Here is a 1,066,820-nt window from a genome sequence, read left to right as displayed (position 1 = left end):
TTGAGATAGGTTCCATCTATGCCCACACTCTGGAGAGTTTTTATCATAAATGGGTGTTGAATTTTGTCAAAAGCTTTCTCTGCATCTATTGAGATGATCATATGGTTTTTCTTCTTCAATTTGTTAATATGGTGTATCACATTGATTGATTTGCATATACTGAAGAATCCTTGCATCCCTGGGATAAATCCCACTTGATCATGGTGTATGATCCTTTTAATGTGTTGTTGGATTCTGTTGCTAGTATTTTGTTGATGATTTTTGTACCTATATTCATCAGTGATATTGGTCTGTAATTTTCTTTTTTGTAGTATCTTTGTCTGGTTTTGGTATCAAGGTGATGGTGGCCTCATAGAATGAGTTTGGGAGTGTTCCTCCCTCCGCAATTTTTTGGAAGAGTTTGAGAAGGATGGGTGTTGGCTCTTCTCTAAATGTTTGACAGAATTCACCTGTGAAGCCATCTGGTCCTGGACTTTTGTTTGTTGGAAGATTTTTAATCACAGTTTTAATTTCATTACTTATGATTGGTCTGTTCTTATTTTCTGTTTCTTCCTGGTTCAGTCTTGGAAGGTTATACCTTTCTAAGAATCTGTCCATTTCTTCCAGGTTGTCCATTTTATTGGCACAGAGTTGCTTGTAGTAGTCTCTTAGGATGCTCTGTATTTCTGTGGTGTCTGTTGTAACTTCTCCTTTTTCATTTCTAATTTTATTGATTTGAGTTCTGTCCCTCTTTTTCTTGATGAGTCTGGCTAATGGTTTATCAATTTTGTTTATCTTCTCAAAGAACCAGCTTTTAGTTTTATTGATCTTTGCTATTGTTTTGTTTCTATTTCATTTATTTCTGCTCTGATCTTTATGATTTCTTTTCTTCTGCTAACTTTGGGTTTTGTTTGTTCTTCTTTCTCTAGTTCCTTTAGGTGTAAGGTTAGATTAATTATTTGAGATTTTCCTTGTTTCTTGAGGTAGGCTTGTATAGCTATAAACTTCCTTCTTAGAACTGATTTTGCTGCATCCCATAGGTTTTGGATCGTCGTGTTTTCATTGTCATTTGTCTCTAGGTATTTTTTGATTTCCTCTTTCATTTCTTCAGTGATCTCTTGGTTATTTAGTAACGTATTGTTTAGCCTCCATGTGTTTGTGTTTTTTACGTTTTTTCCCCTGTAATTCATTTCTAGTCTCATAGCATTGTGGTCAGAAAAGATGCTTGATATGGTTTCAATTTTCTTAAACTTATGAGGCTTGATTTGTGAGCCAAGATGTGATCTATCCTGGAGAATGTTCCGTGTGCACTTGAGAAGAAGGTGTAATCTGCTGTTTTTGGATGGAATGTCCTATAAATAACAATTAAATCTATCTGGTCTATTGTGTCATTTAAAGCTTCTGTTTCCTTATTAAATTTCAGTTTGGATTTTCTGTCCATTGGTGTAAGTGAGGTGTTGAAGTCCCCCACTATTATTGTGTTACTGTCAATTTCCTCTTTTATAGCTGTTAGCAGTTGCCTTATGTATTGAGGTGCTCCTATGTTGGGTGCATATATATTTATAGTTGTTATCTCTTCTTCTTGGATTGATCCCTTGATCATTATGTAGTGTCCTTCCTTGTCTCTTGTAACATTCTTTATTTTAAAGTCTATTTTATCTGATATGAGAATTGCTACTGCAGCTTACTTTTGATTTCCATTTGCATGGAAGATATTTTTCCATCCCCTCACTTTCAGTCTGTATGTGTCCCTAGGTCTGAAGTGGGTCTCTTGTAGACAGCCTATATTTGTGTCTTGTTTTTGTATCCATTCAGCAAGCCTGTGTCTTTTGGTTGGAGCATTTAATCAATTCACATTTAAGGTAATTATCGATATGTATGTTCCTATGACCATCTTCTTAATTGTTTTGTGTTTGTTTTTGTAGGCCCTTTTCTTCACTTAGAGAAGTTCTTTTAGCATTTGTTGTAGAGCTGGTTTGGTGGTGCTGAATCCTCTTAACTTTTGCTTGTCTGTAAAGCTTTTGATTTCTCCATCGAATCTGAATGAGATCCTTGCTGGGTAGAGTAATCTTGGTTGTAGGTTCTTCCCTTTCATCACTTTAAGTATATCATGCCACTCCCTTCTGGCTTGTAGAATTTCTGCTGAGAAATCAGCTGTTAACCTTATGGGAGTTCCCTTTTATGTTATTTGTCATTTTTCCCTTGCTGCTTTCAATAATTTTTCTTTATGTTTAATTTTTGCCAGTTTGATTACTATGTGTCTTGGCATGTTTCTCCTTGGGTTTATCCTGTATGGGACTCACTGCGCTTCCTGCACTTGGGTGGCAATTTCCTTTCCCATGTTAGGGAAGTTTTCGACTATAATCTCTTCAAATATTTCCTCTGGTCCTTTCTCTCTCTCTTCTCCTTCTGGGACCCCTATAATGTGAATGTTGTTGCATTTAATGTTGTCCCAGAGGTCTCTTAGACTTTCCTCATTTCTTTTCATTCTTCTTTATTCTGTTCCACAGCAGTGAATTCCACCATTCTGTCTTCCAGGTCACTTATCCGTTCTTCTGCCTCAGTTATTCTGCTATTGATTCCTTCTAGTATAGTTTTAATTTCAGTTATTTTATTGTTCATCTCTGTTTGTTTCTTTAATTCTTCTAGGTCTTTGTTAAACATTTCTTGCATCTTCTCGATCTTTGCCTCCGTTGTTTTTCTGAAGTCCTGGATGACCTTCACTCTCATTATTCTGAATTCTTTTTCTGGAGCATTGCCTATCTCCACTTCATTTAATTGTTTTTCTGGGGTTTTATCTTGTTCCTTCATCTGGTACATTGCCCACTGCCTTTTCATCTTATCTGTCTTTCTGTGAATGTGGTTTTTGTTCCACAGGCTGCAGGATTGTAGTTCTTGCTTCTGCTGTATGCCCTCTGGTGTATGAGGCTACGTGAGAGGCTTGTGCAAGATTCCTGATGGGAGGGACTGGTGGAGGGTAGAGCTGACTGTTGCTGTCGTGGGTAGAGCTCAGTAAAACTTTAATCCGCTTGACTGATGATGGTTGGGGCTGGGTTCCCTGCCTGTTGGTTGTTTGGCGTGAGGCAACCCAACAGTGGAACCTACCTGGGCTCGTTGGTGGGGCTAATGGCAGACTCTGCGAGGGCTCATGCCAAGAAGTACTTCCCAGAACTTCTGCTGCCAGTGTCCTTGTCCCCACGGTGAGCCACAGCCACCCCCGGCCTCTGCAGGAGACCCTCCAACACTAGCAGGTAGGTCTGGTTCAGTCTCCCCTGGGGTCACTGCTCCTTCCCCTGGGTCCCGATGCGCACACTACTTTGTGTGTGCCCTCCAAGAGTGGAGTCTCTGTTTTCCCCAATCCTGTCAAAGTCCTGCAATCAAATCCCATTAGGCTTCAAAGTCTGATTCTCTAGGAATTCCTCCTCCCGTTGCCAGACCCCTAGTTTGGGAAGCCTGATGTGGGGCTCAGAACCTTCACTCCAGTGGGTGAACTTCTGTAGTATAAGTGTTCTTCAGTCTGTGAGTCACCCACCCAGCAGTAATGGGATTTGATTTTACTGTGATTGCGCCCCTCCTACCTTCTCATTGTGGCTTCTCCTTTGTCTTTGGATGTGGGGTATCTCTTTTGGTGAGTTCAGTGTCTTCCTGTTGATGACTGTCCAGCAGCTAGTTGTGATTCTGGTGTTCTCGCAAGAGGCAGTGAGAGCACGTCCTTCTACTCCACTATCTAGGTTCAGGGCTCCCATGAATCATTTTCTGATCTCTCTAACAAGACAAAATTCTTACCTTCTTTGAATCTAGTGTTTTTTTTTTTAATTTAATTTATTTATTTACTTATTTTTGGCTGTGTTGGGTCTTCATTTCTGTGTGTGGGCTTTCTCTAGTTGCAGCAAGCAAGGGCCACTCTTCATCGCGGTGCATGGGCCTCTCACTGTCGTGGCCTCTCTTGTTGTGGGGCATAAGCTCCAGACATGCAGGCTCAGTAGTTGTGGCTCACGGGCGTAGTTCTCCGCGGCATGTGGGATCCTCCCAGACCAGGGCTCGAACCAGTGTCCCCTGCATTGGCAGGAAGATTCTCAACCACTGCACCACCAGGGAAGGCGAGATCTAGTGTTTATTCATACCTTTCTTACGGTATTTATGGCATGTTTTATTTGTATTAAATTCTTGTTTTCCACCATTAGCAAGTTCCTTAAATGCAGAATTGTTTTATTCACCTCTCTGCCTCATTTAGCAGAATGTCTTGTGCATGATAGACGATGCAGCAAGTATTAATTGAATTGCTGAATTAATAATGATTATCACGATATGATAATGAATCATATGATAATGATATATAATAGTTATGATGAATGAGAATTAAGATATGCATGCATGTATATGTATATACATACACATATGTTAGGTGTTTAAGGGCAGAGGATTTTGGCCTTTAGGGTTGAAATATGCATCACTTTATGATTAAGTGGTATATTACTACATGCAGAAAGTAAACAATACATTCCAATTTTTATGGGCTAGGGTGGCAAAGATATTTAATTTTTTTGTGTGTTATTATTCAAGAGAGGGAAGTATATGTTCAAAACACAGTACTTAAAAAAACTATTTATTTATTTATTTATTTTTGGCTGCGTCGGGTCTTCATTGCTGCATGCAGGCTTTCTTTACTTTTTATTTATTTATTTTTTTTCCCAGGCTTTCTTTAGTTGCAATGAGCAGGGGCTACTCTTCTTTGCGGTGTGCGGGCTTCTTATTGTGGTGGCTTCTCTTGTTGCGGAGCACGGGCTCTAGGCATGCGGGCTTCAGTAGTTGTGGCATGTGAGCTCAGTAGTTGTGGCTCACGGGCTCTAGAGTGCAGGCTCAGTAGTTGTGGCACATGGGCTTAGTTGCTCCACGCCATGTGGGATCTTCCCAGATCAGGGCTCAAACCCGTGTCCTCTGCATTGTCAGGTGGGTTCTTAACCACTGTGCCACCAGGGAAGCCCTATAGTACTTGTTTTAAAGGAAAAAAGTATTTTATTTCTTTTTTTTCTCCAGCTTTGTTGGGGTAGAATTGACATATAACATCATGTAAGTTTAAGTTGTACAACATGTTATTTTGATACACTTATATATTGCAAAATGATTACCACCATACTATTAGCTAACATCTCCATCTCATCACATAATTACTACTTCTTTTTTTGTTGGTGAGAACATTTAAGATTTACTCTCTTAGCAACTTTCTTTTTTTAAAAAATTAATTAATTAACTTATGTTTTATTTTTGGCTGCGTTGGGTCTTTGTTGCTGCATGCAGGCTTTCTCTAGCTGCGGCGAGTGGGGGCTACTCTTTGTTGCTGTGCGTGGGCTTCTCATTGTGGTGGCTTCTCTTGTTGTGGAGCACGGGCTCTCGGCGCATGGGCTTCAGTAGTTGTGGCACTCAGGCTCAGTAGTTGTGGCTCGCGAGCTCTAGAGTGCAGGCTCAGTAGTTGTGGCGCACGGGCTCAGTTGCTCCACGGTGTGTGGGATCTTCCCGGATCAGGGCTCAAACCTGTGTCCTCTGCATTGGCAGGTGGATTTTTAACCACTGAGCCACCAGGGAAGTCCCTATTAGCAACTTTCAAGTATATAATACAGTATTATTAGCTATAATCACCATGCTGTACATTAGATCCCCAGAACTTGTTAATCTTAGATTAACTGAATGTAATTTTATTTCTTTAATGTTTTCATGTGTTTTGGTAAATATTAATGACTTGAAGCTTATTTAGGTGTCACCTGAGGAGAGCTGAATGATCTTATATGTTTAAAATAAATATTTTAATAATAATAAAGTCATGGGTTAAGAAAACTTATGATCTGGGTGATCTTATTGAAGTACACATCTTGAGTGTGTCTCTCATTTGTTTAAAATCTTAATTGAATTGATGAATTAATAATAATCGGTTACTATATAAGATAAATTTTATCCAAATCTGTTTTTTCAGCTGATATCAAATAAATTTATCCAAATCTCAGTTTACTCTTTAAGCTGATATGCTAAAGTACTTCGAATATAGTTGTTTGCTTTTGAGAGGGTTGAAACCGAGCCACTGCCCCTTTCATACTCCCTTTGCTCCAGCCCTCTAACCAGTATCCCTCTCCCATGGCAATGCTGCTTTCTCCTTCAGATTGTCATTCTCTCTCTTCCCCTCTGCCTCACTCCTGTTTGCCTTTTAAAACTCTGCTCAGTGGACACCAGGGCTGATCACCTTCCCCCCACTCCCTGGCTGGTTATGTCACTCTCTGGAGACCCTTTGTATCTGTGTTCTCACAGCATTTATCAGAACTTTTATGTTTCCTTGTTAGCCAGTGAAGTCCTCTGACCTGTGTCTGAGTCCCCAGTACTTAGTCTAGTCCCTAAGCACCGAATAGAAGTTCACTGTTTGCCAAAAGTCTTCCGTGCCACCTCTCCTATGCCTAGCCTGGGTTAGGTATACATGGGATGCCCTGGGGCGCAGAGAGCGGGAGCTCTGTGTCATTGTTGAAAACGAGGGGCTGTCAAGACTGCTGTCATGAAAGGCCTCTTTTTCCCTTATTCTCTGCTGCCAGGGAAATGTACACCTGCTGCCACTCTCCTTTTGTACTGACACAGAGGATAATCTGCACTCATTTTCAAGTTACTTTGTAAGTGCTTTTGAATTGTTTCATGAGGAGTGTAAATGTGCCAAGGGCAGGGGCTGTTTTTTCTTACCACTCTCTAGTGCTCTAGAGTCTACTAGTATAATCAGAGACACAGTAAATGTTGACTAAATGGGCTGTGGAATCCTGAGACAGTGACCTCAGTTTAAAATATTTATAGATCTTTATTGTTGGTGGCTGATTTTTAATTTGGCCAGGAAGTGAACCATGTATATTACAGACATTATCTCATTATATTAAGAGCAATGCTATGAGAGTGGTACCATTATTATTTTCTTTTTTTTCCCCTTTCAGATAAGGCTTAGAAGAGTTTAAAATTGTGTTCATCCCCACTAGTGAATTTAGGGCTGAGGTTAAAATGATGGCTTTTTGACTCCAGATATTTGGACTTGACTTTCTGCCTGCTCATACTAACCTGAGTAGTATCCCTCTCCTATGGCAGCAAACCTTTGGTTCTCCTGCTCCCTGATTATTAGAGAATCACTTGCTGTTGGTTTGGTTTCAGGTAAGGAGATAGGAAATTCAAGCTAATGGACATTTTATTTTTCCTGATCACTGATGCCTGACTGGCAGATCAAAAATTAAGATCGGGCTTCCCTGGTGGCGCAGTGGTTGAGAGTCTGCCTGACGATCCAGGGGACATGGGTTCGTGCCTCGGTCCGGGAAGATCCCACATGTCGCGGAGAGGCTGGGCCCATGAGCCATGGCCACTGAGCCTGCACGTCCGGAGCCTGTGCTCCGGGAGAGGCCACAACAGTGAAAGGCCCGTGTACCACACACACACACACAAAAATTAAGATCTTCCAGCAATCCCACTCCTGGGCATATATCCAGAAAAGAGGAAAGCTCTAATTTGAAAAGATAATGCACCCCAATGTTCATAGTGGCACTATTTACAATAGCCAAAACATGGAAGCAACCTAAGTATCCATCAACAGATGAATGTATAAAGAAGATGTGGTACACACACACACACACACACACACACACACACACACACACAATGGAATATTACTCAGCCATAAAAAAGAATGAAATAATGCCATTTGCAGCAATATGGATGGACCTAGAGATGATCATACTAAGTGAAATAAGTCAGACAAAGACAAATATTATATGATATGTGGAATCTAAAAAACAGTACAAATGAACGTATTTACAAAACAGAAACAGACTCACAGACATAGAAAACAAACTTTTGGTTACCAAAGGGGAAGGGGGGGAGGGATAATTTGGGAGTATGGGATGCACACTACCATATATAAAATAGATAAACAAGAAGGATTTACTGTATAGCACAGGGAGCTATATTCAGTGTCTTGTAATAAACTATAATGGAAAAGAATAAAATATATGTATAGACACATATATGTATAACCGAATCACTTTGCCGTACACCTGAAACTAATACAATACTGTAAATTAACTATACTTCAATTTTTAAAAATTAAGAGATCTTTTATTTTGACCAATCTACTAATGTTCTTTATAACTTTTTTAAAAAGACTTTTTTAGAGCAGTTTTAGGTTCACAGCAAAATTAAGAGGAAGTTACAGAGATTTCCCATAGACTCCCTGTCCCCACACTTGCATAGCCACCCCATTATCAACATCCCCACCAGAGCGGTACATTTGCTGTAATCATTTGATGAATCTACATATACCATTATAATCACCCAAAGTCCATAGTTTACCTTAGGTAGGGTTCACTCTTGGTGGTGTACATTCTATGGGTTTGGACAAATGTATAATGACTTGTATCCACCATTATAGTATCATACAGAGTAGTGCCACTGCCCTAAAAAATCCTCGGTGCTCTGCCTATTCACCTCTCTCTCCACTAACCTCTGGCAACCACCCATCTTTTTACTGTCTCCATAGTTTTCCCGTTTCCAGAATGTCATGTAGTTGGAATCATACGGTATGTAACCTTTTTCAGGTTGGCTTTTTACTTAGTAATGTGCATTTAAGGTACTTCCATGTTTTTTTGTGGCTTGATAGCTCATTTCTTTTTAGCACCGAGTAATATTCCATTGTCTGCATGTACCAGAGTTTATCTATCTACCGAAGGGCATCTTAGTTGCTTCCAAGTTTTGCCAATTATGAATAAAGCTGCTATAAACATCCATGTGAAGGTTTTTGTGTGGACATAAGTTTTCAGCTCCTTTGGGTAAATACCAAGGAGCACACTGTTGGATCATATGGTAAGAGTATGTTTAGTTTTATAAGAAAACACCAAACTGTCTTCCAAAGTGGCTATAACATTTTGCCATCTCACCAGCAATGTTGTGGTTAGTTCCTGTTGGTCCACATCCTCACCAGCATTTGGTGTTGTCAGTGTTTGGATTTTGACCTTTTGAAAAGGTCTGTAGTGGTATCTTATTGTTGTTTTATTTTATAACTTCCAATAATAAAATCTTTATTTCTTCATTAAATATAATTCACTAATTTAACACATATTTATTGAGCATTTACTATATCATGGCAGGTTTTGTTCTAGGTGCTGGGCCTGCAGGAGAGCCCCACACAGGTCCAAAAATCCCTTAGAGCTCAAATTCATTTTTAAGAAAAAGTAGAGGAGGGGAGAAAAAAAAGGAGGAGAAAAAGAAAAAAATAATGTATTCTCTATTTGTAAAAATTACAAAACCCTAGAGCAATATTAGAGTTTTAAAACTTTAGGGAAGCATTAAAAAACTGAATTATCTCATCAGTTTGTCAAAGAAACAAAGTAATGTAATGGAATATATTAACAATTAGAATAAATCTAAACCAGCAGGTCCAGAGGGTAGTTATCTTGAATAAGTTAAGAAATTGCCTAATGAATGTATTAAACTAATTATGTTCCTTCTTCAAAAAATTATTAAACTGTTAAATGAAAAAATTAAAAAAAGAATGCTGTTTTCTAGTTAAATGTGATACGGAGTATATGTAGTTGTTATCCAGTATTGATATGTAATTTCACAAAAAGGAAAGAATCAGTGATTATCAAAAAGAAAATGTAAAGAAACAATATGTAAATGTTACAACTGCCACAACTGCAGTTATTTTAGGGATTGGAATGGGGGATGGTATTGTATATCATCAGATGTTGAGTTGCCATCCAGCTCCTAGGAAAAACATTCTACTGCATTATCCTGTCATTTTGATTCATTTATTCATGAATAAAAATGATTCATGTAAAAATTAAGGATATAGTTTAGCTATGTGGAAATAAGTGAAAACAACCCAAATGAGAACAAGCAAAGGCTATTTATTCAGAGCTTGTTTTAGCAAAGGAGTCAGCCACCATCATTTGCATGTGGCAGTGGCTCAAAGGCAGGCAAGAGAGTGGGAAAGCTGTATAGCGAAAAGAAGGGAGAACTTCTGGTATGCTCTGATTGGAGTTTGTTAACAGGGGAAGCTGGAAGTGGGCTATCTAGAATCCAACAGGCATCCTATGTTACTAGTTAGGGAAGCATATTTGGTTTTCTCTGATTCGTCCTGAGTTGGAAGTGAGGGCAAAAATGAGAGAAACTGGCAGCTATTGAAGAAGTTCTGACCATTTGGGGCTTATTGCTACAGAAGTTGTGGCTTGGCTTCCCAGGCTGGTTGCTACAGAGGTTATTAAAGTTCTGTTGTCATATATGGTCTGGCCATTGTCCATTTGTACAGTCAGACTTTCTATTAAATATCCCATTACTATCAAAAATTAAAATCACAATGGTAATATGAATTTCATCCCGTTGATGCTATTCCTGTTCACATTTAGAAAGGTTTGGAACTAGGCTTAAGTTTGACTCTACCACACCAAACCCAAGCAAGGACCAATATGTTTAAATCACTAAACAGGTAGGATGCCTGAAAAATCTGCTCTTGATTGTCAAGGAGATATATACACATACACTACAGTCTCTCCAGCAGTACCTGTGAGAATCGTTGGATAAATCCCTGTAGCTTCTCACCATGAGTAGGCTACAAAGAGTAGCCCTCATGCAAATTAATCCTTGCAATTCAGATCAGCCCTTGTGACTTTTGGTTTAGGATTCATATTTGGAGACCTGATCATTTTTCTTTGTCTACAGCACCTTTACATGATATCACTCCTGTCCTGTTCCGCAGTTGCATCACAGTTTTATGCTCTCCAAGATTCCCCCCAATTGACTTTAGGTGTACTACAAAGTCTATGTTTTAGTAAGTCTATCCCAAATACATCCTTCAAATTCTCTAATAATATGTCCAGAATCAGAAGAGAATAAACAAAAACTTAATTCCATTTATGTAGATATAGGTCTTATTACAAACTTGTGGTTTTGAACTGCCTAGGTTTTCAACAATGGTATAGACTAGTAGTAAAAAAAAAAAAAAAAAAAGGCCTTTTTGGAAATACTAGCTAGTTTGGGGAGCAGAAACATAATAAAATGTGTTAAAAGTAAGTAAAACACAGTCATCTGGGGAATACAAATTAAAACCACAAAGAGATACCACTTCACACCCAGTAGGATGGCTAGAATCAAAAAGACAGATGATAACAAGTGTGAGTGAAGCTGTGGTAAAATCAGAACCCTCATCCACTGCTGGTGGTAATATAAGATGGTACAGCCAATTTGGAAAATAGTCTTGTAGTTCCTTAAAAATTAAACAGGGTTGCCAAACAAACATAGAATTACCACATTACCTAGCAATTTCACTCCTAGGTATATATCCAAGAGAAATGAAAACATGTCCACACAAAGACCTGTACACAAACGCTCATAGCAGCATTATTCATAATAGCTAAAAAGTAGAAATAATCCAAATGACTATCAACTGATGAATGGACAAATTGTGGCATAGCCATACAATTGAATATTATTCATCAACAAAAAGGAATGAAGAACTGATTCATGCCACAACATGGATGAATCTTAAAAACATTATGCTAAGTGAAAGAAACCTGTCACAAAAGACCAACATGTGGTGTGATTCCGTTTATATGAAATGTCCAGAATAGGCAAATATATAGAGACAGAAGGTAGATTAGTGGGTGCATAGGGTTTGGGTGGCGACGGGATAATAGGGGTGACAGCTAAGAGTATGAGGTTTCTTTGAGGTGATGAAAATGTTCTAAAATTGATTGTGGTGATGGTTGCACAACTCTGAATATACTAAAAACCACTGAATCATACAGTTTAAATAGGTGAATTTTATGATATGTGAATTCCATCTCAATAAAACTGTTACCAAAAAAAAATCATCAAAACATTAGAATAGCTTCTTATCTAAGCATTTGGGTTCAAGTAACTGCCTCTATGATTCTTATGCTGTTTTTCTAAATCTCTAATGAGATTATTTTTAATGAGAAAAGCTGCCTAGCCTGGTTTTTAGAGCAAAGGCTTTGGATGAGACAGGCCCGGATCAGTTGGTGGTTTCAACACTTTCAGGCTTTGCTTGTCTTTGAGCAAATTTTATAGGTCCAAGTCTCAGTTTCTTAAATTGTTGAGGATAATATCAATCTCCCATGGTTATGGTTATTATTAGAGGCCCACAGCATGTGCAATAAGTGTTAGCCACACTTAATGTGAAAACAAATTATTGACTTCTCATCAGTATGGCTACCTAAAACAGGAATTAACATATCTTGTCTGTGAGCAGGGCAGAATGACTGCAATGGAGAGATGTTTCAACAAATATGTACTGAGCAGTGGCACTCAGTAGTGGGTGCTGGGTGGTTAAAAGAACATGAATCTCCTTCACCCCCAGGAGTTTACTGTCTGATGAGTGGCACCGAGAGTAGAGGGTATCCCTTTAAGACATGAGTTTGTACTAACTACATAGGAGTAAGAGGGAGAGGTCAATGAAAGGAGCTCACGTGAAGGTATTCTGGAGATGACACTCAAGCTGAGTATTGAAGAATGAGAAAATTTAGCCTGATAAAGAAAGGCCAGAAGGGCTTCCCTGGTGACAGAAAAATGGTGCAAGGAAATGCCTGAAAAGCCCGTTTGTATGTCAACTCTTAAATTTATATCTCCCAAATTCCAGGCTTCTATATCAACTGCAAACTCAAAATCTTTGCTTTGGATGGCTAATAGGCTTCTTAACCTCTTTCCTACCTGTGTTCCTCTCACAGCTTTCTTCATCTCCAATGATTGCAACTCCATCCTCCCGGCTGCTCATGGCAAAAAACTTGGAATTATTCTCAACTACTTTCATTCCAACATCCACTTTGTCAGGGAATCATCTTGGCCCTACCTTTAAATATATGCAGAATCCATGAGTCCATCTCAAACCTGTTACTCAAACCTGCTACTACCCTGCTCTGAGCCACCCGCTCTTGCCTGCTACTACCTGGCCCATCTGCATTCGCTATACAGCACCCAGAGTGATCATTTTCAAATAAAAGTAAAATCGTGGTACTTCTTTGTTCAAACTCCTATAGCTTGTGTTTCACTCAGAATGAAAGCCAGCGTCCTTACGAGGGCCGACAAAGCCATTGCTGATTTGTTCCCTCACGCATCCCCTTCCTGTTCTCCTCACTAGTCTCCCTTGACTTCATTTGGCCCGCTGATTCTGTTTGGCCAAGATTTATTGCTTTATTTTTTTGTCTTTGCCTATGTACTGCTGAAGTACTTTATTGCTTTATTTTTTTGTCTTTGCCTATGTACTGCTGAAGAGGAAATAAATATAACTAAGCAGGTGTTACGGTTTCTTGCAGTACCAGCACCCCTTGTCTTACTCCTTGTTTGCTTAAGAACTCACACACCTGCAGGCCCTAGGAGGCAAATGTGGAGCCACTGAGGGTTTCAAGTAGGTCAGATTTGCAATTGGATAATTTTGCTTTCAGCATGGAGAATGGACTCAAGGGGAACTCCACTGGAAGCAACGGCCGAGAGACAAGTTAGGAAGTATTTTACAACAGTCCAAATGGCAGCCTGTGCTAGGACTCTGGTTGTTAGTGGGAAAGGAGAGAAGATTCCAGATTCCAGAAATACTTCAAGGTAGAATTGGCAGGACCTAGTGTTTGGGTGAATATGGTGTTTCTGGCTTGAGTCACTTGGTGGAAGAAGGTATCGCTTACTGAATATGGGATTTATGTAAGAAGATGAAATTTGAAAATAAGAAATGGGAAAAAATGTGAATTTCCCTTTGGACATTTTGATTTGGGAGCATCCAAGAAGAGCTACCACGGGTAGAAACTGGATTTAGGATTCTCAGGTTCAGGGGGAGAGGTCTGGGCTGGAACTCTGAGTTAGCCACGACGTTGCTAGAAACGCTCACTTTTTCCTAATTAGAGGTATTGGTTTTCTTTTTTCAAATTTCACTCTTCACTTAAACTCCTCTATCATAACTTTTCCGGGAACATACACTATGGGCAACCTCAGTATATTGTCCCCTCTTCATGATTCCTTCGGCAATTTTAAAATCTTAGCTGTCTTGAGAATTTGGCTGCCCTAACCGATTGGAGGAAAAGTGTGAGGAAAATCTGGTTCCTAAAGCACGTGAATATTTAACTTTTTATACAGGCATTCATAGAACTGAACGCGCTCAAGAGCTGTGTGTGGCGAGTACTCCCCCTCCTTCGGTATCTAGAAAACTCTTCCCTTCCTTCCTCGTCTTCCCAGGACTAGCCAGAGGGTCCTCCATCCCCGCACCCGCTCGGAGCCGGTCTTTTCTTACTGTGCACGGTGTGGGCGGAGCTTGTGCGGGAGCTTGTGCGGGGAGAGCAGGCCTGAGCAGCAGTCACCACAGGAACGAGACCCCAGCTAGTTCGGGCTCTGAGGGCGATGCGTATCCAGGGCCCTAGCGGTGGCAGCGCCGGGGTCTGGGCGCCCGTCGTTCCGCGGCCGTTGGCGGTGGGGCCGGCCCCTGGCCCGAAGGAGGACGGGCGGGGGCAGACGGCGTACTTTCCTCGGCACCGGGGGGCCCGAGAGGCGCGTGACTGCCCGCTGCTCGGCGCCCGCATTGTCTCAGCTCCATAGCAACTCGGGCCGGGCGGGGCCACAGCGGCCGGCGTAGTCCGGGGCCGCGCGCCGCTCCGCGTCGTCATCCGTTCCCGCACGGCTGACGGGGGCGCGGGCAGCGGCGGCGGCATGACCGAGAGGCGGCTCACCGCCGGTAGGTGGGGCGGCCGGGGTCGGTGTCGGGGCCGAGGCGCGCGGGCCGCTGCTCTCGCCCGCGGGGCGGCCCCACTGCGCACCGCCTCTGGGTTCCCTTCTCTGCCCGTGCGTCCCGTAGCACTGGCTCCAGAGTTCTCTCACCGCATTTTGTAAGGAATTTAAACCCTCACCCTTTTCCCAGTGCTTCGTTGGCCCCGTCCTGTTTTATCTTGCTTAATTCTCCGTTTTGCAGCGGGAGTAATGGAGGCCTCCGTCTATTAAGGTTAACTCCAGGGTCACAGTCAATTAGTGACCAAGCTGAATTCCAGAGGCCTTTCCTCCCCACTTCCACCTTGAATTCCAACTTAAAATTCAGTCCATGTGCAGAAAATGAACAGAGGGCCAAGATTTTACTGAACTTGCCCACGTATAAAGCTGTCTCAAATTATTTCATTTACTTTAAAAGGAAATCAGATTTGAGTGAGATAATGTAATATTTTATCTTGTTTCAGAGCCACCAACTATTACAGAAGAAGGATTTGTAAGTACAATTTAGAGAGCTACTTTTTCTTTTCTTGGCTTTTTTAAAAAATAGCAAATCATAGATCATTGAAAAAAAAAGCTGTTTTTTCTTTTTGCCAAATGAGTATAATAGAGGCTTCCATTTCATAACAAGGGTGCTGAGTACAAGAATTGCTTATTTTTTAACAGGTACATTTTCAAGAAGGGGCCATCTGACGTTTATGGTGGATGCTCTTCATTGTTAAAGTTCTTTTACATAAATGGCCTCATTTAATTTTGCTGAACTTGTTAATGACTCCATGAGAGGTAGACTTCATCTCCATGGTTTTATTGTGATGGGGCTGTGCAGTTCCTGGTTACAGTAAACATTAGTAGGTGGCATTGATTGATGATAAGTGGTCTATTTACAGTTGCAATTCCTTTAAAAATGTGCTAAATATGTTCTTAGGTCAGACTTCTGGAGAGTTGAGTAATAATAAGTACTTGGCCAAGTACATCGTAATTGTTGTCATTTAGGTGAGTGCTATACCTAGGGTGTTGGGCTCTGCTGTGGTTCCCGCAGTGTATTTAAGGAACTTGCCCAAGTTTATACATTAGCTAGGAGGCAGTAGAGCCTCATTCCTACTAAGGTTTGATTCCAGCAGTTCTAACCACTTCTCTAGATTATTTGCTTATGTCCTACAGCACTTATTTCTCTTCTTGGTCAATTATCTTATTTGCTTTTGACTTTTTATTCAACAAACGTGAGCACCTCTATATTCACAGTGCAGTGCTAGATGCTGAGGATAAGTCTCCAAAAGTTCACAGTCTAGTAGGGGCTATGAGAATGGAGGCTCTCTGCTAGCTTCATTTGCTAGTACTTTCCACTTTCACCCTTCCAGACCTTTGGTCCACCACTGAGAGAGGGAGACCAAAATAGAGGCACGAAGAGTGTGTCAGAAACTCCAACCATCTTCCTGTTGCCTTGGCATCACTCAGTGTAGTGGCATATTTCTTAATCTGCTTCCTGAACTGTTCTTCACATCAGCAGGAGGTAGGTAAGCGTTTCTGGAGATAACCCTTTCCCATACAACTCCAGCACTAACTCTCTGACAAGCACCCAGCGACATTACCCTTTGAGCTGTCTGCTAACCTCTCCAGGTCTTTTCCCAACTTATGGGAACTCATAACATCTTGAAGATTCTATTAGCCACTACACTTTCTCTTGGTTTCTTTGTACCACTGTCTCCCAGTTCTCCCATCTCTCATTTTTATGTCCCTCTTTCTGGCTTCTCTTTCTTCCTTACCCATGAAAGTGTTGACCTTCTTCAGGATTCTCTGGGAGGACTCCTCTTCTCCTCCTATGGCTTCAGCTACTCTTATTTCACAGGACTCCCAAATCTACACATCTCCAGCCCACACACCTCTTATGATGCTAGAACTCTGTATTTATTGGGTTATTGGACACCTACATCATCTGGATGTCCCTGCATCACTTCAGTAGTCTAAACTGAATTAATCACCCCACCCCATTCTATCTATCTTCCTCTTTTTCTTATTTTGGTTAATGATGCCACTGACCATTCAGTCACCCACATCAGAACCTTTCTTCCCTTTTCTTCACCTCCCACCTGCAGTCATTTAGCAGGTTCCTTTCATAGCCAGATCTTTTTCTCCATCCTCAGCGCTGTCTTATTCAGGCCCTGAGCATGGACTTTGGCAGTAGTCCTCCCAGATATTACTGCCTCCAATATTCCCTCTGCCAACTTCAATTTTCCTTTGCCTAAGGCTTAAAGAGCAGACTCCTGCACGTCAGCTATGCTGGATTACTTGCTGTGGCTTTGCTCTGCCTTTATATTTTTCCTTCTCTCATCAGTCCTACCTTGGCTATCAGATTGCTGTTAACTCTTTAAAAAATTACCATGTTACTTAATTGAGCTTTATTAATCCTACTATTTACTGAATGCTGGCTGCATGTTAATATTTAACCTCAAAACAACTCTATTAGGTGGTTATTAACACCCACATTTCACAGATGAGGAAGTCAGTGTTCACACAGGCTAACTAACTTGGCTTGGGGCCACACATCTAGTAACTGGCAGAGCCACAATGTCAAAAGCCTCCCTTTAGCATTCAAAATCTTTCCTACAACGTTTCAGCCTTCTTTAAACCTTACCTTCCAATACTTTTATGTGATAAAGACAATGTTCATACCATTTTAGGTTTATAAAGTACTTCCGCATGCCCTCTGCTCCAGCCAAACTGCCCTGCTTGCTTCGTTGCCTTTGCTGTTGAGTTTTGTCTCAGTTGCCCTTCCCCATCCATTTCACAGTCTTGCACGTGCTTCAAGGTTCAGCTCATCTCCTGCATGAAACCTTTCCAACCTAAAATCATCCAGATTGCCTTTGAGCCCTGTGCAGCTTTCAGTTGTGGCTAGTTTGTGACCAGATCCTCAAATTCATATGCTCACCAAGCATTATCTATAGATTATTTAATTCATATGTCTTGCACATAATATTTATCTGTTTTTCAGAAGTATAAAAGTATTTTTTTCTCATTAATATTTTTAGAAGAAATTGTGTGACAGAGATCTCTGGTTCCCCAAAATCCATTCTACCATTTTCCATAATACATACCAGACATATTACTGTCCAAAATAATTACAACACTTTCTAGCCTCCCTTGCAGCTAAATGTAACCAAATTCTGCTTACAATGGAACGTAAGCAGAAGTGTTGTGTCATACTTCTGAAAAGCTGATGTTTACAGACATTAAATAACTAACCCCTGGGTCACACAGCTAGTAACTGGTCAGGCCACAATTAGAACCTGTGTCATTCTAACTGTACTACTCAGATAAATGTAAAGGGAGAGAACATGCCCTTCGTCTTGTTTCTTGCTGGCTGAAATGAGGATGTGATCCTGGAGCTGAAGCAGTCATCTTGGATCCTGAGGTAGAAGTGGCATCTTGAGGATGACACAGTCACAAGATCAAAGGAGCCTGGGTTCCTGATATGTTGGGAAGCCAGTCTGCCAGTTCTGAACTGCTTATAATTACATGAGAGAAATAAACTTTTGTGTTATTTAAATAGTGTTATCTTGGTTTTCCATTACTGGCAGCAGAGTCCTATTCTAATATAAAGTGCTTCCATAGTCATAGGCACTTTTTGCTTATTGCATTTTCTCAACCAGTGATCTAAAAACTACAGTGCTATTAAGTATGTCTGCAAAATATTTTAACCCTACGTCTTCAAATGAGAGAATAACATTTAGAATAAATCATTTGTTGTCAGGGGCACATTGCCTTGTATATATTTTAACTTTTTGTTTGTAAATTTTGCAATTTCTTAACAAAATTGTGAACTCCTGGAGGGCTAGTGTTGTGACTCAGTACACCTTAATATTCCCTATAGTTAATAGCACAATTCCCAGAATATGTTATTAGATGATTGATAAATTAGTGTAATTGCTTCACTTATCAATTTTTTGCAAAGCTTCATTTGATATATATTCTATATTTTCTACTTTAGCATTTTTAAGTAGCATTTTTTCTACTTTAGTGTACTTTGGTCTTTGATAATTTTCTCAGGGAAAATATATACAAAAAGCTTACATATTCAGTTTTCTCATTAGTTCCTTTGGGGATATATTTTTAATTATATAAGCAATGTATAAAAACATTCCTGTAAATAATTCAAATAATAAAAGTGATAAAGTGAATGCTTCTCTTCATTACTTCCCTCAATGCCATACTCTTTTTCATATTCCATAAAAATTGAAATATAAATCTGTCATAGCAAGAATAGTAGAGTTCAGACCGCTTTATGATACATTGAGATTTGATTATGTGTTAGGTATACATTGAGAAAAGTTTAAATTTTAGAGTGAACCCTAAAATTCTTTTTGACTTTAAAATAGAAAATAAATTAGTATTAAAGACTTAAGTACTTGACTCTTTAAATTCAAAATATTTTTTTATTGTGCCTTAAAAATTGAAACTATGCAGATAGATATGTCATGCTTCAAAAATAGTCTTTGTAGAGTAAAAATTTTGTAGTATACTGATCTATTTTGTTGAAGGATTTCTGATATATAAAACTCACAGTTTCAACTTTAAAAGCAGATGCCATTTAAAAAAGAAAAGAGTGTTTTTTAAAAAAGCAGATGCTCTTTATTTATACCATAAAATTGAGACTGTAGTTTCAAGCAGTATTTTCTGTATTTTACTTGTTAAAAATGGTATTTATTTTTAATCTTTAGTTTGTTTAAATTCATATTCTGTTATTTGTATAGGGTGAATGAATTTATTATAAACACAGAGCATTTCCCAAGCATGAGGATATTCTCATTATTCTAATGTAATATGCAGAAAAATCCATATGTTCCAGTCCTCATGAACAAGACTGTCTAATTATATGAACATTAATGACCAATTGGTATTTGTCTTTTCATATTGTAAATACGGCTGACTGCACATCAGTTGGTTGAATGAACTGTGAGAGCACACTCGGTTGACATGCTAGGTGGTGTTATGTGGAAGTGGTGGAGGGCAGGGGCAGGTGGATGGAGGTACCATCCTGCTTCCTTGCTCACTTTCTTTTAAGAGGGTGCAGAGTGAGGTGTGAGAAGTGTTTCCAACAAGTCATTCGGAAACAGACTGGTCCTAGAGGTCCTTTGGAAAGTGTAGGCCGTTTGGAATCCTTCCATCTCTGTGGAGTCCAGTTCTCTGGTTGGAATCAAATTCTCTAATGCTTTTTGGAACTGCAGAAAGTGCGTTAGAAGTTCCATCAATATGATAGTCAACAAGTATATTTTTAAGCAACAACTTGCACGTCTCATCGTATTAGGCACTACTGGGGACACACACTGTCTGTCACTATTCCCAAAAGTTGTATACCTTCTGATTGGCGAGGTGGCCTTTAATGAGGACACACAGTTTATATGAATTTTGAGGTTTGAACCAAAAGCACATTTAGAGAAGCTTTCTATCCGTAGGTAAGGTGTGGCATGGGAGAAAAGGTGATAAAGAGTGTGAGATACTCTTTTAAATTAGGATACCAGATTGTAAGAACTTTTGTACAGGGAGAAAGCCTTAGGGTATATTTCGCCAAATGAATTGACTGAAGCCAAGTAGGTATAATTAGACAGTGTGATTGGATAAAAAGGGAATTGAGAGCTTCCTTTACCTTCTCCAGGCCTTTGAGAATTTCCTCCAGGAGAGAGCGTGAGAACAGAAACCAAATGGAAAAGTACCGCTGGGTAGATGCTGATTGTAATATGTGATGATAACCCTTGGTATAAAAGGAGATCCATACTTTTGTTCTTCATTGCTTGAGCCACTCATATTTTCTCCTTCCTTCATAAACTATATTCATAATACAATATACAATTTTGCCATCCCATGAGGATCTGATAAATGGTCTTTTGGCTCTTAAGTTTCCAGAGTGCCTTGGATCTATGCAAGATATACTTTCAACAAGCCACTTTGTGAAGTTTGTTTCCCCTTGTGCTCTCTTTTTGTTTTTCTTTTTTGGCAACATCTCTGCTTTTTATTTTATTGATGTTGCTTTATTAGTGTCTTTCTTAGGTTATCACTCTTTAGGTTTCATGTCCTCAGTATAATCATTCAAGCATTCACTCAACAAAAGTGTAAGCATCTATTATCTGAAGCATTGGGAGTTTTTTTTTTATTGAAGTATAGTTTATTTACAATGATATGTCAGTTTCAGGAGTACAGCAAAGTGATTCAGTTATACATATATATTCTTTTTCAGATTCTTTTAGCATTGGGAATTTTCAAAGTGAGTAAGAAACAGTCTTTTTCCTCCAGAAATTCACAGTCCAGAGAGTGAGATATCTAAACACACAATTATAGTCTGAAATGTTAAAAGTTATGATAGGGGAAACATATCATAGTTCTCTTCTTTTGGAGAAGGAAAAAGGATAGATGGGTAAATAAGAGGAGAAAAGATTTTCCAAGTAGAATAATCAGCATGTGCCAAGGTGCAGAACTATTAAAAAAATTGCTATGACTGGAGCATGGTAGTATGAGATGAGGCTAGACAGCTGGGCAGGAACCAAATTGCATTCATCATAAGCCATTTTTTTTGTGTTAGGAAAGGATGGGGGATTGGGAGACAGGTGGAACTCTTGTATTGATTGTGGTGTTGTTAGGAAGATTGATCTATTCTGTAATGGTGATAAGGAGAGATAGGAAGATGAGCTTTGGCATGTTATGGGCAGAAGGGTGAAGCAGAGGTCCCAGGGGTCTGACCATTAGTGCATGGGATCGCAGGGTAGTGGTCAGAAGATTGTCAGATAACCAGGGACTGATTCTAGTTGTGATGGTAATGATTTGGGATCTGTCATTTAGTACACAGGAGGCTAAGAAGGCTGTCCATAGGTGCAGAGAAACATGATATTGTTTCCTTGTACATAAGTCCCCCCATCCCAACATTTTTTTAATGAAAAAAATTTAATCATATAGGAGAGTTAAAAGAACTGTATGGTGAATACCTATATACCCATCACCAAGGTTTCACAGTTATTAGCATTTTGCTACATTTGCTTTTTCATGTTTCTGTCCTTCTGTCCATCACACCATTCGTCTATCAATCCATTTTATTTTTTTATGCATTTCAGAGTATAAGCTGCAGACATTGATATGATACAGATCACCCCTAAATATTTCAGCATTTATATCAAACTAGTGTTCAATATTAGTTTATGGTTCTTATGTTGAGGTAAAATTTATGCACAGGGAAATGGAAAACTTTTGAGTCCCTTTTGACAAATGTATACACCTGTGTAATCCAAACCTCCATGAAATATAGAACATTTCCATAATCTTAGAAAGTTCTTTCATGCCTCCTTCCAGTTGATTCTTCCTCCATTCCCCAAAGACCACTGTCCTATTTTTTCACCATTGGATTATAGATTCAAATTCATATAAATGGAATCATACAGTTTTCTTTTGCGTAAAATTACTTTTGCTCAGCATAATGTTTTTGAGATTCTCCATGTTGTTGCATGATTCTGGCATGTACATAATTTTGTATTGTGGTAAAATATACATAAAATTAAACTTAACATTTTAACCTTTTTTTTTTTTTTTTTTTTTTTTTTTTTTGCGGTACGCAGGCCTCTCACTGTCGTGGCCTCTCCTGTTGCGGAGCACAGGCTCCGGATGTGCAGGCTCAGTGGCCATGGCTCACGGGCCCAGCCGCTCCGCGGCATGTGGGATCTTCCCGGACCGGGGCATGAACCCGTGTCCCCTGCATCGGCAGGCGGACTCTCAACCACTGCGCCACCAGGGAAGCCCCATTTTAACCATTTTTAAGTGTATGATTTCAATGGCATTAAGCACATTCACATTGTGTAACCATCACCACTATCCATCTCTACAACTTTTTCATCATCCCAAACTGAAACTCTGTACCCTTTAAACAATAACTTCCCATTACCCCTCCTCTAGCCTCCAGTTACCATTATTCTACTTTCTGTCTTTATGGATTTGCCTAGTCTAGGTAACTCATATAAGTGGAATAATACAATATTTGTCCTTCTGTGTACAGCTTATGTCATTTAGCCTGACATTTTCAAGGATTATCCATGTCATTGCATGTATCAGAATTTCATTCCTTTTTAAGGCTGAATAATTGCATTATATATACATACCATATTTTGTTTATACTTTCACACATCAGTGGACATTTGGGTTATTTCCACCTTTTGGCTGTTGTGAATAATGGTGCTAGGAACACAGGTGTACAAATATCTGTATGAGACCCTGCTTTCAGTTCTTCTTATACCCAGAAGTAGATTGCTGGATTATATGGTAATTATATGTTTAACTTTTTGAGGAATGGTGGCTGTACCATTTCACATTCCTGTCAGCAATGCACAAGGGTTCCAATTTCTCCACATTCTCACCAGCACTTGTTATTTTCATTTTTTTAAGAAGATCATAGCCATCCTAGTAGATGTGAAGTCATATCTTGTTGTGGTTTTGATTTGCAGTCTCTTGTTGCTATTGTTGTTGAGTATCTTTTCATGTGCTTATTGACCATTTGTATATCTTCTTTGGAGAAATGTCTATTCAAGTCCTTTTCCCGTTAAAAAATTTGTGGTTTTTTATCTTTTTCTAGCTTAGTTCTTTATATATTCTGGATATTAAACCCTTATCAGCTATATGATTTGCAAATATTTTCTCACATTCTGTAGTGTGTCTTTTTACTTTCCTAGTAGAGTCCTTTGATTCAAAAGTTTTTAATTTTCATGAAGTCCCATTTATTTATTTATTTATTGCTCATGCTTTAGATGTCATATTTAAGAGTCCATTGCCAAATCCAAGGTCATGAAGGTTTATCCTTATGTTTTCTTCTAAGTATTTTATAGTTTTAGCCCTTATCTTTAGGTCTTTGATCCATTTTGAGTTAATTTTTGTATATGGTATAAGGGAAAGGTCCAACTTCATTCTTTGGCATGTGGCTATCCAGTTTTCCTAGCACCATTTGTTGAAAAGAATGTCCTTTCTCCACTGGATTGTCATGGCACCCTTGTTGAAAATTATTTGACCATATATGAGAGGATTTATTTCTGGACTCTTTTCTATTCCAATGGTCTGTATGTCTGTCTTTATGCCAGTACCACTTTATTTTGATAACTGTAGCTTTGTAGTAAGTATTGAAATCAGGATATATGAATCCTTCAGTTTTTGTTCTTTTTCAATATTATTTTGGATGTTTGCAGTCCCTTGAAATTCATTGTGAATTTTAGGATGGGTTTTTCATTTCTGCAAAAAAAAAAAAAAGGCATTGGGATTTTGATGGAGAGTGTATCAAATCTGTAGATTGCTTTGGGTAGTATTGTCATCTTAGCAATATGGTCTTTCAGTCCATGAACATGGCATGTGTTTCCATTTATTTATATCTTCTGTAATTGCTTTCAGCAGTTTTTTAGTTGAGTGTACAAGTCTTTGCCTCCTTGGTTGTTATTCTTTTCTCTGCTACTGAAATGAATTATTTTCTTAATCTCCTTTTTTGATGCACATAACTTTTAAAAAAATTATTTATTTATTTATTTATTTATTTTTGGCGACATCAGGTCTTAGTTGTGGCATGTGGGATCATTTCGTTTTTGCACGTGGGCTCTTCGTTGTGGTGCACAGGCTCTTCGTTGCAGTGCACGGGGTCTTCGTTGCAGCACGCAGGCTTCTCTCTAGTTGTGCATGGGCTTCTCTCTAGTTGTGGCATGTGGGCTCCAGAGGGCGTGGGCTCAGTAGTTGTGGCATGTGGGCTCCAGACTGCTTGGACTCTGTCGTCGTGGCACGCGGGGCTCTCTAGTTGTGGCGCACGGGCTTAGTTGCCCCTCAGCATGTGGGATCTTAATTCCCTGACTAGGGATCAAACCCACGTCCCCTGCATTGGAAGGCAGATTCTTAACCACTGGACCACCAGGGCAGTCCCCTGAGGTGCATAACTTTTTAATATTAGGTTTTATGCTTGAGATGACTGTATGTAATTTCTAATCAAGACTTTCAATGTTGATCTTTTAATATTCTTGTATAGTCTCTCTTGGTGAGAAACTGTATCTCCTAATAGGTATTAACATTTTTTAGACTTTTTTACAACCATTCAAAACTGCAGAAGTTGAAATTAAATTTTAAATTTAACAGTACTCCCTCTTTTCATGACAAATATAATGTTAAAAATTCTTAGGAAAAACAAATTTAGAAGTCAGTAAAATGTTTCAGTTATTTCAAAATAATGATGAAACTCTATAATGCAGTATATGCATATATTTTTCAAGTGATTGCCTTGTATCTAGCTGGTATACTACTACAAGGATCCATCAGTTGCCAGTAGACAGAAATATCTGTTGTATGTGAAGGCCAGATTTGGGGCCATCATCCTTCCAGGGTCTCCCCTCCCCCTTTCCTTCAAGCTGTTAACACCTTTTGACTGTGAACTGTCTTCTTGGACATCTCAAACAGAAACTCCTCCAGCAGCTTCATAGCGCAGTGGTATGCTCTGCACCTAGCTAATAAATCCACGTCCAGGGGCTTGAGCAGCTCTCTGGCTATGCTCAGTGTCTGGGTGTGGGATGTGGCTGATAAATCACAGACTCCAGGGAAAGGAGTTGGATCTGAGGAGTCCCAAACAAGTTTGCTCACAACCAGAGGTCACCATCCTGGGAGCACCAGCCATCCCTGACTGTGCCTGGTAGCCTTGAGGTCTGAAGAGGTCCACTTTCACTTGACCCATTGAATTCCGTTGTCTGCACACCACCATGTGTCATGGCCATACCGGGTGGGAGGCTCTGGTCTAGTGACTGGCATGTTTAGAAAGGAGAAAAGAAAGAATTTATATGTACTTTAGGAAGAAGAAGCAAAAATAGGTCCATCCTGATAGGCTTAGACCTTATTTCCAAAATTATACCTATCTCCTGATCGATGATAGCATTCCCAGTCTAAAGTGTGTCAGTTTAGGATTCTGCATTGGAAATTAGATGAATGGCTTTGGCTAATGTGTGAATGGCTTAAAAGGAAGTTGGAAACTTGGATTATTTTTCTAGTTGTGCCATTAGGTAACTGATTACCTTTGCTATGTTTTGCTTTCCAACCTCTCTTTCCTCATGCATTTCTCTCTTTACTCTGCATTATTGCCTCTCATGTGTATACTTCTAAATATAGAATTTGAAGTTATTTGAAATGCAATTCAAATGCCATTTTCCCCACTTGATTCTTTTCTGATTCCCCCTACCAAATAATATCTTTCCCTCCTTTGGGAGGAAACGTTTTATGTTGTAATTTTCTTATGGCATGTATTGTATTCTTTCTTGGACTATGGTTTTTGTCTGTCTTTATCTCATTTCCTCTTCCTTGTTTAGAAGGTCTCTGTATATCTTGCATCTTTTAGAGTTGTGAAGAAGTTGTAGTTTATCTCATTTGAGAGTCCAGCAAAATGATTTTTTAAGCAATAAAATTTTTTACCTATTATAATTAGCAAGCACATATAAACTATTTTGTTTAACCCTCTGTCAGGAAGAAATTTGAGAAGTTTGGACTAAAAATGGAAAAGCTGACTTCACTTTCACAGATGGCACACCTGTAATACATGAAAAAACAGGTTTTTCAAGAGTGCATCCAATTCTGAAAAAGTGTTCCTGCCTTCCATTGCATCATTCTGCAGAGAATCTGTGTTGCAAAATTTGCAGCCAGGTTCATGGAATGATGTAATGGAGGAATTGATTGTAACTCAATTTTCTCCTTGATTGTACCACTAACCATCACCAGTTTATTGGTTATTTGGAAGATATTAAACCTGAATATGGAGACTTAGTTCATTTTACTACAGCCAAGTGACTGGATTGTGGAAATTTATTGAGAGTAACTGAGCTGCTTCTCCAGATCAAGGCCTTAAAAAAATTTTTTTTTTAACTAAAGGGTTTGGAGAATAAAGGGTTTATCAGATCCTCATAGGTTCACAAGACTTTGTTACTGATGTGACAAGATATCAGGACACAGTGAACTAGAAACTGCAGTGGGAAAATATGCTCAATTATTTAGAGAGGTGCAGGACTTCCCATTAACGTGTGACAGGAGGATTGAGCAGATGGCACTTGAAGGCTACACTTATTTCCATTGTGGAACTAACTACCCTGACATCAGCCGAAACACTTATGTTTAATATTGGTAGAAATTAAGACACAGTTTCAGAAAAGAAATACAGATTTTGATGTATTTGAATAATAATGTCCATGGTTGTAAGTGCAAACTGAGGATGTGACTGAACACCCAGGGAATGCCCTCTCGTGTGGTGCCTCAGGAGGACCTGAGGGAGCTGAGAGCAATTGCTTACCAAGGGTTAGGGCATTGCTGCTGGAGTCAGGTGTGTGGGCTGGTACCACCTAAGAACTCCTGTCCATCTATCTGGAGATGAGTTCAGAAATTGAGAGTAAATGTTTAGAAACCTTACAGTAATTTGACAGAGTATTGAATTCAATAATAAAAATGTTGGGCTTGTATTATGTATATTTTTATTTCACTTTCTAATCATTCATTCTTATTGTATTTTACAAAAGTTATCTGTCTGAAATCGATTAGGGAGAAAACAAAACAAAACAGGTACTTCATCACAGGTGGCTTGGAAAGCATTGATTAGAGTCTCTTAGAAGTGTGAGGCATCTGGAAATGAATATATGAATCTGAGGATTCTCTAGAAATTTCTGGCAATGTGACTGACCAAATTCTAGGTGACATTTAGGTCTATGTGTATTTATGAAATACACATTTTGTTTTATAGCTAAAAATTAAAAACAAAATGACTATTTTAGAAAAACTAACAGGGACTGTACTCCATTACAGTTACTAATTTAAAATACTCAACTTTCCCATCTGTGGATTTTTGATCATGAGCCCAGTAGTGTAAAATTTGGCCACCCTTATTTACCTGGGAAATTTACCCAGGAAATCCTAAAAATATTTATTGAATTCTTTATTAGGTTGCTAAATGAAAATTAAAGTAACTCTGAAAGGTGAAATTCGAAAGATGATTAGACTTTTAGCCTCCACCAAATGTTATCTGCCTTGTTCTGCTGTATTTGACCTTTGCCAATCAGAATTTCTCTGAGCATGTATTACTAAAGTACCACTATGAGGATAGTATGTTTGTGAGATCCTGAGTTTTATATTGTTGTTGTTTTAATCAGCTGAGATTTTTAGTAAACTAAATCCTTAGTTGTTGTTCTAACCAGTTCAGATCTTTACTAAGTTCTTTGATATAAATCCTATAAGTGATTGTTCATAACTCTATTCTGATACTGCAATTACTTAAAGAAACTACCCTGAAAATCTGTTTTCCAAAGTAGGTATTAATATACTATAATATCTTCCTTATACTTTCACACTATACTTCAACAAATTTTTAAAAGTTGACCTGTATAAGAAGAAAATAATCAGCCATATGGAAATAATAGCATTGTGTCATATTGTCAACTTTCATGTTAGATTTGTGAAACTGAAATATAATTATGAATAACAAAATAAACACATGTACTGTACAACAGGGTATGTGATGATGTGATTTTGACACAATAGAAACAATTACTAATAAAATAAGGTGTTTTATTTGGAAGAGAGACTTCGTTATTGGCAGTGGCTTTCCAATTTTGCCAACTTTAAAAGTGACTATGTTGGTGGATGAGATAGTTATGGGAAAAAAATGTATACAATCCTTATTCTTAGAACACATGCATTGTGAAAGTTTCTTCATGCAAAAGTTACGCAGGACCCAGATTACTAAAACTGTCTCATTCTAAGGGCGAGGCAGTGGAATATTTTCTTCACTTAGTTTATCACTTCTTTTAGGCAATTCATGAAATTCTTCATTCTGAGTTTCATCTTAACCCCAAACACTGGTTCTGTCTTTATTGACTCTGCCTTTATTTTTATGAAATAAATATTTTTAATAAGTCCATGGGAAATTTGCTGTGTGTAGTATTTTGTACTTGTTGACGTTTCTTTAAGCATCGTGCTGTATTTCTCATGTGTTCTGTTTTCCAGCTAAGTACAGTGGCAAGGCCTTTTAAGAGGATGCTCCATTCTATTTTCTTATTTCTTCCTTCCAGAGATTGTAACACTGTGTTCCATTTATAGTGAGGGTTCACTCTTGACTGACTGAAAACGATTTGAAGATCTACATTATAATCTGTTGGTATCAGAATTAGAGAATAATATTGGCATGTTTTAAGACATTTTAGTGTAAGCATAATATTGTTTCTGTTTTTTTGCAGGAAGATTCTTTGGCAACAGATGATTTCCTTGTGGACTACTTCAATGAATTCCTAAGCCTTCCAGTGAGTATGTTATTATGTTCTGTGGAATATATTATCAAAGCAAAATATTGTAAACACTGGATTATCTGTGAAACAAATTTATCAGGGATGATATTTTTTAAAATACTAATTAAAGCATTTAGATAAAGTTTTGCCTTTTTATGGAGTTAATCATTTGGGTTTGAATCATATTTGGGAATTGAAGAAGCTGGGTCAGTTATACTACAATAAAAGTAAATAAATAAAGAAAAGAAAAAAAAACCTGGAATTTTTCAAACAATCAAAAGCATTCTGTACAAAATCAGATACAGTTGTATTTGGGTATCATTTTACACTTTGAACTGAGGTGATAAGGAGAGAATATAAAAAAATTTAAGAAACTGAATTTCTTGCCTCTAGGCAATTATTGTCATCCTCTTGGACAGATATTAAAGTGGAATTTGTGTTTAAGGAAACTAGCGTTTTATATCGATAGTAAATAAGACTCGAGATGTTGGTGTAACATAGGTAGATGCCAAATGAGAGATTTTTGGTCTTAGACAGAGTGACTGGTAGAGTAAGTATTGAGGGATTTAGAAAAAGTGAAATGGGGATGCATTAAAAACACTTCTACTGGGCTTCCCTGGTGGCGCAGCGGTTGGGAGTCCGCCTGCCAATGCAGGGGACGTGGGTTCGTGCCCCGGTCTGGGAGGATCCCACATGCCGCGGAGCGGCTGGGCCCGTGAGCCAGGGCCACTGGGCCTGCGCGTCCGGAGCCTGTGCTCAGCAGCAGGAGAGGCCACAACAGTGAGAGACCCGCGTACCACACACAAAAACAAACAAACAAACAAACAAAAACACTTATACTGTTGTATAGAAATAAAGTTCATCAGGAATGTCAGATGAAGGAAAGTTAGATAAGAAAAGGGTTTTATTATTGTTATGGAAACTTTTTTCATTCAAATTCTTACTAGGCAAAATTTGAAATATAAAAAGTCACAAATAATTTGAAAGGGACTGGACCCTAAAATGAGTAATCTCTTAAAGCCCAACCACTGAAAATGATTTTTGAAGGGAACGTATTAGATGTATTTTTTTGTCTAGATTAGCTTTTGTGTATATGTATGTATCTATGCATGCATGTTTGTTGTGTTTCCTTTTTTCCAAAAAGAATCTGCGATTTCTCCTCTACCTGGCATGCTAGGTGTTTGGGACCATTATGGGGGTCAGGTTGAGACACCAAGCCACGCTCTCCCCTTGCAGCATCAGGCTTGAGCCACATTACAGGACACCCCTGGAGCTTCTTTTGTGGTCTGACTCTTCAGCTTTCATTGTCTAATTGTATATTATAAAAAACCCAGCCGAGTCACAAAGTTGTCAGAATTTTGCTCTTCTGGATTATGTAGTCTTTCCTCTAGGCTCTGCATTCTCCATTCTTCCTCCAAAACAAGTACATTTTTGTGAAGTTTTAAAAAGGAAAATCTTTATATTGGGTCTAATTTCAGTTTCTCAAGATTTACATTTCATTGTCTCAAGATTTATGATTATCTTGACTTTGACTTGCTTTAGAAAATAAATTCCCCTGCCTAACTTTCTTTCTAAAAATATTTTTAAATTATAGAAGAAATATTACAATAGTATAGAAAATTAACTTCAAACGTAAGAAAAACTCAGCTGAAGTCCTGCCATCCAGTTAGAATAGACGTGACCTTTTTTTGTACATTTGCTTCAAGGCTTTAGTTGAATTGACTGAATGTGGTTTCTGTTGAACTCTGTCTCTGCAATAATGTTTTTCATCCCTCCCCAGCAGTTTCGCCCCTTCATATGTCCCATGCAGCCCACCTGGGCCACTTCTCTCTCTTTTCTGTCTCTCCAAATTCTTCTGCTTTTACATTCTCTGTCTCTCTCTCTTTCTGTCTCTCTCTGTCTCTGTTTCTCTTCCTTTCCTTCCTTTGCATTTACATTTGGTACCACACAATCTACTTATTAACTACCCATGCTTCATGCCACAAGATGGGAGGAGGGGAAATGTCACAGGTTTTCAAAAAGAATTTGGAGGCAGGGAGGAGAAGGAATAATGGATTCTTACACCAAGTTCCTAGCAAGATTCTAGAACAGATTAGTAATGTTTGGTTTATGAGCACTTAGCTAAGAATTAGAAGCCAGCATGGGTTTACTGAGAATTAGTGAGCCAAACTAATCTCTGTCTCTTTTTTTTGGATAGTTTTGAACTGGCACTTTAGGGAACAATAAATTTAATGTATTAGGATTTCAGTAAATAATAGTAATGATAGCAAATTGAACCATGTTACTTCCTGCTCAGAACTTTGTCTAGCGGATTCTCATTACACTAAGAATAAAATCTAAAATCCTCTATGACCTGACTCTTGCCATCTCTTGGTCTTTATTTCCTATGCCTCTTCCCCTTGTTAATTCTTTTCCAGTCTAACTGGAAAACTTGGCCTTCTTTATGTTTCTCAGACATGAACATGCCAATGGTACTCAGGGCCTTTCAGCCTGGAAGGCTCTTCCCTGAGATATCTGTATCACTTTCTCTCTGATTTTTATCACTTCTGTTCAGGAAGCCTTCCCTCCCAACCTCGTCTAAAACAATACACCAAACACATGCTCCACTTATGCTGCTGTATTTGTCTGCAAAGCCCTATCATGATCTGTGAAATTCGTTCTGAAATATTTGAAAGAGTTCACTAATCACAACTAGAAGGGGTTGACTCTTAACAGATGACAGATTGAAATCCAGATTCCTTAATATGGACTCTTTGCAACATGGCCTCAGTAGAGCCTTTCTAGCTTTGTCTCTAGCTTCGTACTTCTTATGTCACCCTGTGCGCTCTTTCCTGCTTCCCCCAATTACCCTCCCTCACCTTAACCACACGTGCTCTTCCTGTGCTCATCTCCCAGTGTAGTGGCTAGGAAAGGGGGGCAGGCAGAACTGTTTGCGCTCAGCCCCTCCACTCATTCCTCATGTGATCTTAGACACATTCCTTAATTACCTAATTCTTCGATTCCTTTCTCTACCAAAACAATACAACTATCATACAAGATTGTTATGAAACGAGGTAATGAACATTAAGTGCCTGGCACAGAATTAGTGCTTCTCTTTCCTTTCCCTCACTGACTAGCCCATCTTGTCTTCCATTCCTGAAACATGAGGCGTGGTCACTCTTTAATTGGATTGATGGATCATTGTCATTCTAGAGAATAGTCTGTCCCATGCAAATCTGTCATTGGCTTTGACGTTTAAAAATTATTTTTTATCGGAGACTTGGATGAAACATTGCAAGTGAACCAGTGTTTTTCCAGCTTAAGGTCACTCAGCTAGTAAGTGACAGGGTCCACTCAGGTCCACATGGCTCAAAAACTTGTCTTACTGCACTGTAGTGACTATAGAAATGGCAGCAGAGGGATAAACTAATAGTTTGGATAACAGAATCTGGTCTCATTTTTGTCATGGTAGTCTGAAATGGGCTAAAACAAACAAAGCTAATGTGTTTTTAGGGTGCATTAATAGAAATGTAGTTAAGATCAAGAAAAATATTAGTCTGGAGCATAGCAGGCGCTCAGTAAATGGTTTTTTGAATCGGATTGAATTGTCAGACCTCATTTGGAATATTGTGTTGCATTCTTGATGCGGTGTGTTAAGAGTTGCTCTGCCAAACCAGACTCAATAAGATTCAGTTAATGGATGCTCTGGAAACCATGTCAGATGAGTGAGGGTTGAAAGACGAGTGAGTGTTGAACATGGCTTGCGAATGGGTAAAAGTGTTGTAATGAAGAGCTCTTTCCAAGTATTTGAAGCTCTGATTGAGGAAGAAGGGTTAACATATTCTGTGAAGCTAGAGGGCAGAACCAGGGCCAGCATTTATGAGGAAATTGATTTTCACTCAGTAGAAGAAAAATGTTTAAAGATTGTTTGCTAACAATAGAATGGGCTGGCTTGTGCAGAACCAAACTCCCTGTGATTGAAGATATTCAGGTATAGGTAATCATTTGGGGCAGTATTTTATAGGGGATATATGTACTGGGTGGGAGATTAGACTTTGTCAGCCAAAGAAAATTTGATTAATTTCTTCTCCTCTAAGTGTGTATTTCTGAATCTCAGGAGTTACACTGTAAATTTCCTGGGGCCAGGATAGGTCCCTTTCTTCTGTATCTCCCTAAACTTCTTGAGGACGATTTTCTTTTTATTTTTATGTCTTCCATGTAAGATCCTTGAAATAAATAAATAAACCTTCTAATCTGCCTCCACTTCTCTACCACCTGCACCTTCCAAAAAAAAAAGGCCCAACACCTAAGCTCGAGAGTGTAGACACATGTTATAACATTCTCTCTCTGAAAGAGCTCTTAAGTCGTCTAGATTTCTGAGATTTCCTTCACATCTGTAGTGCAATGCCCAAGGTCCCATAACTGGATTGTGGCGCAAATGGGCCTAGGAATCAGGCTTTCTGTCTCCTACACCATTTCTTTCTATTACACCATAACACCCTTGGGACACATTGTAAGATCCAGAAATTGACGGCTGGTAGCCTGCCTCCATGTTATTTTTTGATGAGGGGAATCCAGGACAGTTGCTGCTATTATAAATGATTATGGCACTTTCCAAATCCTAGCTTTCATAACTTCATTCCGTTTGTTCTGGTGCCAGGTTCACTTTCAGATATTGTTTTCATTTGGTGTCTGGGAGGTTTTTTTTTTTTTTGCTGTCAACTCTTTATGGACAAGTGTTTGCTTATTAAATTTTCTTCTATGCTATAGTGTGAAAACACTTTTTTTTTCCTTTTGGTTTTGCTTTGTGTGTTTTATGCTCAGTGACTGTTGTGGGATTGAGTAGATGAGCCCACATACAGATTTAGGTTGGTCCTCTGTGGGTGGTTTAGAATGTTTGTGACATTTATGGTTTGCAGAAGCTGAAGGGGTGGCCTATTCTCTACCCTCCTTGCAAGGATAGGTATGTCATGTGTTTGCCAGACCATGCTTAGCTATGTGCCTTTGGAATTTTACCATAACTTCTCTTTTTGGAATGATTCTCCACACTTTTTTAAAATCTGTAAACTATTATAATTTCTTGCAGCTTTATGAAGGAGTTATATGTTAGATTGTTGGGTAAGGGGAGAGTGAGAGAGAAAGAGAGAGAGTATGGATTTGGGGAATGGGTGGGATGAAGTGGGGATGAAGGACTTGGGTCTTCCCCTGCCAAGATTTAACTACTCAGAGACTGATTTTTGAAGGTGTTGTTGGAGCCCTAGGTAGTACTGCTTAGTTCAGCATTTGTTCCTATGGGTGTTTTGATAAGCCTTGTAGCTCAAACATAAAGCACTCAAATTACCTAATGTAACTCATTTTTGAACTAAGGATATTTCCTATGCATTTTATGTGGCACATTATTCCTTCCATCCCACTGGTGAATATGTCCAGTAAATAGTTTATGGTTAAGCATCTAAAATGACAATAAAACTTAGATTAAAAGAAGTTGTTATTGGTAACTGACTTGTTATATTCAAGTTGTCAGATGTTTCTCATTCACTGACTAAGATGCATGTTTAAAATACAGCTTTGGAGCTCAATTAGTAGAGACAGAGTTGGAGCAGAGATGAACATGTATTAAATTAACCTAGTCATTAGTTTTTAATTTAAATACTGTTCAGCTAAATAATTTGGCACCCGGTAAGTTTCAGTGGTGCTGGGCTGGCAGTTAAAGCACATCACTAATTATTCACAGGTTTTTTTTTCCTCCTCTTTTCAAAGAAATGTGGAACCAGCAATTTATTGTGGTAAAAATATTTTCATGCACTTGCTTTTTCTGTGAAAATATTTTTCGCACATGGATGACTGGTACTACAAAGTTAGCTTTCACCACCTTCAGGTCAATTCGTTTTAGAACATTTGGAAAATGATACCCTTGAAATAAGAAAATTAAGTAAGGGAAAGAGCAGTCTGTAACAGCTTGCAGAGGATTGGGTTTGAGGCTCAAACTGAAAATTTTTCCTATCATATGATTAAAAGCTGAGTGTTCTCTAAATCAGCCTACTCAGCTTTCTGAGGGAAAGTCTTCCTCCATCGTTCATTTCTATCTCCCCCACTTTACATGTCGTTTATTGTCACATACTAAACTAATTGAGCAATTTTGTAGATAAGCTTAGAAACGGTTAAAAACAAGAGGACATGACGTGTGAGAGAGATTCTTCTTAAGCAGACAACAGGACTTCGGAGAATAAAGCCCAGGGTTCTTTCTCCTATAGACCATAGATGGTATAGACCATAGATGGCCAGCCCTTCCGTGTGTGTGAACACGCATGAAAGTCAGCATGAAGTAGGAAACAGAATGTGGGCTTTGAAGTTTGCTCAACCTGGATTCTGTCTCCCCCCAGTTAAAAACTCTGCAGTGGCTCCCCATCATTCTAAAGCAATGATTCTCAAACTTGAGCATGCATCAGAATCACTGAGGGCTTGTTAAACACAGACTACTGGGACCCACCCTCAGAGTTTCTGATTATGGGGTGAGGCCCAAGAATCTGCATTTCTAACAGGTTCCTAGGTGATGCTGATGCTGCTGGTCCAGGGACACCCTCTGAGAATCACTGATCTGAGAGAGTAAGTTGAGAGTTATGGCATAAATAGAAAGTCCTTGGTGAACTTGTCCTCTGCCTTTCTCTCCAGGCTTCCATCATGTTATTCTCCCCCCGAATATTAAGCTTCAGCAACGTCAAACTGCTTGCAGGTCCTCAAAAGCAGCCTGTTGTCTGGTGCTCCTTGTCTATTGTTCTTTTCTTTTCTTTTTTTTAAGCCTCGCCTTCCCTGGCTCTTAGCCTCATTCTCCCATCTTCAAAGGCACCAATGTTGTATCTCTCTGTGCCTTTATTCAGTAGTCGGGACTTCCTCTGACCACGGCCGGGAAATGTTCTCTCTGATTTTTTTTAAAAATTAATTAATTAATTAATTAATTTTGGGCTGTGTTGGGTCTTCATTTCTGTGCGAGGGCTTTCTCTAGTTGTGGCAAGTGGGGGCCACTCTTCATCGCAGTGCGCGGGCCTCTCACTATCGCGGCCTCTCTTGTTGCGGAGCACAGGCTCCTGACGCGCAGGCTCAGTAGTTGTGGCTCACGGGCTTAGTTGCTCCGCGGCATGTGGGATCCTCCCAGACCAGGGCTCGAACCTGTGTCCCCTGCATTAGCAGGCAGATTCTCAACCACTGCACCACCAGGGAAGCCCCTCCTTGTCCATTGTTGGTGCATGTATCTCGATACACTTGCTATTTCTTTTGCTGAATTCCCTTCTCTCCCTCATCTGGCTGTTGAGACTGCCTGTTTATTCTTCCAGACTCAGGTTTCTCTATACAACTTCCTTAATTTCCTAAAGATAGTTAACAAATCCTTCTGTGCCATCACTCTAATTTGTATATACTTCTATTGTAGTTATTGTGGGTTAAAGTGGACTTGCCTTATACACACGTTATTACTCAAAATGAATTATTCGTGCTCTGCAGAGTGAGCGAGGGTGATTTAAAGAGAGTGACTGTTTACCAGTCCACAAACACACATAGACCAGTCTGTGAACATCCTAGAGAGCGTGTGAGATGAAAGATGAGAATCTGCCACTCCCTTAGTGGCTCTTATCCCTCTTGCCTCTTAGTGTAGTCATCTTCTTATGCTGAGGGTGATTCTCGTGGTAAACATACATAGTTTTGTATAACATGAGCTTTAAACACAAGGCCACCACTTTATCTGGTCCCTAAATACAGAAGTAGTGACACATTTCAATGTCAGAGGAAAAATGGACTGTGATAAACTTCTTGAAAGATAGAACAACACGATACTAAGTGTTTTCAAGGATTTCAAGGGATAGTTTTGACTAAATATGATTTCACCTTATGTGCTGACTGTAGGACCACTTTTCCTTGTCTCACATCTCAGTTCATGTCTTGGGATGTGAGCCCTGTTGATTTTCAAAATCAGGGACTCATCTCTCATGCGCAGGTCTTTAAAGTTGGGATGCCTGATGTGGGGTTTGAACCCTTTGCTCCTCATGGAGAAGCTCTGGGTTTCGAGTTGCCTCGCAGGGTCACTGCACCAGGGGTGGGGTTTATGGCAAGGTTGTGTCCCAGCTTCTCCTACCTGTTTGATGTGGTTTACATCTTGTTTGCCCAGTGTGTAGTCATCACTCAGCCAGCCTTTTGGCTTCTTTATGAGGAAATTGTTCCATATGTAGCTGTGGACTTAGTGTGTCCACTGGAGGAGACATATTCAGGATCTTCCTAAGCTGCCATCTTACTGTAGGATGAGTTTTTATTAAAAAATATGTGTGTGTATATATATATATATGTATATATATATATATACATATATATATATATACACCCACATATACCCACACAAACACATAATAGGTATTTATACATATACACATATATTTCTAACTCCAATTTTATAACATCCTGCCATTTATTAAATTTTAACTATAGTATATCTAACAATCTGTTAGTAAAACTTGGAAGAACTGATGCTCTCCCTAGTACACTTACTGATCCAAGGGAAAGGACTTAATGTCTTCTACTACCTGGCTAAATATATATAAATTAATCCACATGAGTATGCAGTTCTCTGGAGGAATCCTAAAATAAATTAATATTCTGGAAAAGGGACCTGATTCTGGATTTGGAGGGCAAAATGAGAAAAGACACAGCCAATCCACCATATACTTGCTATGGAGATAGAGGCCCCAAACATGTTAGTGATTTACCCAGAGTCACAGAGCTACTTATTGGCAAGCTGGTATTCAAACTCAAGACTCCTGACTGTTGTATATTAACTGACTGACTTTAAATAAAAGTTGGCAGCATTTAGTAATTACTGAGAAAAGCTCAGAAATATTGTCTTTCACTCTCTCTCCTTTTTTTGGTCACAGTGAATGGAACGGTGTTGAAATAGTCTTAAATGAAGAACACATTTTACTTAATTTTCTCCTTTTGGGCAAGGGAGACTTAGCTTTCATGGCTCCTGGGAATGAAAGAGACAACAGGAGTGTTATTTCTTCTTACTTTACTCATTCTTCCCTAGTAATCCACCCCCTTCTAAGAGAATAACATTGCTTCATAGAGACCAGGTGTGTATTTCTTTCCAGTTCCAAAGAAGCACAGAGATAAGAGGTTTATGCAAAAGGAATTTCTGCCATAATATATCCTGACACTTATCTCATGGTATAAATACACTTGGAAAAGAAGGATTCAGTGGGTTCCCTTACCTGTAGTCAAGAGATTTCTAAGGCTTCTAAAATGAAAGAGGTAATGATTAAGAAGACAAAACTTTGTGTAAGTATATATGCATACATGTAAATATCAAGTCTTCTTGGAGACAGTGAGTTTCTGGTTTTTAAAATTGTAAGACATATTTCCACAAATTTATTTTGCAGACCTTTTCAGAGGCAATTAGATTTAATGTGGACTATGGAGTTTTTGAAGTAGTTAACAATGCTCCACAACTTCTGGAAAAGCAACTGAAAAAAATTCTCTTCAACCAGCAACCTCGAAATCCCATCTATGATGTTGTAAGAAAAGGAAGGAGTGATATTAAACCTGTTCAAGTGAATGCCCCTTATGAAGATGAGACCATTAGTGTCAACTACAATATCATGGTAAGAAAGTATATTTGAGTTTATATCTTGCTAGGTAGATAAAACATTAAGTGAGATTAATATCAGGTTCCTTGGGCTTCCCTTTCTGAAGTGTAACTGTATCTATTAAATTTTATTGTACTTGTACAAAGTATTTGTTAGTTACTGTATAATCTTATTCATATCAAATGGCCAGTTTAGTCTAGCAGTTTGTTGATATTTGATTATCAATATGAGAAAGTTCATGTAATTTACTTTGAATATTTAGAAAATAAGTTTAATTTGGGGCAGTATAAATATATGTATGCTTTACAGTTTAGATGCATTCTAGAAAGTGTGGGTATATAGGCGTACCTTGGAGATATTGCACGTTTGGCTCCAGACCACCACAACAAAGTGAATATCATGATAAAGCAAGTCATACAATTATTTTGGTTTCCCAGTGCATATAAAAATTATGTTTACACTACACTGTAGTCTATTAAGTGTATCATGGCATTGTGTCTTAAAAAACAATGTACATACCTTAATTTAAAAAATACTTTACCGCTAAAAAACACTAACCATCATCTGAGCCTTCAGCAAGTCATAGTAGTAACATCAAAGATAACTGATCACAGATCACCATAACAAATGTAATAATAATGAACATGATTGAAATATTGCAAGAATTACCAAAATGTGACACAGAAACATGAAGTGAGCAAATACTGTGGGAAGAATGGTGCTGATAGACTCGCCTGCCACAGGGATGCCACTAACCTTCAGTTTGTGAAAAACACAGTATCCGTGAGGCACAATAAAGCAAAGCACAATAAAACAAGTTATGTCTGTGCAGTGAATTTATTTCATTTGAGTTCTATCCTATCAAGCATTTGGGAATTGAGATTTCTGTCTTTTAATTATTATATTAGTTTCAGGTATACAACACAGTGATTTGATGTTTTTATACATTGTGAAATGAAAACCACAATAAGTCTAGTTACCATCTGTCACTATACAAAGTTATTACAGTATTATTAAGTATGTTCCCTATGCTATACTTTTTATCCCTGAGACTTATTTTATAATTGGAAGTTTGTACGGCTTAATTCCCTTTACCTATTTTGCCCTTTCCCCCGCCCCCAGAGGTGGAATTGCTGGATCATATGGTAGTTCTAGTTTTAATTCTTTGAGGAAACTCCATCCTGTTTTCCATAGTAGTTGTACCAATTTACAGTGCGCGAGAGTTCCTTTTTCTCCACGTCCTCGCCAACACTTTATTTGTTGTCTTTTTTGATAATAGCCATTCTGACAGGTGTGAGGTGATATCTCATTGTGGTTTTGATTTGCATTTCCCATCCAGTTAGTGATCTTGAGCATCTTTTCATGTACCTGTTGGACATCGGTATGTCCTCTCTGGAAAAATGTCTATTAAGGTCCTTAGCCAATTTTTAAAATTGGATTTTGTTGTTGTTGTTGTTGTTGAGTTGTATGAGTTCTTCATATAATTTGGATATTAATCCCTTATCAGATGTATCATTTGCAGATATCTTCTCTCATTCAGTAAGTGGCCTTTTTGCTTTGTTGATGGTTTCTTTTGCTGTGCAAAACTTTTTAGTTTGATGTAGTCCCATTTGTTTACTTTTGCTTTTGCTGCCCTTGCCTGAGGTGACAGATCCAAAAAAAAAAAAAAAATATTGCTAAGACCAGTTTCAGAGAGCATATTGCTTATGTTTTCTTTTAGGAGTTCTATGCTTTCGGGTCTTACATTTAAGTCCTTAATCCATTTTGAGTTTATTTTTGTATATGGTGTAAGAAAGTGGTCTAGTTTCATTCTTTTGCATATAGTTGTCCAGTTTTCTCAACACCATTTATTGAAGAGACTGTCTTTTCCCCATGGTATAGTCTTGCCTCCTTTGTCATGGATTAATTGACCACATAAGTATGGGTTTATTTCTGGGCTCCCTATTCTGTTCCATTGATCTATATGTTTGTTTTTGTGACAATACCGTCCTGTTTTGATTACTGTAGCTTTGTAGTATAGTTTGAAATCAGGGAATGTAATACCTCCTGCTTTGTTCTTTTTTTAAAAATTTATTTATTTTATTATTTTATTTTATTTATTTGTTTTTTCTGGCTGCATTGGATCTTTGTTGCTGTGCACAGGTTTTTCTCTGGTTGTGGCAAGTGGGGACTACTCTTCATTGTGGTTCGTGGGCTTCTCATTCTGGTGGCTTCTCTTGTTGTGGAGCACGGGCTCTAGGCACGTGGCCTTCAGTAGTTGTGGCTCGCGGGCTTAGTTGCTCCACGGCATGTGGGATCTTCCTGGACCAGGGATCGAACCTGTGTCCCCTGCACTGACAGGCGGATTCTCAACCACTGCACCACAAGGGAAGCCCTGTTCTTCTTTCTTAAGATTGCTTTGGATATTTGGGGTCTTTTGTGGTTTCATACAAATTATAGGATTATTCTAGTTCTAGGGAAAATGCCATGGGTGTTTTGCTAGGGATTACTTTGAATCTATAGAATGCTTTGGGTAGTATGTACGTGTTAACAATATTAATTCTTCCCATCCACAGGCATGGTATATCTTTCCATTTATTTGTTCATCTTTAATTTCTTTCATCAATATCTTATAGTTTTCAGAGTACAGGTCTTTCACCTCCTTAGTTAAATTTATTCCTATGTATTTTATTCTTTTTGATGCTGTTGTAAATGTGATTGTTTTCTTAATTTTTCTTTCTGGTAGTTCATTATTAGAGTATAGAAATGCAACATATTTCTGTATATTAATTTTGTACCCTGCAACTTTACTGAATTTATTTGTTCTAATAATTTTTGGCAGAGTCTTTAGGGTATTCTGTATATAGTATCATGTCATCTGCAAATAGTGACCGTTTTACTTCTTTTTTTCCAGTTTTTGTGTCTTTTATTTCTTTTTCTTGTCTGGTTGCTGTCACTAGGAGTTCCAATATTATGTTGAATAAAAGTGGCAAGAGTGAGTATCCTTGTCTTGTTCCTGATCTTAGAGGAAGAATTTTCACCATTGAGTATGATGTTAGCTGTGGGTTTGTCACATGGCCTTTATTATGTTAAGGTATGTTCCCTCTGTGCCCACTTTGTTGAGAGTTGGTTTTTTTTAATGGTAAATCGATGTTGAATTTTGTCAAATGCTTTTTCTGCATCTATTGAGATGATCATATGATTTTTATTCATTTGTTAATATGGTATATCATATTGATTTGTCAATATTGAACCATCCTTACATCCCTGGGATAAATCCCACTTGATCTGATTTATGATTCTTTTAATGTGTTATTGAATTCACCCTCTGTGTTTTATTGGGGATTTTTGCATCTTTGTTCATCAGGTATATTGGCCTGTAATTTTCTTTTTCTTTTCTTTTTTTTTTGTAGTGTCTTTGATTTTGGTATCAGGGTAATGCTGGCCTTGTTGGATGAGTTTGGAAGTGTTCCTTCCTCTTCAATTTTTTGGAATAGTTTGAGGATAGGTGTTAACTCTTTTTAAAATGTTTGGTAGAATTCCCCTGTGAAGGCTTCTGGTCTTTGACTTTTGTTTGTTGGGAGGTGTTTTTTTTTTTATTATTGCTAATTCAATTTCATTATTGGTAATTTGTCTGTTAAGATTTTCTATTTCTTCATGATTGAGTCTTAGAAGATTGTATATTTTTAGGAATTTATCCATCTCTTCTAGGTTGTCCAGCTTATTGACAAATAATTGTACTAGTCTCTTATGATTCTTTGTATTTCTGTGATATTTGTTGTAACTTCTCTTTCATTTCTGATTTTATTTATTTGGGATCTCTCTTATTTCTTGATGAGTCTGGGTAAAGTTTAGCAATTTTGTTTATCTTTTCAAAGAACTAGCTCTTCATTGATCTTTTCTTTTTTTAAGTCTCTATTTCATGTATTCCTGCTCTGATATTTATTATTTTCTTCTTTGTACTAACTTTGGGCTTCGTTTTTCTTCTTTTTCTAGTTCCTTTAGCTGTAAAGATACATTGCTTATTTAAGATTTTTCTTATTTCTTGAGGAAGGCCTGTATCACCATGAACTTCCCTCTTAGAACTGCTTTTGCTATGTCCCATCCCATAGACTTTGGAAAGTTGTGTTTTCATTTTCATTTGTTTCAAGGTATTTTTTATTTCCTCTTTGATTTCTTCACTGATCCACTGGTGGTTTAGTAGCATGTTATTTGGTCCCTCCATGTTTGTGTCTTTTCCAGTTTTCTTCTTGTACTTGATGTCTAGTTTCATACCATTGTGGTCAGAAAAGATGATTGATGTGATTTCAGTCTTCTTAAATTTATTGAGAATTGTTTTGTGGCCTAACGTGAGCTATCCTGAGTAATGTTCCATGTGTACTTGAAAAAAAATGTGTATTATGAAATTTTTGGGTGGAATGTTCTGTATCTGTCTGTTAGGTGTATCAGGTCTACTGTGTCATTTAAAGCCGATGTTTTCTTACTGATTTTCTGTCTGGATGATCTGTCTGTTCATGTATGTTGGGCACTAAATTCCCCTACTATTATTGTGTTACTGTCTATTTCTCCTTTTGTGTGTGTTAATATTTGCTTTATATACTTAGACGCTCCTATGTTGGTGCTTAAATATTTATGAATGTTATATCCTTTTCTTGGATTGACCCTTTTTATCATTATGTAATGCCTTCCTTTGTCTTTTGTTGCAGTGTTTGTTTTAAAGTCTATTTTAGGCATGTGCAGTCAGTAAGAGGTGGGCAGAGGATGCAGGAGATGTGTGTGGCTGTGTTTCGCAGGCCCAGAAGGGGAACTGCATGCTTGAGGTGACCAGGGACTGAGCATTTCAGATGTGCTTGGTAAACCTGGTGCATCACCATGCTGGCCACAAGACTTGTGTGTCTCCAGACACTACCTTCCAGGGTTTTCCGCCAAGGTTTCACCAGGGCCTCCCCTGTTGTGAAGAATTCCATCACAAAGAATCAGTGGCTCTTAACACCCAGCAGGGAATATGCCACCAAGACAAGAATTGGAATTCGGCATGGGAAAACCAGCCAAGAACTCAAGGAGACAGCTTTGGAACAATCATTGGAAAAAATATTTTAAATTGATCAGATGGAAAGATTGTTTATTGCTGCAGTTGCTCTTGGAGCTTTGTGCTACTATGGCTTGGGAATGCCAATGTCTAATGAGATTGGAGCTATTGAAAAAGCTGTAATTTGGCCTCAGTATGTGAAGGATAGAATGCATTCCATCTATATGTACTTAGCAGGAAGTATTGGCATAACAGCTTTGTCTTCCCTGGCTATGAGCAGAACTCCTGCTCTCATGAACTTCATGATGAGAGGCTGTTGGGTGACAGCTGGTGCAACCTTTGCATGCATGATTGAAGCTGGAATGCTGGTACGGAGCCCAGGCCCAAAGCCTCTTGCTTGGTTACTACATTCTGGTGTGATGGGTGCAGTGGTGGCTCTTCTGATGATGTTAGGGGGGCCTCTTCTTGTCAGAGCTGTATGGTACACGGCTGGCATTGTGGGAGGCCTCTCCACCATGGCTATGTGTGTGCCCAGTGAGAAGTTTGTGAACGTGGGAGCACCCCTGGGTGTGGGCCAGGGTGTTGTCTTTGTGTCCTCACTAGGATCTGTGTTTCTTCCACCTACCACTGTGGCTGGTGCCACTCTGTACCCAGTGGCAATTTATGGTGGATTAGTTCTTTTCAGCACGTTTCTCCTGTATGACACACAGAAAGTAATCAGGCATGCAGAAGTAGTACCAGCATATGGAGTTAAAAAATATGATCCCATCAATTCGATGTTGGGAATCTACATGGACATTTTAAACATATTTATGCAAGTTGCCAGTATTCTAGCAACTGGAGGCAACAGAAAGAAGTGAAGTGACTCAGCTTCTGACTTCCTTAATACATCAGATATCTGGCTTGTCTAATAGGGGCAGATATTCTTTAAATAGTTTGTGCAAGCAGCTTTCATGGAAGTTTAGAAGATAAGAACTTGTCAACATGTTTCAAATGTTCCAGTAATGTGATGCTTCAGGTCTGCTTTTTCTTCTGGAGAATAAACTCAGTAGTTCTCTTCCAAATAGCACACACATTTTCAATTCTCATGTTTGAGTAATTCTAAAATGTTCTAATGAATGTGAAAACCAAGTTCTGTGCTGCAGGAATTTAAGTATTTTATCTATTATTAAATTTATTTGGTTAAGTGAAATTTAGCAAACTGTGTACCTGCATCTTTCATTTGGAATGTGGAATATTAACAAGTAATGTCATAAGCGATATAGGGGTTTGGTAAAGGGACCAGAGAGAAGTAAAGGGACACCTGCAGTCTTTCTCTGTATACTTAGAACTTAACAGTCGTGTAATTGTGGTGAGCCAGTGAAGGGGTCTGGATGTTTGGAAACAAGTCATGGCTGTACATCTGCTGAACTTGTCAGAAGTGTTGAGCAGAAAACAAAGGCATAGGCGATTCTCCAGGCTCTCCTTACAGTATAGATGTGATCATATTTGGCTTTTCATTGTTTGACACTGTCAGGAGAGTCCACAGTGCTAATCATGTGGAGAATTCCTGTTATATATATTATGTGTGTGTGTAAGCCTTACTTTTGAGTTGTCTAGAACAAAATATCCTTAAAACATTCAGGAAAAAATATCAAAGCATGAAAATTGTTGCATTTTTAAGTATACAAACAACATGTGCATAATTGCTGAATTTTTTGCAAATTTATTGAAATGTTTAAAGGAATACATGCTTGCCTTTCTCATCTCTTCCGGCTTTAAAGCTTTTATCAGAGAAGCCTGTTTGTGGTTTACACTTGAGACTATGAAAGCAGTTTTTCCCCTCAGATTTGGTTTCTTGCATTCCCTCTCAGAGGAATCACTAAAAAAAGGAAGGCAAAGCAAGGCTTCTTTCATGAACCGTATCAATCAAAAATGTAATGGAGGAAATGCTTCATTAGAGTTTCCCCTAGCAGAATTTTTCTTCTCTCCTCCACAGACCATTATTTAACTCTCTTGTGCCATTTGTAAATTTTTTGATACTGAAGAGTTATTTTTGGACATTCTTATGAATAAGTGTATGATTATTGAGATAGTTGGTGTTTTGACAAATATTTGTTACAGTAATCCATAAATAACTATTCTAACCACTTCAAGTTACATAGGATGCTTATTTCTGAAATAATAAAGGTTCTGGCCAGATTAAAAAAAATAAAGTCTATTTTATCTGATATGAGTATTGTTATCCCAGCTTTCTTTTGGTTTCCATTTGTATGGAATATCTTTTCCATCCTTTAACTTTCCGTCTGTGTGTGTCTTTAGATCTGAAGTGAATCTCCTGTAGGCAGCATATAGATGGGTCTTGTTTTCTTATCCATTCAGCCACCCGATGTCTTTTGATTGGAGCATGTAGTCTATTTACATTTAAAGTCATTATTGATAGGTATGTACTTATTAATTTTTTTCTGGTTCTTTTTGTAGTTCTTGTTTGTTCCTTTCTTCTCTCTTGCTCTCTTCCTTTGTGACTTGATGGCTTTCTTTGATGTTATGCTTGGGTTCTTTTATCTTTATTTTTTGTGTATTTATCATAGGTTTTCGTTTGTGATTCCCATGAGGTTCATGAATATAACCTATATATACATGGCAATTTATTTTAAGTGATAGTTGCTTAAGTTCAAATGCATTCTAAAAGCATCATTGGGCTTCCCTGGTGGCACAGTGGTTGAGAGTCCGCCTGCTGATGCAGGGGACACGGGTTCGTGCCCCGGTCCAGGAAGATCCCACATGCCACAGAGCGGTTGGGCCCATGAGCCATGGCCGCTGAGCCTGAGTGTCTGGAGCCTGTGCTCCGCAATGGGAGAGGCCACAACAGTGAGAGGCCCACGTACCACAAAAAAAATAAATAAATAAAAATAAAATAAAAACATCATATTGTTACTACTCCCCCATGTTTTATGTTTTTGACATCATATTTTATACCTTTTAATTTTATTGTAGTTATAGTTGATTTTACTACTTTGGTCTTTTAGGCATCATACTAGCTTTTTAAGTAGCTGATATTGCCTTTACTATATACAATTTTTGCCTTTACTGGTGTAATTTTTTTCTTTCAAATATTTTATCTCTATTTATGGCCTTTTCTTTTCCACTTAAAGAAGATCCTTTAACATTTCTCATAAGGGTGGTTTAGAAGTGATGAACTCCTTTATCTTTTGCTTCTCTTAGAAACTCTTTATCTCTCCTTTAATTCTGAATGATAATCTTGCCAAGTAGAGCATTCGTGGTTGTAAGTTTTTATTTTTCAGCCCTTTAATATATGATGCTACTCTCTTCTGGCCTGAAAAGGTACTGCTGAAAAATAAGCTTGTAGTCTTATGGAAGTTCCCTCGTATGTGACTAGTTATTTTTCTCTTGCTGCCTTTAAAATTCTTCCGTTATCTTTAATTTTGCCGTTTTAATTATGGTATGTTTTGGTGTGGATCTCTTTGGGTTCATCTTCTTTGGGACTCTGTGTGCTTCCTGGTTCTCAATATCTATGTCCTTCTCCAGGTTAGGGAAGTTTTCAGCCATTATTTCTTCAAGTAAGCTTTTGCCCCTTTCTCTCTCTCTCTTCCTTCTGAGTCATCTACAAATTTTAGTATGCCTGATGTTGTCTCAGAGGTCCCATAAACTATCCTCATTTTTTTAAAAAAACTTTTTCTCTTCTGATTGGGTGATATCCACTTTTCTGTCTTCCAGATCGCTGATCTCTTCTTCCATATCATCTATTTTGCTATCAATCCCCTCTAGTGTATTTTTCATTTCAGTTATTGTATACTTCAGCTCTGATTGGTTCTTTCTTATATTTTCTGACTCTGTTGAAGTTCTCAGTGTGTTTCTCCTTTCTTCTCCCAAGTTCAGTGAGCACCTTTATTATTATTACTTTGAACTATTTACAAGGTACCTTTCTTATCTCCATTTTGTTAAGCTTTTTTTTTTTCCTGAAGTTTTAGCTTGTTCTCTTTTTTTGGAACATATTCCTCTGTCTCCTCTGTTTGACTTTCTGTATTTTTTTAATTTAATTTTATTTATTTTTTTATACAGCAGGTTCTTATTAGTCATCAATTTTATACACATCAGTGTGTACATGTCAATCCCAATCATCCAATTCAGCACACCACCACCACCACCCCCTGCCACTTTCCCCCATTGGTTTCCATACGTTTGTTCTCTACATCTGTGTCTCAGTTTCTGCCCTGCAAACCGGTTCATCTGTACCATTTTTCTAGGTTTCACATATATACCTTAATATATGATATTTGTTTTTCTCTTTCTGACTTACTTCACTCTGTACGACAGTCTCTAGATCCATCCCTGTCTCAACAAATGACCCAATTTTGTTCCTTTTTATGGCTGAGTAATATTCCATTTTATATATGTACCACATCTTCTTTATCCATTCGTCTGTCGATGGGCATTTAGGTTGCTTCCATGACCTGCCTATTGTAAATGGTGCTACAATGAACATTGGGGTGCATGTGTATTTTTTGAATTATGGTTTTCTCTGGGTTTATGCCCAGTAGTGGGATTGCTGGATCATATGGTAATTCTATTTTTACTTTTTTAAGGAACCCCCATACTGTTCTCCATAGTGGCTGTATCAATTTACATTCCCACCGACAGTACAAGAGGGTTCCCTTTCTGCACACCCTATCCAGCATATGTTGTTTGTAGATTTTCTGAAGATGCCCATTCTAACTGGTGTGAGGTGGTACCTCATCGTAGTTTTGATTTCCATTTCTCCAGTAGTGATCTTGAGCAGCTTTTCATGTGCTACTTGGCCATCTGTATGTCTTCTTTTGAGAAATGTCTGTTTAGGTCTTCTGCCCATTTTTGGATTGGGTTCTTTGTTTTTTTAATATTGAGCTGCATGAGCTGTTTATATATTTTGGAGATTAATCCTTTGTCTGTTGATTTGTTTGCAGATATTTTCTCCCATTCTGAGGGTTGTCTTTTCGTCTTGTTTATGGTTTCCTTTGCTGTGCTAGAGCTTTGAAGTTTCATTAGGTCCCATTTATCTTTGTTTTTATTTCCATTACTTTAGGAGGTAGATCAAAAAAGGTCTTGCTGTGATTCATGTCAAAGAGTGTTCTTCCTATGTTTTTCTCTAAGAGTTTTATAGTGTCCGGTCTTACATTTAGGGCTCTAATACATTTTGAGTTTATTTTTGTGTATGGTGTGAGGGAGTGTTCTAATTTCATTCTTTTACATGTAGCTGTCCAGTTTTCCCAGCACCATTTATTGAAGAGACTGTCTTTTCTCCATTGTATATCCTTGCCTCCTTTGTCATAGACTAGTCGACCATAGGTGTGTGGGTTTATCTGTGGCCTTTCTATCTTCTTCCATTCATCTATGTTTCTGTTTTTGTGCCAGTACCATATTGTCTTGATTACTGTAGCTTTGTAGTATAGTCTGAAGTCAGGGAGTCTGATTCTTCCAGCTCTGTTCTTTTCTCTCAAGACTGCTTTGGCTTTTTGGGATCTTTTGTGTCTCCATACAAATTTTAAGATTTTTTGTTCTAGTTCTGTAAAAAACGCCATTGGTAATTTGATAGGGATTGCATTGAATCTGTAGATTGCGTTGGGTAGTATAGTCATTTTCACAATATTGATTCTTCCAATCCAAGAACATGGTATATCATGGTACATCTATTGGTATCATCATTAATTTCTTTCATCAGTGTCTTATAGTTTTCTGCATACAGGTCTTTTGTCTCCCTAGGTAGGTTTATTCCTAGGTATTTTATTCTTTTTGTTGCCATGGTAAATGGGAGTGTTTCCTTAATTTCTCTTTCGGATTTTTCATCATTAGTGTAAAAGAATGCAAGAGATTTCTGTGAATTAATATTGTATCCTGAAACTTTACCAAATTCATTGATTAGCTCTAGTAGTTTTCTGGTGGCATCTTTAGGATTCTCTGTGTATAGTATCATGTCATCTGCAAACAGTGACAGTTTTATTCATTCTTTTCCAATTTGTATTCCTTTTATTTCTTTTTCTTCTCTGATTGCCGTGGCTAGGACTTCCAAAACTATGTTGAATAATAGTGGTGAGAGTGGACATCCTTGTCTCGTTCCTGATATTAGAGGAAATGCTTTCAGTTTTTCACCATTGAGAATGATGTTTGCTGTGGGTTTGTTGTATATGACCTTTATTATGTTGAGGTAGGTTTCCCTATGCCCACTTTCTGGAGTTTTATCATAAATGGGTATTGAATTTTGTGAAAAGCTTTTTCTGCAAGTATTGAGATGATCATATGGTTTTTCTTCAATTTGTTAATATGGTGTATCACATTGATTGATTTGCATATATTGAAGAATCCTTGCATCCCTGGGATAAATCCCACTTGATCATGGTTTATGATCCTTTTAATGTCTTGTTGGATTCTGTTTGCTAGTATTTTGTTGAGGATTTTTGCATCTATATTCGTCAGTGATATTGGTCTGTAATTTTCTTTTTTGTAGTATCTTTGTCTGGTTTTGGTATCAGGGTGATGGTGGCCTCATAGAATGAGCTTGGGAGTGTTCTTTCCTCTGCAATTTTTTGGAATAGTTTGAGTAGGATGGGTGTTAGCTCTTCTCTAAATGTTTGATAGAATTCACCTGTGAAGCCATCTGGTTCTGGAGTTTTGTTTGTTGGAAATTTTTTTTTTTTTTTTTTTTTTGCGGTACGCGGGCTTCTCACTGCCGTGGCCTCTCCTGTTGTGGAGCACAGGCTCCGGATGCGCAGGCTCAGTGGCCAGGGCTTACGGGCCCAGTTGCTCCGTGGTATGTGGGATCTTCCCGGACCAGGGCACGAATCCGTGTCCCCTGCATTGGCAGGTGGACTCTGAACCACTGCGCCACCAGGGAAGCCCCTGCTGGAAGATTTTTAATCACAGTTTCAATTTCATTACTTGTGATTGGTCTGTTCATATTTTCTGTTTCTTCCTGGTTCAGTCTTGGAAGGTTATACCTTTCTAAGAATCTGTCCATTTCTTCCAGGTTGTCCATTTTATTGGCACAGAGTTGCTTGTAGTAGTGTCTTAGGATGCTTTGTCTTTCTGCGGTGTCTGTTGTAACTACTCCTTTTTCATTTCTGATTTTATTGATTTGAGTCCTCTCCCTCTTTTTCTTGAGGAGTCTGGCTAATGGTTTATCAATTTTGTTTATCTTCTCAAAGAACCAGCTTTTAGTTTTATTTATATTTGCTATATTGTTTTCTTTGTTTCTATTTCATTTATTTTTGCTCTATCTTTATGATTTCTTTCTTTCTGCTAACTTTGGGTTTTGTTTGTTTTGCCTTCTCTAGTTCCTTTAGGTGTAAGGTTAGATTGTTTATTTGAGATTTTTCTTGTTTCTTGAGGTAGGCTTGTATAGCTATAAACTTTTTTTTAAAGTCCCCCACGATTATTGTGTTTCTGTCGATTTCCTCTTTTATAGCTGTTAGCAGTTGCCTTATGTTGAGGTGCTTCTATGTTGGATGCATATATATTTATAATTGTTATATCATCTTCTTGGATCGATCCGCTGATCATTGTGTAGTGTCCTTCCTTGTCTCTTGTAACATTCTTTATTTTAAAGTCTATTTTTTCTGATACGAGTATTCCTACTCCAGCTTTCTCTTAATTTCCATTTGCATGGAATATCTTTTTCCATCCCCTCACTTTCAATATGTATGTGTCCCTAGGTCTGAAGTGGGTCTCTCGTGGACAGCATACATATGGGTCTTGCTTTTGTATCCATTCAGCAAGCCTGTGTCTTTTGGTTGGAGCATTTAATCCATTTATGTTTAAGGTAATTATCGATATGTATGTTCCTATGACCATTTTCCTAATTGTTTTGGGTTTGTTTTTGTAGGTCCTTTTCTTCTCCTGTGTTTCTCACTTAGAGAAGTTCCTTTAGCATTTGTTGTAGAGCTGGTTTAGTGGTGCTGAATTCTCTTAACTTTTGCTTGTCAGTAAAGCTTTTGATTTCTTCATCGAATCTGAATGAGATCCTTACCAGGTAGAGTAATCTTGCTTGTAGGTTCTTCCCTTTCATCACTTTAAATATATCATGCCACTCCCTTCTGGCTTGTAGAGTTTCTGCTGAGAAATCAGCCATTAACCTTATGGGATTTCCCTTGTATGTTATTTGTCATTTTTCCCTCGCTGCTTTCAATAATTTTTCTTTGTCTTTAATTTTTGCCAATTTGATTAGTATGTGTTTCGGTGTGTTTCTCCTTGGGTTTATCCTGTATGGGACTCTGTGCTTCCTGAACTTGGGTGGCTATTTCCTTTCCCATGTTAGGGAAGTTTTCGACTATAATCTCTTCAAATATTTTCTCTGGTCCTTTCTCTCTCTCTTCTTCTTCTGGGACCCCTATAATGCGAATGTTGTTGCATTTAATGTTGTCCCAGAGGTCTCTTAAGCTGTCTTCATTTCTTTTCATTCTTTTTTCTTTATTCTCTTACGCAGCAGTGAATTCCACCAGTCTCTCTTCCAGGTCACTTATCCGTTCTTCTGCCTTAGTTATTCTGCTATTGTTTCATTCTAGTGTAGTTTTCATTTCAGTTTTTCTACTGTTCATCTCTGTTTGTTTGTTCTTTAATTCTTCTAGGTCTTTGTTAAACATTTCTTGCATCGTCTCGATCTTTGCCTCCATTCTTTTTCTGAGGTCCTGGATCATCTTCACTATCATTATTCTGAATTCTTTTTCTGGAAGGTTGCCTATCTCCACTTCATTGAGTTGTTTTTCTGGAGCTTTATCTTGTTCCTTCATCTGGTACATAGCCCTCTGCCTTTTCTTCCTTTCTATCTTTCTGGGAATGTGGTTTTTGTTCCACAGGCTGCAGGATTGTAGTTCTTCTTGCTTTTGCTGTCTGCCCTCTGGTGGATGAGACTATCTAAGAGGCTTGTGCAAGCTTCCTGACTGGGGGGACTGGTGATAGGTAGAGCTGGGTATTGCTCTGGTGGGCAGAGCTCAGTAAAACTTTAATCTGCTTGACTGCTGATGGGTGGGGCTGGGTTCCCTCCCTGTTGTTTGTTTGGCCTAAGGCAACCCCACACTGGAACCTACCTGGGCTCTTTGGTGGGGTTAGTGGCAGACTCTGGGAGAGCTCATGCCTAGGAGTACTTCCCAGAACCTCTGCTGCCAGTTTCCTTGTCCTCACGGTGAGCCACAGCCACCCTCCACCTGTGCAGGAGACCCTCCAACACTAGCAGGTAGATCTAGTTCAGTCTCCCTTGGGGTCACTGCTCCTTCCCCTGGGTCCCGATTTGTACACTACTTTGTGTGTGCCCTCCAGAGTGGAGTGCCTGTTTCCCCCAGTCCTGTCGAAGTCCTGCAGTCAAATCCCGCTAGCCTTCAATGTCTGATTCTCTAGGTCCTGTTGCCGGACCCCCAGGTTTGGAAGCCTGACGTGAGGCTCAGAACCTCCACTCCAGTGGGTGAACTTCTGTGGGATTAGTGTTCTCCAGTCTGTGTGTCACCCACCCAGCAGTTATGAGATTTGATTTTACTGTGATTGCTCCCCTGCCCCCGTCTCATTGTGGCTTCTCCTTTGTCTTTGGATGTGGGGTATCTTTTTTGGTGAGTTCCAGTGTCTTCCTGTTGATGATTGTTCAGCAGCTAGTTGTGATTCTGGTGTTCTTGCAAGATGGAGTGAGAGCATGTCCTTCTACTCTGCCATCTTGGTTCAGTGACTTTCTGTATTTGATTCTGTGAATCAGGCCAAACAGCTACCTCTTCTGATGTTGAAGATGTGGCCTTGTGTAGGAGCATTCCTTGTGTAAAGTGCTTGTGCTAGGAAGCTTTGGAATGCCAACTGGAGCTGGAGAGGATGTGGACTGGGATGGGGGGGGTGTCCCTAGGGCATACAGCATTGGGGCTCCCTTGGTAGGATGGTTGGAGTTGGAGTAGGCCCATGCCAAGGTTTCCCCAGACGTGCCTCTCCAGGGCTGCTCTAGCAAGATAACTGTAGCTGGAGTGGGTGCAGGTTGAGTATTCCCAGGTTGCACTGCATGGGGTTGAGATATCTGATCTTGAAATTACATTGTGTGGCTCTGAGTCCCTGACGTTAAATTCTCTCAGCTTCTGAATTTTGTCTCCCTAGCATGATGTATAAGAACTTGGGTTCTGATATTGGCTCTTCAACTTACTAGACTGTGCTTTTATACAAGTCATTTTGATGAGCCTCATTTTCCTCATCTGTCAAATGATGCCTTCAATACCTACTGCTTAGGTTTGTTATGTGAATCAAATGAAAATAATAATGTGTAACAATACTGTTTTCTCTTGATTTAAAATGTCTGATGGACATTTTAAGCTAACATATATCTAATACTTAAAACATAGCTCTTCTCCAGCCTGGAAAGTCTTCAATTTTTCTTTTACTGAATTCAGATATATTTCTGTCTTTCTTGTTTAATTTCATCAAATTAAATGTATTAATAATAATAACAGTATTTATAAATATTGTTTATAAATACAAAAATAAAAATAGTAATAACAACTATGTTATAGCATTGTTTTGAATTGAAAACAAGGAAATCTATTATGGACAGTTTAGCACTGTATAAACATTTAGTTAAAAACTTTTTTCCCTAGTTGGGACAGTGATATTTATTGGTTTATTCAGTTTCTTCAGTGAACAGAAATTTTTTATTTCATGGAAGTCTTCATAACCTATTTCTTTATTGTTAAAAACTGTTTATTAGGAGCTTCTTATTTTTTTATTGAGGTACAGTTGACATAGAACATTATATTAATTTCAGGTGTACAACATAATGATTCAATATCGGTGTACAAGGAGCTTCTAACTTGAGTTATGTATTTTGACACAGCCTCTCAGAAAGATCTAAAAGGTGATCTTACTCGATATATTTGAGGTAGACTGTGATTCATTAAATATACATACTGTAAACAACAGGGCAACAATTTAAAAATATTTTAAAGAGGTATAAATCATATAATAATAGTGGAGACAAAAAGGAATAAGAAAGTACTCAAACCAAAAACAGGCAGAAAATGAGGAAAAAAGAAATAAAGGATATACGGAACAAGCAGAAAACAAGATGGTAGATTTTGAGCAAACCACATCAGTAATTAGCAGCACCTTAATCATATACATAAATAATTACATTAAATTTAAATGGCTTACACACCCCAATTAAGAGTCAGAGTCAGATGGGTTAAAAAAAAGACCCACCACTATTTTCTGTCTATAAGAACATCACCTTAAATATAATACAAAATTTTGTTGTAAGTAAAATTTTGAATGCAAAAAGCTATACCATACAATTACTAATTGAAAGAAAGCTGGATTAACTGTATTAATATCAGAGTAGACTTCAGAAGAAGGCATCTTGCTATGGATATAAAGAGACATCACATAGTGATAAAGGGATCAATTCACCAAGAAAGCATAACAACCCATAATTATGCACCTTACAAAAGACCTTCAGAATACATGAAATAAAAGCTGATAGCACTGGAAAGAGAAATAGACAATCCATAGTTATAGTTAAAGACTTAAACACTGTTCTCCCAGTAATCCAATAAAAAAAAGACAGAAGATCAGTAAGGATATAGGAAATCTGAACAACACTAGGAATCCAGTCAATCTAATTGATGTTTCTAGAATAATTCACCTCACAACTGCAGAGTACACAGTCTTTTTCAAGTACACTTGGAATATTTACCAAAATAGACCAATTCTGGGCTGTAATACAAATTTCAACAAATTTGAAAGATTTGAAACCGTGCAAAATGAGTTCTCTGACCATAACAAAATTAAACTATAAGTCAGTAACAGAAAGACACCTGAAAAATCCCCAAATATGTAATTAAACAACAGACTTCTAAACAGCCTATAGCTCAAAGAGTAAGTCCCAAGGGAAGTTAGAAATTATGGGGAATTGAATAAAAATTAAAATGCAACATAAAATTTGTGCGATGCAACTAAATAATTCTTTAGAGATAAATTTATAGCATTAAGTGCTTATGTTAGAAAAGACTAAAGATCGCAAATCAATGATCTAAGCTTCTACCTTAGGAAACCAGAAATAGAAAATTAAGCCCAAATTAAATAAATAAATGACATAATCAGTTAAATGGAAAACAGAAAGACAAGAGAGAAAATCAATGAAAATAAAGGCTAGTTCTCTGAAAAAAAATCAATGAAATTGATAAACTTTTAGCCAGAATGATGAGGAAAAAATATGAGAAGAAATAACTGATCAGTATCACAAATGAAAGAGGGGACAGCAGTATGGATACTACAGACATTCAAAGAAGATAAGAGAATACAAACAGCTTTATGTCCATAAACTCAGTAATTAAATGAAATAGACATATTCCTTGAAAGATATAAATTACCAGTGCTAACTCAAAAGGATATATGTAATCTGAATAGTTCTAAATCTATTAAAGAAATTGGATTCATAGTTTAAAATCTTCCTACATCATACTTAATGGTGAGAAACCCAAGTTTTCTCACTAAGATCAGATACAAGGCAAGGATGTCTCCTCCCACCAATCCCTTTCAACATTGTAATGGAAGTCCTTGCTAATGCAATAAGGCAAGAAAAGGAAATACAAGTTATACAGATTGAGAAGAAAGGCATAAAAATGTCTTTGTTCACAGATGACATGATCATCTATATAGAAAATCTGAAAGAATAAACAAAAAAACTCCTGGAACTAATAAGCAATTATAGCAACATTGCAGGATACGAGGTTAACATACAAATGACAATTGCTTTCCTATATACTAACAATGAACAAGTGGAATTTGAAAATAAAACCACAATACCATTTATAATAATAATAACATTTACCATAATAATAAACATAATACCACTAGCATCCCCCCAAATGAAATACTTAGGTATAAATCTAACAAAATATGTACAAGATCTATATGAGGAAAACTATAAAACTCTGATGAATGAAATTAAGGAACCAAATAGAGATATTCTATGTTCCTGGATTGAAAGACTTGATATTGTCAAGATATCAGTTTTTCCCAACTTGATTTATAGATTCAATGCAATCTCAATTAAAATCCCAGCAAATTTTTTAATGGATATTAACAAACTGATTCTAAATTTTTTGTAGGGAGCCAAAAGAGTTGGAGGACTGATGCTAACCCAACTTCAAGACTTACTGTAAAGTTACACTAACCAATACAGTGTGGTATCAGTGAAAGAAAACACAAATAGATCAATGGAACAGAATAGAGAGCCCCAAAATAGACTCCCATAAATATAGTCAACTGATCTTTGACAAAGGAGCAAAGTTAATACAGTGGAGCAAAACAGTCTTTTTGTTTTTAAGTGAAAGCAGGCTTATTTCAAAAAACACTCCTTTCAACAAATGGTGCAGCAACAACTGGACATCCAGTGCAAAAGAAATGAATCTAGACACAGACTTGACACCCTTCACAGAAATTAACTCAAAAGTAGATCATAGTCCTAAATGCAAAACACAAAACTATAAAACTGCTAGATGATAATACAGCAGAAAACCTAGATAACCTTTGGTAAGGTGACTTTTTAGATACAATATCAGAGACATGATCCATGAAAGAAATCATTGTTAAGCTGAATTTCATTAAATTTAAAAATTTCTGCTCTGCATAAGACATTATTATCAAGAGAATTAAAAGACTAGCCAAAGACTTGAAGAAAATATTAGCAAAAGACACATCTGATAGAGGACTGTTATCCAAACAATAAGAAAACAAACAACTTGATTTTAAAATGGGCCAAAGAAGATATAGAAATGGCAAGTAAGTATATAAAAGGTGGTCCACATTATATGTCATCAGGAAAATGCAAATTAAAACAACAGTAAGATACTAGTACACACCTATTAGAATGGCCAAAATCCAGAACACTGACAACACCAAATGTTAATGAAGATGTGGAGCAACAGGAAATCACATACATTGCTGGTGGAAATGCAAAAGTGGTACAGCCACTTTGGAGGACATTTTGATGGTTTCTTATAAAACTAACATACTCTTAGCATACATTTCAGCAATCATACTCCCTGGTTATTTACCCAAAGGAGTTGAAAATATATGCCCACACAGAAACCTGCATATGGATGTTTATAGTAGCTTTATTCATAATTGTCAAAACTTGGAAGCAAGTAAGATGCCCTTCATTAGATGAGTGGATAACTAAACTGTGTACATCCAGACAATGGGATATTATAGAGTGGTAAGAAGAAATGAGCTTTCAATCCACAAAAAATACATGGAGGGACCTTAAATACATATTTCCATGTGAAAGAAGCCAATTTGACAAAGGCTACATACTGTATGATTCCAACTATATAATATTCTGGAAAAGGCACATCTATGTAGACAATGAAAAGATTAGTGGTTTTGTACAAACTGGATAACTGATAAGAACCTGCTGTATAAAAAAATAAATAAAATTCAAAAAAATACAGAATAAAATCAAGCACATAAGAATATTAAAAAAAAAAAGATTAGTGATTACTAGGGGTTCCAGGGGCCAGAGGTGAATAGGCAGAGCATAGAGGACTTTTAGGGTAGTGAAAATACTCTGTATGATATTACACTGATGGATATATGTCATTATACATTTGTCCAAACCCATAGAACATACAACACCAAGAGTGAACCCTAAGGTAAACAATGGATTTGGGGTGATTATGATGTGTCCGTGTAGGTTCATTCTTGGTAAAAAATGTACCATTCTGTGAGTGATGTTCATAAAGGGGGAGGCTATGCATGTGTGGATGCAGGAGATATATAGGAAATCTTTATCTTCTCAGTTTTGTTGTAAACCTAAAACTGCTCCAAAAAAATAAGTCTTGAGGGAAGAAGATTTCCACAAAGAAAACTCTAGGTCCAGATGACTTCACTGGTGAATTCTGTCAAACCTTTAAAGATGAAGTAATACTAAATTTATGAAAACTCTTCCAAAAAAAAAAAAAGAAGAGGGATCAATTTCCAACTCATTCCAGCATTATCCTTATACCAGCACTAGATAAAGAAATTTCAAAGAAAAGAAGAGCTTACAAACTAATATCCCTCATGAACATAGGCACAAAAAAGTTCAAAAACAGCAAACTGAATCTAGCAATGCAAAAAATACTAATAATGAAGCATATTTTAGAAGAAAACACAAATGTAAATCTTCATGACCTTATATAGGCATTGGTATTTTAGATATCACACCAAAAGCATAAACAACAAAAGAAAAAAACAGATAAATAAAAATATAAAACTTTTATGGTCTAAAGAAAGTGAAAAGAAAACCCACAGAATGGGAGAAAATATTTGCCAATCATATATCTGATAAGGACTGTGTATCTAGACTGTGTAAAGAGCTCTTACAACTCAACAATAAAAGGACTACCCAATTTAAAAATGGACAAAGGATCTGAATAGGTATTTCTCCAAAGAAGATGTAAAAATGACCAATACACATATGAAAAGATGCTCAACATCTTTAGTCATAAGAGAAGTGCGTTCAACATTGGAAGGTGAGGTGGAGGAGTTGGAATGAATGGAGAGTGATTGCTAATGGGTATGGGTTTTTTGGAGAGGGTGATGAAAATGTTCTAAATTTGTGGTGATGGTTTCTGAATATACTAAAATCATTGGCTTATACTTTAAATGGATGAGTTGTGTGAAACATAAGCTATATCTCAAAGCTGTTATTAAAAAAAAGTGTTCGCACATACACACATCACGATGAACTATTTCTACTCACCTATTATGATGTACAAAATAAACAACAAATAAATATTGACAATACAAAATGCTAGCCAGGATGCAGAGCATCTAGAACTCTTACATTGTTGATGCAAATTACATTTGGGAAAACAGTTTGGCAGTTCTTCCTAAGTTAAACACATACCATACTACCTATCTATCTTATTCCTATATATTACCCCAAGAGAAATAGACAGTTATGTTCACATAAAAACCTGTATGTGAGGGATTCCCCTGGTGGCACAGTGGTTAAGAATCCGCCTGCCAATGCAGGGGACACAGGTTCGAGCCCTGGTCCGGGAAGATCCCACATGCCGCGGAGCAACTAAGCCTGTGCGCCACAACTACGGAACCTGAGCTCTAGAGCCTGCGAGCCACAACTACTGAGCCCATGTGCCACAACTACTAAAGCCTGGGCGCCTAGAGCCCGTGCTCCGGAACAAGAGAAGCCACTGCAGTGAGAAGTCCGCACACCGCGATGAAGAGTAGCCCCCACTCACCGCAACAAAGACCCATCGCAGCCAAAAATAAATAAATTAATTAATTAAAAACAAAAACCTGTATGTGAATGTCTCTAGTTGTTTTATTATAATCACCAAAAGCTAGAAACAACCCAAATTTCCTTACTGGGAATGGATAAATAAAATGTGGTTCATCAGTACAGTGGAGTACTACTCAGCAATGAAGAGGAATGGACTAGTGATCCATGGAAGAACATAGATCAATCTCACATGCATTATGCTAAATGAAAGAAGCCAGAGTCAAAGGCTACATACTATATTGATTCCATTTATATGACATTCTGGGAAAGGCAAAACTATATAGAGAACCTGTCAGTGGTTGCCAGGGCCTGGGGTTAGAGGGAGTCATTGACTGCAAAGTGTCATGAGGAAGTTTGGAGCTGTTGGAACTATTCTACATCTTGATTGTAGTCATGGTTACATGACTGTATGTAATTGTCAAAACTTGTAGCACTGTGTACTAAAAAGGATGGATTTTACTCTATGTAATTTATACTTCAGTAAATGACTAGACAGAAAATCTAGTCCATTGGCAGATAGCCATGCTTTATTTAGTTGCTCATACATATAAATATAATTTTTATTAATTTAATCCTGGTGACAGTTTAAAGAGCTTGTATATGGCTAATTGGAAGTAGTTCTAGAATGATTTACCTACCGACAGCCAGTTTCCCCTAACCTTTTGGTTATCTGTTTTTCTTAACATTTTTTTTAGTTTTAAGGATTAAATAATTTTATTCTAGGTAAATTATTTTTGTGTTTCTTATAGTATTTATTAATTTATCCTTCTATGGTTGGCAGGGTTGTTTTGTATCTTTTTGGTCTTTATATTTTAGTTACTTGAAAACACCTTGAAAGGATTTTTTAGCAGTTTGACTAAAGACTTTTCTTCAATTTTGATTTTATTTTTTTATACTTTTCATTAATTTTTAGGTCAAATAGATGCAAAACATACAAAAAGGAAAGAGTTATAGGTGAACTGTTCATTAGGTAAATATTAGGCAAACTGATTTTGTATGAACTGAGTAGTTCCACGGCCTTGTAGAATTCCTCAAGTGTTTATGTCGATTTTTATGTGCGGTCTGGTGTCTTTCTGTGATACATTGAATACATTGCTCATGAGAATTCAAGACTCCTGTGTGGTTGGTTGTCAGTGTGTAGCATATGTGGAATCCTTCTTACTCAAGATCCAAATGTCCTTCAGATCTCACTGATAAGCAGTCAACAAGATGCTACTGTTAAGGTGCTGGCTGTTTCCAAAGTTTCTTCTATTTTTTAAGTACCCAGAAGATAGTCTTTGGTGAAGGCAAGTGGGTGTTTTTGGCTAAACAGGAGGAAACCATTGTTTGCTCAGTTTTCCAGTCCTGGGGAGCCTAATGACTTGGTGTCACATGTCAGCATTGCTGAGCACAGGTGCACCCCCAAGAACATTAGCTTCTCAGATGGTGGAAGCACTGCTGTGTGAGCCTGCGAGTTCCTCAAAGGAGATAGCAGTGGTCTGCGTTGACTCTGATGTTAATATCACAGCAAAATTTTTGCTTTAGCAGACAGTCAGTGGAAGCCACATAGTGCAGACACATTTGCCTCACTGAAATGTGTACTTTATTGGTTGTTTTACTTCTTATTAGCATTTGTTTAGTGTCCAAGGTACTGGCATTGATTAGAATTCTGGAAAAAATGAATATAAGACAAAATAGAAACAATAGTATATAAATGTCTTAGGATGAATAGCAACTTAGTAACTCTTCTGTAAATTCATGTGACCCTCACAACCTTAAGATAAAATCTAAACTCCATAATGTTATTTAAAAGACTACTCATAATCAGGGCCCTGCCTACTTCTCCAGCCTTCCTCCCTCCATCTCTCAAATCTTACCCTGTGATCTATTAAACTTATCTTTATTTCTTTCCTCCTTCCCTCTTCAACCTAGCTAATCATGCTTCCAGTCAATTATAATTTTTAAAAATTTTTATTGGATTATAGTTGATTAACAATGTTGTGTTAGTTTCAGGTGTACAGCAAAGTGATTCAGTTATACATACACAAGTATTCTTTTTCAAATTCTTTTCCCATATAGGTCATTACAGAGTATTGAGTAGAGTTCCCTGTGCTATACAGTAGGTCCTTATTAGTTATCTATTTTATATATAATAGTAGTGTGTATATGTCAATCCCAATCTCTCAGTTTATCCTTTCCCCCTTCCCTCCACAACCGTAAGACTGTTTCTACATCTATGACTCTATTTCTGTTTTGTAAATAAGTTCATTTGTACCATTTTTTTAGATTCTACATATAAGTGATATCATATGATATTTGTCCTTCTCTGTCTGACTGTCATATGACAGTCTCTAGGTCCATATGTGGCTGCAAATGGCATTGTTTCATTCTTTTTTAATGGCTGAGTAATATTCCATTGCATATATGTACCACATCTTCTTTATCTCTTCTTCAGTCAATGGACATTTAGGTTGCTTCCAGTCCTGGATATTGTAAATAATGCTGCAGTGAACACTGGGATGCATGTATCTTTTTGAATTATGGTCTTCTCAGGGTTTATGCCCAGGAGTGGGATCGCTGGATGGCATGGTAGCTCTATTTCTAGTTTGTTAAGGAAACTCCATACTGTTCTCCATAGTGGCTGTACCAATTTGCATTCCCACCAACAGTGTAGAAGGGTTCCCTTTTCTCCACACCCTCCCCAGCATTTACTGATTGTAGATGTTTTGTTGATGGCTATTCTGACCAGTGTGCAGTGATACCTCACTGTAGTTTTGATTTGCATTTCTCTGATAATTAGTGATGTTCAGCATCTTTTCATGTGCCTTTTTGGCCATCTGTATATCTTCTTTGGAGAAATTTCTATTTAGATGTCCTCCCCATTTTTTGACTGGGATGTTTGTTTTTTGTTATTGAGCTGCATGAGCTGTTTGTATATTTTGGAGGTTAATGCCGTGTTGGTCACTTAGGTTTGCAAATATTTTCTCCCACTCTGTTGGTTGTCTTTTTGTCTCATTTATGGTTTTCTTTGCTGTGCAAACACTTTTAAGTTTAATTACGTCCATTTGTTTATTTTTGTTTTTATTTTCATTACTCGAGGAGGTGGATCCAAAAAGATATTTCTGCAATTTATGTCAGAGAGTGTTCTATGTTTTCCTCTAAGAGTTTTATAGTATCAGCCTAACATTTAGGTCTTTAATCCATTTTGAGTTTATTTTTGTGTATGATGTTAGAGAGTGTTCTAATTTCATCCTTTTACATGTGGCTCTCCAGTTTTCCCAGCACCACTTATTGAAGAACTGTCTTTTCTCCCTTGTGTATTCTTGCCTCCTTTGTCATAGATTAGTTGGCCATAGGTGTGTGGGTTTATCTCTGGACTTTCTATCCTGTTCCATTGATCTATATTTCAGTTTTTGTGCCAGTACCATACTGTTTTGATTACTGTAACTTTATAGTATACTCTGAAGTCAAGGAGCTTGATTTCTCCAGCTCCTTTTTTCTTTCTCAAGATTGCTTTGGCTCTTTGGGGTCTTTCGTGTTTCCATACAAATTTAAAAAATTTTTGTCCTAGTTCTGTGAAAAATGCCATTGGTAGTTTGATAGGGATTGCATTGAATCTGTAGATTGCTTTGGGTAGTATAGTCATTTTGATAATATTGATTCTTCCAATCCAGGAAAATGGTATATCTCTCCATCTGTTTGTGTCATCTTTAATTTCTTCCATCAGTGTCTTATAGTCTTCTGAGTCTTTTACCTTCTTAGGTAGGTTTATTCCTAGGTATTTTATTCTTTTTCTTGCACTGGTGAATGGGATTGTTTGCTTAATTTCTCTTTCTGATCTTTCGTTGTTAGTGTACGGGAATACAAGAGATTTCTGCGCATTAATTTTGTATCCTGAAACTTTGCCAAATTCATTGATGAGCTCTAGTTGTTTTCTGGTAGCATCTTTAGGATTTTCTATGTATAGCATCATGTCATCTGCAAACAGTGATGGTTTTACTTCTTTTCAAATTTGGATTCATTTGATTTCTTTTTCTTCTCTGATTGCCATGGCCAGGACTTCCAAAACTATGTTGAGTAAAAGTGGTGAGAGTCGACATCCTTGTCTTGTTCCTGATCTTAGAGGAGATGCTTTCAGTTTTTCACCATTGAGAATGATGTTTGCTGTGGGTTTGTTGTATATGGCCCTTATTATGTTGTGGTAGGTTCTCTCTATGCCCATTTCCTGGAGAGTTTTTGTCATAATTGGGTGTTGAATTTTGTCAAAAGCTTTTTCTGAATCTATTGGGATTGTATGGTTTTTATTCTTCAGTTTGTTAATGTGGTATATCACATTGATTGATTTGTGTATATTGAAAAATCCTTGAATCCCTGGGATAAATTCCACTTGATCATGGTGTATGATCCTTTTAATGTGTTGTTGGATTCTGTTTGCTAGTATTTTGTTGAGGATTTTTGTGTCAGTGTTCATCAGTGATATTGGCCTGTAATCTTCTCTTATTGTTGTATCTTTGTCTGGTTTTGGTATCAGGGTGATGGTGGCCTCATAGATGACCTTGGGAGTGTTCCCTCATCTGCAATTTTTTGGAAGAGTTTGAGAAGGATAGGTGTTAACTCTTCTCTAAATGTTTGATAGAATTCCCCTGTGAAGACATCTAGTCCTGGACCTCTGTGTGTTGGAAGTTTTTAAAGTATAGTTTCAATTTCAGTACTTGCGATTGGTCTGTTCATATTTTCTATTTCCTCCTGGTTCAGTCTTGGAGGGTTGTACCTTTCTAAGAATTTGTCCATTTCTTCTAGGCTGTCCATTTTATTGGCATATAGTTGCTTGTAGTAGATTCTTATGATCCTTTGTATTTCCGTGATGTCAGTTATAACTTCTCCTTGTTCATTTCTAATTTTATTGATTTGAGCCATATTCCTTTTTTTTTTGATGAGTTTAGCTAAAGGTTTATCAATTTGTTTATCTTTTCAAAGAACCAGCTTGTAGTTTCATTGATCTTATCTATTGTTTTCTTTGTCTCTATTTCATTTATTTCTGTTCTGATCTTTATGATATCTTTCCTTCTGCTAACTTTGGGTTTTATTTGTTCTCTTTCTCTAGTTGCTTTAGGTGTAAGGTTAGGCTTTTTTTTTTTTTTTTTTGAGGTTTTTCTTGTTTCTTGAGGTAGGCTTGTATAGCTATACACTGCCCTCTTAGAACTGCTTTTGCTGCATCCCATAGGTTTTGGATCGTTTTGTTTTCATTGTCATTTGTCTCTAGATATTTTTATTTCTTTGGTGATCTATTGGTTGTTTAGTAACGTATTATTTAGTGTCTACATGTTTGTGTTTTTTACAGTTTTTTTTCCTGTAATTGATTTCTAATCCCATAATGTTCAGTTTCCATTTGCATAGAATACCTTTTTCCATCCCCTCACTTTCAGTCTGTTTGTGTCCCTAGATCTGAAATGGGTTTCTTGTAGACAGCATATATATGGGTCTTGTTTTTGTATCCATTCAGCCAGTCTGTATCTTTTGTTTGGAGCATTTAATCCTTTTACATTTAAGGTAATTATTGATATGTATGTTCCTACTGACATTTTCTTAATTGTTTTGGATTTGTTTTTGTAGGTCTTTTTTCTTCCCTTCCTCTTTTGTTCTCTTCTCTTGTAATTTGTTGACTATCTTTGGTATTGTGTTTGAGTTGCCTTTTCTTTTTTGTTTGTGTATCTATTGCAGTTTTGGGGTTTGCTGTTCCCATGAGGTTTTGATACAGCAGTCTATATAGGTACAAGGTTGTTTTAAGTTGCTGGTCTCTTTCCCACCTAGAGAAGTTCCTTTAGCATTTGTTGTAAAGCTTGTTTGGTGGTGCTGAATTCTCTTAGCTTTTGCTTGTCTCTAAAACTTTTGTTTTTTCTGTTGAATCTGAAAGAGAACCTTGCTGGGTAGAGTATTCTTTGTTGTTGGTTTTTTTCCCTTTCATCCCTTGAAATATGTTGTGCCACTCCCTTCTGGCCTGCAGAGTTTCTGGCTTAAAAATCAGCTGATAACCTCATGGAGATCCCCTTGTATGTTATTTGTTGCTTTTTCCTTGTTGCTCTTAATATTTTTTCTTTGTCTTTAATTTTTGTCAGTTTCATTAATATGTGTCTTGGCATTTTCCTCCTTGGGTTCATCCTGTATGGGACTCTCTGCACTTTCTGGACTTCAGTGTTTCCTTTCTCATGTTAGGGAAATTTTTGGCTATAATATCTTCAAAAATTTCCTCAGGTCCTTTTTCTTTCTCTTCTCCTTCTGGGACCCGATAAAATGAATGTTGGTGTGTTTAATGTTGTCCCAGATGTCTCTGAGACTGTCCTCATTTCTTTTCATTCTTTTTTCTTTATTCTGTTCTGTGGCAGTGATTTCCACCACTCTGTGTTCCAGCTCACTTATTCGTTCCTTTGCCTCAGTTACTCTGCTACTGATCCCTTCTAGTGTGCTTTGTCATTTTAGTTATTGTATTGTTCATCTGTTTGTTTGTTCTTTATATCTTCTAACTCCTTGTTAAACTTTTCTTGTGTCTTCTTGATCTGTGCTTCCATTTTTTTTTATGAGATCTTGGATCATCTTTACTATCATTACTGTGAATTCTTTTTCAGGTAGATTGCCTATTTCCTCTTCATTTAGTTGTTCTTGTGTGGTTTTATCTTGTTCCTTTTTTTGCAGCATATTTCTCTGTCATCTCATTTTGTTGAACTTTCTGTGTTTGTGGTCTCCTTTCCACAGGTTGCAGGACCATAGTTCTTATTGCTTCTGGTGTCTGCCCCCTGGTGGGTGAGGTTGGTCCAGAGGCTTATGCAGGCTTCCTGGTGGGAGGGACTGGTGCTTGCCCTTTGGTGAGTGGAGCTGGGCCTTGTCCGTCTGATGGGCAGGGTTGTGACAAGGGGTGTGTTTTGAGGTAGCTATGAGCTCAGTATGACTTTAGGCAGCCTGTCTGCTGATGGGTGGGGCTGTGTTCCTGTCCTGCTGGTTGTTTGGTCTGAAGCATTCCAGCTCTGCAGCCTGTAGGCTGTTGGGTGTGGCCAGGTCTTAGTGCAAAGTGGGGACCTCCAGGAGAGCTCACACTGATCAGTATTCTCTGGGGTCCAGTATTCTCTGGTGCCCACAAAGCCCCACCTCCGCCACCAGTGTCCCTGCCCTGACAGTGAGCTGCAGCCAACCCCCACCTCCCCAGGAAACGCTCTCAGACCCTAGTTAGGTCTAGCTGTGATTCCTATGGAGGTATTGCTTTGTGCTCTGTCCCAGCACACATGAGGTCTTGTGTACACCCTCCAAGAGTAGAGTGTCTGTTTCTTCCAGCCCTGTGGAGCTCCTGCACTCTGGGGTTCTTCCTCCTAATGCCTGACTCTGAGACTGTCTTGAAGGGCTATTTTTATGTGGGAATGTCCCTATGTAGTCTCTGTGTGTTTAATATTTTTTGGTGCAAGGGCTGTTTTTAGTATGGATGTCTGCCCCCTCTTTCCTCAGTGTATGCTGGCCGTTATCCCCTTGATACGAGGTGTGACTGATGTTGTGGTGACCTAAGCCTGCACTGGATATTGAGCGGAGCCTCCTCTTTGCTCTGTGGTTGTTAATTCCCTGCCAGGAGCAGGGTCTGCGGCCCTCAGATCTGTTTCTGAGCTGTGTTTCTAATTGTGGTATGCAGTAGGTGAGATTGGAGCTCTCCCACTGGGAGAGAAGCCACTGAGTTTTCCTCCTCTGGAACTGTTCACCTGTGAGTGAACTCTGTTGTGTCACTTTTCACCCATTGTGTTGGCTCACAAATTACACTGTCGTTGGAACTGCTCTCAGCGCCCCCTTAACTGGGTATGCCGGCAGTTGGCCCTGGCATCTCTTAGGCGTTGTTTTCACCAGGCCACCAGTGCAGATCCACCGAAGTCATATCCCAGGACTGCAGTAGTCGTGTACCTGGACCCACTGTGGTAGCTGTGGAGGCAGCTCAGATTCTGGCCTGGTCCAATCTCCGTGTGTACGTGCCCACAAAGCCCACAGCTGTAAAGCTAGACCCGTCTCAGCTATGGGAGCACTCGTCCATTTGGACGTTCCTCAGTTGCTGAGTTTACAGTGCTGACAGCGGGGGTGTAAATCCGTGGTTCCTGCAGCCTCAAGGAGAGATTTCAGCTCTTCTTCCTTAGTTGCATTGCCCCTGGGGCTCAGCTGTGGTTTCAGCCCCACCTCTGTATGTGTTCCTCCTGCTAGCATCTGTTCTTCAGGCTGTCCCAGAGCGCATGCACCCACTCAGGTGGGCGGGGGTGGAGGCGGCAACAGGTGGGGCACGCGAGCCTGCTCAGGCAGGTGACCATCCTAATGCCCCCGGAGGCAGGGGCCAGTGCATAGGGAAGGGGGCTGCAATGGTGGCCTCACCCCTTGCGTGCCACTCAACAATGGCACTCTGCTTTTATGGCAGCCTGGGCTTCTTCCATGAACATTCCCAATCGTGGAGCTCTTTACTCCCGTCCCTTCAGGCTGTCCCTTCACAGCCAACAGCTGTCCCCTCCCTGAGTCCACTCTCCAGACCCCATGTTCCATCATGCAGCCCTGCTCCGCACCAGCAGACACAGGACTCGGTCTGGGGAGCTCAGGGCTGCGGCATGGACCATCTGGACCATCCGTGTAGGTCTTACTCTGTCCTGTCTGCCACAGACTGGTTGCTGCCCTCTCCTCCAAGCCCCTGAAGCTCCCTCTCTGTCCCAGCTGGTCTCCCCACCGGTGAGGGGGCTTCCCTGCGTGCGGGAACCTCTCCTCTCCTTCAGCTCCCCTGCAAGGGTGCAGGTCCCGTCCTGTTTCCTCTTCTTTTTTTCTTTCCTAAGTCCTACCCGGTTGCGTGGGGATTTTTCTTGCCCTTTCAGGTGTCCAGGGTCCTCTGCTAGTGTTCAGCAGGTGCTCTATGAGAATTGTTCCATTTGTAGATGTAGATGTATTCTTGATGTACTTGTGGGGAGAGGCGAACTGCACATCCTCCTATTCCTCCATCTTGACTCTGTCCCCCATCCCCCCAGTCATGTTCTGTGGGAAACCTTTGCTGGTTTTCATGCCCATGTGGCTTCCCACAGAATCCTGAACTTCTGGTGCTTATAGCACTCTGTTATTATTGCTTATTGAATTATCTGCAAACTCCTTAAAGGAAGGGCCTTCTCTTTCTTGTTAACCTTGGTATCCTCAATGATAATGCCTGGTGATGTTAAATATTTAACAAAATTTCCTAAAATTGGAAGGACAAAGGGCTTGCAGTCACTCTAGCAGTCTTACCAAGTTTTCTGGTTAGTTCTTTTTCTGTTTGTGATTATTTTTCACCCATTTTATGACTGTGAAAATACTGAGACTGAATTTTTTGTCACTCTTTCTCTTTCAGTAAGTTACTTAAGTTTTCTGGATTCAGCTTGTTAATCCGTAAAACATAGATAATAGTTGATACAGGATTGTTGAGAGAATTGAAGAAGTACTTGTGAATCAGGGTTCTTACTCTCTCCCATCCAAATAGAAGGTACAGGCAGGGCTCCCTGTAAGAGCTAGAGGTAATATTGCTCTAGTGATTAGGCCATCATTGTCCTGAATGGTGAATTTCTTTGACACACTTTTTCTTTTTCACTTGTCCTCTAATAGTGTCTCAATCGTGAACAAGGTATTCACTGGGTCAAAAAAGAAAGACTTCCAGCATTTCTGGAAAGTGATTGCTACTTTGAATACAGGTATTGTAATCCCATCAATATACATATTTTTAAATGATTTTTGTTCACCAAAAATAATTTTTCTGTACTTCCTTAATAAAATTGTATACCTTTAAACTCATTTGAGTTTATATTCCACTTGCTATATAGTATAAGATAGAGCATTGGTAAAAATCACTTAACTTTTGCAAAGAGATTTTGTAGAAACAGTACCTAATAAATGTATTTCAATTCTGCTTCTTTGATCATTATATTTAAAATTTTTTTCTACTTCTGTAAAGGTATTTATGTTCAGGGTGTTAAAAAATGAATATGAGTGTCATAAAAAAGACAGAATGTTGTAGTGCAGGGCCATGTTTTTCTTTTATGCTCCCTGACTTCTAAAGTTTAAGTACCTAAACATTCTGAAGTTTTACTAAAATTTGACTTTTGCTTAGAACAACTGTTTTTTTAAATAAAAATAAAATAGAATAATTATTAATTAGTAATTCTATGAATAGGCCATTAATTTTAGCAGATCCTAAGAGAATCATCCTGCAGAGTTAGGATGGGAGATTGATTTGAATACATAAAACAAAATTTTTTTTTTTTTCTAAATTCTACCATATTTGAAACTTATTTCTAGTTTGTATGATTTCTGAAATGCAGGTTAGCCAAATTGGTTTCACAAGTAAGATGGAGTGAATCAGGCATGAATATCACATTAGGTGCAGATTTTTCTCCCTGGGTCCTGAAAAAACCAACCAGTCCACCACCTCCTCCTGTTGAAGAAGATGATGTTATAAGTATGAAAAAGTTCTGCATTTCTCTTGGCAAGGTAAAAGTGTGAGTGTTTCTTTGTGTCTTGGCACTTCAGTGAAACTCCTCATTTTAGGGATATGAATTTCATGTACCACTTGAATAGGAAAATGATTTCAAATACTTCTGAAGTAGATTTAGCAAATATTCTCTTAGGTTTATGCTGACTTATTTGCCCTACACTCTTTCACCTGAAATGTAATTAGAATTATTATCCTCATGTGTACAAAGGAAAAATGCACAATTGAAGAACATCCCCAATGTCACCTGGGAAGCAAGGGCTTCATTGTTCATTCCAAATTTTTTATTATTTGGAATTTGTAATTTTTGTACAAAACAACAATAAATTGGGCCTTCTCTTCCCTATTGTCAAGATTATTCTTCAGTAATAAAATGCATAACTGTTTAGCTGTTACCAGATAAATTTGCCCTTCACACTTGGAGAATGTTGGGTGGTATGGGTACGTTTGAAGAGATCTAACCTAGAATCAAATGTCCTTTTGGGGAATCACAGTTTAGTGAATACTGTTGTTTGATCTTTGCCTCTGCCAGGGCGGAACAATTTTCCTTCTACCCTCCTAGGTTCTTTGGCTGATCTATTAAAAACAAACAAAAAAATGACATAAGACAGGGTAACAGGAAAAAACAAATGTAATTTAGTATGTATGGGAACCCTATAAGAATATAAGACCCAAGAGCAAGTTGGGCAGTTGAGACATATATGCCATCCTGAGCTAAGGAATGGGGTAGGGGCCTGGGGCTTCAAAGTGGAGGAGGGTAATTCACAGGACTATAAGAAGACCAGATGTTTGGTAATTAGATGTTTACCTGCCATATAGATAGGTCGGTCATTCAGATAAAAGTTATCTCTGGTGCTGGCTGTCTCTGAGCCAGGCCCCCTCTGTAAATTCTTTTAGGTAGTTAAAGGAGAGGTAAGTGTTTTTCTTGAGTCTGTTGGGTCGTGATCTCCTTCAGCTCACAATAATCCACAATGCCATGGCATATTTTGGGGTCACGTATTCTGCTTCTCTTTAGCCTCTAATTATCAGATCTTCTCTCTGGCAAGACATCTCTAATACACAGTTCTTTACAAAACCAGGATTTGCAAATATGTTACCCATGTGTTGCTATTCTCCTAGTTTGCATTCATGACAGAGATTGCTAATCAATTATGGCAATTTTCCTGCTGAGCTAGGACTTGGCTCCAAATTCTTTTTCAACACAGCATTCTAGGCAGGCACTTCCAAGTGATCAAAGATGTCATACAAGAGGAAAACTATTTGCCATCTCTGTTGGAATGGATATCCTTCTCCTATCTTATTTGAACATTTTTTTCATGTGTAAGCTCCTATTTAATTTTGTAGTTTGACAGTCCTATCAGCAATATTTGGCAAAAATGTTAAAAAATTATGCCAGTCCCATTATTTCCTCTGAATAATGCTCAGGAATGTACTGAAAGCACATTTTTCTTTTCTCTTATATTTATTTTTAGGTATTTATTTTTTATCTTAACCCATATGTTATAATAATGTTAGGGATGTCAAAAAATATACTGATAGTAGGGGTCAATAAACATGCAAAGGAAAGAATCAATCTAGGGAAATAAGTTCTGATTCCTTACAGGTAAATTTAATCAAATATAAGAGAATAAAAATCCAAGCTAGTTTACTTTTACTAGTTTCTGTGATGGAAAAAGCTCATTTCTGTCAACTTGAGTAATATTTGAACTATATATATTTTTTTAACAGCCTTTAAACTTTGAGGACTCAGTTTTCTTTGGGACCTTAAATCACTAAACCATGACTATAGATAGGGATTAATCCATATGATAATTGGTAATATTTCTTTGAGTCTTCAGTTATACCGTCTAAACACAAACAATTGACCCATCTTTTAAGAGTACAAAGTAGAATAGTTAACTGCTTTTATGTCTGGCTAACTACTTCTTTCTCCCCTGTCTTCTACTCTCTCATCTTTTTTGTGCAGTTGAAATAGCAAGGACTCTTGTATGTTGGTCTCTCTCTATTCCTTGCAAGTTCCTTAATTATTTTGGTCTCCTCTCAGTGCTTAGGATACTACTTGTAATAGAGTAGTCATTCAATAAATATGTTGAATGAACATGTAGTCAGTAATAAATGACTTGGTTTTAGAGGAAGGAAAAGAGGAAACAAAAGGCAATTAGATTCAAAGCTTTTATCTACCAAGGAAACCTTACTTCTAAGACGGGCAGTGAGTACACTGATGACACCTGATATTTCTTTCTCTTGCTTTTGGTCTTATTGTGTGGCCTGACGTACCCTGCTAATTCTGCATAATAGTCAGGGAACAATTCTATTCCATTTGAGCCTTGCCTCCTCTGTGAGTGTTCCTTAGGCTAAGGGCCAACCAGGTTGGAGAAAGGAGAAATGAGAGTAATGCTGGGCACTCCCTTTTCTGCTTCTGTTGAACAAGCTGGATTATCCTAGAAGAGTAGGTGAGGACATGACTAAGAAGCAGGAAGAAGAATCTTCCCAGGAAATCTGAGATGGAGTTTCTTAGGACTGGGGTTCTAGAAGCTGTGTGTCAGGTTGAGAATTGGGTCAGCTGGTTCAGGAGTACACAAAAGAAAGGAAACATTGAAGGCTTCATCCAGGGGCAGGTGAGTCAGGAATCAGCCTTCAGGAAGCATCCAATCCAAGCAAAGTTGTGAAAACTGAATCTAAGGTAAAGGGGAAGTTGAGCATGGAGAGGTTTCCAGTGCTATTGAGAGTTAAGTTTTTGTCATATTAGGGAGGAGTTGTTAAAAACACTGAGCCAGGCCAGACAGAATTGGGGGCATGAAATAACTGGGAAAGTTGTGAATGGGAGTAGCTGGCAAAAGATGCATCCAAAGACTGATGAGCCATGGTGACTGCCAAGTTAAAGTTAGATGGTGTGAATTTGTAGTGAATCCAGGAAGTAGGATTGCATGCTTCTGGTGGAAGAGTGAAGAATTTGATGGGTAGTGAGCTCATTTCTTTCCTTTGATCATCTAATATGAAAATAATCTGAATTGAAATTTCCTTACCATTATTCTCAGCTAATGAGTTTTTCTGTGTACAACATTCTTTTCTTTCATGGCATAATTTTTCCTTTACATATTGCACTATGCAAATGAATATTATCATAATGACTTGTCCAGATTCATGACTGGAAGAATACTGCTAATCTTATGTTAAACAAATGTGCTCCTTTCTTCCTAGGCCTCCTATACTCAAACAAAAGATTGGTTTGCATTAGCAAAACAAAATCAGCAAACAGTATCAACCTTTTCATTACCTTCTTGTGTATTACACAACAAAATTGGATCACCAGTTAATTCATCTGTTTCTGGTAAGCAGAAAAGGACAAGAATGGCCTCAGAACTCCTTTTTACATCTTTTGTTGTTATTGTAAACTTACAGTACAACACTTAGTGGATGGGGAGAAAAAATTATCTCCCCTGCAACACCACTTTCTACTGTTTTTCAAGAGACAACCTGATATAGTGAAAAGAGGATGAGTTTAGAACCCAACTCTGATACTTATTAGTTTGTGACTTCTGCAAATTATTCCACTTCTGGGAGCTTTGCTTTTGTCATCTGTAAGATTAAACTAATGATGCATACATACTGAATGTATAGAAAATGCTTAGTGCTTCATACCTAATGGACAGTCAATAAATATTTGTCTTGTCATTATTTCCTGTCACAGTTTACAAATTCTTATTATTAATCCTTTGAAACGAAGTGGGTGCAACCTTTCTCTTCTCCCCAAAGTAAATAGTGATTTACGGAACTTGAGTTTTCCTTCTGTTTTTAAGTTCAGACTGTTTCTCACTTTGAAAAGCAGATAAATTTCTACTGTGGGGAACTTTTGTGGGTGATACAAACTTTTCATAAATAAAGGGAACCTTCCAGAAATGGGAGTAATTAAATACGATATTGCTAGAGGGAGAAAAAAATCTTGCAATGTGATTCAAGAGAGGAACTCAGAAATTCACTAACAATTCTTACATAATTCCTTTGAAAAGTATAAGCAACCTCTGGAGGTGATAAGTCTGGATTCTCTAGGATTGAACCCAAATCTAGGTAAAGGGGAAAAATCATCTTCCTAATTGGAAATTGCTGAATTTATAGATTTCTTACTATTTTCCCCAAATAGTAAAGTAGAAAATTGGAGAGTGACGTTAGTAAGCAGGAAGAGAAAGGATAGCAGGAAGGCAGTGAGCAGAAGTGCCAGGCTTGCACTTTACCTCCAAGTCTGTGGGGTTGAGTGTATACCCAGTATCCTTTCACAGGTTTACAAAAGTCTAATGTCAATTTTGGGGAAGTTTAGTATATTTATTTTCAATTAAAATTGTAATGAAACATTTCCAGTTCACTGAGACTTGAAATCTATTACTGAGAAAACTGAGAGTGGGACACATGGGTCAGGGTTTTCCTGATCCACGGCTTTGCAAGGGGTAGATTTGCCATGTGAAATAAAGCACTGATATCAGATATTTCACTGATTTCTGAAAGACAGAAGAATAGGGGCTAGACTATATCTTTAGAAAAAGTGTAAAAGCAATCCATTTGTATTTGTAAGTCTTCACAAGGGCCTTATGCAATTTTGTAATTTTAATGATAGGTTGTAAGTATAGTAGTAATTGAATCTTTCTGATAAAATAGTGAATTTTTTTAATTGCTATTATGACTCCAGTTCTGGTCTGTTCTTCTATCATCTCATCACCTATGGCAGCTAATTTTATTTTACCATAGAACATGAAATATTAAAGTACATACAGTTGTTTGATGTACACATTCTAATTCTTTAATAGATTTGGCCTTTGTATGTTGACATTTTCAGCCTGGAATATTACATTTTAAAAGTGTATAATGTCTTTTTGAAGATCCTCTTTATTAAGGATATCAAATATTTAATTCATCTGCCACCAATATCCCCTTTCATGTCCAGGGAAGACATGGCTAATCCCTGTTGGCAGTTTTTCTCTCTACTGATCCCAAATGTAGCCTTAGACTCCTCATTGACACTGGTTGGTCCCTGCAGTCACTACCGATGATAAACCCATTTGCCATCCTAGCTCTATAACATCTAGTTAATAATTAAAAGAAAACTTTTACATTTATATCTGATCTAATAGCCTTTTATGATTTAATACAGAGAGTTTTATCTTTGATGATGGAGTTCACCCCAGGACAAAAAAGAGCCCATCTACAGCCACTAGGTTAATTTCCGAATTTGAAGAAGATGGGCCTGTATCTCTACAAGACACTCCTTCTCAAGCTCTTCTGAGGACATACCTTGAAAAGCAACAGGATGTTGATGAAAGCCTGACATTGCATTTCTCAACATGTGAAGAATTTTTAAGATCTTATATAAACTTTATTTTGAGAGTGGCAATTCATCAAATTCTTGGAGCACCACTTAGAGAAAGCCCAGATTATATAAATTTCAGAAATGTAACAGAAGTGGTATTTGATGAGTGTTTGGGGACTACCTCTGGCAAGAATGTTTTGCGGAGTGAAATGCTAAAGGAAAAGTTGGAAGACATGTTAGCACAAGCAGTTTCAAAAACTGAGAGCGTTGGACTAGAAAGCAGGGCTAATTGGTGTATTTCTCACAAAACTTATGACATTGGCAATAGAAAGGAGTTCGAAAGATTTAAGAAATTTATTAAAGGTACATTAGGGGAGAGATATTGGTGGCTCTGGATGGATATTGAGAGGTTAAAAGTTCTTAAGGATTGTGGAAGACATCAAAGGTATTTCTACTTTTTTATTTTTCAATAGTTTTAAAACCAAATTATAGAATATTAGTTTGGGTCATGTAAGCACCGGCAGAAAGCCTGAAATAAATATTTAAATGTAATTTATACTTTTAGAGGAATGAATAATAATAAGATTTATTTTATTATTATAATATTGATTTATGTAAAAGATACCTTATGCCAGTGTAAGGGGCTGGCTCTTCCTAACAGCCTGCTCAGTTAACAAATTCTATGGTCTTTAGTCAGATGCCACTTCGACATTCATATCTGAATGTGATAGCTGCTAGATATGATGCTGGATATCCTCTAGAGAGCCTCTTAAAAGTCTGATGGGGCACAGGTCTTCAGCTGCTCCAGATGTTTTAGGTCACTATAAGTCTTAAGAACCTTAAGAGGACCCTGCTTTAGGAAAGTCCTTATCTTGTGTTTTCCTGATCTGCTCTGAACTCTGAAGCAGATCCACTGTAGCAGACTGCAGTTCCCATTAAAGGTTTGACTGAGTAAGTACTAGTGACTGGATTATTCCAGTTATCTCAGTGGCATTCAGATCGCAATGCCACTGTTGTTGATCATAATGATCATAACGTCATTGTTGTACACAGTTATAAGCTCAGGGATTACCAAATGGTTGATTATGAAGCATGACCTGATTGATCCCAGGGTAGAAGGCCACTACCACTTGCCAAGACATGTTAGGGAAGGGATATGCAAGCAACCTACATAGATTCTTCAGAATTAATACTGTATTAGTTCCTATTGTTGCTGTAATAAATTACCACAAACTAAGTGGCTTAAATCAACACGAATTAATTCTCTTACAGTTGAAAGGTTAGAAATCTAAAATGGGTATGCAGGGCTGCGTTCCTTCTGAACACTCTAGGGGAAAATCCATTTCCTTGCCTTTTCCAGCTTCTGAGGCCACCTACTTTCCTGGGCTTATGCCCCCTTCCTCCATCTCCAAAGCCGGCAGCATGACACCTTTTCTCTTCTCTGACTGCTGCTTCTATCCTCACTTCTTTTCTCTATGACTGTTACCCTCCTGCCTCCATCTTAGAAGGACTGTTAAGATTACATTAGCACCAATTAGATAAGCCAGGATGATCTCCTCAAAATCCTAATCACATCTGCAGAGTCCCTTCTGTCATGTAAGGTAACATTCTTAGGTTCTGGAGATTAGGATATGGACATCTTTGTAAGGCCATTGTTCAGCCTACCAAAAATACCCTTCCCATTCCCATATCTGTGAGAAATATTTATATCTCCCTGTAACTCACTTTTGGTTTTAAGATAGTTCATTAATTGCCTGAAACATTTTGGAAGTGAAAATATTTGGCTAGTTGAATATTGTGTCAATGTGTGTGTATTATTTCAGACATATTGAGAAGATGAAAAAATGCTATCTAGTGAGCAGTGGAGACTGCTACCTTTCTGCAGAAATCTTATCAAAATTTAAACTGCTAGATGGATCTCAGTGGAATGAAGAACACTTAAAAAATATTCAGACTGAGGTTGTAAAACCCTTACTTCTTTATTGGTAAGAAAAAATAATATGAATCAAAGTTATTTGCTTTCACTTTTCTTAAGCTAGTTACAAGTTATACTTTTTTGTCTTAAGGCTGTAACATTTATGGAAATTTTGAATGACAAGATTATTATATCTTTGGCCTTCTCTAAAGTACCTATCCTTTAGATAATTTTGATATTTGAGGGACTTTAAATCCGTAATAAGACTAGACAGTACTTAAGCTCCATTTGAACTTTGTGAGCATATCCTTCTACCCCTGACCTTCTTACGCTCAGGACCTCATCAAATTGATGTGTGTGTGTGTGCATTTGTGTGTGTGTGTACATGTAGCTTGAGTTGGATTTGTCTCAATAAACATTCCATGAACACTTTCTATGGGCCAAGTGTTGTGCTAAGGATACAAGGGTAAAAAACACAGTCAAGTCTAGTGATCCTAGTCTAGTGGGAGGAACATACATATAAAATGAGTGTAGTAAAAGAAAGTGTGGTGAATGTACAGGATACAGAGAAGAGGTAATATTTCACCTGGGACTCAAGGGACTCTAAACAAGAGAAAGAGAATGGACCTAGTGGAGAAAATGTGTGCCTTCTGAGGATCAGTGAGCTGTCCAGCGTGGCTGTGATGGATCTGATCATGTTACTTCTCTGCTTTAAGTCTTTAACTAGTTACCCCAAAGCTTTCAGTGTAAGGTTCAAATTCCTTAAGTTAACAAATAAGATTATCATGGGCTTCCCTGGCGGCGCAGTGGTTGAGAGTCCGCCTCCCGATGCAGGGGACAAGGGTTCATGCCCCGGTCCGGGAGGATCCCACATGCCGCGGAGCGGCTGGGCCCGTGAGCCATGGCCACTGAGCCTGCACGTCCGGAGCCTGTGACCGCAACGGGAGAGGCCACAACAGTGAGAGGCCCGCGTACCGCAAAACAAAACAAAACAAAACAACAACAACAAAAAGATCATCATGATTTTTTTCAATGATATGTGTTTCTTTAATTAGCTCAATCACACCCCCTTTTTTTTTCTTAACAACCTTATTGGAGTATAATTGTTTTACAATGGTATGTTAGTTTCTGCTTTATAACAAAGTGAATCAGTTATACATATACTTATATCCCCATATCTCTTCCCTCTTGCGTCTCCCTCCCTCCTACCCTCCCTATCCCACCCCTCCAGGTGATCACAAAGCACCGAGCTGATCTCTCTGTGCTATGCGGCTGCTTCCCACTAGCTATCAGTTTCACATTTGGTAGTGTATATATGTCCATGCCACTCTCTCACTTTGTCCCAGCTTACCCTTTCCCCTCCTTGTGTCCTCAGGTCCATTCTCTAGTAGATCTGCGTCTTTATTCCTGTCTTGCCCTTAGGTTCTTCATGACCTTTTTTTCTTTTTTTTTTTTTTTGATTCCATGTATATGTGTTAGCATATGGTATTTGTTTTTGTCTTTCTGACTTACTTCACTCTGTATGACAGACTCTAGGTCCATCCACCTCACTACAAATAACTCAATTTCATTTCTTTTTATGCCTGAGTAATATTCCATTGTATATATGTGCCACATCTTCTTTATCCATTCATCTGTCGATGGACACTTAGGTTGCTTCCAAGTCCTGGCTATTGTAAATAGAGCTGCAGTGAACATTGTGGTACATGACTCTCTTTGAAGGAATAAACCTACCTAAGGAGACAAAAGACCTGTATGCAGAAAATTATAAGACACTGATGAAAGAAATTAAAGGTGATACAAATAGATGGAGAGATATACCATGTTCTTGGATTAGAAGAATCAACATTGTGAAAATGACTCTACTACACAAAGCAATCTACAGGTTCAATGCAATCCCTATCAAACTACCAATGGCATTTTTCACAGAACTGGAACAAAAAATTTCACAATTTGTATGGAAACACAAAAGACGCCAAATAGCCAAAGCAATCCTGAGAAAGAAAAACAGAGCTGGAGGAATCAGGCTCCCTGACTTCAGACTATACTATAAAGCTACAGTAATCAAGACAGTATGGTACTGGCACAAAAACAGAAATATAGATCAATGGAACAGGATAGAAAGCCCAGAGATAAACCCACGCACATGTGGTCACCTTATCTTTGATAAAGGAGGCAAGAATATACAATGGAGAAAAGACAGCCTCTTCAATAAGTGGTGCTGGGAAAACTGGACAGCTACATGTAAAAGAATGAAATTAGAGCACTCCCTAACACCATACACAAAAATAAACTGAAAATGGATTGAAGACCTAAATGTAAGGCCAGACACTGTAAAACTCTTAGAGGAAAACATAGGCAGAGCACTCTATGACATAAATCACAGCAAGATCCTTTTTGACCCACCTCCTAGAGAAATGGAAATAAAAACAAAAATAAACAAATGCGACCTAATGAAACTTCAAAGCTTTTGCACAGCAAAGGAAACCATAAACAAGATGAAAAGGCAACCCTCAGAATGGGAGAAAATATTTGCAAATGAAGCAACTGACAAAGAATTAGTCTCCAAAATTTACAAGCAGCTCATGCAGCTCAATAACAAAAAAACAATCCAATCCAAAAATGGGCAGAAGACCTAAATAGACATTTCTCCAAAGAAGATGTACAGATTGCCAACAAACATATGAAAGAATGCTCAACATCATTAATCATTAGAGAAATGCAAATCAAAACTACAATGAGATATCATCTCACACCGGTCAGAATGGCCATCATCAAAAAATCTAGAAACAATAAATGCTGGAGAGGGTGTGGAGAAAAGGGAACCCTCTTGCACTGTTGGTGGGAATGTAAATTGATACAGCCACTATGGAGAAGGTATGAGGTTCCTTAAAAAACTAAAAATAGAACTACCATATGACCCAGCAATCCCACTACTGGACATATACCCTGAGATTATCATGATTTGTCCCTGCCTATGTCTTTGGCATTATGTCTCATCTAGGTATTCCAGATTACTTGTAAACTTTTTATTTTTCCATATATAAAGAGAATGTTGTTTTTCTCTTTCTCTGTAAACTTCTATTCTTAAATAAGAAATGCAGAAAGGTATAAATTATACTAAAATAGGCACCTGTATACACACCACCCAACTTAAAAAATCATTACTAATACAGTGGAAGTTTTCCTTTTTTAAATTTAACTTTTTGTTTTGAGATAATTGTAGATTCATATGCAGCTGTTAGAAATAATACAGAGATTCTGTATACCTTTCACCCAGTTTCTTCCAATGGTAACATCTTGCATAACTGCAGTGCAATATTGCAATGAGGAAATTGGCATTGATATAACTCTCCAGTCTTTTTTCATATTTTGCCAGTTTTACAAGCATTTATTTCTCTGTGTATAGTTAGTTCTATATAGTTTTATCACATGCATTTGCTGTTACAGTCAAGATACAGAGCAGTTACATTACCACATGCCTCTCTTTGTACTGCTCTCTTATAACCATACCTACCTCTTTCCTTCCCCCTTTCTCATAATTCCTGGAAACTACTAATCTATTATATAAATGAACTAACACAATATGTAATCTTCGGGGACTGGTTTTTTCCTTCAGCATAATTCCTTTGATATCCATCCAAGTTGTTTTGTTCTTTTTCATTGCTGAGTAGTATTCTGTTTTATGGATGTTATACATTCATTCACTCATTGAAGGACATTAGGGTTGTTTCCAGTCTTTTGATATTATTAATAAAGTTGCTATGAACATTGATGTACAGGTTTCTGCATGAACGTAAGTCTTCCTTTCTCTGGGATAAATGTCCTAGAGTGAAATTAGTGGGTCATACATAGTCTTTTTTTAGTTTCAGCAGCAACTGCCAAACTGTTTTCCAGGGTGGATGTACCCTTTTACATTCCCACCAGCAGTGTATGAATGATCCAGTTTTTCTGCATCCTTGCAATTGTTTGATGTTGTCACAGTTTTCTGTTTTAGCCAGTAAATACTTATTTACTTATTTTTATAAGTGTGTAGTGATATCTCATTGTAGTTTTACTTTGAAACTCTCCAGTTGTTAATGATGCTGAATGTGTTTTATATGCTTATTTGTCATTTGCATATACACTTCAGTGACATATCTGTGTGTTTTGTACATTTTCTGATTGTGTTCTTTCTTATTATTGAGTTTTAGAGTTATTTTTATGTTCTAGATACTAGCCATTAGTCAGGTATATAGTTTGCAAATATTTTCTTCCAGTTTTTAGCTTGTCTTCTTAAAGACAAGCTTTCTGAAGTCTTCTTAAAAGGGTCTTTCATACCTTCTGGATGGGTGAACATGTAGAGGTGCACCCACATCCCTTGCCCTATGCTTCTCTTCCATCTGGCTATTTCTGAGTTATATCCTTTTATAGTAAGCCAGTCATGTAGATTAAGCAAACAAAAATATTGTGGATAATGGGAACCAGAATTCTCATCAATGTGGAAGAGAGTTACAAATATAGAAGAGAAAAGAGTGAATCCTGTGGTGATGAACTGGAATTAGAGGTGCAAATGGAAAATGCAGCTTTCACAAACTCATGTTACCATACTAATTATGAAGACTAATTCACTGAAGAAAAAACAGGACAAATCAAACAACAGAAGACCATGTAGACAAGAAAGAAAACAACTTGCAAGAGAAAATCTGAAATTAAACGTGTGTGGGATTTTCCCTGGGAGGGGGAGGGGAATATATTGGAGGACTCTCTAAATGAAGGGTTCCACATAATTTTTACTACAAATGTTTCATTAGAGTAAAGGCAGTTATCCTCTTGAGCCAAGTTTATTCACCTAATGCAAACTTCCCTATGTCAAATACACCTACTATTAAGAATAAATATAACCGTATCTGAAAAACCAAAAAAAGTGAGTCTTTTATAGAGCAAAGTTTTTGAATTCTGATGAGGCCTTCCTTTTATGGATCATGCCTGTGGTGTCAAACCTGAGAACTCTTTGCCTAACGCTATATTCTGAAGATTTTCTCCTATGTTTTTCCTAAAAACCTTATAATTTTATGTTTTACATTTAAGTCCGTGGCCCATTTTGAGTTATTTTTTACATATGGTGTGAGGTTTAGGTCAAGGTTCAGTTTTGGTTTGTTTTTTTTCTTGCTTATGGCTATCCAGTTGCTCCTCCTCATTTATTGAAAAGGCTGTTTTTCCTCTTTCCTTCTTTTCTATGTTTTTCATTAACATACAGTGAAAGCAAACTGTATAGATTCACATAACCACCATGACAATCAGTGTACAAACAATTCTATCATCTTAAGAAACTCTCACACCACCCTTTTGTCATTAGACTCTTCCCCCACTCCCAACCCCTGGCAGCCACTGATCTGTCCTTTGTCACTATAGTTTTGTCTTTTTAGAATGTCATATAATTATACAGCATTAACTTCTGTTGGTCAGCATAATGCCACTGAAGCATAATGCATCCCAATTGTTACATGTACCGTAGTTCATACATTTTGTTATTTGGGCTTTCCGGTTGTTCTTTGTTGGTAAGTAGAAATGTGATTGAATTTGTGTGTACTCACTCAGTGTTGGAGAGGGCAAAAGCCCTTCCAGGCTCAACTGCTAACCTCAGACAGGCCTGCTATGCTTTTCTGGCTCTTTTGGTGCTGTTGCATTCTCAGGTCCATCAGGCACTGCCTTCTTCTCACCTACACACCAACGTCTTGCAAGTCTTATGGCTGATCTTTTGTACCCACCTGCTTGTATATTGGGGTTTGGGGGGATACCGTGTCACATTAACATTTTGTTCTAAATGTCATCCGTGAGTTTTTGGTTTTGCCATCTAGCTGTGCTGCCTGTTTTTATGAAGGGATTCTGAGAGGTAGAAGAACAGTATTGCTGACTTCGCCATTTTCTCAGAATTCTTTCTTAACCTTTTTTCTTGATCTAGCTAAATCCTGTATATTCTTTAAAATTCAAACGTAAACACAAACAAACATTCATGTCACCACCATGTTGCTTGGGAAATAAAGCATTACCGAGACCCCTGAAGTTGCCTTCCTGATCACACTATCCTTACTCCCACTTGGGGGTAGCCAGTATCTTGACTTCTGTGATTATCGCCTTGCTTTTCTTTGTTGTTTTACCAACCATGTATGCAAATAAATCCCTAAGCATGTATTTTTATCTGCCTGTTCTACAACTTTATAAAAATGGAATCATGTTGTATGCCTTCTTTGTGTCTTCTATCAACAATATATTTGTAAGATTTGACTGTATTTAAGAGTTTTATTAATTTTCACTGTTGTATATGGCATTCCAGTGCATGAATATACCATAATTTATTTAGTGTTTAAAAAAATTTGTGTCATTTTCTCTTTTCACAATTGCAAGCAATGCTGTACACATATCCGTTTTTCCAAAGTAGTTGTACCAATTTGCATTCCCACCAACCAGAATATGACAGTATCCATGGCTACAAATCCATGGTAACATTTAATATTGTCAGAGTCTTAAATTTTTGCCTATGTATTTGGTATGTCATTGGTGTTTTGTGCTTTTTCACTTGCATTTCCCTGATTATTGGTGAGGTTGATAACCTTTTCAATATTGAGTGGTCATTTGGATTTCAACTTTCATGAATTGCTTGTTTATCTTCCTTGCCCATTTTTCTATTGTGAGATACATAGATAGATGGATAGATAAATAGATATAGATAGATATACACACATTCGCATACACACACATGTATATACATATATATATGTGTATATATATATATATATATATACACGTGTTTACACACACATATATTGGATGCAGTTCCTTTGGTGATTTACGTGGCAAATACCTTCTCCCACTCTCTAGACCTTCAGATTAAGAGGTGTACAATCAATGTACCTGAGAACCTGTATGATGGAAGTGTGAAAAGGAATACAATACCTGTTTAGGATTGACTGTGAAATGTAGTCCACAGTATTTGATGAATTCACGTAGTGGCTAATAAAAAATTAATGCAATGAATTAAATAAGAATGCAAGATTAAAATGGGGCCATGTGAATATACTGTAATGATGGGAATTAGAAAATTGATATACCCAGATTTCCTGTCCAGCACATGTATGATTTATTTGATCAGGGTCTTGTAAATATGCCCACTTACTAATTGGCATGAAAATAAGAGGTAATTTTAGATATTTCCAAGTCTGCAAGTAAAGGTTTTGAAATATGGTGTAAAGTGACCACCCAGATCTTTACAGGGTGCTTTCTGATCCTAAACTAATTATGGACTTTGGGTTCTCTTCCACTCCTAACCTGTGTTTACATCAGGGAAGTATCTACCATCTTCCTGTTTTTAAAGGGAGGCAATTTTCTACCAGGACCTGAAATATGAAGTGAAATTAGTCTTTGGACCATGGCACCAGGGGGAAAACCTAGTCCAAGAAGTAATTAACAACAGGCCCTGCCAGCTGGCGTTAACCCCATAGGCAATATGGGAATATCCATCAAGTTAAGTGGGGCCTTGATACTGTGCCAAACATTCTTTTTCCTAAATTTCTGGCAGTAGTGTAGGTCTTTCATTTATTATCTAAATTGTTATAAAATTAATTCTTACCTTTAAATTTAAGGCTTGAAAACAGATCATATGATTCATAATCCACTTCAGTAGTATACTTAAGCATTATAAAAATGTTTATATATTTTTAAATGTTAATTTAATCCACTAGTTTTTATTTGGTGTTATAGATAAATTGTAAACTGCTTTAAAACAGATCACAGATGCATTCTATTTTTGTTTTACTAGAAACTAAATTATTTTTTAAAATTCCTTCATTAACTACATATATAGGTTTCTTTTTCTTATCAAACAGATAATAATTTGAATGTAATTTTATTAATTATTTTTTCTTCGTGTATATTGCCTCTTTATATTGTATAAGTGAATGTGATTTCAGGCAGTTGATATATCATAGAATAACATTGGAAGGAGGGGCTAGGCAGCAGAAAAAGAAGAAATTATTAGAAAAGAGATGTGGCAAGACTGATAATTGTGAGCGTAGATATTATACATTTGGTAGCGTTTTGATTTTTGAGGCTTATTGTCTAGTTTAATCTTAAATTTGTTTTTCCTCCAACTAGGGCACCGAGATTCTGTGTTACTCATTCATCCTCAACAAAACATGCTAGTGCTGAACTGAAATTCTGGCACCTTCGTCAAGAGAAACCAAGGAAAGATGTCGACCCTTTTCCACAAATGGCAACCCTCTTGCCATTAAGACCTAAATCCTGCATTCCACAGATACCTGAGACGCAGGTAGGATGTACATTGATACTTTGATCTCTTAAGTTTGTAATAAAATATCCATGCTTGGGTTTTGTACACTAATACTTAAGTTTCATCATAAACCTTTTGTTGTTGTTTTTGCTTGTCGTTAATGTACATGCTGCAACAATTAGGAAATAAGAAAACCTATGGTTTGTTCTCCACCAATCAGCCAATGTGATCTTTTAAAAATGCATGATCATGTACTCACTTGCTCAAAAACTCTCTAGTGGCCTCCTCTCTCACTCAGAATACAAGCCAAAGTCTTTACACAGCTGTTCACACCCCTGCTGACTTCCTGACCTTATTTCCTAGCATTCTTCTCTAGCTTACACCACTCCACACTGGCCTCTTTGCTGTTCTTGGAACACACCAAGCAAAAACCTGGAAGGGCTGCACTTGCTGTTCCCTTCCCTTGCAGCACCCTTCCTCCGGATATGTTGCCCCTCACTCACTTTGGTGTCTGCTCAGATATCCCTTAATCAGAGAAGCTATCCTTGACTCTTCCATGTGAGCACACTTGTGGAGGACAGCACAGATACCCTCCCTCACTATCGGAGCCCTCTGCTCTGCTTTATTTTGCTTTATTGTACTTAAGACCATGTGATCTATGTTTATTGTCTTTCAGCTCCTACTAGAATATAAGGGATTTTTCTTTGTTAACTGCTTTTCCTCAGTGCCTAGAACAGTGCCTGGTGCTTAATAAATGTAAACTGAACAAATGAGTGAAAAGTAGCAACAGCAAAATTAGAAATAGTGAGCATTTTTTCACAATGGGGAAGAATAAGATAGTACAAAAAATGGGGAAAAGTCCACAAAGAGAAGAAAAGTTAACCAGCTTTACAGAGAAGAAGTAAATAATCCTATATGCTTTGGCATAGAGATATAATAAATGTACCTAACACCTGCATTTCAGAAGTAAGGAGCCTTATTAATCTTTCTAGCTTTAAAGGTGTCACAGAATGTTAAGTGTTATTAGCCATAGCCACACACAAACCCTTCAAAAAAAGATTACTTTATGATCAGGATATCTTATTTTTAAAAGTCAGGAAGATGTATAATTACAGTTTTTAAAATTCTGCTTCTACAAGTAGTGCTTTAGAGCTGGAAATACCTTACAGTTTTTCTATTAGTGATTTCTTAATCCTGTATACATACTAGAATCACATAGAGAGTTTTTAAACATACTGGTGCCTGGGTCCCACCTTCAGAGAGTCTGATTTAATTGATATAGACTGGGTGAGAGTCACTGTAAAATCAGGAGGTTAGCTTAGAATTGAAGTTCTCATCCTGCCTGAACATTAGAATCACATTTTAGAACCTACATTTTAATAAGACTCCTAGGTGATGTGTAGGCAAAGCATTGCTACAGGCTGGTGGTTCTCAAGCTTCAGCATGTGTGAGTCACCTGAGTCCGAATAGAGACTTCAGGGCTGCACTTAAAGATCAATATTCAGTAGGTCTGGGATGGGGCCCAAGGATTTGCATATCTAACAAGCTCCCTCCCACGTGATGTTTTTGCTGCTGGTCTGGGGACCACACTTTGAGTTAGTGTCACTGTAGTGAGCTAATGGTTTCTTATCCATTGTTTAGACATTTTTCTGACCTCCTTTGCACTTGTGGCCTTTTTGTATGCCACTCTACTGATAAATCTGAGCTTCCTTGTTAGCCCATGTGACTTTGTGACCCAGTCACAAACCTTAGAGGTGTGGTGTAGGGAGCACATCATCTGATAACATTTGGCTTTCTGAGTACCATCACCATATGTTGTCATCGGTGTTTTCTAGTTGGATAACTAATTCTGATCTCATTCTGTTTCCCCCGCAGAAAACAGTGTAAGGAATGGAACTCGATTCTGTTTTCTGTATTTTTCCTGTTTTAAAAGTTGAGATATCATTTATGTAGAGTAAAATTCACCCTTTTTAGTGTACTGTTCTGTAATTTTTGACAAATATATACATTGTGTAGCTACCATCACAGTCATGATATAGAGCAGCTCCTTAACCCACCCCCCAATTCTACTGTGCCCTTTTGTCAGTTTTTTCTCTGTCAGTTTCTTTTTGGCTACTTTTCTTGCTTTCTCCCAAGCCAGAAAGCTCAAAAATTCTAATTTAGGCCATCCTCTCATTTTAAGTATAATACACTTAAAATTTTTTTTTATATTAAGGAAACTTTTTTATTGTGGTATGGTAAAAAGCACATAACAAAATTTACTGTCTTAACCATTTTCAAGTGTACACTGAGGTAGTAAGTATATTTGCATTGCTGTGAAACAGGTCTTCAGAACTATTTTATCTTGCAAATTTGAAACTATATACCCATTAACCAACCCCTCCTGCATCCCCTGGTAACCACCATTCTACCTTGTGTCTATGAATTTGCCACTTCTGTATGATACACTTTTCATAAGCCCAGTCCCCTGTGGTCCCACTCATTTAGTGAGTATTGGTTAATGTCATGCTTTGTTCCGAATTACTAAAACAGATGTGAGCCCTGACACCTAGAATGTTATAAGTAAAACATACTTAAGTAATTAATTTTGTTTATAGAATTCTTAAAAAAATATGAGTAGCTGTTAGCCACCTAGAGTGTATATGAGATTTTATTGTTTGTTCTGGATAATAAAGCATCACAAATAAATTTCTTGCTCTCCAGCAGCACATATTACATTCTAATTGAAGTTGACATGTAAGAAAAGTTTGTTTCTTTTTCAAATTATAAAAATAATAAAACTACTGTAAATGTGGAAACTGAAGAGACAAATCACTCTGATCTCACCGACTTCTAGACAACTATTAACCTATTTTCTCTTAGGCTTTTTGTGAATTTTTAATTGTAATATACTTATATTTTTAATATACTTATATTTTTAATTGTATAATATACAATTTTTAATTGTAATATACTTATATCTTTCGATTCTGGTAATTTCTTCATCAGTATTTTTCCATAATTTTCATAATCCTTACTTTTAAGTATTATATAATGTTACATTTATATATTATATGTATAAATACATGTATAAGTATATATAATTGTTTCTTTCTCCTCTCTTTGGACATTTAGGTGTTTGTATTTTTTTGATTCATGTATGTAGCATCTCATGTTCTAGATTTAAATAATTAACTTTTGCCATAAAGAACATTTAAGAATGAGAAGAATACGCATGAAAATAAAATATCCAAAAATGGAAGGAAATAGTTCTGTTAAGATATAAGTCTCTTATGGACCAATGGTGTCCACACATCTTTTCCCGCCCTGCTACCTGCATTCCCTACCCCACCACACACACATACACACACACACAGGGCACTAAAACTTATTCAGTTACAGAATAAAGAAAAGTTTTTACAAAGTTCTTCCTCCAGGAAAGAGTCTTTTTTCATAATAACATAAAGCCTTTGGCCTTGTTTTTTTAATACTCTCAATAGGTATAGGGATTTCAGCCTGCTGGTTACATGAAAGTTGGAGTTTGAGACGGAGAATAAAAAATATTCTCCGTCTCAAACATAGTATGGTAAGTGGTAGAGTGAGGAAAGAAATCCTCCAATCAAAACAATTTTGAGGTATTTTTGGAGAGCTGTGCTTTATTCTCTGTCCTTTTTATCCCATTTTGCCCATTTTTCACTTTGTTCATTATCTTACTACTTTTTAGAAAGAAGAATCCAGTTTATTACAACTTTCTAAATCTCTCAAGAAACCACCTAGAGTAAAAACAGCAATTCAAAAACCTTGGAAGAGTGAGTCTTTGAATCCAGTTTTTCCTAAGGGTGATGTGATTAAGAAAGGGTAGGTGCAGCTTTTTGTGTCCCAAGTGCTTTTCTGCAATGATAAGATTTTTGAAGAATTTAAAAATTAAATAGAAATTGAAAACTAATACTTTTCTTTTTTTACATGAGTTCTTATATTTCAGGGATAGATATTAGAGGGTTGTATTTCCCATGCATACTCTAATTAATCGTAGAACGCCTAAGACTGGTAATTTTAAAGAGGTGGTAGTTATGATCTCTAGCTTCTCATGAGCTGTACAATCAAAAGACGTCTCTGAGAAGATTGCCCTTCAATTCTTTCTTTTCCCTGCTCAGTAATATTTCTCAAGCTTGAGAACTCAAAATACCCTCAATAATATTGTACTTATTTAATACAGTATATTTTAAAAATTCGTTTAGATTTGCCCACCTATTTACGCTTTTCATTGTTCTTTATTTCAAACGGAGTTATTTTCCTTCAGCTTGAAGAAGTACCCTTTGGTGTTAACTTTGGTGTGTAGTCTGCTGGTGGATAATGATTTGTTTAAGGATTTATTACTTCACTTTTATTCTTCTTTATTGAGATAAAATTTACCTGTCGTAAAATTCACTGTTTTAATCATGTTCAGGTATACAATTCAGTGGCTTTTAGTATATGCACAAAGTTGTAAAACCATCACCACTATATAATTCTACAACAACTCATCAGCCAAAAGAGAAGCTCCATCTCATTAACAATCACTCCTCACTCTTCCCTCCCCCAACCCCCGGTAACGTCATCTACTCTCTGTACCTTTCCCTTCAAAGGAGAAGAGAGGGAAGGGTTCAGTAACCAAGGCAATGGGGCTACCTTGGACAGGAAATAGGACACTTCTTCCTGAGACAGGATGGAAGGAAGTATGGGTGGGTGTAGGTAAATATATCTGTTGATAGATAAATTTGAATGCTTTCAGCTGCAAATAACAGAAAAGTTGACTAACAATGGCCTAGACAAATGGAATTATGTTTTTCACAGAGCAAGAAATCTGAGTGTAGGCAACTGCCAGTATTGGTTCACCAGATCAGGAGTATTGAGGCCTAAGTCTTTGTAATGCTCTTGGCCATTCCTTTATAGTCAGTGGTGTTACAGCTCCTGACATCAGGCTTTCAAATCATAAAGAAGGAGGAGGGGCAATATCCATTAATTCTCTCCCTGTAGTCAGGAAAGCAGGCTTTCATAGAAGCTCCCCAGCAGACATCGTTTTATATCTCAGTCATAACTGTTACATGACAACCCCTCCCTACCTGGAGTCTTGATAAGTGAATATTCAGCTTTTTCAGTATTTTAGTGATGCTGGTGATAGAATCATGTTGTCAGAAATGGGTGTTGAGTTAGCCAGTCAATTAATAGTGTCTGCTACATGGCACAGGGGAAACTGAAGCATGATGTACCTACATTTTGTCTGAGAAGAACCTGCAGAGTAATCTGCTGGTGGATTGGCGTGGAGGAAGGCTGATGAGTTGGAACAGGCATGGGTTATGGAGCTGGAAAATGAGGTTTGGAAGAATTGCAGTGGGCTATGGGAGAGGGAGCTGGATGAGAAAATATAAAAAGCTAATGTTGAAAGTCATTAGTCTAACTCCAGAGTCTTCCATCATCTCATCTCAAACCACCACATATAAACCCTTATGAATCCCACCTGTTGTGAGGATTAAATATGATCATATGAATTATATTTGGCACAATGTTTGGTATGTAGTTTAGCTGTTAGTGTTCTCTTGCCCTAAGAAAATTAGTTAACTTGCTGCATTTTAAACAAGACTTTGCCTACTTACCTTCATACATTGTTCACTCTTCTCACCATCTGAAGAACCCCTCTAAACACAGCCCCCACACACACATACACACAGAATTTATCTTCCACCCATTACTCAGGAAGAAGCTCATTTCTTTAATTACTAATATAGCTCCAAGGGACTTCTCATTCTTACACACCCATAGTTTTATTATCCGTCCCAGACATTTGGCATCTGTGATATGTTCACGAATTCATTCAACCAGCAGTTATTTTATTGAGAGTTGTCTTTATGTATGACTGTACCTCATTTTCTCAACTGCCTCTTGAGGGCTGGACTTGATGCTGATACTTTTTTTTCTAATTCTCTCACAATGCTTAGGAGCACGCCTAAGATTCAGTGAATGTATACCAAAGGTGCTCAAAATATTTGTTGATCAATTCGTTCTCATCCCTATAATTTAGGTCAAGGCACATGTCAGAAAGCAGCAAAATTATTTGTTTAGCATCTTTTACTGACATTTCTGAATGTCTGAAGCCCCAGCTGGGTAGAAGATATACTTATACAGAAGAACCTGTGGTAAGTATTTTGAGAACTGAGTAATTTGATTCCTCATTTAACCTATTCAGTGTCCCCTGATTTTAGAGAATTTTTAGTGATTTACCATAATGACTTTTTTCTTTACTGAACAAAAGAATTATTTTTTCCTTACAAAAGGATTTTTATGCAGAAACTTTCTATTTCCTTTTGTAGTACCATGTTGCTGTGTACTCTGTTGATTACTGTTTTCAAAAACAGCTACATTCTCGTTTTGGTATGATCACACCTCAGACACAAAATAAAGCCCTCTAGGATTTTTATTACATTTTTAACATTTTATAAAAAGTAATATTCTATGTTATGTTTTAGAAGTATGTTTAGAACTTTTATAAAGCAGAGTATTTCCAGTGTGTGGTTACTTTGATAATATGGATTTAATACACCAGTTCTAAATGAAAATTTCACATTCTTTAGCAATTATACTTTAGGTAGAAACTTTCGTAGTCCTAGTATGGACTGAACATTTGCATATAATTTTGGACTATTTATTTTATTCTAAGAAAACAGTTCTCCTTTTCCTCTATTTAGTATTATTTCCTACCCAAATAATGATTTTTTAGCTTTGGAATGCTAATGGTTAAACATCATAAAAACATTAAATTTTCACCTCAGAATTTGTTTAGTAGGGGGATAAAGGGAGAGGCAGAGAGACACTATAACAGAGAGAGCAAGAACCTGATTTAAACCCTAAATCGTCCATTCCACAGTTATCTTAAGATTACAAAGAAGTAGTCTGAGTTCCACACAACAGATAGCAAAGAGCTCATGTGAATATGGACGCCCTTCCTTATTCTAGAGTTACTCTTGTGCTTGGAGAAATAGCCAGCTTTCTGTGTTTCAAGAACGGTGTTAGGCTTGCCAGCACTGTTGGCAGAGAAGCCCATAAATAGCAAAGTTTTATGAGAACTTATACTGCCATTTACACTCTGAAGGCCGTGACCTGTATGGAGTGAGACTGTCCAAAGAGGGACCCCGTAAGGACAGTTAATGAGCATCACTGAGAGGCCTTGAAGATATTTCTTTTTATAACTCTCTTGTAGCTATTATAGCAGCGGTTCAAGGCTAAAATAACAGTAAATACGTAGGAAAGAGGCCACCAACAGAGATTTGGAAGACTCCTAAAATGGTGTCACGGTGCCTGAAATGTGAAAATAGTTGAGGTTGGGAAGTCAGTTTAATATTAAGTTTGAAATCAGATTAGTTTATAATAGAATGAACTCTGCTGCTATAGTTGGCTCCATAAACGAATCTTGTGGGACAGGCAGATGCAAACATACTGCATTAATTACATATATGGTACAAAAATAAAATAAAATAGTCCAGTGGGGAAATGACAGCTTGGTAGAATTTATGAAACCCTGTTGTTGTACAATGCCATAAAAAAATAACAATGTTTCTGGGTGGATAATGTACTTCTGTTTTGTTATCTAGATTAAAACCATGGCAGATGGTGCCTTGGGAGGATTTCACATGGAAAATTTGTTGCAATCTTTGTATGTAGAAAATAGAGCTGGATTCTTCTTTACTAAATTCTGTGAGAACTCAGGGAACAAGGTAGAAGATAATTATTTTAAATCTAATTTTATACTTTTACTTCATTTAAAATGAGAGATTGAAATAATTTAATGCTCAGATAGTTATATTTGATGTTAAAATTCCCATCTCCTCTGGTAAGAAATCTCATGTTAAATATTTAGTAAAATTTTAAATATCTTAATTATAATTCTCTTTGGTTCATTTTCCTACTAAAATTACAAAGAAAAGTAAAATACAGATAGACAAGAATTGACTTGCATTATTAATAATAGATTACTTTCATATAACTTTGTTTCAGTGCAATGTATATTAACTTCAGTGCTGATTTCTATCAATCCTTTACGTTTTATTTTTAATAAGTCTAACAATGACAGTTGCAATGAATAGTAACAAACTTTTTCTAGGTTTTTTGTTTGCTTGTTTTTTAGTTGTCACAAACAGTCTTTATTTTGCTCAAATGAAAAGTATTTCACTAGCTCAATTATTAGAGTTGTGTTTGCTTCTGGTATAATATACATTTGCCCACATATATCAGAATACCTTCAGATTTTGGTTTCATGCCAGAGATAATGTGATTACTTTTTAATTATTAACTAGAACACTTACTATTTTAATGACCAATTATGTGAGAAACGTATATACAAAAATATAATGATCCAGTGACAATACCAATAAATAATTTGTATGTTGCCAGTTTGTGATATAAGATAAAACCACCTTAAATTGAACCTGATTTATAGTAACACCAAGGAGCTAAACAATTATTTTTATTTGAAATTAGAGCTTTGTAGAGCTTTAATAATTGGGTGGTAGTAATTTATGTACTTTTTCCATCTGCAGTTTTGGAAGAACAGTGTGTACTTTTGGTTTGACCTACAAGCTTATCATCAGCTTTTCTACCAAGAAACAATTCACCCTTTTAAAGTATGCAAGCAAGCTCAAGTAAGTAGTAAATAATGTTGGTTCAATGTGAAGCACTAAGTACACAGAAATGAAAAGTTGTGTCCAGCCTCAAACAAGAGAAATCTGGGAGTGTGGGCAGAAAGGCAGCAGCTAAATTGTTGCCATTGAGTTACTTTATTTAAATGTCAGCAGAATATTGTTTTATAATCTGATTTGTGGGTTCTCAGTTTTATCTATTTTATTTGGTATGCCTTATTTTCTCTTTGCTGCCGATTAATTGCTCTTCCAACAAAGGACATCTTATCTTTTTTTCTAATTTATGCCTTTTTGGTTTGGTTGTGAGTAATTTAAAAGAGAACCCTGAGAGAGGACTTGTAATGAATCATTGAAGTGATTGGGAGCAGAGGCATTGACCAAAGATGTTCTCTGAGCTTCCTGCAGCAATCAGCTGTTGGAGATACTTAGGCTATTGGACCATCTAAAGATGGGGAAAGAATGTTGACTGATTCTGTGTGGCATAGGCCCTGTGTCATCACCTGGCCTTCTGTGCTACATGCTAATGTAAGACAGATACTCAGAGTTGGAGGAAAGAACATCTTAAGACCTCTCCAAAGCAAAATAGAGGACGGAGAACAGAGGATTCTCTGCAAAGAGAAAGAGAGAGTAGCCATTTTTTGAGGGGAGAAAGAAAGGGAATAGAATTATGACTCAAGCTAACTTATCTTTTCAGTTTTTATTCTTAGGCTCTCCTAATCTTTTATGGAGAGAGGTCCTCAAGCCTAGAAAACTGCTGATCACTTCTATATCTGTTGATCACTTAAGTGGTTCTTATAGTCTGAAATAACCCCATTCCAGGGGACCTTTCCTTGAGCAATGCTGAGGAGATTAGCTTCGTCATATTGTTTATTATCGTATTATAATCTTATTCAGGACATCAGAGAGTACTCCTGGGTGTTTGCTGTTACCTCCACCACCCTGACTTTGGCATTAATAACTATGTTTTATAAATCAGCTGACAGAACTTTGTACTTTTTACCATGAGAATTAGGGCTTCGGTTCCTACAGAGCCCAGATCTGGCTCCATGAAATCATGAAACTGTATCTCTAATTTGCCAGTACCATTTTCTGAGACCACACAATTGGCTCTTCTGCTTGTTAATCCTTTACCTGTAATTCTCTACTTATCCTCCTTTCCCTAACCTATTGCCTCTGACTGCTAAAGTGCCACCATTTTTTTTATGTTTTCACCACTACAAGGCTGACTCCTCTAAAAATCTTCAGCAGCTCACTCAGTTAAGTAGGTTTTTTTGTTGCTGTTGTAATCACAATATTTCCATATACTTGTAAAAGGGGAAATTCTGTTTGAGCTTGGTAGACGTTAATTCTTTGTAATGGTATTCAACCAGCTATAAATGATTGTGAAACAGGATACACTCACAATTTTGTTATTCTGAGATATTCTGTTTGGGGATTATCGAGGCCCATAAGCTTTTTATCCTTCCGTAGCTTCTCTTTTGAAGAGTCAAAACAGTATGGGGGGAAGGGAGTGATGGAGACATTGGTTTTAGTTTAACTGGGGGAAATAAAAGGAGCAAATCATGTAATCTTTTTGACTTGCTTGCTTTTTGCATCTGTGGTTATTTTATTTTTTGGTTAGTGGAGCAATTGTCTAAATTGGTTTAGGTTTTAATTATCCAAGATTTCTGCCCCCAGATATAAGAATTGCTTCTAATACCATGGTCCTATAGATTTGTTTCACAACATGAAATACCATTGGTTTCTTTATAATAGAAATGCTGTATAACTTCCTTCAAGGGTACATGTACAATACAGATCTTTGGATTGATCAAGCCAATGGCAGAATATAATCAGCTGGCACTGTGTTAAAGTTGCCATTAACTTGATTTTTTTTTTTTTTTTTTGCGGTACGTGGGCCTCTCACTGTGTGGCCTCTCCCGTTGCGGAGCACAGGCTCCGGACGCGCAGGCTCAGCAGCCATGGCTCACGGGCCCAGCTGCTCTGCAGCATGTGGGATCTTCCCGGACCAGGGCATGAACCTGTGTCCCCTGCGTCGGCAGGCAGACTCTCAACCACTGTGCCACCAGGGAGGCCCTAACTTGATTTTTATATTGTCTTTGTACATCTGATGAGCTGCGTGGTAAGAGACCAGGGGTTGATTACAAAAGACTTACATGCTTTTCTGTATGCTGATCGACACATTACATACCTTGAAGTTTTATTACCTCAAGAAGTATTGCAGAAATATCTGTGGGCAGACTAGATGCGAGGTCAGTGATAGTGATTTAGCATGACTAACTGTGGTCCAGGAGTTTGAACGACAGTCTTGGGCACATCCTGAAGGTTTCATTGCACAGCTTCCAGATAGAATCGTTCAGTTAGGAACCAAATGAAATGGTCTTGGCAAGGAGGAAGAGAAGCACCACCAGAGTGCAAAGATATAGTCTTTGATCCTAGCAACAACTTGCCAGTGGACCATCTATCACTGCCAAGATTTGGAACCAAGATTTCTGCCAATAGTCCTACTGTTTTTTTAACATTACATACTTGCTTCAGTGAGACCATTACAATAGAATGAAGTGGATCTGGGTACCACAGTCTTTTGTAAGTTCTTCCATCTTTGTAGAAACCTTTCAAACTGTATCCCAACAAAAACTACACATTTAGAATTTACCACTCTCCAAAGCATATACATTGGGATTTTAAAAAAATTAGTAAATGTATTATACATGCATAATTATTATACATGTTTACACATATGTATACATACACACAAACATGTTCAAAATAAAAAATCAGTGGGAAGGAGGAAGAGAGAAAAAAAGAGTAAAAATTAGAGCCTAGGAGCAAAATTATGTGGAGAATGTAGGAATTAATGAGTAGAGAGGGTAGATAAGAATGAAATGAAAGTGAGGAATAAGAGGATTGCTAGGTAAATCCACGGCACTTTTACCACGGAGTGCTATTGAATCTAAAGATGTTCTTGCAGCAATGTGAGATTTTTGCCTTATTGAATTGAACATCAGGGTAACACATTTTTAAACTGAAGTATAGTTTATTTACAATGTTTCAAGTGTACAGCAGTGTGATTCAGAATATATATATATTAATTTTGTTTATACCCAGTAAGTAGTCTCAACTATTTTTTTATTACCATCAATGATGTATAGATTTATTTAGTTATTTATTTAACATCTTTATTGGAGTTTAACTGCTTTACAATGGTGTGTTAGTTTCTGCTTTGTAACAAAGTGAATCAGCTATACATATCACGCACAAATTTCATGCTTACCATTGGTTTTTGCATCACATTCCTTCCTTTGGGTTTGATTTCTGAAGAATAGCTTTTAATAGGTTTTTCATTAGGATTTACTAGTGGTAAAAATCAGATTTTTTTGGTCTGAAAATGTGTATTTTCTTCTCTCATTGATCATTTAGCTGAATATAGAATTCTAGGTGGACAATTTTCTCTCAGCACTTTGCAGATATTATTCTACTGTCTTCTGGTTTCTATTGCTATTGTTGAAGAGTCTGCTTTTGCTCCCTTGAGGGAGGATGTTTTTTCTCATTCCTTTTATAATCTTCCCTTTGACTTTGGGGTTCTGTATGTCACCTCAATGTGTTTATTACTACAGTTATCTTTCTTGGGTCTAAGTTGCTTCTAGAATCTGAGGAGTCATGTCTTTCATCAATTCTGGAAAATTCTCAGCCATTATTTCTTTCAGTCTTTCTACTTCTCTTTTCTGGATTCTCTGGTCAATGTTGGTGCTTTTCAGTCTATCCCATATCTCTCTTAATCTCTCAAGTTTCTCCATCTTGTAATATCTGTGTTATATGTTTTAAAACTGAACAAGATCAACTTTCTTTGATCTGTTTTCCAGTTCATATTTTATTTCTTCAGCAGATTTCAATCTGCTGTTTAACCCATCCATTGAGTTAAATCATTTAAGGAATTACTTTTTATTATTATTAGACATTCTACTTGTGTTTTTTAAATCTTCCTGGTGATTTATCTTTTTGTCTTATTTTTCTTCATGTTTTTAGTTCTCCTTTTATGTCTTAAGCATTTTAAACATATTTTATAGTCTGTAGCTGTGTTAGGTATCTATTCCTACATAAGGGTATTATCACAACTTTGTGGCTTAAACAACACACCTTTATTACCTCACAGTTTATACGGATAAGGAGTCTGGGCACAGCTTTGCTGGGTCCTCCACAAGGCTGTAAATCAGGATATTGACCAGGGCTGGTTTCTCATCTGGGGCTCACCTGGGGAACAGTCTTCTTCAGTGCTCACATGGTTGTTAGCAGCATTCAGTTCCTTGCAGACCACCAAAATAAGAACTCATTTTTTGTTAGCTGTCAGCTAGCAGCCACTTCGGCTCTGTGCCATGTGGTCCTCTCCATATGGTAGCTCACAACATGGCAGCTTGCTTCTCCAAAACCAGCAAGGGAGGGAGTTTCTTAGTAAGACTGGCATTACCGTCTTATGTAACATAATCATGTACACGTAATCACATAAATCTCATCATTGTTGCTGCATTCTGTTGGTTAGAAGCAAGCCATACATATGCCCACACTTAGGGGGAGAGGGTTATGAAAGGGAATGAACACTAGGAGACACTGTTCATGGGTGCCACCCTAGAGTCTGGCTGCTACAATATCCAATAATTCCATGATTTGCAGTTCTTGGGAGAACTAATTCTGCTATTTATTATTTCTGCTGACATGGTGGATTCTTTCCTTCTGTGTTTTGTAATGTTGAATTATGAGCTCTTATAGTAAAGTTTTTATCTGGGGTGCTTCTGCTAGGCACATTTTTAATGCTAATTTGTCGTCTTGGGGTTTCCTCATTTGCCAAGTGTAATCTTGAAAATCACACCCACATGATGGTAAACTCATGATAGTGCATCCTCAGGAGATATTTTTCTTTTACATAGAGTATAAGCCAAGACAAGCATGCTTCTTTTTTGTTTCCTAGGTTCGGTAGTTGTATATATGTACATTTTTTCCCACTCTATGTTTCACTTTGTGTGTACCCCTTCAAGGACCATGGTGTACATATGGGTCTCAGTGTTACATTTTCACTTTGTGAGGGTCCAAGGCCCTATCTCCTGTACCCTGTGGCTCTTATAACCCACATCCTTGATTCACCCCATGGTAGTCTCATCATCAGCTCATGCTTAGCACCCTGGTTTTCAGTACACTCCTTAATTTTGACCCATGGTAATTTTCCTTACTACCGCAGCTATGCATTTAAAAGGATATTAGTTATCCTTTATCCAGTACTTCTAGGCAGTTTATAGAGAAAAAGATTCAAGTAATCTAGCCTGCCAACATATCAAAAAAGGGAGTCTCTGCAAGAAGCAGTCATATATTTTCTAATTTAATACCCATAGTAAGAATGGGAGCTATTTTTATCCTATTTTTTATAGATAAAAAAGAACCTAAGGCTTCCCTGGTGGCGCAGTGGTTGGGAGTCCGCCTGCCGATGCAGGGGACACGGGTTCGTGCCCCAATCCGGGAAGATCCCACATGCCGCGGAGCGGCTAGGCCCGTGAGCCATGGCCTCTAAGCCTGTGCGTCCGGAGCCTGTGCTCCGCAACGGGAGAGGCCGCAACAGTGAGAGGCCCGTGTACCGCAAAAAAAAAAAAAAAAAAAGAATCTAGATCTCTGAAATGTTAACTTTGCCAAAGTTTCATAGCTGGGAACAAACTTAAGCTCAAACTTGAGGTGCAAAACCTACTTCAGTGCTGTACTTTGCCTTCTCTGCTCTACATATAAAAGTTCATCACGTCTACCGCAGAGGACTTTGTAAGGTCTGTATAAGATAATGTAGATGGAAATATTTTGTAGTTTAATGTAGGGCACTCTATGAAATAAGTAGGTATTATTATTATTAGAGTCAATACTTACGGATCTATCAATTGCCTGGTTAATGGAGAACGAAGATAGGAATTTGAAGAAAATAAGATAGAAGAACAGCAGCTCCTAAACCAACAGCTATTCATTTAACCAATACCATAACTTATTCTGAGATTAAAAATACCACTTAAATCAAAATGTGCTTCATATAATTACAAACTTTTAAGCTGTATTTTATAATATTCTGTTACTCACTTCTTAGTTAACATTCACAAAGAGCCTGGTATGTGCCAAGTAATGTTCTGTGAATGCAAAGATAATTAGGACAAAGTTCTTGGCTTAAAGAGCTCACTCTGTAGTGGGGGAGAGAGAGAATTATGGAGGTACTTCAGTCACATTTAAAATAAAACCAGATAATAGCATCTTAACTGGAAATTAAATAAGTTCTGCCTTTACTGGCAGATAAAAGTTGGTTATCGTTTTTATTTTTTTTAAATCAACATCTTTTCAAATACCTGTAGAAGGGAGAGAACTATTTCCTTTTTTTTTTTTTTTTTCCCATTTTTTGAGCCGAACGCTTTAATCCTTTAGTCTTATTCCTGCTCTGTGAAGCAATACAAAATAAATCTCTGTCTTTCGGGTGACAACTCTTCAAACAAAAATATTATACTAGGGCTTCCCTGGTGGCACAGTGGTTGAGAATCCGCCTGCCAGTGCAGGGGACATGGGTTCGAGGCCTGGTCCGGGAAGATCCCACATGCCACGGAGCGACTAGGCCTATGGGCCACAATTACTGAGCCTGCGCTCTGGAGCCCACGAGCCACAAGTACTGAAGCCCACGCACCTAGAGCCCGAGCTGCACAACGAAGAGTAGCCCCCGCTTGACGCGACTAGAGAAAACCGCACAGCAACAAAGACCCGATGCAGCCAAAAGTAAATAATAAATAAATTAAAAAAAAAAAAATATTATACTGTCCTGTTTTACTCCTCTCAACAACTTTAGACTAAATCTCAAATCTTTTACATTTGAGATTTAGGTCTTTAATCTTAGCTAGATGAAATCTTGACATTTGGAAGTCCCATTCCTGACATCTCCACCCAGTAATTTGACAGCTCATAAATATTCTGGCCTAATGCTCTAGTGAGCAACGGTTGTGCCTCTAATCCCTACAAAGAAATCAGTTGATGGGTCCCATGGCAAATAAGTCAGTCTAAGTGATTACCCCTATTCACCCAGGATCTCTAAGGGTTTACTCTATTTTTTTTGGAATTTTATTTTGTTCTATTTTATATATACAGCAGGTTCTTATTACTTATCTATTTTATACATATTAATGTATATACGTCAATCCCAATCTCCCAGTTCATCCCACCACCAACGACCCCCCCCCCCCCGATGCCGCTTTCCCCCCTTGGTGTCCATACGTTTGTTCTCTACATCTGTGTCTCTATTTCTGCCTTGCAAACTGGTTCATCTGTACCATTTTTCTAGATTCCACATATATGTGTTAATATACAATATTTGTTTTTCTCTTTCAGATTTACTTCACTCTGTATGGCAGTCTCTGTGTCCATCCATGTCTCTACAAATGACCCAATTTCATTCCTTTTTATGGCTTAGTGATGTTCCATTGTATATATATATACCACATCTTCTTTATCCATTCGTCTTTCGATGGGTATTTAGGTTGCTTCCATGACCTGGCTATTGTAAATAGTGCTGCAATGAACATTGTGGTACATGTGTCTTTTTGAGTTATGACTTTCTCTGGGTATATGTCCAGTAGTGGGATTGCTGGGTCATATGGTAATTCTATTTTTAGTTTTTTAAGGAACCTCCATACTGTTCTCCATAGTGGCAGTATCAATTTACATTCCCACCAACAGTGCAAGAGGGGTCCCTTTTCTCCACAGCCTCTCCGGCATTTGTTGTTTGTAGATTTTCTAATGATACCCATTCTGACTGGTGTGAGGTGATACCTCATTGTAGTTTTCATTTGCATTTCTCTAATAATTAGTGATGTTGAGCAGCTTTTCATGTGCCTCATGGTCATCTGTATGTCTTCTTTGGAGAGATGACTATTTAGGTCTTTTGCCCATTTTTTGACTGTGTTGTTTGTTTTTTTAATATTGAGCTGCATGAGCTGTTTATATATAATGGGCATTAATCGTTTGTCTGTTGATTCGTTTGGAAATATTTTCTCCCGTTCTGAGGGTTGTCTTTTTGTCTTGTTTAGAGTTTCCTTTGCTGTGCAAAAGCTTTGAAGTTTCGTTAGGTCCCATTTGTTTATTTTTGGTTTTATTTCCATTACTCTGGGAGGTGGGTCAAAAAATATCTTGCTGTGATTTATGTCAAAGAGTGTTCTTCCTATGTTTTCCTCTAAGAGTTTTATAGTGTCCGGTCTTACATTTAGGTCTTTAATCCACTTTGAGTTTATTTATGTGTATGGCGTTAGGGATTGTTCTTATTTCATTCTTTTATATGTAGCTGTCCAGTTTTCCCAGGACCACTTATTGAAGAGACTGTCTTTTCTCCCTTGTATATCCTTGCCTCCTTTGTCATAGATTAGTTGACCATAGGTGCGTGAGTTTATCTCTGGGCTTTCTATCCTGTTCCATTGATTTATATTTCTGTTTTTGTGCCAGTACCATATTGTCTTGATTACTGTAGCTTTGTAGTATAGTCTGAAGTCAGGGAGTCTGAGACCTCCAGCTCCATTTTTCTCCCTCAAGATTGCTTTGGCTCTTCAGGGTCATTTGTATCTCCATACAAATTTTAAGATTTTTTGTTCTAGTTCTATAAAGCATGCCATTGATAATTTTATATGAATTGCATTGACTCTGTAGATTGCTTTGTGTAGTATAGTCATTTTCACAATATTGATTCTTCCAATCCAAGAACATGGTATATCTCTCCATCTGTTTGTGTCATCTTTGATTTCTTTCTCCAGTGTCTTGTAGTCTTGTGAGTCTTTTACCTCCTTAGTTAGGCTTATTCCTAGGTATTTTATTCTTTTTGTTGCAATGGTGAATGGGATTGTTTCCTTAATTTCTCTTTCTGATCTTTCATTGTTAGTATATAGGAATGCAAGAGATTTCTGTGCATTAATTTTGTATCCTGCAACTTTACCAGATTCATCGATTAGCTCTAGTAGTTTTCTGGTGGCATATTTAGGATTCTCTATGTATCATATCATGTCATCTGCAAACAGTGACAGTTTTACTTCTTCTTTTCCAATTTGTATTCCTTTTATTTCTTTTTCCTCTCGGATTGCTGTAGCTAGGACTTCCAAATCCTTGTCTTGTCCCTGATCTTAGATGAAATGCTTTCAATTTTTCACCATTGAGAATGGTGTTTCCTGTGGGTTTGTTGTATATGGCCTTTATTATGTTGAGGTAGGTTCCCTCTATTCCCACTTTCTGGAGAGTTTTTATCATAAATGGGTGTTGAATTTTGTCAGAAGCTTTTTCTGCTTCTATTGAGATGATCATATGGTTTTTATTCTTCAGTTTGTTAATATGATTGCTTTGTGTATATTGAAGAATCCTTGAATCCCTGGGATAAAACCCACTTGATCATGGTGTATGATCCTTTTAATGTGTTGTTGGATTCTGTTTGCTAGTATTTTTTTTTAATATTGACATATGTCGTGAATTTTAAAATTTATTTATTTATTTATTAATGGCTGTGTTGGGTCTTCGTTTCTATGTGAGGGCTTTCTCTAGTTGCGGCAAGTGGTGGCCACTTTTCATCGCGTTGTGCGGGCCTCTCACTATCACGGCCTCTCTTGTTGCGGAGCACAGGCTCCAGACGCGCAGGCTCAGTAATTGTGGCTCACGGGCCCAATTGCTCCACGGCATGTAGGATCTTCCCAGACCAGGGCTCAAACCCGTCTCCCCTGCATTGGCAGGCAGATTCTCAACCACTGCGCCACCAGGGAAGCACTGTTTGCTAGTATTTTGTTGAGGATTTTTGCATCTGTATTCATCCGTGATATTGGTCTGTAATTTTCTTTCTTGGTATTATCTTTGTCTGGTTTTGGTATCAGGGTTATGGTGGCCTCACAGAATGAGTTCGGGAGTGTTCCTTCCTCTGAAATTTTTTGGAAGAGTTTGAGAAGGATGGGTGTTAGCTCTTCTCTAAATGTTTGATAGAATTCACCTGTGAATCCATCTGGTCCTGGACTTTTGTTTCTTGGAAGATTTTTAATCACAGTTTCAATTTCATTACTTGTGATTGGTCTGTTCATGTTTTGTATTTCTTCCTGGTTCAGTCTTGGAAGGTTATACTTTTCTAAGAATCTGTCCATTTCTTCCAGTTTGTCCTTTTTTTTTTTTTTTTTTTTTTTGCGGTACACGGGCCTCTCACTGTTGTGGCCTCTCCCGTTGCGGAGCACAGGCTCCGGACGTGCAGGCTCAGCGGCCACGGCTCACGGGCCCAGCCGCTCCGTGGCATGTGGGGTCTTCCCGGACCGGGGCACAAACCCGTGTCCCCTGCATCGGCAGGCGGACTCTCAACCACTGCGCCACCAGGGAAGCCCCGAGATTTTTCTTGTTTGTTGAGGTAGGATTGTATTGCTATAAACTTCCCTCTTAGATCTGCTTTTGCTGCATCCCATAGGTTTTGGATCGTCGTGTTTTTGTTGTCATTTGTCTCTAGGTATTTCTTGATTTCCTCTTTGATTTCTTCAGTGATCTCTTGGTTATTTAGTAACGTATTGTTTAGGCTCCATGTTTTTGTGTTTTTTATGTTTTTTTCCCTGTAATTTACTTCTAATCTCATAGAGTTATGTTCGGAAAAGATGCTTGATATGATTTCAGTTTTCTTAAATTTACTGTGGCTTGATCGGATTTACTCTTACATTTGCACAACTTCACAAGAGAGAAAGGAAACTAAAAACCTAAGTCAATTAATGTCATCAGGCCTATACCATCTCTTGGTGTTTTTAGGAAGCTGTAAGTTGTGATATAATAATAATGCAGAATTCATTAATGTTTTCATTCAACAATGTTTTATTGCTGTCCTTCTCAACCTCTCTGGCCCCAAATCGTTTAAATTTTCCATTAGGTGATCTTAGGCACAGTGTGGATCCAAATGAAGTTCATTCCAGGTTGTGCCCTACCTCAGGGTTCTACAGTAATGTCCATGTACTTGGCCCCTTTGCTCCTGCTCCATTTTTTATTACTGTAGAAACAGGAAAGAAACATAAACTGGGTAGCACTTAGACCAGCAGTTACAAGCACATTTGCCCTTGCCTAAAAATGTTGCAGATATTTCCACAAATATTTATCATAAACATCTAGTATACATGAGGCTCTGATCCATGCTGGGAGCACTTTGAGGAACAAAACACATACAGGTGCTACCACCCAAATACTATCAAAGTTCAAGAATATGCTCTCTTTTTTTTGCCTACTTTTCCAGAGAGTGCTAGAAAGATTGAGAAAGAAGAGACCATGTAGCTCTTTCTCTATGAAATTTGCATTGTACTGACAATGTTTTCCAATGAAGTCTGAGCTAATTTTAGGTTACCAAAACCTTGGGTGTTAACCACAAATTCCTTTGAAAAAATGTTATGGCATAAGAGGGGCAGTGTTGAAGATTTTTTTGATAATCAGCTTAGTTTTTTCTTTGCTTGCTGTCATCCATTACCTTAATTGTTTAGCTCCTCTCTTTACTTGGCATTTACAGGACTTAAATACTTCAGGGTGGTCCTGACATTTTCATTAAAGTGGTATGAGCTAAATGCTCCTTCTCTAGGCTGATGGTGTATTTTCAGGTGCACTAACAGAGATCATTATTTCTTCATACAGCAGTAGTATTAAGAATCAAGCTGTGTTTCTTAAAAGATGAATGGGCATGGGTGAGGGGTCAGGTTGGGGTGATGATTAAATGTGGAAAATCCTGTACCTCTTTATAGCTTAATGGTAAATTTCAGAATCTTCGTAATTAGGTTGTTTCTGAGTATCAGGCCTGTTACTTATTCAGGCTTTGTTACATTATTTGTTTTTGTTACCAGAGAGATGGTGTCTCGAGTACCACTCCGGCTTGGACTGTTGAGCACTATGAATCACTGAGCACGGAATCCACAGGGTTCTTGTCCTGCATCCCATTTTGTGGCACTTGCTGGTGAACTGGACTCAGGAAGAACACATGTAGCAGCCAGCTGTCTGGCTTACAGTTATTCATTCGTTTCCCCTGTTCCTGACGTTCATATGAGCTACCCGTGTTCAGTCCTAAGATTTTGAATATTATAGGATTATGGACCAAAAGAGATCCTTTTTTAATCCTTTTGTTTCCAGAAAAATCAACACCTGAACTTCTCTAAACCATAATTATCATTATACCTGACATTTATTTAATGTTTACTATCTGTCAGGTTCTATGGAAATCACTTTACATGGATAATTTTATTTAGTTCTTGACAATTCTAAGAGGTAGATATTGGTGTTCTCTCCATTTTACAGATTAGGAAACTGAGATTTAGAGTTGAGTAATTACCTAAGGCAATACTTTCCATTTAGCAATTAGTGAGCTTGGAATTAGAACCAAGTATTCTGACTGCAGACTCTGTACTCTTAACTTCTAAGTCATTGCTTTCTGATTAATTGTCTCTAGAAAAAAAGGAGTATCTGTTTATCACCTTGTTTAATTTTTCACTTTGGTATCTTAAAATATCTTTATGAATGTTGAATATCGAATTTCACCCTTAATAGTTTCCCCCACTGGACTATAAGTTCCAAGAAGACAGTCTGCTTTGTTTACCTCATATATTCAGAACTGGAGCTGGCATATAAAAGATGCTGTAATATTTTTTGAATGAACTCATTGGCATGCTTATATTCTTAGCAACATATTGTAAGCCTAATTATAGATAATAATTGATTATTTATAAATGACTGCCAGCCGGGTGCTTTTAATTGTTAAAAAATTTTTAAATAAAATAGCTTCATGGGGCTTCCCTGGTGGCGCAGTGTTTGAGAGTCCGCCTGCCGATGCAGGGGACACGGGTTCGTGCCCCGGTCTGGGAAGATCCCACATGCCGTGGAGTGGCTGGGCCCATGAGCCATGGCTGCTGAGCCTGCGCGTCTGGAGCCTGTGCTCCGCAATGGGAGAGGCCACAACAGTGAGAGGCCCGCGTACTGCAAAAAAAAAAAAAAAAAAAAAAAAAAAAAGCTTCATAAGCCCCCATATACCGTCACCCAGCTTCAACAATGATCAAAATTCTGTCTTTCCAGACATACTGTGTTTATAGTCCAAGATTTCTCTTAGTAAGGAGCCCTTAACAAGCTTCCCTGGAGCAACAGTGAAATCTCCCTGTCTCCTCCCACCTCACTCAAGGAACTTAAAAATAAGGTTGCTTTCTGAAACTTAAACTATGAAATCAGTGTGTAATAATTCAGAATGGATATGAGCAGTTGTCTAGAGACAGAATGGCTTCACAGACCTCAAGACTTCTAATGAACATGCCAGTACATCTAAAAAAAAGAGTGTTCTGGGCAAGAAGAGGCATTGATCAGCAGCAGCATCCAGAAAGAGAGGTGTTACAGAGGCAGTCCTTGACCATGCCCTTGAAGCGCTGTCCTCAGCCAGCTGCTCCTGTGAGCAGCTGGTCAGCCTGACAGATCTGGAAGGAAAGAACCTTCATAGGGTCATAGTTAACTTCCCTTGTTTTGACTCCAAGCAACCTGCTACATTTGAGCTTGCTTTCCAAGGTGCCGGTGAACGTAAATATCCCATCTGTTTGGTGGTTGATTTTCTCATTGTAAAGTAATTCCTCAACGCCCTGGTTTTAGTATCAGTTTCTTGTGCTTTGTTGGCCTGGGTTAGCTTCTCTGTGAGGCAGGTTTTTTAGGTCCAAAATGTTAATATAGTCATGGTTTTCTTTCTGAATTATTCTTTGTTCACTGATTTTCAAGGAATTATTTTTATTAGAGGTTAAATAATTCCATTAGTTTAAATATCTATTTTGCTTTTGTCTGTTAAAATGTTTTTTAAATTGAATCCAAAAATTATAAAAATAAAATCCTTGTTTGTTGCTTAGGTTGCCTAAACTGCTTAATAATAACTCTTTTTTGTTTTTGAATTTTATTCCATCATATACTGAGTCGATTTTGCTTAAAATACCTTAAGCAATGGCCCGAGTCAGTCTTAAGCCTAGTCTGTTTTGTCCCTTGAGTTTGTGGTTTGTTTTTGGCTTTATTTAACATGTTGTTTTCCCTTTTGATTTTTCATTCTGTCCAAAATGATTCAAGTTTGTTTTACTCTTTTATCCTATTGCCATTTTCTTACGTTCTCTTTTGCGCTGAATTCTGCTTAGTAGAGTCTGAGTAATTGCCAGAAATTCTCTATTTGATTGTCATCACATTATCTTTTTTGTGCAACTCCATCTTGTGTTGATCTCTGCAGTAGTTTGCCTCTCAGTATCAGGATGTTTCAATCTCTAGATCCCATCTTTAAGATTCCTAATTGAAAAAACCCAAGGTCCTTCACATGAAAATCCATTTGTGGAAAGCTCCATCTGTAATTTATTCCCTCTCGGCATAGCTCCTCAATAATGTTTTTGAGCTCCTTGTGGGGTATGAGAGGTCGTTATAAATCATCATTTTTTCCTCCTTTCGCAGGGAAAAAAAAAAAACATTGGATTGCTTGAACTTGCTCGTTATTTTTCTTCTTCCTCATATGAACTCAGATAATGATGTTCTATGTCTGCTAGAGCTGTGAAGTTATGAAAACAGACTTCTCTTTTTGCTGAAGTAAATATTTTGTGATTTCTGAAAGTGTCCCATATCAGGGCATTTACATTCCTTTTGTAAACTCCTCTAGGAACTCTTTGCCTTAGCTTTTTGGAGCACAGTTTCATTTCATTTTTTTATATGAACTCCAAGGATGAAATTATTGAGCTCAGTTGAGAAGATCCCATGTGACTTGCTATTTGCCTTCAAGTACAGTAATATGTTTTTTGTTGTTGTTACAGCATAGTGGACATCTGTTCTGTTGTGTACAAGATTATTTGTGAAGTGATTTTGGTCTCTTTGTGGTCCAGACACTGCATCAAGATCCATTAGTACCAGTTAGTTTTATTTCTCATGATGCTTTAATGTTTCTCCTTCATAGCTTCTCCTTATACTTTCTCATGAGGACAAGTTAACAAGCTTTTCCCAACTAAACTCTTACCTCTTCTGGTTTCCTAATCCGACTGAAGTTAAATTTAACATTTGAAGTTTAACTTTGCCCTTTTCCAAATAAAGACTATTCAGGATGTAAACAAACAATGTTAAAGAAAAACTTACTTGCCCTGCTCCTGTAGTTTGACTTTAATTTAACTATTAAAAAGAATAGTTTTTTAATAGTTAAATGCGCTTCCCTGGGGGCGCAGTGGTTGAGAATCTGCCTGCTAATGCAGGGGACACGGGTTCGAGCCCTGGTCTGGGAAGATCCCACATGCCGCGGAGCAACTAGGCCCGTGAGCCACAACTACTGAGCCTGCGCGTCTGGAGCCTGTGCTCCTCAGCAAGAGAGGCCGCGATAGTGAGAGGCCCGTGCACCGCGATGAAGAGCTTGCCACAGCTAGAGAATGCCTTCGCACAGAAATGAAGACCCAATACAGCCAAAAAGAAAGAAAGAAAGAAAAAGAAAGAAAGAAAGAAAGAAAGAACTTTACTGTAGCCGTATTTTTAAAAATGGATGCCAGTTATACAGTATTCAAGTAAACTGTGTTATAAACTGGCATATTCTGGCCCGAATTAGTTTATTCTGGTATGTGGCTTTGCCTCCAGTGAGTACTTGAATTAGTTGGTGTCATTTGCTTTTTTCCTACTTTATTTCTCTTTGTTTGGTAATCGTGATAGGAAAAGAGAATTATCTTTGCCTTATACTCAGTGGTATGATGATAAATGTTTAATAACCACCTCTCTGGGCGGTGGATAAGCAGCCCTGATTTGTAGCTTTTGCTGATCTCTGCGTGTAAATACTCTCTCCGTGGATGATTACAAGCTGCCAACATGGCGTTACTGAGCACAGAGTTGGGAGGAGAGGTGCAGCAGCCCACCGTTATACAGTATTTTCCACCAGACAGATAGAATAGAGGTAAATAACCCCAAGAGCATGGACAGTCGTAAAACAGTAAAATCATTAGGAAGTAATCGGTTTTGAGTATTCATCATCTTTGTTTTTAATATAATTTGCTTAATTGTAAGTTTATATAATTTTTGATAGTGACTGAATTTAACAACCTACTCACCAAGTTCCTGAAAATTCGCGAATTAGCTCTTGTAAGCTGGCTTCAGTTTACAGTGGAGGAAGAGATAATGACAAGGGTAAAGGATCACTCTGATCCTCTCAATCGTATATTTCTCTAATGTTATCGCTGGAGACCCTGACCCTCCACCTTCACATTTTTCCTCTACCCTTTAGAGACTGCCAGTGAACGCCTCGCTTGTACCTAGCAAAGAAAGCATGGTATCTTTGCTCCAGAATCTCCACAGCCTGCACAGTTTGTTTAGTATAAACTGAAAATAAAAGGAGTTTAAGAAAAATCTTTGTATATTTCAGTAGCCAAAGTTGTTTTCGTCTTTTATCTTTCTAGTGTATGAAATAGTGTCATGGGTTTTATGGGATATTTCTTCTTCTCAGGGGCCAGTGAGGTCTTTGTTGATACTACCCTGTCAGTCCATCTGGCAGGATCCTAATGCTACCTCCCAATAAGTAGAAGGAAATAGCAACAGCAGACAGCTTTATATTTCCTCTACTCTCTTGGTGGGCATGTTGGACAGTTACTAGAAGATGGTGAAAGATACATATCTTTGTGTAGCCTTACATGATTAGAGTTACTTCTTTTACTATTGCAGTGGAGTAATGGGTCTAAGAAAAAAGGATTTGCTAAAAACGCCAAATGCTGAAGCATGAATGTTTTCTCCTAATCTCTGGAATACTTTCATAAGTTATTTTGAAAATCTTCTTTTTAAATGTCCCCAGTTTTATTAACCTGGTGATATGCTCTGCTAGTTGTCCTGTAATCCGGTATTAAGATCTCACAGCATATAGGTTTTTACACATCTTGTACCTAGTTTACTGAGGGACTCATTTTACATCATACAGTTCTGCAGTTGGCCTGGAGGTGACAGCAGAACATCATGCAATCAGTGTTACCAGGCAGTCATAGAAAGATACATATACATGATCATTAAAATAAATACATCAAGACAAATTATGTGAAACTGTTCCATTAACATAACTAACAGCTGAAATGTAACATAGCAGATCAACACATGTGCTACAGCATTTGGTGTTATTCTTGACGTTGCCTTTTAAGGCTCCCCAGAAATTGTTCTTATTTTCGTTGGAACACAGATGAGTATCAAGCTGCAGCTCATCCAATGGCCCCTACTTATGGAAAAGATGCTTTCCCAAAGACTGTGCTCACCTTTGGCACAGCGAAAGTACTTCGTTGGGTACAGCATGATAATTGGAATCTAACCCCATAGCTGACATCATTTAGTCTTTGGTACAAAGAGAAACCCAAATAGCACAGAAAGTTTTGGAGGCTATTTCATTATTTTTTTGCTTTTTACACTGTTAAAAACAAGAATAAACTCAATAAACCCCAAATTCTCCTTCCTCAGGTATGTTCATCTAGACTTTATGACGCAGTAAGAAAACATCAATACATTTCAGGGTCTATGAAAATCAATATAATGTCGGAAAGCCAAGCCTGGAATGCATTATGATATATTTGAAAGGAGATTGGAATCCACTTTCATCCAAGAATATGCTCATCACATACACTTTCAAAATGATTTTGAAAGCTATTAAGTGGCAATGCTGAAACCTTGCATGGAAAATATTTTAGCATTGGAAAAAATATAAATTGCAATGGGAAATATCATATTTTAATTTGAGCCGTCTCCTATGTAGTGCAATACAGTTGTTGTGTGCAGGATATTAGCTCTAAGTAATGAAGCATCTGAGATTTCCTTGAAAGGCAAGCAGAAACATTTTTGTATTTTTTCCTATAATTCCAACAAGGTCATGTGTATTAAAAATAATTTAAATTAAATATTGTTAGTCATCTCACTATCCTTTAGAAGGCAAATGTGTATCAAAATCTCTCTCTCTGTCTTCATTTCTCCCAGTTTGTTTCTCCATTCCACTTTCCAGTTCCATTCTTCCTCCTGTCTCCAAGGTATCTATCCTACACCTCTTTTTCTTCATAGCCTTGAGAGTTTAGCTAAACAAGAGAATTAACTCCCAGCATTTCAAGACTGTAAGAGATGTTTCAGGGGGAGGCATGGCTTTTTTTTGCATATCTGATACAGATGCCAGGAAAAGTGAGTCACAGGCACAGGTATAGAGCAGGGCCGGGCAAGCTGCCCATTGTGCATTTCCTGCTTACATAACCTTTGAGTGTCTCCAGGAGACATGGGGTTTAGAGAGAGCCATGCTGAGTGCAGTGCCAGGCAGTCTGATCACAGACAGGCTTGTATCCCTTCTCAGAAACTTCCCTGCTGGGTTGTTAAAGAATCATTAATGTTAAAGAAACATTAATCAGTTAATGTTTAAACTGGAATCATGTCGGCCACAGCTGTTTGTGAGTGAATCTCCACTTTAATGTGAATCTGAGTAGCTGACTAAGATTTGAAGGGAGCATTGTCCCCTCCAACATTAGCTACATTGTTATTTAGTCAGTGTCTGAAAAGGAAGAACTGGGTGGCCAATAAGAAAGCAAATGATACAGGATACTTAAACGATGTTTCTAACCTGTGATTAGACTATATTACTTAGCTATAACAAAGCATAATCTTTATATTTCATTATAAAGGCAATTAATATCAACTTACAAATGGTTTTCACCATCTTTATATAGACCTTAAATGTGTTGTTTAGCTTTTTAATTTTGTTCCATATATATGATTACATCCATTATGTTTGTTATTATATAGTCAGTTGGTCAGTTATCCACTTAAAGATTATCTCTGGATTATTAGAAACACATATTAGAAAGACATTCTCAGATGTAATGGCAAAATTAAGTTGAATGTACTATAATTTTACTGTGTGGCCTAATTAAGGATGGATAAATCAGTTTTTTTCTCCTTACCCCTGTAACCACTTTTGTCCCCACCCTCCTAGGGAGGTGAGGAAGAGGGAGAGACCAGAGACCAAGCCTCAAAGGAAGCCAATAAACACACACAATGTGGGCTTTCAAGACCCTTTCTAATGCTTCCAGTTCTGTGATTTTATAATAAAACTGGTAAAGAGTCAAGAAGGCGAGGGGAGTATGTTACTCTTAAGGATTATGCTAGTTATCATAGCGGGGGTTGATAATTGAACAGAGAAGTTACTTAGGTGATAACGAACAATGTTCTGATAAACTGGCTGCAAGAAAGCAAAAAAAAAAAAAAAAAGTGGGAGGGCGAACAAATATACCTACATTTAGGTACAATCAGAGAGAAGAAATATTTTAAAATTTCTTGTAAGATTTTGATTTAGAGCATTTTTTTTTAACATCTTTATTGGAGTATAATTGCTTTACAATGGTGTGTTAGTTTCTGCTTTATAACAAAGTGAATCAGTTATACATATACATATGTTCCCATATCTCTTCCCTCTTGCGTCTCCCTCCCTCCCACCCTCCCTATCCCACCCCTCTAGGTGGTCACAAAGCACCGAGATAATCTCCCTGTGCTACGCGGCTGCTTCCCACTAGCTATCTATTTTACGTTTGGTGGTGTATATATGTCCATGCCACTCTCTCACTTTGCCCCAGCTTCCCCTTCCCCCTCCCCATATCCTCAAGTCCATTCTCTAGTAGGTCTGTGTCTTTATTCCTGTCTTACCCCTAGGTTTTTCATGACCTTTTTTTTTTTTTTCTTAGATTCCATATATATGTGTTAGCATACGGTATTTGTTTCTCTCTTTCTGACTTACTTCACTATGTATGATAGACTCTAGGTCCATCCACCTCACTACAAATAAGTCAATTTCATTTCTTTTTATGGCTGAGTAATATTCCATTGTATATATGTGCCACATCTTCTTTATCCATTCATCTGTTGATGGACACTTAGGTTGCTTCCATGTCCTGGCTATTGTAAATAGAGCTGCAGTGAACATTTTGGTACATGACTCTTTTTGAATTATGGTTTTCTCAAGGAATATGCCCAGTAGTGGGATTGCTGGGTGGTATGGTAGTTCTATTTGTAGTTTTTTTTTTTTTTTTTTTTTTTTTGGTGTACGCGGGCCTCTCACTGTTGTGGCCTCTCCCGTTGCGGGGCACAGGCTCCGGACGCACAGGCTCAGCGGCCATGGCTCACGGGCCCAGCCACTCCGCGGCACGTGGGATCTTCCCGGACCGGGGCACGAACCCATGTCCCCTGCATCGGCAGGTGGACTCTCAACCGCTGCACCACCAGGGAAGCCCTATTTGTAGTTTTTTAAGGAAGCTCCATACTGTTCTCCATAGTGGCTGTATCAATTTACATTCCCACCAACAGTGCAAGAGGGTCCCCTTTTCTCCACACCCTCTCCAGCATTTATTGTTTCTAGATTTTTTAATGATGGCCATTCTGACCGGTGTGATGATATCTCATTGTAGTTTTGATTTGCATTTCTCTAATGATTAATGATGTTGAGCATTCTTTCATGTATTTGTTGGCAGTCTGTATATCTTCTTTGGAGAAACGTCTATTTAGGTCTTCTGCCCATTTTTAGATTGGGTTGTTTGTTTTTTTGTTATTGAGCTGCATGAGCTGCTGTAAATTTTGGAGATTAATCCTTTATCAGTTGCTTCATTTGCAAATATTTTCTCCCATTCTGAGGGTTGTCTTTTCTTAACAGGGAAGTCTGTGAAACTTCAATCCAAGTTCTAAATAAAATATTCCTGCTTTGGGATTTTTGGCTTTTGATATCAGCTATTCAATTCATATGATTTCAAATTAGACAAATGTGTGTTCCTTAGAAAGGAGTTTCCTCTGCCTTTCTTTCCTTTATTTTTAGCTTTAAATATGTGTTGAGCACCTCCAGGAGTCTTGTTTTAGAGAAAGTTTCATTTTGTCTAACTGGTGGCAGTTAAATATAGAGAGATCATATAATTTATCATCTAAATCAGGATTCTTTTGAAAATAAAAGGGGAAATATTAATAATTATGCCAGGATAGTAGGCTTAAACCAGAATGAAGTTATATGGCTACCCTAATTGTAGCTCCTTGGGGTCGTGGGATATGCAGTTAAATCATTTGTGGAAAAAAACAGACTCAGAGAAAGAGAGATCAGATTTGTGGTCACCAGAGGTGGGCAGAGTGTGGGGAGGGAAAATTGGATGAAGGTGGTCAAAAGGTACAAACTTCCAGTTATGAGATAAATAAGTACGAGGGATGTAATGTACAACATGATGACTATAGTTAGCATTGCTATATGGTATATATGGAAGTTGAGAGTAGATCCTAATAGTTCTCATCACAGGGAAAAAATTCTTTGTCTTTTCTTTTTGTTTCTATATGAGATGATGGATGTTAACTTATTGTGATAATTATTTCATGATGTATGTAAGTCAAATCATTATGCTGTACACCTTAAAGTTTTACAGTGCTATATGTCAATTATATCTCAATAAAACTGGAACAAAATAGTCGAACAGCAACAAAAAGTGTACATGGAGCCCTGTGGCTTTATAGAGCACAGTAAGAGTGTGAGGTCAGGAAGTAGGCAGTAGCCTGGAAAGGGTCTGATCTAGCTTGGACAGAAGACTGTGTTTTATTATGGTTTTTGTTGGGATGGAACTGCTGCCCCTTATTTCCTCCTCATATTTTTATATTTGTCAGTTTTTCCTTGTTTTATTGTAGAGAATTAAATTCATAGGACTTGCATTTGAGGAAGAAGGAGAGGAAAGTGGGGAAGAGTCAAAGAATGTGCTGTGAATCATATGAAAACTGGAAAAGGAAAAGATAATGTGTTATATTACTGAGTCATTGAGTTGGAGGGTCCATAGGCTATCCATGCAGCTATAATAAGTAGGCAGCTAGAAGCAAAGGTTTTCAGTTCAGGAAGAAAATCAGGTCTAAAGCTGTATATATTTGTGTTTCTTCCACATATAGTTGATTGTTAAGTCTCTGAGAATGGATGAAGTCTTTAATTCATTAATTCATTCTAAACTTATCATTATGCTAGATGCTAGGGATACAGTAATAAACAAAGCAGACCAAATCTGTCTTCATAGAGTTTATAGTCCAGTGCGAGAAACATACAAATACAGGGACCTATGGGCACACATAAGAATGATACCTAAGCCAGACTTCAGGAGTCAAGGAAGACTCAGTCCTTTAGGATGAATAGAAGCCCAGCAAAGGGGAAAATAGGAGGAGGGTGGAGTTCAGAGAGGGCACAGAGCACATACTGTGAAAGTCCTGTGAGAGAGTGCTGGCATGTGTGAGAAACCGAAAGAGTGTGAATTAGGAAGAAAATATAGTTGAACATAGAACTTTAATGAATGCCTTCCTTTAAGGGGGGGATATGGAGGAAGAGGAATCAACAAAGGAGCCTGAGTATGGAAATAGGCAGCGAATCAGGAGAAAGTGTTGAAGGCAGAGGAGAGAGTCAACAGTGTTAAAGCTGCGTAAGGGAACTTCCCTGGTGGTGCAGTGGTTAAGAATCCGCCTGCCAATGCAGGGGACACAGGTTCGAGCCCTGGTCTGGGAAGATCCCACATGCCGTGGAGCAACTAAGCCCGTGCGCCACAACTACCAAGCCTGCGCTCTAGAGCCCGTGAGCCACAACTACTGAGCCCATGCACCACAACTACTGAAGCCCGCATGCTCTAGGGCCCGTGTGCCACAACTACTGAGCCCACGTACTGCAACTGCTGAAGCCCCATGCCTAGAGCCCATGCTCCGCAACAAGAGAAGCCACCGCAGTGAGAAGCCCATGCACCTCAACAAAGAGTAGCCCCTGCTCACCACAACTAGAGAAGGCCTGTGCGCAGCAACGAAGACCCAACGCAGCCAAGAATTAAAAACAAAACAAAGCAAAAAATGCTGTGTAAGGAATTAAGTAGGATGAAGATTAAGGAGAGAAACCATTGAATTGGCAATTACGTGGTTCTTAGTAATCTGAGACATTAGCTTCTTTGGCATGAGAACCAGATTGCAATAGATTGAGAAATGATAGAAAAGTGAGTATGAAGATTTGTTGGGAAGGGAAAGAGAGAAAGGGTGATAGTTTGTGGACAAAATGGTGACAATTAGAATAGGAGAGATTCTTTGTTAGAACACCTTTGAAGCATTAGAAAGGAGATGAAATCAAAGGAAAGGTAGATTAAGGGCGTAATTGGTGTTGCATGGTGCTGGGGAAATGGAGTCAACAGCACGCATGAATCATTTAGCCTTGGGAAGGAGAATTTTGAAACATCAGAGAAAGAGAAAGATTTAGAAGAAAGCTCTTGAGGGGACAGTTGAGGGCATCCATACCAGTGGTTTCTCCCAGTTGAGTGGAAGATAAAGTCCACTGAATGTGGAGAAGCCTAAGGGTACAGTTGGGAGCTCTAAGGAGCATGGCAAAGTTTAGAAAGAAACAAAATCTTGCCAAGTTTTGTGGTCACAGCTGAGGTGGGGTTTTTTTGTTGTTGTTTTTTTGTCATTGTTGTTGTTTGTTTTTATTTTGAAGAGTATTTATAATTGAACCAACTATCGTAGCTTTTATTGGGAGCTTGAGTATAGAATTGGAAAAATGAACGAATGATTAAGGTGACCCAGAATTTGGCCTCAACAAGGCAGAAGATCGAGGTGGGAGGAATTAAGAATGTTTTAAAAGTGTAGTTGAAATGATGGGCAGTTTTCAGTCCAAATTGTGTAAGAAAGTAAGACAAAGTAGGTGGTGCATGATTTATTTAGAGGACAGGAAGAAACCGCAGATTGTGCTGAAAGTAAAGCAAAGCTTGGTGAGAGGTACAAAAAGATGAAGAGTAATGGTCAGAGCGAGAAAGCTGTGCTATTAATATAGTAAATGGTAAAGTGAAGTGAAGGTCATTCTGAAGAAAATTATAAAGCAAAATTCCAGAAGGTATGATAGAGTATATAAATGGCATCTAGGGTCTCATAGGACTGTGGGTAGCAGTAGATTTTAAAAGACATGAGGAGTGAAGGCAAGACTGGGAGTGTAAAGGAAAGGAGTAGATTTGGGTGTCCACCAGAAGCTGACAGTCACTTCTATCACTGTTATTCTAGTCACCATTTCAGCCTCTTTTGTACATTACCCTCTTCACTGTTATGCTTTTAAATCAAAGGAATCACCTTGATGTCTGTACAAAGAGTTTGGTATGTGGCACACCAAGTCTCCTTAAACTACAGTTCTGAACGTAGCTGACTCAGTGATAAAACAGTTGCTTTATTTTGCCATTAGAGGATATTCCTGCCCCAATGAAACCTGAGTACTGATTTTTTTTCTTTTCTTTTTTTTTTTTTTTTTGCTAAGTAGGAACTGATTTTAACTTAAGTGATTTGGGGGGTCAGATTTACTTTCCTTTGGGGCAAATTTGAAATTACTGAAACAAATTCTAGAGGCATTTTTTAATGTTGTTAGTTTTTAGTTTCTTAATTTACCTTAGTATAGACATTATTTTAATTAGTTCACTTTTTAAAACTTCCAGTTTAGAAAATGTTTAAGAGTAGATTTTTGTTTGTTTGTTTGTTTTTTGCGATACGCGGACCTCTCACTGCTGTGACCTCTCCCGTTGCGGAGCACAGACTCCGGACGCGCAGGCTCAGCGGCCATGGCTCACGGGCCCAGCCACTCCGCAGCATGTGGGATCTTCCCGGACCGGGGCACGAACCCGTGTCCCCTGCATCGGCGGACTCTCAACCACTGTGCCACCAGGGAAGCCCTAAGAGTAGATTTTAATCTGATACAATCTTAGCTTGTTAAACAGGTTAAATTTAGGTCATTCTTCTAAATAACTCCCAAGGTTAGGAAAAATTGCCATGTGTATCTGAAGCAAATTTCATTTAAAATATTTTAGAATCATTTGGTAAGAGTATGGTTCACTTTAGACTATTAAATCCAGCAGGCTATGTACCTATATTTTAGGGAAGGGAGTTTCCAGACTGCAGGTTATCTAATTAAATAGAACATCTAGAATGGCTTTTAAATATGCCCCTTCTCCCGTATTTCACAACCCTTAGGAAGAAAGAGATGTTCTTTGCTGCGCTTCAGGACTCATCTTTTAATAGCTTCAAAAATTTTGGAGTCGGGGCTTCCCTGGTGGCGCAGTGGTTGAGAGTCTGCCTGCCGATGCAGGGGACACGGGTTTGTGCCCCGGTCCGGGAAGATCCCACATGCCGTGGAGCGGCTGCGCCTGTGAGCCATGGCCACTGAGCCTGCGCGTCTGGAGGCTGTGCTCCGCAACGGGAGAGGCCACAGCAGTGAGAGGCCCGCGTACCACAAAAAAAAGAAAAAAAAAATTTGGAGTTGGCTCCATCTGCTCATTTCCCCCCTCCTTAACCTCATTAATGTTATCTAAAGACCTTTTCAGTTCTCTTTATCTTCCTAGAAAATTTCAATACATGACTCATGAAATTTCTTTCTTTTTCTTTAAAAAAGAAAACCTTTTTCTTTTTTATCACCTTGAAGCTTTTCCAGTACCCAAGCTAATAATCCTTATAACATATGTGCTAGAGTGTTTCTTAATTTACCCAGTTCCAATGTCTTTTATCTCCATTTCTCCTAAGTTAACTATAGGGATGGCCATATACCAGAATTCATCATAATTTGGAACTACTCCAGCTTAAAATTTTTGAACTCTGAAATTTCCCTTTCAGATCGTAATTTCAGATTAGGCCACTATCTTCCATTCATTCATTTAGCAAATATTTATTGAGTGCCTATTATACACTGAACTTTATAGTCCTCTCTTTTAACTATGATACATGGGCTTCTCCTTTATCTTCACTTCTAGTTCTTTGATACTCTGCCCTGCTTGTTATTATATTACTACCCTGACTCTAATCTCATGTGCTTTTCTACCTATAATGGACCTCATGGTTGGTCATTTCAACTGCACTTTAAATCTGAACCTTCAATTCTGACTTCTTTTCCTTAGACTCTTTTATGATTTCCTCTGACCTTATCCATTATTATTATATTTTACAATCAATATGTATTGATATTTCCCTACATGTTTATGCTTTATATTGTTCTATATTCCATCCTGCTTTTGTCTAGGACCTCCCTTTAATTAATTAATTTAGTGTAGGTCTGCTGGTGACGAATTCTGGTTTTGTTTATTGACTTACGACATCTTTATTTCCTTTTTATTTTAGAAGGGTATTTTTTTTTTTTTACCAGGTATAGAAGTATAGGTTAGCAGTTATTTTCTTTGGGCCCTTTAAAGACTCAAGGCAAGAGTCTATATCAGGTCCACCCCTGCTCTTAGAGTGTTTTGAGAGCCTGGGGTGTTTATAGGGGCTTCCCTACTGGCAGATCATGAACTATAACCCTTGTCCTCTCAGCGCTGAGAAACGTCCAAATACTCCAATTATAGGTAATTATAAGGACTTTGGCTGTTATTCTGTGTGAGGTGGGAAGTCACTGGAGAGTTTGAATGGAGGAGTGATACACAAAAGAATTTCTCTGTTTGCTGTGGTTTAAAAAAAGGAAGACCATGAAGAAGCAAAGAAGAACCTGAGAAGACCAGTTAGGAGGCTATTGCAAAAAAGCAAACAAGAGATGAGGGTGGCCTGTAATTTTTTGTGTGGCTATTAAAATAACTTCCAAACTGCCTCAAATCTTGATCTACTCAAACCGTTTTTCCCGTATGATGCCACAGTGATTTATTTCTAAAATTCATATCTAAAGATGTCACTTCTCAGAGATTCCCCATTTTATATCTTTAGGTAAAATTCAAATTCCTTACCAAAGGAAAACAGATGATATCCATGCTGTGGAGCCTTCCTCCCTTTATATCCTCCTCTCTTATTCTACCTCTTTCCTTTAGCCAGTGTTCTCTACTTGGAGCCTAAACGCTCTCTATAAGGTTATAAAACCCCCTTAGGCCTCCATGCCTTGGGCCATGTTTTCCTTCTTCTTGGACTGTCCTTCTCATCAACTCCCCTATCTTGTCTGACTTACTCCAACTCATATTTAAAGATTCAGATTAAAGACTAGGAAGGAGCTTATCTTTCTCTTGCAAGAGTTTCTGAACCTTTTCCTTCCCCATTCCAAGACAAAAATGAGTCTTTTCTGTGGATTCAGTACAAATCAATAAACATTTATAACATCTGCTCTCTACCAAAACAGTTTTTAGGAGTTGGAGAATCAGAGAGGACTAAACTGCAGTATTTGCCCTCAAGATCCTTGTTCTAGAAGAGAAGACACATGATACATGATTGCATTATAGTGTGATAAGTGTAGTAGTAAAAAGCATGATCTTGGGAGGAGGGTATGAATGAAGGGCTCCTAGAAGAGGAGAAATCCATGTCGGTTTTTAAGAATAAATCAGAGTTTATGAGGCAGACAAGGTGCATGGGGTAGGGCATATATACAAGATTGAAGGAACAATGTGTGCAATGGTATAGAATGGCAAACATCAAGGTTTAGGGAATTACAGAAAAATGCGTATCTGAGTGTAAAGTTGAAAAGGTGATTAATGGAGGTGAGCTTAAAAAGAAAGGCAATTATTGAAGATCTTATTTTCAATGCATACCTTTATTGTAGTACTTATCATACTGTGTTGTAGCCACTGGTTTTCATCTCTTTGTCACACCAAATGGCTCCTTCAGGGCAGGCATTCATTAATCTTTACATACACAGCACCTATCCAAGTGTCTAAGCTGTAGTGGATACATGGTAAATGCTTATGTTATTAATGTGAACCCTTTAAAACTTTTAAAAGATTATTTTACATAAGACTATTATTTGGTATTTGGTACAAATATCTTTCTATCTGTCTACCTATCTATCTTATTGCCTGGGTCGAATCTAGGCATTATCAGTTCCAAAGTCTAAGTATAAAAATAAAATTGAAATAAAATGCGATTAATTGAGATTCTTTTGTTTTAGATAACTATTTATTTTGATATAGTGATGTAAATAGAACAGAATGAAGAAAAAATTACGATAGAGATCAGATAATCTTTAAAATGGAGGAAGGAGTGTGTCGCTTTTGGGAGAAATCACCAATAGTCTTTCTTTTTTTAATTTTTATTTTTAACAGCTTTATTGAGGTTTAATTTACATGCCATAAAATTCATTAATTTTAAGTATGAAACAATAACAAAAACTTCAGTTAAATGTGATGTGCAGGGCATGACATATCCAGTATGTAACATTTTAAAAATTAAATGTTATTAAATTGCTTCTCAGATTTAAATAGCTGTTATTGAGAGACAAGACAAATGAGTAGAATGGAATAGACATTTATGCAGCTTTGTCTAGGAAGCTAGAAGTTCCATGTACATCTTTCCATTCACTTTTGTTTCCTTCTTGTATCTCTTCCACAGCATTGGACACCAGATGGAGACATTTAAGAACTCTGGAACTCAGTTGGGTAGGGGAGGTAGTCTGTTGGGTCTCTAGACTGATAGTCAGTTTTCAGCCCTGGTGAATTCTTGCCTCTTTTTCCCTAAAAGGCATTTCAAACCACTTTGGAAAGTAACACAAATGTGTTAGAAATGTCATGAACATAAGGAAAGGAGACGTATAACCTGGAGTCAATCATAATAATACATAGTAGTAATCTGAGAAAAAATAGAATACCCAAATCACATACACTTATACAAGATCCAGTGACTAGTTGACTAATAACCAACAAAGAAATAGGAAAAGAAAATGAAAAGCAAAGGCTTTGAATAAATACGTTGCTTTGTCCTAAGTAGTTTCACACACCTTTTCAAGAAAAAAAATTACTTGAGCTTATTTGCCTTCTCTTAACTTTCTAAAAATGGCTTTGCTGAGGAATCTACTAACCATTATGGTTTCTTCCAATATCCTCTCCTTTCTCTCCCTTCTCCCTTAGTATCTTTTTGCCACATACATTGCTCCTTCAGCCACTCTTGACATTGGACTCCAACAGGAAAAGAAAAAAGAAATTTATATGAAAATACAGCCGCCATTTGAAGACCTTTTCGACACAGCAGAAGAATATATCCTTCTCCTCCTTCTTGAGCCTTGGACAAAGATGGTAAAATCAGACCAAGTTGCTTACAGAAAGGTATTGTGGCACTGATGAATTCTGTGTGAACAATTCAGGTTTACCCCAAAACTGATGATGGGCAACATTGTTAACTCGCAAGAGAGAAAAGCTGGAAAAGATTTCATGTGGGCCAGGGACTCAGAGTTAAGATTTGGGCAGACACAAAATTGGGGCAGGGAAAGTATTTATTAACTTAGTTTTTGCCAGTTTCCCTGTTGTGTCCTAACAAAAGGCTAAAATTGATGTCATTTTTAAGTCTGTCTACAAATATGTCAGCAGAGAAAAATTTGAGTTTTGGTTTCCTGTGAACCAATAAAATATGCCATGTTAATATACTGGCTTTGTCACTTCTTGCCATTTCTCAGCAGTGGCTTTAATTTTGATTAATGGAAGGAGGCTGTTTATTTTTATTCTGGATGAATTACAGTAAATATTACATCCATGGAAAATATAAACGTTTCATATATACTGTGGAAAGCACATTCTCTGACTTAAAGCACCCTCAGATGTTCATCAGGTCAGACTGCTTGATTTGATAAAAGTGTCAACACATCTTTTTTCATTCCAAAAGAGGTCATTTTAAGTCTCAGGGCTTGACTATTTTCACTATGCTTATTGATGGGTGGAGGAAATTTCTTTAAATGTTTATTTTGAATCACAAATTAAAACCATTTGTGGGTATTTTTAATATTAAGTTAATGCATGTACCCTGTACATGAGGTCATTTCAGGTGGATCCCTGCTGTCTCTGTATTGCACTTCTTCATTCAGATCTCCTGAACAACGTCTTGGTCATGTCTTCTTGCAGAAAGGATGGGTGAGGTAATTAAGATGAAATTAATACCAAGCACCTCGGATAGAGCCACCTTATTGGATAGTGACCAACACAACCCCACGGCTTACTAAATTCATTGACCAAACTAATGAATTTTTCAGTCCTGATTTCTTTTTGTCCTGAAAAATTAACACTTGTATCCTTTCTACTACAAAAATACATATTTTACACTAGGAAAATTGAGATATTATATGAAATTAAAAAAAAATATCTCCAGGGACTTCCCTCGTGGTCCAGTGGTTAAGACACCGTGCTCCCAATGCAGGGGGCCCAGGTTCGATCCTGTCAGGGAACTAGATACCGCATGCCGCAATGAAGATCCCACACACCGCAATGAAGATCCCACACGTGACAGCAGAGATCCTGTGTGCCGCAACTAAGACCTGACGAAGCCAAATAAATAAATATTTTTTTAAGAAAAGAAAAATTCTCTCCAGTCATGATTTTATTATTTTTTAAACTAATTAAATTTTTTTTGGCCACGCCTCCCAGCTTGCGGGATCTTAGTTACCCAACCAGGGATCGAACCCATGCCCTCCGCAGTGAAATCGCAGAGTCCTAAGCACTGGACAGCCAGGGAAGTCCCCAGTCATGATTTTAAATACAGTATATGGTATAGAGGAAAATGGATATAAGATATGGTCCTAGGATGACAAAACAGATTCAGAATTATAACTGACTTCCCTAAACCAAGAAGTTTTAGCATTAGCAGTGATTCTTACGAAATGCCTGGGACAAATTATACACTCTTTTTAATAAGAGGAAAAATAAATTTCTCTTAATTCTATAAACTTCTTAAGTTCAGCCCAGAGGACTTCTCTAAAAGTCCAGCTGACTGGATTATGTAGACTCTTTCCCAAAAAGGATAAACAAGAAGATTTAACCAAAATTAATTATTAAATACAGGAGTTCTCAGTCGGCTAAACTGATCTTTCTCAATAGAGAAATGGAAAATGATCTTGTTCTCCTGACTGTATGAAGCAGTGCAATACACACTCTGAAGGCTAAGTCCTACTGTGAGGTTTAATTTGATGATTGACTCTCCCCTCTCTTGCTATAGCAATAAAACCTTTGCTCACAGACTGATAACAATAGCATCCAATCATTTTTTTGTTCTACTGTGGATTATTAGGTCCCTAAAGCTAAGAATGCCTATCTTCATGACTATTATCCAGTTATAAAGAATAGAAGATGGAAAAGTGATCCACCCAACATGTTTGCACTGTCTGCTAGTTCACATGGGGTGTCCAGAAAGGAGGAATGATCTTTGGTGGCATTATATCATTACATAGAAATGTATACCTTTTTTAACATTTGAAGCCTGACTTTGCTGTAGCTAATGTTTTGTTTTGTTGTTGTTTTTTTTAACATATTGATTGGAGTATAATTGCTATACAGTGGTGTGTTAGTTTCTGCTTTATAACAAAGTGAATCAGTTATACATATATATATGTTCCCATATCTCTTCCCTCTTGCATCTCCCTGCCTCCCACCCTCCCTATCTCACCCCTCTAGATGGTCACAAACCACCGAGATGATCTCCCTGTGCTACGCGGCTGCTTCCCACTAGCTATCTATTTTACGTTTGGTAGTGTATATATGTCCATGCCACTCTCTCACTTTGTCACAGCTTACCCTTCCCTATCCCCATATCCTCAAGTCTATTCACTAGTACGTCTGTGTCTTTATTCCCGTCTTACCCCTAGGTTCTTCATGACCTATTTTTTTTTCTTAGATTCCATATATATGTGTTAGCATACGGTATTTGTTTTTCTCTTTCTGACTTACTTCACTCTGAATGACAGACTCTGGGTCCATCCACCTCACTACAGATATCTCAATTTCGTTTCTTTTTATGGCTGAGTAATATTCCATTGTATATATGTGCCACATCTTCTTTATCCATTTATTCAATGATGGACACTTAGGTTGCTTCCATGACCTGGCTATTGTAAATAGTGCTGCAATGAACATTTTGGTACATGACTCTTTTTGAATTATGGTTTTCTCAGGGTATATGCCCAGTAGTGGGATTGCTGGGTCGTATGGTAGTTCTATTTTTAGATTTTTAAGGAACCTTCATGCTGTTCTCCATAGTGGCTGTATCAATTTACATTCCCACCAACAGTGCAAGAGTGTTCCCTTTTCTCCACACCCTCTCCAGCATTTATTGTTTCTAGATGTTTTTTTCTTTGCGGTACGCGGGCCTCTCACTGTTGTGGCCTCTCCTGTTGCAGAGCACAGGCTCCAGACGCACAGGCTCAGCGGCCATGGCACACGGGCCTAGCCGCTCCACGGCATGTGGGATCTTCCCGGACCGGGACACGAACCCGTGTCCCTTGCATCAGCAGGCAGACTCTCAACCACTGTGCCACCAGGGAAGCCCTGTTTCTAGATTTTTTGATGCAGTGGTAAATGGGAGTGTTTTCTTGATTTCACTTTCAGATTTTTCATCATTAGTGTATAGAAATGCCAGAGATTTCTGTGCATTAATTTTATATCCTGCAACTTTACCAAATTCATTGATTAACTCTAGTAGTTTTTGGTAGCATCTTTAGGATTCTTTATGTATAGTATCATGTCATCTGCAAACAGTGACAGCTTTACTTCTTCTTTTCCAATTTGGATTCCTTTTATTTCCTTTTCTTCTCTGATTGCTGTGGCTAAAACTTCCCAAACTATGTTGAATAAGAGTGGTGAGAGTGGGCAACCTTGTCTTGTTCCTGATCTTAGTGGAAATGCTTTCAGTTTTTCACCATTGAGGATGATGTTGGCTGTGGGTTTGTCATATATGGCCTTTATCATATTGAGGAAAGTTCCCTCTCCGCCTACTTTCTGGAGACTTTTTATCATAAATGGGTGTTGAATTTTGTCAAAAGCTTTTTCTGCATCTATTGAGATTGTGCTATGGGTTTTATCCTTTAGTTTGTTAATATGGTGTATCACAGTGATTGATTTGTGTATATTGAAGAATCCTTGAATTCCTAGACTAAACCCCACTTGATCATGTGTATGATCCTTTTAATGTGCTGTTGGATTCTGTTTGCTAGTATTTTGTTGAGGATTTTTCCATCTATGTTCATCAGTGATATTGGCCTGTAGTTTTCTTTCTTTGTGACATCTTTGTCTGGTTTTGGTATCAGGGTGATGGTGGCCTCGTAGAATGAGTTTGGGAGTGTTCCTCGCTCTGCTATATTTTTGAAGAGTTTGAGTAGGATAGGTGTTAGCTCTTCCTTAAGTGTTTGATAGAATTCGCCTGTGAAGCCATCAGGTCCTGGGCTTTTGTTTGTTGGGATATTTTTAATCACAGTTTCAATTTCAGTGCTTGTGATTGGTCTGTTCATATTTAATATTTCTTCCTGGTTCAGTCTCGGAAGGTTGTGCATTTCTAAGAATTTTTCCATTTCTTCCAGGTTGTCCATTTTATTGGCATATAGTTGCTTGTAGTAATCTCTCACGATCCTTTGTATTTCTGCAGTGTCAGTTGTTACTTCTCCTTTTTCATTTCTAATTGTATTGATGTGAGTCTTCTCCCTTTTTTTCTTGATGAGTCTGGCTAATGGTTTATCAATTTTGTTTATCTTCTCAAAGAACCAGCTTTTAATTTTATTGATCTTTGCTATTGTTTCCTTCATTTCTTTTTCATTTATTTCTGATCTAATCTTTATGATCTCTTTCCTTCTGCTCAGTACCAGCAAACCAGCTTTACAACAAATGCTAAAGAAAACTTCTCTAGGCAAGAAACACAAGAGAAGGAAAAGACCTACAATAACAAACCCAAAACAATTAAGGAAATAGGAATAGGAACATACATATCAATAATTACCTTAAATGTAAATGGATTGGGCTTCCCTGGTAGTGCAGTGGTTGAGAGTCTGCCTGCTGATGTGGGGGTCACGGGTTCATGCCCCCGTCCAGGAAGATCCCACATGCTGCAGAGCGGCTAGGCCCGTGAGCCATGGCCGCTAAGCCTGCGCGTCCGGAGCCTGTGCTCTGCAACGGGAAAGGCCACAACAGTGAGAGGCCTGCGTACTGCAAAAAAAAAAAAAAAAAAAATGTAAATGGATAAAATGTTCCCACCAAAAGACACAGACTGGCTGAATGGATACAAAAACAAGACCCATATTTATGCTGTCTACAAGAGACCCACTTCAGACCTAGGGACACATACACACTGAAAGTGAGGGGATGGAAAACGATATTCCATGCCAATGGAAATCAAAAGAAAGCTAGAGTAGCAATTCTCATATCAGACAAAATAGACTTTAAAATAAAGACTATTACAAGAGACAGAGAAGGATAGTACATAATGATGAAGGGATCGATCCAAGAAGAAGGTATAACAATTGTAAATATTTATGCACCCAGCATAGAAGCGCCTCAATACATAAGGCAAATACTAACAACCACAAAAGGGGAAATTGAGAGTAACACAATCATAGTAGGGGACTTTAACACCCCACTTCACCAATGGACAGATCATCCAAAATGAAAATAAATAAGGAAACACAAGCTTTAAATGATACATTAAACAAGATGGCCTTAATTGATATTTATAGGACACTCCATCCAAAAATAACAGAATACACATTTTTCTCAAGTGCTCATGGAACATTCTCCAGGATAGATCATATCTTGGGTCACAAATCAAGCCTTGGTAAATTTAAGAAAATTGAAATTTTATCAAGTATCTTTTCTGACCACAATGCTATGAGACTAGATATCAATTACAGGAAAAGATCTGTAAAAAATACAAACACTTGGAGGCTAAACAATACACTACTTAACAACCAAGAGATTACTGAAGAAATCAAAGAGGAAATCAAAAAATACCTAGAAACAAATGACAATGAAAACAAGACGACCCAAAACCTACGGGATGCAGCAAAAGCAGTTCTAAGAGGGGAGTTTATAGCAATGCAGTCCTACCTTAAGAAACAGGAAACATCCCAATAAAACAACCTAACCTTGCACCTATAGCAATTGTAGCTAATGTTTTTTTTTTGTTTGTTTGTTTTTTGCGGTACGCAGGCCTCTCACTGTTGTGGCCTCTCCCGTTGCGGAGCACAGGCTCTGGACGCACAGGCTTAGTGGCCATGGCTCACAGGTCTAGCCACTCTGCAGCATGTGGGATTTTCCCAGACCAGGCCACGATCCCGTGTCTCCTGCATCGGCAGGCGGACTCTAAACCACTGCGCCACCTGGGAAGCCCTGTAGCTAATGTTTTTCACTATGTGGGTCTTCTTGCTTCTGCCTCCAAACTAAATTACTTTATTGGCAAGTGTATTTGTTTTTTAGCCCACTGTTATTGGCAAATTGTGCACGCTTTCCCCACTTTTTCATAATGCACATTCTTTTGATGTTACAAACTTTATTATTGTGTTATTATAGGTGGAGCTGGTGGAGGAAACTCGACAGCTAAATTCCACGTACTTCAGAAAGCTACAGGCTTTGCATAAAGAGACAGTTTCCAAGAAAGCTGAGGTAAGAAACTCTCTACTTAGAAAAACAAAGATTTTAACCTAGAAAGGATTATCACTGCATATATTGGGGGGGAGCCGGGGGGAGTAGGAATCATATATTGAGGAAATCATGTATTGATAAAGTAGGGGTCAGGCAGTTTCATTTTCTGCTGCTTCTTTGCCCAACATGCTGCATTTGACAGGTATCACATTTTTTTGACACATTTAACAACAAAGCCAGAAAAATAAAGCAGTTGAAGTAGCATAGGGAGCCAAGATACAGGTTTGCCTTAGCTAAGAGCCTTCAAGCCACATTATATTCCTTTGAATGTTACTGGTTATTTTCTGTATGGCAGCAGCGCTATTTGTTCAAGTCACAAAAGAATTAAATTGAGTTTTCCAAACAGAAAAAGAAGTGTTGTGTGATAGCAGTAAGCAAAATAATAAAGAAAAAATATGGAAAGGCTTTAACAGAGTCAATAAAAATATCATAGGATTGACTAGGATATTAAAGTGTTATTTGCAAATTTGTGATTGGCTAAGTAAACCATGATAGATCCACAAGGCCATAAGATTAAATGTGTGTATCTACTTAGAAATGACAGTTTAGATTCATATTTATTGACATGGAAAATGCCCCCGACATATTATTTTATAAAAATGTGGGGAACAAAAACACTGGTATTGGTTAATCCTATTCACCTAAAATTATACATGCATTCCTAGGTGTATACATGTATGCAAAGAGGGCTGTCTGGAAAAATGTTCATCAAAATATTAAAAATAGTTAGCTCTGAGTGGTAAGGTTTCAGGTGATTTTTTAATTTTCTACTTTGTAGCTATCTGAAATCTTTATTCTTTTGCAATAAAGTTTTTCACAAACAGTAAAGCTGTTTTTTAAATGTAACCTTCATGTTATTGCCTTATAAACACAGAAATTCTTTATTTGAAATTCTATTAATTAATATCTGGAAAGGATACATAAAAATTCATAAAGTATCTTTAAATTTTTTTTAATTTATAATACTATTCATAATACTTATACCTATCAAAAATTGATTTTTTAAATATAGGTAGTTTATCTCATGGTCTGATGCTTTTCAAAAACAAATAGGGAGGTGAATTAATTATATAGGGAGTTACATAGGAAGGATTTCTGAAGAATAAGCCTCTCTAGCTCTTTGCCCTGAAGGACTTGTAAACTGTTCGCAAAACATCAGAGGTATTAAAAATACCTAACAATTAACTGTTATATGAAGGAGATTACATCTAAAGTATCTTTTACTACTCTATAACATAAAAAACTTTTATAGACAAACTAATGTTTTATGTTCATGATATATCGTTAAGAAAAAGAACCAAAAACCATACATGGTTGTATAGTCCTGTTTCCGTTTGTAATAAACTACATGTGTGTACAAAAAAGACTAAAAGGATACACATAAAAATGTTTGTGGTGGTTATCTCTGAATGGTAGTACAATGTCTGCTTTTTGTTTTCTTTTTATTACAAAAGACATATTACTTCTGTACCAACAAAAATAATAAAATTAATATTTTATAAGCAAGTGTATAGTAAATAGTTACTAATGTTCCTGAAAAGAAGGGAATGGAATGGAAAGGAACAGAACAGAATTTGATGTGAGTTAGAACCAGATTCTGGATTCTTTACCCAGTTCTACCATTGGACTGATAAATGCCATTGGCCTAATAGTTAATTTTTATTTCAGTTTCTCTTTAAATTTGGAAAATAATTTGTTGTATTTAAGAGATTTTTATGAAAAGTGTTATTTCACTAGGACACTACTTGTGAAATTGGATCTGGTATTTCACCACTTCCTCATGTCTCTAAACAAACAGAATACTGGAATAATGTTCCTGCAGAATATAGGCATTTTAATTTTAATGATCTGCTTAACAACAAACTGGAGTTTGAACATTTTCATCAGTTTCTTGAGGCTCATTCTTCAAGGTAAGGAACATAACCATTTTAAAATTTATTTCTCTCTTAAAATATTCTTCTAAACTGTTAGATACTTGTTTTGATTCAACATATGATAAAAATGGTTTGGTGCTAGATTTTACCCATTTCAGTAAAGATTAATGAAACCTGTACGATAACCTTTTGTTGGGAATTGCATTTTGATAACAGCCTCCAAAATGTTATTTTAAGTGGTCAAACAATATTTGTTGATACTTTTACCATTGGCTAAATTAAAACACCAGTATGTTTTATTTTTGCCTATTCTCATGTTTCTTTCTTTTGCATTTTTCTAAACAGGTGCTCTAATGACTCTTTCTGAGAAGTTTCTCTTTTATATTTTACTAAGCTATTGAAATTACTATTTTGTGATTTTCATTAGTTAATACATAAATGAAACATTATAGTTCTGCATAGAATCTTGGTACCTTATGACATATTTATCTAATATAAACTGAAGTGTTAATCATATTTTTTCCAATAATTTTCTCCCAAGTTAACAAAAACAGGTTAGACCTGGGAGCCAAATTTCACCTATATAGTTCCCCTTTGTGATGATAATCATTCTAAATTTAGCAGGTTGCCAAATAGACATGCAATAGGTGGAAATTTTTCCATATTTGAAATTTATAATACTAGTTCATCATTAATGGAAGAACTCTGAGACCCACCCTACCAGTATGATGGTAGATTCTTCTCTGATCCCAGCACTCCTTGTATTCATTCATATATTTAGCCAGGATAAGACAATATTAATAATAATATTAATAATATCATACTCATTAGTTCCATGGTCTAATCGGTTGTGCTAACTGCTCAATACAGCACTTTCTAAATTCTGTCAAAACAACAACTTGTTTGGTGTTTAATATAATTGAAAGAAATAAATAAGAAGGGCTGTACTTTTTCATTTTAGCATGGACCTTATGTGCTGGACAGACATTGAACAGTTCCGAAGAATAACTTACAGAGATCGAAAGCGAAGGGAGGCAGAATCTATGTACATTAAAAACAAGTACCTTAATAAAAAATATTTCTTTGGACCCAACAGTCCAGCTTCTCTGTATCAACAGGACCAGGTATCAACATGGAGACATATTTTCTACATTTAAGTATGAAAACTAGTAATTTATTTCTTTTTGCCAACAATCTCAACGTCTTCTTTTTTCTTTTGCTTTTATGACTTATATGTTCGACACTTTTGATATCTTTTTTTTTAGGTATTCATAATTATCTACAAATGTCTTTTTTTAAATAAAGGCTGCTTTCCTTTATTTACTTATTTAAAAAATTTATTTATTCATTTATTTATTTGGCTGCACCAGGTCTCAGTTGCAGCATGCGGAGTCTTTACTTGCGGCATGTGGGATCTTTAGTTGAGCCATGCGAACTCTTAGTTGCAGTATGTGGGCTGTAGTTCCCTGACCAGGGGTCGAACCCTGGCCCCCTGCATTGGGAGCGTGGAGTCTTAACCACTGGACCACCAGGGAAGTCCCTCTACAGATACCTTAAAATTCACTCAAGTATTATATATTATTAAAACTGTGTTATTTTTAAAGTAATCTGTGGAATAAAAATAACTTTCATTCATCCACTCACCCATTCATTCAGCAAGTATGGGTGCCTGTGATATGCCTGACGCTGTTCTAGGTGCTCAGGATAAGTGGTAAACAAGGAGGACAAAGTCCTTGCACCTTTCAAAAGCAGAAAAGCAGCCATTATCAGCCATTAAACCCCATCTCTACCTCTTTTCTGTTCTTGTCTTACCTGAAATTACTCCAGACATAACTGATTTTTGAAAAATCCTGTTTGCCATTGTACTGTCTCCCAAAACAATTTTTATTGACCAGGAACATAGATTTTCCATTTTGTTGAGCCAAGATCATATGGCTTTAGTCACAACTTATTAATAACTAGACGGTGTCATTATTTACAGCAAAAATGTCAGATTGGGATTCAACAGTGGTTTTGAGTGTTCATGTAATTGATCACATGAGATATGGCTCAATTTTAATGCCTTTGAAATATAAAATTGTTGTAATTTATTTAACCTGAAATTTGCTAATATTAGAAGTTTGCTAGATCAAATGTGTAGCATTTGAGTTCTTTATTTTCGTAGTTTAAAAGGATGTGTACCCTGATGGCATACGTTTGTAAAATACAAATCTCAGATTAATTCAGTAAATTAAAGAAAAATTCAGAGCTATTCATAAGTAGGGCATACCAAATTAAAAATCCAAATCTTTGGGGGGAAAATAAACAAAAGTCCTTGGGAGTAAGAGGGAGAAGAAATTCTAGAATTAAGCAACTTTAACAAAAATGTCTTGCCATTAGTTCCCTGAGATACAAATCTGGGATGTATTAGCAAAAGTGGCTGGGAGTATCTCAATAAGCATAAGTATGAAATAAACACATGGAAAGCATTTGTTTTCTATTTGGCTTGTGCTACATTGTGTGAGGTTTCATGGTATCTGATGCTACTGTGTGAACCTTCCATAGAAAAACTTGCTGAGAATTAAAAATTCAGTGGAAAAAGTCATCCATTGCTGTCATAGCAAATGATTGTGCTTACTATAGAGGAGTTTTCCAAATGACCCTTCTTCCTCATCTTTGTCTTCACTTTTATTTTTATTTACCTATTTTATACTTAAGGATTTCTGCATCGCCTTATGTTTTATACAGACCATGCTAGTTCTAATCCTAGTTGTGTGGCCAATTTGCAGTTTGATTAGCAAAGCAGTCTTTTCTCTTATTCTCTTTTCTTCTTATTTTTATACAGAAACCGTATTATTGTTAATATTATTTGATTAATATTATTAAAGGATGGCTGAGAGAGTTTCTCTTTTTATATAAAACAATATTATTATTAGGATTAAGTTAATCTTATTAGTCAAAGGAGAGCTAAGCCTCCAATGAGGAGTCCAATTTTTTTCTGTGTACAAAAAACTCACCAATTTTGAGTGGTATATATGCAGAAACAGGATGATTTATAGTAGGAATTGGCCATTAGTATTGTTTTTTAATTAATTAATTTTTATGGCCATTAGTATCGTGGAAGCCAGTAATTATATAGAAGGAAGATTTTGGCCACAGAGAAGTTGTCTTATAAAAGGGCTACCTGTGCAAGTCAGAGACTATTGTCTGTATAACCTGGCCTTTTTCTACTTCCTGCTATCTCTGTTTTCTTCTTTGAAGTTGTTGGAACAGCCCTACATTGCTACCACCACCATCATTCCACCATGTCCAACCCAATGTTTATTGGTAATATGCATATTTATAATGTCTGAGTCAAGGTTGTCTCTTAACTAATTAATGCCTTATTTTTCTCAGACACAAAAGAAAATGCCTTCTCAAACAAGTCCATTTGAGTAGAATCAGAGATTCATAGAATATTAGACCTAGAAGAGCCCTTAGAAAACTAAAAGTCTAATGCCCTTATTTTACAGTTGAAGAAACTGAAGCCATGGAGAAAAAAATGGCACTGCAGTTGTCACACAGGATAGAAATCCCTGTGTTCTTTGAAATATATTATCATAAGCAAAATCATACATCTAAAACAACCATCACATAAACCACAATTCTCTGTTTGATGTTAGGGAAGTTATTTGTCTTTACTCTACACAGCAAAGCCAGGAGCTATTTTACAGAAAATGAAAATTCTGGCACCTATCAGGTGCTCAGCAAATAGTCTTGGGGTGAATGAATAAATTAATGACTACTAGCATTTCTTTACCTAAACAGAAGTTTGTTGTTTCTGTTTCATTTTTATTTCCTTAGATAATGCATTTAAGTGGTGGCTGGGGAAAGATTCTCCATGAGCAGCTTGATGCAGCTGTTCTAATTGAAATTCAGAAGCATGTCCTAAATAGGCTAGAAAATGTGTGGTTGCCATTGTTTCTTGCAAGTGAACAGTTTGCAGCACGTCAAAAGATAAAGGTATGTAAATTAGTATAATCTTGGGATAGCAACTGACAGCACCTCTCAAAGCCTCAAATGTGAAAGCCTGACTCAGCCACTGTACTTCCATGGCATAGTGGTTAAGAGCAGGAAGTCAGACTTCCCAAGTTTTAATCTCAACACTGCCACATATTAATTGTACAACAATAAGTTTTACAACCTTAGTTTTCTCATTTGGAAAAGAAATGGAGATAATAAGAGTAATAGCTTCATAAGATTGTTATGAAGAGGAAACGAAATGATATATGTGTAGTTTCTTAACGTGGTGCCTGGTACACAGCAAACACTCACATACTGTCTATTAATATCGTTATTATTTTTTACATTATTATTATTGAGTCTTCATATAAATGGGCAAGGATGTACAAAGGGGAATAGTTAAATGAATTATAAGAATTCCATACTATGGATACCTATGCAGTTTTCCATATAAAATGAGATTATAAACATGAGATTTCCACATATATTGGTAATGAAAGATGTTATTTATTGAGTGAAACAAGCAGGATGCAGAACAATACATAGAAGATAATCCCATTATATGTACTTATATCTGTATATCTGTCTATTTATGCATTTCTCTTTCTCCTTCCCTCTGTCTATATTTATGTTTATGAACAAAGATGAAAGAAAAGATCTGCCTCCTGGGAATGGGTATGGGTAGTGTGAAGGATTTTTACTTTGTAAAGTAGGGTTTTTGTTGTTTTGCTTTGTTTAGTTTTTATTTTATAAGAAGCATGTATTGCTTCAATAATTTTAAATGTCATTATCACACCTAAAAACAGGCAAACCTGATCTTTACAAAAAGAACACAAGGAGTAGAGAGCATGTAATTTTGGACTTCAGTGTGCAAAGCACATGCCATTAGTATTGATCAGGAAGAATGTAAAAAAGCTGCCCTCCATATTTATTTTATCAAACACTTTGAGTCTTACTTATCTGGAAATATCCTTAGTCTTCTTAACACCTTAAGTTATGGAAAACACAGTACAGCTGGGAACATAGAACTTATAGTATGGGGAAGAAGACCTGACTTGTTTTAGGCAAAAAGTTCCTGGAAGTAAGCTTTGGGACAACTCAGATTTCCTCATTTCCTTTCTTCAGGCTAACTCTAATTGTCTATCCAAAGCCAAGTAGAAAGATATTTGGCTCATTAATATTGTTTACCGTGTTTTCTCACTACGTTTACCACAATAACTTTATTGTAATTTACAGCTCCTTCCTAACTTAGCAATTCTGTGTGTGGCCAGCAACATTCACTGATTCTGGCAACCTTAAAGCCAAAGACAGAAGAGAAGGAAGATCGAGAATTTTTAATAAAATGATGCTGGAGCATCTCACACATTTAGGGAAAGAGTTGGCACCCAAGCTTTGCAAGGGCCAGGGGCCAGGACAGCCCTGGGAACCCAGCAAGAAGAATTCTCAGATCTTTTCTCCAGGCTGTGGCTACCAAAAGACTGAGCAGCAGTGATTCTAGTCCCTGTCTGTCTGGGTCAGCTCCTGGATCTACCTGCTATAGACAGGGAGGTAGAGTCACATAGCACAGATTTGGCAGGAGTGGTTCCCAAAAAAGGGAAAATATTGTGAATAGGCAATAACCTCGAGAAATATCTACTGTATTACCTCCCTGTGTTGAGTAACTTTTGTGCTCATCTAAAATTAGTCGTGGCTAGAAAATACACAAAAATTTGGGAAGTCCTAATCATCCTTCCCGCTTCAGTTTCTATGGGGCCCAAGTGAAACTGTTGTCTACCTTTGGGGCAATACACTCAGGTATTATTATCTCCATTTTGCAGATGAGGAGACTGTTAAGAGAATTTGAGTGACTTGCCCGGGGACATGGACAGGGCTTCCATTTCTAAGTCTTATCCTCTTTCTCCTGTTCTTTCTCTTATTCACACTGACCTTTACCTCATTTTTTAAAGCTGTTAAATCAGTAAATGATTTCAATACTGTAGACATTCTGAATAACTCGGATAAAATCATTGGTTTGCTTCTAGGTACAGGTGAGAGACATAGCTGAAGAACTTTTACTACAGAAGCATGAAAGGAAGATTGGAGTCTGGAAGGCAAGTAATATTTGTTCGTTATGTTCTTCCTCTTGTAAGTTCCACTGTCAAAGTATTGTTTTTCTTCCTCTTCTTGTACAGAGACCCTCATTGTAGATAATGCTGTTTTCTAAGCCACCAGATGCTGACACTGTTCTTAACTCGCTAATGGAATCTGCAGGGAAGTGTGATTCTACTAGAGCCCTCTTCTTAAAGAGTCCCTTAGCCTGCTCAACCCTAGAAGTGTGGGATTGGACTTTAAATGTGTATTTTTAGTTGTTTTGCTTGTGATGGATTTATTGAGACAGGCTGATCATTCCAGCATATGGTAGTTTATTTATTATTGGGAGTGGTTTACACAAAAAGAATGGGGAGTATGCAGCAGAATCAGCAACTTAAATTATCTTACATTATCCTCTTTATTTAGAATTGCATTTTAACTTTAAAAGAATTAAGATAGCTATCATTTTGGCGCTTATTTAAACCACTACAATATGATACCTTCCTAGAAATTGCCTGTTTTGCTTCTTAACAAGCATGATAAACACAGTCTTTTTGAGCCTACAAATGTATGTGTATTCGTCCTTCTATAGGTCTTGATAAAATGTCAAACTAGACCCAGGTGACCCCCTACAACCTAACAAAGATAAAAATCTATTCGACTGTTAGAGGAGTGTATGTATCTGTTAGGATGCTTTTTTCCTGTATTTTCCTCTTGAAAGGAAACAAACTGTTCTTATATTTGTCCTTTGCTATGTATTTTTTTAAAAATACTAAATAGAATGGGCTTATATGTCATATTATCGTACATTATATATTATGGTATTTTCTGTTTAGTTAAATTACGGGTTTTAGTTAAATTACTAAGTTTAGTATCTTAAGAAGCAGGTCTTAAAACATTATTTGTTGAGTGGGTTTTAAATAAACATCCCAGTCTAATACATAGTTGTTCCTATTTATAGGGCTATAATTTTAATATGGACCATCTGGTGATGGTCTTAACTTTTTGTCCTTGGAACACCACATGTGCCTCACTAAAATAGTGATAGACATCTATTTACTTTATCTGGGGTAAAAGCACCACCGTTCATCTAGAGTGCCTGGAGTTGCCTTCGCTTTTCAGTTTCCAGCTCAGATGTCATCCTCAAAGCCCTTCTCTGTAAAGCTCTTACTCCTCCAGGCAGAATTAGTTACTCCTTCCTTTGCATTCCCATAGACTTTTTACATAACTCTCTTAAAATGCTTATATTGTTGGTCACACATGATTTGTTTCAAGGAACTTATTTTATGCATTGTCAGTAATGGGTATTTATCGTGTGCAATGGATATTTGTCATTGATTGTTACTATAATTCCTAAGTTCATCTAAAATATTACCTTTAGAGTGATGCTTCCTTTCATGGTTGTAGGCTAAACTCAGATTTGGGGCACTTCAATAAATTTATCAAATGAAAAAAAATCTATTCAGTAAATTCAATAAAATCTATTATTTTTCTTAATCTGAGAGGCTAAAAGAGGATGAATATGTGATCTAAAATGGTCAAGGTAAAAAAAGTAGACATCGTATACTTCAGAATTGTGAAGATAAAATAAGTAATACCTTTAAGCATTAGTAAAACAACATGGCTTTTTTGTTGTGTAAAGTGAATCCTGGGTCAGAGAAAGTTTATTTTTAAAAATATGCACTGATAATTATTTCCTCCGGTTATTAATTATTAATAGTAATTTATTATTAAAATAATATAAAGATGTCTTGCCTAAAAACATGATCTTTTGGGAATTCCGTGACAGTCCAGTGGTTAGGACTCAGCACTTTCACTGCTGTGGCCCAGGTTCAATCCCTGGTCAGGAAACTAAAGTCCCACAAGCGGCACAGCGTGGCCAAAAAAAACCATGATCTTTCTAGGATAGAATTATAGTGAAGCTCCACAGTAAATTTCCTATTTAAATTAATAAGATTAATTGGTAATTTTTTCTAAAATTTTTGAAAAATATCTTAAATGTTCAACTGTTTTTACTTTTTAAAAGACAGGAAAATTGCATATTAATGTATAACATATAATATATATAATTATAAAATAATAATTATAACATTATGATTACTTTGTTCTGTTTAAGCACAGAACTCATACTGTACGCCAAAGTGTAGTTTTTCACCATAGTCCCAAACTATAATGATTGTTAACATTCTTAATGTACTCATATGTTCTAAGTCATCCAATCATTTCTTTTTCTCTCCACCTCTTAAAAAACTGATGCCATAAAAATACAAAGGAAACAAAAGGGAGAACAGAGGAGAGCTGCCAAATTCTATTTATCCATGCCGTAAATTTCAACCGCCAAAAATAAAGGAGATAGAAGTTGGTAATTTTCAGCCTAATAAATGACTTTATTATTAACTTTTAGAACACAGCTAATTTTCTGTATTCTCTGATTTGGACAGCCTGTGGAGAGTAAGTGGATATCGTCATCTTGTGATATCATTGCTTTCCGTAAAGCATTATTGAATCCAATTACCGCAAGACAGTTTCAACAGTTTGTGGCTCTAAAAGGAGATTTATTGGAAAATGGGGTGCTCTTTTGGCAAGAAGTACAAAAGTATAAGGTATTGTATTCGAAGCTGGAGAAAACCACCTCTTTTCAAGGAGGAGATGCATTAACATATCAGTTTCCTAACTTTTTGGACAAAATTTGTATAAGATATCCCAACTTCGATGTTTTCATACCAATGTGTAAATATTGAGGTATCTATTGTTCTGTGTTAGATACATTTATTATTATAGAGTGAAAAGTAAGAGTTAGCCCTGAAATGATAGTATTAGGTTTTTCAAGGTTTCACGTATATTATGATCTAATGAGAATCTTCCTGAAAAGTTTTAACTATATTTTTGCATATTGCTTATCTATAAATGTACTATACACATTTTTGCTGAAGATATTCATATTCAGTACTTTAACCAAGACCTGTTTACAAGAATTCCTCCTAACCATATTTGCAGCAATAGTAATAAAAGATAGTGGATTACAAATAAATAAACAACAGAGATGAGAGAGGCTTTACTATTAGAATGGCCAAATTCTTAAAATAAATAAGTGAAAGAACAAGTTATTAGGTGCAAAAGCATTTTATTGTCAGGTTTAAGTGTTTGATGGAATCATATAGAATCTGTGCATTGAGGAGGAGGAAAGGACTTCCTAGGTTATGTAATCTAGACTTGAATACAGGAATGTTGTCTAGAAATACCTAAGAGTAGGCATCCTTGCTCCCAGGGTTAGCAGGCTCATTTCCTTGCAAGCAGCCTATTTAATCCCATTATAAAAGTAGGGAGTAAAACTAAAGCTGGAATTTAAGAGGATAATGCTTTCAATTGGCCTATAATCTACGTATGTATAATATTATGCAGTACTAATACTCTGCAGCATATTTATTCTATATAGTTAATAGTTGCTCAATACAATCTTACTTCCAGACTTTCTCCAGCATTCCATGAAACTGTTTTCTACCCTTTTCTGTTATCACCAGTTTTTGTACCTTTGTCAACATGGAAATTTCCTCAGAAAAAAAAAAGTATTTTGAGATAAGTTTTTTTTAAATCTATCACAAGATAAGTAATACTAAGATAATTTTTTTGGAAATTAAAAAGGAGGTAGAGTCTGTTTTCCATAACAGGAAATTATTATGAGTGAGCAGAACAGTCTTTAAGCTGAAATGAACATGAGTAAGTCCAACCCTGCTAGGATAAGAGGTAATGAGATAAACTGTGCAAAATAAGCATTTAAGAAAACAGACTCATACATAGTCAGCCCTTAACTTTGTGACTGTTTCTCCTTCAAGGCTGCCCTTGGTCTTCATTTAAATATCTTTTCTGTGGTATAGAACGGAGGACATATAATACTAGGTAGCTTTTAAAAATCATGCTTCAAGGGTAAATTTGTTTATTCAGTAAGCATTTACTAAATCACTAATGTGCCAACTATTATGCTAGATTGTAGGAATAAAAAAATGGATAAAATACACTGCCCTCCTTTGAGGAGGGAATCATCCATGAAAACAAAATATCATGAAATAACATTGATTATGATCCCTGTTCTAACTAGTTATAATTTGGGCACAGAGGGGAAAATGATTCAGGGAGGGTGGTAGCTCAGAGAGGTCTCAACAGAAGTGACGATACTTATAGGGAACTCTACTCAATAGTGTGTAATGACCTATATGGGAAAAGAATCTGAAAAAGAGTGGTTATGTATGTATGCATAACGGATTCACTTCGCTGTACAGCAGAAACTAACACAACATTGTAAATCAGCTATACTCCAACAAAAATTTTTTAAAAAAGAAGTGGGACTTTCCTGGTGGCGCAGTGGTTAAGAATCCGCCTGCCAGTGCAGGAGCCCTGGTCCCGGAAGATCCCACATGCCGCAGAGCAACTAAGCCTGTGCACCACAACTACTGACCCTGCACTCTAGAGCCCGTGAGCCACAACTGCTGAGCCCATGTGCCACAACTACTAAAGCCCACGTGCCTAGAGCCCGTGCTCTGCAACAAGAGAAGCCACCACAGTGAGAAGCCCACGCACTGCAACAAAGATTAGCCCCTGCTCACTGCAACTAGAGAAAGCCCATGCGCAGCAACGAAGACCCAAACAGCCAAAAATAAATAAATAAATAAATTAAAAATAAATAAATAAGAAGTGATGATACTTGAAATGGGTCTTGAAGAAGTTTACCAGGGGGAAAGCATTCCACCTAGCAAGTCTTACTGTGCTCACTTTTATTTTTTTCTTTTTCTGCGGTACGCGGGCCTCTCACTGTTTTGGCCTTTCCCGTTGCGGAGCACAGGCTCCAGACGCGCAGGCTCAGTGGCCATGGCTCACGGGCCTAGCTGCTCCGCGGCATGTGGGATCTTCCCGGACCGGGGCACGAACCCGTGTCCCCTGCATCGGCAGGCGGACTCTCAACCACTGCACCACCAGGGAAGCCCCTACTGTGCTCACTTTTATATGGCTTACTCATATTAAGTGTTCACATCTGTCAGATATTACCTTAATGCTTTTCATGTAATAACGACTTTATTCTTTATAAGAATCCTAGGTCAAAACTGTTAATTCTCACCATTTTACAGATGAAGAAGCTAAGGCACAGAGAAGTTAAGAAACTTCTGACATCATACAGCTAATTAAGTAGTAGAGCTGGAATTTGAACTAAGACATTCTATTGCTAAAGCTTCTGCCCTTAATCACTAAGTTATGCTCCCTCCCAGTGATGATTGTAGTAATATGTAAAGAGATGACTACAGTGATCTTAATCAAACATTATTCTGAATTGTGAAAAATTGGAAAGAACCCTGATGTACAACAACAGGACATTGGTTATTTTAATTATGATACATCTATACAGTAGAATACTCTGCAGCCATTAAAAATTATGCTATAGGAGATTAATCAATGAAAAAAGGTATTCATCTTACTGATTTTTTTAAAACCTAGCTACTAGAAAGCAGTATGATTTAATACAAAGTGTGTGTGTGTGTGTGTGTGTGTGTCCGTCCCCATAGAGAAAAGACCTGAAGGAAATATACATCCAAGAAATACTTTTTCAGCACCTATCAAGGGCCAGGCTAAATCCTGAGGATACAACTGTGATCAAGACAGTCTTTTCTGTCAGGGCTTACAGTGTTAGGGGAGGGACAGACAAGTGATAGGCAAAGTGATTATAAGAGCGTGATTAGTGTAGTGGTGGGAGAAGCACAGGGTAAAATGGAAATACCTAAGATGGCCATCTCCTGGACTGAAGTAGACACAGAAAGTTTACTAGAGGACAGTACAGTTGAACCTTGAACAACACAGGTTTGAACTGCAAGGTCCGCTTATATCTGAATTTTTTTCAATAAATTCAGACTACAGTACTTCACAATCCACTGTTGGTTGAATCCAAGGATGTGGAACCACAGAAGCAGATGGCCAACTGTAAAGTTATACGTGGATTTCCAACTGCTAGGCAGGGTTGGTGCCCCTAACCCCCACGTTGTTCAACGGTCAACTATGTGCTTAACACATAGGCCTCAATGATAGGTAAAAGTGAACTCGCTAAAGGTATAGTAGGGCAGAACAACTAGAAAAAATACCAATCCTGATTCTATCTAAATTCTATCTCTATACTCTTAAAATTAAAACCGTATAATTTCACAAATTTGTTTTTATTTCATAATCCTTATATTCCATAATAATAAGCCAGGCTCACCAAATATATGATCATTTCCCTAGTAATGGCAAAAAATTTAATTTTTGGTAACATACCAAACATATGTGTTATAAATAGGCATTTTCAGAGGGAATACTAAATTGAGTAAAAAATGCTAACTGTTATCTCAGTGTAACATTTATATCAAGATTTTTTCACATATAACTTATGCCAAATTTATATATGTAAAGTTTTATATGGCAAGCTCTAGAAATTTTCTTTCTTTAATACTGTCCGTAAGATAGTTATTACAATGCCTGTCATACAGTAACTACTTAATAAATGTTGGCTTATTTCCAGCCTAGAATTACAAGTTTCCAAATTTGTGTGCTTTCTAGTGATTTAGAGAATGTCTTTGATAAAAAATGTCATAATTCAAGCTAAGCTACCTCTTTATTTTAAAAAGTGATAGCCTTACATCTGTGACATAAAACTGGGTCTTTTTAATGTACAATTACTATTTTTAAATTCTTTAGCTATAAAGATGAAAATATAATAGGTTATCTGAAAAAATATAGATCCTAAGAGATGCATAATAATACACCTGTAACCACCAGCATTCCCGCTTCTGTTGCTAGCCTTTTTGAGCCTAAATCACCTTGCTGTAGAAGCAGTTATGGTAGAAAAAGCTTTTGCATCCACCAGTAAGTTGAGTAGGGTGCTCTCCTAGGGCCCTGTGTATACCTTTATCATTACCACTTATTAACTATCTCGGATTGGAAAAACGTTTTTCATGCTTCTCTTCCAGTAGAAATTTTTTTTGAACATCTTTATTGGAGTATAATTTCTTTAAAATGGTGTGTTAGTTTCTGCTGTATAACAAAGTGAATCAGCTAGATGTATACATATATCCCCATATGCCCTCCCTCTTGAGTCTCCCTCCCGCCCTCCCTCTTGAGTCTCCCTCCCACCCTCCCTATCCCACCCCTCTAGGTGGTCACAAAACACTGAGCTGATCTCGCTGTGCAATGCAGCTTCTTCCCACTAGCTATCTATTTTACATTTGGTCATGTATATATGTCATTGCTACTCTCTCATTTCATCCCAGCTTACCCTTCCCCCTCCCCACATCTTCAAGTCCATTCTCTACGTCTGCGTCTTTATTCCTGTCCTGCCCCTAGGTTCCTCAGAACCACTTTTTTTTCGATTCCATATATATACGTTAGCATACGGTATTTGTTTTTCTTTCTGACTTACTTCACTCTGTATGACAGACTCTAGGTCCATCCACCTCACTACACGTAACTCAATTTCATTTCTTTTTATGGTTGAGTAATATTCCATTGTATATATGTGCCACATCTTCTTTATCCATTCATCTGTCGATGGACACTTAGGTTGCTTCCATGACCTGGCTATTGTAAATAGAGCTGCAATGAACATTGTGGTACATGACTCTTTTTGAATTATGGTCTTCTCAGGGTATATGCCCAGTAGTGGTATTGCTGGGTCCTATGTTAGTTATATTTTTAATTTTTTTAAGGAACCTCGATACTGTTCTCCATAGTGGCTGTATCAATTTACATTCCCACCAACAGTGCAAGAGGGTTCCCTTTTCTCCACACCCTCTCCAGCATTTATTGTTTGTATATTTTTTGATGATGGCCATTTTGACCGGTGTGAGGTGATACCTCATTGTAGTTTTGATTTGCATTTCTCTAATGATTAGTGATATTGAACATCCTGTCATGTGTTTGTTGGCAATCTGTATATCTTCTTTGGAGAAATGTCTGTTTAGGTCTTCTGCCCATTTTTGGATTGAGTTGTTTGTTTTTTTGATATTGAGCTGCCTGAGATGTTTATATATTTTGGAGATTAATCCTTTGTCAGTTGCTTCATTTGCAAATATTTTCTCCCATTCTGAGGGTTGTCTTTTCATCTTGTTTATGGTTTCCTTTGCTGTGCAAAAGCTTTGAAGTTTCATTAGGTTGCATTTGTTTATTTTTGTTTTTATTTCCATTTCTCTAGGAGGTGGGTCAAAAAGGATCTTGCTGTGATTTATGTCATAGAGTGTTCTGCCTATGTTTTCCTCTAAGAGTTTGATAGTGTCTGGCCTTACATTTAGGTCTTCAATCCATTTTCAGTTTATTTTTGTGTATGGTGTAAGGGAGTGTTCTAATATCATTCTTTTACATGTAGCTGTCCAGTTTTCCCAGTACCACTTATTGAAGAAGCTGTCTTTTCTCCATTGTATATTCTTGCTTCCTTTATCAAAGATAAGGTGACCATATGTGCGTGGGTTTATCTCTGGGCTTTCTATCCTGTTCCATTGATCTATATTTCTGCTTTTGTGCCAGTACCATACTGTCTTGATTACTGTAGATTTGAGGTATAGTCTGAAGTCAGGGAGCCTGATTCCTCCTGCTCCGTTTTTCTTTCTCAAGATTGCTTTGGCTATTTGGGGTCTTTTGTGTTTCCATACAAATTGTGAAACTTTTTGTTCTAGTTCTGTGAAAAATGCCATTGGTAGTTTGATAGGGATTTCATGAAATCTGTAGATTGTTTTGGGTAGTGTAGTCATTTTCACAGTGTTGATTCTTCTAATCCGAGAACATGGTATATATGTCTCCATCTGTTTGTATCATCTTTAATTTCTTTCAACAGTGTCTTATAGTTTTCTGCATACAGGTCTTTTGTCTCCTTAAGTAGGTTTATTCCAGCTATTTTATTCTTTTTGTTGTAATGGTAATGGGGAGTGTTTCCTTAATTTCTCTTTCAGGTTTTTCATCATTAGTGTATAGGAATGCAAGAGATTTCTGTGCATTAATTTTGTATCCTGCTACTTTACCAAATTCATTGATTAGCTCTAGTAGTTTTCTGGTAGCATCTTTAGGATTCTCTATGTATAGTATCATGTCATCTGCAAACACTGACAGCTTTACTTCTTTTCTGATTTGGATTCCTTTTATTTCTTTTTCTTCTCTGATTGCTGTAGCTAAAACTTCCAAAACTGTGTTGAATAATAGCAGGGAGAATGGGTAATCTTGTCTTTTCCTGATCTTAGAGGAAATGGTTTCAGTTTTTCACCATTGAGAAAAATGTTGGCTGTGGGTTTGTCATATATGGCCTTTATTATGTTGAGGTAAGTTCCCTCTACGCCTACTTTCTGGAGACTTTTTATCATAAATGGGTGTTGAATTTTGGCAAAAGCTTTTTCTGCATCTATTGAGATTGTCCTATGGGTTTTATCCTTTAGTTTGTTAATATGGTGTATCACAGTGATTGATTTGTGTATATTGAAGAATCCTTGAATTCCTGGACTAAACCCCACTTGATCATGGTGTATGATACTTTTAATGTGCTGTTGGATTCTGTTTACTGGTATTTTATTGAGGATTTTTGCATCTATGTTCATCAGTGATATTGGCCTGTAGTTTTCTTTTTTTGTAACATCTTTTATCTAGTTTTGGTATCAGAGTGATAGGGGCCCCCTAGAATGAGTTTGGGAGTGTTCCTCCCTCTGCTATATTTTGGAAGAGTTTGAGAAGGATAGGTGTTAGCTTTTCTCTAAATGTTTGATAGAATTCACCTGTGAAGCCATCTGGTCCTGGGCTTTTGTTTGTTGGAAGATTTTTAATCACAGTTTCAATTTCATTACTTGTGATTGGTCTGTTTATGTTTTCTGTTTCTTCCTGGTTCAGTCTCGGAAGGTTGTGCTTTTATAAGAATTTTTCCATTTCTTCCAGGTTGTCTATTTTATTGACATAGAGTTGCTTGTAGCAATCTCTTATGATCCTTTGTATTTCTGCAGTGTCAGTTGTTACCTCTCCTTTTTCATTTGTAATTCTGTTGATTTGAGTCTTCTCCCTTTTTTTCTTGATGAGTCTGGCTAATGGTTTATCAATTTTGTTTATCTTCTCAAAGAACCAGCTTTTAATTTTATTGATCTTTGCTATTGTTTCCTTCATTTCTTTTTCATTAATTTCTGATCTGATTTTTATGATGCCAGTAGATATTGAGGCTTTACAGGACAGGTGCTGTGTCTTGGGGCTCATCTGGCATGTAGCAGGAACTTAATATGAATTTGTTAAATGAGTCAAAGTAGACACTAAAGCTGCTCCTTTGCCAGGAGAAGAAACAATGAGGATTAAATGAAACCCGTATTTACGTAAGGTATGTGCATCAAAGTCTTAGGTTCCTTTAAAAGACAGAGATTGACAGAATAGATGGGAAAAACATGGAACTAGATGCTATCAATGAGACACACATAGATATGAAGACACAGGGTAGGAGCAATAAAGAAAAAAATTTCTTAGGTTTTTCAAATCCAAGTGAAATAAAAGCTATGATCTTTTAAGATAGTCTTGACATGTCCTAGTAACCTCTTGACCTGAAGTTAAAATATATATATATTTACTGACAGACATATTGACACATTCTATAAAGTATTCTATTAATGCATTAATCATATATTGTTCTATCTTTCCTCCTTGTTTAGGACTTGTGCCATTCTCATTGTAGTGAATCCCTCATCCACAAGAAGATCATGACTATTATCAACTGCTTTATTAATTCCAGTATTCCACCAGCTTTACAAATTGACATTCCATTAGAGCAAGCCCAGAAGATTATTGAACACAGGAAGGAGTTGGGACCATATGTATTTAGAGAGGCACAGGTAAGAAATCAGGGCATGTAGTAAGCATACTTTAAAATAGATAAACAATCTAGATATTCTTTAAAAGTTTTTGCATTATTCATATTTGGCAAGGCTCTAATCCTCCTAATCCTGGGTTATTCTATTTAATTTAAAAAATATTGCATATGCCACAGAACATAGAAACTAGTAACTTACTATTTTGTTCATGATAGTATACAGCAAATACAATTATTTAAATTCTGTACTTTGACTTTGCATGGTTATCATTTTATTTCTAACTTATAAAACTACAGCTAATTCCTCCTTCCTTTCCCACCATTCATATTTCCTTTTAAAATGTCTGCTACCACAAAAATGTGTAAAATGTGTGTCCCAAGATTTGTGTATTTTTAAAGGTTGGAATATTCACATAGCTCATAAAATAAGTGAGAGGAGATTTAAGTACCCAACCAACATAAAGTACACAAGCTCATGAAAGGAAAATCATGGCTGTTAACCTACTCAAGTTACTTCTTTTTAGGGTAAATAATAGAAAACAGTGATTTGCTGAACATAATTTATTTGCATTTTGAAAAGCCTTTTAGTGATGTTCCTGAAAAATGATTAAGAAAAATACATAATAATAGGGGTAATAGGGAAGGCCATGTCACAATTTAAGTGATATGAAACAGAGATTTAGGGTATGATTGCCTTTGAGCATGGAAAAAGACCATTATTCCTTAATACTCATTTGCAAGCCAGCTGTGTTCTAAGTCCTAAAAGGAACTGAAAGTAGACTCACAATCCAATTATGCATTGAATAGGCAAAAATAAAGAAGAATGATTGAGGATGTGCTAGAGAGAAATAGAAAAAACATGGTGTCAGAATTGTAGCATCTGTTAATGAAAAGATCACTTAGCCTAGCCTAGGTCTCCTGATAGCCGGGAGACCGTCTAGCCTCAAGTCTGATGGTGAATGTCTGGAGCTGCTTACGTAGGTTGGTTCCACTGCACTGTCCAGGGATTGCAGCCAGTGAACTTTATTGGAGTCCTCTAGTTTAGGCCTCCTACCTGATTTCCCAAAACAAAGTCCCAAACATATCTTAAATATGGACTTTGGAGTATCAGAAAACAAGAAAATATTTAGGAGCCTTACCTCACCAAATCTATTGTTTCTGTGTTCTGTAAGGAAGCTCAGAGAATGGCATATCTCCTACCCAGGTATGCAAGCCAGAGATCTGGTTGCCATCTTCATGTCTTCCCTATCCTTCATTCCTTACCTTTGGAGATCTTCAGTCACTAATATGTATCCATTTGTCTCCTTCTTATCTGTTATTCTATCTACTTTTCTCCAACTCCATGTTGCTACCTCAGTTCACATCTGCAATGTCTCACATTGATTACCAGAATTCCCTGCCTCTAGGCTCTCTCAAAACCATTTAACTCACTGCAGACAGATCCATCTTTTCAAAATGTATATTTGATCATGTCACTTCTCTGCTTTCAATTTCAATTACTCCCCATTGTCTTCAGAATGAAGACCAAGCTCCTTACTACATATTTCTCTAGCCACATGTCTTCCCACTCCCTGCCATCTGTCTCCCAGTCTTACTGAAATATTTGTACTTCCATAAAGAGGGCTTACTTTCTTGCTTCCAGAGCTTTTTACAGTATCATCTTCTCTCTCTTATGCTTCTATTGTATCTTGTATTTGTCCCTGTCAGAACACTTATCACACAGAATTGAAAATGGCTATTCTCATGCTTCACTTTCCCATCGGACTGTAAGGTCTTTGAGCGTAGGGAATGTTTCTTATTTGCCTTTGTGGCCTGGGTGCGCGACACTCAGTAACATTTTTGAACATATGAATGAGTGATGTGAGAATAGATGGATCATGACAGGAATAGATCAAATTGGACATGAGAGCAAAGTTGAGCAAAAGGGCTGAATAATAAATGTAAAAAATGCCTGTTTTAGTATTGTTTTCACTATAGCAGTGGTCCCCAACCTTTTTGGCACCAGGGTCCGGTTTCATGGAAGACAGTTTTTCCACGGACCGGGGGCGGGGGCGTGGGTGGATGGTTTTGAGATGATTCAAGCACATTACATTTATTGTGCACTTTATTTGTATTATTATTACATTGGAATATATAATGAAATAATTATACAAGTCACTATAATGCAGAATCAGTGGGAACCCTGAGCTTGTTTTCACTTGCTACTCACTGATAGGGTTTCGATATGAATCTGCAAGCAGTTGATTTATTATGGTCTCTGTGCAGTCAAACCTCTCTGCTAATGATAATCTGTATTTGCAGCCACTCCCCAGTGCTAGCATCACCGCCTAAGCTCCACCTCAGATCATCAGGCATTAGATTCTCATAAAGAACGCACAACCTAGATCCCTCACATGCGCAGTTCACAGTAAGGGGTCACGCTCCTTTGAGAATCTAATGCCGCAGCTGATCTGACAGTAGGCGGAGCTCAAGCAGTACTGTGAATGATGGGGAGCGGCTGTAAATACAGATGAAGCTTTGCTGGCTCACCTGCCACTCATCTCCTGCTGTGCGGTCCTGTCCATGGCCCGGGGGTTGGGGACCGCTGCAATATAGCGTCTGCCTGTCCCCCATCTGCATTCCTAATAGCTTGAAAGTTTTCATCACCCAGCCATATTTTCACTGACCCTTCTCACTCATACTAGAGCATTGCCCATCTGCTGGCAGTGAGCAAAGTAGCTCTATATTTATTAAAACATTTACTTATCCACAGTTTGGTTATCTTTTAAGGTTTTGGAGGTACAGGACAGTTTTCATGAATAACATGTATGTTATTAACCTTAATTGCAACTTTTAGAAATAGAGCACTTTTATGTCTACCTTGAAAAATTGTGTCCTAATAGGGTGACTTTTACTGGAAAGCCTTCTAAATGAAAATAAATATATTTGAGAGCTGGGAATGACTCAGGTTTTGGAGGGGTAACTGAGAAGTAGGGTCAATATAGTTGGTAAATAGAGGTGGAGGAGTATTTAAGTTTACAAAGTGCATATAAAAAGTACCATGATCATTTAACATTGGAGAAGGGGATTACTTAATTAAATGCATGGCAGATAAATGTAAATGAAAATTTTTTAAAAGCCTGCACTTCATCAAATAAAGTATGTTTAGCTTTTGTGTTCACAATCCCAAGAGGCTATAGAATTTAATGACAAGATAGTATTGTAAAGGGAGTAAATAGTTTTACTAATGATACTCACGTACAGAAACGAGGAGTCGTGAAATATATCAATTCAGGACGCTGTTGGTCACTGCAGCATTTACTTTTTAAAAATTCCACTTTCCCCCTGAAGAGCTGGCTTAGAGCCTAATGGGTTAGTTCATTTTTCTCCAGGGCATTAGGTATAGGCCATTCCCAGCAACAAAACGTTGGACTTGATCTGATGTGGCAAGTCCTACCTTCTAGGAAGTAATGTATGCCTCTGGAACTAATGGAAAAACTTGGCATGGGAATTTGAGCAACAATTCTTATCTCTTTAAATATCACAATTAATCACTTAATGTAGAGTGTCCTAAGAAAGCATTTGTGCAGGATACCACTCTGCTTTTTAAATGTTACTTTTCTTGCTCTCACATAAAAGAGAGATTGTATCATTTAAAAGTTACTCAAGATTTATTCTTAGATCTGCAGCTTTGTTTAAGAGCTTTTCCAGAGGCAAAATGGTATTTTCTTGCTCTAAAAGAAGGGAAAGGGGACTGGAGAGGAGTTCCCCTTGATGAACTGAATATTTGGAATACTTGCATAAAACAGCAGAGTGTGTGGCAGATCAACTGGTGTATGTTTTCAAAGAAAACATAAATTTCTTATTTAAAAAGACCTAATGGATTCTTTATTAATACAATCAACTGGATAGGGAAACATAAAGCATAAAGTGACTTTTAACTGTATTTAAGAGTATGTTTTTCTTAAAAGAAAGACTTCTCATTGGTAGTAAAATAACATTGATGATAAGCATGTGCTGAACTAAACTATACCAAGATGTCTGGAGACAATAAGTTGGAGGAAACATGCTGTATATTAAAGAATAGAATAGTTAATCCATTATTATGGTGAATTAGAGTTTAAATTGGTACATTTGTATAAAACTGTAATCTGAGACATACTTTTGTTTTATATACAGATGACAATTTTTGGAGTTCTGTTTAAATTTTGGCCTCAGTTTTGTGAGTTTAGGAAGAACTTAACTGATAAAAAAATTATGAGTGTTTTGGAGAGAAGACAAGAATATAGGAAGCAGGAAAAAAAATCGGTAGTCACGGAAGACGAAAAATTTGCAAAGGTGAGACAAGAATCATTTTGGGTTTAATCAGACTTTTAAAAGTTATGCGATATGTGTAGAAGAATTTAGGCTGAGCAAAAATACAGAGAAGTTATAGAATACAGATTTTAGTGGTTTTTAAAGGCTTCAGTCAGAGGTTTCAGACTTGTTTTTGAATTTTAAAAAATTTATCTCAAATGTCATCTCTTCTATGTACCTCTCTTGGAGAACACTTTATATTGTCTTGTGAATAAATTTTTGCATTTGTTTTTCTCACTGGACTGAGATCCTCAAAGATACCATCTGTCTTATTAAACAGTTCTACCACTATCCAGCACATGCTCAATTATAAATTATTGTTTACCAAATAAATATGGGAATGAATGAAAAAATACTATGTACTGGGGGCAGCATTTTCAATATTAAAATTAGAGAATGATATATGACTGTGAAATTTACAAATGTAAGTCATAAACTGTCCAGCCTGCCTATTTGTCTTTTAGTCTGACCATTCATTTATCAGTTCCTCTATCTTTATATTTATCTATTTTCCTTGACTTGAAAAGGGATAACAAGTAATATATTTCATCTTATTTGTAAGTTTATCCCTATTGTGTTTTTAAAAAGAAATTTAAAAGATAATCTAGGGGCTTCCCTGGTGGCGCAGTGGTTGAGAGTCCGCCTGCCGATGCAGGGGACACGGGTTCGTGCCCCGGTCCAGGAGGATCCTACATGCCGCGGAGCGGCTGGGCCCGTGAGCCATGGCCGCTGAGCCTGCGCGTCCGGAGCCTGTGCTCCGCAACTGGAGAGGCCACAACAGTGAGAGAGGCCTGCGTACCGCAAAAAAAAAAAAAAAAAAAAAAAAGATCTAAAGATATAAAAGTAATATAATTATAACACCCATATTTGCACAGGTCAAAATAAACACTGTTAACATTTTCCTCATTTGCTTTTCATTTTTCCTTAAGAAGTGAAATACTGCAGAACAGTAAACTCTCTTAACTCCAGCCCTGAGTTCTATTACCCTCCCCATCTCCAAGAGCAACCATTAAGTTTGGGGTATATTCTCACAGCTCCTTTTTAAGATAGTGTTTTATATGGTGTATGGAGTCATAAACAATCCAGAGGACTGTTTTGTGTGTATTTTAACTTACGTAATGGTACCATATTTTATTAGTCTTCTCAGGCTACCATAGCAAAATATCAGAGACTGGATGGCTTAAACAACAGAAATTAATTTCCTCATAGTTCTGGAGACTAGAAGTCCCAGATCAAGGTGCCAGCTAATACGATTCTTGGTGAGACCTCTCCTCCTGGCTTGAAAATGGCCACCTTCTTGTTGTGTCCTCACAAGTTGGGGAGAAAAAGAGTTCTCTCTCTCTTCCTCTTCTTATAAAGCCACAGTTTCTTTGGATTAGGACCCTACCTTTATGACCTCATTTAACCTTAAGTACCTCTTAAAAACCCTATCTCATGATACAGACACAGTGGAAGTTAGGGCACCAACATATGAATTTGAGGAGACACAATTCATTCCATAGCACATATTGTGCTTTCTACATCTTGCATTTAAAATTCAATTTTGTCTTTTAATTCTACCCACACTGCTCTACTTAGATCTCATTTATTCAGTTTAATTGCTGCATTTCCATCATATGAATAAATATACTATTTTTATTTAACTTTTTTTTTTTAAGTTTTGGCTGCGTTGGATCTTCACTGCTGCACACGGCCTTTCTCTAGTAGTGGTGAGTGGGGGCTACTCTTCATTGCGGTGCGCGGGTTCCTCATTGCGGTGGCTTCTCTTGTTGCCGAGCACAGGCTCTAGATGTGAGGGTTTCAGTAGTTGTGGCTCGCGGGCTCTAGAGCGCAGGCTCAGTAGTTGTGGCGCACAGATTTAGTTGCTCCGCGGCATGTGGGATCTTACCGGACCAGGGATCGAACCCGTGTCCCTGGCATTGGCAGGCGGATTCTTAACCACTGCACCACCAGGGAAGTCCCTATTTCTTTATTGTTGGAGTTTTTTCAATTTTTACCATTGCAAACAGCACTGCAGACAACATTCCTGTAAACGTCTTCATATTCACATGTATAAAAATGTTTTTGGAATGGCTGAGTAAGAGAGTATGAGCGTGTGTCAATCTATATTCCTACTTCTCCCCATTTGGTTTGTTCAGACTTTGAAATTTTTGTCAGTCTGTTGATGACAAGTGGTATGTCATCATGCTGATGCCTTTATTTACGTTCACCTAATTATTAGTAAGGTGGAACAACTTTTCACATGTTCACTATTCAGATATTTTGATCAGGATTGTAATGAACATATAGGTCAGTTTGAGAACTGATGTCGTAACAATACTGTGTCTTCTGCTCCATGAACACAGTTTATCTCTGTTTAGTTATTCTTTCATTTCTCTCATCGATGATTTGTCATTTTCAATGACAGGTCTTGAGTATATTTTGTGAAATTTATACCAAAGTATTTCATGTTCAAAATAATGCTATTGCTATAATATTTTTAAATTTAAAATTCCAAATTATTTTTTAGAAAAATTTTTATTTTGAAATAATTAACATTCACAGGAAGTTGCAAAGATAGTAGAGAAGTCCCATGTACCCATCACCCAGTTTCCCCCAGTGGCTACACCTTACATTAACTATATACAATAGTAAAATCAGGAAATTGATATTGATACAAGGTGTGTGTATAGTTCTATGCCATTTTGTCACATATGTAGATTCAAGTAACCAAAACGATATTCAAGATGCACCACAAAGATGTCCCTCGTGACTATAAGTCATATCCATCCAATTACCCATTATAATGTCTGTTAGCCATGGATCTGTTCCCCATTTAGAAAATTTTGTCGTTTTGAGAATGTTATATAAATAGAATCGTACAATATGTGACTCTTTGAGACTGGCAGTTTTCACTCTACATAAATACCCTTGAGATCCATCCACATTGTTGTGTATTTCCGTAGTTCGTTCTCTTTAACTGCTGAGTAGTGCTCTGTGGTACATTGTACCACATTTTAACCATTCACTCATTAGAGGACATTTGAGTTGGTTTCTATTTTGGGCTATTACAATAAAATGCTAATGTAGTCACTCTTGCCTTCTTCTTCTCCTCCTCCTCCTCCTTCTTCTTCTTCTTCTTTTATTTGCATGCTTTTATTTAATAATAGCTTTACTGAAATTTAATTCACATACCATAAAATTCACACTGTTAAAATATACAATTTTGTGGTTTTAGTATATTTACGGAGTTGTGCAACCATCACTACTACTTAATTTTAGAACATTTTCATCACCTCCAAAAGAAACTGTACCCATTAGCAGTCACTCCCCTTTACTCCTTCCCTCTCAGCCTCTGGAAGCCACTAATCTACTTTCTATATCTGGACATTTCATGTAAATTAAATCATACAGCATGTGGCCTTTCATGGCTGGCTTCTTTCACTTAGCATGATATTTTCAAGGTTCATCCATTTTGTAGCATGTTTCACTACTTTATTCTTCTTACGGCCGACTAATATTGTACTATATGGCTGTACTACAGTTTGCTTATCCATTCATCAGTTAATGTACTTTTTGGCTATTATTAATAATGCTGCTATGAACATTCTGTACAACCTTATGTATAGACATGTTTTTATTTTTCTTGGGACCTAGAAGTTGAATTGTTGGCTCCTTTTGAGGAACTGCCAAACTTCTGCAAAGCTACAGAACCATCTTGCTATCTTGATTTTCACATGGTATATTTTTCCATTCCTTTACTGCCTACATCATTATATTTTAATTAAGTTTCCTGTAAACAGCATATAGTTGTGTCGTGGTGGTGTTTGGTTTTTGTTTTTAGTCTACTCTACGAATTTCTGTTTTTTAATTGGTATATTTAGTCTGTGTATCTTTAATGTCATTATTGATTTGTTAGTTCTTAACTCTGCCATTTTATTTTTTGTTTTATTTGTTCCCTGTTTCTTTTGTTCTATTTCCTTTGTCTCGCATTCCTGTGGATTAACTTGAACATTTCTTAGAATTTCATTTTGCTGTATCTCTGTTTGGATGTTTCAGTGGTTGCTTTAGATATCACATTATACATGCATAACTTATCGCAGTCTATTGGTGTTGACATTTTACCAGATTGAGTCTAGAAACTACCTCCCTTTAAGTCTCTTTCGCCTCACCTGTTTATAATTATCCTAACTATTTCTCAACATATATTGAGAACCACATCAGACAATTGTATAATTTTTTCTTCAACCATCAAACATAAATCAGGAAACTCAAGGTGAAAAGTCTACTGTATTTACCCTTACTTTTGCTCTTGCTATTTTTCTTCCTTTTTGATGTTCCAAGATTTATTATTTTCTTCTTTCTTTTTTCCCTGTAAGTAAGGTATTGTTTCTCACTTACTGCTTTCAAAATTCTTTTCTTTGTCTTTAGTTTTCAGAATTTTGATTATGATGTGCCTTGTGCAGATTTCTTTGGGTTGATTCTGTTTGAACATTACTCAAGTTCTTGAGTCTGTATGTTTATATCTTCTGCCAACTTTGGAAGAGGGGAATTTATATTCATATTATATATGTGTGTGTATATATGTATATATACACTTTCTTTATGATCGATATTCATGAACCCTTGGGTACCTTATAGCTTCATTTCTGAGAGATTTTTATTTTTTTCAGTCTTTTTGTAAGTTCAGTAAACTGTCATTTTACACTGGCTTTTAAAATTTATCTGTTTCTGTTCTGAGTTTCTTTTTTTTAACATCTTTATTGGCGTATAATTGCTTTACAGTGGTGTGTTAGTTTCTGCTTTATAACAAAATGAAACAGCTATACATAAACATATATCCCCATATCTCCTCCCTCTTGCATCTCCCTCCCACCCTCCCTATCCCACCCCTCTAGGTGGTCACAAAACACCGAGCTGATCTCCCTGTGCTATGTGGCTGCTTCCCACTAGCTATCTCTTTTACATTTGGTAGTGTATATATGTCAATGCCACTCTCTTACTTCACCCCAGCTTACCTTTCCCCTCCCAGTGTCCTCAAGTCCATTCTCTACTTCTGCATCTTTATTCCTGTCCTGCCCCTAGGTCCTTCAGAACCCTTTTTTTTTTATTAGATTCCATATATATGTGTTAGCATATGGTATTTGTTTTTCTCTTTCTGACTTACTTCACTCTGTATGACAGACTCTAGGTCCATCCACCTAACTACAAATAACTCAATTGCGTTTCTTTTTAATGGCTAATATTCCATTGTATATATGTGCCACATCTTCTTTATCCATTCATCTGTCGATGGACACTTAGGTTACTTCCATGTCCTGGCTATTGTAAATAGAGCTGCAGTGAACATTCTGGTACATGACTCTTTCTGAATTATGGTTTTCTTAGGGTATATGCCCAGTACTGGGATTGCTGGATTGTATGGTAGTTATATTTGTAGTTTTTTAAGGAACCTCGATATTGTTCTCCATAGTGGTTGTATCAATTTACATTCCCACCAACAGTGCAAGAGGGTTCCCTTTTTTCCACACCCTCTCTAGCATTTATTGTTTGTAGATTTTTTGATGATGGCCATTCTGACCGGTGTGAGGTGATACCTCATTGTAGTTTTGATTTGCATTTCTCTAATGATTAGTGATATTGAACATCCTTTCATGTGTTTGTTGGCAATCTGTATATCTTCTTTGGAGAAATGTCTGTTTAGGTCTTTTGCCCATTTTTGGATTGGGTTGTTTGGTTTTTTTGATATTGAGCTGCATAAGCTGCTTGTAAATTTTGGAGATTAATCCTTTGTCAGTTGCTTCATTTGCAAATATTTTCTCCCATTCTGAGGGTTGTCTTTTCATCCTGTTTATGCTTTCCTTTGCTGTGCAAAAGCTTTGAAGTTTCATTAGGTCCCATTTGTTTATTTTTGTTTTTATTTCCATTTCTCTAAGAGGTGGGTCAAAAAGGATCTTGCTGTGATTTATGTCATGGAGTGTTCTGCCTATGTTTTCCTCTAAGAGTTTTATAGTGTCTGGCCTTACATTTAGGTCTTCAATCCATTTTCAGTTTATTTTTGTGTATGGTGTTAGGGAGTGTTCTAATTTCATTCTTTTACATTAAGCTGTCCAGTTTTCCCAGCACCACTTATTGAAGAGGCTGTCTTTTCTCCATTGTATATTCTTGCCTCGTTTATCAAAGATAAGGTGACCATATGTGTGTGGGTTTATCTCTGGGCTTTCTATCCTGTTCCATTGATCTGTATTTCTGTTTTTGTGCCAGTACCATACTGTCTTGATTACTGTAGCTTTGTAGTATAGCCTGAAGTCAGGGAGCCTGGCTCCTCCAGCTCCATTTTTCTTTCTCAAGATTGCTTTGGGGACCTCCCTGGTAGTGCAGTGGTTAAGAATCCGCCTGCCAATGCGGGGGACACGGGTTTGAGCTCTGGTCCGGGAAGATCCCACATGCTGCGAAGCAGCTAAGCCTGTGTGCCACAACTACTGAGCCTGCACTCTACAGCCCACAAGCCACAACTACTGAAGCCCGCGAGCCACAACTACTGAAAGCCCACACGCCTAGAGCCTGTGCTCCGGAACAAGAGAAGCCACTGCAATGAGAAACCCATGCACCGCAACAAAGAGCAGCCACCGCTCACTGCAATTAGAGAAAGCCTGCGCGCAGCAACAAAGACCCAACTCAGCCAAAAAGAATAAATATATTTAAAATAAATAAAGTAAAAAAAAAAGATTGCTTTGGCTATTTGGTGTTCCTGAGTTTCTGCATTTATGATTTGGAGTATTTCATATATGAAAATGTTCGTGTAGGGATATTTTATCCACTTTGGACTCCTATGTTAGAGTTTTCCTCTGATTCATGCTTAGATTTCTTGGACAGTAGTGTCATCAGCTAAAATATTGGAGTTCTCATTTTCTGTTTTATTCTTGTAATGGTTTTATATGCATATCACCTGCCATTTTCTGCTCATTTTGAAATGTCTTATATTTTCCTCAACCACCAATAATAGGGAGCAATCAGAACTCTTATACACTATGGATGGGACTGTACATTGATAGTCACTTTAGAAAACAATTTGACTTTATCCAGTAAATTAAAAGATGCACTTAGCCTTCAACTTATCAAATCTCCTTGAATAATTTATGGACACAGATATCAGGAGACATGCACATGGTTTATAGCACCCATGGCATTCTATAGCAAAAAAAAATCAGAAGCTATTCAAATGTCTGTTAACAGGAGACTGGAAAAACAAATTCATGTAGTAGGATACTGTGCTGTGATGGAAAACAAATAAACTAACCACAATAATAAACATAGATGTATAGCAGGAGCATAATGTTGAGTGGAAAATTTTCAAATGAATAGAACCAGTCAATTCTGCTTATATAAAGTTAAAATTTATATAAAACTAATCAGTACAAATGTGGGAAACTATAAATAAGAAAAAGGAATGATAAACGTAAAAATTCAGTATAGCGGTTACCTTCATGGGTTGGGTGGACATAGATGATGGGATTGGAGAGTGACACAAAGGGGAGCAGAGGTACTGGTGATATTGCATTTCTTAAGCTTTGGTGGTATTGTTGTTATTCATATCTTATGTGAGTGTTATAAATGTTTTTGTAAGTATTTAGTATATAACATTTTTATATGAATGGTGCTACAAAAAATTATCATATTTTCAGAAGCTTATCTTTGGTTGATATATTCTATCATCCGGAGGTTGAGGGTATTTCCAGTACACTCAGGGAATGAGAATCAGGGAAGACATAAGAGTGAGAAAATAGGAAGAGGTGTCTGCAAAATCTTGCTTCTACTGAATCAGTTCTTCAGTGTGGCTTCACATATTTTTGTAGATGTATTTTGAGTTCTTTAACCATGGAGCAAATATATACACATATATATCCCATGTATGGAAATGAAATGTTATTAAACTTAAATATAATTATTTTTGGATTATTTATTTTAACAATTTCTGCAGTTATTTCCCTTCCAGTGGTTTAGGTGATAAATGATAGATCAAATAATACAAAAGCTGATTTCCCCCTCAAACCAACTATGCATCTGGCCCAATCTATGTAATCTGACAAAAAACAGAGTTCACTGAATAAAAATCCTCTCATTTACCTTCTCCAGTCCCTGAGGCAAGTCCATGTCTGACTGAGCTGCTTGAATGTGATCCTAAGTTGGTAGGCTCAGGAAGGAAATATATTTGAAGGGTTGATGTAGGGAGAAAAAATTAGAATGTTGTCTAACATGTATGCTTGGAGCTCTTTTCTGATTCCACCTGTGGCACATGAATAACTTCACCAATCAGATGAGTCTCACGTGAGTCTGCTGCATTTTCTACTAATGTGGCCTAAATATTCTCTCTAAAGAGCTTCCCCTCCTAATCCTTTTCCTGCTTCTTTCACCAGACTTTTACTGATCATCTACTACATAGAGTTTTATTGATCATCTATTCATATTGATCCCTACTACATATGCTAGGGATATGAATATAATTTATATATAGTGTAAGGATAGATAGATGCACACATACACTTAACTGAAAAGAATATAAACAAAAACTGAAATCCCAGAAAATGAGGAATTAATTATTTGTGGGGGAAAGGTAAAGGATCTCAAAGAAAAGGTAAATTTGAGTTAGTCTTAAATAGTAGGATTTTAACAAATGGTTCTAAATATATACTTATTGAATAAAGGATATAGAAGTAAGGAGGATATAAAGATCTCTTACTGTATCCTAAACACTTAGGAAGAACTTCACAGCTCTCTAAGTGTCATCCCAAGTATTTTCAGTTTGCTTAGATATATGACAAACATATTGTCTGAAACAAAAGTTGAAATATACAGTGTGATGAGTGTAGAGAAAATCTGAAATTGCTGCTTTTTCAGAAAATCCAAGATGTATCTTTATATCGTCCATATTATACTTCAGTTATGGAAATGCAAATGTCCTTAAGTGATCTTCTGATCTGTCCATATCTGTCAACTGGTAACTGCTAATAGGGTTAGGTACAAATGTTGACGTTCGTTTTGTAGGGTGAATAATCCTAAAGAAAACATAGGAATTCTACTTCTGAATATTCTTATTTTACACAATAAACATATTGCCATCACTTATTAGTAACTACAAATTTTGCACATGCATTTATTTTAACACAGAAAGTGTAAGCTAAGGAAGACCAGTAGAGTCGACATTTGTTCCAGGATTTTATTGTCAATGAAGACATATGAGGAAATGTTGGAAAAAGTGAATATGGGAAACTCATAATTTTTTTTGTAACGTGAAAATGTGTCCTCTGAAAAAAATCACTTACTATGAAAAATATTGGATTTCCCTAGGTAACCATGGGCATGACTCATAACCCTCTTAACCTCAAATTCATCTATCACCTAATGGTGATGATATTAATCTCATATGATTTGAGAGGGATTCATTGAAATGATATGAATAGAAGAACATGTAAGGTATTCCACTATACAATTGTAAGGTATCATTTGATCTGAGATAACATAGTATAGTGGTTAGGAGTGCAGTTTCTAGAGTCAGACTGCCTGGTTTTGAATCCTAGCCTTATCATCGATCAGTTCTAATATCTCAGGGAAACCAGTTCACTTCCAAAAACCTCTTTTTTTTTCAGGAAAATGAAAATAGTAATAGAAATTACATCACAAGGTAGAATTAAATATAGTATGTGAAGAGTAATACATGTCATAAAGTAAATGTTAGTTATTATCTTTTTAATATCGTAGCAGTAATTGGCCTTCTTTATAATAAAAATACTAATATCAATTATATCCTTCATCTCTCATTCTTATAAAGGAATCAAATGAAACTGGGTAATCTGAAGAAAGTTATGACAGGAGAATCAATCTCATGGAAAACTTTCATGTAGTTTAATATCAAATACTTAAAATGAACAGTGGCAAATTCATTAACAAAGGATCAGTAAAATTTTTTAAATTTTAAATGGCAAAAAACAAGGTTAAAAGACAAATTGGGAAAACATAAAATGTATGATATGTTATAAAAATAAATCATAAATACTCTTAACAAAAAAATAGGGCAAAGGGCATCAACAGGCAATTCTCAAAAGAAATACAAATGATTAAAAGCATTAAAAGGGGGCTTTCCTGGTGGCGCAGTGGTTGAGAGTCTGCCTGCCGATGCAGGGGACACGGGTTCGTGCCCCGGTCCGGGAAGATCCCACATGCCGCGGAGTGGCTAGGCCCGTGAGCCATGGCCACTGAGCCTGTGCGTCCGGAGCCTGTGCTCCGCAACGGGAGAGGCCACAACAGTGAGAGGCCCGCGTAACGGAAAAAGAAAAAAAAAAAGGCATTAAAAGGTGTTCAACCTCAGTAGTAACCAAAGACATGTAGACTGGCAAAGAAGAAAATATCCAGTGTTGGTTGAGGGTATGAGGAAGAGGCCTGCAAATTCATGCATTATTGGAGAAAGTGTAAAATGGTGCTTTGTTTCTGAAGGGCAATTTGACAACTTTTATTGTTTAAAATGTTCATTCTTTTTAATCCGGCAGATAGACGTCTAGACATTTATTCTAAAGGAGAGAATTTTAAAGTGCAGAAAGATGTTTGTATACAGCATTGTTTATAATAGTAAAAATTTTTAATGACTTAAATTTCTAATAGCAGGTATTGTTTAAATCATCTATGGTACATTCCTTTACTAGAATATTATTCACCTGTTTAACTGATAATGTAGTTTATTCTTTAATCATTCAACAAATATTTGAGTGTATGAGACCATTCAGGTCTTCTATGATGGCACAGTGCTTAAGAATCTGCCTGCGAATGCAGGGAACACGGGTTCAAGCCCTGGTCCGGGAAGATCCCACATGCCACGGAACAACTAAGCCCATGTGCCACAAGTACTGAGCCTGCACTCTAGAGCGCAAGAGCCACAACTACTGAGCCCACGTGCCACAACTACTGAAGCTCACATGCCTAGAGCCCGTGTTCCACAACAAGAGAAGCCACCGCAATGGGAAGCCCGCACACAGCAAGGAAGACTAACCCCCGCTCCCTGCAACTAGAGAAAGCCCGTGTGCAGCAATGAAGACCCAACACAGCCAAAAATAAAACTAAATAATTTTTTTTAAAAAGACCATTCATCCAGTGAAAATGATGATGTAATTTATGCATTCCATCATCCAACAAATATTTAAGTATATACTCTGTGTTCTGCAGTAGGCATACTTGGTGAATGATACAAAGACCCTGCCCTTATATTCCTGTTCTTTATTTATTCACAGAGAAATGTTTTCATGATATTTTTCATGAAAAAGCAGATTTTAAAAGTTTGTATACTGTGATTCCATTTATATGAAATTTAGCTAATAAAATATCAATATTCAAGTTATAGATTATATCTAAGCATTTGTCTAGTGAGAAGTTTGGATGGATGTTCATGAAAATGTAGTGGTTTTTCTTGGAAGCTAGAATTTGGAGGTGATTATTACATTCTACTTTATAATTTCTCTCATTTATTTTTTAATATTTTTATATTAGTATGAAAGAAATTAAAGATCATAACAGTAGAATATGTCATATTCATGACATTGACTTGATGAAACCTTGTGGTGTGGTGCTTACCACAAAATATTTTTTCATAAGATGTTATGACTTCTGAACTGTAAGTTTATGTTAATATAGTGTTACCCATTTTTTGGAATAATTTAATTTAATATAATTACAGGATGGAATCAAACAATATCCAAGTACTTCAGGATCTGCTATCAAAACAGCTGCTTTAATCAGTGACCCAGGTTTAGGCCAGCAAGCATACGGCCAACAGGTAAGCAGGAAAGATATCACTTCTTCTGTAGAGCAATGGATAGCAGAATGCAAAGGATCATGAGAGATTACTACAAGCAACTATATGCCAATAAAATGGACAACATGGAAGAAATGTACAAATTCTTAGAAAAGCACAACCTTCTGAGACTGAAACAGGATGAAATAGAAAATATAAACAGACCAAACACAAGCACTGAAATTGAAACTGTGATTCAAAATCTTCCAACAAACAAAAACCCAGGACCAGATTGCTTCACAGGCGAATTCTATCTCACATTTAGAGAAGAGCTAACACCTATCCTTCTCAAACTCTTCCAAAATATAACAGAGGGAGGAACACTCTGAAACGCATTCTATTAGGCCACCATCACCCTGATACCAAAACCAGACAAAGATGTCACAAAAAAAGAAAACTACAGGCCAATATCACTGATGAAAATAGATGCAAAAATCCTCAACAAAATACTAGCAAAGAGAATCCAACAGCACATTAAAGGGATCATAAACCATGATCAAGCAGGGTTTATCCCAGAAGTGCAAGGATTCATCAATATACGCAAATCAATCAATGTGATACACCATATTACCAAACTGAAGGATGAAAACCATATGATCATCTCAATAGGTGCAGAAAAAGCTTTTGACAAAATTCAACATCGATTTATGATAAAACACCATCCAGAAAGTAGGCATAGAGGGAACGTACCTCAACGTAATAAAGGCCATATATGACAAACCAAGAGCCAGCATCGTTCTCAATGGTGAAAATTGAAACTATTTCCACTAAGGTCAGGAACAAGACAAGGTTGCCCACTCTCACCGCTATTATTCAACATAGTTTTGGAAGTCTTAGCCACAGAAATCAGAGAAGAAAAAGAAATAAAAGGAATCCAAATTGGAAAAGAAGAAGTAAAACTGACACTGTTTGCAGATGACATGGTGCTGTACATAGAGAATCCTAAAGATGCCACCAGAAAACTACTAGAGCTAATTAATGAATTTGGTAAAGTAGCAGGATACAAAATTAATGCACAGAAATCTCTTGCATTCCTATACACTAATGATGAAAAACCTGAAAGAGAAATTAAGAAAACACTCCCATTTACCATTGCAACAAAAAGAATAAAATACCTAGGAATAAACCTACCTAAGGAAACAAAGACCTGTATGCAGAAAACTATAAGACACTGTTGAAAGAAATGAAAGATGATAGAAACAGATGGAGAGATATACCATGTTCTTGGATTGGAAGAATCAACATTGTGAAAATGACTATACTACCCAAACAATCTACAGATTCAATGCAATCCTTATCAAACCACCAATGGCATTTTTCAAAAAACTGGGACAAAAAATTTCACAATTTGTATGGAAATACAAAAGTCCCCGAATAGCCAAAACAATCTTGAGAAAGAAAAATGGAGCTGGAGGAGCCAGGCTCCCTGACTTCAGAGTATACTCTAAAGCTACAGTAATCAAGACAGTATGGTACTGGCACAAAAACAGAAATATAGATTGATGGAAAAGGATAGAAAGCCCAGAGATAAACTCACACACATATGGTCACCTTGTCTTTGATAAACGAGGCAAGAATATACAATGGAGAAAAGACAGCCTCTTCAATAAGTGGTGCTGGGAAAACTGGACAGCTACATGTAAAAGAATGAAATTAGAACACTCCCTAACACCATACACAGAAATGCACAAAATGGATTGAAGACCTAAATGTAAGGCCAGACACTATAAAACTCTTAGAGGAAAACATAGGCAGAACACTCTATGACATAAATCACAGCAAGATCCTTTTTGACCCACCTCTTAGAGAAATGGAAATAAAAACAAAAATAAACAAATGGAACCTAATGAAACTTAAAAGCTTTGCAGAGCAAAGGAAACTATATACAAGACGAAAAGACAACCCTCAGAATGGGAGAAAACATTTGCAAACCAAGCCACTGACAAAGGATTAATCTCCAAAATATACAAGCAGCTCATGCAGCTCAATATCAAAGAAACAAACAACCCAATCCAAAAATGGGCAGAAGACCTAAATCGACATTTCTCCATAGAAGATATACAGATTGCCAAGATACACATGACAGGATGCTCAACATCTCTAACCATTAGAGAAATGCAAATCAGAACTACAATGAGATATCACCTCACATCAGGCAGAATGGCCATCATCATGAAATCTACAAACATAAATGCTGGAGAGGGTGTGGAGAAAAGGGAACCCTCTTGCACTGTTGTTGGGAATGTAAATTGATACAGCCACTATGGAGAACATTATCGAGGTTCCTTAAAAAACTAAAAAAGAACTACCATACGACCCAGCAATCCCACTACTGGGCATATACCCTGAGAAAACCATAAGTCAAAAAGAGTCATGTAGCACAATGTTCATTGCAGGACTATTTACAGTAGCCAGGACATGTAAGCAACCTAAGTGTCCATCAACACATGAATGGATAAAGAAGATGTGTCACATATATACAATGGAATATTACTCAGCCATAAAAAGAACTGAAATTGCGTTATTTGCAGTGAGTTGGATGGACCGAGAGAGTGTCATACAGAGGGAAGTAAGTCAGATAAATACAAATACCATATGTTAACACATATATATGGATTCTTTAAAAAAAGGGAAAAGAAAACAAATGGTTCTGAAGAACATAGGGTCAGGACAGGAATAAAGACGCAGAAATAGATAATGGACTTGAGTACATGGGGAAGGGGAAGGGTAATCTGGGACGAAGTGAGAGAGTGGCATGGACATATATACATTACCAATTGTAAAACAGTTAGCTAGTGGGAAGCAGCTGCATAGCACAGGGATATCAGCTAGGTACTTTGTGTCCTCCTAGAGGGGTGGTATAGGGAGGGTTGGAGGGAGACGCAAGTGGGAGGAGATATGGGGATATATGTATACATTTAGCTGATTCACTTTGTTATACAGCAGAAACTAACACCATTGTAAAGCAATTGTACTCCAATAAAGATGTTAAAAAATAAGTAAATTAAAAAACAAAACAAGAAACAACAAATAAGTTTTTCAAGGATGTGCAGAAAATGTAACACTTGTACACTGTTGGTGAGAATGTAAATTGGTGTAACCACTCTGAAAAACAGTACGGAGAGTCCTCAAAAACATAAAACTAGAACTACCATAGAATCCAGCAGTTCCACTACTGAGTATTTGTGAAGAAAACAAAAACACCGGTTCTAAAAGATACATTCACCCCTATGTTCATTGCAAGATTATTTACAGTAGCCAAGATATGGAAGCAACCTAAGTGCCAATCAATATATGAATGGATAAAGAAGAAGTGGTACACACACACACACACACACACACACACACACACACACACCAGAATATTACTCAGCCATAAAATGAATGAAATCCTGCCATTTGTGATAACATGATGGACCTATGGTGTATTACGCTAAGTGAAATAAGTCAGAGATAGACAAATGAACAAACGGAACCAAACAGAAACAGTCTTAGATACAGAGAACAAACAGGTGCCAGAGGGGAGGGTATTGGTAGGAGGAGAGAAATAGGTAAGTGGTAGTGAGAGGTACGAACTTTCAGTTACAAAATAAATGAGTCACAGGTATGAAATGTGTAGTGTGGGAATATAGTCAATAATTATGTAATATCTTTATTGTGACAGATGACAACCAGACTTATCATGGTGATCATTTTTAACATATAGAAATATGGAATCACTGTGTTGTGCACCAGGAACTAGCGTGGTGTTGTAGGTCAATTATACTTCCAAAACAAACAAACTCGGTGAAAAAGAGATCAGATTTGTGGCTACCAGAGGTGGAGGGTGGAGGGAGGGTGAATTAGATGAATGTAATCTAAAGTACAAGTTTTCAGTTATAAGGTAAGTACTAAGTAGGTAATGTACAACATGATAAAAATAGTGAACACTGCTGTATGTTACAAATGAAAACTGTTAAGAGAGTAAATCCTAAGACTTCTCATCATAAGGAAAAAATTCTTTTTTCTATTTCTTTAATATTATATTTATATGAGATGATAGGTGTTTTCCAAACCTCTTGTGATCATTTCATGATGTGTGTAAGTCAAATCATTATTATTGTACACCTTTAACTTAAACAGTGCTATATGTCAATTACATCTCAATAAAACTAGAACAAAATTTAAATTATTAAAAATTTAGGTCAAGGCTATAGAAAAATCCCTTTACTTCATCATAAACATATCTACATAAATGTAGATCCGTAATAATTTTTGGTACCCAGTTAAAAGTTTAAATCAGTAAGTTCTGTTTATGAAAATTCATATAAATTTTTGAAATGTGCACATTTCTTTATATGTTTTCTTCTAGCATAAATGGTTTAAATGAGGGAGCTGATATTATCTTACCTTCGGTTTATTTACTGGGGCAAATATTTCCAAAATTAATTTTGAAAATTGTTTTCTTAGCCAACCTGGTTCTACTCAAAGTACATAGAAGCCTTAGAACAGGAAAGGATTCTTCTTAAAATTCAAGAAGAACTAGAAAGAAAGTTGTTTGCAGGTAATTTTTGCTCTTTGCTTACAGGGTTGCTTTGTTATCTTCTATTACAGATTAATATTAGGGGACTTTGTTAATTATTACTTCACTGTTTCCCTTATTTCTCTTATTTTTGTGCAGCCACACCATCTTTTACAAATTTCAAGTCTACTGCTTCCGCTGTCTTTGAAAAAGACCATATCTTCCCACAACATTCAGAGTGAGTTTCATGTGATAGTCTATCTTCAGTTCTTTCTTCCTTATTGTTAGAACTCTACCTGTCACTTGGCCATCTGAAGAGGGTAGGAAGGGATGAGGACTGATTCCTTCCCAACTGCTCTGACTCCCAAGTTAGGAGAATTTCAGAGTGTGTGTGTTCCGTCTGTCTCTGTTTTTTTCTCCTCTGCTGATGAGGAAAGACTATGACATACACCCAACACTACATCCTATTTCCAGAGTGACAGCACTCATGGAAGTGTATACACTGCTGCTGATAGGTACAAGATAAGTCATAGACTGAATTGATCAGTCCCATCCATGTCTCTCTGACTCACACACTAATGCACGTGCACACCTGCACAGTGCACACACAAAACACACACACACACACACACACACACACATACACTTACACTCTCCAGTAACAAACTGATGGCTAGGAGCACCTTGCCTCCCTTCTGAATGGCACAGTCTCCTGAATAGAAAGGCCCCTGGGGAATGATAATTGATTGCTTCTATCTGCTCCTTATCTAGTCTTCTCTTCCACAAAGAACATTTATGGAAGAGTGGGCTTAGTTTCCCAAGGTTTCCCAAGCTGAATTTTTCTAAGTTCCACTTTCCCAAGATGGGAATATAAGAAAGAACTGAAAATCAAACTGGGGTCCTTCTCTCATACAGATACTGATGTGATTATACAGTTTTGATACTAGCGTTAGAATTTAACAATGCCCTTACAGAGTAGTATACTAGTATAATGTAATGTATGCGTAACCCATTGACCTAATACTTAAAGAACCCTGTAAAAGCCCCCTTTCTCTTATCTTCCATCTTGTAGCTTAGATTTTTGTTTCTGAAAATCCTTAATTTTCTGGTTCTTGGGAGGGTTTGATGAGCAGGCCTTTCTGCTCTTAGCCTGCTCATCTTTTTTCTCTTCTGATTTATCCTACTCACTGTGCCCTCTGTCAGTTCCCCCACCCCATAGACCAACCTCACAGTCCCTCCAACATTTAGGGTGTGCTGACACATTTGTTAACTTTTTTGATCCTTCTTACAACTCTGTGTATGTTTCTGTTTTTGTTGGTTGGGATTTAAATTTTCTCTAGCAGCTTATGTTTCAATCATTTCTTCTTCTTCTTCTTTTGCAGGAATTCTTTAAACCAAATTTAACTAACATGGAAGCTCAAGTGAGTTTTTGACGGTCTGCTTTAGAGCAAGCCTATCATCTAAATAAAGTTTAGCTTGTTTTACTTTCACAGTTTGAAAACGACGTCTCTTCTGTACACACGACATACAAGACTATAAAATTTTTTTTAACTTATTTAGGATAAAATGACTTCTATCTAGGTTAGAAGAATCAAAATGTTTTGCTTATCACCCACGTTAAGGAACTATGTTTTGCTCCTCAAGTAGTCTTCCAACAAATATTCCTTGAGCACTCACTATACAGTTGACCCTTGCACAACACAGGTTTGAACTGCACAGGTCCACTTATATGCAGATATTTTTCAATAGTAAACATTACATTACTGCAAGATCTGTGGTTGGTTGAATCCACAGATGCAGAACTGCGCATACAGAGGAACCGTGGATACAGGGGCTTACTATAAGTTATACACAGATTTTCAACTTTGTGAAGGGTTCAGTACCCCTACCCTCTGTGTTGTTCAAGGGTTAGCTGTATTTGGTTAGCAGGTATATTCAGCAAGTGCTTAGGGGACTAACATTCCTAGCAATAAATTGACCCAAAACATAGAGGGAAAAGCCTTCCCCACCTTATCCCTATCCCTATCCCACTCTAAAGAAACCGTGTATTAAAGCAGTGAGAACCAGACTTTAGTGTGCATAAGACTCACTGTAACATTTGCTAGCAATGCCGATTCCTGGGCTCACTCTCTGAGAGTCTGATTCAGTAGTTCTTGAGCAGAACCCAGGAATCTCCCTCTTTAATGGACATCCTAGTTGTGTGTGTGATATGGGCATTCCACAGAGCCACTCTTTGAGATAAACTGTTAGGGTAGCAAGAGAAGACCTTTAAACGGCAAAAGTCCTCTTATTAACTGGAGTTACACTTATAGCAGAGAGAACCCAGACATACATCCTCCTATCCTCTTTCCTGGAGGGAAAGGAGAATCTGAAATAAATGATCTGGGAGGATGAACCTTCACCATCTGTTGGCCTCAGGACTCAGAAGCTCCAAGGACTGTGACCTGGCTTAGCAGGTTGGAAGCCTTAGACTTTCACCTTATTATGATCCCAGAAAGTATATTCAAAATAGGAACTACCATTCCTAATTCTCTAAACAGTTAGACATTGTAAAGAGGGGAAGTATCAGGAGGCACACTTCAAAGATCATTTTTCTTCTAAAGCAGTGGTTTTTTGGACACTTTTTTTAAAAGCATTGGAACCCTGTAGTTGCCTCTGCTCCCATACTCCTCTATACCCCATGTTGGCCAAGAAGTTTGAATCTCTTTTCCATTCATTGCCTTTGTTTTTTGTGTTTTTTTTTTTTTTTGATTCCATTCCTTTTCTGCCTTCTTTTGATTTTAACTGATCATTTTACGTGATTCCATTTTCTCTCAGCATATCAATTATACTTCTTCTTAAAATTTTCTTGTTGGTTGCCCCTAGAGTTTACAATATACATTTACAGCTAATAAAAATCCACTTTCAAATAATACTCTGCTGCTTCATGGGTAATGCAAGTACCTTTTAACAGAATTTTCCAATTTCTCCCTCCTGTCGCTTATCATATTGCTGTCAATGAATTCACTTATCCATAAGCTGTAATCACTGAATGCATTATTGCTGTCATTATTTTGAGCAAACTGTTTTCTCCTAGGTCAATAAAGAATAAGAAAAATAAAAGTTATTATTTTACCTTCATTTATTCCTTCTCTAATGGTCTTTTCTTCTTTGTGTAGATCTGAGTTTCTGACATACCATTTTCCTTCTCTCTGAAGAACTTCTTTTAAAATTTCTTTCAAAGAAGGTCTGTTGTTTGCCTTAGGACATCTTTATTTCTCCTTAACTTTTGAAGGATAATTTCACCAGATAAAAAATTATAGGTTAGTGGGGTTTTTTCTTTCAACCCTTCAAATACTTCACTTTCTTCTTGCTTGCATGGTTTCTGAAGAGAAGGCAAATGCAATTCTTTTCTTGTCCCCCGGCTTCTTTCAAGATTTTCTCTTCATCTTTGATTTTCCACAATTCAAATACTATATGTCTAGGTGTAGATTTTTTTGTATATGTCCTGCTTGTGATCTCTGAGATTACTGGATCAGTAGTTTCATGTCTGTCATTAATTTTGAAAAACTCTGTCATTATTACTTCAAATATTTCCTCTGTTCCTTTCTTTTTTTTCTTCCACTATTTCTATTACATATATCTTGTACCTTTTGTAATTGTCCCATAGTTCTTGGATATTCTATTCTGTCTCTTTCATTGCTTTTTTCCTCTTTGCATTTCAGTTTTGGAATTTTCTACTGACCTCTTTTCAAGCTCACTGATTCTTCCCACAGCTGTATCTAGTCTATTGATGAACCCATCCAAGGCATTCTTCATTTCTATTTCAGTGTTTTCAATTACTAGCATTTCCTTTTGATTCTCTGTTTGAATGTCCATCTCTCTGCTTACATTATTCAGACGTTCTTACATATTGTACACTTTTTTTTATTAGATCTGTTAGCATATTAATCATAGTTATTATAAATTGCTGGTCTGATAATTCCAAAATCTCTGCCATATCTGAGTCTGATTCTGATGCTTGCTTTTTGTCTCTTCATACTGTGGGGTTTTTTTTTGCCTTTTAGCATGCTTTATAGCATTTTGTTGAAAGTAACATATGATGCATCAGGTAAAAGGAACTGAGGCATATGGGCACTTAGTGTGTGAGGTTTTATGTTTATCTGGCTAGGAGTTAGGCTGTATTTAATGTTTGCTATAGCTGTGGTGTTAGTGGCTGAAATTTCCTCTCATTTTTTATCTCCTCTGTTGTTTTGGGTTTTCCTAGAGATTCCTTCATAGGGTCTGAGGTTTGCAGTTCTTTTATCTGTAATCCCTGTTATTATACAGGAGCACTATTAATGTGGTAGTAGAATGTGAGATAAAAAGTGTTTTCTAGTCCCCTGAGTAGATCTCAGTCCGTTAGTGAGCCTGAGTTGGATATTTCCCTTCTCCCGTGTCAGTTAGGCTATGGGAAAACAACAGTCTGTTAGGCTTTGGCAAAATAGTTTCCCTTGAGGGCAGGCCTTGTTAGGAAGACCAGAGAACTCTGGGTGTATTCCAATATGGTTCCTCTATCCTTCCCCATACCAGAAGCAGGAGGGGATTTTTCTCTGATCTTTACAATGAGAACCCAGTGGAGCTCCTGGAAGTAAAATTCAAGAATGTGGTGATGGGGCAGGGAGGAGGGTATGGAAGCTAAGGGCCCCCTTGGATTTTTAACTCTCAAGCTATTCTACACTGAGCCTTGAGAAATTCATCAACTACCATTTAAAGTTTTCCTACTGAGGAGATTGGCTCAAGATGGCAGACTAGAAGGACATGCTCTCACTACCTCTTTTGAGAACACCAGAATCACAACTAACTGCTGAACAATCATCAACAAGAAGACACTGGAACTCACCAAAAAAGATACCCCACATGCAAAGACAAAGGAGAAGCCACAATGAGATGGTAGGAGGGATGCAATCACAATAAAATCAAATCCCAGAACTGCTGGGTGGGTGACTTACAAACTGGAGAACACTTATACCACAGAAGTCCACCCACTGAAGTGAAGGTTCTGAGCCCCACATCAGGCTTCTGAACCTGGGGGGTCCGGCAACGGGAGGAAGAATTCCTAGAGAATCAGACATTGAAGGTTAGTGGGATCTGATTGTAGAACTTCAACAGAACTTGGGGAAACAGAGACTCCACTCTTGTAGGGCACACACAAAGTAGTGTGCACACTGGGACACAGGGGAAGGAGCAGTGACCCCATAGGAGACGGAACTAGACCTACTAGCTAGTGTTGGAGGGTCTCCTGCAGAGGCAGGGGGAGGCTGTACCTCACTGTGATGACAAGGACACTGGCAATAGAAGCTCTGGGAAGTACTCCTTGGTGTGAGCCCTCCCAGAGTCTGCCATTAGCGAAATCAAAGAGCCCAGGTAGGCTTGTGTTGGGTTGCCTCAGGCCAAACAACCAAGAGGGAGGGAACCCAGTTCCACCCATCAGAAGACCAGCGGATTAAAGTTTTACTGTGCTCTGCCCACCAGAGCAACAGCCAGCTCTACCCACCACCAGTCCCTCCCATCAGGAAAATTACACAAGCCCCTTAGATAGCCTCATCCACCAGAGGGCAGACAGCAGAAGCAACAAGAACAACAATCCTGCAGCCTGTGGAACAAAAACCACATTCATAGAAAGATAGACAAGATGAAAAGGCAGTGAGCTATGTACCAGATGAAGGAACAAGAAGAAACCTCAAAAAAACTAAATGAAGTGGAGAAAGGCAACCTTCCAGAAAAAGAATTCAGAATAATGATAGTGAAGATGATCCAGGACCTCAGAAAAACAATGGAGGCAAAGATGGAGAAGATACAAGAAATGTTTAACAAAGACCTAGAAGAATTAAATAACAAACAGAGATGAACAATACAACAACTGAAATGAAAACTAAACTAGAAGGAATCAATAGCAGAATAACTGAGGCAGAAGAACGGATAAGTGACCTGGAACACAGAGTGGTGAAATTCACTGCTGCGGAAGAGAATAAAGAAAAAAGAATGAAAAGAAATGAAGACAGCCTAAGAGACCTCTGGGACAACATTAAATGCAACAACATTCGCATTACAGGGGTTCCAGTAGAACAAGAGAGAGAGAAAGGACCAGAGAAAATATTTGAAGAGATTATAATTGAAAACTTCCCTAACATGGGAAAGGAAATAGCCACCCAAGTCCAGGAAGCACAGAGAGTCCCATACAGGATAAACCAAAGGAGAAACATGCTGAGACACTTAATAATCAAATTGGCAAAAATTAAACACAAAGAAAAATTATTGAAAGCAGCAAGGGAAAAATGACAAATAGCATACAAGGGAGCTCCCATAAAGTTAACAGCTGATTTCTCAGCAGAAACTCTAGAAGCCAGAAGGGACTGGCATGATATACTTAAAGTGATAAAAGGGAAGAACCTACAACCAAGATTACCTGGCAAGGATCTCATTCATATTCGATGGAGAAATCAAAAGCTTTACAGACAAACAAAAGGTAAGAGAATTCAGCACCACCAAACCAGATCTACAACAAATGCTAAAGGAACTTCTCTAAGTGGGAAACACAAAAGAAGAAAAGGACCTACAAAAACAAACCCAAAACAATTAAGAAAATGGTCATAGGAACATACATATCAATAATTACCTTAAACCTGAATGGATTAAGTGCTCCAACCAAAAGACACAGGCTTGCTGAATGGATACACAAACAAGACCCATATATATGCTGTCTACAAGAGACCCACTTCAGACCTAGGGACACATAGAGACTGAAAGTGAGGGGATGGACAAAGATATTGCATGCAAATGGAAATCAAAAGAAAGCTGGAGTAGCAACACTCAGATAAAATAGACTAAAACAAAGAATGTTACAAGAGACAAAGAAGGAAACTACATAATGCTCAAGGGATCAATCCAAGAAGATATAACAGTTATAAATATGTATGCGCCCAACATAGGAACACCTCAATACATAAGGCAACTGCTAATAGCTATAAAAGAGGAAATTGACAGTAACACAATAATAGTGGGGGACTTTAACACCTCACGTGCACCAATGGACAGAACATCCAAACAGAAAATTAATGAGGAAACACAAGCTTTAAATGACACAATAGACCAGATAGATTTAATTGATATTTATAGGACATTCCACCAAAAAACAGCAGATTACACTTTCTTCTTTTTGTAGTTATTTCTGAGATATACATTTTAAAGTAATAACTAGAATTATGACTTGTAACATTATACCAGAACATATAAGATTTTTAGAAATTTCATGTAATGTCTGAAACATTTATATTAACATATTTCCATACAAATAACCCAAAGAAAGTTTAGCACTAGTTGTCTTTTTGTTTGTATGTTTTTTTATACTGTAGGTTCTTCTTAGTCATCAATTTTATTCACATCAGTGTATACATGTCATTCCCAATCGCCCAATAGAGCACACAACAATCCCAAACCCACCGTGGTTTTCCCCCCTTGGTGTCCATACGTTTGTTCTCTACATCTCTGTCTCAACTTCTTCCCTGCAAACCGGTTCATCTGTACCATTTTTCTAGGTTCAACATACATGCATTAATATACGATACTTGTTTTTCTCTTTCTGACTTACTTCACTCTGTTTGACAGTCTCTAGATCCATCCACATCTCAACAAATGACTCAATTTCATTCCTTTATATGGCTGAGTAATATTCCATTGTTTATATGTACCACAACTTCTTTATCCATTCATCTGTCGATGGGCATTTATGTTGCTTCCATGACTTGCCTATTGTAAATAGTGCTGCAATGAACATTGGGGTGCATGTGTCTTTTGGAATTATGGTTTTCTCTGGGTATATGCCCAGTAGTGGGATTGCTGGATCATATGGTAATTCTACTTTTTGTTTGTTTGTTTGTTTTTTTCAGTATGCGGGCCTCTCACTGTTGTGGCCTCTCCTGTTGCGGAGCACAGGCTCTGGACGCGCAGGCTCAGTGGCCATGGCTCACAGGCCCAGCCACTCTGCGGCATGTGGGATCTTCCTGGACCAGGGCATGAACCCATGTCCCCTGCATCGACAGGCGGACTTTCAAACCCTGCGCCACCATTGAAGCCCTATTTTTAGTTTTTAAGGAACATCCATACTGTTCTCCATAGTGGCTGTATCAATTTACATTGCCACCAACAGTGCAATAGGGTTCCCTTTTCTCCACACCCTCGCCAGCATTTGTTGTTTGTAGATTTTCTGATGATACCCATTCTAACTGGTGTGAAGTGATACCTCATTGTAGTTTTTGCTTGTTTGTTTGTTTTGTGGTACGCGGGCCTCTCACTCTTGTGGCCTCTCCCATTGCAGAGCACAGGCTCCGGATGCGCAGGCTCAGCACCCATGGCTCACTGGCCTAGCCGCTCCACGGCATGTGGAATCCTCCCGGACTGGGGCACAAACCTGTGCCCCCTCCATCGGCAGGCGGACTCTCAACCACTGCGCCAACAGGGTAGCCCCTCTCATTGTAGTTTTGCTTTGCATTTCTCTAATAATTAGTGATGTTGAGCAGCTTTTCATGTGCTTCTTGGCCATCTGTATGTCTTCTATGGAGAAATGTCTATTTAAGTATTCTGCCTATTTTTGAATTGAGTTGTTTGTTTCATTAATATTGAGCTGCATGAGCCATTTATATTTTTGGAGATTAATCCTTTGCCCAATGATTCATTTGCAAATATATTCTCCCATTCTGTGGGTTGTCTTTTCGTCTTGTTTATGGTTTCCTTTGCTGTGCAAAAGCTTTTAAGTTTCATTAGGTCCCATTTATTTATTTTTGTTTTTATTTCCATTACTCTAGGAGGTGGATCAAAAAAGATCTTCCTGTGATTTATGTCAAAGAGTGTTCTTCCTATGTTTTCCTCTAAGAGTTTTATAGTATCTGGTCTTACATTTAGGTCTAATCCACTTTGAGTTTATTTTTGTGTATGATGTTAGGGAGTGTTCTAATTCATTCTTTTACACGTAGCTGTCCACTTTTCCCAGCACCACTTATTGCAGACACTGTATTTTCTCCATTGTATATCCTTGCCTCCTTTGTCATAGATTAGTTGACCATAAGTGTGTGGGTTTACCTCTGGGCTTTCTATCTTGTTCCATTGATCTATGTTTCTGTTTTTGTGCCAGTACCATATTGTCTTGATTACTGTAGCTTTGTAATATACTCTGAAGTTAGGGAGTCTGATTCCTCCAGCTCCGTTGTTTTCCTTCAAGACTGCTTTGGCTATTCAGAGTCTTTTGTGTCTCCACATAAATTTTAAGATGATTTGTTCTAGTTCCGTAAAAAATGCCATTGGTAATTTGATAGGGATTGCAGTGAATCTGTAGATTGCTTTCAGTAGTATAGTCATTTGCACAATATTGATTCTTCCAATCCAAGAACATGGTATGTCTCTCCATCTGTTGGTATCTTTAATTTCTTTCATCAGTGTCTTATAGTTTTCTGCGTACAGGTCTTTTGTCTCCCTAGGTAGGTTTATTCCTAGGTATTTTATTCTTTTTGTTGCCATGGTAAATGGGAGTGTTTCCTTAATTTCTTTTTCAGATTTTTCATCATTAGTGCATAGGAATTCAAGAGATTTCTGTGCATTAATTTTGTATCCTGCAACTTTACCAGATACATTGGTTAGCTCTAGTAGTTTCCTGGTGGCATTTTTAGGATTCTATATGTATAGTATAATGTCATCTGAGAACAGTGATAGTTTTACTTCTTCTTTTCCAATTTTTATTACTTTTATTCCTTTTTCTTTTCTGATTGCCGTAGCTAGGACTTTGAAAACTATGTTGAATAATAGTGGTAAGAGTGGACATCCTTGTCTCGTTCCTGATCTTAGAGGAAATACTTTCAGTTTTTCACAATTGAGAATGATGTTTGCTGTGGGTTTGTCGTATATGGCCTTTATTATGTTGAGGTAGGTTCCCTCTATGCCCACTTTCTGGAGAGTTTTTATTTTAAATGGGTATTGCATTTTGTCAAAATATTTTTCTGCATCTATTGAGATGATCATATGGTTTTTCTTCTTCAATTTGTTGATATGGTGTATCACATTAATTGATTTGCGTATATTGGAGAATACTTGCATTCCTGGGATAAACCCCACTTGATCATGGTGTATGATCCTTTTAATGTGTTGTTGGATTCTGTTTGCTACTACTTTGTTCTGGATTTTTGCGTCTATATTCATCAGTGATATTGGTCAGTATTTTTTTTTGTCGTATCTTTGTCTGGTTTTGGTATCAGGGTGAATGTGGCCTCATAGAATGAGTTTGGGAGTGTTCCTCCCTCTGCAATCTTTTGGAAGAATTTGAGAAGGATGGGTGTTGGCTCTTCTATAAATGTTTGATAGAATTCCCCTGTGAAGCCATCTGGTCCTGGACTTCTGTTTGTTGGAATATTTTTAAACACAGTTTCAAATTCTTTACTTGTGACTGGTCGGGTCATATTTTCTATTTCTTCCTGGTTCAGTCGTGGAAGGTTATACCTTTCTAAGAATTTTTCCATTTCTTCCAGGTTGTTCATTTTATTGGCATAGAGTTGCTTATAGTGGTCTCTTAGGATGATTTGTATTTATGCAGTGTCTGTTGTAACTTCTACTTTTTATTTCTAATTTTGATTTGAGTCCTCACCATCTTATTCTTGATGAGTCTGGCTAATGGTTTATCAATTTTGTTTATCTTCTCAAAGAATCAGCTTTTGGTTTCCTGGTCTTTGCTATTGTTTCCTTTGTTCCTATTTCATTTCTTTCTGCTCGGATCTTTATGATTTCTTTCCTTCTGCTAACTTGGGTTTTGTTTGTTCTTCTTTGTCTAGTTCCTTTAGGTGTATGGTTAGATTGTTTATTTGAGGTTTTTTCTTGTTTCTTGAGGTAGGCTTGTATAGCTATACACTTCCCTCTTAGAAGTGCTTTTGCTGCATCCCATAGGTTTTGGATCATTGGGTTTTCATTTTCATTTGTCTCTAGGTATTTTTTGATTTCCTCTTTGATTTCTTCAGTGATCTCTTGGTTATTTAGTAACGTATTGTTTAACCTCCATGTGTTTGTGTTTTTTATGTTTTTTCCCCTCTAATTGATTTCTAATCACAAAGTGTTGTTTGTGGTCAGAAAAGATGCTTGATATGATTTCAATTTTATTAAACTTACTGAGGCTTGATTTGTGAGCCAAGATATGATCTATCCTGGAGAATGTTCCATGCGCACTTGAGAAGAAAGTGTAATCTGCTGTTTTTGTATGGAATGTCCAATAAATATCAATTAAATCTATCTGGTCTTTTCTGTCATTTAAAGCTTCTGTTTCCGTATTTATTTTCATTTTGGATTATCTGTCCATTAGTGTAAGTGAAGTGTTAAAGTCCCCCACTATTATTGAGTTACTGTCGATTTCCTCTTTATAGCTGTTAGCAGTGGCCTTATGTAGTCTTTATTTTAAAGCCTATTTTGTCTGATATGAGTATTGCTATTCCAGCTTTCTTTTGATTTCCATTTGCATGGAATAACTTTTTCCATCTCCTCACTTTCAGTCTGTATGTGTCCCTAGGTCTGAAGTGGGTCTCTTGTAGACAGCATATATATGGGTCTTATTTTTGTATCCATTCAGCAAGCCTGTGTCTTTTGGTTGGAGCATTTAATCCATTCATGTTTAACGTAATTATTGATATGTATGTTCCTGTAACCATTTTCCTAATTGTTTTGGGTTTGTTTTTGTAGGTCCTTGTCTTCTCTTGTGTTTCCCACTTAGAGAAGTTCCTTTAGCATTTGTTGTAGACCTGGTTTGGTGGTGCTGAATTCTCTTACCTTTTGTTTGTCTGTAAAGCTTTTGATTTCTCCATCGAATCTGAATGAGATCCTTGCCAGGTAATCTTGGTTGTAGGTTCTTCCCTTTTATCACTTTAAGTATATCATGCCAGTCCATTCTGGCTTCTAGAGTTTCTGCTGAGAAATCAGCTGTTAACCTTATGGGAGTTCCCTTGTATGTTATTTGTCATTTTTCCCTTGCTGCTTTCAATAATTTTTCTTTGTGTTTAATTTTTGCAAATTTGATTATTACGTGTCTCAGTGTGTTTCTCCTTGGGTTTATCCTGTATGGGACTCTATGCACTTCCTGGACTTGGGTGGCTATTTCCTTTCCTTTTTTATGGAAGTTTTCTCTGGTCCTTTCTCTCTCTCTTGTTCCCCTGTAATGCGAATGTTGTTGCGTTTAATGTTGGCCCAGAGGTCTCTTAGGCTGTCTTCATTTCTTTTCATTCTTTTTTCTTTATTCTGTACCACAGCAGGGAATTCCACCATTCTGTCTTCCAGGTCACATATCCCTTCTTCTGCTTCAGTGTTTTCTGCTATTGATTCCTTCTAGTTTAGTTTTCATTTCAGTTATTGTATTGTTCATCTCTGTTTCTTTGTTCTTTAATTCTTCTAGGTCTTTGTTAAACATTTCTTGCATTTTCTGGATCTTTGCCTCCATTGTTTTTCCAAGGTCCTGGATCATCTTCACTATCATTATTCTGAATTCTTTTTCTGGAAGGTTGCCTATCTCCACTTCATTTAGTTGTTTTTATGAGGTTTTTTCTTGTTCCTTCATCTGGTACATAGTCCTCTGCCTTTTCATCTTGTCTATCTTTCTGTGAATGTGGTTTTTGTTCCACAGGCTGCAGGATGGCAGTTCTTTTTACCTCTGTTGTCCGATTACACTTTCTTCTCTACTGCACATGGAACATTCTCCAGGATAGATCACATCTTGGGTTACAAATCAAGCACCGGAAAATTTAAGAAAATTGAAATTATATCAAGCCTCTTTTCTGACCACAAACGACACTTTGTGATTAGAAATCAATTAGAGGGGAAAAAACGTAAAAAACACAGACATATGGAGGATAAACAATACGTTACTAGATAGCCAAGAGGTCACTGAAGGAATCAAAGAGAAAATCAAAAAATACCTAGAGACAAATGAAAATGAAAACCCAATGATCCAAAACCTATGGGATGCAGCAAAAGCACTTCTAAGAGGGAAGTGTATAGCTATACAAGCCTACCTCAAGAAACAAGAAAGAAATTCAAATAAACAATCTAACCATACACCTAAAGGAACTAGACAAAGAAGAACAAACAAAACCCAAAGTTAGCAGAAGGAAAGAAATCATAAAGATCCGAGCAGAAAGAAATGAAATAGGAACAAAGGAAACAATAGCAAAGACCAAGAAACCAAAAGCTGATTCTTTGAGAAGATAAACAAAATTGATAAACCATTAGCCAAACTCATCAAGAAAAAGAGGGCGAGGACTCAAATCAAAATTAGAAATCAAAAAGTAGAAGTTACAACAGACACTGCATAAATACAAAGCATCCTAAGAGGCCACTATAAGCAACTCTATGCCAATAAAATGAACAACCTGGAAGAAATGGAAAAATTCTTAGAAAGGTATAACCTTCCACGACTGAACCAGGAAGAAACAGAAAATATGAACAGACAAGTCACAAGTAATGAAATTGAAACTGTGTTTTAAAATATTCCAGCAAACAAAAGTCCAGAACCAGATGGCTTCACAGGTGAATTCTGTCAAACACTTACAGAAGAGCTAACACCCATGCTTCTCAAACTCGTCCATAATATTGCAGAGGAAGGAAGACTCAAACTCATTCTATGAGGCCACCATCACCCTCATGCCAAAATCAGACAAAGATACTACAGGAAAAGAAAATTACAGACCAATATCTCTGATGAATATAGATGCAAACATCCTCAGCAAAATAGTAACAAACAGAATCCAACAACACATGAAAAGGATCATACACCATGATCAAGTGGGATTTATCCCAGGGATGCAAGGATTCTTCAATATACACAATCAATGTGAAACACTATATTAACAAGTTGAAGAATAAAAACCATATGATCATCTCAATAGATGCAGAAAAAGCTTTTGATAAATTTCAACCACAATTTATGCTAAATACTCTCCGAAAATTGGCATAGAGGGAACCTACTTCAACATAATGATAGCCATATATGACAAAACCACAGCAAACATCATTCTCAATGGTGAAAAACTGAAAGCATTTCCTCTAAGATCAGGAACGAGACAAGGATGTCCACTCTTACCACTATTATTCAACATAGTTTTGGTAGTCCTAGCCATGGCAATCAGAGAAGAAAAAGAAATAAAAGTAATACAAATTGGAAAAGAACGAGTAAAACTGTCACTGTTTACATTTGACATTATACTATACATAGAGAATCCTAAAAATGCCACCAGAAAACTACAAGAGCTAATCAATGAATTTGGTAAAGTTTCAGGATACAAAATTAATGCACAGAAATCTCTTGCATTACTATACATTACTGATGAAAAATCTGAAAGAGAAATTAAGGAAACACTCCCATTTACCATTGTAACAAAAAGAATAAAATACCTAGGAATAAACCTACCTAGGGAGACAAAAGACCTGTCTGCAGAAAACTGTAAGACACTGATGAAAGAAATTAAAGCTGATACCAACAGATGGAGAGATATACCATGTTCTTAGATTGGAAGAATCAATATTGTGAAAATGACTATACTACTGAAAGCAATCTACAGATTCACTGCAGTCCCTATCAAATTACCAATGGCATTTTTAACAGAAGTACAAGAAAAAAAATCTTAAAATTTGCATGGAGATTCAAAAGACCCCCAATATCCAAAGCAGTCTTGAGGGAAGAAAGCGGAGCTGGAAGAATCAGACTCCCTGACTTCAGACTATACTACAAAGCTACAGTAATCAAGACAATATGGTGCTGGCACAAAAACAGAAATATAGATCAATGGAACAGGATAGGAAGCCCACAGATAATCCTACACACCTATGTCAACTAATCTATGACAAAGGAGGCCAGGATATATAAGCGAGAAAGACAGCCTCCTCAATAAGTGGTGCTGGGAAAACTGGGCAGCTACATGTAATAGAATGAATTAGAACACTCCTTAATAACATACACAAAAATAAATTCACAATGCATTAGAGACCTAAATATAAGACTGGGCACTATAAAACTCTTAGAGGAAAACATGGGAAGAAATCTCTTTGTCATAAATCACAGCAATGTATTTTTTGATCCAGCTCCTAGAGTAATGGAAATAAAAACAAAAGTAAACAAATGGGACCTAATAAAACTTAAAAGCTTTTGCACAGCAAAGGAAAACATAAACAAGACCAAAAGACAACCCTCAATGGGAGAAAATATTTGCGAATGAATCATCGGACAAAGGATTAATCTCCAAACTATATAAACAGCTCATGCAGCTCAATATTAAAAAAACAAACAACCCAATCCAAAAATGGGCAGAAAACTAAATAGGCTTTTCTCCAAAGAAGACATACAGATGGCCAAGAAGCACATGAAAAGCTGCTCAACATCACTAATTATTAGAGAAATGCAAATCCAAACTACAATCAAGTATCACCTCACACCAGTTAGCATAGGCATCATCAGAAAATCTACAAACAACAAATGCTGGAAAGGGTGTGGAGAAAAGGGAACCGTCTTGCACTGTTAGTGGGAATGTAAATTGATACAGCCACTATGGAGAACAGTATGGAGGTTCCTTACAAAACTAAAAGTAGAATTACCCTATGACCCAGCAATGTCACTACTGGGCATATAGCCAGAGAAAACTATAATTCAAAGAGACACATGTGCCCCAATGATCATTGCAGCACTGTTTACAATAGTCAGGTCATGGAAGCAACCTAAATGCCCATCGACAGATGAATGGATATAGAAGATGTGGTACATGTATACAATGGAATATTACTCAGCCATAAAAAGGAATGAAATTGGGTCATTTGTAGAGACATGGATGCATCTAGAGAGTGTCATACAGAGTGAAGTAAGTCAGAAAAAGAAGAACAAATATCATATATTAACGCATATATGTGGAACCTAGAATATGGTGCAGATGAACAGGTTTGCAGAGCAGAAATTGAGACACAGAAATAGAGAAAAAACATATGGATACCAAGGGGATAAAGCGGCGGGGGGGGGGGGGGGGTCGGGGGGGTTGGCGTATGATGAATTGGGAGATTGGGATTGACATGTATACACTGATGTGTGTAAAATGGATGACTAATTAGAACCCGCTGTATAAAAAAATAAAATAAAAATTTAAATAAATAAATAAAGTTTTCCTACTGAAATTAGGTCCAGCTGCTGGCTTCTGCTCCTGGGTTTCTGCTTCTGGTAAGCTGTGATTCTGTTTCTGCCTGTCTACCTCTCCAGTTTTAGGAGCAGCAGTTTACCCTGTTACCACAGTTGTTAGTAGGGTACAAGAAGAGTTCTTGATTTTCAGTTTGTTTCATTTTTTTCTTTTTGTGAGGGTGGTAATGATGACTTCTAAGCTCTTTACATGTTGGATGGGGACTCTGAAGCTTCACGCCAATATTTTAAAGTATTCTATAGTCAGTTTTATTCTTAAAATAAAATTAAGAATAATTAATTTCCTAATTAATTATTAATGATACAATAAATAAATATATATGTTGATGGAAATTTTTATATTATAAATATTTACATGTTCATTTTGGCTTACCCTCAAAGCATCTCACAGCATTGTTTAGTCTTACTTTTTACCACTAGGGTCAATTTCTTTATATTAGTTCTCAGGAAGTATCTTCTGACTGGTTCTACTGATTCTTCTTAACATATCTTCCGTGCACCTTCTCCTCCCCTCATCCCCCCACTGGATGACTGCCTTATTTCAGATTCTTACCACCTTGGATGTGAGTTTTAATTAGTATCTCTAAAATAGAAGTTTTTTATTTAGCATGACATACATATAAGGCCCTCCTATCTTCAGATATAAACATTGATTCAGATCAGATATTTGTTCCTCTGGGATGCTATCTTTGATATTCTTCTCTTACCCCAGATTTCTTGAACAGCTACATGAGTTATCACTCCCTCTTCTGTCCTAACACTATAGCTTGTTCATTACTCTATAATAGCACTAGTCACATTGATTGTAATTTTCTGTTTAGTTTCCGATTAAAGCTGTTAGTTGAATTTCAGCATCTTACATAGAATATCTAGAAAATAGATGTTCTTTAAAAATTTGCTGAAGAAATGAAAGAAATATCTGCATTGTAAAATCTTCAGAAGGTAAAAATCACTGCTCATCTAAGAAAGTCAATATAATGCTATTCAAAAATTTTTTCCATTGGTATTTTTGTAATTATAAATGCACAGCAATAGGTCTATGTTGTATAAAATATATTATGTTTGTTCTGACTACATCATTTTTCATATTTATGAAAATACACTTACATGTCATTGTGTCTTTCAGAGAATAAATTAATACTTACGAAATCACATTCAATCACTTACGTCACTTTAGACCTGGGTTTCTCAACCTTGGCACTGTTGACATTTTTGGCCAACTAATTCTTTGCTGTGAAGGGCTGTTCTATGCAATGGAGGATGTTTAACAATATCCCTGGCTTCTACCTACTGGTAGAAGTAGGTAGAAGTAGTGGGCTGGTAGCACCTCCCCAGTTGTGACAACCCAGACTATCTCTAGACATTGCCAAATCATCCCTAATTGAGAACTACTACTTTAGACTTTGGAATATTTTTATGTTTTACTTTTTGAAATCCCTAATTACAATGGAATCTTCAAATTCTTGTTCTCTAGCATATCGTTTTTGTATAAAGTATCACACCTGCTAACTCCATAACACTACCAACAGTGCCTTCTAATTAACGACAACTTACTTGTTTTAGTGAATATGTGTATTACATCCACTTGAATAATTTCTCCTTTTACATCATCTTTGGAAGTATAATGCCTGAAGGAGATACTCAGGCAATATTTATTGAATTAATAAAACATAAAATAAATTCCTTACTTAGATTTAATGTAACATATACTATATTTTAGGTAATCTTAAAAGTGCCATTAAATCTGTCTTGGGGGACTTCCCTGCTGGTACAGTGGTTAAGAACCTGCCTGCCAATGCAGGGGACACGGGTTCGAGCCCTGGTCTGGGAAGACTCCACATGCCACAGGACAACTGAGCCTGTATGCCACAACTACTGAAGCCTGTGTGCCTAGAGCCCATGTTCACAATGAGAAGCCACCACAATAAGAAGCCTGTGCACCGCAATGAAGAGTAGCCCCCACTCGCCGCAACTAGAGAAAGCCTACATGCAGCAATGAAGGCCCAACACAGCCAAAACCAAAACCAAACAAAACAAAAATCTGCCTTGGATTTGTACAAATAACTAAATAAATTCTAACTGTGCTATATGTTTACATCTGATATGCTGCTTGCTTTTGTCAAGAAGCATAAAGAAAAGACAATTACTTTTTTTTTTTTTTTTTTTGCGGTACATGGGCCTCTCACTGTTGTGGCCTCTCACGTTGTGGAGCACAGGCTCCGGATGCACAGGCTCAGCGGCCATGGCTCACAGGCCCAACTGCTCTGCGGCATGTGGGATCTTCCCGGACCGGGGCACGAACACATGTCCCCTGCGTTGGCAGGCGGACTCTCAACCACTGCATCACCAGGGAAGCCCGATAATTACTTTTGGAAGTCTTAGTGTGTATATGTTAATCCCAAACTCCTAATTTATTCCCACACCCCTCCTTTCCACTTTGGTAACCATAAGTGTGTTTTCAGAGTCTGTGAATCTCTTTCTGTTTTGTAAATAAGTTCATTTGTATCATTTTTTTAGATCCACATATAAGTGATATCATATTTGTCTTCCTCTGACTTACTTCACTTAGTATGATAATGTCTAGGTCCATCCATATTGCTGCAAATGACATTATTTCATTTTTATGGCTGAGTAATATTCCATTGTATATATGTACCACATCCTCTTTATCCATTCGTCTGTCGATGTACATTTAGCTTACTTCCATGTCTTAGCTATTGTAAATAGTGCTGCAATGAACATTGGGGTGCATGTGTCTTTTTGAATTATGGTTTTCTTTGGATATATGCTCAGGAGTGGGACTGCTGGATCATATGGTAGTTCTATTTTTAGTTTTTTAAGGTACCTTTATACTGTTCTACACAGTGGTTGTACCAATTTACATTCCCTCCAACAGTGTAGGAGGATTCCCTTTTCTCCACACTATCTCCAGCATTTATTGTTTGTAGGCTTTATGATGATGGCCATTCTGACTGGTCTGAGATGGTACCTCATTGTAGTTTTGACTTGCATTTCTCTAATAATTAGTGATGTTGAACATCTTTTCATGTGCCTTTTGGCCACCTGTATGTCTTCTTTGGAGAAGTGTCTATTTATGTCTTCTGCCCATTTTTAATTGGGTTGTTTGTTTTTTTGATATTGAGCTGCATGAGCTGTTTGTATATTTGGGAGATTAATCCCTTGTTGGTCGCTTCATTTGCAGATATTTTCTACCATTACGTGGGTTATCTTTTCGTTTTGATTATGGTTTCTTTTTCTGTGCTAAAAGCTTTTAAGTTTAATTGGGTACAATTTGTTTATTTTTGTTTTATTTTCATTAAGAGGTGGATTCAAAAAGATATTGCTGCAGTTTATGTCAAAGAGTGTTCTAGCTATGTTTTCCTCTAAGAGTTTAATAATATTCAGTCTTACATTTAGGTCTTTAATCCATTTTGAGTTTATTTTTGTGTATTGTGTTAAAGAATGTTATAATTTTATTCTTTTACATGTACCTGTCTGGTTTTCCCAGCACCACTTATTGAAGAGACTGTCTTTTCTCCATTGTATATTCTTGCCTCCTTTGTTATAGGTTAATTTACCATAGGTACATGAGTTTATTTCTAGGCTTTCTATCCTTTTCCATTGATCTACATTTCTATTTTTTGCCAGTACCATAATGTTTTTGGTGGTTTTTTTTGTTTGTTTGTTTTTTCTGCGGTACGCGGACCTCTCACTGCTGTGGCCTCTCCCGTTGCGGAGCACAGGCTCTGGATGCGCAGGCTCAGCGGCCATGGCTCATGGGCCCAGCTGCTCTGCGGCATGTGGGATCCTCCTGGACTGGGGCATGAACCCGTGTTCCCTGCATCGGCAGGTGGACCCTCAACCAGTGCACCACCAGGGAAGCCCTACCATACTGTTTTGATAACTGTAGTTTTGTAGTATACTCTGGAGTCAGGGCGCCTGATCCCTCCAGTCCTGTTTTTCTTTCCCAGGAAGGGACTCCATTCTTAAAGCCATGCAAAAAATCTCACAGGCTCTGAGTTCCACCATGGAGGCAGTAGTTTGAAAGGAGCCTGTGTCCAACCCATTTATTGATCATGGACAACATCCTGGAGAGGCAGGAGTCGGCTCGGACTCCCCTTGGGGATGGAAACATGGCAGCAGCCATTTGGTGGTAATCATTTTACTGCAATAACAATGGTGATGGCAAATGCCACTTTGGAATAATCCCTCTAGCCTAGTAGCACTGGATGCTAACATGTCCACCAGCAGGATGGCACCAGTATCAAGTTCCCCCAAGGCCAAGCAGTCAACCACACAGGGACCCAGCACTGCCCACCAGCAGGCCGGTACCAGCCTCAACTCCCCTCAGGCCATGTAGATAGCTGCATGAGGACCAGGTTCTGACCTCCAGTAGGCCAACAGCCTCTTCAAAAGACACAGACTCAGCCAGCTGAGCCAGGGTCCAGCCCTGCCTATGAGGACACCCAGCGTAGTCAGCCCCACTGCAACCTAAGGGCACACACAGCCCACATCATGGGCTCTTCTAGAGCATATAACTGATGACCAGAGGGGAGCATTCTGCTGGGCCCCATAGGACCACTTCTACATAAGACCACTTCTCCAATATTGGGAAATATAACTGACCAACCTAAAAATAGAAATAAACAGAGAGGATTGGGAAAAATGAGGAGACAGAGGAATATCTTCCAAAAGGAGGAACAAGACATAACCTCAGAAAAAGAACTATATGAGGTGATGATAAGCAATCCACCCAATATAGAATTCAAGGTAATGATCATAAAATTGCCTACCAAACTTGGGAAAAGAATGGAAAACACAGTGGGATTTTCAAAGAAGAGAAATTATGAAGAAGAATCTAACAGAACCAAAAAATACAATAAGTGAAAAAAATACACTAGAAGTCAACAGTAGATTAGATGATACAGAAGAAAGAATCAGCAAACTGGAAGACAGAGTGGTGGAAATCACCCAAGGTGAACAGAAAAAAGAATTTTTAAAACTGAGGATAGTTTAAGAGATGTCTGGGACAACATCATGTGTACTAACATTTGCATTATAAGTGTGCATTAAGAGAATAGAGAAAGAGAAAGGGGCAGAGAACTTCTATGAAGATATATAATGGTAAACTTCCCTAACCTGGGGAAGGAAACAGATATCCAAGTCCAGGAAGTCCAGAGAGTTTCAAACAAAATGAAACCAAAGAGATCTACACTAAGACAAGTTGTAATCAGAATGGCAAAAATGAAAGAGAATTTTTGAAACAACAAGGAAAAAGCAACTAGTTATGAATAAGGGAACTCCCATAAGACTCTCAGCTGACTTTTAAGCAGGAACTTTGCAGGCTATAATGGAGAGACATGATATTTAAAATGATGAAAGGCAAAAAAATCTACAACCAAGTATACTTTAACTGGCAAGGCTTTCATTTAGATTTAAAAGAAAGATAAAGAGTTTCATAATAGAAACCTAAAAGAGTTCAGTACCACTAAACCAACTTTACAAGAAATGTTAAAGAGACCTCTCTAAGTGGAAAAGAAAAGGCCACAACTAGAAATATGAAAATTACAAACACACAATATCATTAGTAAAGGCAAACATACAGTAAAGGGACTAGATCTGCAATTTATAAGGTAGTAGGAAGGTTAAAAGACAGTAGTAAAATTGTCTACATCCACAATAAGTAGTTCAGGGATGCACACATAAACCTCATGGTAATCACAAACCAAAAATATGTAATAGATATACCAGAAAGAGAAAGGAATCCAAACATAACACTAAAGATAGTCATCAAATCACAAGGAAAGAGAGCAAAAACAATCCTAAAACAAATAAAATGGCAATAAGTATGTCAAAAATTACTTTAAATGTAAATGGACTAAATGTTCCAATCAAAAACCATAGAGTGGCTGAATGGATACAAGAAAACAAGACGCACATAAATGCTGCCTATAAGAGACTCACTTAGACCAAAAGACACACATAAACTGAAAGTGAGGGGATGGAAAAATATTCCATTCAAATGGAAACGAAAAGAAAGCTGAGGTAGCAATACTTATATCAGACAAAATAGACCTTAAAACAGAGTCTGTAACAAGAGACAAGGACATTACATAATGATAAAGGGACCAACCCAACAATAAGATATAATAATTGTAAATATATATGCACCCAACACAGGAACACCTTAATATATAAAGCAAATATTAACAGACATAAGGGGAGAAATTGAGAGGAGCGTGATAATAGCAGGCAACTTTAACTCCACTAACAAAAATGTACAGATCAACCAAACAGAATGTCAATAATGAAACACTGACCTTAAATGACACATGATATCAGATGGACTTAATAGATATATAGAACATCCCACCCAAAAGGTGCAGAATACATTCTTCTCAAGTGCATATGGAATATTCTCCAGGATAAATCACATGATAGGCCACAAAACAAGTCTCAATAAACTTAAGAAAATTGAAATACTATCAAGCATCTTTTCCAACAACTGTATGAGACTAGAAATCAACTACAAGGAAAAAAATGCAAAAATAAAGCAAAACAAAACATGTGGAGGCTAAGCAATGGGTCACTGAAGAAACAAAAGAGGAAATATTTTTTAAATGCCTGGAGTCAATGAAAATAGAAACACAATGACCAAAAATCTATAGGACACAGCAAATGTAGTTCTAAGATGGAAGTTTATAGCAATACAAGCCTACCTCAGGAAACAACAAACATGTCAAATAATTAACCTGACCTTATGCCTAAAGGAACTACAAGATGAACAAATGAAACCCAAGATTAGTAGAAGGAGAAAATAATGAAGATCAGAGCAGAAATAAATAAAATAGAAACTTTAAAAATCTATAATTGGGCGATTGAGATTGACATGTATACACTGATGTGTATAAAATTGATGACTAATAAGAACCTGCTGTATAAAACAAATAAAAAGAACTGTAGAAAAAATTGATTAAATTAAGAGCTGATTCTTTGGGGGAAAAATTGACAAATCTTTAGCTAGACTGACCAAGAAAAAGAGAGGATTTAAATAAATAAAGTTAGAGATGAAAGAAGTTACAACTGATACTGCAGAAATACAAGGAATCATAAGAGACTACTATAAACAAGTTCATGTCAAAAAATTGGATAACCTAGAAGAAATAGATAAACTCCTATAAATGTACAATCTTCCAAGACTCAGGAATAAATAGAAAATATGAATAGATTGATTACTAGTAAGGAGGTTGAAACAGTAATAAAAATTCTCCCAACAAAGAAAATCCCCAGACTAGATGACTTCACTGGTGAATTCCACAAAACACTCAAAGAAGAGTTAACATCTATCCTCAATCTGTTCCAAAAAAATTGAAGCAGAAGGAACACATCCAAGTACATTTTACAAAGCAAGCATTACCCTGATACCAAAAGGACCAAAAAAGAAAATTACAGGCCAATATCCTTGCTGAACATAGATGCAAAAATCCTCAACAAAATATTAATAAACCAAATCCAACAATACATTAAAACAATCATACACCATGACCAAGTGGGATTTATTCTAAGGATGCAAGGATGGCTCAACATCTGCAAATCAATCAACATGGTACATCACATTAACAAAATGAAGAATAAAAATCATATCATCTCAATAGATGTAGAAAAAATATTTGACAAAATTCAACATCCATTTATGATTAAAAAAAAAAACACTCAACAAAGTGGGTATAGTGGGTATATACCTTGGCATTATAAAGACCATATGTGACAAATCCACAGCCAACATACTCACAACAGTTTCACAACAACTGTGAAAAGCTGAAAGCATTTCCTCTAAGATCAGGACCAAGACAAGGATACCCACTATCACTACTTTTATTCAATCTTGTAGTGGAGGTTCTAGCCATAGCAATTAGGTAAGAGAAAGAAATAAAGGAATCCAAATTGGAAAGGAAGAAGTAAAACTTTCTCTCTTTGCCTATGGCATGATACTATATATAGAAAACCCTAAACAGTCCACCAAAAAAAAAAAAGAAAGAAAAATGTTGTAACTAGTGAATTTAATAAAGTCACGGGATACAATATCAATATACAGAAATCTCTTATTTTTCCATAAACTAATAAATAACTTTCAGAAAGAGAAATTAAGAAAACAATCCCTTTTACAATTGCATCAAAAATAATAAAATACCTAGGAATAAATTTAAGCAAGGAGGTAAAGGACATGTTCACTGAAAACTATACAACACTGCTGAAAGAAATTGAAGAAGACACAAATAAATGGAAAAGTATTGTGCTTATGCATTGGAAGAATTAATATTGTTAAAATGTCCATAGTACCTAAAACAGTCTACAGATTCAGTGTACTCCCTATCAAAATTCCAATGGCATATTTCACAGAACTAGAACAAATAATCCTAAAATCTGTGTGGAACCACAAAAGACCCAAATAGCCAAAACAATCTTGAGAATAAAGAACTAAACAGGAGGCATCATGCTCCCTGATTTCAAGCTATACTACAAAGCTACAATAATCAAAACAAGATGGTACTCTCACAAAAACAGACACACAGATCAATGGAACAGAATAGAGAGTCCAGATATAAATCCACACATATATGGACAATTAATTTACAACAAGGGAAGTAAGAATATACAATGACAAAAAAACAACCTTTTCAATAAATAGTGTTGGGAAAACTGGATCACTATCTTATACCACATACAAGAATTAACTCAAAATGAATTAAAGTATTGAATGTAAGACCTAAAATCATAAAATTCCTAGAAGAAAACAGGCAGTATCTTCTTTGACATCAATCTTAGCATGTTTTTGTGGACCTGACTCCACAATCTACTTAAAGAGAGAAGATATTTGTAAATCATATATTTGATAAGGGGTTAATATCCAAAATATATGAAGAATTCATACAATTCAACAAAAAAGGCAAACAACATGATTTTAAAATAGGCAGAGGACCTGAATTGACATTTTTCCAAAGAAGACATACAGATGACCAACAGGCACATGGAAAGATGTTCAACATTACTAATTATTAGGGAAATGCAAATCAAAACCACAATGAAGTATCACCTCACACCAATAGAATGGCTATTACCAAAAAGACAAGAAATAACACATGTTGGAGAGGATGTGGAGAAAAGGGAACTCTTATACACTGTTGGTGGGACTGTAGATTGGTGCAGCTACTATGGAAAACAGTATGGAGATTCCTCAAAAGATTATGAATATAACTACTGTATGACCCCACTATTCCACTTCTAGGTATATATCTGAAGAATATGAAAACACTAATTTGAAAAATATATTCCCTATGTTCATTGCAGCATTATTTACAATAGCCAAGAAATGGAAAAAAACCAAAGTATCCATCGATGGATGAATGGATAAAGAAGATATGGTGTATATTTATATATACACAATGGAATACTATTCAGCCATAAAAGAATGAAATTCTGCCATTTGAGACAACATGGATGGACCTTGAATGTATTAAGTGAAATAAGTCAGACAAAGACAGATACCATATGATTTCACTCATATGTGGAACCAAAAAGAAACAATGAGCAAACAAAATAAAACAAAAACAACTCATAGATACAGAGAACAGATTAGCAGTTACCAAAGGGAAAGGGGATTGGAAGGTGGGCGAAGTGGGTGAAGGGGATCAACTGTATGGTGATGGATGGCAACTAGACTTGTGATGGTGATCACTTTGTAGTATATATCAACATTAAATTAAAATTCTGTACACCTAAATCATATAATTTTTTAAAAGTTTATAAAATTCTACACCGTTTTCTCTTCCAGAGTCAGTTGCCTAAGGTGTAGGCCTGACCTGAAATAGCTATTATTTTAGAAACATCTTCTTTAAAGTAATTTTTATAAAACTAATGTGTATGTGCTCCTTTTTTAAAAAAAAAAATCAACAGTATATCATGTTAAGTGGTAATCAACCTTCTCAAACCCACTGTGATAGTTTGCTGTTTCCCAACATCTATCCAACACATTACTCTTAATAATGGAATCACCAAGTTTTAGCTGTGCCCATGACTACCTAACTGGAATTAATTGTCATTTCCCAGTCTCCCTTGAAGTAGATATGGCCATTTGACCAATGTCAGGCCAAGGGTATCTAATAAAAGTGTGAAATATCCATTCAAGTCTTTTAAGAATGAAAATGCTTGCCAACCATTTTCTCTTTCCTCTTTTTGTAAGCTGGATCACAATTATAGTGCTGGCTGACAAGGTCCCACCGTATAGATGGGGCAACTTCCTAAGGAATTATATAGCCTGTGTCTCTGGATGACCTCGTGAAGAAGAGATGCCTTGCTCTGGACTGTTAGGTGAGAGAAAAATCCCTATCTCATTTGAGTAACTTTATTTTGTGCCTTTTTATTATAGCAGCTTATACTTTACCTTAAGTGATACAAAAACTGCTACCAAGAGTAGAGTACTGCCATAACAAAAACCTAAAATATGTGACATTGATTAATCAGTCACTATGCAGCAAGGAAACATATAATGGAAGGTTAGAAAGGTGGTTACATTTGTAATGTCATAGAAGAATATTTGGTGAACCTGTTACTGCTGATAACGTGGAAAGCAGACCATGTGCTTGTTGTACCCATAGTTTTCTAAAGGAAGTGGTCCAAAAAACAAAACAAAACAAAAAGATAGAATGTTGGTGTGTGTTTATGTGTTAACTGTTCCATGCTGCTTTTAGCAAGGTATCATGAGAGATATATCAGGCAAGAATTAACCCATTTACAAGTAAAAATGAAAACTAAGGGAGTCACATTCTCTGACTGTGGCTTACAATTTAAACTAATATAACATCTAATAATTTGGACCCTCAAAGCTGGGAAAGTCAACTGCAACTATGCCTCATAAAGTAGAGACTTTGGTCAGTACCATTTTCAAAAATTGCTCATTAAGACTTCTCATGTGGACTGTGGTGGCCCTGTAGATGTGATGCCTTCCTAATCCAGCCTGTTGTTTTAGATGACCTTAAAATAGCCACCGTTAAAATAACAGAGAATTAAATTTGCTAAGCACAGAAGTGAATAAATAAGAGAGTTGGAAGGCTTAAGAACCATGACAAGAAGAAATTTTGACATAGAACCAACTGGTAGTAAATAGATAGAAAGCTTACTAAATTTTGATGGAATTGTATTCTCAACAAAACCACAAATCTGGCCTGAAAATGCCAGTAATTTTTCAGTCTATAAAACAACCACCAGCCCCCAAACTTGCATTAGAAAGCAGGCTGTGAAATTTATACAACCTCCAAAGAGGCCCACTTTCCAATTCCAACTTCAGATGTGGCCTAGAGGAAAATAGATAAGGAAATTTGTCTCAGAAGGCAAAGTCACAAGCCCCAGAGGACTAGAGACAAGGGAGTTTCTCCCATAGAATAGAATCAGGATCTAACGAAGTGTCTTAGTTCAGGCTTCTATAATAGAATACCATTGACTGGCTAGCTTGTAAACAACAGAAATTTATTTCTGCCAGTTCTGGAGGCTGAGAAGTCCAAGATTAAGGCACCAGCAGCTTCTATGTCTGGTGAGAACCCACTTTTGGTATATAAATAACTGTCTTCTTGCTCTTTGTGCACATGGCAGAAAGGAGAAGGGAGCTTTTGGGGGTCTATTTTGTAAAGGCACTAATACCATTTATTAGGACTCTAGCCTCATGACCTAATAATCTCCCAAAGGCCCTACTCCTGTACCATCACACTGGGAATTAAGTTTTCAAAGTATAAATTTGGGGGGGGACATAAATACCCAGTCAATTGCACAAGGTATCTTCACATTTCTAGCCAAGAAGATGAATTGTGACTACTATGTATTGCCCTTTCAAACCATCATAATTATACTGTTTCTTTTCTATGCTCTGGTTTATATGTCAATATTATCCAAATAGCTTTCTCCCTTATAAATATTGTTAAAACCTCTGGTCCACAGATGAATTCCTTTCCAATCCTTAATACTATTATATGCTTATTCTCTTTGACCTTACTATTATGTGTTTATTCTCTTTGACCTTCTTTATTATCCTATCTGTAGGAATTTCAGAAGATGTTAGAAAACATATACTTAGTTTTGACGTCTCAAATATGGTAAAAAAAAAAAGTTTAAGAAAAGTTTAGCAACTTTTTAAAAATTACTTGTTGATAGGGTAGGACTTGTAGAATGGCTGAGTGAGAAGTTTAGCAAATCATCTCACCAAAAAGAAACAATAAAACTGGACAAAATTGTCAAAACAACTACTTCAGATTCTAGAAATTGAAAAAAGATATATAATAAATTGAGAAACATTATTCAGGAAAAACTACTGAACCTCAAGAGGAATAGTTGGGAGTTTGTGGAATTTTGATCTAGGCCTGCTTCCATTCTGCCAATCCTGTTCCATAATGTAGTAGTTCTACTAGGGTGGGACAGTCCATAGGACCAGCAACCTTGCTGCCAGAGGGCAGTGATTTGATTTAGATTGGAATGTAGAAAAACTCATTCCCAGGAGTTTTGTCAATACAGTGGAATAATCCAAGAACAAGAGCAAACATCCAGGAAGGCCAATCTCATAGCTTGACTGAGGTCATGCCACTGTTTGTGGCAAGCAACATACTAGCATACCAGCCAGAAATATAATAAAAATCAGAATTAGAGAGCCATGATGGCCATTGATAAAATTTTACATATTCCTGGTGGTTTGGAAGCTGGCGGGCTTGTAGAAGGCTGCACACATGCTCAAGAGAGATCAGAAAGAACCCTAGCTAAATACCCATCTCTAGTTGAATATGAGGCCTGTTTACTCAGAAAGTAAGAGTTGGAGCAAACTTAGAGGCTAAGTAAACTTTGAATGCAGTCCCTAAACCACACTTTGATGCATCAGAAACGAGTGGAAAACTTACTAGCTCAAAGTATTGAAGTGCAACTTGTGACCAGTCATTGGCTGACCACTAAGTTGTGCTGACCCAGTGGTGACCTCTAGGAAGCAAAGCATAAATGTAAAAACAATGAGCAGAGACATAAGTAGCTTCACACTGCAGGGGAGATAACCTCTATAGAATTAGACCAGGTAAATCACTAAGCAATTAACAAACAGAACAAAAACAAACCCCTGGGATAGGGGGTGAATTGCAATGCAGAGATTCTACAATATATTATCTAAAATGTCAAGTTTTCAACAAAAGGTACAAGAGATGCAAAGAAAAAGGAAAGTATAACCTCTACAAAGGAAGAAAACTAGTCAATAGAAACTGTCTCTAAGAGGACCCAGGTATTAGACCTACAGACTAAGACTTTAATCAGCTATTATAAACATGCTTAAATAACTAAAGGAAACTTTAAATAAGTAAAGGAAGGACTGCTGACAATACTTCATTAAATAAAGAATATCAATAAAAAGAAAAAAAAATTTAATGGAAATTCAGGGAGTTGAAAATGTCAGAAAAGAAAAATTCACTAGGGGAGTTCAACAGCAGATCTGTGCTGGCAGAGAAAAGAATCAATGAACTTGAAGATAGATCAATAGAGATTAGTCAATCATAAGGATAGAAAGCAAAAAAGAATGAAAACAAACTACCAGAGTCTCAGGGAACTGTGGAATACCATCAAGTATACAACATACATAAAAGGAGCCACCAAAAGGAAGAAGAGAAAAGTGCAGAAAAACAATTTAAGAAATAATGGCCACTTTAAAGAAGAAAGACTTGGAGCTGAACAAAGATGGCAGAGTGGTAGGACGTCCTCTCACTTACTCTTGTGAGAACACCAGAATCACAAATAGCTGCTGGACAATCATTGACAGGAAGACACTGGAACTCACCAAAAAAGATACCCCACAACCAAAGACAAAGGAGAAGCCACAATGAGATGGTAGGAGGGGTGCAATCACAGCAAAATCAAATCCCATAACTGCTGGGTCGGTGACTCACAGACTGGAGAACACTTGTACCACAGAAGTCCACCCACTGGAGTGAAGGTTCTGAGCCCCACATGAGGCTTCCCAACCTGGGGGTCTGGCAACGGGAGGAGGAATTCCTAGAGAATCAGACTTTGAAGGCTAATGGGATTTGATTTCAGGACTTTGACAGGACTGGGGGAAAAAGAGACTCCACTCTTGGAGGGCACACACAAAATAGTGTGTGCATCAGGACTCAGGGTAAGGAGCAGTGACCCCAGGGGAGATTGAACCAGACCTACCTGCTAGTGTTAGAGGGTCTCCTGCAGAGGCTGGGGGTGGCTGTGGCTCACCGTGGGGAAAAGGACACTGGCAGCAGAAGTTCTGGGAAGTACTCCTTTGCTTGAGCCCTCCCAGAGTCCGCCACTAGCCCCACCAAAGAGCCCAGGTAGGATCCAGGGTTGAGTTGCCTCATGCCAAACAACCAACAGGGCAGGAACCTGGCCCCACCCATCAGAGGTCAAATGGATTAAAGTATTACAGAGCTCTGCCTACCAGAGCAACACCCAGCTCTACCCTCCACCAGTCCCTCCCATCAGGAAACCTGCACAAGCCTCTTAGATAGCCTCATCCACCACATGGCAGACAGCAGAAGCAACAAGAACTACCATCCTGCAGCCTGTGGAACAAAAACCACATTCATAGAAAGATAGAAAGATGAAAACGCAGAGAGCTATGTACCAGATGAAGGAACAAGAAAAAAATCCCAGAAAAACAACTAAATGAAGTGGAGATAGGGAACCTTCCAGAAAAAGAATTCAGAATAATGATAATGAAGATGATCCTGGACCTCAGAAAAACAATGGAGGCAAAGAGCAAGAAGGTGGAAAAATGTTGAACAAAGACCTAGAAGAATTAAAGACCAAACAAACAGAGATGAACAATACAATAACTGAAATGAAAACTACACTAGAAGGAATCAAGAGCAGAATAACAGGCAGCAGAATGGATAAGTGACCTGGAAGACAGAATGGTGGAATTCACTTCTGTGGAACAGAATAAAGAAAAAAGAATGAAAAGAAATGAAGACAGCCTAAGAGACCTCTGGGACAACATTAAACGCAACAACATTCGCATTATAGCGGTCCCAGAAGGAGAAGAGAGAGAGAAATGACCAGACAAAATATTTGAAAAGATTATAATTGAAAACTTCCCTAACATTGGAAAGGAAATAGCCACCCAAGTCCAGGAAGCTCAGAGAGTCCCATACAGGTTAAACCCAAGGAGAAACACACTGACACACATAGTAATCATATTGACAAAAATTAAACACAAGGAAAAGTTACTGAAAGCAGCAAGGGAAAAATGACAAATAACATACAAGGGAACTCCCATAAGGTTAACAGCTGATTTCTCAGCAGAAACTCTACAGGCCAGAAGGGACTGGCATGATATACTTAAAGTGATGAAAGGGAAGAACCTACAACCAAGATTACTCTACCCGGCAAGGATCTCATTCATATTCGATGGAGAAATCAAAAGCTTAACAGACAAGCAAAAGGTAAGAGAATTCAGCACCACCAAAGCAGCTCTACAACAAATGCTAAAGGAACTTCTCTAAGTGGGAAACACAAGAGAAGACAAGCACCTAAAAAAAACAAACCGAAAACAATTAAGAAAATGGTTATAGGAACATACATATCAATAATTACGTTAAATGTGAATGGATTAAATGCTCCAACCAAAAGACACAGGCTTGCTGAATGGATACAAAAATAAGACCCATATATATGCTGTCTACAAGAGACCCACTTCAGACCTAGGGACACATACAGACTGAAAGTGAGGGGATGGAAAAAGATATTCCATGCAAATGGAAATCAAAAGAAAGCTGTAGTAGCAATACTCATACCAGATAAAATAGACTAAAATAAAGAATGTTACAAGAGACAAGGAAGGAAACTACATAATGCTCAAGGGATCAATCCAAGAAGAAGACATAACAATTATAAATATATATGCACCCAACATAGGAGCACCTCAATACCTAAGGCAACTGCTAACAGCTGTAAAAGAGGAAATCGATAATAACACAATAATAGTGGGGGACTTTAACACCTTATTTACACAAATTGGCAGATCATCCAAAATGAAAATAAATAAGGAAACAGTAGCTTTAAATGACACAAAAGACCAGATAGATTTAATTGATATTTATCGGACATTCCATACAAAAACAGCAGATTACACTTTCTTCTCAAGTGCTCATGGAACATTTCCAGGACACATCTTGGGTCACAAATCATGCCTCAGTAAGTTTAAGAAAATTGAAACCATATCAAGCATCTTTTCTGACCACAATGCTATGAGACTAGAAATGAATTACAGGGGAAAAAACGTAAAAAACGCAAACACATGGAGGCTAAACAATACATTACTAAATAACGAAGAGATCACTGAAGAAATCAAAGTGGAAATCAAAAAATACCTAGAGACAAATGACAATGAAAACAGGACCATCCAAAACCTATGGGATGCAGCAAAATCAGTTCTAAGAGGGAAGTTTATAGCTATACAAGCCTACCTCAAGAAACAAGAAAAATCTCAAATAAATAATCTAACCTTACACCTAAAGGAAGTAGAGAAAGAAGAACAAACAAAACCCAAAGTTAGCAGAAGGAAAGAAATCATAAAAATCAGAGCAGAAATAAATGAAATAGAAACAAAAAATAGCAAAGATCAATATAACTAAAAGCTGGTTCTCTGAGAAGATAAACAAAATTGATAAACCATTAGTCAGACTCATGAAGAAAAATAGGGAGAGGTCTCAAATCAATAAAATTAGAAATGTAAAAGGAGAAGTTACAACAGACACCACAGAATTACAAAGCATCCTAAGAGACAACTACAAGCAACTCTGCCAATAAAATGGACAACCTGGAAGAAATGGACAAATTCTTAGAAAGGTATAATCTTCCAAGACTGAACCAGGAAGCAATAGAAAATATGAACATACAATTTACAAGTAATGAAGTTGAAACTGTGTTTAAAAATCTTCCAACAAACAAAAGTCCAGGACCAGATGGCTTCACAGGGGAATTCTATCAAACATTTATAGAAGAGCCAACACCCAATCTTCTCAAACCCTTCCAAAAAATTGCAGAGGGTGGAACACTCCCAAACCCATTCTATGAGGCCACCGTCACCCTGATACCAAAACCAGACAAAAATACTACAGGAAAAGAAAATTACAGACCAATATCACTGATGAATATAGATGCAAAAATCCTCAACAAAACACTAGCAAACAGAATCCAACAACACATTAAAAGGATCATACACCATGATCAAGTGGGATTTATCCCAGGGATGCAAGGATTCTTCAGTATATGCAAATCAATCAATGTGACACACCATATTAACAAATTGAAGAATAAAAACCATATGATCATCTCAATAGATGCAGAAAAATATTTTGACAAAGTGCAACACCCATTTAAGATAAAAACTCTCCAGAAAGTGGGCATAGAGGGAACCTACCTGAACATAATAAAGGCCATATATGACAAACGCTCAGCAAACATCATTCTCAATGGTGAAAAACTGAAAGCATTTCCTCTAAGATAGGAACGAGAGAAGGATGTCCACTCTTACCGCTATTATTCAACATAGTTTTCAAAGTCCTAGCCACAGCAATCAGAGAAGCAAAAGAAATAAAAGGAATACAAATTGGAAAAGAAGAAGTAAAAGTATCACTGTTTGCAGATGACATGATAGTATACATAGAGAATCCTAAAAATGCCACCAGAAAACTACTAGAGCTAATCAGTGAATTTGGTAAAGTTGCAGGATACAAAATTAATGCACAGAAATCTCTTGCATTCCTATACGCTAAGGAAGAAAAATCTGAAAGAGAAATTAAGGAAACACTCCCATTTACCACTGCAACTAAAAGAATGAAATACCTAGGAATAAACCTACCAGGGAGACAAAAAACCTGTATGCAGAAAAGCATAAGGCACTGATGAAAGAAATTAAAGATGATACAAACAGATGGAGATATATTCCATGTTCTTTGATTGGAAGAATCAATATTGTGAAAATGACTGTACTAGAAGGAATCAAGAGCAGAATAACAGGCAGCAGAATGGATAAGTGACCTGGAAGACAGAATGGTGGAATTCACTTCTGTGGAACAGAATAAAGAAAAAAGAATGAAAAGAAATGAAGACAGCCTAAGAGACCTCTGGGACAACATTAAACGCAACAACATTCACATTATAGTGGTCCCAGAAGGAGAAGAGAGAGAGAATCTACAGATTCAATGCGATCCCTGTCAAATTACCAATGGCAATTTTTACAGAACTAGAATGAAAAATCTTAAAATTTTTAAGAAGCACATGAGAAGCCGCTAACATCACTAATTATTAGAGAAATGCAAATCACAACTACAATGATGTATCACCTCACTCTAGTTAGAATGGGCTTTATCAGAAAATCTGCAAACAACAAATGCTGGCAAGGGTGTGGAGAAAATGGTACCCTCTTGCAGTGTTGGTGGGAGTGTAAACTGATACAGCCACTATAGAGAACAGTATGGAGGTTCCTTAAAAAACTAAGAATAGAATTACCATATGATCCAGCAATCCCACTACTGGGCATATACCCAGAGAAAACCATAATTCAAAAAGACACATTCACCCCAACGTTCATTGCAGCACTATTTACGATAGCCAGGAATGGAAGCAACCTAAATGCCCATCGACAGATGAATGAATAAAGAAGATGTGGTGCATATATACAATGGAATATCATTCAGCCATAAAAAGGAACGAAATTAGGTCATTTGTTGAGACGTGGATGGATCTAGAGACTGTCATACAGAATGAAGTAAGTCAGAAAGAGAAAAACAAATATCATATGTTAACGCATATATGTGTAACTTAGAAAAATGGTACAGATGAACCAGTTTGCAGGGCAGAAATTGAGACACAGATGTAGAGAACAAACGTATGGACACCAAGGTGGGAAAGCTGCGGGTGGGTGGGGGTGGGAGTGTGATGAATTGGGAGATTGGGATTGACATGTATACACTGATGTGTGTAAAATTGATGACTAATAAGGACCTGCTGTATAAAAAAAAAGGGGGGAAGAAGAAAGCCTAAAATGACACATTAGACCAGTGGACTTAATAGATATCTTCAGGACATTCCATCCAAGTGCAGCAGAATACACTTTCATCTCAAGTGCACAGGGAACAGTCTCCAGGATAGATCACATCCTGGGTCACAAATCAACCCTTGGTAAATCTAAGAAAACTGAAATAGTATCAAGCATCTTTTCTGACCAGAACCCTATGAGAATAGATATCAATTACAGGAAAAATTCCTTTAAAAAAAACAACAGAATTTCCAAAGCAATCCTAAAGAAAAAGAACAAAGTAAGAGGCATAACCCTCCCAGATTTCAGACAATGCTACAAAGCTATAGTAATCAAAATGGCATGGTATAGAGAGCCCAGAAATAAACCCACACACCTATGGTCAATTAATCTTTGACAAAGGAGGCCAGGATATACAATGGGAAGAAGACAGTCTCTTCAGCAAGTGGTGTTGGGAAAGTTGGACATTCGCATGTAAACCAGTGAAGTTAGAACACAGCCTCACACCATACACAAAAATTAACTCAAAATGGTTTAAAGACTTAAACATAAGGCACAACACCATAAAGCTCCCTAGAAGTGATCTTAGGCAAAACATTCTCTGATATAAATTGTACCAATGTTTTCTTAGGTCACTCTCCTAAGGCAATAGAAGTAAAAACAAAAATAAACAAATGGGACCTAATCAAACTGACAAGCTTTTGTATGGCAAAGGAAACCATAAACAAAACAAAAATACAACCTATGGAATGGGAGAAAATATTTGCAAACGATGTGACCAACAAGGGCTTCATTTCCAAAATATACAAACAGCACCTACAACTCAACAACAACAAAACAAACAACCCAATCAAAAAAATGGACAGAAGACCTAAATAGACATTTGTCCAAAGAAGAAATACAGATAGCCAATAGTCACATGAAAAGATGCTCAACATTGCTAATTATTAGAGAAATGCAAATCAAAACTACAATGAGGTTGCTTCCATGTCCTGGCTATTGTAAATAGTGCTGCAATTAACATTGGGGTGCATGTGTCTTTTTGAATTATGGTTTTCTCTGAGTATATGCCCAGTAGTGATATTGCTGGGTTACATGGTAGTTCTATATTTAGTTTTTTAAGGAACCTCCATAGTTCTCCATAGTGGCTGTATCAATTTACATTCCCACCAGCAGTGTAGGAGGGTTCCCTTTTCTCCACACTGTCTCCAACATTTATTGTTTGTAGATTTTATGATGTCCATCAACAGAGTAATGGATAAAGAAGATGTGGTACATATGTACAATAGAATATTACTCAGCCATAAAAAGGAACAAAATTGGGTCATTTCCAGAGATGTGGATGGACCTAGAGTCTGTCATACAGAGTGAAGTAAGTCAGAAAAACAAATATCATATATTAACACATATATGTGGAATCTGAAAAAATTGGTATAGATGATCTTATTTACAAAGCAGAAGTAGAGACACACATAGAGAACAAACGTATGGATAGCAGGGGGGAAGAGGGGTGGTGGGATGAATTGGGAGATTGGGATTGACATATATACACTACTGATACTATGTATAAAGTAGATAACGAATGAGAACCTACTGTATAGCTCAGGGAATTCTATTCAATGCTCTGTGGTGACCTAAATGGGAAGGAAATCCAAAAAACAGGGGATATATGTATATGTATATCTGCTTCAGTTTGCTATACAGTAGAAACTAACACAACACTGTAGAGCAACTATACTGCAATAAAAATTTTAGAAGAACAAACAAAAAATCTAGAATGAAGTACCACCTCACACTGGTCTGAATGACCATCACTAAAAAGTCTACAGATAACAAGTGCTGGAGAGGATGTGGAGAAAAGGGAACTCTCCTACACTGTTTGTGGGAATGTAAATTGGTGCAGCCATTATGGAAAACAGTATGGAGGTTCCTCAAAAAAATAAAAATAGAATTACCATATGATCCAGCAATCCCACTCCTGGGCAAAAATCCAAACAAAACTCAAATCCAAAAAGATACATGCATCCTATATGCATAGCAGCACTATTCACAATAGCCAAGACATGGAAACAACCTAAATGTCCATCAACAGATGAATGGATAAAGAAGCTGTGGTATATATATGCAATGGAATACTACTCAGCATAAAAAGAACCCAATAATGCCATTTGCAGCAACATGGATGGAACCAGAGATGACCATAATAAGTGAAGTAAGTCAGAAAGAGAAAGACAAATACCATATGATATCACTTATATGTGGAATCTAAAATATGACACAAATGAAGCTATCTACAAAACAAAAACAGACTTGCAGACATAGAGAACAGATTTGTGGTTGCCAAGGGGAAGGGGGTGGAGGAGGGATGGAGTTGGAGTTTGGAATTAGCAGGTGTAAGCTAATATATATAGAATGAATAAATAACAAGATTCTACTGTATAGCACAGGGAACTATATTCAGTATTCTATGATGAACCATAATGGAAAAGAATATTTTAAAAAGGATATATATGTATAATTGAATCACTTTGCTGTATAACAGAAATTAACACAACATTGTAAATCTACTATAGCTCAATTAAAAATAAATTAATTGAATGTGTGTGGTCAAAATACTGAACATGCTTAGTTGGGAGCCCTTATTAGTTATTCACATATAGATTCTATAAATAAACATAAACCCACCTATACAGTTTCCATCATAAAACTACTGAAATTGGCTCCTTCCACTACATGAGGACAAAGCAAGAAGTGAGTTCTTACCAGACACTGAATGTCTTGATTTTGGACTTCCCAGCCTCCAGAGTTGTACCTTGCAATACTCTGAGGAGAGAACCTAGCCAGGCCATGCTGTATTTCTGACCTACAGAACTTAGCTCTAAAGAAATCTCAGAGAGGGAGACCTTCAAGATGGCAGAGGAGTAAGATGTGGCAATCACCTTCCTCCCCACAAATACATCAGAAATACATCTACATGTGGAACAACCCCTACAAAATACCTACTGAATGCTGGCAGAAGACCTCAGACTTCCCCAAAGCTGTGTGGCTGACAGGGTCTTCATGCTCTGGCCAGGTGTCAGGCCAGTGACTCTGAGGTGGGAGAGCTGAGTTCAGGACATTGGTCCACCAGAGACCTCCTGGCTCCACATAATATCAAATGGCAAAAGCTCTCCAAGAGATCTCCATCTGAACGCTAAGACCCAGCTCCACTCAATGAGCAGCAAGCTACAGTGCTGGACACCCTATGCCAAACAACTAGCAAGACAGGAACACAACCCCACAAATTAGCAGAGAGGTTGCCTAAAATCATAATAAGGTCACAGACACCCCAAAACAAAAAACCGGACGAGGTCCTGCCCACCAGAAAGACAAGATCCAGTCTCATGCACCAGAACACAGGCACTAGTCCCCTCTACCAGAAAGCCTGAACAACCCACTGAACCATCCTTACCCCCTGGGGGCAGACACCAAAAACAATAGGAACTATGAACCTGCAGCCTGTGAAAAGGAGACCCGAAACACAGTAAGTAAGCAAAATGAGAAGACAGAGAAATACACAGCAGATGAAGGAGAGAGGTAAAAACCCACCAGATCAAACAAATGAAGAGAAAATAGGCAGTCTACCTGAAAAAGAATTCAGAATAATGACAGTAAAGATGATCCAACCTCTTGGAAAAAGCATGGAGAAGATACAAGAAACGTTTAACAAGGACCTAGAAGAATTAAGAGCAAACAAACAATGATGAACAACACAATAAATGAAATTAAAAATTCTCTAGAAGGAATCAATAGCAGAATAACTGAGGCAAAAGAACAGATAAGTGACCTGGAAGATAAAATAGTGGAAATAACAACTGCAGAGCAGAATAAAGAAAAAAAAATGAAAAGAATTGAGGACAGTCTCAGAGACCTCTGGGACAACATTAAATGCACCAACATTCGAATTATAGGGGTCCCAGAAGAAGAAGAGAAAAAGAAAGGGAATGAGAAAATATTTGAAGAGATTATAGTAGAAAACTTCCCTAATATGGGAAAGGAAATAGTCAATCAAGTCCAGGAAGCACAGAGAGTCCCATACAGGATAAATCCAAGGAGAAACAAGCCAAGACACATACTAATCAAACTATCAAAAATTAAATACAAAGAAAAAATACTAAAAGCAGCAAGGGAAAAACAACAAGTAACATACAAGGGAATCCCCACAAGGTTAACAGCTGATCTTTCAGCAGAACCTCTGCAAAAAAGAAGGGAGAGGCAGGACATATTTAAAGTGATGAAAGGGAAGAACCTACAACCAAGATTACTCTACGCAGCAAGGATCTCATTCACATTCGACAGAAAAATTAAAACCTTTACAGACAAGCAAAAGCTAAGAGAATTCAGCACCACCAAACAAGCTTTACAACAAATGCTAAAGGAAATTCTCTAGGCAGGAAACACAAGAGAAGGAAAAGACCTACAATAACAAACCCAAAACAATTAAGAAAATGGTAATAGGGATATACATATCAATAATTACCTTAAATGTAAATGGATTAAAAACTACAACCAAAAGACATAGACTGGCTGAATGTTTACAAAAACAAGACCCATATGTACACTGTCTACAAGAGACGCACTTCAGACCTAGGGACACATACACACTGAAAGTGAGGGGATGGAAAAAGATATTCCATGAAAATGGAAATCAAAATAAAGCTGAAGTAGCAATTCTCATATCAGAAAAAATAGACTTTAAAATAAAGACTGTTACAAGAGACAAAGAAGGACACTACATAATGATCAAGGGCTCAATCCAAGAAGAAGATATAACAATTGTAAATATTTATACACTCAATATAGGAGCACCTCAATACATAAGGCAAATGCTAACAGCCATAAAGGGGAAGTTGACAGTAACACAATCATAGTAGGGGACTTTAACACCCAACTTTCACCAGTGGACAGATCATCCAAAATGAAAATAAAGAAGGAAACACAAGCTTTAAATGACACATTAAACAAGATGGGCTTAACTGATATTTATAGGATATTCCATCCAAAAATAACAGAATACACTTTCTTCTCAAGTGCTCATGAAACATTCTCCAGGATAGATCACATCTTGGGTCACAAATCAGGCCTTGGTAAATTTAAGAAATTTCAAATCATATCAAGTATATTTTCTGACAATAATGCTATGAGACTATATCTCAATTACAGGAAAAATTGGTAAAAAATACAAACACATGGAGGCTAAACAATACACTACTTAATAACCAGGAGATCACTGAAGAAATCAAAGAGGGAACCAAAAAATACTTAGAAACAAATGACAATGAAAACACGACGACCCAAAATCTATGGGATTCAGCAAAAGCAGTTCTAAGAGGGACGTTTATAGCAATACAATCCTACCTCAAGAAATGAGAAACATCTCAAATAAACAATCTAACTTTACACCTAAAGCTATTAGAGAAAGAAGAACAAAAAACCCCAAAGTTAGCAGAAGGAAAGAAATCATAAAGATCAGATCAGAAATAAATGAAAAACAAATGAAGGAAACAATAGCAAAGAACAATAAACTTGTTCTTTGAGAGGTTAGACAAAGTTGATAAGCCATTAGCCAGATTCATCAAGAAAAAAAAGAAGACAAAATCAATAGAATTAGAAATAAAAGGGGAGAAGTAACAACTGACACTGCAGAAATACAAAGGATCATGAGAGATTACTGCAAGCAACTATATGCCAATGAAATGGACAACCTGGAAAAAATGGACAAATTCTTGGAAAAGCACAACCTTCTGAGAGTGAACCAGACAGAAATAGAAAATATAAACTGACCAATCACAAGCACTGAAATTGAAACTGTGTTTAAAAATCTTCCAACAAACAAAAGCCCAGGACCAGATGGCTCCACAGGCGAATTCCATCAAACATTCAGAGAAGAGCTAACAGCTATCCTTCTCAAACTCTTCCAAAATATAGCAGAGGGAGGAGCACTCCCCAACTCATTCTACAAGGCTACCATCACCCTGTTTCCGAAACCAGACAAAGCTGTCACACACACAAAAAAACTACAGGCCAATATCACTGATGAACATAGATGCAAAAATCCTCAACAAAATACTAGAAACAGAATCCAACAGCACATTAAAAGGGTCCTACAACATGATCAAGTGGAATTTATCCCAGGAATACAAGGATTCTTCAATATATGCAAATTAATCAATGTGATACACCATATTAACTCACTGAAGGATAAAAACCATATGATCATCTCAATAGATGCAGAAAGAGCTTTCAACAAAATTCAACACCCAGTTATGATAAAAACCCTGTAGAAAGTAGGCATAGAGGGAACTTACCTCAACATAATAAAGGCCATATATGACAAACCCACAACCGACATTGTTCTCAATGGTGAAAAACTGAAACCTTTCTCACCACTATTGTTAAACATAGTTTTGGGAGTTTTAGCCACAGCAATCAGAGAAGAAAAAGAAATAAAAGGAATCCAAATTGGAATAGAAGAAGTCAATCTGTCACTGTTTGCAGGTGACATGATACTATATGTAGAGAATCCTAAAGATGCTACCAGAAAGCTACTAGAGCTAATCAATGAATTTGGTAAAGTAGCAGGATACAAAATTAATGCACAGAAATCTCTTGCATTCCTATACACCAATGATGAAAAATCTGAAAGAGAAATTAAGAAAACATTCCCATTTACCATGGCAACAAAAAGAATAAAATACCTAGGAATAAACCTACCTAAGGAGACAAAAGACCTGTATGCAGAAAACTATAAGACACTGATGAAAGAAATTAAAGATGATACAAACAGATGGAGATATATACCATGTTCTTGGATTGGAAGAATCAACATTTTGCAAATGACTATACTACCCAAAGCAATCTACAGATTCCATGCCATCCCCATCAAACTACCAATGCCATTTTTCAAAGAACTAGGACAAAAAATTTCACAATTTGTATGGAAACACAAAAGACCCTGAATAGCCAAAGCAATCTTGAGAAAGAAAAACGCAGCTGGAGGAATCAGGCTCCTTGACTTCAGACTATACTACAAAGCTACAGTAATCAAGACAATGTGGTACTGGCCCAGAAACAGAGACATAGATCAATGGAACAAGATAGAAAGCCTAGGATAAACCCACACACCTATGGTCAACTAATCTATGACGAAGGAGGCAAGGATATACAATCGAGAAAAGACAATCTCTTCAATAAGTGGTGCTGGGAAAACTGGACAGCTACATGTAAAAGAATGAAACTAGAACACTCCCTAACACCATACACAGAAATAAACTCAAAATGGATGAAAGACCTAAATGTAAGGCCAGACACTATAAAACTCTTAGAGGAAAACATAGGCAGAACACTCTATGACATAAATCACAGCAAGATTCTTTTTGAGCCACCTCCTAGAGAAATGGCAATAAAAATAAACAAATGGGACCTAATGAAACTTAAAAGCTTTTGCACAGCAAAGGAAAACATAAACAAGACGAAAAGAACCTTCAGAATGGGAAAACATATTTGCAAATGAAGCAAATGACAAAGAATTAATCTCCAAAATTTACAAGCAGCTCATGCAGCTTAGTATGAAAAAAACAAACAATCCAATCCAAAAATGGGCAGAAGACCTAAATAGACATTTCTTGAAAGAAGATATACAGATTGCCAACAAACACATGAAAGAATGCTCAACATCATTAATCATTAGAGAAATGCAAATCAAAACTACAATGAGGTATCACCTCACACCAGTCAGAATGGACATCATCAAAATTCTACAAACAATAAATGCTGGAGAGGGTGTGGAGTAAAGGGAACCGTCTTGCACTGTTGGTGGGAATGTAAATTGATACAGCCACTATGGAGAACAGTATGGAAGTTCCTTAAAATACTAAAAATAGAAGTACCATACACCCAGCACTCCCACTACAGTGCATATACCCTGAGAAAACCATAATTCAAAAGAGTCAGGTACCACAATGTTCATTGCAGCTCTATATAGAATAACCAGGACATGGAATCCGTCTAAGTGTCCAGAGAGATAAATGGATAAAGAAGATGTGGCACATATATACAATGGAATATTACTCAGCCGTAATAAGAAACGAAATTGAGTCATTTTTAGTGAGGTGGATGGACCTAGAGTCTGTCATACAGAGTGAAGTAAGTCAGAAAGAGAAAAACAAATACTGTGTGCTAACACATATTTATGGAATCTAAAAAACAAAAGCTGGTTATGAAGAACCTAGGGGCAGGACAGTAATAATGACGCAGTTGTAAAGAATGGACTTGAGGACACGGGGAGGGGGAAGGATAAGCTGGGACGAAGTGAGAGAGTGGCATGGACTAATATATACTACCAAATGTAAAATAGATAGCTAGTGGGAAGCAGCTGCATAGCACAGGGAGATCAGCTCGGTGCTTTGTGACCATCTAGAGGGGTGGGATAGGGAGTGTGGGAGGGAGACGCAAGAGGGAGGAGAGCGAGGAGATATCAGGATATATGTATATATATATATAGGTATATGTATAGCTGATTCACTTTGTTATAAAACACACCATTGTATAGCAATTATACTCCAATAAAGATGTTTTAAAAAAATGTACTGAAATTATGTATATAAAGTTTTTATCAAAAAGCCCTTCTTTTTAAGTTAAAGTAATGTTTATGTAGTTAACTTTTCCACTTATCATCAAAAGAAAATAACTTTCGTTTCTTTCAAAGAATAATTAATTTGGCTAATATGAAAAGCACTTTACAACATATTGATAACACTCCATCTGAGGATTTTAATGGATTGTTACAAAAAAATCATTTTCCTTTGTGTGTGTGTGTGTACTATTCATTTTTAAGGCTGTTAGCAGACAAGAAAAAGTGCACTTAATCCAATTTTGCTTCTACTTGAAGAATTTTTTTGTCCACTAAAACTATTATGGACATAGTCTTTTTATGCCATATGTGCTTGAAGTTCCCATCTTGCCAGAATATAGTTTTTTTAAATCCAGAGAATTTTCTCGTCTCAGAAAAATATTCTTTCACGCAGAAAAGCAATCATCTCTTTAACTAGAATGTGAAATGAGACAAATGACAGGACAAAAAAGGAACAAACACATTGTCATACAGGAAGAATGTGCTAGCGTGTAAGAGCTTATGCATTACTGTTGTTAAGACAAATAATGTGATATATCAACAAAATGTAATATACTATGTAAAAATTTTTGTAAGCATGAGGTGTGTATTGTTTGCAGGATGGCTATCCTTGTTGATAATATTCATTATTATATTTCAGCCTAAGGAGAATGACGGTTTTAATTCAGATGTAATTCAGCAAAGACCACTGTGTAATCATTATAGCCATCAACAAACTGATTCATGTGCAGTTGGTCCAAAAGTTACAAAAGCTGTTTCTGAGTTCTTGTTTGTACCCACCATTTTAAGATTACATCAGAATTAAAGCATGCAGGACTTGAACTGACTTCAAAGACTAGACTTAGACTTCTAGCTAGTTTAGCTTTTTTCTTTTATTGGTTCATGTTTTCCATTTGGCTTCCATATCCTGTTTTAGCTTGATGCCCCTTCTAGAATTTCATTTACAAATCTTACAGCCTTGGTTGGTGAAACACACTAATTAATGTTGTGGTAGGGGCTGAGGATTTTAGCAATCTCATGCCTCCTGCTTGGAAAAATATCTGTTGTTTTTCCACCCCATGTCCAGCACCATACTGAACATGGCAAAATGCATCTTAAGTGGAACTCTAAATGCATTTAATCAAAATGCATTTAAGGAGGACTGTTTACACTATCTGCTGCCAATACTATTAATCGTGAAGCGCAAGCCTTTCAGTGCAACAGAAATATGAGATCTACTTTTTCCTACTTAGATTTTTTCAAGAAAAAACAATAAAGTAAAAACAGGTTATTTTATGATTTTTTTTTAAGTCCCAAGTAATGCTTAAGCCAACAGCATTCCAGCTTTATAAAATGGACAATTCCATGGGCTTTGTAAATCTCTTATGAATGCGTTAAGAATGACCAATTTAAGGGAGAAATTCCAGTTCCATAGGTATTTGGCCTGTCTGAGAATCCTGTATAGGCAACCCAGCTCTGATCTGCAGCTTTATGCTTGAAGAAGGTTTTTTGGTGACCATCTTCTCGAAAAATCTTGGTTAGTGCTATGGTATATCCATCATATTTTAGTTGGAATTGAATAAAGTTAAAAATACTTGTGTTAATATGCCTACTATGCTTTTAACAGGTCAGAAAGTGCCATATATTTTTTATTGAGTCTAATTAGGGTCACTTTATTTGCATGCCATTTTGTGACGGTGCCGGTACAAATCCATTCAGTGTTTTTTTGAGCAGCATGTAGGGTCCAGGCTTTTAGTAGGTTTAAAACCTTTGAAGAAATAGCTGGATGGTTTTATAAGCACCATACTTTGTTGCTCCTGAGGTTATAGTTAAATTTTTGATTCTTGGTAAAAGACAGTGTGACCTTAAAAAAAATAAACAAAAATTTTCAATTTTTGGATTTCCCCAACTCTAGCTAACTGATAAAGAGGAAAAACAAGCAACTCTTGAAATTCTGAATTCAGTGTGCCTGGAATATAACACCCTTGTTTAGAGAGCTGACTTGACCACGTTAGTTGGTCATCAACCAAAGGAGATGGAAAGGATACTTTGTGAATCTGTGCTGTAGATGTAGCAACCTACACTGCCAAGTTCAAGCTCTGTTTGCCAAGTTACCTTATCCAAATCCTCACGAATTTGAAAGCTTTATGTGTCCCTTGAGACATTTTGATGAATGTGATTCCACCATACTTCCAAGAACCTGGGGATCCAAGATTAAATAATGAAAAGTTAATTTATAATACATTTACCTTGAGCTCTGACGGCAGTGTTTGTGTTAACATAGCCCCTGTGTTTCGTCTAATGTGTGTGTGTGCAAACATAAAAGAACGACAAGTTGGTTCCAAAACAAGTTTAAAAATGTATGAGGAAAAAAAAAAACAGTTTAAAAATGTATGTGGCTTGCTTAAGGCTGTTTTCCTCACAGTAAAATATCTCTTCCAAGATGGCGTGTTCTGATTTTTCTAATATTTACCTGAAAGCTTCTTTTGAAATATAGAGAAACCTGGTTCAGAAATGTATTCCTTGATTTCTACTTTTTAACATTATTTATTTATTTGTCTATCTATTTATTTATTGGCTGCATTGGTTCTTCATTGCAGTGTATGGGCTTCTCATTGCAGTGGCTTCTCTTGTTGTGGAGCACGGGCTTTAGGCACATGGGCTTCAGTAGTTGCAGCATCCGGGCCCTAGAGCGTGTGGACTTCAGTAGCTGTGGTGCATGGGCTCAGTAGTTGTGGCTTGAGGGCTCTAGAGAGCAGGCTCAGTAGTTGTGGTGCACAGGCTTAGTTGCTCCGTGGCATGTGGGATCATCCTGGACCAGGGATCGAATGTCCCCTGCAATTAGCAGGCAGATTCTTTTTTTTTTTTTAACATCTTTATTGGAGTATAATTGCTTTACAATGGTGTGTTAGTTTCTGCTTTAAAACAGAGTGAATCAGCTATACATAGACATATATCCCCATATCTCCTCCCTCTTGCGTCTCCCTCCCACCCTCCCTATCCCATCCCTCTAGGTGGTCACAAAGCACTGAGCTGATTTCCCTGTGCTATGCGGCTGTTTCCCACTAGATATCTATTTTACATTTGGTAGTGTATATATGTCCATGCCACTCTCTTACTTCGTCCCAGCTTACCTTAACCCCTCCCCGTGACCTCAAGTCCATTCTCTAGATCTGTGTCTTTATTCCTGTCCTAGCAGGCAGATTCTTAACCACTGTGCCACCAGGGAAGTCCTGACTTCTACTTTTAAAACATATATCACAATTCTCAGTATGCCACGTATAGCAATACTCCTACTTTACTAAAGGAGGTAAAAAGAAAGGGCCAAAATGATAAAACCTATTGCTTACATTCTTGTTCACGTTCTTGTACAAAGTGAATGACTAAGTTGTGGTCAGCACTAATAATATCTGAATTTCCTTACTATAGTTATGATGATAATGATCATGATGATGTTTGCGAACATTTATTAAATGGTTATTAATTACCAGCTTTTTCTACATTCCTTACAAGAACCAGAACCATCAATAAAAGTTATTATTTTACCGATTAGACAACGTGGGCACAAAGAGGTTAGTTTATCCATGGTTACACTGCTAACAGCTTATATCATGAAACCATGATGACTTCCAGCATTAATTCCCTTTTGAGCCTGTCCAACTATCATTAATACACCTAGCCTCAGTGTCAAGGGAGAATTAAAGTCCAAGCCTCATATGAAGCAAATTAGTCTTCTCATTTGATATGAATAATAACATTGCTTATTTCCTAGAAACGGAATAGATGCTTAAGTAGTAAATGCAGATCTCATCCCTCTGTGGCAGATAAGTAGAATAATCTCTCTAGAAGTATTTGATTTTTCTAAAATGTGATGCTTGGCTTTGGGTATACTTGGCCTTAAGATACTGACATTGATACAATATATTTTGATAATACAATGCTTAGATTATACTTTTGTATTTTTGGTCATGTAAGAATTGATTAGCCACTTGAACTCTCAACCAATGAAGTGAGAAGGTCTTTTTTTTTTAATGTGGAAGTTATTTTTTGAATGATCTCTGAGATGTACTTTATGGCATGGCAAGTTAAATGTTCATGTATATGTGTGTGTGCATGGGTATAAGTTTTCATCTAAATACTAATACATATGCTCATGATACTGTTGTTCATGGGTGATAACAATATGGATGTTGTATAGCTTCCATTTTACTTGTCAAAAATAATTTTATGATATTGTTTGATTGGAACATTGGTCAAGCTAGGCCAGGCCATACTATTATAAAAAACCCTGAAATCTAAGTGGCTTAAAATAAAAAGCTGAATGGTACTTGGGTATGATTTAGGTGGATTCTTGAAGTTTTAGCTCTGTTTTTATGAATTTATAAATCATCCTTTCTGTATCCTCGGTGCAAGTTGAGATTACTAAAGTTACAGGAAGCACGCAGACAGGGATCGCACATGTTTCCTGTCCTGCACAGAACTAAACTGGAAATCACACCATATAGGTTTGCTTACCTTTAATTTTTTACTGTATAAATATAAGATTGAGCTATAAGAACCTAAGAAATATTTGTGGACTTCTGGCACTGGACATGATGAAGTAACTAGTATCAGACCTCCTCTTCTGCCATAAACAACTATTAATCTTTTGACCTAAAGCAAATAGACTGCCATTTATTTCTCCAGCAAAAAGAAAGGAGGTGGTTTTCAGCATCAGCAGAGAATTACAATTTCGGGTCTGCAATCATGGCAAGCCATGTGCAAGTCCCCGCACAGTAAGGGAAGGAGAACTCCTTTATAGAGGGGAAAAGGAGGTTGGAAGGGCTATAGTAAACAAAGACCCTATAGCTTTTCATTAGCTGAGTTGTTGCCAGGAAGGAAGAGGGGTCTTTCTTCTTCCTGTTGGGCTCTGCTATTATCACAGGGTGTGAGAACTTCCCCTTCAGCCCTCCTGGCTCTATTTAATTGAGGTTTCTATTTATTAATTTTTTACATTACCCCCTTTTAATCAAGATCTTTCTCTGAAAGCATCACTGATCAGGAGTCAGGTTTTCAGTTTCAGTGGCTTTTCGTCCCTCAGTGCCAGGAAGGATCTTTCCTGGGTGTAGTGTCTCACGTCAGAGGGAAAGTACACAGACTGGAAACCTATTGAGATCACATTTGTGTAGCAAGAAGAGGTGGGAGGGAGGACTCTCAGGCACTTTTTATCTGAAGTCCTGTTAACAGATTATAGACGCTGGAGATCTGAAGTGTTATGTCATTATCAAAGGTTTGGTGGCAACCTTCCAAGAGGCCTGGTCAGAAATGTTGGGAAAGCTGTCTCATCAGGTGTCATCTGCTTCAATTCTGGGAAATCCTTACTTTCAGCTCACCAGATTATGTGCAGGTCCAGTCAAGATTTGGTGCTTTCTTTAGGTGTGTCATGTGAATCCAAGAGTCTATTCCCCAAACTTTGGCGGCATCATATGGTAATTCTATGTTTAATTATTTTTTTGAGGAAATACCATACCATTTTCCATAGTGACTACAACATTTTATATTCTTACCAACAGGACAGAAGAGTTCCAATTTTTCCACATCCTTCCCAACACTGGTTATTTTCTATTTAAAAAAAAATAATATCCATCATGATGGGTATGAAATGGTATCTCATTGTGGTTTTGACTTGAATTTCCCAAATGATTAGTGATGTTGAGCATCTAATTGGCCATTTGGACATCTTCTTGGAGAAATGTCTATTCCAGTTCTGTGCCCATTTTTTAATTTGTTTTTTTTGTTGTTGTTGTTGTTGAATTGTTGGAGTTCTTTATGTATTCTGAGGCTAACAGCTTATCAGACATAGGATCTGCAAATATTTTCTCTTATTCTGTAGGTTGCCTTATACTCTGTTGATTGAGTCTTTTGATGCTCCAAATTTTAAATTTTGATATAGTCTGCTTTATCTAATTCTTCTTTTGTTGCTTGTGCTTTTGATGTCATATCCAAGAAATCATTGCAAAATCCAATGTCATGAAGCTTCTCTTGTATTTTCTTCTGAGTTTTATAGTTTTAGCTCTTACCTTTAGGTCTTTGATTCAATTTGAGTTAATTTTTGTAAAAGATATGGAAAGGGTCCAAATTCTTTTTTTTTTTTTGCAATATTCCCAACACCATTTGTTGAAAAGACTGTCCTTTCAAAATTGAACGGTCTTGGCACCCTTATGGAAAGTCATTTCACTGTATATGTGAGGGGATTTTAGGGGGGAGCGGTGCTCTAGTCTATTGCATTGGTGTATATGTCTGTCTTTATGCAAGTACCACATATTTTTGTAATTGGGAAGTGTGCATCCTCCATCTTTGTCCTTCTTTTTCAACTTTGTTTGGCTATTTATGGACATACACCACCTTAACCAAGTAGTAAAAGTTAACATTACAAGAAATGAGGACAGCTGACATTGTGCCCCTCCTGAAAGGATGCACAGAGAAGGACATATGATCACTTCTGTGTTATTCCTGCCAAACGAACAAACAAAAAACCTCTCCTGAAAAATGAGAATACATCAAACTTTCAAAAAAAAAAATGTCAAGAGCGGGCTTCCCTGGTGGCGCAGTGGTTAAGAAGCCGCCTGCCAATGCAGGGGACAGGGGTTTGAACCCTGGTCCGGGAACATCCCACATGCCGCAGAGCAGCTAAGCCCGTGCGCCACAACTACTGAGCCTGCACTCTAGAGCCTGCAATCCACAACTACTGAAGCCCGCGCACCTAGAGCCGGTGCTTCGCAGCAAGAGATGCCACCGTAATGAGAAGCCCGCGCATCGCAAGGAATAGTAGCCCCCACTCGCCACAAATAGAGAAAGCCCGTGCGCAGCAATGCAAACAAAAATAAATAAGTAAGTAAATAAATAAATAAATAAAAATGTCAAGGGCATGAAAGACAAAGAGGCCATCTTCCAGACTGAAGGAAATTAAAGGGACATGATAACTAAATGCGATATGTGATCCTGGATTGGATTGTAGACTTGTAAAGAACATTGTCAGGACAATCAGTGAAATTTGAGCGGGATCTGTGGATTAGACGGTAGTATTGTTTCAGTGTTAATTCCCTGAATCTGGGTCATTATATCTACAGCTTACTTTCAAATTGTTAAAAAATTATATTATACAAAATTACGTATAATATCAAAAGTTATGTATAATATATATACATATACAGAGACCTAGGAACAGAGGGAGATTAGAAAGATAGAATAACTAAGCAAATGTGGCAAAAGGTTAAAAATTAAATGTTACCAGTTAAGAAGAGTACTTGGGAGTTCTTTGTACTATTCTTGCAATTTTCTGTAAGCTTAAAATTAATTCAAAGTAAAATTTTAAAAATAGAAGAATGATGGCTAAATATAGACATTTTCAGAAAAACAAAAGCTAAGGAAATTTGTTGGCAGTAGACCTGCAGTGCAGGAAATACTTAGGAAGTTCCCAGGACTGGATAGAAATGATCCCAGATGGGAGCCTGCATCTGCAGGAAAGAAGAAAAGCACTGGAAATGGTAAGATTTCTAAACAGCACTTTCAGACTTGTAATTCTATATGGTGGATTAAGCACATGTGTTTAGCTCCTCTTCCTCCAAACCCCTAAAAACTACTGTAAAGGATAAAGTTATAAACCCGCAAAAATAAATAGAGGGCATCAGGTGACCAGAGGTTTCAACAAATTTCTTAAGACTGAAGGTGGGTGATGGGGTAAATACTTAATGAGGCAGAGAGGAAGAAACCTCACTTAAAAGAAGGCATGGTGGATATTGTAGTTGAGGAGACTGTACAACTACTTCTCATAAACCTGGAGAGGCTGAGGACTCAGAAGTGCCAGGTCTTCTGAGACAGCAAAATATGGGGCTGAAAATAGAAGAGTTACTGTAAAGTTTGTAGGCAAAACATTTAACACACATGCATCTCTGTAGAGAAGGACCCATTCTCCCCAAGCAGAGAAAGAGAGACAGAGAAAGCAAGAGTGAGAGGGAAAGATTGACTGATTGATTTCATTTCGAAAGAAATGGAAAGATGCCATTTGTTTCTTTTTTGTGTGTGGTGAAAACACTTAAGATCCACTCTCTCAGTAAATTTCAAGAACATAATAGAGTATTGTTAACTATAGTCACCATGCTGTACATTAGATGCTCAGAACTGACTCATCTTAGTACAAACTGAAAGTTTGTAACCATTTGACTGTATCTCCCCATTTCCCCATTTTCACCCCTCAGCCCCTGGCAACCACCATTCTTCTCTCTGATTCTATGACTTTGACATTTTTTTAGATTTCACATAGAAATGAGATCATACAATATTTGTCTTTCTGTGTCTGTCTTATTTCACTTAGCATAATGCCCTCCAGGTTTATCTGTGTTGTTGCAAATGGGGGGGGGTTTCCTTTTTATGGCTGAATAATATTCCATTGTATATAATTTCACAGTGTATGCATACATTAAAGTATCACATTGCACACTTTAACAAGAACAAAAAAATCACATTGTACAACCTAAGTTTATACAATTTTTATTTGTCAATTATACCCCAATAAAGTTGGGGGAAAAGGAATTTAAACAAATTCATAAGACCAAAAACCAAACACCAACACACAAAAGAAATGAAAAGAATTGTCTGGTGAGAGACTGAGCAGTGAGCATGTGAATTAGTGCCTTGATCAGCACATGACCTTCTCATTAAATTTTATAAATGAAAGCCTAATGGCTGCTCCCTGTCTGCTCACCTAAAGTGACACCTGCCAGTTGACAAGCCCTGCCATGGACACAGAGCTGGCAGTGAACTTTTATATTGCCTCATTCTTAAGTATGCACGGGCAACCGAAAATCTTCGGAGCTAGAAGTGTGCAACATTAAAGAAAAACAAAACAAAAATTACTCCCTAGGAGTTGATTCATGGAAAAAAACAACTTTAAAAACTTTACAATGAGTGTCCTCAGATATATCTATATCTATAACTGAGAGGGAGAGAGAGAGAGATCCCAGGAAACAAAAGAATCGAAATTAGAGTCTCAAACTGATATCTATACACCCATGTTCATAGCAGCATTGTGCACAATAGCCAAAGGTGAAAACAACCTCAGTGTCCATTGACAGACCCATGAATATATAAACAAAATGTGGTATATGTGTACAATGGTCATAAAAAGAAAGGAAAGAAAGGAAATTTGACAACGTGAATGAACCTTGAGGACATTATACTAAGTGAAGTAAGCCAGTCAGAAAGAGACAAACACGGTATGATTCTACATATATGAGATACCTAGAGTAGTCAAATTCATAGAGCTAGAAAGTAGAGCAGTTGGGGAATCCCTGGTGGTCCAGTGGATAGGACTCCATGCTGAGGATGTGGATTTAATCCCTGGTGGGGGAACTAAGATCCCCCTAGAAAAGTAGAAGAGGTGGTTGCCCGGGGCTATAGGGAGGGGTAGGGTGATGTGGGATGGAGTGGGCGTGGAATAGGGAGTTGTTTGATGGGTGAGGATTTTCAGCCTTGTAAGACGAAAAGGTTTTGGAGACTGGTTGCAAAACAATGTAAATATACTTACTACTACTGAACTGTACATTTAAAAATGGCTAAGATGGTAAATTTTATGTTATGTGTATTTTAACATAATTTTAATAATCACAATAACAAAAGATGCTTACAGGCAGAATTCCTTCCCACATCCAAAGTATAGGTTATAAAAGATTTGGGAGGTAGGAGGGGATGAAGATAGCTGAAGGGAAGGGTAGGATCATTAATATCATGATCTAAAAAGGGTATAGAAATGTTGTTAAAAATTGATAGACCCAGAAATAAAAGTCAAAATATATTAAAGTTACTAATGCAACTTAGTTAAAGTGAAACAAAGTTTTCAAACTCTTTATTTGAATAAAACTTCAGCACAGACATAGAATCAATTTTACCTTCATGCATAAAGGAAGAGCAGGGAATCTGTAAAAGAAGTGTCCTAGTTGTTTACACTTTCAGAAAACAGTGATATCAATTAAAGTATTAGCAGTAGGGCCCAATTTATTTTATTTTATTTTATTTTTTAATAAATTTATTTATTTTTGGCTGCATTGGGTCTTCGTTAATGCCCACGGGCTTTCTCTAGTTGCGGCGAGCGGGGGTTACTCTTCGTTGCAGTGTGCGGGCTTCTCATTGCAGTGGCTTCTCTTGTTGCGGAGCACGGACTCTAGGCATGCGAGCTTCAGTAGTTGTGGCACGCAGGCTCTGTAGTTGCGGTGCACGGGCCCAGCCGCTCCGTGGCATGTGGGATCTTCCCGGACCAGGGCTCGAACCCATGTCCCCTGCATTGGCAGGTGGATTCTTAACCACTGTGCCACCAGGGAAGTCCCCCAATTTATTAAGATAATCAATGATCACTGCAGACTTATAAGGGTCAGGGTTACATCTCACAGGACATAAACTTTAAAGATCATGGTTCTTAAGACTTGTTTGTACAAATCACTTACAAGGAAAGTTTTAGTAACAGAAAACAGAATAGGATTATCTATTTTCACACAGATTTCCACATTGAAGAAAGTAAGATAGGGCCTGTTATCAAGTCACCACTTCTGAGGAAAGAGCTCTGTGATGCAGAAGATTTCTGCTTTTCTCTAGCCTCCAGGGAAGAGGCAGGACTGGCTGACATTGAGCCCCTGGGCCATGGCAAGGTCTACTGATTGTTCTGGTCATACCATGCCCTATCTGGCATAATAAATAAGATACCTTGTCTCAAAAAGTCTTAATATCTCCTCTGGGAAGAATGAGAATTTTTCTTTTTCTTATCTTTTTAGATTTCTTTCACTAAGGGCAAACATTTAGAATATCATTGTTACCACTGATGGGGACAATCAGCTTGAGGAACTTAAAACACACATTATGAAAAAAGGGGAGAGGGGACAAGAGCATTCAACACATGGAATGAGGCATATATATTTTTTATCTATTAGTAACCAGTAGAGTAACTAAGAAGGTGATACTGGGAGAAGCAGAGGAGGGGTAGTAAGGAGATATAACTGAGCTCAATGCTTATCTATCATAGTAGGAAGTTAATAGATAATGTCTTATATTGATAGATCAAGAAATTTATTTGATAGCAGATTATGCTATGATACTGAAGGGGAGCCAAATATGCCACCCCAAAATATACCACTTTGGCATATTGATTATTTTGAATTAAAGTTACTCAAGAAACAGGTGGGCAAGAAGGACATGCTGACTTTTCTTTATCCCTCTGAAAGCAGGAAATAAGTCTCCCATGTGAAAGGCACCCTCCCTGTAGCAGGAGCTAGAGAGACATCCTTATCACTAGAGGTAGAGGATTTAGAACTCTCTAGAAGGCTGTATAAACAAATCTTATTATTGATACTTCACTAATTTACTACCTCAAGTCCAATTTTCTTTGTCTTGTCAGTTCTTCACAAATTTATTGTCTTTGTCTAAAAGGTATAAAAGCTGCCTGCTTTGGTCATTTCTTTGAGTCACATATTTTTTATGAGCTCCTATACATATGAAATTAAATTTGTGTTTCTCCTGTTAATTTGTCTTATGTCAATTTAATTATTAGACCAGCCAATAGAAGGGAAGAAAGGAAAAGTTTTCCTTCCCTATAATATGATAGCACATTATTGCATGATGATAGAATAGTATTAGTGCTTTCACATGATAGCATATGATTGCATAGTGATAGCTATGATTCGTAAATGTAAAGCTAATCAACCAAAGAAATGGTCAAAGTAATTACTTCTGGAAAGAAGGATGTCAGTGGGGCTTATCAAGAGAGAGAACTTTATAACCATGAGCATGGATTAGTTTCCTTATTAGGTGACTCTGGGCAAGAAACTGAAAAGGTAGACTGGAGCAGACTAGAACTTGCTCTTTCCCTATGTTAGGAGCATGATCTTGACCTGCAAGCTATGAGAAGGCCTTGACAATCTTAATCTGGGAAGGAAATTGTCAGTTGTGTGGGGATAGCCAACATAGGAGTCCCTTATGAAGCCTCCCTTAGGCTGGGAGGGGGCCCAGTATTGCCTCTAGCTCTGGCTTATTCCCAACCCTCCCTACCTTCCTTCCTCTTCCTTTCTCTCCCTCAACAAATATTTATGAGTGTTTCCTATGTGCTGAAGACGTTAGTGTATTACAATTATTGACCAGAGAGTCAGTGTTCCCCCAGGTATGGGACAATTCACTGCAAGAGGATTTTAAGTGGTACACAGCCACTGCACTAAACAAACAAAACAAAACAAATCACATAAATTGCAAGAATTAAAAAAAAGAGACGGGGAAACCTATAAATTAAAATAGAAGTAAAAGACATTTCAAGCAGTTGCAACATGTAGCCCTTATTTGGATCCTGAGTCAAACAGTTTTTTATTTCTTTTATTATTATTATTATTTTTGCGGTACACGGGCCTCTCACTGTTGTGGCCTCTCCCGTTGCGGAGCACAGGCTCCGGACGCGCAGGCTCAGCGGCCATGGCTCACGGGCCCAGCCGCTCCGCGGCATGTGGGATCTTCCCGGACCGGGGCACAAACCCGCGTCCCTTGCATCGGCAGACGGACTCTCAACCACTGCGCCACCAGGGAAGCCCTGGAATATTATTGGTTTTGATCTGTGTTTTCCAGATATAAGGAAACCCTTCCCCTCATGCTAATTATGACAACGCAATTTGGTAAATTACCCCTCTGTAAGTAGAACTAAAACGTTAATTTTTTCTCTCTACCTGATCCATCCAGAAATCGGAAACTCTTAGGTTCTGAACAGACTTATCAGGTGAACAAGAAAGGCTGCCTCCTGGCAGGTACAGGAATCTTGATATTTTGGGGAACTCTAGAGGAGAGAAGTTCACCCAGGCAGAATCTAATGGCAAGTCCTTGGCATGACTTTCCCGGCCTTGAGAGGCCTATTAAAAGTTGTCTGAACAAACATATGGACACCAAGGGGGGAAAGTGGTGTGGCAGGTGGTGGTGGTGTGATGAACTGGGAGATTGGGATTGACATATATACACTAATATGTATAAAATAGATAATTAATAAGAACCTGCTGTATAAAAAAATCAATAAAATAAAATTCAAAAAAAAAAGTTGTCTGAGACTCCTTATGAAAAGTTCCAGTACAGCCAGTGTAAAAAACCCTATGTGACCAATTAACCAGACTTATTTGGTAAACAAATTAGTCTTAATTCGGCTATATCTGGTAAAAGTGAGGGTAATTTTAGAAAGAAAAAGATTATGTTTCAATGGATATTAAATTCTAGTTCTGTTACTTGAGGTCTGTATTTACTCTCTAAGACTCACCTCCCAGATATATAATATGTCTTTGAGTTCTTCGGTAGGAACTAAGGCCCCCACTCAGTTCCTGGAGGAACGTAACTTCAGGCTGAGCATAAGATTCCCGGAACACCACCTTGTTTCTTCACCACCAGCCAATCACAGGAAAGTCACATACTCTGCAGCCCTCACCCCAAATTTTGCCCTTAAAAACTCTTCCTCCCAAACCATTGAAGAATTCGGGTTTTTTTGAGCACGGGCTGCCTGTTCTCCTTGGTTGGCCCTTGCAATAAACCTTTCTCTGCTCTAAACTCTGACATCTCAGTTTGTTTGGTCTCACCATTTCTCAGGCACACGAACTTGTCTTCGACAACAATAAGAAGTCTGAAAAAAAGTGTTGTTGAGGTACAAGTCCACTTTGACCTTCAATTAGCACCATTTCTGTGTGGCTGAAAGGTTTCACTCCCCAGAGCCATCTGTTAACAAGATGAGGACAAAGACTCCGTGACCTCCTTGATGATCTTCCCTGCTAATAGCAGAGCCTGGTACCTAGTAATTGCTCAACCTATATATGTTGAATCAATATCATGTATCCTATGAACCTTTCACAGTACTTGCTGAGTTGAATAATGCAGTACAAATCCAGGTTATTTCAATAAAAACCAAGTCTGACAACCCTAAGGCACAAGAGCCTTACTTTACACACTACTTTCCATAAACTTCCACATGCCTTGCTTTAAAACACTTGTCTTTTACTAAAAGTCCACACAAATACTTCCATCCAAACTTGCTCAGCTTTTCCAAGCAGGTAATTGCTTCTGCAGCACCAGGGTCACGTGTCTACGGTAGCGCCTACTGCTTGGGATTGATGTTACTCAGTTTATGTCTGTCTCATCTGCTGGGCTGTGAGTTCCTGGAACTTGGCTGTCTTATTCACTCTTTACCCAAACAAGTGGCTAGATGCATAAGGATAGTCATAATGAAAATGTTGGTTTGTGCACATAGTTGGAGCAATCCATGCCCAGGATGATTTGTGCTGTATCTGTAGGGTACATTAAAAAAAAAATTCACATATTAAAAATCTTTGAATTCTCCAATAAGTTCATATCAACTCTGTGTATGAGTAAGATCAATATCTCGACTTGACTAAGGAAACTGACTCACAAGTTCAAACCCTGAATCCAAGGTTACACAGAGAAGAGGCTAAATGCGCAGGTTATCTTCAGCTCTGAACGGCGGGACGTGCGCTGGAGGCCTTTTGTACTCTTTGGGCCACCGTAGCCGGATCCTCGCTCCGTTCCCTCTATTTATGCGCCTGCGCGCTGCTGGAACGCCGTCCATTTCTCCAAGGGCGTCGTTGTAGAGGTGAGTCTTGGGCGTTTTGTGTTCCTCGTTCGGATTCCCGTACTTGCCGCCTCCCGCTGCCTGCTGTTGGTCTACCTTGGAGCTAAATCGTTACTCTGCATCTCTGGGGCGGAAAACCTCGGACCTCTCGCCCTCGTCGACCCCAGCAGGCCCGCGTTGCGGCCTTTTAGGGGAGGCGGGCCGGCGGCGCGGGTCCCACGGGGGCCGGGTTTGCTGAGGGGGCCTCGAGGGACCCCCGGGCTTTTGAGACAGCCGGCCCGGGCCCGGTGGCCGCTGCTTTTTTACCGCGTTTAGCGTGACCTTGGTTGCGTCTTTTGACCTGTTTGGTCCCAGTGTCTTTACCTACAAAAAGGGAAGGTGGGTTCTTCCTTATCCGTTCCCGAGGCTTGGAGCACCGTCGGCTCTTAGTGGGCGTCAGCTTTGTGGTAGCGTTTGTGATTGGAGTTGGGAAGCTGCAGGAGGGTCACCGGGCCTGTGGTAGGAGGGCAGGGGTGGGCTCCCGGCAGCCCCCTGCGCGCGCCCACGACCTTTCCGACCCTGCCCGGGCCGCGCTCGCCGAAGGTCGGGAGGCCGGCCCGCGCGCGGCGGCCTTCAGGCCCGGGTCACAAAGTGGGCCCTGCGGGACGTGCTGGGGTCCCGCCCGAGTGTTAGTTTTGATTGCGTGACCTTGAAATAGTCCGGTAACCTTCCTGCAGCCCGGTTTTCTCAATAAAATGGGAAAACAGCTGTCTCACAGGCTGAAATGAATTGGTAGTAAGCTTGTAGAGTAAATGCTAGGAATGTTTGCACTTGTGATTCCCCATCCAGAGCCGCTGCTAATCTTCCCTGTAGTTGGGTGAGGTTTTTGTCGTTCTTGTTCCCTGGTTACTACTGTTGGGCTGCGATCATCTTGCTTATTTAGGGTGGTCGTTCACCGTGTGAGAAGATGAAACCGCGAAGCCAGTAAAGACCTTAGGGTTTGGGAGAGGAGTCGGTCCACTGTCCTGCCTGTGCCTCTCTGAGTACTAAAATGCATTATGCAGAAGAGTTCTTTAGGTATTTTATGTTCTAAGAGTTGTCTCTTATTATTTTAGCTGTCAAGGAGAAAAACTACCATGGCTTCCAGTTCTTTGACAAAACCTCAGATGCGTGGCCTTCTGGGCAAGCGTCTGCGATTTCATATTGTTGGAGCATTCATTGTCTCCCTGGGAGTTGCAGCTTTCTATAAGGTATGTATGTTTTATTTTTACTTTGTGCTCATGGTCCAAAAATGTGTTTTAAATTTGAAAATGTATTTTATTTTCATAGAAACATATAGAGTCTTTTGTTTTTTAAAGATTTCTTTTGACGTGGGCCATTTTAAAATTCTTTATTCAGCGTGTTACAATACCGCTTCTGGTTTTTTTTTGTTTTTTTTTTTTTTACGGTACGCGGGCTTCTCACTCTTGTGGCCTCTCCCGTTGCGGAGCACAGGCTCCGGACGCGCAGGCTCATTGGCCATGGCTCACGGGCCCAGCCGCTCTGCGGCATGTGGGATCTTCCCAGACCGGGGCACGAACTTGTGTCCCCTGCATCGGCAGGCGGACTCCCAACCACTGCGCCACCAGGGAAGCCCCCGCTTCTGTTTTATGTTTTGGTTTTTTGGCCACGAGGCATGTGGGATCTTAGCTCCCCAACCAGGGATCGAACCCGCACCCCCTGCATTGGAAGGCGAAGTCTTAACCACTGGACCGCCAGGGAAGTCCCTAGAGTCTTTAAAAGAAATTCCCTCTTTAATGTGCTCCTTTCCTCTTACCCTTTCTTGACCCACCTCAGTGTGATAGGAAAGTACCTTATTCCCCAGGTAGCTTGTCCTCCATCTTTAAATGAAGCTGTCTTGGTTTGCTAGGGCTGCCATATCAAAATACCACAAACTGGGTGGCTTCCACAATAGAGATTTTTTTTTTTCAAGGCTGAAAATCCAAGATCAAGATAGCTGTGGGGGACTTCCCCAGCAGTCCAGTGGTTGAGACTCCGTGCTTCCACTGCAGGAGGCACTGGTTCGATCCCTGGTTGGGGAAATAAGATCCTGCATGCCCTGCGCCGCGGCCAAAAAAAAAGTTGGCTGTGGGGTTGATTTCTGAGGCCTCTTTCCTTGGCTTTGTATTCCTGTCTTCTTCCTCTCATCACATGGTCCTCTGTGTGTTAGCATTGTTCCTGTCTGAATTTTCTTCTCTTCTAAGGATGCTAGTCATGTTGGGTTAGGACCCACACTAAAGACTTCATTTTAACTTAATTACCTCTCTAAGGGCCTTAATAATACGATTCAAGATAAGTAGGATTCAAGGTGAACAAAAACTTGGTGATTTATGTTGTCTTTAGATACTGTTTCTAATAATTAAAAAAAGTCCTAAATGTGATATGTTACCTTTTAGTTTGCTGTGGCTGAACCAAGAAAGAAGGCATATGCAGATTTCTACAGAAATTATGATTCTATGAAGGATTTTGAGGAGATGAGGAAGGCTGGTGTCTTTCAGAGTGCAAAGTGATTTTGGAATATAAAGGTAATATGGTTATTTGAAATTACTGTTTAAAATCTTTTTTAACTGTGGCAATATATATAAAATATACAGTCTTTATTTTTAAGTGTACAGTTCAGTATTGTCAAGGACATTTATATTGTTGTACAGCCAGTCTTCAGAACTCTTTTCATCTAAGTAGTCAATTTTATCTATATACCACATTTTGTTTAATCATGTTAATGGATACTTGGATTGCTTTTGGCTACTGTGAATAATGCTACTGCTTTGTGTGCAGATATCTCTGATACCCTGCTTTAATACTTTTTTGAGTATATACTCAGAAGTGGAGTTGCTAAATCATATGGTAGTTCTGTTTTTAATTTTTTAAGGAACCGCCATACTATTTTACATAGTGGCTGCACCATTTTTCACTTCACCAACTTCTGTTCACAAGGGTCCCAATTACTCCACATCCTTGTGAACACTTGTTTTCTGGTTTTTTGATAGACATCCAAATGGGTGTGAGGTGTTGTTTTATTTTGGTCTTCGTTTGCTTTTCCCTAATGGTTAACGATGTTGAGCATCTTTTCCCATGCTTTTTGGCCATTTGTGTATGTTCTCTGGAGAAATGTCTATTGAAGTCCTTTGCCCACTTTTAATTGGATTGTTTTTGTTGAGTTGTGGGAGTTATTTAAAACTCATTATCAGATATGATTTAGATATTTTCTCCCATTCTATGGATTGCCTTTTCAGTCTGTTGTGTCCTTTGATGCACAGACATTTGAAATTTTGATGGAGTCTAATTTATGTAGTTTTTCTTTTGTTGCCTGTGCTTTTGGTGTCATGTTTAAGAAATCATTGACAAATCCAGTGTTGTAAAGTATTATATTTTCTGCGAAAGTTTTATAGTTTTATTAGCTCTTACCTTTAGGTCTTTGATCCATTCTGTTAATTTTTGGATATGATGTTAAGGGAACATGAACACAGGATGTCTTTCCATTTGTTTCTTTAATTTCAGCAGTGTTTTGTATCTTTCAGTATACAAGTCTTTTGCCTCCTTGGTGAAGTGTATTCCTAAGAATTGTATTTTTTTTTTAATGCTAATGTAATTGGGATTGTTTCCTTAATTTGCTTTTCTGATTATTCATTGTTAGTATCTAGAAACACAGCTGATTTCGTGCGTTGATTTTGTATCCTGCAGCTTTGCCAAATTTATTCTAACAGTTTTTTGTGTGTGTGTGTGTGAAATCTTTTTGGGATTTCTGCATATAAGATCAGGTCATCTGCAGAGATAGTTTTACTTCTTCCTTTCCAATTTGGATGTCTTTTATTTCTTTTTCTTCCCTAATTGCTCTGACTAGGACTTCCAGTACTATGTTGAAGAGAAGGGGTAAGAATGGGCATCCTTGTTGGGTTTTTTTTCTGACCTTGGAGAAGCTTTTTTTTTTTTTTTTTTTTTTTTGGATTACGCAGGCCAGGCTCAGCGGCCATTGCTCACGGGCCTAGCTGCTCCGCGGCATGTGGGATCTTCCTGGACCGGGGCACGAACCCGTGTCCCCTGCATCGTCAGGCAGACTCTCAACCACTGCGCCACCAGGGAAGCCCTGGAGAAGCTTTTCACTATTGAGTATATTAGCTGTGGGTTTCTCATGTATCACCTTTATTGAGGTAGTTTCTTTCTGTTCTTTATTTGAATTTTTTTTAATCATGAAAAGGTATTGAAATTTTCAGATGCGTTTTCTGAATTAGTTGAGATCATGTGGCTCTGTGGTATATTTTCATATGTTGAATCATCGTTGGTCATGGTGTGTAATCCTTTTAATGAGCTGCTGAATTGTTTGCTAGTATTTTATGAAGGATTTTTGCATCTGTATTTGGGATATTACTCTCTAGTTTCTTGTGTTATATTTGTCTGACTTTGATATCAGGGTAATGTTGGTCTTATAGAATGTTTTATATTCCTAAATGAGTTAGTGAGTCAGATGTGGCCACAAGAGACATGTGAGAGGATCAGGAAAACATGGTGGGGGGCAGTCTCTCCATCATACAGAAATGTTTAAGATGTCTTAATATAAATATATAGAAAACAAAAAATACATAGAGTGAATTTGGAAATGTTCCCCACCCCCCCACTCCCCTTCAGTTTTTTGGAAGAGCTTGAGGAGGATTGGTGTTAACTCTTTAGGTGTTTGGTAGAATTTTCCTGTGAAGCCATCTGATCCTGGGCTTTTCTTTGTTGGGAGGTTATTGATTGCTGATTTAATCTCCTTACTTAGTTATAAGTCTGTTAATCTGTTTCTTGTAGGTTGTGTGTTTATAGGAATTATTCCATTTCATGTGGGTGACCTAATTTGGTGACATAATGTCCCTTCTTTAATTTGTTTTTAGTTGAGTCTTCTTTTTTCTTAGTCTGACTGACTAAAGGTTTGTTATATTGGTTATCTTTGCAAATAACCAGCTCTTTTGATTTTGTTGATGTATCTCTAGTGTTTTTCTGTTCCCTGTTTTGTTTAATCTTTATTTCCTGCTAGCTTTTGTTTAGCTTGCTTTTATTTTTCTGCCTTTTTTTTGCGGTATGCGGGCCTCTCACTGTTGCGGCCTCTCCCCTTGCGGAGCACAGGCTCCAGGCTGTGCTCCAGGCGCGCAGGCTCAGCGGCCACGGCTCACGGGCCTAGCCGCTCCGTGGCATGTGGGATCTTCCTGGACCAGGGCACGAACCTGTGTCCCCTGCATCGGCAGGCGGACTCTCAACCACAGCGCCACCAGGGAAGCCCCTTTTTCTACCTTTTTAAGGTGTAAACTTAGCTTGTTGACTTGATCTTCTTTTTAAATTTCTTTATTCTTTATTTTTTGTCTGCATTGGGTCTTTTTTGCTGCGCGTGGGCTTTCTCTATTTGTGGCGAGTGGGGGCTACTCTTTGTTGCGGTGTGTGGGCTTCTCATTGCGGTGGCTTCTCGTTGCAGAGCACGGGCTCTAAGTGCGTGGGCTTCAGTAGTTGCAGCACGTGGGCTCAGTAGTTGTGGCATGTGGATCCTAGAGCACATGGGCTCAGTAGCTGTGGCTCACAGGCTCTAGAGCACGGGCTCAGTAGTTGTGGTGCATGGGCTTAGTTGCTCCACAGCATGTGGGATCTTCCTGGACCAGGGGTCAAACCTGTGTCCCCTGCATTGGCAGGTAGATTCTTAACCACTGCACCACCAGGGAGGTCCTAAATTTCTTTTCTGATATCCACTTTGACCCACTGATTGTTGGAGGGTATGTTTAATTTCAACATATTTGTGGATTTTTCTGTTTTCCTTCTGGTATAAATTTCTAGTTTCATCTTTCGTGACCAGAAAAGATACTTTATGTGACTTCAGTATTTTAAAATCTGTCGTCTGGTTTTATGGCCTAACATGGAAATTAATCCATATGCACTTGAGAAAAAAAATGTGTATTCTCATGTTAGGTAGAATGTTCTGTATTTGTCTCTTATATCTGATTGGTCTGTAGTGTTCAAGTCCACTTATTTTCTTAATGATCTTCTGTCTGGTTCTTATAGCCATTATTGAAAGTATTTTAAGTCACCCACTATTACTGTAGATCTGTCTATTTCTCCCTTCAATTCTGTTAGCATTTGCTTCATATTTGCTTCATATATTTCAAAGCTCTGATGTTTGGTGCATATATATTGATATTTATAATCTGTCTTCTTGGTGAATCATTATATAATGTCCTTTGTCTTTGTAACATTTTTTGACTTAAAGTCTGTTTTGTCTGCTAATGGTATAGCCACTCGTGCTCTCTTGATTGCTGTTTGTATGGAATCATTTTCCATCCTTAGCTTTTAAACTATGTGTGTCCTTGGATCTAAAGTGAATCTCCTGTAGACAGCTCATAGTTGGACCTTGTTTTGTATCCATTCCTCAGATCTATGACTTTTGGGGAGTTTAAACCAACCTATTGTTATAATCTATTCTGAAGTGGTAACAACTTATTTCAATCACATACAAAAATTCTCTTTTACAACTCTGCTCCCCTACTTTGTTACTAATGCCACAAATTGTATTTTTAGATATTGTGTACCCATTAACATAGATTTCTTTTTTTTTAGAGCTTTTGTCTCTAAATCCTACAAAATTAAAAGTGGGGATATGAAACAGTTACAATACTGGCTTTTATATTTATTCATATATTTGCCTTCGCCAGTGAACTTTATATTTACACATGGCTTTTGAGTTACTGCCTAGTGTAATTTATTTATTATTTATTATTTATTTTTGGCTGTGTTGGGTCTTTGTTGCTGCGCATGTGCTTTCTCTAGTGGCAGTGAGGGGGGGCTACTCTTCGTGTTGCGGTGCTCGGGCTTCTCATTGCAGTGGCTTCTCTTGTTGCGGAGCGTGAGCTGTAGGTGCACGGGATTCAGTAGTTGTGGCTTGCGGGCTCTAGAGCGCAGGCTCAGTAGTTGTGGTGCACGGGCTTAGTTGGTCCGCAGCATGTGGGATTTTCCCGGACCAGGGATCCAACTCGTGTCCCCTGCATTGGCAGGCGGATTCTTAACCACTGCGCCACCAGGGAAGTCCCTGTCTAGTGTAATTTTGTTGCAACTTGAAGAACTCTCATTGCAGATCTAGTAGTAATGAACTCCTTATCTTTTAGGTTTTTTTAAAATCTAGGAATGTCTTAATTTTCTTCCTGATTTTTGAAGGACATTTTTGCTGGTTATAGTATTCTTGGTTGGTAATTTGTGTGTGTGTGGGGGGGGGGGCACTTTGTATTTACCATCTGAAATCCTTGTGACCTGCAAGGTTTCTCCTGAGAAATCCACTGATAATCTTACAGAGGCTCCCTCGTAGGCAATGAATCATTTTTTTCTTGGTGCTTCCAAGATCCATTGTCTTTGGTTTTTGACAGCTGGATTATACTGTGTCTTGGTGTTGGGTCTCTTTGGGTTCATCTGACTTCCAGTAACATCTTGTATTTATATATCCATTTCTTTCCTCAAATTTGGGAAGGTTTTGGCCATTATTTCTTCAAATAAACTCTCTGCCCCTTCTCGCACTTCCAGAGTACATAGGTTGGTCTTTTTGGTGGTGTCTCATAAGTCAGTTAAACTCTGTCACCATTCTCATCAGTGCTCTGAGATAAAGATAGAAGCAGTCCCTTGGGAAGCCCTCAAATAAGCTAGAACATTGCATGCAGGGTCTTCTCTTTTCCTTCTGCCCTGAAGGAGGAGTCAGGAATTGGTCACTTTCCTCCTGACCACACTCCTGCATTGAGAAGGGGGTGGGGCAAGGGTGAGAAAAAAGTGCATGACATTTCCTGCCATTTTGAGTGCAGCTTTTTCATATTAGGTGTTTGCTTGGTTGTTGCAGCTTAATTGATTTCTGCAGTTCTCACAAAGACACTTTGGTCCATGTGTCTTTGCTTTTTCTCTCAGGGAGTAGGGGTATGGAGCTTCGTTATTGCACCATCTTGCTGACATGAAGTTAATTTTATGTTCAGAATCATTTTGCATGTTGTGCTATTACTGCTAGATTTGCATCAGGAAAATCACATTTTTAGAAGTGCTTTAAAAAACAAGTTTTGGACACCTTTTATAGTTTGTTATTTGGATGTCCGTAGGTGACTTGGTGGCTTTCCAGAGATTCTGGTTTGGGTGGTTAAGGTCCACTGCCTTATGGATAGTGTGATTACGGTTCTGTGTCTAGAAGAGGACTGGCTTGTGTGCTGATGAAAGGTCATCTGTTAAATTGACTTGAAAGCATGTGTCCAGTACCTGATGAAACTGTTTGTACTATGGAGTCTTGTAATTCATGTATTTAACTTCATTCAAGCTCAACAAAATAGTAAGGTAGAACAATTCAAGTAGAGTTAAAGATCCTGTCTACCACCCCAGTGTGAGTTTGCTGTGACAAGGGGAATGTGAATGTGCTATTTTTTTTTTCAGGCAGACTGTTCCTGAAGGAGCATGCCAACTGCCATATGTATGTATGTGTGAGAGTGTGTGTGTGTGATCTTTCCCAAGATCTGGGGTGTGGGGGAGACCTGCTGTACTGGACTCAGATCAGTTTTCTAAAAGATTTAAGGATAATTTTGACTATGAATAACTTTTGCTTAATATAAGATTCAATTCTATTACATTCCATTTCTATAGTTTATATTAAGTAGGTATCTGAGTCAGATAGATACATGCCACAGTTTAATATATATAATACATAATAGTAGAAAAACAACTTTATTCCCAGTGGTTGGAAAATTGATAAGGAATTTATGACATTCATATCATGGACTATTATGTCCCTTAGAGTTGGTAATCACAAAGTAACAGAAATTAGTAGAATAGAAAACTAAGAATGTATTTTGTAAAGGGTGATCTATGTTAAAGAGTGCACAGAAAAAAAGGCTGAAGGTAAAAAGATCAAGAAAATATTAGTGGTTGTGTGTGGAATCTTAACATTGCTGTTTTCTTGTACCTTTGAGATTTTCAAAACTTCCACAGTGGGTATGCATTTCATAATCAGATGTTAACAGGCTGATTTTTCAAAATATTTTTTTTTACCTTTTACTTACAAGAAGTTGATTGTTTAAAAAACAACAAGAAAAAGGAACAGATTTGGAGATAGGAATAGAAATGTTTAGGACAGATGGGCTACTGGTTTTTAAGAACAGTACGGGTATGAGAAGGGAACAGAGTGGGGTGGACTTGAAGAAAAAAAGCAGAATTTGGTAAATAAAAGCAAAAACCCCAAAGTAAGGTGTGAATGTCCCAAATGGAAAAGAGGCTGGTCAGGGAGGTTAGGGAGCATGGGGGAGAATGGACCTGGAGCCCAGGCAGCCTGAACAGGGCTGCTGCTGGGCTAAGGGTGAGTGATCAAAGTGTGGCTTCCACTGGTAGCAGTAGACCTCAGGGGTTCTCCAGGGTGGTGAGCTATTAAGAGAACGATTGTCATTAACTTGGCCACTCTGTTTTTCTCCACAGAATTTCTTTGGGTTGAGTTCCATGGAAGTGTGTCACTTACCTGTGTTCCTGCACTATGAACTACTAATATCTGGGCTAAGGAATAGTTTCTCATGATAAATAAACGATTAACAAATACTGTGGACACTAAATTTTTGTGCAGTTACTCTTGCTGATACTTACAGTTCAGGGTACTTGCATTAGAATTGGTCAGGGATTTTTAACTTTATGAATCTTACGACGATAACCTGATTTCAATATTTTTTAAAATTTTCATTGTTTTAGGACATTTTTGATTCCTCACATTTTGTCCATTTCACTGAGGTAACTGCCTGGGCCATGGGTTTAAGGGGTCTGCATGAGCCTACATGACTACTATACTGTGGGCTCTTAAAAGGAACAGAGACTTGCCTTTCCAATAAAACGTCTTTGGACTTCATTGTCACTGAATTGCCCTACTGGATCCAACCACTGGACAGATGTAATAGTAGGTAATTAAAATTTAAGGTTTTTTACTCAGTATTACTTTATTGAAGACCTAACTGTACAATATGGAAAAAGTTGTGTTATTTAATTGGAATTGCAATTGAGTAATGTCTGCTAATTTAAAGTGTGGTAATAACATTTTCTCAGGGAGGTCTTAGGACCTTTCTCCCCTTTAATAATTGTGGTTTTGTTGTGATCAAAGTGATACTACAGAGAGCTTTAAGAATTAAGTGTATTTTAGCCACAGCTAATTTAATCACCAGTTCTTTTATTATGTTAACAAAAATTTTCTTTTTAACTCATGCAAAATTCCTGAGTTCCAATGATGTAAACTGTAATAAACCCAAGTATCAGTGAAAAGCTGCATTTTAAGAACCCACATTTATGTGTTATCAGTAATTCAAGGATTCCTTTTATTTTAAACAATATCATATAACAATTCTTAAAGTAGTATGCAAAATTACCATACGACTTAATAATACATATTTACAATCTTAAAAATAGTTACTCGAGGTTGACAAAACTTTCCTAAATGAGTATGATTACAGCAAATGATGGAACCATGTTTTCCATATTCAGCCTGAATTTCCATTAACAGCAAACAAGTATGCAGTGACTCCTTATGCCCAATAACATGTGAGGCTTATTAAGTTTAAAGAAAGTTAAAAGTGGGCATTTGAAACTGAATTTTCTTAGCATCTCCCAATTGTAGGTATCAGGTTGTAGGCCCAAGTTCGGATGTAATGAGTAAAAATGTGTTTTAATTGGAGTATCAAATTTTTACTGAATATTAAAGGTGGTACCTGGTGACCCAGGATCTTAAGCCAAATCCATCTTTAAATACAAAAGAGTGTCAGTTACTGGGGATATCTTTATGCTTGATCAAGCCAAGTCAGCAAAATAAACTATTATTCAGGTTAATGTTTGGGTTCTTGAGTCTGTCAGTCAGTGCATCAGGGTGAGTCCTTCCACAAGAATATCCAGTAGTGGGAGTTCCCCAGTAGTGTTTTGCTTAAGAAACTCACCTGAGCACCTGGGGTCTGTTTTTATCAGGAGACAAAAGATTCTCTAAGCTTGCCTAGTAAAACAAACTAGAAAAACATTTTTTCCAAAAATGTACCTGGACAGTCATCAGAATGTTTTGTAAATTTCCATAAAGGTTTAGGAATGTATTCACTTAAAGAAACAGCATCACATTTAAGTAACAAATTTATTAACAAGTTAAACAGTAAGCTCCTAAGCATTTAATTTCATACAAAGAATCTGAACCTCTGCAGATGAGGGTATTAGGCAGTTGTCTCAGCCTAAAAACAGATGCAACTGGGGATGAAGTTTTAATCTGTTGTTTCCGAGGCCTGACCATGTTTTGTGTTAGAGTTAACAGAGCCTAATTATAGTCGAAATTTTAGCAAACAGCAAAAAGGATTTTCTGCACGTGATAAGATTAATAATAGGATTCTGTTCATTGTCCCCAAATGGGAAAAGAATAGGTTTTTTAATCAATCAATGACTCAATTTTGAAGTATCTTAGTTTTGGGAAAAAGGAAGAACCTGAATTAGTTTTGGAAGAGGCTAGGAAATTACTATAACAACTATAGAACAGTGGGTTTTGTCCACATTAGATGTTGTTAGAGCTCATTAGGTTTCTTTTTCAGAAATAAATTGCACAAGCAGGAATCAACACCTCAGAGGGGACTCAAGGGAACCCTTTCCTCAGGGCTTTATTTTTCACCATGGTAAATTTACTGATGAAGACTTGGCCAAAGTGTGGCTCAACCATATAATGGTGTGTTTTCACAGTGGAAGGGAGAGGTTCCACAGTCACCACAGGGCATAGTGTCTGCATGGAAGAGCAGCTGGGGGCCAGGTGACAAGATGTCTTTGTGATATAGTCCACAAGTCTGTTATACTGTTGCTCTGATAGTCTCTCTCGAACTCCATCCACCTGGGTTCCAAAAAAAGATTTTTTTAGTTGCCAAACACTCATAAGGAGACTTCCATAACAAAATCATTCCTTCTCTTGCCTTGAGACATTGGATGTTGTGCCTTTTAGGTTATCTAATAAAGCCACCGAATAAGCATTTGGTGTTGTGTAAAACTCCCATGTTTGTTTGAAGTTGACGATTTCAGAATATTTTACTCATTAACTCTCAAAACATCTGTCACTGGCTCTTTACTAGCCTAGTCCAGGAACAAAGGAGAAAAGTCTTTCCTCTGCTTGAATCTAATCAACGTTAAACTCTGAGATAAAAGCTCTGTTTGCTTGTCTCCGCAAACCTCTCCAGACAGAACCTCTTTACCTCTTTCAAACCCAGTGGCTTTGGACAGAGCATTAGAAAAACAAATACCTTTTGAACTGTAACATTTTCTGCTTTTATAAATACTAGGATTTAAAGCCAGAGAAAATAAACTGGGCAGAGGAAGGGGAAATTTTTATGGAAAAGAGGGAGGATGCAAAGTACATTTATGGTTCATAAAAGTCTGGCTCATCTTCAGTGGAACTCAAATAGGAGAACTGAGATATACTACCTAAGTTCTTAAGAGAGATTCTCTGAGAAAGTACCCATCAAAGGCAAGTGGAGCTATAAATTCCTCCCATCCTGAAGTGCTGTAGCTATCTACTGTGTAAATCGAGTGGAGTGGGAAGTCTCCAGTATAAGCCACTGACCTGTGGGGATCAGGTAGCCACTGACCTTTCAGTGGTCTTTACCTACCAAATGTTGGGAAGACCACTCTGGGAGAATTATAAACATTTTAATCAGGGCTTTTTAGGTTTTGAAATCGTAGTAAAGAATTTATATATTTCTGTGTAGGGCACAGAGACGATGCAGCCAAGGGTGTCTTAAAAGCTGCAGAAAGCCAGTGGGATGGTAAAGAGAGAGGTCTGCCTGCCAGAGAAATAAGGAATAAGTAGGGCATCCATTAGAGTTCAGTCTCATATTTTTAAGCTTGGGAAAGAAAGGCCCCCAAAGATTCACTGACAGATGAAAGCTGTGCACCACCAGGCAAAAGCCAGAGCTCTGATGATATCATTTGATGGGGTCAGGATTCAGCTGGAAAGCTCTGAATACACAAGAGTCTTAATTGCTCCTCCTGAACAGCAGCACAGGAAAACCCGTGTTGTGAAAGGAACATGGCCAAGGAATAAATTGACCTTCTGACTCATTGTGAGCCTCTCATAAGGGATTTCAATAATGTGCCAGGCATATTAAGCAATTATTACCCTAAAAATGGCTGCATTTAACTAAGAAAAGCAAATGCTGGTTTTTAAAAAAATCCTGCCATATTTGAATATACCGAATGATGTCATCTACAAATTAATTCCTTCCAAAATTCAAAGGAGCTGTGTTTCCTAGCATCTAGAGCAAAAATCCCAGAAAAGCCATTTCATGTAAAGATTTTAAAATACTATTCTTTAGTTTTCACTGGAAGATAATGGGTAGGCTTCCCAGCCCAGCTTAATATCTGTGGATTAGGTTAGGTATGGCCACTGAGGAAAATGCACTGTCAGGCAGCACTGCTGAGTGACTCCCCTACTCCCATTTTGAAAATACACTGGATTATATATAGCACTATTAAGGAAGGGTCTACTATCTCTCTCAAAAAAAAAAAAGACCATTTTGTTCTGCAGCTTGGCTCTCCATTGGGGTGAGGGAGGAGGTTAGGGTTTGGACACAGGATTAATTGGGCAGTTACTTTTTGTTAATAAGGAGTTGGGGTTTAGAGGTAAAGGAAACAGACAGTGAGAAAGTGCAATTTGGAGGCTGAAAGCATGCTTGGTATCTACCAGTTTGCCCAGGTCTGCCCAGTGCCAGGTGCTGCTGTGTAAGCTCAGTAGCTAACCTGCAGTATTCCTGCTCTGTCATCTCTTCCTGCCTGTTTCAGCCACCCCTTCACCCCGACCCTGTTATCACCGAACACCAATGGAAAACGAGTGGTGAGCATGGCGTCCGGAGTGTTAGTGCTTCTGCCTCTAACTCACTGATCCCATGGTCTCAATTAGCCATGGCAACTTCTGGGGGTGGGGAGGGGTGACTCCACCTGTCATCTCGGTAACCCCTGGAGAAACTGAGGTCTGTTCCCCTCCAGCTGTAATTCCCCACAGTACCCCCTCCTCAAGCAGAAAAGCCAAAGAGAAGGATCACAGTTGAAGACAGTTTAACAGCTAAAGATGATTCTCTAGTCTCAATAGTTTAAGATCTGAAATATTTCCCAAGCAACTAAGGAATAACAATGGTCACAGATATTCCTCAGGGCTTTGGGAGCTTCTCGTTAAGAACCAAGGACTTGAAGATAATGATACTATCCCCTGCCAAGGCCTGTAGCCAGATCACTGCTGCTTTATTGTCATCTGGATCAGAAGATTTTGGCAGATCTAATAAAGTCAGGCTGGACATCTGACCTCTGTTTATTCCCAGAAAGTCATCAACTCGAACCAGCAATGTAGTCTTAGTGCCAAGCCCCAGCTTAAAGCCTGACTGATTACGATCCAAGAAACTAGAGAAATCTCAGAGTTGTTGTGGTTGGCTACCTTCCATCTTCTCAAATAATTTTACGCAAACAGTGGTGTGAGGGAGACGCAGGCTCCCATACCAGGAGGAAAATAATGAAAGAAGGAATCAGGCAGGACCTGCTGGAGGCAGGTTTACTGTCCTTTTCCTGGGGCTACTCAGACCCTAAGTTAGGCAGGCTACACCTTGCCTCTGATCCATCCCCATCAAGCTGTGTGGGGAAAAAAAAGATGTCTGTGTCTGAGGTCAACTCTCAGGGCCCCATGGATCAGGCAGTCAGGAGGGAGGGCAGAGGCAGAGTAGTTTTGCAGTGGGCGCACCTGCTCACCCCGGGCTGCACTGCTGCTCACGTCTGACCCCTGACACCCAGAATGCCCCATCTGAACATCCATTCTACATCAACTTACGTGGAGCCAGCAGCCAGCACATCTCAGGAGCTGTGTGGCCAGGGAGCTGCCCCAAGAGCCTGAGCAGCATCCCCAGGAGGCACCTTGTGGTACTTAGGGGATGGGAAAGCGTCCTATTGGAAAGGGAACACAGAGCCACACAATATAGAGCAGGGGATGGGAGGGAGTTGACAAAATTTTGACCCTGAACTCTGAGGAGTTGGGAATGAGGGAGGGGAGTGAGTCAGGCCTCCTGGTTTGTGAGCTTGCAAAGGTCAGGCCTACTGCTTGTGCCTTGTTTCCCTCATGACACCCCTCACTTTTATGGTGGTCCTCTCCTGTCCCTGCTAAAGTGATCTGCTGCAGTCACTCCCAGGCCACATGCAGACTTGGGCCTGCTCTGTGCTCAGACCAAGAGGCCTCCTTCATGGAGTATTTGCATAGAATTGCTTCCTTGGTCCTGGCCCTTCTTCAGACCTGCTTGTTTCGGAGCTCCAGCACCCCAGCTCCATGACAGCCAACCTTCAATTCCTATGGTGGCTTAGCCCCAGCTCCAAGTCCATCAGCCTCCTTGCTGCCCACACCCCTTCCCCTGGCAGCCCTCCTGGTCTCCAGCATCCACTCCAGACGCTGCTGGCTCATAAATGCCTGGTACCTGCGGTCACCCTGTGTCTCAACTTTGCCGGCAGCTAACCCTGGTCACCCTGTTTTCCGAAATGTACCTCTACGTCACAGGCCACTCTTGGCTGCTTAAGCTGCACGATGAGCAGGTTGCTTTGCTTGCTGTCCTGCGCACAGTCGATCTCCGTGACAGGGAAGGCCTGCTGCTGGGTGTCCTCGCTGACGCTCACCACGAAGAGCACTTCTGACGTCAGCAGCAAGCACCCTTCGTGCTCCTGGCCCGAGCCCCTCACCAGAACCACATCCAGGGCCATGTGGACTTCTGGTCTGCCGAGAGACTGAAGCATTTTCCTGTTTCAAAGGAGAAAAATGAGGCCAAAGCCAGCTTAGAAAAGATGGTCACTTATCAGGGCTCACTGTTTGTACCAAGGCAAAGGCCCTCACCAATCTGATTATTTATTTCAGTTTAAAATGTAATTGTCACTTTAATTCTGATTCTGGTCAACAGAACCCAGCTCCTCCTGGAGACAAAGATATCCCTTGGCTTTGGCAATTCCTTTTCTTCCCATTAGAAATGTCACCCCTAATTAGAATACTGGCTCCATAGAGAATCTCAGGCCCTCTTGCAGGCCCGGGCACCTCTGCCAGTGCGCATCCTTCCCTGAGTGGGACGTGTGTGTGGGGCAGGGGCGTCCTGCTGCCAGCCCAGATCTGTGGATGGCAGCCTTTCCCCGAAAACAGCTGCTCCTCTTGGGCTCCCCTGGAAGTGTGTCCCGTTAGCTTGAGAGCAAGCCAGGCCCTGTTAATAACATACAGTGCACGTGTATAGTTGAACAAGTGTCTAGATAATTTTACCAGACGTATTTGACGTGGCTGTTTGGAGCTTGGTCAGCATGCAGATCACTTGGCTGATAGCGCTGTTTGGGAAGCTGAGAAAGTCCAGCTCCGTGTAAAATACCTGTGGTAAGAGAAGTAAGGGAGTTTTACTAGCTGTTTTCTGGAAAACAGTTTCATGCTACAGTGATGTCATCTGCTTAAAGCCACCCATAAAATGCTACAGATCCAAAATGATGTCACATCTTTGGAATCAAGTACATAGATAATCATTAAACATTGCAATGCTCTTAACCCTGGTGATCTTATATTAGCTGCAAACTGAAATATGAATGAGCTACAGTCCAAGCATAGACTGGCAATTAGAGGATGCATAATGCTCCTGGGAGTAATCAGTCTGGAGCAATAGCTTACACATCATTTACAATTTATGTGACACAAAGTCAAGATTGTTAGTTGACTTCCTTGCTGAATATTACAATACTTCTGTATCTGGGCTGTGGCTGGTGAAATAGAAAACAACACGCAGAGATGCACACAAAGGCACATGGTTTGCCTAGATACAGTATTTAAGTGACTTAATCCAGCTGTTAAACATGAATCCATATACATTTATGAGTGCTCTTGGGGCCTCTGGTTTATTACATGCTCTCCCTGGTGCCAGCACCGAACGAGGGTACCCAGCAGCAGCCATGCAGTCCTCCAAAGAGACTCTTCAGAACCAGAGATGGTACAGCATGTGTGCTTTCTGAGGGCTTGTAAATGTTTATAAACGAGGTACAGTCATTAGACTAAGAGTTAGTGGTTTGTAAAACCTTCAGTGCAGTAATAAAAGTTTTACATGAATGATGGAAACCAGCAAGGCCCACGTGAAGCTCTGTTCTGAGGTGCTCTTCCATAAGGGAGAGTTCCTCAGCCTTGGGAAACACAGTGAGGGACAGTGGCATTTTCAAGACCAGAGAAATTTATGAAGTATAGGTTGACTTTACCTCACTGCAGTCTGTAGCAAAAAGGAATACTGTTTTTATTAACGTGTTAAGTATTTGATAAGGGAGCATTTAACTTTGTCCAGTTATAATTTGCAGTAGTTCTTTTTGTCAGTTTCCCTGTGAGTGAAAATGTCATTCACAGAAGGAGTGAGAGACCGAACTTGAGGGGGAGGAGGTGAGGGGAAGAGCGAGAGGAACACATGTTCCTGTCTGTGTGGTCTCTTAAAGGAGCCTCTCCGGATGGTTGCCTGAGTGTGGGCACTCGTCTCCCACTCTCTTCCTTTCAGACACGGGTTTTATGCCCTAATCTGGGCTGTCTCTTGTCAGACCTAGTGAGGCGCAGGAGGCCGCAGTCAAATGCACCCTGCAGACTTTATGGCCAGATGCAGATACAGATGCAAAGCTCCTGCCCATAGTTTGTGGTTCCAGCCAGCCAGCCACTTCATGACCAAAATGATGATACCGATTTTAGGTAAAAAGGTTAACAATTCCAGGGTCCCTGGCGGTCCAGTGGTTAGGACTCTGCACTTTCACTGCCAAGGGCCCTGTGTTCAATCCCTGGTCGGGGAACTAAGATTCTGCAAGACGCGAGGTCCGGCCAAAAAAAAGAAAAAGGTAACAATTCTAGTTGCCTAGTTCTGTAAAGTCACTTTAATGTGCTCTGCCAAGAATGCAGAAAATTAGCACAGGAGGAGGCACTTCCTCTCCCACGCATCCACTGCTCCTGCGCGCACGTGTGTGCGTGGAGAGGCCTGGCACCAGCCTAAAGCAGTAGTTCCATGAGTCCAAGTTCTCCGCACCTGTCTGCTCAGGGAAGGGTTTTCAGTGGCAGATCATGCACCTTTGTTGACACTGGCCAGGAGACTGGGCCTGGCTGCAAGAGCAGCACAGTTGCTGGTGAGAAAGCCATGCCTGACGCCAGGCTGCATGGGCAAATGTGCACGCACCCACCGATGCACGCATGCTCCTCTCTCTCTCATTCTCCAAATACAGACGCATTGTCTTTTAAAGATATCTTCCTGCTTTATAACTTATTTTTTTCTTTCAAATTGCTCACCAGAAAAAGTAAGTCTACTTTCTGCTTCAGTATATTGTATTTATTGCCCTCAACCTCTAACTGGTTACTTTTCATTAAAGTCGATTTTATTAAATGACTGTAAAAAGATTCTGTGACCTATATAGACTGAAATTATTAATTGACTTCCTGGCTTTATAATCGTAATTTATTAGTCATAGTCCAATTCAACTCTTTGTGTAAATAAGCATAAAGAAGTAAGAAAAAGGACTGTTTATTTATAGATTTATCTATCTTATTTTTCACTCCTCTGTCATGTGAGGGGCTAGATTATCTTAGGGAAACCTTGGTATAATAACGCAAATTTATCGGTGATGTCTGAGTTGGCTGGTTCTCCAGGACTCACCATAGCCAGTCTGTGACACGAGCTCAGCAGCCCCTCCAATAGGCTTCGTGAACACCCCCATGATTCCTTTCCCCACGCCGGAGATAACGCCCTTGGCCTTGTGTCCTGCTGAACCATGAGCCTCCGATGTTTTCTGGAAGTTCTGCATTGGCTGATCAACTATACCAGCAATTGCACCTGAAAAACAACAAAAGCCCCGGGTAAGGACTGATGCATAAAATCCTGAGGAAGTGAAAACCTTCAATCTGGAACACAGTTTTGTTTGGATTGAAAATGAAACCCCACCCTCATTATAAAGCTCTTTACTATGCATTTGTTTACCATTTATCTAAGTACATTGAGGATGTGTTAGACATTTATTATCTTCATCAAAACACAATGTTCAGACTGGGTTTGGCCCAACATAGTCAGGACCTGTGAAGTTCAGTTTTGAATTTAATAAACATGCCAGACTATTCCCAAGTGACACCCACACATCTTTCTCCAGGAATCAGGCAACACAGTTTAGGGACAGGAGCTAACAATTCCTTAGGAGGAGAGTGAGCCTAATACAGTTTCACTGAATCAAGAGGATGAAAAAACTGAAAAGGGCCAGCCCCTTTCCTTGTTCTCTCTTTTAGTAAGAATAAGGGCAATTATTTAATAGTAATGTAATGTTAATATGTTAATAATTATATAATAATAAGAGTAATTGATATAATTATTATTGCTACTATAGCAAATCCGTTTTGAGTACTTACTACGTGCTAAGAGCTTACTTGTAGGAGATCATTAATTGTCACAATACTAGGGAATCAGGCATGGCTTTTATCCTCAGTTCCTAGACAAGGCCACCGAGGCACAGGGAGGTTAAGGAGTTTTTCCCAAGGTCACACAGCTGCCCTGTGCTTGAGCCAGGATTGGAGTCCAGGGAGTCAGAGTCACAGCCTCACTCTTAACCACCAAGCTATTCACTGATCCTGTTTATAAAACAAGCTCTTTCCTTTGCCAGTCTTGGAAAAATTTCCTTTTCTCTCACTTCAGCTGAGGTTTGGCCACTTACTGTTCACTTGAGAACAGCTACAAACCCTGCGCTCATGGCTCTTTGCTCTAACGGCTTTCCCACAGGGCAGCCAGGCCATGCTCAGAGCTGGAGGGCGAATCCCTCAGCCTCTGTGGGTCCCCTCCTTGCTCCTCTTACCTTGAGGGACCAGGGATGAGTTCGACTAAAGGCCCCAACAGTCCAGATTTTTTGCCATGTCAGAGTGAAGGGTTCCCTAACCCAGTAAGAGGAAGAAATTTCATTACAATTCTTGACAGAATTCTCTGTTTTCAGCTCAGACCTGCTAGGATTAATGAAAATGCACAGTCCCCTGGTAGAAATTTTAATACATGTCAAACCCCATTATTCCAAATGCCACTAATTCAAAGTCTCCTGGGTAAAGGGAGATTTCCAGTTCTCAGTTAATGACCTGCTAATTTCAAGTAATATTCCATTGAACGAAATCCAGTAAAATGAAAGGCCAGTTCCTTTGGGTCAGTTGTAAAGGCAATGTTCTTCATGGATTCCACTCCTCTAAATTTTGACAGAGCCATTTAAGTTCACGTACTGACAGATTAAGAATGACCTGAGGCGACAGGTCTGTTTCCCAGCCTAGACCACCGCTTCCCAAACCTCTTAAAGAAATGATGAGGGAAGCGGAAGAAGCTGCTCACAGCTGGCCTGGGCCACCTTGGCTATCAGGGGCCAAGGGATGGCAGTCTCAGCACCCCCTCGAGACACCCAGTCTTGGTGCTTGGGCTGGGAGCTCGCCTCGTGTTTTCAGTCTGAGGAATCTGATGTTCTGCTCTCTGTCTATGAGGTCAGAAGTCAGGGCAGCTGGGAAGTATTAATGGAACCGGCTGCACTGGGAGAGGCAAGAACCCTGGGGTCTTCTCTTCAAATCATTTCATAGCAGACAGTTCAAAGTGAATAGCATCAAATCAAAGGACACAGACTTTGCGATTTCACTTTCTGATTTCTGTGAAAGATCTCCATGCTTAAGAGTAGAAAAGGTGGGGTAAATAATTACAAATTCACCAATAAAGTTATTGCCTGTATTTCTGGTAGAAATGTCTTCTCTGAAGGGCAGATTGCCGTTAACAGTATTAAAATAGAGTTGGGGGGCAGGTGAAAATCTCCCATTTTCCTTTAATGTGTCAGGCCTGACCAGCACAAGGGGCATAGAGCCGTGATAATCCACACAAGGCTCTGACTTGGGTCTGCCTAAGTGCAAACCCGTATCACAGTGAAACTCCCCTTTGATCTTCCACTTTCTCTAGCCACCAGCCACGGTGAAGGCTCTGATAGATAAACGTTGATAAATTCTTCAGGCAGCCCCCAAAGTGGAAAGCCCGAACCCTGTGACAAGGCGTTAGATGCTAAGAGGTAGAGAAGGAGCTGCGGGAGCGCATGCCCTGGGCCAGTATCAGGCCCCGGGCGGGAGGCTGGCCTGTCACACACACTGACACCTCCCTGGGCCCCAGGTGCGTGAGAGACCGGCAGCCCGGCCCGCGTCTGCAGCTGAGCCTGAGAGGCCGCTCTCCCAGGGCTTCAGAGGGTCTCTCAGGCAGTGTAATTCTGCTAAATCCCACAACTGGTAAATTATTTACTGCCATACACTCCAACTCTGCTCTGAGGCTTTAGTTAGCAGCGACTGATTCCCAAACTTGTCCGCTGGCACCAGGCCCACGGGGAGGGCAGCCACATGGAGCCGGCTGTGATGTGATGAAGTGAGGCAGGGAGGGAAGGGGTGCTTCCCTGGACCCCCCCTCGTGTGCTGGGCGGGGCAGAAGCCGGATGTGCTTCCTTTCCTCTTTTTTGTTGGTCACGCTGCGTGGCATGCGGGATCTTAGTTCTCTGACCAGGGATTGAACCCGTGCCCCCTGCAGGGGAAGCATGGAGTCCTAACCACTGGACCACCAGGGAAGTCCCAGACGTACTTCCTTTCCTACCCTTTGCTGGAAGAGAAGGGCTTGCTCTCTGAAGCAAGGGGACTAAGAGACCCTCCCTCACCTCTTCTGTGACTTGCTCCCTAGCCTTGGGCAAAACTCACCGGGTCGCTATCTATGAATGTTCTGCCTGTGTGGCTATTTTGGTGCTGCCTAATCACATGTTGTAATTTTATTCTGAACATTTTTTTTTTTTAATCGCAATAGCAGAGGCACAGGCCTGGGCTGGGACACCGCTCCACAGCTCACGTTCCAGGGACAAACGAACCCCACAGAATGTATTAGGAACCCTGGCTTAAGGCTTGCTTGTTTTGACCACGACAGATGACCAAACTGAGAAGGAAGCACATCTGTTGCTCCCAAATTCCCTTCTAACTGCCAAGCAAGGTGCTGATGGCTGAGGGCAGCATCAGACGGGCTGTGTGTAAGCACCTTCTCGGTGCCCAGCTCATCACTCATTCACTTGGGAAACCGTCCCGACTCACCTGGCGGAGGCCTACGTGGTCGGGATTCTGAATGGCGTCCCGAGAGCGGCTGTCAAGACAGTTGTGGCTGCTGGGAAATCCAGCAGCGCTTCATAAGTCGGGCCAGAGAAGCGAGTTCTGACATCCTGCCTTAGGTATTCCCCAGGGAGAAGTCCCATCTGGGAGGGGACGTGCCATCTAGCTGTGACATGGAGCTCACATCCTCTCTCAGCAGGCTCCAGGGGTAGTAGAAAGTGGGGGCATCTGGGGAACGGATCTGGTTAATGTGGGCAAGCCTGATGCCAACTCTGCAGGCTAAACAGAGTTTTTCCAAAAGCCACTCTTTCTGAAAACGGTTGTGGATTTCCTGCAGGAGCCTCGGTGGCATCTCTCTGCAGCCCAACACTTCCTCGCTGCTCTGGGGCGATGGGGCTGGGCAGGACAGCTGAAGACGTCCTTTGATTTTTCAAGTGCCTCATAACACTCCACCGTGTCCTCATGAGGGCCGAGCCGAGTCAGGAAGGCCCATCAAACCCATAAACATTTGGGGGAAATGTATTTTTCCTACCCTGGAACTTTCAATTGTTCAGTCTCCCCACATCTTGATTGTTTCCAGGCTTGGAGCCCTCCAGGGTGGGTGACATGTGGGAAGACCCAGGTTCTTGTCCTGCCTGGAGGTTTGACCTGGGCAAGTCACTTAACCTCATTCATTCCTAGGTCTGAAGATCAAATAAGATGACCCATGTGAAAGTACTTTGACAACCCAGAAGTGTTATTTAAATGTATTTTTTACTGACCAGGTCATTTATGTTTATGTCTCATAAAGGAAGAAACTGAGGAAGTAGCATTTTGATTTCACCAAGCATGGCTTTTAAACTATTGTATGATAATAGCTCTAACTTCGGGCATTTACTGGCATTTGGCAGTTTTATACACCATTTCTGGGGATGGATTAAACGGCGACAAATCTATACTTTCCCAGGTGAGGGGACTTGGTTGGTCCTATTCTCCCCTTTCTTCCTGCCACATATCAAGGACCAGACGTTTTGAGACGACCCAGTGATTATGTGGGATACAGAGAGTTCTTGAACCCTTCCAGGAAAGGAAGCTGGTTGGCCCAACCTTAGTCTGAGAAGCACAGAAACGGACACACTGCTCTACATGTGCTGCTGTGAGTGGAGCTCTTAGGGGCCCACAGACTCCACGAGCCTACTGTAGTTTCCACAGACAGGCTAAGTGGTTCCCTCGCATGGATGAGTGTGTACAAAACATGATGGCTATAGCAAAGGTCAGAGGTTTATGATTTTCTACGCTGGTTAACAACAGAGCCATGCTTGAAAGGGTGACAACCCAAAGGCAGAATCATGGCTCCCCACGTAACTGATTTCTACCATCAGGCACAGTTTTATACAGTGGAAAATGGGTAGTGGATGTGGGCTTCTCTGGGTGGGGAGAGAACAGGTTAGTCAGGATGGGAACAGCCACATGCCAGCCGGCTCAGGTCTCCTCTGCTGAGTGCCTCCATCCAAGAAGAGCTTGGACAGCGAGAAGGAAACTCTCCTGCCCAGAGCGGGCAGCAGAGGGCACGTAAAGCCACGATTCTTAGCAGAAAGAGGTCCCACAGTTCCCAAATGATGGCTTGAGGCCTCCAAGATAACCTCATTGACACTTCCTGTGGTTACAGCAACTGAACCCACTGGACTAAAACTAAAGCAGAAATGCTCCTGCCACTGCTCAGATGTCTCTCTTTGCTGGGACACTGTCTGAAACCAGGCAACTCTTATAGTTCCTTTACTACCATAATATAATGAAGGTGCTGTTTACCAAACATGGACCCTATGCCTGGCACACAACCGACCAGCATTACTTCCAATAACGGCAGAGTAATTTTCAGCCCCAATTTACAAAAGAGAAGCTCTGAGGTCGCAGAGAAAGGACCTGGACACCCGAGCCTGGGGTCCGCTGGCCCCTGAGGACCGTGGCCACCCCCCACCCCCCCGCCCTTCCCCAGAGCTGCTCCACCCCGGGTCCCCGCTCCCACACATTATCACAGGACCGTGTCCCACACCACTGCAGGTTAGGACTTAAACACTTTCTAGTAACTTAACCTGAAGTTGTAACATCTTACGACTTCCTCTCGGGGCCTCGGCTGGCCGTGCTGTGAGTGGTGGTGGTGGTGGGGGGGGTGGGGGTGGGGGTTATGTACAAAACTGCAGCCTGGAGAGAGGACAAATCCTTTCAAGCTCATCTTTTCTGACCTTTGCTCTCCCTGCTTTGGGCCACTTTGATCTCTGCAAGATGCACACTCCTTCAGATGCTCGGCAGGCAGGCTGCCAAACAATACAGTTTTAAATTCCTTTGCAAACAAATAAACAAAAGATACCCTTGAAAATCCTGCTCTGTAAAATTTCAGCTCTGAAGTTTCCTTTTCATAGATTTTCCAAAGCAACTTATTTTTCAAACATTTGTAATATTTGGAAATACCCCTAGCAATCTTCATCTCTAGCTATACCATCTGGCTGCTTGACAAACGGCAATTACTCGGAGTCAGGCAGATCTGGCATTCTTAAAAAAATAAAAGGGAAAAGTGGGCTCCTCACTGAAGTTTACATGACATTTGCACATTGCTCAAGTGCTTCCCAAACAAAAGCAGGCGTTTGCAGTATCTGTGGCAGAGAGGCAGCAAGCGCTTCAGGAGGTTTGCCCGTTGCTCCCTTCAGCAAGCATGCAGCTGTGGGCTGCCTTCCTTGTGTTGACACCCCGCGCGCGGGGCCCTACGGAGTGAATGATGTCTTACGGAAGCCGTGAGGACGCAGAGAGGCATCTCCCACCAGAGGCGAGGGAAGGTGGGAACGCGACCGGCGGGGAGCGGGGAGCGGCCAGGTCCCAGGATGGCCCTGAGCAGCCGCACAAGGGCTCTGGAGAGGGTGCCGGTTCCAGAACCCTGCTGGCCAGGATAGGAACCAGAATGCATGCCTTGGCCTCTCTGAGCCTCAGCATCTCTGCAGAAAGATGGACAGTCCACAACCAGCCCGTGGAAAGTCCTGGGCCCCAGTCCCTGGCGAACCCTTACCGAGCAGGCTGATGCCCAGCCGGGACAGGCCCTGCCGGAGCCCCTCGCCGAGGCTCTCCGGGAGCTGCCGCCGCCACTCCTCCTGCCGGTTGTAGTGCTCCTCATCCAGCGAGAGCCGGTCCATATTCCGGGCCAGGCTTGTGGCCAGGTTGGTGATGGAGGTGAGGGTACCTGAGGGCACAAGAGCACATGGGTTGGTCTCCTGGTCGCATAGATGGTGGCCCCTAGGGGAGTGGTCCCTGGAACACTGTGGGGGACGGGAGAGGGAGGTGGAAGCACATCCGCCTTCTGGACTCGCCCATGGAGAGTGATGGTGGCTTCCCTCGGTCAGTTTGAAGAAGCAGCCTTAAGACAATGAGGTGAAGATGAACACTTGCTGACAGGGGTGATGGCACTCCTCACAGGGGGTAGAATTAGAATCTCCGTTACCAGAAAAATGCCCACGGCCTCATAGGAAGCTATCATGCACTTTCATTTGACTGTTAGGACTTGGCTAAAATAGTTAGTTTTGAAGTCCTCACTGAGGTCCAGTTTTGAAGGTTGCAATTTGCCTGCTCTGATTTGAAAGGGTAAGGTTATGTTGCTGAATTTTAAACAGATCGCAAAGGAATGTTTCTACTTTAGGAATAAAATTTATTTCCCCCTATTACTTTAGTCATAGTAGAGGAAGACACTAAACTTTTATCATCTGACAGTCAGGAAATAATTATTACGCCACAGAGAATATGTGTGATTTTGATATTCAGGGTGTTAGCTGAAAAAAAGTGAGGACATCAAAGGGAGTAAAGCATGTGAAAGCCACGATTCCGTCTGGTTTTCCCAAGAAAGGCTATTTCTGCATCTTGCTCAAGACAGTCATAATTCCCTCTAGCAAGTCTGCATAGACCCCAGTGAGCAAAACTGAAAGACATCAACGGACATATCCTGAAGCTAATGAATTAGTTCATCTGTTATTGGATGTCTAGTTTTCAGAAGAAATGGAAGATGTTGTTTTTGCAGCTGCATCTTAACCAGTCATCTGAAAAGAAAAAATCCACGTACACACACACAGACAAACCAAACAGATTTTCCTAAGAGAAGGAGAGAACAAGTGTAAAAAACATTCAGTGAGTCACTATGCTAAAATTACTGCCGGAGTGCAATTTAGCAAGTGTTGGTTGTCTTATTTTAAAATAAAAACAACAGAACCACAAAGATTCAAGTGTCAAGAGTGAGAAATCCACCAGTGACTCATCTGTGAGTTCCTGCAGCTTGGCTCACAGGCCTCCCGGATGACCGGGGCCCCGGGGGAGTGGTCCCGTGATTGTCCATGGAATTTGGTTTATTGCTCTTGTTGTTCTCTTGCCAGTCCCCCTCTATGGATCATGGGTTCTCATATTTCGAGCTCAAGTCTTGTTTGAGGCCTTCTAGAGACTTCTGTAACCTGCCCACTCAGAACAGAGTTGCAGTACTGTTGACAGTAAAAAGCCTTTTATGGGGGAGGAGGCTTTTGCCCTGTTTCCCCTGCCTCCTGCTGAGAAGAAACGGGGACTCAGATGGCCCTTGTTAGTTCCCGAGTCACTGCCAACCTGACCAAAATATGGGCAAACAAACACACGGATGAAAGGAAAGCACGCTCTCCTTCTTGTGGGCGGCAGTTTGGTTTCTGCGCCCGATGACCCGTCTGGGCCACAAGGTGGCACTGTTTACGTGGCGTGCTAGGGAAAAGCTGGCTCTTTCACCTCCCAATCGGCTTCCACGTCAAAATGTATCCATAGCCTTACAAAAGTTATGACAACTGTATCTACATTTAAAAAAATATGATGAGGCAACACAGTGTAGGATTTCTGATGTTTAGCAGAAGTCCTGAACACCTTTAATATTTCTGTATTTATCACATGGAATAACAGTTGAGCCAATCCTTGTTTTCCCATTGGGAGGTTTCAAATTCTGAAGTTTCTGAAACATTTTCACACACTACAGGCAAGCAGTGATCTGTTTAAAACATAAGACATTATATATGAGCTTTGTTACAGATCCAACACTTCACTGCCAGCTAACAAGCCAAACAAAGTTAGAGGCAAACTTAATTCACTGAAAACTTTTAACACGTTCTTTAAAAATAAAAAATAAGAGAGGGAAGGAATGAAAATAAGGCCTCATTACAAGGAACCCGAATAGCTACCTTTGGAAATGTGCTTCACAAATGATGTCGTCCCTCTGGAAACTCCACTCACAAAGGCTCCCGGGCCTCGGGTCAGCCCCTCGTACGGAAGCCTGAAGAAGTCGGCAATGCCATTCCCGATGCTTCGCACCAAACTTGCCGGGCTGCCAAGGATTTCCAGGGATCCAACCACCCAGCCTGTGAGGGACCAAAGGGAAGGGGTTACTGAAATCTTAAACACAGCACTTTCAACATATGGGACAAGTGACCCATTTTCCCTGCAATTCATTTTTCACACTAGAATGGAGAATGTAATAAGCTCCTTTGGAGCAAAATATGGGAAATAACTCATTCACTGTGAATTCATAAATGGCAAACTTTCATACTTTATAAATCAAAGTGATCCTTTTGGCGGCCTCACAAATAGCTTTAATATGACTTCCCTGCCCAAGCCTCCCGTATTCCTGCTAAAAGGGACCCGTGTGCAGGGGACGATGCTCCTGCCCCCGAGGAAAGGCAGTCCCTGGGGCTGCAGGTGTTCACAGGCTGGGAAGTTATCCTTAAAACCTCCTTGGGCAGCGGAGGCACCAGGATGAGGAGGAGATGCCTGGTCAGGGGAGGAGGCCAGATGCTAAAAGGGGTGTTGCAAAGGGGATGCACAGTTCTGACGAGGATGGAGGAAGTTATTTTTAATCTTTCCCAATCCTACCAAGCTGAGTGCTTCCCTTTGGAGTGGAGCTGGAGCCAGAGAAATGTTTCCCCTTCGAGCCCAGCTTCAGTTGTGTAAACTCTGGTGACAGGGACATGCTGATTAGGTTAGCGAGAGGGGCGTGTTCCCTGCGAACGTCCCAGGAGGCGAGCTTTGGATCCGGTTTCCTACTTGAGCTGGGGCTTGCCAGGAGCCGCCCGCTCAGCGGCGGCCTGACTGCCGAGCGCTCGGCCCCGTGGGAACGGGGCTGTGGCGTGGAGGCTGGAGCAGCTCCCCTTCGCCTTCCTCCCCGGGTGGGGGGCTCGGGGCTCTCGCCCGGAGGACAGGAGGTGCAGGCAAGGGCCGGGGGCTGCGGAGAGGAGGACGCCCAACAGACAGCTTCCCCCGGGGACACCATGGCCTCTCCAGCCCAGGAGAGGGCTGCGAGCGCTTTAATGGGGAGGCCGCGGGGAGAGGACCCGTGTGGGAGCCGATCCTGCCCCCCAGCAGGGTTTTGGAGGCCAGGCCTGTGACAGAGACCCCCAGTCAAGTCATCAGTCCCAGAGGGTAGGGAAGGTGTGGGTACAAGAGCCAAGCCGGAGCCCTGAAGGGTTCCCAGGCCCAGCCCTTGTAGAGAGGGACGTTCTTAAGTTTTAAGCCCACCTCTCTTCTCTGGAACATTAGAAGACAGCACTAGGGTTTAGGTTAAAAGAGGGAGTAAGTTCCAGAAGATGAAGATCATAAATGGAAGCGCCTATGGGCGCCAGGCATTCAACTCCCTCAGTTCCCACAGCAACTCTTCAAGTCCTAGTACCTGCCTCCGTGTAAATTCAGATTAGCCAAGGACTGAGCCTCTCCCTGGGTTCAGGGACTGTACCAGGTGCAGGGGACAGAGCCTGCTCCGACGCGGTGTCACCCCGTCTCCACCATCTCAAAGGCAGGACAAGGAGGAAACCGTGGCTCAGAGGTTGAGTCAGTTCTCACAGTCTCCCTGCCGTCTAGACACGTGGGAGGGTTTCAAGCCAGGTTTACCTGGCTCCAGAGCCCACCCTCCCTCTTCCTGGGAGCCCAGGCTGCGCTGAGTAGGCAGGGTACCGTGGAAGGTTGTGGAATAGTCTTCCTCGGAGGACCTTCTCTGGAGGTGAAGAAACAACAAATTTCCTTTAGCTTGGCATAGTTGTAAGGTTCGCCTGGAGGCAGAAGATTGGACTAGAAACATCTTAATTCCCCTTCTCTCCTAAAGTTCCATAGAGAGATAAAGAAAGGTGCGTAGCTACTGCCAAGCAAAGACCACTCACTCTACAACGGGCCCACTCAGGCCAGCGCAGCAGGGCACAGGGTGTGTAGAAAGCACCCAGCCTCACCTTCTAGCCCTCACCCCGGCTACGGGATGGTGAGGGAGACTCTCCTGGGTTAGGTTCACTGCTGATGGGAAGGCTATGTGTGGACCAGAGCTACTTCTCAGTGGCATCTGAGATGGCCAGAAAAGGACCAAAGCATCTGAGGGCATTCCTTCTTTAATTATTTCCCTCCAAAAGCACATGTATCTTTTTCTTACTTGTTGCCAGACTTTTGTTGAAAACAAGTGCCTGTCTGGCTTCCCATCAAACTGAGCCTTGGAGGTAGAGAGGGACCCCAGGAAATTACAGAGCCCACATTCTTTTCTTCAAATAGGGTCAGTTGTTACTCATTTCTAATTACTTTACTGTTAAAACCTCTACAAGTCCTTCCCTAGAAATGAGGTCAGGGTATTTCAGTCATCCCCGTGAGGGACCTTTTAATCAAGTCCAATGAGTGAATACTGACCCATGTGAGATGCAGAGGCAACTTGTCCACTCCCAGGCCAGACCTTTCCTTTCCTCTACTAGAATGCCAGTACATTCTCTTTAAGATGCTTCTACCCAGGGGTAACCTCCTACCATCTTCCCATTTCCAACTCTTTCAAAAATCACTGCTTTCCTCCAGATAATCTTCAGATACTCTGCAGGCCTTCAGTGACAGAATTCCCTGCAGACCTAAAAACTTGGCCCTCTATTTCAGAATTTCTTGTCTCAGCATATAATGAGATTGGGACAACAGCTTAGAGAACTTTTAGGTGGATTACAAAAAATCCAAACAGAATGTTCTTGTGAAAGCTCATGAAAAACAAAACAAAGAGAGATCATTTTTAGCACATAGGCCGCAGGGACGTGGTTCCTTGGTGGTCACAGTTGGAGTCTCTCTGCCAGCTCATTACTCTGATGGGCACTCCCCACACCTCAGCCTAATGTGATGACCAGACGGAAGGAAAGCTTATTCCTTCCCAGGCTCCAGAGCAGAGTTCAGTAACCTACAGGCATGCTTCTAGGTTAAAAACAAAAACTGCCTGAAAGAGTAGGTTTTTAATATACCCGTCTATTAAATTTGAAATCGTAGCTGCTCATTTTTAAATAATATCTTAGCAAGAGGGAAATATTTTCTTATTGTTGTACAAGCTATCAAAACAACAGTTCCCAGGCAGGGACCTTCCCTGATCTTGTTCTTTTCAGTTGAGAGTTCTGGGTAGCGTGCTAACTCTATGAATTCCATTATGGAGAAAATGCTATCTTACCAGTAGGGCAACTACTGTGGGTCAGTCACTGCTACGTTACCTTATATGGGAATGTACCCACCAAGTACAACATTACCAAGGTCTCTCCTTTGTTACTTTCAGAAAGGAAGACCTCCGTGCTCTTTACCAGAAGGGGCTGCAAGACCCACTCTGGTTGTTTGGTGTCAGCTGCTTGAATGCATGGGAACGCGAGGAGCCAGATTATCAGACTGAAACCACTTTAGAGTGAACTTAGGTCAAGAAGGCGTGTTCTGAAGCCAATTACCATAGGGTATCAGGAGACAACTTGGTCTCCAAAGCAACCTTCAGTGCACAGTGCTCCCCATACAACATTTTGTACACATATTCAAAGCACCCCCTGCGGACTCCCCCCGCCCCGGGCTCAGGTCTGTGGAGAGGCTGAGATGCCTACAGCCGTCTCTTTGCCATCTGTCTAGACAGGCAGGGCTGCGCTGGGTAGGTAGAAGGCTCTTCATGCCTCTGACGAGCACACAAATCCTCTGAATTTCTCATCTGGAGCTATTCATGGACTGTAATGAAGAACGCTAACAGCCCAGAACTGGACTTCTTTTAGGCCCAGGACCTGAGGGCCTCGGCTGGTTTTTCTGGCCGCACTAGTGCCCTAACATAGAGTCTTGTGCCTGCAAGGAGCTGAAAAACCGTTTGCTAAATGGGATTAAAATTCTGTTATATATATAACAGCAAATGTAACAGCTACTACTGCTTGAGTGTCCATTAGGTGCCAACCAAAATTCAGGGTACTTTACATACTTTCACTTTTTCCTGTCAAAAATCTTAAAACCCATTTTATGGATGAGGAAACTGAGACACGGGAGGTTCAATAACTTGCCCAAGGCCTCACAGCCAGCAGTGGAAGAGTCTGGATTCAAATCCATTACTATCTAACTGCAAAGGCTGTGCTCTTCACCTCCCACCAAGCTGCTTCCCTATGTCTTGAAGTCAGTAAGTCCACCCCAAAGCCTTTCCTTTCTGCTCACGTTCCAGCTCATTGTGGCCCCTGGGCTGTGTCCTCACCTGCTCTGAAGAGAGCCCCCGCGGCGTAGTGCATGGCCAGGGCGTGGACAAGCTGCCTGGCCGTGGTGAAGATGGGGCCTCTTTCAAACACTGAGAAGGAGAGCGGGGTGTGGTCGGAGGCTATGTACAGCTTGAGGGAAGCGTGGATGCTGACGAGGAGATTCACCGGCTGTATCACCAGCTTCCGTAACTTCACAGGATGCACCAGGGCCCTGGCGTGCTGCCTGACCTGCACGGGCAACACCTGTTTCCCATCTGCAAAGACCGTGGGGTGACCGGCTGGGCTGCTGCTAGGAAGGTAGGTCTCAAACAAAGTTTTGATGTAGTACACAAATGTATCTTCCACATATAAGCGGGCAGGTTTCAATTCAAAACTGAACTCGTTAATATCAGATAAGAAGCTCTTGCCCTCAGTGAAGGTGAGGCAAAGTTTGATAAAACAGTTTTTCTTGTATTCTTCCAAATCTTTGCTGGACGTAACGAGACTCTGCATCTTGGAACACTGAATAGATTCTGTTTTCTCCCCCTGGCAGACCAAGACAGCGAAGTGGAAATTGGACTTGTTATATAGCTGGTTGTCCAACTGCAGGTCCCTACAGCAGACCTCCACACAGTAAAGGTGAAAGAGGGCGGTGGCCGTCTCTTCCCCAGGGACGTGACCAGCCACCGGGGCTATTTGGAGAAAAACGTTGTCCAGTGTGAGTCTCAGGAGCTCAGATGATACTCTGTGGCGGGTGAGGTCATCAAGCACCGCCAGGCTCAACTGAGTGATGGACATTTTAAATGTCACAATCTTCTCCAGAGTTCTACAGGAGAAAGGGAAAAGAACATGAGTCTCCTCTGCTTTTCTTTTCCTCCCTCCCTTTCCTCCTTAATGTCTTAGTTTTTAATGATAGTGCCTTATTAAACACCTCCTGATGTCCCATCAGATTCTCATAAGAAACAAATAAGAACTCAACTTTCAGTACATCGTGTCTGGACAGAGCCGGTCATACTCCAACAGTATTGGGAAATGTTCCCAAAGGGACTATTACAAGTTCTTGTCGTGTTGCTGTATCATGTTTCCCTTATCAACACCAGATTTTTTTATTCTCAAATCCCTCTAGCTCTTTGTGCACTAATTCTCTGTCATGATCATCACAAAGCAGAAAGTCATAATAAAATAACCAAGATGCCTTACACTGGAAAAGTACAGCAAGCAGAAGAAAACTCACCAGGAACCCACACCACAACAGCCCAGCTACCAGCGTCTTAGGCCATGTGCTCTGCTCCCCCCGCCACGTTTAGAGCTGAGCTGCCCATGCTCCCATCTCCGCGAACCCCTCTAACGTGCGCTCAACCACTGGGCTCTCACTCCCGTCAAGGTCATCTCTCCAGAAATTCACCCCTTTCCTATATCGTTTTTTCTTCACTACTAGCAGCTTATAAACATGCTCTTATTTCTCTTGTCTTAAAAAAATCCCTCTTGTAACTCTATCTCCCGCTCTAGCTATTACTCATTTTCCTGATCCTCTTTACATAAAAACTCCAAAGCATATACACCTTGTCTGCTATTCCTCACTTTCCATTTTCTCTTCACCGTGCTCCAGGCAGGCCTTTGTCCCCACTAGTCTACCAAAGCAAGTCTCGTCAAGGCCCCCAAGGGACTTCCATGTGGCTAAATCAAATGATGGCATTTAGTTTGTGACTCATTCACCCTACAATGGCATTTGACGGGGTCGATAACTTCCTCCTTCTGGAAAAACTTTCTTTGCATGTCTGCTCTCAGCTCTTGTATGCCTGGTCACTCATCTCCTATGCGACACCCTCCTCTTAAAGTTAAGGTGCCCAACGTTGAGCCCTTGGTCCTCTTCTCTTCCCATCTCCACTCACTCCCCTTGGAGCTCTTCATCCAGGCCTATGATTTGATGTGCATCTATATGCTGATGACTTCCAAAGTCACATATTCAGCCTAGAACTCCCTGTGAACTCTGATCTTGTATTTCTAACTGCCCATCCACATAGTAGTGACTTACAGGTCTCAAAAGACATCTCAAGTGGTCACGTCTGTAGTCAAACTCTTGATCTCACCCCCAGTCCCACATGCAGTCGTTCTCATCTTAGTTCACGACAACCACATCCTACCAGCTGCTCAGACCAAAAATTTTGGAGTCCTCCTTGATGCCTCTATTTTCAACCCTTATCCAATGTATCAGGGAAATCCCATTGGCTTTTCCTTAAAATACATCCCGAATCTGACCATTCTTACCACTTCCCCTGACAGTGTAGCCTAAGCCATCACCACCTCTAGTGTGAATGACTGTAATAGTCTCCTGACCAGTCTCCCTGCTTCCTCCTGTGCTTCTCTATAGTCTACTGCAAAAGCACAGGGAACTATATTCAATATTCTGTGACAAACCATAATGCAAAAGACTATGAAAAAGAATATATGTGTATAGCTGAGTCACTTTGCAGTACAGAAGAAATTAACATTGTAACACTGTAAATCAACTATACTTCAGTAAACTTAAAAAATAAAGCTACCAATGGCCTTCTAAAAATTTAGGTCACATCATGTAACTTCTCTGCTCAAAAAGCTCCAATGAATTCCTGGTTTCACTCAGAATTAAAATGAAGCCCTACACGACGTGTCCCCTCCTTCTAGCTCTTCCCTCCCTGACCCCAGGCACTAGTGCCTTCCTGTTCACCCTCCACACTTGGCCTGCACTGGCCTGTTCCGTGCTCCTCCAACATGCCAGGCACACTGCTTCCGACCTTTGAACTGGCTGTGCCCTTTGTCTGGAAAGCTCACCCCAGATGACCACATCACTAACCCCCTCGCTGCTTTCAAGTTGCTCAAATGTTAACTTCTTGGTGAGGCTTACCTACATCAATTTTTCAAAACTACACTCTCTCTGTCCCTGTGCCCAGGTACTACTAGTCCTTCCCAGGCTCTGTTTTTATCCCTGCAGAACTCCAACTTCCTGTTGAACCATAAAATTTCCTTTTTTATTATGTTTATTCTCTGTCCTCCCTTTCCCCGCCTATGAGAATGTGATCTCCTCGGGAGCAGGGATTTGGGGCTTTTAGGTCACTGGTATATCCTCATCCCTACAATAGCACCGGCATCCAGTAAGCACTTGAAAAATATTTGCGGAACAAATGAGTTAAGGAAATACAAGCAAATACTTGTTCCTTTCCTGTTTCTACCACTGAATGTATGGATTGTTGCTACTGTCATAAACAATGGCCTCCTAATGCCCTAGATAAAACGTTCCTGAAATTGTCATGTGGGCTTGAAATTTTGGGTTATGCAAGTCAAAATTTAGTCTCCAGTTTTGTTACACTATTAATTTTTTAACAAACACTACTGGGCAAAGCAAACAGTCTACCCAACCTGTTTGAAATATTATAAATTCAAATTAATGATAACTTGGCAAGGTCCAAATTAATGAGTTCTTAACCATATATGAAAAGCAAGGAAGTTTAAAAAAAGGAGCTTAAACAAATGTATAAAAGTTGATATTACTATTTCATATTTTAAATAAAAATTTAAAAAATTAAAAATTTTCTGATTATAAAGTACATTCTCCGTGTAGAAAATTAAAATACAGAAAATTATTAAATAATCACTTATAACCGCCCATCTATTAACAGTTTTGATTCTTTTCTTTTCAGTGTTATTTCTAGGAATGTTTTCCTTGAGTATGTGTGAGAATGTGTGTGCATATATGTACTTGTAATGTGCACATAACTAGGATATTTATATGTTCAATTTTATATTCTGTTTGCTTTATTTAAGTCATCATATGTATTTTTCTCTTCCACTAAAATCCTATAAGTCTCTTTTCTGTGGATATACCATTTATGGTACATTTATGTATCATCTATTCCTCTGCTGATGGGGTTTGTACTCTGAATATTTTGCCATTATAATTAGCAATGTGATAAAATCTCTCTGCGTACCTTTTCCTACTTCTCTAATTATTGCTTATCTCAAGCTCTTAAAACTGTTAAAAGTGGAATTTCCAAGCCAGAGGGATTTTAAAGCTCTTGATACATATTACTAAAGTGCTTTCCAGAAAATAGTAACAATTTACACTTTTACTAGGACTGTATATGATGGAACATCATTGTTAATTCAGTAAGTAATATCTTATTTAAATTTGCATTTCTTTAATTACTTGTGTTTCCTCTTCCTAGAATTTTCTGTCGTTTGCCCTTGTTTAATTTTTGGAAGGAGGGACTATCTTCATATTATTCCTACTGAATTATATGAGTTCCTTTAAATTAAGGAGAATAACTCTGGTTCATATTTGTAAAACCTGATGGCAACGCTCAGGTCGAACGGGCGAAAATGTGGCTCTAAGAGGTGACTTTATTTTTGCTGTTAGCTAAGTCTAATTACTAATTACTAGGTGGTCATGTGGATAGAGAAGTATTAATTTTCATTTCATGCTAATGATAATGTATAATTCTAAGATGCATGTCTTAGTTTGTAAATCAGCTTGTTAAACTCACCACAGAAGAACTGGAAGGGGTACCCAGCGAAGATGATATATTGCTCCTTATTATGGGTGTAATTCAATGCTAATAACCATACCCTTATGGATTATACAATAATTAACCAAAAGCTTTAATGCATATATTTGGATGACAAAGAATGGCAAATAGTAGGTTTACAACTTTATAACGGGAAACGTACCCTGCTGATACTGGGATACTAATTAAGCCTACCTGTTGGTATTAGTTAAAATAGGTCCAGCTTTTCCTTCTGGGGCCACAGTGATGAAGACTGTGCCACACTGATGGACAGTGTCCACATACACACAGCCAAAGCCAGTCAGGAACACAACCTGCAAAAAGAATACTCAAATTCAGATTGAAAAGCAATAAGAAACACTATTGAAATGGCTTCAAATGTCCTTTTTTAAAAAAATTTTTATTGGAGTATAGCTGCTTTACAACGTTGTGTTAGTTTCTACTGTACAGCAAAGTGAATCAGCTATATGTATACATATATCCCCTCTTTTTTGGATTTCCTTCCCATTTAAGTCACATCAGAGCATTGACTAGAGTTCCCTGTGCTATATATAGTATGTTCTCATTAGTGCTATATATAGTACATTCTCATTAGTTATCCATTTTATACATAGCATCAATAGTGTATATATGTCAATCTCCATCTCCCAATTCATCCCACCCTCCTCTTTCCCCCCTTGGCGTACGTATATTTGTTATCTATGTCTGTGTCTCTGTTTCTGCTTTGCCAATAAGATCATTTATACCATTTTTCTAGATTCCACATATATGCGTTAATATACGATATTTGTTTTTCGCTTTCTGACTTACTTCACTCTGTATGACAGACTCTAGGTCCATCCATGTCTCTACAAATGACCCAATTTTGTTCCTTTTTATGGCCAAGTAATATTCCATTGTATATATGTACCACATCTTCTTTATCCATTCCTCTGTTGATGGACATTTAGGTTGCTTCCACACCCTGGCTACTGTAAATAGTGCTGCAATGAACACTGGGGTGCATGTGTCTTTCTGAATTATGGTTTTCTCTGGGTATATGCCCAGTAGTGGGATTGCTGGATCATTTGGTAGTTCTAGTTTTAGTTTCTTAAGGAACCTCCATACTGTTCACCACAGTGGTTGTATCAAAATCTACATTCCCACCGACAGTGCAAGAGGGCTCCCTTTTCTCCACACCCTCTCCAGCATTTACTGTTTGTAGATTTTTTGATGATGGTCACTTTGGTGTGAGGTGACACCTCATGGTAGTTTTGATTTGCATTTCTCTAATAATTAATGATTTTGCACATCTTTTCATGTGCTTCTTGGCCATCTGTATGTCCTCTTTGGAGAAGTCTATTTAGGTCTTCTGCCCAGTTTTTGATTGTTTTGTTTGTTGTTTTGATATTGAGCTGCTTGTAAATTTTGGAGATTAATCCTTTGTCAGTTGCTTCGTTTGCAAATATTTTCTCCCATTCTGAGGGCTGTCTTTTCGTCATGTTTATGGTTTCCTTTGCTGTGCAAAAGCTTTTAAGTTTCATTATGTCCCATTTGCTTACTTTTGTTTTTATTTTCATTATTCTAGGAGGGTCAAAAAAGATCTTGCTGCGATTTATGTCAAAGAGTGTTCTGCCTATGTTTATGCAATCTGTATCAAGCTACCAATGGCATTTTTTCACAGAAACAGAACAAAAAATTTTACAATTTGTATGGAAACACAAAAGACCCCTAATAGCCAAAGCAATCTTGAGAAAGAAAAATGGAGCTGGAGGAATCAGGCTCCCTGACTTCAGACTATACTACAAATCTACAGTAATCAAGTCAGTATGGTACTGGCACAAAAACAGAAATATAGATCAATGGAACAGGATAGAAAGCCCAGAGATAAACCCATGCACCTATGGTCACCTAATCTATGACAATGGAGGCAAGAATATACAATGGAGGAAAGACAGCCTGTTCAATAAGGGTGCTGGGAAAACTGGACAGCTACATGTGAAAGAATGAAATTAGAACACTCGCTAAAACACCATACACAAAAATAAACTCAAAATGGATTAAAGACCTAAATGTAAGGCCAGACACTATAAAACTCTTAGAGGCTTCAAATGTCTTAAGTTCTGATTCAATACCACAAACACTTCCTGGTTATATTTCTTTATATCCATGTGTACAGGCTGTTCAGCTGACTTGAAATGAAAAAAAAAGAATCAAATCCAGATTTTTCAATATCCAGCTATAAGGTTCATAGAAAAAAAAAAAAAAAGATGGATGAGAGGGCATGAGTGTCTTCATTCTCTGCTTCTCTGGAATTGACAAATAACTCTGTATGGGCTGGAGCCCAGCCATGGGCCACCTTTATGTGTGCGTATGAATCTCTGTGGGAAAAAAAAACCCTAAAACACAGGAATTGAAAGGCAATGTGCAAAAAACTTTCAGGCTCTTGAGTTTTGACTTACTACCATAATGATGCCCTTTTACGCTGGGGACACAAAAACATACCCGAAAACCCAACAACAAGACATGCTATAGTCCCCTCAAGGTCCCTCACATAACTTGTAACAAGAATGTCAGATAACTTGATTTGCTTGGAGTTAAAATTAATTTTTCTTCCATGAGAAGGTGGACTAAGACTTAAAAAAAAAGTTCTATCTCAGAAGCCAGGTGCCAGGCCAGCAGAACGGATGTCCTTTCAGAATTAAATACCAACGTTGCTTAAATGGATAAATATTTGAAATCAGAACTATTTGAAAAACAACTCTGAGAACATCATGTTCACTGCGAGCATTACCTGAGGGTAAGGGCAAGAACCTCCTTGTGTTTGGGAATGTTGATACTGATGATTTGCAATATCAATTCAGTCCAAGTCTAGACCCTTTATTATTGTTAGAACCGCAAATAAAAGAAGAAAGACTGAAAATTCCTGGATGAAGGAACAAAGCTAGGTATCTGCCTGGCATGTAATGAATGTGTTCTAATTTTTACCAAATGAAGAGGTACCAGAAAGAGTGTACACAGAACCACAGGAGTCTGTGATTCTCACCCTTGGAAGTGACTTCAAGGTTACTGGGCTTTTTCTTGTACAACGGCTCCTCCTTCAGAAATCCTGAGCATCCAGGGCACCTGGAGGTCACCTCTGCCTCCTCCCTACTTTCAACTCCTGCTCTGCCGACTCCTGCCCTAGGCTTCTTTTTCATTCTATGGCCACTGCTCTAGCTTAGTTAGGTCCCTGAATGCCCCTCAGCACCCTCTGTGCGGACAACGCGCTGTCCCCCCATGCAAATCCTTTCCAAATTCTGTGTATCTTTGCACATATAGGGTAAGGACACCTTATTCCAGGAAGGTATTCTCTAATTTTTCCATTCCTTTCCTCAGACTGATACCTACTCCTACATTCCTAAAACACTTTAACCATACTTCTGTTTGATCACAAATCTTATTGCTTGTATTACAGTCACTGGTTTATACCATAGACTCAATCACCAGATTCTTGAGGGCAGGAGTGGAGTCAGTTTGTATTCTCTATGGATATATTTCCCAAATGGACTGTTTTGCAAAAATATCTGTTTCAAAAGACTCTGTATCCTGAGTTTGCCCTTTTTTGTTCCAAGATAAAAACTGAACTTGACTATGATAAAAGGTGGAATGCAGCCAACCTAAAAAATGGCTCAGCTCACGAATCTAAAACAAACAGATATTCTTTGAGAGACAGTCACATTTATAAAACCTATCATTTTGTATGATATGTAAAGTAAGTCAACTGCTTTCTTCCAGGCTTACAGACATGGGATTATTCATTTGACACAAACCTTTTTAAGGTCCGGTGCTCCCATGTGTATTCCTTCCTCTCAAGGACTGTCCATAACTTCAGGGCATACCCCAGGGTTTTAGCAGAGAGTGTTAGAAACCAGAACTACTACCCCTCAAAGAAGGGAAGGAGGGGATCAGAAGAGGAAAGTACTTATTGCTCTGCTCATTCTCAAAGCAATCGGCAGGCGTTTTGAAGTGAGGATACGTGTACTTCCTAAGATAAGGTTCAGGCAAGCTGATGGTTTCTGTTAACTGCCCAGGGAACTCTGAAAGTAAGCAAATCAACCTAAACCTTTAAGGTACGCCTTCCAGCCAAAAACCTGGACCCTGGACAGAAATATTGCTGGGTGTCCCTTTCACTCATCACTAGAACGGAAGAAACGCAGACTTTAATTCTTGTAGCCTACTCTTGTCTCCTTTCACATGTAGAGAAATAACCTGCAACACCAAGCATTTTGTACAATGTGAGCTCTAGGGATTAGAGAGCTGGGAACCCAAGTGCCAGAGGAATTAGTGCCAGGTCCCCCAGAAATTAAAATAAATTCTTGTTTTGGTCTAATGGTTTGATGATTTAATCATTCAATCAATTATTGGATATTTAAGGTGAGCCTAAAGGAGCTCCTCACTGCGGTAGGCACTGAGAAGAAGTCATGCCCTCAAGTTGCTCCCAGCCTCGGTGGTGAAAAGGCCAAGTACACAAATAATGAGATAAGAGCTAAAAGTTCCGAGGCAGAGATGTATAAAATGTTTCTCCCTCTCAGGGTGTTAACCATCATGGTCTCTGTATAAGTTCATGAGGGCAACAGTTTTGTGTCCATTTCCTTCAAGAAGAAGCATGATAAGGCTTGCTTTTTGGGGTTTGCCCTCTTGCCAACCATGTGAGAAAGCCTGGTTTAGCCTCCCTATGGAGGAAAGACCACGTGGTAAGAGAGCTGCCAGACTTCCCAGCTGAACTCATCCATAGCCAGCCCTCTACCTGAATGCAGCTGCGTGAGTGATCCCAGGCTCACGCAGAAAAATCACCCAACCAAACCCTCTGAATCACCGTTGTTGCAAGCCTCTAGGTTTGGGGGTGATGTGCTACAATAAGCCAGACAGAAGATGATGGGGCCTCTGTCAACCCGGGTCCCCGAGTGCCCATGTAGAACAGAGCCCCTGATGACAAACCCTGGCATGTAGCATGAGCAAGAAGTAAACAGGACTGTGACAGGCAGCATAATGTAGCCTGTACTAATGGATGGAGATATTGGTAATAGAAATAGGGTTCCAGAAAAACCTAAAGTCTGAGTCCTTGTTTTAATGGTAGGCAGTAGGAATTGATATTGAAAGCTACAAGAACGGGAATTCATGTTACAAAGTGGCAAGACACTTAGTAAGACTTGTCTGAGATTACTTGGGAGGTAGATTATAAACCTAATAGATTTGTAGCTCGAGAAGATGAGGTCTGAAAACAAAACATAAGTAGTGAGTGCTGGCTGCTGCTGGCTGTGTCTGGCAATGTGTTTCACTATGAAGAAGCGATGAGCTCAGGAAAGAACTGGCCAGTTTGCAAATAGAAATTCAAGAGAATAAAGAGATTCCAGAAATTCAGGGCTTTGCAAAGTCAGTAATGCTTTTAACCCCAAACGGTAAGAGATAAAACTTGATCTTTGAACATGAAGGCAGATTAATACTCAGACTTAGGGCTATGTATAGCCATCAGAACTCACTGTTAAAACTTCTTAATTGTTAAAGTGACTCAGAAAAAAATTTTTGATGAATAGTTTAACTTTGCCACAGAAGCTCTCCTAAATCTAAAGAGAGGTAAGGAAGCAAGACAGTACAGAAATATGTCTTTAAAAGGACCAAGGATGTGGTTATTAGCACATGGAATTCTCTGGAATCAAACAGATAAGCAGTCTACTGAGTTTCTGAGAAATTACTGCTGCCTAATAAACTCATGAACCTAGACTAAAGGAGTCTGTGATTGATTATTCGAGACTCAATACAACTTCAGATGTTGGTCAAGGAGGATCTCTGAGGGTAGATCCAGGGACCGGAAGAACAATGGTAGAAGAGCTCTTCCATGAGCAGAGATAGGGCTTGAAGACTATTCCTTGTTTCCATGGAATAAAACCCCACACAATATGTGCTCAGAAAAATTTCAGATGTGTTATGGGTGAGAGGCTGTGTATGTGTCTCATTCTCCCTCTTTCCAGCTTGCGGGAGTTATTACTGTTATCCTGTCCTGTGTTTTGGCGGGGAGAGGGGAGCCGATGAGTTCATACATCTCTAGATGAAAAGGAGCCACATCCAGGCTAAGAGGGCATCACTCAGAAGTACTGATTTCCAGTGGGATGTGGTGACTGGTTAGAATCTTGGGGAGGAGAGCTGCTCTGGGGTGGGGAGGGGAAGAATGAGTTAAGAGACTGATTTTTTTTTATAAAAAGCCAAGGGGATTTTTCTCTTTTTTTTTGAGTTGTTTATTACTGCAGAATAAGCTAGTCAGTCCTGATCGATGCTGTCATTTAGTTATTTTTTACTTTCTTCACTTCACATTGGTAGTATGGGTATGTGTGTGGAAGGCTATAGGCAACATATAGTAACCACAAAACATTTGGGGAATACTCCATGTTCTGTCATTTGTGTCTGTGTTAGAGCACTTAGATCAGTAAGACTTTCTCTTACACACTGTGGCTATAGGAAAACCACTGAGGCCTAGGTCCTGCCTCCCAGTTAGTACATTATCTTTTACTACAATTACAAATAAGGAACAGTGTAACGTAACTTGTGCTTTCTACATATTCAGTTATCTTTATTAAAATGATTATTTACTATATTTTTATCCAACAAACAATATTTTAAAAAATTACCCCAGTTTAATTTTACTGAGTAATTAAGTTACAAGGTGACGCCTAGGAAATAACTGAAAGTATTCTTGGAAGTCTACCTCTCTTCCTTTCTCTCCCATTCTTTCTCTCTTTTTTATCCTGATAGACTATATGGAATAATCCAGGGATAATCAAGAGGCAGTTATAAAGCATCCAGCACTGCAGCTCAGTTACATAACGGGTATCCCTGTTATTAAAAGTCCTTAAGCCACCCCCTCCTCCAATTTGTACTAATTCTCTCCATAACTGGGCTCAATTCCCATCACAGCACACTTGCTGGACTTCATCCCTCTTCAGTTGTCTTTCTTTTACCTGATTCATTTTGCTCCCACCTCACATTTGCACTTCCTTTCTGATAGTTAATTTTGTGTCAACCTGACTCTGGCCATCGGGTGCCCAGATTAAAACATGATTTCTGGATGTGTTGGTGAGAGCGTTTCCAGAGGAGATCAGCATTTGAATCAGTGGATTCAGCAGACTGCCCTCCCCAGTGTGGGTGAGCATCATCCAATCCACTGAATAGAACAAAATGTGGAGGAAGAAAGAATTTGCCCCTTTTTTCCTGCCTCACTGTTTGAGCTGGAACATTTCATTTCATCTTCTCCTGCCATTGGACTGGAATTTACACCATGGCTTTCCTGGGTCTCCAGCTTGTCTATGACAGATTGTGGGATGTCTCAGCCTCCACAAATAGATCTGAAGATATGGTAATCAGGCATTGCATTTGTTCTGCTGACTTTTGGCAAAAATCTATAAAACAATTCACCCTCTATTTTGGGAAGGAAAAAATATACTTATATCCCCAGATCAAATAGTTTGTAAAAGAATATCTTAGGAAGGAAAATCATAGTATGGAAGACTTCAAGATTTAGACTTTGAAAGGAAGAAGAGATTTCCCCATATGCTACGGGATTGAACGCTAACCTGCAGAGGGAATAAGGCAGTAAGATGTAGCCTGCTTGGTTGCAGGTAGTGGTTCGTCTTAAGCAGTCTAGTGGACTGAAGAGGCTTTTCTGCACTGGACTCTGTGTCTTAGTAATCACTCTGGTGGTAGCTGTGGAGACAGATTTGCGGATAGGAAGGCTGACAACAGAGAGACCCTTTAAGGGGCTATTGTTAAAATCTGGGAGAGAAGTGATGAATAAAAGGCCTGAAGTAGACCCTGGTCACAGAGAGAAGGGGCAGATACAGAGACACTTCTGTGGAATTTCTGCCAGAACTTCGTGACTTACTGGAAGAATGGGGGAAGAGAGGGAAAGGAAGGTACTGGGATGCTGCAGAAAAAGACAGGCTTGGAAGCTAGACAGTCCTGGGATTGAATCCCAGGTCCACTTGCCCTGTGCAAGTTAACCTCTCTGATCTTCAGGTACCATCTACCTGTAAGAGATGCAATGCAGACTAATGACAATGTTTGTGTAAAGTGCTTGACATAAAGCAGGCATTCAATACAACTTTATATCAATGTTATTTAAGGTTTTTACACTGGAAAAATGGTGGTGATATTAACTGAAGCAGAGACGCTAGGAGAAGCTGGCTCAGGGGATGGAAAATGATCCCATTGGTTTCAGATGATGACGCTGGTTTGAGGTGACTGCAGGTCTTTCAGGCAGAGATGTCTGGTGGGTGGCCAGAAACGCAGAGCTGGAGATCGGGAGGGATGTGGGTGTCTGAGACAGGGACCTGGGAGTGACTGGGTGACACAGATGGTAGCTGAAGCTCGGCGATGAATTAGATCTCCCAGAGGGGAAAAGAAGGGGGGGAAATTTCTAAGGTAGGAATGACTGGATAAGGATGAGAAGAAAATAACAGATATTCTGGGTGTAATTCTTCCTTCTGTATACTTACTGAAAAATATTTTAGGGAAATCCCTACTCCCGAGGATCTTGGGAAGCAATGGTGACTCAACCAGAACAAACTGTAAACACATAGGAGACTCTCAACCAAGACACTTGGCAGACGTTACAATTGGGTGTCAACTTGCTGATATCTCTTCTGGCCCTGATATGGGGGGCGAGGGAGGCGACTGAAGTAAGCAAGAAGCCAAAACATCTGCACCACACATTTTATAAGGCAGATTCTCACTTGGATCGACAACTTCTTCTCTATGTAAACATTTTGGGATGGATGCTAATGATATCTCTGAAAATGACTACATGCCCTTTAAGCATTAGTGCTCAGGGTTACCCCTGTCTGATCTGCACCAAATGGACTGATTACACATTTGAGTGCTGGCTCATCAAGGCATTTACCAAAGTGTCTCACGATATTCTTGCAAGCAAGATAAAAAATATCTTATACAGTATAGTTTAAAAGTGCTTTTAGACACATTTTCTTATTTAAGAAATGAGGGCTAAATGACAGTACAGTTTGGTGTGTTAGTGGCTGATTGAACCTACGCATTAGGGAAGTGTCTGGTGACTCACCGCAGCATGTTGACCTTGGACTTGTCCTGTTCAACATATTTATTAATGACTTGGATGACCATGTAGAATGCATGCTCACCACATCTATAGATGACATAAAGCTACTAGGGATACTTAAATATGCTGGATGACAGCATCACAGTTTTTTTAAAGTGATTTCAACAAGTGGATTAGGCCAATAGCAACAAGATTTAATTTACCGGGGGTAAATGTTAAGTCCTGTCGTTGGGTTAAAAAAGTCAACTGTACAGCAAGTCACATGATAAAGATCTGGGGGATGTGGCTGACCACGAGTTCAATAATAACAAACAGTCTGAACTCGTTAATAAAAAGCTAACTCAATCTTCTAATTTATTAATGTAGCATAGGGAGGTAATAGCTGGTTAGACCACATTTGGAATAGTATGTATAATTCTGGCTGCCAGATTTTTAAAAGGGAACATAACACACTAGTGTGTTCAGGCAGGGTAACTGTGGTGATGGGTCTGGAAATCACACTTGCTGAAGGAATGATTCAAGGAACCAGAAACGTTTGGCCTGGATAAGGGAACGGTTAGAGAAGATGTTGAAGCTGCCTTCAAATGATTGTAGTGTTGCTCTATTAAAGGGGAAGTAAATACTCTGTGATGCCTCAGCAGGTTAAACAAGGATGGATGAATGGATCCTACAGAGGGATAGTTTTCAGCTTGATATAAGCAGAAACTTTCTCATAGTCACTGCTGGAATAAGCCATGACTATGACACTCGGAATCTTCTAGGGTGGGACGTCATGGAAGGGACTCTTGCTCTAGGTAAAAGGGGACATTAGAAAACCTCTTCTAACCTGTGCTTTCATCGACTTTCAGGTGGAAATGTTTGTAGCCAGGGCAGGACTCCAAAGGACAGACAGTGCTCTTAGCTTGGTATAGGAAAAACGAGACTGGGCCACATGTGAGCAGACCCAGGTTCCAGCCTGATGCTGCTTAATTATAAACCATCTAGTGGATTACTTTTTAAGCCTCAATCCTCTCATCAGTAACATAAACATCAAAATTACTGCCCCGACTATCTTAGAGTTTTTGCAGTGATCAAAGCCTCTATCTTAGGGCTTACTACATTCGACTGCATTTATTTAGCTATGCAGGTGCCTTGAAGGTGGGAATTATACATTATTCAGGGAAAAGGGTTTGGCCCTTGATAGGTCCTCAGTAAAAGTTGGTTGAATAAATGAATGAAAGAACGGAGACTGGATGTGAAAGCACTTTGTAAATGGTACAGAGCTTATAGGAGAAGAAAACAGCAATGATGCTGACCCCACTAAACACTTCTGTTAAGAGTCAAAGATCATGAGGACTTCCCTGGTGGTGCAGTGGTTAAGAACCCGCCTGCCAATGCAGGGGTCACGGGTTCGAGCCCTGGTCTGGGAAGATCCCACATGCCGAGGAGCAACTAAGCCCGTGCGCCACAACTACTGAGCCTGTGCTCTAGAGCCCGTGAGCCACAACTACTGAGCCCATGTGCCACAACTACTGAAGCCCGCGCGCCTAGAGTTCGTGCTCCACAACAAGAGAAGCCACCACAATGAGAAGCCCACGCACCGCAACGAAGAGTAGCCCCTGCTCGCCACAACTAGAGAAAGCCCGCGCACAGCAACGAGGACCCAACACAGCCAAAAATAAATAAATTAAAAAAAAAAAAGAGTCAAAGATCATGAGAATTTACTGTATCTTTGTAGAAGAGAATTCACCTGCAAAGAGATAATTTTAATCTGCCTTTTGGGGTTCAAACTGCTCGTTCTTCTTTGGCTCAGAAATTGCTTTTCATAAACAATTCAATCACTTCCCGTGGCTTTTAAGATAAAACCCCAAATCCTTGATTGGAGCGACAGCATCTTGCCAGGTTTGGCCTTGAATTGCCTCACTAGCCTCCTCTCTCACCCCCTTTTCCTTCATCTGGCACTAGGGCCACACTGGCATTTAGATCCCTGAAAGGCCGATGTTCCCTCTCTGAGCACCGAAGCTTTGAACACATTATTCTTTCTGCCAAGAAAAATCTCCCGTTCTCTTGTCTAATACTTAATGCCTGTTCCTCCTTTAAGGCATAGATGCCAGGTCTCTTACCCACTGACACACTCCTTGGCCTCTCAAATTAGTCTGCCGTATAAACAGCACACCTGTACCCGCCTCTCCTGCAGAGCTGTTACCAGAGTTCACAACAGTACAACGACCCATGGGATTACTTGCTTATCATCTATCTCCTCCACACATGGTCTCCTTGAGGGAAAGGGCTGTGTTCCATGTTTGTTCACTGTATTTTATGTAGTCCCAGAACCAGGTTATAATGTCTGGCGCATATTTAATCTCAAGAAGTCCTGCGGATTGAACGACTGAAGCAATGTTTCTCAATGTCTATATTAGTAAAAAAGTAACTACTATGTTTTCTGTGTACATTTTTTTGTTTTGAATTTTTCCAAAGAAGGTTGCCTAACTTTGACGAAAATAAGGTTTTGAACTGTGAGCAATTGAAATCCCATACACTGTGACAGGATTCTAAAGTATTTCCCTGATAGGATCAAAATTATGACTTAAAATTATCAACATAAGCTTATTTTTCATACGTTCACTTACTTATTGAGAATCTGAAGATTTTTCCTCCCTGAAGTCAGGCTCCCACCCACTGTCATTAGGGATAAGAGAGCACCAGTTGCCACTGCGGGGCCTCTGGCTGAGATGTCTTCTAACCAGGTGTGAGCCAGGGACACAGCCCCAGAAAACCCACCCCCATCAGGATTTTGTGGCCGACACGCTCTCAGGTCTTCTAGTTAACTCTTGATCCAAAGAATACTTCTTTGTGTAACCATAAAGTTACTGTCTGCATATTCCTTCTCATATTCCATGTCAAAATTATACAACATGACACGGTCTTATTTACATGACCAAGGCAGAGGCATCTCTATGACTGATAAAAGCTAAAGGAGTCTTCTTCCTTGGGGCATAATGGAGATTTTATGGTGTTTTAATTCTGCTTTTTTTTTTTTTTTTAAATTCTGCTTTTTTTAGGTCAGCTTTGAAATTCACATCACGTGCCTGTGACCCAGGGCTGAGGAAAGGCTCCTGGAAGACAAGCTCCCTCCTACAGAAGGGCTGCTTCCTTTCATCAGAGGACACAGCTCCCCAAGCTCCCCAGTGATTTATATGCCCTGGTGTGTTACTGAGGAGATGCCAGTGAGGGCCTGAAACAAATCTTCCTCCAGAATAGGAAGTAAACCGTGGTCTGCGGGACATATGGCACACAGCTCCTCAAAGATTAATGGGAACATGAGACTTTGCTGGGTCCTCGGACCAGGGATGATAAGGGTGTTGGAAACAGTACCTCCTCTCAGCTTTGAAGTGTCCCTGACTACAAAGGTTTGAGGAAATTTAGAGTGAACAGGAATCCCCAAAATAAGGTTTGGCAGGCAGAGTGCCTATTGTAAAGAATTCCCTAGACATATATAAGCAAGGTTTCAAACATCTTCAAACCGATGCAGGGGAGTTCAGGGACCCTTGAGAAGCTGGTGATACTTATTTTGTAAATTACTGAGACGGGGAACGTCTTCTGAGGCTGCACAGACCCAGCGGATTTTCACTGTTCATCACGTGAGCACTGCGGATGGAGATCACACCCCTCAGCAGTTTGGGGAACCACAAATGCAGGTCTCCCAGGTGAGCGGGGCCCCTCTTGCACCTGTCCCCGGCCATGTCCTTCACCTGTTTCCACAGCTACACTCTCCCCAGGCCCCCACCCGTTTCCCTCTGTCTCTCAGCAGATGTTTCATTCCACACTTCATAATAAACTTAAGGCCAGTGGGTATCACTTCACTCCATCCCTCCTGAGATCTCTACCTACACCTGTGCCCATCCCCAACTCGTTTCTGCCAACAGAGAAGAGGGCGTGGCCCTTCTGTTCAAGTAGAATTACACTCCCCATGCTTTGGACTTGTCTCTCTGGCAATTCCTCGCTCCTGTTTTCATGTCTCCTCCACTGACTACTTTCCTGCAGCATATAAAGGGCTTCCTCCCCACTGATCTCATCTGCTTCACGGCCACACTTCTCGAAAGAACACTTCTCACCGTCCCTGCACTCCCTCACTTCCACTCCCTCCAAACCTGTAACTTCCAGTGGCTACCCTGCTTGCCCTCTTCCCACCATCTGCCATCCTGTAAACTCTCTCTCTCAGGGGCTTTCCTGTTTCTGCCCAGGTTCTCGCCCAGCCACTCTCCTGATCCTTCTCAGTCTGTTGCTGCATGACACTCACATGTTGGCGTTTCCCAAGGTTAGGCCTGGGACCCTCTTCTCCGCCCTTATAAGACCTCTCTTGGTAAGCTCACCTTCTCTTTCATTCATTCAGTCATTCATTTATCTGTATGATATGTATTCAGATCTCATTGTGTTGGCAGGCATTCTGCTGTAGGCTGTGGATGAATAAGGCAGGTGTCTGACTGCCAGGAATCTTGACTTGGTAGGAAATCATTTACAGAAGTGAATGCAATTAAATGGGGGTGGGCAGGAGACTTCACAGGGGTGTAGGGAGAGAATCCCTTGAGAGATGAGACAGGATGTGCCAGCAGGACTGGGGAAGAGGGCAGTTAAGGAATTCCAGGTAAGGAAGTAGCATTCATAGCACATGCTATGGAGTCAGGCAGGTCTGGATAAAATCCCAGTCCCTTCCCTTGTAACACATGGGAATTAGGCCATGTTCCTTCTGGAGATCTCAGTTTGCCCTTCTGTAACATGGAGGTGACAGTCCCTGTCTCGTATGGCTGCTGCAAAGGTTAAGTAAGAATGAATGTAAAGTGCTTAGCACAATGCCTAGCATACATTAAGCACTTATTAAATGATAACCATTATTATCACTGTATACATTTATAACTTTAATATGTGTGCTGTAACCATTACAGTAGGACCTACTTCATAAGCCTGTTGTGAAGATCAAATGCACTAATATATGTGAAAGGACTTTTAAAAAGTTCAGCACAATATTATTCAGCCATAAAAAGGAATGAAGTTCTGACACTTGCTACAACATGCATGAACCTTGAAAACATTATGCTAAGTGAAATAAGCCAGACACAAAAGGACAAATGTTGTATGATTCCACTTACATGAGATGCCTGGAGTAGGCAGATTCAGAGACAGAAAGTACATTAGAGATCACCAGGAGTTGGGGAGAGGGGAGAATGGGGAGTTATGGGTTTAGAGTATCTGTTCAGGATGACAAAACATTTCTGGAAATAGATAGTGGTTATGGTTTTACAACATTGTGAATGTATTTAATGCCACTGAATTGTACTGAAAAATGGCAAATTTTAAGTAGAGCAGAAAGGAAATGCTAGGTTCCTGTGCCATTTTCAAGAAAAATATTATCACTAACATCCAGAGTAAGACAGAGACAAATCAGGACATCTGAACTGTTTAGGTGTTTAAAACTGTACTTATATTTGCAAAGTTTCACGCACTACTAGGATTAATATGTATATTTTACACTTAGCAAATTTTCAAAAGAGGTGATTAATCTAGGGTTGACAATATGATTGTCCTAAGATCTGGACAGTTAGATTACCTTCCATGTAAAGAAGGTTAACAATTTTATTTCATTTTTGACCTGGATTTAGACCCAAGATGGGCTTGCTTAACTGGTGCTCCCCTCTCATAAACAGTTGCAAAGTACGCTTTGAGATACATACTTGGGTTTGAGAATTTATAGCCCATTGAAGATGTAAAAGTGGATACACATGTGCCCTCACACAGAGACAAGACATTCAGCATTTAGAAAACTATGTTTAGAAACAGACAACCACCAAAACCTTAAAAAGGGACTGTTTCTTTGGGCTTTGGCAGGAACCCTCGCAGCTCACTGACCTGTGTTCCCTGACTGTTGATGTCGATGGCGTCGCTCCACTCACTCGTCGTTTCCTCCAGCAATTCTACTCTCAAAAGGAGGCTGGGGAGTAAGTCTCTGGTCCTGCAGTCTGGATAACTGGAAAGCTGATGATACAGCTCATGATGAATTGAGCACTCAGGAGGAATTCTTCTGCAATAAACCTCACACTTTGGAATATCTAAAATTGAAAAAAGAAAGGCATATGCAGACTTAGGCCTTGAAGAAAAAGACTTGGGGATACTAAACGTAATGGGGCAAGAGAAACTTCTCAGAGAAGCTCACTTTTATTTGAGGGTCACAGGTAACTACGAAGTCAAAAACCTCCAGAAAGAATATAGGTTTTGTATTATTTAAATTCAACATTATAACATATACCTTTAGTATTTTCCTTTATAAGTACTGTTACTGGACATCTGTTGTGGAAAATTATTCGAGGACTAGGGTCTTCTGAGAGGGTTAAATAAGTCACTCCAAAGTGCTCTTGATATGTCAGTGCTATAGCCCTAGAACAGAATCAAAGGATAGAAATGGTTTAGAAAAAAATGCATGCTTTCTCTCCTGATACATGTTTATTTGGATCTGCAATATTCAGAACCTCTATAACACCTTCTCTCTTATACATCAGAGGAAATGTTTTCCAGAGAATGGATGGGCATCCACTTATCTATTACCTGCCAAACACTAATGATAGGTTTACTAATTTTTTCTGACAGTAGTAAACATTTTGGTTATAAAATATTCAAAAAAATGTGAAAGATCATATACACACTACTATATTTAAAACAGATAACCAACAAAGACCTACTGTATAGCACAGGGAACTGCTCAATTCCATAACAACCTAAATGGGAAAAGAATTTGAAAAAGAGTATGTATAGCTGAATCACTTTGCTGTACACCTGAAACTAACACAACATTGTTAATCAACTATACTCCAATATAAAATAAAAAGTAAAAAAATAAAATTAGGTTAAAAATATAAATAAAATAAAACTCTCATAACTCCTACCACTCGGAGAGAATTACAGATATCCTTGTGCTAGCTTTTCCTCCTCAAAAGTGCTTGGTAAATTTTGGCAAAGGAGGAGTTGATGTGCTTCTAGAAGGACGACTAGAGAATCTGGGTACTTGCTCTTTTTTAATTCTAAAGGTAGGTATGCTCAATATGTTTGTTGTCAATTTTTGCCAATCATCGTGCTTTACAGGATCTCCATTTTGACTACGAAGAGCAAAGCTGTATTTACTATTTGGCCTCAGAGAAACTGCTGTGTGGCCGTAGGCTGACCTCTACAATGGACAGAGAGAAAGGCTCCAATTTAGACCTAGAGACTACCAAAAAGTATTTCATAACAAAGCAGGAAAAAAATTCTCTCTGAAGCTTAAATTCTGTGGGCCGATTGTTGAAATTAATCAAAGAAATCAGATATTTGCCAAATGTGGCCCTCAGTTTCCACTTATTATAAGGGGTCAATGACACACTGAAGAATTTCCCATTCATTACCTATTCTGCTCGCCAGTGAGAGTTCTTCCCAAAGCCTGTATATTTGTCTGAAATGTCAAGGTGAACTGTCGATTAGTATTTGGGGAAATCATATTAATAACTAAATAACACCATGACATGTGCACTGCTGGACTGGGGGGAGGAGAGGAGATGGAACACTCTCTGAGCGTCAGTCTCTGCATTAGCACCGAAGTCCTTCTCCCAGCCTACCTGTGGAAGAGCTGGGCAAGCCAACCACAGAGAATGCTCTGCCGATAGCCAAGAGCTGGGGCCAAGACTGAAATACGGCACTTCCAATGTAATATCTAGCTTAATATGTACAGATGAAGATTTAAATTAATAAAATCTTAGAATTTTAAACTTAATTTCTAAGTGTTTTATTTTACATTTTGTCTCTCAGTTTTAAAAATAAGTTTTGTTTTCTATACATAGGTTCACATTGCTTTCAAAAATACTTCCTTATTAAACTTACCACACTTAATTGATGGAAATGTTCTATATGTTGATTGTATCAACGCCAATATCCCAGTTGTGATATTATAGTTGAGTTTTGCAAGATAGGGGAACTGGGTAAGGGATACATGGGACCTCTCTGTATTATTTCCTGTATCTGTATGTGAATCTACGATTATCTCAAAATAACACTTACTAGAGAATGGACTTGAGGATATGGGGAGGGAGAAGGGTAAGCTGGGACGAAGTGAGAGAGTGGCATGGACATATATACACTACCAAATGTAAAATAGATGGCTAGTGGGAAGCAGCCGCATAGCACAGGGAGATCAGCTCGGTGCTTTGTGATCACCTGGAGGGGTGGGATAGGGAGGGTAGGAGGGAGGGAGACGCAAGAGGGAAGAGATATGGGAACATATGTATATGTATAACTGATTCACTTTGTTATAAAGCAGAAACTAACACACCATTGAAAAGCAATTATACTCCAATAAAGATGTTAAAAAAATTTTTTTTTTAAAGTATGGTTGATTTACAATATTGTGTAAGTTTCAGGTGTACAGCACAGCAATTCAGTTATATACATATATTCTTTTCAGATTCTTTCCCCTTATAGGTTATTACATAACGGTGAGTATAGTTCCCTGTGCTATACAGTAGGTTCTTGTTGGTTATCTACTTTATACATAGTAGTGTGCATATGTTAATTCCCAGCCTCCTAATTTATCCCTCCCCCCACCCCGCTTTGGAAACAATAAGTTTTTTTTAAATAAATTTATTTATTTATTATTTATTTCTGGCTGCATTGGGTCTTCGTTGCTGCACACGGGCCTTCTCTAGTTGCAGCAAGCGGGGGCTACTCTTCTTTGCGGTGCGCGGGCTTCTCATTACGGTGGCTTCTCTTGTTCCGGAGCACAGGCTCTAGGCGCGCGGGCTTCAGTAGCTGTGGCACATGGGCTCAGTAGTTGTGGCTCGTGAGCTCTAGAGCGCAGGCTCAGTAGTTGTGGCACACGGGCTCAGTAGTTGTGGTGCACGGGCTTAGTTGCTCCGCGGCATGTGGGATCTTTCCGAACCAGGGCTCGAACCCGCGTCCTCTGCATTGGCAGGCGGATTCTTAACCACTGTGCCGAAGTCCCAAGTTTGTTTTAATTAAAAATAAAAAAACTCACCACACTTAACTTCTCCAACCAGAACATAAGGACAAACATTCCTCTCGAGTTAGGGGTGAAAAGTGTTTATAAAATCATGGATGTTTGTGAGTGTTGTGAAAGAAGAAGGGATGTGTGTAGGGAACAGAGCCTTAATATTAAGGATAACTCGAGTCAGGAAGTTATCTTTTAAAATATTACTACTAGAAATCTCTATATACATCAAAGTTAAGATGGCTAAAATCTCAAATAAAGTCTATAAATTCATAATCACGAAAAAAGGTACCTCTCATAAGGTTACAATATGTTTTCTTTTGTACTTTTTATATATACCATAAATAAGTTATTCCTGACAGCTACAGAAAGGACATATTGCATGCAAAACGACCGCAAAATAAAAGTCCGGTATGAACAAACCATTACATGTCTCTGGCTTGATTCTGTGGTTGCTATTTGCATAATTGGTAATTGGTAATTGGAGTAACTTGCGTGCAGGAACAACCACAGAACAGAGTCTTCTGTGACTTGTGTTTATCTAAGTTATCTCTCTTAATGACTTGAGAAAAATTCCATTTTGAAGTAAAAGTAAAATATGGGAAAAGAAAAGGTTTTCCAACTTGACTCTCTCATATTTTAACCCTTATTTCTTATCACTTGACAGAGGCTAAGAAGCCATAAAAGAAGGTGATCTTTTCATTATGATAGATTTCTGCTATTCTACGGTACAAACATCACATTTCCCCCTAGTAGAAGCTGCATAAGGGAGAAATCTCATCAGTAGTACACTGGGACAACCCATGTGTGATCATAACATTTGCCCAGTTGTATACAAAACCTAGAAGCCATGAAAAATAAAAGCAAAACCTAATTTTACATGTGGTGAGCACTGCAAATATTCTCCTATTTCTCCCGGCACCTGGATGAAGCAAAGAAGGACATTCACATAAATGTAAAATACCTGGTACAGAATCCATTTTCCCTATAGTTCCCGAAGGGCACTGACACACTCTGTCTGGGAAACTCTTGTCTAACTAGAGCTGGCAGGCTCCAGCACTGTGAGCTGTCGGCAACTGCGGCAGGAGAGAAGGCCAGCAAGATCTGTTTCTGAAGCAGGGATGCATCCAGCGCTGACTGACTGATATCAGGCATTAAGTCCCAGCAAGGAAGGGAGCTGGATTTCACAGCAGGCTGCTCGCCACCTGGGCAAATGCTGAAAGTAGCACTGTCTGGAACATGAAAATACTGAAGAAAGAAAAGACAATGCAGAGAGAGCACAGTTACTACAGTCATACAGAGAAGTTACACTTTTTAAAGCACAGCTTCTGAGAAACCTTAACATATATTCTCAGGAGGTGGCCAGGTGGGGGACATGGGAATATTAGAAATCCTGTTCCCATGAGAAAGCTCTAATGAGACAATTACAAGGAGCAGGAAGAACAGGGTCGGCTTTTCCAGGCATAATGAAACATGATAAAACTGGTGTGACTTCAAAGGTGATGCAAAGTTCTCAATACCCCCAGGTACTGCAAAGAAAAGCCATGCCATGTGGTACAAGTGTTGTTTGTTGGGAGGGAGTCCTCCTAGAGAGGTGTGGCTGGACTGAAAGGGTGGCACCCCGGGGGACCTTGGGCAGAAGAGATCTGAATGAGATACAGAAGGGTAAACTGGGGGCTCAGAAGACAAATTTTTTTGAAAGCTCATCCTGAGGGAGCAGGAAACTCTGATCTCCAACCCTCTGTTGGAATTCCACATGGTTTCTGGCACATTAGAGAGTCTCAGGATTGTAGACATAAAAAGGACCTTTAGAGATAATTTATTTGGCCCTCCTCTTTCACAGCTGAGGAAGCTGCTTCCCAGAGTGCAGATGATTTGTCCAGCATCACAAAGCCAGTGTGTGGCAAAGCCTAGCCAGCAGCCAGGCTTCCTCCTTCGCTCTTGGGCTGTTTCTCCCACTGTCCCAGACAGTCTCCCTGAGAGGGTAGGGATTACCATGTCTTTAAACAATTCCAACACCTGCCCGAAGCAGGGTCGGGGTTGAAAAAGGGGGCCCCCTCAGCTGCAGAAAGGATGGGGGCCTTCCCCTTCTCTCAAGGAGCCCATTGTGATGCTGGTATTGAGGTGACTGCTGGCAATTCTCCTTTCCTGAGTACCCAGCCTTTTTACTCATATTACCTCATTTAACCTTCACCCAAAACGTGCAAGGAATGCAAAATTATGCCCCTCTTCAGATGAGGAAGTGTCAGTGTCGAAAACCCTGACCCAATGCCTCAGGAAGCCCTAGGGTGGGGAGAAGCAGGAAAATTATCAGGGCTCATGCTGGATCTTCCCTCAAATCCTCGCCTACAATGCAATTACTGTTGACCTCTACTTCCCACCAGGGTACTTCTGGTCACCTATTTATTCTATCAATACTTCAACGAACCAAGATGAAATTCTATTACTCTGACATTTTTATAAATACTATAATGCACTGTAGGCTTAGAAAAATAAGACTTTCATCCTACTGTATTGCTCTAATGTAATTTTTAGGAGCTGAAAGTAAGGGCTAACAATAAATTCAGATGAAAGTAAAGAAAAATAATACTTTTCTATATGATGGTTTCAATAGCGTAAAACAATAGATACCACTTAGCATATTCTGTTTTCAAATCCTTTTAAAATATCTCTTTACTCTCTTAAAATAAAACTGTTCATCTGAACTGTATAAAGAATTGAATATTGGATTCATTTGCCGCGTATTCTGCCATAGAGACGTTAACATAAACGAGCTGGTACATTTTCACATTTCCTCTCCTCGTGGACACAGAGCTCAGCGCTCCCAGATCTGGGGCTCCGTTGGGGCTGAGCCTTCTTCACACTGGGCTCCTCCAGGCACGGTGGCCTGCGAGGCAGATGTTCTTTTCCAGGAGCCTCTGAGCCAGTCCTCAGGCCCGCTTCCTGCTGGCGGGGCCTTGTGTTAGTGAGCTCTGGCAGAGAGCGCTGCAGCCTCGGGGGCAGACGGGGCCGGCAGCACCCAGCTGCCAGTGGGTCCGGATCTCCTGCTTGGTAGGATGTCTCCTCATTAAGTACCTTGGAAGTGCTCACCATGGCATCCAAGGTTGTTTTTTGTTTTTTTGTGTGTGTGTGTTTTTTTTTTTTGCGGTACGCGGGCCTCTCACTGTTGTGGCCTCTCCCGCTGCGGAGCACAGGCTCCGGATGCGCAGGCTCAGTGGCCATGGCTCACGGGCCTAGCCGCTCCGCGGCATGTGGGATCTTCCCAGACCGGGGCACGAACCCGTGTCCCCTGCATCGGCAGGCGGACTCTCAACCACTGCGCCACCAGGGAAGCCCAGCATCCATGGTTTTAATGAAAGCAAAAATCAATGAATCTTTACCTGTATTCAGTGTTAGCTTTTGATTTGTTCCAGGTTAAAAAAAAGTTGATAATAATTATTATTGATTTATGAAAACTTAGACAAAACAATCATCTTTGAATTGCTTACCTCCTTTCCAGAGTGGGGTCTGGCGATAGATAACTGTGGTTTATAAAATATCTGATACGGTGTATTATTGATTATTGTAGTCTTGTCTTCAACCTGAATAATTTGTATGCCTTGCTGTACCATGGAGGAAATGCAGAACTGGCATAACTGCAGGACAATTGAGGAAAGAGTAATTTTTAAAATATTATATGGGTGTTGTATGAAAGGAGAGAAGGTTAGCACTCCCCTTGACAAGGATGGGAGAGGCGCATACAGTTAAGGCACTGCCACCTACTTCGTGGCATCTAACCACTGTTTTTTTGTTTATTCTGCCCAATCTTTAGAGTATTTTGACTCACCAATCATGTATTTCATCATTTAATGAAAATATTAACAACTTCTAAACAACAGAACATAATACATAAATTCAAATTAAATGTGATACTTAAGTGGGTGCTTCCAAAGGGAAAAAAACATCATATGGCATATAAAAACCTCTTGATTATTTTTAAAAGTCATTTTATCCATTGGTTTGCATAGGACAGTATCAATTTTATCTTCTGTTCCAGAGGATTTAGTAGAGTTCCCTTTCAGTCTCAAAATTGTCTTGGTCCCTAAAAAGGGTCACTATTTACTCTTCAACAGGGTGCTTTAGCAAACCGCCTACTTTTCCTGCTATTGTATAGTGACAGAGACTTGTTTTCAAGTTATTAAACCAATTTTTCCCTCACAAAATATTTATTTATAAAGCACTTATACACAAACAGATGTCACTTATCCTTTTCAACATAAAGAACTCAATCCAGCATTCCCCTTCTCATGCTCACCCTAGCAGCTATCTCACTGAATGTGTACCTGGACCAAGAGGAGTTCTGAGAACTTAAATAATGATGACAATGTTGAAGAAAATAGTAACAGCTGACCCTCATATATTGCCTTCTTGTGCTCCACCTGTTGAAAGTACTTTATGCATATTAATTCACAGAATGCTCACTACACCCACATGGGGTAGCTACTATATTATCCCCATTTTACAGAAGAGAAAAAATGAGGCACAAAGAGGTAAGCAACTTGCCCAAGGTCACAAAGATAAAGAGGGTCTAAGGGTTGGAATTAGAAACCATGCAGACTGGTTCCCTGGTGCTGCTCTTAACCACGGTGTGTATCATCTCATTGTCCTATCACATTGTATGAGGAACTGATGCTCAGAGAAGGTATTACGTGCCTAAAGATATCCATCTAGCAAGTGGTAACGTCAAGAAAGTTCTCAGAGTGTGGTCTGAGAACCCTTGGAGGAGATGGTCTTTGAGATTCTTTCAGGGGGCCCCAAGTCAAAACTAATTTTAAAATAATAATAAGATGCTATTTGTCTTTTTCACTCTAATTTTCACATGAGCATACAGTGGAGTTTTCCAGAGGCTATATGACATATGATGTCATCATGCTTATGGCTAATGAAATGTATGTTTGTGAATTCTTGTGTTTAAAATTTTCTGTTTTAATTTCTAATTTGATAAATATCAAATAGATATAACCCACATAAACAAAAGGTTTTTTGGAGGTCCTCGGTATCTTTTAAGAGTGTAAAGGGGTCCAAAGACTAAAAAGTTTGAGAATCACTACTAGAGAATAATGAGATATAATAATATTATATTTTCCAACAGTTCATTCATTCCTTCACTAACATTTATTCGCACTTGCTGTGGCCATTTTGTGAGGTGCTGGAGGTACTGGGTGTTTGACTGTATATCATAACTTTTTTTCCAGGTTTTGATGGTAGTTCTCAACTTACAACTATTCAACTTTCGGTGATTCACGCTTACAGCTCTTTGCCATTTACACCCGTGTTACAGTATTTTGGCCGGCAGAGCATAAACATGTGTTGCCCAGACAACTTTGAGGAAATGGATACCAGCCTTGAATACTGAAGACCTACTACTTTGTATCAGAGAAATTTATTTTTAAAAAGTCACCAAATGACCCTAACTTTTCTCAGGAGGCTCTTTGAAGATGCCTGTCAAAATCTAGCTTCTTCCCAGAGAAAGGTCATTCTGAACTATACTACTCTGATGAAGCATCCTTTCTTTTTCAGATTTGGGACAGCTAAAATAACGAAGATATCATTAAGTACAGCATGAGATTTCTACACGGTACACTATGATACTTACTTCATACATACAGTTTAATGTGATTTGTTACTATATTATTCAGCTTAACTGGTTTTTATATACTACTTTAGAAAAGATTCATGTTGAAAAGCACATACCACTTATATTTAGTTAAATAACTATTTTTTTTCATTTTTCTGTATTCATCTTCACAAACATGAGTACCAGTCCGCTGTTCAATAACACAACTCCACATCATTTTGCTCAGGAAGCCCTTTCCAGAAATATAAGCTTTGCTGCAGGAGCCTTTGTCCTTTCACTCAATACTCAGAATGTTAGCAGCTCTACCTCCTGCTCTAAAACAAGGAGGCCAAGTACAACTTGTGGATATTTGGGAATAAGTTCACTTTTTTCCCCTACTTACAATAAATCAAGTGACTGCTGAGTGTTCTGAAATAGAGAGGTTATTGGATAAACTATGTGACACAGCTTTTATCACTAGCAAAGGAAAAAAAAAAAACGACTGTAAAACAGAGAGGTCTAAGAAATCACGTTACACTGTTAAAAATTGTTTGGAACAAGTAATACCAAAAAGGGATTAAAAAAGAAAAGGGTAGACTCATTTTAAACAGGTTGAAGGGATGGCATGCTATCCCCTGAGCCACACAGACTTTTATCGACTTTGATCTTACCTTCTGATGTCCTGGGAAAGCACCAAGTCTTATTTCGGCAGCAACAAACCCTTCTTCGTCCAATGACACAACTTCACCATTACCTCCATCTTTCCACTTTGGAGATGTCAGGTTATGGACCAGTTTAATTGCTACTGACTTGTGCACAGTGTTTGTATTTGCCCAGTATATTCCAATTTGAAAAGCTTCCTGGAAAAGTAATGCCTCAATTATAAAGTATTTTTCTTAACTTTGATATTTTTACCTCAATTCGTAGGAATTTTTTATATTATGTAATAGGTCTACTTAGGCAACCAAATCCCTTTTTTTTGGTAATGGCAACATACATTTTATTTTAGTTCCCAGTGCTTTCTCTGAATCACAATGGAATTCATATTTATTGAAGGAGGGAAAAAAAACATCAATCTAAACTGTGACTACCCTATATACCAAAGGCTTAAAAACTGAAGGTTTCATTTCATTTGACAAAAGAATAATATGCAACACTACGTACATGTAGGTCAACATCCCAATTCCTTAAGGTAACATCATATGATTATTTTTTTTAAAAAAAAGGAAAAATGCAATTGAGTAAAGATGCTTATAAACTGGAGTTCAAAAAAAAAGGACTCTCAAATTATTCCCTATCAGGAAAACATTTTATTTAGAAATTCCTTGTACTCTATTTTCTTACAGATTTATGTGCCTTCTTGAACTGGGCTAGCCTTATCAAGAAAGTTCTCCTGTAATGGAATATAAAATCTTCCTATGAAATTCTGTTTTACAATTAAGTTTTTCTTCCCTTGTTATTAATGATTCTATGCTGTTATCACTAACGGGGGGCATCCATGATTATGGACAGGCAAGTCCACTTATAAAGGAAAAGGGGCCTTGACAAAAATAGCTGTTCAGAAATCTTTACTTCTTATCCATCTTGCACATCTCTGAGAGTTTCTGTAAGAACCACAAAAATATCTAGGGGGTGGGTTAGCACAGAATATGGCTCTATATTCTTAACATATCCTGAGCAGGCAAATCCTAATACTTGTCAAACATCCTATACACAATGGAAATGAGAATGTAACTAGTACAAGTTATCAAATTTAATGATAACTCAAGCATGAATACTGCTGATGGGGAAAAAAAAAAAGACATCTGAGATGTCTCTGAATATCAAAGAACATTCCATACCCCTTACATATGCATCTAGGAGGACAGTTTTCCACAACTGATTGATTCTGTTAAGAACATAAATGCAACCTCAGAATAAAAGCTGGTTGTTGAAAGGAAAGAATTCCTATTAGTTTAAAAAAAAAAGTTATAGTACCTGAAAATTAGGAGGGATAATAATTTTGCCAGCAGGAACCTGTAGAACAATCTTCTCTCCCTCAAACAGCCAGAGGTCCCACTTGGATTGATTGATGAGCAGGGCCCAGGGTAGCAGCTCTATCAACAAGGTCCTCACATATGGCTTCCAGGCTGACAGCTTCACTCGCATTGGGCTGTCCCACTGGCTCAGCTGCTCATTCCTGTGCCAAATACCACATCCAAGAGACTCAATGAAACATGATGACTTCAGGATTCATGAAATGTGTTTAAGGATTCCAGACACACAACGCTCCTGTATGACACCTCTTCACACCAGAGTCATGCAATGCTAAGTTTGCATCCAGGAGAAAGAAACTTTTCATGCAACTATGTTCGAGATTAAGAATGAAGCAATCTACGGAATACATCTACTAGGTGATAAAAGGTCAGAATCTGACAGACACATGCAAGCATCTTTTTTAAAATGTTTTTATGGTATCTAAGATTTTTGTGAACAGTTATTTATTTCTTAATATTGAGAAATGTTTGTAGAAAAAGACTGCTAGAGAACATTACCTGTCAGAGTCCTTTTTATTATAGGGCCATGTGGGTTGAAGGGACTTTTCTGGCCCGTAGAATTCGTCAAGGGTCTGAGTAACTGTGCCTCCGGGGTGTATCTTAGTGGCTATTTGTTTAATGAGGGATGTTGAGATGGGAACAGCACAATGTGAAGGATCATCTTCTTCTCTAGGAAACGGAAAGAAAAAACAAGAATGATTATCAGATGTATCATAGACCAATATTTTTTTTGGTGAGAGTGAGTCAATTTTTGGTGCTTTAGGGATGATGACACAGTTTGGGGAATTATCTGGGCCGTGGCCTTTCCTCCCCAATGCTTGGGTGGAGATCTCTTGTTCCTCTACAGAAATTATGTGTCAATTACATTTTCTGATCATCCCTCTTATTTATATCCAAAGGGGCTGAATTTTATCTTAAACTGTAGAAGAGAATAAGAGAATACTAGGCAGGGCAATTTAAAAATAACATTCTCATAAGATAAGAAATCATACAAAAAACTCTATCCTCCCTTACCTCCTCAGCAGGACAAAGTTACTTTTCTACTGAATCTCTCTTAAGAAAATGTAAGGACTTTCCCAGTACCTTGCTTGAAATGTTAGGTGATGTACAAGGTCAGGTTCTATGTTTTGCAGCGGTTTTTCTTGTCCTTTTCCTGGAATAATTTGTGTTTCACTCAATCCCAGACTTCTTTTCTCCAAATGTATGATAATGGGGTCTGGAAGATGACTCCTCATGATAAAAAGAGGGCTGAACACAATCTATAAAAATAAAAGGACAGAACAACTTTCATATTTGCTTTGTTGCAGTATTCCAGCTGTTTGACGCTGAAACAAACTTGTAATAAATCTCTTCCCTGGGTCACTCTGACCTTAATTTATTTCAGAACAGGAAAGGTCAAAGCCATATGCCATATTTTAGGATTAGAAAGCACTTACCATTCGTTGTTGCACTTGAGAGCTGGGTTCTAAAGTCAAAACTGTGCACCAGACATAAATAAGAGAACTGTGTGAAGACGGCACCTGCACATGAGACAGAAAAGGGTTCTATTAAATACTAAACAGTTTACTAATTCATCAAAATAAGGCACAGATATAATATCCATTTGGAGGATACAAAAAGTTTGAAGTTACAGAAAAAAGCCATTTAAAAAAAAAGAATAAGCAAAAACAGACTTCATTATGGCATAAAGTGAATGTGCAGTGAGTCAATGGGGCCAATTCTTTCCGTAAAGATGAAGGGATTTGTATGTGGAGAGACTGATATAAGAGTGAGTGGGAGAACAAAAGAGAGGATTTGTCCTTTATGGGAATGAAAGTGATGATGGTGGAGATTGAGAAAGAGATAAAAAAGTAGCTGATCATCATAAGCTTCTCAAGTGGGGAGGACACCCTTTATTCCCTCCCGTCCCTCCAAAGCCCTTGTGCATCAGAATCTTTTTCAAGATATAAATCATCTCCATCTGGGAGGGGTAGAGTCTCGGCTACGAGAACGACTGGAACTGATACAATCGTGTTGTCGTGGGATGGGGACGAAAAAGTTTGAGAAATAATATTCAAAGCCTTTTTATACTATTTCAGGCCTCCCCTCTTTTGTACATATCATTTATTAATAAATTAAGTGCTGTACTGAATAAAGAACATAACGAGAAATTTAAAAATTTAAAGCTGCTCTATTCTGGATTGTACTACTTCTCATACCTGAATGACAACACTATACTCAGGGGTCTTGGATTCCAGACACACGTCTCTCGACCAGTCTTCATCTCCTTTGGCCTTCACACACAACTCGGTCAGTTCGCTGTCTTCTAGTATGTACGAAGGCAATTTCCGTTTGGCTGTGAGGCAGTCAAAATGTTCTCGGACCACAGCTTGTCCATCTTGACCAATGTAATGCTGAACGACTTTTAGTTCTATGCTTTGAGACAAGTAACTACAGATAATCTGTCTTCCACAGATGATAATCTGAAAGACAATCAATCAATCCATCAATCAATAAGACTTCATCAATTCAGATTCCATGAATTGGAAATACAGGGAAACCTGGGAGATACGGCAGGTTTGGTTCCAGATCAACACAATATAGCAAATATTGCAACAAAGGGAGTCAAATGAATTTTTTGGTTTCCCAGTGCATATGAAGGTTAAGTTTACACTATACTGTAATCTATTAAGTATTCAAAGCATTATATCTATAAACATTTAAATACATTAATTAAAAAAATTTTTTTTGCTAAAAAATGCTAACCATCATCTGAGTCTTCGGCGAGTTGTAATCTTTTTGCAATAGTAACATCAAAGGTCACTGATCACAGATCACCGTAACAAAGATAATAATAAATGAAAACGTTTGAAATATTGCGAGAATTAGCAAAATGTGACACAGAGACACGAAGTGAGCCAATGCTGTTGGATTGCTTGATGCAGCGTCGCCAAAAACTTTCAACTGATGAAGCGTTGCCACAAACTTTCAACTGATGAAAACGTAGTATCTGCAAAGCTCAATAGAGCAAAGCACAATAAAACAAGGTATGCCTTGTTCAGACAGAGTAAACTATGCTGATTTTAATGGAAAGAAAATGAAATCGTTAGCTTATTTAGAGAGTACAAGAAGAAAAAGAGGCTTCCAAGAAGAGAAGGGACTTTGCTTTGGTCATGTTGAGTTTGCAGAATTCAAAGGACAGACATGTAGGCAGGATCCATGCCCAGCTACAAAGGCTGGTCATGTGCTTGAGAGTGAAGGTGGGACTGGAGATGGAAGACTTGTGAAATTAAAGCCTCACAAATGTGTGCGGACAGGAAGACAGTTTACCTGGAAAAGAGGGTGGAGGCTCAAACCCAGTAACTGACCAAGACTTTAGGTACAGACTCAGGGTGAGAAGTCAGAGAAGGGACGAAGGAGTGTCAGGAGAATGCAGGGTTGCTGAAGCCATGAGAGAAGAGACTGACTGGAAGGTGGTGGTGGATGGTATTGAACAATGTAGCAGTCAAAAAGGAAGGGGACTGGAAACAAGACTTCAGCTCTCATAGCTGAGATGACAATTGTGATCAATTTATTCCCTGCGGCTGATTTCCAAGGGTTTATTGCACTCTTATGCAATACGAAATCTCTGTATAAACTGATAATACAAACAACTTTTAACTCAGAAGCCTAATTATATTTTATCTTATTCAAGTTTTTCTTATAGCATAGAAACGTTATCTTTATAAAACACACAGAATTATCCATTAAATCCATGTATCATTTAACTTTTCATCCAGCTAAGAGTATAGTTCAGAGCAGGCGTTAAGAAATATCTCTTAAATTGGTGGAAATTGAAAAGATAACACAAAATTTACTCCTCTGCAGTGAATACTTTTAGAAAGCAAATCCTGTGCAATATGAATTTTCACCATGACTGAGGAAGACAGGACTGTCACATACTATTTTCCTTATTTGTAATATTTTTCCAGGTTATAAAATGTATACTAAGTAATACATGTATAGCATGTATGTCTAAGGATATGATGGTTAATTTTATGTGTCAACTTGAATGGGCCATGGGGTGCACAGATATTTTACTCAAACATTACTCTGGGTGCGTCTGTGAAGGTGTTTCTAGATGAGACTAACATTTGAATTGGTAGACTGACTAAAGCAGACTGCACTTCTGAACATGGGTGGGCCTTACCATATCAACTGAAGACATGAAAGAACAAAGAGCCTGAGTAAGAGGGAACTCCTCCTGTCTCACTGCTTGAGCTGGACACTGGTCTTTTCCAGCCTTTGGACATGGACTGAAATATCAGCTCTTTTTGGTACACTAGCCTGCTGGCTTTTGGACTGGAACTACACATCAGCTCTTCTGGTGTTCCAACTTGCAGATGGCAGATCTTAGGACTTCTCAGCCTCCATCATCGTGTGAGCCAATTTATAATAAATCTCTCCCTCCCTTTCTCTACGTACGTATATATGTATATGTGTGTGTGTACACACATACACCCTACTGGTTCTGGGTTTTTTTTTGGAGAACCATGACTAATACAAAGTATTTTCACAAATTGTCTCTTTTATTCTCACAGCAACTGTTCCTGGTGAAGTTAAGGTTCCCGCTTTGTTGCAGAAGAATTTGGAGATGAAGTGATAGGTAAGAGGTGGATTTATTTAGAGAGAAACACACTCACAGACAGAGTGTGGGCCATCTCAGAAGGCGAGAGAGCTTCTAAATGTGGCATGGTTAGTTTTTATAGGCTGGGTAATTTCACGGGCTAATGAGTGGGAGGATTATTCCAACTGTTTTGGGGAAGGGGTGGGAATTTCCAGGAATTGGGCCACCGCCCACTTTCTGACCTTTTATGGTTGGCCTCAGAACTGTCATGGTGCTGGTGGGTGTGTCATTTAGCACGCTAATGTATCACAATGAGTTGTATAATGAGGCTCAAGGTCTACTGGAAGTCGAATCTTCTGCCATCTTGGACCCAGTTGGTTCTAAACAGTCTTTGTCATGTCCTATGGCTATGTCATTCTTTTAAAGGTTGTGCCCTGCCCCCTTCCCTCCTGTTTCACAACCACATAAAACAGGTGCTACAATGACTCCTCATCTTAACAAGGAAAAAACCAGAAGCACAGAGATGGTGAATAACTTTCCTGATGTTACCCATGTTACCCAGATGGTCTGGCCCAGAGTCTGTGTTGCTCACCATCCTGTCTGTATCTCATAAAATTAATACCTACTAATTAAGAAAACAGACTATGGTTTGGTACAAGCTAATTGTGGTAATTCCATTACCACAGTTGGTACAAGCTAACTGTGGTAATTCCATTACCTCTTTGCTAATGATTAGTTTAGGGGTGAACATGGAGCTCTGTTTTGGCGAATAATATAAAAAGGGAAGACTGCTAAAAGGCTCTGGGAAAGATTTTACTCTTTGATAATAAGGGAGACAATTTGAGAAGGGAAAACCCGCCTTTTTTTTTTCTGCCATGGAAGATGTTAGGAGAGGATATAACTTTTGTAGCCATCTTGAGGACAGGAAGGCAAATTCAAGAGGACAGCAGAGAAGCAGATACAGTACTGAGTTACTTAATTAACTAACCAACATCCGAGTCTCCCTTCTTCCTTTTTGTTATGTGAGATAATAAACATAAAATAGGAACAATAATAGTATCTGCCTCCTTAGCTTGCTATGAAGATTAAAAACCCTATTTTGTAACTTCAAGCTGAAAGCATCCTAATTGATACATTTTCCTATGTCATTAGGAGTACTTTGCAACTATCATTTTAAACAAAACTATTATTTACACACAAAAAATGTGAGCAACTATGAACTATTATTTACCCCAAGCAAATCTGCTAGATTGACAGACCAAAAATTAAAGTCATTGTTGTTTCAACTTGCATTATTTGAATAGTGAGGTTTAGCATTTTCTTAAACATTTATCTTCCAACTATCTACTCCTCTGAATTTTCTTTAGAAGGAACACATCTGTAAAAACCAAGCTATGCTTAACTGTTACATTTCCCCTAGATACTCTGGACATTATAATCTCTTAAAACAATATTTTCAAAATAACAAACATGGAAGTCCACTGAAATATGAACACAAGATTTTCTCTAGCATATGTAGACTAGACACTCATGATAAGCCTTATGACGCCATAGCATTGCCCAACTTTGAATAAACAATAGAAAACTCTGAGGCAGTATTTAACTCTGTTCTTATTCCGATGTGTCCAGGCCTGGCAATGTGTGCTCAGTGCTCTTGTTTCAGAACCTTTGGGCCCCATGAGATTTAGGAGAGGATTTGGCTGTCTCTCACAGAAACCACAGAATCTCTGCAACCATCTGGGACTCACTTTGTTTAAAGACAAAGATCCTCTTGGTGGGTTTTTATAGTTTCATTTTGAACCAAAAAGCCTGTTAAATAGGCTTTCAAATTTGATAAAAAGAAAACCCTTAAAAGTGGCCAGGGAGGGAAGGCTACTTAGATGAAGGAAAATCCAAAATGGCTGCTCCTTGGCGTGGGGCTCTTCATGGCTGCCCCCTCGCAGGGTTCAGTGAAAGCCATGCCTGCTTTTCTTCAAAGTGGCAACACTTACAATGCCGTTATTTTGAAAATTATGGTTAGAATTTCAAGATTAATTTATCAGTTGAAGACAGCTACTTAATTTTTTTTAATGTAGGGTTTCTCTTTAATACACATTTCCAGGTTTCACACTAATTCCCCTCTTTCCCCAAAGCCACAAAGATGTGTATTGAAGATTTCCACATATGATTTTACTTAGCAGGTTTCAGAACTCTTATTAGATCAGTGCCAAGAAGAATAGCGATATTAAAGAATAACTCCAGAGCACCAGATGCACTGGAAAATGATATCCTAACCATGATTAAAAGTGTATGTATAAAGATACAAATATATATACATACATTCATATGTACATTTAGGTTTTTAGAGTGGTAAAGCTTTCCTCAATAAAGGGATGGAAAACACGGAAGCAAATACATGTGCATGAGTAGTGGTATAATGTACAAAGTCCCTGAGAAATTTTATGTGTGGTCAATTTTCACTGAATTGGGGAAATGAGAGGGGTGCAGGAAAGGCAAGGTACAGGTAACCAAACGTCATTGTTCAAGCAAGCTTCAGCCAATTCTCCATTGTCCCGTGGTGTATTAATGCAGTTAAGGTATATCAGAGAGCTACACACACTCTCCTCCCCAAATGGGGCTTCATAATTAGGCAGCTGCGGTTTATTGCAAATTTCCAGGCCCAGGTGGGGTAGCAAGAAAGAAGCGAAGATGTGAGGGAGGCAGGAATCTACGAAGCTCTTCTGGAAGCTTGGTTCCTATCTTCCTAACCTGGCCAACTGAGGAAATCCTGTCTGATGTACTTTAACTAGCGTTAATCTGAATGTTAGTTAATCTACCCTGACAATAAAACAAAATCCAATTTAAAAAGAAATAATACATTTTTGCGTGTGTGTGTGTGTGAGAGAGAGAGAGAGATAGAGAGAGAGAGAGAGAGAGACAGAGAAAGAGAAAGAGAAAGAGAGACAGACAGAGAGGGGGAAAGAGACAGAGAGGGAGGGAGAGAGGGTAAAGGCAGAAAAACACTGACTAGAAAGGTTTTTTACAATGTTGACACACGCAACAGTTGGTTTGAGGTTGGCATGGTGGTCTGCTGAACCTCGTATTACCTGGGTTCAGTATAACCCACTTTCCATTTGCTTCATTCTAGGTTAAACGAATTGCTGTTTCTGTGTTCTAATTTTCCCCGCTCTGCTAAGTTTATTTTTAAAAAATTTTTATTCATTTATTTATTTTATTCGACAGGTTCTTATTAGTTATCTATTTTATACATATTAGTGTAAACATGTCAATCCCAATCTCCCAGTTCATCCCCCCCACCTCCCGCTGCTTTCCCCCCTTGGTGTCCGTACTCTGCTAAGTTTTTTTAATGGCCCCAATATAGAGCTCAATCTCATTTGACGATGACAAGAAATGCTACAACTCAAAATATAGTTATATGTGTATATACCTTCCATGATAGTGGGAATGTAAAATGGACTTTCCTAGTTCCTGTGGGAAAAGAAGACACTTCCTCTCAAAAAGGTAAATGCAATGCAAGGGCTGGTTATGCTTCCATTATTGCTCTCCAAAGATTCCTTTCCTATTTGGCTAGATTTGACTTTTTTTTTTTAAGAGTATTTATTATAAATGAGGTAGAAGCAGAGAAAAGCGTGAGAGGCATTCCCCACAGAAAAGGATTATTAACATTTACCAGTACAAATAACATTTGGAAAAGTTCTGAAATGTGATTTGGCACCAGAAGCCTTAAAATCTGTATATTTGACATTAACAGAGAGAGTGATTAAAAGAACTACTTAACTTTCAATGTATGGAAATTTTTTTTAGTTCTGATTTGAACCCCTCATAAATATTTAAGATTTAAAAAATGCTAATGGTTTGAAAAACTCAGGAAATCAGCAGAAGTTTTAGAACAAATATATATTTAATTATTTAAAAGATTAGTGTAGCCCCAACAAGACTCTGCTAAGACAAAACGATGAATTTTGTCTAAGGAATAAAGTACATCTTTTTAATTTGGGAATGTGCATCAGGCACCACAAACACATTCATATCCTTTGTGCAGGTAACTAAATTTTACAGCAATTTATTTTAAGGACAGACTCAGAAATTTGGACATATATTTATACACCAAGATATCTATTTAAGGATCTATTATAGTAACCAATTGGAAATGAACTAAATGTCCAACAACAAGGAAGTGTCTACATGGGGTTAGATATACCATATGGTAAATCACTATGCAACCATTAAAGGGATAACTTCAGGAATTTTAAATAACATGAGAAAATAAGCATTATATAATGGTAAGGGAAAAACACAAGTTGAAAAACTGTAATTACAATCAGAGTTCAAGTTGGTTAAAAGGTATCTGCATAGAAAAAAAGAGCAGAAAAAATACACCAAAGTAATAATAGAAAATATTTTTTGGTTGGTAGATTTATGGGTAATTTTAGTTTTCTTCATTAGGCTTTTCTGTGTTTCCAGATATACTTTATAATAGTTAACATAAAAATAACACTGTGAACTAGTATTTCTTGGGTGCTTTCTTTTACAAAAGGAATATGAAGCATAGAAAGGTTAAGAAATGTGCCTAAGGTCATAGAGGTAATAAGTACTAGGACTGAGAAATCTTTTCCAATCAGAAAAAAAGTAGGTAAAGTTTTGTGAGATTTAAAAAAAAAATGTGTTTTTCATGACCAACTTTTTGGGCTTATGATATACTGTTGCAATAGTATCTGCTCAGGTACATTGCATGTATCAATTTATCCCTGAAATTTAATATCATTTCGTGAAAGTAGATAAATCTATGGCAAGAATGAGGCATTAATATAGCAACACAAAAAAGTCCAACCAGCATTACTTATGCCTGGGAATAGTTCATTATTTTAATTGTAACTAAAATTTATTGGATTATGACAATGGGCCAGGCACTGTTGTAAGCACTGTACATAAACAAACTCATTTAATTCTCATACCTAGTTCACAAGGGAAAGCACTATTATTACTATTCCCATTTTAGAAAAGTGATTCACAAAGGTTAGATAACTTGCTGATGATCACGCAGCTAGCAAGGTTGCCTGTGATCTTAACTACCAAGGACATTCCTTGAAAAGATTTCTCCACGGAAGGACCCTGCCTTTCCACTGACTGTTAAATGTTCTAGCAACCACATGCCAAAGACTTGAATGAATTGGGAAACTTCAGACCAGAGCTGTGGTGGTCAAAACACCTAAGAACTTGTTAGAAATACAAATTATCATGCTATACCAAGACCTGTTGAATCTGGAACTCTGGGGGTGGGACCCAGCAATCTGTGTTTTAAGAAGTCCTCCAGGGGATTCTGATATATACTCAAGTTTGAAAACCACTAGCCTAGAGGGAAAGAAACTAAGGGGAAATATTCTACCTTCTCTCATGTTTTTGGAGGGCTGTAACCTAGAGGAGAGGTAACGAGTTGTGTTCTTTTTGCATATGCCTCACAAGTTCTGAGGAATGGTAAAAACTGGCTGAATGGTGACAGATTTTGGCTCAAAATTAGGAAAGAATTTCATTAACAGCTGGAAGTAACCAACAATGGGAAGGGCTGATGTGTGAGAGAATGAGACTCTCATCATTTGGAGTATCCAAACAGATGCTGTATGACCTTTTCTCAGGCATGCTGGTGAATGGGACGGTAGACGAGGCATTCTTGAGAGACCATGAGCGACAGAATCAGAAAACCAGTGTGTATTGGGCAGATATTTGTTGAGAGCATATCCATGTAAGAGAGCTCTAAGGGCAGATAGGAGAGACACTTCTTGTTCTTATGACTTTCCAGCTCAAAGCCCACACTAGCCACACTGGTCCCCTCATGAGTCCTTGGGTAAGACACATTTGTCCCATATTTGTATCTTTATTTATCCTATACTGCTGACCTGGAATGCCCTCTCTTAACCTAAATTCGACATGTTTTGTAAAGCCCAGCTCAAGTCAAATATTCTTAGTGAAACCTCTAAATTCCTTTCACACATACTGTCAGTCGTACACATTGTTGGGTTTATGTAAATTTACATTTTAAGAGCAAAGATTCTGTTACATACTTAGTGTCTTTCATTTTTCTCTGTTCTACAGGAGGCAATCAACAAATACTTGGAGGAATGGTCAGTTGACTGGGAAGACTCTCCCATGCTTCTTGTCTGAGACTCCTCTGCTATAGGTTTCTTTTCACTTCTGCTGCCCACAATAATGAGAACATGAAGTCCAGCTCCCTGATTAGGTGCAGGCCAAGAATGTATATGGTATAGGTCCTACTGTTCACCTCACCAGTTGCTTCCTGCCTGCCCCCGGCATACAGCAATGGAGTAGCCCCAGGTGCTCAATATGGAAAGCTCCCTTTTTCCTTTTCTAGGGACTGAGTGCTGTCTCTATCACGTCCTCAGTTCACATAAGCTCTGGATAGACTGTTACAATCCAGATGCAGATGTATATGTTAAAACTCTTATGACAAATCCAGTTATTATGTGTGCAGTGAAGCCAGTTTTCAGATTTTAATACTTCCTTTTTTTTCTTTCTACTCTTGTCATATGCTCCATGCTTGAAAAACATCTTTTAAAAACCACATTTTCACATCTTAAGAACACAAAAAAGTGTCAGATACTTTTTTTTCCCCTTTGCAGTCTTAGAACTTCAAAAACAGCCAAAAGGAAGTTTTATAAAATATATAAAAATATGTGCTGAGAGCTGAAGTTTTATATGCCAAGAGTTAGACTGCAGTGAATTTTTACTGCAGTTAATATTAACTCCTAGGAAAAGAAAGCTTGCTGGAGACCCACCAGGCCCACTCTGTCATGGGAGAGAATCACAAGACTTTTGTGCAGGTTATTCTTACGTGTATGAGAGTCAACTCCTGGTTATCCACTGTTGGATTATCCAGAGTCCCCACCATCCCTGATTTCTTTTCCTTCTCAGTAAAGACGCTTTGGCCATTTCACAGCTCATTAGCACCTCCACCAGAAGGTAGGTGGTGACAGGGAGAAGAGGTGAAATGAAAATCAGTAAAGTTTACTGCTTGTTAGCAGCTCTTGTAAAAGACATGGGACAAGGGGGTATGAAGCCATCATCATCCTCAGGAACATCAGAAAGAACTTATTAAGTGCTCGTGTGCATGGTAGGAGTATGCATAGCTGGGCATGGCAGTGTGATTTTTTTTTTATTGATATTTTCATTTCTTTAAGTTTCCCTTCCATTAATTACATCAAATGATTAAGAGTTGTCTGGGCCATGAACACAAAGAAGCTTACCTGTTTTTGTACTCCACTGAGTTGCTGAACCTTGATGATCAGTGAAGCAGTTCGACCCTTGTACTGAATAGTTCTAATAAAAGTCCCAGCATGGTCCACACTGAAGGGCTCTGACCAACGCCAATTGCCCCAGCCTTCAATACAGATGTGTAACAGCTGGAGAGAAAAACAACACTCGTCATAATGCCAAAAGTGCCAACAAAAACTAGCCCTAAAATGAAAGTCTCATTGCTGGAAAACCTTCCTATCTGTAATATTTAGCATCTGTTTTCTTTCTAACCTGCATTATTCATCCACTTCCAGCTTATTCAACCAGGCTAAGAATAGCAAATATGCCACATAGAGTCAATGTGGTTTTCCAGATCACATTTTAAACCTTCTTAAAAATAACTGTCCTATCAAATGGTAAAAGGCCTGTTGAACATTTGAGGAAAGACCATTTCATTCATCTGGAGGACAAGAAGGCTGAAATGTGAGATCAAAGAATCGTGGTCTTGGCTGGTAGTTTATTCCTTCTTCTGGCTAGACAGTAATTAAAGCTAAATTTGGTTTGTAGCATTATTTTTGACCCTAAATTGCCATTCCTTATTTTTTCTTTTGATTAAGAACAAAACAGAAATTTGAAGATGCAGTTCATTTAATACAGTCTACTTATGAGATCACATATATCAAATTAGAAATACCTTTAACATTTTGAATGTGAGAGAAAATGTCTCTGTTCTACTTTTTTCTAGCATGTATTTATTGTTAACTTTCACCAGTTGAGTCTCCTGATCCATATTCACATTTATTAATGCAGTATTGCCACTTTTGGTAATATTTAGATTTCTTTCATGGTCATCAAATATTTTCTATTTCTACTCCTACCCACTAACTACAATTAAGTATTCCAAACTTAATTCCACTAACTGAACAAGTATTCTAAAACAACAATAATGCCTGCTTCTTTAGGATACATATTTAAATGAAAACAAACAATGTTCTATATGATTACTAAGTATAAGGAAATAAAACTGACATTTTAGGAAAAAGATTTAGATATACAAACTTAACATTTTCCTTCACATAATATATAATTTTTTTAAAAGAGCTAACCAAAGGCTAATCACATGAAACATTTTCCAAATTAACAGAATGAATAAAACTTTGAAAATATTATGTAAGAGCTATCATAATAGGCTCTTAAAATAAATACATTAAGGACTTACATGGGAATCGCCATAACAATAGAAGTTTTTTGATGGAAACATTATTTTTTAGTTTTAGCTTTGGGAGGAACCCTTATAAAGTGCTTTAATTTGAAAATTTCCCAGGGTCACTGGTCATCACAATGTGATTTTTTTGGTGGAAAACTGAGAGGGTTTTTTTGTTTTTAAATATCTTAAAATATTAAAAAAACTCTATCTCACCTCCCTGCTTTTAATATGGCCCCACTCCAGTTCGTCCTCCATAACATCGCCAGTGATCCTGTGAAATCAAAAGGCTACCACTCAGATGACTTCTAAAAAAGAAGTCTAACAGCTAAAAAAAGAAAAAAAAATTCCTGGACAGCAAATAAAATACCTTTAGGGAAAATGTGATTTTTATATACATTCTTTAACATAAAAGTACCAGAGTATCTTTGATGTTTAAATATTAGTTACAGAAAAAAAAAAAGAAAAACAATAGTGGTGTTTGGAACCATTTCAGTTTTTTGTAGCAGCAACTGGGAATAAAGCTCAGGGTACACACAAAACTAAAAGAAACAAAGAAAGTTGTTTTCTTTGGAGAGACTAGTAGCTGGAAATGACAAAAAAATAATGAGGTAAGGTACTTGAGGTCAAGTTCAGCTGTATTTTTCTTGAAAATTCCACAGCCTCTAAAGAAAGTTTTAATGTACACAATGTAATTTTAATTGAGGAGTGTTCACATTTGCATCTGAGCTCAGTTTTAGGTAGCTCACTCTGTGCACACAGCTTTTAATGACTGAATGTCACCAAGGAGTATGCTGGCAGGTTTCGCTTTGCAGCTATTTGTTCTCAAAATGTTGGCACATATATTTTCTTTGAATTATGAAAATTCAGATACATTTGGAATTAGTTCACACAGAAAAGTTAAGTGGGAGAAAAACATGACGTTTCTCCCCACACGCATGACCAACAGAATATTTGTAATGTTTGGCTTACAGTTAAAAAGCATCTAAATATCATTGGCAATTATATATATATAGTTTAATAGGAAAGGAATGACATTCCTTGGAGAGAAAATCTTCAAATAGGAATTCAGGAGGCCTAGTGGTACTTCAGTCCTCCTTCCCATGGTGTAAGTGATTTGGGCACTAGACAGGGGTGCTCAGATATGCCTGGACATCAAGTGAGGGTGGGAAGTTCTGTTCCTGTTGGACCAACCTGCTCTACTTCACTGCTATGGGTACTGAAAAGTCTCCATTTAATAACAAATACTCATATACCTGTTTTTATTTCTATACTGAAGAAACTATAAAATCAGGCATAAAAATGTGAAATTTGTGTTAGACTGCCTAATCCTAATGAGACTTCTTTCTATTATTCATCCAATACAGTTTTATTATTCAGATACTATAAGGAAGGTAATATGCTAAGAACTATAGAGGAAATAAAGGGAAGAGCTTTGGTCTTTGTCCCACAAGGAGCTTAAGATTTTACAGGGAAAATAAGGCATGCATAACCAACCAACAAGAGGCATTATGAGAGAAGTCTAGAGAAGAGAGGGCTTGTTTAGGCTGCTGTGACTGGGAGAGCTTCTTGAAGCATTTGGGTCTCAGAGTTTGGGTAGGATTTCAACTAGTAAGGATGACAGTCATTTCTGGGCCAAGGGGACAATCTGAGAGGTGAAGCCAGAAGGTTTGCTTGGGGCAAAGTTAATAGTCTCAACTGGTTGGAGGAAAGGGAACATGTAAAGAAGAGTTAGGGATAAGGTCAGAGAAGTAGATCTAGATTGTGGCCAACACTGATGATTTACTAAGCTAAGGAATTTGTGCTTTATTCAGGAATTAGCCTTCTGTATAGATGAGCAATGTGTTGAAAGGATGGTGAGAGCAGAGTGTGGAGGTCAGGACAACTGCAACAGAATGAGAAACAGGAGCAAGGAAGCAATGGGCTTAGCAAAATATTACTATCCATTCTGCCTGGAGTCCAAGATATCTTTAATGTTCTCTTATCAATTTGGAAATTTTCTTTCCCCTTTTTTCTATTAAGTTTCCCTTACGGACTCACTTCCTTCACCACCTTTTCCATTCAGGCTTTTCACTCTCTGTGGCCTACTTAGCTAGTGTCTAATATTTTCCATTGTGGGGGAAAAACAAAGTCAAATACGAACCACTCTTGTTTGAACTTCTCAATGGGAACTGAAACTAAGTATAAGGCAGGTTGTACAGTAGCCACACTCAATGGAAGGTCTCAAGGGGCTACATTTATTTTTTTCTAGCAGACCCTCCCACTCCAGGGCTGCATTGGCAGCAAGATTAAATTCCACTGAAGACCTCAAATGGGAGCATAGAACTTTCCACTCATTTTTCTGAATAAAAAATAAAACTTAAACTGAATTACTGATCAGGGGCTTGGGGATCAGCTCTCAGGACCACCCACAGGTACATCCAAGGGAGAATTCCTGAATCGACAGATTACAGAGGAAAGAAAAACAAGATGAAATCTAGGATAATAGGGTACACCAAGGAAGAGAAACAGAGAGGGGATGGTTAAGAAAAATTTTTAAATTGTACCTTAAATATAAATGAAGGTACTAGATACTTTTCTGTGAACTTTACTTCACTATTTATTTTAAAATTGTTATCAAGATGATTTCTACTTAATCAGAAATTGAAAGTTTGTCTTCAGAGTCACTTGTATATTTTTTGCATTTTACAGTAACTTACTGTACAGTAATATGTAATGTTCTAAAAAGAAAGTGAAAATTACATAACTTCAAAATATTTCTCCAGGGACTTTCCTGGTGGTGCAGTGGTTAAGACTCCACGCTCCCAAGGCAGGGGACCTGGGTTCAATCCCTGGTCAGGGAAGTAGATCCCACATGCATGCCACAACTAAGAGTTCACATGCCACAACTAAGGAGCCCGCATGTCACACTAAGGAGCCCGCCTGCCGCAACTAAGGAGCCCACCTGATGCAACTAAGGAGCCCGCCTGCCGCAACTAAGGAGTCAGTGAGCTGCAACTAAGAAGCCCACCTGCTGCAACTAAGACCCGGTGCAACCAAATAAGTAAATAAATAAATATTAAAAAAAAAATTTCCCTAATCCATTGTATTGTCTGTAGAAATTTTAGGACTTCTAAAAAATTAATGTGAAATGCAAGTGAAATAAGCTACTGAATACATATATATATATATATATATATATATAAAATAAACATATAGTATATAATGTATATTTATATATATATTAAAGCTTAAGCATCATATTTGTTTTTTAAACTTCTAAAGTCATATCTATATCCCAAGAGCTTAGTGCATTGTAGGCATTCAATAAAATATTTGTTGAATAAGTGAATCAGGATTATTGAAAAATAACCCAAAGTAGATATTCAAAACTTTTAGTGGCAATATTTGTGCATAAAATAATATCATAAAATGAGAATCAAATCAAAATATTCAGAAACAGTTCCTATTTTGAATGACCTTTCAATACGGGAGATTTGCTTTATGTGGATAACAATAGTAGATTAAACTATAAATCAATGCAATCCCTCAGATCTATAATTCAGACATTGCAATATTGATATTAAAGCATAAAGTAGAGCCCAAATGATACACTAGATGAGCATCACGAGGGAAAATTAAGTTAAAATATTAAAACATTCTTGTCTATCTAAAATAATATCTGAAAAGCTACAGATCAAATTAAACAGATCAGTGTTAAACTGCTTGTTTGGAATGCATAAGTCGAACTGATAGTACATTTCACACCAATAAACTAACACGAAAGCAAAATAAAATATGTTGCTCATTATTCCTTGTTTTAAGGCAGTTGAATTTCAGGATGTTCAGAGTATCTGAAATAATGCTGAAAACCAGGTAGAAAAATGTCTAGATAATTGCTAATGCTTGGTGTCACTCTGATTCAATATTGGAACTCTTAGGACCCTATATATCCTTTTACTTTTATATAGCACAACCTAAAAGAATGATAAAGTAGAAATAAGTCAAATTGAGCTATTTTCTAGTGGACAGCTTGGACTCTTTGATGCTGTGTATTTTGGAGGAAAGAGGAGAAAGAAAAAGAAAGCTTTCCAAATCAACCTTTCAGGAGGTGATATAAGTCACTGTTATCCCACAAGTATCATGACACAAAATATGAGGGCTTGTAGGTTTTCTCTTAAGATTGTTTGAATTAAATGAAGGCTACAGATCAGCATAACACAACCTCTTACAAAAGAAGGGAAACCTGGCACACTCACTAAATGTTGGTTAGAATGAAAATTGTAGCTGGAGGGTAATCCTTGTATCAAAAATCTAACTTTCAGATACTCACTGGGCTCATCAATTCTAAACAGGAATTTATCCTGATATAATAATTATACATATGTGCAAAGATTTACCTAGATGTAGGTTTATTCCAGAATTGTTTTAATAATGAAAATTTGGCATTACTAGGAAATTAGTCAAATGAAATATAGTAAAAACAATAATAGCTATCAGTTGTTAGACACACACTATGTGTCAAGCAGTGGGCTGCTTTTTATATATTTTCTTATTAATTCCTTAAAACAATCTTATGTGGCAGTTGATTTTGTTTTATTTTATGGATGAAAAAGCAAGCTGAGTTACAGAGAGGCTGTGTGACCTCCCCAGGGCCACAGTGCTGAAGAGGGCCAGGTATAAGATTTGAACTGAGGTGTGCTTACTCAGAACCTCTCTTATACTTAGGATCCTCTCAAGCCATTGAGAAAAACTCACAGAATGAAAAAACGTGAACAATATTACTTAGCCAAAGATTAACCAGAAAAGGAGCACATTACAAAAAGATAGGTGCAGTATACATCCCATTTTTGTAAAACGAACAAAAAGTATATATTCCTATTCCTAAGGGAGAAAATGGCTAGAAATATACCAGAATGCTAATAGTGGTTATCTTGGGGTTGTGGGGTTATGGGTTTTAAGTTTCCTTTTTGTGTGTGTTTTTGTGTGCTTTTACGTAATTTCCAAATTTCATACCATAAATATGTATTACTTTGCAATCAGATAAAAATTAATGTTATTAAAATGAAAAAAAGTCTAATAGAAAGCATACAGAGCCTGCATTTCAAGTAAAAAGAAATTAGACATTTTTATTTTAAAAACTCAAATTCAGCTTCCCGCATGAAGTTTCCCCATTTGTCCTAGTCAGCTTTGCCATTTGCTCTGTTGGCACTTTGCTAAAAGGGTGACATGGGCCTCAGTTTATCTCTGAGGCCTCCACCACTGGCTCCTCACACAGGGTCTGACTTGCTGTATACTTACTCACTTGATTCTTGGAGCAGTTTAATGTAATAATTTGAGGGTTTTTTCCCCTAGGGCAATAGTTTTTTTTCTTTCCAATTTAGCAAATATTCTTAGGATCTACATCTATTAAATGTTCACCATAAGCCAACTAACTGTACTATACATGGTGGAGATAAAGACAAATGAGACACACACACCAAAAATTCTCACAATATAGTGGGAGAGATATTTCACCAGAAAAAGTATAGTGCAAAAATTCATGAGAGGAAGGAAAAAATTGTTGTGGGACTCCAGAGGTATTATGCTTGGGGAAATTAAAAGATTGACCAGAGACTGACATATTTTACTTACCCAAAGAAATAACATGAAAAAAAGACATATTGAAATAGAATAAAAGATATACAGGACTGTTACTTCTGATAAACGAAAGCAGGTGACATCCTAACTTGGAGTGGTTCTTTCTGTACAAAATTGATGTCTAAAAACCACATTGATTGCATCACAACCATGACAAGTCATAAAAGTAGCAAACTACGGCTTCAAACCTTTGTGCAAACAACTTGTCAATGTAATTTGGAAAATTAACTTTACATTATGAACTCAACAGCTTACATTCCTCTAACAGCTTTGACGGTAACCCAAACGGAACCATTGAATTTTGATCCTGGAAAAGAAAGAGGCATACTCGAACAAAAAATCATTGTTTCAGGAGGTCAGATCTTGCTCTCAGGCAACCAAGAGGCATGTGTGAAGATTCCTGGGGATGGAGGAGAGTTGAGGGTTAGGGAGAAGACCTGCCTGAGAGAGAGTGGTACAGAAAGCGAGGATGAAGAGGCAGTGAACTCTTAGGTCAGGAACTGCCACTTACCCTCAGAGCATCCGTCATCAATAAACACCAGGGATTAAAGCATTAAAGGCACTGAAACACAGTAACTGATAGTTGTTGGGCTGTTTGAAATAATACTATTAACTATCTCCCTGGTCTTTCTATATCTAGTCTTAAATAGTAAATAATTTCTTTATTTCTTTTACCACTCTATTTTATGAATGGTCATCACAAGACAAACATAGATGAAGAAAGAGTCAGGAAAAAAATAAACAAAAAAGCAGTAGTTGTGAATGAGGGAAACTGTAGCTTTTTATGACTTTTGACAATTCAGGATAACAGAGAAGCATGGGAGGATGTAGAAGCTTTCACCTCTGTATAGTTGAGAATATTAGGAAATGCCAGCTGGAAAATGGGAAGTGGAATAGAAACTGACTTTATTATCTGGCCCTGTAGCTGGAGATATGAGAATAAAAATCCCACCATTCCTCAAATGATAATATAGCATAACCAAGGGCAATTCATATGATACAACCATTAATAAATAGCAAAAGTGACATGAAAATAAGCCATGAGACCTATGAAAAGATACTGCGAAGCAAAGGAAAAAGCGTATCATCTTAGAAAATAAGGGGAAGAGACTAGCTAATATAAATACCCAGTTGCAGAATTCAGGGGAGAGAAATCAGGAAAGGTTTTGGTTTTCTCTAAAGTATGCAAAAATACATGATTTCTATAAAACTGTAGAAAAATACTGAGAGGAAAGAAGAGTCTAGTATAAATAGAAAACAGCCTGAAGTTAAAAAAACTAGATGATATGAAAAGGAAATTAGATAAGAAATAAATGCAAGGAAACAAAGAATGCATTTGCAGAATAACAATCTACACTGATGCAAGTAGAGCAAGTATGAATAATTACTATGGAAGGACAACTTGAAAATCTTTATAATTGTGCAGAGCAAAAAGACAAATAGATGAAGAAATATGAGAGAAAATGTCATCGGTATGAAAGAAAAATGACGTATATAATTATTATAAAGAAAGAAATAATGCTATTCATACATCTATTAATCTTCGTGTTTTTAAAACAGTATGTGTTACCTCATCATGCAGTTTATGATAAATCAATTGAATTTCCATGAGTAAATAGGATGTCAAATGGCCCACATCTAGCAAATATTAAGGCTTAATCAATGTTTCAGTGTATCTATAATCAAGTCATAGGAACTTTTTAAAAATTAAAAAAGATTTCTCATAAATAACTACAATCTGTATTCCAGAATTTATTTATGGTTTTTCATTGTTCAGACATTAGTCTCTGTTCAATCTATTACGGACATTTACCTACTTAAGAGAAAAATAAGTTAAAAAAAGAAGAAAAAGTAGGGTGAAGAGTAGTGGCACTTTCAATTTATACATTATCTACAAGACAATAGGATGCTTAATGAGTATTCTTTGCTAAAAAGTTACCTAAATTGAAATTATCTAAATTAGGGAAAAATAATTTACCTCACAACCTCACAATTTTTTTTTGGCAAAATGATTTAATAAGCAAATTCTCTCATATGTTAAAATATAATTTCATGCATAACTTTTTCGGAACATATTAACCATGAAATCAGATATAAATGCACATAGTAAAAAAAAAAAAGGTCATTTCAACATTACACATATCTATTGTTTTCATGTTTCTAAAGGGTATGTATGGGCTTCCCTATATTTAAATGATATATGACTGATAAAACATGAGCTGTGACACTAATAGCTGCCTTAAGTCCAAAACTGTGTGATAATCTTTGAGGCTGTTCATCCTTAATGCTACCATAAGGGGTTGAAAAGTAAAAATTCAGAGAAATTGATATGTATGCTTATGAGTGTGTACAGAAGAGGATAGTCTGTCTATAAAATATGAAATAATTCACATTTTCTTTTTAAATAATTAGATAAAATAAATACAAACATTAACTGCTTAACTGAGTGGCACTAACAGCCAGGAGATTTGGGTGCTGTGTAGACACTCTCTCTTGATAGAATGATAGTCATGCTCTTGGTTAGACCCAAGTCTTCAGTGGAAGAGATAAGGGTATGTTGGATGGAACTAATAAAGGATACTGTAGGTAAGCTGAGAAATGGAAGCCAATAAGATAAGAAACTGGAGATACTGTTTGATAGTCATTCAGACCTGGATAAATGTTCTGAGATTGTGAGCCAAATTGTCAGCTTTTGTTTGTTTGAAAATCAATTTTGACTAAATACAAATATAAACCATAGAGAAACCTAACCAAAGTTTGAATAAAAATTTTCTTTTAAATTGTTCTTTTAAAATGTTCATTTATCATTTAGCAAAATTTAGTTTAATGTAAAATAGAAGACATTGCCAACATGTGTCCTAAGAGAAGATCGAGTAGTTCTATGCAATCTGTAATTTATTTTTAGTCATCATGGCCATTTAGACAATTATAATTGTTATCCCTAATTTTTAATTAGAAAAAAAAGTCAATAGATGGATATAAAAGAAATCCAAAATTTTTACAGTTATTTATTTTCATTTAACTAAACTGCCTTGCCATACTAAGAAAACATTTTCATAAAGGTTAAATAAAGTATTTCATGGCAACCGCTGCTTCTTAGTGCCTGTATAACAAGAAACATGAGCCAGCCAAAGTTGTGCAAGTTGGTTTTCTTTCCCAGTAAGGGAATGTGGTATCTAAGACCTTGTCCTAACTCATTTTATCCCCAAGTGTAAGTCAAGCAAGTCAAATATGAACTAATGCCTGAAGGGAAGTCCCTGACTCCAAAAGTATGGATTATTTCACATTTATCTTAAAATCTGCTCTCAGAGTTCTTAAAATTCACTAACTTGGCAAGTCAGGAATTATCATGAGAAATGAAATAATTTCATAACTATGAAGTCATCCAACATTCCATGCATCTGACACTCATTGGGCTTGGCCATGTCTTGGGCATTATTCTGACCTTTAGATAATAAGCTCTTCAATATCCTGTTCAGCATGGAAAGAATTAAAAAGTGCCACAGTATAATAGGTATGCCATTGTCTTTAATAGAGTTAATGCTTTTGTTACACAGACTTGTGGTAACAGGTTATGATTAAACACAATCACATTCTGTACGCTGAAATCTTTATAACATTCTTAATCAGTATTTCCCATTACTTAAAAATGGCAAAATACCATGCTTTAATGGTTCAGCTGCATTCCCTTTCTCCAAGCACTCTGTATTAAAATTCACATTTAAAATTAGTTCAGTCAAGGACCTTTATGTTTAGACATCAAGAATTCACATTTGCAGAGCACTAGCTTGTGAAAAGCCTTTGAGTGTCTTGTAAAAAGCTTAAGGAATCCTCAGTTACATTTTTCTCCAAAGCTATATTTCAATATCTAAAATTTATTGCCAGAGAAGGGACAGAGAGACCATTAGCAGCACCAGCAGTCATTCCTCCGGGTGCTTCACAGTTGAAATAATCCCCAGTTGTGCCCTTTCATGCAGGCTTGTAGAAAACTCCAGAAATAAGCCCTGGGACTGGATAAAGTGCCCTATCACAATCCTATCTTTGCCATTTCTTTACGACTTTAAAAGTCTTAACTAGGTCATACTGCAAACCATTTTTACAAAGAAACTTTGAAACATACAGGAAAACTCAACCCCAAACTTCTGCCTCTCATTTAAATGGAGTAAGTGTATTTCCCAACAGTAAATGAAGACATTCCAAATATCTCTATCCACTAGATACTTAATGACCAAAACTGTTAGGGCCCCATTTACTGGTGACTTCAACAAGGCACAATAACTGTCCTCACAGAACGTTAAGTGTCCTGGAATCTCTCAGGAAACTGAAAATATTTTAAGAGAGAAAGGTGAAGAGACCGAGTCTACAGTCTACTATTTTGCTGTTTCAGTGACTGCTTAGAACTAAAATAAAAATGCAGTTTATGGTGACTGGATAGTAGGCCTCGGGTACTCAAATGGAGTCAGTGTTTACAGAATATTTTGGATTAAAATCCTTGCCAGATGGTCCCTAGAACTGTTTACCTCACTGTTGATTTTAGCTATCTTAATGTCAGGAACAATAAAAAGAAGCTTGTTACTGCCACTGGGGAGCAAAGGCATACAATCCTTCCTCTCTAAATGGAATTGCTAGTTGTGGACAGCTGTGCCCTACACAACAGCAAGAGTGTTACTGTAGTTTCTGGGAGTCTATTTCCATGATTAGAGAAAGAGACAATATAAGGCAAATTTAACTTGAAATATGTCTACTTTAAATCAATAATATTTGGTAATTGTACAATGTACTTTTAGTTTATGATAAACAATAAAACTTCTTCAGAGTTAAACACAATTAGGAAGAGTTGGACATGCATGTGGACCTGAAATGTGTTCTCCTTTGAAGTACACTGCTTGTCCCCTCCTGTAGCATTTTCCTATTTTATAATAGTTTTCATCAGAGGCCACTGGGAGGCCAGAGGGGTAGAGGTGGGGGAGACCAGGAGCTACTCCTAATTATAAGTCCAACTGCATTGACAGCATACAAAAGCATACATTTTGAGATCAGAGGACCTCTTTTTGTGTGTCTATATAAATACACATAAAAGCATCCAATATGATGCAAAGGATGCTGTTTACAATGTTCATATTGTGAAAATAAGCTTTTAAATCTATGTTCTTGAGAAATATCAGATATGAGAAATCTCAACATTTATTTATTCAGTGAACACTTATCAAATGCCAGTTATGAGCAAGATACAGGATTAGATACTGTGGAAAATCACTTTTTTATTTTTGTATTTTTTTAACATCTTTATTGGAGTATAATTGCTTTACAGTGGTGTGTTAGTTGCTGCTGTATAACAAAGTGAATCAGCTATATGTATACATATATCCCCATATCCCCTTGCTCTTGCATCTTCCTCCTACCCTCCCTACCCACCCCTCTAGGTGGTCACAAAGCACCGAGCTGATCTCCCTGTGCTATGCGGCTGCCGGGTTCTCAAGTCCATTCTCTATGTCTGTGTCTTTATTCCTGTCCTGCCCCTAGGTTCTTCAGAACCCTTTTTTTTTTTTTTGGATTCCATATATATGTGTTAGCATACGGTATTTGTTTTTCTCTTTCTGACTTATTTCACTCTGTATGACAGACTCATCCACCTCACTACAAATAACTCAATTTCATTTCTTTTTATGGCTGAGTAATATTCCATTGTATATATGTGCCGCATCTTTATCCATTCATCTGTCGATGGACACATAGGTTGCTTCCATGTCCTGGCTATTGTAAATAGAGCTGCAATGAACATTGTGGTACATGACTCTTTTTGAATTATGGTTTTCTCAGGGTATGTGCCCAGTAGTGGGATTGCTGGGTCATATGGTAGTTCTATTTTCAGTTTTTTAAGGAACCTCCATACTGTTCTCCATAGTGGCTGTATCAATTTACATTCCCACCAACAGTGCAAGAGGGTTCCCTTTTCTCCATACCCTCTCCAGCATATATTGTTTGTAGATTTTTTGATGATGGCCATTCTGACCGGTGTGAGGTGATACCTCATTGCAGTTTTGATTTGCATTTCTCTAATGGAAAATCACTTTTTTTTAAAAGCCTCCTTTTTTTTTTTTTTTTTACACTGTTGGTTAGCAGAAAATTTTATTTTATTTTACAAAACTAGCATAATCCTGAGACAAAAAAAAGAACAAAAGATCCCCCAAACAGGCCAACAAACAAACAAAAAACACCTATAGACTAATGAATGAACACAAATGCAAAAATATTAAGTGGAATACTTCTAAATAAAATCTAGGAGTATGTTTAAAGAATAAATGCTGTGTTCAGGTATTTATTCCAGGAATGCTGATACAGTTCAATATAAAGAGTCTGTTAGTATATATTGCTCATTTCATCACACCTACAGGTCAAAGGTAGCAAAAGTGATCATTTCATAGTTCAAATAGAATCAACTTTTGCTCATGTTGAAAACACAGTCACAGCCTCCTAACACGTTTAATGTGGAGACAGAAACTCCTCAGTACACAAGGTCCTCTCCTCTCTCTACAGGCTCATCCTGCCCCGACCCCGCCCCTCCCTGGAGTGAAAAGCCTCCTACTTTTTTCCCCTCTTTTTACTTTCAGCAAATACCCACTACCACTCATCCTCACTCCAAAAGGAGGCTTCTGTGGTAAGCTAAAAATGGCCACAAATTCTCTTAGCAACTTGCATCAAGAGGTTAAAATCTTGTTCCTTATCCTTTGGATCTGGCCTCATCTTGTGATGTGCTCTGCCTAGTAGAATGTGGCAGCAGATACTGTGAGAGTTCTGAGCTTAGGTTCAACAGGCTTTGCAGTCTTTGCTCTCGTTCTCCCAACTAGGCTAGCCTGCTGGAAGGATCACATGGAAGAGAACCCTGGCCAGTGGTCTGCCAAGTACCAAATATGTAGGTGGGGCAGTCTTGGACCACCCAGCCCCAGCTGGCCTACCATGTGACTGCAGCCTCATGAGTAAGCCCAGCTGAGATCAGCAGAAGAACCTCTTAACTAAGTGCACCTAGATTTCTGACCAACACACTCATGAGCTAATAAATTTTTTAAGGTCACTAAAGTTTTATGGTGGTTTGTTAAGCAGCAATAGATATTTGGTATAAACCTCATTCCATCCAGGGTCAATCCTTCTACTTGTGATCTGGATGCCTTCTTCTTCTCCCCTTCTGGGACCTGATGCTGTTAATCATTCTTCCTCTCTTCTGCATCACCAACCTATCTGCTATTTACTTCTGCTCATATATGAACATGCCTAAGGTACTTTAATTTAAAATCCTTGCTTGACCCTGCAGCTTTCTCTAGCTAACACCCAATCAAGATTAAAAAAAAAAAAATTCATGCTCATTCTCCCTGTTTCCTCACCTCCCATTCATTTTTCAACCCACTCAATCTGATTTCTATCCCTATCTTGCCAGTGAAAATGCTTTGCTTGAGCTATCAGTGACCTCCCAATTGCCCGATACAATGGTCTCCCCAGTTCTTGCTTCACCCAATCTCCTTATGGCATATGACATTGATAATTCTATCCTTCTAGATAGTCTCCTTGGCTCTTAGAACACGATTATGTCCCAGTTTTCCTGCCATGTCTTGGTTTTCTTTCTTCCTCTTATTCCTCTTCAATGGATCCCATTCCTCAGCCTAACCCCTAAATTCTATGGGGTTTAAATCCTTATGGCAGCTCAGCCCCAAGACAGCCCCAATGATCCATGTCTCCTTTTATTTGTGTCTTTGTGCAGTCCCCTCCCACAATGAATAGGGCTGATCTGGACAACCACTAGGATATTACAGAAATGATAGTTAATGACTTCTGAGCCTAGGTCATAAAAGACACTGTGGCTTTTGTCTTGTTCTATCTTGGATAACTTGATCTGGGGGAAGCCAGCTGCTATGTCTTGAGAGTACTCAAGCAACTCTTTGGAGAGATCCTTGTAGCAAGGAGCTGAGGTCTCCTGCCAAGAGCCATATGAGGGAGCCGTTTTGGAAATGGATCCTCCAGCCCAGTCAAGCCTTTAGATGATTGCAGTTCTAGCTAATGTCTTGACTACAGCCTTACCAGAGACTCTGAGCTAGAATCACCCAGGTAAACCACTCCCAAAGTTCTTGGCTAATGAAACCGAGATAATAAATGTTTGTTGTTTTATTTACTCAAGTTGTGGAGTAATTTGTTAAACAGCAATATGTAACTAATACAGAGTGTGGTACCCGCAAGTGGGGTGCTACTGTAACAAAAGCCTAAAATGGGGTGGGGCGGGGCACTGGAGCAGGCCTGTGCAAAAAAACCAGAAAGACTTGAGAGTATTAGTGAATATCTAAGGTGCTTCAAAGATACTATTAATTGAAACTTGATGGTCTTAGAGGAGGCTGCCAGTGAGGAAGTGAGGAAAATGTTACTGGAAACTGGAGGAAAGAGGTTTCTTGTTATGCAGTGGCAGAGAGTTCAGCAACACCATAACCTGCAGTAACATGGAAAGCAGAAAATGTGCCTAATAAACCATGTGATCTAGCTAAGGAGATTTCCAGGCAGTGTTGAAGTGCCTCCTGGCTCTTATCTGCTGCTTGTATCAAAGTCCAAGAGGAACGATGCATGCATGAGGAAGAATTGTTAGATAAACAGGAGCCAGGACTTGCTAGTTTTGAAAATTTCTAGCCTTCCAGATGGAAATGATGTTAAAAATCAAGAAAGAGCTTCCAGGCAAAGATCAAATCCAGGACACAGCCAGGAAAGCTGGGTCTAGGGAATGAAGCTAAGGATGTGGTTGTAAAATCCTCTGTTAAGATCTCAGAAAGATCTAAATTGGTGTCTCAATGAACTATTCAAACAATAGGGCTTCTGAAACACTTAAGGGTGATGTCCCCTAGCAGTATGGGCAGAATCCCAAAGCAGAGAAGGAACTGTCTTGAAGAGATGTGGGTGTGATTTTGTTCACAGTGCTGAACCAAAGCACTGTAAGATTAACAAGAGACCTACAGTGTTCTTTAAAGAATTATATTGGCAGAAACACTGCCAACTTAGACTGAAAGAGACTAAGACAGTACAAAATGTAAAGGGGCCTTTAAACTTTCATAATTCAACTGGTAGAATGCAGGCTGAGAAAACTATGAAGAGCAAACAAAGGATATTTTTCTCATGGAAAAGGATGGATGACATACAGGCTTGAGCCAAAAGTCCAAAGCCAGGAGCCACGGAAAATTATTCCCAAGCAGCAGTATGAATGATTACTGATTAAGAAACTTCCAACATTTACCTGTTTGGATTTCAGAATTTCTATGGATCAGTAACTCCCATGTGTCTCCCATTTTCTCCTCCTATGAATGGGAGTATCTATAATAGTTATCCTACGCCTGTACCACCACTGTACATTTTTCTACAGCAAGAGCTAACTCATAACATCCTCTGATCTTAGCACTCTTTCTTTGGGCATTCGTGTCTATTCCCACTGCTACCTAGGCATTGATGAGAGGCCAAATCTTTACCTCTAGCCCAGACTATTCTTCTGAGCTCCAGACCATTACATTCAATTAGCCTATTCAACATGGCCACTTGGAGGTCTCGTTAGAAAAGAGAAAGGAAAGGAAAGGCACCTTTGGATACACAGAGCTGAGTTCTTTAGTAGGCACCTTATAAATGTAATTTCGTGGGATATTCACAGTAACTTCTTAATTTTGCAGAAGAGGAAGCTGAAGCTCCAAGGAATTACGACACTGTCCAGTTTTACACAGCTAAAAAACCTTAGGAGGGAAATCCAGGTGTTTACAGCTTCAAATCTGTGCTGTTTCTAATATATCATCCTTCCTGCCTCCAAAGTAACCTAAAACTCCAATGTGTCCAAAATGGACTTTAGGGACACTGTGCTGTGCTCTCACATCTGCCCCATTCTCTGTATGGAAAACACTGTCCTCCTACTCAGTTCCCTGTTGTGGCCAAGTACACCACCACCAACCTGTCCCCTAAGTCTGAAACCTTGGAGTCGATCCAGGCCCTTCTCTTCCATGGTCAATTACCAAATCCTGGTGATTATAAACTTCAAAATATCTTCCAAATGGATCTCTCCTTAGTAAACCTTCTCTTAGCATGTTAAAGATTTTGTTCCACTGTCTATTAGCCTCCACTATATACAAAGAAAAGCCAGTAGTTATTTGAATTGTTGTTTCCCCTATAGTTTAACTCTGGCTGCTTCAAGGTTTTCTCTTTATCTTTGGTTTTTAGTAGTTTCATTATGATGTGCCTGGGTGTGAATTTCTTTGAAACATCTGTTTGGAGTTTTTCCTGAGCTTCTTGGGTCTGTAAATTTCTGTCTTTCACAAAGTTTGGGAAGTTTTCTGAGATTATTTAATTTTTGGAGCCCCATTCTGTCTCTCTCCTCTCAGTCTCTCATTACAATTACTCATATATTAGATCTTTTGAAATTGTCCCACAGGTCCCTGCAGTTCTATTTATTTTGTTTGAATCTTTTTTCCCCTCTCTTCTTCAGATTTGATGATTTCTAGTGATCCATCTTCAAGTTTACTGACGTTTTTCTTGTGTCATGTTGTATTTTTATTGCTGAGTAAAAAATTACTACAAATTTGGCAGCTTAAAACGACTCACATTTATTATCTCACAGTGTCTGTGGGTCAGGAGTCCAAGCAGAGCTTAGCTGGGTTATCTGCTTATGGTCTCACAAGATTGCAACTGGGGTGTCAGCTGGGCTGCATTCTTACTAGAGGTTTGACTTGGTAAGAATCCGCTTCCAAGCTCACTCAGGTTGTTGGCAGAATTTATTCTCTGCTGTCTATATGATGCGGGCTTTGATTTTTTAATGACCAGCACTGGCAGCCACCTGCAGGTGCTGGTGGCTTCTCACAGCTCCCTGCCCCATGGTCCTCTTCATAGGCAGCTGCAACATGGTAATTTGCTTCTTCAAGGCCAGGAGGAATGTATGTATCCCTCTCTCTCCTCACAAAAGGGTCCGGTCTCTCTTTTAGTAGTTTTACCTGATTAAATTAGCCCACCTAGAATCACCTCTGTTTTGATTAACTAAAAGACAACTAACAGATATAGAGAAATAGTGGTTACCAGTGGGAGAAGAGAAGGGGGAAGGGGCAAGATAGGGGTAGGGGATTAAGAAGTACAAACTACTGTGTATAAAATAAATAAACAACAAGGATATATTGTACAGCACAGGGAATATAGTTAATATTTTATAATAACTTTAAATGGAGTATAATCTATAAAAAAATTTGAATTACTATGTTGTATACCTGAAACTAATACTATATTGTAAATCAACTATACTTCAATTGAAAAAATGTTTAAAAAATCAACTAATTTAGAAATTAATTATATCTGTAAAATTCCTTTACTCTTGCCATAGTTGCTTTAAAGTACAATATATGCCTGATAATTCCAACCTCTGGGTCACATTGGTGTTGGAATCTGTTAATTATCTTTCCCTTGAAATTGAGTAACTTTGTTTTTTTTTGAGATTCTTGAGATCTGTCAAGTAATTTGGGGTCATATTGTGGACACTGTAAATGATGCTATGTTGTGGACACTCTGGACTCTCTTATAAGTCCTCCAGAGTGTTAATATTTTTAACAGGTAATTAATTTGTTTAGAGTCAAACTAAAACTCTTACACCTGGGTGAGTGGCAGTGCAGATTAATTCAGTTCTTTAAGCCTTGGGTACAATCTGCTTTCAGTCTGCCCCATGCATGTGTGGTTCAGCAGTAAGCAGACAGGTGGGCCAAATTTCAACATATTATTTTCCCATTCTCTGGCTTTCCATTTTCCAAGATTTTCTCCTCACTGTCTAGCAGCCTTGGTTGCCTGAGCTCTTTCACCTGGTACCTTGGGCCAGAAACACAGTGGGCCACCTCTGCACTGCTACAACTGTGGTTGCCCTCAGAGCAAAGCCAACAAAAAATGGGTAAATCGTTCTGTGCAGATTACTTGCTTGAGGATTCTATTCACCTCCAAAATCTGCCTGCCTTTGTTCGTCTCCAGAGGTAGTTGCTTTGTGTTTTGCTCACAATTTATAGCTGTTATTCACAGAAAGATCAGTCTGTTAGGCATTTTCACCAATCTCTGACTTCTACTCTGTCTTGGCTCAGGTACCATAATCTCTCCCACTCCTGGGCTATACAGTGGTGCCCATACAACCCTCTGCATGTATTCTCAGCCTCCTCTAGACTGTCTTCTCAACTACACGATGGCGATCTTTCCAAAATGCAACTGTGATCCTGTGACGACTCTACTTAAAATCCTTCAGTAGCCAAAAGCTGCCCATCACATTTAGTTGTATCTCCTCAAAATGGACAGCCAGGCTCTTCAGAACATAACTCCTCCAAACAGTGGTGTGTTGGAGCTGGCTCATACTTGTTTGTGAAAAAGTATTGCTAAATATTCAGGAATCTTGTGAGCTGGTTGTTAAATCATTGGTAGCTTGAAATCAGCGATGGTAGGAGTACTTTCACCATGATAATCGGCCAACCCTGCAAATCAGGGTATTCCCATCACCACCAAAGAGCCAGTTTCCTAGCACACATCTCTTCAGCATGGCATGCAAATTTATGCCTGAGTTTATTCTGAACAAAACCTGAATTCCCTTGAACACGGCATGCTGCCTGCCTGTCTGTCTCCCTGGTTCTGCCTCATGTGCACAGCATACAAGGGCCCTCATGGCCTTCATCTACTTTACTGTCTTGCAATTCCACACATGTACTCTACACTGTAGCCAAATTAGTCAAGTCCTACCATGCCATGTTGTTTCATGCCTCTGTGGCTTTCACACATGTTGTTTCCTTTACCTGGAACCGCTTCCCCACTGCCTTTCCCTGACCTAACACTTATTTAGACATGAAAATTCAGTACAAACATGCCTTCCACTAGGAAGCCTTGGCAGATTCCCCTCCTCATGCTAGGAAACATTTTCTTTGAGTTCTCATTAAGACCATGTCCATATCCAGATGCAGTTGATTGTATTTCCTGGTCTCTTGCTCTTCTTCCCTATGGCTAGTGTTTTAATTCAGTTACCCATCATTTCTCCCTGTCTGGATGCCACAATATCCTCATAGATATAGATCATGTCTATAATAATTTGTTTACTTTTCTGACTCCCTCATCAGACAGTAAGTTTCTTAGAAAAATGTACATATTTAATTACACACAATAGGTCACAAGAAATGATCATTTATTGATTAAAAATGAATGGGAGGGAAGGAGACCAAACAAGCAGCTAGAAAGAAATAATGGCAGAGAGGAGGGCTTGTGAGTAGACTGAGGCAGGCCTTGGATGCCAGATAGTTTGGGTATATTTAATAGATGATGATGGAGGCTGTAAATATTTTTGGACAGGAAAGTATCAAAACATTTAGGAAAATGAGCTGTAGTCTGCAAGGTAGATTGAAGTGGGGCAAAGATGTAACTAAGAGAATAATTGATAAAAACTATTGCAATAGTTCATAAGAGAAGCATTAAAAATAACCATTCTTGACATATTGGGTTGGCCAGAAAGTTCGTTTGGGGTTTTCCATGGCATGCTACGAAAACCTGAACGAACTTTTTGGCCAACAATGTCATTACACTTGCCACTGTTCTAATTAGCATTTGAAATTCCTGTCTTTTAGTCTATATATAAATATTTTCAGGGTTTTTACTTAACTTCTGTCTGATTTAATAATCTATATCCTTTATTTTAAAAAGTTGAGAAGTATATAAAAATGTAATACATTGGAAAAATACCACCTTAAAAAAAATACACCATTCAGAGGCAACCACTGGTTAACATTCTGACATACCTTCCAGTATTTTGACATATTTTCCAGTATTTTTCTATGCATTTTTCCTTATATTGTTAAGATCATATTGTATGTGTAGAATTTTATGTTCTGCTTTTCGGACTGATATGATATGGTAGCACTTCACCTTCCTATGTAAAAATTTAAAGGTCCCATAAAAGTTCATCTCATAGATACGCCAGATTTTACGTACCTATTTCTTTAAAAGTGAACATTTTGATTTTTTGATGGTATAAGTCAAATTATAATAAACATTTTTGTGTATAAACCTTTGCTCTAATTTGGATTGTTTCCTGAGAGTAGATTACTAGTAGGAGATTTACTGGGTCAAAGGCTATGACCATTTTAATAGCTATAATGCTTCTTATCAAATTGCTTTTCAGAAAGGAAGTATCAATTCCACCTGCACCTTCAGTGTGTAAGAGTGCCTTTTCATTGCCCTTTCTAAGCAAACTCTGATATGCTGTGTGCCATATAATATAATAGCAGGGGCGAACACTTGACAAATTTATCAGTTTGAACAGTTTTGCCAACACAGGATATTTACCTGCGTCCCTAAGTCTACTTTTAAAATTTTTTAACTTGTGACTGTGGCAACAAGAAATGTGCTCATTCTCTAGGTATATGTGTGCACATGCACTATATAAATGGATATGGAAAGAGTGGTGACTGAGTGAGAAATGACAGTCTAGCCAATAAAATTGACAACGGCTGGAATTTCCCTAACATAGGTAGATACTCAAAAAACCATCACCTTTCCTTTAGGCAGGAGGAAAAATGATCAGATCTCACTTTTAAATATTTTTACATCCAAAAATAGAGAACTGTGGAACTTCCTGTCTATATGGGCTGAGAACAAGAACAATACAAATATTTTACTGTTATGTGGTAAGCACAGGTTGATTTTACAAGTGTTAGATTTAAACTATTACCTGTCATTTCATAATTTCTGAAAAATGCTACCAAGTTTTCAAGTGATGGGAATCCCATTTAGATCAGAACAAAGACAATTTTATATCAAACCTTTAGTCTCCTGAATTTTGTCCACTGAGAGACCTGAGAGCAGGGGTTGGCAAATCAGGCATGGCTTCTGGGCCAAATGTGGTGCACCACCTATTTTTGTATAGCCTGTGAGCTAAGAGTGTTTTTTACATTTTCAGATGGTTGAAAAAGGTCAAAAAAAGCATACTAGTTTGTGATGTGTGAAAATTATTGAACTTCAAATTTCGTTGTCTATAAATAGAATTTTATTTAAAATTTTTAAAATTTATGTCACACTCATTTAAAATAAATTTTAAAATTTATTTTAAAATTTTATGGCACATAGTCAAACTCATTTGTTATCATTGCTTTTGTACAGAGTTGAATAGCTCTGAGAGAGGCTCTAAGGCCCTGAAAGCCTAAAATATTCACTGTCTGGCCCTACATAAAAAAGTTGGCCCATCTCTGCCTGATGAAACTAACAACTGATTTACATTTTCTTCCCTAAATCTGATTACTTTGATGAGTATTTCCCAGATGCTCTGCTGCTCTTCCAAATTGATTCTTACCTTGTTGCATTTCTCATTTTTAAATATCTGCCATTTTCACAAGCTTATAAAACTTCCTACTATATCCATTTTGGAGCAATATTTTGTTATTTTCTATAGCTCTGCCTAGAGCTCATTTTCACCTTGACTGATGGTTTTTTTTTTTTTTTTTTTTTAATGGTATGCGGGCCTCTCACTGTTGTGGCCTCTCCCGCTGCGGAGCACAGGCTCCGGAGGCGCAGGCTCAGCGGTCATGACTCACGGGCGCAGCCGCTCCGCGGCATGTGGGATCTTCCCGGACCGGGGCACGAACCCGTGTCCCCTGCATCGGCAGGTGGACTCTAAACCACTGCGCCACCAGGGAAGCCCTTGACTGATGGTTTGATTACTAAAATTCTGTCACTCGTAGTAAGAATTCTAAAAAAAAAAAAAAAAAGCATAATCTATAAATTGGGCATGTTTTTTTTTTGCGGTACGCGGGCCTCTCCCGTTGCGGAGCACAGGCTCCGGACGCGCAGGCCCAGCGGCCATGGCTCACGGGCCCAGCCGCTCCGCAGCATGTGGGATCTTCCCGGACCAGGTACAAACCCGTGTCCCCTGCATTGGCAGGCAGGCGGACTCTCAACCACTGCACCACCAGGGAAGCCCTAAATTGGGCATGTTTTGAGGGTAAAAGCAAATGTAATTCCTTACATACAAGATAGAGGCATTCCTTTTGCAAGCAGTTTAATTACCTAACAGTGCTCTCTCTTAAGCAGAAAAGGAAGTTAACTTGAACAGCCTACACACAAGTCCTACTATGATGGAAGCGCCACTAAAGTCAGTTTGGCTAAATTAAACAAAGCTTCCCTTGACTCTGAGCTGCATATACTGCCCATATTCTGGGGAAAGATTCCATAAACTCACATATCCAGTCCTTAGATTCAACTTCATATAATGTGAAGCACTTCTCAGTAAAGGACTGGTTACTGTTCTCGTCCAACCTGATCTGAAGTCTACTGAATTGGAATATTTAAGGGCCCTCTGTGGTGGCATATATGACTGTGCAGCTGAATATGTTCAATTATTCCCTAGGAAAAAGTTTTGTTCTTCCTTTGTTTGCTTAGGCAAGCAACTGTTGTGGGATATCCAGCATTTTAAGTGATTCTGCCTCAGAGCATGTGTTAGAAACTATAAGGAGAGTTTATAACATTTCAATTCTAAAAGGGTTTTCAGCTTTGGATTTCTGGAATTGGTTGTGTCTATATTTTTTTCCATCCTGTTGGGACTTACTGTTGATAGCAACCTCCTGTGTGGTTCTAAGACATGTTGACCTCTTTGAAACCTTTCCAGGTGTCATTGCCACTTTCTTGATCTCTGCAATATAAGCTACATTGTTTAGCAGAGTTAAGTTCTCTGAACTTTAGAAATCCTCCCTGAGACTATGAATTGACTAACACCCAAGGTAGCATAAACATGCAGACACAAATGTTCCTAAAACCAAGCTGCTGGGCAGTGCAGGATATGACTTGGAGTCTGGAAAAAGGAACAGTTTGCTCACTTGTGAGTCTATGACTACCTCCAGGTGCAGTTTGAAGCTAAGTGGTTAGCTTTTCTGATCCTCAGATGTAACCTCTCATTAGAACACAGCAGAATGTGCAATTGTGTGTGTATGGAATTCCATGAAGACCCTCTGGGCCCATTAAGACCTCTCTGGCTTCAGAGGGTCCTAAAACACACTTCTTTACGTAGCATAGGTAGCTGTAGTAAAGAGACACCTTTTACAAATACAATCTAAGTTTTAGTCTAAAGATTATAATGACTGTAGCTCATCTTAAAATTTGTATCCAGAGGATGCAGTTACAAATTAAAAAGAGGGAAACAAAGTTTAATAGATACCTGTCTTATGTTTCCAGTTTGTCATTAAAAGGTTCTTACTGTTTTTGGTCCTTAAAGCTTTGCAAGGGTTCATACTTGTACCAAGAATCCCATATTAGTCTAGCTTTAAATGTAGAGTATTATACCAGTGATTTTCTCAGCCCTTCTCTTAAAACCTCACCATTTGGCTCTTCTAACAGACGAATCATGCTGCCAAAACCTAGGAGAGTTTGACAATGTTGTGGAAATAACACTATATTGAGAGTGAAAAGACATGGGATTCAGATCCATCTCTACCACCATCTTAGCTTAACATTTCTGTCTCCTTACCTATAAAATATGCGTAACAAAAAATACAAATCACACAGGGATATTATGAAAACAAGACTAGTAATAAATACAAAAAGACCCAAGTGCAGAAGAGTATAAATATGAAAGGTATAGTGTGGCAGTGGTTAGCCATTCTTTTTTCCTGTTTATGTCCTTCCCATCTAGAAACCGTACATCCATAACATGAAGACTACTGTTACTCCACACCCCTGAGCCTTCTGTTCTTACGATCACCTTTCCCATCCTGGCTCCAGTCTCCAGGGAATCTTGAGGGTCACTGAGGGCCATGGTAGTCTACGCAGCTTAAAATGACTTTGAAGGGAGGTAAGCTTCCTCTGCTTTGCTTTTTATTGGCTAAGGCCTGCAGCGTGTGTGTATGAATGGGTGAAGTGGCTACAGGTACAGTATACGATCACACATTACTGCACCTTCTCAGAGGTTTCTTTCCCATCACTACTAGTTCATTTCTGGGAATGCAATGATCATAGAAGCCTTTCGAAGCTCTAAAAGGCTGTACAACATGGATTGCCTCTGGGTGGTTGGAATTATAGGTGGTCTTTTTCGTTTTCCTTTTTTGGTTTATATATCTGCTCTACGTTCTTACTTTTGCAATTAATAAGAAAAAAAATTACTTATTTTTGAAACGAACCAACCAACCAACCAATTGTCTTTTAATGATGTTACAAGGGGTAAACAACCAAACGACTTAAAAACTCGCTTACACAGACATTTCTCAAAAGGAGGATTAGAAAATAAGGGCACGGGCTTTCCTGGTGGCGCAGTGGTTAAGAATCCGCCTGCCAATGCAGGGGACACGGGTCCGAGCCCTGGTCCGGGAAGATCTCACATGCTGCGGAGCAACTAAGCCCGTGTGCCACAACTACTGAGGCCTGTGCTCTAGAGCCCGCGAGCCACAACTACTGAGCTCATGTGCTACAACTACTGAAGCCCACGTGCCTAGAGCCCGTGCTCCACAACAAGAGAAGCCACAGCAGTGAGAAGCCCCTGCACTGCAATGAAGAGTAGTCCCCGTTCGCCACAACTAGAGAAAGCCCACGCGCAGCAAAGAAGACCCAATGCAGCCACAAATAAATAAATAAAATAAAATAAAAAAAAAAAAAAGAAAAGAAGGGAATGTCATTCATTCTAAAAATACAAGTGCAATATCATATCATATGAGACAGTTTTGTAAGAACGTTTATTAGAAAAGGAGATATGATGTCTTAATGTCCTGTTAGAATAACCAGAATTAAACAGACTTAAGAAGAACTGCACTATATCTCCTTTTCCAAATTTTATACTAATAGTGTGGCAATATGACGAAAAAGCAAGTAAGAAATCAGAATCGAGCTACTGAAAAAAAGAAAATAGCTGAGGGTGTAACATATTCTAAAGCTGGTCTATAGACGAGATGGGAAAACTCTCTAATGACTTTCTTTTAATCATAAGCAGACAGTAGTTTCCTTATTACCCAGAGTTTTAGAAATACATTATTCTTGAGAGTACTTCCTAGGATTTCTTTTACTCATTTAAGACATCATCTTTGTATTTAATTCATCCTCAGCTATCCCTGCAGGGCACATCCCTCTAATTATTCCCATCTAAAGTGACAGGAAAATGGAATTATACTACTTGGAAAACAGACATCCTTTGGTATGTCTTTTCTCAGTGCTCCCTTGGGCATAGTCTGTCATCGTGCTCATTTTGTCACAGACGGTGAGCTGTCATTGGAGGGCAAGGACTAAGACTTCTCTGCCTTTGAATTCCCAGTGCCTAAGACATGACTGCCACGGACTATATACACAGTAAGAATCTGAATAAACAAGTGAAAAATAATACCCAACATACAATGTTTATAGTATATCAAGCACTATTTTAGTGCCTTGCACATATTAACTTATTTAGTTCTCATGACCCTATGAAACAGGTACTATTATTATCCCCAATTTACACATGAGAAAACTGAAGTATGAAAGCAAAGCGAGGTAATTCAGAGCCAGGATCCAAGCTGACGTACTCTGGCTCTACAGTTCAACCTCATAATCACCACACCAGGCTCCCTCAAGAGCACCTATGCTGAACAAGAGAACGTCCACTCCAAGAGGAGCATGGGTACACTGTGCTCCCTCCTCTAAACATTTCTGGGTTTCTGTCAGATGTAGCCATACTGTGCGACCCCGTGGGAGACTTAAAAAGGGAAATAACTAGACACAGGCACACAAATGCAGAAGAAATGAATCCGCAACCTTAAAAACTGCTGTGTTTGTAAGGCTGTTTCTCAAATACCTGTGGGGATTTGTGAGAGCGCCAGCTGTACTGGTGACTATGGAGACTGGCCAGCAGAATATTTTCATCAGTATCCACCTGGCCAAACCGCAGTGTCTCCTGTGTGTCATTACAGATCACAAAATGGCTGAAGACCAACTCCTCTACCTCAGGGCATTTATTCTGAAAGAAAAAGAATACGAAAGCCAATGTGCATCAGATTAATTGCAAGATGTTTGGCAGCTGTCTGCCCAGTGGCGATTGTTACAACACAGAAATACTAAAAGATCTGTTGTCATTAGCTCTGGTATACAAAGTATTCTATACTTCCAGGATAAGCACAAAAAATACCTTAAAGAGATCTTAAATGTTCCAAGAATATGTTTTGATTTATATTCCTGCAAAATAAATCATACACACAGAAGAGTAAAAGAACAATGAGATCCTTCAAACTTTTAACATTTTTAAATGAATTAACATGCTACAAAGAATGCTGTACTGGGTAGCGCACGTTTTTGAGCAGAGTACCACAGGCTAGAATTACCATGTTCCTGGCCTTCTCAACTTGACAATCAAGACCAATTACCAAAGCCACAGTTTGTACCCTACAGAAAGTAAGGATCATTTAGGTAATACATCCCCAGTTCCCTTGAGGGGGAGGGTGGATATGTGTGTGTAAATCTGCTCAGGGAGAGATGTAAATAAAACCATAACTTTCCCGCTATTGTTAAGAGGCTGAACACACGAAACAGATCAACTTCAGAGTCAGTATAAGCCAAGCTGCAGTTTTCAAGACAAAAAACGTTAGTTGAAAAACAGTTGTTGGTGTCTGTTTCAGCTAATAATCAATCAGCAAATGTCTTCCATTAATCTACTAAGGTTCAGCAAATTAGTAATACGTTCCTGTGTTGGTACCTCCTTCTCAACTTAATGGTATCTCCACTGGTTGCTGTTATATCGAAGCACTGGCAATGTGATAGAGCATTTCTGTGCTTACTCTTTTATCACTTTGGTTAGCTTATGGCTTAAAAAATAATAAACATACCTTTGGTAAATGAAAAGAATAGCTAAATAAATGGTTAACTTGAGAATGCAAGAAAAATATCTTAACTAGCCACTGAATCTGCAGACAATAGGAGGTAATATGTAACTGATGCTTCTCCAGTTGGCTTCTATTTCCTGGTTGTGGATCTAAATAATGTCACAATGCCACACTCTGTCATTTGCCATTTTACTGAGGGGAGGGAGAGTAAAAAGGGATATACCACTCATGAGCATAGAAATTTAAGTGACTACATGGCCTGAAGCCAAGGAGTCTATGGATGAACACACCTGGAATCCAGCCTGGACCAAGACCTGATCTAGAACCTCATGAGAACATTTTCTTGGGAGGTACAATCCCTTCCTAATCATCCAGAAGGCCCCTAAAGTGGGCAGGCAGAGCTCTACAGCTGCAGTTGGTGAAGAGGCCCTGAAATACCTCATTCTTCTAGATACCCTTGAGGGTCTCCTAAAGCGTTCGCTCTATCATCCATCTATTCTCACCAAACCTCTCTATTCTCATGGAGTGGAACCTTGCCTGACAACCACAGGAATCATAAAAGGAGTCTCTGGCTAAGTGAGACTGAAGCAGTTATAACCAGTAATTATCTGCCGCCTACCATATTACTTTTTGCTGTGGCTTTTAATCATGAGCTATGATTTCAAAACTGGACGGCCCGTGGGTTTTAGGCATCCTGCCTGATCTGGCCCCTGCTGCATCTTGAACCACTCTCCGTTTGCCTGCTAGACCCCAGCTCCACCAGCCCTTTTCAGCCGCTCCAACGCTGCACTGGCCTCCTTTCAATTCATCCAACACATCAAATTCCTTCCTGCCTCAGTGCCTTTCTTCTGCTTGGACCTCTTTTCCTCCTTGCTTGACTAATTTCTTCCAACTCAGCTTTCAGGTTCCTGTTTTCAGGTCATGCCCTCAGAGTAAAGTAGCCTCCTGGGATCCTCCCAGATCACCTTAGGTCCCTCTATTTTATGCTCACACAACACTATGTATTTTGCCTTAAAAGCACTGATCCCTATTGGGACTGAGTAACTATTTGCATGATTATGGGTCATTGTTGTCTCCATCATTAGACTCTATGCTGCATAAGGGCAGGAACCAGGTCTTTGTTAGTTACAACTTTTGCTCCTGTAGTCAGCATAATGCCTGACACATAAGTACTCAATAAACACTTATGAAACAAACATGAGTAAATTTAACTTTTAAAATTACAAGTGTAATATATGTTCCCAGTATAAAAATTAGAAAATACAGAAAGTACTTATTTTTAAAAACAAAGTCTCTAATTTTATACTCAGGGATAACTGCTGTGAACATTTTGGAGAATTTTTTTTTCCAGCAATTTTTCACTTCTGAGTGTCCTGCCTGTTCCTATTCTAGTCTATCCGATCTAATCCTATCTTATATATCTTATATATTTAAAGGTTTGTAAACCTTTAATTAAACTGGAGTCACAGCGTACAATTAGTTTTGATGAGATTTTTCCATTTAGCGTTATATAATCAACATAAACTGCTCTCCTTGTAAACATTTTTCTCTCCGTTAGGTCCAACAGTACAAACATGAAGAAAGGGATATGATTCCAACTCCCACTTAGATAGACATACTGAGACTGAAATTCAATTTTCATAATGAATTGGGATCAATCTCCTGGTTACACAGAGGTTAAGTTACCAGATGGGGCTTGGGTAGAAAAAAATCATATTACTTTCCTCATCTCTAAAAACTGACCTTTAATAAATGATGAGGGTTTTAGGAAAAAACGTAAATGAAAGAACACAAGGGGCTTGTTTACATTTTTCTAAAGAATACTCAAAGTCCTCAGGGAACTGTTTCTCTACTGCTCCTTCATCTGTGGAGTTCATTAAAACTGTAATAAGTTTAAGCGTTTCTTGGAATGTTTAAATTCTAGTATATTATAAAAAAAATTTGTGCATATTGTATGTGACATCATATAAAAGCGCAACCTCAGAATGCTTTCGTAATTAAGAGATGGCTTATTTACATTTAAGATTTGTGCTGGACTGTTATACAGGCAATTAAAGAGAGATATCATTATGGTGTAAGATAAGATACATGAGCACAACCTTGATTTTTAAATAAAAATCTCCTTTAAATCCTATTTGGTCCAAATGTGGGAATGTGACATGGAAATATAAAGCAAACTGCAAGTGGCATTTTGGGTCCTTAATCTGGTTTCACAAAACATTAATCATTTACAAAAGAGAAAAAAAAAAAACTACAGCCAGAGAAATCAGACACTGATGAAGGCTTCTGTTAATCTTGAACTGTGACCTAAAGGTGAAAGGCCAAATTGTTTCATGCTTCAACTGTCTGGTCCATCCACACTGGATACAAATGACTTGTCTCGGATACGAACCCGATAAAAAGTATGTGGAAAACTCAAATTGCTTATCCAGCTTGTTAAGTTCACGTTTTTCATTGGCAATAATTATACTGTATATGAGCATTATATACATAATAAAATCCAAGCTTGGGTAACTAAGTTTCCCCTCTAAAGGGGATAAACCACATTCAGAACATCTTAGAAACAATGAACTTAATAACCCCTCTATAAGCCCATTTCAATGTCAAATGTCCTGTAATTTCAAAGTAGTGCATTTTTGTATTTACTTTAGAATACACAGGGTTAGAGATGCCTACCACATTAAAACTTGGTGGCAAGTACGCTTGACATGGGAGGAAACAAGAAAATTATAGCAACAATTACAGAAGTATATCCTCTTGTGGCTCATGTTAACATTGCCAAATCCCTGTATAAATCAGAACCAACTATTCACAGAATGTACCTGTCAGCGATATGCTACGTGACATATGGCTCTACTTAATCAAATATACAATTCCATTTTTAAAAAAACTCAGAATATTCCTTCAAGGCACTGTGTTAGCCAGTCAGTCATTCACACTCTGATGTGGTTTAAAACATTTAAATATTTATGCACCGTATTTTATTTATATGTATAGCTGTGTCTAAGAGAATATTTTTACCCTGGGAGGAAACTGATATTTCTGAGGGCCATTTTGCAGTAGTTGCTACACATGAGTCCTCTTACAATGGTCCTGATACCAAGACAAAAATATCCTGGGATTAAATGCTCTATCAATGACTCTTTTATATTTTCTAGGTTTGTTTTTTATTAAATGCATTGTTCAAAATATGACAAAAAACAGAAATTGGAGCCACGGAGGTTTTTTTCACATCGCTATTCGAACCAGCTGCAAAGATTTAGATCACACTAGCTCTTATTTTACGCATGTCCTCTGCAGCAAGAAAACCATGGAATGCCCTTAAAAAAGAATTTTAAAATATGAAACAGATGTGTTATCTTCTTTCCCTTTGCTATTGTAGTGCCATGTTAGGTAATTAATTCCTTAGTCTTGTATAGGTCTTCATGCATATAAAGAAAAGAGTTCATTCCCATAAAAATTCTAGAACTCAAGCCCCTCCCCCCCACCACTGCCCCATCCCCACATGAGGTCAGGGTGGAGTGAAGGACCATTTCTCTTGGGGAGTTAGTCTGCACAAATACCTGTAACATACAAAATGTGGGGAAATGTCTCAGCTTAAATAACACAAGCTTTATTGAAATGCAATATTATACTGAAAATCAGTAAGGGAAGCAGAGGTGATTTGTTATTAAATCACTGAGCATATTATCAATATTATCCAACTATTCTGTGAAATTAGTTTCATGTTAGTGGATGTGGGCAGGTTCCCCATTTTAAATATGTCATTCAAAACAGACGTATATTCTAACTCTTTTTCGATATGGATAATTTCTGACAAAAGGTAAAAGTAAAAAATTATTATCAAGAGTCTTTAGCTGGTTACAAAATCTATTATCGAGTGCTTTTTTAGTGCATCAAAATGGCAGAATGATAATGGGAGAAAGACTAAAATTAAATTATACTATGTTCACATAATTTCCTCTCACTGCCTTTTCTCTTTGAAAAGATGAACTGCTTATATCAGGAAGCCTCACACAGGTTCTTCATTTCTGCAATGGCTGCTTCGACAATGTGATACATACCAAGTTGAGCTTTGGCAAACTAAAGCCATAATACTTGGAAAAAATTTCTGGGAATGTGTTACTTTCCACACAGATGTCATACATTAGTCACAAAAATGTGGGCATCATCTCTGATGCATGTGTAGAGAACCCATGTTCTCCAAAGGTTTTAAAAATAACATGCATCACTTTGCCAAAACAGAGGAGGCCCCAAATATTATGGTGCCCATCAAATTCTTCATTCTCTCACATTTTTGTTTGTGCTTAATTTATTATTAGAAGTGATAACATAAAGTGCCTAGTAAAAGATCACACACAGACAAACTGTAAACTGTTCTAGAATATACATACCTGTTGCCAAGCTTGTATTGCAGTGTTTAGAGAATGAACTACATGTTGCCCAAAGTTTACAAATATTGAGTCAACGTTGATAGAGCAATCAATCAGCTTTTCTACTGCATTGCTGGAAACTGCAATCTGTCCAAAGATGCTGAAGGGTTTCACCATGCTTTGCATTGTAACGTTTCTGCACTCTAGAAGTTTACAGTCTGCTTGAGCTGAGAACTGCATCTCCTGACAGACAGAACTATTGTTCCATTGTCGAAGATACATGTGTGGTTCTTTGAAGGAAATAATCATGTATTCTAGTTCAGATGGCACATTTTTATCAGAAATAAATGGCTGTAGGTATTGCGGTGGAGCTGTTGAGAAAACAAACAAGAAAAACAGCAGTTGAGATGAGCCAACGCTTTATGGAAATAAAGAGATGACATTTAAATTATTCATTTCTTGGTTACTGAATGCAATATTTGCTGGTTAATAAATTCAAATATTCTCTTGAAGATAATATAACATTTGAATTACCATTTGATATTTGCAAACAAAACTGTTTTGTTCAATCAGCAGGTCTCTTTACAAAGGTTACATGCACAGATAAAAATTTGATCACAAAAGACAACAAATAAAATGAAGAGGAGGTAAATATTTAAGAAGCATTTCATAGAAGTGCTCTGTATCTACCATCAAATCTCAAAACCAAAAACATGACCCAAACAGAGTTAGAAAATACAGGTTAAACTCCATTTTTGCTGAAAAGGCAAGATGCTTAACAGCAGCTGTGTTTAGTTTTAATCTGATTTTTTTCGTTTTTCCATTACATGTAGGTTGAAAACCTAATACCAGAATCAAAATGTATTAAGTAGAAAAGGTTTGGTACAGGCTTTTAGGAATAATTATTCATGAACATGAGCAAACTTATAAAAGGCCACTTTTGGTGTGTGGAAAAACTTATTCTTCTACCTTATAAACTTGTAAAAATGCTAGTCTTTTAAATTATTGGAGAATTTGCCCATTTTTTGTAGAAGGTTTTTGTACTTTCGAGATAAGGTAATATCAAGTACTTTTGGAAACTATATGCCATTCATGTAATGGCTCATAAGATAGGAAAAAAACAGATGTATTTCTTTCAAAAAGATCATAATTGGAGTAACAGTAAAACCTGCAATTTTTGTAACTTCCTTGAAAATTCTCATTAGGAAGTGTGCAAAATCATGGCAATTCAATATAACTGGTACCCTATATAACAGGTCCATAAGATGGTTCAAATGTAAGGGGGACACCTATCATATGAAATCAACTTCAGAATAACTTTGCTGGTGCTTACTGTTAGAGGAGATGAATGCTGCTTCTAAAAGTTTCCTCCACCTTGTGAGTGGTGGTCAGTAGGGAAGGAGTTTTGTGCAGGGATAAAACAGTAAGTATTAAGTGAATGTTATTCTGATGCTAAAATAGAGTACCTGTGCCTAGTTGATCAAGGTGATGACAAAAATGGAACTCCAGGTGAGCAAACTGGAAGGAAACGCCAAGAGATGGGACAAACCATGGCGTAAAACAGGAGTCAACTCTGGTACAGGCAGCCAGGGCTGTTGGAGTTACAAGTTGGTCACAAGTGCTTTGAGAACCAGATTCACTTGCAGAGCTGTGGGAGATAATTAATAAAATAAGTTCAATAACCTAAATTTCCCAACATCATATAAATGAAATGTCTTTCTATAGGGGTTTTTAAAGCTAGCTCCCATAATCCTATAGTCAATGTTCTCATCAAATCTTCCATATTTGCTCACATAAACAAGTCGTTTTAAAAAATTAAGTTCTGAGGCTTCCCTGGTGGTGCAGTGGTTAAGAATCTGCCTGCCAATGCAGGCGACACGGGTTCGAGCCCTGGTCCAGGAAGATCCCACATGTGACAGAGCAAGTAAGCCTGTGTGCCACAACTACTGAGCCTGCACTCTAGAGTCCACGAGCCACAATTACTGAAGCCCATGTGCCTACAGCCTGTGCTCCGCAACAAGAGAAGCCACCGCAATGAGAAGCCCATGTACCACAACAAAGAGTAGCCCCCACTCGCCACAGCTAGAGAAAGCCCGTGCACAGCAATGAAGACCCAATGCAGCCAAAAATAAATAAATTAAATAAATTAATTAAAAAAATTAAGTTCTTGCTGATTATTCTCTATGAGTTATTAGCAGAAAAATTTTGAAGGATTCCTGAAACCCCAGGCCATGTTGACCTCCAACCCAATTTTCTTCCATCCACATTTCACTTAAACTAATATGAGAACAAGCTGTCTGTAAGTTAAGACCAACACAATTCAGAGTATGACTCTGCTGTTCAAAAAACCCAATATTTTCAGTGTCACCATAAATCTTTCTTTTGTTTTACTTCTCCAGGTCATCCACATCCATATTCCCATATGAGTTAGCCAATACTCTGTATTGAATACCTACTGCATACTGTATTAGGTGCCATAAAAGTTATGACCATGTCCAGAAGAACCAAGGCTCCATGGACAATTACACCACATGTGTCCTCTCTTTACTTGTCCATCCTCCCAACACCATTTTATACCAGTAAAAGTCAATTAAAATAAATAGTGAAGGCATCTGTAGGAGGGAAGAAATTTGTACATAGCGGCTGCTGGTGTGCATGGGAAACATGCAGCCTAGCTGCCTCCCCTCAATGCTAGTAGAAGCATGAGACCTGGGGATTGGGAGGGGCCAAGGTGCATTCTGCTAATTGTGGATCACTAAATAGGTGCTGCCCTATTCCCCCTTACCGTCTTCCACCCTCTTCTTTCCAAATCTGAAATTTGCTCTACAGCTATGGTAGCCTGGCTCCCAAATCCATGAGGAGCCTAGAGAAGAAACAATGGTTTATAGTATCCTAGGGAGAACTATGACAAGAAAAACTAAAGAAATAAATCCTTGGTTTTCAAAGAATTCCCAGTCTAACTGGCGATATAAAATATGTAGATGTTTACAAACATTATAAAACAGAACAACCAACAAGGAATAGGCAAGTTGGAAGTGCTGCCAGAGTGGAAATACAAGAGGAAGTCAGAATGGCACAGGGTGAATCATGTGGGATTTGCAGAGTGTGAATCTTCAGCTGAGTTTTGAAAGAGGTTGTAAAAAGGCTGGTGAAAATGAAAGCTAGGTTTACTGAATATTTAACTTCCAGGTGTTTATAGTTATGTGGTGGTATTTACCGCAATGTTAGAAAAACTCCACTGCATGCAAAGAAAACACAACTCTGGGGCACTATGTTTCTGATGAAATGTTATGCATGAAAATGCAGCTAGGTATATTTTTAAAACTTCTATAAATGGGTATACTAATCCAAATAGCTTTCTAGGAATTTATCTGTGGAGTTACAAATAAAGATCTCATTTAAAATAAACGACAAGGTCCTACTGTATAGCACAGGGAGCTATATTCAATATCTTGTAATAACCTATACTGGAAAAGAATATGAAAACATGTGTGTATGTATGTGTATGTGTGTGTGTGTATATATATGTGTGTGTATATATATATATATATATATATATATATACACACACACATTTTATAACTGACTCACTTTGCTATACACCAGAAACTAACACAACATGGTAAATCAACTATACTTCAATTAAAAAAATTAAAGTTAAAAAAAGATCTCATTGGCAAGGTAAAATTAAAACTTATATTTATTCAGAAAGACCAAACTGTATTAGTTGTACGTGTGTTTTAGAAAGGAGATACTTTTTTTTTTTTTTTTTTTTGCGGTACACGGGCCTCTCACTGTTGTGGCCTCTCCCATTGCGGAGCACAGGCTCCGGATGTGCAGGCTCAGCGGCCATGGCTCACGGGCCCAGCAGCTCCGCGGCATGTGGGATCTTCCCGAACCAGGACACGAACCCGCGTCCCCTGCATTGCCAGGTGGACTCTCAACCACTGAGCCACCAGGGAAGCCCTGTACGTGTGTTTTACACATATGAAATCTCTCCCTTATAATACTTTAAGAAGTTGTTAAAAATAGGGTATAGCGTTAGTCAAAATATTAAAAATCCAGGTGAGAGTACTTTGAGATCAGTTTTAAAACAGTAAGTACAAAATTTGAGGTGTTTATCTGAAGAATTTCTCTGTCAACTGCAATTTTTGGCACTCTTGAGATTTTCCAAGATTTACTTTTCTCTCTCTTGAGAGTAGCAAATTCTGTAACATGTTGAAAAAGGTTGCTAAGATGTCACAAATAAGTGCGTGTCAAAATCTTTATTTATAACAAATTGATTTTTCACTTTTCCTAAATTAAATGTACAAATCAATGGTTAAAAGATATTTTTAGGTCTATACAGTAACTCCTAACATATATATTCAAGTGGTCAGCACTCTTTCCATCTTGAAATCCTGACTAAAATGTTACTAGATTAATCTATATTTAAAAAGTTAGAGTTTTATTTAAAAATTGGAGTTATATCAAAATTAAAATGTGTTAAACACAAAATTAATATGGTATATGCACATGAAATGCTTTATATTTTGAATCAGTAAATTTATAGTTTTTGATATTCAACTTAATTCGATCATCACTATACACTATAAAAGTACATATGCATGTTTACCTTTTACATAAGGATTAAAAATATCTAACTATGATAGAGCTAAACAGTCATAAAAATGAGAACAATGACCCTGCTAGGGACACTTATAGCAACTACATTTATATCATTTCCTTAATTAAGTACAATGGACTTCGATCTGATCCAGATATCAAAAGGAAAAACATAATTCATGCGATGTGTAATAATCAGAAATGGAAAAGTAAAGATGGCTCCAAGGAGCAAAACCTTTCAAATAGTAATACATAGAACACAAGATTCAGTAGTTAGTTCAAATATCAATAAGTTCCTAATGGAAATTCAAATTTTTAGAATAGAGGAAATATTCTAAAGAGTAGAAAGTATGGCAGGAGTTTTACATATCCATACCTTCATTTTAGCCAAAGGGACTTATTAACTGTCCTGGGTGATCCATAGAAGGGTATCAACTCCTTTAAACAAGGAGTGTTTTAGTAAGTTTAGATCTTGATTGATCCATAGGCACTGCAGGGACCCAGGCATAATCCTTAAAGATTCACCCCTGGATGTCACCCCTATAGCTCTGCAGGTATCCAACAATGATCTGACTTGATTGATAAAGCCTTGGGCTTTTCTCTGTATCCCTCTGTGGTAATAAGAGTTTTATAATATAGCGTAGAGATTAAGAAAAGAATGATTGAGGTAAGAAAACCGAGATGAAAATGCTTGCACTGCTTCCACTTACACTGTAATCATGGGCAAATTATTTCATCTAGCTAAATCTGTTTTCTCATCTGTAAAGTAAGTATAGTAATTGGACTTACTTTTTGAGTATTAAAGGAGGTACTACATAGAAACTGCTTAGCATAATGTCTATCACTCCATAAGAGAAAAAAAAATCTCATCCCTCTTTTCCTGGTTGGCAAACAGGGTACCGTACTGGTTACTTAGTTTAATGTCAGTTGCTGGTGATTACCTTTAGCTCCCAAGAGGGATCTGACAATATCACATTGTCATTCATCCCAGTGTGGCACTGTTTCTCAACATTGGTTCACCTAAACTCTCCACTGCCTACTGCAAAAACATTGGCCTGTCCATCCTGGGAGAGCACCGCATGGAGGAGAGAAGACAAGGGACGATGCACCATGTTCTCTCTACACCTTAGATCTGTCTTTTTTGGGGAATGTTTTAACTCTAACTGCAAATAAGAAATACACCTCTGTTGTAACCTCGTACAGCTATAAAACGGCAGGGGGGAGGTTACTGAAAATATTTTTTAAATTGTGGTAAAATACACATAACTTAAAATTCACTGTTTTAACCAGTTACAAGTGTACAGTTCAGTGGCATTAAGTACATTCACATTGTTGTGCAACTAACATCATCGTCCATCTTCAGAATTTTTTCATCTTCCCAAACTGAAAGTCCATACCCATTAAACAATTTTCCTCTCCCTCATCTCCTGGCAATCACCATTCTACTTTTGTCTTTGTAAATTTGACTAGTCTTGGTATCTCATATAAGTGGAATTATATAGTATTTGTCCTTTTCACATTGATAGTTTCTATTTTATTTAAAAAATTCCATCAACAGATGAATGGATAAAGAAGATGTAGTATATATACACAATGGGATATTACTCAGCCATAAAAATGAGTGAAATAATGCCATTTGCAGCAACATGGATGTAGCTAGAGATTATCATATTAAGTGAAGTAAGTCAGCCAGACAAGGACAAATCATATATCACTTATATGTGGAATCTAAAAAAAAATGATATAAATGAACTTATTTACAAAACAGAAATAGACTCACAGAAATAGAAAACAAACTTACAGTTACCAAGAGGGATAGCGGGGGATGGGTTGGGGAAGGGATAAATTAAGAGTTTGGGATTAGTAGATACAAACTACTACATATAAAATAGATAAGCAGGGCTTCCCTGGTGGCGCAGTGGTTAAGAATCCGCCTGTCAATTTAGGGGACATGGGTTCGAGCCCTGGTCCGGGAAGATCCCACATGCTGGAGCAACTAAGCCCGTGCGCCACAACTACTGAGCCTGTGCTCTAGAGCCTGAGAGCCACAACTACTGAGCCCGCGTGCTGCAACTACTGAAGTCCGTGCGCCTAGAGCCCTAGAGCTCTGCAACAAGAGAAGCCACCGCGATGAGAAGCCCATTCACCGCAACGAAGAGTAGCCCCCACTTGCCACAACTAGAGAAAGCCCATGTGCAACAACGAAGACCCAACACAGCCAAAAATAAATAAATAAATAAATTTTAAAAAATTAAAATAGATAAGCAACAAGGACCTACTGTATAGCACAGGGAACTACTGTCAATACCTTGTAACAAGGTGGCAAAGCAGTTCCAAACGTCAAGATTGTTGTCTGAATGGTTTATGAAAGTCAAAAGGTTAAAAAAAATGGTACCCAGCAAATTTAGGTACATCTAAAAGTACATATCCAAGTAGCCAAATGGAGGCAAACAATATCTAGAGGCCACAGTGACCGTCTGGTAGGAGAAAGTTCAACCAGTGAGGAGAAAGGAAATGATCCAGGGACTTTACCATCACAATGCTCTTCCTCTGATTCCTGCACTGGCTATACACACAAGAATGAAGGTTTGGTAAATAAAAAGCATCTCTTCCTCACATACACAAAAAGCTGTGGACCACTGTCTCAAAGATCACTAAATATGAGTGGACAGCGACTTACAGGATCTTTAGGGAGAAGGAGAAAATCTTATTTTTTTTTATTTTGCGCTCTAAAAAACTAACAGAGTTTCCATTTTCATCACATGAAGAAAGAGCCACACACTTCTTTTTCCAGGATGCCTTCCTTCTATGAACCAACGTTTTGTGGGTGGGGATAAAAAGTCCTTGTAAGCAATCTACTCTCACGTTTTAACACTGTGAGAAAGTGACCATGCAATATGGACAAAACCACCAAAGACTCGGCACAGGTAAACAGCCTAGCATTATCATCAAACAATTTGTCATAAAGTTAACTGGACATATATATCAAGCTCTTCACAGTTATTACTGTGTAACACAATAATTGCCTGTAACTTGTGACTTTAGATAGTCACGTACTTCTGGAGTTAGCCATTTGGGGTGAGGGTAAGAGGTGGAAACAAAGTAGAAAGTTGTCCTGGTCCATCAGAAGACATCTGGTTGATACCAAACTCAGGGAACCTAGTAGAGTGGCCCAAAGCCTGAGAGTTGGGCCCACCAGCCATTTCTCATCTTTCCGCCTAGGTCCCATCACTAGGTAAGAAACTGTAAATTCCATATACAGCGTGTGCTTGCTGGCTATCTTGTTTGCTCTCTAAATCCACTTTCTACCCCTCCCCATCCTCTTCTCTGCCCCTGACTGTATCAACAAGCTGCTTTGTCCTTGGCTTGTCTTTTGGTTCGGCCAGTGGAAGGTGCCCAAGGGAGATCAGAAGGTGTGAAGAGAGTGGCGGAAGGACTCATCTTCTCCTGGCTCCTTCTTAGCCACGTCTCTGCACATTGTTGGTCCCTCCACCAAATACAGCTACAACCACCCATTCTGGGTTAGTTTTGGTAATGGCTCTATTACCTGGCTCTTTCAGGACTAAGAGTGGGATGGTTCCCCATGGTTTCTAGCCTCAGGGTACTGTCCTATCCCTTCACCTTGTCAACACTTTTGTAAATAGTCTTTACAGTAAACTCTCCTCAGTTAACCAGTCTGAGTGTGCTGTCTGTTTCTTGTCAGGACCTACTGGGAAAAGGGGTTTATTTAGGCTTCAGCAGTGGGCAGTGGGGGTGGGCAAATACATACATGCTGAGATTAAAAATAAATAGCTGAAATGGATACCCTGATCAGGGCTTAAAGGCTGTATCTCTTGCTTCAGTCCAGTGCACCACAAATAGAAAGAGAACTCTACTAAAGTTCAATACTATTGTGGAAACTAAGCTTAAGTTACTCTCCTTCCAATGCTACCTTGAAAAAAACAACAGTTACCCATCATTCATTTTCATATGATCAAGCAAACCATTAATTAAAGATAGTGGAAAATAATTATTACAGATACACGGGGATTGAATTAAAGATAATATGCCTGTATGGGATAAACAGACCAAGGTTTAAGAGAGTGAATCTTGTCTCCAGTCCTTTGTACCGAAGGCTACCTGCCACCCCTCAGACTGGTTAGCTCCTACCCATTCCTTAAGGCCTCAGCGTAGAAATCAGTTTCTCATGGCCAAACAGCTAGTTGGTGATGGAGCCAGGACTTAAATCCAGGTCTGCTAACTTGAAAATCCCTAATAAATAGTGCTTCTATTTACATACACACAGCGATGCCATTACCGCTAAATATCCTACACTGTTGCACTTTTGACAACTGTGGACAAGATGCTTTATTTTTTAGATTAAGCTTCATGGGACTTATTTTTACGAACTTTCTTCCAGTAATGTACAAAAGTCTGATGCATATCCTTCTCAAACCATAAATATTATTTAAGATACGATAATCTCTAATCATAAAAGTGTCAGGTTTTTATCCAGTTTTAGATTTCTCATGACAGAATATACTGGATCTAACCATGTGAAATGTTGACATATCATCAAAGCACTGATGTTTTCCTTCAAGAAACTGGATGAAATTTATATACTGTTCTCTTTGAAAAATGTCTTAATAGTGTTTTTATTATGTTGATTTTTAAACCAGCTCTTTAAATTTAATTTCACTAATATCAATTTCTACCTGAAAAATGCTTAATGTCAAACAATTTAAAGCAAGATCAATTGTGAAATATTAGGCAAGTTGAAAAATCCAAGGTGAGGACAAAAGATCTGTGATTACAATGTCGAAAGCTTGGTGAAAAACTGCCTAAATTTGACTGTCTGCATAAATTTCCATTCCCTAAAGGTTCCACATTTCTGCAGTGCTAAGCTTACCACAAAGTGATTTTCATGAATGTTTCAGATTCAGAGGAATTAACCTTGTCCAAAATGCTTCTTTCAATGATGAAAATGCATTCTTTGATAATTAGAATCAAGAAATGATTTCTAACTTGATACTAATAATGAAACTCAGATTTTAAAAAAATTCATTACCCATAGCTCTGTTTTCTGAGATTTCCTGGTTTCTGACTAGGTAACCTATGCTTAGAATAGGCAATCTTTCTATCCATCTGCTAACTCCTCCCAGGATGGGTGTTCTTTTCACTGCTGCATTTCATATAGGTAAAATCAAGACCCCACTTCTTTAATATATTTTCACCAGTCGTACATTACTAGGTAATATACTGGGAAGGCAATTATTTTTAAAGAGCCCAAATGACCTAGAAATAGAAATCATAAAGCAAAAAACATATTATTATTAAGCATACAAAGTAATCAACGAAAAAGACTGTGATGCTACAGACTAATGTGAACAGAGGTTATCTCGGTGTGATATGACGATGGGTGGTATTATTTTCTGTATTTCCCAGATGTTCTTCAATGAACATATATTACTATTAATTACAAAAAGAGAAAGCATTCACAACTATCTATAATGTAAAACAGGAACTAGAATACAAAATGGTGTGCTATGATTATAACCCTGTAAAGGCATACAATGATGGGCAAAAATAAAGGTAACAAAAAAGAGAAAACGGTTCAATCACAGGGTGTTGGAACGGTGGATTTTTTTTCTTTTTGTTAGTGTCAAAATGTTGTTTGGGGGAAAAAAGAGGGGTGGATTATATACAAAGAATAAGATAATGCTAGAGCAAACTCGTCAGGAGAATTAGAAGGTAGGACATTGAAAGTGATGGGCAGCAAGATAGGCACAGGCCCATAGTACACATATCATATGACCCAAAAAACTGTTCCATTGATGGTGATTTAGTTTCTTTTTCTTGTCATTTAGGGGAGCATGAACAGAAAGACATAATAAGGATATGTAAACTAGAAGGAGCACTTGAGGAATAAATTGCTGGAGCCATTTTTTCTCTACTCTAAGTTAGTGGATGTATTAAGCAGGCAAACATTGGAAATAGGGACAATCTGGCCCTGTTTTGTCACTAACCAGATATCCTGTAGGAGGTGTGGAACAGGAAGTTCTGGGGACACGATTCAGAATACCTGAAGTCTATAGCTCTAGAGATACATTATAGTCAAATAGACTCAAGAGCTGAATAAAACTTTGGCTATCTGAAATCCTGAGTATAAATTATTTTGGTTAGTCAAGTTTTCCTAATGTCTGTCTTTTGAAGTTTTTTAAAAAACCCCTTAAGAAGGAAGTAGTTCCAAAAAGGAGACAATTCAATTTACTTAACGTTTCTTTTAATGCCCCAGGGTTAACATTTACACATATTGATGACTGTGTCATTAAGAGTCTATTAAAGTGTGTATGGCTCTTTTCCTCTATATTTTTTAGCTCAGGATAACTGGATTTTTGGTTTTTTTGAAGTTTGTTTTTTGCTCTTTTTTCCTTTTATATTTAAGGAACAGGTTCTTAGAGCTCACAGTAAAACACAGGAATTTTAGTACACAGACTTTGAAACATCAGCTTCTATCTCACTTTCTCGTTCTCATCTGTAGTTCAGACAGATGCAGCTGTTAGAGAGCTGCGATATAGCTAAGTGAGGGGCCACTAGATGACTTGACGATTGTTTCCTAGTATAATGCCACTATTTCATTTTTCACTTTGTTCACTGAGTTACCTTTGGTCATCAGCTCCATTTTGGCTGCTGTTCAAAACAATTCTCCAAAGATCCGAGGATACCAGTTTCTTCTGGTCATTCACAAGATTGATATCTGGCAACTGCAGTTCACAAACTTTGCTTTCAGACAGACTAAATTCTCGAAATGCAACAAAAACCTTCTGGAGTTCATCCCAGTATTCCAAACTACAAGGAATCTATATTAAAAGAAAGAAGATTTTAGAAGATGCAAACAGAAATGATGTTTCTGTATTTGTTGACATGCAACTTGAATCTTCATAAAAGTTATAACATTAATGAGACTTTTAAAAGGGGACACAGTTGTAAAGGACAGTAGTTTAGGATTTCTTTTCATAGTTATATTCATCCTGTTTACCTACTTTATTTCAAAAGACTCATTCAAGAATAATATGTGGAAACAGTCAAGAAAGTTTTTAAATAAAGGAGAAAGAGTGGAGAACAAATGCTACCAGATGCTAAGTCTATTATAAAGCTACACTAATTAAAATTAAAAGATAAGGTTGGAGTAGTAACATACAAATAGATTAGAAGAAGAAAAAATAATAATATATAAGTACAGATAAATTTTAGTATGTGATGAAGGTACCATTTCAAACAAGTATGGGAAGGATGGGAAATGAGGTTGCAAGAACTGGTTAGCCATTTGGTAAAACCAAAGTGGGTCCCTACATCATTCCTATATGTAAGTAAATTCCAAAAGGATCAAAATATTAAAGGCTAAAAACTGAAAACATAAGAGAAAAAATCAGTTAATATTTTTTATCATAATAGGGTAGCCTTTTCTGTGTATGGCATGAAACCCGCGGACGGTAAAAGAAACAACAAACAAACAAACCTCACAACTGATAACATCAGAATTAATAAAAAGCAAGGTTAGGATAAAACAGGTTAATAGTTAATGACAGATCTACAAATACTTGTTGTGAGAGCAGAGAGCTCTTACAAATCAATGAGAAAATGATTAAGTAAGCATATAGAAAAACAAGCAAAGGCAGTTGTTGGAAGAGGCCCTGAACGTCCCTGCATGTTCTTGCCAGGTTTGTAAAGGATGCAAGGCCCTGAAAGCTGTTAACAGGGACCATTTCCCAGGTTCTGTTTGCAGAAAGTATCTTTGAGTGATGAGGTAAAGTTTCTTTCCAGGACAAAGAGCAGACTTGCTCTAAAAGAGGTTGATTTGACAAGCTCCATGTTCCATGCTGTGCCATTTATCTACTGCATGCAGAGCATCCCCCTGGGGGCTCTTCTGCATCGCCCTTGTGGGACTTGGGGGCAAGAGAAACCAATGCAAGCATGATGCACACACTGTTTGCTGTGCCACGAGCAATAATATTCTTTGTTTCTGACCCAAAAGTCTAATATATTCTGTGAGCATCCATAAAACATTAGCTTGCATAAGGTAAAATCCCAGATTCTGACAGCAATTAATTTACAGAAGAAAAGATATAACCAGCCAGTAAACATGCAAAGATACTCAACTTCACTAATACTTACATAAGTTCAAATTAAAGCAATAATGTAGTATTTTTATTTATTAATCTGGAAGTTTGAAAAGACTGACATTTCCAATTTCTGTAGAGGTGTGGGAAAAGCATTTCTACCCATTATTTTTGAAGAATAATTTGGCAATATCTATTAAATGCTTGGAAGGATACATCTAAGAATTTGTTTTACAGATATTCCAATACAAGTGTGTGTGTGTGTGTGTGTGTGTGTGTGTGTGTATACGTATGTGTGTTTACTTTAGTACTGTATTAGTAAGAAATTGGAAAGATACAAATATGGAATTAAATATAACATGCAGATCTATAGAATGGAATCTGTACAACCGTTAAAATGAATAAGGAATACCTATATACACTAACACAAAAGACACTCAAGATATATTATTAACTTAAAAAAAATTAAGCTTCAAAACAGAACATGTGGGTTGATCCCATTTGTCTTAAAAAAAAAAAAAGGACTGGGCTCAGATGTGTCTCCTGTTTTGGAAGCATTTCCTAATTATGACCATTCTCAGAACTGGTCACTGCCTCTCTTGTGTCACTTCCATATCTAACTTACTCCTCTATCATAGAAGTCATTACATTTCGCCATTCCTTATTTACATGTTTGTCTCCTTTAGTTGACTCTGTGATCCTTAAGGCAAAAATGGCATATTATTTTTAAAAATATTAGCATCAGTTTTTGGAACATAACAGGATATTAATAAAAGCTTCCTGAATGAATAGATTTCTCCTTAACCTTCCTTTCCTAAATAAGTGATTCTAAATCTTTGAATGGGAATAAATTTTACCTCCGTCTATAACAGTTTCTTTTCCTTAAATGGGGACTTGAGCATCCACGTACGGCGACGTGCTAAATGGACGAAGGGGGCGCAAAATGGATATGCATAAGAGGCTAACAGTGTGATGAAACAGAGCATATGTTTTGGTTAGTGATAAGGACAAGTGACATATCCATAAATTCTACTTTTAGCCACCATTTCTTGAAATTCTCCCTCTTCTTGCTTTCCATGACGTACATTTTTCTAACTTTCCCCTCTCTGGGTCTTTGTTCCTATACTGTCTCTCAGTCTCAAATACCCGTAGAATCCCTGGTTTCTCACTGTCTAATGTTTAAATCTTTCCCATCTATCAAGGTCCAAATGAAATACCACCTTTCTTTGAGCCTTTTCACCTCCCAGATGGAGAAATGCTTTCCCTTTTCTGAACTCCAATAGTTTTTAAAAATGGGAATCTGTTTCATAGCTCTTATCACTATACACCTCATGTTACAGTTATTTCTATACATGACATTTTCGCTGGTAGACACATTCCTTGAGGGAATGATTTCCATTTGGCTAAGCTTTGGATTTTCACAGAACCTGGCAAACTGTATACAGTGAATGTTCAAAAAAAGTTGCTGAATGAATGAATGAATAATTCATGAATGAACAAGTACACATATCCTGGGTGATTCAGTCCATCTATGGCACATTAAAAATTCTCCACAAAGAAGTATAGAAGATTAAAGCATAAACTTTGGAGTTATACCTAATGGGATTCAATTTCTAGTTCCATTAGCTATGAGTTCTTGGGTAAATTAATTTTTCTAACATCAGTACTCATATCCCTAAAAAGGGGATAATAACAGAACTATCTCATGAATTGTTGTGAGGATTAAAAGAGACAAAGCCTTCCATTTAATACCACATAATAAAAGCTTAAGAAATGTTAGTTACTAATTATTTATCCTTCTCATGCTCAAAGAACACTTCTGAAGCTTGGGTATTGTTAAAAGAATCAGGTAGATTGTGAATAAGAGTCCTGCTTGTTAGATGTCTTAACAATGGGTTGGACCTGTGGGAAGAAAATAATAAACCTTGAGCCTGGATGTTCAGGAACCTTGTAATCAGAGTTCAATATGGTTTTCTGCTGCATATCTATTAAAATATTTCCCTGTATGTTGCCTATTACTTGAGAGATAAAGGAACATCTCCTTGCCTAACTCCTTTCTAGACTGCCAGTAAGTCAGTCCTTTAGCTTAAGAAAGTCATAAGTAGAAATGGATAAGATGTGGGAAGTGGGGTGAGACACATAAGAATCTCATGGGAGAGGGCAAATGAGTTTAGAAAAGCGTATTCAACATACCTATCTTTTTTTTTTTAATTAGTAACAAATTAACAGAATGTAAAGTTCAAAAATCATCTTCTTGGTAGAGAGGTTACACAGCAAATAGGGTGAAAAAAAGACTTGTTTCTGGTATTGTCTCCAGAAGTTTTCCATTAAAATTAATGTACAATAGGGACTTCCCTAGTGGCTCAGTGGTTAAGAATCCGCCTGCCAATGCAGGGGACAAGGGTTCGAGCCCTGGTCTGGGAAGATCCCACATGCCGCGGAACAACTAAGCCTGTGCACCACAACTACTGAGCCCGTGCGCTACAACTACTGAAGCCCGCACGCCTAGAGCCTGTGTTCCACAACAAGAGAAGCCACCGCAATGAAAAGCCCGCACACCACAACGAAGAGTAGCCCCTGCTTCCTGCAACTAGAGAGAACCCATGCACAGCAACGAAGACCCAACGCAGGCAAAAATAAATAATTAGTTAAAAGAAAATTCATGTATAATAGCTTATGAAAATTGGCCGTCACACTGGAAAGCAGAGTGAGGCCTTAAGAAAAAAGTACTAGCAAGTTTTGATGTACAGGAGACAGTTGGAATAAATCCATAATAAAAGGCAATGCAAGCTGGGAACCATTGTGGGAAGCCATTAGGTAGTTTAAGGGCAATGAAAGTAAACTGTACCAACACTGGGGCTTAGGCAAAGAGAAACTGTGAAAGTTCAAAAAGAGAGATTTGGAAGAAAGCCAAAGAAAAATTTTATTTAGTTCACAACTTTGTGTGAGGCTGGTTCTGAGGTTACATACTTCAATTGGAACATTCCAGGCTACTTTCAAAATTTAGAAAACAATAGAGAACTACTATAGAAATACATCATAAAATATGTGTTACGTGTTTGTCAGGATTTTCCTTTATATGCCCTATTTCCCTTGGTTAATAAAGGGGTATTAATAAATGAAACTTCTGTTTAAAAAGTTTAAGATTGTATGTCTATAAGTACATTTGCAAAAGTCACATATTAATCCTTTCCCCCATGTTAAGAACATTTTTGTCCTCAAAACCTCAAAAGAAAAGCTGATAACAACACTCAGTACAATTAGTATTTTAAAGGTAATTTTAGTCAACTGTCCACTGAAATATATATTGAGCCACAGGTTTATAAATCATATAGATATAATCTTTATTTTTAAAACTTCTCCAACATAAAAAAAAAATCTCTTGTTGGTATTACATTCACTTAGGATAAAATCCTGGCCCTGACCCTTAATCACTGCTCTATGACCTTGAGCACCTTATTTAATGACTCTGGGCCTCAGTTCCCTCATTTGTGAAATGTAGATAATAAAAACTAAATTATTTTAGTCCCTGATAAGGATTTCGGACTTTATCTTAATGTCAATGAGATATCTTTGAAGGGTTTTAAGCAAAGAAGCAATGCTTAAAGTCAAATTTATGTTTTTAAAAGTTTCTGGATACTGTGTAGAGAATGTATTAAAAGAGAACGGGGCAAGCATGGATGTGAACAGACAATTAGGAGGCTAGGGCAGTGATCTGTGCTAGAAATGTAGATGGCTTATGGTATGGTTGGTGGCGATGGAGTGGTATGTGGGAGATTCTTGAGGAATAAAAATCTGTTGACTGATTAGACATAGGAGAGGGAGGTGTTAAGGATGACCCCCAGGTGTCTGGCCCAAGCAACTGTATGGGTGCTGATGTCATTTACTGGGATGGGTAAGATTGATTTGTCCCATTGGGGAGTAGGTTTGTGGTATCAGGTGGAAGAGGGGAGATCGTAAGTTCATTTTTAGACAAGCTGAGTTGGAGGCATCAGTGAGCCATCCAAGTGGAAATCTTGAGTATGGAGTTGGCTATTCTAGAGAGTTGGAGAGGGAGTTAACTGTGTTGAAGGTGTTTTAAATGACGAATTAAGAAGGTAAAATGGTTGAAAGGGGATGTGAAAACAGAGTAAGCTGATGGATAGGGAGAAAGCAGAGAACTATGGATTTCTCTACAGTTTAACGAATGAGTGTACTGGGGCTTGCCGAATGAGCGGGCTGGAGAGATGGACAGACTGTGAGTAAGAGCAGGATGCTGGAATGAGCGATTTAGGAGGTGGAGCAGCTTGGGATGCTGACAGGCTCCAGGGCTTGCGTGTGGCAGTGGGCACTTAGACGGAGTGGCGCAGGAGGTCACTAGAGTGAGGAGCTGGGGTCTTGGCTGGGGCTCTCTCACATGGATGTCGATGGCAGTGAAGGAAAAGGCTGGAAGCCACCGGCTGAAGACTTCTGAGAATGAGGGCAGACGACCAAATACATAGCAGATGGCAACAACGAAGAGGGGTGAGGGTGATATAATTGGATGGAAGGAGTCTCAAAAAAGCAGGAAGCCTTTACAGGAGGGGAGAAGAGTACAGGCAAGTGGCATAGGTGAGCAGCAGAGCACCTTATCTCCTGACCCTGAGGTAAAAACGATGTGGGAGAATAAACTGCTTCCACCTCAGGGCGGGTTACAGTGGTGTACAGAATCCCAGGGGACAGAAGGATTTCATTTAAGGTGAAGAGGTAGAGGAAATTCTTGAAGAAGAGGCTGAGGTTTAGGGAAGTTCACTAGTCACAGAACAGGTGTTCCAGAGGGCGCAGTGGAAGGGTTTGGGAGGTAGAGGAGAAAGGAGTTTTAGTAAGGGAAGGAAAAAGGGATACAAATCAGTATCTAGGCAAGAGGGGCTAAATCTTACAGTTTGGGTAGTGACTAGGAAAGAGGGAAGCGAGGCATGTGTTGGAATTAAGACCTCATTTAGGAGGGTAGGGACAATGGCTGTGGTTCTAAAAGTAGCCTACTGCTCCTTCCTGAGGCCTGGCTGCATTCTGTGTGTTCTCTGACAAGCATTCTTAATGAACTCCAGCTATTTCTCCAATAAACTCATAGCACAGAGTCAGGTACATGGTATATGCTCAATAAATAGTTTTAAAATTTATGAATGAAGATAGATGCTGAAAAAATAATCTTTTTTACAGCCTTCTATTCTAAAAAGGTTTTGTTTTATATACTGAGCTCTCCTTTCAAATTACTTTGCAATCACACCCACTTTTAACAAACTTTTCATTAGCTCACTAATCTTCCTTTGCCTTTCAGTTAGAGGTAGACATTGCCCAGCTAATCTCTAGTCTAGCAGTAACAGAATTAAACTAAAAATCTAACGCAGTCACATTGTGATTCATATGGCAGCAATTAATTATTCTCAGGAATAAATCTGGGCTCTATTTTGTGTGATCTATTTAAAATAACTTTATTTTGTGCTTTTAGGTTTGAAGGAGATGATGTGAATGATTTTTAGTTACATATCTATAACTGAGGATTTGTTATTAATGCTTGCACTGAATAACTTGAAGGAAAGATGACTATTCCAAGAAAGTTTGGTTGCCAAAAATAGTTTAGAAAGCCTAAATATCTAGTACTGAGTCATGGGAAGTGGGAACAAGTAAATTGGTTTCACTGGAAAACATTCCACATGTAACACATGGTACATTTCAAATGACTGTCAAGATTATATATATTTTTATTACATTTTGTTTTCCTATCCATTATTTGACAGGACCTAAAAAATTAGCCAGCCATATATAATAAACTGTACTCTAAGCATATGTGGTCTCTGCATATGAATATATTTTAGGTTGTATATCTGCCAGTTGGTAAAAGCACATGTATTTTTGCAGTTAAAATATGATTCCAAGATTTGTTTCCATTTGATGGCTAATTTGGGAAGATTTGCATGTGTGTTGGCCATTTAAAAATATTTTTGGTACAAAGAATATTTTGGCACTTAATTTGTTTTTATTATTTAATAGTACTGCCAAGACTATTAGCAGGGTTGCAACTGCCCATCTGCTCATAGATAAACAGGTCTGAATTCTTTGTCCAGGGACTGCTAAAGCTGGGCCATTGCCCCTTCGCCCACTCAGTGCCACCAAGCAACCTAAGAAAAGGATACAGAGGAAGTGTGTTCCCTGTATTCACGTACATAATAAAGAGGTGGTAGTATTTAGCAAGTGATACATTCTATCAATCTGATTCAACTGTCCTTTCCTTTATATTATGAAGAAATAGAGAGCCTAGCTGACTGTGTAGGGCTGGTTAGTGAGCACAAAGCTGGAACTTCCATTCAGTAGTAAGTTATTAAGGGTAGGTTACATCAGAGGATACCATCTTTATCACTCCTCCCACTACATTTCCAGAATTCTCAGGGCACCAATTAACAGGTCAGTACAGTAGGCGTAAAACAGTTCGCCTTTCCATCATTATCCGTGATTTTGGTAGTAGCAGTAATAAAAATACTGATGGAAGCTGTGGTAGAAGAACAGCCTTTTACAATTTACAGACTTTTTTTGTATATTATCTTAGTGAGGAATACATTATTCCCATTTTACAGATAAGTGAACTGTGGCTTAAAGAAGTTAGGTAATATGTTCAAGGTTACACATTTAGTAAGTGGCAGACCTTTTGGCTATAAATCCTTTGCTCCTTAAACTAATTACCTTTCGATTAAAGAAGAAAAATAGACTCCATAATGTATCATTTACAATTTCCAGTTTCAGTTTCTTTAAAGTGGATTCATAGAAAGAAATCTGAATGCAGAATACATTTTGACCCTTACCATTAATCCCAGTCATTTATAGTTACTTAATTTGGCAATTATTTTCTCTTTAGCTGCCTTTTTCTTTCAGCACTTTGAATATGTTATCTCTCTGTCTCTGGTCTCCATGGTTGCTGATGAGAAATCAGCTGTTAATCTTACTGAGTATCCCTTACATATGATGAGCCACTTCTCTCCAGTTGCAGTCAGGGTGGTTTTTTTTTTTTTTTGGATAGGTTGATTGTTTGGTATGGAAATCTTTGAGTTTCTTCTACATGGAGTTCATTGAACTTCCTGGATGTGCAGACTAATGTTTTTAATTAAATTTTGGAAACGTTCAGCCATTAGCTTTTCAAATAGTCTTTATTCTCCTTTGTCTCTTTTCCTTCTAGGCCTCCCCTCACGCACATATTGGTACACTTGATGGTATTCCACAGTCTCAAAGGCTCTGGTCACTTGTCTTCATTCTTTTATCTTTCTGTTTTCAACACTCAATAATCTCAGTTGACCTATCTTTAAATTCACTGCTTCTTTCTTCTGCCTGCTCAAATCTGCTATTGAGCCCCTCTAGTAAATTTTTGATTTCACTTTTTATACTTTTCAACTCTGGGATTTCTTTTTTTTTTTATTTACAATTTCTATCTTTTTATTGATATTCTCTATTTGCTGAGACATCATTCTCATATTTCCCTTTAGTCCTTTAGACAAGGCTTTCTTTAGGTTTTTTTGAACATATTCAAAATAGACAGTTCTAGTCTGTCTAGTGAGGTCAACATCTGGGCATCTTAGGGACAGTTACTATTGATTACTTTTTTCCTCTGTATATGGGTCAGACTTTGTTTCTTTGCAGAGCACATACTTTTTTGTTGGAAAGTGGACATTATAAATGATATACAATTTTATTATATTAATAAATATTAACTATATTACTATTATTATATTATTAATAAATAATGGCAACTGTGGAAATCAGACTCCCTTCCCCAGGGCTTCTTGTCATTGATATTTGTTCTCCTTTTTTTGTTGTTGTTACTAACATTTACGAATTAATTCTAAAAAGTCTGTTTTCCTTATATGTGGCCACTGAAGTCTCTACTTGGTGAGCTTAGTGGTCAGTTAATAATTAGACAGAGATTTCCTTAAAGGCCTGGCAACAAGTATACCCAGGCTCTGCTGAGGGGCTCTATGTGCCTATTAAGGCATGCCCTCAACTCTCCCCTGGCCTTCCCTTCCTGCTTGTGCAGAGCCTTAAGGTCAGCCTGAGGTGAGAGCACAGGGCATTCTTAGGTCATTCTTAGCATGTGCAGAGCTTGGGGTAAGTGCACAGATTTATGCATGTACATATTCTCCTAGTTTCCCAGGAACCTGTTGGAACTTTTCAAAGTCTGTGTGGACATCTCATTCCCCAGCTCTTCCTTTTGAGCCTTTTGTTTAGCTTTACAGTTTTCTGTTATCCACTGCCTCAAGTATAGATTTCTTCGAATTCTTTCTGACCTACACCCTTGGGTGGGAAAAGGGTTTTTCACACTGGAACATTCCTAGTTGATAACTTTTGAAAGAGTTAATTGTTGTAAAACCCTTATTTTGTTAACAGAAAGTTATTTTATCTCATTAAGCAAGTAAAAGGATACACTACATTTATCACAATGTCAAAGTGGTGATAAGACCAAATATATTCCCCAGTGGGGAATGCACTAGAAAAATTAGAGGTAGATAAAGAGTTTTTAATTGATGACTAGAGAGTAGGTAAGTGGATAGTTAAAATATAGAACGTGAGGTCTGAGCATAAAATAGTGGATTGATTGGTGACTGAAAGAGACAATGTATATATACATTGTATCATTACATAAACTAGGATAATTTATTACATATTATTTACAATTTATTATATATTTATTATATATTATTATAGAAATTAGGATAAATGGACATCTATGTATTATTATAGAAATAAAGATACGTAAAGAGCAATATAAACATTAAAACCTAACAAGGTAAAAAACCAGCTTTGCCTCTGCAAATACAGATGTGGTTTCTATTTATGATTATTACTGGACCTAGGTAACTGTCCTTTTAAACATGAAGAACATTTTTACAATCAATTATTTATAAGAGGAGAAACATATTCATCACACAAAACAAAAGCAACTGAGTAGAGATACTTTTCAATAGTTAATTAAAATGTATTCTAATAGCAGCATGTCAGTTTTTTATGCTTCTACTTCAAAGTATAAACCTACCATTTAATAATGGCATAAAATACAAATATGTATATAATCTCAAATTTTTTAGCTTATAATACCGGTTTTTACATGTATCTGCTTTTTAGTTGATTTTGAAGAAGGAAAAGAAAAGCTTCTATACATCTTCAACTAATAGCAGTCATACAAAAAAAAAAAGAAAACTTAAAATATTGGAACCAGTTGAGAAACCACAAGTATTCAAAATGCAGGAAATCATGATTTTATAACATTTTAATGTGATCTACTCTTGGGAAACAAAGTTAACCAAACCCTATTTCTGTACAGGAAATATTCCAGCGTACAGTTGTAATACATTGTGGTGAAGGGGTACAGCTGCAGATTTTTCACCTGTAATGCCCCACTGGTATTGTGGCTTACTGCATTGCATCAAGACTGCCTTCCTGTCCGGAAAACCTTCTAAGTACAAACAAGACTCTAAGTCCAGGTTTTATTTTCCCTTGGTATCAGAATATGGTAATTTAAGAGTCCTGAGAAATGCTTTTTCAGCCTTTAAAAGGAAATGTGTAACATTCTTTTATTAGGATCTATGTTTGGGTTGGTTTTTCAAAAAACTTAACATATGACCCAGTTATCTTATCAATTTATCAAGCTACCAAGTTTCAAGCAAATGCAGGTGTGTAATATGACATCTTTCAAGATAATATTTTCCATAAAGACAAATAATAAAAATATATTAAGAACTTCTGAGTCAAAACTAACTTAGAGCAAGGGCAACTTTACTATTTTATGGTTTCTTTTTATGAGGCCACAAACCCTAAACTCACTACTGTGTTCTAGCGTCAGCTGTAACTGTTCAGGTATTTTACTCATCTGTATGGAATAGTCAAATGTACATAGTGTGCTGTAAGGAACACTAATTGGGAATCAGGGGAACTTAATTCTAATCTAAATTTAGTTGCAAACTAGTTTTGTCACCTTGACTTGAAGTCACATAACCAATATGAGCCTCAATACTCTTATCCATAAAAAATTCAGCAGATGGAATAAGACTACTCTAGCTCTTAAAACTCTAAAGTGATATATAAATATAGGACTTGCTTTTTTGCTTTATATTTTAGGAAGAAATTTTATATTTTAAAGTGCATACTATGTGCTAAGATTTTCATTGTTTTATTCAATCTCAATGGTAATTCTTTAAGTTAGTAAGAGCATATCCATTATACAGATGAGGAAAATAAAGAAGGGTTAAACAACTTGCTAAGGATCTCAGTGGTAAGTTGCAGACCTGGGACTGTAGGATTCTAGAACCCAGGGAGCTCATTCACTTTATTATAATGACTTGCATATTTTAGTCACCTGATTGTGGCAGAGGTTCAAAAGCATGCAGCCTGACAAATAAGCAATGCTCAAAAACCAAATACTTGTATTGTGATAATCTGCTATAAGATTGTTATAAGATTGTTTTAAAAACTAAAAAAGTTAAGAATACAGTAATCACTGATAATTTTTCTTAACAACCCTTTGTAATAAGAAAAAACTATAGTACAGACAGGGTAACCCTTAGTAATTGGGAAGAAGTCAACTGGGATTACAGAATAACTTTAAAAAATCTGAAAATACTTTAGAACAAAAGAGCAAGCTTGGAATATTTTATGAGGGCTTGTCTTAAAGTTAAATGTTTAGATTGAGCAGTCAACATATTTTGTCTGTAAAGGCTAGATGATGGCAAACACCGGAGGCTTTGCGTGCTATATGCTCTCTGCTGCAACTACTTGACTTTGCCTGTTGCAGCATGTAAGTAATATCTAAATGAGTATGTCTGTGTGCCAATAAAATTTTATTTACAAAAACAGGTGGTGGGCTGGATTTGGCTTGCAGGCTGTAATTCGCTGATTCCTTGATTAGATGAAAAGTGTTGCCCTCACAGAGGCCCTTTAGAGTGTATGTCTCTTGGGAGATACTTTGCCACAGGTCTATCACATTTCCACATATCTTAGAAAAAGGCATTGTCTTTGCTCCAGATTATCTTTTCAAGTTCACTTCTATAGCAAACAGCTATGGAAGACAGAGACAGTGTCTCTCTGTCTCTGAAAAGGGCAGGCATGCTTCCTCCCCATTTCAAAAATTTCAGGTTCCCTGAGTTTGGGGTTCCTGTCTTTTAATGTAAACTCACCGTGTGTTTAAGCATCACCTGGCTCTCTTCATGTCACCCTAAGGGAACTGAGGCTTGGGGAACTGGCACATATGCAGACACACTGTTGTAGGTAATAAAATATCCTTCACCTCTGATCCAGCGCTCCCATATTTTCTTCAGCATCCATGAGACTCTGGCAGGCTAAGTTGTTAACTTGCGAATGGGGTAAAGCTCAAACCCGTCACAATTTTTGACAATATCTATACTCTATTTAGTATATAGTTTTATATGTACCACATATATCACACACATGTATAAATGTATGTGTAAAAGTGAGATTAATTAGCCTATCAAGTATTTTTAATTTATTTACCATATATTTATTGTTTCTATGTCAAGGGCAAGCTAGGGATACAATGGCCAGCAAGGGAGACAGACATGGTTCGTGACTTCATGGAACTTACTAACAAGTAATACATAAATAGTTAAGTACCTGATATTGCCAGAAATGATTTAAAGTATGTTTAAGAAAAATCTGTTTTCACACAATTACTCCATACTTTTCTGGTAAATTTGAACCTGTCTTTACAGTCCAAATTAATGTGGTTTAACTATTTATCAGTGGGAGAGCTTATCTTTCCATACTGTCTTTTCACCAGATCTTATACAGAACTGCTAATAAGTAGGCAATAGTGACTCGTGATTTTAACTCTGATGGAGGTACTATGGGAAGAAGAGTTATTTGTAGGCAGATAACAGGAAGGAAAAAGAAGAAAAAGTATGAAAAATTTAAAAAACTAAGCCTGCATAATCAACCCCTGAGTAAAGGGCAGGCTGTACAGTATAGTTTTCAAAATAGTAACCTTGGTTGACTTCTGGTATTCTGGATTAAGTGTGCTAGGGGAATAAATCTGAATGTGGTAAAAATGAAACCGTGCAAATTCCATTATCATTCCTAAGGAATTATGCCCCAATTCTGGCCCTTTCCTGTCTCCCCAAACTAACCTCCTACTTTTACACTACATATGCCTTTAGCTGCCATCAGTTTGTCTCCATCTGTGCTTCTTGAAATCTCATCCATCTTTCAAACCTATTCTCTTCATCTCCTTCTAGAAAAACAAACAAACCAAAAAGCCTTCTCTAATAATCAAAATTAGAAGCGATTTCTCTTCTGAACTCCCCAAACACATATAGCTTAAACTCTTCTTACTGGCACTTAGTGATACAATCTTATCTCATAGTTATCTGTGTATATCTGTGCGTATGGAACTCCAGCTTGTGTACCTTTGTAACTCCCTGACTCTCCTGTGCTGAATGAGCTATAATCCTAGCTGCTATTCTCTTTGTTTAATCCTCTTACCAGAAATATTACAAGGGTATCCTTGTCTTCAGCCTGTTCATTCAGGAGGCTTCACAGATCCACCAAACTGATCATGACAACAGTATGTAAAGCCCAGACGAAGATGAATATGCAGGCAGGGCCTCTAACTTTGGCAATTACCTTTAGGAGGTAGTCTCAATGCATTAAGCTAAACTTATTCTATTTCATTTTAAGCTTTCACTCAGTCACAGTCAACACCCACTAAGTACTATGTTAGGCACTGGAGAGCAAAGATAAACATCTTATAAACCCTGCCCTCAAGAAGCCCAAAGTGAAGGAAGGAATCAGTAATATAAATAGGCCCAGCGTGTCCTAAAGAAGGGCAACTTCCCCAGCTTGGGTGGAGATGGAGGATATCAGGGAAGGCCCCCTGGAGGTCAAGAAATGAACAATATATAAAAGGTCAAGAAATAAACACTATATAAATATAAAAATAACATAAATTCACACATGTACAAGATGTGTTTCATCTTTTCAGGATTCAACTCAAAGTATTCCCTACCTTGGAAATATTATGACTGAATACAAAACACATATCATTAAACAAAATGTGAACTGTTATATTTCAAATATACATAAAATCCAATTGACAAGAAATGACAGGTAATTGGTACAAATTACCTGCCAGTTTTTTAAAAAATGGATAAAATTTGACTATAAACTTGAAAATCAGCAAGCATTAATTTTTTATCATCTGTTATATAATTAAATTTTGTTCACAACACACAAAACTACTTGGAATTTCAAATATATGTTCAAATCTGATAAAGCAAACATGAGTAAACTGTATAGTTTCCTAGGACAATCATACTCGCAAATGACCACCTCAACACTGTAGTCCCAAAGTGAAATGCAAAAGAAAAGCAGTCAGGCACACTGATGATTTATACCCTTACAAGGAAACATGAATGCCTTTGACACTGATTGTGATTCTTTTCCTATTATATGTCATGTCAAATTTGCCTGAAATAATGACTTACAGTAGTTTAGTGCCAATCACTCTTAACCTTATACTTTCCTGATTTACCATTAAGAACAGCCACGGGGTGTTAGAAAATATGTCTATTTACATACCAACTGAACATATCAAACCACAGCTCTGTTCAGTTGGTGTGTTTTCAGGTTTCAGGTGGCTAAGGGAACAAAGAAGGCTCTCACAGATACCTATAATTTTCTAAGTCTTGCAAAATCATCTCAGAAAATCTACAGAGAGGCAAATTTCCTGGGCTGGAATGACTGGCTCTTTCTTCATAAATCTGCAGATAGAATTTCTGGCTGTACTGACCACCATTATTTGGTGGTGACCTATGTCCTGTTAAGCGAATCATCATGTAGAAAGAATGTAATGTGGAAAAGATGAGCTTTGGGAATGCTTTTTAGACAATTTAGTTACATTCATAACATATCATAGACTAGAATAAAAGCCACAGACACCTAATTTGCTGTTTTAGGGGTACATCACAGACCTTACGGGACAAATTTTTCTCTCGAGATGCATGCAAAAAAAAAAAAAAAAAGTAAAACAGAAAACTAATAAATAGTATGGACAGGATTAAAAAAACAACAACAACCCAACAACAAGCTGTGCCCATAGATCAGTTTTTATATTCACACAGAATGACCCGGCACCTTCATGGGTGTTCCCTATTTGATCCTCTTCCTCTGACCCTGTTGCCCAAGGGAAAAAAGTATTCTTGGAACATGTCACTTTAAAAAAACCACAAAGAACAAATTCTTTTATATTCCCAAATACAACCACTTCTTAAAAATTTAGTAAGCAATTAAAATAAATGGCACTAATTTTAGAGATGTTTCCATAAAAAAAAGAATGGCTTACTTTCAGGGTTAAAAAATAAAAACATTTCTGTCATATCTTACATAATTAAACAATATTTTAAAGGTTTTGATTTTCATTTGTAATTCTTGATATGCAAATACTGAAAATTCCAAAGAGCATCAGAATGATTTTACTCCTGAATGAAAAATACAGGATTATTGATTCTCTAAAATATATAATCTGGCACAGGTCTGAGGAACTGAGAGCTGGTCTGCATTTCCTTGAATGTAATGAACTATAATTTTTTTTTCCAACTACATATCCTCAACCCCAAGACTTTATTGTACCTCAACTGAATATTATGGCTTAAAAGTTTGATCTAAGTATTAAAAAAAATTCTTTTGGCTAAAGGCCAAATTCAAAACTTTTTTTTTTTGTACAACAACATATCTATTTCTAACTCCTGGCCTGCTTCTTTCTCCCTTTGGACCTCATCCCTGACAGACATCTGTATTTTGTAACTTTTCCTACATTCTGGCTCTGAAGATACTCCGAGTTTTGGCCCAATAATCCTTTTCTGTTTAAATTCATTAGTGTGAGAATCACAGGACTAGAAAGGACTTTGGGAGGTCATATAGACATCAACTTGCTCTGGACAAGACTAATTCCAAACCATGGAGACAAATGATGTTTAAACACTTGAAGAAGAAATTTCAAGATTTCTCTCATCAACACTGCATTGTTTAGCATGCCTCAGAATTAGAAAATGCTTTATGATATAGTTTTCATTTTATAAAATTATTACTTGGCAGACATCATGGCTTTCTGTAAAATGAACTACCATACAGCTTACATTTTTAGTTCATTAAAGGGATATTTAAGACTGAAATAATTTATTTGCTGGACTCCAATGGTGTGTAATTGGGGCAAGGGAGGTACCTAGGTTATATGACACTGACATCACTGTATTGATAGCAATACAAATGCTTTAGATGTTTTCATTCTCATTCAGTTTGGTCTTTATATTTAAACTACCTTATCTACTTCTTCATACAAATAAGAATTAATATTTTCTAGGTTAATTTTCCGTAAAAACAACTCCTAAAACCAGCATAACTGGGTAACCTTCTAGCTATATGACCTCTCTATTTTCAGTTTCTTTACCTATTAAACTACAATGATGATACAGAATGCACAAGATTTTGGGAAGGGCAAATGAAAGGATGTAGGTAAACTGCCAAGCAAAATTTCTGGCACATAGAAATTGCTCAATAAATGCAAGTTGCCTCTTCCCTCTTAGTGAAGAATGAATCATTGGATTTAATTTCTGTGGGTTGAGGAAATTGCTGACCAACTGTGGTACATATCAATGGATGCTAAAACCAATGTGTAAAAGGTTGATGGGGAACTTGATGATGATGGATGATGACCCGATCAATTTTAACATTGCTAAAAGTATAATAAGCAGATGTCATGTGCTTCCCATTGTGATGCAATAGGAAGAATACTGTGTCACTTGGGAAGCATTATTTACAAGAAAAAAAAATGCCAATAAAATCTAATCAAGCTTCCACAACAACTACTTACTAGATTGCAAAAAATATGGGGGATAGAGGAAAATGTTAAACAATATTATAAGGATAAAGTGAGCCAGAATATAGGAAATTCTAGAGGTCAAATGATCCAATTTCTTCACCAAATAAATGATACAGGGGAGAAAAAAGAGAGGGGCAACTATTATAGATTAAAAGAGAGATAAGAACCATAGCAATCAAATGCAATGTATGGACCTCATTGGGCTGCTGATTCAAACAAACCAACTCAAAAAAAAAAAATAGTTTTGAGACAATAGGAAGAATTAAATATAGACTATTATATGTTACTAAGGAATTACTGTTCATTTTGTTGGCTGTGATAAAGATACTGAAGTTATGTTTAAAAATATTTACCTGTTAGCAATGCTTACTGAACTATTAATGGGTAAAATAATATGATGTCCGGGACTTCCTTTAAAATACTCCAGGAAAAACAATAACAGGATCAACAAAAAGTGGTGAGAGGAATAGATGTAACAAGGACAACAGGACATTGATAATTACTAATGGTGTGTGAGAGACACACAGAGTTTATTATACTAAACTCTTCACTTTCGTATATGTAAATTTTTCATGACAGAAACTTAGAATGTTTTTCAAAGGGAATCATTAGATTTTTTTCCTCAATTAAAATTGATGCGATGATAGAAGTCTTTGTTAGGAATAATATAATAAGCATATCAACCATGGAAAAATTTAAAAATTGCTTGAAACTTCCTTCAAAACTGATTTAGGAATCATTTTAGAAGGCAGAGCTTGTATAACAAATAATTGTGATGAAACCATGCACATCTCAGAAAAGGCCACATTTGCACTGAATCAAAAAAGGAAAAGAAAAAGGAAAAGGGGGGATAAAAGAGAGCTAAAAAAAGGGCCATCATCAGAGAAAATATTTACCAATCATATATCTGATAAGAGGTTAATACCCAAAATATATAAAGAACTCATACAACTCAATAGCAAAAAAAAAAATCTGATTAAAAAATGGGCAGAAGATCTAAGTAGACCTTTTTTCCCAAAAAGGCACACAGATGGCCAACAGGTACATAAAAAGATGCTCAACATCACTAATTGTCAGGGAAATGCAAATCAAGACCACAATGAGATATCACCTCACATCTTTGTTAGATTGGCGATTATAAAAAAGATAAGAAATAACAAGTGTTGGTGAGAAAAGAGAACCCCTGTGTACTGCTGGTGCGAATGTAAACTGGTTCAGCCACTATGGAAAACTGTATGGAGGTTTCTCAAAAAATTAAAAATAGAACTACTATATGATCCAGCAATTCCACTTCTGAGTATCTTACCTGAAGAAAATGAAAAGACTAACTCAAAAAGACATATGCACCCCCATGTTCATTGCAACATTATTTACAATAGCCAAGAAATGGAAACAACCTAAGTGTCCACCAACAGAGGAACAGATAAAGAAAATGTGGTACATACACACAATTAAATATTATTCAGCCATACAAAAGAATGAAACCTTGCCATTTGTGATAACATGGATGTACCTGGTAGGCATTATACTAAGTGAAATAAATCAGACAGAGAAATATAAATACTGTATAATCTCACTCATCTGTGGAATCTAAAATAACCAAAATCCAAAAAACAAAACCCAGTTCATAGATACAGAGAACAGACTGGTGGCTGCCAGAGGCAGAGGGTGGGGAGGGCAAAATGGGTGAAGGGGTCAAAAGGTATAAACTTCCAGTTGTGAAAGAAATCAGCCACATGGATGTAACATACAGCATAGCAACTATAGTTACTATGTTTGAAATTGTAACTGTATCGTTTGAAAATTGTACTGTATGTTTGAAAATTGCTAAGAGAGCAGATCTTAAAAGTTCTGTATATTTGAAAATTGCTAAGAGAGCAGATCTTAAAAGTTCTCAGCACAAGAAAAAAAAATTTTCATAACTATGTATGGTGATGGATGTTGACCAGACATTGTGGGGATCATTTTGCAATATATATAAATATTGAATCATTATGTTGTATACCTGAAACTAATATAATATTATCTGTCAATTATACCTTAATTTTAAAAAATGCCATCACCAATAGATACCATCAAATGATAAATTTTAGCATACGCAATACATACTTGAAAAATTGCCCCATCAACTAAGGTTCTTTACCCTACCACTAGATGACAGCATTGACTTTAGTGATGTGGTTATTTTATTGGTCTATGTTGGCTATATTAATAAGATGGTATTTATGAAGGTCTACTTTACACTTGATGATAAAGTGTCAAGTGGAGGTTTCCAACATAGTATATAAATTTTAAAGAGATCAAGGTATTGCTTGGGAAAAAAATGTAGGGTTGTGTATCTACTGTAGATGGAGCCAAGCCTACAATAGAATAAACTGTGGGAAAGTTAATTCTTCAAGACCATTTAAAATTTCTTAAAACGCTAAAATATACTACAATAATCACTAAGATTACCTTACATCAAGGTTAAGCTTTGAATTTTCTTAATGTGCTTAATAGGGTATTTTTAAAAAGATAAAAAATTCAATAATTAGAGTAATCATTTTTTAAGATATATTTTTAATGAAATAGGAAGCAAATTTGAAAGCTTACTATTTTACACAGATGGACCATGACGTAGCTAAAGAGAAAAAGGTACTGGTCAATGTTTGGAAATGACTTTTCCTCAAGGAGTAAAAAAGAGAGGTCACAATAGGCAGTAAAAGTATGGGTAAAATTAATGAAATCATTGTTTTCTTTTAAAGAATGGTTCAAAGTTGGCTTATATAGCAAACATTTTTCTAAGGCTAAATACTTTCCAATCAACAACTGTAAGATAAAACTGTGAATGTACTTTATACATATTTCAAGATCATTGCAGTAAAATGAAGTTTGAGAGCTGTGTTAAGAAAGCTGGCTGTGATGAAAATGAGTCCTTTGAGAATTCTGGTTCAGTTTATATATAGCAAGACTCACAAAAGTGAAGAACAACAATTATCAGTCATCTCTTCATTGAAAATGCCCTTGTATGAGTATTATTTCCTTGAGATAGTGAAAAGAGGTTGCCTCCTATACTGCACATTGGATAAGCAACCATTCCAGTGCAATATATGATACAAGAACTGTTATCAAGAAAAACCACTTATCAAAATTCCATCTAATAGTAGCCTAAAACCAACATATTATTTAGCTGCTCTGGCAGCATTCTGAGCATCCCTACTCAGTGATTCACTATTATGTGGCTGATAAATCGGTGAAAAAAGAACTGCCATCTGCAGTGACTTACTTATGTAAGTCTAAGCTTTTAAAACATTGTGACACCAAGATAGAGAAAACTGTCTGACATACTTTGGTTTCAATCAGTTTTATAACATAATTATAGGTAATGAGATGGAATACTCTTTTATAACAGTAAAACTAATAAAAATGCACTACAGAGTAGAACATAGAATTTGGCTGGAAAACAAGAGCTCATTTCAAAAAAAGAGTCTGCGCTTGAAGGAGGCTGCTTTGGACCACTCCATGCATGCCAAAATTTAAGAAACACGGATCCCATGTAAAAGTGTGTTTCATAAAGGGCATCTTCAGTAGGTTACTTAACCTCTCTGAGCTGTAGCTTCCTTAGTAAAACGTGAATAACAGTTTTTGTAGCATTGTAAGAATTAAGTTAGGTAATCATATAATGCTCTTAGCAATGGCTGGCACTAAATAAGAAGACAATAAATAAACAACAAACGAGAGGCAAAAAAAGCAAAAAACTGCCTCTTCCAATCTTGAAAACTTAGGGTCTTTTTCCACATTTGTTTTCAGTCCTTGGCATACTACCATTTATCAAGGTTTGTTGGATAGTACACAAAAGCATATAGATATAGACCAAACCGTCATTTAGGCCTTGTCATTGTCATTTTACAACTTTTAAAAATTGACATCTTGCCTCTAATTTCTTCTGTCTTCAAGGAATGAAACTTATCACTCAACTCTCTATTTCTAAGCCCTCCAACTAATAACTTCCTCCACAGAATTGTGTAAACCAAGTTAATAACTTCTAATTCCTAACTTCTTCTCTCCATCCTTTAATTCTTTCCACAAATACTTACTAAGCAACTGCTATGTTCTGGTCTCTGGGAGACATAGCAGTTGGTGACAGGGAGATACTGACGAATAAGGAATAGAACCTTATTCTCATGGGACTTACAGTCTAGTGAGAATGTCAGACAATTAAGCCCAATGTGACCCAAGCATAGTATCCAAGAAGGAGATGGGTTATTATAGGGGAATGGCTCTGCCATGGTGCCCTGGTGACTAAAACTTCTCTCCAAGTCAACAGTGATCTCCAAGTTGTCAAATTCACAGCATTTTTTCTCAGTCCACAGTACTCTGTCTGTTTGGAGTCATGATTCTGCTGAGTTCTCCAAGCTTCCTAAAGTTTTCACTATGCCTGTATTTGCTGTCACTGTAGTATCCTAGGTATTCCTCTCTGACCACTCCTTTGTTGATTCCTCTATTAGTTTCTGAGGGCTTCCATACCAAATTACCACTAACTTGGTGGCTTAAAACAACAGAAATTTGTTTTCTCACAGTTCTGGAAGCTAGAAGTCTGAAATCAAGGTGTTAGCAGGGTCACGCTCCTCTGAAGGCTCTAGGGAAGAATCCTTCTTTACCTCTTCCCAGCTTCTGGTGGCTCTTGGCAATCCTTGGCTTTCCTAGGTGTGTAGCTGTGTCATTTCAATCACTGTTTCTGCCTTCACATGGCCTTTTCCCCATGTGTGCTTGTCTCTATCCAAATTTCCCTCTTCTTGTAAGGATACTAGTCATTGGATTATGGCCCACCCTAATATAGTATGACCTCATCGTAACTTAATTACAGCTGCAAAGACCCTATTTCCAAATTAAGTCATATTCTGAGGTTCTGGGTAGAAATGAATTTTGGGGGGACACTATTCAACCCACCACAATTCCAAATCTACTATTTATTTACTAGACATAGTGAGTTTTCTCATGGTTCTATTCTTAGTTCTCGTACCTTTGAATGCTTCATTCTCTCTAAGTGCGACTTCTCTCTATTTTACTTTCGTGGCTTTGATTTTAACTTCTATGAGGATGACTCCCCAAACCCTTTCTTAAATAATCTGACTCTTTTCTGAATTGTCAGCATACATTTCCAAACTTGTGGTAGGCATTTCAATCATGATCATTCATCTATAAAACCTTGAATTGTAAGTGTTCAATGCAGAACTTGGTATCTCTTCCACGAATCTGACCTCATTTCTTCTCTGACACTTCCAGTTCCCATGAATGATGTTCAATCCATCCAGTCACCTAGGCTAGACCCACAGGGTTTAGTTTCCCCCCCCATTATCATCTGTATCTAGGCATTGAAATCTAATATTAATTCTACCTCCAGATGTCTATCTCTTACATTCATTTTCTCCTTCCCATTCTGGCTGTCATTCTCATTACTGCTGAGCAATTGTGCTCTGAATAGGTCTCTATGCAGTCGACCTATACAGGCACACCTTGGAGCTATTGTGAGTTCAGCCCAGACCGCCACAATAAAGTGAATCTTGCAATAAAGTCACACAAATTTTCTTTGTTTCCCAGGGCATATAAAAGTTACGTTTACACTATATTGTAGTCTATGAAGTGTGCAACAGCATTATGTCTTAAAAAACACATACATTCCTTAATTTAAAAAAATACTTTATTGCTAAAAATTGTTAACCATCGGGCTTCCCTGGTGGCTCAGTGGTTAAGAATCCGCCTGCCAATGCAGGCGACACGGGTTTGAGCCCTGGTCCAGGAAGATCCCACATGCCGCAGAGCAACTAAGCCCGTGCACCACAACTACTGAGCCTGTGCTCTAGAGCCTGCGAGCCACAACTACTGAGCATGTGCACCTAGAGCCCGTGCTCCACAACAAGAGAAGCCACCGCAGTGAGAAGCCCGCGCACCGCAACGAATAGTCCCTGCTCGCCGCAACTAGAGAAAGCCCGCGCGCAGCAACAAAGACCCAATACAGCCAAAAAAAAAAAAAAAAAAAAAAAAAAAAAATCCTATGTGTATATTAAAAAAAAAATTACTCACCATCATCTGAGCCTTTACCAAGTTGTAATCTTTTTGCAATAGTGACATCAAAGACTACAGATGACCATAACAAATATAATAATAATGAAAAAGTCTGAAATATTGTGAGAATTACCAAAATGTGACACAGAGACAAAAAGTGAGCAAATGTTGTTGGAAAAATGGTGCCGACAGACTTGCTTGATGCAGGGTTGCCATAAACCTTAAATTTATAAAAACTACAAATCTGTGATGCGCAATAAAGTGAAGCACAATTAAAAAAAAGTATATTTGTAGTATCCTCTAATTCACCCTTCGCTCTGTAATCAGCCACACTTGTTGCTCAGCTTGATAACCGTAACGACTACCCTCACAGAACAATGTGTTTGTGGAATAAGCCCAAATGTCTCAGCATAACATTTAAAATCCTCCACTATCTGGATTTAAGCCTACTTCTGAAGCTCATCAACTTTTATATGAACTTGTTTCCCAGTACTTCCATTAACACTTATTATATAACACTGGGTGATAGCTGCCCAGGTATTTGTTTCAAGAAGCTTGGATTGTAAGCTCTTAGAGATAGTGCTTGTAAGAACACCTTGTAAATATTATTAATCATCATCATCACCTTTTGGTCCTTCCCCTCAAGCCTGCAGGACAGAGCAGAGACCAAGTAGATAAGAATTCAAAAAGTGCCAACGCCCAACTTTTATCACAATATAAATTATTGAGAAGAGACCCTATGTCGTGGCCCCTGTTCTCGGGACGCTTACCCCATGCCTGCCCGTCCCCTCCTGGCCACACCTAATTTATTGCTGTACATCTCTGCTGTGATCCTTTTGTACCTTTGCAATAAAGACTTTTCTGGTTTCAAAAAATAAAAAAGTGCTAACATCCAAATGTCTAACAACTGATGAATGGTAAGTAAGTAAAATGTGGTAAATCCATACAATGTATTATTATTTGGTAACAAAAAGTAATGAAACACTGATTCACAATTCAACATGGGTGGACTATGAAAAACATTATGCTAAATGATAGAAATCAGTCACAAAAAGTCAGAAATTATATGATTCCATTCACATGAAACGTCCAGAACAGGTAAATACATAGAGACAGAAAGTAAATTAGTGGTTGCTAAAGGCTGGGGGAGGGGGAGACTGGAGAGTGATAGCTGAAGGGTACTAGATTTCTTTTTTGAGATGATGAAAATGTTCCAAAATTGACTGTGGGGATAATTGTACAACTCCATGAATATACTAAGAACTATTGAATTGTACTCTTTAAATGCGTGAATTGTATGGTATGTGAATTGTATCTCAAAAAAGCTGCTAAGAAAGTGTTAATAGTATAAGAGAATCAAGATTCTTAACTTTGATGTAGCATTTAAAATGTTGCTACAAAATAAGGTAAGGTTCTCAAGTTTGATTTTTTTTCTTTTCCTAACTAGGAGTTGAATAAGAAAATTGGAAGGCCATGCATGCTTAAAAATATATGAAAGAAATGATTTTTTCAGACCAATGTCTTTATGAAAAGAATGGGTAAAAGGATAAAGAATTTTTAGTTTGTAATCAAAACTCAGTTTTTCCCTACATTCAAAATCTAGGACAGAATAAGAAACAAATTGGCACCTAGAGACAGTAAGCCCTTAGAGGAAAGTAATACTTGCTAACATTTATAAACCATTAACTATGTGCAAGACAATGTTCTAAGTGCTTTTCACATCTAGCAATCATTTATTCCTCCCAACAATTCAAATTATTATGCGTAATTTACAGATAAGGAAACTAAAGTACAGAGAACTTAAGTATTTTGCCCAAGATCACCCAGTGGACCTTGGATCTGGACCCAGACACTTTAGTTCCAGAATCTTTGTTCTTTTTTTTTTTTGGCCACTCGGCTTATGGGATCTTAGTTCCCCAATGACCAGTGGACCACTGGATGGCCAGGGAATTCCCAGAATCTTTGCTCTTAACAACTAGGCTATACTGCCTCTCTGTACTTCACTTTTCTCTTTCTGTTTGTTACTTTCTCAACAAGGTATTGTAGCTTTCAGGAAACGAGTCATACTTTTTAAATAATGGTTTTTACTGTGACTCTCATTGGGGGAAATACTTCTATTTGGGGAGAATAATTCATAAAAAGATGATCATAGGCCATCAGTTCATATTTACTGTCCTTTTTTTTATTTTTATAGCTTGAACATTTTTTAATACTGAGCAATAAACATCAAACACGCTGATTGCTAGGCATAGTTCTTCGTTTCCAGGAAAAAAAAAAGCTTCCCCTCCCTCCTTTTTAAATATAAGAGTATTTAATAGGAAAAGAGAAATAGGCTAATAAAATTTCTACCACCAAATAAAGTGACAGGACAAAAATGACTTCAGTATTCTTCCAATTTGCAAATGTTTTCCATTTACTTTAAAAGCACGTCTTATTGACAGATTCCTTCTCCACCTCTTACTTTTTTGAAGCCCAAGGAATGCTAGCATTTCAAACTCTTTATTTATTTTTATTTCAAAAATCTCATTTGCTTTTTAAGTTTTGTCCACAAATTCTGCTTCAGCAGACTATTTACTAATGAAGTAGAAAGTGAGTTCTCTTACTGCACCATAGACTAAGTGATGAATCAATTTCACAAGCAGGCCAGAAGCAGAAGCAGGTCACAGGGCTGGCTAGCACAGCAGACAGTGTGGACCTGGATCCCCAAGAGTTACATCTGTGATGCCAGCAGGGACTTCCGGTTGTCTCCTGAGACCTCTCCTTCCCTTCTTCCTTAGCAAATGAGTCCCAATTTCCCCTTTAACGAGGAATAGCTACGTGGTACAATTCTGGACTCTGGGATGTTGGCAGCACAGTGTGCAGGGTGTGGGTTCCAAGAAACATCCTCCTCTGCTCTGTTTTGGTTCCTTCCTCTTCCTCCGGCTGGACTGGGGACAAGATGCTTGAAGCATGTGCAGCCATCTTGAACCATGAAGGAAAAGCAAGTGCTGGGAACAGTAGAGCAGCAGGAAGCAAGAAGACACCTGGGCCCTCATGACTTCGTAGAGACACATACAATCCTAGACCACCTACCTTCAGATTATTCTCATGTATGATAGGAAAAGAAGCTTGTTTTGCCTAAGCTGCTGTTATTTTGTATTTTCTATCACTCACATCTGAACCTAATCCTAATGGACACAGAGCTCCAGTAGCTCTGGCAGTATTTCTTGTTGGGATTCTTCATCAAAGATTCATATACAGTTTACAGGCGTCTATAAACTTCTTGAAATTGTATGTTAAATCTTGTGTGCATTCATGCACTTCTCAGGGAGAAGAGGCGCACGGCAACTCATTTACCTTTTCAGACCCTCAGCTTTCTTACCTGTAGTTAGGGGAGAACACATTCACTTCTGTAGTTGACTTCAGGAGTAGATGTAATCTGCACAGTTAGGAGCATGGTGATAGTGCCCAGCATGACAGGCGCCCCTCTTATTTCCAAAATTTTGTAAACAGTCTTACCATATTTCCTATGGAGCTTAAATCTAGCTGCCATCTATGATTTCTCTTACTCCCTCTCATTAAATTACCATATTAGTTGTCAAGAACATAGATTATTTCTCTACAATGTCTCCTGCATTCCTTTATTTTTCTCCACACCAGTTACTACCTCCCCTCTCCTCACCTACCCCACCCCCACCCCCAGTTTACAGCCTTTGTCATCTCTTCTCTGAGACCCCTGACAGGTCTTCTCATTTTTTTTAAAAAATTAATTTATTATTATTTTTTGCCATACCATGCGGCTTGTGGGATCTTAGTTCCCTGACCAGGGACTGAACCGGGGCCCTGGCATTGAAAGCGCTAAGTCCTAACCACTGGACTGCCAGGGAATTCCCAGGTCTTCTCAATTTTGGTCTCTTCTTACTCCATTCCACTCTCTACCAGACTATCAGATTAATTTACCTCAAGTCCTGGACTGCCAATGGTTCTCTAATGCCCATCAAATGAAATACAAACTCCATATTCTAAAAAGTAGTCAAGGTAGTACAACACGGAAGAAAACTTGTGGATTCATAAAAACCTAGACTTGAGTCTCGGTTTTACCTCCTTACTTGCTTTATGATCTTGGAAAGATTATGTACTTCTCAGACCTAAGTAACCTTAGCTCTAAAGTAGAGATAACAGTACCAAGTGCACAGGGTTACAGAGAAGATAGAAGAGACACGACATGTAAAAGGACAAGTTTGGAATGTGTTACCTTCTTTCCCTCCATAGAATGGTCGTACTAAAAACCCAGGTCTGCAGCTTATCACTTATCCACTAACCCCTTACTTGTATAACCTGTGCTGGTCAAACCAGATTATTTGCTACCTCCCAAGCATAAGTTCTGTCTTCTCTTATTCAATTCTGAAATTTTGTTCAGACTGATTTTTTTCATCATATGCCCTTTCCCCTCATTTTATATGTTGAAATCCCATATGGCCTTCAAGGATCCTCTCAATTGCCATCTCCTCTGTGAAGCCTTTTCCTAATGTTTCCAGTCAGATGTAAACTCTCCTTGTTTAAAAGGCATGTTCGTTATGTGTCTCCTATATCACTTCGCAGTTCTGCCTTGCCTTACTTTGTGTAATTGTTATTCCTCCTAAAAGACTATAGGTGCCTCCATATATACAATGGAATATTACTCAGCCCTAAAAAGAAGCGAAATTGAGTTATTTGTAGTGAGGTGGATGGGTCTAGAGTCTGTCATACAGAGTGAAGTAAGTCAGAAAGAGAAAAACAAATATCGTATGCTAACATATATATATGGAATCTAAGAAAAAAAAAAAAGGTTCTGAAAAACCTAGGGGCAGGACAGGAATAAAGACGCAGACATGGGGAATGGACTTGAGAACATGGGGAGGGGGAAGGATAAGCTGGGATGAAGTGAGAGAGTGGCATGGACGCATATACACTACCAAATGTAAAATAGGTAGCTAGTGGGAAGCAGCCGCATAGCACAGGGAGATCAGCTCGGTGCTTTGTGACCACCTAGAGGGGTGGGATAGGGAGGGTGGGAGGGGGACAAAAGAGGGAGGGGATATGGGGATATAAATATACGTATAGCTGATTCACTTTGTTATACAGCAGCAATTAACACACCATTGTAAAGCAATTATACTCCAATAAAGATGTTAAAAAAAAAAGACTATAGGTGCCTTGAGAGCAGAACTAGAGTCCTCTCCCACTCTGTATGTCTTATGGCCCTAGCACAGGTCCTTTTATCAGTATTTACTGAATTAACCTCAAAATTCTCAGGCGGAGCTCTTTTTAATATATTTCTAGATCCTTTTTAAAAAATACTTTTACAATACTATGAAGACAATATTTAAAAGTGTATCCAGGGAATACTCTTATTTTACGTTCCCCTTCATTGTCCAAAAAAGGAGGCAATGGCTTCTGGATGCAAAACACTTAGCAGTCAATCCAGCACTGTTACCCATCATTCAAAACCATTTATTATTGTGTCCAGTGGGTACACAGGACTTTTTCTTTCCTTTATTTCCTAAGAGTCAGGCTCTGCCTCTTACTTCCTCAAAGGCCGCAAGACTTCTTCTTTTCTGCATTTCAGCAACAATGAATTTCATATCTGGCTTTAAGCACCACTCCTAAAGATGATGGATAGGAGCAAAGCCTTCTGGGACACATTAGTACAGCTGCCAGTGGGCAGGAGGTGCTTATAAAATAAAAAGGCTCAGGATTCTGGGAACATATGTGCAGCTATAAGTGAACCGCCCAACACAGCTGAAAAGAAACACCCAAGAACTCTTCCTTTTATTCTTTTTAAGTTGTGCATGGAAGAGGCAAATCATATTAGATTGCAAGTAATTCTCTGAAGGTTTCTTTTTCTGTAGTGTCACCATGTACTAATATCATAACCTTTACCTATCAGGTCCATGTGCTTTAGAATCACAGGAAGCTTGTAATGTCAAGTTTAAAGCAGCAAAATCTAGTTTTTAATTTATTGGGTAATACTGAGTATTACTCTCTGACTTGGAACATTTTTGCACATAATTACGAAAAAAGAATGAAATCCACACAACTATAAGATTTAATGAAACTTCACTTCAGTCTGTGGATAAGTACGTAAGATAAAATGTTATTAGAAAATCAAACAATTAAATCACTAAGCTACGGATATTAGGCATCACATTGTAAACTCAGTTTCAAGAACAGAAAATTATTTTATGTATAAAGCTCTCATATATCATTAGAACCAAGAGAGTATTTACAGAATCTGTGGAGTTGCTAATGTGTTACATAGTCACTGCATTAAAAAGGAAGCACTGACCAAGAAAGATACTTGGGGAAAAGAAAATATCTCATATGTATCTGTAAGACATAGAAACTTGCCTAATCTGTATTTTGAGAAGATGCCTGGGGAGGACAATGAGAAGATTTAAAAAAGTGATGTGAGGTTTATCTCTAGATGCAGATAGCCTGTGATGTGCAGAGAGAAACAGCTTTGACAGATATTTGCAAAAGAGAAAGCTGGAAAAACCACAGCAAAAAGGAGTAAATTTCTTTTAGTGAGGCAGTCTTTTTAGAGTCGCCTCCTCCTGTCAGTGGTGACTATTCTCCAAAACCACAGACCATATATAAAAGGCTTCCCTCTTGGAAGGGTAGAATACACTGTGAAGATCTTCAGATTTGGTCAGACAAGAAAGAAGCAGCTGACTGCATGAGGCCAGTACTGACCATGAGTTTGGCCAGGTTAGCCAGGGTGGCAAACAAGAGCACTAAGAGACACGATATAGGATGAATCCCTTCACGGGTATCTGCAAAGCTCACAATGACCCCTAATTCACAGTCATGCTGGTGAATGTGATTCCACCCCATGGCCTTAGCTAAATGGGCCAAGAGCACCTGACACTAAACTAGGTCAGTCAGGAATGTGGAATGGGACCAGAGGTTGGACTTGTAAATGTGACTCTGGGAGCTCTGGGAGTTGTCAGGGACTACCAGGTGGTCTGAGAAGCAGGGGAAAAAAAAAGCTAGTCTGTTGAAAAGGAAGAATAAGGCAAATATGGGGAAAGACGCAGAGAAAAGTAAAAGTAGGTAAATACTCCCCTGGATTCCTGTCTTCCACTCCTGGCCCTATCCTTTACTAAAGACCCAGCTGCATTTTGCCCTTGGCCTCTAGGACTCACCACTGTATCTTTTTTTTTTTTCCTCACATCTTTATTGGAGTATAAATGCTTTACAATGTTGTGTTAGTTTCTGCTTTACAACTAAGTGAATCAGCTATACATATACATACATGCCCATATGCCCTCCCTCTTCAGTCTCCCTCCCACCCTCCCTATCCCACCCCTCTAGGTGGTCACAAAGCACCGAGCTGATCTCCCTGTGCTATGCAGCAGCTTCCCACTAGCCATCCATTTTACATTTGGTAGTGTATATATGTCCATGCCACTCTCTCACTTCACCCCAAGTTCCCCTTCCCCTCTGGGCCCTCAAGTCCGTTCTCTACGTCTGAGTCTTTTTTCCTACCCTGCCATTAGGTTCATCAGTACTCCCTTTTTAAATTCCATATATATGTGTTAGCATATGGTATTTGTTTTCCCCACCGTATCTTGATACTAGCTCTCTCCTCTATTCTTCGCTAGGCCAGCTTCAGTGGGGTTTCTGCTACCTGCAACCTAGAGGACTGTAGCTGACATACTACCTTGGAGGCACTGACCATGACCATGTGGGAAGGTGGTGTCTTGTCTAGCAGCCATTTGTATCAGTGAAAGCATTCCATTAATCACATGCAGAGCCATCATTCTCAACAATTATTATGACATTAACAGACTACAAACACAAAAAGTGTCTTTCTAAGAAAACAGGGCTTTCTTGGTCTAACACAGTGGGATCGAGGTTCTTTGGTCAATTGAGAGGATGACGATGAGGATGATGATATGATGATAATGACAGCAGTTACAGAGCACTGTAATAATAATTTACTGAGCCTTTACTATGAATGACACTATGCCAGGTGCTTTATATACATTATCTTTACTCCTCCCAACTCTTCAAGGTAGTAAGAGTGGGATTTTGTTTGGAAAGGTTTGTGACATACTGCACAATAGAGCCGTCATTTGGGAGAGGTCAGCATGCTGGGCAGGCAGGTAGCCGCAAGAGGGTACTTAGCATGATGGATTCACCATGATTTAAGATCTGGCCATTGGTCTTGCAGTCTCAAGAAATTTCCATGGTGTCCTAGCACTGGCTAGATTTAGGAATGCTGAGTCATGTAACAAAGTTCACTAGAGACTGATATATAAACCAGATGCCAAGTTATTAATTTACCATAAGATGTATCACTGCCAAGCAGCCTGGATACTGATGCTGGCCTGAGAAGTGTATGAAACTCTCTGTAGACAGATTGCATCAGGAGTCAAACTATTAGAAGGTTGTTTGGGGGGTTAGATCATTTGAATGTTAGACACAGAGATCTGACAGCTGCTACATTCATCTTCATAAAGGGGATTTAGCTCCCAGGTGAACCAGACACTTAGGCACCATTTCTTTGAATGCTGCCAGGAGGGCTTCTTCCAACAAATGCTTCCATGACCATCCTAGGCTTCTAGAGCTCACCAGTTCTCCTTCTGAAGGAAACATTCTTTTTTTAGATATCTTTATACCCAAACCATCTTGTTTCTGGGAGTCCTTTTATTTATTTAATGTTATTTTGCATATCTTTGGTCTGATTCATTATTTCATGATTTAACAGTTTGAAGCAAAGGAATAATTTTATTTTCCTTCTTTCCACATTTCTCAACAGAGTCCCTCACTGTCACTTAAATGTGACAATACATCTACAAATGTATTGTAGATGTGTCCCATTTGTAGATGTGTCAAAACAATTCCATTGTTTTACAAATAAGGTAAAGAACGTAAGTTTTGGAGTCAGAAAGACCTGAGATGAAATTCTGGCTCTCCCACTTCTTATGATTCAAGAACACTTAATTTCTCTTTATAAGTTTCCCCACTCATAAAATGGGGATAATGCCCACCCCTCAGAATAGAACGAGATTTAATGGGGTTATGTATGCAAAGCACTTAGCACAGTGTTGGGGGTCAAACACAAAGACCATCCTAACACTTTGGAGGAAAAATAACACAGATCTCAACCATTTAGATTCTCCTTGGCTTCCAAGTATACGTTTTTTTTTGTTGTCTTCCAATGTGGTTTCACTTTGATTTTTATAGTCATATTAGTGTTACTTTAAAAACTAATATCCATGACTTTTAAACTGGATAAACAAAAATGAATTGGGCATGAGTGCACTGATTTCTTTGGCTTACCATTCTCTTTCTCCACCAGAAATAAACAAATGACACAGCTTGCTTTTGTCTTTTTCTTCCTGTTATCCTTGAGAAGATATCTTTTAAGGACTCTAGTCATATAAGAGTTCTGCACCTAATTCTGAAGCTTGAAAATGCCTTTTTAACTGAGAAAGTGCTATGAAATTATAGAGCTTTAGTAAAAAATTTATTCTTTTTTTGCCAATTAATTCAATTTACTCTTCAGATGTCAGAATTCCCCAAATTACATGATTCCTTCTATATAATGGGTCTATTCTAATATATATTCAGCTATTCTATCTCCTGAGTTTGCATATGCAATTATGTCCTCTCTTTTCCATTAGATTATAAACCTTACAAGAGTAGGGACAGATCTTCTATCTCTTTATATCTTCACTGTCTATAGTATCCTATATTGATATTGTAGTGTAGTATCCTATATTGATATTGGGAAGATATTCAACAATTACTTGTTGATGATAAATGCTATGAAGTAGAAATAAAAACAACAGATATATATGTTTATCTTCTCATTTGTTAACTATATTCACATTTTCTGAAGGTGTAGATCTGAATTTAAATATCTTGTTTAATTTTTCTAATGTAAGGTTTTTTGAACATGTGTTAATTTTTCCCTACATTACCTAAACATGCTCTTTCCCTTTTATTTGACTTTAACGCCAGTAATCTTATGTACACCCTAGATATTTCTTGCATTAGAGAAATTCCTGACTTTAGCTCCTGTATCTTTCCTTTTAATCCATACAGTTACGTTATCCTTCATTTCACTCCTTTAACTTTACTTCACAGCTATTTAAATTGCTTCAGTGATCCCAACCCAACATTTAGTGTTTATCTTGAATTGTAATGTTCAAGCTTTACACTCTTGAGATCCTTGGGGAAAGATGTTATTTAGTATGGGCTACTGTCACATACCTAACGAAGATACCTAAAAATTTAGTATGATACATAAATGAAAATAAATATAAAAACAAGAATAATACAGTATTGAGAGAACAAGAACAAGCACCATGTCAGATCTGTGTGAGAATTAAAATCTCCATTACCAATTCCACTACAACGGATGAATTAAAAATTTACAATCTGAGAACACGGGTATTTCCTAAATGGAATCCTCAGTAGGCAGTGTACACAACAGGATGAGGAGAGAGGAAAACTTACAGTATGTGCCAGACACAGTGCCAGAAATTTCTTATATTTCAGCTCATTTATATAGCACAACATTCCTTCTAGGTTGATGACATTACTCTAACTTACAGATCCTAATTTTTTTTTGTGGTACGCGGGCCTCTCACTGTTGTGGCCTCTCCCGTTGCGGAGCACAGTCTCCGGACGCGCAGGCTCAGCGGCCATGGCTCACGGGCCCAGCCGCTCCGCGGCATGTGGGATCTTCCCGGACCCGGGCATGAACCCGTGTCCCTTGCGTCGGCAGGTGGACTCTCAACCACTGCGCCACCAGGGAAGCCCAGATCCTAATTTTATTGACATCTAAATATACTATTAACACTTAAAATTTAATGTGATAAAACTGACCACAAAATAAGCTCCTTTGGTTTTCTGTGAACATTAATTTCAGGGTCTTTATTCTGAACCTATGGTTAGTTTAATATTATAGACATGTTTTCCACATTTTTCAGTATAATCGCAAAATAAATTCCATAAAGTCATTTGAGGAGCCTGTTTATAAATCCTAATATTAATTATGGAAAGAGATAAAAACAGATATATTTAAGGGTTCTGTAAGTGAACTCTATAAGGTCAGTTTCTTATGAACTAAATGGTCGTGAAGGAAAAAAATTAATCCAAGCTTGATTCTGTTTTTAGGACAAAAACCAAGGAGATGAACTTGTTTTTGTATTTAAGGACGAGCCTCTGCCTAGGGGGCAGTGGGCTTGGCAGAAGAGTCAATGATCTCACCAAGAGTCTGTGTAATGTAATGACATTAGACTGCCTGTTTATAGTAGGTAATGCCACTGAAGCATAACACAGTGCATCCTGCCATAATTCAGTTTGTAAAACCAAATGCATTCAATAGTGCCATAAAATAATGACAAACAAGGTAATGCTTTTGAATTATACAGAATAGGAGCACAGACATCCATGTACTCATTGATCCATTCAATATACTGAGCACCTCCACTGCAATGGATACTATACGGAGCATAATGAAAATTAGATGTGATCATTTCCTTTGGAAACCTACAGTCTAGGAGGGAGACAAGATATGGATAATTAAAATGTGAGGAATAGGTGAGAAACAGCATAAAGGTGGTGCCATGAAGTGTTACAGAACTTCAGAGAAAGGCAGTATCATGTTTGGAGATGGTGTCCAGGAAAGGCTTCATGGAATAGATGGCACTGGAGCTGTCTGGATGTGTGGATAGGATTTCAGCAGAAAAGGGAGACTCAAATGAAGAGGGCGTGGTACGGATGTGGGAGACCACAGGCTGGTTCGGGAATGCTGAATAGGCCAGTTTGATTAGAGCATAGATCACGCAGAAGGGAAGGAAAGGCAAAGCTGGGTCGGGAGGTTCTGCAGGGCCCTCAAGGTCAGTCTAGCAGTGATAGGACCGCTGAAGGTTTTTCTCAGGGAATGACACAATCCACCTGTTCCTTTAAGAAGTTAGCAGGATAGGTTGGAAGGAGAAGAGATTGAAGGCTAGAATTTCACTTAGGAGGCTTTTTAGTGGTCCAGGCATTTGCCTGTGAAGAAGTGGAGGGAAGGAAATTAACACTTATTAAGAGCTCACTATGTGTAAGGCACTTATTTGTTTTAGCGATAATATTTCACTTAAATCTCGTGACAACTCTGCAAGGTAAATAGCATTAACTCCGGTGTTCAGTTGAGGAAATTAAGGCTCTAAGAGACCAGCAGTTTGCCTATGGTCACTGAGTTAGTAAAATACAAAGGGGGAGGGGAACAGGAGTCAGCAGTTGAGACTTTAATGTCTACATTATCTACACTATACCGTGTTGATAAAGGGCTTTCTTTTTATAGGTTCCCTGCTATTCAGGATTGGTACTTCAATATTTTAGCGGTGCCTGCAGTACAGACCTAGAGATAATCACATAGAGCAGGAAAATGATTCTGACAACAGAGAGGTTTAATGCTGAATGCTTGAATGCTGAAAACAGGGAAATTCTTCTGCCCCAAACAACCAGAGAAACTTGCCTGCTAGACAGACAGCTTCTGATGAGTAGACAGTGTCTTATCTGGCTCTGAATCCCCAGGAGTATGCTCAGGGTCTGGCACTGCAAGCACTCAAGGAAAGAGCTGTCATACTTCTACAGATGAGGTCACCCCAACCCTTGGGACAAATTCTGCTCCTAGCTGGGGGAATATAAGCTTAGGCTGGGAGCTCAGTAGCATGGCAACTTTCTGCCAGTCCTGCTCTGTTCTTCCATCCCAGCTGTCAATTCTGGGTGTTCTTCCTTACCACTGGGATCAAGGTTTCCCCTTCAGCTTAGAGTAGGTACAACCCTGTCTTGCTTCGTAGGCCAGCACCCTTGTCTTTGAACTCTGCCATGTATCAGCTCCTCTTTCCAACAAGATATGAAATGTCGCAGGACCTCTCTGATACCAGCTCTTTGCTTGTTGAAACCTGCCAGGCTTCCTTCACGCAATGCTTATGTGCCAAGTCTACTGTATAGGCCCCTCGGACTATCCCAGATCTCCTAGACTGCTCCAGCTGGTCTGTAGAGCTGTTAGACCCCAGCTCTCCCTGATCTAGCCTATGCTTCTGCCTGATGAAAAGACTTTTGACGATAATCACTGTAATAGTCCTGGTAGTACACAGACTTACACAGCACTCACCATGTGCCAGGCATTGTTCTGTGTGTCTTATAAATATTAATTCCTATAAGCATGACATTATTAGTGGCCTCATTTTACTAATGAAAGAAAAGCAAAACAGAAAACCTGAGGCTGAGAGATTAAGTTACTTATTGAAGGTGACACAGTTTGCGAATGGCAGAGCCAGAATTTGAACCCAGGCATTCTGGCTATAGTTCATTCTCTTAACCACTATGCTCTCCTGCCTCTCCGGTGGCAGTGAGAAGATGAACATGTCACTAGTGAATGTACTTACTACCTTAAATGCTCTGTTTAATACAACTGGCATAATACTACCAACCAATAGTTATCAGGCTTATGTTAACTAACATGTAACTATAAATCTGAATCCCAAAATCAGTTATAAAGAAGCCTTTACATAATGCTGAAACTTTGATATATGAGTATTTTCTTTCTTTTTTTTTTTTTTTGCGGTACGCGGGCCTCTCACTGTTGTGGCCTCTCCCGTTGCAGAGCACAGGCTCCGGACGCGCAGGCTCAGCAGCCATGGCTCACGGCCCCAACCGCTCCGCGGCATGTGGGATCCTCCCGGACCGGGGCACAAACCCGTGTCCCCTGCATCGGTAGGCGGACTCTCAACCACTGTGTCACCAGGGCAGCCCAAGTATTTTCATTTTGACTGAAAATACTACAGATGTTCTACATTTAGGCAAGTCTAACAAGACAGCAGGATTCAAAGACAATGCCAGTTTATTTAGCAAAAATAATCCAAGAATACTGGGAGAGAAGATAATCATGAATATGACCTTGACAGAAGCGGAAGCAAATGTGAGGATTTAAGAATCAAAGCAGAGTTGCTAAGAGGGTAGATCTTAAAAGTTCTCATCACAAGAAAAAAAAAAACAAAAGAAGGTAGATACTGTTGACATCTTGTCAAACTGGATAGTTCCGCATACTCTAGTTCACTTGACAAAATGATGACACATTTCATTGTTATCAATTCAGAAGGTGAACATCTGACTATATTATAACCAGGAATTTAAACAAGAATTAAATAAGCATATAATAATACCAATGTTAATATGTACTGTGGTCTCCTCTGATTTGTATTATTATTCTGAGTTGTTAAGTGTAGAGCAGTCATTAAAAAAACTGGCTCATATTTCTATACCAGGGGCTGGAGATAAGTGATCAAGACATACAAGAGAGGTAGGCAGTGCAGAGATCAGAGGTCCTTACAAGCCATAGTAAGATACCGAATTCTGTTAGTCTTAAAGGGAGCCACCATCAGGTTTTAAGTTAGGGGAGTGACATAACCTAACCTACATTTTCAAAAGATCACTCTAGCTGTTGTTTGGGAAATGCATTACAAGGAGTCAAGGATGGAATCATAGAGACCAATTAGGAAGCTACTGTAGTAGGGAACAGAAGATGGTAGCTTGAACTCAAGTTGTACCAGTAGAAACAGAAAGAAGTAGATGGAATAGGGACATATTTGGAGGTAGAGCTGACACGACTTATTGATGAATCAGATGTGAGCAGTTAGGGAAAAAGAGCAATCAGGAATGACTTCCAGTGGATGGTTATGTGATCTAGTAACAGGTGGACAACTAAGAGAAAAACAAATTTTAGGAGAAATTCAGATCCGTAGAATATTAATAAGTAGAATAATAATATAGTGCTATCCACACTCAGGGAAATGACAAGCAAAAAACTTTCCACAAAATCATACAGAATATGATCACTGGTTAGATGGTTTTCCTATCAGCCTACCACGAGGCCCAAGACCATTTTCAGCTCGGGAAATGAAATGAAAATTAAGTCATCCTTTCTGGCCCTTATGGGGACATATCTCATTTCATAGAACAGTTCTAAAAATGCTGAAGAGTGTGAGCACATGGTAGGTCCTCAGAAAATGTGTGTTGAACTCAATGACACCTGTTTGTCCCATTACTACCTGGAGACTATGTAAGCTACCTGTAACAGGTTGAAGAGTAGAATTAAGAACTCTCAGGATTGCCATGTACCATGAATCTGAATGACATTATTCTCTTATTATACAATTTCTAGTATGTGTGTGTCTCGTGTGTGTGTGTATGTGTACATATGTATGTGTCTGTATACGCACATACATGTGTATTTCTCTCTGATACAACTTATGGAGAAGATAGGTATGCTCCCAACATTTTTATTATGATCAAATCAGCACTTTCCCACACTGTCTTTTATTTTGAAATGAAGAGCCATTCCATACCTGTAGCATATCACCAAGGTCTGCTGTGCTAATATCTGGATCCTCTGTGGTGTTGAAGGGCACAGGAGTTATGTGTACAAGGGTGAGCACTCTAGGTTCTGGATATCTCCATAACATCATCCCTGGGCTATCTTCAGTTTCATTGTAAAACAAGACTTCATAGACACCAGGCATTTTCAAAGCTTCTGTTAAACGAAAGTGTAATTAATTGTATGCTTTCGAAGGGGAACATGTTGGTTTATTACACAAGAAAAAATTATGAGTATAAAAGAAAAGAATATAAAGAAGCTGGTTGATCATGTTTACATGGTTTAAGACAGGAACAAATCAAAAATTTTCCCTTAAGAGAGACTGAATGGCAATGTACTATTTTTGTACTGCAGGTATTGACTTACTTTTCAAGTGATCTTGATGTGTTATTATTTACTGAATATGCAGGTAAAATAAACAAACACACACACAATCACACTGAAGCTATCGTTACTTACCAGCATCCTGTATATACTGAAACAGACCTGTCCGTAGGTCATCTGAACTTTGTTCACTTTTAAATATCTGATTTTTTTCCATAGGAGATGGAATTTGCGGCACTGTTTCAGAAACTTGCACTTCAAAATTTCCCTCCTCTTTAAGGTATCCATTGAGTAATTCATGTAGAAGAACTAGGCAATTCAAATGTTCTTGACCCCAGAAAACCTTTAAAATCATATGAAAAATTTTACTGGCTTTAACACAAACACTTCATGAGAATAATTAGGTACAATCATATTTGAATTAGTTCAAGGCTGTAATTACATTTAATTTAACTATTGATAATAATTAAACTATAATTTTTAAGAAGCAATTGACCTATGGGATGAAATTCTATTCTTGGGTAAATACATAAAAACAAGAAAATCAAGTATATCATATATTGTGTGGATAGCAATCAATTTTAAATGCTGAATTGATAATGAAATTATGTTTATGTGAGGTAATGTTTATGAATTAACTTAGCTAAGAGGGAAAAGAATATCCATTATAGTCTGAGAGACTATATGAAGATCCTTCTAGGCCAAAATGTTAATAATATTGTAGAACAGCTTCTACATTTTGTCATGAGGTTACATGAACACATCTTGATTATAGGGTTCCTTTCTTTGCACTTTCACTCTTCAGAAAAAAAAAAGACGCTCAATGAACCTGAACTTAAAAGGCTCCCAACTTCAGTGTTTAGTGAGAAAGTGCCAACAAACAGTATTTCACAGCCCTTCAGAACCAACTGTACAGGAGCTACGGTACAGTTTCAGAACAAACTCTTGGTGTTATATCTAACAGAGAGGATCAAGTTCCCTTTTTCTGCATGTGAAGAATATTAGTCTATAATGGAAGTATGACCAGTAGGTAATAATGATTAATGTCAGAGACCATAAATTTTCAAAATATTAATTTCTCTGAATGTATTGGATAAAGGCAATACAACCGTAATTTCTAAGAGGACCAGCTAATACGGCAAAGAAGAAAAGAATATACAGACGTAGAAAAGAATAAGCCTATGCTTTGTGGGCAAGTTTGAAACCCTCAGTTTAAGTCCTACTCTCTGGAATTAAGGCATCTCAGAAATAAAAGTAAGAGGTATGATACAAAGTCTATTTTTTTCTCATCAATCTTATTTTTATTGAATCCTGAAAAACAGAGATAGGTGAAAAGTCAAGTTGGGGAGTCAAACACTGTGCTCCAGGTTTTAAAATATCAAGAGAGTTTATAATGTAGAGATGATATACTTTGTCTTTGCTCTTATTGTTGTTTTTAATGTGGAGCTACTTTGCTGTCTTGGAAAAATGGTAATACAATTACTATTCTTGATAAAACAACACAAAATCACATGCTGAGTAAATCTATGAAAATTTATAACAGATACTGAAAATCTCAAAACCAATCAATGTAAAGCAATAAGTTAGTGGGCTCCCCTACATCTACCTCTGTGTCACTAAGAAAACTGGTGAAAAAGGTGAGGCAAGACAACTTTTAGATGAAGACAAATTCATATTTAATATGCCTCCACTATTAACAAATTAGTCATTGCCATTTTCTATAACTCTGAATTCCTCAAGTTTTTAGATTTGTGTCAAATTTGGGGAACATCAAATCATATAAAGGATACACATTCAGGATAGCTTCAAGATGGCAGAGGAGTAAGATGTGGAGATCACCTTCCTCCCCACAACTACATCAAAAATACATGTACATGTGGAACAACTACAGAACACCTACTGAACGCTGGCAGAAGAACTCAGACTTCCCACAAGGCAAGAAACTCCCCACATACCTGGGTAGGGCAAAAGAAAAAAGAAAAAAAACAGAGACAAAAGAATAGGGATGAGACCTGCACCTCTGGGAGGGAGCTGTGAAGGAGGAAAAGTTTCCACAAACTAGGAAGCCCCTTCACTGGCAAAGACGGGGGGTGGTGGTGGGGAAGCTTTGGAGCCACGGAGGAGAGCGCAGCAACAGGGATGCAGAGGGCAAAGCTGAGAGATTCCCGCACAGAGGATCGGTGCCGACCAGCACTCACCAACCCGAGAGGCTTTTCTGCTCACCCGCCGGGGCGGGCGGGGAATGGGAACTGAGGCTCAGGCTTCGGAGGTCAGATCCCAGGGAGAGGACTGGGGTTGGTTGCGTGAACACAGCCTGAAGGGGGCTAGTGCGCCACAGCTAGCCGGGAGGGAGTCTGGGAAAATGACTGGAACTGCCTGAGAGGCAAGAGACCACTGTTTAGGGGTGCACAAGGAGAGGGGATTCAGAACACTGCCTAAACGAGCTCCAGAGATGGGAGCAAGCCGCAGCTAACAGCCCGGACCCCAGAGACGGGCATGAAATGCTAAGGCTGCTGCCGCCACCACCAAGAAGCCTGTGTGCAAGCACAGGTCACTGTGCACACCTCCCCTCCTGGGAGCCTGTGCAGCCCACCACTGCCAGGATCCTGTGATCCAGGGACAACTTCCCCGGGAGAACGCACGGCGCGCCTCAGGCTGGTGCAACCTCACTCCGGCTTCTGCCGCCACAGGCTTGCCCCGCATTCCGTACCCGTCCCTCCCCCTGGCCTGAGTGAGCCAGAGCCCCCTAATCAGCTGCTCCTTTAACCCCGTCCTGTCTGAGCGAAGAACACGCAGAGGTGGGGCCAAATCCAAAGCTGAAACCCAGGAGCTGTTCGAACAAGGAAGAGAAAGGGAAATTTTTCCCAGCAGCCTTAGGAGCAGTGGATTAAATCCCCACAATCAACTTGATGTACCCTGCATCTGCGGAATACCTGGATAGACAACGAATCATCCCAAAATGGAGGTGGTGGACTTTGGGATCAACTGTAGACTTCGCGTTTGTTTTCTGCATCTAATTTGTTTCTGGTTTTATGTTTATCTTAGTTTGGTATTTACAGCTTATTATCATTGGTAGATTTGTTTATTGATTTGGTTGTTCTCTTCCTTTTTAAAAATTTTTAATGTATATATATATATTTTTTTTCCTTTTTCTCCTTTTGTGAGTGTGTATGTGTATGCTTCTTTGTGTGACTTTGCCTGTATAGCTTTACTTTTACCATTTGTCTTAGGGTTCTGTCCGTCCTTTTTTTTTCTTGTATAGTTTTTAGAGCTTGTTATAATTGGTGGATTTGTTTTTGCATTTGGTTGCTCTCTCTTCCGTTTTTTTTTTTACTACTTTAACATTTTTTTATATATAATAATATATATTTTTTATTTTAATAACTTTATCTATTTTTCCTTCTTTCTTTCTTTCTTTCTCTCCCTTTTCTTCTGAGCGGGGGTGGCTGACAGAGTCATGGTGCTTCAGCAGGGTGTCAGGCCTGAGCCTCTGAGGTGAGAGAGCCAAGTTCAGGACATTGGTCCACCAGATACCTCCTGGCCCCATGTAATATCAAACAGCGAAAGCTCTCCCAGAGATCTCCATCTCAGCACTAAGACCCAGCTCCACTCAATGACCAGCACGCTAGAGTGCTGGACACCCTAAGCCAAACAACTAGCAAGACAGGAACACAACCCCACCCACTAGCAGAGAAGCTGCCTAAAATCATAGCAAGTTCAGAGACACTCCAAAACACACCACCGGATGTGGTCCTGCCCACCAGAAAGACAAGATCCAGCCTCATCCACCAGAACACAGGCACCAGTCCCTTCCACCAGGAAGCCTACACAACGCACTGAAACAAACTTAGCCACTGGGGCAGACACCAAAAACAACGGGAACTACGAACCTGCAGCCTGCAGAAAGGAGACCCCAAACACAGTAAATTAAGCAAAATGAGAAGACAGAGAAATACAGAGCAGATGAAGGCGCAAGTTAAAACCCACCAGACCAAACAAATGAAGAGGAAATAGGCAGCCTACCTGAAAAAGAATTCAGAATAATGATAGTAAAGATGATCCAAAATCTTAGAAATACAATGGAGAAAATACAAGAAACGTTTAACAAGGACGTAGAAGAACTAAAGAGCAAACAAACAATGATGAACAACACAATAAATGAAATTAAAAATACTCTAGATGGGATCAATAGCAGAATAACTGAGGCAGAAGAACGGATAAGTGACCTGGAAGATAAAATAGTGGAAATAACTACTGCAGAGCAGAATAAAGAAAAAAGAATGAAAAGAATTGAGGACAGTCTCAGAGACCTCTGTGACAACATTAAACACACCAACATTGGAATAATAGAGGTCCCAAAAGAAGAGAAAAAGAAAGGGACTGTGAAACTATTTGAACAGATTATAGTTGAAAACTTCCCTAATATGGGAAAGGAAATAGTTAATCAAGTCCAGGAAGAACAGAGAGTCCCATACAGGATAAATCCCAGGAGAAACATGCCAAGACACATATTAAGCAAAGTCCCAAAAATTAAATACAAACAAAAAATATTAAAAGCAGCAAGGGAAAAGCAACAAATAATATACAAGGGAATCCCCATAAGGTTAACAGCTGATCTTTGAGCAGAAACTCTGCAAGCCAGAAGGGAGTGGCAGGACATATTTAAAGTGATGAAAGAGAAAAACCTACAACCAAGATTACTCTACCCAGCAAGGGTCTCATTCAGATTCCATGGAGAAATTAAAAGCCTTACAGACAAGCAAAAGCTAAGAGAATTCAGCACCACCAAACCAGCTTTACAACAAATCCGAAAGGAACTTCTCTAGGCAGGAAACACAAGAGAAGGAAAAGACCTATGATAACAAACCCAAAACAATTAAAAAAATTAATAGGAACACACATATCAATAACTACCTAAAATGTAAATAGATTAAATGCTCCAACCAAAACACACAGACTGCGTGAAAAGATACAAAAACAAGACCTGTATATATGCTGTCTACAAGAGACCCACTTCAGACCTAGGGACACATATAGACTGAAAGTAAGGGGATGGAAAAAGATATTCCATGCAAATGGAAATGAAAGGAAGCTGGAGTAGCAATTCTCATATCAGACAAAATAGACTTTAAAATAAAGACTATTACAAGAGACAAAGAAGGACACTACATAATGATCAAGGGATCAATCCAAGAAGAAAATATAACAATTGTAAATATTTATTCAAACAACATAGGAGCACCTCAATACTTAAGGCAAATGCTAACAGGGATAAAAGGGGAAATTGACAGTAACACAATCATAGTAGGGGACTTTAACATCCAACTTTCACCAATGGACATATCATCCAAAAAGAAAATAAATAAGGAAACACAAGATTTAAATGATACATTAAATAAGATGGAATTAATTGATTATTAATTAATTTACAGGACATTCCATCCAAAAACAACACAATACACTTTCTTCTCAAGTGCTCATGGAACATTCTCCAGGATAGATCATATCTTGTGTCACAAATCCAGCCTTGGTAAATTTAAGAAAACTGAAATCATATCAAGTATGTTTTCAGACCACAACGTTATGAGACTAGATGTCAAGTACAGGAAAAATCTGTAAAAAATACAAACACATGGAGGTTAAACAATACAATACTAAATAACCAAGATCTCACTGAAGATATCAAAGAGAAAATAAAAAAATACTCAGAAACAAATGACAATGAAAGCACGACAAAACAAAATCTATGGGATGCAGCAAAAGCAGTTCTAAGAGGGAAGTTTATAGCAATACAATCCTCCCATAAGAAAGAAGAAACATCTCAAATAAACCACCTAACCTTACACCTAAAGCAATTAGAGAAGAAGAACAAAAAAACAGCAAAGATAGCAGAAGGAAAGAAATCATAAAGATCAGATCAGAAATAAATGAAATAGAAATGAAGGAAACAACAGCTAAGATCAATAAAACTAAAAGCTGGTTCTTGGAGAAGATAAACAAAATTGATAAACCACTAGCCAGACTCATCAAGAAAAAAAGGGAAAAGACTCAAATCAATAGAATGAGAAATGATAAAGGAGAAGTAACAACTAACACTGCAGAAATACAAAAGATCATGACGGATTACTACAAGCAACTCTATGCCAATAAAATGGACAACCTGGACGAAATGGACAAATTCTTACAAAAGCACAACCTGCTGAGACTGAACCAGGAAGAAATAGAAAATATAAAGAGACCAATCACAAGCACTGGAATTGACATGGTGATTAAAAATCTTCCAATAAACAAAAGCCCAGGACCAGAAGGATTCACAGGGGAATTCTATCAAACATTTAGAGGAGAGCTAACACTTAGCCTTCTCAAACTCTTCCAAAATACAGCAGAGGGAGGAACACTCCCAAACTCATTCTATGAGGCCACCATCACCCTGATACCAAAAGAAGACAAAGATGTCACAAAAAAACAAAACTACAGACAAATATCACTGATGAACACAAAGGCAAAAATCCTCAACAAAACAGTAACAAACAGAACCCAACAGCATGTTACTTTTTTTTTTATTTTTATTTTTGCTGTACGCGGGCCTCTCACTGTTGTGGCCTCTCCTGTTGCGGAGCACAGGCTCCGGACGGGCAGGCTCAGCGGCCATGGCTCACGGGCCCAGCCGCTCCACGGCATGTGGGATCTTCCCGGACCGGGGCACGAACCCATGTCCCCTGCATCGGCAGGCGGACTCTCAACCACCAGCATGTTACTTTTAACGTAACGTGATCATACACCATGATCAAGTGGGGTTTATCCCAGGAATACAAGGATTCTTCAATATATGGAAATCAATCAATGTAATAAACCACATAAACAAACTGAAGGAGAAAAACCATATGATCATCTCAATAGGTGCAGAAAATGCTTTCGACAAAATTCAACACCCATTTATGATAAAAGTTCTGCAGAAAGCAGGCATAGGGGGAACTTACCTTAACAAAATAAAGGTCATATATGACAAACCTAGAGCCAACATCGTTCTCAATGGTGAAAAACTGAAACCATTTCCACTAAGATCAGAAACAAGACAAGGTTGCCCACTCTCAGCACTATTATTCAACATAGTTTAGGAAGTTTTAACTACAGCAATCAGAGAAGAAAAAGAAATAAAAGGAATCCACATCAGAAAAGAAGAAGCAAAGCTGTCACTGTTTGCAGATGACATGATACGATACATAGAGAATCCTAAAGATGCTACCAGAAAACTACTAGAGCTAATCAATGAATTTGGTAAAGTAGCAGGATACAAAAATTAATGCACAGAAATCTCTTGCATTCCTATACACTAATGATGAAAAGTCTGAAAGAGAAATTAAGGAAACACTCCCATTTACCATTGCAACAAAAAGAATAAAATACCTAGGAATAAACCTACCTAAGGAGACAAAAGACTTGTACACAGAAAACTATAAGACACTGAGGAAAGAAATCAAAGATGATACAAACAGTTGGAGAGATATAATGTGCCTTGAATAGGAAGAATCAACATTGTGAAAATGACTATACTACACAAAGCAACCTACAAATTGAATGCAATCCCTATCAAACTACCAATGGCGAGGCCTGAACCAAGATGGCAGAGTAGAAGGACGTGCTCTCACTCCCTTTTGTGAGAACACCAGAATCACAACTAGGTGCTGCACAATCATCGACAGGAAGATACTTGAACTCAACAAAAAAGATACCCTACATCCAAAGACAAAGGAGAAGCCACACTGAGATGGTAGGAGGGGTGCAATCACAGCAAAATGAAATCCCATAACTGCTGGGTGGGTAACTCACAGACTGGAGAACAATTATACCACAAAAGTCCACCCACTGGAGTAAAGGTTCTGAGCCCCATGTCAGACTTCCCAACCTGGGGGTCTGGCAACAGGAGAAGGAATTCCTAGAGAATCAGACTTTGAAGGCTAGTGCGATTTCATCGCAGGACTTAGACAAGACTGGGGAAAACAGAGACTCCACTCTTGGGGGGCACACACAAAGTAGTGTGTGCATCAGGACCCAGAGGAAGGAGCAGTGACCACAGAGGAGACTGAACCAGACCTACCTGCTAGTGTTGGAGGGTCTCCTGCAGAGGTGGGGGGTGGCTGTGGCTCACCATGGGGACAAGGACACTGGCAGAAGAAGTTCTGGGAAGTACTCCTTGGCGTGAAGCATCCCAGAGTCTGCCATTAGCCCCACCAAAGAGCCCAGGTAGGCTCCAGTGTTGGGTTGCCTCAGGCCAAACAACCAAAAGGAAGGGAATCCAGCACCACCCATCAGGATTCAAGCAAATTAAAGATTTACTGAGCTCTGCCCACCAGAGCAACAGTCAGCTCTACCTACCACCAATCCCTCCCACCAGGAAACTTGCACAAGCCTCTTAGATAGCCTCATCCACCAGAGGGCAGACAGCAGAAGCAAGAAGAACTACAATCCTGCAGCCTGTGGAACAAAAAACACATTCACAGAAAGGTAGACAAGATGAAAACGCAGAGGGCTATGTACCAGATGAAGGAACAAGATAAAGCCCAGAAAAACAAATAAATTAAGTGGAGATAGGGAACCTTCCAGAAAAAGAATTCAGAATAACGACAGTGAAGATGATCCAGGACCTCGGAAAAGGATGGAGGCAAAGATCGAGAAGATGCAAGAAATGTTTAACAAAGACCTAGAAAAATTAAAGAACAAACAAACAGAGATGAACAATACAGTAACTGAAATGAAAACTACACTAGAAGGAATCAATAGCAGAATAACTGAGGCAGAAGAATGGATAAGTGACCTGGAAGACAGAATGGTGGAATACACTGCTGCGGAACAGAATAAAGAAAAAAGAATGAAAAGAAATGAAGACAGCCTAAGAGACCTCTGGGACAACATTAAACGCAACAACATTCGCATGATAGGGGTCACAGAAGAAGAGAGAGAGAAAGGAGCAGAGAAAATTTTGAAGAGATTATAGTCGAAAACTTCCCTAACATGGGAAAGGAAATAGCCACCCAAGTTGAGGAAGCGCAGTGAGTCCCATACAGGATAAACCCAAGGAGAAACACGTCAAGACACATAGTAATCAAATTGGCAAAAATTAAAGAGAAAGAAAATTATTGAAAGCAGCAAGGGAAAAATGACAAATAACATACAAGGGAACTCCCATAAGGTTAACAGCTGATTTCTCAGCAGAAAATCTACAAGACAGAAGGGAGTGGCAAGATACACTTAAAGTGATGAAAGGGAAGAACCTACAACCAAGAGTACTTTACCCGGCAAGGATCTCATTCAGATTCGATGGAGAAATCAAAAGCTTTACAGAGAAGCAAAAGCTAAGAGAATTCAGCACCACCAAACCAGCTCTACAACAAATGCTAAAGGAACTTCTTCTCTAAGTGGGAAACACTAGAGAAGAAAAGGACCCACAAAAACAAACCCAAAACAATTAAGGAAATGGTAATAGGAACAAACGTATCAATAATTACCTTAAATGTGAATGGATTAAATGCTCCAACCAAAAGACACAGGCTTGCTGAATGGATAAGAAAACAAGACCCATACATAGGCTATCTAAAAGAGACCCATTTCAGACCTAGGGACCCATACAGACTGAACGTGAGGGGATGGAAAAAGATATTCCATGCAAATGCAAATCAAAAGAAAAAAGCTGGAAGGCTTCCCTGGTGGTGCAGTGGTTGAGAGTCCGCCTGCCAATGCAGGGGACACGGGTTTGTGCCCTGGTCTGGGAAGATCCCACATGCCGTGGAGTGGCTGGTCCCATGAGCCATGGCCGCTGAGCATGCGCGTCCGGAGCCTGTGCTCGCAACAGGAGAGGCCACAACAGTGTGAGGCCCACATACCGCAAAAAAAAAAAAAAAAAAAAAAAAAAAGAAAGCTGGAGTAGCAGCACTCATATCAGATCAAATAGACTTTAAAATAAAAATGTCACAAGAGACAAAGAAGGACACTACATAATGATCAAGCGATCAATCCAAGAAGAAGATATAACAATTATAAGTATATATGCACCCAACATAGGAGCACCTCAATATATAAGGTCACTGCTAACAGCTACAAAAGAGGGAATCGACAGTAATACAATAATAGTGGGGGACTTTAACACCTCACTTACACCAATGGACAGATCATAAAAAATGAAAATAAATAAGGAAACAGAAGCTTTAAATGACACAGTAAACCAGATAGATTTAACTGGTATCTATAGGACATTCCATCCAAAAACAGCAGATTACACTTTCTTCTCAAGTGTGCACAGAACATTCTCCAGGATATATCACATCTTGGGTCACAAATCAAGCCTCAGTAAATTTAAGAAAATTGAAATCATATCAAGCAACTTTTCTGACCACAATGCTACGAGACTAGATATGAATTACAGGGAAAATAACTTAAAAAAAAGAAACACATGCAGGCTAAAGAATACATTACTAAATAACCAAGAGATCACTAAAGAAATCAAAGAGGAAATAAAAAAATACCTAGAGACAAATGACAATGAAAACATGATGATCCAAAACCTATGGGTTGCAGCAAAAGAGTTCTAAGAGGGAAGTCTATAGCTATACAAGCCTACCTCAAGAAACAAGAAAAATCTCTAATAAACAATCTAACCTTACACCTAAAGGAAGTAGAGAAAGAAGAACAAACAAAACCCAAAGTTAGCGAAAAGATTGAAATCGTAAAGATCAGAGCAGAAATAAATGAAAAAGAAACAAAGAAAACAATAGCAAAAATGAATAAAAGTAAAAGCTGGTTCTTTGAGGAGATAAAGAAAATTAATAAACCATTAGGCAGACTCATCAAGAAAAAGAGGGAGAGGACTCAAATCAATAAAATTAGAAATGAAAAAGGAGAAGTTACAACAGACACTGCAGAAATACAAAGCATCTGAAGAGACTACTACAAGCAACTCTGTGCCAATAAAATGGACAACCTGGAAGAAATGGACAAATTCTTAGAAAGGTATAACCTTCCAAGACTGAACCAGGAAGAAATAGAAAATATAAACAGACCAATCACAAGTAATGAAATTGAAACTGTGATTAAAAATCATCCAACAAACAAAAGTCCAGGACCAGATGGCTTCACAGGTGGATTCTGTCAAACATTTAGAGAAGAGCTAACACCCATCCTTCTCAAACTCTTGCAAAAACTTGCGGAGGAAGGAACACTCCCAAACTCATTCTATGAGGCCACCATTACTCTGATACCAAAACCAGACAAAGATACTACAAAAAAAGAAAATTACAGGCCAATATCACTGATGAATATAGATGCAAAAATCCTAAACAAAATACTAGCAAAAGGAATTCAACAACATATTAAAAGAATCATACACCATGATCAAGTGGGATTTATCCCAGGGATGCAAGGATTCTTCAATATATGCAAATCAATGAATATGATACACCATATTAACAAATTGATTAACAATGTGACACACCATATTAACAAATTGAAATACCATATGATCATCTCAATAGATGCAGAAAAATCTTTTGAGAAAATTCAACACCAATTTATGATAAAAACTCTCCAGAAAGTGGGCATACAGGGAACCTACCTCAACATAATAAAGGCCGTATTTGATAAACCCACAGTAAACATCATTCTCAATGGTGAAAAACTGAAAGCATTTCCTCTAAGATCAGGAACGAGACAAGGATGTCCACTCTCACCACTATTATTCAACATAGTTTTGGAAGTCCTAGCCACAGCAATCAGAGAAAAAAAAGAAATAAAGGGAATACAAATTGGAAAAGAAGAAGTAAAACTGCCACTGTTTGCAGATGACATGATACTATACATAGAGAATCCTAAAGATGACACCAGAAAACTACTAGAGCTAATTAATGAAACTGGTAAAGTTGCAGGATACAAAATTAATACACAGAAATCTCTTGCATTCCTATACACTAATGATGAAAAATCTGAAAGAGAAATTAAGGAAACACTCCCATTTATCATTGCAAGTAAAAGAATAAAATACCTAGGAATAAACCTACCTAGGGAGACAAAAGACCTGTATGCAGAAGACTATAAGACACTGATGAAGGAATTAAAGATGATACCAACAGATGTAGAGATATATCATGCTTTTGGATTGAAAGAAGCAATATTGTGAAAATGACTATACTACGCAAAGTAATCTACAGATTCAATTCAATCCCTATCAAATTACCAATGGCATTTTTTACGGAACTAGAACAGAAAATCTTAAAATTTGTATGGTGACATCAAAGACCCCAAATAGCCAAAGCAGTCTTGAGGGAAAAAAATGGAGCTGGAGGAATCAGACTTCCTGACTTCAGACTATACTACAAAGCTACAGTAATCAAGACAATATGATAGTGGCACAAAAACAGAAACACACATCAATGGAACAAATAGAAAGCCCAGAGGTAAACCCACGCACCTATGGTCAACTAATCTATGACAAAGGAGGCAAGGATATACAATGGAGAAAAGACAGTCTCTTCAATAAGTGGTGCTGGGAAAACTGGACCACTACATGTAAAAGAATGAAATTAGAACACTCCCTCACACCATACACAAAAATAAACTCAAAATGTATTAGAGACCTTAATGTTAGATCGGACAGTATAAAACTCTTAGAGGAAAACATAGGAAGAACACTCTTTGACATAAATCACAGCAAGATATTTTTTGATCCACCTCCTAGAGTAATGGAATTAAAAACAAAAATAAACAGATAGGACCTAATGAAACTTAAAAGCTTTTGCCCAGCAAAGGAAACCATAAACAAGATGAAAAGACAACCCTCAGAATGGGAGAAAATATTGCAAACGAATCAATGGACAAAGGATTAATCTCCAAAATATATAAACAGCTCATGCAGCTCAATATTAAAAAAAAAACCCAATCCAAAAATGGGCAGAAGATCTAAATAGACATTTCTCCAAAGAAGATATACAGATGGCCAAGAAGCATATGCAAAGCTGCTCAACATCCCTATTAGAGAAATGCAAATCAAAACTACAATGAGGTGTCTCCTCACACCAGTTAGAATGGGCATCATCAGAAAATCTACAAACAACAAATGCTAGAGAGGGTGTGGAGAAAAGTGAACCCTCTTGCACTCTTGGTGGGAATGTAAATTGATACAGCCACTATGGAGAACAGTATGGAGGTTCCTTAAAAAACTAAAAATAGAATTACCATATGGTCCAGCAATCTCACTACTGGGCATATACCCAGAGAAAACCATAATTCAAAAAGACACATGTACTCCAATGTTCATTGCAGCACTATTTACAATAGCCAGGTCATGGAAGCAACCTAAATGTCCATCGACAGACGAATGGATAAAGAAGATGTGTTACATATATACAATGGAATATTACTGAGCTATAAAAAAGAATGTAATTGGGTCATTTGTTGAGATGTGGATGGATCTAGAGAGTGTTATAGAGTGAAGTAAATCATAAAGAGAAAAACAAATATCGTATATTAACACATCTTTGTGGAACCTAGAAAAATGGTACAGATGAACTGGTTTGCAGGGCAGAAATTGAGACACAGATATAGAGAACAAAAGTATGGACACCAAGGGGGGAAAGCCGCAGGTGGTGGTGGTGGTGGTGGTGGTGTGATGAATTGGGCAATTGGGATTGACATGTATACATTGATGTGTATAAAATTGATGATTAATAAGAACGTGCTGTATAAAAAAATTAAATTAAATTAAATTAAAAAAAAAAAAAAGAAAAGTGAGGAATTCACCTAGATCTGTTAGGCAAAATGTGTGATAAACCCTTGGTATGACTTTCCTAGCCCTGAGAGATCTTTTAAAAGTTCAGTATGAGACTCCTTATCAAAATTTCACACACACACATAAGAATTCTATATCATCAATTATAGTTATATAAATCATCAGGCCAAGTTTACTGAGACCAGACTTATTTTGCAAACAAACTACTCTTAATTTGGTTACATTTGGTAAAAATGACGGTAATTTTAGAGAGAAAAAGATTGTTTCAGTGAATATTAAATTCTGGTTTTGTTAATGGAGGGTCTGTATTTATTAAGACTTACCTCCTAGGTAGTCCCCTGCTGTCATGCTATATTAATGTAAAGTTTAATTGAAGGACACTCTAAGTTTGTTTCTGAAGTTTATCTTAGTAATCTATCTTTGAATGAAGATCAGATGCCCCAGGACCTGGAACCAGGAGATTGTGCATGCTAAAACAGACATAATTTAAAGACTATCTCCAACCTGGTCGGAAGGACACTTTTCAGGTACTCTTAACTAGCTGATGAACAGTGAAACTGAAGGGAATGACTCCTGGATTAATTACCACTCACAAAGGGCCCCTGCAGTGGACTGGCCTATGGCGAGTGTGGTTGACCTCAAAATCACCTTAAAACAATGCTCAAACAAAAGAGAAACTACCCTCATACTAGGATGAGAAGAAGACGACATCAGAAGTAGACAGCTTGCCCAAGATTCTGGACCTAACTCGTATGATCATTTATAATGTTTTCTTGACTTCTTGGACCCTTGCATATGAATCAAATGTTTTCCTATCATGGGCATGATCCTATGCTAGTTTTTTTTTTTTTTTTCCTATGCTAGTTTTAAAAATCAATCCAGTTGTTGGGTTTGTGGCCAATTACCTGTGTCTAGTACTTCTGGGTTACCTTGGTGGATTTCTCTACTCCAAGGCTCTAATTGGTTGGCTCTTAGGAAATTTATTCTAGAAGAGAGAAATTATAGTCCTATTTAGGCCACTATTAATATTACTAGGTGGGATCCCCTCACCTAGCCAATTAATGATCCTACTCTGACTCTGGCCGTAAATTTTTCTTTATTACTCAGGCTCAATCATAGCAACAAGCAAAATTTCAGCCAAGGAATAAGACCTCCCACAATTATGGGATGGATTTATGTAGTTAACACCAGGCCATGGTAATTTAAGTTTAAAGGCTACTCTATGTTGGGAACAATTAAATCATAGTAAGGATAATCAGTCTAGTAACACTAGGAAACTGGGCTGGGTGCCTTACGGACAGTGCCAATATAAAATTTACCTTAAAGATAAGGATTGGTACAGAACAGACTAAGTCAGACAACCTGGGATATACTGGGCCACACCTAATGGAAGCTTGCTTGATTCTTACTTATGACTTCACTACTACTGCTAGCTATGTTATTTGTATTTCACCTGTTTTACAAAATTGTTGTTTCTTACATTACCAAATGTGTGACTAAGCCTGTCATCAAATGACGATATATGGTTCCATGTAAGATCAATGATGGTAATAGTGTAACTCTAGATATGGGAAGAAGCAACAAGAGGGAATATTTTCCTGGACTGTAAGAGACTAGTAAGACAGGTGGTCCAGAGACTTTTTGGCTACTCCTGTGGCCTAGTCCAGTAAGAGCACATTGAGTAGCCTACCAGAAAACTCTTTTCCAGGCCTTGGAATGAGCATTCCTAGCCCCATGGATTGAAATGGTCATGAAATGCCCCCCCAAACCATGGTCAAATTTATGACCATGAAGGGGCCCTGCTGACTGGAAAGCAGCACTTGCCATTGGCACTTGCTGTCTGTCTCTACAAAGATTAAAACATGAGCCACTGCAGCTGCTGACCTTCAATACCCCCTGAAAGGAGTTCACAGTTGACATCAGGAATGAGGCAGTCTGTTCTCTGGGAAAAACTGGCAGAACAGGCCTTCAGACAGTTAGATATTTTCAGGAGAAGATTTTTTGAGCCAAAATTCTTGCATCTTCTCATACCTAGAGAAACACTAACATCATTAACGGTGACATCTGCTTTGGCTATAAAGGAGAATATTACAATTAAAAGTCAAAATGGAAAAAAAAAACCCAACAAAAAACAAACTACCACTGGCATTTTTCACAGAACTAGAACAAAAACTTTCACAATTTGTATGGAAACACAAAAGACCCCGAATAGCAAAAGCAGTCTTGAGAAAGAAAAACAGAGCTGGAGGAATCAGGTTCTTGGATTTCAGACTATACTACAAAGCTACAGTAATCAAGACAGTATGGTACTGGCACAAAAACAGAAATATAGATCAACGGAACAGGAGAGAAAGCCCAGAGATAAACCCACACAATATGGTCATCTTATTTTTGATAAAGGAGGCAGGAATATACAATGGATAAAAGACAGCCTCTTCAATAAGTGGTGCCAGGAAAACTGGGGAGCTACACGTAAAAGAATGAAATTAGAACACTCCCTAACACCATACACAAAAATAAACCTAAAATGGATTAAAGACCTAAATGTAAGGCCAGACACTATAAAACTCTTAGAGGAAGACATAGGCAGAACACTCTGACATAAATCACAGCAAGATTCTTTTTGAACCACCTCCTAGAGAAATGGAAATAAAAACAAAAGTAAACAAATGGGATCTAATGAAACTTAAAGCTTTTGCACAGCAATGAAAACCATAAACAAGATGAAATGACAACCCTCAGAATGGGAGAAAATATTTGCAAATGAAGTAACTGACAAAAGATTAACCTCCAAAATATACAAGCAGCTCATGCAGCTCAATATCAAAAAAACAAACAACCCAGTCCAAAAATGGGCAGAAGACCTAAATAGACATTTCTCCAAAGAAGATATACAGATTGCCAACAAGCACATGAAAAGATGCTCAACATCACTAATCATCAGAGAAATGCAAATCAAAACTACAATGAGGTATCACCTCACATGGGTCAGAATGGGCATCATCAGAAAATCTACAAATAATAAATGCTGGAGAGCATGTGGAGAAAAGAGAACCCTCTTGCACTGTTGGTGGGAATGTAAATTGATACAGCCACTATGGAGAACAGTATGGAGGTGCCTTAAAAAACTAAAAATGGACCTACCACACGACCCAGCAATCCCACTACTGGGCATATATACCCTGAGAAAACCATAATTCAAAGAGTCATGTACCAGAATGTTCATTGCAGCTCTATTTACAATAGCCAGGACTTGGAAGCAACCTAAGTGTCCATCAACAGATGAATGGATAAAGAAGATGTGGCACATATATACAATGGAATATTACTCAGCCATAAAAAGAAACGAAAGTGAGTTATTTGTAGTGAGGTGGATGGACCTAGAGTCTGTCATACAAAGTGCAGTCAGTCAGAAAGAGAAACACAAATACCGTACGCTAACACATATATATGGAATCTAAAAAAAAAATGGTTTTGACAAACCTAGGGGCAGGACAGGAATAAAGATACAGATGTAGAGAATGGACTTGAGGACATGGGGAGGGGGAAGGGTAAGGTGCAACGAAGTGAGAGAGTGGCATTGACATATATATACTACCAAATGTAAAATAGATAGGTAGTGGGAAGCAGCTGCATAGCACAGGGAGATCAGCTCAGTGCTTTGTGCCCACCTAGAGGGGTGGGATAGGGAGGGTGGGAGGGAGACACAAGAGGGAGGGGATATGGGGATATAAATATACGGATAGCTGATTCACTTTGTTATACAGCAGCAACTAACACACCATTGTAAAGCAATTATACTCCAATAAAGATGTTAAAAAAAAAAAGAACACATTCACATTCTATCCAAATAGAAAATTATCAAGAAATAAGTTGGATACCCTCACATATTCAATACTTGGCTGCAAATCAAATGCATAAAAGGTTGCAATGTAAGGTTATATATTATGTTAGCCATCAGACATCATAATAGCTAACGACCTGTCATTAGGAAATGGTTCTTAAATTATTGCTGATGACACTGCTTGAGACAGGCTGACTACTTTGTAATTTGAAAAGTCTACACATAGAAAAAAGTTTATTGACTCAGAAATTCCAAACATGTCCACACAAAACTTGTGCACAAATGTTCATAGCAGCATTGCTCATAATAGCTAAAAGTGGAAAGAATCTAAACAACCATTAATTGCTGAATGGATAAATAAGATGAGGTATATCCATACAATGGAGTATTATTTGGTCATAAAAAGGAATAAAGCAGTGGCACCTGCAAAAACATGAATGAACCTTGAAAACATTATGCTAAGTGAAAGAAGCCATTCACAAAAGACCACATTTCATATGATTCCATTTACATGAAATGTCCAGAAAAGTCAAATATATAGAGACAGGAAATAGTTAGTGGTTGCCTAGTTCTGGAGAGGGAATTGGAGGATAATGGGGAGTGAATGCTAATGGATAAAGGGTTTTGGAGGTGGGTGTGTGAAAATGTTTTAAAATGGATTGTTGTGATGACCACACGACTGTGAATATAGTAAAAAAACACTGAATCGTATTCTTTAATTAGGTGAACTGTATGGTTTGTGAATTATATCTCAATAAAGCTGTTAAAAAAGTTTAGTAAAACAGCAATCTGACAATACCCTTTTCTCACCACACCAAGATTTAAAATTTAATGGAACAGTTCAAACAATGAACAAAGACTAGTTTAAAACTTATGGGAAAAATGGGGCCAATCCCAACAGACCTGCAGCAGACCTCCTCTTAAATCAACGGATATTTTTGGTATGGACTGTTCTGGGCCTGGATTGCCACTGTGTTTACACCATTTAGCTTCCAGATTGGCAGTAGCACAACATGGTCCTATCAGAATCCGACTTCTTTCTTCGAGACTTGTTTTAAGGAGAAAATCATTTACACTGAGTAGAAATGATGATCCAAGAATTACACCTGGAAAAAAAAAAAAAGAAGGGATGAAGAGGGGTATATGTTATAATTCTTCCTTGTCAAAGAAAAAGTATGTTTGGGTAAGAACTATCTGCATTTTTTAAGAGTATTAACTCATCCTTTGTCAGAGTTTTCTTTTCAGTTGGCTTTTCCCCACAGTTTCATGCCATTTATATAGAATTCTAGTTATGAAGCAGGTATACCTCACTCACATTCCTAACAAAGCAATATTTGCCAAAACGTTATGACTTTTTCCATGTGTGAGCATTTTAAGTTTTATGAGTAAAGACATTTTCATTAAATTGTGCACGTTTTTCAAACACTACATTTAAGAATGAGAACAACTGCTTCATTTGTCTATTGTTAACATGATGGGAGCGGGCAATTTTCTGTGATTTCTTGTAGTAACAGAGTACAGTATATTACTTTGAGAGACACTCAAGTTTTTGACTGGCCCATGTTAAAATTCAAAACAATCAAAATATATAACATGTGTTTTCTAAAAATTTTAGTTTAATCCAAACTTCACACATCATAACCACTTGAAGTTTACAAAGTCTTAAAAACAGATAGTGGCAGGTTAGATTTATGAGAAAAACTATATGCTATAGTTCAAAGTAAATATACCCAGAAAAGGAATACACTTTAAAATGTAGCTTTTCTTTTGAACTTAAACTTGAAGTGTAGATCAAAACCTTTTCATAAAACCAATGGCACACTTTAAGATATTTCGATGCAAAGTTAGAGTGGTGGGGTTAACTTTCCCCTAAGGAGCTCATATTCTGAATTGTCATTGTGAATACTGAATTTCACCAGACCACGTATGTAATGCCCATGGCTTATTTTTCTAATGATATTTGATCCTTAAAAGAGATGAAAGAGGGAGTCAAGATGGCATACTAGGAGGACGCGGAATTCCTGTCTCCTCACAACTAGGGCACCTACCAGGTACTGGTGGGGGATCACGGACACTTAAGGGGATGGGAGGAACCCCCAGTGACGGGGTAGGACATGGGTGCGGGGGGAGTGAAGGGGGAGGAGAAGTGGAGGTGGGGTGGGACCGGCGCCCCTGAGGGGCTGCTGGGGGAGGGGAAGGGATCCCAAGACAGAAGCGGGAAATTGGGGAACCATTGGGAGGGCAGAGGATCAAAAGGGAGCGTGGCTAGGTTTCCCCTGCCTACTTGGACCCCTAGGAACCTGCTGAGATCCCGGGCCTGATCCTCTGCTGACAGAGGCCCCTCCAGCCACGAGGGTCCTGAAGGAGTGGGAGGGAGGAAAGGGGGAGCAAAAGTAAAGGCCAGACCTCTGGGACCAGCACCCCTGAGGGGTAGCAGGGGGAGGGGAGGAGATCCTACATCCAGAGGGACGTACCCACAGTTAGGGGTCCAGTGGCCACGGGGGAGACCCTGGGGAAGACGGTGGGGGGGCATGAAGGAACAGAAGGGAACGGGGCCTGCTTTCCCTGTCCACTTAGGCACTGGGAAGCCTGTTGGGTTCCTGGGCCTAACCCTCTGCCCTTGGAGCCTTCCTCTTGCCGTGCAGAGCCCGAGCCCCGCCCCTACACCCCACCCAGGGCCCTACCTCTACATTTGGAGACCCCCTCCAATGAGCTGAGCCTAAACCGAACACAAACACCCTCACTCAGGGCCCTACCTCCAAACTCGGGAACCCCACACTACAGAGGCCCTCCTTTCCACATCCTGCCTCCCCACCTTCCGCAGGTCCTAAGCAGAGGCCCCGCCCCACACTTGAACGTCGCCCCCCCCACCCACCTAGGTCCCGCCCCACCCAAAGCCCCATCCCTGCCTAAGTTCCACCCCCCACCTAAACTCTGCCCCCATAGGTAAGGCTTTTTTTTTTTTTTTTTTTTGCGGTACAGGCGCCTCTCACTGTTATGGCCTCTCCCGTTGTGGAGCACAGGCTCCGGATGCGCAGGCTCAGCAGCCATGGCTCACGGGCCTAGCCGCTCCGCGGCATGTGGGATCTTCCCGGACCGGGGCATGAACCGGTGTCCCCTGCATCGGCAGGCGGACTCTCAACCACTGCGCCACCAGGGAAGCCCGGCTGTTTTTTTTTTATAACATCTTTATTGGAGTACAATTGCTTTACAGTGGTGTGTTAGTTTCTGCTTTATAATAAAGTGAATCAGCTATACATATACATATATCCCCATATCTCCTCCCTCCTGCATCAAAAAATTTCACAATTTGGGGCTTCCCTGGTGGTGCAGTGGTTGAGAGTCCGCCTGCCGATGCAGGGGACACGGGTTCGTGCCCCGGTCCAGGAAGATGCCACATGCCACAGAGCGGCTGGGCCCGTGAACCATGGCCGCTGAGCCTGCGCGTCCAGAGCCTGTGCTCCGCAACGGGAGAGGCCACAACAGTGAGAGGCCCGCGTACCGCAGAAAGAAAACAAAAACAAAAACAAAAAAAAAGATAAAGCGACCATATGTGCGTGGGTTTATCTCTGGGCTTTCTATCCTGTTCCATTGATCTGTATTTCTGTTTTTATGCCAGTACCATACTGTCTTGATTACTGTAGCTTTGTAGTATAGTCTGAAGTCAGGGAGTCTGATTCCTCCAGCTCCATTTTTCTTTTTCAAGATTGCTTTGGCTATTTGGGGCCTTTTGTGTTTCCATACAAATTGTGATATTTAATTTTTTTTTTTTTTTGCAGTACACAGGCCTCTCACTGTTGTGGCCTCTCCCGCTGCGGAGCACAGTCTCCAGACGCTCAGGCTCAGCGGCCATGGCTCACAGGCCCAGCCGCTCAGCGGCATGTGGGATTCTCCCAGACCAGGGCACGAACCCGTGTCCCCTGCATCAGCAGGCGGACTCTCATCCACTGCGCCACCAAGGAAGCCCGTCGCTTTATCTTTGATAAAGGAGGCAAGAGTATACAATGGAGGAAAGACAGCCTCTTCAATAAGTGGTGCTGGGAAAACTGGACAGCTACATGTAAAAGAATGAAATTAGAACACTTCCTAACACCATATACCAAAATAAACTCAAAATTGATTAAAGACCTAAATGTAAGGCCAGATACTATAAAACTCTTAGAGGAAAACTTAGGCAGAATACTTTATGACATAAATCATGGCAAGATCCTTTTTGACCTATCCCCTAGAGAAATGGAAATAAAAACAAAAATAAACAAATAGGATCTAATGAAACTTAAAAGCTTTTACACAGCAAAGGAAACCATCAACAAGACGAAAAGAAAACCTTCAAAATAGAAGAAAATATTTGCAAACGAAACAACTGACAAAGGATTAATCTCCAAAATATACAAGCAGCTCATGCAGCTCAATATCAGAAAAACAACCCAGTCCAAAAATGGGCAGAAGACCTAAACAGACATTTCTCCAAAGAAGATATACAGATTGCCAACAAACACATGAAAAGATGCTCAACATCACTAATCATTAGAGAAATGCAAATCAAAACTACAATGAGGTATTACCTCACACCGGTCAGAATGGCCATCATCAAAAAATCTACAAACAATAAATGCTGGAGAGGGTGTGGAGAAAAGGGAGCCCTCTTGCACTGTTGGTGGGAATGTAAACTGATACAGCCACTATGGAGAACAGTATGGAGGTTCCTTAAAAAACTAAAAATAGAACTACCATACGACCCAGCAATCCCAGTACTGGGCATATATCCTGAGAAAACTGTAATTCAAAAAGAGATATGTACCACAATGTTCACTGTAGCACTATTTACATTAGCCAGGACATGGAAGCAACCTAAGTGTCCATCGACAGATGAATGGATAAAGAAGATGTGGCCCATATATACAATGGAATATTACTCAGCCATAAAAAGAAACGAAATTGAGATATTTGTAGTGAGGTGGATGGACCTAGAGTCTTTCATACAGAGTGAAGTAAGTCAGAAAGAGAAAAACAAATACCGTACGTTAACCCATATATATATGGAATCTAAAAAAAAAAAAAGGTTCTCATGAACCTAGGGGCAGGACAGGAATAAAGACAAAGATGCAGAGAATGAAATTGAGCACACGAGGAGGGGGGAAGGGTAAGCTGGGACGAAGTGAGAGAGTGGCATGGACATATATATATACTACCAAATGTAAAATGGATAGCTAGTGGGAAGCAGCTGCATAGCACAGGGAGATCAGATCGGTGCTTTGAGACCACCTAGAGGGGTGGGATAAGGAGGGTGGGAGGGAGACGCAAGAGGGAGGGGATATGAGGATATACGTATAGCATATAGCTGATTTACTTTGTTATACAGCAGAAACTAACACAGCATTGTAAAGCAATTATACTCCAATAAAGATGTTAAAGAAAAAAAAAAGAGAGAGATGAAAGATTAAAAAACACCTTAGGCCCACACCATACATGTTTCAAATTAGAGTACCCACGTTGGCTTTTCAACTCTGTGGAGACTTGAAAACTGCATATATGTTGTATGTTCCTACTGTAGAAATAAGACACACAACTTCTAATCTTCCATAGAGGACAATCACACTCACAAAAGCATTAGGGTTAAGACTTTTGTTAAAAATTATGATGGTGAAAATCAATTTCTTAAATTTGTTCATCAAACACATAGTGGCACTAAGACTTCACTTCATTTACACAATTTTATTTATTCAGAGTTACACTTAAAGAAAAAATAGGGCTTCCCTGGTGGCGCAGTGGGTGAGAGTCCGCCTGCCGATGCAGGGGACACCGGTTCATGCCCCGGTCCGGGAAGATCCCACATGCCGCGGAGCGGCTGGGCCCGTGAGCCATGGCCACTGAGCCTGCGCGTCCGGAGCCTGTGCTCCGCAACGGGAGAGGCCACAGCAGTGAGAGGCCCGCGTACCGCAAAAAAAAAAAAAAAAAAAGAAAAAATAGAACAGTAAATAAAAAAATTGAAACAGGCCCTCAAATACCCAAGAATCAAAAATTATCTTTATTAATGGAGCTTAGAACTTAAGTCACAATTTCTGACTTAACTGCATTACATTTCCTAAAATATTTACTTCTCAACAGTAAGTACTTGCTAAATGAAACACACCAATTCATTATTCAAAAATTTGTCATAATGGGAGTATACAAGTATAGGCTTAATTCAGTACAGTCATCTAGCAAATGAGCATTAAGGGAATGTCAGAATTACGATACCCTTTGTTCTCAAATACACGCATCTTCGTATTACCCTGCAATGAAATACCCAATTATCTGGTGGTAATGTTAATGTGAATGCTCTATTGGTCCCTCACACGAGAAGTGTTTAATATCAAAGCTCTCCTAGGGTTTTTTAAAAATCTTATTTAATGTTCATCATTCTCATCAGGGACCCATATTGGATAATTTTGGAACCCACTTTGACGGTTCACTCTTAGATAGGTTTCCAAGACTTACCAATTTCTATATCATTTTACCCAACTCTATTATTTTAAAACATGAAGGAAGAGAGACCTTAGTAATCTAAGTGATTGAAAGGGAAGATCACACCACCTTCACCAGTAGATTGTGACCATCCCGGAGGCAAGGACCATCTTATGCAGTATAGGACTAGTCAAGACAGTAGTTATTCAGGACATATCCTACTGTACTAAAGGACAGTTTAGAATCTGATCCTATTTTCAGCTGTCACAATATATTTCTTAATTGACAGGCAGGAAAGATAAGTGCTTAAATCTTTGCCATTCTTCATTTTGCATCATTGTATCACAGAATAGTAATGCTGGATGGAAGAGATCTTAGAAGCCATCTTTCAAAGTCCCTTCCTCTAAAAAAAAAAAAAGAAAAAAAAAAAAACGAAACCCTTTTTATTTTGAAATAATGTTAGATCTACCTAGAAGTTGCAAAAATATACAGAGTTCTCGTGTATCTTTCACCCAGCTATGTAACTATAGTACAAACACTGAAATCAGGAAATTCACTTTGGCATAACACTATTAAGTAATCTACAGATTTTATTTAAATTTAGCCATTTTCTTCACTAATCTCCTTCTTCTGGTCCAGGATGCAATCTAGGATCCTTAGTCTCCTTTAATCAGTGACAGATCCTCTAGCTTTTTTTTTTTTCTTTCATGACCTTGAGTCTCTTCAATAGTCCAGGCCAATTATTTTGCAGAATATCTTTCAATTTGGGTTTATCTGATGTTCTCCCTTTAGAATAAGGTTATATGCATTTTTGGCCAGAATACCAGAGAAGTGATACCCTTCTCAGTGCATGGGGAAAGTGATATTGATGTTTTACTACTTGCTGGTAATACTAATGTTCATCACATGGCTAAAGTGGTGTCTGCCAGATTTCGCCACTGTGAAGTGGTTATTTTTCCATTTGTAAACAATAAGTATCCTGTGGAGAGATATCTGAAGATTATGCAAATATCCTCTATTACATCAAACTTTTACCCATTAATGTTAGCATCCATTAATGCTTCTTGCCTGCAACAATTATTACTGTGGTGTGTGGTAATGCTGATTTCCTATTTCTCTTACTCTTCTACAATTATTAACTAGTATTCTATAGTAAAAAGAGCTGTCCCTTCTACTCTATTTATTAGTTCAATTATTTATCTATACCAGTATGGACTCATAGATATTTATTTTATGGGTCCTAATCTAATACTATCTTTATTTTACTTTGTTGCTTAAATTGAACCAGCTTTGGCCATTGGGAACCCCTCCAAGCTGGTTCCTGTGTCACTGTGATATACCCCTATCATTTTTTGAGAGCTTCTTTACTTTCTGGCCACAAGATGTTTCAGGCTCAGTTGTATTTTTCCCATCCCATCTCTGGCATCAGTCATTTCTCCAGAGCTTTGGTTTCTTTTGCTGAAGAATGGCATCTCGAAACCAAAATCTGGGTGGTAGGTATGCTCATTGCTACTAGGGTATCACTGTTTCTAGGGCCTCTCAGCAGAGAGGGCTAAGAAGTATATGTGCGTCTACTGCCCATGTATACACACACATCTATATTACTGTATCTATCAGTAAATATATTAAAAATCATGAATTCATACTGATACCTCTGGTTCTAATCCAAAACCACAGGATTTGGTTTCTAGCCTATTCCCTTTTCTTATTTGTAATCTCTTCCTACAACAGTGAGAAACCTGCAGAGTACTCCTTCTGATGTGTTGATGTCTGATCATCCCTAAAACATCACTTTGGAGAGAGTGGGCAAAATTAAAGCAAAAGAACTAAGACAGAAACAAAGGACAACTTTATTAAAGCAAAGGTAATTATCTATCAAAGAAAAGACTATCAAAAGCAAGGGCTGATATTTATCCCTAGAAGTCTCATTAAGAATGGGCTTGACAGCATTTTTTCTGGAGCATACAGAAGAACGAGATTACCTTTCTCCTCTATAGCACTTTTCATTTATATGAAGATATTTGTAAGCATATGATAAAATCTACTTTGTAGAAGTAACTTAATACATACAGAATCTGAACCTTACTGGATATTTCTACGGTGCAGCAATGGCCTCAAAATACTGATATTGTACTAAGTTTCTGAGGTCTTGCCTTAAAACTAGAACTGGAATGACAAAATTTGCATCATGATTCCTTACCGTATATTCCTCAGAAAGTGCCTATCCCTTCTCAAAGAAGAACGTGAGTAGGGTTGGTGGAAGGTCCTTCTTAACTCCCGAAAGTTACACAACTAGAAGTATTGATATTTATTAGCTAGGGTGAGGAGGGATATAAGAAAAAAATTCTAGACTTGCATTTTTACATAAAAACAATCAAAATGTTGACAGCTTTTGTGTTACTGTGTACACTGTTAAACACATGAACATTTTCCTACTGTCATACAAATTCTATTCTTTCTTGCTCCGGTAGAGAGAATGAGATACCTAGAATTCTCAGGAGAGTAAAGGTAAAGGTAGGGACTGAGACCTTGGGAAAATGGCCTAGAAACAGGAAGCCAATGGTCGGGCAAACATTTGGGAGCCTGAAACAAGAAGAAAGAAGGTGGGTCAGACTCAGGTGAGCACTGAGGAGGGCAGGAGGAGACACAAGGTGCCTGAAATACAAGAGACTTTACAGTTGAGGCAGGCACTGACCCAGCTACAGCTATATTCCAGCAATAGCAGAATTTAACGACTGATTTTCTAGAAAGTAGACTAGTAGGCCTAGGAACCTGCCGAAATTTCTAGATTTTCAGGTTTGATACTCTCTGGAGTTTGATCTGGTTCAAGGATGAACATGAGGCTTAATGAAAACCAATGAGGTACAATAATACTTTGGGGAGAGTAACCTTTCCTCTTGGTTTCCGGTTTTGAAGGCAAGAAAATGAAGGTGTTAGAGCTGCTGGCTGTCACCATGTGTCAGCTATTTCAGTGAACTTCTTTACTATAATGGCTTTAAGGATAATTTCTTATGATGGTATCCATAACCATGCCTAATTTCTTAAATAAGTGCTACTCCCATGCTTCTGTCTATAAGGAATTTGGATATACTGGATCACCTCCAACTTGATATTTATGCATGCATGCATTACTCATTCAACCAACGTTTACTGGTTATCTACCATGTATTGGGTATATACAAAGATAAAGTGAATAATTTGCAATTTTCTTTCACATTACAAGAGTTTTCCTTTTTTAGCCTCAAGTTCTGAAATCTCAGTAAGCATTAGAGGGAAAAAAAGACAACCAACAACATTTATAATTTTGACTCTGTTCAGCAAGTGAACTGTTGAAAAACACAAATACTTCCCTAATCATACAAACACTTAGTTTTTGCTTTTTATTCACTTTATGTGCTGTCAATTCTTTCACTCTAATCAAATACTTAATTGAATACCTATGTGTTGAGTCGTCGTTCTTTTCTTTACCCCTTCATTTCTCCAACAGCCTACCCCTCACTCTATGCTTACTTTTTTCTAATCCTTTATAGTTTGTACTTGCCTATTTCTCAGGTCTACCAGCATTGATCATGGGCTCGTATGAACACAAAGGGGGTATTGAGAATTTAAGATGCTAATGTTGGCAGTGAGGATACAGGAACAGGCACTGCCTAAAGGCGTTACGGAAACATGTGACCTATAGATATAAACGTGCCCTGCCTGGTCCCTTCTGTCTCCTTTCTTTTCTTTCATGTCATACACCTACATGGAAATTAGGGAATTAGGCATGGTTTGCTTTTGAGACACGTAAGTAGTTTAACTCATCCCCATGTGCCTACCTGCCCACTACACTTGCTACACACACCAGCCTGCTGTGGCTTTGCTCCTCAACGAAGGGATCCAGTTACTTGCGGCACCACAGAAAGGTTCACCCACAAGTACCAGTTTTTAAGTTTAACAGAGTCTCCGTTTCCTTTTGAACATTTCCTGCTACATTTTTAAAAGGGTACAACAAAATAATAGAGAAGCATGTTAGTTCAAGTGGTTTTAATCTTGGTGTAAATGACCAGTAATAAGAGATTATGGTGATCACTTAATAATAAAGAGTGGTGATAAATTTCACAAAGGGTCATTTGTGAATGGTAAAGCAAAGTTCACACTTTTACCACAATCTATGAAAATAATCCCTGGGACTCGTGACAGAGTTATTAATTCTCCTTTCCCCATTCTTTTACTCTGTGAGAAGCTGGCCTATGGGACATCATCCCTTCCTTTTTGTTTTTTTCAATTGGGAAACATACTAAGTATCTTCCTTGGGATAAAATGAATCTTATTTTATATATCAGCACACATATAAACCCAGGGCCACAGAGAATACTCAGAGTTCATGTAAGATGGATACTTATACATTCAAAATCCGGAATAAATGGCAACAGAAAGGGAGTAAAGGCCTGTGTTATTTTTCTTCCTAATGGACTAATAATGCAAGGTGGGACAAATGACTATAAGTAAAAATTATAAAAAACTAACTTCTTAGCATTGGAACATTGGAAAACGCTGAATAATTTTGTGAAGTTTTACCACTCCTCTACCTCTGTGTGTGTGTGTGTGTGTGTGTGTGTGTGTGTATGTGTGTGTGTGTTTACATATAAGCAAATATGACAAGATGTTTATATTTGTTCTAGCTCATGAGTATATAAGCATTTGATGTATTATCCTTTATATTTTCTGTACTTTTAATTTTTCCCTTAAATTTCCAAAAATGACGAGAGAAGAAAAGAAAGAAAAAAATTAAAGAAATATGTTACAAAAGTGTAAGATTTAGAATGGTCACAAACTTTAAAGGCATGAATATTATTAAAGCTATTTATGCAATCACTGATCAGGCCATTTTTTAAAATTTAATTCTGAAATAATTTCAGGCTTTCAGCAAAGTTAATATCTTTCATGCAGCTTCCCTTAATGTTAACAACTTACATCAACTACAGAATGAGTCTCAAAAGCCAGAAAATTAACATCGATACAACGCTACTAACTAAACCATAGACCTTGTTTGAATTTCACCAGTTTCTCCCTTCATGTCCTTTTCTTGTTCCAGGATCCAATCCAGGATCCTACCTTGCTTTTTGTGACTGTGGGATAAGGTCATTTTTGACTGAGTATATTACGTCTTCTCTCTACCTCCTTCCATTCAATAGAATGCTTTTCTGCCTGATTCTTCCATTGGCTTCTTTCAAAAATCTGTGTTTATATATTTAATTTCAGCTCTAGCAAACTAATGGCAGGTACTTAATTAAACTAAATGAGGTGTATCAACATTGAGAAGTAATTTCAGAAACAACTTGTGTGATAAATAGAAATAATCTTGGTTTGTTTGCATACTGACATACTTTTCATTGAGTGTAAAAATTTAGTTCAAGGAACAAACAGTTTCCTGGCCTTTAAAATACTCCTTCAGAAGACTAATAAATGGAAACCACTTGCTTTGGAGAATGTTTACAAAATGCTGCCAGCCCTACATTGTCGGTCTCTACTAGACCTTTACTAGGGCTCCTACTCTCTACATGCTGACTGTGCAAAGTGTCATCTACAGCAAGCTTCTGTATGTCTTTAGAAAGGGTACTCAATGATGACATGTGCTAGCAAAGCATATCCAGGTATTTTTATCCAGCTGGAAATAATCTAAGGCTACTAGGAAATCAGCAAGCATGTGTTAGATACATCCAGAAGTCGATTTGCATAACTGTGAAGCATGAGGAGACTCAAAAAGTGAGGAAGAAAAATTTTTGTAAGCATGATCCATAAAAAGATGACCATAAATGACTAGATGACTAGAAAAAAAATTCTGTGAGTCTGGTCCACTAAAGAGATGATTAAGAGTCTTTTCATTTCTAGTTTCTTCAACTAATGATGTTGAAGCACATAAAAATGGCACTTGGGTATTTTTATTTTATTTTATTTTTTTGGCTGCACCATGTGGCATGCAGGATCTTAGTTCCCCGACCAGGGATCGACCCCACGTGCCCTGCAGTGGAAGCATGGAGTCTTAACCACTGGACGGCCAGGGAAGTCCCTGCACTTGGGTAGTTTAACCATGAAAATAGCTTGCTTTCCCCCTCTTGATCAGAATATGTAAGTGTTTCAGATCCTACTTAATTACATTCTATTTTGTAATAAGTCTATATCTGCATCTGTTATTATAGTAAGTTGTAACATAGGATAAGATTAATAAATGAAACAAAATACAACAAAACTGTCAGAGAACTACATGGACACAGATGTTTAAGCTGAAAGGGATGCTGGTGCTCCCCAACAAAGTTACTAAAAAGTCTAGTCCTCAAAATGAGAGTCCAAGTGGGTGGTCGACCTGCTAACACGTATCCCCCCTTCTCTAAGGCACTTGAGATTTCTCATGGGTGGGATTTCCAGTCCTCAGGGACTCTCATCTAGTCCTTATCAGTGAGTAAAAGCTGGGACTTCTAGTCTAATCCAAACCTCTTCTTTTGGACATAAGAAAATGACAAGTAGCAGGAACAGGATTTTATTTTTCTTTCATATGAAGAAAGGGAGAATTACTCATGGAAGACAAAAATGTCTATTGAGTTGGCTATTTATACTTGGCCCTTGTCTGGGAAAGGTATTTTTTTGAGAAATGTTTTAAAACTCTCAGATCCTAGAAAAACTGAACTGAAAATACCAAAGGGTGACGGTGGATACGCTTTGCCTCTTTCTTCCCCTCCCTCCAATGCTTACTGCCACCATGCTTACTGTTTCCACAGTTGTGTCAGTTTATTAGGAAAATAAAACTTGATTGGATCATGTGGTTATGTTAAAAAAAAAAAAAGCCTACTAACAAATCTGACCGTGCATATTGGAAAGTGTACAGCAACCTTCTCATAGAGGAAAGAATATAGTATAGCTGGTTAATTTAATGAGGAAACTGCTGGTGACTCAATTTTTTTTTTTTAAAGTAAGTCACATGAATGGAAGAACTGGTATCAACTCAAACAATGTTGAAAGCAAAATGACTTCCTAAGTGATTTACTGCAATGGCTTAGAAACTGGTATTAATCTACATGATCCAGGTTTTTAAAGACTGGTTTAATAGAAAGTCCAGAAGCCAGGAGACGTGTGTTATAGTCCCCACTGCACCCCAGAGTATCCCTGGACAAATCGTTTAATCTCGGCACCCCTAAGTGAGGGAGTTAGTCCTAGCTCAGTAGGCCTCAACCTAGGGTTCTCTGACACTTAGGGAGTCCCACATAGTAATGGTGGTCCATGAGGTATTTTAAGTATTTCAAAGATCCTGAAAGAAATCATGAATTTGCTGGAGACAGGGCCAAAGTGTACTAAGTTTTTTGGTTACAGTAGTATCTGGTTGGTATAGTCATGCTAGCTATCTTACCCTAAATACAGCGTGTTTGGATGATGGAGAGAAAAGGACAAAAAGTGTTCTTGATAAAGAGGATGATCTCCGAGATAATTTTCAGCTCTAAAATTTAATGCTCTATGATCTCAGCATTCATGTGGTATGACTGAGTTGGGAGAGGGAGGGAGGGAGAGGAGGATACAAAAACACTAATATTTATTGAGGAATTAAATAATTGTGTGCTAAGGAATGTGTAGGGTACTCTGTGTACGTTATTTCACTTAATCCACTCAACAGCCCCATGAATTAAGTATTTTTGCCTTTATTTTGGAAATGAGCTGTGTTGTAACTTTTACCACAATCAACTACCAGCAAGTAGCAGGGCTGGGATTGTCTGCCTCCTTCCAGCACCATGTTGCTTTATAAAAGCTACTGCTATTAGTTAGCTCTTAGTAATTTCATTTTTCCAATTGGTAACAGGGTTGTGAATAAGTGCTTTTTCCTGTCCCCGGCTGTCTTGCTTGGCCTCAGTATATTATGCCAACATAGCCTACAGGGCCAGAGCCCCAGCCAGAGAGCAAAAGAACATCGAAGATGTGTCTTCAGTCACTTATCACTGACAGGGCTGCTTTGCCAGAAACTTTCCTAGCAAATAGCCTTCTGGCTTATGTGGATGAGAGGGCAATTTGCTGTGACTGCAGCAAAACTAAACACTGTCACAAATTCAGTCGAGTGGGGGATATTTACTTCTAACCCTCTCTTCTTCCACAGTCCCAGTTCTAGGAGCTACAATAATTCTTATCCATTTCACCCAATACTAACTTACAAAGTGCCATCATGAGGATGCAAAGGAGACACTATTAAGAAAAAGATCTTTAGGAACTTCCTTGGTGGCGCAGTGATTAGGAATCCGCCTGCCAATGCAGGGGACACGGATTCAAGCCCTGGCTTGTTAAGATCCCACGTGCCACGGAGCAACTAAGCCCATGTGCCACAACTACTGAGCCTGCGCTCTAGACCCCGCAAGCCACAACTACTGAGCCCGCGTGCCACAACTACTGAAGTCCGTGCGCCTAGAGCCCGTGCTCCGCAACAGGAGAAGGCAGCACAATGAGAAGCCTGCGCAGTGCAACCAAGAGTAGCCCCCGCTCACCGCAACTAGAGAAAGCCCGAGCGCAGCAAAGAAGACCCAATGCCGCCAAAAATAGATAAATAAATAAATAAAATTTAAAAAGAAAAAAAAGATCTCTAGTATTTAATTGCTAGGACTGGAAAGTTTCTTCTCCAATAGCATTTTTCACAGTGAGATATTTTCACAGTGAGATATTTTCATTGATAGCATTTTTGTTGTCTCAAATGCCCTTTTTTCTCCTGTCCAAGGAATACTGTTTTAATATGCGTATATGGGAAATGTTTACCAGTTGTCCCTTTTTTTCACCTCAAATGTATCTAAATCTAGAAAAATAGTCCTTTCCCATATCTTTGTTAAAGCTAGGAGAAGAAATAAAAAGCATTGATTCTTTTTTTCTATAGTACATAAGCACACAAAGTCTAGCGCAATGGAACACAATTCTAAAATACATAACCTGGACTTCCCTGGTGGCGCAGTGGTTAAAAATCCACTTGCCAATGCAGGGGACACAGGTTCGAGCTCTGGCCCAGGAAGATCCCACATGCCGCGGAGCAACTAAGCCTGTGTGCCACCACTACTAAGCCTGCGCTCTACAGCCTGCAAGCAACAACTAGTGAGCCCACACGCCGCAACTACTGAAGCCCGCGCGCCTATAGCCCACACTCCGCAACAAGAGAAGCCACCGCAATGAGGAGCCCGTGCACTGCGATGAAGAGTAGCCCATGCTCTCCGCAACTAGAGAAAGCCCGCAAGCAGCAACGAAGACCCAACGCAGCCAAAATAAACAAATTTATTAAAAAAATACATAACCAGAGGCCAACAGTTTTCTAGCAGTCTAGATTAAGTTTGGAATTGGTAACTAAAAACAATAGGGGGAAAGACTAATCTAGCTGGAGACAAGATTTGAAGGTGGGTATACTTGGGAGAGTGTAATAACTGTACTGGATTTCTCATTAGAAGGGAGCAGAGTCTTAGGAAGACTTCACAGTCCCCAAGAGAACCATATTTACACAATTAACAATTCTTTTGTTGAAAAAAAAAAGCTTTCATTATTGCATGTAGACACATGTGGGCTGTATAAAAATATAAGAGATGTGTAACCCATGGTAAACACAAAGTAATGATCTTAAACAGGCCAAATCCTTGAACTCGTCATTAATAAATGTCTCTCCTGCATTCAGCTACCCAGGCTGCTGGGAGCCTGTTTTCTTCAAGTACTTCAAACACTGAAATCCAGGAACATTTATTATTTTAATCCATTACAGGCAGTGCTTGATTTAACTTTATTGGTTGTGGTGGTGGTAGTGGTTATAAGTGGGGGGTACAGCAATGTTCTTTTACACATCATTTCAAAAGGGCTTAATTATATTTTATAGTTTGGGCCAGGAATTCTACTTGTTTTTGGTCTAACAAGGTTCAAATGGAGTTCAGGTCGGTGATTAATCAGAAGAAAAAGTCAGAGATGGTTATCTCTCTGCGATGAGCTCATCTCCCTCTACGAAAGGCTGGGCAGGTACATCATGTTCACTGTGCCACAGCACATGAGAGTGCTCTGACATCCGAAGATGGCTACTTATTGGATGATTTTTACTTTTCAGGCAGCCTGGAAATTAGCACATCAGATATTTCACCCAGTGGTTACCTTCTAAATTTCTGAAGTTACTATCCTATGTATTTAAAGGCTTCTCATTAAAATCCAAACAGCTATAGTAACCTCACAGCACAGAAAAAATGTACACGAAGAACAAAAATCACGTAACAGACATTAAAAAAAACCCACATAGACCCTTTAGCACAGAAAAATTTAAATATTCCAAATGAAAGATGTAAAGACTGAATTAATATAATTTGGTTAAACAAGAAAAAATAAGTGACCATATAAATATGCTTGAACAGCATATATCTACTAGTGAGTTTTTTTTTTTTTTTTCCTGGGTATGCGGGCCTCTCACTGCCGTGGCCTCTCCCGTTGCGGAGCACAGGCTCCGGACGCACAGGCCCAGCAGCCATGGCCCACGGGCCCAGCCGCTCTGCGGCATGCAGGATCCTCCCGGACCGGGGCACGAATCTGCGTCCCCTGCATCAGCAGGCAGACTCTCAACCACTGTGCCACCAGGGAAGGCCCTACTAGTGAGTTTTTAAAAAATATCAAACATTCTTAATTTTTTACCTCTCTTTTTGAGGGGGTGAAAAAAGATAATTTCTAAGATAGTAGTATTAACATTGCTTATTATTGACCAAAGTTCTATCTAAACATATATTATTGATAACAATTACAGCCGGGAGACTAAAACTTGTATGTTGGGATTTCTTCTCCATTGCATACGATTTCTAAGAGAGAGGACAAGAAAATTACTTTCCAAGAGAATGTCTTATACATTTATGGTTTTTATTTCCCGCTGTACTAGAGAATAAATATGGAACATTACTTTGAAAAAAAGTTATGAGAATTTTACTTTTTCCACTTATTTCCCATTCAATTTTTAGAACTTCCTATTTTACCTTTTTTGAATGTCTCAATAGTCTACCATTACGCACAGAAAAATATCAATTTTGAAAGAAAATCAGTAATCCACAGGTAATTTAAGAGTAAAAAAAGGACAGGCCAGTTCATCAGTAGCAACTTTGAACCTTGTTATAAAGTAATAGGACGGAATCTGACCAGGATTAATAGTGGTCCACAGTTCTGGGATGAGGGGTGTCAGGTTACACGGACTCTGGGCCATCTGTTCTGCCTGCCTACATTTTACTTCTGCAAAACTATAAACGCACCTCTACCTCAGGGACTATAGAAAGGCATTAGAATTCTTCTGCTTTTCATTATCAGAAGATTCAGTAACTCACTTCATTGTCAAGATAATCCCCTTTTACTCTTTCTTTTGCGCTTGCGGGGTATGGCCAAAATGACAAATAAAACCCCAGATGTTAACAGACCCAATGAGGTCTCCACCTTTCCTTGAGTGTTGGGTTTAAGCTACTTGAAACACAGTGTCAAAAATGACAGGACGCTGATGCCCACACCCAATATTCATTAAGGTTTGTTAGTGATTTGTATAGCTGTCTACAAACTGTACTTCCACTTCAATCCTCAGTGGCTGTTTAAAAGTTAAGTTTGTCCTCTGGCTTTAACAGTCAAAGAATTCATTTCTTATTGTTCAAGCATTGGAAAAAGATGCTATTTCTTTCTAAAAGTAACAAAAGTCTTTGGGGTGTTGTAAATGGCTTGTTATTGCAATATATTATTTTAGGTAGTCATATATAATTTAATGTTTTATTTCCCCTCAGGCTTACTTGCATTTCTGCAGCATCCAATGGCTATGACAACGCCTTAAGGAGATTTTCCTCAGGAGATCCAGTTGACTCTGGAATGAAAAGCTGGAGCTCCACTTTGTATCAATTAATAACCTGCTTTCACTTTTCAGTACATGAAAAGGAACTCTAGGTCCTTTACATTTTTACTGGTCCTGAATTCAGTGAACATGAAAAGAGGCATTTGTATACATGAAAAATAATGTGGTTATGCTTTCTTTCTTCCTACTTTTGTTTATACACAAAGATAAGTACATCTGGATGACAGAGGCTGGGGTAGTGAAAGTTATTTAAACCACAGCTCTTTGACTAGGAATTCAACTCATTGCTTTCTGTATGGATGAAAACTCCCCTAATTCCCTATGGAAAGGGGATTCTTGCAACTTTTCCCTAATTCTGACTAAAATGCCAGCCAAGATGGCCTCACTTAGGCTCTTTCCCCAACGCTTTGTGCCACCTAACTTGTTCATATCCTATTTCCCTTTCCCTTATCTACATGGAGGTTGCTAATCGGCGTGCCCCCAAGAAAGAGTAAGGCAGCCTAAAGCACAGCTATTTCACAGCCTGAATTGTGTACCCTTGTTTGCAGAAATCTAAGAAGTGCCGCCCTAATAGAGCCATAATTTACTCTGACAAGGAGAGCTAAAGTCTGCAGCTCACTCCCCACCCTGCCTGTGCAAAGTGCTACACTGCTGGTTCAGAATTTATAGCTACATACTTAAGGTTTCTCCAAAACACTATACTTCAAACAGCAAAAAAGACTGTGTGTGTGTGTGCGGGGGGGTGGGGAAGGCTACTTTTAAAAAAGAACATACTACAGAATGGGACAGATTTAATGGCTAGCAAAAGAAATATCTGCCTTAAAATGTTTCAGAAAATAAGATATGATTTTGAAACAAGATTAATTTCGTTATCAATAACATAATCATAGAAAATTTGGCAATATTATACACAATCATAGAGATTTTTGCAATTACACACCAATTTAAAAAAATACAAGCATTACATCTTGTATGTAAAGTTTTAAAATTTAGGGCCATTTTACCACAGACACATGGGAGAACATAAGTATTCTAGCAGAAATAAGAGTTAGGTTATTATAAGTCGCTGTTACACTAGCATCTGCAGAGTGGAATTAAAAAAACCCCATGTTCCTTGAAACTCGGATAGTTTAGGGCCACAGAATAGTACAGGAGGCTAAGAAGAACTCAAGGATTTTTTTTAAGTGGAAAATATTTAACCATTTCGTTTTGTTTCAAATGATGAAAACATTTCGGTGAATAATCTGTACATATTTTGTTGTAAAATCCAGTAAATGAACATAAAAGCATTTCATATTTAAATGTATTGACAATGTCTTGGGGAGAATATTAACTTTCCTCTTTCATTCTTTTATTATTCCCTTTCCACATACACTTCCCATAACCTTATGTCGGTTTAGATGATAAAAAATATAATCGTTAGGCAAACTCAAATATTTTTTGTACTTTTCACAAGTGAAGAAACATGCCTACGACACATTCCCAATTGTGTTTCTCTAAATATTACTTAGAACATAAGATTCCTCTAGCATTACAAATCTATTTCAGCTCCTAAATTAAAACTCATCTGGAAAGGACAGCTTTACCCTGTTTATATAACATTGTCATATAAAGAGTGTTAAAAAAAATATTTCACTAAAAATAGCTTGCGTAAGTTAGGGATTAGAGTAGTTTCTGCTGCTATAATTGTTCCTTTGTAGTTTTTTCCATGATGTTTTTTGCACAATGTTTTTGACTGTGTTTATTAAAGTCAGCACATCAAAAAGGATCAAAGAGAAAGTGAGTGAGAACCAAAGAAACCCCAAGTGTGTTGTCTCATTGGGGAGTTATGCAGATTCGCATAAACAAGTGCAAATTGTTGAGGTTTTAATGAAAATTTTCTACAATTATTTTATCTTAAGTCATTCTATACAATAACATCTGTACAGCAGATGGCTATGCTGTACCAAGGCAATGCTCCTTTTTCTTTCTCTGTTTAATAGTACATCTGAGATGACTACTTTTGTCACTGTGCTCAATTTGGTTCAGCAAATAATTTGAAAAGTGCAGCTGCTGCAGATGGTCACAATAGTTACATAAACTGTAAAATCAAAGACACAGTTCAGTATAACTGTATTAGAGTCAAACTGTAAAAATCTGACATTAACTCCACTGAACTCAAAGATACACTAGAAAAATTTTGGGTTGAATACAGAGCGATGTCACTTGAAAAATACAAAAAGAAATATGACTACTGGTAGGACGGTTATTTTATTTTTTTGCTGAGAAATATTTTTTACCACTTACCAAAAATATACCTTAAGTAAACATTTGCATATATTTCATCCAAGTTGCAAAGCCTGAATTTTTAAGATATGCAAATATGCAATGAAATTAATGTTCAAAGCTTAAATTTTATTTTACTTTTAAAAAGTTTTCCTTTGTTAAAAATCAATTTCTGAAAAATACGTAGTAATTTCTTAATTATAATTTCCTAGAAGGCATTCTACAGCAATAACTAGAACTTGCCATGTTACTTCACTTAATTATAATTTATTATTATTTTGCTGACTTTGTTATCTTTTAAACATTTGAGCATGCCATCACATCAAGCAGAAATGTAGAGTAAACAGATTTGGTGTTTGTTATACTCTCATAATAAAACTGTTTCTATTAATTAAATGGCTAATTTCAATTTGATCTGATTAGTTGATGCAAATAACTACTTTAGAACATTTGCAGGACACTACATAACGCAGAGTTATACCAAGTATGTCTTAGTCAAAGCTATAGTTTCTACTTCTGCATTTAACTAGATTTAAGAGTATAACTGTAAAAGGAGTAAGGGTACTAGCATAAAGGGAAAAAACAAGTTACAAAACCAGAATGAATCTACTATCTTGTAAAGCTCAGTGAGAGGATTTTAATTATATTTTAGAGATATTTACTGAGAATAGACACTATTAAAATTAGATAAAATATGAGTAGCAAATGAATGAAACAAGAAATGAGGATGAATAAAGAAAAGGACCTAGAATTGAGTACAGTACATGTTAAATGCTTTCATTCTGTTTGAGTCCTAACCCTTCCTTACTATGACTAAGGTAAAACTGAAAAGGCGTGGGAATGGCCCCAGCGTTGTCTGGGTTGTAATTTATTTGTGGATAAATCAGACATTGTAGCCTCCAGTGCTTCATAGTCTTTCATGTCCCATGGACCTTACATTTTTCATTTCCAACTTTTAAGACAATAAAAAAAATACAGTGCTTTTAGCTGGCTTGGTCACAAATATTTCTGATGAGAAAGAAATCAATCATTTATTTTTTTGGCCTAAAATTCATACTTCTCAACTACAAAACTCCTTCTTTATCTCTTCAACTACTGTGCCCAAACTGGCTATACAGTTAGTCTCCAGCTGCCACTTAATTACTTTTTGGTAAGCAACTAAGTTGCCTAGTTTCAGGATTTACTTTATCCCCAGCACTATCCTCTAGCCCCACTTCTTTCCTGAAAATTAAAGTGGAAAAAAATGTTTTCCTTTTGCTACTTTTACTTTCAAAGTAAAATTTCTGGCATCATGCCCTGAACTTTAACAGTAGCAGTTTCTGTGAAGGAAAATGGTTATTCCCTACCTGTACCTTGTCTTTTCTCTTCCCCTCACATTCCTTCTGCCTACCCTTTTTGATTCAGTGTGAAAAAGCACATAACAGTTGAGGAAAATGTAGATGTCACTGCCTGTTAGTTTCTCACCTCTCCACCCATCAAGGACATTCAGTTGCCAAGTCCAGGGCTCCCTTGCTCAGCCAGGCACTGAAGCATGGCCTTTCCTTGCAAGTGTTGCTACATGATAGTCCTCAGTGGCATTGTCTTTTCAAAGTTGAACCTTGGCTTCTATCACATTTTGTGCAGCATTCCTGCCACCAGAGCAATTTTTCTTTTTTAAATAAATTGTTACCAGTAACTTAATGTAGCACGTTGGAATCACCTGTAGGGTTTGTTGGAACACACTTTTCTGGGCCCCATGCCCAGACTTTCTGATTCAGGAGGTCAGGGGTAGAGCCTGAGAATTTGCATTTCTAACAAGTTCCCAGATGCTGCTGCTGCTGCTGCTTCTGAGACCACACTTTAAAAGCTACTGTTCTAATGGCTCTCAAAACTTGATATATACTCTGTTCTTCCACTACAGCTATTTTAGGTAAAAAGAAATTTAGGAATGAACAGTTACAAAGACATCTGTAGGAACATGCCTGAAGAGGTAGATAGGAACGGTTTAGTTTACCGCAGTAACATACTTAGGCTTAACCGATTTGTTATACCATTTTCTTTAAAATAAGGCAACAAACCAGAAATGTTCCCGATCTCTAATGGCTCTTGAAACTTTTAAACTCTATTTAATATAAATCTTCAACATTATGCAGTTTTAGATGTTAACAAGTCATTGTCATCTCCCTCTCCCCTTTTCTGTGACTTACCAGGCACTTTTTGCGCTGCTTTGATATTAAGGCTTCCACTGAGGGTTGATAAAGATGCTAACAGGCACGGTTTATTAGGATGGGGGACAGTTTCCATGGAGACCACAATCTGAGTAGTATGAACAGAAATTTTTTGAAAGCAGGAAACCGTTCTCCACACGTTTTCTTGAAATGGAATCTTTTGTGCTCCATCACCATGAACTTTAAGCTTAGACAACTTTCCACGGTAACATTTGGAGGCTGGAAGCTCATCCTTATTCAGCATGGTGTCTGAGAGGGCTGAGGTCTCTTTGCTGTGTGCACTTTTTATCTTCTTTAAAAAATGGTTTATCTGATCCAGCTTGGTAAAACTCAGGTTTGCTTTCAAAGGCTTTGATATATCCAAGTTGATGTCTGCTATAGAATTGAAAAGGATAAGAAAATTACTGAAGCTCTCCTATTGAAAATAAGCCTTTACTTCCCTGTCAAGCTCCTATTTCAGTTTCCCAACGCCTGTACTGTGGACTCATTAGGATGTCAGATGTTATAATTCTTTTACTTACCACCTAACCTTTCCATGTAGTTACTTGAAGGAACAGTTTCCCTGGACTACTTACATGCCTACATTCCTGTCTCAATCCATGTGACTGTCTGTCTGTTCCCGACAGAGCAAAGGCCACACATGGACATCTACCTCTGCCTTCCCACTCTGAGGTAAAATTAAGCAGCTTTCCAGTTTGTTAATGAACTGACATTCTTTCTTCCGAGGTTAAAAGGGCTTCCTTTAGTACCCAGCACAACGTTTGACACGAACACTGGTGTTAATAAATACTTGTCCAACTGATTAACTGAAGTAGCCTCCCCTACCACTCTCTGATAAAGTATATGCATTTGTTTCCCCTCTGTGACCCACTAAAACCCAGAAGAGTCCCTACATCTTTCCTTGGACTCTGCGTTGATAAAGTTTCAAATATCTCATCCAATGTAAGACTGAGATTTCTTAAAATCCATTTTACATGTATCATCCACCGGACGTTGTCCTTATTTGCCACTTACTCACTTAGTCACCTGACATTAATACTAACTAGGCCCTATCATTTCTGTTTTTGCCTTCTCACTTCTGTTTTTATTATCAATAAGACATAAGACTGTAAGGGTTGTCAAGGCAGAGCATGCTACTCATGTTTATACCCAGTGCCTGGCACAGTGTGTTTCTCATATGTATGTGTTCAATAAATGGTTGAGTTTAACTGAACCTAACGAGTATTCTTTTCACTGGAGCCTGATGTAATACAAGACATAATCACAGATAAAGCTACGAAGAACAAAGTTATCAAGCAGATTAAGTTAATATTCTGTCTGTTTTCAATAGGAGGACCTCTTCTCATCTTCCTCAGATGTCAGCACCTTAGAGTTTCCTCCTGGCTACCCAGGCTCGCTCAGGTTACCATCCCTTTTAAGTGTGCCTTTCCTGGTGTTTCTTTAATCAGGCTAAGCAAACTCTGAGAGTCCTGCTTCTAGCCAGTTGTCCACTGGAAAGGGTCAGACATCTGAGTCACCCTTCTGCAATACTAAAATGTTCCCTGCTCCCTACATTCATTTAAACAGGACAACACCCTAATTTAAAGGAATTATGTTTCTTAACATCTTTATTGACATATTAATTCATATCATACAATTTACCTATTTAAAGTACACAAGTCAATGGTTCTTAGTATACTCACAAGATTGTGTAATCATCACCACTATTTAATTCCAGAACATTATTACCACCACCAGGGGAAAAAAAAAGTTCCCATGCCACTTAGTGGTCCCTACCCATTCCCCACTTCCAGCACTCAGGCAACCAGTAAGCTAATTTCTGTCTCTACAGATTTGCCTATTCTGGGCATTTCATATAAATGGAATCACACAAAATCTGGCTTTTTGTGTCTGGTTTCTTTCAGTTAACATAGTAGAAGTTTTTAAGGTTCATTTGTGTTGAATCATGTATCACCAGTATGTCATTCCTTTTGATGGCTGACTAATACTCCATCATATGGATATACTACATTTTGTTTATCCATTATCAGTTTATGAACATTTGGGTTGTTTCCACTTTTTGGCTATTATGGATAATACTGCTATGAACATTCATGTGCAAATTTTTTTTTTTGTGAACATGTTTTCAATTCTTTTAGGTATCTACCTAGAAGTGGAATTGCTGGGTCATATTTGATTACAGCAATCCTAGTGGGTATGAAGTGGTAACCCATTGTGATTTTGATGTGTATTTCTCTAACGATTAATGATGTTGAGCATTTCTTCATTTCTTCAGTTGTAGTGGGTATGAAGTGGTATCCCATTGTGATTTTGATGTGTATTTCCCTAATGATTAATGATGTTGAGCATTAATGTTATTGGCTATGTGTATATATTCTTGGGAGAAATGTCTATTCACACCCTTTGCTCATTTTTAAATTGGGTTATTTGTCTTTTTATTAAATAGCATGAGTCTTTTATGTTGATATATTCTGGATACAAGTCCCTATGAGATATAGGATTTGCAAATATTTTCTCCCATTCTATGGACTGTCTTTTCAGTTTTTTGGATGGTATGATTTGCAGCATGAAAGTTTTTAAGTTTTGTGAAGTCCAACAGATCTATTATTATGCTTGTGCTTTTGGTGTCATATCCAAAAACCATTGCTTAGGGGGCTTCCCTGGTGGTGCAGTGGTTAAGAATCTGCCTGCCAATCCAGGGGACACGGGTTCGAGCCCTGGCCCAGGAAGATCCCACATGCCGCGAAGCAACTAAACCCATGAGCCACAACTACTCAGCCTGTGCTCTAGAGCCCGTGATCCACAACTACTGAAGCCCGTGTGCCTAGAGCCCGTGCTCTGCAACAAGAGAAGCCACCGCCACGAGAAGCCCGTGCACCGCAACGAAGAGTAGCCCCCGCTCGCCGCAACTAGAGAGAGCACGTGCAGCAACGAAGACCCAACGCAGCCAAAAATAAACAAATAAAATAAATTTGTAAAACAAAACAAAACAAAAACATTGCTTAACCCAAGGTCACAAAGATTTACAGTTATGCTTTCTTTTACAAGTTTTATAGTTTTACCTCTTACATGTAGGTCTATGATTGCTCTTGAATTAACTTTTGTGCTTTGTGTGGTATGGGTCCAACTTAATTTTTTTTTGCATGCAGAAATCCAGTTATACCAGCACCATTTTTTTTTTTTTTTTTTTGCCGTACGCGGGCCTCTCACTGTTGTGGCCTCTCCCGTTGCGGAGCACAGGCTCCGGACGCGCAGGCTCAGCGGCCATGGCTCACAGGACCAGCCCCTCCGTGGCACAAACCCGTGTCCCCTGCATCGGCAGGCGGACTCCCAACCACTGCGCCACCAGGGAAGCCCCTACACCAGCACCATTTTTGAAAGGAATTATTTTTGACTTGTAGAATTTGGGGTACTCAAAGAGGCTGGTGGGCAAATATTTTAGGGAAATTGGATGATTCAAATGATTCATATACTGTCCGGCTCTGCCTGCAAATTCTTTTATGAGGGCTTCGAAATTCTGTGGCCTCACAGAAAATAATACCACCTTTTACCACAGTGAAAAAAACAAACAATCTTAACAGATGATAGCAACAACGGGAAAACAAGACAAAGCTAAAGCAGAAAGAAGACTCAGATGTCGGGGCCAGAAGCTACCTGCTTTTGCCTGGATTCATAACGTGAGATTGAAACTAAGCGTCAGAAGTAGCCATAGAAACAGTTTATTGACCTACTCAGGAAGTTGCCCAAATATCCACCTATACTAACTGCTGAGCCTAAGGGATCCCTTTTCCCCGACTGTAAACTGGCAAAACATCCACGGAATGGTATATATGAGAGTTGTTGACTACTATCTCAATATGGATCCTTGTATCTCAGGTATGGTAGTCCCAGTGACACAGGAAACAAACAAACAAAAAGCCAGAAAAGCTATACCTCTGCTTAGTTGTCTAACTTGTCCTTTGAGACTCAGTCCTTGAGTCTCAAAGACTCCAGGAAGTCTTTCTTGACCCCTGAGGCCAAGTGAGGTGCCTCTCATCCACTGCTTTCAGAATGTCCTGTTTATTGTACCATCATCAGGTACCTATTCATATTATTTTTATAGTTACTGCTTAGGTATCTGTCATAGTCCAGCTAACTGTGAAGTCCTGAACAATAAGGACTGTTCTACATCTTAATATTCTGAGTGCCGAAACTACTGTTTGGTCCACTGGAAGTACCAAACAAACATTTTATGATGTAGTGAAGGAAAAAAAAAATGAATGATTTTTTCCTTCCTACTGAACTCCCACAGGCTCATCAAATCACTTCATCCAGAACAATCCATTACCTCCTCTCACACATGCTATATTCCCTGTCTCAGTTAATGACTCTAATCTACCAACTGGCTCAAATAAAAAATCTGACTTTTTGACTCATTTCCTTCCCTCTTTTCCTGGTCCAAACCCACTCAGTGATTAAGTTCTGTCAATTTTACTTCCAAAATATTGCTTGAATCGAATCTCCTTCTCTCGAGCATTCCAGCCACTCCCCAGGTTTTCCCTCCATGCCTTTGATATTGCTCAGCTAATATAAAGCCTCCTAAAAGGTTTCTCTGTCTAGACCGATTCCTGTTAATCCAGTCTCCAGAGTAATTTCCAAATGATTTGTTTCTAATGTGATCCTGATTGGCTCACTATTGCTTAAAACTCTTTAAATGGCTCTTCTTTACCTATGGGATAAAAGATGAAGCTCCTTAGAATGGAAAAAAGGTCTTGCCTTTCCTTATCTGCAGCCGTTGCTCACCTCAAATATTAAAGCTCCAGAAATATCAAAGAGTTTATAGAGCCCACTCCCCCCAGCCCATGCTATGTCATACCACAAGACCTTTGATCATGTTGCTCCTTTGTCTAATATACCTTTTCTTTGCCTAATGCATAATCTTCAGGATACTGCTCAGCATGTTCTCCAAGAAGTAGTTCCACAAAGCTGGCCCTGCATAAGTATCTTTTTATGAGATTATGTCTCTCACCAATAGAGAAGATCCTTGAGTGTACATTTTTCATCTTTAATACTTAGCATTGGGCCTCAAACTCAGCATGAAGTACACGTTTGGTCAGTTCATGTTGGAGCACCCTGAAACTTTCTAATCTGGTTCTATGATAGGCAGAATTCTGAAGATGACCCCCTTCTCCCAAGATTCCTCTCCCCTGGTTATTGAATCAAACACTAATCTAGGTACTGCTATGCTGAAAGGGATTTTTATAGGTGTGATAAAAATCCCAGGTAAATTGAATTTAACACAGAGATTATCTGGTGGGCCTGATCTATTATACAGGCCCTTTAAAAAGTACATGAAGGAGGAAGAAGGGGAAGTCAGAAAGATTTGAAACGTGAGAAGGGGTCTATGATATGTCATTGCTGCTTTGAGGATGGTAGGGGTCATGTGAGAAGGAATGGGCACCCTAAAGCTGAGGGAAGGAAGCACTGGCCAGCTGCTAACAAGGAATTAGGGACGTGAGTCCTATGGCCACAGGAACTGGATTATGCAAACAAATGGAATGAATTTCTAAGTCGATTCTTCCCTGGAGCCTCTAGATTAGAGCCCAGCCCAACGGACACCTTGATTTTGGCCTTGTAAGATTCTGAGCAGAGAATACAGCTAAACCCAACTGGACTTCTGACCTGCAGGATTGAGATAATAAATTTGTATTGCTACAAATTGCCACTACATTTGTGGTAATTTGTTATGCATCAATAAAAAACTAACACAAACTCCATACGCATATTTACCCACATAATATTTCCTGTTTCTAATGTGATCATAAATGAAGTTTCAAGGCCTAGGAATGTTTGTCCTAGCTTCTTTCACCTTTTCCCCCCAGAGCAAAAATATCTAATATACTTTGCTCTTCTCTTTGTTAGTTGCCAATTCCCTCTCTTTAAAAATTACTTCAGGATTCCAGGAAAGGTGGAGCCCTGTCTCTCCCACTTTATACAGCTATAATATCTGGAGAGATTACAGCTAAAAAACCTATACAGAGGGCTTCCCTGGTGGCGCAGTGGTTAAGAATCCATCTGCCAATACAGGGGACATGGGTTCGAGCCCTGGTCCGGGAAGATATCACATGCCACAGAGCAACTAAACCCACACGCCGCAACTACTGAGCCTGCACTGTAGAGCCCGTGCTCCGCAACAAGAGAAGCCACCATAGTGAGAAGCCTGTACACTGCAACAAAGAGCAGCCCCTGCTCGCCACAACTAGAGACAGCCCGTGTGCAGCAACAAAGACCCAATGCAGCCAAAATTAATAAATAAATAAAATAAATTAAAAAAATAAGCACAAAGCTTAATTAAAAAAAAACCAAAAACAACAAAAAACAAAAGCAAACAACAAAAACAACCTACACAGAGCAGCTATTTGAGGATTTTGAAAAGTAAATGTTAACAGGTAGACTGGGGAAGATAACTAGATTTTAAAATACCACCAAAAGGTAGTGTGTTTCTCATTTTTCTTCTGATATTCCATAGCCTGGGGCAGCCCAAAACCTGAAGGTGGGCATCAGGTGTGGATAGAGGGAGAAGTAGGGGACACCCTCTACTTCTGGCTTCAGTAATGGGAAGGGAATTCCTAGTGCCCGCAGGGACTAAGAAAATGCCTCATTTTTTCCTTCTTTTTCTTGTACCACAGAAAATAGGAGACAATACTCCTAAATTCATTTTATGAAACCATCATTACTGATACCAAAACTAGACAGAGACAGTAAAAGAAAACTACAGACCAATATCCCTAAAAAACAGAGACATAAAAATAAAAATCCTCCAAATAAATTTAAAAAAATCAAGTAACATAAGAAACTAATAATATACCACAATCAAGAGGGGTTTATCCTGGGACTACAAGGCTGGTTCAATATTAGAAAATCAATCAAAGTAATGGTATTACCAGTTTACAAAACAAAAAAACATGATCATATCAATTGATGCAGAAAAAGCTTTTAAAAAACCAATATCCATTTATGATAAGAACTCTTAACAAACTGTCAATAGATGGAAACTTCCTTAACCTGATAAAGTTCACAGATGAAAAACCTATAGGTAATGTCATACTTAATCATGAAGGATTGAATGCTTTTCCCCTAAGATCAGAAACAAGGCAATGATACTCATTCTCACTACTCATACTCTGTATTTAATCCTAGAGCTCCCAACCAGCTCAATAAGGCAAGAAAAAGAAATAAAAGGCATGAAGATTGGAAAGAAAGACATAAAATGATGTCTATTCGCAGATGACATGATTGTCCATGTAGAAAACTCCATGAAATCTTCAGAAAAGCTCCTAGAATTACTAAGTGAACTTGACAAGATTTTAGAATACAAGACCACTACACAAAAATCAGTTGAGGGCTTCCCTGGTGGCGCAGTGGTTGAGAGTCTGCCTGCCAATGCAGGGGACACGGGTTTGTGCCCCGGTCTGGGAAGATCCCACGTGCTGCGGAGCGGCTGGGCTCGTGAGCCATGGCCGCTGAGCCTGCGCATCTGGAGCCTGTACTCCACAACGGGAGAGGCCACAGCAGTGAGACACCCGTGTACCACACACACACACACACACACACACACACAAAATCAGTTGAGTTTCTACAAACCAGCAATATGCAGTTGGAGTAAAATTTAAACAAAAAATAATATTTATAAAAGCTCCAAATAAAATAAATACTTAGGTATAAATCTGATAAAACTCGTAGAGAATCTATATGTTGAAAAATCATTAAAGACCTAAGTAAATGGAGAGATATACTGTATACATAACGTATTCATGGACTGGAAGACTCGAAATAGTAAAGACATAAAATCTCTCCCAATTGATCTATAGATTTAACACAATTCCAATAAAAATTCCAGCAGTATTTATTGTAGATATAGAAAAGCTGATTCTAAAAGGTATACAGGAAAGCAAAGGAACTAGAATAGCTAAAACAGTTTTGAAATAGAAGAATGACATTGGAGGACTTACACTACCTAATTTTAAGACTTGCTATGAAGCTACTATGATCAATACAGTATAATTCTGGAGAAGTTATATACATGTATATCGGTAGAACAGAACAGAGAATCCAGATTATAGAGGCCAACCAAATATTGTGAAATGACTTTTTTTTTTAAGTTGCAAAGGCAGTTCAGTGAAGAGAGTTTTATCAGCAAATAGTGTCATACATCCTCATGCCCCCCCTGCAAAAAGAAAGAAAAAAGTTGAACTCAACTTTATACTTTATCCAAAATTAACTAAAAATGAATCATAGATCGGAATATAAAATGTAAAATATAAAACATTTTAAGATGAAAACAGGAGAAAATCTATGAGTACTGAAGTTAGGCAGAATTCTTATATACAGTACCCAAAAAAGCATGATTCATTTGAAAAAACTTCACACTAAAAACTTTTGCTCTGTAAAAAGTAGTGTTAAGAGAATGAAAAGACAAGCTATGCACTGGGAGAGAATATCTGCAAGTCACATATCTGACAAAAGACTTGTATCCGGAATATACAAAAAACTTCCAAATTCAACAATAAGAAACAAACAGGCTAATTTTAAAATAAGCAAAAGACTTGAACAGACACTTTACCAAAAGGATATATGAACGGCAGATAAGCACATATAAAGATATACAACATCATTAGTAATTAGAAAAGTGCAAATAAAAATGACGACGAACCACCTATTAGAATGGCTAATATAAAAAATACTGATAACACAAACTGCCAGAGGGGATATGGAACTAGTGGGACTCTCATACATTGCTGTGGGAATGTCAAATGATACAGGCTATTTGGAAACATTTTAGTAATTTCTTATGACTTATACGACCCACCAATCCCACACCTAGGTATTTATCATAGAGGATTGAAACTTACAATCACACAACAACTTATACACAAATGTTTAAAGTGGCTCTATTCATAATCACCAAAATTGGAAACAATTTATATATCCTTCAATGGATGAATTCTTAAACTACAGTACATCTACAAAATGGAATACTACTCAGCAATAAAAAGGAATGTATTGATACTACTGATAGATACAACAACTTGACTGAATCTCAAGGGCAGTATGTGAGTGAAAGAAGCCAGTCTGAAAAGGTTACCTGCTGTATGATTACATTTGTATGACATTCTTAAAAAGGTAAAACAAATAAACAAAAACCCTAAAGTAATGGAGAGCAGTAATTATCATAGATTAGGATTTAGGGGGAGGTGTGATTACAAAGGAATATCATGAGAGTTTTTTAAGATGGTAGAACTGTTCTGTACCTTGACTGTGGTAGTGGTTACACGAATCTATTCATTAGAATTCATAGAACTGTGCACCAACGAAGGACAATTTTACTGCACATTAATTTAAAAAATAAACAAAATTATTTCAATGACTTTGTCATATGCATGACAGGACAGTTTTTTCCACTCCATTTATTTTTTACCCTCACATGTGTTTCTCAAAAGGCTAAAGGGTTGGAATGTGTCCTTATGTGTAGGGGAAGCCCACCTTAGGCCTAAGTGTTAACCAACTCTGTACTGGGTAAGTTTTTCAGGTTTCCTTTTCATTCTCCATGGCCCCTTCAACAAGGAAATAGAACACTTATGCTAATACCTTTAACTGTGAGATCAGGATGGCCTTTCTGCAAAAGGTGAAAAAGATGGAATGCTACTCCTAAAGGTTACGGAAGCCATAGGACAATTCCTGATCTTACTAATACAAAAAAGTGTGGCAGATGAAAATTGGAGGCTTTAATTTAACAGCTGGCTAGAGTAGTTAAACCAGTAAAACTCAAAAGCAAAGGTCAGTTTGGCACCAGCCAAAGTAGTTTATTGATGTACCTTGCATCTGTGGAATACCTGAATAAACAACGAATCATCCCAAATTGAGGAGGTGGACTTTGGGAGCAACAATATATATATATTTTTCCCTATTTCACTTTTTGTGAGTGTGTATGTGTATGCTTCTGTGTGTGATTTTGTCTGTATAGCTTTGTTTTTACCATTTGTCCTAGGGTTCTCTCTGTCCGTTTTTTTCTTGTTTTTTTTAGTATAGTTTTTAGTGATTGTTATCATTGGTGGATTTGTTTTTTGGTTTGGTTGTTCTCTTCTTTCTTTCTTTTTATTACTTAAAAAAAATTTTTTTAATAATTATTTTTTATTTAATAACTTTATTTTATTTTACCTTCTTATCTCTTTCTTTTTTTTCTCCCTTTTATTCTGAGCTGTGTGGATGACAGGCTCTTGGTGCTCCAGCCAGGTGTCAGGGCTGTGCCTCTGAGGTGGGAGAGCCAACTTCAGGACACTGGTCCACAAGAGACCTCCCAGCTCCACATAATATCAAATGGTGAAATTCCCCAGAGATCTCCATCTCAACCCCAAGACCCAGCTCCACTCAACGACCAGCAAGCTCCAATGCTAGACACCCTATGCCAAACAACTAACAAGACAGGAACACAACACTATCCATTAGCAGAGAGGCTGCCTAAAATCATTAAAAGGCCACAGACACTGCAAAACACACCACCAGACGTGGACTTGCCCACTAGAAAGACAAGATCCAGCCTCAACCACCAGAACACAGGCACTAGTCCCCTCCACCAGGAAGCCTACACAACCCACTGAACCAACCTTAGCCACTGGGAGCAGACACCAAAAACAATGGGAACTACGAACCTGCAGCCTGCAGAAAGGAGACCCCAAACACAGTAAGTTAAGCAAAATGAGAAGACAGAGAAACACACAGCAGATGAAGGAGCAAGGTAAAAACCCACCAGACCTAACAAATGAAGAGGAAATAGGCAGTCTACATGAAGAAGAATTCAGAATAATGATAGTAAAGATGATCCAAAATCTTGGAAATAGAATGGAGAAAATATAAGAAATGTTTAACAAGGAACTAGAAGAACTAAAGAGCAAACAAACAGTGATGAAAAACACAATAAATGAAATTAAAAAATTTCTAGAAGGGATCAATAGCAGAACAACTGAGGCAGAAGAACGGATAAGTAACCTGGAAGATAAAATAGTGGAAATAACTACTATAGAGCAGAATAAAGAAAAAAAAATGAAAAGAATTGAGGACAGTCTTAGAGACCTCTGGGACAACATTAAACACACCAACATTCGAATTATAGGGTTCCCAGAAGAAGAAGAGAAAAAGAGAGGGACTGAGAAAATATTTGAGGAGATTATAGTTGAAAACTTCCCTAATGTGGGAAAGGAAATAGTTAATCAAGTCCAGGAAGCACAGAGAGTCCCATATAGGATAAATCCAAGGAGAAACACACCAAGACATATATTAGTCAAACTATCAAAAATTAAACACAAAGACAAAATGTTAAAAGCAGCAAGGGAAAAACAACAAATAACGTACAAACGAATCTCCATAAGGTTAACAGCTGATCAATCAGCATAAACTCTGCAAGCCAGAAGGGAGTGGCAGGACATATTTAAAGTATTAAGGGGAAAAACCTACAACCAAGATTACTCTACCCAGCAAGTATCTCATTCAGATTCCACGTAGAAATTAAAACTTTTACAGACAAGCAAAAGCTAAAGAGGATTCAGCACCACCAAACCAGCTTTACAACAAATTCTAAAGGAACTTCTCTAGGGAGGAAACACAAGAGAAGGAAAAGATTTGTGATAACAAACCCAAAACAATTAAGAAAATGAAAATAGGAACATACATATCGATAACTATCTTAAATGTAAATGGATTAGATGCTCCAACCAAAAGACATAGACTGGCTGAATGGATACAAAAACAAGACCCGTATATATGCTGTCTACAAGAGACCCACTTCAGACCTAGAGACACATACAGACTGAAAGTGAGGGGATGGAAAAAGATGTTCCATGCTAATGGAAATCAAAAGAAAGCTGGAATAGCAGTTCTCATATCAGAAAATAGACTTTAAAACAAAGACTATTACAGGAGACAAACAAGGACACTACATAATGATGAAGGGATCGATCCAAGAAGAAGATATAACAATTGTACACATTTAGGCACCCAACATAGGAGCACCTCAATACATAAGGCAAATACTAACAGCCATAAAAGAGGAAATTGACAGTAACACAATCATAGTACGGGACTGTAACACCCCACTTTCACCAATGGACAGATCATCCAAAATGAAAATAAATAAGGAAACCCAAGCTTTAAATGATACATTAAACAAGATGGACTTAAATGATATTTATAGGACATTCCATCCAAAACCAACAGAATACACTTTCTTCGCAAGTAATCATGGAACATTCTTCAGGATAGATCATATCTTGGGTCACAATCAAGCCTTGGTAAATCTAAGAAAACTGAAATCGTATCAAGTATCTTTTCCAACCACAATGCTATGAGACTAGATATCAATTACAGGAAAAAATTTGTAAAAAATACAAATACATGGAGGCTAAACAATACATTCCTTAATAAGCAAGAGATCATTGAAGAAATCAAAGAGGAAATCAAAAAATACCTAGAAACAAATGACAATGAAAACACGACGACCCAAACCTATGGGATGCAGGTAAAGCAGTTCTAAGAGGGACGTTTATAGCAATACAGTCATACCTTAAGAAACAAGAAACATCTCAAATAAACCACCTAATCCTACACCTAAAGCAATTAGAGAAAGAAGAAGAAAAAATTCCCAACGTTAGCAGAAGGAAAGAAATCATAAAGATCAGATCAGAAAAAATGAAAAAGAAATGAAGGAAACTATAGCAAAGACCAATAAAACTAAAACCTGGTTCTTTAAGAAAAACAAAATGGATAACCATTAGCCAGACTCATCAAGAAAAAAGCAGAAGAGACTCAAATCAACAGAAATAGAAATGAAAAGGAGAAGTAACAACTGACACCGCAGAAATACAAAAGATCATGAGAGATTACTACAAGCAACTATATGCCAATAAAATGGACAACCTGGAACAAATGGACAAATTCTTAGAAAAGCACAACCTTCTGAGACTGAACCAGGAAAAATAGAAAATATAAACAGACCAATCACAAGCACTGAAATTGAAACTGTGGTTAAAAATCTTCCAACAAACAAAAGCCCAGGACCACATGGCTTCACAGGCGAATTGTATCAAACATTTAGAGAAGAGCTAACACCTATCCTTCTCAAACTCTTCCAAAATATAGCAGAGGGAGGAACACTCCCAAACTCGTTCTATGAGGCCATCATCACCCTGATACCAAAACCAGGCAAAGATGTCACAAAGAAAGAAAACTACAGGCCAATAACACTGATGAACATAGATGCAAAAATCCTCAACAAAATAATAGCAAACAGAATCCAACAGCACATTAAAAGGATCATACACCATGATCAAGTGGGGCTTATCCCAGGAATGCAAGGATTCTTCAGTATACTCAAATCAATCAATGTGATACACCATATTAACAAATTGAAGGAGAAAAACCATATGATCATCTCAATAGATGCAGAGAAAGCTTTTGACAAAATTCAACACCCATTTATGTTAAAAACCTTGCAGAAAGTAGGCACAGAGGGAACTTACCTCAACGTAATAAAGGCCATATATGACAAACCCACAGCCAACATTGTCCTCAGTGGGAAAAACTGAAACCATTTCCACTGAGATCAGGAAGAAGACAAGTTTTCCCACTCTCACCACTACTATTCAACATAGTTTTGGAAGCTTTAGACACAGCATTCAGAGAAGAAAAAGAAATAAAAGGAATCCAAATTGGAAAAGAAGAAGTAAAGCTGTCACTGTTTGCAGATGACATGGTACTATATAGAGAATCCTAAAGATGCTACCAGAAAACTACTAGAGCTAATCACTAAATTTGGTAAAGTAGCAGGATACAAAATTAAGCACAGAAATCTCTTGCATTCCTATACACAAATGATGAAAAATATGAAAGTGAAATTAAGAAAACACTCCCATTTACTATTGCAACAAAAAGAATAAAATATGTAGGAATAAACCTACCTAAGGAGACAAAAGACCTGTGTGCAGAAAATAGACACTGATGAAAGAAATTAAAGATGATACAAATAGATGGAGAGATATACCATGCTGTTGGATTAGAAGAATCAACATTGTGAAAATGACTATACTACCCAAAGCAATCTACAGATTCAGTGCAATCCCTCCCAAACTATCACTGGCATTTTTCACAGAACTAGAACAAAGAATTTCACAATTTGTATGGAAACACAAAAGACCCCCAGGAGCCAAAGCAATCTTGAGAAAGAAAAACGGACCTGGAGGAATCAGACTCCCTGACTTCAGAGTATACTACAAAGCTACAGTAATCAAGACAGTATGGTACTCGTACAAAAACAGAAATTTAGATCAATGGAACAGGATAGAAAGCCGAGAGATAAACCTACACACATATGGTCACCTTATCTTTTTTTTTTTTTTTTTTTTTTTTTGTGTATGCGGGCCTCTCACTGTTGTGGCCTCTCCCGTTGCAGAGCATAGGCTCCGGACGCGCAGGCTCAGTGGTCATGGCTCACGGGCCCAGCCGCTCCGCGGCATGTGGGATCTTCCCGGACCGGGACACGAATCCACGTCCCCTGCATCGGCAGGCGGACTCTCAACCACTGCGCCACCAGGGAAGCCCTGGTCACCTTATCTTTGATAAAGGAGGCAAGAATATACAGTGGAGAATAGACAGCCTCTTCAATAAGTGGTGCTGGGAAAACTGGACAGCTTCATGTAAAAGAATGAAGTTAGAACACTCCCTAACACCATACACAAAAGTAAACTCAAAATGGATTAAAGAGCTAAACGTAAGGTCAGCCACTGTAGAACTCTTAGAGGAAAACATACGCAGAACACTCTATGACATAAATCTCAGCAGGATCCTTTTTGACCCACCTCCTAAAGAAATGGAAATAAAGACAAAAACAAACAAATGTGACCTAATGAAACTTAAAAGCTTTTGTACAGCAAAGGAAACCATAAGTAAGACAAAAAGACAACCCTCAAATGAGCGAAAATATTTGCAAATGAAGCAACTGACAAAGGATTAATCTCCAAAATTTACAAGCAGCTCATGTAGCTCAATATCAAAAAAACAAAGAACCCAATCCAAAAATGGCCAGAAGACCAAAATAGACATTTCTCCAAAGAAGATATACAGACTGCCAACAAACGCATGAAAGAATGCTCAACATCATTAATCGTTAGACAAATGCAAATCAAAACTACAATGAGGTATTACCTCACACCGGTCAGAATGGTTATCAAAAAATCTAGAAACAATAAATGCTGGAGAGGGTGTGGAGAAAAGGGAACCCTCTTGCACTGTTGATGGGAATGTAAATTGATACAGCCCTTATGGAGAACAGTATGGAGGTTCCTTAAAAAAGTAAAAACAGAACTATCATACGACCCAGCAATCCCTCTACTGGGCATATACCCTGAGAAAACCATAATTCAAAAAGAGTCATGTACCACAATGTTCATTGCATCTCTATTTACAATAGCCAGGACATGGAAGCAACCTAAGTGTCCATTAACAGATGAATGGATAAAGAAGATGTGGCACATATATACAATGGAATAAAACTGAGCCATAAAAGGAAACGAAATTCAGTTATTTGTAGTGAGGTGGATGGACCTAGAGTCTGTCATACAGAGTGAAGTAAGTCAGAAAGAGAAAAACAAATACCGTATGCTAACACATATATATGGAATCTCAAAAAAAGAAAAAGGTCCTGAACAACCTAGGGGCAAGATGGGAATAAAGACACAGACCTACTAGAGAATGGACTTGAGGATATGGGGAGGGAGAAGGGTAAGCTGGGAGAAAGTGAGAGAGTGGCACGGACATATATACACTACCAAATGTAAAATAGATAGGTAGTGGGAAGCAGCTGCATAGCACAGGGAGATCAGCTCGGTGATTTGTGACCACCTAGAGGGGTGAGATAGGGAGGGTGGGAGGGAGGGAGACGCAAGAGGAAAGAGATATGGGGACATATGTATATGTATAACTGATTCACTTTGTTATAAAGCAGAAACTAACACACCAGTGTAAAGCCAGTATACTCCAATAAAGATGTTAAAAAAATAATAAAGTAGTTTAATTATGAGAGAGAATATATTCTTTCATGTGACTTGGCTCTACAAAATAAATTTTAAAAAAAGGTTCTTGTTTATCAGTAGAAGTCAAATGCTGATAATTCAGAAAAAGAAATGTGTACTAAAATCTAATATTTGTGAATTTCAACTATGACTCTATTTGAGCTATATTATCTATCTTATTCTAGTAAATATAACTTCTTTGAAAAGTCTGAAATCAGAAAGATCAATTTCCCAAAGCAACATCAAGAACAGCCCACAGTATTTATTCAGTACGAGTTTAATAGCTCAAAATGGAGATGACAAATATATAACTAGGTAAAATTGCCTGTCTTGTTCTTTTAAATCATGAATCTCTATTAGGTCACTAGTTTATATATAACAATTAACCAGGACTCAACAAATTTTATGAATAAGAAAATCTGAACCAGTATCTTGTATCTCTGTCTCTCATGTAGTTTGTTCCAAAAGTGTCAGTGTGATTTTAAACTTTAATAACTTCAGAAGAATAAATGCTACAGGATAATTTTAAAAAATCATTTTGAAGTTTAATTATTTACATTTCTTATATATTTCTTTTGCTTAGTGAATTGAAATGTAAGTTTTTAATGTTAACTTTTTGTGGGCTGGTTCCTGAATGACTCTTTCCTAAAACACTGGATTGATAAAGGAGGGCTTCTTATTTGGACACTTTGATCACTTGATCTATCTTTCCTGTGTGGTTAGGTCAAACTGTTATGTGTGCATGAAAACTTCATTCTTTGAGTGATCTTAAACCTAGGAGTACAAATGCAATCTCTCAGTCACTGAGCAGCAGCAGATAAAAGTTTTTGGAAAGTTCAAAAATCTACTAGAGCTATATATATAGCACAATACAGGTGTTATGTTAACTTTCTGTAAGAAATAAGTTGATATTTAAAACATTTAAATAATTTACCTTTTAAATGGTTTCTGTATGTTTGTTTGCATACAGTGCAACCTCTGTGCATGGTGCCCTCCACTAGGCCACAAGTCCCCCACTCCCACCCCCTGAGAGCTTGAGTGTTGAGCCACATTCCTTGCAAAACACAGCCTATGTTTACACAGAGAACTGGGGCAGTCCTGTTTGGGCAAGTCAGGTCAAGAGCCCAAAAAGCAGAGCTAAAATGAGGCTATACTGTAATATTGGGTATTCCTTTCAAAGTACCAGGTCCACCAAGAGATATGCAGCATGCACCAGAATGAGAAACACCACAAATGCAACAGCACCCTTTATTGCTGTGTAAAGTCCATCAGCATGTGTGAATCCTTCAATTAAAATCATGAAGTCACTGTTACATCTGATAATTCAACAAATTTGTATTGTTACTTTTATTCCCCAGTGTCTCTAGACTTTTACATCCTTGAACTAGTCAGGTACTTTTTGGGGTAGAAAATTATTGTAAATAATTTGTAGTTTCAAAATGATAGGAAAATTATTTTCACAATTATTTTTACAAATGGGAAAATTATGGAAACAAATTTGGCATTTATAAACATAAAAAAATAAAAATTGAGTATTTTCTGGTCTTCTTTCATACTTTTAAAAACTGATGAAAAACACTAACCTCATTATTGAGATGAAAACATTAAAGGAATGGACTACAAAAGTTTTATTCAACAGAAACAGTGGGAGCTATATAAAATGATGTTTTACAAGAATTGGAAATAGGACTGGATAAAGAACCAGGCATAGATGGCTCATGTGGATTTTATTCCAATTATTATCAGATTCTTGTTTTAAAGGGTTTAGAATTTTTTTCATAATCCTCAATGAACTTTAATAAATGGATTACTTTCAATGTTTAGATTTTAAGAATGTGTAGTAATAGAGAATCTCCCAGCTGAGTCATCTATTTCTCTGCCAAATCTAATTTCTCACCATCCCCAGAACACGTTCTATATCTTTAAGTTACCAAGTAAACCCATGCCTGTCAATTATTAGACTCTAATTACCCTTCAAAACTTTCTGAACAGCTACCAGGAAACAGAATGATGGAATGATTATTGAGTTAAAAGGAGATTAGACAAATACAAATAAATTACACTTATTTTATGCTCCCATCACCCTAAGAGATGACTTAATAGTGAAAGGAAAAGAATCATATTGTAATAATGAAATCAGAGAGGGAATTCAAGCCCCAGAGGTGATTCCCCTAAGTTTATGTTAATGCACACCTTGTGGGGGACCAAATATCAACTGGAAAAGTTTCTTGAAAACTGTTCCAGCTATTTTCTCATTTAAAATGTTCCAACTTTACTTGACCCATTAGTCATCATATTATTTACATTTATGAAGTATTTTGAAATCTATTACCAAAAACCCAATGGATTCAATATGGCTTGTTATACCCAAATCATAACATTTGTGAAAGAAAAATTCTTTGTTAAGTGCTTCTTCCTTTGGAATTTTATTTGTAAAAGACAATTTTTCTCTTTTTAAGACAAGCAAGGCTTGCTAGGAAAACAATCAGTGGCCATGGTGCCTTTGTACAGACACAGGAATGATGGTTTTCCCCCCCCACCACTGTAGAAGTGTAAATGCAAATCAAAGACCAAATTTATAATCAAACTTGACTTTATGAGTTACAGTAACTCTAATAAAAATATTTTTTATTATTAGGTCATAGTACATTTTTCCCTCTTATTCAGCAATTTAAATTCAGATTTTTGTTACAGTGTCAAAGTAAAGGTATTCATGATGATAATGGACAGTGGAGACTGAGTATTCACAGGTGTGAGAGTTAGAAAACTTGGAAAGCTGCCCTTTACCATGAGATCAACAGGTTTTCGTTGAAGGTGTGAAGTATAAAGACCTCAGTGGCAGCAGACATAACTGTATCCATTAACAATGGTACACCAAATGGAACTGGTTGTAGGCTGTCCCATGTACTGCTAAGGAGGCTCAGAGACATGGACTGACACATGCCCTTGACTTGGTCAGCCAGCAGCAGTTCATGGTGCTTAATACTTGGAAATGGGCGTAATTACTCATGTACATATTCTTAAAATCAAGCATTGACTGTTTTTGACTACACTGTCCTACCAAAATAAAACACAATGTAAAAGTTCTGATTATAGGGTAATTGAATTGGTTTTCTAAAATGAATGTATTGAACTGAACTCATCTAAATGAGCTTCTCTCCCTCTAAGCAGTTATCATAGAAGACTAAGTATATTCCATTTCTCCAAATTGTGGCAGCGTTTTTGGTGCCCATTTCCTTTTTTTTTTTCTTCCTATTCTCAGTGATGGCATATACTCATCCTTGGAGACAGCATATCTGATTTTTGGGAACAGCCAAATGTTTTGAGACAAGGGAGCAAGGATTTCAGACTAAGGGAAGATTAAAAGCATAGAGAAGCCAATTTATAGAGACTACCACTGGCAATGAGGAGACAATTTGAGCATCACTAAAAGTAATGAATTCAGAATAACAGCAAAAAACAACTAAATGGCCACCACTGGAATACTGAGAAAAGTAACTCATTTTTCCCCAGTTTTATTGAGGTACGATTGACAAATAAAATTGTAAGATATTTAAAGTGTACATTGTGATAATTTGATATGCATATACATTATGAAAAAATTCCTCCCATCTAGAAAACTAACTTATTTTTTTTAATGGGTAAATAAAGGGAAAAGATTTATCCTACCTTTCTTAGCTGAACAATACTACTAAGTAATCAAATATTAGATAAGGAAATGTTTCTCTTTATAGAAATATTCCAGCTACTATGTGAAAAAAGAATGCTAGAATTAAAATATTACTGTTTGCAACCTTCAATGAATTTAGGCATTAAGCATCAATGGCTATTAACATCACAAAAAGAAACCTTCAGACACTATATGCCTCCTGATGGAACACAATATAAAACCTTTTACAAAACAGTCTTGCTAAAAAATAAATAAATAAAACAAGCAAACTTGAATCAGATAAAGCCAACTACTAGTTTATATGAAGGAAATATAGAGAACAAGGGCAGACAAAATCCAAATTTTGGTAAACTCTGCATGATAAATGATCTGGTTTCTTAAATATATATGAATCATGCTCCCTGACTTCAGACTATAGTACAAAACTACAGTAATCAAAACAGTATGGTACTGACACAAAAACAGACACACAGATCAATGGAACAGGATAGAAAGCCCAGAAATAAACCCATGCACTTATGGTCAATCTATAACACAGGAGGCAAGAATATACAATGGAGAAAAGACAGTCTGTTTAATAAGTGGTACTGGGAAAACTGGACAGCTATGTAGAAGAATGAAATTAGAACATTCTCTAACAACATATACAAAAATTAACTCAAAATGAATTACAAATCTAAATGTAAGACTGGATACTATAAAACTCTTAGAGGAAAACATAGGAAGAACACTCTTTTACGTAAATCACAGCAATGTTTTCTGGATCCATTTCCTAGAGTAATGGAAACAAAAGCAAAAATAAACAAATGGGACCTAATTAAACGTAAAAGCTTTTGCACAGCAAAGGAAACCATAAACAAAATGAAAAAAACAACCCATGGAATGGGAGAAAATATTTGCAGACAATGTGACCAATAAGGGCTTAACTTCCAAAATATACAAACAGCTCATACAGCTCAATATCAAAAAAAAAACAACAACAAACAAACCCAATCAAAAAATAGGCAGAAGACCTAAATAGACATTTCTCCAAAGAAGGCATACAGGTGGCTGACAAGCACATGAAAAGATGCTCAATATTGCTAATTATCAGAGAAATGCAAATCAAAACTACAATGAGGTACCACCTCACACCACTCAGGATAGCCATCATCAAAAAGTCTACAAATAATAAATGCTGGAGAGGGTGTGAAGAAAAGGTGACCCTCCTACATTGCTGGTGGGAATGTAAATTGGTGCAGCTACTATGGAGAACAGGATGGAGGTTCCTAAAAACCTAAAAATAGTTACCATATGATCCAGCAATCCCACTCCTGAGCATATATACAGAAAAGATGAAAACTCTAATTCAAAAAGATACATGCATCCTAATGTTCACAGCAGCACTATTTACAATAGCCAAGACATGGAGGCAACCTAAATGTCCATGGACAGATAAATGGATAAAGAAGATGTGGTATATAAATATATACTATATACACAATGGAATATTACTCAGCCATAAAAATCAGTGAAACAATGCCATTTGCAGAAACATGGATGGAGCTAGAGATGATCATATTAAGTGAAGTAAGTCAGAAGACAAAGACAAATATCATATGATATTACTTATATGTGGAATCTAAAAAGAATTACAGAAATGAACTTATTTACAAAACAGAAATAGACTCAGACCTAGAAAACAAACTTATGGTTATCAAAGGGGAAAGTAGTGGGGGGATAAATTGGGAATTTGGATTAACTGATACACACTACTATAGATAAAATAGATAAACAATGAGGACCTACTGTATAGCACAGGGAACTATTGATATATTCAGTATCTTGTAATAACCTATAATGGAAAAGAATCTGAAAAAAGAATATATTAAAAAATATATATATATAACTGAATCACTTTGCTGTATATCTGAAACACTGAATATCAACTATACCTCAATAAAAATAAATAAATAAATTGCAAGAGATGAAAAAAGAGAGGAGGAAACCTAGTGATAAAAGAAATTTGAAAGACATAACCAAAAGCCATGCATAGACCTTATCTGGCTCCAGGTTTAAAAAAAAAAAACAAAAACCCCAAAAACCATACGTGCACACAAACACCCACACGCACTACGATATTCATGAGATAATTAGAAATTTGATGATACTGAAGAATTATTCTCTTTAGGTTTGATAAGCATTGCAGTTATGTTTTTAAAAGTTCTTATCTTTATAGATACAAACAGAAATATTACAGGTGATATAATATGATCATGGGATTTGCTTCAAAATAACACAGAAGGTGAGGAAGTAGATAGGGGTATATAAGAAACAATATATTGGCCGAAAGTTGACAATTGTTTAAGCAGGAGGTTCTATATACTATTCAGTTTACTTTCGTATATATTTTAAATTTTCCATAATAAAAAAGTTTTAAAAAGGCATAGAGATGAGAATGACTATAGCATATGAAGAAATCATATTGGAGGATGATTTCAAACCATTGAAATCATCTCTCTTCTCTCTCTCTTCTCTTCAACTTCAACAGATGACTTTGCTTCTAGCTTCAAGGAGAAAGTTAAAGCCATTAAATTTCCTCCAATTTCCTGCTACCAAGCTGAAAAACTACCTGCATATGCCATTTTCCTTTCCTTCCTTAATTTGTTAGGTAACACCAGTTCTTTCATATGTATATTGGATTCTTCTCCTTCATTCTTTCTAAGGAACACACCTTTATCTTTTTTCTTTTTAGTTTATCCAATTCTTCTCTCAACTGGATTCTTCTGGCTGATATTTAAACATGAGAAAATTCAAGTCTCTTTCATCATAAAAATAAAACCCAAAACCATGATACAAAATGCCCCTTCATTTATGAAAACTATAAATGGAGTATAACCTTTAAAAATTGTGAATCACCATATTGTACACCTGTAACTTATATAACGTTGTACATCAACTATACTTCAATTTTTTGGGGATAAATTTATTTATTTATTTTTGGCTGTGTTGGGTCTTTGTTGCTGCGCGTGGGCTTTCTCTAGTTGCGGCGAGCGGGGGCTACTCTTTGCTGCGGTGCACGGGCTTCTCATTGCGGTGGCTTCTCTTTTTGCGGAGCATGGGCTCTAGGCGCATGGGCTTCAGCAGTTGCGGTGCATGGGCTCAGTAGTTGTGGCTTGCAGGCTCTAGAGAACAGGCTCAGTAGTTGGTGGCACACAGGCTTAGTTGCTCTGTGGGATGTGGGATATTCCTGGACCAGGGCTCGAATCCATGTCCTCTGCATTGGCAGGTGGATTCTTAACTACTGCACCACCAGGGAAGTCCCATTTGGACAATTTTTTAAAAAGGAAAAACCAAAACGAAACAAAATGCCCCTTCATATTCTATCCTTATTATTCTTCTTCACAACCAAACTTCTTGGAAGAGTTATACTCTCTGCTTCCACTCCTCAATGCATTCTAGACTAGGGTCCATCCAAGTTAATCCAATGGGGTGAAGGGATAATATTTGTAGTCACATGTCTATAAATCCATTAGCTATTTTCAATTTCTCACCTTTCTGTATCTTGTATCACTACTTGACATTGTCTAGTACTTCTACACTCTTTTCCCTTGGCTTCTTTGATATAACACTCTCCAAATTTTCCTCTTAGCCCTCAGTTTCCTTTCAAGTCTCCTCCTTTTCCTCTTAGACAGTTGAATACTGACTGGACTTCTTCAATATGAAGTCTTAGGCTCTTTTCTCTACTTCCTCTCTACTTTTTCCCTGAGTATTTTCAACCAGGCCTGTGGCTTGAATTAGCACCTATATCCCCCAAACTCCAAAACATCCAATCCTTTATCACTAGTCTTAGTCTTTCTTGTGAGCTCCAGATATGTAAGTACAATTACCACAAACTCAGCATATCCAAGGCAAAACTCATGATCTCCCCTACTCTCATACACATAACAAACAAACAAAATATAGCTCTTTTCAAGCATTTTCTATATCAGTAAATAGGATTACCACCAGCTTGGGGTACCATACCAAAATACCACAAACTGCGAGACTTAAACAACAGAAATTTATTTTCTCACAGTTTAGAGCTGAAATTCTGAGATCGGGGAATGAGCTGAGGTTGGTTTCTGCTGAAGACTGTCTTCCTGTATTGCATGGCTGCTTTATCACTGTGTCCTCACATGGAAGAGAGAGAGACAGAGAGAAAGACAGGAAGCTCTCTGGTGCACTAATCCCACCATGAAGGTCCAATCCTCATGACCTCATCTAAATGTAATTATCTCCTAAAGGCCCCATCACAGTGGGGACTAGAGCTTCAACATATGAATTTTGTGGGAACACAATTCAGTCCACAGCACCATATTCATTCAGTTAGATCAGCCAGGAACCCATAAGTCATGCTTAATTTCTCTTACCCTCCATTCCCTCTATTCCATTACCAGTCTATGGATTTTCCCTCCCTAATATCTACCAAATCTTTCACTTTTCTCCATGTCTATTACCATTCCTTGATCCAACTTATCATTATCTCTCACTAGTACTACTGCAATATTCTCCTAATTGGTTGCCTGCCCCTACTCTAGCTCTTCTTATCTATTCTCCATTGTGCAACTAGAATCATCTTTTCAAAATGCAAATATAACCATATCAATAAACACACATACCTCCTCTCTCCCCCATCACATACATGTCCAGCTTAAAGTTCTTCAATGGTTTCCCAGTGCTCTAAAGATAAAACCTCCAAAATCCTTTATTATGGCCAACAAGGCCTGGCCTCTGTCTCTCTCTACAGCCTCATTTCCTCCTACTGTTCCCTCCCTCTACACTTTTTTCATTTCCTTCAGTGTGCCATGATTCCCTTCCCCACAGGGTCTTCGGCATACATTCTGTCAGAAAGATGCCCTCCCCTCCATGTCTTTGGTTAACTCCTTTTCATTCAAATGTCTGAACTCAGCTCAGAGAAGCTTCCCTAAATCTCCACTCTTTTATAAATCCATAGAAGTTCATGACACTTATATTAGGTGGTAATTATATATTATTCAGTGTGACTACTTGGTAATCAAAGCCTGTCTCTTCTACTACATGGTGTGCATTTCTTGAGAGAAGCGATTGTGTATCTTTTGCTTACCACTGTATTTCCAATATTTAGAACAATACTTGAAATACCATAATTGCTCATAAATGCTTGTTGTGAAAAATAAATGAAGAGTTCCACTGGGGATTACAGCCATCATTTTAGAATTTGGAGGAATCTTAGGAAAACTCTCTTATGTTACAGAAGAAAATACTGAGGTTCAAAGAAGCAAAACAATCTCACTCAGAATTACCTTCTTAGTGACAGTAAACCTGGATTGTTGAGATGACACCAGATTACAGAGTCTTGAGCTCTGAGAAGAGTTATGATTTGATTAACTGAGGGAGGTGGGTGGTCAAGATTCATATGAGTTTGCAGAGCAGGCTAATCTAGCAAGAGCAGAGGGGAGAAAATTATTGAGTAAAAGGAGAATCTGAAATTAGGGCTGCCAGAAAACAGACTGAAGAAGTAGTGAGGGCCCAGACCCACTAGGGAGATAGTAGGCATAATGGAGGACCATTTCAAAGGAAAAACTAAAAAGACTTGGAATAAAAAAAAAAGATGAACTGAAGGTGACAGTAAAATTGTGAGAAGACACAAGTGGAAGAATGTTGCTATCACTAGCAAATGTAAAGAAATTTGAAGACCATACTAAGAGAAGGAGTGAAAAAGAAGAGGAAAGAAAAATGGTTTGACTTAATGTGAACATGCTGAATTTTAAATAACTAAACACATTTCATAGGCAGATGAAGGAATAGTCCTGGTGTTGCATAATAAATCAAAACTAGAACTAGGCATTTGGAAATTGTAGGCATAAAAGAGATAGCTGACATTATTGTCTATACAAAGAATAGAAGGCTAAAGACAAAATTCAACATCCACTCATGATGAAAACTCTCATCAAAGTGGGTACAGAGGGAACACATCTCAACATAATAAATGCCATTTATGACAAACCCACAGCCAATGTAATACTCAATGGTGGAAAATTGAAAGACTTCTTGCTAAATTCTGGAACAAGACAAGGATACCCACTCTCACTGCTTCTATTTAACATAGTATTGGAAGTCCTAGCCACAGCAATAAGAAAAGAAAAAAAAAATAAGAGGTACCCAAATTGGAAGGGAGGAGGTAAAACTGTCACTATTTGGTGCTCTATACAGAGAACCTTAAAGTCTCCACCCAAAAACTATTATAACTAATAAATGAATTCAGCAAGGTTGCAGAATACAAGATTAATATACAAAAATCTGTTCCATTTCTATACACTAGTAATGAAGTATCAGAAAGTAAAAAAAAAAAAAAAAAAAAAATCTATCTAAAACTGCATCCAAAAACATCCACAAAACCCTAGGAATAAGCATAACCAAGGAGGTGAAAGACATATACACTGAAAACTATAAAACACTGATTAAGGAAACTGAAGATGATTCAGTGAAATGGAAAGATATCCCGTGCTCTTGGATTGGAAGAATTAATATTGTTAAAATGGCCATACTACCCAAAGGAATCTACAGACTTACTGCAATCCCTATCAAATCACCCATGACATTTTTTCACAGAACTAGAATAAATAATCCTAAAATTTACATGGAACCACAAAAGACCCAGAATTGCCAAAACAATTCTGAGAAAAAAGAACAGAGCTGGAGGTATAACCCTTCTAGACTTCAGACTATACTACAAATCTACTGTAATCAAAACAGCATCATATTGGCACAAAAACAGACACATAGATCAATGGAATGGAATAGAGAGCCCAGAAATAAACCCATAAATCTACAGTCAATTAATTTATGACAAAGGAGGCAAGAATATACAATGGAGAAAAGACAGTTTCTTCAACAAGAGGTGCTGGGAAAGGTGGACAGCTTCATGTAAAACAATGAAATTAGAACATTCCCTCACACCATATACAAAAATAAACTCAAAATGGTTTAAAGACCTGAATGTAAGACATGACACCATAAAACTCCTAGAAAAGAACATAGGTGAAACATTTTCTGACATAAATCGTAGCAATAATTTCTTAGATCAGTCTCCCAAGGCAAAAGAAATAAAAGCAAAAATAAACAAATGGGATCTAATCAAACTTAAAAGCTTTTTCACAGCAAAGGAACCATCAACAAAATGAAAAGACAACCTACGGAATGTAAGACAATATTTGCAAATGATGCAACTGACAAGGGGTTAATATCTAAAATATACAAATAACTCATACAACTCAATATCAAGTTGTTGTACTCAACAACTCATACAACCCAATCAAAAAATGGGCAAAAGACCTGAATAGGTATTTTTCCAAAGAAGACATACAGATGGCTAACAGGCACATGAAAAGATACTCAACATCACTAATTATTAGATGAATGCAAACCAAAATCACAATGAGGTATCACATCACACTGGTCAGACTGGCTATCATCAAAAAGGCTATATATGACAAATGCTGGAGAGGATGTGGAGAAAAGGGAACCCTCATACATGGCTGATGGGAATGTAAATTGGTGCAGTCACTATGGAAAACAGTATGGAAGTTCCTCAAAAAACTAAAAATAGAACTATCATATGATCCAGCAATTTTACTCTTAGGTATATATCCAGAAAAAATGAAAACTCTAATTCAAAAAGATACATGCACCTCAATGTTCATAGCAGCACCATTTACAGTAGCCAAGACATGGAAGCAACCCAAGTGCTCATCAACAGACTACTGGCTTAAGATGATGTGGTGCATATATATACAATGGAATACTATTCAGCTATAAAAAAGAATGAAATATTGCCATTTGCAGCAACGTGGATAGACCTAGACAATATTATGCTTAGTGAAATAAGTCAGACAGGGAAAGACAAAAACTGAATGATATCACTTACATGTGGAATCTAAAAAAATAATACAAATGAATGTATATACAAAACAGAAACAGACTCACAGACATAGAAAACAAACTTCTAGTTACCAAAGGGGAGAGAGAGAGGGCAAGGGACAAATCAGGAGTATGGGACTAACAGGTACAAACTACTACACATAAAATAGATAATCAACAAGGATTTAGTGTATAGCACAGGGAAATATACCCAATATCTTGTAATAACCTAAAATGGAATACAATCTGCAAAAAAAACTGAATCGGGCTTCCCTGGTGGCGCAGTGGTTGGGAGTCCGCCTGCCGATGCAGGGGACGCGGGTTCGTGCCCCGGTCCGGGAAGATCCCACATGCCGCGGAGCGGCTGGGCCCGTGAGCCATGGCCGCTGAGCCTGCGCATCCGGAGCCTGTGCTCTGCAACGGGAGAGGCCACGACAGTGAGAGGCCCGCGTACCGCCAAAAAAAAAAAAAAAAAAAAAAAAAAAAAAAAACTGAATCACTAAGCTGTTCACCTGAAATTAACACAACATTGTAAATCAACTCTACTTCAATTTTTTTTAATTAAATAATAAAATAAAATTATTGGTCCACTCTCTATTTGACATCCTGACTTCAAGTTTACTGTTTTATTTTGATAAATCATGGGGAAAATAAACTATGATAATGCAATGCTGACACTGCAAATTGGAACCCATAAAGCTCAGGAAATGCAAAAGTCAAGGTTCTTACAGTTTTATTAACTAGTTTACATTTCTTAAGTGTAGAAGATAGCCTGCTAGTATGGCTGTAAAACTGAATTAAGATAGAGATAGGACTCCAGTCATTAGGGTATGGACCTTGGCCCTATTTCTGGAAAGAGAAAAGAGGCAAAGGGTTAACTATCAGGGTTACATTAAGAGGAATAAATTAATTAAAATTAGCTTTTAAGATGCTTCCTTTCACCTTGAATCTTCTTGTATTTAAAAATCATATTACTTATTCTTCATTTTCTACTCCAGAAAATGTCAGGGGGCTATTTGTGTCTTTTTCAGGTATCTTAATTCCCCTGAATCGGTCATCTTCTACATATGTCTGGACGACATATGTCATGAGTAATGAATTCAGTAATAACAGAACATAAAAGCAGATTCCATCAAGAAAAGTAAAAATGTTTCAAAAATACACAAAATTGGGGGTAAACTTAAAATTTCTACTTTATATTCATATAAACAAACCTATTTGAATAGTGTGCTACTGTATCTGAGAAGTTTTTAAAGTAATATTTCACATTATTTAAGTATATATTTTCATTCAAATCAAAGAGGCTTGTGGAAATGGGATATTCTAGGATGTTTAGGATTATTTTTAAAGAAAAAATTACAATCATTGCAACCTATAAAACACTTAGTTAATTCACAAAATATAAGAAGAAAACTATACTCAAAATGGGTTATAATCAGTTAAAAGTCAAATAAAATTTTCAAACAAAAATTAAATAAAACCAATCCAAAGCTAGAATGAAATCAGAAAAACTGAAAACTACATAGGTAAATTACTGAACAGGTTAAACAAGAAGAGACTAAATAAATGATTTTATTAAGAGAAAAACTATCAGTGGATAGGTGTTTCAACTAGAGACACCAGGTATACGAAAATAAAAGAAATAGGAAATTACAGTCATAACTTTGTGTTTGATATAATTAAAATTATACGAAGACTGTGGTATGCTAATTAATTTACAACAAAACATAAATGATGAGGAAATGTTCTCCTAATTTGGCATATTTTTTCTTTGTTGTCCTTTAAATGTCATTTTATGGCTACAGTGACAGTGTTCAAAAATATGTCTGCAAAGAAACAATGAAAAAAATACCAGGGAGCTCAAATATTTTTGTAAATGACCCTGAGTTAATTAGAAAAATCTGCACCCTTCCCAGTTCTTCTTCTCATGTGTCAGCTCTCATTAAATTAAAAAAAAAAAAATTCATTTCAAAGTCAAGAAATCCTATAGTTAACAAAACTGGGATCAAGTGGGCACATTCCTAAGTTTCTGTATGATGTCATACTAAGCAGTTCACAGCTGAATCTGAATTTGCAAGAAGTATGAATTAGTTTTCAATAGAAGACATATCTGATCTAATGGTAATTTTTTTCTCTATCGGCTAACTGTGCTGGGAACAGGTGGCCCTGCTTTCAATTATGGCGGGCTAGCATGCCAGTGTGAGGCCTGGATTAGTTCACCTTCTCACGGGGAATTTTCCTCGGTTGGGAATGGATTTATTATGGCTTCACACATGGAATAGAGCTCATGTCAGCTGAGGGCAGTGACACATCATATGATTCAAATTAACCTGCTGTGGACTGTTCCGCGGGCCTTAGATTGTGTATTAAAATGACGACATTTAAAAAAACAGCTTGAAAGAAACCAGGATTGCCGCACTGCAATGGTTCCAATTTGTTCCAACTAATCTATCACCTGCTGGAGATATTGTTCTGCTGGGTTTCTGGTAGCTGCTGTTTTCCAGGTTTCTCCAAGCCACTGACCTTGCTAATGGGTAGTACAGTTGTTGCCTCTGAAGGAAGGAGGTCGGAGTTGGGAGAGCTTTGAAGGGGTTTTTGATGTAGAAGTTGGGACCTACCATTTGCTCTACGGTACGATTAAGTGAACAGAGGAAATCAGGGAATACTCAAGAACACTGAAGTATTTTTTCCAAAAACAGATGCTAAAGAGCAGCATATGCACCACCTTGTTTAGATAAAATAATCCCTGGAAAAAACATCCGACAGGATGAATTCAAAAGCTGTTAAGTTTGCACCTTTATGAAGAAAATTTAAGGTTGGGTAGTTATAATCAGTATTTCCTCTACTCTTCAGCGTCATAACTTCTTTGTTACTGAAACCTTAATTCAAGAGCAAGAAAAGAAGAAACGAAAATATACTATTTTAGAGATGGAGCATTGTAGCATAAAGCATTCTTTGGGAATGATACTTAAATAAGATGTGCATATAGATTAAAATAAACAATAAAACAATCTTTTGGTATCAAAAGAGTCTTAACGATAATACTGCATAAAACTTAGAAGCATTATTTTCAATATTAAAAAAAAGGCCTTTTTATTTTTTAAGGGAAGAGGATAGTATTGGGGAATATTATAAAGCTGAAGTTTGTTCCCCCAGTCTTAGCATAAATAATATTGCTCTTAATATACTATTATGTAAAATCTGGAAATATATATTTCTTGAGTTGCCAAAAATCTATAAAATAATACACATTCCTACAGCAAGAAATGCTTTATTATGTCCTGTTATTCCTATTGATCTCTCAATTAATATAGTGTAGCTGTATAGTGAGAGAATACAATTATATTATGTAATAACATCTACTTACATACTTTATATAACAAATTGTTTAAGGAATTTTTTGTCTAAGGTAGTAAATTCTGGAGTAGTTCAAGGCTGTTAGGTTAATGTTCTAGTGGAATCCCACAGAACTGACATATCATTCAAAGTAATCTTCCCTCAAATAATTTATGAAAGAAAAGTGCTCTTGGTTAAAATGTTTTAAGACTTTGAAGAACTTAAACCATTTATTGGACATTGTATTTGATTTTTCATAATAAAAGTACCATTTAAAAAACCATTCATCATTGTTTGTATCATCCCCCTCTCCTGTGCCCCAAAATATCTGCGTTTTGAGTCTCAGTAATTGTTATTGATGGTATTAAGAAAGTCATATATATATATATATTATTAATATATGAGTCAAATAAAATCTTGGTACAAAATGTGTTATCCCCAGATCAACAGTACCCATTTCACCTGGGAGCTTGTTAGAAATGTAGAATTTCATCCCTATTAAGTCACATTTGCATTTAACCAGCTCCCCAGAGATGCTCAAATGCACACTCCAGTTTGAGAAGCATGGCTGTAAAATAACTATTTCAATTCATTAATTTAAAAGTTTGAATCTCCAGATATATTATCACTATTATTGAATGGGCATAAAATTAGAAATGGCATATATGTAGTTTCCAGTTTTAAGAAGTATAAGAAATATAAACGTACAACTATTGTAAAAATCGCACTTCTGCTACATAGTCACATTGAATGACAGAATGATAAACATATAATTTTTCATTTGTTCACTGACATTTCTCTTAAAGTTCAATTTACTGGGTAGCCATGAAAATATGGTACACAATTTACCACTGACTTGAAGATCCCATCCCTTTTACAAACAAATCAATCAAATGTAAACTAGAAGGGAACTTTTTAGCTAAAAGGTGAAAGACTGTGCCTGAAAGCAAAAGAAATCTGACACTAAAAGAGAGAAAAAAGAAGTAAATGCAAGTTTCCCTGTCACTTGTCCATGAACTACCCTTATGTTCTTACCCTATTTCGTTCATTCCAGCATGTTCAGTCTTTTGCCCTGCAACTGATGCAGTAAGAAAGCACTGTATCATAGCTTAAATAGCAGATATTTTTCTTTTTCCTTAGTGGTATGCAAAATGTTTTTTCCTACAATTGATGGTTGCTTGAATTCAGTGAAATATGGTACTTCACACTCACTAACCAAGTATGAAGACTCACACTCCTTTCAATCATCCAGCTCACCCCAAAGGATTCTTCGAACTTTAATGACTCCCTTAGCCTTATCATCAGCTTCTTTACTTCCTTTGAGTCTTTAAAACCACAGCTGGATACTAATGATTAGAACTAGTTCTTCATATTCCTCCTATACCTTTTAAATTCCAGCACTGGAAAAACATGCTTAAGAAGAACTGAGCCAGAGTGAAAGGGCCAACTGAGGTGGTTTCAGGCTCTTTCTATTCCAGATGTGATGATGGGCCACCTTCCCTATCTGTAGTCATAGATCGTAAGTGCACCAGCATGCACACAAACTGAATCAGGTCCACAGAGGGATAGTTTTCAATCATCAAAATACATGCCTTGCAGAGTACTGCTAGAGATCTTAAGACAGTGTAACACCATTGTTTTAAATTCGTAATGAAGAAACTAGTATTCTTTTAATGACTAACAGGTTCTGCAGCACTGTAAATATAACATAACAAAAGGGAAACTGAATGTAGTAATTTCTGTTAAATAAATAGCTAAGATCTCATGGAGGTAAGGGAAGAGTAACAAAGAAAAGAGAAGGAGGAACATGAGAAGGAAGAAGAAATAGAGTAGGAAAAAGAAAGAGGAGGAGAAGGAGATGGAGAAGAAAGAAAAAAATCTTTAGTTATGCTAAAATTAGTGCAGTATAAAAGTGATCTAGGTCTTTGGAGTCATAAAGACCAGAGTTTGAATGGCTCCTCTGCTACTATGATCTTGGGCAATTTACTTCATTTTTCTAAGTCTTAGCTTCCTTATTCATAAAGTAGGGATAATTATAGGGCCTACTTCTTGGGTTTATACAAGTATGTAAAGCACTTAGTACCTGGGACATAATAAGCACTCAATATCTTTTGATATCTATATCTACCTATTTAAAATTGAGTGTTAATATGTCCTAAGCACTTTGCTAAGCGTTTGAAATAAGTGTATTTATCTATCTAATCCAATCTACTTATGTATATTATCTTATGTATGTATGTCATGTACCCTATCCACCTAACCATCCATCTACCCACCCACCCATCTATCCACCCATCATCTATTTTATTCTCTTCATTTACAGGTAAGGAAACTGAGGCACAGGAGATTAGATAACTGCCTAAGGTCCCACGATTAGTAGAAAAGGTAGAAATAAAATCTTGAGTCTTTGGCTTCCAGTCAATTATTTTTTAATTGATAACTACTTTTTGTCAGACCAAAGGTCATTTTTAATGTATATTAATATTTGCCTTTTGATCTCTAGAATGGGCAGCCTGAGAAGAGTACACGTCTGGAAGACAAATGAATTACTCATTTCTGGCAAGGAATGTCAAGATTGTTAACAGACCCTATGTACACGTTAATAGACTCATACAAAAAAAAGTTTGAATTACGACTTTCTTACCTGGTCCATTAAGAAAATCTTTAATTTGTAGCATTACAAGTGAAGGTGGAATACCACTTTTGCTGTCTATTTCTCCAGGTACTGTCTGCAACCAAACTGTGCAGTAATCAAGGGCTTCAGGCAAAGTCTTCCCAGGATCTGAAGAGGCAAAATTAAAATTAAAGATGTCAATTACAACACAAACATCAATTTTGGTGTAAGAGTTTGAGCTGATAAGAGGAAAAAAATGGTTAAAATATTGTATGTAACCTTCATTAATGCATTTGTTTGTATACATACAGTGCACAAATACTTGTATGAAGAAAGAGACGCTCTCTCTCTACAGGTAGAATGACAAAACCATGTTTTCCAGAACCAGGCCAAAGAGGAAAAGATATTTCAAATCTTAACTCATATCATCTTTGAGTGAAGGTAAAGGTTCTGTACTCTGAGCTGCTGACTGTTAACAGTTGAATAGATTTTTTTTTTTTTTTAATGGGATGTTGGAAACAAGTTGAAGAAAAAAAGGGCAACCTTTTCAGCTTAAAAAGAGGCATATACATGTTCAAAGATGCAGTGGATTAGTACTACTTAGGGGTTATTTGATCTGTTTCAGAGTTTTACTGACATTACAATCACTTTTACTGCTAGGCTTTTGAAGTTAACTTCAGTAGCTTTCCCATAACCTTCTTAAATGATAAAATTGGTCAATCTTTTAATAGTTCCAATTATGACTAAAAGTTGACTTTTTTCAGTTTTGACTTTTTCTATTAAATACTGTGTATTTTAAACTTTTTTTTAAGGTTAATATTGTATATATTTTGTAAGGTTTCATTCAGCTATTGGTGATGGCAAATGGAATTAGCTTTTTAATGCTTGGCAATCCACAGTTTTTATTGAAATAGCTCTTTAAATAAAAACAACTGCTGTGTCTTGGCATACAATATAGTAGGCTTTTAAAAATCTTCTAAATATTCACAGTTTTTCTTTAGTTTCAGGATTGTTTTACTCTCTGGGTTTTAATGGCCTCTGAATGTCAATTTTATAGGGATGTTCTTGCCATAGAGTCCATCTATTCCATTTTCAGTTGATTTGAAATGTGTTATTAAAGTGTTATTTATTTTAGTTTTTATTGATTGGATTGCTTTCAAGAATAGCATTTACATACTGTGTATTATATTCAACATATGGTTACATAGTATTACTGTCATATGTGAACCGGGCATATAAATTCTGCCTTGGAATTTGTATTTCTTGACCTTGTCATGTGATCCTTATGAAATTTGGCACATATGAACCTTTATGTGATTTCAAAGAAAATACTGAAAGCAATTGATCGTGACGTTAGATCTATGTGGTAAAGATCAAACACTAAGGTAGTGCATTCTTCTCTTTTTATATGATCAGTGAATTTAAAGCAGTGAGAATATGTATAGTAGATCCATAGTAACACCATACTATTCTGTCTTTCAAATATAATGGTCAAGTCTGGTGAAAGGATGGCAAAAAGTCTGTTGCTGGTAGGATCTATAATCAGTTTGTAGGTACTATGTAACCTGCCAGGACCTGAGGGTCTATTTCTAGGTTTCAGCTATGTAGCCATCATCAAGAAGAAGCCATTATTATCAAATAAATAATACTGTGCCAGACCTATATGAGGAGACATAATTCTTCATTTTGAAGATGATACAATCTAGAGAGAGAACAATGATCTAATGGAGAAAACAGATATAAGTGATGTAGCTAAATAATTAATGAACAGACATGAATTAAATTGATATAGAAATATTAATATGATGTGTAAAAAAACTGGCAAGTAAAACTTAGGATGATAAGTAAAACAATTTATGAAAATCACGTATTCAAACTTGTATGGCAGAAAAGGATATTATGAATATATAAAGAGTTCGTATAATCAATATAGATACTAATAGAAAAATGGGTTGAGGATAGAATAAGCATCTACTTAATGAAGAAAATAAATGAGTAAAGAAAAACAAATGGCATAAAACAGTTAAAAATATAAACATTAAGAGATAGTACATCTTAGCAATAATCAAAGGAAAAAATCTTTAAAAATAAGTAGAATTTTCTACCTATCAGGCCAAGACTAAAAAAATTGATAAAGCCTATGTAACACACACACACACACACACATACACACACACAAATTCACTGTAGAACTGTTTATCATAGCAAAAAGTAGAAAACACCTTAGATGTCCATCAACAGATTAATGTTTAAATAAAAAATGATAATCCATACAATGTTTAAAAGAATCAAAAACATTTATATGTAATTGACATAGTAAGACAGCCATTTTATATTGTTAATAGTAAATAACAAAGCAGGTTGAGTATTTTTTTCATTTATTGACCATTTAGGATTCTTCTTCTAAAAATAAGTATTCATTTTTCTATTGGGCTCTTTTTCTTACTAATTTGTAGGAGCTCCTTATATATTACAGGTGTTAATGATTTGTTTGCAATGTGTAGCAAATGTTTTCTCTTGGTATGTTAGTTGCCTTTTAACTATATCCTGATGCTTTTTGCATGCATATTTTTTTCTTAATAGATGTGGTAAAAAATTATTAACATATCTTATGGATTTATCCCTAGGTTGATTATATATTTTCCTATAGTTTCTTGAAGCATTTTAAAAATTTTATTTTTACCTTTAGCTGTTTAATCCTTCTGGAGAACACTGTTTTATGAAAAATAGGAAAAAACTGCTCAGTCTCACTGTTAATTAAGCATACCCAAATTAAAGCAAGAAATACATTTTTTTTTCACTCAACAAATTAGCATAAATTTAAAAGATTGGTAATATCTTGTGTGTGGGAGGAGGAAAAATTGATCCTACCATGTATGGTGGATAAGAGTGTAAAGAGGGTTGAAACGAGTGTCTACCAAAATCCTAAATATCCATGCCCTTGTAATCAGAAAGGATACTGTAGGAATCTACCTTAAAGAAATAATTAAGAATACACAGAAAATGTCCAGAAGAGTTGACTATAGTATCATGTGAAATATTCAAAATCTAGAACAAAATAAAACTAAATATCTATCTATAGAGAAATGGTAAAATAAATTATGACTACATTGTGAATACTTCATAGAATACTATGCTGCTGATAAAAAGAAGGGAGTGAATCTGATGTACTGATATAGAAAAGCTTTAAGCTGTCCTGTTAAGTGAATAAAACAAAGAAACAGATCACCAGCTTTAGTAAATTCAAAAGTAAAAGGCATATCTGCATACATACATACACACATATCTATATATACTTTTTATTCTACTGGAAGACAATCATCTTCAGGATGATCCTAAGCACAAACTGATATATGGACCTATAATTTATTGAGAGCTGAAGAAAAATAGGACTACATACCAAACATTTACAAAAATTAAAATAAGAAAAAAACACTTCAAAGGACATTTGATTCCTACCTTCATCAAGGTATAGACTGGGGGAGCAGCAAATTCTGATGATGTAAATGAGAGTTTTCCAAGTAGGGAAGATGGGTTTTACGCAGGTTGCAGTGTAAAGTTAAAGGGCCTTGCCATCTGGCACCCAGCACAGGAGTCTGCACTGGGGCAATTGAAGAGGAATGGGACTTAATAGAGTCAGAATAAACAATCTGGCAATAGTAGGAAGGAGAATAGGAATTACGAATTAAAGAAAATGTAAAAGTCTAGGAAAGGTATCCAAGGAAGTAAAAATTTCAATGACTATTTCCCAACGAAGTTTTACTGGTCTAATGATATTATTGGTTTAATATTATTACACCCCTGGTTTAAAAAGTACAGCTGAATTTAGAGGGCTGCTAGAAAAAGAGAATAACTGAAATTAAGAACACTGAGGAAAATACAGGTTCATAGTTGATGAATACTGAATGTATGACAGGGCTGGTGGCTACTCTCCTAGTTTTGGCTAAAATCTCTACTCTGGATATGCCTGTAGTCACTGTGGTGAGATGAAGCAGCAGTAGTAGCAGAAACATATGTCAGAATCCCAGAGAATAGCTCAGGTTTGTAAGTCACTATTTAGTCCCTCTTGCCCTAATGGCTAGATGATGTGGGGCATGACTTCTAGACTTCCTGAACTGTCTTCAATTTAGCTTCTCCTGAATTCCATCATCAGACGTAGAAAATAGGACTCATATTACACATTCCTTGAGGTCAATATAGTTGGAAAAGCACCAGATAAACCAAGATTAAAGGAGCCTGTGAATATAATACAAATGGAGTGACAAATAGGGATGACTTTTTCATACTGGAGGCTCCTTTAGACTTCACCAGTTTTCTTCTTCATACTCAGCGAACACCTATTTATTTAAGTACAGAAAGCTCTCAAAAGAATAAGCTCCTGCTGATGTTGATGAGCACGTTTACATTTACGCTGTTGTCCCTAAGCCTAAGAAACAGGAGAAAGCCATATCTTATCAGGAGTAACAGAGTGTGGGAAATGGGTCAGAACAAATGACAAACTGCTCACAGCCATAAATCTTGTTCAAAGTCACTTAGAATTCACTTCAATGAGACATTGGTATTGACAAAATTATTTGTTTTTCTTCTGGGTTGACCTGGACTCCAAAATAAAATACTTCATCATATTATGTCACAAAGAACACTCAAAGGGAAGATTCAGAGTCTCAAGTCCACTCCCAGATGGACTAAGGTACTCTTGGCTTTTATAGAGACTTGATTCAGATTATATTCTTTGTGCTGGTAGATTACTTTGCTCTTCTTCACAAAACTTTCCTTTCACTTAACTGCTTGGGAGGTCTTCCTCTGACTCTGATAAAGTGATTTTTGTAGTGCTGCTCATTATTTTTATTTTTTAACCCTTAGCAGATATTCACAGAGTTAAGTATGTCTTTGCTTAACATTTGAATTATATAAAATATAACATGACTCATGTGGCCAAAATGAAACTTTAAAAATGAACTTGTTTATTTTCTTTGCAATCTTCTACTTACAAAAAAATTATTTTCCAAGCTCATACAGAACAGCTGAGTGTGAAGATTTTGTAAGCTTCCTGATTACTCTGCTTTGTTCTACTACGTGGCAGGATATTTCTTTTTCATAAATGAATTCATAAGCTGAATTTCTGGAAAGGTCCCAATGAGGAGACATTTTCCCACAGATTTCAGTGAGAATTTCCTCATTTTAAGATTGACATAATACTGAACATATAATGAAGTCCAGTTACTTTTATACCAGATACTTCTGTCTAGTTAATTTTATACAAGATACTTCTTTTCTTTTGCCATATGAGTAAAAAATTTGAATTTTAAAAAGCCTTGTGTCACAAGAATCTCTTTAATTGAAAGCTAAATATCTGTTATAAAGAGAACTAGAGTGAGACTCCAAACCAACATCATTTTCTTCCTCATTTTCCCCTCCTTTCTGTGAGTTACTTTTACCAACCACAGGTTTACAATAGAGTTGATAATGCATACCTGTTTCTCCTTTCTCTTGGCTACTTTTGTGCTCAAGAACACCTCTAACAAGTGAATTGGTTAGAGAGGGGCAGCAGGAGAAATTAGCCCAACAGTTATTTTCCCTGAAAGTTCTAGGCAATGTTTTCACGGAGGAAGTTGTAAGTAACTATAGTCATAATAAGGTTTTTGACTCTTCGATTCAATTTTCTCATGATACCCTTGGTCTTTTACATTCTATGGAAGATGAGTGCTAACTTAAATATGGAGCAATGTCAAGGGAACAAAATTTTCCCATGATGGAGAGTTCTTGTAAATTTGTGTTACCAGAAAAAAATATTATTAATTGAAATTTGGGGGACAAATCCTGAAAAATAAACTTTTGATTAATTGGGTTTTGGTGTACCTCACTTTAAGCATGTTTTCTTCAGTAAGCAAATAATTTGTCATCTTATTCCTGGTATTAGCTTCTTGCTGTATTAATGTAATCTTGTTGCTGCTTGTAATCCTGGCTAACAAAATCTTTCTCGATATTATCAACAACTTTTTTTTTTTTCGCGGTATGCGGGCCTCTCACTGTTGTGGCCTCTCCCGTTGCGGAGCACAGGCTCCAGACGCGCAGGCTCAGGGGCCATGGCTCACGGGCCCAGCTGCTCCGCGGCATGTGGGATCCTCCCGGACCGGGGCACGAACCCGTGTCCTCTGCATCGGCAGGTGGACTCTCAACCACTGCGCCACCAGGGAAGCCCCTATCAACAACTTTTGAAATTATATCATGCTTTTTCAAGCCTACGGATGCTAATATTAGCATTACTGATGATATATAATTAAAATTAATGTGTTCCCTAAACTATTACTGTAGATTTAATTTCAGCAACTTTTGGCTTTCATGCCATATTGCACTGAGTTTTCTTTCTCCCCCACTCCTCCCCGCCTCCCCCAACACTGAGTTTCCTTTCTCGAGATTTACTTGTCTCCATTTTACCAATTCCAGAAAGTTCGGAAGGATCTACTGTTTAGTTTTTTAAAAGAAAAACAGACTGTATATTTTATCGACTTTTAAAAAAGTTTTCAATGACCTGTTATTATTAGTCACAAGCATACTGAAGTCTGTCATAGGTAATGAGCCCAGGCCTATCCCAGGCTGCCACAGAACCAAAGTGGCATCTATGTCTGCTTAGGGAGATTGGTTCTCTTTGGCCTGAGGTATCCAGAGCTGTCATGTCTATGAAAGAGCATTTAAGTGACTTTTGATTAACTCTTGAGGGACAACTGACAGGTGATAAGATACTGTCACATGCAAGAGGTTTGTGAAATAGTTTATCACTGGCCCAGGACTTACTGAACAAAGACTTTCTTTCATGGAGCTTTCTAACATTTTGTTCTATAGATGAGTTTATATCACTTTATAACACAGGAAAAAATGTAGGGTAATGAAAGAACATGAGGTACACAAATCTCGGTATAAATCCTGACTCCTTAAACTGGGTAAGTTTAATTTTAACTTCCTTGAGTCCCAGTTTGTTTCCAAAATGGAGATAATAAACTAAATTGTGGGGATGTTGAGAATATTATATTAGATAATATATGTAAGTGGTCTGTATGGGACATGTCATGGTAGGAGTTCAATAAACAGTTACTATTTTGTTTCTTAAGCACAAACTCTAAACAAAATAGGAGTATGTGTGTGGTATATCTTGCAAGTGTCTATTCTTCTTGTTTTTTTTTAATTTTGAAAAATCTTTATCACTTATCTAAAATCAGAGGAATATAATATAAAAGGTAAAAACTAAAAAGCTTTTGTTTATTCGTGGAAATTACGCTCAATTTTGATCTTAGAAGCCAGTAAACTTCTTTATATTTAACTTTTAAAATAATAATTATTGAGGTTTGAAATACTAGTCAACCTATTTTACTTCCCTATCAAACACTTTTGGCTAAGGAGAAATTATACACCTGACAACTTCTCTGCATTTTGGTCCTGATAATTATCAGAATTATATTCTCACCTTCTTTCTCATCCTTTAGAAATACTTTGCCTACATATGAGTCAAGGATGTAAATAATCTGCAAGCCAAAGGTGACTCCTTTCCATTTTTTAAACTAGAAGTTAGAGACTCCTTTTACAAAGGTATCTGAGTATATCAACCTTCACACAAAGAAGAGATTGAAATGACACTTTAAAGTAATTTATAAGTAAACATGGTGAGTCCATCAGGATTTCAATTTCACAGGGCTTTCTTTTTTAAGGAAGATCAAGAAGAGTTCATAACTAGCCAGAGTAGGGAGGGAGAAAATACCTAAAGAGGAATTAGGGTAATAGGCAAAGGCTTGGAGATTCCCTACTTTCCCTTCCGCTTTCTGACTTCATTGACAAGACGTTCCTAGATGATTCTTTAGCTGAATCCTTTTATAACCAGCCAAGAATACACAAAGGTTTTCCTTAACAGAAATTGAATAAAATTTAAAGGAAAGCATTTTGGGAGGGTCTATTGTATTAAATCAATTTGCCTCTATCTATGAAATTGATATGGTTACATCTCCCAAGGGCCTCTTTCAGAAGCCATGGTTGTACTTGGTTTTGGAATGCTCAAAAACGGTTGGAAGAATAACTCCCTGCAATGAGTGGTTACTTTCAGAATAGTCACCTTCCAACCACTGGACATGTAAAAGGCAAAGCTACAGGTTTGCTGAGTTTCTTATGTTTTTCTGTATTTATTTTATGATCCTTAGTTTAATGGCTATCTTATTATTATTGTTTTTTTAATGTAGCCACAGAAGCAAATGTAGTCCATGAGGGACTTCCCTGGTGGTGCAGTGGTTAAGGAATCCACCTGCGAATGCAGGGGACACAGGTTTGATCCCTGGTCCAGGAAGATCCCACATGCCGCGGAGCAACTAAGCCCTTGCACCACAACTACTGAGCCCGTGCACCTAGAGCCCATGCTCTGCAACAAGAGAAGCCACCGCAATGAGAAGCCTGCACACCGCAATGAAGAGTAGCCCCGGGCACAGCAATGAAGACCCAATGCAGCCAAAAATAAATAAATAAATAAAGTTTAAAAAAAAAATGTAGTCCATGAAGCCTCTACAATACCTGGAAATTAAATCATGGGGGAACCTAGATCCATAAAACACAGTAACAATGCAATGGTATAACAGCAAAATCAACTGAGAAACCAGTTCTAAATTGCTATGGATGCAAGGTCAGTGCCACCGTCTCCTTGTCAATATCTAGGCATTTGACTAACTCCTTAAGTGTTTTTTCACCTCATAAGATGTGACAGGAAGGGGAAGAGGAGATTTCCTGGTTTGAAATCCCAAGCCTGGAGCCCATAGGAAGAGAAAGAGGAAAAGATTAAAATGGCTGCTGGCATGTGTAATCATCAGTGTCCATTGGTTCTTATTTTTAGAACCAAATCTTCCATATCTTGCTAGAAGAAAGTGCATTCTTTCTACTTAATGAAGCTAATCAGCAGATAATATGTGAAATATCATTTCAATGAATTCCTTGTATTTTCTACGCTGTTCTGTGTTGTTCCTGATCTCTTTCCTATTTTGTTACTTTCATGTTAAATTCTAATGTGGGTTTCAGATATTTTATATGACGTCTGATTAAAATTCAGAACAAGGAAAGAAAGGGTGCTGTCCAGTCAAAAAAATGTAGTCAAATAAATTCAAGGATGATCAACTTAATCCCAACTTAAGTCTCTGCTCTAAGTCTGGGTTCTGTAACATTGAAAGCCAATCCAGTGGCTATAAATGATTCCTGCCATTTTTCCTTCACTTTGAGTAAATGTTGATGACTAAAATCGGTGTTAAAAAGGGCTAGGACACTAATCTTTTTATTATGTCCAGAAAGGAAAGTTTATTAAACTCTCCCTTCTACTGCTAATAACTATTGAAGTCCCAACTTATAGCTGAGTATTTCATAGTTCCAAGGTATTTCATAAATATTATCTCATTTGGAGCTCAGACTAAACCATTAAACTACAAAGACTAGATATTATTATAAAGGTATACCTTGTTTTATTGCACTTTGCTTTATTGTGCTTTGCAGATATTGAATCTTTTACAGATTGAAGGTTTGTGGCAACCCTGTGTTGAGCAAGTTGATTGGTGCCATTTTCACAAAAGCATTTGCTCACTTTGTGTCATCACATTTTGGTAAGTTCCCAATATTTCAAATTTTTTTATTATTATATTTGTTATGGTGATCAGTGATCTTTGATGTTACTATCATAATTGTTTTAGGGCACCACAAACCATGCCCATATAAGATAATGAACTTAATCCGCAAGTGTTGTATGTGCTCTAACTGCTCCACTGACTGGCCATTCCCCTGTCTCTCTCCCTCTCCTCAGGCCCCCCTATTCCCTGAGATACAACAATACCGAAATTAGGACAATTAATAACCCTACAGTGGTCTCTGAGTATTCAAGTGAAAGGAAGTGTTGCACATCTCTCACTTTAAATCAAAAGCTAGAGATGATTAAATTTAGCGAGGAAGGCACGTTAAAAGCCCAGACAGGCCGAAAGCTAGGCCTCTTGCACTAGTTAGCCAAGTTGTAAGTGCAAAGGAAAAGTTCTTGAAGGAAACTGAAAGTGCTACTTCAGTGAACACATAAACGATAAGAAAGTGAAACAGCCTGATTGCTGATATGGAGAAAGTTTTAGTGGTCTGGATAGATGATCAAACCAGCCACAACACTTCCTTAAGCCAAAGCCAAATCCAGAGCAAGGCCCTAATTCTCTTCAGTTATATATAAAGGCTGAAAGAGGTGAGGAAACTGCAGAAGAAAAGTTTGAAGCTAGCAGAGGTTGGATCATGAGGTTTAAGGAAAGAGACCATCTCTGTAACATAACAAGGTGAAGCAACAAGTGCTAATGTAGAAGCTGTAGTAAGTCATCCATAAGATCTAGCTAAAATAAGTAATGAAGGTAGCTACACTAAACAACAGATTTTCAGTGCAGACGAAACAGCCTTATATTGGAAGAAAATGCCATCTAGGACTTTCATAGCTAAAGAGGAGAAGTCAATGCCTGACTTCAAAGCTTCAAAGGACAGGCTGATTCTCTTATTAGGGGCCAATGCAGCTGGTGACTTGAAGTTGAAGCCAATGCTCATTTACCATTCTGAAAATCCTAGGGCCCTTGAGAATTACACTAAATCTACTCTGCCTGTGCTCTATAAATGGAACAAAGCCTGGATGACAGCACATCTGTTTACAACATGGTTTTCTGAATATTTTAAGCCCACTGTTGAGACCTATTGCTTAGAAAAAAAGATTCCTTTCAAAACATTACTGCTCACTGACAATGCACCTGGTTACCCAGGAGTTCTGATGGAGATGTACAATGAGATCAATGTTGTTTTCATGCCTGCTAACACAACATCCATTCTGTAGACCATGGATCAAGGAGTAATTTCAACTTTCAAGTTTTATTATTTAAGAAACACATTTTGTAAGGCTATAACTGCCATAGATAGTGATTCCTCTGATGGATCTGGGCAAAGTAAATTAAAACCTTCTGGAAAGGATACACCATTCTAGATGCCATTAAGAACATTTGTGATTCATGGGAAGAGGCCAAAATATCAACATTAACAGGAGTTGGGAAGAAGTTGATTCCAATCCTCATGGATGACTCTGAGGGGTTCAAGACTTCAGTGGAGGAAGTAATTGCAGATGTGGTGGAAATAGCAAGAGAACTAGAATTAGAAGTGGAGCCTGAAGATGTGACTATATTGCTGCAATCTCATGATAAAACTTTAACGGATGGGGAGTTTCTTCTTATGGATGAGCAAAAAAGTGGTTTCTTGAGATGGAATCTACTCCTGGTGAAGATGCCATGGAGACTGTTGAAATGACAACAAGGGGCTTAGAATATTACACAAACTTAGTTGATAAGGCAGCAGCAGGGTTTGAGAGGATTGACTCCAATTTTGAAAGAAGATCTACTGTGGGTAAAATGCTATCAAGCAGCATTGCATGCTACAGAGAAATCGTGAAAGGAAGAGCCAATCAACGTGGCAAACTTCATCGTTACCTTATGTAAAGATACTCCAACAGCCACCCAAATCTTTAACAATCACAATCCTGATCAACACAGAGGCAAGACCCCACACCAGCAAAAAGATGAGAACTCGCTAAAGGCTCAGATGATGGTTAGCATTTTTAGCAATAAAGTATTTTTCAAGTAAGGCATGTACATGGTGTTTTAGATATAATGCTATTGCATACTTAACAGACTACACTATAGTGTGAACATAACTTTTATATGCACTGGGAAACCAAAAAATTCTTGTGATTTGTTTTACAGCAATATTTGCTTTATTGTGGTGGTTCTAGAACAGAACTCACAATATCTCTGAGGTATGCCTGTACCTATTTTAGAGACAAACACTAAGAAATTTAGTTATTTGCATGAAAGAGCCTTGGCATTAGAGCCACGACTAAAAGTAGAAATTTCTGATTTCCACTCCCAAACCCTTCCCCATACATAAATCCCCCCCACTGGCTGGGTTCCTTCTTATTTAACTTTCTCACCACAACTCTCCCTGAGTGATGTACTAGAGTGCCTCCCATTTAAAAGACCTACTTACTCGCTGAGTCCTGTCAAAGCAATAATTTCATTTCACATTACTACTGGCCAGCAAGAAACGTTCCTAGCAGCTAAATTTTCAGATAAATGTTCAAGTTGTGATCATTATGACATTAAAGTCACAGGTTAATTCTAAGCCTTTCCAGGGACATTAGCAAAACTGTTAATTCTAAAGAGACATGTAATTCAATCCTTCTCTTAAAGTCACAAGAACTAAATGAAATCAAGATATGATTTATGAGGTGTTAGAAGCCAGTTTATGATTTTCTAACTGTTGGTTTACTTAAACGTCTTCAGCACATTTTCTGCAGACCTATTCATGAAAGAGTAAAGAAGCCAATTATTATAACTGAAAATTTGCAAACTACACAATATCTATAATGGCACTGAAATGACATGAATTTTTTTTTTTTTGGCCGATTACAACCCCTATTTTAAACTCAGCCTAAACATATTAACAATGATGAAAAAAGCAACAACCACCATAACATTAACAATTCACTGAGCTCTATGCTGCACACTTAGCTAAGAGCTTCATATACATCGTTTAATCCTCGCAGCAACCCCAGGAGGTTGCTACCAGTATATCCCCATATTAAAGATAAGGAACTGAGGCTTAGAGAGGTTAAATAACTTATCCAAGGTCACACAGCTGTATGTAGCAGAGCATGGATAAGAACTCACAACTAACTCTAAATCTTGACCTCTAAATGAACTCTATTCCATGTTTGCCTCTTAATTGAATCTGAAGCCGTATCTGTAACATTTATAAAACTAGAAAATGAAGGAAGTGTCCCATACTAGAGGTATCATGACATGGGTGTTTCTAACCTACACAGAAGTTGTGTCATAACCTGCTTTTTTAGAAAGATAAGTTCTAATCAACCGTAATTTCTGTATTTTAGTTTAGTTGATGTTTGAAAAATTACAATAAGATAAAAAGGTTGCAAGAGGGCAGAAGCAATTGTTTTCAAATTAGTTTGTTAGTCCCTAGCACCCATTAACGAGTAATAAGATGACTGTGTACTGAGGGAGCAGTGGGTGGGGGTAGCGAAATCCCTCAGAATGGTTCAACTCCTTCACAATTGACCAGATGGCACAGTCATTTCTTCAAAAACAAACAAAAAGCCCCAAACAAACAAGAAGAAAAATGACTTTTTGAGGCTGCCTTGGGCTGCATAGTCAAGATATGAGGCAATTTCAAATCTGGACTCCATTACCTTAAACAAAACAAATACCAATTTTTAAATATTTATAAACACAACTAATACGATTATGTTAAAACAACTACATACATCTTTATTTAAATGAGAATTGCCAATAATACAGCTGCTACATGTAAAGGTGCTGGCAGAAGATCTCATTTCTGTTAGAGGTTGCTCCAAGTTAGAAGGGCATGGAAAAAGGCCATTATTTTAATATTTTAAAAAGAAACCTGTTAACTCACAGATAAACTATCTACTTGGACTAGATGGAAAATCATTTATAGGTTATTAGTATTAATAGTCATAAAAGAAATTGAAGTTGATAATTTATACTTCAAATAATTTGCCATTTTTTTAAATTATGGAGAGTAACATGAAACACTTGCAAGTACAGCTGGTATAATTTAAGATCACTAAATTATGCAGATTGGGGACTATATTAATGACACTTTCAAAATCATAAGCAATTCTCATCATTCTTATTTCACTTCAGGTTTCTAAAATAGATGTAGATATAGGTATACATAAAGATTCCATTTTATTCTGGGTAGCATCCCATGTAGAATTAGGTTTTTTAATATATATGTGTATAAATGGTCTTATAAGATACACACATATGTCTATATAGTCACATGTGCTGAGAAGGCAGATTGACATGAGGAACAATGAGTTTCACAGCATTTCCTCTTCTAACGTGATTTTATAATATATGAAAGAATATCCCTAAGGAACACATTGAGAGAACACTATTACCACCCTTTTTGAGTATTTGGGTATGTTCTTTGCTTAATGGTGACATGGGCAGAATCAAGTTAATACTGACAACTCCCTGGGAGCAGTAATTATTCATTACAATATATTTAACTGATCTGTGCTTATAGATGTAAAGATATTAAAGTATCACTTTTGGAGGAAATCCTGTATTAAGTTTCTCAGAAAACCATGCCTCCACTAATGGACCAGAAAATATTTTTATTATTTTAAAATTGCAGGATTTCTGGTGCCAGCCAAAATTGAAATAAGCTCAGTACAGCCCATCTCCCATGCTGCTTAAATGAAAACTCAAGAAAAAAGACAAAACACAAATACCTGACGACTCTCAAAAGTAAACAAGAGCAATGCAGACTGGGGAGGGGAGTTAAACTTGCAGATATGATCCAATAGTGGTGAATTTTCTATTTTGTTTTGTTTCAGTTTTCCTCTTTTTCCTTATAACTTTGACTTGAGAGTGAGTCCTAAATTGTGGTGCAGTGATAGCAGGAACAGCCGAAAGTCCAACAGAAACCCTGTCTGGAAGATAAGACCCCTGTTTTCAATACTGTTGGGGAAACCAGCTGCTTTTTAGTTTTCTTTTTTCTCTCCTAGTTTTGCCCCAAGTCTGGGCTGTGTGTGTGTGTGTGTGTGTGTGTGTGTGTGTGTGTAAAGTTGTACAATGCAGTGGCTGTGCTGTGGTGGCAGTGACACAAGCATTTAAGATATTATGGAAGAATTACAACTGTGTTTCATGAGCTAAAGGTAAACATGCTTGAAATAAATGGAAATATAGAAGTTCTCAGAAGAGAAACAGAAACTACAAAAAAATAACCAAATGGAAATATTAAAACAGAAAAATCCAATAGAAATTATCCAATATGAAGAACAGAGAGGAAAAAAGAAAGAACAGTGAATGGAGTCTCGGGGATCTGAAGAGCAATGTAAAAAAGCTTAACTTTGGAGTCCCAAAAGGACAGTAGGAAGATTGGTACAGAAAAATATCTAAAGAAAGAATAGCCAAAAAGTTCCTAAATTTAGTTAAAAAAATATTTACAGAGTCAAGAAACTCGGAGAACCTCCAACAGGATAAATTTAAAGAAATCAAGCCAGACACATCATATAATAAATCTCAGGAAACCAAAGATAAAGAAAAAAATCTTGAAAGCAACTAGAGGAAAACAACACATTACATATATGGAAACAAGGATTGGAATTACCATGAATTTCTCATCGCAAACCACAGAGGATAGAAGAGAATGGAACAATATCACTGAAGTGCTGAAAGAAATGTCAACCTAGAATTCTATATCCAGCAAAAATATCGTTCAGGAATGAGAGACAGAGAAAATAATACTCCCAGATAATGGAAAACTAAGAGAATTTGTTGCTACAGACCTGCTCTAAAAGAAATGCTAAAGAAGTTCTTAATGCTGAAGGAAAACATACCAGAGGAAAACCTGGAACTTTAGGAATGAAGGAGGAGCTCTGGACATGGTAAATTCCTGGGAGAAATATAAAACGTACTAGTTTTTTCCTCTTTAGTTCTTTAAAATATGTAAGATTATTGAAACAAATGTCAAAATCTTATCTGGTAGGATTTTCAGTATGTGTAGATGTAATATATATTGGGGAAGGGTAAAGAGACCTTTATGATTGTAAGACTTTTACATTTTCTTGGAGTGTTAAAATATTACCACTAACTAGACTGACTGTGAAAGATTAAGCATATATATTGGAAACGTCAGAGCAACCACTAAAATACATTACAAAGACACACAGCCAAAAAGCAAATAGATAAACAGAATACTAAAAATTATTCTGAATTGCAGCTAGGGAAAAATCTATTACTACTAAAAAAATAAAATGAAGAGTAGTCCTATATCATTCCTCAAAATCCTAGCAGTTTTCCTTAAACCATCCCATACAAATGATACTAAGCTTTTCTAAATTGTTTCTCCGGAAGTCGAACTTACAGTTCTTACTTAACTCTACTTAACTTCAAGCGTTTCACAAGCTCTCCATGTCATGAAGATCCATATCCTGTTAAACGTTCATCATTAGCTATAATAAGTATAATTACTAAATGATGAGAGATGCCTGAAGGCTGAAACTGGGTCTTATTACTGGTTCCTCAGCATCTTGAATATGTCTGATAAATAGCCAGTGTTCAAATAGAAAAAATGAATGACTATTCCCAAAGATTGCCTGAATGTAGAAATGAAGGCACACTAGGGATCATAAGTTCATACTAAAATAATGTCAAGTTGATTGTCTAAAAGGGGGGGGTGTGATTTTTAAAACCATGCTGATTAATTTAAAATAGTTACCTCGAGCTATAACACTATATTCCAACAATGCTCAAAGGATTTTTAGTATTTGCTTTCAGGGTCTTCACTGCAATCTCTTGAATATGTCAAATAAAAATCACATCTTCATAATTTAATGTGAAAAGTACTTCCATCTTTTTAGAATTACCCAGAGCCAAGCTTAAACAATGAATGAAGTCAGTGATCAAATGGCTTTTACCATTTTTATGATCCTAATGAATTAGAGAATCAAAACCTCTGAGATGACCAGGGCCTTAGAGGTCTCCTGTGTATGAATTATTTTGTAACATTCTTATTGGTTCCCTCATTAATTAATGAGTTAAGTAAAATCTTTGACATGTTCATTTTGTATTTATATAAGAATTATGATTTTTTTGAAAATTATCTTCTGAACATGATAAGTGTTTTGACGGAGTGACACAAAATTCTTTGTTTACTTTTTGTTCCATATGATTTCCATACAAAGTAACATTAGCATATATAATAATAGTTTGACTTTCACATAAAACAGTAAACAATTACACGCTGTTGTGCTAAAAGTTTTTTTACAATCAAATGTTTCTGTCCTCTTAAAAAAGAAAATCCATTATCTCCAAAACAACCTCTGGTCACATCTGAAATGCTGAAATTGGGTGATCACTGAACTGCACATATATGCTAAAACTGCTACTGGTTGGCTGCCACTTGAGTTACCTTACAAAAAAGGATTAATTTTAGAATCAAGAGAGAAAGTATGAACACTACAGAAAGACATAACATGTTTCTTCTTTCATTTTAAACTTGTGATGCCTTTAACCTTTCCTTGACCTTTCTTAGAAAGTTAGCTGCCTGGTGATACCCCTTTTTGTCCCTCCAATTAAGACATTGCCAATAGTCCCTTCACTTCAGAATCCAGAAATGCAACTGGCCACTTCCACTTTACTCCTTCTCTTCCCCATGAATGTTAGTGTTACGGTTATTCATATTTTTCTCTTTTTTCTTACCCACATGGTTACTATTTCAAAGCTTCAAAAGAATCCTGGACATGGAACACTGCTTTCTTCAGGATTAAAAGTGCTACATGAAGCGATTCTGGACGACTAAATTGGTAATGGAACTTTGATAGTTCATTCAAGTGGACCAATTTAAAATAGAAATTCCTCAAATCAGTTTTTGAAAAATAACTTCATGAATATTTAATAAAATTTATGTATTTAAGTACTGGATAAACTAATTAGTGTTCCACTAGAATATCAAAAGAAAACTTGCATCTTTAAAACAAGTCAAAATAAATTGTAATCTGATAGGGTAGTGGCTTACAGATGTCAACTTCCTGAGGCCAAAGCTAGTTTAAATATTTTTAGAAAGGTAAGTATGGGGAGACGAATTCCAAATTACAGAATGATAAAACTTTAGATCTGGAATGAGCCTGGTTGGTATCTTTTATAATCATCACATTTTACACATAAGGAAACAGAAACCCAAAGAAGTGAACTGCCGGGCTAAGATCACTCTGCTAATTAACAGGAACAATTAAATCCCAGGCTTTCTGCTTCCTAATTTAGTAATCTTTCTACTATATATTGATATTAATAACTAAAGCAGTAGCAGCAAACATTTATGAGGGCCTACTACTTGCTAGACTCAATGCTAAGTACTTTCATTAATTATCTCTTTTCGATTTCATAATCGCCCTATGACATAGATAGGTAGGTACACGTCTCCTAAGTGACAGAGTTAGAATTTCAACTCAGGTTTGTCATTTACCAAGAGAGGCTGTACTGTGTAGTCACATCATGGACACATATATGCAAAGTCACCAGTTAAAACAAAGAAAGCGAACCGTTTGCATGGTCTGGAGAGGGACAATGGAGGTTGACTGACAACTGCAATTCACATCTTTCTGTCCATTCCATGGAGCCATACAGGGTGACAGACTCAGAAGTCCAAAAAATCTTGGTTTTGTATTTTAGCTCTGTCTATTGCTAAGTCTGTAATCTTGGACAAGTTACTTCTCCAAACTTTAGTTTCTTTTTATGTAAGATGGGAACATATTTCCCACAGAGTTGTTATGAGGATTAAGTGAGATAATGCATTTAAAGCAGTTAGTACAATGCCTGGCACAGACTGAATACTCAATAATTGCTAGTTGTACTTTTTGTTTTTTAGCCATTGTATTTTAACTACTTGTTTTCAGACAAATTTCTCCAAATCACTAAATTCATTTTTAAGAAACATGCTAACTTATACTGATGACTCTATTAGCATAGTATAAATGTCCAAGAAGATGCTTTTTGTGTAAGGAAAGGCATCCACAAGAATATTATGCAAAGGATGCTCCTTAGGAGGTATGTAAGACTTTTTCCTCCCACAGGTAAATCCCCTATACTCAATCTGGCCCATAACCTTCATCCTAAACTTCATCTACTGAAATTGGGTTCCACATTGGTCTATGCACAAGGATGTTTTTTTAAACAAAAAATGCTTTATTATTTCAACCTAGGAACCAGTTACAATTCAAATGTACACCTTTGCTATGAGCCCTGAACTTTGCTGAACTTAGTATCTTTTAGTAGAAGCTGCTAAAGCCACTCACCCATAAAGCAACTGCAGCTGAAAGCACTTAAGGAGGGGCTTGGAATTAACTTTTATTCTCCCAATCCTACACCTACTTTTTGCCAATGCTAAGCAGACACCCAAACAGGTATCAGGTCTACAGGCATGAGTCCTTGAATCATATAACATCAACTACTTCAGCACTTCTCCCATCTCCAGTGACCTGAAGTACCCATTATATTACAGGCACTCAGTAAATGAGAACATGTTTGAAGAAGGGAGGCAGTGGTGGCTGGTAAATGTTGAACATCTGGCTCTCAGAGCAGGACAGCTGATTGACAGCATTTGCCAGTATCTGTGGTGTAAATATTCTCACTATGGCGATTTAAACTACCAGTGGTTTAACAACGGTCTTTCAAAGTTCCTAAAAATTTAACAATCAGCTCTTTTGAGCCAGTATGAGCCAGCACCAGCACATCAATGGAGAGAGGGCCAGCAGGCAGCCTAGGAGGTAACGCTACGATTTTCCTCCTTAGCAACTGTCCAGTTACCACCTTCTAAAGTAGAGGACTTGAACTATACCTCTGCAAGAGCCAAGGGCTCCTTTGAACCTACATCCTTGGGCTGAATCCTGACCCTCACACCTGCTATCTACTCTCCAGGAGCCTGCTGTGTAAAATGATTCTCCTTAATGCCAAGAATGAACCAGCCTGACTTCCAGATTGGACAAATTCTCCAGATACCTCACTGCTGGCGTCCATCTGCTACACGGGACCACCTGAGAACAATAAAATGCCTGAATTATACCCGAGCTTGCTAGGGCCCTCTTCCAATACTGGATCTTAAGACGATCCAGCTACCTTCTCTGGTAGTCTTTCCCGCCAAATCTCTAGTTCTACATTAACTCAGGGAAAAGGTCTCTGTATCTTCTTTGGCCCTGTTTTCATTAGCTCTTGTTACTTAAGAGCCCATAGGTCTTAAATCTGAACCCCTGATCACTTTCCTAGTCTCAACAGGCAACAAGCTTCAGAAGTTCAATATAATTATTATAATATATGACACTCTCAGGTTATAAGGAAGGTTTGGATGGGGCAAGGAGAGCCAGCTGGCCAACACCACTAATAAATGCACTTGTTGTAGATGTATAAAATCTTTTTTTTAAAAGGAAGTAGCATTTTAAAATTTTTTATTTATTTATTTATGGCTGCCTTGGGTCTTTGTTGCTGTGTGCGGGCTTTCATTGTGGCGGCTTGTCTTGTCACAGATCACAGGCCCTAGGCGCGTGGGCTTCAGTAGTTGTGGCTCACGGGCTCTAGAGTGCAGGCTCAGTAGTTGTGGCGCACGGGCTTAGGTGCTCTGCGGCATGTGGGATCTTCCCGGACCAGGGATCGAACCCGTGTCCCCTGCATTGGCAGGCGGATTCTTAACAACTGCGCCACCAAGGAAGCCCAGATGTATAAAATCTTTAGGTCATCTTATTTTACTAATAAACCTTCTCAAATACACTTAATATTATGCTGTTACAGCAAGATGATTAGGGCAAAAGAATACCAAAACAATAAACTTCATTTTCTAAGGTTTTTCTGTTTTTACCTGAACAGCTGCATTGACATGGAAAGCATACCTATGGGCTATTAATATGAAAAAAACACTTTGCTTCCTAATCACTGGAAATTGTTAAGCATTTCAATAGCCCAGAAAGAGCCCCTGTTTCATTCAGTTCCTGAAAAAAAATTCAGAGGCACAGTAAGAACACTAAGGCTAAAAACCCTGTTACATTTCAAACATTTACTTAAACATGATTCAGCTGTGGGACATGAACTTTACATATTCTGTAGAGAAAAGAAGTCTTGTCTGGTCTGCCGGCTGTTTTCTGCTTGATCAATATTCAATGTTTGGGACTAAAAGTTAGTATGTAGTAGTAGTGATTAGCACCCCAGTAAATTTGAAGGCTCTTACCTGTACATTTGTAATCAGAGGCCACCCCTTTAAGCACAGCATCGAAAATGGATATTTCCACTCGCTGCTTTCTGTGGTGACAACTCAGAAGCAAAGAAGGCTGGGACACAATAAAGTACAAAAAAGGTTCTAGCTGCAGGTCACCAGTTCCTCTTCGTCCAGGTTGCCGAACGATAGTTATGCCAAGCGCTTGTCTAGCAGATGACCTTGTGGATGCATGCAGACTTTCCAGAGAGATGACCCCTATTTTTTTCCCTGAAGGAAAAGATATGTTGCTGCTTAAGAGATCTTCTGCTGTGACCATGGAAATACATGCCTGGCTGGGCTTAGCGACGTCTGAATCAACTTCTGGGAGATTTAATGAACTCTTGCCTGTTTTTTCATTATCCTTTTGCTCTTGCGATTTTGATTTGGGCAAGGCCATACAGGAATAGGTCATTAGTGAGATTCTACTTGCAGTAATGAATATGTCAAAAGGAATAAAATTTAGATTTTTTACAATTGATGACTGGCGTGAGGGACGGGCAATGCGATGCTGACTGGTACCACTGTGCTGCTCTATTTGTACGATTCTGATTTTAACACTGTCACTGCCAATTCCACTATCCTGAGCACCACTGTACCGAGATGAGGTATCAGCCATGGTTCCATCATATGTATCCATTTTTTTCTGTTCTTGCTTAGAGATCTGTAAGGAAAAATAATAAAATATTTTAAGCTAGTTAAATTCCAAGTGTTACTATATAAATGTTATAGAAGCATGTTAAAAATGGGTCTAGTATAACTGAGAGTAATCATAGAAAGAAACTAGGCGCTCTTTCAAAAAAATTATTCATGTTAAAATGCCAAGACAATACTTAGGATAAACATCAAATGTGCATTTCTATCATTAAAATATATTTTTCAGAGGAATTCCCTGCCGGTCCAGTGGTTAGGGCGCTGCGCTTTCACTGCAGAGGGTGCGGATTCAATCCCTGGTCGGGGAACTAAGATCCCCACAAGCCAAAAGAAAAATAAATAAATAAATAAAATGTACCTTTTCGTGTCAGACTTTACTTTCTTTGCCTTTTAAAGAGTTACATTAGTTAGTATTCTTTACCGTGATCTTCCAAGTAGTATAATAAACTGTTTCCAAATCATGATTACCATTGGTTGAAATTATATTTTACGCAGGAGTAGTTTATATTGTTTACCTGTCATTATAAAACTGATTTATAGGATTTTGGATAGTAAAAGAGGGAAAAGTCAGTAGTTCTAAATTATGAAGGACAAAGAAAACTAAATGTGTGCCATTCAAAACGATGTTTATTTTCCTTTACTACAACAGGACTTGAAACAAGGGTAAGTGTAAGTGATCAAGCAAAATGTAAGTAATTAAAACCCTTGAAGGTGGATTTTCCCTTTGTGCACTGAATGTATCCATGATTTCTCAAAATTTTCCACCAATTGCCTACATAGAGAACAAAGAACAACTTGGTGGTAGCAGCAGTTATGACTACTTTGGCAGCACAACAGCAAGACCTCCAGTCTGATTCTTTGGTTCCCTTTTTTAGTCTCCCAACCATTAGTTTGTGATACACTATTTGAGACCTAGATATTTCACTTGATTTTTCACTGAAGTGATTCAGATTCATTAAAGAAATCATGGAAAGTCTGAGAGAAAAACAAAACCCTCCCGACCCCCATTTTATTACCAAACATAGCCAATGGCAATCTTTCAGTGTATTTCCTTTCGTCTTTTTTCCTACCTGTGCGTAGGTTCCCTCCCACCCCACCCCTTTATGGTTATAATAATACTGTAGAGACAAATTTGAAACCCTTTTTTTTTTTTTTCTCTGCGTTGGGTCTTCATTGCTGCATGCGGGCTTTCTCTAGTTGGGGCGAGCAGGGGCTACTCTTCGTTGCGGTGCATGGATTTCTCATTGTGGTGGCTTCTCTTGTTGCAGAGCACGGGCTCCAAGCACACGGGCTCAGTAGTTGTGGCTCACGGGCTCTAGAGCTCAGGCTCAGTAGTTGTGGCGCACGGGCTTAGCTGCTCCGTGGCATGTGGGATCTTCCTGGGCCAGGGATCAAACCTGTGTCCCCTGCATTTGCAGGCGGATTCTTAACCACTGGGCCACAAGGGAAGTCCCTGCAACCCAATTTTTTTACATGCTAATGTACTCTTCATAAATGCCATTTTAAAAAGCTGCGTAATATATCATTTAACGTTAGGAATAATTTGTTCAACTATTCCCATATAATTGGAGTTTCAGGTATTCAACTTTTGCCAACAAACATCTATGACAAACATCCAATAAGATTTTCTTAAGAGGATCCCAGAAGTGGGATTACTAGGTAAATGGTATGAAGAAGTTTAAGGTTGTCAAATATTGCCAGCACCTTTCCATAAAGGGTGCACTAAACTATATTACGATCAGCAGTGGAAAAATATTCCCAAAGTACTGGGTATTGCTTCTCATTTTTTAGGCTGTTCCTTAATTTGGTAAATATAGTATCATTTTTCCACATGCTACAAATTATTATAAGTTGCTTGTGAAAATGTTAAAAGGCAGTTAAATAATTCAAGACAATGATGTTATAGTCATTAAAATTTTTCAAATAATAGTTTTTGTTAATTTATTTTAAAGTTGTTCAGGAAGGCACATTGTTGTTAGAAAAATCCAGCCTCAGGTATTTGAAACAAAAACAGCTAATCCCCGTTCTCTGAAGACACCACGTTCTTTTAAACCATTCTAGGTATACCATGCTCTTTCCCTTCCTGGAGCCCCCTTCTGAGCTCGATGTAGCTGGCAAACATTTAGCTATCCATGAAGACTCAGAACAATGACACCTGTCTGAGAGTTTTGCTTTCAACTCTTTTCCTGCTTGGTGATCCTAATAGTTAACTCAGACTTCTATTTTAGAATTTATTATTTTCTACTAAAATGTTCTGTGGTGGCAGTATCAGATAGTATTAAAACAATCTAAAGGCTTTGGAGTCAGAGAGAAGTAGGGTCAAGTGTGACACCTGCTAATTGTACATTACGGGACAAATTACAATCCACTCTAAGACTACATAATCTCATCTGTAAAATGGGGATAATAAATCCGACCTCAAGGGGTTAGTACGAGGAGTCAATGAGCTAATGTACCTAAAGAGGTCAGCAAACTGCCTGGCATATAGTAAATGCCTGATAATGGGCAGCTGCTGTGTGTTTGTCTCTTCTACCAGGTGAAGGACTGCTGGATGGATTGGGCCACATCATTTTGCTTCTGTCTATCACCAAGGAATAGTGCAGTGCCTAGCACACTGAAGAGAGGATCCATAAATGTTTGATGAGATGTTAGTTTCTGATACAATATTAAATGAAAAAAATTGCTCTGCAGACTAGAAATACATAATTGTTAATATGTAAATATATGTGTATACTGTACTCTTTAAGGTCTGTCTAGACATATTCATGAGCTCTTTCCTTATCTGCATCCTCCACGTTTTGCGCTGATCACACTTGAAGAAATCCTTGTCTCTGCTAGATGCTCATCCTCACACTGGGGACATTAATACTCAACCCACAAAGTTGTTGCATCATTAAATGTGTTAATGTATTTGACCACACGTAGTAGGCACTCAGTAAAGGGTAAGTTAAAAAAAGAAGTCATCTTCTTTGTGAAGACTTTCTCAACCTTTCCAGATGGTGTTAGTCTTTTCAGCTTCTATGCTTTTGTAACAAACTAATGTTATTATAGCACTTTTCAAACACTGGTCTGTCTCAGAGACTGTGAGCAATTGAAGATAAAAAATAAGATAACACTGAGTATGTTTATTATTTGCCAAACATTGTTAGCACATTACATACATTTTCTTTACTAAGTGCTACAATCCCCTTTAAAGGGGATACTGTTATCCCCATTTTACACCTGAGGAAACTGAGGCTTAAAGAGATTAATCCCAAGGTCAGACTACGGGTAGGAGAGAATGCCATCAGTGCTCGTAGCACACACCACATTGCCTGTCACATAGTAAAGCTCAATAACTGTGTGCTGGCCAAGCAAATGAATGTATTTAATTTTTAAATTCAGTAAAATAAAAATAAGGCAATTATCAAAAGGACAATTTAATTGGAAAGGTTTTAGTTATCTATTATAAAAATTTCAAATATACCTCCAACTCCACTACCAGCTAGGAATTCTCAAATAATATGTGAAAAGATAATAAAATCAAGTACATAAGTAATCTAGGATTTACTGCCCAAATTTTGAAGCATTACAAACCAAATATCTGTGTACAGCATAACTAAAAAAATCCTTTAGGTTGAGTTGCACAAGAAACTCAAATCAGGAACTCAACTATCTTTATTCTCTCAATCAGGAAAGGCAACCGCAATTAACTATATCAGACTATACCTTCTATGCACAGAGCATTACATTGTCTTTTTCTGATTTACAAATTTGTATTTAAAAATCTAGCCTCTCTTTCTTTAAAGTGTTCCCCATCAGTGTTAACATGACAAAAACAAACCACCTGTAGGTAAAGATAAAGAAATGCAGTGTCCAGCCCTATTACCTGTTGAGATTGTCACATTAGACTCTAGTGAATGTCAAGGAGCACGATCTTGCGATACAAATAACCAGCAGGGGCAGGACGGCAGCTATCAGCTTGGGTCACATGGGTTACTGAACAGAAGTCAGATGGTAACTAGTTCTACTCACTACTGAGCAGAATGGAATTTGAACCAATGACCCAGAGATGAAAGACTCTCTTATTGTGGGGGGGGGGGGAGGGAGTACAACTTTCCCAGTATTGGACAACTAAATTCTTAAAAATCGGTTAAAAGTCAAGACTTCCTCCAGTTTTCTAAGTTTCTGCACTATTTGTAGAACTGAAATAAATAATCTGGTGATTTTGAGACATATTTAAAAATCCATTGGCTTGTCACCAGTCCACTGCAGATTTATCTATTATATTGAAGAGAATCTGGCCTATCAAGAAGGTTTTATAACTAATTATGTGTGCTAAGCCCTAAACTTGGGCATCAATTTACTATTCCTTTGTGGAAAAAGAAAAGTTCACAGTGTAGTAACTCTGAAAATAACTTTTCCTTTATTATTGTCCAAGGGGACTAATAATTTAAGTTGTCAAAAATAGCAATATCTGCTTGCTGTTAGTGAATGCAGCAGAAACATGTATCTCTGAGCAGTGCTATTACATCAGCTCTCCCACTCTTTACCTAACTCATTTAAAATGAACAATAAAAGTTTTCTTTAATTAGCTACTGGTGTGCATTAACATGATCATGATTAAACCATAAAAACCAACTGTACATTACTCTGGTCCCCTCTTCCATATGTTTTGAATTATTCTGTTTGAAAATGTACTTTGCGTCCCTTTTAAAAGTTCGACCTTCTGCTTTCAGAGAATTAAATGCATATTACTGCAGCGAAGAAGATAATGTTTCAGACCTCCAGGCATATATTAAACACACTGGCAGCACTTGAGACAAAATGCTTTACTTATTAGATACTTCCTATTCTAAACAGTGTCATCAAAGGCTAAAAACAAAATCCATATAAAAGCTGCACAATGCTTCCACACAGAACCTGTGCCAAAATCCCTGTACTTTCCAACTAATGAGGAAAGGATGTGTACTCTTAACATATGAATGTAAGATTTTCCAAGCATTCACTTTAGGAAACTGGGCTATTGATTCCATATGGGTTATGTTAAATGAAACTGTATTGGTAAAATAACCTTTAAGATATCTGGCATGATAACTATAATTAAACAATATTCAAAAGACTAAAACAAAAGGGAATTTGGTTCCACAATGGCTAATTAAAATAAAATGAAAAAACACAGCATGCCATCTATCAAGATAAATTGTTATTGTTTAAGAACTATTTAAATACTGTTAAAATATACTTTCAGATAAAATCTGAAAAAGCTGGAAAAATATTTGTGGCTTAAAAATGGATAGTTTGGTGAAGAAAAAAATATAGGACTCTGAAATTTTATGCAGAGATAACAGCTTTAAAGCCTTGAGCACAACCAGATGGTACTTAAATCACAGGAATTCTACAGTTTCACTATCAATGGGTTTCAATATGAGAAGGTTTTCAATAGCTAGGAAAACATGTCAAGTTGATAGTTTACTTCTTAGATCATTTCAGCGCATTTCCCCATCCTTTCACAGCTATATGTGGTACAGATAGCCACCACGGAAAGGGTGCTGAAAGCTGGACTAGTAGCTAGGGAAGCTAATTCCTCCTTTTATGTACTGAGATAGGTAAGTTTACTAGCTCACCTTGGAGTCTGGTAAGAGCCATAGTATCTCAGGAGTAGTGGCTAAAATCACACTTTATGTGACAATACCAAAGAATGCATTAAAATAATTTCAAATGACATTAATTAGATGTTCTGCAGTAGAACTCTGGAGTGGAGAAAGATAAGCTTGATTGATTGAAACTTCTTGTTTGGCCATATCAACATTTTTACGAGCACATTCAAAAGTTAGCCATATTAATAAATATGTTGCAAGTAAATGGATATTAAAAAATTTAAAGTATGTGCAAACCAACCCCGAGAATTAACAAAGACTAAAACATATAATTTTTGCTTTGATGGCTGACAAAAATGGCAATTCAGCACCTATTCCAATATTTTAATTCACATTATTTCTTTTAATCTGTATTTTTAAGGAATCTTTATACACCAGACATAAATATATCCACATATTTTCCCACCTTCTCATCAAAATTATGGTTATATAACAGCAGCAGTTACACTTTAACCTTGATCAAAATATCTTTTGCCAGTCATGAGCTCACTTTTCACATCTTACAAATTATGATAAAGTCAAGTGTGAAACCACAAAATCAAAGTGACAATCACATCTGTATATCACTGTGACATTTATTCTAATTTTGCTGCTCTTGCTAAAATGTAGTCATATATTCAAAAAAGTAAACATGCTATCTTACAAAATCAAATATAAAAAAAAATTGGTTACAGTGTTTTAATGGTTTTACATACTGGAATTACAAGGGAGAATTTTTAAAAACTTAAAAAAATTATGTGCCTCGTTGCCTAAATATTTTCAAATATACTCTTCTAGCTGTATCTTTAAAAAGTTTGGTTTGGGGGATAGGGTACGGTGGTGCTCCTGGGAAAGGTTGTTGTATGCCTTTAACACAGAGATAGTCTACACTGGAAGCTTTAGATAAATAGCAAATTGTTGTACCAATCAGAGATACTTCATTTCACCTTGCTTAATTTAGTCAAGTGAACAATAAAAGTGTATTTTTTTTTTTTTTTTGCGGTACGCGGGCCTCTCACTGTCGTGGCCTCTCCCGTTGCGGAGCACAGGCTCCGGATGCGCAGGCTCAGCGGCCATGGCTCACGGGCCCAGCCACTCCGAGGCATGTGGGATCTTCCCGGACCGAGACACGAACCCGCGTCCCCTGCATCGGCAGGCAGACTCTCAACCACTGCACCACCAGGGAAGCCCAAAAGTGTATTTTTAAGTCTCAACTTTTCAGTGATGTCAGCATTACACTTCATGGACTTTTATCATTTTATAGACAAACTACCACTGCAACTCAGTGATGTGCTAGATAAAATTTATCTAAGCACATTAAATTAAAAAAACATTATAAAGAATAAATTGACTTTGATACGAAATGCCTCCTTCAGTGTTACCAATCCATGCTATTTTTTACTTAAAAAACAAACTTGAACAAGCACTGTATGTACTTGGGTACTACAGAGTGCTAGAAAACAAGGGCTTTTTATATTTTATTTCTCTGAGTCAAATGTTATACAAGAGCCCACATGATATAATTGTTCCCAGTTGGATGGCAGAAAGTTTTCACAATACTGCAGTAATTATGCAAAAGAGCAGAACTAATGATACCCATCACTGCTTAACAGATAGAATGGTAAAGAGTACTATAGTTTCAAGTTTTCCCTTTCATGAAGTTACTTTTCCGGCTCTTTGAAGTTACAGTATGAGGCCACTACTGCCTGTTAAGTATCAGTTGAAATATTCACATTTCAAGACCAGTGCTAACTGCAATAAAAGAAGCATGGAGATAGTTCAGGCAAGGTTGTGTTTTACTGTAGTTGTATTCGGTCTATTGTCTTAATTTAAGTTGTAAATTATGAAAAGGGACCAATTCTAGTGCTAAAATGACTATAATACCTAGATCTTTATCAATGTCTGTTTCAATATGATAAACCAAACAACCAAAAAAAAAAAATAAGTATATACACCAACCTATCCATACAAATTCAAATCCTACTTATTGAGATTTTATCAGCAGAGCTGACCCTGAAGACTTTTGTACCTGTCTGTCCTTTCAAACATATATGATTTCACAGCATAAGCTTATTTTCAGGGGCTTTTAAATTCATGAAAAAAAAAATTAGTTCCAGGCAAGACTTCACATACAAAGTCTTAACTCAGAAACAGTTCTGATTCTCTCTCTCTCTTTCTCTACGTCTCTCACATATAAAATTGGAATAGGTTGGCCATTTTTGTTCAAGGAGACTAGGTCTAACTGATTTATACTAACTCCGTAGTTTAAGTCTGACTTGTTTGCTTTTTAGAATGAATTCAGTTTTTAAAAAATAAATATTGACACATTCTGGGAACTCGGACCTTAATCAAAGTAGATGCCTGTACATCTTAGAAACAACAACCTGCTTTGAAATGGCCATGATGTTAATTCTTAAAAAGTGGCTCCTATGTGTACAAGGTAACAACTCTTCATACTGATGAAATCCAAGGTTCATTCCACTGATGTCAATGTGGAAACCATTTTGTCCCATGGCTGCTTAAAGATTTTCAATAGGATTAAATCAGCTGCAAGTCCTCATTATATCAGGGTTTACAATTGTGTCTGAGTTGGAGTCTGTTTCTCATAGAATTTTACTTACAGACTGACTTAGATTGGCTCCTTAGAGCTAGCCTGATTTTACTAGAAACAACTGTATCACATCAGCCACTCTCATAAACTTGCAGTAAGATTGAATCAGCCCTGACCCTGAAGCAGATGAAAGTTTACCCAGCCTATGCATTCTCTGTAAGAGTCACAGAAAAGTTTGCATTTAGTTTCTGCAGCACTGCAGAAGTAGAATATGCTTATTAACTATTCCAGTTGGCCTTTGCCTTGCAATTATGAACCTGATTTTTCTGATAAGAAAACTAGAGTTGAACTTGGAGAAATTTCTATCGATAAAAAACTGTACGAATCCTTGATTATTTTATCCCTCAAATCACATATGCTCTTTTAAAGAAACTATGCAGAGTTTATGGAAATGAAGCAAAAGCATGCGTTAAAAAATTTCCCCTAATATTCAATACAAGTTGAAAAATAATGAAAATGGTTTAAGTATATCCATAATTAACTTTAACCAGTAGCTGATTTTCATTGTCAAACAGAATATAGTTAACAAAAATATTAAGATGATTTTCATTGTTATATATTCTATTTACTAAATCTAAACAAACCTGGTTCAGTTAACTGTAGATTTTCTTCAAAGTGAACCTGAATATCAGTATTCTCTACACTGTATCTGATTTTATTGAAGTACATCAAGACATTATAGAATACAGGGTCATTTACAAACTTTTATTGGCTCCCCTTTAACTTCATGATGGCAGATTAAATCCAAATTGAACTAAAGCTATATATTGATTCTGTGTGTCATATGTTATCAATACCTTAATGATGCAACAGACTTGAAATGCAAAATAGTCAAGATGTTGAGAGAAACATTTGCTTATGCCCTGCAGCCATTTCTTCTTTTCTATTAGAACAACTTTGTTCTTCTCTGCTACTCCATAAAAATCATCACTAGGTCAAAATGGCCTTCCACACAAACTGCTTTGATCATATTAACCTCTCCCTTCAATCCTTAGAAATTTGAAGTATTCTCTAAATCAGGTTAAGTATTCCTAACTTTAGCTCTGGTCAGCTAGCCCTACAACATTCGTAAATTTTCATATGCTGATATATCCCAAGTAATTCTTGCAGTTCTAAGAAAGAAACTTTCTGTACATTAATGAAGGTAATCCAACCTACAGCTTAAGGATATTCCCAGTCATGTGGGACTGCTTGAATAAAAGTTTAAAAGTTAGAAGGAAAATGTACATTACTACTCCCAAATATCAAGCATCATTTCTACAAACATTAAAGTAGTAACAAAGTCTAGGAAGAACTTACATCTCTCTAAACCTGTTAAGGAATAAAGTTTCTATTTTTTTAAAAAAAATTTTATAGTTAACACTTGAACAAGTTTAAACTGCGCGGGTCCTCCTATATGAGAATATTTTTCAGTAGTAAATACCACAGTACTATGTAGGCTGTAGTTTGTTGAACCCACAGATGCAAAGAACCTCGAATACAGAGGGCCGACTGTAAGTTATATACAGATTAACCCCTGCATTGTTCAAGGGTCAACAGTATTTTTAAGGTAACATTATTCACTCAAGTATGGTTAATGTTTAGACTTTAGCTATAATAATTTTATTGGGATAAAATATTTCTTGAGTTTCTTAAACACGAGCCAATGTCAAAATTACTGAGCAAGATGTGGAATAACAATTTTATTTCACATTATTCATTCACTTAACAAATTCTTATTGAACAACTACTATGCTCTAGGCACTGGCTGGGGATATAGCAGAAACAAAGTCCTTACCTTCATGGAGTTTACATTCTAGTGGGGAAGTCAGGTAATAAAATTTTATATGATAACACGCACACACACTCACAACCCGTATTTGCTGACGAACTGGATGTTGGGTATTATGAGAGAAAGGCAGGAGTCTAAAATGATTTGAGTTTTTTGGCTGGATCAACTACAAGAATTCAGAAAGATGATTTTCCAGGCTCTGCAGGCAGCTTCCCAATCAATCTCTGTGTTATGATTTAACAATGATTTAACATCTGCCTTTCCAACCTTAGCCTGTTTTCCCAAGAATCATAAATGACCACAGTGATTGTCACATAGGGAGATGATGACACACCACCATACCCCATTTTAAAAGACTCTCTGGTTCAATTACGATGTCTTCCTAGTTCCTCCAGCAAGCCAAATCCCTAATCAGCTAAGAGCCATTCAAGGAAGGGCTATCATTAGAGATGGTTTTTTGGAGTTGGGCTTAGGTCTCATTCTAGACAAATACTTTGAGAAAAGGGAAATGGGGCCAATGCATGGAGTCATATCACATCCTCAGAAAATCAAATGAATGAGACATAGAATATTTCTTGGGAGGATTTTCGCCCTGGAACAGCTGGGATTGAAAGTATATTGTGAGTTGAGTTGCAGAAGGGGAAAAGGAGAGAGGACTGGGCTCTTACAAGACCCCTATATTTGTAGTTGCCACTGAGCATTTCAACTCAGATATCCCATTATTAATATCACACACCTGAAAGATCACCATAACATTTAAAAACACCTTTTCCCCAAAAATATCACCTCTATACCTTAACTTTTTATTTATTTGTTCCTTCTCAAGAGGCTCAATTATTGAGTACTCCTTCCTGGCCCCACCAAATACTGCTGGTCATTCCTTCATTTCATTAATTACCCTTGCTGTGTCCTTTGTATTTTCTATTTTCACTGACCCTTCCCATTCTACACTGGCTAATTACTAGACTTCCTTAATTAGTTTCTTGCACTGGTCTCTCCCTTTCCTAAAGTATTCCACATAGCCCTGACAGATAACAAAACACTTTCAATATATACTTAAGAACATTTGTCCCACTAGAATATAAGGTCCATGAAAACAGAGACTTTTTGTGTGTTTATTTTACTACTTTATCACCAGTGCTTGATACATGGTAAGCACTCAATAAATGTCCATCAACAGAGGAATAAAGATGGCTCACACACACACACACACACACACACACACACACACACACACACACACACACAATGGAATATTACTCAGCCATAAAAAAGAACAAAATAATGCCATTTGCAGAAACATGGATAGACCTAGAGACTGTCATACTGAATGAAGTCAGACACAGAAAGACAAATATCATATGATATTGCTTATATGTGGAATCTAAAAAAAAAAAGGGTACAAATGAACTTATTTACAAAACAGAAGTAGAGTCAAGGATGTAGAAAACAAACTTATAGTAACCAGGGGATAAGCGGGGAGAGGGATAAATTGGGAGATTGGGACTGACATATACACACTACTATATGTAAAATAGATAACTAATAAGAACCTGCATAGGGAACTCTACTCAATACTCTGAATGGCCTACATGGGAAAAGACTAAAAAAAAAAAAAAAAAAAAAAAAAAAAAGAGTGGCTATATGTATATGTATAACTGATTCACTTTGCTGTACACCTGAAACTAACAAAACACTGTAAATCAACTATACTCCAATAAAAATTTTTTTAAAAAAATTTACTGAATAAATTAAGGGAGGAACAAATGAACTGAATCATTTGCAAGGTGCTCATTTAGGTCCCTGCGTGGGGGAGTAGATATAAAAATCAGTTAAACTTGGACCCTGCCTTCTAGGTTAGAGATACTTAATAAAGATGCTTGTTAGGACACATCTGAACCAAGACTGAAAGAAGCAAGACTTGTTGAAATGGCAGTAAGGACACTGAGGCCGAGGGAACCACATAAATGAAAAAGGGACAGAAGACAAAACAGGGCACGGATAAGTGTACAGAAAAGGAAATGTCCCATTTTGCTCAAACTGAAGATGTATTAATGAGAATAGTGAAAAATTAGGTTGGATAAAGCAAGATTCTAGGTGGCAGGTTAACAAACCTGGACTCTTAGTTTTATGCCAGTCTTCCTCAAAGCAGAGCCACTTGATCACCTGAGTCAGAATCACCTAGGGTTTTAACAGTTTCTCAGGCCCCACGCCAGAAGTATCCTACCTGAAGGTGAGAGGTGACCTGCACTTTTAATAAAATCCCAGTAATTTCATGCACACTAACAACTGAGAAACTGCTGTAGACAATGGAAAACGAAGAACTTTCTAAGCAAATAAGTGACAAAAGGATGCTTGAGAAAAATTAGTGTCATCAAAATGTGCAGTGGGAGTAGGAGACTGGAGAGCAGAGAGATTGCAGGTAGGAAAGTATAACGTATGAGGTAGTGGGCCTAGGAGACCAGTGATAGAAATCTTATTTGATCACTCCAGCTCAGAATCTGGCCATGGCAGACCACTGCATACTGAATAATTTAACCAATATTCTGAGACCTCCTCTCTAAACCACCGTCACTACTGCTCTATTCAAATTCTCCATTCTGGAACTTCACACTCACCCCCCTACCTCCACATCTTCATTCATGCCAGCGTGGAATGCCCTCTTTCTTAAGGGTCCATTTCTTCTATGAAGCCCTTTCCTTCATGAGCCCAGAATGACTACTCTTTCTCCTTCAATCCTGTAGGACATACTATCTTTATCACGTATCTGGTACTTAGCATATGCTGTTTTATATTGCTATTTTCTCGTAATCCTTACGCTCTCTTTACTAGATTGTAGGATTCTTGAGTCCAGAAACACACCACATCCATTTTTGTAAATCCTGTGCACAGAGAATGTATATGTGGTGAGATAAGTATATGTGGATGACAGTGATGAAGGTGATTAATATAGCAATGATGATAACCTAACTAGTTGACGACCTGATATTTTCTAAAGCAACACCACCAACACACAGATAACACTTTCTGGATGCTTAGAATGTGTCAGGCACGTTTCTATGTGCACTTAGTATATGTTAGGCACTTTTCTACATCAACTCACTTAATCCTCAGAACTCTATGAAGTAGGTACTATTATTATTTCCATTTTAAGATAAACTGAGGCCCAGAAAACTTAACTAACTTGCTCAAAATCACACAGCTAGTAAATGGTGAAGTTGGGATTTGAACATTGGCAATATGGTTCCAGAGTTCCTTTTAAAATCACAACCTCCATAATCTCTATCTCAGAAACTTATTTCTTTCTTTCATAGCCCTTACAATTTGAAATTTTAAAAACTTTTTGTTGTTTAAAACTTTTTGTTGTTAATATACGGCTCCCTAGTAGATGGCAAGATCCATAATTATAGGGCCGAGTTAATTTTGTTCAGTGCTAAATACCTAATGCTGGGCACACAGTAGATGCTTCACAAATATACACTTTGTAAATAAATGAATGAATGAAAAAATAAGGAAGGAGGAGGAGAAAGGAATAGAGGAGTGAAGCAACAGACACCATTATGAATATATAAAGTCTAGGGAAGTTTTTTATTGCTGCAGATTTCAGACAGATGGCTTCTCAGAGAAAGGCTTCATCAATATATAAATATATTTTGAAATGTTGAAAGAAAAAATCCATTTTGCAAGGTGCTGGGACCAGGTGTCTCTATTTTAGCTAATCATTGTATTCAAGAACAGGAAGCAGAGCTTGGCGATACAGCACTACACTAGGGAATTGAAGACCTGGCTGAGTTTCACAGTTTCCACTAAGTCACACCTGTGTGCAGCTATGTTGGGGAAAAAACTGTCTTTGTTCACAACTTTCCTTTTGTTGACATGGAGCAAGAATGGGGTAATCTAGGCCAAATTCAAATTCTCAGTTCAATGCATCAGAATAATGGCTTATTAGAGTTGGAATTGGTTCTGGAGCTCAGTCTCCAGAGATTTTCAAACTGCTTTTAGCCACAGTACTCTTTCTTCAAAGAAAATCTTATGGAGTAATAGGGTAGTGGGGCAGGGGCAGGTGGGGGAGGATGGACGCACAGTATGTAAAACAGATAAAAGCAAAGCTGCCCAGGATGGTTGTGTCATGAATGTGTATGCCTGTGATTTGAGGGCCACAAAGTTCAAATCAGCTACAGGGCAACCACCACTTGTAATTTTTAAATATATGCTTTATTGAGATAATAGTTCACATACCACATAATTCATCTGTGTAAAGTATACAAATCAATGTTTTTTGGTATATGTGCAGAGATGTGAAACCAACACCACAATCAGTATTAGAACATTTTTGTCACTCCCAAAAGAAACCCCATACCCATTAGTAGTCACTTTCCTTCACAATCTCACTTTCCTCCCTCCCCACCAGTCCTTGGCAACCGCTAATCTATTTTGTCTCTACAGATTTTCCCATTCTAAACATTTCATGTAAATGGAATCATGCAATATGTGTGTGGTCTTTTGTGACTGGTTTCTTTCACTTTGCACCATGTTTACAAGGTTCATCCCTGTTGTAGTATGTGTCAATACTGCTTTCCTTTATATGGCTAAGTAATATTCCATTGTATGGATATAGTACATTTTACTTATTCATTCATTAGTTGATGGACACTTGTGTTGCTTCTACTTTTTAGGTATTATGAATAAAGCTGATATAAATATTCAGGTACAAGTTTCTGTGTTGACATATGTTTTCATTTCTCTTAGTTATATGACTAGGAGTGGAACTGTTGGGTTATATAAACTCTATGTTTAATCTTTTGAGGAACTGCCAGACTGTCTTCCAAAACAGCTTCAACATTTTATATTCCCACCAAGTGTATGAAGCTTCCAATTTCTCCACATCTTCAACAATACTTGTTATTATCTGTCTTTACCATCATAGCCATCCTAGTGGGTGCAAAGTGGTATCTCATGGTGGTGCTGATGTGCACTGATGGCTGATGATATTGATAGTTTTTTCATGTACTCATTGGCCATTTGTATATCTTCTTTAGAGAAATGTCTACTCAGATCCTTTGCCCATTTTTAAATTGGCTGCCTTTTTATTATTGACACGTAAGGATTCTTTACAAGTCCCTTACCAGATACCTAATTTGAAAATATTTGCACCTATTCTGTGGGTTTTTTCTTGTCTTTTTTTTACATCTTTATTGAATTTGTTACAATATTGCTTCTGTTTTATGTTTTGGTTTTTTGGCTGTGAGGCATGTGGGATCTTAGCTCCCTGACCAGGGATCAAACCTGCATTGGAAGGCGAAGTCTTAACCACTGGACCACCAGGGAAGTCCAAAGGTTATCTTTTCACTTTCTTAACTGTGAATAAAATCTCATTAATTAATTAGGTTGCTTGTGCTTTTTGTGTCATATCTAAGAAATCACTGTCTAATCTAAGATCATAAAAATTTACTCCCATGTCTTCTTCTAAGAGTTTCTTAGTTTTAGCTCTTATGTCCAGGACTTGACCCATTTTGTGTTAATTTTTGTATATGGTGATGATAGTATTTTCTTCTTTTTATTTCTATAAGCTCAGTATTAATTTCCCTCGTTTTATTTCATATTTTAGAAATCTGAGTTGTCTTTTTCTTGTCAGACTAGCTAAAGGTTTGTCAATTTTGCTGTTTTCAAAGAAGTTTTGGTTCTGTTGATTTTCTCATTGTTTTTCTTTACTTTTTTTTTAACATCTTTATTGGAGTATAACTGCTTTACAATGGTGTGCTACTTTCTGCTTTATAACAAAGTGAATCAGTTATACATATACATATATCCCCATATATCCTCCCTCTTGCATCTCCCTCCCTCCCACCTTCCCTATCCCACCCCTCTAAGTGGTCACAAAGCACCGAGCTGATCTCCCTGTGCTATGCGGCTGCTTCCCACTAGCTATCTATTTTACGTTTGGTAGTGTATATATGACCATGCCACTCTCTCACTTTGTCACAGCTTACCCTTTCCCCTCCCCATATCCTCAAGTCCATTCTCTAGTAAGTCTGTCTCTTTATTCGCATCTTACCCCTAGGTTCTTCATGACCTTTTTTTTTTCCTTAGATTCCATATATATGTGTTAGCGTACGGTATTTGTTTTTCTCTTTTTGACTTACTTCACTCTGTATGACAGACTCTAGGTCCATCCACCTCACTACAAATAACTCAATTTCGTTTCTTTTTATGGCTGAGTAATATTCTATTGTATATATGAGCCACATCTTCTTTATCCATTCATCTGTTGATGGACACTTAGGTTGCTTCCATGTCCTGGCTATTGTAAATAGAGATGCAATGAATATTTTGGTACATGACTCTTTTTGAATTATGGTTTTCTCAGGGTATATGCCCAGTAGTGCGATAGCTGGGTTGTATGGTAATTCTATTTTTAGTTTTTAAAGGAACCTCCATACAGTTCTCCATAGTGGCTGTATCAATTTGCATCCCCACCAACAGTGCAAGAGGGTTCCCTTTTCTCCACACCCTCTCTAGCATTTATTGTTTGTAGATTTTTTGATGATGGCCATTCTGACTGGTGTGAGATGATATCTCATTGTAGTTTTGATTTGCATTTCTCTAATGATTAGTGATGCTGAGCATTCATTCATGTGTTTGTTGGCAAACTGTATATCCTCTTTGGAGAAATGTCTATTTAGGTCTTCTGCCCATTTTTGGATTGGGTTGTTTGTTTTTTTGATATTGAGCTGCATGAGCTGCTTGTAAATTTTGGAGATTAATCTTTTGTCAGTTGCTTCATTTACAAATATTTTCTCCCATTCTGAGGGTTGCCTTTTGGTCTTGTTTATGGTTTCCTTTGCTGTGCAAAAGCTTTGAAGTTTCATTAGGTCCCATTTGTTTATTTTTGGTTTTATTTCCATTTCTCTAGGAGGTGGGTCAAAAAGGATCTTGCTGTGATTTATGTCATAGAGTGTTCTGGCTATGTTTTCCTCTATGAGTTTGATAGTGTCTGACCTTACATTTAGGTCTTTAATTCATTTTAGGTTTATTTTTGTGTATGGTGTTAGGGAGTGTTCTAATTTCATACTTTTACATGTAGCTGTCCAGTTTTCCCAGCACCACTTATTGAAGAAGCTGTCTTTTCTCCACTGTATATTCTTGCCTCCTTTCTCAAAGATAAGGTGACCATATGTGCGTGGGTTTATCTCTGGGCTTTCCATCCTGTTCCATTGATCTATATTTCTGTTTTTGTGCCAGTACCATACTGTCTTGATTACTATAGCTTTGTAGTATAGTCTGAAGTCAGGGAGCCTGATTCCTCCAGCTCCATTTTTCGTTCTCAAGATTGCTTTGGCTATTCAGGGTCTTTTGTGTTTCCATACAAATTGTGAAATTTTTTGTTCTAGTTCTGTGAAAAATGCCAGTGGTTGTTTGATAGGGATTGCATTGAATCATTGTTTTTCAATCTCCCCTTGTTATTTTACAGAAATCTTTAGAAAGGGAAGAGTTTGGGGCTGAAGCAACAGCAGCTTCCTACGCATCCCTTCATTCAAATTACCACACATCAAGGATGGCCAAAGTCAGTCCTATTTCACACATATTATCTTCTTTATTAATAGTGTCCACTGTTATTCTCAAAATTTTCCTGATCAGATGGTAAGTTATATGGTCACTCTACCAAGAACCCTGGTCTGAAACTGTGGGTTTCCTCTAGGTTCTATCTAGCTTCCTCCTCCCAGCCCATTCCTGTTTAAGTGTTCCTTGTGGTCCTGGACTCAGGCATAAAATAAAGTAAAAAATTAAAATAAGGACAATACAAATATCTGATCAAAGAGACACTTGCAGTCTGATCAGTTGGAATAAAAAAAAAAAGGCTTTTGGGAATGTTTGCCAACTAAGAAAAAAAAGTAAAAGAGTTTGTCTTCACTTATCTCTCTCTCTCTTACTCTGTTCTTTTTATTCTTTTATAAACAAGTATAAACTGTGGTTAAGGTCATAGAGAAATGTTCCTAAGAACTGCTGTGGATAAAGCAGCCTGACTTTCCCATGGAGCCGGGCCGTGTACTCCATTAGCCAGCTATGCCTGTGCACACACTCTTCCTTAATGAAGATGCCATGCCCTAGTACAATGACACCCTTTTGAAGGGCAAGTTATAACCCTTCCTTGAAAGACAGGATCCAGGTCTAAGGGCTTAAGTAAAAACAGGGATCACACTACTCCAACTCGCTACCAGCCTCCCATACCATAATCAGTATACCCAAATCTATCAGATGCCAATAATTCACTTTCCATCCTACCTGTCTATTCCCACTCTGTCCTGTACCCATACTCTCCAAGAAGCAGGAGATGGTTTGTGATTCTATCTACTTGAGCATCTCGGGTCTCCTAATAGGCTCTCTAACACAGCCAAAGGCATACATACAAACAAAGACATTTTATCAGTTATTGAGGTCTAGTTCATTCACAACAGGCATCAGGGAATTGTACATTCACTATTTCTAGAAGCACCCTGAACTAACCAAGGAGAATTAAACACTTTTTAATGTACTTGTTTGAATCCTAAAATCTTCTGTTTGTACTTTATTAATCTAGAAATCAGATCTGCTGTGTTGGCCTGACTATTGCATGTTACTCACAAGACTCTGTTTTATTTTAACCAAATGTGACTCCCCCACTCCATCCCCCAGTTATACTGGTCTTTAGACTTTATTTAAGGGAGGATATTTTAGGAATTGAAGTTTTAAAACATTTTACAACAACTTGTTTGTTAATAAGAATTTGCTTGATATCAAAGTTAAATCACAATGAAAAATCTGGTATGTTCAGGTTTTTCATTGGAACAAAAATGCTCATTAAAAGTCAGAGAAAAATATTACTGCTGTTTTTGGCAATAAAACAAAATGATGAAACAAAGCTTCCTTAACAATGTAAAGACAGTGGGACAGTGACTCAAAGCACTAGCAGATATTTTGATACTTAACGTAGTTCACAGAATACCAGTTGACTTTATTCTTAGGAACACATTAAAAAATGGCAGTGATGGATTTTCAGCCTGGTTACACTTACCAGGAAAATGACGCAACCATTATTCACCTCTTCCAGAAATGGTTTTTACTGGCATCTCCTATGAGTTACACTTTGGCACTCTTCTAAGCATCATCAGGCCACAAGCTCAGTCTAAATCAAATATTTTCACAAACTAAACAATCCAGTGCTAAAAAACTACCCAAGTTACTAAGACCCAGTGCTGTTTCCGTTCCAAGGAATGGCCTATTTTATAGGGGAAAAGTGCTTACTACATGAAAAGGGAAATGGTACTTTAACCCAAAAGAACCAGGCTGGCCAGAACATTAGAAAAACACTGTTAGGATCAAACTTCCACTGGCCACCAACTGACAGACATACCCATCACTGACATTTTTCATTCTCTGTGTCTCATGAAACCACATAATAGATTGTCTAGGCAAGTTAGTTCATTTAGTATTGGGTCAGTTAAGTTAAATTCATACAGAAAATAATTTTGTTTCATAGACACAGCCTATACTCCTAGTTCTGGCTAATACTCTTGCAAATGTGAGCCACTATTCACATTATTATTATAAAAGAACAATTCCAAGTCCAAGTGCATGTCCTACTGATGACAGGTAAGTAGCGTTATCTCCTCATGTGCAGAGTATCTGGATTTTCAAAAAGCTGAGGGAATGCACACAAGCAATGTTGGCAAGCCAACCTAACAAACCAGTTAAATTTTCATTTCTCTACATTAAATATGGATATACTAACGCATACTCCTTGTAGTTGCTCCAAGTTTCAACTTGAAACTAGTTACATAGCGCCTGGCACATAATAGGTGTATTGAAAAACACTTGTTTGAATGAGTGAATACAGAATATCTGGTTACCTTAAAGATCTGGAAGAGCCATACCATGTCAAGTGCTATATAAGTAATATTTAGGAAGCCACTGGCAATTTCATTATACATTCTCCTTTCCCTTTAAAGACAAAGAACGCTACTCTTTACTAGAGGCGCTTTGTAACTGGACTAACTGCTCAACCCTACAGATCTCTTTCACTTCTGTTACCTCTATCAGTGGTCTTATCATGTAGGGCTTTATATAGGTCAACTGCTATTGGAACCAGCATAGTACTAACTCCTCAATAACTGTAAATTCTTTGCTCAGAGGCATTAAATACAGCCATCATTTATTCATTTAACAAATCTGTATTGAGCTCCTACTGTATGCCCAGTAATTTTAGGCACTGGGGCTATATCAGGTAACAAAAACTAAATCAAAACCAGTCCCCAAATCTGTCCTTATGGAGCCTATATTCTGAGTAGGGGGAGAATTAATAAATGTAACAGGTAAGTAAATTATATAGTATGTTAGTTAATTAAGTGTGGTATGAGAAAAATAAGAGCAGGGTAAAGGAGACCAGGAGTTCTGAGACAGGACTGCAATTTTAAATAGCGTGGTCATGGCAGGCCTCATTAAAAAGGAGACATTTGAGTAAGGACTTGAGGAACTGCTGGGAGAGAACCCCCGCCAATGCCTTGGTGGCAGGAATCCCACTAGGTATGCTCAAGGAACAGCAAGGAGGCCAGTATGACTGGAGTGGAGTAAGAGAGGAGATCAGACAGTCACAAAGGAGCCAGAGCATAGAAGGCCTGGGAAGCCATCACTGTAAAGACTTTGGCTTTTCTCTGAAAGAAACAGGAGACAGTAAAGAAAGCTTTTGAGGGGACAGTAAAATCATTTAGCTTAGGTTTTAAAAGGATCACTCTGGCTGGTGTGTTGAGAATATGAGGTAGGGCGGATAGGGTGTAAAAAGGAGATGAGTCAGGAGGCTACCTACTTAGTAATCTAGCTGACAGATGACGGTGGCCTGGACCAGGGCAAAACAGTGAAGGTGGTGAAAGCGAATTGAATTCTTGATATATTTTGAAGGTAAAGCCAACAGGGCTTCCTGACAGATAAGATGTGATGTATAATAGAAAAAGAGGAGGTATGTGACTTCATAAATTTTGGCTTTAGCAACTGGAAAAATGGGAGTTGTCAATGACTGATATGAAAAACGACTATGGGTGGAGTATGTTTGGAGGAAGAGAAGCATCATGAATTCCATTTTCAACATGTTAACCTCATACAGTGAACTGCCATAATCCTCACTTTACAATCCCAGTTCATTCTCCTTAGCATAATTTGTAGATTAAATATAAATCTATGGCCTTTTATTTTTTAGGCACTCTAGCTAGAACTGTATTGAAAACCTTACATAAAATAACTTTAATTCATTAAAGCCAACATTTCTCTCACTGTAGTAACTGGAAATTCTAGCCTCAATTTAAGAATTAAGAAACGTTCCTGATTGCCTTTCACTTACCAAAGCCAAATGTGTTTATAGCTTCTCGTCCCCCAGATTGAAGAACAATTTGGGCAGGATGAAATGGCTCTGGAATTAGACTAAGAAGACCTGTAGGTCAAATCTCGGCACTTCCACTTACCTGTGATGGGACCTTAACATCTTTAGATCTTATTGGTGACAGTATAAAACGGAGAAAATACCTACTTTATAAGGATGGTGTGAGATTAAATGATGTAAGTGAAAAAGTTTCATGGACTGTAAAGAGTTATGTCAATGTTAGAAGCTATTAATATTATTGTCCATAGCTTTTCTATTGTTTTTGCTCATTCATTTATTCATTCATGCATCCCATCATCTTACAAAAAGGAATGAATGTAGATAAAGTTCTTTGAATTATCTCTTAACAAACTGGGAAGACTTCTGAGAAGCCTTCTGGGGGTTTCTTCACCATTTTCGTCTAATACCCTTCTAAGAGCTGCCTAGACAATGGTTACAAATATGACTTGTCTTACACAGGACTGATTCCATTATAATGAATTCTGCAACAAAACATTCACTAGGCAGAAAGGACAAAAAAGCCCCAGTAAAGTAATAGGAAGCAGCATGGTAAAGCAGAAACAGCAATGAAAAGGGGGCCATGTTATTATACATTACTGGAAGAGTCAACTGGACTGTTCGAAAGCACTGGGGTAGGAACAGAGCGGACTCTTAAGACGTAACCTGTAGGACATGAGAATGATGACATATGGCAGGAGAGGAAAAAGAGATGGCAGTGGGATTAATATCAAGGTCGTGGCCCTAACTATTGTCACTTTAGTTTGCAAGAACTTTGGCCTGCCCTTGACTGCACTCTATTCTTATTTATGAAGTGAGGGTATGCAGGTGGTCTTTCACAACTATATCACCATATGCAGAGAGCCTGGGAATTCTGTTTACAAAGGAAGGTAGGTGCCCAGTTTTTAGAGGTGGAGTCTAGGTTTCTTATGAATTTTAGTGAATTAGCATTAGAACAGGTAGGGTCCTGTGTTCTTAAAGAAATCAATGAATAAACAGCAAAACCCTGTGGGAAATAATGTCAGGCTTTAACAGCTTTTCCCTAACTGACTGAAGGAGTCTGGAAGACCCAAGAGGATTCTTTAGTAATTCTTTCTCTACCATGCTCTCAGACCCAATTTTATTATGGCATTTCTTATTGGGTACCATAATATACTGATGGGGTATCTTCTGACACAAAGTATGAACTCCCTCAAGGTTGGGAAGATATTTTACTCATCCTTGTAAAACAGGGCCTCTGGCACAAATGTAACAGAAAGTCAATAAAAGTCACTTTCCTGATTCCCTTTCTGCGTACAGCTTTCCCTCCCAACCTTTTATTTCTGAATTGCTAATTCCAGAGCTCTTTCAGTGAGCTCTCATATATACTTCATTATCCTTTTGTGTCACAGACTGCTCACATAAAATGGGTAATGCCAAGCAATTTCAAGGCAGGAAACCCAGCATTTCAGACCATGCATTTTCTCACGAATGGAATGCTTGCAACATAAGGGGACAGAATCATTCCAGCAATTCATCTGAATTGTCATTTAAGCTACACTACTGATGTCTTGAGAAGAGAAATTTCGGCTTCTAGTTCTTCTGAGTCACCTTCAGTGGTTTTTATTGCAACACCATCATTCTTTTTTTTTTTTTTAACATTACACCATCATTCTTGTAAACTCTTTTTTTTTTCAACATGCCATCATGCAAATATTCAAACACACAAAAAGGTGAAAGAATTTTACAGTAAGCATCCGTATACCTATCACCTAGATTCTCTAAGGAACATTTTCTTGTTTACTTGTTTCAATAACTATCTAGGGATGAAATGGGTCTCATCAAGAAAAAAAGGCACTTTTATTTTACTTATTGTTTATGACTTAAGAAATCAACAAAAATGTTAATAACAACCATACTTATTTATCGAGTCTTTATGTGCTAAGTCTCTTACCTACACTACTTTTAATCCTTACAAAATTCCTACAGGGAAACTGAGGTTTAGAGGGTTAAGGAGCTTGGCCAAGTCCCAGAGCAGGTCTCTGAAAGCTAGACTTACACCAAAACGCACACTCTTTACCATTCTATACTAACCCTAAAAGCCAAAGGAAGAAAAAAACCAAACCAAACCAAACGTAAGGAAAATGTAATAGCTAAAAGAGAACACAGCTGAAAGGATTTTATTTCACAGAGCTGTATGCAGGGTCCATTAAGCGAGGAGGCTGCAGTGAAGGGCAGGTATTCTGCAGAACTTCATTCCCAGGGTGGGTTTAGCAACAGCAGCAGCAGTTTCCTGAGGTTGTTCATGCACAAAACTTTTAGGCCTTCCCTGAAGGACAGTATTCATATTTCTATCAAAGTTTATAAAGGAATGAATTCTAGTGAGGCTTTAAAAAGTCTAGATGAGTTGCTGCCAGCAGTCCCCACATGCAGACAACCATACTGTCACTTAATCCCCAAACTCTTCCTTCTGCTTTTGGCACTGCAATAAACTAGGCGTCTGCAGAGCTAGGTTCTAGTTCAGGATCTAGAAGATTACCCTTATCATTCGCTTTCTAGGATTCAGTTTCCAAATAGAAAAGCCCTGAGACTGCTCCCAGGAGCAACTGATAGACTATTTGTGAAATAGAAACATGAGGAATTATTATTAAGGAGACACAGTATGTTAGCTACTGCTCATTGGTATACGGCTTTTTATCAGTCACTATCAAATAAGAAATGATGCTAAGAAAATCGCCAAAATATTATGCAGAGGAAGGAGTAGATTACTTGCCCTTTTCCTCTTCTCCTCCCCAGTTGATTGATCAAAGTGTAGTTCACCAAGGAGCTATGTCATTAATGTCATTGTTAATATTTATTACATTGGAAAGCAAAGTGTAGCCTACCAAGATGGGGACATTTTGGGGAGAACAGAGTATCAGAAAATAACACGATGTAATAGCTGAGAGACCGTGAATCAGCTGCCAGGGCAGAGTATAAAGTTGGTAACCGACAAAAATGAGAGAGGAAAGGGAAAGGACAACACATCTCTTCAGCATAAAAATTTTGCTGAGCTGGGACTAGCACAATTTATTCACTTTGCCTTCTTAAAACAACAAAGCCTAGCAGAAACGAGAGTAGAAAGTTGTTTATAAATCTTTCAATGTGATGGATGTCTGAGTCCAGGCTCATATTGTCCTCTTGTTTCTTACAGGAGTCATACCCAACTCTATACAAAGCAGGTTACACGTTAAACAAAACAAAAATCTAGGTTTCACTATTCAAAATATTATTTGTAAATATCTGATAGCATCAACTTTCATTTTCAGTCTTAAAGTAGATCAAACAAATATGTAAAGAATTATTTTTGAGATATAGGACAGATGCGATTCTCAACTCCAAATTCATTTACCTATCCAAGTTACCAAATCTTATGACTAGTCGAATGCTGTTTGTGCATATCTGTGTTGAAATTACTTTTTAAAATTTAACTTATCATGACTTGCCTTCTACTTCGTATATAGTCTAAGAACATTTTCACAGTTTACTCCAACTCCTCCTCTCTCAGCTTTTGTATCATTATTGTCATACATTACACTTCCACATAGTTATAACGCCGCAATTACAGTTATTATTTTAGCTTCTAACAATCAGTAGTCTTGGAAGAGATTTAAAAGTGGGAGGTGGGGAGTCCTTTACAGGTACCCACATAATTGTCATCCTCAGTGATTTCATTCTTTTGGTTAGATGCAGATTTCTACCTGGTATCATTTTCCATCTATCTAAAGAATTTCCCTTAATATTCTTTGTAGTGCAGGTCTACTGGTGATGCACTATTTCAGATTTTGTGTGTCTGAAAAAAAATCATTATTGTGCCTCAGTTCTTAATTTTTTAATTTATTTTTTAAAATTAATTAATTAATTAATTTGGTTGCATCCGGTCTTAGTTGTGGCAGGCGGGCTCCTTAGTTGTGGCATGTGAACTCCCAGTTGTGACATGCATGTGGGATCCAGTTCCCTGACCAGAGATTGAACCTGGGCCCCCTGCATTGGGAACACAGAGTCCCATCCACTGAGCCACCAGGAAAGTCCCCTCAGATTTTTAAAAGCTATTTTGTTTGGATATAGAATTCTAGGTTGACATGTTCAGCTGTTCTGTACCTCAAAGATGCTGCTTCACTGTCTTTTGGCTTGCATTTCCAATAAGAAGTCAGCAGCAATTAATTTATCTTTGTGTCTTTTTTCCTCTGATTATTGTAGAGATTGTGCCTTTATCAGTGGTTGTAAAAATTTGACATTGGTACAGTGTTTTTCCTGTGTCGCGTGCTTAGGGTTCTTCTTGGATCTCTTGGGTTTATCGTTTTCATCAAATAAGGAAAATATTCAGCCACCATTTCTTAAAAAAACTTTTCTGTCTCAGCCTGTCTCTCCTCTCCTTTAGGTACCACAATTACACATTCACTAGGCTGACTGAAGTTTCTCACAGCTTACTGATGCTCTGTGTTCCTTTTCTTCCCCCCATCTTTTTTTTTCTGTATGTTTTATTTTGGATAGTTTCTATTGCTATGTCTTAAAGATTCCCTACAGTGTCAAATCTGCTGTGAATTCCATTCAGTTGTTTTTTAATCTCAGATATTGTACTTTTCATTTCTAGAAGTTCAATTTTTAAATATTTTTCATGTTTTTCCTCAACATGTTCATGCTTTTCTCTACCATCTTATATAGATGACATAATGTATAATAACTGTTTTAATGTTCTTGTCTAATAATTCTATCATCTTTGCCATTTCTGGGTCTGTTTGTACTGACTAATTTTTCTCCTTATCATGGGTCATATTTTCTTGCTTCTTTTCATGTCAGTTTTTACTGGATGCCAGACATTATGAATTTCACTTTGTTTGAATCAAGGTATTTCTATATTCCTCTAAATATCTGTATTTCTTTAAATATTCCTTCAAATATTTGTTCTGGGATGCATTACTTGGAAGCAGTTTGATCTTTTAGTTCTTGCTTTGAAGATTTTTTGGATGAGACTAGAAGAAAACATCGGCATATGCTCTTTGACATTGGTCTTAGTAGTATGTTTTTGGATATGTCTCCTTAGGCAAGGGAAACAAAAGCAAAAACAAACAAATGGGACTATATCGAACTAAAAAGCTTTTGTACAGGGAAGGAAACTATTGATAAAACAAAAAAGGTCACCTACTGGATGGGAGAAGATATTTGCATATGATATATCCAATAATGGGTTAGTATCCAAAATATACGAAGAACTCATAGAACTCAACATCAATAAAAACAAACAGCCTGATTAAAAAATGGGCAGAGGATCTGAATAGATATTTTTCCAAAGAAGGCATACAGATGGTCATCAGGCAAATGAAAAAAGATGCTCAACATCACTCATCATCAGGGAAATGCAAATCAAAACCATAATGAGGTATCGCCTCACACCTGTCAGAATGACTCTTATCAAAAAGACAATAAATAACAAGTGTTGGTGAGGATTTGGAGAAAAGGGAACCCTCGTGCCCTGTTGGTGGGAATGTAAATTGGCGCAGCCACTATGGAAAATAGTATGGTAGTTCCTCCAAAAATTAAAAAAGAACTACCATATGATCCACTCCTGGGTATTTATCTGAAGAAAACATAAATACCAGCAAGAAAAGATATAAGTACCTCTATGTTTGTTGAAGCATTATTTACAATAGTCAAGATATGGAAGCAACCTAAGTGTCCATCAATAGATGAATGGATAAAGAAGTTGCAGTATATATACACAATGGAATATTACTCAGCCATAAAAAAAGAATGAAATCTTGCCATCTGCAACAACATGGATGGACCTAGAGAGTACTATGCTAAGTGAAATAAGTGAGACAGAGAAAGACATATACTGTGTGATTTCACTTATATGTGGAATCTGAAAAAACAAAACAAATGAACAAACATAAAACAGAAACAGAGTTATAGATACAAAGAGAAGGAGAATCTAGACGCATATATACAAAAATATTCTAATAGTTATCCATGGGTGGTACAGTTATAGGTAATAATTTTGTTTTTCAACTTCCCTTAATTTTCAACATTGAAATTTACTGTTGTTACAGTTGCTTTAATAAAGAAGACGACTGACTTATCATTTAAAACTCTCATTGTAAAACTTTATTTTACTGGATAATCTCAGTGTACAGACTTCATCTGTTCTGTTCCCAATAAATATTTTTTGGGAATCAATTTAAATTATATTTTGTGTATGTATGCATTATGTATATATGTCTATAAACGTATTATTTACTTATATACCAATTATTTACTTAATCTTCTTTCTATAACACGTTTGAGCATTTAATATATACTTATATTAAAAATAACATACCTTAGAAAGGATAACTGTATACATAAATACATCCTATATTTCTAACAATTATTTATGATAATTTCTTAGAAGCAAAATTACTAGACAAAATTATGAGAATTTTACTTCTCTTGATATTACTGCCAAAACACATCCTAAAAAGTTTGTACTAAATGATATTATCACTAGTAAGATATGACTGCTAGCTAGATTGAATGGGTGTTTCATTTATGACCGATTTTTATTCCCTCTTGCTTTTGTACATCTTTTACCTGGTTCTGCATCTTTCACTGAATAGCTGTAATAATTTGTAATTTTTAACCTCTCTGAGTGTCAATGTCTTCACCTATAAAGAGAGCATCAAATTAAATAATATCTAAGGGCTCTTCCAGTTCTAAGATTCTAAGAGTTTAAGAATAACAGTAATTCTCAGGGTGGTTATACTACTTAAATTAGTCTAATGAACTTTTCTCTGAAACAGACTGTGATTGGTGGTGCAGCTGTGATTCTATGCACACTGAAGGATGCAGAACCAGACTCTAGGTGTTCTGAGTCCAACTAGCACTCACCAAAACACCTAACATTAGAAGAAAACCAGAAAACCACATTTATTCTGTATATAAATAGGCAAACAATATGATAAAGGGTTAATAATACTCTTTACAGAGTTCTTATAATGATAAACATCTACTATGACCCCAATACATAAAGAGGTAAAAGATATGCAAAAGCATACGCTTCGTTTATGAAATATCACTTTTGAATGACTGGAATGTATTAAATGGTTTCCAATCACTCAAACTAAAAATCTTGATAATCTTTTTTGATTCATCTCTGTCCATTAACCCTCATATATTTAATATATCACCAAGTCCTTGAAAATGTGTTCTATGTTATTCTCACTTCTCTTTTCTTGTTGCCTCTAGTCTAATCATGGCCCTTACAATCCTGAATAAACAACAGCAACAGTAATAACGGCAGAAGCTAACAATGACTGAGTGCTTATTGTGGGGACCATTTCATGTGCTTTAAACATATTATCTTATTTCATCTTCACAACAACTCTAAGCAATAAGTAGCAGAAGTATGTCCCAGTTTACAGATGAGAAAATTTAGAAGCCTGCTAGTAAGTGACAGAACCAGTATTCAAGGCAGTCTGACTCCAGTGGTTGGGCCTTTCATAATAACTAGTACTGCTTCCTAGTAGAAACTACAGTTGCCTTCAAACTGGGTCTTCCTGTTTGTAGTCACTCCTCAAATGTACTCTTTACACCTGGGCAGAGTGAACCTTAGAAAACACACATTCCTGTGCACGTCTCCATTCCTTCCATCACACTATCTCAGAATGAGATACATTATATTAACAGCCCTTTCAACTCTGAAGGCCACTTTTCCTGCAGCCTATTTCTCCTGACCCACATACCATATTGCTCAAAGTCGTCCAGCTATATCTGGCATTCTTATACTTTCTTGTTCACATTGTACCTCCTTCTTGTGATACCCTTCCCCACATTTTTTGCTGGGGAAATGCCCATTTATCTTTCACAGTCTACCCTAAATATTACCTCTTCTTACAAGTCTTGCCTGATATCTCCTCCATCCCTACAGGCAGAACTGATTACTTCCTTCTCTCTGCTCCGCATCCCTTTATTCATACATCTATTATTCACTGTGCTGTTATTTTAAAAAATTCCCCAACTAGGTCACAGACTCCTTTATTATCTTCCATTGTAAACGTACATTAAACATCTATTGGATGAAGTAAATGTCCGCAGCATCCCAAAACATAGATTCTTCCTCTCCCCGGCAAAGAATAGCTTTTAGATATAATAAAAAGAACACGGCAGTTTAAACTTGATGATAAAAATCACCTGGGACACTTACTAAACTACTGATTCCTAGGGTTTTCTCCAGACCTACTGAATCAGAATCTCTGGAGATTTTTAACCAGTTTTCATGAGCATCCCTGGTGATTATCATCATCAAGTTTAGAAAACACCCACTTGTGAAAACACCCATGTTATATTACATGTAATCAAATAAAAAGCAAGGACAATAAAAAAATGAAAAGCAGTCAGACCTTTAGAATGAAGCAGAATAATCCACAATCACTGAATTCTAGAACTGAAAGGGAATTTAATTTCACTTATCACAACTCCCTTGCTCTAACTCTCCCATTGTACATAGGAGGAAACTAAAGCCCACAGTGCAAAAGTGACTTGACCAAGATTCTATCATTAGTGGCAAAGCAAATTTTATAGCAATTTCTCTGATGCCTAGTTCAGATTTATTCCCATAAATCACAGTGTGCAAGTTCCAGTTTAGTTTACATTTATGGAAAAATCCAAAGGAAATTTAGAAAATTATCCATTATAAACTGCCAAAATATATTTAAGCATACAGTTATCCTTATCTAAGGAATAAACTTTAATAAAGAAAACCTTGTAAATTAACATATGGTAGCAAATTCCAGCAGTGATAACTACTGTAATGTTTGATGGGTATATACTAAGAGCCAAGCGTAAGTGGCTTTTTTTTTTAAACATAATTTCATCTAGGCCTCACAATAAGCTTATGAATTACAGAGCATAATTCCAAATTTACTGATGAGGAAACAGGCTCAGAAGTCAAAAAGTCTGGCTGCCTTTCAGAGCCATGGCGTGGTTGTGCCGGGATTTGAGTCCAATTTTTCTGGCCATTCTGTACTCCTTGCTACATTACAGCACTTCATTTAGAAAATCACTAACAGTGTAATTGCTGACACCATGCAGTAACTATTCATTACATTGAAATAGGGGCAAATTTCAGTACATCTGAGAAACATCCTGATGCTGATTTTGGCAAGCAAAAATTTTACAACGAAACTTGGTAAAGGCATCTGCCTTTTCTTCTAGATTGCCACTGTAGTATGAAACACAATAAAATAAATTTATATTTAAGCCAAATGATGAAAACATAAAGTTATGTTTTAAATAATCAAGTTTTGTAGAGCTATTTTTAAATGATCTGGATCAAGTCCAAATCCCCATATGACACTCAGGTTAAAATTACCCTAGCCCACGAGACTTCCTTCTCATACTGAAACACTTTTAAAAGAATAATAATTTAAAATAAAACCAAAATTCAAAAAGAGTCATGTACCAAAATGTTCATTGCAGCTCTATTTACAATAGCCCGGAGATGGAAACAACCTAAGTGCCCATCATCGGATGAATGGATAAAGAAGATGTGGCACATATATACAATGGAATATTACTCAGCCATAAAAAGAAACGAAATTGAGCTATTTGTAATGAGGTGGATAGACCTAGAGTCTGTCATACAGACTGAAGTAAGTCAGAAAGAAAAAGACAAATACTGTATGCTAACACATGTATATGGAATTTAAGAAAAAAAAATGTCATGAAGAACCTAGGGGTAAGACAGGAACAAAGACGCAGACCTACTGGAGAACGGACTTGAGGTTATGGGGAGGGCGAAGGGTGAGCTGTGACAGGGCGAGAGAGAGTCATGGACATATACACACTAACAAACGTAGTAAGGTAGATAGCTAATGGGAAGCAGCCGCATGGCACAGGGATATTGGCTCGGTGCTTTGTGACAGCCTGGAGGGGTGGGATAGGGAGGGTGGGAGGGAGGGAGATGCAAGAGGGAAGACATATGGGAACATATGTATATGTATAACATATAACATATGTATATGTATAACTGATTCACTTTGTTATAAAGAAACTAACACACCATTGTAAAGCAATTATACTTCAATAAAGATGTTAAAAAATAAAATAAAATAAAAAAAGATTTTTCTCGGAGTTATTTTTCTCTAGTGAAATCACATTAGCCTACACAGACTATAAGTAATGTCTAAGGGTAAATCTATGTACTCCCTTGAATTTGTCATTTCATTTATTCTTGTTTATTTAATCAAGGAAGAGTGGAAATTAAGTTAAGTACTAAGAGGCCCCCATATACAGAGAGAAAAGGCCAATATTTTCTTGGGTCTTTTTTCTGGGATAAAAAAATCGGCTTTTTGGAGTCTTTTTTGATAGGATGCCAACATATTAAAATAAACTGTCCCTACCTAGCTTTACATTTATATAACCTATCATTCAGGTCCTGAGATGCTTTGACATCTATGATATTTTACCACCAAACAAGAGGAAGGCATGAAAACATTTTCACCTTTAACTTATACTCCAGGCTACTAACCAGTCCATACAATAAAACATATTAAGCACCTATCTTAAACATACGTTTGAACAAAACATATTAAATACATAAAAGGAATTCTGCTGTCTCCACTTGATATACAGAGTGAAGTAAAGATGCTGAACTCCGTATCAGGCTGAGTTCTTATTTAATTCATTAGGCAGAGAGAAAGCATTGAAGGTTTTTGAACAAAGGAATGATATGGCCCTAAATAAACTTTAGGATAATTACTGCCTGGCTGCTGTGTATATTGGACTGGTTTAAAATGAGAAGATGAAGTCAATTAGGAGGATATTGATGCACAGTGGTAAGGGCCACAGGGGTGGAAATGAGGCACTCAATAAGAGAAACTTTATTTCATTATTATCATTGCCATAGACATTATCATTTACTGAGCACTTCTGTGTACTAAGAATTGTGCTGAGCACTTTACTTTCTCATTTATCCTCACAAGTCTCAAAAAGCCTCCCAAACTTTTTGTGACCCTAAAAAAGTTATGAAAAGCTAAGAACTGCTACTCTTATTCCCATTTTATAGATGAGTAAATTGAAGTGTAAAGAAGAAATACACCCAAGGACACAATTAATAAGTGGTAAAGCCGGGATCATGAATCCAGATTGTTAGCCTAATGCAAAGGCAGGATGTACTATAGACATACAGTCTGGGTTGGAATCTTGGCTTCATCACTTACCAATTACATGATCCTGGGAAAATAACTTAAACAAAAGAACCCCTGTGCCTCAGTTTCCCCTTTTGAAAAATAGGAATAAGAATAGTATCTATATTTTATGGGGTTTAGAGAGAACTGAGATAATGCTCATATAGTACTCATCATACTCAGCTAGTAAGTATACAATAAATGTCATCATCGTCATCATCATTATCATTTTGAGTCCTTAGATATGGACTCCTGAAATTCTTACACATCACCTGGTATCCTAACTCCATCTGCATTTTTTATGGAAAAATTCAATCAAACCTATTCTATAAGAACATTATTTCTGGAAAGAATTCCTTTTTTAAGTTTATAGAAAGACTAGGAGACCTTCTAGTCCATTTTACTTGTGTTAAGATAGAAATTAAAGTCAGATTGTGCTGAGAAAACTGATTTAGAAAATAAAAAACAAAACATCCATCACAAAACAACTCCTGCTCTGAAATAGAAGACTGCTTAGAAAGTTGTTTTAGGGTAGTGAAATTATTCCTATGACAAATAAATACATGTCAGTGATAACTGAACCCAAAGCTTTCTTTTTGTTTGTTCTTTTGTCCATTAATTCTTAGTAATATCAGTAACTTTCTAACATAGCTATTTGAGAATTAAATGAGATCATGCATGTAATAACACAATATAGTACCTGCTAAATGGTAAGCAGTTAATGAATATTATCTACTGCCATCATCAGCAGCGCTATTAACACCACCTGATTCTCGAGAATTTTAAGATAAATATTCATTTTAAAAGTCTTCTCAATTCTATCATTTCTGCCAAAACTATATCAGTAATAAAGTACTAACAAAAATCGATCAACCAGCTAATTAAATATCCATAATTTATTTGATGTTTATATTTTACATAGAAAGTTAATTTGTATATTTTTATATAACGAATTCATTAAGCTTATTGCAAAAGTCTTATGTATATTTGCAGCAGTAAGAGGTTTTATAACTAAAGGTACATTGCATTCTTAAAATATTTCTTTAATCTGTTTAAATGAATTCATTTCCCATAGAGCACTGCATAGGGGAATTCAGCCTGAGAGTGTTAAGTTAGAACGCCAGCATTCATATTCAATTTCTAATCTAAGACTATTTTTTCCAGCTTTAAGAAGATATAATTGACATATAATATTGTGTAAGTTTAAGGTGTACAACGTGATGATTTGATATATGTATATACTGTGAAATAACAACCACCAATAAGAATAGATACCACATCCATTCTCTCACATAGTTATCAGTTTTTGTGTCTGTAGTGAGAACATTTAAGATCTACTCTCCTGGCAACATTCAAGTATACAATACAGTGTTAACTACAGTCACCATGCTGTACATTAGATCTCCAGAACTTATTCACCTTATGACTAGAAGTTTGTACCCTTTGAATACCATCACCCATTCTCCCAACCCCTTTCTAAATGTATTTATATAATCGATTTTGAAGGCCGAAAGGTGATTATTTGAAAATTATTCAATGTGAAAGACAAATTAAGCATACACTTTGGACTTTTAAGACATCTGTATGATATTTCGTACAGATTTTCTAGTGAAGTAGCCTATTAAAAAACTAAAGCACTGTAGTTAAGAATCAGAAGGCTTAGGTTTCAACTTAAAATGTACAGCAAGTTAATTAATCAACCTTAGACAAATAAATAAAAATTGATTTCCATTTTTTTTTCATTTTAAAATGATGATGGAGATTATTTACTTTCTGAATATCTTTAGATTATGGAACTATTGAAAGTAGTGCAGATAGAAATAAGATTTTAAATAGTATATTCTAAAATAACAAAAATATATTTGTTTCTACAAAATGACATATGGCTTTTCATTAATCTCAACATTTCTGGGAAATATCATTTTTTGAGCAGGAGAAACAAAGTGTACTGTCTGAACAGCATTTCTCAAAGCGTAGTCCACGGACCCCTTGAGGTCTCAGAGACCCTATCAAGGACTCCTTAAGGTCAAAACTAATTTTGCAATAAAACTAAGACATAATTTGTCTTTTTCACTATGTTGACATTAGACTGATGGTGCAAAAGCAATGGGGGTATACCTTAGGATTAATACAGGCAGTAGTACCCAAATGAGCTAGTTTTCCACCATACACTTACAGTAAAAAATGAATCAAATAACAGTTTCATGTAAGAATGTTCTTGATGAAACAGGAAAAATTATTCATTTTATTAAATCCTGACCAATAAATCTATATCTTTTTAATATTCAATGTGATGAAATGGGAAGTATGCACAAAGCACCTGCGCTGTATACCAAAGAATGATAGTTGTCTTGAGGGAAAGCAGATGTGCAGCTGAACTGCATACTATAATAGCTGATTCTTTATAAAAAGTTTTTTATTTGAAAGAGTGATTGAAAAAACTATGGTTATTCAGAACTGGGTATTTCACAAATATTTTCTCTAAAATAAACTGTTCCTTAAAGGAAAACAACAGACGGTATTAATTGCCAATAATGAAATTTAAACTTCCAAGAAAAACTAGCATTTTGAAAAACTTGTATTTGCTATCATGAACCTGATAGCTTCTCAATATTTAGACTTTTCTGATGAGATCAGTAGTAATATTAAAAAATATGCATTTTGATGTTAAATAATAAAATGTGTCCACTTTTGGAAGATCTGCATAACTAAGTAAATAAATATTTTCCAAATGACCAATGCATGATGTTACAAAATCACACATGGATGAAAGATTCACTAAAAGTTAAGACAAACCAATGAATTGTAACGTAACAGAATAAGCAAAGTCCATTGCTATGGCTTCAAATTTCGTGTTGTAACTAACCTTTTAAGAAATTACAGCAGTTAAACCTAGAGTTGACATATGATCCAGCAATCTCCCTCCTAGGTATGTTCTCAAGACAAATGAAAACATATATCCACACAGATACATGCACATGAATGCTCATAGCAGCACTATTCATAATAGCCCCAAAGTGGGAAAAAACCAAAGGTCCATCAACTGAATAATGCATTAAAAATGTTATACATATATGTACACAACAGAATATTATTTAGCAATAAAAAGAAATGAAGAACTGATACAGGCTAAAACAGAGATGAATGATATAAACATTATGCAAAAGGATCCACTCATAAATGATTCTATTTATATGAAATGTCCAGAACTGACAAATCTGTACAGAAACAAAGTATATTAGTGGTTATCTGGGGCTGAAGGGGATAGGAGAATTGGGAGGTGATGGTTAAGGGGTAGGGGGTTTCTCTTTGGAGTGATGAAAATGTTCTAAAATTGATTATGGTGATGTTTGCACAATTCTGAACATACTAAGAGTCAAAGAATTGCATATTTTAAATGGCTTAATTGTATGGTATGTGGATATCTGAAAAAACCTGTTAAAAATATAAAGTCAATAGAGTAGACAAAAAAGAAACTACCATATCTCGTTTTATTGTATATCAAAGAAGAATACCCACAATTATCTTAAAGGTTTTTAAAGTACTCCTTTTTCTGACTACATATTTTTGTGAGGCTGGATTTTTCTTCCTGTACATCAACCAAAACAAATACTGCAACACATTGAATACAGAGCAGATATGAGAATCTAGCTGTCTTCCCTTAAGCCATACATTACAGAGATATACAAAAAATTATGACAATGCCAGTAATCATTTTTGTATTCAAATATATAATTACTTCATAAAAACTGTTATTTTAAGCTGGGGCAAATTGCTACAATAGTGTTAACACTAACCTTCAAATTTAAATTGGATACACAATAAGCAATCTCTAACACTTTCTCTGTACCATGTGTTCCCTCAAAAGATACACTTAGGATTTTTGATGTATTGTTTGACTCTGGAAAAGATGCCTAGGTTTGTCTGAGTTTGGTAGCTTGTTGCTGCCTTTTTGAGTCAGTAAGAATATGTCATTGGTCATTATCATCAAGTGGAAAGAAGACAGAGACCATATTCCTATGTGGTTGTGTTAGGCAGAATAACGGCTCCCTGAAGATGTCCATGTCCTAATCCCCAGAACCTGTGAACTTTGACACAGCAAAAGGGATTTGGAGAAGTGATTCAGGTAACAGATCTTGAAATGGGTAGATTATACTGGGTTATTTGGGTGGGCCCAATCTAATCACATGAGTTCTTAAAAGCTGAGAATTATTCATTGCTGTGGCTAGAGAGATGCAATGACAGAAGAAAGGTTATAGAGATATGATTTAGGAAGGATTTGACTTGCCACTGTTGACACTGAAGATGGAGGGGGGGGAAGCATGAGCCATGGAGTGTAGGAGGCTTCTAGAAGCTAGAAAAGGCAAGGAAATGGATTCTTCCCTAGGACCTGCAGAAACAACTAGAGCCCCGCTGACACCTTGATTTTAGTCCAGTGAGACACTTGTATCAGACCTCTGATAATAGAAGAGAAAGATAATACACTTGTGTTGTTCTAAGCTATTTAATGTGTGGTAATGTGTTACAGCAGCAACAGAGAACTAATACAGTGGTAATGTCATTTTTCATCCAAAACTGGTTGAGGGGTATTTAGCATAAAGTTAATAGGAAATTTCAGCTTCAAATACTCTTCCTTGCATAGGACATTTTTCGAGGCCCTGAACCTAATTTTATTGATTTATTTTTTTGAATTTTATTTTTATTTATACAGCACCTGAACCTAATTTTATATTTGTAATTTGTTCTTTCTAAAAAGGATCAACCTCAGATCCCAGAAAACCTATATCCACCCCCTGGAAAATGCTAAAAACAATATTAGAGGAATTTCTCCCATAGAAATACACTCAAATTCCACAGGTTCACAAATATATTCTAAGATTATTTGGGGAAGGGGGAATCTAGAATTCATGTGAATATGGTTCCATGAGGAGAGAGAAGCCTTGGGAAAATAATGAGAAAGATGGGAAGTTAACTTCAAAAAATAGTTTAAGAGAACTAAAATTAATGACTGAAAAAAACTCTGCTAAATTACTGAGAGGAAATCATTTAAGCAGAAGCAACATTTTGAAGTGATTATACCCAGAATTAGAGTACCTATACATTGACAAAGAGAGTTTAGACTCATTTCCTTCCAAATGGCTGAAATTTCAGAAGAACAGAAAAAGAAATTTTTTGGGTCACTTTTAGACAGAAATTACTCTAGTCATATCATAGAGAAATTGAGACTTGTAATCAACTACCAATAAATAAAGAATAAATTAGAAACTGCCTTGCTGTGAGTGTTGCTTTTTCTTAACTATCTGGTTGTTCCAACTCATCTCAACAAACAGGCATTTATTTCTAGGAGAGCAGCACGGATTACCACTGGAGGTCAGTCTTGGGCTTTCCCGCAGGTCATCAAAGACACCAATGAAAGATTAGAAAGGGAAGTGAAGGTCAACAGCATAGTCCAAAGCTCTCATTCTGCAGATGGAGATACTAAAGCTCTAAGAGAATAAAGAAATGTTGGCATATAAGGGATTAACTACAGTTGCAATCTATACTATTAATTGATTTTTGAAAATTTTCAGTGTTAAAGGCACATCTATTAATCATATATCTCCGAAATGAAGAATAGACAAATCTCCAGTACAGAAGAATTCCAAATGATTTATGTAGATATTCCCCCCTCAACATCAGACAAATACAGATTAAAGGACATTCTAAAAAATACCTGACTACTACTCCTCAACACACTTAAGGTCATCAAAAACAAGGAAAATATGAGAAACTGTCATAGTCTAAGGAGCCTGTGGATACATAACTAAATGTAATAAAGTATCCTTGGATGGGATCCTGGAACAGAAACAGGACATTAGTAAAATGTTCTTAGTAAAAACTGAATAAAGTATAGACTTTAGTTAATAATTATGTTGAAATATTGGTTCATAAATTGTGATAAATGTCCGTACTAGGGACATTTGTCATTGATAATAGGGAGGCTGGGTGCAGGGTATATGGGAACTCTCTACACTCGTTTTGCAACTTTTCTGTACCTCTAAAACTATTTTAAAATATAAAAATTATTTTTAAAGATCTATACATTTCAAAAATCAGCAAAACCTTGTAGTAATTTATTAGTATCTGAATCCCCCTTTTCTTTTGGCTGCCAGGAAGTTAAGAGCCAAATCTGAGGTTCAGTCCTTGTGGCTCCAGTTTATATTGTGTTTTTGTTTCTCTGGTCTTAATTTTAGAAATCTTTATATTTTACTATTATTTGTATGCATTTTTGTACCTCCCAATTTATATTTACTAGGTAAAAAATTAAAGTTTCAATAGAATAAGCAGCTTCCTGCCCCCCATCTCAAATTACTGAGCCCTGTACCATTCCTTAATAGATGCCCTTACATCCTATTTCATGGAGTAAAATATCAAATGAGCACCTCCTCCACTCCCAACTCTGTATTACTAAACTCTTAAATCTTCTTACATATGTGACCATCCTTTCTTTCTTCCCTTCTGTTACGTTAGAAGAGGTATCAATCCCTCTACCCTTTATTCATAGGGTATTGTTTTCTCCTTATTTTAGGAATGTTACACTATTGATTTTCCCTTCTCATCCCATACATTTCAACCTTTCTTCTGAGTCCTTCCCACTGACATTTAAACATACTTGACTCTTCCATACTTAAAAATAAAGCCAATAAACAAATAAATAATAACCCTCTCCTGAACTTTTAAAAAGACAATACTTCAACATTTTTATTTGGGGGCATATATGAAATAATCAGATGAGTATTCAAGAGCTCAAGAAGGTGCAAAGTGCAGGGAGATCCCAATCTGTGGCCTTTGAATTCACGAAAAGCTGATGCCTATATGCAAATGTGTAGCAGGAGAGTCACTGCCTTTTGTCATGCAATTTTGAACAGCTGGGAAAAGAATGATCTAGAGCCCTATCTTTCCTTTAATACATGTGCTGAGATAAACCAGCTCATTTATCATAATTTTATTCCAAAAGAATAATAATGAATTAGCTATAACCTATTTTCCTAGGACTTTCCTCCTTCTATACATCCTTTCAAGCAAATGCAGAGTTAGCCGAGTACTGGCCTTCTTCCTCTTCCTTAAATCAGTACTTTAGTTTGGACTCTCACCATCTGGATTACAGCTAGAGCTTCCAGTGGCCTCCCTACCTAACCCATCTGCCACTATTCCAAGTGTGAATCTAATGATGTCATGATCTTGTTTTAAATCCTTCAATGGCTTACTATTACAATACAATAAATAAACTTTATATAAGAACAAATAAGGCCTGTATAAACTAGTTTTTGCTTAATTCTCCCTGTTAAAACACTCACATCCATACCAGTTAGGTCACTGAACTACCTCTGACAGTACTTTTAACCAGTACATTCTCAGGTGGGGTGAGGGAGGAATAGCCTGGTTTTGATACTTATAAGCTATGCAAACTTGTGCAAACTATAGGACTTTCTTGAGACTCAGTTTCCATTTCTGTATAGTTTGAAAAACAGGCCCAAACTCAAAGGGTTATTGTAAGGAAAAAAGGAGTTAAGCTACATAAAACATTTAGACCACCTGCTACATAGCGAGCACCCAATAAGTGTTAGCTGATGTTACAGATTCTGCGTAGCTACCTCCATAACAGACACTCTGACATTAATGTAAATCACTGTTGCCAGTGGATTCTTCTGTTTTCCAAAGCTGTGTTACGAAGTGGCCAAACATTTTTAAGCCAAGTTTACTGGAATATAATTTGTAAGTAATAAAATTCACTCTTTAAAACATACAGTTAAGGGGCTTTGGCAAACGTATACAGTTGTATAACCATCACCACAATCAAGATCTAGAATATTTCAACCACCCCAGTGTACTTTCATGTCTTCCAACAGTGTATTACTGAATGGGCCAATTTTTAGAAAGAAAGGTGTAAAGGCACCTATGGCACATTTGGTGAAGTCCAGGAATTTTAAAAAAGGGTAGAAAGAAGATTATTTGATTTAGGTTTTGGTGCTTATTTTGTATATCTCTATACTCTGTGAGAGGTTTTTTAGTCACTTGCTGCAGAAAAACTCTGATGAAGAGCCAAAGGTCTAGAAATAAGCAATTTAAAAATGCATGAAATCTTAGATGAGAATTATATATATTCCCATGGCTCTGATGTTAGTATTTTTTTAAGGCTGATTTTTTTTTTTTTTTTTTCAGTACGTGGGCCTCTCACTGCTGTGGCCTCTCCCATTGAGGAACACAGGCTCCGGACGCGCAGACTCAGCGGCCATGGCTCACGGGCCCAGCCACTCTGCGGCACGTGGGATCTTCCCGGACCGGGGCACGAACCCGTGTCCCCTGCATTAGCAGGCGGACTCTCAACCACTGCGCCACCAGGGAAGCCCAAGGCTGATTCTTTTATATAAAAGTAACTGAAAGCCCAAAAGTTTGCTTGGTAGAAAAGTACGAACTGTCAGATAGGAAACCAAGCAAATCATCGACCCTCAGTTATTTTGAACAGCTAGCTCATTTATATTTTGACTCAGAAGAGACAATAATGTATTAGTTATAACTTGTTTTCCTAGTGCTTTCACATTATAGATGAACATTTTTGTATGTCATGAGGAATATGGTATTAAAAGACAGCACTGGAAATTCGAGAAAAATATGTGAGAAAGGAGCAATTATCAAAGAGACAGAATTCAAAGTCAGAGAGAAGGCATATAACTTAGCACAGTCAAGAAGAAATATAAATATGGTACAGAGAGAGGAGACCTGGGGAGAAGCACAGATGAGAGGGGATAGCAGTCTTAAGAGGACAGGAGCTGATTAAAGGTGGAGCTGGTGCTGGAGCTAAGGGACCTGTACCTTTTCTGACCAGCTTGACTATAACTTTTTTTTTTTTTACTGTAACTTTATCATGCTTCATAGACAGTTGGATATAGTGCTTTTTGTAGTTCTTAATTCTTTAAATAGTTGTAGAGAACCCAAACACAATAAATAACAGCAAAATTCTGAGGGAACAGAAACCTTATATTGGTGGAAATATCCATTATTTTAGAAATGTGAAGAAACATCGACTAAATACTGTATATTTTATGATCATTAAAGTAATTTTTGTGTAAATGAGATTTTCCTTAAAAAAACATAGTTTATGGCTATCAAAGACAGTATAAGAACAGGTACCAAGCATTCATGGGACAGGTTACCAAGTAAGTCGTTACCAGAGACTGAAACGAAAGGAGTGCTAAGGAAATGCCTAAAAGCAAGTGGTTAAGTGGAGGAGGAAGAGGAGGAAGGAGAAGGCAAAGGAAGAAATACTCAATTAGTGTTATAAGTTGTCCACATTCCTCTCCAGGATCTGTAATGTGTGCATCAAAGAACCTCCACCTTCAGATCCCCAATGCTGTGGTTCTATTCTTTACTCTAAAAATATGGTTTTTATTTTGGTACAAAAGTTTTATTTACTCTAAAACACTGATTTGAAAATGAGCACGTTACTCCTACGTACACTACCTCTGTAAGTAGGCTTAATAAGATGATTACTTGCTATTCAGGAATAACAGAGTAATTACTGCAGCCAAATGAACATAACTCAGGGCAATCTTAGCCCTCTCACCCTTCTATTTCATCAGTTTAAAAAGTGTGTTTTCAATAAATGAAATTAAAAATTCTCTAGAAGGAGTCAATAGCAGAAAAACTGAGGCAGAAGAACGGATAAGTGACCTGAAAGATAAAATAGTGGAAATAACTACTGTAGAGCAGAATAAAGAAAAAAGAATGAAAAGAATTGAGACAGTCTCAGAGACCTCTGGGACAACATTAAACACACCAACATTTGAATTCTAGGAGTCCCAAAAGAAGAAGAGAAAAAGAAAGGGACTGAGAACATATTTGAAGAGATTATAGTTGAAAACTTCCCTAATATTGGAAAGGAAATAGTTAATCAAGTCAAGGAAGCTCAGAGAGTCCCATACAGGCTAAATCCGAAGAGAAACACGCCAAGACACATATTAATCAAACTATAAAAAATTAAATACAAAGAAAACATATTAAAAGCAGCAAGGGAAAAACAACAAATAACACACAAGGGACTCCCCATAAGGTTAACAGCTGATCTTTCAGAGGAAACTCTGCAAGCGAGAAGGGAGTGGCAGGACACATTTAAAGTGATGAAAGGGAAAAACCTACAACCAAGATTACTCTACCCAGCAAGGATCTCATTCAGATTCAATGGAGAAATTAAAACCTTTACAGACAAGCAAAAGCTAAGAGAATCCAGCACCACCAAACCAGCTTTACAACAAATGTTAAAGGAACTTCTCTAGGCAGGAAACACAAGAGAAGGAAAAGACCTACAATAACAAGCCCAAAATAATTAAGAACATGGTAAGAGGAACACACATATCGATAACTACCTTAAATGTAAACGGATTAAATGCTCCAACCAAAAGAATTAGACTGGCTGAATGGATACAAAAACAAGACCCATAAATATGCTGTCTAAAAGAGACCCACTTCAGACCTAGGGGCACATACAGACTGAAAGTGAGGGGATGGAAAAAGATATTCCATGCAAATACAAACCAAAAGAAAGCTGGAGTAGCAATTCTCATATCAGACAAAATAGACTTTAAAAGAAAGACTATTACAAGAGACAACGAAGGACACTACATAATGATCAAGGGATCAATCCAAGATGAAGATATAACAATTGTAAATATTTATGCACCCAACATAGGAGGACCTCAATACACAAGACAAATGCTAACAACCATAAAGGGGAAATCGACAGTAACACATTCATAGTAGGGGACTTTAATACCCCACTTTCACCAATGGACAGATCACCCAAAATGAAAAGAAATAAGGAAATACAAGCTTTAAATGATACATTAAACAAAATGGACTTAATTCATATAATTCATAAGACATCCTATCCAAAAACAACAGAATACACTTTCTTCTCAAGTGCTCATGGAACATTCTCCAGGATAGATCATATCTTGGGTCACAAATCAAGGTTGGTAAATTTAAGAAAACCGAAATCGTATCAAGTATCTTTTCCAACCACAACACTATGAGACTAGATATCAATTACAGGGAAAAATCTGTAAAAAATACAAACACATGGAGGCTAAACAATACACTACTTAATAACCAAGAGATCACTGAAGAAATCAAAGAGGAAATCAAAAAATACCTAGAAACAAATGACAATGAAAACAGGATGACCTGAAACCTATGGGATGCAGCAAAAGCAGTTATAAGGGGGAAGTTTATAGCAATACAATCCTACCTTAAGAAACAAGAAACATCTCAAATAAACAACCTAACCTTACACCTAAAGCAATAAGAGAAAGAAGAACAAAAACACCCCAAAGTTAGCAGAAGGAAAGAAATCATAAAGATCAGATCAGAAATAAATGAAAAAGAAATGAAGGAAACTATAGCAAAAATCAATAAAACTAAAACCTGGTTCTTTGAGAAGGTAAACAAAGTTGAAAAACCACTAGACAGACACATCAAGAAAAAAAGGGAGGAGACTCAAATCAATAGAATGAGAAATGAAAAAGAGAAATAACAACTGACACTGCAGAAATACAAAGGATCACGAAAGATTACTAAAAGCAACTATATGCCAAAAAAAGGGATAACCTGGAAGTAATGGACAAATTCTTAGAAAAGCACAACCTTCCGAGACTGAACCAGGAAGAAACAGAAAATATAAACAGACCAATCACAAGCATTGAAATAGAAACTCTGATTAAAAATCTTCCAACAAACAAAAGCCCAGGACCAGACGCCTTCACAGGCGAATTCTATCAGACATTTACAGAAGAGCTAACACCTATCCCTCTCAAACTCTTCCAAACTATAGCAGAGGGAGGAATACTACCAAACTCATTCCATGAGGTCACCATCACCCTGATAGCAAAACCAGAAAAGATGTCACAAAGAAAGAAAACTACAGACCAATATCACTGATGAACATAGATGCAAAAGTCCTCAACAAAATACCAGCAAACAGAATCCAACAGCACATTCAAAGGATCATACACCATGATCAAGTGGAGTTTATCCCAGGAATGCAAGGATTCTTCAATACATGCAAATCAATCAATGTGATACATCATATTAACAAATTGAAGAAGAAAAACCATATGATCATCTCAATAGATGCAGAAAAAGCTTTTGACAAAATTCAACACCCATTTATTATAAAAACCCTCCAGAAACCCTCCAAACCCATTTATTATAAAAACCCTCCAGAAAGTTCCAGAGGGAACTTACCTCAACATAATAAAGGCCATATATGACAAACCCACAGCCAACATCGTCCTCAATGGTGAAAAACTGAAACCATTTCCACTAAGATCAGGAAAAAGACAAGGTTGCCCACTCTCAGCGCTATTATTCAACATTGCTTTGGAAGTTTTAGCCACAGCAATCAGAGAAGAAAAAGAAATAAAAGGAATCCAAATTGGAGAAGGAGAAGTAAAATTGTCACAGTTTGCAAATGACATGATAATATACATAGACAATCCTAAAGATGCCACCAGAAACTACTAGAGCTAATCAATGAATTTGGTAAAGTAGTGGGATACAAAATTAACGCACAGAAATCTCTTGCATTCCTATACACTAATGATGAAAAATCTGAAAGTGAAATTAAGGAAACACTCCCATATACCATTGCAAGAAAAAGAATAAAATACCTAGGAATAAACCTACCCAAGGAGATAAAAGAACTGTATGCAGAAAAGTATAAGACACTGATGAAAGAAATTAAAGATGATAGACACAGATGGAGAGATATACCATGTTCTTGGATTGGAAGAATCAGCATTGTGAAAATGACACTACTACCCAAAGCAATCTACAGATTCATTGCAATCCCTATCAAACTATCAATGGCATTTTTCACATAACTACAACAAAAAATTTCACAATTTGTATGGAAACACACAAGACCCCGAATAGCCAAAGCAATCTTGAGAAAGAAAAACAGGGCTGGAGGAACCAGGCTCTCTGACTTCAGACTATACTACAAAGCTACAGTAATCAAGACAGTATGGTACTGGCACAAAAACAGAAACAGAGATCGATGGAACAAGATAGAAAGCCCAAAGATAAACCCACACACCTATGGTCAACTAATCTATGACAAAGTAGGCAAAGATATACAATGGAGAAAAGACAGTCTCTTCAATAAGTGGTGCTGGGAAAACTGGACAGCTCCATGTGAAAGAATGAAATTAGAACACTCCCTAACACCATACACAAAAATAAATTCAAAATGGATTAAAGACCTAAATGTAAGGCCAGATACTATAAAACTCTTAGAGGAAAACAGAGGCAGAACACTCTAAGACATAAGTCACAGCAAGATCCTTTCCGACCCACCTCCTAGAGAAATGGAAATAAAAACGAAAATAAACATATGGGACCTAATGAAACTCAAAAGCTTTTGCACAACAAAGGAAACCATAAAGAGGACAAAAAGACAACCCTCAGAATGGGAGAAAATATTTGCAAATGAAGAAACTGAGAAAGGATTAATCTCCAAAATTTACAAGCCGCTCATGCAGCTCAATATCAAAAAAACAAACAACCCAATCAAAAAATGGGCGGAAGACCTAGATAGACATTTCTCCAAAGAAGATATACAGATTTCTAACAAACACATGAAAGAATGCTCAACATCATTAATCAGTAGAGAAATGCAAATCAAAACTACAATGAGGTATCACCTCACACCAGTCAGAATGGCCATTATCAAAAAATCTACATACAATAAATGCTGGAGAGGGTGTGGAGAAAAGGGAACCCTCTTGCACTGTTGGTGGGAATGTAAGTTGATACAGCCACTATGGAGAACAGTATGGAGGTTCCTTAAAAAACTACAAATAGAATGACCATATGACCCAGCAATCCCACTACTGGGCATATACCCTGAGAAAACCATAATTCAAAAAGAGTCATGTACCACAATGTTCACTGCAGCTCTATTTATAATAGCCAGGACATGGAAGCAACCTAAGTGTCCATCGACAGATGATTGGATAAAGAAGATGTGGCTCATATATACAATGGAATATTACTCAGTCATAAAAAGAAACGAAATTGAGTTATTTGTAGTGAGGTGGATGGACCTAGAGTCTGTCAGAAGTCTGAAAGCGAAAAACAAATACTGTATGCTAACACATATATATGGAATCAAAAAAAAAAAAAAGGTCATGAAGAACCTAGGGGCAGGACGGGAATAAAGACGTAGACCTACAAGAGAATGGACTTGAGGACACAGGGAGGGGGAAGGGTAAGCTGGTACAAAGTGAGAGGGTGGCATGTACATATATACACTACCAAATGTAAAATCCATACCTGGTGGGAAGCAGCCGCATAGCACAGGGAGATCAGCTCGGTGCTTTGTGACCACCTAGGGGTGGGATAGGGAGGGTGGGAGGGAGACGCAAGAGGGAGGGGATATGGGGATATATGTATATGTATAGCTGATTCACTTTGTTATAAAGCAGAAACTAACCCACCATTGTAAAGCAATTATACTCCAATAAAGATGTTTAAAAAAACCAAAAACAAACACAAAAAAACGGCATTAGGGTAAAAACTTGGAAATCTGAATAAAGTATGGAGTTATGTTAGAAAAAAATAAATAAATGAAAATAAAGAAATAAAAAGTGTGTTTTTTTTTTTAAGAATTGTAGCTTCTGGAAACAATAGGTGATATTATATGCTACAGCAATTTCAAATCCTAACTGAAATAAACTGATACTGTAAAAGAATAAAACATATTCTATGATGTTAGAATAGAAGAAAAGGTAACGATAATATTCACATCTGAAGATCACACATCAACTATTAGTGTGTTAATACAGTTGAATAGTTCAGTCTAAAATGGATCTGAGCTTCAAAGCACACCTGTTGAAGTCATTCTCTAGCTCAACTAACTTCATCTACTCTTTACTGCCTACTACTACTTAAAACATTTCAGCCTAGTATTCAAAGCCTTTCACAATATGTATCCAACCTGTCTCCATCAAACATATAGCTAATCATCAATTTCTTCCAGTTCTTTTGATATATATGTGGCATACATCTTATTTTTTTATTTCTATGCACAGAAATAGGACTTCCTATGAATTAAGGAATTCATTTATTAATTCATACTGTGAGCATTTATTCAGCATCAAATTCTATTCTGTGCTCAGTACTTTCCCTGGGTTTTATCATCTCCACCTCAGAATACTGTAACACTGTCTGTATCAGTTAGGATTGTGTTTGACCTCATGTAACAGAAAGCCAAATATTAGTGGCTTAACAACTTACGTTTATTTTCCTAAAGTCCAGGGCTGGTTGCAGTGGCTTCATGATATCACTCACATCTCAGGATCACTTTATCTACCCACTTTGCTACTCTTAGTGAATGGCTTTTGTCCTCATGTTTGTCATCACATGGTACCAAGTGGCTAGTCACTTCCACTGTTGTTATTCCGAGAAGGAGGAAAAAGAACATAGAGACTTTCCTAGAAATCTGTAGAACATTTCTCTTTATATCTCATTGACTAGAACTGTGTCAAGGGAGTCAGATGATGTCAAAGACTTTCTCTTTCTTTCAGCTTTGCTTATTTCTGTGAGTTCAACTCCTCTCTTTTGACACAGATTTCCTTCATGAGATAGTAGTGAAAGAGAAGAGTGAGACAATGGTCAAAGAAAGCTCCAATATGACTACATCTGAACTTAATGATTCCTAGCAGAGAGGGCTTATTCTTCCCAATGTTTTCATATGAAACACTGCACTTGCCTGAGTAGTGTGCCCATATCTGGACCAATAACTGGGCAAAGGGGATTGATACAATAATTAGTCAGGAGACTTCCCTAGTGGCACAGGGGTTTAGAATCCACCTGCCAACGCAGGAGACATGGGTTCGAGCCTTTGTCCGGGAACATCCCACATGCCGCGGAGCAAGTAAGGCCGTGCACCACAACTACTGAGCCTGTGCTCTAGAGCCTGCAAGCCATAGCTCCTGAGCCTGCGTGCCACAACTACTGAAGCCCACATGCCTAGAACCCGTGCTCCACAACAAGAGAAGCCACTGCAATGAGAAGCCCACACACTGCAAGGGAGAGTAGCCCCCGCTCACCATAACTAGAGAAAGCCTGCGCACAGCAAAGACCCAACACAGCCAAAAATAAACATTAATTAATTAATTAATTTAAAAAAATAGTCAGACCTGTGTTTTATGTCTACCCTGTAATGGGACTCTTTATCAAAACTGCATAAAATAAGAGCATGTTGTTTAGCCAAAGGAAGGGGAGTCCTATTAGCAGATGAAAAGAGTAAGAAACACTGGACAAAGACAATATTTGTCCCTATATCAGCACTGAACAATTTGCAAGATAACATTATTTCTGCCATGTTATATGGCATAGAACTTCAGGATATGTTCAAAGTATTGAAGAGAGCCAAAGCTGCTTTCTAAGGAATATCCTATCTTTGACTACCAGGTGACCTTGAAGCCTCTGTTCCTGAGGCTGGCAATTGTACCCCAATATTCATTATCCCCTTTTTTCATGGTAAAATAATTTTTAGCAAGGCATATGGCCTTGTATTAGAAAGACTACATTTCCAGCCTCCCTTAGAGCTAGGTGTAACCACATGAATAACTTCTGGCAAATAGAAAGTGCTGAATGCAACTAGTTATGTGCATGGATGTGTGTGTATATGTGTATGTATGTATGTATATATGTATGTATGTATATACATATATATAGTCATGTATTACGAGTTATATAGATATCAATATATACATTGATCTAGATCTAATTATTTGTTTATTAGTGTCAATCTTCATATCACTGAATATATGAGCACTAGAATATGAAATCAGAAACTTCACCTCCTTTGTTTAATGCTGTCACCCTAGTATCCATAGTAGGGTTTTTTTTTTTTTTTTTTTTTTTGCGGTACGCGGGCCTCTCACTGTTGTGGCCTCTCCCGTTGCGGAGCACAGGCTCCGGACGCGCAGGCCCAGCAGCCATGGTTCACGGGCCCAGCCGCTCAGCGGCATGTGGGATCCTCCCGGAACGGAGCACAAACACGCGTCCCCTGCATCAGCAGGCGGACTCTCAACCACCGCGCCACCAGGGAAGCCCCATAGTAGTTTTTGACACATAGAAAGGGTTCAATATTTACTGAGTAAAGAAGCAGGTCACTGTTCTCTGCCTATTCAACCCCAACTTCTCCATGAAGCTAGATCTCTGACCACCTAGCCTAAAGTCTTCTATTCTGAATACTTGTTATAGCACTAATTTTCCATGGAGCTTATTTGACACTTTTTGTTTACTGCTCTGAGTTCTTAGTCGTAAATCCATTTGTCTATGTTGTATTTTTCAACCATATTATAAAATCCTAGAGTGCAGGGACCACAATATGTTTATTTTTCATACCTCTATCAGTCTGTAGCCAGTATATCTGGTATAGAGTAAGCCCTCAATGAATACTGCTGAAAAAGACTAGGACAGACAGTTTAATAGTGCCTTAGGAAAACTTACTGTATTCACTGGATTTCTGGTCAAGAAATCTATTGGGTTGGCCAAAAAGCTCATTCGGGCTTTCTCCTAAGATGTTACAGAAAAATCCAAACGAACTTTTTGGCCAACCCAACATATGGGATAAATATTAGTATGGCTGGAAAATTAAAATTTGTCTTGTTTTCTTGATGTTTAGCATCTACCTTGAAGTAACTATGGCATGTTTCTCTCTAAGTGTAAGCTTATCAGGAGAAAATTATACTATTTTTAACATTTACAAGGCCTAACTAAAACTGAGACAGGTGTGATAGCTCAATGTACCTAAGAAGTCCTTCCCTTGGAGAGAACAGGTAGTAAAATACTTAATATCTTTTCCAGGTCTAGATTTTAAGAAATTCAAGGTATTTCCTCAGAGGCCCTCTTGTCCACTTAAGGCTCTGCTTGAATCCACATTTTATTGGAGCCTGGGTTTATTGCCTGGTTACAAGTAGTCGATCCAGGTGCCTCTGAAGGGAAACAAATACTCAGCATAGTAACACTGATGGCAAGTCACCACATGCATGTTATCCAATATTCCTATCTCCTTTTCTAAAGGAGAAAGGTTACAGAGGTTACAGAAATAGGTAACCTCTGAAATGGCCTCTCCCACTCATGTCCACCTCAAGATAGAAAGCACTGAGATAGACCAGAACGTCAACATCCTCTCCCGAACCAGTCTTATTTCCTGCTTTCAAACCCTACCTCCACTCACATGTGTTCTCAAGGTATATTAGCCTCTATTTTGCTCATCTTGCCTAAAGTTCTACTCCAGAAAACATCTGCTTCTACACCACCACTCAAAGTCCCTTCCCCTCTTCTTTACTCTTTTTTAAAAAATATTTATTTAGTTAGTTAGGCTGCGCCAGGTCTTAGTTGTGGCGTGCGGGATCTTCTCTGCGGCATGTGGCCTCTTTAGTTGCGGCATGCATGTGGGATCTAGTTCCCTGACCAGGGATTGAACCCAGGCCCCCTGTATTGGGAGCATGGAGTTGTAGCCACTGGACCACCAGGGAAGTCCCCCCTCTTCTTTACTCTTAAGTTCCTAGTTCCAACGACTCCTAGCAATCCTTAGGTTGGTCAAGTATGCCTTGTAAGAATTTTTCACCATTGACAAAAAACCAAGAATTTCCATTCCTAAAATGAAGCACAACTCCAAAGCAGATACTTTCCAAGCTAAAATAATAATACTACCAAAAACAACCTTCGCCACCGCTCCTAGGGCATATACTTAATCATAGCTCAAAAAAGTCCAACTTATATATTATATCCTATTTTATAGCAAATTGTAAAAACACCGATGTAAACTACATTAGGCATGTATAATAAGTTCTATTACAATATTTTTCTATACTATTATACTATTTCTATATAGGAACTCAAAATACCTAATATTTTAGAATGGTGGGATAAAGATATTGGCGGTTTTACTAATTTATATTCATAGGAAAAACATTACTTACTTGATACCCTATAATTTCCCAACACTCTACCATTAACCTCAAAAATCACAACCTACTCTCATCTGGCTCAGTTGTGTCAAGTGTGTAGCAGGTCTAGAGAACTACTGGTCCAGAAAGGAAAAGGCAAAATGAAGACTTCACGAAAAATGGTTCCAAGGGTAAAAACAGAGTTGACATTATTTTATAAGTTTCAAAGTGTGAAAAATTAAATTGCCAGGCATTATGTAGAGTTACTGGTGAGGGTTTGGGGCGGGTTGGAGAGAATGAGGGAAGAGGTAGAGATTTAAAAAAAAAACAAAAAAAATGAGCAAATAAAAAGAATGTGGCAATGATTAACTTTAAGAAAAACAGAAGACTATAAAGAGAGGAAATATAATCACATCATATTACTTCACTAAGCAATGAACAATATTTACATAGTCTTTATAATGAAAACAATTCATACTGACTTTAAAAACATGATATAAGAATACTGGGAAAATGTAAGAGTGGAAGAGAAGTGTAAAAGGGACAGAATCTTCACCTACAGTAAACAGCAAGTGAATAGGTAATACTAAAATGAGTAAATCAAGAGATGGTAGTCTATTCATTTTATTCAGAAAGATGGGATAAATACTAGAAGACAAGGCTTACAGAGTTAAAAATGGCTAAGCAGGATGAAGTGGGGATGTCAGTGTACTGACACTATTCTGATATATTTAGTTTAGCAACATTTGGTTGTTAAAATTCATGCACTACTTCAATAAAAGTAACATTGCATTATTAAAAAAAATTAAGCGTTTCAAGTAAACAGGCTAGTTTTAGTATCTTATCTATACTGTTTATAATTTTATAGAGTTCAGATAGGTTACTCAGCTTTCATCTCAGTTTAAATCACTCTGATACAAATTATAATCATTCTATACAAATTATCTTTTTTTATGGTGTATTTTTGTTTTGGGGGTGACTGCAACTGGAATAAAATGTTAAAAAAGTAGAAATTTTTGTTTTATTTTTTAACAACTCCTTATAATGTCCTGCATGCCAATAGCTTTAGGAATACTTAAAATGATGTTTAGTTTCTTTTTGATATCATATAAAAATGGTCTGCATTATTAGCCCATAAACAGACTTGCACAAATTAAAATACTTTAACTCTTCATTTAGTCATATTCTCTTTAAAAAGTTTCCTGACATTTAGTGGTACATGTAACTGAACTATCTCCCTTGTTAATTCTTGCATGAATGTTATGATTATATTACTAACAACCACTTTTATATAATTGGGCCTTTATGGGACCTAGAGCACTTTATAAGAAGGTAAAGAATCTTCTAAAGAGTAAACCAATTTTGCCCTGCTAAACATTGGGAAAGAAACCAAGGATGAGTAGTAGAGCTCTATTTTTGGAGAAAAATTAGAATTGTACATTTAGATTTGACTATGAAGTTATCTAGGAGGTTAACTCCCACCTCATGTAAATGGCAGGGAACTAGAATGTAAGAAACCCAAATAACATTCCTGTTGTACTAGTACTATAGAGACAGATGTTATCATAAAGACATGAACTATAGAATAAAATATAGAAGGACATGTACTTTGTAATACAGAATTAATTTTGGCTTTTTGAATACTAAATGTTTTTTCTCATGTACTTTCTCAGCCTATCGTAATATGTATAGAGACAAAAAAAAGGTTAATTTAAAATGAAGAATTGAATATTCTGGGAACCAGCGATCATGGAAGTCCTAACACTTGAAGGAAACACTGAAAACCAAAGTGTACAAATACAGGCTGCTTGATCACTAAGCAATGAGTACATTTTTAGAGCAAAAATATTGGAAAAGTTTGAATCAACATGGGAGGCAATTTGCTTAAACCATCAGCTGGTCATTTTATTGCCAGAAGTGCTTCTCTTTTAGCTATATACTTGAAAGTTTTATTATGTGTTAGCTGTCTATATAATTAAAATTAATATTAAATATTGGTTCCAGTAATAATCCTTAGATTGTTTCACTGTTTTCACTTCAATTTCCAAATATCTGTCCATCTTTCTTCCCCTTTGTTAACAGTGTAGATATGCTTCCTCTACTAACAAAATCTCCTTTTCATGTTCTTGAATAATTTTTAGAATTAATGTTTCAAAAGAAACCTTGTGAAAAACTGTTTGAAAACATTAACACCATCAAAAGTAAGCAGGAAAAAAGAAATAATCAGAGCAGAAATCAATGAAATTGAAAACAGAAAATCCAATAAAGCAAATAAAACTGAAAGTTGATTCCTTAAAGAGATCAATAATATTAATAAGCCTCTAGCCAGGCTAACAAAAAAAATAAAAACAAAAAACCAAAAAACAAGCAAACAAACAAAAAGCCAAAAGAGAGGAATCAAATTACTAACATCAGAAATGAAAGAGGGGACATAACTACAGATTCTATGGAAATTAAAAGAATAATAAAGGAATACTATGACCAAGCTCACAAATTTGATAACCATTTCAGGAAAATGAACCAATTCCTTGAAAGACAGAATCTAACAAAACTCACATAAGAAGAAATAAGAGGACTTGAATAGGCCTACATATATTAAAGAAATTGAATCATTAATTAATAACCTTCCAAAACAGAAAGCATCAGGCCTAGATGGGTCACTGGTGAATTCTATCAAATATTTAAGGAAGAAATTATACCAATTCTTACAATATTTTATGTTCTTAGATTATCAGATATGAGTTGTGCTACTCATTTATGAATAGAAAAACATTCTTCTAGTTCACAGAAACTCTTTTTTTTTTAACATTGAAATTTCACAGACATACCCCACTGAGGCTGGGGATAGGACCAAATTGTCTTCAGAGAGTCTGTACTTTTTCTTCAGTTGTGGTAGACACATAAAATAAAATTTGCCATCTTAATCATTCTTCAGTGTATTGTCTCTACTGTATTTCAGTATAATGTCTGTACTTTTAGTATCATCTCCAAGAAGGAAGAAGGACCACAGACACATTTTTAAAACAACAAAAACAATCCTAGCTCATTTATGGAACTGTGAGGAATGACTTGACATTCAGGTGAGAGTTGTTAGAAATCTAACTCTGAGTGTGCCTTATTTACTCAAATCAGACCCTACTAAAAGGCATTAGAAGCAGGTAGGTAAATAGCAATCAACTTGCTAAGTTCTATAAATTCCTAAAACACATCAGAAATCTGTGAGTTATACCAGTTAGAATGGCCATCATCAAAAAATCTACAAACAATAAATGCTGGAGAGGGTGTGGAGAAAAGGGAACCCTCTTGCACTGTTGATGGGAATGTAAATGATACAGCCACTATGGAGAACAGTATGGAAGTTCCTTAAAAAACTAAAAATAGAACTACCATACGACCCAGCAATCCCACTACTGGGCGTACACCCTGAGAAAACCATAATTCAAAAAGCGTCATGTACCACAATGTTCACTGCAGCTCTATTTACAATAGCCAGGACATGGAAGCAACCTAAGTGTCCATCAACAGATGAATGGATAAAGAAGATGTGGCACATATATACAATGGAATATTACTCAGGCATAAAAAGAAACGAAATTGAGTTATTTGTAGTGAGGTGGATGGACACAGAGTCTGTCATACAGAGTAAAGTAAGTCAGAAAGAGAAAAACAAATACCATATGCTAACACATATATATGGAATCTAAAAAAAAAAGGAAAAAAAAAGGTTCTGAAGAACCTAGGGGTAGCACAGGAATAAAGACGCAGATGTAGAAAGTGGACTTGAGGACATGGGGAGGGGGAAGGGTAAGCTGGACAAAGTGAGAGAGAGTGGCATGGACATATGTACACTACCAAACGTAAAATAGATAGCCAGTGGGAAGCAGCCACATAGCACAGGGAGATCAGCTCGGTGCTTTGTGACCACCTGGGGAGACGTGAGAGGGAGGAGATATGGGGATATATGTATATGTACAGCTGATTCACTTTGCTATAAAGCAGAAACTAACACACCATTGTAAAGCAATTATACTCCAATAAAGATGTAAAAAAAAAAAAAGAAATAAAAAAGAGATCCGTGAGTTAGATTTCACTGACATGATAGATTCATAAAATTGGCAAAAATAATATAGGAATTTGTTTCCAACCCAACTTGCTTCAAGGACTTCACTGAAAATGCCATGGGGAAATATTTTTGCTCTGCTTATTTTCATATCATATATTTATATTCTTACGGATTGTCTAAAATACATTGGGGAAAAAGTCAATATTTTGAAGAGTATACAGCTTTATAGTCCTTTTAGAAAAGATACTGAGCAAACAAATCATGGGTGGTAAAAGATGATATAGTTAGAGAATTTTTCTTTATGAAAGTTAAAAGCTTTATCATTTTTAAATAATTGAAAAAATAAAGGTGATTCAGACTAATGTAACAATTATAGTACAGCAACCACGGCAGAATGAAAAAAGCACTGATTTGAAAGACTTAAATTAAAACCTCAGATCCACCATTTTTTAGTTATGTGTGTATGATCTCAGACAGGTCGCTTATTACCTCTGAGTCACAATATCATAATCTGTAAAATGGTGATAATGTTCACATGTACCTCACGGTGTGGTTGCAATAACATGCTTGAAGATATATGAGTTAACTTACATAAAAGTACCTGGCACGCTTGCTTAGCATCAAGTGGCTCTCAGTGAACACCTCCTCCTTCCCTTCCTCCTTAATAGCACGTAGAGCCTTCTGCATAACTCATGACAAAAATATAAGCAATGCCTTTTTCAGAGATAAACAGTTTCTTCACTGGAGATTTTATAAAAGATTTATTCTAAGTACAGATATGATTATAGAAGTAAGGAAACAAAAAGCAAAGAAAAAATATTTTGAGAAGCATCTAACAAGCAGCTTTCTTTGTTTCATGCTGACATGCTTTGTGGTTACAATGTAGGCTTCCAATGAACACTGGATCAAAATTAAAATTCTAGGCAGGCATTCAAGTTTTTTGATTGTGTCCATTCTTCACTGAGCATGGGAAACGAATGCTTTAGAAGTTATTTATTGAAGATATTCCCACAGTACTCTCACAAAGTTCACTTCCAAAAGAGGCCCTGTCCCTGTAATGTATCTGAGTAAGTGAAAGCTACACCAGGTTTTGTGCACTGCACTTTAAAAATTGCAGCAGGGCAATAAAATCATGTTTTTAACAGAGGCTTTTCTGGGGCTGGGCCACACCAATTTTGTGAAGGTGCATGATAAATTACAGGGAACGAGACCAAACAAATTTCAAAAATAAAGAACACCAATCCAAAATGATTTATGCCCATATTATGAATAAAATTAAATATAGAATAACTAGCAGAAAGCATTTAATTTTTGTTTTCCTATTATCAATGTAAAGTTGGCACAAATGCAGTAAGCCTAATCAAAATCAGGTAATAGTTACCTCTGTGGCTTTGCTTGATGGTTCCACTCCAGTCATATTTGCTACTATTAACTGATGTAAGAGTTGAACTTGAGCCACACTTAGGAAGAAGTCCAGGTTTGTGGTTATATTCACTTCCAAGGAGTGGCCACACACTAAAATCTCCTGAAGGAAAAAAAGGTTGAATAGAGATAAAGAAACATGATAGCCATTAGATGATCATTTATCATTCTTACTTATTAGACCTTTACGATGTTGGTGAATTCTCCTGGGACTTGAGTTCATATGTTAATGAGAATAGCAGAAATGGTGAGCACGGTCACTCAACAGTTTAATGGATTAATTTAATAAACATTTATGAGGGCCTGCTGTGCACCAGGCCATGTGCTAGTTACAGGGAAACACACTAACAATAAGAATTTTTCACCATTTCATATACATTTGGCTTTTCATACGTCAAACTACTATCATTGTTTCAATATGTAGGCAATGATGCAATTCTTTAGCATAATCTTGTTCACCCACTCAGACGGACCAATATTTAGTGAGCATCTCCCAAGTAGCATGCAGCATACTAGAGTGCTAGGAATAAAACAGAGTGAGGGCTTCCCTGGTGGCGCAGTGGTTGAGAGTCCGCCTGCCGATGCAGGGGACACGGGTTCGTGCCCCGGTCCGGGATGATCCCACATGCCGCAGCGGCTGGCCCTTGAACGGCAATCTGCTCTTGAGAAGGTTACAATCTAGGTGGGCAGACAGATGTAAATAGGCAACTATAGGCAGCAATTACAGTCACAAGTGGTATGGTCTGAGTATTCTCCAAAGGATACACTCCAAATGATTTATAACAAAATGGAGTGCTGAAGTCAAAGGTAGCTAGACTAATTAATTTCACTTCTTTAAACTGCTAAAATCTTGGCAGCATTAGGTAGCTGTCCACTACTTAACTGGTGTTGTGCTGCATAACTGACATTCATTGCTGGAAAACCATTCAGGGAAGGAAAACAGAAATGAAAAACAATCCAGAAGTTTCACTTAATAAGCAGAAGCCCTGCCTCTTGTCATGAAGTGCATGTGGACAATGTTCAAATGCTTGGAAATGTCCAACAAACCTTCTCCTTAATAGTGTCATCCAAGAGAATGGATTTAAGGAGACTTATGATGGGTCCAAATACAAACTACACAGCTTAGAGCAGCTTTTAATAAAGCCATAAAGAACAGCATGTCGGAAATGATCCCCTTTTTCTGGTTAAATAAACTTTCCCCCCAAAAAGTTTCCAAAATTTACTCATTATAGTTAGAATTCTTATTTTATTCCTCAAGTAATGATGAAGGGAATATACTTGTGTATTTTCAACCAATTGTGTTACTTAGTAACTGAAAGATATAAGTAGACTTAATTTTTATACACCTTTTGTGGATATAAAGATATCCTGCCTAACCTAACTTTCCCTATAGGGCAATTATAAACATCAAATAAGATAACACATACAAAATATTTTTTTTGTTTTTTATATAAATTTATTTATATTTTTGGCTGTATTGGGTCTTCGTTGCTGCGTGTGGGCTTTCTCTAGTTGCGGTAAGCGGGGGCTGCTCTTCATTGTGGTGGCTTCTCTTGTTGTGGAGCACGGGCTCTAGATGCACGGGCTGCAGTAGTTGTGGCACGCAGGCTCAGTAGATGTGGCACACAGGCTTAGTTGCTCCGCGGCATGTGGGATCTTCCCAGACCAGGGATCCAACTCGTGTCCCCTGCATTTTTTTTTTTTTCTAGTTAAACAATGATTTTATTGCTTGAGTACAACAGACAAATTTATGCAACCAGGGCAGAGGCTGTGGATGACTCGTATTTCCAGTTGTAGGGGAGGACTCGTTTGGTCTTGTAATATCGAGCCAACTGGTGAATATGGCTCTCAATCAGAATCAGACAGAATTTGGCATCTTTATCCTTTCTGTTTCTCTCGAGATGCTTTCGAACAGCAACAGCTTTCTTAATTAAATGATAGAGATCCTCAGGAAGATCAGGAGCAAGTCCTTTGGACTTAAGAATTATCAAGATTTTATTGCCTGTCACAAAACATACTTGTGCAACACCATGTGAGTCTCTCAGGATTACACCTTAACCACTGCGCCACCAGGGAAGCCCCAAAATATTGCTTTTTAAAAACTCAAAGAATGATGTAAACTTTTATCACCTTAGATTAATAATATATTTAATCTGTGCCTAATTTTTCTGAACTTTTTATAACTGCCTATAACTCTGTGAATGATCAAAAAGTTTATAAAGTTTTTAGCATAACAAACTTTTATGAAGAATATTTTTAAAGTTATGATGGATCACATTATTATTACATTTCTATTCTAGTCATGGAGGCAGTATACCATAGTGATTAGACTTCAAACCTGGATCCGTTAGTAACTGGCGAGTAAGATTGGTCAAGTTACTTAATTTCTTTTGATCTCAGTTTCCTCATCTATAAAATATGTATACTAATAATATCTACCTCATATGGATTCTGTGAAGAGTAAATAAGTTAATTCATGTAGAACTCTTTCTAAGGTAATCCATGTGAGAACCCTAAGTGATCTGTCAATATTATTGTTGCTTTCATTAGAAAGAGGCCGTAGAGGTCAGGAGTGTATGGCCAGGAGCCAGACCAGTTAGCTTCACACCATGTTCTGCTTCTTACTATTTGTGAATATTTAGACAAGTTAACTCTTTATGCTTCAGTTTCCTCATCTACAAAACGAGGACAGTAGGAGAAGTTCATAGGATTATTATAAGGATTAAATGAGTTATTACATGAAAAGCAATACCTAAGTAGTACTATGAAGTGCTTAATAATTATTAGCTACAATAATAACTTATTAATAATAAGCTAATTTGATATCCTATGCATGGAAACTATGAAAACTCCTAACACACAAGAAAAGCTGCTCCATCATTTAGACTAAAATAAAAGCTATATTAATTTCTAACCTCAGTGTGCATATTTTCTGGAGAAATTACTTTGGTGAAAATGATGGCAGGTGCTCCAGTTATTCGGACAGAGAAATCTGTTAAAATGGGAGTCAAAATTGCTCTTCTTTCTTGATGCCTCCGTATGCTAAAAGATAAAGTAAAAATTATTAGCTTTTTCATTTTTAAGGATAATTTTCATTAAATTTGTACAAGTCTCTGTACTACAAACATGTATGACAAAATTACATTATTATTTTGAGTGTGTCTATCTGTACATTTTATAATCACAATTTTGTAACTTCAATTCTTCAGATTCATATAAAAAATCACTGAGAAATTCAGACATAATCAATTTCATATTAGTAGCATCCTAGGACATTTCAATAAATTACTTTTTCTATTTTAATTCCTTTTGTTTTTACAGTTTAGGATCTCTCTTGCTACCAAAAATAATCTTACTATTTTGTGATCATTTTTAATTTCCTAGTTTTAATATTTCTGACATTCTGCTTCACAACTGCCATCTTTCCAATCTCAGTAGGTTCACACGCATATCCTCTTAATCTTTGACTTTTTTTTTTAACTCTAAGAACTATCTGAGTTCATAGATTATGACTGCCTTTACAGTTTGTGAAATGGCTTTTGTGACTTTGATACTGAATTCTTCTTCACAGCAACCCTGGATGTGAAGTAAGGAACATTACTGGCCCCACATTATCTATGAGGAAATGAAGTTCAGGGACTGGGCTAAGGCCACCCAGTTGGAACAAAAGTTCCACAACTGGGCCCGCAGGGCAAGTTGATAACACAGCAGCATTTGACCTCTATTTTAATTCTTCTTTATACATTCTCACCTTTTGATCAGTTATTTAGCACACTATTCCTACTCTACATTCAAAATTGCTAATTGCTAATAATTTCAAAGGAAGTATTGCGTTCATCGTAGAAAATAAAATTGGAAAATATTATTGAGAAACCAAAGCTTGTGCTAGTGCAGATCTTCAAGTCTACTACCCATATTCTTAGTTTTCATTTCATGAAATAATACAGTTCTATGTTTTATTAGCAAGCCGTACCTCAAAAGTTCCTTGGAACCATTAATTTAATATTCCTTATAAATATGTCCCTATTATTCTCTTTCATTATAAAATGACCAAGTTGAGATCAGAGAATTGGCATAAGTCATCTCATGAAAAAGCCTAGATAAAACTCAAGTCTGTCTACATCCTTTTCTACCAGAGTAGTCTAGAGAGTACTAGTATCTTTTGTTGAAACTGTGCAATGGGCAGAGCTTTCTATGGTGTCTGCCAAAAAAGCAAATTGGATCATCTGGTTCTGTGACACATAAGTATTGGATTTCAAGAAAGTCAATTTTAAAGAATTAAGAGATCTAGTGAATAGAGGGTAACAGGAAGAAGTATTAAAATCTGAATACAGAGGAAGGGCTGAGATCCTGAGAGACACCACAATTATAGCCTAATAGCTCAAATTCCATAAAATGACCAATGTGAGAAACATGTAACAGTGATGTGCTCTCATAGGGGAGTGCTAAAATATACAATGTATTAAAAATACCTTAAAATGGAAAACATGGCAGGGAACCAACTAAGAGCAAACCTTAGCTGAAGCACTGATGGGGAAAAAAAAGTACTTGTTTGTATCATAATTTTTTCCCACTATGTGAATTAAATCAGTAAGTAAAACAACATATGGAAGACCTATGATGTTAGAAAACATTTTTTAAAGTTTTTTAAGTCAACAGTCTTATAAAACTAGAACTTTACTGGTATAGAGCGCTAAAATTTCTTTTGTATTATCTCTGGTAAGTATGTGAGTTAAGGATACATATTTTTTAAATCATAAAAACTTTTTTATAGATTCAAGTATTTTCAAGGATGAATTCAAAAGAAAGTAAAAATAAACACTGAAGAAATAACTACAACAAGAATTAAATTCTGCTAATATTTTACTAGATAATAATCTAGTAAACTAACAGAAGAGGGAAGTAAAACTCAAAGTATTAACTGACATTGTTAATGACTTCAGGGTCCTACCCACTCTCAGTAAACCAAGGGAATAGATTTTTAATGGCCATATTGAGACAACAGGCTAATCCTTACATCCCTGACAGGCAAGGATTTTGAAACGAGCTGCCAACTTAGATCTGGGGCCATTAAAAGGTCAGAAAAACAACTTCCAATCAGAAATAGAAAAAAACAAGGAAGTTTGCCTGATTTGGCACGAGGGATTATTGAAAAAACAGAGATCTCCCTGCTTTTTCAACTTAAAAATTAAAATAAAAATAATGAGAAAATTAAAAATAATGGGAATACCCCATGTGTGTTTGGAAGCTGTAACTTATATTACTTGTGTTGGTCCAGGAATACCCATATTGAGTTATTCATATAAAAGTGGCATCAGACCTTTGATAACCCCAGGGCATCAGTCAGAAATAGATGTAAAACCTCTTTGGAAAAATATGCTTTCAAACCGACAGAAAGGATTCCCAGGAACAAAGACCACTAAAGATAAACTCCCAATCACAGATTTTATATGCACTCCAAAAATTTTTTTTTTAGCAAGAGGAGAATTCAACACCATTATCAAATTCATTACCAAGAACTTCTGATAATGGAATTTCCACATATGGAAAATACAATAAATTTCTTTAAAATCATTAAAGACATATAGGATGGAATGAAAAACAGGAGGAAAAAACCAAGGTACTATCAAAAAAGGTAAAACGGATTTGAAAAACAACCAAATAGAGTATCCAGAAATAAAAAATGTAGTTATTAAAATTAAACATATAATAGATGGATAAACAGAATTTTAGATATAACTTAAGAAAAAATTAGTAAACTAGAAATACTACAGAGAAATATAGACCAGAAGATACTTAAGACTTGTGGTAATCAACTGAGATAATCCCTTAGAGTGGATATTCCTAAATGTAAAAAACAGTAATATTCAAACACATTTATTCTAAACAATAAATATATATAACATACTTTTCAGAAAATTATTGGTTATAATTTTATTAACTATACCTATTTTTACAGATTTCTCTTATTTTTAGATAGTCATAAGGATAAGTCATTTGATTTGTAAGGTAACTTTAAAAATCAAATATTTAGTTAAGAGTTGAAGATCATTTTAGTGTGTGTGTATGTGTGTGTGTGTGGTTTTTTCTTTTCCTTCCAAGAGGAACACTATCTGGTGACATTCTAATGCAATTGAAATAAAACGTATGATATATGATTATGATGATTATATTCAACTTAAATATTTTATGAGATTTTGAGTACCTATTGTCTGCAGTAACTATGCTAAGATATAAAGAAGAGCAAGGCTGGACAAGACACATCTTTATCCTTTAACCTCTATGTCACCTTTTCAAGTTGCCAAGGATACCTTCAGCCAATATATAAGGTAGAAAATATTTGCTGGCTGTTGGGAAGTATAAACTAACTGCTCCTTCCTGCTGTACCAGGTCACCTTTTCCCTTCATACTCAGTTCCCAGGTACTTTAAGCAGCAGGAGAAAACACATTCTCTCACGTAAACCCATGAAAAAGTTTAAGGGGATTATTATAAAATCATACAATTCAAGAAGGTTTAGATCACCCCAGGCATTAATCGATAAACTATGGGAATTAGACTAACTTCTGTTTTATAATTTTGCTTAGGCATTAGCTTGACATCCTTACAAATAAAGACAAAAGTGATGGTTTTCAGGTGGAAGAGTAAAAACAAAGAAAATGCTTTCCTTCCACATTCTTGTTTATGATTTCAGGTACAATTCTGGAAAAATCTCATGTTTGATGAATCACAAATCAAAATATGCAAGGGCTCCTATGAACATGTGGGTAATACTTTACTTCAAAAAGTAAAAATGGGAGGAGACCTTCAAGATGGTGGAGGAGTAAGACGTGGATATCACCTTCCTCCCCACAAATACATCAGAAATACATCTACATGTGGAACAACTCCTACAGAACACCTACTGAATGCTGGCAGAAGACCTCAGACCTCCCAAAAGGCAAGAAACTCCCCACGTATCTGGGAAGGGTAAAAGAAAAAAGAAAAGACAGAGACAAAAGAATAGGGACAGGACCTGCACCAGTGGGAGGGAGCTGTGAAAGAGGAAAGGTTTCCACACACTAGGAAGCCCCTTCACTGGCGGAGACGCGGGGTTGAGTGGGGGGAAGCAGCTTTGGAGCCACGGAGGAGAGCGTAGCAACAGGGGTGCGGAGGGCAAAGCGGAGAGATTCGCTCACAGAGAACCGGTGCTGACCAGCACTCACCAGTCCGAGAGGCTTGTCTGCTCACCTGCCAGGGCGGGCGGGGTCTCGAAGCTGAGGCTTGGGCTTCGGAGGTCGGATCCCAGGGAGAGGACTGGGGTTGGCTGCCTAAACACAGTCTGAAGGGGGCCAGTGTGCCACAGCTAGCCGGGAGGGAGTCTGGGAAACAGGTCAGAACTGCTGAAGAGGCAAGAGACTTTTTCTTCCCTCTTTGTTTCCTGGTGTGCGAGGAGAGGGGATTAAGAGCGCAGCTTAAAGGAGCTCCAGAGACGCTCGCGAGCCGCGGCTATCAGCGCAGACCCCAGAGATGGGCATGAGACACTAAGGCTGCTGCTGCAGCCACCAAGAAGCCTGTGTGCGAGCACAGGTCACTATCCACAACCCCCTTCCAGGAGCCTGTGCAGCCCGCCACGGCCAGGATCCCGTGATCCAGGGACAACTTCCCCGGGAGAACGCATGGTGCGCCTCAGGCTGGTGCAACCGGCCTCTGCCGCCGCAGGCTCACCCCGCATCCGTACCCCTCCCTCCCCACAGACTGAGTGAGCCAGAGCCCCCTAATCAGCAGCTCCTTTAACCCAGTCCTGTCTGAGCGAAGAACAGATGCCCTCAGGTGACCTACATGCAGAGGTGGGGCCAAATGCAAAGGTGAGCCCCAGGAGCTGTGCAAACAAAGAAGAGAAAGGAAAATCTCTCCCAGTAGCCTCAGGAGCAGCGGATTAAATCTCCACAATCAACTTGATGTAACCTGCATCTGTGGAATACCTGAAGAGACAATGATTCATTCCAAATTGAGGCAGTGGACTTTGGGAGCAATGATATATATATATATTTTCCCTTTTTGTTTTTTTGTGAGAGTGTACGTGTATGTGTCTCTGTGTGATTTTGTCTGTATAGCTTTGATTTTACCATTTATCCTAAGGTTCTGTTTTTTGTTTTTGTTTTTTTAGTATAGTTTTTAGTGGTTGTTATTACTGGTGGATTTGTTTTTTGGTTTGGTTGCTCTCTTCTTTCTTTCTTTTCTTTTCTTAATACTTTTTAATCTTTTTTATTTTTAATAACTTTATTTTATTTATTTATTTTTCTCTTTCTTTTTTTCAGCCTTTTATTCTGAGCCATGTGGATGGCAGGGTCTTGGTGCTCTGGCCAGGTGTCAGGCCTGGGCCGCTGAGGTGGGAGAGCCGAGTTCAGGACACTGGTCCACCAAAGACGTCCCAGCACCACGTAATATCAAACAGTGAAAATCTCCCAGAGATCTCCATTGCAACGCCAAGACCCAGCTCCACTCAATGACTAACAAGCTCCAGTGCTGGACACCCTATGTCAATCAACTTGCAAGACAGGAACACAACCCCATACATTAGCAGAGAGGCTGCCTAAAATCATAATAAGGCCACAGACACCCCAAAACACACCACAACACATGGACCTGCCCAGGAGAAAGACAAGACCCAGCCTCACCCACCAGAAAACAGGCACTAGTCCCCTCCACCAGGAAGCCTATACAACCCACTGAACCAACCTTAGCCACTGGGGACAGACACCAAAAAAAATGGGAATTACGAACCTGAAGCCTGCAAAAAGGAGACCCCCAAATAGTAAGTTAAGCAAAATGACAACACACAGAAATACACAGCAGATGAAAGAGCAAGGTAAAAACCCACCAGACCAAACAAATGAAAGGAAATAGGCAGTCTACTTGAAAAAGAATTCAGAGTAATGATAGTAAACATGATCCAAAATCTTGGAAATAGAATGGAGAAAATACAAGAAATGTTTAATAAGGACCTAGAGGAACAAAAGAGCATATGAATAATGATGAGCAACACAAGAAATGAAATTAAAAATTCTCTAGAAGGAATCAATAGCAGAATAACTGAGGCAGAAGAACAGAGAAGTGACCTGGAAGATAAAATAGTGGAAATAAGTACTGCAGAGCAGAATAAAGGAAGAAGAATGAAAAGAATTGAGGACAGTGTCTGAGACCTCTGGGACAACATTAAACACACCAACATTCGAATTATAGGGGTCTCAGAAGAAGAAGAGAAAAAGAAAGGGACTGAGAAAATATCTGAAGAGATTATAGTTGAAAACTTCCCTAATATGGGAAAAGAAATAGTTAATCAAGTAAGCAAAGAGAGTCAATACAGGATAAATCCAAGGAGAAACACGCCAAGACACATATTAATTAAACTATCAAAAATTAAATACAACGAAAAAATATTAAAAGCAGCAAGGGAAAAACAACAAATAACATGTATGGGACTCCCCATTGGGTAACAGCTTATCTTTCAGCAGAAACTCTGCAAGCCAGAAGGGAGTGGCAGGACATATTTAAAGTGATGAAAGGGGAAAGAACTACAACCAAGATTATTCTACCCAGCAAGGACCTCATTCAGATTTGATGGAGAAATTAAAACCTTTACAGACAAGCAAAACCTAAGAGAATTCAGCACCACGAAACCAGCTTTACAACAAATCCTAAAGGAACTTCTCTAGGCAGGAAACACAAGAGAAGGAAAAGACCTGTGATAACCAACCCAAAACAATTAAGAAAATGGTAATAGAAACATATATGTAAATAATTACCTTAAATGTAAATGGATTAAATGCTCCAACCAAAAGACGTAGACTGGCTGAATGGATACCAAAACAAGACTCGTATATATGCTGTCTACAAGAGACCTACTTCAGACCTAGGGACACATACAGACTGAAAGTAGAAGGGATGGAAAAAGATATTCCATGCAAATGGAAATCAGAAGAAAGCTGGAGTAGCAATTCTCATATCAGACAAAATAGACTATAAAAGAAAGACTAGTACAAGAGAAAAAGACAGACACTACATAAAGATCAAGGGATCAATCCAAGAAGAAAATATAACAATTGTAAATATTTATGGGCTTCCCTGGTGGCGCAGTGGTTGAGAGTCCGCCTGCCGATGCAGGGAACATGGGTTTGTACCCCTGTCCAGGAAGATCCCACGTGCCGCGGAGCAGCTGTGCCCGTGAGCCATGGCCGCTGAGCCTGCGCATCCGGAGCCTGTGCTCTGCAACGGGAGAGGCCACAATGGCGAGAGGCCCACATACCAAAAAAAAAAAAAAAAAATTTATCTACCCAACATAGGAGCACCTCAATACATAAGGCAAACGCTAACAGCCATAAAAGGGAATATTGACAGTAACACAAACATAGTAGCGAAGTTTCACACCCCACTTTCACCAATGGACAGATCATCCAAAATGAAAATAAATAAGGAAACACAAGCTTTAAGTGATACATTAAACAAAATGGACTTAATTGATATCTATAAGACATTCCATCGAAAAACAACAGAATACACTGTTTTTCCCAAGTGTCATGAGACATTCTCCAGGATAGATCATATCATGGGTCACAAGTCAAGCCTTGGTAAGTTTAAGAAAACTGAAATCGTATCAACTATCTTTTCCAACCACAAAGCTATGAGAGTAGATACCAATTACAGGAAAAAAAATCTGTAAAAAATACAAACACATGGAGGCTAAACAATACACTACTTAATAATGAAGTGATCACTGAAGAAATCAAAAAATACCTAGAAACAAATGACAATGAAAACAGAACAACCCAAAACCTATCGGATGCAGCAAAAGCAGTTTTAAGAGGGAAGTTTATAGCAATACAATCCTACTTAAGAAACAAGAAATATCTCACATAAATAACCTAACCTTAAACCTAAAGCAATAAGAGAAAGAAGAACCAAAAAACCCCAAAGATAGCAGAAGAAAAGAAATCATAAAGATCAGATCAGAAATAAATGAAATAAAATGAAGGAAACAACAGCTAACATCAATAAAACTAAACGTAGATTCTTTGAGAAGATAAACAAAATTGATAAACCATTAGCCAGACTCATCAAGAAAAAAAGGGAGAAGACTCAAATCAACAGAATGAGAAATGAAAAAGGAGAAGTAACAATTGACACTGCAGAAATACAAAAGATCATGACGGATTACTACAAGCAACTCTATGCCAATAAAATGGACAACCTGGAAGAAATGGACAAATTCTTAGAAAAGCACAACCTTCCGAGACTGAACCAAGAAGAAACAGAAAATATAAACAGACCAATCACAAGCACTGCAATTGAGACTGTGATTAAAAATATTCCAGCAAACAAAAGCCCAGGACCAGGAGGATTCACAGGCGAATTCTATCAAACATTTAGAGGGGAGCTAACACCTATCCTTCTCAATCTCTTCCAAAATATAGCAGAGGAAAGAACACTCACAAACTCATTCTATGAGGCCACCATCACCCTGATATCAAAACCAGACAACGATGTCACACACAAAAAAAACTACAGACCAACATCACTGATGAACATAGATGCAAAAATCCTCAACAAAATACTAGCAAAGAGAATCCAACAGCACATTCAAAGGATCATACACCATGATCAAGTGGGTTTATCCCAGGAATGCAAGGATTCTTCAATATATGAAATCAATCAATGTGATAAACCATATTAACACAATGAAGGAGAAAAACTATATGATTATCTGAATAGATGCAGAAAAAGCTTTCGATAAAATTCAAATCCCATTTATGATAAAAACTCTTCAAAAAGTAGGCATGGGTGGAACTTACCTCAACATAATAAAGGTCTTATATAATAAACCCATAGCCAACATCATTCTGAATGGTGAAAAATTGAAACCATTTCCACTAAGATCAGGAACAAGACAAGGTTGCACACTCTCACTACTATTATTCAATATATTTTTGGAAGTTTTAGGCACAGCAATCAAAGAAGAAAAAGAAATAAAAGGAACCAAATCGTAAAAGAAGAAGTAAAAATGTCACAGTTTGCAGATGACATGATACTATATATAGAGAATCCCAAAGATGGTAGCAGAAAACTACTAGAGCTAATCAATGTATTTTGTAAAGAAGCTGGATATAAAATTAATGCACAGAAATCTCTTGTATTCCTATACACTAATGATGAAAAATCTGAAAGAGTAATTAAGGAAACACTCCCACTTACCACTGCAACAAAAAGAATCAAATACCTAGGAATAAACCTACCTAAGGAGACCAAAGAACTGTATGCAGAACACTGTAAGACACTGATGAAAGAAATTAAAGATGATACAAACAGATGGAGAGATATACCATGTTCTTGGATTGGAAGAATCAACATTGTGAAAATGACTGTACTACCCAAAGCAATCTACAGATTCAATGCAATCCCTATCAAGCTACCAGTGGCATTTTTCACAGAATTAGAACAAAAAATTGCACAATTTGTATGGAAACACAAAAGATCCCAAATAGCCAAGCAATTTTGAGAAAGAAAAACGGAGCTGGAGGAATCAGGCTCCCTGACTTCAGACTATACTACAAAGCTACAGTAATCAAGAGAGTACGGTACTGGCACAAAAAGAGAAATACAGATCGATGGAATAGGATAGAAAGCCCAGAGATAAATCCACGCACATATGGTCCCCTTGTCTTTGATAAACAAGGCAAGAATATACAATGGAGAAAAAACAGCCTCTTCAATAAGTGGTGCTGAGAAAAGTGGACAGCTACATCTAAAACAATGAAATTAGAACACTCCCTAACACCACAGACAAAAATAAACTGAAAATGGATTAAAGACCTAAACGTAAGGCCAGCCACTATAAAACTCTTAGAGGAAAACATATGCAGAACACTCTATGACATAAATCACAGCAAGATCCTTTTTGACCCACCTCCTAGAAAAATGGAAATAAAAACAAAAATAAACAAATGGGACCTAATGAAATTGAAAAGCTTTTGCACAGCAAAGGAAACCATAAACAAGACAAAACAACAACCCTCAGAATAGGAGAAAATATTTGCAAATGAAGCAACTGACAAAGGATTAATCTCCAAAATTTACAAGCAGCTCATGCAGCTCAATATCAAAAAAACAACCAGTCCAAAAATGGGCAGAAGACCTAAATAGACATTTTTCCAAAGAAGATATACAGATTGCCAACAAACACATGAAAGAATGCTCAACATTATTAGTCATTAGAGAAATGCAAATCAAAACTACAATGAGGTATCACCTCACACCAGTCAGAATGGCCATCATCAAAAATCTACAAACAAATGCTGGAGAGGGTGTGGAGAAAAGGGAACCTTCTTGCACTGTTGGTGGGAATGTAAATTGATACAGCCACTATGGAGAACGGTATGGAGGTCCCTTAAAATACTAAAAATAGAACGATCATATCACCCAGCAATCCCACTACTGGGTATACACCTTGAGAAAACCATAACTCAAAAAGAGTCATGTACCACAATGTTCACTGCAGCTCTATTTACAATAGCCAGGGCATGGAAGCAACCTAAGTGTCCATCGAAAGATGAATAGATAAAGAAGATGTGGCACATATATACAATGGAATAAAACTCAATCATAAAAGAAAACGAAATTGAGGTATTTGTAGTGAGGTGGATGGACCTAGAATCTGTCATACAGAGTGAAGTAAGTCAGAAAGAGAAAAACAAATACCGTATGCTAACACATGTATATGGAATCTAAAAAATAAAGCATGGTCATGAAGAACCTTGGGGCAGGATGGGAATAAAGATGCAGACCTACTATATATAGAACGGACTTGAGGACACGGGGAGGGGGAACGGTAAGCTGAGACAAAGTGAGAGAGTGGTATGTACATATATACACTACCAAATGTAAAATCGATAGCTAGTGAGAAACAGTCGCATAGCACAGGCAGATCAGCTCGGTGCTTTGTGACCACCTAGACGGGTGGGATAGGGAGGGTGGGAGGGAGGGAGATGCAAGAGGGAGGATATATGGAGATATATGTATAGTATAGCTGATTCCCTTTTTATAAAGCAGAAACTAAAACACCATTGTAAAACAATTATGCTCCAATAAAGATGTTAAAAAAAACATCAGAAGTAAATACAAAAAAAAAGTAAAAATGTAAGATAACAATGAATAGTCATGATCTCTCAGAATTAAGGCATTATTCATGCTTCAGGTACTTTAATAGCAACATAATGCCATACTTCCACATAGTCAATGTTACTTACCCTGTTGAGCATAGAACGGATAGATTTTAAGATCGTGTGAAATTCAAATTCAGCCTGCTAAGTAAACACAGTAATAACAATTTAAAAAAATCCTATCTGTGGGTCTTCCCTGGTGATGCAGTTGTTGAGAATCTGCCTGTCAGTGTAGGGAATGCGGGTTCAAGCCCTGGACTGGGAAGATCCCACATACCGCGGAGCAACTAAGCCCGTGCGCCACAACTACTGAGCCTGAGCTCTAGAGCCTGTGAGCCACAACTACTGATCCCGAGTGCCACAACTACTGAAGCCCTCACACCTAGAGCCCATGCTCCTCAACAAAAGAAGCCACTGCAATGAGAAGCCCACGCACCACAACGAAGAGTATCCCCCGCTCGCCACAACTAGATCAAGCCCTTGCGCAGCAATGAAGACTCAACACAGCCAAAAATAAAATTAATTAATTAATTAAAAAAAAATCCTATGTGTGGTGAAAAAGGCCAAAGGGTAGTATATGTAATGTGGTCCATGTACATCAAAATACTCAAACAAATAAATATGTTCTATTTCTCTCAATAAAGTCAGAAAGATAATTTACACAAGGAAATCAAACACAGATAGTGAGAGGGCCAAATAAAAGCATTTGCTATAAAAACTAAATTATTTATTTTTTAACTGTAGTTTTCAACTCTATTCAAATTTTATCTTTAAATATTACAAACAAGAAAATCATATTAACTTGGAGAATTAAGGCTCATTGGCATTTTCGGGAAATTACAAGATAAACTTTCCACACCATCCCACACACCCTGAAAGCTCTAATCACCATGTCAAACAGCAATAGTGATTTTAATGTGTAACCTGAACATGGCAGACATCAGTACAGGTTATTTTAGTTCTCATCACTTCACTACCTCAGATTATAAAAATAAGCCCAGATGCAGTAAAAATGGTTGCTAAAAGAAAACAGGCGATTAACTAACAAGGAACTTAGCATAAGAGTAAGGCGTCAGAGTACTGCGTACAAGAAAAGTAATTGACTAAGAGGAAGCAAACCGAGGTTCCACACTTAGCTGTATTTTTAAGTGACACTAGACAAGCAAAGGAATCTCCTCAAACTTAGTTTGCTGTAGTGGTTTTGTTCCGTAACTTGCTAAGAACGGTTCAGAGTTTAGAAAGAAAATTGCAAGAGAGTTGGAATGTGGAAGAGAAATAACAGACAATATTCTCTGACAGTCATACTGTTTTAAATAGCAGTGAAATTACGATGCAGAGGTACCAGCAGATTCCAGCTTGTCCTCACTCTTCCCACCTTTGTGACTTTTTCCTGATTGTTGGCTCTGCTGGCCAATAGCAACTGCAGGCTCAACTCCAGAAGCAGAAGCAATAACCTCCCATGGACTTGCCTACCAGCCTTTGGTGGTCCCTCCAGCCACTGGACGTGCCTGGCTTCCCAGGTTCCCTGGGGTGCTACAAATTTTTACCCAGGTCACCCAGCTTCTTCCACAATTGGATAAGGTCTTACTCCTAAAATAAATCCCTTATGTTACAATACTTATAGTGGTTGTCCTGCCCTGATTGAACCCTGATGTATTCCGTCAGCTGAAAAATTAAGGTTTTGGAAGCAAGAGATCTGCGAGTTTTAAAATTTGATGATTCCTTATGCTTAACACTTCCCTGCTTCCTTCTCACAATCATTCACACAGAAACACATTATGATTACAGACAAAATGTGAGTAATGTATCAGGAGGAATAAATGAAAACCATTATAAAGACTGCCATTTAATAACGGTTAAGGAAGGGAGTAAATTATTCTTCACTGTATATCTTTTGAGTTCTACCTGTAATACCTATTGAAAAACAAAAATCTAATGATATTATGGTTCTGTTTGTATTTCTGTCAAGATTAATCAGCAGAACTAAACAACATCAGATCTAAAAATTCTTGTCTTTATTTGAATCAGTATCTCTCAGGAACACTCAGATTCAGGCACTTGATTTGTTAGCTTTACTTAATCATCTAATCATTCGATCTCTCATTATTTCACTCAAATCTTCACAAACTTCCTATTATGTGCCAAGCATGATACTATGTGCTTGGTATTCAGAAGTGAATAAAACATGCCAAGTTTTTATACTTTCTTAGTTCAAAATGCCCCCTCCCCTCTCCTGCCACTCGTACTTTGTGGAAACAAATTCAAAAGCCATATATTCTGTGAAACCTTCCCTGAGAACCCACGCACGGAGTTAGTCATTCATTTCTTTCTTTTAATTCTCTATTTGTACCTACATCGATTTTATTTTAGTTTTATCTTTATTTTTTTAAGTTGTGAATATCCATTTAACGGAACATTTGGGGGCCAAGGATTTATAATAATAAGGAAAATTCCAACATTACAAGTGGAACATAATCAGCATGCAAAATTACACATAGCATCATCTAGCGACGGTGCTAGAGAGCCACGTGGCGTTCCATTTTTGGCACTTCCCCCTCCAATCTCCATTTAGCCCCTTCTAAATCACTCCACATTTTTTTTAAACATCTTATTGGAGTATAATTGCTTTACAATGTTGTGTTAGTTTCTGCTGTATAACAAAGTGAATCAGCTATATGTATACATATATCCCCATATCTCTTCCCTCTTGCATATCCCTCCCTCCCACACGCCCTATCCCACCCCTCTAGGTGGACACAAAGCACTGAGCTGATCTCCCTGTGCTATGCGGCTGCTTCCCACTAGCTATCTACTTTACATTTGGTAGTGTATATATGTCAATGCTACTCTCTCACTTTGTCCCAGCCTCCCCTCCCCCTCCCCAGGTCCTCAAGTCCATTCTCTACGTATGTGTCTTTATTTCTGTGCTGCCCCTAGGTTCATCAGAACTATTTTTTCTTTTTTAGTTTCCATATATACATACATCAATTTTAGATTTATTTTATTCTTCTGTTTATGTGTTATGTCACATCTATTAGCCTGCGATGTCTTATATGCATGAAGTGTGTTTATCTCAATTTTGATGTGGCTTTTCTACAATCCTAAGTATATTTACTTATATCTATCAGAGGACTTTTCCACATTGTACCTGAATAGTTAATTAACCTGTCTGTTTTTCTGATTGGGTGATGAGCTCTGAAAGGGATAGACACATATTAGAAGTTATTTTATTTTGTATCTTTGGTGTAAAAGACATTCCATGGCATAAATTGGATGTTCAAAAGTCGGTTAATTTTTGACAAGGGTGCCAAGACCATTCAATGGGAAAAGAACACTCTCTTCAGCAAATGGTGCTGGGACAACTGGATATCCAACATGCAAAAGAATGAGGTTGGGCTTTTATTACATACTGTATACAAAAATAAACAAACAAAAAACATTAAAATAAATCAACAACCTAATTATAAGCACTAAACCCATAAAACTCTTAGAATAATACAGGGATAAATCTTCACGACCTTGAATTTGGCAATGAATTCTTAGATATGACACCAAAAGCATAGGCAACAAGAGAAAAAAATAGATGAGACTTTACTGAAGTTAAAAACTTGTGCATCAAAGATCACTACCAAGAAAATGAAAAGATCATTTGTGAATCATATATCTGATAAGGGTATAGTACTCATAAAAAATAAAGAACTCCTGGCCCAGATCAAGATGGTGGAACAGAAGGATGTGGAGTTCACCTCCTCTCACAAATAAATCAAAAATACATCTACATGTGGAACAATTCTCACAGAATACCTACTGAATGCTGGCAGAAGATCTCTTACAACCAAAGCTGCAAGAAATATCACCACGTAACCAGGAAGGACAAAAGAAAGAAACAAAAAGGAATCAGGACAGGACCTGTACTCCTGGGAGGGAGTTGTGAAAGAGGAAAGGTTTGCTCAACCTGGGAACCCCCTGCTTTGGCTGGGAGATCAGCTGGGATAGATAGGGAGCTTCAGAGGCTCAGAGGAGAGTGCAGCAGCCAGAGTACAGCAGGCAGAACAGAGAGAGACCAGCACAGATGGTGCTGGCCACCTCGATGCACTCCCAAACCTAAGACATGTGCCTGCTGGTGTGTGCGGGGACTGGGGTGTTGAAACTCAAGCTTCAGCAGACAGACTCGGGAGAGGACTGGGGTTGGCTGGACGGAGACAGCCTGAAGGGACTGGAGTGTGGTCTGAGCCGCAATATCCTGGTCTGCTGTTGCTAATACACTCTCTGAAGGGAGGGGTGGGGCCCCACCATAGCATCTTCATTGTTGGTGTGCTCACAGCAGGCACAGCTACACATCTACAAGGCCTGGGAGCATGCAAGTGCCAGTGGTTGCCCACACATGGAGGTGGGGCTGAAATCTGAGATGATGCCCAGGGGCTGCACTACTTCAGGGGATTTACTCCACTGGTGGCTTTGGGAGTGCAGTGCCTGCAGGACACCCAAGTGGATTACTAGCACTCCTGTGCCTGGGGATAAAACCCAATCTAGTAGTAATGAATAGCAGACTAAATGACACAGAAGAATGAATACGTGATCTGGAAGAGACAGAATAATGGAAATTACCCAGTCAGAACTGCAGACAGAAAGACAAGTTAAAAAAAAAAAAATGAAAGCAACATATGAGATCTACGAGATAATATAAAGTGTGCCAACCTATGCACAATAGGGGTTCCAAAAAGAGAAGGGAGAGAGAAGGGGATCAAACATGTATTTGAAGATATTATGGGTGAAAAATTCCCAAACCTGGGGAAGTAAACATATTCAAGTAAAGGAAGCACAGAGGGTCCCAAACAAGAGGAATCTAAACAGACCTACACAACGACATATCGTAATTAAATGGCAAAAGTTACAGAGAGGATTGTTAAGGCAACAAGAGAAAAACGAAGAGTTAGTTACAAGGGAACCCCCATAATACTATCAGCTGATTTCCTATAGAAATGTTGCAGACCAGAAGGGACTAGCAAGATATATTCAAAGTCCTCAAAGGAAAAAACCAACAACCGAGGATACTCTACCCAGCAAGATTATCATTTAGAATAGGAAAGAGAAAGAATTTCTCAGACAAGCAAGAACTAAAAGAGTACAGCAATACTAAAGCTATCTTAAAAGAAATATTGAAAGGTCTTCTCTAAATACAAAAGAAACAAGAATCTATAGGAAAGAGAAAATCACAGTTGGAAAGTATATCACTTAAATAAGCCAGTACATAGATTAAAAAAAAAAATTTTCTGTGAAAGTGATAACTACAATGAACATCGAAAGGATAAACATGAAAATTTGTAAAAGAGAACACCAAAATCATAAAATGTGGGAGAAGGGAGTAAGAAAACGTAGACTTTTTTTTTCAGAATGTGTTTGAGCCTATATGACTGTCAGTCTAAAGCAAGCAGTTATAGTAATGGTTTAACATAACTGAAAAACTGGTAACCACAAATCAAAAACATACAATAGATTCACAAAAACCAAAAAGAAGAGAACACAAGTGTAGTACAAAAGAAAACCATCAAACCAGAAAAGGAAAAACAAAAAGAAGGGAACAAAGAAGAAATACAAAATCAACTGGAAAACAAGGTTTAAAATGGCAATAAATACATATCTACCAATATTTACCTTAAATGTCAATGGACTAAATGCTCCAATCAAAAGACACAGAGTACCAGATTGGGTAATGAAACAAGAGCCTACAATATGCTGCCTACAAGAGACCCAGTTTAGGGCAAAGGAAACACATAGATTGAAAGTGACAGGATGGAAAAAGATATTTCATGCAAATGGAAATGACAAAGTGAGGGTAGTAATACTCATATCAGACAAAATAGACTTTAAAACAAAGGCCATAGAGAAAGATAAAGAAGGACAACATATAATACAAGAAGAAGGTATTATACTCATTAACATACATGCACCCAATATAGGAGCACCTAGATACATAAAACAAATACTAATAGACATAAAGAAAGAAACTGACAGGATACAATAATAGTAGGAGAGTTTAACACCCTAATGACATCAATGAACAGATCTTCCGGTCAGAAGAATCAATACAGCAATAGAGATCCTAAATAACACAATGGAACAGATAGACTTAATTGATATTTTCAGGACATTACATCCAAAAAAACCAGAATACACATTCTTTTCAAGTGCACATGGAACATTCTCGAGGATAGACCACATAGTAGGACACAAAACAAGACAACAAGTTTAAGAGGACAGAAATTATTTCAAGCATCTTTCCTGTCCACAATGGCATGAAACTAGAAATCAACCACAGAAAGAGAAACAAAAAAAATGATTACATGGAGACTAAACAACATGCTACTAAAAAAAACCAATGATCAATGATGAAACCAAAGGGGAAATAAATACCTTGAGACAAATGACAATGAAAACACAACCATAGGGCTTCCCTGGTGGCACAGTGGTTGAGAGTCTGCCTGCCGATGCAGGGGACACGGGTTCGTGCCCTGGTCCGGGAAGATCCCACATGCCACGGAGTGGCTGGGCCCGTGAGCTGTGGCTGCTGAGCCTGCGCGTCCGGAGCCTGTGCTCCGCAACAGGAGAGGCCACAACAGTGGGATGCAGCAAAAGCATTTCTAAGAGGGAATTTCATACAGATCTTCCTCAAAATCAAGAAAATCTCAAATATACAACCTAACCTACCACCTAAAAGAATTAGAAAAAGAACAAACAAAACCTAAACTGAGCAAAAGGAAGGAAATAATAAATAACAGAGAGGAAACAAATAAAAGAGATTAAAAAAATAGAAAAAAAATCAATAAAAACAAGAGCTGGTTTTTCTTCCTTTTTAAAAAATATTTATTTATTTATTTCATTGGACCAGGTCTTAGTTGCAGCATGTGGGATCTATGCTGCCATGTGTGGGATGTCAGTCGTGGCTTATGGGATCTTTTGGTTGTGGCATGTGGGATCTTTAGTTGTGGCATGTGGGATCTTTAGTTGTAGCATGCAGGCTCTTTAGTTGCAGCATGTGGGATTTAGTTCCCTGACCAGGGATTGAACTTGGGCCCCCTGCCTTGGGAGTGTGGAGTCTTAGCCACTGGACCACCAGGGAAGTCCCAAGAGCTGGTTCTTTGAAAGGGTAAACAAAATTAAAAGACCTCTGGACAGGCTCACCAAGAAGAGGGGACACAAATAAACAAAATAAGAAATGAAGGAGGAGAGATAACAACTTATACCACAGAAATACAAAAAAAAAAAAAAAAAAACCCTAAGAGAATACTATGAACAATTATATGCCAACCAAATGGACAAGCTAGAAGAAATGCACAGGTTTCTAGATATATACAGCCCACCAAAACTGAATCAAGAAGAAATAGATAATTTGAACAGACTGATGAGTAGAAGTGAAATAGAATCTGCAGTTAAAAAAAGAAAAATCCTTCCAAACAAAAGTCCAGGACCAGGTGGCTTCACTGGGGAATTCTACCAAACATACAAAGAACATATCAATCCTTCTCAAATTCTTCCAAAAGACTAAGGAGGAGGGAACACTCCCAAAGTCATCCTATGAAGCCACCATCACCCTGATACCAAAACCAGACAAAGACACTATCAAAAAAGAAAATTACAAATCAATATCTTTGATGAATATAGATGCAAAAATTCTCAACAAAATATTAGCAAACCAAATGTAACAACACATAAAAAAGATCACACACTGTGATCAAGTTGGATTCACCGCAGGGTCACAAGGATGGTTCAACATATGCAAATCAATCAACATAAGCAAATACACCACACATCAACAAAAGAAAAGACAAAAACCACATGATCATCTTAATAGATACACAAAAAGCATTTGACAAAATTCAACATCCACTCATGATAAAACCTCTTACCAAAGAAGGTATAGAGGGAACATATCTCAACATAATAAAAGCTAATTTATGACAAGCCACAGCCAACATAATGATCAATGGGTGAAAAGCTGAAAGCCTTCCTGCTAAAATCTGGAACAAAACAAGGATGCCCACTCTCACCACTTCTATTCAACACAGTATTGGAAGCCCTAGCCACAGCAATCAGACAGGAAAAGAAATAAAAGGTATCCAAATTGGAAGGGAAGAGGTAAAACTGTCATTATATGCAGATGACATGATATTATATATAGAAAACCCTAAAGACTCTACACAAAAACTGCTAGTACTGATAAACAAATTCAGCAAGGTAGAAGGATACAAGATTAACATACAGAAATTGGTTTCATTTCTTTACACTAACAATGAAATATCAGAAAGGGAAAGTAGAAAACAGTCTTAAAATTGCATCAAAAAAAAATCTAGGAATAAACCTCATCAAGGAGGTGAAAGACTTATATGCTGAGAACTATAAAACAATGATAAAGGAAACTGAAGATGATCCAGATAAATAGAAAGATAGCCCATGCTCTGGGACTGAAAGAATTAATAGTTAAAATGGCCATTCTACCCAAAGCAAACTACAGATTTAATGTGATCCCTTTCAAATTACTCATAACATTTTTCACAGAACTAGAACAAATATTTCAAAAATTTATATGGAACCATAAAAGTCCCAGAATTGCCAAAGCAGTATTGAGGAAAAAGAATAAGCCTAGAGGCAAAACCCTCCCAAACTTCAGACATTACTACAAAGCTACAGTGATCAAAACAGTGTGGTATTGGCACAAGAAACAGACATATGGATCAGTGGAGTGGAATAGAGAGCCCAGAAATAAACCCACATACCTATGGTCAATTAATCTTCGACAAAGGAGGAGAAGTCTCTTTAGCAAGTGGTGTTGGGAAAGCTGGACAGCTGCATGTAAATCAATGAAGTAGAACACTCCCTCACACCCTACACAAAAATAAACTCAAAATGGTTTAAAGACTTAAATATAAGACATGACACCATAAAAGTCTTAGAAGAGGACATAGGCAAAACATTCTCTGACATAAATCATACCAATGTTTTCTTAGGTCAGTCTCGCAAGGCAAAAATAAACAAATGGGACCTAATCAAATTTATAAGCTTTTGCACAGCAAAGGAAAGCATAAACAAAATGAAAAGACAACCTACAGACTGGAAGAAAATATTTGTAAATGACATAACTGACAAGGGCTTAATTTCCAAAATATACAAACAGCTCATACAACTCAATAACAAAAACAAACAAACAACCCAATCGAAAAATGGGCATAAGACCTAAGTAGACATTTCTCCAAAGAAGACATACAGATGGCTAATAGGCACATGAAAAGATGCTCAACATCGTTAATTATTAGAGAAATGCAAATCAAAACTACAATGAGGTATCACTTCACACCAGTCACAATGGACATCACTAAAAAGTCTACACAAAAAAGAGGTAAAGAAGATATCTCTTCTTTCATGCATCTGTTTAAGGAGAAATGATGTTTTGCATCCTAAATTTAGTTCAGAGAATCTGATTTGATAAAATATTGAGACCTTTCAAAATATTTTTATTTTCTCGTGTCATAGGGAAACTTGTATGAATATTTACATCTATTGCTAACTTGTTATCTATGTAAGTAAATCTGTACTTGAAGATATGACTTGAATAAAGAGTCTCAGAGACTCTAAGACTTTACAAATTATTGCCATGTTCTGTGATGACAATTTTCAAAAGAAAACTGAAATTCTGATTGGTTACCTTACTGGTCATTTTTTGTAATAGAAATAACAGTGTAACTGGAATCTCTATATTTCTAAACTGTATAAATTCTTGTAAATTTCTTCTGTCTGAACAGAATAAAATAATTGGCACTCCCTCCCCGCACCAAAAAGACTTGTACACATAATAAATACTGGAGTGGGTGTGGAGAAAAGGGAACCCTCCTACACTGTTGGTGGAAATGTAAATTGGTGCAGCCTCTATGGAAAACAGTATGGAGCTTCCTTAAAAAACTAAAAACAGAGTTGCCATATGATCCAGCAATCCCACTCCTTGGCATATATCCACACAAAACTCTAATTCAGAAAGATACATGTACCCCAATGTTCATAGCAGCACTATTTACAAGAGCTAGGACATGGAAGCAACCTAAATGTCCATTGACAGATGAATGGATAAAGAAGATGTGGTACATATATACAATGGAATATTACTCAGCCATTAAGAAGAAAGAAATAATGCCATTTGTAGCAACAGGGATGGACCTAGAGATTTTCATACTAAGTGAGGTAAGTGAGAGAAAGACAAATATCATATGATATCACTTATATATGGAATCTAAAATATTGTACAAATGAACTTATTTACAAAACAGAAATAAACTCAGACATAGAAAACAAACTTATGGTTACCCAAGGGGGAAAGGGGATAAGCGGAGGGATAAAGTAGGAGTTTGGGATTAGCAGATACAAACTATTATATATAAAGCAAACAACAAGGTCCTACTGTATAGCACAGAGAAATATTCAATATCTTGTAATAAACCCTAATGGAAAAGAATATAAAAAAGAATATATATGTATATGTATAACTGAGTCACTTTGCTGTACACCAGAAACTAACACAACATTGTAAATAGATTTACTTCAATAAAAATTTTAAAAATTTAAAAGTTAAATAAAAAAAGAACTCCTACAAATCATCAACTAAAAGACAACTCAATTTAAAAATGGGCAAGGGACTTCCCTGGTGGCACAGTGGTGGTTAAGAATCTGTCTGCCAATGCAGGGGACGTGAGTTTGAGCCCTGGTCCGGGAAGACCCCACATGCCGCGGAGCAACTAAGCCCATGTACCACAACTACTGAGCCTGCACTCTAGAGCCCATGAGGCACAACTACTGAGCCCATGTGCCACAACTACTGAAGCTTGTGAACCTAGAACCCGTGCTCCGCAGCAAGAGAAGCCACTGCAATGAGAAGCCTGTGCACTGCAACGAAGAGTAGCCCCCACTCGCCACAACTAGAGAAAGCCTGCACACAGCAACAAAGACCCAACGCAGCCAAAAATAAAAATTATTAAAAAAAAGGGCAAAGACTTGAATAAACATTTTTTTCAAAGAAGATCTACAAAGGCAACAAGCACAAGAACCTGATAAGGAAAGACTTTAAAAAAATCTGACTTTGAATATAATGGATTTTAAGGGAAAATGTGAATGAATCCTTAGCCTGAAATGGAAACTTTCATCAAATAACAAGCTTTAAAAAAAAAATTATGACACGACCTTAAATTTGTAATAATTGCAGTGTAACAGTGGTGGTACTAGCACGCTTCCAAGCAAAATCATCAGCTACAATTACAAAATATATTTAATGATCATCATGAAATGCAGAATACCAAAACACTTAAGTTGGGCATGCTAAAGACTGTATCATCAATTGCTCTTCTGTCAATGAAATATTAGAACGTGGAGAAAGTTTCTCAGCCATTTCCCACCTGCTGGCCATATTCCACTCAAGGGCTGGATTCTGAGAATTTCTTTCATTCTCTGTTAGCACCCCTCCTGCGCCACTTTCCTTCTCTGGTTTTAGTTGATCCCACTGCGCAGTACCAATATTGATGGACTGCAGATCTATTTGGTATTGTCTGTCTTCAATTTCTGATCCAGGGTCTCGAAGAATTCCTAAATTCAAGGCTCTCCTGTAAAGGCAGTGAAAAAAGTGAACCGATAAAATAAGTATTCTATGTTTACTTTTCTTGCTAACATCATGTTATTACCTTTTTTTTTCCTTTGGATTACTGGGTTAATCAAATCTATGAGGCAGGTATTAGAAAGTTACCACATACTAATAACTTGTAAACATACCCAAAACTTAGCACTTAACAGTATCTATCCTATAATGATTTCTTACATTATTCCCAGCACTGCTATTTTTCTAAGTACTTTCACATTTATGATTTAAATCCTTGAGATGTTGTGAGGTCATATTATTATCTCCATTTTTACTAAAGAGAAAATAATGCAGAGAGGTTGAAAGACTTAGTCAAAGTTACTGAGCTACTATGTGGACAAAATTGCAACTTAAATCCAGGGTTTTGCCTCAAAACCCTGTCTTCTTTGCAATGCTAAACACCTGCTAAACACCTACTTTCCCTTCCTCAGCACTCTGATGTCTTGTTAGGAAAGGTGATGAAGGCTTTCTAATCTATTTAACTCCCCTACCTTTTGCCTTTGGTCCTTTATATAACCCATCATCATACAGACTAAATTGTTGACAAGAGTACATTGCTTATTGATGTAGAAACACAGTAAGGATTACTGGTCCATATAGAGTTGGAACTTTGATCTTATTGGACCCAAGGCTAAGCAAATGAATAAAATTATCAGCAGCTTAAAGCTAGATTAGAGGAAGTAAATGGTTAAATGTTTCATGAAGGTTTTAGACTGAAAATAGCAAGGTAGTGTGGTAGGGTGGGAAGAAAAGCATTCAGGATTCAGAAGCCGGATAAGACTAAGTTTGTGTGAGTTTGTAATTTTTTAGTTATGTTGGTTCACAGATGCTTTAAAGTGAGTAATCAAAAGGAAAGTAACATTTGTCCCCCATGAAAGTTTCAATCAACACAAAAGTGAAATTACATAGAGGATAAAAATAGTTTTACTAGTATAGATACAATTGCAGTGATTAGAAAAGAAATACAATTAATTATATCAATTGAATACTAATAAAGCTAATTAGTGGAGGGAGAAGGGAGGGAAGCACTGAGTCCTAGTGTGAAAACTACAGAGAAACAGTATGAATGTGATCAAGACTACCTCTTGTCTAAGTAAACAGTGTGGGTCAGACCATGCCCAGAAGCTTGTCAAATACTGATGGAAGGTGGATGACCACTGAGACTCAAGATGGCAGATGTCTGGGCCAGATGCACAGGAATGGAGATGGCATGCATTAGGCCAGGGAAGGTGAGGGCTAAGGCTAATGAATTCAAGTGAAGAGAGGAGCAGGGAGAGGACTGCAAGTGAATGAACAGGCAGCTCAGGCAGGGAAATATCACAAGGTGTTAACGATAAAAAAAAACAAACAAAAAAGAGAACAGGGAAACAAACAGGCATTGGTCAAGAAGTCATAGTGGGAACCAGAGAAACTGAATGAATGGACTCTCATTATTCCTAAGGTAAGAGCTGAACCTGGTTTTTGTTTTCTTTTTTCTAACTTAGAAAATTACAATCTAGGAACGGGCATGCAAGGAAAGGTGGATTGAAGTTTTACATGAACCCAAGAATTGCCTTAAAAAAAGGGCCCATAAGATCGGCCATGAACCCTTTCATTTTGCCTTAATGAAGGCAAAGAAAAAAGGAGTGAATGGGGGTGCAGGTGAGAGGGAGCAACATTGTGAGTACACCTATTTCGGTCAAATGCTCTCCTTTCATTTGAATATTGGCGTAAACCTGTTAATTCTAAAGGCACAGCTCGAACTTCACTTTCTATGAAGCCTTTCCTGACCACCATTTCTTCAAACTCCCTTCCTCCCAAATCTGTGCTCTTAGGGTCCTTCTGTACTTATAAGTACAAGAATATCACAATGACCTGGCGGTCTTTCTCAATATAGCATACATTTCTTTCTTTTTTTTTTTTTTTTTGCGGTACGCAGGCCTCTCACTGTTGTGGCTTCTCCCGTTGCGGAGCACAGGCTCCGGACGCGCAGGCCCAGCGGCCATGGCTCATGGGCCCAGACGCTCCACGGCATGTGGGATCCTCCCGAACCGGGGCACGAACCCGTGTCCCCTGCATCGTCGGCAGGCGGACTCACAACCACTGTGCCACGAGGGAAGCCCCTAGCATACGTTTCTTGAAGTCAGAAACTACATCTCCTAGTAAGCAATCAATAAATGCTGTTTCAATTCACTGATTTGAACTGACACAAATGTTTACAAATCTCAAGTGGAGAATCTATCTGTCCACAGCAATAAGAACACACAGTCTTTAGACAGTAAACTGCTGCTGCAGGGCCACGTAAACTCTGACATACAGCAAATATCTTTGGCAGTGGGTGGCCTAGCTTATTTCCCTAGATTATTATTCCCCATATAAAAGTTATATTTACTTATTTTAAACTAGCCAATGCTTTCTACAATTTACATAAATTCCCTAAGCCTACTTTTAAAGAAAAAATACTTATAAGAATCCCTTTGAAGGAAGAAAAAGTATGTTTGGAAATAAAATTAGTACTATATTAAAAGACAAACAAAGCAACCTAGCCCAACATTAACATCAGCCTTTCTATTTTTCTTGGCACTTGCAGAAACTGCAAAGTCATAAGATAAAAACCAGAGAAACACCAAATGTCATTAGTTTTCACCTACGCTTGAAATGCCCCATATTTACTCTTGGCCTTAAATCAAGCTATTTTCCTCCTGTCATCTGTCTGTGGAAAACATGACTTTCCACAGTTCTTCTTCTCATGTAAAAATGGGTTGTATATTGAGCAATAGCTTAATACTTCTAAACATGCTAATTTCAAACTTTTAAGTTTTCTAAGAACCAGGGTTTGAGATTTTATACTTTTCTTTCTGTTTGCTTTTGAAATTGAAAAATATACTTGTCATTTTAACCTGATTTGAAAGTTCAGAGAAATGTACAGTATATGGGTATATAAATCCAACTTAAAAGTTAATTGCAAAACCATTTAAATCTGAGATGTAGAAAATAGGATAAGCAAAAGACTCATGTGAACTCTGGTCTCAGATTTTTCAATGATCCATGAGCTTGGAGAAATTATTTAACTTCTCTGTTTTGATTATTTCAATATTAAAACTATTATAGAAATAAATAAAATGTATGACTGAAAATTAAACTTTTTTTTTTTTTTCTTTTGCTGTACGCGGGCCTCTCACTGTTGTGGCCTCTCCCGTTGCGGAGCACAGGCTCCGGACGCGCAGGCTCAGCGGCCATGGCTCACGGGCCCAGCCGCTCCGCGGCATGTGGGATCTTCCTGGACCGGGGCACGAACCCGTGTCCCCTGCATCGGCAGGCGGACTCTCAACCACTGTGCTACCAGGGAAGCCCGAAAATTAAACTATTCATAAAGAGGTCCATTATAAATTTTATGACCATTCCTGAAGTGCATTATGTTATATGGTTTTGAATGAATAATATATCTAATTGTCAACTAATCATAGATGCATGGCACCATGATAAAACAAAGTCAACTTTTCTAATTATGAAAAAGCTATTAATGAAAACCACAAAGATAAATGCTCTTTAATATTTCCATGATTACCTGTTTCCAAAATATGGCATATTAGAAAGTCAGAGTGAATCTTCTGATTGAAACAAGTAAAATGCTTGCAGACAATTTAAAGCATCTTTTAAAACACATTTCAGAGCTGGCACTAGAGAACAGAAGGTGCAAACCCACCCCAAAAAAGTGAAATTAGGAACACTAATAAATAAGCACCTGCCAAAGCCAGCTTTTGCTCTTAGGGTTTCTGCTGAATTCTGTAGAGAGTGATTTTCTGATAATCGCACAGGAGGAGATAAAGCTCAAGGCCCACCTAAGGAGATGGATGAATCTATTTATAGGAGACTGCATAAAAAGCAGGGGTCACAAAGGGCTACATCAACCTTCAAAGGGTGAATTAAAAACAGCTCTCCTAGGAAGACTTGTGATAGAACAGTTCTGTGTCTTGACTGTGACGGTGGTTACATGAATGTACATATGCGGTGAAACTGCACTAAACTAGACACACATATAGACATATAAATACAAATGATTAAAAATAAAACTGGTGAGGGGAGTCCCTGGTGGTCCAGTGGTTAGGGTTCCATGCTTCCACAGCAGGGGGCACGGGTTCGATCCCTGGTCAGGGAATTAAGATCCTGCATGCCACATGGCATGGCCAAAAAACAAAACAACAACAAAAACCTTGTGAAATCTGAAGGCAATTGTGGATTGTACTGATGTCAATTTCCTGGTTTAGATATTGTCTTATAGTTATGCAAGATCTGAAACCATAAAACACCTAGAAGAAAACACAGGGGTGTCTGCTCTATGACACTGGTCTTGGCAATGATTTTTTGGATTTGATACCAAAAGCAAAGGTAACAAAAGCAAAAATAAACAAGTGTGACTATATCAAACTAAAAATCTTCTACTCAGCAAAGGAAACTGCCAACAAAATGAAAAGGCAACCTCTAGAATAAAAATATTTCAACTATATGTCTGATAAGGGGTTATACTCAAAATATAAGAGGAACTCATATAACTCAATAGCAAAAAACAACCCAATTAAGAAAACCAGCAAAGGATCTGAATAGACATTTTTCCAAAGACATGTAATTGGCCAAAAGGTATTGATACATGAAAAGGTGCTCACTAATCATCAGGAAAATGCAAATCAAAACCATAAAGAGACATCACCTCATACCTGTTAGGATATCTATTAGCAATAAGACAAGGGATAATAAATGCAGGGAGGATATGGAAAAAAGGGAACCCTTGTACACTGCTGGTGGGAGTGTAAACTCATACAGCCACTATGTAAAACAGTATGGAGGTTCCTCAAGGAACTAAAAATAGAACCAGCTATGACCCAGCAATCCCATTTCTGGGTATATATCCAAAAGTAATGAAATCATTAATCGCAAAGAGATATCTGTACTCCATGTTCATGGCAGCATTGTTCACAAAAGCCTTTTCCATACCTTGTATGGAAACAACCTAAGTGTCCATCAATGAATAAATGGATCAAGAAAATATGGCATCTGCAGTTGACCCTTGAACAATTTGGGGCTTAGGGGCACCAACCCTCCAAGCAGTTATGAATCCATGTATAAGGTATGGTCAGCCCTCCATATCCACAGTTCCTCCTCCACAGTTCAGTGGTTCTACATTCACGGTATTTACTACTGAAAAAAAAAAGTGTATGAGTGGACCCGTGTTGCAGTGTTCAAGGGTCAAATGTATATACAATGAAATATCATTCAGTCTTAAAAAAGGAAAATCCTGTCATTTACGACAACATAGATAAACCCAGAGTGCTTATTTATATTACACTGAGTGAAATAAGCCAGAGAAAGACAAATATTGCATAATATCACTTATATGTGGAATTTAAAAAAATGTCAAATTCATAGAAGCAGAGAATAGAAAAGTGGTTGCCGTGGGCTATGCAGTTGGGGAAATAGGAAGAGGTTGGTTAAAAGGCACAAACTCTCTGTTATAAAATGAATAAGGTCTGAGGATATAATATATAACATCACGGTGAATATAGTTGATAACATTGTATTGTATAATTGAAATTTACTAAGAATTTGCTAAGAGAGTAGAATTTACATGTTCTCACACACACACAAAAGGTGATAGATGTGTTAACTCAATGGGGGAATCCTTTCACAATGTATACATGTATCAAATCATAAAGTTGTACACTTTGAATATCTTACAATTTTATTTGTCAATTATACCCCGATAAAGCTGGTGAAAGGTTACACTGAAGGGAACTGGGTAAAGGGCTCACAGGAGATGTATTTGCAACTTCATGTGAATCTACAAGTATTTCAAACTTTAAAAAGCTTAAAAAATGGAAAAAAGCCCTCCTAATGCCCATGCTGAAAGAGACAAGGTAACTTACCAACTTACCCATTTTGACCTTAGACTTAGCAAAGGGTAAACAGGGGGAAAAAAAAATCCCTCTAAGACTTTGCCATCGTAAGACAGCACTTGGGAGGCTGAGTTTCCAACGTGGCATGAAAAAATTTTAATTTGGAAAGGCTTGTGCCAGGTAGACAGTGCTACCAGATGACAGGTAAAAGGAAATTCTCTTGAGATGAACTCAATCTGAACTCAAAGAATTTCTGCAGATTTGGTTCCAAGTGAAATGAGAGACTAACAGATACAATGGGCAGAAGAAACAGACCCTCAAAGACTTCACAAACTGGATTAGTACACATGAAATATAAAATAATTGTTTAAAACGAAGAAAAAAGGTTTTTAAAATATGAGCAGGATCAAGAAGATATACAAAAGATGTTCCACATCATATGTCAACAGGGAAAAGCAAATTAAAACAAAAAGATACCATTGCACACCTATTAGAATGGCCAAAATCCAGAAGACTAACAATACCAAATGCTAGTAAGGATGTGGGGCAACAGGAACTCTCATACACTGCTGGTAGGCATGCAAAATGGTATAGCCACTTTGGAAGACAGTTTGACGGTTTTTTACAAAACTAAACATACTCTCACCATATGATCCAACAACTGCACTCCTTGGTATTTACCCAAAGGAGGTGAAAACATGTCCACACAAACACCTGCACCTGAATGTTTATAGCAGCTTTATTCATAATTGTCAAAATTGGAATCAACCAAGATGTCCTTTAGTAGATGGATGGATAAATAAACTGGGGTACATCCTATTATTCAGAAAAAAAAAGGAAATGAGCTATCAAGCCAAGAAAAAACTTTAAAGACAAATTACTAAGTCAAAGAAGCTAATCTGAAAAGGCTACATACTGTATAATTTCAACTATATGTCATTTTGGAAAAAGTAAAACTATGGAGACAATAAAAAGATCAATGGCTGAGACAGGTTAGTCAGGGGCAGGAATGAATAGGCAATGCTCAGAGGATTTTCAGGGCAGTGAAAATATTCTATATGATACTATAATGATAGATACATGTCTTATCATAAATCTGTCCAAACCCATATAATGTCCAACAACGAGTAAATCCTAATGTAAACTATGGACTTTGGGTGATTAGGATGTATCAATGTAGATTCATCAATTGTTACAATGTACTATTCCTCAACTTGAAATATTCACTAATCTTTATTCTTTAAACTATAAGATATACCCATTTTGTTTTATGCATACTTAAAACCAATTCCAGTTATTATAATATAGAATACTCAGAGTGCTTTGTTTTTCAGTACTAAATTAAGAAAAGATATTCAAAATATTTTCATTCAAATAACATACATTAATTTTTATTAAGCAGTATTAGAACAAGATATCTCGTGAAAGGTACATTTTGCGTCTCATGGTACACTAGATATTTTTTTAAGGTATAAAAATATAAACAGTTACAGACATAAGATTTGAAATAATTTAATTTTTTTCAAACACTGGAAATCATTGGACAACTTTTAAAATGCTATTTTCCCTAAGTGAGAATTTTATAACTAAAAATATCCTAAAATTGAAAAACAATCTGACTGCAAAGCCAAAAATTAAAGTATATTTTATTCAAGAGAGTTTTGATTTAGTGCACTACATTTTCATAGTACAAGAAATAGTTGCAAAATTATTAAAGAATTCTAACAGAATGATACTTTACCAGGGACCTAATCATAGGAAAATAACTTTATGGCTTCATTGAGGACCAGAATGCCTAATATTAACAATATCTGCTTTAAGAAAATACAAGTAAAATACCTTAATAAGAAAGGCTTCATATTATTTCCTAACTAAATTTCTAATAGAAATGCTTGACATCATAAATAGGAATCAAATTTTCTTGTCTCAACTTCACATCCTTCAAAAGGCTCTATGAACTTTGCTCTCCCTCCTTATTGCAGTTTTTAAAATCTTTTAGCAATTCAAATCAGGAAAGGGAGTGAGTCAAGATACCCATAACTCCCTTACCCTTAACACAAAAAGCTGCTTTATTAGCTAAAATATAGGAGTTATAATTGTAATTGCTTTGCCCTTCCGAAACTCATCTCCCATACCATTTGAACCATTTCAGCAGGTGGTGTAGGAGGATAAAATAAAGTCTGAAATAGTTGGTCAATGGTATAATCATAAGGAACCAAAGAAGACTTTAAGTATATAACAGGAAACATAGCTTTAATGTTTTCCTTTTTAAATTGATTTAGTCTGGGTCAGGCCTTTTGTATGTTTACATAAGAAACAGCTCATGTTGAATCATTTACCGCCCATTGCTGAATAGGCATATCTTTGGAACTCACTGTAAAGAAGTAAAATTCATTACTTACAGCTCAATTGAGATCTACAAAATGTTAAACAAGCCAGAAAATAGGAATGTAAAAAGAAGTAAAATTTATATGTCTTGATTAAATTAAATGTCTACATCTTTGTCACTAAGTCTCCATAAGTGACAGTAATCTTGACAGTGTATAGGGCAGGGGATGTAAATGGTTGACCATCAGGCTGAGACCAACTGCCAATTTCCATGACCAATGACTTAAGGCAGGGGTTCTCATCTTCAGAGTGCAGAAGAATCACCCGGAGCTTGTTACAAATGTTAAGTTCTTAAACCTACAGAAATTCTGATTCAGCAGGTCTGGACTAGGGCCGAGGAATATGCCCGCTCCCTTGTTTTTTTTTAAACAACCTAAACTAGCATCCTTATTGATTCTAAAAACCACATTCTGATACTTAGAGCATCACATCCCTTTGACTTGCAACATCCTATCTCTGCTATCTGAACTGAAGGGAGCATGGACAAGAACCAGTAAATCTGAGGCTATTTCACTTACAAAACAGATAAATTCATACTTGTCCTGCCTCTTTCACCGAATTGTTTAGAAGAAGCATCTCTTCTCTCTTCAAGGCCAAGATATCTCTGTTAATTCACTTCACTCTTGAAGGCTAGGTCAGTGTCTGTTTTCTCACCAGCCTGTACTTAGACACATTACTTGGCACGTGGTAGGCTTTTAATACATGAAAGTTGAATAAATAACAACTATTCTTCTTTATTCCCTTCACTTCCCTTGGGGATTTTACTCTCATTTTTTTCTTTTTCTCTCCCACAACTTTACCATTCAAGTTCAATTACTTGAACTAAAATATGTTCAAGTAATTCTCCTTGTAAAAGAGAGAAACTCTCTCCCTAAGGCCCTGTATACCCCTCTAGCTACCACCCTGCCATATTCCCTTATTTTCCTCCTAGTATTTCTATTTCCTCACTATTTATTTTCTCCTCTAACCAAGAGCTATCAGTTGTCATCCTTATCCTGCCTTTGAAATTTTACTGGAAAACATCCTCAAATGATTTTCTAATTACCAGATCCAATGGACGACTTTCAGTCATTAACTCACATGAACTTTCTGGGCATTTGACAATTCAAAATGGCAGTACAGCATGCTGGTGAAAAGCACAGACTGCACAATTAGCCTGCCTGGATTCATAATTCTAGCTCTGCTACCTACCACTGGGTGTCTTTGGGCAAATTAAAGTTTCAGTGCTTCATTTTATTCATCTGAAAAATAAAGTCACTGAGGGGAGTCAAATGAGTTAATGCATGCAAAGTAACAGCTGACACAAAGTAGATAACTAGTATATATATAAAGCTATTCTTGCCGTCTTGCTTATTCTTGAAATTTTCCTTCATGAGCTTGCATGGCTCCACGCTCCCTCAACTGCCTTTCTTTAATCTCCTTTACAAGATTCTTCTGTTTGCCCCTTCAATTATTAGTGATGTCCAGGGTTCTATCTTCAGTTTTATTTTATGCTTTATATGCATTCAGCAGCACAACTGATTCACAAATGCCAGTATATGTACTTCTCAATTATACCTCCAATGAAGGAGATAGGTTTCTTAGCATTCCCTTACATTTTCTGGCCCAGTCCATTCTATGATGACTGGCACACATCTACAAGACAGTTGGCTACCATTAGGGTACATGGTCGAGGAAAATGCAGTGTAATAACACTGCATTAAAAGCATGAATTTTAATGTCACAATTATATTCAAACTCTGGTTCTATCACTTACAAGCTATATATATATATCCTTGGAGAAGTCGACTAACTCAGTGAATATCAGATGCCTCTGTAAGAAGATAATGGTATATAGCTACATAGGCTTCCTCTGGGAGTAAATGCATAATTTTAACATGTTTAGTATGTTATAAATGACACCTGGTTGTTTTTATTACTACAGTAGATGAGAAAGAAGCCGGATGGCCTGATTTCAGACTGAATCCATTGGTCTCACTTACTCTGTATTATAAAATCCAAAAGTACACTGAGGATGCAGAGACTTCAATTTAAGCAAATGAGCCCTATAATAATTCCTTGAATTGAGACAGAGTATTAGGCAAGAGAATGGTTTCCCTACATTTCTAGTCCAAGTGATAAATTAATCATGTATTTCACATTCTCAAAAGAAAGAAGGGGGTTATAAAAATAAAGGAGCAAAAACAGAGTAATCAAGTTATTAAATCATTTTCTAAGAATTTCATACATTTCAGAAACAAATTAATTTTCAAGCAAAATAAAGTTTTAAACAAACAAGCGATTTCATGTTAATAATGGTTTTATGATGGGGTAATAAAACTCACCTTTTTCAGTTATACAAATTTTAAATGATTTATGTGTACAAATCCACATGAGTATAAAGTAAAAATGACATCACAGCAGTATTTACCAATTATTTTCCTTTTGATGGCTAAATTATAGGCAACTTCATTAGAATATAAAACATTTAGCTCCTTCTACTTGAAGAGTCTCAAAATACTCTCATTGCTTAAGCAAATAAGAAAGTAGACTTTCACTGTCTATCTTCAGGCAAACATGAGCTTTGAAGTTTTTCTTCAGTCACAGATTTGTGCTGATAAGTCCTCACTTGCTCACTCATGTTATAAATGGGGTATATTTACAAGATGATTTTAAAAGTTACAAGGTATACTATGTATGATCGATGTTAAAAGTATATCAAACTATACCAAACAATTCTCATCCCATTAGAAACATGTGCTAAAGAAATGCACTAACTGAACATGCACTGCATTGAAAAATTTTTTGGTGTGATCAAAGAAACCACTGTGTGATCTCAGAGAAATTACTGAGAAAGAGACGTACTAGAATATAGAGAAATGGAAATGGTACTTCAATTTTGTAAAATATTTAATTATGATATTGATCTTCAACAAAATTGATTTTTCATCATCAGAAGGGTTTTGATGAAACCCTTCATCAAAATAGAAATAGAAAGAAATAGAAAGAATAGAAAGTGGTATATTTTAGGAGTCATATGAATTAACTAAGAATAGGGGCTTCCCTGGTGGCACAGTCGTTAAGAATCCACCTGCCAATGCAGGGTACATGAGTTCGAGCCCTGGTCCAGGAAGATCCCACATGCCGCAGAGCAACTAAACCCGTGCGCCACAACTACTGAGCCTGCGCTCTGGAGCCTGCGAGCCACAACTACTGAGCCCACGTGCCACAACTACTGAAGCCCGTGCGCCTAGAGCCCGTGCTCTGCAACAAGAAAAGTCACTGCAATAAGAAGCCCACGCACCGCAAAGAAGAGTAGCCCCTGCTCACCGCAATGAGAGAAAGACCGCGTGCAGCAACAAAGACCCAACACAGCCAAAAAATCAAGCCAAACCAAACCTATTTCTTTTCTGGTTGTATCATGGTAACATGATAAATGAGAAATCAGCATCAATATTATGGAACTTGATATTATGAAGATGTGAAACTAAGTTATTTTTTTAATATAATAAAGAAATATGGCCTTCATGAAAACATAGTAAAATGGATTTAGAGCTGGTTTAATACCCAATCCAAATAATAATATCTATATGGAGTCAGGTCTCTAGTAACATGCCAGAGGATTTGGCTCAATTAAATATTTTTTTTTATGATTCATTAATTTTAATGAATTCATATAACTTTGACTTATCAAATTTTCTGATGACAAAGTTGGGAAGTACAGCTAATATAGTGAATGAGAGAACCAAGATTCTAAAATATCACAAAATACTGGAACAGAGTCAAACTAATAAGATGAAATTTAACGGGAACAAATGCAAAATTCCACACATAGGTTCAAAGAGCAAATTCTGTAAGTACAAGATGTGAAAGGCTTGAGAACACTTCAGAAAAAAAAGGACAACAAAAGAAAGCTTAGAAAAGTTAGGCTGGCTTATGGGAAAGAAAAAATATATCAAAAGCATTGTCAAATGTCATTCTAGCCTTTTAATTTTTAAATAGCCTAACATACACCACACATACTATAAAGTTTCACAAGATTAGGCAATCTCTTCCTTCTTATACTAATAAAATAGTGCAATTTTTAATACTATTTTTTCATTAATATTCAAACATTAAATTTTTAGAATGAGTGTATTTTATTTGCATAGCTTCAACTCAAACAATAATACATAATCATTCATTGATAACATGAGATCAGAGCGTTTTTTCCAGAATGTTATAATAATATATTACAGGTGCATTTATGTAAAACCTTCATGGACTTCTAAAACGTGCAAGGACGTGGCATAAAAGTTAACTTTTTTAATGTATTAGAGCCCAGAATGGTCTTACTTAGCAGTGAAGTTTACTGCAATTCCCACATAGGTGACTTTGAAAGGCTAACTGTAACTGTAGTAAAACCCCTGCATTCTTCAGGTTTCTTTAGATTTCATTTCTTTAGGTTTCTAAAGATGGTAATAAAATAGATAAAATTTATAATGTGTCCTTATTAAAAGATAGTCAGACCTCCTACTTGCTTCTAATGTTTCTGCAACACATCTTTGGCAACACTCCTGATTTAGGATTCTTCTATAAAATCTTCTATGGCTGCAAGTCAACTCCTATTATAATAAATCATGAACCACCCAGACTTTATCCAACTGTGTTAGCATTCTTTCTCATTCAGATATTTTCTTCATATCTTTATTCCATTTTTTCATTTCATTTACTAAAACAATTGGTTTCGGTAGTTAACAGGTTCCCTATTTATTTCCAAATCCAATTTGAAAATCCTATTTGAAAATTTCTATGAAATTCTCATGTGTAACATTCCCTCTTTCTCTACTAATCAATTATTACCCATCATCTCCTACTCCTAAAATTATGTTTACAAAGAAGACTTCCTTTCAAAAACCATCATTAAATCAGGATTCAGAATTGGCTCCTCTTTATTCAAAATCTCAGCTAAAGATTGTCAGCAATAATAATGGTATTTAAACACACTGGTGAGTAATTAAAAATGAGGTTTTGAAAGACTGTTTACACAGAAAGAGAAATGTTCATATGTATTATTAAATAGGAAAGACAGGTTCTTTAAATTTTCTAAATACCTTCTATAATAAGAAAAAAATCCTATAACCCTATACAAGTATTTATGTAAAGCAAATTGTAGCTGAATTAGTTGGAATAAATGCAAATTTCCTAATTCTAAATTGCTTGGGAAATCTTTAAGAAAAATATTGACAAAGATATCTCTCTTTACCTCTTACCAAATTCATTTTTATTAGTATACTTCTAATTCTATCATTTAAACCTTTTTCTCTTTAATTACATTCTTATTACTCCGCATTATTCCCATCCTCTTACCTAACTATAAAGTGGTTCATAATGCAAAATACATAAATATACACATGATAGTAATAATATTAATAATACCACTCTAAAATTTATATACAGTTAAATGGTTTGCAGATACTTTTCAATATCATCTCAGGTAAATCACCAACCACAGGGTGTGACAGGTAGACTCCATTTTATAGAGGCTGATAATTTAGGTAAGGAGACTGGACAGCAGAGTCTAAACTGGAAATCACACCTTCTGACTACAAATTCAGTCCTCTCTCTTACCTCTTTTCTATACTTAATATAAGAATTGGTTTTCAAAATAAAATATAAGATTATACTTTATTAAAATATATATGTGTGATATAGTTGGATAAATAATTGAGATGTCAAATTAAACTTAATAAAGATAATATTTCCAAGACAATAGAGTAGAAAGAATTTTGGGAGTGAAGGTAGATGAGGAACCTTTAAATTTGGTAAACAACAAAGAAACTCCTTTTTAAAAAAAAATATTGCCACATTATTTCATATAGTTTATAATGCATTGAGTTGCTTCAGACCCACAAATGTTACAAAATTGGTCAAAGAAAAATAGGGACCAGAACTCAAGATTCTCAAATTTACATACAATGATCATAAAGCAACTCTGTTTATTTGTAAAGGAAAATTAGTAGTTTTTTAAAAACGCAGCAATAGTTCAGGAAATCTCTTAATACATGATGTAAAAATATGAGTATCTCAAGATGCAAAATAATCAGAATAAAGGTGGTTTAACAAAAGGTACCAATCAAGAACCTTCTAGTCAGCAACAAGTACACAGTCTCATATTTAATTTAAAAATCTGGTATATTTTCCCTGTTGTATGGTAGGTAACGCCCTTCTATCACCATACATTAGAGGAGACACATCTGTGTATCTAATCATATTAGGACATCACAGCATTGCCTCCAGTTGTAGACAGCAAATATTATTCCCTAAGGGTCTTCCACTTACAACCAGTCCTAAGACAATCTTGTCTGTAGTGTCTAGTATAACAGTATTGATGCCAAGTGTTTGCAAGAATGTAGAGCAATGGCAACTCTCACACTCAGCTACTGGGAATGTAAATCAGATACAATCACTTTGGAAAACAATTTGGTGATGTCCAGCAGCACTGAAGCTGTGCATAACCTATGACATGATTTCACTCCTATCTATATAACCTAGAGCCATGCTGTCCAGTACAACAGCCCTAGCTGCATGTGTCTACTGAAATTTAGGTTAATTAAAATTCAATACAATTTAAAAAATTTAGTCACAGTAGTCACAGTTTAGGGGCTGAACAGCCACATCTGTCCAGTGGCTACTGTACTGGGCAGGGCAGATAAAGAACATTTCCACCACTGAAGAAAGTTCTTTTATAAGGCACTGCTCTAGAGAAACTACTATATGTGTATAAGGAGAGTGCTGAAGAATATTCATTTTAACACTATATATGATAGAGAAAAATAAAAAATGCAAATGTCCATTAGTAGAAGGAAAGACAAACAATCTGGCACATCCATGCAACGGACTATGAATGAGATTATGAACATCCAAGTGATGAGTCTAATATATGAATGAGATTATAAACATACAAGAGATGAGTCTAATATATATAAGGTAGAGTTAAAAAAGCAAGTTGTAGAACAGAAGTGGTGGGTATAGAATGACTAAGTCAGAATGACAATAACTTTAACTTACAAAACTAGTGAAACATTTCTTACGTTTTCTTACTCTCTATATTGTTCTGATGTAGCTATTTCAATAAAAAGGCCAAGAAGAATTACAATGTAGTGGAGTTAAGAGCTCAAGCTAGCCGTGTGAACTTGGGCAACCCTGAGCTTCGTTTTTCTCCACTGCAAAACGTGATTAACAATGCTAAGAAGTGCCATGAGCTGCAATGAAAATTAAAGAAGGTAAAATATGTGAAAGTACTCTTTAAACTATAAAATGCTATGAAAATAATAGCTTATATTAAGTAGGGCATAAAACTACAAACTGAAAATTATCTGGGAATTTTAAACTGACACAAACTCCTCCCTGGGTAGGTAGGATTAGGTGGGATGTGTTTTTATGTGGCACACAAAAAATTATAATTTCTTAGTTTGTCAGTGATACTCATTTAATCTTGCATAAGCAAGGACTAGAGGTGGAATCCTTTCCTCAATTTAATCAAAACAGTACAGCCAGATTAAGTAATTACTTCAAAAATACTCACCAATTATAAAAATTATGACAGCAAATACAACTAAGTATTCAGTAAATATTTCTGAATACTTACTATATGCCAGTCAAATTCTAAATGTTTTGCATGCATTAATTTATATAATTCTCAGAACAACCCTAAGAGGTAAGTAGTAGTATTCCTACATTACAGAAAGGAAATTGAGGCAGTTAAGTACCTTATGTTGGTCAAGGACAGTTGGCTAGTGAGTGGAAAAGCTGAGACTTGAACCCAGGCAGTCAGGTACCAGAATTTGTGCTCTTTAAGTATCTATTATGTCCTTGGCACTGTGTTTAATCCTCCAAATATAGTACAAACCTGATCAAAAATACTCAGGACTCCCTCAATTCACCAGGGCAATGAAGCACAAATCTTTAACCAGAAATTCAAAGCTTCCATAGTCTGACCTCAATTACTTTTCCCCACCTCTCTCTCATTATGCCCCTGAAACCAATCCTCTGACACAGAAAGAAGCCTGCTCAGGTCTCTAAATGTACCTGTTTCTCTTCTTTGACCCCTTAGTTCCTTCTACCTGGCATATTTGCTATAATCAACATATCCCTCAAGGGTCTTACCTATTTCTAACTCTTCCATGGAGATTCCCTCTGGTTATCATAGCACCAAAGATTTCTCTATGAGAAAATCTCCCTAACTTACCATGTATAATCAAAATGTGATTAATTACACAAGTATAGTTAGGACACTACGTGATCATAAAACAGCAATGCTACAACAAGAAAATTCTGAGGACATCTCTGTTAAATAAATGTACATACTGTCAAGGCATGTGCTAGCTGCTTTCCAAGGTTTGGGATTAGAATTTTCTTTTCAAAAATTTTCCCTTACAGAAACTTAATCTCATGAGATGAGATTCTAGAAAGATCTCCATTAACTCTAGGATTGAACACTATCTAGATTTAATTTAAACAGAAATAATTTAAAAATTTAAAACATTATATATTACTAGAATTCCACATATAGTATTTTGTCCCTGCATTCAGCATAATGAATCTGAAAATAAATCACTACCTATTTCACTCAGGAAGGGAAACACTATCAATGCCATTCCTAATATAAAGACTTTTTTTTTCTTCAGGAAAATAAGAACATAAAAATATTTTGCCCTGTCTTATTCTCCAAAGTATAGAGATATTTTTATTTACTTTGAGCATCAATTTCTTAACATGGCAAGAAACACAAAAACTGATTAATTTTGGTTGATTTAAGTATCATGTCATAATAACACAATGTTGACTTTAGTCAGCAAAATATGAACTATCTGACCAAAATATTTAAGTTATACTGATTAAGAATATATTTTATATAAGCTTGAATTGATACCAGAGAGCAATTTTCTTTTATAATCTTAAAATATGATAAATAATATTATTCTACAGTATAGTTTCTAAATACATTACCCTTGGAGATTTTCTAAGCTATAATTAATTCAGAAAAGGAAAAGGGAGCATTAAGGCAACATATGAACAATCTAACAATGTACATTTGATAGTTTTTATAAACAGAATAATAACCACAAAAAAATTTAACCTTTAGTATCTATGCCTCTATACCATGACATTTTAAGAAAATAACCTTGTAATTGAAAAGAAAATGTTGAGCAACAGCAAAGACAAACATATAGAACATGAAAGTACAGTTACTCAAAATAGGGACTCAAGACCACAGTAAAAATGTAGAGAACAATTATGTACCTTTCAGATTTTGGTTACAAAATAAATATAAAAAAACGTTTTGTATCTTTCAAAGGGAATACAAAAGAAACTGAATTAGATAAGATGAAATTTCATTTTACCTATGAATTCTTCAAATTCAAAATTTTAGTTCTGAAAAAGACATGGTCAGAAGTGGGGTAAGAGCTAGGAAATATTTTACCAATAAAAGTGAGACATGAAAGTGGTGGAAAAAAAGGATATTTTTCACACCTTAGCATGTGTATTGAGGCACAAGCATTTAAAATACAATTTAGGAACTGAGAAATAATGAGGCTAAACAGCTCCTAAAGAGATGCTACAAAAATGACTCCCAACCTAGCTGATGATGAATTTTAAATCTCTTTTCTTAATGTGAACACCATAAAGTATTCCTTTAATATATAACTGTTTATATATAACTGTTTATAGAGAGAAATGTGTTTTCTGCTTTAGAGTACCAAAAAGAAGAAATAGAATATACCTTCATTAAGAGTAGCTGCTTCCAAAAAGAGGCATTATGATACTTACTTCTAAGCATCTTTTCTATCAACGATTTATCTAACAATTGCCTACTACATTCATTATATCAGTTTTATTTTATTATGTATAAAATACTCCCTTTCCCAAATATTCACATAATCTGCTATTCATATTTTGTATGCATTAATAAACTCACATTGATATTAAATTACAGAATTCTCATTCAACATTAACATGTTTTTGAATTATACATGATGTATATACCATTATCTTAACATACTACAAAAAATACAAAAGAATGTGCACAAAACTACTGCATCTTTTTTTTAAAAGGCCAGTTGAGTAATTATTTACAAATTATTGGTGAAAGGTCTTATTTAAAATTTTTTTTATTCTGTACACTATTATGCTTAAAATTTAATCAGGATTATTTTGATCTTGAATATTAACATCATAAGCCATGGCCTGAAAATGACTAAGTCACAATGACAATAACTTTAACTTACAAAACTAGTGAAACATTTCTTACAAGATAAATACAGATATACTGTATTTAATATACTAAGAATATTAAAATTTAAGTGAGTTCTGCCTTTATATATATATATATATATATTTTTTGGGGGGTGGGGTGGGGTACCTGGGCCTCTCACTGTTGTGGCCTCTCCCATTGCAGAGCACAGGCTCCAGACGCACAGGCTCAGCGGCCGTGGCTCACGGACCCAGCCGCTCTGCGGAATGTGGGATCTTCCCGGACCGGGGCACGAACCCGTGTCCCCTGCATCGGCAGGCCGACTCTCAACCACTGCGCCACCAGGGAAGCCCTCTGCCTTTATATTTTAAATGTACCATATATTTCTTTATCAAGAGAAAAAGGTGTTTGAAAAAAATCAGTCAATTGATATACTTTAAGCATAAAGATGATTAAACTATGTTCCATGAAGGTAAAGACTGTGTATATTTTATTACATTTTTTGTATATAGTGTAGCCCAACATCTAGCAAATAGCTAGTAAATGGTAAGCATTCACAAAGATTTTTGAGAAAATAAATAAATGATATAATAAAACTGATTTATTATGTAAAGAAGAAGAACATCTTCATCATTTCTATATTATAGAAATACCTGGTTGGCACCTAGTACATGCCTGTACTCTTAGTCAAATTAGTGTACTAATGATATATCCAGCACCAGCACTGAGAGAGAAAAGACAAATACTGAATATATCTGAATGCTCATATGAAAGGAAATGATTAAACTGGTTCCTCAAATAAATAAACAAAATAACCCTCAACACACACACACACCAGAATAGAGCATGTATTTCTTTAGAACTACCATTGTTGAGTGCTAAATGAATGAGTGAGCTAATGATATCATACTAAAAATAAAGTTTAAAATATCCATAAATAAGAACAAGAAAAACAATTTCTCATATACCAATAATCACAGGTAACTACCTTTGACAATTTGGTGTGTAACCATCCAGGCTATTTTCCATTCACATGTAAACATGTACACAGATAAGATCATACTATACCTGCAGTTTTTAAAATGGTTTTGTTCACTTAACAAATATGTACACTACATTTCATGTTAATAAATAGGCAACCATACCATCCTTTGTGATGGTTACTTACAATTTCACTGCATGGATATATCATTATTCTATTAACCACTCCTTTACAGTTGAGCATTTAGATTGTTATCAAATCTTTGCCATTATACTATATTAATTAGCCCCTGTTGCTCATTTATGTTTAAAACAGCCTAAATCTACAGCCGATTAGCACTCAACTGCTTTTGAATATGTGATCTTAGAAAGGTAAAGAACATGTATAATCATCAACTTTGTTTCATTAAAGGTATGTAATATTACTGATAGCTATTTTGTCAACACTTATTTTTATTGCCTCTAAGACTCACACACCCAGGAAAACTACACTATAAAACTAGATATAATGTTCAACATGGTTAATATAATGAACACTGCTGTATGATACATATGAAAGTTGTTGAGAGAGTAAATCCTGAGAGTTCTCATCACAAGGAAAAAAATTTTTTTTCTTTTATTTTGTATCTATATGAAATGATGTATGGTCACTACATTTATTGTGTAATCACTTCATGATGTGTGTACGTCATATCATTATGCTGTATACCTTAAACTTACATAGTGCTGTATGTCAAATTACGTCTCAATAAAACTGGAAGAAAAAAAGAATTTTTAAAATTAAAAAAAAAGCTAGTTTCCATCTTGAACTTTATATGCTCATAGGAAACTACAGGAAGAAAATGCTCTAACACTGAATCATCTCTTCCATGAAAATCAGTCTCTAGGAGGATTATCCAATTATGAAAGATAAATATTTTAATGAAAATGAGAGGTGGTTATTCAAAAGAAAACAGCATGCTTAATTATAATAATGCTGCTAGGTATAGTTAATGACCCTATACACTAAGGAAGGTCGAACTTTAATGACCTGGACCACACCAAGGTCACAATTGGTAGCAGAACATTGATCAACATATAAAAGCCACCGAACACATGAAAGGAATTACAGTATATCACACATCAAACATTTTGGCCTGGTGCTTCCTTCCTCTAATCCTACTGGCAGGAAATGCTCTACATATCCTTTGAGGTGACCATACACATTTAAAAGTAGTCCCTTGTTAAAAAAGCTCTTGGATACTGCAATTTTCTCTAAAAGAGAAGAGCAACTTCTGCTCAGCACTGTTGCACTACATTTCTACTTGCAGCACAGAAATGGAGCTCCACTGATGAGGTACTGTAACTGCATAATGTAATTTCTTCTTTGAAGGGTTAAAAGCATAGAAAATAAACCTGGAAAAATATGTTTTCACATTTTATATGATATAATATCAGGCAAGTTGACTCATAAATGTTACAGATTTGACTATTTTATTATAGATATATGTAAATAAAGTTAAATATTATATAAGTAAACATGTTTTCACTTATATCACCTTGTAAGTTAGATTTTCACCAGAATATATTTATGACACTAAGAATAAATTTTAAAAGAATATCTTTTTAATATGCCTACACTTAATTGGAAAATGTACAAATGATTCAGTTACTATTCAAAATGAAGACTATGAAGTTGGAAAAAATTAGTGACCAACTCAGACTGAAGGATAACTTTCCCAGGAGGATATCTGTTGTGATATGATCTAGGATAGAAAAAAAGCATTTGATTTTATTGTTTTATTCTACATCATAAATATGTTTACAGCATAACGTAATGCTGTTTACCAGAATGACAGGATATTAGTAATTACTGTGTATTTCATTAATATCCATTCCGTCACCAAACTGAACCAATGACATTGTAATTCTGTAACTATGCATATTATTCTTTTCCCTAGTTTTTGGGTGATTCTTAAAGTTTAGCGGGACTATACCTCAGTTTTATCAGGTGTTATTTAAAATCACCTGGAAATACTGAGGTTGTGCTTCACTGAACATGAGCTTCGTGACTTCTACTCAGAACTTAACTGGAAATGCCAAAGACATGCTGTCCACAGTGTGTTTGATAAGCTGACATGGGACAGGGATTCTTTTCACTGTTGTGTCAGTTTATCAAACCCATACCTGGACGACGGTCAATTCAGTTAGAGAACAATAGAGTCCTGGAATACAAATAATTACTTCCTTTTGAAAAGCAATATACTATATAATGTACAAATGCCACAGACATATGCATATGACAATTTGCATTAAATAACTGTTGTAATAAATAAAATTCATAGCAATTGGTTCAAAAGCTCAATTATAACCAGAGTTATTAAGGTATATCCTTCATCAGAATTTGATGAACAGAGATTTTTTTAGTAAAAAATTTAATATTAATTCATGGCACCTTTATTTTTTCCTTATATTCATTAGTGATTTACATGGAAAATATCATAGTGGATGAGTATACAATTTGATATTAAGGTATGACTAACTGAAGTTAAAAATTGCTTTTTAATTTTGATCAAAATCATTTATATCTTGAATTGTATGATTTGACATTGACTTGACTATGTCAAGTAGACTTATAGATGATAAATTATGTTGAGAAAAAAGTTGTCACAACTTAAAAATTCATTTTAACATTTAGTTATGTCAAAACTAATCTATGGCTATAGAGGTGAGAATAGTGGTTATCTTTGGAGCGCAGGGTACTGGATGGGGTGGGAATGAGGAAAGTTTCTGGAGTGCTGGGTGGATGTAACATGGCTACATATATATATATATATATATATATATATATATATAAAAGTTCATCGTGGTTTACACGAATAATTAATGCACTTTCCTGAATGTAAGTTTAACTCAATAAAAAATAGATATGAAAAAAAAGTTCAGACCAGTAAAAAATTAGCTTTGTGCTGATTTATTTTTTTATCTATTTTTGCAATCACATTGGTGTTTTTCATTACCTTTGTCAATGTAGAATGATTTTCAGGCAAGTTTTTGTTCACAGATCAATGCTAGAAACGATGGGCAAGAAAAGTATTTCACGTTGAGGAAATACCTTTCTTCAGAACAGAGGATGCACAGTTTCCAAACAGCCAATAAGTATTTCTACTATATAAAACAGTTAGAATTGTAGTTTATTTCAGGGCAGTGACCTAGTGGACACATAATAAAGTAATAAGTAAAGATAAGTATATTTATTAATAGCTATTGTTTAACTTGGTACTTTAGAAAATAATAATTTCCTTTATCTCCTATAAAAATTAGAAGGATTTTGGTATAGTAGCATCTCATTAGTGGTTAGCAAGTGCTCTTACACAATGTGTAGAGGTATTAGTATTAGTATGTATTAGTCTCACATATTAGTATTAGTATGTATTAGGCTTACATATTAAATGAATGCATAGATGCTTGCTTCCTACCTTGCTTTCTAATTAGCTTCTATATCTGTGGAGGGGATAAGAGGGCTTGGCTGAAAACAGCCACTAATTAACAAGGGTAAAATGGGTCTTCCTCAAATTGCAGTTACAAAACGAACACTGCAACTCACATTCACAAGTTTCTTAAAACTCAAAGCTGGTCAAAGATTTTTTTATCAATCAATCAATCATCTATCTCTCCTGTTTAATCCTTTTAGAATGTTGAGCATGGTACATCATATGAATAACTATAAGAATAAACAAGCGGGCTACTCTTTATTTACAAGATTCAATCTTTGTTATTAATGAGGAAAAAATGTAATTCTTACTTTACATCAGACACTTAGTAGCACAATGTTTTACTTTTTTTTAAAGAGCTGTCTTGTATGTCAGTGGTTCTGGTGAACAGTCATCATATTCCAGAAACTCTGAAGATGTATCTGGAAGGTACGCAATGCTTTCTCTCAGGTGAATTTAAGCCCAGAAGTGTTTAGGTAATAATTTCACATGATGTTAGTGCCTCATTGAGAACACACAATCAGGAATGCACATAATAAGATATTACATATCCAGCATACTTTATATAACCAGAATGTATTTAAAATAAGTATAAGATAGATTTTCCAAGTTCACGATAAAAAATTGTTATGATGTAAATCCAAACAAATTCTATTATTCTGTAGCTTTTTTCCAACATGAATTTCTAGAGGAAAGCATCAAAAATATCAATAAAAGAGTTAATACATTTAATATAACATTCTAAAATTTATGACAGTAGAACTTATAGTCATTTTCAACACCGTTATTGAGGTAGCTTTTGGCGGCAAATAGAAACACATTCATAGAAACCTACATCCTGCTACAGGAAGCCACAAAAGACGCAGTTACTTTGGTGAAGGCCAAACATAAATCCAAAGCCTTCACACTAGATCAACTGAAGAACACAACAGGGACTAAAAGTCTGCCAACAGTATTTTCAAACAAAGCTTTTAGGCAAGTTACTCTAAATACCTACTATCCCAATCTCTTTGATTTGCTAAAAGGGAGTTATTTGAAACCAACACTATGCATTACAGGATTAGGGACATAACGTCACTAGATATGAAACATGCCTTGCCAAAAACCAACACAATGGTTATTTTGAGAACATTTATATAGAAAGAAAATTAGGAAGAAATTAATGGTTGGGAGGGAGAGGGTGTAGTTTTGTAGATATTTGTAGAATTTAATCTTTACAATGTATCTGGGAACTACAGCTCAGTGTTAAAGCAGTTGATAAGCTAGGTTTTATGAGAAACCGTAGAGACACATAGAGGAGCAATACCATATCTTGAGCTGCACATTCATCAGGAATAAAGAAAGGTCATTATTACTATTTCCAGAAAAGAATAATTTTCCTGTTTTGAAATAAAATAATTTTTCAAAGCATATTGCACAACTGTTAATGAGGTTAAGCTCATCTAAAGGATGTTAATCTCATCTATGAATTTCTGTAGGTCATATGCTTCAATTGTCAATTGTTTGGGCCTACGTAAATTGTTGAAGTACTCATGTAAAACAAAATTTAAAAATTAAGTTAATGTCAACCATGAATTTCCTGGTCACATCAATTTAATGTTAGTTCATATTGGGAATATTAACCCTTTGAGAAGTCAGGACAACCATAAGAAGGTTAAAAATTACAAAAAAGATACTGTTAATGTTTTAATGTATGAAAGAATTGTGTTGCCATCTTGGATTGCATCAAGGTCTATTTATTTAAAACCTTTAACGAGGTACTTGACTCTTGATTTTTAGTAAACTATGATTTAAAAAAATCTTAGCACAGTGATTATACAACAAAGTCAATAAAAAATTAAAAGACATTTTATAGTAGTTAAAAAAAAAATTCTGCTTAGTTTAACAAGCTTCCAGTAAACCTTCCACTGAGGAAACGTGCATTTTTTGTGTTGAACATTTATACTTCTGAAATATTACTCATAAAGTTAATTTTTATAATGAAAGTTAAAATTTCTCATCAACTAGATAAGAACAAAGCATGATTTTCCATTCTTCCTGTGTTGGTGGTGTCACATCAGGTTCACAGTGAGAAACTGAGAGGAACCAGTGTTGCAAAAGTTGCCCATAAAAAAGCAATAAAGAGACAGAAAACAAATTGTGTATATACTGCTGGAAGAACTCTACTAATGCAAGTCTTCTAAGAGTAAAAATGCATCAGCTCCCCTAACTTTTATATTTCTTTAAAGGTAAAATTCCATGAATTAAACTCCTACATATAGGGTACACCTGTCAGAAGCCTCATTTATAAAAGATGTCTAAAAAGTTTGCCAAAGTTACCATGGAATTTTCATATAATGCTTGTGGACAATTTTTAAGAGAATGAAATTCTCTGTGGAGAAAAGCTGAAACCCAATACTAGATTCAAATCTATTAAGTACTGAAAGCACTAAAAAGGATTAGCAAATGTCTACAAAAAAGAAATGGCTAAAAATTCAACAACTGACAAAGTTTTTAAAGAGCTATGGGATAAATTAGTCACAGATAAAATCCCATAAGGGACATCAGAAGACCCACAAATATTTAAGGCATGAACCAAAAGCTATAGGCAGAAGTTCACAAACGTCCAATTAAAAGAAGGATATAGTTCCCTCAAGTAAAAGATGAAAGTTTAAAAACTTTGTAATTAAAAATACTACAAAAGCAAAAAGTTCTGTTTTTAACATTTTAAAATTCTTTTAACAAACATAATACTTTGGAAAGAAGTATAAACTAAATTTTATTGTTACAATCACTAGTTTATTTTTTAAATCTTTTAGTATAGGTATTAAAAGACTGATTTTTTAGACTATGTGAAAGAGCAATGATATAGGGAGACAACATGTAATCTTAAATGGCTTCCAAATTCGTGCGTCTAATTCTGTAAGCCCTATTTTCAGATATGTAGCTTAAACACAGTATTTCTCAATTGCATAGGATTAGAGAGAAAAAGCCCAAGTTAGTAGAAACCTTCATAACATACATATTCAACTTGATATAATTTGGGTGTAGAAAAATACATGTGAACAGATAGGACGTAGTTGTTTTTAAAAAATAAAATCAGTTATTTTCTTCAACACAATTTAGAGAAAAATAATGATATGTAAGAATACTCTGGGAAGAAGAGAGAATTATACCAAAGAAAAGAGAATTTTAACTTACCTCTTTTTCTTTCATAACTTTGAGGTAGAACTAGAGTAATAACTAAATTATACTGAGGTAAAAAGAGAAAGATGTCTCTTATGAAATAAAAATCACAAAAGTATACTGAGTTCATTAATCAGCAAACCTATGTTAATATTTATATCTGGTCATGACCCACTTCAGACCTTATAACAGATGTGAGAAAAGGCTTGATGATGATCAAAATCATTAGCTAGGTATGCAAATGGGGAGCTATTTTCTGTAGATCTAATGCAGTATTAAGTACAACCTAATGAAAATTCTTTTAATTTTCAAGTATCCTCAAGGACTGAAGACCTCAAACACTAGGGTTATAAGAGTTTTTACCATAAATTATGGCTATATATCTATAATATTAAGTCCATCTTAGCTTAGAATATTTTTTAGAACCTAAGGAAAATGCATTAAAAATGCACTAAACTTGGTACCTAATAGTTTTTTTTTCAGTTTACTCACTGTTAACAAGAAAGTTGTTAGAAAAAAACTATAGCATCTAAACAGTAATAAAATTTAATGGAGTATGAATGTGAAATTTCAAAAAAATTAAGTTTCAAACTCATACTGGTTAACTAGAGTTAGTTAAATTAAAGCCAGTCTGTCTGAAATTCAGTTACAGGCAGCATGTAGTGGTAAAGAGCATGGGCAATGGGAACTGGTTCTGTTCCTTATTTTATGTGTGACCCATGAAAAATTATTTAATGTCTACAGATTCAGTTTTATGTGTGACTCATGAGAAATTATTTAATGTCTACAGATTCAGTTTTTTGTCTTTAAAATACAGATAAACCTAATACCTGACTCTTAAAGTTATTGCAATTCATAGGTATTGCATTGAAAGCAACAAGCAGAATCCCTGACACACAAAAAAACACACAATAGATGTTAGCTATTACTGCTGCTACCACTATTACTTCTGCTGCTGCTACTATTATATTACAATTATAGAAATGTAGGTCAGACACTAGTATAGAAGGCCAAAGAAACGAGACATTACTTCTAAGTAAACTGATTATGAAATGTTTCAAAAAGAGAGCATGATTTAAGTGACACATTAAAAGACAGATGTGATTCTTAAAAAAAATTTAACTAACAATGCTGAACACCAAAGGAAAAGATTTTTAAAGAATCCATAACTGCACCAATGTAAAGATTTTATAGCAAAAACTCTTTGAAAGGCTAAGCTGGAAGAAAACTTTATTTCAAGAAAGTTGAAAATTCATACATAAACAAAGGCCATAGAAAAGGACTTACTAAGCATTACTGGGGTAAATAAAATACTTAACTTGAATAAATGTCTTGTGTAAGAAAACAATTAGTGGTAAGATTTGAAATCTAGCTTGAGGTCAGATCATGGAGGAAGATGCACGTTGGGTTATAAGACAGGGATTCTGCCATGTTAAAAATTGAGCACTATGACAGATGTTAAACAGAGCTGCCATCATCAAATATGTGGTATGTTAAAGCCCAAAAAGCCTACAACATTTTAATTCATACAGCAATGTTGAACTGTGAATCACTTGGCCTTTGCAATTCAAATGGTAAGAGACAACACTTGAGCTATAATAATTTCAGTTTCCTATCGTTACCGATCTATTTGTTCCCACCCTAGTAGCTATTTCACTGAAGGAAACTCACATTTTCTCAGGTATAATAATGTTTTGAAGTCTTGGTCACAATATGTTCTACAAAAGTTAAGTTTTCACAAAGCTTTTTAATAATGGAGAATATTCTGTTGGTTAGAGACAAAAAAGTAGTCTTTAAAGAGTCTGCTGATCTATGCCGTCTTAAACAGTTAGTTCCAAAACAGGGAAATATTTCTGAATATGATGACACTGAAGGATGTCCACAACATATCACTGAGTTTAAAACAAATCCAAGTTGCAGAGCAGTATGTCGAGTACAACCCATTTAAGACAGAGACAGTCACACACACAACACACATACCCACACACACACACACACACACACACACACACACACACACAAATGGTCTTAAAGAGTGTCAACCTAACTATAGGTTGGCAATATATGACAATAAAGTAAGGGAGCAATCAGCACTCAGAGTAAGCCTTGGAATTCCATTTTCTATGCACACACATTTTGTATTATTTATTTTTTTTAAATAAACACTATATTACACTTTTATTTAAAAAATTTTAATAATACTGGTTTATTAACAGATTAAAATAAAGGTAAATTTGATATTTAAAAAGTCATTCTACCAACTGACTTGTAAATTATTTTTATTCCTATTTTAACTTTTCATATTTTAATTTGATAACAAGACGACTGAATAATGATAAACTAAACTGTAAACAATATTTTTTTAAACTTGGAATACAAAAAAAATTTTTTAAAGGTACTTAAAATGTACTGAAAAAGTGATATATTTTACTTATATAGCCTCATGAATAATTAATGTTAACATTTCTATTCCCTTGGCTACTTTTAAAAAGAAAAAAATTTGAACAGAATTAAAGAACGCTTTTCTCTATTCCTTCCTGTGAAAACTACAAAACTAGATGGAACTTCTGGAATCATTCTTTCCTTGCATAATAATTTTCAAAAGACGCAGGACAGAATGCTATAAGGACACTTACAATAAAAATGGGACCATGAAAAAAAGTTTAGGGCACAAGTTCATAACTTCTGATTTTGCTTATTTCATCAATTTAGGCATTGTGGGAGGTGTTATAGACAAAGTAAAATTATTAGATTATTAATGTTATCAAACCTAGCAGAGCTTCACAATGTAATTTCACTCACTCAAACGATGTGGTTGAGGTTTTAAGTTCCATGGAGGGAGGTACCATGAGTTCTAGTCAAAAATATCTATTGTTGGCATCAAATACATTGTCGGCACTCAATAAATATCTGTTAAATAACTGAAATAATTAATCAATGTATATTTAATAAATAAATGAATTACAGTAATGAATGAATTAATGCATGCAGACATGTAATGGAATGGCATAAATGGCTCAAAGATACCTACTGTTCTAATGACTGATATAGGACTATTCTATTTCTCATATGGAAAGCTATTTTTGAAAAATTATTTAAAACAAAAACCAAGTCAACTACTTATAGATAGAATTCAGGATCACAGTCAGAGATTTTTAGAAAAGTCTTAGGAAGAGAAATAATATAAATCCAATGTAATTTTTCTTATAGCAGTTATCCTATAAAATGGTTAAGATCCTGACTGAGACCTATTTCCATTTTTTAATAAACAATCGTAAACACTATAATTAATGAGCTGCAGATGATGTACCAGATTTTGTAAAACATAAAGTTTCTAAAAATATATATAATCCATTTATATAAGAGTAAGTAAATTTATTAAATTCTTAATGTTTAAGTTACACATTTAAACATTTTAATTATATTTCTTTATAATCCCTATATTATTGTAATTTCCTTAAATCAGTCTAGCATAGGTAACTTTTTAAAAAGTCTGCCTTGGGGCTTCCCTGGTGGCGCAGTGGTTGAGAATCTGCCTGCCAATGAAGGGGACACGGGTTTAAGCCCTGGTCTGGGAAGATCTCACATGCTGCGGAGCAACTGAGCCTGTGAGCCACAACTACTGAGCCTGCGCGTCTGGAGCCTGTGCTCTGCAACAAGAGAGGCCGGAGCCTGTGCTCTGCAACGAGAGGCCGCGATAGTGAGAGGCCCGCGCACCGCGATTAAGAGTGGCCCCCACTTGCCGCAACTAGAGAATGCCCTTGTGCAGAGACGAAGACCCAACACAGCCAAAAATAAATTAAATAAATAAATAAATTTAAAGAGTTAAAAAAAAAAGTCTGCCTCTATAATCGTTTATCCTTAACTGTTTTTCTGCTTCTCTTTTAGCTTCAGACAAGAACCTGAATCATCTCTCAGGAAAAGAGGTTTTGCAAGATAAAGGAAAAATCTTAATATTAGGGCAGACTGTCTGTGCTTCAGAACTTTGGTATGAGTCAGGGAAATGGTTGAACACATCATAGAATAGGAACATCTCAGACTGAGTTGAAAGTCAACTGGGAGATTGTCTTGTCCAGGAACAAGCAGATGTAAGATAGATTAGTAGGCAAGGAGGAAGCAGGTAAAGAGCATAGATAGTTAAGAAAGGAGCTCATGACTATATACAGCTGGGCATGATCACTGAATAAATACGTTATATATGTTCTGTTGTTTTCTAGTGGATCAGATTTTTCTTTAGAAGAAGAATAAAGTATGAATTCATATAAGGTATTAATAATTTAATAGAAGTTTTATTATTTTACATTTCCTGAGTCAAAGATTCTAAAAGTAACAAGTATCAACGAAAGTTTGTAAAAATTATGAAGTTAAAAAAAGACTCCACTGAGTGATTTTGTTACGGAGTGGGTGGGAAAGCATGGGAGTGAAGGATACTCACTTTTTGTGGTAGAGCCTTTCATAATGCTTGAGTTTTTAGCATTAAAATTATTAACATTTATTAAAAATGTATTTTTTAAAAAATCCTCTTTGTTCAAAACTTTTGTAAACCATTGATCTAATTATGCTACACAAGGTGTGGTCCTTGAAGCAGCACATCAGTATGATCCAGTATCAGTGTCATACCCAATCATTCTTGGTAGAAATGTGGAATTTCAGGCCTCATTCCATACCTCCCAAGTCAAAACCTGCATTTTAAAAAGGTCTCCAGGTGATCCATATGCACATTAAATTTAAGAAGCACTAGTCTAATTCAACATAAATCATAATCCTCTCTAAGCCTTCCATGTAGTTGATCAGCCTTTGCTACATCAGCAATGGGTAGCTCAGTACCTCCTGAGACAGTCAACATTTTCAAAAATAAACTCCTGAACGCCACCTGCCCATCCCCCAAACTAAATCCTCCCACAGTCTTTCCTTCCCTCGGTTAATGTCATCCTTCTAGCTGCTTATGCCATACAACTGAATTATCCTTATCTCCTTTGTCTCAAACCCCATGTGCAATCCATCTGCAAATTCTCTTGGCTCTACCTCTAAAACATCTCCAAGATCTGACCACTTCCCACCACTTCCACAGCCACAACCGTGGGCCAAACCACCATCATCTCCTGCCAAGATCACTGCAGTAGTCACAAGCCCTTGCCCTTCCCTGCCTACAGTCTATTCTTCACATATCGGCCTGAATTATGTGTTTAAATATAAATTGAATTATGCCACTTCTCTGCTCAAACCCTCTTAGAGTTTCTCATTTGATGAAGAAATCAACCTCTTAATAATAAAAAAAAAAACTTCATATCACACATTCAGTTGACACAAATAATAGAAATAATCCTTAACCTTTAGAGAGATCAATATCAAACTCCCACTGGCTCTTTTGAACTGTGACTTCCTTTGTTTTTAAATATATATTTCACCCCTTTTCTATCTTTGTCTATCTTTAGTCCCTGCTGGTGAGCCCTTCACTTCCTTCTATAGATAGATATTTAGTAAACAACAGAAGCAGTATTTCAAAACTGGGCATGTGTAAATTATTTTCCCCACAACTACATCTCACTCAAAGTAATAGCCAAAGTCCTCACAATGGCCTATGAGGTTCCTCCATAGTGTCTCTCACCTCACAGCCTACTACTTTCCCTGGGCACACACTGTTTCTCCTGCCATTGGCTTCTTGGGCACACTCTTGCTTCAGGATCCTGTGCTCTCTTGGTGAGATGTCCTCTGATTAGGGCCATGCTGTCCACCTCTAGCTTCCCATTTTCTATCCTCCTCCCTGCTGTATTGCCTCCACAGCATTTCTTATAGTCTAATATACCAGATTATTTATTTATTTACTTTATTTATTTATAAATAACTGTCTCTCTCCTCCATTAAATTTAAGACCAGGGATTTTTCTTTGTCTTGTTCATTGATCTATACTCAATATCTAGAATAGTGCCTGATGCACAGTAGGCTCCCAATAAACATTTGTCAAATAATGACTAATGAACAAATAGTCCCATTTATGATTAGACTTTTATAATCTGAAAGACCTTTATTTCACTGAGCTGCAATTAACGTCATTATAATATCCACAAATTTAATGGTCCTAGGTCTATTCTTAGCTTCAGAAGGAATGACACATGATAAGCCAAGTATCTGAAGAATGGCTGCACATCAACTAGGAGTTTTCTCATCTTCAAATTTAAGATCTTCAGTTATTTTGGTCTTCCTGTTTTCCTTCAAAGGCAATATGTCTTTTTTTTTTTTTTTAACTGGCTGCATTTAAGATTTTTCTCAAACTTCAGAAAAGACAAAAGCATCTCATCTCTCCTGAGATCTGTCTTAGGCCTTGAAACCTGTGTTGGGGAATGCAGATGCCGTTGCTCTCTCTCTCTCTCTCTCTCTCTCTCTCTGCTCAACATCTTGCCTCAGCCCATCAGGGAGCAGTCTCTTTATTGTCTATCTTTGATTTTCAATCATTTGAACATGTACCTAGGTGTAGTTTTCTTTGCACTTATCTTGCTTGGATTGAGGATAGGCTTCTTGAGTCTGCTAGTTAATGACTCTTGATAAATTTAGAAAAGTCTCAAGGTCTATCTCTTTAATTACTCGTTTTATTCCATTCAATCTTTCTTCTACTTCTTGTACTCTCATTACATGTTAGACCATCTAACAGTGCCCCACATGTTTTCCATTTGTTCTCTTTCTTGTTCCTTTTTCCTTTTCTAATATTTTTTTCCCCTCTTTGTGCTTCAGTTTGGATAATTTCTCTGAAGCTATCTCTAAGTTCACTAATCCCATCTTTTGCTTTGCCCATCTGCAGTTATGGCTATCCAATGAGTCCTTAATTTCAGATACTGTATTATTCAGTTTTAGGATCTAATTTAAATAGAGCTAATTTCTATGAAATCCTCCATTTTTTCAACATTTTTCTTTACAGTATTAATAACAATTATTTCAAACTTCTGTCTACTAATTTCAAATCTCAGTCATCTGTGGGTCTTTTCCACTAGCTAAATTTTCTCCTGATAATGGGTCAAATCTTCCTGCTTTTTGGATATCTTTTTTCTTTTTTATCATGTATCAGACACCATGTATAAAAAGGCTACAGAAACAGAAATCAACGTTATTTTCTCCCAGAGAAGGCACATCTATTCTCGCCAGGCAGCACGGATAAGGGGTGGATCATTTCCATCCAGTTGTGAACTGAACTAGGTTGGGGTTGGCTTGCAACTCTAACTAAACCCAATTCACCTTTGGTTTCAAACATCTCAAGGGTGAGACGTCCTGTGTTTGTTGCAGGCCTTTCCCTACAATGTTGCACTGTTCAATAGAAATATAATGCAAACCACAATTGGGAGCCACCTATGTAAATGAAAATTTACTGGCAGTTACACTGATAAAAGGATTAAAAAAAACAGTGGAAAACAGTTGCAATAATATATTTAACTCAATATATCTAAAATATGGTCACTGCAATATATAATCGATATAAAGATTATTAATGAGGTATTTTTCTTCTTAATTCTTCAAAATCTTCAGTATCTTTTATACTTACAGAATATCTCAATTAGGACTGCCACATTTCAAAAGCAGAACAGTCACATGTAGTCAGTGGCTACTGTACTGAACAGTGCACCTCTAGCATGGCTTTGTCTTTTAAGGAATGTGAAACTTTGAGAAACTCAATTTCTTCTTGCCAGCTCCCTTCCACACTTGATACATAGAAAAAAGCACTGCGGAGGACTGACTGTATGTTTGAGGCTCCTCCAGATTCCAATATGTCACTCTAGCCTACGTGACTGATAAATGTCCCTTGATTTCTACTTCCCACAACAAAATCTCTCTGCTTACAGCCAGACGAAGCAAAAAGTTCCAGAGAGCTGAAAGAGTACCCAGTGTCAAATGTAAAATAGATAGCTAGTGGGAAGCAGTCACATAGCACAGGGAGATCAGCTCGGTGCTTTGTGACCACCTAGAGGGGTGGGATAGGGAGGGTGGGAGGGAGACGCAAGAGGGAGGAGATATGGGGATACATGTATACATATAGCTGATTCACTTTGTTACACAGCAGAAACTCAACACACTATTGTAAAGCAATTATATTCCAATAAAGATGTAAAAAAAAAAAAAAAGTACCCACTGTCCACTTACCTAGAAAGGGTATTTCTCTCTCTGAAATTTAATTCCTCTGGACCTTTTTGTGACATCAATTAATATTTTTTTCTTAAATCAGTTTTGTTGAGATATAACTGACATCCCATAAAGTTTGTCCTTTTGAGGTGTACAATTCAGCATTTTATTTTGTATACTCTCATTTTACTCATTATATATCATTCATTGTACCTCACTACTATCTGATATTAGAACATTTTTATCACCCCCAAAAGAAATTCTATACCCATTAGCAGTCATTCTATTTTCCCCTCCTAGCTAACACTATTCTACTTTCTGTCTGTATGTATTTTTGTCTACTCTGGAAATTTCATATAGATGGAATCACATAATATGTGGCTCTTTGTGTTTGGCTTCTTTCACTTTGCGTTTTTCTAACATCGATCCATATTATAGCATATACTTCATCCCTTTCTATGGCAGAATAATTTTCTATTTTATGGGCATAACACGTTATACTTAACCATTCATCAGTTGATAAACCTTTCTGTAGTTTTGACTTTTTGGATATTATGAATAGTGCTGCCATGAACATTGGTGTGCATGCTTTTGTATGGATATATGTTTCAATTCTCTTGTGTACATACCTAGGAGTTAAATTCCTGCATCATATGGTAACTCTATGTTTAACCTTATGAGAAATTGCCAGTTTTCCACAGTAGATGCACCATTTTACATTCCCACTAGAAATGTAGGAGGGTTCCAATTTCTCCACATCTGTTGCCTTTTATAGTATAACCATGCTAGTGGGTGTCGTTTTGACTTGTATTTCCCTAATGACTAATGGGGTTGAACACCTTTACATGCACTTATTAGCCATTTTTCTATTTCTTTGCATATATATCCAAATCCTTTGTACATTTTTAACTGGTTGTCCATCAATTATTGAGTTGTAAGAGTTTTTTACCTATTCTGGATATAAATCTCTTATCAGGTAGGTGATTTGTAAATATTTTCTCCCATTCTGTGGATTGTCACTTTCTTGATAGAGTCCTTTGCAGCACAAAAGTTTATAATATTGATACAGTTCATTTTATCTATTTTTTCTTTTGTCCCCCATGCCTTTGGTGTCATTTATAAGCAACCATTATCTAATCGGAGGTCACAAAGATTTACTCCTATGCTTCCTTCTATAAGTTTCAGAATTTTAGCTCTTAATTGTACGTCTCTGATCCATTTGACTTAATTTTTGTATATAATGTCAGGTAAGGGTCCAATTTCATGTGGATATACTGATTTCTGAGTACCATTTGTTGAAAAACTATTCTTTACCACTGGATTGTCTTGGCTCCTTTATTAAAAACCAATTGATAGTAAATGTGATGGTTTATTTCTGGACTCTCAATTCTATTATTGATCTGTATGTCTACCTTCATATCAGTACTCCACTAGCTTGATTATTGTTGTTTTGTCATAAATTTTGAAATCTGGAAGTGTGAATCCTCCAACTTTGTTCTTTTCCAAGATTGTTTTGGCTATTCTGAGTTCCTTGAAATTCCATATGAATAATTTTCCATATAGAAACTTTGCCAATTTCTATAAAGAAGCTAGCTGGAATTTTGATGTGGATTATGTTGAATCTGCAGATCATTTTGAGGAGTACTGACATCTAACAATACTAAGTCTTCTGATCTATGTAATTGGGATATAATTCCCGTGTATTTAGATCTTCTTTAATTTCTTTCAACAATGTTTTGTAGTTTTTAGAATGTAAGTTGTGTATTTATTTTGGTAAATTTATTTGTAAGTATTTAATTCTTTTTGATGCTATTATAAATGGAATTGCTTTCTTAATTTCACTTTTAAAGAGTTCATTGCTTATTATTATTGTGAACTGATATTTACACAGTCGTTCCTTGGTATCTGTGGGGGAATGGTCCAGGACGCGCCGGGAATACCAAAATCCATAAATACTCAAGTCCCTTAGAGTCAGCCCTCAATATCCATCGTTCTGTATCCACGGATTCAACCAACCATGGGCTGTGTAGTATTTACTATTGAAAAAAACCCACATATAAGTGGACCCATGCAGTTCAAACCTGTGTTGCTCAAGGGTTAACTATATATTGATTTTTTATCCTGCAACCTTGCTGAACTAGTTTATTGACCCAAAAGTTTTCCAGAGGATACCTTAGGATTTTCTATATACAAGGTCATGTCATCTGCAAAAAGACACAGTTTTATTTCTTCCTTACCATCTGGGTACCTTTTATTTCATTTTCTTGCCCAACTGCCCTGGTTAGAACCTCTAATACAATGCTAAATAGAAGTGGTGACAGCAGATATCTTGTCTTGCTCCTGATCTTAAGGGAAAAGCGCCCAGTCTCTGACTATGAACTATATTAGCTGTGGGTTTTTTATAGATGCCATTTATCACACTGAGGAAGTTAGAAAAAACAAGACCGAAAGAAGAAACACAAAAGGCAGATTAAAAGAAAGAGGAAGTAAAAACATATGGAAAGGGAGCAGGAGAATGACATTACTAAATCACATAATCAGGGGGAGGGACTAAACGATAGAAATATGAATTTAAAAATAACTGAAGAGAATTCTAAAGAAATAGATTCTGAAATGCTCTGCCATTAGATAAGTATATGCTTTTGGAAAAACACATAAAAATTCTGTGTGCCTCGGTTTTGTCAATTAGAAAAAGAAAGTAAGGGCATGTATTCTGTAAACATAAAATAGCTATTATGTACTTTTTGTGTACATATTTATATGTATTTTGTGTGAGGCAGGATGTGAGGCACTGAAGATCTAAAGAGATAATGTACATTTTTAGACTTTATTTTTTGGCATTATATTTCTATATTCTATAAAATAAGTCAAACTATTAAAATAGTGAAATGGATTGAAATGAGATACAGGCAAAGAAGGTAAAAAGTAAAGAAAGAAAAAATATGAAAAGGGAAAAGGTAAAGAATGAAGAAAGATACAGAAAGGGAAGGAAAAATAAGGAAGGTCTGTAAAAATATACAGAAGTGAATAAGAAGAGAGACTGAGGGAAAAAAAGTTCAAGAAGGACAAAGGGGAGGAAGCAATGAAGGGGGCACAGGAGAGCCACATCTCCACAAATGACTGCTGAAGAGCCAGAAAGGGGAAAGGGTAGAGGAAGAGAGGAAGTATCTTAGTGGTTCACTTTATTGATGGTAATAGGGTCTTTTAATATGAAACATATTTCTTTCACCAAAAGGAAAGTAGGAAACTCTTTGAGGACTACTTAGCTCTGAAGTGGAAAAGAAAAGATAAATATACCTAAAAGAATTTCCAAATGTTAGAAAATTAAATTGTTTTCACCCAGAAAGGATTCTGCTGTAATCCTTTCTCTAGATACTGAGGAAGTCAAAATATGAGTTGTGATCTTGGCTCTGTCATTACTTGACTAGAGACAATTATTCTTCTGACTCCTCAGTTTCCCAATCTATAAAATAAGGAAGTTGGATTAGATGATTCCTAAGGCCTACTTCAGTTTTGACATCCTTAAATTTTACGTAAGTTAGCAAAATAAAAACTTATTTAAGGGATGAATACTATAAGCTACCAGAAAAAGTAATACAAGAAAGCAAGCAAGATATACAATTCAATGGCAAAAAATGTCAACACAAATAACAGAAAAAATTGAGAAAACAAAATACCTAGGTCCACTTAAAGTAAAAATAGCTGTAACCCTCTAGGTGGTAAATGTATTACAAAAATCAGAATCTTTCTGAGCAGTAACATTTATTGGAGAACAGGAGAAATTTATTTCTGATAAGAGTGAGAGACTACAACATCTGAAAAACAGACCAGCAGGAAAAATAAGACACTTGTTCATCTGTATTTCTGTGACTTTTCTCACTTGGCATTATTTGCAACTGTACTTTTATGTCTGGCAGCAGTGCCAACTTCAGTACGAATGATATATTATTTTTATCATGTTGATTACATGTGTTCACCAGTTTAGTTGTCCATATATGCTTGGTGTGGTTTGCAAATAGTCAATGACAAAATCCAGAGCATGGCATTTTCACAGAAAGTGTTTACTGTGAAATTTCTCCTTAGAAGTTTGCTTTTCTTTACAGCTTTGATCCATATGACACGCACAGTCCTACATTTCAAATAATGGCTTATAGTTAAGAAAATGCTTCATTTTGATACAATATGACTATATTAGGATATGGTAGTTCTAGAGAGGACCTAATTTTCTCATGTAATTAGAAATTTGGTCAAATTTAAAGTCTGCTAAAATTTTCCAAACTGCGCTTCTTCAGTTTTATGGTGACTTGGTACTTACATTCTGTTATTCATCAACACTTCACAGAAATACTTGATTTGTCTGAATGAATTTAAAAACCCACAACTGAAGAAAATCAGAAAAACCTGGTTTTAAATATCAAAAGATCCCGAATGAAAAGTATTTCTACAGGCCACACTGAGCAAGTTTTATTGATCAGTGTACTTCTTTGCAGTATGAAATTGTTGCAAGATTGAACATAAGAAAATAAACTTACTGGTAAATATCTTTCCTGAGGACAGATCTGCCAAGGGGATTGTCAGCCTGGGGAGCCATAGCAACAGAGCCAATCTTCAGAACCATGGTGTCTTCTTTTGCTGCCTGATTAGCTGTAAAAGAAATAGATCAATGATGTATACAGTAGATCTGTATGCAACTTCATCTTTAAGGAAAATTTTTTGAATAATGGGATAGAGACAAATTAAGATAAGACCATAAATGAGAACAAGGAAAAATTTGTTTAAAATAGAAATATTTAATGCTTTTCTTAACTATTTCCTTTACATCCCAATAAGTAGTTCTCTGGATAGACAATTAAAATGGCAATGAAAAAAAACTCCACTCAACATGTGATATTAATTAAACGTAAGTAATATTGAAGCAGTATGTTTATCTAATTTCATGATCTGATAATACTACATCTTTCTCCCAAGTGATTTTCAGCCCTGGGGTTTCAACACTGCATTGTTGTTTACAAATATATTGAAGGATATCAGAAAGGCAGTAACAAATTCTCAAAGTTACTTGAATTTACACAATTAGTAATAATTAAATACAACGCATGCACACACACACACACACACACACACACACACACATACATACAAACACACAATAGCACGTTAGGCTGTAACATGTCAGCTTAATGCCTGCAATGGTGAAGAAAATAATGGCTGCAATGACAAAGAAAGAAAAAACCCAGTAATTGATTAACACGTAAGGACACTTCAACTTTCTATTCTAGGCACTTTTTAATTTTAATAATTTCTATAGTGGAATTACTTGAGAAATAGTAATTTCACACTTGTGTAAAAGTTCTGCTTCCTAATGGAATCTAAAGCTAAGTATTCTCAGAAAACAATAAAAGGTAAAAAGGTATATTAATTCTGATTCTTTTCTCTATACTGAAAAAAAAATTTTATCACATGTTCTCATGATAAAAAGCCCAACAATTTTTCTATAAGTCACTGGCTAATTTAATGTCTTTTTCTAAAAATTATTTGGAATGAAAAGGTGTTCTTGATGGCCCCATTAATTTACATTAAATTTTACTCCCTATTCCCCCACAGATGAGTCTACTGTAGTAGCTGTTTAAAATTGTTAACAATATACAACTTTTTGGGTTGTGAAGAAAACATATACTAAAATTCATAATTTCTCTCAAAGAACAACCATCTGCCACAAACGGAACAGAAAAGGACTGGCTGCAAGACCTCAGGAATATCCTGAACAGAACATGCCTACAAAGGCATACAATCCATATTTCCCAAACTGTGGTGGCCAAAGAATGCAAAAGCTAAGAGATTATTTCCAGCTGCTTCAGCAGAACACTCAGTATGGTCTGACTTAGATTAGTCTAAAAGAGAAAGTCAGAATTAAGAAAATCAAGAAAAGTAAGAAGAAAGATATTCAGTGAGGAAAAGAAAGAACCAAAATAAGATGTACATAAAGGGAGAGGCAAAATGGCAGGGGAAGGGGAAGGACAGCAAAAGGGGAAGAAAGAGACAAGCTATCATAATAAATATTAGCATGTGGATGCTACAATAAAGATGGTATTTTTAAATGTCCATAGCAAAAAAGATCAAATAGAAAACTACTTCTCATGCAGTTGTACTATTTTCAAATGACTAGAGGTCTGGCTTGATTATAGGTCCTTATACTATGAACACTGTTTACATTTCATAGATCTTGCATTTTAATGCCACGCTTATCAAATAGTTCCATGTGGGTAAAAACCTCTGATTAAGCAGAAGGCCTCAATTAAATCAATAAATAGTAAGCCTGGAGAAAAGAGCATACCACAAAAGTGCAATTAGTGTACTTGCTAACTGTTCTTCTAGGCTACGGATACTACCGACCATATGAAAGTCAGAAATGTAATAGAAACACTGCAGCAAATGAGGTACATATGGAAGAAAAATGACGTACTTGGTGTTACATACAAAGCCAGATCCAAGAACAGAATTCTGTTTCTGTTAGAGCCAAAACTATTCTCACTATATTAAACTGACTATGAAGTTATAATAATAATGATAAAAAGCACTTAATGCAGATCATCCACAAACTAAATTAAAACAATCAATTTTATTACAGAAAGTATTCAGCTTATCAAAATGTACCTTTGAGATATACAAAAAAATAATAATAATAGATATTTATGCAAGAAAGTGCCTTGAGTCATTTCTTTAGTTACTTTATAGTTGGCAAAAAAACAAGCTTCCTTTTTTTTTTTTAATTTTGGTATTCTTGTTTTTTCTTTAATAAAAACGTAAAAACATTTGAAGTTTGCAAATTTCATACCAATACAAGCAAACAGTACCATTAACAGAAACAGCTGAAGATTAGGGGAAAGATGATGATTCCATATAGGTTAATACACATTTTGTATAAACAGCTGAACTGTGGTGGGAGTGGTGGTAGCTGTAGGCAGTGGTTGAAGGTGTACGCGGGCAAGACTTCTGGGTCCTTGCTCTGGCAAGGATCAGACAAGAGATGTGGTCCACCTGGTCAGAGCTCGCAGCTAAGACTGCAGTCAAAGGCAAGACTCCTGAGCCAACATCATGCACCACAGATCTTCTCTCTTTCTGTCCATCCAGAACTGGAGGGTATAACTCTCCCTGACAAAGCCTATTCATGCTATCTATGAGAGGCTCTAATAATTAACTCTGGGCCTTCCAACCTAATATGAATGTTGGTAGGTAATGCAACATCTTACTGGTGAATTACTCTTCATGAATTTATCTATCCCCACCTTGAACTTAACTATATATATATATTTTTTTTAAAGAACTTTATTGGAATATAATTGCTTCACAGTACCGTGTTAGTTTCTGTTGCACAACAAAGCGAATCACCATATGCATACACATGTCCCCATATCCCCTCCCTCTTGAGCCTCCCTCCCATCCTCCCTATCCCACCCCTCTAGGTCATCGCAAAGCACCGAGCTGATCTCCCTGTGCTCTGCTGCTGCTTCCCACCAGCCAAAAATTTTACATTCAGTAGTGTATATATGCTGAAGCTACTCTCACTTCGCCCCAGCTTCACCCTCCCACCCCGTCATCAAGCCCATTCTCTATACGTCTACCTCTTTATTCCTATTCTGCAACTAGGTTCATCACTACCACTTTTTTTAGATTATAAATATATATATGTGTATATATATATATATATATATATATATATGTGGTAGCATACAGTAGTTGTTTTTCTCTTTCTGACTTCACTCTGTATGACAGACTCTAGGTCTATCCACCTCACTACAAATAACTCAATTTCGTTTCTTTTTATGGCTAATATTCCATTGTATATATGTGCCACATCTTCTTTATCCATTCATCTGTCGATGGACATTTAGGTTGCTTCCATGTCCTAGCTATTGTAAATAGTGCTGCAATGAACACTGTGGTACATGACTCTTTCTGAATTATGGTTTGCTCAGGGTATATGCCCAGTAGTGGGATTGCTGGGTCATATGGTAATTCTATTTTTAGTTTTTTAAGGAACATCCATACTGTTTTCCATAGTGGCTGTATCAATTTACATTCCCACCAACAGTGAAACAGGGTTCCCTTTTCTCCAAACCCTCTCCGGCATTTGTTGTTTGTTGATTTTTTGATGATGGCCATTCTGACCAGTGTGACCAACTACGCACTATAGTTTTGATTTGTGTTTCTCTAATGATTAGTGATATTGAGCATCCTTTCATGTGTTTGTTGGCAATCTGTATATCTTCTTTGGAAAAATGTCTATTTAGAGCTTCTGCCCATTTTTGGATTGGGTTGTTTGTTTTATTGATATTGAGCAGGCTGAGCTTCTTGTATATTTTGGAGATTAATCCTTTGTCAGTTGCTTCCTTTGCAAACATTTTCTCCCATTCTGAAGGTGGTCTTTTGGACTTGTTTATGGTTTCCTTTGCTGTGCAAAAGCTTTTCAGTTTCATTAGGTGCCATTTGTTTATTTTAATTTCCATTTCTCTAGGAGGTGGGTCAAAAAAGGATCTTGCTGTGATTTATGTCATACAGTGGTCTGCCTATGTTTTCCTCTAGAGTTTTATAGTGTCTGGTCTTACATTTAGGTCTTTAATGCATTTTGAGTTTATTTTTGTGTTTGGTGTTATGGACTGTTCTAATTTCATCTTTTACATGTAGCTGTCCAGTTTTCCCAGCACCACTTATCGAAGAGGCGGTCTTTTCTCCATTGTATGTTCTTACCTCCTTTGTCGTAAATTAGGTGCCCATAAGTGCATGGGCTTATCTCTGGGCATTCTATCCTGTACCATTGATCTATATTTCTGTTTTTGTACCAGTACCATACTGTCTTGATTACTGTAGCTTTGTGGTATACTTTGAAGTCGGGGAGCATGATTCCTCCAACTCCATTTTTCTTTCTCAAGATTGCTTTGGCGGACTTGAGGACATGGGGAGGGGGAAAGGTAAGCTGAGACAAAGAAAGAAAGTGGCATGGACATATATACACTACCAAATGTAAAACTGATAACTAGTAGGAAGCACCTGCATAGCACAGGAAGATCAGCTTGGTGCTTTGTGACCACCTAGAGGGGTGGGATACGGAGGATGGGAGGGAGGGAGACGCAAGAGGGAAGATATATGGGGATATATGTATATGTATAGCTGATTCACTTTGTTATAAAGCAGAAACTAACACACCATTGTAAGGCAATTATACTCCAATAAAGATGTTAAAAAAAAAAAAGATTGCTTTGGCTATTTGGGGTCTCTTCTGTTTCCCTACGAATTGTAAGATTTTTCGTTCTAATTCGGTGAAGAATGCCACTGGTGGTTTGATAGGGATTGCACTGAATTTGTAGATTGCTTTGAGGAGTAGAGTCAGTTTCACAATGTTGATTCTTCCAATCCAAGAACATGGTATATTTCTCTGTTTATGTCATCATTAATTTCTTTCATCAGTTTTTTACAGTTTTCTGAGTAAAAGTCTTTCACCTCCTTAGGCAGGTTTATTCCTAGGTATTTTATTCTTTTTGTTGCAATGGTAAATGGGAGTGTTTCCTTAACTTCTCTTTCTGATTTTTTGTTGTTGGTGTATAGGAATGCCAGAGATTTCTATGCATTAATTTTGTATCTGGCAACCTTACCACATGCATTGATTAGTTCTAGGAGTTTTCTGGTGGCATCTTTAGGATTTTCTACGTATAGTATCATGTCATTGGCAAAGAGAGACAGTTTTACTTCTTCTTTTCCAATTTGGATTCCTTTTACGTCTTTTTCTTCTCTGATTGTCGTGGCTAGGACTTCCAAAACTACGTTGAATAATAGTGGTGAGAGTGGACATCCTTGTCTTCTTCCTGATCTTAGTGGAAATGCTTTCAGTTTTTCACCATTGAGTATGACGCTTGCTGTGGGTTTGTCACATATGGCCTTTATTATGTTGAGGTAGGCAGCCTCTATGCCCATTTTCTGGAGAGTTTTTATCATAAATGGGTGTTGAATTTTGTGAAAAGCTTTTTCTGCATCTATTGACATGATCATATGCTTTTTATTCCTTAATCTGTTAATATAGTGTATCACATTGAGTGATTTGCATATATTGAAGAATCCTTGCTTCCCTGGGATAAATCCCACTTGATCATGCTGTATGATCCGTTTTTTGTGTGTGTGTGTGTGTGGTACGCGGGCCTCTCACTGTTGTGGCCTCTCCCGTTGCGGAGCACAGGCTCCGGACGCGCAGGCTCAGCGGCCATGGCTCACGGGCCCAGCCACTCCGCGGCATGTGGGATCTTCCCAGACCGGGGCACGAACCTGCATCCCCTGCATCGGCAGGTGGACTCTCAACCACTGAGCCACCAGGGAAACCCTGTATGATCCTTTTAATGTGCTGTTGGATTGTTTGCTAGCATTTTGTTGAGGATTTTTGCATCTATGTTCATCAGTGATATTGGTCTACAATTTCCTTTTTTGTGTGATATCTTTTTCTAGTTTTGGTATCAGGGTAACGGTGGCTTCGTAGAATGAATTTGGGAGTGTTTCTCCCTCTGCAACTTTTTGGAAGAGTTTGAGAAGGATCGGTATTAGCTCTTCTCTAAATGTTTGATAGAATTCGCCTGTGAAGCCATCTGGTCCTGGACTATTGTTTGTTAGAAGGTTTTCAATTACCGTTTCAATGTCATTACTTGTGATTCGTCTGTTTATATTTTCTAATTCTTCCTGGTTCAGTCTTTGAAAATTGTACCTTTCCAAGAATTTGTCCATTTCTTTGTGGTTGTCCATTTAATTGGCATATACTTGTTTGCAGTAGTCTCTTATAATCCTTTGTATTACTGCAGTGTCAGTTGTGATTTTTCCTTTTTCATTTCTAATTTTATTGATTTGTGTCCTCTTCCTTTTTTTCTTGATGAGTCTGCCTAATGGTTTATCAATTATGTTTATCTTCTCAAAGAACCAGCTTTTAGTTTTATTGATCTTTGCTACTGTTTTCTTCATTTCCATTTCATTTATTTCTGTTCTGATCTTTATGATTTCTTTCCTTCTACTGACTTTGGGTTTTCTTTGTTCTTCTTTCTCTAGTTGTTATAAGTGTAGTGTAGATTGTTTATTTGAGATTTTTCTTGTTTCTTGGGGTGAGACTGAATTACTATAAACTTCCCTCTTAGAACTGCTTTTGCTGCGTCCCATAGGTTTTGGGTCTTCATGTTTTTATTGTCATTTGTTTCTACGTATTTTTAAATTTCTTCTTTGATTTCTTCAGTGATCTCTTGGTTATTTAGTAGTGCACTGTTTAGCTTCCAGGTATTTGTGTCTTTTACAGTGTTTTTCCTGTAACTGATTTCAAATCTCACAGCTTTGTGGTCAGAAAAGATGTTTGATATGATTTCAATTATCTTAAATATTCTGAGGCTTGATTTGTGACCCAAGATGTGATCTATCCAGGAGAATGTTCCATGTGCACTTGAGAAGAAAGTGTATTCTGTCACTTTTGGGTGGAATGTTCTATAAATATCAATTCGATCTATCTGGTCTATTGTGTCATTTAAAGCTGTGTTTCCTTATTTATTTTCTGTTAGGATGATCTGTCCATTGGAATAAGTGGGGTGTATAAGTCCCCTACTATTATTGTGTTACCGTCGATTTCTCTTTTCATGGTTGTTGGCATTTTCCTTATGTACTGAGGTGCTCCTATGTTGGGTGCATAAACATTTATAATTGTTATATCTTCTTGGATTGATCCTTTGGTCATTATGTAGTGTCCCTCCTTACCTCTTGTATCAGTCTTTAAAGTCAATTTTATCTGATATGTGTATTGCTACTCCAGCTTTCTTCTGATTTCCATTTGCATGGAATATCTTTTTCCATACCTTTACTTTCAATGTATCCCTAGGTCTGAAGTGGGTCTCTTGTAGACAGCATACATATGGGTCTTGTTTTTGTATCCATTCAGCCAGTCTGTGTCTTTTGGTTGAGGCATTTAATCTATTTACACTCAAGGTTATTATCTATATGTATGTTTCTATCACCATTTTCTTAATTGTTTTGGGTTTGTTTTGTGGGTATTTTTCTTCTCTTGTGTTTCTTGATTAGAGAAGTTTCTTTAGCATTTGCTGTAAAGCTGGTTTGGTGGTGCCAAATTCTCATAGCTTTTGCTTGTCTGAAAAGCTTTTGACTTCTCCATTGAATCTGAATGATCCTTGCTGGGTAATCTTGCTTCTAGGTTTTTCTCTTTCATCTCTTTAAATATATCCTGCCACTCCCTTCTGGCCTGCAGAGTATCCACCGAAAAATCAGCTGATAACCTTATGCGGATTCCTTTGTATGCTATTTTTTTGTTTTTCTCTTGATGCTTTTAATATTTCTTATTTGAATTTAATTTTTGTTAGTTTATTTAATATGTGTCTTTTTGTGTTTTTCCTCGGGTTTATCCTGTATGGAACTTGCTGTGCTTCCTGGATTTGGGTGACTATGTCCTTTCCCATGTTAGAGAAGTTTTCCACTATAATCTCTTCAAATATTTTCTCAGACCCTTTCTTTTTCTCTTCTTCTTCTGGAACTCCTAGAATTCGTATGTTGGTGCGTTTAGCATTGTCCCAGAGGTCTCTGTGATAGTCTTCAATTCTTTTCATTCTTTTTTCTTTATTCTGCTCCTCGGCAGTTATTTCCACCATTTTGTCTTCCAGCTCATTTATTCATTCTTCTGCCTTGGTTATTTTGTTATTGATTCCTCTAGTGTATTTTTCATTTCAGTTATTTTGTTGTTCATCTCTCTTTGTTTGTTCTTTAGTTCTTCTAGATCTTTGTTAAACATTTCTTGTATTCTCTCAATCTATATTTCCATTCTATTTCCGAGATTCTGTATCATCTTTCTCATTACTCTGAATTCTTTTCCAGGTAGATTGCCTATTTCCTCTCATTTATTTGGTCCTGTAGGTCTTGTACCTTGCTCCTTTATCTGTGACATATTTTTTGCTGTCTCTTTTTTTTTTTTTTAATGAGTGGGATTGTGTTTCTGTTTTATTGGTTGTTTGGCATGAAGCTTCCAACACTGGAGTTTGTAGGCTATTGGGTAGAGCTGGGTCTTGGTGCTGAGATGAGGACCTCTCTGAGACCTCACTCTGATGAATATTCCCTGGGGTCTGAGGTTCTCTGTTAGCCCAGTGGTTTGGACCTGGAGCTCCCACCACAGGAGCTTCCGCCTGACCCCGGGCTCGCGAACCAAGATCCTGCAAGCCACATGGGGTGGCCAAAAAAAAAGAGAGAATAACAAGGTAAAAAATAAATTTAGACTAGGAAACTGACAGATATGTTAGAAAGTATATAAAAATAAAAATATAGATGAATCAACAACCGGAAGGTACATCAGTACCGCAATAGGAAGAAAGAGGAAGAGGGGGGAAAAAAACAGTGTGTGTGTGTGGGAAGGCCTTGGCTGTGGAAGGCGGGGCCTAAGCCAGGGCGAGGTTTGGGCAGTGGGTGGGGCCAATGCTCAGGACCACAGGGCAGGAAAAGGCCATGGGGTCCATGGGGGGTGGGGTTTAGGCTCAAGAAACAGAAGGGGCCCAGGCATGCCCTCCACCCCTGGTCTCAGAGGGCAGCGGACCTCACCTGGGAGCCCAGCAGGCTTCCTGAGCTCCAATGGGCAGGGCAAACACGCTCCTCTCCTCTCCTGCTCCTCTGGTCTGGGGTCTGGGAGGGCCCCTCCGGCCTGCCTCTCCTGATCTCCCCGGCCTCCCTCCTATGCCCCCAAGGACCCACACAGCCTGGAGGGGGCTTGGAGGGCAGGGTATCAGCCTGGGAGCTCAACAGGCTCCCCGTGCCTGAATGGGTGGGGCAATCGCCCTCCGCTCCTCTCCCGCTCCTTCCCAAAGGCCCCTCCCACCTGCCTCTCCTGTTCTCCCCTCTGCCTCCTTCCTATGCCCCCAGTACCCACATGACCTGGAGGGGGCTTTGGAGGGCAGGGGATCTGCCTGGGAGCTCAGCAGGCTTCCCTGGCCTGAGTGGGCGGGGCAAATACCCTCTGCTCCTCTCCTGCTCCTCCCACAGGGCCCCTCCCACCTGCCTCTCCTGATCTCCCCAGCCTCCCTCCTATGACCCAAGGACCCACATGGCCTGGATGGGGCTTTGGAGTGGGGGGAACCGGCTTGGGCGCTCAGCAGGCTCCCTGGCCCAAGTGGGCCAGGCAATTGCCCTCCACTCCTCTCCCGCTCTTCCTGGAGAGTCCCTCCCACCTGCCTCTTATGACCTCCCCAGCCTCAGGGGTGCCGATCCTTTCTGGCCTCCACTTCTCCTCCCCTCTCAGTCCCCCTATGTGCTACCGGTTCAATCTGGGGTTCCTCCCATCCCCTTGGGCATCAGAGTCCTCCACTGGCAGCCAGCAGGCACCCTGGTTGTGGGGAGATGCTAACTCCGCGTCTTCCCACACAGCCATCTTGACTCCACCTCAAAGCTTCTCTTTTTTCGTTTACTTCACCTGCATTTACTAGTTGGACCAAATGAGGAAATGTTCCCTCTAGAAGCATTTTCAACACGAAAATGAATGCCTTCCTTCTTTGCTTTAACTGTATTTTTAAAAATTAAGTCTCATGAGGAACTACTCACTCTAGAAGACTCATTAGATCTAAAACTCAGTCCTCTGTTATGAAATAAGTAGCTCTAGCTGGAAGCCAAACACCTGTAGATTCAGAATCTTGATAACTGCACATAAAGCAAGCAATATTCAAGTCAAAAACCAGACTTTCAATATCACTTCTTTAAATATTAGAATGTTAAATATAATTTTCTTATTGTTAAATGAATTTTAAGATGAACTATTATAAACTTTTACATTTACTGTAAAATGAAACATGAGTCGAAAGATTTTATCTTTTCTTGAGGCAAGAGTATGTATTGAAAATGAAAAGGCTATGAACTCTGAAATTATGAGCTTGTATAAGTAACCAAAAGCTTAAATAAGGAGCAGAATTTTCATGTAATTGTCAGACAAAGTCAGACTGTTGATCATAACTAAGTTTCCTTAAATTCAACATAAAATAAAAGCATTTTAGAGACTTCAACTTTTCCTTTAAGATTCTCAATATAAACTCTACATAATAAAACATCTGAAGTCTCAAGTTTTATAAAGCCAGAATTATACTGACAACCCTACACAAAGCCATCAACAAAAGGTTTTATTAGTTATTGTCATACTTGCAGTTGAAGACAGAGAGAAGGTTCAATAAATGTGTAACCTAATGATTATGTATATTAATGGGAAATGTAGTTGCATCTAGTTTACCAATCATCTCTGATCAACAGGCACAAATTGCTTGGAGATAGTTTTATAAAATAGTTCCTGCTGAGAAGTATGATATAGGAGCATTTTAGTATGCTATCACACTCAGTAAGACATAATTTACATTTGGTTTAATTAATCTGATAAAAATATTATGACCATTTGAATTAAGAGTAGCAATGCCGAAAGATAACGTGTCAAAAAAATCTAACATAATATGTCAAAACCTTTGAATTTTTGGCATGCATTTTTATATACTTTTTTGTGGAGAGCCACATAGTTTGGCAATTCATAACATCTCAGGTAGATACAGATATGAGAACAGGTGCAAGTAAAGATATGTACATGTAGATATAAATATAGATATATACCTAGAGAGACACACACACAAACACACACACACACACACACACACACACACGGCAAAAACACCCCAAAAATGAAAAGACATATGCAATACAATGTAGGTCAAACAAAAGGCTTAACACAAAAAGCTCTTAACAAATGATGAAGATGAGCAACTCCTTAGAAAAAAAGTGTACTTTTCATTAATGAGACTGAGAAAAGACCAAAAAAGTTTCATAAACCTCTGTTAGAATGACAGTGTGGAAACAGTATACACTGCTACAGCCATTTAGGGGGGCATTTTGACATCCCTTAATATTTTGAAGATATTTATACCCTTTGATCTAGCAATCCTTTTGCTAGGAATTTATTTTATATATACTCACCCAAGTCATGAAGAATGCCACTAAAAAGGTGTTTATTACAAAAAGTATTCACACAAGCAAAGGATTAAAATTAACCAAAAGTCCACAGAGAAATGTGGCAGACCATATTTTCCAAAGATGGCTATAACAAGATCCCACCCGCAGCCTCACCGCATACTCTTATTCAAGGTTACCTGCTTAGCAGGTGCTTAGGGATCAGAATTTTGAACTTATACCTTAAAAATCCCACCACAGGCACCACCAAAAAAAAAAAAAGAAAAAAGCAGCTTTAAAAATAAAATAGCAAGAGTTTAGAAATTTTCTTGCAATTACAATCAATTGGAGATTCTCCTAGTTATAGCAGTCAAATGGGAAATTTAAACCAACATCAACAAAACTGTGTGATATATAGTATTAGTCATGAAACATAACTAATTGGTCATAAAACAATAAGCCAACAAATGACAAACAAACAAAACAAATGCACACACAAGGGAAATAAAGCTGTTCCTTTCCCACCCTTTTCTCAAATAGCCAGATCTGTATTCCTTCAGACATCTACACAAATCAATGAAACACAAGAACCTGTTTCAATAAACCACCACTGAGTATGACATAAAAATGAAGCTAGAGTTAACCACGGAAACTGCTGACCTGTGTCTCATTGTGAAGGTGCTCAGCACACAGGTACTACCACCCCTACTAAGAGGGAGCTCCCATTGCTCTTCCCGTTGACTCAACTATGCCTGCACATCAGTATTGTTCAGAAAATACCATAAATCCTGTCCTAGTCAAAAGGGCTTCCAAGCAGATTGATGGTTACTCAAAAACACAGAATCCTAAACAAAGAACTACATATAAGCCAGCAATTTCACTCCTAGGTATATATCCAAAAGAATTAAAAATGGGCTCAAACAGACGTTTGTATATAGTAGCATTACTCACAATAGCCAACCCAACAGTGGAAACAACCTAAGTATCTGATAGAGACTGGATAAACAAAATGGGGTGTATCTACACAATAGATATTATTCGGGCATAAAAAGAAATGAAACTGTGATACATGCTACAACACGAATGGACCCGGAAAACATTATGCTAAGTGAAATAAGCCAGACACAAAAGGACAAATATTCTGTGATTCAACTTTTATGAAATATCTAGAAGAGGAAAATTCAGAGAGACAGAAAGTAAATTAGAGGTTACCAAGGGGGAGTTACGGCTTAATATATAAGGTATAGAGTTACGGTTTGGGGTGATGAAAACATTTTGGAAATAGACAGTGGTGAAGGCTGCACAAGACTGTCAATATAATTTATGCCATTAATGCAGTGTGTGGTGTGTTTGCTAATTTTTTAAAGCAATTTTTAATTCTCTTAGGTATATAGAACACAACATTTGAGTTTAACAAAACAACTGAAAGTATAAGCTTTACTAGCAAAAGACCTAAAGAAAAAAAATCTCATATTTCTTACTCTAGTAATTAGTAGAGTCAGAAACATACCCAATATTTTGATATAACTCCTAAAGATTTAGTTGTAAAGTGACTATAACATATTTACTCTTTTTAAAATACACCAAACTGCAACCTACAACCTGCTACCATATTACAAAAAGAAAAACTAAAGTCCTTAGATGTAGGTTATTGAAAATCAGAGCAAAAAAAAAAAAAAATTCTGAAAACATACCTTCAATACTTGGCTGCATTTCTTCTGTTTTTGGAACAAAAATTCTGATTACACTTGTGTTTATATAAATCAAAGGTAAATTGCGTGAAGTCAGCGTATGGGTCCTCATGGGCTGACCAGGAGATTTTCTTTTCTCTTTTTGGGTCCTTGGTAGTTTTGCTTGAAATATACTTGCAATGGCATTAAGTAAAGGAAAACAAAGGACAATATCAAAGGCTTGTGCTGAAAGAAGTATTTCATGAAGAAAATGAGGGGAACCATCTGTTAAACCTTCAGGTAACTTATGAAAACTTCTTCGCTCATTTCTTGATGTTAACTTGTGGCGAACATTTTTTGTTACAGCTTTTGTATATGTCAAAGAGAGAAATCCATGCTGCTGATGAGAGCCATCTAGAAGTTTTGCAGTTGTCTGTTCCAGAAAAAGGAAATCACAATACATGTTTATTAAAAAAAGGGGAAAAAAACACAAAACAAACTATTTGAAAGCAGAAAACAATCTCAGTTGATACTTTAATCTTTTATCACGTCCACACTTTTTTTTTCATGACTGGTCAGCTGTTTATTACAAATAAAAAAATAAAAGCATACTTCTTAATGAGCACATTACTGATCAAGTCCATAAACAGGGCAAAAGCCTCTAAGACAAAATGACTGAACTTGAAGTTAGGAATCCTGAATTGTAGTTCTAGATCTTGAGTGAGGTAATTAACCTCTTTGTGCTTGTTTCTATAATTTCTACTTTTTCTGTAACGTTCAGAATTTAGAACAGATCGTATCTAGATTTATCTTTTCATTCTTGATAATTTTTCATTAAGAGTAGTAATATGCCGTCATAATTTGGGTCAGAGAGGGGTTTTCTACGCACGCGAAATTGAAATACCATGTTATGTATTTCCATTTGTGAAATGGAACCAATAGTTTTCCTGAACCAATTAATGTACATAAAATTCTAATTTGCATATTACTCAAAATAAAATTAGACTTAAGTTGTTATATTCCACATTCCCAACCCCTCTTCCCAAGGCCTGATGAAGATTTTTAGGTATTAGAGTCCAAAGAGTGATGTTAAGAGAGGAAGTGAACCGAGGAAGAAGAACAAGAAGGAAATACATTCACATAAAAAAGAAAAAAGTTAGAAGTAGCAAAGCAGCAATGTGTTTGAGCCTGTTATCCCATCACTAGTAAACCTCTTCTACTTCCATTTTCTTCCTCTCATTTTGTTGCCTATCACCTAATGAAAAGAAAATAGTATGAAATTCAGTTTTTACTGTTACTTTTGTTTTTAACCTGGACTTTATAATGAAGAAAGGTGAGATAAAATTTACCTTTGCATATGTTTTTTTCTCAAAGTTAATTTTCTCCCCATTAAAAAAAACTTGGAAAGCAGGCATTACATGAACATGCAATATAATCACTTTTCATATAATTGTCCTGCCCTTAAAGCATTTTTTACTATTTCCAACTTTCTCACTGCCTCTTATCTAACTCCCCTTTCTTTTTGCTTTCTACACTCAAAATCAAAGGAAATACAGTAAAACAAGAAAAAGTGATCCCAGTCTTATCGCTATGATGCTAGATTGCAGGCAACAGTGGATGGAGAAGGGTGCTGTGGTATGGCCCCAATGGAAGAGGCCACAGCAACAGTGTCTCTAGGTGTCTCAACCAGGAATTAGGGTGGGGAGGGGTAGAATCAACCACTAATCTAAATAACCCACCTCAAATCTTAATTAATGGCAACATCTGAATCCTGGAAATAGTATAAAAAGTGTTTCAATGTATAAATGTTTTGATTTGGGAAAGATATTTTTAAACATATTGAATGTAGGTACTCTTGAAAGGTCAACACCCATGAGAGCAAGTGTGTTGAACTGCTATATCCCTAACTCCCCTAATAAAAGGCGGGAAAAATTAAAGAATGAACGAATACTAACTGGAGTTGAGATAATATAAATATTACTTTTCATGTAGTAATAATCAATATTTTATACTATTTAAAGTGAAAAGTTAGAAAGCAATGATGATTACTGAAATGTTAAGAAAATTTAAAAATTTAGAAAAATTGATAAAATTTTAAAGGGCATTAACATGGTATCTTAAATGGGAGTGAAATCCAAAAGGGAGGGGATATATGTATATGTATGGCTGATTCATTTTGCTGTGCAGTAGAAGCTAACACTGTAAAGCAACTATACTCCAATAAAAATTAATTTTAAAAAACTCAAAAAAAGGGGCATTAACAATAATTTTGGTTTTCTTTCATGAATACATGTTAAAATAAAGAAAGTTCCTCATGGATGCTAATGAACAATTGAAGAGAAGAAAATAAATATAAACAGAGCTTCCATTAACATAAAAAATTTTCCAGACTAGACTAGAAAAAATTCAAAATCAGAAACTAGTATTTGCTATGCAAATACAATGTTAAACACTAGATCTAAGAACGCAATTATTTAAAATATTTGTCTAATTTTTACACTCTTTTTAAAGATATATGTCTTAAATTCCTTTTGAGCTACAGAAAAGGGGAAGGAAAGAAATACTAGTTTACACATGCTAAGAAAATGTCTAATAATGTTTGCACTGATTTAATAGTTTCTTAAGAAAACTGCTATTACCATTGTGATAATCTGCTCTTAACATTTAAAAATTACATGCATTTTTATTGACTTAAAAAATGTCACTTAAAAGAACTTGCTTAATAACATATTCAGATATTTTGTACCACTAGGGAAAAAAAGGTTCTAAACTTCTAAAACCCACTGATATACAGTCTACCGTTCATCTTCCGTCCAGTACATGACAGACGTACAGCCTTGTCCAGATATAACAGGCACCAAATAAGGTACTTGGAGTTAGTTCTGAGAAGGAAATGGTATAATAATAGGGAAAAAAAGCAATGTAAGGAAGAATCATAAAAGGAATGACAAAAGCAGTATGGTCAACTCTTGATCATTCAATACATGTATAATTTAACAAGCATATTCAACATCCTACTTTGATTTTCTAATGCTGATGGTAAAAGTAGTTTATATTCACAAAACCAGAATGACAAATAGCATACTCAAGTAACCCAGAAACAAATTATAGTGAAAACCAGTCTATCATTTAAGAATACATTATAGTTCATTTACAAAGTGAATGATACAGAGGAAGATGAAAATCAAGAGTTGACTCTATGGATAGTTCAATTCCTTCTCTGGGTTCCTGTTAATGGGAGTTCTGTAGCATAATTTAAAAATGATTTCTTACAGAAGGAAAGAAGCCAGAGCAATTACTGAAAGGGTCCTGCTTGCTGATGGGTCGAACCAACAAGGTGCGTCTGTTCAGCTTGTCAGTACAGGAAAGGAAGACACCTCCACATTGCCCCAGAGACCAACACTCTTCCCCAAGGCTTGAGGTGATGGACAGGAGCAAAGAAGGTGAAAAGACAAAAAGCAATAAAAGCCATAAGCAAAAAAATCTGGATAGTTTTAATTCTGCTCAAGTTTGCATAGGTTTAGGTTTGAGCCACTGCTAGGTATGGCCTCTGCCTGGACCATCTTCTGCAAAAGCATTGTTAATGGAAGTAAACAAAAAATAGTTGCTTTTAATGTAAATGACTACTTTTAATTTATAATAAAGAACAATCCAACATGAACTCACTTATGAATAGGAAAAACTTCTAAAAGGTCAACATAATAATACATTAATGGTAAAGTATATTAATAAAAGCAATCCTACCTTTGTGTTATTGAAAAATTTACTTAATTGCTCTAACAGGAAAATGGATACAAAACACAAGCAGCTTAAAGGAAGTAATAGTTTTATTTTATAATGTAATATTGGAAGAAAAGGTCAAAAAGAATTTACTGAGCTCTAATTCGTGTAACCATTAGTCCCGTTGCATGAAAGAACAAAGAAAAACAGTTTATAATATATTTTTTAAAAATCATAATTACTAAATGAGTCTCACCACAGGTTTTTCTTTGCACTGTAGAAATACTCCTTCAAAATGTCCTGACTGCCAACCTTCCCCTGGCCTGGAAAACATAAGTTCACCTTATCTGTTCTCTTCAATTTTTCTGAGTTAAAAAAATTGAGCATATATAACTATTTCAAGTAGTTCTGATGTAAACAACACTACACTGAACTAAAACGTGGATCTGACAATGCAATCAACAGAACAATTTACATTAGCACCACACCCTGGTAGTTCTTCAGAGAAGCATTTGTCTTAATGATAAATTCTATATTTACGAAGGTTATTTTTCTTTCTCACCCATGAGACTCTAAGGTCCATAAGGACATGGTTTATGTCTATTTTTGTTAAACACTATATTCCTAGTGCTTAGCATAGTGCTTGGGACATAATATACATTCAGTAAATATTTTGATTAAATGAATGAATAAATTATCTAAATATTTAAAACTTACATAAATTTAACAGTAAAATCATTGATAATCTAGAACATAAATTGTAATATTCACATAATCAAGAAATGATTTCAGCAATAAAGTAAAATTCATGTTTCACTTGCTAGGATCATTTTGATATAGAGATATACCATTCAGAAGAAACTGAAGAGCTAACCATTCCATTATCAAAAATCAATTAATGATTCACTGTTACTACAACAAAAACAATTATCATACACTTGGTAAAATAATACTATTATAACAGGTCTTAATATAAACCCAACAAAATATTTTGACCATCACAGTTATGACATAATTTTTTGGCTGTGACAGAGTTGAGAGCTGTTTACATGAACAATATGATATGTATAATAAAGGATGAAAGTTCGAATGTTTTTAATGCATAATTAGAAACCCGTTAAATAAAAAAGACTTCGGGGCTTCCCTGGTGGCACAGTGGTTGAGAGTCTGCCTGCTGATGCAGGGGACACGGGTTCGTGCCCCGGTCCGGGAAGATCCCACATGCCGCGGAGCGGCTGGGCCCGTGAGCCATGGCCGCTGAGCCTGCGCGTCGGAGCCTGTGCTCCGCAACGGGAAAGGCCACAACAGTGAGAGGCCCGCGTACCGCAACAACAACAAAAAACACTTCGGCTTTTAGAGTATATAATGCATCAATAAAGGTACAGAAACATGTGTACTTCTGCAGACATTTAATTGCTGAATGAATAAATATTATGAATCCAGGAAAAAAAGGACTGTAAGGCTGTTTCTTTGCCAAAATACTATGAAGTAGAAAATACGATGCTGTTTAAAAAATAATTTTACAAAAGCATGTGTGAGTTTTATGGTATGTGAATTACATTTCAGTTAAAAAAAACTCAATTCCAGGGTAGTGTTATAAAACAAAAAAAACCTCCTAAAAGCATTCGTATTTTTATTTTGGAAAAATTAATAATAAAATTGCTATATATCTTTATGAAAATATCTAAAACATTACTTTTTTACTACCATTACTTATTATTATAAACAAATCATATTTACTTATAATCTACTTTTGGTAGAAATTTATTAGGAAGGAAAAATGTGATTCTAGGAACATCCACCACATGTTCATTAATCATCTGTGAGATAAGAAAAGTACTCAAAGTTGTAAGGAACATGAGATGCTGCTCCATTTCAATCTATGATATAGGGAATGGATGAGGAATATTCATCAAAAACCAGAGCCATTAACTGTGTCCCAGACATCTTGGCAAATATACAACATGCATAACAAATTGTGAGGTGATTAGTAAAAGCAGCTTATTTCATTTAATATGGCAGTGTGGATATTTATGAACGGATTTGCCTTCTTAGAAAGCAAAACTTTATTATATTCCATATATGAATGAATACCAAGTAAAATTAACCAATATATCTTTTAAGAACCATCTTTGGGAATATGTACAGTATTTTTTTAAAAATTAAGGAATCAAATTAAAATATAAAAATTCTTTTATAGACTTTGTTCAAGGAAAATATAGCTTTTCCCATATTCATTATTCATTAATTACCTGCTTCTATAGTGATCAATATTGAAACTTTCTATTTTACATTTCACTTTGGTGTACACATCCTGGACATCTATGGAAGCACTGAGATCTTCTAGTTCACTGACCATACAAAGTTCTGCAATAAGAAGCAAATATTAATATCAGTATAGGGTTCACAATCAATATTAAAACTTTCTATTTACATTTAATGTTAGCATGTATATCCTTGACATCTACAGAGGGACTAAGACTTTCTGTTCATTAACCACATAAGATTCTAAAATAATAAGGAAAATTAGTATCAGTATAGGCCTCAAAATTAAGATACGATGCTTATTTCAAAACAGGGGAAATCCCAGTTAATGTATGAAGTGCTACATCTAATATCAGTCAACAGTCTTTGCAATACATTTAGTGATATGACCAATGAAGAAATTACCTCATGGCTTTTGAAGTGAATTTTAATACAAATAAGACAAAATTTAGGTATTATAGGCAACATGTTAGTATTACTAATAGAAATCACTTGAGTTAGACTTAATGATTGATTTAAATGCCAATGATAAATAAAACTAAGTCTCCAATTTCTTCTAAAAATAGTGTTTAATATTTTATCTTTTCAGTAGAAAAGTAATCCTGTACCTGTGCCTTTATTTTCAGGATCTGGAGCAAAGAGCTTTATAGTAATTTTGGGGAGCACCCACTGCATCCACAGGCTAACACGACCACTGGATCCACCAATATTACTTGTAGTTTGTTCCAAGGTAACAGAATCGGAGAATGGTGAATCATCAACTGCTTGTACAGAATCTCCCTGGGATGAGGAATAACAACAATACTTTGTAACATAAATAAAAATAACTAAAAATATATAATTTAAAATCTGCAATTACTGCTTATAACTTATCATATATGATAATGCAAATCATATAAATGTTTATATATAATGCCAGTAATATAAGCATACACTAATCATACGGTTTTCATAGTTACAGTGTACATGCATGCCATTCCAGTTCCTCTAAATGAGTTAGGATCATACCAATGAGTATTTCCTTATAGAGTAGCTATAGCCAAGGGTCAAACTGGGCTCTATTTTGGAAATAAAGTCTTACTACCTCACAGCCACATCCACTCATTTATCTATTGCCTATGACTACTGATTAGCAGAGTTAAGTAGATGCTTTAGAGCTGCTATGATCCACAAAGCCTACAATATTTACTATCTTGTCATTTATGGAAAAAGTTTGTCTATCCCTGCTATGGTGTATTTATGTATGAATATATAATAACCATAGTAAAACACAGCATAATCACCATAATTTAAGAAACAGCAAAACATTCATCATGCCTCACATATTTTAATATTAAGGAGACATTTAAAAGTAGATTCGACAACAGATTTTTTAAATGATTTATATGGTTAAAAGTCTCTTAATTAGAGGTACAGAGCATGAGTGTGTGTGTGTGTGTGTGTGTGTGTGTGTGTGTGTTTTATGGTTATCTTTACAGAAATATATTCGGCAATTTATACATATCCTACAGAAAGGTACAATAAAAATGATAACAATGAAACAAAATGTAAGTAAAATGAGCAGGTTTTTGATAAATACCTCTTAGCTCAAGAAATTTTCCCAGGTTAATATTCAATGTTTTGCACATTTGAGATGGTATTATTTTGTAATTTGATGTACTTCAGAGTGTATCTCCAGCCCAATAAGAGGCAGCTGAAGCCCAAGAATATAACCCTTGGATTACAGACCTCAGCCCAGAAGAAGGGAATCTTGCAGCTTCAGAGAACCTGCCATACATGCTGGCCCCAAACCTTCATCAGAGCATAAGCTTATTCAGTTCAACAAATACATACTGAATTCTGGATATGTATAAGGTCCTAAATTTGGTACTAATAAACTTTCTGTAAAAGGTCTGTTGGGTTGTTTTTTAATCTTTTCAGCAGGTGAAAATAAATCCTGGTTTGAAGATGAACAGCTTCAGTCTCAAAGGCAGGAAGAGATGGTGCCAGAGATAGTGATCACTCACTCATGTATTCTGTTCTTTTAGGATTAGCTACCAAGTATTTAGGTTTTTTAAATCCCAACTTTGCTGTCCATCTAAAACCTTCAAAAAAACTCCAGAACCTAAACTCATTCTCTGTGAACTGATCAAATACACCAGAGCATGCTTACTTTTTTAAAAGATGTATATATATATTCACGTACCAAAATGTTCATTGCAGCTCTATTTACAATAGCCAGGACATGGAAACAACCTAAGTGCCCATCATCGGATGAATGGATAAAGAAGATGTGGCACATATATACAATGGAATATTACTCAGCCATAAAAAGAAATGAAATTGAGCTATTTGTAATGAGGTGGATAGACCTCGAGTCTGTCATACAGAGTGAAGTAAGTCAGAAAAAGAAAGACAAATACTGTATGCTAACACATATATATGGAATTTAAGAAAAAAAAAATGTCATGAAGAACCTAGGGGTAAGACAGGAATAAAGACACAGACCCACTGGAGAATGGACTTGAGGATACGGGGAGGGGGAAGGGTAAGCTGTGACAAAGTGAGAGAGAGGCATGGACATATATACACTACCACATGTAAAATAGATAGCTAGTGGGAAGCAGCTGCATAGCACAGGGAGATCAGCTCGGTGCTTTGTGACCACCTGGAGGGGTGGGATAGGGAGGGTGGGAGGGAGGGAGACGTAAGAGGGAAGAGATATGGGAACATATGTATATGTATAACTGATTCACTTTGTTATAAAGCAGAAACTAACACACCATTGTAAAGCAATTATACCCCAATAAAGATGTTTAAAAAAAAAGATGTATATATATTTAAATATTAGTTATATGTACTTAAGCTTAGTTTGATAGGCAGCATGATGCATTGAAGACAGTATAGCCATTCTTTGTTCCAATTACACCAAGCAAAGCAGAAAGCTCACTGCTCGTGATGTTTTCATCTAAATGCTTTTCCAAAACTAAGTGGCCCTAAATCTGCTAAAATTGAAATTCCTAGAATTTGAGAAGCTATATAAAAATTCAGGTTTCTGGTTAGCTGTCTAAAGTAACACATCTAATGAAAAGCACAAACTAATCCCAGAAAAAGATACATTTTAGAAAGTCAAATTCAATAAAAGACAGCATAATGTAGTCAGTATGCCTTTCTCTATGGATTGGGTCTTAGAGCAGAAGAATTCATAAATTAAATTCTCCCTCCAACACTTAGAAGAACATTATAATCCCAAGAATGGAAATTGTAGGGAAAAGACCATCTCAAATCAATGAAACCTTGATTTTTAACACTATTAAGTATACTTAGTAGGAATGCTAAGAAAACTGTGGCTTCAAATTTAATAAGCAAGCACTCCTGAGAAAAAGTTTTACTCTCCTTCTTCATGCAGTTTCAATTTTCATTTTGGATTTACAACACTTGGTGCGGTATTGTTAAATATGTTTGTGCATTAATTTTCTGCTCTATTTCTAAATTTATAGCAAAAATTGAGCCAGAAATGGAGACGCTGAACTATTTTCCCACACCTCTTTAGCCAAGGTCTAAAATATACAGTTCAATTCTTTCACCATTTTGTCGCAAATTGACCAAAATACTGAGTTTATTATGCTAGCTGAATTTATCTTTGTTCATCTGGAAGAGCAAACACTTCAGCCCTTCATCCTTGGCCTGCTTCAGAGCTCAGGGATGATCATACTTTTGGCCACACTGCTACTCTCCCTTATCAAAATAACTCCAGCATTCTTTTTCAATCACAAAACTTCCCAAAGGTCTAAACACTTCCACTGCTGTTTGTACTTAAGTCAACGATAACAAGTGGACTGCTGTGGTTTCCACTACCTTTGCTCTCACCATTTCAATGTGAAGGGTGGGAAAAACGAATAACTGTTTTTAAGCTCACTACTTAAGCCTGCCACTCATATTTCCCCTTCTACCACCACTGAGATCGATATTCAGGAAGCTAGAGCTATATCCACTGAAAAGTATACTGCTCCTTATCAACATGTCAACATAAAAAGAATTACTCGTAGTTTAAAGTATAAGTCATCCAAGGATCATATAAGCAAATACTTCTCTTCTACTTAACACAAGCAACTGTTAAGAGCATACTTTTTTAAACTAGATTCATTTATGGTGAATTCTTTATTGTCGAAATAATTTAAAAATAATAGTTCTTACCCAACTCAGCAACAAATACCTTAAATAGTGTTTTTAAATTTTATGGACTTTTGGAATGCAAATATTAATTAGAAATTTAAACACACAGATACATAATATAAATAAGCACAACAAATGTAAGGTGACCTCAGATAAACAGGTTATATTTATGTAATAAAACTATTTGCATAAAAAAATAAGCCAATAATTGAGAAATTAGAGACATTTTCCAGCATGATTATTTTGAAATAAGAAAAGCATGACAACAAAATATTGTGTTGATTCATATGTGAAGGCTAAACAATAACCTGCTTTGATATATGTATTATATATGTATGTTCTTTCAACAGCTACTCAATTAATTAGATGATAATCTAAATGCTAAGATTGCTACATTTTGAATAAAAGTTTCTCCCTGAATGTTGAAGATAAAATCATTTAAAGATAAATATTTAATGAAATAAGTCTATTTTGAGGAAGAGATTTAAAACTATTATGAGACATCCTTAAAATATCAACTGAGTAAAAAAGTTCAAACTAAACTTACTTTCTAAAAGGTTGTCTAGAATAATAATTTGAGGTAGATTGCTGCTTAGGTTAACTGCACTTAAATCCCTGAAAAACTGACAATAGTTTTGCTATAGCAGTTGATGCCAAACAACTTCACTTTTTTTTTTGAGATACAACTGACATATAATATTATAATAGTTTCAGGTATAAAACATAATGATTCGATATTTATATATATTGTGAAATGATCATAGTAAGTCTAGTTAACATCCATTGTCACACAGTCATAAATTGTTTTTTCTTGTGATGAGAAATTTTAAGATCTACTACTCTCTTAGCAACTTTCAAATACACAATACAGTATTATTAACTTCAGTCACCATGGCATACAACACTAGGGCTTATTTATTTTATAACTGGAAATTTGTACCTTTTGACCACCTTCATTCATTTTTTCCCCCCAAATTTTCACTTTGGATTTAACTGAAAATAAATGCATTTTAAATAATTACTGGGGACTAAGAAATGAACCACTTCATGCTGGACTGTTTTCTGGAAATATATATATTTATAATTGAAGTATAGTTGATTTACAATACTATATTAATTTCAGGTGTACAATAGAGTGATTCAATATTTTATAGATTACACTGCATTTAAAGTTATTATAAAATACTGGCAATATTCCATGCTATACAATACAGCTCATACTGGATTTTTTTCAGAACTAGGCTGCTGAAGTAATTTTAATTCCAGAATCAATAAAATATGCAATTCGAATTTTGCCATGACCCTCTAACCTCCCAACATTGTTGGTTAATCTGTCGATTTTTACCTTAGGTTGAGTTATAAATCTAGCATTCATTCATCATTTTAGATTTTTCTAAAGCTTTAAAATTATTTCTTTAAAATGCTGTGAATAAGGATGACATTATCAAAGACATTATACATATATACAAGAAGTTAAAATGAAAAAATGCTTAATGGTTTGCCTAAAATCACAACTTAATTGGAGGGATTTAATTTCATCAACACAATATAGCTATCCATAATAATTGTCCTTCCTACATCACCTTTATGGAAAGTACTGAAAATCCAGAAGTTCAAAATAACATTTTATATAATTAGAACAGCTTCCAAAAGACTTAACAGGGCTTCCCTGGTGGCGCAGTGGTTGAGAGTCCACCTGCCGACGCAGGGGACACGGGTTCGTGACCCGGTCCGGGAGGATCCCACATGCCGCGGAGCGGCTGGGCCCGTGAGCCATGGCCGCTGAGCCTGTGCTTCCGGAGCCTGTGCTCCGCAGTGGGAGAGGCCACAACAGTGAAAGGCCCGCGTACCGCAAAAAAAAAAAAAAAAAAAAGATTTAACAGTTTATGTACTTAACCTTATAAGGGAAATATGTGAATGTGTATGTATTTGTGTATTGTGTATCTATTTGCTTTGTTTACTTGTTATTAAAACAAATCATCAAAATGTTAGCACTTTCAAAGGCAGTTTTTATTGTTGGGCTATCTTGTAAGCAAAATGGCATAAATATTTCAATGAACATGATTATATAGTGTTTCACTTTCCTGAACATCTCCCTGAACACAAATTTTTGACAACCTTAACTAGCTGAAATACAGTGAAATATGTTCTACAAGTGTACAGGTTAAGCCTTACTTTGGGTCCATGGTAAGAATTAGCGTGCCAGAGACATCTTGTTTTATACCAAAATTTTTGCTCACCCTTCTACGTAATACAGAATTTTCTCTGGGAAGCAGCAATGCAGTGATGGGCTAAATTTCCCAGTGTACCTATATATTAGGTGTATACACATATCCATCCCCGAAGTTAAATATTATAAATTCTGCTAAAGATAAAGGACTAAAAGGCTTAATTTCTTTTAAAAGCTGAATATTATTAAGCTAAGTATCCAATTTAAGAAATTAGAAAAACAACAGAATAAACCCAAGAAAAAATATCTATCTTAGCCTAAGTAGTGGAAAAACGTTACCCTTGAGACTTTTTAAACACATCTCTGGATTACATGTAGGTTTGAGGGCTTGATTTCATACTACCGAAATGTTTCAAGAAACATCTAGCTACGAAATTAACAGTAAAGGGGTCCCAGGCTAGTGATGGCCCTTGGAGTCCCTCAGAGAAGGAAACACAGAAAATCCCTATTGGGGAACAGGCCCTCATACACTATGCAAGAGTCTCATAAAGTCGCACTAGTGAAGAACTCCCAATAGAAGAGCACATAACACATAAAGAAACAGTCTACTAAGAGCAAGGGTTAAGAATACAACAGTAGGATTAGACTCTCAAGAAATTCAGATAACAGATCTGATAAATAATATAAAAGAATTATGTTTAAAACAACAAAAGACATAAAAACAAACAGAAAAAATAAACTCAATATATGCTTTTATGAATTCATATGAAAATATATTTGTAGTGACAATGAATATATACATCTCTATGCCCCGTACTATAATAAATCAGATTTAATTTCGTCAAAATGAGTTGACTTCCCAAATTGTTTAACATCCATATATTAAAGAACAATGTGTTTAAAACCTACTCTGTACCAAGCACTATTGCTTGGTACAGAGTAGGTGCTGGTTGCTCAAATTAGGGTTATCCTATGATGATAAAGATAATAGGTGACGGGTGATAATAGAAAATTTATAGTTCACATCCAGTATGGCACTGAAACAGTATAATCATTATTTAACACTGTTACTTCTGAACCAATATAAACCTCTCAGTGTAAATCATTTTACGTCCAACCCATAATGTTTGACTTATCACTTATTTCAGATGAAAAGAATAGTATAAAAGTACAACTAACGTGGGAACAGAAAAAGTAACAGTGTCAAATTTTCAATACGTCTTTTGCTATTTGAACAAAATCTGTTAGTACTGAAACATGCTAGAAGGTTTCCTTAACAGAAAATTATTATCAAAAAAGAAAATTATGTTCAACTTGAAAATATTGCCTAATATTTAAAAAGTTAAGTGAAATATTTATTCAACATATTACTGGAAGTCTTAGCCACAGCAATTAGGCAAGAAAAAGAAGTTAAAAGCAACAAAATTGGAAAGGGAAAAAAGCAAAATGATCTCTGTTTGCAGACAGCATGACCTTATATGTAGAAAATGCTAAAGATTCAACAACAAAAAATTTTAGAACTAATAAATGAATTCAGCAAGATACAAACCCACATCTGTGTTTTTGCACAATAACAGTGAACAATCAGAAAAGGAAATTAATAAAACAATTCTGTTTATAATAGCATCAAAAAGAATAGAATACTTAGGAATAAACTTAACCAAGGAAGTGAAAGACTATAAAATATTGCTAATAGAAATAAAAGAAGACACAAACAAATGGAGAAATGTCCCATGTCCATGGATCGGAAGACTTAATGTTAAAATGGGAAGTTATTGTTTAACAGGTACCACATTTCAGCTGGGAAAAATTTTAAAAGTTTTAGAGATGGTTGATGGTGATGGTTGCACAACAATGTGAATGTACTTAATGTCACAGAAGGGTACTCTTAAAAATGGTTTAAAAAGGTAATTTTATGTTGTGTATATTTTACCAGAATAAAACATTTGACATAAAAACATTAACTGGGACATAAAGTCATAATTGCACAGTATCAAAAGACAGTGTATTTGTTTAGCATCTATAAAAACTATGTTTATTAGTTTCATTTTATACAGCCTGGGCTACCAGAATGCCATAAAACATCTTTATTTTACCATTAAGTATTACTTTATCAATAATGAGTAGTATAAAATTCATTTTCTAGGAATACAGCAATACCATTGTTGGAGTTGGGAACCTGGAACAAGATGCTTGCCTATATTCCCTTTATTATGATGACATTAGTGTATTTTGTCTATCCAGTCCTTACCTCTTTTCTAACAATCTTCTAAGTTAAAATTTCTTCTATATGCAAAGAATGCCTAAACTAAGACCCAGTTTGGAATGAGGTATGTGTTACACACAAGTGCCTTTTCAATTAGGATTACCTTGTTGATTATCATGGGAATATACAGTGACTGTGAGAATTTTCGCACAAAACATATTTTTCTAGATAATAAAACAAGGGGGAACACTTCCCATATCATTTTGTGAAGACAGTGTGATCATGATACCAAAATACAACAAAGATATTATGTAAAAGAAAAGTAAAAGGCCAGTATCACTCATGACTATGATACCAAAACCCTAAATAAAATATTAGCAAACACAATCCAGCAAGATATGAAAAGGAAAATATATTACATCTAAGCTGGGTTTGTTCCAGAAACACAAGATCAGCTTAATATTTGAAAATCAACCAAAGTTACTAGTCACCTTAAAGGAATAAAGAAGAAACAAGTACTGAATATATAATCGTATCAACTGAATAAAAGTGCTAAATAAAAGTGCCAAATAAGTGTACTCCTATAACAAAATGGTCAAGATTTCTAAAAAGAAAACTAAAATCTTATTGAAATTAAAGAAAATACAAATAGAGGAATGAGCCACATTCATAGAGTATATGGACAAACTATACATACTCAGTTAATATTTGTACTAACATATTGAGATGAATATTAACATTATCCCCACTTTTAGAGATAATGAAACTAAATCACAGAGGTTAAATAATGTGATCATAAACTGCAGAGATTAAAAACTCAAGTTGTCTGATTCCAAAGTGACTTCTATAGATTCCATTAACTTAGAATCACACTCAGATGAGCTGGACCGTCCCTACTTTGTGTGACACTAACTTCAATTCACTGCATCTCAATTTTCTAGTAAATGATCTTCCAACAATCCCTTTCAATAGTATAGCTGTAAATTGATGGAATTAAGAGAAACATCCTTCTCACTTGTCAAGCTCTGCAAAATTATTATACCAAAGTCAGAGGAAGGCAATTCTTAAAGCTGACAAAGTAGAGAGTCTATGACAATAAGTGGGAAGCAGCACACAGAATTTAGCTAGTTTTCCCCAGGAGAAAAAAAAAAATACACCTTAGAGAAAATAAATTACTAGCATTCTATTTTTCTGTTTGCAAGGTTACTAGGGAAACTAAATAAATGACTTCTAATTTTCACTTTCTTCCCTTTAGTACCACATTTTTTGGCAAAACTTTGAAATATGCTTGAATACAGTTAGGGATAATATTAAATGCCATTTTAATTCTATACCATTCATGCTGGTACTAAGCAAATCTCATTAAAATGACAGAAATGTGCTCTTCTGAGTAAGAAAATCAGTACTAAATAAAGTATATTTAATGATTCTGCATTCACTTTCCTCTACCCCCTAATTTCTATACCAAATAACTCAGTTATCAACATATAGAGCTGGCCAAAAAGTTTTTTCGGGTTTTTTATAATATGGAAAAACCCAAACAAACTTTTTGGCCAACCCAATATTTCAACAGGTAAAGAAAAATTAAAATAGCATTTCTGGTATTAGTTTTGAAATGGTTTGTCAGGCACAGGTCATATAAAATGCATATAATATCTTCAGGGAAAAATTACTTCATTAAGAGTTAATCAACCTTTATTCACCAATGTTCATAGTAGCGTTATTCGTAATAGCCAAAAGGAGCAAATAACCCAGACATCCATCAACAGATCAATGGATAAAAAAAGTATGCTATATACACAAATGAAGTAACACTCAGCCATAGAAGGCATTGAAATTCTTTTACATGGATGATGTATAAAACATTCTTCTTACTACCTGGATGAATCTCTAAAACATTATACTAAATGAAATAAGCTAAACGAATACTTATGATTCCTCTTATGTGAGACACCCAGAATAGGCAAATTCACAGAGACAGAAAGTACAGTAGAGGTTACCAGGGATGGGGTTGGGAGGATGGGGAGTCACTGTTTCATGGGAAAAGAGTTTTTGTTTGAAATGATGAAATAGTTTTGGAAATGGATAGTTGTTATGGCTGTGCAACACTGAGATTATTCATTTAATGCCAGGAAATTGTACACATAAAAATGGTTAAAATGATAAATTTTATGTAACTTATATTTTACCACAATAAAAAAAATTTAGCAAAAAGAGTTACCAATGATATTGAGAATCTAATATAATATGTACAAGGCAGAATGAGAAAAACAAAGATTCCAAAGACCAGTTCTTGGTACTCAATGATGTTAAAGAAATTTAAATTCAAGTAACATGGCACACTAAGTTGAAATGAATGTTTTCCTTTTCTACTACAAAAGCACGGAAATTCTAGATAAAACACAAGAATTTGTTTTAATACATTAAAGTGCTGTATATCTTTTCTTTGGTCTTGTAGACCTACTCTTCAATCATTAATACCCTCTCTACCTGGGAGGCTAATCTATGCGAACAATATGTACAAATATTCTTGTCCTCTGGTTTCTGGTCATTTTCAGCTAATGAGGAACATGGCAGGAGATAGAAAGGAGGGAGGAGAATGAAGTCAGTATTATTCCCTGTTCTCCCTGCCCGTAAGCCTATTTATGGCAGAAACATCCCAGCGTTACTAGCTCCAGGTACTGTACTATCTCCTGTGGTTTCCCTTCCCAGTCAACACCTTTGTCCTTATGAGAATGTCATCTTTTTCTAACTAATATAACAGTTAAACTTGAAATAAATAAAGGGAAATCTCAAGATGTCAGAAATGAAGAGGAAACACAAAGTCAGGGTAACGACTGGGAACTGAGTCATTACAGACTCAGTTTTCCTTTATAGATTATTACAAGATATTGAGTATAGTTCCCTGTGCTATACAGTAGGTCCCTGTTGTTTACTATTTTATATACAGTAGTGTGTAGATGTTAATCCCAAACTCCTAATTTATCTCCCCCCCACCCCTATCCCCTTTAGTAACCATAAGTTTGCTTTCTATCTCTGTGAGTCTATTTCCGTTTTGTAAATAAGTTCATTTCTATCATTTTTTTTTAGATTCCACATGTAAGTGATGTCATATGATATTTGTCTTTCTCTGTCTGACTTACTTCACTTAATATGGTAATCTCTAGGTCTCACTGCAATCCCACTCCCGGGCACTTCTCTGGAGAAAACTCTAATTTGAAAAGATACATGCATCCCAATGTTCATAGCAGGATTATTTATAATAGCCAAGACATGGAAGAAACCTAAATCAACAGATGAATAGATAAAGAAGATGTAGTATATACACAATGGAATATTACTCAGCCATAAAAAAATGAAATAATGTCATTTGCAGCAACATGGATGGACCTAGAGATTATTATATACCATATATTTAAATTTGTACGCAGACAGTTCTGTTGCTTACATGACAGTGTTGTCCACAGAATGTCTTCTTATAATCAGAAGATTATTAGTCAATGATTAGCAAGAGCAAAGGGATGCTAGAGCTTCCTGGGAAAGCCAAGTCAAATAGGCATAAAGGCCTATTATGGATTATAACAAAATACATGCATAACCTCTCCACACTGTCCTCCCTAGCCCCATTCATTAAGTAGTTTCTCCAGTAAGAGGACACGGTTTTATCTCCATTCAGTCCGTAACACATTTAAATATACAGGAAACTTCATGAAAATTAGAAAAACATTTTTTTAATGGAATTCAAAGGATCACAGTAACATATCTACCATGTTGGAACTCAAAACAAAAGGAATAAAAATTACAAAGGTCATTACACACAATTTTACCAGCACTATAAACAAAAGGAAATGGGAAATGAAAGCCTGGGCACAAATTCTGACTTCTGGATGAATTAAACGACCACACATTTAATCATAGATGAAGCATTCATACAAAAAGGAGAAAACAATGACTATATTTTCTGATGTCATCATTTACTGGCTAATTCTCAAAGAGGTAAATTTAAACTCAGATGCAAACATAGTTAATCTTGATCTCCACATAAATATTTTCTTGAGAGCAAAAAGAGAAATTAAACATGAAGTGTTCAATCCACGAACACCTTCTAATTTGTAAAGTTAAATCAAAGTCTTAACATTGATCACCATATCAAAACTGTCTACACAAAAATCTTCCTGCCCTTTATGGAAAACAAACCTAAATTATTTTAAGATATTTCTCAGGGAACAAGCTTCTCAAGTGATTGTAGGTTTCAAATCCATACCAGACTGCTAGCAATCACTCACCTCTTTCTTTTCTTAACCACACTACATAAACAAAAGAGGGTACATTTTGAAAGTATTTACCACATTTTCCCCCATAACTCTGTTACCTTACGTAAGCTGCTTTATATGGTCTTTCTGGAATATTAATGTGAATCTTCTGCATTAAGATTCTTTCACTTTCAGATCTTTTTCACACAGATCAGATTAAATCCATACCTAATACAAAACTAACAAATCCACTAGAAGCATTTTCATTATTTATCTTTATAACCCAATCAGAAAAAAACCCTCAACATTCTAAGTTTAAATTAATTGCAGTCATGTAAGGAACTTATTTTTGAAATCAGAATTAATTTTTTTAAGTGACTGAGAAAATGTCTCCCTTGTTAATCTCTCCCTTTCTTAACTTCCTCACCATTCTTCTAGTCTATCACATTTATTATATACCTACTAAAACAAAATTGATACTAATGCCTTTTTCACTTTTGAAGATCCATCTCATATGTTACTGCCTTTGTAAAATACCTACAGATTCCATAGAATGAATTTGTTAATAATTTCTCTATAATTGCAGGGCATGCTCATCTCTATTACATCTTATAATCAGGGTCACCATGTCCTTCTGTATAGGTTGGACACTACACAATTCTAGAAAGTACCATTCAATCTGTACTTGTGTGAATGGCAGGCTCTAGATGTATGACAAACAGGTGTGACCATTCCACATGAGCCCTGTCTTTTCTGGGCTTGCAATGTTTTCTTAAATATTTCTTTCTAAAAGACTACTCTCAAGATAGGTACTCATTTTCATCTTGACGTTCCAATGAATACAGTACTTAGTGAACAACTGTTTAATGAAACACTCTCCTTTCTGCCAAATGTCCACAATATTTAACTTCATTTATCAATTTCACTTGTACTAGCTTTGTCTAGCAATGTATCACCCCAAGCTTTGATTACTCTACCAAAGTATTTCACAAAGTGTATTTTGTGCAATGTTAACATGTAGGCTATGATAAAGGGGTCTTTGGTTAAATGAGTTTGGAGAGTACTGCGTTGAAGAAAGTCAAAGTTTTCTTTACTGCAAGAGCTTTTGTATTCTAACGATATTAATAATCTCCAAGAAGGGATTCACCGTTTTTACCCTAAAAGGATATGTCCCATTGACTCCATAAGGGCACATTCCTAGATTTTCATTTGGGGGGAAAAAAGTAATCCTATCACTTAGGTCATTGTGTTTCTTAAGATTTGGAATGAGCACGGATACAGAAATTATTTATGCAGGGGTCAAATAGATCTACTCCAGCATGTGTTTATGCAAAAACAAAAACATAACTTCTACCTCTATTATATTACAGTAGTTCTCAGTGGTAAGCCTCTATGGAGTGTTTCAGAAATGTATTAGGGTATTTTTGGTTGACTCAATGATTGGGTGTCACTACTGGAATTTAAGGGTTAGCAGTTAGGGTATCAAGAGGTCCTATGATATATAGGACTGTCCTGAAAAATGAACACTATCTTACAGACAATGAAGTAGGTAAAAATCCTGTTTATAAGTCAACATTTGAGCATAAAACTGAATTCTGTTTTAAATCTAAACACAATATTTTTGCACTTATGCATGATTTTATTTATTAAGAGTTCCAGAAATGCAACTACTGAAATGAAAAGAATAAAAACTTTTGTTTTAAACTTTATCAAGTTTGCCATTACCTCAGGAAATCACAGCAACAACAACAGTACCAACTTGTGGTATTTAACAAAGACCTGCACAAGTCTATATGCGGCAGACACACTCACAGTAATTCTATGTACCTGGCTACTTCATTACAACTTCTAATGTAACCATGCCTGAGCATTTATATATTAAAATAATAATTACTATACCTTAAATTAATTTCCTTTACTCCTTTATATTTTATTCAAAATACTAGATATTTTTGAAATTATATGTATATGTAGGTCATATTATGTTTATTTTCATTTCAGGATAGTAAAGGGGGCTTTATAAAACATTTGTTATTAAAAGGGGCACTGGCACATTGGGTGAAGTTATGGTGTTAAAAATGAAAAGAAAGGCTTCTATGATCAGAAGGAAGAGGAGAGAACTTTGGGTCAGACAAGACTGAAAAATCACTAACCTAAAGATAACAAAGGCACTCTGGTTCTGAGCCTCTTTTGTATCAGCTTCTACATTTCCATACTTCTGAGGAACCATACATTTACTGTCTCAGTTTTTGCCATTTCACAGAACCCCTACTGTCCTAAACTACCCCACTAACTACTAAAAGTGATTAAAATACTTGGACCTAAAAGAAACAGTAATACACAGCCACTGCTACCATAGCTCCTCACGAACCTTCTAAACTCACTAGCTTCCAGAGAGGTATGGTCATCTTCATTCTCAATCCTGATACAGAACTCTGTGGTATATATACCACCCTTCATTTAGTAACAGAATTTTTCAAAAACACTTACCTCAGTAGTAGTTCCAATGTCAGCAGATGGGCTACATGTGCTGGTATCTGGAGGAGCTGTGCCTAAACTGCTTCTAACTGGAGAACTAGGGACAGGCCCCACTATGGACTCCGGATAAGCTGAAAAAGAACTGAGATTGCCTCTCTTCTGAATCTTATTCCAGACTTCATTCATGGTATCAGTTAGCTCATATAAGAGCTGCACCTAAGCAGAAGGGAAAAAATAAAAAGGAAAAACAAATCTTTCAACTTCTGGTCACAACTGACTAAAATATTAAATGTGAGAAAATGAAAACAAGTCCAGGGAAATAAGAATATATGAAACAAAAATCTATCATTGTATCACTGATCATGGTATTATATCATAACCTATAATCTGTGATATATAATTATTATATATTATATATACTGTAATTATTATATATATGATGACTATTTTGTCATGATACCACAATTCTGATGAGATATAGAGAAAAATAATTCATATAAAAATATACAATATTAAACAATTTATCATGAATTGAATTTGAGAAATATAATTAATTTATTCATACTTTTAATTTGCCACATAGTCACATTTTGATATTTTATAAGCAATTTAGCATTTCTGTGGGAAAATAATGCTAATAAAATAATGCTAATAAAACAGTTTATTATGGTACAGTAGATTTCTTTTAATATATGACTAATAGAACAATCACAAAGAAATGCCTTTTAAACAGAGGTCAGGATCAAAATTAGAAGTCAAATATATCCTAGTAAACATGATTATTTAGTTATACATGAAATAATTACCATTCTTATTTCTAAATTGTTTACACATTTAAACTTTCTCTATTTTCTGAAGAATAAATCTGAAATTGGATTTCTTGCCCAGCAAAATAAAGTAAAAAAGAAAGATATAACACAGAATAGTAAAAGGAAAATGTTACATATGAGACTTTTCTATAGATAAAGAACATAAACTATCCAACCTACTATTCCCCTCAGATTTGTCATTCCAATATTCAGAAAAAAAAAATTGTTTAACTTGCACGTTGTTTGACTAAGTTCTAAGATATTTACATAAGATTTCATAAATAAGCATTAATCATGGAATCTGTATGACAACATATTGCCATATACTGTATAAAACAAGCCTAGGGGGAAAAATGCAAACACAATGTATAAGCAAATCCACAGCTGGATACCATATTCTGCTTGCCATTAAAAAAAAAAAAAAAGAAAGAAAGAAATTCTCATATTTATAAGAAGTTTCAGCCTCAGGACACATCCAGATGATAAAGCTGGCTTCTTATGTGGGCAGAACAGATGCCTAAAAACAGTGTTGTCAATCCTTATTTGATATAAAACAGTATATGGGTTACAGTTTTCTCCTGCTTTTTGTGTGATGAAGTCTCAAATCTCAGGTTATAGCTCTTTTTGTTTAAAAAAAAATCTAATGGCTAGAGATCCTACAAAAAAGCTCTTAGAAAAATTTTAGTTCATATTCTTTTGTCTTTCATAATCATGAGTGTTTTCTAAAAAGAAACCATTTTGTTCCAAACCAAATTTTTAAAAAGATTATTTTACTTTTTCTTAAACAATTAGAACTGACAAATAAGGAAAGCATAAACAGTTTCTAAATACTTTCAAAGGCATAAAGTTTATTTACCTAAGAGAATTGATGCCGCTTTTATTGTCACTACTTCTGGTTTCCTTTAACTGTTACCATTAAAAAATTGTATATGAATGTCACCAAGTACACTGTGTATTCAGCATGCCAAGCAAACACTGACATAAACTTTAAACGTATTATTATTTTCAAAGAAGAAAGCTGCTATCACAGAATCCAGACTTCACAAATTCAGAGGTTTTAAAAAATAGAGCAAAAATGCTGAAGATAAATGTTCAACTCTTATCCTTCAAGCTGTACTGAAAACCATGCCAACTAAAGCCACAATGAGCTACCACTACCCACCTATTAAGACGTCTGAAATTAAAAAGCATAACCAGACCAAGTATCAGTAAAGATGCAGAGCAGCTAAAACTCTCATTTACTCTGATGGAATGCAAAATTTAGAATACAGTTTGGCCATTTCTGAAAAAAACATATACCTACCACGTGAATGAGCCATTTCCTAAGTGTTTCCCCAAGAATAATTAAAATCTATGTCCACACAAAGACCTATATAAAAATGTTCACAGAAGTTTTATTTGTAATAGTCTAAAACTGGAAAAAATCTCAAATGTTAACCAATAAGTTAACCAACAATACAACAGAATACTTAGCAATAAAAATAAATTAGAGATTCATGCAAAACCAAGGATTAACCCCAAAATTATTATGCTGAATCAAGGAAGCTAGGCAAGAGAGAGAGAGAGAGAGAGAACGCAAACTGTATGATTCCATTTATACAGAATACTAGCAAATGAAAATTAATCAATAATGACAGTATCAGTGATTGCCTGGGATTGGGGGAGGAGTAAAAGGAAGGATTACAAAGGGGCACAAAGAAACTTTTGAGGATGATGGATTAATGCATTATCTTGATTGTGAAGATGATTTGATGGGTATACATAGTCAAACCTTATCAAATTAGATAATCTAAACATGTGCAGTTTATTGTATTTATGTCAACCCCAATAAAACTTTTTAAAAAGATCTCTAAAAAATAAGCACCACGTGAGGCAGCTTTATATGGGTTATGTATGAAGGTGATTGAATATCAATAATATTTTGCATATCAAATACTGATTGGATATGTAAGATATTAAATATTAAAAAGTAATATTTTATTGTTGAAAAATTAACTGCACATACATTTTCTCATTTAATCTCATAACCAATCAGAAAGAAGACTTAATTGGACTGAAGAGGCTGAGACAAACCTCAAGGGAATACATTCTTGAAGGATAGATAGGATTTAAGTGGGTGCAAAAAGCCATTCCAGTCATAAGAATACCAAGAGCAACAGCCAAGTACAGGAAATGAACAAGACATGACAAAGGGGCCATGACAAGTTTTGCAGCATATTAGGAGAGTCAGAAAGAAGAGAAAATAGAAAGGTAGACATGAAGAAGAAAAACCATGGATATACAATGTCAATGGAAACCAAGCAGGAATGGAACTTCAACAAGCAATTACTGATCCATGTTGAACAAAAAAGAGCTCTAAGTGAATATGAATTTAGAAAGGCTATTTCATTTGGCACACAGGTCGTTACTAATCATTAAAATTCAGTTTCAAAAGAAAGAGTTTTTGCCAAAAACAAAAACATCCTTTTCATACAGAGCATTACACTTAGTCTACTTTTGTTTAAAAGATAAAAATAAAAATCAGGAGCTCAGAGAAATTAAAAATGGGTGATTTGTCTAAGACTACAAATCCAGTTTTGTCCGAACTGAATGCTTATGTTCTTAGACAGTAATGCCAAATTCCATTAGCTTGGTGAAAACTGAACTTACAGCAATAAAAACTATGACAAAATGGATAGAAAAGGAGCATAAAAAACATTATTTCTCTAGTTTTACAACTTAAAACCCAAAAATGCAAAGATACTTTTATGTTTTGGGGAATGCCTTATAGGTAGACAAAATGTATCAATTTATTGGTAGAGGGAAAATTAAAATTTTATTATATTAAAGAAGATTCCTTATTAAAGAAGATTCATTTAATTTTGGAATGAACACAATTTTTAAGGTCTGAGAGACTAGTGCCTAAAGACATTAAAGAGAATTGAGTAACTTTAGTAAAACACTTAAGATAAAAGGCAAGGTTGGTGCAAATCACTCCTAGGAACAAATTCTCTGAATATTCAACCAGGTTAAATACTTACAGCGTCTAAGGCTTTTAATGGCAGTGAGTTCCAGGAACTGACACAGCGATTTAGGTCTCTATAGTTGATACAGAGATCTACAACAATGTCAGACATGACAATAAATTTGGTCTAGGCCTGCCCTACATATAGAGCTTGCACTATATTTTAGAGTATATAAACTAATAGAGGGCTCTGAGCAATAATGAACCAAATTAATTGCTTACAAGAGCAAACACTTCTGACGTCACTCTAACGAATAAACAAAAGAATGGTACTGAAGTAGGAATTACTTGAATGGAATCAAGCTTATACACTGGCTATAATCCAAAGTTCATAAAGCTTCTGACAGTGTATGTGAAATTTAGTGGGCATATACATTGTTCTGGGGAAAAGGCTTTTATAACATTCTCAAAGAAGTCCATGGCACAAAAAAGGATAAGAAGTACTTCACAAAAAACACAAATAAGAAACAAAAAAGCCCCCAGATTAATCAGTGAGAAACCACTCACAAGAAAGAGGTTTATTTTGGGTCATTAATCTTAAAAGGAAAAGTAAAAATAGTAAAAGAAATTTTAGGAACTTATATGCACATGGATATTTGGGCCCACGATACACTATAAGGCAGGACACCCAGAAAATAAAAAGAGACATATAGATATATTTCACTAAGGAAGATTAAACGTTTTTGGCCAAAGATGCCATAAAGTTTGAAGGCAAATAACTGCATTACAGATACAGGGTTTGTATTTATAGAATATAAGGGAGGCTCTTCAAATTGCTAAGAAATTTAATAGAAAAATTAAGTAAATGATATGAAATATTAACCATAAAAAAGCAAATTCACTGGCCAATAAACACTGAAAAATCTGTTCATCCTTATTAATAATCAGGAAAATACAAATTAATGTAAACAACATGAACTGTCAATTCACAAAAGAGCAAACTCAACAGCCAATAAACATTTGAAAAGTTGCTCAAACACCTGGTTTCATTTGCCTTCAACATGAAGGATTTCCTTTAGGATTTCTTGTAGTGCAGTCCTACTGGTGACAGATTCTTTCACATGAAAAATGTCTTTATTTTGTCTTCATTCATAAATGTTATATATTTTTTTACTTAGAATTTTGGGTTGAGAGGCTTTTAATTTTCTTAATTTTCACGATTTAAAGATGTTCTTTTGATCACTACAGCTTCTTATGAGAAGTAAGCTAACAAAATCTTGGTTCTCTTGCATGTAATGTGTCATTTTTTTCTCATGATACCTTCAAGATATGCTCTTTATCTGTGGCTTTCAACAGTTGGATTATGATGTGTGTAGGCATGGCCTTCTTCATGTATTTATCTTATTAATTTTTCTCCCCTCATTTCTGGCCTACATGTAGTACTCAATAAATATCTGCTGAATTCACTTAGGAAAAAAAAAAAAATCAAGTCATCCTTTGTAATTCTGACAGAACCCAGAGGGAGTCTGGAAGGCTAAAGCAACCCACTCACAAAAAAGAGATTTGGAGTCTCATGTCTTACCATTAAAATTTAGGTTAATCTGGCACACAAGGATATAAAAGAGTACTTACTCCTTACTTTTTTCTTTGAGTACATGTTGATTCTTCAAAGTCCTATATTGTTTTGTGACTTCCTGTCCCTTCAGGAATACCGCTACATTCCACCAGGGATATTCATACCAATTTACATAGAGGATCTCACATTTTATATCAGAGTCAATCTAAACTAACAAAATGACATTCATATACCATTTGAGAGTTTGCAAAGTATTTTCATAACTATCTCACTTAAACTTCCCAACAACCTGGTGATCAACTTTGGATATAGCAGGTGCTAACAATTTTACAGAAGTTGGTTTATCAGGACTTATCAAGAAGATAAAGTAGAATTAAGTGAATAAATAAAATTCATTACACTTTGGGTGCAAAGGGATTCTCAGGGCATGAGGTTCATTCAGTCTTGGTTTAATTCTCAGGCAAGAAAAAAAAAAAAAGGCCCTTGGTATTTGGGGAGAAGCAGCAAGGAGCCCGTGGGAGTCAAGTGATCAAGGAAAGGACAAAAGGAAGGAGCAGACATAAGAAGGTAATACCAGGCCAAACATAAGTTCTATTTATGTGATGACTTGGCTTAGAACTGGTTTATATTTAAACAACAACAACAAAACCTGAGCTTAGTTCTAAATAAGGTGAATATCTAAAGAAGATATCCCAGAGCTCTAGTTTTGAGCCACAGTCTTACATTTAGTAAGACTCAACAGAAATCACCATACTATTGAGTATCTCAAAGTAAAAGAAAAAAATTTTTTTAAAGATTAATAATAGTGGAGTCCCAGGCTAAAACCACAATGGGAACAGAATTTATTCTCAGCTGGGATAGCTATGGATAACCAGAACATGTAGAGTAGGACAATCCTCCCAAGGCTATAATGACTCCTAAAATAAGTCTCTAAAATATAATGTCTCTGGTAGGTAACTCCAAGTAGTAGTTAGCTGTCTATTATATAGGAACTGAGCTACTACTAAATATAAACTATGAATAAAAATTTTTTTCTTATTCTCCTCAAAAGTTTCTTCATATCCCTTTGTAGTCTATCCTTCCTACCACCCCCTTCTCCTTCCCTCTCCCTGCCCTGGCTCCAGACAACCAGGAACCTACTTTCTGTAACAATGTAGTAGTTTACACATTATAACATTTTATATAAATGGAATTATACAGTAAGTACTCTTTTTTGGTCTGGCTTCCTTCACTCAGTGTAATGACTGCAATATTTTTTCATGATCTTGCATTTTATCAATAACTCAGTCTTTTTTATGGCTGAATAGTATTACATTGTATGGATAAGCCATAATTTGTTTAATTTGTTAAATTCACTTACTGATGAACATTTGGGTTATGTTTAGTTTTTGGCTATACAAATAAAGCTGTTAAATACATCCATGTAAAAGTCTCTGAGTGGATATACATTTTTGTTTCCCTGAAGAAATACTTAGGGAAGAATGGCTGGGTTGTATGTTTTTTCCCCCCCTCCAGGAACTTCAAAGTTGTTTCCAAAGCTGTTATGTAATTTTTACATTCCCATCAGTAGTATACAGAGTTCTAGTTGGTTCATAATACTCCATCTTTTAAATTATAGCCAATCTAATAGGTATGTAGTGGTATGTTTTCATGTTTTATTTTGTTTTTTCCTGATGAATAATGATGTTGAGTATCTTTTCATGTGTTGACTGACCAGTCACACATCTTGTGTGGTTCTAATCTTTTCCCCATTATTTGTATTCATGTTATTTTATTTATTGTTCTTTGTCTTCAGGTTACCAAGTAGAAAGGATTCCATAAATATTCTGGTAACAGTTTGGTAAATGTGTTGCTAATACTTTTTCCAAGTGTCTGGCTTTCTGCTATCTTAATGTGTCTTTCGAGGAGAAAATGTTTTTAGACTTGATTATGCCCAATATCTAGATCAATTTGGGGACAGCTGCCATCTTAACAATATTGAATCTTCTAATCTATGAACAGGTATCTTGCTCCAGTTAGATGTTCAAGTTCTCTCAGCAATGTTTTGTGGTTTTCAGGGTAGAGGTCTTGGACATCTTTTGTTAAATTCATTTCTGTATGTTTGTTGGCACCAATATAAATGGAACTGATTCATTCCATTTTCCAGTTGTTAGCTGCTAGTACAGAAAAATACAATTGGTTTTTATATATTTATCTTGTCTCCTACAACCATAATAAGTTTATTAGTTCTAGTAATAGTTTCTTAACTCCTCCAGGATCTTCTGTAAAATATTTGATCCTATGAAAATAGGGAGAGTTTTACTTCTTTTCTTATCTTTGTGTCTTTTATTTCTTTTGCTTGGTTAATTGCAATGGCTAAGATGGCCAATATGACAAAGAACAGGTGATAGAAGGAGGCATTCTGGGCTTTTTCTTGATCTTAGTGGGAAAAAGTTCAATATTTTACAATTAAGTGTGATATCTGGTTTCTCAGATATGAGTTATTATTTAATGTCCAGATATTTACAGTTTTCCTAGTTATTATTGATTTCTAATATAATTTGACTATGGTTAGATAATATACTTTACTGATTTTAATTCTCTTAATATAATGAGACCATGTACACCTGAAAAAAATGTGCATTCCATGGTTGTTGAATATAGTATTCTATAAATGTCAATTAGGTCAAGGTGAGTTCACAGTATTTTTCATATCTTCTATATCTCCAATTATTTTTCATCTAGTTGTTTTACAACCACTGAGAGAGATGGTATAAAAATTTCCTAATATGATTGAATAGAATTACCTGTTTTTTCCTTTAATTCTGTCCATTTTTCTTTCATGTCCTTCTTTATCTCTGGTAATACTTTTTCTTTTTGTCTATTTTATTTGATATTAAAATAAATAAGTCCATCCTTCTTATGCTGTTTGTATGGTGTATTTTTTCCTATGCATTTATTTATATTGTTTCTTTATATTTTAAGTGCTTCTCTTTTAGGCAACGTATGCAGAGTCTTGATTTATTCCTACCCTAATAGGAGCAGTTGGACCAGGGGTCAGAAGACTTTCTGTAAATGGTCAGATAGTAAATATTCTAGACTTTGTGAGCTACATAGTGTTCTCCCTTGCTGTTACTTAATTCTGTGGTTGTAGCATGATGGTAACCTTACACAGTATGTGAAAAAAAGCATGTGGCCAAATTTATCTGCAAGCCTTAGTTTGCTGAATCCTGGTCTAAACACTCCCAGTTAGGATCATAACATTTAACGTAATTCTTGCTAAGGCAGGATCATCTCTACAATTTTATTTTTTGTTTTCTGTTTCCATCCTCTGTTTTATGTAACTCTGTTACCACTTCTTCACTTCTTTAGATTATTTGAATACTTCTTAGTATTTCATTTTAATTCATCTATTGGCATTTTGGTTAGTATTTCATTTTAATTCATCTATTGGCATTTTGGTTATATCTCTTTGTATTTTTGCTTTTTTTTTTTTTAGTAGTTATTCTAGGAAATTATATGTAGAAAAACTTTCACAGTCTACTTTTAAATTTATACTGTACCACTTCATGAGATATTTAGAAATCTGACAACCACTCGGTCCCCTTAGCCCATCCCCCACTAACCTTGATGATGAAGTTGTCTTTTTTTTTTTTTTTTTGGCTGTGTTGGGTCTTCGTTGCTGCTCACGGGCTTTCTCTAGTTGCAGTGAGCTACTCTTCCTTGTGGTGCGCGGGCTTCTCATTGCGGTGGCTTCTCTTGTTGTGGAGCACTGGCTCTAGGTGCATGGGCTTCAATAGTTGTGGCACGTGGGCTCAGTAGTTGCGGCTCGTAGGCTACAGAGCACAGGCTCAGCAGTTGTGGCACACGGGCTTAGTTGCTCCACAGCATGTAGGATCTCCCTGGACCAGGGCTCAAACCTGTGTCCCCTGCATTGGCAGGTGGATTCTTAACCACTGCGCCACCAGGGAAGTCCCAAGTTGTCTTGTATATTAAATCCACATGCATTGAAAGGTCTAGCAGACAGTGTTATGGATTTTGCTTTCCACAGTCATATGTATTTTTTTAAATAGTTAAAAAAAAAGATTTATCAAGCTATTTATCATTACTGTTGGTTTTCCTTTATTTCTGAAGATCCAAGTTTTCATTTGGTACCACTCCCTTTTAACTTGTAGAACTTCCTTCAGTATTTCTTGTAAAGTAGAGGTGCTGGTGACAATTTTCCTAGTTTTCTTTCATGTACAGTGTCTTTATTTCACTTTAATTTCTGTGAGACATGCACACTGTCTTGACAGTGTTTTTCTGTTAGCATTTTAAAGATATTGTTCTAATGTCTTCTGCCCTCTGTGGGGTTTTTTGTTTGTTTTTTTAATATTTACTTATTTATTTATTTGGCTGCATTGGCCCTTAGTTGCAGCAAGCAGAATCTTCATTGCCACATGCGAGATCTTCGTTGTCACATGCGGGATCTTTAGTTGCAGCATGCAGGATCTAGTTACCTGACCAGGGATTGAACCTGGGCTCCCTGCATTGGGAGCGCAGAGTCTTAACAGCTGGACCACTAGGGAAGTCCCATGTCCTCTATGGTTTTTAATGAGAAATCGGCACTCATTCAAATTAAGCCATATATAATGTATCTTCTTGCAGCTGCTTTCAAGATTTTTAAAAAATTTATCCTTGGTTTTTAGCATTTTAATCACAACGTGTCCAAGATAAACATGCTTGGGACTGGGTAAACGTCATGAATATGTAAAAGCCTATCTCTTTCTGCAAATTTGGGAAATTTGTACAATTATTTGTTAATATTTTTCTGGCCCCAGCTTTTTCTCCTTATCTTCTGGAATTCCAATTACACATATATTTGAACATTCCGTCCCACAACCACTGAAGATTCGATCCTATTTTTAATATCTTTTCTTTTCTGTTTTCCAAATTCATAATTTCTATGCACAATGTTCAAGTTCAATGACTCTTCTGTCACATGCAGGTCACCTCTAAGCCCATATGGTATGGTTTTTTCTTTCAGATATTGTATTTCCAATTCTCAAATTCCATTTGATTGTTTTTTTTGTTTTTTTTTTGCGGTACGCAGGCCTCTCACTGTTGTGGCCTCTCCCATTGCGGAGCACAGGCTCTGGATGTGCAGGCTCAGCGGCCATGGCTCACGGGCTTAGCCGCTCCACGGCATGTGGGATCTTCCCGGACCGGGGCACGAACCTGTGTCCCCTGCATCGGCAGGAGGACTCTCAACCACTGTGCCACCAGGGAAGCCCCATTTGATTGTTTTTATACTTTACTTCTCCATTGAGAATTCTTACGTTTTTCATTCAGTGTTGCTTTCCTTTACACTTCATAAAAAAAAATTATAATAGCTGTTTTAAAGTCTTTTTTGCAATTCAATTATTTAAAAACCAAATTGGGAACATTCATTTATGTTGTTAGTTTTTGCTTTTTTTCCCCCAGCGTATATAGAATAATCAGTGGGACTGATGGGCTGAGATGGGCTTCTGCTGCTATGACAGAACTAAATCTATTTTTTCCCTTTTAACAGCTTCTGTGATAAAGGATCTAAAGAAGGTGAATCTGTTTCTCTATAATCTGTTTGCTAGAGCTGCCATATAAAAGTGCCATAAACTGGGTGGCTTAAAACAACAGAAACTTATAGTTTCATGGTTCTGGAGATCAGAGAGTCCCTACTCAAGGTAATAGCAGGGCTATGCTCTGGGACTCAGGAGAATCCTTCGTTGCCTCTGGTTCTTCTGGAGGTAGCCAGCAATCCTTGTGTTCTTTGGCTTGCAGCTGGATCAGTCCAATCTCTGCCTCCATTCACATGGCACTCTCCCTGTGTATCTTCACATCAACTTCCCTCTGTGACTATCTACTTCCAAATTTCCCTTTTTATAAGGATATCAGTCAACTAGATGAGGGCTCACCCTAATGAATTCATTTTAGCTTGATTACCTCTGTAATGATCCTATTAACAGATAAGGTCACATGATGAGATACTACAAGTTAGGAATTCAACGTATCTTTTGTTGGAGACACAATTCAACCAACAAATTTTCCTTCCTCTAGGAAATGCATTTCAACAACCATCAGCAGTAGCATTCAAAGAATAATCTAAGAGGAGTTAAGCCATTTCATAATTATTCTCTTCTATACTACTATGGGTCATAATAGAATGGCAAATGGCCATTAATATGGAATATTTACTATTGTTCAAAAGAATTTACTACTGATTATAAAAGAAATTACTTTCATAATGGTGGATAAGCTATTAGTTTAGTATAACTGCCTCATCATAATTCTAACTGTATGTATTTTTTAATAAGGCCATCACCAAGATTAAATTAGCAGGTCCGATCTTTTCAAAATGCACAAATATATATGAAAGTTAAACCAAACTGTAGAGTATACAGTAGGTGGAGCAAGGCAGAGAGAAGAGGGGAAAGAAGGAGGATGGTTTCAGTAAGGAGGCTCTATAACATATGAATAATATTTGAACCCACTTAAAAAAACACACTTTAAAAACTAGCTCATCACCACTAATGCTGGAATAAACAAAGATTTATCGACATTGACCTAACAGATCCAATAAAACTCTAAAAAGTATTGTTTTAAAAATATAATTTCAAATACTATTCAACGTTGATAATCTGTGTAGAAAATATACAAGAGTCTGCTTGAGGTCAAAGAAACAAGTGTTAAATTATATGTAATTAATAATTTGTACAAACCCAGGAGATCTGAATTCATACTAAATTATAAAACTGTAGAATATAACATGTTTGGCCTATCCCAACTGGAATGTTAAAGGATTAACAAAATGCCTTTTTTAAAGAGTAAACAGTGCTTTTTTTCTTTTAAATACTGCATGTTGAGCAAAAGAAGTTTTGAGTGAGAAACTGATCGGAAATTACATTTGATCACTTCAATAGACTCTTCCAGTCTGACAGTAAAGTAGTTCTTCACCGTTTAAAAAACTTTACATCTGTAACTGATTTCATTCCATCAGCCAAAAGATGCATTTATGCTGCCACCATTACATTTTCAGAAGAGTTTGAATTACAAAACTTGAGAGAACTTCAAAGCAATACTTAATCTAACCATTCTGATCTTGATGGCCCTGTTAAAAATAATTTAAGACACTTAATAGAAGAGAAACCCTTCAACAAAATGAGTAACAATTGTTCTTAAATCACATTATTTTAAATTTCCTTTCATAAATCAAATGTACCAACCTGGGGGTTCGAGCATTTTATCTCAAGTGACTCTAGGTCAACATGCAGACAGACAACAAATGAATGCCTCATATCAGGTCCTGTAGCGAGTAGTTTTTGAGATGTAACAGCTAGAGTAGAGGTACAACCCATAGGTTCCACTAGGCAAAGTGTCACTTGTTTTCCAAAAAGGGTGTATATGCTGAAATGATGCAAGCTGATGGTCCAAGGAAAGGCATCACCTGAAAATGGGTACAAAAGTGGGTAGGGAGGCACACAAACAAAAATATAGTTAATTGTCACTTGATAGTAAGGTATCTACTGTTAATATTTGAAATACAAAACAGTTAATATGGCATCATAAATAGCGTATACTGTATCCCAGAGACCAACATGTTAAACAGTTTACATGTTATATAAGAGTTACCTTTTAAAAATGTTTATATTTATTATAACATACTACTATATCAATAATGTACATTATAAAACATACAAAAGTAGAAATTAAGGAAATGAGATAAAAATATAAATACAAGTTCTAACTTTTTCTTCCCTCACCCTTGTACTAGTGGGTTGTACAGTGCAACTGCTGGGATGTATGCATTATATCTTGGAGACCACAGAGAATGTGTTAAATTAGGAAAATTAGGAAAATGAACTAAAGGTGACCACAGATCTGACTGCAGAATAAAAAAAGAATAAACAATTTACTATGGTCTGTTGGACCATCTGCATCAGAGTCATATGGGTGCTGATATAAAATACAGATTCCTGGTTTCTACTTCAGACCTACTTGATCAGAAATCTCTGATGGTTAAGACCCAGGACGCACGTACATATCTTCAGTTGGTGATTCTTATATATGTTATTTTTAAATCAAGTATATTTTATTTAAAAATAAAAGTACTCACATTTCAGAATTAAAAGCAAAATTTCTTTCATTGTTTTAAATTTTTTCCTTTTATTGATTTACCAGAGAAAAAAATTGTTAATATAAATTTATGAGATAAAACTATCTTTTTTTTATTGTGGCTATAGATAAAATACTTTGTGAAATAGCATTAAAAATGTACTCAGTATTAAAACATTCGTAAATATTCATTACTGGGATGCCAATTTGATGGAAAATATGTTCCTATGACTTGTATTTTTGACTTTGCAATTCTACTGGCACTTGGTAGTATAGATAGTATAATACAGACTTCTTTTTAAGTATCTAGTTCTAAAACAAATTGAAAATATTTATCTTTTAATTAGAGAGGTACTAGTGTCTCACTGAAAATAACTTAGAAAATATAATATATAAAGAAAAAAATCAAAACCAGTCATAATTCACCTTCCATCTTGCTACTCCCAGGAATACGCACTATTAACATTGTTATTATTTTTCCTTCAAGTCTTTTTTTTTCCCCCCTGTAGTGTGGGACACGCTCACACAGAGTTGGAACCAGATCACATCGTACTATTAGGTTCATGTTATTTTTTAGCAAGGAAAAAAATACCAAGTGAATAACTAAGTAGATCATGCTATAAACATATATACTAAAGGAATATAAATAAGTATTTGAATTGTGAATGGTGATACTCAGGGGATGCTACAAGATAGATTCTCATATGTTCGAACATTCAAAATGTCTTGATCAAGTAGTTAAGAAAATTAAAATCAGAAACTTTGAAATTGAGACCTGGATAATAAAATAAATCTAGCTACATAGCAGTCCACAACAACTTGACTGGAAACAATGGAAACTGCATAATAATATGTGGTCAGCATCGTGGTACTCTGCCTGTCTTAAGACTTAAAATATTTTGCCCCCAGGAAAGAATGACAAACTTTAAATCATCTGTAACTAATTCTGAAATTATTTTAAAACCTACACAAAGTTCCAGGCTATTTACAAAATAAAGGCTTTGCCAAATTTGTCTTAAAATACTTTGGAATGATTTCAGGTTACATATTTTAAAATCTGTAGTGAGCTATACATAGTCTTTCAAATTTTATGTTATCCAAGAAATGTTAAATGGTGATTATGTTGGGTAAAAAGCACCACATTTAAATTCATGAAATAGAAAAAAAGAATTCCAAATGACATTGGTACTATCTCAGATATGTGTCTCTGCTTCTTCTTTGGAATCAGACCATAACCTGAAATTAGGTATACCATATTCTAAGTCTTAAACAGAACCTTTTAAGGTAATATTTTACATCCATTTATTTAACAAGCATATCATCTATTTTAAAAAGTACACTCCATTTATTTAACAAGCATATCATCTATTTTAAAAAGTACACTCTATCTAGAAGAGCTTAACATGTAATGACAAACATTCCCACAATTAATCACTGTGGAAAAAATTATCAAAACATAACACATCACTACCTGCACACCTATTCCTTGTACACACACACACACCCCAAAATAAAAAGCACCTCATCTATTTACAACACTGGCAATATACTGTTCTGAGAACTCCATAAAATATGCTCAGATATCCATGACGGACCAGGATCATGTACTATTCTGAGAACTTCAAGACTAGTATTTTAACATTAATGAGAAAGTGCTAAGGCTATAAAATGAGTCTTTCATTTTAGAAAAATTATTTATTGCTGGCAGAATTCAGAAATAGTCAAATTGTCTAAAGAACAAGAAAAAATAAAAACAAAGCAGGAGGACTGAAAATTTCATTTCTGTGTGAAACCTCTATATTATTAACAGAGCAAAGAATACCAATAAATTAATTCTCAAAAAATGATAACCAAACACTAATGAACTTCAGATGAGTTAACGTAAAAGAAAGTGAATATGGCAAAGCTTTGAGACAAAATGAATAAATAGAATTCAGTGTGAGACTATGTGATACATGTGTCAACAGTGGGGGAGAGGGACCCTGATCATATACATCTAATTTACAGTCTTCAATACTGGTGGGCAGGGATCAATATTCTGCAAAGAGAATTGGTCTTTCCCTTTCTAAAGATTCTGTGCTTTATTATAGGAAAAAGTATATATACTTTGCACCAAGGTAAATCACCTTACAAAGATCAATATGGAAAATGAAGAAAGAAAACTGTTCAATATTAGAGATACTCCCCCTCAGTTTTCTTTCTTTCATAACCTTAGTCATTACGTGTCTTTAGAAACAAACAAAAAGGTGTCTTTCCTCTTCTTCTTAACTCTTTTCCCTATGTCCCACAATCCAGTATGTCTCAGGCAGGTTTTTATTTCAAATATGAAATAGTGTAATGAGGAATATTTTACTGCTAATTGTGAGGGTTAACAATTTGGAAACAGATGCAGTGTATTCTACAAACATAAATGAGCCAAAAGTGCTGACCCTGTTTCCCCAAACCACTTAGCACTAAACTGATTTACAGACAGTTGAGATAAAGGGTTTCTTTAATTCTACATGATATTAATTTAAGCAGTGGGAATGTTCGAGGAATGAAGGCATTAAAAAAGATATAAAGCATAATCAATTCTCCTGGCAGAGGAGAACTGCTGAAATGCCTGGAAGAGAAGGAAATGAAAATGAGCAACATATAGTTTTATTTGCTCTGTAACCAAATTTCTACTTTGGAAGAAAATACTGCTTTGTATTAGGAAATGTAAAATGTATTGCATGTATAAAATAATAAAAATTAAAAATATATTAAATTTATATAAATATATAAAATTTATACTGAAAAATATCATGATTATTAAATCATGATAAAATAGATAATTCATTTCAAATTTGTGAAATATTTTCTTCATATCTAGAAACCCAAGCATTCAGTGCTTGATTCACTTCTTTAATCCTTCCATAGGCCTTTGTGCATATATAAATGTTTATAAACTCAGCATGTATTAAAAAAAAAAGGGTGTGTGTGTTTCCCTGGTGGCGCAGTGGTTAAGAATCTGCCTTCCAATGCAGGGGAGACGGGTTCTAGCCCTGGTCCGGAAAGATCCAACATGCCGTGGAGCAACTAAGCCCGTGCGCCACAACTACTGAGCCTGTGCTCTAGAGCCCGCGGGCCACAACTACTGAAGCCCACGCACCTAGAGCTTGTGCTCCGCAACAAGAGAAGCCCCTGCGATGAGAAGCCCGCGCACAGCAACAAAGAGTAACCCCTGCTCGCGGCAACTAGAGAAAGCCCGCGCGCAGCAACGAAGATCCAATGCAGCCAAAAATAAATAAATAAAATAAATAAATTTATTTAAAAAAAAAAGCATTCAGTGCTAACTAGTATTCACGTCTGAATATTACTGGTTTAATCATAACTTAATCATCAAATTTTCATTAGTGTATAAAGAAATATAATACTGTTTTTTAAAATTCCTTAAAACTTATGACTGCAAATATAAACAAGGCAAAACCAGAACAATTATTGCTTTTAAAACTAAAAGTAACCTCAAAGACTAGTGCTGTCCTTCAAGCAATTAAAATATCAGTAATTACAGTTTTAAAAGAGGTGTCGAAATTATAGCAATGCAGAATTTATTTAAGGTCATATGGTCAGCTAACAAGACATACCCTCAGTTGCTACAGCTTGTCAAGATATGTTACAATTAAACGTTTTCTAAAGTGACTTACCACTAACTAATGGCACGTCTTACCTCACTTAAATTATTACACAGACACTTACATAATTAAGGAAACATTATCATAAAATATTTCTTGGGTCTCATGACTCAGTGATATGATATATGGATTATAACTTAAAAAATAAATATAGGGTAGTTTAAAGATCCTTATTTTTAAATGCTATTTTTTGCTTCCTGATTGTTTTCTACTTTAGCTTTTTCTTAAATAAATGAATTTATTCCTCATTAAGCTTTTTATTGAACATGTACTTTACAAACACCGTGTCCTCAAAACTTTAATAACATAAAAAAAGTGATTAAGACATGATTCCCTTTCCAAAACATTTTCAGCTATATACATTATATTTACAAAAATAATAAAAAATACTTATAATCATTTACAACACAAACATCCTAGATAATAAATTCACTTATCATTTCCCTTAACATAACACATAGTACATGTAGACATTTTAGTCAATTTGAGTTAAATCTATTACCTTCCCAAGACTTCTGCAAAAGAACTGTTTACTGCTATTAGATGAAAGTCAAGACTGACTAATGCATAAACGCTTTGCCATGTTAACCTTCCTAATAAACGAGTATTTGTTAGGAATAAAAGATACACATTTGTGTATTCATTTTATATTACTGACAGAGTATATCAATTTACTTAAGTTGATAAACTGGTTTACTGAGTGCATTAGAACACTATGACACTGCCTCTACAGCATGAGCCTGGATTTTGCACCAGGAGACTTAGGTAAATATCCTAGCTCTAACTATCCCTTAGTATTAGAGGAGAAATGCTAATTCCTAATTCCTCTGCTTTTCCCACATGAAGTGCTAAGCCATTTCATGCCTTTTCCTTCACAAGAACTGAGTGGACTATTTCATGACAGTAAAAGAACCAACTTAGTGACAAAAGAAAAGATATAAGAATAAAGATCAAAGAAAAAGCAAAAAAGTTTTTAAAAAAAAAGGTAAAAAGTAAAGTCCTGATTAATTTCACTTCTTTCATTATTTGGTATTATTATTTAAAGAAGTTTTTTGGAAGACAGGAAGTTCATAGATGACCCAAGGACCCTTTCAGTTCAAGAAACTATTCCAAATACTAAATTAAAGAGTTTGGGGACTTCCCTGGTGGTCCACTGGTTAAGACTTTGCCTTCCAATGCAGGGGGTGTGGGTTTGATCCCTGGTCAGGTAGCTAAGATCTCCCACACGCCTCACGGCCAAAAAAAAAAAAAAAAAAAACCATAAAACAGAAGCAATACTGTAACAAATTCAATAAAGACTTTAAAAAAAGTGTGATAAATGAAAGAGTCTGAATCAATGAATTGTATTGTATTTCGTGAAAACCTCATACAGAAGGGAATTATATGGAAGAAAACCTGAGTCCTGGTGATCATGTTTATCCATAACTTTGCACCTCAAGTACGGTTTCATTCCCTGGGGCTCAGATGAACCACTTTAAAAACATGCTAAAGCTGACAGGTATGACCAGGGACTAGCTGTGAAATTAGGAATAGAGCAATTTTTGGTATTGAAAATAAATGTTACTCTGTAGCACAAGATTCTATCATGTTATCAGTGCCAACTGATGGACAATCTAGGTCAAACAGTTACCTAAGGATATAAAAAAGGAACAAAGAAGTCAGGTATGTGACAATCTTACAGATTTGTAAACTGTCAGAGAAAAGGTGACAGGTTAAGTACAGGTATAGATGAGAATACCTAGTAAAGCTATAAATATGAAGAACACCTATCTTTAAAGAAAGTGTAGAGGAAAGGAGCCCATGAATGATATTCAAAAGGAGTAGCCACTATCCACAGAAAACAAATCAAGGAAAGTGGTTATCCAGAAGTTAAGAAAGAATTTCAAAAAAGAATCAATGAACATCAAGGATTAAAAGGTTTCTATTGGATTTGCAAATAAGAGGTTTGTTCTGTTAACTGAGTAAGCTGAAAGAAATTTTAGCATTTTTATATGACAACAAGGATTAAATAAGGAGGTTATAATTGATGAAGCAAGTTCCGTAAAAATGTAGTGCATAGCATATAGTATGCACTCAATAAATATTTGCTTTATGAAGGAAGGAAGGAAGGAAAGGAGAAAGGGAGGGAGGGATGGACTGAGATGGATAAATGAATAAAAATGGCTTGGTCCTAAGCAATATCAGCAGATGAAAGACTTAATCCAGGTAAGGTAGATTCATTTGTTAAACAAGTATTTACTGAATTAAATATATGCTAGATATTATTCTAGGATCTAGGAAAAGAGCAGTGAACAATATAACCTCACTGTTCTCATGGATCTTGCCTTCTAGTTGTGAAAAGGATAATAAACTAATAATTAAATGACATATAGTATGTTGATGGTCCTAGATGTTCTGAAGAGCACTTAAGCAGGGTAACAGAACAGGGCGCTGCCACTTTAAGACAGGATAGTCCAGAAAAGCCACTCTGATAAAATGACATTCCATAGAGACATAAGGCATGAGGCTACTTGGGAAAAAAGTGTTCTAGAAGGTGAACAGTAAGTGTAAAAGTCCTGTATCAGGACCCTGTTTGGATGGGAAGTTGTCAATGCTTTCATTAAGGAAATAAGGAGGTTGTATGCTGTGTAGGGGAAATAATCAGATATCCTTGAGGAAAGTGGTGAAAATTTATAATAGCTTTTATAGGGAGTGGAAAGGTATTAAAGGAAGTATAAAAAGTTTACAAAATTATCAATGAGGGCCAGAAGTCATTTTTTCCCAAAAAACTGTCAAGAACTTCAGAAAAGAAGCTTAAATGTCAAATAGTTGGAACGATCCAAGGCTACACTTCCTTCCAAGAAACTGAGAATCCACAATATCCAAAATATATAAAGAACTCATGCAACTCAATATCATAAAAACAACCTGATTAAAAAATGGGCAGAGGATCTGAATAGACATTTTTCCAAAGAAGACATACAGATGGCCAACAGACACAGGAAAAGATGCTCAACAAAACTAATCATTAGGGAAGTGCAAATTGAAACCACAATGAGATAACATCTCCCACCTGTCAGAATGGCTATTACCAAAAAAGATGATAAATAACAAGTGTTGGCGAGGATGCAGAGAAAAGGGAACCCTTTCTGCACTGTTGATGAGAATGTAAATTGGTACAACCACTATGGAAAACAGGATGAAAGTTCCTCAAAAAATTACAAACAGAACACCATACGATTTAGCAATTCCACTTCAGGGTATTTATCCAATGAAAACAAAAACACTACTAGAAAAAGATATCTGCACCCCAATGTTCAGAGAAGCTTTATTCACAATATCTGAGATGTAGAAGCAACCTAAGTGTCTATCAACAGATGAATAAAGAAAATGTGGTGTAGGAGGAGGATATCAAGCTGGCAGAGTAGGACACCGAACTCATCTCCCACAACGAACATATCAAAAAAATACATCTACATGTGGAGCATCTCTCACTGAAAACAAACTGGAGACTGGCAGAAAGGCTACTCTATAACCAAGGCTGTAAAGAAAGATCCACAGGGAGTCGGGCAAGAGGTAGGAGAAGCAACAATCAGGGGGACCTGTACTCCTAACAGGGGACACAGAAGAGGAGGGTAATATCAAGGGCTCAAAGATCCTCCCCGGGGAGTAAGTGGCTTGTACCACATTTTGGACACCTCAGTCCTAGAAGCCAAAACCAGGAAGACAAGTCCCCTTAGCTGGTGGAAAGCAATGGGACTTAACAGAAGAAACTAAGACTCTACTCCTGAAGAATGCATGCGCAAACTTGCTAACTCCTTGAAACAAGGCAGAGGAAGCAAACTGAAACTGCCCAGGGCTCTGGTGGGTTTCCTGCGACAAAGCGCTCCTCCTGCCTGCAGCAGGTGCCTGCTCCTGCCCCTCTTACTCTGTCTGGCTCAGCTCCCTCCAGGGCAATGGCTGACACTGCCAAGGAAAGTACGCACCTGGGGATGGAACCAGTCAGACCCTGCATTGCATCTGAACAGGGCAAGAGCAGACATTACTGGCACTGACAGAGAGTGGTGGATTACGAGCCATCTGGAGCTCTGATTGCTGTGTCATGAACGTTACAGCTCAAATGGCACTCCACACTGGGAACCCTTCTCCAGGCCCTCTTTGTTCCAGCAGTACTCCCTTCTGGGGCAAAGGTGTCATTGCCAGGAGGGAGTATAGTACAAACTTAGAGGGAATGGAACCAATTCAGACTGACCTTCAGGGCTTCTTGCCCAGCATCTGGGAATCCTACCCTACCTACCCACATGTGGATGATGACCACTGAGCACAGGAGAAGCTCCAAGCTCACACCTGGCTCTAGCACTAACAGCAAAAAGAAAAGCAAATTTAAAAATGAGGACAGTTTAAGGGACTTCTGGACATCAGCATACTAACATTCATGACATAGGGGTCCCAGAAGGAAAAGAAAGAAAGGGGTCAAAAATGTATTTGATGAAATTATGGCTGAAAACTTGAACCTGAAGAAAGAAACAGGTAACCAGATAGAGGAAGCACAGAGAGTCCCAAACAAGATGAACCCACAGTAAGACACATCATAATTAAAACAGCCAAAGTTAAAGAAAGAATTCTAAAGGCAACAAGAGAAAAAGAATCACATAGAAGGGAACCCCCATAAGGCTATCAGCTGGTTTTTCTGTGGAAAGTTTGTAGGCCAGAAGGGAGTGGCAGATATACTGAAAGTGCTAAAAGGGAAAAATCTACAACCTAGGTTATTCTACCCAGCGAGGTTATCATTCAGAATTGAAGGAGAAATAAAAAAACTTCTCAGACAAGCAAAAACTAAAACTAAAACAGTTCATCAGTAATAAGTGAAATGTTGAAGGGTCTTTGCTAAGTGGAAAACAAAAGGTTACAAAAAGAAGAATCTATAGGAAAGGAAAAATCCCACAAGTAGAAGGAAACATATACTAAAGGCTGTGGATCAACCACTTAAATAAGGTAGTACAAATATTAAAAGACAAAAATTGTAGGGACTTCCCTGGTGGTCCAGTGGGTAAAACTCCACACTCCTAATGCAGGGGGCCCAGGGTTGATCCCTGGTCGGGGAACTAGATCCCACATACATGCCACGACTAAGAGTTCACAGGCCGCAACTAAGGAGTTCACATGCCACAACAACCATGGCACAACGAAGATCCCATGTGCTGCAACTAAGACCTGGTACAGCCTAAATAAATAAATAAATAAATAAATAAATTTTAAAAAATAAATAAAGACAAAAATTGTAAAATCAACTTTAGCTATAATAAAGAGTTAAGGGATAAACATGAAAATGTAAAATATGACTTCAAAAACAAAACATGGGGGATGGGTGTAAAAGATGTAGATCTTTTAGAATGTGCTTAAGTTTAAATGACTACCAGTTTAAAACAAATAGATATAGGTTAACCTATATGAACCCAAAGGTAACCACAAATCAAAATTCTACAACAGGTACACAAAAACTAGAGAGAAAAGAACATAGGAATACCACTAAAAAAACAAAACAAACAAACAAAAAAGAAAATCACAAAGGAACAAACTAAAGGAAGAAAAGAACAAAGAAGAAGTACAAAAGCAACCCAAAAAAACTAAGTAACAAAATGGTAATAAGTACATACCTATCAATAATCACTTTAAACATCAATGAGCTAATAAATGCTCCAAAAGACACAGGGTGGCCTATTGGATAAGAAAAACAAGACCCATCTATATGCTGCTTATAAGAGACTCACTTCAGAGCTAAAGATACACACAGACTGAAAGTGAGGGGAGGTAAAAAGATATTTCATGCAAATGGAAATGATAAAGTAGGGATAGCAATACACTTATTAGACAAAGCACACTTTAAAACAAAGTCTATAACAAAAGGCAAAGAAGGGCACTACATAATGATAGAGGGAACAATACAAGAAGAGCCTATAACATTTGTTAATATATATGCCCCTAATATAGGAGCACCTAAAGACATAAAGCAAATATTAATAGACATAAAGGAAGAAATTGATCATAATATCAATACAATAATAGTAGAGGACTTTAACACTCCACTTACATCAATGGACAGATCACCCAGAAAGAAAATCAATAAGAAAACAGTGGTCTTAAATGATACATTAGACCAGTTAGACTTAATAAATATCTAGAGGATATTCCATTCAAAAATAGAATACACATTCTTTTCAAGTACACATGGAACATTCTACAAGATAAATCACATGCTAGGTCACAAAACAAGTCTAAACAAATTTAAGAGGACAGAAATTACAGCAAGCATTTTTTTCCTGACCCCAACAGTATCAAACTAGAAATGAATTACAGGAAGACAAATGGGAAAGACACAAACCCATGGACATTAAACAACATGCTCCTAAAAAACCAATGGGTCAATCAAAGAGGAAATCAGAAAATACCATGAAACAAATGAAAATAAAAACACAGCTTTCCAAAATCTATGGGAGGCTGCAAAAGCAGTTCTAAGAAGGAAGTTTATAGCAATAAAGGCCTATATCAAGAAACAAGAGAATTCTAAAATAAAAAACTAACCTGCCATCTAAAGGAATTAGGAAAAGAAGAACAAATGATACCTAAAGTCAAAAGAAGGAAATAATAAACATCTGAGCAGAAATAAATGAAATAGAGATGAAAGAAACAACAGAAAAGATCAATGAAATCAAGAGCTGTTTTTTTGAAAAAATAAACAAAATTGATAAGCCTTTATTTAGCCAGGCTCATTAAGGAAAAAAAAAAAAGAGAGTGAGAGAAAGAGAGAAGATCCAAATAAACAAAATGAGAAATGAAAGAGGAGAAATTAAAACCAATATCACAGAGATAAAAAATCACAATAGAACACTATGAACAATTATATGCCAAAAAATTGGACAAGCTAGAAGAAACAGATAAATTTCTAGGAACATACTATCTTCCAAGACAGAATCAGAAAGAAATAGACAATCTGAACAAACTGATCACTAGTATGAAATTGAATCAGTAATCAAAAAACTCCCAGCAAACAAAAGTCCAGGAGGTTCTGCCAGTGTAAGGCAGGCCACAAAAACTAGAGGCACTGTTGCCATGGTCAAAAAGAGGTCACCTGATCTGGAGTAGTGAACAACAACCACACCCAGAAGTCTTGTCATTGAAATGATGATCTCAGTAATGGTTGAACAGGGAGGGCCAACAGCTCTACTAGCCTGAGATTGTGAATGTGACTGGGGAAAGCATATTCCTGACTGACGTGACACACAAGCACAGTGGATGCAGAAGAACTGAGTTATCTGGACACTCCTAAACAACCATGAGACTACACATATGTATAGAGGACATGTGGAAGGGCTCAGAGGAAAGTAAAAGTTTGGCAGGTATGAGAATGGCCAGAACACTGAATACACAATCCTAACACATATAGAGATCTATCTATTAGTAGAGGACAAAAGCCTTATTTGAGAACTACCTCTGTTCAATTTTGGCTGACCACTAAGATAAGAAGACACAAGGGTGATACCTAAAAAGCCAGGGTTCAAATTAAAACCAAGAATAATAAGAACAGAACAAAATCGAGCTGAGACATCAGTGGTCACACAGTTAGGAAGGAACAGATTTAGCCCAAGGAAGTGACTTTACAAAGAAGCAAACTTGCATAAAAGAACAACAACTTTCCGGGGAAAAAGAAGAATACATATGCACACACTTAAAATTCTGAATATTTTAAAAATTTTAGGCAAACACAGAAATAGGAAAGTGTACCCTATTTCAGGAAAAAAAACACAGTCAATAAAAACAGTCTCTATGTGCCCACAGATGTAGCATGAAGCATAACAAAGGACAACAATTTAGCTATTATAAATGTGTTCAAAGAACTAGAGAAAAAGATTTTTTAAAATTCAAGGAAAGTATGAAAACAATGAATCAATAATCTCATAAGGAGAAAGAAAATACAAAAAAGAACCAAATCAAAATTTTATTTGATTTATTTATTTTTATACAGCACTTATTAGTTAACTTTTTTATACAAATTAGTGTATATATGTCAATCCCAATCCACATCAAAATTTAAAGTAGAAAAGTACAATGACTGAAATGAATAATTTAGTAGAGAAGCTCAATAGCAGATTCATGCTGGCAGAAGAAAAAAACAATCAATGAACCTAAATACAGATCAATAGAAATTATCCAATCTGACTAGGGAAGAAAACCAAAAGGAGACCAGGAAAAACAGATAATCCCCAAACGACTGCCTCTGGGAGGCAGAAGAACGTCCATGCTAAAGAAATGTACTTCGGGATTGTGTTCAAGTCTATTCAAGTAAGCATTCAACATCTCTCATTATATACAAACACATAAGAATAGCCAATGCTATCAGGATCTTCAGGATCTAGAAAAACAGGCAGGGCACTTGGGGTCATTGAGGTAGCCAGGGAGATCAGTCAGACCAAGATTTGTCCAGAGTCCAGAGACAGTGGTCTCCCCAGGATGCAGGCACCATTCTCACTCAATCTGCCATGTAAAGGTCTGTACCATAAGCCTTTCCTTGTTGGCCTAACAGAGGAGCAGCATCAGCCATCCAACAAATCCAAGACATGACCCTACTGGCAAGGAGAGCATCTAGGAAGGCAAAGCCATCATGTCCTTGAATCAAAGCCTAAGTAAACTCTTAGGATTTGTCTTAAGTCGCAGCTTTCCTTAGAAGCTAGAGGTGTGAGTGTTTAAATCCCCCACTGGCCTGTGGAATCTAATGCAGTGCCCCCACCCCCCACCAACCCCACTTCCGGCATGGTGTAGATACACTTTCTGTACCTGTGCATTCTGCTGCCACGTGAGTAAAACTCCAAGATTGGAACAATAAGTGTGTTAATGCCACATACTGTCCTTAGAAGTCTTGTGGCATTAACGGAAGGGACAGGAGCAATGGTGGACATGAAATTACCCCTCCCAGAACCTCCTCCACATCAGCCTGTATGGGAACTAGCCCAGCATATCTGTATTCCACAGAATGCCCCAGAGGGGGTCTACCTTTGCATCTCTCTCCTGCCTGCATAGCACACTGATCTTTAACATTTTCAGTAACTCAGAGACATCTCTGGGACTTTCACATAGCTCCTGTCAACATGTCGGGCCGTTAACTACAAACTTGATTTTGATGGCTTGCTTTTCAAGAATAATTACCCTGTACCTGAAATGTTAGCCTATTTACTGCTTGTGCAAAAACACGACAATAAAATCAATGTTCTACAATTCCTGAAAGTAAAAAAAAAAAAAAAAAAAGTATCCATCCTGAAAAACAAGAAAAATGTATTGAAGAAAAAATTAACAGGGCCTCAGAGAGCTGAAGTGTACTAACCTAAAATGGAAGGCCCAGAGGTGAGAAGAAAAGAGCACAAAAATATTTGAAGAAATAATGGCTGAAAAATCTCCAAACTGATGAATAACATTAGTACATACATCCAAGCAGCTCAACCAAGCTCAAATAGGATGAATACTGAAACATAAATACCTATAGATATTATAGTCCAATTGTTGAAAACTACAGAACAAGAGAAGTTCTTAAAAGGAGCAAAAGAAAAATAACTCATCACATATAGTGGAAAATCAATATGTTTAAAAGTTGACTTCTACGTGAAATAATTGATTCAGAAGGCAGTGGAAAATCACATCCAGATACATGAAAGGAAGTAATAAATTGTCAACGAAGAACTCTACATCCAGAAAAACTATGTTACAAATATTAAGGTGAAATTAAAACATTCTCTGATCAACAAGGGCTGAGAGAATCCATTGCTAGCAAAGCTGCCTTATGAGTAATACTAAAGTAAGTCCTTCAGGTGCTACTTCAAATCCATGGGAGGAAATGAAGAGTGCTGGATACGACAAATAAGTGGGTTAATATGAAAAATTCTATATATGTATTACTTCTCATTTCTCCTCTCAAGTACTTTAAAAGGCAGTTGACTATACAGAGCAATGAATATAACACTGTATTGCTGGGTTACGATACATAGAGGTGTGATATATGTGTGAACAGAAATGAATAGAGAACAGAACTATGTTCAAAAATTTTTTCCATAATTTATCAGAATTAAGTTAAAATATATCTGAGGTGGAGTGTGATAAATTCAGAAACATAATATAATCCTTAGAGCCATCACAAATTAATACATAGTAAAAAAAAAAATCAGTGGAGAAAATGAAAAAATGATATGCTAAAATACATACCTAAAACAAAGAAGGTATTAAAAGAGACAGGGAACAAAAAACAAGACAAGCAGATAACAAATAGCAAGTGACCAATTTAATTAAAATACATCAACATTACATGAAATATAGATGGTCTAAACCCCCCATTTAAAAATAAGAGATTGTCAGACTGCACAAAAAAATCAAAATCTAACTAAATGCTGTCTAAAAGAGAAATACCTGCATTCAAAAACATAACTATGTTTAAATAAAAAGGATGAAAAAGATATACCATAAAAACTATAACCATAAAAAAGTTGGAATAGCTATAAAAAATAACAGATAAAATAGATTTAAGAAAATACGTTTTATACAGGCAGAGATGGACATTTCATAATGATAACAGGATCAATATTTTAGGAATCCGTAACAGATATATGCACATATGCATCTAACAACAGAGCTTCAAAATCTATGAAGCAAAAATTGACAGAATTTAAATAAAAAATGGATGACTAAATAAAAATACTTGAAAATTTCAATACTCTAGTACTTTCAATAATTGACAGAATAACTAGACAGAAAGTCAGTAGGGTTATAGAAGAACTGAACAACAATATCAACCAACCAACCTAACTGACATACATAGAATGTTGTACCCAACTACTACAGAACAACCATTCAAGCACACATGGAACATTTTCCCAAACAGACCATATGCTAGGCCATCAAGCAATTCTTAATAAATTTAAAGGGATTAAAATCATACCATATATGTTCTAGACCACAATGGAATGGAACAGACAACTGAAAACCAATAAGAAAAAAACCAACGAAACTGAAAGTTGGTTCTCTGAGTAGATAGCAACCTGATAACCCTTTAGCTAGGCTAACCTCAAAGAAGGAGAGAAAGCACAAGTAAAATCAGGAATTAGAGAAGGAATATTACTATTAACCCTAAATAAATTTAAAAGGTTAAACAACAACCCTTATAATGAACAATGCTATTATATCCTCACAAATTAGACAACCTAGACTCAGGGACAACTTTCGAGAAAGACACAATTTATTAAAACTGACTAAAAAGGAAATAGAAAATTTGAACAGACCTATAACAAATAAAGAGACTGAATTATTCATTTAAAAATTTTCCACTAAAAAAAAAGTCCACCAATTCCACATGCCTTCACTTGGCGAATTCTATCAAATATTTAAAGAAATAATGCCAATACTCCACAAACTCTTCCAGAAATAGAGGAGGAGAAAAGACTTCCCAACTCATTCTATGAGGCCAGCATTACCCTGATATAAAAACCAAAGACACTGTCAGGAAACTATAGACTAAAATCCCTCATGAATACAGATAAAAAAATAAAAAGGTAAACCGTGTTCGGCATCATATGAAGAGATGACGCGCCATAACCAAATGGTCTATATCCCCAAATACAAGATTAGTTTGGGGGAAAGAGGAGGGTGGGATGAATTGGGAGATTGGGATTGACATATATATATATATATATATATATACACACACACTACTATGTATACAATAGATAACTAATGAGAACCTACTGTATAACACAGGAAACTACTTGGTGTTCTGTGGTGACCTAAATGGGAAGGAAATCCAAAAGAGAGGGGATATATGTATATGTATGGCTGAGTCACTTTGCTCTACAGCTGAAACTGACACAGCAGTGTAAAACGACTATACTCCAATTTAAAAAAAGATTAGTTTAATCAATTAATTATGTAAAATTGATTAATGAAATATATCACATTAATAGCATACAGTAGGGGAAAAACACACATGATCACCTCAATAGATTCATAAAAACACTTGATAAAATCCAAAACCACCTCAGCGTAAAAAGTCTCAATAAACTAAGAATAAAAAGGATCTTTCTCAAATTCATGAGGGGCATCTATGAAAAATTCACAGTTACCATTGTATTTAATGGTGCGAGTCTAAATCCTCTTACTTTAAGATGGAAATGGATTCAAAAAAACGTTAACTTCATATAAAACACTCATGATAAAACAGTAAGAGAAAAAAACATGACTGAAAATTTCATCAGGCATTATTATCCTAATTTTATAATGAATATAATCATTATACATAATGAATATTATATGTGTATTATATGTGATAACAAAAAGTTGAAAGATAAAACAACCCGCACTCCACAACAAGAGAAGCCACCACAATGAGAAGCTTGTGCACCACAACAAAGAGTAGACGCCGCTCGCCGCAACTAGAGAAAGCCCGTGCGCAGCAACAAAGACCCAACACAGCCAAAGATAAATAAATAAACTAAAAAAATAATAATAATCACTTCTTTATTTTAAAAAAAGTGGTCATCATCAAGGGATTTTTATTTTCTCCTGTATATGTTACTTGCTTTCCAAATTTCCTTTAATGAGGGCATTATACTAACTTAGATAAATCAGACAGAGAAAGACAACTACTGTATATCACTTGTATATGAAATCTAAAAAAGCTGAACTCAGACAAAAGAATGGTGGTTACCAGGGGCTGGAGGGTAAGGATACACACACCCTACACAGATTGGAGAGATATTGCTAAAGAGTGCAAACTTGCAACTATAAGATCTGAAGATCTAATGCACAGCATAGTGATTTTCAGTCAACAATACATATTACACACATCAAAGTTGCTAAGAGACTAGATCTTAAATGTTCTCACCACAAAAAAGAAATGATAATTATGTGACCTGATAGAAATGTTAGCTAACACCACACTGGTAATCATATTGCAATATATGTGTGTCAAATCAGCATGCTGTACACCTTAAACTTACATAATTTTATATGTCAACTGTATCTGAATTTAAAAATTCCCATTAATTAGAATGTTACCTTGGTATCATTTAAAAACCATATTTTTAAGATCTTAAGGCAATGTAAATTATAGTTTATTTTTAAAAGGTGAGCAGGATATTAGATCTGCAATGTAAATTATATTGTTAAGGCAATGTAAATTATATAGTTTATTTTTAAAAGGTGAGCAGGATATTAGATCTGCCATATTGGTTTTTGTTTTTAAAATAAGTGTTTGTGTGGGAGGGTGGAAAATGCAAAATTGATTAACAGGAAATAAATAAAGTAAGGTTCCTTGTCTAGCCTTTAAAAGTTATAGAACCCAGAGGTAAACAAATGATTGAGCAGGATGAATGTGAGCTACTGAGAAGAGAACAATGTCTGTAGCAATTATATTAAAAATGTTTAGGCAGTCCAACAGCTTAACTTCATTTGTTATACATGTATGATGGCTTCCAAGAAATTTATTTAAAAACAACACCAACAAGAACAAATCTCAAGCTCTTTTCTGAGCTTCCTCTTTTACCCAGGCAATCTCATTTACATAGGGTTTAAGAATTAAAGTCAAAGACACTGAGTAAAGCTGGGAAAAAAACTACTGCTATAGTACATCATCATCTTTCAGAACAAGTGGAAATTATGATTATCAAACTATGATATTTTAAAAATATCTATACTGTAATAATACATATGAACAACTAAGGTGACCAGAATTACATGGAAAAAATAGCCCTCATGTTTTTCATAGATGCTCAACAATTTTCACATCAGTTTCTATTAAAACTCATTAAATCCAACAATAGCAGAGTTTTAATTTATAAATGATCTTTACATTTCAACTTTGTCAAAATATTTTATTAAAGTCACAGGCAACTCTTTCAAAAAAGGAAAAACAAACCTCTGCTAGGCACAGGGTAGAAACCCATCTGCTCAGAGGTGTGAGCTAGATGTAGCAAATTACATCTGCAAGCCTCACTGCAAATGCTCTCTAATGAAACTCAAGATGTTGATTTTGACCCACACACCCTACACAGATTGGATCTGGCTATATTAGCGATCATCTCTCCCTTCTCATGGCAACTGAAATCAGATGACACATTTCAACAAACAGTTCCTCATTTTGAACTTTGAAGTCCAAGTTCAGTATAGAAGGCTCAAATCTATAAAGTGAGAACGCTTTTGTTCATCCTATTGATCATCTTTGTAATGCTAAAGGGTTTTTTTTTCATTTTGTTCATATCATAATGACTAGATCACTGTATTTTGAATCTAAACAACTAGATTCAAAAATTAAGGTTTAAATAGAAATTTAGAACTCCAGTATGATAACCAAGCAACACCAAAGACAAAGAGCAAGAGAAAAATAACTTCACAGGAGTTATGAATCCAAGTTAAAAAAAAAAAAAAGATAAAGAAAGTTTTAATTGAAACCACGGTCTTCATAACCACCAGGGTCAAATGGTGAAACATCAAAATTTTAACTAAAAATTCAAAGTTGTTTCTTACAGTAGAATACAGACAATGCATCATTAAGTTCCATTTTTGCTTAAATTATCCTGACTTGGTTTCTGTTGTGTACAACCAAAGGATATCAAGGTATATATACATCTAAATACCATCTCTCTTTTCCGCCTTTCTCAAATATTTTTTTAAAGACACTGGAAATTTGTTATATCAATTTTTCACTTTCTGTTTAGTCCTTAAGGCACCATCATCTGACCTGCATTAACACTATTCCTCTGAAAGTACGGTGATAAGAAAAACCAATCATCCAAAATTGTCAAATCCCTTTCACATCTTTTAGTCCTCATCTTATTGGGCATCTCTGCTACATTTAAATGACTAGATTGTGTGTCTTCCATGACACTACTGCCTCATGGGTTTTTCTGTACTTACCTTATTCACAGTTTTCAACATAGATTATTTTTTTTCCTTTTCAGCCAGTGAACATTAGTGTTCCCCCCTTTTTCTATCTGGATTATACTTATTTGTCTCTACATAAGTGATTTCAGGTGATCACATCTTTTTTCATGGTCTTCCCTGCTATCACATTGTGTATCTCTAACAATGATTCCTCTTTTGAGCTCTAGACCCATATATGCAACAGCTTATTAGATATATTTACCTGAATGTCCCACAAACACTCTACAGTATGTGCCAACCTAAATTCATCCTTCCCAGCTTCCACACCCAAAACTAAACCTCTTTCTTCATTTGTAATCATAATATTAACCATATAAATGTCTACACACGTCCAAGCTAGGAACCATGGAGTTATTCTACACATTTACTTCTCTTTCACTATCTATAACTAATCCAGTCACAAAGTTTTGCCAGTTTTTTTGTTAACTATTTCTCTATTCTTTCCCATTTTCTCCATCCCTATCACCACCATTCTGGTTCTGACAGTCATGTTTCCAGACAACTATAATAGCTAGATGCAATATCTAATCTCCTTGCCTCCAATTTTCCTATCTTCCCCTGAGCCCATGCCCTCTCAGAACCCCACCAAATCCATCATCTACAATTATCAAAAAACATTTACTGAACAAAAATGAGTTGAACATAAAACAATAATAGTATTGGAGAAGCAGACTAGAAAGAAGCGCAATCGGAAGGTGGTATAGATTTAGATACACTGCATATCTGGTTGATCATGAATGATTGAAAATATTTATCTACATTCTGAAACCAGCAAAATGACACTGAGAGAGAAAAAAAGCATTATAACTCAAAATGAGGATGAGAACAGGAGAGGACAAAACAGCAGATAAGTAATATCATGAAATTTTTAAACATATAAATATAATAGATAAATAGCAAGTGACTGAGGCCCAGAGAGATAAACCATAAAGGATCAATCTGATTCATGACAACCATCCTTCAACAGGTTCCAATACTCAAATATGTCTGAAAAAGAGAATGTGGAATGACACTGAAACCAGGAGGACTAGTTGAAAACTGAAAGTGAACAGACCTCAAGATTCTTTCTCAATCTATGCACAGGTATAAAGATAAAGAGTAAACTACTTTTTACATGTATGCATCAAAGGGTTATACTCAAATATTTTTACAAACAACATTTAAAATGAAGAAAAAATATATACTTATGGTCTTTCATAAGTTAATATCTACAGATTTTTAATGCCTGAAGAAGTTTTAAATATCTTGAAATAATCTCCTTTCCTCAAGGTAGGTTTGGCCAATGAGAATAACCAGGTGGTTAAAAAACTGAAACCTGAAGTAAAATTTAGGTTTCAATGTTGATTATATAGTCACTCTATAGTCTCCTAGGGAGTATGAAAAATAGACTTTAGAAGTTTCTATTTGATTCTAGTCCTCTCCATCTGGTGTATGATATTTTTAAAAGTTGAAAATAAACTAAGATTCTAACTCATCAGTTCTGGAAAAAAAATCAGAGAATATAATAACATCTTATGCTTTAAAGATGGAGACTTCTGTAGCTCTTAAGACATTCATAATATATTGGAAAAACAAGATAAGAATAAAACAATTTATCAAATGAAAAGGACAAACAGTTGAAGTTGGCAGGAGCGCTGCAGGAGTAAGAGGGATTTGAAAAGAGTATTGAAGAGATAACAAATAGTACGGTAGTACACATCAGCCCTTTCATAAAATCCATTAAGGGGGGGCTATAATATTGTCATAACATCTTTAACCTCACTGGGGGATTCTATTTCCAGAAACAATGGTAGATTTCATTCCCTGAATGACCCTTGCACTAAAAACAAATGAAAATGATGAATGTATTTATAAAATGTTTATATGTAACACATAGTATGATTAAAACTTATATTTGTTTACACACACAAACACGCGCACGCACACACACAATACCTCCTTAAAATCATTAATGAGTTTCTCCAAAAAGTAAAGACTATTAATGCCATGGAATGAGAGAAGCCAGAAACTCAGAGGTAAACAAAACAAATCGCTTGAGGCATTTCAAAACTGGTGAAATTGAACATCCTTGCTCACAAGTAAGGCTGATTAAAGAATTAGACAATAATATAAAATAAATGATTCATGTATCAAGAAACACAAAGAAGCCTTGAAAATTATGAATAAAAAGGAGTTTTAAAAATCAATCAAGGGCTTCCCTGGTGGCACAGTGGTTGAGAGTCCGCCTGCCGATGCAGGGTACGCGGGCTCGTGCCCCGGTCTGGGAAGATCCCACATGCTGCGGAGCGGCTGGGCCCGTGAGCCATGGCCGCTAGGCCTGTGCGTCCGGAGCCTGTGCTCCGCAATGCGAGAGGCCACAACAGTGAGAGGCCCGCGTACCGCAAAAAAGAAAAAAAAAAAATCAATCAAAATGAAAAGAATATCATAAGTAAAAATTTAATAAAGTGCTACAAAGTTCAAAAACGGGTAAATTAATTTATGGTTTTAGATGTCAAGATGCAGTTTGAATCTGAAGAAAGAGGTTCGCAAGGAACTAGAGAAGATCTCCTGGGTGCTGGTAATATTTTTGATCTTGATTCAGATGTAGGCAACAGGGGTAGGTTTATTATAAAATGTATCAAGCTGTGAACTAAGAGTTGAGCAGTTTTCTATATGATATATTTGAATTCTATAAAAGTTTATTCAAAAAATTCAATGAATAACTGTTTAACAGCATATTAGACCCAGCTTTAAAAAATTAATGAAATGGAGGATCAGATTAAAGAAATTACTGAGAATGCAGGTCAGCAAGTCAAAGAGAAAAAATATAAAAGTACAAAGAAGAGACAAGAATAATACAGTAAAAATGTGAAAAATTCTAAAATATATTTAAGAAAGAATAAGGCACAGGCAATATCTGAAGATATTATGCCAGAAAACTTGCAGAACTCATAAAAGACACCAACACTAAAACTTTAAAACACAAAGATTTAAAAAATTCTGAAAGCTGCCAGAGAGGAAGGACAAAATACCTTCAAAGAAACACAAACTGCAAGTGGACATTGCAGATAAATATTTTCATTGTCAATAGAACAATGAAAAGCAAGAGTCAGCACAATGGAATTTTTAATGGGTCAGACAAAAATAACTACCAACAAAGAAATTATATATCCACCAATATATCTTTCAAAAAGGAGGGCAAAATAAAGACATTTTCAAACAAACAAAATTAAGTTTGCTAACAACATATCATCACTAAAAGGCAAAAGGAAAATGGTCTGAGATAGAATAAAGGACTGAATTGTAAGAAGGAATGTCTAGTAAGGCACTAGTATAGGAGTCCACAAACATGGCCCATGACCAAATCTGGCTATCAGATTTTGTAAATAAAGTTTCAAAGAAACAGAGTCATGTCAGTTCATCAACATATTGCCTACGGCTGCTTCTGCACTCCAAAGCAGAGTTGAGTAGTTGCAACAAGACCACATAACTGGTAAAACTGAAAATATTTACTATCTGGCTCCTTACTAAATAAATTTTCCAAACCCTGCCCTGATTATATATATGCAATAAATATAAGCAATTATTTTTTTAAGTGATAAACCATTAATCCAGAGAGGATGATTGAATTAAAGTATTTTAAGACCTGTGTGTTGTTCAGGAGCAGAGTAAATAACTTGATTTAATGCATAATTTAATAAATTAAATATGCAGCTTAATATTTCTAGGACCAGAGCTGACTTTGAGGAAAGGGTGTTAATTTCTAAGATTGAAAGAAAAACAGTTAAGGAATACTTTCCAATATAGCAGGAGAAAAAAGGAATTAAAATAACATATATTACAGTATAAAGGAAAAAAACTGTTATTTAAACAACTAAATAAATTCAAACAAGATAGTGAACAGATAACAGGAGAAATCGAGGATGGGAGAAATGGGAGAAAATATTTGCAAATCACATATCTAATAAGTGTCTAATATCAGAATATATAAGGAACTCTTACAACTCAACAATAAAGAGACAAATAACCCAACTAAAAAGTGGGCAAAGGATTTGAAAAGGGACTTCCCTGGTGGTCCAGTGGGTAAGACTCCGTGCTCCCAATGCAGGGGGCCCGGGTTTGATCCCTGGTCGGGGAACTAGATCCTGCATACATGCTGCAACTAAGAAGCCCACATGCCACAACTAAGAGTTCACATGCTGCCACTAAAGAGTCTGCATGCTGCAAGTAAGAAGGCTGCATGCCGCAACTGAAAATCCCACATGCCACAACGAAGATCCCACGTGCCGCAACTAAGACCCAGTGCAGCCAAAATAAATTTAAAAATATTTTTAAAAAGAAAGGATTTGAATAGAAGAAGAAAATACAGAACAGGATCTACAAATGGCCACTGAGCACATGAAAAGATGCTCAAAATCATTAGACATTACGGAAATGAAAATCAACACCACTAGATACCACTTCCCACCCACTGAGAAGGCTAGAACCAATAAGACAATAACAAGAGAACAATAATAAGTGGTGACACAGATATGGATAAATTAATATTGTAAATCAACTATACTTGCACATAAAAATATGTGAATAAATTAGAACCTTCATTCATTGATGTGGGATTGTAAAATGGCACAGATATTTTGAAAAACAGTCCTGTCAATTCCTCAAAAGCTAAAGCACAGAGTTACCAAATGACCCAACAATTCTACTATATATATCTAATAGAAATTAAAACATATGTCCATGCAAAACAGTGTACAAGAATGATCATAGCAGCATTATTGATAATAGCCAAAAAGTGGAAACAACCCAAATACCCATCAAGTAATGAATAAATAAAATGTGGTATAACCATAAAATGAATTATTATTCAGCCATAAAAAGGAATGAAGACATACATACTATAACAATGGTTCTATGAAAGAAGTGAAAGATGGCTTCTTTCACTTACCACTTATAATGGTAAGTGAAAGAAGCCAGTCACAAAAGACCACAAATTTTGTTATTTCATTCATATGAAATGTCTAGAAGAAGCAAATTCATAGGGATAGAAAGACAAGTGGTTCGTAGGGTCTGGGGGGAAGGGAGAAAGAGGAGTAGGTGCTAATGATATACCAATTCTTTTTAGGGTGATAAAATTATTCTAAAATTTTATAGTGATGGTTGCATAAAACTTGTAAATACACTAAAAATCATCTAACTGTATACTTTAAATGGAAGAATTTTACAATATGTGAATTTTATCAATGAGTTTTAACAAAAAATCAAGGTACAAATCATTTAATCTTACAAAAATTATTCCAGAGTTAAAATTTTAAAAAAAAGGAGGAAGCACTCCCAGCTCACTTTATGAGCTTTATGAGCTCACTTCACTCTAGCATATCTTTGATATGACATGTAATAGCTATTGTGATAATAAGGAATTCCCTATAACTGAAAACAAATAACAAAGAATGGCTATGTCCAATATGCTAGAGAAATTATCAAGACAAAGAGCACTTAAGAAGAACTCTAAAGAAGTTCCTTCTAACTCTCACAATTCTATGATTTTATGATAACGGTATTCATATCATTAAGTACCAACAGTAATTTCTGCCAGTAAAATCATGCTTACTTTTGATAAACCTATGAAAACTAGATTTCAATGGAAATTTCAATAGAGAAAAGGAGAGAGAAATCGACATTAAGTCAAAATCAAAAATTGCAGACTGTACCTGCTTTTCAATAACAGTACTGTGGTAATCTGAACGATATCAGGATTCAGACACTTACATCCTAATAATATGAACAAGGTGTTGACCTATTTAGCACTGTCAAAAAATTTCAGGCTTGTTATTAAAATATAGATTCACATTATTTACTTTGTGACTCAAAACTTCTCCAGGTTCACACAGTTTGAAATGAATACATCAAAGTTCAAAAGGGTATGAACCTACAACTGAAAACACTGCAACATCAGAAATCAAGTATTTACTGAAGAAAGATCCATGGCTCCAATCATCACACAATTATCTACTTTATTTAAATAAATGAGTAATCTAGAAATATAGCATGCTTGCTGTAAATAATGTATTCATTTGATTATGTATTTATGAAGCATCCATTCATAAGTCAAGTGGCTTAAATTAAAATCAACCTACTTATAATTCTTAGTTCAGCCTAATGCAAACATCTGAAACCAACATCCTTCTCAAGTTAATTTTATCTATGTTTAGCATTTCAGTGATCATACTGTATTCTATATGATCTTTTGTAGATAGTCTCCATATATACATATATATAGTCTCCATATATATAAAAGGTGTGGCTATCAATAAACATCATCATTTCGTTCATTCACTTTGTAAATCACTTAGTTCATTTCCATGCAGTTCTTTCAATGAGAAGACTGATTCAGAAATGCACTGGCATTAAAAAAAAAAAGCAGTAAAACTAAAAATATCAGTATAAAATATAATAAACATAGTAAAATAACCATAGGAAGAATTTTTTAAAAAAGTACCTTCTTCAAGGATGGGTCGTGGGATGACAAAAGGAATCTCCTGCAGAGGTTCCATATACTTGTGGCCAGCACTAACAATCTTTATTTGAGGCAAACAGAGGACAAGTGTTCCTGGCATGCTGGTTTGTCCATGGTACCAACTTCTTACTGTTCCAGGAATGTCACCAGATACAATTGTACTTGGGGAAGGCAAGCTATCACTTGGGATGAACACACAACAAGATTGTACTTCAAGCTAGAAAAGAAAAGCAAAATCAAAATATTTGGATCAGACTAAATTTGAGAGTAAATGTATCCTCAAACATCTAATATCTTTACCAGAATACACAGGCAAGCCAAAAAAAAGAAAATGCCCCATACTTATGTCTTTATGAGTTACTTTCACTAAAGAATACAACAAACACTTGAAAAGGTATTGTTTCTTGCTATAAATTTGATCAAAAGAGCACAGTGACATGAAATGAAAACGTATCTGCCTTTCCACAGTTCTTTCCAAGAAACATGATTGAGTTAGAAAATGTGCTGGCAAAAAAAGGTGAGAAAATCCTTTTTTTGCAGTTCATTACATTTTGTTAACACCAGCTAAGGCCTTAGAATGGACTAGCATTTTATTGCTCTTACTTTAAAAAATAGAAAACCACAAACAGCTATATCTATGTGAATTTGTCCCTTACTTCACATACTGAAATTTAAGAAAAGAATATTTTAAATGTTCAGATTACATCTCTAGACAAACATTAAAGGAGAACATGTTTATAACATATAGTAATGAAGAAAATTCAGGAGACTTAAAAATCAGAGTGTTATTCCTTACTTTTATCATACTTCAACTTATTACCTAAATTATGATTTCAAGTGAAATTTTTATGTTCCCCTATGCCCAGTGTAGTTACTTAGGTCGCCAGGCCCTAACAGAGTTAAAGTAAGACTAAGCAAGACCAAATAAAAAATTGAATACATCATGAGTTTTTAATTCAAAAGCAATGTAAGTTAAAGCCTATTAGTCTTAGGTGACTCTTGTACAAGGTAATATTCTGTACCTGGTTAGTAAACTGCCCAAATAGCCTACCATACTTAAATTATTTTTAAGAAAATACAAAATATAACCTTTAATTTTCTAGAAAATATTTGGCATACAAAGGTATTATCTAATAAAAACTAAAATTTGTTTGCTTGAAAAATGTTTGGATAGTCTCGCAACTTAAAATAACAAAGAGATCATATTTTATAAAAGATAACTAAGAATAAAGTAATAACCTTCTCTTGGGGTTAATATATTCCTTAGTGAGAGCATGATATGTAACAGGTCTGGAATTCCTTGATATGATAAATAATTTGCCAGTCTTACAAATTAAGTACACTTACTCATTTTCCCTTCAATATTTCTGTGCATGGACAAATTGATGAACTCAGTGAAGAGAAATATAAGTAAACTTTTGCAAAAAAAAAAAGTATTTTGGTTCATGAAGTATGAGATTTTTTAGGTGTAGAATTTTATCTTGTAGCTTAATTTAAGCATGTATATGGTTAAGTAATTCATTGTTGATTTAAGATCACAACATTTTTAACTTCTGAAATAGAAGTGTATATTGTCTCAGATGTTATTACATTTATGTTTTAAAATATATAACTGCATTAGTGATGTTAAAGTGCACAAGCTAAAGTGGCACACTGACAGCATATTCTCCTATATTAATTACGGTTTTAAGGTCAAACAATGAAGGGTCAGTGTTTAACACTTTATGTTAGATTTTTTAAAAATATTTATTTATTTATTTAATTTATTTGGCTGTGCTGGGTCTTAGTTGCGGCATGCGGGATCTTCATTGTGGCACTCGGGATCTTCATTGCAGCATGTGATATCTTTTAGTTGCAGCGTACGAATTCTTAGTTGCGGCATGTGAGATCTAGTTCCCTGACCAGCAATCAAACCTGGGCCCCTTGCATTGGGAGTACGGAGGCTTAGCCACTGGACCACCAGGGAAGTCCCTGTGTTAGATATTGATGCTATGTTGAAAAATGCTTCCAACAATGTGAGATAATTAGTTTAATATGCTGCCGTACACAGATTTATACATACATGTCCCGAGAAACAAATTTAAATTGTGCCAAAATTTCCAAAATCACAATATATTCCAAATTTCCACTAATTTGGAAATCAATTATTTAATCAAATTAAAACAACCTGAGCAATGCATACAGAATCGACAGTATGTTAGCCTGACATACATAACAAGTGTAAAAAATAAACTTTCTAAAAAATGATGTATACTGTGGGGATTCTTTTAATGATAAGAACTAAAACATATACATAATCCAAATTGTTCAAACTTATTATAATGTTACATCTATTATGTATACTAAAGCTATCACATAAATCTTTTTACACTTTTAAAATAACTGTTAAACTGTATGTCTAAAATTGTGGTTTTAATGTAAAATGTTGAGTGATTTACATAAGTGAATATAAATCTGCAGCAGTACATTTTGTATTAATGTAAGGATCTGACAATCCAAGGGAAAGAAAATGAAGTAATCTGCCAGTAAGAAGTCCTCAAACCGGGGGTCAGATCATGTTCATGGAAACCATCTGGTTGGGACCCTCTGAGCCACACCAAACACAAATGATCTTTTAAAAAAATATCCTATTCATTAATGCATCACAGCTGCACTGAGTGTTACTTCATTTTTCCATGGCAACATCCTTTTTGTTTCAAGGATCTTATTTCAGTTTTGGTAGCAACATGTTCTTTTGCCAATATTGAACACATTCATGTGTTAAAGTGAAGGGATTATTACAAATTCTTGAAGTAGAACCACCTCTATTTTGATTCCTATTAGGTCAAGGGCTACATATCTAAGTATCATATGCTGAGGATAAACCAATAAAGTAGAAATTATTCGGTATTATTTTAATAAATGAAATGATTGTCATGCGTTTTTTCTTAAGTTCCAAGTTCCGTTTTTTCTGAAGTTTCAAGTGCTGTTTGAAAAGATATATGCCATTTGTACCCCCATCCTCCATAAGTAAGGTTTGGTAAACTTTGATTTTTCTAATTTGTGTGTTCTATAACTGTGACCATAACTGAGTTAAAAAGAAGAGACTAAGACAGGTTTCATTTATACATTAACCTAATAAGCATTTTAATTAGCCCACTCTCCATTATACAGAATAACTTTACATAAATGCTTTAAAATGCCACACCATATTTTCTGCCCCTTTAAATAATGCTCCTATTTCCCAAATAACATGTTTTCCTTTCTTCAAAACTTGAAACTTGGACTTCCCTCGTGGCACAGTGGTTAAGAATCCGCCTGCCAATGCAGGGGACATAGGTTCGATCTCTGGTCCGGGAAGATACCACATGCTGCAGAGCAACTAAGCCTGTGTGCCACAACTACTGAGCCTGCGCTCTAGAGCCCACGAGCCACAACTACTGAGCCCGCATGCCACAACTACTGAAGCCCACGTGCCTAGAGCCCGTGCTCCACAACAAGAGAAGCCACCGCAATGAGAAGTCCGCACACCGCAACAAAGAGTAGCCCCCGCTCACCACAAGTAGAGAAAGCCCGCACACAGCAATGAAGACCCAACACAGCCAAAACTAACTAACTAAATAAATTTATTAAAAAAAAAAAAACCCTTGAAACTTTAGTGATAATTATAGTTAGAAAATTTCTACAGAATGAAATGTTCTCTGCATGAATGTATTTTACTCCTCAGGAAACAGTTTCAAATAAAAAATAAAAGTGAAGAAACACTGCAGGTTGTATTTTCATTCACTTTTTCTTTCTTTTATTCATGCATTCTTTAACATCCACCATTAACTGAGCTGGAAGTCAGGAAAACAGACAAAAGACATAGTCCTAGCATTTAAGAAACTTGAAACAAGAGGATTTTAAAATACTAATAGCCTTACATAATTCTCACTAGAGCATAATAAAGTCTATAATGTCAGACACTGTGCTTATTTTGTTCAGGCTACAGTCTCAGTACATAGTACAGTGCCTAGCATATGCTAGGTGTTAAATAATTGTTAAATAAGTGAACACAATTATTTTTATTAGCACCAGATATTGATGTTAATTAAAATAATTGTTTAATGCATGTTGTTCATCATTTCATTTCACAGAGACATCTAGTAATTAATAAAATTGACTTGTTAGCCAGATTGGTTCATCTCCAGCTGTGGAACCTTTGACAAGTTATTTGGTCTTTCCATGACTTCAGAATCTTCATCTGTAAAGGGGGGAACTCAGCTTTGATATAAAGATGTAACATATTAACTGCCACCTAAATGTTCACTAAATAAACAAAGTCAATGAACATACACTAAATATCTACTATACACTAGATCCATATATTAGTTCTCATGGATTTATAAAAGATGTTCACAATACTTTTATTTTAAAATGCTGTTGCTTATGGTTTAGCTGTCTATGCATACAGAGGCCAACAAAATAAGTAGTATTATATTTGCACTATGAAACATAAATAAGCTACAGCCCAAATTGTTTTCTTATTCTATAAATTCTCAATGCGTTATGAAAATATTTGGGATATCTTCCCATTTCGTAGAAATCTAAATATACACAATTTAGGGCATTAGTTAAAAACCTCAAAAGTGCACCTGGTCTTCTTTTCCACAGTGAGTGTTACAAATCTCCACACTTTTCCCATAGATACTTGTCAAGGGAAGACATGAAAAAAATCCTAGATTTGTATTCCAGACTTCCTCTTCCTAACAAACTACCATGCAACTGCTGTCACTTTCTCAATGCCTATAAATAAAAATATAGCCCTGTGTGCAAATTTTAAGTATTAAATGTAAATAATTACTTTCATAATTAATGTGATTGACAACGGATATGTCTAGCCTAAAACGTCTTATCTCATCCTGGAGATAAGCCAGGAAGTTCACTGGACTTGAGAACATTAAGTGTATCGTGCAATATGATTACTGCATCACTCGTCATACACTATATGTAACTCTCTGGGAGAAAAAATTCAATTGTTGTAGCTTAACTGGCTTATGGTGCTTGAGAAACTTTGACACTCTCACCAAAATCTCACAGAACGTGGAAAGTCATTTCCTAAAAGGAATAAAAGATTATTAGCAAAAAAAAGGAGATCAGGATGCTTTGTATGGAAAATAAAGTGTCCATTTTACACTATACTGTCCACAGTCAGAAGACTTCAGAAACTACAAAAAACACCCAGGAAATGCCATAGGACAGCAACACGATCTTCAATGTAAAAGACAAAAAGACCTGAGTTTGGCAAAAACCAGGGTAATGTTCTCCTTTATTAGTGAATTCTAGGCCAGAGTACTTCTATTTTGTCAACCGCTTGCCATTGCCAATTATGTGGTTCTGGAATAAAAAATGTAATAGATAGGAACTTTGCTGATGAGCAGATGGAGAAAAATTGCAAAAAAAATGAGCTTATGCTAATCTATGGTGAAAAGGCCCCCCCAAAACCAAATTCATATTAAAAAATTGTTCAGCACTACATTTAGCACTATAAAACAATCCAATTACAGTTAAGTATGCAAGTTCTTTTTCCCATTGAAAAACAAATAGGTTATCACAAATATTGTTGATGTCTTAATGCAATGTACGTCTTTCTAAAATAAGTAAAAAGTTCATGGGCTTAGCAAATATCAACTTTGGCTCCAAAATCAACTTTCCAGAAACTCTGATTCCAAACACATTTACTTGCTCAAACTTCCATTAAAAGAATAATCCTTCGATGGCTTTAAGTTATGATGTTTTGTTTAATCTGATGACAACTTCAGGGTTTTCTTTTTTATATTTTGGCTCATAAAATGTCTTGGACAATGGACACAACTTTTTTAAAAACTCAGTTTTAGGGCCCAGATTTTGATCATTGAATCAGAATCTAGTTTTATTTTTGAACTTTTTCAGAATATATTAACATTTGGAAATGTCTAAATATATAGTATGTATAATACAGGCCTGGGACTAGGAGTGAGGCAAGCAAGGTGCCTTGATCATTTTCAAAATAATCTATACAAATATACATCATTTAGTACTCCCATAATTAAATGTTAATTTATACACAATAAGCTTAGTCAACTGAGGAACATCAGACTAAACTGTACACTTAAAAAAATGGTTAAGGTAAATGTTACATGTGTATTTAGCCAAAAAAAAAAAAAGAGGAACATCAGTATCTTTACTTATAACTAATCCATAATGACATATAAGATTAAGTTCATTGTTCGTGATAAAGCTAATGAAGGCACTGCATCATTACAAAACAAGCAAAAGAACCAAAAGAATTACATAAGAACGTTAGACTTGGAAATACCTTAAACATTACTTAATCTAGTCATTTCATATTACAGATAAGCAAAGTTAAGCCCAGAGTTAACATCCAGAATCTGATAGTGCTGAACAATGGCTCCTTGAAATTCTATACATCCTTGGCTTCCTTGAACTCTCTGACCTTTCCTTCTACATTTCTGATCATTCCTTTAGGGTTTCCTTCAAGGATACTTCCTCTTATACTGACTACTTTAGAAATGGTATCTGCTTGGCCCACTGCTCTTTCAACTTAACATACTTCTTTGAATTCTCCTAGTTTTAACCATCTGTAGATGATTTCCAAAATTATATTTCTTCCTTAAACTCCAGATATGAATATTCAGTCTAAGAGATACCTGGATATCTCACAGGCATTTCAAATACATGTGTAAATTCAAACTCCCAATTTGCTGCTAACCTTGAAAAGCTGCTTCTCACTATCATGTAATGGCATCACTATCTACCCAGATCAGAACCTGGAATGCCAGTTAGACCCCCTCCTTTCTCTTATTCTCCAAATCCATAAGTCACTAGGTTCTGGTGACTTTACCTTAAGTCTCTCAGGGTTTGCTGTCTAACTTTCCCTATTGTCTAGTGTTTTGAAACCATTGTTTAATATACTTTATCCATTTTTTGGTTGTTTCAGGCAGCAAGATAAATCTGGGCCCTGTTACTTCATCCTGGGCAGAGGAGGATGTTCTCCAGAATATCTTACGTTGTGGAATATTCATGTGTTTACTTATTGGCTTACAAATATCGTAACGATCTCAAATCGCTTGGAATCTTAAATTGGAAGATTTTCCTAGAGCCGTCAAAATATCAGGTAGCCTAATACTAGCTTTCTTAGTCCCTGTTACAACGACTTCTCAAAACGATATCAAAAAAGGGTAATTACACTAAATTAATCCATTTTTTTAATGGAATGGGTAAAAGGAGTAAGGTTATTTTTGATACAGTTACTTATATCATCATGAAATAATATTTAGAACCAAAGTAAATTTCAAACAGCTATATATTCTTTATAGCTATTATATTCTGGAGAATGCTATAAAGTCATCTAATTCTATAAATCAATAAATACTAATCTGAGATAGTATCCAAATTCACCATGAACCTGGCAGAGCATGCCCTAGGTACCCTTTCAGTAAATGACATTTACCTTGACATCTCCATTTTTCTTTTGGATCATAAGAGTTTTCTAAGGGATCTCTCTAAGAGACACTCCCCACAAAATGCTTCATAGAATGGTTATTTGCCTTTTTCCTGCTAGACCAACAGAACTGTTATATTTCTTTTGTCTCCTCAACATCTAGCATGATCTATAACAAAGATTAAGTGCTGAATGTGAGAATGAATGAAAGAATAATAAATGGAGGGAAAGAGCATTCTATAATGTACTACTAGGCAACTAGCTGTTTTAAAAAAGAAACAAGTTTATAGTAGGGTACTAAAAGGTTAACATGCTTATGATCATTAAGTAAATACTTATATTCCAACAGAAATTTTTGGGAAATACAATGTTTAACAGAAAGGATATAAGAAATTTCATAAAGTGAATATGTCATAAAGTGACATATTAAAGAGCAATAGGGCCTTGGAGCCAATCCTCAAATTATATTCCACCTCTTCATCGACTCCAGAGCTACATTTCTGAGGAAAGTATAAGATAATTAATATTAAAAAGACACATAAAGTCCAAGGGATCTGTTACAGTCCCACTACAGTGGAACTTCTATTTCTATATATATATATATTACATATACATATTTCATACATATGAAGCGAATACTATATAAGGTTATTTTGGTATCAAAGCACTTTCACTAGAATAGAGGAGGAAAACTGAGCAAGAAAAGAAAGGAGCTGTGTTGCCAGGAAAAGAAAGCTGTAGATGAGAGTCAAAAGAAAGCAAATTTTTGTAGTAGGATAGACATCTAAATTTAAGAGATATGTCCATGAAAATCTATTATACACTAAATAAGTCTCAGAAAAGACACAAAGAAAACATATCTTTCCTACCACAGTTTTTGGTCCCAGTTTAATGAAATCAAAATACAACTAACTTCTGAATACAACTGGCTTAAAGTACAGTGCTAACGAAAAACATGATATGTAAGGTAAAGTGCTAGAAAGAGATCTAATAATATTTGGATTATTCCTTTCTTCCATGAAATATTATTTGTGTCAAACTATAATCTAGAACCTCAGATTGAACTATAATCAGATAAGTTCACTGTTATTTATTTATATAATAATTATAGTAGAAATATGTGCTCAAAGTAGTTACTCGTCTTCTTAACTTACTAATCACTTTAGCATTTACATTTATTGACTACTAAATACACCATAGATTACTCCCTCTAGAAGATTACAAAATAATACATAACAAGATGATAGGTATTACTCATCAGGGAAAAAACATTTATTTTATTGGTGATTTAAATAGTAGAAACAGAATGTGTTAAAACAGTGAAATTAGAGGACCACATAAAGGTCAGTAAGGCATTATGTAGAAACACAGGAAATAAGAAAGACTTCTTAAGTTTACTATTTTATGACCACAGACTAGAGTAAACTAAGAATGCAGATTGAGGTTGACCAAATTGAGAAAAAGAATAAAACTGAGATACAGTTGCCCATGTACCATCCTCATTCCCATCAGTAATACATGTCCCTTGAGATTAAAGATCTTATCATAAGAGAAGCTACATATAATTAAGTGAATAAATATAAATAGTTACCAGGAGCAAAACCACACATGGTCTCGTTAGCTCTATCATGTGGCATGAGTAAATGCTTGTACTAGGACTGAGTGATATACAATGAAAGACATCATAAGGAGATAGTCTTTATTATAGATTAAAGAAAGTAACATTGAATATAAATGTTCAGCAATATCTTAAGAGCACTGTCTGTTTTCTTCTTCTACAATCAATCTCAAACAATGTAAAGGCACTAAATGTTTCCTGCATTCATGTTGTTTCACCTTCCTATCTCATGCCACCAATGCATCAAAGGAACCTCTAGAGGAGGAACACAGGTAAGTCAACACGAGGAGTTATTAGGATAATATTAATAGCAAAGGCCTCATGCTGGCAGAGATTAGTAAGATATAGCTGATGTCTGTGAAAAAGTCATGTTTCCTGCAAGTTAAGAGTTAAAACAACAACAAAAGAATGACAAAAACACTTTCTCTCTCCCCCCTCTTCTCTTAATTTTATAAAAGCAGCATGCTAAGAGAGGCTGTAAAAGATTGCCAAAACCCAGGTTACTGGCCCTTGTATTAAATAGTATTTCAAATACAGATGACCCTTGAACAAAACAAGGATTAGGGTCACTGAACCCTCGCAGCAGAAAATCCAGATATAACTTTACAGTCCACCCTTTGTATTCACTGTTCTGAATCCACGGGTTCAACCAACCACGGACCATGTAGTACTGAAGTATTGAAAAAAATCCACATATAAGTGGACCTGCACTGTTCAAACCCATGCTGTTCAAGGATCAACTGTAATCATATTTACATGATGATATTAGGGAACTGGAGGTGTTTTTAGATATATTTCTAAAAAGTGATTTAATAAGGTTTTATTGTAGTAATCAGACTATATTATAGCTACGCATAGGTGTCTGTATCACTTTTCTATACTGCATAGCAAATTACCACAAATGTAGCAGCTAAAAACAGCACAAATTTATTATCTTGCAGTTTAGGTGGGTGAAGCATCCTGGTTTAATTTTATAGATCATCTACCTTGTTCTTTCTTGTTCATAAGGTGGAAGCAACATTCTTTTGCAATTTTCTACAACTTAAACAGAAATGGAAGGCCCCAGTACTTAGATATTACTGTCTGGTATACATAAAATTCTACAAAGATGCCTCTGTTATCAGTCTTTCATATCTTATTTCAAAGAGGAAAAAAATCTATACAAAAACTGAGCAACTGCTGAGTTACCCTTACCTAATTCCTATGAAATGAGATAAGCATTTAATTGTGTATTTTCATCAGTTAAAACATGATCTGGAAGAAGTGTAATTCAATAGATTAAATTATGTGTACTTAAAAGTGAAAATAAGTGAGAAGAAAATTTAATAACAATAAAATAGATAGTTACAATTATCATTTTCATATTTGGTTTATAATTAGGTAGGAATAATAATTAGATAACCCTTTTATTTTAATTCCAACTAAGTTTTTTATTTCAGTACTGAGATAAGAATGTTATTGGTATATTGACCATTTAAAATATTTCAAATAATGCTTAAAAGAAACAAAAAGTAAAACGAATTATTTAATTCAAATAACATTTCAAAATTTGTGTAATTTTATAACTTTATCAGGAAGAGCATATGTTTCATATCATTTTATTAATAATACGCAAAGTGCACCAATAGTTTTTATTTAAATTATGAAATGAGATGGTATACATGAGTGTCACCAGTGAGAAAATTTTACCAATATTAAAGGTTCTGAAAATTAAAAAGAATCATAAAAATTAAAACCATGATACTTCTAACTTTCATTTTACCTGCAGTGTGAGACCCTTTACTGCATTCCATACTACTCCAATAAACTCCTTCATTCTTTCTTCAGGACTTCTACAGCCTTCAGCTATATTCAGCATGGCTTTCACAGGAACTGACAATGGTCTGGATTCTAAGAATAAGAATAGCTAGAGTTATTTAACATAAATGTACCTTATAGTTTCACATAAATATACAGAAAATACTTCCAATATTATTTCTTTCCTTGCTTAAAATTAAAACTTCTATATGAGATTATAAAATATATTAGATCATTTTATCTTAAAGAATTACTGATTTTTACAATTATTCAAAACCAAGCAAACCTCATCTGTTAAAACTCAAGAGAGTGTTGATGACTTGTCAGGGATTGATGATTGGGAGGTAGGTTTGTGGAGCAATGGTAATGTTCTATTTTTTTAATACATGGATGTGTTTATATTGTGAAAATTTATTAAATGGTAACCTAACAATCTGTTCGTTTCTCAGCATGAAGTTAATACATCAATAAAAATCTTACTTGATGAGAAAGAAAATTCAACTACAAAGCACTTGCTTCATCCAAAATTGATATAAAATGTATCTTCCCGTATGTGAATTGTCTTGATAACAAAAGCTTACTCATAGTATCTCTCAATTTTTTTTCTTTTTTCTTTATTTTTTGATGGTAAGCAAAAGAAGCATTGAACACATAAAAGGCAGATATATGTTAAGAAAAATTTTGTTCATCTAAAATAAAGAACTTAGAGAACTTTGACAATTTTTATAATGTAAATTTCAGAAATTAAATATTTATAACAATATATTATATCTGGACAGATCCATATGTATTTATATATTTTAAGTTAATGCAAACATATAATTTATAGGTGCTATTTTAAATACCATAAAATAAATAAATCAGATCTTGCTTTTCAAGACTTTTACTAAGTTAGGTTTGATGATCATAGGACGGTCTCCAAAGTAACTGCTACCATATCACCACTATGAGAATGACAATTGCTGTATCTAGGCATACTTTCCCTCTCCTCTCAATTTGGGTCACATATTTGCAGATTTACAATATCTTAACAGCATGGAGCATAAACCTTTTATTCTCATAATCCCACAGTCTACCACATTATACATATTAGAAATTCAAAAATTGTTTGTTTAAAAGAAACAAAAACAGTTTGAGAGAGACCCATGGAGCTGGAAGCAGAGCATTCTAGGCAGATGGAACAACAATGTGAAGGCCCAGGATGGGAGTGTACTTAGGATTTTCAAGCAACAGTATAAAAGCAAGGATGGCTAGAACAGAGTAAGAGAGAAGTGCGAGACAAGGTCAGAGCTATCAACAGAGACCAAATCATACAGGGCTTACATAGGCCATGGTAAGGAGGCTGGGTTTTACTTCGAGGGAGCCAGGATATGAAAATGGATTCTAAATACATTCATGAAATTAATGGACATTATTTTAAGAGAACTTCTCTAGTGACTGTGCAGAAAACTGTCTACATAGATCAAGTATCAAAACAGGAAGACAAGTTGTGAGAGATGGTAGTAGCAATGGAGGTAGGAAGAAACAGTGTTCCTGTATCCATTTCCAAGATACAGCCAACACAATTTACTGATGGACTAGAAGTTCAGTAAGAGAGAAAAGCAAAACAAGGATGCCTCCAAGGTTTTACATCTGATCAAATGGAAGAATGGAGCTGTACGGGGAGAAGAATCAAGAAGAAAAGAAATTTAGTTTTAGAACCGTCAGGTTGAGATTTTCATTACATGTTCAGATGAAGATATCCAAGTAGCATATGGATAAACAACAACAAAAAATGGAAAAGAATATGAACAGATAATTCATAGAAAAATATAATTTGGCCAATAAACTTATTAAGAGACGCTCAACTTTGCTAACAATGAAATAAAAATTAAGGCAACAATCAGATATCCTTTTCAACTGTCATTTGGCAAACATTTTAAAGAGTTAATTCGTATTTTTAAAAATCCAACATTATCTAAGCTCCTTGTTAGAATGTTTCATATACAGGGAATATAAATTAGTATAGTCCATAGAGTGGAATTACAAGACAGGACATTTTGTATTTATCAAAATTTAAACATGCAAGTTTTTTCTAAAAAATAATCTCATTTCTAAGACCCTATGCTACAGAAATACTAAAACATATGAGACATGAATACCAACAATTTATAAAAATGTTTAGTATCAGCAGTATTAGTTGAAATAGCGAAACAGAGGGAGGGAGGGAGGGGTAGGGGAGAAAGAAAGTGCTAAGCAACTTATCTGTCCATCAAAAAAGAAATGGTTAAATTAACTTTGGAATACCTGTCATAAGGATGGTAATTCAATCATTTAAAAATGAGGAACAGTTAAACATATGACAGAAATCATATTTTTGCTATCTTATGAAGTGAAAAAAATATATATATGTGTAGTATAATCCAAATATGTTTTTAAAACACTATGTGAGTTTGAGCATGTATCTGTCTATCTCATACACAGAAAGAGTCATAGAAGGGTAAAATACAAACCCTTGACAGAGGTTACCTCTGAGGACAGTAAAATGGAATTGATGAGGAGTAAGGGGGAGGAAGTGTTTAACTTTTTACTGTATATTTCAGAATTAATGTTTTACAACAATGAATTACCTATTATAATTTTTTAAATAAAACACACCTTAATTTACTTTCCATTTACTTGGACTTCATTGTTATTCTTTTATATTTTAGCAGTTATGAGAAGAAAATGGCTACATAAACTCATTACAGAACTCTGCCAATTTAAATAACTAACTTAAATGTAGACCAACCACATAAAAGCCTTCAGACAACTGTTTAGAGAAGCTTTATTCATAATCGCCAAAACTTGGAAGCAACCAAGATGTCCTTCAGTAGGTAAACTGCTAGAAAAAATGCGGTACACCTAGAAAATGGAGTATTACACATTACTTAATAGAAATGAGCCATAAAAACACATGGAGGAAAGTTAAATGCATATTACTAAGTGAAAGAAGCCCATCTGAAAAGGCTTCATACTGTATGATTCCAAATATATGACATTCTGGAAAAGGCAGAACTATGGAGACAATAGTTAGGAAGGAGAGAGGAGCAACAGGCAGAGCACAGAGAATTTTTAGGGCAGTGAAACTACTCTGTATGTCACTATAACGGAGGGTACATGTTATTATACATTTGTCCAAACTGAAGGAACGTATAACACCATGAGTGAACCCTAATGAAAACTATGGACTTTGGGTGATAATGATGTATCAATATAAATTCATCAATTATAACAATGTACCACCTTGGTGGGGGATTTTGATAGTGAGGGTGACTATGCATGTGTAGGGGCAGGGGATATGTGAGAAATCTCTGAATCTTCCCCTCAATTTAAATGTGAGTCTAAAACTGCTCTAGAAAATAAATTCTATAAATATATATTTTTTTAATGCAGACAAATTTTTTTGTTTTTTCTTGGTTGCGTCGGGTCTTCATTGCAGCACGCGGGGTCCTCGTTGAGGCATGAGGGCTTCTCTCTAGTTGTGGTATCAGGGTTTTCTCTCTCTAGTTGTGGTGTGTGGAGTCCAGAGAGTGGGAGCTCTGTAGTTTTTGGCACGTGGGATCTTCGCTGAGGCACACTATCTCAGTAGCTGCGGGGTGCGGGCTTAGTTGCCCGCGGCATGTGGGATCTTAGTTCTCTGACCAGGGATCGAACCCACATCCCCTACATTGGAAGGCGGATTCTTTACCACTGGACCACCAGGGGAGTCCCAAGACCAAATTTTAAAACTCTTTGAAACCATGGATACCAAAGGTTTCCACAAAAGTTGCTTATGGTCAAATTTTAAAATCTACTGATACAGAATATTAGTGTTGTATGAATACGTTATCACAGTCTGAAAATAAATCCATCTAATAAATGATAATATTATCAAGCAGATGGGACACCATTACCTGATTGCTAAGTAATATTTCAAGTCACTATTAACCAAAAAAGCCACACGTTTATTGTAAATGCTGAATTTGCTGATAGAATGATTTAAGAAGTTAAAGGAGGTGCTGAAATCTATATGTGGCTTAAAAGTGCTTTCCAAAAAGCTATGAAAAACACAATCAGTTTAAAATTCTCATTAAATAGCATGATCTGGCTATTAGAAGTGTAAAAGCACACTATTTTGGATATACTAATTTTCTTTTTTTTAAACATCTTTATTGGAGTATAATTGCTTTACAATGGTGTGTTAGTTTCTGCTTTATAACAAAGTGAATCAGCTATACATATATATATATATATCCCCATATTTCCTCCCTCTTGCGTCTCCCTCCTACCCTCCCTATCCCACCCCTCTAGGTGGTCACAAAGCACCGAGCTGATCTCCCTGTGCTATGCGGCTGCTTCCCACTAGCTATCTACCTTACATTTGGTAGTATATATATGTCCATGCCACTCTCTCACTTCGTCTCAGCTTACCCTTCTCCCTTCCCATGTCCTCAAGCCCATTCTCTGCGTCTGCATCTTTATTCCTGTCCTGCTCCTAGGTTCTTCAGAACCATTCTTAGATTCCTGGATATACTAATTTTCAATCCATCATATTATCTAAAAGACAATGGGAAGACAAGTTTGTTTTTAAAAAAGAGAAAAATTTCTTTTCTGTAATCATGTATATTTTACAGGTAGCACATGTATACTCTATAAAACTGCCAATCTTGAGCCATACTTTATTTAACCGAAACTTCTGTAACATCTACTACATGCCAGGGACTGCTATAAGCGCTTTACAAATATTCACCAATTTAAACCTCATAACAACTCCATGAGGAAGACACTATTATTTACTCTTATTATCACCATTTTCAGATAAGAAAACTGATCACAGAGAGGTTAAGTAACCTATCCTAAGTCACCCAGCTGATAAGCGGCAAAGCTGGAATAAGAAACTAGGCAGTCTAACTCCAAAGTCCAGGCTTTTTAACTACTATGCTGTGATGCCTCTTCTGTTTTTTCATACCTTGTGCAGTGGCTTCCATTTCTACCAAATACATGGTAAATGTATATTTCTACTAAGGATCCTGGTACTGCAAATAGTTCAGAAAATATATTTGTTCATTCTCACTGGAGCTATATAAACCCTACATTTAAGGTTGTAGTCTGATATCCATTACATTTCTTGTTTTCAACAATAAATAAGGTAATCTTGAGACCCAGACTTTACTGGTTAAAATAATCACTTATTAGGCATGTATCATCCAACTTGATACAATATTATTCCTTCATTTTTATGCCATGCAGAAAGTACCACACTTAAAGTCAACTTCTGGTTTCAGCTGTGCCAGTTGCCATATGGCTTTGGGAAAGCAATTTAATCTAAGTGTCAGAAGTTAATAATAATTATATCCAATGTCAAGAATACTGTTCACGTTAAATGTTGTAATGTATATTAAAAAGTTCATTAAAGTACTTTAAATACAGAGAATAATGATTAAACATTAATTGATTATAAGACATAGAAAAGAACTTGAAGCTTACCAGATCTGAAACAAAATGACTCCTTTTCTATCACAATCAACCTGTTGTTTTAGTTCTACCTTAAATGCCATTTCCTGAGAAATGGTCACTGAATTCCCCAAATTAGATTTGGCCCTTCCTCTATAATCTCATAATTTCCCAAAGTACTTAGCACAGAGCTAAGAACACTGAAAGAACTCAAAGTTATACTTACTGATTATCTGACTAAAGATAAAAATCTACCTCAATATCTCAGGTTGTACCTGGACTATTATCATAGTTAAACATTTTTAAATATACGTAAATTTCTGATGTAGCAGGAATACCCTGAAAGACTATGTGTGCCAATTTGAAGTGTACCACAAGCTGCTACCTTCTGCCAAATATTCAATAAATATCCCTGGGAAATCTGGGAACAGATTTGAAAAGTTACAGGACATCAATTTAAATCAATTAAAGGACAGAAGGTAAATAATGTTAAGGAATGTGATTATTAAGCCCCTAAATAAAAATAATAAAAGAAAAATAATTTATTCATTCATGCAACAATTATTTACTGTTTGCCCAATGCCAGAAAGAGCTGTTAGATTCTGGGAATACAAAAGTATATTAGTCAAATACAGCCCCTGACATACACTCTGGATGAAGAGACAGAAAAAAAAGGGAAAACTATGATACACATTATGAGAACAGAAAAGAGGTGCTATGGTAGCGTATCTTTGAGGAGTGGCACAGACCTATTTTAGAAAGACTTAAAAGGAAAGCTTCCTTTACTGAGAGGATAACATTTAAATAAAAACTCAGAGTATGAAAAGTACATAGTTATGAAAACAGCAATGGAAACAGAAACAGAATATGCAAAAGATCCCAGGCAAGAAAAAGCATGTAGTGTTTGAAGGAATGAAGGAGGATCAATGTAGCAAAAATGACAAAAGATGGAATGGAAGAACCCAACAGAGACTAGGTCAGGTCAAACTATGTAAGCCTTGGTAAGGAGTTTCGATTTTATCTTAAGTGCAATAGGAAGTCACAAAAGCATTTCAAGTAGGGAATAAAATGATCCAATTTAGATTTTTAATAAGATGACTTGCTGTCATCTAAACAATTGATGATGAGATAATCTGGAAACGATACCAGTGAGACTAATTAGCACACCCTCACTTTACTGTGTATAAGTAATTATATGGTTCTGACTAGGGAAGCAACATACAAACAGACTGAAACAAAAAGACTATAACTTGGAGGCAGAACGGACAGGAGGAGGCGACACTAAGGATGAGTCCTGGGTTTCGGCCTTGAGCAACATGGTCAATAGTGGTAGGGGAAGGTACAGAGTTGTACAGATTTGATACATGTTAGGCTTTAGGGGCCTGTAAGATACACAGAGATGTCTAGGCAACTGAATGTGAGACACCTTTAAAAAAAGAAAAAGAAGAAGAAAAAATAAATAAAAGACTGGTATAATAAAGCAAGCCAGTTAAAACAGATGTAAAATAGAAAGATCATCAGTGTGAAATAAATATTATGTAGGCATGAATGGAAATACTGGGTTTTAAGGCAGGTTTAAGATGATTAAGATCAAATAAAGAAAAAATAAAATTACACTGTAGTGTCAAAAACTAATAGATAAAATAAGCTTCACCTTGCTTGAACCCTATAGCTTTCCTTTTAAAATGCAAACATAAAAAAATGTCTTCTTTACTTTTTATCTGAATTGTATTTTACCACTTTATAGAACTTTCACATATCTTACTTTATTTAAGTCTTATAACAAGACTTAGATCTGTGAGATAGTTGGGTATACTTATTACCATTTTATAAATGAATAAAAAATGTGGCTGTCTGAGGTTAGCTTGAAAAGGGAGAGGAACTGAGTCAAAAACTGGTTTTTTTGGTCACTAATCCACTGGTTTTTCTACTATACCTTCCTAATTCTCGATCTATATTTTACACTGATCATGATTTTTGGCAACTCTAGCCGGCAATATAAAATTAAATAACGTGAAGAAAAAGTGACCTTTACATAGTAATTCTATTTTTAAATTTGTGGAGTTTGGATAATATATAAACCTTTAAGCAACTTGCCATAGAAACTGCAATAATGCCCGAGATTTTCATCAAAATACAAACTACATTTGATACTATCACTCCTGAAAGCCCCTTGGGAAATAATGGCTTTTGGATTCTGCAAGTCAGCGTGACATGGCATGCAAAATTGCATCTCATGCCGAGCCAACCAGGAAAATATATGTCATCACTATGTGACATTCAGAATTTCATCTGGAAACTATAATCTTGTTCTGACTGCAAAAAGGGAGCGGGGGGTGGGGGGGAGAAGACTGCATACAAAACAATTTGGTTGAACTTTTGCTGAATTCTTGCCAGTTTGTGTAAAAACTAGAATAACTTACTTATTTCCAAAGAAGAACTTTATATTTGAAAACCTTTCTATGCACTTATTAACATCACAATATGTTCTCAAAGAACTTTAAAATTAACTGACAGGTTTTAGATTGTGTTATGATAACTAATGATCTGTTAAAAAATTGTTTATAATGAAACAAAGTTGCAAAATTAATAAATTGTGCAAAGCAGAACTGTATTTTCAAAACTGTATATAACAAAACACCTCCTAATTCCTTTTCCCCAATTGAATAAACTCTAGGTTGAGAAACAAATGAAAACCTGTCATAAATTCTGCAATATTACACATTCCATGTCTTTCTCTTCTAAATAATTTTTCTCCCTGCCCTCCACTCATGGGTGCAACACCTTCATAATTTATTTACCTTATTCCTATCAAAACAGAAATGCATGGATGTGAGTTAGTCTAAGTGTTATATAATCAACATTTTGTGTTTTAAAGCTGCTGTGACTAACTATAAAATGAAAAATTAGTAGACATGAATTGGGATAGCTGACTGACTCTCAAAAATTATCCCCAGGAACCATGTTTCTGCTATCCCTACATATTCTGGTATCATATCTCATGCCCCTGAACACAGAAGTGGACACATGGCCCAACCTGGCTGCCACTGGGAAAATCATAATGACTAACCTCCTTGGCCACAGTGAATTGTCCAAGATGTATGCACATGAGCCATGACAGGCCAAACAAAAACCACTTCAAGTATTTTTTCAACAAATACTGGACCAGATCACTATCTATTTGATCAGAGAGAGTTAAGTACATGAGTCCAGAGGTACCATAGCCACGTACACTGCTAGGTCAAAGAAAAAATATGTTCAGTAAGAGAAAGAGAAGCCAACATGAAAAGACAAGAGTTCTCACGGTGTGGAGTCTGATTCTAAGTCATTTCAAAGAAAAGATTTGTACTGCATTTGCCTTTCTTACCATTTTGGTTATCAGAATCAATAAATATCCCCCCCTTTTTTTAATTTAAAATCATTTGAATACAGTTTTTGTCTCTTGCTATCAAAGAGCCCTTTCTAATTTAGAAATGTGTCTTCTGTTGTAAAGGAATCACCTATTAGGAGAAAACCAGGCAAAGTTAGTAGCTGCAACTGCCCAGCCCTTGTAGTATCATTACACAGCCCGCATAGGCTCCGAAGTGCCATAAAATGCTTTAAGAGTATCATGGGGCTTACTTCCTCAAGAACTACTCACCTTCATGCTCTGCCTAGCTCACCTGGTTCTCACTCCTTCCATTACCACATTTACTGGTCATTATCCCAGTGCCTTTCTGCCTAAGCCTGCATATTGGGAGATGCTATTGATGTTTTTACTCCTCTAATCTATTCTCCACCCCAGAAGATTTCCTGAACTATATTAGCCAATACTTTACACTAGCCAATACTCTTCTCAGTTCAACTTGGCTCCCTGCGACCCTCCCACCTGGGCCCCATATGACAGACTTCCTCTAGGTTATGCTAAACTTCCAGATAATAGGATCCCAATATAGCAGTGTCCTCCAAATATGTGGTGCACAAAACTACGAGACCATCCATTGAGCTGTAGGGGACAAATATGAGAATATTTATTCATATTTACTTTTATCTAAAAATGAGAAAGACATACAGTTGATATTTAGTAAAGTAGAATAACACTGAGGCTCTTCCCCATGTCAGAAGGAAACACATAATACTACATTAAATATACTGAAGGAAGAGTAGACGTTCAATAACAGGAAGGAACTGGCAGGGGCCCTTCTCTCTTTATTTTCAGTTAACTGCGGCATATTACAATTTACATATACACAGTTAATCAAATTTATAAATTTTGTTATCTACATTTAACTAAATTATATTATATACCTTTAACTAAAGTAATCCTCATAATTTGGATATATACTTTTAAAAGATTCCTGTAAAACACACATGGCCAAACGTACAAATTAAAGATACCACTAACTAAAAAATAATAATACAGAAAGATGCCACTAACTTATTTAAAAGAAAAAGGCAACATCTTGCCATTAAAGATGGAAAGAATACCTTATTTATATAAGAAAGACGGAAATGTACTAGACAGTTTCAAAATGGATGAGAATGAAAAATAATTGTCCTGAGTGCATCAATGATGCCATTTCCCCTCTCGGATCGATGAATCTCAGCGAGGTGGCTTTTCAATTATGTCAGCCATTAAAATTAATTATTGAAATAAACTGAATTAAGAATTAAATCTTGAAGTTGTTATTGTAAGAGTATTAAACTAAATTAAAGTTTAATACTTTGTTATAATTAAAGTATTAAACTTTTTAAATGAAGCACAATATTACTCTCACTACAATATTATTGATGTATTATTAAAATTCTATCAGAATAATAAGACAAATTTTAAAATTAAAATTTTCTTACATGCTCTATATTAATATAGTGATACACACATTTAATGCATAAATCAATAAATGATATACTATGGATGCTTAATTGAAATTTTTTACCGATAGGAAAGTACTGAGAAAAAAGTTTGAAGACTAATACTCTAAAGATGAACTATTTTCAAATAGTCTGTATTCTCTGTACTTGTTTTTTTTTTTTTTTACATCTTTATTGGAGTATAATTGCTTTATAATGGTGTCTTAGTTTCTGCTTTATAACAAAGTGAATCAGTTATACATATACATATATCCCCATATCTCCTCCCTCCCACCCGCCCTATCCCACCCCTCTAGGTGGTCACAAAGCACCAAGCTGATCTCCCAGTGCTATGTGGCTGCTTTCCACTAGCTATCTATTTTACATTTGGTAGTGTTTATATGTCCATGCCACTCTCTCACTTCGTCCCAGCTTAACCTTCCCCCTCGCCATGTCCTCAAGTCCATCCTCTACGTCTGTGTCTTTATTCCTGTCCTGCCCCCAGGTTCTTCAGAACCATTTTTTTTTTTTTTTTTAGATTCCATATATATGTGTTACCACACAGTATTTGTTTTTCTCTTTCTGAATTACTTCACTCTGTATGACAGACTCTAGGTCCATCCACCTCACTACAAATAACTCAATTTCGTTTCCTTTTATGGCTCAGTTTTATTCCATTGTATATATGTGCCACATCTTCTTTATCCATTCATCTGTCGATGGATACTTAGGTTGCTTCCATGTCCTGGTTATTGTAAATAGAGCTGCAATGAAAACTGTGGTACATGACTCTTTCTGAATTATGGTTTTCTCAAGGGTATATGCTCAGTAGTGGGATTGCTCGGTCATATGGTAGTTCTATTTCTACATTTTTAGGAACCTCCATACTGTTCTCTACTGTGGATGTTTCAATTTACATTCCCATCAACAGTGCAAGAGGGTTCCCTTTTCTCCAGACCCTCTCCAGTATTTATTGTTTGTACATTTTTTGATGATGGCCGTTCTAACTGCTGTGAAGTGATACCTCATGGGAGTTTGGATTTGCATTTCTCTAATGATTAGTGATGTTGAGCATCCTTTCATATGTGTGTTGGAAATCTGTATGTCTTCTTTGGAGAAATGTCTATTTAGGTCTTCTGCCCATTTTCGGATTGGGTTGTTTTTTTTTTTTTGATATTGAGCTGCATGAGCTGCTTGTAAATTTTGGAGATTAATCGTTAGTCAGTTGCTTCATTTACAAATATTTTCTCCCATTCTGAGGGTTGTCTTTTCGTCTTATGTTTTCCTTTGCTTTGCAAAAGGTTTTAAGTTTCATTAGGTCCCATTTGTTTTTATTTTTACTGCCATTTCTCTAGGAGGTGGGGCAAAAAGGATCTTGCTGTGATTTATGTTGGAGTGTTCTGCCTAAGTTTTCCTCTAAGAGTTTTATAGTGTCTGGCTTTATGTTTAGGTCTTTAATCCATTTTGAGTTTATTTTTTGTGTATGGTGTTGAGTGCTGTAATTTCATTGTTTTACATATAGCTGTCCAATTTTCCCAGCACCAATTACTGAAGAGGCTGTCTTTTCTCCATTGTATATTCTTGCCTCTTTTATCAAAGATAAGGTGACCATATGTGCGTGGGTTTATCTCTGGGCTTTCTATCCTGTTCCATTGATTTATATTTTGTTTTTGTGCCTGTACTATACTGTCTTGATTACTGTAGCTTTGTAGTATAGTCTGAAGTCAGGAAGCCTGATTGCTCCAGCACCATTTTTCTTTCTCAAGATTGCTTTGGCTATTTGGGGTCTTTTGTGTTTCTATACAAATTGAGAAATTTTATGTTCGAGTTCTGTGAAAAATGCCATTGGTAGTTGGATAGGGATTGCACTGAATCTGTAGATTTCTTTGGGTAGTATAGTCATTTTCACAATGTTGATTCTTCCAATAGAAAAACATGGTATATTCCCCACCCATTTGTATCATCTTTAATTTCGTTCAGCAGTGTCTTATAGTTTTCTGCATAAAGGTCTTTTGTCTGCTTAAGTAGGTTTAATCCTGGGTACTTTATTCTTTATGTTGCAATGGTGAATGTGTGTGTTTCCTTAATTTCTCTTTCAGACTTTTCATCATTAGTGTATAGGAATCCAAAAGATTTCTGTGCATTAATTTTATATCCTACTACTTTACCAAATTCATTGATTAGCTCTAGGAGTTTTCTGGTAGCATCTTTAGGATTCCCTATGTATAGTATCATGTCACCTGCAAACAGTGACAGTTTTACCTCTTCTTTTCCGACTTGGATTCCTTTTAATTTATTCTCTGATCACTGTGGCTAAAACTTCCAAAACTATGTTGAATAACAGTGGTGAGAGTGGGCAACCTTGTTTTGTTCCTGATATTAGTGGAAATGGTTTCGTTTTTCACCACTGAGAACAATGTTGGCTGTGGGTTTGTCATATATGGCCATTATCATGTTGAGGTAAGTTCTCTCTATGTCTACTTTCTGGAGGGTTTTTATCATGAATGGGTGTTGACTTTTGTCTAAAGCTTTTTCTGCATCTACTAAGATTATCATATGGTTTTTATCCTTCAACTTGTTAATATGGTTTATCACAGTGATTTGCATATAGTGAAGAATCCTTGTCTTCCTGGGATAAATCCCACTTGATCATGGATGTTGGATTCTGTTTGCTAGTATTTTGTTGTGGATTGTTGCATCTATGTTCATCAGTGATACTGGCCTGTAGTTTTCTTTCTTTGTGACATCTTTATCTGGTTTTGGTATCAGGGTGATGGTGGCCTCATAGAATGAGTTTGGGAGTGTTCCTCCCTCTGCTATATTTTGGAAGAGTTTCAGAAGGATAGGTGCTAGCTCTTATCTAAATGTTTGATAGAATTCGCCTGTGAAGCCATCTGGTCCAGGGCTTTTGTTTGTTGGAAGATTTTTAATCACAGTCTCTATTCCAGTGCTCATGTTTGGTCTGTTTATATTTTCTGTTTCTTCCTGGTTCAGTCTCGGAAGGTTGTGCTTTTCTAAGAATTTGTCCATTTCTTCCAACTTGTCCATTTTATTGGCATATATAGCTGCTTGTAGTAATCTCTTATGATCCTTTGTATTTCTGCAGTGTCAGTTGTTACTTCTCCTTTTTCATTTCTAATTTATTGAGTCTTCTCCATTTTTTTCTTGATGAGTCTGGCTAATGGTTTATTAATTTTGTTTATCTTCTCGAAGAACGAGCTTTTAGTTTTATTGATCTTTGCTATCATTTCCTCCATTTCTTTTTCGTTTATTTCTGATCTGATCTTTATGATTTCTTTCCTTTCACTAACATTGGGGTTTTTTGGTTCATCCTTCTGTTTCCTTCTCTGATTGCTTTTGTTCTTGCTTCTCTAAATGCTGCTTTAGGTGTAAGATTAGGTTGTTTATTAGAGATTTTTCTTCTTTCTTGAGGTAGGATTGTATTGCTATAAACTTCCCTCTTAGAACTGCTTATGCTGCATCCCATAGGTTTTGAGTCATTGTATTTTCAATTTCATTTGTTTCTAGGTATTTTTTTGATTTCCTCTTGATTTCTTCAGTGATCTCTTCGTTATTTAGTAGTGTATTGTCTGGTCTCCATGTGTTTGTATTTTTTATAGATTTTTTCCTGTAATTGATATCTAGTCTCATAGAATTGTGGTAGGAAAAGATACTTGATACGACTACAATTTTCTTAACTTTACCAAGGCTTGATTTGTGACCCAAGATATGAACTATCCTGGAGAATGTTCCATGAGCACTTGAGAAGAAAGTGTATTCTGTTGTTTTTGGATGGAATATCCTATAAGTATCAATTAAGTACAGCTTGTTTAACATATCATTTAAAGCTTGTGTTTCCTTATTTATTTTCATTTTGGATCATCTGTCCATTGGTGAAAATGGGGTGTTAAAGTCCCCTACTATTATTCTGTTACTGCCGATTTTCCCTTTTATGGCTGTTAGCATTTGACTTATGTATTGATGTCATGCTCCTATGTTGGGTATATAAATATTTACAATTGTTATATCTTCTTTCTGGATTCATCTGTTGATCATTATGCAGTGTCCTTCTTTGTCTCTTGTAGTAGTCTGTTTTAATGTCTACTTTGTCTGATACAAGAATTGCTACTCCAGCTTTCTTTTGATTTCCATTTGTATGGAATATCTTTTTCCATCCCCTCACTTTCAGTCTGTATGTGTCTGTCCCTTGGCCTGAAGTGAGTCTATTGTAGACAGCATATATACGGGTCTTGTTTTTGTATCCATTCAGCCAGTCTATGTGTTTTGGTTGGAGCATTTAATCCATTTACATTTAAGGTAATTATCGATATGTATGTTTCTATTACCATTTTCTTAATTGTTTGGGGTTTGTTATTGTAGGTCTCTTACTTCTCTTGTGTTTCCTGCCTAGAGAAATTCCTTTAGGATTTTTTATAAAGCTGATTTGTTGGTGCTGAATTCTCTTAGATTTGCTTGTGTGTAAAGGTTTTAATTTTTCCGTCGAATCTGAATGAGATCCTTGCTGGGTAGTGTAATCTTGGCTGTAGTTTTTTCCCTTTCATCACTTTAAATATGTCCTGCCACTCCCTTCTGGCTTGCAGGGTTTCTGCTGAAAGATCAGCTCTTAACTTTACGGGGATTCCCTTGTATGTTATTTGTTGCATGTCCCTTGCTGCTTTTAATATTTATTGTTTGTATTTAATTTTTGATAGTTTGATTAATATGTGTCTTGGCATGTTTCTCCTTGGATTTACCCTGTATAGGACTCTCTGCACTTTCTGGACTTAATTGACTATTTCTTTTCCCATATTATAAGTTGTCAAGTATAATCTCTTCAAATATTTTCTCAGTCCCTTTCTTTTTCTCTTCTTTTTCTGGGACCCCTACAAATCAAATGTTGGTGCATTTAATGTTGTCCCAGAGGTCTCTGAGATGGTCCTCTATTCTTTTCATTCTTTTTTCTTTATTCTGCTCTGCAGTAGTTATTTCCACTATTTTGTCTTCCAGGTCACTTATCTGTTCTTCTGCCTCAGTTATTCTGCTATTGATTCCTTCCAGAGAATTTTTAATTTCATTTCTTGTGTTGTTCATCATTGTTTGTTTGCTCTTTAGTTCTTCTAGGTCTTTGTTAATCGTTTCTTGTATTTTCTCCATTCTATTTCCAAGATTTTGGATCATCTTTACTATCATTACTCTGAATTCTTTTTCAGGTCGACTGCCTATTTCCTCTTCATTTGTTTGATCCTGTGGGCTTTTTACCTTGCTCCTTCATCTGCTGTGTGTTTCTGTGTGTTGTCATTTTGCTTAACTTACTGTGTTTGGGGTCTCCTTTTCCCAGTCTGCAGATTCGTGGTTCCTGCTGTTTTTGGTGTCCAGCCCCAGTGGGTAAGTTTGGTTCAGTGGGTTATGGGGGCTTCCTAGTGGAGGGGGCTGGTACCTGTGTTCTGGTGGATGAGGCTGGATCTTGTATTTCTGGTGGGCAGGACCACGTCTGGTGGTGTGTTTTGGGGTGTCTGTGAACTTAGTATGATTTTAGGCAGCCTCTCTTCTAATAGGTGGGTTTGTGTTCCTGTCTTGCTAATTGTTTGGCATAGGGTGTCCAGTACTGTAGCTTGTTGGTTGCTGAGTGGAGCTGGGTCTTAGCGTTGAGATGGAGCGCTCTGGGAGAGCTTTTGCCATTTGATATTACGTGGAGGGGGGAGGTTTCTGGTGGACCGGTGTCCTGAACTCTGCTCTCCCACCTCAGAGGCTCAGACCTGACACCCAGCCAGAGCACTAAGACCCTGTCATCCACATGGCTTAGAAGGGAGAAAAAAAAAATAAAGAAAGGAAGGAAATAAAATAAAGTTATTAAAATATAAAATAAATATTATTAAAAATAAAAAAATTAAAAATATAAAAAGAAAGAAAGAAGGAATAGCACAACCAAACCAAAAAAACAAATCCACCAATGATAACAAGCACTAAAAACTATACTTAAAAAAAAAAAACAGAACATGACTGACAGAACCCTAGGACAAATGGTAAAAGCAAAGCTATACAGACAAAATCACACAAAGAAAGAGAACAACCAAATCAATAAACAAATCTACCAATGAAAATAACTTCTAAATTCTAAATTAAGATAAGTATAAAGCCAGAAACAAATTAGATGCAGAAAGCAAACCCCAAGTCTACAGTTGCTCCAAAGTCCACTGCCTCAATTTTGGGATGATTCGTTGTCTATTCAGGTATTCCACAGATGCAGGGTACATCAAGTTGATTGTGGAGATTTAACCTGCTGCTCCTGAGGCTGCTCGGAGAAATTTCCCTTTCTCTTCTTTGTTTGCAGTTCCTGGGGTTCACCTTTGGATTTGGTCCTGCCTCTGTGCGTACGTCGTCCTCTGGAATCTGTTCTTTGCCCAGACAGGAGGGGGTTAAAGGAGCGACTGCTTAGGGTGCTCTGAGTCACTCAGTCTAGGGGGAGGGAGGGGTACGGAATGTGGGGCGAGCCTGCGGAGGCAGAGGTCGGCAAGATGTTGCAACAGCCTGAGGCACGCTATGTGTTCTCCCAGGGAAGTTGTCCTTGTATCATGGGATCCTGTCAGTGGCAGGCTGCACAGTCTCCCAGACAGGGAGGTGTGGACAGTGACTGTGCTGGCACACAGGCTTCTTGGTGGCTGCAGCAGCAGCCTTAGCATCTCATGCCCGTCCCTGGGGTCCGCGCTGATAGCCGCAGCTCACACCATCTCTGGAGCTTGTTTAGGCAGTGCTCTGAATCCCCTCTCCTCACGTACCCCGAAACGATGGTCTCTTGCCTCTTAGGCAGTTCCAGACTTTTTCCCGGACTCCCTCCCAGCTAGCTGTGGGGCACTAGCCGCCTTCAGGCTGTGTTCATGCAGCCAACGCCAGTCCACTCCCTGGGATCCAACCGCCGAAGCCCGAGCCGCGGCAGGTGAGCAGACAACCCTCTCGCGCTGGTGTGTGCTGGTTGGCTCTGATCCTCTGTGCGGGAATCTCTCCGCTTTGCCCTCTGCACCCCTGTTGCTGAGCTGTCCTCCATGCTCCAAAGCTTCCCTCCCTCCCACCTCCCCATCTCCACCAGTGAAGGGCCCTCCTAGTGTGTGGAAACTTTTCCTCCTTCACAGCTCCCTCTGAGGTGCATGTCCCATCCCTATTCTTTTGTCTCTTTTTTTGTCTTTTTTCTTTTGCCCTTCCCAGGTACGTGGGGAGTTTCTTACTTTTGGGGAAGTCTGAAATCTTCTGCCACCGTTCAGTAGCTGTTCTTAGGAGTTGTTTTACATGTAGATGTATTTCGGATGTAGTTGTGGGGAGGAAGGTTATCTCTACGTCTTACTCCTCTGCCATCATGAAGGTCCCCTTCAATGCATTTTAAACCTTTCTCTATTCCATAAGGGGAAAATGTTTTTTAAACCATATTTTACTCCTGAGAGAATAAAATCAATTACATATTATGCATTAGTGTGTACTCTCATGCTTTAATATTTTCCAATGAAACTAAATATCTAATTAATCACAAAGGAATGGAATTTTATGCTAAGCTACATGATTAAAGTGAGCAAACTTCTAATATACATAAATCCACAAAAGTGTATTTCTTGTATAGTAATACTATTTCCACACTATAATTAGGAACATACCTGCTCAACATTCAAGCTTAATCAAATTAAGGATTGCTTAAACATTTTTAGATGGATAACTATATTGGTATGACCCATTTTACTTACAATCCACAATTATTAAAAAGTTAGAATCCAAAATACATCAGTGCCTTCAGGAGCAAATATTACTAGTAAAATTTGGAAATCTCCTTCCTTAAAACCATCCTACAAGTTATACTGCCTTGGATAGAATGATTTTTTTTTTACGATGAAGAAATTTCAAACTTGGAGTAATACATTAAACTGATTAAAAAAAAACTGAAGGTAAAGTGTAATGTCATGTCCTGTTTTCGTATAAGGAACATATTCCTTGTATGTGAAAAACAAGGAGCTTGACTTGAAAAAATTATACATTTCCTAATCTCTTACATTCTCTGTAACAGTGCAAAGATAACAATACTTATCCTGCATAAATACTTGTTTGTGGAGAGAAAATTAACTAAACTGACATATAATGGTATATACTTTATCTTCTTACCTCTTTCTCAGAGGAAGTGGCAATTATCTGTTAAATCTTTTATCTGTTTATAAGATCTTACATTCTATCTGACCTGTGATCTCAGTATATAAATTATTCCAAACTTTACTGTTGCTCTAATTTTTTCTTCTCTCCTGTTTGCTTCACTGTAACTACTGACATACCCAAGTTTCTCCAGGGTCCAATTTCCTGAAAGCGTGGTATACAGAGGCTATCCCTACATGCTCAACTCCCATTCATCCCCTAACAACCAAAGCTCCTCTGGCCAACTGACCTTGGCCAACTAAAGTTTTTCAGCCTCATTTTTCTTGACGACTTTACAGCATAGCATGCAGTTAGACACCCTCTTTTTGAAACTTTTCATTTGTGTCATATATATATATATCATACGTTCCTTTGTTGCCTACTTCTCAGAATGAAGCTTCTCAATCTTCTCCATTGGCTCCTACTCCTTACTCTTTAATGAAAAGTTGCTCAGAATTTAATTTTGGGCTTTCTTCTCATCTTGCTGTGCATGGTCTCCTTGAGAGATCATGCACTCTGTGGCTTTGACTACAATCCATATGGTGATAACTCCCAAACCTGTTATCTCTCATTGAGAAAAACCCAAACCACACCTCAGACATGAAAATACTTTTACCAGCTATGTCTTCTGGTATCCCCACTAAAAGAAAAATGTTTATTTCCTATTTCTCTTCTAAAACTCAGCTTGTAACATTCTATTTTAAGTTGTTGTGGCAAAGACAGCTAAATAACCTCCAATATCTATTCTCCCCTTTTTTCTTAGATAAAAGCCACACGTTTTGGCCAGGTGTGTGGCCTTAAAGAATAGAGACTACCAGCCTGAGACCCCTGCATAGCTACATATGATCATGTGATAAATTTCTGGCCAAGAGAAGTGAAGCAAAAGTGAGGGGTGCAACTTCTGTACAATATTTAAAGAAATAAAAGCATCCTCTTTACTCATTTCCCACTCATTGAAATGTAGATATGATAAATGGCTGAAGCATCCATGTGGACCATAAGGCAAGTGTGGCAACACAGGCCACCCATGGGGAATAAGAAAGTACCTGATCTTAGAGAACCTTAACACCTCTGGATGCCTACTCAAAGCTTTCACATGAGAGACACAAAATTCAATCTTGTTTTTTTTTTTTTTTTTAAAAAAAGCCGCTATGAACATTTAAGTATAAGTCTTTGTATGGACACATGCTTTCATTTCTCTTAGGTAAATACTGAAAGGACATCATAAGTAGATATATGTTTAATTTTTTGAGAGACTACCAAACTGTTTTTCTAAGTGACTTTGTTATGTTACAGTTCTACCAGCTGTATATGACACTTCTAGGTGCTGTATATCCTCACCAGTGTTGGGTATGGTCAGTCTTCTTAAATTTGTCTGTTCTGGAGGGTGTGTAGTGGTAGCTCATTGTGGTTTTGATTTGCATTTCCCTGGTGACTACTGACGTTGAGCATCTTTTTCTGTGCTTATTTACCATACATATAACTTTATTGGTATAGTACTTGTTCAAAAATTTTGTTAAATTTTTTAATGGGTTGTCGTTTTCTAATTATTGAATTTTGAGAGTCCCGTATATATTTTGGATACAAGTCCTTGATAAATTACATTATTTCCACATATTTTCAAAAAAAATTCAATCTTGTTTAAATCACTGTTATTGAGGATTTTCTGATACCTTCAGCCAAATTTAATACAATCTTAAAAATTATAGTTAAATTATTGCTTAGTTTAAAAATACTATATTTTGAAATCAGGTCAGGAAAAAAACATAATTAGAAATATTCTACATAATAGCCCAAGTTCATTGTCAAAAGAAAGATTCTTTAAAATAAAAGGAAGTCTGAAAACTTTCACTATCTGTAACATAAACAAAGTAACAAAGTGCTTTTCAAATTTCAGGATTTTTCATATTTAATTCTCTTTGAGAACTAAATAAAATAGAATTTCCATATGCTAGACAAAAACTTTAAATATCTGAAACATAATAAATATTTAATTTAATTTTGTTGGAAGCATGAATGACTCCAGGATATATTTAAGGACATATCAGGGAAGAAAAAACGTGTCAGGAGTAGTGTTTCCCTTTGGAGTTTATGCCAGGAACTGAACCACTGAAGTGACACCCGATTAAAGCCAGGCAGAACCCCCACGCTCATCACAGAGGTGAGTTGTTTCCCAGTATATTCATGTTGGTAGCTCTGACACAAAATTCTTAACTAGCTTAGTCCAATGGAACTGGGCTGAAAATTTAGAACAATTCCTTTGACAAAAAAAAAAAAAAAAAAAAAAAAAGAAAAAGATACTCTGAAGTTGGCTGGTTATATATTAGGTTTTAGAGAGGAATTTTTACATAGACCTCATTTTAGGGCTGGTTATGCCATTAAGGAATGAAAGAGGCAGCTAATAATCACAAAATGACTATTATAACCTAGAAATTACATTTTTAAAAAGTACCATTAAGTATTTTCTAACTGGGGCTTCCCTGGTAGCGCAGTGGTTGAGAGTCCGCCTGCCGATGCAGGGGACACGGGTTCGTGCCCCGGTCCGGGAGGATCCCACATGCCGCGGAGCAGCTGGGTCCGGGAGCCATGGGGGCTGAGCCTGCGCGTCCGGAGCCTGCTACTCCGCAACGGGAGAGGCCACAACGGTGAAAGGCCCACGTATGGCAAAAAAATATATCTATATATATTTTCTAACCTTGGGTAAGTTGACCTCTTAAAGACTCAGTCTCCTTAGTTATTAAGTGAAGGGGTATGTGGGATTATATGTATCCAATTTCCTGGAGATACATATAATCCTATATGAGTTTTCTACAGATATCTACATGTCTCACTCCCTCACCTGCTTCAAGTATCTAGTCAAATATGAACTTTTAGTGAGATCTACTGTGACTACCTTAATTATCATCTGACAGTTCACTAAAGCTCTGTACGTTTTTCCCCTTTATTCTTTTTGTGCTCCAATTTGGCAAGTTTCTATTGCTATGCCTTCAAGTTTATTATTTCTTCTTCTGCAATGTCTACTTTACTGCAAATTCCACCCAGTGAGTATCTGATATCAGATATTATATTTTTCATCTCTAGAGTTGGGCTCGGTTCCTTTTTATATCTTCTATTTCTCTCCAAATTGTATTCATCTTTACTCAAACATCTGAACAGTTATAGTACCTGTTTTAATGTACAAGTATTTAATATACCTGCTAATGCTATCATCTGTCATTTCTCAGTTTATTTCTATTGCTAGTTTTCCTCCTTGTCAAAGTTGCCTGCTTCTTTGCATCTCTAATAGTTTTGGGTTGGATGCTTGACACTGTGACTTCTAAGTTGTTACGTATCTGGATCTTGTTGTATTCTTCTTAATAGCACTGAGCTTCATTTGGCCAGCAGTAAACTCACTCACTGTTTTGGTTTCTTCAGAGGCTTTTTTAAAGTGTGTTTAAGGTGAGTCTAGGTAGGCTTTACTCTATGGAAAGTTTAGCTCCAATACTGAGGTGTCATCTTTTTGGGGTCTTCACTGAGTGTCCCGAATGGTCAGTTGGAATTGTGAACTAAGCACAGTGGGAACCTGAATGCCTTTTAGCCATGTGTGAGCTCTGGGAATCATTCAGACCATAGGTCCTTGGTCATCCTTTGCCCAACTTTGTGGAGTCTCATCCTATTCAGGCACAGCTTACTATTCAGCAAATACTCAAGGAGAAATCTATCACTGATCTTTGAAGCTCTTTTTCTGCAGAGCTTTCTCTCTCTGAAACTCTGTCCCATAATTTCCAGTCATCTCTGCTTCCTTATACTTCAATCCCTTTGCTTCCCTAAACCTCAATTCAGCAAGACAGCTGAGTTCAGCTTGATACATCCCACCCTGCTCTGTGGTCTGGAATGTGCCTTCAGCCAAAAAGCCAGGATAATCCTAGGGCTCAACTCATTTGCTTCCCTTTAACAAGGGATCACAGTACTGCACTGCCTACTGTCCGATGTCTAGAAACTTTTTTTGTTCTCCCATATATTTTGACCAGTTTATTAGTTATTTACAACAGGAATATAAATCTAGTCCCTGTTCTTCCATCACAGTCAGAAGCTAAAGTTTTATACGTTTAATTTGTGGCATTATCTACTAAAATTTACATCAATTATCAGGTGTTCATTTACTATTATCTTGGTATTATTTAAGGAGTCAAATTAAAAGGCCTTCTAGTATTTTAACTATGTACTTACAGTGCTTTAGACTTAAGAGGTAATATGTAAACATGTAAGATAAAAATGGCTAGTATTTTTTAAAGAGCTATCATTTATGAAGGATCCTGCTTTTTAAAGTTTTCATCTCCATTACAGACATTTTCATCAAGAGTTCCAATTTAATGTTCATAACATTTCCAAAACATAGGGTAAACAGATGTCATAGTTTTTAGTGGTTTCCTTGTTTTGAAGGATATACAGATTCTCTAGAAGATCATTTAGAATTTTGTGATAATACATTATCTTCATGTGAAACATGCTTTTATTCTGGCTTGGCCTGCCCTACGTGCCTATATCACTGAAACAGTGCTGTTCTGCTGTCAACACATTTCCAGCCATCAAGCACATGTTCCCCCTGCAGCCAGCTACTTAAGATTGGTTAATTGAGATTGGAAGAGAATGTCTGCTTCTTGATGAATAATTAAAAAGCAAAATCAAGCCCAGTGCAATATCACCAAGCCTCAGTCTTCATGTGCCAATACTACTATATAACTTGGGGATGAACTTAAGACCAACTTTGGACCTTAGGTTGAGAATGTAAAAATTAAAAATTATTTTAATAAGAATTCAAGCATAAATTAACACATTTCTCCACTTGTAAAATTCAGTTAAAAAATTAAAACGTGCATTTCACAACAATGTGAATACACATCCTCCTCAACTTACAATGGGTTATGTCCTGATAAACCCATTATAAAGTGAAAATATCTTAAGTTGAAAATGCATTTAATACACCTAACCTACTGAACTTCAGAGCTTAGCCTAGCCTACCTTAAATGTGCTCAGAACACTTATATTAGCCTACAGGTGGGCAAAATTATCAAACACAAAGCCTATTTTATACTATATAATTGAATAACTCATGTAACTTACTGAATACTGTACTGAGAGTAAATAAAAAAATGGTCATATGGTTGCGAGTGTTTTGGTTGTTTACCCTCATGGTTGCATGGCTGACTGAAAGCTGTGGCTCACTGCCCCTGCCCAGCATCACCAGAGAATCCCACCTCATATCGCTAGCCTGGGAAAAGATCAAAATTCACATTCGAAGTATGGCTTCTACTGAATGCATATTGCTTTCACACCATCATAAAGTCAAAAATCTGTAAGTCAAACCATGATGAGTTGGGGACCATCTGTATACTTAACACAACTGAACTGTACACTTAAAAAGGTTAAGATGGCAAAAGTAAAACAAAAACAACAAGAAAAAAGGTTTGTAAAAGGCTATGAATACCTTACCAAATTCATTATAGCTTATGATACAATGTAAGTAATAATTAAAATAGTGATAACCACATTTAGAAGTAGATACAAATTCAAAGGACTCATAAAGCATTTTTAAATTAAAACCAAAACAGGAACTGTATACTCTAATTAAATATAAAACAGAAAATTTTGAAACATAATTCTAAATAAAGAAAATGATTAGTACAGAGCATTCTCAAGAAAAGAGAGAACAATACCAACAAGCTTTCCAAAGAAGTGAAAATGGTGGCATCCAAGAGGCAAAGATACATTGGTCAGAAAGTAGAAATGTTATACCCAGGGATTTTTACTTTCTACAAATGCCCACAGTCCAAAAACAAGCAAGCACAGGCATCAATTTGATAACTGTTCGTTGTTATGCTTGCTTGAGTAAATATCTGGTGATACACAGACATCCTCACCTATAAGGAAAATACCTACAGGATATATAACCTACGGGTTCTAGAGATGGGGAAACACTAAAGACAGAAAAAGCAAATATCCACAACTCAAATGCAAAGAACCACAGTTCACATTTGTAATTTGAAATAAAGAATAATGTGTTATTTGCTGGATCCTATGTTACTTCTATTTTTAGTTTTTTAAGGAACCTCCATACTGTTCTCCATAGTGGCTGTACCAATTTACATTCCCACCAACAGTGTAGCAGGGTTCGCCTATCTCCACACCCTCTCCAGCATTTATTGTTTGTAGACTTTTTCATGGTGGCCATTCTGACCAGTGTGAGGTGATACCATATGATCCAGCAATCCCACTCCTGGGCATGTATCCAGAGAAAACCATAATTCGGAAAGATACATGCACCCCAATGTTCATTGCAGCACTATTTACAATAGACAAGACATGAAAACAACCTAAATGTCCATCAATAAAGGAATGGATAAAGATGTGGTACATATTTAAAATGGAATATTAGCCATAAAAAAGAGCAAAATAATGCTATTTGCAGCAACATGGATGGACCTGGAGATTATCATACTGAGTGAAGTAAGTCAGACAGACAAAGACAAATATCATATGATATCACTCATATGTGAAATCTAATTTTGAAAAATGATATAAATGAACTTATTTACAAAACAGAAACAGACTCACAGATTTCAAAAACAAACTTATGATTACCAAATGGGAAATGTGGGGGGGAGGGATAAATTAGGAGCTTGGGATTAACACACACACACACACTACTATATATAAAATAGATAACCAACAAGGACCTACTGTATAGGACAGGGAAGTGTACTCAACATTCTGTAATAACCTATATGGGAAAAGAATCTAAAAAAGAATGAATATATGTATATGTATAACTGAACCACTATGCTGTACACCTGAAAATAATATAACATTTTAAATCAACTATACTCCAATAAAATTTAAAGACTAAATAAATAAAATTTTTAAAAAAGAATAATGTGTTTATGTTTTTAGATTATAAAGTAATAATTACTGATGAGAAATTATGTTTGGGGTTTTTCTTAATTTATTCAAAATAAAATATTAATTTCTTATAATTAAGTGGGAAAGTATATGAAAGCAAAATAAATCTCAGATATTAACCGATATTCATGAATTGATAGGTAACCGATACGAGATGTGAATTTATCTATGAAACTTCTCCATGCATAGCAAATGCATTCTAAAATCTATGATATTTTCTACATAGTTCTGTCATGTAATTTCATTTAAATCATAAGTATTTTCTGTCATTTTTAGTCATCCTTAACAATTACTTTACATCAATTATCAAGTGTGATTTAAAAAACTGGACTAAATAGTAAAGCAGGAGGTCAGAATATGTGGTTAATATGCATATAAAATTAAACTTATTTTTATCAGTTGATACTTAGTGGACATTTATTTTATCTTATTAAGAGGTGATATTTATAAACCATTATGTAACCTACCAGTTCAAGAGATCTAAAGTCTGAAACCTAGCATGGTATCGAAAGGAAATATCTAATTTTATATTAAAAAATCAATACAAGTTACAGATCATCCTCCTATAATACAAAAAATAAGCAAAAGCATTTTTATCAATTGGTAAAGAAAATCTCAACATATCAAAAGGCTGTGGATACTGACAGGTGGAAGTCTAATGATTCCATAAAATAAACATAACATCCTATTTTAAGAAAAGTAATAGAACACAGAATAATAGTTATGTATAAAACTCCACAAAAATGTATGTTAGCATTTTTACTGCTGTTGTTTATAAATATGGTAAGGAAACTAACTTTTCTTCTAAACCACAAATGTTAGCTTGAACTTCCTTGTGTATATGATCATATTTTAAATTCCTTAAGGGCAGGGATCATGTCTTATTAATATTCCTACCCTCAAAATTACTTATAACAGAGTCTTGCCCATTATAGATATTCAGTAAGTATTTTCGAGTTACTGAAAATATAAAACCTTTTTTAATATGGTTGGGGATATATGAGTTATATGGAATAAATCTGAATAACTAAGGGAAAACATTAGAAATTTAAAACACTACTTAAAATGAAATCATAACTTCTTCTTTTCTGATTTGGATTCCTTTTATTTCTTTTTCTTCTCTGACTGCTGTGGCTAAAAATTCCAAAACTATGTTGAATAATAGTGGTGAGAGTGGGCAACCTTGTCTTGCTCCTGATCTTAGTCCATCAACAGATAAATGGATAAAGAAGATGTGGCACATATATACAATGGAATATTACTCAGTCATAAAAGGAAACGAAATTGAGTTATTTGTAGTGAGGTGGATGGATCTAGAGTCTGTCATACAGAGTGAAGTAAGTCAGAAAGAGAAAAACAAATACCATACGCTAACACATATATATGGAATCTAAGTAAAAAAATGGTCATGAAGAACCTAAGGGCAAGACAGGAATAAAGACACAGACCTACTAGAGAATGGACTTAAGGATATGGGGAGGGAGAAGGGTAAGCTGTGGCAATGTGAGAGAGTGGCATGGACATATATACACTACCAAACGTAAAATAGATAGCTAGTGGGAAGCGGCTGCATGGCACAGGGAGATCAGCCAGGTGCTTTGTGACCACCTAGAGGGGTGGGATAGGGAGGGCGGGAGGGAGGGAGACAAAAGAGGGAAGAGATATGGGGACATATGCATATGTATAACTGATTCACTTTGTTATAAAGCAGAAACTAACACACCATTGTAAAGCAATTATACCCCAATAAAGATGTTAAAAATTTTTTTAATAAATAAAACAATAAAAAAGTGGGTTTTTAATTACACAAAAGGAAATAAAAGAAATTGTTTTATGGAAGAATATATTTTATATTTGCATAGGTGATCTAGCTAACAAATAGAAGGGGGAAGGAAAGAAGACTGAGATGTAGGGTGGATTGCAAGAATTCACTTTAAGAAGGAATATAATGATATTATTGGGAGATGATTTTCCATGGGTCTCTTGTGTTTTTGCCTGTCTTACAAGTAGAGGCAGTCAATGCCTTTGTTTCCAATGCTATTTTCAAGGATATCTGTACAGTGTACAGCCTCAGAAGACAAAGATATTGTCTTCCTTCTGAACAAAGAGCAGGTTTGCTTACAGTCTTGTAAGGTACATATAGGGCCTCCCACTAGAGAAAATGGCAGGCATAATTTCTACCCATTATAAAGTTCAGGTTCCTCTCCTGTAATATAATCCACTGTATACAGGTATCACTTGGCCCTCTTCGTGCCATCCTGTAGGAATTAGGCTTAGGGCAGGGACACAAAAAAATGCTAATACTTCGGTAACTGCTAATGCTATAGATAATAAAGTCCTTTGTCTCCATTCCAGGATCCTTGTGTCTCTGGGCAGCATTCATGAAATTATGGCCTGGATAACTTCTTAGCTTAGAGGTAGGGTGAAATCACAGATCCTTTAGAATTCTTGACACATACCTGTTATTGTTTTTGTTTTTATAGGGCTGCTGGCATATTCAGAGGCCTGATATGATTGTTGCTTTGCCAAGGGTGCACTTCCAACAGACACCTCATCCTCCTTCCTTCTGCTAATTGGCATAACAAGAGGAACAGCTATCACAGGCTGCTGGAGAGAGTCAAATGAAAAACTGAATTATTTACTATTTCTTAAGCAGAGAAGGTTAAACACAGCATCATTGAAGAAAGTCCATTGCATGTTGTGGTTGAGGCTTTACTCATTTTTAATTAATAATCACCCATAATCCCCACCCACTCAGAGATAACCATCATTAGCATTTTGATAAATTTTCCCCCAGTGTCTACATATTTTGTTTTCAATTGAGGTATAATTGAGGTACGTCTTTATGTGAGTTCCAAGTGCATGACACAGTGATTTGATATTTCCGTACATTACAAAATGATCACCATGATATGTCTAGTTATCATCTGTCACCATACAAAGATATTATAATTGACTACATACCCCATGCTATACATGGGGCTTTATTATTTTAAATCAATGAATCAGTCAATCTCTCTCGCCCTCCCTCTTGGTCACTGTCTCTCACACACACTCACACAGGAACATTTAACAATTTCAATTTTAAATTAGAATTCTGTGCAAAAACCAAGAGAGCTTGGAATTAATTAAAATTTAACATAAATTTTAGTAAGAAGTATAAAGGTAACATGTTAGAGGCAAATCAAAACTAAAATTAACTTTGAAAATTATGATCACTAGTAAATGAAGTTATCCTTACAAAATGATATTTTAGGGAACTACTTCTATAAACTGATTAGGTACATGTTAATATGGACAATCCAATTTTTTTTGAGAATTGCTGAAAATCTCTATACTGCATCTGACAAAGTGATATCCACAGCATATTTAGAAAGCACAGAAAAATATCTATAGTTAGAGAAAGCTGGAAAACATTACGATCCTATATTGAATGCATGAGTGCTGAGCTGGACAATAAAGCAGCTGTTTCATCTTTATTCACTGAAATAAAGTCTGATGTTACTGCTGATGACGCCCAATACAATCTTGTCAGATTTTTGGCCAAAAAAAAAAAGTTATTTTTAAGTTTTCTTCAGGATCAAAGATTAATGTTGAACTGAGTGGAAAACAATCATCAAATGTTGGGTTTTAGCCACAAATTGAGGAGGAAATTGCAGCTTGGGAAACAACAGATGATAACTGTGATACAGCTGCATCAGATGGTGAATCTGAAGGGGGTTGGTTAGGCTGGAGTGTGGTCTAATGTTACCCTCAACACTACAACATCCACACTTTTATAGATCCAACTTTAAGTTTCACTCAACTTATGGTAACTATTTAATATTATTTAAATTATGAATAAATATTTCAATGAGAACATAGGTACATATATAACCATATAATATAATGGAAAAAAAGCCAAATTATTTTACAAGTTGTTCCCTAGGGTGAGTAAAAGGACAAGAAAACTGATAATGAGAAAATGAAAGATTAAATATATTGTGGAAAACACCACAATGAAGAATATCTGCTTTCATGTTAAGTATTTAGTCAAACTGATAATATTTTTACAAATCTAAATAGGAAATAATATTTAAGAGCTAGATAAGAAATGCTGAGTCTAATTTAAACTTGCTCATCTATAAAACAAGGGGGTGGAGATGTCTACTAGAAAATCCCTTTGTGCTCTAACGCTTAGTGATTCCATAATCCCTTGAATTTCCTGGACATCATTTATAAACCTGGAATTGATGAAGCACTCAAAGAAGTTAGGACCAAGTTTAGAACCAAAATTAATATATAATATGTGATTACAGAAAAATTCCGTGCTGTATAGTGTGATATTTAATTCATGCACAATAGGTGAAAGATGAGATTGATGGAAGCTATGATATTGGAAATACAACAAACAAACAAAAAAATCTTTCTTTTGGTGGTTGAGACGCTGGGTGCATTTTCACATTGGTAAAAATACAGTAAAAGGCCAAATAAAAACCCTTTCTAGGGCTTCCCTGGTGCGTTTTTGGAAATATGAATACCCCAGTCAAAAATATCAAAAGAAGGAGCATTTATTTTTAGCAACCGCCTGTTGCTCTGCTTACATTCTTCTGCCTTCTGGTACAGGATATTCCCCCAAATTTCCATTGTACCCTAGTCCCATATCTGTCCTATTGTTGCCCCATCAATATCCCGTGGTCCCCAAATACCTAAAAAGTCTTTTGTCCCTCTTCCTATAAAATTTTCCTTTATTATTAATTTAATAAATGTAAAAATATAGGAAATTATGAAGAATAAAAGCACATCCATATTTTCATTATAACCAATAATTACTGGCAATTAACAATTTATCATATTTGCTTTTTTTAAGGAGAAAAGTAAAATATTACAGATAAAGCTAAAATCCCCTCTGATTGCTAACTGCCCATTCCTCCCAGAGTCAATCACTATTATGACATTGATACAATCCTTTAATTTTTTACACCCATATTTACTTACACATATGCCATATATATAGTTTATATATAATGTATACTATATATAATATGTGATATATAATAGATGATATATAATATGTAATATATGCAGGGTGGTTTGGGAAAAATATAAGTACTCTCATATTGCATATGTCCTTGGGAAATTGATTTTTGCATTAAATAGAATTTTGAGACTTCCATACTAAAACCTATTGAATAATTTTTAACAAAAAAATAATACATCATGTTAACGTGCCATGCTTTATTTATCTGCTTCGTTAGAGACAGTCATTTAGGTTGTCTCCTATTTTACACCATTGCAAAGAATTCTGCAAGGACAGGCTTATACATGACTCTTTAGGCTCATACGAATGTCACTGTAAGAACACAGCTCTATCAAAAAGTGGAATTTTGGGGTCACAGGCTACGGTCATGTGTAATTTTATTAGACACTGACAAATTTATTAATTTTCACTCACAACAGTAATATACGAGTCCATCCATTTTCTACATTTTCACCACTACTGAATACTAGCCTTTTTTCACACAACAGATTTTAAAAGTGAAGATGATTAGTTATGGGTTGATAGGTGTTGAAACTGGGCAATAAGGTCATAGGGTTCAACTATACTCTCAATTTTCCATGTTGGAGAAAATGTAGAACTGAAATAGTAGATTAAAGGTATTTTTAAAGCATATTTTTGAGATATGCTGAACTGTAGCAAAATAGTAATACTATAAAGTGCTGACGAAAATATAAACTGTGCACCAATTCTGGAAGCAAACTGGCAATATTACAAAGGCCTTAAAATATGCTAAACCACATGCCTAAAGTTACTAGTTACACTTCTAAAAATATATTCTAAGTTAATAATTAAAGAAAAATGCAAATATGAAGATATTTATCCCAATATTATTTGTAACCGAATGATTAGGATTATGGGTATTTATTTGTTTATCTTTTAAATGAAACTACTAGTTTTGAACTTAGAGAAATATATATATTTATATTTAACTTAAAAATACTTATGAAACAATATAATAAAAATAAAAAATCAAAATCTTTGAAGGTACTTGTATCAATCAAACAAATGTATAATTTACTTAAGCTGCTAGAACGCTACCTGACATTCAGGGATATCTATGGTGTACTGGAGATAACTGCATCACTTATAAAATAACCAATGAAAAATTTATAATACAATGAAATATTATTCAGCCCTAAAAAATAAGAAAATCTTGCTATTTGTGACAACATGGATGGACCTTGAGGCCATTCTGCTGAGTCAGACAAAGAAAGACAAATACCACATTTATATGTGGAATCTAAACAAAACAAAACCCAAAAAACCCAAAACATCAAATTCTACATACAGAGAAGAGAGGGTGTTTGCCAGAGACAGGGGGATTGGGGGAGGGGTGTGTGTAATGGGTAAAGGCAAAGTACTAACTTCCAGTCATAAAACGTAGTGTACGATATGATGACTATTGTTAATAATATGTATTGTATATCTGCAAGTTACTAGGAGAGTAAACATTTTCTCGTCACAAGGGAAAAAATTATTTAACTATGTGTGGTGATGGATGTTAACTAGACTTATAGTGGTGATTCTGCAATATATACAAATATTGGATTGTTATGTTGCTACCTGAAATTAATATACTGTTATATGTCAATTATATCTCAGTAAGAAAAAAAATTTACAACTAAATTTTTCTCAAATTGTCCCTGCCATTAGTCTTAACTTCTCCATTACTCATACTCCATATTTTGTTCAACTTTCTAAAATCCAAGTCTATTTATATTAGTTTCCTATACTTCCTCTGTACCATTTGGGATAAAGTCTCAAACACTTACCATTACAAATAAAATCTTTTATGAATTGGTTTTTAATTTCTACCAGTGTCTATAAGAACACTTGGCTCTAGCCTGGAAACACTGAAGATCCCTTTCTTGCCAAGTTACTTCATCGTCTTTGCCTCTGCTCACAGTTTAGTCTAGAACAATCTTCCTTGTCTGGCTTACTTTTATGACGCTCAGCTCAATTGTCAATTCCTCCTTCTAACACCCATCCTCACCTGATCATGAGAATGTTTCCTTTTATGTTTTCATATACTCCTGTAAATACATCTAACATAGCAATTACAGTCAGCCCTCTGTTCATCTGGAACCCGAGGATACAGAGGGCCAACTGTACTACACCAAGGGACCTAAGCATCGTGGATTTTGGTATCCACAGGGAGGGAGGGCTGGAACCAATCCCCTATGGATACCAAGGGAGGTACCAAGAATGACATTACTACTACATTCCTTCACATTCTCAAATACACTAAATACCTCTAGAGGAAGGGATATTCTCAACCACGATTTCTGTTTCTATAGCCCCAGTACCTAGAATACTGCACTGTATTCTGTATGTATTTGATAAAAGGAAGCATGAAATGGAGAAGGGATGGCAGAAGTTTCAAATGAAATTAGGACAAAATGAAGAAAAACTTTTAAAAAGATGCTCCTTGAGACACGGGTTGCACTTTTTTAGTTAATTTTTATATTCTTATGTAAATATAAAATTATACACTTTTCTCCTATAAATTAGCTTTAAGTTACCTCAGAAAAAAAATACAAAGCTATTCCAAGTAGAATGTTATAAAATTACAATTAAGTCAATGGGAAAATGCAATTCAATATCACATAAATTTGGCCTCAAAAATTCTTAGTTCTAGAGGGAAGAGATATGGGAACATATGTATATGTATAACTGATTCACTTTGTTATAAAGCAGAAACTAACACACCATTGTAAAGCAATTATACGCCAATAGAGATGTAAAAAAGGGCTTCCCTGGTGGCGCAGTGGTTGAGGGTCTGCCTGCCGATGCAGGGGACGCGGGTTCGTGCCCCAGTCCGGGAGGATCCCACATGCTGCAGAGCAGCTAGGCCCGTGAGCCATGGCCGCTGAGCCTGCGCGTCCAGAGCCTGTGCTCCGTGGCGGGAGAGGCCACAACAGTGAGAAGCCCGTGTACAGCAAAAAAAAAAAAAAGATGTAAAAAAAAAAATTCTTAGTTCTGAGATATACTAGATGTGTGAAAATAGGTAAGTTAATCTCAGTAAGCATCAGTTTCTTCATCTTTAAAATGCGAATAATAAAGCCCATCTGTCAGAATTACACATAGAGAATTACACGTAAGTATTCAGGGGACTATAATTAGCTCCTTTTGCTTTGTAATTTAGACCCCTTTAAACACACACATATCCCAAGTCTTTTGCACCAACCATCCCAATACCGAGTTAGGCACACTCAATGCATGTTTGTTGAATAAACCTACAGATGAAGAAGAAATGTAGAGATAATGAAAATGAAAGTTAACATTTTCTAAGCAATTATTATGTATTGGACACTCTGAGAACAAACATGTAGGGACTATGAGGGAAAATAAGCCAGTAAAATAGGACTACCTAACCTAGTCTCTCTAAAGTATCTGCTTTACAAGCAATTGTAGACCAAGTCCCTTTAACAATCAATGCAACTCTACTTTGAACTGTAATTTCTTGTACAGAAATTAAAGAGTAGAATTGCTTGAAAGGGGTAGAAGAATTCTGGTACCTCCATAAATAAAATCAACAGGAGAAATATATAACTCTAACAAATAAGAAAAAAAATTATTTAGAGAATTATAAAAATTTCTCACCTGCTGCATATGTTTACTGGTTCGCTTCTGAGGTTGATAAATAAGCCAGGTGTATAAGATAGGGTCAATATTAACTGCTAGTCCTTGTACATTACAAAGAAGTACGGCACCTAAAAAACAAGATTTTTAAATTGTTACATTCCTCCTAAAAATAATAAGCTTGATGTCACTTTACACCAATAAGTAGGAGAGCCATAATAAAAAAGATGAACAACAGTAAGTATTGCCACGGATGTGGAGGAATTCAAACCTTCATACATTGCTGGTGGCAACATAAAATAGTGCAAATAATATGGAAAACAGTCTGGCATTTCCTCAGAAAGCAAAATATACAGTTACAATATGACCCAACAATTCTATTCCTAGGTATATACCAAAAGAACTGTAATCAAATATCCACGCAAAAACTTGTACACAAATTTTCATAGCAGCATTATTCACAATAGCCGAAGAGTGGGAAAACATGAATGTCCATGATGAATTGCTGAATGGATTAGCAAAATGTAGCAGAATCACACAATGGAAAACGATTTATCCATGAAAAGGAATGAAGTACTGATACATGCTATAACATGGATAAGCCTTGAAAACATGCTAAGTGAAACAAGCCAGTTACAGAAAACCACGTATTATACGATTCCGCTTACATGAAATAGCCAGAACAGGCAAAACCATGAAGAAAAAAGTAGATCAGTGGATGCTGGGGCCTGGGGGGAGGAAAGAATGGGAAATAACTGCTAGTAGATATATGGTTCTTTTGGGAGTGATGAAAATGTTCTGTAATTAGAAAATGGTGATTGCTGTACAACCTTACAAATATACTAAAAACCACTAAATTTTATGCACTTTAAAATAATGTACTTTATGGAATGTGAATTATATCTCATTAAATGTGCATTTGCCTTTAAAAAATAATAATAAACTTTATTTTTTAGGCAAACAGCAATTTCTATATTGGCCATGAGAAGGGAATATTATCTCCCTTTTTTGGTTATATTACAGAACTAACTCATGATATTAAAGGAAGCATTATTATAACCACTTAATAAATCACTGTAAATTATAGCTTTAAATGTTCAGAAGCAAAGAGAGAGAGCTGCCTAGATGAAATGCAGGCTAACATTTTGACATGAAACACAAAGACTGAAGTGTAACAAGTTGCAGTTCCATCCTACTAACTAAAACATTTTGTCCCTCTCTAATAAAAAGTAGCTCACATAAACTTAACTAAAGCAGGATATCCCATTCTTAATTTATGTGGGGCAGGTCATGTATATCTGTAAATAAGATTTTGCATTTCTAAATATATTTTTTGATAAAAATAGTATTAGCTCCACTAGGATGTACAGAATATGAAGGAAGGGGTATTAGTCAGCTTTGCTCTCAACTGTATCTCCAGCATCTGAAAAAGTACCTTCCACGTAGTAGGAGCTGAAAAAAGAATCACAATAAATGGTAGACAGATTCTCAGGTTAGTTGAAAAAAGCCCATTTGTTCTATAATATTGCAGATAATTAAAACAGCTAGTACAATTAGTATTAATACCAAGTCCTATGAAAAGTGAACCACAAAGAGACTGAGATACAAGGATGGAGGAGACAAAGCAAGCAAAAGAGAAATTTCCTCCTTTTTCAAAGCTTTGCACAGAATTTTCAAATGAAATTTGCCATGTGTACTCCTGTTCTACTTTACATTGCTACTTCTCCCAGGAACCCCAAATCGGTATAGACTCCTAGGCAACATGCTGAGACAACATAAGCAATCCCTCCTTCCATGTAACAAAGCATGTGCTAGTGAGCAATGATTCACTCAAATACACATATCAGAAAGGAATGATGGGGAGAAGCTAAATACAAGATGACTGCAAAACGGGGGGATCATAACTGAAGTCAATTGGAAAATACAATTTAATATATATTTTTTCCTGTAACAGAATGCAGATTCCTCATAAGAACCTAAATTCTCCTATTTCTCAAATACTACTAATATACAGAATAAAGGCTTAACATGCTATATTATATTAAGGAAAATAAAATAAGACTCCCAAAATTATATCCAGTTTTCAAATAATTCTAACAGCTCTACTATGGCAGAGACTATCAACTTCACAAACTAACAAAAATATAGTATCTAGATATATGAGTATATATAGCAAGAGCTAATTTGAATAGTGTTCTTGTTTTAAACAACTCATTCTATCAAAATATGTTACTAGGTGAGAAACAGAATTTGGCCTGAAATATGAAAGACTATTAATCAAATCCTTTTTATTTTAAAGAAATGTGTTGAACACATTTAAATAGAGTTCAAAAATTCATTTAAATTCAAGAATACATAATTCAATCATAAAAGTTAAAAGACTTTTCTAAAATCCATATACAGAAATAAAATTACATTTAGATTTAAATTACTATGAACTGCTTGCTGTCACATGAACCCACAATATTTTATAATTAATATCACATAAATATTAAAGACACCAAAATAATACATGGTTAACAATAAAGAATGTATTTCACCAAAAGAAGGAATTACCACAAGAAAAAAACTTTGGGATCCAGAAGACAAAGGATCCAACACAGGAAAAAAGTGACCCAGGATGACAATAGTGAATTAGTGACAAGTATATGGAAAACTTAGAAACAACAAACAATTAATAAATACAGGAAAAACAAATGTTATAAAGAAAAGGATAACTAACCATAGGATAAACATGACCATACCATGAATAATATCTACAGACAGAACTATGTAAATTCTGAAAAAAATGAATTCATTGATTAATCAAATGTATAATACAACAATATCATACATTTGATTACTGGGGGTATGGGTACATAAGAGGAATGTGTGATGGGCGCTGAAGAGGGTAAAAGTTAGCCAATTATCATTTTCCACAGTAAGATAGCAATGAATAATGCTGTAAAATGAACAATCAAGAAAGAGCAAGAGGGCTTCCCTGGTGGCGCAGTGGTTGAGAGTCCGCCTGCCGATGCAGGGGACATGGGTTCATGCCCCAGTCTGGGAAGATCCCACATGCCGCGGAATGGCTGGGCCTGTGAGCCATGGCCGCTGAGCCTGCGCGTCCAGAGCCTGTGCTCCACAACGGGAGAGGCCACAACAGTGAGAGGCCCGCGTATGCAAAAAAAAAAAAAAAAAAAAAAAAGAGCAAGAGAAGCCAAGTTATTTAAAAACATGGACGTAAACACCAAAATAATTACCAAAAAGACTTTTGAAAAGGGAACATTAAAAAAACAGGTGCAGGTGACATGAGGGAGAATATAACTGGGATTCTCAAAATGGGGACAACAGAAAAGAGAGGTAGATGAGCTTTAGATTTCCTTGCTGAGGAATATCCTTATAGCCACTAGCAAAATGCAGAATAAATTTTTCTCTTTGAGAGATGTCTCCAATTCATTGTAACATTAACAGCCACAAATTAAGATCTGTGAATGAGTTCCATAACAAAAAAAATCAGCAAGCACTGCAGAAGGCAAGTGAGCAAGAGCCAGAAAAAAGAACAAACAAGTTTAGACTTTCAAGCACTGAAGATATTTGAATACAGAAAAACAGCTATGGGGACTTCGCTGGTGGCGCAGTGGTTAAGACTCCACGCTCCCAAGGCACGGGGCCTGGGTTCAATCCCTGGTCCAGAAACTAGATCCCACACGCATGTCACAACTAAGAGTTCGCAGTCCACAACTAAAGAGCTGGCGAGCCACAACCAAGGAGCTGGCAAGCCGCAACTAAGGAGCCCACCTGCCGCAACTAAGACCCAATGCAACCAAATAAATATTTTTTAAAAAAACAGCTATGTAGAAAACATTTAAAATAAAAAAGTATGCAATCATGAAGGGGAACAAACAATGAGAAAGTAACAGCAAAGAACACATTTTAAAGAAAAATGGAAATTACAGAAATGACAGATTTAGTTTTTGAAGTAAAAAACTCATTGGACAGGTTAAATAGCAGATTAGACATAGCTGAAGAGAAAATTAAGAAAATAGAAGAAACACATTAAGATAATTTAGAATGTATCTGAGATAGAAAAATGAGAGAAAACAGTTCAAATGATGTTAAGGGATATGAGGCCTGAGTAAGAAGAACAAACATATACCTAATTAGATTCCAGAATGAGTTACTAAGGAATGAGAAGAGGTAACATTGTTAAAAAATAATGGCTGAGGGACTTCCCTGGTGGTCCAGTGGTAAAGTATCCGTCCTCCAATGCAGGGGATGCAGGTTGGATACCTGGTCAGGGAACTAAGATCCCACATGCCACGGGGCAACTAAGGCCATGCGTGACAACTACTAAGCTCGCATACCTCAACAAGAGAGCCCACACACCACAACTACAGAGCCCACACGCCGTGAAGCCCACGCACCACAGCTACAGAGTGAAAAACCCACATGCCACAACTAGAGAGAAGCCCGCGCACTACAACAAAGAACCTGCATGATGCAACTAAGACCAGATACAGCCCAAAAAAAAGAAATAAAGAAAAAAGTGGCTGAGAATTTTACAGAATTGCCAAAAGATATTAAGCCTCACACCTAAGAAGCCCAAAGACTCCAAACTGGATAATTAAAAATAAACCTATATTAAACAAACAAACAAAGAAGAAACAAAACACTGAAGAGAAAAAGAAGATCAGAAAAGAACCCTAAATAAAAAGAAAGATGTCCTGAAGTATAGAAAAGCAAATAAATTGACAATCAACTTCTTAGCAAATAGTCAATGATATTCATTACGTGATTTTTCTTCAAAACTTACATATATTCTTTTGTATGCACCAAGTGTTACCATTAAAAGATGATAAAAGAAGAAAAAGAATAAATTAAATTGATTTTAAAAGTAAATCTATCAGGATAAGTTTTGTTCTAATATTATACATCTCAAGTACAAGCCACATAGAAACTATTCTTTAAATTATGATGAAAATATGCAAAAAACCTATATAAACAAAGCAGTTATAAATTTAAAAGAATACAAACTTCAAAAGACAAAAGTAAATTAAGGAATTACAGAATTCTCCATATGAGGCAAGTTATTTTAATAGTCTTTTCATATGTGCCAAAAACTAAGCATGTTGAGTAAATTTTTAAAAACTTTCTCAGTAAGTTATTAGCACACCTTTAAAATTGGGATGGTAGAGAAAGGGAAAGGAAAACAAATGTAAATAGGTAAATATTTTCACATGGACAATTAATTCTGAAAGTCTTATTTTATTTTAATGAAAAAGTTAAATACTTCACCAACAAATATTCAATTAAGTCACATAATTGCATTATACCAAAAATGACTAAATGACTTATAGCCAGGTTTGAACTTTATGAATGTTAAACAGGTAATAAAAGAGAATAATCTATTAATTTACCAACTTAGCTAAAATTATAATTTAGAATAATGTTCTCCTAAATTTAAAGGGATATTTTTATATTATATTCAATTTATGAGACACAGCCTTTAAAAATAACACACAAGTTTTGACACATAAGTGTGCAGACAATTAGTGTGATAGTTGACTCAGAACAGATCCTCCATAAATCACTAAAATTTGGCAATATATTATTCTGTTTAATTTTAGCCTGGGAGACAACTAATGAGAAAAGTGTGCTTTACTCCTCTGTTCACTGCCAAAATGGCTCACTTATCCACATTCCATTCAGGCTTTACCAATTAGTTAAACCAAGGCACCACTGTCATTTTCAGTTACATCCTAAGCTGAAGAATGAGAACTGAAGTAAGGGTTAGAGACCAAAGATGCAGAGCATTAAAATTAAACATACATCCTTCTTATCAGCTACAGAAACCTTGTCAACCAATGAGACTGTCCTGTAAAATATCAAGTTATTAATAGGAAAAAGTACCCTGCATTTATCTTAAACCAATGAATGAGACAAAAAACACAGACATATTAATCTTCATCTAAGTTTAAGTGGCTAAAACTCACTATTTTTCTATTATGCAACTATAGTAAAGTACGAACTTTTTAGATGCATAGTGCTCTTAAGAAATTGTTACTCTTAGTTTTAAGAATAATTTCAAAACTTTTGGCTACATAGTTAAATAAACAAAAAAGGAAGAATCAATACTTCAAAAACAAGGGTGGGGAATAAAAGGCAAGATAGAGTAATCAGACACTAAAAAAATGACAGAGCAGGGATGAGCTGCCAACTACTGGCAACCTTATCCAAGGTAATTGTCAAATTTAGTATAAATGAATCATAAGATTTTTAGGTATGTGTGTATGGTAGCTCATGTTACTTAATTAATAATTATTTCCCCTTCTCTTAGGATATAGAAAATCACAAGAGAACTCTATCCCATTGTAACAATAAGAACAAGCCATGTAACCTATCAAAGCTTTTCAACATTCATCAGACAGATTTTTTATGAACAAAAATCATAAAAGTGAAAGGCCCCTCATAGGGCAGAAGGAATGAACAGTGGCTTTTATTCTTGGCACAGCAGTAGGAGGAAAAGAAAGTGGATAAGAAGAAAACAACTGACCTTTTAACAAATGTTTAGAGTTAGTTAGGGGCAGACATGACAGTTTAGAATCTCTGCAAACCGTAGACACAAGGGGAATCTACCCACCTGCCATCTCTTTTCAACAAGCCTCCACCAAATGTTCATAAGAATAACAGGGGACAGGACTGGACAGATGAGAAAGATCCCACTGAGATGCAGGGACATGGAGCCTGATGAAGTCTGAGTGCAAAGAAGGAGAACCGAGAGAAATCTCACAGCCACTCTGAACATTTCAGTGAGCACCAAGCAGGGCAATCTGTGCTAGGAGAAGAAAAGAGGAACTAAGAGAGATAGATCCCTCCATAAGGACAGATGAAAACGGCATGCTGAAGTCAGGGTAGGTCAGGAGAACTGAGTGAAAGTCACAAACCATACTAAAAGAAAAATTCTGATCCTGCTCTCAAAAATATCTGAAGTCTGGGGTGACTTAATATAAGTAAAGCAGGATCAGAACAAGCTCAACCACAGAATAGAAAGCAAAGACCAAACCCAACACAACTACACCAAAAACATGACAAAATAAGAGGCATGCCCTTCTGTGGGCATAAGCATTATTTACCATAGGTTCTATTCTTTTTACATACAATGTTTGGCATTCAATTTTAAAAAAAAGATTATGAAACACACAGTAAAACAAAAAGAAATACTATCAAAAGAGAAAACAGGGGCTTCCCTGGTGGTGCAGTAGTTGAGAGTCCACCTGCCGATGCAGGGGACACAGGTTCGTGCCCCAGTCCGGGAAGATCGCACATGCCGCGGAGCGGTTGGGCCCATGAGCCATGGCCGCTGAGCCTGCGCATCCGGAGCCTGTGCTCCGCAGCAGGAGAGGCCACAACAGTGAGAGGCCCGCGTACCGCAAAAAAAAAAAAAAAAAAAAAAAAAAAGAGAGAGAGAGAAAACAGTCAATAGCACCAGTCCCAAAGGTGGCAGATACGAGAATTATCAAACAGGGACTTTAAAAGAACTCATAAATATGCTAAAGAATGTAGTGAAAAAGGTAGACAAGCATGAACTGAAGGGGAATTGCAACAGAGAGACAGAAACTATTAAAAAGAGCCAAACAGAAATCCTAGAATTTGAAAAATATAGTATCAGAGGTAAAGGATTCTTTAAAAATTTCTTTCTAAAACTTATGAATGATATCAACTGACAGATTCAGCAAACCCAAGAAAAATAAAGGAAAAGAAAACCAGATCTACACACATCATGACCAAAATGAAGAAAACCAAAGATAGAAAAAAATGTTGAAATCATACAGAGCAAAAAAAGGCACAATAGACATAAGGGAACCATGATAAGGACAATTTCTCATCAGAAACAATGGTGGCCAGAAGACAGTGGAATGATACCTTTAAAGTGCTAAAAGAAAAGACAGCCTAGATTTCTATATCCATTGACAATATCCTTTCAAAATGAAAACAAAACAAAAAAGACAATTTGTCACCCAAAGTCTTGCCCTACTAAAAATTATTAGAGAAGTGCTTTAGTCCAAAAGAAAATTATGCCAGATAGAAACTCAATTCTAGAAAAGAAATGAAGGGCACCAGAAAGAATAAAATATGTTGGTCAATAAAACAGACCTCTTTAAAACATTCTATTTTAGTTACATGTATATACACACACATACACACACAAACGTACATCAATGTTACTGTCAAACCCAATTTAGATTAAATAAAAAATATACATTGAACACATTTGTGTACACATGTACTTTTTTATTTCCATCTATCCAAATTCTGCACATCCTTTCATTCAAATTAGCTTCCACCATTAACACTTCTTACCACCACTGCCCTTCCCATTCTCTGGCCAGCTGCAATACTGAGTATTATAGAGCTCATTTTAGCCACTGACTCAATTTCATTTTCTCAGTATATGAGAATGTCATAAGTTAAGAATAAGGATGGCAGAAGAGGTTATGAGTGCTTTAGGAAATTGCAGAATGTGTGAAATAGTGACACATTCAGAAAGACCCATCTGTGTTCCCTGGTCATGAATTCAAAGTGAGTGAACTCATCCTGGTTGCATGTTTTTCTCCAGTCCAGTTGAGGTCCACAGAAGGAAGACAAATTGGACTTCAAAAAGACTCTGCTTGTTATTTTATATTTCCTATTGGTGTTCTTCTTTTTTCTCCCCAGATCAAATAGTTACTTAATCAGTTTTATCAGGTATTAAGTTAATAACTGGTTTCCTTCTCACTCTTATGTCTTATTTCTCAAATGGAACAGAATTCATAAATGAGATTTAATGGTAACCTCAAACCATAAGTGTCAGTAATTAATACTTTGTGATGTTTCAAACTTTTTACCTCTGATTTTATATTTATGGCTTAAAACCCTAAAACCATAAAGGTATTTACAAACAGCTTTGAGAGGAAAAAGCTTAGAATTTCTAAAAGATAAGAGATACCAGAGACACAAGTAAAGGCAAAAATCAGACTAGAACAAAATATTAGGAAAAAAATAACAAAGACAATATTCATGACATAGGAAGACCTAAAAATTACTAAGCAAAAAAGATATAAAAACAAACAGGACAAGGGCGGCGCAGGGGAGGGAAGCTGGGACGAGGTAAGAGAGTAGCACTGACATATAAACACTACCAAATGTAAAACAGATAGCTAGTGGGAAGCTGCTGCATAGCACAGGGAGATCAGCTCGGTGCTTTGTGATGACCTAGAGGAGTGGGATAGGTAGGGTGGGACGGAGGCTCAAGAGGGAGGGAATATGGGGATATATGTATGTGTATAGCTGATTCACTTTGTTGTATAGCAGAAACTAACACAACATTGTAAAGAATTATACTCCAATACAGATACAAAAAAAAACAACCAAACAGGAAAATGGGCAAAGAATATAAAAAGACAACTCACAAAATAAATACAACTGGCCTTCACTAATGCTCAACATTACTAACAGCTAAAGAAATTAATGATAAAACAATAAGATAATTTATCAGTGGTAGATTAACAGAAGCTTAAATGAATTAAAGTCTATTACTGGTAAAGCTCTGAAGAATAAAGCACTCCCATGCTCTGCTGAAAGAAATGTAAACTAGTACAGTCTTTTTGAAGGCTATTTTGGAATCACCTATTAAAATTTTAAACGCACAATTCACTGATCCAGCAATTTTAGTTCTTGGAATCCTACATAAATATTTGTAGATGTTCTTAAAATATGTGCACAAAGATGTTCACTTGTAGTATTATTTACAGTAATGAAAATATGTAAAAAAAATCTATGTCTACAGTCAAATTATAATTATTTAATGTTACACCACTCAGCTATTAGACGATGAAGTAGAGAGTATATAATGACACAAAAATAAGTGCAGAATAGTATATAACATAATAATAGTTAATAGTGTAAGCATAAAACATGCTTATATATATTTAAAGATAAAATAGTGATATCTCTAGGTATATGTAGGTAAAAATATCAGTGATATACTATATAAAAAAAAAGATTTGCAAGTACATGAACCAAGCTGTATATAAACCAAGGTAGAACAAACATATCACTTCATGATATAAAGATAATATATTACTATATTATTTATATTCTAAAACCATGAAACTACATCCACATTTTTCCTGATCAAAATTTTCAATTTCAGTGAAAAATTCAGTTCGTGTAAGAAACAAAAGCAAAAACTTGATTCACCACAAGTAAAAACCATTTAGAAAATTACCAGATCTCATAAAAGTCTCTCTTTTATTTATCTTCAGTGTGTCATTGTTCTTTACTCAGGACTTTCATTATTCAGAATCCCCATCCCCGTATCCTGCACCAAATCAATGTAAACAAATATGGGATCCTGTAACTAGAAAATAACTTTTAAAAGCAATTCTTCACTTTAAACTGGATTTTTTAGAATTATCATATGATCCAGCAATCCCACTCCTGGGCATTTATCAGAACAAAACTATAATTCAAAAAGATACATGCACCCCTACGTTCACAGCAGCACTGTTTACAATAGCCAAGACACGGAAGCAACCTAAAAAACCACTGACAAATGGATAAAGAAGGTGTGGTGTATATACACAATGGAATACTGCCAACCATATAAAAGAACTAAATAATGCCATTTGCAGCAACATGGATACAACTAGAGATGATCATACGAAGTAAAGTAAGTCAGAAAGAGAAAGACAAATACCATATGATATCACATATGTGGAACCTAAAATATGACACAAATATGACACATCTATCTATGAAACAGAATCATGGACATAGAGAACAGACTGGTGGTTGCCAAGGGGGGTTGGGACAGGAATGGAGTGGGAGGTTGGGGTGAGCAGATGTAAGCTTTTATACATAGAATGGATAAACAACAAGGTCCCACTGTAGAGCACAGAGAACTATATTCAGTATCCTATGATAAACTATAATGGAAAAGAATATATTAAAAAATGTATCTATTTATACAACTGAATCACTTTTGCTGTACAGCAGTAATTAACACAACATTGTAAGACAACTATACTTCAATAATAAATAAATTTTGTTTATTTTGTTTTACTGGAAAATATAAGCAAAATATAGATTATAAATCAACACATAATCATTACAAAATTTATTATCATTGACTCACATACCTCAGTAAAATCTTTTCTATTGCTAATATGACAGTTTGATTCATTTCAAATATTTCTGCATCTCTTTTATATATAGGCCCAAAACTCCAACATACATCTTAATTATATTAGCATATATTAAATAACCTAAGGCTATGTGCACTGCAAAGATACTGCAAAGAATATGATAGAATTACCTTTTGAATTAATGATGCATAAAAAATGAATTAATGTACAACTTGGAATAAAGCAGTATTTAGTTTGGTTTAAGTATTTTAAAGCCAATACTGATCATCTCTGATCATGCTTAATTCTAAATAATTAATAATGTACTGATTTAGCATTTTAATCTTATTGACTCTATGAAGTTACATCTGACTTAAATTTTAAGCATACAGAATTGAGGATCATATGTATGTATCTCTTTCTATAGATAATAGCAGGAAACTTAATAAATGTTTTTTATTATAATGATTCTTAAAATCAGCTGAAAGAAGAATCTTCAAAGTCATCTACACTAAATGGGGTCTATAGTTTTTAAATTCCATGTACCAGCAGTGGTTAGAAAGGACTCTTTCAAAATTATGATAATATTCAGCAAACTAACTAGGAGACAGAATATACATTTTGATTTAATTATAAAATCTTTGAATTACTAAATTTTTTATTAATAATGATAAATCTTAACTTGGAAATTAAAAGCAATGCTTTTTTAACCAAAACCCAACAAGCATGTATTTTCTGATACTTAATAGCATTACTTCTCATTTCATTTAAAATCTCATGGCATAAATCATAGGATAGATTTCTAGCATTCTTTTAATCCCAGGACACTGCCCTCTATTCCATCAGTCATCCTTCTCCAGCCAACTTATTTCTTTCACTTTTTCAGAAAGTAAGACTGCTTTTTAAATACAAGAACCCTAGGATCACCATGTTTCAAACATAAACGAAAATTTTTTTAGAAAATTGCTTATCCGCATGTATCAAAACAAACAAATCCCCAATATTTATGTTTTTCACAAAGTAACCTGAAACTGATTTTTTCCCCCAACTTGAGTTCCCTTTGGGGGAAAAAAACCAATGGCTGAGGAAAATATAAATTTGCATGTTTAATTTACCCTACTCACTATTTTCCAAAAATACTTACTAGAGCACTTGATGGTTATCTGGAATCTTATTCTATTTACACCATATAGACCACCATAAATAACAGCAGGTCTCTGAAATATGCCTATGTTTTATTCTACCTTGCTATGGTTCCAGTTTTGACATCTTTCCTCTGTAACTCAGACATAAAACACTACAAGATACACATAAATTTGAAGAGCAGGCAACTTTAGCCTTATATAGAGTTCTCAAGGTTACAAAGCTTACGTGGGTGTGAAGATTGGTTGATAAAATTAGAAGCTTTAAAATTCAAGGACTTCTGGATTCTGCATAGGATTCTAGTATTAATTCAAATTCATGGTTGCCAGCCATTAAAAGAATTAAGAAGTCATTAATATTCCTGGAGTTCAAATTGGATTAGAATCTTCTGTAACATTAAAGATTAATGTGGAGCAAGTATATAAAATACAGAACACAAGGAATAGCTATAGCTATTAAAACCAACCACAATTATAAAATATATTAATTTCATACTACCTCATTACTTTAAAAAAACCATTGAAGCTTTGAGTGACATGTGATTTAAAACTATTTTAAATAAGTTTGTCAAATTTAACTCCAAAACTCCTAGACAGACAATTTTCAAAGTTTAAATCAAAATACTAGCAAGGATATGGTATAACTGATAGTGTAACACAGGCTTCAGTCTATAGACTATGAGATATTTTAGTAAAATTATTTTAATAAAGTATTTTGGAACACAACCATGCCCATTTGTTTACATGTTGTCTATGGCTTCTTTTGTATGAAAACAGCAAAACTGAGCAGCTGCTAGAGAGATTATATGGTCCACAAGCCTAAAATATGTATAGTATACGGCCCCTTAAGAAAAAATTTGCTGATTCCTGTTAACACATTGCTGGTAGGAGTTTACTGTAACAATTTTGCATATGAATTTGGTAATAAAAAGTTAATACCTTTTAACTAATTAATTTCATTTCCAGAAATCTATACTGAACAAATATAGGAATTGTTTAATATTAACAATTTCACATACAGTTATTTGTAATAGAAAATATTCGAAATGATCTAAATCTCCAAAAATGAGGACTGGTTATGCAAACTGATGTATTCAAGTGACAAGCCAGTACATGTTCATTAAAATGATGGTTATGAGGATTATGTAATAATAAGAAAATTCTTAGGACATAAACAGAAATTTTAAATACAGTCTAATACAAGGTAAATAAATAGCAAGGGAAAAACTAGAAGAACATATGTAAAAGAAATTTCAGTGGTTTGTGACTGGTTGATGGGTTAATTTTGTTTTCTGCTTTCTAGATTTTCTAACTTTCCAAATTCTATTTACTAAAGATATAATTACTTTTACAATAAAAACTTAAAACAATATATGTAAACATCTGAAGATTTCATGTGTTTAGCTGACTGTTATTCCTCTGCTTAAACACTGTCTTCCCAATCTCCTTTGAATTAAATGTAAACTTCTCATCATAGTCTACAAAGTCATGCAAGATCTGACTCACCTCTCTCTGAAATCTCATCTGACAGTCTTCAAGGGTGACTATATTCCATCTACCCTTGAACACGCCAAATTCTTTGTTATTCCTTCAGTCAATCTCTCTAATCCTTCACAGGGGCCTGCCTCTGACTACTCTATTAAGTTTTCATCAAGTATCTTTGTTTAATATTTATGATTATATAATTTTCTGTTTACGCATTATCTACCTCCTCAGAGACAATATAAGCTCATGAGATCAGGGACTATCTTCACTGTTCATATATGACCGATGCCAAGCACAGGGTTTGGCACATAGAAAACACTAAATTTAATGGATGAATATATGAATAAAGTTTTACATTTACCTTTAATCTTTCAAGCACTTATTATTAAGTGTTGCTTCATTTCATCCAGAAGTAATTATTTTAAAATATTTTCAAATCAAAGAATACTCCAAATATTACTCAATATAAGACACACTTTGATTACTGATAACAAACAGCTCTCTCTCCAGCCTGTTTTCCAATATTCCAATGTGACACTATTTCATGTATGTTGTATTAAGACTTTAAACTGATTATATAAATTATATAGGCTATGTGGAGATATGTTATGGTCCACAAAAACTAGGAAGAAAATACTGTTAATCAATATTAACATTTGGCTGTAGATTAGACTCCTAATACTTGAGGACTTAAACCCCAGCTGCCTCAACATCTATGTCTACACTGTAGCCACATGAAGCTGGTATCCGGAAACAAATATATTTCTTAAAGATATAATTGGCATCACATAAATTTTTTCTTTAATGTTTTATGATGAACATTTTCCTGTGTTGTTATTGTTTTTTACTCTCTAGCATTCTGTTCCCCTGTCTCAGATACCTCTAATTCACCCCTTGAGCCTAAATCATTCCAGCAGTGCAGTGGTGACCAGCACTACCTGGCTTCCTAAATTACAACTCCATACAGGGCAAAGTGACTGAGCCTAGACCTGTGCCTATCCAACATGTCTCTTGCCTCTGGATCCAGGGCTCACAGATGACTCCTGAGATATGGAGCAGTACAGTTCCTCATTCAGTGCCCATAACTACATGCAGAAGCTGGAGGAGCAGCAAAGTTAGTGTCCTGAGGAATAGAACCTTGACCAATGGAGTATGTGAGCAAGGGGGAAAAAAATCTCTCCCAGAAAGAACTGTCCTGGGAAATAGTGGTATATAACTAGATTATACATCCCCATACTGTTCTCCCTCCTTTGCTGACTCATAACCTTAATCCTTCAACTATAATTGCTAGTAATAGTAGTACATAACCCTTTCTCTTAGGCTTTGCTTTCTGAGGAACCCCCCAAAATCTTCTTTTGTTTCTTCTGGTAAAAGCACTCAAGTTCCCTTTGGGAAATTATCACACACACCCCCCGAAATCATATATAGTTGAGTGGGATTATCAATCAAGGTGTTCTATACTTCCCTGCCCAAAGAATATGCATGTGACTGAAACCAAGTGTCTTAAATTGATCTTAAATTACCTATTCAAACCTATGTCTATTTCATTTTACCTCATTCATATAATTTGGTCAGCCCTCTCTCCTTCTCTCCCTCCCTTTCTTCCATTCTTTAGCTATCATTTATAGATCTAATACATATAAGATATTGTGCTAGGTATTCAAGGTACAATGATAAATGATTTCTGACTGGATTCTAAAGGAGTAGGATTCTGCCAACTTGACAAGAAGCAGGAAAGGACATTCCAGGAACAAAGACCTGCTTGTGCAAAAACATGGATAAAAGAGAGGACAGTATCTTTAAGAACATACAAGTAATCTTAAAAGGCTGGAGCTGAAAATATGAATATGAGCATATGACTAGACCATGAATGCCCATTCCAAGGAGTAGTATTTTACTCTGAGGGTGTTAAATACCACTGAAGATTTTCAGGCTGGAGAAAATGATATCGCAAATGTGCATTTCAGAAAGATGAAAATGAACAGAGCATGGACTATGGACTGAGGGGTTACAGGCAAAATAGGTAATATTTGATACTTTTACAATTAATCAGGCATTCAGGACATAAACCACAAGGGCACAGCCTGAGAAGTAAAAGTCAGAAATATTTTATTTGAGGGGTAGAAATAACATTTCATAACTAAATTAGATGTAAGATATAGGAAAGAATGGCTCAAGTCACTGAGAAGATACAGTGATATAATTATTGATGAAATGGACTAAAATAAGAAACAGGTTTGAAGAGAAAGGTGAAGACAGCAATTTGGGAAATGGGGAATTTGGGGTGTATATGGAACACCAAGGTAAACATATTTATTAGTAGTCATAATATACAGGCCAACATTATTTGTGGAAACATTATTCCTGGGAGTAGAAGTGTAAATGAACTACGTGGAAGGAAGGAGTTATAGTTATCAAATTACAACCATAAGTAAAATAAAAATAGACACAAATTTAAATATGATACAACATAATAAACAATGAAAGTAATGCATATATATAAATATTATCATTATTATATAAAAATATATATATAAATATTATCAGTGTAAATAAATACAGCTAAAACCGTTGTAGTCAAAGAAAAAAAAACAAAACCTCAAGACTATGTTCATCAAGGAAATGAATTGTTTATGGACAGATGGTTATCGACCGAAAGAAAAGAGAAATTTGAAAAGGAAATTAAAGAATGGTTAAAGGACAGAATCAGAATACAAAAAAATCAAGCTACATCCTCTCTCTCTTTCTTCAATATTTCCAAGGGAATGATCCAAAGCACCAAAAGATAATCAAATCAAGCTTTTAAAAAAAAAACCATTTGATTTTATATATGTAACAACAGTCTTACTGAAGTTTGTTGGTTCTCTTTCCTCTAAATTGGTTTCACTGTTCTCAGGTAAACTTATAAATAATGGCAAGTGACTACAATTAGGCTCCATATTATAACCTACTCACTTGGAAACACAAAGGTAGTTTCTCTTTCCCAATAATTTCAACAAAAGTCTGGGATATAAATCTCCCTGCATTGGCTTGGTTCATATGATCATCCCTGAAACAATCACTTCAAAAAAGGAATGAAACTGGATTTCTAGGCATGGGTCACATGTTCAATCCTGGAACTACACTGTGAAATCAATCCCTCTTGAACTATATAGCTTGCAACTACTATCAGATAAGGAGGAAATGAATGCTGAAAAGGCAAAAACAAAAGAAATGTCACATTTCACACCTAGGAGTTAGTACAGTAACTGATCATAATATTGTAATTTTTAAAGAATTTGATTACTTTAATTCCAAATTTCAATGCTACAAGAATAGTATAAGGAGCTCCAAAATACCTTCCAACCAAATCCCCCAACTGTCTAAATCTGGACCCAATTGCTTTACACATACCAACACACATCTACATATGTGTGTGTCCATGTATAAAATCCTTTACTGATCCATTTGATATTTGAATTTTTTTTACATCTTTATTGGAGTATAATTGCTTTACAATGGTGTGTTAGTTTCTTCTTTATAACAAAGTGAATCAGTTATACATATACATATGTTCCCATATCTCTTCCCTCTTACTGATCCATTTGAGAGTATACTGGATACATGGTGCCCATTTATTTCTAAATATGTCAGTGTGCATTTACTAAGAACAAGGACATGTTCGTACAGAAACGTTGTGTTTTTGAACAGATGTTGTGAAAATTTTAAAATCTTTCCTAATACTGAAAGCTCCTTAATTTAACAACAACAACAAAAAAGGTCTGTGTCACAAAGTCTCTTAATATCCCTGGAAATAAAAGATATTTCCATTACAAATAAAGAGAAAATGCAACATCACTAAAACAAAGTAAGTATTCCTTGGTCCATTTCTTTTAAAACATGTGATTTTCATTATTGGGAATTTTTCAGTTCTTGCCAGTAGTCATAGAAAAGATTCAGATTTCATTTAGAAAGTTCTCCACTCCCAGGTGGATAATAATCAATGTCTACACCCCCTGACAAAGGAAACCAATTGATTATACACTGCACCCCCACAGAAGTGTGCCAAGTCCAGCCAGTAGAGTGCCAAAGCACAAATGTTTGACATCCAAGACAGTGAGGGTACATGGAAGGATGTAATGAATTCTTCACAGGACTCTCAGCAGAGTTCATCTGAATTTGGCATACTCTGAGCCTTATTTTCTCCATTTTAAAGATGAAAGGGTTCTGCACCAGGCCAAGTAACAGAACCAGATTTACCCTCTCATGTGAAAAAACCAAAATATTGGGAGAAAATATATGAAAAAAAGGTATGCAAGACACAGGAAATCAGGCAACAAAGGACTGTGAACCCTGACATAAAAAAAATAAGGTGAGCCCTACAAATTGCCCCAGCTTACTGCCTTGAGAGAACTTCCAGGATATGGTGCAGAGAGAGGAACCAGGCAAAGCTCGGCACTCTCTCCAAGTAGAGAAGACATAGCTGAGAATACACAGAGATTAGAGTGGCTGGAGTTCTCAGAAAAGAGTACCAAAGAGGAGAGAGAGCTGCACAGAGAGAGAATTCCATAGATCTTCAAAGGATCTTCTCAAGAATTCAACAGAAAGAAGAAAGAGGAATGGATATACAAATAGTCAATAATCACATTAAAAGCTGTTCAATATCATTAACCCACTAGGAAGGCAATACTAAAAAAAATTGAAAATAACAAATATTGACAAGGATGTGGAAAAACAGGAACCATTTAGTACAGTGCTGGTGGAAATACAAAATGGTTCAGCTGCAGTGGCAACAGTCTGGAGGTTCCTCAATAAGTTAAACATAGACAATTCAACTCCTAGGTATATTCACCAAAGAACTGAAAGCAAGTACTCAAACCAATATATGTAATCATGTATTCATATGTACACATGTTCATAGCAGCACTACTCATAAATGCCAAAAGGTGGAAACAATTCAAAGGTCTATAAAGGATGAATTGATAAATAAATAGTATATACATACAATGGAATATTATTTGACCACAAAAAAGGAAAAAAGCACTGACATATGCTATAATGTGGATGAACCCTGAAAATATTATGCTAAATGGAAGAAGCCAGATGAAATATGTCACATATTTCCAGTGGGAAATGAAGAGGAACCAGACAATAAGAATAAGAAACACTCAGAGAAAAAGAAGAGAAACCAAGAGAAGAAGCAGATGGAAGAAAGTATTTCAAGGAAAAGAGAGTGAGCGATTTTGTTAAATACTACTGCCAAGTTAGAGAAAAATGAGGACTGTGAACTGCCAGCTGAATATAACAATATTTAGGTTACTAGTAATTTGGACAAGAGCAGTTTTAACAGAGTGGGGAGAGCAAAAGACTGAATGGAATGAATTCAGAAACAGGAAGAGAAGAAATGGAGACAGTAGGTATAACACAATTCTTTTGAGAAGTTTTACTGCAGAGGGCAAGTAAATGCAGTGGTAGCTGGTGAGGAGAAAGTGGGATCCAAGGAAAGTTTTGTTCCTTTTTTTTCTTTTTTTTTTGAGACAGGACACAAAACAGCATGTCTATTTATAAGCTGGTGGAATGATCCAGCAGAGAGGGAAAAGTGAATGATACAAGTGAATGAGTACAGATTTACTGCAGTGATGTCCTTGAATAGGGAGAAGAGATGGGATCTAGTGAACCAGCTTTAGATAACAGCATGGCTATTTCATCTATAGTAACAGGAAGGCAGAGTACTGGCGTAGATCCTGAAAGGTGAGTTAAGATGGTTGTGCATGTGAGTTATGAGAGTTTCTTCTTATAGTTTCATTTTTTTTCAGAGAAGTAGGCAGCAAAGTCATCATCCATAAAATGGGTTTGAAGGTGCTGACAGTCAGGTATGGGGGAGGGTTTGAAGGTGCTGACAGTCAGGTATGGGGGAGGGTTTAAGGAGAGGAAAAAATGAGAAACAGTGGTTTAAGGACAGTGCTTCTCAAACTTGAATGTGCTTAAGAAACACAAACGACCCTGAACACCCAAAGCAATCCTGAGAAAGAACAACAGAGCTGGAGGAATCAGGCTCCCTGACTTCAGACTATACTACAAAGCTATAGTAATCAAGACAGTATGGTACTGGCACAAAAACAGAAATATAGATCAATGGAACAGGACAGAAATGCACGCACATATGGTCACCTAATTTTTGATAAAGGAGGCAAGAATATACAATGCAGAAAAGACAGCCTCTTCAATAAGTGGTGCTGGGAAAACTGGAGAGCTACATCTAAAACAATGAAATTAGAACACTCCCTAACACCATATACAGGAATAGACTCAAAATGGATTAAAGACCTAAATGTAAGGCCAGATACTATAAAACTCTTAGAGGAAAACATAGGCAGAACACTGTGTGACATAAATCACAGCAAGATCCTTTTTGACCCACCTCCTAGAGAAATGGAAATAAAAACAAACAAATGGGACGGAGTGAAACTTAAAAGCTTTAGCACAGCAAAGGAAACCACAAAACAAGATGAAAAGACAACCCTCAGAATGGGAGAAAATATCTGCAAATGAAGCAACTGACAAAGGATTAATCTCCAAAATTTACAAGCAGCTCATGCAGCTCAATATCAAAAAAACAAACAACCCAATCCGAAAATGGGCAGAAGACCTAAACAGACGTTTCTCCAAAGAAGACATACAGATTGCCAACAAACACACGAAAGGATGCTCAACATCACTAATCATTAGAGAAATGCAAATCAAAACTGCAATGAGGTATCTCACCTCACACCAGTCAGAATGGCCATCATCAAAAAATCTACAAACAATATATGCTGGAGAGGGTGTAGAGATAAAGGAACCTTCTTGCACTGTTGGTGGGAATGTAAATTGATACAGCCACTATGGAGAACAGTATGAAGGTTCCTTAAAAAACTAAAAATAGAACTACCATGCGACCCAGCAATCCCACTACTGGGCATATACCCTGAGAAAACCATAATTCAAAAAGAGTCATGTACCACAATGTCCATTCCTCTATTTACAATAGCCAGGACATGGAAGCAACCTAAGTGTCCATCAACAGATGAATGGATAAAGAAGGTGTGGCACATATATACAATGGAGTATTACTCAGGCATAAAAAGAAACAAAATTGAGTTATTTGTAGTGAGGTAGATGGATCTAGAGTCTGTCATACAGAGTAAAGTAAGTCAGAAAGAGAAAAACAAATACCATATAACACATATATATGGAATCACATATATGGAATTCCATATATATGGAATCTAAAAAAAAAAAGGTTCTGAAGAGCCTAGGGGCAGGACAGGAATAAAGACGCAGATGTAGAGAATGGATTTGAGGACATGGGGAGGGGGAAGGGTAAGCTGGGACGAAGTGAGAGAGTGGCATGGACATATATACACTACCAAATGTAAAATAGGTTATCTAGTGGGAAGCAGCTGCATAGCACAAGGAGATCAGCTCGGTGCTTTGTTACCACCTAGAGGGGTGGGATATGGAGGGTGGGAGGGAGAGGCAAGAGAGAGGAGATATGGGGATATATGTATATGTATAGCTGATTCACTTTGTTATAAAGCAGAAACTAACACACCATTGTGAAGCAATTATACTCCGATAAAGATGTTAAAAAAAAAATCACCTGGGGAATTTTATTAAAATGCAGATTGTGATTCTATGGATCTAGTGTGTAGCTTGAGATGGTGCAATTCTAACAAGCTCCCATATGATGCTAACGCTCTGCTCCTAAATGACTACTAGTAGTAGTAGTCACTTTGGAGCAGAACAGAAGCAAGGACAGGAGAGCGCAGGATAAACAGACTGGGGGGGCGGGGGTTGGGTGAGTGGGGGGAATGATTGCAAAGAAGCAGTAAGATCCTGCTTTTAGGATAGTGGTCATGAAATTACAGTGAGATCAGTCAGCATGACTATGTATTTTTCTCATCTCAAAGAGTTGTTATCTGGGACAATAAAGATCTCACCTGAAATTGTTATCTTCATTACATCTAAATGCAAAAAAGGGTAACTGAGTTGTGGTTCTTATTATCATTCAGGTTGCAAAATATAAATAATAACACTTTTCATGTGCTAGGCACTACTCTAAAAACTTTTAAGGCCTTATCTCATTAATTTTAACAACAACCTAAGGAAATAGGTTATACACTAAACTCATTTTATAGTTGTTAAAATTGAGCCCTAGAAAAATGAAGTCACACGTACAAGATCATAAAAGCAATTAAGCTCAGAAGACAGGATTCAAAACCAGGTCTGTTTGACTACAAAGTCTCACACTTATAACCTCTGTTCTATAATAGTTCTCAAAGAAGTTATCTCTCTTCGAAGTATCCACTAATGGCTTTTTATAAAATATGTAATTCAACTAAATATCCTATTCTCCCCACACCCCTTAAATTTTAGGTCTTATTATTTCTTCCATGTACACTTAAATTTTACTGGAACTTCTAGTTTCTGTGTCTTTTTTTTTTTTAATTTATTTTTTGCTGCATTGGTCTTCGTTGCTGCTCACGGGCTTTCTCTAGTTGCAGTGAGCAGGGGCTATTCTTCATTGTGGTGCATGGGCTTCCCATTGAGGTGGCTTGACTTGTTGCAGAGCACCGGCTATAGGTGCACGGGCTTTGGCAGTTGTGGCTCATGGGCTCTGGAGCACAGGCTCAGCAGTTGTGGCACACGGGCTTAGTTGCTCCGTGGCATGTGGGATCTTCCGGCACCAGGGCTCAAACCCATGTCCCCTGCATTGGCAGGCAGATTCTTAACCACTGTGCCACCAGGGAAGCCCCCTGTGTCTTTTTAAACGGTATGTCTATTCACATTATTTTCCATTATCTAGTGCTATGCAGTAGGCTGTGACTAGGTTTTTACTAATTATAATAAAGATTTTTAAAAAACAGAGAAAGGACTTATCCTATTTTGGAGTCAGAATAAAGTGTAAGTCAGTATCTATTTACTTTGAGCTAAAAGCCTATATTGAAACAGTTTGTTATACTATAATTCATGTTTCTTTATCGCAAATTAGCTAAATTGTGATTGGCAAATAGGGCAATGATATCAGCATATATAACCAAAAGGTTGTACTGATTCATATGCAGCTTTTCTCAGCACATTTTGAAGCAATCGGCTTTCTTACAATGAAAGAGAAAGTTTTTACAACATATGATGTGAAAAGGCTGATAATCCCATCGACGAGCTTTTCTTTCACACAGTGACTGATTCAGAGGTTGCATGAATCACTAGACCTTCTTCTATATGTTAAGCTATCTGAAGAGGATGGGAGTGCAATGAAGAAGAGGCTAAGACATGTACCCTAAGTATAAAAAAAAATTTGATATATAAGTCTATATACTGATTCACAGTTTTTCATTTTGATGAAAGTGGTCACTCTTAAAAAGCAAATTTCCTCAAAGATCTATATCTCAAAGAAATCATGAGACCCAAGATTTAAGGCTATCCTGACAATGATAGCCTGATTACAATTGCCAGAGAAGACTTAACTATGGTAGTATTTTCACCAAAACTGTTACTGTTTTTTTTTTTTAGTACTCTGGTTATAAAGTTCTGTATGTTTTGACTGCTAACTGCTTCTAACCCAATTTTCCCTAGAAATTCTGTTAATTGTATGTGCCAAATGCAAGATTTTTCAGGAATTAATGTATGGCGTTATGGGAGAAATGCTTGTTCTGTAGAATGCCTTTACAATCACACACACACATATGCACGTGTGTGAGTGATACTATTCACAGGATCTTTTCATAAAGTTTTAATGAATTTCCCATTTCAATAATCACACTCTGAATTACTTGTAATCTTAAAATATATATACATACGTGAATACATATATATGCATATGTACATGTATATACATAAATACGGAGAGTGAAAGAGAGAAAGAAATGGGGAGGCGAGAGGGAGACAGAGAGAGAAGACACTTATTATGTATCTGGCACTATGCTAGGCCTGACCATGACTTACCTACTTAAAAAGGATATGATAAAAAAAATCACCTGAAGTGATAACTTTATATATCTAATGATTTGATAATAGAGATAGTCTCAACAGACAATAACTATATATAATGCCACTAGAACCCTTGAAGGGTTCTCAGGAAAGACTCACTTTTACATTGAATGACCTCTTTACTCATACTACACTACTAATAGGGACTTCCTAATTTACATGAGACCATTCGTCCCCTATTTCACCATTATATTGAATCTGTCCTCAGTTCTTCAATCATTAATTCAATCAACATTCATTAGGCACCTACTATAACAGGAACCAAAGGTACAATGACAAATTCAAAACAGAATCACTGCCCTTATCAATATTTATTTAGTAGAGTCACTGAAGTAAACAAATAAGAAGAGCAATGCCCTAGACATGTACAAAGTTAACTGGAAACACAGAGGTGCAGAAGGCTTTGAAGTCAAAGGTATAGGTCTGAATCTGGCACTGACGCCGACTGTGTAAGTCCCTGACCATACCATTTCATGGCATATTGCTTTAATGTAAAACAAGACTAACACCGCACAATTTATAGGGCTGTTATGAAGACTGAATGAGAAAATGTTTATAAAATGCCTGTTACACATAAATTTAAAAAGTGATAGTTGCTGCTATCATCATTATCATCACCATCATCATATCTTTGGGATGAAATTAGATGAAGAACTAAAAATAGTTCTGTCTTTAGATTTCATAGAACTAGACATGTCATTTGCCAGCACCAAAAGCTTGTTGAATTATCTGGCTAAGGTAACCCAATCCTATGAAACAGTAGTCTTCCAAGAGATAGGCGTAAGGGAAGAAAAACTCAGTATCCTATGGGGGAGGGGATGCAGTGCTCTCTGACAGGTACACTAAAGAAATGAAAATCTAATAGAGTCAAAATCGTAGACAAATAGTGAGGTGTACCTTAAACCAGCCTTCGTAGGAGGTCCTAGAGGACACTAACATGTATATATGCCTAAAGGGAGCCATACCAAATAGCACACGTTTTCGTCCATTTGTATATGTCTTCACGACAGCTGACAGAGAATTACTCTGTCCTTAACTGCTAACATCTGAGTAGGATAATTCTGCACATTAGGAACCCAGTGGGCAAAAACCTCATTTATCTAATAACACAAGGATGCAAAAGACTGACAATCCTGGATGATATTATTCGCCAAAAGTTATCTTAATTAGGATCAGAGTGCTTTACAGTTGTATCAGAAGTATAACTGATATTCCTCATTTATGGGAGATGATTCTCTGATATCCTCCTTTAGTGACTACCTACTATCCTGCCCCCATGTGTTTCTACTCTAAGGAAGGGTCAGCAAATACAGCCTGCAAGCCAAAATCAGCCTACCTGCTTTTGTACAGATTATAAACTAAGAAAGGTTTTTACACTTTTTAAAAGTTGAAAAAGTTCAAAAGAATAATACTGTATGAAAAGTATATTAAATTCATATTTCTGTGTCTATAAATAAAGTTTGATTGGAACACAGCCACATTCATTTACATATTGTCTCCAGTTGCTTTTCTACTACAACAGCAAAATCGAGTAACTGAAACAGAGACCTATGGTCTGCAAAGTCTAAAATGTTTTTTATGCGGTGTTTTATAAAAAGTTTGCCAATCCTTGATATGAGGCAAGGTATGAGAGGTATGGTGGCTCCGAGCCTCAATACTGAGAGGCACAATACTAAGAATGCCTATCCGTTCCTTATAACACAGTGAGTGTCAAATGGATTTCCCAGTAAGACTCTGGTAAGATCACCCTGAAGTCCACCTCTGATAATACCAGGTAATAGCCATCGTTTGCCAAGCACTTACTACTATATGCCAGGTATTATCATCTTCATTATATGGATGAGGAAACTGATGATCAATGAGTGGTGGTAACTTGTTCAAGTTTACTACAGATAGTAAATCAATCCCAGTACTGTCTCCCCCAAAGCCTGTGGGCATAAACAACTGCCTGAAATAAGAGTACAGAGAGTAAAAGAATTGGAAATAATGATCTACCTCAAAAGAAAATAATTTTCCACAGTGATGTGGATAATGATGAAGTAATGAATACTCTATAGAAACCAAAACCAATGTCCCTGGGAGGAAGGGACAATAGCCAAGGAAACCTTCTGAAAGTGTCTAAGAACTAAACAAACAAAATTGGCTCCCACTGCTAGTTTCCTTGTTTCTGTCGGTGGTACCACAATTATCTCAATTTTCCAACTTATATAATAGACTTATTTATACCACCTTTTGATCTTGCCATTAGATCATACTCAAGTAGGCATAAATCCAGGAGAAAAGGATAATTAGAAAACTATATCTTTATTCTCAAATTATACCTTTCCTATTCTTAAAATGTTAACATTTTAGCATTTTGTTTTCTGAATTAAGGTGATTCTAAATAGTAACTTTAATTTTTTTTCCTTATTTGAAAAAGTAAAGTTGGTATTCAAAAAAAAAAGAAAATAATATAAAGTTATATTAAGAAGTCATCATTGTCTTAGTTATAATATCTTCAAGTCTATAACATAATGTTTTGAAAGAACAAAACAGTGGTTTTCCCTTGTAATCAAGTAACACTAACGCGTGACTTTGATTGCACACTGATTCATAACCTAGTAGCCCTACTTTTCAGTTAGAATGAGCACACTGCTTACTGCATAACTGCTAAGTGGTTAACCCATGTATTAAACTAGATACATTCTATTTAAGTCTACACTTAAACTGTTCTTTACTTTTATTACAAATATTACAGTCAACTTTGGAAATTTACATTTAAAAAAGTGTACATTTTAAAATTATCCGGATGACTCAGTACACGTAGTGTATGTTCCTTTACTGTTTAAAACATAAAATGTCTTCATTATGATACCCACATTACTGTGCTTCCTATCCTTTATATTTTTCCATCATCCTTAGCATTGGTTTTTTTTTTTTAGGTATTACACTGAATATAAATGATATGTTTTGCTTTCCAGCCAAATTAGAAAAACCTAAAAATATTTTAATAGAGAAAAACATCAGAGATCCAATTGTTCAAAATAAAAAAGTATAAAATAAATTCTTGGGAGAAAATATTCTGTTATGAAAATGTTGCTTTTAAAAATCAATGTTATTTCATGACTATAAAATTTTATTCAAGAAATTGTAAAAATATATTTTAATTTGCAAAGAACTATATTTTTAAAGTCAGTTTATATACTATATGTTACAACAGCAATCAAGACAAAATTCAACAAATACACCATACTTAAATACTTATTCCTAAAATAAAGATCAGAGTAGTCTTAAATATTACTCCTACACACTTTAAAAGCTATCTTGTTACATATGCCTAAGAAGTTGAAGCACTTAAATCAATTATTACCATAATCGGCAAGATCTCAAATTAAAAATCTTATGGGGGTGTTAAAGGTTCGATAGTAAGTATCCAATGACAAGAATGTGTATTTGCTTTGGAAAGATAACTGCCAAACTGATGTCCTCCTTACTTATCCTTTCCTGATTATCAAGACCTGTGTAATGACAGGGCACCAAAAGTAAATGGCACGGTATAGCAAGCACCACAAGGTGGTGCTAATATCCTCTCATAACTGGCTGGATAGACCACTGTGGCTAGTCCAGATGTGGCCTAAGGTGATGCTCTTGCAACCCACAAGGTGGATGCCCAACTACAACATTCTCTGGTCTAAGAGAAAAGCAAACCATCAACAATTTAGAAGCTTTTTACTGTTCATTGTAGAAAAAAATTTTTGAATTTATAATCCTCTAGAGTTAACATTTGGTTTGCATTAACATTCTTCTCATTTAGTTACAATATTTTACATGAAAAGAAGGTAACCCTCTAAGCAACTAACTACCTTTACACTACTGTCAGATGAAATTAGTACTTTACACTCAATAAATAAACTACTGTCATGCACAAGTCAAGATGTCTTTATCAATAGGGTTCTTATGTGGGACACTGGTACAAGTGATAATAAAACAATCCAGTATTTTGAAACCCATATTCATACGGCCAAAATCTGTTTCCCAAATTAATACTTTCACTCATTTCTATATACTTACTCATCTTCTTAATGTAATGGACGCCTAGAAAAACATGTTATGGTTTCCTATAATTCAAGTTCTAAAAACACTAAACCAACTGCTACAGTCATCCTTCCTTGAGTTGCTTTTAGTCAGACAAACACACAGCTGGATGGAAAGATGGAAGGGAGGATGGAAGGATGAAAGGAAGGGTGGAAGGAAGGGAGGGAGGGAAGGAAAAGGGGCAGAAGGGTGGGAGAGAGGGAGGAAAGCAATAGCCTGGCTCCAGAATTGCAGTTCAGAATGGAGAAAAAGGGAGTTGCTAGAGAGAGTTACTATAACATAAATATATATGCACTGGGCACATATATGAAGTGAATATATACATATACACACACACACATAAAACAAATAAATAATGCCCACTGCCCAAACTGCGTTTTTGGGAGGTAAAGAAAGTTGCCCAAGGTCATAAAAGGACTATCAGACTTCAAAGCCTCTTTTTCATTATTCCATAAAAGAATCATGCTAATATCGATGAGGACAGCTAGTGTGCGCTAAGTGGCAACTATGTGCCAAGCAATGTGTTAAGCATTTACATTTGTTTTCTCAGTTAAGTCACACAACAATCCTAAAAGGTATTCTTATTTTCTTCATTACAGATTAGAAAGCTGCAGCACAGAGGGGTTGAGTGACCTTCCCAAGGTCCTACAACTATTAAGTGGTAAAGCTGGGATTAGAATCTAAGCAATGTGGCTACAATAAATCTGCCACTTAACCAGTTCACAATATTGCCACTCATAAAATACAAAACTATTTCCTTTGGGAATAAAATAAATGGCTGTTTAGTGAAGAGTAAAAACAAAAAACTTTTATTAAGCACATAAAACAAAAAAAAATGCTACAGCAGACCCTATGGAAAGGGATCTCAAAGAACTCGAAATCTCAATAGGAAAACAAAAAACATAATGACATTTAAAAAACACAAAATAAGATAGTAAAAAAGTAATGTGGTTAATTACCAATGACTAAAGAAAACAAAATAAGATATCAGAAAGGGTAAAATATGATTAATTATAAACAACAGCCGACATAAGGTTTTTAAAAATAGCAATCACTTCAGATAGAGCAGACTGGGAATGTCACTAGAGAAGAGGTAGATTTTAACTGATTATTTATGGAGAGAGAGGTTTGGACAGGTGAGAAGGAGGAAGAGAGGACATCCTGAGCATTTTAATACATGAGTGAAAGTATGAATGCAGAAAACTGCAAACTGTGCTCAGGAGTTGATCAAGGTAGTGTTTTTGCATAGAAAACGTTAACAGAGAAAAGCTGAACGGGCTTTATTCTTCCCCAAATAGTCCTCAAGGCCTGGAGATGAATAAACAAATCCATGTTTCTAGCTAGTTAATGACATATTCTATAATAAATACTTCAGAAAGCATAAAGAAACTGGATTTCAAATTATATGAAGAACCAATCAAAAGGAAATTGGCTGATTGCGACAGAAAGGAAAGGAAGAGAGACAGGAATGAAAGAACTAATGGGGAAAATGTCAAAGAAATTACTAAGTCACCAGTTTGCAATTCATAAAATATTCAAAAGCAATATTAGAGATTCTCTAAGCTATTTAATTTTAAGTCATATCTTTACACAGTACATGTAGTAAAATTATAATATAAAAGTAAAGCTCCTTTAAAAATTACTTTATCATTAAAAGCAGGTAAAGTTATTTGATTTCTTTATGGGGGAGGGGTGAATAAGGGAGAATTTAAAATAATCTGTGTAGTGCTTCATAAAAAACTAAATATACTATTTCATTTAAACCTCAGAACAACCGTATGAGAAGTTACATTATAGGAGAAGAAACACAGTCACAGAAGTATAGTGACTACACCTAATTTATATTAAACCTGAAAGTGCTAAGATTCAAAGCCAGCTTTCCAGACTTCAACCTGAAAATTCTTTTTCACTGTTACTATTTGGTTTCTACTTTCATTACAATAAAACTTACACTGCAAGCAAGTAAAGGTCCTGAAAATTATGGACAGTATTACTTGGACGAGACACATGGATATTATATGGATAGTATATCCAGTCCCAGAGCAATGATTCATACATTCCTCCACCCAACAAATACTTATTAGGCACCAACTATATGCCAAGCACCATTCTAGACACTAAAGATACAGTAGTTAATAGAGAAGTAAACAAAAGGCAAGAACACAAGAAAACATGAAATATGATAAGTATAATTCAGAGAATTATAATACAGTAATAGGGAAAAAATGAATGGGTGACTCAGTATTGGGTGGTCATGAATACCTCTCTCTGAAACTGACCTGTAAGCTGACACAGAGCCAGCCAAATACAAAGTAGTAAGACCACAATTCCAAACAAAAGGCATAGCTAGAACAGCCCTAAACAAAAATATAAAGGCAGTGTAGCCAAAACATAGTGAAAAAGGAACAGAGTCACAGATTAGGTCAGAGAGGTAAGTAGGGGATTTTTAAGTTAGAATAAGCAGTTGGAATTTTCTGTTTTCAATGTGATAAAAGGGGGTGGGGAGGGACTTCCCTGGTGGCACAGTGGTTAAGAGTCTGCTTGCCAATGCAGGGAACACGGGTTCAATCCCTGGTCCAGGAAGATCCCACATGTCACGGAGCAGCTGAGCCTGTGTGCCACAACTACTGAGCCTGCACTCTAGAGCTCACGAGCCACAACTACTGAGCCTGCCCGCAGGTTGAAACTACTGAAGCCTATGCGCCTAGAGCCCGTGCTCCGCAGCAAGAGAAGCCATCGAAATGAGAAGTCGCGCACCACAAAGAAGGGTGGCTACCACTCGCCACAACTAGAGAAAGCCTGCGCAGCAACGAAGACCCAACGCAGGCAAAAAAAAAAAAGAGGGTGAGGAATAACATACATTTATTTATATTAAAGGGGAAAAAATCAATCGGTGTGATGTAAAGAATATAACAGCAAGCTTGGAAGCAGAGACACCAATTAGAGCTAAAGTAGTCGAGCAGCTCTTAACCTTTTCTCCACCCCAACTACCTGAAGAAAATTACACTCTCCAACAAATAACAGCAAGGGAGAGGAAATTCTGATAAAACTCCTTGCTCTCTTTCAGAGGCTCTACTCTAGAAGAACTAGGTAGCATTCTCCACTGTTCACTCTCAACTTCCCTTCTCCCATGATTGGTCATTTTTTTCTTTCTTTGTTCTGTTCTTTTCCCTCTGCCTAGCCTAAAAGTCCACTTTGGATACTACTCAATCAGAACTGGATGCATGTCTCAAAAGACCACTGATATTGCCTGAATTCAACGTTCTTGATATTAACACTTTAAAAAGTTTTGATTCTGGACAGAGGCAACTAAAAAGACATCTCCACAAATAAACAGATTTGTGATATGTCCTGTATAAGAAAACTCTAAAGATAACATAGACTATAATTGGCAATTTTCATTTAAAAATCCAATTTTGACATGCTTTCTGGACACAGGCAAATTTTTATGCAGTTTGAAATAAATATTTAAAGATATTCAATTCCTAGCATGTGAACACACTAAAAATGTCTATGAAAATTAAAACCATTCTCTGGAATCTGATGAAATACCCAATTTTAGTTTAAGTTTCATTTCTTTGTATCCTGGGATATTTCTTCTCTATTGTTTGAAAGCATAGACTTTGAAATATAAAATGAAAAGAAGGCCTGGAGTAGCAAGCTCACAATAATGATTTTATCCCCAAAGTTGTAAGTTCTCAATTATTAATAGTAAAAATTAAAACTCATTTTTCAGCTTAACCAAATGTTTCCTAACACTATCTAAGTCTCAGAAAGCAACGTGTTGCAACACCTAGTCCTCTACACAAAAATTCTTCATTGCTATGGCATGTTCATTAGAAAATAAAACTGAGTTGAAATGACTTAAATCTCATACAAACAATGGTAATACGGCAGGTTACTTTCTTAGTCATGAATCTGATAATTTTGGAAATTGATATAATCATATTTAATCAATTATAAGTGACAGACCTATATGCTATAAAACTTTTTTCAATAGAACGAAAAAAAGTCACATAAAATCAAAGATAATATTATACGATAACACAGTGTACATTTCAAAGATCTTTTCTTGTTCTTCATAATTGTTTTAACTGGCACAAATTTTTAAGGAGCCTTCCTCAAGGATACGGAATCCAGGACTTATTTGGAAATATGTTCAATCACTTTCAAAAAAGTGATTTTCCATAGAACTAGAGCAAAATATTTCACAATTTGTATGGAAACACAAAAGATCCCGAATAGCCAAAGCAATCTTGAGAAAGAAAAACAGAGTTGGAGGAATCAGGCTCCCGGACTTCTAACTATACTACAAAGCTACAGTAATCAAGACAGTATGCTACTGGCACAAAACAGAAAGACAGATCAATGGAACAGGATAGAAAGCCCAGAGATAAACCCACACACATATGGTCACCTTATTTTTGATAAAGGAGGCAAGAATATACAATGGAGGAAAGACAGCCTCTTCAAAAAGTGGTGCTGGGAAAACTGGACAGCTACATCTAAAACAATGAAATTAGAACACTCCCTAAACACCATACACAAAAATAAACTCAAAATGGATTAAAGACCTAAATGTAAGGCCAGACACTATAAAACTCTTAGAGGAAAACATAGGCAGAACACTATGACGTAAATCACAGCAAGATCCTTTTTGACTCACCTCCTAGAGAAATGGGAATAAAAACAAAAATAAACAAATGGGACCTAAAGAAACTTAAAAGCTTTGGCACAGCAAAGGAAACCACAAACAAGACGAAAAGACAACCCTCAGAATGGGAGAAAATATTTGCAAATGAAGCAACTGACAAACGATTAATCTCCAAAATTTACAAGCAGCTCATGCAGCTCAACATCAAAAAAACAAACACCCCAAATCAAATATGGGCAGAATACCTAAATAGACATTTCTCCAAAGAAGATATACAGATTGCCAACAAACACATGAAAGGATGTTCAACATCACTAATCATTAGAAAAATGCAAATCAAAACTACCATAAGGTATCACCTCACACCAGTCAGAATGGCCATCATCAAAAAATCTAGAAACAATAAATGCTGGAGAGGGTGTGGAGAAAAGGGAGCCCTCTTGCACTGTTGGTGGGAATGTAAATTGATACAGCCACTATGGAGAACAGTACGGAGATTCCTTAAAAAACTAAAAATAGAACTACCATATGACCCAGCAGTCCCACTACTGCACATATACCCTGAGAAAACCATAATTCAAAAAGAGTCATGTACCACAATGTTCACTGCAGCTCTATTTACAACAGCCAGGACATGGAAGCAACCTAAGTGTCCATTGACAGATGAATGGATAAAGAAGATGTGGCACATACATACAATGGAATATTACTCAGCCATAAAAAGAAATGAAACTGAGTTATTTGTAGTGAGGTGGATGGACATAGAGTCTGCCATACAGAGTAAAGTAAGTCAGAAAGAGAAAAACAAATACCATATGCTAACACATATATATGGAATCTAAAAAAAAAGGTTCTGAAGAACCTAGGGGTAGGTAGCACAGGAATAAAGATGCAGACCTAGAGAATGGACTTGAGGACATGGGGAGGGGGAAGGGTAAGCTGAACAAAGTAAGAGAGAGTGGCATGGACATATATACACTACCAAATGTAGAATAGATAGCTAGTGGGAAGCAGCCGCATAGCACAGGGAGATCAGCTCGGTGCTTTGTGACCACCTAGAGGGATGGGATAGAGAGAATGGGAGGGAGACGCAAGAGGGAGGAGATATGGGGATATATGTATATGTATAGCTGATTCACTTTGTTATAAAGCAGAAGCTAACACACCATTATAAAGCAATAATACTCCAATAAAGATGTTTAAAAAAAATCCTAAAATATTCTTATTATTTGAGAGATATATGAGCAATAATATATATGTATATATATTAAACTATGTACGCATATGGGGATACATATGTACATATGTTTTATATGGGTACTTTTTTATACATATAATCTTTAATTGTTGAAAATAGAAAATTGCATGATCTGGATTGAAATGATAAAGTAACATAGTTTGAAACAGGGCTACACTAAAGCTCATATAAGCTGTCCTCCCAGATTTGACATTCTGAATAAAGAATGAGAATAGTCTTTAAAAAAAAAAAAAAAAAAAAGAAAGAAAAAAAAAATCTAGTCTCTTCACCTAGTTAATGCCTACACTCTTTCACAGCTAAATTCAAACTTCACTTCAAGAAAGTTTTCACTCATTTTCCAAACCAAGTCAATTTTCCTACTGTATAATCTCATAACGTTAATAATTCTTTCTTCTGTGAGACTACTGCAATTTCAATTTTACATTTATTTGTGTGATTACTTGTCCCTCCTATTTATAAGCTCTATGAGGGTACGTTTCAACTGTTTTTTGCTATCCACTGTATCTTTACAACTTCAGTCAAAATTCGTTAAACAAGTATTAAAAAATACATGTATGCTGCAATGTATTAAAGCAATACAGAGTATAAAGAGAGAATTCAAAATCTTCCCTCGTCCCCTCCAGTCACCAGAAATAACAACCATTACTATTTTGTTATGTATTCTTCAAGACTCTTTTCTAGAATTATAGTAAAGTATATATTTACAATTACACTTTTTATAAAAATTGTATCATATTTAGGGCTGCCAGATTTAGCAAATAAAAATACAGGCTCCCTAGCTAAATTTAAATTTCAAATGAACAATGAATTTCTTTTCATATAATTATGTACCAAACATTATCTGGTGTTTACCTAAAGTTCAAATTTAACTTGACATCCTATATTTTATCTGGCAACTTTAATCATGTAATACATATTGTTCTAGATTGGGCTTTCACCACTATAGATTTTAGATTTGTGCTAGATATATTTATAAGAGCTACTGAGTTATACCTCCAGCAAGGAACTATTAGACTAAGTAGTAAGAAGAAGAATTTAAAAAGCATGTTATTTTCAAATATGAAAAGCGTCCCACATCTCTTAAAAATAAACTTCTATTTTCCTTTTCATGAGGCAGAAAATAGTCTATTTTAGGTATGAAAAACTGGAAACCTTCTGAGAGTTGCAAATTTTCTCAAAGTAACACTCAAAGATGGGCATTTGGCAGAAAGTTTTCATGCTGTGAAAAAACTCCTCTAATTCAACTTTGTCTGCATTTCAAATATATAAACTATATACTAACATTTTATCACTAAATTTATAGGATAAATAAAAATAATTTACACTTAAAAACAAAACATTCAGGGCTTCCCTGGTGGCGCAGTGGTTGGGAGTCCGCCTGCCGATGCAGGGGACACGGGTTCGTGCCCCGGTCCGGGAAGATCCCACATGCCGCGGAGCGGCTGGGCCCGTGAGCCATGGCCACTGAGCCTGTGCGTCTGGAGCCTGTGCTCTGCAACGGGAGAGGCCACAATAGTGAGAGGCCCACGTACCGCAAAAAAAAATAATAATAATAAAATAAAATAAAAAACAAAACAGAACATTCAAATCATTCTATGAATAACTGAAAAATAAATACTTTTAAAGGCGCTTCCTCACTACAAGTAATGGATCATGATGACTGCACTTTATTATTCTATGAAGATAAAATGATATGACCATTCTTACATCATTTAAACCAAATTTTAAAATGTTAATGCCAAGCCTAGTTCTCTGATCAAAATCACCATATTTGACTTTTAGAATAGAGAGCTGTTTTAAATGGTTCCACAGGGGAAATAGCATCATCTAATTTATGTCCATGGTGTTTAGCATTGCAGAGGTAAAACAAATAACTTTTGCATGTCATCTGAAAAAGTTTATTTCCATGATCGCTTTATTTAGCAATCTTGATTTCATCTATAATCAGAAATGTGATGTGCTAAACATGGGCTAGAAACAGTTTATTTTGTTAGCAACTTAAAAATATAAGACCATTTATTTGTTAATTATATAAAGCTGAGGAAAAAAAAACACATAGGCCATAAAATTAATCTTAGTACCACATGGAGAAATCTTGTGACATGCGCTTCAGAGGTATTATGGTTCAAGTTGGATCATAGTCAGCCAGCAGATTATAAAGATAAAATGACAATTATCTGGTATAGGCAATAACATCAGTTCAGTCGATCCAAACTTACTGAAATGAACAGGGCAAGTTATATCATGATCTGAACAATATTTCCTAACTTATAAACTGAGGGTTTGTTTTAAAAATTAGACCTAAAACTTAAAATATTGAAATTATTGCACATGTAAACAAGGAGATATGCACAAGAATATTCAGGAGAGCATTATTTGTAATAATTTTTAAATGGCAACAAATAATTACTTAAAAAATGAAAACACTGTGGTACATTCATACAATGTAATAATATAAGCAGAGAAAAATGAATGAACTACAGTTACACAGCTGTGATACATGCATCATAAGTTGAGTAATAAAATGAAGCTGGAGAAAGAATACAAATGGAATGATACCTGTGGCAGCTAACTTTTGCGAGGTAACACACCACCCCAAAACAACTAACATTTATTTGGCTTCTTATTCTACAGGTCACCCACTTGGGGTGGCCCTAGCTGGAAGGTCCTCCTGGTAGCCTTGATTGATCTCAGTTGACGCTGACTCTGACATCCGCAGTCAGCTGCCAGGTCAGAAAGAGGCTGATTGCCTGCAGGGTACAGCACCTTGGCTCTCCTCAACATGGTATCTCATATTCTTGCTCAAACTTGTTCACATGGTGGTCTCTGGGTTCCAAATGTAGCAGGAAAGCAAGTTTCAAAATGCAAGTGTTTTTCAAATCTCTTTGTCATGTTTGCTAATGTCCTTTTGGCCATAGCAAATCACATGCACCAGCTAAATCAGAGATGGACAGACTAGTGTGACAACTTGCAAGAGTCACAGGGAGAAGAGAAATTTATATCAATTTGTATAATCTACCACAATACCACTTACATAATGCTAATATTATGCAAAAGAATACTATATGTATTGTTGAATGAAATATGCATACTTACAAACATACCAAAAGTATGAATATATGCACAGTAACAATAAATGCCAGGTTCAAGATAGTGACCAACTCTTGGTTTGGAGAAGGGAAATGAGAAAAAGGAAAAATATAGAAGGAGCTTTAACTACATTATCAGTTGAAAGAAGGGTTTATGGATGTTCCTGTGAAATAAACTGTTACACCTTTCATCATGTCTAAATATATAGGAAAAAATAATAAGGGGAATCGTAAGGGAATTCCTATAAACTAAGGGTATTCTAAAGGTCCTTCAACACATATTACTAAACATACACTGCAAAATAAAATCCGGCATAATTTTTTAAAAGCCCAGTGAATTAGAGGATCAATTTTACATTATCTGCATAACCAGAAAAAGCACAAAGACATTAAAATATAAACGAATTGGATTGGCAAAATCTGGTAAGAAATAAACAAAAACTGTTAAAAGACATACATGCTCAACACAGGTTACAAAATACTCATTTAGATAATGCACTATCAAACATGGGCTAACAATTCAAAATTACAAAAATGAGAAAATAAGCTATCATGATTTATGATCAAAAGAAAACAGCAGAAACAGACCTGAAAAAACTTTACATAACAGCATTATTAAATGTAGATTACAGTATAATAATGTTTGAATTAATTAAAGAGCTAAAAGATGGAATGCAAAATTTAAGAACCAATTACAATAAAAAAGACTAGAGAGCTGAAAGAAGTTCAAAATGAATTTTTAAAAAACTGTATTCACTGAAATTGTAAACATAGTTGGTAAGTTAAATAGCAGATTATACAAATAAAAAAAGAATTAGTGAACCTGAAAAGATACCAAAAGAAATTACTCAGAATGTAACACAAATTTAAAAAGATTAAACATATGAAAGAGGGGTATAGAGACAAGAATGATAGAATAATAGTATCCAGCATATGTTATTTTTTTATCATGCGTTTTATCAAAGTTTCAGAAAGCAAGAAGAGGGAGAGAGCAATTCAAGGAAATAACAGTGGAAAATTTTCCAGGTTGCTGAAAGACACAAAATTTCAGATTCAGGAAGCAAAATTATTCCCCAGTAAGATAAAATGAAAACCACAGCTAATGAATTGGGCTTAAATTACATAAAGTAACTGTAACCAAAAGATACAAAAGAAAGTAGAAAGAACAGACATATTCCCTAAAATGGAATAACAATTAGATTAACAGCAAACTTCTGAAATGAAAAAAGAGTATCAAGGCAAAATTTTATACCCATATAAACCATCGTTCAAGTTTGAAATAATAAGTTAAATAGGGCAAAACTTTCTAGGTGGCCTCCTAGAAAAAATAAACTTATCAAAACTAACTCAACAGGAAGTAGGAAATATGAATATCCTAAACCTACTAGAGGAACTGAAACAGTAGTTTAAAATTATTTTTAAAAGAACTAAGAAGTGGAGGAAAAAGGAGGAAGGAAAGGAGGAAGGGAGGGAAGGGAGGCTACAATGGTAGAAAGGAAAAAGCACAAAGAAAAGAAGACAAAAAATAAAGGAAGGAGGGAGGGAAGGTAAGATGGGTGAGAAGAAAAGAGGGAGGGGCAGGACTGAATAGTTCTAAGGAAAATTCCACAAAACTTTTAAAGATCATTCCAATCTTTTATAAAATATTCCAGAAAAAATTTTTTTACGTTGTTATCAATTTCTTTTATACACAAACACACTCTTCATGACCACTTGTATAATTATTTAGGAGTATAAATTAAATTTCTAAGCACTGCTTTAGCTACCTCTCACAAAATTTGAAATACACTATCATTTAGTAAAACTTTTTAAAAATTCATGACTAAGATGGGTTTGCTCTAGGGCTGCACATATAGTTTAACAGAAATTTCTCAACCTATTAAGATATCTGCAAGATATATATTTAGCATCACATCATGCTTAATATAGTCATATATCACACTTATTGGGGAAACATTAGGATTTTTTTAAAAAATCATGAAATAGAAGATGCTGACCCACCACTTCCAATGCTGAAAGTCCTAGCCAGTGAATTAAAATACAAACAAGATATAAAATATATTAAAGTTATATGCATAGGGTATGATAAAACAGACAACCAAACACTCACTCACATAAACATAAGATAAAATACAGACAAGTTCAATAAAGTTTCAATTAAAGTCCAAATACAGATTTTCCTGGAACTTGAAAACTTAAATTTTTTAAAATATCTTTTTGTAAGATATGATCTCATCTCTTGTCATTCCACAAAATAATGCCTATTAGTGACCCAGGTGCAGAAAGCCCTAGGGTGTGCAGTTGTTGCCATGTGGCATCAGCCAATAGGCTAAGGGGGACATGAGCCAATTTGAGACCAGTGAATACATCCACTCTGACCTCCTAGAGAAAAACATTAACACCATTTACAAATGACTGAACCAGCCCCTGATCCTCTCAAGAAGATTGTGTATGGAAATCTGAGATCAGTCAACCAGGAGATTGAGCTGGGCAAGATGTATCTACGGCTGCAGTCCAACTGCATAGCCAGGCAGAATGTCATGGCCCATATGGTTCATCAGCAATGGGGTGCCAAAAAGTACCATACCATCCACCATTCACTGTGACCACCTAATCAAGGCCCAGCCGAAGAGAGACAAAGATCTATACCAGTCCAGGGACATAAACCAAAAACTGTACGAATTCCTGGCAACCACAGCTTCCAAGTATATACAGGATGGGCTTCTGGAGGCCTGGATCTGGAATTATTCACTGTATCACTTCGGAAAATCGCATACCCTGGGATTCTTCTGATTGGCACTTACTCTCACATGCCCTAGTGGTGACCTGTGGGGCATCTGCACTGGATTTGGAGGTGCTGAAGCTGTGGATGGCATGTTTGGGACTCCACTGAAGTTGAAGTTCCCCAAGGTGATTGGTGTGAAACTGATAGGCATGCTCTCCAGCTACTGCCATATAACTAGTAGCGTCATGTACGCTTATGAGAACATATTCTATTAAAACAGAGAAGTTCCTCATAAAAGAGTCTTAGCTGCCCTAAAGCTATAAACTGCAAGATTCCAATAATGTTGCTACATAGTCTGACAGTTTTATTGTTATTTAGCTCTCACTGTAGTAGCTACTACGGTAAACAACTAGCTTGCAATGCACAAAATCAACAAAGTTGATTACCACAATAGGTTCAGCTAAAATCCTATTGTGGTAATCATTTCACAACACATGCTAAACTATGTTGTACTCCTTAAACTTATACAGTGATGTATGTCAAATATTTCTCAATAAAACGGGGAAAAAATGAACGAAGTTGATCCCCAAAGTAAGGCTTTCTAAGCATTTTACAGGACCAATCCATGGTCCTGTAAACAAACAAACAAAAACAGCTAAGTAAATTGTCAGCACTTTTCACTTAAGTTAATTTTTCTTCTGTAGGCCTTATTATCTTCTGTCCCAAACCAGACAAATAAGAGTTTAATGGTACCATCTATCTTTATTGTGAAAAGGATACAAAAATTAGAGGAAGTTCAATGGATGTGCAATAAAATTATCTATGATTAAAGAAACTGAAGGAAAGCATTTTTAATGCTTTAAGCTGAAAAGTGAAGGAACAATCCTTACCATGAATAATATGAATTTTCTTTAAGAGACTGAACTCCATCTAATATTATAATTCAATAAAGGACTAAACTAGTCCTAAACTGCTTCTTAAGACAAGGGGAAAAAAAAGAAATTTCTGACTAGTGGCTTTTAGTCAATTACCATGGGAACTTGGAGATTCTTTTTTTTCTTACTCTTTTTATTATTCTTTTTTAACAAAGCGCTCCAGGGATAAGGGACCAAGGGAGGGGGGGGAGGAGGGGAAGCGAGGCCCCAGCCCCACAACCCTTTCTTTTTTTTTAAGATTCTCTTAAAAGCCATTAAAAGACAAGATACTGATGGTTTCCATTCTGTTTAAAGACAATGACTAGGATCATTAACGTAAGGTAGAACCTTGTATCACTATGATTTCCTTCTAATGCCTTCACTTTTCAACCTAGCACTCCATTTTCCCACAACTTAAAAGGTAAGAGACAATCAAAAATTAAAATACAGGTGGCTAATAGTTGGATATTAAAAATGAAGGGATAAAGGAGGGAACACTTAGGAGATACAATTAATTCAGACTGAGACAATCAAAAATTAAAATACAGGTGGCTAATAGTTGGATATTAAAAATGAAGGGATAAAGGAGGGAACACTTAGGAGATACAATTAATTCAGACTGAGGGTAGGAGTAAGGGAAGAAAAAGGAAATGACCAAAGGAGAACTAATGCAGGAGCTTGTGTCCAGGTGTAAGAAACAAGTATCTTAAGTGATGTTAAGAAAGATAAATCCTGTTCTCTGATTCTGTTTACTCAGTATTTGATTAAATTCCCAAGATTTAATTCTCCTTTCTCTTCCCAAGTCCCATCCTTCAAATAAAAAATTGGTTAAACATACACAAACTCCATCACTGGCCCCTGACTAGTACTGTATGTTCTCTATGAATGGCCATAATAATATAACAATGAAGACAATACTATCATTGTTTAATATTATATGTGTGATCAAAAGGTTTTGATATGGGGTACTTTAACCTTTATACAACAATTCCAGCATAGTTACATTCTGAAATAGTAGCCCCAAGATAACTACTCCAAATAATATGTTCATATTTTAAACTCCTTTCTAAAATCCTAGGTAAACACTTTGAAACAGGCATCTCTAATGAGTTAATATAAATTACAGAATACAACACAGATGCTGAAAAAAGTTGAGAAAATATTTTTGGTTGTCACAACTTGGAAGGTATGATTGGTACCTAGCTGGTAGAGATTAGGGATGCTGCAAAACATCCTAAAATGCACAAGACAGTCCCCAGCAATAATGAAATACCTGGTCCAATATGTCCAAAGAGCCACTGTCAAAAAAAAAAAATTTGCTCTAAAGGAACACTGAAGGTTAGTAAATTATTTACTGATAGAATTTCTTTGTTGTAGTACATTATTAGATCAGTCACAATGATAAGAAAGACATTATTTAGGGAAATTCCCAAGGAAATATTGCCATAGCACAGAATAGGAAGGTAAACATCACTGAGAAAACTTAGTGGTTAAATTTAATATAATCCACCATAGCTGATGGCTCAAAAAGAAACAAGTTGTTTCAAAACCAAAATTGGCAGTAACACTGCAAAAAGATCAATTTTATTTATAATCTGGAACTAACAGGGTTTTTCCCCTTAATGCAGATGAATTTTCTTGAACCATTAACAACATACATTGGATGTCAAGGCAAAAAATGTAGACATAAAATTTTGATCGCATTCCTTAAGGTGATTTTGTCAAACAAGATACATAGGTTACACTGTCTCTCCAGAATCCCTTAAAAATGTATTTTTTCAAAATTAGTCATTCATTTTACTAATAGTATAGAATCTAATAGTGTAGAATCTAATTACAGTAGCTGCTTAAGTAGTACTTATTGAAATGGATGATGTTTAAAACAATATGCCCCAAACTAAAATATAGGGTTTAGAATGCTCAAAAAATGCCAAAAGACTGAAAATTTCACTCAATATGTTTCACATAAAAACTGGTAAGATAATACTTCACAAGTAGAAAAGTCCTATAATCCAAAGAACAGCCAAACTGAATGAAAACTTAGAAATCATCCTGAGCTAAACTTCTCAAAGGAGGGTATTTACTCCTAGGCATATACAATGGTGAGCCATTTCTTAAAATTCTCTTCTCTAGATAGCTCAAAGTTAATGTTAGCTACAAAAGATATTTTCAGCAAGATCTGAAAAGTGGAAGTGAAGTGGCAGCCATGTATGTTTCACACTCATGAGGTGATACTGCTGTCCATGCATGTCTCCACTTATCTGCTGGCTCACCTATTTGGCACAGGTAGCAGCCGGCCCCATAAGCAGCGCCAACTTTTGCCAAAACTTCTCCTTCAACTTCTCTGACTTTCTCCTGGGCCAGGAGCATTATTTGTGGTGAGCTACGTGATGAAGGATATAATATTCTCTCACAAGACACCTATATCATACCTATATCCTCAGAGTAGGAAACAGTGAGAGGTCACAGTTTCCACTAATCCTCACAGGTTCCCATTTGCCCTGGCTTCCCTTTACTTCATGTCAACCTTCCCTTCTTGACTTTCTGCCTTGATGACTTTGGGTAACAGCACCAAACATAGAAGAAACAACTTCCAGACTGCTTAAACAACTCCCACAACTGAGTATGGAGAATGCTTTATAATAAATCTCTCAAATGTGTATCTCCTAGTGGTCTGCTTCTCTGATTAAACTGATAAAGAATTTCTGCAAGGTGCACTTTATGTACTGCTTGAGAATATTCAATTACAGTGTAAGTCTAGAAAAACAAGATGTATAAAACTCGTAAGAAATGTTAACCACAGACAGTAAATTTTAAAATATCTTGTGAGATATAAGTAGAACTCTTATATCTGTGTGTGAGGAAGCAAGAAGCTTATGAAACATAGAATTCGTAAGACATGTTAAATATAGATAGTAAATTATCAATCTGTTAGGGTGCAGGAGAGAAAAAAACATATAAACACTGCATGCCACAGGATACAGGATGCAGGCAGTGTGGTCTGTCCTGCTTACATCCTATCCTATGTATGCTGACCACCTTATCTCTATCTATCATCTTGCTTCTCATTTGTGTTCTAATTAATCTTGACTGTGCTCCGATGCAAGTTTTTGCCTTTATTTGACTTGTACCCTGCTTTATAGAGTTAGTGATTTATTGAATATTTAGAACAAAGTCTATGACAGACATTTTTAAGATGAAATTGCTGTGCAAGGATTTTGTTAACCTGACATTTTAAGAAAAGATTAAGTAAGACACTACTTAAAACAGTCTAAGCACCAAGTTTTTTAAGAAGCTCAATATGGCTCTTTCATATTAAGTTGAGAAAATCGGAAAGGATCTACTGCGATTAGAGATGATATAAATTTATCAGCTTATCTTTAAAACATATTTATATCAACTCCCTTTTAATTTATAATATGTGAAGCTCAACATTTATTAGGATCAACAAAATCAAAGTAGAAAGGTTCAGTACTGATATTATACCATAGCAGGAGACACACACCAAAAGCCCATACCAATTAAGAGCTTTTAGTATCATCTGGAAGATGGTAATTTCTTCAAAGACATTTAAGGGACTGAAACAAAGGATTTATATAAGTAATAAAGTCCTAAAGAGGATGCTGTTGGTTCCTCTCCAGCAGTCACCCTCCTCTTCTTCCTTCTGAATAGAATCCCAAACTTTATGCAAGAACCCAGAATTGACTGCTACCTCCACTCTAGGTTCAAGCTTGTCATGGCAATCCCATCCCCCTTGATGGGTTTTTAAGAACCTGAACTGGGACTTCCCTGGTGGTCCAGTGGTTAAGAATCAGTCTTGTAAGGCAGCGGACGCTGGTTTGATCTCTCATCCAGGAACAAAGATCACACATGCCATGAGGCAACTAATCCCGCACGCCGCAACTACTGAGCGCCACAACTACATGAGCCCACACGCTCTGGAGCCCATGCGTCACAACTAGAGAGAAGCCTGTGCACCACAACGAAGAGCCCGCACACCACAACAAAAGATCCCATGTGCTGCAACTAAGACCTGACGCGGGCATAAATAAATAAAGCCTGAACTAAAGCTGATCAACACGTGGCATTCCATGGCAATTATTACTGGTTCAAAGGTAGGCATGTGGCCTAAGCTAACCCAATCACACTGAGTGAAAGAAGAAGTTTTAATTCCACGGCGGGGGTGGGGGGGGGGTAGAAAAGTATCTGTTTGTCTATCTAGCACAGACATAATGTTAATTTAAATTAGCAGAAGTTTCTAATTTTCAAGATAATGGTTCTTAGAATTTAAAAAAAAATTAAGACTGTAAAAAAAATATATTAAAACTACTAAAGAGAAACCTGTCTGCAAAGTATGAGCTGTTTCAAATTTTTGAGAAAATATTATTTTTGAAGCTATGGATATAGTTAATACATTAAGGCTAAATACTCCACTAGTTCAATTTTCATCTTGAAAGAGAAATCCCAAATAAAAATCACTATTCTTTAATAATATTTTCATTTTTAGTCATTAATAAACTTCAAAATTCAAATTGAATTGGGCTGACTCAATTTCACACTGCTACCATTTTTACCCAATTATGTTGATTATAATGTTGTATTTCTTCTTATCAAAGACACCACCAATTATGACACACTATTGTTTCATATGTGCGTAGAGCTGGAACACCCCAGGGGTACACCTTTGTGTAAGATTTAAGAGAAATAAATCCTCCTACTTTATAGGAAAAGCAACAAAACTCATGAAATAGCCTTTACCCTGGGTAAAGGGTGGGGGACAAAATCTCCCCAGAAAATTTAAACAACACAATACTCACACAATTAAGGCATTCTGAGTTCATACTAACAGTGAAGTCCAAACACCATCTAAGAGATAACTTAATGTAAAGTGGTCTCAGGTTGATGGTGTCCGAGATGACTGGAAGAAGCAAACACAAACTCTCTCTATAAGAATTAGACTTCAACTGAGAACAGGAGTAATAATAAAAGGCCACTTATTTTAAGAAATGTTAAAATCTGGGGGGGGGGGGAATAATAGACCTCGGAATTGATGAAATATGGTATAAATTGTGATAAATGATACATTTATAAGAGACAAATAAATACATGAAATTTAATTACAAATATGGGAGGAGCCCATGAAAATACTTAATTACTGCATCATATAGTTTTAAATCTGGGTGCTCATGAAATCAGTCTCTCCATCTATTTTCACCAAAACAACCCTTTTGAAATAGATGAGCTTCTAACATGCATCCACTTGAGTCTTCTTTTTTAAGCATCTTAAACTAACACATGGCTAAACGCAGCTTAGTTTTATCCTACTTGTTCTTCTCTTTGTAACTATAAGATTCTGGCCAAAGAAGAGAGTGAAACCTTAGGTGTTTATCTGTATACAATTTAATTGTATTATATTTACTAGATGTCCACTAATAAGAATTTATTTCATATTAGAAAATTTTAATTTCTCAAGTTCCTTTTCAACTCTTACAAGTAATATCTTGGTTGTCAAACTGTCAACTTCCATTTTGAGCAAAGTTACTTTCACAGACTAATTTACTTTTAACCAATTGGGTAGAAAGAAATTCTGCCTTATTCCAAGTTACTTAAGTTTTTCATAAACTATTTATTTACTCGACAATTGGAAATATTCACATACAAGAGAATACATAGTCTTTGCTCTCATGAAGTTTAGAAGCTAGCTGGAAACAAGATATACATTTCAAACATTAAATGTGAATGACACTAGTTTACTCATTCAATATATATACTGAGTACTTGTTGTATATGCCAGAACATGTAAGTCTTTTCAACCTCGGTTCCCCATCTGAACCATAAAAGACAGAAAATTATTTGAGTCATTATCTTCTCAATTCTTCCAGGTATGATACACACAGATGCGTAGAAGGGAATCCAGTAGAGGATAGATGAGAAGGAAAAGTAATGATTAAGATACTTTTTTCAATAAAATTAGTGGCAAAGATAAGTAAACCAATCATTAAAGTACAATTACGGGAACACAGAAGAACAGTCCCCAAAAGCCATTGCACATGGGCAACAAATAAACAATTTAATGAGGGAAAAAAATCCAAAGAAAGAAAATGTTATTTTCTTTGAAATAGTAAAACCTCGAAAAAAATGTGTAATTTAACTATTTGGAAGGTAGATACAGAGGGATAACATAAGAAGTATCATAAGAATTGAAAGGCACTTGTATAAACACCACCCCAGAAAAACTGGCTGATACTTGAAAGTTGATACACCTGTGTCCTACCAAAAGTGATCTTTTCTCTACAAGGAACTAGCATCTTGCTTAGTGTCCTTGCCAGTCATGTAATATAATGCTCTTAAGAGAACTCAATCATAACTTTCCCCTGAGATACCAGATTTATGTTGATTGAGATTTTAACCTAAGGCATAAATATACACAGATTAGAATTACTCTGCTAAGGTTGTTCTTAGTAATAAATTTTACAAAACTGCCTTTGAGAAGTAGACTGACGTGTCAATACCTTTTATCCTAGAGAGTAATATTTTGAGGAACAAATGAGGCATAAAATTAAACTGGTTTGTTTTACTACATTAGATAATATATGAGCAGTTGCAAAGGTTGAAACACTGGATTTCACCTGATAGAATCACAATAGGGAATCACTGTGAGGTTTCACACTTGAAAAACCCAAGTGATAATAAATAAAATCAATTGACAATTTATATAGAATGAATGAAAGAAACAAAATTAGAAAGAGAACAAACTATCCAAACTATTCTGTGATTAATGCTGCCAATCTAGTTTTAAAGTATGGGAAGTAAGAATAAAAAGGGATAAATCTGAAAGAAGCTTAAAGGAAAAAAACCTTAAGACCTGTTGACTAACTGAATAAACAGTAAAGAAGAGCATAGATTAAAATATGTCACTAGGCTTTTGAGAATAGCAATACCAGTCTACATGTTCAGGAGCTAAATGGAAATGAGGGTGGTCACTAAAACCTCAGATTTTATGTAAAAGATATCTTAATAGCTTATCCAGTGGAGGAAAAAGCCCTTTAAATTAAAAGTCTCAAAATATAAAAAAAAACAATTTTTTTAAAACCATTTATAATCTCTGCAACTAAAGATAATCTTACAAAATTGATTATATTAAAGTAACAAGTCTCAAAAATTCCCCTCAACCTATAAACAATCATTTATCTTCTTTAGAATAGAGGATTCAAGGTAATCCACATATAACTTGTGCTCTATCACTTGAAGTTCAATCACAAAAACTTTGAAAATATATTTTAAGACATGAGACTTTAAAACTTTCTTAGCAGCAGAATCCTTTACTCAAACAAAATCTTACATTGTAGTCCAACAAATTAATCAGAAAAAAGCAGAGCTGCTTTTATGGAATCTAGAAATAAAGGTCCAGAGCCTCACCCAATGGCAACTCTAAGAAATCTTGGGCTCTGCAGAGCACACGTTTTAAAATAAAATTAAATGGATAAGAAAACATTATATATCACTTTGTCCAGTGAAATAAAATCTGCACAACACTAAAATTAAATTAGTTACCTTATTGACAGATTGGGATATACAAGTGAAATAGGCAGTACTTGAAAGCTGAATGGAATAAAAAGGCTAATATTTGGTTAGAGGAAATAGGTACTCAATAATTATTTACTTCAATAGTCTGAGAAAGTGAAAATTATCATGAGAGATTGCACTTGCTTAACTTTAATTACTTTCCCATGTTCATTCCACTGCTTCTAAGCCTAAATTTCAGAAGGAGTCTGATCAACTGCTGAGTTAAAAAGATCTCCTACCGCTTTTATCTTTTAGTAAAGCTACCGTCTGCAAAGACCTCCCCCAAGAATCATGGAGTATGAACTATAGGATTGCTCATGCCTAGTTGCTGGTATCCCAGCCTGCATTCATTACTTCACCCCATTAACATTCCATGCTGGGAGTCCTTTTCCAGTTTTATGAGGCGAAACCACAAAATGTCAGGTTAACAAAATCCTCACGCAGCAATTTCACCTTAAAATACTGCCTGTCAAGGACTTGCTTCCACGATATTCAATAAATCACTAACTATATAAAGCAGGTTGCAAGTCAAATAAAGGCAAAATTTGCATCAGAGTACAATAAAGATTAATTGGAACACAAGCTGATTATTTAGAACTACAACCTTTGGGGAAAAGAGAGTAGAGCAGTATGATTCAAGTGTACCTAGTAAACTATCTCAGTTTTTAACTGTGCTTATAGTTATACAGATATACTTAACTATTACAACCATTTCCAATCATTCAGATACCTGATTTGAGACAGTTTCATAGATAGTAGAGAGCTTTGGAGATACGAACACACTGGTTCAAATCCTGGTTCTGCCACTTATTAACTATGTGTCTTTGTCTCCCTAACCCTTGTTTATTCCATGTAAAAATGAAGCAAATAATTCTTTCTTCATTGGGCTGTTTTGATTTTAAAAAGACGTCAGACAAAAGAACCAAGCATAGTGCATAACAGTCATAATCACAAATGTTCAGTAATGGTACTAATAATAAATGTTCAATAATTGTTAGTTTCCTTCCCTCTATCCTTTGTAGAGATGAAAACTGCCAACTTAAGAGCTACTGTTCAAACTCTCTACACTCTCTGAGGATACCATAACTAAGAGATCTCATCTCTTTATGTACAGTGATGGAGTCAAGAAAGTCATGATAAGTTATGAATGGGAAAAAGAAAGTGAAAGGGACAGTTTTTGGCATACACGTAAGTGAAAATACACCCATTAAACACATCCACCTACACTCCTTTCTCCTTCGCTCAACAGGAATGAAGCCAAGCCTGTGCACTCACCCTCTACGTTGGTGATCCCTGTCATTGCTAGTATTAGGCTCTCAAGACAATAATTAAACCATGTCGGATGCTGATCTTCAAAACAAGTATCTTTAAGTCGAATAGCCTGGGCTTGAATAAATCTTTACACTCTCTTGTTGACCATGCTACAGACTCTTCACAGTGGACTTTAACTAGTCTGAGACTGTCAAAATGGACAAAAATTAATCCCAGTGAAATCTGAAAGGTACATTCTATTCTGGATTGAAGTTAGTTGCCTAAGAGCTCCCTCATTAAATATTTCTTAGACAACTATTAAGTACCAGGCATTATAGCTTTCTCAGAACTGTCATCAGGACCGGGAGAGAATGACCACTTTTTCAGGTCTGAAACTGTCTCTACCAAGAAAATGAGTAGGAAAGGAGAGGGACCAAATCAAATAATGCATACCTGTGTAGTCTAGGGAACTGACATGAAAGCAGGTCAAATTCACACTCCAACACTAATTTCCCAAAGGACCGTAATTCACACTCTGATTCTGTTCTATAATTTTCTGATAAAACATTATTTGTATGGTCATGCTAATGACCTTTATGAGTAAGTATAAGGTGCAGAGGATAACATACATCAGTGTGAACTGTCAATGAATTAAGGCAAAAATATTTAAGAACCATTGCTGCACAATTCCCACATGTTCTCACTACTATCCTAATAGTAATAATTATTCCTTTTCTTTGAATCCATTCCAATTTCTTCAACTCCCTTTGTAAATGCAGATAACAAAAGAGACAGGAACCAACGCAGGACTCTTGCAATAACTAAGCCCTTGCATAAGGCTTCCCACTTCCAGTAAAAACACACAAATCTTTGCCACTGACACGTGGATTGCATTCATATTAAATTCCCAATTCAACAGTTAAATGAGCATGCTCATGCTCTCAATCTCATAAGCAAAATAAATCTAAAAGAAAATTGGTTAATACTAATATTTCAGTTTAAACACTGCAATCACTGTTCACATTAGACTGATATGACCAAAAACCATGACCAATCCTGAAATTTAAAATTTACTTCTATTTTCCTCTAATGTTCTCTTAAGATTTAGACTTTTTAATATGCAAATTTACATTTATACATCCAGTACAACATAAAGAACATCAGCATAGTCTTGGGTCTCCCAAATCTCAGAAAACAGTAGTGATCTAGTGAAACCCTAAATCTAACAGTTCAATTTGATCTTACTAATAACTGAATACATTTTAATAGTTACCTGTATGTTTTAGTGATGTAGAGATCTCAAGTATCTCACAAAAAAAAAGATGGCTATTTTGCTCTACACTATTAGTAAAGAGCAGTCAATAACAAAGAGCTCTAAAAAGAGAACAGAGTCATATACAGATAAAGACAAAAGCAAGGAAACCAAAATTTAGGGCTCTCATCAAAATGATACAACTAAAGGAGCACACAGTCTTTGGACATATACAAATAGGCCCTGATATTATTGTGTTCTCTAACACTTGAGAAAAGCTTGTTTGGCTTCCAACAATAATTGCATCGCAGAAGACAATAAAAAACCTTCCTAGGAATTTACACTTTGATCAGCAACGCTAAGAACACAAAAGTCTCACCTTCTTTCCTGCATATACAAAAGAGGTCTACAAAGTCTAGAAACCCCTTGTGTTGCAAAGAGATAGAAATGAGATCGAATGAAATTAATTATTTATTATGACTAAGTTTTAATCCTTTGGATATCTCATATCACATTTCTTGTATGGTAGGAGTTAAATAAATGGTCCATAAGCTTACTAAGCAAAAAAATGTTATTTGGAAGTAAAGTGAAACTATAAATGCTATTCAAATGCAATTTTAAATTTTAAATTCTCCAACTCGGCACTGGAAATGAATAAAAAGCTCATCTGATATAAGTGTAATAACAGAACAGATTAAACATTTTTTTAACTTTTTACAGGAAAAAGAAATGGTCATTACCCAAAATAGTTATATCTCTTATTTAAGCAGATTCATAAAATTGTGCATAAAAGAATCTTCAGATTTTAAAATAACCTAAAACCAACTGAACCAATCTGAATTATAATCAGACAGGCTTTCAGTAATTTATAGCATGCTCCAGAATTAGACTTTGGTAACACAGTCTGGAACTAACAATAGTTACTCGTCTTGTGGAAGTAACTGAATGTTTAAAGACAACAATTGGTTAAAACCGATGAATGCTAAACATTTGTTTAGTTTTAAAGATTTCAGCACTCACTGGCTCAGAACCAAAATTAAACTGAGTAACTAAAGGTCAAGGGTAAGCATGTTTGCAAAATCAGCAATGCCTGACCCAAAGGTGACCTGGAGGAATAAAACAAAGAGAAAACAGAAATTTTTAGTTTTTTCAGTGTAAATATCAGAGCAAGGTGACTGCTTTAAAAACTCATGTTCATAATGATCATCATATATTTGGGTGAGTTAAAATTTTAATAAACATTTGAGGGGAACCTCAATACTTATAAGGTTCACTGTTCTATAAATTGTAGAGCAGTATTTACAAATCAAATGCTTCCTCTTTTTAATAAATTGGATGGCAATTTAAAAAGGAAGACAGAGTCCCTTCCAACATTTTCAATGTAATTAGTCTCATTAAAATTGCCAGAAGTAGCTATTCCATCGTAGTCTATTAGTAAATCATTTGAATTGACTAAGATGAAAGTTAAACAAGTCAAATAACAGGAAAAAGCAAATATTTACTGAGAAAATACAATGTGTAAACTTCAGATGGTCATTAATGACAGGAGGAAGAAAAAAAGAGTTGAAAAAGAAAGAAATTATTGATGCTGTATTTTTAAAATCTGTGTCATAAAGATCAGGATTACAAGGAACTGAAAGTCCTTAGCCTTTTACCACATCCCCCACTAACAGCTTGATATTAGCAAAACAACATAAATACTAAAAACGTTAGTATTCTGGAAAATTAACGTGCTTACTGAGATTAGACCCTTACCCTATGGGTCTCTTTCAACCAGAAAGGAAACAATTGTATTTCTAAATTAATACCCTCTTAGAAACTTGAGGCCATAATCCAAAGAGCCAGCATTCTCAGCTAATATTCACAAGTTCCAAAACACAACAGTAGAGACACAGATGATAGTCCCGGAGCCTATTATAAGCAATCACTCCCTCACATGCTTTTAATATTGGAACAGAGTGTGACACATAAGAGTTAAATAATAAGAGTAAGCAAATATTTATTAAATGCCTACTAGTATTAGAAAATAAAGTGGTGAATAATAGAGAGGCAGTCCCATCCCACATGAAGCACATCTCAGGTACCTAAAATATATTATTTTATCCATTTAACAACTCTGTAAGATATTATCTTTCCAGTTTTCCAGAAAGAAAACTGACACTATGAGAGGTTAACTAACTTGCCCAAATCACAAAGTCAATCAGAAGCCTGGAAGAAGGACAAAAGAATCAAATCCAAGACTATGACTCTTGCCTGTACGCCCGAGCTCTTTGTTCCACATCCAGTAGGTTCCATAATATATGAGGGTTGTACCACACTCTAGGGGCACTTTTGGAAATTAGTGCTTCTGGTTGTCACAATGATTAGGAGACACTACCTGACATTAGGTGTCAACCAAGACATCAAAGTTGTTCAACGCTCAAAACAGTCCCTTGCACAACAAAGAATGGTCCCTCATCCCACGCAATTTTCAAATATCCTGACATTCATGTGAGTGAAAAATCTATTCATAATTATTTGAACCTAGAATCTAGCTCCATTCTACATTTAAACACATAGTAGTTTTCACACCTACTTTAATGAACCTGAAAGTTCCAGAAATTTAACTATCAGGAATACAGGAGAAAAATGATGAATCATTAAGAATTTGACCAAGAGGTGTTTACCATTTCAGAAAATCACTTCACTCATGGCTATTCCATTTTAGTATTTGCACCGCCAATTTATCAACATGTAGGCAAGCAAAATTTAAAACTGTGCTGATATAACACATGTGGCAGGCTAAGTGTCTTAACCTGAGCACTTCATCACGTCTTCTAGTCTAGTTACACTCTAAATACTGGATAAATTACTTTCCTCTGATTTTTCCCTTCCTACAACTATGGCATTATATTGATTTCTTTGTAAGTTATCAGTTTAAAAACATACATTAACTATGAATTTTACATCAAGATAGTAAAGAGGCATCAAAATATATATGCTATCAAAAGGAGCATTAGATTTTACAGCATTGAGAACCACAACACTACATCATTGTTCCCCTAATTGTGATACTAACTAGGCCATATGCTCGGCCTTAAAATAACACAATTAGAACCATCTCAATTATAAGAGTAACCTCTACTCATGAAAACTTTCACACAAGTTACTCTCAATGGCAGGACATTTCCTTGTATTGAACTAAAGTTCCTTATTCTATAATTTAAATATGTTTATTCTTTTCTCTGACCCAAAATAAGATCTGTGCGGGACAAGAATAGCTCAATACAAGTACCATATAGAGGCTATATTTTATCAGTGGAATTTTGTTTATCAATCTCCCTCTTTTATTTACCATATTTCCCAGTAAGTGTTCAATGAATGTCTGTTCATAGAATGATAATCCTACAGTATTCCTTTTCAATATCGTATGTTCATGAACTGAATAATCTAATATATTAACCACTATATAAATGCTTTCTACAAACAATAAATTTTTATTGAGTATACCAACTCAAATATTATTCCCATCCAATATGAAAATTCACAAAAAGAATGTTCAATTTGCAGAGTTAGTAAATTAGAGGAGGCATACAATGGAACTGGGTTACTGTCTGAGTTTGAAAACTAAAGTCAAGGTTTAAAATGTTAACTATGAATTAAAGTTTTCCAGGGATCCCCTAATTTTCTAAGACAAAATACAATAGTTGTTTGGAAATATATATTGATATTAATCTATAGGAAACAGGTATCCTCTACTAGTTATGGACTTTAGAGTACTTTGGTGCATACACCTAAATTCATGACAAAACTTTAAAAGAATGAGTTGAATAATTCTTGCCCTATTGCAAATCCTTATTAATAGTGAACAAATCCTCAAATACCTCTTACCTCAAAAATAAGAATAAGATGCCACTGGTTATATAATAATTGAATGGTTCAGCTTCTCTAGACATTTTACTAAATTTCAGGTCAAGGGCTGCCCACTAAATGACCGTGCAAGGTATAGCACTATGTTGGATTGCCAGACCTGGGACAACGTTCAAAGAGAGCTCTCTTATAAATATGGCAAGCATTACAGCAGATGAATTCACTTTTAGCCACAAAAAAAAGACCCTAGAAAGTCCATTCCATGCCACCTTTGAAGTAGCTCCAAGGGTATGTACCATTTTCTGTTGCCTACATGCAGTTGTTTTTTGGTTCATCGTGGCCCCTACATATCATTATAGCTAAGATATTATTAATTATAAAGACTCAGCATTATTTAATGTATCACTAAAAACGAAAAAAAAATTTCAAAAAGGAAGTCTAATAGGAAAGTCCTGCATAAAGTTGACACATCAGAACTGCCAGTGTAAGGGGAAGTAAGAAATAAAGCCATCAAGCAGAAAGGTAACTTGTTTGACTTAAGCTTCACATTGGGTGGAGAGACATATACAAATCTTAGGGAATGTGAACCATGAACTGATATTCACGTAGATTTGCAGTATGAATTCACACTATCAATGAAGTCCAAAAATTCGTCCAGCAGATAATTTAACTTGTGGTAGTCTCAAGTTGCAGTGCCACCAGATGGGCAGCAGAGGCAAAGAGATAATCTCTCTGGCAGATCTTAATCTCAACTCAGGCCATGAGCGCTTGTGAGATATCACTGACTATACAAGGACTCCTGATTTCAGAGATGTTAAAATATGAAAAATTACAAAACAATCAATGAGATAGCATAGAAATGCTTTCAGAATTAACAAAAACAAATAAAATTATACTTTGGGAACAGAACAAAAGGGACTAAGTATCCCATTATCTCTGAAGTTAAAAAAACATATACAGGGCTTCCCTGGTGGCGCAGTGGTCGGGAGTCCGCCTGCCAATGCAGGGGACGCGGGTTCATGCCCCGGTCCGGGAGGATCCCACATGCCACGGAGCGGCTGGGCCCGTGGGCCATGGCCGCTGAGCCTGCGCATCCGGAGCCTGTGCTCCGCAATGGGAGAGGCCGCGGTGGTGAGAGGCCCGTGTACCGCAAAAAAAAAAAAAAAAAAAAAAAAAAAAAATATATATATATATATATATATACACAATATATATAGGCACATATATATAAAGATACATATATATATATATATATATATATATAAAGATACCAAAGACATACATGAAACCTTGAATTATTGCCGTTCTTTATCAAAGAAGATTAAAAATGACAGGTGAATTTCTGTATGCCCTTTAACGCTAACCAGATTTAGATTCACAATTTTATCAGTACTGAACCCATTATTACCAATTTGACAGATCCATAAGAGAGTGTACTTTTACTCATGTACTAACAGTTGTTTAATTGAGTTAATTAATCACAGCCTAACTAAAATATCTCAAACAGACCTCACACAGCATTCAAAGTATAGCTTGAAATCTAACCCACCCTCCCTTTTCTTTAAACTGGCCCGGGGGATGAAGTCAATAAATTGTCAATTAATAACATACTTGCTTTGATGATTCTTCAGTAATTTACTGTCATCCCACTTCATAAATTTTTTAGTAAAAGATGTGGGATTTCAAGAAAGATACCTCTTCCATGGGAAAACTCAGTTTAAGAGTTTTCTGCTGCCACAAAACCAATAAGACAAACCAGCTGATAATCCTCCCACACTACACCATGTAGGTATAAGCACTGAACCAGTGAAAGTTTAATTTGTTCCGCCAATGGCACAAAAAACTACTCAGATTTATTCACTAAATAGATCTGAACATTAGTCTCTAGCTTTTGGCTAAGGCCAGGTTGAACTAGGTTATTCATAGTTGGCCTTTCTGGCACTCTAGTTATCACTTTTACCTTCTGTCCACATAGTCCTGACCTCCGTATGTTCACATCCTTAGCCTCTTAACCACTCTCAGGGAAAACTCCCTAACTGACATACATTTACCCTAGCCACACGGTTCTCTGACCTCTTATCCTGTGAATGGCAGATCCGTGTTTCATGCCCTCCAAGGGCTAGTCCTCCTAACCAATTTGTCAGATTCCCTTAAATCAGCTCAATGAATCTACTTCACGTTTATTAACAATAAATATGCAAAATAAGGGAGAAATATGTATTTCTAGTCATCTGATAAAACAATAAACAGCATTAATACAATTAAAAGTTACAAATTAAAGAGTGATTCTGTAAAGAGATGAGAGGTGCTTTTTGACAGAGTAACTAGTACTAACAAGAAAAAAAAGACAAGACCAAATAGTTATCGCTAAAGTGGTAAATAAATAAGAGGAAGAAACTAACAGAATGACTAACATCAAAAGGGCAAAAGCTTGGATTTCAGTCCATTTCCTTATTTTTGCCTCTTGAGAATAATTATTAGCAATTAATTCTCATTATCTTCCATTAAAGACAAGTTTACCATGTAACTGTTACCAAAGGTTTTGTTCTCATTCAAAACCACTTATAAATTCTACAAACTTTTACTCAACACCAACCATTTGCCTAAAACTAAACATTAAGCATTCATAGATAAACAAGAAATAGTCCCTGTATTTCAGCTATCATAATTTAGTAGAAAACACAGACAAAAATTAATCATCATAATTTCTGATAAATGGTTTAACAAAATATTCATAAGAGGTTACAGAATGCAGAGGGGTAGCAAACATGAGGAGCACCTAACTTGTCTTGGGAGGGAAGTCTGCGAATGTATTTTTAATGGAAGTAATGCTTCAAATGAATAGAGTGGAGAGGAGCAAAGCAGGGAGCTTCCTATGCACTGAAAATTGTATACACAAATGAAACAGTAAGGGAGAACGTCATGTTCATGTAATTGAAAATGGTTCCACATATTGTAGTGAAAACATTACATGATATAAGGATAGAGTTGTTTATCTGGCTAAGAAGTCTCTCCTTTATCCAGAAAGAAATAGAAAGCCATTGAAGAGTATTTTTAAAGGAAGTGAAAGGATCAGATTTGTCTTACAGAAAAGTTTTATAGAAAAATCTGAGAATTTGATTACTGCCCAAACAGGAAAGATGGGAAATGAAGGAAGGGAAAAGTTTAGGACAATCCCTAGGTTTCTGACTGAACTGGTAATACTACCATTCCCTGGTTAAGGTGCAGGCCTGGAGTAAAATGGTGAATTTAACTTGGAAGTGCTGAGTCTAATGTGCTTATGAATTATTCAAGAGGAAATGTTTCATAGATAACCAAAAACTCATCTGCTGATCAGGGAAAACACTGGCACTCCAAATAATAGGGGACAGCACAAATGTAACAGTTATCTTTACAGAACCGATTGGAATTATCCAATTATGCATCCAATTATGCTGGACACATACTATCAATTCATTTTACCCACTGGATACAATGTTTTATTCCATGAAAAAAAAATTATTTTTTAAAAGCAAATTTGGGGACTTCCCTGGCGGTCCAGCAGTTAACACTTCGCCTTCGAAAGCAGGGGGTGCAGGTTTCAATCTCTGGTCGGGGAGCTAAGACCGCACGTGCCTCACCGTCAAAAAGCCAAAACATAAAACAGAAGCAATATAGTAACAAATTCAACAAAGACTTTCAAAAAATGGTCCACATCAAAAAACATCTTTTAAAAAAATAAAAGCAAGTTTGAACTTAATTAAAATTTTCCTTCTTTCCTTATACCTGAATATCCTTTCACAGGAAAGTGATTTCTGATAAACTAGAAAATAAAGACTACTTTATTTCTGTTTAGGAAATTCTCGTCACAAACGTTTACCACGACAGTGATAACTACTGATATTTGTATGTGCCGAATCTTACTCTAAATGCTTTCCTCACATGAATTCACTTAATCTTCAGGACAACCCTATGACATAGATACTATTACTATTCCCATCTTGCCAAAAAGAGAACACAAAGTTACTGAAGAGTCAAGAAACTTGCCCATGATCACAGAGATGGTACCTAATGGGGTCAGGAGTCAGTTCTGATTTCAAAGCCCTGCTTTTAACTACTATACTATGCTATCTGTCATAAATGATATTACTCTAATATATTAGGATTATGGAAACATCAAAAATTATTCAGAAGCTATGGAGAATTACCGATAGAAACAAATAAATGGATTTCAGTGTAAATGGAAAAGCAGCTCTCCTTAGTGACACATCTGTAGTATAGATTTCTTTTCAGGCACTGAGCAACACCTAGCACTAAAGTAGTCACACAAAAGAAACAAGCACTCTAAAGCTTCATGGCATGGGGAGCTATGCACAGAAATTCTGCAGCTGCTTCAAAATCTTATTACTACTGGAATTTCGCTTTTGGATTCACTGATCCTGGAATGCAATGGCCTTTAAAAACACTTGAAACATTCTTCATTCTTAATGCCACCTCAATTCCTCCACTGGTGGTATCGCTATAGAGAAAATACATGTAGTTATAAAGTTAAAGCACAGTATGAATTATGGGGAAATCTGCACCTTGTAAGAAATATGTGCCCATTGTCTCTAGCATCAATTTTGCAAAACAATGATGCTTTATGTCTTTTCTTTCTCAACTGGTTTCAAACAACAAAGTAAGACCTTTCCATCATGTTACTTAGCATAATTTTTACTGATATTCAGCATCAAAATACTGACGTGCTAATCTGAAGCACTACGGATTACTAGAGATTACTAGGCATTGCACTAGTAATCTGGCTATAAAGTGATGGCCAAATGAGTCTAGTAATAGGTGAAAATTCATTATCCTCAAACCCTTAGATGATGACTTAATAGCAGTCTTGGGGCAGCAGAAAATCTAGAAGGCCCTGCTTTCTTAGACTGGTCCCCTTATAGTTGAGGAAAGGAGCTAAAGAGAGACAGAACTACAGGAGAAGCCTCTTATTTGACACTGAGTACTGGTTCAGTGATGGAGAAAAATAATCAGTAAAGTTAGAAATCCTAAGAAAGAATACATCTATACCCCCAATATTTTATTTAAACATAAAACACAAATGTTTATTCATTTACTAATATTCTGATGTAGACAGAACCAAGGACGTCAGATACGGGTTCTGCCTCATCTTACACAAACAACTTTAACGGATCATCTACAATTACTACTTTCAACTTTTTAAAAGAATACAGTTCCTGTTCCATAGATTTATTGTGAGGATAAAATGAGGTAGTACCCTTACAATAGTGCTTGACACTAATAAGCACCAGCAAAAGCTAGTATTTTCATTATGTGCACAGAATTTAGTTTATGAAAAAAATCACACCTATATTAATTCATCTGAGCTTTTCAATAACCCTATGAAGTAGGCTAGTATTTATTAATATTACCATTTCCCAGATGAGAATACTTGAGGTACCCACTACATATGTGACAAACACCCAATAAAGGATACAGCTGAGACTTGAACCCAGCTCTAGAGTAATACAGGCAATCTCTCTTGAATAGGTAAGCGAAGTAAAAGAAGTACAAGTAACAGAATACGGGAAGACCCATAATATCTCCCAGTAAATGCCCTTTCATAACTAACGACAAGGCTGAAAGAAACAAAGCAATAACGATCTGGAAACCTATACTGTACTCTTAACCAAACAAGTATTACAGTTGGTCACAGACTGATCTGGGGGTGTAGCAACAAGTTTAAGCTACGACTCATTGAGTTGAAAAAGGTCTAAATAGATTTCAAAGAGCGGTTTTTTTAGGATACAGAAGACACCCCACACAGCAACCTTACCATGCTACAGTTGCATACTATTTCAGTACTTACTCTACAACCAACAATTTGTTTAGAAGTTTTTTTTAACTGACAAGTTATTTTTCAAAAGTTGACATAAAATTATTTAGAATTTGACAGTGACCTACTGTTTATCAAAGAACAAATTAACGCCGCATGTGCTATTCACTTAGGTATAACCAAAGATAAAGCCCATGAAGTATTTTGGAACTGGAGATAAGAGAAGGGCATAATGAAACAAACAAGGGTATATGAACTGATATCATGCTAGGGATGAGCCCTGCTGGAGCCCTGCAAAACTGCTCACCCTTGGGACTTCCCTGGTGATCCAGTGGTTAAGATTCCACACTTCCAGTGCAGGGGGAACTAGTTTGATCCCTCATCAGGGAACTAAGATCCCGCAGGCCACTGCCGCGTGGCCCAAAAAAGACAAAACAAGGGCTTCCCTGGTGGCGCAGTGGTTGAGAGTCCTCCTGCCGATGTAGGGGACACGGGTTCGTGCCCCGGTCCGGGAAGATCCCACATGCCACGGAGCGGCTGGGCCCGTGAGCCATGGCCGCTGAGCCTGCGCGTCCAGAGCCTGTGCTCCGCAACGGGAGAGGCCACAACAGTGAGAGGCTGGCTTACCACAAAAAAAAAACAAAACAAAACTGCTCACCCTTGGCTACACACACACACACACACACACACACACACACACACACACACACACACAGAGGTTTGCTTAAAGGGGTCTAAATAAAGCAGCTGTAGGGAAGGATATCAAAAGATATGATTAAAAAGAAGATTCAAAGATTAAGAAACACATGCAAGTCTGATTTTGTAAATAAAACTTTTCTTTATGGCTCATACTCCTTCTAGATGAGCAGGCTGCAGTTACACAATCATGTATCAAAACAAAGCAAAGCAAACTACTTAGTTCATTTTAACTATAGATTGATTTCTCAAACATAAGGATAGTTATTATGAAAATCCATAAAATTTTCTAATATGTCATCAGCATAATACCTCTAAATATATGATCATCAATTGCTTGCCAATGAGGATGATATCTTATACTTTTTAATACTGAGAAATATTTTTAACACACCAACTTAAAAAAAGAAACTGGTTAAACATGACACATCAATATTGCCTATAGCTTATTAACCAGCCACATGGTACCTTCAATTTCACTTCCATCTCTTCAATATTGCCATAACATACTAAGTTTGTAAGAATAATTTTACTGTCCTCTGCCTGAAAATCCTGCAATTAGTAATAAAAATAATATTAATTAGCAAATTCACTTGGTTTATGACATGAATGATGACCTCTTTAAAGGGATGTCTTTATACAATGGACAATCCACAGAAAAGTATTCACTGCCTGGTGTTGCAATCAGGTAATAGATTAGGAAACAATCAAAGTGAGATCAAGTGATTTATACAAAGATTAGGTTCCATAGTTAGAATTCAAGTAACAGCCTCGAAGTTATGATACATTTCTTCCTTCATATAACATGAATCTTTTCTTAGCCTATGCTCTACGATTCCATATTTTCTAAAATTCTTCTTTGGACTAGACATCAGATGGTATTAAAAAGATGATAAATAAGAAGCACAAATAATTAGTTGCTTTGTTTATAAGTAGTTGTGATTCAAAATAGAACCACAGCCTGTATGTCAGGAAAAATATAAAAATATTGCACATGAATGGAACTAATACATAAAATTTACCCAGAACAATATGTTGAGCATATTTTGTGAACCTTGGAGACAAACACATTTTAGACTTCATTTAAAGTAAACAACTAATTTCTATCATTATATCTAAAATATTTAATATATTTAGTAATCTGAGTATATGTGATAAACTTGAGCAAAGTAAAATAATCTATGTGTTTGATTTTTTAAATTTTTAAATATGCTATATTTAAACATGATCTTTTAAGCTACAAACTTCAGAGGCTGACATCAGAGGCCATAATCATTAAAAGTAATGAATAAAGCTGGTCAGTAATTAAATTGATCACATCTCCCTGAAGACCAAAAACCTAGTAGATGACAACAGAGCTCAACATTTTCCAGCTGCTGAGGAGTAAAGGCTTTCAACATTTGGATATATGCAGGCATCTTATTTTCTCAGGATTTCAAAGTCCACATGCAGGCTGCTGTTCAGCTATTATAAATGAGTAATTCAAGTAGGGCATGACTGCTTCTTGTACTAACTTGATAAAGATGTTTCACTCCAAATGCATCAACAGTTGTGTTAACTCATCCCTTTCACAGGCTGACTGAGGCTTACTTATGTTATGGTTTGTTAACAATGAATCAAAAAAAAAAAAAGATTTATTAACCTGTGCATTTGTTTTTCTAAAGCTAAAAATCAAGTTCTACTAATTAACTTCAAGCTAAACCATAGTTTATCAGTACAATCTAATGATAGCAATATTTAATTTTAAAAGTTTGTTTTAGAAAACAAAAGCAGTAATAACAAGTATTACAAATATTTCATATTTTACAATCACACTGTAAAATTTAAAATACAATTTTCTGATTATAGTTAACTGAATATACTGAAATACTTTAGAAGGAAAACTACATTACCATAAATATGTACCATGCACTTTTTAACAACAATTAAACATTTTATACTTTTACAAAAATATGGACTTGCACTCATAATACTGGGTTGGCCAAAAAGTTCATACAGAAAAACCTGAACAAACATTTTGGCCAACCCAATAATTACCAAACATTTAAAATAAAACAATATAAGCCAATTGAAAGTATTTGCAATGTTTAAACAATAAGAATTTCAACTCGTATGTAACCTTTTACCATTCCAGGCTTCAAAATCTATCCTTATTTGAGAAACCTTTCCTAACATCATTCAATCCTCCCTTCCCATTCAAATTAATCTCCCCCATCTATTTTCAGATAGAAGTACTTTTCTCCCAATCAATTACAGTATTTGTTAAAGTTAAGCTTGTTTTTTTAGAATTAGCTGTATGTGTATACTACTTGATGGGGACCTGTACTGAATACATTTTTATACCAGCCTTCAGCAGTTTTATGTATGCAGCCAGCAGCCAATAAATGAAATTAAGCAGAATTAAATGAACTGACTAATCAATTTCGGGGGGTCTGAATTCCTCCACAGTCTTTGCTCTTTGGTGTAATGGGTAAATGTATGGGTTCTAGAGTCAAACTGCTTCAGTCCTACTTAAAATGCTTAGCATAATACCTGGGGCATAGGAAGAACCAGAAAAATATTACTATTATACCAAGTGTCTCTACCACCCTAAATAAGACTTGCTTCTCATTCCTTTTGTACCTCATCTCAGCGAAAGGCACTGTACTACGTACCCAGCTCTCCAGCTCTCCAAACCAGACACTGCATGCTTGCCTACTGTGTCCTTTCCCTTAGCCATCATATTCAATGAACCATCAGCTCCTGCTGACTCCAACACATTACAGTCCCACAAATCTGTGTAATTCTATTGACAGCATCATTTTTTTTCATTGCAACATTCCCTTAATGTCCCTGCCTCCTGTCTTCTACCCTCATTCACACACTGGTTTCTAAACCAGCCTACGCTGGTTTCTAAAGCAGAAATATGATGATAAAAACCTTCAATTGCTCCCTTTGGAGCTCAGTCCAAAATCTTTACAATGACTTTCAAGGCTCTTCATAACCTGAGGGAGCTTGCTGATCTCATCAGGCATTAACTCTTATCATGTTCCCCTTCCATTCCAAGCTGGCACACAACTTATCTGCAGTTTCCCCAAACCTGACCCATTTTTCCTCCTCTAGCTCATAATTAATGTCTCACCTTGGACATGACTGATTCCAGGAATCCTTTCTGAAGCCCCAAGTGTGGGTAAACTGTTTCCCTGGATATGAACACATACTACTTTCTTTTATGGCAATATTTTAACTGTCTTTTAATTATCTGCTTATCTGTAAGTCTCCCTCAATGAACTATAAGCTCATTAATAAGAAGTAAAAGGGTGTTTTCAACTTTATATCCCAAGCTTCTTGCACAAAGTAAATATGCACCTGATTACTTGAATTACTTAATAAAAAGAACACGAGACAACAAGACTCAGTTTTACCTCTTCCACTCCCTAGCTGCTTGACTCTGATGACATCTGACCCAAGCTGTAACATGCTTGCTTTATTCCTTTCTTCTGGACTAGAAATTATCTTGAAAATCTCTCCCCTATAAAATATATGAATTCTTCTACCTGGGATTACTAATTATAACAAAATCTTATTTTAAGGATAACTGACAATTAATGATTTAAGAATATAAAATTAACTTTTTTAAAATCTTACCCAATAACTGCTAGTTTAATGTTGTCTACTCTTCCTTCCCTCTTACCTCTCCATTCAGTGACTGCTCATCACCCTATCAGAGAGTTTTAGGCCCATCAATTCCTTTCTTCCCCCAAAGATTATTCACTAAGCTCTGTCTGCCTTTCATCAGTTATAACTCATAACTTCAGAAAATTTCATACTCACATATAGAAATAAATCCTCTTTAAATTCTTGAGTTTTCCTCTTCCTGTCCCTCTGTCAACTGTAACCCAATCACGCCAAGAAAATGTCTATTTTTCTACAAGAAGTCCAGAAGTAACCCTAATCATAGCTAATAATCATAAATAATGCTTGAACGAAGAAAAAAAGAAACTATTTGGAAATGAGGGTAAAACAACAAAAAGCAACAGTTATCAACTTCTAATGTTCTTGAAATGCCAATAAATGTCTTTAAGTGTCTCCCTAAAAGTTATCTTTTTACTATTCCATTCTCCTAAGTCTACTTTTACCTGAAATAGAACAATTATAAATATTAAAGTTTTTTATTTATTCTTCCATTAAAGCAGGGCTCCCCAACCCCCGGGCTGCTGACTGCTACCGGTCCGCAGCCTATGAGGAACGAGGCCACAGGGTAGGAGGTGAGCGGCAGCAGCGAGCGAGCAAGCAAAGCTTCATCTGCCGCTCCCCATCGCTCTCCATCACTCCCATTACAGCCTGAACCATACCCCACCCCCACCCCCCATCCGTGGAAAAATTGTCATCCACGAAACCCATCCCTGGGGCCAAAAAGGTTGGAGACCGCTGCATTAAAGTACTATCTTTAGAGTATTGACTCCTACTAGTTTTCACTAAAAATTTAGAGTATTTCAACTTCATTGAGTTTAACCAAAAGGAAGAATTTTATTGAGTTGGCCTTGAATTTTAACTACGACAATTCTTTGTTCCTATGTATTCAAATATTCACATGTGTATTCAAATATCCTAAGCATTCAAATATTCAAAGAGCTAACTTGTAAGTGGACATTTAAATCAAAACTCACTGACGTTTTTCTGTTTGCATGTATCCCAGATAGCTGACTCAGAATAAAATAAAATTTCAACTATATTTTGAATGGGAAGACATTTTACTTATAAATAGAAAACAAATTAAAGGAAAAATAAAGTCATTTAAAACATTTTAATCACTAGACTGAAACTAAGGAGAAATGCAAAATATGCTACCTTAAAATCTGATATTTTATTCAGCTATATACTAAAACCCTCAAAGCATCTATAAAAACTAAGCTGTAAACTCTGGCTTTCAGGACACACATGTGTTTTCAAAGTCAAATGTATTTAAATATTAAAGGTTATATAAGAATTAATGTGCAAGAATGCTTATTTGTGAGCAAAATAACCCTAATAACCATAAATTAGTTGAAAATAAGTATTTTGAAAAGAAATATTTGAAAATAATGTTTGTTTGCAGAAAATACCAAATATTCTTCCTATGAGTATAAATATGAATGAGAAATGACTCATAATCCCATCAAGCATTAATAATCACTATTAAAAAGTAACCTTTCTAAGAATATATAAACATATATTTATATACATATGTTGAGAGAAATTTTTAAAAACCAGAATATTAGTATATGTAGGTTTACACATTTTTTTTGACACAAGCTTTTATTATGAACATTTTCCTATGATATATATTTTCTATTGCTTAATTTCAAAGATGCTCTTCTTTAGATATATCTTAATTTATTTTATAATTTGCTACTATTGGACAACAAGGAAGATTTGTGATTATTATAAATAAGCTGACATGACTACCCTTACATTTTAAACCCAAGTCTTTAAATGTATCTGGGATTACTCCTTTAAGGATATATAAGTCTTGAAGACTCCTATAAGTCTTGAAAGTAGGATTATGAATGATGACCACTTTTAAAGTCCTTAATAAGTTTTGCTAAATTGATTTCTGGAGAGTTTGCACAAATTAATAGTCCCACCAGACTTTCATTTAAGTGCTCATTTCATAAACTTCTCAGCTTTCAGTTTTATAATTTATTAAGTAACAGTTTCACAGGTAAAAATTGTTCCTTACTATTGTTTTAATAGCCATTTCTTTGGCTACTTATTAGTTTGATTTTTTTTCATGTGTTTTTTATCATTTGTATTTCTTACTTTTGTGTCCTTCAGCCATCTTCCTGTGATGTATTTTTAATTTTCTTTATTGTTATTTATCTGTAACTGAGTTCTGCACAACTCTACTATATTCTTGCAAATACTTTCACAGTATTTCAGAAATCCATCTCTTCAGTGGAAAATATCAGATAAGATGTAATTTTTACATTTGAAGAAAGGCTTCTTATAATTTAGATAACACTATATAAAGCATTTAATTCTCATAAGAAAAAATACAATATAACTATTCACTAAAATAAAAATGTCATAATCAAGAGACTGTTACTTCTGTGAGGTTCAGGAGCTCCTCTTTCCTGTGTATATGTATGTACACACACACTCACTCCCTCTCTCTCTCTCTCTCTCTCCTTCTTTCTCTGATATAGAGTAGGTATTCAAATTTTTGTTGTACAAATACTTTCACCAGGAAAGCTTTTTAATAAGTTAGAACACACTATTTACTTTAAAATCAGGTTAGAACATCTTATTACCTTAACAACATAAATAAATAAATAAAACATAAGGCCTTTTTCTGGAAAGTTGCAGATATTGACAAAGCACCTGGCTGAAGGGAACTTAATATGACAAGATTTCAAAAGTTAAATTCAAATTAAGGTCTACAGAAGTAGCCCAGAATTCTTCAACAATCAATACTTCCTTTGGACAAGAGGAAACTGTTAACTTCATCACTGCCCTCTGCCGGTGGTATTATTTTCCTTTGATTTTCCCTCCATATACCGAATATTTGCCTCACAAAATTACTCCTGACCTGCCTCTGTATTTAAACTACCACAGCTAAAGATAGCCTAGCCATGTGGAATTTAGTAAGCCTTGTAGGGAAAAAATTGTGCTTCAGTGAAGAGCTCTGCATTGTTCAGAGTACACCTTCCCAGGTTATCTAAGTGTGATTCTACGGGGACTCTGCACCTTTCATTGCCATTGAACTATCTTACAAATCTCTAAATTGTAGATAACTGATAGCAATGCAAAAGAATTATTCACTATAGATGCAAATAAATTCTGTCAGGTAGAAATTTGACTGACCTCCCTTCCCCACTGCTGAAGGAGCCTGTTTTGTGTCCATTTCCAAATTTATTACAGTATTATTGAGCTATAAATGTCCGTTGTTTTTTTTTTTAAACTCTCCTTTGATCTGGTTGTAACACCTGCCTGGTTCTCTCATTGGTAATAATGTTAATAAGCTTTAATGTTTGTCCATTTTATATCTATACGAGTCAAGATTTCACTTTTTTTTAAAATTATTCTTTAACAGGCTGAAGCCAGACTACACTTTTCCCTCACAGATCAACTTAGAAATAAAATGATGTGGGCCTGTAGACAATAGGGTTATACCCAAATGGCAAAAATCATTTCATTAGGACCAGCCTGTACCTACCAAATACTTATCATGTACTTGTCATGACCCTGACCAGTTTCATGGGGAAAGAATCCTATAAACAGTTATGACTGTTTGCCCTGTGATATGGTCAAAGTGCCATGGTGCTGCTTGGGAGGGGATAATTAATTAGGAAGGGAGGAGAGAGAAGAGGGAGGAAGAGGAGGAGAAGGAAGGACAGAAGTCAGAGGAAGGTGAAACTAAAACAAACAAAACGTTCTCAGAAAAGTTCCTAAATTCTTACCCATTAATGGACAACTGACTTTCATCATTTATTTACAAAAGAAAGTAACTGCACAAGGATGATTCCTGTGAATACTATACTGACTACAAAGGATGCAAAAGCTATCTGTGGAATCAAGTTTCTTCTAGAAGGGATGAAACAATTAGAGGAAGAGGCAGGTAGCAAAGACTGATGTGAATTTCACGCCTGTTTTATAAATCAACTCCTAGTGGTTCACTAAGGCTTCTACTTCTCATTTGACCAATATGACAGCTATTATACAGCCAACTTCAAAATCTAAACAGAAAACGCAAAAATAAAAACGCACTTTGAAGACATCATTATTTAAAATATAAAAATAAACTGAAGTAATAATGGTAGCTTTTTGATCCATATGAAAACACACAACATTATACATTTTATGTTGAAGTTCACTTGAAGCCCATTACCACCTGAACTACTTCTTATATAATAATTTACTATTTACAAATGAAGATACCACTTACTTAGTTTGAATACCAGTTTCCTTTTACTATACAAGCAGTAAAAAATGCAAAATTTTTTACCTTGTGCTATAAATAAGGAAAACAACTGGTCATCCATAAGGTTTAAGAGATTTCTTTCACTGGCTTCCTTCCAGAATCTGGGACCTTTCAAATAAGCAAGCAAAGCAATTTCCCGTTGCTACTGAAACTGTTTCTGACTCCTAGCATCATGCCATCCAGGAGACATTTCAATCTGGAAGAAGGTAGGATCCTGGGACTAGGTAAAGGATTTACTCCTAGCTTCAGACCCGCATACCCACAAGTTTATAGAGTTAACTTGAAGGAAAATTTAAAGTGGATAGGGATCAGGTGACATGTAGAGAACACGAGAGAAAAACCATAAGCATTTAATGAAAAAAATGATTAACACAGGGTACTGTTTTGGACAGAATAATTAATACTTAAAGTTTGCATTATGTTTCACAATTACAATGGACTTGAAGGTAGAGTGCTTAACCTACACAACAATCCTAACAATCAGGTAAGAATACACTCATTTTACAGATGAGAAACCAATACTCAGAGGTTAACTTCTTCAAAATAATATAGTTTACAATGGATAAAGTTGCAGTCAAAATGTAAGCTTTTTTAATAATTCATTCATTCATTTATTCATTCATTCAGTCTTGGTGTTTCTATGCCTATCTCCTCAATATATTATAAATTTCTTTACAGTAGAGACTTCGATGCATCATTTTATTTATATAGACAGAAAACTTGCAAAAACTACTTGTTGAATGAATGAATAAATGAATAATTTTACTAAAAAAATAGAGCAATAAAAATATGAGAATGGCAAAGAAATACAGGAGAGTTTTCCTTTACTTAAGTAAAGATCAATTTGAGAATCAACCATAAAACAAACTTCATGATTTGAAAAAGAAAAAATGTTTTAAATATATATCTGCTTTAATACATTTAAACATATATGGTTTATGTGTGTGTAAATTCCCTTAATTACTGTGCTAGATAGAAATTTATATTTTTTATACTTAAAAACATCAGGCTGCATTAATACAATACATTTATGATTTAAACTTTTGCCCAAAAAGTTATAATCAAAATGCATTTGGCAAATATTTCACCAAACCTTTCACTGTGTATGTGTGCGTTATCTGTCTAAATGGAAAATAAAGATTTTTATAGTACTTAGTAAGATAAAAAATTCTCTGTGCTACAAATGCAGCATTCTAAAAAGGCTATGTTCTGGTAACTATCATAATCCTTCAGAAATTGTTTATATTATGATTAAAAATCACTGTGCTCCTATATTCCCACAAATAGTTCATATGGTAAAGAAATCAGTAAACTTACTTTTATGCGTAACATCTTTAACATTTGCTCCCCTTTCTGTGCTTGTGATTAAATGTAACATTTTGAAATCCCAAAGTTCTGAGAAAAACATAAATCCTTGTCTCACAGCTGCTGTTTGACTCTGGAAACACATGCATTTTCTTTTCAAGCATCTACCATCAAAATTCCCAAAGGGGTTGGACTGAAGAACACCTGCATCTCTTCATTTAGTTCCAATAACAGAGCCTAAACTCCAAAATTACAAAAATAGAAGCTCTGTTCAGCTGTAGTTACATTTTGCCCCTAATTCCCGTGAACAAAAATGCTAGGAGCATGAAATCATTCAGGCAAGCTCTGTCATCAAGAGGATAAGATTTTTTGCACCAGAAGCCCAGTGGGAACATGATAGAAAACTGGCAACAATTACAGATAAACTACATAGTAAAGTCCTCAGGGAAGAGAGAGGAAATGTAATAAGATAGATGGGTATAATTTTTACACATTTATGCCCAAACCACAAATGTGAATTGTCTTTAATTGCTACAATATATAAGCATTCTTACTCATGTGCCCTGTCAAAAATACTAAAAACATAACTTCAAGGCAATTCACTTAATTCTACATTATGAGGAGAATTTTCTGGAACAAAAAACCATTCCCCATAAATTAAAATTTACAATCTAAAATACCGTCTCCATTTTAAAAACTCCTTAACAATTCATATCCTAACCAACCAACTACGAATGGTCAAATAAGACTGTGTGTGTTTGCTGATATATTTTAATCCAGAAAGAAAATTACCTCCCCAATTTGAACATGAATTTCCAGAGAACAGAATTATAATTGTGACTTTCCTTCCCAATAACAATGATCAAAAGTTGTACATATCTGATGGGTAAAATATAAAATAACTTTTAATATATGGCAATCCAGTAAAGTTAAAACCTTATATTTATTTCTGCAACTGATTATACCAGGGAATAGAAAGATCAGCTTAAACTGTATTATATTTAAATGACATTTTAAGAGGAACAGTTGTTTTAAATTATTTTTAAATATCCTCATAATCATTTAATTCTATTTTTCTAGTGTTAGGAAGAAATAGTTGTTTTGAGTTTTATATGTCAAAAGCAAATACAGCATGATCATCTTACTTACACAAGTGACTACAGCCAGATACTTTAAGAGATTATCATCTTTAATAATGGTGAACCAAAATCAATTAGATGAAATTTCATAGAAGAGTAACATTCTTCATGTAAATTCATATATTTATTTAGATTATAAAATACAGAAAACTATCTTAACAATAGTTTATGTGAAAAAGAACTAATTTCCAGTAGCACATATGCTTAAGACAAATATTAACTAAATAGAAGTTCACTATATATACGTGGAAAATACACTCTCTACTTTGTGCTATGTGGAGGATTGTGTTAAATTTTATTTATTTTTTAATTTATTATTTATTTATTTTTGGCTGCCTTGGGTCTTTGTTGCTGTGCACAGGCTTTCTCTAGTTGCAGTGAGCAGGGGCTAGCTACTCTTCAATGCGGTGCACAGGCTTCTCATTGCGGTGGCTTCTCTTGTTGCGGAGCAACGGGCACTAGGCACACAGGCTTCAGTAGTTGTGGCACACAGACTCAGTAGTTGTGGCTCTCAGGCTCTGGAGCGCAGGCTCAGTAGTTGTGGCACACAGGCTTAGTTGCCTGTGGGAACTTCCGGGACCAGGGCCCGAACCCATGTCCCGTGCATTGGCAGGCGGATTCTTAACCACTGTGCCACCAGGGAAGTTCTTTTGTTAAATTTTAAAAGGGACGTTTTCAAACATGTAGTGGAAGTACGGCAATGACTCTGAAGGCAAATCATATGGGAAGAAACTAAAATAAATTTATTATGTTTAGCCTGGACTATTCAGTTTTTTTCCAAAAAAAAAAAGCTTTTGTGGAACATCTACCATATGCAGAGGAGAAAGAAGGAGCAATTAAGTTAGTGCTAGAATTTTCAGCATTAAGAGGTAAGTAGTGCTATTAACTGAAATTGAATGATGGAGTATAAAATGGGGTGGGGGAGATTACACTGAGTTTCATTTTAAACATGTTAGGCCACAGGAAAATATCCACAGGGCAATGGTCAAGAGGTGGCTAAAATTTGGAGTTTGGATCTCAAAAGAAAATAAATGGACAAAGAGATATATGGTTGGTTGCTAAACACACACACACACACACACACACACACACACACACACACACACACACACACACACACACAGTGTTGATGAAATCATCCAAATAGAAGAGGGCTGGTGACATAATACCAGGAACAACCTATATTTAAGGCACAAAGGAAAGAAATGTATTTGAGGGGGTAAATGAATATGGTTCAGCAAGGAGAACCAAGAAACTACATTGTTGTAGTGTCCAGGATTGTGATCCTAAGCTTTTACCCTATAATGAATGATGTAGAACAGGGGTCCCCAACCCCTGGGCCATGGACTGGTACCGGTCCGTGGCGTGTTAGGAACCGAGCCGCACAGCAGGAGATGAGCGGCGGGTAAGCCAGCAAAGCTTCATCTGTATTTACAGCCGCTCCCCATCGTTCACAGTACTGCCTGAGTTCCACCTCCTGTCAGATCAGCGGTGGCATTAGATTCTCATAGGAGTGCAAACCCTACTGTGAACTGTGCATGCGAGGGATCTAGGTTGCACGCTGCTTGTGAGAATCTAATGCCTGATGATCTGAAGTGGAGCTGAGGCGGTGATGCTAGAGCTCAGGAGTGACTGCAAATACAGATTATCATTAGCAGAGAGGTTTGACTGCACAGAGACCATAATAAATCAATTGCTTGCAGACTCATATCAAAACCCTATCAGTGAGTGGCAAGTGAAAACAAGCTCAGGGTTCCCACTACGCACTATGGTGGGATTCTGCACTATGGTGAGTTGTATAATTATTTCATTATATATTACGATGTAATAATAACAGAAATAAAGTGCACAGTAAATGTAATTAATGCGCCTGAATCATCCCCAAACCATCACCCGCCCCACCCCCCTGCCCCACACTGGAAAAACTGTCTTCCATGAAACGGGTCCCTGGTGCTAAAAAGGTTGGGGACCACTGATGTAGAAGACAGGAGACTCCTGAGTCAGACAAAGGACTTTATTACTCATGGCACAGCAAGCAGCATGATTATCAACATATGTATTTGTATCAGTTCTCTTTGCCCCCAAGTTCCACAGAGGTAACAACAAAGACATATCCAGATGGATGTCTGCACATGCAGTGGAATGCATTATAAGAAATGAATCCTGCACCTGAAACTAACCCAACATTGTAAATCAACTATACTTCAATTTAAAAAAATAGAAGAAATGAACCCCGAGTTGAAGAACCAAATCTTTTATAATGGGCAGTAAGCATGCCTTCCATTGGCTCCAGAGGGACACTAGATCTATCTCCCAAATACTGTTCACTATACAAATATCCTTTAAAAGATAGTCTAGAATAAAGAGCTGTCGGTGTCTCCATTCACAAGATATACAAAAACGCAAAAGTCATCAGATGTTATCTTTTAATACCTGAAGGCCAAGAAAGACTAAGGTTTCAACAGAAAAGGTACAATCATACACAAATGCCAATGAAACATAAGATAATAAGTTTTGTCAGGTATATTTAGGGCCGATATATTTTTTCATGTCACTTATAAGACTAAGAAATGGAAGTTACAGTTCAACAAACAGAGGACCTCATAGTAATCGGACCTAACAAAGAAAGATGCTGTTAGATATTCTCTCCAATGGTAGATACATATATAAGGAGAAGGAAGAGGAGGAAGAAACGTAGGGAGAGAAGAGGGAAGACGGTTAACATGTATTAAGGACTTACTATTTATCTGTCAAATACATTCATATCCTTCACTATCTGTCATAAATGTCCATTTATTCACTCATTCAACAAATGATTTCTCAAGCGTTCCATATGTGTGAGGAAATTTTAGGCACTGGAGATAAAATGATAAGCAACCAGTGACAAACTCTGTCCTCACAGAACTCACTGTCAAATGGTGAAGACAGACAGCATTCAAATCACACAACTACATAAATATATACTGTCATTAAGTGCTATGAAAGAAACGTACAGTGAACTATGAAAATGAATGTAACAGAGATACCTAATCAAATTGGGTGGTGGGGGGTAGGGGAAAGGCAGCATCAGGGCTTTCTTGAAGATATAGTAGTTGAGCTAAGATCTCAACACTAAACTGAAGTCAACAGGTATAAGGTGAAGGGGTAAGGATAGTTTTAAGAATCCCAGACAGAAAAAAAAAGGCATATACAAAAGCATAATCACAACTGAGAAACTGAAAGAAGGCCAAGAGATCTGAAGCACATAGAAAGGGGGGCATATCAAAAGGACTCCTAACACTGACTTAGAAATTGAAATGGATGGCCTATAAGTTCCTTTGTTCTAAGTTGATAGTATTTTGTGATCATTTTATATTCATAAATAGCAGACACCCTAAAATTTGTTTATACATTAATAACAGGATTAACAAATACTAAGAACTTTTTAACAAGCAGAACCTGCTATAAATCATAGGCAAAATATAGCATATGAAAAAGAGCTAAAGTTTATATTTAAAAGAGAAGGAAAGAAAAATGTTTAGAACCTATTTTAAAATATTTTACATACATCAATTATAGTCACCAAGTGCTTCTACCTCTGAAGGAGCCAAAGAAGAATCTATTTTCTCTATTTATCTATACAAACATAAGAAACAGAAGTGTCACTAAACGGTTCCTGTGAATAGTAACCATGAATGAAGAATGTGGGCTGGCACACTGGACTCCCATAGGAGCCTTCAGCTCCTTCACTGTAATCAGAGCCAGTCAAGCAGAGAAAGTGATCAAGGGGGAGGAGGGAAATGTGCAAAGGGAGCTGCTAAGACTTCAAAGACAAAACAACGCTGTGACATCATGGAAGTGTGGCTCTTTTGATAGTGCTTAATATGAAGTAAAGAAAGAGATCCTCAAAGTTAAGAATGTGCAAGGCTGGGTGGTACAATGTTTAGCAATATGGATCCTAAAAATAAAAGACAAAATGATAAATAGCCTAAGACAGTGGGAAAATGTTATATAGTTAGAAGCCCCAGATTCAAGTTCAAAGTCTGACTTGTTCTGAGCCTCTATTTCCTCCTCTGTAAGACAAAATAACATTTGCTGTGCTGAACAGTCTTGTTTTATAACAAATAAAACAATTTATATGAAAGTGATTTTTAAATTGTAAAAAACTGTTTTTATAACAAGTTTTACTAATACTACTATTTCTTTCAGTCAATTAATACTTAATTCCCATTAATAAAGCTGTCCATTCCCTCACATTCTGAAGTCAAGAGTCAGAAAACTCTGCCTCTTTATCCTAATTAAGCTTCTCTCAAAACTCACTTCCTAATATAATATCCGCAACATTTTCTGGTCCCCACTTTTAATATTCCCCTTCAATTTGGGAGCATATGCACAAAGGCAGCTGTCTTCCACACATCATGCCATGATAATCAGAAGCCAATTAGAATGATCACCAAACTCCTCTAAAATACACAATTTGCCTCAAATCAGTTAGCCAATCACTTACTACTCCACATTCCAAAACCTCTCATTCAAATTCTATAAACAAATGGGAAAAGCTCATTAACAACCTCATCTGGATGGTCTGTCTCTAAAAAAGACAGCAGGGATTAATTGTGCTTTCCTTTCATTGTTCATCTAGAAGAGTTCAACTACCCAGCATCTTTTTTTTTTTTTAAAGCCAACATCAATAAAGACTCGTGTTCTATGCCATTTCCCTTAGGTGCTCCAGCCTCAAAAAACAAAGAAAAGCAAATGCAATCATCACTTACTTGCTCATACATTCACTAAATATTTGTTGATATCCTACTATATGTGGGATATTGTTCTAGACACTAGGAACACAGCAGTGACCAAAAAAGACAAAAATTCCAGCCATAATGAAGCATTAAATTCTAATAGCAGGGAAAAATAAAACCTAACAAATCAGTAACATGTATAGTATGGCAGAGTGTGATAAGTACTAAGAAAAACTTTAGAATAGTGGGTAAATGTGTGTGTGTGTGTGTGTGTGTGTGTGTGTGTGTGTATGTGTGTGTGTATGCACATATATGCAAACAAGAGAGAAAAAATCTTTTATATACAGTGATCAGGAAACAACTTGCTGAAAGCATGATATTTCAGTAAAATCTTAAAGGATTGTTAATAAATTATTTCCTCATTTAAAATTTATTTATAATTTATTCATACCATCAGTCATATATACACACACAGACACACACACACCTCCAATTTTAAATCTTATTACAGGAACATAAAATTAGTCAATATTACTTTAAAACTGGCTTTGAAAAATAATACTTATGCGCTCTCTCATAACCATATCATAAACACCTAAGCCATGAATGTGGGTGGCAGTTCCCAAGATGGATGGAAAATTTAAATTTAAAAATACCCTAAATAAAGCATGTGACTGTAGTTTAAGTAAAAACACATTACATTTTAGGATTAAAACACACCCAAAGGAATATTTTCAAAGCACCAAATGCATGATCACATTAAAATTTTACATGCAAATCCATAAGCATATCACTAAACATCACACTAAAGTTGAAGATTAGGTGAATTTCCTTAACAGTAAGAAAAAAACTTTTTCCTAGAAATATCGTAGGTACAATTTTTTTATAGTAGTTTACTTTTAGACCCATGCTATAAAGGTTAAAAATGCAAATATATATTTGAGACCCTAGATATACATTTAAATTACAAAGAATAATACGAATATTGTTATTAGAAAGATCAGATTATTTAAACATGCTTGACTCAGTTCATTCTAATTGTGTATATGACAAGACAAAAAATGAAGAATCCCTGTCCAATTTAAGAATATGCAGTAGATTCTAACAAGCTTAGTTCCTTCTTAGGTATCAAAATTCTAAGCAGATGGTCTGGTCATTCTAATAACATTTTAATGATCTTATGATTTGAAAACAAAACCTACTGAAAACTACTATTTGGATAATTATATAACAGAGTTTCTCAAACGGCATATTTAAAGAATATAATTAAATAGGCATTAAAAACAGCATGATGTTGGGACTTCCCTGGTGGTCCAGTGGTAAAGAATCCGCCTTCCAATGCAGGTGAGGCAGGTTCGATACCTGGTCAGGGAACTAAGATCCCACATGCTACGGGGAAAGTAAGTCCACGCACCACAACAGCTGAGCTCACGCGCCTCAACGAGTGAGAGAGCCCACATGCCCTGGAGCCAGCACACCACAAGCAGAAGAAGCCCCCTGCGCCACCAACTAGAGAGAAGCCCACGTGCCGCAACTATGACCTAACTCAGTCAAATAAATAAATAAATAAATGAATGAATGAATAAATAAATAAATAAATAAATAAATAAATAAATAAATAAATAAATTGGGGGGCGGAGCATGATGTTTATTTAACCACCAATCCCTTCTCCCAAAATCCGGGGTAGGCAAACCACATAGGCTAAATCTCGCCCACTTCCTGCTTTGTGAATAGAGTTTTACTGGAACACAGTCACACCCATTCATTTACATATTGGGTATGACTATTTTTGTGTGCTCTAATAGCAGAACTGAACAGCTGAGACAGAGCCCATATGGCCCACAAAGCCTAAAAGGTTAGTTATCTTGCCTTTAGTAAAATGTTTACCAGCCCCTACTTTAAAGGACTGGTAAAATCTGCTACACATAGGCACAGTCTTACTTGGGTACTGGCCTCATCCTCACAATTTTTTCCTTAGGAAACCATACCCATCCTCATCAAGTTGAAAATGTCTTTTTGAGGAGTATTGTCTTTAAAGGCAAGCTGACTCAGGGGTTCTCAGACTCACCTTTCAAATACTAATTTCTAGTTTCTAGTGTGGATGCCATTCAGCTGCAAATGCTACTATAACAAATTCTGCTTTCAAGTGGCTTTGCATCCATGCATATGTACACTGCTTCGAATATTCACCTCCATATAGTCTCTGTGTAGTTAATTATGAATCTTTTCATGGTTTCTACTTTGAACTTAGTGCCGTCATGCTTAACATATTTTCTATAAGTTACAGTTCTAGTCACATAATGTTAACTGAGCTCTACTCTTAGGCAGCTATTTGAAACCACCTCATTGGCCAATTAATTCTAAAGAAAAAATTCAGACTCCTGACCCTTTTAAGAAATCTGTTTATAGCTAACTTATTTCTAGCATCATGGTCTTGGCTTTACCAACTACATACTAACTGAACTCATGGCTGACATCAGGCTCTATTTACTATACCTTCATTGATAGTTCCAGTATCTCCTCTCAATATGAGAGGTGTGGATCTGCTATTATGGTGTGAATAAAATGGAACAGAGTCTAGGCAAAGTGCTTCTAGAAAAAAATTTAACTCTAAGAAATAAGAGCTTGACTTCTGAGTTTTTTCCTTTATTACAACATCAATATCTTTTCCTTTTTGTAAAGGCACAGAAGGCCCAAACACCTAACTTTACCATGGCAAACTATGGGTCACAAAGTGCTACTATCCCAAGAAAAATATTTTCTCTTTGCAATGTTTTAAATTTCTTTTACTCCTTTCTATGTATTACATGATATATTTAAAAACTCAGTTGGGTTTAGTAGTAGTAGTAGTTGAATCTGAGATTAACTGTTATACATACAACTGAATTATCTCAATAAAATAGAGTAAAATCATTATTGTTTGTAAACACATCATTTATCAAAAATGATATAAAATACTTCATTTGAATTTTCAAAGAGCGTAACTGTGGAGTGTATCCCAATGGACACAAATGAAAAAGAGAGGAAGAAAGAAATGGAGGGAGGGAGGGAAGGAGGGAGGGACGAAGTTAAGGAAAGGAGAAAAGGAAAGGAGAGAAGGAAAGAAAAAAAGTCCAATTTTAAAAGTCTTGCTGGAAAAGAAAATGCAAATAAGTGAATAATGATGTACTTACCGGAACTGTGGCAGTAGTCCATATACTGTGGAACTAGGGCTGTGAAGGCTATTAAATCTGGAGCTAAGAGAGATTCTGGCTTTCTACTCTCATTGAGCCACCTGCTGCTATGAAGGTCTTTAGTGTCAGAAGGACCCTGAAGCAATGGAATTAACTTCTCTTTTCCACTCTCACCTGAACAGAAATATTTATGAAAAAGAAACTCTTATCAAATAAAACATAGGAGTACCCCGAAGATGTTTGATCTTAAAGTATACTAACATCATAATATAAAATTTCAGTTTATACTTGGTAATTCTAGCAGAACATTTAGTTATACTCTAAAAAGTATGACTGATAAAATTAAAAGCACTTTTAACTCTTAAAAGGTTGTTTTAATATTTAGCTAATGAATGTAGAACATGTTCAGAAAAGCTTATAAAATAAAACAACATGAACACACTGTATTCTAAATATTCAATGGAATTTGTACCTATTTAATCTTATTTAGACATTGATTCACACTGGAAAAAATTAAATAACAAACAGTTTAAGGAAAATATTATGAAATAAAATATTGGAAGGAAGGCAAAATCAATTACAACATTCAGTTGAAAAACAGCTGGGTTTTCTGTTTAATTTCATTATACTAAAAACATTTTAATTTAATTTTTAAGTGTCATATACATCTATACCTCCTATCCCCCCCCAAAAGTGTAAGAATAAACTTTCCTTTAATATTTCCTCCCTCATAACCATTATTAAAACTATGCAAAGTTTTTTTCCTTAAATAAAAATTAACCTATTAATGTCAAGAAGTATCATCCTGGCACAATTAACAATTTTTTTCAAGTAAAAATAAAAAAATTTAAAATCTCTGATTCACAGGAACAATGAGTAAATTCTTGTTTCAGTAACGCTCCTTGTAAAACGCACGGCCAATTCTCCTACACAGGCAATAAAGTTTTACACGGTCCAGCTGCACATACCTGGGGCTTTGGCACAAATTTTTATGGATCCCATGGTCCCAGAGGCACATTTGACCAATGATGTGCTGCAGTACTTCAATTCAACATTCTGGATTGAGCCCTCAAGAGTTGGCAGGGGATTCTTAGATTTCACACCTAATAAAAGAAAACTGCAAATGTACTAGCCGATTGAATTTAAATAATTTTTATACTCCTTCACCAAGGCATTTAGACTTAATTATACTTTAATTATCTACCTCCGATGTTCTTACAGTATTTGTGTCAGGCTTCACAGTTCAGTGTTTAGGAGTTAAAAAGATGCAATTTTAAAATAAATGGGCTGAACCTGCATAACTATACTTATGCAAATTTGAAACAAATATTTGTTTAAAAATCAGGAGACTAAAAAATCATATTTGGTTTTAGAACATAGAGTAAGATTTTCAATTTGATACAAATTTTACTTATAAATTGAGTTTCATTTAGGCAAAGACATTTAATTTAAGCATGAAACTTCCTACGTAAACAGCCTCCTCAAAATATCTTGGCCAGGTGGGGTGAAGAGAGAGAAACAAGATAGCTCAAAACAGCTCCTAAGTTAAAATACAATAGCTTATAAGCAAAATTGACATCCCATGTGTAGCTAAAAGAAACTAAAGGGATTCTATATCAATTAACAAAAAAAGTGAATATTAACATCTCTACTGTATGCTACTTGCTGAAGAACATAAACGCATAGAAGGGAACAATTACCATGACATAAATGGTAGGGAAAACTTAATTCAAAAAGGAGAGACTCATTTTGGCCCTGAAGGGTAGGTGAGAATTAAAAAGGCAGAGAAACCTTAAGAACATTACACTAACATTATTGCAAACCACTAAAATAATGATAATGATGATGAACTCTAATCAACTAACATTTACTGGAGGACTTACTATGTGTGATACACACATCTCATTCAATCCGCACAACAGGGCTGTGAATAAAGATGTTATTGTTATCCTCATTTTTACAAACTGGGATATAATGGATTAGAGGAGTTAAGTAATATTTGCTCAGTCCTACAGCAGAGAGAAAGAGCTGAGGTGTTTAACACAATTTGATCCTATCACAGAAAACTTCACCGCTCATTTCACCTATATTCATGAAGAATGGCCGCCTTTTCCCCATTCCACATTCCAATCAAATATATATTACCCTTCATATTTGAAACTCCTTTAAGGAGAACTAAGTATGAATAATTAAGAAAATCATGAACTTTTTATGACAGACATATTAAACATTACTCTAAAATCTTTGATCTCAAACTCTGGTGCATTCAAGAAGCCCCACAGTCCTCCAAGAGTCTTCCTGAGATGTGGCCCAGGAACCTGCAGTTTAACTAACACACTACATGGTCTGCCAGTAGTTAAAGGACATCATCTTGAGAAATACCTTCTCACATAGTAATCTTTACTTCAGAAGGACCTATAAATTTACTGATTCCTATTTGACTGTTATATAAACATGTATCAATTGGTTGCTATTCCCCAATATTCACCACCTGTGTTATTTCCATTTGCAGTGGTACCTATTATCCTCAAAGCAGGAGTCTAAATGCTTTGTATTTATACATTTTTCTATGATTTTATCAGTTTTTATCAAATTCTCAAAATCTATGACTCAAAAAACTTAAGAAGCAGTATTTCAGAAAGTTAAATGATGCCAACTATACGAAATAAACATAGCAGTAGTAGTAATAACAGTTGTAGCAGTACTACTAGTTATAGTACCTAACACTCAATGACTAAGTGCCATGCACTATGCCCAGTTTGTTATTTTTATTCATCTCAAAAGAAAAAAAAAAAAAAGGTAGCTATTACTATTCCACTTTACATTCAGGAAAACCAAGGTTTAGAGAAATAAGGATTTTGCCCAGGCTCAAGTCAGAAAGTGGGCAGGTGTGGTTCACTTTTCTCTTCATAAGAAAAGAAACTGAGTTACCCTGCATATTTAACATCTACTGTGGATACAGAAGTTATAATCAGTGGATAATTTACGCTGCTCCAATCATTATGTTAAGTGATGAGAGGGATACAAAATGGAATAATACCCTCCTCTAACTCTCAAGTCCCCAGAGTCAGACTCTCATTCTATGCCAATTTTTTGAAAAAACTTAAAGAATCTAGATAGTGATGAGCAGACAAGAGCTAATCAAAGATTCTCTCAAGAGGGCTTCCCTGGTGGCACAGTGGTTGGGAGTCCGCCTGCCAATGCAGGGGACGCGGGTTCGTGCCCCGGTCCAGAAGGATCCCACATGCCGCGGAGTGGCTAGGCCCGTAAGCCATGGCAGCTGGGCCTGCGCATCCGGAGCCTGTGCTCCGCAACGGGAGAGGCCCACGTACCGCAAAAAAAAAAAAAAAAAAAGAAAAAGAAAAAGAAGATTCTCTCAAGGGTTACTGATGGTGTTAAGAACCAAAAGAATTGAATTAGTTCTGGTAGATGCAAAAATAAATATGAATAGACAAAAATGGGTTTTTAAAAAATTATTTTATAAGCTGCTTCTTTTACAGTTTACACCAAGTTTAGGACTCTACCTTGAATCTGAAATGATACGTCTTTGTTAATATCTAATGCATGCCATATATAAGACTCTTATCAGAAGAAGTTGCCGGAAACCTCTTCTGATCAAAATCACTTATACATATATAAAGCATCTTAGTTTAGACTAATACTATCAAGAAATTATTTCACTTTTTATGATCATTACATTTCTCAGATTCTAAAAAATATATTTGTTTATTTGGCTTCATCGGGTCTTAGTTGCGGCATGCAGGATCTAGTTCCCTGACTAGGTATCAAACTGGGGCCCCCTGCATTGGGAGTGAGGAGTCGTAGCCACTAGACTGCCAGGGAAGTCCCTCTCAGATATTTTTAAACTTGTTTTAGTAACTAAAACATCCTGCATACTTTCTCCTTAAGAAAACTTTTTCAAAAAGTAATTTGTTTTTAATGGCTCAAGCTCAGATTTTTTAAAAGGTAATTATAGTCATCTTTTGATAGACTTCAACAATGGAGGAAAACTGCTAGTAAAAAATAACCTCAGTAATGTAAATTATGGGCTTTGGATGATTATGATGTGTCAGTGTAGGTCCATCAATCGTAACAAATGTGCCCCTCCGGTAGGTGATGTCAATACTGGGAAAGGCTGTGCAGACCAAGAAGGAGGCAGAAAGTATATGGAAAACCTCATATCTTCCTCTCAGTTTTGCTGTGAACCTAAAATTACTCTAAAGAAGAAAAAGTATTAATAAAAAATAATTTAAAAATAAACTTGGTTTCTTTCCACTCTACCATCAAACCAAAATTTGTAAAATACCCCGAACATAAGCACTATGGAGGTAGAAAGGAGCAGAGTCTTGGCATTGCACAACTCAGGGCACCATTCACATTTTTTTCTGTCTACATGAATGCAACTTCCTGAAACTGTGAAAGGAAATCTCCTGTTGGGAATGCAATATGGTGAAACAAAAAGACCAAAAGCTCTGAAACTGAAAAAGCAAGGCTTCAGATACAGGTAGCATTACATATCTAGTAGTTATGTGCCTTAAGGCAAGCCACTATTATTGTTCCATGTGGAGGCCAAAATACTACAGTTATTGTTCAAGGTATTTAACTCTGAGAAATCTGCTGAACTTTATACAGAACGTAATTTAGGGAAGAGGTGCAAAATGTTGATAAGATGTATAGTCAGCTGACATGAGTCAATAGGACAATCACAAAGACAGTGACAATATCTTACATTTGAAATAATGACTTTACAAAGCACTCTCATGTGGATTTACTCAAATATTGCTGTCATATTCTACTAGAGGAAGGAAAGAGGAACCCCCTAAGGCACTGCAATTGAAATACAATTTTACATAGTATACACTTTCAACGGAATAATCTAAAAATAATAGTGAATTTTTGTAATACAATTTAATATAAAAAAATGCACTGTTACTTTTTCTCCTTAAGAGTATTTTTCTGAAAAATATTAACTCTGAACACACATTCTTAGTCCTGTGGTGAACCCTTAGCTCAGATTCTTTTTACACTGCCTTTCTTGCCCGACATAATTCTCCTGGCCTCACAGACACGTTAACCCCCCTGTGTTCAGTAATCAACTTATGATCACTCTTATAATTATCATCCATAAATCAGAAGATGAAATAATGAGAATGACCCGTAATCTGTGTGGAAGTAAAAGATTAAGGAGTCAAGCCATATGTAAGTTTAGCTCTGTTTCCTCCTTAATTTTTACGGGCCTAAACCAACAAAGAAATGAAAATGAAAAGATAAGCACTATATGTGCAACTCTCAAAGAGGCAAGAACTGTCATCAAAATTTCAGAAGATGGATGCTGATGAACAAGTAACAACAAGATGACTTAGAGAAAAGTGCCCGTGCGTTATTAAACTAAAAAGCAAGTTGATCTGCAATAAGCCCTGGAAAGACAAGAATTAAAGAAGCCAGGCAGTTCAGAGGGCAAGAATGTAGATGAGGCTAAAAAGATGAGCAGTGACTGAAAGTCTATCTAATAACCACACAACCTTTGTTTTAATTCATGAAGCCATGCAACTACCCCACACTCATCCTGGCAAAACACTGAAGGGTTCACGCTGGAGAGGTTGAACCAGAAGGACTTTGAACTAAGGGATAATACCAAGGAAAAGGCTGCATGCTAAAAATGGGAGATTGTTTAAAAATCTATATAAAATAGATGTACTGAATAATGAAATCTCCTTTTCTTTTACTCTCTAGGGACGCTGAATGCCAGAGTTACAACCTGCAGGAAAGAAATGGAAGGTTTTCTATCTGTGAAAACTGGCCAGTCCAAGAAAAAGGAACCAGAGATACTCATAACTGATTATCCCCAAACAACAACAACAAAAATGAGTAAGTGTCCAATTCCCCTACAATAACACCAGCCATTCAATAAGCTCCAACCTCACACATAGGTTCCCAATTAGTTATTTAGTATTTTATTCTACAATATGAGGGCTCATCAGAAACTAGGTATAAATCACTAACATGAAAAGTAGAGATAAAAAACAAACACAGAAAAGGAACTTGGGGTAAAAAGATAATGCTGGGAACAGAAAACTTAGCTAATAATAATTATATTATTGTATTATACTTACTACTACTACTACTACTGCTGCTGCTGCTGCTGCTATCCTTGGAGGGAGTACAGAAGACACTAGAACAAGAACAGCATGTTTAGCTGAACTTTTCAAAGAACAGAAAAGAGCCATTAGAAATTAAAAACATGATGTTAATTCTCCTTAAATTAATATAAAAATAAGAAAATAAAGGTGAGGAAATCTACCACATAAATTAAAACAAAAAATCCAAAGAGATTGAAAATGGGCCAAATGACCAAAAAATGAAAGGATCAGCATTAACAATCAAATATCTGAAAAACAAAAGTTCTAGGAAGAACTATTAAAACAAAATGGAGAAAATAATCAAAGAAATAATTCAACAAGGTTTCCCCAAATGAAGTACATGAGTTTCAAATTAACAGGGTGCACCACATATCCAGTGCAACAAATGAAAAAACAAATATCAGGGGTAAAGAGAGAAGCTCCTAAAAGTTTCTGAGATAGAAAACAAACAGATGCATAAAAACAGAAAAATGTTAATACATAAAGATACAACAAACAATTAGAATGGCATCAAACTTCTCAACAGCAACACTGGAAACAAGAAGACAACAAAGCAATGCTTTTTAAAGTCTGTAGAAAACTCATCCCAACCTACAAATCTACATATACACTCAAACTACCTTCACATATGAAGGGAGAATAAAGATGCACTCAAACATGCCATATCTGAAAGAAGTTTACTTCCTTTGCTAGAAAGACAGCTACAGAACTGTGCTCTACCAAAAAGAGGAATAAATCAGGAAAGAATAATACATGTGATCCAAGAAACAGGGGATCCAATATAAGAGGAAAGGGAATTCCCAGGACAATGATAAAAGGAAACTTCAAGACATCTGTAGCAGGTTCAGAAGGAAAGAGAGATTGAAACAGGAGGAAAGTACACTAAAAGAATAATGACTACAAAAATTAAAACTAGGGACTTCCCTGGTGGTCCAGTGGGTAAGACTCCACGCTCCCAAGGCAGAGGCCTGGGTTCGATCCCTAGTCAGGGAACTAGATCCCACATGCATGCCGCAACTAAGAGTCCACATGCTGCAACTAAAGATCCTGCATGCTGCAACTAAGACCCGGCACAGCCTAAATAAATAAATAAATAAGGTATAAAATACTCTAAAAATTAAAACTAATTGTCTAATGCATCTGAACATACTGAGAGAAGACATGCTTCTCTAAGAATTTGGGGGAATTAATATTAAGTACATGGAACACTAATGAAACAAAAAAAGGCAGTTATTAACTCCAAGGATAAAAGTTGCATAAGAAAAAACATTTAAAGGTCGTATACTATAATTCATACATACACAGTCATAATATATTAATACTGACTATATATTTAAGCAAAAGCTGTGACATAATTAGATGACTTAGGAGAAAAGAAGAATAGAAATACAGACAGTGAGTATTGGCCATAAAAGCTAAATCTTCTTGGTAGGCGAAATAATGCCATCCCGCCATCACTCAAGATGCCCATATCCTAATCCCAGGACCTGGGAATATGTTATCTTAACATGGCAAAGGAATATTAAGGCACAAACAGAATTAAGGTTGCTAATAAGCTAATTTGAAATGTGAAGATTATCCCATACTATCCAGGTAGAACCAATGTAATCATCAGGGTTCTTAAAAATGAAAGAGGAAGGCAGAAGAAGAGAGTCAGAGAAAGACATGTCATGACAGAAGCACTACCACAGAAATGCAGTCTTCTGGCTTTGAAGATGAGGGATGAGAGCCACAGACCAAGGAATGCTGGTGGCCTGTAGAAGGTGGAAAAAGCAAGGAAATAAATTCTCTCCTAGAGGCTTCAAGAGGAACAAAGCCCTGCTGACACCTTGATTTTAGTGAGACTCATTTTAGACTTTAAACTACAGAACTGTATTAAAATGAACTTATGTTGTTTTAAGGCATTAAGGTTGTTGTAGTAGAAAGTATGTTTACAATATCTAAACATGAAAGATAAGAAAATTTCAATATAAGCATTTTATTTAGAAATTTAGAGGTAAATATCTAAGAATGAGCCGAAAATGAATGCCCCTAAAAAACCAGTGAAGATTATAAGGGCCCACAGAACTGACCTTTTTGTTACAAGCCTTACAAAACTATAATTTAATAAAATAAAACAAAAGGTCATTCAGGACATTCAAGCAGCCAGGACTCATTCTAGATACACAAAAATAATAAAATCATAGGATAGTGAACCAATAGTAAAGGTTTCTGTAGAGGGAAGAGGTAAATTCTTTTAAAATACACATTGAAGGAGTAGAGTTATTAGGGAACGTTATACAAAATAGCAATAGCAAAGAGCTTCTAAATGGTTGATATTGTAGTAAAAACGAAGCATTATCATTTCAGGGGAAGAATAAAAGGAGAAAGCAAAAGGAGAGGAAGATTTATCACATGAGAAGAAGGTGGAAGTCTTAACAAGAGCAGCTGGGCAGGCAAGAACAAATAGGTGGACCAAGAAAGCTGGTTAGTTCCGAGGCTCAATAGGGGGCAAAGACTGCAAATGACCTCCTACGATAAGACATGCAAACAGGAGACAGCAAACTTTAAAAGGTAGTGGTTGTTTTGTTATTGCTGTTGATGATAATGATTTTATTGTTTTTAACATGGAAAAGCAGATGAAGTGACAGCCTAGGGCTAAACCAAAATATTTGGGTAAAAATCACTTAATATTTTGAACAGAATATAAAATATAACCATTGAACTATAACCAATTAAATGACAGAAAACAAAAAGTAATCTCAAAAGTATAGCTCACAGTGATAATTATGTGATAGAATTGGACTATCACAAGGAACATATTCACAAGGAACAAAACACAAAGTCTTCTATAGCAAGAGCTTACTTTTCACTGTCCCACCCTCACTGCAATCCCTGTCCGTTCTGCTGTAGTTTCCAGCAAAAAGAGAGTCAACAGGCATTTACTAAGTATCTACAAATCCGGTTCTCTGTCTTTTTTTAACATAAACAATGGCAAATAAACATTTGACAAGTAAAGATTCTGCTTCATACTGACAGAATGATGAAAAAGGTGCCCTAATTTAAAACAATATATTCTGCCACCTAGTTTATGACATAACTCTTAATGTAAATATTAACAAAATAAAGTCTGCTTCTAACTCTAAAATTCCATGAATCAGAATCTCGATCCTACATGTCGTTGTCATACTAGCCACGTACATTCCTCGAAAACTAATTTGCAGTATCAATAAGAATTAACCTGCTCTTCTTCAAGATTACTTAACTTTGTGCTACGATTACAGGTGAGGGAATTTAGACAGTTCTGGCTATAAGGAACTAGAAAATAAATCTTTTCATGTGGAAGGGGGCAAAGTCTGGTTAGAATACTGAAGAACTTACAACTTCTGGACATAGTCTAACAAGAAGACTTCAGTAACTCATTTAGACTTCATAGGCTTAAAAGAAGAGAATTCCAGATAGCTTACCAAAGTACCTCAATTATAACAGATGTTCAAGAACAAAGAATTTTCTTTATCCTTGACGTCTTCACTACCAAGTATGGAAACTAAAAAACTAACATTAATGTTGGCAGATCATATCATTAATTTCTTTTCCCTTAGGCTGCTTTTAAAGATTTATGCTTGTCCTTAGCACACTGGGGTTTCACCACAACGTATCTACTTAGAAATTTAGGTTTATTTTTCCTGTTCGGGATTTATGATTCTTAAATCTGAAGATTCACATCTTGCATCAATTTTGTGGGGTAAAAAAGAAGTCTCTAAATAGTGCCTCTCTCCTAGTTTCTCTTTCTGAGAGTCTTATTAGACCTATACAGAATCCTCTCATTCTAGTGACCAGATCTATTGACTGGTATTTCACATTTTCATCTCTATTTTCAGTGCTGCATTCTGGATTATTTCTTTATATCCACCTTTAAGTTCACAAATAGTGTCTGTAGCTATGTCTAATCTATATCATTCATTCAGTGACTTCTGACCTTCCTTTTAATTCTCTAGTCCTTATTGACAATATCTATGCCTCTCTCCTATTTTCAACTCCATCTTTTACTTCTTTAATAATTTTAAACTTAGTACTTTTATACTCTTTTTCCAGTTATTATATTACTGAAATTCTAGGAGTCCATATTGTTCATTGGAGGTCTGTGCTCTTGGGGGATTATTTTCAAGTCGTTGGTAACTTGGGATTCTGGGCTTACATTTCAAAAGGCTTTCTTTTTTAAACACACTGCCAGAATTAAGGGTATTTGCCAAAGCAAATATTTGTGTTTACTATTAGATACCCAGAGATGTAACCAGTCCACCCAGGATCACATTTTAAGTTGACTTATTGGTTTGATGGTTCCTAGACCATGAAGAAATTAAAATCTGAGTGCTGACAGGACTGTGGTTACAAATTCTCAGGGAAAGCACCCTCCGTCTTCCCCATCAAGGCCAAAACAAAGAAGCTTCTTTGTTAAAACAAGAGTGGGGTCCATCTTTCCACTAGTCCTTAGAAGTTATGAGCTTAGGGAAATGGAAATCACGTTCCAATTCCTCCTTTCTTGTCCCCACCCTGTTCTGGTGATTAAAAGCCAAGCCCACTGGTAACTGAGGTTGCCACAGCCCATTAGGACAGTCAAAGCATGAATACCTGCTTCCTACTCTGGTTTTTCATTTCCTCCTTGCTTGGGAACTTTTTTTTTTTTCTTTCTTGCAAGTTCAGCAGTTCACTTAGAATTATACGTGTTATACATTATCCAGCATGGGTGTTCGTAAAGGAAAGGATTTCAGGTTAATTAGCATACCATGCTACCAGGCACAGAAGTCACATCACGCTATGCTATACGTTTCTTAAGTAAATATACCTCATAATTGAATTTTTTCTCCCTAGGATTTCATCCATGATAGATGAGGAAGCAACAAGTATTTTTTGAGGTTAAACACTGCAGTTTATGCAGAGACATTAAACACATTATAAATCCCAAAATGTACTAGTTTAACTACTTTGTTTCTGTAACTGTAAAGTGGGTATAATTCACCAGCTACCTTACAGAATAATCCTAAACCCCGAAGTGATAAGTGGACGGTGGTTACCAGAGCACCTGGCATGTAAGCATTCAATAAATGTTAGCCAGTATATTCTTACTGTTACTATTACTACAAACAACACAAGCTTATCAGGGAAGTTCAGTTCATATACATTAAGGAGTAATAAGGCAGTTTACTAAATGATACACTAATCACTACACTTTTATTCTAGTATAAACTCTGCCACCAAATAACTGTGTAATCTTGGATTTAAAATCTCTGTGGCTCAGTTTCTTCATTTGAAGAAAACAAAAGAGAGTGGTTGTATTTGATTACAACTAAGATTTAAGCTTTAAAAACTAATGATCAGGGCTTCCCTGGTGGCGCAGTGGTTTAGAGTCCGCCTGCCGATGCAGGGGACACGGGTTCGTGCCCCAGTCTGGGAAGATCCCATGTGCCACGGTGCGGCTGGGCCCGTGAGCCATGGCTGCTGAGCCTGCGCGTCCGGAGCCTGTGCCCCGCAACGGGAGAGGCCACAACAGTGAGAGGCCCGCGTACCCCAAAAAAAAACAGAAAAACACAATGATCAGCTGCAGTGTAGGAGATTAAAGACTGTATAATGGGATATGGAAAGGAAAAATGGCCTTTCAAGGGAGCAATATTGTCATATACCATCAGTATTTTTTTAAAGGCAAAGAAAAATTACAGTAATTAAATGAAGCAGTTATTATGTTTCTGTACATATGATAGAAAAAATATGGACTAAAGTCAGTTAGTGACTTTAGTGAAAGATGAGAAAAATTAATTTATATTTATTTAATTAAATTTCATTTACAAATTGATACCACAAGAATAACTTTTGAAACCTTTTATATCTCCCCCTAGACGCTAGAGCTATAATGTCAGATAAAGAATAATTAATTACTACTTTATGATACAAATAATAAAGTCATGCATTATTAGACTGGGTTTTTCTATACATAAAAGTTCTTAGTTGAAATAATAAATAACACCCAATTACTAGTTATGACCATTCAGTATTGTACCCATACATGAATTAAACAGAAAATAACACTTAGGATAACAGAGTAAAATGCTTAAAAAAAAATAAATACCTGCTTCTTGGATTAGGTATTTCATAACACATATGAGAATGAAATACATAAAAATAAATTCTCATTAATATTAAGAATCCGCCTGCCAATGCAGGAGACACTGGTTCGAGCCTGGGTCCAGGAAGATCCCACATGCCACGAAACAACTAAGCCTGTGCACCACAACTACTAAGCCTGCGCTCTAGAGCCTGCAAGCCACAACTACTGAAGCCCACATGCCTAGAGCCCATGCTCCGCAACAAGAGAAGCCACCACAATGAGAAGCCTGTGTACCGGAATGAAGAGTAGCCCCCTCTCACCACAACTAGAGAAAGCTCGTGCACAGCAACAAAGACCCAACACAGCCAAAAATAAATAAATTTTTAAAAAAAATTCTCATTAATAACCACTGGTGGAAATATCTAAAGAAGGGCTACTATGTAAAAGTCATATTAAACTCCATATTCTGACAGTCAAAGTGAGTAAAGGGGAGAGGAAGCCATCATTCTTGGGCATTAAATTAAGAAAAAAACAAACTATGTAGGCATGAGGGCAAAAATGATATGAGATCATTTAAAAATATCACACAGGAAGACTAGAAACTATTTTTAAAAGCTTATTGTAAACATAAGAGGGAAACTGTGTCAAAGATTTTTTAATAAAAAATTTAAATGTGAATAAGGATGCTAAATGATTAGCTAGTAAAGTAAAAGACATCACAGTTAAGGGCAAAACTATCTTTTAAATTAAGGAAACTCAAGTGTGTGTGTGTGTGTGTGTGTGTATGTGTGTGTAGAGGGAGTTGGTAAAGGGCACACCAAAATAAAAATAAATATAACATTCACTCCCTCTGCATAGGAGAAGATCATTCTTCTTTCCTTAGTTTAATTCCACCCTAAGGCATTCTCAATTCTACCACAAAGTAAAATCTAACCACTATGAAACCTTGACTCTGACAAGCATTCTTTTACTATAAGAACTGTGACTGCATGCAACCAAGATTCACTCTTGCTACTTCAATCACTGACTCCAAGGACAAAATCAAAGGCCTACCACATATAACTCTGGACTGTCTCTCACTGTGAAGGGCAATCACCCTGACTTGAGGATGCAAGTTTTCATCTGCATCACCTAAGGATGATCATCTACTAATGGTTCCTTACGCATATACTAACTTTTGACTCCCATGCCTCATTCATTCACTCACTGATTCATTATGTTTTTACTATACACTACTATATACCAAGCACAGTCTAGGGTTATAGGGGTAAACAAGACCAATTCAAGCTCTTCTCTCATGAAATCCACAATCTAGTTGAATGAATAAATAAATCCATGAATCAGTAAATGGTAAAGAACACAAAAGAAAATTCACCTAAGAGGAGATACAAATAATAAAAAGATGTATGACAAAAGATCCATTTTGCTATAACAAAACAAAAGTGAGTTAAAAGAAAACTGGAAATTTAAGCAACAAACAACATTTAAAGTTGTTGAGGTTTTACCAAAATAACCATTCTCCTTCATTACCAGTTGCATTAAATATTCATGGAATGATGTGAGAGAACAATACATCTACACATTATTTTTTTAAGTTTATAATCCATAACCAAGTAATTCAGTCCTGGGAATTTATCTCAAAGAAATAACTAAAAAGAACCAGAGTGGTGTCAAAGGCCTAGTAGAGAGTCAGGATCTTCACCAACCTTCAGCAATAATGAGCCACCCTACCACCACCACCATGGTGTCAGTAGAGACCTCATGGTAAGTAGTAATGAGCCTGGTAATCCAACTACTCCAAGCCAGGGAGTTACCACTGGAGGTCTAAAATTCCCACCTTGGGCCAGAAGTTACAGGGCCCCACACACACCCTTAGATACCAATGGAAGCCAAATGGAAAACCTGGACTTCTACCTCCACCGGGCAGTGGCAAGGGAGCATGTCCCCTTCCACAGTTGGAGCATTATCAGATGAAGCCATACAAAATAGACGGTTTGAATAAGACCTAGAGTCTCAGAAAACAATATCCAAATTTTCAGGTTCCAGTCGAAAATCAATTGTCGTACCAAAAACCAAGATCCCAAAGTGAATGAAAAAGACAATTAATATATGCCACTGAGATGACAGAGATGTTAGAACTACCTGACAAAGACTTTTAAAACGCCATCATAGGGCTTCCCTGGTGGCACAGTGGTTGAGAGTCCACCTGCTGATGCAGGGGACGCGGGTTCGTGCCCCGGTCCGGGAAGATCCCACATGCCGCGAAACGGCTAGGCCCGTGAGCCATGGCCGCTGAGCCTGCGCGTCTGGAGCCTGTACTCCACAACGGGAGAGGCCACAACAGTGAGAGGCCCGCGTACCGCAAAAAAAAAAAAAAAAAAAAAAAACCGCAATCATAAAAGGGTTTCTACGAGCAATTATAAGCATGCCTGAAACAAATGAAAATAATAATTTAGCAAAGGAAGGAAGGAAGCAGGCAGGCAGGAAGGAATGATGACAAAAATCATTCAAATAGAAATTTTAGAATAGGGAAAATGCAATAACAGAAATAAGAACTCAATGAATGGGTTCAACATCTGAACAGAGAAGATAAAAAAAGAATCACTAAACTGGAAGACAGCACAATAGAAATTATCCAATCTGAACTATACAGAAAATAGAAAGAAAGAAAACCAAAAAGAACAGAATCTCAAGTGCCTGTAGGACCATAACAAAAGATCTAACATTCAAGTCATCAGAGTCCCAGAAGGAAAGGAGAAAGGTGGGGCTGAAAAAAGTACATGAAGAAATAACTGCAAAAACTTCTTGAATTCGGCAAAAGATATAAACCTGAAAATTCAGAAGTTGAGCTAACCCCAAATTAATCAAAGAAATCAAAACACATCATAGATAAACTTCTAAAAACTAGAGACAGAGAAAATATCTTAAAGGAGTAAAGGAGAAATGACACCTTACTCACAGAGGAAAAACAATTCAAATGACAGCAGATCTTTTAAATTTGAAACCATAAAGTCTAGTAGGAAGTGGAACAACATTTTTCAACTGCTGAAAATATCCTTCAGGATTGAAGGGGAAAACCAGACATTCTGAAATGAAGGGAAACTAAGAAAATTTGTAACTAGTAGACCTTCCCTAAAAGAATAAAGTAAGTTCTCCAAACAAAAAGAATTAAAATAAGGAACTGTGGAATATTAGGAAAAAAGAAAGAATAAGCAAAAAAAGAGTATACATAATAGACTTTTATTCTTTTATTGAGTTTTCTAAAGTATGTTTCATGTTGAAGCAAAATTCATACCTGATGTGGTTCTCAATATTTAAGACAACTATATTATAAACAGGAGAGGGTTAAGAAACAAAGATAAGTATGCTTTCTACACATCAGTTGAACTAGAAAAATTATGATACCAGTAGACTATAATAAATTAGATATATAAAATGTAAACCCAAAACAACCACTAAAAAAGTTTCACAACAAGATACACTCAAAATAACTACACATAAATCAAAATGGAATTCTAAATAATGTTCAAGTAACCAAAAGGCAGAAAAATAAAGACACTAAAAACAGTGATCAAACAGAAAGGAAAACCTAAAAACTAAAATGGCAGACTTAAGGCCTAACCAACCAATAGCTACATTAAAGGTAAATGATCTAAATCTAGCAATTAAAAGACAAGATTGCAGACTGGATTAAATATGATCCAACCATATGCTATCTACAGAAAACTCACTTTGAAGATGAGGTAAGCAAGTTGAAAGTAAAAGAACAGAAAAAGGTGGATCATACAAATATTACTCAAAAGAAAGCAGAACATAGTGAGACACTACTTCACACAGTAGATGGCTATTTAAAAAAGAGAGACAATAACAAGTATTGGCAAGGATGTGGAGAAATATTGACACTCATACATTGATGGTGGGAATGTAAAGTGGTGCAGCTGCTATGGAAAACAATTTGGTAATTCCTCAAAAAGTTAAACAATGAGATAACATGATCCAGCAATTCCACTCCTAGGTAAATACACAAGAGAACTGAAAGAGAACTGAAAACATATGTCCACACGAAAGCTTGCACAAGTACGTTCCCATAACAGCATTGTTCTTAATTGTCAAAAAGTGGAAACAACTCAAATATCCACCAACTGATGAATGGACAAACAAAATGCAGTACATTACGGAGTATTATTCAGCTATAAAAAGAAATGAAGTACTGATACATGCCACGATATGGATGACCCTTGAAAACATAACACTAAGTGAAATAAGTCAGATAGAAAAGGTCACATATTGTATGATTCCACTCATAGGAAATACTGAGAATAGGTAAATCCATAAGGATACAAAAATCAGTAGTTGCCAGGGGTTGGAGTTAAGTGGAAATGGGGAGTTACTGCTAAAAGGATATGGGGTTTCTTTTTAGGTGATAAAATATGTTCTAAAACTAGACAGTGGTGATGGCTGCACAACTTTATGAATATAATAAAAACTTCTGAGTTGCACACTTTAAAATGGCTAAATGGTAAATGTTGTGTATGAATTAATGTGTGAATTTAATCTCAATGTTTTTTAAAAAAAAAAGCAGGAATGCTTACATTAACCTCCGATAAAGTAGACTTAAGACAGAAAAAAAAAAAAATTACCAGAGTAGATACTCCAAAAAGACACAGCAATGCTAAGTGTAAATGAAACTAACATAGCTGCAAAAACTGTAGGACATAGCTGATAAAAAGAGAAATAAACAAATCCACAATTCTAATTGGAGACTTCAACACCTCTCTTAACAACTGACAGAATAACTAGAAGAATATCAACAAAGATATAGAAGATGGCAAAAACACTACCAATCAATAAGTTCTTCATGATATGACAGAACAAAAGAAAAAACATTCTTTCCAAGTGCCTAAAGTAAGATAGACCATGATATTCTGAGCCATAAATGAATCTCAACAAATTAAAATAACTGAAGTCAACAGTTTCTTCTCTGACCACAACTGATTCAAATTAGAAATCAATAAGAAAAGAATAATAGGGAAATCTCCAATTACTTGGAAATTAAGCAGATCTAAATATTCCACAAGTCAAAGAGGAACACTCAAGAAAAATTAAAAACATACACTGAACTGTATGAAAATACAACATCAAAATTTGTGAAACACAACTAAAGCAGTACAGAGAGGAAATTTTATAGCACTAAATGTACACACTGGAAAAAGTAAAAGTCTGAAGTCAATAATCTAGGTTCTCACCTCAGAAACATAGATAAGAAGAGAAAGATAAACCCAAAGCAATCAGAGGAAGGATATAATAAAGATAGTAAAAACCAATGAAGTTTATTTAATCTGTTTTTTTTAAAATAATTTAAATTGAAAAAGTTCAGCAAGGCTAACAAAGGAAAAAAAAAAAAGAGAGAGAGGGACCATAAATTGCCAAATCAGGAATGAAACAATATCACTACAGACTGCAAACATCAAAAGGTTAATGAGAAAATAATACAAACAATTCTGCACACAAAAAGTGACAACTTTGATGATATGGATCAATAAGTCAAGAAAACAACAAAAACATTCCCAAAAGGTAAATCCAGGGACAGATAGAAAGTTGCATCAAATCTTTGAAGAGGAATTGATATCCCTTCTAAACAATCTCTTCCAAAACTAAGAATGAGAGGAAACACTTCCCGTTTCATTGTACGAAGCTAGAATTACCCTGATTCCAAAACAAAGACATTGCAAAAAAAGGAAAACTATACACAAATATTCCTCATTAATATACATGTGAAAATACTCAACAAAACATTAGACATGGAATTCAGCAATGAGTTTGTGGGTATATAAATATAAATTATACATAAATAATCATGACCAAGTGGGATTTATTCCAGGAATAGATGTTTAGTTCAGTATTGGAAGATCAATGTAACCCACCATATTAACAAGCTAAAGAAAAAAAATCATAACAATATCTATTGATATAGAAAATGCATTTGACAAAATTCAGCACCCACTCATGGTAAACACTTTCAGGGAAACAGGAATAGAGAACTTCCTTAACATGAGAAAGAGGATCTACGAAATACCTAAAGCTACTTAATGGTACAAAACTGAATGCTTTCACTCAAAGACTGGTACAAAGCCAAGGATGCCAGCTTTCATTGCTGTCATTCAACATAAGGCTGGAAGTTCTACCTAGAGCAATAAGACAAGAAAGAGAAATAAGAGGTACAGATGAGAAAGGAAAAAAGCTGGGAACAACCCACATGTCCTTCAACATATAAATGGTTAAACGAACTGTGATAAATCCATACCATGGAATACGATGCATCAATAAAACTGAACTATTTGTACACACAACAACTTAAACATCACAAATTATATGATTCCTTTTACATGGTATGTCCAGAATAGGCAAATTCATAGAAACAGAAAACATATTAGAGGTTATCAGGGAATGAGGCAGAGGAGAGACTGGGGAGTGACTACTTAAAGGGTGTAAGGTGTTTTTAGGGAGTGAAATGTTCACCACATTGTAAATACACTAAATACCACTGAACTGTACACTTTAAAATTGTTAATTGTATGTTATGTGAATTTTACCTCAATAATACAGAGAAAGAGAGGAGAGAAAAATCAATCCATCCACCCAGGGAGGGTTTAACAAGAAAACCCACTGGCTCACATATTTAAAACCTAAAAGAAACTTGAAAAATACCTATTTATTACCCTTTCTACCTCCCTTTTACTTCATGTTTATGAAAATTCATTTATGGAAGAATGTTCAGTGTTTAAACTATTAACAGGTGCTTCTTCTAAGAGTTGAAGGGAAGAGAAATACAGGCATGTGTGGGGGAATCACTATAAACCTTTATGGACTAATTAATATACTTTTTAATTGTTCATGATGTTCATCAATTTGTTGTAGAGCTATCCTAAAAAGAGTTATTTTGCATTCCAAAGGTTTATCAAATTTTAATGCCTATAAAATACTCTATAGTTCTTGAAGAACAAATACTAAAAACTACAATGAAATATTACTTTAAGAAGTTTTTTGAAAATACTTTTAAATACACACATGTATCTTTAAAAATCAGTTTGGTAAGTGACATTTCTTTATCATTAACTAGATAAAAAGAAAAACTAGAAAATTATTCCTGTGTCCCTGAAAGTAATTTTTCATAAGCAAGTCAGAGACAAACTTCATATACTATATAATAGTTATACTGACAGGTTATTACACCAAGAGAATATTAACCTTCAATCCCTGACTCATTCAAGAAATGTTTGCAGGAATACTTTTAGCCTCTTTATCTGGTCAAAGCACTAGAAGCTAAGTGGTGTCTGTACAAACCAATCATTTCACCAGCAGTTTTATATTTCTTTAAAGCCTCATATAAAAAGCACCTGCCTAAAGTGAGTAATGGAGTTTTACATTCATTGCACTCAGGAACAGCGTATGTAACCTATTCCGTTTTCCTCCCTTGTGGAATATATTTCAGCTTATATTGCACAACATGTTACCAATGCATATAAAGACTCTCTGATCAGCCATTTGGACTGCAGTCAGCAACCTGCCTGAGTGCTTTATTTTTTTTTCCCTGCCCTAAATAACATACTCACTTAATTCAACAGCTCAAATGAAAAAATCTTTTTAAGATGGTGATCTTACTTTCTTAATAAATATATAACACATGTATGTGAACTAACTGTATTTGAAATACAAATGGTGAGACAGCGATCCTTGAACAAGGTTTGCGCAGTAATAGTTGAAAACTAGTTGAATACATCAATCCAGGGGAATAAAACAGAAGGCTATATGCCATGTCTTCATGTCTGTTTTTTCTCCTGAGCAACATACAATTAAAAAATTTCTGTAACCACACTAAAAAGCTAACTTAATTTTGACACATTAAAGGCCTAGAAGGCTAAACAATTATTATAATTGAATCCCCCGCATATTTGCCAGACCCCAAAATATTTTCAAGACATACATATCCCAGTCATTGCCAAAATTTGCTGAATATGAATGAAGGCAAATTTTTAAAACAGTAACAATGATGAAAATGTCATATGTTATTTTATAGCTGAGATAGATCTAAAATTCAAGTACAACTGATAAGAAGAGTAACGAAGACTGAAGGGGATTACAGAAATGAAAAAAATAGAGGAGATTTGCCATAATTGTAAGATTATGACTTGGTAATATTGTAAACTACTCTATTTTAACATATTGTAATATAACAGATGAATAAGTAAAAAATAAAGAAAGAACTGAAAGTGTGCAAGGCAAAAGCTCCTCACTGCCCCTTGCTGGTACCCTCATGCAATAACCTAAGGCCAATAGCTAGCATCAATTAATAAACATTTACTTAGACCCAACTACGCAAAATTACCCATATAAAGCCTATAAAATACGGTGCCTGCACTCCAATAGCTCACAATCCACTAGGCAAGAAATGAAAAGATACCCCAAAATTTGGCTAATTCAACAATTACCTCAAGTATTAACATGAAGTCTAGGAAATTGGCAAAGCTGTGATAATCAGGCTCAAATCTGAAGCAAGCTTTGGCAAACTTTTCCTATAAAGGGCCAGAGAGTAAATATTTTAGGCTTTGTGAACAATAAGGTCTCTGTTGTACTTATTCAACTCTGTTATTGTGGTACAATAGAGCCATAGACAATAACTAAACAAATAACTAAATAACCACTGTGTACCTGTGAAAAGCAGACAGTGGGCTAGATTTGGCTTGTGGGCTGTACTTTGCCAATCTCTGTTCTAGAGCAGTTGTTCTCAACCCTGAATCCACATTAGATTGACACAAGAAGTTTTTTTTTTAATGACCAAGATCCAAGCCCCACCCTCAGAGACCTCCAAAGTAAAAGGTCTGGTTTGGCCTGGAAAACAGTATATTTCAGAAGCTCTCGCTAGTGCTCTAGAGGCAAAGAAGTTTGGATATGAGAAACCTGCAAGACCTAAAGTTAAGATTTGTGTTCTTGCACCCATCAATTTTTGGCCTAGGAACCGAGAGGAACATTGATGGGTCACAGCCTAAGACCACGAGGCTTATACTCACAAAATAATCTGGCATTAAAAATCAACATATTTGAATCAAAGAGATCTCTGCATTCCCATGGTCACTGAAGCATTTTTCACAATAGTCAAGACATGGCAACAACCTAAGTGTCCATCAACTAATGAATGGATAAAGAGATGTGGTGTGTGTGTGTATATATACACACATTCACATATATATAATGAAATTATTATTCAGCCATGAGAAAGGAGGAAATCCTGATGTTTGCAACAACATGAATGGACCCTGAAGGAATTATATTCAGTGAAATAAGCCAGACAGAGAAATACTACACAGTATCACTTAGATGTAGAATCTTAAAAAAAAAAAGTCAGACTCATAGATACAGATTAAAAAGTGGCTGCCAGGGGCTGAAGGGTGGGAGAAATAGGTAGAAGTTCATAAAAGGGTACAAACTTTCGGCTATAAGATGAATAAAATCTCAGGATCTAATGTATAATATGGTAACGACAGTTGATAACAGTATATTAAATAACTGAAATTTGCTAAAAGGATAGAATTTAAATGTCCTCATCAAATGTGTGTGTAAACATGTGTGATGGATGTGTTCATCCTTTTACAAGGTATATGTATATCAAATCATCACAACTGTCAAATATACAACACACCAAATCTTTCAATTTTGTCAATTATACCATGATAAAGCTGAAAAAAAATCAATGACATTTGAAAAATAACCACAATCAAGTTATTATGTATAAAATAAGCTATAAGGATATACTGACAACACAAGGGATATAGCCAAAATTTTATAATAACTACAAATGAAGTATAACCTTTTAAAATTGTGTATCACTATATTGTACACCCATAACGTATAATACTGTACGTCAATTATGCTTCAATAAAAATAAATAAAACGTTATTAGAGTTAGGTAAATTGAAATAAGAAAAACTAAAATACACATATCCCTTCATTTTGTCTATACTCAAGATAAAAATCAGAATTGTTCTAATTTCTAAAGTCAAGGTACTTGGCAAGGAAGGACTATTATCACTAAACAAAATCAGCAAAGTAGACTCTGAAATTTACAGAACCAATAATAAATTCATTCTGATTAGTTACTGAGTTCTTAGTGTTCAAGGCAAGGTGGCAAATGCTTAGGAATCAGCTAAGAGCAAGACAAACACACTCCCTCTCCTCAAGTTGTTTAAATTGTAGCAGAAAATAGCTAAGGTTTATTGAACCTTTAAATATGTGCAAGACACCATGCACAATGCTTTATTTTTTCTGAAGTATCACAAAAAGAACATGAGTTAGACAAACAGTACTATCATCACTGAAAAACTGAGTATTGAAGAGGTTAAGTAACTAGTCCAAGGTCACACAATATGACCAAACTGGGACTTGCATCCAGTTTGACACTGAAGATTACATTCCTAAACACTATGTTACAAATGTTCATTATCCATTAAAAACAATTACAACACTAAAGTGATTGTGAAAGGAGAAAACACACCAGAACAGAGAAGGGAGAACAGATCAGTCATACTCATTTATAGTTATTCTGTATATCACAGACATGAGCTCTGGGACATAATAACAAAGAAGGACTAATTTCTACTTCTTACGTGCTACACACAATGCAGGGCGGGCATGCACCATGGCACACATGTATATTTTAAATATATAAAGATGTCTGTGTGTAGTATATTCAGCAGTTTTCCATGATGAACTACTGATTAAACTAATGTAATATAGTTCTTCTTCTTGTTTAGTGAGTGAGCACTCATAGGAACTAACATTGATGAGTGATGTGCTCCTCCTGATTTAGGAGCTAACAACATAGTTTACCAATTTTGAGATATATGGACAAAATGATGAATACTCTTTAATACTACTGTGGAACAATCTTCTAAAATGTAGCTATCTTACAGATAGATTCAGATCTTTCACAGTCATGTTCCAGTAACTCCCAGGAAAATAAAATGTGAGGATAACATTTTTAAATGCTTAAGTCCTTAATTTTTTTTTCTCTATGAGAATTTTGTTCTGTAACCATAATAGATCCTTATGTGCTGAAAAGTGTGATACATCTGGAATATGCTACTTTAAAAATCTACATTAAGAAAGTTTCAAGAGAAACACTAAATAACATTTTAAAAGAACAAATTCTAACATTCACAAATTAACAATTAACTCTAGAAACCAAAACATTTATTATAAAAGCTGTACTGGTTCAGATTTCATTGTTTTTTAATATCAGTAATTCTTAATGCTACTTGAAAAATTTATAATCTTGTAAGTTTCAAAGAATTGTTTTATAACATGGCTTAGTTTGTGAGAAGATAGCGTATATGAATGCGAGTTGTATTTCTTTGGAAAGACAAATGTAAACCTATTTAGTGACCTGATTTTCCCTTTCATCTTGTCTCCAGTTTCTGTGTAGATTTATAATGTTCATTGTTTCCAATTTTAACAAATCACCTAATGGCAGAAAGGAAAATATGTTAACCTTGGAATTATTTGCAGTTGGAGAATTCCCTTTTGTCTGGCCCATACAGGGCCTGCAATCTGTTTTAAACACAGATTGTCTGTCTTTCGTCTGACAGCCACCAAGCTGCACAAATTACTTTCTGCCTGTTCACCTGTTTGCAGCTGCGTCTGTAAGCTAAAGATTCTGCAGTTTGACTTGAGCAACCACTTCAGGATTGATGACATGTGCTGCTGATAAAGTGAGCAATTTGAAGAAATTACTGGCTATAGTTATTGAAAGACATCTGGGCATGAGCTGAGAACTAGAAGCCTTCAATCATGTGTTTGCAACCTGCAGTGGCGGCAGCAGTGTTTGAAGTGATACCCTACTAAAAGAAGCTGGCCCTGGCACTAAATAACCAAGTCATGTATGGAATATAACCTCTTAAATGAGTAATAAAAGGTTCTGTCTTTTAGCTGTACAAATTTAAGGTCTCGTCCTTTCTTTAAAATATTAAGAAAAAATATAAGGCAACAATTAATCCTTCCTGTTTCTACCCTTTTCTGAGTTAATTTTACATAAATCTCTTGCTTCCTATGTAATTATTTCAAACTGCTACTACTGCTATTTTAAAAATAGTGAACATTTATTGAATACCTCCTACCTGCTCCACACCCTAAGCCTAGGAAGAGATTTACGTCTATTACCTTATTAATACTCACATCAACTTTATTAAAGGTAATTACTATACCCTTTCTCTGATGGAAAGGCTAAAGTTCCACGAAACTAGCCTCATGTCACACAACTGTGAGTAACAAGGCTAGGGACTGTCTGTCTCCTGATCAACAGCTTATTCAACTATTCTATACTGCCTTTCTGTTATGTCTTTGAATTTCTTGGTCTCTTGATATACTTCGAGGTGTGATTAATTGCACATTTTATCAGAACCATTCTACCCCTCAGGTTAGCCATTAGGAAATGCGATTTCTATTTCACCTTTCTGTCTCATAACATAAAATTTTTTCAAAATCATGTTGTCTTCATGAATTCAGAAGCCTGATTCAATCAAAATTCATGATTTTAAGGGTGAGGGATAATGCAAAAAGCTCAGACCCTTGTCATATTTCCTGAAATCCAAAGTTCAAGTAAAATTATCCTAGAAATAATAGCAAATGCATGTCCTTTTATGACAAAATGCCTACTACTGAAGAAAAAGAAATCATGCTTCCTAAGGCGCTACTTAATTAAAAATAAAGGCATTATTTAAAATATTTATCAGTTTAATGATATGAATAACAGTGAATAATGGATAATTAGAAAGGCATACAAAGCATGAGCAAAAATATTGGGTTGACCAAAAAGTTCGTTTGGGTTTTTCCGTAAGATGTTACAGAAAACCCGAACGAACTTTTTGGCCAACCCAATACAATCAAATATGTAACTATGATAAGGCAGTTCTACAAACACAAAGTCAGAACAAATATAAATTATATCAGTGCATGAAGAATCAATTAATATAGTTTGATGTACATATGTAAAACACATTTAGTATGTTTCAAATGCAAAACTGGTTAGAAGAATATGGCCTGACATATTTTTATAGCATCATCACATTTGTCTAATTAAAAGTAGTATGATTTTGGATAAGCACTTAAACTCCTCTCCACTTACAAACAGTTGTAAGCCAGTACAGGTCACATATGAGATAAAAACTCTTCAGAAATCATAGGCAAAGCAAAAACAAATATAACCATTCAGATAACCAGTTTTTGTTCAATGCCTAAAAATTCTTAATTTGTAGACATACTTCAAATATAGTAAAAATCAATACTTTTGAAAATGGTTCAATGAAAAAAAAGTCCATTAATACTAGAAACTATACATTGAAAAAATTCATTAGCTGGTAGGCTATAAGAGTTCTTAAGACAGAATGACTCTAGCAAACACTAATCAAAAGAATTCCAACTCTGCGGGGTTATATGTATACATATAGCTGATTCACTTTGTTATACAGCAGAAACTAACACAACACTGTAAAGCAATTATACTCCAATAAAAGTGTTTTTAAAAACAAGAAAGAATTCCAACTCTAAAATAACTCTGCAGTTAAATAACAGATATGAGGTTAATTTGCAAATATTAATTTGAAGATCAATTTTCCAACTATTAAATCATTATTCTTGTTTAGGGTGGACATATTAAATAAAACTGATTTCTTCATTTGGTTAGAGGGGGCATGTTAAAAAAAAAAGCCTCTCAAAGATTTTTTTTAATAAATGGCTTTTCTACTATTTTTATATTGGTGTTTAAATTTCCACAGAGTTGGAAAAAATTATCCCTGTTAATTCTGGTATTTCTTTCAGAAAAAAATGTAAATACATTGGTAAAAATGTCATCCAAAATACACAAAATCATTTCAACTTGTTAAAATTAAGGATACTGAAAAAACAGAAAGGTCAAAGACTTCAAGTTACCATATAAATTTGGCTTTCACATTTCAGTATTCACAAATTGCATTAAACACAGATCTGACTGGCTCTAGCCACAAAAGAGGATATATACCAATTATTATAATAAATCAAGGCTTGTTTATGTATATAATGATATAGCAATAGTAACATTCTTCCACACAAAGATAAACCATCTGTGTCACTATCCTCTTTCCTAATCATGTCATGAGTTCATATTTTTAATAGCACTTTTTATTTTAAAAGACCTAAGTTGTGAGAAAATTCTTATGTACCACTTCATAACTTTGACACAAAGTACGTACAAAAAAATTAAACTTTATTTGGTATAAAATCAGTTGGCAGTTTTACATCTGTGCATGCAACATAAATACACCAGCTGGCATCTCAAGCGCGCACACACATATGGACTTCAAAACAGAAACTTCCTTATTTGCAGCACTGCCAGGGTAATTTTGTATCCTCTGCATACTACAGCTATTTGTCAGGCCCCTGCAGGTGTGCACAGCACATAAACACACAGCTGTAGTCCAGCAAGCCAAGTGTTCCATCAAACACATAAAGGGAAACCTCAGCAGTTGGATTAGTCATCCTTACAACAGGTCCAGGGAGAACAATATGGGTTAGTATTTTTGGAAAAAGCATGGATAGGAAATTTATGATTATGCTAGTCTTACCAAATAACTGGTGGATTGTGTCATTTTTAAAGGTGTGCCTACTTGTTAAGTTTTTGTTAGAAAGGGTGCAGAAAAGTGGAATTTGTTCTTTAGTTTTAAACATAAGTGATAATCTATAAATGAGTTTATTAAATGCAAAATGTTAAAAGGTTTTCAAATTCATTTCGGTTTTTGGAAGTTACTGCAACTGCATGCCTTGGCTATAATATTTACAAACCATAATAAGCATATCTTAAAACACTTATCAGTTCTATATTACATTTTATTATATTTATAATTCTACTTTTCAATTCATATGCATTTAAGATGAACTTGCCAATGAATGTTATTTGTGTCCAAAATTACATGACATTTAACTATCAAAAGTTACATGCTATATTAATATTAGACTGTAAACAAATAGTGACTTCTCAAATATGATATGAAAGAACATCAACCTACAATGGCAGGGGAAATAAATGAAAATATAAAACATGGTCATTTTGCAATCATGTGAAAGCTCCCAACAAAACTAAATGTGACCTTATTAATATTCTTTAAAATACCAAGTAAGCACTTCAAGCAGTTGATAATTATGACTACTTTAACCACATTTCCCCCAAAATGCTCAAAGTCCACCTGGCAGTTGACAAAACATGAAAGATAACTTAGAAAATGAGCTTGAATGCATTATGCCTAATATACTAATCTTCAGTGAACTTGAGGTCAGAGAGTTAGTAATCAAGGAACACTAGCAGTCTCTGACATGAGGGGATTCATGCTTTCTTATATCTGGAAGGTATAAAGGTACTTAAAAACTATGTTAGTCTGATACAAATCCCACCCTTCAACATGAAACCTAACTTTATGAAGTATTATCCTAGTTTAGTTAAGCCACAGAAATAGGATCTAATGTAGGAAAAGACGTAAGAGTTCTCAACACAATGAAGAATTTTTTTCTCTTTTTCTTTTATCTTATATCTATATGAGATGATGGATGTTCAATAAACTTACTGTGGCAATCATTTCATGATGTACATTAAGCCAAATCATTATGCTATACACCTTAAACATACTGTGCTATATGTCAATTATACCTCAATAAAACTGGAAGGAAAAACAACAGCAGCAGCAAAAGCTTGAAAACTGCCCTAGTTTTTATAGGTCAGGCTGGCTGGAGGCTGACAGGCATTTCTGTATACATATAAAACACTGGGCATGATGGAAATAAGATCTACTCTCTTAGCAAGTTCAATGTTTATAACACAATATTGCTGTCTACAACCACTATACTGTACATTGGATCTCCAGGACTTACTTGCCTGATAGTTTCAAGTTTGTACCCTTAAATAGCATCTCTCCCATTCCCCTATTCCCAGCCCCTGGTAACCACCATTTTACTGTCTGTTTTTATGAGTTCCAGTAATAGAGGTACTAGCTAACACCACAGTGGCAATCATATTGCAATATATAAATGTATCAACTCAATATGTTGTACATATTAAACTTATACATTGTGTCAAATATTTCAATAAAAAGTAATAATTTTTAAAAAATGAATAAAGTAGGAAAAGAGAAAGTAAATGAGGGAAAGGAGTGAAAGGCTTATAATTATTTAATTAGATTGCTTTAAAGTAAATTATCTCATGTCTAATTCTTTTCTGAAACTATAAATAGGAAATACTTGGAATTCAACCTGGATCCCAATATTACTGATGGGTCCCTGAGGTGTGATTCATAGCTCTTTAAAGCTTCCTAGTAGCCCTAAACGCTCCAGGCTACATCCAGCAGAGTTTTGGTTCTGAACCTCACAATAATTCTTTTGCAGCAATTCTGTCTCAAATATTCACATCAGTACCTTTTGGCCCAAAATACTGTCATCCAGAAAAGTGTCATATGATGAGGGTGAGTAAAATATCTTGGCCCTTAATGTCCACAATAAAATACATTTAAAACAAAATTTAGTTAACAGTGTCTGTTCCAGTTATTTATTGCTGTGGAACTATTCCAAAACTTAGTGGTGTAAAACAGTAATCTATTTTTATCTCTTACAGTTCTGTGGATTTTCTGGACTCAACTGGGTGGATCTCGCCTGAGTCTCTCTCATACAGCTGAAGTCAGATGGTAGCTGGGGTGGGAATCACCTGAAGTCTCTACTGAGCTAGTGATCCAGATGGTTTTATCACTCACATGTCAGATCCCTCAATCGAAACAACTGAAACAGCTGGGGACCAGGCAGGCGTCTCTTTCTCTTTCCCTACATTAGCGACTCTAGTTGGCTAGCTTGTGCTTCCTCACAACATGACAGGCTCAGGGACACTGGACTTTTTATGTGATAGCTGACTTCGCCCAGGGCAGATACTCTAAGTGACCCAGGCATACGCTGCAGAGCTTATCACCTAGCCTCAGCTGTCTACAGTATCACTTTTGCCACAATCTATTGGTCAAAGGCTAGTCTTCACAGGGCTAGCTTGAACTCAAGGGGATGAACCTACAGAATGATACTGAGAAGAATAGCTCATAGCCATCTTTGGAGACTGGCTACCTCGGCATAGTAATAAAATCACTTTAAAGAATCTGAGAAAGAATGAATGTATGTATATGTATAACTGAATCACTTTACTGTACACCTAAAACTAGCACAACATTGTAAATCAACTATACTCCAATATAAAATAAAAATTAAAAAAAAATTTTAATTCCTCTTTTGCTAGCAATCTGTTAAAGGGTTACTATTTTATTTTATAATTGTTATTTACTAATGATATTAATATGTGTGGATTTGATTATAAACTAGAGTGACTAAGAGATAGCAAGGTAAGATACACATTTCATTTATTTCAAGCTGGTTTCACTAACTCCTTAGAGGTTAAATCTATACCCAAAACTAATTCTACTTCTGTTTATATTTTTAAACACCCAAATATAAACATTGAAAGTTTACCTCAGTCACCAAAAATGATCAATCTTTAAGAGTTTAATATTGAAAAGTTTGTCATTTACTTAAATGAATCATATCTCACTTATTTAAAAGTACTATACTTAGTAAATAATTACTAGAACTTTTAAGAGATCTCTTAAAGGAATCAGGGGAAGCAGGGTTAATTATACTAGACAAATAGCCAGTTATTTACACATGTACACACACATGTAGACAACACACAAGAAAAACCATAAAGGGCATAATAGTCTTGTTTATGGGAGTTTAACAGCAATTCTTATGCCTCTAAGAGCTAAATTAAACGAAATGTTACCCGCTAAAATTAGAATTTTCAGAAGATAAGTAGAATGAAATAAGGAGAACAGGGAAAAATGGGAATATTTCAAATTTTTATTTAATTGGTAGGGTGATGTTTTACCCTCCCCCCATTTAAAAAATACTTTAAAAAAAAAAAAAACATGAAAAGGCAAAACACCCCCATAGTTACATAGCTTTTTTAAGTTTATAAAGAAATGGGCCTAACATACTCCATCCTCCATCTCACCCATGCTCTACACTTTCCCAAGAGGTAACAACTGGCACTTGTTTTATATGTACAAAACCTTTTCCACACAAAACTTTCAACCAGCCTACCTACCTATCTGACCTATTAATTATCCATCCACCAGTAATACACACATATGCACCCTTGCATGCACACACACACAAAAATACACACACCAATTTCTTAAAAATAAAGGTGGCGGGGCTTCCCTGGTGGCGCAGTGGTTGAGAGTCCGCCTGCCGATGCAGGGGACACAGGTTCGTGTCCCGGTCTGGGAAGATCCCACATGCCACGGAGTGGCTGGGCCTGTGAGCCATGGCTGCTGAGCCTATGCATCCGGAGCCTGCGCTCCGCAGTGGGAGAGGCCACAAGAGTGAGAGGCCCGCGTACCGCAAAAAAATAAAAAATAAAATAAAGGTGGCGTGGTGCTATACATATTGGTCTGCAAATTACTTTTTATTTAGAACCAATCAACCCATCCTACCTATTTTAATACATGACTAATATTTAAAAGCACTGCATAATATTACATAGCAAAGTTATATAGTATACTGCTACAGCATGGATGAATTACAAACATGCCGTTGAGAAAAAGAAATCAGATACAAAAGAATATATATGATTCCATTTACATGAACTTCAAAAACAGGCAAAACGAAATTGATGGTAACAGAAATCAGAATAAGAACTAACTATAGAGGTGATCAGGAATGACTTGCAGGGGAGCATAAAGAAGCTCCTTATTACTGAGTCTGAAAACTCTGAAATTATTTCTGGTTCTAAGACATAGAGTAAGACCATTTATCAACAAATCATTTGATATCTTTGCTTCTTTTTCTTCACCTTGCAAGTAAGTAACCCTCTCAAAATGCTAAGTCGTTATTTTCAACACTTGGAAACAGTGGAAGAAACTGAGGTTCTAAGAGGTCAAGTAACTTAACCAAAATTCCATGACTAATCAGGTAGAAGCCACATCCAGAACTCAAGCGTTCTGTCTTAATTCAGAGGCTATTTTTCCTTTCTCTTTACTACTGTAATTTCTAGATTGTATTATGAATTTTATTCGAAGTTTTCAGCTGTTCTAAGTAAAAGTAGCAGGAAAAACAAAGACAAGTCTAAACTTAAAATAGAAGGGCTTTAAAAAAAAAGATTACCTATAAATTAGGAACTTGAAATAACTGCAAAATCTTCCTCACGAGGTAAAAATAAACTTTAGCTGCTTATACCACAATTGATGTAATGAACTGGAAAAAGCAGATAATGAGAAAAAATAATTGGAAAATTATGCTGTGATTTATCACATTGATTACATTTTGGTCACAGATTTATGGATGACTTTTATTTCATTCCATGTTTTATAGTAATTCCCATATTCTACAACCTATTTTTGTAATAAAAAGGTAAGTAAACTGTTATATTTCTTCAAAAGAAAATTCATTAAGCTGAAATTCATATTCTCTTTGACCTACAATCTCACATTTTAGATCCATCTGACAGAAAGAAAATCAAAACTGTAGAGATTTTATATGCAAAGTTATGTTGCACCACCACAAGTAGTGGCAAAAAGGAGGAAAACCTGTATGTTCATCAAGAGGGCAATGAGTGAATAAATAATAGTACTCCTATATTATAAAGTAGCATGCAGATATTTAATAAAAGTTATATTAACACTACAATGCTGAAAAAATAACCATAACATGGTATTAAGTGAAAAGGGCAGGTTCCAGAATATGCATACGATCTCACTGAAATACATACACATACCCAATGCAAATCTACAAATGTGGGGTGCTTTTTTCTCCATGCTCCTAATTTATCCCTCCTTCCCTCTCCCCTTTGGTAACCATAAGTTTGTTTTCTGTCTGTGACTCTATTTCAGTTTTGTATATATATTCATTTTCATTACTTTCTAGATTCTTCATATTAATGTTATCATACAGTATTTGTCTTTCTATATCTGACTTACTTTACTAAGTATACTATTCTCCAGGTCCACCCATGTTGCTGCAAATGGCAATATTCATTATTTTTATGGCTGAGTAATATTTTATTGTGAGTGTGTGTGTGTGTGTGTGTATCATCTTAAGCCAATCATCTGTTGATGGGCATTTGGGTTGTTTTCATGTCTTGGATGTTAGAAATCATGCTGCTAGGAATACTGGAGTGCATGTATCTTTTTGAATTAGTTTTTGTTTTTTTCTGGAAATATACCCAGGAGTGGAATTACTGGACCATACTGGTAGCTTTATTTTTACTTTTTTAAGGAACCTCCATACTGTTTTCCATAGTTGCTGCACCAACTTACACTCCCACCAACAGCATAGGAGGGTTCCCTTTTGTCCACACCCTCTCCAGTATTTAGTATTCGTAGACTTCTTGATAATGGCCATTCTGCCCTGTGTGAGGTGATACCTCACTGTGGATTTGATTTGCATTTCTCTAATATTTAGTGATTTTGAGCATCTTTTCTTATGCCTGTTGGCTATTTGTATGTCTTCTTTGCAGAAAAGTCTATTTAGGTCCTCTGCCAATTTTTTAATTGGGTTGTTTGGTTTTTTGATACTGAGCTGTATGAGTTGTTTATATATTTTGGGTAATAAACTACTGTCAGAATCACCATTTGCAAATATTTTCTCCCATTCCATAGGTTGTCTTCTTGTTTTGTTTACGGTTTCTTTTCCTGTGCAAAAGCATTTGAATTTAATTAGGTCCCCATCTGTTTATTTTTGGTTTTATTTCTTTTGCCTTGGGAGACTGATTTAACGGAATACTGCTACAATTTAGTCAAAGAATATTTCACCATTGTTCTCCTATGGTGTCATGTCTTCTATTTAGATCTTTAAACCATTTTGAGTTTACACTTGTATGTGGTGTGAGGGAATGTTCTAATTTCATTGATTTACATGTAGCTGTCCAGCTTTCCCAGCACCACTTGTTTAAGAAACTGTATTTTCTCCATTGTATATTCCTGCCTCCTTTGTCATAGATAAATTGACCAAAGGTACATGAGTTTATTCTGGGCTCTCTATTCTGTTCCATTGATCTGTATCTCTGTTTTTGTGGCTATACCATGCTGTTTTGATTACTGTAGCTTTGTAGTACAGTATGAAGTCTGCAATGGTTATGCCTCTAGCTTTGTTCTTTTTCCTCAGGATTGCTTTGGCAACTCTGCGTCTCCTGTGGTTCTATATATATTTTAGGATTATTTGTTCTGGCACTGTGAAAAATATCATGGGTATTTTGATAGCGATTGCATTAGATCTGTAGATTGTTTTGGATACTGTGGCCATTTTAACAATATTAATTCTTCCAATCCAAGAGCAGCGGTATCTTTCCATTGCTTTGAATCATCTTCAATTTCCTTTATCAGTGTTTCATGGTTTTCAGCATACAGGTCTTTCACCTCTCCAGTTAAGTTTATTCCTAGGAATTTAACTTTTGAATGTGATTTTAAACAGGTTTTATTTTTTTTTACTTTCTCTTTCTGATATTTTGCTATTAGTGTAAAGAAATGCAACAGATTTCTGACTATGAATCTTATATCCTGCTACCTTGCTGAATTCATTTATTAGTTCTGTTTATTTTGGGGTAGAGACTTTAGAGTTCTCTGTATAGACAATCATGGTGTCTACAAATAGTGATAGTTTTATCTCTTCCTTTCCAATTTGGATACATTTTATTTCTTTTTCTTGTCTGAGTGTTGTGGCTAAGACTTCCAATACTATGTTGAAGAGAAGTGGTGAGACTGAGCATCCTTGCCTTGTTCCTGAATTTAGCAGGAAGGCTTTCAGCTTTTCACCACAGAGTATTATACTGGCTGTAGGTTTGTTGTAAATGGCTTTTATTATATTGAGATATGTTCCCTCTATACCCACTTTTATGAGATGTTTACCCAACATCCATGAATGGATGTTGAATTTTGTCAAATACTTTTTCTGTGTCTCTTGAGATGACCATGTGGTTTCGTCTTTCCTTTTGTTAATACAGTGTCTCACAAAGATCAACTTGAATATGTTGAACCATCCTTGCATCCCTGGAATGAATCCAACTTAATCATGGTGTATGATCCTTTCTATGCATTGCTGGATTCGGTTTACTCATATTTTGTTAAGGATTTCTGCATCTATATTCATCAAAGAATTGGCCTGGTATTAATTTTAACTTAATAAAAAAATTTAACAGTAAAAAACAAAATAAATGCCTAAGCTTTGTATCTTTTATGAGCAACATATAAGCAAGGAATAACCAAGATTAAAAACAAAGTTATTCTCCTACAAAGTCAGTTAGAAAAATATGGTGATTATAACTAATAATAATGTATTATATACTTCAATGTTGCTGAGAGTAAATCTTTATAATGTTCTCACCACAAAAAAGAAATGGTAATTGTGTGCCTGGATGGAGGTATTAACTAATGTTGTGGTAGTAATCACTTTGCAATGTATAAATGAATCAAATTAACATCTTGTACACCTTAAACATATACAATATTCTATGCCAATTATATCTCAATAAAGCTTGGGAAAAGGTTAAAAAAGAAAAGAAAAATATACTGCTATATTACATTTTTTTAACTGACTATCCTTTAAAAACCAAATTGACAGTTTACCAGAGATTATTAAGCTGTACTTACTATCAGGATATGGCATTGGTGGAATGCCAGAAATACCAAAGTAAACTATACAAGATAAATAAAGATAAATTATTATTATTTAGACTATCAAACATTGCAGCCCTTTATAATAATATTGTTCATTTTTATTTTTCCAGACTATAATAAACAAAAAGGCTTATAACACAATTTATTCTGGAAAGGCGGGTACCCATTGGATAAGTATAAAGTACTTGGACTGATTTTATCAATCCATATACAAAGCTTCATGCATTCAAAGTAACATCCCATTCAATGTCCTTAAGAATATTCAAAACTAATGAAAGAATGGAGAGTACTGTTCAAAAGAACTTCAGGCTTATGCAGAATGTATCAGTCCTGCCACTAACTGGTCAGGAGAGTAAGGGTCAATAACTAGTATCATAATTGCTTGGATACTCATTAAAAGTCAGATGCAAGGGCATTCCTACAAATGGGCCTGAGAATCTGCATTTTAGAATCCAAGTGATTCTTATGCAGATGAAAGTTTGAGGTATTTTCTCATGTTATTTGGCTAAGTCTTTCAACCTGAGTTGAATTTTTTGAGGAGCGGAGAGAGGTTTTTATGAAATCCTAAAAGATATATCTAAAACATACTATTATCATTCATTATACTAAATAAATCATTATAGAACAGTAAAATGTCACCATTAGGTGTATTATGTGTTGAACATAATGCTATTTATTCTTCAATACCCAGTTAATCTCTTAGTGCTTATAACTATTTTTTTCTAATTCTTTTCATTTTAACATGAACTGAAATAAGATAAACTGGACAATAACTGTCAGTATTAATGTGAAGCATCTGCACATTTTGGACTATCTTTTTTATATTTTTCATATGAAATTAATTTCTTATAAAATTTTTACTTTGTCCAATATAAATATGAATTTTATTATAGGCCAGCATCCCTTGACTTCTTTTTTATTCTAAAATCCTTCCAGAATAAATAGAAAAAAAAATTCATAACAAAATTTAATCTATTTTTACCAGCTACCAGATCCAGATTCACTCATCTTTTTTTTTTTTTTTTTTGCGGTACGTGGGCCTCTCACTGCTGTGGCCTCTCCCGCTGCGGAGCACAGGCTCCAGACGCACAGGCTCAGCGGCCATGGCTCACAGGCCCAGCCGCCCCGCGGCATGTGGGATCTTCCCGGACCGGGGCACGAACCTGTGTCCCCTGCATCGGCAGGCAGACTCTCAACCACTGCGCCACCAGGGAAGCCCTCACTCATCTTTCAAAACTCAATACAGGCATCATTTTCCCACCTAACCCTGCCTCACGGCCACTAGTTCTCTCCCATTCCCACCAGGCAGGACTAAGAGGTAATATTTAAGAACTTAATAAATGTTTCCTAAATTTAAAAACTGGTAAATACTAGAATCAGAACACATTAATTCAAAACATTTATTTTATGCTTGCTAACCACAGACATTGTCATTTCCCACAAAAACTATCTAAAACTTATTTAGAGAAATAAATAATTAAATCAGGAATTACAATGAAATGTGATAAGTATGATGGGAGAAATATAGGGTACTTTAATTCTTTTACTGAAGTATAGTTGGTGTATAATATTATTTAAATTACAGGTGTATAATATGGTGATTCAAAATTTTTAAAGGTTACACTCCATTTATAGTTATTTTAAAATACTGGCTAAATTCCCTGTGTTATGTGATATATCCTTGTACCTTACTTTATACACAATAATTTGTAGCTCTTAATCCCCTGCCCTCTTCCACCTCCTCACTGGTAACCACTAGTTTGTTCTCTAAATCTGTGAGTCTGTTTCTTTTTTTGTTATATTCACTTGCTGGCTGTATTTTTTAGATTTCACATATAAGTGATATCATACAGTACTTGTCTTTCTCTGACTTATTTCATTTAACATAATACCCTCCAAGTCCACCCATGTTGTTGCAAATGGCAAAATTTTACTCGTTATTACAACTGAGTAGTATTCTATTGTGTGTGTGTGTGTGTGTGTGTGTGTGTGTGTGTATACCACATCATCTTCATCCATTCATCTGTTTATGGACATTTTGGGTGCTTCCATACCTTGGTAACTGTAAATAATGCTACTATGAACACTGGGATGCATGTATCTTTTCAAATTAGCGCCCACTCACAGCACTTTCATTCAACATAGTATTGAAAGTTCTGGGGCTTCCCTGGTGGCGCAGTGGTTAAGAATCCACCTGCCAATGCTGGGGACATGGGTTCAAGCTCTGGGCCAGGAAGATCCCACACGCTGTGGAGCAACTAAGCCTGTGCACCACAACTACTGAGCCTGCGGCTCTAGAGCCTGCAACCACAAGTACTGAAGCCCACGTGCCTAGAGCCCATGCTCTGCAACAAGAGAAGCCACCGCAATGCAATGAAGACTAGCTGCAGCTTGCCGCAACTAGAGAAAGCCTGCGTGCAGCAACGAAAACCCAGTGAAGCCAAAAATAAATTAATTAATTTAAAAAAATATATAGCCACAGCAATCAGACAAGAAAAAGAAATAAAAGGAATCCAAATTGGAAAGGAAGAAGTAAAACTGTCACTGTTTGCGGATGACATGACGTTATACATAGAAAATCCTAAAGACGTCACCAGGAAACTACTAGAGCTCATCAATGAATTCAATAAAGTTGCAGGATACAAAATTAATATACAGAAATCTGTTGCATTTCTATACACTACAAACGAACTAACAAAAAGAGAAATTAAGGAAACAATCCCATTTACCATTGCAATCAAAAAGAATAAAATTCCTAGGAATAAACCTACCTAAGTACATAAAAGACCTGTACTCAGAAAACTACAAGATACTGATGAAAGAAGTTAAAGATGACACAAACAAATGGAAAGATATACTGTGTTCTTGCATTGCAAGAATTAATATTATTAAAATAACCATACTACCCAAGGTAATCTACAGATTCAATGTAATCCCTATCAAAACACCAATAGAATTTTTCACAGAACTAAAAAAAATAATTTTAAAATTTGTATGGAAACAAAAAAGACCTCAAAATAACTGAAACAATCTTGAGAAAAAAGAACAGAGCTAGAGGAATCATGCTCCCTGTTTTCAGACTATACTACAAAGCTACAGTAATCGAAACAGTATGGTACTGCCACAAAAAGACACATAGATCAATGGAGCAAAATAGAGAGGTAGAAATAATTCCATGCATTTACAGTCAATTAATTGATGACAAAGGAGGGAAGCATACACAAGGGAGAAAAGACAGTCTCTTCAATAACTGATGCTGGGAAAACTAGTCAGCTACATGTAAAAGAATAAAATTAGACCATTCTCTAAACTCATATACAAAAATAAACTCAAAATGAATTAAAGACCTAAATGTAAGACCAGAAGCCGTAACTCCTAGAGGAAAAATAGGCAGAACATTCTTTGACATAAATTGTAGCAATATCTTTTTGAATCTATCTCCTAAAGCAAAGGAAATAAAAGCAAAAATAAACATATGGGACCTAATTAAACTTAAAAGCTTTTGCACAGCAATGGAAACCACTGACAAGATGAAAAGACAACCTTCCAAATGGGAAAAAATATTTGCAAATGATATGACTTATAAAGAGTTCATATCCAAAATATATAACCAGCTGATACAACTCAAAATCAAAACAATAAAAAACAAACAAAAACTCAATTTAAAAACGGGCAAAAGACCTGAACAGACATTTTTCCAAAGGAAATGCACATGGCCAATAGGCATATGAAAAGATGCTCAACATCGCTAATCATGAGGGAAATGCAAATCAAATCCACAATGAAATATCACCTCACACCTGTCTGAGCGACTATCATCAAAAAGAACTCAAATAACAAATGTTGGCTGGCATGTGGAGAAAAAGGAACCCTCATATACTGTTGATGGGGATGTATAAAGCTGCAGCCACTGTGGAAAACAGTACGGAGGTTTCGCGAAAAGCTAAAAACAGAACTATCATATGACCCAGTAATTCCACTCCTGGGTATATATTTATACAAAAACAAAAATACTAATTTGAAAAGTATACGGTACTTTTAAATTATATAGAAAGGGACCCTTAACTCGATCTAGAGAAGTGAGACTAAAGGATAAAGACAAGTAAATCAGAAAAAGGAGTGAGGGTAGAGTGAATTGGAGTACTCCAGGCAATGGAAAAGCACTATCCAGGAACCTGAGGAAACAGCTAGGACTGTCTGCAAGAGCTGTTATAGAAGCTCAGTGGAAATGGAACTTATTGGAGGGTGGGGTGAGAGTGATATGAGACGAAGCTAGAGAGTTTTGTAAGGAATTTGACTATTCCTAAGTTTAAAAGAAAAAAAAAATCACCCCAAACTGCATTACTGTTGTAGTCAAGTAACAGAAATGCTTCCTGATTACATATCACTACAGTGTGCCTATCGTCCAAAGACATCCATGACACTTTTTCTGTCTTAATCATGACTTTTTATTAATATTTATTCATTTCTTACTGACAGTATATTTTCATGACCTGTTTTCCTGTTAACTAAAATAAACCTATTACTCTGGTCACTAGCCCCCACCATTTTCACGTAAGACCTTAATTGTTACCCTTGCATTGACAACATATTGAAAGATAATTGTGATAGAATTTTAGAGTTATAATCTTCTAATTTCATAGCAATCAAGTAATCCAAAAGGTATCTGTAATAGCAAAACTAAACATTTGAAGATTATTTATATATATATATATATATATATATATATATATATTTATAAAATCAGGTATCTCGTTTACTCCGTAAGTTAAAATGATCATAGAACTGGATTTTTTTATAAATGCTTTATGCATAAGACAGTTGACACAGACTATGAAATGGTAAGAGTTTCTGGAATACTCTACACATAAAAAATACAATCCTTTTTTCTCCATTGTCCACTTGCCTCCTTTTAGCAATACAGGTTATTTTATAGGGTGAATGTAATAGGTCATGATGATCACTACTGACTGAGCTAGAACCGAATTCTTCTAATTCAACTGTTCTCTGCTTCAGCAAACATGGTAAAATCATCAGTTTCACACTTAAAAGTCATTAATAACAGATTTTAGAAATTCTGCTAAGTTGATATCAATAAATGAATTATAGATTAGACTTATCATTAAAACAAAATCCATGGACTTCCCTGGTGGTGCAGTGGTTAAGAATCCACCTGCCAATGCAGGGGACACAGCTTCGAGCCCTGGACTGGGAAGATCCCACATGCCGCAGAGCAACTAAGCCCATGCTCCACAACTACTGAGCCTGCGCGCCACAACTACAGGAGCCATGCACCTAGAGCCCGTGCTCCCCAACAAGAGAAGCCACCGCAATGAGAAACCCACGCACTGCAACAAAGAGTAGCCCCCGCTCGCTGCAACTAGAGAAAGCCCGCATGCAGCAATGAAGCCCCAACACAGCCAAAAGTAAAATAAATTTATAAAAAACAAATCCATGAGAACTGTTTTCCAGACCTTAGATAATGCCTCTATGATACATGTGGCCAATAAAAGTGGATGAAAACAGTAGTGCTTTGAAGCATCAGCCAGTAAATGCCACTGTGGTTTACCACAAGTGGGATGCACACCATATTAGACCTCAGTTAATTAAATTAAACCAGTTTGTGTATTGTTAAAATATGTCCTGTATTACTTATTTGGATACTACACAATTGCCTTTAAACTTTAAGAGCTCCATCCCCCACCTATTGTGTTTCATCTATTGCTAATGGAATCAATAGACCACAGTGTTCCACTGCAGGAAAAACAAAAAAGCAAACTTTTATTTTATTTATGTATCACCCTCTATTTCACAGTTAGTGGTTTAATAACTATCTTACGAAAGAACTGGGAGTAAATATTGTAAGTATTGGCCTAAGGGGAAAATGAAATAATGCACAGAAAATGTTTTCATGGTAGTATTCTTTGTATGTAAATTATGTTAGAAGGTACTTCAGTTTCTTTTTTTCAATGTGGATTCAAGGTAATAAAATAAGAAGAAAAATATTTGGCAATCATTCTGATTGAACATGTATAATATACAATCTACTAAATTATTAATTAAAATAGAAAATGGCCTCTGAAAATCTGTAGAATGAAAATGCAAGATTTTGATGTTAAAAATTTTTCTAAAATTACCCAACATTCTATATACCTTCGGTAAACTGATAAATGTTTTAGGCACATAGAAGGAAAAACAGAAAAAGTTTACTACTTTCCTATATTATTTAAAAAAAAAAACAGCCTACTACTCATCTCTAGCCAAAGCCATATATCACCATAACAGAATGGATTTCTGAAATGAGTAAACATTCCAGTAAAAAATTATCATTATAATTTTTTATTAAGCATTTTAAGAGCTGACTTTTGACGGTATAGTATACGATTTCTCATCTGCTGTCAGCTGCTAGGTTATTTCTGTAGTCTCTAGTCTACACATACTCAATACTAAATAAATGCTCAATTCCCACTGAAGTATATGGGGGTACAAGACTTTTTTTTGGCTAACACTGCTATGCTGAGGTTTCCACCAAGTTATTAAGCTTTCTTACCTCTATAAAATAATTAGTTTAAACTTCCATAGGAATGGCTATAAAGTATTCTTGTAAAAGTTTTTAATTTTGATTGGGAAAAATAGAATGTGTTCTAGACATCTTACTTTTCTCTAACACTTTCTTCTTTTCATACTCATTATATTTTTTCACTTTTACATTTTAATCAAAGATTATTTTCTTAGATATTAATGAACATCATTTTGAGTTATCCCTCCTCAAACATTCTGATTTGTGTTTAATTAACCTTATAAGATGTGAATTCCCAAATAGGATCTTATCTTGAGAGACTTGTTGCTAATTTTAAACTAGAAAACGAAGACAATTTTAAAGTTTTATTAATGCTAGCAAATTAAAAAATTCTGTAGATTCTACAAAGAATGAAACTATAATCCAACCTCTATTAATCTATTTTTATTAAATGTTTAAGGGCATTTTTAACTTAGAAAAATTATAAAGATCTTCATAAAGTTACCTAAATAAGGTATGCTATTAATATTTACATTAACTATCAATCTCTACACCTAATCATTGAACTTTCAAAACAATAATTACTGTTGCACATAAAATTAACACTGTTTAAAACCATTGGTACTTATAGTATTTTACTCTTATAATAAATATTTACATTTCAACTCATTGACAGAATTTCCATACATAAAACCAATGAGGAAATGCTCATTCTCGGTTACATAGAGAATGCTTACGTGTAATTGAAAAGTGAAAATTGAGACATTAATAATAAATCCAAGTGGCATGACTCATTTATTAAACTGATGCTGTTAGGCTGTAAGCATTTTTACACACCCATTTAAGAACGCCAAAAATGACACTGAAGTGGCTATTCTACTATTCAGTCTTTCAAAGACTGAGGCCAGAACTAAAGCCAAAGAGCAGATTTTAGGTGAATACCCAAACTGAATCTGTACTTCCATACAACCCTAATAAAGTAAAAACTACAATTAAAGGAAGAGTGAAAACAGTAACAATTTTCATTTATAGAACAGTCGTGGTATGCTAGACATTTTGTATTACTTCACTTGCTTTTCATGATAGGCCTATAAAAACAGGTTCTACTGGTCTTCCCCATTCTACAGAGAAGGAAACTGAGTCTTAAAGAGGTAAGGAGAGTTACCTAAGTCAAATGGTTAATAAATAGTGGGGCCAAGGTTCAAACTTCAGCACTGAGAAAACGCTTCTCAGAAAACTGAAACTTAGTTTCAGCAAAAACTACAAGCCTTAAATAAGAATCATAGATAACTAAAATCATTCTCAATTAGGCAAGTCAATAATGTGGGTGGAGATAGAGTCCTAAAACTTCCTATGGGAGGAGGGCAAACTTCTGATCCCAAGAAAAATAAGAGCAGCTCTGGGAGCCAGCAATGTGCAGGTCTCTGCTATCGCAAGAAACCCAGGATCTTTAAATTTTGTCCTGCACTACACCAGAGAGCTGTATGGATTCAGTAAGGGACTAGTTAAACTTCAAAGACTCACAACACATTCTCATGAAGAGTTTCAAATGCCTAAATAAAATTCCAACAAAGAAGTTTACTTACTTTTTTCAGAGCTAAGAATAGGCAAAAAAAAAAAGTCTATACATAGTCAGCTAAAAACTATAATATGACTTGTAACTGAGTATCAAATAGTCACTTAAAAACAAAAGAACTCATTAATGAGTTACTATAGAAATAAGGGAAATGGGTAAAAACAAACTGATAAAGGAATTAACATGTATATATGTGGGTGTGGTGTGTATGTGTGCATCGCTTCTGCAGATATTATACCACTGCCAGCAATGTAAAAGAATTCTCCTAGTGACTACATGGTGTATCATTAAGTCAAAAGTCAAGACATATTTGCACCATGACTATTAAATGTGAAAGCTGGTAAACAGAAGTAAACTTTCAAACCATAAGTCAAATTGTGTCATTCCTCTGGTTAAAACCTTCCAATGACCTCCCATTGCAATTAGAAGAAAATCCAAAGTCCTTACTGTGGCTTGCAGGGGTTTACTGGCTCCCTCCAACTCTCTGACTTCATTTCCCTTCTCTCTTTCTCGCTCTCTCTCTATTTTTCAGAACTCTCCAGCCAAAGTGGCCTTCTTTCTTTCTCTCCTTTGCGCCAAGTTGTTGCCCATAACAGGGGCTTTATACCCAATGTTCCTTTTGCTTGAAATATTCTTCTTCCAGATCTTTGCCCTACATGAGAACAGCAGTGTATCTGCTTTGCTCACAAGACCCATGCCCAGCACTATTCTTAGCACATGTGTCCAGTGATAGTTAATGAATGAATGATTAATATCCCAAGGTCCACCCCACCCTTGTGGCAGACACATAGATCACCTTCGATTACCCTTCAACAAAAGACGCACTGCGCAGCTGCAAGGAGTGGTATTAGCGGACAGTCTCCAGCTGTTAGCTTGCTTAGAGTTTGCTTCAGCTCTCCAGTCAAGGACACACAATCTTCCCTGGGTATCAGTGGGACGTTGGTTCCAAAACCCCTGTTCCCACACCCCTGAAGGATACCAAAATCTGCGGACGTTCAAGTCCCTTACAGTCGACCTTCCCTCTCCACGGGTTCCACATCTGCAGATTCAACCACCCATGGATCGAGTGGTATTTTCCACCCGATGCAGGACTCCTCCAACAACTTTGTTCCAAAGGTCCCTGATTGGGTCAGCAGAGACTTTGTCAAGTCAGCTTCACAATGTAAGGACTGCTCCTGACCAATCCTGCTCCCATTCTTTTCTTTACACAGGTGCTACTCTCTAGTAAACAATTTGCAGTCCGAACTTCATCTCAGTGTTTGCTTCCTGGAAAACCCCACAAGCACTGTTTCCAACTCAAAAAATCACTCTTAATGCCTACCAATTAAAATAGCCATTTTTAACAGTGCACAGAACATTCATTTAATTTCAAGCATCTGATGAAATAACTACCACCACCCTCATTCCCCACTAATGTTCATACACACAAACACACAGACACACCCATACACTCCCCCAAACTTGTAACCACATGGCACTTAGCGGATTCTCAGTTTATTTACATGTAAGTCTTTTTTTTTTTTTTTTTTTGCGGTACGCAGGCCTCTCACTGTCGTGGCCTCTCCCGTTGCAGAGCACAGGCTCTGGACGCACAGGCTCAGTGGCCATGGCTCACGGGCCCAGCCACTCCGCAGCATGTGGGATCTTCCCGGACCGGGGCACAAACCTGTGTCCCCTGCATCGGCAGGCGGACTCTCAACCACTGCGCCACCAGGGAAGCCCCTACATGTAAGTCTTAATTCAAATGTTACTTCTTCCATGAAGTCTTCAAAAACAATTAACTGATCTTTTTTTGTGCCTCTCCTTTGAACATCTAGCAGTACCTACCATACTATATTATAATTATCTGCTTATTTATATATCTATTTCCCTATTAAAGATGGGGCTCTTTTAATCTGTTCCTGCCTCATAGTAATAACCCCAGTGCCTTACAATGCACCTGGTTCAACTACGATGTTCTATAAATTTCTTGATGAAGAAAGGATATGAACTAAATGAACTAAAATAAGAGTAATTTTAAAAGATAAACCTTTAAAAGCATATGATTTTTACATAAATTTAATCTGTAAGCTTAAGTAACTATGGTCAGCATATTCAAGCCCAAACATTAACATGTTCTAAAAATAAAATAACTTTATTCTTCTTAGTGAATAAACTTCATTTTGTTTTCGAGAGGGAGTTATTGTTAAAATTGAAAGCTACTAGGCAATTTAGAGACCTGTTCATTTTGAACTTTTTAGGACACTTCCTTACAGATAACATATTAGTTACCAAGGAAAAATGAAGCACTGATTTTTACAACTCATTAAATTTCTTTTCAACTTCATATAACCTGTCAGTTCTCAATTACACCCTCCTGGGACAAAATCAGGCCAAACATCCCTAGCGTATAAGCATAAAACAAAACTAAACCATGAAACACACACACACATACACAGAAGAATAAAGTGTCTACTAGAAAAGCATTTTATAAATCCGAAAATTTTAATTTTGAGAATTGTTTAACACCAATGGTTAAGCCATACTAATTTTCTTTTTAAATTCAGTGAGCTAAAGTGGGCAAGTAGCATTACTCCTCCACGCAGTAATCAGAGAATAGGTGAACAATTTAAAAATCCTAGTATTTTAAAGGAAGGCTAAGTCTCCCATAGGAAAGAGAAGTGGAAAGGAGTCCAAGGGAGAAAATGGCTTGGTTCCACACCCTTAAAAATGCCTACAGCAATGCATCAAAAAATAAAATAAAATAAGCCCCGAGAGTCTGGGTCAGCAGCATAGTGTTACAGCTTAAGCATTGGGTCATCAGTGGCGATGGGAGGCTGATTAAGGGCTGAGGTAATGTATTTACTTACTATAGTAAGGAACTGTGTAACAGTGACGCCAACAGTACAAAGAGTTCTTGTGTGGATATGATGTACAAAGAAATACTATAACCATCTGCTTATATTTTAATATTGAAATATGTAACATACCAGAACAGTTTAGGTAAAGAAATAAACACAGGTAAACTATATTATAAATACTATTAGTTCAAGTTGTTAAAAAAAATATAACTTCATTCAGCAATCTATTATATTTTCCAACAAAAAAAAATCATTTCATTTTTATTACTCATTAAAAACTGATCCTAACTGAAACAACCTTCCTCTAACATAAGGGATAAAAGCAAAAATACTATGTTAATACAGAAAAAGGCAATTTTACATGTAATGAAGCCACTCTCAAATATAAACAACAAAAAATTTGTTAAACTTTTATGGCATTAATAGGTTAACTTTAACATTGATTCATCTTCCTATTTAACAGACAGGCTCCAATTAGTGGAATAAACATGTATGAATTATATCATATGTATTATGTACAAAGCTCTTGGGAAACCTATTTTGCAATTAACCAAGAAAAGAATTAGGGCGGAATCTTACTATATTTGTGTTCCCAGTGACTGGCACAAAGAGCGACATACAACGGTGCCCACGTATGTTCACTAAATGCAAAAATTAATGAATATACCGCGGTCAGTTTTTTCGTAAGGCTAAAAAAAAAAGTCTTTAAACCGAGATAATGTTACCAGTAACAATATTCTTGATTTTGAAGATCACTATACCTATTCTCTAACATCTATTTTGGTCAAGATTGATATTAAAAATCATTACCCAAAGCATGATGTCCAAGAGCCATAAAGTGTCCTTACCTTTAATTCAATATTTCTTGGAACAGTTTTGAAGGAAAATAACTTTAAAAAATATTAACATGTGTGAAGATGCAAAAGACTTTATCCAATAAATTAATCACCTAAGTTCCAAGTGTTAATGGATTCCCAAAACATTAACTCAGAAGAAGACTATTTAATAATTCAATTATAAACATTTTTGAGGCATATACTATATATCTGGCATCATGTTAGACAGCATACTCTGGGAATATAAAAGAAGTACACCTAACTCAGACTGAAGGCTATGAAACTTCAGTTAAGTCTGAAATGAAAAGTAGTTAAGCAGATAAGAGGAAGAGATGGTTATGAGGCTAAGAAAGGCGTTCCAGGCAGATGCAATACCATGTGCAACAGCAAGGATGTTTAGGAGACGTGTGTTTGGGCACCTAGTAGCTCAAAATGGCTAAAGGAAGGGACTTGAAGAAAGTTTCTAGAGATGAGTCTGAGAGATCATGAAATGACCTTGGACTGACACACAAAGAAGTTCCAATTTTATCATGAAGACAAATGGAAAGCCACCAAAGGACATAATCAGAATTCTATTTTATAAAGATCACTGAGAGTGCAGTAGAGAGAAAGAATTGGAAAAGAACAAGAGAGGACTGAGAGATCACTTGATATAATACTACAATAATCCCAGTTGGAAATAAAGACACAGTTAATACAAAGCAGCAGCCAGAGATCAGAAAGATTTAAGAGGAAGAACTGACAGAACATGATGACTCCTAGGTGTTTTGCGTTAGACAGTGGGTAAATAGTGATACCATTAGCTATGATTAGAGAAAACAGTTAAGTTTCATTTTGAATATAGTCAGTATTAGACACCATGGCACATCCAAATGAATTTATCAGTTTCGGGATAAGTTCTGGGCTAAAGAATTAAATAAAGTACTTGTCAGTGTATGGGTGGTAGCTGATATTACACAGGAAGAGATTACTCCAAGTACTTCCTCAAGGTCAAGGATGAAAGACAAAGGAGAAAAGCCCACAAATCAAAAAGAGTTCTATATGTCAAATATGTAGTCAAGGAAGATAAAAACTGCAAAACGTACACTGGATTCAGCATCAAAGCTAAGTGGAATGGCAACAAGTTTATCATTCTAAGTTATTTCTCTGTGAAGGGAAAGAGGAAGATAAAATGAGAAGTTGAGAGGGATTCAGAATCCAAGGAAATTTTCTTTGTATGCTTTCACAATGGGAAAAACAAAAGTATGTGAGCACCAAAAGGAAAAAAATTTTAATATAATGTTATAAAAGGAAAGCATAACATAAAATGGTATATACATAATAAATAGAACCATGTAAAACTTTATATATAGGGACATGGGTTAGAAGGGAAAATGGAAAATTAAAAAGTCATGTTTTACTTGTGGTATTTTTCCCTTTTATGATTTCCTTTAATGTTGTCCTATGCTGTTACAATTTTTAAATGAGCAAAAAGAGAATAACACTCTATACATCTCTTCACCAAATCCCATCATGTTAAAATAATTAATTAGAGATGGACAGTCTTATGATTAATCATTTAAGGAAAAATATATCCAAGATTCAATCCTAGTTTTCTAATAATCATCTAATCTAATTCTAAAATGTACATTCCTAAAAGTGATCTGGTTGTTTCAAAACATCCCAGTTCTATAAGACTTCTATGTCTCACTAAACTTGGAAAATATGAGGCAAATGACATATAAACTTAAACAATCATAAAAATGCTTAGAAAGTAAAAGCCTCATTTAATGAAAAAAACTTAGAAATGTTTCCATATGTTTTTATGAAGTATTCTTTCCCCACTAAATGAACACATTCAAGATTTTGTTTCTGGCTTTGTTTCAGAAAAAACCCATCTGCATAGTACGGCACTTACAAGTACATCTCAGTCATGCAATAGTTATGTCACAGCTCATATATCAAATAAAAATCACATTCAAGCCCACACAACCTCACAGACCTAAAGTCTTCCTTTCTATTAAGAGTATTCCTGAGAGAGCTTTCACTGCACCTCGCTGCTGATGTCACATGACTTTTGTTAGGAAGTTAAATCCTAAAACTAAAATATCAAACAGTTTGGAATACAGTTGTAAATTACCTAAAAAAATTTTTCTCTAGTTATAAAGTATGAATATTTCCTTTTCACAGAAACAGGTGTAGAAGTGGTGAAAAAACTGTTACTATATCTCACAACACTGTGATTTCTTTTAATACAGCATTATTTCATTATATTAAAGGCATGATAAAGTGATAATGATTCATTTAATACTTAGAATAACCTTGGTAAATATTTTGAAAGCACCTCTATTTGATTCCACATATGTATATATGGAAATATATTCATTAGAGATTAGAAATATTATATTATCTAGATCAATTTTCACAAACTTCATGTATTTGTGTACTAATGATATTACTGCTACCCTATCCATGTATCATTTGTACTATTATTTACTTAATAAAGAAGCAGCAATATTGCACAGTGGCTAAGAGCTTGAAAACTGTCAGAGCACATGGACTGATGTTCTAGCTCTGCCACTCGATCTATAACCAAGGGCAAGACAATCTCTCTAAGCTGCAGTGTCTCATTTGGGATAATAACAGAACCTTCCTCTCAAAATCGTTTTGAAGATTAAATGACTCAATAGATATTAGGCACTCAGAAGAGAGCCTGGCACACAGTAAGCACTAAATAAGTAATTAGCTAATACTATTGTTAATATTTTTCTTTAAATTTGCCCACAGTTTTTTACTTTTACTTCATGATAAATTCATTTCATGAGCAAACTCTTTTCCCACTATTATCTTAAGCAATAATATCTGAAATCATGGGTATAACATAGGGGAAAAATTTTTTCCAATATGCAGTAAAAAAATAATTTTTATAATTAAAAACTAAGTTTCCGGGCTTCCCTGGTGGTGCAGTGGTTGAGAGTCCGCCTGCCGATGCAGGCGACACGGGTTCGTGCCCTGGTCCGGGAAGATCCCACATGCCGCGGAGCGGCTGGGCCCGTGAGCCATGGCCGCTGAGCCTGCGCATCGGAGCCTGTGCTCTGCAACAGGAGAGGCCACAACAGTGAGAGGCCCGCGTACCACAAAAAAAAAAAAAACTAAGTTTCCAACATACTACTTAAAATCATCTCCAATACCGACAGTGATTTGTTTATCACTCAGATAAGAGCAATAACGAACCCTTAATAATTATATAAGGGCCATCTTTTGTAGTACGCATTAAAAATTACGTGCCTTGAGGGAAAAAATACATTCAAAGGAAATGGAGATATTTAAATAACATCCTATGATCAGTACATTGATAGCTATTACAAGAAAAATACACAATGATTTCTGTAAGAAAGGAGGATTAGAAAACAAGTAAATAATGCAACACCATTCAATGAAGAACTGTCATCCTGTTCTTTTCCAGTTTCAGAGAGTTAAAAACCCCACTGGTTCTTCTTTCCATAAAACTAAATTCCTCCTAGTTTTAGCTCATTATTTTCCTTTTCAGAATTAGAAAACCCTGTACCTTTTGTAAAATCATGAAATAATCCAAGACATATTTTATTATTTCTATCAATATAATTAATAACAGTAGCTACCAATTATTACACCAGACACTGTGATAAATGCAATTTATCACAGCCAAACCATGAAAAATGTATTATTATCCATATTTTACAATGAAAAAACTAAAACTTCAAGAATCTAAGCAACATGTCTAAGATCCCACAACTAGTAAATGGAATTGGGTAAGAGGGGGCTCCACGGGAGTAGAATTTAAACCATAGGTCCTGACTATGCTATAGTGAACTAGCAGACAGCCAAGAACTGTCCTTCAAAGTAGTCAGAAAATAACTACATCAATGTTTCATTGATCAAAACATTTTTGGTACTCCTTATTTACAACTACATTTATGGCCTATAAGTCATTCTTCTGAATTGTCCCAATGATGACAAATCTTGATCATTTGAGGGGTGAGTCTGAATATTTGAAAGAAATAAATACACTTCAGAGTGAAGAACAGTGAGTAAGGTGACACCAAATCACAACAACTCTTTATATTCTAAAACAAGGCATGATTCTAGATACATATTCAAGATTACATTTTGTTTCTTTGACACTGTCTTTAAAAGAAAAGGAAGTGTGTATTTAAAGCTAACGTACTAATTTCCTCATATGTCTTCTAAATTGGCTAAAAAAACAATTTCAAAGAGACTTTTAAAATCTGTGAACATGACAGTGTCTATGGATTGGAAACTACAGACCAAAAGAATAACTTAGAAAAGCAACAGTCATTAGGATATATAAGTTTTGTTTTCACTGTAACAGAATAAGTTTCAAAGACTTATTCTTTAGAGAACACTCATTAAAACCCCTCTCTGGCTTTAAAAACTTGAAACATTATTCTCGTTTTATAATTGCCTTCATTTTTCCTCCTCTTCAAATAGCTTATCTAAACCTGTTCAGTACCTTTTTTTTTTTTTTTTTTTTCTTTTTTGCGGTACACGGGCCTCTCACTGTTGTGGCCTCTCCCGTTGCAGAGCAAAGGCTCCGGATGCGCAGGCTCGGCGGCCATGGCTCACGGGCCCAGCCGCTCCGCGGCATGTGGGATCTTCCCGAACCGGGGCACGAACCCATGTCCCCTGCATCGGCAGGCGGACTCTCAACCACTGCGCCACCAGGGAAGCCCCTGGTACTTTTTAAAAAATATTTTCTAATGTGTGATCAGCAATACTGCTCAAAATTCTGATCACTAAAGAATAAAATTAAGAAGAGTTTCTTAGTTCTTCCTGGTGAAACTTTTGATTTGGAATCAATCCAAAATTAGGTTGTCTCTTTCACCATGGAACTGACTCAAGTTCAAGCTACAGCTTCATACTCCCTTAGGTGTCCAGTATAGCACATAACTTTTCTTGTTTGTTCCAATCAAATCTTTGCTTTCTAATTTTATTTTTTTGTTTTATTTTTGATTTTTATTTTAAAAAGCTTTCTATTTTAGAACAGTTTTAGATTTACAGAAAAACTCTGAAGAGAGTACAAACAGTCCCCATATACCCAGTTTCCTCTATTAACATCTTACATTAGTATGGCACATTTGTCACAATTAGTACTAATTTTATTACTTTTAATCCAAAGTACATTGTAACCTTTTATACTTCTCCCTGGTCTTAGAGATTCACTTTATATGAATAACAACTCTGACCAATTTAGAAATAATACCTAATTTAATGTGCATATATTTTTCATTCTTTCCTCCATGATATCAATATAAATAAATAGAAATGGGTTTAGGTGAAATACCAATTAATATATCTCTGATAAAGATGCCAAACCATCAATAATTATACTTTGCATTAGACAGTGATAGGTATTTGTTAGGACTCATATTGATCAGAAACAGAAATCCAACTTAAACTAGCTTAACCCAAAAGCTGAGATTAATTGGTTTATAGAATACGGAGAAGGGTTGAAAACCCAGTGATGATGATAAGGATAAGGCCCCAGAAAAAACTGGTACCAGAGTCTCAAATGACTCCAGAACTCTTGTCTCCTTGGTCTCTTCAGATCACTTTACTTTTCTGGAGTTGTGTTTCCTTGCCATGGTAGGAAACAAAAACAATAATAACTCCCAATTCCTACATTTTATGTCTTCTACCACTAGAAAAAACTAACCTCATTTTCTCTGGTTCCAAGTTCAAAACCCAAAAAAAAGATTCTGATTGGCGCAATTTGGGACTTGTGGACTTTGAACAAGTAGGCACCCTAACTGACTCAGTAAGGTGCCCTACCCCTAGGCCAAACGGAAATAGCAAATCAAAAAGCATTTTTAAAATGATATAAATGAACTTATTTACAAAACAGAAACAAACTCACAGATTTCAAAAACAAACTTATGGTTACCAAAGGGGAAACATGGAGGAGGGGATAAATTAGGAGACTGGGATTAATATACACACACAACTATACATAAAATAGATAACCAACAAGGACCTACTGTATAGCACAGGGAACTATAGAAAAAAGAAACTATAGGAAAAAAAAAAAAAACCTATAGAAAAAAAATCACAGGTGATCAAATCATCTGGGTTACTCAAGCTGATGCCCACAGCAGGGACCCTTTCACTGATGAGACCATCTGGAATAAACATGCACCACCCAGATTGCCACCACTGCTGCCTGAATCCATCACTGTATCAGACATGGCAAAACATCCACAATCATGGATTGGACAAAAAGTAAAGGACTCTTTCTGATGCAGAGGTCACCGTAGTATGATCCACTCATGACCCAAAGTCAAGCAGTTTATAATGTGGTGATGAAGGCCTCACTGCCCTAGGTGTTGCCACCCCATCCCTGCCCAGCCTACTCCTGCCAAATTCACTATATCAGACTTTTTTACCCCTAACTCTCAGTCTGATCAGCAAATTCCAATGTGCACATACCAATGTGGCCAACAAAATTAAGCTGTTACATGTTCAAGGCCATTTACCAGCTAACAATGGTGTGCCTTCTATTAGAAAGGGCACACAACATGTCAAAAGTTGGAATATCTGATGAACATTCCATGCTCCCTACCTAATCCAAGGCATCTAATATTGTTGAGCACTGGAAAGGCCTCCTCATAACTCAACTAAGAAAGATTTCTGACTCTACCTCTTTCACCTTCTTTAGGTCCACATAATTCAGTAAAGTACCTAACAAAGGGTTCATCTCCTCTTGACCACCTCCCAGGGTAATAATCAGGAAAAAAGCAGTGGGAATTATAAAGACAACAGGGGTCAGAAAACATTCCCTGTAAAGGGCCAGAAAGTAAATATTTTAGGCTTTGTGGACAACATACGATCTCTGTCACATTACTCTTTTTCTTCCCCCAACCCTTTAGAATTGTAAAAAAAAAAACAGTGTTAGCTTATAGCCCTTCTTTATAGAAGGCCACAAGCTAGATTTGGCCTAGGAGATTTAGTTTGCCAACCTCTGGTATGTACTTATTTTGAAACCTCGGCTTTCTACCCTGAACACTCCTAAGCAGGATGTACCTTACGTTCCTATGACAGTGGTCCCAAGCGAGCCTAACTGGTATACCTTCCAGGTAACAGACCAGACAAAGGAAATCTAGGATTCAAACTTAATTGTGGTCCAGCCACCTGGATTCTCTTATTGGACTGGTATGGTCCTATATTAGGCAAGCATTTTATGAAAAGGGCCAGATAGTATTTTAAGCTTTATGAATCATAGGATCTCTATTGCAACTACTCAAATCCAGCACTAGAGTGCAAAAGCAGCCACAGAAAATAAGTAAACAAATGGGTACAACCAGATTTGGCTCAAAGCAAGCCAAGCTGCTAGTGGTTTTCTTTTTCTATATGGCAGGGGGAGGGGGAAGCCTAATAACAGCTCTATTTCTATCCTGGAAGGATTTGCATAGAAAAGGAGTCAACTCATATGTCTTTTATAATAGTAAGGATTATAAGCTTCATATTTATGTTCTTTTGTTTTCTCAGATTCTACACTATATTACTAAGAATAAAGGACACAAAAACACCCATATATACTATAGCTGAAAAGTATGAACGAAAAACTATGAATTCTTAATTTGATTCTAATCAAAAATACTGAATGCTTGGTATGTGATAAATCACATTCCCAGAGATCCGAAATTATATTACATCATTTAATCATGCAAATCACCTTCTGAGGTACTATCATTACCAGACATGACTGTATCCTTGAACATGTTATATAATGTCTGTGTTCCAATTTCCTCATCTGGAAAAAGGGAATAATTGTGTATCTAAGAAAAGAGCTTCTAAGTATTAAATGCATTAATACATATAAAGCACTTAGAAAAGTGGACATGCTAATCACTCACATGTTAACAATTATTATTACTATTATAATTTATTATTCAAAGGGGTATACAAGGACTACTACATTTTAATAAACCTGCCAAGTGATCTCTTATAATTGTTTTGATCATTTACTTAAATGATATTTTAAAAGTAAACAGCAAATTTTGTGTCACTTTTACACCCAAACTACTTCTAATCCAATATAAAAGAAGCACTTATGCGCTGTTTTTCTCGATCAACATATAATTTAAAATTTGTAGTAACTACATTAAAAAGGAAAATTAGATGAAATTTTAATAACATTTTTGTATATCTAAGATATTATCATTTAATATTTAATAAATGCAAAAAATTGATATTTTACATACTTTTGGTTTACAAAAAGTGTTTGAACCCAGTTAAGTATTTTATACTTACAGCCATCTCAATTCAGACTAGCCACATGTGGGTAACAGCTACCATACTGGATATCACAATTCTGAGTTACTAAATACATAATTCTCAAAAATGTTACACAAATTTAAATCTTTCTTCCACCTCCTCTTCTTCCAGCACTCCCCTTTCCTTCTCCACCCAAATTTTAAACTCATTCATTCATTCATTTATGTGATATGTTAGGATGAGATCATATTCCTCTGGAAATGGAGAAAGACAAGCAAACAATCTTAGTACAGTTGGAAAGTGATCTGGGAGCTCCCTTTAAGAGATTTGGGGGAGAGGGTAGACAGATACAGATAGATACAGTCTAAATTGAAACACCAAGATAAGTGGGGATAAGCCAAGCAAAAAAGGGAAGGACATGGCAAAGAAAACAGTATGGAAAAAGTCCTTAAGCAGAAGAGAGTTTAGAGTACACGTGTGAAGAACAGAACGAAGATCAATGTAGCTTAATCAGAGCAAACAAGAATAAGTGTTGCACATGATTTGCCCCATCAGGCATTCAAATTTTCCCTATAGGAAACATGAAAAAAAAATCTTAGAATAAAGTGACTGATAGTTGTCTACTTAAAACTCATTCTCCAACTTTGTTCAGGGTAGGAATGTATCTAGCTAAAAATACTCACCTCCCTAAGTAGAATAAAAAGCAGATGCTGTCAGGTAATATAAACACTGTTTTAAGAACTGTGCAGGGACTTCCCTGGGGGTGCAGTGGTTAAGAATTCACCTGACAATGCAGGGGACACGGGTTCAAGCCCTGGTCCGGGAATATCCCACATGCCTCGGAGCAACTAAGCCCATGCGCCACAACTACTGAGCCTGTGCTCTAGAGCCCACAAGCCACAACTACTGAGCCTGCATGCCACAACTAACAGTAGCAAGCTTAAGGCTGCTATCCTTAGAAAGCCCTACCTGGGAAGTTGGCCCTTGACTGACAGCATCTAGGAACCTGACTTGCCTTCATTCTTAACTGATAAGAATGGTCTGCTCTCCTTAGACTTTTATACAAAAAATATAGTTTATACTAAACACCTGCTTTCCTTCTGGGAGTCTGGAATTTTGGAATGTGCTAGATAGAGGTTGCCTGCATGAGGAGCCCCCAGTAAAAGTCTGGGGTACTGAATCACTAACAGGTTTCCCTGGGCAGAAACAGTGCACGTTACTGTATATTTTGTTGGTAGAGAAAAGCAGTTCAACTGTACCTTCTTCACAGGAGGGAAGGGCAGAAGGAAGGTTGTGTATGGATTTCTCCAAACTACCTGTCTTTTTCTCCTTTGATCAGACAGGTATCCCTACTATCTTGCTACAATTAATCGTAGCCGTAAGTATAACTGTATGCCAAGTCTACTGAGTTCTTCTAGAGAATTTCCAAATGCAGGGATCCTGAGAACCCCAGACATAAGAACCCATATAGCAATTCTATTTTAATCATTTTTCACAATTAACTTAAATCACAGTATTCTCTTACTAACAATTATCTCCCAAATTTAATTATATTGTTTAAGTGGCTGACTTTGCTCATTCACTAGCAAAGAGAGACCTCCTAGCTCCTATCTACTGTACTACAGATGATGTTGGGGGTTGCAGGATCGGGGGAGGGGGAGGGTAGGGAAGAGAGATGATCTTAAAAATTGGTAGAATTTACCGACTATTTACATTCTGAATGCTCACTCAAAAAAGCATACGAGGGGGCTTCCCTGGTGGCGCAGTTGTTAAGAGTCTGCCTGCCGATGCAGGGGACACAGGTTCGTGCCCCGGTCCGGGAGGATCCCACATGCCGCGGAGCGGCTGGGCCCGTGAGCCATTGCCGCTGAGCCTGCACGTCCGGAGCCTGTGCTCCGCAAAGGGAGAGGCCACAACAGTGAGAGGCCCGCGTACCGCAAAAAAAAAAAAAAAAAAAAAAAAAAAAAAGCAGTACCTACTGGAGATACAGCAAGACAAATTGAAACATGGTACCTGGTCTCATGGAACCTATTTTCTACTTTTGAATCTTCTGAAGAACTGACATTTAAGCTGGGCTCTGAAGGATAAGTTGATATAAATAGGTGAAACAGAGGGAGAAGAGCATTGCAGAAGGATGGAAAAGCTTGAGAAAAGCCCTAGGACAAAAAGAAGCACAGCTCTTTTGAGAAACTGAAAGGTTAATAAAGTATAGAGCCAGATTTGAGTCTTCATCCTACAGTTAATAGGAAATCATTGAAGGCTGAGTGCTACAATCACATCAGAATTCTTCAAAGCTTACTCGGGCACATGGTAGAGAATGGATTGGAAGGGGAAAAAGAAATGATGGAGTTACCCTAGTGTGACAGAAGTAAAAATGGAGAGAAATAGGTATATTGTAAAAGTACTTAGAAAATAAATTTGACAATACTTGGTGACTGATTTACTGTGGGTAGATGATTAAACAGAGGTAAAAAGTATCAATTATCATAATCACTTAATTCTACCTATTTTGGGTTTTTTTTTATCGCGTTGGGTCTTAGTTGTGGCATGCGGGATCTTTCATTGTGGTGCGTGGGCTCTTCGCTGTGGCACGCGGGCCCTCTAGTTGTGGCGCACAGGCTTAGTTCCTCCAGCATGTGGGATCTTGGTTCCCCAACAAGGGATCAAACCCACGTCACCTGCACTGGAAGGCGGATTCTTAACCACTGGGCCACCAGGGACGTCCCAATTCTACCTAATTTGGATGAAACACTTTAACAAAATGTTGGTTAAAATATGAAAAAAGTTGGGGCTTCCCTGGTGGCGCAGTGGCTGAGAGTCCGCCTGCCGATGCAGGCGACACGGGTTCATGCCCCGGTCCTGGAAGATCCCACATGCCGTGGAGCGGCTGGGCCCGCGAGCCATGGCCGCTGAGCCTGCGCATCCGGAGCCTGTGCTCCGCAACGGGAGAGGCCACAACAGTGAGAGGCCCGCGTACCGCAAAAAAAAAAAAATGAAAAAAGTTAAATGAAGATTATCTAACCTTCTGCCTAATATTTGAGTAAGTGAATTTAAAAATTACATGGAAGTCACAAGAATAAATATGCTAATTTTCTCATAAAATCTCTACAAAATAAAAAGTACAATGTTTTAAATAGGCATCAAATGAAGAGTACAAAGTTATAACCTATACCAACAGTCAGCAAAATGTTTCTGGTAAAGAGCCAGACAGTAAAAGTTTTTGGATTGTGAGCCATATGATCTCTGTTGCAACTACCCAACACTGATATTATAGGACAAAAGATGCCACAGACAATATCTAAAGGAAAAAGTTAGTTATGTTCCAATAAAATTTTATTTACAAAAACAAGCAGTGATCTAGAGTTGCCAACCCTGATCTAGAGAATGCAGAAAAAATGCAAAAGTTGAAAGCCACGTAGTCAGATCAGATACCTGTCCAATGAGAAACAATGCAGTAAGTATTCCAGCAGACAAATGTAATATAATCAATAATTACCTTTTTTAAAAAAAAAAGGTACAATTGGCAGTGAGTAGGTAGATCCTTCAAAAAAGGTCTGGTAACATTTAGTGGGGAGTACCACATCCACAAGGCTGAAATTAGGAAAAAGCCTCCAGAATCTATGGCAGTCTAGAAAAGGAAATTCATGTCCTTAGTCTTTGATGAGACAGGGAATGGCCCAGAAGAACAAACGGACATCTAGGAACTGAAATGGCAGTTTAACATGGAAGCTTGGACAATTCAAGTAGAAGTTCAGTCAATAGAGCTAAGGCACACGGTCAAAGCAGGATTAACTGCAAAGTTGAGTAGATGCTCCTGAGTCAACCTGGATGTGTATTCCTTATATCATTCCCAAATTAATGACAGAATCAAACCCAGACATGAGGCAGGAATGAAAAACCAAGCAGAGATCAAGTGGCTGTAGCTACTGAGGAGAAGAGTAAGGTGGTGCAGAGTATAAGCAGGCTCTTAGAAAACTAAGGAATTACAAAAAAGTAACTATTTCTTATGGAGAAAGATCTACAAAAACAAGTCAAGTCAGATAATGGAAAAAATTATTAGCTATTTTACTGATGAGTTCTGCTTTCTAATTTACAAATATTAAGCTAAAATCACATGAAATTTTCTAATGCTTTCTTCTCATAATCAATTGAATTTCAATAAAACAGAGAAAAGCTGTTTCTACTTACTAATAAAAATTTTTGTAAGAGAACCATCTGTTATTTACTTTTGACAATAAAATCTGGAGTAAATGTTGTTATATTTGATACGTAAAACCAACGACTTATTGAATTTACTTTAATTGAATATTGGCAATAAATTTTTAATCCAGTTATTATGATTAAGTAATAACTGAAAGATACTTCATATGAGTGTCTAAACAATATGATCTATTACAGCATATTAGATTTTGTCAGAAAACCTCAGTACAGAAATAGCAACAGTATAGAATAATGCGTGTAATCAAACATCAAATATTATATTTCCCAGGTAGACTGAGAGATCTTTGAAAACAGGGTCCAAGTCTAGTAGTTACTAGGTACTAAACATCTGTTGAAATGAGCTGATATATTAACCACAATGATACCACAAAGGAAAAAATAATTAACTCTGCTTGGGTGAATGAGAGAAGTATTTGCAGAGGAAATACTAATGCTAATACTAAATATTAATATTAATGTTACATTTCAAGTAGAAAAGAGTATAAATCAGGACTTCTTTTTTTGGGAGGGGGTGGGGGCGGGGGGCGGTGAGCATGAAGGCAAGGAAATTTGAAGAGCAAGGTATGCAGGATTTGATTCAACCAGAGATGAGGTATGACATTAGGGAGAACCCAGGTCCTAAGAGGCCAAGCCAAAAGTCTTTTGAGTTTAGCCTGAAGGCAACAGACAGCCACTGATAATTCTTAAGAAGTGGACTGATCAGGTAATCCTTGCCTTCCTGATGCAGAGTTTAGAAAGGGTGAGCCCAGAGGTACTTCAGTAGCCAGATAACAGCAGATGGAGGCTAAATCTGGTCTTGGCAGGGCCATGATCCAAGAGATGAAAGACTTCAGGGAAAGGAAGAGAAAAGAGCATGAAGCCACTCTGCCAGGAGTCTTCCAATCCTAATTCACTGACATGGCTCCAGCCCCAAACCTATTATCAGGGTCTGCTATGGTCTTCTTAAGGGGCCCCAGAAGACACAATGTTGGTTAAACAATTTGCTCAGTGTTTAATTTACCCAAAGACCTAACAGATGACTCATCAGAAAGCACAGCCCTGCCCACATCCTGAGATTCAGAATCCACAGGTGGTGCTATCCTTGGTTTTGCTGCTTCCTTGACATCTCCTCTTGAATACTTCCAAATCGTAAATTGTAAAGATTTTGTCCAAAAAGACACACATATACTTTTGCCACAAGCTATCACGCTCACTGAAATGTTTCCACTCAGCAGTTTGTATGCACATGTGGTAAGGTGTTGTGCATCCATGGTTATCCACTCATCCATCATTCATCTATTTGACTGTCCATCTGTGACAAGACAGCAAGTTCTGACCAGTCAGGCCCCAGGGTTGACAACCAGGCTCTCAAACTCTTCCAGAAAATGAAAAAGGAACACTCCCAAACTCATTTTATGAGGCCAGCATTACCCTGATACTAAAGCCAGATAAGGACACTACAAGAAAACTATCAGCCAATATTCCAGAGGAATATAGATGCAAATATTCTCAGCAGAATAACAGCAAAACAAAATCAGCAGCACATTAAAAGGATCACTTACCACAATCAAGTGGAATTTACCCTGTGAGGCAAGGACGGTTCAAAATATGCAAATCAATAAATGTGACACAATCACATCAATAAAAAAATATATATGATCATCTCAATAGTCACAAAAAAACATTTGACAAAATTCAAACTGCATTCATGATAAACACCCTCAACAAATCAGGTATGGAAGGAACATATCTTAAAATAATAAACGTCATACATGACAAGCCAACAACTAACATCATACTCAATGGTGGAAGGCTGAAAGCTTTTCCTCTAAGATCAGAAACAAAAGGACACCCACTCTTACCATTCCTATTCAAAATAATACTGGAAGGCCCAGCCACAGCAATCAAGCAAGAAAAAGAAACAAAAGGCATCACATTTGGAAAGGAAGAAATAAAATCATCTCTATTTGCAGATGACATGATTTTATATAGACAAAATCCTAAAGACTCCACCAAAGAACTGTTAATCGAATGAACAAATACAGTAAAGTGGCAGGAAACAAAATTAACATATAAAAAAGCAGCAGCATTTCTATAAACTAATGACACATTATCTGGAAAAAATAAAGAAAATGATTCCATTTATAATAGCATCAGAAACAATGAAACATTTACAAACAAATTTAATCAAGGAGGTGAAAGATCTTTACACTGAAAATAACAAGACATTAATAATGAAAGAAATCAAGGAAGACACAAATAAATGAAAAGATAACCCACGTTCATGGATTAGAGGAATTAATACTGTTAAAATGTCCATACTACCCAAAGACATCTACACATTCAATGCAATTTCTATCAAGATTCCAATAGCAGTTTCTCTTTATAAATACGTAAAAAAAACAATCCTAAAGTTTACATGAAACCACAAAAAAAACCCAAATAGCTAAAGCAATCTAGAGAAAGAACAACAAAACTAGAGGCATCACACATTCCAGTTTCAAACTATTTTATAAAGCTACAGTAATCCAAAAAGTACGGTACTGGCATAAAAACAGACAAATAGACCAATGGAACAGAATCAAGAACACAGAAATGAACCCACACATACTAATAATTGATAAGGAGGTAAGAATACTGAATGAAACAAAAGACAATCTCTTCAACAACTGATTCTGGGAAAATTGGATATTCAAATGTTAAAAGAATGAAACGAGACCCCTATATTTCACACCACTCACCAAAAATTAACTCAAAATGAATTAAAGACGTCAACATAAAACCTATAAAATTCCTAGCAGAAAACATAGGGAGCTCCTTGACAAAGGTATCAGCAGCCATTTATTGGATATAAAACTAAATACAAGCAACAAAAGCAAAAAAAAATAACTGAGAGCACATCAAAAATAAAAAACCTCTACACAGCAAAAGAAACAATCAACAAAATGAAAAGAAAACTTAGGAAATGGGAGACAATAATTCAAAATCACCTATCTGATAAGGGATTAATATCCAGTATATATAAAGAATTCATATAAGTCAATGACAGGAAGAACAAATGACACAATTTAAAAATGGGTAAAGGACCTGAAAAGACATTTTTCTAAAGAAAGTATACAGATAGCCAACAGATACATGGAACTGTCGTCAGCATCACTAATGATTAGGGAAATGCAAAACAAAAATCACAAGGAGGTATCACCTCATACCTGTTAGAATGTCTACCATCAAAAAGACAAGAGAGGGGCTTCACTGGTGGCGCAGTGGTTGGGGGTCCGCCTGCCGGTGCAGGGGATGTGGGGTCGTGCCCCGGTCCAGGAGGATCCCGCATGCCGTGGAGCAGCTGGGCCTGTGGGCCATGGCCACTGGGCCTGCACGTCCAGAGCCTGTGCTCCGCAGTGGGAGAGGCCACAGGAGTGAGAGGCCCACGTACCGCAAAAAAATATTTTTTTAAAAAGACAAGAGAGAAGAGTAACCAAGATGGCGCAGTATAAGGATGTGCTCTCACTCCCTCTTGCGAGAACACCAGAATCACAACTAGCTGCTGGACAACCATCGACAAGAAGATACTGGAACTCACCAAAAAAGATACCCCACATCCAAAGACAAAGGGGAAGCCAAAATGAGATGGTAGGAGGGGCGCAATCACGGTAAAATCAAATCCCATAACTGGTGGGTGGGTGACTCACAGACTGGAGAACACTTATACCATGGAAGTCCACCCACTGGAGTAACGGTTCTGAGCCCCACGTCAGGCTTCCCAACCTGCGGGTCTGGCAAGGGGAGGAGAAATTCCTAGAGAATCAGACTTTGAAGCCTAGTGGGAACTGATTGCAGGACTTCTACAGGAAGTCGAAGTCTGGGGGAAACAGAGACTCCACTCTTGGAGGGCACACACAAAGTAACGTGCGCATTGGGACCCAGGGGAAGAAGCAGTGACCCCAGGGGAGACTGAACCAGACCTACCTGCTAGTGTTAGAGGGTCTCCTGCAGAGGCGGGGCAGGTGGGGGGGGGTTTCGCACACCATGGGGACAAGGACACTGACAGCAGAAGTTCCAGGAAGTACTCCCTGGCGGGAGCCCTCTCAGAATCTGTCATTATCCCCACCAAAGAGCCCAGGCAGGCTCCAGTGTTGGGTTGCCTCAGGCCAAACAACCAACAGGGAGGGAACCTAGCCCCACTCATCAAGAGTCAAGTGGATTAAACTTTTACTGAGCTCTGCCCACCAGAGCAACAGTCAGCTCTACCCACTGCCAGTCCCTCCCATCAAGCCTCTTAGATAACCTCATCTACCACTGGGCAGACAGCACAAGCAAGAAGAACTACAATCCTGCAGCCTGTGGAACAAAAACCACACTCACAGAAAGACAGACAAGATGAAAAGACAGAGGGCTATGTACCAGATGAAGGAACAAGATAAAACTCCAGAAAAACAACTGAATGAAGTAGAGATAGGCAACCTTCCAGAAAAAGAATTCAGATTAATGATAGTGAAGATGATCCAGGACCTCGGAAAAAGAATGGAGGCAAAGATTGAGAGGATGCAAGAAATGTTTAACAAAGGCCTAGAAGCATTAAAGAACAAACAAACAGAGATGAACAATACAATAAATGAAAACTACACTAGAAGGAATCAATAGCAGAATAACTGAAGCAGAAGAACGGATAAGTAACCAGGAAGACAGAAGGGTGGAATTCATTGCTGCGGAACAGAATAAAGAAAAAAGAATGAAAAGAAATGACGACAGACTAAGAGAACTCTGGGAGAACATTAAACACAACAACATTCACATTATAGGGATCCAGAAGGAAAACAGAGAAATAAGGACCAGAGAAAAAATTTGAAAAGATTATAGTTGAAAACTTCCCTAACATGGAAAAGGAAATAGCCACCCAAATCCAGGAAGCGCAGAGAGTCCCATACAGGATAAACCCAAGGAGAAACACACTGAGATACACAGTAATCAAACCAGCAAAAATTAAAGACAAAGAAAACTTATTGAAAGCAGTGAGGGAAAAACGACAAATAACAACAAGAGAACTCCCGTAAGGTTAACAGCTGATTTCTCAGCAGAAACACTACAAGCCAGAAGGGAGTGGCATGATATACTTAAAGTGATGAAAGGGAAGAACCTACCACCAAGATTACTCTACCTGGCATGAACCTCATTCAGATTCCATGGAGAAATCAAAAGCTTTACAGACAAGCAAAAGCTAAGAGAATTCAGCACCACCAAACCAGCTCTACAAAAAATGCTAAAGGAAATTCTCTAAGAGAGAAAGAAAAGAGAAGAAAAGTACCTACAAAAGAGAAGACCTACAAAAGAAGGACCTACAAACAAGAAGGACCTACAAGAGAAGAAAAGGAACTACAAAAACAAACCCAAAACAATTATGAAAATGGTCACAGGAACATACATATCGATAATTACCTTAAACGTGAATGGACTAAATACTCCAACCAAAAGACACAGGCTTGCTCAATGGATACAAAAACGACACACACATATAGCCTATCTACAAGAAACCCACTTCAGATGCAGGGACACATACAGGCTGAAAGTGAGGGGATGGAAAAAGATATTGCATGCTAATGGAAATCAAAAGAAAGCTGGAGTAGCTATACTCATCATATAAAATAGATTTTAAAATAAAGAATGTTACAAGAGACAAGGAAGGACACTACATAATGATCAAGGGATCAAGCCAAGAAGAAGATATAACAACTATAAATATATATGCACCTAACACTGGAGCACCTTAATATAAAAGGCAACTGCTGACAGCTATGAAAGAGGAAATCGACACTAACACAATAATATTGGGGTACTTTAACACCTCAATTACACCAATGGACACATTATACAAAATGAAAATAAATAAGGTAACAGAAGCTTTAAATGACACAAGAGACCAGATAGATTTAACTGATAATTTATAGGACATTCCATCCAAAAACAGCAGATTACACTTTCTTCTCAAGTGTGCATGGAACATTCTCCAGGATAGAGCCTATCTTGGGTCACAAATCAAGCCTCAGTGAATTTAAGAAAATTGAAATCGTATCAAGCATCTTTTCTGACCGCAACGCTATGAGATTAGAAATGAATTACAGGTGAAAAAAACGTAAAAAGCACGAACACATTGAGGCTAAACAATACGTTACTAAATAACCAAGAGTTCACTGAAGAAATCAAAGAGGAAATCAAAAAATACCTAGAGACAAATGACAATGAAAATACGACGATCCAAAACCTTTGGGATGCAGAAAAAGCAGTTCTAAGAGAGAAGTTAATAGTTATACAAGCCTACCTCAAGAAACAAGAAAAATCTCAAGTAAACAATCTACACTTACACCTGAAGGAACTAGAGAAGAAGAACAATCAAAACCCAAAGTTAGCAGAAGGAAAGAAATCATAAAGATCAGAGCAGAAATAAATGAAATAGAAACAAAAAAAATATATAGCAAAGGTCAATAAAACTAAAAACTGGTTCTTTGAGAAGATTAACAAAATTGATAAACCACTAGGCAGACTCATCAAGAAAAAGAGGGAGAGAACTCGAATAAAATGAGAAATGAAAAAGGAGAAGTTACAACAGACACCACAGAAATATAAAGCATCCTAAGAGACTACTAGAAGGAAATTTATGCCAATAAAATGGACAACCTGAAAGTAATGGACAAATTCTTAGAAAGTTATAACCTTCCAAGACTGAACCACGAAGAAATAGAAAATATGAACAGACCAGTCACAAGGAATGCAATAGAAACTGTGATTAAAAATCTTCCAACAAACAAAAGTTCAGGACCAGATGGCTTCACAGGTGAATTCTATCAAACATTTAGAGAAGAGTTAACACCCATCCTTCTCAAACACTTCCAAAAAACTACAGAGGGAGGAACACGCCCAAACTCATTCTATGAGGCCACCATCACCCTGATACCAAAACCAGACAAAGATACTATAAAAAAAGAAAATAACAGACCAATATCACTGATGAATATAGATGCAAAAATCCTCAACAAAATACTAGCAAACAGAATCCAACAACACATTAAAAGGATCATACACCATGATCAACTGGGATTTATCCCAGCATTGCAAGGATTCTTCAATATACGCAAATCAATCAATGTGATATACCATATTAACAAAGTGAAGAATAAAAACCATGTGATCATCTCAATAGATGCAGAAAAAGCTTTTGACAAAATTCAACAGCCATTTATGATAAAAACTCTCCAGAGAGTGGGCATAAAGGGAACATACCTCAACATAATAAAGGTCATATGTGACAAACCCACAGCAAACATCATTCTCAATGGTGAAAATGCTCTAAGATCAGGAACAAGACAAGGATGTCCACTCTCACCACTATTATTCAACATAGTTTTGGAAGTCCTAGCCACGGCAATCAGAGAAGAAGAAGAAATAAAATAAAAGGAATACAAATTGGAAAAGAAGAAGTTAAACTGTCACGCTTTGCTGATGACATGATACTACACATAGAGAATCCTAAAATGCCACCAGAAAACTACTAGAGCTAATCAATGAATTTCGTAAAGTTGCAGGATACAAAATTAATGCACAGATCTCTTGCATTCCTATACACTAATGATGAAAAATCTGAAAGAGAAATTGTGGAAACACTCCCATTTACCACTGCAATAAAAAGAATAAAATACCTAGGAATAAACCTACCTAGGGAGACAAAGACCTGTATGCAGAACACTATAAGACACTGATGAAAGAAGTTAAAGATGATACCAACAGACAGAGAGATATACCATGTTCTTGGATTGGAATCAATATTGTGAAAATGACTATACTACCCAAAGCAATCTACAGATTCAATGCAATCCCTATCAAATTACCAATGGCATATTTTACAGAACTGGAATAAATCATCTTAAAATCTGTATGGAGACACAAAATACCCCGAATACCCAAAGCAGTCTTGAGGGAAAAAAACAGAGCTGGAGGAATCAGACTCCCTGGCTTCAGACTATACTACAAAGCTACAGTAATCAAGACAATATGGTACTGGCACAAAAACAGAAACATAGATCAATAGAACAAGATAGAAAGCCCAGAGATAAACCCATGCACCTATGGTCAACTAATCTCCAACAAAGGAGGCAAGGATATACAATGGAGAAAGGACAGTCTCTTCAATAAGTGCTGCTGGGAAAACTGGACCACTACATGTAAAAGAGTGAAATTAGAACACTCCCTAACACCATACACAAAAATAAACTCAAAATGGATTCAAGGTCTAAATGTAAGACCAGACACTAGAAAACTCTTAAAGGAAAACACAGGAAGAACACTCTTTGACATAAATCACAGCAAGATCTCTTTTGATCCACCTCCTAGAGCAATGGAAATAAAAACAAAAATAAACAAATGGGACTTAATAAAACTTAAAAGCTTTTGCACAGCAAAGGAAACCATATACAAGATGAAAAGACAACCCTAAGAATGGGAGAAAATATTTGCAAAAGAATCAATGGACAAAGGATTAATCTCCAAAATATATAAACAGCTCCTGCAGCTCAATATTAAAGAAACAAACAACCCAATCCAGAAATGGGCAGAAGACCTAAATAGACATTTCTCCAAAGAAGACATACAGATGGCCAAGAAGCACATGAAAAGCTGCTCAACATCACAAATTATTAGAGAAATGCAAATCAAAACTACAATGAGGTAGCACCTCACACCAGTTAGAATGGGCATCATCAGAAAATCTACAAACAACAAATGCTGGAGAGGGTGTGGAGAAAAGGGAACCCTCTTGCACTGTTGGTGGGAATGTAAATTGATACAGCCACTATGGAGAACAGTATGGAGGTTCCTTAAAAAACTGAAAATAGAATTACCATATGATCCAGCAATCCCACTACTGGGCATATACCCAGAGAAAACCATAATTCAAAAAGACACATGCAGGGCTTCCCTGGTGGTGCAATGGTTGAGAGTCTGCCTGCTGATGCAGGGGACATGGGTTCGTGCCCCAGTCCGGGAAGATCCCACATGCCGCGGAGCGGCTAGGCCGTAAGACATGGCCGCTGAGCCTGCGCGTCCAGAGCCTGTGCTCCGCAACAGGAGAGGCCACAACAGTGAGAGGCCCACGTACCACAAAAAAAAAAAAAGGACACACGCACCCCATTGTTCACTGCAGCACTATTTACAATAGCCAGTTCGTGGAAGCAACCTAAATGCCCATCAACAGACGAGTGGATAAAGAAGATGTGGTACATATATACAATGGAATATTACTCATCCATAAAAAGGAATGAAATTAAGTCATTTGTTGAGACGTGGATGGACCTAGAGACTGTCATACAGAGTGAAGTAAGTCAGAAAGAGAAAAACAAATATCGTATATTATCACATGTATGTGGAACCTAGAAAAATGGTACAGATGAACCGGTTTGCAGGGCAGAAGTTGAGACACAGATGTAGAGAACAAATGTATGGACACCAAGTGGGGAAAACCACAGTGGGTTGGGGATGGTGGTGTGCTGAATTGGACAATTGGGATTCACATGTATACACTGATGTGTATAAAACTGATGACTAATAAGAACCTGCAATATAAAAAAACAAACAAAAAAACAACTAATACTAAACTTTCTTTGGGTTATTTGTATGGAAATATGCTAATATATTTATTTCAGACATTACATGAAATTTCTAAAAATCTTATATGTTCTGGTATAATGTTATAAATCATAATTCTAGTTATTACTTTAAAATGTATATCTCAGGGCTTCCCTGGTGGCGCAGTGGTTGAGAGTCCGCCTGCCGATGCAGGGGACATGGGTTTGTGCCCCGGACCGGGAAGATCCCACATGCCATGGAGCGGCTGGGCCCGTGAGCCATGGCTGCTGAGCCTGTGCATCCAGAGCCTGTGCTCCGCAATGGAAGAGGCCACAACAGTGAGAGGCCCGCGTACCGGAAAAAAAAAAAAAAAAAAAAGTATATCTCAGAAATAACTAAATTTCCTTGTCAATTGCATTATTATGAACTTTCATCAAATCTTTAACCATGGTCATTTTTAAGTCTTTTGTCATTTACAGACAGTTCTGGGTGTACTCTGATGCTTCTGCAAAAATGTTCCTATAAAAGGGTTTCATCTTCAAGGAATTCATGGAAAAGACTCTCATAAGTACAGCTTTCTGGTAACTGACTATACTGCTGAACTGAATGAATAAGCATTTTCAGAACTCTAATGGAAAACTGATGAATTCATAAAAGTGCTAACAAAACATCAATATAAAAAAAATTAATTACATGGGACTGAGTGAACTGATGAGGATGATTATAATTTTTGTGACTTTCTGTTTGAATAAAAAAAATAAGAGAAAAGAATAAAATAAAGACAAAGTCAAATTCTAATTTGTAAATTTCAATACTGGTGTTGGTTGTCCAACAACTGTTTCATATGTAAAAGAGAGAGCTTTAAAAAAAAAAAAAAAGACAAGGGATAACAAATGCTGGCAAGGATGTGGAGGAAAGGGAACCCTTGGGCACTGTTGGTGGGATTGTAAATTGGTGCAACCACTATGGAAAACAGTGTGGAGGTTCCTCAAAAAATTAAAAATAGCACTACCATATGACCCACAAATTTGCTTCTGGGTCTATATCCGAAGGAAATAAATCACTATGTCCAAGAGATATCTGAATTCCCATGTTCACTGCAGCATTATTTACAATAGCAAGGTATGAGAACAACCTAAGTGTCCATCAACAGATGAGTGGATAAAGAAAATATGGTTTAAATACACAATGGAATACTATTCAGTCACAAAGAAACAAAGGAAATCCTGGCATATTCGATAAAAAACAAAACAAAACATGAGCCTTCAGGGGATCATCCTAAGTGAAATAAGTCAAGAAAGACAAATACTGTTTGATCTGACTTATATGTAGAAGAGGGGAGGGGAGGAAACCTCACAGAAAAAGAGATAAGATTTGTAGTTACAAGAGGGAGGGGATGGAGGGCAGGGAAATTGGATAAAGGTGGTCAAAAGGTACATACTTCCACTTATAAAATAAATAAGTACTGCAGATGTAATGTACAACATAATGACTATAGTTAATAATGCTGTATGGTATATTTGAGAGTTACTAAAAGAGGAAATCCTGAAAGTTCTCATCACAAGGGGGAAAAAAATATTTTTTCTTTTTTATTTTATCTATACAAGGCAACGGATGCTCACTAAACTTACTGTGGTAAATCATTTCCCAACAAACGTAAGGCAAGTCATTATGCTGCATGAACATTATAACAATAGTGATCTCTCCAATTCATGAGCATGAATATCTTTTCCATTTTTGTCTTCTTCCATTTATTTTATTAAATTTTTATTCCAATTTAAACATCAAAAAGTCTTATTGGTAGTTCTTAAAGCAAATCTAACTCAAGTCATTTTTACTTTTAGGCAAGGATACTTTATAATCAATACTTCTATCTGGAAGGAAAATTTTGTAACAGATCAAAAATGTATATTTTAGGGCTTCCCTGGTGGCGCAGCAGTTAAGAATCTGCCTGCCAATGCGGGGAACACAGGTTCGAGCCCTGGGCCGGGAAGATCCCACATGCTGTGGAGCAACTAAGCCCGTGTGCCACAACTACTGAGCCTGCGCTCTAGAGCCTGTGAGCCACAACTACTGATGCCCGCGTACCTAGAGCCCGGGCTCCACAACAAGAGAAGCCACCAGAATGAGAAGGCTGCGCACCACAACGAAGAGTAGCCCCCGCTCACCGCAAATACAGAAAGCCCACGCACAGCAGCGAAGACCCAGTGCAGCCATAAATAAGTAAATAAATAAATAAATAAATAAATAAATAAATTTATTAAAATATATATACATATATATTTTAGAACACACTGGAGATGTCGGGGGGAAACATAGTTTGAAGAATAGAAAAAGCATATCGCTATGCCTCAATCTTTTTCCTAAATGGTTAAAGAACTGTTCAACAACCCCCAAACCCTTTTTATATGCACACCTGGGAAGAATACCAAACGTGTAACTTTGCTCAGAGTTACACTGATGTGGTTTTAGACCAGATGTTTAAATGTTACAGTATGTACATTTTCTTCCCCTCTTCTAAGACAGAAGTAAAGTAAGAGGAGTATTTGACTTCACTCCACAAGAGACCTATTTAATAGTTTGGCGGTTATGTAAGTAAAGGTAGCTTGGCTAAGTCAATGTTGACGACATACAGAACGACATGATCCTAATGAGTTGGAAAATATTGGCTCTCATGAGAACAGACCAGATGCTACTGAGCTGAGAAAGCTACTGTATTATTGAATTTCATTTTTATGAGGTAAAATTTATTATTCAACCATTAAGATATCCCACATGAAATCTTGCATAAAATACTTTTACAGTTACATTCTGGAAAGTAGATTTTTATTTTAACATTAAGACATCACTTAAATAACGGATTCAAATGTCCATGTGATCACCTTCAGCACAAATTTTAAAGTCTGTAAGTAATTTCCCTGCAAATACCAGATTAATGGAACTAGACTGTCAACAAAACAATGAACTACCTGAATAAGGACAAACTGGTAACAAGTCTTTGTTTCCTGAGCAAACAAAAGCCATGTGTGACTTTGTATTTTATCATCTAGCAAAAGGACAAACGTTATAATTTCTATGATTTGAGTACCATCAGAAACATGAACAATAAAAATGTGTAATTCAAGAATCTCAATTACTAATATGTTAAAGTCCAAACGTTAACATCTCTGCTTTATTCTTTATAATTTCTTTATATTTTTAATTAAATTCCCAATATTTGCTATTCTTTCATTACATAATTTCTAGTGGAATAGCAAACTTTAATTATTTTACTTTATTTCTAGTCTAATTTTCCAGAGAGGTTGTTTGATGTAGCGCAAGTAATAGTAACAGAAAGGTCCAAAGGCCTGGCTTCAAAAACTAGCTTACTCTGTAGGATGATACTTAAGAAAAACACTAAATTGTTCTAAGCATAAACTTTCACACATGTAACACAGGAAACATAACATGCCAACATCAATATTACTGGGAAAACACAAGAGAAATTAATGCATGAGAAACATCAACCTAAAGAAGGTGAGCCAATTCAGACTATTCAAGTAAGTTTTATGGTATCCAGTCCCTACAACATGCAGCTCAGTAGAGGAAAAATGCTTGGAAGACAGCTGTACAGTACATGAAAAGGCAGATTAAAAAACAGGGTTTCATATATATCTAGTCTCCCAGTGAAAATATTTCTAGTATCCCACTATTGTTCCACACCTCTTTGGAATCCCTAGCAGAAGAGAGAATTCATCCTAGGTGACTGTGAGCCTGTGGTAGCCTCTTGTAAACAGTTACATTAAAGTGGCACAATACACAGTCTGTTCAATAAGTCCAAACAAGAAGAGCTAACCAACGCCTTGAATTTTGTTCTTCTCTTATCACGTTGACTACTTATCCTATTTACTTTCTTCCCTTACTCTGTATTTATCTTTGCCCTATATCTTCTTAGCTAAAACAATGGATCCCGAGGCTACAATTCTGATGTTGGGTGTCTCAGTCTCCAAGGACCTCCAACCCTACAACTACCTCCATAGGCAATAACCCCATTTGTGTGATTACAGCAGTAATCTATAGCCAGGACAAGAATAACAAATCAACTCCAGAAATAATACTATATTTTGCACTCACAAGTACTCTGTGAGTATATCTAAAGATATCATCACAGCCGCTCGCCCACAGGGCAAGGCAGGGATTCTGGTGCCGGGAGCCCAGTTAGAAGAAGTGATACGTTTCCTAACTGCCCTCCTGTTCTCTTTGTGAACAACAACATGCGTTTTCCAAGAAGTTAAGTGAAACTAAGGATCCAACTGGTGGCCACTGAACAGGGTGAACCTGTGTGGCTGACAGCATCCTGGTCCTCCACCCTGGTGTCAGGCCTGAGCCTCCAAGGTGGGAGAGCCAAGATCAAGACAAGGACCATCAGAGACCTCCCAGGCCCACGTAATATCAATCAGCAAGAGCTCTCCCAGAGATCTCCGTCTCAATGCTAAGACCCAGCTCCAAACAACGGCCAGCAAGTCCCAGTGCTGAACGCCCCATGCCAAACAACTAGCAAGACAGGAATACAACCCCACCCAATAGCAGACAGGCTGCCTAAAATCATACTAAGTTCACAGACACCCAAAAACACACCGCAGGGCGCGGCCCTGCCCGACAGAAAGGCAAGATCCAGCCCCACCCACCAGAACACAGGCACCAATCCCCTCCACCAGGAAGACCACACAAGCCACTGAACCAACATCACCCACTGGGGAAAGACACCAAAAACAATGAGAACTATGAACCTGCAGGCTGCAACAAGGAGAACCCAAATGCAATAAGTTAAACAAAATGAGAAGACAGAGAAACACCCAGTAGATGAAGGAACAAGGTAAAAACCCACCAGACCAAACAATGAAGAGAAAACAGGCAGTCTACCTGAAAAAGAATTCAGAGTAATGACAGTAAACATGATCCAATATAATGGAAATAGAATGGAGAAAATACAAGAAACGTTTAACAAGGACCTAGAAGAACTAAAGAGCAAACAAACAATTATAAACAACACAATAAATGAAATTAAAAATTCTCTAGAAGGAATCAATAGCAGAATAACTTAGGCAGAAGAAAAAATAAGTGACCTGGAAGGTAAACTAGTGGAAATAACTACCACAGAGCAAAATAAAGGAAAAACAATGAAAAGAACTGAGAACAGCCTCAGAGACCGCAGGGACAACATTAAATGCACCAACATTTGAATTATAGGGGTCACAGAAGAAGAAAAGAAAAAGAAAGGGACTTAGAAAATATTTGAAGAGATTATAGTTGACAACTTCTCTATATGGGAAAGGAAACAGTCACTTAAGTCCAAGAAGTGCAAAGAGTCCCATATAGGATAAATCCAAGGAGAAACACCCCAAGACACATATTAATGAAACTATCAAAAATTAAATACAAAGAAAACATTAAAAGCAACAAGAAAAGCAAGAAAAAACATACAAGGGAATGCCCATCAGGTTAACAGCTGATCTTTCAGGAGAAACTTTTCAACCCAGAAGGGAGTGGCAGGACATATTTAAACTGATGAATGGGAAAAACCTAAAACCAAGATTACTCTACCCAGCAAGGATCTCACTAAGATTTGACAGAGAAATAAAAAACTTTACAGACAACCAAAAGTTAAGAAAATTCAGCAACACCAAACCAGCTTTACAAAAAATGCTAAAGGAACTTCTCTAGGAGTAAAAACAAGAGAAAACAAGAACTACAAAATCAAACCCAAAACAATTAAGAAAATGGTAATAGGAACATACATATTGATAATTACCTTAGATGTAAATGGTTTAAATGCTCCAACCAAAAGACACAGACTGGCTGAATAGATACAAAAACAAGATCCGTATATATGCTATCCACAAGAGACTAACTTCAGACCTTGGGACACATACAAACTGAAAGTGAGGGGATGGAAAAAGACACTCCATGCAAATGGAAATCAAAAGAAAGCTGGAGTAGCAATTCTCATATCAGACAAAATAGACTGTAAAATAAAGACTATTACAAGAGACAAAGAAGGACACTATATAATGATCAATGGATCAATCCAAGAAGAAGATATAACGATTGTAAATATTTATGCACCCAACATAGGAGCACTTCAATAAATAAGGCAAATGCTAACAGCCATAAAACGGGAAGTCAGCAGTAACACAATCATAGTAGGGGACTTTAACACCCCACTTTCACCAATGTACAGATCATCCTAAATGAAATTAAACAAACACAAGCTTTAAATGACACATTAAACAAGATGGACCTAATTGATATTTATAGGACATTCCATCCAAAAACAACAGAATACACTTTATTCCCAAGTGCTCATGGAACATTCTCCAGGACACATCATATCTTGGGTCACAAATGAAGCCTTGGTAAATTTCAGAAAACTGAAATCATATCAAGTATCTCTTCTGACAACAATGCTGTAAGACTAGATATCAATTACGTAAAGAAAACGGTAAAAATTACAAACACATGGAGGCTAAACCATACGCTACGAAATAACCAAGAGATCACTGACGAAATCAAAGAGGAAATCAAAAACTACCTAAAAACAAATGACAATGAAAACACGACAAACCAAAACCTATGGGATGCAGAAAAAACAGTTCTAAGGGGGAAGTTTACAGCAATACAATCCTACCTCAAGAAAGAAGAAAAATCTCTAATAAACAAACTAAACTTACACCTAAAGCAATTAGAGAAAGAAGAACAAAAAAACCCCAAAGTTAGGAGAAGGAAAGAAATCAAAACAATCACATCAGAAATAAATGAAAAAGAAATGAAGGAAATGATAGCAAAGATCAATAAAACTAAAAGCTGGTTCTTTGAGAAGATAAAAAAAATTAACCTTTAGCCAGACTCATCAAGAAAAAAGAGGGGGAGAACTCAAATCAATAAAATTAGAAATGAAACAGGAGAAGTTACAATGGACACCGCAGAAATACAAAGCGTCCTAAGAGACTATTACAAGTAACTTTATGCCAATAAAATGGACAACCTGGAAGAAACGGACAAATTCTTAGAAAGGTATAACCTACCAAGACTGAACCAGGAAGAAATAGAAAATATGAACAGACCAATCACAAAGAATGAAATTCAAAGTGTGATTAAAGATCTTTCAACAAGCAAAAAGTCCAGGACCAGATGCTTCACAGGAGAATTCTATCAAACATTTAGTGAAGAGCGAACACCCATCCTTCTCAAACTCTTCCAAAAAACTGCAGAGGTTGATAAAAACGTATACTCTACAGTTTCTGGATGAATTATTCTATAAATTTACATTAGATTGAGGGCATTGATGATGGTGCTTTCAGTTCAAACATATTCTTCCTGATTTTCTGCCTTTGGAGCTGTCACTTGTTGATAACAGGGCTGTTGAAGTCTCCAACTATCATAGTGATTTTTTTTTCCATTTCTTCTTGTAGTTTATCAGTTTCTTCATCTTATGTTTTAATGTTCTGTTGTTAGGTACATATACACTCAGGATTGTTATGTCTTCTTGGAGAATTAATCACTTTATCATTACATAATGCATTTATAATGAAGACAGACTGCATTCTGGGCCATAAAACACACCTTAACAAATTTAAAAGCCTAAACATCATTCAAACTATGCTTACAAAACCACTATGGAATTGAACTAGAAATCACTATAAAATGCCTGCAAAATTCCAAAATACTTGGAGAAGAAATAACACACTTCTAAAAAAGGCATGGGTTAAAGATGAAGCATCAGGACAAATTTTAAAAATATTTTGAACCAAATGAGTACGAAAATACAACTTAAAATTTGTGTGATGTAACAAATGCAATAATTAGAGGGAAATTTATGACACTATGTGCGTGTGTTAGCAAAGAAGGAAGATATAAAATCAATAATCTAAGCTTTCAACGAAGGCAACTAGAAGAAAAGAAGAAAAGAAATAATAAAATTTAGAGCAGAAGTCAATGAAATTGAAAACAGGAAATAGAGAAAATCAATGAAACCAAAAGCTGGTTGTTTGTGAAGAAGGGTAAATTTGATAAACCTTTAGTCAACCTAAGCAAAGGAGGATTTTCCCCAATGAACAGTCTTGAAAACTTTGTCAGAATTAATTAAATGTATATGTGAGATTTAAAAAAAAAAAAAAAAAAAAACTGCAGAGGTAGAACACTCCCAAACTCATTCTACAACGCCGCCATCACCCTGATACCAAAACCAGACAAAGATATGACGCACAGAAAAAGAAAATTACCAACCAATATCACTGATGAAAATAGATGCAAAACTCCTCAACAAAATACTAGCAAACAGAATCCAACAGCACATTAAAAGGATCATACACCATGATCAAGTGGGGTTTATCCCAGGAATGCAAGGATTCTTCAATATACGCAAATCAATCAATGTGATACATCATATTAATAAACTGAAGAATAAAAACCATATGATCATCTCAATACATGCAGAAAAAGCTTTGGACAAAATTCAACTTTATGATAAAAATTCTCCAGAAAGTAAGCAAAGAGGGAACCTACCTCAACATAATAAAGGCCATATATGACAAACACACAGCCAACATGGTTCTCTATGGTGAAAAACTGAAACTATTTCCACTAAGATCAGGAACAAGACAAGGTTGCCCACTCTCACCACTACTATTCAACATAGTTTTGGAAGTCCCAGCCACGGCAATCAGAAGAGAGAAAGAAGTAAAAGGAATCCAAATTGGAAAAGAAGAACTAAAACTGTCACTGTTTGCAGGTGACATGATACTATACTTAGAGAATCCTAAAGATGCTACCAGAAAACTACTAGAGCTAGTCAATGAATTTGGTAATATTGCAGGATACAAAATTGATGCACAGAAATCTCTTGCATTCCTATACACTAACGATGAAAAATCTGAAAGAGAAATTAAGGAAACACTCCCATTCACCATTGAAACAAAAATAATTAAAATACCCAGGGATAAACCTACCTAAGGAGAAGAAGACCTGTATGCAGAAAACTATAAGACACTGATGAAAGAAATTAAAGATGATACAAATAGATGGAGAGATATACCATGTTCTTGGACCGGAAGAATCAACATTGTGAAAATGTCTATACTACCCAAAGCAATCAACAGATTCAATGCAATCCCTATCAAACTATCAATGGCATTTTTCACATAACTAGAACAAAAAATTTCACAATTTGTATGGAAACACAAAAAAACCCAAAGAGCCAAAGCAGTCTTGAACAAGAAAAAAGGAGCTGGAGGAATCAAGCTCCTGACTTCAGACAATACTACAAAGCTACAGTAATCAAGACAGTATGGTACTGGCACAAAAACAGAAATATAGATCAATGGAACAGGATAGAAAGCCCAGAGATAAACCCACGCACATATGGTCACCTTATCTTTGATAATGGAGGCAAGAATATACAACGGAGAAAAGACACCCTCTTCAATAAGTGGTGCTGGTTAACTGGACAGCTACATGTAAAAGAATGATATCAGAACACTTCCTAACACCATACACAAAAATAAACACAAAATGGATGAAAGACCTCAATGTAAGGACAGACACTATCAAACTCTTAGAGGAAAACACAAGCAGAACACTCTATGACATAAATTACCGCAAGATCCTTGTTGACCCGCCTGCTAGAGAAATGAAAATAAAAACAAAAATAAACAAATGGGACCTAAAGAAACTTAAAAGCTTTTGCACAGTAAAGGAAACCATAAACAACACGAAAAACAACCCTCAGAATGGGAGAAAATATTTGCAAATGAAGCAACTGACAAAGGATTAATCTCCAAAATATACAAGCAGCTCATGCAGCTCAATATCAAAAAAACAAACAACCCAATCCAAAAATGGGCACAAGACCTAAACAGACATTTCTCCAAAGAAGATATACAGATTGCCAACAAACACATGAAAGGATGCTCAACATCACTAACCATTAGAGAAATGCAAATCAAAACTACAACGAGGTATCGCCTCACACCAGTCAGAATGGTCATCATCAAAAAATCTAAAAACAATAAATGCTTGTGAGGGTGTGGAGAAAATGGAACCTTCTTGCACTGTTGGTGGGAATGTAAATTGATACAGCCACTATGGAGAACAGTATGGAGATTCCTTAAAACACTAAAAATAGAAGTACCATACGACCCAGCAATCCCACTACTGGGCATATACCCTGAGAAAACCATAATTCAAAAAGAGACATGTACCACAATGTTCATTGCAGCTCTATTTACAATAGCCAGGACATGGAAGCAACCTAAGTGTCCATCAACAGATGAATGGATAAAGAAGATGTGGTACATATATACAATGGAATATTACTCAGCCATAAAAAGAAATGAAATTGAGTTTATTTGTAGTGAGGTGGATGGCCCTAAAGTCTGTCATACAGAGTGAAGTAAGTCAGAAAGAGAAAAACAAATACCGTATGCTAACACATATATATGGAATCTAAAAAAACAACAACAAAAAAAAGGTTCTGCTGAACCTAGGGGCAGGACAGGAATAAAGACGCAGACATAGAGAATGGGCTTGAGGACACAGGGAGGGGGAAGGGTAAGCTGGGACGAAGTGAGAGAGTGGCATGGATATATATACACTACCAAATGTAAAATAGATAGCTTGTGGGAAGCAGCTGCATGGCACAGGGAGATCAGCTCAGTGCTTTGTGACCACCTAGATGGGTGGGATAGGGAGGGTGGGAGGGAGACGCAAGAGGGAGGGGATATGGGGATACATGTATGCATATAGCTGATCCACTTTGTTATACAGCAGAAACTAACACAACATTGTAAAGCAATTTATTCCAATAAAGATGTTATAAAAAATAAAATTAAAAACAATAGATATTAACACCACTTTTATAGATAAGTTAACTGAAACTCAATGAAACAAACTGTACTTCCTTTAGACATATAATCAGATTTCCACACTACAATTCAGTAATTTTAATAGTTGAAAAGTAAAATTATTCTTTTACCTGAGAAAGACATTCACCACACCAGTATCTACGTAACATACTGATTAATAAATTTCAGTGCACAAAATTAAATCTCTAAGAAGCATTAGCACAGAACTTTTTTACTATTTATTTTAGTATCTTTTAATTTTATTCTCTTTTTAGAAGAGCTGAGGAAGAAAAAGTCATCAGTGTAGCTTTATAGAACATGTAGTATAATTCAATATTCACATAGATATTCTCTTAAAGCCTCTTAGAAAAACTCACCCACAAAATAGAAATTAGAATACTTGACTGTAGAAAAATTATTTCATTTCTGTGACATATTATAATACAGTCTATCAAGGAAAACATTTTTTGTTCCTTAAAGGCATTTGTAGTTTTGATGCTTGCAACGAAATTTGGTAACTCAGTTGTGAAGCACAATTATTACTCCAACATTTTAGAAGACTGGTGCACGAGCTTGTTGCATATTCTACGACCCAATGAAATCCAACAACCTAGTGTTACTTGATTTTACATACGCTGACCTATTTAACAGTTTTGGTTATTAAAAGAAAAAAATAAAATTAAATAGTTATTTTTTTTTAAAAAACTAATCAGGTTAGTAAGACAGTGAAATAATCCTGTACCTATAAACCAAGAATAAAAGACTATTCTTGTGCTTAGTTTTCTTTATATAAAAATGCTACATAAATAGGACACATATACAACTTCACTATCAAACTACTTACTTCCTTTGAGTGATAAAATTATATTATTTCACAACTTGATATCGGTCACTCTTCACTGAGAATCGATTGTTATTATAATCAGGAAATCAATAACCATTTTATTTTGGCTCTCAAGATTGCATAATGAATATTTTTCACATTTTAAATTTTCCAGGAGTGTCCTATGCTTTACGTGTACATGTGTTTTGTCAGTGACCCTGTGCATTCCCCTGACACATCATCTAAAATATTATAAAAATCAATAATGCATTTTCTAGCTAAGGAATTTTAAAATTTCAAACGCATGTCATTAATTATTTATTATCAAATTCTTTTAGTTCTCTCTCTTTGGGAAAATACTAGATTTTTTTCCTATTGTTATTCAGGGCATCTCCCATGTCCTCTCAGTTTCCAAGACTCAAACATTCAAGAAGCAATTGCATAGAATTTTAATTCCTAGTCTCACCAAGAAAAAAATTAAAGCATAATTGTATTTACTAACAATGTACACCTTTCACGTTTATGGATATAACAAACATAATCCTTTTTCTTACTATTGGGTTGGCCAATAAGTTTGTTCAGGTTTTTTGTAACATCTTACGGAAAAACCTGAAGGAACTTCTTGGCCAACCCAATATACGGCATTCATTCTACTTCATTCCCTTTTATTCTTTTCAAACTCTTAGTGGTTACCAAAGACATTGATTTCAAAGGCAACTAATAAGTTACAATCTGCACTTAATGAAATGGTAAGATAGGAACTCAATTATAAATGTATTTTTCCTAAAAGTCCTCAAAGTAAGTAACAGTTCAGTTCAGAGAGCACAGTGTTGTTCTGGTGACTGAAGGGGTAGGACACACAGAAGTTTCTTATTTGCAAGCAGAACATGTTGCAGAAGAGGCACAGAGAAACCAAAGATGAAAGGAGAAAGGAAGAAATGAATCTAGAAGGGTAGCACCACTGAAATTGCCAGCCTCAGGAATCAAGCTGAGTAACAAGAGCAGTGAGGATTCTGTGATATTAAAAAGGCTGAAAGAATTAAAAGGGCTAAAAGTAATGATGAAGATCAAGAAGCAGGATCAGGAACAAAGAAGAAACAATGCATTTCTATTGATAAATGATAACAAGGTCCAATGTAAAGGTGTACTTGAGGCTACAGGTGAAAAAGTTAGAAGATCACCATCAGGAAAGTAAAAGGCCAACCCACAGAACTGCAGAAAACATTCACAAACCATGTATCTGATAAGGAACTTGTATCTAGAATATATAAAGAATTCTCAAAACAAAAAGATAAAAGAAACAATTCAAAAATGAACAAAGGACTTGAACAGACATTTTTCCACAAAGATATACAAAGAGCCAACACGATTAGACATGAGGGAAATGCAAATCAAAATCACAATGAGACACTACTTCACAGCCCCTAGGACAAACCAGAACCAAAAGGACAGGTAATAACATTATGGTGAAAATGTGGGAAAAACTGGAATCCTCATATACTACAGGTGGGAATATACAATGGTACAGCTGCCTTGGAAAACACCCTGGCAATTCCTCAAAAGGTTAGAGTTACCATATGACCTAGCATTTCTACTCCTAGAAATACACCCAAGAGAAGTAAAAGCATATGTCCACACAAAAACTTGTACATGGATGTTCATCGCATCATCATGCATAAATATCAAAAGTAGAAACCACCCAAATGTCCATCAACTGACAAATGGATGAACAAAATGGTACATACATACAGTGGAATACTGCTTGACAATAAAAAGAAACTCATATATGCTATAACATGGATGAACTTCAAAAAAGTACCCTAAGTGAAAGAAATCAGTCACAAAGGACTGTATTTTACATGATCTATTTACATGTAACGTCCAGAATAGGCAAATCCATGTAGACAAAAAGCAGATTAGTGTTTGCTTATGGCTTGGGGAGATGGAAGGCTTGGGGAGTGATGGCTAAAGAATGTGGGACTTCTTTTGGGGGCAGTGAAAATGTTGTAAAATTGATTGTGGTGATGAATACAGAACTCTGAATATACAACAAGCCAAATACTGCATACCAAAAAAAAGTGAATCATATGGTAGATGAATTATATCTCAATAAAGATGTTTTGAAAAAAAGACTGAACAGAAGGAATGGGAAGGAGAAGAGAAACCAAGTTAAACCATTTCTGGCATATGGTAGAGAGGTAAACCTGGGCAAAAGCATGAATGTGGAAGAGAATGTAATTTTTAAGGAACACACAGACTATACCACAGTGTTTAATCCAAATGAAAAAACTGTGTTGACTTGTGTTAAAGAAACAGCTATTAAAGAAAAAAGGATAATATAGGAGAATTCTATCAAGTCAGGATTATGCTCAATAGAGACAGAGGGAAAAGCCACTAGAATCATGGACAGGAGAAAACTGGATGCTATGCGTTAGTAACTATCAATAACAAGATAGCAAGAAGTAGGAAGGTAGGCTGGGGCAAAAGATTATGATGGAAGGTGAGGCAGAAACATTGAAGACAAGTGCTTAGCTTAGAGTCAGCTGTAAAACAGAAGAATGTTTCTTCTTCCAAACATTATCAGAATATAAGTCTGAGAAGTCTAAAAACATACACAGCCTGCATAATCACTCCATTAGTATAGTAAATGAGAACTAGTTGCAATGTAAAGCAAAGGATCACTGGTTAAACCAAACACATTAAACAAAGCTTAACACTGCTGAGGGTTGTCTACTGACCGCCCACAGATGTAAGATAATAAAATGCTAACAACCTTATACCTTAAATATATATTTCCTGGATCTTAAGACAGAAAATTTAGAGGACAATATAAGCAAGCACTGTACTAAGACTAAAACAAACAGAATAAGATTGGGGGGGGGGGGGGGACAAAAAAAGACATAAGAAAACTAGACACTTGGAAATCTACCTTTTTAAAAATATTTTAGCTGATTCTTGTAATTCATCTATGATAAATTTTATAGCTGCTTCATTTGATAAAAATAAGATTCCTTGTCAAAGAGATGAATCTTCCTAACATTGTTCCACTTTCCTCAACTCCCTTAATCTCCAAAAAATTTGTTCTACTAATTTTAGATTTCTCAATGTCAGAATATCAGGTTATTAATCACTTAATCTGTGATTACTTGTCTTTTCCATTTTTTAAGACCTATGCCAGCATTCTATTAGGACAGAATATTTTCAGAGTAAGAAAGTTTTTAAAAAATGTTTTTGCATAACACAGTCCATTTGATAAATTGAACGAAGGAAATATGGAATTAGTTTGTCAGAATAAAAATTATAAACTAAGCACCATCAAAATTTAATATGAATTTTTAGGCTATCTAAGCCAGTTGACAAAAAAAAATTTTAAATAAAGGAAGATTAATACTGTGAGACAGTAAACCAAAAAAAGAAAGACAAAGAAACAAAAACTCTGGAGAGAATATCACAGAAAACAGAAACCTGACAAACAAAAACATGAATTAGATAATTTCCAACAGTGAAAAATGCTATTGCCAATGAAGGCTTCACTATAGGCATTATGGGTGAGGATCTGAAAGAAAAGCTTTTGTACAGTAACTCCACATAAAATAACAGCCATAACAATGGCAATAACATAATGCTTTAGCCTATTAGGGCTGCTATACCTAAATGCCACAGACTGAGTAGCATATAAACAAGAGAAGTTTATTTCTCTCGATTCTGGAGGCTGAAAGTCCAAAATCAGGGTGCCAGCATGGTCAGGTTCTGGTGAGAACCTCCTCCTGCTGCAGACTACTAAATTCTCATTGTGTCCTCAGATGGCAGAAGGATCAACGGAGTTCTTCTGTGGCCTCTTTTAATAAGGACATTAATCTCATGTGTGAGGACTCCACCCTCGTGATCTAATCAACTCCCAAAGGCCCCCCCAGTTCCTAACACTATCACATTGGGCATTAGAATTTCAACATATGAATTTTGGCAGGACACATTCAGACCACAACACATAATTTAGTCCAATTAAATATTCATCAATTTAAAGCATTTTTTTAAATGAGATAAAATTCATATAACATAAAATTCACCTTTTTAAAGTGTACAATTAAGTACAATTTAGCATATTCACAAGTATGAAAACGTCACTACTAATTCGAGAACATTTTCATCAATCTGAAAGAAACTCATGCAGTCATTCCCCATTCCTCCTTTTCCCCAGACTCTGGCAAACACTAATCTACTTTCTGTATCTGTGTATTTGTATATGCTAAGTATTTCATAAAACTAGAATCAAAATATGAGACTTTTTGCATCTGGCTTCTTCTACTTAGCATAATGTTTTCAAGGTTCATCCACAGCATGTTATCAGTACCTCATTCCTTTTTATGTCTGAATAATATTCCATCGTAAAGATATAACACATTTTGTCTATTCATTCATCGGTTAAAAGATATTTGGGTTGTATCCACCTTTTGGCTATTGAAAATAATGCTATGTGAAATCCTTTATATGTGGACTCTAAAAAGTCAAATTCATAGAAGCAGAGGCCAGAATACTGTTTACCAGGGCCAGGAAGTGGGAGAAATGAGATATATTGGTCAAAGGGTACAAAATTGCAGTTATGTACGATAAGTTCTAGAAATCTAATGTACAGCATGATGATTTTACTTACTACTGTACCATATACTGGAAATTTGTTAAGAGTAAATTTCAGGTACTCTCACCACAGGAAAACAATGTAACTATGTGAGGAGATATATATGTTAGTTAGCTTGACCGTGGTAATAATTTCACCATGTATATGAAAACATTCTTAAATTGTTGCATACCTTAAATATATAAAATTATTATTAAAAAAATATACTTTTGGGACTTCCTTGGTGGTCCAGTACTTCCAAAGCAGGGGGCGTGGGTTTGATCCCTGGTTGGGGAACTAAGATCCCACAAGCCACGTGGCATGACCGAAAATTAAAATAATTTTTTAAATAAAAATAAATAAATAAATATTTTTGCATGCAAAAAGGAAAAAATAATGTTACGAATTCATGTACAAGATGTTATGTAGATATATGTTTTCAATTCTTGGGTGTATTTATAGGAGTAAAATTGCTGGGTTATATAATAATTCTACATTTAACTTGTTCAAGAACTAACAAATTGCTTTCCAAAGCAGCATCAGTTATTTAAGTTAATAATTCTAACACATATATATGGAATTTAAGAAGAAAAAAAAATGTCATGAAGAACCTAGGGGTAAGACAGGAATAAAGACACAGACCTACTGGAGAATGGATTTGAGGATACGGGGAGGGGAAAGGGTGAGCTGTGACAGGGCGAGAGAGAGTCATGGACATATACACACTAACAAACATAAGGTAGATAGCTAGTGGGAAGCAGCCGCGTGGCACAGGGATATTGGCTCAGTGCTTTGTGACCGTCTGGAGGGGTGGGATAGGGAGGGTGAGAGGGAGGGAGACGCAAGAGGGAAGAGATATGGGAACATATGTATATGTATAACTGATTAACTTTGTTATAAAGCAGAAACTAACACACCATTGTAAAGCAATTATACCCCAATAAAGATGTTAAAAAAATAATAATAATAATAATTCAATAGGAATAGCCTCATCCACTAGACGGTAGACAACAGAAGCAAGAAGAACTACAATCCTGCAGCCTGTGGAACAAAAACCACATTCACAGAAAGATAGACAAGATGAACAGGCAGACGGCTATGTACCAGGTGAAGGAACAACATAAAACCCCAGAAAAACAACTAAATGAAGGGGACATAGGCAAACTTCCAGAAAAAGAATTCAGAATAATGATACAGAAAGATGATCCAGGTCCTCGGAAAAAGAATGGACGCAAAGATCGAGAAGATGCAAGAAATGTTTAACAAAGACCTAGAAGAATTAAAGAACAAACAAACAGAGATGAACAATACAATAACTGAAATGAAAACTATACCAGAAGGAATAAAAAGCAGAATAACTGGGCTTCCCTGGTTGCGCAGTGGTTGAGAGGCCGCCTGCCGACGCAGGGGACACTCGTTCGTGCCCCGGTCTGGGAGGATCCCACATGTCGCGGAGCGGCTGGGCCCGTGGGCCGTGGCCGCTGAGCCTGTGCATCCAGAGCCTGTGCTCTGCAACAGGAGAGGCCACAGCAGTGAGAGGCCTGCGTACGGCAAAAAAAAAAGCAGAATAACTGAGGCAGAAGAACGGATACGTGACCTGGAAGAGAGAATGGTGGAATTCACTGCTGTGGAACAGAACAAAGAAACAAGAATAAAAAGAAATGAAGACAGCCTAAGAGACCTCTGGGACAAAATTAAACGCAACAACATTTGCATTATAGAGGTCCAGAAGGAGAAAAGAGAAAAAAGGACTGGACAAAATATTTCAAGACATTATAGTCGAAAAATTCCATAATGTGGGAAAGGAAATAGCCATCCAAGTCCAGGAAGAGCAGAGAGTCCCATACAGGATAAACCCAAGCAGAAACATGCCGAGACACATAGTAATCAAACTGGCAAAAATTAAAGACAAAGAAAAATTATTAAAAGCAGCAAGGGAAAACTGACAAATAACATACAAGGGAGCTCCCATAAGGTTAACAACTGATTTCTCAGCAGAAACTCAACAAGCCAGAAGGGAGTGGCATGATATACTTAAAGTGATGAAGGGAAGAACCTACAACCAAGATTACCTGGCAAGGATCTCATTCAGATTAGATGGAGAAATCAAAAGCTTTACAGACAAGCAAAAGCTAAGAGAATTCAGCACCACCAAACCAGCTCTACAACAAATGATTAAGGAACTTCTCTAACTGGGAAACACAGAGAAGAAAAGGACCTATTAAAAAAAAAAAAAAACCAAAAAAATTAAGAAAATGGTCATAGGAATATACATATCGATAATTACCTTAAACGTGAATGGATTAAATGCTCCAAACAAAAGACACAGGCTTGCTGAATGGATACAAATATAAGAGTCATATATATGCTCTCTACAAGAGACCCAATTCAGAACTAGGGACATATACACACTGAAAGTGAGGGTATGGAAAAAGATATTCCATGCAAATGGAAATCAAAAGAAAGCTGTAATGGGCTTCCCTGGTTGCACAGTGGTTGAGAGTCCACCTACTGACGCAGGGGACACGGGTTCATGCCCCGGTCCGGGAAGTTCCCACGTGCCGCGGAGCGGCTGGATCCCGTGAGCCATGGCCGCTGATGCTGCACGTCCAGAGCCAGTGCTCCACAACGGGAGAGGTCACAGCAGTGAGAGGCCCGCGTACCCCAAAAAAAAAAAAAAAAAAAAAAAAAGAAAGCTGGAAGAGCAATACTCATATCAGATAAAATAGACTTTAAAATAAAGAATGTGGGCTTCCCTGGTGGCGCAGTGGTTGGGAGTCCGCCTGCCGATGCAGAGGACGTGGGTTCGTGCCCCGGTCAAGGAGGATCCCACATGCCGCAGAGCGACGGGGCCCGTGGGCCATGGCCACTGAGCCTGCGCATCCGGAGCCTGTGCTCCGCAACGGGAGAGGCCACAGCAGTGAGAGTCCCGAGTACCGCAAAAAAATAAATAATAAAATAAAGAATGTTACCAGAGACAAGGAAGGACACTACATAATGATCAAGGGATTGATCCAAGAGGAACATACAGCAATTATAAATATATATGCACCCAACATAGGAGCACTTCAATACATAAGGCAACTGCTAACAGCTATAAACAGGAAAACGACAGTAACTCAATAATAGTGGGGGACTTTAACACCTCAGTTACACCAATAGACAGATCATCCAAAATGAAAATAAATAAGGAAACAGAAGCTTAAAGTGACACAATAGACCACATAGGTTTAATTGATATTTACAGAACATTCCATCTAAAAACAGCAGATTACACTTTCTTCTCAAGTGCGCACGGAACATCCTCCAGGACAGATCACATCTTGGCTCACAAAACAAGCCACAGTAAATTTAAGAAAACTGAAATCATATCAAGCATCTTTTCTGACCACAATGCTATGAGATTAGAAATGAATTACAGGGGAAAAAAACGTAAAAAACACAAACACATGCAGGCTAAACGATACGTTACTAAATAACCAAGAGTTCACTAAAGAAATCAAAGAGGAAATCAAAAATTACCTAGAAACAATGACAATGTAAACACGATGACCCAAAACCTATGGGATGCAGCAAAAGCTTTTCTAAGAGGGAAGTTTACAGCTATACAACCCTATCTCAAGAAACAAGAAAAATCTCAAATAAACAATCTAACCTTACCTAAAGGAACTAGAGAAAGAAGAACAAACAAAACCCAAAGTTAGCAGAAGGAAAGAAATCATAAAGATCAGAGCAGAAATAAATGAAATACAAACAAAGAAAACAACAGCAAATATGAATAAAACTAAAACTTGGTTCTTTGAGAAGATTAACAAAATTGATAAACCATTAGCCAGACTCATCAAGAAAAAGAGGGAGAGGACTCAAATCAATAAAATGAGAAATGAAAAAGGAGAAGTTACAACAGACACCACAGAAATACAAAGCATCCTAATAGACTACTACAAGCAACTCTATGCCAATAAAATGGACAACCTGGAAGAAATGGACAAATTATTAGAAAGGTATAGCCTTCCAAGACGAAACCAGGAAGAAATAGAAAATACGAACAGACCAATCACAAGGAATGAAATTGAAACTGTGACTGAAAATCTCCGAACAAGCAAAAGTCCAGGACCAGATGGTTTCACAGGGGAATTCTATCAAACATTTAGAGAAGAGCTAACACCCATCCTTCTCAAACTCTTCCAAAAAATTGAGGAGGAAGGAAAATTCCCAAACTCATTCTATGAGGCCACCATCACCATGAGACCAAAACCAGACAAAGATACTACTACAAAAAAAGAAAATTACAGACCAATATCACTGATGTAATACAGATGCAAAAATCCTCAACAAAATACTAGCAAACAGAATCCAACAACACATTAAAAGAATCATACACCATGATCAAGTGGGATTTATACCAGGGGTGCAAGGACCCTTCAAAATACACAAATCAATCAATGTGATACACCATATTAACAAACTGAAGAATAAAAACCATATGATCATCTCAAGAGATGCAGAAAAAGCTTTTGACAATATTCAGCACCAAGTTATGATAAAAACTCTCCAGAAAGTGGGCATACAGGGATCCTACCCCAACATAATAAAGGCCATATATGACAAACCCACAGCAAACATCATTCTCAATGGTGAAAAACTGAAAGCATTTGCTCTAAGATCAGGAACAAGACAAGGATGTTCACTCATGCCACTATTATTCAACATAGTTTTGGAATAGCCACAGCAATCAGAGAAGAAAAAGAAATAAAACAAATACAAATTGGAAAAGAAGAAGTAAAACTGTCACTGTTTACAGATGACATGATACTATACATAGAGAATCCTAATAATGCCACCAGAAAACTACGAGAGCTAATCAATGAATTTGGTAAAGTTGCAGGATACAAAATTAATGCACAGAAATCTCTTGCATTTCTATACACTGATGATGAAAAATCTGAAAGAGAAACTAAGGAAACACTCCCATTTACCATGGCAACAATAATAATTTAAATACCTAGGAATAAACCTACCTAGGGAGACAACAGACCTGTATGCAGAAAACTATAAGACACTGATGAAAGAAATTAAAGATGATACCAACAGATGGAGAGATATACCATCTTCTTGGATTGGAAGAATCAATACTGTGAACATGACTATACTACCTAAAGCAATCTACAGACTCAATGCAATCCCTATCAAATTACGAATGGCATTTTTTACGGAACTAGAACAAAAAATCTTAAAATTTGTATGGAGACACAGAAGACCCCGAATAGCCAAAGCACTCTTGAGGGCAAAAAACGCAGCTGGAGGAATCACACTCCCTGACTTCAGACTGTACTATAAAGCTACAGTAATCAAGACAATATGGTACTGGCACAAAAACAGAAACATAGATTAATGGAACAAGATAGAAAGCCTAGATATAAACCCACACATCTATGGTCAACTAATCTATGACAAAGGAGGCAAGGATATACAATGGAGAAAAGACAGTCTCTTCAATAAGTGCTGCTGGGAAAACTGGACCACTACATGTAAAAGAGTGAAATTGGAACACTTCCTTACATAAAAATAAACTCAAAATGGATTAGAGACCTAAATGTAAGACTGGACACTATAAAACTCTTGGAAGAAAACATAGGAAGAAAACTCAATGACATAAATCACAGCAAGATCTTTTTTGATCCACCTCCTAGTGTAATGGAAATAAAAACAAAAATAAACAAATGGGACCTAATGAGACTTCAAAGCTTTTGCACAGCAAAGGAAACCATAAACAAGACAAAAAGACAACCCTCAGAATGGGACAAAATATTTGCAAACAAATCAATGGACAAAGGATTAATCTCCAAAATATATAAACAGCTCATGCAGCTCAGTATTAAAAAAACAAACAACCCAATCCAAAAATGGGCACAAGATCTAAATAGACATTTCTCCAAAGAAGACATACAGATGGCCAAGAAACACATGCAAAGCTGCTCAACATCACTAATTATTAGAGAAATGCAAATCAAAACTACAATGAGGTAGCACCTCACACCAGCTAGAATGGGCATCATCAGAAAATCTACAAACAACAAATGCTGGAGAGGGTGTGGAGAAACGGGAACCCTCTTGCACTGTTGGTGGGAATGTAAATTGATACAGCCACTATGGAGAACAGTATGGAGGTTCCTTAAAAAACTCAAAATAGAATTACCATATAAGCCAGCAATGCCATACTGGGCATATACCCAGAGAAAACCATGATTCAAAAAGACACATGCACCCCAATGTTCATTGCAGCACTATTTACAATAGCCAGGTCATGCAAGCAACCTAAATGCCCATTGACAGACGAATGGATAAAGAAGATGTGGTACATGTATAGAATGGAATATTACCCAGCCATATAAAGGAACAAAATTGGGTCATTTGTTGAGACGTGGATGAATCTAGAGACTGTCATACAGAGTGAAGTAAGTCAGAAAGAGAAAAAGAAATATCATATATTAACGCATATATGTGGAAACTAGAAAAATGGTACAGATGAACCGGTTTGCAGGGCAGAAGTTGAGACACAGATGTAGACAACACACGTATGGACACCAAGGGTGGAAAGCTGCGGGGGGGTGGGGGTGGGGGGGTAATGCATTGGGCAATTGGGGTTGACATGTATACACTGATGTGTATAAAATGGATGACTAATAAGAACCTGCTGTATAAAAAAAATTAAATTAAATTAAAAAATTTAAAAAATAATAATTCAATAGGAGTATACAAATTCCAAGTGTAAAGAGGATATTAAGTAAGAAATAATAGCAATTTTTTAAAAAGTAGTGTAGCTATATCAGTATAAAAGGAAACAAAACAGTAACATGATAGAAACAAAGACAAAAAGAAACTATAGTCACAAGTATAAATGGATTCAATTTACTAGCTAAAAGACAAATTAGAAAACTTGATCTATAATATCTAGTTATATGTTATTTCCAGGACATATACCTAAAGATAAAAACACATAGATTTTAAGTAAAGAATGCAAAAGGAACTATATCAAATACCAACCAAACAAAAACTAACTGTAACTATGTTAATATAAGAAAAAATAGATGTGTCAAAAGACTCTCTAAGGAATAGACTCACTACATTTAATAAAAGAATCAACTAAAAAAGAGAACATAAATATGTGTGACCTTAGGGGTATATGTTTATACACACATAAGATCTGCATACTATTTCAGGGTATTCACAGAATTCGAAGCCCTTTCATAAGCCCCAAGTTAAGAACTTCTAAACAAATGAAACATTTGTCCCATCATTTCTTTACAGAATCCTAAAAACCTGTTCCAAAACAGCTGTACAATTTTATATTAGGCAATGGCTATATTAAATGAAAAGGCTCTAATTAAAATGCATTTTTTAAGAATTTATAAGATATTCCCCATAGTAAGGTCTAAACTTAAAACCTTAGAAAGCATCATATAACAACAAAACCAGTTTTATTTTAATAAACAAATGAGGTATAAGATAAAAATAATGTTATCATTTTAAGCATGATTGCACTTAATAAAAATATATCCTTTTTGTGTCACTGCAAAAGTAACATTATTTTGAGCTGAAACAACTAAAAGAAGCAAGCCTTCTGCAATTTTTCTTGTTTATCTACAAAGTGAGTGATAAGATGAAGATAATAAACTGGCATCAAAGCAGATTTTTAATTTTCCATAGTTAATTCATTCATTCAGGGTGTAAGACTAATATTTTCCACATTAAAAAAATTAACTTGCTTATGAATTGCTAAAGTACTATAATTAAGAATTTTATTCCACTCTACCAGCATAATCAAACATATTGTATTTATACTTGACTTGGTTATCATTTCAAACATACAGACTGATCCCCTCAAAAGTTATCCAAGTAAGGCCAAAGGATGAATTGTACAAGGAGCTGGTGAAAAATAATCTCTTGCAACTACAAAATATATCCACAAGTTGGTGGCAGAGAACAAAACTGAATGGCTTAACTCATATCCTGGATTTTACACAGGTGCTATAAAAATCTGCTTTCTTAGAAATACACTACAATTTAAGTTGATCATACTATACACATGAATTTGAATGATAAAATATTAGTCACCTCTAATAAGAGTTTTCCATACACTTGTCAAGAAGAGTGTGTTCTTACCTATAGTTTGGAAAACTTCATTCATCAAAGCTTCATTCACTGCTGAAGAGCTGACATTTCCAATATGAGACCAACTTTGATAAATTGCTTGCAGCAGAAGTGTCTGTGCTCTTGTAGCTTGAACTGTGAGATTTGGAAGTTCAAATATACCTTCAGTTATAGCAATCTGAGATCTTTTGGTCCTGCATAAGAAAATACAAAGCATAACAAACAATATATTAAATAACATTTATAAACAACACCATATAAAGTAAATTAGGATGCAAGGGAAGAAAAGGTATACACAGAAATTATTTTAATTAGAATTAAATCAAAGAGATACACAATTCTACTAACTTTAAATGTTTCACTATTTCAGAACCTCTAACAATAATAAAAAATAAAAATACAAACTAAAATAATGTCCACACACATTCATACACATATATTCAGCTCAAGCATTACACTTTTTAAATCAAGTCAATCATCAAAAATAACAGTGAAAATAGTACTAATTAACACTTAAAATAGGATTTACTAACAGATCTGCCTTATTCCCTTTTTTAAATTTTTTTATACACTTTTGAAAGGTTAAATTCCAGTTACAATTATTACAAAATATTGGCTATATTCCCCATGCTGCACAATACATCCTTGAACCTATTTTACATCCAACAGTTTGTACCTCCCCCTCTCCCCACTGGTGACCACTACTTTGTTCTCTATATCTGTGAGTCCGCTTCTTTTCTGTTATATTCACTAGTTTGTTGTATTTTTTAGATTCCACATATAAATGATATCATACAGTATTTGTCTTTGTCTGACTTACTTCACTTAGCATAATGTCCTCCAAGTTGATCCATGTTGCTGCAAATGGCAAAATTTCATTCTTTTTTACAGCTGAGTAGTATTCCAGTGTGTGTGTGTGTGTGTGTGTGTGTGTGTGTGTGTGTGTGTGTGTACGCACATTTTCTTTATCCATTCCTCCGTAGATGGACACTTACATTGTTTCCATATCTTGGTGACTGTAAATAATGCTGCTTATGAACACTGGGGTGCACATATCTTTTCATATTAGTGTTTTTATTTTTTTGGACATATACCCAGGAGTGGAACTGCTGGGTCATATGGTAGTTTTAGCCTTTTGAGAAATCTCCACACTGTTTTCCACAGTGGCTGCACCAATTTACATTTACAAAAACAAGTCTCAATAAAATTAAAAGGACTGAAATCAGAGTATATGTGCTGATCACAATGGAATTAAACTGTAAACTAATAAAAGAAAGGTATCTGCAAAATCCTCAAATATTTAGAAATTAAAAACATAAAATACAATTAAGAACATCGTAGATAAAATTCAGAAAGTCACATAAGATAAAACTTTTGAAAAAGTATAAAATGATTTTAGAAAAGGACACTGATATGGATGACAGAAAATAATCAGTGTTCCTGGAGAAAAGAGCAGATAAAGAAAAAAATTCTATGGGCATTCATTCCAATAAATGTAACATGAAGGAACCAGTCCTTCTCCAGAACTTCCCTTGTTTTATACTATCCTCCCACCTGTCCACTACAGACTAGTAAAAACAATCAGCGTATGTGCACTATTTAACCGTAAGAAGAATATAAAGGAATTTCAAGCAATAGTCCTATACAGTTGAGATACTGACAGAGTCTCATGTCAATTGGTTACCTTTGTATTTTCCAGGTATACTTTTAATTTCAGTCATCTTTCAAGTCAATGGGCTCCTTTTCTAGCCATTGCTACTGCAGCTGAGAACCACCTTGCTAATAAACCTAATGTCCTTCAAAGTTAAGACTGGATTTTTACTTTGCAGTTCCTAGGTCTACAAAAAAATGAGCTATAATGTTGCTGGGACTTTGACTGTTTAGGTCTCAGATTAGGCCTAGCTGGTCTTCAAGCTTCATTTTAAAGCTGTTCTCTAGAAAATCTATAAAATCAGCATATATTTATTAATTGCCTATTCTGTAGCAGTCATGCACTAGCTACCTAGGAAGTATCTTAGCTGTTTTAAAACATCAATGAACAAAACAGAAAATTAAAATCCCAGTGTCCTCATAGTTTATATTCTAATGGGGACAGGAAACAAATTAAAAAGTTGATCAATATAAGTAAACAAATGATATAAGGAAGTTAGAAGAGAAATGCTCTTGGAAACAGAAAAAGAGAATGGAAAAACAGAGCATGGAATAGGAACTACTGAAGAAGGAGCAATTTCATATATGGTGGGTAGATCATATTAAAAGGATAGGTTTAATTCCAAGCAAGACATGAGCAGACTTGAAGGAGGTAAGTGACAGTTGTGTGGATATCTCTGGAGAGTGATTCAGGCAGATGAACAGTCTGTGAAAAGGTCCTGAGGTAGGACTGAACCTGGCAAGTCCAAGCAATGGCAAGGAAGGCAGTGTGGTTGCAGCAGTTTGATAATAACCTAATTCACTAATTAAGTTGGTTTTCCAAGGTTTTTATCCATAAGAATTACCTGAATAGGCTTTACACAGCCATTCATCTGAGACTGCATCGAAGTCTGACTCCATAGGGTTCACTTTCCTTGAATTTACTTTTATTTTTAAATCTCTTTAACCTCATTTTCAAAGTTTTTCATTTAAGGTACTAGAAGTAGGACATGAAATTTTTAAAATATCAATTCCAATTCTGGCGAAATCACTTATTTGTTTCATGTTTTTAGGAAAAAGATATATATAACTTCTCTGAGCTTCACTTCCCTCTTTAAAAGGCAAGTATAATTATCCCTGCCCAACCTACCACAGATGACTATAGTGAAAATCAATTACACCTAATATTTAAAGCTTAACAGATACAAGGTTCTTTGCTAGGAACCGAAGATACAAGCACTATCTTTACACTCAAAGAATTCAGAATCTAGTTGTGAGACAAGTAAACCAGTAATTATAATTTAACATAATGAGTGCTATAACAATGTTATGTACAGATTCCTGTGAGATACACTGAAATGGCTGAGGAAAAAATGCAGGTGTTATATTTAGAAATGACCCATAAACATGAAAAGACTCTTAAGCCTCACCAGTAAAAAGGGAAATTCAAACTAAAACAATGTATGACTCTTTTAACCTCTCAGATTAGCAAGACCTCTCAGACTCTAACTCATCTTCTAGGAATCTATCTGAAAAGAATTTTCACACAAGCCTGCAAGAATACTTACACAAAGACAGTGTTTGCAGCATTATTTAAAATAGCCTAAACCTGAGAAAATCTCATCATTGAATAAATTCTGACACATTGACTTGATGCAAAACTATTCAGATATTAAAAAGAATGAAGTTAGATGAACCTACTGATATGAAAGGATATGCTGAAATATGGTAAAAATGTATGTAGTTGCATTGTAACATGGTTCCATGTAATGGCAGGAAGTGGTGGGTTACCCACACATAAAAGTATGTCTGCATGTGTTTGTATGTTGAGATAAAAAATTCTGGATAGAATTATTGATAATATTCATTGCTGGAAGATGATAACAGAGGATGACTTTATGTGATCTTTTCCCTTTTTTCCCTATATAAATGTCTCTATTGTTTTGCTTGGTCCTTTGAGATATATATATCATTATTTTTTCAAAAGAATTTAAGAGGGGGCTTCCCTGGTGGCGCAGTGGTTGAGAATCTGCCTGCTAATGCAGGGAACACAGGTTCAAGCCCTGGTCTGGGAGGATCCCACATGCCGCGGAGCAACTAGGCCCATGAGCCCCAACTACTGAGCCTGCGCGTCTGGAGCCTGTGCTCCGCAACAAGAGAGGCCGCGATAGTGAGAGGCCCGCGCACCGCGATGAAGAGTGGCCCCTGCTTGCCACAACTAGAGAAAGCCCTCACACAGAAACGAAGACCCAACACAGCAAAAATAAATTAATTAATTAAAAGCTTGAAAAAATTCAAAAAAAAAGAATTTAAGAAACTGCAATACTTCAAGAATGGACTATAGAAATCACAAACTATGTCAAAATGAATTAATTTCATAAAACATTTTTAAAATGTTTTAAAAATGAGCATTATCAATGTAACAAACTACCTCCACTCCCTGCTCCGACACTGAATTATCAAATGATTTCTTACCTTCTCATAGACACAAACTTCACTTTTAAGTCAGACAAAGAAAGACAAATATCATGATATCATTTACATATGGAATCAAAAATATGATACAAATGAACTTATCTACAAGACAGAAATAGACTCACAGAGATAGAAAACAAACTTATGGTTCCCAAAGGGGAAAGGGGGGGATAAATTAGGAATTTAGGATTAACAGATACGCACTACTATATATAAAATAAACAACAAGGACCTATTGTATAGCACAGGGAACTATACTCAACATCTTGTAATAACCTATAATGGAAAAGAATTTGAAAAAGAATATATATATATATATATACACACACACACACATATTATACAACTGAATCACTATGCTGAACCACTGTAAATCAACTATACTTCAATTTAAAACATTTTTAAATTAAAACAAAAAGAAAGAAACTTCACTTAAAACCTCCAAAAGAGGAATTGTATCAACGAAGATGGTAGAGTAAGGTATACCAAAAGTCTGTCCCTCCATAAAAGCAACACAAAAGCTGGCAAAAACTGTCAAAAATCAACTTTTTCAGAACTCTAGAAACTAACCAAAAGCCTGCAACAAACATGGGAACACGTAATAAAAATAAAGTAAAATTCTAAAAAAAATTTTAAACAGCTCAATCTCAGTAGGAACAGTGAACTTTGTGGTATTTTTATTTACCCATGTTACATCCCCTGGCCCCCAGGCTCAGCAGTGGTACCAAATAGCCCTTATCCCCAGTATGACCTGTACTTCTTGATAAACTGTTACTTGACATCTCTGTATTCCTAAAAGATATAAATATTTGTAGGATCTCAATGTCAAGTCAGTGGAAGAGCTCTGGTGCTTCTTGGTCTCATATGCATGGTTGAAAAATTAACAGCCATGACTGCCAGATTTATTAACAAATAATAAATTTATGAACTTAAAAAAAGAAATTGTGGTTGTTCGTTCTGACCTGTCTGGTGGCTACCTGGAGGACCAACTCAAAGAACCTGCTTTCTCTCTCCTAATTCAGAACTCTCCCAATACTAAAACAACTACCCAGGAGCATTTGTAGAAAACATTTACAGGCAAATGTACTGCAATAGTCCTTGCTGCCTGGAATAATAGATAGACAAGGGGGAAAAAAAGAGACTAACCAAAATCTTAGAAAGGCTGGGAAATTATGCTTTCAGGAATAAAAACACTGAAAAGCTCAGACACCTTCCTGGGAATACGGAAGGCCACACACATGTGCACTTGCAGAGAAAAGACAAGAGAAAGGCCTTAAGCTCTCACTTCTGGCTGACTTTCAGGGTATGCACAACAAGAAAAGGTGGCAGAGTTGAAAACTGCCTGGTTGAGCTCTGAAGACATTCCTTAGAAGAAACCATGGAGGCCACACGGCAGTGGGATGAAATATTCAAAGTTCTGAAAGAAAGAACTGTCAATTAATAATTGTAATTCCAGGGCTTCCCCGGTGGCACAGTGGTTAAGAATCCACCTGCCAATGCAGGAGACACAGGTTCGAGCCCTGGTCCAGGAAGATCCCACATTCCGTGCAGCAACTAAGCCCATGCGTCACAACTACTGAGCCTGCGCTCTAGAGCCCATGAACCACAACTACTGAAGCCCATATGCCACAACTACTGAAGCCAGTGCACCTAGAGCCCGTGCTCTGCAGCAAGAAAAGCCACCACAACGAGAAGCCGGTGCACCGCAACGAAGTGTAGCCCCAGCTCGCCACAGCTAGAGAAAGGCCACACACAGCAACGAAGACCCAATGCAGCCAAACATAAATAAATAAATAAATAAATGAATAATAAATTTATTTTAAAAATAATAATTATTATAATTCCGACTTAACTATTCTTCAAAAATAAAGTAGAAATCTCCCAAGAAAGGAAAGTCCAGGATCAAAAGGCTTCACTTGTGAATTCTACCAACATTTAAAGAAGAAAAAAATACCAATACTCTTCAACTTTTTTGCAAAAAAGAACAGAAGGGAATCCTTCCCAATTTCTTCTATAACATCAGTATTACCCAGGTACCAAAGCCAGACAAAAACAACACAAGAAAACTACACATCGATATCCCTTGTGAACATAAATGCAAAATCCTCAGTAAAATACCAGTAAATGAAATTTGGAAGAAGATTAAAAGCATTGTACACCATGACAACTGAAATTTATCCCAGAAATAAAAGAATGGCTCAAGAACTCAATGCAATATATCATATTTATAGAAAGAAGAGGGGAGAAAACATGTCCATATCAACTGACACAGAAAAAGTACTTGACAAAATCCAATACTCTTTCATAATATAAAACACTCAACACACTAAAGAGAACTTCCTCAATATGATATAGGACATTTATGAAAAACACACAACTAACATCATACTTAGTGGTGAAAGGCTGAAAGCTTTCTCTCCAAGATCAGGAAGAAGTTAAGTATTTTTCTCTTGCCATTCTATTCAACATTGCAGTAAAGGTTCTAGCCACGAAACCAGGCAAAAAAAATTTTTAAGGCATTCAGATTGTAGAAAAAGAAGTAAAACTATCACTACTCACAGATGACATGATCTCATACCTTGAAAACTATAAACACACACACAGACACACACACACCCCCCCAATGAATGGAGCTAAAAACAAGTTCAACTAAGTTCCAAGATACAAGGTAACTACATGGAAATCAGTTTTATACCCATATACACTTAAAATGAACAATCTGACAAGGAAATTAAGAAAACTATTCCATCTATAATAGCAACAAAAAGAATAAAATACTTAGGAATAAGTATTTCACCAAAGAAGTGTAAGACTTTTACATTTAAAACTACAAAGCACTGTTGCAAGAAATTAAAGAAGGGATTAAATAAATGGAAAGACATCCCATGTTTATTGATTGGAAAATTTAATACTGTTAAGATGACAGCACTCTCCAAATTCAGCTATAGGTTCAATACAATCCCTATCAAAATCCCATCTATTTTGAATAAATGATTAAACTAATCCTAAACTAATTAAATTCATATGGATTTACAAGGAATCTTGAATAGTCAAAACAATCCTGAAAAAGAAAAACAAAGTTGGAAGACTCATGCTTCCCAATTTCAAAACTTACTACAAAGGTACAGCAATCAAATACACATATAAATATAAATCAGTGCACTAGAGCTGAGAGTCTAGAAATAAACCCATACATCTATGATCAATGGACTTCTGACAAATGGTCAAGGCCAATAAGTGGGGAATGAACAGTCTTTTTAACAAATGGTTTTAGAACAACTGCATATTGAAATACAAAAGAATGAACTTAGATCCCTACCTCACACCATATACCAAAATTAACTCAAAATTGGTCAAAAAGCTAAAACCATAAAATCTTAGAAGGAAACATAAGTGTAGTCTTCACAACCTTGGATTAAGGAACAATTTCTTAAATATGATACCAAAAACAAAAGCAACAAAAGGAAAAACAGATAAATGGGACTTCATCAAAATTTAAAACTTTTGTGTATCAAAGGAAACTATCCAGAAAGTGAAAACACAACACACAAAATGACAAAAAACATCTGCAAATCATATATCTACGAAGGGTCTAGTGCCTAGAATATGCAAAGAATTCCCACAACTCAACAGCAAAAAGATATACAGCCCAATTAAAAATGCACATAAACAGTCATTTCTCCAAAGAATTTACACAAATGGCCAATAAGCACTTAAAAGAATGCTCAACATCATTAGGGAAATGAAAAGCAATACCACAAAGAGATACCACTTCACACCCACTAAGATAGACATAATAGGAGAAGAAAGAGAAAAAAAAAAGCAGAAAATAATGAGTCTTGGCAAGGATGGGGAGAAATTGGAACCTTCATACATTGGAAGTAGATGTATACAACAGTACAACCACTGTGTGTAACAATTTGGCAGTTCATCAAAAAGGTAAATATAGCAATTATATTCTTAGGTATATACCCAAGAGAACTGAAAATGTTGTTCATACTGGAGCTCATATATGCATGTTCAAAGCAGCATTATTTTTATTAGCCAAAAAGTAGAAACAACCCAAACTTGCAACTGATAAATGCATAAACAGAATGTGGTATATCACTATATAGTAGTTATTTTTTGGCCATAAAAAGTAATGAAGTACTGATACATGCCACAACATGGAGAAACCTTGAAAACACGCTAAGTAAAAGAAGCTAGACAGAAAATGCCACATATTGTATGTGGCATTCTCCATCCAGAATCACAGATAGAGTCAGGGTTTTCTTTCTGGAGTTTTGAAAATACTCTGGAGTTAGATGGTGATGATGACTGCACAACAATGTGAATATACTAAAAACCAATGAATCGTACAGTTTAAAATAATTATAATAGTAAATTTATGCTATTTTATCTCAATTAAAATTTAAAACCTCCCTGAAGTATTCAGAACTCTGTTCCGAGGAACACTGGTCCAAGCAACTAACGACTGCCCTTTCTCACTCGAAAATAACAAAATAAAAACAAAACCCTGGGATCACCTGTCTCTCTTAATTAGCATGCCTCATAATTTAAATATACAGTTACACATTAACACATCTACCACCCTGTCCATACAGCTCTCAAATATTTAATAGCAATATGTGGCTCTACCTAGATTTACCGTTCAATCCACAAGCCTGGTCACATTTTGCCACAAAATCAAAGCATTGTAATAAATAGACAAGGAAATAAATATGCACTGAAGGGACTTCCCTGGCGGTCCAGTGGTTAAGACTCCACGCTTCCACTCAGGGGGCATGGGTTTGATCCCTGGTCGGGGAACTAAGATCCTACATGCTATGCAGTGGGGCCAAAAATCTTTTTTTAAATCTTTTTAAATAAATTTTTTAAATGCACTGAATAGAAGATTCCTTAAACCAAGCAGGTAAGATAATAGAGATCAAATGAGGCAGGAGAAAAAACAATACAATCTAATTCATAAATTTATACTTCATTATCATTACTGGTTCCTTTTGCTTTTCTAACATTGTGGCCATTCTTTACGTCACTTTCTTGTCTTTTATTACAGGTTTAAAAATTGAGTGGTGGTTCTCTTTCTACTATGTTCTCAAATTTCTGTTCAAAATTCTTGACCAAAACAAAAACAAAAGCACAACAGTTTACCAGTAGTGATACTAAGTAAACAGAACAGACATTGGAAACCTACAATATAAAAATGTATAATTAATCTAGCCACTTTATCTTTAGCCAGATATTCCTTGGTGTTTAGGAAGTCCTATGGTGTAGCAAGAGCCATGTTCTTGTAACTACAGCAATAATTACTTATAAGGCAAAATTACAGTCAGGATTCTTTTCACAAGTGGGTCTTTACTTATTTCATAAAAACTTCAGCTACTGTATATGGTACTCTTTCAAGCCATCAAATGTCACATAAAATGATTCCCAAATGGATAACACAGACTTGAATAAAAACTTAAACATATGCAAATTCAAAAAGATTAATTTATTCTACATTTTAATACTGCCCAAGAGTAGGGGACAGTTCTCTCCTTCAGGTTCAATTTAATTTAACATCAAAGGAAATAACTCACTTTACAAAAGCCAGAATTCAACAATAAACAAGTAAATTATAGCATACATGTATGGCATGTTTTTGTGGTTTATTTTCCAGCTATAACTGACTGCAAATAAAAGTGCATTTTATTATACTTCTGTTTAATATTCCAGTAGCATTTGAACTAAAATAAACCATTTATAAATGATTTGGCAATAGATGGTAAATTATAGAATGTACCTGCTAGTATAACAATATCAATGAAGAGGGGTTTTTTCCTCTTTTGTTTTTGTCAATGCTGAGATATTTCCAACAGGTTAACTAGTATAGAAAATAATAAACACCTATGTATCCATTTCATCAAACCATACCATCATACTGTATTTGCCTCAGAAATTTTTTATCAATAGCTTTTACAACTTTAAGCTATTTGGGGGGCTCATTAAAAAGTCAATGAAAATAAACAATAAAAGTAAAATTTTCCTTGTGATTTATACCACTACAAATTTATTTAAACTCAGCTTAAAATAAAACAGCTCAATAAAATTCATACTAAAATTATCTAACAACTTCTGGACTTACCTCATGTTTTTGAAGTATCACTAAACCTACATTTTAACAATTAAGTTGGTGAAAATAAAATAATTTATTTAACAAATGCCTATTTCATATATCCAGAAGTCCTAGTCTGAACATATGTTCATATTACAGAATAGGTTTAAAAAACTATCAATTCAAACATTACTCTCTAGGGAAAAATAAATCCTAATGTAACTAGCAGGATAAACAACTCATTAAAACTCAACTTGGACAAACTCCAGGATAAATTTAAGGAAACAGAAACAAGTAGGTCTTGATTGTGTAGTAACAAAGACTGAAAATGAATATGCCCTAATTAACAAACACTTTAAAAGATTCTGTCTGTTCCATTTGCTGACAAATTACAATACGGAGCTGACAAAAGCTTTGGACCAATCTGGCACTGCTATAAAAAAAATTCTTCTTTTGAAATTTTAAATAAAAAACATGGAAGTCATTCTTATTCCTCAATGCAAAGGAACTAACTTAAACAATCCATTCACACTCACAGCAGTACTATAAAATTTTTGCCATACATACACTTCAGGAACAACCATCCATTCTTTTAAAATCAACACACCTCACAGCAACTGAAAGAATATCCTCAGCAACAGCTGGATCTAAAGATTTATACAGAGTCCCCAAATGCAAGGTCTGAATGTACAAATTGGTTCCAAAAATGTATTTTTGTTATTACTCATATCCTGTACAGTAAAATAAGATTAGATCACTTTTTCCAAAATAAAATGAGTACAAAACTCACTAACTCAACTGAGAAATGAAAGCAGTTTAAAAAACTAAGAAATGTGTATTTAGTTCTGCATACAACGACTCTTCAACTTATGCAATATATCAATACTCGTGGAAGGGGAAAAAAATTTTTGACCTAAATCGTAGGTAAAATGAAAGGTTAAAGCTCCTCTTTCCTCCTCCTGATCCCACTCCACTCCCCACAGATAACCACTTTTTATGAATTCAGCATACATACCTACAGACCTCTATTGATTTTATGTATTCATAGATACACTTATAATTTTAATGGAGATATATATATATTTAAAAGTCTACAGCCTGCTTTTTTTTTTTTTTTTTTTTAGCGGTACGCGGGCCTCCCACTGCTGTGGCCTCTCCCGTTGTGGAGCACAGGCTCCGGACACACAGGCTCAGCGGCCATGGCTCAGGGGCCCAGCCACTCTGCAGCATGTGGGATCTTCCCGGACCGGGGCATGAACCCGTGCCTCTTGCATTGGCAGGCGGACTCTCAACCACTGCGCCACCAGGGAAGCCCTACAGCCTGCTTTTTATGACTAAGCAATATGTCCTAGTGATCAAGATCTTTGTACATCAGTACATATTCTTCCACGTTGGTCTCTTTAATGCATGCTTCACATTTTGCTGTCTGAATCAAGATTTACATTCATAGGCAGTGTATCAGTGTATTGTTTTCTCAACATCCCTACAAGTATTAACTGTTATATTTATTTAATTACAATAATTTTAGCATTTGCAAATAGCTGTAAAATACAAATTATATCCTGCTGTGTTGAGACTTGAAAATATTTTATCATTTTTCAAATTTCTGAAGTAAATATTTGAACTTAAATATTAGATAACAAATGGACAGAAAAAATGAGAAGTAAAATTTGTCTATCACTAAAATAAAAATATAATGAATGCCTTGATTATTATAATATATAAAGTTCAAAATCTTACAATGAACTACAGGTGGTAGCAAACAAACTAAATAAAAAAGGAGGAAAATGTTATCTCTTCATTAATCTCATCATCTCCCAGACAAGTTATTCAATATAGACAGTTCGTCTACTTAAGTAAAAATGTTTACTCAGGAAAAGAGAGAGAGAGGAAGTGTGTTCATGCAATATATCTTATATATGTAATTAAAAACATTCAAATATTACCTTGAGAATTCTGATTAGAGAAATCACTAAAATTTTAGTTCAATTTCAGTAATTAATTAAAGTCATTGGTTTTTGCTTTGGCCAAGGGCACATTTTACATATATTATGTATGTAAAAAGAAGAAAAACTTGGTTATCAAAAGAGCATACAATCTAAAATCTAATCAATCAGACCACGAAAAAGCACAAAAATAGCTGAAAAAATTAGCAAGTGCATGTCAATAAGTATTTACTTGTGCTTTCCATAGTTTCAAGGTTTTGAAGATAAATGTCCTCCACAGAAAAAGAGATGGTCCTTACTGAACTTAATGTAAAAAGAATGGAAAAAGCTATTAAATAATCACAAAAAACAGTGTAAAAATCACCTCTATGAAAACTACAGTGAAAAACAGGAAAAATAGCCCATTAAAGAAAATATTAGGGGGGCTTTCCTGGTGGCATAGTGGTTAAGAATCCGTCTGCCAATGCAGGGGATATGGGTTCGAGCCCTGGTCCAGGAAGTTCCCACATGACACAGAGCAACTAAGCCCGTGCGCCACAACTACTGAGCCTGCCCTCTAGAGCCTACGAGCCACAACTACTGAGCCCACATGCCACAAATATTGAAGCCTGTGTGCCTAGAGCCCAGGCTCTGCAACAAGAGAAGCCACCCACAATGAGAAGCCCATGCACCGCAACCAAGAGTAGGCCCCGCTCGCCGCAACTAGAGAGAGCCCGCACGCAGCAACGAAGACACAACACAACCAAAAATAAAAATAAATAAAATAAATTTTTTTAAAAAAGAATATATTAGGAAGATGTGATCTAGTCAGAGAAAATATCAATTGGACCAATATCTGAGGAGTAAGTAAAAATTATTTAGGCTATTGATTACTGAGACAATATGGTGAAAGACTTGGTTGAAAAAGAAACAATGAAAAAGGCAAGGAGGTGGGAGGGGATAGAGAGGAAGATACTCAGATGAATCTAGACAGCCAAGAAGGGGCTAGACCATGGAGGACATCACTGAAAGTTTTAAAGATCTTAATCTTTACCACAAAAGCTATGAGAAGCAAAGTATTTTAGGCAGGAGAAGGACATAATTAGGGAAAGCAAAGACCATATCTTACTCATAATGGGACTCCAAGGCCTATGACACAACAATTCTCACATGATAGTTACCAAAAAATTATTTTTAAAACAAACAAATGTCTAATTAACCAGTTGAAACTTAAAAAGTGCTAAGTATTAACAAATTCATCTAGGAAACTGGAAATATTTTTTAAAGTTATAAATCATAATAAAGAATACAATCAAACCTATTATCAAGAACTTGCTAATAGCTACCAACATGCTATTAATGGCTCCAATACCAACACTAAACTAGACCTCTGGAACAACTGAAACAAGTGATTTCATCTTTCTCGATCCACAGTATCATCTTCCCTAATCCTCCATTTCCATATCTATAAAAGAGATAATAATACATGACTTGTTTATTCCAAAGGTTGGTTGTGAGATTCAAATAAATCACTGTATGTAGTGGAATAAGTACAAAATGCTACACAAGAGTATTACAATGCTGTTCTTAGAGATTTTCTTCTTCTACTAACTATGCACTGTATGATCTTTTGAGCACAGGGACCTCCAATGATTATTTGTTCCTATATTTCAAGTTAGTATATTAAAAGAGATTAAATCATCAAACACAGGAAAGAAATTCAGAGGCAATTATTAAAAACAAAAACAACACTTAGCCTAAATTTAGTGATTTCTAACCAAGAGATTTCTCTTTTAATAAATACACTGTATACTAACAACTTAGAATTCTTTTGAATATTCTCAAGTTTCAGTCCCAAAAAAATAATGAAACACAGATGTATTTAAAAGATATTGTCACTAATATAAGATGTTGTCATATTATATACTGACATCGAGACAGTACAAAATGTCTCCCACTGTTGTACATAGGTAAAACCAAATACTGAGAAAAGGCTACTATTAATATTATTCTTCTCATAGAAAGAGATGTAAGTCTTATAGTCATATTCTACGGTGCCGAAATTTAAATTTAAAGGCAATAATCTAAGAAGGAATTATAAATGTTCATTTGGCTACCACTAAACAATTTTACTAAGTTTAAAACTTTTAACAAGGGAAATAGATGGATCATAATTACCTATACAACTTTATACCCAACTGATCATAAAATTGCATGTTGAAAATACCAAATTTTCCAAAAGCAAAATCGAAGGAAACCTGTTCTCATTGGACCAACACTTTCCAGTTGTTAACATATGTTGCATGCTCTTTGTGCCCTTGCTAAAAGAATCAAAGGGAAAAATCTAACTAGTACAAAGATAAGTGCTATTTACTTGTAGCTGTGTTCTTCATGTCTTTTTTTTTTTTTTTTTTTTTAAATCTCTGAATGTAATTTCAACACTGTGTAGCAGGGAGCAATCCTTGTGAAATAACTTAGGCAAGAATATTAGTAAACAATCATCAGGCTGTTAGCAGACAAGGTACACATAAGATTGTCTTAAAGGCCCAATCCTACTTCCTAACAAACTCCCCAGACTAGAGGCAGATTTGGGGCTCCTGGGCACTGGCCCAGATCAAGTGCTGGCACTTGACCATGGAGGTGAGGGCCCTTCCCCCTGGCTCCCTCTCAGCACTGTCCCCACATTCCTTTCTATGCCAATCAAACCCTTGCATTCTTCCATAAGACCAGAAAACAGAAACCCTTTGTCCTTAAGCTGAACAAACATTTTGATAGGAAGCCCTTAATTATTCATAAAATCTTGGTATTTAGCCTTGCACTGACCTAGACATTAGAAGACCACCAGTGCCCTCTACTCACGCAGAAAATAAGACCTAGATGAGTCTCACAGAAAAACGACGGGCTCTCCACTCAGAAACCTTAGTTCGAATTTTTAAAGCTAGGAATTCATAGTTTAGTTCTTGGCGTCTGCATAACCTTGCATGTTTAGCGCTGGTTTGTTCACAGCTTGTTGGCAGGTGTCGCTTTTCTGCATTAAAAATGTTGCTCATCAAGTCATTTACCATTTTAAAGGAAAGCGTAGAAGAAGCTTCTGGTACTGCCATCAGAAACTCTCTGTTGAAGTTGCTCTTGGTTGAAATATTTTTTTAAAACCTGTGACCTCCCACAGTCGACTCTCTCCTCATAGGTGACTCCTCCCGCAGCTCCTGGCTTCTACTGCAAAAAGACGCTCTACTGAGTTGACGTCCACCATCCATTTAGGCCTCGCATGTGGGGCTCCTTTTAGAAGGACTCAGCTCTAGCTCAGTTCTGCAGGGGCCATGACTGACTCTTGAAAAACAAGCACCTCTGGTCGCCCGTGGTAGATGAATGACTCATTCCTACTGCAGACTTCTGCAGACTTCGTGTTTCTCTTTTTATACGAGCAGCTCCAGTCAGACTTTGACTTTTAGAAGTTGTTTACATATGAGACATACATAGTTGTTGTGGCCACCCAACTTCAAGGGACACATGTCAAGCTCTCCAAGGGTTTTGTTTGTTTGTTTTGTTTTTAAGAAATTTTTATGGCAGCCGTGGCAAGAAATCTCCGTGCTCTCCATTGGCTGCTTGAGTCCCACAGCTCAGATGCCAGGTGCCAGAGTGCTGCAATGCACCACACAGACAGGCTTCTTCGGCTTCAAACATTCCTGCAGGAATGCAGGGCAAAAGATGCATCCGCAGGGCAACTAGCTAACAAGCTGCCAGCCAGTCATGCCCTGGTCAGCCTACAACAAGGGAATCGAGATAGGCCATTACCTTTATCTTGAGCCAACTGCCCTCACCAAAAGCTGACAAACTCCAGGGAGAGGAAGAGGAACTGAATGCAAGAGAGAAATTTTGGGGGTGATAGAAATGTTCCATATCTTGATTTTGATGATGGCTACATGACTACATACATCTGTCAAAAATCACTGAATTGTTGTCACATAAAATTGTTGAACTTTGTTGTATTTAAATTATAGTCTAATTTTAAAATGAAAATAATGTTACTGAAAACACTGGTATAATTAATATTATAAACCATTAAAGAGAACTTTATAAACCACATTCTACACAGCTCCAAAGTACTATGAAAGCTTGCTACAGTTATATGGTATTTTCAGGTGTAACAAGATCCCTAAGTATTTTTGTAATTTTTAAAACTACTCACAGGGAGTTTACGAGAATAAAATAAGAATACTTCGAGAAATAAATTAAGTATTAAAAATTAAGTATTCACCTTCAAATATTATTCCTCCAAAAAAATAGTTAAAAGAAAAAACATAGTGAAACTAAAAAGAAACTAACATCTAGAAATAGAAACTCCAAGAGCACTCATATATCTGAATGTTTGCATTTATCAGAGAGAATAAAAACGTAAGATATTCAAGAATGGTTCATTTAACTTATATTTCTCTTTAGATGCTAGAATCTATAAGAATAGTTGCTTTAGAATATTAGAGCTTCGCTTATTTAAAAAAAAGTAAAGATGAACAAAAAAAGGAAACTGAGTTTGGGTAGTTTGCCTACCTTTTCTTCCTTAAACATTAATATGATTGACTACACCTGTTCTTTTTTGCTGTCCTCTTCAAAAGATAAGTTAACAGATTTTAAAATATTTATTAAATTAATTAAATTCTAATTTGGTTCATTTTAATTAACATTTATTGAAAGTCAACTATATGCTAGGTCCTGGGGCATAAATGCAGATGTGAAAAATAAAAATAGTCAAGATGCAAAAATCATAAAGTGCTATAATGACAAGACTAGGCATTTTCAAAGTGAGTTAATTTACCACAGATTAAAAAAAAAAAAAAAAAGGACCTACTACCAGCTATTCATCTCCCTGAGAAAGACAGACAAGTCTGATACAGATTAAATTCTATATTTATGAGTTTTAATACCAATAATCACAGAGCAAGAAGGAGTCCAGACACCAACCCCACCTCTATAATTTCTCAAAAATTATGGCAAATGTTTATGTCTACTTGAGATTGAAGAAGGGGCTAATGACACAAAAGGATATTCTTAGAACACCACAGTTAACAGTAGCAACTGTAACAAGGTTTTAAAACCCCTCATCCAACTCTGTAATTTAAATCTCTCTGGATAACAGTAAGGACAGTTATTTGTAAGCCTCAATACATTTTACCTGGGTAAAGAAAGCAACATAGAGATGTAGCATAAAAGACAAGTTAGTTGCTGACAATGCTGTGTCAAGAATGATCTTCAAAAACATTATGGTAAGTGAAAAAAGCCAGAAACAGGATACCACATTTTGTATGATTCTATTTACATGACAGAAAAGATAAATATATGGAGAAAGAAAGAAGATTAGTGATGACCTAGGGCTGGAGATGGGGATTAAATGTAAATGGGTTAAGAGGGATCTTATTGGAGGGATGAAAATGTTCTAAAACTGATTTATGTTAACAGTTGCACCACTTGGTAAAGTCACCAGAAATCACTACACTCTACACGTGAAAAGGGTGAATTTTACATTATATAAAGTATGCCTCAATAAAACTATAACATAAATACAAGTTAGCAAAGCTATTCCTATAAAATGATGTCTAAGGATGCGATCTTAATGCCAACTTGCAATACACTCTCTCATCAATGGTGGAAGGAACTGCTAATCTTGGGTCTGGATTCAAATAAACCTAAAATTGAATTCTAGCTTAACTATTTATAGATGTATTAGTATTCAGAAGCTAAGACAAAGATATGCATAAAATGTATATAATAGTATGTCTCTCATAACGTTACTATGAAGATTAAAGAGATAATGCATATAAGACTTAGCACTGCTTCTGGCACACATATGCTATTAATATTAAATCTATATTATTAAAATTCTCACAAATTTCTCACAGACACATAAGTTGAAAAATAACTGTTCATGAGTTTTTCAAATATAAATTATATGCAAATTAGAAATACAAGTATTTCTCAATGAATACAGAAAGTAACTATCAGCATGAGCTGTGATGATGAAGTAATGATATTCTGAAAGTCCTGCCAGAAAAATTAATCTCAGTAATTTGTAGTCAAAGAATATATCTTCACATGAACATATTTATCTTAATACAATAAATAAAGCTTTTAATTAGAAGGACTTTATGGATTTTTGAGGTGTATTCACACTAAACATTATAATGTAGAAGAGTGGATGTTAAGAGTATAAAGCAAGGATACAATTTAAAAATATGTGCATTTTATAAATAGGTCTTAAAGGCCTTAATATAAGTTAACCTCCATAAATACTGGAGACTGTGTACATGTTAAAATAACTGCTGAGAAATCAAATTTTTAGAAAAGCTTATATAAAGCTGGAAAATAAAAAAACAGTATGTTTAATTTATTAATTCAACTAGTTTTCACTTATCTGTAGGAACCTATATTTCAGTTCCAATCACTGTTTGCTTTAATACTAATTAGATGGTTTTCACTTCAAACATAAATCATTAATAAAATTTAACAGAAAAATATTGAATAATGTTAAAATATTATGCAGTTAAAAACTATGTAAGCATCTCCTTCCAAGGCCCAAAACAGCAAAAAGGACAATTTTATAATTAGATTTTAAAAGACAATATACACTGCTTCTTAAAGCAGTTTTTCTCTCCTTAAAATTCCTTTAATTTATTGTGTATTCTCTGCTGACATGAGGGCAGGCATCTTGCCTATTTTGTTTATTGGTGCATCTCTAGCCAGGCCCTGCAGAGTGTATGGCATGCAGTGGGCATTCATCACCTATCTGTGGAATAGACCTGAATGAATAATAAAGAACAAGCTCAAGTATGCAAAAAGGCAGACAAACATAGTGGAAAACCTCCCTGGAGTTTCAAAAAAAACTGTAACGGATCAGGGAACACTGTTCAAAAATTGAAGAAAATATGCATCCTGTCTATTCTGGTCAGCCTTCCCTGCTTTAATCAACATGATGAAGACACAAAAGAATTAAGCATTTTAAAAAAGACAGTAGAAGACAAAAACAGTATGAGCAAAACAAAAAAAGATTCTAAGAAATATGCAAAGAAATGCTTGATTTATAATGAAAAAATGGCTACATTAACAAAATAGGGCAAGTCAGACAACACAGAATCTCATAAGATGGAAGATTAAGTTACATTAAGTACAGAGCATCCAGCATGAGTCCACTGTTGTATGCCTGACCTGAGATTACAGTTCATATAAAAATACAGCACCTTAGTAAACAATATAAGTAAGACCTAACCATTTGCTACAAAGGGAGCTATTACAGTAAAAAAGAAAAAAAATTCAGCAAGTTATCCAAATCAAAAAAGAAAACTGTAATGAGAACAGTTTGCACTATGAACTGTCCAAATCAAATTTACCATATGATGTAATGGAGAAATTGATCAGATGGGCTATTTTCATTGTGATCATGTTTAACCATCTCTAACGTATAGGCTAATGAGATAAAATAAAGCACGCATATTTTGTTTCCTTTAAGGCTGTAAAATTTGGACTTACCCCACACTTAGGGTCTCACAAGATAGGACATTCTTGTGTGCTCAATCTAAAATTTCAGATGGGCAAAAAAATGTATTTTCTAAGGAAATTCAAAGATGACATACAAAATGAATGCATGAATTGAGTCAAAGACAAATGAAGACTGCTGTATGTCTCACTTTCAAACTTCCCTAAGCTTCTTTAAAAGATCTGTAAATTTTTAAGAACTGTACAGCTATTTGATTGGAATAGATGCCATTCACATATTTCGTTAAGTTTGAATCTTACTTTGATGAAGAAATATTTGATTCGCCTCTCTTTCATTCACTTGATTCACCTATCTTTGAAACAGAAACCTGTATCTGCAATGTATGTCCATTTCAAGAGGATGTGACAGAGCAAAAAAGCAAACAATGCTGGATTTTTCAGAAACTAACATATGAATCCCAGTCTATCTTGAAATGTTTAGCTATGTGACTATACACAGATAAGTGTTCATATCTGCTTGTATTTGTTAAAACATATTCTCTATCATCAGATTGTTAAACTCAATGTTAATATCTATCACTAGAGAAATAATTTGTAATCAGAGTATGTGCCTTGGCTGAACTGATTTACCATTTGATAATACTTCAAAGAGCTATATTTCAATATTCTCTTTGATTTCAAATTGAATAGCAATGAGCACTAGGCCTATGATAGTATTTTTTTTAATAAATAATACTCACGAAAATAATTTTGGATTCCTTTAGCACTACCTATTTTTTTAAAAAGTTTCCATAATTAATACATCTTATTGCTAATAAAAAAGGTGATGAAGCAAATATGCATATGGATTTCAAAACATGACATATATATATGTCCACCCAGAATGGGAACCATGAGGTATTTATAAATTCATGTTAAAAACAGGTACTAAGAACCCAACCTTCCTACTATTTCTAAAACCTTCTATGTCCTCCTAACCTATTCCGAATAAAAGAAAGTAATGAGGTGAAGTGTCATTTGATTTAATTGTTCACTTTTTCATTTGTTTTAATTTTTGTTTTATTTTGCAGTACTGAACTTGTCTATAACCTAAAGACTTTATAAATTCCATATGTCAAGCACTACATCTACCTTTTGCAGAGCTTAACAGATATATAACTTTAAAACATGAGAAGAAAATTAAGCAGAAAAAGATCTCCCTATACCACAAAAAGTTACAAAATCATTTTGTAGAAAAACAATCTATTATAAGTAAGCCATCTCACAAACAGTAAGAGCAAAAAATACTGTGAAGATAAACTTGTAAACAACCCAAAGAATTCTAACAAATTCATCTCTTTCTTCTCTTCCCCAAATTAAGTAGACCTATTCCAAATAAACACATTACCACGTTTTACTTGCTTAAGCTATACCAATTCTTAAGAAAAACTATGTCAAATCTAAAAGTTAACATTTCAAACAAAAAGTAAATGATATAAAGGAGATAAACTCAGCTTCTGGCTTTGGAGTTAAAGTAGACAGACTTAACATTGAAAAGCAATGCAGTCCCACAGAATTGGATGAAAAATTTACAAAATCACATATATATAATAGGGGATTAATATACAGAATATATAAGGAACACCTTCAAATCAACAATAAAAACAATCCAATTTAAACATGGGCAAAGGACTTAAATATATGTTTCTCCAAAGATGATTATAAATGGCAATAAGCACTTGAAAAGATGGCGGAAGTAGGGGGTTGGGTGAAACAGGTAAAAGGGATTGAGAGGTACAAGCTTCCAGTCATAAAATAAATAAGTCATGGGGATATATATACAGTATAAGGTATATAATCAATAATAATGTAAAAACTTTGTATGGTAACATGGTCACTAGACTTACCATGATCATTTCATAATTTATTCAAATGCTGAATCACTATGTTGTGCATCTGAAACTAACATACTACTGTATGCAAACTATACTTCAAAAGAAACCAATAATCATTAGAGAAATGCAAATGAAAACCACAATGAGATATAATTCTATATTCAATAGGATGGCTATCATCAAAAAATGGAAAATAAGAGTTGGTAAGGAAGTGGAAAAACTGGAACCCTTGTGCACTGTTGATGGGAATGATGGTACAGTCACTGTGAAAAACAGAATAGCAATTTCTCAAAAAATTAAACATAGAATTATCATATGATTCAGCAATTCTACTTCTAGGTATATACCCAAAAGAACTGAAAGAAGGGACTCGAACAGATTATTTGTACATGCATGTTCACAGCAGCATTATTCACAATAGCTAAAAGGTAGCAATAACCCAAATATCCACTGATGCATAAATAAACAAAATGTGGTATTTACATACAATGAAATATTCAAACTTAAAAACGAATGAAAGGAAGGAAAGGAGGGGGGAAGGGGGAGGGGAAGACATTTTGATATATTCTATAGCATGGATGAATCTTGAAACTTTACACTAAATGAAATATGCCAAATACAAAAGAACAAATATTCAATGATTCCATTTACATGTGGCATCTAAAATAGTCAAATTCATAGGGACAGAAAGTAAAATAGTAGTTACCAGGAGCTGAAGGAAAGGAGGAATGGGAGTTATTGTTTTAATGGGTACAGAATATAAAATTTCTGGATAGTGGTAATATGAATAGTGGTAACAGCAGCACAACAACGTGAATGTACGTAATGCCACAGAACTTACACTTAAAAATGGTTAAAATGGTAAATTTTACCATGATAAAAATTAAAACAATAATAATTTTTAAAGCGGTGTGATACAGCTGAAGGAGCCCTGAATCAAGAAAATGAAAATCAAATCGAGGCACTGATATTAACTGTGTGCTCTTAACTAAGTAACTTGACCTCTCTGGGATTCAGTTTTTTCATCTTTGAAATGAGAAGATTGTAATAGATGATGTCGGTGTCTCTTTTCAGTTCAAAACAGTCCATGAAATCATATTCCAGACGCCAGAAGAACCAAAGCTGAAAATCAGGCTGCTGCCACTCAAATGGAGATAAGAGAACTAACATCTCAGTTAAATTTTACCAGTTTTAAGACATTCTGCTACAGAGAATGTGAATCTGAATCACAAAAGCAGACAGATGAAAATAAACACAGCTTTGGAAACAAGGGAATTAAAAAGATCTATCTCCAGGAACATTAAAAACACCCAACTCTATGTTCCTAAGGCCTCAAACTGGGCAGTTAAGCAAACACCATTTTCAGTCCTGTTGGGTGGGTTACTTATTCTCTGTTTGCTAATAAATATTATGGGCATTTTTTTTATACTTGAAGGGCCCAGCTTCCATTAAAGCTAAAAGTATTTACTCTGGTGTTACAGCAGAAAAATGGCTGCTTCAGTTTCCATTTCAGGGAGGCAAAAGGATCACCTCTCCCTATCAATACCATGAACCTACTAGCACCAAATCCTGTATTTCCCATTTAACACTGAACTCAACACAGATTCCACAGAAGCATCTTCCTCCCACAAATAAACTGTTCAATAACTTCACTAGTCAAAACCAAGCTATCTGGCACTGTGCTAAGTAAGGAATGGATACTTAGATGGATCCCTTAATCTTGTAAAGAAATACGTGTTTTCCCACATTCCTATGAGTATGAAAATGGCTCATGACATAAATAAGCAATAATTTTGAAAAAGAAGAAACATGAAACAGATTTTCATTCAATATGAGAAAGAGCTTTAGAGCTGCCCAACAATGAATCTGGCTGCCTCAGAAAGTAGCTAACTCCCTTTGAATAAAATGTTCAAGCCTTGGATAGATGACCATAAATCAAAGCTATGTCATAAAGTCTCAGAAATTGAGATAATACCTAAGATTCCACCTAACTCTAATAAACTTCAATTCTACGAGATTAGCAGCATAGTAATATCTATATACTATTAATTGCTACTAGGAGAATTCAGACTTACTGGCCGTACTATCATAACTAGCCTCTCTACACATGGAAATTCATATTTACTATAAGGCAAGAAAGTATATTGAGCTTTTCAAAGATGATTAACAAAAGATAATTTATATCTTCACTCCTTTTGGGTAAGGAAGGGATCAAGGACTTTGGAATCAAATAACCCTCCATGAGAATCCTTGTCCAGCCACTATGTGACTTTGGACAAGTTATGTAACCTCTCTGAGTTTTTTTAGTTTTATAAGAGGGAATATCACCTAACCTCACAGAGTTGTTATGAAAATTTTGTTAAACTAAGTGCCTAACACTGTATAAAAAAGTACAGTATTGTCTTTCAAATCCTACCCATTCTTTAATAACCTGCTTGAAAGTTACCTTCTCCATTTTCTCCATGACTTTCTAAGCCAAGGTAATTTTTCTCTGAACTTCCAAAATTTATTTATAAATAAGATCACATTTTTGAACCCTCAATTATAGGAGAAAGTGAACTTGAAACTATATTATGGTCGTAGTTTAACAGCCTGATCAGAAAGTAATGCGACTAATGAATATCTGATTAACTGGTTTAACTATTTTTAAGTGTTCATATTAAAAAGTGTAGACATCCTTATTTGTGTACAAGTCCAGGCCCAAAGTAGTCTTCCAAATTCCTCCCCCACTGTATCCCTTCACAGATCTAAATGGACTAACCCTGACTTTGTCCAGACAATATTGTCACCTAGAAGCCTCTACACCCTAACCAGCCTCTGAATACCTGGGTATCTAACTGATTCAGCCATTAAAGCCCAATTCCAATGCCACTTCTCTGAAGCCATTCCTGAGGTCCTAGAGAAATTCTCTAATTTTTTTAAACTAACAAGAAAGACATTCTGCTTAAGCCTCAATTTTGCAATTTAATGACAACTGTTTTCATCTGTGTCTGTGTCCTCCCCTACTAGACTGTAAGTCTTCCTGGTGAGGGGATATCTTTTACCCTCACTGCATTCTACTTTATTCTTTCCCCAATCCCAACACTTAGCAAAGTGCCCATCAAGACACAGAAAAATGAAAAATATTTAATGACATCTAATATCCCCTAATACAACTGAAGCATCTTAAGGGAAAGAAAAAATGGCAAAGGAATAAAAAAAGAAATTGACACAAACTTCAGGCACCTATTTTTAAATTAAAACTGCAGATCAAGAATGTGTAAATCGTCAATGTTCATGCAATATAACATTGTATAGTGACAAAGGCAAACTATCTAAAAACTACATTACACAGTATAGACGAATCTGACAAATTATTTTAAGTGACAGAACCAGTCAAAAAAGGAATATATGTTGTATGATTCCATTTATATTAAATCTAAGAATACATGCTATTAGATACCAGGATAATGATTAACACTAGAGGAGGATGAAAGAGAGAGGCTTTTGGGATGCTGATAATATTCTGTTTCTTGATCTTGCAGCTGGTTACCAAGCATTCAGTTCAGTTATGAAACATCATAATATACATACTTTTCTATAAGATATTAATATTTAAATCAGAAATTTTGAAAGAGTTGAAATGTTTATCATTTCTCTGTTTTGAAAAAAATGTTAAGGCCAAGAATATATCTAAAAGCCTAAAAGCATTATCACTGTAGAAATTTATAATATAACTATGGACAGTAGACCAATGCTTAATTCTGCTAGCAAAAACAATGCTATCATACTTTATTGTCCTTTAACCAACCATTTACTGCCCTTTTTTAAACATCTCATACCAAAAAAGGAGTCAAGTTAAAATTTAAATTAATTGCTCAAGATTTATGTCATTAATTATTATTTGTCACTGCTTTTCTCACCACACTCTACACATTTCAGTCCTGTTCGAAAGAACTAAAACAGCTAAAGTTAACCTGATATAAAAAAATGAAAAAAAATTTTTTGAAAAGTTTATTTTTTTATGTTTGAAAACTATGTAATATAGAATGAAAGATACAATGTAACCAAAATATTTTGAAAAAAATAAAATCTAAGAAACTGGAGTTTTGTAATAGCTTGCTCATTCAGGTTAAAATATATTAACATGAACATTTAAATGGGAGAGAAATAACTTTTTTTAAATGTTACTTAAGCCACACATTTTAAAAATTACCAAACCTGATTAAATTAAATATTATTTGTTTGCAGCTTCACATATAATTAATATCTCAATTTAGAAATATTTTAAAACAAAAATTATACACTATTTTGCTGATTTAAGTAAAATCTAGATTTTCATTACTAACTCAAACGTACCAACTAAAAAATTTTCAATGTGCTATAAAATGCCTTTGTTTCAAATGCTGTGGCCTGTAGTAAATATGCTCTTCTCATTACAGCATGAAATATAAACACAGCTTCATAAATGTGCTTTAAGAAACTCTGAAATGTGAATTTTAAAAGTCCAAATGAAACAGCTTGTATAATTTGAGGAAGGCAGAGACCATGAATGGGGACAGAGCTGACATAATCCTCACTCACTGCAACAGTTAAATAGAATTCTCAGTTCTCATATGATTTCTATTTAATTCAAGTATTATATGATGTATTTTATCTGGTATTTTATTCATTTCATTTAACTAAGATACATCTCAATTTATTGAGTTTTGTACTGATTACTTTCAATTTAGAGCTGCTAAGAATAATTATAGTTTACTTTGTATTTGCTAAGGAAAACAATTTAAAGAAACTATTTCAAAACAACATACTTCTGTAAAGCATAGCAAAAATACCACTGAAATAATGTAGAAGTGGTCTTAACTACAAAAAAAGAAAATCACATCCAAATAAATATTAGCATTCTGTGATCTCATGCTTTTAGTATTTAATTGGAATATTTTCATTTAGATGTCAGCAGATATATTTTAAACCAAATTTGGCAATATTTAGAGTAAGCCTTACACATCCTTGACATGTCTTACCTATTTAAATATTCAACTTTTTTCATAAAAAGGCTATAATTCACTTTGGAAATTTTGGCTGTTTTATTTTTAAAAAGAACTTAACTGTTTCCCACGGTGAACTGCATTGTATCTAATAAACTTTTAGGGTCATGAGTGATAAATAAATCAACAGATACAAATATCTATTAAAGTTGATATTGACTTATCAACTGGTAAGTCATGGTATTTTGTAATAGATCAGAATATAATACTTGGCTCAAATGCAACATGTAAACAATAATAAAAAGTTGAAAAGTGAATCTCTACACAGCATAAGTGCCATATGAGGACTATGGATGACTAAGGACAAAATTAAACTTATCAAGAGAAATTAAGAATAAAGTAATTTAACAGTGATTTCACTTTATAGAAGAACTGGTTCCAAGACTGAATTAACTTCAAGTTCTATATTTTTTTAATTTTCTGAATCAACAGGCAAATTTCTTTGAAAATGTTAGCATTTACTTCACAAATTTCATTTTAAAAGTTATATATTGTTAAAGGAACTATATTTTTAACAAATGAAGTACTTTAGATAAATAAGTCAAATCTATTTTCTGAAAGTTATGTTGCTTTTCATAAATAACTAATGAAAATACATCCTACAAAAATAAGCTTAATACTAATTAGGAGGAAAAAGCAAAGATGTATTCCCAATAATTGAAATGATCCAAATTTTAAAATACAGAAATATTTCACTAGAATATAATTTCATTTATTTAAATCTTATTTCATACACTTAAACAATTATTTCTTTAATATTAAAAACACTGCTTTCAACTAAAAGAAAAAGGTATGATTAGTAACTATTGACTCTCTTTTTATAAATCTCTTTTAATTCAGGAAGAATGACCTCCAAATAAAGGAATCCAATACTAAATGAAAGTAAGGGCTAAAATCAGTTTCTGCCCAAATGCAGAGTGACTGTAAACAGACATGTCAAATATACTAAATCTATGTCATGGATATACTTTACTCAGTGGTTAGGAATACACATGAAATTGTTACTTAGTTGAAAAATACTTTGGCCTTGATATTATTTGCAACTTATTAAAAAATCTTTGTAACCTCTCAAAAAAGAAAAAGAAAAAAAAAAAAATAAAGTACTTGCCCTGGAGTTCCTATACAATGTGAAAAAGCAACATTTTACTATAGCTGCGATATGGATTGATAGTTATAACCCCAACAACAGTTATCACCACCACAAATACTATAACCTAATAGATTTCAGATATTTAAAAGAGATTTTTAACATCTCAGTAAAAAAAAGATACATGAAGTATTAACTTCACATATTTTTCTAAGGTTTTATATAAAACTAACACACTGGCATAAGACAGATACGATTGGGTTTTTTCCCCTCCTAAGATAATAAGTGAAAATTACCATAAACCATACTTTAACACAATACTTACCAGCATGTGGACAGTTTCAGAAGTTTACCATAAAGAGCAGTGCTGAAAGAGGGAATAATCGGTACAGGTATGCAGTAAGATCCCCTACAATCCAAAGAGGTCAGTCCTGCCTGGAAACCAAATATCTGCAACAAAAAGAAAAGATCCAAATGTTCACAGAGACAAAGTTTTAGTAAGCACAGGATGAAATACGTCAGTTTCAATTTGCTCTACAACAGCTGCACACTAAATATGTTCTGATGTCTTTTTCCACTTCCCAAACATCAACATTTTCTTCTATTAAATCTGACATTAACTAAGTCAGAATTAAGAAATTTAAATACACAATATTTCTTTCATATCCCTGCAAGATTACTCTTCTTTTGACCAATTTTAGGTTTCACATTTTATTTCTATACATAACTCTCATTTAGCATTTTATTGTCTGCTACAATGCACATATTCTCTGTTAAACTGACTACATTGTGCACATCACAGATATTGTTAATAAATCATTGTTATATCATTTTATTCCTAAAAGAATATTAACTACAACAAAAACAATCTTAGAAAGTATTTTGCCTTCAACTTACAGTATGCACACACAAAAAGGATATCCCAACATATCCTAAATAATGTTACATCTTTTCCCTTTCTTTTGTGAAAATAATGGTAGGGCTGAGGTTTTTCACCTCAGGTAATTTGGTACATGGCATAAATTACTCTTTATAAGTTTATTCTTAAAACTAGCATGTCACACTCAAAAATTTTATAAGCATTCCCTGAAATTCCTGAAAACTACATTTGCCTTAATAGGAAGAATCAATGTAACATCACATTTTACACGAAACGGTGCAGAGAACTGAATATATTTCTTCTTCCATTATTTTCAATAAAGTAAATGTCTCAAACAGGAAACACTGACACACAGAGATACAAAACAAAGAGTTACTGTTTTCCAACAACATGCAAAAGCCGTTTAACCCCAACATTTGTTTCATTATTATTTTTTATTCCTTGGGTTTATAAAGCACTAACTTTCTTATCTCTAGGATTAATATTAGCTGCTAAATTCTACAGTGAAACATGTTTAAAATATACCTCAGTAACTAATTTCCAATACAAAATACTTTCATTTAATGAACATAAACTAATGATCAATTTCTTAGAAAGTAATATTAAACTGCTTCCAGTTTCAAAAAGCTATTCTGCTCCTACCATTCATCAAACTGACAATGTCAAATCTTTTCCTGTAAAGTCGGTTTTCAGTGAACGAAGTAACATTTTGGAAAATGAACATTAGTTAGAATTTTGTACTTTCAAAGAAAAACTGCATTTCAAAGGGCCTACCTACTTAATTACTATCAAGAAAAATGAAAGTGATATACCTATTGATTACTATAAATCCCACTATTAACCAAGATGCAAGAAATAAAGAACTGAGAAGAAAAAGAAAAAAGCATGTTTCTAATACTTAATTGATCAGCCTTAAAAATTAAGTTATGCCACATTTATATTCTTTGAAGACTTGCTCTAAGCAACACTATATGCAAAGAACTTCTGGGCACTGTACAATTTCAGCATTTCATATTTCCTCTGAAAGGGCCAATATTTAAAAGTTTCTGAAATTTGCAATTATTAATACCACTTAATACAAAGCATGATTATTCAAACGATGCCCAACCTCCAAATATTTCTAGAATATGAATCAGGGTAATACTTTATCAAACTAGATTATCTGTGTTCAACTAAGAACTCTCTCGAGTCACCTTCTAATACTCTATAAATGTCCCAACAGTATAATCACAGACACTATCATTAATGTACTCAGATGGAAACTGGGTGTTGAGGAGATCCCCTGCTGGTTGTCTGCAGAACTGCAAGGGACTTTGGGGAAGGTCCTGCATATTATTCTGTAATTTTTTTAAGTTTTTACTAAATGTACATGTTGTCCAGAGATGACTCCAGAGAACATTCAAGCAAGTACAAATTACAGTGAAATCAAAAATAATTATTTCAAAATAACCATCAAAAATAATTATTTCAAAATAACCAATTTCAACTCTCTCTTTTAAATCACAGCAGTAAGACACACAGATTTACAATACTTATATAACCGAATAACTTGTCAACAACCCTTGACCAAGATTACAAATACTTTATCTAGAAAAAGGAAAACCAGCACAGTATGAATTGAGGTTGTTTTCACCAGGATTGTTCATATATTCAGAAATAGAATAAAAATACTTATTAGCAACACTGCAAACCAACAGTTTGAGGCATCAAGAATGTATGAAGCAGTAAGCGCAACTACTAATGTAAGTTTTAGCTGAAGGAAATGCCAACTTGACTAAGATGACTTACACATGACATTAAATGGAAAGTTAAATATGCAGTGCCACCTTTTAAAGAATCCAATAAGAAAACAATTTAACTAAATCACCTCATTTTACATATGGGAAAAATAAAGTCTAAAAAGGATAAAGGACTTCTTCATAATTACCTATTGCTGGAACAGCAATATGATGTTTCATCTGATTTAGCTCATCTATTAGCTCACAATTTCACTCTGCCTTGCTTCCTCTCTCTATTCCCTGCTTCCCCTCTCCAAAAAAATATGGCTGATTCACCACTTACTCTTAAAGAAAAAACAATCTTTCTCATCACTACCTCTCCCCTCCAACCATCAGTAAAATTCCATTTCTCATCTGTCATCAGCAAAAATCTTGAAAAAGTAGGCTGGAAAATGCCACCTTTTTTTTCATTGCCTACTCATTCCTTAAACCCTCTAAATCTAGTTTCTATTCATGTATCCATTGAAACAAAAAGAAACACTGGACTGAAACTGATACTTATATTCTTTTCTTATGGAGAGAAATTAAGTATTTTCTCCTAATTTTTTTCCACCAACAATTTAAGTGAGGAAACAATAAATAAGTAATTTTTTCATCACTCAGAATTTTTTAAATGAATGTCATGTTGTCACCTATACTTTTAATGAAATAAAATCCTTCAGAATCCACAAGGAACGCTTACAACTCAACAATAAAAAGACAAAATAACTTCATTTTAAAATGGGCAAAAGATTTGAATAGATATTCTCCAAAGAAGATATACAAATGGCCAAGAAGCAGATGAAAAAAAAATGCTCAACATCATTAGTCACTAGGGAAACATATATCAAAACCATAAGGAGATACCTCTTCACAACCACCAAGATGATTAAAATCAAAAAGACAGTAGTAACAAGTGTCAGTGAGGATGTGGAGAAATAAGAACCCTAATTCACTACTAGTGGGACAGTAAAACGATGCAAGAATCCCTTTGGAAAAAAAAGTTTGGCAGTTCCTAAAAATGTTAAAGATACAGTTACCATAGAACAGGCAGCTCCACACCTAGGTATATACCCAAGGGAAATGAAACCTGTGTTTATACAAAAACCTATACAGAAATGTTCATAGCTATATTATTCTTAATAACCAAGAACTGGAATCAACACAAATGTCCACCAACCAGATAAATGGATAAACAAAATATAGTATATATCTAAACAATGCATTATTCAGTCATAAAAAGGTAATAAAGTACTGATACATGTTACAGAATAGATGAACCTTGAAAAACATTATGCTAAGCAAAAGGAGCCAGCCACAAAAAACCATATGCTGTATGATTCCATTTATATGAAATATCCAGAATAGGCAAATACATAGAGACAGAAAGAGATTAGTGTTTACAGGGGGTAGGAGGAGTCAATGGAGAGTAAATACTAATGGTTTCTTTTTGGGGTGATGAAAATGTTCTGGAATTAGATAGTGGTGATGGTTGCTTTAACTCTGTGAAAATATTAAAAATCACTAATTTCTATTATTTAAAAAAGGTGAATTTATGGTATGTAAATTATTTCAATAAAATTATTTAAAAATTTAAAACCTTACAACATAACTAAAGTTTACCTGATCCATGACCCTCACGCTAGTCTCATTGGCACCCCCACCAAGCCTAGATGCCCAGATCGCCCAAATCTACTTTCAGGAGTTCAGAACGTATCCCACCCTTTTGTTATACTTTTATAAACCCTTTTATATCTGTGAACAATCTTTAGCACTATTTTGTTTTCTTAATTTACATAAATGGCATCATACTATATATACCATTATGCTTCCTGACATTCCCACCAAAAATTATGCCTCAGAGAGCTATCCATGTGGGTATTTATAGACCTCTAGCTGTACATATCTGCATATGCAAAAATTTCTCTGGGACAAGGGTCAACAAACTACAGTATACAGGTCAAATTCTAACCACTGTCTGTTTTTGTACTACCTACAACCTAAGAATAATTTTTACACATGTACATTTATAACTGAACCGATGACAGGGAATACTAAGTTGAAACCCCAATTAGGTGAAATGTTATCCCAAGAAAAAGAATTCCTTCTTCTCATTAGTAAAACTGTATTACAAAAAAAGAGTCCTATCTTACATTTTGAATTCTGTCAACTCAAGATTCATGGAAATTTGTTCTATTATTTAAGTACCTACACAATATCCTAAATTTTCCCTCTTGGCCCACAAAGCCTAAAACACTTACTATCTGAACCATCAGAGAAAAGTCTGCTGGCCCCTGCCATAGTATATATATTGAAAATTGGAATGGATGGGTGTAAGGTAGATGTGTTTTCAAATTTATTAGATTCTGCAAAAGCACTCTCCAAAATGATACCAATTATATATCCACCAGCCATGTGTGAAAGCACAATTCCTTGAAACCCCCAGGGAAAACTATTTACTGGAGGTCAAAAACTCCCAAATCCAAAAAATTCAAAGGGTTTTGATTCTACTATAACCTTCCTGATCTCTCTGAAGCATCTGCCATAGCTGATCCTTATGAGTAAAAGGCCTTAAATTTATATATTTTTCTATAGTTTACATAATGCTTTCACTAACTTATTTTTTATATATGTTTCAAACTTTAGGTGCCTTTCAATGTCTTAGCTACTTGATGCCACACTTATTCAAAAATGGGTTTAGCATTTAAATACAGAGGACTTGGTAAGACATATGAAAGTTTCACCTGCATATTTTCTTCCATGCCAACTCTCAATTAATAAACTTCATTACATGAAGTGGGAACTATATACTATTTTGTCAAATAGTCAATACAGTCACATTTACATACACAAAATTAAAACTTAAGCATTTATTTGAGTATTTAATTGAAAATTACTTGAGTCTAAAATGCCAAAGACATATGAAATAGACATCTAAATCCTCCACTGTAATATTTCAACACTGTAATAATGAAAATTAAACTTTGAAAACTTCCTCAAAGGTTACAGTAATCATGCCAAGTAACATGAACTGCTATAAACCTTAAAACAAATCGGTATTTTTCGTCAGTTCCAAACAGTCACAAAACTAAAACGCTCTACCAAGTTCTGAAAGTTTTTTTAAAATGTACTAGGCCACTGAAGAAGCACCAGAAATGCAATGAAATTTTTTTTAATGTAATCAAGTGGTCAAGACTAAAGACTTTATTTTTTAGAGTATTCAATATTCTTTTTTTTTCTTTTTTTTGCTCTACGTGGGCCTCTCCCTGTTGTGGCCTCTCCCGTTGCAGAGCACAGGCTCCGGACGCACAGGCTCAGCGGCCATGACTCATAGGCCCAGCCACTCTGCAGCAGGTGGGATCTTCCCGGACCCGGGCACGAACCCGTGTCCCCTGCATCGGCAGGCGGACTCTCAACCACTGCGCCACCAGGGAAGCCCCGAGAGTATTCAATATTCTTAATACCAATGAAAAGTTTTTCTACATATATTATACTATGCCCAACACCTGACTTCCTGGGACATTTAACTTATCCATTACAGCTGTAATCAAACTTACCAAAACTTTATCTAGACTACACTGTAACTCTTACATTTCCCTGGAAATTCAAGTGAGCATTTAACATATTAACAAATAGTAGTGGTAAACAACTATTCCAATAACTTTTATGTCAGTATGAATGACAACCATATTGGTGACCAATAGCTTAGGTGACCATTTTCCTTGAGGATAGGGCATCCCTGTTTCATCTTTAACGCTGAGTGTCTGCAGTATGGAAAGAACTCAGTATTTACCAAATGAATGAATCCCACGAAAGTAGAATACCTTGGAAAGAACTGCCTAAAATTATACTTGCTTTGATAAAACAAGGCAAATATTCTTAACAATATAACCTGATATTCAAGTTGTGCCAATATTAAAAAAAAATCATACACCTTGGTGTATTAATCGTGGGAGTGAATAAAAAAGCACAAGTATGTATCTAACTTTCAAAAATACCTTCTGCTACTCTCCGCATGACATAAAACACTTGTTACAGATCATTATAATAATTATGTCCAAAGAATCATACTTTCCTATGTCCACACCCCTTTGTAACATAATACTGTCAACTCCTCCATCAAGGAAGTAGAATTTCCTTCTCCATCATCTTAAAAATGGGCTTTGCATGGACATCTAGAAAAAGATGAGTTTTTCCACTCTACATGGTTTGAAAACAATCAAATTTTAACACCTTAAATTTAAATATGCCTGGAGGTGATCTAAAACTAGTATCTTTAAATTGCTTTCTTTTTACTCTACAAAGACACAAATATTGGGCTTCCCTGGTGGCTCAGTGGTTGGGAGTCCTCCTGCCTATGCTGGGGACACGGGTTCGTGTCCCAGTCCGGGAAGATCCCGCATGCCGAGGAGCGACTGGGCCTGTGGGTCATGGCCGCTGAGCCTGCACGTCCGGAACCTGTGCTCTGCAGCAGGAGAGGCCGCGACAGTGAGAGGCCCGCGTACCGAAAAAAAAAAAAAAAAAAAAAAAGACACAAATATTTAAGAACTTCAAAACATCAAACTATAAAGCATGAAACAATAAAGCCAGGAGTTTATTTTTGGAGTTCTCTAATTTTCAGTACTTTACATAAAATTTAGTGCATTTTTAGTACTTATTTTTTTTTAACATCTTTATTAGAGTATAATTGCTTTACAATGGTGTGCCACTTTCTGCTTTATAACAAAGTGAATCAGTTATACATACACATATGTCCCCATATCTCTTCCCTCTTGCATCTCCCTCCCTCCCACCCTCCCTATCCCACCCCTCTAGGTGGTCACAAAGCACGGAGCTGATCTCCCTGTGCTATGCGGCTGCTTCCCACTAGCTATCTATTTTACGTTTGGTAGTGTATATATGTCCATGCCACTCTCTCACTTTAGTACTTATTCTTGATTTCAACTTGACATAGCTTCCTTTAGTCCATAAAACAGAATTTAATTAGGTACATGCTATCTCTACTTAGATTATACATGTGTATTTGCTTAGCAAAAACACTTATTACTCAACATCTGAGCTTATCTATTTGTAAGTACCTACGGTGGGATGTATCACATATTTATTAAAAAAAAAAAAGAGATGGAAGAGCTGAGCAAAGTCTCCAATAATTAACTTTACATAACTTGATTTAAAGTAATAAAGTTTTCCTTGGCATTAAGAAATTAACATGAATTCAATAAGAGGAAAATAACTAAAAAAAAATGTATTAAACTTGCTTTATAAAACATTGTCTCTCACAAATATTCACCTCAAAGAAATCATGAATCTTTTAAAACATCCTTAGTGCTCTTTTACATTGCTTATAATCAATGATATATGCAATCTTCAAAAATTATAATTACTATTATCTTACAGATATCAAGCTATTAACACCAAATAATTGAAGAAATCTTTAAAATAGGTACACTTTTATTTTTATATTAATTATGCTGAATAATGAATATACCTATCATATCTTATTTAAATCTCATCTTACAGGGTACTAATTCTGTAAAATTACAACTCTAAGACAAAAAAGATTTATTTAATTCTCCCGAAGCCAACCAAATACTAATACACAAGAAAATTCACTTTTCATACCTTAAGGTAGCAATGTGCGTAGCAATAATGAAGCAGATTATCAGAAGGCTGAGTAAGGCTGCTGACCACATGCACCAAATGTTCAGCATACATCGGCACAGAATGTTCCAGATTAATTTTATCCACCAGTATCTGAATGGATGGCAAAGGCCGAAGAGACTGGAAGTTTGTAGTATTCATGAAATTACTTGAGTTCTAGAAAATAACAGTGTTCACTTTATATTTCAGGAGAAAGTGACTGATGTGAAATGCCCTCTATACAAGCTTCAGAGTGACACATTATGCAGTGATATCAAATCATCCTAGAAATGATGCCTTTCTATGGGACTCTCTTACTGTAACCAAATAGAAACACCTTCTACCTATTTTTAGGTATATCCCAGATTTCAAAGAATGCCTATTTACTGTGAAATTATCAATGCCCTTTTAGCTAAAGCTTTTTATTTTTTCAGTCAACTAGAATATTGTCACAACGTGCCTCAGTACATTGAAGGTATTTTCTTAAGCTCAATAATTCACACACACAAAAAAATCCTAGATATTTCAGAGCCTTTATCTTCTTTCCCTTTATACACATTTAGATGACTAAACGATTAAGTGCACTACTCAAGACAATCTGAAAGATACAATAAGCAAAGTTTGCAGTACAGAAAAATTTCCAATCCACATCATATCTACTAATATTAAACATGCTAAAGGCTCATAAAGTCCTAAGAATCTCGAGGTAGGCTTCATATTTTCAGCGTTACAGAATCTTTCTAAGCTTCCAAGTAAATGGAGATAAATTTCAACATGTCCAGGGTATGAACCCAATTAGCAAGCCACCCCTTCCAGCCCTTGAACTTATTCCCATACCTGTAGCTCTCAATGAGGAACAGTATGACCCTCCATCCAGAGGTGTGGAAAGAACAGTTTAATTGTTTTATCTGTCTTTCATTATCATAATAATAAGGGAACAGTACTGGCATTTGGCAGGCATTGGCTAAAGATGGTAAAACTACATAATACTTCCCTAGTCCAAAAAGCCAATAGTACCATTATTGAGAAACACTGTGCCTAAAAATAAGTTGAAGATACAGTTCTTCCTTTTTGACTCATTAATAATTTTTAAACCATCACATATTGAGCAATTACTTTAGTAAGGGACTTTATTTTGGATTATTGAGATATAATATACAGTAAAGCACAAAATCTTAAACATAGAGTTCAACAAATTGTTATGTATGTAACCACCACACATTTCAAGCACCCTAAAAGGGTCTCCTATATCCCTTCTCAGGTAATATCAAATCCCCACCAGGGGTGGCCAATATTCTTTTGTCTGTTCTTCGACTTCATTTAAACAGAATCACACAGTACATACTCATGTCTGCCTTCTTTCATTCAACATATCTGAGAATTATCTACTGTTCACTCTTTGAGTTAACACTTATCATTATGGAATGACTCTTTATTTCTATCAATACCTCTTGTCTTAAGCTCTACATTTTCTGATATTAAAATAGCCACTCTATCTTTCCTTTGATTAGCACTTAAATGGTGTATCTTTTTCCATCCTTTTATTTCTAGTTTGTGTTATAGTTTTCAGCTCCAGAATTTCATTTCGTTCTTTTTTTAATGGATTGAGGTCTTTTGAAATCTTCCACTTTTTTGTCTCTTTCTTGAACTTATTAACCATAGTTAAAGTTCATGCATATACTGTCATATTTCAATTCTTCTCCACTGAAATTTTCCCCAGATGATCTCTTTACCCAGCAATACAATGAACAATTATGAGTGGCTGATAGAGAGCAAATACACAAAATGAAACTAATATATCTTAATTCTCTGCCATACTTCCATAAGTTCGATTTAAAGTTAGGACAATTTTTACTTCCATAATCATCATCATGTCACCATTAAAAGACATATAACCCCCAAAATAATAAATTAAAGATAACAGATAATACCTTATATGTATATGGCAGACTCAGAAAGCAATACATTGTATACAGACCTAAAATATTAAGCAACTAATAAGTCCTCATTAAGAAACACAGTAATAATCACTGGGTTCCTAACATGTGCAAAATGGTTTACATGCATTATCTCACTGAATATTCAAAATCATTCTAGGAGCTAGGTACTTTGGGGGAACTGCTCTATGCCAGCACCCAGACAATCTTAAAATCCATGGAGCCCACAAGGCAAGGCTAAACCACACAAGACCTAAGCCTTGGTGGAGCACCCTATGATATTATCAGAACAGGGGAAAATAGGCGGTCTTGTGCAGAACTGCTAAAAGACCATTTCTCAGTCGACTTCTCATCTTGAGAAACACTGCTATGGGGAAATTTTCTCATCAGCATCCCTCATTCATGGGGCTTTCCATCCACTCTCTCAGAGTACAGCTGTAGGCTATATAACTGCTTAGGTGCAGTGTGGAACTGAATCCTTGTCAACAAGGTACCCTACCATGTGTCCTGCAGGTCATTTGGCGCTCTAGATTCAGGGTCGTCCTGAACGGGACAAGGCAAGCCAACACCATTACTGATTTGCTTTTGCTGTCTATGTAAGTAATAAACTATCTGAATCTATCAGGGCTTGTTGCTTCTTTACTGGCTGACTCTGTCAGCCTACATGAAAAATATAATTTTCTTTTGTTTTTCAGAAAAGGAAAACAAGGCTCAGAGATATAAAGCAGTGTCCTAAGGTGTCATAGCTTGTACATGGTCTGACATCAAGGCAAATGCTCTTCAACATTTATTTATAGAGCCTTAGCTTGAGGTTATTTTTTTAATCTATTTATTTATTTATATAATATATATAAATTATTTTCTAAGAATTAATAATCGTAGTTACATTGCTTTAACTTCATCATGGATAACTATTATATATAGCCAGATATTCTGATATTCTATTACTTAATCAACTTCCTCTTACAATATCACAGGACCAATAAATATACATGTATGAGAAAACAAGTAGTGAATGACAAAATATACCTTTTCTCCCATAATGACAGGTAGCAAATGATCCAGCAAGTTGAATTCAGCCATGAAAATTGTGAAAGTACATTTGAGGAGAGTAATACTTGTATGTCGAGTAGGAATATATTCCTCCAAAGATGCCACTTCTTCAGGATTCAGCATTGTTTCACTTTCACCCTTAATATCTAAAATGAAATAATAAAAATGCAATGAAAATTTATTTTTAAATAATTTTCTTAATTAATGAAAAAATTAATTAGTTCTCCAAATTTTAAGGTCAAATTCTTTTTTTCAACAATGAAGCAGTTGTAAAAATGTTGCCTTAAAGAAGAATAAATTACTCTAGAAATGTATGCCTTTGCTATGTAAAAATTTGTTTTATATTTTAAAATATTTCTTAAATACTTAAAATAAATTTTTAATCTCTGTCATCAAAAGAATAACAGCTTCCTTTCATAAAAACACCACTGAGATAATGCAAATTCAAGCCACAGACTAGGAGAAAATATTTGCCATAGACAGACACATACATAGACATAGGTATATGCATAAAGGACTTGTACGCACAGCATATTAAAAATTTAAAACTACCTAAAAATCAAAAATAAACCAATAATTCAATGGAAAAATGGGCAAAAAAGCCTTGAACAAGCAAAAGATAATATATCCAAATGGTCAAAAGTTATTTCAAAAGTAAGTTAACATTGTTAGGTATCAGATAACTGCAAATAATGTCACGATGTGGTAGCACTACACATCCACTGGAAAAGCTAAAATGAAAAAGACTAAGAATACTAAAAGTTGGCAAATACATATCAGCAAACTTTTTCTATAAAGAGCCATATAGAAAATACTTTAGGAGGGACTTCCCTGGTGGTGCAGCAGTTAAGAATCCACCTGCCAATGCAGGGGACACAGGTTCGAGCCCTGGTCCGGGAAGATCCCACATGCCAAGGAGCAACTAAGCCTGTGCGCCACAACTGAGCCTACGCTCTAGAGCCCACGAGCCACAACTACTGAAGCCGGCGCTCCACAACAAGAGAAGCCACTGCAATGAGAAGCCCACACACCGCAACAAAGAGCACCTCCTGCTCTCTGCAACTAGAGAAAGCTCATGCACAGCAACGAAGACCCAACACAGCCAAAAATAAGTAAATAAATAAAATTTTTAAAAAAAGAAAATACCTTAGGGGACTTCCCTGCTGACACAGTGGTTAAGAATCCACCTGCCAATGCAGGGGACACGAGTTCAAGCCCTGATCCAGGAAGATCCCACATGCCGTGGAGCAACTAAGCCCATGGGCCACAACTACTGAACCTGCACTCTAGAGCCCGCGAGCCACAACTACTGAAGCCCGCGCGCCTAGAGCCTATGCTCCGCAAGAAAATCCAGTGCAATGAGAAGCCCGTGCACCACAATGAAGAGTAGCCCCCGCTCGCCAAAACTAGAGAAAGCCCACGCACAGCAACGAAGACCCAATACACCCAATACAGCCAAAAATTAATTAATTTAAAAAAAAAATACTTTAGGCTTTGTGGGTCATACAGGTTGCCCCAATTACTCAATTCTGCAACTGTAGTACAAAAGCAGTCACAGACAACACATAACTAAATGAGCAAGACTATGTTCCAATAAAACTTTACCTATGAAAACTGAAAATTAATTTTCATATAGTTTTCATGTGTCACAAAATATCAATCTTTTTTGTATTTTTTCCAACTATTTAAAATGCAAAACCCATTATCAACTGTTAAGCTGTACAAAAAGAGACAATAAGTCATAATTTGCTAACCCCCTGATCAAGGGCAACTAAAACTCTCCTACACTGCTGGTAGGCGTGTAAAGTGATTCAACCAAATTGAAAACAGTTTGGAGATATTTACTAAAGGTGAACATATATGATCATTTTACCTAAGTGATTCCACCCTTAAATTCCCAACAGAAATTAGTATATAGGTTAATTAAAAGGTATGTACTAGAATGTTGGTAGCATCACTACCATAATAACCAAACACTAGAAACTAACCAAATACTCATCAACAGTAAAATGGATAAATAAGTTATGGTATATTCACAAAATGGGATACTAAAAAGAAATGAGAATGAATCCCACAAACATAATGTAAGCTAAAGCCACAGCAAAAGAGTATATACTGTGTGATTACATTTACATGAATTCTAAAATATGCCAAACTAAATCTAGGATGTTAGAAATAAGGAGGGTGGTTACCCTCGGGGTTCAGAGTAATAACCAAAAGAGGGCAAGAAGGAGAATACTGGAGTTCTGGTAAGGTTCCATTTCCTGAACAGTTAGCAACATAGATGTGGTTAAGTTTACAAAATTCACAAAACCATACCCTTAGTTTTGTGTGCTTTCCAGTATGTATCTTATACTTCAATAACGAAGTAAAAAAAAAAAGGGAGGGGGGGAACTGCTAACTACTCAGAGAACTGCCTGTACAAAGTCAGTTAGCAGCAGTTGCTTTATGGAGATCATAAATATTTCTGAAATGATAAACTGCTTCAGGTAAAAATTCATTTAATACAAACGTCTGTGTGTGTGTGTGTGTGTGTGTGTGTGTGTGTGTGGCGTAATTCCACTGTGGAAGAGATTGCTAATTGCAATCTTTTCTTCTTCCTTTTAGCAATAAAACTCTCTGAATTTTAAGTGAGGTATATGGACTCCGTCTAGAGAATACATTTTCCAGCCTCCCTGGCTGCTGGGTGCAGGGACATGTTACTAAGTTTGGGTCAATAAGATGACAGAGCCATGTCATTAAGTGAAACTACATGTCTACTGTTTTCTCTTGTTCCCCCTTCCTGTTGATTAAAATTAGACACTGTAATGGTGAGCCAACATTGACCATGTAGATAAAGTATACCTCAGAGGATGGTGGAAAAACAAGATAAAAGGAATTCTGGGTCTAAGATCACATCATGAAAGAGAGTCACCCTAGTCCCCTGGAGTACCTACTAGCTTGGGTGTTAACATGAGAAAAATTAATTATATACTGTTTTTTGTATGAACATTAGTTCTCATTTCTCTGGGATAAATGCCCAGGAACGCAGTTGCTGGGCTATATGGCAGCTGCATGTTAAGTTTTATAAAAAACTGCCAAAACGTTTTTAGGAGTGGCTGTAACATTTTATATTCCCACCAGCAATGAATCAGTGATCCAGTTTCTTCACGTCCTCCCCAACATTTGGTGCTGTCACAGTTTTCTGTTCTAGCCATTCTGTACATACTATCCTAGCACTTATCAGAGTATCTGGCAATGCAGCAGGCATTCAAGCAAGGTGCAAGAAATGAATGCATGAACATATCAAGCACTTACAGCACTATGTTACGTGATTTTACATGCATTAGTCTTTGGAAGTAGGTCCTATAAGTGTATCATTTAGGACAATAGTAAATTTGCTGTGACAAGAGAAAATAACAGAAGTGTCAACAAAAACAATGCTTATTTCTCTTTCACTCAACAATCTGAGTCTAGAGGATCCATGGTGCCACCACACTACTGAAGACTTAGGCTCTCTCTCTCTTATTGTTCTGTCATCCTCAGCATGCAGTTTTCATCTCAGAGTTGAAGGTAGCAGGTCCAGCCCTGCCATTATAATTGCTTTCCAGCAAGAAGGAAGGGGAAAAGTAAAAAAGGAAGGCACACTCTTTTCCTTTTAAAGTCCTGTCGCAAAAATTCACATGAAGTATTGCTCCCATCTGGTAGCCAGAACCTAGTCATATGACTGCATTTGGGAAGTGAAGTCTATTTCTATCAAGAAAATTTCTACCATAGAAATTTCTATTACTATAAGAGGAGAATGGATACTGGGGAGACAATTTAACCAACTCTATCGCAATAATTAAACTCACAGAGATAGAGAAATGGAAAAATCAGTGATGTTGATTACTTCCTAAGGTCAGTAAGAAGTGGGGGTCAAACTCAGCCTGATGCCACAGGCTGAGGTCTTTATTATTCTATACTCCCTCATTATACTCTTATGTCCTGCTCTAGAGTGCTTCATTGCATGAAAAGGAAATTTGTATTTTATGAAACTGTATTAACCATATCTTTATACCATGCAGAAAATATCAGTCACACAAAATTTTTTTACCAGTAGGACCTAAGTTTTCTTGAATTTTAAATGCATATGCTTAAAACCCATCTTCTTCATGTCTCCTCCTTAGAATCCACTAAAGTGGAAAAATGGTCATATTTCAGGAGTATACAAGGGAAAGAGTATCAAAAGGTGACAATAAAATACTGACAGGCTTACGGGAAGATGGCAGAGGAGTAGGACGCGGAGATCGCCTTCCTACCCACAGATAAACCAGAAATACATCTACACGTGGAGCAACTCCTGCAGAGCACCTACTGAACGCTGGCAGAAGACGTCAGACCTCCCTAAAGGCAAGAAACCCCCCCACGTACCTGGGTAGGGTAAAAGAAAAAAGAATAAACAGAGACAAAAGAATAGGGACGGGACCTGCACCAGTGGGAGGGAGCTGTGAAGGAGGAAAGGTTTCCACACACTAGGAAGCCCCTTCGCGGGCTGAGAGTGCAGGTGGCTGAGGGGGAAAGCTTCGGAGCCGCGGAGGAGAGCACAGCAACAGAGGTGCGGGGGGCAAAGCGGAGAGATTACAGAGGATCGGTGCCGACCGGCACTCACCAGCCCGAGAGGCTTTTCTGCTCACACGCCGGGGTGGGCGGGGCTGGGAACTGAGGCTCCGGCTTCAGTCGGAGCGCCAGGAGAGGACTGGGGTTGGCGGCGTGAACACAGCCTGAAGGGGGTAGTGTGCCACGGTTGGCCAGGAGGGAGTCCGGGGAAAAGTCTGAACCTGCCGAAAAGGCACGACACTTTTTCTTCCCTCTTTGTTTCCTGGTGCGCAAGGAGAGGGTTAGACTAAAAACGCTGCTTAAAGGAGCTCCAGAGACGGGCGCAAGCCGCGGCTAACAGCGCGGATCCCAGAGACGGGCATGAGACGCTAAGGCTGCTGCTGCCACCACCAAGAAGCCTGTGTGCGAGCACAGGTCACTATCCACACATCCCCTCCCGGGAGCCTGTGCAGCCCGCCACTCCCAGGGTCCCGTGATCCAGGGACAACTACCCTGGGAGAACACACAGCGCGCCTCAGGCTGGTGCAACGTCACGCCGGCCTCTGCCGCCACAGGCCCGCCCCGCACTCCTCCCTCCCCCCGGCCTGAGTGAGCCAGAGCCCCCGAATCAGCGGCTCCTTTAACCCCGTCCTATCTGAGTGAAAAACAGACGCCCTCCGGCGACCTACACGCAGAGGCAGAGCCAAATCCAAAGCTGAGTCCCTGGGAGCTGTGAGAACAAAGAGGAGAAAGGGAAATCTCCCCCAACAGCCTCAGAAGCAGCAGATTAAAGCTCCACAATCAACTTCATGTATCTGCATCTGTGGGATACCTGAATAGACACGAATCATACCAAATTGAGAAGGTGGACTTTGAGAGCAAGATTTATGATTTTTTCCCCTTTTCCTCTTTTTGTGAGTGAGTATGAGTATGCTTCTGTGTGAGATTTTGTCTGTATAGCTTTGCTTCCACCATTTGTCCAAGGGTTCTATCCATCCGATTTTTTTCTTTTCTTTTTTAATTTTTTTCTTAATAATTACTTTTTATTTTAATAACTTTATTTTATCTTAATTTTCAATCTTTCTTTCCTTCCTTCCCTCCTTTAGACAACGAATCATCCCAAATTGAGGAGGTGAACTTTGAGAGCAAGATTTATGATTTATTCCCCTTTTCCTCTTTTTGTGAGTGTGTATGTGTATGTGTATGCTTCTGTGTGAGATTTTGTGTGTATAGCTTGGCTTCCACCATTGTCCTAGGGTTCTATCCGTCCGTTTTTTCTTTTCTCTTAATAATTATTTTTTTATTTTAATAACTTTACTATATTTTATCTTATTTTACTTTATCTTCTTTCTTTCTTTTTTTGCTTCCTTCCCTCCTTCCTTCCTTCCTCCGTCCCTCCCTCCCTCCGTCCCTTCCTTCTTTCTTTCTTTCTTTCTTTCCTTCTTGCTTGCTTTCTTTCTACTTCTACTAATTCTTTCTTTCTACTTTTTCTCCCTTTTCTTCTGAGCCGTGTGGATGAAAGGCTCTTGGTGCTGCAGCCAGAAGTCAGTGCTATGCCTCTGAGGTGGGAGAGCCAACTTCACGACACTGGTCCACAAGAGACCTCCCACCTCCACATAATATTCAAATGGCGAAAATCTCCCAGAGATTTCCATCTCAACACCAGCACCCAGCTTCACTCAACGACCAGCAAGCTACAGTGCTGGACACCCTATGCCAAACAACTAGCAAGACAGGAACACAATCCCACCCATTAGCAAAGAGGCTGCCTAAAATCATAATAAGGCCACAGACACCCCAAAACACACCACCAGACGTGGACCTGCCCACCAGAAAGACAAAATCCAGCCTCATCCACCGGAACACAGACTCTAGTCCCCTCCATCAGGAAGCCTACACAACCCACTGAACCAACCTTAGCGACTGGGGAGAGAAACCAAAAACAACGGGAACTACGAACCTGCAGCCTGCAAAAAGGAGACCCCAAACACAGTAAGATAAGCAAAATGAGACAACAGAAACAGAAAAACACACAGCAGATGAAGGCGCAAGATAAAAACCCACCAGACCTAAAAAGTGAAGAGGAAATAGGCAGTCTACCTGAAAAAGAATTCAGAATAATGATAGTACAGATGATCCAAAATCATGGAAATAGAATAGAGAAAATGCAAGAAACGTTTAACAAGGACCTAAAAGAACTAAAGAGGAAACAAGCAATGATAACCAACACAACAAATGAAGTGAAAAATACTGTAGATGGGATCAATAGCAGAATAACAGAGGCAGAAGAACAGATAAGTGACCTGGAAGATAAAATAGTGGAAATAACTACTGCAGAGCAGAATAAAGAAAAAAGAATGAAAAGAACTGAGGACAGTCTCAGAGACCTCTGGGGCAACATTAAACGCACCGACATTCGAATTATAGGGGTTCCATAAGAAGAAGAGAAAAAGAAAGGGACTGAGAAAATATTTGAAGAGATTATAGTTGAAAACTTCCTGAATATGGGAAAGGAAATAGTTAATCAAGTCCAGGAAGCACAGAGGGTCCCATACAGGATAAACCCAAGGAGAAATACGCCAAGACACATATTAATCAAACTGTCAAAAATTAAATACAAAGAAGACATATTAAAAGCAGCAAGGGAAAAACAACAAATACACACAAGGGAATCCCCATAAGGTTAACAGCTGATCTTTCAGCAGAAACTCTGCAAGCCAGAAGGGACTGGCAGGACATATTTAAAGTGATGAAGGAGAAAAACCTGCAACCAAGATTACTCTACCCAGCAAGGATCTCATTCAGATTTGACAGAGAAATTAAAACCTTTACAGAGAAGCAAAAGCTGAGAGAGTTCAGCACCACCAAACCAGCTCTACAACAACTGCTAAAGGAACTTCTCTAGGCAAGAAACACAAGAGAAGGAAAAGACCTACAATAACGAACCCAAAACAATCAAGAAAATGGGAATAGCAACATACATATCGATAATTACCTTAAATGTAAATGGAAAAAATGCTTCCACCAGAAGACACAGATTGGCTGAGTAGATACAAAAACAAGACCCATATATTTGCTGTCTACAAGAGACCCGCTTCAGACATAGAGACCCATACAGACTGAAAGTAAGCGGATGGAAAAAGATATTTCATGCAAATGGAAACCAAAAGAAAGCTGGAGTAGCAATTCTCATATCAGACAAAATAGACTTTAAAATAAAGACTATTGGAAGAGACAAAGAAGGACACTACATAATGATCAAGGGATCGATCCAAGAAGAAGATATAACAATTGTAAATATTTATGCACCCAACATAGGAGCACCTCAATACATAAGGCAAATTCTAACAGCCATAAAAGGGAAAATCGACAGTAACACATTCATAGTAAGGGACTTTAACACCCCAGTTTCACCAATGGACACATTATCCAAAATGAAAATAAATAAGGAAACACAAGCTTTAAATGATACATTAAACAAGATGGACTTAACTGATATTTATAGGACATTCCATCCAAAAACAACAGAATACACATTTTTCTCAAGTGCTCATGGAACATTCTCCAGGATACATCATATCTTGGGTCACAAATCAAGCCTTGGTAAACTTAAGAAAACTGAAATTGTATCAAGTATCGTTACTGACCACAATGCTATGAGACTAGGTATCCATTACTGGAAAACATCTGTAAAAAATACAAACACATGGAGGCTAAACAATACACTACTTAATAACGAAGTGATCACTGAAGAAATCAAAGAGGAAATCAAAAAATAGCTAGAAACAAATGACAATGCAGACACGATGACCCAAAACCTATAGGATGCAGCAAAAGCAATTCTAAGAGGGAAGTTTATAGCAATAAAATCCTACCTTAAGAAACAGGAAACATCTTGAATAAACAACCTAACCTTGCACCTAAATCAATTAGAGAAAGAAGAACAAAAACACCCCCAAGTTAGCAGAAGGAATGAAATCATAAAAATCAGATCAGAGATAAATGAAAAAGAAATGAAGGAAAAAATAGCAAAGATCAATAAAACTAAAAGCTGGTTCTTTGAGAAGATAAACAAAATTAATAAACCATTAGCCAGACTCATTAAGAAAGAAACGGAGAAGACTCAAATCAATAGAATTAGAAATGAAAAAGAAGTAAAAACTGACACTGCAGAAATACAAAAGATCATGAGAGATTACTACAAGCAACTCTATGCCAATAAAATGGACAACCTGGAAGAAATGGACAAATTCTTAGAAATGCACAACCTGTCAAGACTGAATCAGGAAGAAATAGAAAATATGAAAAGACCAATCACAAGCAATGAAATTGAAACTGTGATTAAAAATCTTCCAACAAACAAAAGCCCAGGACCAGATGGCTTCACAGGCGAATTCTATCAAACATGTAGAGAAGAGCTAACACCTATCCTTCTCAAACCCTTCCAAAATATAGCAGAGGGAGGAACACTCCCAAACTCATTCTATGAGGCCACCATCACCCTGATACCAAAACCAGACAAGGATGTCACAAAGAAAGAAAACTACAGGCCAATATCACTGATGAACATAGATGCAAAAATCCTCAACAAAATACTAGCAAACAGAATCCAACAGCACATTAAAAGGATCATACACCATGATCAAGTGGGGTTTATTCCAGGAACGCAAGGATGCTTCAATATACGCAAATCAATCAACGTGATACACCATATTAACAAATTGAATGAGAAAAACCATATGATCATCTCAATAGATGCAGAGAAAGCTTTCGACAAAATTCAACACCCATTTATGATAAAAACCCTGCAGAAAGTAGGCATAGAGGAAACTTTCCTCAACATAATAAAGGCCATATATGACAAACCCACAGCCAACATCGTCCTCAAACTGAAATCATTTCCACTAAGATCAGGAACAAGACAAGGTTGCCCACTCTCACCACTCTTATTCAACATAGTTTTGGAAGTTTTAGCCACAGCAGTCAGAGAAGAAAAGGAAATAAAAGGAATCCAAATCGGAAAAGAAGTAGTAAAGCTGTCACTGTTTGCAGATGACATGGTACTACACATAGAGAATCCTAAAGATGCTACCAGAAAACTACTAGAGCTAATCAATGAATCTGGTAAAGTAGCAGGATACAAAATTAATTCACAGAAATCTCTGGCACTCCTATACACTAACGATGAAAAATCTGAAATCAAGAAAATTCTCCCATTTACCATTGCAAAAAAAAGAATAAAATATCTAGGAATAAACCTACCCAAGGAGACAAAAGTCCTGTATGCAAAAAATTACAAGACACTGATGAAAGAAATTAAAGATGATACAAATAGATGGAGAGATATACCATGTTCTTGGATTGGAAGAATCAACATTGTGAAAATGACTCTACTACCCAAAGCAATCTACAGATTCAATGTAATCCCTATCAAACTACCACTGGCATTTTTCATAGAAGTAGAACAAAAAACTTCACAATTTATATGGAAACACAAAAGACCCCGAATAGCTAAAGCAATCTTGAGAACAAAAAACGGAGCTGGAGGAATCAGGCTCCCTGACTTCAGACTGTACTACAAAGCTACAGTAATCAAGACAGTATGGTATTGGCACAAAAACAGAAAGATAGATCAATGGAACAGGGTAGAAAGCCCGGAGATAAACCTACGCACATATGGTCACCTTATCTTTGATAAAGGAGGCAGGAATGTACAGTGGAGAAAGGACAGCCTCTTCAATAAGTGGTGCTGGGAAAACTGGACAGGTACATGTAAAAGTATGAGATTAGATCACTCCCTAACACCATACACAAAAATAAGCTCAAAATGGATTAAAGACCTAAATGTAAGGCCAGAAACTATCAAACTCTTAGAGGAAAACATAGGCAGGACACTCTATGACATAAATCACAGCAAGATCCTTTTTGACCCACCTCCTAGAGAAATGGAAATAAAAACAAAAATAAACAAATGGGACCTAATGAAACTTCAAAGCTTTTGCACAGCAAAGGAAACCATAAACAAGACCAAAAGACAACCCTCAGAATGGGAGAAAATATTTGAAAATGAAGCAACTGACAAAGGATTAATCTCCCAAATTTATAAACAGCTCATGCAGCTTAATAACAAAAAAACAAACAACCCTATCTCAAAAATGGGCAGAAGACCTAAATAGACATTTCTCCAAAGAAGATATACAGACTGCCAACAAACACATGAAAGAATGCTCAACATCACTAATCATTAGAGAAATGCAAATCAAAACTACAATGAGATATCATCTCACACCAGTCAGAATGGCCATCATCAAAAAATCTAGAAACAATAAATGCTGGAGAGGGTGTGGAGAAAAGGGAACCCTCTTGCACTGTTGGTTGGAATGTAAATTGATACAGCCACTCTGGAGAACAGTATGGAGGTTCCTTAAAAAACTACAAATAGAACTACCATATGACCCAGCAATCTCACTGCTGGGCATATACCCTGAGAAAACCGTAATTCAAAAACAGTCATGTACCAAAATGTTCATTGCAGCTCTATTTTCAATAGCCCAGAGATGGAAACAACCTAAGTGTCCATCATCGGATGAATGGATAAAGAAGATGTGGCACATATATACAATGGAATATTACTCAGCCATAAAAAGAAACAAAATTGAGCTATTTGTAATGAGGTAGACAGACCTAGAGTCTGTCATACAGAGTGAAATAAGTCAGAAGGAGAGAGACAAATACCGTATGCTAACACATATATATGGAATTTAAGGAAAAAAAAAAACTGTCATGAAGAACCTAGGGGTAAGACAGGAATAAAGACTGTGTCCTACTAGACCTACTAGAGAATGGACTTGAGGATATGGGGAGGGGGAAGGGTAAGGTGTGACAAAGCAAGAGAGAGGCATGGACATATATACACTACCAAACGTAAGGTAGGTAGCTAGTGGGAAGCAGCCGCATAGCACAGGGAGATCAGCTCAGTGCTTTGTGACCACCTGGAGTGGTGGGATAGGGAGGGTGGGAGGGAGGGAAACACTAAAGGGAAGAGATATGGGAACATATGTATATGTATAACTGATTCACTTTGTTATAAAGCAGAAACTAACACACCATTGTAAAGCAATTATACTCCAATAAAGATGTTAAAAAAATAAAATAAAATAAAATACTGACAAATGCTGGCAAAAAAAGCACATACTTATGCAAATAGTTTTGGAATACCAACCTCTCCTATAACTTCCACATGTAAGTTTACTCTTTAAATTAACAAGTAAATATATGAAAATCAGATAGGCAAAACATACTAAAAACGTTAAGTTAGCAAAATACAACAAATTGGATTATACAGTCATTCAGATCAACTGGCAAGAGATTCAAAATTAAGCCAAAAACAAACCTGGTTTTAGTCTACTATATGGTTCGTATTCATGTTCCAAGGCACAAACAATCATTTTTAAAATTCTATGTACTGCACTGCTATCCAAGCGAAAATCAAGAGGACCTATAACAAGGCTTTTGGTAGACTTTTCCTGAAGTGTTCCCAAATCTTCACTTTTCCCTGAAGAAAAGTCTTGTTGATTTGCAGAACCTACAAGAAGCCAAAATTATATTAATAGGTAAGCATCAATCAGATATACCAAATATATATTTTAATATTTCTCTTATCTTTTTAGCTTAGAGCTTAATGCCTTAAAACCAATTCTACATCAACTGGATACACAGAACCCTGCTGATCTATATTTTTCTTTATGTAGATGAGAAGGTATTATCAACTAAAAACAGTTGATTTGAAAAACAATTGATTCCTGTTATCTATTTAATGTTATAAGATGTGCTATAAATTGAAATGGTCATTCTTAAATATTATTCTCTAAAACGTAATTGGCCTATACCTAATAATTCTATACACAATACTATTAGGTTGACTGGGAAAGCAGACTCTCGAAGAAGTTGCATTTTACTATTTTATCTTTGAAGTTACACGGAAAAATTGATTGCTTAAAGCTACATGTTCAAAGGTGCCTCGAGAGTTTTCTAATGACCATGGAAGTAAACAATAGGTATTACTCGCTTTGAACTTTTTCCAGAATAAAATCATTATGGCCATGCTCCACAGGGTGGAATCCAATTTCCCCAATCCCTTATCTGCCCATATGTCCACGAGGAACGAAGGATGTCTTCTAAAGAAAATCTTAGCACTACCTACAGGTATTTCTCCTTATCTAACCTGTCCACACCTTTGAGATTTGATTTTAATATACAAATTCACCATTTTAAGTGATAACATACAGTAAATTTTACTTAAGTCTTATGTTTATTCAAAAAAAAATAGGGAAGTAAACCTTTCCAGCATTTACTACCTTTAGAATCTAGGAAGGCCCAGTTAAACAAAAATTCTGTATCTACACCTTTTAGTAACTTTTTCAAAAATACATATCCTTCATTTCAAACAAAGGAGTCCAGTTCAATCTCTAGTCACAGTAGCAGAGACAAAAAAATAATTAAATTTATTATTCATATATTCTTTTTTTAAAAAATTTTTTTTAATTTATTTATTTATTTTTGGCTGCGTTGGGTCTTCTGTGCTGCACGCAGGCTTTCTCTAGTTGCAGTGAGCGGGGGCTACTCCTCGTTGCAGTGCGCGGGCTTCTCATTGCGGTTGATTCTCTTGTTGTGGAATATGGGTTCTAGGCGCACAGCCTTCAGTAGTTCTGGCACGCAGGCTCAGCAGTTGTGGCTCGCGGGCTCTAGAGCACACGCTCAGTTGTGGCGCATGGGCTTAGTTGCTCTGTGGCATGTGGGATCTTCCCAGACCAGGGCTCGAACCTGTGTCCCCTGCATTGGCAGGCAGATTCTTAACCACTGCGCCACCAGGGAAGTCCTCATATATTCTTAACAAGATGACTACACACAGACTTAAACGTCACAAATAAAACATACAAAGTTAATCTTAAACATATTTTATGATATACATAAATAAGAGTCACATTATAAATTAGGTATAAATAACATACCATTAACATAAAAAAATGCTACTTTCCATAGCTAAACCAGACATTTCTAGAGTTACCCGTTAGGATGAGGTAGCTTGAAGATAACCAGAAGGACTCTGGTTGCAAATCAAAATATTCAAAGACAAGGAAAATATCCTGCTTTGAGTCCTATAGAGGCTATTAGGCTTCTTTAAAAAATGTCAATTTACAAGAAGACCCTTCTTTTAGACATCAGATTGTCTCTAAAACAATAGAAGTCTAGAGGCTTCTATTCTTTTTTTCAGATAATGCAACTTGAATATAATGCCAGTAGCTTATCTAAAATGTAAAACTGTGACTGGCTTTTAGCTACATCTTTTCAGCAAGGTATTTACTTGTGCTCACCCTCAATAAGTTTGGTCACTCCAGACCCCTGAATGTTTGCCTATTCTTATTAAGAGTCAAGACAATATCAAGTTAGCCTAATTAAAATGAAGGACTTGCCAGTCTCTCCAGGAGAGCCAGAGGTAAAAGAACCTGTACTGCCTACATCTGCCCATACCTTTATACCTATTAATAGAAAATGATTCTTCTCCCTATGTGAAGAGGAATCTGAAAGCTACAAAAACAACTCCACCAACCATCTGTGCCAGTGCACAAGGAACTCTACTTTCATTCGTGAGAACTATATATGCCTACATGTCTTCTTTTACTAGAAATTCACCTACTTTCTTTCCCCAATGGTTCTCATTAAAGTTTGCTTGTATTTAACTTATACCTTATGAGTCTGAGTCTCTGTATAAAACCCATCCTTTAAAGAAAAAAAGTAGCACTAACCCAGGAACTAGAAAATTAATCCTTAAATAGAATAATTTAGGAAACACAGATGCTTCTACTCCAACATTCCCCTAAATTAACACCAACACTCTCCCAAGACATCTGGATTCAAAAGGGTAATGAACCATGATGCCTGTCTCTCATCCTTTTCCTCAATCCAATAACTAAATAGTTTCAATTTTATCTCTATGTCTCTAAAATATTCCTGTTGTTTTCAGCTATCTACTTTAGATCCATAAAAACATTTGCAATAACTTCTTAAATAAAAAAGACTAAAAGTTACAACAATAATATTTAAAGTTATATTAATAAGAAATAATTTAGTTTCTAAAACAGTGAGTGCTTTCAAGTAGCAAAACAGAAATGAATTATCAGAATGCTTATTAATATCAAGCAGCAGCACAAGAAACTTACTAACCGAATTTTTATTTATATGTCATTTTATAATGTGAGTAAAGTACTACGACATCATTTATCACAACAAAAATAAATAATACAAGCTCTTTTTCTCACTGCATTTACTAGTTTTTTACATTAAGTCAATACTATCATGAACTTACTTAAAGCACACCAATCAAATCTGCTTTCCAAATTTCAGAATCCACTACAAACTTTGTAAAATTATTAGTTTAATATGCATTTAGATACCTAAGATAAAATTTAGGGCACTTTTTGATAACTTGGACTACAGAAACAAATAAATGTCATCACAACAAACCAAGAATTTTAAATAAAATATTTCTTGGAAGAATTCAAAATTAACCTCTTTTAAGAATTCAAAATACTTTTCTTAGGTTTATAAATACTGAAAATTCCACAAATTTCTTGTTTCAAGTAATCCAAGAAAGAAGAAAATCTGAACACGGTAGTTATCAATGCAAGCTGTAGAGTTTAAACTAGCTGGGTTCAAATTCCACATAATAGGTGTGTGATCTTGGCCAAGTTACAAAACCTGTATAGGACTGGCTGTTTCGTCATATGGAAAATGAGGATATTGTTATTGACTTATAGGGTTATTATGAAGATTAAGTTAGCTGCTACATGTAAAACACTCAGAAGAGTGCCTTACATTTAAAACCATTCAATAAATATTAGCCATTATCACCATCACTATATTATCAGTGAATATAGATTCACAATGAGAAACACACATATAAAAGCAGCTACCAAAAAGCAGGCAAAGAACAAGCAAACAGATTACTGGGTGAATGAATGAACACATTTTTAATGAACATGTGACATTCACAAGTTAAATTAACTGTGGAATCTTATTATTTACTCAAAAAAATTATCTGCTTGCACAGCTGAGAAAGTATCTGTGTAAGCAGTAAACCAAAAGCAAGAAAATGATTACCACAAGCCTAAGAAGAGCAGTTTCTTCCAATGAGGGAGGGAAAAGACTGTGATGGAAAAGGAACACACAGGAGACCAGCAATGTTGACACTGTCCTGTTTCTTGGCTTGTGTGAGGAATACACAGGTGTTTCTATTTCTTTGCTATTCTGTACGTAAATGTATAGAACTTTTCTGTTTGTATGTTATGATCTAACATTTTGGTTAAAAAAAGTTAAAGACTAAGATATCTATACAAAAATGCACAATATTCACAGGAATGGAATATGTGAAAAATTCAAAAAGTAGAAAACTACCAGCTTCTAAGGCAGAAAATATATAAGCACCCTAGCAAATATAAATCATGTTTCAATCTTTTAAAAACTTCAGAAACAAATATATACAAATAAAATTTTCAGTGAGGGGTTTCCTTTACCTGATAGGCAGACTACTTTGTACTCCACCTCACAAAATACCAAATTCACAGCTCATGTGTAAGACATCATACTAAACAAGAGGAAACCTACCAGCTTACATTTGGCAACTACAACACAATAAAAATTTGCAAAGTCCTTAGAACACAGACTGCTGAATTGTACTTTCATATGCAGGTATCCCTTGCTTTTCAAAAGTTAGCTTTAGGCCATTTCACTTTTACAAAAGATCTGTTTCCCTAACCAAAATAAATGTGAAGAGAATATTCACTTTTACAACAAAAAGGTGAAAACAGCATTCACCACTTGTTTTGCAGTGAAACATTACAGGGGCAGCGCACACCACTAGCGTCTAGAGTGGCACCAGCAAACTCCTTCCCCAGGAACTATACTCAGAATCTCAATATCAAGCCACCACAGCTTTGAACTGTGTCTTTGAGCATACGCGCTTTTCTCAATTTATTTTGCACATCAGTTAACAAGATCTGTCCTAAGGTAACAGCTTCTTCACTTTACACCATTTCAGATTACCAAAGGTTTCATACGAATGCTGTAGTGGAGGAAATCTAATACATATAATTGACTCCTGAGCATCTCTACCAATGTCCACGGGTACCTCACAACACATTTTTTGTGAGTTGAGGGGGAAGATGGCGGAAGACTAAGATGCAGAGATCACCTTCCTCCCCACAGACACATGAGACATACATCTACACATGGAACAACTCCTACAGAACACCCACTGAACGCTGGCAGAAGACCTCAGACCTCCCAAAAGGCAAGAAACTCCCCGCGTACCTGGGTAGGGCAAAAGAAAAAACAGAGACAAAAGAATAGGGACGGGACCTGCACCGGTGGGAGGGAGCTGTGAAGGAGGCAAGGTTTCCACACACTAGAAACCCCTTCATGAGCGGAGACTGCGGGTGGCAGAGGGGGAAGCTTCGGAGCCACGGAGGAGAGTGCAGCCACAGGGATGCGGAGGGCAAAGACAAGAGATGCCCGCACAGAGGATCGGTGCCGGCCAGCACTCACCAGCCCGAGAGGCTTGTCTGCTCACCCACCACGGCGGGCGGGACTGGGAGCTGAGGCTTGGGCTTCGGTCAGAGCGCAGGGAGAGGACTGGGGCTGGCGGCGTGAACACAGCCTGAAGGGGGTAGTGCACCACGGCTACCCGGGAGGGAGTCCGAGGAAAAGTCTGGACCTGCCAAAGAGTCAAAACACTTTTTCTTCCCTCTTTGTTTCTTGGTGCGCAAGGAGAGGGGATTAAAAGCGCTACTTAAAGGAGCTCCGGAGACCGGTGCAAGCCACGGATAACAGCGCAGACTCCAGAGATGGGTATGAGACGCTAAGGCTGCTGCTGCCGCCACCAAGAAGCCTGTGTGCGAGCACAGGGCATTATCCACACCTCCCCTCCCGGGAGCCCGTGCAGCCGGCCACAGCCAGGGTCCCAGGATCCAGGGACAACTTCCCCAGGAGAACGCACAGAGTGCCTCAGGCTGCTGCAACATCACGCCGGCCTCTGCCGCCGCAGGCTTCGCCCTGCACCCCATGCCCCTCCCTCCCCGTGGCCTGAGTGAGCCAGAGCCCCCGAAACAGCAGCTCCTTTAACCCAGTCCTGTCTGAGCGAGAACAGACGCCCTCCGGCAACCTACACGCAGAGGCGGGGCCAGATCCAAAGCTGAACCCCTGGAGCTGTGCGAACAAACAAGAGAAAGGGCAATCTCTCCCAGCAGCCTCAGGACCAGCAGATTAAATCTCCACAATCAATTTGATGTACCCTGAAATTCTGGAATACCTGAATAGACAACAAATCATCCCAAATTGAGGAGGTGGACTTTGGGAGCAAGAAATATTATTTTTTCCCCTTTTCTTCTTTTTGTGAGTGTATATGAGTATGCTTCTGTGTGAGATTTTGTCTGTATAGCTTTGCTTTCACCATTTGTCCTAGGGTTCTGTCCGTCCGTTTTTTTGTTTTGTTTTGTTTTTTACTTTTAAAAAAATATTTCTTATTATTTTTTATTTTAATAACTTTATTTTATTTTATCTAACTTTATTTTATTTTACTTTATCCTCTTTCTTTCTTTCTACTTTTTCTCCCTCTTATTCTGAGCCGTGTGGTTGAAAGGCTCTTGGTGCTGCAGCCAGGAGTCAGTGCTGTGCCTCTGAGGTGGGAGAGCCAACTTCACAACACTGGTCCACAAGAGACCTCCCACCTCCACATAATATTCAAATGGCGAAAATCTCCCAGAGATTTCCATCTCAACACCAGCACCCAGCTTCACTCAACGACCAGCAAGCTACAGTGCTGGACACCCTATGCCAAACAACTAGCAAGACAGGAACACAATCCCACCCATTAGCAAAGAGGCTGCCTAAAATCATAAGGCCACAGACACCCCAAAACACACCACCAGACATGGACCTGCCTATCAGAAAGACAAAATCCAGCCTCATCCACCAGAACACAGGCACTAGTCCCCACTACCAGGAAGCCTACACAACCCACTGAACCAACTTTAGCGACTGGGGACAGACACCAAAAACAACGGGAACTACGAACCTGCGGCCTGCTAAAAGGAGACCCCAAACACAGTAAGATAAGCAAAATGAGAAGAAACAAAAACACACAACAGATGAAGGAGCAAGATGAAAATCCATCAGACCTAACAAATGAAGAGGAAATTGGCAGTCTACCTGAAAAAGAATTCAGAATAACGATAGTAAAGATGATCCAAAATCATGGAAATAGAATAGACAAAATGCAAGAAACATTTAACAAGGACCTAGAAGAACTAAAGAGGAAACAAGCAATGATAACCAACACAACAAATGAAGTGAAAAATACTGTAGATGGGATCAATAGCAGAATAACTGAGGCAGAAGAACGGATAAGTGACCTGGAAGATAAAATAGTAGGAATAACTACTGCAGAGCAGAATAAAGAATGAAAAGAACCGAGGAGAGTCTCAGAGACCTCTGGGACAACAATAAACGCACCAACATTCGAATTATATGGGTCCCAGAAGAAGAAAAGAAAAAGAAAGGGACTGAGAAAATATTTGAAGAGATTATAGTTGAAAACTTCCCTAATATTGGAAAGGAATTAGTTAACCAAATCCAGGAAGCACAGAGAGTCCCATACAGGATAAATCCAAGGAGAAACATGCCAACACATATTAATCAAACTGTCAAAAATTAAATACAAAGAAAACATATTAAAAGCAGCAAGGGAAAAACAACAAATAACACACAAGGGAATCCCAATAAGATTAACAGCTGATCTTTCAGCAGAAACTCCGCAAGCCAGAAGGGACTGGCAGGACATATTTAAAGTCATGAAGGAGAAAAACCTGCAACCAAGATTACTCTACCCAGCAAGGATCTCATTCAGATTTGACAGAGAAATTAAAACCTTTACAGACAAGCGAAAGCTGAGAGCATTCAGCACCACCAAACCAGCTCTACAACAACTGCTAAAGGAACTTCTCTAGGCAGGAAACACAAGATAAGGAAAAGACCTACAATAACAAACCCAAAACAATTAAGAAAACGGGAATAGGAACATACATATCGATAATTACCTTAAATGTAAATGGAAAAAATGCTTCCACCAGAAGACACAGACTGGCTGAATGGATACAAAAACAAGACCCATATATATGCTGTCGACAAGAGACCCACCTCAGACCTAGGGACACATACAGACTGAAAAGTGAGGGGATGGAGAAAGATATTCCATGTAAATGGAACGAAAAGAAAGCTGGAGTAACATTTCTCGTATCAGACAAAATAGACTTTAAAACAAAGACTATTAGAAGAGACAAAGAAGGACACTACATAATGATCAAGGGATCGATCCAAGAAGAAGATATAACAATTGTAAATATTTATGCACCCAACATAGGAGCACCTCAATACATAAGGCAAATACTAACAGCCATAAAAGGGGAAATCAACAGTAACACATTCATAGTAGGGGACTTTAACACCCCAGTTTCACCAATGGACAGATCATACAAAATGAAAATAAATAAGGAAACACAAGCTTCAAATGACACATTAAAGAAGATGGACTTAATTGATATTTATAGGACATTCCACCCAAAAACAACAGAATACACATTTTTCTCAAGTGCTCATGGAACATTCTCCAGGATAGATCATATCTTGGGTCACAAATCAAGCCTTGGTAAACTTAAGATAACTGAAATCGTATCAAGTATCTTTTCCGACCACAACACTATGAGACTAGGTATCAATTACACGAAAAGATCTGTAAAAAATACAAGCACATGGAGCCTAAACAATACACTACTTAATAACGAAGTGATCACTGAAGAAATCAAAGAGGAAATCAAAAAATAGCTAGAAACAAATGACAATGCAGACACAATGACCCAAAACCTATGGGATGCAGCAAAAGCAGTTCTAAGAGGGAAGTTTATAGCAATAAATCCTACCTTAAGAAACAGGAAACATCTTGAATAAACAACCTAACCTTGCACCTAAATCAATTAGAGAAAGAAGAACAAAAACACCCCCAAGTTAGCAGAAGGAATGAAATCATAAAAATCAGATCAGAGATAAATGAAAAAGAAATGAAGGAAACGATAGCAAAGATCAATAAAACTAAAAGCTGGTTCTTTGAGAAGATAAACAAAATTAATAAACCATTAGCCAGACTCATTAAGAAAAAAAGGGAGAAGACTCAAATCAATAGAATTAGAAATGAAAAAGGAGAAGTAACAACTGACACTGCAGAAATACAAAAGATCATGAGAGATTACTACAAGCAACTCTATGCCAATAAAATGGACAACCTGGAAGAAATGGACAAATTCTTAGAAATGCACAACCTGTCAAGACTGAATCAGGAAGAAATAGAAAATATGAAAAGACCAATCACAAGCAATGAAATTGAAACTGTGATTAAAAATCTTCCAACAAACAAAAGCCCAGGACCAGATGGCTTCACAGGCGAATTCTATCAAACATGTAGAGAAGAGCTAACACCTATCCTTCTCAAACCCTTCCAAAATATAGCAGAGGGAGGAACACTCCCAAACTCATTCTATGAGGCCACCATCACCCTGATACCAAAACCAGACAAGGATGTCACAAAGAAAGAAAACTACAGGCCAATATCACTGATGAACATAGATGCAAAAATCCTCAACAAAATACTAGCAAACAGAATCCAACAGCACATTAAAAGGATCATACACCATGATCAAGTGGGGTTTATTCCAGGAACGCAAGGATGCTTCAATATACGCAAATCAATCAACGTGATACACCATATTAACAAATTGAATGAGAAAAACCATATGATCATCTCAATAGATGCAGAGAAAGCTTTTGACAAAATTCAACACCCATTTATGATAAAAACCCTGCAGAGTGTAGGCATAGAGTGAACTTTCCTCAACATAATAAAGGCCATGTATGACAAACCCACAGCCAACATCGTCCTCAATGGTGAAAAACTGAAATCATTTCCACTAAGATCAGGAACAAGACAAGGTTGCCCACTCTCACCACTCTTATTCAACATAGTTTTGGAAGTTTTAGCCACAGCAGTCAGAGAAGAAAAGGAAATAAAAGGAATCCAAATCGGAAAAGAAGTAAAGCTGTCACTGTTTGCAGATGACATGGTACTACACATAGAGAATCCTAAAGATGCTACCAGAAAACTACTAGAGCTAATCAATGAATTTGGTAAAGTAACAGGATACAAAATTAATGCACAGAAATCTCTGGCATTCCTATACACTAATGATGAAAAATCTGAAAGTGAAATTAAGAAAACTCTCCCATTTACCATTGCAACAGAAAGAATAAAACATCTAGGAATAAACCTACCTAAGGAGACAAAAGACCTGTATGCAGAAAACTATAAGTCACTGATGAAAGAAATTAAAGATGATACAAATAGATGGAGAGATATACCATGTTCTTGGATTGGAAGAATCAACATTGTGAAAATGACTCTACTACCCAAAGCAATCTACAGATTCAATGCAATTCCTATCAAACTACCACTGGCATTTTTCACAGAACTAAAACAATAAACTTCACAATTTGTATGGAAACACAGAAGACCCCGAATAGCCAAAGCAATCTTAAGAACGAAAAACGGAGCTGGAAGAATCAGGCTCCCTGACTTCAGAGTATACTACAAAGCTACAGTAATCAAGACAGTATGGTACCGGCACAAAAACAGAAAGATATATCAATGGAACAGGATAGAAAGCCCAGAGATAAACCCACGCACATATGGTCACCTTATCTTTGATAAAGGAGGCAGGAATGTACAGTGGAGAAAGGACAGCCTCTTCAATATTGGTGCTGGGAAAACTGGACAGGTACATGTAAAAGTATGAGATTAGATCACTCCCTAACACCATACACAAAAATAAGCTCAAAATGGATTAAAGACCTAAATGTAAGGCCAGAAACTATCAAACTCTTAGAGGAAAACAAAGGCAGAACACTCTATGACATAAATCACAGCAAGATCCTTTTTGACCCACCTCCTAGAGAAATGGAAATAAAAACAAAAATAAACAAATGGGACCTAATGAAACTTCAAAGCTTTTGCACAGCAAAGGAAACCATAAACAAGACCAAAAGACAACCCTCAGAATGGGAGAAAATATTTGAAAATGAAGCAACTGACAAAGGATTAATCTCCAAAATTTACAAGCAGCTCATGCAGTTCAATAACAAAAAAACAAACAGTCCAATCCAAAAATGGGCAGAAGACCTAAATAGACATTTCTCCAAAGAAGATATACAGATTGCCAACAAACACATGAAAGAATGCTCAACATCATTAATCATTAGAGAAATGCAAATCAAAACTACAATGAGGGCTTCCTTGGTGGCGCAGTGGTTGGGAGTCCGCCTGCCGATGCAGGGGACATGGGTTTGTGCCCTGGTCTGGGAGGATCCCGCATGCCACAGAGTGGTTGGGCCCGTGAGCCACGGCCACTGGGCCTGCGCGTCCGTAGCCTGTGCTCCGCAACGGGAGAGGCCCACGTACCACAAAAAAAAAAAAAACTACAATGAGATATCATCTCACACCGGTCAGAATGGCCATCATCAAAAAATCTAGAAACATGGGCTTCCCTGGTGGCGCAGTAGTTGAGAGTCCACCTGCTGATGCAGGGGACACAGGTTCATGCCCCAGTCTGGGAAGATCCCACATGCCGCGGAGCGGTTGGGCCCGTGAGCCATGGCCGCTGAGCCTGCGCGTCCAGAGCCTGTGTTCCGCAACAGGAGAGGCCACAACAGTGAGAGACCCACGTACCGCAAAAAAAAAAAAAAAAAAAATCTAGAAACAATAAATGCTGGAGAGGGTGTGGAGAAAAGGGAACACTCTTGCACTGCTGGTGGGAATGTGAATTGGTACAGCTACTATGGAGAACAGTATGGAGGTTCCTTAAAAAACTATGAATAGGAACTACCATATGACCCAGCAATCCCACTACTGGGCATATGCCCTGAGAAAACCATAATTCAAAGAGTCATGTACCAAAATGTTCATTGCAGCTCTATTTACAATAGCCAGGAGATGGAAGCAACCTAAGTGTCCATCATCGGATGAATGGATAAAGAAGATGTGGCACATATATACAATGGAGTATTACTCTGTCATAAAAAGAAACGAAATTGAGTTATTTGTAGTGAGGTGAATGTACCTAGAGTGTGTCATACAGAGTGAAGTAAGTCAGACAGAGAAAGACAAATACTGTATGCTAACACATATATATGGAATCTAAGAAAAAAACTGTCATGAAGAACCTAGTGGTAAGATGGGAATAAAGACACAGACCTACTAGAGAATGGACTTGAGGATATAGGAAGGGGTAAGGGTAAGCTGTGATAAAGTGAGGGAGTGGCATGGACATATATACAATACCAAACGTAAAATAGATAGCCAGTGCAAAGCAGCCACATAGCACAGGGAGATCAGCTCGGTGCTTTGTGACCACCTAGAGGGGTGGGATAGGGAGGCTGGGAGGGAGGGAGACGCAAGAGGGAAGAGATATGGGAACATATGTATATGTATAACTGATTCAGTTTGTTATAAAGCAGAAACTAAGACACCATTGTTAAGCAACTGTACTCCAATAAAGATGTTAAAAAAAAAAAAAAAACACCACATCTTTTCCTCCGGAAATCTTCCTTTTGTGTCTCTATCTTCCTTGGTGGTTATCATTATCTACCAAGTAACTCAACAGCAAAATCTGATCAACTATTTGAATTTTATTTTTAAATAAAGCAATGCGAAGGCAGTGAAGATTTTAAGCACAGAATTAAGCCAGTCTGATTGCAGTATAGATTATAGGAGGGCAAGAGTGGAAGGAGAAAGCCAGTAAAAAAGCTATTAGAATCTAGATGATAACAGATTGGATGAGAGCATTAATGGTGAAGCTTAAGAAAAGACAGATTCTAGATAGATTCTAGAGATAAAATTTGACAAAATGCACTGATGGGTTGGATGCCAGGAGAGAAGTGTGTCAAGATTCCCAGATTTCCAGCTTGTGCAATTAGAAGACAGTAGAAAAATTTTCCAGTAAGAGAACACTGAAAATAGGGGAGAAGTAGTGGGTAGTCATGAGGGTTTTAATAATTCAATTTCAACATATTCAGTTTTGAGATATCTGTGAGACACAGAAGTAAAAATGTCAAGTGTGCACTGGATATATTTAATTCTAAATCTGAAAGAATAAGTTTGGACTAAAAATACAAATATGGACACCAATAACATATAGAAGGTACTCAAATCCATGAAAAAGAATAAGATTACTTCAGGAAGATTTTAGGGAAAGAAGTGAATCCAGGTTTGACCAATGAGAACACCAACATTTAGAAATCCATTTTGAAAGCAGGAAGTAGAAAATTACAGTTCTTTCCTTCTGTTTTCATCTAACAAACTTAACGATCCTTCAACATCAACTCCTCTGTGAAGTCTTCAACCCCACAGACAAAGGTAGTCCCCTTCTCACCTGGACCTCTTTTAGCTGTCTGTTTACATTACTGTCCTTAACATGCTATATTAGAATCACTTATTTAAGTGCATGAACACTACCTATTGGTTTCTTGAGAAATGCTTTGGTCTTCTTTGCATTCACAATATCTAACTCATCACCTGAAACAAGGAAATCATTTATTGAAATATGAAAAATTAACCAAAAAATGGTGACCCTATATTGACTAAGTTTTCAATATGAAAAAGGCTGGAATCATAAGCACAACATAGTATAGTTAAATTTCTGAAATCATTTGATTACTAAAATGAAACACATAATAAAATAATAAAAGACTGTCCGTAGTTTCTAGAAGAATATATTTCTACTTTTCTGTTTGAAACAACAAACTCTTTTTTTAATAAAAAGATCTATATAACCTTCAAAATATATTTAATACAGAAAAGGAAATGTTTATGCTCTTTGACAACTTAATATGAAATTTGATGTATCAAAATTTTTAATATTTGGTACATATTAGAACTAATTCTAGTTGATTATATAAAAATCTTTTCAATCAGCTGCACAAAGAAAGGACTAAAAATGTTAAGAATCTAAGAAAATTCTAACATGACATTAAAATTAAACCACTCCACAAAGTAACAGAAGGTAACTCTGATGTAACAGAGTACAATCAGTCAAGGACCAATTGTTTCTGAAGAAGTCTTTGTTTCTGTTGTTCAAGGAAAAGCAAATATAAAGGAAAGAAACCAGTACCTTTGCCACTGGTGTTCTCCATTGTATACAGGTAATCCATGTAAAAAGCCCCAAACCTTTGCATTCCAGCTATCTCAGTGTATGTCTCCTGCCAACAAAGCAAAGCAAACAGAACATACATTGTATAGAACAGACTTTTGAGTTTAAAACCTGAAAGATCAAGAATTAGACACATATCCCTATGGAGAATGTGTACCAACTCAAAGGATTGCCAAAACAGAAAGAAGAACAGAGGTTACACAAAGAATTGGCTTCTAAAAAACGTAGTGTTACGTCTACTATGGACCACACAAAAGGACATCTATAATTCTACTAGACAATTTGACCACTTTGTCAATAATGTCTGGTTAATGAATACCTACAATAGAGTAGGGCAGTATGGTGTTGACCTTTATCACCATCACAAAACGGTCTAATATATACTCTCAAATACAGTTAATCCTTAATATTTCAGTACACTTATGTGAAACAGTTCAAACACTAAAAATATACTAAAATATTTTTAAATGTATGTTAATTATGCAGGTAAAAATTAAATTCTTTACTTTCAACTATAAAAGTAAGTCTGTAGAATCAATGTAAATCATTGATTCTATTATACTAATCTTCAGGAACTTTTTTTGAGTTTTTAAATTTATTCCATAAAAAGTACATTAATATAATCTTATATGAAAAATTCAAACACTACATATAGTAAAATGTTAAATTCTTCACTTCTTTTCATTAATCCCACACTTCAAAAGTAACTGAAATTAAAAGAAATAATTCTACATGTTTCCTCCATGACTATTTTAACAGTAGGGAATGGATAAACTAACTGTGGCTGCATGCTATATAAAAGTAGAGATCTTTGTGCACTCCTTAAACCTCTCTAGATATAGAAGGTGGACAAAGATATGCTAGATGTTTCAATAAACAACTAGCATTCAGAATATATTACTGGAGAAGAAACATCAATCACAAGTATTCACACAAAGTGTCCACCCCAGCACAACCTAGAATTTGGCTCAAATATATATTCTCTGACCTTATGATTAGCTGCATCCAAGATAAATTCTGCACGAGTACCATTATTTTCTGGGCTTCGGTAATCGAACAATGAATTTGTGAGGTATGTCAAACCTTTCATATTCAAATTTTCACCACAAATGAAGAAACAGGCTTCCTGAAAATGAATGCAGAATTTTTGAACAGGAGAAAAAATCATTAGACAGTTAAAGAAAATAAAACCTTGGTTTTATAATACCAATTCAGTAGTCAATAGAAATCACACTACAACTTGAGGTCCTGTAAAAAGACAAGGCATGCTGTCTCCATTTTCACTGCCTATTTTGGCAAAGAACATTATAACAAACCAAAGAGGAACTCCAAGTAGCTGCCATAAACAAGAAAGAAACATTTATGAATTGGAAAGTACTTGGAACTACTGTCCAGGTGTTAAGTACTACCAACTTTCTAAATTCCCCTGAGCTCTATAATTTCTTATAGGGGAAAATAGTAAAGTTCCCCTCTCAAGCCAAAGATATATGTAGTCTAACAGATTTTTTGGTATGGTTAAACACTTCAATAAGCACCTCATTATCCCTACATTCTATCCAAAAAAAAAAAAAAAATGGAGGAAAGGGGAGATTTTGACTTACGGTTTCACTTCTATTCATACTCTCTTCAAAATCTTTAACACCCATAATTCCTTTAAGGCACATGGCTCTGCAACCTACAAAACCAATCTGGCAATCAAAGAAAGGCTCTCCCATCATAAGGGCCTATAAGAGGAAAGGAAGCATTATGAACCTGAATTTCAATAAAAATTTTACAAGCTTTCCTTGCAGAATTTCTAAATTAGTTGAAACATCTGTAGAATTATGGCCTTTCCATATTTATTCTCCTCAGATCACACATCCTATTAAAATAAGAAACATCTTACTTGTCTCTGTATCCTCAAACCTTTGTATCCTCAATGACTGGCACTTCAAGAACATTAATCCACACGTACATACGAGCACACACAAGTCAAATGAAAAAATGAAAGAATAAATTAATGTTGCATATTACGGTAAAATCTTTGTTAAAGAATAATTATTTCAATTAATACTACTGATCACTAAAACAGAAATAAAAAGTTATAAATACATTTTTAAATATACTATTTATGATTTTAAAAACCTGTATTTATTAAATATTAACCTTAAGGACCATTACAAAGATTTTTCAAAGTATATTCAATGTTGATGGGATTACCTCAACTGTAGTTCCTTCTTGTTCCCAACACAATACTTCTTTAGATTTTACTTTTTGAGGGCTGTAGTAACTACTCTCAGCTTGCATTTCAGTGAGCTATGAAACAATATAAGAATATTAAGTAAGTCAAATTAGTATTAAATGGCAATGAACTTTCATTACTATGATGAATTGATAGAAACAAGGCGAATTTTAAGATTCGGGAAATTAAATTATGAAGCAGGAAAACAGGTGCAACAAAAACAGCTGTAACAGATTATCCATGGTATAAAGGTTGAATATGCTAGTCTAATAAGTTCATATAGAGAATATAAATACTCCTTTTTGTTAATAATATTGCTTAAAATGGTGAAAGCTATGTAGCTATAACAGTCCCCTAGTCATAAAATGACTCATATATTCTGCCAAAAATGTACATATATTTTAACATCAGTTCATTTTACATTCACTAATATATTCAATCAGGTTTAGTTCAATCATTTATAAGATTTCTACCTATTTGTAATCAAAAAGAAAGCTGTGAAGAAACACAGAGATTCAACAAAACTTTTTTAGTTCTACGAGGGAGGCAGATTCAAGGGCTTTACTTTCAAAGTACATAATCTCACAGTATGTGTCACAGACTCATTCAATCGTGCAAATACTCACTGAGTGCCTGCTAGATAACAAGTACTGATATAGATGCTGACCAAAAAAAAAAAAAAAATATATATATATATATATATATATATATATATATATATATATACTCTTGCTCCCCTGAAACTTACAGCATATCATTTCTATGTATCCAAAAATTAGATAATTTGAATTATTTTTAAAAGCTCCTTTTCTAAATGCAATGTGGTATCCTAGTTTGGATCATGTTACAGAAAAGGGTCATTATGAAATTAAAGTCTGGAATTTAATAATAATGCACCAATGCTGGCTTCCTAGTTTTGACAAAAGAACTGTGATAGCGTAAGATGTTAATAAGAGGGAAAACTGGGTAAGGAGTATATGTGAACTCTGTGTACCATCTCTGCAACTTTCCTGTAAATCTAAAACTATTCCAAAATAAAGATGTTACTTTAAAAAAAAAAGTATTCTGCTCATGTTTGCTAATGATTCAGTGAGCCTTATTCGTGTGAAATGAATATACTCTTCAAACTTAAATGCAAAGTCAAAGATCACATTTAAAAAATAAAAACCAATATTTAACTTAGGTCATATAGAACTTATTAAAGTGAAAAGCTATAATTCTAAGCATGATAACCTCTTTATACTGGGAATCAACTAATTATTCTCATTTTTTATACCAACGAGTTTTTATATAATGTAAGCCTTTATTTCTTGGATGCTTCAAGAAATGGTATACACAATGTTGTTATTTCAAAGTACAGTTCTATAATCTAAAATGCTTAAGTAAAATTGAATATTTTAAACTTGATTACCCCTCAGCTGTCTACAATTATTGTAGAAAAAAAGCAATTAATTGATTAAAAGGACTCAAACATTACAAGAACAATTTTCAACATTATTTTTTAAATGCTACATTTAATTTGGCATGATTTTTGTTGGATTGATATCAACTGTTCAGAATGCTAATGCAGAAACATGACCTTATTTTCTGACCAGAATATGAACCACAAATTAATTCCATACATTCTTTAGACCCAAGCTGAACAATAATTCTAACGTCTTCCTCCAAAATATCCACATATTTCCCTTAGAGAAACGTTAGAGAGACATAAATGTTTCAAATTTTTTTAAAGATACATTGACTAATGACAAATACTACCCCAAAAGTCTATAAAAGTTTTGTATATAAATGCCTGTTTTGACAGACTCGGTTTAATTACAACTCTTCTCATCACTGAATTTAACAAAAATGTACCAGAATAATTTCCAATTTAAAAGTAAACATGTACAAGTCACCAGAAAAGATAGTACTTTAGGGCTTCCCTGGTGGCGCAGTGGTTGAGAGTCCGCCTGCCGATGCAGGGGACACGGGTTCGTGCCCTGGTCCGGGAAGATCCCACATGCCACGGAGCGGCTGGGCCCGTGAGCCATGGCCTCTGAGCCTGTGCGTCCGGAGCCTGTGCTCCGCAACGGGAGAGGCCACAACAGTGAGAGGCCCGCGTACCGCAAAAACAAAAAACAAAACAAAATCTAGAAACGATAAATGCTGGAGAGGGTGTGGATAAAAGGGAACACTCTTGCACTGCTGGTGGGAATGTGAATTGGTACAGCCACTATATATATACACACACACACACACACACACACACACACACACACACACCACACATACTGTTTATTACATATATACATATGGTTTACTACAGGGTACTGAATATAGTTTCCTGTGCTGTACAGTAAGACCTTGTTGTTTATCCATCCTATATATAATAGTTTGCATCTGCTAATCCCAAACTCCCAATCCATCCCTCCCCCGTCTTCCCCTTGGCAACCTGATCACCCTCTTTTAAACTGCAAAACTCCCTTCCCATTTAGTGAAAGCATTCGCTATTCCTCTTTCCTTTTCTTTTTTCTACATAACCCTTATCATCAACGGGTATATTATATATCTTATTTGTTTATAATAACAATTTACATTTTAAGAGGCAGGGATTTATATCTGACCTGTTCACAGTGAACTCCAGAGACAAAACAATGCCTGGTACATAGATGGCACTAATATGTATTTGCTGAATGAATTAGGTACTGTTCAGGAATATTAAATGTGTGATAATACTATGATAAAAAGTCAAGAAAGAACCTAAAATTAAGTATGAGTTACAGCTGAGGGGCAGAGAAGACAATATATGATCAAAGAAGAACATATTATACTTTTCAAAATAAAAGGATGATGGGCTTCCCTGGTGGCGCAGTGGTTGAGAGTCCGCCTGCCAATGCAGGGGACACAGGTTCGTGCCCTGGTCCGGGAGGATCCCACATGCCACGGAGCGGCTGGGCCCGTGAGCCATGGCCACTGAGCCTGCGCGTCCGGAGCCTGTGCTCCGCAACAGGAGAGGCCACAGCAGTGAGAGGCCAGCATATCCCAAAACATAAATAAATAAATTAATTAAATAAAATAAAATAAAAGGATGTTCACCTTATTACTGTTTAACCTGAAAATACCTATTATATAATCTCTTTTGAGAATGTATTTTACATGCATTTGTTAGTGGAGGAAGTACTCAAAGTATTTTAAACAATGCTGAAAAAGCGTTAGATCAAGATCTAGATAATAAAATAAACTGAACTATCTTAAAGAGAGGTGAGGAAAGAGAGAAAATGTATATAAACAATGCTTTAAAGGAATTTTCTAATGAAAAGACAACACAGAGATGAAACAGTAGCTAGAGGGGTACATGAAGTCATGGGAGTTTTTTTTATGTGCATTTCTTTTTTAATGGAAATACTAAGGCATCTCTATATGCCAACTGAAAGATTCCGTAGGGAGAGAAAAACTTTCCATGAAGCTATTAAAAAGGAAAGTGGAGAAGGCCTTAAGAAGACAAAAAGAGCAAAATTCAGAGATTTCAGATGAAGGGACATATAATTTTATGAAGTAAAGATTGTTAGACTCTTGTCTCACATCTACTAAGTGTAAAATAAACTAAGCCACATTCTTACTAGAAGTCAAAATTTAAGCATTGAAGTTGAGAGATAAGCAGCGAAAAAAAAAAAAAAGAAACCTACTTTGAAAGTCACAGTTGCCTTTGTACAGTAAAATCCTATAGAAACAATAGGATCCTTCAAAGTCTGTGCTTTTTGTTGATGTGTGGTTGATGTAGGATCATTCCCAAGGTACTCTTCCTCACCATCATCATAACTCACAATTGCAGGCACAAATGACCAGGCCCATGATACCCATCCCTGTGGCTGCTCATCCTCTTGCTGTGAATACAGTTCTTGGCCTTTGTACTGACCAGGATACTGCATATCTACTCGTGTTTCACCTTCAGCACCTATCAATCAAAATAAAGTCATTTTAAATAAAGGGAATTAAAGCAAGAGGACAATTAGGAATTTAAATTATATAAAGGTTTCTCCCACATGATTCTTTCTATATATAAAGTATGAACAAGTCATACATTGGTTATTATTACTTGAAACCAATAATTTAGCATTACCATTTTCAAGTTTCTATATATTGTACTGTATAAATCTCCTTTCATAATCCACAATGTTATATGGGAAGTAGTTTATTACATACTTTTAAATGTGTTTGATAAATACAAAGAATAAATTCATTCTTTAGGATTTCACTCATTAATTTAAACAACAACAACAACATATAACCTACCTTCCAAAAATAAGGCTACGGTGCTGAAAAACTGACTTTTCTCAGAAACATAATATCAGAAAAATCCAAGAAAAGTTCCTGATTTCCTGATGCACCCAACAGAGAAAGAGAATGGCAAGTATTCCTAGGCAGAATGTGCCCCCACCAAGAAAAGAATTATCCCAAAGAATGAAAGTAAATGCTATAAGGAAACTATTCTCATATGTAGTTAAGAAAAACAGTGACTTTCTTATTAGTGAATAACATCTTTCCTATTCTATAGATGAAAAATTATAGCAAAGAACTTTTATGTGGTTACAAATTGGCAGACTAAGGATTTAAATTCCAACCACTGTAACTTATTCCACCTTTGTAAGACAAAATCCATCAAGGTCCCTTAATGTTATTCTAACAATACAAACAAAAGAGATGCAGATCATCATGGAATTTACAGAAGAAATTACTTTTTTAAAAATTCATGGTATAAGCACCCTCCAGCAGATTCAAACATACATACTCTTCAATGATGAATCAATAAATACACACACTCCATTAAATATCATCCTCATTCAGATTCACTTCCAGGTTTTCTGGTGAGAAAAACTTTGTAACTTTTTTAATTCTCGTGACAGGAGACTCTTGGAACATCGTACACTTTTAGGTCATGACACATGGCTATTGACCTCTTTCATCTGGGACAAAAAAGACTTGATAAATAGTAACTAGAGTACCTAAAATACAGTACCAAGAGATCTTAGCCATTTTACTTCAAAATAAATTATAAAACTTACAAATCCAGAAAACATTTTACTTGACCTTCATATCTTGCTATTAACCTAAATATCATATAAGTTTCTATTGGGGAATAAATAAAGCCTGTTATTAACTGTCCCTTGTAAGATCTCAAATTGGACATCATCAGTGAATATCATCTTGGTTATAAAACAAAAAGTCAGGTTAGCTCAACCCAGGACCAGGCTGGGTCCAAAGAGATGGACTCTGGACCTCTCTTGTCAAAACCAATAAACAGGAGGAGTATCCCACTGCTTGATCTTTTGAAACAAAAGAAAGAAACATCACTAAGAGAAGTCTAAGAAATCAGTCACTATAATTTATACATAATATTAATTAAAAATTAAGAGGGATTTTTCATGAAAGAAGGTTTTGAAGTTCTAAATCTTTGCTTACTTCCTTGTAAAAAGAATGAATTGTGACCTGGAACAGAAAAAAGCATCTCTTTGATCTCTGGTCAGAATTCTGAAAATACTCTTTGCCCTTGCAATGGTATATCCTAACATCCTTAGGTGAGAAAACAGAGTATTGACTCCAGGCAGACTGAGGTGGCTAGAGTTTGCAGGGCAGAGTACCAAACAAGAAAGACCTGTTCAGGGTGAGAGCTCCTGAGACCTGGAGAGGGTCCCACTCCAGTCCTCACCTAAGTATTAATCAGTTTCATGTAAGGAAACTACTGAGGCCATGAAAAGAACCACCAGAAAGGGGCAAAAACATCCCCAAGACATAAACAGAATTGGGGAAGGACACCATGGCATATTAAAATCAAGGCGCTTCAAACTTTCCGAGAAAAGGTTCACTGGCTTCACCAGAGTGTCAAAGGAGTCCATAGCACACACAATAAAAGGTTAAGGATCTCTGCTTTAGACAGATGAAAAAACGAATTCAGACTCATTTGGAAGCAAGCAACCCTCTTTTTAACATACAGAAACAAACAAACAAATAAACAAACACCTACTCACCTTCTTAGATCACAGAAAGGAATAGTTACAAAGGAAAATTTTGAAAAATACATTTGATCAAAATTTAAAACTCTGCTCAAGAGACACGTATTTAAAAATGAATTAGGCAACTCAGACCAGCAAAAAATACTCCCCAAGTGCATCTGACATGTATATGACAAAAGACTTGAATTCAGAATATATAAAGAACCATGTGTGTGTACTGTATAGCAGAAACTAACACAACATTGTAAATCAACTATACTCCAAATTAAAAAAAATTAAGAAAAAAAAGAACCACCAATCAGTAATAAAACCCAAAAATGGTTTAAAAATAGGCAAATACTTACCATAAACTTCACAAAGGCAGATATATTAACTGTCAATAATCACATGAAAAAAGTTCAAAATAATTGATCAGGGAAGTGCAAATTAAAACCACAATGAGCTATCAAAACATATCCATCCGAATAGCTAAAAGTAAAAAGGACTGACAACAACAAATGTTGGCAAGTATGTGAAGCAATTGGAACTCTCATACATTGTTGATAGGAATGTAAAATGGCACAACCACTTTGAGAAAACAACCTGGTAGTTTCTTAAAAAAAAAAAAAAAAAATATATATATATATATATATATATATATATATATATATATATATATATATAACTTAACAAATTCCACTCTTAGGCATTTACCCAAGAGAAGGAATAGCACATGTCTATAAGAGACTTCCAGAAGAATGTCCAGGGCATCTTTATTTATAATAACCAAAACTGGAAATAGTTCAAGCATCCATCAACAGGGGAATGGCTAAATAAACTATGTTATATTCATATGGTATAGTCATACAATGTACCTAGCAATAAAAAGGAAAGAAATACTGATATATACAACAACACAGATGAATCCCCAAAATACAACGCTTTTAGGGCAGTGAAAATACTCTGTATGATACCATAATGATGGATACATTTGTCCAAACCCATAGAATGTACAACAGCAAGAGTGAACTTTAACTAAACTATAGACTCTGGGTGATAATGATGTAGGTTCCTCAATTGTGACAAGTGTATCGCTCTGGAGGGGATGCTGATAATGGGGGAGGCTATGCACGTATGAGATCAGGGGTATATGGGAAATCTCTGTACCTATCCTTCAATTTTGCTGCAAATCTGAAACTGCTCTAAAAATTGTCTTAATAAAAAGTTTTTTAAAATTAAAAGTAAAAAACAATATTATGCTTAATGAAAGAATCCTTTCACAAGAGAATTCATACTATATGATTCTATTTATACGAAATTCCAGAAACAGCAAAAACTGATCCACGATTTTTTAAAGATTCAGAACAGGGTTTTCTTGAGTGGAGTGGGGGTGGGCAGGCAGTTGGAGCAAGGGATGACTGGAAAGAGGCATGAGATAACCTGGTGAGATGTTAATGACCCATATCCTGATGGGTGTTTTGCATCACACTGGCATACTCATTTCTCAAAACTTCTTAAATAGTATACTTAAGATTTATGCATTTCACCTTATGAATTTAATCTTCAAAAAAAGAAAAAGAACCATCAATAAATATAAACTCTAGTTAATGATATGCTGCTGAAGTCTAGGGGTGCGGTATACTGATGTCCATAACTTACCTCGAAAGGCATCAGAAACTGGTTGAATTGATGGAGAGAAAATGGTGTTAGATGAACAGATATATGATACAGCAAATGTGACAAAATATTAATTGTAGAATCTAGATGATGAGTATGTGGGTGTCCACTGTATAATATTCCTTCAACCTTTCTATATATTTGAAATTTATCATAATAGCATGGTGAAAAAAATGAATTGAACAGTTTCTATATGCTAGGTTTTGTTCTAGGTGTTAGGTAATGAATCGCTAGGACAGGAACAATGTCTAACAAGAATTTGCTGCCTAGTGTGAAATGAAATAAAATGTTTTATATCTACATATGCTTATTAATGTTCCCTAAGCTTTTTTTAAGGTGATAAAAAATTTTTATTAAGCTATAATTTAAATACCATAAAATCTGGTCTTTAAAAGTATACCATTCAGTGGTTTTTAGTGTAGTCACAAAGTTGTACAACCATCATCACTATCTAATTTTAGAATATTTTCATGTTCTAAGAAACATGAAACTCCAAAAAGAAAACCTCTACACATTAGCAGTCACTCTCCATTCCCTCCTCCCCACAAGCCCAGGTTACTAATCTCCTTTCTGCTTCTACAGAACTGGCTATCATGGACATATCATATCAATGAAATCATACAACATGTTCCTTTTTGACTGGCTGCTTTCACTTAATGTTTTCAAAGTTTAGCATGTATCAGTATTTCATTTTTTGTATGGTTGAATAATATTCCAGTGTACAGATACACCACAACTGTTTATCTACTCATCAGCTGATGGACATTTAGGTTATTAAACTTTTTGGTTATTAAGAATAATGCTGCCATGAACATTCACATACAAGTTTTTATGTTAGACATATGTTATCAACTCTGTCATATAACCCTAGGAATAGAACCCTACCTAGGCTCATATGGTAACTCTATGTTCAACTTTTTGACAAACCAGATTGTTTTCCATTCCCACCAGCTATACATAAGGGTTCCAATTTTCCCAAATCCTTGCCAACACTTATTATGTGTCTTTTTTATTATAACTACACCGCTTAGTGACTGTAAAGCAGTATCTCACTGTGGTTTTGATTTGCATTACCCCTCATGAATAATGATATTGAGCATATTTTCATGTGCTTGTTGGACACCTGTATATCTTTTCTGGATACATGTTTATTCAGGTCTTTTGCCCTTTTTTAAATAAGATTATTTGTTCCTAAGTTTTAAATGCCCTTTTCTAAAGGCTCAAACTATGGAAGTTAATCATCATCTTCTCCAAATTTTTCCTGAGTCTCAGACCCAACACAAGTCAAAGCCAATCATCCCGTGCACCATTTTTCTACTTCAGATCACTCATACTTTTATTAAACAAACATCTTATCATTCTACCATACATCATGCTTAACTAACTGTTCACGTCTGTCCACTCCACTGTATATTAAGATTTTAAGGGAAGAGAATTTGTCTCTATTTTCCCACATTTCTTTATCTCTACATTCTACCACATTCCCAGCAATAATGTCTTACACACAGTAGGCTTTAGTAAAAGTATAATGAATTGAATAACTGAAATTAACCCACTAAGTATCTTTCAATGAAGTATATACTTCTTTAAGTAATGCTCCAATTAATTAAGTAGGTATCCTTCAATGAAGCATATAATTAGGTATAATTATAGTCAATTATAATTACATATAATAATTAAGTATAAATAAGTTAATTAGTTATAATAACTCTTGCTGAGACTCTGCAGAAAAATTATCAATATAGTTGTTCCTTGAACAACAAGGCAGTTAGAGGTGCAAGTTGAAAATCCAGATATAACTTTACAGTCAACCCTCCATCATATTCACATTTCTGCATCTGAGGATTCAACCAACCATGTATCATGTAGTACTGTAGTATGTATTTACTGAAAAAATTTGTCTACAAGTGGACCTTGCGCAGTTCAAATCCATGCTGTTCAGGGTCAACTGTACTATAATTTACTAGGAAATCTTGAGGTTGGACTGCCTTAACTTTTATGTAATGTATATTCCAAACACTTATACCTATTAGAAATATTCAAGTTCTTTTAAACATGTAGAAAACAGAAAGTCAGACTAGTATGCAAAATGTAGGAAAGAAAAAAATTAGTGTCAAACAAGCAAAATAAAATCACCCCATCATGGGGCTTCCCTGGTGGCGCAGTGGTTGAGAGTCCGCGTGCCGATGCAGGGAACACAGGTTCGTGTCCCAGTCCAGGAGGATCCCACATGCCGCGGAGCGGCTGGGTCCATAAGCCATGGTCGCTGAGCCTGCACGTCCGGAGCCTATGCTCCGCAACAAGAGAGGCCACAACAGTGAGAGGCCCGCGTACCACAAAAAAAAAAAAAAAAAAAAAAAAAATCACCCCATCATATTAGAACACTGCAAAACATAATCTAATGTTGTAGTTTTCGAAGTTTCACAATAGTGAAAACACTTTGTAAAAACAATAGTTATAAAATAAAAGTTTTTGTTATATTTACCTGTAATGTTTCCTAACATATCTTTATTGTGACAGGCAGACTCTTCTGTTTCTCCATCTTTAAAATTTCCTATTTCTCCATAGTAAAGAGCAATCCCAAGTTGCATTATACGGATAAACATAGGCAATTGCTGATCAGTGATAGAAAGTTTCAAACTCTCTACTAAGGTATGAATCTGTATTTTGAAAAAAACAAAAACATCAACAAAAGCATATTCAAAGGGAGTACCATTTAGCATAAGTAGAGAAATGTTAAGTCTTAAAATGGAAACCAGAGGAGAAACAGTAATGTCCCAACATTTCTAATATTTAAGCCAAAATAATAGCTTAAAATCTTAGGAATTTAAACAGATTTTTCTATGATGATCAATACACTTTAGATAGAAACTATATTAATCTAAACTATATAAGTGGAAATAGAAATGATAATGAGAAGATACAGTCACACTGGATTTCCAGATAACTTTTCCCAAAAGTTTTTGTTACCAAAATACCCACCTTATAATGTTAAGAGTACGACAGTACTCCAACAAACACCATAAAAATCTCTGTCACAACTAAGAATAAAAGTTTCATGTCATTTTAGTAAGACTTTAATCACCCTTTTCAGCTTTATGAACCAAAAAGAATACACACACATCCTAAAAACATGTTGTTGAGTAAATTACTAACATTATAACTATGTAAGTATGCACATGATAAAATGATTATTGTCAAATATGGAAAACCAAGTGAAAACATGATCAGGAATATCTCTCAAACCAACTTTAAATAAAAGATTTAAACATAGTATAAAACTTATAACATGAACCAGTTATAAGAAATAAGATTAATTATTATCAACAAGGCACAAAGCAGTCCAATCTAAGTTCTCCTTATAGAACGAGACATCAATTCAATATAAAGACAGCCTCAGTGTAATGGTTTCCTGCTGTTAGATAAACACAGAATAAAACCAATTAAGCCATAAAGTCAAGTCTCTTGGAAGGTTTATTTTAACTAACTGGTATTTTAATGTCTATGAAACATGAAAAAGAAGTAACGGTAATCGTCATATTTTTAGGGCTAAAGGCACAAAAAGTTGTACTTGAAGGGGAAGACAGTTGTGTGGGGAGGTGTAAAATACCATATTCAAATATGAGTACAGGTTTCTTAAAACTGACTTAAAAATCATACACTTACTAGACCCTGAAATGGGGGACAAGTTGAGAGGGCGGGCACCGCAGGCCTGCCAAGCTCTTCTTCAATTTGAGATTTCTCTGCCATACCCTTTAAATACCATACAGCACCAACAGCACCAGTGATAAGCTGTCTTAGCAAAACCGGTGTCAACTGTGTGTGTATGTATGTATATATGTGCTTAAAATACTATACACACCAACATATATATCTTTAACATATAAGATACTTTACACACTATATATATATATACACACACACACACACACATGTAAATATCTTTAAAATCAATAAAGTTAACCCACAATAGAAAAACTGACAAAGAACCTGAATGAATTTTTCAAAGAGAAAATAATGGCCAGTGAACATATTTTCAAAAATCTAACTTTGGGCTTCCCTGGTGGCGCAGTGGTTGAGAATTTACCTGCTAATGCAGGGGACACGGGTTCGAGCTCTGGTCTGGGAGGATCTCACATGCCACGGAGCAACTAGGCCCGTGAGTCACAACTACTGAGCCTGCGCGTCTGGAGCCTGTGCTCCGCAACAAGAGAGGCTGTGACAGTGAGAGACCCGTGCACCGTGATGAAGAGTGGCCCCCACTTGCCACAACTAGAGACAGCCCTCACACAGAAACGAAGACCCAACACAGCAAAAATTAATTAATTAATTAATAAACTCCTACCCCCAACATCTTCTTTAAAAAAAAAAAAAAATCTAACTTTGACAATAATCAAATAAATATTAATTTGTATTATTTTTGCCAAACAGCTTGGCTTTTTTAAAACATGATCATATTTAAGGATAGCAGGAGTGTAATATAGGCACTCCCCTAATGTTCATGAGCATATACACTGGTTAAACCTTTCTGGAAACAATTTTGCAGTACAGATTACAGGGCTTAAAAAAGTTTAAACCCATTAATAAGATATTTGCAATTACAGAAATCTCTCCTAAGGAATTAATCAGAGATATGGTCAAAAATTTATATGTAGAATTTCATTCCTCTGAAAAACTGTTAAGAAAAAGTAAATTTTCAAAAACAGGGGAAATGTTAAATAAATTACATACCCTAAGCTCTACATCTCATAGATGATAAAATCTCTAAAGACATATTTATTACTCACAAAAGACAGAAAATTACAAAAAGCCCACCCAAAATACAAATAAACTCAAAAGCCACTTGAACATATCTGAGAGTCTTAGACAAATAATTAGGGTGTCTGGAACATTCTGGGAAATTCCCTGTCTTTCAGGTGATCAATGAGGTTAATCATGTCCATTTAATACTTATTTCCAAGCACTAAGAGGTGGAAGAATGATGGGTCTAATTCGAAACAGTAAATCTTACATCACAGTAGTATTAAAAAAAAAAACCTCAAAATTTAATTTCAGTTAAGAATAATGGTACCTCACACTCAGTGATTACAAAAGTCAAAAACCACCTGTCAACAAGTTTATTTAAAGGTACTTTTTACAATAAAATATCATGGCTAGTCAGTTTTGAGAAAAACTTATATGACAACACTAAGTTTTCCTCAAGTTCACTTATTTTTACTTTCCTCTAAGTTAGCCACATCCTAGAACGGACAATTAAATCTGTACTAATGATCAGTAAGATTTTTTTTATATAGTAAGGCTTCCCTATATCCATTACTTGCTTTCAAAATATATCTTGAATCCACCCTTAACATTCCCCAACTCTACTAGTAGATTCAAGGTCAAAGAAGGAAAGTAAGTCCACTGTCCTGAGACAGTGGCATAATTACTTTTGAATTAATACTTTTCCATGCTTATCTTTACCTAAGAAGCTAATTCAAAAATAGAAGGGAAAAGTAGCAGAATTTAAACAATGTGCACTGTAGGATGCATAAGGAAAACAAAAACATACTCATGACTGAGCACTACCAAAGAAAAATGGGTGTATTTCATATATAAATAGAAACTTAAGTACAATAAAGCTACATAAAATAGCAAGTGTTTTATGTTTTAAAAAACGTAATGTAGGGCTTCCCTGGTGGCGCAGTGGTTGAGAGTCCGCCTACCGATGCAGGGGACGCAGGTTCATGCCCTGGTCCGGGAGGACCCCACATGCCCCGAAGCGGCTGGATCCGTGAGCCATGGCCGCTGAGCCTGTACGTCCGGAGCCTGTGCTCCGCAACGGGAGAGGCCATAACAGTGAGAGGTCCGCGTACCGCAAAAACAAAAAACAAACAAACAAAAAAAGCCTAATGTAAAAATAATACATAATTTATACAGCCATGCCCAAACAGGCACAGTAGTCAATCCCAGTGTTCAGACTTGGGGCTGGCTTTTCCATTATAGTACAAAAGCCTGTAATTCAATAATAAAACTTCATTCCACATTAAAATTTAGTTAACAAGATCACAAGTCACTGTGTGAATTCTTCTTCAAAGACAGATAAATAGGTAGACAGACAGACAAGAGGTAAAGAAAACTGTTATGCAATAAAAGAACACAAGATTTACACTTAAAGAGTAACTATACACATTAAAAATATTTACCAGTACCTTGAAGAACAAAATGAAGCAACTGACAAAGGATTAATCTCCAGAATATACAAGTAGCTCATGCAGCTCAATATCAAAAAACAAACAACCCAATCCAAAAATGGGCAGAAGACCTAAGTAGATATTTCTCCAAAGAAGATATACAGATTGCCAACAAACACATGAAAGAATGCTCAACATCATTAATCATTAGAGAAATGCAAATCAAAACTACAATGCGATATCATCTCACACCAGTCAGAATGGCCATCATCAAAAAATCTACAAACAATAAATGCTGGAGAGGGTGTGGAGAAAAGGGAACCCTCATACACTGTTGGTGGGAATGTAAATTGATACAGCCACTATGGAGAACAGTATGGAGGTTCCTTAAAAAAATAAAAGTAGAACAACCATACGACCCAGCAATCCCACTACTGGGATATACCCTGAGAACACCATAATTCAAAAAGAGTCATGTACCACAATGTTCATTGCAGCTCTATTTACAATAGCCAGGACATGGAAGGAACCTAAGCGTCCATCGACAGATGAATGGATAAAGAAGATGTGGCACATATATACAATGGAATATTACTCAGCCATAAAAAGAAACGAAATTGAGTTATTTGTACTGAGGTGGATGGACCTAGAGCCTAGAGTCTGTCATACAAAGTGAAGTAAGTCAGAAAGAGAAAAACAAATACCATATGCTAACACATATGTATTGAATCTAAAAAAAAAAAAAAAAGTGGTCATGAAGAGCCTAGGGGCAAGACGGGAATAAAGATGCAGACCTACTAGAGAATGGACTTGAGGACATGGGGAGGGTGAAGGGTAAGCTCGGACAAAGTGAAAGAGTGGTAGTGTACATATGGACATATATACACTACCAAATGTAAAATAGCTAGTGGGAAGCAGTCGCATAGCACAGGGAGATCAGCTCAGTGCTTTGTGACCAGCTAGAAGGGTGGGATAGGGAGGGTGGGAAGGAGGGAGACCAAGAGGGAAGAGATATGGGGATATACGTATAACTGATTCACTCTGTTATAAAGCAGAAACTAATACACCATTGGAAAGCAATTATACACCAATAAAAATGTTAAATAAATAAATAAAGCTCCTCTAAAAACAAAAAAAAAAGACATTACTGAAAAATTCCCATTGACATAAAATTGTAATTACATGTTGAAACCACAGATAAAAAGCTAAAATTTCCTAAACCAATAAACTAAGATATTAGATAAGCAAATTTAAGTCTTGCAACATTACCTAAGAAAGATAAGGGTCAATAACTATTGCTATCACATAAACAATTTATAAGGATTGAAATAAAGATTGATCTTCAGTCTACCATGGATATAAATACACTTTTTGATATGATCTCTTCTATCTACTTGAAGAGAAAAACACTAATCAGGTGGACAAACTAAAAAAGAAACTACAGTCACAAAAAAAAAGGTGTCCCCAAAATACCTCTATTAGAACACACAATACAAAAAGTTATAATATGTAACAATTAACATAAAAGTTATAAATAAAACATTTTTACAAAAAATAATGGTTTATATATTTATGAGGTTAATTTCTTCTTTGCTTTTTAATAATAATTAGCATGCATGAAAGTCAATAAAGTAGAAACATGCAACTCAACTATTAGAAAAAGAAACACCTACTTTAATAACAGATGGCATCTTGGAATTTAGGTTATCATATGTAAAATGCAGACGTGTTCTGAAGGAACATTTGTACAATAAAGGATCCTGGTAAAATTCTATTTTACCACTAGCATTTCGTTTATCAAGACAAACTGTACAGTCGGAAAAATTGATAACCTTTCTCAGCACCAGATCAGTTGCTAAAAAGGAAAGAAAAACATTTTAAGTAAAAAGTAAAGTTAGAGGGAAAAAAGTCAATTATTTATTAGTGTAACAGTAATAAAAATAATAGCAGAAATAAGATTAATAGCGCATTTAATACATGATGTCAGAACCTATAAAAGAACTTTTCATTTATTATATCATTTAAATCTTCCAACAACCTTAGGCACAATAATCCCCATTTTATGTACAAAGAATCAAATAGAGCCTAAAGAAACGAAGCAGCTTGCCCCCAATTTGCTTGACACCTAACTACAAATTTAAGACAAACTTTATGAAAAATTTTGCTACATTTCACTATCTGCAATGTAATATTAAATAACAATAATAAAATAAAATTCTTGGGCTTCCCTGGTGGCGCAGTGGTTGAGAGTCCGCCTGCCGATGCAGGGGACACGGATTCATGCCCCAGTCTGGGAAGATCCCACATGCCACGGAGCGGCTAGGCCCGGGAGCCACGGCTGCTGAGCCTGTGCATCCGGAGCCTGTGCTCCGCAATGGGAGAGGCCACAACAGTGAGAGGCCTGCGTACCGCAAAAAATAAATAAATAAATAAATAAATAAATAAATAAAATTCTTGAAAAACCACATTAAAAAAATATTTTGAGTAACAGTCGCTCATTTAACATTTATTTTACACTGAAAAACTTACTGCTACTCTCAAAAACTGCACTCTTCAGTATGGTAGCCACCATCGATACGGTGTTATTTAAATTTACCTATGAATTAACTAAAATCACATAAAACTAAAATTTCAGGTCCTTGGTTACATTAGGCACATTTCATGTACTCAAAAGCCACATACAGTTAGTGGCTAGGGTACTGGACAGTAAAAAATAAAACATTTCCATCATCACAGAATATTCCAGTGGCCAGCACACCTCTAAATAATAACTAATGAAGAAATTACAAAATTACCAGTAATGGTATAAAGTTTGTTTTCAAGGGAATAAAAATGGAAACAATTGCTGGTAAAGTATCAAACTAGAAAATAAAACCTTTAGCAAATTTATTCCTAACTAATAAGCAATTCCTAGGTGAACATTAGGCCCAAATCTACTTGGTCAGTGACTTTCAGCTAGCAACTATCCACATGCTATGGCCATGGGAATCTTCAAAACAATAAACTATACTTTCTATTTCTGAGTATATCCTGGCAACCTCTAATTAATTCAACATTTAATTTTCTTCTCTTTTTTTGGATTTAAATTTTTAAGAAGTATAAAGAGTATGCACATGTATGAAAACAGTAAAGTTTTATTCAGCCAATAAATTTCAAATTTGTCTGTTAGTTGAAAAAAACAAACACCATATAATTTCATTTTGAAATTAACTGAAATCAAATAAATGATTTAGTTATTGTTATATACATGTACATAAATTAAAGAAATTATCATAATAGGACAAGAAATGAAAGAAACCAGCTAGATGCTTCCTTCCCTCTCTTTATAATAATTATAATTCACTGAGTATTTGCTATTAGACACTACACTAAATCTTTTACATCCATTATCTCTTATAATATTTATATGGCTCTGTTTAAAAGCTGTGGAACAAAGGCACAGTAAGGGTAAATAATCTGTAATGTTAGACAGTTTATAAAGAGCAGAGGTGTAATTCAAACTCTGACAAGCTTACTCCAGAGCACATGTTCTTATCCATTATGCTATAAGAATATTAAGTGATCATATTTCAAGGATATCCTAGAAAATTTTTTGGTGAGAGAGGAAATTATTAAGCTTTGAAAAATATTTTTCTTCAACACAAATATAACAGGAACTATCTTAAAAAGGTACAAAATGAATTCTGGTTCTGGTACTTACTTTACATAACGTACTACAATTTAATCTATAAAATGAGGATAATAACTATGTCTATCTAACAAGCACTGTGGAAAATGATTCTGCATTATTTTGAAAATGCGAATATTTGCATATCCTCCCAACTAACAAACCCACTCCTAAGTACTATATATGCCCTAAAGAAATGCTTACATGTATGCATAATGTTTTCAAGATTCATCCATGTTTTAGCATGTATCAGGACTTCATTCCTTTTTACAGCACTTTTTTAAAGCAATTAAATGATAAAATTTAATACAGCAGTTAACTCTAGGAGGAAGCAAGGGAATAGGACAGGGAAAAATACATTGGAAGGGGCAAACTGTTAATGTTCTAGTTACTTAAAGGGTAAGCGTTCATTATACTGTGTTATAACAAGTGTATGTTACATAAATCCTTTTAAGTACCAAATGTTGAATTAAAAATTAATAAAAGGGGAAATAGTATCTACCTCAGAAGCTAAAGGATTCAAACAAGATAATTAACTAAAAAAACAACAAAAACAAAAAACATAAACAGCACCAGGCACAGCAGTTAACAAGCACTCACTCAATAAATGGAAAATACTCTTTGCTGTTTTTACCACCACCATCATCATGAGCTTTCATGTGGTATCATACTTGACTCTCATAAATACACTGGTAGGTTGGCAGCAATGATAATTCACATTTACAAATGACTTACCCAAGGTTGCACTAGGTTAGTGCTGGAGGGAAGATTTGAACCAAGATCCCCTAACTCCCAATTCAAGACTCTTTCTAATTCATTATAAATAACTTCCCAGAGTAATATTTGCTTTACTTCTATGTAAAAACTATAAATGACATTTCTTCCCCTAAAATTTCAACTCATTTATTCAATCCTGCATCATCCAGTTCTGTTTGTTTTCTGTTTTTCATAACTTTTTATTTTGGCATTTTAACCAAATATTTATTTCCACAGAGGATAAGAAGGAGGCATTGAAAATGTCTCAGAAACAAAATTTGGGCCCTTGCATATGCTCTTATTTATGCCTCACAACAGAGCTTCAAGATCAGGATTATTCTTCATTATTAAAATGTGAAGGCCAAACATTAAAGAACATACAAAAACAAAACTATATTCCAATTCTTCTAGTTCCTATTTGTATGCCCTAACAAGACAAGTTAAGTAACCTTGAGACTCAATTTCACTTTGCTTTCTTGTAACTAGGACTTAAAATAAGTAAATGAATATATGACTAAACGAATGAGAAAGGATATCACTTTATGGAATTGTAATGAGAATCTGAGAAAATGAATTTAAATAATAATAATAGCTCATTTTCTGAGTGCTGACTATGTATAAGACACTTTTATGCTGTGGTATATATTTGAGGAAACAAAGAAACAGTGAAGTGAAGTAACTCACCCAAGGTCATACATCTCTATGAAGTTGGGAGAGCCAGGATTCAAACTCAGGTAGTCTAACTTTAGTGCCAGCACCTTTAACAATTAGGTACAATGGCGAGTCACAAATAAAAGGTGTTCACAATAGTCTCCTTACTATACTTTCCAAAAATACCTACTGCTTACCCTATCAGAACATGTATCAACAAGTGTTGTGCCTTATTTAACTATTATGTCTTCTGACAAAACTAGGAAACAGCACTATTTTTTTCAGAACTCTAATTTCAAGGCTTGACACAGTGCCTACCTTCCATGTAGAACATAATAAATAAAATAATAATAAATATTTGGTAGTTATTAAATTATATTATTACTTAATAGTTCTTTTACTATAAGCAGAAGGAGAATGCAGCACATAATAAAGGAGGCTTTGGGATTATCCAAAAATCCCAAATATGCTCTGTAGTACACAAACCTAAAACATAAATCAGTCAGATACACTGTTTTGCCATTACTGAACTATGCAAAAGCAACATGTCCCCTTTCCTCTTTCACAAACATTCAAAATTTTAACTAAGTATTATTTAATTTTTATTCCTTCAACCCACAGCATTGTAAAATACTATATATAATATTTGAAGCAAGAAAGTGACCGGTAAAAAAGAATAAAAATTAATATAATTGTATGCTAAATTTTACATATGTGCATTTTTCCAGGCTGAAGGCATAAAGCTTTCATTAGATTTATCTAGGAGCCTGGTGGCCCAAAAAAAGGTTCAGAATGCAAGACAACTGTTTCAACAATAGAAAAAGCTATACTCTTCTTGACGTTTACTCACCAGAAATATCCATGAATGCACGATCCCACAATTCACCTACTGTATAGCATTCTGCAGAAGTGATGTTGACTGAAAGAACAATATCATCTTCAACATATTTTAGTATGAGATTATTTATAACAATATTTACGTTATTTACAACTCGTCTAATCAGACTCTGCACATAACCTATAAAATAGGGGAAAAAAGAAACCAATTAGAAGTTAAATCTATCAATAAATAATTATTCTTAAAATGTTACTAAACTTAATATATGTGAAAGACAGGTATCATTTATCATATTTTGCAAAGATGAAACTAACATTCAGATAAGTAAACAGGCTTGCCAAAGAGACACAGCTAATAAGTAGCAGATCCATCCCAACAAAAACCATTACAAAGAAGTTCTATATAATGAAGTTTCACATGCTAAGAGAAACCGTATAAGCCATACCTTTTAACAACATAATTCTAGATCCCATTCAAAGATTATCCTAATCTACAAGTACTTTGTCTGATTTCTGCCTATTTTATAAACACTTTCCCAAATGAAACAATGTTACTATATACTGATTATACAATACATAAGAGGAAGAAGAGCTTCTTTAAGGTTCTTTTTGCAGCTACTGTCTTGTCTTCCTACTTTAAATACCCATAAAGATATTCAAAAACAAGGTCTGGAGGAAGAAAGATAGAAGAAACAAGACCATCATAACGGATTCAATGATTTCCACTTACTAATGTATAATACTGAAACACGGAAAGGGGGAGAATATGACTGAGGAAGAAAACACAGAAAGTATTAGAGAAAAAGGGGAAAAAGAACACAATGAAGAAGAGAAAAGTAGGGAAAGAAAGAAAACAGATAAAGCATGATGAGAATTCATAATCTCACAAGTTTCTCACACAATAAATGTGTATATAGATATATTACTGAGGAATATAATTGAAAATATAAGTGAAACTAAACCTAAACAGCATTTAAAAAGACAAAGGAGAAAAAGATTAAAAACTTTATTCAAATGCATTTTCCACTATAAAACCTATGTAAAAAATAATAAAAATTTTAGCTATTTCATGAAATATCTGCTTGTATTCTTTAAATCAGAACTTTACTGACAAAATAGAATCAACTTCTGTCAGCAACTGACATTGTTAACACCTACACTGAAGCCTGCTAGAAGAAAGCTTACTTAAATTTATTCCACCACAAATGCTTGCAAAAACCAACTCCTTCATTAATTACCAATGGATACAAACAGAAAAGAAATGTAGAATGATTAAGTTCAAGTTTTTCTCATATTAGCAGCTTTTAGAGTGCCAATTACCATATGCTATAAAATTAACATACAAAATATCAATAAATTTAGGGAACAAATACTTTACGAGAGTAGATGCTAAAATGATGCTTAACAAATTACGCTTCCAAAAGAAATTCTAAGTATCAAAATGTTCAACCTTAAAATGTATATTTCCCCCATGCTATCACTACTCAAGAGAGATGTTAAAAATGAACAGTTTCGGGCTTCCCTGATGGCGCAGTGGTTGAGAGTCCGCCTGCCAATGCAGGGGACACGGGTTTGTGCCCTGGACCGGGAAGATCCCACATGCCACGGAGTGGCTAGGCCGGTGAGCTATGGCCGCTGAGCCTGCGCATCCGGAGCCTGTGCTCCGCAACGGGAGAGACCACAACAGTGAGAGGCCCGCGTACCACAAAAAAAAAAGAAAAAAAAAGGAAGTTTCTGAGAAGTCAAGAAGCATGACTAACATTGGTTTTCCTATTTCTGAAAAACCTGTCATCAATAGAGAATTCATAAAATCCTCTTAAGAGTTTGAGTTTTTATTGTCTCCCCTGCACCAGAAAAAAAAAAAAAACTCTCAGAGACAGAACCAGAGAAAACATATAATGCAAAGTAACGAAAGAAACATAATACTGTAAATGTACTGTAACTGACAGAAAACCTACTGATGGATTTTTCATCTACTTATTAACATCTTCTCTCAGTTTCTCATCATACAAGCTGAGATGAATAAGCCAAATCACCAAAGTAACAGAAACAAGTATCTAAAAAGAACTACTTCTACAGAAGACTATTTATGTCTTCGTATTAAAACACGCAAGGCCAAACAGGAACTAACCAACAGAATAAATGATACACTATCTCCTTAATCCCTCATAATAACCTAGTTCAAAGTTTGCTACAGAAAAATGTCAAAGAGCAGATCTGGGCTTCCCTGGTGGCGCAGTGGTTGAGAGTCCACCTGCCGATGCAGGGGACACGGGTTCGTGCCCCGGTCCAGGAAGATCCCACATGTTGCGGAGCGGCTAGGCCCATGAGCCATGGCCGCTGAGCCTGCGCATCCGGAGCCTGTGCTCCACAACTGGAGAGGCCACAACAGTGAGAAGCCCGCGTACCACAAAAAAAAAAACAGCAGATCTAAGAGCTCTCATCACTCCATACTCCCTAGGAATATATCTGTTCAAGTGAAATAACAGTAATTCAGGTCTATTCCACAAGCATCTGAAAACACAAGGTCACTCTGGGGATAAGAACCTCTAAGACGTCATATTAGATGGCTCTAAAACAACAGCCTCCTACTAGTCAACCTTTCCAGAAATTCTTATCATTATCCAACTCTCTCCCATCCACAAACCCCATTCCTCCAAACACATACATCTAATGCCCACAGGGCCAAAAAAAACACTATGAATTTTCATTGACTTTGCTCATGATCTTCCCTCTGTGTGGAACACTTTGTCCATTCTCCCATCTTGTTCAGGCCCAGTATGAATGTCCTCTGCCCTATATCCTCTTCTCCAATGTCCCTCACCCTACACATCAACATTAAGGAGACTGTATCACTTTTCTTGGGCTTATGTTACCTCATAAGCCTATCATTTGTATATGTTTACGTATAATTACCTTCTCTGTTAAACTATGAAATCCTAGAGAGCAAAGATTATATCTTATTTATTTATCTGATATGATTAAATTAAATAGTGTATGGCAAATACTTGGGTTACAAACAGACAGTACTTGTAATCAGTTTATCTTAACATGGTCACTAGGAAGCCAAGTTGCTCAAAAACAGAGATTCCATGGTTGATGACTTGGTTACAGCACCTAAAAACTTCCTCATCAAATTTTTGGTGTAAAATATTTTGGGGGGTTATGCAGCATAACATAGGCAACTTATAGTTACAGGAAAAGTTAGTTCTCTCTAATGTTCTTGCCTTTTTTGTAAGGTTGAAATTATTCCAAAACAAAACTTATTTAGAAGGTTAAGAATAAGGATTCCTTATTGGTAATGCAGTAGAGAGGTTCTATAATACAAGAATTTTTTTTTTTTAAATCCATCAGCTTTGGTAACTAAAAGATAACTTAGGGCAGTTACTGTAGGAGCTAAGGAAAATAGCTGTGAGTTGAAGATACTTATTACCAGTATCATTATTTGAGACAGTCAGAGAATTTCTAAACAACTAAGGAAGGGTAAAAAAGAGAAATAAGTGTAAGTACTTACAAGAAGAACACAAAATCACCATTACATGAAGATGACTGTTTTTTATACAGAAAATCCAAAAGATATAACTGAAAAATACTGAATATAGATCAGCTAACAAAATATAAAAATTTGCTATTCTTCATAATGAAATGAAAAGAGAATGGTTTAAAAAAATGATAATTCCAGCTAGCAATAAAAGATATGATAGCATTTTCCATCTATAAAAGTTTCAAAGAAATATTTTTTGATAATAAAAAACAGCACTGGACCAAAAATGTGCTTGTTAGAAGATACTGTTAACAAATTTTTCACAGGGAATAATTTGGTTACACATGCCAAAACCTTAAAATTACTCACAAATTTTGATTTTATAGTTGATAAAAATTTCTCCTAAGGAAATAAACAGAGGTGTGTGCAAAGATTTATCTACCAGTATGTTTGTTAAAGCATTTTACAAAACAGAAAATGAAAAATAACCTAAATAACAAACAAAAAGGGATTGATTAAACAAACTATGGAACAGTTACACAATGTAATACATGCCAATGATTAAAATAACATTATGAAAAAATTAATGTCCTTAAAACATGTTCCTAACATTAAAAAACACAAATTACAAAAAAAAATCTATATGTGTATGTGCGCGCGCGCACACACACACACACACACACACACACACACACACACACACACACAGAAACCAAAGTCTCTAAAAGGTTGTACATCAAAATGTTAACAGGTTCCAGGTTCTGGGTAAGATAAAGTAAGCACATTCCACTCCTTCTCACTAAAGGTAGCCAGAAAACCTGGAAAGAAAGTATGGAGCAGCTATTTCAGGACACTGAAAAGTAAACAGTAAGCACGAGAGAGGAAATAGAAGAATGAAAATCAGAGCTTACAAAGACAAAACAAATAATAAAATGGTAGAAGTAAATTCAAACATATCGGTAATTATTCTAATTTAATTGTATTGTGGCCAGAGAGGATGGTCTTTATGATAATGATTCTTTGAAATTTGTCAAGAATTCCTTTTTGACCAAGTCTTTTTCAATGTCTATACATATCCAATGTGTGCATCAAAAGAATGTACACTGTCTTATCTGCTGGGTGCAGAATTTTACATGTATCTATAAAATAATCTTGTTAATTGTGCTATTCAAAGACCCAGTTTGGGTATTTTTTTTTGTCTGCTTGATCTATCACATTTCGAACATAGGTTGTTAGGTACATACAAAGCCATCATATATTTTTTGGAGAACAGTACCTTTTACTATAATTCAGCATCTATTATATATGTCCATCAATACTTTTGCCTTAAGTTTTATTTTGCCTGATCTTTATGTTATTTTTGGATAGTGCTTGTCTACTATATGATTTTCCATCCTTTCATTTTCAATTTTTCTTACCTCTCCATTTTACCTCTGTGTTTTAGAGGCCACAAATACCTGGACATAACCACTCCTTTCTTTTAGTATCCCAAAAATATTAATTGTGCTTCCTTAGAGCTCCTCTTTGCTTTGGTTTTGCACTGTAGTTAGTAGTTTACAAAATCTCCTATACTAAGCCATTAATTCTCTAAGGGCAAAAATAGCCTTCAACTAGCTGCTCCAGCATACAGCAATAAAGATTTGGGGAACTGAACAGCCTGCCTCCACTAAGCAATGTTTTGAAACTCAATCTAATTAGAATGAAATAAAAGCTCTCCAGTTATCACTTTTTCTGTTATAAACAAAATATACACGTTAGATATATTGAAGGTTATTGACAAAAGCATAACATACTTTTAAAATGATCAATATATTAATGAGAAAGAACACCTGTATGGCAAAAATGGCTAGCTATCCATCAATATTTTGTGCTTCCCCTTCCAGAATGTAGAATTGTTTCTGAGATATGACTTCTAAGATATACATAACGTCCATGAAGACAGTTTTCCTCAATGAAATTTGAGAAGGATATATACCACTTCCAACCTGGGGATAGTAGGAAGTCGATAGGTCTTCTCCAGATTCTCCTCTTTAAAAAGGCTGAAAGCAGGTCTGCAGGCCTACTAGAGAATGGACTTGAGGATACGGGGAGGGGGAAGGGTAAGCTGGGACAAAGTGAGACAGTGGCATGGACATGTATACACTACCAAACGTAAAATAGCTAGCTAGTGGGAAGCAGCCGCACAGCACACGGAGATCAGCTCAGTGCTTTGTGACCACCTAGAGGGGTGGGATAGGGAGGGTGGGAGGGATATGCAAGAGGGACTAGATATGGGGACATATGTATATGTATAACTGATTCACTTTGTTATAAAGCAGAAACTGACGCACCATCGTAAAGCAGTTATACTCTAATACAGATGTTTAAAAAAAAGGCTGAAAGCAGTATAATTCAAAGCCTGGGTAGGGCAGAGCAGAGCCTCAAGATAAAAGGAAACTGGGCTTCTGACAGAACACTGCCTTGACTGGTACATAAAAAAAACAAACACTTTTGTCGTGCTAATCCCCTTAAATTTAGAAGTTAAGGTGTCCACCACTTAATATTAACTTAACTTACACATCTGGTCATTGTTTTTCGGTTTTTTTTTTTAAGTTTTTCCTGAAAATGTTAATGGAGAATGTTAAAAACAGTAAAAGCATAAAAATAGAAGAGGTAAAATAAGCTCTGAATTTCTTTTTCATTTACTACAAGGTTCTCTCTATTCTTAGATGTTCCAGAAAGGAACAGTGATTAGATAGCTGAAATTGCTGAGCTTCCCCACAGGCAAGTAGACAAGAAATGATTGTGCTATCTTCTATAAAAATACATTGCCATTTTTGGCTCAGGCTCTGGAACAGCTGATATATCACAAATATTCTTAAATTATCTGATACCCTCTCCAACTATTATTAAACTCCCTTCAAGAGATTTTTTTCAGAAAACCAAGCCCTAACAGCCTAAGGTGGCAAGCATTAAGCAAACACACACACACACACCCCTTCCATTTCATATTCAATATTTTCTGCAGAAAACAAAATCTTGAGTAAATGACTAATAATTTAATAATATATACCTCATGTATACCACAGGTATTGTAAAGTATAATAAAGTATTCCTCATCTACACCAAAATATCTAAGTTTCCAATTTCTCATCCACAAAACATAAGCTAGATCAGAGGCTTAGCTGGGGCCTATAGACAGACTTCAGTGAGTATGTGAATACCCCAAAGTCACATGCAAATTTTAAATGTGCCTATGTGGGTCTATAACTTTTTCAACAGATTTTCAAGCGTCCATGTCCCAAAAAAGATAGACTGCTAGACCAGAAAAATCAGAAGTAGCTTTATTCTACATTTCAATGACTCTATGATTCTGACTATTGATCTCTGAAAACCTGTGTGATTTTATGCAGTTCAGTTTTTATGCAATGCAGTAAATACATAAATGGCTATTATGAACCAGACATTGTATCAGATCGGAGCTGGCCAAATGAGGCTGTGCCATCTGTTGTTATAAATAAAGCTTTATTGGAACATAGTCACAAACATTAGTTTATTTACAGTTTATGGCTGATTTCACAGTACATCAAAAAAGTGGAAGAGCTGTAAGAGAAAATATATGGCTTGCAAAGCCTAAAATATTTAATAACTGGCCTACAGAAAATATTTCCTAACCTCCATGCTAGATGATGAAGATCAAAGATGTCTAGGTCACAACTTCAGACCCAGTGGGCAACATAATTTTTAATTTATCTATACCCTAAATATTTCCATTGCACCCTATGTGTGTGTACATAAATATACTGGGTTGGCCAAAATCTGACTGGTTTTTTCCATAATATGACTCTAGTAGTGCTTAGTTGCCTTTAACTTCATTTGAAACAATTTTTTTAAGACTGTATTGTGACAGCTGTCATATCAGCGTGCATTTAAAAAAAATAATCAAAATTGGTGAATTTTTGTGTAGCCATTTTAATACTGAAGACGGAAGGAAAAGAGCAACATTTTCGGCATATTATGCTGTTATTTCAAGAAAGGTAAAAACGCAACTGAAACGCAAAAAAAGATTTGTGCAGTGTATAGAGAAGGTGCTGTGACTGATTGCACGTGTCAAAAGTGGTTTGCGAAATTTTGTGCTGGAGATTTCTCGCTGGACCATGCTCCACGGTCGGATAGACGAGTTGAAGTTGATAATGATCAAATCGAGACATTAATTGAGAACAATCAATGTTGTACCACGTGGGAGATAGCCAACATACTCAAAATACCCAAATCAACCACGTAAAATCATTTGCACCAGCTTGGTTATGTAAATTGCTCTGATATTTGGGTTCCACGTAAGTTAACCAAAAAAAACCCTTTATTTTTCTTTTTTAAATTGTAGAACTTTATTTTTTTATACAACAGGTTCTTATTAGTCATCCATTTTATACACATCAGTGTATACATGTCAATCCCAACTGCCGAATTCATCACACCACCACTGCCACACCCCTGCAACTTTCCCCCCTTGGTGTCCATACATGTGTTCTCTACATCTGTGTCTCAACTTCTGCCCTGCAAACCGGTTCATCTGTACCATTTTTCTAGGTTCCACATATATGCGTTGATATACGATATTTGTTTTTCTCTTTCTGACTTACTTCACTCTGTATGACAGTCTCTAGATCCATCCACATCTCAACAAATGACCCAACTTCGTTGCTTTTTATGGCTGAGTAATATTCCATTGTAGATATGTACCACATCTTCTTTATCCATTTATCTGTCGATGGGCATTTACGTTGTTTCCATGACTTGGCTATTGTAAATAGTGCTGCAATGAACACTGGGGTGCATGTCTTTTTGAATTACGGTTTTCTCTAGGTATATGCCCAGTACTGGGATTGCTGGATCATATGGGAATTCTATTTTGAGTTTTTTAAGGAACCTTCACACTGTTCTCCATAGTGGCTGTATCAATTTACATTCCCACCAACACTGTAAAGAGGGTTCCCTTTTCTCCACACCCTCTCCAACACTTGCTGTTTGTAGGTTTTCTGATGATGCCCATTCTAAATGGTGTGAGATGATACCTCATTGTAGTTTTGATTTGCATTTCTCTAATAATTAGTGATGTTGAGCAGCTTTTCATGTGCTTCTTGGACATCTGTATGTCTTCTTTGGAGAAATGTCTACTAAGGTCTTCTGCCCGTTTTTGGATTTGGTTGTTTGTTTTTTCAGTATTGAGCTGCATGAGCTGTTTATATATTTTGGAGATTAATCCTTCGTCTGTTGATTTGTTTGCAAATATTTTCTCCCATTCTGAGGGTTGTCTTCTTGTCTTCTTTATGGTTTCCTTTCCTGTGCAAAAGCTTTGAAGGTTCATTAGGTCCCACTGTTTATTTTTGTTTTCATTTTCATTACCCCAGGAGATGGATCAAAAAACATCTTCCTGTGATTTACGTCAAAGACTGTTCTTCCTATGTTTTCCTCTAAGAGTTTTATACTGTCCGGACTTACATTTAGGTCTCTAATTCATTTTGAGTTTATATTTGTGTATGGTGTTACGGAGTGTTCAAATTTCATTCTTTTACATGTAGCTGTCCAGTTTTCCCAGCACCACTTATTGAAGAGACTGTCTTTTCTTCATTGTATATCCTTGCCTCCTTTGTCATAGATTAGTTGACCATAGGTGTGTGGGTTTATCTCTGGGCTTTCTATCTTGTTCCATAGATCTATGTTTCTGTTTTTGTGCCAGTACGATATTGCCTTGTTAACTGTAGCTTTGTAGTACAGTCTTAAGTCAGGGCGTCTGATTCCTCCAGCTCTGTTTTTTTCCCTCAAGACTGCTTTTGTTATTCAGGGTCTTTTTTGTCTCCACACAAATTTTAAGATTTTTAGTTCTAGTTCCGTAAAAAATGCCATTGGCAATTTGATACTGATTACATTGAATCTGCAGATTGCTTTGGATAGTATGGTCATTTTCACAATATTGATTCTTCCAATCCAAGAACATGGTATATCTCTCCATCTGTTGGTATCATCTTTAATTTCTTTCATCAGTGTCTTATAGTTTTCTGCATACAGGTCTCTTGTCTCCCTAGGTAGGTGTACTCCTAGGTATTTTATTCTTTTTGTTGCCATGGTAAATGGGAGTGTTTCCTTAATTTCTCTTTCAGATTTTTCATCATTAATGTATAGGAATGCAAGTGATTTCTGTGAATTAATTTTGTATCCTGCTACTTTACCAAATTCATTGATTAGCTCTAGGAGTCTTCTGGTGGCATCTTTAGGATTCTCTATGTTTAGTATCATGTCATCTGCAAACAGTGACAGGTTTACTTCTCCTTTTCCAATTTGTATTCCTTTTATTTCTTTTTCTTCTCTGATTGCCATGGCTAGGACTTCCAAAACTATGTTGAATAATAGTGGTGGGAGTGGACATCCTTGTCTCGTTCCTGATCTTAGAGGAAATGCTTTCAGTTTTTCACCACTGAGAATGATGTTTGTTATGAGTTTGTCATATATTGCCTTTATTAGATCGAGGTAGGTTCCCTCTATGCCCACTTTCTGGAGAGTTTTTATCATAAATGGGTGTTGCTATTGTTTTCTTTGTTTCTATTTCATTTATTTCTGCTCCGATCTTTATGATTTCTTTCCTTCTGCTAACTTTGGGTTTTGTATATTCTTCTTTCTCAAGTTCCTTTCGGTGTAAGGTTAGATTTTTTTGTTTGTTTTTTGTTGTTTTTTTTTTTTGCGATACACAGGCCTCTCACCATTGTGGCCTCTCCCGTTGCGGAGCACAGGCTGCAGACTTGCAGGCTCAGCAGTCATGGCTCACAGGCCCAGCCGCTCCGAGGCATGTGGGATCCTCCCGGACCAGGGCACAAACCCATGTCCCCTGCATCAGCAGGCGGACACTCAACCACTGCGCCACCAGGGAAGCACTGGTTAGATTGTTTATTTGAGATTTTTCTTGTTTCTTGAGGTAGGCTTGTATGGCTATAAACTTCCCTCTTAGAACTGCTCTTTTTGCATCCCATAGGTTTGGATCATCGTGTTTTCATTGTCATTTGTCTCTAGGTATTTTTTGATTTCCTCTTTGATTTCTTCAGTGAACTCTTGGCTATTTAGTAACGTACTGTTTAGCCTCCATGTGTTTGTGTTTTTTACGTTTATTTTCCTGTAATTCATTTCTAGTCTCATAGCATTGTGGTCAGAAAAGATGCTTGATATGATTTCAATTTTCTTAAATTTACTGAGGCTTGATTTGTGACCCAAGCCGTGATCTATCCTGGACAATGTTCCGTGCGCACTTGAGAAGAAAGTGTAATCTGCTATTTTTGGATGGCATGTCCTATAAATATCAATTAAATCTATCTGGTCTACTGTGTCATTTAAAGCTTCTGTTTCCTTATTAATTTTCTGTTTGGATGATCTGTCCATTGGTGTGAGTGAGGTGTTGAACTCCCCCACTATTATTGCGTTACTGTCCATTTCCTGTTTTATAGCTGTTAGCACTGGCCTTATGTAATAAGGTGCTCCTACGTTGGGTGCATATATAATTGTTATATCTTCTTCTCGGATTGGTCCCTTGATCATTATGTATTGTCCTTCCTTGTCTCTTGTACCATTCTTTATTTTATAGTCTATTTTATCTGATATGAGTATTACTACTCCAGCTTTCTTTTGATTTCCATTTGCATGGAATATCTTTTTCCATCCCCTCACTTTCAGTTTGTATGTGTCCCTAGGTCTGAAGTGGGTTTCTTGTAGACAGCCTATATATGTGTCTCATTTTTGTATCCATTCAGCAAGCCTATGTCTTTTGGTTGGAGCATTTAATCTATTCATGTTTAAGGTAATTATCGATATGTATGTTCCTTTTACCACTTTCTTAATGTTGGAGGGTTTGTTTTTGTACGTCCTTTTCTTTTCTTGTGTTTCCCACTTAGAGAAGGTCCTTTAGCATTTGTTGTAGAGCTGGTTTGGTGGTGCTGAATTCTCTTAGCTTTTGCTTGTCTGTGAAGCTTTTGATTTCTCCATTGAATCTGAATGAGATCCTTGCTGGGTAGAGTAATCTTGGTTGTAGGTTCTTCCCTTTCATCACTTTAAGTATATCATGCTACTCCCTTCTGGCTTGTAGAGTTTCTGCTGAGAAATCAGCTGTTAACCTTATGGGAGTTCCCTTGTATGTTATTTGTCGATTTTCCCTTGCTGCTTTCAGTAATTTTTCTTTGTCTTTAATTTTTGCCAATTTGATTACTATGTGTCTCAGCGTGTTTCTCCTTTGGTTTATCCTGTATGGGACTCTCTGTGCTTCCTGGACTTGGACGGCTATTTCCTTTCCCACGTTAGAGAATTTTTCAACTATATTCTCTTCAAATATTCTCTCTGGTCCTTTCTCTCTGTCTTCTCCTTCTGGGACCCCTATAATGCGAATGTTGTTGTGTTTAACGTTGTTCCAGAGGTCTCTTCGGCTGTCTTCATTTCTTTTCATTCTTTTTTCTTTATTCTGTTCCGTGGCAGTGAACTCCACCATTCTGTCTTCCAGGTCACTTATCCGTTCTTCTGCCTCAGTTATTCTGCTATTGGTTCCTTCTAGTGTATTTTTCATTTCAGTTATTATATTATTCATCTGTTTGTTTGTTCTTTAATTCTTCTAGATCTTTGTTAAACATTTCTTACATCTTCTCGATCTTTGCCTCCATCCTTTTTCCGAGGTCCTGGATCATCTTCACTGTCGTTATTCTGAATTCTTTTTCTGGAAGGTTGCCTTTCTCCACTTCATTTAGTTGTTTTTCTGGGGTTTTATCTTGTTCCTTCATCTGGTACATAGCCCTCTGCCTTTTCATCTTGTCTATCTTTCTGTGAATGTGGTTTTTTGTTCCACAGGCTGCAGGACTGTAGTTCTTCTTGCTTCTGCTCTCTGCCCTCTGGTGGATGAGGCTCTCTAAGAGGCTTGTGCAAGCTTCCTGATGGTGGGTAGAGCTGGCTGTTGCTCTGGTGGGCAGAGCTCACTAAAACTTTAACCTGCTTGTCTGCTGATGGGTGGGGCTGGGTTCCCTCCCTGTTGGTTGTTTGGCCTGAGGTTACCCAATACTGGAGCCTATCCAGGCTCTTTGGTAGGGCTAATGGCAGACTCTGGGAGGGCTCACACCAAGGAGTACTTCCCAGAACTTCTGCTGCCAGTGTCCTTGTCCCCACGGTGAGACACAGCCATGCCCCGCCTCCACAGGAGACCCTCCAACACTAGCAGGTAGGTCTGGTTCAGTCTCCCCTGGGGTCACTGCTCCTTCCCCTGGGTCCCGATGCGCACACTACTTTGTGTGTGACCTCCAAGAGTGGAGTCTCTGTTTCCCCCAGTCCTGTCAAAGTCCTGCAATCAAATCCCACTAGCCTTCAAAGTCTGATTCTCTAGGAATTCCTCCTCCCGTTGCCAGACCCCCAGGTTGGGAATCCTGACATGGGGCTCAGAGCCTTCATTCCAGTCGGTGGACTTCTGTGGTATAATTGTTCTCCAGTCTGTGAGTCAACCACCCAGCAGTTATGGGCTTTGATTTTACTGTGATTGCGCCCCTCCTACCATCTCACTGTGGCTTCTCCTTTGTCCTTGGATGTGGGGTATCTTTTTTGGTGAGTTCCAGTGTCCTCCTATCGATGATTGTCCAGCAGCTAGTTGCGATTCTCGTGTTCTCACAAGAGAAAGTGAGAGCATGAAAAAAACCTTCTTGACCATATTTCCACATGTGTTTCTCTACTGAAACGTAACGAAAACGTTCCGTTTTTAAAACCAATTGTCATGAGCTATGAAAAGTGAATACTGTACAGTAATGTGGAATGGAAGAAATCATGGGGCAAGAAAAATGAACCACCACCAACCACACCAAAGGCCAGTCTTCATCCAAAGAAGGTGATGTTGTGTATATGGTGGGATTGGAAGCTCCTCTATTATGAGCTCCTTCCGGAAAACCAAACAGTTAATTCCAACAAGTACTGGTCCCAATTAAAGCAACTGAAAGCAGCACTCGACAAAAAGCATCCGGAATTAGTCAACAGAAAACACATAATCTTCCATTAGGATAACGCAAGACCATGTGTTTCTTTGATGACCAGACTAAAACTGTTACAGCTTGGCTGGGAAGTTCTGATTCATCCGCCATATTCACCAGACATTGCACCTTCGGATTTCCATTCATTTCGGGCTTTATAAAATTCTCTTAATGGAAAAAATTGCAATTCCCTAGAAGACTGTTCTTTGCTTAAAAAGATGAAAAGTTTTGGAAAGATGGAATTATGAAGTGGCCTGGAAAATGGCAGAACGTAGTGGAACAAAACTGTGAATACGTTGGTCAATAAAGTACTTGGTGAAAATGAAAAATGTGTCTTTTATTTTTGCTTTAAAACCGAAGGAACTTTTTGGCCACCCCAATACATGTATTCTGAGTAAAAGGGTAAGGAGAAAAAAAGGGAAGAGACAATTACATGACAAAATCAAGAAAGAGGAAGCTATGCACTAGAACACAAAATTTATCTGAGCTTCCTAGAAAATAAGTAGAAAAAAACTTTAATGAAAAAATATTTAACAAGAAAAAACATACCCGTTAATTAAGAGGTCCTGAATAAATTAAAGCACAATACCCTTAAAGCCATTTTAGAGAAAATGCAGAAGCAGCCCACAGAAGGCTGGCTTCTTACAATGACCTTCAACAAAACCAAAGGTTGTACACTTCAGAGAGCACAGGACTAAATAATCCAGGTATGTAGCTGTATGTAGAAGTAATCTCACTTCTAAGCTAGATAAAGTACAGAGAATACTGAGGAAAGCATGAATGAAGAAAGAAATAAATGAAACATCCTTAAACTTTCTCTCTAAATAGGAATTGTCAACATATCTTACTGAGTATCCTAAGCCCACAATTCAAAACTATTAAAAGTAATTGAAGGTTCTGGCCTATATATCATTAACTGAAAGAAAATGTGTATGGCTCAAATCAGTCAGATTCAAACTCTTTTGACCTCTCTCCCAGTAAGAAATATTACATCATAACCAAGCAAAGCACACATATACGCATAAGTTTCTTGCAATATGATTAACCTTTACTGCATTCCCCACACCATGTGGTTTTCTATTCTATGCTACGTATTTTTTAAATGCTTGCCATGACCCACTAAATTGCTTTCACAATGCACTCACTGGTCAGGATGCATAATCTGAAAAAGACTGTTCCAGGTAACAAGACCAGAAATTGCAAAGAAAATACGAGATATTGACTTGTGTTTCTTTCCTGTTAGAGGGGTGCCCATCCTTCAAGATATAAAACAAACAACTATTCTCAACACCAAAACTTTTCTCAAAAAGCATCTCTGAATCTACGTAAATGTTTGAACTCCAAAATTATAACCACAGATGCTGGAAGAAGTAACTTTGCCCTAGAAAATTTTGAGAACAGGAATTCATCTCTACCATGAAAGAACCTTAATATAGGTTCTTTCCAGGTAAGATAACATTGCCAGAAATGAGTCCTCAAATAACCATATGAGTTAATCTTGAAATAAAAGGATTTACCATTATCCAACTGGACTGTCAAATTATCTTTTTTTTTTCCTTTGGCAATATTAAGTTTAGCTGCTCTGCCTTCCAGTAATTGTCCAACAAGTTCAGTTACTTCCTAAAGCAACTCCTTTAACTGTGATATTTGTCACAGCATAAAAGAGGATATGAGTCCTGTCAGGTAAGGCAGAAAAGCACCTGTTAACCCAAAAGCTACCTCAAGTAGTTTAGTAGAACACAGCTCTGTTTTATGCCACTAAATATAGGATGTTTTATGTTACGTTTATTTTTATGTTTTATGCTCCTAAAAATAGGTCAGTTCTCCCAATCCTGAATATCAGTATAAATTCCAATACAGTCTCTAAAGAATCATTAAAAGTCTGGGACCTGTTTTGAGGACATGCAAGTTAGCCCACAGAAGATTTTTAATCTGTGAAATCAACAACTGACAAAAGCTTTAAATTTTTCTTAAACAAGTTCTTAAAAGAAAAAAAAAATGTAATAAGACTCAACAGTTAAACCTAAAACTGCTTATTCTTTGCCAGGATATTGATGGAGAGAGTTGTATACAATGAGCTGGCTTAGGAAGTTTTAAGGGGATATGTAGTCAGAAATTTGGAGGGGTAAAGGGGTTGCCCATTTTATAAATAAGAATAAGCTATAGGTTAATTTACAGTTTAATTAGATTCACCAGGGACTTCTCCCAAGGAGTTAATAATTACGAAAAGAATTTAGAAAGCTCTTTAACCATCATAACTACTCTAAGAACTAGAAACATTCAGAAGTAAAATAACTTCTTCTGGCACCTTCTCCAGCCGTAGCAATTAATCTATTTATTCTAAGGCCAGAGAGAATACTGAGATCTGTTAGGTAAAGTTCCTAAGAACACAAAGCATCAGCATTAACATCACTATAACACCAGTTAAATATGTTCAATTCAAATGTAATTTAGAAACTATATTTGAGGGAGGGCGGCTATGAAATGATGTACCTAATGGCAACCTCTTACAAGTAAAGTAGATGGTGCCAGAAGACTGTCAAAAATTAATAGCTTTGAAATTGGGTTGAACTTAGGTTGAAACCAGCTTACAAAGCTTTGGGGCAGAAAACAAGTGTATACCAATGTCAGCTATACCTCAAAAAAAAGAAGTAATTGATAAATGAAAGAGAAGGACAGATAACTACTAACTGTAAAAAGGCATCAATGCACTTTGGCCACAGAGCTGACATGTAACAATCATTGTTTTTTTTTCCTTCATTAAACATTTATCAAGGAACTGTTATTTGTAAGCCACTACTCCTCCAGATAAATAAAAATTTCAGTTTCCTTTGTTTATCAAGAAGCAAGAGGAACAAAGAGACTATAAGTAGGAGTCAGAGGCAAGTCTTTGCTTGGAGAGGATGTAAGAAAGCAACTATACTCCAATAAAATTTTTTTTTAAAAAATCCCACTTATGGGCTTCCCTGGTGGTGCAGTGGTTGAGAGTCCGCCTGCCGATGCAGGGGACGCGGGTTCGTGCCCCAGTCTGGGAGGATCCCATGTGCCGCAGAGCGGCTGGTCCCGTGAGCCATGGCCGCCGGGCCTGCGCGTCCGGAGCCTGTGCTCTGCAATGTAAGAGGCCACGCGGTGGGAAGCCCGCGTACCGCAAAAAAAAAAAAAAAAAATCCCAGTTATCATCTTAAAATGTAAAAAAAAGATTTGGGTCTCCTCAGGTGTTGATTTTGCATCAGATAAACTGGCCTGTTTTCAGAGTTCTCTGTGAGTGAAAACAGGATTGGGATCCACCTTTTAGGTATTGGAACTAATATAACTAAGGAAGAAAGTCCTGAGTCCCCAAGAAGAGCTGACTTCCATCCCTCTTTCTGTTTCCCTGATGACAACAAATAACTATAAGATCGTGAGTGTAATGAAGAAATAAACAGAAACATAAAAAAAAAAAACAGAAAAAGAATGAAACACCTGCACTGACACTTTGCTCTGCAAAATCGCCACATGGAAAAGACTATAACTATTATACAAACATTTCAAGCAGTACAGAGCTAACTTAAATTTCTGGGAACTTTTTATACAATGATAAGATTATTGTTTAACTTAATGATGTAATGAGTACTTATCTTACCCAGAACAATATGTCTCCTTTTTATTTAATGTGAAACGCTGTTAAAAACATCAAATGTGCACTAGTGTTCCATGAAGATGTATTTGATTCCTGACCTTTAATCTAGGAAAAATTTAAGGGAAGGGGTCCTGATATATGATCACGTGCATAGGGACAAACAGCAGCAAAGTAAGAACAATGTATTAATTATTGGGATTTGTCCTTTAATCATCCTCAAGAGATGATTAGAATCTATGAGAAAATAAATGAAAGGAATTATATATATAATTGAAGTGATGAAGCTTTTAATCTGGAGACTGGAAGCTGTCTGAAATGATCTGTGTTATTTTGTTGTTTAGATCAGTGATTCCTATACTTACAGATGAGTAAATTTTAAGACAAAAGTATATTCAAGTAACTGTCATTCAGTCATCCACCTTTTAATCTTAAAGGAGTAAATAGAAAAAAAAAAGAAAGAAAGAAACTTAAGGAATAAACCTAGGACAAAAGAGCATCAAAATTTGAATGAGTCCAGAGCCCTCACAAACATCTTTCAATCTGTTCTGATGTCATGCAGCAAATTTACATATATTTTAAATATTTTATGACACTAAAAAATATGGAAAACATATATTCTACAAAGGGTTACAACAATGATTAATAACAATCAAAATTTTGGTTTTATCAATACCCTTAGAAGTTACCTGGTGGTGGGACTTCCCTTGTGGTGCAGTGGTTAAGAATCCGCCTGCCAATGTAGGGGACAGGGGTTCGAGCCCTGGTCCAGGAAGATCCCACAAGCCATGGAGCAACTAAGCCTGTGCACCACAATTACTGAAGCCTGCGTGACACAACTACTGAGCCCACGTGCTGCAACTACTGAAACCCATGCACCTAGAGCCTGCTCCACAACAAGAGAAGCCACAGCGATGAGAAGCGCACGCACAGCAACGAAGACCCAACGCAGCCAAAAATAAACCAAAATTAAAAATAAAAAAGAAGTTACCTGGTGGCAAATCAGGATCTGTGGGAGCAGCCTGCTGAATTCTTCTGGGTTTTACTGATGACTTTGTGTTCTCAGTAGTACTACGGTTGGTAGAATTAGAACCACAGCTTTCATGGTCATCCTATTTTTATTTTGAAGAAAGAAAAGTATCAGTCACCATTCAAGAATTTTAAAAAGTTTTGCTGAATGTATGCAAGTTACTAAAATGTGATAAAATAGACTCTTCAGGGTTTTTTTTTAGCTCTAAAAATCTATGTAACCAAAATTTTTCATAATTTGCATTCTTAAACACCATTTTAAAAGTAAGTAGTAGTTTAAAATCATAAATTGTCTATTTCTTTAGTTGGTATCAAAAGACACCACTTGATAATGTCAAAAAAAATCTTATATATGGTTTTAGCAAAAGAAGACAATTCAAAGGAAGCTTTTAAACATTTTCCATTTGAAAATGCAAAATAAATGGAAAGGGTCTTAATATTCCCCTATTTGTTTATATGTTAAGACCCTTACTATTTTGTGAGTTAAATTAAGAATCCAAGCTTTTTAATCACCTTTAATGATTAATCTTAATCATCCTCAGAAATCTTGGCATCCTATTTAACACTGTTCACTGAATTGAATATTGTTCAGATTAGATATAAGGTTTAACTGGGTTTTGATATGGATAACATAAAAACTTCAAAAAAATCATACATATTTTTGAAACCTATACAATGCAAATGAGTACTCTTTTCCTGACTTGATTCAACAAACATTTATATAATGCTTTTATGTGTTAATTGCTGGATTTACAAAAGCAAATTAGATATAATATCTGTTCGCAATGATTTCAGAATCTATTTAAAACATATATAACCAGTCTACAAGAGTACTTTTTTGTTTGTTTTCAAGTAATAGGAACACAAAGAGTCATTCTATTTGGAAGAACTAGAGAGATGAGGCCGTTAAAACTGAGTGTAGAAATGTTTTAGGTTAAGATTGGAGGCTAAATAGGGAAACCTATAAACAGCACATGCAAGGATAATGATTAGTCAAAAAAAGCCACAGTATACAATGTTTAAGATGGGAGAACAATACCAGAAGCTAAAGGCATGTACTAGTTCAATAAAAATGAGGTCACATTAAGAACCACAGAGACGTTAACACTTAATTTGGTAATTAGGAGGAGGGTGCCAATAACCAAAGGAAAAAAAAAGGACATTTAGTAATTGCAGTAGAGGGACAGGAGTGGAAGAAGTAAAAGAGTAGTTCAAAGGGTGAATAACAAGTTAAAATGGAAAAAATAAACATAGATTGCTCTTTCAATAAGACGGATATTACAAGGAGGAAACAGATGAGGTAGTAGAATGAGGTAAAAGCATCTGACATCATCTTATTCCTTTTGGGGGGATAAAAGAGCACATTCTGCTTGAATGAGAGATGCATATGAGGAGGCAGAGATCAAACATCTCTCCAACACAAAGGGAAACAGATGGTGTACTGTGCACCATCAATTCATTAATCAATAATAAAACTATTTCATAATGCTTAAAAGAATCGTGATAAATTTAGTTTCTTTTATATATTTGAAGAGAAAATTTCAAGAACAAAAAGGATACCCACTAAATTTACCATTCTAATAGGGTACTAGAGGCAAATAAGAACAATGATAGGCCCTCCTTTAAGACACAAAAATTCTTATTCACTACCACACTAAGAGGATTATACAATAATAAAAGATGAATCTTTTACAATATAGCATGGCTTCAGATGCTAGTGTGATATATTAGCAAAAGAAAAAATTTCTGTTTGAAACTTCATTACAACAAAAAGTTAAAAATTTACTGTAACAAACAATAAAGGAAATTTTTGCACGAACTTACGTTTAAGTTAATAAAAAACTTCACAGCATTTCATTCCACAAAACAGCTTCACTATTCAATCTTTATAATGACATCTTCTGTTATTTTGGGGGATGTTATAGTCTCCAAATACTAAAAGACTACTACTGTGAATAAGACCTTACTGTAATTACTTTTAGTTCAACTTAGATCCTTAAAAATGTCTGTAGTCATATACTTCTGCACAATGTTAACATTAAAAGCACACTATTAATTTTTGAAACATATGGTTGTCTCAAAAGCCCAGAAGTAAAACATATTCATTAAAGAGATGTGAAAAAGTTCCAAGTGAACTGCCAAAACTAGCATAATTATGAAAATATTTAACACTGAAACCATCTGAAATCACATACTGTATATAGATTATAGTGATGTCATAATAAACATTCCAGCCAAAATGCACTAAAACTACTGCAGTCCAATAAATCTGGCATACACGAAATGACAAACATTTTAAAGCAAAAGAAAGAACAAGTTATTTTATTTTTAAAAAGTTATTAGCAGCAAAAATGGGTAAAATGCATAGACTAAATATGAGTTTTCAAATAGTTTAAAAAAAGAACTGAATAAAGTTCCCTACAAACTACATTTTTTCACTTAAAAGAAAACAAACTAAATAACTTCATTTGCTTAAACAAAAATTTTAATAAACTTGAAATTTCAGTGTGCCTTAAAAATGGGCATTAATCATGGTACCCATAGGAATATGTACTATGAAACAAACATTACCAAATGTGCAAACATTTCTTTCTTAATTCTGGTTAGGAAATTATGGTTGCATATGTATTATAATTAGAAAATAATCCTTTTGATAATTTTGACTTGTTTTCATTTCAATTACATTTTAATTGCATCAATTAAGTGAGCTTCCATTCAAATCCTGCCCCAACTGAATTAAATTTAAAAAAATAAAGCAAAATAACAATTATAATATTTACTATTAAAACTGGAATTACTTCCACCATTAGTTTGAGTTCATCATCTGCTTTTAACCAGTATGCATCACTTTGGACTATTACACATTTTAATTCATTGAAAGCCTCTAATTTCTAATAAAAGTAACTCTGTTCTCAAAAATACCAGTTAAAATGTTTTGAGACGGGAGGGTGGGAGGGAGGGAGACGCAACAGGGAAGACATATGGGAACATATGTTTATGTATGACTGATTCACTTTGTTATAAAGCAGAAACTAACACACCATTGTAAAGCAATTATACCCCAATAAAGATGTTAAAAAAAAAAAAAAATGTTTTGAGATAATTTTTAACCCCAAACACATTACAGTTATATCTTTCTGATTTAGGATGCAATTTTTCCAAAATGTCTGGTAAGTAGATTTCATGGCAAAAGAATGTTGTCTCTTGGGGACCACATAGCTATTTCTGAAAATACTGCCCTTTGCTCCTCATGAAACAAGCAAGAATGTCATTTCCTTACAAAAGTTCCTAACAGAGTGAAAACATGGCAAACACTGTATGTAAACAGACCCATTACTTTCATAATGACTGATCATGGGATCATGTTACATACTTTTCACCTGAGCCCTCACAGGGCTAGTCAATTAAAACTGGAAAACCATCAACTCCCAGATTCACAATAGTATGAATAAGATTGAGGACAAAACTTAAAACAGGTGACTGAATCGTTCGAAGTCCTTGTTTAAAAACAAAGGTTAAAAGAAAGAGTTGAAGAAGGAGAAAACGAAAGACAGAGAAGCGATGTGCCTTATGCTCTTCAGCCTTGTGGCACCAAACTTGGCAAGCAGAGAAGGACTAAGGTTCACCTGGAAGTTCTGGTCACCAAAAGCTCCTGAACAGAGTGTGAGGGCCTTGGAAATGAACCGCTACAAAGCCCTTAGAGACATTCACCTCTATCCCCTCCAGAAGCAGGTATAACGGCAATAGATGCAATAAAGAATCTCTAAAGGTAACTCTACTTCGGAGAGTCAGAGAGCCAAGTCAAGTCAGCAACGCAGAGGTACAACTGGAGAGTGAGCCAGAAAAAACAAAACACTACCTTTTGTGGTAAAAATGGGAATCTCTGGAACCCCTCTACCCTGACAGCAATATTAATAAACTTAATTTTAGCCATAAAAAAAAAAATGCCAAGCAACTCCAGTAAAGGAGTGTATGCCCCCGACCTCTTCACACATCAGCTTAAGCCCACAGAGGAGGCTGCTTCCATCTTCTCTCCCATAAGAGTGAGGATAAGGGACTGCGATAGGCTGGGGAAGAAGAAAAGAGAGTTTATGCTCCCTTGCATTCTTTTACTTGAACCTCCCAAATGCAGGAATAGTTAACCTGACAGGCCAAAGCTTAACATACAATAAGATGTATTAGGCTACATTTTAATAATGAAAGAGATCACTATACTAACTGTAAACACCTGTGTGATGGAGCCACTCTTCTATCCCTGAGATCCATGTTACTCAGTAACAGGACCAGAGCCATGTTTCCCAGATGATGCAATCACTAGCCATCTCTCCTCTGCCTTCTTTTCACACCCACAGCTAGCCACCTAACCCGGGATACTGCCCAGCCAGAGAACAATCAAACTATGCTGGTTATATAATAGCATCATATGTTAGAAAAAATTTGCTCTTCATTATTGCCTATGACATCCCTTTCCTTCGTATCAGTAGGTATATATCATATTGCCAACCTATCCTTCCCTGTTTTTAAACCACTGGATTGAAGTGGTTAGACCCACCCTTAGATCTGGAAGGTGAAATGGGCAGAAATTAAGGAATGAGAGAACAAAAGTATATACAGAGGCATTCTGGCCTAAGCCACATTCTACCATCTAATATTTACCAAAATTCACTGGGGGTGACTGGGTGTGTGAACCGATTAATAAAACTGCACTTTGTTTTCTTATATGTATAACTTCCCTCAAGGAACACCTGATTTTTTTTTAAAAAAAAAAGTATGTGTCAGGCATTTTGAGAGAAAATAGGGAATACAGATAGATAGTACCCATATTCTGGTAGCTTTACTTTACCTACTTGAGGAACAATACTTATATGCATAAAAAGGTTAAGAGCAATTCAAGTTAGTCAGCTATTACATATGTCACACACACAAAAAAAACAGTGAAATTTATTGAGCATTTATATGTGCCAGAACTTTAAGGAGGAGGAGGAAATTAGGGCTTAAGAGGTTCTAAGGTCAAAAAGATACGAAGTAAAAGAGCTGGGATGAATGCCCAGATACATCTGATAGAAAAGCCCCTAGCATTATTACTGATGAAAGACAGGAAAGCAGAGAGAAAGGGAAGAAAGAAGAATGGCAGGCAGAGAGGAAAAGAGACACACAGAAAAAAAACAATTTTTTTATGGCACTTACAATGGGTCATGTACTACTGACACTACATTCACATCTCTTAATTCTCTAAACAACTCTATGAAGTAGACACTATTCCCTATAAAAGAAGATCCCCATTTAAAGATGAGGACACGAGGCATAAAGAGATTAAATGGGTCAAAATCACACTACTACTAAATGGCACAATCTTACCTACATTGCTCTATTGCCTCCAGATGAGAGAAGGCCAACTAAACATAGAGTACTAAGCACCATATATTCTGAGACGGGAGAGATCACAGTGAGCTACAGTAGTCAGGAAAACATCACAAAGGACACGGTTTGAAAAGACTAGGCCCTGCAAACAAAAAAAGAGGGAGGTTGGGGCTTCCCTGGTGGCGCCAGTGGTTGAGAGTCCGCCTGCCGATGCAGGGGACACGGGTTTGTGCCCCGGTCCGGGAAGATCCCACATGCCGCCAAGCGGCTAGGCCCATGAGCCATGGCCGCTGAGCCTGCACGTCCGGAGCCTTGCTCCACAACGGGAGAGGCCACAACAGTGAGAGGCCCCGTACCACAAAAAAATAATAATAATAAAAAATCAAAAATAAAACTACCATATAATCTAGCAATTTCAATACTGAGTATTTGCCTGAAGAAAACAAAAACACTAATTTGAAAAGATATATGCACTCCAATATTAACTGGAGCATTATTCACAATAGCCAAGATATGGAAGCAACCTAAATGTCTATCGATAGATGAATGGATAAAGCAAATGTGGTGTGTGTGAGTGTGTGTGTGTGTGTACACACACACGCACAGTGGAATATTACTCAGCCATAAAAAATGAAATCTTGCCACTTGCAATCACATGGATGGATCTAGACTGTATGACACAAGTGAAATAAGTCAGACAAAGAAAACAAATACCACATGATCCCACTTATATGTGGAATCTAAAAAAACAAAACAAAACCTAAACAGACTCATAGATACTGAGAACAAATGGGTGGTTGCCAAAGGGGAGGAAGGTGAGGGGTCAGGCAAAATAGGTGAAGGGGATTAAGAGGTACAAACCCTCCGTTATAAAATAAATAAGCCATGGGGATGTGATATGCATCATAAAGAATATGGTCAGTAGTTCTGTAATAACTTTGTATGGGGACAGATTAACACTAAACTTATAGTGATGATCATTTCCTAATGTATACAATTATCAAATCACTGTGTAGTACACCTAGAACTAACATAATGTTGTATGTCAACTATATTTCGATAAAAAATAAATAAAATAAAACAGCCACAGACAATACTTAGCTGTGTTTCAAAATACCCTTACTTATAAAAACAGGCAGTAGGCCCATGGGCCATAGTTTCATGACTCCCGCTTTAAAACATTTGCCTTAATAAAAACGTACAGGATAAACAATTACTCAACCTGAAATTGCTCTGTAACCCAGTGTTTTCATTGTTTTATAAGGCAAAAAACATCATACCACAAATATATCTAAATTACGAGGGAATCTTATAAAATAGCCCGGGGGAAAAGCATAAAATTTTTGCTTGGCTATAGTACTGCCAAGAAGACAAGACATTTCTAATGTTACCCCTTTAATTTCTAATGAAACAATAAAGCTTTAATAAGAAAGGGAAGTAATTTTCAGTAAGAAAATAGGCTGAAGAAGATTCAACAGACCCAAGGAAAAGAAAAATATAACACTTCCGGAAAAAAAAAAAAATCAAATCACATTCTAAACATATGCAAAAGTAAAAGTTAAATGTGGGGCTTCCCTGGTGGCGCAGTGGTTGGGAGTCCGCCTGCCGATTCAAGGGACACAGGTTCGTGCCCCGGTCCGGGAAGATCCCACATGCCGCGGAGCTGCTGGGCCCGTGAGCCATGGCCACTGAGCCTGCGCTTCCGGAGCCTGTGCTCCGCAATGGGAGAAGCCACAACAGTGAGAGGCCCGCGTACCGCAAAAAAAAAAAAAAAAAAAAAAAATTGGCCAACATGATTAAGAAAATAAGATCTAAAACTAACTTGGGGAAAAAGATACATAAGTGTGGGGAAAAAACTAGAAACATCTTCTAATCATATATAAATCCAAAAACAGAGAAACCCAGGAGCATTCAGTACATAAGAAGAAAAGAATACATTTCAAGGTAAATTTTCAGTAAAACACAGTAGAATTTTCTCAATAGTACTATGAATACATCTCAATAATACTAATGAAGCCAACTGAGATTTTAAGTAACTGAAGTAAAAGTTAAAAGAATTAAATTAGAACTAGAACAATAGTAAGAATTTTAAAATTTAATAATAGCTAAGTATTCAGATTATAATGATTCATTTCACTTTAGCTATGAAGGGGACTTTGGCTGTAGAGCGATAGTATGAGTGTGCTGTTTTAAAAAAAAAGGAAAAAAACCTCAAGAGCCATGATGCTTACTATATCTCTGTTTAAATAAGAACACTTGTTTATTTTGTAGTTGAAATCCCCTAACATCTATTCTATACTTGAGTATCCATTCATATTCACAGATACTTTAAACAATAGTTAAGGAAAGATCTAAATACTTTAACTGTTATAAGACAACAATATATTCTTATCTATTAAGAAATTAAAATTTATATATAAAATAAACTTATTTTTCAGAAAACATACTCTTTAACAGTTTAAAGTTTGTCTCATTCAAAAATAAGAAAAGAATAATAATATTTTGTTTCTTAAAGGTATATCCAATCTCTTACTGGATTTTCTTTGATGCACTGGAAAATCCTGTTAATCTGAACTACTTAATAGGACCCTAAATAACATTTTCCCCCTTTTTCTTGGCATTGCATTTGCACTGTAAATATTAGAAACATTTTACTTATAGTCAACAATGATAATTCCTATCTTCCTTATAAAACAAATGCAATTCAGAGGTAAATAATGGTTCTACTAAATAAGATAACTAAAGCTGAGAATGAGCTCTAACTTGGAGGGAAGTTTATATTTGGACAAGTTGAGGCAAACAGTAAAACATGCCTGAGCTAAACAGTGCAACAATGTTGGAGGTGCGAGCCTAGTCTTCAGGAATAGTTCAACAACTAAGGAGTGCTGATCATCATCGGTACCACTGTGTATGCAGATGTACAAAATAACCATCAACACCAAACAAGATTCACTCCTTAAAATTAATTTATTTTTGGACAATGTGGGCAAATTTAATTTTTCACCAATAAGATGGCAACTATGACTATTATAGTATTTACAATCATCTTAAACTGGAAAGCCAAAAATTAAGATTTCCTAGGACTACTAACAGATGACTACAGAACTTTGAAAGAATAGTTCAATTAGAGTGGTAAGGGAAGAAGCCATATTACAGTGAGTTAATGAATAAGTGGATGTTGTGTAACATGAGACAGGAAAAGACTCCATTAGGTCTAGACATGAAAAAAAAGAGCCTGGAAATAATAAAGTAGAACGAAGGTGGTAAAGGGTCAAAAGAAAGAAAGCACCTGCTATATTCAGGATACTCTGCACAGTGCACAGGAGATAAAAGTTGTTAACAGTGGGAAAAGAAAGAGTCCTTGACTTCAGAATATTTATTATTTATAAAGGAGTATTTTTAAAAGCAAACAAGACGTCAGCTGTAAAATAATATTGAGAGTAATTAATTATTACGGGTATAGCAATGCAAGAGCTTTATATTCATTGTTCATAATCATCACAAACATCCTATAAGATATTGTTATTCTCATTTAACAAATAAGAAAAATAAAGTTCAAAATTTTTTGACAAATAATATTAGAGAGTTTGTTAACAAAGTGTTTAAAGAGTTCATAGAAGAAGCAATTACTTTAAGCTATTTATATTGCTCTTACTAAGATCTTTTCATCTTCTAACTGCTGGCCATCTTTCTCTCATTCCAAGTATTGCTATTATTCTCTTTTGAAAACAAAGTAGACACAGCTGCTATTAGAAAAGCCCAACCATAAGCGGATAAGCAGAAATAACCCCAAAGGTTAAATCCAGAAGTCAGAGTTTTTAAGCAAAGAAAGTAGCAAAGACTTTTTCAAACAAACAAAAGCTGAAAGAGTCTGTAGATATGAAATGCACTACAAAAACTATTTTTAGAAGTTCTTTAAGCTGAAGTAAAATGCTGCTAGATTAAAATCTTTGATCTGCATACAGGAATGAGAAGTCCGGAAATAACTATGTGGGTAAATAGAACAGACACTTTTTGTTTTTTAATTTCTTAAAAATCAATTAATTGTTCAAAGCAATCATAACTATGATGATGATGAAGACAATGATGATGATGATGTAGTCCTGGGGTCCGTAACATATATATAAGAGTTATAACAACACTGGCACAAATGATGACAGGGTATAAAGAGAATCATACTCTTATAAGCATACTAAAGGAGAATACTTAAATTATCCATTAAGTAGTATATTATTATTCGAAAGTAGACAATGATAAGTTAAGCATGCATACTGCCAACCCTAGAACAACCACAAACTAAGAAAATGAAGAGTTATAGCAAAAGGCCAATAATGAAAATAAAATGGAATGCTAAAATATACTCAACTAATTAAAAAAAAAGGCAGGAAAAAAGAAAAAAGGAAGAAAAATTAAATGGGACAAATAGTAAACAAACAAAAAATTAGACTTAAACCTGAACATACAGAAAATTTCATAAAATGTGAATAATCTAAAACACTACAATTAATAGGCAGAAATTGTTATTCAGACTAGTAAAACCCAATTATAACCTGACTAGAAAACTAAGATCAGATATAGGCTCGGTACAGTTTCTAAAGATAAGATATCCGAAGTTTCAAAAAGAAAATCAAGGCAAAAATGAACCAATTCAAGAAAAAAGAAAATTAGCAGCACCTAATAATCAAAACAAAAATCAGAGAACCATTGCATTTTATGGATTAAAAGGGAACCTATAGACCTTGTGAACTATAGAACCTATAGACCTTGTGAACAGAAATAAAAAACTAGAAGCTGCAGTCTGTGTTCTTCATTATCTTTACTTCCAGATAACACATTGAGACGACTTAATGCTAACAGGGGGAAAAAGAGCTTGAAACTATCAGCAAGTTGCAAAGTCTCAAACCTGCTTTTTTCTTCCCCCCAGCATTCAGACATATAAATTATAGTGTCCACAGCATTGAACACTATAATTAAGGTTGTACTGGCACTTCTATTACAACCTCATATTTTCATTCATTCATAACATTCTTAGAAAGTCCTTCCTGAAACTAAAAGCCTTCCTTTCTTATCTCAATCCCAATTTTTCTTCTTCCTAAATTAGAAGACCTGTGAGAGAATAAAAATACCTCTTACAGCTGAAAAAAGAAAATAAAAGTCTTCCCAAGGATAAAACAAATACAACAGAACCCCCCAAAAACATTCAGAATGGCAAACAAGAATTAAAACTTCCTTAATGTTAAAAAAAAATGGTCAAACCAAAAAATCCACCTTACGCCAAGTTTGGTTTTCATGTGGCACAAATTTCAAGCTTATACGTGACATAATGAAAGATTCTACAGTTTAAATATATATATTTTAAGAACTCGATCTTTATAACACATAGCTATTTTCCAAAACAGCTTAACTAAAAAGAGTGTTCTTTCTACTACTTCTGATTAGGAGGTTTTAGACAAAGGTAGAAGTTCAAGAAACCATGATTTCTTCTGTTCCTGAATTTTTAAGGCATAGAATACAGTTTGAAACACATTTATCTTCATCTTCATTCATCCACAAGTTATTTGTGGATGGTTCCTTGTTTTCGGTTTTTTATTTCCTTTTCAATAATGTTTTTAAATTACTCAAGTTATTTCAGCTCAAAAACAAACCTAACTCTAAAGCGAAGTATTTTACCATCTGGTGGTTCTAAGACTACAAGACAACATTTCTATGCTAAAATTAAAATCATAAGCTACTCATGATATAACATTTTTTCCTTAAAACATTCAAGAGAGGAGAAAGGTTTTGTCCTCCCATTAACCACTATATCCTCAGTATTTAGTACAGTACTATGGCACTTGATAACGATTTGCTGAATGAACTTTTCAACGCTTCCTGCAAATAAAGGAAAATATACTAAAATGATAATTTTAGTTATCACCCAGCCAATGACTTAGTTCCATCTAGGCCCCATCACTTTTCTCCTAGAATATGGCAAAATGAGCTTAACTAATTATCTGAAATCACCTCCTCCAATCTATTCCTCAACTTTGAAAAGCCTGTCAACTTCCTAAATTACAAACTCAATCAAGTTGCTTGCTAGCTTAAAATAATTCAGTGGCTCCCTACTCTCAACTCTCTACACAAGGGTCCTCAAAGTTTCTGATTTCAGGACATTTCACCCTCTTAAAAATTACTGAGAGTGCCAATGACCTTTTGTATAAATGGGTTACATCTACCCATATTTACCATAGGAGAAATAAAAAAGGAGAAAAAAGTTTAAATATATGCTTTTAAAAATAAGAAATCCATCACATTAACATAATTATAAACAAATTATAAAACTTTAAGTTTTTGCTTTTTATGAAAAATAGCTATATTTTCCAAAACAAAAAGAAAACTGGTAAAAATAATGGAATTATTTTATTTTACATTTTAAAAAATCTGGCCTAATAGAAAACAGTTGGATTCTCATATTTACTTCTGCCTTCAATCTACCACAGTGTCATACATCAGGTAGCCTCTGGAAAATTCCACTCTACATTCATAAGAGAATGATGATGAAAAAAGTAAATCATGACCTAGCGGTCTTCAGATCACACTTTGAGAACCACTGGAGTACAGTAAACTTCAAACCCTCTTATGAATTGCACATAAGTTTATGATCTGAGAGACTCAGATTTGAGTCTCACTACCCACAGTGTAGCACAGAGAGACAACAAGATAAATATGAAAGATTAGGGATACGAAGGACAGACTGAGAAGTTGTAACGTGTGTAAAACAAGTTTCAGAAGGCAAAAATAGAAAGAATAAGACAGAATTAATATTCAAAGAGATAAAGATTTTTCAGAATTTATCAAAAACATAAATCCATAGATATAGGAAACACAATAAATCTTAAAAAAGATAACAAAAAAGAAATTCACTCCTAGAGTCATGATCATGAAACAGAAGAACAGCAAAGACATTTGAAAAAGAAGATCTTAACTACAACTAAGGAAAAAAAAAAGACACGTTTTACAATAAAATGGTAACACCACTAATATATAAAAATCTCAACAGCAAAAACAGAACCAATTCAATAGTGGAGTTAATATTTTCAAAGCACTGGGAGAAAATATCCACCAACCTGATGCAACCAAATAAACTACCAATGAGAGAGACTACAATAAAGATTTTTTTAGACAATGAAAATTGACTGTTTACCACTAAGAGAATCTCTTGTAATATCTTTTAGAGTACTTCATAAAGGTGGAAATTAAACCCAGAAAGAAGTGAGATGCTAAAAACAGCAAACCAAGAAAACTGATAAACAGGCAAATAAGATCAAAGAAGTATTCATTACACAAAGAATAATAACAACAGCAGTTAATTTGGGAGGTATAAAAGTAAAATGAAACTAAAATTCTGGATAATAACAGCATATAAGATGGAAAGAAGATAATAAGTTAAAGCCTTCTGAGATCCTCAAAACTGATTAACAGGAAGGAGTAAAATTAGTATAACAACAATTTAAAGTTTAGGTATACATAGTAAAAATTTCACAGTAATCACTACTAAAAGGACAAAAATAGAAGTATAACTTTAAAACCAATGGAATACACAAAACTGAATCTAAAAAGCACAATCAATCCAAATAATAAAGAAAAAAGGAAAGTTGCATTAAAAAGGAGAGAAATATAGAAAACATAAAATAAGACAGTGAAAGAAATCCAACTATTTAAAAGCAATGGAAAAATATCAGAGTGAAAAGAAAACAAATGTGTCAATCTAAACATGTTCATATATGTTGAAAGTAAAAAAAGAAAGCCAGATGTACAAAACAAATGGGGAAGATCATAAATAAATCCCCAAAAAAGAGCTAATACTAAAAGAGGTGAAAAAAATTAAGAAAATCACCAAAACCCTAATGAGAAAACAATAAGGGACACAAAACACCTCACAAAAAAGGGAAATAACTAAAATACACAGGCAAAGTTCAACTTCCATAGTCATCAGACAAATAAAAATTAAAACAACAAACCAACACTGTTCACATCATCAAATCTCAAAAATGCTTTTTTCCTTTAATATGATACACATTGTTCATAAGGATTTGGTAAAATGTACACTTCCAATCAGCTGATGGAAGAGCTAACTAATAAAACCCTCTGTAAAGCAATTTGGCAATATCTGTTCCAAAAACAAGCTTTTAAATAATATCCTTTGACCCAGGAATTCTACTTCTGGAGATTTACCCTAAAGACAAAATCCTGAAAATTGAAAAAGCACCGTGCGCCAAACAGTTACTACAATCAAATTTCTACTACTAAAAAATTCATATTTCTAATACTGAAAAATTATATACCCTGATATAGTCGTTCCTCAATATCCATGGGGCATTGCTTCTAGGACCTCTGTGGATAACAAACTACGTAGATATTCAAGTCCCTTATATAAAATGGTGTAGTATTTGCATATGACCTACTCACACATCCTCCCATACACTTTAAATCATCTGGATTATTTATCATACCTAATACAATGTAAATGCTATGTAAACAAAGTTGCTGGTGCAGGGCAAATTCAAGATTTGCTTTCTGGAATTTTCTGGAATTTTTTTCCTGAGAAATGCAATAGAAAACTGAAAGTATTTGTATTTAATTTCTGATTACCTTAATTGAATTTTTTTGGTAGATTTGCCTCTATCAACAAATTTGTTTATGTGAATATTAAACTTATTCAAAGTTCTCTAGAGAGTATGGGAAAGCCAGAGGCAACACATAAATTTTGTGCAATTCATCCAAGCGGATAACTATATAAATAATGAAGAATTGAATTTTTCTATGGATTTTTATAAGGACAAAAGACATTTTTAAAAATTGCTTATACTAAGCTTGAAGTAAAGGATATTCTAGTTTACCAATATATTAATGGAAATTGAGCATCTAGACTTTATTGATAAGATAATGAAAATAGTGCTCAGGAAAATCATTCTCATCTATTACCCATGTCCATGAATGAACTGCTTACTATATTTATATAGATGCTATAGCAATCAAGACAGTGTGAGTCTGAGGAACTACAAATGATTCAGGGTAGCTGAAATATGAGAGAAAAGCAAGTGATTCCAGAGGTCAGGCTGAAAAAATTGAGAAGAACTGTGAAAGCAAAAGGACGGTAGCCATTAAGAAATTTTAAGCACGGTAGTACCAATCCAGTTTACATTTTAGAAATATCATGCCCAGAGGCAGTGTAAAAAAAAAGGTTTGGAGAGAAGTACCAATGAAGACTGAAAAGAAATATTCAAGAGATAATGTAACAGTAGAATCCAGAGTTGGATGAAAGTTAAGCATGTTGTCAGGGTTTCTAGTTTGGATTAAAGGTAAAAAGTGGAACTTTTCACTGAAATAGGAAATATATAAGGAGGAACAGATTTGAGGTTTAAGATAAATTCAGTTTGGAACATTCTATGAGACACATAAGTGAAGGTCCATTTTGCTCTTGGTGTTGGAGCTCAGGGGCAAAAAAAAGCGACTGGACCCTAAAATAGCATTTGATGAATAAATAGCATATAGTGATAACTAAATCCACTAGGAATAAAATTACCCAAGGAGAGACAAGGACTAAAGTAATGAAAGCCTGGGAAACTCCAATTAAAAATCTGGCAAAAAAAAAAAAAATCTGGGATGGGTAGCAGAAATGAAGTCACAAGAGGAGCCAGAGAAAGGGTGCCAGAGAGACAGAAAAAGAACCATCACATGTAACTGAGTGAGGATTGAAAAAGATAAATGAAAAGTGTCCACTGGATTTTGCAAAAATGATGTTCCTAATGACCTCTGCCAAAGTGTTTACAATGGCATCATGGAGCCAGATTCAGTGAAGAGGTATAAATATTAACTTGTAAATTTAAAAGGGATGGAAGAGCATATAGATTGGAAACAAACAAAACTCTCTCTACCTGTAGATGACATGATTATCTAGATAAGAAATCCCAAGAAATCTACTAAAAAAACCTCCTGTAATTAACAAATGAAACAAAGTTGCAGAACACAAGATCAATACACAAAAATCAATTGCATAACAATGAATAACTGGAAACCAAAATCAAAACCACAATAACATTTATAAATGCTCCAAAGAAAATAAAATATTTAGGTATAAATCTAATAAAACATATATAGGATCTACATGCTGGAAAAACATAATGGTGATGAAAGAAATCAAAGAAAATCTAAATAATTGGAGAGACACACTGTGCTCATGGATTGGAAGACAATATGGTAAAGATGTCAATTCTCCCCAAACTGACCTATACGTTTAAGGCAATTTCTGGCAAATCCTAGCAAGGTTTTTCTAAACAACCTTATTCTAAAATTTACCTGGAAAGAAGACTATTTCAAATAGCCAGAAACAATTTTGAAGAAGAATAAAGTAGGAGGATGCACTCTTCCCAATGCTAACTAAGCCTTACTATATAGCTACAGTAATCAAGACAGTGTGATATTGACACAAGGATAGATATATTAATCAAAGGGACAGAATAGGGAACCTAGAAACAGACTCACATAAACATGCCCAACTGATTTTTGACAAAATGCAAAAGCAATTCAATGGAGGAGGTGCAATCTTTTCAACAAATGGTACTGAAACAAGTGAACATCCACAGGCAAAAAGATGAATTTCAAACTAAACCTCATACCTTATATTAAAATTAACTCAAAATGGATCACAGATTTAAATGTAAAACTATAAAACTTTTAGGAAAAAACACATAAGAACTTTATGATCTTTGGCTAGGCAAAGAATTCTTAGATCTGACACTGAAACCACAATGCATAAAAGGAAAAATTAATAAACTGGACCTAATCAAAACAGAAACCTTTCACTCTGTAAAAGGCCTTGGTAAGAGCATGAAAAGACAAATTACAAATTGAAGCTATTTGTGAACCACATATCTGACAGACAGATCTTATGTCTAGAATATATAAAGTACTCTCAAAATCAGAAAATGAGCATAAGACAAGAACAGATATTTCACTAATACATGTGGCAAATAAGCATATGAAAAGGTGTTCAACATCATTATCCATATGGAAAATGCCAATTAAAACCACAATGAGACATCACTACATATTTATCAGAATGGCTAAAATTAAAAATAGTGACAATACCAAACGCTAGTGATGATACAAAAAAAACTGGATCACTCATACACTGCTCATAGGAATGAATAGTGGGTATAGCCACTCTGGAAATTAGTTTAGCAATCATTTTTAAAAATAAAAATGAAATTACCATAGGACCCAACAATAGCATCCTTGGGCATTTATCCAAGAAAAATAAAAACTTATGTAGGCATAGAAATTTGTACATAAATGTTCACAGTAGCTTTATTTGTAATACCAAAACCTAGAAACTACCAAAAGGTTGGTCAATGGGTGAATGGTTAAACAATCCATGGTATAAATATATCCATACAGGGCTTCCCTGCTGGCGCAGTGGTTGAGAGTCCGCCTACTGATGCAGGTGATGCGGGTTCGTGCCCCGGTCCAGGAGGATCCCACATGCCATGGAGCGGCTGGGCCCATGAGCCATGGCCACTGAGCCTGCACATCCGGAGCCTGTGCTCCACGACAGGAGAGGCCACAGCAGTGAGAGGCCCGCGTATCACAAAAAAGTATATATATATATATATATATATCCATACAGTAGAATACTACTCAGTAATGAAAAGGAACAAACCATTGATACACATACCAACTTGGCTGAACTTCGAGGGATTTATATTAAGTGAAAAAATCTGTGCTCAAAATATTACATACTGTATGATTCCATTTATATTTGTTATTTTTGAAATAAAATTATATAAAATGAGGACAGGTTAGTGGTTACCAGGGATCAGGAGGTAGGGAAAGTGATAGTACAGTTAAAAGGAGTAGCACAAGGAAGCCTTGTTATGGTGATATACTTTTATATCTCGATCATGGTGGCGGTGGTTTCACAAAACTACGCATGATGAAACACAAAAACAAAATGAAAAGGCAGCCAAACAATTGTATTTGCAAACAATATATCCGATAAAGGGTTAATACCCAAAACATACAAAGAATTTATGTAATGCAATATCAAAAACAACAAACCCAATTAAAAAAATAGGCAGAGGACCTGAACAGACATTTTTCCAAAGAAGATATAAAGATTGCCAACAGACACATGAAGGAATGTTCAACATCATTAATCATCAGGGGAATGAAGTTATCAAAACCACAATGAGATATCACCTCACACCTGTCAGAACGGCTATTATCAAAAAGACAACAAATAACATGAGTTGGTAAGGATGTGGAGAAAAGGGAACCCTCATGTACAGTTGCTGGGAATGTTAGTTGGTACAGCCACAATGGAAAATAAGGAAGTTCCTCAAAAAATTAAACTACCATATGATCCAGGAATCCCACTTTTCCAAAGAAAACAAAACACTAATTTGAAAGGATATATGCACCACTATGTTCATTGCAGCATTATTTACAACCAAAATATGGAAGCAACCTAAGTGTCCATCAATAAATGAATGGAGAAAATGTAGTATATACACACATACACAAAATGAAATAGTACTCAGCCATAAAAAAGAATGAAATCCTGCCACATGCAACACCATGGATGGACCTAGAGGGCATTATGCTAAATGAATAAATCAGAGAAACAAATACCATATGGTTTCACTTATATGTGGAATTCAAAAACAAAACAAATTAACAAATATAACAAAATTGAAACAGACGCATAGATACAGAGAACAAGCAGGTGACTGCCAGAGGGGAAGGGTGTGGGAGAAAGAATGAAGGTGAGGCAGATTAAGAGGTACAAATTTCCAGTAATAAAATAAATAAATCAAGGGGATATAATGTACAGCCTAGGGAACATAGGCAGTAATACTGTAACAATTTGTATGGTGACAGTAACTAGACTCACCCTGTGATCATTCTGTAATATACAAAAATATAGAATCACTATGTTGCCCACCTGAAAGTAATATAATAAGTTAATTATACTTCAATTAAAAATAATTAAATTTCAAAAAGAAAAATACATATGAAAGTAAATATAAATCTCACTGGTAAAAGTAAATATACAGTAAATGCAGTAGATTAATTACTTATAAAGCTATGATGTGTGAAGGTTAAAAGACAAAAGCAGTAAAAAGAACTATAACTACAATAATTAGTTGAGGGATACACAAGATAAAAAGATGTAAAATGTGACATCAAAAACATAACACATTGTGGAGGATAAAAATGTAGAGCTTTAGAATGCATTCAAACACATGTTGTTATCAACTTAAAATAGGCTGTTATAAACATATGCTGTTATATATAAGCATCATGGTAACCACAAAGCAAAAACCTACAGCAGATATGCAAAAGATAAAGGAAGGATTCTAAGCTTACCACTAAGACAGTCATCAAATCACAAATGAAGAGAGAAAGAAGAAAGGAACTACAAAACAGCCAGAAAACAGTTAACAAAATGGCATTAAGTACCTACCTATCAATAAATACTTCAAATGTAAATGGACTACATTCTCCAATCACAAGAAATAGAGTGGTGAAAGGATAAAAAACAAGACCTAACTATATGTTGCCTACCAGAGACTCACTTCAGATACAAGAACACAGACTGAAAGTGAAAGGATGGAAAAAGATATTCCATTCAAATAGAAACATTTAAAAGAAAGCTGGGGTAGCTATACTTATATCAGACAAAATAGACTTTGAAAGAAAGATGGTAGTAAGAAAAAAAGAAGGGCATTACATAATGATAAAGGGGTCAATCCAACAAGAGGATGTAACATTTGTAAATATTTATGCACCCAATATAAAAGGATTCCCTAGGGGAAGTAAAGACACTACTCATAATTTATAGGGAACTCTAAGTCTCATTTTTCATAGAAGGAATCTACAGACAGAACCTAAACTATGCTATCTGCTAGTATCATCACCACCATCACTAACCTGTAGTAGTGCAAGTGAGAGAATCAATAATAGTACAATAAATTCCACAACCTAAGTCAGCAATTCTGAGCCCTTACTCAATGTGTGAAAAGGTAGTTGTTTTAGGCCATTTGGGCTGCTATAACAAAACACCACAGACTGGGTAGCTAATAAACAACAGAAATTTATTTCTCATAGTTCTGGAGGCTAGGAAGTCCAAGGTCAAGGTCCCAACCTGGTCTGGCGAGGGCCCTTTGTCTGGTTCACAGCCAGTGCCTTTTCATTGCATCCTCACTTGGCAGAAGGGGTTAGGGATCTCTCTGGAGCCTCTTTTAAAAGGCACTACTGAGCCCATGTGCCACAACTACAGAAGCCCGAGCGCCTAGAGCCCGTGCTCCACTACAAGAGAAGCCACCGCAATGAGAAGACCGCACACCGCAACAAAGAGTAGTCCCCCCTCCACAACTAGCGAAAGCCCGCGTGCAGCAACGAAGACCCAACACAGCCAAAAATAAATAAATAAAATAAATTTATTTAAAAATTTAAAAAACAAATAAAAGGCACTAATCTCATTCATGAGGCCTCCACTCTCATGACAAGCATCTTCCCAAGGCCCCACTTCCTAATACCATCATCTCTGGGGGTTAGGGCTTCAACATATGAATTTTGGAGGGACATACTCAAGCCACAGCAGCAGTCAACCAGATTAATCCAGTCTCAGATAAGAGAATTAAAGCGTTAAGAAAATAAATAAAAGGCCATGTAAATATTGTTAATAGCCTCAGCAAAACTTTCAATAACCAATTTCCACTGCATCAAAACATGCAAGGAAAGAGGACGGCAAGATTGCTCTGTAACTCCGAGCACTAACCAGGATTTAAAAGCACATATTGTGGGCATCCCTGGTGGTGCAGTGGTTGAGGGCCCGCCTGCCGATGCAGGGGACACAGGTTCGTGCCCCGGTCCGGCAGGATCCGGAGCATGCCGTGGAGCAGCTGGGCCCGTGAGCCATGGCTGCTGGGCCTGCGCGTCTGGGGCCTGTGCTCCGCAATGGGAGAGGCCGTAGCGGTGAGGGGTCCACGTACCAAAAAAAAAAAAAAAAAAAAAGCACATGTTGTGCTGGCCAAAGAGTTTGTCCAGTTAATGAATACACTGTTCAATAAAGTTCCGGGTGAAAATGAAAAGTGTTTTTACTTAAAACCAAATGAACTTTTTGGCCAACCCAATACATTAACAAAAAGCTTAGTTTTTTATCTCAAGTTTTGAATGGTACTTACAGTTTTGGTTTAGGTTCAAAAGATTTTTTAAAGTTTGTTTGTTTTTATGAATAACAAGTATCACTTCTATAAAGAGCCTTACAAATGGTTACATTTATTAGGTCAAAAGATTTTGAAAGTTTACTTTCTAGGTGGCACAAAGGCCAGAATAAATTAGTACTTTAAAAATAAATTTACTACTCTCTTTAGGGTGAAGAAGCTTTTTGCAAGACTTATTATTAACACAATGAGCAGAGAAAGCATACACAATCAAAGAATAAAAGAACTATGTAGCAAGTCTTGCCCTAGTTTACAGGTGAGGCCCACAGAGGATAAACAAAAATATGCAAAAGGAGAGGAGCACATAGTTAAATGTAAGTTACTGGTAAGGTTTTCATTCTTCAGCCGTATGCTGGGTCCACAAGTATTTATTAGATTAGCCTAGAGTGGACAAAACTAGCTAAATAAACAAGTCAGACCTGGACCACTAGTGATAATGTGTCATGAATCAAATTCTGTGTCTCAAGTCCAAAAAAGAAAAAGAAAACAGTTCAAATCTACAGGATCTAAAGGTGGGTATGACTGACACAGATATGTCTCTCAGAGTAAATAGCATATTTACTAAGTGAAATATCAATATATTAAACTAATTCAGACTGGACATCAAGGTGATTTTACCCTACCTAACACAACAACTTGGTCACCTGTGCATCAAAAAAAGTCTCTATAATTAAAAATGATCACAAAGACATGTTAAGGAAGTATACTATAACTATTATCAAAAGAGTCACAATCATTATAAATCTCATTTTCTAAGTAGCTTTTGTGGAAATTATATAAATATCTTGCAATGCTTTACAGTGCACTGACGAGTAAAATAAAAATCAACAAATGTTAGAATTTAATTGAACTTTACAAACTACACATGCCTTCTTATCAAGAAATTAAGCAATATTGTTTTTTTATAATGATTTCTGAATAAACCTCAGATTTCTAACTTTTAAATTTCATTTCATTACATTCTCATACAATATTATTTTTAACAGATTCATACCTATAACTCTAAAAGGCCCCTTCATTTAACCTACCATCCACACTAATTTTATTTAGAAAATAAGTCTTTTCTTCATTGTGCGTCTATAATAATTTGAAATAATATAAATCAAATATGGGCTTACTCAATTTTACTAACACATATATAGTTTTTTAAGTTAATTTCCTATTATACTAATCAAAGCTTAAAATAGGAAAATAAACTATTTTAAAATGTGTTTCATCTATAATGTTTTTACTAAGAAATTAATTCCAATCACTAGCATAAACTCAAGTATAACTCTCCAGGGGTGTACAATGCTGAATAATTTGTCCAAATGTCAACTGCAATTTTCAAAAATCCTTTCTACCTCAAAATTTTAAACATCTGTAAAAAATACTTGTTTTGAGAGTGGTTTACATTCATGACACTTGACCTTTTGCTGTACACACCACAAAATTCAAGTCTCAAATACCATATAAGCAGGAAATCTGATCATTCCTGCAGTAGCCATCTGCATGGTCCAATATCAAATATTAGTTCTAGGTTACACTAAGTCATGTGTTACAAATCTTTTTCTGCAGCCTCTATAATTAGTTGTAATTTGCCTCTTTTAAAATGTGTTTCTTATGGGACATCTGGCCTTGAAACTTCCACCTTCCCACTGAAAAAACACTTAGTGTCTGGATTTTTTTTTTTTTTTCACTTAATATGGAGCACTGCATGGGTGGTATAACCAAGTCCAGACTTCTTAAAAAAAAATTAAATTCCAGGAACAGATGATGATTAAGAACCATTTAAGTATTACCAAATATAAATGTAAAATAAAACTTTGTTGCACGTAACTATCTACAGATTCCTAAATCAATCTCCCAGATATTTAAAGTTCCCAAAATAAATTTTAATGAGAGTATAGCATTGGTCTACTCACTTCCAGGAACTACATTAGTTAAGTTAAATTGCATAATAAAGGTTTGGAATTAGAGATTTCACAGAAAGAAAAACAGTTTTGAGCCCAGTAGGTTCATATGACACTCAAAGTATCTACTGTAAATAGGAAATGATTTTAGCAATTTATAAATAACCTTTACTCATTTCACAGAAATTGAAACTTAGTAATACTCATCAATTCACTTGATCTAGACAGGCTTCCTTAAAACTGAAAATTAAATACGGGGTAAGGAAAAAGTAATAAAAATGAAAGACAGAGATACTACTTTTATACAGGATAAAAGTGGAAGAATTCATCACAATATGCTGCTGCCCAGACCTGTTTGCTTCTTAGATTAGAAAATTTTTGGTAGAAACTCCTTAAAATCACTATTATACCTTAACAAAAACACTGAAAAGAAATGTAACATGGGTCAAAGAAAGAAGTCAGAAAAAAATCAGTTTCTGATGACAAAACCTCAAAGACACAATGAAATTAGGTATGAAGGGAAATTCAATATATTTTCATCTTCTCAAAAAATAACCTGAGAAATTTCTATCTCGTTTAGAAATGTCACTTTGCAAAAATTCAAAAACGTTCACCTAAAAATTGGACACAATCAGGCCCCATTTCTGGCAGATATAGGTAATAAGCAATATGCATAATCCCTATTAAGGCTATGATCAGATTAAGTAAAATGAGTATGAAAATAACCATTAGGATATATTTTATCCAAATTTAAGAAAACCCTTTTGCCTAACAAACGTAAGGTAGATAGCTAGTGGGAAGCAGCCGCATGGCACAGGGATATCGGCTTGGTGCTTTGTGACCGCCTGGAGGGGTGGGATAGGGAGGGTGGGAGGGAGGGAGACGCAAGAGGGAAGAGATATGGGAACATATGTATATGTATAACTGATTCACTTTGTTATAAAGCAGAAACTAACACACCATTGTAAAGCAATTATACCCCAAAAAAGATGTTAAAAAAAAAAAGAAAGAAAACCCTTTTGCAATTAATTATGTTACTTTAATAGGTATGTAAAAAAAAAATTAAGTGTACGAGCTAAGATTTGTTTATGTAAAACCTGACACATCCCAAAAGTTAAAAAAATATCAAATAACTATTAAAATTGGTTAACATAAACAACTAGATTTAATAATTTCTTACCTGTATCCCATCTTTAAGTTTCAAAATACATTCCATTGTATTGATGGTAATTACCACTGGTTCTGAACCCAGTTTTGTCCACGGTACATGGATCCTCAGTTCGTGAATATGTCCACTTAAAAAAGTGAATGGTAATTTCAATTCCTTAAAATACAAAATATTAAAGAAAATTTAGTAAGTGCTTAATATTCTTTTCATTCTAATATCCAAAATACTTTCTGAAAAGAAAAATAAAATTTCCAACACAAAAATATTCTGGAAATTACTTTTCATCAAAAAAGAGCATCGAGATACGTTCGGTACATTACTCCTTTCTGCCCGTGGACGCCGCCAAGCAAGCATCGTTGACGTCTCCCTCCTCCACTGCCGTCACGTCTAAGTCAGAGTCTCCCAAAGAACCCGAACAGCTGAGGCAGCTCTTCATCGGAGGTTTGAGCTTTGAAACAACCAATGAGTGTCTGAGGAGCCATTTTAAGCAATGGGGAACGCTCACAGATTGTGTGGTAATGAGGGATCCAAACACCAAGCACTCCAGAGGCTTCCGGTTTGTCACATATGCCACTGTGGAGAAGGTGGATGCAGCCATAAATACAAGGCCACATAAGGGATGGAAGAGTTGGGGAACCAAAGAGGGCCGTCTCAAGAGAAGATTCTCAAAGACCTGGTGCCCACTTAACTGTGAAAAAGATTTTTGTTGGTGGCCTTAAAGAAGACACTGAAGAACATCACCTAAGAGATTGTTTCGAACAGTATGGGAAAACTGAAGTGATTAAAATCATGACTGACCGAGGCAGTGGCAAAAAGGGAGGCTTTGCTTTCAGTTTAACCTTTGATGACCATGACTCCGTAGACAAGACTGTCATTCAGAAACACCACACTGTGAATGGCCACAACTGTGAAGTAAGGAAAGCCCTATCTCAGCAAGAGATGGCTAGTGCCTCATCCAGCCAAAGAGGTCGAAGTGGTTCTGGAAACTTTGGTGGTGGTCGTGGAGGGGGTTTTGATGGGAATGACAGCTTTGGTCATGGAGGAAACTTCAGTGGTCGAGGTGGCTTTGGTGGCAGCGGCAGTGGTGGTGGATATGGTGGCAGTGGGGATGGCAGTAATGGATTTGGTAATGATGGAAGCAATTTTGGAGGTAGTGGAAGCTACAATGATTTTGTCAATTACAACAACCAATCTTCAAATTTTGGACCCATGAAAGGAGGAAACTTTGGAAGCAGAAGTTCTGGCCCCTGTGGTGGTGGAAGCCAATACTTTGCCGAACCACGAAACCAAGGTGGCTATGGAGGTTCCAGCAGCAGCAGTAGCTATGGCAGTGGCAGAAGGTTTTAATTACTGCCAGGAAACAAAGCTTGGCGGGAGAGGAGAGCCAGAGAAGCTACAGGTTACAACAGATTTGTGAACTCAGCCAAGCACAGTGGTGGCAGGGCCTAGGTGCTACAAAGAACACGTTTTAGACAATACTCATGTGTACGGGCAAAAAAACTCAAGGACTGTAATTGTGACTAACTATATAACAGGTTATTTTAGTTTCTGTTCTGTGGAAAGTATAAAGCATTCCAACAAAGGGTTTTAATGTAGATTTTTTTTTTGCACCCATGCTGTTGATTGCATGATCATGACACTGAATAAATGTCTTTAAAAAAAAAAAAGGCAGCATCAATGGACTTCCCTGGTGGCACAGTGGTTGAGAATCCACCTGCCAATGCAGGGGACACAAGTTCAATCCCTGATCCGGGAAGATCCCACATGCCTCAGAGCAACTAAGCCCATACACCACAACTACTGAGCCTGTGCTCTAGAGCCCACGAGCCACAACTACTGAAGCCCGCGCACCTAGAGCCCGTGCTCTGCAACAAGAGAAGCCACTGCAATGAGAAGCCCGCGCACAGCAACAAAGAGTAGCCCCCACTCTCGCAGCTGGAGAAAGCCCACGCACAGCAGCAAAGACCCAGCACAGCCAAAAATAAATAAATAAATTTATTTTTTTAAAAAAGCAGCATCAAATAACTTGTTAAACTATAGTTAATGATAAACTACAAAAACTTATTGTGCAAGTTACATTTAATAAGCTACTTAACCTGTGTAGGCCTCTATTTCTTATTTTGCTAAATGGAAATAACAGAATATGATTGTAAGGCAAGTTTAAAGAGAATGGAATTAAAGATAAGAGAATGACCTGACAAAATAAAAACGGACCAACTTAGAAAAAAAATTTATTGAGCTTTACCTAATTAAAGATTGTACCTGGATACTATTTGGTCATAAATTCTAAGTGTTTTCTGACTGGTTTCCATTATTATTAAAAAGGTTAGATGTATGCTAACGCATGTATATGGAATCTAAAAAAACGGTACTGATGAACCTAGTGGCAGGGCAGAAATAAAGATACAGACGTAGAGAACGGACTTGAGGATACAGCAGGGGAAGGGGAAGCTGGGACAAAGTGAAAGTAGCATTGACATATACACACTACCAAATGTAAAATGGATGGCTAGTGGGAAGCGGCTACATAGCACAGGGAGATCAGCTCAATGCTCTGTGATGACCTAGAAGGGTGGGATAGAGGGTGGGAGGGAGGCTCAAGAGGGAGGGGATATGGGGATATATGTATACATATAGCTCTGATTCACTCTGTTGTACAGCAGAAACTAACACAAAATTGTAAAGCAATTATACTCCAGTAAAGATGAAAAAAAAGGCACTTCCTCTCAAAAAAAGAAAAAAAAGTTAGAAATGAAAATGTAAATGTTACCACAATCACTTTATACTAAATTGTTTCACCTTCAGATAAAATGTTACAAACCAACAAAAGAAAAAAACAAATTTGTATTTGGACTATATCTCAATCACATTCTTGTAACTCTATTTGTGAAAGTTAAGATAAATATAAAGCTATTCATTCATCTAAGAATTGTCCACCTACTTGGTTTAGCAACATAGTAGCAATATAGCTAAATATATACAGATAGTACAGCAAAGTGGTTAAGACCAATAACTCTAGAGCCAGCACAAGTGGATTTAATCCTACCTCTGCTACTTACTAGCACAATGACAATAGGCAAGTTGTATTAAAGTATGTGTGTCTCAGTTTCTTTATCTGTAAAACTGGATAACAGTAGTGTGTTTGAGGATTAAATGAATTAATTTATATAAAGCACTTAGGACACTGTCTTCCTCAAAGAGCAATCAATATAAAGATGCTAACTATTTATTATTACAAACGTATAAGCCTCCTTTATGTCTTCACAAGTTTTTTTAAAGGGCAGAATACTAAAAATCTATTTCTACTATTCTAATGGAATGTCACAATTTTTAAACAGTTCTCATTATTTCATTAATTTTAAAGATGCAGTACTTTCTCCCAGCATTAATCAATTATATTTTGATCAGTGTCCATAATGAAGACAATGTTTACTGAGCACTTACTGTGTACCACACACTGCTTTAAGCACTTTACCTGCATGCAAAATTTAATCTTTGTAAGTACCCCAAAAAGTAAATACTATTATACCCACTTTACAGATAAAAAACCTGAGGCATGGAAAGGTCAACTAACTTTCAAAAATGACTCAGCTAGGAGCTCTGTGACTCAAAACCAGAAACTATGATGCCAGAGCCCTTCCTCTTATCAACAACTATACTGCACCTAACTTTCATTATGAGCACTGAATACATTTCCATTGGTTATACATCCATTTGGATAATGTTCCAATGACATCTCCATCTCTACCCTTGACTTGTGTAACAATGATACGTTTGTGAGATGGCTACCAAAACCGCAGTCTATGGGCACAAATTGGCTTTTCTTAGGGAGAAGTTAAAAGACACCTGAACCAAACTCAAGACCTTGGTATCACCAGAATGCTAATCATCTGAATAACTAACAAAACACTAACACAAGAGGCAGCATTCTACATTAAAACATGGAATTTTGAACCATATGGCCCATGTTGGAGATCCAACTGAAGTTCAACACTTATTAATTATCTGACTATAAAGCAAGATCATTTCCATTTCCTCATCACAGAGTTGTGGTGATAAACAAATAAGAACACATTTATGCCTTGTAAAAGGCAAAAGAAAATGCTGACTGTTATAATAAATGGATCATCCTGAGGTAACCACAAAGAAATGATTTTCTTTTCATTCCTTTTCCTTCTCAAAATATATTATACAACTTAAAAATATTCTATTTACTTGTAACTACTCAGAAATACATTGTGAAAAATACATCCCTAAAACCAGAATATCTATGGCTGCACAAAGGATATAGTAATGAAAAATTCAGAGGATTGACTAGCTCTCATAAATATAATTCTAGGTAAGCAATTTAAAAATATTCTCACACAGAAAAAAGGGATACTTGAAAAATGAATATAGCAGGCCACAAAAGCAAAAATAGATGAAAAGGACTACATCAAACCTAAAAACCTCCACAGAGCAAAGAAAACACTCAGCAAAGTGGAAAGGCAACCCACATGAGAGAAACTATTTGTAAACCATATTATCTGATAAGGGGTTAAAATCTAGTATATATAAAGAACTATGACAACTCAACAACAAAAAAACAAATAATCCAATTTTAAAAATAGAGAAACTATTTGTAAACCATATTATCTGATAAGGGGTTAAAATCTAGTATATATAAAGAACTATGACAACTCAACAACAAAAAAACAAATAATCCAATTTTAAAAATAATCCAATTTTAAAAATGACTCAAATAGACATTTCCAAAAAGCATATACAAATGGCCAACAAATAGAGGAAAACATGCTCACCATCATTAATTGTCAGAGAAATGCAAACCAAAACCACAATGATATATCATCTCACACCTGTTATAATGGCACCTATCCCAAAAAAAACCCACAACAGGAAGTGATAAGTGTGGTGAGTATATGAAGAACGTAGAACCCTTGTGCACTGTCGATGAAAATGTAAAATAGTGCAGCCACTACAGAAAACAGTATGGAGATTCTTCAAACAATTAAAAACAGAATTACCATATGATCCAGCAATCTCAGTTCTGAGCACAAACTAAAAAGAACTGAAACCAGGATCCTGAAAACATATTTGTACAACCATATTTTTTGCAGCATTATTCACAATAGTCAAGAGGTGGATACAACCTAATGTCCATTGAAAGATAAATGTATAAAGAAAATGTGGTATATACACATGATGAAATATTATTCAGTCTTTAAAAAGGAAATTCTGTCATATGCTACAACATATAATGAACCTCAAGGACATTGTACTAAATGAAATAAGCCAGTCACACAAAGACAAATATTGTTTGATTCCACTTCTATAATGTACCTAAATTAGTCAAATTCTCAGACACATAAGTAGAACAGCGGTTGCCAGGGGCTGGGGGAAGAGAGAAAAGGGAAGTAGTTTTTCAGTGGGTACAGAATTTAAGTTTTGGAAGATGAGAAGTTCTAGAGATCTGTTGAACAACAATGTATTGGGTTGGCCAAAAAGTGCATTCAGGTTTTTCTGTAATACATTATGGAAAAACCCAAAGAAACTTTTTGGCCACCCCAATATATATAATTAACACAACTATCCACTTAAAAATGGTTAAGATGGTAAATTTTATGCTATATGCTTTTTACCACAAAATAAAAATGAATGTAAGACAGGACTTCAAGAATTCTAAGTTAGAAGGTTGGCAAATCCTCTCCCCAGAAAGCAGTGACAAAACTGGACAAAGTTATTAAAAACAACAGAAATCTCAGGGGCAATAAGGGAAGGCTACCCTGAGGTCACAACAGCAGTTGGTGCAAGAAACTAGACAGAAGACCAGCCAGAAAATTAACAGAGAAATCCAGAGAACAAGACAGCCAAAGATGGCCTTGCTATGACCTCAGTATTCCTGGTAACCTGGAAAGCTATATGTATGTGCCAGGCTGTGCTTACTTAGACGACACGACACTGGAGAGACCCCTAACAATCTACTCATCCTTGGTTGACCAAGAAGCCTTGTAAACAGAGTAAGTAAAAACATGGATCAGATCTGTAAACTCCTTGAACTTTGAAAGCATTATCTAGTACATGTATATGTCCCATGCCAAAGAGCAGAAGCCTTATTGGTTCAAAAGTTTAAACAACCTCTAGCCAATCACTGGCTGATGACTCAATTATAGTGACCCAGGGGTAATCCCTAGAAAGCCAAGCCTAAAAACAGAAAGAATTCAGGGAGAAAAAAAAAAAAAAATGAGCACAGTCATCAGAGGCCACACTGCAGAGGAGACAGACACCACAAATTTAGCCCAGGCAAGGCACTAAACAAATACATAAACCAATAGCAACAACAAATATCCCCAGAGAGAAGAAATCAGAATGCAGAGTTGCTAAAGCATATTATCCAAAACACCCAGTTTTCAACTAAAAATTGTGAAACATGAAAAGCATGCAAAGTAGTCAATAGAAACTATCTCTGAGGATGCACAAATGTAGGACTTACTACACAAGGACTTCAAAACATCTATTATAAATGTGTTCAAAGAAATAAAGGAAGCTATATTTAAATAATTAAAGGAATATATGACCACAACGATTCATCAAGTAGAGAATACCAAGAATGAGATAGAAATTATAAAAAAAAAAATAGAAATTTTTGAGTTTAAAAATACAATAAACAAAATTAAAAATTCACTGAAAGAACTCAACATCAGATTTGAGCTGGCAGAAGAATCAGCAAATCCACACCCAGACATATCAAAGCAAAAACTTTGAAAGCCTAGGACAAGAAGAAAATCTTGAAAGCAGAAACAGAAAATCAACTTGTCACATACAAGAAAACTCTTAGTAGATTAAAAGCTAACTTGTCATTACAAACAATAAGGGCAAAAAGGCAGTGAGATGATATATTTAAATAACAAAAGAAAATAACCATCAACCAAAAATCCTATATCCAGCAAAAGTATACTTCAAAAATGAAGGTGAAATAAAGGCATACCGAAATAAAGTCTCAGGTAATTCTTTGTAACAGAATACTAAAAGAAGTTCTTTGGACAGAAAGGAAGCAATACCAGATTGTAACTCAAAGCCACACAAACAGCACTAATAAAAGTATATATGTAGATAATTATTAAAACACAGTATAAATGTTTTCTTCTTTTTTCTTCTGATTCAAAAGGCAATCACAAAAAACAATTATAACGTTGATATATTAGGTTTATAACAAAGAAATGCAATATATGTGAAAATAGTACCACAAAGGAGGGAGAAGAAATGAAGCTACAGTGGAGAAAGTTTCTGTACTTTAATGGAATAAAGTCAGCATTAATCTCAAATAGACTGTGATAAATTAGATGCATACTGTAATCCTCTAAGCAACCACTAAGAAAATAACTCAAAATAAATTAAAAATCAAAGGAATTAAAATGCAATACTAAAAAATATCTACTTAATAGTAAAGAAAGTAGCAAAGGATTATGAGAGAAACAAAAGACATGAGACACTCAGAAAATAGCAAAATGGTAGACAGAAATCCAACCATATGAATGAAAACAAAATGTGAATGGATTAAATATTCCAATCAAAAGGCAAAGATTCCTTCCATGTCCTGGCTATTGTAAATAGTGCTGCAATGAACACTGGGATGCATGTGTCTTTTTGAAGTACGGTTTTCTCTGGGTATACTGCCAGTAGTAGGACTGCTGGGTCATATGGCAGTTCTATTTTTAGTTTTTTAAGCAATCTCCATACCGTTCTCCATAGTGGCTGTATCAATTTACATTCCCACCAACAGTGTAAGAGGGTTCCCTTTTCTCCACACCCTCTCCAGCATTTGTTGTTTGTAGATTTTTTGATGATGACCATTCTGACTGGTGTGAGGTGATACCTCACTGTAGTTCTGATTTGCACTTCTCTAATAATTAGTGATGTTGAGCATCTTTTCATGTGTTTGTTGGCCATCTGTATGTCTTCTTTGGAGAAATGTCTACTTAGGTCTTCCACCCATTTTTTGATTGGGTTGGTTTTTTTTTTTTTTGACATTGAGCTAAATGAGCTTTTTGTATATTTTGGAGACTAATCCTTTGTCAGTTGCTTCATTTGCAAATATTTTCTCCCAATCTGAGGGCTTTTCATCAACAAAGGAATGGATAAAGAAGATGTGGTACATATATACAGTGGAATATTACTCAGCCATAAAAAAGTAATGAAATTGGGTCATTTGCAGAGATGTGGATGGACCTAGAGACGGTCACAGAGAGTGAAGTAAGTCAGAAAGAGAAAGAGAGAAGTCAGTAAATCAGAAAGAGAAAGAGAGAAGTCAGTAAGTCAGAAAGAGAAAAACAAATATCGTATATTAACACATATATGTGGAATCTAAAAAAATGGTATAGATGATCTTCTTTGCAAAACAGAAATAGAGACACAGAGAACAAATGATGCCAATGGTGAAGGGTGGTGGCGTGGAATGAACTGGGAGATTGGGATAGTGATACTATGTATAAAATAGATAACTAACGAGAATATACTATATAGCACAGGGAACTCTACTCAATGCTCCATGGTGACCTAAATGGGAAGAAAATCCAAAAAAGAGGGGATACATGTATATGTATAGCTGATTCATTTTGCTATACAGCAGAAACTAACACAACATTATAAAGCAACTATACTCCAACAAAAATTAATTTAAAAAAAAAGGCAAAGGTTGTCAGACTGGATTTTTTTTTTTTTTTTTCTTTTAACATCTTTATTGGAGTATAATTGCTTTACAATGGTATGTTAGTTTCAAATAACATGTCTGTAAAACTTTCAAACAGTGTGGTACCAGGCTTGAAGAAATACAACACAAGGCAAAAGTGGTAAGATAGTTTAAAATGCAGTGTACTGAGGGGAAAAAGAAAAGAACACGTATCATGCAACCAGTAACCATAAGAGAGGTAATTACCCTATTATCAGATAAAATAGACTTTAAGAAAAAAAACTGTTACTAAAGATAACATGGGACACTTTATAATGATGGGTAAATTCAAGAAGAAAATATATACAAATGAACTTATTTACAAAACAGAAACAGACTCACAGATTTCGAAAACAAACCTACAGTTACCAAAGGGGAAACGTGGTGGGGAGAGATAAATTAGGAGTTTGGGATTAACATACACACACTACCATATAAAAAATAGATAACCAACAAGGACCTACTGTATGGCACAGGGAACTCTACTCAATATTCTGTAATAACCTACATGGGTAAAGAATCTGAAAAAGAATGAGCATATGTGTATGTATAACTGAATCACTTTGCTCTACACCTGAAACTAACACAACATTGTAAATCAACTATACTCCAATAAAATTTTTTTAAAAAAAATATAAAACATATGAGCATAGCAACAGAGCCCCAAAATACATAAATCAAAAACTGACAAAAGTGAGAAGACAAATAATTCAGTAACTTACAATAATAAACAGAACAGACAGAAAATCAACAAAGATATAGAAGACCTGAAAAACACTATCAACCAATTTAGACCTTACATCTATAAACCATTCCATCCAACATCTGCAAAAATACACTGCTATCTCAAGGAAAATCAGAAAACGTTTGAACTGAATGAAAATAAAAACACAACATACCAAAATTCATAGGATGCAGCTAAAGAAACGTAGAGCTGTAAATGGTAAATGTCTATAGTAGAAAAAGAGAACTATCTCAAATCAATAACCTAGGCTTCTACCTGCAGGCAGCAGAAAAACAAACTAAACCAAACTAAACAAGCTAACCCAAACTGAACAAACAAAAACAAGGACCACAATACCAAAAAAGGCAGGAGAGGAAGAGGGCAAATGCAGTTAAACTATTGTAAGATTATTCAGGAAATGGTAAGAATGCTAATTTAAGGTAGATGCCAATAAGTCAAATATCCACTTTGTAATCTTTAGAGAAGCAACTGAAATAATTTTTAAAAGAGTATAATTAAAAAGACTTTAAGGCAAAAAGAATTACTAGTGTGAATGAAAGAGGGACATATTTCAGAATGATTTTTTTTAAGTATATTCAACAATAAGGTATCACCCTACTGAATCTGTATGCACTTAACAATGTAACTTCAATGCACTTAACAATGTTAACTACACTTAACAATGTACTGAATCTGTATGCACTTAACAATGTAACAATGTAACTTAACAATGTAACAAGGTATATAAAGTGAAGGTTGGCAAAACTATAAAAGGGAAGTAGACAAATCCACAATCATAGTTGGAGATGTTAACCATTAACATACCTCTCTTAGTAACTGACAGAACAAGCAGACAATGAAAATCCATATGGATTTATAAGATTTGAAGAACTCTAATAACCAATTTGAAGCAACTGACATTTATGGAAGAATAAAGCAACAACTGTAGGATACACATGTCTCATCAATTACACATGGAATATTTACAAAAATAAAATTTTGACCATGTACTAAGTCATAAATTATAATGGATCAAAATCATAGAGAATGTGCTGACCACAATGCAGTTAAATTAGAAATCAATAACAGAAAGATAATTATTCGCTAAATGTTTAGAAATTAAGCAACACACTTCTAAATAACCCACGGATTACATAAGAAATCAAAATGAAATTTTTTAAGCTGAATAATAATGAAAAGACAACATATAAAAGTGTGGTGATAAAGCTAAATAGATGGTTAAAGAAAAATGTACAGTATTCAATGCACATATTAGAGTAGAAAAGGGCTGAAGAAAATCAATAACCTAAGCTTCCACCTCAAGAAGCTAGAGAAAACAATGGCAAATCAAATCCAAAGAAACAGGAAAAAAAAGAAATGATTAAAAAAAATAAGAGCAGAAATACATTACGGGGACTTCCCTGGTGGCACAGTGGCTGAGAATCCACCTGCTAATGCAGGGCACACGGGTTTGAGCCCTGGTCCAGGAAGATCCCACATGCCACGGAGCAACAAAGCCTGTGTGCCACAACTACTGAGCCTGTGCTCTAGAGCCCGTGAGCCACAACTACTGAGCCCTCATGCCACAACTACTGAAGCCCACGTGCCTAGAGCCCGTGCTCCGCAACAAGAGAAGCCACGACAATGAGAACCCTGCGCACCGCAACAAAGAGTAGCCCCTGCTCGCCTCAACTAAAGAAAGCCCGTGCACAGCAAAGAAGACCCAACACAGACAAAAATAAGTAAATAAATAAATAAATTTAAAAAAAGAAAAGAAATACATTACAAAGAAAGCAGGAATACAATAGAAAAATCAATAAAGTTGGGTTTCGACTAATTTTAATAAAGCCATAGCAATACTAATGAAAATACAAATTGCTAATATAAGCATTGAAAAGAGGATATCATAACAGTTCCTAGATTTTTTTAAGGCAACTTTAAAATGAAAAACAAACAAAAAAAACCAACTTTATGGCTTAAATATGACAACTCAGAGCAGAGGCAAGCAAACTTTTTCAGTAAGGAGCAGACAGTAAATATTTCAGGCTTTTGCAAGCCATGCAGACTCTGTTCCAGCACTTAACCCTGTCGTTTTAGCTTGCAAAAGCAGCCACAGACGACATGTAAACGAATGAGAATAGCCGGGCTCCAATAAAATTTTATTTACAAAGTTAGGCCCACACCATTGTTTGCTGATTTTGAGGAAATGGAGAAATTCCTTGAAAAGCGTAACTAACCAAAACTAACAAAAGGAGAAACAGAAATCTAAATAGTCCTATATCTGTTAAAGCAATTAAATCAGGAATTAAAACTTTCCAACTAAGAAAACTCCTAACTAGTATGACTTCATGATTAATTTTTCCTAACATTTAAAAAACTGGTAAGGGGCAGCGGAGGGATAAATTGGGAGACTGGGATTGACATATACACACTACTATATGTAAAACAGATAACTAATAAGGGCCTACTGTGTAGCACAGGGAACTCTACTCAGTACTCTGTAATGACCTATATGGGGGAAGAATCTAAAAAAGAGTGGATATATGTATATGTATAACTGATTCACTTTGCTGTACAGCATAACTAACACAACATTGTAAATCAACTAGACTCCGATAAAAAAATTTTTAATTAAATTTAAAAAATGTTAAAACTAATAAAGGAAAAAAGTTGGAGATTTCACATTTCCTGATTTCAAAACTTACTACAAAGTCATGGTAATCAAAACAATGTGATACTGACATAAAGACAGACATACAGATCAATGGAATCATATGGAGGGCCCAGAAATAAACCCTCCTATCAATGACCATTTGATTTTCAAGAAGGGTGCCAAGATCATTCAGTAGCGAAAGGACAGTCTTCGACAAACGATGTTAGAAAAACTGAACAGCCATATGCAAAACAATATGAAGTTGGATCCTTGTACCACATACAAAAATTAACTGAAAAGGGATCAAATACCTAAATGTGAGAGCTAAAACTATAAAACTCTTAGAAGAAAACAAGGGGAAAAGCTTCATGACACTGGATTTGGCAATGATTTCTTGGATATAACACCAAAAGCCCAGGCATCAAAAGAAAAAGTTGTAAGTTAGACTTCATCAAAATTTAAAACTTTGGTTCTTCAAAGGATACTATCAACAGAGTCAAAAGGCAACCCACAATGGGAGATGATACTTGCACATCATATCTGATAAAGGATTGATACCCAGAATATATAAATAATTCCTACAACTCAGTAACAAAAAAAACTTTTTAAAATGGGCAAAGGACTTGAACAGACATTTCTCCAAAGAAGATATACAAACAGCCAATAGCACAGGGAAAGGCTAAAAATAACAAACTTACCGAGTAACAGCAAAAAATGTGAAGTAACTGGAACTCCCACACATTACTGGTGAGAATGTAAATTGGTACAACCACTCTGGAAAACTACTTGGCAGTATCCATTAAAGCTAAATATATGCCTGCCTCCTAGGTATGCATCTAAAGGAAATCAACACCTCTGTCCAATACAAGAATGTTCTTAAGAGCTTTCTTCATAATTGTCAAAAGCAGAAAAAATCCAAATGTACCTCAAAAGGAAAATAAATATATAAACTGTGAATCTTTATACAAGGGAATACCACAAGGCAATACAAAGAATAAACTGTCATTCATTCAAGAACCTGGGTTAATCTTGGCCATAATGTTGAACAAACGAATTCAAACACAAGTGATTCTCATTTAAGTTTCAAGAACAGGTTCAAGAAATTTATCTGTGTTGATAGAAGTCAGAATTCAAACACAAGTGATTCTCATTTAAGTTTCAAGAACAGGTTCAAGAAATTTATCTGTGTTGATAGAAGTCAGAATAGCAGTCACTTGTTTTAGGGGTGGGGTACTAATTACAAAAAGGCAAGGAGAGCGTTTTGGGGTGCAGGAAATATTTTATTTCTTGATCTGGATAGTGGTTACACAGGTGTATGCATATGCAAAATCTGAGCTGTATACTTAGGATTTGTGCTCATTAAAAAACAATGAAAATATTAAGGTAATCAACCTTGGAGAGTGGAAGGGGAAGAAACCAAGAATATTATTTCTCAGCGTTAACTCCACGTTATTCCATAGTACAGAAAGCAGTGGAATATAACTAAAAGTTACTAATAACATCACCATCAGATTGTCTTTCCTTATCTCCTAAAAAGCAGTTGGTCTCTGACTCCTGAGTTCCCAGAGATAAGTTTTGTATTCTCAGGCCTAAAAGAATTGCCTGGCATGTTAATAATAAGTGTACTAAGTGAATTAATAAATATATGAACTTTGAAGTTACAGTTCATTTACATCAGACCATTCCCATGTTAAAAAAAAAAAAACTAAAAAAGTGATTAAGAAAGAAGTTTTCAACTATGCTGGCATTCTCAATCTGTCTATTCAATATTCTGAGGATGTCATGGGTAATGTCATTTTTCCCACTGAGAGAACTTTCCTCAAGATGTGACCTTGCTGTCTTTCGCACCACTTCGTTCCCCAAAAAGGAAAAAGAGAATATTTTCCAGCGTCATACAGAATCCTAGCAATGTAAATTAGCATATTCGGTAAAGCTTAAGAACTGAGTAACAGAGTGAACAATTCTGACAAGAACAATGAAATTTTTTTTCTATCTGCTGCGGCAATTTGGGGGATTATGATTCTAATAATCCATCATTAGTAACAAACCATAAAAAAAAAATTCTGTAAAGCAAGGTCTCTAGTTCAAGATAGCCCAAAATACATTAGCAGAAAAACTAAGCTTTTAAAGCATAGTCAGTGTAGGAAAGCACACATTACTTCTAAGCAGGCTGAAAATGTTTCCAGTGACAGCTACACCGCTTACCTGCTCCAGCACATCCAATTTTAACTCCAGCTTGCTGAGAACCACGTCTCCGCCCCATAGTGAAAGCTGTAGATCTGACGGCTTTAAGTTTTTGATGTAGCGATTCACATAGCTCATTAAAATTGGAGTCACATAAGACTCCAGCATTCTTTAAGGTACAGAGGAGTCAAAGTCAGAAGCTGAAAGGGATAAAGACAGAAACATTAGAGGTAACTGAGTCTGTGGCGCATTCCTTAAGGAAAAGGCGTTTCTCAGGAAAGGTTGAAGAGGCCGAAAAGCAACAGTCCCCACCAAAGCGGCCGCTCGCCTTCCCCCAGAAGCAGAGAAAACTCAAATGGACTCTGCTCCAGCCGCGACTGCCTCACTAGTACAACTCCCCTCAACTCGCCTGGCGAGGAGTGGGAGGAAGAGGTGGTGACCTAAAGAAAGCGGGTCCCCTGGAGTGGGAAAATGAGGAGAGGCAGGCTCGCCTTTGGCCGCCGCACCCCTCCCTTAGCCAGCCCAGCCGCCCCAGGAGGCCCTCGCCCCCCCTGGAACCCGGCCGGATCTACCACCGTAGAAACAGAGCCAGAAGCAGGCCGTACGCTTCTCGCCGTATTGCACCCTCGGGTGACACGCCGAAGAGTACCGTGGCGTCTCCTCCACCTCCCGGTACCCGGCACCCGCCTGCTGAGGCGGCGCAGCTCCCGTACAGCGCACTTCCGGGTGTGCCCCGCTCGGTGCTCGAAACAAACTAACCCTCCACCGCCACCACTCGACTCCGCAGCAGGGCCGGAGTTCTCAGGCTGGAGAAGCCATTCAGTGCCTCTTCTAGGAGGAGACCGCTGGCGCTCGACCAGCCTGCGTCTCCGCTCCTACCCAGCCAGTGGTTCGCACAAAGCTCTAGGAAGTGCGCGGGGGAGGTGGGCGGACCGGTAAAGCGGAGACACCGGAGATCCGGAAGTGGTGCTGCGGCAAGAGAGCAGCTGAGGTGGATATCGAGTCCGAGTGAGGAAGCACGGAGGGCCAATAGGTCCGATGAGGAGGAAGAAAGCGGGTCCTAGTGTTTAAAGCCCTGAAAACTAAGTGGTTTTTGTTTTTCTTAGGAAATGGAAGACCTGGAAAGAACTTGGGTTCAGTGCGCAGAGCAGTAGCAATAAGGCTGCAGGTGGGGTGGGGGGTAAATTTAGATCGAGAGCTTCATTCGCGGGGGGAAAGGAGAAGTTAAGGGATCAGGATTAGGAGACTGCGTTTTGACCAAACGTGCAGACGAGCTCTCGCGTTCTTTTACTTTGGCGAAGGAGTGGTTTAGTATGTTTAAATTTGTGCGGGGAAGGAATAAAGAGAAAATCGTGGAGGTCCATTGGATTGCAGTCCGATATATGGAACTTCAGAGAAGCGGTAGGAATAGCAGAAGGAAGTAAGACTCTTAGAGAAAGTGAAAAGAAATAGCTGATAGATAATGAATTCAAAGTTTTTTAAGGGTCAGTATTGGTTTTATTAGGCTGAAATGAATGTATAAAATACTACCTTTCCTTCTAGTACTTTGCAAGCTTACGAAGTCAAGAAACTCAAACACCCAACACCGGATAAACACCTATATACTGGGCTTAAAGGGATAGCATAGGACATGCTGCCTAATTATTGACCAGTATTTACTATTTTTGGTAACCTCTGAAGAAGACACCTACCACTGCATTTTGAAAATAGACTTTCCTTACAAGGTTATTAAAATATCCACCCATGTTGTTGTTGCATTTAATTGAAAACACTTCCTAAGTAAATTCCTAAAACTCTTTATTGGAATTCGATTTAAGATTTCTTTTCTTTTTAATTTTTGAATTTTATTTTTTTTATACAGCAGGTTCTTATTAGTTATCCATTTTATACATATTAGTGTATGTATGTCAATCCCAGTCTCCCAATTCATTGGTGATATGATGAAGTTGAGGTTTCTTGAAAGAGTTTTAGAAACTGCCATAGGAAAGAGGCATAAGTGAGGATGCCAAGGTGTTTAGATCTATTTTGTTAATGAAAATAAGGAACTAAGTTTCAAAAAGAAAGAAGGTGGGGTGGTTGGAGAAAGAGGAAGGAAGGAAAGAAAAAAAAAGGAAAGAGAAGCAGCTAATGGCTAATTCAGAGCAGCTGTCCTCTCACAAAAAGCCTTGATGAGTAACCCAAGTAACTTGGGTCTTATTAAAGCCTACTAAATCAGCCAAGTAAATTATCCAAGGAATTAGTTATCTGCTTCACCTGAAAAGTGAAGAGGTTGAAACCATGGCTCAGAAGTTTTAATATAAATGGTTGCACTAATTGTTTGAAAGCCCTAGGTGGTCTAGAGCAGGAGCTCCAAGTCCTGTTATTCTGCTAGGGAAGAAAAAGGGCCTAGTCTTATTTGTGTGGCAATTTAATAAATGAGACCAATATATTAAGATAAATTAGCCAGATATTTTTAACAACTTTATTGGACTATAACTGTTTACAATAGTGTGTTAGTTTCTGCTTTATAACAAACTGAAACAGCTATATGTATACATATATCCCCGTATCCCCTCTCTCTTGCAACTCCGTCCCACCCTCCCTATCCCACCCCTCTAGGTGGTCACAAAGCACTGACCTGTCCTCCCTGTGCTAAGCGACTGCTTCCCACTAGCTATTTTACATTTGGTAGAATATAGAAATCCATGCCAGTCTCTCACTTCGCCCCAGCTTATCCTTCACCCTCCCCCGGTTCCTCAAGTCCATTCTCAACATCTACATCTTTATTCCTGTCCTGCCCCTAGGTTCTTCATAGCCATTTTTTTTTAGATTCCATATATATGTGTTAACATACGGATTTGTATTTCACTTTCTGACTTACTTCACTCTGATAACAGACTCTAGCCCCATCCACCTCACTACAAATAACTCAATTTCGTTGCTTTTTATGGCTGAGTAATATTCCATTGTATATATATATATATATATATATTCCACATCTTCTTTATCCATTCATCTGTCGATGTACACTTAGGTTGCTTCCATGTCCTGGCTATTGTAAATTGAGCTGCAGTGAACACTTTGGTACATGAATGTGTTTTTTGGGGGGGTTTTTTAACATCTTTATTGGAGTATAATTGCTTTACAATGGTGTGTTAGTTTCTGCTTTATAACAAAGTGAATCAGTTATACATATACATATGTTCCCATATCTCTTCCCTCTTCCAGCTCCCTCCCTCCCAACCTCCCTATCCCACCCCTCTAGGTGGTCACAAACCACCTAGCTGACCTCCCTGTGCTATGTGGCTACTTCCCACTAGCTATCTATTTTACGTTTGGTAGTGTATATATGTCCATGCCACTCTCTCACTTTGTCACAGCTTACCCTTCCCCCTGCCCATTTCCTAAAGTCCATTCTCTAGTAGGTCAGTGCCTTTATTCCTATCTTGCCCCTAGGTTCTTCATGACTTTTTTTCCCTTAGATTCCATATATGTGTGTTAGCATATGGATTTGTTTTTCTCTTTCTGACTTATTTCACTGTGTATGACAGGCTCTAGGTCCATCCACCTCACTACAAATAACTCAATTCCGTTGCTTTTTATGACTGAGTAATATTCCATTGTATATATGTGCCACATCTTCTTTATCCATTCATCTGTTGATGGACACTTAGGTTGCTTCCATGACCTGGCTATTGTAAATAGAGCTGCAATGAACACTGTGGTGCCTGACTCTTTTTGACTTACGGTTTTCTCAGGATATATGCCCAGTAGTGGGATTGCTGGGTCGTATGGTACTTCTATTTTTAGTTTTTTAAGGAACCTCCATACTGTTCTCCAGAGTGGCCATATCAATTTACATTCCCACCAACAGTGCAAGAGGGTTCCCTTTTCTCCACACACCCTCCAGCATTTATGGTTTGTAGATTTTTTGATGATGGCCATTCTGGCCGGTATGAGATGATATCTCATTGTAGTTTTGATTTGCATTTCTCTAATGATTAATGATGTTGAGCATTCTTTCATGTGTTTGTTGGCAAACTGTATATCTTCTTTAGAGAAATGTCTGTCTAGGTCTTCTGTCCATTTTTGGATTGGGTTGTTTGTTTTTTTGATATTAAGCTGCATGAGCTGCTTGTAAATTTTGGAGATTAATCCTTTGTCAGTTGCTTCATTTGCAAATATTTTCTCCCATTCTGAGGGTTGTCTTTTGGTCTTGTTTATGGTTTCCTTTGCTGTGCAAAAGCTTTAAGTTTCATTAGTTCCCATTTGTTTATTTTTGTTTTTATTTCCATTTCTCTAGGAGGTGGGTCAAAAAGGATCTTGCTGTGAGTTATGTCATAGAGTGTTCTGCCTATGTTTTCCTCTAAGAGTTTGCTAGTGTCTGGCCTTACATTTAGGTCTTTAATCCATTTTGAGTTTATTTTTGTGTATGGTGTTAGGGAGTATTCTAATTTCATTATTTTATATGTAGCTGTCCAGTTTTCCCAGCACCACTTATTGAAGAGGCTGTCTTTTCTCCACTGTATATTCTTGTCTCTTTTATCAAAGATAAGGTGACATATGTCCGTGGGTATATCTCTGGGCTTTCTATCCTGTTCCATTGATCTATATTTCTGGTTTTGTGCCAGTACCATACTGTCTTGACTACTGTAGCTTTGTAGTATAGTCTGAAGTCAGGGAGCCTGATTCCTCCAGCTCTGTTTTTCTTTCTCAAGATTGCTTTGGCTATTTGGGGTCGTTTGTCTTTCCATACAAATTGTGAAATTTTTAGTTCCAGTTCTGTGAAAAATGCCAGTGGTAGTTTGATAGGGATTGCATTGAATCTGTAGATTGCTTTGGGTAGTAGAGTCATTTTCACAATGCTCATTCTTCCAATTCAAGAACACGATATATCTCTCCATCTATTTGTATCATCTTTAATTTCTGTCATCAGTCTTATAATTTTCTGCATACAGGTTTTTTGTCTCCTTAGGTAGGTTTATTCCTAGATATTTTATTCTTTTTGTTGAAATGGTAAATGGGTGTGTTTTGTTCATTTCACTTTCAGATTGTTCATCATTAGTGTATACGAATGCTAGAGATTTCTGTGAATTAATTTTGTATCCTGCTACTTTACCAAATTCATTGATTAGCTCTAGTAGTTTTCTGGAAGCATCTTTAGGATTCTCTATGGATAGTATCATGTTATCTGCAAACAGTAACAGCTTTACTTCTTCATTTCCAATTTTTATTCCTTTTATTTCTTTTTCTTCTCTGATTGCTGTGGCTAAAACTTCCAAAACTATGTTGAATAATAGTGGTGAGAGTGAGCAACCTTGTCTTGTTCCTGATGTTAGTTGGAAATGCTTTCAGTTTTTCACCATTGAGGACGATGTTGGCTGTGGGTTTGTCATATATGACCTTTATTATGTTGAAAGAAGTTCCCTCTATGCCTACTTTCCAGAGGATTTTTATCATAAATGAGTGTTGAATTTTGTCAAAAGCTTTCTCTGCATCTATTGAGATGATCATATGGTTTTTCTCCTTCAGTTTGTTAATATGGTGTATCACATTGGTTGATTTGCATATATTGAAAAATCTTTGCATTACTGGGGTAAACCCCACTTAATCATGGTGTATGATCCTTTTAACGTGCTGTCAGATTCTGTTTGCTAGTATTTTGTTGAGGATTTTTGCATCTATATTCATCAGTGATATTGGCCTGTAGTTTTCTTTCTTTGTGGCATCTTTGTCTGGTTTTGGTATCAGGGTGATGGTGGCCTTGTAGAATGTGTTTGGGAGTGATCCTCCCTCTGCTATATTTTGGAAGAGTTTGAGGATAGGTGTTAGCTCTTCTCTAAATGTTTGATAGAATTCGCCTATGAAGCCATCTGGTCCTGGGCTTTTGTTTGTTGGAAGATTTTTAATCACAGTTTCAATTTCAGTGCTTGTGATTGGTCTGTTCATATTTTCTATTTCTTCCTGGTTCAGTCTCAGAACATTGTGCATTTGTAAGAATTTGTCCATTTCTTCCAGGTTGTCCATTTTATTGGCATAGGGTTGCTTGTAGTAATCTCTCATGATGCTTTGTATTTCTGCAGTGTCAATTGTTACTTCTCCATCTTCATTTCTAATTCTATTGAATTGAGTCTTCTCTCTTTTTTTCTTGATGAGTCTGGCTAATGGTTTATCAATTTTGTTTATCTTCTCAAAGAACAAGCTTTTAGTTTTATTGATCTTTGCTATTGTTTCCTTCATTTCTTTTTCATTTATTTCTGATCTGATCTTTATGATTTCTTTCCTTCAGCTAAGTTTGGGGTTTTTTGTTCTTCTTTCTCTAATCGCTTTAGGTGTAAGGTTAGATTTTTTATTTGAGATGTTCCTTGTTTCTTTTGTTTTTGTTTTTGTTTTTGCAGTACGCGGGCCTCTCACTGTTGTGGCCTCTCCCGTTGCAGAGCACAGGCTCCGGACGCGCAGCCTCAGCGGCCGTGGCTCACGAGCCCAGCCACTCGCGACATGTGGGATCTTCCTGGACCGGGGCACAAACCCATGTCCCCTGCATCGGCAGACGGACTCTCAACCACTGCACCACCAGGGAAGCCCTGTTCCTTGTTTTTTAAGGTAGGATTGTATTGCTATAAACTTCCCTCTAAGAACTTCTTTTGCTGCATCCCATAGGTTTTGGGGTGTCGTGTTTTCATTGTCATTTGTTTCTAGGTATTTTTTGATTTCTTCTTTGATTTCTTCTGTGATCTCTTGGTTGTTAAGTAGTGTATTGTTTAGCCTCCATGTGTTTATATTTTTTACAGATTTTTTTCCTGTAATTGATATCTAGTCTCATAGTGTTGTGGTCAGAAAAGATGCCCGATACGATTTCAATTTTCTTAAATTTACCAAGGCTTGATTTGTGACCCATGGTATGGTCTATCCTGGAGAATGTTCCATGAGCACTTGAGATGAATGTGTATTCAGTTGTTTTTGGATGGAATGTCCTATAAATATCAATTAAGTCCATCTTGTTTAATGTATCATTTAAAGCTTGTGTTTCCTTATTTTCATTCTGGATGATCTGTCCACTGGTGAAAGTGGGGTGTTAAAGTCCCCTACTATGATTGTGTTACTGTCGATTTCCCCTTTTATGGCTGTTAGCATTTGCCTTATGTATTGAGGTGCTCCTATGTTGGGTGCATAAATATTTACAATTTTTATATCTTCTTCTTGGATCGATCCCTTGATCATTATGTAGTGTCCTTCTTTGTCTCCTGTAATAGTCTTTATTTTAAAGTCTATTTCGTCTGATATGAGAATTGCTACTCCAGCTTTCTTTCGGTTTCCATTTGCATGGAATACCTTTTTCCATCCCCTCACTTTCAGTCTGTATGTGTCCCTAGGTCTGAAGTGGGTCTCTTGTAGACAGCATATATATGGGTCTTGTTTTTGGATCCATTCAGCCAGTCTGTGTCTTTTGGTGGGAGCATTTAATCCAGTTACATTTAAGGTAATTATCGATATGTATGTTCCTATTACCATTTTCTTAATTGTTTTGGGTTTGTTATAGTAGGTCTTTTCCTTCTCTTGTTTTTCCTGCCTAGAGAAGTTCCTTTACCGTTTGTCATAAAGCTGGTTTGGTGGTGCTGAATTCTCTCAGCTTTTGCTTGTCTGTAAAGGTTTTAATTTCTCCATCAAATCTGAATGAGATCCTTGCTGGGTAGAGTAATCTTGGTTGCAGGTTTTTCTCCTTCATCACTTTAAATATGTCCTGCCACTCCCTTCTGGCTTGCAGAGTTTCTGCTGAAAGATCAGCTTTTAACCTTATGGGGACTCCCTTGTGTGTTATTTGTTGTTTCTCCCTTGCTGCTTTTAATGTTTTTCCTTTGTATTTAATTTTTTTTTTTTTTTTTTGCAGTACACGGGTTTCCCATTGTTGTGGCTTCTCCCATTGTGGAGCACAGGCTCCGGACGCGCAGGCTCAGCGGCCATGGCTCACGGGTCCAGCTGCTCTGCGGCATGTGGGATCCTCCCTGACCGGGGCACAAACTCGTGTCCCCTGCATCGGCAGGCGGACTCTCAACCACTGCACCACCAGGTAAGCCCTGTGTTTAATTTTTGATAGTTTGATTAATATGTGTCTTGGCATGTTTCTCCTTGGATTTATCCTGTATGGGACTCTCTGTGCTTCCTGGACTTGATTAACTATTTCCTTTCCCATATTAGGGAAGTTTTCAACTATAATCTCTTCAAATATTTTCTCAGTCCCTTTCTTTTTCTCTTCTTCTTCTGGGACCCCTGTAATTCGAATGTTGGTGCATTTAATTTTGTTGCAGAGGTCTCTGAGACTGTCCTCAATTCTTTTCATTCTTTTTTCTTTATTCTGCTCTGCAGTACTTATTTCCACTCTTTTATCTTCCTGATCACTTATCCGTTATTCTACCTCAGTTATTCTGCTATTGATTCCTTCTAGAGAATTTTTAATTTCATTTATTGTGTTGTTCATCACTGTTTGTTTGCTCTTTAGTTCTTCTAGGTCCTTGTTAAACGTTTCTTGTATTTTCTCCATTCTACTTCCAAGATTTTGGATCATCTTTACTATCATTACTCTGAATTCTTTTTCAGGTAGACTGCCTATTTCCTGTTCATTTGTTTGGTCTGGTGGGTTTTTACCTTGCTCCTTCATCTGCTGCGTGTTTCTCTGTCTTCTCATTTTGCTTGACTTACTGTGTTTGGGGTCTCCTTTTCGCAGGCTGCAGGTTTGTAGTTCCCATTGTTTTTGGTGTCTGCCCCTAGTGGCTAAGGTTGGTTCAGCGGGTTGTGTAGGTTTCCTGGTGGAGGGGACTAGTGCCTGTGTTCTAGTGGATGAGGCTGGATCTTGTCTTTCTGGTGGGCAGGACCACATCCGGTGGTGTGTTTTGGGGTGTCTGTGACCTTATTATGATTTTAGGCAGCCTCTCTGCTAATGGGTGGGGTTGTGTTCCTGTCTTGCTAGTTATTTGGCATGGGGTGTCCAACACTGTAGTTTCCTGCTCATTGAGTGGAGCTGGGTCTTAGCATTGAGATGGAGATCTCTGAGAGAGCTTTCCCCACTTGATATTACATGGAGCTGGGAGGTCTCTGGTGGACCAATGTCCTGAAATCGCCTCTCCCACCTCAGAGGCACAAGCCTGACACCTGGACGGAGCACCAAGACCCTGTCAGCCATACGGCCAGGTACGTGGGGAATTTCTTCCCTTTTGGGAAGTCTGAGGTCTTCTGCCAGCATCCAACAGGTGTTCTGTTGTAGTTGTTCCACATGTAGATGTATTTCTGATGTATTTGTGGGGAGGAAGGTGATCTCCATGTCTTACTCTTCTGCCACCTTGAGTGTCTCCTAGCCAGATATTTAAAATAGATCTTTTACTATGATGTATAAACAAAATAATAACTAATCATGGAATACTAAACATTTTTTGTGCTATTTTTCTCTTGGAGCCAAGAAAAAAATTGCCGAATTCCTGCCTTGGAAAAATTATCTGAGCACTGACTTTTTTTCTTTGGTTTTAAGAATCAAAAAGTAGTGGTTTTCGACCTGTGTTCTGTTGTGCCCTGTTCCTTAAGTAGTCAAGATACATTTCATTCCTTTTCACTAATATGTTTCCTTCATTGCTCATGCTTTTTTTTAACATCAAATAAGTAGCCCTTCCCAAATCTCCTATTATATTTTTTTATTGAGATATTCCCCCCACAAAAAATATATTTTTTAAGTCTCAATAAGCCTTTAAGCCATGTTGGTTATATAGGCAATAGTTCTCCAGAGTCAGGTGAAGTTTTTTGCTTTTCTTAATTAATAAACCTTATTTATTTTAGAGCAGTTGTAGGTTCACGGAAAAATTGAGCTGAAAGTACAGAGAGTTCCCATATAATCTCTGTCCCCACACACATAAAACCTTCTCCACTATTGACATTCCCCACCACAGTGACATTTATTAAAATTGAGGAACCCATGTTGATGCATCATTATTACCCAAAGTCCATAGTTTACAGTAGGGTTCACTCTTGATGTTGTAAATACATTCTATGGATGTTGTACACTGCTAATGAAAACTCCACAGTGAAGAGGAATTTAGAAATATCCAGCAGAGCTGAACATACATATATTGTAGCACTTCCACTTGTAAATAATATAGAGAAAGTCTTACATACATGAACAAGGAGTCTTGTTTAACAGTATTTTGCAGCATTAATTTTAATAGTAAAATAGTGCAAACAATTGAATATCAACAGGAAAAATGTGGTACATTCATATAATGAAATTTATAGTAATGAAAATAAATGAGTTAGAGCTATGTCTTTCAAATGTTTTACCTACAGTTAGAAATATAGTTTACACCATGACTCAATTTATATGTAAAAAGAGAGAGAGAAAGAGAGAACTTTCACAAAACTATATTTAAATTGCATGTGGTGCACATGTGCATGTGGTGCATTCTATTTTCTCTGTTATTCTATTTCTTTTTTTCTAAAGTAGTTCATGACCTACTAAATTGATTGCGCTACTAATGGTTTGCAACTCAGTCTACGAAACAAACACTGAACAAAATTATATATTTAACAACATTACTAAATCTGAAAAATATAACATTGAGAAAAAATAACAATAAGTATAGCATATCATATTTATAATATATATAAACATATATATGGCATTCCAAGATATATATGGCTCTATATTATGATAGCTACATATTTATAAATAGTATTAAATATTTTCATGACAAAGAAAAACACCAAATTCAGGATAGTAATTACCTGTAAAGAAGAAGAGATGGAAGAATAAAACAAGGGAAGGGAATACAGGGTACTTCAACTGTATCTATAATGTTTTTTAAAATAATGCAAAATATTAATATTTGAGAGTTAGGTGGTAAGTACATAGGTGTTTTTGTATGTTTATATATGTACAAAATACTTGATAACAAAAGATTAATCAATTAGACCAACATTTCTCAAGTTTATATTACGCCTTCAAAAAACCATAAAATCCCACCTTTTCTAAGAAATTATATATTTTCAGACATTTGATTATATTAATAACAGAGTAAATTTTAAAGAAACAAAAGTTTTAGTCATATTTTAGGGACTATCTTAAGGATATCCTATTTTGCCAGGCTAATTAATAGTGATAATAGGGGTAGTGGGCTGAATGGCAGCCCCACAAAAGATATGACCACATCCTAATTCTCAGAACCTGTGAATATTACCTTGGTAATACAGTAAGAGATTGAATATTACCTTATATAGCAAAATATGTGATTAAGAATTTGGAGAAGAGGAGTTTCTAGATTTTACCGTGGGCCCTAAATCCAGTAACAAGTGTCCTTATAAGAATGAGACAAAGGAAGATAACAGACAGAAAAGGAGGAGGCAGTGTGACCACAGAGTCTGGAGTGATGCAGCTCTGGGCCAAAGAATGCCAAGAGCCACCAGAAGCTAAAAGAAGTAGAAATAGAAGAAGAAGAAGAATCTTCTTCCCCCACAGCCTCCAGAAGGAGTGCAGCCCTGCTGACACCTTGATTTTGGACTTCTGGCCTCTGGAACTACAATAGAATAAATTGTGCTGTTTTAGGCCACCCAGTTTGCAGTAATTCGTTACAGCAGCCGCAGGAAACTAATATACTAGGTCAGATTGACAGGGGAGATAGTCTTCATATAATATGAAGATATTAACCCTGAGCTAGCAGAAGAACATAAATTAAGATTCTTATCTTGAATGGCCAAAAGACTTCAGACAGAAACTCAATGAGGACCATTTTACAGGGAAAGACTGGATATCTCTCCATGAGGTCAGGGTTTTATGATAATTAAATAATTGAAACATTTCTTTACCTGAGGTGGACCCAATATTTTAGGAAGCAAACTTAAAGGGAAATATATTTGGTGTGGTGATTTTATAGGAAATCTATATCCAGAAACTTGATTACGGAGATGAGGGCTGAACACTTTTCTTTCCTAAGTCAACATCAGAAACATCCTTAAAATATTTTTGTGCACAAATTTCCTTTTTGGTTGCATTGGTTTTTAAAAATATGTCCATAAATTCTTTAATAATAACTCTTTTAAAAAGTGGAGCCTAATTCCCCTTTCTTTGAGTATGGGTTGTATTTAGTGACTCACTTTTAAGGAATTCAAGGAGGCAGAAGTGACAATATGTGATTTCTGAAAGTAGGACATAAAAGGCATTGTGACTTCTTCCTTACTCTTTGTATTATTTCCTCTAGGAGAAGCCGGCTGCCATGACATGAGAATGCTCAAGCTTCACTAGGGGAAAGTTAACATGGCAAGAACCTGAGGCCTCCTGCCAAGGGGCAAGGATGAAACTGGGGTTTTCTGTCAACAGTCAGCCTTAAGATGATCACAGTCCTTGCTGACATCTTAACTGTAACTTCATGAGAGACCCTGAGCCAGAATTACCCAGCTAGGCTGCTCCTGAATTCCTAAACCACAGCAGAAATTGTGAGATAAGTGTTTATTATTTAATCTTCTAGATTTGGGGGCAATTTCTTACATAACAATAGGTAACTAAAATACTGACAGACCTTCCAAATAAAGTGCCAATTTTGTTCAGAATAAATTAATAAAATGAATATCCCAATTATCCTATGGTTTTCCAGAAGTAGTTATGTAATAAATAGTTCATAACAATACTATTGTCACATAGTAAGCTTAAGAATAATATTATTTGTTGAGTATTTAATATGTACTATGAATTTTACCAGTGAAAAAACTTAGCCTTTGAGTACTATGCCTAATCTATTAAGAGTAACTAGCTTTTGAATTCATGTCCCTCTAAGTACACATCCCACGCACTTAACTATTCTCTTACTCTGCAAGACCTTCAAATTTTTGAAAACTTTGTCTCTGTTTATTTCTTTTATTTCTAGACTATCTCAAGTTCCTTTGATCTTTTCTCTTTCAGTCTTCTTACTATCCTAATCTACTTCCTCTGAATGCACTTAAGTTTGACGATGTTCCGTTTAACATTTAGTCCCCAGAATTGAAAACAATAATGTGATATGATCAGTACAAAGTATCATAAGATTATTACTTCTCATTATTTACAAAATGTACTCATAGATAAAGCCTGAGTTCACTAGCTATATCACACCCTAGACTTGTATTAAGACCATGATCAATTAAAACTTGCAAGTCTTCCACATGAACTGTGGCCATATGAAGATTTCCTTCTTTATCTACATGCTGGCCTTTAATTCAATAGAGATACTGCCAAGAAAATAAAAAGGCAAGCCACAGACTGAAATATTTTTAAAACACATATCCATCAAAGGAGTTTTATCCAGAATATGCTAAGAACTCGTATCCCTCAATCTCTGTAATAATGAAAAGCAAAAACCAATTTAAAATGGGCAAAATATTTGAACATGCACTTCTCCATAGAAGAAAAATGGATGGCAAACTGGTATACATAAAAAGATGCTCAACATCATTAGTCATTAGTAAAATATAATATAAAACTACAATTAAATACCACTACACACATACTAAAATGGCTGAAATTTAAAAGGCTGACCATACCAAGTGTTGGTGAGGATATAGAGCAACTGGAATGCTCATACACTGCTGTTAAGAATGTAAAATGATACAACTGTTGGCTGTTGTCCGAATGGCCATTGTTTTTCATTGTTGGAAACAGTTTGGCATTTTCTTAAAAAGTTAAATATTCACCTACCATACAACCCAGCTATTCTACTTCTAGGTAGTTACCAAAGAGAAATGAAAGAATTAGTCCACAAAAAGATTTGTACAAAAATGCTTAAACAGGATCATTTGTAATATCTCAGATCATTTGGAAGATCATTTGTAATTGTAATGGATAAGCAAGTTGTGATATAATGGAATACCATTCAGCAATACATTAACTATTGATACATGCAACAACATGGGAAAAAATCAAAATAACTATGCCAAGTGAAACAAACTAGACAAAAAGTGCAATATTGTACTATTCCACTAACATAAAATTCTAGAAAATGCAAACTAATATTTCATGACAGAAATTAGATCAGTGGGTGCAGTCAGATAGGGCTGTAGAGTTGCATAGGACTACAAAGTGGCATGTGGAAACTTTTGAAATGAAAGCGATGAAAATGTTTGTTTTCTTCATTATGGTGATGAATTCACAGATTTATACATCATCAGATTATGAATTTTAAATATATGCAGTGCATTGTATATCAATTATATCTAATAAATAAGTCTGTTTTTAAAATATAAATGAGTTAGATCTACCTGTGCTAGCCTAGAAAGAGTCCACGATGCCAGGGCAGCATTATTCATAACAGCCAAAAAGTGGAAACAATCCAGATGTCCAGCAATTGATGGATAAATAAATAAAATATGTTATATCCATATAGTGGAGTATTATTTAGCAATAAAAGTTATACTATTTAGCAATAAAAGAAGTACTGATACTTCTTTTATGCAACATGCATGCCTAGAGCTCAATGCATGCTCAGAAAAAGACCTGAGTGGACCCTAAGCTTGCACCTCTAAGGCTGATCTTTAGGGTCTGCACAAGCAGGAAGTAAAAAGCTAAGACAGAATTAGGTGGCCTGTCCAAGCACTGAAGGACTGTCTCTGCTCAGAGCCAATCTGAGAAAATAAGGAGAGTGTGGCGGGTTTTTTTTTTTCTTTTTGGCTCCAGGCACTTAGGGAAATCTCTGTCAGGTCACTAACTGACCACTGATATAATGCAACAGAGATTCAGTAACCACACACAAATAAGAAATATAGTCTTTGCAAAAAGAGTATGGGAATGTCACTAGAGAAATGGATGATTGTAGTCATCAACAAGCCACAACAGCAAACTCTGGGGAGGGAGGAGAATCTGCTTTCCAGAGTTATAATATCAAAATGTTCACTTTTTGACAAAAAAAAATCACAAGGTATACAAAGAAACAGTAAAGTATGGCCCATTCAAAGGAAAAAGGTAACAGAAACATTCCCTGAGGCAGCCCAGGCATACTAGGCAGAGACTGTAAGTCAGCTATCTTAAATATACTCAAAAGCTAAAGGAAACCATGGGCAAAGAACTAATAAAAAAAGCAGAAGAACAATATATGGATAGAGAATATCAATAAGGAGACAGAAATTATAAAAAGAAACCAAATAGAAACTCTGGAGCTAAAAAGTACAATAGCTAAAATGAAATTCATTAGAAGGGTTAAGAGCAGACTTGAATAGGCAGAATAAAGATCAGCAAACTTGAAGATAGGACAACGGAAATTATCCAGTCTGTGGAGCAGAAAGAAAAAGAATGAAAAAAATAAAATTAACAGAGCCAAAGGGACTGTGGGACACCATTAAATATCTCATCACGTGAGAGTCCCAGAAGAGAAAAAGGGACAGAAAGAATCTTTGAAGAAATAATGGCCAAAGACTGCCCAAATTTAATGAAAGACATGAATCTATACATCCATGAAGCTCAACAGACTACAAGTAGGATAAAGTCAAAGAGATTCACACCAGGACACATTATAATAAAACTGTCAAAAACTTGCTGAGAGATTCAGCAAGCAGCAAGAGAAAAGTGACTTGACATGTTCAGGAGCTTCTTAAAAAGATTAACAGCCTATTTGTCATCAGAAATCATGGTAGCCAGAAGGCAGTGGAATAACATATTTTAAATGTTCAAAGGGAAAAAAAACTGTCACCCAAAAATTCTATACCTGGAAAAGCTATTCTTCAAAAATTAGGGAGGAATTAAGACATTCTAGATTTTAAAAAAAGCTGAGGGAGTTCACTGCTAGCAAACCAGCCCTTTAAGAAATGCTAAAGGGGGCTTCCCTGTTGGCACAGTGGTTAAGAATCCGCCTGCCAATACAGAAAATGTGGGTTCGAGCCCTGGTCCAGGAAGATCCCACATGCCACAGAACAACTAAGCCCATACGCCACAACTACCGAGCCTGCGCTCTAGAGCCTGCATGCCACAAGTATTGAAGCCCACGTGCCTAGAGCCCATGCTCCGCAACAAGAGAAGCCACCGCAATGAGAAGCCTGCACACCACAACGAAGAGTAGTCCCCACTCACCGCAACTAGAGAAAAGCCCATGCGCAGCAACAAAGACCCAACGTAGCCAAAAATAAATAAATAAATAAATAATTTTTTTTAAAAAAAGAAAAAGAAATGCTAAAGGGACTCCTTCGAGTGAGAGAGTGGCATGGACATATATACACTACCAAATGTCAAATAGATAGCTAGTGGGAAGCAGCCTCATAGCACAGGGAGATCAGCTCAGTGCTTTGTGTCCACCTAGAGGGGTGGAATAGGGACGGTGGGAGGGAGATGCAAGAGAGAGGAGATATGAGGATATATGTATATGTATAGCTGATTCACTTTGTTATACAGCAGAAACTAACACACCATTGTACAGCAATTATACTCCAATAAAGATGTTAAAAAATTTTAAGAATAAAGGGACTCCTTCAGGGAAATGAAAGGACACTACACAATAACTGAAAGCCATATAAAGAAAGCAAGAATGCCAGTAGAGGTAACTACATACGTAAGTGTAGAAGTCAGTATTATGATATTTTTGGTTTGTTACTCTTCTTTTGTTTCTTATATGATTTAAAATACATAAAATTATTTATTTATATACTATTTGTAAATATATGTTAATAGGCAATAATGTATAATGACATAATCTGTGACAATAACAAAATAAAATGGGGAGACAAAGCTGTTCAGTAACCGAGTTTTTTTATGCTGTTGAAGCTAAGTGGGTATAAATTCAAACTAGATTGTTAAAACTTTTAGATGTTAATTGGAAGCTCCAAGATAACTACTATGAAAATAACCGAAAAATATACTGAAAAAAAAAAAAAGAAGGGCATGAAAAGATACAATAGAAAAAATTCACTTAGACACAAATGAAGGCAGTATTTGTGTTTTAACGAACAAAAAATATATATAAAACATAAAGGAAACAAATAGGAAAATGACAGAAGTAAATCCATCTTTATCAGTATTACCTTAAATGTAAATGGATTAAATTCACAAATTAAAAGACAGAGATTGGCAGAATGTGTTTCAAAAAGAAAAGAGTGATCCAACCATTTGTTGTCTACAAGAAACTTACCTTAGATCCACAGACACAAATAGATTGAAAAATGAAAAGGTGGAAAGAAATATTATACGCAAATGGTAACTAAAAGAGAGCTTGGATGGCTGGATTAACATCAGACAAAATAGACTTTAAGTCAAAAATTGTTGAGACAAAGATGAACAGTATATATTGATACAAGGGTCAATTGATCAAGAAGACAGAATAATTACATCCTGTAAGAAAGCAAAAGCAGGTGTTCATGAATGGAAATATTATTATTGTTAATATTATTAAGATGATAATACCACCCAAAGCAATATACAGATTCAATGTAATACCTATCAAAATTCCATGGCATTTTTGCAGAAATGAAAAACCCATCCTAAAATTCATAAGAAATTTCAAGTTACCCCAAACAGCCAAAGCAATCTTGAAAAAAATAGTTGGAGGTCTCTCACTTCCTGATTTCAAAGCTACAAGTAATCAAAACAGTGTGGTACTGGCATCAGGACGACACATAGACCAGAGAGCCCAGAAACAAACTCTCACATCTGTGGTTAATTGATTTTTGACAACCATGTCAAGACCACTCAATGGAGAAAGAATAATCTCTTCAACAAATGATGCTGGGAAAACTCAATATCCACATGCAAATGAATGGCTTTAGCCCCTTATCTCACACAACAAACATTAGCTCAAAATGGATCAAAGATTTAAATTTAAGAGCTAAACTATAAAACTCATAGAAAACACAGAGGCAAATCTACATGGCCTTGGAATTGACAAGGGTTTCTTAAATGACACCAAAAGCACAGGCAAAAAAAAAAAAAACGTAAATGGAATTTCATTAAAATTTAAAACTTTTGTGCAGAAAAGAACACTATAAAGAGAGTCAAAAGGCAACCTATAGACTAGGTGAAAATATTTGTAAATAATATATCTGATAGGATTTAATATCCAGGACGTATAAAGAACTCTTACAACATAACAAAAAGACCAACAAGTCAATTTGTAAATGTGCAAAGAAATTGAAAAGACATTTCTCCAAAGAAGACATACAAATGGCCGATAAGCACATGAAAAGATGTTCAATATCATTAGTCATTAGGGAAATATAAATCAAAAACATAATCAGATGCCACTTCACACCAATTAGGATAGCTATAATTTTAAAAAGGGAAAATAAGTATTGATGAGGATATGGAGAAATTGGAACCCTCACACATTGCTGGTGGTAATGTAAAATGGTGCAGTTGCTGTGGAAAAGAGTATGGTAACTTTTTAAAAAAATTAAACATAGAATTACCATATGATTCATTAATTCCACCTCTAGGTAGATACCCCCAAAGAATTTAAAACAGAGATTCAAACAGAAACTATATTCTGCTACTATGATATATCATAGCAGTATTATTCACAATAGCCAAAAGATGGAAGCAACCCAAATGCCCATCAACGTATGAATGAATAAACAAAATGTGGTATATACATACAATGAAATATTATTCAGTCATAAGAAAGAATGATGTTCTGATACATGCTACAACATGGTTGGGCCTCAAAAACATTATGCTAAGTGAAAGAACACAAAAGGTCACATATTATATGGTTTGGTTTATAATAAATATTCAGAATAGGTATATCCGTAGAGACAGAAAGCAGACTAGTGGTTGACAGGGGCTGAGAGAGAGAGGAATGAGAAGGCACTGCTCAATGAGTATGAGGTTTTCCTTCAGAATGATGAAAAAGTTGCTGAACTGAATAGAGGTGGTGGTTGCAAGACTGTGTCACTGAACTGTACACTTTAAAATGGTTAATTTTATGCTATGTAAATTTCACCTCAAAAAAGAATATACTTTACATTTATAATGTAAAACTAATAAAAGACCTTTTAAAAATATATGCTGAATTAAAGACATCAATATGTACCCACGTTTACCTTAATATAGATGCAGTTGGTTACACAAGTATTTATAGATATGTGTATGTACGTGTACAATTACTTCCTTGCTTTGCCAGTTGAGAGGATATAGATGCAATGACACACCAGTAGCAATGTTCACACCTAGTGCCTACCTCTTATTCTCTAACACCATTCTCCGATAAAAGGACCCAGAGCTCCTTGGAGACCTGGCTAGTTTTAGGACTCTGGCAGGGAATATACAAGATGAGCCTGGAGCATCCTGTAGTGCCAGATATTAAGGAAGTGATACACACACACACACACACACACACACACACACACACAGAGTAATAGGGGTATGTCAAAAGGACATAGGAGCCAACTGCAAGAGCTCCCAATGGCCAAATCTGGAAAATATGAACAAAAATCTAAATAAAGTAGTATAGAATTATGAACTAAAGCATAAAATAAATATCCTATACAACATACTGACTTTAATAAATAATTGAATGAATGAGTAAATTAATGAGGGAGAAAAGACAAATCTCACTTGCAGAAGAACTCCAAACAACTTATGCACATACCCAAGGAGATGGAGCATAACTTCTCACTCCTTAAGTGAGGGCTGAACATAGTGAATTCTTTCAAAGAGTACAGTATGAAAAGGTGAAAAAGGGTGGGGGAGAGTAACTTTACGGTGGAAAAACCTGAAAGCCACTACCAGCTGATTAAGGTCAACACCAACAGTGATAGGTCATGTTGATAGTATGTACCCTTGATAAGACTGATGAAAATGGCATTTTACCTCTGTAGTCTTTCTTCTGAAAACCCATAACCAACATAATCATGAGAAAACATCAGACAAATCCCAACTGAGGAGCATTCTACAAAATACCTGACAATACTCCTCAAAACTGTCAAGGTCATTGAAAACAAGGAAAGTCTGAGAAACTCATAGCCAAGAGGAGCATTAGGAGACGTGACAACAAAATGTAATGTGGAATCCTGGATGGGATACTGAAACAGGAAAAGGACATCAGGTAAAAAGTAAGGAAATTGGAAAATGTATGGACTTTAATTAATGATAATGATTGTTCATTGATTGTAACAAATGTAACCATACTAATGTATGATATTAATAATAGAGAGACTGGGTGTGAGGTATGAGAACCCTCTGAACTATCTTCAGAATTTTCTTATAAACCTAAAACTGTTCTTAAAAATTATACACATATATAGTTATAGTCATATTCTTACTTAGGACAGTAATTAATGCAGATGGAAGCATATCAAACTTACAGATCTGAGTCCCTAGCCTGACTCTACCCATGATATGCTTCATGATTGCAGTAAGTCACTTTAAATCTCTGGATATTAGTTAACTCACCTTATATTTCACAGACTGAGGGACATTTAAGTCTCTTTAGAGTCTAAAGTTCTATGAACCCATGATTCTATTACTGTACTAACCCAGTTATATCTGAAAAGAGCACATGGGAAAATGAAGAAGCATTCAAATGACTTTGTAATGCTTAAGAAAACATCAAGTTCACTAAAATTAAAATAATTTTTTAAAAACTGACCATTTCATTATAGTAACTCAAATGTTATCACACAGAACTTATGAAGTTGTGCAAAGTGAAGGCAGGACTCATTACCTAGAGACAATGAAAGCTTCTTATAAATTACCTCACTATGCCACAGAATAAATTTTATTTAAACTTATATCATCCCCCATTGATGTATCATTTTGTACATAGAAGGTGCATAATTTTTGCTGTAGTATTTTGAAAACATATAATGTAGTGTTATTTTAATCACCTGATGTTAGAATTATTTGAGGATCTTTCATTAATATTAAATGGTCCTGATTTTTCTTTTAAAAAAACCCCACATTTAAAAAAACTTAGCTCTTCACCAAAATTATTTAACGCATTAGCTATGTTAATGTAAAGTTTATATGAGAATAATCATCAAATTTAGGGTAATTTTGTGTAAGGGCATCTTTCACAGTCATTACGTACTTGTAAACATACCATAAACATCAGAAAATTTTAAGGGGAAAACATTTTGTCTGAAGAAACCTATGCCAAGCTGAATTTAAAAAATGTTTTCAATAACAACTAAATAATTTATAAAAGTTCATTCTCAGGCCAGTTATCTGTGATAAGTCCGACTTTATGAGATGGCCAGTAGGTGTACATTAGATTAAAATGTTTGATTTCTTATTCATTCTGACAGCAATATAATCTAAAACAAGATTCTGAGGATTACTTTAGCCTGAAAAGTCAAGGATATGATAAACCTATAATCTGAAGAGTACAATACTTACCAGGGTTTTCTTTATGACTTTTTATGTGAAAGGTAGGCATAAAATGTCTTTCTCATATTTGAAACTGCCATATCTAATAAAGAAAAAAATTAAGTAACCAGGCAATAACTATAGTTTTATATATAATTATAATAATTTCTTCTATTACTAAAAATTTTCAGCATAGAAAAAAACACATCATAAATAATATGACATTAAATACCCTTGGGGAAAAAGAAAACATCATATTCTATTAGTTAGCATGGGACCAAAAAAATTACCTTTCTCCAACTTCCAATAAAATGAAGTCCAAACCTCCAGTACCTCTCAGTTATCTGAATAAAAGTTTTGAAAGCTATCATCATATTTTCTTAAAGCTTTTAGGAGGTAAGAACTGCATTGTATTTTTTTCTATACATTTCTACCTTTAAAATACTATTTTTGCTAGATTTTTACCTGATAAACTAATTTCATTTAGTATCTTCCAAAGTGTGAACACTTTTAAGTTTTATTAATATTCTCATGGCAACATCAAAATTTAAGGAAATTTTTTATCATCAAAAAGGAGTTCTGGTGTTACTTGTTTCGTTAGGTTTGCAACCTTTTCTTCATATTATTTGCTCTTACATCTCCTGCCTGCCGTTTCCTTTAGTTTTAGTGTATTTTATTTTTATTTATTTATTTATTTATTTAGGCTGCATTGGGTCTTTGTTGCTGCGCACGGGCTTTTCTCTGGCTGAGGCGGGTGGGGGTTACTCTTCCTTGCGGTGCACGGGCTTCTCATTGCAGTGGCTTCTCTTGTTGTGGAGCACAGGCTCTAGGCGCATGGACTTCAGTAGTTGTGGCATGTGGGCTCAGTAGTTGTGGCTCACGGGCTCTAGAGCACAGGTTCAGTAGTTGTGGTGCACGGGCTTAGTTGCTCTGTGGCATGTGGGATCTTCCCGGACCAGGGCTCGAACCCGTGTCCCCTGCATTGGCAGGCGGATTCTTAACCACTGGGCCACCAGGAAAGCCCCAGTTTCAGCGTATTTTAGATTTGTTCCAAATGGTGGCATAAAAGAAAGAAATGTGTGTATACATTAAATTTTTAAGTATCCATTACCTTAATCTACTAAAGTAAACTTTTGTCAAGACCTTTTATCTTAATGGTATTTTTACATTAAAAAAATGGTAAGGAAACAATAATATTTGACTCCCTTCAAATGTATTTTGAACTGTGTTTGTTTAGTGTTACTTACTGACTACTTGATCTGGAGAACCCCTGCCCATATCAGTAACAACTAGTTCAAAACTACATGGTACCTTTAACATCAAAAACACTTCCCAGGGGGGCTTCCCGGGGGGCTTCCCTGGTGGCGCAGTGGTTGAGAGTCCACCTGCCGATGCGGGGGACGCGGGTTTGTGCCCTGGTCCGGGAGGATCCCTCATGCTGCGGGGCGGCTGGACCCGTGGGCGGTGGCCGCTGGGCCTGCGCATCCGGAGCCTGTGCTCCACAACGGGAGAGGCCACAGCGGTGAGAGGCCCGGGTACCACAAAAAAAAAAAAAAAAAAAAAAAAAAAATTCACAGGAATCACTATCATCAGTTATTGATAGGACGGAAGACTGCATAGAGAGATGATGTCTTCAATAGAGGGTTGTGTTTGGTGAAGAGAAAATTAAAATTCTAAATGTAATTCAATAGTAAATCCAGAAACCATTTCTTTCAAGAGAAGTTTAACATTGTGTTTTCTACTTTCAGGATCCTTTCATCATTACAAGAGCTATTCTTTTCTGGTTCAAATCTTGCTTACCTCCTTTTTAAAGTTATTCCTGAAAACATTAGCCCAGATGAGCTAATTTCAGATGGCTTATTTACCTGCTCATAGATTTATTTGCCACCTGCTTTTGCTTTTTCTACAGATGCAGAGTCAACTCTGGGGCAAAATCCCACCTTTCTCTTCCTGCCACACAAGTGGTAAATAACATTACCCAATAAATTTTAGCATTTCCCCAAATGTGTAGGATACAAAAAATGTATTCATTCGTGTGAGATATAAAAATCACACTCACACTTCTGAAATCAATAGCCAGCCATTTCACACTTGGGCCAAAGGCAAACATACATAATTCTCACTGGCAGCTGGACAACATTCCAAGCTGCCACCACATTAATTAACTCACCTCAATCAGATTCCACTTCAACTTGCACAGCTTGCTGCCAAGACTCCTAGCAATAAATTGTTAGGTTAAATACTGAACAAGGTAGGGAAATACCATATGGTATGTTGTTACAGAGAGTGGGATATTCTTATTTAACAGTAGTAGCAGGGTTTTCCGTTTACCTTTTACTGTTGTCTCCTGTGATTTGAGAAAAATGAGTATATGTCCTTGTTGATAAATTATCTTGCTTGTTTTATTGTGATGGTGAATGGAACGGTAACAAGATAAAATAATTTTGTCCACAAGCTTCTATAATTGATATTCCCAAAATTTCAAGGCAACAGCTTGCTTAGCAAGTACTGGGAACCCACTAATGATAAATTATTAAATTTGGGGGGATATCAAGGAACAAAGAACTCAAATTCCCTTTTCACTGAGAACTATTGGGAATTTACAAATAAATACAAACTACTTATATTTGAAAGACTTCTAACATGGGAGTCAAAAGATTTGAGTTTGAATCCGGTTTCTGCCTTTGGCTGGCTCTGTCACTTTGATTAAATCACTTCACTTCTCTGATATTACTTCCCCACCTGTCATATGAAGAAGTTTGAATAGATGAGTGGCTCCCAAACATTAATCATCCTTAAGGACTGAAATTGATTACGTTTAATGTAGAGCCCAAATCTGCATTTGTAATAAGCAAGAAATTCTTCAGCAGATGGAGGACTCACACTCTGAGAAATACTGGACTGTATGATACCAAGATTCCCCTTACCTCTGACAATTATTATTTTACTTACCAGACCATGCCATTGCTTTTATAACTTGTGGTGTGGTTTTAGAAAGAGGTATAATTGGGAGAGTTGATTCAGGACTTAATCTGCATTGGTTCAAATGCCTGGTCCAAAGAAGCTGAAAAGACCAGAATATGACTACCCAAAGTCATGTATGCATTTTCCTAGGGCTGTGGGACGGGTGATAGGGGTCATAGCTGACTGGCTGCTCCCCCTAAAAATCCTGTCTGTATATATAGGAAGACTCCAAATCTAGACAAAAACACTGAAAGCCATCCTGCAGATCAGCACTTTTCATATTCTATATCACTCACCCAACAGAGGTCTTTCTTTGCTCGAAAAGTGTAATGAACTCTCCTTTCATCTATTTTGCCCCTTGTGTATACGGTGCATTCTGCTTCTATTTTAAATGCCAGAAATCAGAAAAACATTCCGTACTTGTTTGTAAGACTATCGAAGGCTAGGAACTTTTGGAAACCTCATTCTTCCTAGCTTCTAGGACATGATTTGATAAGGAAAGTAAAAGGCTCTTACTAGTATACACTCTGAGTTTACTTCAAATAGGTGCTTATGGATTTCTATTAAGCCACGTATCTTCTTCCATCTGATCTCTCTTATGACCAGCAGAGAACCATCCTGTAAGACAGTTGTCTGGGGATAGCCTTAAATCAGAAAATGAACAACCTTAACTGGCCCACATAAAATGGTATACAACACAGGCCTTTCTCATCATATTACAAGCTCAACAGCCTTGAAGCCTCAAAAACAGACTTTATTACTTCACTACTTAAACCTGTGAAATCACCTTCGTTCTCGGTTTCTATCAATGGAGGGTATAAAAAGGCAATGTAGTAGTTGCTTTACTATTCAATTTGCACAAAAGAAACCTGATTCTCTTAATCAGTTTCTTCCAAGCTACTCTGGTCACCACGAAAAGTTCTAATAATGTTCCTTTGAATGTGAGTGGATGGTCTCTTACTGATCTTTGTGTTCTCCTCAGCTACTAAAATCAGTCTCTTAGTAGATGCTCAATAAAGGAATGTTGGATTGAAGATACTCTGGCAGAGAAGTAGTAAATCCTGTTGCAGACTTCTTCATCCCCTGCAGGTGGTGCTGGGAGACAGGTTCTTTACTTATTTATTTAATCATAATTATATGGGCAAGCAAAGGTGTTCTCCAGTACTTGGTTTAAAGCTGTTGTAATTATCTAAATTTCTTCCTCCCCTTCACTCTAGTTACTGGTCACAGAGGAGAGCAAAAATACTGAAAAACGTGATGCAAATGAAGAGAAGAGAGACAGTAAGTTAATTGATGGTGTCTCCCAGGCCTGGCAGTGGAAAGATTCTGCAGGGATTTAGGGGAAAGAGATTTTGTACACTTGTACTTTCCAAAAGAGAGGATATATTCAGGAAATTATTCTATACTACTATTTGACCATCTCCTCATATCTACTGTATTAATTCTAGTTCTGTATTTGTCAATGCTATACTCCTAGTATTTTTCACCGTGGTTAGATATGACTGGTTGTTGGTATCTTGGGCTTCAACCCTTTAAGACTTCCTGTCCATCTCACAACCTGTTCATCACACCTCGCAGAGTCACCTGCCCTCTTTTCTCTGTTCCTCCAGTTTAAAGAATGGATTATTTATTTTTAATATCTGAATTTCCCACTTAATTGAGAGCTTTTAAAGAGTAGAGATTGTGTCATTATCATCTTTGTATCACTAGTTCTTAACTTGGTGCTTGAAATGTAGCAGACACTAAATAAATTGAATGAAAAAGCAACCAGTAATTCAATAGGAATACTGCCATTATACTTTTCTCTTTTATCACCCCTCTCCTGGAGCTTTCTTTCTTTTTTAAGATTTATTTGGTTGCACCAGGTCTTAGTTGCGGCTCACGGGCTCCTTAGTTGTGGCAGGCAGGCTCCTTACTTGCTGCTCCAGGGCTCCTTAGTTGCGGCTCGCCAGCTCCTTAGTTGCAGCACACGACTCCTTAGTTGTGGCATGTGAACTCTTAGTTGCGGCATGCATGTGGGATCTAGTTCCCTGACCAGGGATAGAACCCGGGCCCCCTGCACTGGGAGCACAGAGTCTTACCCACTGTACCACCAGGGAAGTCCCTCCTGAAGCTTTCTGAAGCCAAAAGTAGAAGTCAGCAACTACAGTCATAAATAAGAAAGTTGGTATTTTTAAATTGACATAACATGATTCCCCCAGCCTACATTTCTAACCCTATCTCTCGCACTCCCCCCCATATAATCTTTCACAGCAAACAGATTGGTCTGTTTACTCCCTCTGATATGCTTTATGCTTTCTCACCTCTGAGATTATGCCATCCCTCTATTTTGCCCTCAGTTTATTTTAATCAATAATTCTCAGAATGGTTCCCAGGGGGGCCAAGACATCAACACTATGTTCATAATAATACTAAGATGCTGTTTCCCTTTCCACTCTCATTCTCTCACGAGTGTACGGTGGAGTTTTCCAGAGGCCATATGACATGTGATATCACAACAGAGCAGATAAGAGAATCCAGCTATCTTCTATTAAGCCAAATATTAAAATGCAAAATGTAAAACATTATCATTTTCCCCACTAAATGTTTTTTTGGGAAAATATAGTTATTTTTCATAAAAATTATATTATTTATATTAATGTGTAATTTATTTTAAAATATATTGATAAATATTTTAAATTTTCTTGATTTTAATTTGTAATATGAGAAATATGGATAGATACATCTCACATAAACAAAAGCCCATTGAGGTCCTCAATAATTTTGAAGAGTATTATTAAGGAGTCCTAAGGCCAAAGAGTTTGACAATGCTGATCTAAATCTTCTGCACCCTTTAAAGTCCAAAAAACGCCTTCCTGCTTGATAAGGTCTTTGACCGCAGCAACTGGAGAAGAACTTCTCCTCTGTCTACTCCAAATACCTGGGACACTTACACACTTGTGCTTCTTTTACACCAGTCACGTAGTACAGAACTTGTGCCTAAAGGGAATTAGTATTGTTATACTGATAAAGAATGATATTTAAAAACCTTTGTGTTTAATGGTGAATTATAAACAACCCTTTTACTTTCCAGTCTCTGATATTCTCTTCCCAGCCTCAAAGGAAAAAAGAATTTTCTTGACTTTTCAGTCTACCCTTTTCACCAAATAACATAATGATAATAAATTTATATGTATATATAACATTTATTGTGTATTTTTATTATAAATCTGATAATTTTCATGAAAAAAGAATGAAATAAAATATTAGAAATTAAAAAAATTAAATTCACCCACAATGCCATTAGACTGAGGTAACAATTGCTAATGTTTTAGTGTATATGTATGTCTTCAGTCTTCTACTACACATATATTTTTTTCACTAAACTTAAGTTATACTGAACGTACTATTAGCAATTTTTTTTTTTTTTGGTACGCGGCCCTCTCACTGTTGTGGCCTCTCCCGTTGCGGAGCACAGGCTCCGGACGCGCAGGCTCAGCGGCCACGGCTCACGGGCCCAGCCGCTCCGCGGCATGTGGGATCTTCCTGGACTGGGGCACGAACCCGTGTCCCCTGCATCGGCAGGCGGACTCCCAACCACTGCGATACCAGGGAAGCCCCGACTATTAGCATTTTATATACTATTTCTAAGATGTTACTTTGTTTCTTGTACTTACCATCATATAGTGTCGTATAGGGGGATTTAAAGAAACTGGTAATGTTCATTTTAATAAGTGAGTGGTAGACACATAGGTATTCATTTTTTTAAAATTAAATATGTACATTTTATAAATTTATTTATTTTATTTATTTATTTTTGGCTGCATTGGGTCTTCGTTGCTGTGCACGGGCTTTCTCTAGTTTCAGCTAGCAGGGGCTACTCATTGTTGCGGTGCCCTCGGGCTTCTCATTGCGGTGGCTTCTCTTGCTGCGGAACACGGGCTCTAGGCGCGCAGACTCAGTAGTTGTGGCACACGGGCTTAGTTGCTCCGCGGCATGTGGGATCTTCCTGGACCAGGGATCAAACCCGTGCCCCCTGCATTGGCAGGAGGTTTCTTAACCACTGCGCCACCAGGGAAGCCATAAATATGTACATTTTAAATCTCTTTTGTATGAAGGGTAACTTTATAATAAATGAGCTTTCATAATAAACTAATTTTTTTAAATAACATACGATGACCATTTTTCTATGTCATTACGTATTCATTACCTCACTTAACTCTGTAATAGTCCATTATATATCTTCTAGGGTTTATTTAACCCATGTTTAACCCTACTGTTAGGCGTTAAAATTATTCTAATTTTTAAAAACTACAAATAATGCTTGGGTTTTCTTTCTTGTATGTACATTTTGCATACAACTCCAGTTATTTCCTTAGAATAAATTAAAAATTACAAGGCCAGGAGATATAAACAATTTTAAGACATTTAATCAAAAAATGCAATCATTTTTTGGTACCACTTCTGCTTTCTCACTAGAAGAAAAACAACTCTGCGACTGAGGAGAAAAGGTAGAGAGTTTGAGAGGTTGTGAGAGAAAGCTGGGAAAGCATATGTTGGAAGGAAAACTCATACAGAAAAACTGCTGCCAAAGAAGAGGGAAGAAAAAGAAAAAAAGAAGAGGCAAGAGAAGGGAAGAAGAGTGGGAAGCATGAACAGAATTGAAGAATGCCTACAAAGGGATAAACAAGGCATACTTAAGAAGAGAAGGTTTTAGAGTCAGGCAGATGGTGTATTTAAAACGGCTCATCCATTATCAATGTGACCTTAGGCAAATTACACAACTTCTCTAGGCCAGCATTTTCTTCTCTGTAAAGGTGAAAGGCAAAGAGCTTGGCTAATAAATGTTTGTTTCCTTCTGAGGAAATGGAATAAAAATTGGGGAGAGGCAGAGGTGGGGGGGAAGGAATTGGAAATGAAAAAATAACTGAATGTACGGAAAAACAAAACAATGAAAAATCAAATTTCATTTCACAAGTTGCTACTTTTGTATAATGTTCTGATGTAGCATATAAGGATGAAATAGAGAAATGAAAGAAACCAAAGCCATACATGAGTGTGTGACTTGAAAGGAATGAAAATTTGCTTATGAAAAGAGAAAAGTAGATTAATACGTGAAAACAAATAAAAAGAATGTCAGACCTCCGCAGACGTAGAGAATGGACTTGAGGACACAGGGAGGGGGAAGGATAAGCTGGGAAGAAGTGAGAGAGTGGCATGGACATATATACACTACCAAATGTAAAATAGATAGCTAATGGGAAGCAGCCGCATAGCACAGGGAGATCAGCTCAGTGCTTTGTGACCACCTAGCGGGGTGGGATAGGGAGGGTGGGAGGGAGACGCAAGAGGGAGGGGATATGGGGATATATGTATACGTATAGCTGATTCACTTTGTTACACAGCATCAACTAACACAGCAATGTAAACCAATTATACTCCAATAAAGATGTTTAAAAAAAAAAGAATGTCAGATCTAAAAAAAATCAAATGTTGACTCAAAATATTTGCAAAAGACTTTTTTTTTATCCTGGTATTACTGCTTAATAAAATTCTTGTAGTTTGAAGAAAAATAAGAAAGTTGCTGATGAGTAAATAGGAGATTTTGATTTGGAGTACTTTATATTCATTAAACCATTTTTAAAGTTGGAAACAAATTGAAAGTTGGGAGCAAATCAACTTCAATACTCATTATTTTGACTGACCTTGAGCCGCTGAAGGGCTGCACTTTATACCTGTGCTCGCACACATGCACACACTTTATCTTTCCCTTTTATCAAGCAAAGATGCGGGTGGCAGCACCCTTTTACTATGCTGCTTTCTGTTACTTAACTTCTGGTCTTTGATTTCTCTTCCACACGCTAAAGATAGTTCTAGGAGTGAAGAATCTCCTCTTTGTTGAATTTCCCTAGCTGGACTAGAAATCTTGAGAAAATTGGTTGTCTTTTTCTCATGAAAGTTTTTGGCACTTCATGTTTCTAAATGTGCCAAGAATGTATTGAGACGTTTTATTCGGCTTTTCCACTTGAAAATCTAAATAGAACCTGCCTGCTCAGAGGTACAAGCACATCATCAAAATTTAATATGACTCCAAGAGAAAGTTAATCAAATCTTAGATTAGTTTTATTTTAATTAAGGGTAAAGACTTGAATCAGTTTTTATTTACTCTCTGATAATTCATTCCTACTATTTTAAATGGCTAACAGTTTCAGATTGGTGGAACTACCGCCTCAATGGTTGGTGGAAAATTCACTGTAATTGATTTCCCTATTTGATTCCCCTTGGAGGAAAGTGCTACAGATAAGAAATAATAATGGCTTTTCACATAGCAAAATTTCTTTAGGCACAAACCAAGAAACATTAAAATGTTATATAGTGAACATATTATATACTTTAATTGAAGATGGTAATCTTCTAGAAAATAGGGTAATAAACAACCAGTTGAAATAAAGGTGAACTTATTCCAATGTAACAGAAGCATAAGTGGGGTTAGACTACACTTCCTGATTTAGTCTGGACTTCTCGGGCTATCCATTAATCTCATCTCCACCCACTCAGCAACAATATCTTCCAGGCAATTTTCCCTTGTCTTCTCACTTTCATAATATCCATCTTCCCAGAACTCTGAAGTAACCGGAGATCACAACAGAGAGGAGTTAAAAATCTGTGCACATGTTCTAGATCATTTCAGAGTTCCTAAGTCAAATTAGTTTATTTACCTCATTCCTTCCTTTGCCCTTGCCTTTCAACTTCCTCCCTTTGGTAATTCCCTCTACCGGGAAATCCAGTTCACAAACTTCAATTAACAAAAGTGTTTGATTATATCCTCATAATGGTGAAATTCTTAGATGGTGACTAGTATATAAAATTTCTGGTTTTCAGTTTTCTAAAAATGTTAACCAGATCTTAGAGGTCCTCAGCAAATATGATGGAAGAATCTTATAAAAGGTGCCAGTTAGTCTGTACTAAACTTCTTAATATAGAGCTAGCACCATTCATTGTCTTTTCCGTACCAAAATTATAGATCCCTTGAGAACAATGATAGTAACCTTTTAAGATTTCTAGTTCTCTGAAAAATATCAAATACATTGAGTTTTTCAGGCCATGAAGATATTTTTGATACAAAAATGTGCATCTGTCTAGTAGGAAGACATATAACCAGCATTACAGATTATGAATCAGCTAATTATGGAACTTTACTGATAACATTGTATAGCCTAGATCTGCCCTGTCCAACGTGGTAGTCACTAACCTCATGAATTTAAATTTAATTTTTAATTAATTAAAATTAAATTATAAATTTAGTTCCTCAGTCACACTAGCCACATTTCAAATGCTCAATTAGCCACATGTAGCTATTAGCTACCCTCTTGGACAGCACAGACAGAACATCTACAACATCTCAGGAAGTTTTATTTGACAACACTGGTCTAGATAAATTAAATACAGCATCAGGTACTAATCAGTATAATTATTAGCCAGTTGTAAATAAATTTTAATTACATCTGAAAAGGTAATTGTTTCTCTTTTTTAGTAATGTCAGGACTTCATATAATCTAATTAAGTAGCTGAAAAAAACAGTGTTAATTGAACAATTTAACAAAAATGCAATAGAGAACTGTTTTAATTAACATAAACTATAGAACACCTCTTACTTATAAATTGACAAGTACATGTGTACCTTTCAAAACATATATGATCAGTTTTAAAAAGCTTATTTCCCATGAATTCTAGGGTAATTCTTCTCCCAGAAATATGTGAGGAATGAATCAAATTCTGTGAGAATAGATAGAAGTAGAGATTAATATTAGTACTCTTTCTTTAATGTTTTAAAATTCTATTTTGTTTTAAAAGTTCTTTGAGAGGTTAAACTTCATGAACTGTAGACATGTAGAAAACTGGACTGATGAAAGCAAATTTTTTCCTATTTCCATCTTTCCAAGAACGTGGACAATCAGAGCATTCCAATATATCTCCTGCCAAAGGCTTTTGGAGAATGGCTACAGACTGAGACTGTTTCAGACCTGGAATCAGTTAGCTGTATTTTTCTTTCTGTTGTTAGCCTACACTGGGAAGGACACCTGCTACACAGAGCTCATCATTTCTAAAATAATCTGAGAGCTTATTACTCTTGTCAAAAACTGTCCAAGTCAGACACTTTCACAAAGCAAACAGAGAAAATTCCCTTGATCCAGAATTTTCAAGATGTAATGCTGTGTCTCACTCCCTCACCATGAATGGATTCAGAGTAGGAAAAAGTTAG

At 36.5% G+C, this 1,066,820-nt stretch overlaps 3 protein-coding genes, 2 long non-coding RNA genes and 3 pseudogenes across 19 annotated transcripts; 7 read left to right on the top strand and 1 right to left on the bottom strand.

Annotated features, from left to right (window-relative positions):
- Positions 1–14,607: 14,607 nt before the first annotated feature.
- Positions 14,608–195,911, top strand: RGS22 (regulator of G protein signaling 22). Its single transcript, XM_073794632.1, has 28 exons — positions 14,608–14,710; positions 15,204–15,232; positions 28,986–29,048; positions 38,432–38,653; positions 69,529–69,614; positions 70,242–70,410; positions 73,613–73,742; positions 75,555–76,155; positions 77,534–77,695; positions 85,759–85,933; positions 89,598–89,731; positions 91,932–92,046; positions 93,499–93,621; positions 94,444–94,545; positions 123,393–123,587; positions 129,795–129,887; positions 131,664–131,836; positions 132,762–132,924; positions 135,623–135,781; positions 137,803–137,871; positions 140,293–140,454; positions 148,528–148,707; positions 152,844–153,002; positions 164,722–164,820; positions 169,288–169,381; positions 169,499–169,577; positions 170,722–170,760; positions 195,790–195,911. Exons 1-27 carry the CDS (start codon positions 14,686–14,688, stop codon positions 170,741–170,743), a joined length of 3,783 nt encoding a protein of 1,260 aa, XP_073650733.1. The 5' UTR covers positions 14,608–14,685; the 3' UTR covers positions 170,744–170,760; positions 195,790–195,911.
- Positions 43,445–44,506, top strand: LOC101332825 (growth hormone-inducible transmembrane protein pseudogene; annotated as a pseudogene).
- Positions 195,912–227,803: 31,892 nt separating the features above from the next.
- Positions 227,804–238,215, top strand: COX6C (cytochrome c oxidase subunit 6C). 3 transcript variants are annotated; one of them, XR_002174323.3, is made up of 5 exons: positions 227,804–227,930; positions 229,004–229,138; positions 230,324–230,452; positions 236,340–236,376; positions 237,372–237,488. XR_002174323.3 is itself a non-coding variant. In XM_073794631.1 (4 exons), the coding sequence occupies exons 2-3, from the start codon at positions 229,025–229,027 to the stop codon at positions 230,435–230,437; spliced, it is 228 nt and encodes a 75-aa protein (XP_073650732.1). In that variant the 5' UTR covers positions 227,804–227,930; positions 229,004–229,024; the 3' UTR covers positions 230,438–230,452; positions 237,636–238,215. The 3 variants fall into 3 exon arrangements, 2 of the variants coding, with proteins under 2 accessions (XP_073650732.1, XP_033698908.1); XM_073794631.1 differs by lacking the exons at positions 236,340–236,376; positions 237,372–237,488 and adding an exon at positions 237,636–238,215; XM_033843017.2 differs by lacking the exon at positions 236,340–236,376.
- Positions 238,216–238,232: 17 nt separating this feature from the next.
- VPS13B (vacuolar protein sorting 13 homolog B) lies at positions 238,233–1,035,261 on the bottom strand. 11 transcript variants are annotated; one of them, XM_033843006.2, is made up of 63 exons: positions 1,035,109–1,035,261; positions 1,034,371–1,034,549; positions 1,020,076–1,020,219; positions 996,336–996,456; positions 978,245–978,412; positions 973,994–974,175; positions 968,633–968,807; positions 962,167–962,435; positions 958,480–958,575; positions 957,882–958,004; positions 957,269–957,406; positions 956,242–956,329; positions 955,587–955,646; positions 942,312–942,503; positions 930,338–930,507; positions 927,354–927,548; positions 919,420–919,544; positions 891,511–891,692; positions 799,164–799,298; positions 798,196–798,369; positions 719,014–719,123; positions 712,829–712,976; positions 684,949–685,076; positions 674,089–674,323; positions 648,114–648,334; positions 635,577–635,780; positions 620,911–621,082; positions 620,290–620,404; positions 617,591–617,732; positions 614,342–614,750; positions 601,202–601,313; positions 562,235–562,438; positions 539,522–539,648; positions 536,566–536,709; positions 478,853–479,540; positions 458,045–458,182; positions 424,357–424,752; positions 402,532–402,734; positions 384,146–384,353; positions 383,658–383,842; positions 344,893–345,089; positions 335,112–335,293; positions 333,667–334,016; positions 328,252–328,413; positions 301,642–301,797; positions 291,996–292,259; positions 291,234–291,317; positions 290,881–291,056; positions 290,296–290,466; positions 289,739–289,940; positions 288,433–288,621; positions 285,654–285,800; positions 283,130–283,413; positions 279,445–279,572; positions 279,048–279,247; positions 264,278–264,396; positions 259,562–260,367; positions 255,270–255,446; positions 253,106–253,276; positions 246,599–246,775; positions 244,210–244,312; positions 243,456–243,705; positions 238,233–239,781 (listed from the first exon to the last, which is right to left on the bottom strand). In XM_033843006.2, the coding sequence occupies exons 2-63, from the start codon at positions 1,034,515–1,034,517 to the stop codon at positions 239,533–239,535; spliced, it is 12,117 nt and encodes a 4,038-aa protein (XP_033698897.1). In that variant the 5' UTR covers positions 1,034,518–1,034,549; positions 1,035,109–1,035,261; the 3' UTR covers positions 238,233–239,532. The 11 variants fall into 11 exon arrangements, 8 of the variants coding, with proteins under 8 accessions (XP_033698897.1, XP_073650726.1, XP_073650727.1 ...); XM_073794625.1 differs by lacking the exons at positions 617,591–617,732; positions 1,035,109–1,035,261 and adding exons at positions 618,294–618,360; positions 1,034,955–1,035,091; XM_073794626.1 differs by lacking the exons at positions 617,591–617,732; positions 955,587–955,646; positions 1,035,109–1,035,261 and adding exons at positions 618,294–618,360; positions 1,034,955–1,035,091.
- LOC117308796 (U6atac minor spliceosomal RNA) lies at positions 285,846–285,953 on the top strand (annotated as a pseudogene).
- LOC141276920 (uncharacterized) lies at positions 702,063–705,726 on the top strand. The gene is made up of 2 exons (XR_012327286.1): positions 702,063–702,201; positions 704,194–705,726. It is a non-coding gene; the product is annotated as an uncharacterized lncRNA (long non-coding RNA).
- On the top strand, positions 1,020,420–1,021,410 carry LOC109548331 (heterogeneous nuclear ribonucleoprotein A1-like; annotated as a pseudogene).
- LOC141276919 (uncharacterized) lies at positions 1,035,162–1,054,660 on the top strand. Of its 3 annotated transcripts, none has more exons than XR_012327283.1 (5): positions 1,035,162–1,036,073; positions 1,040,727–1,040,931; positions 1,042,217–1,042,396; positions 1,043,459–1,043,514; positions 1,046,562–1,054,660. It is a non-coding gene; the product is annotated as an uncharacterized lncRNA (long non-coding RNA). The 3 variants fall into 3 exon arrangements; XR_012327285.1 differs by having other exon boundaries at positions 1,035,163–1,036,073; positions 1,040,766–1,040,931; XR_012327284.1 differs by lacking the exon at positions 1,043,459–1,043,514 and having other exon boundaries at positions 1,035,165–1,036,073.
- The last annotated feature ends 12,160 nt before the right edge of the window (positions 1,054,661–1,066,820 follow it).

The sequence above is a fragment of the Tursiops truncatus genome, chromosome 17, assembly GCF_011762595.2.
Source record: "Tursiops truncatus isolate mTurTru1 chromosome 17, mTurTru1.mat.Y, whole genome shotgun sequence".
Classification (NCBI taxonomy): Eukaryota; Metazoa; Chordata; class Mammalia; order Artiodactyla; family Delphinidae; genus Tursiops; species Tursiops truncatus.
This window is presented reverse-complemented; position numbering and strand designations above follow the sequence as displayed.

Coding starts and splice junctions, on each gene's coding strand:
- RGS22 (XM_073794632.1), top strand. CDS start 14,686: ATGACCGAGAGGCGGCTCACCGCCG. Junction 76,156..77,533: donor GATTGTGGAAGACATCAAAG/GTATTTCTACTT, acceptor GTATTATTTCAG/ACATATTGAGAAGATGAAAA. Junction 164,821..169,287: donor AGCAAGCATACGGCCAACAG/GTAAGCAGGAAA, acceptor TTGTTTTCTTAG/CCAACCTGGTTCTACTCAAA.
- VPS13B (XM_033843006.2), bottom strand. CDS start 1,034,517: ATGCTGGAGTCTTATGTGACTCCAATTTTAATGAGCTATGTGAATCGC. Junction 927,549..930,337: donor CTGTCATTATGGGAGAAAAG/GTATATTTTGTC, acceptor GTTATTTTCTAG/AACTCAAGTAATTTCATGAA. Junction 479,541..536,565: donor CATCAAGCAAAGCCACAGAG/GTAACTATTACC, acceptor TTTTCCTTACAG/ATCTCTAAGCAAGAACAGAA.
- COX6C (XM_073794631.1), top strand. CDS start 229,025: ATGGCTTCCAGTTCTTTGACAAAACCTCAGATGCGTGGCCTTCTGGGC. Junction 229,139..230,323: donor GAGTTGCAGCTTTCTATAAG/GTATGTATGTTT, acceptor GTTACCTTTTAG/TTTGCTGTGGCTGAACCAAG.